The 1,153,433-nt window shown below is 36.4% G+C and overlaps 4 protein-coding genes across 9 annotated transcripts; 2 read left to right on the top strand and 2 right to left on the bottom strand.

The window, feature by feature from the left end:
- The first annotated feature begins 284,390 nt into the window (after positions 1-284,390).
- Positions 284,391-1,060,532, top strand: tenm3 (teneurin transmembrane protein 3). The gene is made up of 58 exons (XM_030128911.1): positions 284,391-284,494; positions 316,098-316,178; positions 395,578-395,656; positions 463,275-463,550; positions 468,737-468,857; positions 474,935-475,005; positions 480,183-480,470; positions 662,855-663,122; positions 719,215-719,388; positions 725,276-725,340; positions 763,319-763,438; positions 779,930-780,013; positions 782,067-782,191; positions 785,662-785,917; positions 788,471-788,572; positions 796,499-796,693; positions 804,932-805,132; positions 817,079-817,264; positions 829,184-829,210; positions 838,764-838,772; positions 840,461-840,607; positions 848,853-848,983; positions 849,070-849,158; positions 853,819-853,938; positions 863,127-863,259; positions 865,657-865,785; positions 874,659-874,790; positions 879,497-879,632; positions 891,153-891,296; positions 930,833-930,904; positions 936,116-936,293; positions 936,955-936,975; positions 955,223-955,347; positions 956,548-956,655; positions 958,097-958,251; positions 962,128-962,229; positions 964,137-964,310; positions 967,494-967,553; positions 968,750-968,912; positions 973,469-973,607; positions 973,962-974,067; positions 977,508-977,650; positions 979,690-979,868; positions 986,279-986,383; positions 994,090-994,220; positions 1,006,241-1,006,410; positions 1,010,067-1,010,193; positions 1,022,106-1,022,303; positions 1,024,790-1,024,849; positions 1,028,947-1,029,291; positions 1,031,726-1,031,970; positions 1,036,139-1,036,320; positions 1,036,716-1,036,918; positions 1,042,264-1,042,374; positions 1,042,473-1,042,615; positions 1,042,754-1,042,878; positions 1,046,408-1,046,538; positions 1,058,055-1,060,532. Exons 4-58 carry the CDS (start codon positions 463,433-463,435, stop codon positions 1,058,808-1,058,810), a joined length of 8,328 nt encoding a protein of 2,775 aa, XP_029984771.1. The 5' UTR covers positions 284,391-284,494; positions 316,098-316,178; positions 395,578-395,656; positions 463,275-463,432; the 3' UTR covers positions 1,058,811-1,060,532.
- A 29,662-nt stretch (positions 1,060,533-1,090,194) lies between these two features.
- On the bottom strand, positions 1,090,195-1,118,293 carry dctd (dCMP deaminase). Of its 3 annotated transcripts, none has more exons than XM_030140755.1 (6): positions 1,118,160-1,118,293; positions 1,111,402-1,111,501; positions 1,107,824-1,107,959; positions 1,103,854-1,103,970; positions 1,096,585-1,096,681; positions 1,090,195-1,092,299 (listed from the first exon to the last, which is right to left on the bottom strand). In XM_030140755.1, the coding sequence occupies exons 1-6, from the start codon at positions 1,118,201-1,118,203 to the stop codon at positions 1,092,215-1,092,217; spliced, it is 579 nt and encodes a 192-aa protein (XP_029996615.1). In that variant the 5' UTR covers positions 1,118,204-1,118,293; the 3' UTR covers positions 1,090,195-1,092,214. The 3 variants fall into 3 exon arrangements, with proteins under 3 accessions (XP_029996615.1, XP_029996696.1, XP_029996759.1); XM_030140836.1 differs by having other exon boundaries at positions 1,090,195-1,092,302; positions 1,096,588-1,096,681; XM_030140899.1 differs by having other exon boundaries at positions 1,111,402-1,111,498.
- A 3,620-nt stretch (positions 1,118,294-1,121,913) lies between these two features.
- Positions 1,121,914-1,134,113, bottom strand: cep44 (centrosomal protein 44). 3 transcript variants are annotated; one of them, XM_030144706.1, is made up of 12 exons: positions 1,134,026-1,134,113; positions 1,133,699-1,133,796; positions 1,132,000-1,132,147; positions 1,131,696-1,131,833; positions 1,131,280-1,131,357; positions 1,130,802-1,130,999; positions 1,129,677-1,129,805; positions 1,129,195-1,129,293; positions 1,129,056-1,129,103; positions 1,125,413-1,125,484; positions 1,122,769-1,122,806; positions 1,121,914-1,122,355 (listed from the first exon to the last, which is right to left on the bottom strand). In XM_030144706.1, the coding sequence occupies exons 2-12, from the start codon at positions 1,133,788-1,133,790 to the stop codon at positions 1,122,295-1,122,297; spliced, it is 1,101 nt and encodes a 366-aa protein (XP_030000566.1). In that variant the 5' UTR covers positions 1,133,791-1,133,796; positions 1,134,026-1,134,113; the 3' UTR covers positions 1,121,914-1,122,294. The 3 variants fall into 3 exon arrangements, with proteins under 3 accessions (XP_030000566.1, XP_030000557.1, XP_030000574.1); XM_030144697.1 differs by having other exon boundaries at positions 1,129,195-1,129,296; positions 1,134,026-1,134,110; XM_030144714.1 differs by lacking the exon at positions 1,125,413-1,125,484 and having other exon boundaries at positions 1,129,195-1,129,296; positions 1,134,026-1,134,109.
- A 107-nt stretch (positions 1,134,114-1,134,220) lies between these two features.
- Positions 1,134,221-1,152,892, top strand: fbxo8 (F-box protein 8). Of its 2 annotated transcripts, none has more exons than XM_030144735.1 (8): positions 1,134,221-1,134,305; positions 1,136,168-1,136,276; positions 1,137,365-1,137,445; positions 1,139,451-1,139,595; positions 1,140,863-1,140,989; positions 1,141,931-1,142,049; positions 1,143,680-1,143,876; positions 1,152,528-1,152,892. In XM_030144735.1, the coding sequence occupies exons 2-8, from the start codon at positions 1,136,168-1,136,170 to the stop codon at positions 1,152,713-1,152,715; spliced, it is 966 nt and encodes a 321-aa protein (XP_030000595.1). In that variant the 5' UTR covers positions 1,134,221-1,134,305; the 3' UTR covers positions 1,152,716-1,152,892. The 2 variants fall into 2 exon arrangements, with proteins under 2 accessions (XP_030000595.1, XP_030000586.1); XM_030144726.1 differs by lacking the exon at positions 1,134,221-1,134,305 and adding an exon at positions 1,134,394-1,134,572.
- Positions 1,152,893-1,153,433: the final 541 nt, after the last annotated feature.

Below are 1,153,433 nucleotides of genomic sequence, written 5' to 3'. Positions count from 1 at the left end.
TTAGAAATCATCATGTTGGTGTAGATATTGTAAGCGACGTGGGTGTGTGTTTGAAGGAACAAATCAGTCAGAACAGGTACAAGGTCTTTCTCATAACTTTTTAGTGAGCTCCAACGCACAGTACAGTTCTACTCAACTCTCTGTCCTTCCACTTATCCCCATCTTTCCTAACAGCACCCCCCCTAGGCAGAATCCTTTGTAACAGAATATCAACTTAACATTACTATAAACTTGTATATTTATTATACTTATTTATTTATATATATATTTTGTTGTACATATGTATGATGACAATAAAGGCATTCTATTCTATTCTATTCTATTCTATTCTATTCTATTCTATTCTATATATGTAAACATCATGTAGTAATTATGTAAGAACTTACTAAAACCATGTCTGTATAACATTGTTATAAACATGTCTTTACTATCACTGTGCTTATATTTACCCCAGAATATTTGCTTATTATTAGCATTTCCCATTTTCACCTTTACAATATCACCCATTTATCTTAAACTAGATAATCTTTGAGCTGAAACCAACAATCTCAGAATCAGAATCAGTTTATTTGCTATTTGCAGAAAAACTGCATTGGAAAACGAGTTGCAAGAGCTCAGCATAAAAATACATAAAAGACAGTACAAGGTAAAAAACAATGAGAAATTACATGAATAAGAGTGAGACAAAGACAGGTGCCCCCGTAGATCAACCGACACTCACTTGGACAGAGTGTATGATCTGAATTACATTTTCCTTTATCTTGTATAAAATGAGTTCCAACCAAACTAACATATTTTCCTTTGATTTTCATACAGTTCCAGATGTGTTGTTGTGTTTTTGTTTTTTTAATTTTTGTTTTTTGTTGTTTGACACTAACTCTCAATATTATTGCAGTATAATTAGAATAACCCTGAAAAACATCTGTTCATTGATGAAGTAGATAAAAATCCACATCTGTGACATTTCCATTTATTATCCAGGCTGTAATGCAATTTGTCTGAACATAATTTCTAATGAAACAAAAATGTTTCTACACACTAAAAGAAAAAATAAAACACAGATTCACTGCATGTATGTATGCAGAAGCTGAACTAGCAGCTCACAGTTATCGTTCCATGTTAGTATTTCTTCCACAGCGACAAAATTACATTTTACACAAACTCTATAGGTCAAAGTGGAAACTATTCACAGCAGGCAAACTGTTTCTGTGTTTTCATCCTGTCTGATCGTGTCATTTGCATCTCAGGCGTGTTCTTTATTAATGTGGGTGCAGATCATTTTCACTGTAAAACCACTTTTTACAACGTGTGGACGGTGCATCTAGACTGATCTGACCTCACTCTACAGGCTACATTACATTTAATGAGCTTCACTATTCATATTGGATGACATTGATATTGTTACTATTAACTACAGCGGCCTGTTTTGTGGCTGTTTTTCATTAGGGTGTTGGAGAGCAAAATGACATCTCCATCGCTTTTAATGCAGATTTCTTCCTTTAAAAAGTGCTTTCACCGATGACGCTGTGCTAGAATTAAGTGGACGTGAGCTCCGGCTGTCGAAGCCTGGCGAGTTATTGAAAGAAATGAAAAGCATAGCAAATATACAGTAAGAGTGGAGACACCTGTTGGAGACTCTGTGGGACAAATAATGCCATGTTAACCATGTTGACCGTGTTACATGCAGATTTTTGTATAAAAATAATTGAAAAATAATATAATAATGTGTTTAATCTGAAAAATAGTTTCTCTTTTATCACAGTAAGTATTTATTTTTAAAATAGACCCAAAGTGCTTCCAAACTTGCTTCAGAACTAGGGCTGGGTAAAAAAATCGATTTAATCGATTTTGGATCAATTTCTTTTTAATTTTGCGTAATTGATTAATGGTGGATGAGATAGATTTTTCAGAGCAGGACTGCGAGAAAATGACCCGGAAAACGCCGACGTGGAAGCACGGCCGGCTCTGTTTCGCGAGCCCCTCACGGAGACGAGTCGTGCTCGCGACGGTTCTGGCGCGGGAGGAATGTGGAGGAAGGGTGGTGAAAACCCTCCACGGGAGGTCCTCCTGGCCTCAGACTCGAACCCGCTGTGTGGAGGAACTGGCCGGCAGAGGCAGGTCACAGAAGCCAGTTGTTCTGGAGCTATGAACTTGGGTCACCTGTGGCTGAGTGCGGAGTTAGAGGAATACTAAAGCCGAAATCATGAGGCTCCGCCCACCCTCCCCCTCCAGTGAGTTTCTTGTACCAAGGGTCCAACATGATTCTGTTTCGGGGGGGGGGGGGGCAAACTGGTGTCAGTGCCCCAGGGTGACCGTAATGTGGCTTAAGGCTGGAAGCACCAGATATAAAACAGAATAAAGATGACGAAGAAGTCTGTTCTGATCCACTGGAGAAACATGGACATGTTTGTGTCCCGTTCATTATTTCAGAGCAGATTCAGCAATTTACTTCTGAAATGTCATATTTATTTCCTTTCTAATATCAATATAGATTCTGTGTTACATGGCTACAGTAGTCAAATAATCAAATTACAATTCAAAATTGTACTTTGGTATCACTAAGTGAATCTGAATCAATCAATTAATACTGAATCGAATCAAATCACAATTAATCGATTCAGAACCTTATGAATCGAAATCGAATTGATTAAGTAAATTGGCCATGATACCCAGCCCTATTCATAACATTAGTGTACATCTGGTTTGAATTTTTAGCCCCCATGTCCGGCCAGTTTCATAGAAGCACCCATATAGTAAGAGAAAACAATGTGACGCAGGTCTAATACGGTGAAGTATACTGTCGAAAACACGATCCTTTAAAAGAGCTATTAGAAAGCGAGTTCTTCAATTCAGTCGAACGACATTGAAAAGTTTTTTTTCAAGGCAATGGGTTTCATTTTAACATGGTAAACATAGGATGACCTCAACTTGCCGTGCAGAAATAAGCTGTGCACTCTGGAACACTGCGTTAAAAAACCTCAATTTGAGCTCTGTATTTTCCTTTTTCTGTACAGTTTTGTACCGTATTGATGTCAGAGTTTAATGCTGAATGAATCGACATGTTCAAGTGCACTCTTTGTGCCTGGAAAATATTCATTGTTGACGTGGAATTAAATCTGTCCATTGAAGCCTGATGTGAATCTGACCTGGTGTCAGTCATAAGGCTGTTCATTAATTAACTGGTCATTGAAATAGCCAACGTGAACACAACCTACAAACGTCCATCAGTGGTTTTATACGTATATGTCACATCTATAACTGAAGATATGGACTGGAAAGTTGAAGGAATCTGCAATAAAGGTGTCTCCTTCGAAGGCTGAGTGTGTTGCAGCTCTATTAACCTGGGATTTTTGGAGAAACCGTTGGTATCAAAAGGATTTTTAAGGGAGTCCATTTAGAAAACGGTTCCATCTAACCTTTGCTATGGCTGCTCTGTCTTCTATTGGAGATGACAGATGAGGTTTCACAAGGGATGAGGCCACATTCAAGGACAGGCCAAGTGCAATTTCAAGGTTAAATGTGACAATAACAAAGAAAAATCAAATACTGGTAGTTCCTTTGCCTTTTATCGCTGTTTTTGGACTGTTTTTCTGTTGGAGAAAAAGGTGGGTTGTGCCGACCACAGAAAATGGCAAAATTTACTTCTCTACAAACTGCAAAAAGTTTGGATTTACAAAGTATAGAACATAACATGGATGGAAGATTGGTGGAAATGTTTGAGAGGAGCAAAACCACAATTAATGTTTTCTACACCAGTGTTTCCCGAATGTTGTTTCCTGGAGTTGGAACCACCCGTTTCAGATCTTTCCACAGAATTTCTATGGGATTGAAGCCTTCACTGGGCCAATCCAGAGTACGAATCATCTTTCTCTTCACCCTTTAACCCCTGAGACATTATTCCAGCTACATATACTGCTGTGAATTTACGTCTGTTTCAGTGTCATAACAGCTGCTCTGAGTATGTGCTTGTGTTCCTATTCTTCAGTGGTTTTGCAAAACCAAAAAACCACAAGGAAAACAGTGTAAAAAAAAGAAAAAGAAACCCAAACTGTCTATTTTTATAGCGAGTCAGTCTCACTCACTGCCACAACCCAGTTCTCATAAGGTCTTATCTTTAAATGGTGTGAAGAAGAATAATGATGTAAGGCATTATGGGTGAGCTAAGGCTATACACTCATACACAAATGTTTGATGAAGCTGTTTTGTCTTGAAGCCACTTAATGGTCTTGTTACTGAAAGAAATGGTATAAAAGCACAGTCAAGCTGATGATAATAATAGTAATAATGATATGAATGAATGTGGTCTCACTAATGATTGAGCCTTTATGTATAAGCAACTTATGGATTTATGCTATTTCTTTTTTTTTTTTCGTGTGTTTTATCTTATTCTATGGACCAAGTTTTTGTTTCCTTAATAAAGCTTGAATGAATGAATAAATGGTAAATGGACTGGGATGGCATGGAATGCACTTATGTAGCGCATTTTATACACTTTCATGGTGCCCAAAGCACTTTACAAGGCCTGACATTCACCCATTCACACACACACACACACACACACACACACACACACACACACACACACACACCCACTCATACACCAGTAGGCGGCTCAGAATAATAATATACAGCACAGGTGCCAAACATGCGGCCCGGGGGCCAAAACCGGCCTGCCAAAGGTTCCAATCCGGCCCACGGGAGGAATTTGCAAAGTGCAAGTCAGGGCATCGAACTCAAAAATAATACCATGATAATGTATAAATAATGACAACACCCCTTTTTTTTTTTTCTTTGATTTAGGGCAAAAAATATTATATTATGAAAATGTTTACATTAACAAACTATCCTTTAACAATAAAATGTGAATAACCTAAAATGTCTAAAGAAAATTAAGTTCAACTTTAACAATATTTTGCCTGTTACTCAGTGTTCTGTGCTTTTGTAGATCTGCTCTGTAATGCATATGTATAAATGAATAACAGAGGCATAATATTGATAAAATTTTAATATTTCCTAACAAACTGCATTTTTTTCAGATTATTCACATCCTTAATGTTTCGATAGTTTATAAATGTAAATATTGGTGTAACTGAATGTTATTTTTTGCTCTAAAACCATTTGGAGTTGTCATTATTTATTGGTTATCGTGCTATTATTTTACTGGTTTGGCCCACTTCAGATTAAATTGTGCTGAATGTGGCCCCTGGAAGAAAATGAGTGTGACACCCCTGATATACAGGGTGTTCCAAAAAAATGTACATAATTTGAAAGGTCTATATTGGAGTTACTACATGGTCAGGAGAAATGATACTTAACAGGATTTATTTTGGACATAAAATGTTTTATTCTACAAATTTCAAATGAAAAATGTTTGGGGATGGTAATTTTATAATGTTCCAAAGTTATTACACATGTTCAATGTGTGCGCTGCTTGTGACGCGGTACACATTAAGTCGGTAGTGGAATTCCTTCCTCTTGAAACGTCTTAGGTCATCTCTAAATCTGCTTTCCTGTCTGTGCTTGTTTATGAAATTTTCGAACAAATTCACATTGCACATTCACATTTGACTGAGTTGGGGCGTACTTTTATACAGAGAACACCTTTGCTGTTGCAGTAATTGGCATGTCTATTCCTAAAAGCATAACAATAAAAATGATTGCACTAGGGATGTAACGATATAAAAATTTCATATCACGGTTATTGTGACCAAAATTATCATGGTTATCATTATTATCGCGGTATTGTTGAAACTGTGCTCAAAATGGTCAAAAAGTACGAATACACACACAGAAATAATTTAATAAATTGTTTTGGAAAAAAACACAAAACAAACCCCCCCCCAAAAAAACAAACAAACAAACAAAAAAAAACAAACAAACCCAAAAACCAAAAACAAACAAATAAACAGCACAATGTACTTTGTTGGCAGAAACATTCAAATATTACCATGTAAAGATCAAACATACAAATGTGCATTAAAGATGACACCTTATGGCCATTGTTTGACCATTTTCCATATCAAGTTTGAGTTGTTTTAGTTTCTTTTTCATAGATAGATAGAACGGAGGTCTCTCTCTCTCTCTCTGAGTTTCCAAGTGCGGTAATCAAACATGGTTATCATGATAATTAGAATTGAAACAGTAATACTAACTACTGGAAATTTTACCGCGGTTATCATTATACCGGTAAACGTTACATCCCTATATTACACTTTTTTGAGCAAACAGAGCAAACAAATTGTGATGAAATGATGTCAATTTTTTGGGACACCCTGTGTAGTAGTAGTAGTAGTAATAATAATAATAATAATAATAATAATAATAATAATAATAATAATAATGATAATATTTTTTAAATCAACATAAGCTCTGAAAACATAGACGTCACAGCCTTCTATTTAACCCGAGACTCCAATAAAACCAATTAAACCAAAATCACTAACGTTTAGTGTATGCTTTTTGGATGCAGCCTCTAGTGGCTGTCAGCGGTATTACACGTGAATGTACTTGTACATTGGCTTCATTTTGGAGCTGAGGTCCTTCCCTGTTGTTTCTGTCCCAGACTTTGGGCCTGAAGCCTCTGTTGTGCTGGAAAACCTGTGAGTCCAATGTACTGTGTTGACATTTTGTATTTAAAAACCCATATATTCATCAGCTCACTTTGTCCACGTGTGCCTTTTATTCCATCTAACAACTGTACCCGTTTGGTCAAATGCCACGGTCAGTAGCTTAAAGCCATGTTTACTTTCATCGACCAAACTTGAAGCCTTTTCTTTGTCTGCTGACCTTTGGAATTAATTTCTTCCGTTTACTCTTTGTGTTAAAATCCCTAGAGTCATTGTTTGCAGGGATTACACACTTTGCATTTCAATCTGCAAAATTCAATAAGATTAGCATTTATTTATATGAGTACAATTCGCTCATGACTTTTTCTTTCAGGTCAAACTTTTCTGAACGGAAAGAGTTTGACCTGCTTAAAATTGATTATTGACAGACTTCCCGGTTGAGTTCTTGTGCTTTTTAATGCGATAATTTATTCTGTGAAATAATTTTCTTCACACAAGGGCTTTTACTTGTGGCTCTTTCAAAGTAAAGTCAGACTTTAAGTGGCCTAAGGGTTTTATGTTCCTTAAAAGATCCCTGTGACATGTCATCTGAAGGCTCTGAATGTCAGCCTTTATCAGCCATTATGTCTGCAATGTTGTGTTTCGTCGACCATTTCAGAGTTATTTTTAACAGCCATGTCAGTCAAAGGAAATGGACGGAAGAGACGGTTGTTTCAAGCTTTGAAAACTGACATTATTTTGATTCGGATATTGAAGTATTAGGATGAATTGTTTTATTAGTTAATAGTTAATGTTTTAACATAGGATTCATTTGTGTCATTTGTTTCATTTCAATAACGTTAGTGATGAGTTCTTTGTGACCAGATATACGTTTTACCCTGTTGTAGTTTAAATAGTTGGTCAGTATGTTAAGCTTGTTAAGATAGGAAACGTCTGTATGGATAGGAGTTAATTATCTTCTGTTCTTCCTTTAGATACACGTCTAAACACACACACATTCACACACATAGTATTGTCAAACAGGTGATAATGTCATGTAAAAATTCACAGCTGCAGGTGGGAGCAGAGGTCGCATTAACCGAAAATATTCCGTCATTGACAGATTTTTTTTTTCAAAATGACGGAAAATTCTGAAGGCCGTCCGTCATTTTGATGGATGAAAATACTGAGGGTAATCTTTGTTTAGCTGACTTTAGCCAAAATTAGATGCTACTTTGCTAGCACAAAATGTTAAGACAGCCGAGTCTCCTTAGTTATTTTAAAAAGCCCAGTAAATGTGATGGCATTGATAAACGCGGTGAAAAAAGAGGGACTGATGTGGTGAAGGAAGATGGACAAGCAAGTTATACGCCAGTTCTGATGACATTTGGTGTGTTATATGTACGCATTTTCTACCTCTCATGTGTTATTAGATGGCATGTCAATTTGTGCCCAGATCTGTGGTTCACATAACCTGAACCCTAACCCTCAGTACATGGTATTTGACACTACGAGAACATACACAAGGAAAGCTTATAATGTCTACAGATGACACACCAATTAAAAGTGGCGTATATAATTATGCGAGTCGTGATATCACGTTGGTTTATCAGCCAGCAGCAACTACAGCTGCTGCATCATTGAGATGTTTTTGAACATTAAATACTACTGAATATATCTTATTATCATTAAAAAATAAAAAAATTGAAATGACGGATAATAATATGTTATGACGGAATTTTTACGACCCTGTCCGACAAAATGACGGACTATAAAAATGTCTAGTGCAACCTCTGGGTGGGAGACATCTTTGGTCCCTTTGACGCTCTTCCACACTGTACTCTGTAATGTTGAATTTATGTCTGCAATTTCTAATCTATGTAGTGGAGCTTCATCAAGTAAATACACACAGAGTCAAGTCAAAGTCGGAGATCAAGCAAAACTCGAGCCACATAAAGTGTTTATTCACACACAAAATAAACACTGAGTTGATATCTGCAGAAACAACTGACTTTTTCGAACTGGGAGACCATTTTTATTTTCCCAAAAATAAGTTGGGTTTTGGTTATAGACCTTCCCTTTTTACCATATTTAGAACATTATTCTAGTCACTTGAGAGCCTTCCTTTTTGGCTTTGTCCATGATAGGGTACATTTTTACTGGTGTCTGTCTAGATTGGACAGCATATATACATATGCCACTATTTCCCAGTAGTAATTTATCATATATAAATACGTAACTTTTTCCTAGAAAATGTATATTATCTCCCAGAATGTTCAAACTTTTCCACTCACGTGTACTTCAGTCCACCACGTTTAGAAAACTTTCCATGGGCGCACGAGTCTTTTTATATATTTATATTTTTTATAGCGGTTCTCCCAGGAAAAAAAAATCAGCTACTGTGGTACAATCTTCACATTACACTAAGAATAACTTATGACATGCAAATGAATACTAGTTAAATACTTGTCACGACAAATTTAATACTTTTTTTTTGTCACTTAAGTTTTTATTGAAATTCACACTTTTTTTTGACAAAACAACAAAAAACAAAAAATGAACAAACCAACATTGCTTGGTTGTAACACACATTCCTCAGCACAGCCCTTATCCATTCTTTCCATCATTCCCAGCTCTGTAAACAGTCCATTTATGCCACTTTTCGTCCATTTGTGCTTCCTGTTGTCGCAGTCTATGACTCACCCTTTCCATTGTATATATTCCATCCATAATTTCAATCCACTGGTCCTGTGTTGGTGCTTCTGTCCTTCCCCAGTTCCTTGTAATAGCTTTTTTGCAAGCCACCAAAAGTATCTTAACCAAGTCTATGTCGTTTTCTACTACATTTCCATCAGATAAGTTACACAAATACAGAACATCACAGCACATTGGAATCTCATACCCCAGTATTTGTTTTAGTACTCCACATGCCATTTCCCAAAACACAGTTATTTCATCACATTTCCAAAAAACGTGCATGATCTACATCAAATTCACCACATTCCCTCCAACATTTCTGCTGTCTGTTTCACTGCTTACTTTTCTTCTTAGGTGTAATAAAGAAATTCACCAGATTTTTCCAGGAAAACTCCCTCCAGATCCACGAACTAGTGGATGTTTGGTGTATCTTCCACATATCAAACCAGTCAGCATCTGTAATTTCCACATTGAGCTCCTTCTCCTATTTTTCTTTTATATAATTGGTTGAGTTTTTGTCATGTGAGTTGAACCCACGATAGATAGTTGAAATTATTCTTGATTTACTTTCCTTATATGCTTTGGTAATGATTTGGATCACACTGTTCACTTCCCTGGAGGGGTCAACCTGGATTTCCTTTCTGTATTAATCTCACAAATTTAATACTTTTGATTAAAATACTGGTTTCTGACAGTACAATAAGAAGTAAACTTATTGTTAGTGGAAGTTTGCTTCGAGTTGAGGCCCCACCTCTGCTTGATCTAGTTAGATAACGCTAAGTAAGAAAGACCAACCCATTTGTATGGATGAGCCCACCCATAGAGAAATAAATGTACAATTCATCTTATGTTTGGGGCTCAGTGTTTTTGAGTCTTCAGCGCTGAGTATCTATCTTATTGCTGATCTGAATAGATTTTGTCTACTTTGAAACCCAGCTGAATCCAGACTCATCCCTGGAGCTTCCAGTAAATGTACACGCTTATAAAAGTGTTGAAAAAAAGGTGGTGGTGGTTGTGGACAGACAGAAGCGACACCAGAAGAGAGTCAGTATGAGGAAGCGAATAGAGGATCCGACGTCTAACCTGAGAGGGCAGCCACGAGGAAAACAATTTGTCGCGCTGTCGTTCTCTTTGTCCAGCCCTATTCACTTCATCCCCCTTCTTCCGTTTCCTTCCATGTTGACCGTCTGTCATTTTGTTGTCTCATTCATGTACAAAAGATCCACTGAACACAAAACACTCTTCGGTGTAAAAGTTACCCCTATTATAACCGTAGTACTGTTTGGATGTTTTCCATTGTGTTTGACGAGCGTTTACGGAAAAGGGGAACTTTGAGTTGAGTTCAGACGTCACATCCCCTTACATCTCCACATCTCTTTTACACAAACTACAGACGCAGAAGAGAAGGATCAACACCATAGTTAGGCTTTTTTTTTTTTTTCCCACGCAGAAACGAAGCCGCATCACAATAGTTTATATATGGACAGGAGTACAGAACTCAGATATTTCATACAATAAATGTAAATATAAATACAACAAATTTAAATGCAAATATTTGCAATTGAAATTGATTTATATAGGATCCCCTTTACGTATTCTTGCAGTAACAACAACAAAACAGATACAAATATTATTCTTATCATAAAAGTTCGGAAGTATTTGTTCTGAATATACATTATTTTAAACCACAAGTAAACATCTGGTTTCTGCATGTTTCATTCAAGATAGATAGATAGATAGGGTAGAATACGGATGGATGGATGGATGATGGATTGGGCAGAATATGGAAAGGTAGAAGGTAGATGGATGGATGGATGATGTATGGATGGATGGATGGATGGATGGATGGACGGACTGGGCAGAAGATAGATAGATAGATAGATAGATAGATAGATAGATAGATAGATAGATAGATAGATAGATAGATAGATAGATAGATAGGGCAGAGTACAATTTTTTAAGTTAAATCTTCAAAATTCATTAAAAACCAAAAATTCAGCCTTTAAAATAAATAATCCATAACACATTTATTATTATACTGATTTAAATTACTGGAATGAAAATGTTCATAGTGATGACATTTTAATCTGCTTTTAACAAGTTACCAATAAACACTTTTACAGCTAAACATGAAACACAAACTCCTGCAGATTGAAACGGAATACTCTGAACTGTAAAGAAACACCATAGTCTAACTTCAGCAAACTCACTGGACCAGCAACATTAAAGTCACATCCCATGATGCAATGTTCTCTGTGAAACCCACTGGTCTTTTACTCATTTTAGATGAATATGTGTGAAAAGAAAAGCTGAAGGAGATGAAGAAAATGGAAAATCTGCTGGCAGGATGTAGTGGATGTTAGCATAATAGTGATTGCATTCATCCCACTCAGAACAGTACAACTCAGCCATAATCTACTGCATTCTCCTCTTTTTGATATCTATTTTTTTCGTACACTTTTTTCATATTTTTAAGCAAAGGCATCGCCCTTGAATGAATGTAACACCAAATGTTAAATGTCACTTTAACACACAATGAGCGAACAAATGTGAAAACTAAAGCAATTATTGTAAAAACTGTAATTGCCTCTTGTTCTCACATACATGTTTTCTCATGAATAGGGCATGTTTTGACTGAAATGTGCTTCATTATGAGCATTTCTAAAGATTCATCTGAAGCTTTAGTGTGGTATTGTTCACAGTCAAAGGTAACAATACAGCTGACGAAGCTTCATTAATAATAATCAACTGTAATTAACTGTAGAAAGAGAGAAAATGCAGTAGTTTATTCATTTAACCCATAAAGACCCAAACCATCCACTGAATTAAACTGTTTAATACCCATTGATCCATTAATCCTATCAATACAAATAAATAATTGGTGTAAAATACAGTTATTCATCTTTTCATGGTCATTTGGATGTTCTTAGGCTCCATAGTTACCATGGAAACACCATCATCTTCTACAACAGGAATTCTCAAACTTTTTCACACTGTTAAGACTTCTGGGTGAAATGACAAAGCTGTTAAGACTGAGTAAATGGGTTTAAATAACTTCACTGTTGAAAATGGTAATTGTTTGGTTTCTTTAAATTTCTTTATATGTTTACATATTTTTGTCTAATTTTGTTAATAATAGTAATGTTTATATTATGGTTAAATAAGTCTGGCAATTTATATTTATGAGCAGGCGGGGTTGCCTGAGGTTATATATGGCGGCTGTGGCCCATTCTAATCAATCCATTCATTGATCTGTTCACCATTGGCAGAAGCACACAGCCCATTGGTATGTAACAAACGCTATCAGCTAATGTAGACTGCTAACGGTGTTTAATCATTAATAGATGCTTGTGTATGTTATCATTTGTCATGCTAAGTTAGTGTTACTTTACAGTGGAAGAATGTTTGTGTTGTTTAACTATGAGTTGCGGGAATGCGGAAGTTCGGCTGTGGCATGAGTGCTAATTATCAATGCTAATCGTATCTTACGTTGCCTTAAATATTCTTGAAGTTAATGATCCTGGCGACTGCCATAGTAAACGCCGTAGTAAGCGACAACGTTTAATTCTTAATCTGTAACAATGTCCCGCTGCAGCGCATTTTGGGTTTGTTTACGTTGTGGTCGGCATGTGTAGTTATTAGCCCATGGGCTCCCATTCATAAAAAGGCTACGGTGGCGCTGTGGTGCGCTTTGCGCATGCTCCAAGGACACTAAGCCTTCTGGGTAATGTAGTTTCTAAGTCAGTACAGTCACTGTAGTTAGTCTAATGTGTTTTGTCTTTTAAGTCTGTTTGTCATGTGAGAGATGACTTTGTTTGCTTGTTGTTGTGTTTTATGTGTGGAGAGTACATTGTAATTATGAATTTCTATGTGTCTGTTTTTATTCAAAGGTTTATGACCTATGATAAATCCTGTGATGAACAAAAAATAAATTAAGCAAGAAAAGGATAAACACAAGTTGTAACATTGTGTGCTGTCTGTCCAGCCTTTTCGGAGGGCTAAAATTTCGAAAAGTCCGAACACACACCAAGGACCACTTTATCAAAAAGAAAAAAAAAATAATAATAATAACGAACCACCTAACCGGTTGGCCAGTTTCCCTTTTTAACCAGCCTATATAACAATATTATTCTGTTTTGTATATTACAAATTAAGTCTGCAGTATATTACATATGGTGCTAACAGGTCGATGCTAACAGGTCTTTGCACCTTGTTGCTAACATTGGTCATCATTTCTCCAACTTTTCTCTTCAGTCACTGATCCATTGTTGTATTTTAGAATTGTTCAAGTCACTCTTCATTTCACTCTTTGTTTCTGATGAGTTAGCTGTTGCACTTCATTTCCACCATAATTCACAAGTCATGAAAGGTGTTTGATATGACAATTGGTAACCTAGGTAACCTAACTATATAGAGATGGTGACGCAAAACGTGGGTTTGCATAGACAAATTCAATAAAACTCTACTCTTAGGATTATTTAGGCTCATTTGATTTGCTTTTAATTTAGAAAACAATTTTATGTACTCATAACTTTGCTTTGGAAGTCAGATGAGGGTGATTTGAGAAACAGATATAAATTTGAGTTTTTTATAACATCCACACTCTGAGTATCACTGTTGTACATCATTAATTCACCAGGAAAACCCATGGAGGTGGATCAGTGACAGTGGATGGACACACTGGGTTTATGTTGAGTTATTAATATCTTTGCTGAAAAAGTAACTTTTTCTTCAGTTTTCTCTGTTTTGATATAATAACATTTGAATTAACTTTCAATTTTCATGAACATCTAAATTAAATATAGTAAATTAAATACAGAAAATACATGAATTACAATGAAAAATGCAAAATACAGAGGATAATATCATAATAAATGGTGATAACTCACTTAAGAAAGGCTGACCAGCGGAAATAAATCATTTGGGAACTGTCACAAAAGTAGCACTGGGTCTGTATGGGTTAATATAATGATATTTTCATCAGATGATACGTTAGTCGTGGCTTTTCCATTTACTAAATGTTGAAAAAACAGAAGTGTGAAATGTCGGTTTTTCCATTAAATCACAAATATTTATTATTGTGAGATGACACGAGAAGTCATTCCATAAATGAACATAAATATTGTGTTGATTTACAGGTGTATTCATTATTATTATATATTACCCTTCTTTCCCGTACTAAATGAAAAAAATATTCAGTTTCCTGTTGTGTCCACAAATACTGTGCCATGTTTCTTTTAAAACTCTTCTTATTTGCTTGATGTAACATCCGACAACATCCGTTTTTTTTTTTTTTTTTTTAAATTTACGTGACTCTAGTTACAGAAAAAGGTCTTTCCATTGCAGTTTTGTGTGATATACCAATTGCGCTACACCCAAAAAAATAACATCTTGCCAGCGCAAAAACTTTTTGTCAAAAAGTGAGTTTTTCCATTAGGCAAATTTTTATGTGCAAGTTATGTTTGCACAATTTGGCAATGGAAAAGCAAATAGTGTTAGTGATCTTCATGTTCTTTTGCTACATTTTTATGGTGCATGTACTGTGGGAGGGATATATTTTGACTTTAATTTCATGCCATGTGATGCTTTCAATTCCAGAGTTTCTCTTTCATGATGCATTCAGGCGTCCTCTCTGTATGTGCGGGTGAACGTACGCCACAGCGCTCTTTGAAACCGGTTTTAATATCAAGCCTTCCCTGTAGTACTCGGCTTCTTTCTGCGCTTTGTTTGAACAGTGTACTATAGAAATCCACTGTGGCCAGCTCTCACATAGAGACGAGAGAGGAGACAGAAGGGGCAAGGTTTTAACAGACAGAGAATAAAAGAGCAAGAGAGAGTTATTAGGAGTCTGTTTGTCTAAAGATATGTCAACACACACTGTGATGAGCTAAGTAAAGGCCACAGACTGAGACGACCAAATACTGCAGGCAGACCAAATATTTAGCGCTGAATATGGTCTTAAATAAGTGAAAATCGTCAGATGGCGTGGCTGCACTTGATTATAGAGGTAAAACAGTGGCATGTGGGAATGAGAACCAGAACGTGGAGCATGTGCCGTGAGTACAGGTGATGGGATTACACCTGAATAAATACACCTAGAAAGTTAATAAAGGCAGATGCTTCCGTACTGGACTCGCTAACTGTGCTGCCATCACACATGAAAATAAGCCCAGCATCCCAGTACCAGTAATAGTACACATAAATATTTAATGCAGATGTGTCAAACATACGGCCTGTGGGCTACAAGCGGCCCGCCAAAAAGTTTAATGGGTGGAATTTGTGAAATGTAAAAACTGCGTTGACAATATTAACCCTTAATGACCCAGTGCTACTTTTGTGTTGGTTCCCAAATGATTTTTCTTTAGATTTAACCTGTCTTAAATGATTAATCTCCATTTATCATAATATTATCCTCTCTGTTCTGCATTATTTCAGTGAAAATCAGATATTTTCCGATATTTATTTTACTGATCATGTACTTTAATCATCATGCTGAGATAACATTTGAGGGCTATAATACCAAAAATAGAGAAAACTTAAGAAAAAGTGACTTTTTCAACAAAATATGTCATTACAGGGTTTCTGCAGGTCATTAAAAAGTATTAAAAGTCATTAAATAGATTTTGTGAAAAATAAGGCCTTAAATGGCATTAAAAAGCATTAAATCCGATGTCCTAAGGCATTAAAACATTTAATACGCTTGATGGAAAAAAAAAGCTTTATTATTCACAATTTATTTTGAGGGATTACACCTGAATAAATACACCTAGAAAGTTAATAAAGGCAGATGCTTCCATTCAGGACTTGATAACTGCTGCCATCACACATAAAAATAAGCCCAGCATCCCAGTACCAATAATAGTACACACAAATATTTAGTGCAGGGGTGTCAAACATACGGCCCGTGGGCCAAAAGCAGCCCGCCAAATAGTTTAATGGGTTGAATTTGTGAAATGCAAAAACTGCACTGACAATATTAAGCCTTAATGACCCAGTACTACTTTTGTGTCCATTCCCAAATGATTTTTCTCTAGATTTAATCTTTCTTAAATTATTTATCTCCTTTTGTCATAATATTATCCTTTCTGTTCTGCATTATTTCAGTGAAAATCAGGTATTTTTTGATAATTAACTTACTGATCATGTACTTTAATCATCATGCTAAGATTACATTTGAGGGTATTAGTAGTGCTGTCAAACAATAAAAAATTTTAATCAGATTAATCACAGGGTTGCTGTGGATTAATTTTGATTAATCACGATTAAATATCAATAATCTTTTATTTATTTTAATTGTGTTTCATTTTGCATGAGCAAACAGAGTCAAGAAAGAAGGGAATGTATATGTACTTAATGTTTTTGTCAACACGCTAGCCAAAGTGCTAGCAGAAGGAAGTGCTTCAGTGAATAGAAAACTCCTTCCTGCAGAGTGTGTCTAATACTTTATGTTGGTCGACTGTTCCATCTTGTTTTTTTTTTGTCCTCATATTTCCATCCAGAAGGCCAGCGTGCTGTTTAGTGTCTTCCATCTTTATGGGTTGATTGTGCTGCCTGTCACTACCAGATCAACTGACCATTTGTTCATGCACAACACTAACTACTTGGACAAACTGACCCAAATGTGTTGGCAGAGACATTCAGAGTCATTCTGTGCTGCAGATGGGTTAATTGTGTTAAAATATTTCATCAGATTAAACATGAAGATGGATTAATCCCTCATATGTTAATTTTGAAAGAAAACTTAAGAAAAAAGTGACTTTTTCAACAAAATATGTCATTATCTGAACATAAACCCAGTGTGTCCATCCACTGTCATTGATCCAGCTCCATGGGTTTTATTGGTGAATCAATGTTGTGGAAGATGACGGTGTTTCCATGGTAACTATGTAGCCTCTGAACGTCCAAATGGGTCATATCTGATGACCATGAAATGATGAAAAACTGCATTTTTCACCAATTATTTACATGTATTGATAGGATTACTGGATCAACAGTTTAGATCAGTAGATGCTTTTGGTCGACAGTGGCTGTTTGGGTCTTTAGGGGTTAATTTACTGATAATGCTTGACATCCACACTCATTGCTAAGCTAATAGGTGTATTTAAGGACTTTCCTTGTGATTCTTCAGCGTCTGCATAGAGCAAAGTGTGCATTTAATCCACATAATAACCTGCACATTCATTTATTCATTCATTCTCTGTCACCACTCAATTGTTTAGAAGGGCTGAGCTGCTGCTGAAAAAATAATGACTGAAGAAATGACGACTTCAGACGGCAAAGGAGTCTGCGAGCAGTCGGTCTGGCCTATGATCTCCGATGTGCAGGAGAACTGAAAAACAAGCGTAAGAAATGTTTTAAGTTGGATTCTTCAGAGTATGTCAGGACTAAAAGTGCAGCAGAGGAAATAAAACGAGTTCAATTTGGCGCTGCAGTAACTCAGATATCCAACTGTGCAGTAATTTGGACCGTACATAGATGCTTTTCCGACACAAAAACACAACATTACAGAGTTATTTTCAGGTCAATATGGAGCTGTGGAGGGATAAATTAGACTGCACTACAGCATATCCACCATGGTTTATACTGGACACCATCTGAAATTATAGGGTAACAGGGTCAAGATAGTGTGTTATGCCAAAAGTACTTTACGAAGGTGGTTGTAGTGCAAACTACAAGTCAACATAAAAATAAAAAAAACAAAATAAATACAAATAAAAATGGTTCGGTTGCCTGGCCAAATTCTGAAAAAAGCGAACCCCCAAAACCTCAGATAATTCTTAACCCTTTAATCCCTGGATGGTTTGAACTGAACCACTGCATGTGTTATAAGGTTACCGGCCCATTTACTGTACGAAAATTACATTTCCTTGGTTTGTTTCATCCAAGTCGATCATAACTATGTGGAAACATGGGTTCAAAGCGAGACCGGTTCAGACCCTGCTGGTCTATGTGAAACACAAAGGCTCCAGGATTTCTACATAAATACAGGCACAACTATAGATTATGAAACTTTCAATTAGTTTCACAAAGACTCTGTAGAGTAAAATAAAAATAACAAACATGTATATGAATATACATAGGAAACATGTTGTTAGCCTCATTAGGATAATTGTATAAATCATGTTTTAGGCCAAATTGAGAATATCTATGTAAAATGAGGCAGCATTTTATTAGCATAAAGTTCACGACATGTTTCATATGTATATTTAATGCCTGTATATATGATGTTTAGGGATGCTCCGATACCGATGCCAGTATCGGCATCGGCTCTGATACTCAGTGTGTGTACTCGTAAAAGTAATCCGATACAAATGCACCGACATCACTTATGGTCGTGTGACATTCACAGTTCAGTGCAGCAGGTACGAGGAGGAGGAATAATGTGTGTGCAGTGTGAAGAGTGTGGAGATTTTTCAAAATAAATGAGGGTGATAAAAGTAACGCTGACTGACAGTACCGTTCCAGACACAGACAGATACGGACGCAGCGTTCTGTCCATCCTCTGCGTACGTTTCATCTGTTTTCCAGGTGACGGTGAAGACAAAAAATACCACCAGGAGTACGGAGCGGTGCAGACCGCCACCAGCGGAAGTGAAAACGAAACTTACCGCTCATTTCTCTTTTCTCTTCCTGCTGAAGCTAAACTTTTAAACCTTACCAGAGAAAACGCTGCAACATTAGTATCACATTAGTGTTGCCTCTGTCATCTCCATGTTTGTTATTATTATTACTGACTTTCTTCTTCTTCTTCTCATTAAACTTTCCTCTTCTTCGAGGTATTTATCCAGTATGGTTAATTCAGAGTGGCGCCCCCTGGTGGATTAATTGAGAAACGCTCATTCCAACACATTAAATGTCAGTCGCAGCACTTTGTTCCAGTCAGATTAATGACAACGACAATAAAGCACATTTACAAAAGGAACTAACAACTGGAATGGGATTATTAAGTACTCGTATCGGTACTCGGTATCGGGAAGTACTCAAATGTAAGTACTTGTACTCTTTCTGGAAAAAAGTGGTATCGGTGCATCCCTAAAAATAACAAACATGTACATGAATATACATATGAAACATGTCGTTAGCCTCATTAGGATAATTGCATAAATCATATTTTAGGCCAAATTGAGATATCTATGTAAAATGAGGCAGCATTGTTAGGAAAGTCAAGTTACACAGATATCACAGTTTGGCCAAAAATATGACTTAGGTAATTATGCTATAAAGCTCACGACATGTTTCATATATATATTTAATGTCTGTATATATTATGTTATTATATTAATAATGCTATGAGGCTAACGACATGCTTCATATGTATATTTAATGTATATTATGTTATTTATTATTATGCTATGAGGCTAATTATGTGGTAGTAACATCCACATATGTTCTACTTCTTACACTTGAGAATAAATGTTTCTGTTCAATAGAATCTGATTTTTGACATACGTTTCCAAGTAGATTCACCTTTTTCACTTTGTATTTAAATGTGTGATGGTTGTGCTGGCTCAGACCTGACTCAGCCAACGATCTGAAACACGACTCGGTTCATATTCACCCAAAATAAAACACAGCGAGACACATGTTGGAAACACCTCCATCTAACGTCAGGATGACGGGCCGGAGAAAGACGTAACGTGACAAATTGGACGGAGTTCAGGCAAATGTGTAGGGATGGCGAGAGGAGAGGATGTAGATGATGCACGGTGTCGGACTGGAACTCTCTGACGACTTCGATGATGATGATGGATGAATTTTAGACTCTGTATGTGTCAACTCAGCGACTTGGAGCCACGGCACAGCTGGGCTTCAGTAATATTTCATTCATTCCTGTTTTTTTTTTTTTTTTTTTTTTGGGAAATCTATAATCCATACAGCTCAGTCCCCTTCCTCCTCTAATATCCCATTCCTTTTGCCGTCTCCATCTTTTTCTCGCCGTACGCCGTATTCTTCACTGCTGATGTAATAAAGTGGTTTTGCTGACTCGATGCTTTCGTCTGAGGACTCTGAGCAAATCCGTATCCCCAAAATGTAATAGATTTAAACAGCTCAACAAAATGCCAAAGGGTTTCAGTTATTTGGGAGGTTAAGAGACGCTGTAGCAGCTGAGGAGCGGCGTTTTATTACAGAATTATACAGTGGATTTCTGAGGTTTCAGTTTTAATGTTTACTTTTGTCCTGAAGGTTTGGATTCAGTCAGTTATAGTCACGGTGTTGTATTCAGAAGAACAAGTATGTTTAAAATACAACAGTAAAGATAAAATTATGCATGAAATGTTCTCTATCTCTAACCTTCTTTAAAAGGCTCATATTGATCTAAACCCACTTTTATTAGTCTGTGCTTCATTTATTTGTGTATTTGGACCCTAATAGTTCATACAGTTTGAATTTAAACCCTCCAGCTGCAGCAAAGCTATCTTTATATTCATTTGGACAAAAATCAAGTGGATTTTTACAACCCGTTTGAATTCCTGCTTAATGCGTTACGTCTATAACTACATCATGACATTTGCACATATAAGGTCCAGGCTTCTGATGAACATTTCTCAGAGTACGACATAATTGTTTGTCAGCAGCAGCGGTTGTAGTCCAGACTGAAAATATATGCAAACTTTGAGCCGTTTACCTAAAATGTTCAGTTGTTGGTTGAATGGGATAGAAAGCATAGTCAACAACCTGGAGGGGGCGGGGCCTGAAGTGGCTCATGTGCATTTAAAGGGCCAGCGCTCCAAACCACCTTTCTGGTGTCATTACTCAGAAATACGGTTGACGATGGACCTGTGGAGTTCAATGAATGAAGAATTCAGAGCCAAGCAGAGCATTTACAGTTCATGGAGACTACAGGGAAATGTTGGAAAATGCAGAATTCCATTTAAAAAAGCAAAATATCACTCCTGCAAGTGATTTATCACCATTTATTTATAATGTTATCCTCTGTATTTTGTATTTTATCAGTATAAATCATGTATTTTCCTGTAGGCTGATTTAATTCACTGACATGTAGATTTTCATAAAAGCTCAGATTAAAGTTGAGGGTTATTGTATCAGAAACAGATAAAACTGAAGAAAAAGTGACTTTTTCAAGCAGCTTTATAATCCGCTGTACAATCAACCAAACAAAACACCCTAATATTTGTTGTGTTTTTACAGTTGGTCTCATGTGCATGTGGCTGAAACATCTTCACAGGGTGCAAATAGGTCCATTTTTACATTTCGATCATTGCAAGCCCATTGCGGTCGGTCCATTGATTTAATTCCATTTCATTGTAAAATGACAACACTGGGTTGGCATTAACTCTGTGTGCAGGCACTTTCAGTGGGCGTTGACTGAAATTACCCACCAACACATGATTGACACAAGCTGCACTTTGGTCTCATAGTAAAGTGAACTCCTCCTACACTTTAGCCCAAGGCATTTGGCAATTTATTGAAGTACAAGAAGGAATCGAGCTGTGTTTTACATCTGCATTCGTGTTTACCCATGTTTTCTATTTACCTCTATTTTCTGTTCGGTTTGTATTGTCAGTAGCTGAACTAAAGATCTGTTTGGAATCGAACAAACAAGGTCAGAACTGTGACAGTTTAGTCTGAACCGTGGACCAACAAACAGCAACTTAGCAAAGATAATAACATCCTATAATAACTTTATACCCTCATAAGAATTAGAATCAAAGTCATCTGTGTAGAAGAAACACTGATATTTCAACATCAAACTTCACGTCTCTTTATTCTAAACACTCTAATCAGAAGATAAAGTCATTTTTTAAATATATTGTTAGTGTCAAAGTCATACACTATATGGACAAAAGTATGTGGACACATTAAATTCAGGTGTTTCTTTTCTAACAGGGGTCGGGGATAAAAAAAAATAACAATGACAAATGTTCTAATATAGTTTTATATTATTATTATTATTATTATTATTATTATTTTTAATAATAATAATAATAATAATAATAATAATAATAATAATAATAATAATAATAATAAAACATCGGTTTTATATAGCGCTTTTCTAAGTACTCAAAGATGCTTTACAATAAACAGCCAAGGGACAAATATGCGTCAAACAGGTAGACAGATACAGAGTTAATACTAAATGGTAATCAAAGAACAAATACAGAGACAAATACTGTGACAAATATCATGTTGATTATTAATATTGATGTCTATATCTCAAATCATCATGAACAGGACATCTTACAGCTGTAGATATGATGTGTCCCAATATTTATGTCCATATATTTTATAAACATCAATATGTTTAATAGGAGATTTTTCTTCCTCAGTGAGATGTGAAGAAAGTACATGTTTAGTTGTGGGAAAAAATTATTATTTACAGTCAGAGCATGACAAATATTTTAGAAATTTAGAGGTAGAACATTAAAATCATAGTCACTGAATTAAAAAAATCAATGTTGAGAGAAATTCAGTAAAAACCATCTCTGAGGCATTTTGAAAGCAAAGATAATAATTTAAACCAAACTAACCAATGCAATGATAGTTATCCCAATATAAAACTATATTATGAAATGTGTCATTATTGTTTTGTATCCCAGACCCCTGTTAGAAAAGAAACACCTGAATTCAACCTGTCCTAATACTTTTGTCCATATACTGTATGACTTTATGCTCATTATGCTGTGTGGCTAACAATATGAAAGTAGAAATACTACTTGGAAAAAGTGAAGACAAAATCAAATGATTATATTTTTTATTCCAAAGCTTGGACCCAATGTATTATCTGTCTTAATCCAAACCTTAGTGAAGTCAACCTTGAAAAAATTAAAAGATAAATTTATTCTTTGACCAAGAGGTTTGATGTGAGGAATATGGGTTTTACGGTAAAATGAAGAGCACTTGTAATAGATTTATACAAAACCCCCAGCGTTGTTTTTGTCATGTCCGTTTATTGTTCCAATCAAAGATCTCACGGAGCGCTCATCAGTCTGGTTTAGTTATCGCTGCTTTGCCTGGTTTTGTAGCGTTTGGGACAGTGGGAGAAAAGCAGCTGTAATGGTCGCTGAACAAGGGCTGATTGGCCTCATGCAGGTGAAGCACTCACTTTTCACTCACATTTTATATTCCATGTTAAGGAAAGCACTTCAAAAATCTGTCTCCTGGTGTTAAACAAGATGTTACCTGTGTCTGTGGAGATGGTTTAACCCATTCTAATGCCACAGGGATCATCCACTAACACGTCAACATCTTCTGATCAGACAGCACTTGTTACATTAGAAAAATCCTTAATATGATCAATGTGAATCTCTATTGTTCAGCTTAGGTCATATATATATATATATATATATATATATATATATATATATATATATATATATATATATATTTATATGTGTGACAGTAGAGATTGAAATCCAGTAGGATTTGTAATCCTACTAGGACAGATCGGAATTTTAGTTTGTCCTAGGACAAACTAAAATCCTACAAGAAATTAGGATCTGAAGATTGGAATTCCAATCTGTCCTAGGAGAATTTGCAATCCTACTAGGACAGATTGTAATTCTACTTGGAAGTGGGATCTGAAGATTGGAATTTCAGTCTGTCCTACGGCAAAACATATAAGAATTCTGTCAGCACAATCTCGAATTCTATTAGGAGAATGTCAGATTATATCAAAATGTATGGAAAATAGACTGAATCATTTCACAGCCAAAATTCCAGTCAATTTCAGCATAGGTAAGCATACAATTTCGCCATCACTATTCCAGCTGAATTATTTTCATATCTTAGATACAGTATATGTCCCTTAGGTTAATACATATTGTAACCAGGGTGCCAGGGTTAGGGGTTAGGGTTAGGGTGAGGGTTAGGGTTAGGGGGGGGTTAGGGTTAGGGTTAATCTTCAGATCCTAATTTCTTGTAGGATTTCAGTTTGTCCGAGGACAAACTAAAATTCCTATCTGTCCTAGGAGGATTACGAATCCTACTGGATTTCAATCTCTACTGTGACATATATATATATATATATACATATATATATATATATATATATATATATATATATATATATATACACATACATACACACACACACACACACAATGGGTAAGATTATTAGGGCTAAAGATGTTCATTTTGTCTTCTGTTTATGTAATTATACTTCTCTTTTTTCTTTTGTTCAGACAAGGTATAGTTTTTTAAATGTTACCTGCTTGACAGTTTCAACTGGGACTCCAGTCTTCCTCAGAAGCGTCATCCTACGTGCTGCTGACGTGTCATTTATCAGCTGGTCGGCTCGATGGACCAATCAGAGCCCGTCGAGCCGACCGTGCCCCCTCCACCTTGGTTGGTCTCTGGAGGAGGGAATCCTAGGTGTGAGAAAGGGTGTACGCCCCCTCATCCCGGTTGATGGTGCCGCTCGCCGGCTTCCTGATCTCCATTGCCTCCTTGATCCACGTCAGATGACGCTTCTGAGGAAGACTGGAGTCACCGTCGAAACTGTCAAGCAGGTAACATCTGAAAAACTATACCTTGTCTGAACAAAAGAAAAAAGAGAAGTAAGATTATCAGGGAATCAGATAAATGAAATAGTATTACTCCACATGAAGGGGAGGCAAGGGGTATTGTTTTTGGCTTAGTTTGTTGGTGTGTTTGTGTGTTTGTTTGTGTGTGTGTTTGTTTGTTAACTCTCTAGCAGCAAAACTACTGGTTGATTTCATACCAAATTGGGTTTATAGATTGCCAGTGACCCAGAATAGATCTGATTACATTTTGGGAAAAGTTTGTCAAAGTTAAATTTTTAATGAATTTTGAAAATCTTTTTTCTTCTCCCATTTTCTTATAATGGGCAAAATTTCAAATGTCTGTAAAAACATCAATTTTGTTTTAATTTATTTCAAACTTGGCACATATATAGAGGGAGTTGATATGCTGACATCAGCACACGCATAGACATGATGACATCAGCTGGATCAATGCCAAAATAAACTACAATACGTGCGAGGGGCGAGGTTTGTTATTTTCTGATTGCATTACAACTGTTTCCACGCAATGTTGAGGAAATGTATTATACTTATATTATGAATGTATATACTTTATACTACGGAACAGGTAGTTAATTTTGTGGTCAAAACAGTGTTGAATATAATGATGTCTTAAATGATGTTGAGTGTAAAATGATGAATTATGGCAGTAAGTGATGGCAGATATTTTACGAAGAGACTGATTTCACCATTTCCTTTGAAATGACCAGTGAAAGTTATTTACAAAGTTTTTGTATGGATGTCCTTGGTTCCCAGTATGACTCTTCTGCCCTAGCTTCACAATCAGGTCACACTTATAGTCACCTGTTACCTTTTGGTCTTAAAAGTATACATTTTACATTCCTGGTTTCCCTCACATGTGCTAAAGCCTGAACCCTCGGTCTGTCCTTTTCATATTTCTGCTCCAAACATATACTGTCTGCTCATTCCATCCACTGCCTTATAAACTCAAGGATGCTCGTAGGGTTGTAGACTTCCTTCGGAGAGGAAAATTGAGTATGAATTCACGTCTTCGAACTCTTACTAAGTCGTTGAGGCAGGTTGTTGTGATGTTTTTGTTTTTTGGCTTCAACACCGTGTAATCGTCAGGGACTGAAACGTTGTTGTGTTTTGACCCCGGCTTTATTTATTTATTTTTTCTCTTCTTCTGCTGTGTCCTTTTCTGTCCTTCAGCCACGTTTTATTGTGGATGACAGAGAGGAGGAGATGGAGGGAGGCAGGCATGTGTGGGGAGGGGGCTAAAGGTGGCAATTTGGCAATACCAGCAGAGCACTGAAGTGCAATCAAAAGTCCTTTCCTCTCTGCAGCACTTTGAGTGTGTATGTGCGTGATGACACTCTGAGAGAGACTCCATTAGTGGGATTCACAGCCAGGTCACCAAACAAGGCGCCTGTCAACACAACACTACACAACACGACACAACACGACACAACAACACACAGCAACATATTAGAATAGAATAGAATAGAATAGAATAGAATAGAATAGAATAGAATAGAATAGAATAGAATAGAATAGACAAATGAGTAATTTCAGCTTCTTTGGCTTAACCCATAAAAGACCTAATGCTACTTTTATGTAAGTTCCCAAATGATTTTTTTCCTCTATATTCACCTTTTCTTAAGTGGTTTATTACCATTATTTATGATATTATCCTCTGTAGTTTGCGTTTTTTTTTTTTTTTCTTTCTGGAAATTAGGTATTTTCTTATATTTATTTCACTGATCATGCAGGTTAGTGTTTCTCAACGGGGGCGGTATTGCCCCCCAGGTGCCGTTGGGACACCGTCGGGGGGCGTTTGGAACAAGAAAGCTGAGAGGGGGGCGCTGAGACCAAAATGTTAATCTGTAGAAGTATCAATAAAGAAGCATGTTATGTCAATGGCAGATTTCTGTGCACACCCCGCACCTCTCCTCTGCAATAGGGTACGTCGCATCCCCTCAACCACCACTGGTCGTAGGGGGACAGTACCTATGCAACATATGGAAAAAAATATTAGACCAGCCCTTGTTTTCTTCAATTTCTTGTTCATTTTAATGCCAATGTTCAAATTAATCTTTTTTTTTTTTTTAATTTTATTGAATTATACATTTACATAAACATGTACTTAGACATAAAGAACAACACAAACACAATACAAAAAAAACAAATTTCCCAACAAACCTACAGTCGCGGAAAGAATTATTAGACCACCCTTGTTCTCTTCAATTTCTTGTTTATTGTAGTGCCTGATCCAACTAAAGATCCATTTGTTTGGACAAATATAATGATAACAACAAAAATAGCTCATAGTAGTTTAATTTCACAGCTGATATCTATCCATTTTCCATGTTTTCTTGATAATAACCAAAATCACTTCAGTTCTTACATCAATGTCTATGTCATTGTACTGACAAAATCAGTGCTTTTAGACATTCCATGTTTTCTTTTCTGTCTGTTTTAGTCACATGACACACACAGGCGTTAGGACTAGATTGCATCACCAATGTTTTTTTTTTTTTTTTTTTTTAAATTTCAAGTTAATTTATTTCCAACACGTTACATTGTAATACTCAAACACTTGCTGCACCTTTAAGCAGAACTGCACAATATAATCTGAAATACATCAGTCCAAGAAATGCAGGATTGTGATTAGCATAACCAATGTTTTTAATGACTTTTGATGCTCTATTAATTTTTTCCGCGACTGTATGTGAACATTTAAATAACATTTTTACTGAAAAAAAACCCCCTTGTAAATGTGAAACCCTGTACGTAGGAGATAAATCATGTGGTAACTGGACTCTGAAAGATTAAACAACTGTTGTGAACACTTTTGGCAGCAAGTATCAAGAACATTACTGGAAAAGGCGGCAGAGCGGCAGGAGCCTCATGATGACGTAAAGGGGCGTTTGTTCAGTAAGGCTGCGAAACACTGGTGTAGATGTTCATAACAGCTGAGATTAAAGTGGAGGGTTATTATATGGGAAATGGAGAAAACTGAAGAAAACACGTCTTTTTCAGCAAAGAAATCAACAACTGAACTGAAAAATATGTGTCCATCCACTGTCATTGATCCAACTCCATGGGTTTTACTGTTGAGTCAATGTTGTAGAAGTTGACGGTGTTTCCACGGTAACTACGGAGCCTCTGAACGTCCAAATGGGTCATATCTGATGACCATGGAAAGATGAATAACTGTATTTTTTAACTTGATTATCTCAGTGTATTGATAGGATTAGTGGTTCAGAAGTTATAGTTGATATTTTTGATTGTCAGTGGATGTTCGGGTCTTTATGGGTTAAATCCTTCTGAACACTTACTGAATTTGACAAAAAAATAAACCAAACCGACAGAATCTGGTGCATTATTGTCCTTGTGTTCAATAAAAGCTTCTATCATCAATTACGCCTTCTTTGAGCCTGGTACTGATTCCCCCTGTTTTGGCTCAATTTGGTCTTGTTTTTCACAGTTTTCCTCTAAAGTGACACTAATGTTCTTTGGTTTGTTTTGTTTAGTAATCAACGGAAAAATAAAAAAATACAATACAGGTGAATTCAACCTTCATTGTTAGAATGTTTGAGACAGTTTCATGAATACGTACATACATACATACATACACATTGAAAGAGCAGAGCCTGGATGTAATTTAACCCAAATACCATTTTACAATTTAAAACATAACTGTGTCGCAACTTAATGATTAAGGATATTATTTCAGTACTTTGAAGCATATTTTATCACACAGGTGTCAAACAGGCGGCCCGTGGGCCAAAACCAGCCCTCCAAAAATTCCAGTCCGGCCTGTGTGCAAAAATTACACTGATATTAACAATCAAGAATGTTGAACTGGTTTTAATTCAGGTTCCACACACGGAACAATGTAAAATACCTTTTTTTTTTTAAAATTCAGATTTTTATTCGATTTTGTAATGGAGAATTTACATGGTTTACATTCACATGCATAAATAATATTTTACAATGTTGTTTTTCTGTATTTCTTTTCTTTCTGAAAAGAACAAAACTATCTGTATATTTACATTTTTCCCGCATATATCTCCAGTGCCTTCACTTCTTGGTTTCTTATCCCTTTTTTTTTTTGTGAACATCAGAGCATTAATTAAAAATGAATGAATAAATAAATAAATAAATAAATGAATACAACAGTAATATAGTAGCTAAACAACAATGGGTGTCATGTTTTGTTCCTTTTTAGTGTTTAGTCACATCTTTTTGGTTTGGATAGTTTGTAAATGCAAATATTTTCATAATTTAATTTTTTTTATTGCAATAAAACAAAGAGAAAAACTTGGAGATGTCAGTATTTATGGCTTATTACACTATTACTTTAATGGTTCGGCCCATTTGAGATCAAATTAGGTGGAACGTGGAACCTGAACTAAAATGACTTTGACACCCCTGTTTCATCACGTCCACGTCGGCCATATTGGAATGATCCAAACCAGCCAGTGAACAGAGACACATTTAACCTAATAAAACAACTGCCCTGTTTACCTCATGTGTTTTCATCCAGTTTCAATGTGTAAAACAAAACGTTTCAGCCTACATGGATGCAGAGCTAAAGGCTCATTACAGATCAGGGACAAACCTCTGGAGATGTGGTGTGTTGGACTGTCTCCACCAACGTTGACATCGCTTTGTTGTTAAACTGGGATGTGTTGATATCAAAGCATGGAACTATTGGTCGGTGTCGTGGCTTCTGCCAATGATTTGAGCCTAAAAATGTAGCGTAGACTAACTAACCAGGGACAGAAGCAAATGAGTCCACAGTTTGACCCCAGTGATGTGGGATGTCCGTAACCACACAGTCAGAGTTACACAATGAAGCCACATCAACCGTTCAGACTAATAACCAAACAGCGGTCTGTGACACAAACAGAACCAAACAACACTATTACTGAGAAAGGCCACAAAGTTACAACAGTTATGTTGTCAGGTCCAGTCATAAATATGGGACAATTTACCATAGGTTTATTTTATCTGACAGTTGTAGGTTTGGCTAATAGTGGAGCTAACAGCAGGACAGAGATTCCATTAGCCACAGTTTGTCTGAACCCTTAACGACCCAAACAGCAGTTGGCGACCAAAACCATTTACTGATCTAAACTGTTTAATACCTGCTGATCCACTAATCCTACCAATACATGTACATAACTGGTGTAAAATACAGTTATTCATCTTTTCATGGTCGTCAGATATGACCCATGTAGATGTTCAGAGGCTCAGTAGTTACCGTGGAAACACCATCATCTTCTACAACAGAGGTTTCAAACATGCAACCTTAACCCACCAAAGGGTCCAGTCTGGCCCCGTGGGATGAATTTCTAAAATACAAAAATGACACTGAAGATATTAATCATTTTAGTTCAGGTTCCACATACTGACCAGTTTAATCTCTAGTGGGTCGGATCAGTAAAATATTATCATAGTAACCCATAAATATTCACATCTTTAAATTTTTCTTTGTAAATGTAAACATTTTCATGTCATTTATACTGTATTTACACTAAAACAAACTATCATTTCACAAAAACATGATTAACCTGAACAAATATAACTATGTAAGATTTAAAAATGTCTGAAATGCAAGTTTACCAATATTTTGCCTGTTATTAAATGTTTTGTGTATTTTTGATCTGTAAGTTATAATGTAAATGTGTAAATGATTAATTGAGGCATAATATTGTTCAAATTGCACTTAGTTTTCTTAAGAAATTTCAGTTTGTTCATGTTATTCACATTGTTTTCATTTCATTTATTAAGATCCCCATAAGCAACTGAAACATCAGTTGCTATTCTTCCTGGGGTCTCCTCTACGTTACATTACAATTTTAAGTATTTACATTAATCTTACACCATTCACGCCCACAAACGCACACAAACGGGACATATAATACAGCAGCCCAATGCAATAAAAATAAATGAACAAACAAAATGAGTGCTATACATTTATACACATTCAACCAAACAATAGCTGTCTGATACAAATCATAAGACATCTTTCAAAATTATCAATGCTCTTTCCATATCATGTCCATTGTGTAAACAAGAAAAGTTTTAATTTCTTTTGAAAACATTTTCAAACATTTTAAAGGATATTGGGTAGATGTAAACATTTTCATCACATAATTTTGCTTTTTTTGTGCTAAAACATAGAGGAAAGTTTGGAGTTGGCATTATTTATATATTATTATGTTATTATTTCACTGGTCTGGCCCACTTCAGATCTGTGTGTGTCTGTGTGTGTGTGTGTGTGTGTGTGTCTTTGTGTCTCTTTGAGTGTCTTTGTGTGTCTGACTGTCTATCTGTGTCTATGTGTGTGTCTATGTGTCTTTGTGTGTCTGTGAGTGTCTCTGCGTCTATGTGTGTGTGTGTCTGTGTGTGTCTTTGTGTCTCTTTGAGTGTCTTTGTGTCTCTGTGAGTGCCTTTGTGTGTCTGAGTGTCTATCTGTGTCTATGTGTGTGTCTATGTGTCTTTGTGTGTCTGTGAGTGTCTATCTGCGTCTATGTGTGAGTGTCTTTGTGTCTCTGTGAGTGTCTTTGTGTGTCTGTGTCTATCTGTGTCTGTGAGTCTCTGTGTGTCTCTGTATGTGTGTCTTTGTGTGTGTTAATGCTGCGTATCAGAGGTGTGCTCTCTACACTCGTGTCTGTGTGTGTCTGTGTGTCTTTGTATGTATCTGTGTGTGTGTGTGTCTTTGTCTGTATGTCTGTGTGTGTGTCTTTGTGTGTGTGTTAATGCTGCGTATCAGAGGTGCGCTCTCTACACTCGTGTCTGTGCATAAAAGGCGCCTGTTCAACCTCGACACAGTCGCTGTGACTTTCCTCACGCTCTCATTTCTCCTTCTGTCCTGAACCGTCTCCGTCTCCCCGTTCACTTCCTCTTTATTGTTTCGTCTCTTTCTCAGCCTCTCCGTCCCCTTGAGCTACTGCTCTGTTTGCTGAGTAAAGGCGGTGTAGCGCGCCTCTATGCCTCTATGACTCTGGATTCTTTTTTTCTCCTTCTATAATCTTTCACTTGTTCTGTCACTCTCTATCCTGTTTGTTCAGTAAAGATGAGGACCCCCCCATCCCCCCCATCCCTCTGCTCACTGCCTCTAATCTCTGCTCTCCTTTTTTTAGTAGCACATCTTATAAAATCACTTTAATTTTTGGATTTCTTTTGCATTTACTCTTTTTTTCCCCTCCGTGTGTGTATCATCATATAAGAGGATATTCCAGGGTTCACAAATTTACCCAGAATTCAGACAGGTGGGAAGTATCCGAGCGTTCATTTGTGACATGTCAGTCACATCAGTCCACGCCTGACTTTAACCCATAAAGACCCAAACATCCACTGGTGACCAAACACACCTTTTAACGTAAAATATCTAATACCTGTGGATCCACTAATCATATCAATATATGTAAATAATTGGTGTAAAATACAGTTATTCATCTTTTCATGGTCATCAGATATGACCCATTTCACAGCTTTATACAAAAAAACAAACAAACAAAACGTCCACCGCAAAAGACATTCTATAATAATAAAAAAAAAATGCATCTGGAAAAAATTGTTGCATTATGATGTTTCCAATGTAGGCAATAATTTAATTAACAAAAAAGCCAAAACTTGTACTTTCCTGGGTCTAAGGAGGTTAAATATCTTATTAATAAATGCAGTTCAACTTCAGCCTAATTTTGAGTACTGAAATCAATCTAAAAAAAATCTAGATATGTTTTTTTTTTTTCATAATTCATACATAAAAGGGTTAATTATTTAACCCATAAAGACCCAAACAGCCACTGGCGACCATAAAACATTTACTGATCTATAATGTTTAATACCTGTTGATCCATTAATCCTATCAATCCATGTAAATAATTGGTGTAAAATACATTTTGTCATCTTTTCATGGTCATCAGATATGACCCATTTGGATGTTCAGAGGCTCTGTAGTTACCGTGGAAACACCGTCATCTTCTACAACATTAATTCACCAGTAAAACCCATGGAGTTGGATCAATGACAGTGAATGAACACACTGGGTTTTTATGCAGTTCATGATATATTTTACTGAAAATGTCACTTTTTCTTTAGTTCTCTCCTGTTTTGCTATAATAACCTTTGAATTTAGTGAGTTTTCATGAAAAAATTGTACTTTCCTGGGTCTAAGGAGGTTAAATATCTTATTAATAAATGCATTTCAACTTCAGCCTAATTTCGAGTACTAAAATCAATCTAAAAAAAATCTAGATATGTTTTTTTTTTCATAATTCATACGTGAAAGGGTTAATTATTTAACCCATAAAGACCCAAACAGCCACTGGCGACCAAAAGCATCGACTGATCTATAATGTTTAATATCTGTTGATCCATTAATCCTATCAATCCATGTAAATAATTGGTGTAAAATACATTTTGTCATCTTTTCATGGTCATCAGATATGACCCATTTGGATGTTCAGAGGCTCTATAGTTACCGTGGAAACACCGTCATCTTCTACAACATTGATTCACCAGTAAAACCCATTGAGTTGGATCAATGACAGTGAATGAACACACTGGGTTTATATGCAGTTCATGATATATTTTACTGAAAATGTCACTTTTTCTTCAGTTCTCTCCTGTTTTGATGTAATAACCTTTGAATTTAGTGAGTTTTCATGAATATCTAAATTAAATATAGGAAATGAAACATTGGAGAATACAGGATTTGGAGTGAATTTTTTTTCAAAAAGTGCGTATATTCACTGCAATAACAGTGTATCTCGACACAACATACAAAAAATATGCAGGGCTTGTATGATTTCATAATCCCTGCATTTTTCCGCATAAAGTAAAAAAAAAAAAATTGCATTTCAATTTTTGAAATATTACTTATAATGGTTCATATTTTGATGTTTTATAACATATAAATAGTTATAGATATCAATATAGTTACTATTGAGCACTAATGGGACGTTTGGGTCCTTGACCTTTGACCTTGAGTGACCTTGAAGGGTCAAACTCAAGGTCACCAATATCTACATTTCAACAATCTTCTTTGAAACTACTGGTCGGGTTAATTTCAAATTGTATATGTAGCTTCCTTTGGAGAATGTCTGCAAAGTTTGTTCACAGTTTCAAGAAATTTAGTTTTTTTTTTTTTTTTTTTTTTTTTCTTTTACAAATTTTTTAATTATCAAAATTTTGTTTTTACTTATAATGGTTGATATTTTGATGGCTTATAACATGGAAATGGTTAGAAATATCAATATAGTTCCCATCAATCACTGATAGAAGTCATATATGGAGTTTCTTTTAATTAGTTGAGTTCTCCTCCAGTGAAAGTACCACCCACTTCTATTGTCAGATTGATCTCCTACATCCAGACCACAGGACTGGAACATAGAGACAGAACTTGACAACCTCAATTCAACTTGTTATCGCTTCTCGATAGAACATACTGCTGAGATACAGGGACATTGGTCCTATTTTTATCGGTGAAGCTCTTACATAAATTACTTTTAATCACATACTAAACTATAAATAAAGGCCTGGTACTTTCTGCAACTGAGGTAAACAATTAAACTACAGTGTTTTCCTTAGTATGTGTAGGTTGAACTTGATGTTAAAGGTCTGCAGTTGGAAATAACAGCTCATTAAGTCATTTCTAAAGGTGGAGTGCCGACATGATGTAGCTGTAATGTGGCAGATGTGGTTCAGGTGGAGAATGTGAACTGGCCGGGAGTGTTAGTGTATGTATGTGTGTGTGTTGGAGGTTAGTGACCGCTCTGCAGGACGCTGTACTGCTCCACTGCATGCATGTGTGAGGAGTCACTAACCTCTCCACAGGACGCCGACCGAGGCCTTATGTGTGTGTGTGTGTGTGTGTGTGTGTGTGTGTGTGTACAACTTCTTAAAGCATCATCAGAGCCAACGGGACCCGGCATAAGTTTCAGGCATAGCAAAGCACTCTGTGTGTAATCGGTTTACAGCAGGGGTGTCAGTCTAATTGTCTTTCAGGGGCCACATTCAACTAAAGTGGGCCAGAGCAGTGAAATAATAACATTAGCCTCTAAATAATGACAACTACGAATGCTTTTTTTTTTTTTTTTTTTTTTGCAAAGTTCAAAAATTACTTTGAAGATATTAATAATCAATAGTCGCTTTTCCATTGGACACTGGGGCACCTTTAAGGGGGGGTAAACATGGCAAATTCATGGGGCCCAGCATACATGGGGCCTAGCAACCTCGCTCTGATAGATCGACAAGATACTGCATTTGAATTTTATTTTATGAAAGGGTCCCCAACGTTTACCTTTCATGGGGCCCACAATTTTTAGCGGCGCCCCAGATTAGATATCTGTGTAAAACTTAACCAGTATTTCCAAAATGTTGAAGAAACAAAAGTGCATAATGTCAGTTTCTCCATGGAATGAACACTGAATTAAAAAATTATTTGGTTTCCTGGTGTGTCCACACATACTGTGTCATTTTTCTTTTAAAACTCTGCGTGTTGTAACGTCCGTCAACATCCGGCTTTTTTAAATTCAGGTGACTCTAGCTGCGGAAAAAGGGCTTTCCATTGTATTTTTGCATGATATACCAATTTCGCTATGCCTGAAAAACCACCTCTTGCCAGGGCAAAAACTTTTAATCGAAAAATGAGAGTTTTGGCGAAATTATCCATGAGGTAAATTTTTATGAATTTGAGGGTCAATGGAAAATCGACTAATGGTGTCTTCACATTCCACATTCAGCCCAATTGTGATCTCTAATACAATAATATCATAATAACCTGGAAATAATGACTCCAGATTTTCTTCTTAGTTTTAATGTGAACTTTAGAAGAAAAATCATTTTGCCTGTAAATGACAACTCCAAATGTTTCTCTTTGTTTTAGTGCAAAGGAACCCCATTAAATTATGAAAATATTTGTTTGCACACTATCCAAACAAAAATATGTAAATAACCCTGAAAAAATATGAAATTTCTTAAATAAAATAAGTGCAATTTTTAACAATATTATGCCTCAACTTATCATTTTTACATGTGCATTGCGGATCAGATCTACAAATGCATAAAATATTTAGTAACAGGCAGAATATTGTTAAAATTGCAGTGAATTTTCTTTAGACATTTGTTCAGGTTATTCACATTTCATTGTTAAAGGATAGTTTGTTGATGTAAATATTATTAACACTAAATCAAAAAGAAAATGGAGTTGTCATTATTTATAGCTGTAATGTAATATTATTTTTTTCACATTAAACCAAGAAGAATATTTGGAGTCATTATTTCTAGGTTATTATTCTATTATTTTACTGAAGATCACATTGGTCTGTATGTGGAACCGGAACTAAAAATGTCTTTGACTCCCTTGAATGTTAATATCTTCAGTGTAGTTTTTGCACTGTGGAACCTTGGCTTTGTCCCACGGGCCGCATGTTTGACACCCGTGGTTTACAGTATTAGACTTCTTCTTCTGAGCCTCCTCTGTGTGTTCGGCTTAAAAAAAAAGCCATGTTCACATTCACATGACAACTTACCACTTCTAATCCTAGGATGAGGAGAATTTTTCAGAGTTAAAACACAGCCCGAGGCCAGAAAACTCTGAAAAGCGTGAATGTGAGAGGATAAAAGGGCGCATGCAGGGTGCACTGCAGCTTTTTTATATATTGCAAGCAATCTAATTAGTAGCTAGGTTTCCTGAAGTTGCAAAGATGATAACCCCGCGAATGAACAGTAGACATGAGGAAGATGTACTGCTGCCGCTGCGGCGTGCTGTTTCATGGCAGAACGGAGAGAACATTCAGAACCTGAGTTAATGTTCTCGCTCTGCCACCGGCGGTCGAGTGGGGCGTCATGTTCCTTCTCACACTGATGGTGTTGAATTGGTAGGATGAAGGAAGGTGGAACAGGAGCTGGTCACTGGTCACACACATATAAGGCACAGACACAAGCACATGAAAAACAGACGTTCAGTTTACAGAATTTAGACCAGGGGCGTCAAAGTCAGTTTAGTTCAGGTTCCACATTTAGCCCATTTTGATCTCAAGTGGGTCAGACAAGTGAAATAATAGCATCAAAAAAGAAGAAGAAAAAGAAGAGAAGAAAAAAAAAAAAAAAAAAAAGAACCTATAAATAATAATGACAACTGCACATTCTTCTCTGTGTTTAAGTGCAAAAAAGTACAATTAAATTATGAAAGTGTGTACAGGGTGGGGAAGCAAAATGTACAATGAACATTTAGTTGTTTTTTCTCAGCAGACACTACGTCAATTGTTTTGAAACCAAACATATACTGATGTCATAATCATACCTAACGCTATTATCCATACCTTTTCAGAAACTTTGGCCCATATGAGTAATCAGGAAAGCAAACGTCAAATGTGATTTGCTGAATGCACTCGTCACACCAAAGGAGATTTCAAAAATAGTTGGAGTGTCCATAAAGACTTTTTATAATGGAAAGAAGAGAATGACTATGAGAAAAACTATTACCAGAAAGTCTGGAAGATACTATTAAAGAAGAATGGGAGAAATTGTCACCCCAATATTTGAGGAACACTTGCGCAAGTTTCAGGAAGCGTGTGAAGGCAGTTATTGAGAAAGAAGGAGGACACATAGAATAAAAACATTTTCTATTATGGACATTTTCTTGTGGCAAATAAATTCTCATGACTTTCAATAAACTAATTGGTCATACACTGTCTTTCAATCCCTGCCTCAAAATATTGTACATTTTGCTTCCCCACCCTGTATATTTACAATTATTTCATGAAAAAGTGAAAAAACTGAAATTTTTTTGTGAAAAATGAGTGCAATTTTAACAATATTGTGCCTCAACTTATCATTTCTACACATGCATGTTACATAGATCACAGTAGATCCACAAGTGATTTATCACCATTCATTATAATAGTATCCTCTGAATTTTGAATTTTCGAAGTGTAAATCATATATTTTTCTATGTTTAATTGACTGATTATGAAGATGTTGACAAAAGCTCAGAGAAAAGTCAAAGCTTATTGTATCAAAACAGAAAAAAATGGAGAAAAAGGGACTTTTTCAGTAAAATCTGTCATTAACTGAACATAAACCCAGTGTGTCCATCCACTGTCATTGATCCAACTCCATGGGTTTTACTGGTGAATCAATGTTGTAGAAGATGACGGTGTTTCCACGGTAACTACAGAGCCTCTGAACGTCCAAATGGGTCATATCTGATGACCACGAAAATAAGAATAACTGTATTTTACACCAATTATTTACATGTATTGATAGGATTAATGGATTAGAAGTTTAGATGAGTAGATGCTTTTGGCCGATGGCTGAGTCTTTATGGGTTAAGCTTGTCTTCTGTGTTTTCATACAGTGATATTCTGTATTATCTCAGGTTTAAAACGCACCATATTTTCATTAAATAAATTTGAGTATTTTAACTTTTATCTGTTTGTGTTAGGGGTGAGCAATACAGCAAAAATATAATATCTCAATTTTTAAAAATAAAATCACAATCTCGATTTTATCATGATTCTTTACACTGATCTTTGTGACTAATTTGCAAATTTCTGAACAGTGGAACCAAAATATTTTCCTATGTAAAACATAGCCCTCAAAGAAAAACATAATTTAGCCCAAAGAACCTTCCAGAACATTTTAATTTAGTTTCTGCAATTTTGCCAACATGTGCCGAGAACATAAACATCACAACACTGTAATTAACCCTTTCATGCACAGTGGTCACTACAGTGGACAGTTCTTCTACAGCTGTTGTTTCGTGTATTCATGGGTTTTGTTGTTTTAGTTCCATATCAGCCAACACAGTGGACACTTATGCATCATCCCATACACTGCAGTTCATACCTTTATTGTAAATTGCTGTTCTTGATAGACCTGATCGGCAGTAACATGTTTAAGTGTAAAGCAATTGCATTTTTTTTTTTTTTTTTTTTTTTTTTTTTGCATATTATTTCCATGAAGTGAGTAATAAGTAGTGGTGTCCAGCTGAGTGGACATTTTTGCAACTCCATGAAAAATAAGTTAATACATTTTTTTTTTTCCAATTGCATTGTTTTTTTAATGCCTAAAGAGGAATAAAAAAACTCAGGAAAAAAATCTTAAGGTTCTCATAATTCATGCATGACAGGGTTAAGTGCACTCTTGAACATAAAAACTAAACTGCACTTTGTTTTTGAGGTAGCTTTTAATAAACATGAAATGTTAAAATTAAATAAATAAATAAATAAAATCTGTACACACTATCATTTGAGCTTTCATAGTCGAGTGTACCAATTTCACATTCAAAAACAGATAATTTTCACTTGTTCCATTGGCAGATTTTTGGCTTAATTCAAGTTTTTTTTTTTTTCTTAATTCAAGCCAAAAAAATCTGCCAATGGAACAAGTGAAAATTGTCTTGATAAGATTTCTTGAAATAAGATTTTCAAAATCTATTGTCCAAAAATGAGTTCTTACATCTCACTGAAAAGTTCCTCTTTAGGTGATTATGTCTGATTTTAAGTGTGATGAGGTATTTGGACTAGAAATGAGAAAAATACACTTGGTAAGATTTACACTTTTTCCAGTGTATATTGACTTGTCCTGTATTTTGAAGTTTCACTTTGACTGCGCATACTCATTGTTGGATATGTGCAGCATGGAACGCACCCCCGTATAACCCCCTGAATTCCACAATCTTTCTGCTTTGTCAGATCGCCGATACATTCCAATCCTTCACCATCTAATATCGTCTAGTTTGGGTCTTGTCTTGTCATTGTGGGGTGATTGTGGGTCCTGAAGCCAGACCAGTTGAGAACCACCTCAGAATACTGGAGAATGACAGTGAATTTATTCCCAGTGTCGTATTTCAAAGCCTCCCTGTCAGCAGAGACGTAGTGGTTAATGAAAAGGTGCTGCTGAGTACAAACCAGTGTCTCTTTGTCAATCACTGAGGTTGTTGTATGTTGTCGGAGCGGTGAAGGGAGTCAGAGAGAGCAGACGACCTGTGGAGACAGGAAATGAGTTTCCAGTGTGTTTGGGCTGAGTTCATGATCTGTGAATGAACAAGGACAGAGCAGAGTAGTCATCCTGATCTGGGAAAAAAAATTAAAAAATTAAAAAGAACCTCGAAGAATTAGCCTGATTCATTGATATAATTGATGCACAGAATAAGTTTTACAGTCTTTTGTGCAGCGGGACTTTTTTTTTTTTTTTTCCATCTGTACCAACTTACAACGCTGAATTGACTGAATTTTGAAGGTCTTTCCATTTCATCAGAATGTGTTTAGTCCATCCAGCACTAAGTTGAATACGTATCAGTGTTCATGCTAACATTATATTCATTCAACTCCAACTTTTCTTCAAACTTGTTGTACCGCGTTGACCTCAAAAACTGCAACAAATACACAGCCAGATTCTTTTCTTTCTTCCCTTTCTTTCTTCCCTGCTTTTCTTTCTCATCTTGGCATGGATGTGGCCTCGATCTCTCCAGACTGTGATGAAGATTTCTGTAGGGCCATTGAACAAACTCCCCACATCAGTTCAAAACCATACAAAAAAAAAAAGGCTACATGAGGACAGAGTCCAGCGCGGTTCTTAAAAGCGCTATGTGTCTGAAATATAATAAGACTAGTATGTATCAGCAGGGGCTTTGCTGAATGTTGGAAAGTAAAACAAAGTAAACAACTCGCACACCCACACAGGAGATTTCTACATCGCACAGAAAGCGCAGGAGGCCTTAGTCTGTATTTCTGTTCGAAGCAGGAAAAGTCCTCCCACTTTACTTAATTGGCCCTTTTTGTGGAGTTTTGCACTAAGTCTGCTGCCTGATCTGATGTTTGCTTAATTAGCCACACAGGTACCAACAGATATTTCATGTTTAAAGGAGCACCTGACCTACGCTGCGCAACCTGCACAGCTTACTCATTATTATTAACATGAATTACAGTGACCTCCGACAAAAAAAGTAATAGACTTGTTTGCCTCGCTAACAACCACTGTACCTAGCTTGTCTGTATCATGTATGTACACTTGCTGGTGCAAGTGATGAAAAGCAGAGTGGAAGGGGAAGGATTTGACTGACCCACAGAAGCCACTTTCACACATATCTCAGAAAAAAGGTCAGACGGGGATCCCACCTGTTTTCTACCACTGACTGGTTTCCACAGTCGAACAAAAGGAGTGACAGAGGTGAGACAGGCAGGACTTTTACACAGCGGACCATATATTTAGCATTTTTACTATAAATCATATATTTTGCTGTATTTAATTTCCTGTATTTAATTTAGATGTTCATGAAAACTCAGGAAATTCAACGGTTATTATATCATAATAGAGAACTGAAGAAAAAGTGAATTTTTCAGATAATCTATCATTAACTGAACATAAACCCAGTGTGTCTGTCCACTGTCATTGATCCAACTCCATGGGTTTTACTGGTGAATCATTGTTGTAGAAGATGACGGTGTTTCCACGGTAACTACGGAGCCTCTGAACATCCAAATGGGTCATATCTGATGACCATGAAAAGACGACAAACTGCATTTTACACCAATTATTTACATGTAGTGATAGGATTAGTGGATCAACAGGTATTAAACAATTTACATCAGTAGATACTTTTGGGTCCTTAGGGTTTAAGTATTTTTGTGGCAACTTCCAAATTATTTTTTCTCTGTATTTAATGATTCCTACATGATTTGTCCACTTTTGCTGTATTATCATTTTCTGCATTTTGCATTTTTCATTGAAAATCAAGCATTTTCCTAAATTTTATTTACTGATCAAAGCCAATCAGATGTCAAAACAGAAAAAAATGCAGAAGGAAAAATATAAAATATATTATTAACTGAAAATAAAAATGAGCATCTATACACTGTCCTGTGTTAAACTCAATGGGTTTTATTGGCAAAATCGATGTAGAAGATGACAGTGTTTCCACGGTAACTACGGAGCCTCTGAAAAAGTGAATTTTTCAGACAATCAATCATTAACTGAACATAAACCCAGTGTGTCCGTCCACTGTCATTGATCCAACTCCATGGGTTTTACTGGTGAATCATTGTTGTAGAAGATGAGTGTTTCCACGGTAACTACAGAGTCTCCTGACGTCCACATGGGTCATATCTGATGACCATGACAAGACGACAAACTGTATTTTACACCAATTATTTACATGTATTGATAGAATTAGTGAATCAACAGGGATTAAACAGTTTAGATCACTAGATGCTTTTAGTTGCCGGTGGATATTTGGAACTTCATTCATTCGTTCATTTTCTGAACCTGCTTTATCCTCACTAGGGTCACGGGGGTCGCTGGAGCCTATCCCAGCTACTTATAGGCATTGGTGGGGTACACCCTGGACATTTTGCCAGTTCATCTCAGGACTATATTTGGGTCTTTTTATGGGTTATTTAGGGGCTATTTCCCTGTTGTAAAAACTGTTCCAGAGTCTGTAACTGTAATTACCATGACTTCAACTACTAGCACTACTTGTACCCCTAATAATAGCAATATTATATATATCTTTTAGTATTTATTTTTCCCCCCAATTTTTTTCCCAATGTTCCCTTGTTCAAAGGATAAAAGCATCCGTAGTTTGTGTGTGTGTGTGTGTATGTGTGTGTGTGTGTTTTCTCTTCTTTAGTTGTGGATTTATCAAGACAAAACATGTGGATTGTACAATCATTGTTTGGAGGAGCAGCATTCTTTTGATGGAAAGAAATGTGGCCTTGAGCACAAAATAACATTTCATAATCATAGAGCAGACTGCACACAATTAGCCAAGCACATAGCCTTGAAATCAGGGGTTTTGGCTGTGTGTGTGTGTGTGTGTGTGTGTGTGTGTGTGTCTGGGTATGTCTATTAGCATGCTCTGAGTTAATCCAATCGCTGATACAATGGTATGGCTCCAGGCTTTGGACTCCTTCACTGATATGGCTGTTTAGTGTTATTGAACTCACACACTGACACACACACACATGCTCACACCGACCCACGGAACAATAAACTCCAACCTTTAACAACATGACAGCAACTTCTTTTCTTCACTTTGGGGAGAAGAAAGACTCAGTTTCTAGGTATGCGGCCGTTTGTGTGTCTGTGTGAGAATCAGCGTCATGGACTTTAAGTGGATCTGATTGGTTACCATGGTAGCAGCCATCGCAGCGACAGTGTGACAACAATAAACAATTAGAAAAAGGGAAACATCTGTCCAGCTGTCACCGCCTTTTCACCAACACAGACTGGAGTTTAAAATTAGACGTGATAAAGCAGTCGTCACAAAACATTTTGACTTATTTAGATGAAAACGTCTCAGCGAAAAGAAGAAACCGTCCAATTTGACTTTAAACAGAAGAACTTCAACACGATAAGAACTAAGCAGATACATCACACCATGAGTCATGTTCCGCAAAAGACTAGAACAGTAGGAGTTTCCAGTAAATTAAATCAAACATAAGGTGATTACTGATAGTGTCAATAGACGGTAATGCTGCCATGTTTCTGTAGTGGCTTCTCCATTGGACATCTGCGCAAAACTTTACCCATATTTACTAAATGTCGAAAAAATAGAAGTACGTAATGTCCGTTTTTCCATTAAATCACAAATGCGATGATTTGTTCATTTATTATTACGAGATGGCATGAGAAGTCATTCCATAAACATGGCAATGAATGTAAATATGGTGTTGATTTACAGATATATTCATTGTTATAATATATTACCCCTCTATCCCGTACTAAATTAAAAGAATAATTGGGTTTCCTGGTGTGTCCATACATACCGTGACATGTTTCTTGTAAAACTGTTCTTCTTTGCTTGTTGTAACGTTCGTCAACATCCGTTTTTTTTTTTTTTTTTTTAAGATTTTGGCTAAAGTCAGTTAGACAACGAGACAAGACTGACACTGACTGATAAATATGAACACTGGAACCAAATGGACAGGGTCTACTACAGGTGGACTAACTGGACAGGGTCTACTACAGGTGGACTAACTGGACAGGGTCTACTACAGGTGGACTAACTGGACAGGGGTCTACTACAGGTGGACTAACTGGACAGGGTCTACTACAGGTGGACTAACTGGACAGGGTCTACTACAGGTGGACTAACGGTGAGTCATTTAACTGAGGAACCACTGTTGTATTCAGTGCAGTTGTGAACAGTGGTGTTGTTGGTTCTATACAGGTGCTGTTGGTTCTATACAGGTGCTGTTGGTTCTATACTGGTGTTGTTGGTTCTATACAGGTGCTGTTGGTTCTATACAGGTGCTGTTGGTCCTATACTGGTGCTGTTGGTTCTATACTGGTGTTGTTGGTTCTATACAGGTGCTGTTGGTCCTATACTGGTGCTGTTGGTTCTATACAGGTGTTGTTGGTTCTATACAGGTGCTGTTGGTCCTATACTGGTGCTGTTGGTTCTATACTGTTGCTGTTGGTTCTATACTGTTGCTGTTGGTTCTATTCAGGTGCTGTTGGTTTTATACTGTTGCTGTTGGTTCTATACTGTTGCTGTTGGTTCTATACAGGTGCTATTGGTTCTATACAGGTGCTGTTGGTTCTATACAGGTGCTATTGGTTCTATACAGGTGCTGTTGGTTCTATACAGGTGCTTTTGGGTCTATACAGGTGCTGTTGGTTCTGTACAGGTGTTGTTGGTTCTGTACAGGTGCTGTTGGTTCTGTAAAGGTGCTATTGGTTCTATTCAGGTGCTGTTGGTTCTATACAGGTCCTGTTGGTTCTATACAGGTGCTGTTGGTTCTATACAGGTGCTGTTGGTTCTATACAGGTGTTGTTGGTTCTGTACAGGTGTTGTTGGTTCTGTACAGGTGCTGTTGGTTCTGTACAGGTGCTGTTGGTTCTATTCAGGTGCTTTTGGGTCTATACAGGTGCTGTTGGTTCTGTACAGGTGTTGTTGGTTCTGTGCAGGTGCTGTTGGTTCTGTGCAGGTGCTATTGGTTCTATTCAGGTGCTGTTGGTTCTATACAGGTCCTGTTGGTTCTATACAGGTCCTGTTGGTTCTATACAGGTGTTGTTGGTTCTGTACAGGTGTTGTTGGTTCTGTACAGGTGCTGTTGGTTCTGTACAGGTGCTGTTGGTTCTATTCAGGTGCTTTTGGGTCTATACAGGTGCTGTTGGTTCTGTACAGGTGCTGTTGGTTCTGTACAGGTGCTGTTGGTTCTGTAAAGGTGCTATTGGTTCTATTCAGGTGCTGTTGGTTCTATACAGGTCCTGTTGGTTCTATACAGGTGCTGTTGGTTCTATACAGATCCTGTTGGTTCTGTACAGGTGTTGTTGGTTCTGTACAGGTGCTGTTGGTTCTGTACAGGTGCTGTTGGTTCTATTCAGGTCCTGTTGGTTCTGTACAGGTGTTGTTGGTTCTGTACAGGTGCTGTTGGTTCTGTACAGGTGCTGTTGGTTCTATTCAGGTGCTGTTGGTTCTATACAGGTGCTGTTGGTTCTGTTTATTTTCTTATTACTTGCACTTTACCATGTTCAGTCGTATTAGTTCTGATTTACTACTTGTAACAAATGGTGTTATTTATTCATTTGTAGTTAATTAATTTGTCATTTTTAAGAACTATTGTCACCACGTTGTAAAAACTCCATCTATTCTGCCACTCTGCCATGACATTACAGACTATTGTTTCCAGACCTCAACATTTTAATAAGGACTAATTAGAAATAAATGAAATAAGTAATTGGCATCCTGGTAAATGAGGTTACAAACATGTAACCCTTTATCAATGAACACTGGTTCACACTTTCTACTACTTTGACAGTCCCGTTAGGATCAGAATGCATTAATTAAGGGTCATATTTATCAAGGCTGCAAATTTTATTCACAAGATGTTAATGACAATAATCCAACACTCTGAATTAAATGTTGGCTGAATAGTTTTTACAGCTGCCTTCGCTTTGTGTGAACATTTGTTTAAAAATGACACTGAGAATGCACATTTATGTGCCATCTTAATTATACAACAGCGAAAATCACATAATAATTTTAGTATATAGAGTCATTTGTTAATCATTTATTAAGTGATTGTTTCCGTAATTAAATAATTTTGGAATTTTTAAAGATATGATCATAATGAACATAAAAAAAAATTTTCTTTTTTTTTTTATTGTTTTTTTTTTTTTTTTTTTTACTTTTAATAAATATGTAAGCAAGATATATCCCATGGACTTCAAAAGTCCCTCAATTATATATTGACCCACTTGTAAGTAGTAAATGGAGGAACATTTTATTAGATTAGATTACATTAGATAGACTTTATTGATCCCAAAACAGGGAAATTCAATGGTTAAGGCAGCAACAGAAAAGGACAAGAAAAAGTGTACATGCGTAAAGATAGTGCAAAAAACAATATGTTGTTGTAATAATAATAATAATAATAATAATAATAATAATAATAATAATAATAATCTATATTATAAAAGGGAAGTGGACTCACACACACACACAACCCATACAGAGCTGACTGCTGCAGTTTGTCATACTTATGTATTTTTGGTCAAAGAACAGACTAGTGAAAGCGGCAAGTTCATAGGACCAATATTTTGGGAGATATTAGTAATTTTGGAATACTATAGCCTTATAATCATATTGCTATGCCCAAAATCATAGAATCATAGAACTGAAGTGGGTTACCTAGCAACAGATAAACTCCAGGGCCACGTTGCCATGGTGTCAGATTTCTTGTGCAGAAACCAACATGCCAGCTGAGAGGTTATTCAACTGAAAATACCAGTGGAATTTACCAAGAAAGGGAAGATTAACTTAATATAGACTCACATCATTCACCAAAAGTCCGCTCTCCCCATCTTGAAAACAACCACATCTAGAACCCGTCAACACACTAGTAATTGAAGATGGAATTGTGCATGGTGGTTGCTCTTGGAGTTTTTACCCTGGATTTATCTTATTTACAATAAGTAATGCAACACACACACGCACGCACGCTGGGATGCCGCTAGCAGTTGTAGGCCCCATGAAAGCTAAACGATGTGGGCCCTTTATAAAATTCAGTATCTTATTGATTTGTCGGAGTGTGTGTGTGTGTATGTGTGTGTGTGGGGGTGTACGTGGGGTAGGGGCAGCAGTAATATATGTGGGTATGTGGGCCATAATGAATGTAGTTAACGCTGGTGTGACGCAGAAGTAAAATTGAACTTGCTTTCAATGTGCAGTTCCTGGCTTCTACGCCTCTATTATATGTTGGACATTACATGAAATTTTCACAACTTCTAACCTGTATCTACTGGACCCCCTTCACTGCTCTATGGCCCCCCAGAATGCTGGGCCCCATGAATTTATTACGTTTACCCCCCCTTTACAGCGCCCCAGCACACACGTATATACTGTACATATATATATATATATATATATATATATATATATATATATATATACACACATATATATATATATATAAAACAGTGTTATAAGTGATAGTAAAGTGTCTGTAGGTTTTCTTACATTTGAAAAATAATGTAATGTTTAGTCTTACTTTTAACGTGTTGCTAAAAATGTAAATATATGAGATGAATGTGCATGATGCTAATGCACATACAATGCACATCGATGAACATGAAGCCACACTAATTACATTATCCTGTGTAGAAAAAAAATCATACTGCGTCTGTCTGTTAAAATGAAGATGTCTATAGTGAAATGTCGTATTTGAACCTTTATGGTTAATATACAGTACAGCCTGTGAACGTCTCATCCAGTCTCTTCAGGGTTAAAAAAAAAAAAAAAGTCATGAGAAATGGTTGAAACAGAATCCATCACAACTAAAAGAGATTTAACTTGGTTTAATTATTCGGCTTACTCAAAAAGTCATTAAAACGCCATCAGTTTAAAGCTTTAGGCGAAGCAACCCAAACATTTTGAACAGCAGTTAAACTAAATGAATGTCACATAAATGTGGACAGTGAACAAACTAAATGGAACTCTTGGACTTTTATCATTCAAAATATTTATTATTGGACCACATTTTTGTTTACAGATCATGGTATTTATGGGAAGGAAAACCACCCACAGTTCTGCAAAAATATTGATTCTTTACTGAAAAATGGAACATACCCCCAAACCTGCCTGGCTGTGCACCTAAATCTAGCTGCAAAGTGCAGGAACAGCATAAAAAATATGTGAAAATGGAAGCACAGTTTTTGTCAAACAACATAAAAATTTCATAGGGCAGTATCTGCAAATCCCATGACCCCCTGAACCATAACCAGGGCACTAAAGCCCCCCAGAAACTGGGGGAAAACCCTGGTAATGTAAAGGTGAGGTTAAAAAAAAAAGAAGAAAAAACAGCCCTGAGCAAATTTTACCTGTTGTTTGACTCTAGTGTTTGAAAGAGAAATTATACAATGGTCGTCTAAAATAAAAGGACTTTTAATGGATGGAAAATAAGTATTTGATAAGTGATTACCCGAGGCACATCCTTTATTATATTTTTTGACGTTATTATAGATAATTTCTGTTGTAACCTCATTTATTTGCACTGTGCCGGACCAAACCTTAACTGATTTAAATTATTTTATTAAAACTGACCCCTTGTGGCTGAGCTCTTTTCCCAAGTATTTTAATTGCATCTAATATTCTCAGCTCAGTACGGGAAATGTAACAGGCAGCACAGTCGTCTTTTCATGTTTGACCTCATATTTGCACTGTTGCACAGTCATTTTCAGATTTTGCCACCACCGGAGCGAGTCTTTCTTTACATATTGGAGGGCTTCGGTGGCAGATATTAAATGGAAGATGTGCCCGGGGGGGCTCCTGGTGATGAGGATTACAGTTTTTTTATTTCTTTTTTTTTTTTCCTGCCAAGTGATGAATCAAATCATTAAGAAGCAGAATTGCTGTAAGAACACGACAATGCGACAGTTCACCGGGTATGGATGAGGTTATGTGCATTAACATTAAGCCAGAGGTAAACCTGCACCCCCGAATCCCACCTCCCCACCCCCACCTCAGAGAAAAGAAGCTCTGTGCTGATGAAACATTCATATTTATGTGGTTCTCCTCCAGTCATGACCGTGCTCTCGCTGAAGTCCGCTTTAGAAGCTGTGGTGAGCGCCATGGGCGTCGTCAGACCTGGGCGTTGGGGGTTTAGGCCTTGGATGTTTTAGCAATAGCCCTGGATCTCTGGAAAAACATAAGCATATGAGTAAACACACGTCCCCTTCATCAGTGGCACCTGTGCGTATGGACAGGAGAACGGGGTGGGGGGTGGGGTAACTTTTCAAACCCTCTCGGCGACTTTTTTTTTTTTTTTGTAAAAGTGATTAGCAGCAAATCTAGTGACTTTTTCTGGTGCTAGTGGCGACTTTTGTGGTTTTACTGTAACTGATCACACCTCCCATTTGCACGTGCCCCCACCCCCCACCCCCGCCGTTGTTACGAACAAAGGTGCATGGCAGTACTCAACAGAGAACTCTAACCCCTTGGTCCAGTCACATTCTGTACTTAAGTAGAAGTACAGCTACTTGTGTGAGAAAATACTCTTGTAAATGTAGAAGTACTGGTTCAACTTCTTTACTTAAGTAAAAGTAAAAAAGTACAACTTCTCAAACAACTTCTCTTACAAATTCTCAAAATGTTTATGGAGCTTCCTTGGGACAATCCCGACAAAGTTTGGTCACAGTTTTGAGAAATTTAGATCTGTAATTTTTTTTTTTTTTTTTTTTACAATTTTTTTGAAATATAACCAAATTTGCGCTTACTTATTATGGGCTTATTTTTGATGATTATAACATGCAAATGGTTACAGATATCAAAATAGTTCCTACAGAGCACTGATGTGAAGTCATATATGGACTTTCATTTGGGTCCATGACCTTTGACCTTGGGTGATCTTGTAGGGTCAAACTCAAGGTCGCCAATGTCTAGTTTTCAACAATCTTCTTCTCCAAAACTGCTGGTCGGATTTATTCCAAATTTGTTTTGAAGCTTCCTTGGGACAATGTCTTCAAAATTTGTTCCCGGTTTTGACAAATTTAGGTTTTTGAATTTTTGAAATATTAAAAATCTGCCTTTTCTTACAATAGTCCATATTTTGATGGTTTATAAAATGTAAATGGTTACAGATATCAATATAGTTCCTATTGAGCACTGGTAGAAGTCATATATGGAATTTAATTAAATGAGTTAAGTTCTCCTCCAGTGAAAGTACCACCCACTTCTATTGGGAGACTGATCTGGATCCAGACCACAGGACTGGAACATAGAGACAGAACCTGACAACCTCACAAATTCAGTTGGGGATTGATTCTTAATAGAACATGGCAGTGAGATACAGGGACAATGGTCTTATTTTTGAGAATCCACAGTCGTCGTATAGAGCTCATTGTCGGCCATGAAGGTTTTTCTTTGTGAAGACCAGATATGACCATAAATAATCCAGTTATATCTCTTTTCAGAATACAGTGATTGGATTTGAGCCACTTGAACAGTATGTGGAGAACATCCAACAATAGAATCTATACACACAAGGACGAGAATGTAGATATTTTCCAAAAACTTGCGTCGGCGTCTGGATTGCGACAAATGCGGCCTTGAAACAGTCGAGTGAACGCACACAGTCGTACGAGTTTATTTTAATACAACTGTCTCTTTGTATCTGCAGTAAAAAGTGCTTCCATCTCGCTCTCTAAAGTTGTCCCCGGATCTTTGAACATAAATGATGTAAAACTAACTTTTACCTCGTGTTGCAGCATGGTTTAATGGAGCGTGCTAGCCCCAAAAATACTGGACTGGCACCAGTTCGGCATGTGTTGGCATCGCAGGGAAGATGGACTCCAGTCGTGAAAAGGAATGGAGGATCTGTCTTTGTAATGTTTGGGATCCTGAGCCAAGCCATTTGACAGTCGTAGTGTTTAAAAAATGGCATGGGCGGGTGGGCGTCTGAAATGCCCCCCCACAGCGGGGGTCTGTTGAAACAATTACTATAAATGTACGGCAGGAGCACTTTCCTCTCCATACGAGATTTTTATAACTTCGCCAATGAAGTTCGAATCCAGCCAACTAATTTGTCTGGCAAATTAGCTTTAGCATGTCTCGCAGCGTGATTCAACACTTACAACAATTGGAGTCAAATTGTTTTTTTGCATTTGTGCGTCTGGCGTCGTGATGAATGGCTCGTCTGAAAATGGGGAAGTGCCGTTTTAGCTATCAAATTAAATGGTTTTTAATCAGTTGGTGTTTTTAATGGCGGCTCGATGCGGGTTCAGTTGTGCTCAACGTTGACAATAGTAGGAAACAAATGCGGCAGCTTTGTAATTGAAATTGCTGTGATACCTCAGTTAAATAGTGGTATTATGATGGTGTTATTTTGGTTTGTTCACTCGCTCAGTTTGATAATCATGTTTTTTGTTTTTTTTTTGTTTCTAGAGGGACTTTGGAATTGGTTTGCGATCGTTTTAATGAGCATAAATTTGCGACAGGATATGTGTACTCGGAATTGACTGCGTATTTGTGTGAACGCGGCAAAAAAAAAAAAAAACTGCAGATAAAAAGCGACTCCCTGGCTTTTTTCTGGCTATAACATTAAAGTTACAGTTATTTCATAATAAACTTTTGGAATTTTTAAGGTTGTGGGAATAAAACAGCAGGAAGTGGAGCAACTTTAGGACTGAGCTGCAAATCAGTAAAGCACATCATGCACCATCGTGTAAAAATACTATTATACGTAAGTCATAAAGTCATATAATCGTAATATACAAATAGAACACAATGTAAACTGATATAAAAATAATACATATTACAATAGAAGAGCTCATGTCATAAATAAGGGTTTTAATATTAAAGCTGGCAGATGCTGCGTTACTTTTATTTACCATTAATAATTATATTTTATGAACTGGCTATTTTTTTTATCTGCAAATTTTACTTCTTTAGTAAAATAAGATTCTATTTAAATCTAAATAAAAACGTGACCGAATAAAATAATGTGTGTAAACCATGGTTTGCCACTGGTTTCTAGCTTTTTCTCTAAATTTTTTTATTTTTTGAAATAAAATATACGGTATTTGACATATTTTTCAAGCAATATTAGTATTATATTGCTATCATTTTTATTTTTCAGCCTGTGTATTAACTTACAACAAAGCACAGCTAAAAAATTAACTCCAAACTTAAAAGCAGAAGTTGTTAAAGAAGTTCTTTGATCTTTTAAACCTTGTAAAGCCAGTCAGGAGCTGCTTTATGTGCATCAGTCTGTACATTTTATTCATGTTAAATACAGTCACATTTTCTTTTTCTGTTCGGTTTATGAAGGTTTGAGCAGAAACACCAGCGTCCTCCACCTTTGGCATCAGTTCACATCTGTGACGGTATTTGAATTTTTAGGGCTTTCATTATCATTTATTTATCTTTATTATGTATGAATCTTTTATCTTTTCCATTCTACCTCATGTTTTTGCTCTATCCTTCAGTTACATGAATATTTTACTTAGTTTTGTTCCTAATTTCAGTCATTTTGATCCACTTTAATGATTTGTTTTTTGGTTCTTTTCTATTTTCTACTTCTTAGGTTTTCCTCCTTCCATGTAAAGATTTAACCATTTTTTAATCATTCGAGTCCCCTAAAAGTATTCTTCATCTTCTTCTTTTTTTAGTATTATTATTATTATTATTAGTAGTAGTAGGAGCAATAGGTTTTTTGTTTTAATTGTATATTCATCTTTTAATTTGTTAATTTTCGTCACTGAATTATATTTTAATCGTATTTTAATATATTATATTCAAGTATATTATAATAATTACATTTTGTAGCTAAAAGAATAAATATTTGAAATGATTGGATTTGATTATTTGCTTATTTATTATTATCATAGCCTAAAAAAAAAAAAAAAAAAAGAGCGTTTATTTTTTCTTAAATTTTAGTTCTGTTCCAAACAGGTCATTACATAGAGTAGAATAGAATAGAATAGAATAAAAGAGAACAGCTAGAATAGAACAAAATAGAATAGAACAGATAGAATAGAACAGAATAAATCAGAACAGAATAAAAAAATAGAATAGAACAGAATAGAATAGAATAAAACAAAACAGAAGAGAACAGAATAAAATAGAACAGAATAGAATAGATTAAAATAGAACAGATAAAATAGAATAGAATAGATCTTTATTGTGACTGTTACAGAAACAATGAAAATCCCATTTTAGCAGCAACAGACACTTAAAAGTTTAAAAAAAACTGTCAGAATTTCACACAAAATACTGAAAAATATTTGTAATATACAAAAAATACACAGATAAAATATTAAATACACAAATACTACAAAAATACTACTAATTACCACTAAACTATACAAAAAGCTAAGTCTATACTACAGTTAAGAAATATGTTCAACACATAATGATATATACAGGTAATAAAGGTTAAATATCAGGTCAAATTAAAACCGAGGTGCATCTACACATTATAACATATGATAGATACAAATTCTAGATGAAACAGGACAAATATTGACTCTTAGTCTCAGACGAACCCACACAGACTCATCAAGTCCGGAAACTTTTCCTCAATAGACACCAGAGGATTGAGCAATACAGTGAAATATTCATGGAGTTGCTTCCCCACAGTAACTCCAGCGTCTGAACACAAGTGACAAATTCATTCTTTCTGGGTCAGAGACGAGAGAAACGGTTGATTGTGTAAATAATGGATCATGTCCTTGTCTCCCGGCTGTCTGAACGCATTTAGATTCACTCTCAGCTGATGGTAATATGATGAGTGTGAGGAGGACGACGGCCGCTCATTAGCATAAACACACAATCAGCCTCAGCAATGACGCATGTGCACACATGAACGCACACACACACACACACACACACACACACACACACACACACACACGGACATGAGACGTCAACAAATATCTGTCAATAAAACAAACTGTTTCTAGATTAAATTTCAGCTTTGACCTTCAGCAGGTGTGAGAGATGCAGAAGTTTCAACACCTCCATCCTGGTTTATTTGTGTTATTCATACAGATTCAGTCTCACTTTAATATCCATTTATTTTATTTGTTTTGTTTTGTTTTATTTGTTTAGTTTAGATTTATTTTGTTTTGTTATTTTATTTGTTTTGTTATTTTGTTTTGTTTTATTTTATTTGTTTTATTCTATTTTATGCTTTTAATTTAATTAGTTTAGTTTTATTTTGTTTAGTTTTATTTTATTTTATTTGTTATATTTTATGTTGTTATTTTATTTGTTTTATTCTATTTTATGTATTTAATTTAATTAGTTTAGTTTTATTTTGTTTAGTGTTATTTTGTTTATTTCATGTTTTAAACCAGTGCTTTAAATTATAACTTGCACATTAGAATTCTGTAACATCAACAACTACACTAAAAAAAAAAAAATCATCGAATGAACATAAAAAAAAAATCATAGAAAAGATTTTCACCTGATTGAATAGCTGTATTTTAACGTAATATCATTCTGTTAGTCTAATGTAAGGTACTTAGGTTGGGTGAACATAATTCAGTTAAATCCACTTTATTTCTACAGTGGGATCCTTTTTAACTTAGTTTTGTTGACCCAACTAATTTGCAATATTTTGTTTGAAATCAAATAACTTTCTACATTGTCACCTATTGTTACATTAGTAGAGTTGCAGGTTGTGTGTAATTAGTCTTAATAATATTTATCTTATAACTAAATCCCTTTTGTGTGTTTTTTTGTGCTTCTGTCAAAGCAGCTCCTACAGAAGATAATATTTTTAGTATCAATAGTAGTATTTTACAGCTAAAACATTCCATAAAGTCACAAAGCAAAGTCGTGGATTCCTTTAATTTCCACTTTGTTAAAATAAAATGAATACATTTTCTTCATAGTTCAGTTCAATACAGTTACATTTATTTATGAAATATAGACCGTTCTCAGGAATATTGAGGAAAAACTCCACAAAAAAGATTTTTAGTGGAAAAAAAAACAGTACAAACCTCAGATGAACGTTCAGAAAATGTACAATTATGAACTGCAATATCTAAATAATTAGTCGTCAAATATTAAACCACTCGATAACTATTTTGATCATTTTGTTTTGAAGGAAACTGATTCTAAATTGTCAGATTGCAGCTTCTTAAATGTGAATATTTCCTGGATTCTTTCCTCCTTTGTGACATTAAACTGAATTGAACTTGTTGTGGATCAAACACAGATTTTAGGATATTTTAGAAACTAAAGTAAATTTCTAAAAACTAAATAAATAATCAAATATATTGGAATTAGTATTATTTCAAAGTAAATTATTGGTCTTTATAATGAGTTCTTGTTGAATGTGAAAATAATGACAGTAAATATATAATCATATAATTTGATTGAACAGTCAAATATTTTAAATATTTAAAGGCCTTGAATTTGTTTTTACTGTATTTATAATAAATAGTCTTTAAATACACTCCAGAAATGATGGTGTTTTAACAGAAATGTTTTTTTTTTTAAAATTGTATTAGGTTTTAGTTGATAAATTTACTTCATTTGTATCTAAAACTTCCTCTTCAGACTCATAGATTTCATCGTTTTCTTATTTTGTTTAAATCCAATCCAGATTATTTGTAACATTCACTTTATTACATTTTTTTCCCCCATTTTCATTTAGTGTCTACGGCTTTGGAAATATTCATTTAGTCATGTTTGATTTCTTTAGAAGTTCAGCCTGTTCACCTTCACCACTGGAATTTAGAATGGTATTGGTTTATTTTTAATATCACATGATCTTATAATTTTATTGATACTTGTTCTCTGAACATTTAGTTTTTTGAGGTGATTTTGTTGATCACAATATTCTTCCAATTCTCCTTATTCTTCTCATTATTATTAAATTGTCTGCAAACATTTAATTCCTCTTTTATCTTTTTTCCCCTCCCGCAACAAAACACAATTATTTCCAAAGCTTTACTTCCATCATTTAACTTTTTTTTTTATCTCCACAGTCCTGAAAGTAGCATAATTCATCCATACCATCCCTATTTTCTTTAACATTATCACTGATTAGGATAAGACTCTATAAATAAGGACTTCTAAATCCGATTTCACTAATGAGACAGATTTGAATTATTAGAAGCAAACAAAAACACAAGTACTAATATATATATATATATATATATATATGTATATATATATATATATATATATATATATATATATATATATATATATATATGTATATATATATATAGCTTTAATGTATGTACAGTGTATATTTATCTGTTACTGAAGGTTAGGATTTGGATTTTTGATTACATCTTTTTAGATTTAATCTAATAAAGCTTCAGGTGGAAATGTCTTTGTATGAAGGAAACACAAAATTCTATACAAATCTTCATGAGACACCAGTTTATTTTAAGTCATGCATAAAGCCCTCAGCACTAACATGTCACTTGTTTCAGTGATTTTTCTGCAGTGTTGATCATTTGGAAATGAAAAAGATCGTGTGCAAAAAAAAAAAAAAGGACACATCTGTGAGTAACATTACTGTTTTTATTTGGAGGGTTCATCATCTTTTCTTCACCTTTAATGCTTTAATATTGTAATAAAAATCTTAAATTAAACTCTCTATTTTCCCAAACATGAAGCCAAGAACCAAAATTTGTTGTAAAGCATTTCATATTAGTTTACCAAATCTCAGTCAGGATGCAGACTTTGCAGCTCTTGACAATTTTTGTTATTTGTTTTGTTTGGAAACCACTGTTATAAGACAATGTTCAAATTAATCTTTTATTTTATTTTATTAAATTATACATTTATATAAACATGTACTTAGACATAAAGAACACAAACACAATACAACAAACCAAATTACACAACAAACCTACAGTCATGGAAAGAATTATTAGACCACCCTTGTTTTCTTCAGTTTCTTGTCCATTTTAATGCCTGGTCCAACTAAAGGTCCTTTAGTTTGGACAAATATAATGATGACAACAAAAACAGCTCATAGTAGTTTAATTTCACAGCTGATATCTATCCATTTAACATGTTTTCTTGATAAAAACCAAAATCACTTCAGTTCTTACATCAATATCTCTGTCATTGTACTGACAAAAACAGTGCTTTTAGACATTCCATGTTTTCTTTTCTGTCTGTTTTAGTCACATGACACACGCAGGAGTTAGGACTGGATTGCAGAACCATTGTTTTTGATGACTTTGATGGTCTAATAATTTTTTCTGTGACTGAACAAACCTATTAGACAAAAGAAAACAAGGCAAAATCATGAAAAAAAAAACACCAAACAAACTAAAAAAGCACTCGGAGAGCGCAGAACTTAACCAAGGCAGATCAGCCCCCCCTCCCCATCACCACCAAAATTTAATCATTTGTTCCTTGTGCCAGTATCAACATTTCCTGAAAATTTCATCAAAATTCGTCCACAACTTTTTGAGTTATCTTGCTGACAGACAAACAAACAAACAAACCCAGATGAAAACAAAACCTCCATGGTGGAGATAAAAAAACAAAAAACAACAAAATAAATATTATCAGCTTCTCTTTACAATGCTCATGTTCAAAGTAATCTATTACAGAATATGTTGTACTTATTGGAAGTAAAGTCGCACAGATCATCGCTTCCACTTTCTGTCCGTCTGCACATGAAGACGTTAAAGTCAGCTCTGGCCGTTTCAGTCGGAAACAGACTGAAGACAAATGTATCAAGGCCTTCTCCTTCTCCTTCTCCTTTTCCTTCCTTGCTTGGCTGCACAGTCGCCTCCCGTGTGTTGTTCTGCTGGAGGTTGTGTGTCTGCACAGCGCCGGTTCACGGTCACACCGGGACCTCCGCTCAAAAATCAATACCTGGTCACGCATGAGGGCCGGCCTCGGAATGCAGCTGCGGCGCCGAACTCATACTCGTTTTCTGACGGCTTCGTATCGCAACGTGTTTATGTGCAGTTGAGGGGCTCCTTTGTGCGGTTGAATACACAAGTTTAGGATCGTGAGTTCAGTGTCGACACAAATCAATAGCAGAACATGGATGCATAGAAGCCTTCCTTCCATGTGGCTTCTTCCATCCAGGATCGAACACCATTAAACACCCACCTTTTGAGTGAAATATGTGCTTTTTACTGAAGTGTCCTTAGGTGCAGTTTATTTTCAGATGATGAAAAAAAAAAAAACCCACTATGGAGTCCTTCAGAGAAGTTAAAGGATTTACAGAAAGTGTTCCATTCCTTTTATTTACACTTAGCTGTAAATTCCACTGGTTACATGTTAACAATACAAAGACTTTACAGCTACTAGCAGTTCTCAGCGGCTACAGCACTGTTTCAGGCTGAAGACAAGCTGGTTTTAATGATCCTACAGGTTTTTAGTCGAAACAGTCAAGAGGTGAAACCAAAGGAAAACCCAGAATGATCTCATCTGGCCTGGGAGATCCAGAAGAAACAGGTCTGGGGGGGCTTTTCAAAACCACAACCGGGATTATGGTTGCACGTTAGCATGTGACTCTTGGTCGTTATTCTCAATCCGTGTATCATTCATTCTTTTCATATTCAATTGAAAATCCACAATCGGAAAACAAAAAAAAAAGATTCATTATTTCATTATTCATGTACAAATCAAAAGTCAAACACCAAAATTGAGTTGTTTTTCTAATTTTTTAAAGATGTATTTTAAATTATACATTTACATAAACATGTACTTAGACATAAAGAACCACACAGACACAAAACAAAACAAAAACTAATTATACAGCAAACCTACAGACCTATTTAACTAAAAAAAACCAACACAACAACAACAAAAAACAACAACAAAATAAATAATATTATTAACTCCTCTTTACAGTGCTCAGGGCTGATTAAGAGTTAATACAATGTATACTAACAACAAATTTCTGCATCAAGAGGACACAGGAGACAGCAGGACACTCGTGTTAACAGCTGAGAAAAAAGGATTCCTTTGTTGATAACACAAATTAATTTGTCCACGAACTGAAAACTTAATCTTTTCCAACTTTAAAAAGAAAAGTAAATCATGCACCCATTAGGTAGTTCTTCTCAATCCAAGTTTCATTCGTTCTTTACATATTTCCTTGAGAATCCACAATTGGAAAACGAAAAAATGATCCGTTATTTCATTATTCATGTACAAATCAACAATCGAACACCAAAATCGAGTTGTTTTTCATTCTTTCGATCGTACTCACAAATTAAAACTTGGAAATAAGCAAATGGACCAAATGTCGTGTTTCATTTTGACATTTTTGATATTCGATTTGGTATGACCTGGAAGTTCCTGACTTCATGTGTTCTGTGAAGTGTCTTCTCCTTAGATTGTCTACCATGGATGCACTGTATTAGACAAAACAATAATACCTGGAAAATCCGGACCATTTTACCAGTTGTCATGTCGTCCTCCTTGAGAGTAATGTGTTTGCTGCCTCTGAATAACACGGAATTCTCCATTATCGCAGAATGCATTAGGCGGAATACTAGCAAACCCACGACTGTCCACCTCAACACACGAAGAAGTCAGGAACTTCTGGGTCAAACCAAATCAACTATCAGAAATGTCAACATGAAACCCCACATTTGGTCCATTTGCTTATTTCCAATTTTCAATTTTTGATTTGGGCATGAATAATGAAATAACGAGCCATTTTTTTTTGGTATTCAATTGTGGATTCTCAGTTGAACATGAAAAGAACGAATGATACATGGATTGTTCTCGGTTCAGCTGGACTGGTTTAGCTCTTCTTTAGACTTCTTCAGTTCTGATCTGAAGAAGTCTGTTGGGCTCCGTTCAGACAGCAGATCTTAATGCACAATTCAGATTTTTTTGGTGAAATTCGATTTTTTTTTGTGTGCTCATTCATATTACACATTAAATGCGCCTTCTATCAGTTCTCAGTGTGAACTGAATGCGACCCTGAAGTGACCCGCATGCGCAAAAGAGGTCCTGACGTACTATGTGACGCAGGCATGCACTGTGTGTACGGAAGTAAATATGTTTTTCCCGACGCTTCTCCTCCTGAAACTCAGAACATTTGTGACATTTGTCGCATTTCAATGATATAAAGGTCGGATAAATGAGACCTGGCCGTTCAGAATGAAGTCGCATTGCAAAATATCAGATGCGTATCAGATTTAGGACCACATATGAAAGTGGCCTGGGTCAGATTTGTGCTGTTCAAACTGTAACAGATCGTATACAGGTCACATATAGGCAAAAAAAAACCCAACAGATTCTGGCCACATTGACCTGCAGTTTGAACGTAGCCTTGGATGAGAGCCAAAATGTTTTCAAAAGAAGGACGATGACCTGGCAAATGAGAACCAACACAGCCAGTTAGCATGTGAAGTGTTGCTAATTAGCACTAAACACAAATTGCTAATTACACACTTACTTAATCTTCTACTAGTTAAAGTATTGGACAATTAAATGTTTACCTGGATGATTGGACTAAAGTCAGGAAATCACCAAAGGCGGTATGAATGATTTTGTTGGAAACCAAAAAAAAAAAAAAAAAAAAAAAAAATTGACAGTGACTATTGGGTGAAAATGTCACCAGTAGAGGAAAAGTAACACAATTGCGGATATTAGGATGGGAAATTGCAATCCATACAATACATGGAATGTTTTTGGAAGGGCTGTGTTGTGGATGCTCTATTGAAGACATTAACTTTTATCGCTGCAGAATTTTATGATGCAGAACTTTTAATACGTTAAAAGTGGACTGAGTCAGCAGAGGCCGGTCTGGATGGGCGGCTCTGACGGTCTGTTGTGTAGTTTTCATTCTTTTGACGGAATTCTTTTTAGATGCACAAACAACGAGAGATACTACATTCCATGTCTAGATGAGAGGAATATTTGTGATTCACAGTGAATGTGATCCTGAGTAACATGGCAGTGAAAGGCCTTGAGTTGCCGAGTATCGCTCCGGCATCACAGTCATTGAGTGCTTGGTTCATTTAGTGAAGTCTCTCATTGGAAAAGCATTCAAGGTTTCTGCTGCATAACGCAGCAAATGAATTCTGCTCACCAGGGTACAGTCACTCGTAGTTGATGTGGAGAATATACTTACAGGGTTCCTGCACGGTCTTAAAAAGTCTTAAAAGTCTTGACTTTACGGAGGACTGGTTGAAAATTGTTGATGAAATTCACAAAATGGAGAGATTAACATTTATGCTGAGGCTGTAAAATGAACTGTACATGATAAGGTGGGCCAAATGTTTAGTTTCCTTAAAAACAATTGTGTGGTTTGTCTCATAGTCCTGTGAAATGTTAAAATGCTGCTGTAAAAATGTAATTGTGTAATTTGGTTGCTATTTCATAACCAGAACCTAAATTATCTTTACTATTAGATTATGACTATTACACTGGGTTACAAAAAAATGTTTTTTGCAAGTTGTCTAGGTTTTTTCAACTGAATTAGGACCATTTTGCACCGCTAAATCCAAAAATGACATCTGTTTTTCTCAGTCAGGTCAGGTTTTTTTTGCTAATTTGATTTTGAAAAATTTGATCTTCTCACAAAATTGATTACATTTTTGTGACTTTATCAGTTGATTTTTTTATATAGTTCTCACCCAAAAATAGGTTGTAAGAGAAAAAAAATCATTTTCTAATAACATGTATTTATTATTTATTATGTATTCACCGCAGATGTAGCAGAATACGTCAGGCTTATTTTTGCAAGATCTTCTAGTCAAAGCCATTTCATTCACCTGTAATATTAAAAAAAGACATTAATCATAAATTGGCAAAAGTAAAATCTTCAGAAGTCGTTTATTGCAAGAAATATGAAAGAATTTTGTATCATATGATGTGAAAATGCCCATAAATGTAAGCAAAAATGTTCAAAAGCCAATATGTAGCATAGTTCAGAAAGTTGACCTGATTGAGCAAAATTAGTGTGATTTTTGGATTCAGCACCAAAATTATCCTAAATCAGCTCCAAAAACTTCAACAATAAATTTGTTGTTGACCAGTGTTATCTATTGCCAATTTGTTGTTTGTTGTTACGTTCTGTATGACAAAATGATAAATAAACAATAAAAACTGTCAAAAAAAAGTCTTGAATTTACAAATCTGCGTTTAATACTGTAAAAAAGTCTTTAAAAGGTATTAAATTTGATACAATAGGTCTTAACCCTGTAAAGCCTGAACCATTAAATCACTGACAGAAAATTCCAGTTCTTTGAAACTGGAGCCTTTACTGGTCCGTCTGAACAACCCAAAAAAGTTTTTTTTCAAATATCAGTTTCCATGTATGAGTTTAATTTTTGTATCATGTTTGATACATCGGGTCTCAATACTCAAATATTATTATTTTTGAACAAACAAAAACAGTATACCACAAACATGTCTGACAAATTGGTAATTCCTTTTCAAAATTGACAAAGAGATCTAATAAAAATAAAAATAAAAAATTATGAATCGATGCAGAAATGTCAAAAATGGATGTTCTGAATGTGATGGTATTTTAATAATATTGATGGTGTAACTTAAAAGATCGAACTAAAGTGCGACCGCCACCCCGAATAGTGTATGGCGACACGTAGACAAAACAAAAAGTGGTAGAAAAACCAATTAATGCAGTGCCTACAACTCTGTTAAAAGCCAATATATGGAAACATTTTGGTTTTAATGAAGACGAAGGGAAAGGGGAACTGGACAAAAAGCCACAGTGTTTGCAGGGTGTGTCGAGCGCCGATGATGTATTCTGAGAACACGGCGAACATGATTTAGCATGTTCAACGCTTCTGCCCAGAGTTGCAAGAAAAGCAGGATGAAAATCCAGTCGCTGCTGCTGATCAGAAAACAATTGAACAAACCATGACAAAGCTGCCTACCAACTCAGACCAGGTCCATCAGGACTTTTATTGCCAAGGATTTGCGTCCGTACTCAGTAGTTGAGAACCAGGGATTCCGCGCTTTGTTGCACACTTTGGAGCCGAGGTACCAAATAATTAGCTTGTTTTCGTTATGGATCATTAGAAATGCACTTTGTTTTAAAAGTAGCAAGTACTTGTCATACAGCAAGAAAATATTAATTAATTGTGGGGTGCATCCATAATCATTTATAGTTGGACCGTAACCCTCTGAATCGGAATTGAATCGAATCATCAGGAACTAGTGATGCGCACCCATATGCAACACTGCACATAAGAGCAGGAAACAAGGAGAGGAAGCCAGTCAACTGAATACCACAAAAAAACTGCTCTCACCTTGGTAAGTAAACACATAAAGAAGAGAGTAATGAACGTGATTTAACTCGATGAATACTTGTACAGGAAGTCCATTTGTTAAAAACACCTGCCGTATTCCGACACATTGTCCTTGGACGTCAGGGTGGCTTTGGGTTTGATCCCCAGCTGGAGCAGGTCCTTTCTGTGTGGACTTTGCATGTTGTCCCCCATGTATGATAGGTTAATTCTCCTGTCAGTGCCCTTGACCACGGTACTGGTTTAGATCTGGACCTGGTCCCCGGTGCCGCTCAGTGGCAGCTCACTGCTCCTAGTGGACCAGGATGGGCTGGAAACTCCCTTCTGGGACAATGAAGTGAACTAAAAAGTGTCCCCATCAAACAGGGACACTAGTTTGTAGGGACAGAAGTACAGACAGTGAAGGCAGTGGGTATGCAATGGGGGGGGGCTGAAGAGCATGGGCCCTTACACCAGGTTCAGATTTCCACCGAGTAGATATGCCTCAAACATAGCAACGTGTCTTCTTCAAAGCTAAACCCATCCCTGTCATGGTTTTCAATCTATAAAAACAGTAAATCTGCACAGTATTTACGACAAATACACTAGAAAAACCTGTTCAATCTGCTGATAAATGTCTTATATTCAGATGTGTCAAGTAACAAAGTACAAATACTTTGTTACCTCACTTAAGTAGAAATGTTGGTTCTCTGTACTTTACTGGAGTATTTTATTATTCAACCGACTTTTCACCTCCACTCCTTACATTTTCATGAAATTTTCTGCACTTCCTACTCCTTACATTTAAAAAAAATAGCCTCATTACTCCTTTTTCATTCCAGCTTGTCATCATTGAAATAAAAAAAAAAAACGATCCAGATAAATGGCACCATCTGGATAGAGTGAATTGGATGAGAAGTATAAACATATACCATTCCGACACACTATTGGTTTGTATGTGATTCATCGCACCTGATTTTTTTGCACCATTCCAATACTTATATTCAACTAGTCATCATATCTTCATCATGTTAATGCTCAGTAGCACACATGTATAGAATAGATTAGACTTTGTTTTGCCATTTATACAGATACATCGCAGTATAGGTTCATCGGAATTCTAGTCAGTCTCCCTGAGTCACAGAGTTAAAAAAGACACAAAACAGCTAAAACAGAAACACAGCTAAAACATACATAAACAGTTATTGCACAAACAGACACAAATACACACTGTAAAATAAAGTACTGTATCAGAGAAATAATAATAATAAAAGTCCTGGGAGGTAGAAGAGGTTAATGCACATTCGATTACTTAGTTCATTGTTCTTTAATACATTTGCATTGGACTAAAATACCTTTGTTTTCAATGGGCATATATGCGGCTGAAACAACAGTACTAAAACACTTAGACATGGACTGTGGTTCGGCTCTAAACCAGGTTAACCACTGGGTTTTGACAGCGCCCATTAAAGCTGCTCACTCACCTTCTCCTTCTCTAATCTGCTCATTTTCTTCATAATGTAGTCTCTTTTTATCGCAAATATTTTTACCAGCCCTTCTCCGTCTCAGATGTATTTGATGCAAGTACGCTCAAAATAAAACTAACTGCATGATTCATATTTATAAAATAGTTTATATTTTCAGCCTCCTTTCGGCAAATATTTTCATTATTATCTTGATATTGATGTTTAAAAAGTGTTAGTTTTCGTCCTTGATGTGATATAATGTAACTGTCTCTGTTTTTGTTGTGAAACCTTAAGGACCTGAAGCAAAAGGCTGAAACTACTTTTTTTTTTTTTTTTAATTTTACTTCTTTATATGTGGCTGTTAACCTGCCAGTTGCACTTAGACATGGACTGTGGTTCGTCTCTAAACCAGGTTAACCACTGGGTTTTGACAGCGTCCACTGAAGCTGCTCACTCACCACCTTCTTCTGTCATCTGCTCATTTTCTTCAAAATGTAGTCTCTTTTTATCGCAAATATTTTTACCAGCCCTTCTCTGTCTCAGGTGTATTTAATGCAAGTACGCTCAAATTGAAACAAATCTGCATGAATTTATATTTGTAATAGTTTAGATTTTCAACCTCCCTTGTGCAAAAATTTGCGTTATTATCCCGATATTTATGTTTTAAAAAGTGTGTTAGCTTTCGTCCTTGATGTGATATAATGTAACTGTCTCTGTTTTTGTCGTGAAACCTTGAGGAACTGAAGCAAAATGCTGAAACTACTTTTTTTTTTTTTTTTACTTGTTTATGATATGTGGCTGTTAACCTGCCAGTTGCACTTAGACATGGACTGTGGTTCGTCTCTAAACCAGGTTAACCACTGGGTTTTGACAGCGTCCACTGAAGCTGCTCACTCACCTTCTTCTTCGATCATCTGCTCATTTTCTTCAAAATGTAGTCTCTTTTTATCGCAAATATTTTTACCAGCCCTTCTCCGTCTCAGGTGTATTTGATACAAGTATGCTCAAAATAAAACTGCATGAATTTATATTCGTAATAGTTAATATTTTCAACCTGCCTTGAGCAAAAATTTGCATTATCCCAATATTTATGTTTTAAAAAGTGTGTTAGCTTTTGTCCTTGATGTGATATAATGTAACTTTCTCTGTTTTTGTCGTGAAACCTTAAGGAATTGAAGCAAAAGGCTGAAACTACTTTTTTTCTTCTTCTTTTTTTTTTTTTTTTTTTTTTACTTGTTTATGGTATGTGGCTGTTAACCTGCCAGTTGCACTTAGACATGGACTGTGGTTTGGCTGTAAACCAGGTTAACCACCTGGTTTGTAATATAATTAATATTTTCAATCTCCCTTTAGCCAAAATTTGCATTATTATCCCAATATTTATGTTTTGAAAAGTGTGGTAGCTTTCGTCCTTGTTGTGATATACTGCTACTTTCTCTGTTTTTGTTGTGAAACCTCCAGAAACTGAAACAAAAGGCTGAAACTACATTTTTTAAATTTTACTTCTTAATGATATGTAGCTGTTATCGTGCCAATTGCACTTGGACACGGATTACGGTTCAGGTCTAAACCAAGTTAACTGCTGTGTTTTGACAGGTCGGTGAACTCTGCCTCATGATAGCATTGGGACTAGGAGTAATTTTTGCCGTTCATTCTACATTTAGCTTTAAATAATGAAGGCTGTACATGAACTACATTTACAGTGTAGCAATAACGTACACACACAAATAAAAAAAACATAATGAGAATGAATCATCCTTTAGACTCCGACTCCTTAGTTTCTAGCTTATTTGTTTTCGTCCTTTAATCTCCGGCCTCTAAAGAAATACCTGCTTTGTTGCGAACAACTATCAATCACCCTCATCCTGTGTCTTGTCGTTTTCCACCATCTCTGACTCCACAACTCTCTCCTCTACCGCTCACTGTACTCAATCAATCTGTGACACAATGGGGTCACGCTGTTGTGTTCCGCACAACATTTTAAAACATTTACATCCATCCTCTTTGCTTCTCATTAATGCACACTTTTCATCTCTCATTTTTTGTATCTAGCCCACACTTGAATCATATTTCACACCAGAGGCAGCGTGCTTCGGAGGCCGCAAACGTTAAAAGATTAAAAGATCACCGAAGCCGCGCAACAATTTGAAGGCGACATCCCTCTCTCGACAGCGACGGAGCCGCTGTAGCACCACTTAATGAATAGTGATGGTGGTGAATAGGCTGTAATCTATTTTGAGCAACATGCATTTGACAGCTCTGCAGCGACTGTGTAACAATGGAGTTCACCCACGTGACGTGACGGCAGCCATTCTAAAAACATTCACTATTATGCTTGAATGCTGAGCTGCAGTCATCACACAAGCATCTGTGCTAACAATCTTGCTTTGAAATAAAGCTTCTGTCATAGCTTTGTGCTTTGTGCGCCTTGAAAGCGCGAACAAGGCTCCATTGAAGGTCTAATTGCTTTGACAAATCACAGCAGAACATGTAGGCTAGGGCCTTCCTTGCTGTGTGCAGGTAAACACGGCTAATGGAAATGCCACAGCAGGGCTTCTAAACCTTATCTATTAAAGGCAATATGGCAATAGCACTAACGCATTAGAGGGGCTTATAAATCACCTGTAATGGGTACAGTTTTAAGGCAAGACGGCCAGTTAAATAACAGTGCTGTAGCATATGATTTCAGCCAAAATGCTGAGTAAAACACAAAGAACTTCTGTGAACTGATTGGGCATTTCTGTAGCCCTTTGACAAAATGCAGTCGGCATAAACAAGTATGTAAAATATATTTATGGTAAGAAAAAACAAACATTATGAAAAGAAAAGTGAGCAACAGTATAAGAGATACCACAGTCCTAAAATTTAACACCTAAATATTGTTGGATGATGTTAGAAAGATTTCCAAGCTGAGGGTCAAAGAATCTTGGTAAAGAAAACTGTAATGACGAATGTTAAAATCAAAGATAAATCTGGAGGCTTTATCAGTATGACCTTGTAGATGTCTTCCTGTGAGACAACGAATGGTTTCAGAAAAATTATGCGATGAATGTATCTTTACAGCCAAACCGTACTAGATAGATAGTTTTATTTGCCCTTTGTACACATTCACGGACATAGGAATGGTTATGCAGAGGTCTGTCACAGTATGAGTATAAAAATGAAAAGATACAATCAGAATAAAAGTCAAAGATATCAATCAATCTGTCAATCAAATTTTATTTATATAGCGCCAAATCATAAACGTTATCTCATGACTAGGGATGTAACGATATGAAAATTTTATATCATGGTTATTGTGACCAAAATTATCCCGGTTATCGTTACTATCGCGGTATTGTTGAAATTGTACTCTAAATGTTCAAAAAGTACAAATACACAACCTGAAATTATTTAACCAAGTTGTACTTTGAAAAAAACAACAAAAAAACCCCCAAATAAAATAATTGGCACAATGCACTTTCTGTTGGCAAAAACATTCAAATATTAACCCTTAGTGGTCTGAGCCTATTTTATCTGTTTTTCAGTCCTTTTGATTTTGCCTTTATATACTATATAAACAAATGTTTACTATACCCATGTTTGGGATCTGTTTTTTCAGCACAACTTCATCTATTTCATCTGCCTATTTTTTTTTCCACTTTAACCGACTGTATCAACCTTAAAGGACAAAAAACACAAAAAATATATAAAATTCAGTTTGAAAAATGTATATAATTTATTGCATGAATAACACAAAGATGCTTAACAAACCTTTTCAAAGACTTTAAAAGTCAATATTGGTTCCAAATATTAAGTATATAAAGTTGTAATAAATAAAAACTATACTCAAATATTTAACATAAAAGCAGATCTTTACATAGGCGTTTTCTCCAGACAAGTGTGGTAATCAAACACGGTTATCATGATAATTAGAATTTAAACGGTAATACTAACTGTCTGCAATTTTACCGCGGTTTACCGTTATACCGGTAATTGTTACATCTCTACTCATGACACTTTACATATAAATCTGCTCGAAACCAGACTCTCAATACTCTATATAAGCAGTGTAAAAGTATGAAGGTAGAGTAAAAACAATTATAAGACAATAGAACAGTGACTTGTAATAAATATCTAAAAATAAATACTATCCACAAACTGCATTTAACCCATAAAGACCCAAACATCCACCAGCGACCAAAACCATCTACTGATCTAAACTCTTTAATAACAGTTGATCCATTAATCCTATCCATGCTGGAGTCTTTAAAGGTTAAATTGGGTGTAACTCCTAAAGGTCTAATGGAAAAAGGTTGGTTAAACCCCTTAAGTTCAAGCTGAAAGTTTCATTTTAGAGCCACTGTGGTGGGGAACAAAAGCCAAATTACACAGTTTATGTCCCTGTCCAAATACTTAGGGAATCTGTTCATATTTTTCATTTTCACTCTGTCTTTTTCTTTGCACTTGTTGTTGTACAGTCGCGGAAAAAGTTGTACCACCATCAAAAGTCATCAAAAACAATGGTTATGGTTAATTAAGTACGAACTCCTGTGTGTATCGTGACTAAAACAGACAGAAAAGAAAACATGAAGGCCCTGTTTTTGCTATAGCTATTGATGGAAGAACTGAAGTGATTTTGGTTATTATCAAGAAAACATGGAAAATGGATAGATATCAGCACTGAAATTAAACTACTATGAGCTATTTTTGTTGTTATATTTATATTTGTCCAAACAAATGGACCTTTAGTTGTACCAGGCATTAAATTGAACAAGAAATTGAAGAAAACAAGGGGTGGTCGAATATTTTTTTCTGCGACTGTATGTTGCCTCTGTTAACTTTGAAATATACCCATGGTAGGATAAATAAAGTCTTATCTTATCTTATCTTATCTTATCTTATCTTATCTTGTCTTGTCTTGTCTTGTCTTGTCTTGTCTTGTCTTGTCTTGTCTTGACTCTTTTTTGTTAAGTTCAGCTGTTATGTAAGGAGTCGAACTTTGAAAAGAAGCAATAATTAGCATATTTCATGAAACGAAGGACCTTTTTTCAGTATAATCTATAGCCTTTAGAGCATTTACTTCTACAGGATGAAATGACAACATTTACATCCCCTTGGCTGACTCAAAAGAAAAAAAGAAGAGGCTAGAAAATCTGCATATTTTACACGGTGAGGGTTTAAAACATGTTAAAAACTCTGCAGATTTTACAGACAGAAGCTAGAAACCAGTTTGAATACACATTTCTAGAGATGAAGGTAAAAGGTTGCCGCTTTGTGATCGTCTGTTCCTTGACCTTTAGATGGTATTGTCATTAATGAATAGACTCTGTGATGGTAGTTAAATCTACTTAACTCTCTCTCCTCAGCCTCTAAAAAAATCACGTTAACATCCTCATCCAGTATCTTAAAATCCGGAGACATCGTACTTAGATACCGCCGCTGTAAAATGCACATTAACGGAAAGTATTTGTTGTTTTTTCGTTTCAGTGACAGTGAGCTTTCGCTTCATTATCTCATAGACTCATTCTGAACAGATGTGGCAGAGAGCTCTTTCCTGTAAAACTGAACTATTGTGCTTGAGAAAAAGCCGACGGTGAAATTGCAGTTGTTTTTCAAATCTGATAAACAAGGAGTTCAGCTTGTATGAATATTTATGTAGGGCATAATGTAATCTATTTTTAGGCTGAAGAGTTTTAAGGATTTAATTTTCCACCGACAAAATCACTGCTTTACCTTCAGTTGAATATTACAGTATGAAGACACGCTTGACTTGACGTTGAAAATCTGAAGTGTTTCAGCAATTTTTGGGTATTATGGTGCAAAAATTCGGAATGAAGTTTTTCAGCATATTTCACATTTCATTTTATTTCGTTTCTTAACCCTTTCATGCACATTCCAACGTTTATTTCAGTATAAAGTAGCTACTTCTTTTGGATAATCCCTTATGGACTTACTAAAGCAAAAATGAATTTAAAAGTAAAAATGTGGGTCAGAATGTCACAAAAATGTCCCGTCAGAGAGATTTTGAATACCATTTTTTGACCGTAATCAAGATATTTTTCCTGAGTGTTTTTTTATTCCTCTGAAGGCATGAAAAAAAAAAAACAATGCGATTGAAAATTTTTTATGAACCTATTTTTCATGGAGTTGCAAAAATATTCAGTGAGCTGGACACCATGCATTTAATTTTTGAAGCAAAGAACCATGTATTTACTGATACACTGTGTGAAAAGTATGAAATCAATTTTTAATGCTGCTAATCTGATGTTTTGTCACATTTTAACATACACTAATATTAGTTATTATTCACTTTATGGAGATAATATGCAAAAAATAACTTTTTGTTTAAGAAAAATGGTTAATTACAGTCAATTAACAATAATAAGCAATTGATTTACGCTTAAACGTTTTACTGTAGATCAGGTTTATCTAGAACAGCAAAGTTGCAGTAATGGTATGAATGTCAGTGTATGGGATGATGCATAAGCGTCCACTGTGTTGGCTGATATGGAACTAAAACAATAAAACTGATGAATATACAAGAAATATTACAATATGGGCTTTAAACCGTATTCAGCGCAACAACTGACTAAATTTGACAATAATTAATAAATGGAATGTAGTTAAGTTTCTAGTCAAGCTTCAACTGTGTCAAAAACTATACTTCTAACAATGAAACGGTGAACTTTAGGAGGTAATCACAGATCTTTTTATTTTTAATTTCTGCATTTATTCCACTCCAAAAGCTTGAATCCATTTCATTTATTATATTGGTTTTCCACATAGTAATTGTCCTCCTCCATGTGAAGTGCTGTGAAGTTGCTGTAGACAGAGTGCCGGTTAAATGCCTAATTTGTTAGTGAGAATACTTAACATTTGCGAGTCTCATACCTTCAAGAGCACTCCACAGAAGCTGGCAGCACACCTCATATCTTGACTTCAGGAATATACATGTCTGCAACGCTGTTTGAATTGGATTACAATTTGTGGAGGATAAAATGTTGGCTGTGCTCATTATTGCAGTTCAGATCCTAATTAAAAGACGTGGATCATAATAAATGGGTGTGTTTGTGCATCTGTCCCAAATTCTGGATATAATACTTACAGACACAGATATGGGTCTTTCCATCAAACTGGGTTTATTTTGGTGTCCGGCACTTTTCCAGCTTTTTAGACCCAATAATAAAAGAAGTATTAAAACATATTTCCCCCCAAGATGTACCTAATGATGACCTCAGATAAATGCAAAAAAATAATTATACTCTTTCTCTGAGCCATCCCATAATTTATGAACTTTTAATAAAATATTGGGGCCAAAAATAGAATGCAAATTGGGACATGAAAAGCTACCTAGGTGTCAGTGCATTAGATCTGAAAACATGGCTGTAAATGGTCTTATATAGCGCTACAAATAGAAACACTGCATTAAATTTGACGATCCTAGTGGTTTTTCTAACCTAGACGTGTGTTTTTCATGAATCTCTGTCTCATTCTAGGTTTTGTGTGTAACCCATCGTGTCCACTTGTGTTACATGCAGAACCAGCCCATTTAAACACACATAAATCCTGAGTGACTGTGAAACACTCTGCCTTGCATATTTACTTCTATTCCCAAAATGTACCAGTGATAGAATATAAAGATAATGAAAAAGAGAGAGTAGCGCACAATTTTCGTGTCCTTTTTACCATGTTACATACAGATTTTTGTATGCATACATCAAATAAAAATGTGTTTTATCTGAATGATAGTTTCTCTTTTACTTCAGTATTTATTTTTAAAATAGACCCAAATTGCTTCCAAACTTGCTTCATAGCATTAGTCTGCATCTGGTTTGAATTTGTAGCCCCCGTGTCCTGTTCTTAGACATCGGTTTCATCGGGGCACCCACATGCACATTATACAATCCACTATTTCAAACTGTACTCAAAGCTACGAACACAAAGAATGTTTAAAATCACCTTAAACCACGACGTGTCCTTCACAAAAGGACACACATCAATCAAATGCAGCGTAAAATAGTACGTGTTTGCACTCCATATTGTAAACACAATAAAACAGGTAATTTGATCAGATCTAAGTCTGATTCTGTTCCCAGAGGCAGACAATAAGTACACATTATATAAGGCATAAGTAGCTGTTTGTAAATTCTTCAAATGTTTCTCTAAGTGAAAGGCAAACAATGCAGCTTTTTTTTGTTTTTTTCCTACAAATCATCTCAGTCTTCACTTCTGAGCTTCTGTCAGTGCAGAGTGGTGTATTTACCTGTGAAAACTCCACCTTCTGCTAAGATTACACTGGTCAACAACAAATTTATTGTGGAAGTTTTTTGAGCTGATTTAGGATAATTTTGGTGTGCTGAGTCCAAAAATCACATTAATTTTGCTCAATCAGGTCAACTTTCTGAACTATGCTACATATTGGCTTTTGAACATTTTTGCTTACATTTATGGGCATTTTCACATCATATGATACAAAATTCTTTCATATTTCTTGCAATAAACGAGTTCTGAAGATGATTAATGTTTTTTTTAATATTACAGGTGAATGAAATGGCTTCGACTAGAAGATCTTGCAAAAATAAGCCTGACGTATTCTGCTACATCTGCGGTGAATACACCATTGTACCTAACAGGAATCCTGTTAGAAAATGATTTTTTTTTCTCTTAAAACCTATTTTGGGTGAGAACTATATAAAAAATCAACTGATAAAGTCATAAAAATGTAATCAATTTTGTGAGAAGATCAAATTTTTCAAAATCAAATTAGCAAAGAAACCCTGACCTGATTGAGAAAAACGGATGTCATTTTTGGATTTAGCGGTGCAAAATGGTCCTAATTCAGTCGAAAAAACATAGACAACTTGCAAAAAACATTTTTTTGTAACCCAGTGTTATCTATTTCTGTCTTTTTTTGCAGTGTTTGGGATGTTTCTATTCATGGATTTTTGGACAGTGACTTTGTGTATTAAGCCGATCATTAGCAACATTAGCTCATGTGCAGTTCTGAGAGACTGTGTTGTAACGTGTTGGAATTATACAGTTGAAGAATATATAAAAACCCAAGGATTATAAAATTAGAATATAATGTGTTATATAACCATGATTTCTGTGTTTTGTAATTGGAATGTAACATGTTATTGTTATGATTTCTGTGTTTTTGCTGATTTGTTCTTAGTGTGATATAATGACAGTAGAACGTTACAGGCTGCAAGGGATAGAATGGAAAAACACAGACTGAGCTTAGCTTGGTTTTTAGGCGTGTGGAATGTTTATTGGTTTATTAGCTATAAAAAGATGACGTTAAGGAGGTCTATGGGGTAAGGACAGGGACTGAGGATGAAGCAGACAGCAGTGGTGGGGGTGATACGTGAAGGGGTTGGCTGAAGTTAGGAGGAGGACGGCAGCACCCCAAGTGGAAAAGGGTAACTCAGGGCTCTTGAGGACAAGGAGTCAGAGAAGATGGGGCCTATGCTTGGTGATTTCATGTCTGTGGGCCAGGAGAACTGATTCTCTGTAACCATGGGAGACCACAGATCTGTGTAAAATATATCAGTGCTCATTAAGTGACTGATTCATTGCTATTTTTAAATCCTGTTTAAGGTCTGTTTTATGGTCAAGGGTAGTAACCAGTGTGATGAACATGAAGGATAGAGAACTGGAGCCAGATTTGTTTGTTCATTGATTTATTTCCAATATTGCAATTCAATCAAACAACAAAAGAATTGTATAAAAAAGAAAGTAAACCATTTGAAAAGGAGCGGGATGACGTTTAATTTATAATTTCACGCCCCCTTACCCCATCCGTCACCTACCCTAAACTCCTCTGTCAGATTCCATAAGTAACTCAAAAATCCTCACATATCAGACTAAATTCTGATTATGCATAAAACACAAAATTGCCATACAAATCAAGGATAGACTGTCCATTTTGCAGCAGCGTTTCACATTAAAATAAACTCTGTCCTTTCCATAACAATAATGGTGTGAATATCAAAAACAAAAAATAAACTCTGGCCTTTTCATGATAATAATACACATATCAGAAACAAAAGTATACTATCCATTTCATAGCAATAATGCACGAAAAATAAACTGTCATTTCTTAGCAGTAATATACTTATCAAAAATAAGCTATGTCCAATTCCTAACCGTACCCGTATAAACAAAAAATGTACTCTGTCCATTTCATGTCAATAATAACCATATAAAAAACAAATATAAAATATGTCCATTTCATAACACAAGTATCCATATAAAAAACATAAAATACACTCTGTCCATTTCACGGTACAAATATCCACATAAAAATTAAAAATAAACTCTGTCCATTTCATAACACAAGTATCCATATGAAAAACATAAAATACACTGTCCATTTCATGGTACAAATATCCACATAAAAAATAAAAATAAACTCTGTCCATTTCATAACACAAATATCCATTAAAAAATACACTGTCCATTTTATGGCACAAATATCCATACAAAAAATAAAAATGAATATATTCTGCCCATTTCTTAACACAAATATCCATATTAAAAATAAAAATAAACTGTCCATTTCATGACACAAATATCCATACAAAAAATAAAAATATTTTCTGACCATTTCTTTACACAAATATCCATATTAAAAATAAAAATAAACTCTGTCCATTTCATAACACAAATATCCTTACAAAAAATAAACTCTGTCCATTGCATAACAATAATACCCATATAAAAAAACACAAACGCAAAAGAATTTGTAAGTAGAATCCCAACAAATGCAAGCGCTATTGAACATGTACTGAGTAAAATATTACTGAAAATTAATTAGTAATACCTTACACTACTGTGTTAGAGCAAAAAGTAATCTGTTGCTGTAATGCATTACTTTTGTAATGTGTTACTCCTAACACTTACCATATTGCACATTGTTACACACATTACACATAATTTTTTTTAATTCACTTTTTCCTTCTTTCCAGAAGATTGTGTCCTGTTGCGAACTGCAGACCTAAACTTTGCGGTGGTTTCGTCAGGGTGAAAGACCTGGTTTTTCATCAGTGATAATAAGAGAGTCATACAATACTCGTGTACAGTCCATGCAGACAGCCAGGAATCCATTCATTCTTGAATAAATTACCAGAACCAAACATGATTTTTATTCATTTCACACTGTAACAAAACTAAACTTGACCCTCCTCTGAAGCCTGAAAATTGAAAAGCACAGACTTTTCTTGTGGAAAAAAATCTCACCTCCCAATTAAACTGATGTGAGTCGACCCCAGCAAAAAATACGGGCAGATGGAAGCACATAGTTACCATGGAAATTTTCTCAACCACCTGTGGATGTTTTCATTGGATCTCATCAATGCAGGCTGCAGACGCTCACAGGCAGAGATCGACGTGGAGGCACACAGGTAGGCAGGCGAACACACATACTGGCACTCTTTGAAGCTCAGCATGGACACACTGCAAATAACAAAATGGCCTCAGCAGAATACTGGAGCTAAGGCTGCAGCGTCCTGGAGAGAACGGAGCTTAAAAGGAACAAAAATACTGTATGTCACCAGACCGGAGAGGAAAAAGAAAGAAAATCAGACAGACAGAGATGAAATGAGAAAAAAAACTCAACTAAACTTATAGCTTTCACCCTCAACTTGTTTATGAACATAAGTAAAAGACAACAAACAGAAGTACAGTTGCACATATTCACCCAAGTTCACCTTTAACCCATTCATGCATACTGGTCACTCCAGTGGACAGCTATTCTACAGCTGTTCTCTCGTATATTCATGGATTTTGTTGTTTAGTTTTTTGTACATATCTTTATTAAAGTTTTCACACATTACATTATATCTTTTCTGACATGAATTGGTAACATTGTGCAGATATCCTCTGAGCGTAATAGTTATAGTTTTCACGCAATTTATCAGTAAATACATGTTTCTTCACTTCAAAAATTAAACGCATGGTTTCCAGCTGAAAGGACATTTTTACAACTTCATGAAAAATAGGTTCATGAGATTTATTTTTTTTTTTAATTAATATTACTTTTTGGTTTTTAAATGTTTTTTTTTTTTTTTTTAAACATTTTTTTAAATTTTTTTTTTTTAAATTTATTTTTCATGAGAAAATTTTCAATCACATTGTTTTTTTCATGATTAAAGAGAAATGAAAACACTCAGGGAAAAAAAGTCTTGATTAAGGTTCTCGTAATTCGTGCATGAAAGGGTTAAATTATGCGTTCCACGAACGTACATTGTTCTGTTTGTTTTCTGTTTCTTTTGGCAACAATGCTGACACAAAATATCAGATACATCCCAGAACATTGTACAATAAAATGATAAAAACTCTGGTCAGATAGCGTATGTAAAGTATGGAGACAAGAATCTGAGGAGGAAGATACATAAATGTGTATTGAAGAAGTTTAAAGCAATGCCAGTATTTCACCTTGTCGGAAAAAACACAATTTCCATGTATTGTTAAGTGCAATATGTTCGAGCAGGTGAAATTTGTGTCATAGTCCTTGAGGTTTAGAAGCTGCAGTTACACTCAGAGGATCGCATGGTTGTGAGATTTAGTAACTTGAAAGCTGTAGATTTTCACATTATTAGCGAAAACAAAAGCGAACTCGCCTCACAGCCAGAAGGTTCTGTGTTAGAAGGTCCAGCTTCCCCTGCCAGAAAAAAACAAAACAAAACAGGTATATATTGGTTCATTCTCATGGCTTTGCTTTTAACGAAGGTAGAACTCTGTGGTCCCCAAACACTGTCAGTGGCAGCTCATCAGCTCATTGTGCTAATGCTAATACTAATGCTAATGCTAGTGCTCAAGGCTGTGTGTCTTAGAATGGGTGAAATGCTGAGACTTTGGCCGTTTCTCAGTATGTGTTCTAGTCTGTTCTTCCGTTCTTGTGAAACGTCATCAGTCGCGGCCCAAGTACTGGATGAAAGTTCACAAGTACGCAGCCATTCCAATTATAGGTAGACTTGCTTTCTTCCGAAGTCTGAAAACATACTCGCCGAGTTTGCAAGACCGTACTCTGCGTTCTTGGTATTGAGAAACGGCCTATATTTACCAACAGGACAAACAAATGAATTCACTTTTTTTTTTTTTTTTTTTTTAAATTAAGCCAATTTGGACGTATCATAAAGTTGTAATACCTATAACAGCCACTAGTTGCAGCTACAAAAAGCCCTGGCTGTTGTAGACTTACATTGAAATTCTCTATAAAAAAAACATTGTCAAGAATTTTGTTTTTCTTAGAATTCATTTCAGTCTCACTTATTTTACTTAGAAAACTCCATTAAATATCCGTCTTAAAATTACTGATCCATTAATCACATCTCAGGTCAAATAGGAAGTTTTAATGTCGACTGAGTGAAACTTCCAGAGTTTTTTCCAGGTGTAGTCTGTACAGGGTGACACAAAAAAAATGGGAACTTTTTAACAATCCAATAAAACCAAGAGTGATGGAAGAAAAATATTTTATTCATAGTAATTGAAACCTTAAAACATGCCATTTAAAAAATGGTGGAATTTTCATTTTTTAAAAATTACAGGGTGACCCAAAAAAAACGGGAATTTTTGAAGTGTGTATTGGCAGACATGAGCAAGTGGCAGCACTGTGAGACAGTGACCTTGAGCGAGTAAACACACCCCCATTTTAGTAACCATTGGCGGCTGTGCGAGAATTGTTCGGTAACTGTGTGATCTCAAGATTCGGTAACGTTCCCTGGCCCCCTAGATCGCCAGATTTGTCCGTTTGTGATTTTTTCTTGTGGGGCTATCACAAGAGTAAAGTGTACACGACTCGACCAAGAACTCTGGATGAGTTAAAACAGAGAATTCAGGATGAAATTCACAGTATCCCAGCTGAGATGTTGCAGCGGTCAATGAGGAATCTCAACAGCAGATTTCAAGAATGCATTCGTACAGGAGGACGCCATCTACAAGAAGGAATTTTTTAAAAATGAAAATTCCATCATTGTTTCTTCAATGGCATGTTTTAAGGTTTCAATTACTATGAATAAAATATTTTTCTTCCATCACTCTTGGTTTTATTGGATTGTTAAAAAGTTCCTGTTTTTTTGTGTCCCCCTGTATAATAAGCCTTTTTTATAATTTTATGTTTTCCTCAAACAGTTCTGCTGTATTTGTGGATAACTGGTTCGACTAACATGGCTGTAAATTGACATTATTTTGCAATATGTGTCAAAATTTACCATTTGACCGAGTAAAGAAGCTAACACAGCATTAGCTCAAATCTAATACCCTGGGCTCCTGTAGTTCCACCCCACTGGTCCATGTCTGACTCCAAAAAGCCAACATGGCGACAAACCAATGGAGGATGTCACAGTTTCTCCATCCGCTAAGTTTATACACACACTAGTTCGTCCCATTGAAAATAATAATGACTGATTAATCAATTCTGAAAAGATTTGAAGTGTGATAAAGTGCTCCTTTCAGTGCACTTTTTCCTTTACATTTCCTTCGGTGCTATGATCGAACAGTTAAGTGCTGAACCTAACTGTCATAATGGCTGATATGTGTTCCTGTGAGCAGATCCCATTTCTGAGCTAACTTTAGCTGATGTTCCACACTGTAATAGCAGCAGACAAGAGCTATTGAACCACACACAAAGTAGTGCAAATGTCACCTGTGGACGTTTGAAGACGATCAGTCCTCGGTTGTCTGCATAGAAATCAATTTGAAGGCTGTCATTGTAGCTGTAAACAACCAGGGAAGATGCATATTCTTGTTCTTTTTTCATATAATTATTTATTTATTTTTATATTTTTTCCATTGACATGAACATCTTAGGCACATACAGATATTCACTTACACATTGTACATTCGTCTATATTTATATGTGTACTGTAGGCTCGTTTTCCAAGTCCTTCATCCTGCTCCTTTTCGAATGCTTTCTTTTTTAAACAAATCTTTTTGTGGCTTGGTTTTAAGGTTATATTCAAAACAAACAAACAAGTCTGTATCTCTAATATATCCTTTTCTCAACAGTTGGTGGAAGGAACAATTGAAATAAAGTAATAGAAACAACATTAAAAAAAACACAGATCTTGAACAGTAAACATTTGGGAGTGACCATGTAGTTGTGATTGTTCATTTACATAAAATAACATCAGGCCTCTGGATTATCATATATTTAACCCTTTTTTCCAACATGAAGTGAAAAGTTCCAATCTATGGTTCGTTTTCCATTGGACATATGCACAAACCTTTACCGATATTTACTAAATGTCAAAAAAACAGAAGTGCGTAATGTCGTTTTTTCCATTAAATCACAAATGCAACGATTTATTTATTTATTATCACGAGATGACTTGAGAAGTCATTCCATAAACATGGCGACAAACATAAATATTGTGTTGATTTACAAATATATTCATAATTATTATTATTATTATTATTATTATTATTATTATTAGTAGTAGTAGTAGTAGTAGTAGTAGTAGTAGTAGTATTAATAAAAATAATCTTTTACCAACAAATATACAGAAATTATTCAGTATTCATGAGGGGGGGTTATGATTTAAGGGGGAAAATTAACTTTAAAATTCCCTTAATACGCACGACTAGGAAGGGTTTGTGTGTTTCTGTCAGCGGGGTGAGACTGTGGAACAGATTTAATATAGAGTTAAAGCAACGACCAAGCAGGAAAGAATTTAAAAAGAGAGACAAAGACACAATGTTTCAGAGGTACAGGGATGAGGGAGGGCTTGGGGATCACTGTGTGATATACAGATGTACAAGTATGTGGTAAGTGTGTGTAAATGTATGTATAGGTGTGTGTATGTGTGTATATATATGTAGGTGTATATGTGTGTGTATAGATCTGTGTATGAATATGTATGTACATATATGTGTTATTGTATTATGTGTTTATGTAAATCATATTATATTTGTTCATAATAATATAAAGCCAGAAACCTAATTATTTACTATTAAGTATCAGTCAAATTATGGCATAGTGTATAGATCTGATTAGATGAGGAAGGTTATTATTGTTATTAATTATATAAGGAGAAGGGGTGGAGTTTATAAGTTGTACTTCTTCTCACTCCTTTTCGAATATGTATTATATGTCTTATGTTTAAGTATTTTGTTTATTTATTTTCTTCTGTTTGACATTCATGTTCAAAATAAATACATCAATCAATCAGTCAATCAATTATTATTATATTACCCTTCTGTTCTGTACTAACTTAAAAAGTGATTGGGTTTCCTGTTGTGTCCACACATACTGCACCATGTTTCTTTTAACACTCTTCTTCTTCACTTGTTGCAATGTCTGTCAACAACTGTTTTTTAATTCACGTGACTCTAGTTGGAAAAAAAGGTCTTTCCATTGCAGTTTTGTATGATATACCTATTGCGCTACGCCAGAAAAACCACCTCTTGCCAGCTCAAAAACTTTGAATCGAAAAACAAGAGTTTTGGCAAAATTGTTGTTTTTCCATTAGGTAAATTTTTATGCGCGAGTTACATTTATTCAGTTTGAGGGTCAATAGAAAAGCGACAATGCAGTTGTTTTCTCCATTTTGTAAATGTCTGTTGTTGTGCTTTTCTTGTCCTTCCATATCCTAGTCACTGTTTTTTACTGGTGATGAGCAGCACATTAATTAGATATTTGCCTTTCTTCCCCCACTCTTTTGGTATACACCCAAAATAAGATGCACACTCTTTAGGTTCACTACGATCCAGGCACATATTGGGGAAAAAAAAGAAACGTTTCCTCACAGTACCCCATCCTCCTTTAGGAATCACTGACAAACTTTCAGTGAGGCGTGTCTACAGTCCACTCAGTCCCATCTCTTTAACACAAAGCAGCTAAAGGGGAAAGGCATTATGAGAAGCAGAATAGTAGCACAGCCAGCCAAGTCTGCATACAGTAGATATAAGGAGGATATATCTGTGTTGTCAGTGGATAGATAAGGCGCTGTATGTCAACCAGTGCTGAGTAAAGTCAAGTCACGGAGCCAGAAAAAAACCCCTGGCAGTGGATCTGGGTTGAATTTCCCACTGGTGATTTCATATAAATTTGTCTCTCACTTTTAATAAAGATTAACTGTCGGAGTGTTTCTGTCAGAATCACTGCATCCAGACATCCATGTGGCAGCCGATGTGTTTTGCAATGGTTGTTGAATAAGAGGCTGGGATTCGTACTATTCATTCAACTGCACACCTGACCTTATGTCAACAATGAACTGTTCCTGTCATTTTTTTTTGACACATTTAGGCAGCTTTCACCACTTGAAATACACACACACACTTCCACTTACACCGTGTAAAGTTGTACAAAGCAGCTGCTGGAATTGTTTTATTCAAGTCAAATCAAATACAAAGCTACATCCTTGTTACGCCGCCCCCCCCGAAGGGGAAGCAAGGGGTATTGTTTTTAGTTTGGTTTGTTTGTTAACACTCTAGCAGCAAAACTATTGGATGAATTCATACCAAACTGGGTTCATAGATTGCCAGTGACCAAGAGTAGGTCTGATTCCATTTTGGGAACAGTAGGTCAAAGTTCAAATTTTTAATGATTGAAAAAAATAAAAATCCCCATTTACTTATAATGGGCAAAATTTCAAATGTCTGTAGCAGCAAAACTATTGGTGGAATTCATATCGAATTGGGTTCGTAGATTGCCAGTGACACAGAATAGATCTGATTACATTTTGGGAACAGTAGGTCAAAGTCCAAATTTTTGATACATTTTTTAAATCTCTTTTTTTTACCTATTTACTTAAAATGGGGTCAATGGGCAAAAAAAAAAAAAAAAAAAAAAAAAAATCCCCATTTACTTATATGTATACATTTACTTATATGTATATTACCTTCTTTCTTGAGTCTATTTGCTCATGCAAAATGAAACGCGATTAATATAGACTAAAAATGAATGATATTTAATCGTGATTAATCAAAAATATTCCACCACAACCCTGTGATTAATCTGATTAAAAATTTTAATCGTTTGACAGCACTGCTAAAAACTCAAATAAATAAACTAAAATAAATAGAAGGCACACACTTGTATTAAATTAACACATATATTTACAAACGTATGAAGACCAGATTAGATATTAAATAACTTACAATATCTCGAATACCTGGGAAGAGTCATTCATCTTTGGTGCTTTCTACACTGGCTTAACATTCATTTAGCATCGGCGGTGCCCAGAATAGCTTTCTAATGACAGAGAAAACCCTGAACACTCGCAAAGAATCCAGACCTCGATGTTATTAAAAAGTTTTTAATGGATGTAATGCGGCCGTAACGTCTTTGAATGGGTCTTTAAAACGCCTTCTCTATAATACAGAAAATGTAGTAGAAATCATGAACACTCCCTTCCCCTTTGAGCAGAATCCCTTGACAATTATCAGAGGACTATGCCGTCTCCACATTATTAAACGTGGCCTGAGCCTCGACCCCCGTCGCCACGGCAACGGGAAACACTGCCTGCCTCGTAGCCATGGCGATGAAAGCAGGACGACGCCGAGGTGTGAGGAGCGAGGCTGCAGGACAGAAGGAAAGGAGGACTGAAAGAAAAAAGGCGAAGACGAGAAGACGAAAGAGAGGAGGAGATAGAAAAAAGAACATATTTTTAAAAAACATGAGTCAGTGAATGCATCTTAAACATGTCTGACATCACCTCTGAAGCTTCTACCCTGCATACCTGTTCTCCCTTTCCTTTTCCTGCCCCCCCCCATGGTTTCTCCTCTCTAACCTTGTAGCGATAGCATGTAGAGGTAGAACAGAACGAAGCTGTGACCATTACAGAAAAACAAAACAAAAAAAAAAAACATTCACACTGAGACACATTCCTTTGTCAAACTTTACTCAGGTTTCGAGTCAAGTACGCCCTTAACTCTCCTACTTTTCTGATTATTTTGCTCTTTTTTATTCTATTGTAAAATATCTGCAGATCTTCAGATTACTAACATGGGTCCAACCAGCATGAAGACCCAGTGGTACTTTAGTGGCAGTTCACACATATTTTTTTCTGTATATTTAACCTTTCTTAAGTGATTTATCACAATTTATTGTAATATTATCCTCTTAAGTTTGAGTTTTTTCAGTGTAAATCAGGTATTTTCCTTTATTTAATTCACTGATCATGTAGATGTTCATTAAAACTGTGTAAACTGTTAAAATTCATTAAGCAAGGACTATTATATGTGTACAGTCATGTCTGTATTTTGTAATGTTGTCAACATACGCCAATTATAATATTTTCTTTCTCTATATTTAAGTTTTCTTAAGTGATTTATCACTATTATGATATCATCCTCTGTATTTTGTGTTTTTTCAGTGAACATCAGGTATTTTCCTATATTTAATTTATTGATCATGTAGATGTTCATACAAGCTCAGATTAAAGTTGAGGGTTATTATAACAGAAAAAGAGATTTTTTTTCTTTATATTTAAGTTTTCTTAAGTGATTTATTACAGTTTAGTGTAATATTATCCTCATTAGTTTGAGTTTTTTCAGTATCAGTCAGATATTTTCCTATATTTTTTATTACCCTGATCATGTGGATGTTCATGAAAACACAGTAAATTCAAAGGTTATTAGATCAAAAGCAGAGAAAACTGAAGAAAAAGTGATTTTTTTCAGCAAAATCTCTCATTAACTGAACATAAACCCAGTGTGTCCATCCACTGTCATTGATCCAACTCCGTGGGTTTTACTGGTGAATCAATGTTGCAGAAGATGGTCATATCTGATGACCATGAAAAGACGACAAACTGTATTTTACACCAATTATTTACATGTATTGATAGGATTAGTGGATCAACAGGTATTAAACAGTTTAGATCACTTGTTGATCTTGGTCACCAGTGGATGTTTGGGTCTTTATGGGTTGAAATAAATATTCTGTTAAAGAGGCTGATGGCTGGTATTGTTCAGGTTCAGGTTCAGGTTTATGTTTGTTTATTCAGTCATCATCCATAATACAGAAAATACAAACAATGAGGCTAATTTTAAGTCAACCGACTGCATATTATGAGACTGAATAAGCTTATGCAGAAGCTAAATGCTTATATACACCTATATTCAAATCTAAATCAATTTTATTCTACCGATCAAAACAGCAAAAATCATTCCTACTTATATTCATCAAAAATATATCTGTCCAAAGCAATGTTTTGAAAACCATTAATGAGTTGCACATTTTTACATTTATACGTGTGTCATTCCATAATTTAATCGTAAATAATAATGGATTAGATTTCTGTAGCGCTTTTTCAAGGCACCCGAAGTGCTTTACATTACCGATCCATTATTCATTCACTCTGGTGGGGGTGGGTTACCTTTGTAGCCACAGCTGACCTGGGGCAAACTAATGGAAGTATGGCTGCCAGTCTGCACCAAACAGCCCCTCCGACCACCACCAAATATTTACATGTATTCATACTCCAGCGTGAGTGCCCAAGGACACAACAGCACATGAATAGGACAGAGGAGGGCTCGAACCGCCAACCCTTTGGCTATTGGACGACCCGCTCTACCTCCTGAGCCACGGCCACCACAGGTTTAATCCATAAAGCCCCAAGCAGCCACCGGCGACACGAACCATCTACTGATCTAAACTGTTTAATACCTGTTGATCCACTAATCCTATCAATACATGTAAATAATTGGTGTAAAATACAGTTTGTCATCTTTTCATGGTCATCAGATATGATCCATTTGGACGTTCAGAGGCTGTGTAGTTACCGTGGAAACATCGTCATCTTCTACAACATTGATTCACCAGTAAAACCCACAGAGTTGGATCAATGACAGTGGATGGACACACTGGGTTTATGTTCAGTTCATGAAAGATTTGACTGAAAAAGTCACTTTTTCTTCAGTTTTCTCCGTTTTGATATAATAAACTTTGAATTTACTCTGGGTTTTCATGAACATCTACATAATCTGTGAATTAAATATTGGAAAATACATGATTTACACCAAAAGATGCAAAATACAGAGGGTAATATTGTTTTAAAAGATGGTGATACATCATTTAAGGAAGGTAGAAATAGAGAAAAATTCATTTGGGAACTGTCACAAAAGTAGTACTGGGTCTTGGTAGGGTAAATTTAACCCCAGTAACAGAAACACATATTTTTATACTTTTAACAGTTTTTTTTTCAATCCAATAATGGACTGGAGCGTCTAAACTAGGGTTTATCGCTTATCGCATTTCTTAAATACAAGGTGTCCCATAAGTCTCCATACATAGGAGACATAATACATTCCATACATATATGGTTCTAACATGTATTTCTTTATATTTCTTCTTTATAGTTCTTCAGCAGTGGAGGACACGCATTGAAATGTGTTCTCGACAAAATGGCAGTCATATAGAGCATATTATATAAGTAAAAATGGTTTATGTCAAGAAACGTTTATTTTTCCTGTGTATGGAGACTGATGGGACACCCTGTACATGTAAATGTGTTAGATCTGATATCTGATTCCTCCCAATTATCTGACTTTTATGGTCATGTGATCAGGCTCAGTGCTAAGGCCAAACCGGTTTCCCCAAAACTTCATCTACCAATGGGTTCACAATTATTTAACGATCACCATGGTGTGATTAATTAACCACATTTACAGTCAAGTCAGGAAAAACATATAGTTTCTTCACTAAAATGAAGGTGTGTCAATTTAAGTTGCCAGATGAGCAATCTGTCAATCACAACTGTCAATCAATGGCAGCCACGGTGGACATCGATTTAATCACTAGGAGACTTTGTTTGTTTGTTGATTGAGGAAATAATTAAAGATGGACTAGAATACTTATTAGAGGTTCCAAATTAAAGGAAAGACGCCAGTATTGACTTAGGGTTTATAGAAAGACATTAAGTCTAAGTAACAAATGGTACGAGATTTTAACCCATGAAGACCCAAACAGCCACTGACAACAAAACCATCTACTGATCTAAGATGTTTAATAACTTCTCATCCACTAATCCTATTGATACATGTAAATAATTGGTGTAAAATACAGTTATTCATCTTTTCATGGTCATCAGATATGACCCATTTGGACGTTCAGCGGCTCCGTAGTTACCATGGAAACACCGTCATCTTCTACAACATTGATTCACCAGTAAAACCCATGGAGTTGGACCAATGACAGTGGATGGACACACTGGGTTTATGTTCAGTTAATGAGAGATTTTACAGAAAAAGTCACTTTTTCTTCAGTTTTCTCTGCTTTTGATATAATTACCTTTGAATTTACTGTGTTTTCATGAACATCCACATGATCAGGGTAATAAAAATATAGGAAAATACCTGATTTACACTGAAAAAACTCAAACTAATGAAGATAGTATTACAGTAAATTGTAATAAATCACTTAAGAAAACTTAAATATAGAGAAAAAAAAATCTGTTTGTTATAATAACCCTCAACTTTAATCTGAGCTTGTATGAACATCTACATGATCAGTAAACTAAATATAGGAAAATACCTGGTGTTCACTGAAAAAACACAAAATACAGAGGATGATATCATAATAGTGATAAATCACTTATGAAAACTTAAATATAGAGAAAGAAAATATTATAATTGGCGTATGCTGACAACATTACAAAATACAGACATGACTGTACACATATAATTGTCCTTGCTTAATGAATTTTAGCGGTTTACACAGTGAGTCCACTTGTATTTAGCATTCACTTACCCACAACCCCTTGCAGCTGGCTCTGACCTCTCACGCTCTCGCAGCCCCACCCCTTTTATCCAAATACGGTCACTTCTGGCACCAAATTGCCAACGTGGTGGTGACCAAAACAGGACTTCTAACAGTTCATACAACAGCGGGTTCCCGTTCCCTCAGTCTATGTCCTCGTCTGGATTGATTTCATTTTCCTCTAAAGGGAATTTCAGTGGACGCTTTTAAACCTAAACCTTTGCATGATTATAGACATTTCCACCCTAACCTGTACATTGAAAGTGTCTCTACACTAATCAGTCATGATAATCAAACATGAAAGAGAAGCTGGATTTACACAGGTTTTTTTTCCAACCTTGGTCTTTGTACTCTGTGTCTCTATTCATTTTTTTTTTTTTTTTTGGTGTAATTAACTCAAATTAGATTTGTTGCATGATGAAACCCTTTCCTGTTCTACATAATACCCAGCTGGGTGTCGTTGAATACACCTCAATCACTCATTTGTTCTCTATTTAATTACGCAGATATTATCAATGACATACACTGAAAATTATGTTTGAGTGGTGATGGCTATTAGTGTATATTATGTTATATTCTTAAAGAAATGTGTCTAGAAATAGCCCTGAATGGTGTGGTATTGTCTGTAATAATGATTTCTGAATCCATTAGACCTCGCTGAATGTGTGATTATCTATCTATCTATCTATCTATCTATCTATCTATCTATCTATCTATCTATCTATCTATCTATCTATCTATCTATCTATCTATCTATCGTTCTATCGTTCTATCGTTCTATCGTTCTATCTATCGTTCTATCTATCGTTCTATCGTTCTATCGTTCTATCGTTCTATCTATCGTTCTATCTATCTACTGCACCATGTTTCTTTTAAAACTCTTCTTCGCTTGTAACGTCCATCACCATCTGTTTTTTTTATTCACGTGACTCTAGTTGCGAAAAAAGGTCTTTCCATTGCAATTTTGCGTGATATACCAATTGCGCTACGCCCGAAAAACAACTTCTTGTCAGCACAAAAGCTTTTAATCGAAAAACGACAGTTTTAGCAAAATTGTTGTTTTTCCATTAGGTAAATTTTTATGCGTAAGTTATATTTGTACAATTAGAGGATCATCTATCTATCAGGAGTCTGGGTCTGCTCCAGGTTTCTGCTGTTAAAGGGAAGTTTTTCCTCGCCACTGTCACCAGTCACAAGTGTTTGCTCCTGAAGGATTCTGTTGGGTTTCTGTAAATTGGCTTAGAGTCTGGTTTGGACCAACTCTATATGTAAAGTGTCATGAGATAACGTTTTTGTTGCGATCTGGCGCTATATAAATAAAATTTGATTGAGTGATTTAATTGGTTTTCCCCTGTAAGTGGCTTTGGAAAAAAGCGTCTGCCAAATGCATAAACATAAACATCTTATACATAAAGGTGGGGTAGATTTGTATGTACATTAATAACACGAAGGGATGAAAAACACTAAGTAAGGACTGTAAATTATAGATAAATCAGCCACTTAACACATTATGCAGCAAATACTACACATAAACATAATCATGAACATATCTGATGCACTGATACTCAATCCTTGTTCACATGTATTCATATATATATTTAAATCATAAAAAAAACAACCATTTCTAACCTTTTTTTTAGTGTTGTAGGTGTCTTGTGGGTAACGGTAAAATAAGGCGATTTAAAAAATAAGGTGTGAAGGATGCAGCGGTGTACGTTGAAGATTAATTTTATTGTCATTGTATACACAGAATGTACACAATGAAATTCTGAAGTGCTTTGTAGAGACAGTACTTGAGTAAAAAAAAAAAAAGATACAATGCAAAATATTTAAATAGTGTTAAATAGTAAGAAAATCCCCAGTAAAAACAGTAAAAAAAACCCACAACAAAAACACACAGACACACACCGCCCCTTTACCGGTCAAGTTACACATTCACACATTCAGATGGTGCAGAGGACAGTGAGAGGTAAATACAGTAGTTATTGCACATTGTTGATTTTCATTGTTACATATTACACTGGTCAACAACAAATGTATTGCTTAAGTTTTTTGAGCTGATTTAGGATAATTTTGGTGCTGAATCCAAAAATCACATTAATTTTGCTCAATCAGGTCAACTTTCTGAACTATGCTACATATTGGCTTTTGAACATTTTTGCTTACATTTATGGGCATTTTCACATCATATGATACAAAATTCTTTCATATTTCTTGCAATAAATGAGTTCTGAAGATTTGACTTTTGCCAATTTATGATTGCTTTTTTTTAATATGACAGGTGAATGAAATAGCTTCGACTAGAAGATCTTGCAAAAATAAGCCTGACGTGTTCTGCTACATCTGCGCTGAATACACCATTGTACCTAACAGGAATCAAGTGATCAAATGTTTTTTTTTCTCTTAAAACCGATTTTGGGTGAGAACTATATAAAAAATCAACTGATAAAGTCACAAAAATGTCATCAATTTTGTGAGAAGATCAAATTTTTCAAAATCAAATTAGCAAAAAAACCTGCCCTGATTGAGAAAAACAGATGTCGTTTTTGGATTTAGCGGTGCAAAATGGTCCTAATTCAGTTGAAAAAACCCAGACAACTTGCAAAAAACATTTTTTCGTAACCCAGTGTTATTGATTATAACCTGTGATTTGTTATTGCAGAGTTCAGTGTAATGATTGTTTTGTATGTGTGAGCTATGGGACCTTTTAAAATTTTTTTTAACCCTTTCATGCACGAATTATGTGAACTTTTGTCAAGATTTTTTTCTTGAGTGTTTTTATTCCTCCTTAGGCATGAAAAAAAAAATTGCGCTTGAGTTTTTTTTTTTTTTTTTTTTTTCATGTAGTTACAAAAATGTCCATGCATTTAATTTGTGAAGTAAAGAAACGTGTTTAAAACCCAATATCAGAAAGTGAGACAAAAACTGTGAAATAAAAACATTTTAATCCTGCTAATCTGATGTTTTCTCACATTTTAACATAATCTAATGCTAGTTATTACTCACTTCATGTAGACAATTGCAAAAAAAAAACAACAAAAAAAAACTTTTTGTCTTACAAATAATTGATTTACACTCAAACATGTTAGTGCAGATCAGGTTTATCCAGAACAGCAAAGTTACAGTGATGGTCTGAATGTCAGTGTGTGGGATGATGCGTAAGTGTCCACTGTGTTGGCTGATATGGAACTAAAACAACAAAAACCCATGAATATACAAGAGAACAGCTGGAGAAGAACTGTCCAATGTAGTGACCACTATGCATGAAAGGGTTAATTTATTTAAAATTTCATTCATTCATTCATTCATTCATTCATTCATTCATTTATTGATCTATCTATCTGGCCTTGCAGTGAATAAAACCTCTATGTTCTTAAATGGATAATTAAAACAGTCATTTCTGACCTTTTTTGTTGTCTGTAGACGTCCCGTGAGCAGTGGTACATTTGTGTCTTTTATCATTATGATCTGTGGGGAAAACACTATTTTCAGCTGCAGTTTTTGTTGAAGTGCAGTTCAGTGATTGGCTGCCTGGGGAACAGGTGACCCCACATCCACTTCTGTTTCTAAGGTTTACACACTAATACACAGTTGTAATGTAGTCATCGGTTTGCCCTGCAGAAGTCTCAGCTATTGTTGGTAACCTGAAACAGTGATCAGTTTTTCCAGGCTTCTGATTGGTTGGCGTGGACTGGCTGGTTCTTTTCGGCGCTTCAGTCATTGGTCTTTCTGTATCTTCACGTGGAACTTGGACTGTTTTTGGAGACAAAGTATAAATCACAGTGGTTGTTGCAGCAGCTGTTGTGAATTCTGTTCAGTGACGCAAGTGCATAAAAAAAGAAAAAAGAATCCATTTTATTTTTATTTTCATTTATTTATTAAAACCTTTATTTAACCAAATATAATCCCATTGAGATCCAGATCTGTTTTCCAAGGACGACCTGGCCAAGAGGTCTGCAGCACACGCCATGATAGAGCACAGGTTTTAAAAGACAGGTTATAACAATACATTTAAGACAAGATGTAACTTTATTTATCCCAGCGTGGGGAAATTTGACAGTTAACAGCAGCGACAAACAGCAGTCAAGTGCAGGAAAATGACAGAAGTGAGTGAAAAAATTAAATATAAAGAGGAAAAATAAGAAATATTTTTTTTCATGTAGATATAGAATTAGAAATTTAGAAATAACAGAAAAGTTTGACAGTGTTATAGTTCAATTAAAATTTTTTTCAAGTGCTAATTTAGCAGAGGTCAACAGCAGTTTAACTCCTAAAGACCTAGTGCTACTTTTATGGTAGTAACCCCAAATTATTTATTCCTCTATATTTAACCTTTCTCAAGTGATTTATCACCATTTATTCTAATATTATCCTCTGCATTTTGCATTTTTTCAGTGAAAATTAGGTATTTTCATGTATGTAATTCACTGTTTATGTAGATTTTCATAAAAGCTCATATTAAAGTTGAGGGTTATTATATCAGAAAAACAGAGAAAGCTGAAGAAAAACTGACTTTTTCAGTTAATACATCAATAACTGAACTTGAAAACAAGCATCTACACCCACTGTAATTAGTGAAACTCCATGGGTTTTACTGGTGAATCACTGTTGTAGAAGATGACAGTGTTTCCATAGTAACCACGGAGCCTCTGAACGTCCAAATGGGTCATATGTGATGACCATGAAAAGATGAAGAACTGTATTTTACACCAGTTATTGACATGGACTGATAGGATTAGTGGCTCAACAGGTACGAAACATTTTAGATCAGTAGATGGTTTTGGTGGGTGGTGGATGTTTATGGGTTAAAAACACAGGTTCTGTCCCATTGACTGTCATAGTTTTGTTGATAAAAGCTTGGAGTGACATGAGTTCAGGTATTTTCAGCTGTGATTGAAGGGTTTTCTAACACTCACTGAAGAGAATAGTGTGTGGACTGTTCAGAAACCTTCAATCAATCAGATTTTATTTAAAATGTGTAAAAGGTTCTCGAATGTGGAACTCACTGCCGACAGAAATACAATAAACACAAGATATGAAACTTTTAACAAAAGCGTCAAAGGCTGGGAACGCAAAATCAGATACAAGCATTTTGACTGTATTTTTTTTTTACGTTTGTGATTGTAGCTTGTCATTCTGTGCAGCCTTAAATCTTCTCCTTTTCTTTCTTTCTTTCTTTCTTTTTTCTTTCTATCTTTCTTTCTTTCTTTTTCTTTCTTTCTTTCTTTCTTTCTCTCCTCTTTTCTTTCTTTCTCTTTCTTTCTTTCTTTCTTTCTTCTCTATCTTTCTTTTTTCTTTTTCTCTTTCTCGCTTTTTCTTTCTTTCCCTCTTCTCTTTTCTTTCTTTCTTTTTCTTTCTCTTTCTCCTCTTTTCTTTCTTTCTCTTCCTTTCTCTCCTCTTTTCTTTCTTTCTTTCTTTTTCCTCTATCTTTCTTTCTTTCTTCTCGATCTTTCTTTCTATCTCTCGCTTTTCTTTCTTTCTTTCTCCTCTTTCTTTCTCTCTTCTCTTTTCTTTCTTTCTCTCCTCTTTCTTTCTTCCTTTCTCTTTTTCTTTTTCTTTCTTTCTTTCTTTCTTTCTTTCTTTCTCTCTCTTTTTCTTTTCTCTCACCCTCTCTTTCTGTCTCTCTTTCTTTCTTTCTCTCTTTCTCTCTCTCTTTCTTTCTCTCTTTCTTTCTCTCTCTCTCTCTCTCTCTCTTTCTCTCTCTCTCTATGTGAATCATCAGATCCTACAGCTTGTCTGTAACAGGTAGAAGTTATAACATGCCATTTGCTTTGTCCTTGTCACATAAACTTTCTAAATGAATATTTGTATGGCTCTAAATCCTTTCGACAGTTTTCTCCTGACACTTTACATACAGAGCCGGTCGACTCTCCGGACTGTCAAACCACATGTTCAAAGCTTGCAGTCGGAGGAGTTAAACCAGTGCGTGATCATGTTGGAAGTATCTGGGTCCTATCTGTGCTCCTTCACCTCCTACCTCAGTGTATGAGCGTGAAGTAGATGTGGGTGGTGTTCTTCATCATGCTCTGGGTTCAGAATGAGCTGCAGATGGCCTGGGCGGATGGACGAGTTGCTCCTGTGATCTTTTCCAGCTGCGTTCGCTAACTGCTGTAGGGACCTGACAGTTGAAGGCCTTGTATTTCCCATGTCAGACAGAGATCCAGCTGGTCAGAAAGCTCCGTATGGCGTCTCTGTAGAAAGTGGTGAAAGGTGGGTGGAGGGGGAATCGCCTTCTTCTGGCGCTACAGGAAGTGGACATGCTGCTGTGCCTTCCTGGGAACCTAGCAATCATGTTTATCCTCTCGCTGTGCCTCTGGTGGAACATTACAGAAGAACAGAGGGTTGGGATGTTCCCACCTCGTGCAACAACCTTCACAACTAATCTAGCAACTCCATTTGTCAACTTTGACTGGACTCTGTTGAAGGTTCTTAACAATACTGAAGTGACCTGTTGATCTTCAATTACTTTGTGACATTTACTATTTCAGCAGTTAGGAGTGATCTCTGTTAGACTTTCTTTCTTCGCTGCTGTTGAACGGTGACCTTTAGTATTTTCTTTTCACCTTTTATTTGGTCAAAACATCTTGCAGCTTTTCATTACACAGCACATGGTTAAACGTACACTAAGTCTGAGTTTAGACAGATGTTACAGCCTTGACTATTTAAAAGCAACACGAAAGCCTTCCATTTGCAGGTACGATCTGATTTTAACAGGCTCATATTTGTCTAAACCCACTTTTATTAGTCTGTGGTTCATTTATTTGTGTATTTGGACCCTAATAGTTCAGACAGTTTGAATTTGAACCCTCCAGGTGCTGCAAAGCTATCTTTATATTCATTTGGGCAAAAATCAAGTGGATTTCTACAACCTGTTTTAATTCCTGCTTAATTTGTTACGTTTTATTACTAGTTACATCACAACATTTGCACATATAAGGTCCAGACTTCAGACGAACACTTCTCAGAGTACGACATAATTGTTTATCAGCAGCAGCGGTTGTAGTAAAAACTGAAAATATGTCCAAACTTGGAGCCGATTCCCTCAAATGTTCAGTCGTTGGTTGAACGAGACAGAGCAGCACAGCCAATAACCTGGAGGGGGCGGGGCCTGAAGTGTCTCCTGTGCATTTAAAGGGCCAACGCTCCAAACCACCTTTCTGGTGTCATTACTCAGAAATAGGGTTGAAGATGGACCTGTGGAGTTGCATGAATGAAGAATTCAGAGCCAAGCAGAGCATTTACAGTTTATGGAGACAGCAGGGAAATGTTGTCATCATGACATTTGCACATATAAGGTCCAGACTTCCAATGAACATTTCTCAGAGTATTCCATAATTGTTTGTCAGCAGCAGCGGTTGTAGTCCATACTGAAAACAGGTCCAAACTTAAAGCCAATGACCTAAGTTCAGTCGTCTACAACTGATAAAGAATTCTACCTAGTCATAGAATCATTAGCTTACCTTGTCATTGCTGATCTTAGGGATCATGCTAACATGCTAAGTAGCCTCTGTAAAGCAGGGTTAGGGTTAGTAATGAGCATACGTCCATGTGGACAGTGGACTGTGTTCTGCCGTCTTCACCCATTGGCTGAACACCAACAGGAAATAGAACTGTACAGACACATTTTTGATTCCTTAAAGCAGCATATGACGTTTGTTACCAAGTTTTCATCAAATCTGTAAAGTCCGAGTGATCACCTAAGTATTACAAATCCATTTGTCTTTCCGTGACTATGCACCTGAATCACTTCTCTCATGGTGAACAACTTCCAAGTGTACTCTGCCATAACTAGTCTGTTTACATACCAAACCGTCAGTTGGGCCTTTTCAGAATTCCACGCAGCAGCAAGAAGCAGTAGAGCTGTTTCCGTGTTTGTTGCAGCTGCAACCATACTGCGGCTGTGTGAAATTCCCATTCCCACAATGCACTTCCACACAAAATTTCTGAAAAGGCCTGAGTGACACATTAGTTTGGTTTGTAAATAGGGATGTAACGATTACCGGTATAATGATAAACCGCTGTAAAATTGCAGACGGTTAGTATTACCGTTTAAATTGGAATTTTCATGATAACCGTGTTTGATTACCACACTTTTAGGAGAAAGAACACCGATGTAAAGATCTGTTTTTATGTCAAATATTTGAGTATAGTTTTAATTTATTACAATTTTAATTTTATATTCCTAATATTTGGAACCAATATTCACTTTTAAGTCTTTGAAAAGGTTTGTTAAGCATCTGTGTGTTATTTATGCAGTACATTTTTCAAATTGGATTTTATTTTTTTTTATTGTGTTTTTTGTCCTTTTGTGTTTTTATAGTAGGTTAAAGTGAAAACAATAATAGAGTTGATACAAATGAAGTTGTGCTGAAAAAAACAGATCCCAAACATAGGTATAGTAAACATTTGTTTATATAGTATATAAAGGCAAAATCAAAAGGACTGAAAAACGGACAAAATAGGCTCAGAAGGTACATTGTACCTATTATTTGTTTTGTTGTTGTTGTGTTTTTTTTTTTTTTTTCAAAATACAACTTGGTTAAATTCTTTCAGGTTGTGTATCAGTACTTTTTGAACATTTTGAGCACAATTTCAACAATACCGCGATGATAACTGTGATAATTTTGGTCACAATAACCGTGATATGAAATTTTCCTATGGTTACATCCTTATTTGTAAACAAATGGACAGCTTGTGATGGAGTACACTTCGAAGTGATTCAGGTGTATAATCATGGAAAGACTAACAGATTTGTAATACTTCAGCTACGACTTGGGTTTTACAGATTTGATGAAAAATCGGTGATGAACGTCATACGTGTGATTTAAGGAATCACGTTCTTGCTGTTTTTTTGTTTTTTTGTTTTTTTTTTCATATGAGTAATTAAATTTTGGTCAAAAAGTGTGTTGTAATGTAAGTGGTATTAAACGTATACCGAGTAAAATATGACTGAACATTGATTAGTAATGCCATAGACTACTGTGTTACAGCAAAAAATATGCATTACTGTAATGCATTACTTTAGTAACACCTTACTCTCAACACTGGAAACCACACAAATTACATTATGTATTATACAAAATATGATACTCCGTCTGTTGGCTACTACTCTTGTGCAAAGTTCTAAAGACATCTAGAGGGAAATGTAATATTTTTGTTAATACCCAAACCAACTGGTTTAGAGTCAGTGGTTTAAATAGAGTTTGATGTCTTTGACGCTCACACACACACTCCCCCACCCTTTCCCGTTACTCATTTTGTTGCTGGTTTTCCTTAATGGTGAGTGTCAAACAGGACAGTGAGAGGTGCCAACGCCAGATAGACTAACAGAAAGAAAGACAGGGCTGATCTTATCGAAATCACACACACACACACACACACACACACACACACACACACACACACACACACACACACACACACACTCTCTCTCTCAGTCAGTCCCTTGTCTCTCGTAACAGATAATAAACAAAGTGCAGGCTATAATTGCTCTCCAGGATCTGTGGCGCCTGTTGCTGTGCGGATGTGTGTACGTGCACGCTCGGGTGTATTATGGCGTATTGATGGTCATTAAAATTAATGATGAGGGGCTGATGTCACCAAGTAAAAGAAGAAGTGTGTGTGTGAGAGAGTGAGTGATATACAGTACACGGAGGCAAGACGAGCAACAGGAAGCTCGGCCCGTCCTTTTTTTTCCAGCGGCGTGCGGGTGCGAATCCATGCATTTTAGCATGCAAGTGTGTTTTGCGTCCATCGCTGTGAGATTTATGGGTCACTAAAAGGTAGAAAGGGCTTGTGTGTGTGTGTGTGTGTGTGTGTGTGTGTGTGTGTGTGTGTGTGAGGTAGAAAGGGAGAACAGAGGGATTGGTGGGGGGGGATTTGAGACACTTGAGCATAAATCACTACCTGACGCTTTTCCCAAATGGACACTTCTATCCGTTGGTTACTCAGACTGGGAATGGGAAAGGAGGGAGTTAGGGGGTGGGGTAGACTACCAATAAGAAACAGAGTGAGGAAGTGGAGGAGAGAGGGTGATAATAAGGGAGGAAAAATGGAGATGGATGGAAAATAAGCAGAAGACCGCAATAAGGAGGAATAATATTGTATAAGTATAAGCAGGGGGTAATTTTTTTCTAAGCAGAAAGTGACTAAACATGTCATTTTGTGCTTATTTTTCCAATTGATGCCGTGCAGTGTGTGCAGGTCTTTATGTATGCACACTTGAGTTCACTAGTATGTAAATGCCTGTAACTATGAATAAATGGTTTACAGTACACACAAGTTTGCATCATTAGCCGGAGCCATATGGAAAAGACACTCCAGTGCATTGTGTCGCTGCTACTCAATTATCCGTACTCAAACACACACATTTGTGGAGGAGATAATGCTGTCGTGGTGTTAATGACAAACCCACATGGTGAACCAGGTCAAAGAAGGAACGTGCATGTGTGTGGATGTTATCCTGCTTATACTGCCCACATGTTCCAGCTCCATGATGGATATATGGGTGTGCTCCGCCGTTCTATGGGTGTCACATAGGATAGACTCCACCCCTCAATGACGCCGCATATTAAGTGGATGGACGGACAACTCCATTCCCCAAAAAATACTCCATGTCTTCACGATGAAATAGTCGAAACCAGCTGTTATTTTACGTTTTTCATGGAAGTCCTCCTACTTCCAGACTAGGCTGATGCATATTTTAATCAATGACATGTTATGAGCATTCAAATAGATTTACATATAGTCATATATAAGTATGCATGTAAACATGTATCTGTTTTTAAACAGATTGAATTAAGCAAAAAAAAAAAAAAAAAAAAAAAAAGAATTAAGCTAAAAAATCTGCCAACGGAACAAGTGAAATTTATCGTCATCATTTATCATTTATCATCACACTTAAAATAAGACGTAATCACCGTAAGAGTAACTTTTCAGTGAGAAATAAGAACTTATTTTTAGACAATGATCTTGAAAATCTTACTTCAGGAAATCTCACCAAGATAATTTTCACTTGTTCCATTGGCAGATTTTTTTTTGCTTAATTCAAGATTTTTTTTTTTTGCTTAATTCAAGATTATTATTTTTTGCTTAATTCAAGATTTTTTTTTGCTTAATTAAGATTTTTTGTTTGTTTGATTCAAGATTTTTTTTTGCTGATTTCAGTATCTTTTTTGCTTAATTCAAGAATTATTTTCGCTTAATTAAAGATTTTTTTTTTTGCTAAATTCAAGATTTTTTTTTTCTTAATTCAAGATTTTTTTGCTGCTAAATTCAAGATTTTTTTTTTGCTTAATTCAAGATTTTTTTGCTTAATTCAAGATTTCTTTGGTTAATTCAAGATGTTTTTTGTGCTTAATTCAAGATGTTTTTGCTTAAAGATTTTTTGTTTGCTTAGAGATTTTTTTTGCTTAATTCAAGTTTTTTTTTTTCTTAATTCAAGATTGTTTTGCTTAATTAAGATTTTTTGTTTGCTTGATTCATTTTTTTTTTTTTTTGCTTAATTCAAGATTTTTTTCTGCTTAATTCAAGATATATTTTTTTGCTTCATTCAAGCAAAAAAAATAAATAAATTGCCGATGGAACAAGTGAAATTTATCTGGATAAAATTTCTTGTAATAAGAATTTCCAGATCTGTCGTCTAAAAATAAGTTCTTATATCTCATTGAAAATTACTCTTTGGGTGATTATGTCTTATTTTAAGTGTTATGAGATATTTTGACTAAAAATGAGAAAAATACACTTGGTAAGATTTTGATTTTTTCCAGTGCAGAATGACTCGGAACGTTTCTGGCAATGCATTTCGGTCAGTTTATCCAAGTAGAGTTGCCGTCACACATGTGCAAATGGGCAGTTGATCCAGTAATGACAGACAACAGAACCAACCCATAAAGACAGAAGACTACCACTGCAACCACTAAAATTTTAAATTCGAGACTTTAACATGCGTAGTCTAATGTGTAGGTCTATTATTGATTTTCTGTATCAAATGTATGGTTGGGCGGCAAGGATTCAACTAAAAACCTCACCAGCAGACATTAGTTGGTGTTCACGTCTCCCACATATAACATTGATTGATTTTTTTATTTGATTTGGTTGTTGATTTTGAGCATTCATGGAATACATGCAAATTAAAAAAAAAAAAAAAAAAAAAATCATTTATACTCGAAAAGGAGTGGGAAGAAGAAAAACTTATTTAATCCCACCCCCATTCTCATCTTCAAGTAACTTAACATAATAACTTATAAATACTCACTCCTGTCCTTTAACTTCGAGTCAGAATAATGAACAAAATAGAGCAAAATAGGCCTATACCAAATTAGAATAAACTCATTTGACAGTATTTACACTGCATAACCAAAATGTGTGTAAAAAAAAAAAAAAAAAAAAAAAGAAACAAAGTACATTTGTGGTGGTGTTACCATGGTAACAGTTAACCGTCAACTTACATGATAATAATTACAGACCAACAATGGTAAAAACAAAAAACTACAATACCACAAGTGGTAAAGAACAGCAATAATTACAGACCAACAATGGTAAGAAGGAAAACAAAAAAACTACAATAGCACTAATGGTAATGGACAACACAGACCAACTAGATGAGGAACAACAAGCACACATGAACATTTAAGACAGAGTATTTATGGAGCATCAGTTTTCAGACCCTCCATCTTTATACTGGGACCAGACCATACTTTTCTATAGCAGTTTAAATCGGTGGATATTTTGGCATTGCTTGTGTTGGAATGTCCAGAATGTTCCAAAGTTTCACTCCACATACAGACACACAAGTGGTTCAAAATTTGGGTAATGTAAAATCTCCAAAACCTCTCAAATTATGAGTACTCTCTCGAATTATGAAGATTTTTTGTATATTACTTGGTCGTAATTTGTTGAATGCTTTAAATAAGATTATTGCTGTATAATATTTTGCAATATCATGGGTTTTTAGTAGTTTTGACTGGAAAAAGAGATTGTGAGTGTGTTCTAGAAATCAAACATCAATAATAATAATAAGAGATGTGATCAAAGCACAGAGGCATTGTTGAGCCGCATTATGTAATAAATTCCCATTATGTAATAAAAGTTCAAAATGTAATAAGAATGTCACGTCATCTTGTAATAAAGCCGCCTTATGGAATAAACTGATGCATTTTGTAATAAACTACCTCAATGCATTATGAAGTAATTTTTTTTGCATTATGTAGTAACTTATTACAATTTGAGAAGTTTATTACAAAATGGACTGGACACATTTTTATTTTCAGGAAAATGTAATGTGCTAAGTTAATCTTTAAACTGTGTGGTTAAAGTTCTGATTACATTACCTGTAGCTTCTGTGACTAATTTCTTCTAAATTGCTCTGAAATGTGAAATGTAACTGTAAATTTCCCTATGGGATGAATAAAGTATCTATCTGTCTGAAATTATATTAATTTGGATTGTTATTACATAATGAACCATGTTATTACATTTAAAAAAAAAATAAAAATATGCCAAGTGCATTTTGTAATGAATTTCTCAAATTGTAATAACTAACTATATCATGTGAAAAAATTTACTACATAATGCGTTTATGTAGTTTATTACAAAATGCATCAGTTTATTACATAATGAGGCTTTATTACAAGATGACGTGACATTCTTATTACATTTTGAACTTTTATGACATAATGGGAATTTCTTACATAATGCGGCTCAACAGGCATATTAACATATATGAGTAAATACAAAGAGAAACAAACAGGTCGATGTGTATTTATTTGACACACTATTCCTACACTTCCCACACATATTTACAGACAGGTACATCTGTATTTAGTTGTGTGGAAAACTAATCGCAGGTTAAAGTGACGTCTCATTTTCCCCGAGTGTTTACTGCCTGCGTCCTGCTTTAACCTGTACAATACTCAGGTTGGCGGTGGTGCTTTTGTGGCTTTCATCAGTAAGGTGAGAGGAATGGCAAAAATCCATCTGTTCAGCAGGCCATAGAACTGATGATAAATGATGGAGGAGCGAGTTTGGAGGGGCTCTGAATATGACGAATATTCTAACAATGGGGATCATGTGTCTGTCGATTCAGGGTCTGAGGGAGAACTTGATGAAAAGGATGAAAAAGACTGTCAGGCAGCTTGTTCGTAGCCTCAGCCCCACATCCAGTTCATCCTCAGCTTGCCAAGGCTGGAAAATGGGAAATTGAATGGTTCATCTTCCTGAAGGAATAACCCTGCATGGCTGCCAACATGATAAGAATGAACAAATATGTCATTTTCTTACAGAAATTGACACGAATTTCCATTAATACATGAACACAGAAGCAGATTTTAACAAATAACCTATACGGTGCTACTTTTGTGGCAGTTCTCAAGTTATTTTTTCCTGTATATTTAGCTTTTCTTCAGTGATTTATCGCCATTTATTATAATATTATCCTTAGCACTTTGCATTTTTAAGTGGAAATTAAGTATTTTCCGATATTTCATTTACTGATCATGTAGAGGCTCATAAAAGCCCAGAGTAAATTCAAAGGTTATTATATCAGAAACGGAGAAAACTCAAGAAAACATGACTTTTTCTACAAAATGTCATTAACTGAACATAAACCCAGTGTGTCCATCCACTGTCATTGATTCAACTCCATGGGTTTTACTGGTGAATCATTGTTGTAGGAGATGACGGTGTTTCCGTGGTAACTACGCAGCCTCTGGACATTCCAATGTTAAAATTCATTCAGCAAGGATAATTATATGCATACAGTCATGTTATACACTCATTACTTATGAGTGTCTGAAACTGGAAGGACTATGTTTAACACTTAAAGACCTAGTGTTACTTTTTTTTTTTTTTTAGATTTTTATTTAGAAATATTGAGAAAAGTTCAACATACATTTAAACTACATTGTGGTCACGTAACAAGTATGTGACCAATGACCAATCTTTCCATTCTCAACATTTCAGTTTTTCTTTTTTTTTTTTTGTTAATAAACAAAACAATTGAACAATGAACAATGGATGCATTGTTACATAAAGAAAACACATATGAAAGACCAAGAGACTTTGACCTCCTCTCTCTAAAGAAAAAAAAAGAAAAATAAATAAATAAATAAATAAAATATGAAAAGTAGAATGAATTAATTACGCAAAAAACAAGACAATTCCAGATCCATTATCATTCTATTGTCATTTCTTGTACATTTAGGGTTCCAACAGATTGTGTTTGGTAAGTGTAAACAAAAAATATCCACTTTGACCAGAGATTCAAAAATTTGTTCATTTGTAACCGAAGGGAGAAGGTTAGTCTGTCCATCTGGTAAATTTCATTCACAATATCTACCCATTTTTCCAGATGAGGTGGTTCAGGTTGGAGCCAGTGCCTGGGACCTAGTGTTACTTTTGTAGCAGTTCCAAAATATATTTTCTCTATTTTTAAGTTTTCTTAAGTGATTTATCACAATTTATTATGATATCATCCTCTGTATTTTGTGTTTTTTCAGTGAACATCAGCTATTTTCCTATATTTAATTTATTGATCATGTAGATGTTCATACAAGCTGAGATTAAAGTTGAGGGTTATTGTAACAGAAAGCGAGAAAACTGACGAAAAAGTGACTTTTGCTGCAAAGTCTCTCATTAACTGAAAATAAACCCAGTGTGTTCATCCACTGTCATTGATCCAACTCCATGGGTTGTAATCAATGTTGTAGAAGATGACGGTGTTTCCACGGTAACTACGGAGCCTCTGAACGTCCAAACGGGTCATATCTGATGACCCCGAAAAGACGACAAACTGCATTTTACACCAATTATTTACATGTATTGATAGGATTAATGGATTAACAGATATTCACCAGTTTAGGTCAGTAGATGCTTTTGGTCGTCAGTGGATGTTTGGGTCTTTACGGGTTAAAAGACCCTCGGTGTTGTGTGCCAGACCTGATAACAGTGAATATGTAAATCAGACAAGCATACATCCTATCACCTATCTTATCCCTGATTACTGTTGACTGGGTCATGACCGCTCTGGTGGCGTTCAGTGGGACTTGTTTTTCCAGACAGAAGACCTTGCTGTCATTTCGGCTCCAAACAGAGGCCGAGACAAAACAGGACTCGAGCTTTGCAAAGAAAGAAAAATGGTCAGCACGTCAACAAGAGTAAGACCAAAGTCATGTGTTGGAGCTGTAGGTGATCCATCAGTTCCCATCAGTGAGAAGGCTTTAGAGGATGTAAAAGTCTTAACACACCGTGGTCGCCTTAGAACTTAAAAAAGAAATCTGTGCTTTAACCCTTTAACAACAGTTGTTGCTCCGGCGCAACATTTTGCACCTCACAGCATTCAAATCACTGTCATTCCATAACTGTTTGTGCTATCCACGAAATTCAAATGGCATCAGAAAACTGTGATTTTTTGTGCTTTCCAACAATGTATAACACTGAGCGACCTGCATTGCCTGTGTGGGAGGGGTGGAGGTGAGAGGAGCAGAGATGATGAGGGGAGAGAGCAGGCAGACAGGGAAGTATAAGAGACCGGAGAGTTTTTTTTTTACTTTTAGCAGCATTTTAGCTAGGTTTTAGCGGTGTTTTAGTGGTGTTTTAGCTAGGTTTTAGTTGTGTTTTAGTTGTGTTTTAGCTAGGTTTTAGCTGCGTTTTAGCTAGGTTTTAGTGGTGTTTTACTGGTGTTTTAGTTGTGTTTTAGCTGTGTTTTAGTGGTGTTTTAGCTAGGTTTTAGCTGTGTTTTAGCGGTGTTTTAGCTCAGTTTTAGTTGTGTTTTAGTTGTGTTTTAGCTAGGTTTTAGCTGCGTTTTAGCTAGGTTTTAGTGGTGTTTTACTGGTGTTTTAGTTGTGTTTTAGCTGTGTTTTAGTGGTGTTTTAGCTAGGTTTTAGCTGTGTTTTAGTGGTGTTTTAGCTAGGTTTTAGCTGTGTTTTAGTGGTGTTTTAGCTAGGTTTTAGCAGTGTTTTTGTTAGGTTTTAGCTGTGTTTTAATGGTGTTTTAGCTAGGTTTTAGTGGTGTTTTAGTGGTGTTTTAGCTAGGTTTTAGTGGCGTTTTAGCTAGGTTTTAGTGGTGTTTTAGCTAGGTTTTAGTGGTGTTGTAGAGGTGTTTTAGCTAGGTTTTAGCTGTGTTTTAGCTAGGTTTTAGTGGTGTTTTAGTGGTGTTTTAGCTAGGTTTTAGTGGTGTTGTAGAGGCGTTTTAGCTAGGTTTTAGCTGTGTTTTAGTGGTGTTTTGGCTAGGTTTTAGCTGTGTTTTAGTGGTGTTTTAGCTAGGTTTTAGCTGTGTTTTAGTGGTGTTTTAGCTAGGTTTTAGCTGTGTTTTAGTGGTGTTTTAGCTAGGTTTTAGCTGTGTTTAGTGGTGTTTTAGCTGCGTTTTAGCTAGGTTTTAGTGGTGTTTTACTGGTGTTTTAGCTGTGTTTTAGTGGTGTTTTAGCTAGGTTTTAGCTGTGTTTTAGTGGTGTTTTAGCTAGGTTTTAGCTGTGTTTTAGTGGTGTTTTAGCTAGGTTTTAGCAGTGTTTTGTTAGGTTTTAGCTGTGTTTTAATGGTGTTTTAGCTAGGTTTTAGTGGTGTTTTAGTGGTGTTTTAGCTAGGTTTTAGTGGCGTTTTAGCTAGGTTTTAGTGGTGTTTTAGCTAGGTTTTAGTGGTGTTGTAGAGGTGTTTTAGCTAGGTTTTAGCTGTGTTTTAGCTAGGTTTTAGTGGTGTTTTAGTGGTGTTGTAGAGGCGTTTTAGCTAGGTTTTAGCTGTGTTTTAGTGGTGTTTTGGCTAGGTTTTAGCTGTGTTTTAGTGGTGTTTTAGCTAGGTTTTAGCTGTGTTTTAGTGGTGTTTTAGCTGTGTTTGAGCTGTGTTTTAGCTGTGTTTTAGCTAGGTTTTAGCTGTGTTTTAGTGGCGTTTTAGCTAGGTTTTAGCGGTGTTTTAGCTGTGTTTGAGCTGCATTTTAGCTAGGTTTTATCTGTGTTTTAGTGGTGTTTTAGCTAGGTTTTAGCTGTGTTTTAGCTAGGTTTTAGTGGTGTTTTAGTGGTGTTTTAGCTAGGTTTTAGTTGTGTTTTAGCTGTGTTTTAGCTAGGTTTTAGCTGTGTTTTAGTGGTGCTTTAGCTAGGTTTTAACAGTGATTCAGTGGTGATTTGTTAGAAATAACTATATATAATAGCGATAGTGCTGTTGTTGTGGGTGCTCTAACAGTGAGTTTTAATGTAAAATAGTTAAAAGTTTATTTATACAATCTCAAAAAGGTTCGTTATGACCATTTACAGTTGTTTCTGAAAATAGATATGCTAAAAACTTCAAGTCTGTTTTCCTTTTCTTTTTTAATAAAACATGTTTATTATTTGTTATAATGATGATAACTAATGGCCAGATACTGAAAGTTAAGTTCTTACTGAAAACAAAGGTGCAAAAGAATGGGCAAAAAAGACATTTTCTGACACGTTTATTGCAAAGGAAAACTGTTCTATGGGCAGTCTTAAAAGGTTTAACCAACAAAACCAAAGATGTCTGCAGCCAACTCAGCCACACATGGAAATCAAAAACAGTGAAGCACCAAAACCAACGTCAGGGTGTATAACGGTCATATGAAGTCAGTATTGGAAATAATCCATTGCTTCCACAACTCCTTGAATAGAAATACTTACCACCTAGTGGCCACAAAAGAATCCAACAATGACCTGTGCAAGAAGATGAGCTGCAAGAACTGAACTCTAGAAATCAAGAGGAGAGGATTTAGATAGTGATCTATCCCAAAAGGTGCCCTGAGATGGACCCCAGGTGGCAAAAGAAATGAAGGGGCAGGTCAGAAACAACAGGTGGTGGCTCAGCTGAAGATACATATCTGTCATGGGACCAAGCTTCTAATCCGCCTTGTGTCAAGTAGAGGAAGCTGGTAGTAACCGTATGCTCCTCAAAGGGTCCAAGTGGATGATGACATATCCACTGCAGGTTGGGTGGAGATAGGGGTATCCTTTCCTGGAAGGGTTTTGATGAAGACACCCTACAAGACCAGCAGTTTTAAAGATACGCTGACCCAGACATCACCATCAATATTTGGCCTTTGTCAAAGTCACTCAGATCCTTCAGATTGGACATTTTACTTCCAACACACCAATTTTCAAGATTATACAGTCATGCAAAAAATGATTAGACCAGCCTTGTTTTCTTCAATTTCTTGTTCATTTTAATGCCTGGTTCAACTAAAGGTACAAATATAATGATACAAACAAAAATAGCTCATCGTAGTTTAATTTCAGAGTTGATATCTATCCATTTAACATGTTTTCTTGATAACCAAAATCACTTCTGTTCTTCCATCAATATCCATGGCAGTTGTACTGACAAAAACAGTGCTTTTATTCATTCCATGTTTTCTTTTCTGTCTGTTTAGTCACATGATACACACAGGAGTTAGGACTGGACTGCAGAACCATTGTTTTTGACGAATGTATGTCGACTTCCTAAAAAGACGCTGTAACAAAATAATCAACAATATGACCTTTTCACCTGTCTGTCATTATATCGATGTGGTTGATCAGTGTGTCTGTAAGTAAAAACAGGAATAAATACAAAAAACACATGAGTTGCTTTTAAGTATTTGAAGAAACATTTAGAAAAATTAGGTAAAAAAGTTGTTGTAGTAGTCTTCTGGTCTTAAAAGTAGGCAGCCATAAGCATTAAACCAAAAGTCAAAACAGTGAAGTCTTCTTTCATATGTCCCTCTTTACTTTGGCTCTTTGTGAAACATAAGCAAAAGAACCACCTGTGAGCATTGCAAAGTGCAGATAAAGTCTTAAAGCTGGCTAGAAATGTCACCCCAAGTCTTGGTGCAAATGTAATTAGATCCTGGGCTCAGGCCTGACCACATTAGCTCAGTGTCCGACTTGTTTAAACTCCAAAAATTCTACTTCCTCGATCTAAAGCAAACATTATAATTTGATTTTTGACAATGTAGTTTTTGAGACAAATATTCGAAGAAAAAACATGACACGGCTTTACTGAAGTAGTTAGATGAGCTTTTTAGAGGAAACAAAAGTCAAGGATAACAGATCGTAATGACACCAAATCTGCCAAAATGACATCCCTCAGTAACACTTAAGTCACCTTTTTCTGAAGACTTCATACTTATGTATTTACCTGTTTATTTTGTTTGGAAGATCTAGTTTATCAAAAGGACTTTGTTCCCCTTTAATAAAAAACATTCATGCAGACCATGAGACAAGCCTTAAACTCTGGAAGATACTAAAAAATGTGTTCCCTATTTGCTCAGAAAGTCATTTTGATGCATATTGTTGAAGTGAAGAGCTGCTCATCAAAAGCTTACATGTCAACAGATGCGTCTCCATGACAACCGTGCACACTGCATCTACAGATGAAGACCACTTAATATATTTGAAAGCTTTCAGAGGGATTGCATGCAACACTACACGGTGTTAATGTATTCTCTCATGTAATGGTGAAGGAGGCATGTGCAACAATCTGTGCGCCATTCGTTCTTTTCATATTCAGGTGAGAATCCACAATCAGAAAATTTAAAAAAAATTGTCTTTATTTCATTACTCATGTACAAATCAAAAATCAACAATGAGTTTTTCATTCTTTTGATTGTACGCACAAATTAAAAACTGGAAATGGACCAAATATTGGGTTCCACATTGACATTTTGATATCAGATTTGCAGTGGTGGAGAATCCCAGATCCATAAAGTAAAAGTCCTGCCTTGTATTTGTTCCAACCATTCACTGAACCAGCCCATTTTGATGAGCACAACTCCTCATCCAGGTAGGTGGGATAATCAGTGGAATCACCTGTGTTAAGTGAACAGGTAGAACCAATACATGGCAGGACTTTGACTTTATGGAGCTGGGATTCTCCACCCCTGCCGATTTGGTTTGACCCAGAAGTTTCTGACTTTGTGTGTTGAGTTGGACAATCATGGGTTTGTTAATATTCTGTCGAATGCATTCTGCGGTAATGGAGAATTTTGTGTTATTCAGAGGCAGCAAACGCGTTACTATCAAGAACGACGACATAACTGATAAAATGGTCCGGATCTTCCAGGTATTGTTATTTTGTCTAATACAGTGCGTCCATGGTAGACAATCTAAGTAGAAGACACTTCGCAGAACACACGAAGAAATCAGTAACTTCTGAGTCAAACCATGGATATCAAACATGTCAACATGAAACCCCACATGTGGACCAGGTCAGTGTTTCTTTTGGTAATTGTGTTTTCTTTTCAGAAACAAAAGAAAAACTAGCGGTTATTGGAATTTCATTTTAAAATAGAAGAATTAAAATTAAATTTCAAGGCATTTTTCTTTTTCAGTGTCAAAACAGATAAACCAAATTTTTAAAAAAATTATTGATTTTCGTTTACTCTTTGTAATAACAAAAAAGAAAGTTACTACCTCACAGAAATGGAAAAACGTACCAACAACGCCTGTTTTTTTCATTGTCTGAGACCAGATGTTATTTTCAAGGAAAGAGCGCTAATGCCTAGGTCACGAAGATTCTTACAAATGATGGATTTGTACGAAATCTGGACATCGTAGAACTACTCCCTTCTCAAATGTCTACGAACTCCAGATTTTGTACGAACTGAAAGATTTTTTTGTTGTGTTTCTGAAAAGAAAATCCAATTACCAAAAGATACACTGTCCATTTATTTATTTCCAATTTTTAATTTGTGTGTACAGTCGAAACAATGAAATACAGCTGGTTTTTTGATTTTTGATTTGTACATGAATAATGACATAACGACTCATTTTTTCATTTTCCGATTGTGGATGCTCAATTGAATATGAAAAGAATGAATGATACACAGATTTACAACTTACACCACAGTATATTTTTCATATCATATATATATATATATATATATATATATAATATATATATATTTATACACACACACACACACACACACACACACACACACATACACAGAGAAAAGAAATAAGAGGTGGATGCTCTTCTGACTGTTACATCCAAACACTTGAATGTTTGCACTTTTACTTCCTCTGCTTCACAATCTTTACTGATGGAGAAACGTACACACAGACACACACACATTTACACAAACTACACAAAAAAAGAAAAAAAAAACACACAGTAAAACACCTCTCCCACTGATTTCTGAAACACTTGACTGAACCTGTGGGAGATGCTGAGCGTGCACACATACACACTTGCAGACCTCTGAAAGGAACAACTTAACCTCAGAGAGTTGATCCTTGCTAAAACCTACTGAAATATGAAAGACCCGGTGGGAAGAGGGGAGGGGGTTGAACGCCAGCAGACACTCGGAGGGGAGGAAGGAGGAGCAGGAGGAGCAGGAGGAGTGGGTGAATATTAGATAGGGAGAGTCGAGGTCATGGAAAGGTCTGGGACATGTGCTGTGTCAGTTCTGCTACATGATGGGGAGAATAGTGGGCCAGAAAAAGGCTCCACTGAAGCATCCCACTTCATTTGAAGCACTTAGACTTTACAGTAATTTGACCAAACAGGACTCAGTCTGTTAGTGCAGTTATTGCACTGTCAGTGTGTTCCTGTTCTCTGGTTTTGCCCCACCATCAAACACAGGTATGCATAGGTTAATGGAGATCTGGAGTTAATGTCTCTGCTCTCTGCTCCTAATGTGCTAAATACCAATGTTAATCCATCATGCTAATGCTATGTGCTGTGTGTATAAACGGGTAAAATGCACAGACCAAATTCCACCACAGAAATAATAAAATGAGTGAACCTTTAACTTCTAACCTTTAGGCTGAACCAGATGAAAAGCTGCAAAACATAGTGATATCTTTGTTCAGTACACAATATATTTAGGCAAACAGTACTGCGGCACGAAATATCAGTTTCAATGTAGTGATAGTATGTCGTATAGAATAGGAATGATTGTTCTGAATACTCCATATGTTGTTTTATGCTGTTCTGTGCTCTGTGCAGTCAGTGAGGCTGGAGACAGTGGGCGGAACTACATGTCAGATGCAGCAGTGTGTCGTGTGTTTTCTCAGTTCTGTGTCAGTTCAGTGTATGGAGGGCTGTGGTCTGAATTCTGCACTCTGAATGTTGTCCCAGTCAGAGGTCGTGTTAACTGAAAATATTCTGTCATTGACGGATTTTTTTTTTTTGAAAATGACAGAAAATTCTGAAGGCCGTCTGTCATTTTGACAGATTAAAATACTGAGAGTAATCTACCAAAGAAAGTTTCACACAACAGTGTGAACAGAACCTGCTGCAGAATCGACTGGTCTGTCTGTTTCTTAACAAGGCATCAAACATTCCATAACAGCATCCTAGCTGTATAGAACCAACAGCACCTGTATAGAACCAACAGCACCTGTATAGAACCAACAGCACCTGTACAGAACCAGCAACACCAGTGTAGAACCAGCAGCACCTGTACAGAACCAACAGCACCTGAATAGAACCAACAGCACCTGTATAGAACCAGCAACACCAGTGTAGAACCAGCAGCACCTGTACAGAACCAACAGCACCTGAATAGAACCAACAGCACCTGTATAGAACCAACAGCACCTGTATAGAACCAACAGCACCTGTATAGAACCAGCAACACCAGTGTAGAACCAGCAGCACCTGTACAGAACCAACAGCACCTGAATAGAACCAACAGCACCTGTATAGAACCAGCAACACCAGTGTAGAACCAGCAGCACCTGTACAGAACCAACAGCACCTGAATAGAACCAACAGCACCTGTATAGAACCAACAGCACCTGTATAGAACCAACAGCACCAGTATAGAACCAGCAACACCAGTGTAGAACCAACAGCACCTGTACAGAACCAACAGCACCTGTATAGAACCAACAGCACCTGTACAGAACCAGCAACACCAGTGTAGAACCAGCAGCACCTGTACAGAACCAACAGCACCTGAATAGAACCAACAGCACCTGTATAGAACCAACAGCACCTGTATAGAACCAACAGCACCAGTATAGAACCAGCAACACCAGTGTAGAACCAACAGCACCTGTATAGAACCAACAGCACCTGTATAGAACCAGCAACACCAGTGTAGAACCAGCAGCACCTGTACAGAACCAACAGCACCTGAATAGAACCAACAGCACCTGTATAGAACCAACAGCACCTGAATAGAACCAACAGCACCAGTATAGAACCAACAGCACCTGTATAGAACCAACAGCACCTGTATAGAACCAGCAACACCAGTGTAGAACCAACAGCACCTGTACAGAACCAACAGCACCTGAATAGAACCAACAGCACCTGTATAGACCCAACAGCACCTGTATAGAACCAGCAACACCAGTGTAGAACCAGCAGCACCTGAATAGAACCAGCAGCACCTGAATAGAACCAGCAGCACCTGTACAGAACCAACAGCACCTGTACGGAACCAACAACATCTGTACAGAACCAACAGCACCACCGTTCACAACTACACTGAATACAACAGCAGTACTGCAGTCACATGACTCACCGTTAGTCCACCTGTAGTAGACCCTGTCCAGTTAGTCCACCTGTAGTACCCCTCCTGTCCAATTGGTGCCAGTGTTCATATTAATCAGTCAGTGTCAGTCTTGTGTCATTGTTTCGCTGACTTTAGCCTAAATTCGATGCTACTTTGCTAGCGCAAACTGTGGAGACAGCCGAGTCTCCTTAGTTATTTTAAAAAGTTCCAGTAAATGTGATGGCATTGATAAACGCGGTGAAAAAAGAGGGACTGATGCAGTGAAGGGTGACGGACAAGCAAGAAATACTCCATTTATTTTGTCATTTGGTGTGTTCTATGTACACATTTTCTACCTTTCATGTGTTATGGCATGTCAGTTTGTGCTCAGATCTGTGGTTAACAGAACCCGAACCCTAACCCTCAGTACATGGTATTTGATACTGCGTGAACAAACACAAGGAAAGCTTAGAATGTCTACAGATAACACACCAATTAAAAGTGGCGTATATAATTATGCGAGTCGTGATATCACGTTGGTTTATCAGCCAGCAGCAACTACAGCTGCTGCATCATTTTATCGTTTTTGAACAGTAAATACTAAGTATATCTCATTATTAAAAAAATAAAAATTTGAAATGACGGATAATAATGTGTAGTGACGGAGTTTTTACGACCCGGTCCGTCAAAATGACAGACAATAAAAATGACTAGCGCCACCTCTGGTTTCAGTGGCTAATTTATATCAGTGTTTGATCCCCCTGTTTGAAAATCTTCAGGGGGAAAAAAAAAAAAAAGCTATTTTGACTGGGAATTAAACCCGTGTCTTCCACAATGCAGTGCCTTAGTACTTTTTGGGGAAGTAAAAAGATAGATAGATAGGTAGATAGATAGATAGATAGATAGATAGATAGATAGATAGATAGATAGATAGATAGATAGATAGATAGATAGGCTCATATAAAGAAACCGACAGTCTAGAAATGATATAACGAGGGCGCTGATCGGCAAACTGATATTTCGTGCCACAGTTCTGTGTCAATTTCCACTTCGATATATTTAACATACTGTAATTTCCGGTCTATAAGCTGCTACTTTTTTCCACACACTGAACCTGCGGCTCTAAAATGATGCGGCTAATTTATGTTTTCTGGGCTAACGATCGATCCGGCTGACGAAGAAGGAACTAGAGCAGCTGCACGTAAGCTTGGCATCAATGAAGTGACGGTGTGACGTCGGAGATGGGGTGAGTGCGGTTTATAGTCAGGTGGAGCTTACAGTCTGGAGAGTACGGTCATCAGCTTCCAGTCCACCGGTGTGTAGAGGTTTGACTTAGAACCCACCAACAGGTAGAACCCAGTGTGGTGGGGCACCGTCTACCTGGAACATGATGGTTGGTTGAAGGTCATCCAGTTGTGGTGACACACGTTCAGTCTAAAGGTCAAAGGTCGACGTTTGCAGTAATTGATCTCTCATTGGATAATAAAAGGACCAATGATTTGATTGCACATGATCCAACAATGTGACTAAAAATGCACAGCACAGTATTTAAAGTAAACTTGCAGTACATAGAAGTAATCTGATGAACATAGCTCGTAATAACTTGTTTAAATTGTAAACAGACTTTGTGGACACCATGTATCTTATTCTACTGTTTTCAACTTTGGAGTTATTTTCCATCCATAGAACTGACACAGTGACCATTAGCTTAGATTAATGGTTTACAACTATAGACGTACAGGAAGATGACGTGCACAGGTGACATTTAATTCTTGTTCTTTGACTTTTGTTGTGTTTTCAGATGCACTCTGTGTTATTGCAGAGTCTGCATCCATGTCATACCCAAGTTTATTAAATCCATGTTGCACAGTTCTGCTGACAACAAACTTTACAAACTGGAATCTCAGTGTAGAAGCTTTAATGTTCAGTGCTTGTGGAAGACGCACTGTGGCCTTAATTCCCATTTTAAGTGATTATTATTAGTTGTTTTTTTTTTTATTTTTATGGACCACAATTTGTGCCACTCCAAATCTTAACCATGTGTTTATAACAAGGTTTTTTCACTTAAGCCAAAGCATAGTTAGCAGAGTTAAGCACATTCATTACCAAAAAACATGTTTTTGTTAACATCTCCCAGGGTTTTGGGGAATGTCACAAAGCTTTTACAATAAGAAAATCCCCATAACTCAATTTTCTTAATTGGACTTTTATGTGTTTTAAGCATTTCCCCCATTGTTCTTATTTTCAAAGCCTCTAAATAAACACTAAAATTAAAAACTGAAGAACAAACATAGAGGAGCCAAAATGTTCACATGACAGCAGCTTTCACATGTAGCACACATCAATAGAGTAGGGTAAAGTAGAGTAGAACAGAACAGAACAGAATAGAGTAGAATAGAATAGCCTTTATTGTCATCGTGTGTACAATGAAATTAGGAGTGTTACTCAAGTCAGTGCAACAATATTAATAGAACACCAATACGTCATGAAATAGAAATAGAAATTTGAAATAGAGTGAATATAAAATTACAAAAACTACAAATAAAACAAGAATATCTGTGTTTGTGTGTGTGAGAGAGAGAGATATTGAATAGACACATTACTAACAGTATATATTACCTATGAAAATGTATGAAAATATAAAATGGTGCAATTATATTTTGATAAATATTGAATAAATATTGCATTGTTATTACTGACTAGGTTATTGCTGGATTATTGCACATTTTTACTGCGGGGGAAGCAAGGGGTATTGTTTTTAGTTTGGTTTGTTTGTTTGTTTGCTTGTTTGTTTGTTTGTTTGTTTACACTTGAGCAGCAAAACTTTTGGTTGAATTCATACCAAACTGGGTTTATAGATATCCAGTGACCCAGAATAGATCTCAATACATTTTGGGAAAAGTAGGTCAAAGTTTAAATTTTTCATGAATTAAAAAAAAAAAAAAAATCCCACTTGCTTATAATGGGCGAAATTTCAAATGTCTGTAAAACATCAATTTTGTTTCAGTTTACTTCAAATTTGACACATAATAGAGGTGATACACTGACATTAGCACACGCATACACATGATGACATCAGCTGGATCGATGACAAAATAAGATACAATACATGCGAGGGGCGGGGTTTATTGTGCCTGGAACTCGGGCTGAACGATATGGACAAAATTTCATCTCGATATTCATGCCAGATATCTCGATATGATACGATATGACTACGGGTTCGGTGAAAACCAAGCATTTTTTCAGAAAAATACAAACATCATAATACAAAAGAATGTGGAAAGTGCAGTTTTATTCATAAGAACTCACTGCCAGTCATCAACATGAACATAAAGTACAAATAAATGAAATTTGTTGTGACTTCCAGAGCTGTACATGCAGGGCGAGCACGGAGGAAATCTATATCGTTTATATCATTGCTTTTTTGATATTAATATCTTGAATATTCATATCTAGATATCGATACGATAACGATATATCTTTCAGCCCTACCTGGAACCACTTGTTGGTGATTTTATGAGGATACAAACACATTCTAAGACATGCATAAAAGAGAATAAAAGGAAGAGGATGCACTTTCTAAAACACAAACATGGCTAATTAATAACAATCATCACAAACCATCCATTTCAGCTGCAGTGTTGGATCTTTTTTTTTTTTTTTCTTCTTTTGAAACAAAAGTATCTGCAGAATTTCTATACAATCTGGCTAAAGCTCAGTCCAGCTGATGTTTACAGTACGCTACACTTCACTGATGGCATTAGTTTCAGACAGCTGGACAGAGGCAGAGGTGAAAAACACACACAGTCTTAGTGAGGACACCCATAATGCATTTCTTACCTTTAACCCTCAACATCAGGACTAGAATCCAGTATTAAGACGCAGTCTGTATCCAGGCATGTTATCCGGATGATGAATTCTCCGAGCTTATCTGTACTGTTTTATTTGGTCGTATCATTCTTACGTTCATTAAAATTAACCCATAAAGACGCAGTGCTACTTTTGTGGCAGTTCCCAAATGAATTTTACGCTAGAAATAATCTTTCTTAAGTGATTTATCCCCATTTATTATAATGTTACCTTCTGTATTTTGCAGTTTTTTTGTGAAAATCGGGTGTTTTCCTATATTTAATTCACTGATCATGTAGATGCTCATAAAAGTTCAGATTAAAGTTGAGGGTTATTATATCCGAAACAGAGAAAACTGATGAAAACATGACTTTTTCTACTAAATCTGTCATTAACTGAACATAAACCCAGTGTGTCCATCCACTGTCATTGATCCAACTCCATGGGTTTTACTGGTGAATCAATGTTGTAGAAGATGACGGTGTTTCCACGGTAACTACTGAGCCTCTGAACATCCAAATGGGTCATATCTGATGACTGTGAAAAGATGAATAACTGTATTTTACACCAATTATTTACATGGATTGATAGGATTAATGGATCAACAGGTATTAAACATTATAGATCAGTAGATGCTTTTGGTCGCCAGTGGCTGTTTGGGTCTTTATGGGTTAAATAATTAACCCTTTTATGTATGAATTATGAACAAAAAAATATATCTAGATTTTTTTTAGATTGATTTTATTGCTCAAAATTAGGCTAAAGTTGAAATGCATTTATTAATAAGATATTTAACCTCCTTAGACCCAGGAAAGTACAAGTTTTGGCTTTTTTAAAATTAAATTATTACCTACATTGGAAACATCATAATGCAACAGTTTTTTCCAGATGTTTTTTTTTTTTTTTTTAATTATTAAATTATTATAGAATGTCTTTTGCGGTGAACATTTTTTTTGTTTGTTTGTCTTTTTGTACAAAGCTGTGAAATGGGTCATATCTGATGACCGTGAAAAGATGAATAACTGTATTTTACACCAATTATTTACATGTATCGATTGGAACAGGGATTAAACAGTTGAGATCAGTGGATGCTTTTGATCGCCAGTGGCTGTTTGGGTTTTTATGGGTTAAAAACCTGCATGGGCATGTGATCTGACACTGAAATGACCCCTAAAATATACAGACAAAGCTGAAATGTCCTCCCAAATATAGACAACTACTACAGTTTCTCCACATAACTATTCCAAAGATATCGCGGCCACACACACACACACACACACACACACACACACACACACACACACACACACACACACACACACACAGAAACATACAAATTTTTTTCTTGAGGAATGACAGGAAGGTGTGACAGGGTCAGCTGGTGAGAGGTTTTATTTTCCCAGAATGCACTTCTACAAGCCTCCCAGGAACCTGATCATGGAGTAAGATTTAGGTCAGGTTGTCATCAGCACATAAATAGAAACAACAAAAATGTCAACACATCAATGCGAGCATAGTTGAATGCACACACAGACGCAAAAGGACACAACGGAGCGAAGCTTGTTACCTTTAAACTTGCAGAGTTGGAGAAAGCAGACACTCAGCCCGATGAATAGATTGTGCTTTAATTGCCTGTACTTCACTAAGTGGGCTATTATACCGGCATATATCACCGTGAGAACTGAGGTTTAGCTTGGATTCAGCTTTATAATTGGCTCATATATAGATATAATTAAGAAGAATAACATTTTATTGTTCCAATTAAAATAACTGACTTTAAAATTTTATTTGCTTTGATGAGTTTTTTTTTTTTTTTTAACTTTATGTTTCAAATAGCTGTGTAGATTGGAAAGTCCTGTTTCCCTGGGTTTCTACAGGACTCGTGCTGTGGGTTCAATTTGGGGACTAGGTCAGGGTCAAATTTATTTGTATGGCACATTTACAACAACCAACGATGCCCAAACTGTTTTACAACCATATTAAAACAGGTGCTATTTTCAAAACATTATAGCTCAGGTCACCATTTTCACTTGTTTATTGCAACTTATAGATCACAGTGGATCTACAAATAAGCAAAACATTTAGAAACAGGCAGAAAATTGGTAAAATTACACTTAAGTCTCATAAGATATTTCATGTTGTTCATATTTATTCAGGTTATTCACATTTTTTGTCAAAGAATAGTTTGTAAATGTAAACATTTTCATGTAATTTTACTTTTTTGACACTAAAACAAATAGAAGACTGAGTGAGTTGTCATTATTTATAGATTATTATGATAGTATTTTATTGGTGTGACTCACTTAAGATTTAATTGACTGAATGTGGAACCTGAGCAAAAATGGTTTTAACATCCTTGATTGATAACACTGGGTTACAAAAAAATGTTTTTTGCAAGTTGTCTAGGTTTTTTCAACTGAATTAGGACTATTTTGCACCGCTAAATCCAAAAATGACATTTGTTTTTCTCAATCAAGTCAGGTTTTTTTGCCAATTTGATTTTGAAAAATTTCATCTTCTCACAAAATACAATAATTAATACCAAAATAAGATTGGTAAGCACACTTTATGAAACTTGTGACTTGATTCCTGTTAGGTACAATGGTGTATTCACCGCAGATGTAGCAGAATACGTCAGGCTTATTTTTGCCAGATCTTCTAGTCGAAGCCATTTCATTCACCTGTAATATTAAAAAAAAAACAATTATAAATTGGCAAAAGTAAAATCTTCAGAACCTGTTTTTTGCAAGAAATATGAAAGAATTTTGTATCATATGATGTGAAAATGCCCATAAATGTAAGCACAAATGTTCAAAAGCCAATATGTAGCATAGTTCAGAAAGTTGACCTGATTGAGCAAAATTAATGTGATTTTTGGATTCAGCACACCAAAATTATCCTAAATCAGCTCAAAAAACTTAAGCAATAAATTTGTTGTTGACCAGTGTAATATACTAAGTGTAATGCATTTATCAAATTCATCCTACGGGCCAGATTGGACCCTTTGGCGGGCTGGTTTTGGCCCGCAGGTCATATGTTCGACACCAATGAATAGTGAATATTGAAAGTAACAAGATAAGTAGCATTTAAGGATTAGAATTGTGAGAATTGTGGTTCTCTGTCTTTTATTCTATATATTTATTATATTGTTAATTGTATTCTTATGAACATGTTTTTATTACCTTCCCCAACTACGGCGGAGGTTATGTTTTCATCGGGGTTTGTTTGTCAGCAAGATAACTCAAAAAGTTATGGACAGATTTGGATGAAATTTTCAGGAAATGTTGATACTGGCACAAGGAACAAATGATTAAATTTTGGTGGTGATGGCGGGGCGGGGGGGGGGCCGGCACACACTAATCTGTCTTGGTGAAGGTCTGTGCTCTCTGAGTGCTCTTCTAGTTCATTTTTTTTATTTATGCTTGTTTGTACTCTATGCAGCACTTTAGAGACTTTGTGTTGGTAAAATGTGCCATATAAATGAAAGTGGTAGGGTACGGTAGGGTAAGTAGGAAACTCACAACAAGGGTACATGATGTCTCCAAACCAACCAATCAACCGGTACAGTTCACCTTTTCTTACCTGTAATGTATCAGAGAATAAACCTGCAGGAAAACACTTTAAAGTGGCATTTTGCAGCATCAGCCGGTGAGAGCATTGTTACCCAGCATCTGCCGCAGAACACACACTCCGAAACATATCTGCATTTGGAGATCTCTAAAAGAAGCAACTTAACCTCAGAGGGTTGATCCTGCTAAAACCTACTGAAATATGAAAGAGCTGGCAGGGAGGAGGGGCGAGGGCTGGAATGGAAGAAGACACAAAGAGGGGAAAGAGAGGAGCCAGTGAATATTACATGGAGAGAAAAGAGGTTACGGAAAGGTCCGGGACATGTGCTGTGTCAGTGCTGGTACATGGAGAGGAGCTGGTAAAAGTGGAAAGATTAAAATAGTCCGAGTGCGTAAAGAAAACCAATCAGTGGTGGGGAGTTGGTGTGTGTCGCACAGCAACAATCTAAATCTTACCAAGTGTATTTTTCTCATTTTGAGTCCAAATATCTCATGACACTTAAAATAAGACAAATTCCCCTAAAAGAGTAACTTTTCAGCGAGATATAAGAACTTATTTTCAGACAATAGATCTACAAAATCTTATTTCAAGAAATCTTACCGAGATAATTTTCACTCTTTCCATTGGCAGATTTTTTGCGTAATTCAAGATTTTTTTTTGCTTAATTCAAGCAAATAAAGTCTGTGTAGTGTAACTAAAGCATAAAAGTAGCTTTGGTGAATCTTTTTATCCAATTTTCTGTCAGTTGGTTTAACTGCAGATTTATGAAATTCGGTGTTTTATAAAGTACTGGAAAGTCACACTGGAGTCCAGTGGATTAGGTACAAATGGAGGAACAGGGTGTGTTTAAAAAAAAAAAAAAAAAAAAGAAAAAAAAATACCTGGGTGTGTAATATTCTGGCAGGGGCAGTTCCCAAATTAATTTTTCTCTCTATTTAACCTTTCTTAAGAGATTTATTACCATTTATCACAATTTTATCCTCTGTATTTTGCATTTTTTTCAGTGAACATCAGGTATTTTCCTCTATTTTATTTACTGATTATGTAGATGTTCATGAAAGTTCAGATTAAAGTTGAGGGTCATTATAACAGAAACAGAGAAAACTCAAGAAAACATGACTTTTTCTACAAAATCTATCATTAATTGAACATAAACCCAGTGTCTCCATCTACTGCCATCGATCCAACTCCATGGGTTTCACTGGTGAATCAATGTTGTAGCAGACGACTGTGTTTCCATGGTAACTACGCAGCCTCTGAACGTCCAAACGGGTCATATCTGATGACCATGAAATGACGACAAACTTTATTTTACACCAATTATTTACATGTATTGATGGGATTAATGGATCAACAGGTATTAAACAGTTTAAATCAGTGGATGGTTTTGGTGGATGGTGGCTGTTTGGGTCTTTATAGGTTAAATAAAGCAAAAGTACAAACTATAGTTGAGGAAACTTGTGTAACCCTTTCATAAACCATTATGAAACAGAGCATAACCACCTATTTAACTTTATGTGCAGCAGCTGTACTGATGGCTTTCATTTATATCCATCATCAATCAGATTTTTACTTGAAAACTGGTTTTAATTCATGCATTTTCACACTAAAGCCATTTTTCATGGTCATATGCAGGACCGGGAAAGACATGACTAGATTAAAAAAAAAAAAAAAAAAAAAGAATATCTAGTGATCCAAGTGACAAAAAACAGGTTTTTTCCTCCTCAAAGCTCACTTTTTCTCTCAGTATTCTGTTAGAGTTTTCCATGTGCAAAAGTATGAAGTCTGATTTAATGCAGAGCAGCCACCTTTTATTCCTAAATGGTGATTATTTTGAAGTATTAGCGAGTATTATCCATTTACGTCTGAGACATTCCAGGCGTTCTGTATATTTGTTCAGGATGGAGGAGTGTGTGTGTTTATAATGACTTCCATTATCCCTCTTTCCTTAATTCTAAGTGAAAATGACATGTTTATACACCGAGACTCCGTGTTTTACATTACATCCTAATGCACATATGTTCTGTTCGTACCCCACTTCTAAACCATTAGGAGCCTCTCTGAAATGGCCGCGAGTGTGTGCATATCTGCTGTTTACATGAGTGTGTTTAGATAGTCTGCTCTCCACTAATCTATACCATACTCAGAGTGTGTGTGTGCGTTTCCATGCATTTATGTTTCAGCCTTCGGAGAACTCGATGAGCCTCAGACAGGACCATGCAGGCGTGTTTTAAGTCCGCACACACACACACACACACATTGGCAGACGTCTTGGTGAAAATCATTACAAGCAGGTGTGTTTAGACAGATCCAGTTTCTATGGCCGCCGCTGCACAAACTCCAACTCCTTCTCACCCGTTCCGTCTTCGTTTCTGCGTCTCCCGCTCCCTTTGTGAAGTGGTTTTCTATTTACTTCAGTTTTGAAACAGCAGTCAGACCCAAAAAACAAGCCAGAAAAATGGATGCACCAGGAATGGGAACGTCAAAGCAGAGAAAAGACACACACGGAGTCGAATAACTCACATAATACATCTGCAGTTTGACCTGGAATAAAGTTCTGTATCTGGATCACTTGAGAATATTTGCTGTCAGACACAAAGACCCAATCAGAGTCAAACTGTGAACATGGTTCGACGTCAAACGATGGAAGGTTTCATGCCGTTGAAACTAACAATTTGACCGATAAATGTTAGTTTTTCTTGTAGAAAGGAAGTGGATTTTTGTCCCAGTGGTGGTGCAGAAAGAAGAAAGGCCAAAAAGATAAATGCATTTTTACATGGAAAACAATGTGCGCAGATTATTTAGTATTTTACAGGTAGGCAAGTTTCTGTCTTTCAGACTTAGTCCAAATGAAAGTTGTTATTCATATATATGATAACAACCAGGTACCAGGTTATTTCCAGGTAGGTCACTGTGGGCTGATGGACGGATGGATGGATGGATGGACGGACGGACAGACGGATGGATGGATGGATAAATGGATGGATTGATAGTTGGATAGATGGATGGATGCACGGATCGACAAAAGGAGGGCTGGATGGACAGAAGAATAAACGGATGGATGGATTGATGGATGGATTGGGTAGAATACAGATGGATGGATGATGGACAGATGGACGGATGGATGGATGGATGGATGAATGATGGACAGATGGATGATGGACAGATGGATGGTTGGATGGATGAATGATGGATGGACGAATGATGGACGGATGGATGGATGGATGAATGATGGACGGATGGATGGATGGATGAATGATGGACGGATGGATGGATGGATGAATGGTGGACAGATGGATGGATGAATGACGGACCGATCAATGGATAGATGAATGATGGACAGATGGATGGATGGATGAATGATGGACAGATGGATGGATGAATGACAGACCGATCAATGGATGGATAAATGATGGACAGATGGATGGATGGATGGATGAATGATGGACAGATGGATGAATGGATGGGTGGATGATGGGCAGATGGATGGATGGATGAATAATGGACCGATGGATGGATGGATGAATGACGGACCGATCAATGGATGGATGAATGATGGACAGATGGATGGATGAATGATGGACAGATGGATGGATGGATGATGGACAGATGGATGAATGATGGACAGATGGATGGATGGATGATGGACAGATGGATGAATGATGGACAGATGGATGAATGGATGGATGATGGACAGATGGATGAATGATGGACAGATGGATGGATGTTTAACGGTTGTTGACCGCTCAGACTTGGGAACATTTGTGTAAACTTGTTTTCTGTAAATTCTCTCTTTCATGAGGCACCAGTTATGGTTCAGAAGGGGCTAAGTTTCTGATTATTTATATATTTTATTTTCTATAGTCAGTATTTCACCTGCAGTTGATTGCAGCCATTTGGGACCAACATCTTAAGGATTCAAGCTGTTAAACTCAAATTTTCTAGGTATTTCTAAGTATTTCACTCTGGACTAAATGATATCACAAACCAACATATCGTTAGCCTCGTAGCATAGTTGCCTAAGTCATATTTTTGACCAAATTGAAATATCTGCGTAACTCTACTCTCCTAATATTGCTGCTTCGTTTTTCATCATTGGATTTGACCTGAAAAAATATGACTTCGAAAATTATGCTCTGAGGCTAAGAATATAAGTGATAAATATTATTTTTTCATGTGCCAAAGAAGCTGATTTTTGTCCTGATGGTGGCGCAGAAGGAAGGCCGTAGTGATTCAGTGAAAACAAATGCACACAGAAAGTTGAACATTTCCCAGGTCGTAAAGTTTTTGGTTTTGAAAGTTGGTCCAGAGGAAAGTTTGACCCCAACAAAAGTTCCAAAGTCGTCATTTCCAAGTTTTTCACTTGGCACCAAATGACTAATACCCCTAACCAACATGTGGGATGAGGAAAAAAAAACGGGGGAAACAAGCCCTCCTAGACTTGTACCTGCCAAAAAATAATGGCTGTTGATTCATGCCAGTATTACTCTGATTTGTAGTCCTACTGCTGCTGTTGGGAAGTGATTTTCATGGGCAGTTGCCACACGAGAAGGACTGTACAAGAGCCCAAGCAGCGTTATGTGTCTGTGTTCGCGTTAAAGCCTTTTCTTGTCCTCCAGATTGGCTAAGGATGTGCTGTCATCTGTGTTCCTGAGGCTGCATATATTAGCCGCTTGAGCATGTGCAGGTGTGCGCTTATCCAGGAAGCAGACCGTCTTTGTGTGTGCGCTGCATGGGAAAGAGAGGAGAACACACAGACAGGATGGAACACGGTTAAGTGGATGTGCGCTCGCAATATTGCAGTGTTTGCAATATACAGCATGGCCGATGACGAAGGAGGAAAAAAAAAAAAAAAAAAACAACGAAAAAAGGCAAGGTGTTGAGCCAGAAAACAGTTTGATGCATCTTGGCGTTGGTTCTACAAGTCTGTGAGAACTATTCCTCAGGATATTCCCCCCATTTGGTGTTTTGATGATGGAGGTGGAGTACGCTGTCAAACTGTCAGTCCAAAATCTACAAAAGATGTTGAGATCTGGACACAAAACCACACCTGGAAACAGACCCCAAAACTTGTTAACAATACATTCTTTCTTTTATTTCTTAACTCTTTACAGGGTGGGGAAGCAAAACTTACAATATTTTGAGGCAGGGATTGAAAGACAGTGTATGACCAATTAGTTAGTTAAAAGTCATGAGAATTTACAGGGGTTGGACAAAATAATGGAAACACCTTCACCTCAAGATGATAATGCCCCAATCCATACAGCTAGAATTGTTAAAGAATGGCATGAGGAACATTCTAATGAAGTTGAGCATCTCGTATGGCCGGCACAGTCCCCAGACCTCAACATTATTGAGCATTTATGGTCAGTTTTAGAGATTCAAGTAAGACGTCGATTTCCACCGCCATCTTCTCTAACAGAGTTGGAGGGTATTCTAACTGAAGAACGGCTGAAAATTCCTTTGGAAACAATTCACAAGTTGTATGAATCAATACCTCAGAGAATTGAGGCTGTAATTGCTGCAAAAGGCGGACCTACACCATATTAAATTATATTTTGTTGATGTTTTAAGGTGTTTCCATTATTTTGTCCAACCCCTGTATTTGCCTCAAGAAAATGTCCATAATAGAAAATGTTTTTATTCTATGTGTCCTCCTTCTTTCTCAATAACTGCCTTCACACGCTTCCTGAAACTTGCGCAAGTGTTCCTCAAATATTGGGGTGACAACTTCTCCCATTCTTCTTTAATAGTATCTTCCAGACTTTCTGGTAATAGTTTTGCTCATAGTCATTCTCTTCTTTCCATTCTAAACAGTCTTTATGGACACTCCAACTATTTTTGAAATCTCCTTTGGTGTGACGAGTGCATTCAGCAAATCACACACTCTTTGACGTTTGCTTTCCTGATTACTCATATGGGCAAAAGTTTGTGAAAAGGTATGGATAATAGTGTTAGGTATGATTATGACATCAGTATATGTTTGGTTTCAAAACAATAGATGTAGTGCCTGCTGAGAAAAAACAACTAAATGTTCATTGTAAATTTTGCTTCCCCACCCTGTATAGCGGGAGTATTCAATTAAAAATCACTGAGGTCCAGTTATGAAAATTTCCTCCATGTAAAAGGTCCGAACTGAAGTCCAACTTGTCTTTGAGCCTTCCCCTGTTTCCACATTTTTATATGGTTTCAATATACTAATCCAGTCAGTGAAAGATGGTCCAAATCCAAACTTATTTAATGTTGTAAATAGAAATTTCCAGTTTACCCGGTCCAATGCTTTTCTGCATCTAGAAAAAATAATTACGGTTTCCAGATTATGTATGTTAGAATAATCTGAGGTTAATTAATTTGCGCGTGTTAGTTGAAGAGTGTCTACCTTTAATAAAACCTGCTTGATCTGGATGGATTATTAAAGGAGTTATTTTCTCGATCCTTCTGGCCAGAGCTTTACTGATTATTTTTAGATCTACATTGATAAGTGAGATTGGGTGGTAACTGGATGGGAATGTGGGGTCTTTTCCTGGTTTTAATAACACAGTAATGTTAGCTACGTTCATATTTGTGGGTATTTCGTTTTTCTCCTTTATTTCTAATATCATTTTGTAGAAAGTAGGTGCCAGAATAGTTCAGAATTCTTTGTAGAATTCTGCTGGAAAACCATCTGGACCTGGGGCTTTATTATTGGGCATATGTTGAAGAGCTTCTTGAAGCTATTTTTATATGGTTTCAACAATATTTATTGTAGGGATGCACCGATACCCATACGAGTATCGGCATCGGCTCCGATACTCAGTGTGTGTACTCGTACTCGTAAAAGATGTCCGATACAAATGCACTGATACCACTTATGGCTGTTTGACATTCCCAGTTCAGTGCAGCAGGTTCGCAGCGGTGGAATAATGTGTGTGGAGTGTGAAGAGTGTGGAGACTTTTCAAAATAAATGACGATGATAAAAGTAACGCTGACTGCAAGTAACGATACAGACGCAGCGTTCTGTCCGTCCTCTGCGTACATTCCATCTGTTTTCCAGGTGCTGGTGGATGAGTACCCAGAATGAGAATATCAGCGGGAGTACGGAGCGGTGCGGACCGCCGCCAGCGGAAGTGAAAACGAAACTTCTGGCTCATTTGTCTTTTCTCTTCCTGCTGAAGCTAAACTTTTAAACCTTACCAAAGAAAACGCTACAACATTAGCATCACATTAGTGTTACCTCTGTCGTCTCCATGTTTGTTATTACTGACTTTCTTCTTCTTCTTCTCATAAAACGTTCCTCTTCTTCGTGGTATTTGTCCAGTATGGTTAATTCATAGTGGCGCCCCCTGGTGGATTAATTGACAAATGCTCATTCCAACACATTAAATGTCAGTAGCAGCACTTTGTTCCAGTCAAACTAATGACAACGACAATAAAGCACATTTACAAAAGGAACCAACAACTAGAATGGGATTATTAAGTACTAGTATCAGTACTCGGCATCGACAAGTACTCAAATGTAAGTTCTCGTACTCGGTCTGGAAAAAAGTGGTATCGGTGCATCCCTAGTAGACATTGTCCCAAGGAAGCTACATACAAATTTTAAATAAATCTGACCAGTTGTTTCAGAGAAGAAGGTTGTTGAAATGTAGATACTGGGGACCTTAAATGTAACCCTTCAAGGTCACTCACGGTCAAAGATCATGGACCCAAAGTCCTTATATGACTTTCCATCGGTGCTCAAAAGTAACTATATTGATACAGCTAACAATTAAAAAGCTCAGATTAAAGTTGAGGGTTGTCATATCAGAAACAGAGAAAACTGAAGAGAAAGTGAGTTTTTCAGCAAAATATTTCACTAACATGAACATAAACCCAGTGTCTCCATCCACTGTCACACTATATTTAAGTTTTCTTAAGTGATTCATCACAATTTATTGTAATATTATTCTCATTAGTTTGAGTTTTTTCAGTGTAAATCAGGTAATTTCCTATATTTATTACCCTGATCATGTAGATGTTCATGAAAACACAATAAATTCAAAGGTAATTATATCAAAAGCAGAGAAAACTGAAGAAAAAGTGACTTTTTCTGCAAAATCTCTCTTTAACTGAACATAAACCCAGTGTGTCCATCCACTGTCATTGATCCAACTCCATGGGTTTTACTGGTGAATCAATGTTGTAGAAGATGACAGTGTTTCCATGGTAACTACGGAGCCTCTGAACGTCCAAGTGGGTCATATCTGATGACCATGAAAAGATGAATAACTGTATTTTACACCAGTTATTAACATGTATTGATAGGATTAGTGGATCATCAGGTATTAAACAGTTTATATCAGTAGATGGCTGTGGTTGTCAGTGGCTGTTTGAGTCGTTATGGGTTAATTTAAACTTTTTCCTAATATTTAGTTTGCTGATCATGTAGATGTTCATAAAAGCACAGAGTAAATTCAAAGGTTATTATTCCAGAATTGAAAAATAGAAGAAAAAAAACCCACTTTATTAAAAAAAAAAACCCTGAATGTAAAATCAAGCATCTACAACTCTTCAACAATTTATCAAACTACACGGTTGTTAATCAGTGTTGCAGATGACGGTGTTTCCATATTCACGACAAATGCATCATATCTGACGACCATGAACCATCTTATTACCTGAATTATTTACGTGTATTGATACGATCAGTGGCTTTGAAGTTATTAAACAGTTTAAATCAGTAGATGCTTTTGACCTCCTGCTCAGGTCGGTTTGTGTAAACTCAAATGCAGTTATGAAGGTGATTTTCTATGTCCACTGTATTTATCTCAGTCTTCAGGGACACAGCAGAATTACTATTGACTGAAAAATGAAAGTAATCTGACCAAAGCAAACAATGATGAATAAGTTACCATGAGTGCCCATGTGACCTTCATCTGTTCCATTTTTCTTTACACTGCCTGGTGTACCTTCTACGTTCTTCTTCTTGACTTTCTTCTTAATAATGACCATCAGTGACTCTTCATTATCTCACCAGCTGATAGGCCACAGGCTACTGTTTCGTCACCGTCTTTGTTGCTGTCTTCTTTAGTAGTTTCTTCAAACATCTTCTCAGATGAACTTTCTTGCCGGATTCATCACAGTCTTTATATGTAGCTTTTTTGGGACAATGTCTACAAAGTTTGTTCACACTTTTGAGAAATTTGGACTTTTTGCAATTTGTCGAAACATTAAAAATTTGCCTTTACTTATAATGGTCCATATTTTAATGGCTTATAACATGGAAATTGTTAGAGGTATCAATATAGTTACTTTTGAGCACCGATGGAAAGTCATATATGGACTTTGGGTCCATGATCTTTGACCGTGAGTGACCTTGAAGGGTTACATTTAAGGTCACCAATGTCTACATTTCAACAACCTTCTTCTCTGAAACAACTGGTCAGATTTATTTAAAATTTGTATGTAGCTTCCTTGGGACAATGTCTACTAGGGATGCACCGATACCACTTTTTTCCAGACCGAGTACGAGTACTTACATTTGAGTACTTGCCGATACCAAGTACTGATACGAGTACTTAATAATCCCATTCCAGTTGTTAGTTCCTTTTGTAAATGTGCTTTATTGTCGTTGTCATTAGTCTGACTGGAACAAAGTGCTGCTACTGACATTTAATGTGTTGGAATGAGCGTTTGTCAATTAATCCACCAGGGGGCGCCGCTCTGAATTAACCATACTGGACAAATACCACGAAGAACAGGAAAGTTTTATGAGAAGAAGAAGAAGAAAGTCAGTAATAACAAACATGGAGACGACAGAGGTAACACTAATGTGATACTAATATTGCAGTGTTTTCTCTGGTAAGGTTTAAAAGTTTAGCTTCAGCAGGAAGAGAAAAGACAAATGAGCCAGAAGTTTCGTTTTCATTTCTGTCGGCAGCGGTCTGCACCGGTCCGTACACCCGCTGGTATTCTCATTCTGTTTACGCATCCGCGAGCACCTGGAAAAAAGATGGAATGTACGCAGAGGACGGACAAAACGCTGAGACTGTATCTGTCTGTGTCTGGAACGGTACTGTCAGTCCGTGTTACTTTTATCACCATCATTTATTTTGAAAAATCTCCACACTCTTCACACTCCACACACATTACTCCACCACCACGTACCTGCTGCACTGAACTGGGAATGTCACACTGCCGCAAGTGGTATCAGTGCAGTGTATCAGATTACTTTTACGAGTATGAGTACACACTGAGTATCGGTGCCAATGCCGATACTCGTATCGGTATCGGTGCACCCCTAGTAGCTTTTTTGGGACAATGTCAACAAAGCTTGTTCACAGTTTTGAGAAATTTGGACTTTTTGCAATTTGTTGAAATATTAAAAATTTGCCTTTACTTATAATGGTCCATATTTTTATGGCGTATAACATGGAAATCGTTAGAGGTATCAATATAGTTACTTTTGAGCACCGATGGAAAGTCATATATGGACTTTGGGTCCATGATCTTTGACCGTGACTGACCTTGAAGGGTTACATTTAAGGTCACCAATGTCTGCATTTCAACAACCTTCTTCTCTGAAACAACTGGTCAGATTTATTTAAAATTTGTATGTAGCTTCCTTGGGACAATGTCTACAAAGTTTGTTCAGTTTTAAGAAATTTAGATTTTTTTTTGGATGAATTTTGTAAATGTATCTTTATTTATAATAGACCATATTTTGATGGCTTATAACATGTAAAATGGCTAGAGATATCAATATAATTCCTATTGATCAGTGATAGGAAGTCATGTATGGACTTTAATTGCATTAGTTGAGTTCTCCAGTTAAAGTACCATCCACTTCTATTGGGAGATTGATCTCCTACATCCAGACCACAGGACTGGAACATGGAGACAGAACCTGAGAATCTCGCAAATTCAACTTATTGATTGTTCATAGAACGTTCCAGTGAAATACAGGGACACTGGTTCTTTTTTTTTTTTGCCAGAACTTTAGTTTGTATGAAAAGTGAAGGGTTCAGGCAGTCCATCACATGACAGAAAAAGAAAGAGAACATGCACCAGAGTGTGATGTGAGTTTGACGATCTTTGAGTCATTTCATCATCTATTTTTGATGGTGAAATTGCGTCTCACGTGTAGGCGGCTGTACACCAAGAGGTACATGACCAGCACACACAGAGGAGGAAGGCAGGAGGCACGTCTCACTTCCCTCTGTTTCACATTCTCACTTCCATCCTCAACTGTGAACTGGAATTCAATCTCAATTCCCCAAAATGTGCATCAGGGAGTGAAGACTGAAGACCATGAAGGAAGGCCGATGGAGGATGAATGTGTGTTTTATAAGAATTTTCAGGAATCAGAAAAGAAGTGTAGCACTAATCTGTAATATACAAACCATTGTAAACACATGCGTTTTTCTCTCTAGTTAAACCGTTCTTTAGTGATTCATCTTCATTTATTATAATGTTATCCTCTGCATTTTAAAGTTTTCATTGTAAATTATGCATTTTTCTATATTTACTTACCTATACTTAATTCAGATGTTCATGAAAACTCAGAGTATATTCAAATGTTATGGTATAAAACAGAGAAAACTGAAGAAAACATGACTTTTTCAACAAAATCTCTCATTATCTGAACATAAACCCAGTGTGTCCATCCACTGTCATTGATCCAACTCCATGGGTTTTACTGATGAATCAATGTTGTAGAAGATGACAGTGTTTCCACGGTAACTACGGAGCCTCTGAACGTCCAAATGGGTCAGATCTGATGACGATGAAAAGACGACAAACTCAATTTTACACCAGTTATTTACATGTATTGATAGGATTAGTGGATCAACAGGTATTAAACAGTTTAAATCAGTAGATGCTTTTGGTTGGTGATGGATGTTTGGGCTTTCTTGGTTTAATGTGAAAAAAATAGTATTACATTATTTCTATAAAAAAAGTCAACTCCAGTTTTTCCTCTTTGTTTTAGTGCAAAAAAATAACATTAAATTATGAAACTATTTACATTAACAAACTATCCTTTAAGAAGAACATATGAATAACCTGAGCAAATATGAACAACCTGAAATAAATTAGGTGTAATTTTAACAATATTATAATAAATAATTTCAAGATTCAAAATTGTATTTGCCATTTGTGCATACATTTTAGATTAGATTCCTTTTATTGTCATTGCAAATTAGTACAATGAAATTTGTAGCACAAGGTAAAAACAGGACCCGTGACAAAAGAATAAGAACAATAAATACTAAAGAATAAATTATTCCATTCATACTCCACACCCACACTACACACATGCATACAAAACAAACAGGTAGTGCCTAAAACTATGCAGTGATCATAAAATAAAATAGGATAATATCATAAAATAAGCCATTAATGCATAAAATAGTCCTGGATTATTCATGTGATCATATGTGATCATATACACATAGGAGCTCTTGTGCAGTCAGATCAAAGATACACGAAAAAAAAACATAATTCTGTAAAAAAGTCCACTTACATCTATAAATATAAGTATATACAAGTGCATAAAAACCAATAAAAGTGCATAAAAACTGACCCAGGAGACAATAAAATGAAATACATGATTTGCAATTATTTTTCTTAAGAAGGTCAAGGTCAAGGTTACTGTATTTATACCCGTAGGTAGATTTGTTTTGTAGTCCAGGTGATTGCCTTGGCATTACAACAACACATACATTGAACATGCAAGACAGGCACTAGATCACGCTTACAGACAAAACAAAAAGACAGGACAAAAAGGGCTCAGTGTTCCACCATTCATCGGTATAGCAGCATGGATAAGGAAAAGAATAAAATAAATAAGATCAAATAAATAAAAACAAGATGCAATAGAACACAATAAAAACCAGAAAAGATTAAAACAATCCGGGATGAAAACCAGGATAAGAACATAAAATTAAAAAATTAAAAAATTTGAAGTCACAATAATAATAAATAGAGCAAAGACATGGAATAAATAGCTAAATAGGTTAGTAATGAATGTATGTATGTTTTTATTATTGTGTCTTGCATAAAAAACATGCCCAGCCCTTCCATGGGCTTATAAGACACCAAAAATACAAATCAAAAATCAAACACCAGACAATAGGCACAATAGATATGAACAAAACAAAATACTGACCTATTTAAACAAACACATCTGCCGCTTTTTCCAGGCTTTACAAACAAATAATGCTAATTTATATACATTAGAACTAAACAACCATTTCATCTTGTCATCATCAGTGCTCCAGAACAGATCAGGACTTCGGATACACATATCATCAAACAAAGGGGCTCTCAGTTCATCATATAGAGGACACTACAAAAGAAAATGGGATTCATTTTCCACTTCCCCCAAATCACACAGTCCACAAAGTCTGTTTTCTTCTGGGGTTTGGGTCAATCTCCCAGTTTCTGAAGCCAAGGGAAGGATTCCTGTTCGCAACTGAGCAATTAGGGACCTTTGGGTCCTGGTCAAATTTGCACTGACATAAAATTCTGTTTTCTATGTTTTTTAGTTAAATGTATGTCCGCAGCTTCGGTTTAGTCAGGATCCCATTCATCCATTTTTCTTCAAAAGCAGACATTAGGTTAGCTCTGATCTTATTAATACTACATGAAAGGTTGTTGTGAAATACATATTGAAGTTGTGCTTCTGCAAAGACAGATCTGACCTCTGCTGCCCAAGGTAAAGTGCAATGTCACTATTTCTTATTGAGCTCAGTGACGGCGACAGGAACAAAGCTATTTTTATAAACGGTGTGTCCTGAACCTGGGGACTAAGAACCTCCGTCCAGAGGAAAGGAGCTGAAATTCACCTCGTAAAGGATGGGAGTTATTATTAACAACTGATGCATCCATGCTCTGGACCTGTTTAGTGTACAGGGAGGCGGGACAAGACTGGTACTCACCAATCAGGCGACTGGACCATCTGACTGTTTGATTCAGTGAGTTTCTCTCTGCAGCTGAGGTCTGACCGAACCACGCCACCAGACAAAAAGATAAAACAGACTCAATAAAGGAATGATAAAACAAAGTTAAAATGGTTCGGTCAGTGTGGAAGAAATATCAGGTTGTTCATGGAAGTTCAGGTTTTTCATCTATTTTTATACTTAAAGTGAACATAAATGAGCCTTAAGCTGTGCCCATAACGAACTGCAGAAACTTTAGGAGTGGAGACCAGATCTGTATGAGCACAGATTGTGTCATGAGGAGACGCTCTGCATGTCTTCAACGTTAAGGCTCTGTGTAGATGTGATACACGTTGTCCCACTGTTCAGACTGAGGCTCCGCTCACTCTGATATTCCTGGTTTGTTCTGATACTACTGTATAGCGGAACAAAGTCGACTCCGTCCAGCCTCCACAGTCAGTGTAATTAGTGGGAAAACTCTGCCTCTCCTCTCCATGCCGGCTACAGCGGTGTTGTAGCGTATCCACTGAGCGCGCTCCCTGCTCAGCTGGTCATGTGTTCACAGTATGTCAAAACAAGTTAAGTCCGAGAACTGTGGACTTGATGCTTTTTCCACACAGAGCAGTCGAACACTGGGTAAAAAGACACTGTAGGCCTTCACATGAAGGACACCATTTTGTTTCCTGTTTTTATTTTGCATTTTTATGTGTGAGCCAAAGAACGAGTCGGTAATGGAAGGTTTCATTTGCTTTGCTCCTATTCAACACTAACATCTTTTTAATTAGTAGCCTCGAGCCAGACACTAGTACTCTGAGATACAAGGTTGGACTGTGGGTCTAAATGTATTCAGTCAGGTTAGGTTTTGTAGGAGTCTTATTCATTAATTTATTTTAAGGGTATATATATATATATAAAACTCTTCTTTTTTTTCTTAAAGGGCAGTCACTTTTCCATTGGACATCTGCACAAATTTTTACTGATATTTACTAAATGTCAAAAAAGAAGTGCATAATGTCGTTTTTTCCATTAAATGACAAATGCAATGATTTGTTTATTTATCATTGTGAGATGATGCGAGAAGTCATTCCATAGACATGGCGGCAAACGTAAACATTGTATTGATTTACGGATATATTCATTATTATTATATATTTCCCCTCTATCCTGTTCTAAATTAAAAATGATTACGTTTCCTGGTGTGTCCACACATTTTGTGCCATGTTTTGTTTTAAAACTCTTCTTCTTTGCTTGTTGTAACGTCCATCAACATTTTTTTTTTTTTTTTTTTTATGTGACTCTAGTTGCAGAAAAAGGTCTTGCGTGACATACCAATTGTGCTACACCCGTAAGACCACCTCTTGCCAACACAAAAACTTTTAATCAAAAAACGAGAGTTTTGGCGAAATTGGCATTTTACCATTAGGTAAATGTTTAAGTTACATTCATACAATTTGAAGGTCAATGGAAAAGCAACTATTGGGCAACGTCAAGGGAAGGTTAACATCTGGTCAAAACAATTAAATATCAATAATATACAGAAAACTTATATTTTTTACTGATATTTTCAGGAAAATGTATTTTGAAATGAGAAAAAATTGGTGAAAAAGAGTTTTATGAGCGTGAATGTTTGGAAAGTGACACAGTTTTGTGCCGCCATTCTGGGTTAATTTTATAAACTCTCATTAATAAATTAAATTTATTCCAAATACATTGATTTGACTGTATTTGACTCATTTTAAACAGGAAAAGTTTAAAATTAAGAAATGCATATATCTATGCAAAATACGTTTGAATATAATGTTAATATTATTTATATGTGGTAAATATTGTAAAAAAAAAAAAAAAAAAGACATTGATAATTGAAATAAAAAATGTTTAATTTGATATTTTCTTCTGTTGTCCATCTGTGACGCTGCCATTTTTCAAAACTCCTGCTATTTAGGTATGATCAATTTTTTTTTTCCTCTAACCAATTATTTAGATACAAAATAGAGGACTTAAGGTATACACTGAGTATGTTTTAGGGTGAAAATGTCAGAGGAACTTCACTTTTGAGAACTTTGTCATTCTTGAAAAAAATAGATGTTAATTTTTTTGTCCATCTGTGACGGAGTACTTTTTGATATTTTTCATTTAAAAATATCTGAAACTAAATTTTGCCCTTTGAGTGTGTTTAAGATGGCATTTAGACCTTTACAATTATCTGTAATATTTGTCTGAAACTTGTCTGGTTCAAAAGTAATGAATTAAAAAGTAGTGGGCGGTCCATCTGTGACGCCCTTAACCTCATCCTATTGTCAGTTAATAAAGTCTATGTATAAGCTCTTCTTAAGATCTATATATTTACAGAAGTAGCCTCTTGGAGTCAGCTGTTTCAGTGATAATTAGAATTAGTTACATTAATTTCCCACATCACATTATTTATATTTCTTTGTAACGCTGCTATTACATATAACTACCTCCTCCCGAACTCTGGCCACATAATTCACTTTTTTCACCATCTCTACGAGGAAAATGAAACGACTCCGAACATCACCTGTTAAAACTTGCCGGATGAGACAGAACGGAACAAATGGATTGAGTTGAAAATGAGTTGAGGTGAGGTGAGGTTTGGATCTTAACCTCTGTGTGTCATCTGGATAATTTTGTCTCCAAAAGAACCTGAAAACAAAGGGCAGAGTGTTCCTTTTTTGTGGTCTTTGTTTTAGTGTCGGAACGTTAAGGGGTGCCATTTTATTGGATGACCTCTTCAGATTGCATTAGAGGCTGAAAGCGCCGCGACCTTAAGCCCCCCTTAACCGCTGGAAAGCCCTTCACTGGCAATCACCTCGCCCTCCATGAGTGCCTAATCATTTTTAACAGTGCCTCGCCTAAAAACCATCAAATTGCCTGGAAGGTCACTGGCTGTTGGCATGTGGATGTGCCAGCGTTTGCACTTGTTTGTAAGTGTATACCTGTATGTGTGTGTCCGTGACTGCATGCTTGAAATGTGCCTCAGTCAGGGTGGGCGGAGGCTGTTTGTGCGCTTAGATTACTCTTTATATGAAACTATATAAAAAAATAAAAATAAAAAAAAAAACAAAGAAAATTCCCTCTGTCTTAAAATGAAAGCCAGACCCGAGCATCGTTGTTAAAATGGGACAAAGAGTTTCAAGGGAATTTGCCATTTACAGTCAGGCAGTGCGAGCAGCTCCCCTATGGGGGCCTGAAACACAGCGTCCCCTGGGACATGTATGCTGCGTTCTGTGTGGAAGATTTATTGCTGTTTATGTTTGGCTTGGTATTTAAACAAAACAAATGATAAATACTAGAGGTATGCAATCATTGTAAAAGTAGGCTGGACTAACAAGAGGAGGAACAATTGAAACGTACTGTAGGAGGACTAGAAGAACATCAGCACACACTTCACTACTTATAGACTATTTTATTTATCTACTTTCCCCTTGGGCTCTTCGTTGTACTTGTGTCTAGTTTCCATGTTTGCCTCAATATTTTCTTGAAGTTTGGTGTGAATTTGTTCGTCTGTTGGATCTGTACGAGTTAATGTGGCGGTGTCAAACGTGCGGCCCAGGATGAATTTACAAAGTGGTGTTGGACTGGTTTTAGTTCAGGTTCCTCATACAGACCAAGAGGATCCCAACTAAAACAACAGCATAATAGCCTGTGAATAACACTGGTCAACAACAAATTTATTGCTTAAGTTTTTTGAGCTGATTTAGGATAATTTTGGTGCTGAATCCAAAAATCACATTAATTTTGCTTAATCAGGTCAACTTTCTGAACTATGCTACATATTGGCTTTTGAACATTTTTGCTTACATTTATGGGCATTTTCACATCATATGATACAAAATTCTTTCATATTTCTTGCAAAAAACGGGTTCTGAAGATTTTACTTTTGCCAATTTATAATTGTTTTTTTTTAATATTACAGGTGAATGAAATGGCTTCAACTAGAAGATCTTGCAAAAATAAGCCTGACGTATTCTGCTACATCTGTGGTGAATACACCATTGTACCTAACAGGAATCAAGTCACAAGTTTCATAAAGTGTGCTTACCAATCTTATTTTGGTATTAATTATTATATTTTGTGAGAAGATGAAATTTTTCAAAATCAAATTGGCAAAAAAACCTGACTTGATTGAGAAAAACAAATGTCATTTTTGGATTTAGTGGTGCAAAATAGTCCTAATTCAGTTGAAAAAACCTAGACAACTTGCAAAAAACATTTTTTTGTAACCCAGTGTTATCAATCAAGGATGTTAAAATCATTGTTGCTCAGGTTCCACATTCAGTCAATTAAATCTTAAGTGAGTCACACCAATAAAATACTATCATAATAATCTATAAATAAAAAAAATAAGCCTGACGTATTCTGCTACATCTGCGGTGAATACACCATTGTACCTAACAGGAATCAAGTGATCAAATGTTTTTTTTTCTCTTGAAACCTATTTTGGGTGAGAACTATATAAAAAAATCAACTGATAAAGTCACAAAAATGTAATCAATTTTGTGAGAAGATCAAATTTTTCCAAATCAAATTAGCAAAATACCTGACCTGATTGAGAAAAACAGATGTCATTTTTGGATTTAGCGGTGCAAAATGGTCCGAATTCAGTTGAAAAAACCTAGACAACTTGCAAAAAACATTTTTTTGGAACCCAGTGTAATGAATCCAAATTTTCTTCTTGTTTAACTCTTGAAAACCTGACGTGTCATCGCTGACACACCCTGTGCATATGCAGTTTGGATGGCTGTAACTTAAGTTCCAACAGTTTCTGAAACCTTAGATGTTGCGCTTGATAGACTTTATTGGGTCATTACGGTAATTTCACTCATGTCTGTACTAGCAGCTGGAGAAGAAGCCGTTTTAGTAGAATTATAACATGCAGTAAATTGTAAATGACTGCTAGAGTTTAAAAGCTCTGAAAAAAAGTGCTCTGGAAAAATGGGCAAACGGACTCACTCACAGCATATTTTCTAACCTTTTAGTCAAAATAAGAAAAAAATGTCCAGGCGGACCATTTTAGGCTGAGGGTTTAAAGCACAGGTGTCAAACATGCAGCCCGGGGGCCAAATCCGGCCCGCCAGAGGGTCCAGTCCGGCCCCTGGGATGAATTTATGAAATGCAAAAATTACACTAAGATATTAACAAGCCTTTTAGTTCAGGTTCCACATTCAGAACAATTGAATCTCAAGTGGGCAGGATTCATTAAAATATTATCATAATAACATATAAATAATGACAACTCCAAATTTTTCTCTTTGTAAATGTAAATATTTTCATGTATTTACACTAAAACAAAGTACAATTTCAAAAAAAAAAAGTGAATAACCTGAACAAATATAAACAACCTGAAATTTCTTAAGAGAAGTAAGTACAATTTTAACAATATTCTGCCTGTTATTAAATGTTTTGTGTGTTTGTAGACCCGCTGTGATCTGTAAGATATAATGTACATATGTAAATGATAAACTGAGGCACAATATCGTTAAAATTACACTTATTTTTTCAATTTGTTCGTGTTATTCACATCTTTTAAAAGAATAGTTTGTAGATGTAAACCTTTTCATAATGTAAATTTACTTTTTTCCACTCTAAAACATAGAGAAAAGTTTGGACTTGACATTATTTGTATATTATTATGTTATTATTTTACTGGTTCGGCCCACTTCAGATCAAATTTAGCTGAATGTGGAACTGAACTACAATGAGTTTGACAGCCCTGGTTTAAAGGGTTAACCCATAAAGACCCAGTGGTACTCTGTTGACAGTTCCCAGAAGATTTTTTTCTCCATATTTAACCTGTCTAAAATTTTTATCTCTATTTATCATAATATTATTTTATGTGTTTTGCTTTTTTTTTGTGAAAATCAGGTATTTTTCTATATTTTAATTTACTCATCACGTAGATGTTCATAAAAGCTCATCTTAAAGTTGAGGGTTATTATATCAGAAACAGAGAAAACTGAAGAAAAAGTGACTTTTAAAGCAAAATCTCTCATTAACTGAACATAAACCCAGTGTGTCCATCCTCTGTCATTGATCCAACTCCATGGGTTTGACTGGTGAATCAATGTTGTAGAAGATGATAGTGTTTCCATGGTAACTACGGAGCCTCTGAACGTCCAAATGGGTCATATCTGATGACCGTGAAAAGATGAATAATTGTATTTTACATCAATTATTTACATGTATTGATAGGATTAATGGATCAACAGGTGTTAAACAGTTTAAATCAGTCGATGATTTTGGTCGGTGATGGATGTTTGGGTCTTCTTGGTTTAATGTGAAAAAAATAGTATTACATTATTCCTATAAACAAGGTCAACTCCAGTTTTTCCTCTTTGTTTTAGTGCAAAAAATAACATTAAATTATGAAAATATTTACATTTACAAACTATCCTTTAAGAAGAACATATGAATAAGATGAGCAAATATGAACAACCTGAAATGAATTAGGTGCGATTTTAACAATGTTCTGCCTGTTACTAAATGTTTTGTGCCTTTGTAGAACTGAAATTCGTTTTTTTTCAGGTTAATTCACATCTTTTCTGTTTAAATAATTTGTAAATGTCAATATTTTCCTAATTTAATGTTCTTTTTTGCACTAAAACAAAAAGAAAAATTTGGAGTTGTCATTATTCATTGATTGTTATGATAATATTTGACTGGTCTGATCTACTAAAGGTCAATCTGTCCCTTTTCATTTGTATCATATTAACTTTTAGAATCAGTATTGGTTATTTCTTGAGATCTGCAAAAACATACTTGGTGGCCCACCTTTACTCCAAGTTATATGTAAACCAGTGCGATATTTTAGTGTAAAACTGCACTTACCTGGAGTTCACAGAAATTCAAAAACGATTAAAAAACTACCAACAACTCCAGAGCTGAGGTCTACAGATGTCCCTAATCATTGTTCATTCATTAACATAGGTTGTGCTGTGTATTTTTACTCACTTCATGCAGTAATTACATCATCTGGAGATGTAATTGCATAACCTGTCTGGTGTTTTGTTCAACTAGGTGCTTGTTAATCAGGTGTTAAGTTCTACTGACTGTTGACAAGTGAGTGTTCCTCCAACGTTCTGCATCAGTGACAAAAATCAGCTGGTCTAATTCATATGTCAGTTCCATTAATGAGCAGCTAAATGGAGCTACAGTTTTTTCTTAACATGAGGAAAAAATGCTAAATGTGTGCCTGTTCTTTCGTTCTGGGTGAAGTTATATGAGGACATTTAACGCCGTGCTGTATTTGAGTGTCAAGTCCTGTTGCTGTTGTTCGTTCAGTCCCCTGATTGCTCTGATTGTTCACTAAATACAGGTTGTACTGGTACAGGTGGATTTGTTTATACCTGCCTCTAATTTTATGTATATTATTATACAGAAGTCAGGCGATACTGTAGTCATTTTATTTTATTTTACTTGTGTCTATAGAAACATATTCACAGATGTCAGTGTTAGAATTTAGTCACTGAAACAGTCCGTCCGTCACTGTGTGAAACACGCATGTACTGAAGCTTAGGTTAGGTGGTGGGCTGGACGGTTGGTTGGTTGGTTAGGTGGTTGGTTGGTTGGTTAGGTGGTTGGTTGGTTGGTTAGGTGGTTGGTTGGTTGGTTGGTTGGACGGTTGGTTGGCTGGCTGGTTGGACGGTTGGTTGGCTGGTTAGGTGGTTGGTTGATTGGTTTGTTGGTTGGCAGGCTGGTTGGTAGGTTGGCAGGCTGGCTGGCTGGCTGGCTGGTTGGTTGGTTGGCAGGCTGGTTGGTTGGTTAGGTGGTTGGTTGATTGGTTGGCAGGCTGGTTGGTTGGCTGGTTGGTTGGCTGGCAGGCTGGTTGGTAGGTTGGTTGGTTTGCAGGCTGGTTGGTTGGTTGGTTGGCTGGCTGGCTGGCTGGTTGGTTGGCTGGCTGGTTGGTTGGTTGGTTGGCAGGCTGGTTGGTTGGCTGGCTGGTTGGTTGATTGGTTGGCAGGCTGGCTGGCTGGTTGGTTGGCTGGCTGGTTGGTTGGTTAGGTGGTTGGTTGGTTGATTGGCAGGCTGGTTGGTTGGCTGGCTGGTTGGCTAGGTGGTTGGTTGATTGGTTGGCAGGCTGGCTGGCTGGTTGGTTGGCTGGCTGGTTGGTTAGGTGGTTGGTTGGTTGGTTGGTTGGTTGGCAGGCTGGTTGGTTGGCTGGTTGGTTGGTTGGTTGGCTGGCTGGTTGGTTGGCTGGTTGGTTGGCAGGCTGGTTGGTTGGTTAGGTGGTTGGTTGATTGGTTGACAGGCTGGCTGGCTGGTTGGTTGGTTGGCTGGCTGGCTGGCTGGCTGGTTGGTTGGTTGGTTGATTGGTTGGCAGGCTGGCTGGCTGGTTGGTTGGTTGGTTGGCTGGTTGGCTGGTTGGTTGGTTAGGTGGTTGGTTGATTGGTTGGCAGGCTGGCTGGGGGGCTGGCTGGTTAGTTGGTTGGCTGATTGGCTGATATATAAACATTTAAATAACTAAATAAATAATTGTGAATGTCCTGCTGTTAATGTTTATTCATGTTATCTAAGTATACATATATTGTAAAAAAAAAACAAACGTATCAGTATGAGTAACACATCACTTCCAATTATTATTATAACAGCATGTTTTCGTCATTCTGATGCAATACTGATTTGCAAATAATATGCGGACACTAAAAAGACCCTAACTGTATTGAAATGGAAACTGTAGGGTCGGTTTAGTTGATAATTCCCATAAGGTCAGTCCATGACTGGTAACTGTAGATTGTCTATTTTCCCAAAGTGCTGACGTCCTCGTATGACTGGTTACAAATGTTTCGAGTATAAGGTCAGAGTTATGAACACAGGAAGTATCATCTGGAATATATTAATCTATCTGATGTTCATACAGTTTGTCGAGGCTTTAACTATTCCCTCAGCACAACGTTTGTCCATTTAATACCAATACTTACTGTTTTTAAATATACTACGCACATGTTCAGGTAATTGATTTTTGCCGTTAAAGGTCATTCCTTAAGAGCGGTTAAATGGTTATTGCTTGAAAAGATGTTTGCTCTATATATGGACCTGGAAAACATGAAACAATCATCAGAGTGCAGTTCAGAACAGCTGAAGGATAAGAAAGAGACCACCTTCAATAAAAAAACTAATTTAGTGAGTCTGGTCAGATGATGACATCCTAAAAGGCCATGTGCACCTAAAAATAGACCTTCAGTTTTCTCCAACTTCATTGAAAGGCCACATAAATGTTGTCTTAAGCCTGAAATCAGCTGCGAACACTCGTCTCTCAGCTTTATAAGATCCTGAAGATGTTTTTTTTTTTTTTTTGGTGTTTATTGTGACACTTGATCTAAATCATAGACTATTTATGATTAGTGGATGGAGGAACCTTGACATTGCTCATCGGTTTATGAAGTGTCATTTTGATGCCAGTGGTTTGCATTGCTGTTGTCACCATTCTGGCTTTAAGTGGTCTTAAAAAGGTCTTAAATTTAACTTGTAGAAACCCGTAGGAACCCTGGATACACAATGAACAGTAAAACAAAAATAATAATTATTCAACCATAATGTTCTCAAGTAAAACAGTCACATTCCTCCTTCACTGCGTTCTCCATGATACTTTAAAATTATTAACAGATGAATGTTTGTAGTTTAAGAGTTTTTGGAAATTATTTTATGACCATGGTGTGTGGTAGGAAAATACAGTTTGGCCGTGAAATGGGCATTAAATTCTGTTCTAAGTCTGAAAAAGGTCTTAAAAAGTCTTACATTTAACTTATAGGAACCCTGGATACACAATGAACAAGAAAACAAAGTAACGCTAAAGATGTTCATTTTGTCTTCTGTTTATGTAAATATACTATTTTCTTTTGTTCAGACAAGGAATAACATCTAAAAACTATTCCTTGTCTGAACAAAAGAAAAAAGAAAATAGAATATAAAACAAAGTAACAATTCTTCAACCATAATGTCCTCAAGTAAAACAGTAACATTCCTCCTTCACTGCATTCTCCATGATACTTTTAAAATTATTAACAGATGAATGTTTGTAGTTTAAGAGTTATTGGAGATTATTTTATGACCGTGGTGCGTGGTAGGAAAATGAAGCTTGGCTGTGAAATGGGCATTAAATTCTGTTCTAAGTCTGAAAAAAAGGTCTTAAAAAGTCTTACATTTAACTTGTAGGAACCCTGGATACACAATGAACAGTAAAACAAAAATAACAATTTTTCAACCATAATGGCCTTTAGTAAAACAGTCACATTCCTCCTTCACTGCATTCTCCATGATACTTTTAAAATCAACAGAAATTAATGTTTGTAGTTTAAGAGTTTTTGGAGATTATTCCATGACCATGGTGTGTGGTAGGAAAATACAGTTTGGCCATGAAATGGGCATTAAATTCTGTTCTAAGTCTGAAAAAGGTCTTAAAGTCTTACATTTAACCTGTAGGAACCCTGGATACACAATGAACAATAAAACAAAGTAACGCTAAAGACGTTCATTTTGTCTTCTGTTTATGTAAATATACTATTTTCTTTTGTTCAGACAAGGAATAACATCTAAAAACTATTCCTTGTCTGAACAAAAGAAAATAGTGTAAAAAACAAAGTAACAATTATTCAACCATAATGGCCTGTAGTAAAACATTAATATTCCTCCTTCACTGCATTCTCCATGATACTTTAAAATTATTAACAGATGAATGTTTGTAATTTAAGAGTTTTTGGAGATTATTTAATGACCATGGTGTGTGGTAGGAAAATACAGTTTGGCCATGAAATGGGCATTGAATTCTGTTCTAAGTCTGAAAAAGGTCTTAAAAAGTCTTACATTTAACTTAAGGAACCCTGGATACACAATAAACAATAAAACAAAGTAACGCTAAAGACGTTAATTTTCTCTTATGTTTATGTAAATATACTATTTTCTTTTGTTCAAACAAGGAATAACATCTAAAAACTATTCCTTGTCTGAACAAAAGAAAATAATATATAAAACAAAGTAACAATTCTTCAACCATAATGTCCTCAAGTAAAACAGTAACATTCCTCCTTCACTGCATTCTCCATGATACTTTTAAAATTATTAACAGAGATGAATGTTGGTAGTTTAAGAGTTTTTGGAGATTATTTTATGACCGTGGTGCGTGGGAGGAAAATGAAGCTTGGCTGTGAAATGGGCATTAAATTCTGTTTTAAGTCTTAAAAAGGTCTTAAAAAGTCTTACATTTAACTTGTAGGAACCCTGGATACACAATGAACAAGAAAACAAAGTAATGCTAAAGACGTTCATTTTGTCTTCTGTTTATGTAAATATACTATTTTCTTTTGTTCAGACAAGAAATAACATCTAAAAACTATTCCTTGTCTGAACAAAAGAAAAAAGAAAATAGTATATAAAACAAAGTAACAATTCTTCAACCATAATGTCCTCAAGTAAAACAGTAACATTCCTCCTTCACTGCGTTCTCCATGATACTTTTAAAATTATTAACAGATGAATGTTTGTAGTTTAAGAGTTTTTGGAGATTATTTTATGACCGTGGTGCGTGGTAGGAAAATGAAGTTTGGCCGTGAAATGGGCATTAAATTCTGTTCTAAGTCTGAAAAAGGTCTTACATTTAACCTGTAGAAACCTGTAGGAACCCTGGAATTAAATTCCCAGTTGTTTGCCTTTTACTTAAATGCTTCCTCGGTTCCCTTATTTGCTTCCTCTGTCTTAGTCCTTCAAGGTACGATGAGTTAAACTGGGAGTGAAAATGTCCAAAAATACCAAAATCCAGATCCAGCTGAATCCAGAGCAGAAGCGTCTGTCCTTGTAATGACCGGTAAAGCTCACTTTGAGACAATCACACTCAGCTTTCATAACTGACCGGCCTCAACTCAAACCACACTTATTTCCCCCTTTAACTACACTTGAAATGTCTGTCAAACCTTATTAGAGATTTCCATCAAAACGTGTAAGTCCATATTTTTCTAGGCTGAAGCGAAACCCGCTAGCGTGGCTGTCGCTGTAGCCCTACACGTCCATATCCATGACTATTAAGCTGCACTTGGCATTTCTTACAGCCATCAGGAGAAAACTGAAGAACCCCTTGTAGCTTTGGAAATAAGTCCAACCGTTGGCCACGTTTCAGACTCCTACATTTGCCGTCCATTGCTCGCAGACACTCGGGATAAGAGCACAAATGGCAGTCCTGTGGATAATCTCCTTCCATGCTTTAGCGGGGGGGAAAGTCATGAAGTCACCTTTCCGTGCAGGCCGTATAGCTTTTACACCTCACCTACTATTCAGCCAACTGTTGCAGCTGCTAGCTCGAAGCCGACTGCCAAGGCCGCCAAAGGCAAGAAGCAGAGCGTGAAGGCCAGCCACGGTGCTGCACCCACTGGCTCACTGTGGGAGCTTCGGTAATGGTCATCACATGCCCAGGTGCACGGAAATACTGACGGTTGTAATATATATCGTAATTTGTCCCCTCAGAAAAAGCCCTGAAAAGATTTATTCCTCTGCTGCTATTTTCTTTGAACCTTAACCTGTCCAGAAATAGCATCATTTAGTCAAAAGTTGTAAGTTCAGGATAAAATGGTGTGTTGAAAGTGTGTTTTCTAAAGGGGAATTATTAAATATCTCAGAACAAAATCAAAGCTCACTCTGCAAATTCAGGGTTATAGGACTTTTTACAGTTTCTCGAAAACAGATTGAAGTCAAGATATGGTATTCAAACTCGATTTTAATACACTTGAAAGTTATTATAATAGGAGCATATAGGATAGAATAGAATAGAATAGAAGTGAGAGCAAACAATATTAACAAACACCAGTGCTACAGAAATAAGAATAGAGCGAACATAAAATCACAAAAACTTAAAAAAATAAGAAAATAATTTACAGTTTAACCCTTTCATGCATAGTGGTCACTCCAGTGGACAGTTCTTCTCCAGCTGTTCTCTTGTATATTCACGGGTTTTGTTGTTTTAGTTCCATATCAGCCAACACAATGGACACTTATGCACCATCCCATAATAATACACTAACATTTATACCATTACTGTAACTTTACTGTTCTATATAAACCTGAACTGCACTAACATGTTCGAGCGGAAACCAATTATTAATTGTTATTAGACAGTAATTACCGGTTTCCTTAAACAAAAAGTTGTTTTTTTGCATATCATCTCCATGAAGTGAGTAATAACTAGTGTTAGAGTATGATAAAATGTGAGAAAACGTCAGATTAGCAGCATTAAAAATGTTTTTACTTTAAATTTTTCACACAGTATATCACTTTCTGATGATGGGTTTAAATACAAGTTTCTTTGCTTCAAAAATTAAACGCATGGTGTGGATCTGAGTGGACATTTTTTTAACACCATGAAAAATAGGTTCATTAAAAAAAATCTCAATTGCATTTTTTTCCCACATGCTTAAAGAGGAATAAAATCACTCAAGAAAAAAATTATTGACTAAGGTTCTCATTATTCATGCATGAAAGGGTTAAGAAACATCAGAATTTTATGTAGAACAGCTGACAATGCACCGTGACTCTGGATAATGTGTGCTGTGTACAAAGTGATTGGGTAATTACATAGTGGAGCCATTTATTTATTTATTTATTGTGGCATCTTAAACCTCTGCTGTATGTCTCAGTGTTTGTCTGACTTTTTGTATGTTTGAAAGACTTAGTAACAATACATTGACAAAAACAAAACGAGTAACGTCAGAATAGAGCGTAGTAGAATAAAAAATAAAACTGGATAAAATATTAATAGGTGCAATGAACAGTAATTAAAAGTTTGTATTTCCTATAATAACAGTGTATGTATATATATATATATATATATATATATATATATATATATATATATATATATATATATATATATATATATGAACCAGGCATATAAATAAAATAGTGCATTTATTTTTGATCAGTACTGAATAATTATTCCAGGACAGAAGATTATTGCACGGTTGTACTTATTGCACATAAGATATAAAAAAACATAGCTGATAGAATTAACTAGCAGTAGAAGTCATTAAGGTGGACCCTTATTTTTCTATTTATTTACAGCCTTTTTCTGTTCCAAGTCATGATCAAACACTCATGAGATCAGCTTTGTGTAAAATGTAGTAAAAATAATTGATTTCTTCTGTAAATAGCCTTGTAATAAGTGGAACTAGAAAAGCACTCAGAGAGCGCAGACCTCCGTCAAGACAGATCTGTCGTCCCCCCACCCCCGATCAACACCAAAATTTAATCATTTCTTCCTTGTGCCAGTATCAACATTTCCTGAAAATTTCATGAAAATCCATCCATAACTTTTTGAGTTATCTTGCTAACAACCAACCAAACACACAAACAAAGGTAATAACGTACACGCAACTGGTCATTATCAATGTATGTCATGTACAAACCTGTGGAAAACACCATTGTTCGCTTTAATAGAAAAAAAAAGAAAAGAAAAGCACAATAAATAGAAAATAAAGGACAATATATTTAGTTTGTCTATGATGTTGTCTGAGGCCAGAAATATAATAAATGATTATTTGAAGAACTTTTGTCACGTTTGTCATTTTATTACTTGTCTTATAACAATAACAACAGCTCATATCATCTGCATGCACATGGTTGGAGAAGTTCACTTCAGTACCAGCGGTGTAGTCATGGATATATTATTTATAGCTGGATTCATTCCAACAGACAGCTGCTCATTGGTGCACAAGCCAAAAAAGTCTCTGCAGCTCATTGCATTTGTATTAACCTGTTACCTGTGTAATGTGTATTATTGGCGTTTCAAGCTGGGGGTTTTTTGGGGAGGAAAAATAAACAAAAAAAGGTATTCATATCATTAAGTGCCTCAGCAGTTCAGTCTCAAACGATTTATTACCTGGTCAGTTCGATGACTCATCTGCATACGGGCTAACATACTACGAACAAACATGCATAACATTATTCGACTCTAGAGAATATTTCAAAAGTCCGTGCTTACAATAAGTAGAATTAAGTTAGCCAAACTTAGCTAAATCTTACCTGTCCGGGAGAAAATTAGCAACTTTGGCGTTGGTCTTCAAATTTTTTTCTTCCAACACAAACATTACTTATGGGCTGCCACTTAGCTTTACTTACTTGCTTACCTACTGTCAGTAATATTAGTGTTTGAAATGAACATGATTCCTTTGCTTTTTTAAAACGAAATTCTTCATTTTCAATCATTTCCCTGTGGTCTCCATAAACTGTAAATGCTCTGCTTTGGTCTGAATTCTTCATTAACTCAACTCCACAAGTCCATCTTCAACCCTATTTCTGAGTAATGACACCAGAAAGGTGGTTTGGAGCACTGGCCCTTTAAATGCACAGGAGCCACTTCAGGCCCCGCCCCCTCCAGGTTATTGGCTGTGCTGCTCTGTCCCGTTCAACTGACAACTGAACATTTTAGGTAATGGGCTCAAAGTTTGGACATATTTTCAGTCTGGACTACAACCGCTGCTGCTGACAAACAATTATGTCCAACTCGGAGAAACATTCGTCAGAAGTCTGGACCTGATATGTGCAAATGTCATAATGTAACTACTTATAAAACGTAACAAATGAATCTTGAATTAAAACAGGTTGTAGAAATCCGCTTGATTTTTGCCAAAATGATTACACTGGGTTACAAAAAATTTTTTTTTGCAAGTTGTCTAGGTTTTTTCAACTGAATTAGGACCATTTTGCACCGCTAAATCCAAAAATGACATCTGTTTTTCTCAATCAGGTCAGGTTTTTTTTTGCTAATTTGATTTGGAAAAATTTGATCTTCTCACAAAATTGATTACATTTTTGTAAACTTTATCTTGGTCACCAAGTTTAATACCAAAATAAGATTGGTAAGCACACTTTATGAAACTTGTGACTTGATTCCTGTTAGGTACAATGGTGTATTCAGCGCAGATGTAGCAGAACACGTCAGGCTTATTTTTGCAAGATCTTCTAGTCGAAGCCATTTCATTCACCTGTAATATTAAAAAAAACATTAATCATAAATTGGCAAAAGTCAAATCTTCAGAACTCGTTTATTGCAAGAAATATGAAAGAATTTTGTATCATATGATGTGAAAATGCCCATAAATGTAAGCAGAAGTGTTCAAAAGCCAATATGTAGCATAGTTCAGAAAGTTGACCTGATTGAGCAAAATGAATGTGATTTTTGGATTCAGCACCAAAATTATCCTAAATCAGCTCAAAAAACTGAAACAATACATTTGTTGTTGACCAGTGTAATAATAATAATAATGGATTGGATTTATATAGCACTTTTCTAGACACTCAAAGCACTTTACATTATTGACTCATTATTCATTCGCTCTCACATTCTCCCTCTGGTGGTGGTAAACTACATTTGTAGCCACAGTTGCCCTGGGGCCGACTGACAGAAACATGGCTGACAATTCACGCCTACAGCCCCTCCCACCACCACCAGTGAAGTGCCTTGCCCAAGGACACAACAGACTGACTAGGACAGAGCGGGATTTGAACCGCCAACCCTTCAGTTACTGGACGACCCGCTCTACCACCTGAGCCACAGCTGCCCCAAATGGACCAAAGACTAACAAAAGTGGGTTTAGCAAAATATCAATCAGTCAAATTGTATATATATATATATATATATATATATATATATATATATATATATATATATATATATATATATATATATATATGGCGCCAAATCATAACAAACATTATCTTATGACACTTTACATCTAGAGCCAATGACCCCTTTAATGTCTGGTGCCATTTTATGATTATTTGGAATACAGTTCTTCCATACAGCTCCTTTAAATACTTATTTTTGTGCTTTTGTCAGATAGTGGACTGTGAAAACGAACCAGAAACCTCCAACTATTTACTGCTGTGTGCAGCCTTATCACTTGCACTTTAAATCACAAATGTTTCCTATTTGTGTAGATGTGTGGGTGTGAGCTCTTACTTACGGTTGCGTTAGTTTGTGTGTTCCTCTTTGTGCTTTTGTGTGACTGTGTGTCGCTGTGACATGACCAATTTGCTGTGGAATACATCTAGCTATTAAAGTGAAATGGAGTAAGTGTGATGCTGGTCATAAATAGGCCTTGTTATCCTGGCTAATAGGCTGTGTGTGTGCGCGCCTATGTGCGTCTGGGGATGGCGTACATGTGTGTCGATACGAGCGGGAGTTATTGTAAGTAATACGGTTACTTTTCAATTGCTACCAGGTGTGTGAGTGAGACAGAGACATGGGAGAATTTGAGAGTCCCAGCTCACATTCTGCTCCATTTGTTTCAATCTGCTCTGCTTCCCTTCGCTCCTGATTTATTTGTCTTTCCCTCACACTTTTCTTTCTTTTTCCATGTTTCTTTTTTTTCCTCTTCCCTTCTTTTATTCCGTTCCAATTTCCAGCCCTGTCTCGTTCTCACTCCTCCGTCCGACAATTCTTTTTACCCCAGAGACGGATCATTTACTTTAGGACCGGGTTTGTTTAATATTACACTGATCCATACGGTGTTTGAGAGCCAACACTTTTATTTTCAGCTTCATACTGGATTGTTCTTGACAGCAGTTATACCAGATATCGGACATTCCCAAACTGAGGGTCGGGACCAAAAATGGGTCACGGAGCTGTTTTTAACGGGTCAGCAAATGTGCGATTACAGTGTGATATGTGAATGAAGGCTATGAAGTAAAAAGAGTGTTTGATAGATGCGTTTGTAATTGTTTACGTATAAAAAATTAATAAGATGTCACAGAAGACGCAACAAAAATAAAATATATGAAATTAAAAATGCAACAAGATGAAATTAAGATGAAAATGAGGTAAAATATGTTAATTAAAAAAACAACAAAAATATAGTTAATGCTGACATCAGTGTACCCTGGTATATGTAAGTGCCTTTGTTCCTCTTGTTTACACATGAAAAAAAAGAAAAAGAAGAATAATTAAAAAAAAACTCAAAATATGCAAGAAGATCAAAGTGATGCAAAATTCACACTAGATAAAAATGACAGTATAATCACAATATAACAAAAAGGATATAAAACAATGTCTGAGACAAATATGACACAAAATATGCAATAAAACATCATTAAGATAAAACAAGATGAAAGTCACACAAAAGATAGACTGATTTAATAATTAGGCTGAAGAAGTAATTGTAGAAGCTAAACAAAAGATGCAACAACATGAAAATTATGGAGACGATGAAAACAACATAAAACACAAGATGTGGAAGATGTTAAGACATGACACAATGAAAGAAAACAAACTTAAAATATGTGAAACAATGACGTGAAAGATAAAACTATGAAATTGACAAAGATAAAAGAGGTAAAACTAAAAAAAAAAAGTTAAACAAGACCAAAAGAAAACATAAAACAGAGACTTTCACACACTGTACTGATACTGAAAGAGTCAATAAATAGAATTAGAGATGCATTTTTATAAAAGTAGTTCCAGATGAGACATAAAATAGACTTTCTGAGTTTTTAAACTACTGTTATATATTGTAATTAACTAGAACAGGCATGTCAAAGTTATTTTAGTTGAAGAGTCACAAACAGCCCAATATGATCTCAAATGGGTCAGAACCAGTAATAATAATAATAATAATAATAATAATAATAATAATAATAATGATAATAATGACAACTCCAAACTTTTCTCTGTGTTTTAGTATGAAAAAACTGCATTGCGAAAATGTTTACATCTACAAACTGTCCTTTAAAAACAAATGTAAATGACATGAGCAACTTGAAATTTTGTGAGAAAAGTAAGTGTGATTTTAACAATATTATGCCTCCGCTTAATATTTACATGTGCATTGCAGATCGTAGTGGATCTACACACAAAATATTTAGAAACAAAAAAGATATTGTTAATATTCTAGTTATTTTTCTTTCCGATTGATCATATTTGTTCAGATTATCCACATTTTTTTTTTTGTGAAAGGACATTTTGTAAATCATTAGCCTCATAGCATAATTGCCTAACTCATACACAAATGGACAAAAGTATTGGGACACGTTAAATACATATCATATTGATCATTAATATTGATGTGATGCACCGAACCTGGGGGGACAGAGCTTCCTCCATCGCAGCTCCAACCCTCTGGAACTCCCTCCCACCCTCTATCCGACACTGCTCCGACCCCAACACCTTCAAATCCCTTTTAAAAACTCATTTATTTAAAATTGCTTTTAATGTTTAATGTTAATATTGAACTGTTTTATATTTGTATACCTGCCTTTTGCACCTGTTTCTATCTATTTTTAATATGACTGTTTCTGTTTTTATCTGCTGCATGTAAAGTGTCTGGGTTGTATGAAAAACGATATACAAATAAAATGTATTATTATCATTATCATTATTATTATTATTATTATTATTATTATTATTATTATTATTATTATTATTATGTTTTTATCTCAAATCAGCATGGACAGGACATCTTACAGCTGGAGACATGATGTGTCCCAATATTTTTATCCACATAGTTTATAAAAATCAATATTTCCTAAAGGTTTAATGGGAGATAATGTGAGATTTTTATTCCTAAGTGAGATGTGAACAAAGTAGATGGTTAGTTGTGGTAGAAAATTATTATTTAGTTGGAGCATGAATAATATTTTAGACATTTAAAATCATAGTCGTGGATTTAAAAAAAAAAAAAAATGTTGAGAGAAATTAAGTAAAACCATCTCAGGCATTTTGGAAGAAAAATAAGAATTTAAACTAGTGCTGTTAAACGATTGAAATTTTTAATCAGATTAATCACAGGGTGGCTGTGGATTAATTTCAATTAATCACTGTTAAGTATCATTCATTTTTAACCTATATTTATCGCAATTCATTTTGCATGAGCAAACAGACTCAAGAAAGAAGGGAATATATTTGCACTTAAACAGTTTCAACAAAACAACTTGAAAAAGCTGTTCCATCTTGTTTTTTTTTGGACTCAAATTTCCAATCGAGAGGGCCAACGTGCTCTTTTTCGTCTTCCATCTTTATCGGTTACTCGATCAACTGCCTATTAGTTCATGCGCGATGCTAACTCTACTTGGACAAACTGCTCGAAATGCGTTGCCGGAGACATTTAGAGTCATTCTGCACTGCAGATGGGGTAATGCGTTAAAATTTTTAATCAGATTAATCATTATGATGGATTAATCCGTGTTAAGGCTTTAATTTTGACTGCCCTAATTTAAACCAAACTAATCAATACAATAATATTTATCCCAATATAAAACAATGTTAATACATTAGTCATTATTGTTTTGTATCCCAGACCTCTGTTAGAAAAGAAACACCTGAATTCAACCTGTCCACATACTTTTGTCCATATAGTGTATGCTGTGAGGCTAATGGAATGTAAACATGTCATTTTTCGGTTATTAAGGGTCGGACCAAAACACTTATTTCAGATTTAATTGGGCTGTGTTGTGTAATTGGCCTGACCTTAAATGATTAATATCTTCAGTGTCGTTTTTGTATTTCATGGGCCGGATCGGACCCTGTGGCGGGCTAGTTTTGGCCCACGGGCCGCATGTTTGACACCCCTGAACTAGAACATTTACTGCTAAGGACATCCTGAGAGACTCGATCCTGTTATCCAGTTTCCACTTCCACATTTTGTGTAGAAGTGTGCATTTGTGAGTCCATGCCCTCAGCCAGCAGAACTCTGCCCTCCCGTCACAGCTTCTCACGCCAGCGCAAACAAAGTGCAAGACATGTGGTTTTCAAAAACGCCAACATGAGTTAGTCCAAAATCCATAATGAGTAGATATGGAAAGGCTAACAGCTAATATATCAGCTGATTCCTCCTTCTGGCCATGAGAAGGAGGTTAGATATGGGGATGCCGGTTTGGTTTGAGTTAACAAGCGAGTGGGAGTGTGTCATGACTTCAATATCTTTCAGGCTCTTTGGGTCTGTCTTTAACTCCCACTCTGTCTTTCTGTTGTACTCAGGCCAAATCTGCTCAAATTTAACATGAGGCCAGTGTGTGGATCAGCCTCTACTGGAGTCATTTAAAGCTGTTTCCCACTGATATGCATGTCTCAGACCAGGGATGTCAAACACATTCAGCCCAATTCGATCTAAAATGAGCCAAACCAGTGAAATAATAACATAATAACATTCACATTCAGAAAACTTTATTTGTCCCCATGGGGCACATGTGAGCAACATGACTTGAAAACAGGACAGTACGTATAAAAACAGGACACATATTAAAAAAGATATGTTGGAAAATGGAAAAGAGAAGAGAAAAAAAAAAAATAAATAAATAAATAAATATATAAATATATATATATATATATATATATATATATATATATATATATATATATATATATATATATATATGTATATAGTCGCTGAAAAAATTGTTAGACCACCCTTGTTTTCTTCAATTTCTTGTTCAATTTCTTGCTCATAGTAGTTTAATTTCAGAGCTGACATCTTTCCATTTTCCATGTTTTCTTGATGATAACCAAAATCACTGCAGTTCTCACATCTGTATCTATGTCATTGTACTGACAAAAACAGTGCTTTTAGACATTCCATGTTTTCTTTTCTGTCTTTTAGTCACATGGTACACACAGGAGTTAGGACTGGATTGCAGAACCATTGTTTTTGATGACTTTTGATGGAATAATAATTTTTTCTGTGACTGTACACAGTACATACAGTGCAGGCAGTGTAATGTAAACAGAAGTTTCAGGGGTTCTGTATTTACATAATGTATAGCTAATGAAAAGTCCAAGTTTTTCACTTGGTTTAGTGCAGTCTTTCTCAAATGGGGTATGCAGGGGAACTTGGTAGAAGACCAGGGGGTATAAGTCATCATGTTCTGAAAACAAAATAAATAAGAATTAATGCTGAAATATAAAACAAAATAAATACATTCATTTTATGAATTTGACACTCCTGACCTTATTTCATTGCTAAATATATATGTGTGTGTGTGTGTGTGTGTATATATATATATATATATATATATATATATATATATATATAAATGTCATCTTGTTTAAGCTTTGGTAACATTTTAAGAACATTTCTATTTTGTATTATTTAAGATGAATTTATTTGACTTTACGTAATTATTTTTTGTGGATGAAAGGTTCATTTATTCATTAATGACCATTAAATTTATTTTTCTTATTAATCAAAGTGGGCACTATTCTGTTTATATTTTGCACACACAATTTGTTTATAAAGATTTGTTGCTTTTAATATATTACAGTTAAATAGATGTTACTGCACATTTTGCCTAATTTAAAAAAAATGCTGAAGTGAGAGTTGGGGGTACTTTGCTAAAAATGTATTTATTTCAGTGGTACTCCACCGTCAAAAGTTTGAGAATCACCGTTTTAGTACATTAAAAACATTCAGTTATGAAAGTATTTACATTTACAAACTATCCAAACAAATAAGATGTAAATAACCTGAAAAAACTTACATTTCTGAAGAAAAATAAGTTTAATTTTCACAATATTATGCCTCAGCTTATCATTTGTACGTGTGCATGTACATGGTCAGAAACCAGGTTTGATTTCCCTGTTGCAGAGAGATGACAATCTGAGGAAAAGGATTTAATTCTTCAAAATATTTCCCCTGTCCTCATCTTGTCTTAAAACATGATAACGTATGAGTGAAGGAACCATGGAGGTATGTAAGTGTAAGGAGAAGCAGCCGTTCTGTCGTCTCATCTCCATAATCGATCAGAAAACATGTGTTTTCTGGTTCTGGTCTGGGGAGTAGAACTCCAGTGATCAGTCCGATCAGCTGGAACATCTCGCAGAAGGGCATGTCGGGTCCGGTTAGACAGTTCGGAAAAGGATGGGTTTGTTTTTTTCCTGGGTCACGCGAGGATTGAGGAGTTATCGAATGAGGGAATGTACAGAACGTACCCCCGAGGAAACAGAAGCAGGTGAGAACGGCGCAGGTTCTAAAAGATGGTTCTGACGGGAAAGTCTGCAAAAAACCAGGACAAAACACTAACTTCATGAACTGCTGACACTTCACAGACTGAACTGTGGTAGAAGATAAGGAATTATATTTTGATGCTTCACATTAAAGGGGCTATATGTGGTATTTATAGTTTTGAATGTTAAAAAATTACGTAAAATCATTAGTGTTTCAAATGAAGGGCTTAAAAGTTCTGCCAGATGATATGAACTGAATTTATTTACACCGATGGGATGGAGGATTTACATGACCACTAGAGGGTGTAGTGAGTCAGTCTGTCATTCTCCCATAGTCAGGAACACTTACACCACAGGGCCTTTAACCAAAGCATCAGAAAGTCACCGGATGTAATGAGAACCATTAAGAAACAACTTTTAGAGTCAAAGAAAGTCAGTGGTTTAACCCAGAAACACTTGTTTTTTCCACTGGACTCAGCTGGAAATGAAAAAAATGGAGTTTGATGCTGAAACGTTAGTGTTTCTTCGACACGGGTGACTTTGATTGCAAGGTTTATGCAGGTATGAAATTATTATGGGATGTTATTATCTTTGCTAAGTTGCTGTTTGTTGACTAAACCCAACAGTTCTGACCTTGTTTGTTGGATTCCAAACAGATCTTTAGCTCAGATGTTGACAACACAAACCATACAGTAAACAGGTGGTTTGTGCCATTTACTGCGGCTGTTTTCAGTCTAAAAACAGAGCTAAGCTAACAGAGCTAGAATGTAAACTATCAGCTGATGCAGCACGTGAACATTATTAGACTCTGTTATTTTGAGTGTCTTTGAGTTTTAGTTCGAAGAATAAAATGATAACACAATACAGATGTGTGGAAACAATGATCTTTATACTTTATTCAGTGACTGGTACAGTCTGTGGATTGCACTTTTTTTCTTTATAAATTTCATTTTGGTCATGGTTCATGTTTTTCCATATTTTTTCAAAAGATAGTTTGTAGATGTAGAAATTTTGATAATATAATCTTACTTTTTTCACCCTAAAACATAGAAATTAGACATACAAATTTTGGAATTGATATTATTTATGTATTATTATGTTGTTATTTTATTGATCCGGCCCACTGCAGGTCATATTGGACTTTATGTGACCCCTGAACTAACGTGAGTTTGACAGCCCTGATGTAAACTATCAGCAGATGCAGCACATAAACATTATAAGACACAGTGTTATTTTGAGCGATTGTTAAAATAAGCATCTATGAGTTTTAATTTGAAGAAGAAAACTTGATAATATTATAATACATATATGTGGAAACAATGATCTTTATACTTTTATTCAGTGACCGGTACAGTGTGTGGATACATAGGGTTGATCTGTTGGTGGTTTTGGTCTTCAGTGTGTTCTTTTTTTTTTTTTTTTTTTTTCGTCAGTAATTATATCTCATTTTATATATATATATATATATATATATATATATATTTTTTTTTTTTTTTTACAGTATTAAACTTTAAATTAACAGTTTAATCTCATAAATAGAAAAGAAATATTTGTGAAATTATGATACATTTGCAAATGTATTTTAACTGTATTTTTCTGTGAAAACAAGAAAAAAACTTCTTTTAAAAAATTGAAATTTTTTGGTTATTCCCAGTTACAGTTTTTTCATGTTATTATTTTTTTTTGGAACTTATATTTTATTAGTTTTAAAAGAACAACAACAAAAAGAAAACACAACAACATACATAAGTCTGGGTAGCACAGTCTTATCAATTATTTTGCTTATATAATGTCCATTTTTAACACTTTTTGTTCATTTGTGGTTCTTGTCGTCGCAATCTGTGTGTTAGTTTTTCCATTAGAAATTTGTCCTCCATCGTAGTTATCCATTGATCCTTTGATGGTACGTTCATCTTCCTCCAATTCCTTGTTCTACATTTTTTTGCAGCTATCAACATCACCTTTACCAAACATTTATCGTATTCATGTGTAGTGCCATCACCAAAGTTGCATAAATAAAGAATTTCAGGTTTCTTTGGAATTGTGTATCCTAATACTTGACCTAGGACATTCTGGATCATTTCCCAATATTCCGAAAGTTTTGAACATTTCCAAGAAAACATGAGAATGGTCAACATCCATCTCCCCGCATTCTCTCCAACATTCCTGTTGCCTCTGGAACTGTTTACTTTTAAACTTGGGTCTTCAGTGGGTTCCAGTACCAGACCTTTACCCTGCTGGTGAGAGTCTGGAATATTAATACTACATAGAACCACTTGAATGGCTGACTTAATTTAGTGGATAAATCATGTGGATTGTGCACATTCGTTCGGTTTGGTTTGGTTTTTGAAGTAAATCGACATGATATCCTGCTGAACACATCACCTCCAGAGCAGATTATGTTTAAGATAGTGAAACAAAATGTATAAAACCACCTTATACTGACCAGTCCATTTTCTAAGAGGATACTGTGGATGTGGACCTCAGTGCATGGGTTTAAAAAAAATAAAAAAATAAAAATACACAGGATTCAGAGGCAACACGACCAAATTCTTCATCACATCGTATTCAATTTAATGTCAAGGTAACAGTTTAATTTAGTTCACAATTCAGTCGTTCATTCAGTGTGTGATGGCTGTGGTACATTTTTTTTTGTAAGTTGTGAACTTGCCCTTCACATCAGAACCTGAGAACAATGGCAGTAAATTCAAGTAAAAACCAGGCTTTGCTTCTGCGCCACATAAAACACTAATGTGGGGGTTGATTTCCAATTCACTGGAGGTCAACAGGTTGTAAACAGGGCTTTAATCCGGTGTGAATCCACTACATTTGTAATATGAAAATGTGAACAATAAAAAGAAATCACCCGCAATTTACCAACATTATTTTTACCAAATACAGAGGTGCTGTGATCATAGTAGTCAAATATATGCAAATATACTTTGTAAATATGTTTATAACGTTTGAAGTTAAAGATAAATGTATAGAAATATTTATATAAATCACATTTTCCTTTTTCCTCTTTATATTTGTAATTTCACTAGTGTATATTTTCTGTTTTCTGTCTTTCCTGCAATTTGGTTTTCTATTTGCTGCTGTCAACTGTAGTAATTTCCCTATGGATCAGTAAAGTCTTATCTTATCTTATCTTATCTTATCTTATCTTATCTTATCTTATCTTATCTTATCTTATCTTATCTTATCTAAACCTTTCCTTACTTTAACTTACCTTTCCTTATCTTATTTGACCTTATCTTATCTTATCTTATCTTATCTTATCTTATCTTATCTTATCTTATCTTATCTTATCTTATCTTATCTTATCTAAACATTACCTTGCTTTAACTTACCTTACCTTATTTTATCTTATTTAACCTTATCTTATCTAACCTTATCTTATTTTATCTTATCTAAACCTTTCCTTACTTGAACTTATCTAAACCTTATCTTACTTTCACTTACCTTACCTTATCTTATTTGACCTTATTTTTTCTTATCTTGTCTTATCTAAACCTTATCTTATCTTAATGCAAACTGACTTCTTGTGAATTTGAATTCTTCGTTAATTTTTATTTCTTCTGTGCATGTGTTTTGGTCAAGGTTATTATTGTTAACAAAAACTAAGGAAATGACAAAAACTAGAATTGAAAAAAACATTTTCGTCACCGTAAATAAATAAAAACTATAATTAAAAGAAAAAACTAGTAGCACTCGGAGAGCGCAGACCTCCGCCAAGGCTGATCAGTGCCCCCCCCCACCCCCACCCCCGATCACCACCAAAATTGAATCATTTCTTCCTTATCCCATTTCCAACAAACCCTGAAAATTTCATCCAAATCTGTCCATAACTTTTTGAGTTATGTTGCACACTAACGGACAGACAAACAGACAAACAAACCCTGGCAAAAACATAACCTCCTTGGCGGAGGTAATTACAACTAACTGGAACTGCATTGTGTGATTACAAAACTACCTAAAACGTGTCAAAATTATGGATAAAATTCCCTTCGTTTTCATCTTTGTCAATGTGAGACTGATATGAAATCATTTTATTTTGCTCAAGCAATTTCAGCTTTCAGCTCTTGTATGGGATTTATTTGAATACGACGAAGAGGAAGATAAAAGATATGAAAAAACTAAAACTAATACTAAAACAAAAACTAATAAAAACTAGCAAAGCTGCTCTAAAAACTAATTAAAACGGACTGAATTAGAGAGAAAAAACAAGTCAAAACTAAATAAAACTAAACTATAATGAAAAATCCCAAACTATTCTAACCTTGGCTCTGTCTAATCACTGGTCTGGTCTTAACTGGTTCTTAAAACATGCTTTATGTGCTAATTATGCATACTCATACTGTGATAAAGGATGAATATTCACTTACAGGACAAATGAAACAGATGACATGCATGGACGCAGCAGTAAAGGGACATTTTTCTATGATTCACCAGACTCCCCAGTTATCTGGAAGTGCTTTTACATTAAAGTCAGATTAGCTTTGACCTCAGATCGGCACATATGTGTAAAAATAGACCTTACTTAATGCCTGTAAATTGTCTTACATGTCATAAAAACACACAAGCAACACATTCATTTAGCAGAATCTACAGTTCTTATTATAAAACAGATGCAGCTGTGACTTCATGATGTGACACTGATCATTTTCTTTCCTGGCTTCGGCTGAATCTGCTGTATTACTTTAGAAAACTCGTCCCATTAGTTTTACAGTTAGAGTTTGTTCTATTGGTGAGAAATATTCTGCTGTAGACCATGTTCGTGTTTGGCCACCGACTCTGACTCCGCCCTTTTTTTTGTGAATACACCCTTAATACACGTAGACACAGACTGATCTCATTAAATCGCGTTGTATGTGATGCCACTTCATAGCATTTGGCCTGCTATACGTACACGTTTTCATCCTTTTGCGTGTTATTTAACACCATTTGATGGTGTGTCAATGCGCTAGCTGCTAACCCTAACCCCTAACCCGAACCGCTAATGATGCTAGCTGCTAATCACGCTAATCGCTAAACCTCAACCTAGCCCTAACCCCTAACCCTAACTGCTAATCACACTAGCTGCTAATTGCGCTAATGGCGTGCTATTTTACGTGGCGTAAATATACATGTTGAAAGCTTATAATGCGTACAGATAACATGCCACTTTTAATTGGCGTGTTATCTGTGCACAATTCATGATATCACATTGGCTGGCGCATTGACACACCATCAAATGGCGTTAAATAACACGCGAGAGGATGAAAATGCGTACATATAGCGCGTCAAATGCAATAAACTGGCGTCACATAAAACGTGATTTAATGAGATTAGTCTGTGTTAGCCACTAATCGCTAACCCTAAACCTAACCCCTAATTGCACTAGCCGCTAATTGCGCTAATGGCGTGCTATTTTACGTGGCGTAAATATACACGTTGAAAGCTTATAATGTGTACAGATAACATGGCAATCAATAGTGGAATGTTACCTGTAAGCAATTCAAGATATCACGTTGGCTAGCGCATTAACACGCCACCAAATGGTGTTAAATAATATGCGAAAGGATGAAAATGTGTACATATAGCACGCCAAATGCAATAAACTGGCGTCACATACAATGCGATTTCATGAGATTAATCTGCGCTAGCTGCTAATCGCTAACCCTAACAGCTAATTGCACTAGCTGCCATTTGCGCTAATGGCGTGTTATTTTACGCGGTGTAAATATATACGCTGAAAGCTTATAATGCGTACAGATAACACGCTAATTAGAAGTGGCATGTTATCTGTACGCAGTTCATGATATCACGTTGGCTAGCGCATTAACGTCAAATCAAACGGTGTTAAATAACATGTGAAAGGATGAAAATGTACGCAATTTCATGAGATTAGTCTGTGCTAGCCGCTAACCCTAAACGTAACCCTAACCGCTCTAGCTGCTAATCACACTAATGGCGTGTTATCTGTACGTGATTCATGATATCATGTTGGTAGAAACTAGACGTGAATGGACACAGTTGTGACACCTCCCTTTGTTGAAGCAGTGAACAGAAAGGCATTGTGGGTATGTTGGCCTGTCGTTGTTGGTGTGTTTATTCTCTCCTGCTGTTCCACACAGTCAGTATTAAAGGCTTTCACAGCAGCTTTGATTCACTATTAATGTGTGGTTTTACAAATAAGAGTGCACCTCGGTTCCATTTAATACTCCTATTTACTTCAGTGTTATCTGTACTGATCCACTGTCGTGTGTTTGTATACTGAGAGTTCGACTGAGAATTCAATTTCAAAAATAGAAAAAAAAAAAAAGCAGATTAATTGAAGTAAAGTTCAGAGTGAGTGTCCTCTTTGTCCACATTGTACATATCCTCTCAGGTGGGAAGTGCTGTGTGTTGAACAGTTCCATAAAGTCGCTCTGCAAAAGTGGAAAGTGCTTTTCATTTCGTTTTTTTTACACATTAGAGATCGGCATTATTATATGAAGAGCTACAGAAAGAAATATTCGATAAAGACTCTGACAAACAGGTCAAGTAGATTGTGTTGATGTATTAAGTGGTAGTTCACAAACCTGTAATGATGAAGTACAACCTGCTCTGAAAACGCATTCAACTGTCGTTTATAGACGTGTGCATACATTGGCTTTTTATTTTCCTCAACGTTTATAAAATATGGGTAACATTTGCAGTGCAGTTGGATGGAAATCCACCTACAAAATCTAAAATATGACCAAACACACACTGGATCTTTACGTTTTAGTGCGGGGGTGTCGAACTCATATCTTCCAGGGGTTGCATTCAGCCCAGTTGGATCTCCAGTGGGCCGGACCAGTAAAGGAATAGCATCATAACCGATAAATAATGACAACTAGTTCTCCTGGTTTTACTGCAATAAAAAAACCTTTAAGTACTTATTGTATTATTATATTATTTGGTAACAAGCATAATATTGTTAAAAATCTGGAGTTTGGAACTAAAATAAGAAGAATTTCTCATTCAATTTCTCGTTTGCCCAGGTCATTGTTCTTCTGGGTAAATTCTTTGAGGTTCAACTGGACTAGTTTTGCTTCAGAAGAGCAAAACTAGTCCTATTACTAGTACTATTACTCGTACAATAATGCACACACACTTAGATTAGATTAGGCTGGATTAGATTAGATTGGATTAGATTAGATTAGATTGGATTAGACTGGATAAAATTAGATTAGATTAGATTAGATTAGATTACATTAGATTAGATTAGATTACATTAGGATATATTAGATTAGACTGGATTATATTAGATTAGATTGGATTAGATTAGACTGGATTAGATTACATTATATTGGATTAGATTAGACTGGATTTGATTATATTAGATTGGATTAGATTGGATTAGATTAGACAGGATAAAATTAGATTACATTACATTGGATTAGACTGGATTAGATTACATTATGATATATTAGATTAGATTAGACTGGATTAGATTACATTACATTATATTGGATTACATTAGACTGGATTAGATTAGATTACATTACATTGGATTAGATTAGATTAGACTGGATTAGATTAGATTGGATTAGATTAGATTAGACTGGATAAAATTAGATTACATTACATTAGATTAGACTGGATTAGATTACATTATGATAGATTAGACTAGATTAGATTAGACTGGATTATATTACATTACATTGGATTACATTAGACTGGATTAGATTAGATTACATTACATTGGATTAGATTAGACTCGATTAGATTAGATTAGATTGGATTAGATTAGGCTGGATAAAATTAGATTACATTACATTAGATTAGATTAGACTACATTAGATTACATTACGATATATTAGATTAGACTGGATTAGATTAGATTACATTACATTGGATTACATTAGACTGGATTAGATTAGATTGGATAAAATTTGTCTGGATTAGATTAGATTACATTACAATGGATTAGATTAGTTTATGTTAGACTGGATTGGATTGGATTAGATTAGACTCAATTAAATTAGATTGGATTAGATTATACTGGATTAGATTATGTTAGATTAAACTGGATTAAAATTGGATTAGATTATATTAGACTAGACTAGATTAAATTAGATTAGATTAGATTACATTAGATTATATTAGACTGGATTAGATTGTATTAGATTAGATTAGACTAGACTAGATTAGATTAGAGTAGATCAGATTAGACTAGATTAGATGAGATGAAGTGTAAGAAAGTGCAGATACATAAAGATAGTGGGAAAAAACATTCTACAATAATAAAAACATTAGTAAGAACTCTACAGACTGTACAGACTATATACATGTTTACATGTGCTGCCTGGTTCTGCTGTATTCAATCAAAATAAATGAAATCAATGTCATCATATTCCCCAAAATGAAAACAATGAAACAATGTCTAGTGTTTGATCTGATAATGTTGGCCACTTCTACCATCACCGTTCATTTTTTTACAGCCCAGCCCCGTCTCTAAATATGACTATACACATATGTGCAGTTTTCAGTCTCTATTATGGGATTCATTGAACCGGAATCGCCAACTTTTCGTCATAAATCTCCGAACTGAGAATCCAACTTTGTTCATCCTTCATCCAGACTGAAAACAGGACGTCCCTACATTCAAGTATTTCCTTTAATGACTGATGATAGAGTTATTAGCGGATCCTTGGGTTTTGTGTAAGTCCCTGTTGACTGTGTTCAAATTTTAAACCAGGTTGTTCCAAAACGGGTTCGGCCTTTTCAGAAGTGGGTCACATTCTTACACCGGCGTCGTATCGTCACACTCAATGCAACAAGGATTCATCGTCTTTCTCGTGACATTACCCCGAGGACAGATTTCAACTCATTAACTTTTTCAATATAGTTCTCAAACCAAATGAATTTGTGCAAGTCTGTTTACTCTTTTGGAATATTTATGAGACAATGTGGAATAACAAATCAGCTTTTCTTCACTGCGAGGCCTCTCTAAATCCTTAATGTTGCTTAGTTCATTTTCAGTTTCGATAACTGCTTTGTGTACCTTTGGCACACAGTCTGTCGCACTTACCTAAGAACTAAAATATCATTTCAATTTTCCTTCCCGTTGTCAATAAAAACCCACAAACAGACCTTGGAAATGAGTAAAACCTTTGTAATGATGCATTTCTCGCCGGTAACCTTCACACTGTAGTTGGAGGCAAATACTGCTCTTCTTTTCAGATTGTTTTACACAGTTTTACTTGTTTAAATTAGTAAAAATCATGAGCAAATTTCTTTTAGATATCGCACGCACAACGCTTGAAAGAATCCTCGTAATAACCTGTGATTTAAATGATGGAGAAATTAGAAATTGAACATGATTGCAAGAGTAAATGAATGAATGATCTCTCTTCAGTTCAACGTCTAAGCACTTTTTTAAAGCATTTGTGAACTTAAATATTGGGTTAGAGTTTTTGCAGTGAGAAGTAACAAAGACCTTAGCCATGGTTAAATGTTTTTAATGTTTGGGGTCTTGTTAAAACCTGTAAAATACAGTCGGGCTGACGTCCACATAGATGGTGAAAAAACAGAGGAACTGATGGATCAACACAAGAGCTGTAGAAGGTTAAGAAATGGGAGGGTCTTAAGATAAAATAAGATAAGATAAGGTAAGATAAGGAAAGATATGATGAGATAAGGTAAGATAAGATAAGGAAAGATAAGTTAAAGTAAGACAAGATTACATAAAATAAGGCAAGATAAGGTAACATAAGATAAGGCAATGTAAGGTAAGATAAAATAAGATAAGGTAAGATAAGGTAAGGTAAGATTACAAAAAATAAGGTAAGATAAGGCCAGGTAAGATAAAGTAAAATTACATAAAATAAGGCAAGAAAAGATAAGGTAACATAAGATAAGGCGAGGTAAGGTAAGATAAGGTAAGATTATGTAAAATAAGGCAAGATAAGATAAGGTAACATAAGATAAGGCAAGGTAAGGTAAGATAAGATTACATAAAATAAGGCAAGAAAAGATAAGGTAACATAAGATAAGGCGAAGTAAGGTAAGATAAGATAAGGCAAGGTAAGGTAAAATAAGGTAAGATTACATAAAATAAGGCAAGATAAGGTAACATATGATAAGGCGAGGTAAGATAAGATAAGGCAAGGTAAGGTAAGATAAGGTAAGATGACATAAGATAAGATATACTTTATTGAGCCCCCAAGGAGGAAATTCAAATGTACAGCAGCACAAGAGAATAAACATCAATACAATATAAAACATTCTAATAAGATAAAATATATATATATATATATATATATATATATATATATATATATATATATATATATATATATATATATATATATATGTTTAAAAAAAAAAAGTTAAAGTGACTAATTTGTTAAAATGACTGAATGACATAAATAGCAATAATAGTAAATAAATGGTGTGCAGTAGGTGATATTGACTAGTAAGTGATAAGATAAAATAGATTAGTTAGATGTTATTAATGCCATTATGGGGAAATGTCTCCATTGACCAAGGTTGGAATAGTTTTGGATTTTTCATTATAGTTTAGTTTTATTTAGTTTCACCTTTTTTTTTTCTCTAATTCAGTTCGTTTTAATTAGTTTTTAGAGCAGCTTTGTTAGTTTTTATTAGTTTTCCTTATTTTCTGAATGCTTAGTTTTAGTTTAGTTGTATTTCAGTGGTCTCTTTTCTCTTCTTCTCTGTCGTCGTATTCAAATAAATCCCAGACAGGACTCTGCTGCTTTCTCCCAACTTTAGTCTCCATGTTTCCAGGTAGAGTGGGGACCAGAAGACGACTGGAAACCACAAGTGAACACAAGTGACGGACCAAAAAGTGTCGTATGGTGCCGCTAAATAAAATTGCTAGGGTGAAATAAATCGCTTTCGTATCAATCCAACACTGACAAAGACGTAACGAAGGGAATTTTATCCTGAATTTTTATACGTTTTAGTTTGTTTTATAAGCACACAATACAGTTTCAGTTAGTTATCGTTTTTCTTTTAATTATAGTTTTTATTTATTTCATTTAACGAAAATGTTTTTTCAATTCTAGTTTTCGTCATTTTGTTAGTTTTCGTTAATGATAACCTTGTCATTGACAGCAGCTAATAGAAAAATGAAGTACAGGAAAGACAGAAAACAGAAAATATACGCTTGTGAAGCATAAAATATAAACAGATAAAAGAAGTATTTATATCCATTTAGATTGAAATGTAAATATTATATACATATTTATAGTGCATTTGCACATGTACGTGCTGTGATATGGGAGAGGATTTACTGGGAACTGTTGTATAGTCTGAAGATTTACCTGGAAATAGTGTTTTTTTTTTTTTTTTTTTTTTTTTTTTTTTTTCAGTTCCTGAAGGCTAAACTGAGGGCACAAAAACCCACAGACAAGAAGTAACAGAAGGTAGCTGTAGTTTAAGTCTGGAAAAGCATCGTCAGAAGGAACCTCAGCATTTGGTGATTTCCATGCTTTCCAGACTTCAGACAAAATACTTTCATTCAAGTATTTAAAACAATCCTCATGTTTTTTTTATGGTTTTACTTTTTTCAGGTAACTTAACCCTTTCATGCACACTGGTCCCTCCAGTGGACAGCTGTTCAAAAATGTTCTTTGTATATTCATGGATTGTGTTGTTTTAGTTCCATATCAGCCAACACAGTGGACGCTTATGCATCATCCCATACACTGACAATCAGACCATTACTGTAACTTTGCTGTTCTAGATAAACCTGATCTGCAGTAAGATGTTTGAGAGTAAAAAAAACTGCTAATTGTTATTAGACTGTAATTAACAGTTTTGTTTTTTGTTTTTTTTTTTGCATATTATCTCCATGCAGGTATGTTAAAATGTGAGAAAACGTCAGATTAGCAGCATTAAAAATGTTTTTATTTCATAGTTTTCACACAGTATATCAGAAAATACATGTTTCTTTGGCTTTAAAACTAAATGCATGGTGTCCAGCTGAGTGGACATTTTTGTAACGCCATAAAAATAGGCTAACAAAAATCAATAGAATTATTATTGTTATGTCTGAAGAGGGATAAAAACACTCAGGAAAAAAATCGTGATTAAGGTTCTCATAATTCATGCATGAAAGGGTTAAAGCCTGGATGAAATGAGTCTAAAAGGGTTGGAATTCCTCCATGATTAATGCAATATCTTGGTTAAACACCAGTTATATTATTTTATTTTATAATTTTTTTAAATCTTAATTTAACTTAATTTAATTTGATCTTGTCTTATTCTATTTTACTTTATTTTATTTTATCTTATCTTATTTTGTTTTACTTTATTTTATTTTATTTCTCTGTGTCAGATTCACTGTGGTGGCGTACAAAGGTGAAATTACCCATTTTGTGTCGTCGTCCACATATATACGGACCTGACTGTACATTGTACTATGAATATAAAATAAATGCTGAAAATAAACCAAAGCAATGAAACTCAATAACAACTGTCTTCGGCTTATTCACAGGATTTACTGTACTGTCACAGTATCCCTCCAATCAATCTGCAGCTCAGTCTCTCAGACTCAGACGAATAGAACAAAATATCTACTCTAAATTTCATATGTAGTACACAGGATAACAGAACAGAACACGCTCCCACTATTTGTCAATATCTGAACACACTGTATTTTCTGACATTAAACAGTGAGATGATTTATTAATAAAACTGTACCGTTTTATGTCAGTAATGTCCCTCAAATACATAAACATTTAACTTAACAGATGACGGTTTGATATACACTAAATAATAATAATAATAATAATAATAAAATATAGTACATAATAAGATACTGCGTACAGATGTATGTCCTCAGTTCTCATATGATGCTTCCTTTCATGTGGCAAACTGTTTTTGTTCTTTATTTTATTGTTATTAAATAAAATCCAGAAAATCATTGTATAAGTATGAGGTTTGTTCAACAGAAGAGGACAGTGTTTGACTTTTATTTCATCAGACATTTTAAATAGTTTTTGTGTAATTTCATCCACTTTTTCATTTTCTTCCATTTTAACTTGTTTTCGTTGGTTTGTGTCTTTTATGTCGTTTTCTTCTTGTTGCATTTTTTTTTTTTTTGTCATTTTCATTCACTTTGATTGTTTGATTTTCTATGTAAATGCAATTTTCTCCTGTTATCTTCTTCATTTTATGTCATTTTAATTTAAATCAGTCTCATTTTTTATATCCTGTTTTGGTCTCCTTATATCTTTTTCATCTTTGACTTCAGCTCAATACATTTTTTTTCAACGTTTTTAAAACCACCAATAACCGTCCGATTTCACTCAGGACCAAAAAAAAATCACCTTTTAAGCTGTAAAGTAGTGATTTAACCTGATCTGTACATTGTTCATATTAATAGCTGTGGTCGTGTCTTCTAGCTGTATTTATTCCATTTGTTCCTTCTTCGTCTTTGCTCTATACTGTTCATGTGTTGGCGCTGACATTTTCCATCTCCAGTATCTATTCCTGTTGTAGTGTCTTATATAATAACATATGTCAACGATCAGCTCGTCTAATCACATACTGTGCAACGTGACATTTGACATCAGGCTCCACCTGTTGAGTTTCTGTGTAAACTCCAGCTTATTTTCATCTGATTTCTCTAGAAATGTTGCTGTCAAGAGCACTTTGGATGATGAATAATAGTTAAGAGTATGAAAAAAAAAAACATTCATCAGAGTTTAATGAAGCCTGATTAGACTCAATATGAAGTAAATCTATACATTCAACTGTTTTGTATCATAATTAAATGTCGACATGTCGACTCATTTTAAAGACTGTGCATCGTTACATTGTGAGAATAGTTTAATTATGTTGAAAATGGTCCATAACACTCAGCAGGTCTTCAATAACACCATGAATGATTGGCCTGGATGGCCTCATGGTAATATTAATTAATTTTGAAGAGGCTTAAAGAATCCAGTGTGTACGTACCTCATGTTCATTCAGTAACACTTGCACCTGAATGAAGAGGGCATGGTTTGAATAAACTAAAGGACTGTAGTGGTCATTCAGTACAGGTCTATTCTCGGTATGTAATCTTATTACATATTTCTTATGATGATGATGATTAGTATTACTACATACTTATATTACTTGTATATCATTGGTATGATGACTATTACTATTTATTATAACTGTAATTCTGTGATTATTGAACTATATATATATATATATATGTATACAGGGTGTGATTTGTCAAAAAAACAAAGGGAGGGGGGATTTATTTTTTTTTTTTTTGTCTGATGAGGGGGGGGCAGCAGTTATATACATGGGGGTGCGGTCCATAACTAATGCTGGTGTGAAACCAAAGTGAAATTTTACATACTTTCAACTAGGGCTGCACGATTACTCGATTTTAAATCAAAATCGGATTTTTTAAAATTAGGACGATTTTTAAAAAAGGGAAATCGTAAAATCGATTTCATCTCTCTCGTGCCTCCAGGCCATGCGCTTGCGGGCTCCCATAGGCTCCTCCTCCTATCAGTGACAGCGGTCTGTCACAGAAGTCCGTGTAATGACCGGACTTTAAATGTGTTAATGAACCCACAGTACTTATAGCAATGTAAGCCGTGGCTTCACGCACGGATCCGACAACTGAAGTAGAACTGCATGCGGATCACTCATCTTCCGCTGTCCCGGATCCGTACCGTACTGTCTTCTTCTGAACCGGGTCTAGGTCTCAGGGTCATCGGCTTCAGCAGAGGAGCCCACACAGCCCTGTGCCCACACACATCCACCAGCTCCACACATAGAATCCCTCCAGTGTGTCCTGGGTCGGTCTGTTCCACGCACGGATCCTCCAGTTTAAATAGAACCACATGTGGATCACTCATATTAACCTGGTCCACGGACACACGACTGATGCCTGTCACTGACTGACACTGGTATCACTGCTGTGGGCCAGATACCCAGAAAAGAAAAAAACAAACAAAAAATTAATAATTAATTTAGTCCTCTTGCTAAATTTTTCATTCACAAATGTAAGTTCTGTAACACAAAACCAAATACTGTTTATTTTTTGAAAGATGTTGAACTTTATTTAAAGCTGTTCAATAAATCTGGAAACAAAAAGGCTTAAAAACCATCAGTATTTGCTCTGATTTGGACATTGTATTGTAGTGTATTCCCCCTGGCAAACTTATGTTATTTTCTTGTTGTATACTTTGTTTGTATACTCTGCTTCATTCAATAAAGATTTAATTAAGAAAAAATAAACTTCTGTGGGTTCATCACATGATATGAAAACGACATGCTGACTTCTGTTGTCTTTTGTAGTTTTACCCAAAAATTGAAAATCGAGTTTTTAGAGGAAAAAATCGGGATTTTTTTTTTTTTTTTTTTTGGCCAAAATCGTGCAGCCCTATACAGGGTGTGATTTGTCAAAAAAACAAAGGGAGGGGTGATTTATTTATTTTTTTTGTCTGATCAGGGGGGCAGCAGTTATATACGTGGGGGTGCGGTCCATAACTAACGCTGGTGTGAAACCAAAGTGAAATTTTACATACTTTCAACATCCAACTCCTGGCTTCTATTCCTCTATTAAACAGCGGATCTTACACAAAATTTTCACAACTTCTAACCTGTATCCACTGGACCACCTCCACTGCTCTGTGCCCCCCCACAAATGCTGGACCGCATAAATTTGTCATGTTTACCCCCCCTTTACGGCGCCCCAGTGCATGGAGACGTTCATGCATTCTAAGACTGCCGACAGTTGGGTTCAGGTGAACGTTAGTGTCAGTGGTTGTCCCCCCTGAGGATCAAATTCACTGAGCAGAAGTAGGGATGGAAAAACCAGAGGGGGGGTTTGATCCCCCCCATCTCCCCCAACAAATCGCACCCTGTTTATGTGTATGTCCACATCCACATGATCCCTTTGAACATCATTCCTTACATTAGTTCCGTTACTTTGTGGTACTGAACAAAGCAGGTCCACTCACTGTTCATGCAGAGGTGGACCTAACAGACCATGGAGACCACATTGGACCTGACAGACCCTGGAGACCACATCGGACCTGACAGACCCTGGAGACCACATCGGACCTGAGAGGTGGACCTGACAGACCCTGGAGACCACATTGGACCTTACAGACCCTGGAGACCACATCGGACCTCAGATTGTTGACTTCTGTCCTCACTGGAACTGGTGCTGTCACTGTTTTATAATGCATGCGGAAATGACCAAATATAGTCACTTGCCCGATTAAAAGGGTCACGGGCCGTGTGTTTGACTCCCCTGTTCTAAAGGGTGAACAGAGTGAAGTGTCGGAGCGTCATTCCCGTACACCCATGCGTTCCTTATAAGGGCGTAGGTCCGGTCTCAGGCCGTTCCTCAACATCAAGAACACAGAGGACAGTCTTGTGAACTCGGCCACTACGGTCTTGGTCAGAACGGTCCCAGAGAATGGACTTCCTAAGAAATCAAGTCTCGCTGTATTTGAACGACTGCATACTTGTGAACTTCCCTGATAAGATTAAGATTTTTTCCAGTCTTCTGCTTCTCGCTGGTGTTCTAACATTATATCACATCATGCCGTTACGGTCATCTAGTCTAAAAACATTTCTGAATTAAGTCATCAGAAGCCGCCGTAGCATTCCAGAGTAGTACGAAGTGCATTTTGTGATATTTTCCCAGCTAAGTCTACACGAGTCACCAACCAGTGCATCAGTGGTTGAAGCTAGCAGACAAGAACAACATTGTGTTCTTGGTTTATACCAGGGCTGTCAAACTCATTTTCTTGCGGGGGCCACACACATTTAGCCCTGTTTAATCTGAAGTGGGCCGGACCAGTAAAATAAAAGCATGATAACCAATAAATAATGACAACTTGAAATTGTTTTAGTGCAAAAAATAACATTGAATTATGCCAGTATTGATGTTTACAAACTATCCAAACAAAAAGGATGTGAATAACCTGAAAAAAATGAAATTTGTAAAGAAATATAAGTACAATTTTATCAATATTATGCCTCGATTTATCATTTATACATACACTGTAAGCCCGGATAAGTAGAGTTTACTCAAAAAAATTTGAGGCAAGTGATTTTACTTACATGATTTCAGTAATGATAGACTAATCAATTGGTTTAAGTAGGTTCAACTTTAATGCTAAAAGTGTTGAACTTAAACTTTTAAGTAGAAAACACTAAAGGACAAGTTATTTGTGCTTTAACCCTTTCATGCATGAATTATAAGACTCTTAATCAAGATTTTTTACCTGAGTATTTTTATTCCTCTTTAGGCATGAAAAAAAAAATGTGATTGACATTTTTTTATGAACGTATTTTTCATGGAGTTACAAAAATATCCACTCAGCTGGATCTCACACATTTAATTTTTGAAGCAAAGAAAACATGCATTTACTGGCATATGGTGTGAAAACTATGACATAAAACATTTTAATGTGTTTCCTTACATTTTAACATACTATAATACTAGTTATTAGTCAGATAATATGAAAAAAAAAAAAAACGTTCTTGTAAAAAACAAAACAAAAAACTGTTAATTACAGTCTAAAAACAATTTGCATTTGATTTACGCTCAAATATGTTTAGTGCAGATCAGATTTATCAAGAACAGCAAAGTTACAGTAATGGTGTGAACGTCAGTGTATGAATGATGCACCTCACTGCAAAAATCTAAAGCTTACCAAATGTATTTTTTCCTCATTTCTAGTCAAAATATCTCATCACACTTAAAATAAGACATAATCACCTAAAGAGTAACTTTTCAGTGAGATATAAAAACTTATTTTTAGACAGTATATCTTGAAAATGTTATTTCAAGAACTCTTACCAAGATCATTTTCACTTGTTCCATTGGCAGAGTTTGAATTAAGCAAAATCTTGAATCAAGTAAAAAAACAATCTGCCAATGGAACAAGTGAAACAGATTTGAATTGCGGTCCACTGTAGTGACCACTATGCATGAAAGGGTTAAATCTGTTGTAAAATCAACCCCACTATCCAACCATTCATCTCAGCATTTTAGCTTACACTGACTAATGTTCTCAATTGCAGCCAGATTAATTTATCATTGATTAAACAACTTTTTTTTAAGTTAATCAAACTCAAAATCCTATTCCTGACCAAAATAGTTATGAAATTAGTCATCTTAATGTATTGAAGCATGAATGGAAGTTAGCTTGACATCATTTGCCAGTACAGGAAGTGCTTTTAATTTGACAAGACATTCAGATTTCCCTTGTACAATAACAGTGTCAGATGAACAGTAAAGCCATCGTTCTTCCTCTGGCTCTGACTCATGGTGCAGCTGTGCAAAAATACAAAAACAAACACAAAAAGGCCAATAAACACTGCCATACACACATTAAATCCAAATTAACACTAACACCACAACCCCGCTGAACCCCTGCACAGAAAAAGAACACATTTTCAACAACATGCCTAATACCCACAATGCAATGTGAAGATAAAAAGGTGTGGTCATGACTAAAACTGAGTGATTTAATTCCATTCAACTGAAACTTTTTCGTACTTTCAACTATGTCTACAAATCAGTCGAAGATACTGAACATTTTATAGTAACATCATAAAACTGAAATCATTTAAGTGCGTTGTAATTAAAGCATTTTAGTAAATACAAATTCCGGGCTTACAGTGTATGCATCATAGGTCAGATCTACAAAGACACAAAACATTTAGTAACAGGCAGAATATTATTAAAATTGCACTTAATTTTCTTCAGACCTTTCAGGTTGTTTGTATTTGTTCAGGTTATTCACATTTTATTGTTAAAGGATAGTTAATGTAAATATTTTCATAATTTAATGTTTTTTGCACTAAATCACAGAGAAAAAAATTGGTGTTGTCATTATTTATAGATTATGATATTATTTTTGAGTTTGATGGCCTAACTTACACTTTGTAAATTCAACTCACGGGCCGGTTTTGGCCCCAGGGCCGCATATTTGACGCCTGTGGTATATACGAACTTGCAGTCAGAACAGTACTTAAGCCGCGACTGATGACGTTTCGCGCGAACGGAAGAACAGGCAAGAACGCGTAATGAGAAACAGCCTCAGTCCTGGTGGCTCCCTGATGGTAACAGACTGTGGGTCGGCTTCGCACACACACGCACAAATTAGGAGTGTGTTTTTCTTTTGGAAACACAACCACCCTGTTGGGAGCATTGTCGCTATTGCTTATCAACCAACACAGAGGCTGCTTTAGCCCCTTCTGTACTGGCAGGGGGTCTCTGAGTCTGTGTCCACGCCCCCACAAACCACACCGCTGCCACCTCCACCAACGCCACCCCCTCCGTCCCCGTCTGTCCTTGCAGGTGGTCACAAAAAAAAACCAAAAAAACACCACAAACGGAACACTGGCTCACTTTGTTTAGTCATTTGTGAGGATGCTATCTGCTCACCTCATCTCACATGTGTGTCTTATCTCTGCTTTCCTGCAAATCTCAATCAAGCCAGAGCACAAAATAAAAAGAGACGATAAAATAGGAGCGGTTGGCTGTACGTTAGCGGCAGAATGTTGCGAAACAGGCCAGTGTGGAGTATGTCCTCATTATGGGTGAAGATGCGTTTCATCTTCTAACCTTGTCAAGAAGCCTTTGGGTATGTAGAGGGAAAGATAATGATACATAAAAACTCCTCTGTGCCTTGTGCTTTTAAATATACCCCTCTCACCATTATTCACTGACTCTGCTCTGGGCCTCAGGTTCTTCATGGGCGTTCTGCGCACATGCAATGCACAAATCAAAGTAATGGAAACAGTTCAATAACTACACAAATGCACTCCAATGCAAATTTAAATATGGCAAACCACAGAGTCACCTCAAATGGTTTTAAGCCATAAAGACCCAGTGGTACTTTTGTGGCAGTTCTCAAATGAATTTTTCTCTCTATTTAACCTTTTCTTTAGTGTTTTATCACCATTTGTTACAATTTTTCTCGGTAGTTCTTCTCGGTTCAGCTGGATTGGTTTAGCTCTTTTTGAAAATATTTCGTCTCTCATCCAAGAAACTGCTTCAGTTCTAATAACTGGTGAGGGAAACTGGAATTAGAAACCTGCAGGGGGAGTGGTCTGTGTGGGTGTTAATCCCAGTTTAAGTGTAAACCTGCACTTATTACAACTGAAGAAACCAGTCCAGTTGAACCGAGAGGCACTACCAAGAAGAACCTGAGCAAATGAGAACCTACGCAGACATTTGTTACAATATTATCCTCTATTTTTTGGGAGATTTTTTTCAGTGAAAATGAGGTATTTTGCCCGATTTAATTCACCAATCACGTAGATGTTCGTAAAAGCTCAGATTAAAGTTGAGGGTTATTATGTTAGAAAAAGAACAGGCCAAAGAAAAAGTGACTTTTTCACCAGCGATATCAATGATTGAACACAAAAATCAAGTGTGTCCATCCACTGTCATTGATCCAACTCCATGAGTTTTACTGATAAATCAATGTTGGAGAAGATGACAGTGTTTCCACGGTAACTAGGGAGCCTCTGAACGTCATATCTGATGACCATGAAAATATGACAAACTGTAAACTAATTTTACTTTTTTACAGGAAAACAAAGAGAGGAATTTGGAGTTGACATTATTATAGGTTATTATGATAGTATTTTACTGACCTGACCCAATTCAGGCTGAATGTCGAACCTGAACTAAAATGATTGTTAATATCTTCAGTGTAATTTCTGCATGTTTTTGGTAGTATATACTTTTGGAATACATATACATATATGAAATTTTCAATTTTCAAAACAAAACAACACTGCTCAGCAGCACAGTCAAAACAAAAATAGAGACTTTGAGTCAACACAGAGACAGACTCCCATCCCATTCGTATCTGTATAATATAATAAGAGTCCATTTAAGAGCAGATGAAAGCCGAGACAGACTTGAGGACACATTTCCTTTGGTATCATCCAAAAAGGGTTTCCAAATGCGGTTGAATAAGTGAAATTAGAATGTGACAAGCATGTCAAAAAGTCAAGTGGAATGTGCTCCAATATTAGATTTCTCCATCCAGAAATGGTAGGGGATGTATTAGAAGTCCAGTGTAGTAATGTATGAGTGCTTCTATGAAACTGGGTTCATTTTGGTATCTGGCACTTTTCCAGCTTTTTAGACCCAATAATAAAAGTGAAATGTAGACATATATCCCCCCAGAATGGACCTAATGATGACTTCAGATTAATGCAAAAAAAGTTATACTCTTGCTCTGAACCATCTCAAAATTAATGAATTTTGAATAAAATATTGGAACCTAAAATAGGACCAAAATTGGGACAGGAAAAGCTATGTAGGTGTTGGTGCTTTTGATCTGAGAAAACATGTCTGTAAATGGTCTAATACAGCGCTATAAATACAGACACTATGTTAAATTTTAGGATCCTAGTGTTTTTTTTTTTAATCCAGACGTGGGTTTTTCATCAATCTCAGTCTCATTCCAGGTTACGCATGTAACCCATCGTGTCCACTGGTGTTACATGTAGAACCTGCCCAGTTAAACATATATAAATCGTGAGTGATTTTTTGCAACAGCTGTCATTTTTATGAACCACTCTGCCTTGCATAATTAGTTCGATTCCCAAAATGTACCTGTGAGAGAATTAAAAGATATTAAAAAAAATTGTAGTGCGTAATTTTCGCGTCCTTTTTACTGTGTTACATGGGGATTTTTGTATAAAAAATATTAAAATATATATAAAAATGTGCTTTATCTGAAACATAGTCTCTCTTTTAAATCTCAGTAAGTATTTATATTTAAAATAGACCCATAGTGCTTTCAAACTTGCTTCATAACATTAGTCTACATCTGGTTTGAATTTTTAGCCCCTCTGTTCTGTTTCATAGAAGCACCCGTATGCGTTTGTTAAAATTATTTATTATACTATATATTATATTATGCAATTTACTATTATATTTATTACTAATACACTTATTTGGTAAGTCAAGAAGAGATAAAGGATCAAGATCAATGTGAGTTTTGATCATTTTTATAACTGAAATTAGGACAGACTCCCAGTATCCCTGATCAGAGACAATGTGTGAGTCTGCCTTCATGGATTCTGCATTTAAACACTGTGAGGAAGAGGGTTTTGATCGTTTCAGTAGTGATGAAGTAATAGAATAAAATCCTCTCTAGGTCTCTTGTACAGAAAGTACCTGGTTGCGAAAGGGCATCACAGCAGAATGAAATAAGAAATAAAGAAAATGGCGATAAAGGCTGAAGCCTCGGCTGCAGCGCCGCCATTGGGCGCAAAACGGACGCTTAGTGGGAGACTGGATGGCATGGAATGAGGTTGGACAGGAGGACATCAGGGGGTCAGCAGCCCAAACTTCATTCAGCGGCTGCCGTACAATGCACCCCCCGTGGAATAATACAAGACCAGAGCAGAGCTGTGGAGCGAGGGGCAGGCGGGGGTGGGGGTTAAAGCCAAAATGGCCGACCGCAGAGAAGCTCTGGCATGAAATGACATGTGACAGAGAGAAAGTGGCTGATGGTGTAGGGGGTCAAAGCGTCCCAGACACCCACCGTAGACGGATTACAGTCAGAAAAAGAGATGGGGAAAAAGCTGATCCCACCTAACTTTACAAATGACTGGAAGGACGATGACGTGACGCTGCCTTCACTGGACCTGGTTTTAACCAAACTAAATAGAGCTGTCAGGACACCGGTCATGTATGAGCTCCTGTACTTCACCTACGGAAACAAAACCTGAACAAAGGTGCAATAATATAAAAAAAAAAAGCCTGTTTATTTCCTGTCCACCGTGCAACAACTGGACAAATAAACAGAATCAGAAATAGAAAGAAAAATGTTTGTTTCTTTAACGGTGAATATCCACTGATGGAAAACATATTTAAGATAAGGTAAGATAAGATATGATAAGATAAGATAACATATCGTAAGATATGATAAGATACACTTTGATTTCCCTGAGAGGGAAATTTACATGTACAGCAGCACAAGAAAATAAACATCAAATACAATAGAAAAATCAAGAGAAATTAAAAAAATATTTTTAAAGAATTGTTGAACTGACTAATTTGTTAATGTGACTGAATGATATAAATAATAATAATTATAATAAATAAAGTAACGAGTGCGCTGTAGGTGATATTGACAAGAGAGTGATAAGATAAGGTAAGATAAGATAAGGTAAGGTTAGATAGATGTTTTTGATCCCACCATGGGGAAATGTCTGTTGACAGCAGCAAATACAAAAATAAAGAACAGGAAAGACAGAAAAAAGAAAATATGCACTTGTGAAACCTAAAATATGAACAGAAAAAGATGTATTTATATACATTTAGATAAGATAAGATAAGGTCAGATTCATCCCACCATGGGGAAATTACAGAGTTGACAGCAGCAAACACAAAAATAAAGAGCAGGAAAGACAGAAAACAGACAATTTTTATGCATTTTAGTGAAAAGAAATGATAAAGTAAATAACATGATTCATTAATAAAAAATAAAAAATATGAAGTACACTGTCTTTGTCCTATAATACTAATGAACATTTATGGTCATTTTAAGCTAAAAAAACAAAAAATAAATAAAATAAAAATGATGACAACTTGATGTGTAGCCTAAAAAATAGATAAGTAAACGTTGACATACTTAAATATGGACTTTACTTTAACTGGACATCAATATTTGTTCAAAATATGAGTCGTAACCTCTGCTTAACGAAATAATTTAGTAGATTTTCGATTCTTACATGTTGCGTCCAGTAAAAATATTCATTGTTAAGACACAGTTTAACATTTAATGCTTATTCTAACCTGGTTCCTGGTTTTAGAACCTAAAAACATAAACAATATTAACTCAGTTAATGGTTTACAGTTACAGGCTTTTCTACACTGTTATAAGTCAAAGGTGAAGAACTTGAGAAATTTAATGCAGCATCAAAGTTAAATTAATATAAAATCGATGTGCACAGTCAACAAATGAAATGACTTTTCCCAGATTGGATAGTGGGAGTTGGCCCCGGTGGACTTCATTAGCAACTTTGGATGTTTGTTTATCTCCTTAAACTCCAAGATCCTTCATAGTTTTTGGTGATAATAATGATCTGAAATTACATGAAATCATTGATTCTTTATGGAAAATACAGTACCCCAAATCCCTCAGCTGTGCATCTACATTTCAAAAAATACTGTAATCATCTAATGAGATATTAATTTGTATTTATTTATTTATTTATTTTAAATAACAGAACATTTTGGGAGCAGGACCTGATAATGCCATGACCTTTGAACCACAACGTCAGCAAGTTAGACTGGAGAAAACCTCAAATTAACAAAACCCAATAATGGTCAGGGTCATATAGTGAATGTGGAGCCTCGGGGTCACAGGAACCATCATCTGCTTGGATTTTTGGTGGTTTCTTTCCAAAACCAATCATAGATAAATGTATATTAACATGAAAAATAAAGGTCAACTTGGCCAAAATAAAAATAAGCACACATCTCCTTAGTACAACCTTAACTATTATTTTTACTTCAAAATATCACATTTTCTACAACATAGATTTTCCCTAAATTTTGCAGGATTTGACAAACATTTTTAGAAGCGTACTTGTTTAATGCTGAAAGATCTACAACGACTTTTATGGCGACTTCCCCTTAAGTGATTTATCACTATTTATTATCCATGATGGGAAATGAAGTTAAAAACAGGAATGACGCATTTATTCGCTTCAGTCCTTGGATATCGGTATTAAAAAGCGCTAGTTTAGTATAATATTTTCCTCTGTATTTTGCATTTTTTAAGTAAAAATCAGGTATTTTCCAGTGTTTAATTCACTGATCATGTAGAAGTTTATAAAAGCTCAGAATGAATTTGACGTGTATTATATAAAAACAGAGAAAACAGCTTAAAAAGTGACATTTTTAGCAAATATCTCACTGACCTAATGTCAAACTGAGTAAAGGTGCTTGTACCCACTGTCATTTGTCAAACTACGTACGTTTTGCTGGTGAATCAATGTTGCGGATGACATGTTTCCACGGTAACTACGGAGCCTGAAATGGGTCATATGTGATGACCATGAAAAGATAGTATTACCTGTGTTATTTACATGTATTGATAAGATTTGTAGATCAAAACCTTTTACATCAGTAGCCTAGATGATTTTGTTTACCGCTGGGTCTTTAGGTGTTTGAAGGATAACGGATAATTTTACAGTTTTTGAGGTGGAGCTGAAAAATTTGTTACGTATATTATTGTATAATTCTGTAGGATATAGTTCAGTACCTTGTGATAAAGTTTCATGCATCTGCACACTCTGAAAAATACAGGTTTTCATTAAAGCGTCTGTTAGCTTCACCTGAAACATTTACATCTACAAAGATATATTAACCCATAAAGGCCCAAATATCCACCAGTGAACAGAAGTATCTGCTGATATAAAAGGTTTAATAACCTTAGAGTCACTAATCCTATCAATACATGTAAATAATTGGTGCAAAATACAGTTTGTCATCTTTTCATGATCACCCGATAGGACCCATTTAGATGTTCAGAGGCTCCATAGTCATCTTCTACAACATTGATTCACCAGTAAAACAGATGGAGTTGAATCAATGACAGTGAATGGAGACACTGGGTTTATGTTCGGTTAGTGACAAGATTTGAGTGAAAAAGTCAGTTTTTCTTCAGTTTTCGCTCATAACCCTCAAATATCATCTCAGTATGATGATTAAAGTACATGATCGGTAACTTGAATATTGGAAAATACTAGATTTTCACTGAAAAAATCCAGAACAGACAGGATAATATTCTGCTAAATGGTGAAAAATCATTTAAGAAATGTGAAATAGAGAGAAAAATGAAATGAAATTAAGAACGACCACAAAAGTAGCACTGGGTCTTTATGGGTTGACCGCACGGTGCGCTGCTTTAGGCCCTTAGCTGTTAAAAATACACATGAACTGGTTGTTTTGTAATTTTAATAATCAGATTTAAAGTGGATTAATGTATTTATACTCACGTCATTGATCACTGATCGTCATTTCTCTCCTCCTCCTTCTTATTTTGTCCTTTAGGTGATATAACATAAAAAAAAAAAAAAACAGCCATTCCAATCGACAACATGGATCTCTTCCAACAATCCTCCTTGCACAGGTTCTGACTGTGTGTGTGTGTGTATGTGTGGATTTTTATATATATTTGAGTTTAAAAAAAACGAGTGGAGATGAGACGAAGCAGCTGGAGGCCGAGGGGGGTGTTATCTGTGGACAATGAGATGTCATAACCCTGGGCCACGGCCAAACACACACTATTAGAGGATTATTTACATGCTGTGGACGAGCAGCACTACCTGCCTTTCTTGCGTCACATGATCTTTGCGCCCGGGGGGGTGTGGGGGGTGATACAGTGGCATGGAACTGAATGAGACAGAGAGACACTACTGGGCCATAGGGGGTCCGGCCCGGCTCGGTTTCCCCCGTTGAGCGTGCGTGCTTCCAACTGAGTTTCCCATGACCGTTGGTTTAGCTGCGAAGGCTAATGCACAATGCACATGACAAAGCACACGGATCCAAGACGGTCCAGTCAGCGCTGCTTTAGCCGACCCTGTTTCAGTCACATTTCACTTCTACATAAACTGGGTGCTTCGATGAAACTGGGCTCATTTTGGTACCGGGCACTTTTCCAGCTTTTTAGACCCATAGCTTTGTTCCTGTCGCAGTCATTGAGCTCAGTAATAGTGACATTGCACTAATTTATTTAGTTATTTATTCCATTTCTTTGCTCTATTTATTATTATTGTGACTTCAAATTTTTAAATTTTTTTTAATTGTATGTTCTTATTCTGGTTTTTATCCCAGATTGTTTTTGTCTTTTCTGGTTTTTATTGTGTTTTATTGCATCTTCTTTTTATTTATTTGATCTTACCTATTTTATTTACTTATACCGATGAATGGTGGAACACTGAGCACTTTTTGTCCTGTCTGTAAGTGTGATCAAGTGCCTGTCTTGCATGTTTAATGTATGTGTTGTTGTAATGCCAAGGCAGTCACCTAGACTGCAAAACAAATCTACCTGCAGGTATAAATAAAATAACCTTGACCTTGACCAATAATACAAGAGAAATTTTGACATATGTCCCCCAAGGATGGACCTTATTGATGACCTCAGATTGACGCAGAAAAAAAAATAATACTCTTGCTCTGAGCAATCACATTAATGAATTTTTTATAAAATATTGGGGTCAAAATTAGGACATTAAAGCTACCTAGGTGTCATCTGAAAACATGGCTGTAAATGGTCTTCTATAGACTATAAATAACGACACTTAAATTTGAGGATCCTAGTGGTTTTTCTAATCCACACATGTGGGTTTTTCATGAATGTCAGTCTCATTTCAGGTTTGGTGTGTAACCCGTCGTGTCCACTGGTGTTACATGCAGAATATGCCCATTTAAACACAAATAAATCGCAAATGATTTTGCAACAGTGGTCATTTTTGTGAAACACTCTCCCTTGTTATAATTAGTTTGATTCCCAAAATGTACTTGTGAGAGAATAAATAGATACTCGCGCTTAATTTTAGTGTCTTTTTGACCGTGTTACATGTGGATTTTTGTATTAAATATAACGTAAAATAATACAAAAATGTGTTTTCTCCATCCAGAAATGAAAGGGGATGTATTAGAAGTCCAATGTAGTAATATATGGGCGCTTCTATGAAACTGGGTTCAGCTTTTTAGACCCAATAATAAAAGAGAAATGTAGACATATATCCTCTCAGGATCCACCAAATGATGACCTCAGATTAATGCAAAAAAAAAAAAAAGAAAAGAAAAAGATACTCTTGCTCTGAGCCATCCCATAATTAATGAATTTTTAATAAGATATTTGGACCAAAACTGGGACATGAAAAGCTACCTAGGTGTCAGTGCATTTGATCTGAAAACATTGCTGTAAATGGTCTTCTATAGACTATAAATAAAGACACTGTTAAATTTTAGGATCCTTGTGGTTTTTCTAACGCAGACGTGTGGGTTTTTCATGAATGTAACCCATCGTGTCCACTGGCGTTACATGCAGAACCTGCCCATTAAAATGCAAATAAATCGCAAATATTTTTACAACATTTTTGTGAAATACTCTGCCTTGTATAATTAATTTGATTCCCAAAAAGTACCTGTGAGAGAATAAAAAAATATATAAAAAAAATAGTTTTGTGTCCTTTTGACGGTGTTACACGCAGATTTTTGTTTAAAAAATAATATATAAATGTGTTTTATCTACAAAATAGTTTCTCTTTTTATCTCAGTATTTATTTCTAAAATAGACCCAAAGTGCTTCCAAACTTGCTTCGTAACATTAGTCGACTCAGTCTGGTTTGAATTTTTAGTCCCCATGTCCTGTTTTTAGGACCAGTTTCATAGAAGCACCCGTCTATGCAATCGACTTACACAATGTAAAATGCAATTACTATAACGTTACTATACGTGCAATAATCTGTTTAATTTCAGTCATTTCTCCTCCTCTTCTATGTTGATTTATTTATTTTCATTATTATTACCTGCAGTTTTTGCTCTGTTTTCTATTTTTATTTTAAATGTGTGTTTTTTTAAATGTTCATTTCACTGTCGATCCTGTGGAGTGGAATTTTCCTTCATCATACCAGTGTTGAATGACAGTAAAGAAGCTGGAATTTGTGCTTTGTTGAATCAAATCTTCCTTTTGGTAACAGGTGGATTGGACTGTTTTTTGTTTTTTTTTAATCTACCACTTTCCAGTCCATCTGTTAAAGACATTTGGGCTTCAAGATACTGTTTACTGTATCCTTGATGGTAATTTTTCCTTTTTTATTTTAAGCTTTTCTCCAATGTACAGTCCTTGCAGGAGTAGGCAGCTGTACTGGAAGTCCAACGTCTAATAATAATAATAATAATAATAATAATAATAGTAATAGATTTGTACAGTCAAAATGGGTGAAGACCATCTTTTCGTGATCACTCCAGTTGTGTTATTGTGCATTATGGTTGGGATTTATTATTTCCTATCTAATTCTAATGTTTATCCAGTCTATTTATACCTTTCTAACAACTATTTTTAATCTTCTCCTTAGGTTTTGGTGTTCGGATTTGGCTTCTCCACACTGCGACTGAGCAAAAACTGCAATAGTTCGCAACACAGACAACTTCACAGGCTTCACTGGTGAGTTTGAACATGTTCCCAGCGTCAGATCTGCCCTTACACCTATATTTATAAACATAAATATTAATCTTTTACAATTAACCTGCATGGAATAGTGCAGTGTTCACATAATTGCACGGAGTCAAATTGAAACGAAAACATGGCTGAGTGCTGACTTCGAAGCTCGGAGTTCAGTGTCAGAGGCGCTTCATCACCGCAGTTCTGTTATTTAATTTAATGACACAAATAAGCATAAACTCGGGCATTTGGGGAGAAATGGTTCACACTTGACTGCCCACGCAGCAAATACAAAATGGACAGAGCTTTATCTTTTCACACCAGACTGAATAGCTCATGGACACAAAGAGCCTTCATGGAGCATCTCTCAGGTCACCTCTGCTAGGATTTGTTGAATATTTGCACTAATGCTTTACATATGTCGCCCTTTTTTTTTTCATGTAAATGTAAAAAGTAATCGACATTTTTTCTGTGGAATTGCTCTTTAAGAACATGAATTCAAGGTCGTGGTCGTCACCTGCCGAGCCCTTCATGGTCAGACACCGCTTTATCTTATTGGATTGTGACATCAGTGTGTTCACATTGAGGTCAGCTGATCAGGGTCTGCTGCCCGTCCCCCGTTCCAGGCTCCAAACCAAAGGGGACGGAGCCTTTTTAGCAGTCGCTCCCAGATGGGGGAATGCCCTTCCACCTGATCTACGAGCAGCAGCCTTCGAGACGTCTCAAGACGCACCTTTATTCTATCGCGTTTATGGGAATTCCATGATCTCATCTGGTATTTCAGAGTCTCACTTTTTTTTGCATTGGGTCTTTTTTGTGTGTTGTTGTCTTATGTCCCTTACTCCTTTAATCTGTAAAGCACTTTGTGAGTTTTTCTCTGTAGTAAGTGCCATATAAATACATTTTACTTACGTACTTATGAGGCTTTCTTTGATTTTAACCCATAAAGACCCAAAACAGTCGCTGGCAACCAAAATCATCTACTGATCTGAACTGTTTAATAACTTCTGAGCCACTAATCCTATCGATACATGTAAATAATTGGTGTAAAATACAGTTTGTCGTCTTTTCATGGTCATCAGATATGACCCATTTGGATGTTCAGAGGCTCTGTAGTTACCATGGAAACACTGTCATCTTCTACAACATTGATTCACCAGTAAAACCCATGGAGTTGGATCGATGACAGTGGATGGACACAGTTGTTTTTACAGTCAGTTATTGATAGATTTTGCTGAAAAAGTCACCTTTTCCACTGTTTTCTCTGTTTTTAATATAATGACCCTCAACTTTAACTGAGCTTTTACCATATATCTACATGATCAGTAAATTGAATACTGGAAAATATTATGACTTTCACATACAAAATGCTAAATACAGAGGATAATATGATGATAAATGGTGATAAATCACTTAACTCAACCCTTTTCATCAGTTTTCTCTGTGTTTTATATAATAACCCTCAACTTTAAACTGAGCTTTTATGAACATGTACTTGATCAGTAAATTAAATATTGGAAAATACATGCTTTTCACTGAAAAAATGCAAAATGCAGAAGGTAATATTATGATAAATGGTGATAAATCACTTAATTCAATCTTTTTCATCAGTTTTCTTTGTTTTTAATGTAATAACCCTCAACTTTAAACTGAGCTTTTATGAACTTGTACTTGATCAGTAAATTAAATATTGGAAAATACATGCTTTTCACTGAAAAAATGCAAAATACAGAAGATAGTATTAAGATAAATTGTTATAAATCACTTAACTGAACCCTTTTCATCAGTTTTCTCTGTTTTTGACATAATAACCCTCAACTTTAAACTGAGCTTTTATGGACATCTACATGATCGGTAAATTAAATTCACCGAAAAAAAGCAAAATACAGAGGATAATATTCTGATAAATTGTGATAAATCACATAACAAAGGTTACATATGGACAAATATGAATTTGGGAAGTGCCACAAAAGTAGCTCTGGGTCTTTATGGGTTAATACACTTGCATCGTTTTCACTGTGAACAGGAAGTGATGTGCGTAAACGCTGCTACGACCGTATTACACCGACACATGTTCATTGGCTGTTGAATGTTGCCATGGGAAAGCCTTTCTACTCACCATGAGAATATTTCGACTTCTCTTTGAAGCTACAACAACATATGACCTCCATGAAAACCGCACTAGGGGAGGAGCCAATTAAAACGCTGCATACAGAGCGGGTTCGCCAATCAGCTTCACAGTTGACAAGTCAGGAGAGCCAATCACAACGAGGGGTTTTGCGCAGCCAGTTGTGCAACATCCAGTCCATGAAAGATCACAGTGAATGGTTTAGGTATGGTGTTCACATTGGCTTTTTGTTGCCTTCAGCTGATTGGAAAAGCAGGGCAGGAAGTGTGAAAACCGCCTCGCACGCCACGCGCTGTTGACGGGGGTGACGTTCACAAAGCCGACATGACAGTGAGAGATTATAAGTGCGGATCTGCGTGGTAGATAAAATAAGAGGCCGATCATTCAACAAGATGAGGGTTAAAATAACTTTCCCTCCTCTGTGGGTTTGGATCAGTCAGTAGTCACAGCATTTTAATTTCACATAATAATAATAATAATAATAATAATAAAAAGAAGCCCCTGCATTTTAAAAGCTGAAAATATAGTGATTGATTGATTCATATATTGTTATTTTAATCATGTACAGAAAACATAGCAAACAAGCACTTATATGATCCGACCTCCTTTCAACTATCTTTAACCCAAACATTTACTTCTCATAATACATGAAAGTTACTTTGAAGAACAAATGACTGAAGCTGTGAACGTTCACTGAAGTTTACTGTCATCATTTACAGGAGACGAACTGAACACTACTGTTATGGTAATGACACAACACCATCATGTTTCATGCAACAATATTAGCTCTTTATACCTTAGATTTGTAATATTATTTGTTCGGTAACCATGTATTTAGTAGTATGTATGTTTTTTTGTTTTATAATTTGAGATGTCAGAGGCGGAAGTGGCTTTGTTTGGATGTGTTTGACCAATAATGTATGTGCATGGAGATAGATTCTGTCCATCTGAATGTTTTATTTTGTTTTTATTTTGTTTTTTTTTATTTTGTTTTTTGCATGTTCAAAATAAATAAAATAAATAAATAAAAAAAAAAATAATAAAAATAAATAAATAAATAAAATAATCAGCGACTGATCTCTAAAACAGTGATCATTAAGTAGTGTGAAGATGAAGTTTGGGTGATATCTAATGATTAATATCTATATTCACGAAAAAGGAAGGTGGTCTTCTTTAACAGTTCCCAGTAGGGATGTAACGATATGAAAATTTCATATCACAGTTATTGTGACCAAAATTATCGCGGTTATCGTTATTATCGCGGTATTGTTGAAATTGTGCTCAAAATGTTCAAAAAGTAGTAATACACACTCTGAAATAATGTAACCAAGTTGTATTTTGAAAACAACAACAACAAAAAATAAAATAATTGTGTACAATGCACTTTCTCTTGGCAGAAACATTCAAATATTAACCCTTAGTGGTTTGAGCCTATTTTGTCTGTTTTCAGCCCTTTTGATTTGGCCTTTATATACTATATAAACAAATGTTTACTATACCCATGTTTGGGTTCATTTTTTTCAGCACAACTTCATTTATATCATCTGTCTATTATTTTTTTCACTTTAACCTACTATAAAAACATAAAAGGCCAGAAAACACAAAAAAAAATATAAAATCCGATTTGAAAAGTGTAAATAATTTATTGCATAAATAACACACAGATGCTTAACGAACCTTTTCAATGACTTTACAAGTGAATATTGGTTCCAAATATTAGGTATAGAAAATAAAAATTGTAATAAATTAAAACTATACTCAAATATTTGACATAAAAGCAGATCTTTACATCGGTGTTTTCTCCAGAAAAGTGCGGTAATCAAACACGGTTACCATGAGAATTAGAATTTAAATGGTAATACTAACAGGTGGCAATTTTACCACGGTTTATCGTCCTACCGGTAATCGTTACATCCCTAGTTCCCAGTTTGTTCTGACTTTCATCATAAATTTTTTTCTTTTTTTTTTCTTCTATTTTTTGGATAGACAATGTATGATTGGCTGAAATCAGTCACGTGGTGATTGGCAGAAGGAGTCAGTACAGAAGATATATACATATGCATTAGGGCTGAAAGATATATTGTATCGATATCGAGATATGAACATTCAAGATATTAATATTGAAAAAGCAACGATATAAACAATATAGATTTCCCCCACGCTCGCCCTGCATGTACAGCTCTGGAGGTCACAACAAATTTAATTTATTTGTACTTTATGTTAATGTTGATGACTGGCTGTGAGTTCTTATAAATAAAACTGCACTTTCCACATTCTTTTGTATTATGATGTTTGTATTTTTCTGAAAAACGCTTGGTTTTCACCGAACCTGTAGTCATATCGTATCGTATCGATATCGAGATATCTGGCATGAATATCGAGATATGAAATTTTGTTCATATTGTTCAGCCCTAATATACATCTATTTATTTATTTATGTTCTTCCCAAAAAAATGATCTTGAAAGCAGCGCACGACTTTCATCACACATTGTTTTCAAATGTATCCAACCCCAGTCATGTCCTAATTATCACCTGTGCTTATACACTTGAATCACTTCCCTCACGGTGAACAACTTCAAAGATGACTCCATCATAAACACAGTGCGCTTGTATACATAACAAATCAAAACATCACTCGGGCCTTTTCGGAAATTTTGTCGCAAAGTGCATTGTGGGAGTGGTGACCAGAAAGAATTGTGATAGAATCAGTGAATCAACAGTTATTCCACATTTAATATCAGTAAATGGTTTTGGTCACCAGCGGACGTTTGGGTTAAAAAAAGTTAAATGTAGAGAAAAAAATAATTTAGGAAGTGACATAAAAGTAGCACTGGGTCGTAAGGGGTTAAATGATCAACATTCATTAACTTGGATAAAAGCAGCTAAAAACAACAAAAAAAAAGCCTTAAAACTAACATGAGAGAGAGCTGGAATGAGAACAGATAAGACATAAACATTTGATTCACATTATGCATAGAATAGAAGCTAAAATTACTTTTCGGTGCAGAATCCTGAGTCCCGACTTGAACCCTTCGACTTGAAAGAGCACTTTCTAAAAGGTTTGTGGGATGTATATAACAGGGAGAGAGGAGTGGGTGGGGGGAGACGAAGAGTGAAAAAGAGAATAGAAGTTTTTGACAGTCATCCCCCTCCGACATCCAGGGGTGGTGTGGATCCACGCTGTCCTATTTTTCACCATTCACTCCGGGTTGGGCCTCACGCTGTGCATACTCTGCGTACGTATGTGTGTGTTCTCGTACATGTTTGTACACACGCTACAACGCCATGAACTTGAATTTCCTGAAAAAAAAAAAAAAAAAAAAAAAAAGAGCCAGGCTGGTATCCACTCATCTCCGGTCGGTGTCGGTTGAAGGTATACATCTTTGTGTGTGTGTGTGTTTTGGTGTACGTATGTGTGAACCCCCTCAGGTGCTTATTTGCCATCTCTATGACAGTGCATACAGCTGCATCTCAACACAAACTAGGCCAACAGCAGCTCTGTGGAGATGGAGCTGCTGACATTTGGCACCTGTTATCCAAACCTCTGAAGACTTTGTTATATCTGAAACTCTCAGGTGTGAACAACTCTCTGTGAGCTTTCAGTTCTGACCTGGGTTTCATCGCTATATGTTTCTTTTCCTTTTCTTGTCCAAAAAAGCCCCAGTTGAAGGTTGCTTTCCTTAAAAACTCCTTTTATTCTCCGGCAGTTTTGTTATGAAACCTTATCTAAATGTTAATGCCAAACAGCTTTAAAATGCTTTTCCTTTTACCAACAGACAGAAGCAGCGACACAAAGGCTTAAATTCAGCTCTATTGCAACCAGAATTATAATTCTGACGTCTTTGTATTCAGGTTTTCAATCTCCATTCGACTTTTAATCAGTTTTACGAGCATTTTTTTTTTTTTTCAGTTTGTGTATTAATTTGGCTTTTTCAGTTGTTGTTGTTGTTGTTTGTTTGTTTTTTAAGACTTTTTTTTTTCTAAAAGCTGAAAAATGTAGGAAGAAGGAATGTGCAGCTTTAAAAAGGACATATAAAACTGTTGTTTAGTAAAGGTCACATATTCTGCTAAGCCCTGTTGCAACCAGAATCATAATTTTGACGTCTTTTTATTCAGGTTTTCAATTTCCAGTCGACTTTTAATCAGTTTTACAAGCACATTTTTTTTAGTTTCTGTATTAATTTGGCTTTTTCAGTTGTTTTTTTTTTTTTAAAGACTTTTTTTTTTTCTAAAAGCTGAAAAATGTAGGAAGAAGGAATGTGCAGCTTTAAATAGGACATATAAAACTGTTGTTTATTAAAGGTCACATATAAACACCATGAACTAAAAAGTGCTTCCAGGTACAACAAACCCCGCCCCTCGCACGTATTGTAGCCTATTTTGGCATCGGTCCAGCTGATGTCATCACGTGTATGCATGAGCTGATGTCAGCATGTCAGTTGCATCTATACATGTGCCACGTTTGAAGACAATTGAAACAAAATTGATGTTTTTATAGACATTTGAAATTTCGCCCATTATAAGTAAATGAAAAAAAAAAAAAAAAAGATTTGAAGAATTCATAAAAAATTTAAACTTTGACTTACTTTCCCCACAATGTAATGATGTCTATTCTGGGTCACTGGCTATCTGTAAACCCAATTTGGTATGAATTCAACCAATAGTTTTGCTGCTAATAAGTGTTCGCTCCTGGAGGATTCTGTTAGGTTTCTGTAAATTGGCTTAAAATTTGATTTGATTTGATCTGTCTCCCCTTGATGTGAAGCACTTTGTAACATGTTGTTTTAAAAAGTGCTATATAAATAAAGCTTTACTTACTTACTTGCTACAGACATTTGAAATTTCACCCATTATAAGTAAGTGGGGGAAAAAAAAAAAAGATTTTAAAAATTCATAATAAATCTGAACTTTGAGGTACTTTTCCCAAAATGTAATCATATCTATTATGGGTCACTGGCTATGTATAAACCCAGTTTGGTATGAATTCAACTAATAGTTTTGCTGCTAGGGTGTTAACACCACTTAGCTGCCTTGTCCCACTGTCTGGTCTCGTCCTGTCTCTGTACACTTTGGGCTACATGAGCTCTCCCTCAATGTATACGTATATAAGCAAGGAAAGGATGAACATGTGAATATAAAGTTGGAGTTTGTTACGTAAACTCAAGCTGTAGTTAAAAATAAAGCTGTCTTCCGAAGAGGGGTGTTGTGTTAAATAATTTAAAAAAAAAGTGTTCACTAACAGCTAACAAACAAACTGAACCAAAGACATTACCTCTTGTCTCCCCTTGGAGGTGTGGGGTAATACCACAAGAATGAGCCACCACCGTGAGTGATGTCTCAGATTTTTAAAACGACAGACAACTGTAGGACAGGGACAACAGAACCCAACAGAACCCAACAGAACTGTCGAATTTCAATGTGCAGGACAACTAGGGATGTCCGATATTGGCTTTTTTGCCAAAAACCGATATGCCGATATTGTCCAACGCTTAATTTCCGATTCTGATATCTACCGATACCGCTGCCGATATATGTGGGATATTAAACTAATTTTAGGTAACATCACATATCTCCTGTCATGGAATTAACACATCATGCTTAATTTTATTGTGATGCTCCATTGGATGCATTCTCAAATGCAACAAGGCTTTCAAAATGTAAACACTGTCTGTGCAAAGAATACATACTTCAACTGAAGTTGTGGAAAAAATGCCATATTTATATATTTTCTCTCCCTCCCTCCATGAGTCTGTTACAGTGTGGCAGCTCTACTGTACAGTTTTGAAAACTGCACATTTCTGTCAGCTACAAACAATGCTTCATTTACGCGTCGGTAAATGCCAGCGAAATCGAGGCATTATTTTATCAGTTTTAATGAGAGGCAAAAAAAACCGATAACGATATTCACCGATATTACATTCCTATGCCAATATCATAATAATAACATCCCTAAGGACAACATTTGGCCAGTCATCCCTCGCAGTGCCAGGAGTTCACATTTCACATTTCAGTTCACATTTATTTTCAAATCATTTAAAATACGTATACAAGTTGGATTCATAATTTCCAGCAAGATATGATTTTGTAAAAAGGGTAACCCCAGAAGCTATCCATAGCTTATGAACGGGGCCCAAGACATTAAGCAAAGCAGTACAATTTATGATGAAAACAATCCCTGTTTCTACCTAAGCTAAAACCGAACCCTTGCTCTAAGAACGACCTAAGGTCATTCCAGTAAATACAGACAGTATAGAATTTAGACAATACCAACACATCAGGCACATGAGGCAAAAAAAATACATTAACACAGGCTTAAGTTAAACATATTTGAGAAGCAGTTTTGGTTTCAATTGCTTTTTAAATATGGACAGGGATGCAGACTCCTTTATGGTGCTGTCAATCTCATTCCAAGTCTGCGGAAATGTAACTGTCACACTAAGAACTGAGCATTTCAGTTTCCGTTACTTTCCCCTCATGTTTTTCATGTACACGACACGAGAGAAAAACATCACATAAGGTGAAAGGAGCACATTTCTAAACTCAAGCCATGTAGCTGGGGGTGCGGTCCATACATATCGTCACTTACGCTAGCGTGAAACGAAACTGAAACTTAGTATACTTTCAACGTCCGACTCCCTACTTCTATGCCTCTGTTGTACAGCGGATCTTACACGAAATTTTCACAACTTCTTGCCAAGGTTATTATCGTTAACGAAAACTAACGACATGACTAAAACTAGAATTGTAAAAACATTTTAGTTAACCCTCTGGTATCCCGTCCACCAAGGCCCTTACTAAGCACCAAGTGTGCCAAAATGGCACACTTGTGGAATAATGTAAAAAAAATGTTCATTCAGTTTGTTTTTAATTCTTTTACGTTTTTTTCTATTTCATCAACTTGAGCTGTAAATAAAAATACCAAATACTCAATAATTGTCACATGTTTTAACCCTTTAAATGCTGTGTTTGTAATGGAAACAAACCATTTTTTTGGATGCAAAAAACACAATTTTTTTTTTTCCAATATACTCCATAAAAAGTGGATCACATATTATTTGATTTTTTCATCCTGACATATGTCAGTGATTAACTCCAACATTGGTTAATTTGCATTATTATTTTTGGTGCTAGGTCAAATGTTCAAAAATACTAGCATCTGTCACCAAGTGTGCGTAAAATGCACACCTAGAAATCAAACTATTAAATATTATATATTGATTTATTTTTCTGCTCTAATTTGATTTTATTTTTGTAAATCCAGCTCAGCCCTAATCATACAGATCAAATAATCATTCATTTTACTTTTTTTTTTAACCCTTTAAATGATCTCTTTTCCTCATGATGTCACTACATTTTTTGATGCAAAAAACACAAAATGTGATTTTTTTTTCAAAATACTACAGAAAAGTTGGATTACATATTTGATTTTTGCAGCCTGGCATATGTCAATGATAACAGCAACATTAACAATGTTATTAAATTAATTTAGCCCCTCCCCTCTCAAGTGAAGCCCAGATCTCAGTAAAAGCAGGATTTATGCTTTAATGGCTTTGGATCAAAAACAGTGGTTCTAATGTTAGAAATAGTGCCTTTTATGCACACTGTGCAGACAGATGCTAGTCTGGTCATTTTCTTTTGTTTACAATGTGCACATTTTAGTTGGTGGACACAATTTAAAGATCATGCAAAACTGAACAACTTATGAATTCTAACCTTATTTAAATTGTGAAAAATAATATGAAATTTTTTAACACCAAGTGCAAAGTGTGCCTAAAAAGCACACCTGGATACCAGAGGGTTAACTGAAATAAATAAAAGCTATAATTAAAAGAAAAAAAAAAACATAACTAACTGAAACTGTATTGTGTGCTTACAAAACGAACTAAAACATATAAAAATTATGCATAAAATTCCATTCATTTTCATCTTTGTCTGTGTCTGATTGATACAAAATTGATTTATTTCTCACAAGCAATTTTAGCTGCTGGCACCATATGATATTTAAGGGTCCGTCACTTGTGTTCACTTGTGGTTTCCAGTCGTCTTCTGGTCCCCACTCTACCTGGAAACATGGAGACTAAAGCAGCAGAGTCCTGTCTGGGATTTATTTGAATACGACGACAGAGAAGGAGAGAAAAAATATTAAAAAATGAAAACCAACCTAAAACTAAGCATTTAGAAAATAACAAAAACTATCAAACTTGCTCTAAAAACTAATTAAAATGAAATGAATTAGAGAGAAAAAAAGTCAAAACTAAATAAAACTAAACTATAATGAAAAATCCAAAACTATTAGAACCTTGCTTCTAGCCTGTATCCACTGGACCCCCTCCACTGCTCTATGGGCCCCCCACAAATGCTGGGCCCCATGAATTTGTCATGTCCCCCCCCCCCCCCAGGTTAAACGCATAACATTAACACATCCTCAGACCAAAAATAAAGCTGTTTCAGATCTTGTTGCATTACACACTGTAGTTCAAACAGCTGCTTGTGTTATTTTACAACTCTAAAACTTTTTTGCACTCTTAGTTTTCCTTCTTAGTTTTAGTCGTTTCCTTTTAACTAAGTCGCTCTGATGTCTTTGGGGGCGTGGCCACCCCCATGACTGTCCAGGTGTTGACGAGTGCAAATGACAGTTTCACAGGTTTTTGTCTGAATGCTGCCTACACAACACGGATCCGACAGTAGAGCCCACCTACTACACTGATGTACAAAGTGCTGAGGCATCATGGGTAATATTTCACAGATATGAGGCTGTCATCCTTATTTCTACCATGATTAGTAACTATCCCTGTTTATTTTTGGTTTGTTTGACCTTCGGGGTGTTTAGTTATAGATATTCATATATAAAAAAAATAAATGAGATAACACTGGTCTACAAGGAAAATGCTTCCAGAATAAAAGTAATGAAATTTTACCACATGAGAGTCACTGATAAAGAAAAATCAAGTCCTAAATGCTGGTTGGCTGAACTTTCTGAGATACAGCCTTGGGTCAAAATGTGAAATTCAAGAATTAACAAGAGAATGGGTTTGACTGCAAAGGAATATTTGTCTCAGATCTACAAGATCTACTTCAAAACACTGTCTGCACATTAGAATACATTCACTTTACAGCTTCTATTTAGTGGAAGATTTATAAAACTATTATATAAATGTACATAAACCAGTATATATGTGTAATAACACTTCATCATATACCTTGAAAACATCAGCAAACCGGCACTTTTGTCATTTATTTTCCAATTAATCTTATTAAAATACGTAACATTTAGCACATTTAATCTCTGAAGCAAATCATTTCTAAAAAATTGTAGACAAGTGTAATAAAAATAGTCTTTTCTGCTTGTATTATATTTGTTTGAACATTGAGGACATTTTCTAAATTCAACTGGCACTTTAACATGGAGCCGTTTTCCCCCCTTTTTATTGTTAATTATCATTTATATTAGTGCATGTGAAGAATGAAGGGCGATCTCTCATACTGATCGGCCTCTTTGATATTCACATGGTACTTCAATGTATAGGCCTGGGTTTTGTTATTATTTCTGTTAGTGAAGGATGGAGAGATGTGTTTGAAGCTGGCAGTCGCTTTCCATAGCCTTGATGGTTTTAATGGGAATCTGTGGTTCTGTCAAAGCTAAAAAAAAAAGAAAGAAAAAAAGATGACTATAATATATCCCCTTGAGTTAATTCTATGCTAATTCTGCAGTTTTGCATTTGACTATCTGTTATTATATCAAGCTTCTCTCTTAAGAAGGGGGAAAAAAAGTGATGAGTCATCTGTCGTCACATTAAATTTGGGGTATTTTTAATCCGACATGACAGAAAATCTGGTCAAATCTGACCTCTGTAGTATCAGTTAGAGGTTGTCAGCTCAAGTCAGAAGGTGATTTGTAAATTTTCCCCTTAGTTTTTCCCTGTCGTCATGTTTACTAATCACAAAACCATGTATTTATATTAGTTCATTCCAATTAATTTCCATCAAAAACAGTATTTTTTTCCCATTTGGACTCCCTGACTTTTGAGATTTTGTGTCATTTTTATTTTTCTTGCTCTGTTTTCTAACAACTAACTTTGTATAATCTGACAAGCCTGTGATCAGATCATACATTCTATGTTATGGTTCTGTTTTTCCCTTATAGAGACCAAAAAAAAATGTTTTTTTTTTTTTTTCCCCTGCCAACATCAGACATTTTTGGGTCCAAACTGTAGCGAGAGCCAGCTGCAGGAAAACATCAATGCCCAGAATTCTTGTAAGGTGATGGCAGTGAACGCACCACGAGTCTGGACTTTGTATGATGTATTGAGGGAAATCCCAAAAGGCCAAAGTAGGCAGCAGATCTGATGTGGGTGAATTTGGCTGCTTTTGGATTCAACACCGCTGCTTTGAATATTTCATCTAAAAGTGTGGTTTGTCTTGTTTTTCTAAACGACCCGACGGTGTTTATTCCATCAAATAAGTGTCAAATGAATGGATTTGCATTTTCTCAATTAGCTGATGCTGTCGTTAGCCCTATTTTATGGTTTTAACGCAAGAAAAAAGAAGCATTTTAGCATCTCAAAAAAAAAAAAGCAAAAAAAAAGCTGAGACTGATGCAGCTTTTAAGTGCTTTATTTTGCATCTCAAACCAAACTAGGACAAACCAAGGCTTTGGAGATGCAGAGGTGACATTTGGCATTCACAGCAAATCTCCACAGAGTTGCTCTGAGAAATTCTATTCTTATCTTTGTTTCTTTAGGTATGTTTGTTTCCTCCTAGTTTCTTTTTGTTTCTCTTGCTTACTTTCTGTTTTTCTGGGAACCCTCTGAAGAATTGAACTTGAGAAGAATTCTTTGTCCGTTCTATCTTTCTCTGTACGGTTGGTCTTTGATTTAGTTTCATCTTTCTCTGTCTTCGCTCTGTGCCCACTTCATGAATGACAGGGTCTGCTGCAGATGACAGTGACGGTCAGTGTTATGGTGTAATATTTCATAGGGATTAGCCTCTAATCTTTATATGTCTTACCGTAGAGGTTGATACTTTAGCTACCTTCAGCAAGGGCATGGTTTGGTTATTAAATAATCATTTTAAAAAGGTAGAGCCGAAGGATGTTGAAATACTAAGAAGAAGCTGTTAAAACAAGAAACATCCCAACAGGAGAGTGTCCAACATCCTACACTTTTAAAACTCCCTTAAAACAGTAGCTCCTAAATAAAAAATAGAGATGTAGTCATTTTTAATTGACATACATTCAATTAACCATACACTGTAAGTATAGAGGTGAACGTATAGGCTAATGCGCCTGTGATCATCCTATGTCTATTTTTTTTTTTTTATTTATTTGTTTGTTTGTTTTGATGATGCCTATGTCATCATTATGTGTATTTTATTTTATTTTATTTTTTTTTTTAATTTTTAGCGAATGAGTGACATATTAATGTGGGCTGTTTTATGTTTGGTTTCTGTCACCTGCCTAGGGCCTGCAAGTTATTTTTTTTTTACTAATTCTGGCATATTTACATGGGTGTATTTTTATACAGCAATGTTCATAAATGTGCAGGTGCCTATTAAATAAACCAGGACATTAAACAAATTAAAAAATAAAGAAAGAAAGAAATTACACTGGTCAACAACAAATTTATTGTTTCAGTTTTTTGAGCTGATTTAGGATAATTTTGGTGCTGAATCCAAAAATCACATTAACTTTGCTCAATCAGGTCAACTTTCTGAACTATGCTACATATTGGCTTTTGAACATTTTTGCTTACATTTATGGGCATTTTCACATCATATGATACAAAATTCTTTCATATTTCTTGCAATAAAGGAGTTCTGAAGATTTTACTTTTGCCAATTTATGATTAATGTTTTTTTTTAATATTACAGGTGAATGAAATGGCTTCGACTTGAAGATCTTGCAAAAATAAGCCTGACGTATTCTGCTACATCTGCGCTGAATACACCATTGTACCTAACAGGAATCAAGTCACAAGTTTCATAAAGTGTGCTTACCAATCTTATTTCGGTATTAATGTAATTAAATGTAATCAATTTTGTGAGAAGATCAGATTTTTCAAAATCAAATTAGCAAAAAAACCTGACCTGATTGAGAAAAACAGATGCCATTTTTGGATTTAGCGGTGCAAAATGGTCCTAATTCAGTTGAAACAAACTAGACAACTTGCAAAAAACATTTTTTTGTAACGCAGTGTTATATAAGAATGCAAGAAAAAAATGCAATCAGTGCAATAACTTAAAAGAATGAAAGCAATTAAAAATGACATATGCCGCAAATAAAAGCAAATAGAAACTGTCAAACAATGAAACTAAAAGACAAAGATGTAAAATAAAAGTCTAAAACTATGTATGTTCTACTTTTATCATCTTATGCGATCCCTGTCTGGCTGTTAGAAGAACCTGACATGCAGACTGCAGATAATTGATGCCTGTTCCACCTGTGGCTTGAGTTTATTTTGGTTTAATTGAAAAGGTCACAAGTCAGTGTTAGGGTTAAAATACAGACATAAAATCATATTCACCAACCCTGGAACTGTCTCTGAAAATGTGTTTGTATAAAGCGAAATTGGAACAAGGAGTTGGTTCAGTTTCCAGGCACATCAGGGTTTAAATATGTGATGAACAGCTGCACAGTCATGGCCAAAGGTTTTGGCAGTGACACAAATTAACTGCATAAATGCAAGTTATTGGCCAAAAGTCTTTTTTTTAATAAACATATGTAAAATTGTTCTTCACTGCGCCTCAGAGACATGTGGAGAAGGCAATGTTGTTTTTTTTACTTGGACCAAGAGGAGAGAGCTGCAGAAGGAAGGTGTGTATTTAGACATTCTGGGCTGCTTTTGTTGACTTTGGGTTCTGCAGCTTTAACCCATAAAGACCCAGCGCTACTTTTATATAACCCTAACCCAAATGAAATTTTCTCTATATTTAACCTTTCTTGAGTTATTTATCACCATTTATTTATATTATGTTCTGTATTTTGTATTTTGTCAGTATAAATCAGGTATTTTCCTTTATTTAATTTACTAATCATGTAGATGTTTAGAAAAGCTCAGGTTAAAGTTGAGGGTTATTATATAAAAAACAGAAACAACTGCAGAAGAAGTGACTTTTTCAGTCAAATCTCTCATTAACTGAACATAAACCCAGTGTGTTCATCCACTGTCATTGATCCAACTCTAAGGGTTTGACTGGTGAATCAATGTTGTAGAAGATGACAGTGTTTCCATGGTAACTACGGAGCCTCTGAACGTCCAAATGGGTCATATCTGATGACCATGAAAAAATGACAAACTGTATTTTACACCAGTTGTTTACACGTATTGATGGAATTAGTGGATCAACAGCTATTAAACACTTACATCAGTTGATGGTTTAGGTCGGTGGTGGATGTTTGGGTCTTTATGGGTTAATCAGGATTTATTTATTATGTTGAAACAAATATGCGTTTGCTGGTCTAAATAAGCAATGCTAATGCTAATGCTAGGTGATGTGTGCACGGGATGGGTAAAATACTGAGACTAATAATTATAATTTAAACAGTTAACTTTTAATGTTGACCTCAAATTAGTGTCATAAATGAAAGGAAAAAAAATGCGTAAACAAATGTAGTCCAGAGTCTATTATTAATAATACGGACACATGTGTTTATTATCAGGGCCTAATACAAAAGACATGAGTTTAATCTTAAAACCTTAGTGCAGTGGTTTTAAACCTTGGGATCACCTGGAATTCAAATGGGGTCGCCTGAAATTTCTAGTAATTGCTAAAAAAAAAAGAGTGATAAAAAATATTTTTTAATGATTCAGTATATGTTTCATTATAATTAAAACACCATACACTTTTCTTCATAAAAACCCAGTTCAAATAAAATGCAGGATATAATATCTGAGAGGGCAGATCTTGATCGAGCCGATCATGTGACTGCGTGCCTTACTAACTTTCAACCTGCGCAGACAAAGTCGCAGTCACAAAACTGGACTGAACAGAGGATGGAAAGATTTATTCAGCCTTTTATTCAGTTAGGCAGCCCTTCATAGATTACTTCAATATTAACCCTTTCATGTACAGTGGTCACTCCAGTGGACAGTTCTTCTCCAGCTGTTCTCTTGTATAGTCATAGATTTTGTTGTTTTACTTGCATATCAACCAACACAGTGGATACTTATGCACCATCCCATAATACACTGCAATTCATACCGCAACTGTAACATTCCTGTTCTTGATAAACCTGATTTCCAGCAATATATTTGAGTGTAAATCAGTTGCTAATTGTTATTATTTTTTTAAGTTGTTGTGTTTTGTTGTTTTTTTGCATATTATTTGAGTGAGTAATAACTACTGTTATAGTATGTTAAAATGTGAGAAAACATCAAATTAGCAACATTTAAAAAAAACATTTATTTCATCGTTTTCACACAGTATGACAGTAAATGCATGTTTTTTTTGCTTCTAAAATTAAACACATGGTGTCCAGCTGAGTGGACATTTTTGTAACTCCATGCAAAATAGATTCATAAAAAAAAAAAATATTTCAATCACATTATTTTTTTCATGCCTAAAGAGGAATAAAAACACTCAGGAAAAAAATCTTGATTAAGGTTCTCATAATTCATGCATGAAAGGGTTAAGTAAGTAGTCAGACCCCCCCCCCCCCCCCTCTTTTTTTTTTTTTTTTAATGTGTACACATGTGAGTGCAGGTGTAGTGTTCTTGTTCTGACATCACATATATTGGATACTGTATATGACTTTTTAGTTTACCAGCCGACAGACTGTAGCTATTATCGTCATCCTGTGTCCGTCGTTGTCGTCTGTCGTCCGTTACAAACATTTCAATCGTCGTTTTCTCCGAAACTACAGTTCCGATTGACTTCAAACTTGGTATACAGCTTCTTTATAATGATTTCAACAAAAGTTAGTGAAATTATTTGGATCCGGATCTGATTCTGGATTTGGTGCCACTTTGAAAAATTTCCCCATTATAAGAGATAGGAAGTGGATGGATGCAATAACTCAGTAAATATAAATGATCTCCAGTGTAAATGTCTCCAGTCCAGCCCTGATGGGGAGATGAGCCAAACATAATGTCCACATGCAGATCAGGATCTTCTTCTGGATCTGGAACTGATGCAAAATTTAACATGGGCTCTTCTGGGGAAAACATTTCAATCGTCTTTTTCTCCCAAACTCCAGTTCTGATTGACTTCAAACTTGGTATACAGCTTCTGTATGATGATGTCAACACAAGGGATTGAAATTATTTGGATCTGGATCTGATTCTGGATTTGGTGCCACTTTGAACAATGTTCCCATTATAACAGATAGGAAGTGGATTGATCCAATAAATCAGTATCAATGATATCAAGTTGGAATTTGAATTTTTTACAGATCTGATTGGAATATGACCAAAACATGGACTATTTCTGTAATAGAATAAATACACAGAACTGGGGGAGAATAAATGGCATCTGGATACATTTCCCAAAGCTTTTAACCCCTTTAGCCCTATCAGCCCGCCTGTGGGCTGAAAAATTATATTAATATTCATCTACTATAAAAATATAATAAATCAGGACAATTAATGTTTTTTTCAACTTTTGCTCAAAGTTTAGACCCTAATGTTAATAAAAGTACATCAAAAGTGTATTTTAGTGCAAACTTTAATGTTCAAACATGATTTTTAATCTTTGTGGGGTGAAATATACGCTATTAAAAATCTCCGACACAAACAATTAATTGATGCATATCATCGTCAATCCAGCTGAAAAAAAAAAAAAAACAGGCGAGGATAAAAAATTGTAATTTCTCTTTTAGTTTGTTCCAGTTTACTCAGGCATAGTAATAGGATACAATATTTTAGACAATGGGAATAGATTCTGTGAGGTCTGTAAATGTCCATAGACACCAAGAACATCCATATGAACCTTATTATTGTGAAGGAATTCTTCATTTACTTTGGGTATGTCTGTTTAGGCGTTTTTCCCCTGAAAATATGGTCAGGGTTAAACAGGTTAATTTGGCCGGTAAGCTACAGGGCCATTGGTCCTATTTTTTTATATCGTCATTGCTTATTTCAATTAAAAGAATTTTAAAAAAGTAAAATCTTTGAAAAATAAAGTATAAAAAATAAAAAAAACACTGAAGAAAAGGAACGCAAACACATACTCACAGCAGCTTTTATGAACCTTTACCTGGAATCAAGTCTGAGGGGTTGAAAGGTTAAGTCTGGCTGAACTGGTTCTATTGCTTTCATTTCTACAATCTGGATTTGCTTGGTGTGAGACGGTCGCAGATGTAGAATCAACTCCACTAGCCCAACTGTTGGAGAAAACAGCCATGCATCCATTAGCTGTACAGTATTTGTGTATTCTTGTGCTGTGTGTGTGTGCGTGTGAAGCAGGCAGAGGTGAGGTATTCACAGGCTCTCATTTCCTATTAGTTTGCGTGAATAGATTGGTGTTTGTTGCAGCTTTGCCTTATTATGCAGCAAACAGGCGTGTCCTACAGCAGAACCTTTCGCACACAGAGAGGAGAAGAGCCAGCAACACACACACACACACACACACACACAAATACACACAAGGGCGAACAAGCAAGGGTAGTGTGTGTAGTGTGATAACTTCATCTCAGCGTGGGGGCGAGTTGCAAGAGAGTGAAGCGCCTGGGGAGAAAAGGATTATGGGTAGGGATTGGGGTGCGGCGTTGAGCCCGCCTGCTGAGCGAGAGGACGCTTGACCCAGACAGAGAGAAAGATGCTCTGACAATCACAACACTGAAATACACACTGAGATGCATAGCTTTACTCATGTTTCAGACACTTGTACACACTCCTTCACACATCACTCACTCGCTTCTAATTCCAAGATGATACTATCTGTCGAGAAAGAGAGAGAGAGAGCGAGCGAGCGAGAGAGCAGAGGAAAGAGGAGTCGCTTGACCCTTTCAAGGCAACATGTTTATCAGCGCTCCTTCTCCGGCTTTGTCCCCTCCGTTCGCCTTCATCTCCTCTCCCTTCTCTTCTTTTGGCCTTTTGTGGGACCGCGTGGCATTCCATTTGACTACCGCTTACCATAGCGAATGACACGCACAAAGAGCATGAGCTACGCGATTATAGATCTGTCCGTCGCACTCGCGCACGGTGGCGACGTCGGCGGCATCGCACTTTTCGTACTCTGACCTGTTGTTACAGAAAGACGTGACGAAGTGTGAACGGAGAAAGAAAGAAGCCACAAGTTGGGAAGAAAAAGGATGAATAGGACAGCAATTAAAAGATAATTATCTCCCGGAAAAAGAGCTGCAACTTCCGTAAGGCCTGTAATGCTTCAGTAGGAAAGGCAGAAACACTAATGGGCAGAATGAGTGGAGTCCCTGCGGAGTGAATGTCAAAGCCATACTTCCACATAATTCTGCTTTCTGTGCCATAGGTGTCAATTTGGTCTTCAGTATAGCTTGAAACTGAGAGTGGTTGGTGAAGTTCCACCAAGAAATGCTGAGAATACTGAGAAAACAACGCGGAACCATGTTGAGTAATGTAAAGATTAGACCAATTTACGGTGTCCAAATGCTTAAAGCAAAGTAAAAATGAAAGGACGCAGCTGGCAGTGCATTCAGATGTAATGCATGTGGATAGCTCTTTTTTTAAATTTTTATTCATTTATTTATTTTCCTGGGGTTAACATTGTGTGTTTTAACCCATAAAGACCCAAACATCCACCAGCCATAAAAAACATCTACTGTTTAATACGTGCTGATCCATTAATCCTATCAATACATGTAAATAATTGGTGTAAAATACAGTTTTTCAGATTCGTAAGTAGTTGAAGCTGTGTCCTTTTGATCGGCCATAGTTGGCTAGTTATGGGTGATTTGCAAACAAATTGTTCAAAAGAATCAATTCATTTATGTGAAAGAGTTGAATGCAGGTGAATAGATTCAGCAGTTTGTTGATATAACTGTCTATTATCACATGAACTAGCATGGATGGATGGATGGATGGATGGATGGATGGATGGACTGAATATAATATGGATGGATGGATTTAATATAATATGAATGGATGGAGTGTAAGATGGATGGATGGATGGAGTATAGTATAGATGGATGGATGGATGGATGGATGGATGGATGGATGGATGGATGGAGTTGTACTTCAGTGTCCATCACAAACACTTCTAAAATCACATACATCCAAACATGTGAGGCCATCAAAGTCCAACAGTAGCGTTTGCTAACCCACCCCCGTCACTGTCACCACTTTTGGCCCAAACTCGACAGTATCTGGCACAAATGGATCATTTCACCCACAGCTTGAGGTAGGAGAGAAATATTTAGTATTTACCACAAAACCTTGTGTATTTAGTGTGAGTAAATGTATCACCCATTGCCCATAATGGTAATGGTGCCCATTGTGCTTGTGCTTAAATTTCAATAATGCATCATTATGAGTGTAATGATGATCATTAGGGTATTTTGGTTTCCCATCCGGCACTTGACGCCTTCTTCGCAGTTTGTGATGCACATAATGGTAGCATCAGTACTGGCTATAACTACTTGTGTAATTATGTCCTCTGACCTCATCCTGCCATTATTTTTCCCAAAATCACATGTGTTGACCATTTAAAGATGAGCTGCGATGACCCGCCATTTGGTCATCCAAGACTGATCACATTGTACATGGGAAAAAAAAAAAAAACTAAATAAAACTTAGCAGACACTACAATTATTTCCAGTCTTCAGTGGCCTCTCTGCACAGCTCTACTACTTCCTGAACTTCAGGTGGCTCCTTTATTTCCTGTATTTCATTATTGGACACACTGATTAATCCAGGTGCGTCTGCTACTTCGTGTTGTGACTACTGATTAATTAGGCACACCTGGATTTAATCAGTGTGTCCAGTCATGACAAACAGGAAATAAAGGAGTCACCTGAAGTTCAGGAAGTAGTAGAGCTGTGCATAGAGCTCATTAAAATACTGAAACTAAAGTTAATGTATGGCAAATATATATAATAACTGTCCCACACATCACAGTCTAAACACACATCTCCTGAACAACTCGTTTTCTACTTAGTTACTTATAGGAAACACAATCCCACCAACATAATTAGCATCCTGGATATATCTGTTAGGCCTGTAACGGTACACGTACCAAACCGAACCATTTCGGTACACACCTGTTCGCTTCGGTACACAGCTGTACCAAAACGGTACAGTATGTTGAGAAAAAGAAAAAGAAACGAAAGACGTAGTTCGATGTGTTTTTTTAAATCTGTGCAAGTTCCACATGGACATATTGAAGGACACACACATTGACCCGAAATACGAAATAGCAGCTGATATAAGATAAAAAAAAAAAAAAAAAAAAAAAAAAAAAAATATATATATATATATATATATATATATATATATATATATGATGTGAACCTGAAAGGAAGAGACTGAAGACCCTCCACCATCAGTCCAGTCCAGTTTGGATCGGTTCAGGTTCAGGCGAAAGACAACAACGAGTAAAGAGACGTTAATAAGACGGATGTTGTTTGGCCCCTAGGAACTACAGTAGTTCTAAAACACTGACACTAGCTCTGTCTGTCTGTCTGTCTGTCTCACATACGCTGTATAACAGAGGAATAGAACCCATAGTTGGACGTTGACAGTATATAAAGTTTCACGCCAGCATTTGTTACATTAGTTATGGACACTCCCACCCCCCCGGCTCCGACCAAAACAAAACAAAAAATCCTCCCGACAAATCGCACCCTGCACGCGTGCTCATGTACACACAGTGGCCTAAACAGTTTGTTCTCTGTCCTAAAATAAATAATTAGGTTAATTTTTTGTTGTCAGTGTTTCTCTTCAGTTTGTTTCAACAGAATACCAGTTTGTTCTCTTGTTAATGTTGCACTTCATGTGGAAATTTTTTTGTTATTTTTCTGCAGAATGTGAACTGACAGAACTGGGATTTGATTTTTGTTGTTTGTTCAAAACTACCTTTCAGGGAAAAGTGCAATACTAATGTTTCAAATACATTTAGTAATATGAATAATTAATTTAATTTTCTATTTGATTTATAGCAGCAGAATTATATTCCTGTTTTTCTATATTCAAATTTTTCAAAAAATTGAGGGTAAATTTTTCAAAAATTCATAAATGTATTAAAGACATTTTGAGGGGTTTTCTTTCTTCCTGTACCGAACCGAAAAAAAGCGAACCATGGCTTTCAAAACTGAAAACGCACCGAACCGAAAATTTTGTGTACCGTTACAGGCCTAATATCTGTAAAACATTCACTGACAAAGAATATGATGTTTTGTTGCTACTTTTTCCGCTCAACTAGCAACTTAATCCTGGTTGTTGTTGATGTGAATACACCTTTTTTTTTTTTTTTTTTTTTTTATCTTTATTTACCCAGGCAAGCGATTAAGAACAGATTCTTATTTACAAATTTAGCATAAGAATCAATCACCTGCTTTCAAAAAAGAGTCAAAGTACACTTTTTAGCTCACTGGCCATTAGGCACATGTATATAAGCATATGTAGCTTACTTCAGACAATGTCTACAAAGTTTGTTCGCAGTTTTGACAAATTAAATTTTAGGAATTTTTGACGAATTTTTGCAATATTAAAAATTTGCTTTTAATTCAAATTTTTGACAATTTTTTTTAAAAACTATGAAATATTGCCTTTACTTATAATGGTCCATATTTTGATGGTTTATAACATATAAATGGTTACAGATTTAATATAGTTGCTACTGAGCACTGATAGGAAGTGGGATATGGACTTTAATTTGGCTCCATGACCTTTGACCTTGAGTGACCTTGAAGGGTCAAACTCAAGGTCACCAATGTCTATATTTCAGTAATCCTCTTCTTCAAAACTACTGGTTGGATTCATTTCCATTTTTTATGTCGCTTCCTTGGGACAGTGTCTCAAAGCTTGTTCACAGTTCTGACAAATTTTTGAAGTATTAAAAAAATTGCCTTTACTCATAATGGTCCATATTTTGATGGTTTATAACATGTAAATGGTTACAGATTTAATATAGTTACTATTGAGCACTGATAGGACATCAGATATGGACTTTCATTTGGGGCCATGACCTTTGACCTTGAGTGACCTTGAAGGGTCAAACTGAAGGTCACCAATGTCTAGATTTGAACAATCTTCTGTGAAACTACTGGTCGAATTCATTTAAAATGTCATATGTAGCTTCTTTGGGACAATGTCCACAAATTTTTTTTAACAGTTTTGATAAATTTGGATTTTTTTGAGGAATTTTTGAAGTATTAGATATTCGCTTTATTCATAATGAACCATATTTTGATGGTTTATAACATGGAAATGGTTAGAGATATCAGTATAGTTACTATTTAGCAAATTCCAGTTGCCATTGATTCTTGTTAGAACATGCCGGTGACTAGTGGTCCTGTTTTTCCATAATATTCACAGTGCTTTCACAACCTGAATTTCACCGCATGCTTTTTTTTCTTTTGAATTCCATGATAAAAAACACAGGTCATGTCAGTTGATGGCAGGGCATGTTCCAGTCACGAGCTCACATTCATTAGTTATGACTAAGACTCTGACTCAGAACACTTGAGTTTTTTTTGGTTTATTGGAGTCTTTGCAGATGTTTTGTGCGTCTATGTGACACTGTGAGGTCTGTGTTGGTGTATGTGAGCTCTGTAGAGTCGAGGCAGCTGACCTTCAGTGCACAAGTTGATTGTTACAGGACTGTTGTGGAATTGGATTGTTGCAAATTACTCAGCAGCCACAGACCATTGTGTGGAAGATGGTGCTTAGTTATATCACACATTCTAAACCAACTGTGTTTCTTAGAAATCCTATTCACAGGTGACTGAGGGACAACTGTAAATGTTAAACTATTCACTGCTTTTTCTCTCATTATCACAGGGATGTCAGACTCATTCCACATTCGGCTCAATAGGATCTCAAATGGGCTGGACCAGTAAAATAATAACAGTGTAAACAGTAAAATTACAGTACGAAAATGTTTACATGTACAAAGTTTTCTTAAAAATCTGAATAACATGAACAACCAGAAATTTCTGAAAAATAATCGCTTTTTTTTTTTTAATTATTATTTATTTATTTATTTATTTTTAAACTTTTTATGTAGATTTTTGCACAATATAAAACAGAACAAAACATCTGAGACAAGACATAAATAAAAAAATAAATTACACCACATAGTATTATTACTGTTACAAATATTATACTACATCTATAGATACATTGCCAAATATTGAAATATTCATATATTTGTATACATATGCACACATCTATATAAATACAAAACACCTCATGTCAGGGCTTCTAAGAGCAATTTTTGTCAACAACCCAAAAAGTTTAATTATACAAATAGTCTTCGACCAATGTGCCATCTCCACTTAAAAAAGATCCATTTTCATTTGTAATGATGCAGTCATTCTTTCCATAGTGTACACTTGTTTCAGTCTTTGTTTCCATTCTATTACTTATTTTTATGTTTTTCAATATTATTCCTCGGCTTCTCATCTCTTCTCATTTCTCGTTCTCATACATTACAGCTTGTACATATGTACATTACATAGTGGATCTAAAAAGACACAAAACATTTAGTAAAAGGTAGAATGTTGTTAAAATTGCACTTACTTCTCTAAAGAAATTTCAGGTTGTTCATATTCGTTCAGGTTATTCACATTTTTTTGTGAAATGATAGTTTGAAAATGGAAACATTTCCATGGAGTTTTACTTTTTAAACACTAAACCAAAGAGAAAAAATTGGAGCTGTCATTATTTGCAGGTTATTATGATAGTATTTTACTGGTCTGACCCATTTGAGATCATGTTGGTCTGAATGTGGAACCTGAACTAAAAAGATTTTGACATCTTTGATTGTTAATGTCTTAAGTGTAATTTTTGCATTTTACAAATTCATCCCACGTGTCGGATTGGACCCTTTGGTGGGCTGGGTTTGGCCCACGAGCCGTATGTTTGACACGTGCATTATCAGAATCACCAGTGTGTACTGATAGTGAAAACAGTACCATTGCACTTTATTTATTGTGTTTTTTTCAGTACAGCAAACATAGAAATACCTCAAACACAGGCAAATCCTAAACTACCAACAACTGCTATACACCAGCTCGAACTAAAATCATTCATTTCCAGAAGACAAAAACTTTTATGATTCTGCCAGGTTAAATATGTATTGTTTCATTCATAGCAAAAATACAGTTTTACTTTTTACTTTTGTACTTCATTACCAATGAGAAGTAGTCCTTTTTTTTTTTTTTTTTTTTTAATTTTTTTTTTACTTAAGTAAAGAAGTTGAATCAGTACTTCTACTTTTGCAAGAATAGTTTTTCACACAAGTAGCTGTACTTCTACGTAAGGACAGAATGTGAGTACTTTTACAACCTCTGATGATTATTAAAGAAATATACATAAGTGTGCAAAAGTACAGTTGTGTGTAATTATAGTAATGAGTAGAGCCTGACCCGATTATAGCGTATCACTAATTAATCAACATCGGCCAATATGTAGCCAATATATTAACTTTTTTTGCTGCGTGGAGATTGTGTTGCTTGCTGCTCCTGTGTGTGTGTGTGTGCTGCCTGGAGAATAAGAGGAACTTTAAAGCGAGTTAGTTTCACTTTCACTCCTGCTTGGACAGTGACGCTATCACCCCCCCACACACACACACACAATCACATAATCACAGAGCTACCCCCGCTCCTGCGCTCTGACCCCCCACCCTGGCGAAAATCACGGACTGCTACCGCGCGCTGTGACAAGGATGGACCACTAAACCCCCCCTCCCCTCGTCTTATGTAGTATTCACCCCCCACACACACACCCATGTCCGTGCACTTCCTGTCTACCTCACAGTTTCATTCTGCCTGGGTGTTACTAGTGTAGGGGAGACTGGGGACAGTTGTAACACAGGTCAGTTGTAACTCTTGCAGTTGCTCCAATCAGGAACAACTTAGGGCTCACCTAATTCACTCTGCACATGCTCAGTTTAGTCCTTAGTCCACATAAGAAGTTGTAGTGCCGTGAGGCAGACACATCCAAATTTGTGAGTGAAAACAGAATTTTGTGGTAAGTAATATTTTTTGCTCTAATTATTTTTGTGATTCCATAGTTTGCATTTGAAAGTTGTGTCAGTTACATTTGTGAGAAAAAGATTTATGCAACTGTGTATCCACCTGTCCACAATTATCTAACATAAGATTATTATATCCTGTGTAGATCAGTGTTCTTATTTCATATATATCGGCCAATATTTTGGTATTAATAATATTATGGAATGGTAATATTCCATATCCATATTACCATATAATATGGTAATATGGTAATATTTTGGATATATTGGATATCGGCTTTTTAGCCCCCAATATCGGTATCGGCATTGGCCCCAAAAATCCCATATCGGTCGGGCTCTAGTAATGAGGTTATAAAGTGAAATTATGATAATATAAGGTGAAATTCAATCAGTCTGTACCATCATGGGACAAAAAAATCAAAGTGTTTGTAGGAAAGTGTGCAGAGGTTTCCAAAAATTCCAGAATTGATCAGATTTGTGATGAAGGTCATGAGTTCATTTCTCCAAAGGGAGGGAGCTGGAAACTGTGAAATCCACATCAGCCGGACCACTGTGACTACATGCATCAGCAAGAAATGAAAGAAGTGTTGACAGATATTTCATATGTGCATCAAAAATCAACAGACACACACAAAGTGAATGGTTTGAGTACAAACCTGAGCGAGGGTTAGAGTTCCCAGAAAAGAGCAGATGTTCAAAGGTTAGACTAGATCTGAATTTCCTCCTCAGCCTACAGGTGACAGGAAGTGAACTCCACTCAGGACTTTGTAAGTCCAACTTCTAGAGTTTCAGTGTCTTTATATTCATAGTAAAAGGTAAAGCAGGCGGTGTTACAAACCTTAATTGGACTCTACATATAGTCGTATATGAATGTACTTTTGGGAGATTGACACTGACAACAGTTGTGTAAAATGTCCTTAATCTATATTTAATTACTGAGAAAATGTAACAAATGCCACAAGCCACGAGGAGTCAGCCATTGACAAAAGGCCTGAAGTCGTCACAGAATCCGCTCACGTCGTCTAATTAGAGCAGTTCCAAGACGGGTCCTGTCCACATGTCCGCACTGTTCGCTCACTTCCTGCTCTCATCAAACTCCGTCTCAGACATCTACTAGTTGTCCGAAGCTTCTGTCGCTGTTGTAATTATTCCGTCCTGTCACAGTGATCTCCCCTCAGGCTAATGTTGTAATTAATAAACCTGGTCTGGGATCAGTTGTGGTCAGTTTGTGCACCTTCACATCGACACTGTCAAACGTAAAGTTTTCCTGTTTGAACAGCAACTTGGAGGTATTCCAACTCTTGGCATAATGAAACTTGTCCAATGAAGAAATGACACTGGAAACTTTTTTTAAAAAAGCATCAAGAACTTGAGTCGAGATTATTTGTCAAACTTCGCATGTCAAAACAATTAATAGGAGACGTGGGAGTGATAAAAATCAGAGAAGTCATGAGGGAGATGGACATTTTCCTTCTGTTTTTTTTACTTTTCATTACATCCGCCGACTAACTTTATGTAGAAGGATAAACTAAATCAGTACTGCTCCGTGAGTTTTACTGGTGAATCATTGTTGTAGAAGACGATGGTGTTTCCATGGTAACTACGGAGCTTCTAAACGTCCAAATGGGTCACATCTGATGACCATGAAAACAGGACAAACTGTATTTTACACCACTTATTTACACGTATTGATAGAATTAGTGGATCAACAGGTATTAAACAGTTCAGATCAGTAGATGGATTTGGTCAGTGGTGGATGTTTGGGTGTTTAGGGGTTAAATCACATTCATTACTCCTCCTAAATTAACCCCTTCCAACTTTTTCATGAATATCTTACCATCTGAATTGCTCTTAAATTTTTTAGCTCATCTCCAGTTCCCAAATCAATGCACAAATCCAAAAGGACAGCAGCACATTTTTACTTGTTTCCTTCAAACCTGAATGACGGCAGCCGTGTTGAGTGTCAGCCACTTGTGTTTGAGCACTTTCATCACAATTTTTTTTATTGCAAGGATTTTTTTTGAATGATTTATGGAAATTGCAGTCCCTGTAATTTCTATGAGGGCACACTGTTGAGAGCACTTTTATGAAGTAAAAGCGAATGAATTGGCTGAAATTGTGCATCCTCCATGTACGGAAAGAGAAGTTAGATGAGACGTAAGATAGATAAAGTTTTTTTGCAATTGATTGAAGTTTGTATTTCAGTTCCAGCCAGTACCATAGGTGCTTACGGATGTCTTATTTTTTCCATAGACACTATGTAAACACAAACCCTTTCTTTACAACATTAATCTTAACCCATAAGGAGTCAGTGTGACTTTTTTGTCAGTTCTCAAATGAATCTTTCTCTCTATTTAACCTTTCCTAAGTTATTTAACCCTTTCATGCATGAATTATAAGACTCTTAATCAAGATTTTTTACGTGAGTATTTTTATTCCTCTTTAGGCATAAAAAAAACCCAATGTGATTGACAATTTTTTATGAACCTATTTTTCATGGAGTTACAAAAATATCCACTCAGCTGGATCTCACATTTGATTTTTGAAGCAAAAAAACATGCATTTACTGGCATATGGTGTGAAAACTATGACGTAAAACATTTTAATGTGTTTTCTCACATTTTAACATACTATAATACTAGTCAGATAGTATGAAAAAAAAAGTTCTTATAAAAAAAACAAAACCCTGTTAATTACAGTCTAATAACAATTAGCATTTGATTTACACTCAAATTTGTTTTGTGCAGATCAGATTTATCAAGAACAGCAAAGTTACAGTAATGGTGTGAACGTCAGTGTATGAATGATGCACCTCACTGCAAAAATCTAAAGCTCACCAAATGTATTTTTTCCTCATTTCTAGTCAAAATATCTCATCACACTTAAAATAAGACATAATCACCTAAAGAGTAACTTTTCAGTGAGATATAAAAACTTATTTTTAGACAGCATATCTTGAAAATGTTATTTCAAGAACTCTTACCAAGATCAGTTTCACTTGTTCCATTGGCAGATTTTTTTGTTTGAATTAAGCAAAATAATCTTGAATTTAAGCAACAAGTGAAACAGATCTGAATCGCTGTCCACTGTAGTGACCACTATGCATGAAAGGGTTAATCACCATTTATTATATTATCCGATGAATTTTGTATTCTTTCCTGTGAAAATCATCTATTTTCCTGTCTTTGATTCAATGATCACGTAGATGTTCATAAAAGCTCAGAGTAAAGTCAAAGGTTATTATATCAAAGGCGAAAAAACTGAAGAAAAAGTGACTTTTTTCGTCAAATCTCTCATTAACTGAACAAAAACCCAGTGTGTCCATCCACTGTCACTGATCCAACTCCGTGGGTTTGACTGGTGAATCAGTGTTGTAGAAGATGACAGTGTTTCCACGGTAACTACAGAGCCTCTGAACATCCAAATGGGTCATATCTGATGACCATGAAAAGATGACAAACTGTATTTTACGCCGATTATTTACACGTATTGATGGGATTATTAGATCCACAGTTTAGATCAGTAGATGCTTTTAGTCGACGGTGGATTTTTGGGTCTTTATGGTTTAATTTCTATTCCCAACTCTTTCACAAGGCTACCTCTAGCATAAAACATTTTCTCTTCGCCGTCATTTGGAAGGATGTTTCAAACATTGTTCAGGCTCGAGAAAAACACTGTATGAACCAGAAACACTGAATGGAATCCACTGAAGCAGGAACTACCCAGTGTGATCCCAAACCCCTATCAAAGCCCGACAGCAGCAGGGTCCACTTCCACAACTCATGGGAAAGGTTTTGTATTTCTCCTCAGATGTAGGATTAAACAATTTACCAAATAAACACAAAAACTGTACAAAAAATCTACAGAAAATAGAAAAAATAATAAATTTAAAAAATGATTGATTTGCAGAGCTGTTTAATTTTCTGCATTATCTGAATGCTTTAGATGTGCTTTGTACATGATGTTGCCTGATCAATAAGTAATTTAACCCGTAAAGACCCAGTGCTACTTTTGTGGCAGTTCCAAAATACATTTGGACGTTCAGAGGCTCCGTAGTTACCATGGAAACACTGTCATCTTCTACAACATTGATTCACCAGACAAACCCATGGAGTTAGATCAGTGACAGTGGATGGACACACTGGGTTTATGTTCAGTTAATGAGAGATTTGACTAAAAAAAGTCACTTTTTCTTCCGTTTTCTCTGTTTTTCATAGAAAAACCCCTTAACTTTGATCTGAGTTTTTATGAATGACCCACATGATTAGTGAATTAAGTATAGTAAAATACATGATTTTCACATAAGAATACAAATTGTAGAGAATAATATTAGAAATAAATGTTGAAAAATCTTTTCAGAAGTGTTAAAAATAGAGAAAGATTCATTTGGGAACTGCCACAAAAGTACCACTGGGTCTTTGTGCATCACTGTAAAACAGTTGAACATACATAAATCAATCAGTTTCTGATCAGAAGCTCAGGCCTGAGTCTTTATATCTCAATATGAATGAATGAATGAATGAATGTTTTTATTATTATGTCTTGCATAAAAAACATGCCCAGCCCTTACATGGGCTTATAAGACACCAAAAATACGCACCAAAAATCAAAGACCAGACAATAGGCACAATAGATATGAACAAAACAAAATACTGACCTATTTAAACAAACACATCTGCTGCTTTTTCCAGGCTTTACAAACAAATAATGCTAATTTATATACATTAGAACTAAACAACCATTTCTCAGTATTTAAAATAATCATTCTCTTCCTCATTCAAGAATGAAACATGTTAGAAACATGCCACATTTGTTTGTGTTCTTACATGAAGCTTATGTTATGATGCATTTATATAATGGGAATAAAGGTAAAGTTATGGATACACAGATTTTACATATTTAACCATATAGACCTTCAAACCATGTTCATTATTTGAGTTAAATACGCACGAAGGAATACTTTATTATTAAAAAGAAGAAAAACTCTAACTCGGGGTCTAAATTTGTCTGTATCTGAGAACAAATTGCCTAGAGCTGCAGTAAATGGATGCAAATGAATAGAGGCATATTATTAGTATATATGTATTGTATACTGTGCAGCAGCCGCATGAAGTCTGTTTTCAAGTCAGCATTGAATGGAAAATGTCAGACTTCTTTCCGTTCCCTCAATCTGCGTTCCTTTCTTCTCCTCTCAGTGTGATCACATTCTGAGAGGCTTCTTTTTCTCTTTATCTGCTTCTCAAACTGTTCTTTTAATCAAAGAATTGGTCCCAAAAGTGGCTCAAATATTATGACTGGTCCAATAGCTATGGAAATCACGTCAGCGTTGTTGGAGACATGGCCTTTTCTGAAGGACCCTGAGGACCCTGCAGTCACAATACAGTCTGGCCTGTCAATCTTAATGTTCCCTTTCCTGCTTCATATGTCAGAAATCCTCCACCACCTACCTGATCACTGCAGTCTGCAAACACAACCCTAATGCACTTGCACACAGACTGCTACTAATGCACACTCTCACAGGTGGAACATACGTACAGCCAGTCGTATGTGGGCACTGATTCATATCCTGTCCACGAACCTAAACACTGACACCTGCAAGAGCTGGAACTTCAGTCGTGTAAAAGATTCTTAGACCACCCCTTGTTTTCTTTAATTTCTTGTTCATTTTAATGCCTGGTCCAACTAAAGGTACATTTGTTTGGACAAGTATAATGAGAACAACAAAAATAGCTCATAGTAGTTTAATTTCAGAGCTGATATCTATCCATTTAACATGTTTTTTTTTTTTTTTTTTTTTTTTTATAATAACCAAAATCACTTCAGTTCTTACATCAATATCTATGTCATTGTACTGACAAAAACAGTGATTTTAGACATTCCATGTTTTCTTTTCTGTCTGTTTTAGTCACATGACACACACAGGAGTTAGGATTGGATTGCAGAACCGTTGTTTTTGATGACTTTGGATGGTCTAATAATTTTTTCCACGACTGTATAGAAGTGCGCTTATATACAGCTACTTCTGCTCAATGAATTTCATCCTGAGGGGTGGACAACCAACCAAAACTAATACTTCAGAAAATAAGAATAGTGCAAATATAAAATTCCAAAAACAAAAAAAAAATTGAATATAAAATTTTACAAAAATAAAATAAGAATAGAGATAAAAGCAGAATAAAAACATAAAAAATAGACATAAAATATGACTACATACAGTATCTCTATGAACAATGTTAACTATACTGTTAACATTGTTAATTATGAACAGTTTGTAGTTTATGAACTCAAGTCTACATAAAAAGAGTGCATTTATGTTTAGATAAATATTGAATAAATATTCCACTCTTATTGCAAGAACAGCAGACTATTGCATGACTTATTGCACATAATTCACATTACACAGGGTTACTGCATATTGCTGGATGTGATTGCGTGAGGATACATAGAGGAATAGAAATACTCTGGACCAAATCCTGTATTTTCTGGGAAAGACTTGAAGAAACCAAGTGTTAAAAGGCAGAGACAACCAACCAATGTGAGTAACAGCAGGTTGTGACAGTTTTCTTCCATGTATATCCTACATTAGTGGCACTAATGTTCACCTGAAGCAGTCTCAGAATTCACAAATGTCCCCATGCACTGGGGCACTGTAAAGGGGGGAGGGGGATGTGACAAATTCAAGCGGCTCAGAATTTGTGGGGGGGGCACAGAGCAGTGGAGGGGGTCCAGTGGATACAGGTTAGAAGATGTGAAAAGTTGGTGTAAGATCCGCTGTTTAATAGAGGAATAGAACCTGGGAGTTGAACGTTGAAAGTATGTAAAGTTTCACTTTCGTTTCACGCCAGCGTTCATTACGTTAGTTTTGGACCGCACCCCCCGCGTATATAACTGCTGACCCCCCTTCACCATCACCCCCCCACCCCTGTTTTTTTGACAAATCACACCCTGTTTATGTACATACACAAATCTGCACATGTTCAATCACATGTAAAGTCGGAAATTACCCCAAAAAAGTAGTCACTTGCCCAATCAAGGGTCAGCCCCTGATTGGGCAAGTGACTATATTTGGTAATTTCTGCATACATTACAAGACAGTGACAGCAACAGTTCCAGTGAGGACAGTGAGTCAACAATCTCAGGTCCAATGTGGTCTCCGGGATCTGTCAGGTCCAATGTGGTCTCCGGGGTCTGTCAGGTCCAATGTGGTCTCCGGGGTCTGTCAGGTCCAATGTGGTCTCCAGGGTCTGTAAGGTTCAATGTGGTGTCCAGGGTCTGTAAAATCCAATGTGGTCTCCAGGGTCTGCAAGGTCCAATGTGGTCTCCGGGGTCTGTCAGGTCCAATGTGGTCTCCAGGGTCTGTAAGGTTCAATGTGGTGTCCAGGGTCTGTAAAATCCAATGTGGTCTCCAGGGTCTGCAAGGTCCAATGTGGTTTCCAGGGTCTGGAAGGTCCAATGTGGTTTCCAGGGTCTGGAAGGTCCAGTGTGGTGTCCAGGGTCTGTAAGGTCCAATGTGGTCTCCAGGGTCTGTAAGGTCCAATGTGGTGTCCAGGGTCTGTAAGGTCCAATGTGGTCTCCAGGGTCTGTAAAATCCAATGTGGTGTCCAGGGTCTGTCAGGTGCAACGTGGTCTCCAGGGTCTGTAAGGTCCAATGTGGTGTCCAGGGTCTGTCAGGTCCAATGTGGTCTCCAGGGTCTGTCAGGTCCAATGTGGTCTCCAGGGTCTGTGAGGTCCAATGGGGTCTCCAGGGTCTGTCAGGTCCAATGTGGTGTCCAGGGTCTGTCAGGTCCAATGTGGTGTCCAGGGTCTGTCAGGGTCTGTCAGGGTCTGTAAATTCCAATGTGGTCTCCAAGGTCTGTCAGGTCCAATGTGGTCTCCAGGGTAGTCACTTGCCCAATCAAGGGTCAACCCCTGATTGGGCAAGTGACTATATTTGGTAATTTCTGCATACATTACAAGACAGTGACAGCAACAGTTCCAGTGAGGACAGTGAGTCAACAATCTCAGGTCCAATGTGGTCTCCGGGGTCTGTCAGGTCCAATGTGGTGTCCAGGGTCTGTCAGGTCCAATGTGGTGTCCAGGGTCTGCCAGGTCCAATATGGTCTCCAGGGTCTGTAAGGTCCAATGTGGTCTCCAGGGTCTGTAAGGTCCAATGTGGTCTCCAGGGTCTGTCAGGTCCACCTGTGCATGAACAGTGAGTGGACCTGCTTTGTTCGGTACCATGAAGTAATGGTACTAATGTAAGGAACGATGTTCAAAAGGATCATGTAGATGTGGACCGGGGTCTGGATCTGCGCTTGCGTTGGTCTAATGTTCTGAAACTGATGTTTTCAGAGTATTTCATGAGTGACCTTTAAAGGGTTAATGTAGTAGACTGTAAAATATTCTAAGTAGTTGCTGTTTTTGTCTCTATTATAGCAGTTAGCCCTAAAATCCCACAGTGACTATCAGTTATTTACCCAGACAGGAGGAGCTCTGAGGAGGGCAGAGTGGAAAAGTTCACCAGATTTGATCCACTTAGTGCTGACAGGAGACCCTGTAACTCTGCATGATTTATGTATCAGGCCAGCGTTAAACATCAGGGGTAACGCTGATGATAAACCAGTCGATTTTTACAGTAAATGCATCAAGTTATTTTCAAGAAGAGGTGGCAGCCTGGGTTTAGTTTCCAAAGTACTGGAGTAAAAAAGAGGAGATTTGATTTGATTTGATTAATTGATTTATTTATTTATTTATTCATTTAGAACATGCCAAAAATAAATAAATAAAAAATAAAAAATTAAGTAAGTAAATAAATAAATAAATAAATAAATAAAAAACAAAATAAAACATTCAAATGGACAGAATCTATCTCCAAGCACATACAAGTCTGAATTTTGCATGGTCAAAAAGGAGTAGGAAGAAGTATGAGCTTAAGGAGAATACATGTGGTTAAAGCTGCAGTACATTATATATTTTATTCATTTATTTCTTTATTTAATTTGTTATTAAGTTAAATTCCAGACTTCCAAAATATTGTCATTCAAGTGGTTGGAGAGGGAAACGTAAATGCTCAGCAGCTCCAGTCCAGTCTAAAATCTACCCCATGACATAAACTTTAGTTAATCCCAGGTGTTGTTCAGGTAGGGGGGTTAAATGCGTAAATGACAGCTGTAGTTATTTCCCTTTAGTATTTAACCCATAAAGACCCAGTGCTACTTTGTGGCAGTTCCCAAATGAATTTATCTCTCTATTTAAGCTTTCTCAAATAACTTATCAGCATTTATTATAATATTATCCCCCCCTTTTCCCTGTTTTTCAGTATAAACCATGTATTTGTCCTGTATTTAATTCACTGATCATGTAGCTCATAGGTATCAAACATGTGGCCCGGGGGCCAAAACTGGCCCGCCAAAGGTTCAAATCTGGCCCGTGAGATGAATTTACAAAGTACAAAATTCAAATATTACCCTGAAGATATTAACAGTCAAGGGCATCAAACTAAAAAATAATAGCATAATAACCTAGAAATAATGACTCCAAATTTTCTTCTTGGTTTAATGTGAGAAAAAAAATATGACATTATGCCTGTAAATAATGGCAACACCAATTTATTGCAAAGAACATTCAATTCTGATATTCTTTAACAATCAAATGTCAGTAACCTGAACAAATATGAACAACCTGAAATGTCTAAAGAAAAATAAGTGCAGTTTTAACAACATTCATCCTGTTTTGTGCCTTGGTAGATCTGATCTGTGATGCACATGTAGAAATCACAAGTTGAGGTAGGATATTGATAAAATTGTTCTTGTTTTTCTTCAGAAATTTCTTTTTTTTTTCAGGTTATTCACATCTTTTTTGTTTTGGATAATGTGTAAAATGAAAATAGTTTTATCATTTAATGTTATTTTTTGCACTAAAAAATTTGGAGTTGTCATTATTTATAGGTTATGATGCTATTATTTTACTGGTCCGGCCCACTGGAGATCAAATTGGGCTGAATGTGGCCCCTGAAAGAAAGTGAGTTTGACAGGCCTGATGTAGCTGGTCATGACAACTCAAAGTAGATTCAAAGGTTATTATATCAGAGCAGAAAAAACTGACGAAAAAGGGACTTTTTCTGTAAATTAGTAATTAAGGGGTTCTAAAAGCAATACTGAGAAAAAGAACAGAAAAGAGAAATCTGGGCTGAATGACTGTTTAACCCATAAAGACCCAGAGCTAATTTTCTGGCAGTTCCCCGATGAATTTTTCTCTCTCTGTAACCTTTATTAAGTGATTTATCCTCATTTATTGCAGAATTATCCTCTGTAGTTTTGCATTTTTAAATTAAAAATCAGTTATTTTCCCGTATTAAATTCACTGAAAATGTAGATGTTCATAAAAGCTCAAATTAAAGTTGAAGGTTATCATATGAAAAACAGAGAAAACGGAAGAAAAAAGTGACTTTTTCAGGTAAAATCGATCATCAATTGAACATAAACCCAGTGTGTCCATCCACTGTCATTGATTCAACTCCATGGGTTTTACTGGTGAATCAGTGTTGTAGAAGATGACAGTGTTTCCATGGTAACTACGGAGCCTCTGAACGTCCAAATGGGTCATATCTGATGACCATGAAAAGATGAAAAACTGTATTTTATACCAATTATTTACATGTATTAATAGGATTAGTGGATCAACAGGTATTAAACAGTTTAGACCAGTAGATGATTTTGGTCGGTGATGGATGTTTGGGTCTTTCTTCTTGGTTTCAAGTGAAAAAATAGTATTACATTATTCCTATAAATAAGGTCAACTCCAGTTTTTCCTCTTTGTTTTTAGTGTAAAAAAAATAACATTAAATTATGAAAATATTTACATTTACAAACTATCCAATGTTGTAGAAGATGACAGTGTTTCCACGGTAACTACGGATCCTCTGAACATCCAAATGGGTCATATCTGATGACCATGAAAAGACGACAAACTGTATTTTACACCAATTATTTTCATGTATTGATAGGATTTAGTGGATCAACAGTTATTTCACTTTTTATGTCAGTATATATAATAATATTAGTCACCAGTGAATGTTTGGGTCTTTGTGGGTTAAAACCTCAAATAACCTACAATAATAATAATAATATTAATAATACTGTCATCATCTGTATTTATATTTAGACTTACGATTTGGTGGAAAACAGCGGAAAAGCCACAGTTGGAAGGTGTGTTATTTAAAATTCTGCTTGTTTTCAGCTCCTGCAGCTTTAAATGACTTTTTAAAAAACTCCTGCAGATGCTGTATATTCAGCCGAAGGCTTGTTTAAACAGACATTGGACACATGTGTAGACTGATGAATAATAATCCTTCTCAACCCAACTGTCACATCAGTACCTTTAGAGGTGCACGCTTGTCTGTTTACTTGCGAAGACCCTGCCCTCTGTGTATTTTCTTCTTTTCCTCTTTCCTCTGGCCGTGGACCTTTTGTGAATCCGGTTTGTACCTCCAGCTGTGTGTGATGTATGGGCAGAACACAATGCAAACCTCTGGCATTACTGACTCATGTTAGCTTTGTGTGTTATATAAACTACACATATGTATGCTAGGCAAAACCCAGGGCAAAGTGCTGTCAGAGTTACAGAGCCTGGATCTAATCTGACTAACACACAAATACCTCCACCACAGCAGACAAAAACACACCGCAGTCATTTAGAATCATACCGTATAGATGTGTTTTTAGAACATTACCGCTGTGAAACGATCACAATGATGTATTTGACTGTGTTTTCCCCAACAACAGCGTTTATTATCCTTATTAAGTCAGTTTTAAGCATTTTACACTAATTATTTACGTGTATTGATGGGATTAGTGGATCAACAGGTATGAAACAGTTTAGATCAGTAGATGGTTTGGGTCGCCGGTGGAGGTTTGGGTCTTTAAGGGTGTAGCAGCCCCTGGCATCAGTAAGACAGCGTAGAATTCGACTGGTACAAAAGCTTTATTCCGTCATCGAGCACCGTGAAACTAAAACAAACATTTGTACATAAGTTGTTTTGCAAATTTTGCTTAGTTTATATTTTCTTTAAAAGCACAAACCTTATTATTACAATTAAACATAAAACATTTTACTCAGTATTAATACTGTAACTTAATGCACACAAATATTTCAAACAAAAGAACAAAACATACCTCTATCATTAATTGCGACATAACCTGCTCTGTCTACCAAGGGTGCAAACTCTACATTCATCTAGTGCACAGGTGTCAAACATGCGGCCCGTGGGCCAAAACCGGCCCTCCAAAGGTTCCGATCCAGCCTACGGCATGATTTTATGGAGTGCAAAAATCACACTGAAGATATGAACAGTCAAAGGTGTTGAACTGGTTTTAGCCCACTGTGATCTAAAGTAAAATAATAGTCCGATAACCCTTAAAATAAAATGAGAACAACATGAAAATGAAGTACTATTTTAACAATATCCTGGCTGTTACTAAATGTTTAGTGGATTTGTAAGTTGTGTTAATAAGTTGACACATAATATTGTAGATGTTATTCTTATTTTAGTTCCACATTCCAAACTTCCAAATTTCAATATAATGCCTCTTACCAAAAGTTTGTGTGTACTGTGTGTAATCGACACATACAAGTGATAAGTTGAGGCATATTATTGTTAAAAAAATATATATTTTTTTTTAAGAAATTACATTTTTTCTGGTTATTTGCATCTTTTTGTGAAAGGATAGTTTGTAAATGTAAATATTTTCATAATTTAATGTTTTTTATTGCGCTAAGACGCAGACAAAAACTTGGAGTTGTCATTATTTATACACTACCAGTCAAAAGTTTGGACTCACCTGCTTTTTCTTTATTTTCAGGAGTATTTCCATTGTAGATTCTCACTGAAGGCATCAAAACTATGAATGAACACATATGGAATTATGTAGTTAGAAAAAGTGTGACATAACTCAAAGCATGTTTTAGATTTTAGATTTTTCATAATAGCCACATTTTTCTTTTTTTTTACTGCTTTGCACATTCTTGGCATTCTCTCAATGAGCTTCATGAGGTAGTCACCTGAAATGTTTTCCAAAACTCTTGAAGGAGTTCCTAGTGATGCTGAGCATTTGTTGGCCATCTGCAATCTATCTCATGCCATTTAAATTAGAAGGTGAGTCCAAACTTTTGACTGATAGTGTAGGTTTTTATGCTATTATTTTAATGGTTTGGCCCGCTTGAGATCGAATTGTGCTGAATGTGGCCCCTGAACGAAAATGAGTTTGACACCCCTGATCTAGTGAATAGCAACAGGTACACGACCTGCTTTTTTAAGGTCATATGTCCTTGTGCAGTTATAGCTGTCAAATTGTTGTTTGAATTCTTACTGCGACAGAAACAATCACCCCCCTTGTGGATAAATAAAAGTCTTGAATCTAGAATCTTGAAACCAGTTTGTCTGGATAATAAGCCTGGACATCTTCAAAAAGTCCGATGTTTTTGCTTCATATTCGTATTCGGCTGGAGCCAAGCTGATCCCAGTGCATTTGTCTGCCTTCTACCGCTGCTCTGGTCTTGCTTTAGCTGGTCTTGACTACAACACTACATCACTCACAGTTCACAAACATTAACCCTCTAAATAACAGCTGCCCCTGTCCTCTCCTACGCCTCCGTTTTCCTTGGCTGTGGGAGCTTCAGCTTTGGGCTTTACTGGGGCTGGAGCCAACAGAATACGGCATCCAGCTCCAGACCACCGTGGATGTCCACCGCACTGATGGACTGGAGGGGATTCTGGAAGGGAAAGTCCTCCACCTCAGAACAGACCTCTGTGGCATAGGTGCTTTGCAATTCTGTGTCACTCTCCATTTCCCACTTGCCTGGGGCTGTCATTGAGCAACTCGTGCATACAGGACATGCCCCCCCCCCCCACTGCCTCGCACAACCCCTCGCCTACTTTTTAGCAGTTTCCTAAATTCTGTTGTAGGTGGAGTTAGGCTCAGAGCTGGACTGGAAGGTACACTTTTATTTTTCAACTTTATTCATATCTTAAGCACAATTTATAGAAGAATCAGTGTTATAGCAACTAAAAATGGAGATTTTTATTATCCACACATTTATGTTTCTTCTTATTTTAGAAGAAGACATTCAAATATATTATTATTATTATTATTATTAAAGTTTGTTTTTTTCTTCTACTTGAAACAAGTAAAGGAATGAATGAATACTATTATTATTAGTATTATTAAAAGTTATTTGAGGTTTTAACCCATAAAAACCCAAACATCCACTGGTGACCAATATCACTGAATGATGATCCACTAATCCTATCAATACGTGTCAATAATTGGTGTAAAATACAGTTCTTCATCTTTTCATGGTCATCAGATATGACCCATTTGGACGTTCAGAGGCTCCACAGTTACCATGGAAACACCGTCATCTTCTACAACGTTGATTCACCAGTAAAACCCATGGAGTTGGATCAGTGGCAGTGAATGGACACACTGGGTTTACGTTCAATTAATGAGAAATTTTACTGAAAAAGTCACTTTTTCTTCAGTTTTCTCTGTTTTTGATAGAATAACCTTCAACTTTAATTTGAGCTTTCATGAACATCTACACGGTCAGTGAATTTAATGCAGGAAAATAACTGATTTTTTATTTTAAAATGCCAAACTACAGAGGAAAATTCTGTCATAAATGGTGATAAATCACTTAATAAAGGTTAAATAGAGAAAAAAAAAAGTCATTTGGGAAGTGCTAGAAAATTAGCTTTTGATTAAATAGTCGTCCAGATCAGATTTCTCTGTTCTGTTCTTTTTCTGAGTATTGCTTTTAGAAACCCTTAATTTGTCCTCAATTTTTTTAAAGTAGATTTTATTAAGAAAGACCCAAACGATAGCAACCAAAACCATGGACTGATCTAAAATGTTTAATAACTTTAAATTTATTAATCCTATCAATACATGTTAAAAAAAAAAAAAAAAAATCAGGTGAAATGCAGTTTCTCAGCTTCTTCTTTCTTTTGCATATATTTAAAAACTTTTTTTTCAAATTAGCTGAATTAATAGATGCTCTGTGTGTTAGAAATAGGATGTGATGGAATAGCTTAAGTATATGTTTAATACTGAGACTCATGCTTATATTGTCTATATGTGTTTAATAAATGGATGTATATGTAAGATAGACAGCGGCAGACATTTCATAATATATTCATGCAAACAGAAGTTCTTTTCTGCAAGGACATTTTTTTTCTTATTTCATTGTTTGATTTAACAGTTTTCTTTGACAAAAAATGGCACTATTACCCCACCAAATGTTTAATACAGCTAATGGATTAATATTTACTTTTTATGGTGATTAATATTGTTTCCACTGAGTCAACACCAACTCAACAGTCTGTATTTTCAGTCAAATATTTCTCTATGGTCACCACTGACGCTGCTTTTTTCAGTGAGTTCAATGTCCTACTTTTGATGCCAAGCTGTTAAAATAGATTAGTCAGAATTTTATATTTACTGTATCTCCTCCACTGACTTTCTGAGTTGGTTGTCATAGATTTTTTTTTTTTTTTTTTATCATGTTTGCATGAATTGATCAAAATGAAATCACAAGATTCTTCATAACTGGCGAATGCATACCTTCAGTAAATACAAGTTGAGTTCATTTCAGACATCCATGGTCAGCAGAGACACTTTAAACTCTACTGTAAATGTCAACACTTGCGCCAAAGTAAAATGCTTCATATTAGGAGCGGAGACCCCAAAAGTGGGTCATAGGCTGTGTTTTTTGGTGGGTCCCGACATAACAAGAGAGCGTCCTAATGAGCTTGAATCCATGGGAGAAGCTAAATTTATTCCATTCCTATCCCAGGCTAGGAAAGTTTAAAGAGCCGCCACAGTAGGGGATTTTCAAGCAGCCCCCTCCTGTGATTCTTCAAATACTGAAACCGTCAAATGGCTTGGCTTGGGATTCAATATATCACACAGAGGATAGCCCTCGATGCCGCTTTAATATTCAAGGCAATTCTATCCTGTTCTCACTATCCTCAGTGCTGTAGGCCTTTAATGATGGGTCAGGACCAAAAAATAAATTGGGTCAGGGGTTTGTTTGTAGTGCCTTCTAGCATGACCAGTGTGTTTTCCCAACCCATACATATTGTGCCCATGTGCATACTCAGTTTGGGTTGCAAAATGACCAGAGTACTACATGAGCCTGTTTCATGTATCATCAACCCTGCTGACACTGACTAGCCTGGTATTAAACTTTTTTTTTTCAGCTGTTATTGATAAATTAATTGCTGCAGTGGTCTTCAGTGAGAGGGCTTTGGGTATTTGAACCCATAAGGACTCAGTGTGACTTCTGTGGCAGTTCCAAAAAGAATTTTTATCTCTATTTAACCTCTCCTAGGTGGTTTATCACCATTTATTATCATATTATCCTTTGAATTTTGCATTTTTTTTTTTTTCAATGAAAATCCAGTATTTTCCAATGTTTAATTGACTGGTCATGTAAATGTTCCGAAAAGCCCAGAGCAAAGTCAAACGTTATTGTATCACAACAGAAAAAAAAACTGAAGAAAAAGTGACTTTTTCAGTAAAATCTACTGAACATAAACCCAGTGTCCATTCACTGTCACTGATCCAACTCCATGGGTTTTACTGGTGAATCAGTGTTGTAGAAGATGATGGTGTTTCCATGGTAACTACAGAGCCTCTGAACGTCCAAATGGGTCATATCTGATGACCGTGAAAAGACGACAAACTGTATTTTATACCAATTATTTACATGTATTGATAGGATTAATGGATGCAGTTTAGATCAGACTAAGTGATTGATCACCACTTACACTGGTCTACAAGGAAAATGCTTCCAGAATAAAAGTAATGAAATTTTACCACATGAGAGTCACTGATAAAGAAAAATCAAGTCAAAAATGCTGGTTGGCTGAACTTTCCAAGATACAGCCTTGGGTCAAAATGTGAAATTCAAGAATTAACAAGAGAATGGGTTTGACTCCAAAGGAATATTTGTCTCAGAGCTACAAGATCTACTTCAAAACACTGTCTGCACATTACAATACATTCACTTTACAGGTTCTATTTAGTGGAAGATTTATAAAACTATTATATAAATGTACATAAACCAATATATATGTGTAATAACACTTAATCATATACCTTGAAAACATCAGCAAACCGGCACTTTTATCATTTATTTTCCAATTAATCTTATTAAAATACGTAACATTTAGCACATTTAATGTCTGAAGCAAATCATTTCTAAAAAAATTGTAGACCAGTGTTATTATAATATTATCCTCTGCATTTTGCTTTTTTCCAGTGTAAATCAGATATTTTCCAATATTTAATTCACTGATCATGTAGATGTTTATAAAAGCTAAGGTTAAAGTTGAGAGTTCTTATATCTGAAAAGGAGAAAACTGACGAAAAAAGTGACTTTTTCAACAAAGATATCAATAACTGAACATAAAAACAAGTGTCTCCATCCATTGTCGTTGATCCAACTTCGTGGTTTTTAATCGTGAATCAATGTTGTAGAAGATGACGGTGTTTCCACGGTAACTACAGAGCCTCTGAACGTCCAAATGGGTCATATCTGATGACCGTGAAAAGATGAAGAACTGTATTTTACACCAATTATTGACATGTATTGATCAGATTAATGGATGCACAGTTTACATCAGTAGTTGCTTTTGGTTGACAGTGGACGCCTGGGTCTTCATGGGTTAACATGAGCTGCCTCAACTTGGAGGTTAGTTCTGTTCTGAAAGTGCAAAATCTTCCTCTTATGTTCCATTTTTATTTCATGAAAGAAACATCAGAAAAATGAAATAGCTGCAACATGCCCACAAGTCCCCTTACAGACAATTAGTACAGCCCATTGTCCTCTGAAATACTGATGATAGTGGACACTTGTGCAGGATTTACTGGGGCTAATGATGTGCATGGAACATGTGCAGTAAAGCAGTTGTTGATATGTCATCACTGGGGTTACGACACTGAGCTGCCATGAACTGTGACAGATTCGAGTTCAATCCAGACACTTGGCATCATTTGTATCTTCTCTGTACTAGATTAGTGTCTCTATCAAAATAATGTCGCAAAATGACAGAAAACATGGCAATCCACATTGACCATATCTTGAAAAAAATATTAATTTCCCATAAACACTTTTTTATTGTTCAGATACACAGATGTGAGGAGAAAAGAGACAGTCAGGGCAGAGGAGGAAGAAAACTGAAGAGCTGATCAATCAGATTACATGGTTTGTTCGCAGTGTTGGGAGTAAGGCGTTACAAAAGTAATCCATTACAGTAACAATACTTATTGCTGCGTAAGGCATTAGTAATCAATTTTCAGTCATATTTTGCTCGATACATGTTCAGTAGTGCTTGCATTACAACACACTTTATGCCCATAATTTAATTGCTCAACTAAAAAAAACAAAAACAAAAACAAAACAGCAAGATCGTGAGACCTTAAGGAATCCAAAATGCGTCTGTACAGTTCTATTTCCTGTTGGTGTTCAGCCAATGGGTGAAGACGGCAGAAGACAGCCCATTGGCCACATGGACATATGCTCATTACTAACCCTAACCCTGCTTCACAGAAGCTAGTTAGCATGTTAGCATGATCCCTGTGATCAGTAATGACAAGCTAAGCTAACGTTTCTATGACTAGTTAGAATTCTTCATCAATTGCGGCTTTTTCTACCGCATCCTTGGCCCCGCCCCCTGTTTGAACATGTAATTCTTTTTTTAAATGCAGGCATTCCTGCTGGGATTCAAACATTGTAGACTGTAGCGTTACTAAGATATCCGTCCACATATTCTTTGGGGGGCAAATTTATGCGTCCCAAGGCTTTCCTATCTTTTTATGACGAGTCTGTATGTAACTCAAAAGTAATACAGGAGTCATGTAACGCATTACAATTCTTATACTAATATTGTAAGGTAAGGAATTACTTTTAAATGACAGTAACAAGTAATCTGCAATGGATTACAGTTTGGAAGTAACTTGCACAACACTGTTGGCTGTTTTTGGACTTGGTTTGAAAGACGTTAAATCCAAAAGCCCGTGGCCTACAGGTAGAGGTATAATGTCTGCTGTGGAGCTAAGACATGTTATTGATGTAATTTTACCAAACACAGAAGCAATAAAGTGAAGCCGTGGTGCTGTTTAGACAACTGTAATCTGCTGATGTACACTGATGGAGCCTTTGAACAAAACATTCGTTCAATAAACATCTTTCAACACTAGTAAATAGAGGAAAAACATCAGATTGTGGTACTTTTCGAGAGCTGCTATTAGACCATAAATACAGTTAAATGGTTCTGTTGTGGCACAAAATCACTGTAAACTACATCCTCCCTGAACTTATTCTTGGCAGTGAACATTCAAATACTTATAATCGCATATGGGAATATTAATTATCTGTGCAGACAGTGTGTACAATGCAACTTGCGGTGTTACATAATAGGAGGTTGAATTTCCATGCCGGCTGTTACATATTTATTGTTCCGTTTGTTGTTTCTGCTGAGTTGATGCAAATAGTGGGAGTGAGAATAACTACCACCCTCTGTGTCAGTTAGAAATGTCTCCTCTTGCTTTTTGAAAACACCATTTACGGAGCTCCTCAAGGACCTATTCTCGGCCCGTTATTCTTCTCTGTTTACTTTACTCTGTTTACCCCTTGATCGAATTACCCCCATTTTCAGTATTTGCTTTCATTTTCATTCCAGTGATACACAAATATGTTTCTGTGCTCATCGTTCCGCTTGGTGGACTTTAGAATGTGGATGTTGAGCTGTTTTCTGATGCTGAAAGAAAACAAAACAGAAGTAATGCTTTGTGGTCATAAAGTATACAACATTGGCTTCTGAGGGTTTGCATTGCGGTTGTGATCTTAAAGCTAAACTTCTATGAAGATTTCAGTAGAGTTACAGTCTGTCAAGGCAGAAATACTGACAAGATTAGATTGTTTAAAGGGGTCAAATTTTGCTTAACTCATTTTTTTAGTCTTTGGTTCATTTATTTGTGTATTTGGACCCTAATAGTTCATAAAATTTGAATTTGAACCCTCCAGGTGCTGCAAAGCTATCTTTATATTCATTTTGGCAAAAATCCAGTGGATTTCTACAACCTGTTTAAATCCTTGCTTAATTTTTTACGTCTATAACTAGTTACATCATAACATTTGCACATATCAGGTCCAGACTTCCGACAAACATTTCTCCGAATACACCATAATTGTTTATCATCAGCAGTGGTTGTAGTCCAGACTGAAAATATGTCCAAACTTGGAGCCCAATACCTAAAATGTTCAGTTGTCGGTTGAACGGGACAGAGCAACACAGCCGACAACCTGGAGGGGGCGGGGCCTGAAGTGGCTCCTGTGCATTTAAAGGGCCAGAGCTCCAAACCACCTTTCTGGTGTCATTACTCAGAAATAGGGTTGAAGATGGACCTGTGGAGTTGAATTAACTCTTTAAAACCTGACGTGTCATTGCTGACACACCCTGTGCATGTGCAGTTTGGATGGCTGTACGTTTTAACTGTTTGTGGAATTGGAAAAATTCCAACGGTTTCTGAAACCTGAGATGTTGCACTTTATGGGTTTTATTGGGTCATTATGGTAATTTCACTCATGTCTTTACCAGAAACTGGAGAAGAAGCCTTTGTAGCAGAATTATAACATGCAGTAAATTGGAAATGATTGCTAGATTTTGAAAGATCTGGGGAAAAAAGGCCAGAGTGATCCACTCAGCATATTTTCTAACCTTTTAGTTAGTCAAAATAAGAAAGAACGTCCCGGCAGACCATTTTAGGCTTAGGATTTAAAGGGTTAATGAAGAATTCAGAGCCAAGCAGAGCATTTACAGTTTATGGAGACCACAGGGAAATGTTTGAAAATGCAGAATTCCATTTAAAACAGCAAAATATCACTCCTTTAATTCTTTGATCGTGTATACATACTCTTTTTTTTTGGCAGACTATATAACTGTTACTCATTAAATGTGCTGGATAGTTGACTCCAGCTGCTAGAAAACACAGCAGCTAGGATTCTAATAAGATTTAGAAAATACAAACATTAGCCCACTCTCACCTCTGTGCACTGTGTTCAGGATTAACTGTAAAACTCCACAGCTTGTGCTTAGTTACTGCATATCTTTTTTTTTTCTTGGTTCCCAGATTGAAATAGAATGAGACTGGATATTTGTCATCTCCATAACTTTCAGAATTCCCAGCAACCTCACTGTCATCTTTTTAATGCTTTTAAACCCATAAAGACCCAAACCTCCACTGGCAACCACATGCATCTTCTGATTTAAACTGTTCAATACCTGTTGATCCACTAATCCTATCAATACATGTGAATAATTGGTGTAAAATGCAGTTTGTCGTCTTTTCATGGTCATCAGATATGACCCGTTTGGGTCAGGGTCTGTAGTGAATATGGAAACACTGTCATTTTCTACAACAATTGATTCACCAGTAAAACCCATGGAGTTGGATCAATGACAGTGGATGGACACACTGGGTTTATGTTCAGTTCATGAGAGATTTTGCTGAAAAAGTCACTTTTTCTTCAGTTTTCTCTGTTTTGATGTAATAATCTTTGAATTAACTTTGAGTTTTCATGAACATGTAAATCAAATAAATTAAATTAAATATAGGAAAATACATGATTTATAGTGAGAGTGTAATATACAGAGAATAATATGATAATAAATGGTGATGATTCAATTAAGAAAGGTTAAATCTAGAGAAAAATTCATTTGTGAACTGGCAAAAAAGTAGCAGTGGGTCTTTATGAGTTAAGTGAACTTGTTATTTTTATTTTATTTTGTTATTTTTAGCTTTTTTTTTTTAATCTCTGTTTCCCCCTATTCTTATCACTCTGTGAACTAGAATTATGAAATTATCACTCTTGGTACTTCTTTCTGATTCTAGTTCAGATTTACTGATTGTAAACTGTTGTGAGAGGGTGTAAAGCCATAATACAGCTGTCAGACTGCAGAAAACAGTTCACATGCTGACATATTTCATCACACTGCTGAGTGTTGCACTGTGAAGTTGGTGATTTGTACAACACCTTGTTCATAACTCAGCACCTTTAAGTCATCACTATAATCCTGCAGCTTTTACGATGCTGTTACTGAGGGGCAGGTTAGCACCTTCAGAAGGGATTTTGTCACAGCTGCAGTAGAGTAATTAGATTTTGGTTTTCAATTATATATGAACATACTGTAATTTCTGGGAGAAAGGATGGGAAAAGTTTTCAGTGGGCCTCAATTTTGTCTGGTTTATCAAACCACTGTAAAAAAATTCAAGAATAAAAATACATATTGAGGAGGTACCAATACTAAGCTATCCAACCTCAAATAGACCTAGACTGTAAAGGGTTCTATGTAGTGTTACGTAGACCACCACCCCCAAATACAGGAGATAGGAGAGCCTTGGGATGCATAATTTTGCACCCTGAAGTACATGTGGATGATAGCTCAGTAAGTAATGCTACGCTCTACAATGTTGGAATCCCAGCAGGAACACTTGCATTTTTTTCAACATTTTTCATGTTCAAATAGGGGGTGGGGCCAAGGACACCAGTAGATAAATCCGCAATTGATAAAGAATTCTAACTAGTCACAGAAACGTTAGCTTACCTTATCATTGCTGATTATGGGGATCATGCTAACATGCTAACTAGCTTCTTAAAGCAGCGTTAGGGTTAGTAATGCGCATACGTCCATGTAGACAGTGGACTGTCTTCTGCCGTCTGCACCCATTGGCTGAACACCAACAGGAAATAGAACTGTACAGACGCATTTTGGATTTCTTAAGGTCTCACGGCCTTGCTGTTTTGTTACCTCCACCGGGAGGTATTGTGATCACTTTGCTTTGTGTGTTTGTTTGTGTGTTTGTTTGTTTGCAACTTTAGTGTAAAACTCTTCCACCCATCTTTCCCAAATCTTCCCCACAGATAGGCCTAGGCCCTGGGACCAACCCATTAAAGTTTGGTCCCAGTAGGCCAAAGTTCCAGGTCACAGCAAGGTCACAACATCTACAATTTTCCATCTGTCATCACTGAGCAATTTTCCAAAATTCATCAAAAATTCAAAACAACTCCAATTAGCCTCCAATTGGATCCACCTGTAGGTTAGAACAATCTCTTGTATCTGGAACTACATTGTCCACATCCACTGTGGAATGTGGACTCTGTGGACATTTACACTGAACATTGAAAATCCCATTTACCACACATTTAAAATTAGAACTCAACTAATATTGATTGGAATTGAATCTAATTGGACAGACACATGACTGGGACCAAGCTTCAACTTTTTCTGTTGCATGGAACAACCTGGAAACTGTTGAATTTCAACAGAAATAGTCGATCCACACATGCACACCGTTAGGGATGCTTGGCGGAGGTTTGCACTCTCTGAACACTTGTTTTGGGTTTTGTCATCTGAACAATTATTTGTATAATGGGCGAAAAGTGTGTTGTAACGCAAGCGCTACTGGACATGTACCGAGTAAAATATGACTGAAAATTGATTAGTAATGTACTGCATTGGAGCAAAAAGTAATACTACTGTAATGCATTACTCCCAACACTGATCCCATGTTCATTGCTTCATTTCAGATCCACTGTGGGGGTGTACACAGGTAACATTTGTGTGTAAATACATATGGACTGGACTGTATGAAGCTCTTGTAATACTCCTGTATTTAAAATGCTTCCAGCTGATGTTGTTGGGACTTAGTTTCTCGCAGTTCGATGGCAGACGAGTCGGCAGTCCTTCAGTCCGTCCCAGGACACATTCCTGTCCAGACTGCTAAGAGAATGTGGACGTATGCATTACAGCCCACCTCTCAATGCGTCCTCAGAGATCAGACGTGAACGTGTCCTCATCTGTTCATATCTCTCAGGGCGGACATTAATGACGGGTCTGAACAGCTCCTAAAAGACCAGGACCAGGGTTTTACAGACTAATGATGATGCACTACCTGCTAACCCCAGTATATAGAAGGCCTTTTGAGATTATGTGCAGTGCAGTCATTATCAAATTATTTTATAATAGGCTGGAACTTGGAAACTTAATTTGATTATAAATCAACAAAAGTGACTTGAATTGTAGAATGATGTAATTAAATGTGAAATGCTCTCATTATGTGGACCTCAGAAAGTCATTACACTCAAAAGGGAAATATTCAGCGAAGCTATAAAGTAGCCTATGTCTTTAGGCCAACTTGCATGTTCATCTCTATCACTCTATAAGGAATAAATACGGTTGAATGGCTACTTACTGGGTGTTCAATTTGTGTAAAACCATTATGATTCAGCTCCACAGGTGACATTTTAAAAGAGGCCTTTCTTTTCATCTACATTTAATAGGAATAGTAAAGTACTTGCCAGGAACGAAGGGATATTGATGAAAAATTGCCGCATGGCGATGCTTTTGAGCACAGTACACATATTGTGATTAGTGAATGCATCTCCAGCTGTGGGTAATGATTTTTAAAGGAGCGTTTTGTCTCCATTTAAAATTCTCCCGGAATACTGCAGCGTCAGTGTCTGCGCTGACATTATTATTACAAAATGTCTTTGAAATTGCCATGTCAGTGACTTAAAAAGTGATTTTCTCGCTTCAGTTTGGGCAAGAGACATTTCTTCAGTAATAACATGAGGTTTTATAGATATTGATGTAGTGGTGTGGCGTGTGTGGAAACAGTATAACTGCCATAATGATGACAGAAACCGGTACACCTGACAACATAAAGCCGGTGATGGAGGAGATGAAGTGCCTCGGAGGATAAGCCGGGTGTGTACGTGGACATATGCACATATAGGCCTTTTGTGTGTGTGTGTGTGTATGTGTATATGTGCAAATGGCTCTATCTTATGGCCTTCCATCCCGTTTTATTTTCCATGTAAAAGCGCTCTGTCAGCAGGGCTTACTGTGGATCCACTAGCTTAGATAGTTTCCTCCCAAGGCGCACTCTAGGCCCCAAAGTGTAAAATCCAACCGCTGGATACTAGCTGTATTTCATGTAAATAGTGTCTACTGACTGCTTTCTCATTGTTTTTATCTCACATTGAGTCTTTTTTGCCTCTCCGAACTACCTCCTCCGCCAAATTAGAAGCAATGCCCCTGTTTGTGTTTGCTCATCTGTTTCATACTGACTACGAAAGCAGGCTTCTCAGTAATTATCAATAATTATCTCAACTTCTCAATAATTATCAATAATTATCTCAACTTCTCAATAATTATCAATAATTATCAAAATTATCTTTTTTTTTTTTTTTTAGCTGTTTTTAACAGATTTTAATTTGTCTTGTTTTTATGATGGTTGTATTTTGTTGTTCTTAGCCCGCTTAACACCCTATGTTATCACTAGTTTTATTTACTTATTTAATCCCTTGTTTTGTGTTTGGTGTGCGGCACTTTGGCCAGCTGTAAAGTTCTTAAAGTGCTTTATAAGTAAAGTTGGTATGGTATGGTAATTATCAATCAATCAGTAGATTAGGGATGTAACGATATGAAAATTTCATATCACGGTTATTGTGACCAAAATTATCACGGTTATCATTATTATCGCGGTATTGTTGAAATTGTGCTCAAAATGTTCAAAAGTACTAATACACACACTGAAATAATTTAATCAAGTTGTATTTTGAAAAAAACAACAACAAAAGACAAATAAAATAATAGGTACAATGTACCTTCTGAGCCTATTTTGTCTGTTTTTCAGTCCTTTTGATTTTGCCTTTATATACTATATAAATAAATGTTTACTATACCCATGTTTGGGATCTTTTTTTTTCAGCACAACTTCATTTGTATCAACTCTTTATTTTTTTTTTTCACTTTAACCTACTATAAAAACACAAAAGGACAAAAAACAAAAAATATATAAAATCCAATTTGAAAAAATGTACATAATTTATTGCAAAAATTACACACAGATGCTTAACGAACCTTTTCAAAGACTTAAAAGTGAATATTGGTTCCAAATATTAGGAATATAAAATTAAAATTGTAATAAATTAAAACTATACTCAAATATTTGACATAAAAGCAGATCTTTCCATAGGTGTTCTTTCTCCTAAAAGTGCGGTAATCAAACACGATTATCATGTTAATTAGAATTTAAATGGTAATACTAACCGTCCGCAATTTTAACCATCCGTAATTTTACCGCGGTTTATCATTATACCGGTAATCGTTACATCCCTACAACAGATCATCCTTCCAGTAAGTTCTACAGTTCAGAACGGTTCTAAGTAAGTTATAGGCAGTGGAATTGAGTTGTTTGCTTTTGTCCAGAGTAGAGTCATGTTTATTTTGAGGACTTCAGGAGACTAATCTCGATTACTGGTGTTGTAGCATTAGCAAAGTTAGCATATCTTATTGAACTGTATGAGAAAGTTGAAAGCTATTCTAAAATGTTATCATTTGGAACATGAAAGCCATGTATGTAATCCAATAAGAGGATATACTGACTATATTTGGTGCAAGATTTATGTTAATTTCCACAAAAAGTACAGTGGAGGTTCTTGCTTTCCGTCAGGAGAACCATCATATTTTGGACACTTTATTTATTTATTTATTCATTTATTTATTTATTTATTTGACCTGTTTTTTTTTTTGTTTTTTTTTACCCAGGCAAGCAATTAAGAACAGATTCTTATTTACAAATGCAGTCTGATCAAAGAGCAGTGGCTCCTTAAGGGGTGGGGGGGCTAGAAGTAAAACCAAGTTATACAACAGACAGAAACAAACAGTTAATAAATAAGTACATTACAACCAGAACAGTGAGACTTTAATTCAACCTGAAGACGTATCTTTCAGTAGGATTGACCTGAAATATTATCCTAGTAGTGCGTTGACCCTTGGGGAATCATGGGTCATATTCATACTGATATCTAGGCAGTGAAGTTTGTAAATATTCCTGTTTTTAACTCATTTTGCATCAGGCAGCGTGGTACTGTGTTTCCGTTCAACTGTCACAGGCAACGGAACGTGATTTTCAGGCTATTGTATTCAAAATGACTAATATCTGCCAAAATACTGGTCCTGTCAACTCGCTGAGATATTTAATGTAGAAATGGGACTATTCCTCAACTGTAGGTACCAAATTGGCCAGTTAAAAACATGTGAATTACGCTTTGAGACCTTCCAGTGTTAGGATATGAATTCTCAGAAGCAAGTTGTGCTGATTTTAGTGATTTCTTCGTCTTCACTGAGCTCGTCTCTAAACATTTGAGCTTCGAGATACTCACTGTGTACTGTGTCCTTGACAGTAAGTTTTCAGTCTTTGCTTTATGCTCCTCTTCATGAGGAGAAGGAAAATCTAATGGATATGACAGATTGTAATGTACAGTCCTTGCAAGATTTGCCAGCGACACTGGAAGTCCAACGTATAAGATTTATTAATAATAATAATAATAATAACTGGTTGGATATCTATTGTACTTTTCAAGGCACTCAAAGCGCTTTACATTTTTGATCCATTCTTCATCCACTCTCATATTCACACACAGGTGGGTTATTATAAGCATTTCATAAGTTTCAGAGACTATTACTGGCAAATAAATCATGTCGATGCAAAGAGTCAACCTGTGGCCATGACAACGAGGGCATTACAGCAAATGGGTTTTCAGGTAATAATAATGGATTGGAATTATATCACATTTTTCTTTTGTCTTGAACTCAAAGCGCTTATGGTACATGAGTACGACAGAGCAGGATTCAAACCACCAGCCGTCTGCTTATTGGCCAACCCATTCTACCTTTTGAGCCAAAGCATGAACTGATCACAAATATTGAATATAACATTTATGATGATGTTTGCATAAGTGTATGAACACCAAAAACATGCTTATATATGTGTTTCCTTAGAATTAGCAGTTTATGTCTACAGAGTTAATGAGTTGCTTCTACAGAGTCTGAAGTTTCTGCAGTTTCTTCTGTTTTCCTGTTTTTAGTGGGTGTTGCCTAATGTCCCAGTGCAACTGTTATGTCTGTATGGACCTGAGTTAATATTATATTAATTAAAATGCATAGAAAGGACAAGATACCGCCAACACTAGTCGCTTTTCCATTGGACATATGTGCAAAACATTACCGATATTTACTAAATGTAAAAAAAAACAGAAGTGCGTAATGTCAGTTTTTCCATTAAATCATAAATACGATAATTTGTTTCGTTATTATCCTGAGATGACACGAGAAGTCATTCCATAAACATGGCCACAAATGTAAATATCATGTTGATTTGCAGATATATTCATTATTATTATTATTATTATTATTGTTGTTGTTGTTGTTGTTGTATATTATCCATCTATCCCATTCTAAATTTAAAAAATATATATGTTTGGTTTCCTGGTGTGTCCACGCATACCGCACGCATACCGTAAGGTCCGTCAACATCCGTTTTTTTTTTTTTTTTTCCTTTCTTTCACGTGACTCTAGTTGAAGAAAACGGTGTTTCCATTGCAGTTTTTTGTGATATACCAATTGCGCTATGCCCGAAAAAACACCTCTTGCCAGCGCAAAAACTTTTAATTGAAAAACGAGAGTTTGGATGTTTTTCCATTAGATTAATTTTTATGCGCAAGTTATATTCACGCAATTTGTGGGTCAATGGAAAAGCGACTGTTAACTCTAATGAGGGATTACTTTTCACTGAACCATAAAGTATTACTTCTGGTTTGAGGGAGAGTATATATCACATGCATCACATATTGAAAACAAGATATTTATTAAATGAACTTATGAATAAAAAACAGTGCGTGGCTGCATTTAAATGTTTTCTATAACCGACAAAACTACTGTTAAAGATGAGTTCAGCGAGAAATGCTGTTCATTCTAATTTCACCTACACAAACCTTTCATTTATCAACGCATTGATTACCTTTCCACTACAGTACATAACACACTTATCCCTACCACTGCAAGCTGATACCTTTCACAGTGATCAATAAGAATCCCTAGCTATTCATCAATTACATACGCAATAAGATAAGGCTAGCGTTCAGGAGACCCTATTTTAAGATGCATTTCAATTTCAACGGAAGTTTTTATATAATTAGAATGCTTTTGTTATCATAGAATGATCGTATTAAAGCCAGTACACTTGAATATGACATGGAATCAAGTCAGATGTAAAGTGTAGGGAGGTGTAAAACCTGCACTGTTTTCTCATTGCATTTTGTGCATGACATATATTGACATATTTTCCATATTTTCCAGTGACTGACTCAACAACACAGCGACTTTCCTTTACTATCGTTACAGTTTTCAGACATTTACGTTACACTTGTAGCTGGTGGTGCCAATTAGAGCTGCCTGAGGTAGACCTATCCCAGAATCCACATCGGAAAGATGCAAATACTAGTCACAGGGTTCGTACAGGTGCTTGAAATCCTTGAAATCACTTGAATTTCAATGTTGTGTTTGCAAGGTCAGAAATGTGACTGATTTTAGTTCAACCCTTTCATGCATGAATTCTGAGAACCTTAGTCAATATTTTTTTCTTGGGTGATTTTTTGTTTTTTTTGCTCTTTAGCCATGAAAAAAACAGTGCAACTGAAATTTTTTATGACCCTATTTTTCATGGAGTTATAAAAATGTCCACTCAGCTGGGTACCATGTGTTTAATTTTTGAAGCAAAAAAAAAAAGTATTTAAAACCCATCGTCAGAAAGTGATATACCGTGTGAAAACTATGAAATAAAAACATTTTTAAATGCTGATAATGCTGTTTTCTCACATTTTAACATACTCTAATACTAGTTCTTACTCAATTCATGGAGATAATATGCAAAAAACAAAACCTTTTTTGCAAAAAAAAACAAAACAAAAAACTGTTAATTACAGTCTAATAGCAATTAGCAATTGATTCACACTAAAACATGTTAGTGCCGATCAGGTTTATCAAAAACAGCAAAGTTACAGTAAAAGTACGAATGTCAGTGTTTGTGATGATGCATAAGCGTCCACTGTGTTGGTTGATATGGAAATAAAACAACAAAACCTGTGAATATACAAGAGAACAGCTGCAGAAGAACTGTCCACTGGAGTGACCACTGTGCATGAAAGGGTTAAGTGCTTGGAATTATAACTGTGATGTGATTTATTCATTTACTTTTAATGTTAACTCTTCCAGGTTAGATGACAAGCCAAAACTACTGACAAAGAGGTGATACTTTTTGAAAAATATTACTTTGTGTCAAAAAGAAAATTATGGAGTGTTCTCAGGTCGACTCCAGGTACATTTTTATCCTAATCTTTGTCTCCGTGCGAGTGTGTTTATTTGGATAAAACCTTGTGTTCTCCTTTGATTTCTAGCCTTTTTGTTATAATGAAACATAATTTTAGATGTTTATAGCGTAATACAATGTACATCATTGTGATAAAAAGCGAAAAAAAATAATCATGAGTATATGTATTGCTGTAGATATGTATTTTAACCTGGTGATGAAGTGCTGTGCTGGGAAAAAAAATAAGTTAAAACTTGAAAGTGCTTGAAAATGCTTGCATTTGACCTTGAAAAATGTGTACAAAGCCTGTAATCAGGTAACATAAATTTACATGTGCGATGACAAACAACTACTGCTTCACTAGTCACTTTTCCATTGACCCTCAAACTACACGTATATAACTTGCACATAAAAATGTACCTAATGTAAAAATGACAATTTTATCAAAACTCTTGTTTTTCAATGTGAAGTTTTTGTGCTGGCAAGAGGTGGTTTTTCGGGTGCGGCAAAATTGATATATGACACAAAACTGCAACAGAAAGACCTTCTTCCACAACTAGAGTCACGTTAAAAAAAAAGGGTGTTGACAGATGTTACAACAAATGAAGAAGAAGAGTTTTAAAAGAAACATGGCGCGGTATGTGTGGACACACCAGGAAACCCAATAATTTTTTAATTAAGAGGTAATGTATAATAATAATGAATATTTCTGTAAATCAACATATTTACGTTCATTGCCATGTTTATGGAATGACCTCTCATGTCATCTCGTGATCATAAATAAACAAAAAATCATTGCATTTGTGATTTACTGGGAAAACCGACATTACGCACTTCTGTTTTTTCTGCATTTGGTAAATGTCAGTAAAGTTTTGTGCATATTTCCAATGTAAAAGCCACTACTGATAGATGCACCATATAATTCAACAAAGCAAGTTTTTCTTCATTAAAAAGGCAATCCCACATAAGGGAGATGTTAAAAAGACAAGTTTTTGTATAAAAGCAATGATGAAGTTGTACTGGATTAGGAAAAATAATGGGGGTCCAGTCCCACTTGGTGGCTGCCAGTTCCATAGGTGGCTCTCTGGATTTGATTAATTGCTCAAAGAGGTTTTATCTTGCTGTTCATTCTGTGAATTTGACATCAAAGAGCTCAGCTTTGGTGTTTGTTGGTATTAATTACCTCTCAAATACGTGGCACCAGCATTAACCACAGCAAACAGATCCTTTTCATGTTCACCAATACCTGATACATGTACCTGAGCTAAAATCAATTCTGAGCGTACAGTATAAATAGCTGTATACATGGCATGCCTCACAGTACCTTTCGCATAATCAATATGGCTAAGGCAATTTTCAGAGCCATGAACATCAAATGATACTGTTTAGGACAGAAGCCTGTTGACCAATAGGACCAATCCAGCCTCCAGGAAATAAATGGACCTCTGGTGACACCGTGATCAAGTTGCATCCAAGGTACATGAACGAGAAACACAGACACTGTGAAAAGCCAGGCAACACGGTTCAGGGTTACAATGAATATCACAGAGAGAGGGAAGAAAGAAGGAAGGAAGGAAGGAGGGAGGGATTAAAGAATGAAAGAAGCAGAGGAAGGAAGGAGGGGAAGAAGAGGAAAAAGAAGGAATGAGGAAGGAGGAAAGACAAAAGAAACAGAGACACTGAAAAGCCAGGCAACATGGTTCAGGGGTGCAATGAATATCACAGAGAGAGGGAAGAAAGAAGGAAGGAAGGAGGGATGGATTCAAGAATGAAAGGAGCAGAAGAAGGAAGGGGGGGAAGAAGAGGAAAGATAAAGGAAAGGAAGGAATGAATGAGGAAGGAAGTGAGGAAAAAGAAGAATAAGAAGCAGTGAAGGGGTGAAGGAGTCAAGGAAGGAAGGAAGACAAAAGAAAAGGAAGAAAGGACTGAAGGATGAAAGGAAGGGGAAATAATGCGGAAGGAAGGGAGGAAGAAAGAATAGGAAGCAATGAAGAAAATAGTGAGGGAAGGAAGGAAGATGGGAAGAAAAGGAAGTAAGAAAGGAGGATAAACATATGAAGGAAGAAAGAGACAAAGAATGCGATGTAAGAAGGGAGGAAGGAAAGAAATAAGAAAAAAATAAAATAAAATATATAAAGGAAGAAGGTAGTGAAGGAAGGAAGGAAGGGAAATGGGAAGAAAGACAAGAAAGTAAGAAAGGAGAGGATAAATAGATGGAGGAAAGACAAAGAAAGAAGGTGATGAAAGAAGGGAGGAAGGAAAGAAAAAAGAAAAAAATAAACAAAAAAATTAAAATATATTAAGGAAGAAGGAAGGAAGGAAGGAAGGAAGGAAGGGAAATGGTAAGAAAGAAAAGAAAGTTAGGAAGGAGAGGATAAATAGATGGAGGAAAGACAAAGAAAGAAGGTGATGAAAGAAGGGAGGAAGGAAAGAAATAAGAAAAAAATAAACAAAAAAAAATATTAAGGAAGAAGGAAGTGAAGGAAAGAAGGAAGGGAAATGGGAAGAAAGAAAAAGTAAGGAAGGAGAGGATAAATAGATGAAGGAAGAAAGACAAAGAAAGAAGATGATGAAAGAAGGGAGGAAGGAAAAAATAAAAAAAACAGAATTGAGGAGAAGGGAATGAAGGAAAGCAGCAAAGTGGGAGGAAAGAAAGAAGTAAAAGTAAGGGAGGAGTGGATGAAGAGAGGAAGGAAGAAATTAAGGAATGAACAAGGAGAGACAAGAAGAAAGGAAGGGAAGATGAAAAGAAGGGGAACTAATGAGGAAGGAAGGGAGGAAGAAAGAAGAAAAGGAAGCAATGAAAAATAGTGAAGGAAGGAAAATGGGAAGAAATGAAAGAATAGAAACTGAGAAAGGAAAGGATAAATAGATTAAAGAATAAAGAGAGAAAGAAGGTAAAGAAAGAAGGGAGGAAGGAAAGAAAGACAATAAGAACAAAATAATTAAGGAATACGGAAGGGAAGGAAGGAAAATGGGAAGAAAAGAACGAGAAGTACGAAAGGAGAGGATAAAGAGACGACGGAAGAGAGAAGGAAGGAAGGAAAGACAATAAGAAAAATGCAATGATTTAGGAATAAGGAAGGAAGGAAAAAAAGTGGGAAGAAAGATAAAGAGAGGGAAGAAATGAACAAGGAGAGACAGAAAGAAAGAAAGACTGACTAAGGAAAGGGTCAGAATCCATCCCATCCTATCGTGTCATTGCCTTCAGACATAACGATGGGTTCGAAAAGAAAAGAAACAAACCAGGAAAGAGAAAGAAAGTAAAAGAGCAACACACCCTGAGTTAAGAAAACACACACACACACACACACACACACACACACACACACCCTTAAGGCAGGTCCAGTCCAGTTCATCTGGCACTTAACACACAGCCATTAGTAAACTGATCTGTGAAGGGGAATGTGTACTTAGTGTGTATGTGTGAGTGTGGACACAGTGGGAACATGTTAGACTGCACCCCCCCCCCCCCCCCCCCAGTGGATTCAACTTATTTTCATAGCTGTGTGTGTGTGTCCGTGTTCCTTCAAACCATCTGACCATACCTCTACCGAAGCAGACGAGTTCAAAGAACAGACAGACAGTCGTATGGTCGGTGTTAAAAAAGAACAGACAGACATATGGTCGGTGTTAAAAAAGAACAGACAGTCGTATGGTCGGTGTTAAAAAAGAACAGACAGTCGTATGGTCGGTGTTAAAAAAGAACAGACAGTCGTATGGTCGGTGTTAAAAAAGAACAGACAGTCGTATGGTCGGTGTTAAAAAAGAACAGACAGACAGTCGTATGGTCGGTGTTAAAAAAGAACAGACAGACAGTCGTATGGTCGGTGTTAAAAAAGAACAGACAGTCGTATGGTCGGTGTTAAAAAAGAACAGACAGACAGTCGTATGGTCGGTGTTAAAAAAGAACAGACAGACAGTCGTATGGTCGGTGTTAAAAAAGAACAGACAGTTGTATGGTCGGTGTTAAAAAAGAACAGACAGACAGTCGTATGGTCGGTGTTAAAAAAGAACAGACAGTCGAATGGTCGGTGTTAAAAAAGAACAGACAGACAGTTGTATGGTCGGTGTTACGCCCCGGCCTAGGGGTTCACCAGGGCGAACATAATGTGCTCAACTTTTGTCCCCTCCCAGCTCCCAAGCACACACGTCAGTCAAAAACTAAGATTCACAATATTTATTATCAGTATTTTTGTTTTAACAACTAAGGAAGGGTTAGGGGAGGGAGCGGCTAAAACAACAAACAAAATACCTTCTTTTACAATTTACTAACTTTCCTAATCCAAAATAAATGCAAGAAATAAAATACAGAAAACTTACCTAACTATCTAACCAAAAAACAGGAGAAAATGGGAAAACAAAAGAGCCGACCTCCCCTACCAGAAAAAGGTTCGATTTAACAAAAACTATTTACAAATACAAACAATCGGAGTTTTCCACGAGCACGAAGACTGACGGTCACACACACGAACACAGGGTTGGGAGCTGACAGGAGGCAAGAGCGAGCAAGGATGGGAGCTCCAGGGCCATCTTTAAAGGGCCGGGCAATCATGCTCCACCAATCAGCAACCTGCAACAAACGGAAACAAAAGGGGCACAGCACACCTACAGGACGGGGGGAAAACACACACAAAACAGAAAACACATACATATACATATAAATAGACAAATTATGACCCAGGGTCATAACACCCCCCCACCTAAGTTTAAACATTTCCGCCCCTAAGGAAATGTTTAAAACCTAAAACCCAGAACAGAAAAGGGCTTCCATGGATTCAAATAAGTCCTAACAAACAGGGAACTAATCAAATTAAAGGGAGGAGCTGGCTAAGTTGGCCAAAAGGTACAGCTGTTGAAGTCTATGACCGATTGCACTTTCGCCACCAGGCGGCGCATCTGCCGCAGCCGCACCCGGCTCCTCAGATAGGTGGCAACGGCTTTTCCTTGGATACCTTTGGCTGGGTGGAAAAGTAATGCAGCCCCCTCTAACCTATGAGAAACTCCACTTGGTGTTTTTGAGTTTTTCAACTGGGCACACGGAACTGAAACACACTGTCCACTCAAACAGTCCTCCTCAGGACTATAAGACGGGGTGGACACCCTCTGAACAGGGGTGACGCAGGACAACGGGGCCATGGCTGTCCTAACTGCGCCATCTGTAACATAAGACCTCAACATATTCACCTGGAAAACACACTTTTTCCTGCTATCTGGTTTTTCAATAACATAATTGGTGTCACGCACTTTACACTCCTCATAAGGACCAGAAAACCTTGTGTAGAAACTTAAAGCAACAATAAATAAAACAAGAAACAGATCACCTGGCTGAAACAGGCGGTTACGCGCACACTTATAATGTCGTTTCAACATAGGTTTGGCAGCAGAGAGAGACTGATGGGCCGTCTCACAAGCAGTGGGTAACCGCTGTCTGAATGAACTGACATGGCCCAGCTCAAATGGTTCACCAGTAACTGGGACCGGATGTAAAGGAGCTGGGGGAATGGCCTGGTTATGCTTCTCACACACTTGGCACACAGAACAAGAACGACAGAATTGGACATTTACATGCAAGTTATCTACATCTGGTTTTACATCGATACAAATAGTTTTATTCAACTCAGAAGGAGGGCTGCTCGATTCACGCGGCGCGCACAAAAAGGAGTCGGACAGATCCGGCAGATCACCCAGCCGGCGAGCCTGGGCACGCGTTACGGCGCACACCGGAAAAACGGTTGGATCACTGACGGCAGTGGAATTACCCTCGTCAGCAACGGGGCAGTCGGTTACTTCAGGTACAGCAGGAAAAACTTTCTGACCGGCCAAATCATTTCCGAGGATCAGATCAACCCCTGCCACGGGCAGCTGATCACGCACACCAACGCGCACGGTGCCAGAGACCAGCGGACAGGTGAGTACAACAGAGTGCAGCGGCATGCGTAACACACTCAGTTTTATTCCCCACACCAACAAATCAGAACCACAGTAGGATTTATCTGAGAACGGCACCACGCCGCGACGGACCACAGAATACTTCGCACCGGTATCTCTTAAAATGGTGATGGGAACCTTGTCCCCCTCACCCAGCGACAAAAAACCATGTGAAATAAAAGGGCGAAACTCCTCATCAAAAATAGGTTTTTCACATTTTGCCGGTTTTGTGGAAGACGCAGATTTACACTGTATTAAACCTACAGCAGAGGGATTTCTGGTTTTCGTTTGCTCTTTTTTCTTTAAAACCGGGCAAACCGCAATTAGGTGGCCTGGCTGCCGACAGTAAAAACACTCCCGGCTCTCACCATCCTCAGCCAAAAACGTACGCCGGGCGTTCTTAGGAGAACGCACCCGTTCACTATCAGAAGCCTCACGGCGCACCGGAGTCATAAAGACACTTTTATGGGTCAAAGCAAACTCATCTGCGAGAACAGCAGCTTCAGAAAGTGACCCAACCTTCTGCTCATTTAAATATACCACTATGCGCTCCGGCAAACGCTGTTTAAATTCCTCTAAAAGGACGAGTTCTCGCAGCTGTGCAAAATCATGTACTTTACTGGAGTGACACCATTTGTCAAACAAAACACCTTTTTCCCGCGCAAACTCCACATATGTCTGGTCAGGGGTTTTTACACACTTTCTAAATTTTTGCCGGTAAGCCTCCGGCACCAACTCATAAGCACGGAGAACAGTGGCTTTAACAACCTCATAATCCAAACTCTGTTCAACCGTTAGTGAGGAACACACCTCTTGCGCCTTACCGGTCAGCTTACACTGGAGCAGCAGAGACCAAACATCTTTTGGCCAGTTCAGGGTGCCTGCTATGCGCTCAAAAGCACTGAAATAACAATCCACCTCCGCCTCTCTGAACGGAGGCACCAGTGCTATATGCCGGCTCACATCGAAGCTGTCACGGGGAGAGTGTGGGGCTGTGTGTTGGACAGGTGAGTGGGGAGTAACAGGCTGACGTTCCAGCTCCAGGGCTTTCACCCTCAGGAGCATGGCCTCCACCTCCAGCTCTTTGTGTCTCACCTCTACCTCCTTTATGCGCAGAGTCAGTCGGAGTTCTTCCGCCGACATCCTCTGCACAACCGGAGGCTCCACTAATGCGGTGGGTGACGACGGCTGAGGCTGACGGAGCTCCTCCTCCACGTCACCAGCTCCTGCTGTCAACACTCCCCTCTCCCCAAGCTTCTCAATGAGGAGCTCCTTCAGCTCCTCCTTCCTAATAGTAGTAGGAAGCGGCACACCAAAACGAGTGGCAACCAGCATTAAATCCACTTTCCTACAGGCGTCTAATCGCTCCAGTGTAGGATGCGCAGTAAACGCTTCCAAATCAAAATCCATTACACACAGAAAAACCACAGACCAGAAATACGTACAAAATACTCACCGAACTTACCGGAAAAAAAAAAAATCACACGCTCAAAAAAACACGCGGGAAAAAAAATCGGACGAGCCCCCAAATTATGTTACGCCCCGGCCTAGGGGTTCACCAGGGCGAACATAATGTGCTCAACTTTTGTCCCCTCCCAGCTCCCAAGCACACACGTCAGTCAAAAACTAAGATTCACAATATTTATTATCAGTATTTTTGTTTTAACAACTAAGGAAGGGTTAGGGGAGGGAGCGGCTAAAACAACAAACAAAATACCTTCTTTTACAATTTACTAACTTTCCTAATCCAAAATAAATGCAAGAAATAAAATACAGAAAACTTACCTAACTATCTAACCAAAAAACAGGAGAAAATGGGAAAACAAAAGAGCCGACCTCCCCTACCAGAAAAAGGTTCGATTTAACAAAAACTATTTACAAATACAAACAATCGGAGTTTTCCACGAGCACGAAGACTGACGGTCACACACACGAACACAGGGTTGGGAGCTGACAGGAGGCAAGAGCGAGCCAGGATGGGAGCTCCAGGGCCATCTTTAAAGGGCCGGGCAATCATGCTCCACCAATCAGCAACCTGCAACAAACGGAAACAAAAGGGGCACAGCACACCTACAGGACGGGGGAGAACACACACAAAACAGAAAACACATACATATACATATAAATAGACAAATTATGACCCAGGGTCATAACATCGGTGTTAAAAAAGAACAGACAGACAGTCGTATGGTCGGTGTTAAAAAAGAACAGACAGACAGTCGTATGGTCGGTGTTAAAAAAGAACAGACAGACAGTCGTATGGTCGGTGTTAAAAAAGAACAGACAGTCGTATGGTCGGTGTTAAAAAAGAACAGACAGTCGTATGGTCGGTGTTAAAAAGAACAGACAGTCGTATGGTCGGTGTTAAAAAAGAACAGACAGACAGTCGTATGGTCGGTGTTAAAAAAGAACAGACAGTCGTATGGTCGGTGTTAAAAAAGAACAGACAGACAGTCGTATGGTCGGTGTTAAAAAGAACAGACAGTCGTATGGTCGGTGTTAAAAAAGAACAGACAGTCGTATGGTCGGTGTTAAAAAAGAACAGACAGACAGTCGTATGGTCGGTGTTAAAAAGAACAGACAGACAGTTGTATGGTCGGTGTTAAAAAAGAACAGACAGACAGTCGTATGGTCGGTGTTAAAAAAGAACAGACAGTCGTATGGTCGGTGTTAAAAAAGAACAGACAGTCGTATGGTCGGTGTTAAAAAAGAACAGACAGTCGTATGGTCGGTGTTAAAAAAGAACAGACAGTCGTATGGTCGGTGTTAAAAAAGAACAGACAGTCGTATGGTCGGTGTTAAAAAAGAACAGACAGACAGTCGTATGGTCGGTGTTAAAAAAGAACAGACAGACAGTCGTATGGTCGGTGTTAAAAAAGAACAGACAGTCGTATGGTCGGTGTTAAAAAAGAACAGACAGACAGTCGTATGGTCGGTGTTAAAAAAGAACAGACAGACAGTCGTATGGTCGGTGTTAAAAAAGAACAGACAGTTGTATGGTCGGTGTTAAAAAAGAACAGACAGACAGTCGTATGGTCGGTGTTAAAAAAGAACAGACAGTCGAATGGTCGGTGTTAAAAAAGAACAGACAGACAGTTGTATGGTCGGTGTTAAAAAAGAACAGACAGACAGTCGTATGGTCGGTGTTAAAAAAGAACAGACAGTCGTATGGTCGGTGTTAAAAAAGAACAGACAGACAGTCGTATGGTCGGTGTTAAAAAAGAACAGACAGTCGTATGGTCGGTGTTAAAAAAGAACAGACAGACAGTCGTATGGTCGGTGTTAAAAAAGAACAGACAGTCGTATGGTCGGTGTTAAAAAAGAACAGACAGTCGTATGGTCGGTGTTAAAAAAGAACAGACAGACAGTCGTATGGTCGGTGTTAAAAAAGAACAGACAGACAGTTGTATGGTCGGTGTTAAAAAAGAACAGACAGACATATGGTCGGTGTTAAAAAAGAACAGACAGTCGTATGGTCGGTGTTAAAAAAGAACAGACAGTCGTATGGTCGGTGTTAAAAAAGAACAGACAGTCGTATGGTCGGTGTTAAAAAAGAACAGACAGTCGTATGGTCGGTGTTAAAAAAGAACAGACAGTCGTATGGTCGGTGTTAAAAAAGAACAGACAGTCGTATGGTCGGTGTTAAAAAAGAACAGACAGACAGTCGTATGGTCGGTGTTAAAAAAGAACAGACAGACAGTCGTATGGTCGGTGTTAAAAAAGAACAGACAGTCGTATGGTCGGTGTTAAAAAAGAACAGACAGACAGTCGTATGGTCGGTGTTAAAAAAGAACAGACAGACAGTCGTATGGTCGGTGTTAAAAAAGAACAGACAGTTGTATGGTCGGTGTTAAAAAAGAACAGACAGACAGTCGTATGGTCGGTGTTAAAAAAGAACAGACAGTTGAATGGTCGGTGTTAAAAAAGAACAGACAGACAGTTGTATGGTCGGTGTTAAAAAAGAACAGACAGACAGTCGTATGGTCGGTGTTAAAAAAGAACAGACAGTCGTATGGTCGGTGTTAAAAAAGAACAGACAGACAGTCGTATGGTCGGTGTTAAAAAAGAACAGACAGTCGTATGGTCGGTGTTAAAAAAGAACAGACAGACAGTCGTATGGTCGGTGTTAAAAAAGAACAGACAGTCGTATGGTCGGTGTTAAAAAAGAACAGACAGTCGTATGGTCGGTGTTAAAAAAGAACAGACAGACAGTCGTATGGTCGGTGTTAAAAAAGAACAGACAGACAGTTGTATGGTCGGTGTTAAAAAAGAACAGACAGTCGTATGGTCGGTGTTAAAAAAGAACAGACAGTCGTATGGTCGGTGTTAAAAAAGAACAGACAGACAGTCGTATGGTCGGTGTTAAAAAAGAACAGACAGACAGTCGTATGGTCGGTGTTAAAAAAGAACAGACAGACAGTCGTATGGTCGGTGTTAAAAAAGAACAGACAGACAGTCGTATGGTCGGTGTTAAAAAAGAACAGACAGTTGTATGGTCGGTGTTAAAAAAGAACAGACAGACAGTCGTATGGTCGGTGTTAAAAAAGAACAGACAGACAGTTGTATGGTCGGTGTTAAAAAAGAACAGACAGACAGTCGTATGGTCGGTGTTAAAAAAAGAACAGACAGACAGTCGTATGGTCGGTGTTAAAAAAAGAACAGACAGACAGTCGTATGGTCGGTGTTAAAAAAGAACAGACAGACAGTCGTATGGTCGGTGTTAAAAAAGAACAGACAGACAGTCGTATGGTCGGTGCGGTGTTGACATGTCTGCAGACCGCAGATGGGATGAATAAACACACACACACACACACACACACACACATACTGGACACTCAGGTTTTGGAGGTTCAGCTTATGCATTCAGCGGTTAGAGGGGGAGCAGCGTCTATAACAAAAGATGTGTGAGGACTGTCCAAGTTCATTTCCTGAGTTTAGTCTGTAACTAAGATACACACACACACACACCCACACACACACACACACACACCCACACACACACACACACACACACACACAGAGCGTGGGCATATACGTTTTCCTCCACTTCCTTTTCCACAGGGGCCTCATGCTCCAGCCTTAAAAAGCCTGCTGGATTCTGGACCCTAGTAGACTTTTTTGCTGTTGTTGTCTTTGTTAGCTGTTTCTTCAAACATCTTCTCTGTGGCGTCCTTGGGACAGCGTCTACAAAGTTTGTTCATGGTTTTGAGAAATTCACATTTTTGCATTTTTACAATTTTGTTGAAATATAAAAAATGTGCCGTTACTTATACTGGTCCATGTTTTCATGGCTTATAACATGGGAATGGTGAAAGGTATCGATAGAGTTACTATTGAGCACTGATGGACTTTCGTTTGGGTTCATGACCTTTGACCTTCAGTGACCTTGAAGGGTCAAACTCAAGGTCACCAATGTCTTGTTTTCAACAATGTTCTCTGAAACTACTAGTTGGATCATTTAATTTTTTGTGTAGCTTCCTTAGAACAATGTCAACAATGTTTGTTTACAGTTTTAAGAAATTTAAATTGTATTATTATTATTATTATTATTATTATTTTTTTTTTTTTTTTTTTTTTTTTTTACAATTTTTTTTGAATATTAAAAAATGTGCCTTTACTTATAATGGGCCATATTTGGATGGTTATAGCATGGAAATAGTTAGATATCAATATAGTTACTATTGACAACTGAGAGAAGTCATATACAGACTTTTATTTGGGTTCATGACCTTTGACCTTGAGTGACCTTGAAGGGTCAAACTCAAGGTCACCAATGTCTAGATTTTTAACAATCTTCTTCAAAACTAGTGTTGGATTCATTTAAATTTTTTTTATGTAGCGTCCTTTGAACAATGTCCACACTGTTTTTTTTGTTGTTTTTTTTTTTTTTTACAGTTTTGAGAAATTTGTTTTTTTAAAAAATGTATTTATTTATTTATTTCTTTAGATCATCTTTTTTATTTTCTATTTTTAATAATTTTTTGAAATATTAAAAAATGTTCCTTTTATTATAATGTTGCATATTTTAATGGTTTCTAACATGGAAATAGTTACAGATATCAATATAGTTATTATTGAGTGCTGATAGAAGTCATATACAGACTTTTATTTGGGTCCATGACCTTTGACCTTGAGTGACCTTGAAGGGTCAAACTCAAGGTAACTAATGTCTAGATTCGATAGTGTTCTTCTTCGCGATTACTGGTCGGATTCATTTCAAATTATGTATGTAGCTTCCTTGGGACTATGTCTACAAAGTTTGCGTACAGTTTTGAGAAATGTAGGTTTTTGATTTTTTGACGATTTTTAAAAATATTAATTAGTGCCTTTTCTAATAATGGTCCATATGTGGATGGTTTATAACATGTAAATGGTTACAGTTATCATTATAGTTACTATTGGTCACTGATAGGAAGTCATATAGAGATTTTCATTTGGATCCATGACCTTTGACCTTGAGTGACCTTGAAGGGTCAACCTCAATCTAGATTTCAACAGTTTTCTTCTTCGAAACTACTTGTCGGATTCATTTCAAATTTTTATGTAGCTTCCTTGGGACAATATCTATAAAGTTTGCTGATAGTTTTGAGAAATTTTAAATTTTTTTTTCCTAATTTTTCACAGTCTTTTTAAATATTAAATACTGCCTTTACTTATAATGGTCCATACTTTGGTGGCTTCTAACATGTAAATGGTTACAGATATCATTGTAGTTCCTATTGACCACTGATGGAAGTCATACATGGACTTTAACTGAATGAGTTGAGTTCTCCTCCAGTGAAAGTACCACCCACTTCTATTGTCAGGTTGATCTGCATCCAGACCACAGGACTGGAACGTAGAGACAGAACCTGACAACCTCACACATTCATCTGGGGGTTGATTCTTAAGCTACAGGGCCATTGGTCCTTTTTTTGTTTGTGCTAGAGGTTAAATATTCCTACATTCAACCTAAAACCAGCCGGTAAAACCACTATCCAAACATCACATGAAGTCTTGGTTTTCACACGCAACTGCCTCGTTGGTCGGCGCTCATTTCCTGTCCTCTATCGTCTACAAGAAATTAAGTCAGAAAAACCTAAGTGTACTGTATGACAAAATAAAATAATAAAACATGACCCCATCCCAAACAGATACAGATTATTGAGCAGCCACAGTGGAAAAGAAAAGCAATACATGTCCTGTTCAGTTCTCTTGCAATATAAAACTAAATTTGCTCATGTGCTGACAATGTAATCAGAGCTGAGAGAGTATATACATAGACCAAATCAGGTATTAGAGATATTGATGCACAGACCTGGGATCTGCTGCGGTACAGAAACACGCCCAGTATGATGACTCAGAAGAAAATGACTTGCTTAGTGAGAACCGAGTGGACCTGCGAAGATTTCAGTGAAGGACTGTCATGGTTTTAATCTTCAACCCCTGCATTTAAGCCGTTCTAGAACACACCACGTTGATACCCTGGTTAAATTAACCCTTTCGTGCATACTGGTTATTCTCCAGCTGTTCTATTGTTTATTCATGGACTTTGTTGTTTTAGTTCCATATCAGCCAACACAGTGGACGCTTATGCATCATCCCAAACACTGCAATTCATACCATTACTGTAACTTTGCTGTTCTTGATAAACCTGATCTGCACTAACAAGTTTTAGAGTAAATTAATTGGTAATTGTTATTAGACTGTAATTAACAGGGTTTTCCGAAACAAAAATTTATTTATTTATTTATTTTGCATATCCTCCTGAGACCCAGCAATGCATTTTATCTTCTATAGGGCACAAAAGTTTGACAGTTTTACTTTATAAATGCTGTCCATTACAAAGGACATTCCATTAACAAAATCAATCAATAAATAAAAATGATTTTAAAAATGTATCTGAAAAAACTGTTGCATTATGCAGTTTCCAATCACGACAATTTTTTAATGTAAAAAAGCTAGAACTGTCAATTTCCTGGGTCTCAGGAGGATTTTATCTCCATGAAATGAGTAATAACTAATATTAGAATATGATAAAATGTGAGAAAACATTAGCAATTTAGCCATTAGCGGCATTGAAAATGTTTTTATTTCATAGTTTTCACAGTATATCACTTTCTGATGATGAATTTTAAATAAATGTTTCTTTGATTCAAAACTTAAACACATGGTGTCCAGCTGAGTGGACATTTTTGTAACTCCACGAAAAATAGGTTCATAAAAAAATACATAAACAAAAAAAATAATCAGTTGCATTGTTTTTTTCATGTCTAAAGAGGAATAAAAACACAACAGAAAAAAAATATTGACTAAGGTTCTCATAATTCATGCATGAAAGGGTTAATTGAGCATTTATGGAAACCAGAGGACCCGGTGAAAACCAACATGGTGTCAAAGATTCTGTTGAAGTTTCTCATCCAAAAATGGCTGTAATGTTTGTTTTTTTGATGACAGGATAGTTTTATCCCATAAACACCTAAACATCCACCTATAACCTAAACCATCTGCTGATCTAAACTGTTTAATACCTGTTGATCCACTAATCCTATCAATACATGTCAATAATTAGTGTAAAATACAGTTCTTCATCTTTTCATGGTCATCAGATATGACCCATTTGGATGTTCAGAGGCTCCGTAGGTACCATGGAAACACCGTCATCTTCTGCAACATTGATTCCCCAGTAAAACCCATGCAGTTGGATCAATGACAGTGGATGGACACACTTGTTTTTGCATTCAGTTATTGATAGATTTGACTGAAAAAGTCACTTTTTCTTCAGTTTTCTCTATTTGGGATACGATAACCTTCAACTATAATTTCAGCTTTTATGAACATCTACATGATCAGTGAATTTAAAACAGGAAAATAACATTTTTAATTTGAAAATGCAAAAATACAAAGGACAATTCTGTAATAAATGGGGATAAATCACTTAATAATGCAACACTTTTTCACCAGTAAAACCCATGGAGTTGGATCAGTGACAGTGGATGGACACACTTGTTTTTACGTTAGATAAGATAGATTTTGATGAAAAAAAAAATCACTTTTTCTTCAGTTTTCTTCTGTTTTTGATATAATAATATAATATATAATTAGGGGTGGCTCGATACTGGCATAAAAATGTAATATTGGTGAATATGGTTATCGTTTTTTTTTGCCTCTCATTAAAACCAATAAAATAATGCCTTGATTTCGCTGGCATTTACCGACGTGTAAATGAAGCATTGTTTGTAGCTGAAAGAAATGTGCAGTTTTCAAAACTCTACAGTAGAGTTGTCACACTAATAGACTCATGGAGGGAGGGAGAGAAAAGAAATAAATGTGACATTTTTTCCACAACTTCCATTGAAGTATGTGTTCTGTGCACAGACAGTGTTTACATTTTGAGAATGCATCCAATGGGGCATCACAATAAAATTAGTCATGATGTGTTAATTCCATGACAGGAGATATGTGATGTTACCTAAAATTACTTTCATATCCCACATATATCGGCAGCGGTATCGTTAGATATCGGCATCGGAAATTAAGCCTTGGACAATATCGGCATATCGGTTTTTGGCAAAAAAGCCAATATCGGACATCCCTATATATAATGTCATGTAAATCCCTGATTGTCACTGAAAAAATGCAAATTACAGAGGATAATATTGTAAAAAATGGTGATAAATCACTTAAGAAAGGTTAAATAGAGAGAAAAATTAATTTGGGAACTGACACCAAAATAGCACTGGGTCTTTAAGGGTTAAGAAAGTTTTTGTTGCTCATCAAAACAAACGTGTGATGCCTGATAAACATGTCTAGTAGCAGCACAAAACTGTGATCCACTCACAGAAAATCAGCTCCATATGCAACTTAAACTCTTATTTATGTACAATTATGCAAATTATTGTATCTAAATTAGTTATTATCGGCTTTAACTTTGCACATCTGTTTAATTTACCAGATTTCCATAATTATTATGGGGCACATTCATCGTTCTTTGAGAGTAAACCATCTCATATTTGCCTTTTTCTCTCCACCCAGCCCTTTTTGAAGCTCCTCTTTCCTGGTGTTGAGGTCACGAGCAAAACATGAGTGGTTGGAAGGATAAAACATTCAAGTCAAATGGCTGAGCAGCTGGTAGTAACTGTCAGAATGACCCTTTTAGGTTACCACACAATGTGTATGATGGCTTTCATTTGTAGTGTGTGGGCTCACTTACAGATGGGCGTGTGATGGCCGAGGTCCTGGATGGATGGAGACGAGGCCGTCCATCCTTTTAGGCAGAAGAGACAAGTAAATGAACCGACCTGTGGAGACCAGATGGTCATGGAGAATCCAAGGTTCATGTTTGAGAAATGGAACTGAGAAGAAAAGAACAGGGAAGGCTTCAAGGGAAGGGAAAGGAGGGAAAGGAAAGGAAAGGAAAGGAGAGGAAAGGAAAGGAAATAAGGAAAGGAAATATGGAAAGGAAATATGGAAAGGAAAGGAAAGGAAATAAGGAAAGGAAATATGGAAAGGAAATATGGAAAGGAAAGGAAATAAGGAAAGGAAATATGGAAAGGAAAGGAAATATGGAGGGGAAGGACAAGGAAAAGAAAATTAAGGGAAGGAAAGAAAGGAAAGGAAGTATGGAAGGGAAGGACAAGGAAAAGAAAATTAAGAGAAGGAAAGGAAAGGAAATATGGAAGGGAAGGACATGGACAAGAAAACAAAGGAAAGGAAAGGAAAGGAAATATGGAAGGCAAGGACAAGGAAAGGAAAATTAAGGAAAGGAAAGGAAGAAGAGGGAAATGCAGGGGGATGTAAATGAAAAAAGGAGGGGAAGGAAATGAGTAAAAGAATGAAAAGAGGGACAGGGAGAAGGAAAAGAAAAAGATGGAAGGAAAGGTAATTTTCATATAATTTAATTTAATTTAATTTAATTTATTAGTTTATTTGACAGGGACAATGTACATTCATCAACATTACTGTACACTGTAAAAAAATCCAAATTTTACTCAGTGTATTTTTGTCCTTTCTAGTCCAAATATCTCATCACATTTAAAATAAGACATCATCACCTAAAAAGGAACTTTTCAGTGAGATATAAGAACTGATTTTTAAACATTAAGATTTTTTTTGCCTAATTCAAGCAAAGTGAAAATTATCTTGGTAAGTTTTCTTGAAATAAAATTTTCCATCTTTTTCTTATCTCACTGAAAAGTTCCTTTTTAGGTGATTCTGTCTTATTTAAGTGTGATGAGATATTTTAACTAGAAATGAGAAAAATACACTTGGTAAGATTTAGATTTTTTCCAGTGTAAATGTAAAAAAAAAAAAAAAAAAAATAACTGGGAGCTCCTGGTATTGATCAAACTAAAGGTGCTCATGTAGAGGGTATAAACAACTGGAAAAATACAAAAATCCAGGCATGAAAATGTAGAAAATGTAAAAAGCTTTTATTTCATGAGGGCCTGTAGATCAATTCATAATGGCTGGAGAAAAAAAAAACAAAACAAAACACCAGCACGATGCGCTTTTCTTCAGGGCGTTGACACCCTGCATGGATTTGTCTATTTAGTGTAAAAATCAACGTGCTTTAGCTTCCCTTATGTTTTTATTTGTCAGGGTCACAAATACCTCTCTTGCTGTTGCTGACCCTGGTTTAGTTGTATGTTTTAGTGCTGGGTGTGTGTCTTTGATTAGAGCTGCGATGTCTGAAGTGACCCATGGCAGGAGGTTTTTCTTGCTTTTATGTTTAGTGCTTACGCTGGAGTCTTTAATCTTCCTTGTTAACGTTGATATGAGGATTCCCCGGTCCTTTTCACAGTCCTGTTCCATTAGTGGTTTCCAGTCCGTCTGTCGGACAGCATCATGAAAGCTGCTCTTTTGATTCTTGGGGATTCCGACAAACTCATTTGAACCGACACACGAGGAGAATCTCTTTTTGCCGAGTTTTCTGGCAACAAGTGTCAGAGTGTTATGATCTGAGAGACTAGTTAACGTACTGAAGGACTTTAACGCTTAGGAGTATGAGCCCATTTCGACCTTTTTTTTTTTTTTTTTTTTGTTCAAAGTCTTTTTATTACATATTGAGTCATCCAGAAAAACATAATACAGTCTTTTTTTTTTTTTTTTTTCATACCTAAACCCATGAACATTTCCACCCTGTTACACCATAAAAAAGATGATAATTAACAATAATAATAATAATAAATAAATAAAAAATAAGGAACTCAGATATTAGTGACAGACTCATATTAATAAGACTACTCTGGAATAAGGGAGGGATCGACCTCTTTTATGTGATTCAGAACAGGTTTCCAGGTACTAAAAAAACTTATTGGCACATCCTCTCATAGAATATCTAATTTTTTCCAATGTTAAATGATGGAAAAGATCCAGAACTCAAGATTTAAATGTTGGTGGTTGTTTATTTTGACCGTTTTTTTGAGCCCTTTTGATATAAAGAAATGCGTATTATACCCATGTTTGGTATCTTTTTTTTTTTTCAGCACATCATCTATCTCATCTGCCTTTTATTTTTTCTGTTTTTTATCAACAAAAAAGGCCAAAAAACACACAAAAAATATAAAATCTGATTTGAAAAATGTATATAACTTATTGCATAAATAACACACAGATGCCTAACAAACCTTTTCAAAGACTTAAAAATGAATACTGGTTCAAAATATTAGGTATATAAAATTAAAATTGTAATAAATTATAATTATACTCAAATATTTGACATTAAAGCAGACCTTTACACACAGAAATGTTTATTATACTCATGTTTGGGATCTTTTTTGCAGCACAACTTCATCTATATCATCTGCCTGTTATTTTGCACGACTATATCAACAAAAAAGGCCGAAAAACACACAAGAAATATAAAATCTGATTAGAAAAATTTATGTAACTTATTGCATAAATAACATAAAGATGCTTAACTAACCTTTTCAAAGACCTAAAAGTGAAAATTGGTTCCAAATATTAGGCATAGAAAATAAAAATTGTAATAAATTACAGTTATACTCAAATATTTGATATTAAAGCAGATCTTTACACAAATCAATCGATCTTTTTGAAACCAAATCAAACAAAAGGAAGAGGAGAAGGAGGAAAGGAAAGGAAAGGAAAGAAAAGGAAAATTAAGGAAAGGAAAGAAAAAGAAAAGAAAGGAAAGGAAAATTAAGGAAAGGAAAGGAAAAGAAAGGAAAGGCAAATTAAGGAAAGAAAAGGAAAGGAAAGGAAAATTAAGGAAAGGAAAGAAAAAGAAAGGAAAGGAAAATTAAGGAAAGGAAAAGAAAGGAAAGGAAAATTAAGTAAAGGAAAAGAAAGGAACGGAAAGGAAAGTTAAGGAAAGGAAAGGTAAATTAAGGAAAGGAAAGAAAAAAAAGGAAAGGAAAATTAAGGAAAGGAAAAGAAAGGAAAGGAAAATTAAGCAAAGGAAAATTAAGTAAAGGAAAAGAAAGGAACGGAAAGGAAAGGAAAGGAAAATTAAGGAAAGGAAAGAAAAAGAAAGGAAAGGAAAGGAAAATTAAGCAAAGGAAAATTAAGTAAAGGAAAAGAAAGGAATGGAAAGGAAAGGAAAGTTAAGGAGAGTAAAGGAAAATTAAGGAAAGGAAAGAAAAGGAAAATTAAGGAAAGGAAAGGAAAGGAAGGGTGTGCAACATGGAGCGACGGTGATGGAGAGGATTCTGAGCGACACAAATACAGTGGATGACATTGGCTTGTCCTAACACTTCTAGTCATGTGAAAACATACGTGTGTGTGTGCATGTGTGTGTGGTTGTGTGTGTGCGTGCGTGTGTGTGTGTGCATGTGTGCGTGTGTGTGTCACTAAGACAGAGGCTGCTGTCACATTTGCTATGCCATAGATTACTGACAGGACGACAACGGCCTCGTGCATAAGCCTGTGTGTTTATGAGCGGCGGCATGACAGCGGGCGGTTCATGCACATCGCCAATGAATGTACATAAGAACATAACCCTGAGCCCAGACACACACACACACACACACACACACACACACACACACACACACACACACACTGACAGCGACACAGAGAGAGGTTTCGCTTGGATACACACCTGTCCTCTCGCTCTATGGACCACAGCACACAGCCTGACCACAGACCATGCTCGGAGTGTGTGTGTGTGTGTGTGTGTGCGTGTGTGTGTGTGTGTGTGTGTGTGTGTGTGCGCTCAGGCCTCAGGGGTATTCATGTACACAGACAGCTCCTCACAGGCCAGAAGTCCTGTACAACAGCCTTATTCTCTGTGTGCCCCTGTGTGTTTTCTGCTCGTTACTTCTCCTCCCCGTTCACTCTTCTTTTCTGATCTCCCACTCTCACTTCCCTCCGTTCTCTCTCGGTCTGCCTCTCCAGGGCTCTGTGTCTGTTTGACCCATAGGAGGAATAAATCTGCATGATTTTCCCTTCTCAAATGTCCCCAGATGTGGTGTGTCAGTGTGTCAGGGAGTTAGATTGTAACGTGTCAGTGGGTGTCTGAGGGTTTGTGTGGATGCATGCATAAACGCCAGTGTTTAATAAAGAAAATAAAAGGAATACCTGAATGAGGGCCATTCAAGTACAGTACGTACCGGTGCTTTTTTTTTTATTTTTATGTTGGCTCTGAACTGGGCTGAAACTTCTACAGATGCATAAAGAAAACAAAAACACCATTCCTGAACTTATTCTTGTTGTGTTTTGCTTCAGGTCCCGTGGGTTTATTCTGACAGGAAATAATCTGCAGGATTAACACATTGCAAAACAATAATTTCAAACCTCATTTTTATTTAGCATTTTTAATCTTTGTATCTTCACGTCTCTGCAAACGACAGCAACCTCAGTGATTTTAGAGGCGTAAATGAAGGTTTGCAGGAATTAATTAATGAATTTTCTCTTTTTATTGCACATGGATTGCTAAAAATCCACTTTATACTCAAATTAAAAAATTGCATCCTCACACAGTTTTCATATAATATTTAATTTTTGTTGTAATTCTATATTTATATAAATGCCACATTTCTTATTTTTCTCTTTATTTCATTTTTCACTCTTTTGTAGTTTTTCTGTCTGTCTTTTTCTCTGTACTTGCTTGTTGTATGTTGCTCCTGTTCATGATGAACTTTCCCCTTATCTTACATCTTATCTTATATAGTAGTATTTTGGTAGTATTTGTATATTTAATATTTTATCTTTGTAGTTTTGTATATTGCCAGTATTTTGTGTGGTATTTTTATAGTCTTTTTGCACTTTAAGTATTTGCTGCTGAATAGATTTTTATAGTTCCTGTTCTATTCTATTCTATTCTATTCTATTCTATTCTATTCTATTCTATTCTATTCTATTCTATTCTATTCTATTCTATTCTGTTTTGTTCTGTTCTGTTCTATTCTATTCTATTCTATTCTATTCTATTCTATTCTAAAATATTACACCTTATCAGGAAATTAAATCTCAGCATAGAATAAAATGGTAGTGTTTCTGTAAACTCCTACTCTGTTTCAAATGTTCTAACAGAACTCCATCGACTGCCGTGGTCCGCTGTTAACGTTTCTAAGGGATGATGCAGGAAAGAGCCAGATTGGTCTGTTTATGAAGTTATCAAAGTTCATAAAAATGCATAAAAATGAGAAGGAAGCTCCACTCCATCAAACTTTAGAGCCACCTCTGCAGGATCCCATCTGCGTCTGTGTTATAATAAAGAGCTCTAACCAAATTAACACATGTTCGGTTTAATTACAGCACAGTAGCTGTAATCAAATTAATATCCTTACCTTATGTGAACTGTCGCTTTCCGCTATTGTTAATTGATTGGGGCTGAATTAAACGTTTCCCTGACACAAGTGATCTGAACCAGCTTCCATTCACAGGCTTTTAATTCAAAGACGTACTCTGTCAAAAGCTCTGCAATGTCTACATGAGTGTGTAATGTCACATTAATCCATTAATGTTGTTTATTTGCATTAAACTCACTGCACTGCATTTCATGTCCGTAGGTGATTTGATGTTTTCAAGGACAATTTTAAAGGCATGTTAAACGTGTATTCATTTATTTTTAGTGTCAGTTTCTGTAATACTGATGCTTAATGCTCAAAAATATCAGTATTTGTGGGTTTGAAGATGCACAAATTTGACCGATTGGACTCTGGTGTCATCATGTATTTAATGCATGAATGTTTTTAAATGCATGCAGAAAAATACCCTCAGCTTAAAGAAATCTAAAAAAAAAAAAAATGCACATAAAAATAATGTTCTATGGTCTGTGGGTGTTGTGATAAGATACAATAAGATAAGATACGATAGTATGTGTGTATGTATATGTATGTACATATATATGTGTTATTGTATTATGTGTTTATGTAAATTATTATTATTATTATTATTGTTATTGTGTTCATAATAATTTAAAGCCAGAAACAAAATTATTTAACAATTAGTATCAGGCATTAGAGAATGGATATTTATAGACTAGGAAGCTTATTGTTATTAATTATATAATGAGAAGGGATGGGGGTTTATAAGTTATACTTCTTCTGACTCCTTTTCGATTATGTATTGTATTTCTTACGTTTAAATGTTTTGTTTATTTATTTTTCTTCTTTTTGACATTCATATTCAAAATGAATACATCAGTCCAATCCAAAAATAGTTTTATTTACCATTTGTACCCATTCAGGTACATAGGAATTATTATGCAGATGTCTCTCAGAGTGCAAATATGAAAAAGTAAAATACACATCAAAATAGAAGTCAGATATATAAGCAGTATAAAGGTATAAAAGCATAAAAACAATTAAAAAACAGTAGCACAGTGACTTATAATAAATATATAAGAATAAATACTATCCACAAATTGCACTTGGGAACACTGCACATTCCCTTTCCTTTTACATTGTCTGAAAATGCCAATGAGCTTCGATTCCTCCAGGTTTTAAGTGGAGAAAGTGCAGTGAAATTGCATAAGCTGTCAGTCCGAGTGGAAGACTGGAACGCCTGGGGCTCTCAGACCTTTTTGCCGGAGCCGAGCGGCCTGACGTGGATCCAGTGCATGAAGCGGGGCGGTGGGAGAGGGGGCTGTCACTGGAAACTCCTGCACAGTCAGGGTCCTCCAAGGCAACTGAAGTGTTGGCTTTACATGCACACCAGTCGTCCCACAGAGATGTGACGATGACTCAACATGTGAACTGTCAGCGTCCAGTATTAAACGTATGACTCAGTTGCACAGAGAAACATTAAAAGCAAAAAATGCACTTGAGTCTGTGACGCTTTTAGGTGCAAACTCATGTCTTATGTTGCTTTAAATACATGATTCGGAATTTTTATTGTGACTAGACTGACCGTTGGCTTATGCTAAATCTGACACGCTTATATGATGTATTGGGAAAACAAATGACAAAAGTGTTAGACGGTTATTGTTTTAAAGATCTGTAGCTTTTATGCATGTTTATTTAACCCATATAGACCCGGTGTTACTTTTATGTCAGTTCCCAAATTAATTTTTCTCTCCATTTAAACTTTCTTAAGTCATTTATCACCATTTATTATAATATTATCCTTTGTATTTTGCATTTTTTCAGTGAAAATCAGGTATTTTCCTGTATTTAATTTAATGATCATGTGGATGTTCACAGTATAGTTGAGGGTTATTATATCAGAAACAGAAAAAAAAGAAAAAAAAAAAAAAGAAGATATTTTTTAGCAAATATATCAATAACTGCATGTAAAAACAAGTGTGTCCATCCACTGTCATTGATCCAACTCCATGGGTTTTACTGGTGAATCAGTGTTGTAGAAGATGACAGGGTTTCCATGGTAACTATGGAGCCTCTGAACGTCCGAATGGGTCACATATTTTGTTAATTTTTACTCATTCCATTTACTATTTTATTTGTTTTTGTTCATATTTTTTGACTCTTTTATTATTGTTTCTTCAATTCTGTTCAATTTCTGGCCTAGTTTGTCGATAATAACTTATTATTTTGTTGATTTGTTATTAATTTTTGTTCATTTTATTGATCACTTAAGCTGTTTTTGATCATTTTGTTGCATATCTTCTACTTTACTTATGCTGGTGATTCAGTGTTGTAGAGGATGACAATGAAGCCACATTCACTATGAAGCAATAAGATAAGATAAAATAGGATAAGACTTTATTTATCCCATGATGGGGAACAGGCAGAAAAAGTACTGAGTGAAAAATGACATAAAAAGAGAAAGCAGGTGTTTTTATATAAATGTTTAGATAAATTGAGAATTGAATATTAATGTTGCCAGCAAAGACCGTTTTCTGTCATGACACATAAAAATAAAGTTTTCTAAATCTGAACCTGAATTTATTTTAATCCACAGTGTTGTTGTATTTACTATATGTGCTGTACATAAATAATGTTCACTTTAATTTAGAGGATGAAAGTACACACCGTCCTTGTGCAGCAAGGTTATTATCGTTAACGAAAACTAACGAAATGACGAAAACTAGAATTGAAAAAACATTTTCGTTAACTGAAAGAAATAAAAACTATAATTAAAAGAAAAAACGATAACTAACTGAAACTGTATTGTGTGTTTACAAAACTAACTAAAACGTATAAAAATTATGGATAAAATTCCCTTCGTTTTCATCTTTGTCAATGTCGGATTGATACGGAAGCGATTTGTTTCGCTCTAGCAGTTTTAGCTATTGGCACCATACGACACTGACGGTCCGTCACTTGTGGTTTCCAGTCGTCTTCTGGTCCCCACTCTACCTGGAAACATGGAGACTAAAGTTGGGAGAAAGCAGCAGAGTCCTGTCTGGGATTTATTTGAATACGACGACAGAGAAGAAGAGAAAAGAGACCACTGAACTACAACTAAGCATTTAGAAAATAACGAAAACTAATAAAAACTATCAAACCAGCTCTAAAAACTAATTAAAACGAACTGAATTAGAGAAAAAAAAGTCAAAACTAAATAAAAGTAAACTATAATGAAAAATCCAAAACTATTGTAACCTTGTTGTGCAGCTGTCTCCTCTGTGTCCAAATGAAACGACTAAAAACACTCTAGAAGAAAAGAAGCTGTTTTTCCAAGGTTCTGCCACTAAAAAAACTATGGGGATGTAGCTTTAATGTTACATGTTTGAACCATAGAAGAAGAAGCGGCCAGCTAATGCGTATCTGATCTCCATGTACAGTATGCATGGTCCAAAAACACCCGCCGAGTGCCAAATGCAGGTACATTTTGGATTTGGCAGGTAAAGCTGGCCAGGTGGCTGGCAAATAATTTGGAATAATGTGACCCTGCGTATCCACGGTACCTCCCATGATCTCAATAAAGTGAAACCAGAGCAGCTTTTGACACTGTAACGTCTAAGATGCAACAAAGGTGGAACATTAAAGACATTTAAGAATACTGGCAGAAGTTATTAAGTTAATAACAGGCTTCTAAGATGGAATGACTGAAAAAAACGACCCAGAATGTAAAGCTTATAAGTATGTTTTCAATGTCAGAACCTGCACCGCATTGAAATAATACATGTATTTGCATAAATGTGTGTGTATTTAACATATAAGCTGGTGGGAAATTATCTAACAATGGTTAAGAGAGCGGAAAACATCAAGGATGACAAAGTATTTAACAAATGAAAGCATAAATGATCAAATTTAGTGACATTTTAGGGTTAATTTAATGTTCAGTTCCACTTTTATTCACAAATACTTTTACTTTGATGTATATTTATATATTTAGGTGTTTATTACTCGATGATGTTCAGTTTAACAGTTTCTCATTAAACGGGAGGTACTGACTTCAGTCACATATAATGTATTTTCAACGCCAGAGTGTTTTGTTCGTGGGACAGGGATGATGCTGGGTGATGAATACGAGTCTACAGGCAAAATGCTGTCAAAATAGAAACAGCGACACGTCACCAAATTTAGGTCACGAATTAAAAAAAAAAAAAAGATAAGATGAAAGTGCAGGCTGGCACAGTTTTGGGTCAAAATGTGAAATTCTATAAATTAATGACAAAACGTTAGAATAAACTCAGTTTGTGCAGGTATTTTGCAGTGCTCTTATTTTTATTGACATGTATTCCTCTCAGTAACAAATAAATATCTTTTTATGTCCCAAAGACTGACGTTATTAAAACCTCTAATGTGTAGATTTTCTAAATTCTGGATTGTGTGTGTGTGTGTTCAGGAAAATGCAGAGATTGGAAAATAATGGCGTCACATTCCATTTTGCTTATGTCTATTTTTGCTCCGTAGTGAACGTAGAAACACTGTCATCTTCTACAACACTGAATCACCAGTATAAGTAAATTACGATATATGCAACAAAATGATCAAAAACAGCTTCAGTGATCAATAAGATGAACAAAAATTAATAACAAATCAACAAAATAATAAGTTATTATGGACAAACTAGGCCGGAAATGGAATAAAATTGAAGAAACAATAATAAAAGAAGCAACAACATGAACAAAAACAAATGAAATAGTAAATAAAATGAATAAAAAAATAACAAAATAGGTGACCCATTTGGACATTCAGAGGCTCCGTAGTTACCGTGGAAACACGATCATCTTCTACAACATTGATTCACCAGTAAAACCCATGGAGTTGGATCAATGACAGTGGATGGACACACTGGGTTTATATATATATATATAAATAAATTTGAACAAAAATTAATTATAAAAAAAAAAACAAACAAACAAAAAAACAACTGAGCAAAAACTTGAAAGAAATGAAGTTAAAAATGTATAAAATATGCAACAAAATGATCAAAAACAATTTAAGTGATCAATAAAATGAACAAAAATTAATAACAAATCAACAAAATAATAAGTCACATGGACAAACTAGGCCAGAAATGGAATAAAATTGAAGAAACAATAATAAAAGAGGCAACAACATGAACAAAAACAAATAAAATAGTAAATAAAATGAATAAAAAATAACAAAATAGGTGACCCATTTGGACGTTCAGAGGCTCTGTAGTTACCGTGGAAACACCATCATCTTCTACAACGCTGATTCACCAGTAAAACCCATGGAGTTGGATCAGTGACAGTGGATGGACACACTGGGTTTATATATGTATAAATAAACTTCAACAAAAATGAATTAAAAAAAACAAAATAACAAACAATTGAGCAAAAACTTGAAAGAAATGAAGTTAAAAATGTATAAAATATGCAACAAAATGATCAAAAACAGCTTAAGTGATCAATAAAATGAACAAGAAGTAATAAAAAATCTACAAAATAATAAGTTATTATGGGCAAACTAGGCCAGAGACAGAACAAAATTTAAGAAACAATAATGAAAGAGGCAACAAAATGAATAAAAACAAATAAAATAGTCACTTAAATGAATAAAAATGAACAAAATCACTAACTCATTTGGACGCTCACCGGCTCAAAATGATCAAAAGCAGCTTAAAGGTACGGTAGGAGATCCTGAAAAAAGATTCAAGCCAGCTACATTTTGAAAATACACAGTTGAAATGTCCAAACCCCTTTCTCCAGACTTCAGAAGCCACGCCCCCATTGTACTGATTGTGCTCACAGAAGGGGGAGGGACGAATGGCAGTTAAATTTGATAGACATATCACCATTCAGTCATTTCGATGGGCCGGTTAAAATGATTGGACGGTGTTTTTTCAGTCCTGTCTGTTCCACAGGTTACTAAAATTTTTTTTTTTTTTGTGTTAGAGCATTTAATTAATTGGTGGCAAGCGGGGTGTGAAGGGGATTTTAAGCAAGATTGTAAAAAAAAATGCTGACGGAAAACATCTCCTACCCTACCTTTAAATGATCAATAAAATGAACAAAAATGAATAAAAATATGAATGTTCATTCCATCCCTGCAAAAATAACAACTGCATGTACTCTCCTGGCTGAGAGAGAGAGAGAGAGAGAGAGAGAGAGAGAGAGAGAGAGATAGACTTTGTCTGTCACAAATGTCAGATTCTTCTGTAATAGACTTACATCCAACAACACAAACATTTAAACAAAATACATCAGGTGCGTTCAGGCTAAAAAGGAGGAAGGGGTGCAGTTAAAAACAGCAAAGTGTTCATTTTAGATTATTCAGTCCAGTTATTGTGGAGGGAATGAAGGATTTTTTTTTTATAGATGTTCTTCCATGCTTTATTTTTATTGTTTCAAATAAAACCACAAATAAATTGGATGCAAAAGGATAAAACACCTAAAATACTATGATTGACACCTTAAATGTAATGAAACCATGATCAATAGCAGTGATTATAACTAAGTGATAAGTTGTTTTTTTGTTCAGTCAAGTGTTAGTGTTGTGCCTTGATAAAAACAAACAAACAAACAAACCGACCCCCTCAGTTTTCATCCAACAGCGCTGAACAGCTCTACCTCCCAAATATCCATCAGTTATGAAGTGGGGGCACTCACCAGCGCTTACGTAACAGCAACAATCTAACTGTTGCTGTTGCGGCGCTTTGTTCCAAGTTTTTTTTGTGTGTACTAAACTGTGCAAACTGTCACTGGTGCTTTTATTATTATTTATTTTTTTCCTTTTCAGTGTTTCTTGTGTGGGCAGACAGCGTACTGCCTTTAAACCAACATAGTCTTCTGAAGTACAAAACCAATCCCAAGGAATTACAACGACGACAGAGATTAAAACACACACTTCAGACTCATGTGCATGCTTACCGTCATTACACAGGTTCAAATGCTTCTCATATACAAAAGCATTAGTGTGCAGCCATGTTTGTGTGTCACCAAGATAGAGTTTTGCCTGTGTGTGTGTGTGTGTGTGTGTACGTGCACCACATTCCAATAAACGCACATATTTGCATAATTGTGTGTGTGTGAATTTAACCCTTTCATGCACAGTGGTCACTCCAGTGGACAGCTATTCTCCAGCTGTTCTCTTGTATATTCATGGATTTTGTTGTTTTAGTTCCATATCAGCCCACGTAGTGGATGGTTATGCATCATCCCATACACTGACATTCAGACCATTTTTTGCATATTATCTCCATGAAGTGAGTAATAACTACTACTACTACTACTACTACTACTACTAATCATAATAATACATTGTATTTGTATGGCGCTCTTCATGGTACTCAAAGACACTTTACATAAAGCGTAACTAGTAATCCGAGTATGTTAAAATTAGGGCTGGGCAAGTTAAGGCGTTATTACCGCTTTAACGCATTCATTAAATAACGCCGACAATTTTTGTATCTCACGTTAACGCTGTTTTATTATTGTTCTGCCTTTCAAGCAAGTCGTAGTTGATTTATATATACAGACTCTTATTTTGAAACTCGTACTTTTATTTTGGCGGTCCACGCGCAGGTGCTGTGTGTATGACTGAGAGGAGAAAAGAGCGAACTTTACAAGTAATGCTGAATCAAACTGTGTGTAACTCCTGCAGTTCAGCGCCTGTATGTATCAGTCATTCTGTTGTTTGATAAATAATTTCACATGCAAACGTGTCGTTAGAAACAAGTTTATGACGTTATTTTGGGTGTGTTTATTACAGTGTGTTATTAACATGTTTAAGCTAATTTGTTTATGCTAGCAGTTGCAGATGGGTTGCTAATTCTTTATGCAGGCTCATGCTAAGTTTATGTAAATTCACAGCTTGTGTTTAGGTATAATATGCCAGCCTTTGAACTAACCTTTACTTATTTACGATGTGAATGTTGTATTAGCAGTCATTTTATCTCGATGCTAACTTGAATGGGAAAACCCATAGACACGCTAACGATTAGCATTTACAACTTAATTTAAGATTTACAACGTCTTTTTATCCAGCAACAAAGGTTCACATCAGAGATATTTGATACTATTCATTCTGACAACTGAACAGAAAATACTCAGGCAAACATTTTTGGGGCCATACAAACAGAGTGAAAGAAACATGTCTGTTAGTTCCTTCTTATGTCCGAATTGACTGTTTAGAATTTTGAGTTTTTGGCTAATTTTTGAGGTATTAAAAAAATTGTTTTTTCTTATAATAGTCGATATTTTGATGGTTTATAACATTAGGATATCAATATAATTCCTATTAATCACTGATAGAAGTCATATATGGACTTGGATTGAATGAGTTGAGTTCTCCTCCAGTGAAAGTACCGCCCACTTCTGTTGTCAGATTGATCTCCTGCATCCAGACCACAGGACTGGAACATAGAGACAGAACCTGACAACCTCACAGATTTAACTTGTTATTGATTCTTGATAGAACCTGACAGTGAGATATGGGGACACTGGTACTATTTTTGTAGTGTATTTTAATTCTGCTTGTGTTTTCAGAGGCAAAACTGTCATAAAAATACAACTAAAACCCATCTTTCTTCCATTCAGTTCGTATTTCCACCTCAGTGGCGTCTTTGCGGCTGCTCCGTTCATTCCTCCAATCGTCCCGTCCACACTTTTCAAGTCAGTCTCAGATCGTTTAACATCATTTTACATGTACCGGTGATTAACTCGCCAACGCTGCCTGGTGTCAAATCATGTCTCACGCATCAGTTGGTGTCAGAGGTGGCAGCTCTCCTCACCCTCCCATCCATAAACAACCCTCACAAGTACTTCTATTTTAATTCGGAGGAACACGATGAGGCCCCATTTTTAGTAAGGGAGGATTTTCACATCCCAAAAAAAAACTGCTGTGCTGCTGCTGCTAAATGTTTAATAAACCTCTATCGGTTGCTTTCTGTTTCATCCACTACAATAAGCGGATTCTTTCGTCGAGTGTTTCCGCTTCTGCCTGCTCTTTTTCTTTTAGTTTCATGAACCTATAACATGTGGATGGGGTTTTAAAAGGCACTAGGAGGAAAGGCATGGATTTTCAGTCACATAAACGTGTCAGGTCATCGTGTTTGTCGCCCATGAAACACATCGTTTAGATCTGAGAGCATGTGTTTATTACATGAGCTGTGATGTGATGACAAAGCAGGCTGATGAAGCACATGTTTTACTCATCATCTGTGAACAGAGTCTGGACGGTCAAACGTGTCGAGTGAACATTAACCCATAAACATCCACCGACGACTAAAATCACCTACTGAGCTAAACTGTGTAATACCTGTTGATCCACTAATCCTGTCAATACATGGAAATAATTGGTGTAAAATGCAGTTATTCGTCTTTTCACGGTCATCAGATAGGACCCATTTTGACGTTCAGAGGCTCGGTAGTTACCATGGAAACACCGTCATCTTCTACAACATCGATTCACTAATAAAACCCGTGGGCTTGGATTAATGACAGTGGATGGACACACTTGGTTTTACAGTCAGTTATTAATATATTTGCCAAAACAGTCATTTTTTCATTAGTTTTCTCTGTTTCTGATACAATAACCCTCAACTGTCATCTGATCTTTTATGGACATCTACATGATCGGTAAATTCAATATAGGAAAATGCATGGATAATATACATACACACCTATATTGGCATACCAGAAAAATAAATAAATACATAAATATTTACGTACATACATCCTTGAATGCTACACAAAATAAATACACAATAAGGTAAACAAAAAAAGTAAACAACAATGGCAATCAAACAAAACTTTTTTTTTTTTTTTTACATTCTGTTTATTGTTTTTTTTTTTTTTTTTTTACATACATATATATATATATATATATATATATATATATATATATATATATATATATATATATATATAAAGAACATAGTTCCGACAAATGATACAAAAGTCCATCACAGACAAACAACAAGTGAAACAAACCCCCCCCTCCCCTGGCACACATCCCCTCAAATCACAGGAAAGATAAAAATAAACAAATAAATAACCAGTAAATAAAATACAAAATAACAGTACAAAATTTCCACTTTCAATGTTATGGAAAAAAACAAAACAAAACTGTATATGAAAATACTCAGTCAAGAGAAACATGACAGATTGCACTATTAACACAGATCAGAAAAGGAGTCCACGTCTTTTCAAAAGTGTTCGAGGCTCCAGCTAACGTCAAACGAATTTTTTTCCAGTTTGAGAAAATAAAGTACCTCCTTGATCCATTTTGAGAAGGTTGGTGGAGATGAGGATTTCCACTTTAACAATAGAAGCCTCCTGGCCAATAAAGATGTAAATGCAATCAAGTCTTTGTTAGCAGAGGTAGATTTAAACGGAGCAGGTACAACACCAAACAAAACAGTAAAAACATTAGGAACAATTTTCTTTCCTGTTACCGTTGACAAAACATCAAAGATTTCCGACCAGAATTTATTTAAAGATGGGTAACCCCAGAACATATGAATATAATCAAACAAAACTTAACAAACAGCACTGACATAACTAACGGTAATCTATCTTTATCTTGTTTTATCTTTGTCGTTTTACTTTATATCGATCATCATAATTGTTTTGAATATTCCACTGTCGAATGTTCTGACCATAAAGATTCCATTTACGCTCTAACACTTCCTTTGACATGCTTTTGGTCAAGGTTCTGTAAAACAAGTCCAATCCTCACATGTTGTACTCTGGCTTTTCTCCTCAGTTTATTACAAATTGCACTTGACACATTTTTATTTTCAGGAAAATGTAATGTGCCAAATTAATCTTTAAACTGTGGTTAAAGTTCTGATTCCATTACCTGTAGCTCCTGTGACTAATTTCTTCTAAATTGCTCTGAAATTATATTCATTTGGATTGTTATTACATCATGAACCATGTTATTACATTTTTTTTTAATAAAAATGTGTCAAGTGCATGTTGTAATAAATGTCTCAAATTGTAATAACTAACTACATAATGTGAAAAAATTTACTATATAATGTGTTGAGGTAGTTTATTACAAAATGCGTCAGTTTATTACATAATGCGGCTTTATTACAAGATGACGTGACATTCTTATTACATTTTGGACTTTTATTACATAATGGGAATTTATTACAGAATGCGGCTCGACAAATGGGCTCATAACGTTTAGCTTTCATGGGGCCCACACCTGGTAGCGGCGCCCCTGGAAATGGACGTACCTATTTATATAAAGCAAACAGAGATTAGCCTCCCATCAGCTCCCAGTTCCGTTTCGGCACACAGCTAGCCTCTGCATCCGAACCGAACTGTACCGTACCATGAACCGTGACTCGAGAACTGCCATCCGTACAGAACCGTGGATAACCTGTCCCTTTGCATCCCTATTTCAGGTCGAGGTCATTTTTCTGCATCTCATCTTGTCAGCGCCTCTTAGCAGATGACAGCCTGAGGCACGCTGCTCGTATAGAACAGTAGATTTGCTCCTGAAGGTTAACGTTTTGTATCAGTTTTATCAATTTTTCATGATGCGACACAAGAGATCCTCATGTCAAGTGAGAGTTTCCACCTCCACTACACAACTCAATGCCAGACACCCTGAGTACACCTTTTTGTTCCACAGCAGACACTGTGGCTTTTTGCAGCAGGAAAAGCACTGCTGTAACTGATAACATTAACAACGGCTCTGTTCTATTTAATATTCCCAGCAAGCCGTTTCAGTCAGCCCACATGCACAGTACCGAAACACTGAAACTGTTAGATCTCAACCAAAAAAATACAGCCACTCTCTGCCAAATACAAGCTCTTTATCACCTACGTCATGGGTGTCAAACCCATTTAGTTCCACATTCAGCCCAATTTGATCTCAAGCGGGCCGGACCAGTAAAATAATCCCATAATAACGTATAAATAATGTGTTTTAGTGCAAAAAAAGTAAAATTACAGTATAAAAATCTTTACATTTACAAACTATCCTTTGACAGAAATGTGAATAACCTTAACAAATATGAACAACTTCAAATTTCTTCAGGAAAATAAGTGCAATTTTTACAATATTATACATCAGCTTCTCATTGATGCATCAACTTACAGATCACTGTGGATCTAAAAAGGCATGAAACATGTAGTAGCAGCCATCTGGAACTGAAAAATATAGCGTTTAACCCTTTGTGGACAAGTGTTGCAAATTTGCTTCAATACTCCACTGTTTTTGTAACGAGGTTCTGCTCAACACTATGAATCTGAATAATGTTTATGGATCAGTCTCAACGGCCTGTTTCTGTAACGTTAGTTTCATGACATTCTACTGATTTTTGGATCGTTTTTGTTTTGTTTGGATTGTTGACTGGAGGAACTGATCAATAGTAGCATCAATACAGTAAAAAGAAGAAGGGCGCAGGAGTATATAAGTTGAACTTCTTCCCTCTCTTTTTTGAATATGTTTTTTTCTGTTTTTATATTTTGTTTTTCCTCATTGTGTTTGGTTTTAAAGGTTGACATTCGAAAGAAAAAAAAAAAGGTGAAGTACAATCAAATAAGGTATATTCAAAATAATTAATTTAGCATCTTCTTGACAACAACACAAATAACTTTTTTATATATAATTAGAAACTCAGCTCACTCAAACCCATGGGTGTTGGGTCAGTGTGTCTGTTGGTAATTGGATTTTCTTTTCAGAAACAAAAGAAAAACTAGTGGTGAATTGATTGTTGTTTTAAAATAGAAGAGTTCAAATTGAATTTCAAGGTGTTTCTCTTTTTCAGTGTCAAAAAAAGATAAACCAAATTAAAAAAAAAATGAGTTGATCTTTGTTTCTTATTTCTAATAACAAAAAAAAAAAAAAATTACTACCTGCCAGAAATGGAAAAATGGACCAAAAAGGCCTATTTTTTAATTTTCTGAGCCCGAGTGCTAATGCCTCGTTCACAAACGTTCTCATGAACGATGGGTTTGTACGAATTCTGGACATCGTAGACAGCCTCCCTCCACGAATGTCTATGAACTCCAGATTTGGTACGAACTGGAAGATTCGTACAAACCCATTGTTCGTTAAGAGTCTTTGTGACCGAGGCGTTAACGCTCTTCCCTTAAAAATGAGAACATCCGCTCTCAGAAAACGAAAAAACAAACAAAAACAGGCGTTTTTGGTTAGCTTTTCCATTTCTGTCAGGTAGTAACTTTCTTTTTTGTTGTTGGAAAGAGAAAACGAGAATCAACCTGTTCTTTAAGTTTGGTTTATCTGTTTCGACACGGAAATAGAAAAAGGCCTTGAAATTCAATTTTAATTCTTCTATTTTAAAACAAAAATCAATGAAGTTTTTCTTCTGTTTCTGAAAAGAAAATCCAATTACCAAAAGATACAGTGACCGTTTTGTCCACGCTGTATATGGTATATATTGGAACTCTTTCTTGTTTATTCTCTATCTTATTTGTTTGTGTATTTCATTCTACTTTATTTTATTTTTTACTGCATGCTTGTTCTCTGCTCCATGTTCTAAATGTGCAAGAACCCACTGAAGCAAATTCCTATTAATGTGAACTCTGTTTACTTCCATGGCAGTAAACATGATTCTAATTCTGAAGTAAATTGAGGCAGTAAAGGGTTAACTTTACGATCAGTGCAACGTGACTGTCAGTGTATTGCTGTATAATTTTTGCATTTTGCCCGATGTTTGACACCCCCGACCTATGTGTAACCAAGCTCGACATCAGGGTCAAACAGATGCAGACATGAAGCTACAATATGCAGATTTTTGCCTGTAAAAAGTTGATGTACACTTAAAGCAGAGGCGGCTCCATCCAACATCCTTCTGAACGTTACGATACCGTTGAGTCTGTGCAATTAGTTCTCCTGTCTCCTGCATGTGCATGACCCTCATAAAGATGCATGTTGTTGATATTTTTATTCCCACCGTAGTCTGTGTAATAAATGCTGGGTTTTATTTTTATTCAAGCAATGTGCCACGGATATTTTTTTTTCCCACGGAACTACACTGCCTATTAATTTAAAGTGGATTTTCCAAGGTTTCTGTTGGAAATGGGTTCGCCTTCCTTCTCCGCCACACTGCACCTGCCACAGTATCAGAGCTAAGCAGCGTTTCCCTCCTAGTTTTCAATTGCTCTAATACACTCGGTGAATCTTTTTACCAGAAATTGCAACCTGCTCAACGAATCACAAATACCCTCCTTTATTCTCAATTAGACACAGAGCGCAAAACCCCTCAAACAATATTGTATTGATTTCATATTTATTTGGTTCATTAATGCTCGGTCTTCCATCACATTCACACAGTTTTACAATTGTATGATGTAGTTGTGCTCTAGACATGATTATTTTTTGTATTTACACCCACCAAACCCCGCAATTTATTTGATTTCTGTGTTTGATGAAAAGTTAAGACTCAATAGGTAAAATGTCATGCAATGTAAGTGGAAAACTCTGCAACCGCTGCAGACTGAAATATAATTTTATGTTTAGTTACAACCAATATGATTTAACTCCAACTGATAATATGTTTCCCTATAATTACCCCGTCCCGCTAAGGGGAGGCAAGAGCTATTGTTTTTGGTTCACTTTGTTTGGTACTATAACACTCTAGCAGCAAAAATATTGCTTGAATTTGTACCAAATTTGGTTTATATATTGCCAGTGACCCAGAATATATGTCATTACATTTTGGGAAAAATAGGAAAAAGTTTACATTTTTTAATGAATTTTTAAAGTCTTTTATTCTCCCATTTACTTCTAATGAGCAAAAGTTCAAATGTCTATAGCTGCAAAACTATGGGTTGAATTTGTACCAAATTTGGTTTATATTTGCCAGTGACCCAGAATATATGTCATTACATGTTGGGAAAAATAGGTAAAAGTTTACATTTTTTTAATGAATTTTTAAAAATCTTTTACTCTCCCATTTACTTCTAATGAGCAAAAGTTCAAACATCTATAACAGCAAAACTATTGGCTGAATGTATACCAAATTTGGTTTATATATTGCCAGTGACCCAGAATATATGTCATTACATGTTGGGAAAAATAGGTAAAAGTTTAGATTTTTTATGAATTTTTAAAATCTTTTATTTCTCCCATTTACTTCTAATGAGCAAAAGTTCAAATGTCTATAACAGCAAAACTATGGGTTGAATTTATACCAAATTTGGTTTATATTTGCCAGTGACCCAGAATAGATGTCATTACATGTTGGGAAAAATAGATAAAAGTTTAGATTTTTTATGAATTTTTAAAAATCTTTTATTCTCCCATTTACTTCTAATGAGCAAAAGTTCAAATGTCTATAGCAGCAAAACTATTGGTTGAATTCATACCAAATTTGGTTTATAGATTTTCAGTGACTCAGAAGGGATGTGATTACATTTTGGGAAAAGTAGGTCAAAGTTTAAATTTTTTATGAATTTTTCTAAATGTTTTTTTTCCCCATTTACTTGTAACGGACAAAATTTCACGTCTGTAGCAGCAAAACTATTGGTTGAATTTATACCAAATGGACGTCATAGATTGCCAGTGACCCAGAATAGATGTCATTACATTTTGGGAACAGTAGTTCAATGTCGAAATTGTTTATGAATTTTTAAAATCTTCCCATTTGCTTATCATGGGCAAAATATGTGCGAGGGGCGGGGTTTGTTTTGGCTGGCACCACTCGTTGTAATATATAATCGATCTAATTGATGGATAGTAATTTGCAATGACCTCCAGAGTTTCAGGTTGTCTAAGGTGACTTTTTTCCAAGGCTATTTTTCTAGGAACTATACTGGGTTTTCCCTTGGTTTCTGGGGGGTTTAGGTGTGGGGAGGGGGCCATGTGGTCCTGGGATTTGGGATATTATTTGACTAAGAGCTAAGTTTAGATGTTTTTTTTTTTCTTTTTCTGGAGTTTGTTGAAGACTTAGATGCACTGTTGGGCTTTAGGTGACCTCGTGTAAGAAAATAAAAAAATAGGATATTGTCCCATCATTTGGGTGTTATTTATACCACATCTTTGTGCAAAAATGTGGAAAATCTGCAGTGCAGTAGTACAAGGATGAAAACCAAACTTGCTGAATAGGTCCATTAGATCTAAGAAAAGTGTTTTGCTATTCTGCACATCATAATCCACTTAATGTTTGTTCATTCTGTCTTTTACAGCTTTGATATGTGTGATTAGATTACTTTGTGAGGCTTCTTTTCTTGTTTTAATGTGACTTGACATCAATGCAAATGAGTCATCGCTCAATCACTTCTCGAGTATTCCGTAATCAGACTGATTTGATTGATTGGTTTATTGATTGGTGATTTAACTTACAAAAAAAAGATAATAAAAACAACTATTTAACTGCTGCTTAATGCATTGAACTGTATAATTTATTAAGCAGTAGTATTAATTTTCACTCAGCTGAAAGAATCACAGCTTGTATTTTATATGGACTTATCTCATTTTAATCCCTCTCATTTGTTTTGGTAGATCTGTGTTTATAGAATGATAATGATGTTTTTGCATAATCTCAGTACTTCACCAACATATGCCCCCATATTGACGCTTCACACCAGTTTAAAGAAGTCATTTCTCTATTTTTGCTCTGACCCATTAGTCCGTTTTGCTTTGTGAGGTTCTGCGCTGTATATAATACAATAATTCTTTTTTTTTTTTTTTTTTCCTCCCAGTACAGATTCATTATCTTTGGTCCAATTACTTTGTCTGCTATGGAGCTATTTGTCCTTGGCTGTGATGACCCTGGTTCCATTTATATTGAGTCCAGCCGGTGTCCCTGTTAGCCTGCCTCCCCACGTGCTCCACATGACCCAAACTTCCACCGCTGAAGCTTCGTTACATGTCTTCAACCTCCCTGTACTTCCATGTGTTCGCAGACGGCGCTTCGCTGTACTACTACTTCAACACAACAGCTTTTATTGTCTCGCTCCTCGTCTGCAAATCGGCCCTAATAACCCTTAATAACAGTCCTTTAGAGGATGTATATTTTGTGCATTTCTTTACTGGTAAACGCAGATAACAGCTTGCAACCATGAGTCATCTTTTTCATATTTTATTCCGCTAAAGATAACATCACCAGCAGTGAATATGCACCAGTTGTGCTGTAATGGTTGCTACCTCTGAGGTTTTGTACTGAGCTTCCGTCAGCTGAAACAGATGCTGAAACAAAAGGTTATGATGGTACAGTATTCAGTATTTCCTGTTATGCTGGTTTTTTCTCTGAGAAACATAAATGTGTCATTGCATAGCAACTTTAGACAGATATGTTAATTTTTTGAGGAGGAAAAGCACTTGAAAGTAGAGCTTGTGTGATTAAATATTGATGGAACTGATGGGTAATAACGTGCATTTACTGAACAGCATAATTTGACTTTTTACTCTGGCCATAAATACTAGAAGGAAATATTTTGCAGGAAACAAAGGGAAAAAAATACGCTGTGGAAGCTTTACACTATGATACGTTATCTCTCAGTGGATAAAAATTATAAATTAATAGTGCTGCCAAAGCTAGTGCACGTTTCAATCGTAAGACCTTGAACGCCTCACGGGATATTTGCACGATCATGCCAGAGCTGTCGGTGTGAGCTGGACCGTACGTTACACAACACCGTTACTTTCCCCGAAACACCTAAAAAAAAAAAAAAAAAAATCATAACTTTAGCCGCAGATCCCCTGGTTTTCGGCGCATTTATCTGATTGCATTTGCTTTTTTTTTTCGTGTAAAGTGCAAATCGGCCCTAATAACCCTTAATAACAGTCCTTTAGAGGATGTATATTTTGTGCATTTCTTTACTGGTAAACGCAGATAACAGCTTGCAACCATGAGTCATCTTTTTCATATTTTATTCCGCTAAAGATAACATCACCAGCAGTGAATATGCACCAGTTGTGCTGTAATGGTTGCTACCTCTGAGGTTTTGTACTGAGCTTCCATCAGCTGAAACAGATGCTGAAACAAAAGGTTATGATGGTACAGTATTCAGTATTTCCTGTTATGCTAGTTTTTTCTCTGAGAAACATAAATGTGTCATTGCATAGCAACTTTAGACAGATATGTTAATTTTTTGAGGAGGAAAAGCACTTGAAAGTAGAGCTTGTGTGATTAAATATTGATGGAACTGATGGGTAATAACGTGCATTTACTGAACAGCATAATTTGACTTTTTACTCTGGCCATAAATACTAGAAGGAAATATTTTGCAGAAAACAAAGGGAAAAAAATACGCTGTGGAAGCTTTACACTATGATATGTTATCTCTCAGTGGATAAAAATTATAAATTAATAGTGCTGCCAAAGCTAGTGCACGTTTCAATCGTAAGACCTTGAACGCCTCACGGGACATTTGCACGATCATGCCAGAGCTGTCGGTGTGAGCTGGACCGTACGTTACACAACACCGTTACTTTCCCTGAAACACCTAAGAAAAAAAAAAAAAAAAAATCATAACTTTAGCCGCAGATCCCCTGGTTTTCGCCGCATTTATCTGGTTGCGTTTGCTTTTTTCGTGTAAAGTGCAGATCAGTATGGTGCTTTATTTTTAGAGGAAGATAAGGAGGATTGTAGTCGTCTCAGCACGTCCACAGCGTCCGCTTGACCTGCTGACACGCCCTCGAGCAAGGCATTCACTCACAAACAGCCCCAGAGACACATATCTTTTCAGCACGTTTGTGCCTGTGTGTGAGGCGTTATTGTACAGTATGTAAACTGTTCCAGGAGGCTGTTGTTGTAGCCTGTGGTGGTAAAACGGCAGGAAACAAGTAGTTGGAGCATGTGTTTTTGTATCATATAAACAGCTGTTAAACAGAATATAGTCAGAGTTAAGTCTGTACATTATTGACTCTGAAAAATAAGCCTCTGCAGTGTAACCAGTACTCTACCAGTATCTATTTTCTGTCTTTTTCACCTATTTGATGCAGCAAAGAAGTGGTAACAACTGTAATTTCTGGCACCATTTTTATCTCTTGTGGAAGATTAGGTGCAAGGTGACAAAATACACTTAAGGAACTAAGCAAAAACACAACACTCAATGAGCTGTGGTTTTGTTTTTCTTCTTAATGCTACAGAAAATCAAACAAGAAGGGAAAAAAAAAAAAAATGTTATCCTTTTTAGCAGAGGAAAAAAGTCTCAGTAATAGCTGGCATCTGCATCTACAGTAAGTTCTACAACAATAGAGACAATACACATAACCCATATTTGTAATTTTATGTTTTGGAAATAACATCTAAAAGCAGAATCTAGTTTAATGGTAGGTATCCCTTCCAACCAACTACTACCACCTGACACCACAGTCTAACAACCCTTCAATGTGACCTTTTCATGTTCTTTTCTTGGGATAATAATTGTTTTCAACATAGGATACTCTTAATTTATATGTTACCTCAGGGTTTTCACCACTATTAGAAGAGTTATAGTGTCTTTGCAGAGCACTGGAGGAAAAAAAAAAAAAAGACTGTGCTGGTCTCATTTCTCGACCACTGGAGAGGACACTGCGTTAGCGCAAACCCACTGGAAATGATGAAGGAGAGGGTCAGCGGTTGGAATTGCATGCTGACTTTGTCATTAGGGAGATTTGTTTGAGATATTATCGTAACATTGCAGCGATATAGGCGAGGATACACGTGTATGCAGTTTTTTTAACGTCCTGAGTTTTAAACGTTAAAATTTGGCTTTAAAAAAAAAAAAAAAAAAGGATAATTTTTTTTTCTTTTTATTACAATAAATACTTGTCTTGATTGGAGCTTTAAAAACTAAGGATGCCTTTCAACCCATACAAATTAGGTGTATGTGTAACTTCTAAGAACTCTAGCAAGAAAGAAAAATGCCAATGCTTGTTGAACTGAAGTAAAGCTGTGAAAGTCCTGTCCCCTGCAGAGGACAAAAAAAAAAAAAAAAAAGCATTGCTGGGTGTCAAGATGTCAATATTTGAATATTTATTTTTCTGCCTCATAAGTCTATAACCCTTAGAAAACATAAAAAAAACCTGATTAAATGTAATTTTGGGAGGTTTTTACCTCACATTCACAAACAAGAAAACCCTTAAATGGTCTAATACTAATTGTTTCCAAAGCTGAAACATGTGATCTGAGCTAAAGCTGCACATTTTACACCTTAGGTCCATAACATGCACATCGGAGGTGGCTGAAAAACACCTCATTAACCAAACTGTGCGATCATTTATTTTGTGGTAATACTTGATTACTTTTTTGTATTGTTATACTTACCTGTTTATTGTTTGTATCAATACTTGAATTTATGTGTGATGCGTATGTCTGTTAAATGTGGCATCTTTCTACTTGTTAATTAAAAAAACCCCAAAAATAAATAAATAAATAAAAACACAAAACCCCCACCTCATTAACCGGGTGTCTGACTATGTAATCTCGCGCCCCTTTACCGTCACCTGTCACGGTGAGGTCACGCGGTTCAAAGTCACGGCTGACCCCCCCCCCCCGAAAAAAAAACAAACAAAAAAACAAAACAAAACAAAAACCCCCACCCACCTTCAACCCGCACCAATCCCGTTCCCGAACACACACACACACACACACACACACACACACACACTGGGAGAAAAGCGAGGCGCGCGCACTTTACTTTCCGCGCGCACGGCTGCACGCACGCGGCGGCACACCGGTAGAGAGACGTCAGGATTGGACGCAGCGGGGGATCCCCCAGCATTCCGTTTGTGCCTCGCGTGGCGTATCATCATCATCTTTTTTTTTTTTTTTCCTCGCTTTTTTTTTTTTTTTTTTTTTTTTTTTTTACCGGGGAGGAGATGAGCTCGCGTCGTCTCGCGCTGGCAGAGGGCAGCGGTAACAGAGGACAGTCCGCCTCCTGCGCCTCACCGGAGCGCGCGCTCTCTCTCTCGCTCTCTCTCCCTCTCTCTCTCTCTCTCCTCCGACGCCGGTCTCGCTTTCCATTTCTCTGAGCCGCTCGCGCTGCTTTCACCGGAGCCGTCTCGTGCGCTGGGCGGCTGGGACAGAGCGCAAACAAAAACAAGAAGCAAAAGAAGAAGAAGAGCTGCTTCCACAACTGACTGGGTTATTTTCCAGAACATAAGGACGGCTTTGGAAGGAAAAAAAAAAAAACTTAATCTTCCGTACTTTCATTTCACGTGTGCGTTTTTTTTTTTTTTTTTTTTTTCTTTCATGACAGCTGCGCGAGCCGTGATGTCTTGAACGCAGCATCCTCGAGCCTCTCTCCTGGATGCGTTTGTTACTCGAGAAAAAAAAAAGAAAATACTAATTTAAAGTTTTTAACAACGCAAAAACAGCACTTTTACTTTTTTTTCCTGATTTTTCTCCAACCCCAAACGAGCGAAAGTAGTTTTTTTTTTTTTTTTAATTCACTGGGAAAAAGTGGAGGAAAAAAACCCCAACAAAAAACAAGATACCGGTGGTGAAGAAAGAAACGGGAAAAGGAGGAGGAAGAGGAGGATCAGACGGAAAACACACTGGGACGAGACGAACAGGTAGGACAAGCGTTAAAACATGCCAGAATAAGAAGAAAAGAATTAAGAAAAAACCGGAGGGGGGGGGGTCACTGCGTATTGATCCAAACGGCGCCAGTGCGTCCGCTTTCCGGGTTTAAGTTCTGTTCTCCGGAACGGCGACAGATCCCGTTCTGTGCCTTCAAATGTCAGTCCATCGCTGCTTTGGCATCCATGCGTTGCTTCCCGGCCAGTAAAACCAATAACCGCTCCGCAATTTGACCCCAATAAAACAAAGAAACACCTCCTGTGCTTCAAGTTTCCACTCGCACTGTTTCCTCAAGTACATTTAACCCCAATATTCCCACTGTTTTTGGGGGTAATTTAACGCCGCATGGACTATAAAACATCACTACTCAAGTCTTAAAATGGATTGAGTCTATATTTTTCCTCTTGCATGTGCTGCTGCCTTTACCGTTAACAAATCCTAAATTGACTTTAATGATGTTACAGTGCACAACATGGCGTCCCTACACTCATTAAAGATAGAATTTTCCCATATTTTCATAATTCATTGATAATTTTCAGTCGCAAACTAGGAACCGGTGGTAAGAAAATAACTTAAAAACACACATTTGTGAATTACCTGTGAGATGATGTGGCGAAGGTGTTTAGTGTAGACTGTGAAGACAAATTAAAAGGGCAGGTATGAGTACAAAAAAAAAGAAAAAAAAAAAGAAAAAGGGCTTGGTTTTAGAGTACAAACAAAAGAAAAATGAAGAAGTAGGAGAAAAATAAAATCCCTGCTACTTTTTTCTATTAAAGTTCTGCTCAGGTGACAAATTATTCCCATGCAAAAGCGTTTTATTATGAATAATGGCTCTTGAATGTTCTCATAACCTGAGCTCCTTCATCTGGAACACCTCAAATCCCATTCCAAACACTTTCATATGAAGATGTTTGTTGGCTGATTTCAGATATTAATTTGTGGTATTTTAATAGAGGAAAGCCTGAAACATTTCATTGCGATTAAACCCGGAGTTTCTGCACATAGTTTGCAAAAAAAAAAAAAAAAAACAACAAAAAAAACCAACTGTCAGGTTCTGTGACCAAGTGCCGCCTTTGGAACAGCTTAAACTCTGCTGTGGTATTGATTACAGATCTTCAAAAACAGGAGTGTCTGTATTTAGCCTGTGGTGTAACAGTGATGGATAAACGCTGACAGAGGTGTATCTGATGTTGTGTGTCGGTGTGTGAATGGTGGAGGTATTTCCAGCCTCGTATGGAACAATGTACCCACTCAGATTCATGCATTAGTGAGGGCTTGACCGACAACATGCAGTAGTAGGTGTCTGCTCTCCCCCCGTTCGCCCCTGTGTGCTTCAGGTAACACAGATACCTGAAGTTAGACTCTGAGATCCTGTACTACACTGTGGCATTTGTGCATCTTCACTCTAGTGTTTTTTTTTTCCTTTTTTTTTTTTTTTTTTTTGGGTTTAGTAAACTCGCGCGCTGCTCTGACCTCCTAATCCAGTCAAGTGTTTGACATTTTGTCCTGCCATCACAGCCTCCCTCTGTGTTAGAAAACAGAGAGTGGGTGTCCTTATTCTCTCCATTGCACTCTAAATGATGGATGGTAACTGTATTCGCGCCATATTCACTTATAATTCTTTGGATTGACTAGCTGTGAGTCTAGTTTTTCTGAAATCCTTACATTTGTGGTCAAATTTCAGTGTTATTTTTGCAGCTCCGTAGCCTACTGTACTATACTAGTGTGGCTGTAAAGAAGTTGTGGACATTTCCTCTGTAATTTTGAGTTTAGAAGGAACAAGCTGTGTAAAATAGAAGTGAAATAAAGAAAATAGCTTTAATACAGCACACATAATGTGCAGTTTTGCGAATTTTGCATGAACAGACTCGTTATCTGCAGCTATAATTACAATTTGCATTAAAACTGCACACTATTCTTCTTTAAATTACTATGAATGTGTGAAGGGAAAAAAAAATTGCCTTGTATTATTTGCTTGCTGCCAGTTGAGTTCCAGTGGATTGTGAGTATTGTTTGCGTTGACTTGAGCGTTGCGGAAGTGTTCGTCTCACAGATGGCTCAGCCAGCCCTTCTCTCCGAGCACAAGAAGAAGTGAGCAGATTGTAATTGAAACACATATTTAGTGTTACTGCATATGAAAAATGCTGTGTATACTCGTGTGAGTGAGTTGTTGGCTTATTAGAATGGGTGACAGACGGACAGAAAAGATGCCTGTGTATATGTTCAGTTTAAAGTACTGTAAATGTGCAGTTTGTTTGCATACAGTGCACAAATTAGCAGCTCTTAATATTCTGCACGCTCCTGCTTCACTGTGGTTTGATGAGAACTGCTTCGTAGCTCTGGTTTCTACATCAAATATGAATATTTCCATCCAAAAGTATCATAGACTCACTAAATACAGCTGTTATAGGATTAAAAAAAAACATTTCGCCATCGCTTGATGATAAAAGTCTAATTGAGTTCAGATTATTGAACTTGGGTTTTGGACATATTTAAAGGACAATCCAAGGCAGCCATCTGGTGTCTGTTATTTTCTTACGGTGAAAAAATAAACTTGCACAGCTGTTGGAATGGATAGGTAACACGTTTCAGTAAATACTGTCTGGGTTCATTTTATTCACAATAGTCAGTGGGTTTATACTGATGAAAACGTCAAATTATCGCTTTGAAACGACACATTTTATTCCACGATTTTGCTCGTTTTACTTTGCCTTTTTTGTCCGTTTAGGGATTGTTGAAGGCTTTATCATCAGAGGTCGAATGAGGTGAAAGTGAAGCATTGGACAACACAATAAATAAAAAAGAATTTTTATGAAACTGTAACTGCATAGATGTTGTATGATCAGTGAATTATAGGAAAAAAATGACGCATTCCCTGGATTTAAGCTGAATTTAGGGGTTTTGCTTATTTTTAATTGGCCCGCTGGAGCCCCAAAGCTAAATAAATTGAAAATATCTACAAAGCAGTTTAAGTACCAGGAGAAAATCAGTTCTGTTTAGTGTGTTTAATACCCCAAAAATAGGAGAGTATTTGTAACACACTACAAATAGACTCATCATACATGATAAGTGAAGTGAATCTGATATTCTTACTCTGATTTCGCTTAATTTATTGAAAGATGACATAGATGATGATGAGTTTTAACCCATCTATGTTAACAATGATTAAAATCGCATCTTTTTTTCTATTTAATTACTGGTACTAGATGCCGTAATTGTTAATGTGTGTGTGTGTATATGTTTGTGGGGGGGGACTGTATGAAATTGGTGTAAAATAATAAAAATTCTGATCTAATGTCCCCTGTAGTGATGAAAACTCTTAACTTTACATGTGAAACACAACCAGTCAAACAACAAAAGCCTCTTTCTTCTATGAAGTGTCACAACAACCTTCACACACACTCACACAAAAATGTAAAGTGTACCTGGGACGTCATTCCCTCTGTGTGTGTTGGGCTGCAAAAACTCACCACATATTCGGCAAGAAACACCATTCTCATGCCTGTACGCCTCACCCACATGAATCGCACAAATCTGCAAAATAAGCCACGCAAAACATCTGCAGGTGAATGTATTCAACCTAACAATGTAGTCCAGCTTTACCCTGTGCTACTGTAATAATGATATTAATGCACAAATGAACGTTACATAAGGTTTCTTACGGCTCTCTGGGTGCAGCTTTAGTGCTGCATCGGTCGTTTCTTTTGACAACTTTTCTGGAATGGATTAGGCACCGCAAGTTCCTGCAGCATTTTTACAACAAACCATCGTTCTCAGTTGCAGTTCTTTAGCAGGATTTGTAATCCATCATGGAACCGCTGTGATATATGTATATATGGATACTTTAAAAAAACACAAGTAAACCTGATAGATCACTGTTTTTATAGTATTGGAACTGTTTTGTCGTCTGTCCGTCCGCCCGTCCGTCTGTCCATTCTGGCTGAGGGCAATTAGTGCGCAGCGCGTTATGTTTATTTACATCTCATATACCTTTAAAATAAGCATATTTCCATGGACATAGTGTCAATATCTTAGCCAATTCTATGCTGCATTATTGGACTGTGTGTAAAAGCTGAGCCAATAACAACTGCAAAATGGCGGACCACACACTGTTAGCATGTAGAAATCCAGCGCAGTGCGTAAAGATGTGTTCCTGAGTCTGTGCAGAGCAACAAACACGAAACACAAGGCCTCAGGAAAAGGCGTAAATATACATCAGCTTTGTGTATTTCTATTTTTTTAGATTGTATAAGTTGTGTTTTGCTGTGTTAGTTTCGCGTATATACATTAAAAGTTCATAGAACAGTTGCTGCTTTTTTTTTATTTTTTTTTTTTAAGAGTCCGAGCAACAAAACGGGTTTACTTTTTGGACCTTCTTCAGTTTGCACTCACGGTGTTTGTGCTTCTTTTCAATAAGTGCCATGAGAGCTGTCGTACTGCATACTTACCTATGCAGTGTGTGTGTGTGTGTGTGTGTGTATGTGTGTGTGTGTGTGTGTACTGTCCAGGGAGTGCTCAGGCTGAAGATCCAGCTGATGAAAGCTACCTGGAGCTTCATAAATGGGCCTTTTGTCCAACACTGGAGCGTGTTGTTTCATGCGTGTGCATTTGCACTGCAGAGAAGGGGTGTCCAAAAAACAAGATAAAAACACTAAATCTGAGGAAACAGGTGTTCAAAACAAGTGAAATATCTGTCCATGCTGCAAGATAATTTCTTTTGACAAGATTTCTTGAATGAAGATCGTTTCATCTAGAAATAAGCATGTCTATAGATGTATGAACACTCAAAATAAGAACAAGATAAATTATCTAACACTTCTAAATCTTTTTTTTTTTTTTTTAATCTTGATAAGAATCACATCATTTACAGTGTGTGCATGTGTGTTGAAATCTTAAGTCCAGTACAAACTGGTTTTTTTTTTTTTTTTTTTTTTTTTTTTTTTTTTAATGTTTTTTATATTTTTTATTAGTTGCTGCACCTGATCAGACACTTTTTTTGTTGTGGTGTTTTCAGATTAGATGCTGAATTCCTAAGTCATGGCAGCTGAGTATAAACTTTATTCTAGATTCCATTTGCCTGTGGCCTTTAGAACGCCACTTGTTCTAGCTGAAGTGGATCTATGTTTAGAGCTGTCGACGTAAATCCGGTGTTTTCATATCTGCTCAAAGCAAGATGAGGAAACTGGTGTGTTTCTGAGTGTGCTGCACAGCCCCTAGACTGATTCCCGTCACAACTTGGATATAGTCTGTACCTCATTAATTTGATGATGAACATTAAAATTGGTCTGCAGCAGATCGGGGATAAGTTTTTCTAATTAGAGATGAAATTGTGTTAATTGCTTTTAAATGTAGCTACGGTCGTGGTGTCGTATGAAAAGTAAGTAAACCATTAAAGCTGCACTAGGCAAAAATCAGGAAAAAGGATGAAGGGGAAAAAAAATATATAACACGCAGCATCCTCCTGCATCTCCCAGCTGTCCTCTCTCTGCCTTAAGCCCCTCCCACCTGAGGAGCACAAGCATATGCGTTTGTAGAGCAGCCAATAGGAGCTCACGCTGTCTGAAAAGGCAGGCGATTGGCTCCTGTCACAGGCTGGATTTCCTCCCGTTGTGTGTGGAGCCGGGGTTGAGCTGAGGGAATGCCGAGCCTTCTGTGCGTATCCATACTGACAGTGGAGTGTGTAACAAATACACAACGATATGTCACAATAACAACACACAACCTTGATTAAAGAGGCTTTTGTGTAGTTTGAGTGAACGTGTGTGATGATATCGCAGTTATCATCCACTTGACACATCTTTGATTTGGCTTCTACTGCTTTAATATTATTCTTTTTTTCCCTTTTTTTTTTTTTGCTGCAACGTTGTGTTAATTTCTAGGTATTACACGCTCGTTAAACTGAGGAACAGGACCTCCTTTAGCTGCTTTTGTCTCACGATAAGTCATTCAAAATTAATTAATCGCCTTGGAGGAATATGTTTTCTTTCTCTATTTTACTTTCTCTTATTGCTTCTTTTTCATCACTCTGATACATGGATTATCCAGTTTGTGCCACGATGATAGGTCAAAAACATGTGTAAACGGTTGAATTATGCAGTAGTGTGGAAAAGGTTAAGGCCACTAGTCTGTTTTAGCAAGAGTCCAATGATTTATTATAATGTACAAATACATTTTTCAGTCTCTACAAGATACAGCAGCATGAAAATGAGAATTTCAGGGAGAAAAAAAAACAAAAAACAGAAGTATTCAGTATTTTAATGTGACTTTCACCTTCATCTAATATAGGTTGAACTCTTCTGCACAGACATTGTGAGATTTATTGAACTAATATACTAATATTTTACATCAGGTTAAATCTGCATACGTACAATGTTTATTATCATTTAGGATGACTTTTTGTTGCACTAAACATTGACTGTTTCATGTAGAAGCCATGCATTTTATATATTTTTGTGAGTTTTTAATGCTATACATAGTATTCTTCTCTATTTTCTTGTTGTATTTTAACCCATAAAGACCTAGTAGTAATTTTGTGTTCGTTCTAAAATGATTTTTTCTCTCTATTTAACCTTTAAGTGATTTATCATAATTTATTATTATGCTATCCTCTGCATTTTGCTATGTTCACTGTAAATCATGTATTTTACTAGAGTTCATTTCCTATACTTAATTTATATGCTCATTAAAACTCAGAATAAATTCATGTTATTATATCAAAACAGAGAAAACTGAAGAAAATTTAGTTTTTCAGCAAATCTGTCGTTAATTGAACGTAAACCAAGTGTGTCCATCCACTGTAATTTATCAAACTCTCAATGTTGTAGAAGATGACAGTGTTTCCATGGTAACTACGGAGCCTCTGAACGTCCAAGTGGGTCATATCTGATGACCGTGAAAAGACGACAAATTGTATTTTACGCCAATTATTTATATGTATCAATAGAATTGGCGGATCAACAGGTATTAAACAGTTAAGATCAGTAGATGCTTTTGGTGGCCTGTGGATGTTTGGGTCTTTTTGGGTAAATAACTTGACAGAAAAATAGATCATATGCTCATTGCAACTGTGTTAAAACAACATAGCTAATACTTGTGCTCATGAACTATGTAATAATACACTTGTCAAATTTACTGCCTGTTTTCTCTACACCTTATTTTTTCCAACTTAACACAAACTTTCAAAGTCAAAGCCCACATAAAACTGCCATGCTTTGTACTTAATACCCACATGCAAAAAGCTAAAGGAGCGCTTGTATTGCATGTTAATGTTTACAGTAACCGGCTTCACTGCCCACGATGGGAGTAGGCCTGGGACGCTCAGCAGGACTCAGCGCTGGTCGAAGTCAGCGCTGACAGGAGCTTGCTGTGCACCCTTTCATAGCCCTGAAACTTTACAATGAAAAGACAAACCTTTGAACACGTTCTCACATATAGCTGACAGTTCATGCCTGTGCGCTTGTGGTGTTGGGGATGTAAATCTGCCTCAGGTGATTATACTCAGTTTGTGTTGTACTGCACTCCATCTAGTTCACTCTGATGATGTGAAATTCTATCATAATAGTAGAGAGAATTTTTACTTTCAGATTTTATTAGTCGTCTTCATTTTCAGAAGGTGAACATTTAACATACGCCAAGTTCAGGGTGTTTATAAACAGCAAGAAAGCTTTGACAAATTGATGTCATGACTTTTAGAGACGTAATCGTCGTTGGAAGGAGTGAGTATTTGAAGAGCCACTGATTGTCATCTAGGGAAAAATAAATCAGCCAAGACCTTTGCATGGTTTCTCCTTGGGAAACGTTTGAAAATACCACATTCATCAGTGCGAACCATTCAGGAAGGAGTCCTTTACTGACAGTAAGGGCTGGCCGAGCCGCACTGGATGGGCAGCTTTACTACGTTTGTGTTTGCCCTTTCACAACTATTTATGGTAGAAAGATGAATGATACCTCATTTTGCAGGGAATAATGAGCACTTTCAGATGTGTGATTTAAAAAAAATATTTTAACCTAATTTTCTGGCTTAAAAATAGTAAAAACCCCTCGGTAACAGATGGACAGAAAATTAACATATATTGTTGACTACTTTATAAAACCTGCCTTAAAGTGCAGTTCCAATTTTCATAAAATTGTAAAATCTTTACTGTTAGTCCTCTAGGGCATCTATTTTGCAAAACAGTTTGTATTTTTTCAATATGTAAGGGCGTAAAATAGCAACAGTTTTGCTAAGTCAATTGTTTATTCAGCATATTTATGAGTATATACATTGCATTTATAATATCTACAAAGCCAAATACCTTAATAAACTAATTTGATACATTTTAACATATACAGGGTGTCCCATAAGTCTCCATACACAGGAAAAATAAACGTTTCTTGACATAAACCATTTTTATTTATATAATATGCTCTATATGACTGCCATTTTGTCGGGAACAAATTGATCCAAAACACTTCCTGTTTTTTTGAACTTGACAATAAGTTTTGCCACAGTGTCGTGTGTGATACTCGTCCCATGTTTTCTGTTAAATGCGCTTGCAACCATACGACTGCTTGCTGAACCGGCCATCAGGATGATTTAAATTCGTTGCTCTTTATTCAAATGCATTCTTTTGGGTTATCTGAAATATAAAGAAATATATGTTAGAACCATGTATGTATGGAATGTATTATGTCTCCTATGTATGGGGACTTATGGGACACCCTGTATTTATGTCAGTTTATTAGATATTTGTAACCACTGTAAAAAGAGTAGCGATAAGTCTTTAAATTGACCTTAGAGGATCACAGTAATGCTTTGAATTGCACAGAAGGACAAAGAATACAAACATAAATTTATGCTGAATATAACAGCATCTAAGTATTTAAAAAAAAAAAAAATTCTAAAAAATAAAACTTGTGCTGGACACTAGAAGTAATGTACTTTCAAAGTATATATGTTTTCAAAAGGTGATTATAAATACATTATTTGATCTAGATGTTAACCTTCCCTTGTCCAGCCCCTTCGGTTGGAAAAAAAAGCACGTCTTATAATAACACTCCCAGTGATGATGAAACGTAGCTTTAAGAATCAGAACTAAGGAAGTATTTGTGGTAGATTCCTACTACAGTTTTTTAATCATGATTTTCTAGTTCGAAATCAAATTAAATTTTGTTTATGTAGCGCCAAGTCATAACATAAGTTATCTCCTGACAGTGTAAATTTAGAGCTGTTCTAAAGCAGACTCTTAACCCATAAAAAAACAAACAGCCACTGGTGACCAAACTCATCTAACAGTGTAAACAATTTAATACATGTCGATCCACTAATCCTATCAATATGTGTAAATAATTGGTTTAAAATACAGTTTGTCATCTTTTCATGGTCATCAGATATGACCCATTTGGATGCTCAGAGGTTCCATAGTTACCATGGAAACACCGTCATCTTCTACAACCTTGATTCACCAGTAAAACCCATGGAGTTTGAGCAATGACAGTGGATGGAGACACGGTTTATGTTCAGTTAATGAGAGATTTTACTGCAAAAGTCACTCTGTTTCTGATATAATAACCCTCAACTTTAATCTGAGCTGTTATGAACATCTACATGCGCGCTAAATTAAATGTAGGAAAATACATAATTTTCACGTAAATAATGCAAAATCCAGAGGATAATATTATAATGAATCTCTAAAGAAAGGCTAAATAGAGAGAAAAATGTATTTCTGGAACTGCCACAAAAGTAACACTGGGTTTGTATGGGTTAAGCCAGTTTTAACATAACTAATAAGACATACAGCGGCTGTACAACCTGACACGAAAAACACATTTGCTCTGCTGTCGTTAATATGTTCTGTACAAAGCCAGCAGAGGGCTCTCGGTCTGCATGCTGAGGTATAATTCTACTGGGCAGCGTGATGGTCCTGGACTCGTACCCACAGTTGTCCAGCTGGGAGTCTCCATGTCCTACCTGTGTCTCTGTGGGTTTTATCCCGGTCCAATGGCGTCCTCCCACAGTCCAAAGACCTACAGGGTAATTGGGTTAAACTCTAAACTGCCCCTAAGTGTGAATGGTCGTCTGTCTCTTATGTACCAGCCATGACCTGTATTCTGTTCCCTGGGACAGACTCCAGCCCCCCCAGAACCCTGAAGAGGATTAAGCAAATGCAAAAAATCAAAGGAAGGAACCTCTAGTGGATTGTGCAAGACGGATTTTAAAATGATGATGAAACAACCTCCACCAAGGCAGCTAAATTTTCCACAAAAACATGTCATTCTCAGCACATATGAATCATTGTCGCAAAGACCTCGTAAGAAAATCTACATAAAATCGTCAACCGTTACCTTTGTTCTTGCACTAGATCGTGACTCTGTACATATACTGTCAGATGAGATCTATTTTTACATCAACAAATAAAATAAATGGAGTTAAGCACCAAGACATGCACATCCCCATGGTGAATAATCCCACTGAGTGACAGATAAAAGTCGAACAAGAGAAAAATCTGCACACCAGTGTAGCTCCTGTCTAAGGTTTTTATTTCAGCTGGGATTGAAGCCATCTGAAATACCCAAAATCCCGTGGTGTTAAATCATGTGATCAGTCTTCTTACAAAAAGGGAAAGGGGGGAAAAAAAAAAAAAAAAAAAAAAAAAAAAAAAAAAAAAAAAATATATATATATATATATATATATATATATATATATATATATATATATATATATATATATATATATATATATATATATGGTGTCCCATAAGTCTCCATACATAGGAGACATAATACATTCCATGGTTCTAACATGTATTTCTTTATATTTCTTCTTTATAGTTCTTCAGCAGTGGAGGAGACGCATTGAAATGTGTTCCCGACAAAATGGCAGTCATATAGAGCATATTATATAAATAAAAATGGTTTATGTCAAGAAACGTTTATTTTTCCTGTGTATGGAGACTTATGGGACATCCTGTGTGTGTGTGTGTGTATATGTGTGTGTGTGTATATATATATATATATATATATATATATATATATATATATATATATATATATATATATATATATATATATAGACAGACAGACATCCCGTGCAGAATAAATTATTTTTAAAAAGAAAGAAGTATGTAAATTTAACAAATCAAACCTCGGAAGTCCATTTATGTTCTTTTTTTTTTTTTTTTTTTTTTTTTTTCCCCCCCGAGTGGATAATTTGATTGGTCAGTCTTCAGAAATATTTAACCAATAAAAAGTGTTGTGACTACATCTCTTAACTCCATTCATTTATTTAGGATACACATCATTTCTCCAGTTTCAAAAAAAAAACTGCTTTAGACATAAGAGATTTCTGCCTGATAGGGACAACATCTTATATTTTATACGTCTATTTATTTATTTAGATGGAACACCAAGGCATTCTGGTTATTTAACATGACTTCTTTGAAACATTATGGTTGAAATAAAACCTAAAACAGCAGCGACCGATTATTCTCAGGTTCTAGCAAATGCAATAAAGTCCAAACAGGTGGAAAAATTATGAGAATAACAAAACCGTTTTGATAGAGGTAATAATATGGGTTACTGGAGCCAAATAACACATTAACAGACATGCGAATAAAACTTTCAAAATTAGAGAGAGAAAAACATCATTGGTACTTTCAGGATGGGCAGATAAGTCACTAAGCTCACCTCAAATGTAGAAGCGGAAAAACTAAAATGAACTTTTTTCTACTAAACACAGCGCGAGGGGATCTGGTGTCTTCACGGTTCCGTCAGCAGCAGAAGGCTAAAGAATACAGGGACAGTTAAAACAGACCTGTTATTGTTCTCCACCGGTGGGATTCCTGTCCGCCGGTGCCAGCGTTGGAGCGCACCCAGTTTCATCACCACAAACATCGGTCGTGACATATGTGGCCATTGAAAGACGAGGGAAAGACAGAAGTCCTGTGTTCAACGCCGATATTTCAACCTTTAACCCTTTAGTTCCTGACATGTCTGTGGTGAGCGTTCTGAATGAATGATTTATTTGAAATACTTATAAAAAATTCAACCGTTAGCTCAATACGAAAACATTCAGAATGCCCTTATAGAATAGACTGTGCGCTTTCCATAGACATCTGAGCATGCTCAGTGCGCCCACTGCTGTCTGTAATGGAGGCAAAACACAGAGCAGTGAGACTGACTATAATAATAGACAGTTGGGGCTTTTTTTTTTTTTTTTTTTTTAAACATTGTTTTCCTTGTTTTTTGTTTGTACTGTTGTTTGCAGTGTTGTGGTGATTTTCCTTTATTTTTACCCCGCTCCCCGAATGGGAGGCAAGGTGTATTATTTTTGGTTCGGTTTGTTTGCTTGTTAACACTCTAGCAGCAAAACTATTGGTTGAATTCATACCAAATTGAGTTTATAGATTGCCAGTGATCCCGAATAGATCTGATTACATTTTAGGAACAGTAGGTCAAAGTTCAAATTTTTAATGAATTTTTAAAATCTTTTTTTTTTTCTCCCATATACTTATAATAGGGCGAAATTTCAAATGGCTATAAAAACATCAATTTTGTCTCAATTTACTTCAAACTTGGCACATATATAGAGGCAATTGATATGCTGACATCAGCTCATGCATAGACATGATGACATCAGTTGGATCTATGCCAGAATAGGCTACAATATGTGTGAGGGACAGGGCTTGTTGTGCCTGGAACCACTTGTTTTTACCACGTTTTGACCGTGTAACTGCTTCTTGGAGTTCCGTCATGTGACTAAAATCAATTGGACTGATTTGGGGGAAAAAAGAAGAGCCCCGAAACAAAAACTACTGAGCCCAAATTCAAATCCTTATTGTTCAGTGTGTTCCAGTTCATAGTTCATATTCAACATCCTACATCTCTTACTGATGTGCAGTCTGAGTGCCTTATTAGTCCAAACCTGTCAAACGTCATTTCCTCTCTTTGTCTTTTTTCTGTTCTTCCACCTGTTTTGACCCTAAAACACACAGTAAAGCAAAACCACTGAAGAAAAGGAACGCAAACACAAACTCACAGCAGCTTTTATGAACCTGAAACACACGCCAATTCACAGCAGCACGTTTACATGGAATCATGTCTCAGGGGTTAAAAGGTTCATAACTGAACAAATGGGCAAGATTTTAAGACATGTTGCTAATTTTTACTGACAGCTTGTCACTATGTAGCTAATGTTTGGGTTATGTGTAGTGTAAAAAATACTAGGGCTAAAATGTGATGGTTGTAAGTTGTGGGAAAAAATACAGAAAATATGCACGTGTGTGGCTTTTTCCCACCAGAAAAAAAAAAAAACATGCACTCATACCTCGAGTCTGACATTTCCACTCGGAAACAAAGAATCCCCTCTAAATCTCTTGCACTGTCTCTTTTCTTTTTCCTCCCCCTCTTTTCTTGTAACCGTGAACTTTAAATATGTACAAGTCAAGTGTGTTTCATGCATCGCAAATGATAGCGGTCACAGTAAAAATAGACTCAAGATAGAAAAAAACAAACACTCTCAATATTGCACATCAGGTAGATAAAAATAAGTTGGTGAAAATGTACAATGTGATTGCCAGGAGGTTTGTGTTCATTGAAATCTAAACAGGCTACCGTCAAAACAAGCTGATGCGTAACTAAACCAATGTCAAACCCGAGAAATAAACTCATTCCAGTGATTCAGGTGCAAAGAAGAACACAAGAAATGCATACACAGAACATTTAGCCGTGTCTTAAACATTTATTCACGTTTTTGTCTTTTTACCAGTCCTCCTCTTTTGTCGTCTGACTGCCATAAAACATTAGCCAGACTGTCGTTTCTATTGATTTTGTCCTTGACTGTAAATCTCTTTTCAGAAATAACAGAAGTGCAAAAAAGAACCCAGCTGCTCTTTAAAATATTTAAGCAATATCAACACATTTTCTTCAAGGTTTCTTTGCTCCTTTATGTGTTAAGGGATATTCATTTGCAGTTTACATCATGAATAATCTTTTTTTTTATAGCTCAAACATTGTTTATTCCAGTGGGTTTAAGACTCTGAACATCAGTCTGTACGTTCTGTCAAAAGGAGAGAAGTGGGGTTACGTGAGGTACTTAACCGTATTGATTGTATTATCTGCACAACCTCATTTCGGAGGAGCACACGTGAATTAAAGTGATGCAGTGCAACAAAAGCGGTATTACTTTTATGTAACTGTTTTTGTTTTTTTTTTATATTCAATTCTATAAACACTACTATGCTGTTTTTGCAGCCATCATTGTCAACAGCGGTACAGTACATCTACAGACTATGAATAAGTACAATAATCAATCCCACCTCATTATTCCCAGGATAATTCGCTACATGCTGGGCCCTTAACGATGTGTTACACTGTAATTTTGGGTTGCAAAATAAACTCACATACATATACAACTCGGCCAGCATTGTTCCTGTAGTTGAAAAAAGATTACTTCAGCCCAGATGGTTAGTGCATTATTGTTACCTGCAGATTTCTGAGCATTTCTCAAACTTTTCTTTTCACACTTCAAGTCAAGTTTACTTTATTTATACCCGTAGGTAGATTTGTTTTGCAGTCTAGGTGATTGCCTTGGCATTACAACAACACATACATTGAACATGCAAGACAGGCACTTGATCACGCTCACAGACAGGACAAAAAGTGCTGTGTTCCACCATTCATCGGTATAGCAGCATGAATAAGGAAAAGAATAAAATAAAATAAGATCATATAAATAAAAACAAGATGCAATAAAACACAATAAAAACCAGAAAAGATAAAAACAATCTGGGATAAAAGCCAGGATAAGAACATAAAATTAAAAAATTAAAAAATTTGAAGTCAATAATAATAAATAGAGCAAAGAAATGGAATAAATAACTCAGTAAGTTGCTAAAGTGCAATGTCACTATTTCTTATGGAGCTCAGTGACGGCGACAGGAACAAAGCTATTTTTATAAACGCTGTGTCCAGCACCTTGGGATTAAGATCCTCCGTCCAGAGGAAAGGAGCTGAAATTCACCTCGTAAAGGATGGGAGTCATTATTAAGAACTGATGCATCCATCCTCTGGACCTGTTTAGTGGACAGGGAGGCGGGACAAGACTGGGACTCACCAATCAGGCGACTGGACCATCTGACGATTTGATTCAGTGAGTTTCTCTGCAACTGAGGTCTGACTGAACCATGCCACCAGACAAAAAGATAAAACTTTTAGCACATTTTAAACCCAAAGTTGTTTTCTACTCTTTAATTTAATTGTAGCTTGTGTTTGTTTCTACTTTCTGCCCCAACATATGGTATTTTTCTTGAGAGAGGAAAAAAAAAAAAAAAATCTGCCATATACTGCTATGGATGTCAACAGAATCTCTTGAGTGTGATACCAGTGCAGGGTCTAACCTTCAGGAGACTTACTGTAGTTTCCATAAAACTTTTCAACTTGTTCATGCACTCTGAGTTCTTAGGGCAAAGCAGTTAGAAGACAGACGTAAAAGACTGAAAGTCAAAATATTGCTCCGTTACAACACAGTGTCCAACAACTGAGCTACTTTTCTACCATTATCAACTGAACACACTTCCCAGAAAGCACCAGGCTTTTGTCTGTTCCCTCTAATCTCACTCTGTGCTGTTGTGAAACAACTTAGATTGAAAATGACAGTGGCAACAAATTTTTTGTTACGTCAGGTTGTAGTCACACCTGGAAAGTCCTTTGATTTGCTTATTTGAAACCACCTCTTCTAGGTGGTCTTGGTCCACTTGTTTGATTGGAATCAGAGTTCGCATGTTTGTATTCACACTTAAAAAAAAGTTCAGACTTTCCAGGGTAACGAACTCTGGTCTGTTTTAAACGGACCAAATGAAATAGGTGTAAATACACCGTCAGAGCCACACTGATTTAAGGGAACAGTTGAACTAACTTCATTACATCATTATTATTATTATTATTATTATTATTATTATTATTATTATTATTATTATTATCCTGTGTGTTTTGCATTATATAAGTGAAATCATGTACTTTACTATATTCAATTTACTGATCATGTAGATGTTCATGAAAACTCAGAGTAAATTTAGAAGTTATATCACAAACAAAAAAAAAAAAAAAGAAAAACTTATCAATAACTGAATGTAAAAATAAGTGTCTATATCCGCTGTCATTGATCCAACTCCATAGGTTTTACTGGTGAATCAATGTTGTAGAAGATGACGGTGTTTCCACGTTCACTACAGAGTCTCTGAACGTCCAAATGGGTCATATCTGATGATGATTTAAAGCTGATAAACTGCATTTTACCTAAATTAGTTACACGTATAGATAGGATTAGTGGATTAACACTTATTAAACATTTTAGATCAGTAGATGCTTTGGGTCGCTGGTGGCTGTTTTGGTCTTTATCGGTTTAAGACGGTGATAATATTTATGACAGTTGCTGACAAAAAGCTGTTCTTTGATTTAACTTCTCCACTTTTATATCGTATTCTCCGGGTGTTTTCGGCTCCGTGTGGATGGATTGTTTTTCCTCTGTTGTGTATGGTTGTCACAGTGTACAACAAAATGACTGACAATCCCATGTTGGGGTTCCAGATGGCAGGGGAGGCGGGTCAATTACAGGGCGAGCGGAGCAGTGGGCTCACGTTGACCTGCGCTCACAGAGTTGGTGAACACGGCTAAAGGTTAGCGCTCCTCGGTGGCAGGAGGCACTGAGGAGTGTGGTCGCGGCAGAAGGTGACAGCGAGGACAGCTTCAGCAAGTGTGAAACAAGAGAGTTGACACTTTTCTGTTTGAACCACTTCCAGTCTTCTTTGCAAAGTTACTGTCAGGAGTAAAGTAACAGTCAGCGCGCAAGAAACTTAGAAACTACTGCAAACGTAGTCATTGTTTATGTCGGGTGAGGTCCGGTTCTGCAGGTTTGGGCTTGTGTTGTTCTGTGTGGCCTCTATTATTAATTGTTAGAAACATGTCCAGCACAGATGCATTAATTATTCAGTGAAATTGTAGACTGGATGTTATACTGAATCATATTACATATCATAAGAATATTTAAGAACATAAATTATATAAATGATATAATGATCACTTCCCTCATGATGAACAACTCCAGAGATGACTCCATCATAAACACAGTCCGCTCTTTGACATAAAAAACTGAACTGTCACCTGGGCCTTTTCGGAAATTTTGTTGCGAAGTGCATGTGGTTTCTCTCAGATTCAGCAAGAAAATGAACCAAATCAATACAACGTAAACTTCTCCAGTCCACCAGGGTTGTTTTACAGAATCGTCTAGTCTGTGGATGGAGGTACAGGTGACATTTGGGTTCAACACTCAAAAAGAAACAGTGAAGTGGCTGCTGTGTGGAATTCCCATTCCCACAATGCACTTCGCGACAAAATTTCCAAAAAGGCCCAAGTGACGTTTCAGTTTGTTACGAAAACAAGCGGACAATAGTCGCTTTTCCATTGGACATCTGCGCAAAATATTACCGATATTTACTAAATGTTGAAAAAACACAGAAGTGCATAATGTTGTTTTTTCCATTAAATCACAAATGCGATGATTTGTTTATCACGAGAAGTTATGCCATAAACATGGCGATGAACGTAATATCGTGTTGATTTACGGATATATTCATTATTATTATATATTATCCCTCTATCCTGTCCTAAATTAAATAATTATTCAGTTTCCTGGTGTGTTCACACATACTGAGCCATGTTTCTTTAAAAACTCTTCTTTGCTTGTTGTAACATCCTTTTTTTTTTTTTTTTAATTCATTCACGTGACTCTAGTTGTGGAAATATTTCTTTCCATTGCAGTTTTGCGTGATATAGACCTACCATTTGCACTATGCCTGAAAAAACACATCTTGCCAGCGTAAAGACTTCGAATCGAAAAATGAGAGTTTTTGCGAAATTGACGTTTTTCTATTAGGTGAATTTTTATGTGCAAGTTATATTCACATAATTTGAGGATCAATGGAAGAACGACTTGTGTTTATGATGGAGTCATATATGAAGTTGTTTTCCATCAGGAAAGTGATCTGGGTGCATAAGCAAGGAAAGACTAATGGATTAGTGATACTTAGGCTATCACTGGGGTTTTACAAATTTGAAAAAAAAAAAAAAAAAGTCATGCACTGCTTTAACTTTGATCCAAGGTTCTGGACAGATGGATTTTGTTTTTGCGCTGCTGTGATTCCGTTCCCTGCTGCAAAAGGTTTCAGAGAAGTCCAATTAAATAAATAACAATCAGTCATGTTAAAATGTACTTTAATTTGTGTGATAGGTGTTTCCAGGATGCTGCTTTTGTACATAATCTTGATTAAAATCTCCTGTTTTATCATTTCATTATTTTAAGTCATTGTTGCTGCTAAATTGCTTCGTTTCCACCTTTTTCCTACTGCTGTTGCAGCCTGAATGTGAGGAACGGATGTACTTTCACTAATGAAATAAGTTTGACCAGACAATTAAATACAGGCGCATTTTGATATCACTGCTTTCTTTTTTAGAATTATAGTGTATCTATACTGTTCTGTCTATTAACGTATTTATGCTTTAATGTTATAACTCCAGTTTCTATTTTTAATTCATCCCCCTCGTTGCATGAATGTGATGAGAAAATGCTGAAATGATACAGTGAATTTGCAGTCAGTCCTGAAAACAAACGGTTTAGATCTAAGTTTTGCTTTGACATTTAATAGAAACAGCGGTGGAATAAAAAAAAAGAAACATTTGTCAAACATACGTAGGTTCCACTATTGGTTTTTTGCAGCTTAAACAAATTGATTTTATGTTAATTCTGTGGTTTTCCCAGGTGAAGCAGTGAGAAATACTGGTTGTTTGGCCAGTTTTACCTTTTTTGTATTTGATATACAGATACTATGTGAGGAAAAGCAGTGGGGAGCGTTGAAAAACCCTCGACACACTTTTTATGTTTCTTATTGATCAGGACGGGGATCAGATCAGGGGCTCGACTTCATAAAGATTCCCTGCGCAAAGAGTTTCTCCTAGAATTATGGGCATAGTTCAGCAAAAGTTAAGATCCTAGTGAAGATAAATTATTCACAAGCATCTTAACCCTTTGAAAGTGTAAAGGGTACGAAAGAGGACTTTTTAAGAAGCTGAAGCACTCCTTAAATGAAGGAAAGTGATGGAAAAACAACATTTTTTTTATAGCAAATAAATTACGAAAATCTTGAGAAATATAGAAAATGAAACCAAAGCTTCTACTGAATGAAATGTGAGTGAAAATAAAAGCACGAAACATGAAAACTAACAAAAAACTGAGCAATGCAACATAAACTTGGGCGTTTGCATTTCATTCCGCGTTGGCAAAATCAAACCTTTTGTTACGATACAAGAAAAACACTAATATTTAAACAGTGTGTTTGTTCTGTATATGTGTGTGTGTGTCAACTGAAACTATAAAGAATAGGAAAATCAACTTATAAGAGGCTGGAGAGTGTCTTAAACAAAGGGAAATTATCAAAAAACAGAGGCACAGTTTTCATTCTTAATAAAATAAATTAATAATAATGATGAATATGGCAATGAAACGAAGACTAGTCACTACTACATGAAATAAAATTCAACCACAAAACATGAAAACTGAATAAAACTGTATTGAATAATGCAACATAAATTTGTGCATTTCATTCATCTTTGGTAAAATCACATCTTTTCTCATGACACGAAAAACATTTTTGTATATATGCATGCCTCGTGTGTTCTTACTAGTGTGAAGGGATGATGAATATAATAATTTTAGAAAATGTAATGTTACAACTGTGAATGCATAATATCACCACTTACTTCTTTTTTTTTTTCTGTGATATGACTTTTTTTTAACGTCAGCCTGCCCAGGAACTGCAGGTGGAATTTAAAAGTTCTGCTAAAACATCCTGTTTTAAGGCTAATGTATTATTGTGCACTGCATAAAATAAATGAATTACAAAATTGCAAATAAACTATGTTAATCACAATGAACATGACATGACTGAGGCACTCAATACACTAAAACCAAGCTGAAATATTTAATAAAAAATATAACGTAATCATATTGAACTGAAGACAATTCTATAATACCTGTCTGACAAAGAAGGCCTTCTGATTTGGCCTGTTCTAGTATTAACTGAAATAAAAGTTTGGTCTATATCTTGTTCAGAGTCCTCGGCTAAAAGTTCGTTTTTTTCAGGTTGTCATCTGTCAGAAATGCACAGATAATTAGATGTATTCCTATCGTCTGTGCTGTAGTGAGGAAACGTATTGCTTCATCTACTTAGAACCAACAAAATAACCTCAAATTTAAGGATCTGTTCTCGTTAAATGCCTGATCAGATTGTATATCGACAATTCCTAATTATTATATTATACTAAATTGAAGTTTAGTAATTAAGGTTCCAGTAATAGCACAACACTAAATGTATACATGTAAGAAAAAATACAAAAAGACAACAAGGAAAGAAAATGGTAGTGAAAACAAACAATCGCACATTAGAAAGTACAAGTGGAAATAAATAATAAAGTAGTTGTAATAATAAATAATAAAAAAGTAATTATGTTAAATTATAATATGCACAGTATGTGTATGTATTTATGTGTGTAAGTACGTATGCATATATATAGTTTAATAACAGGGAAACTACTAATGATGATCATAATAAGTAATAATAATAATAAATAATAATAATAATAATAATAATAATAATAATAATAATAATAATAATAATAATAATAATAGTCCAACTAGGTTCATACTGTCTACTAGAACTTATGAAGATTCCTTTTTCTTTTTAGTCAGACAGAAGGAATAAAGTTTTTTTTTTTTTTTTTTTTTTTGCTTTGACATGTTAACGTTTTTCCTTCTGACAAAAAATAAAAAGAAATCTTAATAATAATAATAATAATAATAATAATAATAATAATAATAATAATAATGATCCAAAAATGAGTCCAACTGTAACCACAAAAATATTAAATTATTTTTTTTTCTCCTCTTTTCAGTGGCGTCAGATGCCTCTTTTTTGGACGTTCATTTCACACTTTGATGGCTCAGGGGACAAAGGAGTCTCTTCAGTAATGAGTCTGTCCTGGTTAGAACAAACCCTCCATAAAATAAGAAAAATATAAAGTTAGTGGTCTCAGAGCGGAGGCGTCCTGTTTGTGAGCTTCACCCTGTGTTTCATCCTCTCAGGAGAGAGTGAAGTGCAGGTGCGCTGGTGGCAGAACGCGCCTAAAAAGTACTCCTACAAGACAAACAATAAACTGAAACTGCAACTTTGCTATACCTACTTTATACAGACTATCAGTTACTTTATATTTTGTGCCGTGTGAAGCATTTTCGCCATGTGCAACCATTTAATTCTCATTTTTTATTGTTTCGACACATTCATTCTTCTTTTACTCCGGCCGTAAAGGGAGGAAGTAATGTTTTATTCCATCATAGTTTAAATAAAAATAAATCAGGTGAAATAAATGCTGGTGTGTGGGTGAAGAGCAGCTGTTTGGTGGCTGTAAAAGGAGCTGTTGGCATCAGATGAATGGGCGTATGTCAGGCTTATGTCTGCTTTCAATGGCTGTTTATAGTATTTAATTTAATGTAATGCCGTAGTGTAATATCTGAGAGTGTGAATACATTACTGCTGCTTCCTTCTCACAGCGTGTTGAGGTGTTTTTTGTTTAACGGCTCATTTCTTAAAAGCAGTCTCTGCTCGTTGCCAGACTTCCTGACAAAAAGTGATATTTGGTGACACTTCGCCTGCCGTAACATATTTTATAAAGTAAAAAGGTTAAATGGTATTTTATTGATTCTTTCAAAGCACAGCCTCAGTTTTTTCTCCAGTGACAGTCTTTAATTTACTTGATTCATTCTTCTTATTGTTTGCCAAGTGTTAAGTAATTACCCATAATTAGTGCCTGGAATGTTTCTACCTTTATTGTATTTTAATTACTGTTTTCTGACACTGAAAGCGCTGCAGTGACTTTGGATATTGAACATGATGTTGGAATTATGTTAATAATATTATGACACAGTAATATATGGAAGGTTAATGTTGTATATTAAATGTTGGAGGATTTGGGTGCAGTTCTGTATGTATTTTACAGAATGAGCAGTGCCTTTTATACTCATTTCATCCAGCTTTGTGTTAGTGTTTTAAGCTTTCTGGCCCTTCGTATCTGTACCTGATGTGTAAGGAGTGCAGATTTCTCAAAGGGGACGCTCTGTCTTTAAGCTGGAATCATGTTGTATTGGCAGGTTTTAACGTCCTACAGGGAAGCGTGAAGTAAAGCTTTGCTTTGCTCTGCTACGAGTGTGTGTTTAGCAGAGATGGAGGGAGTTCCTGCCGAGCTCAGTTGGATTTGAAACATGGTGTTTATTGCTGCACTTTCACTTCATAAAAACTCTGATAAGCATTTGCAAACTGACATTTTGGCTTAAACTAACTTTGTGCAGCTACTTGGTAAACTAATATAGAAAGGATTTGCTTATGTTATGATTTTTTTTTTTTTTTTTTTTTAAACCCTTAAAGACTAAGAGTTATTTTCGTGGTTAGTTGACTTTAGTTGACTGTAGTTACCTTTGTGACGAATGAAGTAGGCAATTCTTTTTTTCTTTTTCTTTTTTTTTTTACATCTATACTTTTTCTAAAAAGGCTAAAATTGGTCAAATTAGATTTTTTTTCTTCCTTTTTAATTTTGCAGTTTCCATGAAGATTTTGTGATGTGGTCTGATTTTCTTGCTTTGCTACAAGTGTGTGTTTAGCAGAGATGGAGGGAGTTCCTGCCGAGCTCAGTTGGATTTGGAACATGGTGTTTCATGGTCTTTCACTTCATAAAAACTCTGATAAGCATTCGTAAACTGACATTTTGGCTTAAACTAACTTTGTGCAGCTACTTGGTAAACTAATATAGAAAGGATTTGCTTATTTTATTGTTTTGGTTTTTTTTTTTTAAACACTTAAAGACCAAGACTTCTTTTAGTGGTTAGTTGACTGTAGTTACCTTTGTGACGAATGGAGTAGGCAATTCTTTTTTTTTTTGTTTTTACATCGATACTTTCTCTAAAAAGGCAAAATTGGTCAAATTAGATTTTTTTCTTCCTTTTTAATTTTGCAATTTCCATGAAGATTTTGTGATGTGGTCTGACTTTCTTGCTTTGCTACAAGTGTGTGTTTAGCAGAAATGGAGTTCCTGCCGAGCTCAGTTGGATTTGAAACATGGTGTTTATTGCTGCACTTTCACTTCATAAAAACTCTGATAAGCATTTGTAGACTGACCTTTTGGCTTAAACTAACTTTGTGCTGGTACTTGGTAAACTAATATAGAAAGGATTTGCTTATTTTATCATTTCCTTTTTAACCTTTAAAAACTTATTTTAGTGGTTAGTTGACTGCAGTTACCTTTGTGACAAATGGAGTAGGCAATTCATATTTTTTTTACATCGATACTTTCTCTCAAAAGGCAAAATTGGTCAAATTAGATTTTTTTCTTCCTTTTTAATTTAGCAATTTCCATGGAGATTTTGTGATGTGGTCTGATTTTCTTGCTTTGCTACAAGTGTGTGTTTAGCAGAGATGGAGGGAGTTCCTGCTGAGCTCAGTTGGATTTGAAACATGGTGTTTATTGCTGCACATTCACTTCATAAAAACTCTGATAAGCATTTGTAGACTGATATTTTACCTTAAACTACCTTTGTGCTGCTACTTGGTAAACTAATTTTGATTTATTGATTTATTTTGCACATGCATAACATTGATCAAAGACATAATAAAACAGTAAAGGTGCAGGGAGAGAGAGCAAAAGCCTAAAATAGCTTGTTTTAAAGCCTCCACCTTACAAATATGTAAACGTAATAAAAGTTATGAGGCTACCATAGTCCATATTCCTTAAATATTTCCTTAAATATTTTTAAAAGAATGTTTCTGATGTGAAGAACATGTGAAAATTGGCTCTACAATTTACCTCCACCCTCTGTACCTCATACAAAACAGAGCTCTTGATGCGACACATTTAGGCAAATGAAAATGTTGATTTTGATGAGTATTGTATCTATGAACTGCAGCATTGGTTGCAAAATACAAAATGAAATGCTCAGGCAAGGTGCTTTGATTTTGCTAAATTTTATCCATAAAAATACAAATTTGGTAGATATTAATCCCAAAAAATAGTAAGTAAAGTTATTTGAAGAATAAATTAGCAGAAGAGGTCAGTGGCTATATAGAAAGGATTCACTTATTTTATTGCTGTTTTTTAGCCCTTAAAGAACAAGACTATTTTAGTGGTTAATTGACTCTAGTTACCTTTGTAACAAATAGAGTAAGCAATTACTTTTGTACATCCATACTTTTTCCAAAAAAGACAAAAAAATAGATAAAAAATATTAGTCAATGAGATTTTTTTTCTTCATTTTAACTTTGCAATTTCCATGAAGGTTATCTGATGTGATTTTCTTGCTTTGCTACGAGTGTGTGTTTCGTAGAGATGGAGTTTCTGCAGAGCTGTACACAAAAACAATAGAAAAGATTAGCGTCTTTAATTGTTGTTTTTAACCCTTAAAGACCAAGACTTATTTTAGTCTTTGTAACTAATGGAATATGCGATTATTTATGTAAATCCGTACTTGTTCAAAAAAGGCACTAAATAAATTAAATAAGTGAATAAAAAATTGGGCAAATGAGGTTTTTTTTTTTCCCTTTAATTTTGCAGTCTCCATAAAGATTTTCTGATGTGATATATAAAGATTAGAATGATGTTGTTTTTGAGCACAGAGTTTACATGTAATGTTTTTAGACTTAGACAAACGTTATTGATCCACAAGGGTAATTACTTGGTCACAATAGCTCAGTTGAATACAAAAGCACTCCTGAAGAAACACAAGCAAAAATAAATAAATAAATACACGATTTGCATATGTACAAATCTACAGGACATTTTTAGATCAAACAGCTCCAGGGTTTCCAAGTTTAGATAGAAATATGAGAGAAAACAAGTGCAAAGTCCTATTTTTTGTAATCCAACTGAGTCTCAGCATCAGCAGTGAAAGATGAACTTGGTGTAAAATACGTTTGAGTCATGGTTGTGTTATCAGACGATGAAAAGCCTTGGTCTGATGATGACGTTTGCACAGACCTGCATCATGTCACTGATGGTTTGACTGAACATGTTTCCATTCATTGTTCAGGTTCTCTCCCTCTTGACCCTTTTTGACCTCTGCTCTCTGGTCGATCATACTGGATCTGGGTACAGGGGTCAAATCGCACCACAAATCGTAGGTATATGAGGTATTTTTAGACCTTTTCCACCTTTGGTTATTCAGTTCACAACCACAGATAAAGGTCAATAAATATATCAATAAGGTCACATTCCAATATAACCTTCTAATAACAAAGGTATGATGTTAATGGGTTTTAAACATAAATTAAATATAGATTTATAGAGAAAGCTTTAGATGCAGAACAACTTTATTCATCCACAGGGGAAATTCATGCAAACTTTAGCCTGAGAAAATAAGGAAAATAAATTAAGTAGATTTTCTTTTTATGCGTATTATATTTAAAGTCATTATGTAGTTATATGCTCAGGTTAGGGGGATCAGGAAAGAACACTGTATATAAACTTTATTCATTCACACGAGAAATTTATGCAAACTTTAGCCCAAGAAAAAAAAAGAACATAGGATAATTAATTATTTCCATGAATGATTTCAAAAATTTTTTTTATCTCGAGATCAATTTTGTCTCCTCAGGACCCAAATTTACAAAACACAAAATCATCTTGGAAATTGACATAATGTTATTTTTTACAAATTCTTTCTCCTCAAAATAGTGTTGGACTGTTTTTGGACTCTTGTTGGATCTTTCTGGTCGTTTCCATCGCGTTGGCGTAATGTTCGTTAGCAATTCCTTCAAACATCTTCTCTGATGAAACTACTGGTCGGATTCATTTCAAATTTTAAATGTAGCTTCCGTGGGACAATGTCTTTAGTTTTCAGAAATTATGATTTTTGAATTTCTTGATGAATTTTTGAAGTTCTTCTTTATGTATAATGATGATTTATAACATGGAAATGGTTACATATATTGATGTAGTTACTACTGAGCACTGATAGGAAGTCATATACAGACTTTCATTTGGGTCAATGACCTTTGACCTTGAGTGACCTTGAATGGTCAAACTTAAGGTCACCAATGTCTACATTTTAACAATCTGCTTCTTCGAAACTACCGGTTGGATTCATTTCAATTTTTGTATGTAGCTTCTTCGGGACAATGTCTTCAAAGTGTGTTCACCGTTTTCTGAAATGTATATATTTGAAGTATTAACGAAGTTTTGAAATATTACTTATAATGGTCCGTATTTTGACGGCTTATAACATAGAAGTAGTTACAGATATCAATATAGTTCCTATTGATCACTGATAGGAAGTCATAGATGGACTTTGATTTCATTGAGTTTCTCCTCCAGTGAAAGTACCACCCACTTCTATTGTCAGATTGATCTCCTGCATCCAGACCACAGGACTGGAACATAAAGACAGAACCTGACAACCTCACAAATGCAGCTTGTTAATGATTCTTAACAGATTACAGATACAGAGACATTCTTAACAGATACAGAGACATTGGTACACTGTAAGCCCAGACTTTGTATTTACTAAAATGCTTTAATTACAATGTACTTGAATGATTTCAGTTTTATTCCATTACTATAAAATGTTCAGTATATTCTACTAATTATAGACGTAGTCGAAAGTACGAAAAAGTTTCAGTTGAATGGAATTAAATCACTAAGTTTTAGTCATGACCACACCTTTTTATCTCCGCATTGCATTGTGGGTATTGGGCATGTTGTTGTAAATGTGTTCTTTTTCTGTGCAGGGGTTCAGCGGGGTTGTGCTGTTAGTGTTAATTTGTTAATGTGTGGATTTCAGTGTTTATTGGCCCTTTGTGTTTGTTTTTGTATTTTTGTACAGCTGCACCATGAGTCAGAGCCAGAGGAAGAACTACGGCTTTACTGTTCATCTAGGATAGATCTTGTTTAATGAAAATCTTTATGCCTCGCCAAAATAAAAGCACTTCCTGTTCTGGTAAATTACACTGAGCTATCTTCCTGCTTAACTTCCATCCACGCTGCAATATATTAAGTTGAATCATTTCATAAAGCAATTTATACTGCAAAAGATTTTAATGTAAGTCAACTCAGAATGAGTCCAATGCACTGATTATCCGAAGCAATTGACATTGCAACAAATTTTCAGTTAAATTAACTTGGCATTTAGTGTGTTCTACTTAAAATAGCATTTCCATTCAAATCAAGCATTTAAGTTTAATACACTCAAGTTTTCATTACTCATTACTTACATTTTTTAAGGTAACCACTTTATTACAGGTATTACAGTGTACTATTTTTTTTCTCTTGTTATATCTTCTACCTCTCCTCCACATTTCACACATAAACATTTATAAACTCCACCAGAACATACTCTTCTGCTGCTTCAGTTTGGAAAATCAATTCCCATACCATGCTGTTATTAATATATATATTTTATAGACAATTTTCAGGCCAATAAAAAAGGCTCCACAGTCCATTTTAGGTCCTGACCTTTAGTTTGGGAATGGTAGATGATGGAACATGCATTCAGTTTTCAGTTGAGTCTTTAGTCTGACTTGTGTGGACTGAGGATTTATATATTTTGATGTGGATGTAACGTTGAGTCCTGCGTCGTAGTGAGACGACTTGTCCTCTGCAGCTGCTCTCTGCTTTGTCTGAATGATGTGAAGTGAAAGATCTAAATTGTCCGTAATGTTCACCTTATTCAGAGCCCATCTGTCCTCCCCAGCCTCCGCTTAAACAGCTTTCTTCAGTATCTTTGCATCTTTCTCCCGTCACCCAGACTGTATTTTCTTCCACATTTCTTACCAAAAGGCTGTAATTGTTTCTGTAATTCTTTAACATCAGCGTCACATTTTCCTCTACGTGACATTGGATCAAATGACTGATGAACACATTGAAATGTCACTTACAGAAAGGCCAGACACTCTAAACAATTACGTCTATTAAAATTGACATTATTCGATTGTGTTGACACTCTGTTTTGCCTGTTATTTATCTCGTTACCTCTCGCTATGTGTGTTCGGAGGTGTCGCTTTGAAATGTCTCTTCACACAAAAAAGCAGCAATGTAGAAAATTTAATTGAGTGCGAGCCAAAAGAACCATGTTTATGGGTATTTTTGTGCTGTTATTGATCGATGGTGGTAGAGGAGAGACAGAACATAAGGGAAGAAAGGTAAATCCATCATGCATGAAAGGTTACGTGGATCAGGAATCCAACTGGGAGAACTGTGGTGCACGGTTGGCGCTTCTCCCTGTTCGATGACTGAAACCCCAAAACGCTGAGGTTTTGGATTAAGACAATTAACTGTAATATATAACGTCGGAAATGAAAAGAAAAGGCAAAACAAAACAGATACAACACAAACCCATCCATATTAAAGAGTCATCACAGTTCAACTTGTATTATTTTTGTATTTTCTGTTCTCTTTTTCTCTGATTCTGCTTCACTTCAACCAGGAAGAAAATGAGCAAATGCTTCATTTACTGCATGTGAGGAGAGGAGGTAGAGGTCACAACTGAAGTTCAGTATCCACAAAAACACTGTGTTTTGCACAAAGTGGCACCTTCTGTTCACAAACCCTCTTCCAATGAGCTTCCTGTTCAAGTGTCAAAGTAGAAATGACACTCAGATGAGTCTTAAGTTTAGAAAAAGTTGGTGTGGGTGTTTGCTTCATCGTCCATCTGTTAAATGACAAACAGGTTTAATAAGCGTACACACAAATCATAAAATTGTAATGAATGTAAGGGTTTGTTTGAAAGTTGAGCTTCCTTTGAAATCAGAAAAAACATCTGCAGATGAAATTGTAGTTTGTCATTAGTCATATTAGTCATATTTTTGGCTAAATTGTGATATCTGCCTAACTTTACTTTCCTTAAACTGCTGATTCATTTTATAGTGATATCACAATTTGGTTAAAAAAAAAAAAAAGACTTATGACTTGCGGTTATGCTATGGGGCTAACGATAGGCATTGATTTATTTTCCTAATGGATGAAGTTCTATTATCATCTCCTTTTGGCCCAAAGCACTATTTATGTTGCTTTCTGTCTGAATTCTGCAGAACTCAACACTTATAAACTTTATTCTCAGACTAGTGAAGTGAAGGCCTCAGTTGCTATAGTCCCTCCTGAAAATTGCGAGCAAAAATCCTTGATTATGCAATGGAATATGTGGGGCTTTTCTGTGATTTTATCAGATGAAATTGTGGGAATTCGCAAGAAAAATGCGAAAATATGCGGGAATTGGAAAAATATATTTTAAGGGGAAAAAGTGATTCTTCTTCCACACCCTGTTCTAACTAGGCTACTACTAAATGACAAATGTCTAATTACATCCTATGATACGCAAACATATAAGAAGTAAGCACACACTACATCACAGAAAGGGCTGGTTCTGTTATAGTTTTTTATTTTTAATCACGGCTTTAACATTCCTGAGTCGCCAGTGTCACAAATAAAATAATTGCTTCCTGCTTCACAAAAGTGAGGTAGTGTAGGACATCGGGTGCTGGTTTGATCTGTCTTCTGCAGATATTTTTGTCAGTAAATGAGTTGTATTTTTCATCATCTTGCAGGATTTTTTCTGTGGCTCGCAGTTAGTTTACCTTCTGTGATGACAGTGCATATTGCTTATTACATCACTCCCTGTGTCAAGGTACGATGGGATATTTTTTTAAACTTTATGCAGGATTATTAAATCATACGAGCCCCAGATATTTTACATATTTTGCGTGGAAATATGCTATTATTGCTGTGAATATGCGCCCTTTTTGAAAAATGCAGATCCCCGCAAAATATGCACTATTTGCTTGATTATGCATCGAATTATGCAATCTAATAATTGCATTTTTCTGGACGGACTGGCTATATAACTGAGAAAGGAAATATTCAAGGTTCATTTATTGTCATTCATTTAATGTAGCACATGAAGAGCGAAATGTGTACTCTGGTCCCAGTAATAACATAAGAATAGGGTAAAATTAAAAAAATGGTAAAAATATCTAAAAAAAAAAAACAACAAAAAAACCCAGACATATAACCTGGTCACAGTTTATAATTCATATCAAGAACCTGCCTTTTTCCTGATTCCTTGTTTTTATTTAATTTTTCTTTTTTTTTTTTTTTTTTTTCATTTTTCTTTCTTCCTCACTCTTCTACTGCCATCCTAGTCTTCTCAATGCCCACAGTCTGACTGTTGGGACTTTTTTTTTCCTTATGCAAGAGGTCCAGAATGTTGGTGATATGATCGAAATGATCAACGTAAATTGGTTTGAGTCTTTTTTTTTTTTGGTGTTCTGTTTGTCTGTGTGTTTATATGGATGTATTTGTGGGAATACCACCTGGATGGGGGCGGGGGCAAGTTCAAGAATTGCATAAGATATGCCTTAAAGATGTAATTGTAATGGAAAAATGATAAATAAAGTTGTTAAAAAAAAACAAAACAGACACATAACACGTAAGTAAAACGCATTCACCATTAAGACATCCCCTAGCAGTCGAGCAAAATAAAGTGCATAAAAAAAGTGCATGTATGACAAAGTACGGCTCAGTGTATAATAATAATAATAATAATAATAATAATAATAATAATAATAATAATAATAATAATAGTGTTTGTCTGCATTCAAAAGTCCAGATTTAGTACATATTAATTTTATACATGTAATATGTTAACAAAATGATGATCAAGAATTACCCTAAATCTATCAGCTGGTTTGGTTTCTAAACTCCAACAAACACCAGACCTAATTTTTTTTAGAATTACGTTGGTGTATAATCTTTTTTTTAATAATTTTAAGTCTCTGGCGGAACAAATTAGGACACTGCAGCTGGGGTAATTATTGGAAATGCTGCACCTGAATGTAGGGAAGAGGGATTGGTTTTTATTTCATCTATATATTGTCCAAATAGTTAATTGTTAATTGTTTATGCATTTGGCAGACGCTTTTTTCCAAAGTGACATACAGGGGAAAAGCAATCAAATCACTCAATCAATCAAATTTTATTTATAGTTTATAAGATTTTCTTCATCCTGCTCCTTTTCGAGCATGGGTGTGTACATGTTTGTTTACTTGATGATTATTGAATGTTACTGATGAAATCCACAACCTCGAACCAAGTAAATAATAATAATAATAATAATAATAATAATAATAATAATAATAATAATAATAATATATAAATAGTGTAATAATCCTGAACAAAACCAGAAACCTTGTCACAGATTGGGTTAAATTCACCTGCGCTTTCCAACAGGTGTGATTCTCCGTCAAAAGTCCGTCATGATCTTGTGCCTATTGATTTCATATGTACTGTATATCCTCTCCTCATCCTGCTGCGTAAATGAACTTTGCCATGTATCTTCTTTCCTCAGACTGGATCCAGGCTTATTCAGAATTAGTTGTTGAAACTAATGGGACCCTCAGGCCTACATGCTGGAACGAGTCAAGTCCTGACTGTCCTTCAGTGCTTTCTTATCATCATAATTCTTTTTTTTTTTTTTTTAGTGCACCATTCTGCTGTATTGCCCTGAACACCACAGATGCTTCAGAGTAAGGCTCCCCCCTGCATCACACCTTCAAGCCCAGGTAATGATGTATAACACACACATTCGCTCGCACACACACACTCTCGCACACTCACAACCGCACACGTATCTGCACTCACATGCTGTCTGCTGCAGGGCCTGGCAAAGCGCTGCAGCTGCCGGGCCAATGTGCTGATGCCTCTGTGTGTTTGTAAACGCTTACAGCTCGCCTGGTCCAGAGGACAACAGGATGAGTTTAGCCCTTTAGCACCGACTCTCATTTGTTGCATGAGGAGTTAGCGGAACTCCCAGGAAGTAGCGTATTAGGCCAGAGATGTCCAACGCAGAGCTGGAGCACATTATTCAATTTTCATTTGCCTCATGCTTTGCTCTGTCGGTCGGCTAAAAGCTGCAGCTTATCACCGCTGTTTGGACACACAGAGCACAGAGAAGGGGATGTGGCAAATTTTTTATAGCGCTTTCTCGCTTAGTACGGGCCTTATTTTTCCTGTGCAGCTGTCTTGCTATTATTTTAAGCCCTATTCACACAGGACTAGTATTACCTGAGGATCTCTGGTAATTTGGAATAATTGCAGAGGTCGTCCGTGATCAGAGTCCCGTGTGAGTCTGCAGTGTCTGTAATTTGTAAGGTAAAAATTCCACTGCAAATGACATTATTTCAGCAAACACTGAGGTCCCCTGATAATATTAGCATCATGCAAATCGACATGTTTCTGTTTCCTCTGTGATTTTACGCCGTCTGTTTCCTGGTTACGAATTATACAGGCTCATCTGGTGATTATGAATTATTTTTTGCAAATCTAGGCTCATTTACTAACAAAGGGAAGTATTTCTGACATGCCTGGAAACGGCAGCAAGATACATGTGCATTTTACCTGTCATCTGTAAGTGATAGCATGTTAATAGAGAGCAGTAAAGCAGTGCAAATGTGCTGTGTGAAACAAAGATGGGAGGCTAACGTCTAATGTCGCATCCACACTAACATGGATATTTTACAAAACTGACGCTTATCAATATTGTTCCTCTTATTGACATGTTAGAGGTGTTTTTTGACACTTAAGAAATTTCTAAAAACTGCAGTTTGGGAAAATTCATATGGGAAACACAGATTAGAAAATAGTGTCAAGTCTGTTGTCACTTTGTGTATTTAACATGTTCATACGGAACTATAGGGACTACAGGTTATATATATATGTGTATATGTATGTCTGTCTATGTGCTGTATGTGTAGTTTATGCAACTGATGGCAGTTTCAGTTCAGTTATTAATTAGTGATTAGTAATTTTATAATTTAACTACATTCAAAAAGGTCTTCTATAATTGTAATTTAATATTTGTGCCATTATTATTTACGCAGTCATATTATTTTGGTTATTTCATGTTAATGCACTGACAAGTGGTAAGGATAAAAATAAGAACCTGTAGCTTTAAGAAGGTCCAGTGAGCTCGGAGGTAGTATGTGGGGGGTATACGGCATTAGAGCGGAGAGGAGCTCACAGTTTTTCTGACCGTGTTCGGACCGTGTGAATAAGTTCATACATATTTAGGCTGTGTTGGGCCAGGAAACATAGGCAGTGAATTCCTGTATGTATTTTTACTTTTTATTTTTTGTATTTTGTTCAATCAAGAAGATGAACTTTTGTGGAGGACACACTTTCTGTCTTTCTGCTTTGGGTCTGACAGAGCCAAAGCCACAACAGAATCAGAAGACAAGTTTATGACAGTCCACAGCTGGAGTGAGAGGAGACTGACAGGACAACAGCTGAAAGCACAGTGAAGATAGTGGAGTAAGAGAGTCTGAGGCTGTATTCACACCTACCGCGTTTGGTCCGTTTAAAACGGACCAGAGTTCGTTTCCCCAGAAAGTCCAGACGTTTTTTTAGGTGTGAATACAAACATGCGAACTCTGATTCGAACCAAACAAGCGGACCGAGACCACCTCTTCTAGGTGGTCTGGGTCCGCTTCCAAACGGACTCTGGGCCGGTTCACTTCTGGTGTGAATATAACCAACCTCGAACCGAACCAAACCAAGGAATCTTGCGCCTTTTTGTGCTTGACGAGCCACCGTAGCCGCTGGAAGTAGCCGAGGTTTACGGGTGTTCAGAGCTAATAGCAGCAGACATGAGCTGTGGACAGACGAGGAGCAATGAGGAAATTGAATGTGCTGTTGACATTTGGTCAGATGCCCGAATTATGAAACTGGCTCCGACTGAGCTTTTCTTGAGTGTTAACATTATTTTCGTAAATTTGTGTCTGTAAAAATACAATTAAATTCCAAAAATGATAACTGTATGTAGGAGTACCACGTCTATTTTCATCAACACCAGCCATCTCTGATTCACCCCGCCCCCGACTTTTCTGTCCAATGCTAGCGTAGTTCGTCACATGCGTGCTTCTGTTCATGCATTTTGGTCCACTAGCAAAAAGTGCCATGTGAATGCGATCCGACCCAAATGAAAAAAATAAAGTCCGCATTTGATCCAAATCAAATAAGTGGACCAAAGGACTTTTCAGGTGTGAATACAGTCTGAGTTTACACTGGGAACAGAAGACTTCCAGTTGCAGGTTTGATCAGTCCATAAGCCCTTCTTCCAGTCTTCAGTAGTTCCACCGGTGCTGGTTCATGGCCCAGCCAAGCCTCATTTTCTTAGTCTGAAGTCTCAGCAATGGCTTTAGCTGCAGCTGGACCCATCAAACCTGCAACTGTTCAGTCTTCTGTTCACAGTGTAAACTCAGACTCTCTTACTACGACCACTATCTTCTCGGTGCTTTCAGCTGTTGTCCTGTCAGTCTCCTCTCACTCCAGCTGTTGACTGTCATAAACTTGTCTTCTGATTCTGTTGTGTCTTTGGCTCTGTCAGACCTCTGTCTGTCTGCATTTCCAGTCCAGTTTCTGAGTGCCTTTGGATGCTGAAGGAAACTGGACTGACTGACACCTGCACTTTCTTGGACATTTCTCTGTAGGACACACCTACATTTTTGACTCTTCTGATGCTCGGTCTCTCTTCTATGGTTAAGTTTCTTTTGCATTTTTATAGTAACACACTACTTTCTGCAGTCCAATCCTGTTCAATACAGTTTATGCAGACACAGGGGGTTGGAAGGAATTCACAAACGTTGGGACACCTGTAGGAATTGGTAGCACCAACTTTCCAGGCTTGATCAACCTCCATTGCTGCAGAACTGCTTTACATTGTTAACCCATTTCTTGTTCACTTTTTAGTATAATTCTGAAATGTACATTACACTGGTCTACAAGGAAAATGCTTCCAGAATAAAAGTAATGAAATTTTACCACATGAGAGTCACTGATAAAGAAAGATCAAGTCAAAAATGCTGGTTGGCTGAACTTTCCAAGATACAGCCTTGGGTCAAATGTGAAATTCAAGAATTAACAAGAGAATGGGTTTGACTCAAAAGGAATATTTGTCTCAGAGCTACAAGATCTACTTCAAAACACTGTCTGTACATTAGAATACATTCACTTTACAGCTTCTATTTAGTGGAAGATTTATAAAACTATTATATAAATGTACATAAACCAGTATATATGTGTAATAACACTTCATCATATACCTTGAAAACGTCAGCAAACCTGCACTTTTGTCATTTATTTTCCAATTAATCTTATTAAAATACGTAACATTTAGCACATTTAATCTCTGAAGCAAATTATTTCTAAAAAATTGTAGACCAGTGTTATTTTTCAGTTTTGTTTAACCTTACCATTTTCATTTTTTTTTTTTTTTTTACCTCTGGCAGTTCACCGCTTACCTTTGTACCATTTCAAGCTTTTCATTGGACTGGAACTACTGGAATTTCAATACAAAACTGGAAAAATTGGGGTGTTCTAAAACTTTTGACCGGTAGAGTGTGTGTGTGTGTGTGTGTGTGTGTGTGTGTGTGTATATATATATATATATAAATAGTCATTGTATGACAGTCGATAACAGTTGACGCTGACACATTTAGACGGACACATGTGGAATATAAAGAATACACATTAACGACCTAAATTAAATCAGTGACTAATGTGTCTAATATTATCTGAAGTCCACAGTGTCCAACACAGATTATGATGTGTATATCTGTCATTTGTGTCTTCTAGGCGCATGCACAGATTTGTTTGTTTATTTATTGATTTTTTTTTAATTGGACTAGGAAAATACTTGCTTGGAAAAATATCTTTTTATTGTGGACCCCACATGCATTATCAGAGCTTCCCTAGGTTAACAAGACCAAAAACATGTCCTTTCAAAGGTTTATCAAAAAATACAGTGATACAGCCATTTAATGCAATCAGTTTCTTATTAACATTTTATTCAAGGCTTGATTCATTCTAGGTTTTTAGTTTATGAAAAGTACAGTGAGTCAGGGTTGTTCCAGAACTGTACAATTAACAGACTCACAATCACAGCGTCAGTCTGTACAATTATATCATCCCATAAGGCTGCGTCTGAAAGGTTAAGTTTGTGTAAAGTGACATTTTGAGTTCACAGAGACTCGCTGTGTAAAAACTGCAACCGCAGAAGTAAAATTTGCAACATTTACAATCACAGTTGTAATTGACCTCAATAATTGTAAGAATTTTTTTGTACCTAAATCGTCCAGTTTTACAGTAGACTGTCAGTGGTGTTTATTTATATATATATATATATATATATATATATATATATATATATATATATATGTATGTATGTATATATATATGTATGTATATATGTATATGTCAGGGTAGAGACTGCGATCTGGTAGGATCGGCGATTCTACCAGTAGAAACTCCGATCGGAGTCTCTACTGGTAGAAACTCTGATCCTACCTACCTAACCCCTAACCCACATCTGGACTTTTTAGTTAGTCTCAGCACGCTCACATAATATATAAATAATTTATGGAAAGCACCAAATATTAAAACCATTTGTGAAATATAAAATGACAACAATTTTCTCAAAACCTTTGGAATTTCAACATTAACTTTGCATTTGGCAGTTCTATTGGTAAGATCGGAGTTTCTATCAGTAGAGACTCCGATCGGAGTTTCTACCAGTAGGATCGCAGTTTCTACCAGCAGAAACTCCGATCCTATTAAATGTTTGGTAGGATCAGAGTTTCTACCAGTAGAGACTCCGATCGGAGTTTCCACTGGCAGGATCGCCGATCCTACCAGATCGCAGTCTCTACCCTGACATATATATATATATATATATATATATATATATATATATATATATATATATATATATATATATATATGATGACTGCAATCTTTACTGAAACGTGCAAACATCTGTGTTGGGCCTTTGGGCACTGGAGCACCACCTTGCCTTTATTATACACAAGATGACAATAACAGGGAACATTTGCACTTATTAAACCCTGAGAAAACCTTAAATGATCTGTGCAGTCTTTCCCCCTGTATTCGTTGAAGGAAATCCTGCTCTCTGAGGGTTGACCGAACAGACATGGGCACCGCTCACAGCGTCTCACTGCGCATATTATTCATCAAGGTTATGACTTATGTGCTGCGAACACGCTCCAAAGGTTGAAGCATACTTTATGCCACGCCGCGCTGTCAAATATCAATTAAATCTCCATTTTATATGTAAAAACAAACTTTCCAGGCAGCTTTTATTTGCTGTTTCATGAGATGTTCATGTTTCATGTTAAAAACATGAGGCCTATTTTCTCACATCTGTTGAACTGAAAAATTGGCCTGAAAAAAGCTGCCTCCTCCTTTCGGCTTCCTTTCCCTCTTTTTTTTTTTTTTTTCCCTCTCGTCTTGTGCCGCTTCCACTCCCCTCATTCACCACACCTCCCTTCACCGTCTCATGCTCTTTCGCAGACAGCTCCTTGGGTTATAAACACCACCATGATATATGATGTTGTCTGACTAAAACACTAAAAAGTCCCAAAGCGATTTAAGCAGCACAGTATGATCTTACACACTTACACATGCATACATACGCATGCATACACACACAGTAATTTTGGAATAATGTCCACATAGACAGTTTTTCTGTTTGTTTGATCTACTTTTCTTTCCCACTAAAATCCCAAGTGACTAGGTTGGCATTTCACGCCGGACAACAAATACACACATTGACATGCATATACACATGTGAGATTCTAACGCACACACACACTCTCACACTGGCAGTGCAGTCAACACATTCTCATCAAATCTACTTTAATAGAAAGGTGTCGCCCTATTTAATATCATCACAGCAGTGCTTTTCAATTCCAAGCGCATCTTCATCATTGGGATGTTTTCATTCCTGTGCTGCTTTGGCTCCATTCTCAGGCTAATTTTCTTGCTGGAAGACACTCCTTTCCCTCGTGTCTTTCTGTGCACATTGGGTTCCTGCAGCGTTTCCCTGTGTTTTTCAGGGCCTGCTGCTGCAGACAAGCATTATGCTAACATCATTATGGAAGGAATTCTATGTTTACGATGAACGGAAACACTCTTAGTGGGCAGACATGAGTCATAAGGTGATAAGAAATTTTTGCTGTAGCTTAATGAACATCGCCTGGAGCTGCGATGGTCTGATGGTGTGAATTTGAGATCCTCATATTTTATAACACGCCGGCCGTGGTGTCATAAAGAAATGGAGTCGGCTCTTTGAACAGGTGGGTTAATGCTGATTTCAGTAATGACTTTTCAATACTAATGTATGTCTGATCACATTAAGCACAGCCATCTGTGTGAAGTCAAGGCACTTCAAGCACATTTAGCACTCTGCAAGTGTTTTCTGCTCTGCACCTATGTTTTCTGACTGCGTCTGGTCTTTCTAATATGGAGATTGGGTAGAGTAATGTATGTGAGTGGAAGTAGAAGCTATTTGTGCTTCAGTGGCAGGTCCCTTGTTTACCTGTGCTCAGAGAGACACATTACTGTCAGCTTTGGTTGATGGCAGCAAATGAGAAGATAATCCTAAAAGCTACTGGATGGTGTAGGTGTTCTACGCTGGAATATGTTTGTCAGCTCTGTATGTAAATCTGCATTGCACAATATAAAGACAACAAAAAGAGGATGCTGTGTTTTTTTTAATCCTGGTCTTATTGGTAATGTTTGGATTTTTGAGGCCACCCTTCTGCTGAAACTTTCCTCAATTCTTGTTTGGGTAATCTGCTTATGACAGACACTGCAATTCCACTCTCTTGTAGATAAGTGTATAGTCGGTAGCGTTTTTATTATTTAATTATTATCTGATTTTATTTATTTTTATAATAATAATAATAATGGATTGGATTTATGTAGCACTTTTCTAGACACCCAAAGTGCTTTACATTATTGACCCATTATTCATTCGCTCTCACATTCACACTCTGGTGGTGGTAAACTACATTTGTAGCCACAGCTGCCCTATCATTTAAGTTTTTATTGGTTTTATCATATTTTCAGTCATTTACAAAAAGGAAAAACATAAACACAAACTGTCCACTGGCCCCCCTCCTGTACTGTCTCTTAGATGTTGCTCCTGTAATACGAGCCATAAACATTTGCCATATTTGACTAGTTTTGCTTGAAATCTTAATTCACCCTGGTAATCATATTATTTTATCAATATTCTTATTAATATTAATTATATTAATCTATTAATTAATATTGCTTCGCCCACAAGTAGCTGGGATAGGCTCCAGCAACCCCCGTGACCCTAGTGAGGATAAAGCGGGTTCAGAAAATGAATGAATGAATATTATTGTTATTTTATATTGTTTGTCTTTTGCACAGTCTTTATGCATGCACATTTTTTCTTGCACTTTATTCTGTTGCTGCCTTGACTATTGAATTTCCCCTTGTTGGATCAATAAAATCTAATCTAATCTAATCAGTGGTTCAAAATATTTAGATCAGGAGATGCTTTTGGATCTTTGTGAGTTCATAATTTGTGGACAAATAGGCTAAAATAAGGTTATGGATACATTTCCACTGGTTATTGGACCAATTATAATATTTTATAATCTTTCCATAGAATTTGCATATAATAATAATAATAGTAATAATAATATTATTATTATTATTATTATTATTAATAATAATAATAATAATAATAATAATAATGATAATAATAATCACAGGAAATAGGGTCCCTCTGCAGAGCACACGCCTGTCAACACCCACACAAGCCTATAATTCAGTCAGACACTGTATCTCACATGTCTCAGGTTTTTCAGCCTCCATCCCTTTTTGTGGATACACTCCAAAATTCAGCGGTTTGCCCTTGGCCCATGTCCTTCCCGTCTACCAAGTTTCATGAAAATCACTGCCGTGGGTTTTGCGTAATCCTGCTGTCAGACAAACAAATCAACAAACAAACTGACAGACGTGGGCGATTACATTACATCCTTGGCAGAGGTAATCACCGGACTTATCCTTTAATCACTGGCCTCGTTCTGTCCGACTGATTTTTCACATGTGCTGTACTTCTCACATGTGCAGACCAACGCCAGCCTTCACCTGAATCTGTGGCGTGTTGACAGTTGTCAGTTAAGAAACACACACATATTTGTGTTCTTTTGTGTCATAGAATCAACAAAGAATGAAATTGACAAATTAACCTCTGTAGATTTCAGCACATAGGCATCACTTTGAGCTTAGCATACGTTTTGTTACATCTGTGTTAGGGGTGTGCGATATGATGATATTAGATCGTAAAGGATTAGAACATATCAATGACAAAGACAAAGCAGAGAGATCGTGGAATCTGGGGGGTTTATACGGGGGGATGCGTTCTGTGCCGTACGTACCCCACAATGAGTACAGGCACACTATATGACCATACAAAGTGAAAGTGAAACTGAAGACTTAGGTGTCCCGCTGTAGTGTAGCTCATTTTCCTTTTCCCTACCTTTGTAAACTTTAATTGGAGGGGGCAGGACTGAACCAGGCCTGAGCATACACTCCCACCCCCCCAGTCACAAATGTGTTTTCGGGGGGTGGCAGGTGGGAAATGATGAGGCGAGTCCTCCACGTCCTCCACATACAGGTCAGTCATGTTACTCTTAAGGCTCATTTTTGCTCTGTTAAAGACACAGACATATACAGACGGAGTGTTCTGTCCGTCCTCTGTGTATATTATGTGCGGAATTCTGTCCGTTTTGCGGAAGCTTGCGGATGCATACCCGGACGGATGAAACGGAGCAGTACCACCAGGAACAGTGGAGGCGGTGTTGAGATTTGAACAGAATAATTTCCATAAATTTCATTTATTTATTTATTCACATATCTATTAAAAGAAACCCCTAGGGCTGCACGATTAATTGATTTTAAATCGAAATTGGATTTTTTAATTAGGGCGATTTTTAAAAAAGGGAAATCGTAAAATCGATTTCATCTCTCTTGTGCCTCCGGGCCGTGCGCTTGTGGGCTACCGTGGGCTCCTCCTCCTATCAGTGACAGCGGTCTGTCACAGAAGTCCGTGTAATGACCGGACTTTAAATGTGTTAATGAACCCACAGTACTTATAGCAATGTAAGCCGTGGCTTCAGGCACGGATCCCACAACTGAAATAGAACTGCATGCGGATCACTCATCTTCCGTTGTCCCGGATCCACACCGTACTGTCTTCTTCTGAACCGGGTCCAGGTCTCGGGGTCATCAGCCTCAGCAGAGGAGCCCACACAGCCCCCTGCCCACACACATGCACCAGCTCCACAGATAGAATCCCTCCAGCGTGTCCTGGGTCGGTCTGTTCCACGCACGGATCCTCCAGTTTAAATAGAACCGCATGTGGATCACTCATATTATGAGTCCACTCTGACACTGGTATCACTGCTGTGGGCCCAGATACCCAGAAAAGAAAAAAACAAACAAAAAAACATGTTTTTCAATAATTAATTCAGTCCTCTTACTTGCTAAATTTTTCATTCACAAATGTAAGTTCTGTAACACAAAACCAAATATTTATTTTTTGTAAGATGTTGAACTTTATTTAAAGCTGTTCGATAAATCTGGAAACAAAAAGGCTTAAAAACCATCAGTATTTGCTCTGATTTGGACATTGTATTGTAGTGTATTCCCCCTGGCAAACTTATGTTATTTCCGTGTTGTAGACATTGTTTGTATACTCTGCTCAAATAAAGATTTCAATAAAGATGTCAATAAAGATTTAATTAAGAAAAAATAAACTTCTGTGGGTTCATCACATGATCCCATCACAGATTTGAGGTCAGAGCAGTGCCTTGCATTGTGGGCTGCTCACGAAAATGACATGCTGACTTCTGTTGTCTTTTGTAGTTTTACCCAAAAATCGAAATCGAAAATCGAGTTTTTAGAGGAAAAAATCGGGATTTTTTTTTTTTTTTTTTCTCCAAAATCGTGCAGCCCTAGAAACCGAGTACAAAAGCGTTACATTTTGCATTGACATTATGTGAAATGGGACACCCTGGGAAGCTGAAGAGCTGTTTGAGAGGAGCCCAGGCACAAAAAATACATAACACATGTAACAATGATGCAATAAAGACAAACCCAACATCACCCACCCTTTTCAAACATCCACACTCTCACATATATAGCGACTTTGAAAGAGCGACTGTGTGAGTTAATGAAAAACTAACGACGTATTTATGACAACTACCCTTTTCACTGTCAACATTAGTATCCACATTAGTAAAACTTACTCTGTCGTCGTCATGTTTGTTGTTATTGACTTTCTTCCTCTCAAAAAACTTTACTCTTCTTTGTGGTATTCAGCCAGTATGGTAATAAGAGCGGCACCCTCTGGTGGATTTATTGAGAAACGTTCAATCTAATGTACAGGACACATGGAAGTATGAAGGTAATGACACATGACAACATTAGAAACAGATGCACCAATTTATGTACGTAAAGTGAGCATAAATGAGCCTTTAGAATAATATATGTCAACACTACGAACCTGTTCAATCAGCTGAAGAGACAGCATCCCAAACAGTATGAGAGCCAGACAGCATTAAACAAACGCAAACAACTTTAACACAAGCATTCAGTAAAGGTGCTGTTTATGAGATGAGAAGCAAGTACGTTCCACATTGATCCTTTTTTGGAGTGCCTGGATTCTTCTTCATCTCATTTTGGACTTCTTCCTCCATCCAAGAGCACCTGATACACTGATTACCAGTTGAAAAACCAGATCTACCAGCCACCTGTTCTGTAAATCTGGAGGATTATTTGAAACAGGCATTTCTTCACTGATATTTTGTTCTGTATTTTATTTTTTTTAATTTTTTTTTTTACTTTTCATGTTTATTGAAAGCTACCTCAAAAACCAAACACAGTTTAGTTTTTATGTTGCAAGAGTGCAATTAATCAGTGTTGTTTATATTTTAGTATATTTATGTTCTTGGCAAATGTTGCGAAATTGCAGAAAATATTTAAAATAAAAATGTTCTGGAAGGTTCTTTGGGCTAAATTGCCTATTTTATTGTTTTTTTTTTTTCTAGGGAAATTGGTTGCACTGTTCAGAAACTTGGAAATTACTCTCAAATATCAATTTTTTTTTTTTTTTTTTTAATTGTGATATGATATTTTTGCCATATCACCCACCCCCAATCTGTGTGTCTTTTATTGCAGTTTTATAGCCTAAAAACGTAGCTGCACTGTTGTAGAAACGGGTCATCTTTGAACAAACGACTGTTACACCATGAGTACCAGCACACACTATTCACACATGCACTTGTTAACACCTACAAACACATAAAGCCAAACACAGATGGAAGAGCTGTATCTGTGGAAAAAAAGTGTTACTTCCTATTTCCTTTTCTCCTTTAGCTTTTTTAATTTGGTCTCTGCACACTTGTTTGTGTTTGTTTTATATGTAATATCATGGAAACACTTCAGCTGCATCTATTGGATGGATTTTTTATTTTCGGTTTCATGGATGATGAAAAGAAAAATATTTTCAGTTGATAATAAGAGAGAGAACAACAATAACAAAGACCTCCACTTCTGAGGGTATCAATGTGCATCATTTTTAACCCTTTAGCCCCTGACATGTTTGATGAGCGTTCTGAATGTATGATTTAATTTACCATATATTCAATGTGAGAATAGGAAGAAAATATTGAAATGTGTTAGTTTTTCATGGTCACTTTTAGTCTCTTCTCCTTCTTCTCCTTTTACTTCTCCTTCTCCTTCTAACAATCAGTGGATTATCATGGTGGCTTAAAAGGAATGATTTCTTTTGTTGCTTCAGAAAAACTGGAATATGTAAGCATGATACTTTTTTTTTTCTTTAATTTCTTTTTTCTTTTTTTTTATTTTTTAGCATGATACATTCTTGAAAATGATAATAAAAAATCATAGGTTGCTCCCCCTTTTTCTTTAAACTCCCTTTTTTTTGGAGTTGGGGTTGTTGAAATGTAATAAAAAAGATGCCAAAAAAGTAATAACCATAATACTTATTAGGTCTGACTTCCCCTCCATCTTACCACATTCACTACTGTTTTTTTTTTTTTTTTTTGCCTGTAGCTAAGTATACCTTCTACCAAGTAAGGTGTGATTGTCAACAAATATATCAAACATAAAAACTACAACTGACTTCCTTCAGGTCATCTACAGCATAGTGTTGTACTCCCACCCCCCCCCCCACCCCCTAAATAATGAAACATGTCACATTCCCCTGTTCTCCTGCCTTAATACTGATCAAATAATCACAGCGGTAAGTGTAGAGAAAGCTGACATGTTCAACTATGTCACATCAAACGGCATTCGGATAAAGCCAACTTTTCCACTGTTCTGTATCAAAACAAACACGACCGCTTTGATAAGAAACATGTTCTTATACTTCACCGGCTGTCAAGCTAATGGCTGCTTTAGAGTCTAACATAATCATTATTTTGCTACTAATGCTTGTAAAAACTGTCGTTGCATGTATGTATAAAACTCCCAAACCCATCTCATAGTCTGGAAATGTGGATCAATACGAGAGCAGACACATATTAATGTCTGTGTTGAAAGTGGTAGGGAATAAATCACACACTTAGGCTATTGTTTTGACAGTAGTGGGAATAGCTGCATCAAGATGAGCCATCTGCAAACTCCTGTATCCATGAAGATACAATTGGAGCGTTATTCCATTACACAGCATGGCGAGGTAAAAATGTGTTGTTCACCTTGATGTCGTGTTGGAGATGTGCCTTTGGAGACCTTCTCTCAACAGCTGTTCATTTAACATCTCACTGTGGCTTTATTTTGCTCAGTGTTTTACTCTGCAATAATTAGAGCTGATCTACACAAACTACTGCGGCAACTTATTACAGACTGGTGATACATGAAATGAAATGTTATACTCGGGATTAAAAATGTGACCTTTATTCTCATAAATTAACCAGATCGGAGTTCTCCTCCTCCTCGTAAGTTAACCTGATGCTGTTAGCACATTATCCATCCTTTTTTATGGTAGCGTTAGCAGAATTATACTCCGCTTCATGGTTTTTATGTTTCTACCAGTGCTCTGTTTAACCCATAAAGACCCAAACATCCATCACCTACCAAAAGCATCTACTGATCTAAACTGTTTAATACCTACTGATACACTAATCCTATCAATACATGTAAATAATTGGTGTAAAATGCTGTTTGTCATCTTTTCATGGTCATCAGATATGAACCATTTGGACGTTCAGAGGCTCCGTAGTTACCGTTGAAACACCGTCATCTTCTACAACATTGATTCACCAGTAAAACCCATGGAGTTGGGTCATTGACAGTGGATGGAGATGCTTGTTATATGTTCAGTTAATGATTTATATTACTGAAAAAAGTCACTTTTTCTTCAGTTTTCTCTGTTTTTGACATAATAACACTCAACTTTAATCTGAGCTTTAATTAATGTCTTCATGATCAGTAAATTAAATACAGGAAAATACCTGATTTCTACTGATAAAATGCAAAATACAGACGATAATATTCTAATAAATGGTCTTTAATTACTAAAGGAAGGTTAGATATAGAGAAAGTAGTGCTGGGTCTGTATGGATTAATGTGCATCAGATAGTTTCAAGTTCCAACTCATCGAAAAGTTGGCAAATTATCCCAGATCAACTGCCCACTTTTGTTATTAATTTTAGTATCATGAGCTGACAACCTGCTCGAACATTTGTCCCATAAATACACATCTTTCTGTTGGAAATGCCCAGTTTTACTTCATCCATGTTGTCGCCACATAAAGCTGTAAGTTGTTTTGTCTGAGTCTGTAGATGTGAAACTTCCATTTCTTTCATTAAATGTTCATTAGGCTAGTTGCATGTAACTTTGGGAGAGGCTTAGGCCCAATTCACCTCTTAGCCCTCCCCCTTACCCCTCCCTAGGGATGGGAATCGTTAAGAATTTAACGATTCTGATTCCATTATCGATATTGCTTATCAATCCGATTCCTTATCGATTCTCGTATCGATTCTCATTGGGTGAGGGAATAAAAGAGTACAAACAGGTGTGTTTGCATTAACTGTCTTTTAAATTTCCATCTCTGCACAGAAAATATAGAATATACAGTATGAACAAATAATAATAACAGATGACGCTGGGCCCGGTTTGGAGGGGGGGGGGGGGGGGGGGGGGGGGGGGGGGGCGTACAGTGAAAGTGAAACTAAAGATGCTTTACTAATTCCTCTATTGCCGCATTTCTACTTCGTGGAACCGGTTCGACTCGGCTCGGCTTGTCTCCCGTTGTTGTGCATCTCATTTCCTTTCCCTTCTTACCTTCAGAAACTTGTATTTGAGGAGTTACGATGTTTGTTACCGGAACCGCCCCTACGTTCACTCTGCAGCTAAGTAGTTTGTCAAATACGTGACATTCCTGCAAATGATTCACATTCTGTGAACAAATGTTTGAGGAGATTGGAGGGATTCCACCCTTTAGAAGACATGGAAGCTTTGACATTGTTCCAGTGGACCTTGTGTGGTCTGTTTAGACCTGGTGTGGTCTGTTTAGACCTGGTGTGGTCTGTTTGGACCTGGTCTGGTCTGTTTGGACCTGGTCTGGTCGGTTTAGACCTGGTGTGGTCTGTTTGGACCTGGTCTGGTCTGTTTGGACCGTTTCTGCCTCAACACCATGTTGGCTACGTTCTGACCAAAACAATGCAGCGTACGTGTGATGTCATCACACATGCACAACGAAGGAGGAATCGATAAGCAGAATCGTTAAGCAGGCAGGCAAACGATTCCAAGGAATCGAGCTACTGGGAACCAGTTCTCGAAAAAGAACCGGTTCTTGATTCCCATCCCCACCCCTCCCCCTTGGCCCTTGCACTCGGCACTACTCCTTGAAATGGAATTGCAAGGGTTAGGGGTTGAAACATTCCCCTGTGAAATGAAACTACCCTTCAAGACCTGTTGCGTCATCAGCAGTCATCGATGCTGCTATCAACAGATGCGACAACTTTGTATCTGAAAGTATTCCCCATGTTGTCAGCAGCTGTATTTGTCTCTGTTCCATGGGCTTTGGTCATCTTTTTGTGGCTGTCAACTATAAACTGCAGAAATGCGATTTTATAACACGTTGAAACTGCATTAAACAGACGATCAAATGATTAAGTTGTTTATGAGGGAAATGTGTACATTTGTTTCTTTCATGACACTGCTGCACTTTTTAGCTGTGTTTACCTCCATCTTACCCATGATTTGAACAAAATTATGGAAAATTTCTCATACCACTCCATTTGTAATGTGGTACTGAAAAACCTCCCCCTTAGCCCTTCCCCTCCGACTCATCGAGAATCAGGACACCCCTGCCCCTTCATGTGAGCACACAAAATGGAGGGGTAGGGTTAAGGGGGGAACTGGGATTGGGCCTCAGTGTGTGTGATATTTCTTTGTTTTTGTATGCCACTCTAAACTGTGCATTTTTGCATCATTTTGGACTGACGTTATTACAGTATTTACAATATGTAGATTTTTTTTGTGGACAGCTGTTCCCCGTCAGAGTAGTGCTGGACTAAACCCAAATACTTTTCTATGAATATAAATTTAACAGACTGGAAAAAACTCTCTAAACTAGTGATGTGATGAGATTAGCACTACAAACCCATATGTTTATCTACTACTATATTTACACCAATAAACAGAACATTTAAAATGAATTGTAGCTGCGGAGGAAAGTTTTGACAGCACTGTTATTTAATTTTTAATGACACCATCTGCATGATTCCTCAGAAAAGTAGATCATATGACACACTAAAACTGATTACAGTTTGGTTGTGAGAGTGGCAGCTTTTGGTTTGTAAGGGCCCCTTAAACACAAATCCAAAGAAACATAAAAAAACAACAACGTACACTCAAGGCAGCGAAACATAAAATGCACTGCAACAACGCAAACAAACAGCTTGCTCACCCACTGCCACCCACAACCTCAGCTACTGAACTCAGAAAAAGACCAAATAATGCATCAATTCAACAATTACACAGAGCTGAGAAAGCAACCAAAACAGAAACAGGATGTACTAGCACTAAAACAAGTAATACATCTGAAAGAAGTGACAGATTATTCCAGTCAGATGGAGCTTTGTACTTTGTACTGAACGAGCGATTCTGGAAACAGAAAAAACACAGACGCATATTTTTAACAGGATATGACGATGCACATTTTAGAACAAGAGAGGTGATCCAAATGGACAAAAGAAAAATCTTAAATCTTTATAAGGTCAGAACTAAAATGTCAAACTAGTTTCATCTTCTGTCATTGTTGCCTAGCACGTAGCCAGAGCCACACTGAAGGTGGTCTCATTATAGTTCATGCTGTATATCTGACCAACCACAGTGATGGAACACTACACCTGCATTGGAATACAATATGTTAGAGCCATGCTGAGTTGAGCTTATACCATCAGAGGAAAAGTGGTATGGTGTTTGTTATTACAGAAAAGCATAAAATGAAGTTGCCTGTAAATTTGGAGCTGTAGTCTTTATCATATGTGGATTTAAATAAACATTATGGATATGCAACAGATCCATAAACAATGATATAATATGATGATGATCTTTCTTAACACTGGATCTTCTTCGTCTGATGAGCATCAAATCAGTTACCACATAATAAATATTATATTATTAGCCTCATAGCATAATTGCCTAAGTCATACATATGGACAAAAGTATGTGGACACATTGAATTGAAGTGTTTCTTTTCTAACAGGGGTGTGGGATACAAAACGATACCACAAAAAGCACTCGGAGAGCGCTGACCTCTGCCAAGACAGATCTGCCCCCCCGATCACCACCAATATTTAATAATTTCTTCCTTGTGCCAGTATCAACATTTCCTGAAAATTTCATGAATGTCTGTACATAACTTTTTGAGTTATCCTGCTAACAAACAAACAAACATGCAAAAAAAACACACAAAGCAAAGGGATCACAATATCTCTTGGTGGAGGTAATGACAAATAATATAGTTTTATATTGGGATAAATATCATTGCATTGGTTAGTTTGGTTTAAATTATTATCTTTGATTCCACAATAACTGAGATGGTTTTTAATTCATTTCTCTCAACGTTGATTTTTTTTTTAATCCATGACTATGATTTTAAATGTTCTTCCTCTAAATTTCTAAAATATCTTTAATGCTCTGACTGTAAATAATCATTTTCTACCACAACTAACCATCAACTTGCTTCACATCTCACTTAGGAAGAAAAATCTTGTAGAGCCGCATTATGTCATAAATCCCCATTATGTAATAAAAGTTCAAAATGTAATAAGAATGTCACGTCATCTTGTAATAAAGTGATTTAGTAATTTATTCCGAACATGCAATGAAATTTAACATATATGCACTTGCTAAACATACATAATAATACAAATATCAAGAATCATAACAGTCTTAGTCAGAAGAAAAGCACAATAATTCCATTTACATGCCCGAAAAGGGGTGGGAAGAAGTATAACTTATTTAATTACTTAACTTATTAACTTATTTAAAGCCGCATTATGTAATAAACTGATGCACTTTATAATAAACTGCGTCAACACGTTTTGTAGTAAATTTTTTCACATTATGTAGTAAGTTATTACAATTTGAGAAATTTGTTACAAAATGCACTGGACACATTTTTATTTAAAAAATGTAATAACATGGTTCATGATGTAATAACAATCCAAATTAATATAATTTCAGAGCAATTTAGAAGAAATTAGTCACAGGAGCTCCAGGTAATGGAATCAGAACTTTAACCACACAGTTTACAGATTAATTTAGCACATTACATTTTCCTGAAAATAAAAGTGTCCAGTGCATTTTGTAATAAACTTCTCAAATTGTAATAACTTACTACATAATGCGAAAAAATTTACTACATAATGCATTGAGGTAGTTTATTACAAATTGCGTCAGTTTATTACATAATGCGGCTTTATTACAAGATGACGTGACATTGTTATTACATTTTGAACTTTTATTACATAACGGGAATCTATTACATAATGCGGCTCAACAAATCTCCCGTTAAACTTGAAGGAAATATTGATGTTTATTAACTATATGGACAAACATATCGGACACATCATCATAAGATGTCCTGGTCATGCTGATTTGAGATATAAACATCAATACTAATAATCAATACGACATTTATCCCAATATAAAACTATATTATGACATTTGTTATTATTGTTTTGTATCCTAGACCCCTGTTAGAAAAGAAACACCTGAATTCAACGCGTCCACATACTTTTGTCCATATAGTGTATGACTGAGGTTAATGATAAAAATGGATGCAATTCCTCACTGGGTACAGTTGGAATTAGAACTGGGAACCAGCTTCATTTAAGCCGCTGCCTCACAAGATCAGGAACTAAATAAACAAAGTTGTAGCTGTAAATGGACATCACACCACCGAGCCTATTTTATCATATGTCAAGTCTGTTATTCTGCGTTAATCTTTGTTGACACAGTATAGATTTTGCCTTCAGTAATAATCATGCAGCAGGGTGCCACTTTGGTGTCCAGGATTAGCAGGGTTTACTCACTCCATTCATTAACTCCCAGGTCTGGAACGCCGTGACACAAAGCACACACGTCTTGAGTTGTTTTCTGCACATCAAATACTGTTCAGAAGCTTAATCATCTCCCGTGATGGCAGATGATGATACGGCAGACGTGGTCCATTATGCACACCAGTACAGTGGAAGCTTAACATAGTTTCACTAACCACATAGATAAGATTACTGGTTGAAATTTGGAAGGAAAAATAAGATCCCACCAGTGCTATGTTCTTCTGTCAAGAGCCAGACTGTCATTTGAAGCTCTCCTATAATTATTACCTCCCCCACCCCCACCCCCCAACCTCTCTCTCTACCTTGACTAACTGGATGAATGCACAGCGACGACTCTATTCATCGTCCAGAAAGACATGATTCATTTGAGGAAACACTACACTTCTGCTTTCTGGCCAATTCACTTATTGAATGGTGTTTCACGCTTCACTTATGTCAGACTGCACATGTATCTGCCATTTGTTCAGGATGAGATGAATTTAATGAACCATCACATTTCTTTTTCCTGCCAAATAATCTTTGTCATTTATAACCAGTGGTTAGACTATTGTCGCCTTGTTCTTATTGTATTGTGTTTGCTTAGAAAAGAAATTAATTAATCTAAATTAATCCAATGTAGCACGTATCACATAGGAGCCAAATTCCTTTTTTTTTTTCCCTTTTTTTTTTTTTTTTTTTATACTTCACTGTTGCTCCTCTACATATTGTATTTAACCTTGCTGGAAGTTTTAACAACTGATGGATAGGAATGAACACAGTTTTGAGAATAATTAGGGCTGTGAAATTGAGTTGAAATTCATACAAAGTCGTGAAAAAAGTTTAGACCACCCTTGTTTTTCTTTAATTTCTTGTTCATTTTAATGCCTGGTACAACTAAAGGTACATTTGTTTGGACAAATATAATGATAACAACAAAACTAGCTCAATAGTAGTTTAATTTCAGAGCTGATATCTATTCATTTAACATGTTTTCTTGATAAAAACCAAAATCACTTCAGTTCTTACATCAATATCTATGGCATTGTACTGACAAAAACAGTGCTTTTAGACATTCCGTGTTTTCTTTTCTGTCTGTTTTAGGCCCATGATACACACAGGAAGTAGTACTTGATTGCATAACCATTGTTTTTAATGGTCTAATAATTTTTTCTGTGACTGTAGTATTTGCAATTTATTCTGACTTACTTGGCTATTACAGAAAATGCATAGATTGTACATTTGGAAATGTGGGAAGTAAACTAAACTGAAAAGAGGTGCTGACCCATGCCATTTTCAACACTGTCAGTCCAAATACTATGACTTTAACACATTTTTAACAATACTATAGCACTAACTATAATAAATTAATAATATAAATAATAAATTAAGATGGTCATTGATAAGGAAACCCTGGCATGGACTGAGGGCCAAGGGTTTTCAAGTGCGGGCATGTTAATGTTATTTGTTTTACATAGCAGATCGATCTGCTCAGTGTCCAAACTATCCTATTTTTCCACCATGAATCCTAAATATAGACCATTAAACTGCAGCCTTTTGTGTGTTTTTTTTTTTTTTTTTTTAAACAGACCGATAGCATGATTGTCATTGGAATTCAGTGAACCGTGTTATGTAATTAAAACTTTTTACACTGTGACATTTCCACACAAGCGGTTCAAGTGTTTAATTCACAGCTCCCGTCCTTGCTTTTAGTGTCATTTGTTTCAGTCTACAGATGATCTAAAACGTGTTCATTTCCTTTAATATATCTTACATGTTCATTCATTCGAGGAACAAAAGCCATAGGGAGGCATTTTAAGACTACAGCAATCAAAGGCCCTTGCTGATGAGAATCCAGACAGTTATTAGCAGGGTCTCGTTAGCATATTGTTGATGCTATAGTGCTCTTAATTGCTAATTAGGGAGGTAATTGCTAATTGCATTGATTGGATCTGTAATTGATGCATGGTGATTTTCCTAATACAGTATTGAAGTGAGTGCATATGGGTTAACTTGGCAGAATAATTTGGAGTTTTTATTGGGTTGGCAATTGGAAAAGAACAATGCATAACAATAGTTTGAAATGTAAATGAATATTATTCATTCATTTACATATCATAATATTGTGTTTTACTATTTGTGTTTTTTTTTGTGCATTTGCTAAGGTTTGAATTTATTGCTATCTCTGATCTTTGAACCTGTTTATCGTTATGGTGTGGTGTGTGCTGTTTGACCTTTTGGCCAGGTCGCTCTTGTAAAAGAGATCATGATCTCAATGGGATTTTATCTGGTTAAATAAAGGTTACTAATAAATAAATAAATAAATAACAGCAAGATAACACACCCTCTGTACCTTTAATAGATTTCATCAAATTTATATATATATGTTTTTCTCATTATTTTTAGTTTTATTTTATTCAGTTATTCATTTGTTTATGGTTATCTATATAAGTATGCTCATTTTCATCATTACTTTTGTGTTTTAATTCGTGACATTTGAAATGCCCTATGTGTTATTTTGTTCATCTTTTCATTTATATGTTTATTAAAAAAAAAAAGAGTACCATTCCTTTTGTATATTCTCCTGAGACCAAGTAAAGTACACATTTTGGCTTTTTTTTTGGTTTTTGTTTTTGCATTGAATAATTGCCTTTATTAGAAACAGCAATGCATCCGTTTTTTCAGATGCATTTTTAAAAAATTTTATGGAATGTCTTTTGCAGTGGAAAACTTTTTTCTTTTTTTTTTTTTGCAGTAAAGCTATGAAACTCTTATCTCCTACAAAGGACAAAAATGCATTGCTGGGTCTCAGGTGGATATATTGCATTGGTTTCTAAGTTTGAGGGAAACTCAAAAAAAAAAACCAAAAAAAAAAAACTAGAGCAAGATTATAGAACAAAGACACAAAATGAAAATTATGTAAAAGACAAAACATGACAAATTCAGATATGAGGGAGCAAAGAATATGGAAAAAACTATAGATTTAAAGCTTTTATTTGTGCCATGTGGAAAATGAAGGATGCAAAAGAAACACCTGAATTCAACGAGTCCCAATACTTTTGTCCATACGGCACATGACTTACTGTATGTTAGTTCATACGAATGCAGTAAGTGCCACTATAAATAGATGTGTTTTTTTCTCACTTTCTTCTTTTCATCTAGTTCTTTCAGACCTTCTTATGAGCGCTCTCACTTTTAAGAACTCACAGGTGGCGTTGTCACCGAGCGGCGCCGTTGCTTTGGCGTGATAATGGCCCGTGTTCTGTACTACTGAGCATCCAGGCTTATCCTTAAGAGCATCGCTGGTGAAATGGCCTTGTCTTCTGCTCTCACTCAGGTTCCGTGTCTTTAATAGTGTCTGTTCAGCTTTATGGTCTTTGATGGTGGAGTCCAGGTCTAAGCAGTTGGGGACGAGTCTTTATTGTCTGTACAGTGTATCAGACTAACACGAAGGTGGTTTCTGCAGACCCACAGTTTCTTTGACATCCGTTTGCGCTCCTTACGCACCACGTGAAGCACTTCATCCCAAAGAGTGAAGAAGAGATATGTCTGTTAAGAGCGGCCCTCGTACTACTCCTAGTACTACTCCCAAGGCAGTTTAGAAACCTAGTTTAGTGGGTCAAACATGCGTCCCGGGGGCTAAATCTGGCCCGCCAAACGTTCCATTCCGGCCCGCGGGGATGAAAGTGAAAAAATGAACCTGAACAATCAAGGTTGTCCAAATCATTTTGGTTCAGGTTTCACATACAGACCAACGTAAAGTAAAAAGTAAAAAAAAAACAAAACAACACAACCTATGAATAATGACAACTACAAATTCTCTTTCTGAAAAATTACATGGAAAAAATTTAAGTGAAAAAAATAAGATTAAACTGTAAAAATATTTACATTTACAAAACTATTCTTTCACAGTAAAATGCAAATAAATATATAAATAAAAACAAAGATGAACAACCCCAAGTGTGCAATTTGAACAATATTCTGCCTGTTACTAAATGTTTTGTGTATTTATGGATCCACTGTGATCTGGAGTTGTGTTCATAATAAGAGATGGAATATTGTAGAAACTGTTCAAATTTTAGTTCCAAACTCCAAAATTTTAACAATACTCTGCCTGTTACCAAATGTTTATGGAACACTGTCTGTAAATGTACATGAAGAAATAATAAGTCGAGGTGTAATACTGTTAAAATTGCACAAATTTTTCAAATGAAATTTCTGTTTTTTTCAGGTTATTCACATCTTTTTTGTAAAATGTAAATATTTTCATATTTTAATTTTTTTTTTTTTTTGTACTAAAACAAAATGAAAAACTTGGATTTGTCATTATTTGTAGGTTATTAAGTCATTATTTTACTGGTTCTGGCCAGCTTGAGATCAAATTGGACTAAATATGGAACTGAACCAAAATGAGTTTGACAGCCCTGGTCAACGACCCCACAGAGGTTTCATACCGGGGGGGCCCCACCACTTAGGAAAGCTTGTTCAGATGTTATAGATGGGACAGGTGCATAGAATGTAATCTTATAATACACCAGACCTGTCAAACTGATTTTAGTTCAGGGGCCACATTCAGCCCAATAGGATCTAAAGTGGGCCGGACCAGTAAAATAATAACACAAGAGCCTATAAATCAGGGGGGTCAAACTCATTTTCTTCCAAGGGCCACATTCAGCCCGATTTGATCTCCAGAGGGCCGGAACCAGTAAAATAATAGCATAATAACCTATAAATAATGACAACTCTAAATCTTTTATATGCAAAAAATAACATTAAATGATGAAACTATTTGTATACAAAACAAAAAGATGTGAATAACTGGAAAAAAATGAAATTTCTGAAGTAAAATAAGTACAATTTTATCAATATTATGCCTCAGCTTATGATTTCTACATGTGCATTACGGATCAGCTCTACCAAAACACAAAACAGGCAGAATATTGTTAAAATTGCACTTATTTTTCTTTAGACATTTCAGGTTGTTCATATTTGTTCAGGTTATTGACATTTGTTAAAGGATGTCAGAATTTAACGTCCTTTACAATAAATCAAAGAGAAAAAGTTGGTGTTGCCATTATTTAGAGGCGTAATGTCATTATTTTTCTCACATTAAACTGAGTCATTATTTATAAGTTATTAAGCTATTATTTTTGAGTTTGATACCCTTGACTGTTAATATCTTCAGGGTAATTTTTGCATTTTGCACTTTGTAAATTCATCTCGCGGGCCGGATTGGAACCTTTGGCAGGCCAGTTTTGGCCCCCGGGCCGCATGTTTGACATCTGTGCTATAAATAATAGTCAAAATTTTTTTGTGTTAAAAAAGTAAAAAATACAATGCGGATAACCTGAACAAGCATGCACTACTTGAAATTTCTTAAGAAAAATGCAAGTGCAATTTCAACAAAATTATGTCTTGGCTTATTATTAACATAACTTACAAATCACAGCAGATCTGCAAATACACATAACATTTAGTAACGGTTAACTATTGTTTGTGATTTGTGTAATTGTTATTTGTGAAATGCCTTTCTGACGGGACGACACTTGGATTATTACTTTTTTCTGTACATAAAATCACAAATTAAGCTGTCTTTTCATAGTCACACAAAACTAATTAATTAAGCCAATTATGACTTTGAATTAAACAGTGAAAAAAGTACAATTACATACTGAAAATACAAAGTTTCCTTAAAAATGTGAATAACATGAACAACCTGAAATGACTTAAGAAAAATAATTGCAATTTTAACAATATTATTCCCCAGTTTATCATTTACGTGTGTATTACAACGTACAGATCATAGTGGAACTACAAATACACAAAACATTTAGTAACAGGCAGAATATTGTTAAAATTGCACTTACTTGTCTTAAGACATTTTAAGTTATTCATATTTGTTCAGGTTATTCACATTTTTTTAATGAAAGGATAGTTTTTAAATGTTAACATTTTCATTTAATTACACGTTTTTGTTTTTTTTTTTTGCAAGGAAACAGAAAAATCTGGAGTTTGCATTAGTTATAGGTTATTATGATAGTATTTTGCCGGTTTGACCCACATGAGATCATATTGGTCTGTATGTGGAACCTGAACTAAATTAACATCTTAAGTGTAATTTTTGCATTTCACAAATTTATCCCACGGGCCCGACTGGACCCCTTGACGGGCCAGTTTTGGGATATTTGACACCTGTTCAATACACTGCAATATTGACATTGGCGCTGTATTGTTATTTTTAGGATATCTAAACCTGTGGTGGACATAAACAGTTAATTCCAATATTACTATATCTAAATGTATAGTTACAATAATTGGAATAACTGAAGCAGAAATCTATGAATGAAATGAAATCTAATGGATATGTGAGACATTGTTTTCTATCTAAAGGTTCAGATCAGTTGCTTAGTTTGTTCATTGTTTTTGTTAGTGCTAATAAGGGCAGTGTGAGAGCTTTTTGAACCTTGTTGTTCTTTGTTATTTTCCGTTGAGTGGAGAAAACATCAAAAAGGGTTAAGTTGATCTGAGGACCCATCAGGCACTATTGTTTCTGATCCGACAGCATCCATTTGATGTCATGTACTTTTTTCCCAGTCCATAAAAGACAGTTCTACCATTGCACATATGACAATAAAGAGCAGAGGAACAAGGTGAAGTTAATAAAGGAAGCTACGATTCTTAAACAAATTAATTTTGGTGCTAAATTATGATTTCAAGATAAGATTTTATCCCACCACTGGGAAATTTCACAGTTAGCAGCAGCAGCAGCAGCAAAAACACAACAAGCAAGTGCAGAAAAAAAGACAGGTAGAAAAAACCCACAAAGGAGTGAAAAAAAATGAAGATATTATTGATTTTATTTTAACACAGCCTCATTTAAAGGAGTGATGTTTTGCTTTTTTTGAATGGAATTATGCCTTTTCAAACATTTCTCTGTGGTCTCCATAAACTGTAAATGCTCTGCTTGGCTCTGAATTCTTCAACAATTCAACTCCACAGGTCCATCTTCAACCCTATTTCTGAGTAATGACACCAGAAAGGTGGTTTGGAGTGCTGGCCCTTTAAATGCAAATGAGACACTTCACACACACACACCCACACACAACTCTGTCCCATTCAACCAACAGCTGAACATTTTAGGTAATCGTCTCGAAGTTTGGACATATTTTCAGTATGAACTACAACGCTGCTGCTGACAATTATGTCGTACTGGAGAAATGCTCGTTGGAAGTCTTGACCTTATATGTGGAAATGTCGTGACGTATCTAGTTATAAAATGTAACAAATTAAGCAGGAATTTAAACGGGTTGTTGAAATCCACTGGATTTTTGCTGAAGTGAAGATAGCTTTGCGGCACCTGGAGGGCTGGGCGTCATCTCTTATTATTATTTGTGTATACTGTATATGTTATATTTTCAGTGCAGAGAAGGAAGTATAAAAGATAGTTAATGCAAACAAACCCATTTGTACTCTTTTATTCCCTCACCCAATGAGAATCGATAAGATTACACTGGGTTCCAAAAAAATGTTTTTTGCAAGTTGTCTAGGTTTTTTCAACTGAATTCGGACCATTTTGCACCGCTAAATCCAAAAATGACATCTGTTTTTCTCAATCAGGTCAGGTTTTTTTGCTAATTTGATTTTAAAAAATTTGATCTTCTCACAAAATTGATGACATTTTTATGACTTTATCAGTTGATTTTTTTTATATAGTTCTCACCCAAAATAGGTTTTAAGAGAAAAAAAAAAAAAATCATTTGATCACTTGATTCCTGTTAGGTACAATGGTGTATTCACCGCAGATGTAGCAGAATACTACAATATATACATACATACTATAGTACAGGCTTATTTTTGCAAGATCTTCTAGTCGAAGCCATTTCATTCACCTGTAATATTAAAAAAAACATTAATCATAAATTGGCAAAAGTAAAATCTTCAGAACTCGTTTATTGCAAGAAATATGAAAGAATTTTGTATCATATGATGTGAAAATGCCCATAAATTTAAGCAAAAATGTTCAAAAGCCAATATGTAGCATAGTTCAGAAAGTTGACCTGATTGAGCAAAATTAATGTGATTTTTGGATTCAGCACCAAAATTATCCTAAATCAGCTCAAAAAACTTCAACAATAAATTTGTTGTTGACCAGTGTAATCAATAAGGAATCAGATTGAAAAGCAAAATCGATAATGGAATTGGAATCATTCAATTCTTATCAGTTCCCATCCCTACATACTATACATTTTCTGCTTTCTTTCATCTGTGACTTCACCAAACAAGACTTCAGGTGGATCATCATTGTTCACTGTTGTCTGATATTTTGTAGATCAATTTACAAATCAATCAATTGAGAAAGCAGTAGCAGCCTTGATTGGAATATGATCAAGTAAAATATTGAAATAACATGAGCTGTCATTTTCTCTTAAGATAAAATACCTTAAAACATACCTTTTATGGAAGCATTTGTGATTACGCCCTGGGCTCCAAATCCTAATCTCCAGACATAAGAAGTCACGCTTGTTTGGTACAGGCACCGCACAAATCGCATTATATTTAATTAATTTATTTTTTATGTTGTAAACGAATATAATGTGCAAAAAAAAATTATTTCCACAAAAACTGCATGACATATCTATCAAAATAATTACAGCAGAGCTTTGTCTATAGTTGACTGCAACAACTGAGCAATGTATCCCTACTTAATCACTGCACAAAGACTATATATAGATGTGATTGTATAACTCCTGTCATATAACAGTTATTCAATGACAGCCTCTTGTTTTTTCAACACATAGCTGAATGTTTAGACATGTTTTTATACTGTAGTTTCCATCCTTTGTTGCTATGGGAAAACAGCGCTCTGTAATAGTCAGAGACGTATGTGATGGAGGCTTTCTTTAATCATGATTAAGCCGATGATGATGCATGTTAATTCGCTGCAGATACATTAATTATGAAGTGGATTGTTTTCTTCAGTTCATGCTTGTCAGAGATGTGAGAAGTGAAACAAATATGTGAGGAACGCTCTTCAGATGTGTTTTTATTCCTATTTAGGCATGAAAAAAAACAATGTGATTGAATTTTTTTATGAATCTTTATTTCACTGAGTTACAAAAATGTCCACTCAGCTGGACGTTAAATTTTGGAAGCAAAGACACATATTTAAAATCCATCATGATAAAGGGATATACTGTGTGAAAACTATGAAATAAAAACATTTTTAGTGCAGCTAATCTGATGTTTTCTCACATTTTATCATACTCTAATACTAGCGTTTACTCATTTCATGGAAATAATACATAAAGAAAAACCAAAAAACTTTTTGTTTGAGAAAATTAGCTGTTGATTTAGACTCAAACATGTTAGTGCAGATCAGGTTTTTCAAGAACAGTAAAGTTACAGTAATGGTCTGAATGTCAGTGTAGATGATGCAGGAGCGTCCACTGTGTTGGCTGATATCCTCTTGAGATCCAGTCAAGTGAAAATCTTCTTTACATTAAACAGTCATCTTGATTAGAAACTGCAAAATGCAAGTTTTTGCAGATACATTTTTGTTAAATAATTTTCGTTTATTTTTTAATGGAATGTCCTTTGCAATGAACAGCATTTTTTTCTTTTATTAAAACAGTCAAACTTTAGTCCCCAACAGAGGACACAAATGCATTGCTTGGTCTCAGGAGGACATGGAACTAAAACAACTAAACCCATGAATATACACGAGAACAGCTGGAGAATATCTGTCCACTGTGTGACCACTATGCATGAAAAGGGTTAATCATGATTATGCTGATGATGATACATGTTAATTCGCTGCAGATACATTAATTATGAAGTGGATTGTTTTCTTCAGTTCATGCTTGTCAGAGATGTGAGAAGTGAAACAAATGTGTGAAGAACGCTCTTCAGATGGGTTTTTATTCCTATTTAGGCATGAAAAAAACAATGCCATTGAATTTTTTTTATGAATCTTTATTTCACTGAGTTACAAAAATGTCCACTCAGCTGGACAGCATAAGTTAAATTTTGGAAGCAAAGACACATATATTTAAAATTCCATCATGATAAAGTGATATACTGTGTGAAAACTATGAAATAAGAACATTTTTAGTGCAGCTAATCTGATGTTTTCTCACATTTTATCATTCTCTAATACTAGTTTTTATCATTCCATGGAAACAATAAATAAAAAAAAAAAAAACACAAAAAACTTTTAGTTTGAGAAAATTAGCTGTTGATTTACACTCAAACATGTTAGTGCAGATCAGGTTTTTCAAGAACAGTAAAGTTACAGTAATGGTCTGAATGTCAGTGTAGATGATGCAGGAGCGTCCACTGTGTTGGCTGATATCCTCTTTAGACCCAGTCTAGTGAAAAGCTTCTTTACATTAAACAGTCATCTTGATTAGAAACTGCAAAATGCAAGTTTTTGCAGATACATTTTAAAAAATTATATTCATTTATTTATTTTTGCAATGAACAGCATTTTTTTTCTTTTATTAAAACAGTCAAACTTTAGTCCCCTACAGAGGACACAAATGCATTGCTTGGTCTCAGGAGGACATGGAACTAAAACAACTAAACCCATGAATATACACGAGAACAGCTGGAGAATATCTGTCCACTGTGTGACCACTATGCATGAAAGGGTTAATCATGATTACGCTGATGATGACGCACGTTAATTCGCTGCAGATACATTAATTATGAAGTGGATTGTTGTCTTCACTTCATGCTTGTCACAGAGATGTGAGAAGTGAAACAAAAATGTGAGGAATGCTCTTCAGATGGGTTTCTCCAGACCTCTTCTTCTCTCATGCCCTTGTCATTTCTGCACTACTGTCAACAATCCCCTTTCAGTGGACTCAATGAGAAATGAAAATGGGCCTCTGTTTATTATTTCTCTCACTTTCTCTGTCTATTTTTCCGTGCACTCGCCTCCATCGTATCACTCTCTGATGATACATGTACGACTGAGACAAGAGTAACAGGGGCTAAAACATCATTTAGGATCGGCACAGACGAACGCCCCACAGTGTTGTGTCAGTGTTTGCAGACAGCTAATGGGAGACTGCATGTGTGTGGAGCCAGCGTTTCTGTGTCATGAACAGCCAACATTAAAGGCACGTCTTCAGTCAACCTTCACCGCCTCGCAGAGGGACGGTGAATGAGCAAGAGGTAAATGGAATAGAGGCGGCAGAGAGGGGGAATACGCTAGAATTCAAAGATCACAGCCGTCAGATTCAGGGCAAACTTATCTTCCTCGCAACTTTTTTCTAATTTATTGAAGAAATGATTCCTAATATTTGAGCGCAGAGTCTAAAATGAGCACCCGCCAAGCGCCAAATACGAGTAAATTTCAGGTTTGGTGGATAAATAAATTGGGGTCAGTGACCAGGTGGTTGCTAAATAATTTGGAATGGCTGTGATGCATTTTTATGTCTGCCTGAGACTAATAGGATCCTCACAGTCGACCGTATGCTGACGAAGTTTTCTACAGGTTAAAACACACATAAACCTAGAGTTAAATTAGCAGCAGAAGGCTTGACAACTGTTGGAGTTTTCCAGCAGAATTAACCCTTTATTAGGGCACGTGTAGAATTACTCTGAAATTCAACATTTCAACCTTAGTGTGTTATTGGAGGACAGAAGAAGACTTTAATACTTTTGTGAAATTTTTAAAAATTTTTATAGAGGTCAACTGATGAGTTTTTCAAAGGCCGCTGCCGATTTTTTTTTTTTTTTTTTTTTTTTTTTTTTTGTTAGTCAACCAATGGTGGATATCTACAGACAATTTTTTTTTCTCTCCAAATTTTTTTTTTATTGAATTTTTATATTTTAATAATCATAACTGTACAATTGAATGTGCATAAAATATAACAACATAATTATGTACCCCAACTCTTAACAGAGTCGCAACCCTGATGCACCTCATACTCCAACAAAATATATAAACTGCAGCCAATTTTTAAGGCTGATATTTATGGCAGATTTTTTTTTTTGAAAGCACATTGACTGTAAAATACAATTAAAACACTCAGATAATTAAGGTTTTTATGCAACAATATAAATGAAATCATTAATGCACATACACATAGTACTCTTTTAACATTTATTGAACTTCAAGTGCTGCCCACACAAGTGCCTGATCAAATATCTTGTAACATATTTACTATTTTCATAAAAAATTAAGGACAGTGACTGGTATTAAAAAAGAGAATCAATATATCAGTTGGGTGATATATTGGTGTACCTCTACTTTTTTATTGTCATGTCGAAAATCGATATCAGTGAAGTTACCATATTTGATTCCTTCAAGATTCAAGAATATTTATTGTCACTATATGCACATAATGACATTTTTCTTAGAGGTAGTTTTTGTTTAGATAAAAATAAAAAAGAGAACATATAAAAACACTCAAGAATATGTACACCAATATAAAAAAACACTAAACAGTTATTGTATCTAAACTATGTACAATGTATGTAAAAAGAAATGTGTGCAGTAACAGTGCAAAACAGTATGTGCTGTTAGGCTACAAATGTGTGCAAATAAAGCAATGTGCAAATGAAGATGGAGAGTGCAGCTCAGTGCAGGACTCTTGCCTATATGTGACAAAAAAAATCCAAGAAGTGTATATAAAAATACAAGAAAACCACATGTAAGATGAAAGGAACATGTATGTTAGAACACTGGAACATCACTTTAATAACATTAGACCAACATGCGTGCAGATCCAGACCCCTGTCCACATCCACGTGATCCCTTTGAACATCATTCCTTACATTAGTTCCATTACTTCATGGTACCGAACAAAGCAGGTCCATTCATTGTTTGTGCACAGGTGGACCTTACAGACCCTGGAGACCACTCCTCCTCACTGGAGCTGTTGCTGTCACTGTCTTGTAATGTGTGTGGAAATTACCAAAAATAGTCACTCGGCCGATAACGGTTTAATCAGCTTCTAGTGAAGTAACTGTTTTTTTTTTTTTTTTTATCCAACTGCAAGTCATGGAGCAGACATCAAAGTATGGTGTTTGTAAGACATAGAAATTGGCAAAGTGGATGGTACTTTTGTATGCTGCTTCATGCTGCAGCTCTTTTTTTTTTTTTTTGTCTGCACAGCTGCATATCTCAGCTCTCCCAGCAAAAGGTTCAACTCTACAGGGCACAGCTGATGGATGACAGAGTACATGAATGTAGATAGAGATAGGAAACAAAACACATTATTTACCCAAGAAGTACTTAACAAAAGACTGTGGTAAAAGAAGAAAACTGCTTCAACTTTTTTACCCAACTATGGTCTGAAATGTTCCCAATATGCGTTTCTGTGAAAAGCTATTATTTAAGTGATTAAACCTTTTTTTTTTTTCTTTTCTAATCTGTCATGTGTGATATGCTCTGCTCAAGAAAGCAAACAATCATCTTTTCTGTGTTTCATTGTCCAAATCCTTGTAGGTGGAAATTGGTCTTGTTGTTAGAAAGATGATGCAAAATAATAATTGATCAATATTTTGTCCTGGATGTATTTAATAACAAAGCACCAAGCTTTTAGTCAATAGTCTAAGAAGTAGAAAATACAGATATGTGTGTTAAAATGTAGGCTGTCAAAGGCAAAAATAAATACTAAGGTAGAGATAACTGAAAATTTGTTATGTACAGAAGCAAAGTAGTTCCTTTATATAAACATGTGAATTGACTAGAATACAATAGTGATACCACATCCAACTATGACTCTTCTGCTAAACTGGACAGTGCATTATTAACCCTTTATAGGGCACTCATAGAAATACTCAGAAATTCTAAATGTAACCTAAGTGTGTTATTGGACATAACAAGACTTGATTACTTTTGTGAAATCTTTTATTTTCATATCGAAAAATCAAGGTCAATGAAGTTACCTATACATGGCAAAAATAAATAAGTGAAACAAAAAATATCCAAAAGCTTTATATAAAACATGGGAGAAGCACTTGCTAAAAAAAGCAAACACATGCAATAAAACAACTGTTATAAAGTCATAAACTGACAAAAATCACTCATATTCACTTTTTACAGTTTCAGAATGCCCATAAAATCTCTAAAAAAGCTTAGATTACTGATGAATGAACACTGCCTGATTGTATTTCTGCCTGAATTTTAGACTTAATTAGAAACTGGATAATGATTAACCTGATCAACTATCAATCAATCAATGGATAATATTCTAAATAAATAAATTATAGGTCAACTAAGAGTGGAATTTCAGGCTAAGATAATAATTTGAACCCAGATAAACAGATAGATAGATCCCAAAGTTTAATTAAAAAAGTTTATTGATGCTTTAGTTGGTAGATTTGGCAAAAAGTCAAATTTCAAACCTGCTTGAAGAGAATAAACTTTTTTTTTTTTTCCAAATATCATGAATAATGAAAGAAAGGAAAAAGAAAAACTGTAATTGAAGAAAATAAATGGTATTCCCATTGAGTATAGGCTTAATTTCACTGATTCAAGTGGGAGTTTTTGATTTCCAGGAACCACTTGATTTGTGCTTTTACTCAAGACATCATACTCGTCTCATTTTTTTTCTTGAAGTAATTGCTTTGCTTTAAATATATGATTATTGTAAGAGGTTGCATAAGTAGGATGGCAGACACCCTGGGAACATGCTGCTAAACACAGGCAGGTGAACCAGCACCTTTTCACAGTCAGGGCATCGATCAAACATACGACCATATGGCTGCGATGTCGTACGGCCAGATCGTCCACTGGAAGGGGATTTATCACGCAAAGCATAAAGTGTGTTTCCATAAACGCATTTAGTATGATTTCTGACGTTTTTTTCCTCACTTGGGATAGTTTTTGACGAGACCAAATATACCCCTAAATTTCATTTTCATGCGGCAAACTTTTAACCCATGCGATTGATCACCTATTTGCCGCATCACTTCACATATTCTGACAAGGTGTGAAAAGCTGGTCCAGCGGGTGTGGACTGATGAAGTGGCTGAAGTAGTCATTTGCATCACAGATGTCACAGCCATTTTAGATGTAAAACCACAACAGATTGCTTGATTTCTTCTACAGTTTTGATTACAGCCATGTGTAATGTAGTCTATACCATCTGCTTCTGATAACATCAGGTTGCTTCGGCTGTTCAACCCAAATCAGTTTGAGTAAATTTACAATTCACATTCTCTTTTTGGATAGAATTTTCCCTCATTTTCACACAGATATGATTCTTATTAACCCATAAAGACCCAAACCTCCACTGGCGACCAAAACCATCTACCGATCTGAACTGTTTAACCCTTTCATGCACAGTGGTCACTCCAGTGGACAGTTCTTCTCCAGCTGTTCTTTTGTATATTCATGGGTTTTTGTTGTTTTAGTTCCATATCAGCCAACACAGTGGACACTTATGCACCATCCCATACACTGACATTCAGACCATTAATGTAACTTTCCTGTTCTTTTATTTAAATCAATTGTTAATTGTTATTAGACTGTAATTAACAGATTTTTTTTTTTTAACAAAATTTTTTTTTTTCTTTTTTTGCATATTATCTGAGTGAGTAATAACTAGGTTTATAGGATATTAAAATGTGAGAAAACATCAGATTAGCAGCATTAACCTCCTGAGACCCAGGAAAGTGATTTTTTTTTTTGCTTTTTTTCCATTAAACAATTGTCTTGATTGGAAACTACATAATACAACAGTTTTTTGTTTGTTGTTTGTTTTTCTGAGACATTCTTTTAAATTATTATTTTTTTATTATTAAATGGAATGTCCTTTACAATGGACAGCATTTTTTAAGTAAAACTGTCAAACTTTTGCCTCCTACAGAGGACAAAAATGCATTGCTGGGTCTCAGGGGTTAAAAATGTTTTTATTAATAGTTTTCACACAGTATGTCAGTAAATGCATGTTTCTGAGCTTCAAAAATTAAATGAACGGTGTTCAGCTGAGAGGACATTTTTGTAACTCCATAAAAAATAGGTTCATAAAAAAAAAAAAAAAAAAAAAAAAAATCAACCACATTGTTTTTTTCATGCCTAAAGAGGAATAAAAACACTAAGGAAAAAAAATTTTGATTAAGGTTCTCATAATTCATGCATGAAAGGGTTAATAACTTCTGATCCAATAATTTTATCAATCCATGTAAATAATCGGTGTAAAATGCAGTTTGTCATTTTTACATGATCATCAGATATGACCCATGTGGACATTCAGAGGCTGTGTAGTTACCGTGGAAACACCGTCATCTTCTACAACATTGATTCACCAGTAAAACCCATGGAGTTGGATCAGTGACAGTGGATGGACACACTGGGTATTTAAGTTCAGTTAATGAGAGATTTCCCTGAAAAAGTCACTTTTTTTCCCAAGTTTGCCCTGTTTTTGGAATGATAACCCTCAAATGTAATCTCAGCATGATAAAATTACATGATCAGTAAATTTAAATATTGTAAAATAGCCAATTTTCACTGAAAGAAATGCAAAATTGAAAGGATAATATAATGATAAATGGTGATAAATCACTTAAGAAAGATGAAATACACAGAAAACTAATTTGGGAACTAAAACAAAAGTAGCACTGGGTCTTAATGTGTTAAAATACAGTTCTTCATCTTTTCATGGTCATCAGATATGACCCATTTGGACGTTCAGAGGCTCCGTAGTTACCGTGGAAACACCGTCATCTTCTACAACATTGATTCACCAGTAAAACCCATGGAGTTGGATCAATGACAGTGGATGGACACACTGGATTTATGTGCAGTTATTGATATCTTCGCTGAAGAAGTCATAGGGGTCAGCGGTTATATACGTGGGGGTGCGGTCCATAACTAGCTAAAAACATGCTTTCAATGTCTGACTCCTGGCTTCTGTCCCTGTATTATACAGCAGACCGTAATTACACAACATTTTCACAGTTTCTAACCTGTATCCCCTGGACCCCCTCCACTGCTCTGTGGGACCCCCATGAGTTTTCCATGTTCACCCCCTCTTTACGGCGCCCCACCTGCTTTGGAATTGTTTAGTATTGTCCCTTATGCCATTGATGCCTGGTAGCGGTAGCATCAGACAAACTGAGACAAATTTCACTCAGTCACCATATTCATGTACCCGTCATGCTTTCATTTTATCTGGCACGGACATAAGAACATGAAAACATCCCGTGTGCGTCTTCTGTAGTTGTAAATAAAATGCATGTTATGCAATTTTGCCAAGATGCATCTGTGGGTTACATACATTACAAAGCACAATATCTATAAAAGTGTCGTTTTTTGCAGTTGTTTTTTTTTTTTTTTTTTGCATAATGTTACATGAAGTTGTTTTCATTTACTTGTGTTTCGACGAGTACAAAGTACACATTGAATGGTAGCTAGTAGGGATGCAAATTATTGATTAATTCATTAATCGTTAGTTGGTTGCCCTTATCGATCGATTAACGATTAATTGATAAGCGGCGATTTTCCTGAGAACCTGAATTTCTTTTTCGATACGGTCTATAAGAATAAAAGCTAAATATTGATGATACACTTAATGAACAAACCATGTTGTATTCCTTAATGACTGATTTATTGAACCATTGGATACAGTCAGTGTTTCCTGTGGAATTCATCTGTTGATGTGGCGGTGTGGAATGGGCGGGGGGGTGCATGTACGGGCGTTTCGTCGGGGAGGTGGGGTGGGGTAGGTACTTGCACGTGCACAGTACGGCCAGGGGATGCGTGCGTGCGTCACTTTCCGTCCTACTTCTAATACTATGGGGGTACGGTGCAGTCCGTGCCCCTGCAGAAGTGAAAGTGAAACTTTTCACTGACTGTAGACTAGACCAACCTCCAGGGGAAACGTTCCAATACTGACCCTGCATTTGTGTGTGAATTTATTCGGGGGTGCACCGCTCCCACAAACAGACAGGCTGGTCTGTGTTTAGCTCCACCATGTCCATAAAGACATTCTAACTCATCTATTGCCATGATCCGGTTCAATGAGCGCCTATCCCAGCAGTGGCGTCACAGCGTGGAAAAACCGGCAGCCTTCGGACAGGTGTAGACGGGCGGAAAAGGGCAATTAACCGGCAATTAATAATTTAATCAAGCAAATTCTTATCGACAATTAATTGTTAGTTGATTAATTGTTTACATCCCTAGTAGCTAGTAAAGTTTACATGTTAACCAGCAGCCGCTTCCAGGGCATTTTCATTCTGCTGTGCTGTTGTATTTAAAATCATTATTTCATATCTGCAGTGTCGTCTGAAAAATAAACTTATATACATGTTAATGACCGCGGCCGTCCTCCAATATTCAGAGTCCTCCAATAAGTCTCAGAAGTGAATTGTAGTTTCCTCCAGAAATGCCTGTGTAAATCAACTGGCTTCAAGGATATAGTGTTACTTTTCTTTTTCAACTCACACATGCATGTTTGCACACAACGCCATTGCCTACTCAACACTTTTAATTGACAAAAATAGCTGCAGTGGCTGGGCTGCTGATGGAAACCATTCCTGCTCTGCGTGATTGCTAATAGAGAAACCTGCCAGGATGGGCCAGATACATTTGTCCTCATGCATAGTCACAATACACGCTTTTTATTTGTTAACATATTTAACGGAAAGTAAATGTGACACATGTGCTTGTGTGTCTGTGTGTGTGAAATGGGATGAAAACACATTAACAATTAGCATAGGGAACGGTTATTGCTCGATGACTTCGCCTACATAATGATGTGTTTGGTTGGTTTGGATGTGAGAGAGAAATAGACGGTGTTTAATGACAGGGCATGAGAAATTTGTCTGTTGGCGGGATGCTTGATGCCTGAAGCGAAAAAAAAAAAAAAAAATGTAGTGGAAAGCACCAAAAGAGAAAGATACACAACTCAATGACACAAATGTAAAGGCTCATGAACACACAGTCAGACACATAGGCTAATTTTATTTTCAGACACATTATTTTTTTAATTCCTATTTATACACACCACTAATCACCTTTGACCAGGTACAGTAATTTTATACTGAGTCCCAGTAGCATTTTTCCAAGAATAAATCACATTGTGACAATCATTTGAAACATTTCAAATGATTTAAACGATTTCAAACAACAATGAAACAACGTTTTGCTAGAACAAATCTTAAAAAGATGTGCATTTCATGTTGTGGAGTACTTTTGTGGAATGGACTGAATCTCAATATCAAAAAATTTTAAAAGACGTATAAAAACCTTATTTTTCAGAGATATAGTCCCAATAAACGCGAGTACAACAGTAATAAGTATTTATGGTATGTAATAATTTGTTCTCTTTTACTGTAAGTTAATGACTGTCCTGTTCTTTATATGGACTGTGTACATGAGCTGATCAGCCAAGTTGTGTAAAACTGGGGTTGGACAAGTTAAGCTCAGCTTGTTCCAAATCCTTTTCAGACATTAAGCATTGTTAAAGAGCTACAGTGAAATTGTTATACCTTTGTGTGATATCTGTGTTCTTTTTTGGTTGATTTATTTCCATGTATTGGATTGTCCTTTTAATCTGGATTTTTTTTTGCCTACTTTTGTTCGAAGTAAAGTCTGTCTACATATATACAGCATTTCCACTGGTAAGATTTAGCCACAGCGCTGTGCCATGGAAAAATCCTTGTCACCGACCATACATTTGATTAAAAAAAATAATCATCGTCGCATTAAATTATTATACTAATGTATAATATATAATAGGCCTCGGAGCTGGTTCTGGGGGGTGGCAGTGGCAGGAATGCCCCCATAAACAAACGTCCTGCCCCCTCAAATGAAAGTTATCTAAGTTTCAGGAGGTAGAGAAAAGGTAAATGAGCTTCACAACAGTGGGAGATGTAGAGGAATTGGTAATGCCTGCTAAGTTTCACTTTCACTTTGTGCAGTCATTGTGAGGGACATGCAGCATGGACCGCACTGCCCCATATGTACCCCACCCCCACACCCACTGAATGAGTGCAACGGAAACTGGCCAACCCGTACCCCCAGGCTGGGGGTGAAACACATGATTTTCACTGGAAAAAAAAAAACAAAAAAAAACAGACAAACCACAAAATACAGAAGATAATATTATAATAAATGGTGACAAATCAGTTAAGAAAGGTTAAATAAAGAGAAAGAATCCATGTGGGAACTGCCACAAAAGTAGCACTGGGTTTTTAAGGGTTAATAGAGACTGATAAATGCATATGTGTGGACATTAGAACTATTAAACCAACAAACTGCATTTTGGACCAGGAGTACGCAGTATAGTATATGATAACACTGGTCAACAACAAATTTATTGTTGAAGTTTTTTGAGCTGATTTAGGATAATTTTGGTGCTGAATCCAAAAATCACATTAATTTTGCTCAATCAGGTCAACTTTCTGAACTATGCTACATATTGGCTTTTGAACATTTTTGCTTACATTTATGGGCATTTTCACATCATATGATATGAAATTCTTTCATATTTCTTGCAATAAACGAGTTCTGAAGATTTTACTTTTACCAATTCATGATTAATGTTTTTGTTAATATTACAGGTGAATGAAATGGCTTCGACTAGAAGATCTTGCAAAAATAAGCCTGACGTATTCTGCTACAGTTTATAACACTTAATAAATACATCCTGTTAGAAAATGATTTTTTTTTCTCTTAAAACCTATTTTGGGTGAGAACTATATAAAAAATCAACTGATAAAGTCACAAAAATGTCATCAATTTTGTGAGAAGATCAAATCAAATTAGCAAAAAAACCTGACCTGATTGAGAAAAACAGATGTCATTTTTGGATTTAGCGGTGCAAAATGGTCCTAATTCAGTTGAAAAAACCTAGACAACTTGCAAAAAACATTTTTTTTTTGTAACCCAGTGTAATAATTCATATTGTTATTTTTTTGCTTAAATTAATGTATTTAAATGAACCAGTTGTTTTTCTACTGCACCCATCTCAATAGCTTCCTCGTGATTTTTTCTCTTCAAGTGACTTTCATCATTTTAAGATTACATATATATATATATATACACTTTTCTGTCATTGTATCTTTTGGGTGGAATCTGTAAAATTGTCATTTTTCTTTTGAAGTGAAAAACCGCTGCTACTAGTGCGCGTTTATGTGTAAACACGCCGTTCCAAATTGAGGTTCTTTGCTTCATTGTTCCCCAGTGAGCAGGTGAAATTGACTTGTCACAATATGTTACTTGAGTCTCATCCGTCTATCACTCTATTTCCTCACAGCCCTGGTCCCGTTTTCCCTGATGTAGTTATACCACAATATACTGAAGAAACTAGGTTTGGGTCTGTGTGTCTTTGTATGTGTGTGTTTAAAGAAGCATCACAAGGGGCAGCGGCGCGCATCCTGCTGAGCATTGAGCAAAAAGAAGCAGAAAAAATGTAGGACTCTATATCTGTTTCAACTGCAAATACAAATATATATCATGGCCTCTTTTTCAGTGGCATCGAGGCCCTTTCATGTACGTAGAGTTGAGCTGCCTTTAGCTCGTAACTACACGTTTTTATCTCTCATGCGCTGAAATATATATGAAAGTCTCAAGTAAAACGTTCTCGGGTTTCACTGCTTTCATGTTGTTTCAGGTGTGAATTGTGTCTCTTTCAGATTTAATGTTAAAGAATGAAATGCAGATAAAGGTAGAAGGTTTAGCACAGTTAAAGTTCATTTAATTCACGTTGTTTCATGTTTTTTTTTTTTTTATCTAAATACATGTTGAAATAAATGTTTTTGTCTCTTTTCTGTTCTCATGACAGAAGACTTCGATTACCTATCAAAGTTACATACTCTAATGTTAAAAAGATACTCATAACTGTTGATTTTTTTTGCTTTTCCAATGCTACTCTTAAGGTTTAGACACAAAAACAACCTGAATATAAGACTCAAATATGTGTAGTCAATAAGAAACACTTTCAGTTTTGGTCAGAAACTGGAAATAAACACTGGTCTCTTTTGCTTCAATCCACTATTAACATCTATCACATCCTCCCTCTAAGGTTCGTCTCTATTTAACAACCTCAAGTCCTGGCTATTTTAACCTCCTTAAAAACGGACTTTTATCAACATTTATTGGTGTTATATTAAAAATAATTAAGAAGCATGTGTGAGTCAAGCTGCTATCCTACGAGGAAATATCACAGTAACATTTTTTGTCCATTTTTTTCATATTATTTGATAGTCGAAATGATCGCAATTTAACCCTTTCATGCATAGCAGTCACTACAGTGGACAGCTATTCTCCAGCTGTTCTCTTGTATATTCATGGGTTTTGTTGTTTTAGTTGCTAATCAGCTAACACAGTGGACACTTAGGCATCATCTCATACAGTGCAATTCACACCGTTACTGTATATTTGCTGTTCATGAGCAGTAGTGACATGTGTTAGTGTAAATCAGTTGCTAATTGTTATTAGACTGTAATTAACAGGCATTTTTTTAAGTTTATGTTTTAAGTTTAGTTTACTCAATTATGAGTAAAATTGATCAAACGTATGGAACACTTCAAAGATAGTAACCACGTTAGAAAACTATGTATGATGATCAGTGCCACTCAAAGAAAATTATCACAATACAATATAATTATGCTATTGTGTTATGATATAAATGATCATTAACATTTTGATGCCCAGCCATAATCTCAACCAAGAGAATTATTTGTCAAATCGCGACCACTGTCAAGAGGACATTGTCTTTATTTCATTATTAGTACAGCAGCTGCACAACTAATCAAATTGCAATTACAATATCAGCCTGTACAATGACTTAACTGCAAAGTGCAGTAATTTAAAGGTTCACATTTAGAAGGATTGAAGGCTATTTAGTGCAGAAATGGAAGAAATTATATAATAGGTCCATTCTGTGACACTGAACAGGAAGGTACTATGGAAATGAAAGCTTTATCTTTTAGTTTTATTCATTATTTTTTATTCAAATTATAGCTTATATGGTTTGACTTGGTAAAGTGCACATTTCTAAATGAGAAATCTGTTCATTTCCCTTCATAAGAAAAGCCCTGGCATCACATTTTGCTAAATGACCGGTCGTGTAAATATTATGCACAGTGAACACGATGGTAATATTTAAGGACAACAAAAGGTTGTCGCTTGTTTCTACCGGCTCCATGTGTAGGAGTGGTCACGCTCAAAGACCTCATCAGTATGCAGAAACGGCGTTCTTTTCATTTACTGTATAAACATAATATACTGTACACAGCGCAGAGTACAGTGGAGGCTTTTTACATGATGAAACGTGGCTTTGGCTCGCTGATAGAGACGGGTACATTTTTGAGCTTGTTCATTTAATTGTTCCACTGACATAGATGCATATTTAAACAATCTTCCATTCCTACAACCAGCTCCGGGCTCCAAGCTGCATCTTGGGACTTGATGCTCATTGAACCATATTAAAGGGCTTGTCAGGTGGGAACCCACCAAAAGCAGGGCGACAACACTTTGGGACCCGAGCCATAATAAATGAATCACAGACCCACAGCAGATATTTAGATCCGTCCCTATTCAGTGGAACAGCCTACACACTGCTTGGCTGCTCTAATTAGCTCTCGGCTTCCCACTAGTACATCTTCATAGGCTCAAATTGCTCCAGGAGGGACTGTCATTGGTCCCTGTGGTTTCTACCAGGGAGGGACACACTCACTCATACTCATATACACACCCATTCATCTGCACATCCACACATGTAAACAATTAACAGTCCTGCAAAGCAAGCCGCTGTAGAATTACTGTATGAATTACTCCTGGTTTAGTCATCCAGCGAGTACACGGTAACAGAATTAGTCCAGTACCCCCTGTATACTGCACTCTGTATTACTATATATTAACCCTTTAGTCCCTGACGTTTCCATGGTGAGTGTTCTGAATGTATTATTTACTTTACACTGGAAAAAATCACAATCTTACCAAGTGTATTTTTCTCATTTCTAGTCAAAATATCTCATCACACAACAACAAACAAGTAACTTTTCAGTGAGATATAAGAACATATTTTTAGACAATAGATCTTGAAAATATTTTTTCAAGAAATCTTACCAAGGTAATTTTTACTTTAACAGATTTTTTTTTTTTTTTTTTTTTTGCTTAACCCTTTCATGCATAGTGGTCACTACAATGGACAGTTATTCTGCAGCTGTTCTGTTGTTTATTCATGGGTTTTGTTGTTTTAGTTCCATATCAGCCAACACAGTGGAGCTTATGCATCATCCCAAACACTGCAATTCATACAATTATTGTAACTTTGCTGCTCTTGATAAACCTGATCTACAGTAACATGTTTTAGTGTAAATCAATTACTAATTGTTATTAGATTGTAATTAACAGTTTCCTGAAACAAAAAGTTTTTTTTTTTTTTTTGCATATCCTCCTGAGTCCCAGCAATGCATTTTGTTCTCTGCAGGGGACAAAAGTTTGGCAGTTCAACTTAAAAAATACTGTCCATTGCAAATGACATTCCATATGAAATATCAATAAATAAAAAATATTTTTAAAATGTATCTGAAAAAAACTGTCGCATTATGCAGTTTCCAATCAAGACAATTTTTTAGTGTAAAAAAGCTAAAATTGTCAATTTCCTGGGTCTGAGGAGGATGTTATCTCCATGAAATGAGTAATAACTTGTATTGGAGTATGAAAAAAATATGAGCAAACATATGATTAGCACTCATTAAAAATGTTTTTATTTCATAGTTTTTACACAGTATATCACTTTCTGATGATGAGTTTTAAATGCACGTTTCTTTGCTTCAAAAATTAAACACATGGTATCCAGCTGAGTGGACATTTTTGTAACTCCATGAAAAATAGGTTCATAAAAAAAATTAAATTGCATTGTTTTTTTCATGCCTAAAGAAGAATAAAAACACTCAACAAAAAAAATATTGACTAAGGTTCTCAAAATTCATGCATGAAAGGGTTAATTCAATCAAAAATATCTTGTATTAATTTTTTAAAACTCTTTTTTTAGGGGGGCATTTTTTCCAGTGTTGATATACTTGAAAATTCAACCATTTGTTCAGTAGGAAAAATATAAAAATGTGCTGATAGGATAGACCTTGCCCTTTTCAGAGACATCTGAGCATGCTCAATGCATCTCCCACTGCTGCCTGTGTAATGGGGGGCAAACAGAGAGCAGTGAGTGAGTGAGTATAAAAATAGATGGTTTAGGCTTTTTTTTTGTGTGTTTTTTTTACACCGTTTTCCTTGTTGTTTTTTGTTTACAATATTATCATGATTTTCCTTTTTTTTTTTTTTTTTTTTTAAACTGAGTTTTGACCATGTAGCTGCTTTTTGGAGTTCAACCAGGTGCCAAAAATCAGACGGACTGCTTCATAAAAAAAAGAGTCCCAAAACAAAAACTCCTGGGCCCAAATTCAAATCCTTGTTGTTCAGTGTGTTCCAGTTCACAGTTCATGTTAAACATCTTAAATCGCTTATTGATGTACATTCTGAGAGTCTTATTTAGTAGAAACCTGTAGACTTCAGTTCCTCTCTTTGTCTTTTTCTGTTATTCCACCTGTTTTGACCCTAAAACACAGTAAAGCAAAACCACTGAAAAGCACATATTCACAGCAGCTTTAATGACACTGAAACAGATGCAAATTCACAGCAGCACCTTTCATTGAAATAATGTCTCAGGGGTTAAAGGGTTAAATTCAGTTATAAATGTGTTTCACTGCATAATGCACACATAAACATACAGTATATACAGAACTGACTATCAGCTCCAGTGGTTTTCCTTATCGGTGTAATCCTAACATATTGAGTCTATGCTGTAGAGCTCCACTGACGTCTGAAAATGATTAAAAACACTTCGCTGAGCCTCCTCGTTTCACTGGGTGACTGGTTTCTGGTGGACATAACGGAAGGGAGCACTGGTATTGATAAATCATAAATGACATATCTTGATTCTAATAGCAGCTAACATTTTTTAATAGTCTCTGGAGGCTGTAAAACGGTCTGGTCTCCGCTGTAAAAAGTGAGACACATTTCATGTTGGTTATCCATCTTTATAATGACAACATGGTTATAAAAATATTAATGACAAAGAGAAAAATCATGAAAGAGATCAGTATTTTCTATCTTTTGACTGGTGCTCTTGTAATGACATAATCACACTGTGCCTTATTCTTCTTCTGCCGCGAATTTAATGTAGAGCTTTCATCACTGCATTGAAATAAACATCTCTAAAAACGTACCACTACCTTAACTGTTCTGAAGTGTTTTAGTCGATAGAATCTGTTCATGACTTAAGTTGTTGTCGTGTAAACACTGTCTTCCTGTTTTGCAATTTTCCACTGAAATAGTAAGACACATACACCGGTAATAACTGAAACTGGACTATTATGTAGGTGTTGCAAACAACTGAATTATATTGTGGAAAGTATTGAATTAAACTCACAGAAATAAACATTATGACAGTAATCTTGATAATTGCTGAAATATTTAGCGGGATTTGAAGACCTCAGTAAATACCCGGATCTTTCATTTTGTTGTCAAAGTAGCAAACTATCAAAAACCTCATGTGAGATTTATGCCTGTATGTTTTATCCTCTCCAAACAACACCACGTGACAGGTCATCCCTTATTCTGTAAGCCAAATTTAGATGTCTGTACCTGCCATTTAGGAGTTTAATTTGTATTTATTTTCTTTTTGGATTGAGTTTGTTCCTCTGTCACAGGGATAGATCTGTCACCAGGCTGTAGACTGATATGGTTTATAGCTGGTTTTGAGGGGAAGTTTCTCTGGTGTGAATTGTTCTGAAAAAGTAACAGTATAATAAGTGAATCTGTGAAAGTGAATCTGTATAAGTAACTCTTGCTTTGTCTTGGAGAGAGACCAAAGTGTCCTCCACACAGTCCTGGATTAGAGAGACGGCAGTGTGTGTCACATTAGAAGAGTTAACCTGTGTAATTAGAGGTAAAGCACAAGAATTCAAAGAGGTGTGGACACGCTTAATGGACTTTCTCAAGCAACAATAGATTATACTCATCTGTGAAGCTATTGAATGTGACAGCTTCCTTTTTTTTTCTTTGTGTGCCATTATTATTATTATTATTATTATTTATTTTTATTTTATTTTTCTCTTACTGTTTCTCTTTCTCTTTATTTGTGTGTGTGCAGTGATGTTAGTTTGCAGTTTATTGTGCTGTTAGTGTGGTATGTGTCGATGTGTTACGTATGTTTTTCTTTTGAAAATCAATTTAAAAAAAGTAGCTCTAACACCACTTTTTTTTTTTTTTTTTTTTTTTTAACCTTTAACTAGGAAGAAAACTTGTTGAGATTAAAAGTCTCTTTTGCAAGAGTATCGTGGCCAAGACAGCAGCAGCAGAAGTTACAACAGAGATTTCATCCATACATACACACTAAAAACATACATTGTTTTTACAGTGTTGTGGTGATTTTGTTTTTGTTTTGTTTTTTTTCCCCCTACTGTGTTTTTACTCAGTTTTGACCATGTAACTGCTTTTGCTTTTTTTTTTTTAGTAGGACTGGTATAGAAAAGAACAGCCCCAAACAAAAAACTCCTGGGCCAAAATTCCAATCCTTCTACACTAAAAACATACATAAAACCCACAGTAAGACTCAGTTCTAAAACCGTACAGAAAACACTAAACTAAAAACATTCATATAAAACACCATGAATAATATAAAAGGTACTAAAAGTAAACAATAACGTTCCTCAAAAGTATCTCTTGAAATTAGGTGTTTGAGTTGTCAGTAGTTTAACATGTATCTGATGCTGAACTCTGTCCACTACCTCCCCCCTCTGCCCCTGGACTGTAACTCACCCCCACATTTCCTACACAAAGACTCTATTTAATGCTTTGGATAAGACACATGCACTCAGTTCAATATGCTCATCCTTTGTCTCTGTTATTTTTTTTTTCTGTGACTGGCCTAAGGATGATGTATCGCCTGTTTTACACTGGAAAAAAATCAGTCTTACCAAGTGTATTTTTTTCATTTCTTGTCAAAATATCTCATCACACTCAAACAAATAAATTTTCAGTGAGATATTAGAACTTATTTTTAGACAATAGATCTTGAAAATGTTATTTCAAGAAATCTTACCAAGATAATATCCACTTGTTCCATTGGCAGATTGTTTTTTTTTTCCTTAATTCAAGCAAAAATATCTTGTATTAATGTTTTTTTTTTTTTTTTTTACTTGTTTTTAGAGGGACATTTTTTCCAGTGTAGATATGCATGACAATTCAACGGTTTGTTCAATAGGGAAAATGTAAAAAATGTGCTGATAGGATAGACCTTGCGCTTTTTTAGAGACATCTGAGCATGCTCAATGCATCCCCCCCAGCTGTAATGGGGGCAAAACACAGAGCAGTGAGTTAATATAAAAATAGATGGTTTGGGCTTTTTTTTTTTTTTTTTTTTTTTAAACACACCTTTATCTTTGTTGTTTTTTGTTTTTACAGTGTTGTGGTGATGTTCCTTTTTTTTTTTTTTTTTCTACTGTGTTTTTACTCAGTTTTGACCGTGTAACTGCTTTTGCTTTTTTTTAGTAGGACTGATATAGAAAAGAACAGCCCCAAACAAAAAACTCCTGGGCCAAAATTCCAATCCTTCTACACTAAAAACATACATAAAACCCACAGTAAGACTCAGTTCTAAAACCGTACATAAAACACTAAACTAAAAACATTCATATAAAACACCATTAATAATATAAAGGTACTAAAAGTAAACAATAACGTTCCTCAAAAGTATCTCTTGAAATTAGGTGTTTGAGTTGTCAGTAGTTTAACATGTATCTGATGCTGAACTCTGTCCACTACCTCCCCCCTCTGCCCCTGGACTGTAACTCACCCCCACATTTCCTACACAAAGACTCTACATTTAATGCTTTGGATAAGACACATGCACTCAGTTCAATATGTTCATCCTTTGTCTCTGTTAGTTTTTTTTTCTGTGACTGGCCTAAGGATGATGTATCACCTCTGAAATCATGGCATGTTTGTCTTTGATTATGTGGTTTTTCCTCAAATGCCAGGGGTGCCCATCTAACTGACTTACCTGTCACAGACTATGTACGTCTCCATACCTTGACATCACTGTTGGGGACAGGACTCGGCCGCTAAGAGCTCCCCAATCCGAACACTGAGTGATGGAGCCGTTGTGTGGTACTACTGCGAGACACGGCGAGGAAGCTGCTCCTGTTAGCGATAGATGGATGAGCAGACAGAATGAAAGATAGCAAGCGAAACACAAATAAGACCAAAAGCCGGGGAAAGACAGGGTGACAGATGGAGAGATAGTAAGTAATGAGATTCACATGGGAAAAGAAGAAGAGGCTGCCGAGTCGAAGCCAGTGACAGAGGAGCAGTGGAGGAGATAGCCTAGCAGAGGTGTCAGAGAGTCAAGCATTGAAGTCAAGTGTTTCCTCATCAAAGTTAAGCTAAGACTTGTTCCCAGACACTTGGTCAGAAGCTAACAACCCACGCTTTTAACACTCACTTAATGCCCTGAAGACACTCTGGAAGAAGGCTGGGCTGAACAAGAGGCGGCACAAACACAAAACCACTTTTTTTAAAATAACCTCCAAGAAGTCGCAGTTAACTTTACAATACTACCTTTCATTTTCTTCACCAGCTGAAGCAAATAACCGAAGCCTTTCACATTTATTTTTTGTTTATTGTTTTGCATAAAAGTGCAAAATTAAGGGATAAATTCAAAAAAACATGTCTGTGGCAACTTTAAGTGTACGTAGTTCACCCACAGCAGCGTTACTGAATTTTTAATCATCCCTCGTTCTGCAGTTGTGTGATAGAAAACAGACTTTATACTCTGATTTTAGTATTTTACACACGGGCTAACCACTAAGACAGTTTAAACAACACTGTAAATCTAAGACAAGCCTTATTTGAACACAATAGTGATGTTTGTGATTCTTAATGACTGAGACCTTCACAAAATGCTCCTGTCTCATCTTTGTGCCAATTGTGTTTTTACCAGAAAATTGATTTAATTTTATTTCAAGATGTGTCAAGACCACATTAAACTGCCTGTAGATTGTTTGATTAATTGCAGTGCTGTCAAACAATTAAAATTTTTAATCAAGTCAATCGCAGGGTTGCTGTGGATTAATTTAGATTATTCACAATTAAATATCATTCATTTTTAATCTATTTTAATGGCGTTTCGTTTTGAATGAGCAAACAAACTCAAGAAAGTAGGGAATATATATGCACTTAATGTGTTTATTAAACACCTTCAACACTTTCAACAAAACAGCTTCAAACAACTGTTCCATCTTGTTTTGTTTTTTTTTGTCCTCATATTTCCATCCAGAGGGCCAACGTGCTGTTTAGCGTCTTCCATCTTTATGGGTTGGTTCTGCTGTCTGTCACTACTGGATCAACTGCCCATTTGCACATGCGTGACAGTAACTCTACTTGGACAAACTGAACATTTCATTGTACGCTGCAGATGGGTTCGTTGCGTCTATTGGAGTCGGACATCAGGGCTCAAAATGTCTCTCCAGAACAATCCCTAAATATCCTGAAAGAAAAAAACGTCCAGATCTACTATCTACTTGTTGAAGCCAAAAGAAGATAAAACACAATTTAAAAAGTGCTTCGTTATGATTTATTTGAAGATCCATATGGGAAGTAGTGATGTCCCAATCTGGATTTTTTTTGCTTCTAATCTGATCCGATTTTTGGGGGGATTAGTTTTGCTGGTACTGGACTTTTTACAATTAAATTTTGATTTACATTTGGAGTCATTATTTATAATTTATTATGCTATTATTTTACTGTAGATCACAATTGGGCTGAATGTGGAACACCCTTGACTCTTAATAACTTTAGTATAATTTTTGGACTTTCCAGATTCATACTGTAGGACAAATTCGAACCTTATGTTTGCCACTGTTGTAGCACCTCTATGGACAGGTCCGTCCAGGTGTTATATGGGAGTGCGTTTGGTGCCATACGTTAGTGATGTGAAGCGGGTTCCTCGCGGGTTGGGTTGGGGCGGGTCAAAAGAATGTCAGTTTATTTGCAGGGCGGGTTGGGTCGGGTCAAATAATTCCACAAAAGCCCCACAGGTTGAAAAAAACCTGACTCGCGCGTCACAACCGAACCTCATAATTAGGGATGCTCCGATCTCTGTTTTTCAATTTCGATCCGATCCCATATATTAATTTGGTTATTTCCCGATACTTTCCCGATACCCGATACTTAAGTGGACTACATATCAAAAAATGTAAGTATAAAAAAAATGCATTACCTTTCAATTAAAGCCATTTATTAATTGAACTAATAATGAGTGCAGTCAGTACAAAAGGCAACAGTACAAGTGGCAACCTCCTTTTATTTACTTAATATTGTGCAATTACAATATTAATAAGTACAATAACAGTATACCTACATAAATAAAATAATGAACGTAGCTGCTTCTTAAAATTATATTAAGCACAAAATACAAAAAATACTGTAGGCCTGTTTTAGTGCAGCAGCAACCACTATAAACAATGAAAGACCCCACATCACCTTCTCTGTAATCCTTTGAGCCTTCGGACTGCCTGTCGGAAGTTTTTCACGCCCCTTGATTGAATCGGTTATCCTCTGCTGCGCTTGTTGTTGTTGCTGTTTAGCTTGCTCCAGCTCCTTGTGTTCTTTCGCATGGTGTCTTCGTAAATGCTTGGCCAAATTGGTGGTATTAAAAGGTTTTAGTCCACCCCTCGGAACATCGGCTTCACATATGTTGCACTTTGCCGTGGCACTTTTTTGCGTCTCAAGTGAAAAGTACCTCCAAATTAAGGACATGCTTTCTTCGTTTTTGCGCGCAGCACATTTACTGCAACTAAGCGGATGTGACTTTCGCCTATCTCAAAGAAGAAGAAGTCACTTCCGTCTAGTTGCCGCAAATGTATGGACGCGGCCTCACTATTACTAAGTTGTTATTTTACTATTCCGATACTATTGTATCGAAAGGTAGATCAGCGACGTCATGCCATATTCAGATACTTTCCGGTACTTAATTAATTTGATATCGGAGGCCCGATCCCGATACTGTATCGGGATCGGCGCATCTGTACTCATAATGAGTACAAGGGCAGAGTGGAAGTGAAACTTATAGACAATTTACTAAGTCTCTCAGCCTCCCGCTGTCGTGCAACTTTTCCCTACCTACAGAAACTTTAATTTGAGGAAGCAGGACGTGTGTTAACCCCCACCCCAGAACTGGGTCCGAATCGGCTCGATCTTGTGACTAAATCCGATCTGATCTTCTAAAAAATGCCAGATCGGCAGCCAACACCAATCTGTAGATCGGATCGGGACATCCCTAATAGGACACAGTAAAAAATTATGTTACTATCTGCCTTTTATTTCTGGAAGAGGTTTTGATGTCGAATAACTAATTTCAACCAAGTGGTGTCGGAGTTATTTATTCAGAACGTTTCACACCAGAGACACTTCCACTCCAAACCAGCCCTAGGAGGCATTTTTACCTCCTCAGTGCCAGTGTATCTCCAACTGCTGATGGCATAGCTCTTCTGCTGAAAATAGACAGCTATCTCCCTGCTGTTTCCCGTCCAATACCTGCATCCAGCCTGGATTGGTGGGTGCACTTATCTCCCTTTTTAACCTCAGGTGTAGGACTACAGCAAGAAAGGGGGTGTGTTTGGGGGGGTTGGTTTGAGAAAGCGATCAAAGGTGGCAGCTGTCAGGGTCATCCTGCCTCTACCAAAACTCTCTAATCTTTAATTTCTCTCTTTGTACTTAGTTTATAGTCTTCTTTATGAATGTAGTTACTATTATAACAGTGTGCTTCTAGCTTAAGCTCTTTATGGTCCCTGACGGTGTCTTAAAACTGATTTTATGTACTTTCTTACATCATTTTTTCTTTTTTTTTTTTTTTTATATCATTCCTAAACGATGGAGTGGTGTTAGTCTGGAGCCCAGGATAATATTTGAGATCAATATCAGACCCGTGTATCAAACTTTTACTATCAAATTGACACAACCGAACACATTTTACACAATGCGGCCGCTACAGTGACTCACATCCAAGCAAGAGGGAGTGTATTTGTAAAAGCCGAAAATAAGCTTCTACTGTGTGTATCATCACTCAGATAAGAGCTGGTAGCAGAATGGAAGTCAGTGAAGACATTGACAGCATCTGTCTGCATGATCAGGACGCTGGGGGTTGCTGACATGCTGATGCTACGTATCTGCTGCTCTGTCATGGCCTGTAAGAGAAGAGAAGGGGGAAAAAAAAAAAAAAAAAAAAAAAAAAAAGCAGACAGGTGTGTGAGACTGAAGCTGCAAGTTTGTGGCTGTTTTTGTCTGCGTTGGCCTCTAAATATGTGTGTCGGCGTGTGCTGTAACTGTAGGCTCTGATCACAGATAACCTTCTTGGTGTCCGCTCGCCGACTCTATCGCGCACACACACTTCCATTTCCATGTGTGTGTGCGTCCAGATGCTGAAACCAGATGCTTTCCTTCAGACTGCAGGCGCCTAAGATAGTGACAGGGAGCGGACACACAGAAGGTTATCTCACGCAGACTCTCCAACACACACATATGCACAGTATATAATATCTCAGGTAGATTCACTGGGCGTCTTCTGCTCCACATGATGCACCATTGATCTGGTAGGCCTATGTATCAGCGCCAAACTAATGACCAACGGCGTTCTGAAAGTTACTTAAAACTGAGGTGAAACCGAAACCGCTCTGACAATTTTATTCCAAACTCGGATCAGAAATTAGTTATGAGCGCGCTATCACAACATAATTATCTCATTAGCGACCGATAGGATATGCAACACTAATCACCTGCTGCTGCCTTTTATGTATAGAATGCATTATTGGACATATATGTGCTGTGACAGAACCAGTGTAATTATATATCAAACATGCTGTAGGTGGTGAGAACGGCCTTGTGGCTTTCACGGAGTTCACTTTTTAATGATCAGACACAACAGGTACAGTTTAGCTTCGACCGTATCTATAATCACTGCAGTTAACAAGAGTAGGAAAATGGTAAATTACATAAAAAACTAGCTGCTGTTGTGTGTGTGTGTGTTTGAGCAGCATAAAGGCACAGAGGCAACGAGATGAAAGGAAGACGCTGTTTAGTTCAGTAATTGTACAATTTATAGAAGACAGAAAATAGGTTGAATAAGGAAATATTTTATTTTTTATTTTAGAAAAGTGAAAAGGAAAATGGAGTTTTCGTAATAAATGTTGTCTGGTGTTTCTTGTCAGGACAATTGAAGCTTTTCTTTTTCTTTTAGTGGAAATACAGTTTAATATAGTTTACATTTGACTCTTACTAAAAAAATTACGTTACTTTGCACATTGCAGTTTATTTTTGCGCCTTACTGTTTGATCCAGTTTGTTCAGATTGAAATTTATTTTGTCATTTCAGCATATAAAATACACAGAAACAAAACACTGTTCTCAGGTCCCGATTGTCAGCAGCATTTAGGAAATACTGATAAAAATAATAAAATACTGATAAAAAAAAAGTTGCACATAAATAACTAAAATAGAGTTTAGACTTTTCCAGATTTTCTACAGTTCTTTTTTATTCTTCTAATTTATCATGTACAGTAGGCCTATGTTTGCTCTTGTATTCTATTTTTGTTTTATTTTTATTTATTTTATTCTATTCTTACTATGTCATGCTGCTGCTGTGCTACAATTTCCCAGTTTGATCTTAATAACGTACATCTGTCTGTCTGTCTATACGAGGGACAGTCAAAAAGTTTTTCAGATAAATGCTATAATTTCAAAATGCACAGTACACAGCCCCGGCAATCCCACAAAAAAGGAATCTACTGATGGAAACACAGATTGCAGAAGTGTTTAGACTCTAATGGAGAATAAGTAGAAAAATAATTTAGTTATTTTGATAAATAAACTTTTTATTACATTTGTCTGAGAACTTTCTGACTCTCCCTCGTATAGTATTACCGGCATCGTATCTCTGTTCTAAAAGACTCTTCCTTTGTTTTTATTTTATTTTTCAATCAGATTGTCTGTAGAGCGGGCGGACTCAACCCATCGAACGCAATCAATCAGTCGACTACAATGTTTACAGGTCGATTGCAAAGTTATTATTGGATCACTAAGGTATCATCCATCATGTGTCTGTTGACTTAAGATTTTGACATCTGCCATCTGAATGTCAGTCCTCCAGGCTTCGCGCTATGTATTGTTGCCATATGCTTCCACCTACATGTTTGTGAAAATATACACTGGGCTGAAGCATCATAACAGAGCAACAGAATTATTATTAACAGAATTACATCGTGTTGAGGTGGTTTTAGTGGGGGCGGATATCATTAACTGCTGCACTGTCCACACGAACAGATATTTTTCTTACTCGTTTTTTTGTTTTTTCAGTTATTTGGACATAAAAAAAATATTGAAACATTATTAATCTCCCTTTTCATAACATAAAGCACTGCTCAGATATTTGTTTTGCCAAGTATTCAAATTGCTATGGATGAAGCAAGAAACAGAAAGCTGATTTTCACACGGTGGTGTTTTAAAAAGTTGTTAATATTAGTTTTGTGTGTGTAAAGCATAAGGTGTATATAAAGTAAGGTAGATAAAGATTAATGAATTGGCTTTTTTTTTTTTTTTTTAAATTACATTACAGAAGTTATTGAAAACAAACTGATCATAAAGATGAAGATTTGAACATAAATCAGCTAAAATTAGAAACATTTAATAGATTTGGTCCAGAGGAGTATAACACTGAGGGGCGGGGCGTATAAACAATACAACCACCAGACACCAGGGGGAGCTCTAAATGTGTTGGCTTCCTGTTTAGAGAGTGAGTGTCCATCTTTATATACAGTCTAAAGATGTTACTAAATGTAAGATTGTGATCCAAAATGTAGATTTTAACTGGGCCACCGATATTTAGAATAAAATACTTAAAAAAAAAAAAAAAAAAAAAAACAACTGTGTCCTCAAACAAATTTAACAGTTTATATTATCTGGAAAAAAATTATGCATTTTATCTTGTCCAGGTAAAATGTAAAGAGGAGGTGTAAATTGTATAAACATGATGTAAAGATACAAAAAGACATAACAAGGTGAAAGCTTTGTGTGTTTTCAATTCAACTGTTCTTTTTTCTGGGCAGATAACTGAAGAGGTTTAGGAAGCAGGTCAGTGTGTAATGTGACAGTTGTCTGAAATATCAGTGTATATCCTGGACCTGGTTTTATTCAGTCAGCAACAAGGCAAAAACAATCATACAACTTGTATAATGAAAAAAAAAAAAAAAATCTAGTTTAATGTCAAGATTTCAAAAAGCGATATCCTGGAAGTGGTTAGAGATAAAGCCATACTGTAAATGAGAAAAATATTGGGTATGATGGGGGTAAATGTACTCCTCTAATTTGCATATTGTGACATCGCAGGGTGGCGGCCATTTTGGATTGCGTAACTTTTAGTAAAATTGAACTTTGACCGTATTTACATGGAAGTCTTCATTGTGTTTTTTGTTTTTTTGTCATAATATCCATAAAATAAATGAACATAAACATTAATATACACTAAAATGCAGTAAGGTTTAGTAGCTTTTTATCCAAACATCAGAGTAGTCAAATCTGTCCTTATCTATCGACTCTGAAACTAAATCAACTTTACTTACTTACTAAACTAGCTTCTTCTTCACTTTGAATAGAAACATGGCCTGAAATGGTGTTAGGATTGAAGGGGCACACGTCTGCCATCTATTGGTGGGAGGTGGTAACAAGATCTGGAGTTATGGTCTGTTTTATTAGGCTCTTTCCCACCAAAAGAGCCAGGAACTTATTTACCAGGAACTTTCTGGGGTAAAAAAGTTCCTGGTCACTGCGTTTCCACCGCACCTGAAAGTTCAGGGTAATTTATTCAAATCAGGTTGATGATGTATGAGGGAGCAGTAACAGAACCTGTAGTCCAGTTCATGTCCATTCACAAACTAACCTCTAGTTCAATAAAATGACACAGAACTGAAGTGGACGGGTTGGGTTGAACATTTTACTGGTTGTTGAATCCCTTAATCCATCTGGAATACATTTTAAATGAAGTTAACCATCATTACAGATCCTTAATTTGTATTTAAAAATGGTAGAACATGTATTTTCAACTTCTCATTCCTTAAACTAAATCACATCTAACTTTAAATGTGATGGATGGTTCTGTTTCATTTCTATTGTTTTACAGATATTGTCCAGGTTCAACCCTTAAGTCAGACAGATTTACTCAAATGCCTGCATTTAATTCAACTGCAGATTACTGATAAAAGTACTTATACTCATATTTTGATGCCTTGTAAATGAACAGACAGTATTAGGTTAGATTTTTTTTTATTAAAAATTGAAACAAAACAAAGGTGCCTTGAGATTAAAAGGGAAATAAACATGTGTGAAAGGTTCAGGCTTTTGGACCAGGGTCTGGTCCAGCTGGTCCAGGACAGCCGGTCTGGAACTCCATGGTCCTGGTCCCTTTTTCACTTTCCTACAGGAAAAGTAATAAAAATGTTAAAATGAATCACAGAACACATGATGACAGATTCCTACCAGTGTGATGTGTCATGTGACTTGTCTGACCTGGGCCGTTGTAAACAGCAGTAGATGTTGGACCAGGACACAAACGAGCCGCAGGTTCGTAAAAAGAGGCGAGTCCGTCCGGTCCATTTCAGGTGGAAATCCCAAACATACAGAATAAATCAGTGTTCAGCTCACGGCGACAACACGAATCCATCCAGTTCTGTGATTTAGGTTTAGTGTCAGACTGTTGACCAGTTAGCATTAGCATTAGCATTAGGTTAACTGGACTTCACTTTGGACTAAACAGCTGATGCCGCTGATACTGTTACAGCATGAACCAACTAAACAGTGAATATTTCTGTCATAGTCAGACCATTGGTTTGATCGACAGTTGGATCCACTGTGACTGTTGTGCTCCTTTAGTTTCTTTTAATCCTACATAAATTTCTTCTTCTTTTCTCGTATTTCTTTAGGCGTGTGTCTTATATTTGGCTCCGACAGCTTTTACTCGCTTGTTTTGTGTCGGCGATTCAAAGTCCGTCTGAATTTCCTCGTCGTCCGTCCACTTGTCGTAGCTTCTCTTTTGGTCCATTTTCCGAATTATCAAAATCCAAAGCTTGTGGAAATTAAATGAGTGAAATATTGGCGGTGAACAGAATGTGTAAATGCTGTCAGTCTAGTCCACCACTCAGCCTTCTCCAGCACACAGCTCCGCCCCTTAAAGTTCCTGGTAATCTGAAAAGTACTTCCTCTCTACCAGGAACTTCTTCGGGGTAAATTTGGGGCCGGGGGGTGGGTCAGTTACCAGGGTAATTTTCGGTGGAAACGCACCAGGAACTTTGAAAGTTCAGGGTAATACAGAAAGCTCCTGCGGTGGAAAAGGGCCTATTCGCTTACATTACATGTCGTAATATTGCAACTTTGGCGCTTAAAGGGTTAATAAAACAAAACTAGGCCAAGTTGAATGGGTCATATATTCCACCGTCTGCTTGTGTACAGTTTACAAGTAGCTGTTGCGAAAGGTCAACAGTGTTTGACTGGAGCTGCTGGCTTCATCATTGATACCTCAAACATTCAGACAGGGACGCTTGTTAAGCCTCTTACTTTTTTAACGCTGATATACTGGAGCATGCATCAATTAAACATGCAATTCCTTCCACTTCCCTCCCTCGGCGTCTTCAGGATCTGCAGATCTACCTCTGTCTCTGTGCTTTAAATGGCTGCTACCATCTATACACAGGTGCACAAACACCAACAAGAACATGCTGTATTTTTATATTCCACCCCCCACTTTCAGTCATTCTGTCAAACCTCTCACACGCAGTCACTCGGAGACAGTCATCCCGTAAAGTAACGCTGTGATAAATAAATGATGGCGTGCGGTAATGGAACAGTGTAGTGTTGTGGTGGGAACAAGGCTGCCGCTACCATGACAACATCAAGGGTCACACGAGGTCATCGGCAGCAGTTGTGTTGACGATATCACACTGTGACCCGGTTCACCATGGGGGGGGGGGGGGGTTTCAGCATAGCACATGTGCGACCGACCGCATGCATGTGAATCTTGTACGTAACATGTGGGAAGAGTGTGTTTGTGTATGTTGAGGTCAGAACAAAGTGAACGCCGTAACCAAGGCAACGAAATAAAATGAACACAATACATGAAGTAGGCAAATGGACTTTCAAACACTTATGCTAAATATAAACTATATGAAATCCAGCAGGTAGAGCTGTGTGTTTCAGGGTCAGTGGGTTTTCAGGGGGAAAACCTGCGTTAGACTCGATATAATCCACATTACTTTCGCCTTTAAGTGCGGACGGTGTGACTGTAAATTGAAAATACATTAAAATATGATGCGACATATCACAGAAACACACTAAGCCTCTGAAATGTAGCAACGAGACGCAGCGAAGTAATAAGACAAACACAAACGCAAGAAGTATACCGTACTGCAGAAACATTCAAGTTCAACATTAAGTTTGTTGGTTTAGTAAAGTTATGAAGACCATACAAATGCATTTGTCAGTCTATGTAGTAAGATACAAGCTGGATATATAGGAAGTATGTACAGCACTTAAGGGGGTTGTATTTTGCTAAACCCACTTTTATTAGCCTTTGATACATTTATTTGTTTGTTTTTGTTTTGTTTTTTCTCGTGTATTTTAGGTACCCTGTTGATGAAATAGGTTGTGTTAAGGGGGTCATATTTTGCTAAACCCACTTTTATTTGCCTTTGATACAGTTATTATTATTATTATGTTTTTATTATTACTATTTTTTCTCTTGTGTATTTTAGGTACCCTGTTGATGAAATAGGTTGTGTTAAAGGGGTCATATTTTGCTAAACCCACTTTTATTTGCCTTTGATACAGTTATTATTATTATTATGTTTTTATTATTACTATTTTTTCTCTTGTGTATTTTAGGGACCCTGTTGATGAAATAGGTTGTGTTAAAGGGGTCATATTTTGCTAAACCCACTTTTTTTTTTACTTAGTCTTTGGTTCATTTATTTGTGTATTTGGACCCTAATAGTTCCAAAAGTTTGAATTTCAACCCTTCAGGTGCTGCAAAGCTATCTATATATTCATTTTGGCAAAAATCCAGTGGATTTCTACAATCCGTTTTCATTCCTGCTTAATTTATTACGTCTATAACTGGTTACGAAAAGCCACTACTGTCTTGTAATGTGTGCAGAAATTAGCAAAAATAGTCACTTGCCCCATAAAAGGTTAACCATTATTTTCAGCCAGTGTTAGATTTATGGCATTAATTTTCTTATGTTTTATACCCGGTTTCATTCAACACATGCCAGATGTTTCCATTTGTTTGTGTTGCTTCTCGTCATGGTGTCAGAGGTCAAATAAAATGGTGACTTCGACCTTTACAACCCACTTAGTTCAGTTATTTACGGCTGTGTGCATGTTTCCTGTATTTTCTTGTTGTTTCTGCAGAAAAGAGAATGATACATAAATATGTTGGCTCACTTCCACGCTGCTAATAATGTGGAATAAGACTTTTGCACAGCTCTGCGATACAGTTAAGGGCATTAATTATCGTATGTGCACATTTAAAAAGCATCGTCTATTTTGGGAAAAATGCAGAAAGTATTTGTACATGTAAATGTGGTCAGTTGTGTTCTATCACAGTCCTGTTTTTCCCTGTTTATTCCTGCAGTCAGTCAGTTTGTGTGGATGCAGAAATCACATGCACACTCCAGCCGTTGGAAATCAAGTCGAAAATTATTGCTCACTGATGAACAATTACAGCCATTTTTTTCTCTCCTTTTTATTGTTATGACAATCACCCGTCTATTATCATAATCAACTTCACACAAAGAGCCGATGCTTTACAAGAGATGAGGAGACAAACAGGCAGAGGCTCAGGAAATGGAACGCGAACAAAAATACGCAAAAATTCCACGTTTGTGTGTTTCCACTGGCCACACATTCACCAATGCACAAATGATAGGTATCGTATGAAATCACCAGAGAAGAAAGGCGCAGCGAGACCGCTTACGTCAATAACCTGTAGCACATTAGACAACAAATATAAAGAAACAGATGCAAAGAGAACGGTGACGAGAAACCTCACCGTTTTATACAAGCGTGTATGTGTGTGTCTGTATGTGTGTATGTTTGTATTTGATTAATCTGCAGCGGTGGCGCATTCGAGAAGTTAATTTTAGAAATGCAGTTTATAGATCTATTTACGTTGCCTCATTCCTCCTTGTCGTTGTTTGGTTCCGTATCCAATGTGTGTGTCATTAAGCAAACTTTAGAGAAAAGCCTCTTAAAATGTTCAAGCTTCAGGTCCGATGAATTATACCCAGATAAGACAAAAGCCTAGTGTTGTAGAACTCCAGATAGGAGGACTTTTTAAGGGCCTGGCGGACACGGGGGACACTGGATTTTACGTCACGATCAGGCAAGGCCGCAATGTAGAGATTCCACTAATGCACATATGTGGCAAAACAGTTTATTCCTCTTATCCACACGCAAAACGGCAAAAACCAGACTTTTCATCATGTAACAGATTTAATGATATGAAATAATGATTATCCCTGTTGGTATCCGTTTATTGTCATCATTACTTGTGGTTATTTTACGTGTAAAACTTTTTGCCCGTTCTTGACCTCAATCATTTCACCTCATCTCTTAAGCCAGGAGTTGCAGCTGTGTTGCCATGGCAACGATGCATGATGCTCACAGCAATGTACACCTGCTATACATCCATGTAACCAGAGGAACGTCAATTAACAGCTCAATAAAACTAATTGCCAAACAACAGAATACAACTCAAACAAACACAGAATAGAATAGAATAGAATAGAATAGAATAGAATAGAGTAGGCTTTATAGTTATTACACAGGTTGTGCAGGGAAATTGCAGGTGGTCTCTGTCAACAACAGTGCACTTACAACAATAAAATACAGACGTATTAAAAAATGTATACAGTCGCGGAAAAAATTATTAGACCATCAAAAGTCATAAAAAACAATGATTATGAAATCCAGTCCTAACTCCTGTGTGTGTCATGTGACTAAAACAGACAGAAAAGAAAACATGGAATGCCTAAAAGCACTGTTTTTGTCAGTACAATGACATAGATATTGATGGAAGAACTGAAATAATTTCAGTTATTATCAAGAAAACCATGGAAAATGGATAGATAACAGCTCTGAAATTAAACTCTAATGATCTGTTTTGTTGTTATCATTATGTTTGTCCAAACAAATGGACCTTTAGTTGTACCAGGCAGTAAAATGAATAAGAAACTGAAGAAAACAAGGGTGGTCTAATCATTTTTTCCACGACTGTATAAAATGGTGTGCGGTAGATATATGTACAAATTAGAGGTATATTGTATAACAAGGTAAAATAAAAAAAATAGATATAAAGTAGTATAAAAATATGCAAATATAACTATGTAAACATGCATGAAGCACGTGTCTCATGTGTAGATATTGCACATTACATTGAGTTATGGTGTGTGTGTTACCAGTCCACACGGCCCAGTGGAAGAAGTGGTTTGTAAATGTGGTGGTATGAGATTTGACTGACCTAAAATGCTTAAATGAGGAAATATGTAAAACAAGCTAACAGTCTGAGACCAGCAGAAGTCATGAATAATTTAATAAAACAACGCTAAAAGTCTCTAAGGCTAAAAGTCCCTGAACGAGCCAAAGAAGAGCAAAAATAGTCACATTATGAAGCGATGATCACAGAATGTAGACTTAGCTTTACTGTTGACTGATCATAGTTTGGTTTTATTGGACTTAAACTTCTACTATCAGCTAATCCATTAGCTTTTCTTACATTAACCCTTTTTAAGACGGTGTGTGGGTCCGGTGACACGTTTTACGACATTCATATTACTGTAACTCGGGGCGGCCATGGCTCAGATAGTAGAGCGGGTCGTCCAATAACTGAAGGGTTGGCGGTTCGAATCCTGCTCTGTCCATGTGCTGTTGTGTCCTTGGGCAAGACACTTCCCCCTCCTTGCCTCCAGCGTTGCTACTCACACTGGTGTATGACTGCGTATGAATGTTTGGTGGTGGGAGGGGCCATAGGCGTAGTCAGCCACGCTTCTGTCAGTCTGCCCCAGGACAGCTGTGGGTACAGATGTAGTTTACCACCACCAGAGGGAGAATGTGAGAGCGAATGAATAATGGATCGTCTGTACACGCTTTGAGTATGCATGGATAGAAAAGCTATATAAATGTAATCCATTATTGTTTATTATAACTCCTTAACCATTTGCACTATTGACACAATTCAAATGGCATCTAGAAGCTGAGGTTCTGATTGGTATAGAACACATTTGGATGGACACCTGAAGTTCCTGTGGGGGAGGGGTGGAAGTGGGTGGGGCAGACAGCAGCAGGTGCAGCTGTTGAGACACTTAGGACATTTAGCGGTGAATTCTTGGAAATATTTGTATATAATAGTGATTGTGGTGTTTTGGAGTGTTCTACTAGTTTTTCTCCTCTGTCTACAACTAGACAGTGCTACAGAGACTGTCACACAAGATAAAAATGACTAGAAATAATAATAATAATAATAAAAAAATAAATAAATAAGAAGCTATAACATGAAAACAGAATGCCCTGGACAAACAAAAATGTTTGAGCACATGTAAAATAGTTGAAAGTTGTGTAATTTCGTAAAATTGCATTATGAACATTTACTGTTGTTTTTCATAATAAATGACAAAATAAGTTGAAAAATCCAAAATTGTTTTTTTTTTTTTTTTCAATAACAGTATTTATTACATGTAACAATAATAATTAATGACCAGATATTGAAAGTTAAGTTCTTCGTAAAAAAATAAAAAATAAAAAAAAAGCTAAAGAATGAGCAAAAAAGACATTCTCTTACATTTTTACTGAAGAAAAAAACAAAAACATAAAGAAATCTAGGCGGCCTGTTACGTGGTAGACTTTTTTAGGGTTAAAATGATTCCAACTGGATACAAGTGCCCCAAGACTTAACAGGTAAAAAAGTATTAGTCTATTATATTTGAAGAACCCGGTTGTTGTTGTAATGCTTTTGTTGTGTATTTTCTCTTGGTCTTGTCTTGTTTCTTGCTACATTTTATCAGTCTTGGTTTTAGTTTGTCCGGATTCCAACACTTCCAAAAGCTGGCGATGCTTCTGTGCAGATTTGATGGGTTATGTATGAGATGTAACTTTGTTATATGATGAAGTCTTTCTGTCTGTATCAGCTGCAAACACGTTTCTGTTGGTGAAATTGCCTTTATGAGCCGCAACATGCAAACTGAATGTAGAGATGACGAGCAGGGAGCACAGTCCACGGTTTCCAGCCAAGAAAATCCGACAGACATTTCGGGTAAAGGATGTATCATGTGGCCTCACTCTGGGAATATCACCAAAACCGACAGTTAAGATAAACCCAACATTCCCTCTTGCATCTGAATCTATATGTTGCATTTTGTGCAGGTTTTTCCAGTGAAAGTCTGCAGCTTCCAGGGCTACTGGTGTAGTCTCTCTCCTGTCCAGACTTGTTGCATTATTTACAGTTTTCTGGGAGTTGTTTTGTGGAGTTTCTAGTCTGTATGCAGCAGAGACAAAGTAGCTGATGTCTTCTATGTAATACAAGATGATGCTCATCAAAGGTACAGATGCCATCGTTACGATGTTGATGTTTTATTGAGTGGGAGGACGACGTGTTTCATCTCACCATGTCATTATGTAAAGGATGTGTTTCTGGTCTTGGATATCTCCAGCTCTGATTATATGTAGGGTGGGATTTGTTTGTTTTTCTCCTCCTGTGATTGATCATTAACCCTCGAGACAATCGGGAGAAGACCAAACTTTTTAATAACTGTGATTATGTGTGTAAAGTTATACAGAACTTTAATTCCTGCCCACATCCATTTTACACCGTTACTTACATAAGGAGTTATTCTGCTTAACTTCTCGGAAACAAAACATGATAATTAGGTACTAAAATGAATTCTGTTGTTTGTTTTTTTTTTGTTTTTTTTTACATTAAGTCTTCAAGTCTACATAATACAAATCAACATTGTAAATATACCTGGATATCATATCTTCACTTTTTTTTCTTCAGGAAAAAAAACAGTAAACATCTGTTTTTAAAACTTACATTTTAACAAATGAAATGATTAAATAACATACGCATATGATGACTATTAAGGTAGCACCACATCCATATGGATCAAATTTAGTGTAACTTAGAAGACAAGGCTCATATTTATATAAATTAACACAAACACAGCATTTATTTCCATATGTAATTTGTTTGTATAAACCCAGAGCAGTTCCACCAGGAACCATAAGATGCAGTATTAAAGAGAATAATTTCCAGAAATGGTGAAACTTTTCAAAGAGCAACTTTTTGTGAAAAACTATTGACATATTTACGACAACTAGCCTACCCTTCTCAGTATCAACATTAGTATCCACATTAGTAAAACCTCCTCTGTCGTTGACATGTTTATTTTTTCTTCTTCTTCTTCTAAAACAATTACTCTTCTTCGTGGTATTTGGCCAGTTTTTATTCAGAGCGGTGCCCCCTGGTGGATTGATTGACAAATACTCATTCCAACACAATGGACGCATCTTATGCTGCATTTGCACTACATGGTACTGACTCGACTCAACTCGACTTAGCCTTTTTGCATTTTTATTACGTAAAAGAACCTGGAATCTGGTACCTGGTACTACTTTTTTAGTACTTGCTCGGCTGAGGTTCCAAAACGGGTGAAGAGATATTAAAATGTGTCATGTAAACACTGCAGACCACTGATTGGCCAGAGAGTCGTCTGTGTCACCGTGTCATCAATGCACGACCCCCCCATTAACAAAACACAAAAAAACAGATTTGGAAGTTTACAGTAAATATACCTGTAGGCTATTCCATGATGACAGCCCGCAAAACGGCACCGTGGTCAGTCGAGGAGGTTCAGACATTTCTGTCCTTGGTGGTCAATGAAAAGATTCAGCATAAGCTTGACGGGGCAACACGCAACAAGCGAGTTTATCAGCAACTATCTGAGCAGATGTCACGGACGTTATGCACAGCGTCACTATGACAACCAGGTACTCTAAAGTCTGTAGTATCCTGTAATGGAAACGGTCTCCAGCAATAGTACCTGGTACTCGAGTTAAGTCGAGCAGGTACCACGAAGTGGAAACTAGGGCTGAAAGATATATTGTTATCGTATGGATATCGAGATATGAACATTCAAGATATTAATATCGAAAAAGCAACGATATAAACGATACAGATTTCCCCCATGCTCGCCCTGCATGTACAGCTCTGGAAGTCACAACAAATTTAATTTATTTGTACTTTATGTTAATGTTGATGACTGGCAGTGAGTTCTTATAAATAAAACTGCACTTTCCACATTCTTTTGTATTATGATGCTTGTATTTTTCTGAAAAATGCTTGGTTTTCACCGAACCCGTAGTCATATCGTATCGTATCGATATGGAGATATCTGGCATGAATATCGAGATATGAAATTTTGTCCATATCCTTCAGCCCTAGTGGAAACGTGGTATAAGTATGAAGGCAGTGACGCTTAACACCATTTGAAACGAACATAGAGAAGTCAACTTTATTTATAAAGCACTTCAAAAACAACACAGTTGGCCAAAGTGCTGTAGACAGATATAAAAAACAAATAAAACACATAAAAGAATCAAGAAAAACACAACAAGTAATTATACATTCAAACAATAAAAGCCAACCTCTCACACGGAGTTAAAAGCGAGGATGAATGTGCCTTCAGAGAAACGGTCTTCAGTAAACTAAGGGAAAAAATCATCTAATCATAGATTTTTGTCAAATAATATGGGAGCTAAAATCCCAGGACATTAGTGCATCTAAACCCTGACAAACTTGGGTAAAGATAAAAAGTAAAAAAAAATATTAGAAATTAAGACAAAACACTAACCATTTGATAGATAGATGGATAGATGGATAGAGGGAGAGATAAGGTAGGAGGGGGTGTGGAAGCGATTCCTTGCACACGTCTTAGTCATAAATATGGAAGAGGAACAGCGAGGCTCAGCCAGCCCTCCTACGAGCAGAATGTTATCCTGCTTGGTTGGCAGGGTGAAAAAAAACAACAAAAAAAAAACCTTTAGATTGGACCAATACAGATGACAGATGATGCTAAACACATGTATAGACACACTTATAGAACAAATATATATGGATAAGCTGGTATTTATAGATGACCTTTTCCATTTTCTGCTCTATTTGAGTTGGATTTGAAGTTTTGTTTCTCAGGTACCAGTGAGAACAGGCTGATATGGATAAAAGTAGACAATGGTCAGCAGTTTGTTTTTTGGATTTTGTTTTTTTTTTTCAGTGAACAGTGAATAGCATCTGTCCGCTAACACCATTTCACATCCCTTTCAGTTCCTGAACAAACTGGATATGTGGGTGGTGAATTGGAGCAGGTCTTCACCTGTCTTGAAAATCAGTGTTTTACACGTGTACATATTTAGTTTTGTTTCTAATCAGTTCAGCAGAGGTAGACAAAGTACTCATATGTTTTACTTAAGTTGAAGTACAGATTAAATGGGAGAGAAACACGAAGTCTCATCCTTTAAAAGTTTTACCAAATCTGAGCATTAACTATTGATTATATCCCAATCAATTAATCTAAAAGTTATTATTATGATTATTATTATTTTTTTTAATTAGTTGATTAATCCTTTAACATACCAGTAAATAATCATAACACTGGTCCACAACAAATTTATTGTTGAAGTTTTTTGAGCTGATTTAGGATAATTTTGGTGCTGAATCCAAAAATCACATTAATTTTGCTCAATCAGGTCAACTTTCTGAACTATGCTACATATTGGCTTTTTAACATTTTTGCTTACATTTATGGGCATTTTCATATCATATGATACAAAATTCTTTCATATTTCTAGCAGTAAACGAGTTCTGAAGATTTTACTTTTGCCAATTTATGATTAATGGTTTTTTTTTAATATTACAGGTGAATAAATGGCTTGGACTAGAAGATCTTGCAAAAATAATCCTGACGTATTCTGCTACATCTGCGGTGAATACACCATTGCACCTAACAGGAATCCTGTTAGAAAATGATTTTTTTTCTCTTAAAACCTATTTTGGGTGAGAACTATATAAAAAATCAACTGATAAATTCACGAAAATGTAATCAATTTTGTGAGAAGATCAAATTTTTCAAAATCAAATTAGCAAAAAACCCTGACCTGATTGAGAAAAACAGATGTCATTTTTGGATTTAGCGGTGCAAAATGGTCTGAATTCAGTTGAAAAAACCTGGACAACTTGCAAAAAACATTTTTTTGTAACCCAGTGTAATCACTTCCCATCATTATTGTGTCTTCCGTTAACATTTCTCATAAAAAAAAAGTGTTTGTTTAAAAAAAAATCTTGATCTTCTCTCAATATGGACCATTACAAGCAAAACCACATTTTTAATAATTCCAAAAAGTTGTCAAAAATCCACATTTCTGAAAATTGTGAACAAACTTTATAGACATTGTCCCAAGGAAGATGCATAAAAACATTTGAAATGACTGTTGAAATGTAGACTTTTCAAGGTCACTGGAGGTCAAAGTTCATGGACCCAAATGAAAGTCAATGTATGTCTTCCTATCGGTGCTCAATAGTAACTAGACTGATATCTGTAACCCTTTGCATGTTTTAAGCCATCAAAATATGGCCCATTATGAGGGAAGGCAATTTTTTTAAATTTCAAAAATTCATCAAAAATTGAAAAATCAAAAAGAAAAAAAAAAGAAACTGTGATCAAACATTGTAAACATTGCCTAAGGAAGCTACATATAATTTTGAACTGAAGTTTTCATTGGTGCTGAATGTACTGTACATATGGACAGACTCAGAACCCTGCTATATGGTGAATTGTTGTATATTGTTGTAATAATGTATGCAGGGATCAGAGCTAAATGAACTGACAGATGGACGTATACATAGGATGGCTGGTGTAGGCGAGCTGTAAGGCGATGCAGGTGTTGTATCTGAAAGAGGTGGAGAGGTGACAGGGTGACATGTGTCTCATTATCACCACAACAGTGCCAGCCTCGTCTCTGGATGTCCTCTCCTCTTGTCCTCCCCCTTTCATCTGCTCTCCTCTCAACTTTTCATCTCTGACATTTCTCAACCCCTTCGTCAGCATCAGATGTTACCGTTTCATGTTTCGGCGAACAACGGAGTCAAGTCATTTCAAAGTTTTCCGACCAAAAATACAATAAGCGTTTCTAACAGGGCTCGTGATAGAAAAAAGTCACAATATGTTGAGACATTTCTTACATTAACAGCCTAATTAGTTCTGAATTTTAGCAGCGTCCATGTCATACAGCAGCAACTGTTTCATTACCCATTACTTTTGATTATTATTTGATTAAAAAAAACCCCGAAAGCATCAGACAGTACCATCTCAAGGCCTTGCTTTATGTCTTGTCTTTTTAATAATTATCACTGCAGACAAAAGCCTTTTCGAACACTTTTCACTTCTCGGGACTCCTACAGTATTTTCGATGATATTCTGCTTCCACTTCATCAAGAGGAAGGCCATTTTCTGTTTCAACATCACACGTGTGTATAATTGTTTTGTGGACGTGCACAGAACCCGTCTTTACTCTTCAACCCCCTTCCAACACTTTTAGGATGAAATAGACTCAAATAGAGTGCTCTTAATGAGCAGAAAATCCAATTCCTCAGCTTTGAACTGAGCTCAATCAAAGAAAATCTAACAGCGCTGCATCCTTTAAAACCAAACATATGGCTATAAAAATCGCACGAATAAACACACCTCCAAATCTGGCCTAGTGGTGGCGCTAAATAAATAACTTAAAACATAGATGTGGAGCTTAATTGAAAGTACAGGGTGTCCATGAAATCTCTTTACAATTTAACAAATTTATTACAAAAGCAAATACATAGACAAATCTGTGGAAATTATTAGAAAATGAAAAGTAGATATTGAAGTTTTTCGTCTCACTTAATACACCTCTATGTTTGCACCAAGCACATCCAGGCGGTACTGGATTTCTTGTCTTGTTTTCTGTATCATAGCCTCATCAGTGGTGTCAAGGGCATCAGTGATCTTTGTCTTCAGGTTGTTGATGTCTTGTCAATATCTTTTACATAACCCCATAGAAAGAAATCCAGGGCAGTGATATGTGGTGAATGAGGTGTTCAGAGCATTGGACCATCCCTTCCAATCCATCAGTGTGTAAATGTTTGATTTAGAAACCCACCAACATGCAGAACCCAATGTGGTGGTGCACCAGCTATTTGGAAAATGATGGTTGGTTGGAGGTCATCCAGTTGTGGTGACACATATTCAATGAAAAGGTTAAAGTCAATATTTGCACTAATTGATCTCCTGTTGAAGAAAAAGGGACCAATGATTTGATTGCACATGATCTAACAAAACGATGAAAGACTTTGATAACCACTGAGTATATCGAACAAATGGCTTTTGTAGTGATTTTTTTAAATTGTAGAGACACTCTGTGGACACCTTGTAGATCAAAGTATGATTTGAGGGTCTTTTACAGACTTGAATGACAGAAAAAAAGAGAAGAAACAGCATCTTCAGCACTTGTCCCCAAAAATGAACTTGATATTGCACCTTTCCTCTTTGTTTGGTAACTCTTCAGCCGTCAGTCCTGCGGTGTGGAGTGTTATGATGATGAGGGGGTTTTAGGAGGATGATGTTTCATGAGGTTCAGCGATGGCCCAGGGGTAAGAGATGTTTTTGAGCCTGGAGGTGCAGCTCTTCAAGGGCCTGTAGCGCCTTCCAGATGGCAGCGGAGAAAAGACGTGATGATAGGGCTGAGTTTGGTCCTCCAGAACGCCACTGGCTCTGCCGAAGCGGTGTGATCTGAGGGTGCCTTCAGGTGAAGGTCGGGCAGGTGCACTAACTTTCTGGGCTGCAGAAGTTTTTTAATGTCAATAGATTTTCATTTGAGATACAGAATGAGACAGTTTCGAGGGATACAGTTTGACGTTGCTCTACATAATCCTATTCTCCTGTTAGGTGGCCCGACCATCCCCACTCTCACTTCAGTTATGAAGTAATCGAGGGAAAATAGCTGGGAAATCTGCAATTTGTGTGTAATTTATTTATTCCATTCAGGGGCAGTGTGCAATAATACATTAACCTCAAAAACAGGAAAGATGTTTGTGCCAGATTTGAGCAAAACCGCCAGTTTCCACCGGCTCTCCCTGAACCACTTGATGTTAAATGAAGGTGTTTTGTATATAAAAAAGGAAAAAAAAAAAAACAGGAAATGTGTAAAAAAACAAAATAAAAAATATATATATACTGGGATGCAAATTATTGATTAATTCATTAATCATTAGTTGGTTGCCCTTATCGATTGATTAATGATTAATTGATAAGTGGCAATTTTCCTGAGAACCTGAATTTCTTTTTCAATATGGTCTATAAGAATAAAAGCTAAATATTGATTATACACTTAATGAAAAAAACGTCATATTCCTTAATGACTGATTTATTGAACCATTGGATACAGTCAGTGTTTCCTGTGGAATTCGTCTGTTGATGTGCCGGTGTGGAATGGGGGGGTGCACGCTCATGCCTTTCGCTGGTGGTGGTGGGGTTTGCATGCGTGTGCGTTTCGTCGGGGGGGCTGGGGGAGTACTCGCATGCGTGCAGTACGGCCGGGGGATGTGTGCATGTTGGTTTGTAACTGCGTGCGTGCATCACTCTGTCCTACTTCTAATACTGTGGGGTACAGTGCAACAGTGCAGTCCATGCCCCCGCAGAAGTGAAAGTGAAACTTTTCACTGACTGTAGACTAGACCAACCTCCAGGGAGAATGCTCCGATACCGACCCCGCGCTTGTGCGTGAATTTATTCGTGGGTGCACCGCTGCCACAAACACACAGGCTGGTCTGTGTTTAGCTCCACCATGTCCATCCAGACATTCTAACTCATCAACGCCATGATCTGGTTCGATGACCGCCTATCCCAGCCTCGGCGTCGCAGTGCAGACAAACTGGCAGCCTTCGGATAGGTGTGGACGGGCGGGAAAGGGCAATTAACCAACAATTAATAATTTGATCGAGCAAATTCTTATCGACAATTAGTCGTTAATCGATTCATTGTTTACATCCCTAATATATATATATATCTATATATCTATCTATCTATCTATATATATATATATATATATATATATATATACTGGGATGCCACTACAAATTCTGAGTCCCATGAAAGGTAAACGTTGTGGATCCTGCATAACATTCAATATCTTGTTGATCTCCTGTTGGGGGGGGGGGGGGTACCATCCCTAACTACTGTCACTTCTGCTGGTGTAAAACAAAAGTGAAACTTTACATGCTTTCAACGTCCAACTCACAAGTTCTACGCTTCTATTATACAGCAGACCTTACATGGAATTTTCACAACTTCTAACCTGTATCCATTGGGCCCCCTCTACTGCTCTGTGGCCCCCCCATAACTGCTGGGCCCCATGAATTTATCATGTTCACCCTCCCTTAACGGCGCCCCAGTATATATGTATATATATCCATTTACATGATGGTATGTTGTGCAGCTGTGTATTGTCAGGCCTATTGTCACTCCCACAGCTGTGCATTTTATTTAGCAGAAGATCCTGTAATTGTATTCTGTTTTAATCATTCTGATCAGTTCAAAACATCTGAAGCTCCTTTAAAAATAGCTCATAATATTTGCTATTTTTATAGTATTTTCCAGCTGTACAACAGGAAAAGAAACCCTGTCTTTGGATGGTGTATTGATCACAGCCTGTTTTGATGCATTTGTGGGCAACTGAGCATTTAGGTGAGTTTGTGGAAAACACCAAGATATACATAGATGTATCCAGATATGATTTTTGGTCTATATTTCCCAGCTTTAGACGGTGTATGTGAATCTCAGGAGAGCTGTGGACAGTTTCAATACCGCTCTGTGATACAGTATGTTATGACAGTCTCTGTAGAGCTGTGGTAGGAGGACAGGTTGGTTTTCTTAAGTGCCCCTTCAGAAGCAGAAGCTGCTCTTGTACCTGACCAGAGCACTGGTCTTCATTGTCCGCGTGAGGTCAACTTAAAGGCCATTTCATATAAACCTGATACTGGGAAGAATTTCTGCTTCTTCTCCTTTCATTTTTAGAGGAGAGCAGTTCTTGCAGTGTCGCTTGAAGTTTGTGACAAGTGTGGAACTTACTCATACACTTGTGGCTCGTTGGGAGGAAATCCCAAAATCCGGGAGCATCAGTTATAGCAGATTAAAACCCACATACTCTATATATAACAGCATCCTCTCAAAACTAGTCCACTGTCAATTTGACGACATCATGAGCTGGCTGGAGTTGAGCTGAGACACCGAGCTTCACTGCATCTGTTCACTCCAACATCCTCAAATACATCTGGTTCATAGGATTGAAGTGTAATAGTTTTACCAAAACAATGAGCCTTATGCATGAACTGTATAAATTAAGCAGTAATTCATTTAATTTACATTTGTTCTTACAGAGTAGGAGTAGTGGTATGTTTATGCATCATGTTTGATTGTAGATTTGCATTATGTGTAAGTATTTGCAAGTGTGAAAGTAATACATAAGGTTTAAATCCCAGTACACTAATATGTGGGAAGCAACAAGCTGCTGCGTTTTGACAAATCTATATAATTTTACAGTATGCAGTGTGAGCACAGACTTAACGGTTCAAAAAAAAAAAAAGTAATTGGATCAGTTACTGTTGTATGTTTAAAAGGGAGTGAAAAGGCCAAACAACTGTTACATTTAGCTGAAAAAATCAGTTTTTCTTCAGTTTTATCTGTTTTGATATGATTATCTTTGAAAATACTCCTCAATTTTGTGAATATCTACATGATCACTAGTCACTTTTCCATTGACCCTCAACTTGTGCAAATATAACTCGTGAATAAAAGTTTGTCGAATAGAAAAACAACAATTTTGCTATAACTCTTGTTTTTTGATAACGTTTTTTGTGCTGGCAAGAGGTGGTATATCACTCAAAACTGCAATGGAAAGAACTTTTTCTGCAACTTGAGTCACATGAATAAAAAAAAACAGATGTTGACAGATGTTACAACAAGCGAAGAAGAAGAGTTTTAAAAGAAGTATGGACACACCAGAAAACTGGATCATTTTTTAATTTAGTACAGAATAGAGAAATATTATATGATAATAATGAATATATCTGAAAATCAACATGGTATTTATGTTTGTCGCTATGTTTATGGAATGACTTCTTGTGTCATCTTGTGATAATAAATAAACAAATCATTGTATTTGGGATTTAATGGAAAAACCGACACGACACACTTGTGTTTTTTTTGACATTTAGTAAATATCATTAAAGTTTTGCACAGATGTCCAATGGAAAAGCTACTAGTGAATTGCGAAATGTAGGAAAAATACCTTATTTTACCTGGAAATTTCAACATGCAGAGGATAATAATAGAATAAGTGATGATAAATTACAATCGAAGGTTAAAAATTTATTTGAAAGCCACAACAGAAGTAGTTCTAGGACTTTTATAAATATGATAGTCAATGATTTTAAGATATTTTAGGGAAAACGAGCTGGATATTATTATAAAATTATGATTAATGATGGACTATGCATATATGAGCTTTAATAAATACCAATTAAATTCATGTCAATAAATTGTAGCGATTTTTCATCTAAATTCCAAATCTTTCACCACTCAGAGTACACTTTGTCTGTGTTCATTCTCTCATAGGAGAAGACACCAGTGACACTTTTACATTTTATCTTACCTGAGCACAAATAGGAACTATGGAGCTAACAAATACCATGAACGTTCTTAAATTGTACAGGTCGAAGGTCAAATCTGTGCATGTGACTGGTCCATGCATGACACTCATTGGTTACAGCAGAAAGCAGGATAAACCAGTAGGAAATGTGTCATATGAATAATATTGTGGCTTGATTTTGGTATCCCCTGTTGTGTGTCTGTTGTCGTCGTCCTGCTGTGAACATGCTTTTTGTATGAGTGGTTGTGGGGTAAATAGTTGTTTATTCATCGTCATGGAGTCGATGTGGCTGTTGACATGAATTAGTGAGTAAATATGAATCCCTCTCTGCTCGCTAAAAGCTCTTCTGCTGATTAGTGAGAGAGGGGGTTGACGTAGAGAAAGACAGATTTGTTCCAACACTTTCCTCCCTCAAATCTGATTAGCTCAATGTCACATTGAAGAGTCGGACCTCTTGACTAACCGGTGTGTGCGCTCCAGCGTTTTCAGTCTTTCTTTGGTGTCTGTAACCACATCAGCTACTTGATGAATTTCTGTGTTTATTCTCTTCCTCTGCTTCCCTCTGCTGTCTACCACACCCTGAAAAGCTCCTCTCTCTACACCGCAGTACACCAGTCCTTGAGCTGAAATGTCCATTTGGTAGAAAAGAAAGAAATAGGAAAAAAAAAAAAAAAACACAGCTGGCCATGTCAACTTTTAGACGTGAGCACAAACTCAGACAATGAGCACAACCTTGAAACAGCTAGTTCTGTCAGGCTCAAACACCATAGAAATTCATGAAAAAATTAAATATTCATATGCATTTATTACTGACCTTAGAAAGATGAAAGTGGACACACACTATGTCTGAATGGACTACTGTCTCATCTTCTTTAATTCTTGTTTTGCTGTTCTGTACATTGCTGTTCACTGATCGATTATGTACAAACTAGAACACTGAGGTCATCAAACGCAGGGTTACTAGCGACTCCCAGAAATATTACAAAGAAAATGGGGGACGCAGCCTTTACTAACTATGCACCAAAGTTATGGAATACAATTCCAAAAGACATTAGAGAAGCCAGTTCACTGAATATATTTAAAACCAAATTAAAAACATTTTTATTCTCATCAGCCTTTGAAAGGAGATAAAAATGGGGTCACAATTCAGGAACCAGAAATGTGCGCTGTTTTTCTTTTTATTTTATTTTATTGTATTTCTGTTTTTATTTTTTATTTTATTGTATTTCAAATTTCATTTTATTTCTTGCACTTCAAAAATTCTATGTATAATCAAATATTTTAATCTGTGCTGTTTTTATTTTTATTTTATTGTATTTCTCTCAAATTTCATTTTATTTCTTGCACTTCAAAAATTCTATGTATAATCAAATATTTTAATCTGTGCTGTTTTTATTTTTATTTTATTGTATTTCTCTCAAATTTCATTTTATTTCTTGCACTTCAAAAATTCTATGTATAATCAAATATTTTAATCTGTGCTGTTTTTATTTTTATTTTATTGTATTTCTCTCAAATTTCATTTTATTTCTTGATATATAATCAAATCTTAATGTATTTTAATATTGTATTTTTTCAATCAATGTGAAGCACTTTGGGCTACAATTTCTGTATGAAAGGTGCTATACAAATAAAGTTTATTATTATTATTATTATTACATATAAAATTATTATTTTAATTTTTTTTTTTTTTTTTTATCATTTTCCAGAGATTTAGGCTGTATTCACACCTGCCTTGTTTGGTCTGTTTAAAACGGACCAGAGTTCGTTTGCTCCCTTGGTTCGGACCTTTTGGGCTGGTGTGAATAAAAACCACAGAACTCTGTTCCGGACCAAACAAGCGAACCCAGACCCAGTTGAAGAGGTGGTCTCGGCGCGGTTCCATACAAACCCCGGTGCGGTTCGTTTGAGGTGTGAAAGCAGCCCGGACCCGATCCGACACAGTTGGGTTTTTTTGTACCTAACTAGCTCCCGTCGTGTGTCAAGCATTATGGACGACAGAGTTTTACCAGAGACCAGAGAAGCGCTCAGAGTGAGGATAGGCTACGGAGCTGAAAATGAACCGTGGTCAAACTTGGAGCTCGGAACAGACACACTGCCTTTTGGAGATCTGTGCAGATGTGCATATAACACAACTGATAGAAAGGACACATAAAAACTCAGATGTTTTCAGCTTGTTCAGCGAGAGAATGATTAGGATGACGGTTAGATCTGTCTGTTGTGCTTGAAAAGAAAAAATAAACGACTTCATCAGCCCCAGCAAACTTTACCTGCGTTAAGGAATTCTGTCCCTGGCTAAACTGAACGGTGATAAAGGATAGACACACTCAGGTCAGCAGTACGGAGCACTAATGCTTTTGGAGAACAGTCTTTTCATATACGAGCAGAATTCCAGCGTCATACCTGTTACGTCTTGCGTGAATCAGACCAACAGTCACAACATGATGTGCACATGAGCGCTGTCCTCCGTAGCTGTCTGGCCCCGTGTCTTCGTCATTGAGAAATGAATTCTACAATGTTTTAAAATGACGTTGCATCAAACGCTCTTGCTGCTCAAACACTTGTGCCAACGCCTGCATCTGTAAAAACTGACGATAACAAAAACAGCAGCAAAATGTCCATGATTCTGTCCTTTCACTTTGGACTGAGCGCTTTAATGGACACTGCTCATTTCTGTCCAATGGATGAACGACCTCAGCACACGTGGTTTTGTTTATAGATTTTGGTTCATTTACAAAAATGGACAATGTAAATGCGAACTGCACCAATTTAAAAAAAAAAAAAAAAAAAAAAAAAAAAGTGGTCCGGACCAAAGCAAGTGAACTATCAGACTTTCCTGGTATGAACACACCCTTAGTAACAATGAACATGAGTCCAACAGTAATAGTTGTTGATGGTATGTAATCATTTCTCTTTTTTTGTAATTTGATGACTGACCTCTTCTTTATATGGACCGCATACATTAGCTCATTTGCGTAGACATGTAAAATTGGGGTTGGACAATATAAGCTTGGCTTCATCCTACTCCTTTTCGGACATTAAGTATTGTTAAAGAGCCACGATAAAATTGTTAGACATTTGTGTGACATTTTTCTTTTTTGGTTGATTTATATCCGTATATGGGAGTGTCATTTTAAATCTGGAATTTCTTTTGCACACTTATGTTCCAAATATAGTCTATCTATATCTATTGTTTTTTTAATGACTATGGAATGCGGGTTAAAGGGCATTGTGTTGGTTTCATTACATTAATGAAGGCAAGGTAAATTTATTTGTACAGCACCATTCATACACAAGGCAATTCAAAGTGCTTTACAAAGGCACAGAAACACATAAAATGACATCGGATAATAGTAGAATAAAACATTAAACAAAAGGAAAGTGCAGAAAAGATACCACCGCCCTTGGGGTTACCTGCCTCGTCGTGAGCACAATCTGCTACTTGCACCCCCAGGGACTCAAAGAATCCCAGAAGCTCAACTGGTTGTTAACAACTCCTCTGCGAGTAGCGGGTTAACCTTTAAAACCTTTAAGCCCAATCTGGTTGTTCCCTGCACAAATTGTGAAACCCTGGCAGCGGCCCAAACTGCCTGCGAGCACCTTTAAACCTGGTGTACCACACACTTTGAAACCTGAGTGGTGGGCTCCACTGTGGCGGAAACCAGAGTGTAGATATCAAAACTTACAAAAGCATGATACATTTACAAAGTACTTTTGTGTCTAAATTACATTCAAGTATTTAAAGATAAGATAAGATAAATCTTTACTGTCATTGCACAATCATACTAAGTACGTGGTACAAATACGATGAAATTGAAGTACTGTCCCACACAGTGCAAAGAGAAGACACGCAGCGATAAAAAAAACGCAGGCACAATAAAAATAAAACAAATTATACGCAGGATAGCAGTTGTGTGCAGAAATATGCATATGTCCAAAAATATTAAATACGATGCATAAAATCTATGTTTTTTGCTGAAGCTAGGCATGTTCAAACTCAGTCTGTTCATGAATTAAGGCTATTGCTTTGCTGAAAAAAACTGTAAAAAATAGCAGGAAATGTATGAACAAAAATATAGAGATGTTAAATAATGACAACAATGTCATAATACAATTTAACGTGGGAAGTAATATCATTTCAGTTACGTTTTCTTTAATGTTTTGGGTTAATTTTGTTTTCATTGTCATCAATACTCATTCATTTTACTCAACACTTCATTGTTTAATCCTTATGATTGTCTGTTTTTAAATTTATGAAATATTTGTCATGGTCTGATCATAAATAATTATTTATGGTCCATTTTGTTTGTTTATCTCAGATTCAGGGAGAAAAATCTGACTTTTAAGCGTAAAAATAAACACAGATTTGACATTTATCCTAACTAATCACAACTAACCTGAACATTTTGTTTAAACTCTAACATTACAGGTAAACAGGAAGTTGAAGTCCTGCAAACTGTAAGTGTGATGTGCCTCAATAGTGTACATGTCAATAAAACAGCCCATGCAAATGCAGAACTGCACTGGACAGTGAAAAATATAAAATGCATGAGTTATCTTTACTTCATGTTCCGTGGTGGATGATTTAACAAAAAAAAAAAAAAAAAAAAAGTCTTGTTGACGCTTGCCTTCCTTAGAGCTGTGACAATAAGTGTCGCTAGTCAGATATTTTTACATATCCATTCACAACTTTCATGAATTTATTGAGTCATTTTCTTTTTGTGAGTTCGAGTGCACTTGAATGAATACTTGTGTTAGTGAACCAAACAGGTGCATCCTGAACTAAATATTCTGCTCTGAGGTCAATATCATCATCTTCCAACAATAATTGCCTAAATCATTTTTTCATTTTTTTTGTAGACAGTTCATCTCTTTCTGCACTGGCTAGCTAGCTCTCTGTATGTATAGTAACAGATATAAATATACATACATTTATATAATATTTACAAAAATAAAATACAACTGTCAGTTAACTATAGAAACAGGAAAATACAGATAGAAACAGTAAAAAACAAACAAACAAACAAAAAAAAAGTGTAATAATTAGCAATTTATTTACTCTCAAATATGTTTCTGCAGATCAGGTTTATCGAGAACAGGAAAGTTACAGTAATGGTATGAGTTACAGTCTGGGATGGTGTATGAGGGTCAAAACACAGTATTGAAATCTCGCTAACAGGACATTTTAGAGACAATTTGACAGATGACTGTTGCTAAATGACCCACATTTTTAATTTTAAATTAATTTTTGCTTTATTTGGACCATAAGGGATTATCCAAAACAAGGAGCTACTTTATATCGAAATAAATGTTGGAATGGCAATCAATTAAAATTTGCTCTCTGATGGGACATTACTGTGTTTTGACCTATATAAGCGTCCACTGTGTTGGCTGATATGCAAGTAAAACAACAAAATCCATGAATATACAAGAGAATAGTTGTCCACTATGCATGAAAGGGTTAAAAATGCATAATTACATTTAAAAAAACAGCTAAATATCACTCCTTTAAGGTAACTTCAATGACGGTGACTGCAAAAATGTAGCACCACTGACACAACCACCTCAAATTTGCTTTTTCACTCTGCACAGACACTTCCAGCTCTGACTTCAAATATTTCCCTTTTTCTTTTTCTAGTTTTGGAATCAGAGAAGACAATGACAACACGTGGTGGTCCATCAGGCCCAATCAGCTGCTAGAACGGTTCAACAAGTTGGTAGGTTTCACTCCATCCCATCTGTGGCTCTGATGCTTCTAAGATGATCTCCACAACATCATCTGTTCTCTCCATCATGTATCCCCACTGCCAAGTATTTCCCTGTCTATCCTGTTCAGTTTTTATTGAAATTGTTCTTTCCGCTGCTCTCTCTCAATCTGCTGCTAAAGGGTGAGAAGATTAGCACCAATTTGCCTTGATTAGGCTGTGCTTCTCACAGTTGGAAGGAGGGAAAAAAAAGAGAGACAAAAACGGGCTGTGCAATTTGAACACGTGCAGGGAACAAGTGATTGCGATCAATAAAAAAATGAGCAGGGGAAAAAAAAAAAGAGGAAAAAATGAACAAGTAAAGAAGTGAATTGCCAATTTCTGTTCTTGTCAAGTGTTTTGGAAAGCAGCTCTTGAGGAAAAGCTGTTTCCGCTGGAGGACTGTGTGAACATGTGTTACAGGGAACGGTAGTCGTTGCTAAGAAGGCTGATTGATTAGATATTTCTGTTGGATTTTTATGCTTTTTGACAATGGTAACTGTTGCATTTCTAGTCGTATGTAGTAAGTTATGGTCTGATTTTATTCTCACTCAGCGTCGTTTATTGTCTGAAAGATCCAAGCTTTCAATTCGTAATTTTGACATAGAGAAAATTCGATAACAGCTTTGGATATTTATCTACGGAAGAGGATTAGAGACACTAGGAAAAAAAAAAAAAAAAAAAATTAAGGTCTAATATATTTTTATTCTTATTATTCTGAAAAAAAAGTCAGACTTCTGTGATTAAAGTTGTAATTCTGAGACTTTTTTCCTCAGAATTCTGACTTTAATCTCGGAATTCTGATTATGAAGATAATGATGATAGTTTGGAGCTGGAAAAGCTGATGGGTAATTAGTTGGTGGACATCATTTCAGCTGCTTCCCCCAGAAAATACTGATATTGAAAACAGATTATACATCATGTGTCAGTTTAGAAACTGTTGGACTGAATTTCTAAGTCAGAGAAAGAAAAACCTAGATAGATAAAAATATGTCGGTAAACATTAGCTATTTAGATAATCAGATTTAGATTTAATAATATATTTAGATTTAATAATATAATCAACTGATAAGTCTCTCTTAACACTAAATACATTTTTTTTTTTTTTTTTTACACTTTTTTGAAATTTCAACTTAGAACTTTTATCCAACCCATTTCTCAGACACCATTCACCTGATTCTTTTCAAATTTCACACACACGTTCTTTACATTTTCCTTACATTTTTACACATTTTTGAAAAGTGTGTAAAAAGATTGAAAGTTAAGACTCAATATGAATCCCTGGGTAGGCAGGGTATCAATGAGCCGGAGGGTATTATATAAGTTCTGCGTACTTTTCCACTGGCTGATTTTGTTTTGAGCGTCCTTTTCTTTTGACATAACTCTGATTTTTCTGTTTCTATATTCAACTCCTCGGTTTTATATATATGCGTATTACCGAGTTAAGAGCTGTTATTTTTCATTTAATGACTGACACATCACTGCAGGGAGGCTCATAGTTTACATAAGAGTAATTTATTAGTAACAAGGAGCTGTATACAAGAGAGAGAGTGGCTGCGGTGTTAGTGAAGCAGAAAGGATGCTCCTGTGCTTTCTGCGTGCACACCGATGAGCTGTAAAGCTAAAAGACAGCCTTCCTCTGTTCTTCTTATGATCCTGCAACAGTGACGCTCCATGTCAGCTCAACTGATTTGCACTCTGTTGTTTTCAGTGCGACGTCATAAAATTTGAGCTGCAAATTATTTGTTAAGGCAGTTTCAGTATGTGTTTATGGTCAATAATGGGAATGGAAATGAGGATTATGTACATGTGCACAGTTCCAAGAGGATTCATTTTATAAAACTGAACCTTGTTTATGCACATTATGTACCTGATGAGAACAATTCTGTCGAAAGCGGGGTACACACATAAGGATTTTCTAAATCTGAAGAGATTTTTTATCTGTGACAGACCCCACACATGTAGACAAAAAAATCAGGCATTGAACAGTTTTGATGGTACTGTGTGCGCTGTGCTCCGATTATCTCAACACAGCACACCACACACATAACAATTCTGTCTCACTACTGATCTACAATCTAGTCCTCCAAGCCAGAAATTCCGTGTGATCAAACATGATTGACAAAAACAAAGAAGAAGAAACAGCATGATCTGGGTCCTGCACCGGGTCGGGTAACCCACAAAAACATCCAGTGACTAGTAGAAAAAAAAAAAAAAAAGAATTTCCCGGGCACAGGTAAAATTAAATGAAATGCGGGTGGGTAGCGGGCAAGGAAGTGAAAAAATAAAAATTCATGGATGAAAATAATTTGCAGGACATTTAATGATGATGATCATCTAATTTCACCGTGGTTGATCCACAGCAGGTTTGTTTTATTTTGAAGTGAGTTTCACATCTGTTTACATCCGGCCACAAACGTCATTGAGCAGCACATGTCGCAGATTTACTGATGGTGTGTGTTTTAGCCAAAAAAAAAAAGCCCTTACAAGTGGGTTACTGTGTAGACATTGCATTTAATCACGGGTCGGGTTGGGTTGCGGGTCTAATGTATACGGGTACAGGTGGGTGCGGGTTTGGAAAAGTGGACCAGAGCAGGATTCTGCTCAGGAGTCGTCGGTTTTCCCCACACACCAAGATTTTTGGTTGTAAATATCGAACAAGTTTAATATTTACGATTTTCGGGCCTGACCCGTTTTGGAGCCGATTATCAGGACAAATTCCCTCTTAACACACCTCAGACCACAGGATAATCTAATAGGATAATCTTATAAAACATAGAATAATCTGGCGTTTGCCGTCCTTGGTCGGGAAGGGGGAAAATCGGGACAAAAACAGCCCTATTATCTTTAATTGTGTACCCCAATTTAGTCATGTACCTGCACATGGTTTTATACATTTATCTTCTGGTCAAGAATATGTACAAAAGCAAAACGTCCTTAAAAAGCCAGAGAAACCAAGTGAAATTAGGCTGTGAATTTAGATTTGATAAATAAACATCAGCTTTCAGAGTATTAACTGTATTTTTCCACCCAAAAGCAACAGATAAAGGCCGATCATTTTGTTAATTCTGCACATTATTCCCTCTGATGCATTGAAGGGAATCCATTTTCAAAAATCCCTAGAAGAGAAATCAATTAAAAGCTGTATGTGGTGTATAATTCAGCTGTTTTCTATTGGAAAAAAAAATAAAAAAATCCCAAACAAACCTGAAACTCATTAAGCTGTGACCTCTTAGCCATTTGGGACTTAGTGCTACATTATGCATCATTAATTACAGAGGGAAATAATGTTGCTTACATACTAGTAGAGCAGGTGCCTGGTGTGTGTTCACAGATACACCCAAGTGCAGACACTGAAATCCATGTAAAAGCCACACATCCAGATGCAGAAGCATCTGCTGTAATTAGTCACTTTTGGGTTTGGATATTGTGTATTTTACGTTATGCTCTGTTTGGTGCAACAAATAGGAGAGAAAAAAAAAACATCATTGTTAAAGTGTAGAAGGTACTAAATGTGCTGTCTGGAATTATAAAGTCAGTTTTATTCAATTATCCTTTTTGGGTTTTTCTTTTTTACTACTACAAGGGTCAGGGACAAGCCATATTTAATGAAAAATACTATAAAAGCCAAGATTACTAAAAGACTGTTCCTAGATGTAATGGTTTTATTTATTCAACTTTAGCAACGTTTGTCCGTCTCAGATATGTCAGTAATTATGAATCATTTAATACATGTATTAATAATATCTTATACAAGGTCAACATGAGAATTAGTACTTTGTATTGCCCACATTTCGTCTGTCCAAACGTACATAAGCTAATTTATCAACTTATACTACCTATTATTTTTATGCTGTCCTTCAAAATGCATTGAAATCAGATATTACTCATCTTAACACATCATATAATAGACTTTGTAGATTTGTCCTTGGACGTCCTACCTTTACTCATTGTTGTACAGATGTGTGACATTTTTGTAAATAGATGTAGACTAAGTGTAAGAAGATGCATTCATTGGCTTCAGTTTATTTTTAAAAACATCCACTTGACTTATCCTTCTTATTTGCAACAATATCTTGCACCTTGTAGATCGCATTATAAGGTTAAGCCTTCAGCACAACTCGTATTAAGATAAGTATTGGCAAAAGAGCTTTCAAGTAAAAACCCCAGTGGACTGGAATAACTGACCTGCTGATACTAGATCCATCTCATCGATTGGATATTTAAACATACTTTATCATCTTACTTTAAGGCAGAGTGTTTGTTATTAATGAATATATTGCCGTTTGTGTTTCTTATGGTTAAACTCTGTTGTTGGTCATTAATTCAAGCTCTGTATACTTCCCACTGATGTCCAGTTCAGTCATAGTTAACCATTTTATTTTTCTAGTGTCATGAATGGAGATGTACATATTTTAATGTTTGTTTTTCCATGTTTTCTGTTCCGTATTTTCTTTAATTGTTTATTAGCTTTTTTGGTATGGGGTTCATCCCAATGAATTGCATTTAAAGATAAAGGTCTAAAATTGTGTAAAATCGTATATATTTTATAGTAGGGGTTTAATGGTACAGAAAAAATTCAGTTTGGTACGTTTTCAGTACAGGAGTCTTCAGTTCGATACATTTTTGGTGCACTGAAGGAGTCCAATGAAGTGGGGGGGGTCTGAAACTACCTGTGGGACACAGGACATTTCAACAAAATATTGTTCAGTCATTTGTGCATTAACAGGCACATTATGTATTTTTTTATTTTTTAAAGTTCAGTGTTCATTTATGGCAAACACTAGGGATGGGAATCGAGAACCGGTTCTTTTTTGAGAACCGGATCCCAGTAGCTCGATTCCTTGGAATCATTTGCGTTCCTGCTTAACGATTCTGCTTATCGATGCCGTCTTTGTTGCGCATGCACGATGACGTCACACGTACGCTGCATTGTTTCGGTCAGAACGTAGTCAACATGGCGTTGAGGCAGAAATGGTCCAAACAGACCACACCAGGTCCAAACAGACCACACCAGGTCTAAACAGACCACACCAGGTCTAAACAGACCACAGCAGGTCCAAACAGACCACACCAGGTCTAAACAGACCACACCAGGTCCAAACAGACCACACCAGGTCCAAACAGACCACACCAGGTCTAAACAGACAACACCAGGTCCAAACAGACCACACCAGGTCTAAACAGACCACACCAGGTCCAAACAGACCACACCAGGTCTAAACAGACCACACCAGGTCTAAACAGACCACAGCAGGTCTAAACAGACCACACCAGGTCCACTGGAACACTGTCACAGCTTCCATGTCTTCTAAAGGGTGGAATCCCTCCAATATCCTCAAACATTTGTCCACAGCATGTGATTCATTCACAGGAATGTCACGTATTTGAAACGCTAGTTAGCGGCGCTTGTGAATGTAGCGGCAGAGTGAACGCTGGGCCCAGTTCTGGTTCTGGTGCAGGCAACGAACGTTGTACCCAAATACAAGTTTCTGAAGGTAGGGGAAAGTAAGGGAGGTGCACAACAACGGGAGATGAGTCGAACTGGTTCGACGTAGTGGACATGCATCAATAGAGGAATTAGTAAAGAGTCTTAAGTTTCACTTTCACTGTACGACCCACCCCCCCCCCCCCCCCCCCCCCCCCCCCCGAACCGGGCCCAGCGTCATCTGTTCTTATTATTTTTACATACTGTATGTGGTATATTTTCTGTGCAGATGGAAATATAAAAGACAGTTAATGCAAACACACCTGTTTGTACTCTTTTATTCCCTCACCCAATGAGAATCGATAAGGAATCGGATCGATAAGCAAAATCGGTAACGGAATCAGAATCGATAAATTCTTAATGATTCCCATCCCTAGCAAACACAGTAATTTCCTGAGTGTTTTTGAATGCCTCACAGTATTCGCTGAGGTGCTGTGAACGTGACTTCACAGTAACACCGCAGTAGAGGTACGGTGATGGAGAAGAGGAGCAGGTTCACTTGATTTTGCCAACTTGAGTTAAAAAACAAAAACCTTTTGGCTAAAAAGGAACCCGTGGACTCTTTGGTGCCTCAAGCTGCAACATACGGAAAACCAAAAGTGAAACTTAACGTGCTTTGGATGTCCGGCCGGGCTTCTGTGCCTCAGTTATAGTCTCTGTTGTCATGTTTTGGGTTTTTTTGCAGTGGTGCTGAGAATTTGCCGCTGCTGAATGTATATAGAGGAAACCCTGCACATGGGTTCTGCTTGTGTGCACCCTGCTTCCCGTGTGTTTGCGTTCTTCACATAGGCTACATGTCTTCGTTCGGTACACCTCTGTTGTACTGATGGCCCTGAACTGAATATTTTATAGATAAATGAGTATGTAAGTCTGGGTCTGTGTCAGTGTGTACTTGTACCATAAGATGTATTGAATTATTCCTAGTAGTCTGTTCTCGTTGTTGCGTATCTTTTCTTTTGGTTGCACTGGTTCCAGTAGTGTAAGTGTATGTTAGAGCGTTTGTCCAATAATATTTCACCATCATGAGTTATGGGGTGAAAGAAATCTGCCTTGAGGCTCAGAATCAATATTGCAGCCTCTGGAGCTTCAAATAAATGGCAATGAACCTGTTGCTGGAACCAATTAGATTTCATTTTGGCCACATGGGGACAATCGAGGGGTGTACAATAATGTCGGTATTTTCAGATCATTTGATTGGAAGGTCAGAGGGCATACTAGGCAGGAAAAAGGACGTTTTTCCTTGCTACTGTCACCATGGGTTTGTTCCTGGAGGGTTCTGTTGGGTGGCTGTGAATTGGGTTATTAAGAGTCTGGTTTAGACCAGCATTAAATGTGTAGTGTCATGAGACTGATTTGATTGGCAGTCAGGGTTTTTTTTTTTTGTTTTTTTTTTTCTTATGCACAGTGGCTGGCAGGCATACTGAAACATAAGTAGTAGTTTTTGTTCATATAATGCATTTTTTTTTTTTAGAACATTTGTAAGTTTTTGTCATTGTACTAATAGTGGTGATTGTGTTTTGAGATGCTGTTCATGGTACAGCTGTGGCTTTAGTGAAAGGAGACCTGCTGAGTTGTGTTCGTTGGATTTCTTGCTTTAGTTGTGGAATTCATTTTTGCTTTGAGATACATGTTTGTGATGCACCACCCTGTTATATTGTGTTTTTTGTACAGTATTCACAGTATATTATTGATATTAAAAGGTGGATTTCATCATGTAAAACACTACTTAAAGCCTACACTGGAAAAAATCAAAATCCTACCAAGTGTATTTTTCTCGTTTCTAGCCAAAATATCTGATCACACTTAAAATAAGACATAATCACCTAAAGAGTAACTTTTCAGTGAGATATAAGTACTTATTTTTAGATAGGCTAGATCTTAAGAAATCTTACCACAATAATTTTCATTTATTCCATAGGCATTTTTTTTTTTTTTTTTTTTTTTTGCTTAATTCAAGCAAAAATATCTTGTATTAAAATTTTTTAAACTTTTTTTTAGAGGGGCATTTTTTCCAGTGTAGGTGTCAAATACACAGACGAAACGAAGATAAGATAAGATAAGATAAACTTTAGTGATCCCTCAAGGGGGAAATTCAAACGTACAGCAGCACATGACAGTACACATTACATACAATAGAAAAAGAAAAAAAAAGAAAAAAAGTTAAAATGACAACAAAAAAAAATAGTAATTATAACAATAATAACTAAAGCAACAAGTGTGCAGTAGGTGACTTTGATAAGTGTTCAAGTTAGTGACACTGACAGATCTGAAAGTATTCAGAACAGGATGTACTTTAGGCCCAGCTGCTGTTTTATACATATGTGTTTTATATCCATATACAGTCGCGGAAAAAATTATTAGACCATCAAAGTCATCAAAAACAATGGTTCTGCAATCCAGTCCTAACTCCTGTATGTATCATGTGACTAAAACAGACAGAAAAGAAAACATGGAATGCCTAAAAGCACTGTTTTTGTCAGTACAATGCCATAGATATTGATGTAAGAACTGAAGTGATTTTGGTTATTATCAAGAAAAACATGTTACTTGGATAGATATCAGCTCTGAAATTAAACTACTATGAGCTATTTTTGTTGGTATCATTATATTTGTCCAAACAAATGTACCTTTAGTTGTACCAGGCATTAAAATGAACAAGAAACTGAAGAAAACAGGGGTGGTCTAATCATTTTTTCCACGACTGTATTTGTTAACAAGCTTAGGAAAAATGCTGGAAACCAAACAGCACTTCAACCCTTTGAAAACGTAAGGAAAACAGTCCACACAGGATACAACACCCTCAGCTTGAATAAAGAAAAAAATGACCCAAAAACTCATGAAAACAAAACAAACATGGAAGAGCTACAGAAAAGACGTGACATGCAACAAGTGTCAGGAATGTACGTATAAACAGTATTTGCATCAATGAATATGCAGAATACAGTCCAGGAGATGATCGGCAGCTCTGCGGTATTGACAGAGTACAGGACCTGAGCCATACTCCTCCGTCATGGGAACCCGGACAGAAAGGAAGAGATACACAAACACTCAGAGAAAACTCAGCACTCAGCCTTCAGCATCCACAGAGAAGAGAGAGCAGAGACAAAGACAACTCTTACATGGCAGAGAGGGAAGTACAAAGGCTGAATCCCAATCCAGCTTCTAGGAAGAGGCATCGCAGGAGGTCAAGGACAGCTGATGATCCAGGACAAAGCTTCCTGGGTAAAGGGGAGGACTGAAGGAGGGAGAGGGTTAGGATAGAAAAAGGCTCATAGTTTGAAGAGCATGTGCTTGAGTTGAAAAAATATTCAAATAATACTTTAAATCTGAAGGATCATGGTTCATTAATGTTACATATCTCAGCGGCGAAGCTCTCCTTGACTGATTTTTTTTTTTTTTTTTTTTTTTTTTTTTTTTTTTATGAGTGCTGTGAGACCAGGCCCTGCACGCCACGGGGATAATTTATGTTGGCCATTTGAATGAATGATATGGCAAACAGATGAGTTTCAAGTTTAGCTCTAAAAGGTTCAACGAAGTCAGGTTGTCTGAAATCAGCAGGGAGGTTATTCCAAAGAAAAGATGCCCGATAGGTAAAGCTGCTGTAACCCGTTGACTTCTTTTTGATTTTGGGAACAGATGGAAGGCAAAGAGCTGAGGAAGGAATAGAAGTTTTAATGAGATCAGACAAGTACAGAGGTGTATAAGTCATCAAAAGCACCTTGAAATCGGATCTAAAATGAATGTGTGTAGCCACTAGAGGAAAAAGAAGATGGACATTTTTTTTCTCCCTGCATTGGTTAGGATTGTAACTGCTGTATATGGAACCATTTGAATACTTTTTTCAAGTCTCTTTTAATTTCCTTGTGCATATGTCATGGGGCAGCTGTGGCTCAGGTGGTAGAGCGGGTCGTCAATAACCGAAGGGTTGGCGGTTCGAATCCCGCTCTGTCCTAGTCAGTCCATTGTGTCCTTGGGCAAGACACTTCACCCTCTCTGCCTCCAGTGCCACCCACACTGGTGTATGAATGTTTGGTGGTGGTGGTGGGAGGGGCCGTAGGTGCAAATTGTCAGCCTGTCCCAGGGCAGCTGTGGCTACAAATGTACTTTACCACCACCAGAAGGAGAATGTGAGAGCGAATGAATAATGGGTCAATAATGTAAAGCGCTTTGGGTGTCTAGAAAAGCGCTATATAAATCCAATCCATTATTATTATTATTATATGTATAATGACAATAACGACATTCTGTTTGGTTCTTTTCTGTTCTGTTCTGTTTTGTTCTGTTCCGTTCTACTTTTAGTTGCTGGACAACAGGCCTCTTTTACAAGGCCAGAAAACGAAGCACTGCAATAATTAAGAAAAGCCTTACTAAGAGTCTTCACATGCACAAAAAAAAAAAAAAAAAGACTCTATTTCTGCAAAGTTAATATAGTTATTTAGTGATGTCCCAATCTGGATTTTTTTTTGCTTCTGATTCAATTTTTTTTGGTACTAGTTTTGCCGATACCGATCCAATACCGATCCGATTCCGACTTTTTACAATGAAATTTTGATTTAAATTTGGAGTCATTATTTATATGTTATTAGACTATTATTTTACTGTAGATCACACTAGGGCTGAATGTGGAACCTGAACTAAAACAAGTGTGACACCTTTAACTTCTAATAACTTTAGTATAATTTTTGGACTTTCCAGATTCATACTTTGGGACAAATTAGAACCTTATGTTTGCCACTGTTGTAGTCTATGGACGGGTCTGTCCAGGTATTATATGGAGGTGGGTTCGGTGCTGTGCATTAGTGATGTGAAGAGGATTCCTCGCGGGGTGGGTTGGGGCGGGTCAAAAGAATGTCAGTTTATTTGCAGGGCAGGTTGGTTTAGGTCAAATAATTCCACAAAAGCCCTGCGGGTTGAAAAAGAAACATGACTCGCGCATCACAACTGGACGTCATAATGAGTACAAGGGCAGAGTGAAAGTGAAACTTACAGACACTCTACTCGTTCCTCTAAACCTCCTGCTGTTGGGCAGCTTTTCCCTATTTTCAGAAACCCATTGAGATGGGTGATGTCTTTTTCAAGGGAGCCCAGGCCAAGAAGGCAGAGATACAGTCGCATAATTACAATTTGACAGTAATAAAAGCACTTGCACACACAGAAAAAACAAACAAAAAAAAACCAAAAGCATATACAATGAGTCGAAACATTTCCAGACCAACAGGCTTGATTCCAGAGTTTCAACACTGTCTTTAAAATACAGTCAGAGGAATCAGTGTTTGTAGACAGAACTGAGACTGAAGCTTGTTCCAGGCATCAGGAGCTGAAAACCTAAAAGTTTCCTGTTCTAATTCAGTCTTTGGAACAAACAGTTTTAATAGTTGACAGTTAATCGGTAACCAATCACACATGTCAAGTATTAAAAACTGTTTCTGACAAGCACGGTCAATGTTCAATGATCAGCATGTCCACGAGACATAGAGTTTAGAGAATAGAGTTTATAAGCAGGAAATTATGTAACAGTGACTGTTTGTTTTTACAATCTAATATTACTGACAAATACAGTATCGTTATCCTTGAAACATTAACAGTAAAACCAAAAAACGACAAGGGAAACAGTGGAAAAAAAACAAAAAAAGCAGAACAGCCTATTTTTATAGTGAGTCAGGGGCTCGTTTCTGGGTTCAATAGTGAATGCAGCTGTTTGCGCGCCCTTCAGCGCAAATAGAGAGCGAATGATGGGTCGGCGAACGCAGAGGCTTAATGAACGCAAAATTCGTTTCTGCGCTTGTTGCGTTCGCTAAGCCATTGTTCACTCATTATTTGCGTTGAAGGGTGCGCTAAACAGGTGCCTGGCTCGGGCAAATATTTCTGTCCAAACCCGACACACACTTCAATGTTTGTGTCCGAACCCGACCCGAACTTGATCAGTTCTAGATGTAACTGATCGGACAGTAACTGATCGAACAGTTAAACAACACCTTCAGTTTAACATCTGAAATGCATTGCGTTGCCATTACAGAAATGAAACCTAAGCCTTGGGGTGCTACGCTAATTTAAATGTATTTTAAAAGCAATTAGCATCATGCATGAAATTAAGTAGGCCTATGTTAGCCCATATGATGAGTATTTTTTAAAAAACATCAAATGTTCAATGCAAATTAAGCTGATGCAACCGAACCCGACCTCAACCCGAACAGCGCTCCTAAGTTTTTGTCAGAATTCTGGCCCGATTGTTGATGTGGGGAAGGAAGGGTGGATGGTGAGGATCAGGTTGATAGGGGTCAAAGGTGTGTAATTGCCCTAGTAGGCTATCTAGGTCCATACAGGTGGTAATACTTAATGTATTCATGTGTACTGTTTGACCCTCAATATGGGGCAGGGGCGGGGTCCTGGGGGTGGTGACGTCAAGTGAAAACTATCTATTGATTGGTTGAATTTTTGTGAATATTGAGAATAAATCATACATTCAGACGCTCACCACAGACACGTCAGGGGCTAAAGGGTGAACCATCCACCATCTGCCATCCTCTAGCATAGACCACTCCAGTTCAGACCCCCGACCCCAAATTAAACCCCTTTGAACAGTATTATCTTCCAGACATTTTTGGTATTTAGATCCTGGCTCACCATAGGGCTTGCCTTCTGATGGGCCGTCTGCTGATCTGATGTTCACAGTAGAGGAGATGCTGGTGCGAAAACCCACCACACAAACATTTGGAGCTCAGAGCAGCAGAGTAGCCACCGGAAAAGACTCAGGCTGCTTTTATCTGCTAAATCCAGCACTGTTAGATTGTTGGTGATGTGAAGGCAATATATCTGGTCTAACGTGTGTTGAGAGACTGTGATGAAAATCTCAGGCCTGTCCTTGGGAACAGATAAAGAAAAGAAGCCACAAATGGTGAAACTGTCATGAAATAACCAGGAGAAGGGAGTTTTCATAGATATGTATTCTGCATTGTGGATATTTAACTATTAACATTTGCGTCCCTGAAGTCAGTAATGTTTCTCTGAGGGGTGATTGTATCTCACATTAACCAGGTATTGCACCTATGTCTCTGGGGATTCCGCTACATATGCAAATGGTTCATTTTAGCCTGGAATGGATATGCTTTATGATAATAATAGAATATTCACACATGCGTGCGATTCAACTTTACAGAAAAATAATGGGGATTTCACACAGATGAGGAGATGGAAACCCAAGAGGAAGCCTCATGCTCCACATATTATGAGTGATGTCTTATAAAAGGCTTGATCTGAAGTAGATGTTAAACAGTTTATCTTACCAGTACAACAGCAGCAGAAAGGATACAAAACCTGTGGAGATCAGGGCTGTCAAATATATGGCTTGTGGGCCAAAACTGGCCCTCTAAAGGTTCCAGTCCGCCTCATGGGATGAAGATATTAACAGTCAAGGGTGTTGTACTCATTTTAGTTCAGGTTCCACATGAAGACCAATATGATGTAAAGTTAAATAATAACATAATGACCTGTAAATACTGACTGCAGTTTTTTTTTCCATTAAAATATGAAAATATTTACATGAACAAACTACCTTTTAACAATAAAATGTGAATAACCTGAACAAATATGAACAACCTGCAGTTAAGTGCATTTTCAATAATATTCTACCTGTTACTAAACATTTTGTGCCTTTGTAGATCCTATCCATAATGCACATGCATAAATGATAAGCTGAGGCATAATCTTATTAAAATTGTACTTATTTTTCTTCATAAATATAAGTTTTTCAGGTTGTTCACATCTTTTTTGTTTGGATAGTTTGTAAATGTAAGTATTTTCAGAATTTAATATTATTTTGGCACTAAAACGAAGAGAAAATTTTGGAATTGTCATTATTTATATTCTATTATACCCCCGAAATGGAGGTTCTGGGATATAATGGTTTTATCCTGAACACCACCTCCGGATCCGCTGCCGAATATCCTTCATGGGAACGTGATAACTAGGACAGATTTGGTTGAATGTCTTCTCCCTTGATAACCAACATAGTGGACCCCTAGTGGAAGAACCCTATCAATTTCAGCTTCTCTATGAGTATTGTAAGTCATCCACATGAGGGTGCTCTAGTTGAAAATCAGTTTTTTGGACATAAATCAAGCAATAATAGGCTGATTGAGATCAAATTTGGTTCATTTTGATTGTCTTACACACTGTAAGCCCGGAATTTGTATTTACTAAAATGCTTGAATGACAATGCACTTAAATGATTTCAGTTTTATGATGTTACTATAAAATGTTCAGTATCTTCGACTAATTTGTAGACATACAGTAGTTGAAAGTACGAAAAAGTTTCAGTTGAATGGAATTAAATCACTAAGTTTTAGTCATGACCACACCTTTTTATCTTAGCATTGCATTGTGGGTATTAGGCATGTTGTTGTAAATGTGTTCTTTTTCTGTGCAGGGGTTCAGTGGGGTTGTGGTGTTAGTGGTAATTTGGATTTAATGTGTGTATGTCAGTGTTTATTGGCCTTTTTGTGTTTGTTTTTGTATTTTTGTACAGCTGCACCATGAGTCAGAACCAGAGGAAGAACTATGGCTTTACTGTTCATCTGAGACTGTTATTGTACAAGGGAAATCTGAATGTCTTGTCAAATTAAAAGCACTTCCTGTACTGGCAAATGACATTGAGCTAACTTCCATTCATGCTACAATATACAGGGTGACTCAAAAAAACGGGAATTTTTGAAGTGCGTATTGGCAGACACGAGTTCCCGTTTTTTTGTGTCACCCTGTATTAAGTTGAATAATTTAATAACTATTTTGGTCAGGAATAGGATTTTGAGTTTGATTATCTTATAAAAAGTTGTTTAATCAATGATAAATTAATGTGGCCGCAATTGAGTAAATTAGTCAGTGTAAGCTAAAATGCTGAGTCGAATGGTTGGATTGTGGGGTTGATTTTACAACAGATTTAAAGTACAAATAACTTGTCTTTTAGTGTTTTCTACTTAATAGTTTAAGTTCAATACTTTTAGCATTAAAGTTGAACCTACTTAACTCTTTCAGTGCCATGGGCCGATTAAATCGGCTTTACGAATACAACCTGTAAAGTGCCACGGGCCGATCAGATCGGCTTTGGAGAACACGCCATATTTGTGTACAAACAAACCATCCACCCCCATTTCTTTCTCACATTTCGATGACGTTCTTTCAAATCTTCTTGCAAATTATGATCAATAATGAATCGGCTGCGTCCGGTGCATTTTGAATCTAAGTAGCAATCGGTCGGATGTTACCGAGCGGTTTTTGACCAAGGAAGAGCTCGCGTTTCGTTTTCTGCTTGGGAAATTTTATGAATGAATTTATGAATGAAATCATATGCAAATTAGATGGCCATTTTGTAGTAATATCGTAAACACAGCGATCTGTCAGAACAGTCCCATCTGCTAGAAAATGAGTTCTGATGACGATTCAGACTTCGATTATAAAAACGACGCGAAATACTGAAAAACGGCCAAATTCTGTGGCACTTTTAAGGCTTATTAGCCCCTTAACTGTCTGGCACCGAAAGAGTTAAACCAACTGATTAGTCGATCATTACTCAAATCATTTAAGTGCAATCACTTGCCTCAAATTTTTTGAGTAAACTCTACTTATCCGGGATTACAGTCTAAATGTCCATTGTCTGGCTCCCATCCAGAGTTCATATGGGGTCATTTTCATTCACTAGGTGGAGTTTTGTGGGGCAACATTGGTTCTCTGACCATTATTCAGCCACTATCAGGTCGATGTAGCTCAAACTGAGTTCATATCGCTTGTCTAACAATTATCTTTCTTCATGCCACTACCTTGAGTTTACATGATGTCATATTTTGACAACAGGTGGTGTGTTTTTTCCAAATGGTTGGTGGAGCAGAGGATGGGGGGGGGGGGGGGGGGGTTTCGGTGATATGCCCTTGCTGTCAGCGTAAGCCTCGTTATGCTACTATTATAGTGGTCCGGCCCATTTGAGATCAAAATGGGCTGAATGTGGCCCCTGAAAGAAAATGACACCCCCGATGTACAGGGTGGGGAAGCAAAATGTACAATGAACATTTAGTTGTTTTTTCTCAGCAGGCACTACGTCAGTTGTTTTGAAACCAAACATATATTGATGTCATAATCATACCTAACACTATTATCCATACCTTTTCACAAACTTTTGCCCATATGAGTAATCAGGAAAGCAAACGTCAAAGAGTGTGTGATTTGCTGAATGCACTCGTCACACCAAAGGAGATTTCAAAAATAGTTGGAGTGTCCATAAAGACTGTTTATAATGGAAAGAAGAGAATGACTATGAGCAAAACTATTACCAGAAAGTCTGGAAGATACTATTAAAGAAGAATGGGAGAAGTTGTCACCCCAATATTTGAGGAACATTTGTGCAAGTTTCAGGAAGCGTGTGAAGGCAGTTATTGAGAAAGAAGGAGGACACAGAGAATAAAAACATTTTCTATTATGGACATTTTCTTGTGGCAAATAAATTCTCATGACTTTCAATAAACTAATTGGTCATACACTGTCTTTCAATCCCTGCCTCAAAATATTGTACATTTTGCTTCCCCACCCTGTAGATGAAGTAACACATTTATCAGTGGGTCATTGGGTTGATATGTAATAAGAATTAAAGCTCTAAACATCTCGATATATGTGCCCCATTAGAATAGAATGGAATAGGCTATTCTGATTATACAGTCTGTTCAAGGCTATTCTGCTACATATAGCACACTTGAGTAGGGCACTAAGACAGTTGCAAGAGCCCTTGATGAATACATTGGTTCTTGTGAGATGAAAGTGGTTCCATGGTCAAAAGAAACACAAAATGTACATTTTCCCCAACGCTGGCCTATTTTCACATTTCAGAAGACCTAGAACTGAGCGCCTGTCGCTGCAGAAACCTCCGAATGATCGCTCTCTCCTCTCCTTGTGCATTGCATCCGAATGCCCCGGAGTTTTCAGGTAGACGCTCTGTACTGTTCAGCAGGACAGGACTCGTTTAGCATCAGCAAAAGTCACAGCAAAGGGAACATTAAATGGGACAAGTCAGACATCATATTCACTTCAACTCTACAGGAATTTCTCACTTTATATTTGTTGAACCTGACGAATTAAATGATGATCATAATCTCACTTCAACACATACCATTGTGGTGACACGCTTTTCTGTATTTAGGATTTATTTGATTCACTTTCTCTGTAAGAAATAAACAAAATAAGGACAAAACCATGAATTCAAACTAGAAAGAGTAGAGATGTGTATTCATCTTCTGTCTTTTCAGGTGTTTTTGTCTTTTACGTTGTTTTCATCTCTTACATCATTTTCATGTTTTTTATGCTCAGTTTATCTTGTTACATCTTTTACAATATTTTTTTTTACCTTTTTAAATAATTTTCCTTTATTTGATCTTTTAAGTTGTTTTCATCACGTACATCTTTTTATGGCCTTTGTTTTTTTTCACATTTGTTTTGTCATTTATGTTATTTTTTATTGTTTACATTGTTTTCATCTTATGTCTTTTATGTCACTTATGTCTTGTTTTTTTTGTGTCTCATGCCAGTTTTGTTTTATATTTTAATATTTTACATTGTTTTCATCTTTTACTCCATCTTTATTTTATTGTATCGCTCATTTTCATTTTGTTTTTATCATTTTTTTTTTTTTTTTTTTGCATCAGTTACATTGTTTTCTTCTTGTTACATTTTTTTGTCCTTTTCATTTGTGTGTTTTTATTTATTTTTTACCTCTGTTATGCCATTTCCATCCTGTTTTATCTTTTGCATTGTTTTAATCTTTTTTACACCATTTTCAACATATGCCTTTGACATGATTTCTAATTTTTGGATCTGTCATTTTTGTCTTTAAGGTTATTGTACCTTTTTTTTTTTATCTTATGCTGCCTTGTGTGTGTTAAAGTAATTTTCACCTCGTTTTGTCAATTAGTCTCTAGTTTCCTAAAAATATTGTTCAACCGTTATAATAATTACCAATATCAACTGATATGAATTTTCTTTATTAGGAGAACATTGTTCGATATATCCCACTATCTTTACTTAATTTCTTGTAACTGATGCTTTATCATTGACTGAAACTGATTTAATAACTATAGAGGAAAAGCTCATGTTCTTTTATTTCTATCAGATTTTTTTTTTTTTTTTGCTGACCACCTACTCCCCTACTGGGTTTATCTTCAGGGCAGAGATCTGACCCCAGTCATGTCCTGACGCTTTTGTCTTGTTCTCCCTCCTTTTTGTGCCCCGTTGTCTAATTTCCAGTCTCCTTTTTCTCAGTGATGAACCTTAGTGTAATACTGTAATTTCGGCCCATTTTGTTCATTGTGTGCGCTGTACTCCAGTTACCGTGACCGGATGATGGTAACACTGTCTAGCATCTGTCTCTCCGTCCTTCTCAGTAGTATAATGCTGTAATTGTCGCACAATAATCCCATTTCTGTGCGAGCGGCTTATTTTAGTATTATAGGTAGCTGTGAAAAGATGCTGTCGATGACATTTGAGAGTTCACGCTTGTTGTCTTTTTCTTTACTTTCATCCTTAACAAATAAATCCACAGTTCCAGCCTCCTCATTTTTCACTTCACCCCTATTCTCCCCTCCTTCCTGAACGCCTCATCTATACTCTTATCTCCATTTCTCTCAGTTGCAGCCCCCCCCCCCCCGACCCCAAACTCCAACCAGTTCATACATATAAGCCGTGTTAGCGAGATGCAGAGAAACATGCGTGCCGCAAATTTATCTCTGGATGCATAGACGCACACGGGCACAAACTCATGCACATGCACATGCTACACAATCGGTCCTTTGTGGCCTGTTGAAATCTGGTACCTGAACAGGAAGGAGGAGGTTCGGTGATAACAGGAGGAAAAGTGGGAACAAAATGGTGAACTGGGAGAAGGAGTGCAGCTGGCACTGAAATCTTTGGTTTTAATTAAAATACGGATCCATTCATTACCCATCTGAAGTGCGCGAGACCTCCACGTTAAACACACTCAGAGGGAAAGGGGCGGAAAGAAGACAGGGACGAGGAGACGAAGCCGACAGAAAAGAGAAAGAAGAGATGGACAAAGAGGAGAATGGCGGATTGGGTGAAGGCTGGGAACTTGGAATCAATGGACTCATTGTTAATAAGAGTTGACCTTCCCTCCCTCCCCGCCTACACAAGACCTTCAGTCCTCCCTCCATCCCTCAGTCCAACTGCTGAGGATATCTGGTCATGTGTTAGATACTGTATCCTCCAGCCACCTCGGATTTCAGCTAATTGCGCTAAACAGATGCTTGTGGGAAGCACTGCCCTTAAGCATATTGAGTTCACTTTTAAAACTCTAAACAGAACTCTCGCCGCTGAAAGAAAAAAAAAAAAAAAATCAGTGTGACCCTGAGTGTTGGTATTGTACATGACACGTCAGAAGTGAACCTGCATATTTTAGTCACAACAACACGCATAGCACTCATTAGTGGAAAAGACTCAAATAATGGAAGTTAGCCTCAGACGGTTAAACTCTGAAATTGAATTTTACAAACAGCTTGTCGGTGTTTTCTCGTCTTTGACTGGTTTGCCCTCATGTTTTCATTCAAATGTAGGTGCATTGGTATGTAGCTGCTTTTATATGCATTCGGTGGAAATGCTGAAAATTGAGAATAAAACTCCAAATGCACTTAATGTGCTTGGGGTAGAGTTAAATGTTGACACATCAATGAAAGGCAAAAAGACAATGGAAACAATTACATAAAAAAAAAGCAAATAATGTGTGTAGTGTGTAATCCAGTCCAATCCAACTTTATTTATAAAGCACTTTAAAACAACTGCAGTGGACCAAAGTGCTGTACAGAAGAAAAATTAAAACCAAAATAGAAGAATAAAATACAGAATAGATTTAAAGACATAGAAACTGTCCAAAAAAAAAAAAAGTGCTATACAGAAGAATAAATAAAACTCAAATAAAAAGATTAAAATATAAGAATAGATTAAAAGCCATGCAGTTAAAAACAATATACATAAAATCCACACATAAATAGAATAGATAAATAAGAACAACAAACCACTATCAAATAAAAAATATAGAATAAAGATAATACCTTCAAACATCTCACATGGTTTCAAAGCCAAGGAGAAAAAATGGGTTTTAAGAAGGGATTTAAAAACAGACAGAGAAGGAGGCCTGCCTGATATGGAGAGAGCAATAACAGTAATCACACTTCATCATATCTGACGAAAAAAAATAACCAGTGCTTTTGTAGTTTTCCAGCTCATAGTGTCACTGTATGTACAACTTAGTTCATTTTATCTATGAAGTAAAACATTTATTTATTTAGAACATGCAAAGAAACAAAAAAAAACAAAACAAAGCAAATTAAGACTCAAACAAAACAGTTAAATGAACAGAGTCTATCTTCAACTACGTACAAGTCTGAATTTTGCATGGTCGAAAAGGAGTAGGAAGAAGTATAAAATTTCCCCAAAAAGAAAGTTGTAGTTGAGTGTAATCAATAATTTTAAGTAAAAAATCAAGTTTCTTATTCCAGCTCCTTAAATGTACCTATTTTATAGTTTCTTTACTTGACTATTTATATTACTTACTTACTATTTCAGTAAAGTGAATATATTTTCTTGTTTATTTTCTCCAACATGACAGTGAACTGAAAATATTTGTGATGTGGACTAAATTGGATGTTTCAGGAAGTAATTTAAGTTTCATCACCATTTCTGATACTTTATGGATCAAACAGTCAAGGAAAAAAATCATTATTAGCCATGACTGATTAATAAGGACACTTTTCTCCTCGCAAGCAATTTTGAACCAGAAATAAGTACCACTTGAACTTGCAAGCAAAGCTTTTTGATTTGCAAAAGATTTGGAGGTTCAAGACCTTTGGACTTGCAAACGAAACTTTTAAAATGACAAAACATTTTGGCCTGCAAGCAGAAGTTTCAGATTTGAAATGAAAGAAAAAGAGAACACCATCGATTTTGTTAAGCTTAAAAATGGTGAAACCTTCATTTTTGTTTTCAAATCTTGATTTTATTCATTTGCCTTTTTTTCTCTTTGCTTGCATAATAAAGACACAAAATTATCTTCATAGTGTTGTGTGTAAATGTGTCCAAGCTGCAAAAAAAGTCACGTTAGTCGACTCAGTTCCACCCGTTCCAACCCGACAATTTTATTGAAATGAGGAACCGCTTATCGCTAACTTTTCAGCCCCCAGTGAGGAAGGACTTGGAACGGTGAGAATCAAGGCGATGGAGTAAATAAATACATTCTCTTAAATTCTAGGATTCTAGGTCAGGAATTTTTGCCATTATGGCTGTGAAATGGGTATTAACCCTTTCATGCATGAATTACGAGAGCCTTAATCAAGATTTTTTTCCTGAGTGTTTTTATTCCTCCAGGCATTAAAAAAACAATGCAATTTAAAACATTTTTATGAACCTTTTTTTCATGGAGTTGTAAAAATGTCCACTCAGCTAGACACCGTACATTTCATTTTTGAAGAAAAGTCATGTGTTTGCTGACATACTGTGTGAAGACTACAAAATAATAACATTTTTATTCCAGCTAATCGGATGTTTTCTCACATTTTAACATACTCTAATACTACTTATTACTCACTTCATGAAGATAATATGAAAAAAAAACACTTTTGTTTAAAAAAAACAAACAAAAACTGTTAATTACAGTCTAATAACAATAACAAGCTATAGATTTACACTCAAACATGCTAGTGCAGATCAGGTTTATCAAGAAGAGCAAAGTTACAGTAATGGTCTGAATATCAGTGTATGGGATGATCCATGAGCATCCACTGTGTTGGTTGATATGGAACTAAAACCACAAAAATGGTGAATATACAAAAGAACAGCTTTGAATAGCTGTCCACTGTAGTGACCACTGTGCATGAAAGGGTTCAATTCTGTTCTTAATTAAAAAGGTCTTAAAAAATCTTGATTTTAATTTGTTGAAACCTGTAGGAACCTTGACATGTTAGTGAGAGCAGCGGTTCAACAGTGGATAGAAACGCAAATAAATGGACAATGTCTCTAGCTGATGTGAAAATATGGTTAAAATTAGCGACACAACCCTTTTACTGTCTGCTGGATTTGAGTCTAAATCTGATTCCAGGTGCAGCGGCAAAATAACGTCTTAAAAGTGAACTTAAAAACTGCAGATAACTTATAACTGACCTGGGCACAGCGGCCAGGAGCGATCAATGCAGGGCAAACCCTGTGAAGTGTCCATCTGTGTTGGATTGTCCTTGAACTAAACACTGAACTCTCATCCTCTTCCGGGGGTGTTGCTTCTGGCTGCCCCTGTTCTCACCCTGACCCCCCACCTACTTTTACCTGGATCACTGTTATTTTCATCCTCTTCCCCCCCTTTTTCATTCACATATGTCCGTACAGTTAGAATCTCACAAACTCACACACAGTATCCTTAACCAACTTCTTTTCCTCATCCCTCTGTCTTTTTTTTTTTTTTTTTTTTTTAAATCTGAGTGGAAAGAGAGGGATTAAGAAAGGAGAGAGGAAAAGGTAGGAGATGGAGAGAGAGAGAGGGAGAGATTACAGCAGGGGATTTGCACTTGTGCACTCATTGGAACTCGCGTCAGATAACGCTGTTACAGAAGGAAAAGTAAATGAAAAGTAAGATAGGAGTAATGAAAGAAGGAGGAATGGAGAAGACAGTAAGAGAAAGAAGTGGATTATTGAACATGTGGGTTTTAGAATTCTGCAAACCTGGAATAGACCACAGGATGAAGGGGACTACAACATGATCAACTGGTTTTTTTTTAATGTATTTTGAAGTGTGGCTCTTTCTGTTGTGGTCATATCTTAGAGTCAAGGTTATTATCGTTAACGAAAACTAACGAAATGATGAAAACTGGAATTGTAAAAACATTTCCGTTAACTGAAATAAATAAAAACTATAATTAAAAGGAAAAAAAAACATAACTAACTGAAACTGTATTGTGTTTTTACAAAACTAACTAAAACAGTTAAAAATTATGGATAAAATTCCCTTCGATTTCGTCTTTGTCAATGTCAGATTGACATGAAAGTGATTTATTTCCCTGAAGCAATTTTCTCTGCTGGCACCATATGATATTTAAGGGTCCGTCACTTGTGTTCACTTGTGGTTTCCAGTTGTCTTCTGGTCCCCACTCTACCTGGAAACATGGAGACTAAAGTTGGGAGAAAGCAGCAGAGTCCTGTCTGGGATTTATTTGAAACTGATGACAGAGAAGAAGAGAAAAGAGACCACTAAACTAAAACTAAACTACAACTAAGCATTTAGAAAATAAACTAATAAAAACTATCAAACCTGCTCTAAAAACGAATTAAAATGAACTGAATTAGAGAAAAAAAAGTCAAAACTAAATAAAACTAAACTATCATGAAAAATCCAAAACTATTCTAACCTTGCTTGGAGTGTGTTGAATTTCTAAAATAACGGACCCTTTTAATTAGGGGTGTGTTTTGGCAAGACTCTGGTTATATGATACAATCACAATACTAGGATCACAATAGGATATGTCACAATACTGTTAACACAGCAATGTTTTTTTGTTTTTGTTTTTGTTTTGTTTTTTGTTGAAGATTATTTCCTGGAAAATCCAACTGGAAAATTGAATTACACCAGAACTATGCACAAATACTAAACATGTTTGAATTTTTTTTATTCTTTGTTTTTGCACCTCCGTACCCTTACTCTTTGCACAGAGTACTTGGTTCATTTTATTTTACCTATTTATTTTTCCTTGCTTAGTGTACAGTTTATTTTCCTTTATTTCCTTTTAGTTTAAATTGTTTTAATTGTACAGTTTATTTCATTAGAGTTCACTTTAATTGTTTATGTTAGTCTTTTCTCACAAAGTAAGAATTTCTTTGCTCAGTACTGCTGTGTATATGACAATAATATATATAATGAATCTTGAATTTGAGCAGGATCTAAAGCGATACCACAAAACGTTCATCTGTAAAAACCAGAAGTGCAGGATTTGGATAAAAAAAGTTTTGACATCTGACTTTACCGGTACAAAGAACATACACAAAAAAAAATAAATCAAATTATGTTTTACAGACATTACCGTTCAAAATCCTGCTCAGATGTTCATGTTCTATTAGTTGGGAAATGAATGCATAGAGGACAGTCCCTGAATCATTCAACATCAGAACATTATTTTTGTGGAATCCCAACAAAGGATCTAACACCTGCCTCTTTCCGACAGTTAAAAGGGCTTTTATGTCACTTGAAATAACCATTATTTAACAAAACAGTGTTATCAGTTTCAAAAAACTGTGCATAATCTGCAATATCACAATACTAGTTTTGTAGTACACGGAGTAAAACACCCACGTGACTATGTGAGTAAAAGAGCTTGATAAATAAACAGGAAAACCCGAATACAAAAATGAACTCCTGCATTTCAATAACTAGCTAAAAATATTGATACTTTTTAATACTGATACAGTATTGGGAAATGAATTACTGCAATATATCACAGAAAAGATATTTTGTTACACCCCTACTTTTAATAGAAGTCAAAACCCCCAGTTGGACCTGAGTCAAGAGGAAATGGAGGTCAATTTGTAATGTATATTATGAAACATGGGCATGTCAAAAAGAATAAATTACACTTTTAAACAAATACAAGGACTTTAGAAGTATAAAAGATGGAAAAAAACCTGCCAAACTGTCCAGTGTGTTAATGTGAATGAGTTAATTCGCTGATCATTATCACATCTTGAAGACACTAGTACGTCTGACTATTATTCTAAATGTTAATCCATTATAATCAGTGTGTTCTCAGATGTGGCATCTATGACAGTTTGAGCCTTAATGTGTTTGCAGTTCAACCCTGGTGTTGAAGAACAAGCATAGTTTTTATCAGCAACTCAGATGATTTAATGCTTTAATCCAGTGGTTCTTAACGGGGGGGCTTCAGAGATCTGATGGGGGGGCAGCTTGAGATGGCTGCGACTCTTTCTTAGAAAAATACATAAAACACTATCGACCAAAAAAAGAGGAGTCAGTCCATATCGTGTCATTTGTGATAACTGCCCAACCCAATAACAAATAAATAAATGGATTATATTACAATGCAGCTCCACTGAAGTCCCTGTCGTCCAGTCTTTGGTATTTTTACCTGATGTGTATGTAAATAAAAACAGTGAACTAAACTGAACATCAGAATAAACTTATCACATGTTCTATGTTACACCATTTCACACCATTTTATTAAATATGAAAACAAATTCTTTCTTGTTCTTAAAAACATTTAATTAACAAACAAAATACAACAAACAACAAAACAGTGGATGAGTGTCCAGAGGAGAATGTAACATATGACAAAAGGTAGTTCAACAAAGTTCACATTTAGCAACAAGCAACATTATGAATCCACAGCAAGTCAAAGATGGACCAAATGGTCCAGATCCATGTCCTCAGTCCTGGGTCTGTCCTCCTGAGCCCTAACAGGCTGGGCACCTTTGGACCATTTGGTCCATCTTTGACTTGCTGTGGATTCATAATGTTGCTTGTTGCTAAATGTGAACTTTGTTGAACTTCCCTTTGTCATATGTTACATTCTCCTCTGGATACTCATCCACTCTTTTGTTGTTTGTTGTATTTTGTTTGTTAATTAAATGTTGTTTTTTTAAGAACAAGAAAGAATTTGTTTTCATATTTAATAAAATGGTGTGAAATGGCATCACATAAAACATGTGATAAGTTTTTTGATGTTCACTTTACTTAGAACAACTTATTTCTGCTGGAGCAGGAACTTTAACACAGTTGTGTTCGTCTACACTGTTGTTGCATTTTCATACATGTATGTTTGTGTATGTTACTAATCTGATAAAACTACTGGTCCGATTCATTTTAGATTTTATATGTACTTCCTCGGGGCAATGTCTACAAAGTTTAACAGTTTTGAGCAATTTTGATTTTTGAACTTTTGAAATACTACAAAAATGCCTGTACTTAGAATAGTCCACATTTTGATGGTTTATAACATGTAAATAGTTAGACATATCAATATAGTTCCTGTTGAGCACTGATTGGAAGTCATATATGGACGTTCATTTGGGTCCATGACCTTTGACCTTGAGTGACCTTGAAGGGTCAAACTCAATGTCTAGATTTCAACAATGATCTTCCACAAAACTTGTGGTAGGATTCATGTCAAATATTATATGTAGCTTCCTTGGAACAGTGTCTACAAAGGTTGATCATAGTTTTGAGAAATGTAGATTTTTGAAGTTTTGGTGAATTTTTGAACTGTTACAAATTTGCCCTTATGATTGTCCATATTTTGATGGTTTATGACATGGACATTGTTACAGATATCAGTATAGTTACTATACAAAGTCATACATGAACTTAACAACCTCACAAATTCAACTTGGCATTGATTCTTGATAGAACATGATGGTGTGATACAGGGACATTAGTTCTGTTTTATGTTGTGTGGTGACATAATGCTTACTTGACTTCATGGATTGGCTGACTTGAGCCTCACAACAAAAGCAGGAGTTTGCTTCTTGTCATAAATACAGTCGCACCAGGGTCACATATTCAGGTCTGAACAAGAAAGAAAAGTGTTTTGTGTTTACCTTGAATAGCAGCTGCAAGACATTTGATCTCTTATAAGGAAAAAAAAAAAAGAACAGAAAAAAAATCCTCTGGTTTCATTTGCAGGCAGGTGGCAGTTACTGTGCACACACCATCTATTTTGCCCTTGTGTTTTCAACCCTGCGATTGTCTTCACTCAGATTAAAAAGTCTCCTGAAGAGAGCTGACAGCTTCCAGTGTTGTTTCAGTTCCGTGCTCTGGGATAGTCTTACAGTCAGACTAAAAACACAGAGCTGAAGACATTTTAGTGTCACATTAGGATGAAGATAGTCGGGCGGTGTGTGCGTTTGTGAGAGCGGTCGGTCCCACTGAGGACTAGGGGACAAGTACCGCCTTAAGGCCTGCTAGATAAACGGTCTGAGCACCAGGGAGTGTGTTTGTGCACGAGTATGTGCACATCCAACCCCCTAGAGCCGTTCAAAGGGTGACCTCAATGAGACAGCTTTACTTCTTAGACACACATGCTAACTTCCAGACGCTGACACCGACGCCTCTTCAAAGTGACACAGTCATTATGAGAGAAAATGAAAAGCAGAACAATTAGAGGATTGGAATTGTCAGGGTGATCGACTGGAATTACTGTCGTCTGCAGAAAGTCAAAGGTCAAAAGACAGATAATGTTTGAGGCTGATTGACACAATCACACTGTTCAGGTTTTAATATGAAATGTACACGATATGAACAAACTCCAATTAGTGGTGAAAACTACAACAATTCACATTATTTTAAGATTTTACTTTTTTTGCCGGAAACAATGAAAATTGCTTAATATTTAAGTTTGTTGCACACTTTTGTCAGATTTTTATTGGATGATAAAACAACATTTAATTGTGATATCATTTTTATATTATGATAATATTTATTTTTTGTGCTAAGGACATTTTTGATGGACAAACAGTATGTTATCAGAATAATTTTCAGTTCTGTTCATTTTTTTGTTGTATTCTGACCATAAAATAGAGATATATGTGTTTTTGAGGTTTTGGTTTTGTTGAATTTGTTTTTATCTATCTATCTATCTATCTATCTATCTATCTATCTATCTATCTATCTATCTATCTATCTATCTATCTATCTATCTATCTATCTATCTATCTATCTATCTATCTATCTATCTATCTATCTATCTATCTATCTATCTATCTATCTATCTATCTATCTATCGTTCTTTCTTTTTCTCTTTTTTCTCAGTCTTTTTTCTCTCTTTCTTTCTCTATCTCTTGTTTGTGTTCGTATGTGTTTTGTGTTGTGTGTTGAATTCAGGTGTTTCTTTTCGAACAGGGGTCTGGGATACAAAACAATAATGACAAATGTCATAATATAGTTTTATATTATAGTAAATGTCATTGCGTTGCATTGGTTAGCTTAGTTTAAAGTGTTATTTTTGCTTCCAAAATACCTCAGAGATGGTTTTTACTTCTGTTTTTTTCGACATAGATTTATTTATTTATTTTTTTAAATCCATGACTGATTTTAAATGCTCTACCTCTAAATTTCTAAAATATTTTTCGTGCTCTGACTGTAAATAATCATTTTCTACCAAAACTAACCATCTACCTTCCTCACGTCTCTCATTAAACATTAAGGAAATTATTATATTGATGTTTATAAACTGTATGGACAAAAATATTGGGACACATCATGGCTACAGCTGTAAAATGTCCTGTTAATGCAGATTTCAGACATAAACATCAATATTAATGATCAATATGATATTTATCCTAATATAAAACTACATTATGAGAAAAGAAACACCTGAATTCAACGTGTCCCAATACTTTTGTCCATATATACTGTATGATTTAGGCAATTATGCTATGTGGCTAACATACAACGTATGTGGGATATTGTTTTCTGAAAGTCTTTTCACTACATATGAGGCATTTCATGTATTTACACTAGTATCGTCCCATTCTTTCATCTAACGTTTTATCTCTACTAGAAGAATGAAAAAAATCGCAGATTTGCGGTCGCACAGTCGCTGACAAATAAACCCAACCTTAAGGCGGTTAAGTTTAGCGAATTCTATAAATTAACTGTTGAAGGTAGTCTAAAGAAGTTTGGTGACAGTTTTAACAGCTAGTTTCCATTCCATGTAATATATGTCTCTAATTTTAGCGTTTCCTGGCTTCATCCACATCTAAGACGTTCTGCGTAGCGCTGCGGCAAAGATAAACTTTTAATAATGCAGTGTTCAGTGTTGGGAGTGTTCACGAGGAGAGTTGATGTTTGATTACTCTGTCATCCTTTCTTTTTTTTTTTAATTGTCTTCAGTAAATTTAGGTCTGTTATTAGTGTTCCCAGAAACCTGCTCTGCTCCATGTATCCTCCACCTGGATTTCACTTGTGTCTGCAGGCACGCAATAAACTGAACACAGCAGAGATGTGACGTTTCATTGTGAATAATTCCAGGTTGCAGAAATTTGTTAGATTTCTTTTATGGCTTTTCTGCCTCGATTCATGGCCGACATAAGTAAGGCAGAGCAATGAATGTATGTTCACAACCTTAATATTCTGCACGCATTAATCCGATCTGTCTGTGCACACTCACATGCCCAGGTGTAGACATGTTTTTAGCGGTTTGCACCTCGAATTCGTATTTTTTCTAACTGATGATACAAATCAAGCTTTGTGATGTAGTTATATGATGGAAGATTCTGTGTTGGATTGGGAGGATGCTGAAAACAGGATGTGGTATGTTTATGTTTATTGACGTCAGGGCAGTCGCCATCATATAACCTTAGAGTCCTAGCTTTCCTTTCTATTTCTGACCTTGCTTTCAAAGCCTAAATGCAGCACATTTTAACAGTATGTGTGGAGTTTTGTGTCGTTTCTCTTGTTGACTGTAGTGCTGGAAATTGGAATGGAATTGTTAACCTATAAAGACCCAAACATCCACTGTCGACCAAAACCATCTGCTGATCTAAACTGTTTCATACCTGTTGATCCACTCATCCTATCAATACATGTAAATAACTGGTGTAAAATACAGTTCATTATGTTTTCATGGTCATCAGATATGAGCCATTTGGACGTTCAGAGGCTTCGTAGTTACCGTCATTATGTGTCACATTTACACACACACTCCATAGCACAGATATATAAAACTTTATTGTTCTTGTGTATAAAAAAAAACAAAAAAACAAAATTCAAATCCCAAAATAAAACAGAACACATCTAATAATAGTCAAATAGATAGAAGTAAAAATAGAGTAGTTGAATAGATAATTTATTTGTTTTTATTTAACCAGGTAAGGGAGATTAAGAAAATGTTCTTGTTTGCAGCTGTGGCCTGGCTGTAAAATAAAAATGTAAAATAAAAAAAAAGTAAAATGAAAGCAAGATAATTAAAAAAAAAAAAAAAAAAAGTACACTATTCACTAGGGCTGAAAGATATATCGTATCGATATTGAGATATGAACATTCAAGATATTAATATCGAAAAAAGCAATGATATAAACTATAGATTTCCCCTGCACTCGCCCTGCATGTACAGCTCTGGAAATCACAACAAGTTTAATTTATTCATACTTTATGTTAATGCTGATGACTGGAAGTGAGTTCTTATAAATAAAACTGCACTTTCCACATTCTTTTGTATTATGATGTTTGTATTTTTCTGAAAAAATGCTTGGTTTTCACCGAACCCGTAGTCATATCGTATCGATATGGAGATATCTGGCATAAATATTGAGATATGAAATTTTGTCCATATCGTTCAGCCCTACTATTCACACCCTCATACACATCCATGCGTCCTCAGTTATAACCTTATTGCACATTATTGCACTTGTTGCATATTATTCAGTTTTCCAGATAATGTTACTGCATCATTAAAGATGTTTGTCATTCCTCTACATCTGTCAGAGTTGTTTGACCAGTTCAGATGTATTTTTAACATCTTCACAGTATCATTTGACATTATACATTCTCATTTCCAACTGGCTGTGCAGTGGCACTTGGCCAGAATGTTCTATTGTAATGCACAGTAGAAAATCGCCCATTAAGTTTAAGGAAATATTGCAGAAATATTGATGTCGATATCTGGATGTACCCTCGAGTAAGACACTTAACCCCCCATTTGCTACCCTGATATGGTGAGCGCACTGCTCCTAGTCTGCAGTGTGTGATACATGCGTGAACTAGTGATGGATTAAATGCAGAAGGCCGATTTAGAACGTGAGGTGCATGTCTACGTGTGTGAACCCTACTGACAAATAAAAATTCTTAATTATTCTTCTTAATTCTTAATTCATATCAGCTTGAACAGGACATCTTACAGCTGTAGCCATGACGTGTCCCAATATTTTTATTATATAGTTTAGAAACATCAGTATTTCCTAAAGTTTAAAGGGGGATTTGAAGAAAGTAGATGATTAGTTGTGGTAGAAAATGATTATTTACAGTCAGAGTGTGAAAAATATTTTAGAAATTCAGAGGTAGAACATTTAAACTCATAGTTGTGGATTAAAAAAAACTAAATATATGTTGAGAGAAGTTAGGTAAAACCCATCTCTGAGACATTTAGGAACCAAACATAACAATTTAAACCAAACTAACCAATGCAATGCAATATTTATCCCATAATATAAAACTATATTATAACATTACTCATTATTGTTTTATATCCCAGACCCCTGCTAGAACAGAAATATAGTTTATAAACATCAATATTTCCTTAAAGTTTAATGTTAGATTTGAAGGAAGTAGATGATTAGTTGTGGTAGAAAATGATTATTTACAGTCAGAGCATGAAAAAGTATTTTAGAAATTTAGAGGTACAACATTTAAAATTATAATCATGAATGATACAAAATCAGTGTTGAGAGAAATTCAGTAAAAACTATCTGTGAGGCATTTTGGAAGCAACGAAAACAATTTAAGCCAAACTAACCAATGCAATGATATTTATCCCAAAATAAAACTATATTATGACATTTGTTATTATTGTTTTGTATCCCAGACCCCTGTTAGAAAAGAAACACCTGCATTCAATGTGTCCACATACTTTTGTTCATATAGTGTATCTAAGGAGTTACATTAAAAGCGCATGTAATTATTAGGATTACTCAGGCAGAATATAACGACTCGGAGAATAATATTAAAGTGACTGACCAAGAAAATAAAGCCTGAAACCCAATCGGATGAGGACGGCTCACAGAGCGAGGAGGAAAGCGACAGTTTGGAGACAGAGAGGATGGCTGGGTCGCGTTCAGGATCGGCGGTGCCAACATCAGGACACAGTCTGGTCAGGTTCCTCTGGTGTGGTCTCACACAGGCAGGTATAGTGTATCTCCACAGTCCTCCAGCATCAGCGGAGGCGAAACGAGAGACGCGAGAGGACAACAAAATCATTCTCATCACTTCGCAAATCAATTATGCATCGTATAATTAAGACATCAGACTCGGTGTGCAGGTTTGGTGTGGATTAAAAACACAGACCCTTTGATTCAAGTCGCCTAATTTGGATAAATAATGCCCTAATCTGAAAACAAAATCCATCCACTGTAGCTGCTTAATACCATTTTACGCATCGTGACTTAAAAATAGAGAAGCTGTATCGTCTCCTCTCTGTCAGATATTCTGGCCAGCAGTCAACTTAACGGTACATTACATCTAACATCTGTTGGCTCCGACGTCTGAGTCTCAGCAGGTTACGCCTTTTACATACCCTATTTTGCATATTTTATTTGAATACCAATCAACATAACAAGCAAACAAAGCCATTCCTTTACATCCTATAAATGTCACTGTATCTGTCCTGTTAAATTTACTCTTTTTTTATTACGACTTGCATCTAAATAAATCCAGTTGAATGACAAGAGCTGAGAAATAGTCTTATTGAAAATGAGTAAACATGAAAAAAAATTAAACTCAACAGCTCCAAGTAGTAACAGGATGAGTTTTGTTTTTAATCCTTTATTAGAAAATAAATAAGTGTACGGTTGGAAAATACTGAAAGCTGACTTCTCCAGTTCCTCATTGAAATAACACTTATTTTAGACACCACTCGTCTTCTATGGAGTGTTTTTTTTTTTTAATGTGAATGTGGCTTACAAATCTGAGGTTAAACGAATTTTGCTTGAAAAAAATGAAAAATAAGTAAATAATGAAATCCACAAGGTTTCCAACCGACAGCAGTCACAGGTTAATTGATATGGTAGAATAAAGAGGAATCCTGAACTGACTCTTTAATCCCTATTAGCTTTTCTTCATTGTTCACTGAAGCACAGTGTTTTTAATTAACAATTTAATTATTGATGAAGCACCTGATCAAGCTTTGCTAATTCACTTATTAAGGAAAAAACAACAGCAAACTGATTGTTGCTTTCACTCATCATTCTTTCCTTCCTCTTCTATGCACCCTTTGTCTCTGATTTCCTTCCTATCCTGTTTATTTATTTTTTTTTCATTTTCACCTCCTTCATCACTTATTTATTTCACTTACAGGTACAGTACATATTTGTTTCTTTCTTCAGATGAATTTCTTTTAATTACGCACTAAAAGTCATAATTCTTCCATTTAAAACAAATCCATCCATAATTCTTTGCAGTATGGGCTGGGATGATCTGCTTTTCAGACGGACTGAATGAATCATGTCATTTAATATACGATGTCACAACACATCCATCCTGGTGTCATTCATTTTAGCTGCTTGGCTAATTTATTCATTTACATCTGTGTATATTGATGCTTTTTTTAATTTCTGAACTTAAGTGTTTTATTTTACTCCACATTAACTTGCAGAGTTAAAGGAGTTTTTGCAAAGTGCTGTTTTGCGGACATGCAGGGACTGATTTACTTAAAAGCTTTAAAGCAGTGGTTTCCAACCTGTTTTGGCTTGTGACCCCATTTTAACGTCAGAAATTTCTGGTGACCCCAGACATTCAAAATGGAGACTTTTTTTTTTTGGGCTAAAATTAATTAGTTTTTGATAATGTAGCTAATAGTTTGCTATAATATGTTGCAACTAAACATTAATTTTAGACTACATTTAGGCTATATAATCTATATAATGCCCCTTGTTGGTGTCTGCTTCTCAGTTTCTCTTAGATGTCTTATGCCGTGTTTCCACTATGGGGAACCAGCTCGGCTCGGCTCGACTCGGTATTCCCGAAACTGTTTCCATTACAGGATACTACTGACTTTACAGTACCTGGTCGTCATAGTGATGTGGCGCGTTACTTCCGTGTCGTCTGCTCAGAGAGTTGCTGAAAACTCACTCGTTGCGTGTTGTGTCGTCTGAATTTTTACATTGGCCACCAAAGACTGAACCTCCTGGACCGACCATGGTGTAGTTTTGGGCTGGTATCATGTGGATTAATGTACCGCTATATTTACTGTCCACTTCTGCATCTGTTTTTTGTAAACACACACACACAGGTCACAGAGACAGCTGTCTGACCAGTCAGTGGTCTGCAGTGTTATACAGGGGTTGGACAAAATAATGGAAACACCTTAAAAAATCAACAAAATATAATTTAATATGGTGTAGGTCCGCCTTTTGCGGCAATTACAGCCTCAGTTCTCCGAGGTATTGATTCATACAACTTGTGAATTGTTTCCAAATGAATTTTCAGCCATTCTTCAGTTAGAATACCCTCCAACTCTTTTAGAGACGATGGCGGTGGAAATCGACGTCTTACTTGAATCTCTAAAACTGACCATAAATGCTCAATAATGTTGAGGTCTGGGGACTGTGCCGGCCATACGAGATGCTCAACTTCATTAGAATGTTCCTCATGCCATTCTTTAACAATTCTAGCTGTATGGATTGGGGCATTATCATCTTGAGGTGAAGGTGTTTCCATTATTTTGTCCAACCCCTGTACATCACGGTTTAGTATCGCTTGGAACCTCGGCGGAGGTGATACCAAAAAACTAGTACCAGGTACCAGATTCCAGGTCGTTTTTTGTAATGGAAACTGTCATGGTGGCAACCCATGCCCTGTGAGTGGGTTGAACCCATATCCTTTGTTCTCAGGCTCTGGGCCTGGTTCTGGGATGGAGTGAGCATGGAGCGAGTGTCAAACAGTTAGGTAACAAAAGGAAAAAAGAAAAAGACTAAGCTATGCAAAATGTGTTTCGATCTGTGGGCCCATTATGTAACTATTTCTAAGGATGCAAAAATGATAAATATGAAATGAGAATATGATTACTAGAAACAAAATATAACAATATGATTACTAGAAACAAAATATAACAATATGATTACTAGAAACAAAATATAACAATATGATTACTAGAAACAAACAAAACTAGACCAGCTAAGCTAGCAGGCCCAAACCCATGCTCCACACTGTCACTCCTGCAAAAAGGCCGAGCCGAGTCGAGTCGAGTCGAGCCGGTACCATACAGTGGAAACGCGGCATTTGTGAGGCCATGCAGGCCAAGAAATCTTTCCATTCTCTGTTCGGTCCGGTTTTGTGACTGAGACTGTGTCCAGGCAGGGTGAAGTGTAGTAACGCATGTGGTCACATGATCGGGTCAATCTGGAGTCAAGAATCTCAGATATTACATCCTGCATTTCATTTAAACTTGATTTTTATTAGGAAAAGTGTGTGGTGTTTTAATCATAATGAACTGTATATTCAATCATTAAAAAATATTTGTACGTCATTTTTATTTTTATCAATTACTAGAAATTTCAGGAGACCCCACAGTTAAAAACACTGCTTTAGAGATTTTTTTACAGCAGGGGTGTTAAACATACAGGCCAAAACCACCCAGGATTAATTTGACGCTGACAACATTAAACATCAATGGTGCTGAACTCGTTTAATCCAGGGGCCCAATGTGACCTCAAGTAAACTGATATATATACTGTATATACACTACCAGTCAGAGGTTTGGACTCACCTTCTCATTTAAATGACATGAGATGGACCGCAGGTGTCCAACCAGTGCTCAGCATCACTGGGAACTCCTTCCAGGCTGTTGGAAAACATGTCAGGTGACGACCTCGTGAAGGTCACTGAGAAAATGCCAAGAATGTGCAAAGCAGTAATCAAATGTGTTTTGAAGAATCTAAAATATAAAACATGTTTTGAGTTATGTCACACTTTTTTAACTGCATAATTCCATGTGTTCTTTCATAATTTTGATGCCTTCAGTGAGAATCTGCAATGGAAATAGTCATGAAAACAAAGAAAAAATAGATGTGTCCAAACTTTTGACTGGTAGTATATGTATTGATGAATAATATTAATAATATGTATATCTGTGAACAATATTCACAATATCAACAGTATGTATTATCTATGAAAACAGTATGTGTATCTATGAACTCTATAGTCTATATAAAAAGAGTGCATTTATGTTTTGATAGTGATTTCATAGTGCATTGTTATTGCAAATAATGACCACATGGTTGGGATAATTTCTTACCCCTGCCTCCAGTCACAATTAATCACAACAAACCCCACCATGCTTCTGCCAGTGTGTATGATGGAGATAGAAGAAGTGGACAACTGACAACACTTATGCAAATGTGAGTTAACTGACAGCGAAGACGTGGCGGTGGCGAATCCCACGTTGGCTGTCAGTCGGATACATGAAAGCACTGTCAGCAAACTTATCTGCTCGGCATTCCCTCTGTGCATGTATCAGTTGACAGTCTGTTACCACACAAAGACACGTTCTTTGGTCCATTTGTTGCATTTATGACTCAGTATCGCAGTTGGGAACTGGCATATTACTTTGACAGATATGCAAACGTGTATATAATGACAATGATAGACTGTAGTTCAAACATAAGGAGGAATAAAGTATATAATATTAACACGAGTCTGGTCGGACTCATGACAGATTTTATATGTAGCTTCCTTGGGACAATGTCTACAAAGTCTGTGTTCAGTTTTGACAAATCTAGATTTTTGCATTTTTGATGAATTTTAAATATTAAAAATGTGCCTTTACTTATAATGGGCCATATTTTGATGACTTATAACATGGAAATGGGTACAGATGTCAATATAGTTACTATTGAGCACTGATAGGAAGTTATATATGGACTTTCATTTAGGTCCATGACCTTTGACCTTTAGTGACCTTAAAGGATCAAACCGAAGTCACCAGTGTCTACATTTCAACAACCTTCTTTTCTGAAACTGCTGGTCAGACTCATCTCTTTTTTTTTTTTTTTTTTGCATCTTCCTTGGGACAGTGTTTACAAAGTTTGTTCACACTTTTGAGAATTTTTTTTAATTTTTGAAGATTTTTTTTTTTAACATGAAAAATTTGCCTTTACTTGTAATGGTCCATGTTTTGATGGTTTATAACATGTAAATGGTTAAAGATGTCAGTATAGTTGTGTTTTGTTTTGGTTTTTTTTTTACATTTTTTTTAAGTGACCAGTACATAACAAAACATGTGACAAACATGACAATAAATAAGACAAGACAAAAACAGATACTAATTACATACTTATCATTATACATTGATGTGTGTGTGTGTGAGAGAAAAAAAATGAAAGAAAAGACAGAGGAGTTGGTAACAACAACAAATGATAATTAAAATTGAAGGGGAAAAAAAATAAATACATCATTGTCTTTAACAACAGTGGTAATAATAGTGATGATATTAGCATAATAAATCCTAATGAACAAAAATACATAACTAAATAACCAATAATACTAATAATAACAGCCGGATAAAGGGTATTGATAGACGGTGATAATAATGTTATGGTTGTACAGGGGGTGTCTCTTACAGAAACAAAATGCTCATTGGTTTTCAGGGAAATTGCTGAGTAAAGAAAGAAAGAGAAAGAAAAAAAAAAAATAAAAGTATAAAAGTAATCTTTAAAAAAGTTCATTCATTTGGTCACTATATCCAATTACTTATGAATGTGTACTGTGGAGAAAAATATTAAACAGGATGTGACGGGACAAAATGGAGAACATTGCAGGTGAAGTTCGCAGTGATGTGAAATGGATCATCTGGTGTTTGTTTCACAGCATCGCCACATTGTGTGTTTTTCTCAGCAGTTATAAATTGTAGCTCTCTTATCAGGATTATCATCAGCTCTTTGTCCGGTGAATCCAGGCTCCATAATCTGTGTTTTCTCCTAATTATATTCAACATCAGCTCCTCCAAAAAAACCAGATTCACTCTGGGAATAGACAGCAGAAACCCAAGACCCTCTAGTGTTTTTTATGTTTTCGCTGTTTCACTTAATTCCAGGAATGCAGCTGTGGTAAGTAACCCACTGCCACTGTCCTCAGCTGTGGAGAAGCTTGAAAAGCCTGCAGTTAGGAGTGAAGTACAGAGAGGTGTTGCCATGGAGACGATATACAGTCTCCTCTTGTTGCATCAGTCTGAACTGGCAGGTTTCAGAAAGTCACAGGCAGGAGTTCTGCAAGTAGATTCAAGTTGCAGCTCATCTCATTGAATATATAGGATCTGAAATGGGCTAGGGTGTATTTTTTAAATTTATTTTTATTTTTTTTCCACTATCCTTTTTTTTTTCCCCAGTCATTCACTTTTTAAACATTGGCATAATAATGATATTGAGGAGCAGAGAAAAGCCAATACCTGATTAATCTGTGATAAAATTATTACACTGAAACCATAGATGGTGATTAACTGCTGTTGTCTTAAGTAGAAATAACCGTTGAATTGAGCATCTAAATCAAAATAATAAATGCTTAAAAGAAGAAAGCCGAGTCAGTATTTCCAATTGAGAGAATAATAATATTCATCAACCACAAATGGTGCCAAATTAATATTGATATCTACAGTTTGTAAAAGGTTGTATCGGTGCAGATTAGTTTCAAAGCATATGACACCTACAATTAAAGGACTTTTATGACAAAAAAAAAAAAAAAAAAAAAGCACAATATTGATTCTATTAACAATGAGCTTGTAAAAATGATTACTGGAGTATATCATTCTAAAAAAAATATCAAATTATGTCTTCTCTTTTCAAATATTTAATTATGAATGGAGGTTGTAACACTTTAGATGTGAAACAGAAATGGGAAAAAGTACGAGGAATGTGTGTCGCAGAGGAGGAATGGATCAATATCTGGAGAATTCAACAGTCAAACACTCCTTCAAGGATATGGAGTGAACATTGTTGGAAAAATATAATTAGAATTTTCGTAACTCTTAAAATTACAGCTAAATATGTGTCTGGAGTTCAACGTTGTTGGAGAGAATGTGGAGATGTCAATGTAAATCATGCAGATTTAGGTTATATCCTAAACTTGTATCATTTTTGGATAATGTATATTCAACAATTGTTAAGATATTGGGTTATGCAATCCCTAAAACATGTTTGGTGATGTATTTTTAGATATATTATTGGTAATGTCATCAAAAATGATAGATATTTGTTTAAAATACTATTGGCAGTCTGTCAAAAGGCTATTACCAAAAAATAGTGCAGATTAGAACCACCTACAACTAACGACTGGATACACACTGTGAATTAAATATTTGAAATGGAGATTCTGACCCATAGACTGAGGACTCAAGTTTTTAGTCACAAAGGTTTTTTATGGTCAGTGTATCCCAAATGTCCCTCATATTTGTATTGTACAGAATTCAAACAATAAAAATAAAGGAACAAAAAAGTTTCAAAGCATAAATGCAAAAATTCAGAGGAAAAAAAAACTTGTATTTTTATTTATCCATGTCCAATTACACTGGTCAACAACAAATTTATTGTTGAAGTTTTTTGAGCTGATTTAGGATAATTTTGGTGCTGAATCCAAAAATCACATTAATTTTGCTCAATCAGGTCAACTTTCTGAACTATGCTACATATTGGCTTTTGAACATTTTTGCTTACATTTATGGGCATTTTCACATCATATGATACAAAATTCTTTCATATTTCTTGCAATAAACAAATTCTGAAGATTTGACTTTTGCCAATTTATGATTAATGTTTTTTTTAATATTACAGGTGAATGAAATGGCTTCGACTAGAAGATCTTGCAAAAATAAGCCTGACGTATTCTGCTACATCTGCGGTGAATACACCATTGTACCTAACAGGAATCAAGTCACAAGTTTCATAAAGTGTGCTTACCAATCTGATTTTGGTATTAAACTTGGTGACCAAGATAAAGTTTACAAAAATGTAATTAATTTTGTGAGAAGATCAAATTTTTCAAAATCAAATTAGCAAAAAAACCTGACCTGATTGAGAAAAACAGATGTCATTTTTGGATTTAGCGGTGCAAAATGGTCCGAATTCAGTTGAAAAAACCTAGACAACTTGCAAAAATATTTTTTTGTAACCCAGTGTTACCTTCCAAAAGACCTTTGACAAAGAAACCAGGCTGTGAACCAATGACAATATTCCAAATGCACTTTAAGTTGACTTCTGTTTCTAAGTAATTTCTCTTCAGTATAAAACTAGAAGAAAAATACCTCCTTGTTTCAACACAATATGTACATTATACATCCGCTTCACTTAGGTATGTTTTCCATCAACAGACACTTTTTAATTACCAACTTTTTACTTGTTATCCATCAGATGTCCATGTTGTATGTGTATGTGTGTGTTTCGTTTTTTTTTTTTTTTCCTCTCTTATACAGTACCTGTCTTACATGTTCAATGTATGTATTGTTGTAATACCAAAGCAATCACCTAGACTGCAAAACAAATCTACCTACGGGTATAAATAAAGTTACCTTGACCTTGACCTTAACATCACCATGGGGCTGCTTTGAGCTGAGGACAGAGTTTGTTTTGAGCTGTTTTATGTTACAGGTTTGGACTTTACTGAACAACATTTACGTAATATTTGACACCGGAGCTGAGACTAAGACAAAGAGATGATGACAGCGTGCTCTGTTTTTATGGTCATTCAGGGTTCGGCCCATTTCTCATTACCACTGCCGACCCCCACCTACCTCTGCATATATTGACATGATGTTAAACAGCAGAGTAACACACTAAAACAAAGAGAAACATTTGGAGTTGTCATTATTTATAGGTTATTCTGATAATATTTTACAGGTCTGATCCACTTTAGATCTTTTTGGTCTGTATGTGGAACCTGAACTAAAATGGTTTTGACACCCTTGATTGTTGTTATCTTATTCATACTTTTTTTGCATTTCACAAATTCACCTCACAGGCTGGACTGGACCCTAAGGTGGGCCGATGTTGGCCTGCGGGCCGTATGTTTGACACCCCTGCCTTAACCCATAAAGACCCAGTGCTATTTTTGTGGCAGCTCCCAAATACATTTTTCTCTATTTCTTCAATTTAACACCGTTTTTCTTTTTTTCTTTTTTTTCTTTTTTTTAAACATTTTTATCTTCTGTATTTTGCATTTTTCAGTATAAAGGAGGTATTTTTGTTTATTTGTTTTACTGTTAGTGTAGATTTTCGTAAAAGCTCAGATTAAAGTTGAGGGTTATTAAATAGAAACAGAGAAAAATGAAGAAAAAGTGACTTTTTCAGCAAAAAAATATCAATAAGTGGACATAAACTCAGTGAGTCCATCCACTGTCACTGATCCAACTCCATGGGTTTTACTGGTGAATCAATGTTGTAGAAGATGATGGTGTTTCCATGGTAACTACGGAGCCTCTGAACGCCCAAATGTGTCATATCTGATCACCGTGAAAAGATGGCAAACTGCATTTTACACCAATTAATTACATGTCATGATTGGATTTGTGGATCAACAGATATTAAATATTTTACAACAGTAGATGTTGTGGTCGATGGGAGCTTGTGGGTTAAGTCAATAAACTCATTAAATAAGCAAAAAGTTTTGTCTTCAAGAAGAGACTGCAATTTACCTGCAGCTAATGACAGATTCCCCACCAGTAAATGTCATCTTCAGTCGTTTGAAGACGTTTCTGTGCTTGTAACTTAAAGGATAAGAGCGATGAATAGAGCGGCGAACCGGTAGCCGGTATTTTGGGTGGAGACGTGGCGTTGGCAGAGCTGCAGGTGGCTGTTGTTTGGAGGCTGTAATAAAAGAGGCTCTGCATACCGGCTACAGATTACATGGCTCATTGATTAGAGAATCCAAGACACTGTCAGAAAGAACAGCCTCCCCTTCAAAGTTGAGGAGCTACTCAACGTGAGCACTATACAAGAGCCTCCTCCTCAGAGAGAAGTTGATTGAATAAATCTCAACGCCTGTCGGAGTCATTTTATATCGAGAACAGACAGAGGCGCACTGCGGCGGCCTCACCTGTTGGGAGCCATTGAACACTTCCTTGGGATTGTCAGCAAATTGCCATGCACCTGTGCTTCACCATCGAGCAAGTCTAATTTATAATTTAGATTCAATCAGCCAAATCCTTCATATTGGATTTTTTTTTTTTTTCTTTTTAGTTTCTGGCCAGATGTGGAACTGTGGTGAGATGTTGTTCTCTGTCTAATAAGCTGAATGAGTTTAACAAGTTGTCTGCTGTGATTCAGATTGCAAATCTTATACCCTAATTTAAAATTGTTCGTACCTGTTGAGCTGTCGTGGGTTAATGAAATTCCTTCCGAACCTGATATCCATACAGTTTTGTCAAACTCCGGGGGTTTGTCTACTCAAAGGAGGGGGATTCTTCCTTTTTCTCAATTTAAATACAACGACTACAAAATGTGACCTTCTGTGCTCGCCGAGTAATCAGAGGAATCTAATTTCTTTTCAAATACATACATATGACGTCTCCCATCTGTATTCATTATGTGGGACCTGATAAAGGGACACAGTAGAGACAGCCTTTACTGGAGTCCTTGAAGCCAGGCAGTTCAGGCAGAAGAAATAATAATAATGGTGGATTGATTTGTGGCAGCTGCAGCAACTGGAATAAATTTGGTAGAAAAGCCCAAATGTCAGCCGCAAACTCTGAAACACAGCAAACCACCGGTCAATCTACATAAATCACTTATTTTGTTTTATTTTATTTTATTTTATTTAACCAGGAAGTCCCATCGACAGCAGCCCAAGGTAACAGCCATACAAAGTCCAAACAATACGAAACACATGCATGATATACAATGAACAATTACACTGGGTTACAAAAAAAATGTTTTTTGCAAGTTGTCTAGGTTCTTTCAACTGAATCAGGACCATTTTGCACCGCTAAATCAAAAAATGACATCTGTTTTTCTCAATCAGGTCAGGGTTTTTTTGCTAATTTGATTTTGAAAAATTTGATCTTCTCACAAAATTGATGACATTTTTGTGACTTTATCAGTTGATTTTTTTATATAGTTCTCACCCAAAATAGGTTTTAAGAGAAAAAAAATCATTTTCGAACAGGATTCCTGTTAGGTACAATGGTGTATTCACCGCAGATGTAGCAGAATACATCAGGCTTTTTTTTTGCAAGATCTTCTAGTCGAAGCCATTTCATTCACCTGTAATATTAAAAAAAACAATCAGAAATTGGCAAAAGTAAAATCTTCACAACTCGTTTATTGCAAGAAATATGAAAGAATTTTTATATCATATGATGTGAAAATGGCCATAAATGTAAGCAAAAAGGTTCAAAAGCCAATATGTAGCATAGTTCAGAAAGTTGACCTGATTGAGCAAAATTAATGTGATTTTTGGATTCAGCACCAAAATTATCCTAAATCAGCTCAAAAAACTTCAACAATAAATTTGTTGTTGACCAGTGTTATCAACGCCATGGACAACTATATGCAAATATGTAAATAATATGTACGGAACGAGTAATACATGGTGTCCATTAAGTCTCTTTACAATTTAACAACTGTATTACAAAAGCAAAAGACAAATCTGTAGAGATTATAGCAAAATGAAAAGTAGATTTTGAAGTTTTTTTCCCTTCTTTAATCCACCTCTATATGGGACTATTAGCTGCAAAAAGCACATCCAGACGGTATTAGATATGTTTTCATGTTGTCTGGATCATAGCCTCATCAGTGGTGTCAATAGCATCAGTGATCTTTGACTTCAGGTCGTTGTTCCGTACACTATATCTTTAACATAATCCTTCAAGGAAGAAATCCAGAGCAGTGATATCTAGTGAACAAACTGTCCAGGGAATTGGACCATCCCATCCAGTCCACTGGTGTATAAATTACTGAATTAGAATCCAGTAAAATGCAGAACCTAGTGTGGTGGTGCACCTGGAAAACCTGGAAGATGATGGTTGGTTGAAGGTCATCCAGATGTGGTGACACATATTCAGTCAAAAGGTCAAAGGTCAACATATGCAGGAACTGATCTCCTGTTGAAGAAAAATGGACCAATAGAATATGATTAAAGTATATAGAACAAATCTGGTTAACATATCTTGTCAATTGCTTTAGTAATTAATGCTTTTTGAAACTGTACATAGACTTTGTGGACATCCTGTGTAAATAGAAGATTCTCTCTTGCATTTTCTGTTCATTCTTCTTTCTGCACCATTTGTATTTTTGCTGCTGTAAACACTGCAATTTCTCCACGGTGGGATCAGTGAGGTCATATAATACCTTATATTTTACCACAGCTCGTTGTAACATTGATGCACTGATACCCGAACTATCTGAATTCATGACCCAAAACATCAGTTTGTTCCTCCTCAGGACCTGAATTTACAAAGTAACATCATGAGTCGCCACAAAGTTGATTCTTTGATCATCAGGGAAATGAATAAATGATAACATCAACAAGTGATTGTAGTTAACCCGCGACACCATGACAAAAAAAAAAAAAAAAAAAAAGAAGAACTGTAACACACTAAACAAGTATTTGAATTTTGGGCTAGTAGTTTTTGTTTTGGGGCTCTTTTTGCTTTTTTGTGTTTTTTTTTTTTTCTAAGTCAGTCCAGCTGCTTTTTAGCACCTAGTTGAACTCCAAAAAGCAGTTACATGGTCAAAGCTCAGTAAAAACAGTAAAAAAAAAAAAGGAAAATCATCACACCACTGCAAACAACAGTAAAAACAAACAAAAAAAAAACAAGGAAAATGGTGTAAAAACAAAAAAAAAAACCCAAACAAAAAAGAACTGTAACACTGAACAAGTATTTGAATTTTGGGCTAGTTGTTTTTGTTTTGGGGTCTTTTTGTTTTTTTTTGTTTTTTTTTCTACGTCAGTCCAGCTGCTTTTTAGCACCTGGTTGAACTCCAGAAAGCAGTTACATGGTCAAAGCTCAGTAAAAACAGTAAAAAAAAAAAAAAAAAAAAGGAAAATCATCACAACACTGCAAACAACAGTAAAAACAAAAAACGACAAGGAAAATGGTGTAAAAACAAAAACAAAAAAAAGAAGAAAGAACTGTAACACACTGAACAAGTATTTAAATTTTGGGCTAGTAGTATTTGTTTTGGGGTCTTTTTGTTTTTTGTTTTGTTTTTTTTCTAAGTCAGTCCAGCTGCTTTTTAGCACCTGGTTGAACTCCAAAAAGCAGTTACATGGTCAAAGCTCAGTAAAAACAGTAAAAAAAAAAAAAAAGGAAAATCATGACAACACTGCAAACAACAGTAAAAACAAAAAACGACAAGGACAATGGTGTAAAAACAAAGAAAAAAAGCCCAAACTGTTTTACCGCTTTGTGTTTTGCCTTCATTCCACAGGCGGTGGGGGGTGCACTGAGCATGCTCAGATGTCTATAGAAAGAACAAGGACTATTCTATCAGCACATGTAGATTTTTATCTTATTATGCAAACGGTTGAATTTTTACGAACATTTAAAATAAATCATACAGTCAGAACGCTCACCACAGACACGTCAGGGGCTAAAGGGTTAAGTTAATGATGTGGAACTAATATTTACATAATCCTTGAAGAATAAATCAATAGCTAACTCAGCTTTGGGTTTGTAAGAAGGAACCGAACACATAAAGTTATGTGTGAGACAGTAAACACATCCAGTACGTGCTGTTCCTCTGAACCGTATGGGGCCCCCTGCCAACCCAGGCCCTTCTCACTGCATGGCACTCCATGATTATCCAGCCCGGAGCAGATCAGCAGTTAATATATGAAGCCATGTATCTAATTAGCACTCGCCATTATATGTGGCTCCGTGGTGCGCGTTACGTTCTGCTTTGCGTGTACTTGACATGTTCATATGGACTTCCTCCTGGTTTAGCACGTTCCTCCCACAGTCCCCAGGTCCTGGCCTCGGCCCCGACGAATGATCACACATACACTTACCATTTTAGAAAGGGACATTAAGTCATGTCAGGAAGGGATACAGGAGTGTAAGATCATCGTTTAATCATCCGAGAGTGGGAGAAGAGATCAACACATGGTAGTAAACGCGATAACGGTGAACAGTGTCAGAAGAGTAGCACTAGAATATAAACCATATAAACACAGCATATTTCACCTTCATTTAACCCATAACGACCCAGTGTTACTTTTGTGGCCATTCCTAAATGAATTTGTCTTTATTTTTAACCTTCCTTAAATTATTTCATACCATTTATTGATTGATTGATTGATTGATTGATTGATTGATTGATGTATTTATTTTGAACATGAATGTCAAACAGAAGAAGATAAATAAACAAAACACTTAAACATAAGACATAATACATATTCGAAAAGGAGCGAGACGAAGGACAACTTATAAACTCCACCCCTTCTCCTTATATAATTAATAACAATAATAACTTTCCTCGTCTGATCATATCTATACACTTTGCCATAATCTGACTGATACTTACTAGTAAACAATTAGGTTTCTGGCTTTATATTATTATGAACAAATAAAACATGATCCACATAAACACATAATATAACTAGAAGCACTCGGAGAGCGCAGACCTCCGCCAAGGCTGATCAGTGCCCCCCCCTTGGGCCCCCCCACCCCCGATCACCACCAAAATTTAATCATTTCTTCCTTATCCCATTTCCAACAAACCCTGAAAATTTCATCCAAATCTGTCCATAACTTTTTGAGTTATGTTGCACACTAACGGACAGACAAACAAACAGATAGACAAACAAACAAACAAACAAACAAACCCTGGCAAAAACATAACCTCCTTGGCGGAGGTAATAACACATATATGTACATACATATTCATACACAGATCTATACACCTACACATATACACACACACATACACACCTATACGTACATTTACACACACTTACCACATACTTGTACATCTGTATATCACCCAGTGATCCCCCTCCCCTCCCTCATCCCTGTACCTCTGAAACATTGTCTTTGTACCTCTTTTTAAATTCTTTCCTGCTTGGTCGTTGCTTTAACTCTATATTAAATCTGTTCCACAGTCTCACCCCGCTGACAGAAACACACAAACCCTTCCTAGTCGTGCGTATTAAGGGAATTTTAAAGTTAATTTTCCCCCTTAAATCATAACCCCCCCTCATGAATACTGAATAATTTCTGTGTATTTGTTGGTAAAAGATTTATTGTAATATTATTTTCTGTATTTTGTGTTTTTCTCAGTGTAAATCAGGTATTTTCCTTTATTTAATTTACTGCTCATGTAGATCAGGGTTCTTGCTAGCGTCATTGAACGTCGGGGCCCCCGAGATTTGACCCGCAACGCTGTTTTTCAACCAGCGTAGCGGTGGTTTTCTTTGTGTGTGTGATTGTCCAGCGTAATGATAACGAGATTTGAGTTTGAAAAAATATTTTCCTTTGTCTTGGTGCAAAGTGCTGCAGACAGGAAATGAAAACAGTATAATCAACACCCTTTGTGTGCCAGGAAATACTGTTTCAAAGAGTTATAGATTTTAAAATTTTCTGGTGGAGGATGCCCTCAGACCCCCCTACAAAACTCATGCCATGTACGCAGCACGTACATGGTGTCTCTACACTGTGAAAAAATCCTAGTGAGAACCCTGTAGATGTTCATAAAATCTCAGATTAAAGTTGAGGGTTATACCAAAAACTGAAGAAAACTGACTTTTTCACCAAATTCATCATTAACTGAACATAAACCCAGTGTGTCCGTCCATATGTTCATAAAAGCTCAGATTAAAGTTGAGGGTTATTGCAGAAAAAGTGACTTTCAGTAAAATATATAATTAACTGAACATAAAACAAGTGTCTCCATCCACTGCCATTATTATTGTCATTATTAATATTTTTTTGCATTTCACACATTCATTCCACGAACCAGATTGAATTGTTTCTATATTTTTTCAATTTAACACCATTTTTAAAAAACATTATTATCCTCCATATTTTGCATTTTTCAGTATAAATCAGGTATTTTCGTTTATTTGTTTCACTGATGGTGTAGATTTTCATAAAGGCTCAGATTAAAGTTAAGGGTTATTAAATAGAAACAGAGAAAAATGAAGAAAAAGTGACTTTATCAGCAAAAATGTAATTAACTGAACGTAAACCCAGTGTGTCCATCCACTGTCATTGATCCAACTCCATGGGTTTTACTGGTGAATCAATGTTGTAGAAGATGACGGTGTTTCCATGGTAACTACGGAGCCTCTGAACGTCCAAATGGGTCATATCTGATGACCATGAAAAGATGATAAATTGCATTTTACACCAATTATTTACATGTATTGATAGGATTAGTGGATCAACAGGCATTTTATATTTTAGATCAGTAGATGGTTTTGGTGTGCGGTGGATTTTTGGGTCTTTTTAGGTTAATTTGCAAATATATATTCCCCTATAAAATAAAGTGTTTCAGGTATCACTTGGTCTCATTTTTCCTGCAAACAAGTCTAAAAGAGTGCAACAGTAAGACGTCTTTGTTGTAGTTTGTGTCTTTAAGATGCTCCACATATTCTCTACTGCGTACAAGTGCAACTCCAGTGGGCTCCTCCAGGACCCACCCCCTCCTCTTCCTCAGCCAGGCCTTTATAACATATGCTTTTGCATCATCCTGGTGAAATATACTTTTGTACATATTATGGAGTAAAAACACAGAAACACTACTGCGCCTGTTTTCACTTCAACCCTTTCATGCATGAATTGTGAGAACCTGAGTCAAGATTTATTTTTTGAGTGTTTTTATTCCTCCTTAGCCATGAAAAAAACAATGCGATTGAGTTTTTTTTTTGTATGGAGTTACAAAAATATCCATGCATTTGATTTTTGAAGTAAAGAAACATGTTTAAAACCCAATATCAGAAAGTGCAATGAAAACAATGAAATAAAAACATTTTTAATGCTGCTAATCTGATGTCTTCTCACATTTTAACATATTCTAACGCTAGTAATTACTCACTTCATGGAGATAATATACAAAAAAAAACATTTTGTCTAACAAATAACAATTGATTTACACTCAAACATGTTAGTGCAGATCAGGTTTATCAAGAACAGCACAGTTACAGTAATGGTGTGAATGTCAGTGTATGGGATGGTGCATAAGTGTCCACTGTGTTGGCTGATATGGAACTAAAACAACAAAACCATTAACTCTTTCATGCACAGTGGTCACTCCAGTGGACAGCTTTTCTACAGCTGTTCTCTTGTGTATTCATGGGTTTTGTTGTTCTTTTAATTTTTTTTTTTTTTTTTTTTTTTTACACATATCTTTATTAAAGTTTTAAGACACTACATATCTTCTCTGACATGAATTGGTAACATTATGTAGATCTCTCCTGAGCATAAACCCCCAGAATCACAAGCCCTCCCCATAGTTTTCACACAATTTATCAGTAAATACATGTTTCTGTGTGTCAAAAATTAAACGTGTTGGTGTCCAGCTGAGTGGACATTTTTGCAACTTCATGAAAAATAGGTTCATAAGAATTTTTTGTTTCATTATTATTTTTTGTATGTATTAAAAAATATATATATATATATTTATTTTTTATTTATTTTTCAGAAGAAAATTTTCGATCGCATTGTTTTTTTCATGCCTAAAGAGGAATTAAAGACACTCAGGAAAAAATTTGGATTAAGGTTCTCATAATTTGTGCATGAAAGGGTTAATATACAAGAGAACAGCTGGAGAAGAACTGTCCACGCATGAAAGGGTTAAATAAGGATATTTATGTCACGGCTAAGCACTGCTGTTGCACCACAGTGTTCAGGAGTGGTCGACTGTGTGTGTGTTGTGTAGTCGGACTGAGCAGGAAGGACAAGTGCACAGGATACGTTCTTCTTTTCCTCTTATATAAGGAACTGGAGGAGCATTCAGAGCATAGAGGTCTCCTAAGGTCCTGCAGTCCACTCATCTACACATAACACATAAATAGAACTGATGTTTCCCTTATTTTTGTTAATTTAACTGTTAGTATGGTCTAAGACTTAGGCTCTAATGTATTAATTGGCTTCACTCTATCTATATCTATATATATCTATATCTATATCTATCTCTCTCTCTCTCTCTCTCTCTATATATATATATATATATATATATATATATATATATATATATATATATATATATATTTTTTTTTTTTTTTTTTTTTTTTTTTTTTACATGTATTTATAAATATTTTCTTCCAATAACCAATTTACAAATAAACAACAAGGCACATAGAGACTACATATGTATATAAAAATACAAACTACACCAACTAATGATATTAAAGAAAAAAAAACACAATCAAATGAATAAGAAAAATAAATCAATTTGCGTCATCCATCCAACCATCAACAGCCTAACTGAAGGTTTATTTATGACTGAATGCAGAGGTCAGTATGTATCTGCTGGTTTAGATTAACTTTTTTTTTTTTTTTTTCATTAATTTGTGTGATTGAATTTGTTTTCATTCAATGTCAATGGGACCTTCAGAAATCCAAGACTCTTTACCCTGCACACTTTTCCGATGGACCTCTCGGGGTCTGTGCACATATCACTTGCTGAAAGCCTCCTTAACAGTCGGGGGGCACGTAACCTTGGTAACCAGTCAATGTCACCTCCGCCGTCATGTATGAAATACTACATACTGTGCTGGTATGTGGGTACTACTACAGGATACTAGCTACTGGATTGTGTCCGCTGTCTGTCATTGTCCATAGTTGCCGTGACAGTATTGGATTATTGGATATCCAGGGTTTGCATACTGTTTTATTTACCTGGGGATAGTATACAGTTCACATACTATTGATTTGATACTATGGTTTTGGGTATACGGAAACATGTTGCAGGTACATGTAGGTTAATTCTCCTGTTAATGCCCTTGACCACGGTGCTGATGTAGGTCTGTAGTTGGTCCTTGAGCGCATTCAATGGCACCTCACTGCTACTAATGTGTGCTACTTAGGTCACTGTTTTTTTTTTTTTTTTTAATTTATTTCGTTCATGGTTGTACATTTCACCAGTAAACATTCAGTAATCATCAAGTAAACAAACATGTACACACCCATGCTCGAAAAGGAGCAGGATGAAGAAAATCTTATATTTCCTGCCCCCTTCTAAATAATAGTAGCTTTAATGGTTAGCCGTACACAACTAGCTCTAAAATCATACTGTATAAAGTCAGACAAGCCAACTAAATACATCCAAAGATAATACAAAATGAATACAAAACCAAGTGCAAAACTACATGTCCAGAAAGTACAAAACATAAGTAAATATAAACCTGATGAAATGATGCAAAAACATTTTACCAATCCAAAATAAGTAAATAAATACGTCACAAAAATGCAAAAACAAATCTTCCAGTTGATACGAAATCAGGAGTTTGTAGACATTGGTGGATGGAGCATGTCTATGATGTCCAGATTTTGTACGAACTGGAATATTCATAAAAACCCATTGTTCGTGGTCAGTGTATCTTTTGGTAGTTGGATTTTCTTTTCTGAAACAAAAAAAAACAAAAACTAGTTGTTACTTGATTTATGTTTTAAAATAGACAAATTAAAATTGAATATTGAGGCGTTTTTCTTTTTCAGTGTCAAAACTGATAAACCAAATTTAAAAAACTGATTGGTTTTTGTTTTCTCTTTCTAATTACAAAAAAGAAAGTTCCTACCTGACAGAAATGGAAAAACAGACCAAAAATGGCTCTTTTTAAAAAAAATTTCTGAGACCGGATGCTGTAATTTTCAAGGAAAGTGCGGTAATGCCGAGGTTACAAAGATTCTCACGAACAATGGCTTTGTACAGATCTTCCAGTTTGTAAGAAATCTGGAGTTCGTAGACATTTATGGAGGGAGCATGTCTATGATGTCCAGGTATCGTACAAACCCATCATTCGTAAGAATCTTTGTGACCTAGGGATTAGCTCTCTTTCCTTGAAAATGACAACATCCGGTCTCAGAAAATAAAAAACAAACAAAAACAAAAAAAAAACCCAGGTGTTTTTGGTCCATTTTTCCATTTCTGTCAGGTAGTAACTTTCTTTTTTGTTATTAGAAAGAGGAAACGAAAATCAATCGTTTTTTTTTTTTTTTTTTTAATTTGGTTTGTCTGTTTTGACACTGAAAAAGAAAAATGCCATGAAATTCAATTTTAATTTGTCTATTTTAAAGCGAAAATCAATTAATCACTAGTTTTTCTTTTGTTTCCAATTACCAAAAGATACACTGACCACGAACGATGGGTTTTTACGAATATTCCGGTTTGTACAAAATCTGGACATCATAGACATGCTCCATCCACCGATGCCTACAAACTCCAGATTTTGTACGAATTGGAAGATAACAAAAAATACAGATTTTGGTCCGTTTTTCCATTTCTGTCAGGTAGTAACTTCCTTATTTTCATTAGGAAGAGAAAACGAAAATCAACCCATTTTTTACATTTGGTTTATCTGTTTTGACACTGAAAAAGAAAAATGCCTTGAAATTCAAGTCTAATTTGTCTATTTTAAAACGAAAATCCATTAACCACTAGTTTTCCTTTTGTTTCTGAAAAGAAAATCCAGTTACCAAAATATACACTGACCTACTCGCTAATGCTAGGTAATGCATGTGTTTGTGAATTATGAGTAAAATACAGCGACTGAGTTTCCCCATGGAGATAATAAAGCAAGTTAGCCTTTTTAACCTTTTACTAATTAGCATGACAGAATGGAATTTCACATACTGCAAATGTGATAATGAGACAAACAAAGTAACCTATTTGTATATATACATTTAATATTTCCATGACACAAAAGGGAACAAATAGCAACAATATGTATATGTCAGCCAATTTGCCTTTTTAAAAATTGCTCCATAATTTTTATTTAACATTTACCGTTCTAAGTTTTTATTTTAGTATGCAACTCTCAATGTAAACAATAAAACCTTTAATACCAGTCAGTATCGATCATCATCATGATCAATGTCACGTCTTTATTTCTTTCAAGGTGAAGGGAATTTTGGTTCAAATTTGAACAAACCAACAGTTATTTGTTTTTAATCTTTTTTTGTTTGAGGATAAACACATACTAAGAATGAAAACTAAATGGAGGAAATTCAGAACAATCGATAAAGTGATAAAACCACAGCAGATCATTTTTTTATTGCCGGTTCCTTCCTCTGTCTTTTCAGATTTGATACAGTTCGTCCTTTGAAAATGTACATAGAGACACATGTGATATATGAAACTCATTTTGGAGTGAATTATACTGAATCTATTATGTGTTTTTACAGTTACATGTGGAATTTGTACATTCCAGTACTGTCAGAAAAACTGCCAGTCGCCTACAAATTTGTTAACAGATCTAATTCTGATTCTTGGCACGATAAAGTGCATGAGGACTGAAGCACAAAGACAAACATACATATTAATACAGACCCAGACCGACACAGGCAGGTCCAGAAGGTAGAGGATTTAAGGCTCAGTGTCTCAGATTAAGTCGACGGCTTAGAAAGCTGTCTGACCGCTGCATTCACTTCTGTCTCTGTGGTTCTCCCTCGGCCCATTCCTTTTTTTTTAATTCTCTTCTTTTTTAATTTGAAAATGCTATATAAATACACTCACATCGATTTCTACAGTTTACAAGATGCTTTTCTAGTGTTTTTACTTAAAATTTGTAACAATGACATTTGTGTGACAAAACTATGAGGGAGAGGTGGCTTATTATCCTGGCCATACTTCAAAAAGAAAATGAGGAGATAAATGAGAACTGAAAATGCATCCAGGTCAAAAAAAATTATAGATTAAATAATGAATTTATTATAGATTAAATAATGATTTTTTTTGATTTTTTTTTAATTGAAATTTTCTTCTTTTTTAATTTGAAAATGAAATTCTCTTTTTTAATTTGAAAATGCTATATAAATACACTCACATCAATTTCTGCAGAAGCGTTTACAAGATGCTTTTCTAGTGTTTTTACTTAAAATCTGTAACATAATGACATTTGCGTGACAAAACTATGAGGGAGGGGTGGCTTATTATCCAGGTGATACCTCAAAAGGAAAATGAAGAGATAAATGAGAACTGAAAATGCATTCAGGTCAAAAAGAAATAATAGATTAAATAATGAATTTATTATAGATTAAATAATGATTTTTTTTTTTAATTGAAATTTTCTTCTTTTTTAATTTGAAAATGAAATTCTCTTCTTTTCTAATTTGAAAATGCTATATAAATACACTCACATCAATTTCTGCAAAAGCGTTTACAAAATGCTTTTCTAGTGTTTTTACTTAAAATTTGTAACATAATGACATTTGTGTGACAAAACTATGAGGGAGGGGTGGCTTATTATCCAGTTATTATCCAGGCGATACCTCAAAAGGAAAATGAGGAGATAAATGAGAACTGAAAATGCATCTAAGTCAAAAAAAAATTATAGATACACTCAAATAAATTCAGTTTTACAAACTCAGTTTATTTAGTCCAAATCTTGTTAAAAAAAAAGCACTGTAAATCTCAGTGTCCAATCCTCGGCCCATTCTTAGGTCATTTTGCTTGAGCCTTATAAATGTATGTATCTGGATTCAGTTTTTTTTTATTTTTTTTTTTATTGAAGAGTAATAATAATAATAATAATAATAATAGATTAGATTTATATGTATTATATTTTCTATGAACGCATACTCAAAGTGCGTACAGTGGATCCATTAATTATAATCTTCTCCCAGAATCTAAATAAAAAGGACAAACCACACTGGTCTTTTCGTCTTGGATGTCCGCTGGTCAGTCTCCTGTCCAGTCAGGCTGCTTGATTTGGTGAAAGTATTGCACTGCCCAGATATCATGGAGAATGCACAAATAATGAATTGTAAAATATTTGGATATATTTGGTTAGAGAGGCCGTTGGCGTGCACTGACAGCCACGTTTCCGTCAGCCTGCCCCAGGGCAGCTGTGACGACTGGTGTAGTTTACCACCAGCAGGCTGAGAATGTGGAGTCAGTTCATAATGGATTCACTGTCAGGGCTTTGAGTTTGGACTAAAGAAAAACCCTATATAAATACTATTATTATTAGAATTATTAATTTTATTATTGTTGTTGTTGTTATATTCAAACAAACAAACATAGTGACTTCCACTTTGCATCCTTTTAGAGAATCTCATATTTTTTATTTTTCTGTATTTTTCTCTTTTTTTTCTTTCTGTATTAATCTCTAGTTTATCATTTGTTTGCATTGTCTTACATTAGTGTTGCTTGAGTGATTCTTCTAACTTTACTTTGCAAAACACTTGTTTCTTGCGTTGTCATATTTAATCTGGTGTTTCCCTCATTTCATTTAGACTTTGTCTTGTATTAACTGTTGCCTTGTTTTGTATGCTGTCTATTTCCCTCCTTTAGACTCCGTTTTGTGTGCGCTAAATTCAACTGTTGTTGTTAGGGATGGGAATCGAGAAGAAGCTCCCGTCGAGAATCGGTTCTCAGTAACTTCATTCCTCGGAATCATTAGTCTGCTTGTTAACGATTCAGAAGCGCTCTAATGTGCAGTTGTATTTTTACCAGTAAAGAGCTTCAGTCGTGACAAAAGGGGAAGTACCTCCAACGTGTAGAAATATTAAACCACAGCATCCAGTTAAACTGCAAACACAATTTTGATACAACAAGGAAACAACTGATCGCTTGACTTCCTCTGCTGTTAGTAGAACCATGTATAAGATAGCATACAGCGTCACCTGCTGGACACACAATATGGCTTCTGTTACACTGGTCAACAACAAATTTATTGTTTCAGTTTTTTGAGCTGATTTAGGATAATTTTGGTGCTGAATCCAAAAATCACATTCATTTTGCTCAATCAGGTCAACTTTCTGAACTATGCTACATATTGGCTTTTGAACATTTGTGCTTACATTTATGGGCATTTTCACATCATATGATACAAAATTCTTTCATATTTCTTGCAATAAACGAGTTGTGAAGATTTTACTTTTGCCAATTTATGATTGTTTTTTTTTTAATATTACAGGTGAATGAAATGGCTTCGACTAGAAGATCTTGCAAAAATAAGCCTGACGTATTCTGCTACATCTGCGCTGAATACACCATTGTACCTAACAGGAATCAAGTCACATGTTTCATAAAGTGTGCTTACCAATCTTATTTTGGTATTAATTATTATATTTTGTGAGAAGATCACATTTTTCAAAATCAAATTAGCAAAAAAACCTGACCTGATTGAGAAAAACAGATGTCATTTTTGGATTTAGCGGTGCAAAATGGTCCTAATTCAGTTGAAAAAACCTAGACAAATTGCAAAAAACATGTTTTTGTAACCCAGTGTTATTTGTTCCAAACCAGGAAATCCACATAATTGCACATCATTTCAGTTTTGCAACTTTTCAAAAGTTTGGCTCAAATTTTCTTGACATTTTATAGGAACTTGGCTGTTGTTGAATAAAGTGCACTGCCCCTCTTTATTTATCTATTTATTTATTTATGTAATATCTGCAGTTGGATAACCTTACATGCTTTTAAATCTGGACTTAATCTTCATATAATTGCACAAACCTACAGTTGTGGGAAAAAAATGATTAGATCACAGTTGTTTTATTTCAATTTCTTGTTCATTTTAATGCCTGGTACAACTTAAGGTACATTTGTTTGGACAAATATAATGAGAACAACAAACATATTTCATAGTAGTTTAATTTCAGAGCTGGTATCTATCTATTTTTTCCATGTTTTCTTGATAAAAACCAAAATCACTTCAGTTCTTCCATCAGTATCTATGTCATTGTTCTGACAAAAACAGTGCTTTTAGACATTCCATGTTTTCTTTTCTGTCTGTTTTAGTCACATGATACACACAGGAGTTAGTACTTGATTGCATAACCATTGTTTTTGATGACTTTTAATGATCTAATAATTTTTTTTCCGTGGTTCTATTTGCCTATTTGATTAGTTGTGTATCCCTACTGTCCTGTGAAGCTCCACAGTCTTCGTCTTTATCTCTAAGAGCTTTTAAGAATCGTTGTGGTCACATGTGAGAAATATCTCACCATAAATGCCTCTCCTCACTCTGTCTTTCGCTCCATTTAATTGAGTCATATGGGCTCGTCTTCAGTCTGTTAACACATAAGTTGTCGTTTGCTCAGAGGCTCATGTTAATCTTCGTCGGTGCTACTCCCCACTGACAGCAGCTGGCGACTCCATGTGCATCCAACAAGGTTCACAAAGAACTGCTGACAGCCTGTGGGTCCATCCCTTCAGCTTACTGCCCATCACAGGATCAATCTCCCCTCATTATGTGTACCTCAGCAGAAAGAAGCAGCAGGTACATCCATACATTCATAAATAGGCCTGTCACAGCTATTACGTAATTGCCTTATAGCAATTATCCAAACTAAGTGCTCTTCTTTTGCATAACTGTGATGATCGACTGTAATCACCTGGATGAAACGGCTGGATGAACCCCATGTCACATTTCATCACCATTTTCATGTCCTTTTTTTACCGCTATCTGACAGCACTCCACTTCTATTTGTATCTATTGTCAGAGGTGATTTTTGTATATTTCAGCTATTACCTTTAAGGTTTACCACTATGACAGGCCGCCTATTTTTCTGTATGCTGTGTTGTCTGTATGTTTGGCAATAAAAAGTGGCAGAAAGTGTCTTTTTTGCCAAATCTTTTGCACCTTTTTTCGCTTTTAGTATCTGGCCATTAATTACACCGGGTTACAAAAAAATGTTTTTTGCAAGTTGTCTAGGTTTTTTCAACTGAATTAGGACCATTTTGCACCGCTAAATCCAAAAATGACATCTTTTTTTCTCAATCAGGTCAGGTTTTTTTTGCTAATTTGATTTTGAAAAATGTGATCTTCTCACAAAACATAATAATTAATACCAAAATAAGATTGGTAAGCACACTTTATGAAACTTGTGACTTGATTCCTGTTAGGTACAATGGTGTATTCACCGCAGATGTAGCAGAATACGTCAGGCTTATTTTTGCAAGATCTTCTAGTCGAAGCCATTTCATTCACCTGTAATATTAAAAAAAAAAATCATAAATTGGCAAAAGTCAAATCTTCAGAACTCGTTTATTGCAAGAAATATGAAAGAATTTTGTATCATATGATGTGAAAATGCCCATAAATGTAAGCAAAAATATTCAAAAGCCAATATGTAGCATAGTTCAGAAAGTTGACCTGATTGAGCAAAATGAATGTGATTTTTGGATTCAGCACCAAAATTATCCTCAATCAGCTCAAAAAACCTCAACAATAAATTTGTTGTTGACCAGTGTTATCATCATTATATGTAATAAATGCTTAAAATGATTTGTTATAGCAAAACAAAATAAAAATAAAAAAAAATCTTGCATTTTTTTTTTATCATATTTTGAAAAACAACTAAAAGTGTTCACAAGAAAATGTCATGAGATTACAGAAATAAACTTTCAAGTATTTTATATGTGCTCAAACATTTTTGTTTGTCTAGATCATTCTGTTTTTGTTATATCTTCTTAATTTTTTTAAATTATTTTTAGTCATTTTAATCTTGTGTGATAGTCTCTGCTCTAGTTGTAGACACAGCCCCTCATTTCACTGAGAAAAACATCCTTGATCTACTTCTTTTGTAAACTGTGCATCTCTTTCTGCCTTAGCTAGCTCATATATGTATATATATATATATATATATATATATATATATATATGTGTGTGTGTGTGTGTGTGTATACATATATATATATATATATATATATATATATATATATATATATATATATATATATATAATATTTACAGTTAAAATACAACTATCAACTATACAAACTGGAAAATACAGATAACAACAATTGAAAAAAAGGCAGAAAAATGACAAACTCCACAAAAATACGCCAAAACACACTTGTAGAACTCTCTAAAACAGCACTATCACAGTTATATACAGTTATTCTGAAGAATTCACTGCAAAAACAACCACTAAAATACTGCTAAATGTTGTGTCTTACCAACTGCACCTGATCCGGTCTTCTACATTTTGTTCCGTGCACTTCCACCCCTCCCCCACAGGCGATGCAGGCCTCTGCCCTAAACTGTTATGTACCCATCGAAAGTTTTCTCAATAGCACGCATGGTTAAGGAGTTATGTAATTTAATGACAGTGAATGCAAAATGTGGCACTGGGGACACAACCGTCTTAAAAGGGTTAATTACATCTGGTTTGTTTGTACACTTTTCTACCCAGTTTAGTTTTTTGTGCATTTTTTAACCCATACAGACCCAGTGCTACTTTTGTGTCAGTTCCCAAATGATTTTTTCCTCTACATTTAACCTTTCTTAACATATTTATCACCATTTATTATGACATTATCCTCTGTATTGTGTGTTTTTTCAGTGAACGTCAGGTATTTTTCCATATTTAACTTTGTGATCATGTGGATGTAAAAAAAAAAAAAAAAAAAAAAAAAAAAGGTCAGGTTAAAGTTGAGTTATTATATCAAAAACACAGAAAACTAAAGAAAATGTGAGTTTTTCAGCAAAATATACAATTAACTGAACATAAACCCAGTGTGTCCATCCACTGTCATTGGTCCAACTCCATGGGTTGTACTGGTGAATCAATGTTGTAGAAGATGACGGCGTTTCCACGGTAACTACGGAGCCTCTGAATGTCTTTTTTTTTTTTTTTCTTTCCAATTATTGACATATATTGATAGAATTAGTGGATCAACCGCTATTAAACAGTTTAAATCAGTAGATGGTTTTGGTCGTCTGTGGCTGTTTGGGTCTGTGTGGGTTAAGGTGTGTGTGATTTAATTTTAGTATTTTAATCTAAAATGATCTAATAATCTAATTTTAACTTTTAATTTAGTATTTTAACTTTGGTTTCTGTATTTAACTTATTTATTAATCCAAGGTTGTAATTGTTGTTTGTTTGGATCCTGGGGAAACGCTCTTTCATTTTGTTTTTCGTATCAAAATGACAATAAACTTGATTTGATTGAGAAATAAATATATATGTCCATTTAAACCCTGCAAAAACAACAAAAATAAAGTTGAACTAAGACTTTTACAGAGTTCTACATTTTTCATAGTTTGCCAGAAGGAAAATCTTGATTGACTGGGCAATATATTGAATTAATACAGTCTTAGTTAGAATACATGCACTTAAATCACATGATAATCCATGAGGAGGAGGATCAGTACGTACATTCATGACTGTCATTAAACTGATGTGAATGGACTGACAGTGACTGACTGGTTGTGGTTCTGATTTCCAATGATGTGATGTTGTAAATTAAAACACAGGCTCCAGTTCTCCTGATGCTTTCTTCCATATGCTTCCTACTGAGAAGAACTACAGCTTATCCATTGAATTTCAATTAACAGTGTTTTCATTTCTCTTGTAAAACAAGACCAAATCTGCTGACGACGAGCACTTTTAAAACTCGGTATAAACTCTCCTTTGTGTATAGTTTGTGTTTGAGACGTTCTTTTGTCCTCATTTTCATTTTGCAGATGTTTCTTGTTTCATCCCTTTGTCACTGTTACTGACTGCGTATGTTTTCCAGCTGCCTCTTGGAATTGTTTCACTCGTTATGCAACTGATTTCCAGAATTCATGACAGTGTTTTGTGGTGTGGACTAACGTGGGTTCTGTGAATGTAGACTGACACAGGAGTGAGTAATGAGTACCAGTGTGGAGGATCACTGCTGTTCTGCTGCTTTCTTTTATTTATACGTTAAATAACAAAGGGCAACGTTAAATGACATGCACAAACGGTGTACAATAACAATCTTCACGTCAACTTAAAGGTTCTGAACGCATTTGACTTTTTCTTGTTTTTGACTCTTCAAATATTTTCTATTTCTCATTTAAAGATCGTACAATTTTTAATTTTTTTAATTTTTTTTTTGTATTTGTGACAAGCAAAATATCAGTCAAATACTGAGAGATGAGGCTTGGTGACACAGTTTATATCCATAATTGTTACTATAAATGCCGAATCATTACTTATTTTCAACTGCTTTTTGGTCCTGGGTGAAAGGTAAATGGGTTCATTGAGGTTTAAACTATTACACTGGTCAACAACAAATGTATTGTTGAAGTTTTTTGAGCTGATTGAGGATAATTTTGGTGTGCTGAATCCAAAAATCACATTCATTTTGCTCAATCAGGTCAACTTTTTGAACTATGCTACATATTGGCTTTTGAACATTTTTGCTTACATTTATGGGCATTTTCACATCATATGATACAAAATTCTTTCATATTTCTTGCAATAAACGAGTTCTGAAGATTTTACTTTTGCCAATTTATGATTGTTTTTTTTTTTTTTTTGGCACAATGACGATTTAATGTTCAGTTTACATGTACTTACCTTTATCAATATCTATTATTCAATTTACAGGAATTAAAGTTTGTAACACTTAATAAATACATCCTGTTAGAAAATGATTTTTTTTCTCTTAAAACCTATTTTGGGTGACAATTAAATAAAAAATCAACTGGTAAAGTCACAAAAATGTAATCAATTTTGTGAGAAGATCAAATTTTTCAAAATCAAATTAGCAAAAAAACCTGACCTGATTGAGAAAAACAGATGTCATTTTTGGATTTAGCGGTGCAAAATGGTCCTAATTCAGTTGAAAAAACCGAGACAACTTGCAAAAAACATTTTTTTTGTAACCCAGTGTAATTTATGGCCTAAATGTGTCGTAAGTCTAGAGGAACAATATTAAAAACTATTAAAAGGAAGGAAAAAAAAGACTGAATCAATGATCAAAAAGAAGTGTCCATCTGTTTTGATATTTTTTTCTTTGTTTTTCAGTTTTTATCATTTATTCAGACATACTTGAAGGCAGTTGTTTGGTGTCACATGATCAGCATCCCATAATGCACTGAGGCACTGGCAACGGTGTCCCTGTAGGTAATATAGAGGCTTGTTGTTTTTGTATCAGAGTATCTTGGACTTATTTTTGGCTCTCGTATTTTTTTACTTCCTAGTTTTTGACCATCGATTATTGATTCTTTGGGACTTCTTTGCTCTTTTGTTTTTCACCTGATTCTGTTTCATGCATCTGCTCTATGTGTTTTTAATGCAGTGAAGCACATAAATATTATTTGTGGGTTTCTTTTATATGAAAACTTAACACCATTAATACCAACGTTGAAGCATTTTGTGCTTTATTTGATAATGGAAACAAATTAAAACATATAGATATTAAGTACTTGCTGATCCCAAAGAAAATGATTCCAATATAATATAAAAGTAGGACCATTGTCTCTGTATCTCACCGACATGTTCTATCAAGAATCAAAACAAAGTTGAATGTGTGAGGTTTTCAGGTTCTGTCTGTTTGTTAGAGTCCTGTGGTCTGGATGCAGATCAGTCTCCCAGTAGAAGTGGGCGGTACTTTCACAGGAGGAGAACTCACCTAATTCAATCAAAGTCCATCTATGACTTCTATCAGTGATCAGTCGGAACTGTATTAATATCTGTAACCATTTACATGTTAGAAGCTTTCACAATATGGACCGTTCTAAGTAAAGGCAAATTTTTCATATTTTAAAAATTCATCAAAATTTCTCAAAACTCCAGGAGGCTTCTATTGTTAAAGTGGAACTCCTCATCTCCACCAACCTTCTCAAAATGGATCAAGGAAGTACTTTATTTTCTTAAACTGGAAAAAATTTGTTTGACATTAACACTTTTGAAAAGACATGGACTCCTTTTCTGATCTGTGTTAATGGTGCAATCTGTCATGTTTCTCTTGACTGAGTATTTTGATATACAGTTTTTGGTTTTTTTTTTCGTAACATTTAAAGTGGAAATTTTGTACGTCTATTTTGTGTTTTATTTACTGTTTATTTATTTGTTTATTTTTATCTTTCCTGTGATTTGGAGGGGATGTGTGCCAGGGGAGGGGGGATTTGTTCCGCTTGTTGTTTGTCTGTGTGATGGACTTTTGTATCATATGTCGGAACTGTTCTTTTTTTTATTTTATTTTTTTATATATATGTAAAAAAAAATAACAAAAACCAATAAACAGAAGGTTAAAATTTTTTTAAAAATTTAAAAAATTCTCGAAACTGTGAACAAACTTTGTCGACATTGTCCCAAGGAACCTACTTATAAATTTTGACATAAATCCAACCAGCATTTTCAGAGAAGATTGTTGAAATCTAGACATTGGTGACACTGAGTTTGACCCTTCAAGGTCACTCAAGGTTAAAGGTCATGAACCCATGTGAAAGTCCATATATGACTTCCTATCAGTGCTCAGTAGTAACTATATTGATATCTCTAATAATTTACATGTTATAAACCATCAAAATAGGGACTATATGTGCAGGCAAATTTTTAATAATTCAAAAATTTGTCAAAAATCCAGAAATCTATATTCCTCAAACTGTAAACACCTTTGTTGGACATTTTCCCAAGGCAAGGCAAGTTTATTTGTATAACACTATTCATACACAGGGTAGCTCATAGTGCTTTACAAAGGCCTAAAAAAAGTTCCAGAAAAAAAAGCAAGACACTGACATTACATGAAGGAAAAAAAAAAAAAATACATTAACATCATCAGAGATAAAACATGATTTTAAAATGCATTCACAGAATAAAAAAAAGACATTAATTATATTAAAATCATACATTAAAATTAACACTAAGGAAGCCAACACCGAGGAAGCTACACATAAAATTTGAAATTAAAATTGTTCGGGAAGATGATGCACCTTCACAATAGCTCATTAAGCTAAGAAGATATTTCAAAATGACATCACAATAAATGTCATCATTTTGTGGCTGAACTCTAGTGAGAGACCGACACTGGTTTACCCAAGGTTTCCCACATTACTTTCCTCTTTACTTTCAGACTTGTTTATATGTTGTACTCAACAGTGAATCCAAAGTCTGTCACCTGCTTCACCGTGTTGGTTTGTGCAAAAATAAATGAATAATCCCAGTGCAGTCCCGGGTAGATAAACTCCTGAGGAATGCTGTCTGCAAGCTGATGAAGCTTCCCTCAGTCTCCGGAGGCTCGATTTCAGAAACCGGATTTGGGTTGTGGAAGTGCGGTGCAGAGGAGATTCCCCCGAGGGGAGTGTCAGTGACAAGTTAACATCCTGTGGGCAAGTTTAAATGAGGGATAAAACAGGTCATTGTCAGCAGCGGCAGCAAGGTGGCATTCACAAGAAAGTTTTTCTAGTGGAACACAGTAAGCAGTTAACAGGCGTGTCTTAATGAATAGTAGCAGATGTCAGCGTGGTTATGCATGCAGGTACATGTGGTTTACACTACGGGGCACAAGGTGGCTCTGTGACCGCCATACTAATGGAAATCACTGAGGTAGAAGGAGAGTGGAACACTGACTCTGTGAAGGAAACCTCTATTTACAGAACACAGATAATGAACAGTCAATGAGGCTTAGGCTACGTTCACACTGCAGGTAAATGTGGCCTAAATCCAATTTTTTTTGCCCATATATGACCTGTATTTGATCTGTTAAAGACACTTTGAACTAGGGCTGCGCAATACTGGAAAAAAATGAAACTTCAAATTTTTTTTAACCATGTGATTACACTGGTCAACAACAAATTTATTGCTGAAGTTTTTTGAGCTGATTTAGGATAATTTTGGTGCTGAATCCAAAAATCACATTAATTTTGCTCAATCAGGTCAACTTTCTGAACTATGCTACATATTGGCTTTTGAACATTTTTGCTTACATTTATGGGCATTTTCACATCATATGATACAAAATTCTTTCATATTTCTTGCAACAAACGAGTTGTGAAGATTTTACTTTTGCCAATTTATGATTAATGTTTTTTTCAATATTACAGGTGAATGAAATGGCTTTGACTAGAAGATCTTGCAAAAATAAGCCTGACGTATTCTGCTGCATCTGCGGTGAATACACCATTGTACCTAACAGGAATCAAGTCACAAGTTTCATAAAGTGTGCATGTGAAAATGATTTTTTTTCTCTTAAAACCTATTTTGGGTGAGAACTATATAAAAAATCAACTGATAAAGTCACGAAAATGTAATCAATTTTGTGAGAAGATCAAATTTTTCAAAATCAAATTAGCAAAAAAAACCTGACCTGATTGAGAAAAACAGATGTCATTTTTGGATTTAGCGGTGCAAAATGGTCCGAATTCAGTTGAAAAAACCTAGACAAGTTGCAAAAAACATTTTTTTGTAACCCAGTGTTATATATTGCGATGTAAAAAAATACTCAGGAGGACATAATAGCTGTGTGGTGCCGGCGTAAATGGTCAAACAAATTAGTTGTTACCTCTTGTTGTGGCAACATGTGCAAGTCACTGTTGACACAGAACACGTTTCAGTGTCATCCTTCTTGTAGCTGAAATAATTCCAGATAACTTGACGTTGCTTTTCTTTTTTGCACCAAGTCTTTGTTTTCGGTGATTTTCTCGTGTTCGTTTGTTCATTTTTTAATGTTGTTACCAGAGACTCACTCCATGTGCAGGGGCGTGGTCTGCTTTGGCAAACTGAATAAGAACAGTTGCGACTTGCTGTGTGCAGTGTGTGTCAGGTACCGCTGAAATGAGTTGAGAACACGTTGAGGTCATTTGCCTCCTACATTGCAGGACCTACAATGTGACTTTTGTGCACTTGTACATTGTGATGACGACGCTCAAACGATATATTGTGCAACTCTAGCTTGTGGTCCTAAATCAGATACGTATCTGATATTTTGCAATGCGACTTTAGTTTGAACAGCCAGGTCGCATTTATCCGACCTTTACATCATTGAAATGCGACAAACGTCACAATTCTGTTTTCCAGGAGGAGGAGCGGCGGGAAAAACATATTTACTTCTGCAAACATAGTGCATGCCTGCGTGGTCATGTACAGTCATGGTGATTTATTTTCCAATAAAAGTCATTGAAACCTTTTTAATTATTTTAATTATTGTTCTTGTACCTTAGAAGTGTATGGGAATTAAAAAAAAAAAAAAAAGGCAGCAAATTTTATGAGAAGTAAACTTGTGCATTCTTAAAACTTCTGGCCACAGCTGTATTCCATCAGGACCTCTTTTGTGCATGCGGGTCACTTCAGGGTCACATTCACTTCATACTCAAAACTGATAGAAGTCGCATTTATTTTGAATTATGAACGAGCACACACCAAAAAAATCAGATTTCACCAAAAAAAGATCCTAATTGTGCAGTAAGACCTGCTGTCTGAACGTGGCCTTAGACAATTTAATTCCATCTAACTCAGTGGAAGGACGGATCGTTTTTCTTTTTTTTTTTTTTTTTCATTTTCTCTTAACCTTGTGTTGAACTGTCATACTGATCTACAAATGCTGCTGTTAAATAGAGGAGTGGACTGTAGAAGACAGTTTTAGTCATACTCTCAGAAATGGAAAATCTTTCATTGTGGTTGTTTCATTCTAAACCAAATGGTGTTTTTAGTTCTAAGGTTCACAGCTGTCGACAGTTGATTGTTTACAGCTTCGAGCCAGGGTGAGGTCTCTAATGACATAAATGCGTTAACCCATAAAGACCCAAACATCTGTCACCGACCAAAAGCATTGACTGATATAAACGGTTGAATACCTGTTGATCCACTCAGTCACATAAACGTGTCAGGTCAACGTGTTTGTCGCCCATGAAACACATCGTTTAGATCAGAGAACATGTGTTTATTACATGAGCTGTGATGTGATGACAAACCAGGCGGATGAAGCACACGTTTTACTCATAAACAGTCTGGACAGTCACATATGTTGAGTGAACATTAACCCATAAACACCCAAACATCCACCGGCGACCAAAACCTTCTACTGATATAAACTGTTTAATACCTGTTGATCCACTAATCCTATCAATCCATGTAAATAATTGGTGTAAAATACAGTTCTTCATCTTTTCACGGTCATCAGATATGACCCATTTGGACGTTCAGAGGCTGTGTAGTTACCATGGAAACACCGTCATCTTCTACAACATTGATTCACCAGTAAAACCCATGGAGTTGGATCGATGACAGCGGATGGACACATTGGGTTCATGTTCAGTTAATTACATTTTTGCTGATAAAGCCACTTTTTCTTAATTTTTCTCTGTTTGTATTTAATAACCCTCAACGTTAATCTGAGCCTTTATGAAAATCTACACTATCAGTGAAACAAATAAACGAAAATACCTGATTTATACTGAAAAATGCAAAATACGGAGGATAATAATGTTTTTAAAAAATGGTGTTAAATTGAAAAAATATAGAAAGGATCCAATCCGGTTCGTGGAATGAATTTGTGAAATGCAAAAAAGTATTAATAATGACAATAATAATGACAGTGGATGGAGACACTTGTTTTATGTTCAGTTAATTCTATATTTTACTAAAAGTCCCTTTTTCTGCAATAATCCTCAACTTTAATCCGAGTTTTTATGAACATCTTCATGATCAGTAAATGAAATACAGGAAAATTCCTGATATATACTAATAAAATGCAAAATACAGAGGATAATATTACAATAGATGGTGATCAATCTCTCAAGAAATGTTAGATATAGAGAAAATTAAAGTAGTACCGGGTCTTTATGGGTTAATATTAATAATTTGTAAACCCCCCCTTCTTTGGACATGTTTACAGCAGATTCAGTTTAATCTGATTTGCTGTTTTTTGTTTTTTTTTTTGTTCCTTCTTTTTTTTCTCTCTTTTTAAAATTTTCTTCTCTCTTTTTTCTTTTTCTCCTTTTTCTTTTTTTTTTCTCTTCTGATTTGCTGTTTTTATTGGAGGTTACGACACATGGCCCCTGTTTATGATCCGCTGGTATAAATACAAACATCCTTTCTTTTAGAGAAAAGTCCACATTTCTGAGAATGCAGCACACACATACTGTTACATGTCATGACACAAGAGATCGACAGGTTTTTTGATTGAATAAATTCAGTGGAACCTCACATGACTGAGCTCATTTTGTGATTTACTTGATTTACAAATCAATTTTCCATGGAAATGAACTGAAATGTAATAAATCCGTTCTATTTTTCTATGTTTTTATTTTGATTTTGCGCCTTCTTTTGCTTTTGTGTTCTTTTGTGCTTTGCTGCTATAAATCTGGAATTTTGGGACTAATAAGGGCATATCTTATCAAATTATTTTTTGTTCCTCTTCATTTAACATTTCTTAAGTGATTCCCAAGTGATTAATAACACTTAAAAAAAAACAAACCAAAAAAAAGCAAATGTTGAAGTTTTAAACTCAGCTCTTCTCTCGTCCTCCGTCGTCTTTACTGACCCGTCCTTTGTCTTTGTGTCTCCACAGGTGGACTCTGACGACCCGGCTCTACGGCCCTTTTTCCCAGACTCTCTCTTCCTGACTCCGCCCCTCTCTCTCTCTCTCTCTCTCTCTCTCTCTCTCTCTCTGTCTTGGCATCTGTCTTTCTTTCTCTGTCGTCCCTCTGTCCCTCTTTTTGTCTGTCTATGCAGCATGCCTTTATGTTTGCTCGCAGCACCAGCAGAAGCATTATGGAAGTGAAAGAGCGACGTCCGTACTGCTCACTCACCAAGAGCCGCAAGGACAAGGACGGCCCTTACACTGGTGAGAAGAACCGCACACTCATGGTCATGGAACAGTTCAGTCCTTTATCCAAACACTCCTGGTGGATTTGTCATCCAGTCAGTCTTGGCCAAATCAATACCAAAATCCATCTTTATTTCCAATGAGGAGCACTCACCTGCTTGGAAGTTCACCTGTTTCATCGCTTTTATTTATGGAATCATGATCATAATTTGCAAATAAGATACTTCAGTGCACTACTTTTGTGGAAGTTACCAAATGAAATTTTCTCTTTATTTAACATTTCTTAAGGGATTTATCACCATTTATTATAGTAGCATTTAGAGCCTGACCAATTAATTGTGCTGATTATAGCGTTTCACCAGTTAATCAACATCGGCCAATATGTAGCCGATGTGGCCGATATATTAACTTTTTTGCTGCACGGAGATTCTGTTGCTCGCTGCTCCTGTGTGTGTGTGTGTGTGCAACACGGAGAGTCAGACGGACAGTAAAAAGAGTTAGTTTCACTTTCACTCCTGCTCGGACAATGACGCTATCACCCCCCCACACACAATCACATTATCATGGAGCTACTGCTAATCCCCCCGCTCTGACTCAGACTCCCCCACCACCACTGGCGAAAATCACGGACCGCTAACCCCCCCCCCCCCCGAAAATCACGGACCCCCAGTCTTATGAAGTTTTCACCCCCCCACACACACCCATGTCCGTGCACTTCCTGTCTCCCTCACAGTTTCATTCTGCAGACAGGCCTGGGTGTTAATAGTGTAGGGGAGACTGGGGACAGTTGTAACACGGGTCAGTTGTAACTCTTGCAGTTCCTCCAATCAGGAACAACTTAGGACTCACTTAATTCACTCTGCACATGCTCAGTTTAGTTCTTAGTCCACATGGGAAGTTGTAGTGCCATGAGGCAGACACATCCAAATTTGTGAGTGAAACATAATTTTGTGCTCAGTCATATTTTTTGCTGTAATTATTTTTGTCATTCCATAGTTAGCATTTGAAAGTTGTGTAAATTATCTTTGTCAGATAAACAAAGATTTATGCAACTGTTTATCCACCTGTCCACAATGATCTGATAAAAGATTATTATATCCTGTGTAGATCAGTGTTCTTATTTCATATATCGGCCAATATTTCGGTTATCGGCCAATATCAGATATCGGCTTTTTTTAGCCCTCAGTATCGGCATCGGCCCCAAAAATCCCATATCGGTCGGGCTCTGGTAGCATTCTCTGCATTTTGCATTATTTCAGCAAAAATCAGGTATTTTTCTGTATTGAATTCACTGATGGCCAAAATACAAAACCTCCTTTCTGAAAAAAATCACTTTTTTCAGGAAACAAACAAAAAAAAAAAAGTGGATCCTGGAGGATTCTGTTGGGTTTCTGTAAATTGGCTTCGAGTCTGGTTTTGACCAACTCTATATGTAAAGTGTCATGAGATAACTTTTATGATTTGGCGCTATAGAAATAAAATTTGATTGATGGTTTAGTTTTATTATAGTATGGTCTTTGTTGTTGTTGTCAGGTGACCTTTATGTCATATGAAAGGGTGGGATTGTCTTGCAGATAGACTGAAAATGTGGAGTCATCCTTGTTTTCACCATTTAATGTGAAAACTCCAAATCTAAAATTCTGCAAATAGGAGGTTTTGTTTTTTGGCCATATAGATGTTCATTAAAGCTCAGATTAAAAATGAGGGTTATTATATCAGAAACAGAGAGAAATAGAGGAACTGACGAAAGGCTGACTTTTTCAGCAAAACTTTTTCATCCAAATGGGTCATATCTGATGACCATGAAAAGATGACACATTGCATTTTACCAGAATTATTTTTATGTATTGATAGGATCAGAGCTTTAGAGGGTTAACGTTGCAGATCAGTGGATGGTTTAGGTCACTGGTGGGTATTTAGGTCTTTCAGGGTTAAACAAGCAACTCTCAGTCTGAGTCTATCAGGATGCACCTTTGACCTCTGATGTCACTTCCTCGAAGCGCGGTTCCTAGCTGGAGGCACGTAACCATGGTAACCGTACTTGGCCAGCATTAGTGTGGTACGACTGACCATCGCTCAGGGTTTTATATTTATTTAACTCTTTCAATGCCATGGGCCGATTAAATCGGCTTTACGAATACAACCTTTAAAGTGCCACGGGCCGATCAGATCGGCTTTGGAGAACACGCCATATTTGTGTACAAACAAACCATCCACCCCCATTTGTTTCTCACATTTCGATGACGTTCTTTCAAATCTTCTTGCAAATTACGATCAATAATGAATCGGCTGCGTCCGGTGCGTTTTGAATCTAAGTAGCAATCGGTCGGATGTTACAGAGCGGTTTTTGACCAAGGAAGAGCTCGTGTTTCGTTTTCTGCTTGGGAAATTTTATGAATGAATTTATGAATGAAATCATATGCAAATTAGATGGCCATTTTGTAGTAATATTGTAAACACAGCGATCTGTCAAAACAGTCCCATCTGCTAGAAAATGAGTTCTGATGACGATTCAGACTTCGATTATAAAAACGACGCGAAATACTGAAAAACGGCCAAATTCTGTGGCACTTTTAAGGCTTATTAGCCCCTTAACTGTCTGGCACCGAAAGAGTTAATTTTATTTTAGTTGACTGTCTACAGGGTTCCCGCGGGGTCGTAAAATGTTTTAAAAAGTGTTGAATTTACAAATCTGCATTTAATACCTTAAAAAAAGTATTTAAAATGTATTAAATTTAATATGGTAGGTCTTAAGTTATGTTGTCGTAAAGTTGTTGGCTCTTTCGTGTCGTTCCTGGAAATGAGAATCAGTTCTCAACTAACTTGCCTGGTTAAATAAAAGTTGAATAAATACATAAATACGTAAATATGGTAGTAAGTAAATAAATAAATAAATAAATGTGTTTGGGGAAATGTCCAAGTTCCATTCCAACAATTTATTTTGAAATTAGGAAATGACACGGAACGATGGGAATCAAAGTGCTGGGGTAAATAAATACATTTTCCTAAAGTTTAGGAGTCACTGGCAAAATAATTTTTGCCAGTAGGGCTGTGAAATGGGCGTTAAATTATTTTCTAAGTCGTCTGAAAAAGTCTTAAATTGAACTTGTAGAAACCTGTAGGAACCCTGCTATAACTTTGCCCATCTGTTGTTATCAAAACTGCAATGCACTATGGGATATTTATGTTAGTGAAGTATCAGGTGTTTGCATCATGTAATATTTACCCAGAATCACTCGCTGATTGTCACAAAATCTCACCGTTTTGGCTCATTAATTAGCATCTTAGCATGTAATTTCATACACTGCCTTAGTTGTAATAACCCGTGTTCTCCTCAAAGAACCACACAGACGTATTCCATTTCAGGTTTTAGTCCAGCAGACAGTTTATATATTGGTTTTACACTGTGTCAGGAGGATAAACACAGAAGTACAAAGCACAGTGCAAGGCTAGCAAAGTTATAAAGCCCCTGAAAACCATCCCTATATGTTGGCCCCTTTCCCAAATGGCAGTTCATATTCCTTATGTCATATATAGGGAGGCTCTGGGGTCAGTTTTTCAGCCAGCCTCGGGGTGTACTTTGTCCAACTGCTGATAAAGCACCACACAACTTTGGACCTGTGGCTTAAATTACTTCATGCACTGACAGCTCTGTGTGTAAACCCTGAGTAAAACAGTGAGAATCCTCCATCTGTTGCCGCTCTCCACATCAGAACTCCATGTCAGCGTTAATATGAACTCTTTCCACTGATTTAATGGCATGAAATGGTTTTATTTTCACTGCTACTGTCCACTATATTCTGAGAATCCATCCACGGAGTGCGTTCCTGCAGGGCTTCACATCTGGTGGTGATCAGGGGCTCCAGCCTTTCCTGCTCACTCACAGATAATTCTTTTTAAAGACTCCATTATTACAGAACCCAGGGCCACAGGTCGAAAGTCGCTGCCCGCTTTGGGGCATGTTGATTTTTTGGATGGATGCTTTCTGTGCCGTGGGAGCGGAGTTCATCTCTAGTGACTGACGTAAAACGGGCTGGAACACAAGGCTGAGCGCCGTGCTCTGTGTGCACACGGTGGTTTGATGAGGATCACTGACCTTATATCTGTGGAAGCGTTAAAAGATTTTGTGGATCTGTCCCCTTTGATATGCCTGCTCAGTCCACAGGGAGTCTGCCTCTGGAAATGAAAGGCCTTTGCCTCTGATGGATGTTGAAGTCCATAAATGTAATGCATGTGATGAGTATAAACAACAAAGACCAAGCAGATGCAGTGACTCTACAGCAAATTTGTCAAACTCATTTCAATTAAGGGACCAATTTGATTTCAAGTGGACCAGACCAGTAAAATAATAAAATAACCTAGAAATAATGACAACATCAAGTTTTTCTCTTTGATTTAATACAATAAAAACATTAAAATATGAAAATATTTCCATTTACAAACTATCCTTTCAAAAAAAAAAAGAATAACCTGAAAAAAAACTGAAATTTCATAAGAAAATTAAGTGCAATTTTAACAGTATTACATCTCAACTCATTATAATAATGCAACTTACAGATCACGGTGGATCTACAAATTGACAAAACATTCAGTCAGAGGCAGAGTATTGTTAAAATTGCACTTGATTTTTTGAAGACATTTCAGGTTCATATTTGTGCAGGTTATTCACATTTTATTGGGATAGCTGATGTTTATACATGTAAATATTTTCATAGTAGTTGGCAGTAGTTATAAGTTATTATTCTATTATTTTACTTGAGATCACACTGGTCTGTATGTATCTGTACAAAAACCAGTTTGACACCCTTGACTGTTGGATTTAATTAGATAAAACTTTATTGATCCTTTGGGCGGAGCACAACACTGAATCTACAGTATAAGAGATATTATAAGAAAATTGGAACACAAGAAATATTTAAAAACAGTAGTGACAAAACAGGCAATTACACATTGGAAAGTACAAATAAATAACAACGACAATAATAATAATAATAATAATAAACGCCTATTATGTAATATTATAATATGCACACAGTTAATATTCATTTATATCTTCAGTGTAATTTCCAGACTTCCCAAATTCCTCCTGTGGGCTGGGTTGGAACCTCTTGCCTTTGGTTTTGGTCTGCAGGCCACATGTTTGTTCTCCAGTGTTTAACGTGGCCTTCATTATTCTGTGTGTGTGTTCTTGTGGTCTTTGTCAGGTTCATCCGGTGACAGTGAAGACTGTGCTATCAGTGCCCAGGGGCTCCGGGTTCCCACCCAGAAGTCCTACTCCTCCAGTGAGACGCTGAAGGCCTTCGACCAGCACCAAGACCAGACCAGGTTAGAAAGAGGTTTACCTGAGTATGGAACACCAAATCTGTATCAGGGATGGGATCAGGGTAAAGCAGTCAATGGAATAGAAGAAAAAAAAAAAAAATCTGTGAACTGATGTTACTACGAGAAGAACTGCAACAAAACGGACTCATTTTTGACACTGGTGTTTTACAGTTGAGTACCAGATTTAAGTTGTTGTTATTGTATGATTATACATTAGTAAGATATAAGATCACAAATGAGTGCAAAATTACATATAAAGAGAAAAATAAGAAATGTGGTATTTATATTAATATTTATAAAAATACAGAATTACAATTAAATATTATTTACTTACAGATAGACGATAGATAGAGAGATAGACAGACAGAGAGAGAGAGAGAGAGAGAGAGAGAGAGAGAGATGGAGTGATAAAAAAGAACACAAGAGCAAACACAGTATACATAATAAATTCTAAATAAGTACAAACAGAACTGGATAAGGAATCTGGAAATTTAAGGCACAGGTGTCAAACATGGGTCCCGGGGGCCGAATCCGGCTCTCCAAAGGCTCCAGTCCGGTCCTTGGGATGAATTTGTGAAATGCAAAAATTACACTAAAATGTTAACAGTCCTTTTGTTCAGGTTCCACATTCAGAGCAATTCAATCTCCAGTGGGCAGGACCAGTCAAATACTATCATAATAGCATATAAATAATGACAACTCCAGTTTTTTGTCTTTGTAAATGTAAATATTTTCATCTATTTACTCTAAAACAAAATATAATTTCACAAAAAAGTGAAACAAATATGAACAACCTGAAATTTTTAAGGAGAAATAAGTGTAATTTTAACAATATTCTGCCTGTTAAATGTTTTATGTATTTGTAAGTTCTAATGTACATGTGTAAATGATAAACTGAGGCAGAATAGTGTTAAAATTACACTTATTTTTTTCAGTTCATGTTATTCACATCTTTTGAAAGGGTAGTTTGTAGATGTAAACCTTTTAATTTACTTCTTTCGCTCTAAAACATAGAGAAAAGTTTGGAGTTGACACTATTTCTATATTATTATGTTATTTTACCAGTTCGGCCCACTTCAGATCAAATTTAACTGAATGTGGAACTGAACTAAAATGAGTTTGACAGCCCTGATTTAAGGCGTGTTGGATAAACTCTGATTCCAGAGTTCCTGATTTGACCTCAATCACTTATTCTTCCACATGAGAATCAATATGACATGACAATGAATAATACGAGCCTAAACCTGTATCAAATCCTACATGTAAATATGTATTGAGAGTTTTTCAACATGTTTCATAATTTGTTGACATTTTTAGAAGAGTTTCTAATGCTTTTGATGCTCTATAACAGTTATCTTATGGTGAATTTATCATTGTCTTTTTTTTTTTTTTTTTTTACCATTTTTGCACAAACTTTCCTCAAGGCAACAATGTGTATGTGTAGTGAGTGGGTGTGGGGATCTGAAGCATAAAAAAAAAAAAAAAAAAAGTTGTTTTGAAAATGATCCAAAGTGAATGAGTAAATGATGCTGAATAATTTTCTACATGCACTATCAAAATGTGTGCAGTAGAGGGTTAAAGGAACATTAATTTTCACATCATCCCAAGCTGGAGGATTCATCAGTGACCCTGCATTCCCCCAAATAAGTCCAGTTCTAGAATGAACAGACGGGAGTTCATTTGGGTACATTTTACAACATTTTCTGGTCAACTAGTTGAGGACATGATAAAGGCAGGACATATTTCCGAATTCGTTTCCTCCTGATTTTTTTTCCGGCCCAGTTTGTGTGATGTAAGCTCTGAAATGGAAACCAGGTACCGAGGGGCTTCAGCTCAAACATGACGGTGATTAATGTTGGTTCTGCAGCAGGAAACTGTCACAACCACAAGAACAACAGGCAGAGGCTCAAACATCTTGAACAGTTTAGTGCAGGGGAGGCGAACATACGGCCCGCGGGCTAAAACCGGCCCACCAAGGGGTCCAATTCGGCCCATGGAATGAATTTCTGAAATGCAAAAATTGATGTTAAAATCATTTTAGGTCAGGTTCCACATACAGAACAATTTAACCTCAAGTCAGTCGGAACACTAAAATAATATCATAATAAACTAAAAATTATGACAAGTCCACATTTTTCTCTTTGATTTAGTGTAAAAGATTAAAATTGCATGAAAATGTTTGGATTTATAAACTATCCTTTTACAAAAAATACAAATAACTTCAACAAATATGAACCTGAAAATTCTTGAGAAAAGTACATGTTAACAATATTCTGCCTTTTACTAAATGTTTTGTATATTTGCAGATCCGCTCTGATCTGTAAGTTGTAATATACATGTGTAAAATGATAAAACTATATTATGACATTTGTCCTGTTCGAAAAGAAACACCTGAATTCAACGTATTCACATACTTTTGTCCATATAGTGAATGCTGTGAGACTAATGATTTGTCAGTAAAAGTAAGTCTGACTGATCAATCACTCAATCAATCAATCAATTATCAAAATTCAAAACATAATCAAAATTATTACAAACAGTTAAAATCAACTATTCATTTACAAGATACATTTTGTCAAATAGGATACCCCAGATGTAGTCCTCATCTTATAAATGGGGGCCCTTAAACATGTGATAAGAGACACATTTGACATTATAATCTTCAATAAATTCAAATGTTCTGCACTGATCTGTTTTTTTTTTTTTTGTGTGTGCGTGTTTTAAAAAAATTGATCATCCTTCAGTAAATGCTCCCTGTACTTTGACTTTTTCTCAGTGTACTGATTGTATTCTCTCTCCTTGTAGAAGTATAAAAATGTCTTTTAATGTCAGTAAGTTTGTTCTTCTAAACTATGCGGACAGACGGTTTAAATGCACACTGTGCAGAAGTTTTCTACATATTTCGCTGGAGTTTGTGCATAAATGACCGACGCATCGTTTTGTTCTGAAAGTACCTTGAAAACGGTGTGTTAACGATTGAAAAACGTGTTGTAAATGCAGTGTTTCGCAGTTGGAATGAGAAAAGAGTTTGGGAAATATGCTTAACTGAATGCATTGGAGTCATTTCTGCCAGTTTTCAGATATTTTTGAACTAAAAATGCAAATAGTTCCAAACAGATTCATAAAAGCCCTTTTTGTGGTGTGGTTATTCTTTCGGATGCAGCTCAGATTTGGAAATGTGTGTGTAAATATGAAAAGAGGTAACGCTACAGTCTTTTTAAAGAACTGTAATTCTATACTCACTGTATTCTCCATGCACAGCACATTCAGACACTATTATTACCTTCATTTATTTGTTCATCCTTTATATACTTCCTCTATCTGATCCCAGGATGTACTTTAACCCATAAAGACCCAGCGCTACTTTGGTGCCAGTTCCCAAATTTTTTTTTCTCTATTTATACTTTCTTAAGTGATATATTACGATTTATTATTATATTATCCTCCGTAACGTGCATTTTTTAGTGTAAATCATGTATTTTCCCAATATTTAATTAATTGATCATGTAGACATTTATTAAAGCTCAGAGTAAAGTCAAAGATTATAACATCAGAAAACTGAAGAAAAAGTGACTGACAGTAAAATCTATCATAAATTGAACATAAACCCAGTGTGTCCATCCACTGTCATTTATCAAACTCCATGGGTTTTACCAGTGAATTAATGTTGTCTCAAACATGTGGCCCGGGGGCCAAAGGGTGAATTTGCAAAATGCAAAAATTACAATAAAGATATTAACAAGCAAGGGTGTCAAACTCATTTTAGTTCAGGTTCCACATACAGACCAGTATGATCTAAAGTACAATAACAGCATAATAACCTATAAATACTGACAACTCCATTTTTCTAGGTTCAACTGGACTAGTTTTGCTCTTTTGAAGCAAAACTAGTCCAGTTGAACCTCAAAGAACTACTAAGAAGAACAATGAGCTGAGCAAATGAGAAGTATTTCAATTCCAAACTCCAAATTTTAACAATATTATTCTTGTTTGTGTAACATTGTGTGTAATGCACATGTATAAATGATAAGTTGAGGTATAATTTTGTTAAAACTGCACTTATTTTCTGACAATTTTCAGTTTTTTTCAGGTTATTCAGGTTTTTTTGTGAAAGGATAGTTTGTAAATGTAAACATTTTCATAATTTAATGTTTTTTATTGCACTAAAACAGAGAAAAAGTTGTCATTATTTATAGGATATGATGCTATTACTTTACTGGGCCGGTCCACTTGAGATCCAGTTGGGCTGAATGCGACCCCTGGAAGAAATGAGTTTGACACCCCTGTTGTAGAGGATGACGGTGTTTCCACGGTAACTACAGAGCCTCTGAAATTCCAAATGGGTCATATCTGATAACCGTGAAAAGACGATTTTCATAAAGGCTCAGATTAAAGTTAAGGGTTATTAAATAGAAACAGAGAAAAATGAAGAAAAAGTGTCTTTTTCAGCAAAAATATAATTAACTGAACATAAACCCAGTGTGTCCATCCACTGTCACTGATCCAACTCCATGGGTTTTCAAATCAAATCAAATTTTATTTATATAGCTCTAAATCATAACAAAAGTCATCTCATGACACTTTACATCAGGGTTGTCAAACTCATTTGAGTTCAGTTCCATATTCAGCTAAATATGATCTGCAGTGGGCCGGACCAGAAAAATAAAAACATAATAACATAAATAATGACAACTTCAAATTTCTGTCTTTGTTTTAGTGTAAAAAAACCCATTAAATTATGAAAATACTTACTTTTATGAACTATCAAAAAAAAAAAAAAAAAAACCCTGAAAAAACTGAAATTTAAATAAAAAACGTAAGAAAATTTAGTGCAATTTTGACAATTATTCCTCAACTTATCATTTCTACATGTGCATTATGGATCAGATCTACAAAGACACTAAACACTGAGGAACAGGCAGAAAAAGTGTTAAAATTGTGCTTAATTTTCTTTAGACATTTCAGGTTGTTCATATTTGTTCAGATTATTCTTATTTTAGTGTTACAGGATAGTGTGGAAATGTAAAAATTTTCATGATTGAATGTTTTTTTTTGCACCAAAACAAAGGGGAAAAAAAAGTTTATTCTAGATTTTTTTGGCTTAATTCAAGATTTTTTTTTCTTAATTAAAAATGTATTTATTTATTTATTTTGCTTAATTGAAGATTTTTTTTTTACTTAATTGAAGATATTTTTTTGGCTTAATTCAAGATTTTTTTTTTACTTAAAGATTTTTTTTTTTGGCTTAATTCAAGATTTTTTGCTAAATTTGAGGGGTTTTTTTTGTTTTTTTTTTTTGGCTTAATTTAAGATTTTTTTTAACTTAATTTAATTTTTTGGGGTTTTTTTGGGGGGGGGGGGTTTGGTTTTGTTTTTTTTGCTTAATTCAATATTTTTTCCTTAATTCAAGCTACATTTTTTTGCTTAATTCAATTCAAGACTGTGGAATTTTTGCACTTGGCAAAAACATCCCAGGGGCCAAACTGGACCCTTTGACGGGCTGCATTTGGCCCCCGGGCCGCATGTTTGACACCCCTGCTTTCCATATAGAGTTGGTCAAAACCAGACTCTAAGACACTTTACAGAAACCCAACAGAATCCTCCAGGAGCAAACACTAGTGACCGGTGACGGTGGAAGGAAAAACTTCCCTTTAGCAGCAGAAACCTGGAGCAGACCCAGACTCCTGGAGGATGGACGTCTGCCTGGACCAGTTTGTTGTTGTTTTACTGGAGAATCAATGTTGTAGAAGATGACGGTGTTTCCACGGTAACTACAGAGCCTCTGAACGTCCAAATGTGTCATATCTGATGACCGTGAAAAGACGACAAAGTGCATTTTACACCATTTATTTTACATGTATTGATAGGATTAGTGGATCAACAGGTATTAAACAGTTTAGATCAGTAGGTGGTTTTGGTTAAAGGTGGTGGATGTTTGGGTTTTTAAGGGTTAAACTGTGTAACAGGTTAAAACAAAGGGTCAGGATTTTTTGTTTTTTTTTGTAGTTTTTGCTTCGCAGGACCACGGCTCATTGTACTGGTGAAAACTGATGTGTGTTGTCCTTGGTCACTGTTGACAGGTTACTGTATGGGACGACCAAGGGACACAAGGACATGGTGCACCGTGAACAGGATGATTATAACAGACAAGGTGAGACACACAAATCCTCTGACCTTGTTGCTTCTTATTATTAGGATTTTCTTTTGTGCACAAAGGTTTCCTGAACACCTTGGAAATATTTCACAGATAATTGCCATGTTTCTTTTGTGATTTAGCTGTTTTTGTCTGCTTCCCCCTCACCTATTTGCAAATTTTATCCATTAATTTTTATTATTATTATTTTTTTATTTTTATTTTTTTAGATTGAGCTGAAACATACCACCCTTGTTAACATATTGAGGTACGAGAGGCGAACATTTTACCGATGAAAAAATGCAAAAATGCTTCATTAAAAGTGCAAAATCTTAGTCTTGGTGGGAAAAAAAAAAAAAAAAAAACCCAGCATATTAAAAGGGGAAGTGCTCAAGCGCTGAATGCATCCATTGTTCTTCAGCCAATTAACACAGCGTCAATATTTGAAAAATGACAAAATCATAATTACTCAATCATCTTTTCGCCTGGGTTTTCACTGCTGCCCTAATTGGAGCTCATTTAAAATTAATACAACTTTTAATTGAACGGCAGCTCTCGTTATCTCTTGTTGTGCCATTAATTAAGAAAAAGCTTTTATAATTTTCCTTTTCATTTGCTGATTAAAGATGAAGAAGCGCAGTCTGAGATTTTACAGATGATTTGTTTGCCTCCTTTTCATTTATATTTTACAGAATGTTAAAATAACCTGACGGTGTAACACGTTTCAAAGAGTTACTGTTGATGAAGGACTAGATTTAATGGAATAAAAGTTATTCGGAATCTATAATCCACTCCTGAAATACTTTGTCCACTTTGCATATGTTTAAATATTGAAGAGCGATTTCATTTTTTTGGGTTTGGAAAGTAAGAAGAGTAGCCGGTCTTTTAATGCCTGTTATTAAGTGCCTTAATTTTACTTTTTGGGGAAACTACATTTCAACAAAAACATGATATGAAATGTATATTTAAAAAGCCTGAAGCACGACATTTATTCAGCAGATTTTATTACATAACAACCAACGTAATACAGGTAAATTTATACCAAGCGTTTCATAGATTATTATCTTACTGTTATTGCCATATGCTGTATTTTTTTAATTTGATCTTTAAGAAATATGTCCACATTTTTATCATTATTATAACTGAATATTAAAAATAACTGTTCAGAGAGAACATAAATAAATAAATGAACTATGACGAGCAGAACTTTACTGGAAAATTATATGAAACATTTTATATGAAGTCTATATTTATGATTATCATGGTGAATATCATTATTTTCTTGCAATTTAAAGGCAAATTTGTGGTTGAAAGTTGAAGAAAGAGATTTTAAATATTCATACAAGACATAAAAGTACAAACACAACATAAATATGTAAAAGATGTATCAGACAGAATAACAGATTTATCTATTTTGTGATTTGTGCTTATTTATTTATTTCTTTTTTTAAAGTGTTGAACTGAAATTAAATAAAACATAAAATAAAAAAATAAAACTAAAATAAATAACATAATAAATAAAATAAAAACAAGTTAATGCACAGTTGTGTGTGGTTTTTATTCCGTCTTTATGCTCAGAATAGTATTAACACTTCAGGAAATCTGGAGCTAAAACGTGTAAAATTATTAGGATGATTAAATTTGTGCTACATATGATACATAAAATGTAGGCAATGTCAATTTACAAACACAACAACATTTTCCAAGTGTTTTTAGGTGAAAATATAAACACAATAAACCTGAGGACAATTATCGTTGTCATTAATGAAAGTAGTGAAGGTTAATAATCACAAACAAAACAAGATGTGTCAAGACAAAAACAAACCTTTAGTCCAGTTTAGTGTTTTATTTTGTAATTTAAATTTTATGGTGTAAAATTACACCATTAAATCAAAAATAAAGAAAGTAAACATGATCTGGTGACATAAAATACATTGATTTGTGATTTTAAACTACAATTACTATTACTAATACTAGTATAAAACTAATATTATTTGACATGAACAGGAATAATTAATTCATTATAGAACAACAAAATGTTGATGTGTTTTTTTTAACACAATGAGGACAAAATAAAAAAAAAAACAAAAAAACAATCAGAATTTTATGGGAAAAAATCTGTTGTGAAAATGTAATTAGCAATTTATCCCCCCCCCAAAAAATTTAAATAAAAATCACATTTACAAATATTTCCAATTTGCCGACCCTAAACTTAACCCAAACCTAATAATGATAATAATAAAAAAAAAAAATATAAATTAACTTCATGAGAAGCTGGATATGTATTTTACTGAGCATCTATATCAAATGAATAAATACTAAACATTAAAATTAAAGTAATGAATAAATAAATCTGGAAATTAATATAAAGCGGACCCTAAAAATTTAGACAATATTGAATTTTTGCAATAGAAATAATTTACTAGGACACATGTCAAACATTGTATTTTGTGTTTGAAAAAAAAATATTAATGAATAAATGTAATTAGCAATTTATAAAAAAAAAAAAAAAATCACAATTGCAATAATTACCAATTTGCCGACCCTAAACTTAACCTAAACCTAATAATGATAATAATAAAATCAATAAATATAGATTAACTTTATAAGAAGCTGGACATGTATTTTACTGAGCATCTGTTCCAAATGAATAAATACTAAACATTAAAATTAAAGTAATGAATAAATAAATCTGGAAATGAATATAAAACTGACCCTAAAAATTTAGACAATATTGGATTTTTGCAATAGAAATAATTTACTAGGACACATGTCAAATGTTGTGCTTTGTGTTTGAAAAAAAAATTTAATGAATAAATGTAATTAGTAATTTATCCAAAAAAAAAAAAAAAAAAAAAATCACAATTGCAATAATTACCAATTTGCCGACCCTAAACTTAACCTAAACCTAATAATGATAATAATAAAATAAACAAATATAGATTAACTTTATTAGAAGCTGGACATGTATTTTACTGAGCATCTATACCAAATGAATAAATACTAAACATTAAAATTAAAGTAATGAATGAATAAATCTGGAAATGAATATAAAACTGACCCTAAAAATTTAGACGATATTGGATTTTTGCAATAGAAATAATTTACTAGGACACATGTCAAACATTGTGTTTAGTGTTTGAAAAAAAAAAATTAATGAATAAATGTAATTAGCAATTTATCAAAACAAATTAATAAAAATCACAATTGCAATAATTAGCAGCTTGCCGACCCTAAACTTAACCCACACCTAATAATGATAATAATAAAATAAATAAATAATAATAATAAATAAATTGTGTTTTGTGTTTCAAAAAAAAAAAAAAATACATGTAATTAGCAATTTATCAAAAAAATTAAATAAAAATCACAATGGCAATTAATTACCAATTTGCCGAGCCTAAACTTAACCTAAACCTAAAAAAAAAAAAAAAAAAAAACAGCTGTTGATCGAAGTTGATAGTTTATTTAAATGGTCGACTCTCCACACACACATGTTCATGTATTTTATTTGAAGGGCTCCATTGGTCCACACTGGTATGGTTTCCCCTCGTGCTCATAAAGACATAGACGGGTTTAAATAATCTTCATCTTACAGCTCTGCTAATCCGTCTCATGTCCTGTAATGACTAAATGAGATTTCAACAAGCTGGTCAATAACTAATCACCTTCCTGGTCTGCTCTGCCCACCGGCTGTTCTCCAAACGCCACACAACACCGTTCGCTGGGGTTTTCTTTCTTTTTTTCACTGACGGACACATTCTATCCAGGCCTGTGCGCAGGTCGCACCTGCTGCCATTGTGTGTTTTCTGTTTCACATCCTCACATTCACACTGTTCACACACTGTCAGGCCTAAGATTTAGATTTACCTTTGGAAATAAGACAGAGAAACACAAAAAAGTCTACACTGGTCATTCATGTGAAGCCATCAGGGTTTTATTTGTGTGCAAAGGTGAGTCAAAATCCAGCAAATTAGACACAGTCATTAAATGTTAGTGAATAAAGTTTGGATTAATCACAACAAATCTTAATTGTCCATATAAGAAGTAATAAATAATCAAACACAGCTGGTGTTGAAAGACAAAATTTACGAACAATAATTAATTAAAAACAAATAGAATATTAAATTAGTCTAATAATAATTTCTATATGTGTATATACACAAGACCATTACATACACATTTGATTTTTATTTGTTTATGTGTTTTTTTCTCTGCAAAACACCTTTTTAAACCATTTTTTCTAAATGTTACAGTTAAAATTATCATTGGCTTAACTGCTATTATCAATGTACTAAACATGACGTAATAAGGATAATGAAACCAAACAGTAATTTAAAGTTTTAATTGCTTAATTAATTAGTTTTGCGTGAGTATAAAATACATTTTTATTTGTATGATTGTATGTATAGAAAAAGTAATAGTCCAAGTCTAGCCTTTTCAGGCAGGTATTTAACAAATAATAATTACAGAATTACAAACAAAATTTACACAATTTACGAACCATAATAACCCCCCCCCAATGAATAAATAAATAAATAAACAAACAAGCAAACAAACAAACAAACCAGAATATTAACACTGCCATGTCTATGTAATGTGCACTAAACACTAATGGAACATGTGCCTCATGTCTGGCACATGTCTGTTTACATTTTTATACTACTTTCATTTATTTATTTATTTATTTATTTATTTACTTACTTATTTATTCTTTCATACAGTACATCTTTAATTTATACATATTTCAATTACACACTATTTTATGTTTTATATTTTCTTAGTATATGTCTGTATTTTATTGTGTTGTTATTTAGATCTAAGTGCACTATCGCTGGCAGACCACCTGCATTTTAATAATAATAATAATAATAATAATAATAATAATAATAATCATGATAATAATAATAATAATAATAATAATAATAATAATAATAATCATGATAATAATAATAATAATCATGATAATAATACATTTTATTTATAAGCGCCTTTCAGGACACCCAAGGACACTGTACAACAAGATAAAACAAACAATCCATAAAATACAAAGAAATAAACAGATTAAAACAAATAATTACTATATATAGAAATGAAGTTGTAGAATGGATTTTACTGCTATAATGACAATAAAGCCTATTCTATTCTATTTTGTTCTATTCTATTCTATTCTATTCTGTGTGTCTGTGGTCCAGGTCAGCACTTCAGTCTTCGTCAGCTGGGGATCTGCGAGCCGCCGGCGCGTCGCGGCCTGGCGTTCTGCTCTGAAATGGGCCTCCCCCACCGCGGCTTCTCGGTGGGCACCTGCCAGGACGTGGACCCGGACAGCCAGGCCGTGATGTCCCCGGAGCGGGCCATGAGGCTGTGGGGCCGCGGGGGTCTGGGGAAGTCCTCGGGGAGGAGCTCCTGCCTGTCCAGCCGCTCCAACTCGGTGCTGACCCTGACGGACACGGAGCACGAGAACAAGTCGGACAGCGACAACGGTAGGACAGCACCTCAGGCCTTCCTCTGCCTTTGTCCTCTCAGGTTTCTCTTACACTTTTCAAAGTCACCCGCCGTTCATTATTTATATTATTCCATTCCTCGCTGGCAGTCACTTCTTTGTCGTTCTTGCCTCGGTTTGACGTGCCACGCAGCTCCCCCCCGGCTGCGCTCGGACCAGGATGTGACAGCGCCTTATTATGGCCACAGCTCTGTTCTGTCAGTAAAACAGAGTACAGACGGAGCTCCGGCTTTACAGGATCCACTGCCATCCTGTCCGTTATTGTGGAGTTGTGACTTTTTCTCTTTTCTAACAGCGTACGTTCATACAGTCTCATAATAACTGGATATATACAGGGTTTATGCGGGTCACTAAAAAACATTGGAAGTCATTTTAAGGCCTTAAATGGAATTAAAAAGCTTTCAATTCGATGTCCAGAGGCATTAAAAAATTAAATACTTTTCAGAACCTGGTGGTTGTACATCTGATGCTGCACACTCTTCTCCTCTCACTATTATAAATGTACGAAATATGTCGTAGAAAGGATAATGACACTGCACATTAATTCAAACGTAATCATCCGTTTCCTGAACTGAATACACAGTGAAGTTTATTTTGTTTGTGTTGTTGTAGTTTTGGACTTCACATACAGCATAATACACACACTACATGTTGATTTCTACCCATTCATTACTTTAAATCTAATTAAATGGGTAAAACGATCATGTTTAAGGCGATTATTAACTGCATTCAAATTAGACGTTGATCTATAGTGAATTTTTTTAAGGGTCATATAATAATAGATGATGGTTTGGAGCAGGAAAAAGTGGATATCACTGATTGATGAGCACTGCCCGATTTAATTTCTGCCTGAAATTAACAATTTTAGACTTAATTAGAAACTGGATAACAATTGACCCGATCAACTATCAATCAATCAAAATTAAAGTAATGAGTTAATTAATAAACTGGAACAGAATATAAAAATGAACATTAAAAAACCTAGACAATATTTGATATTTACCATAGAAATAATTTCCTAACACACATACACAAAGATTGAATATATGACCGAACAGATGACTCAATCTGAAATGATTTAATTTAAATTCAATCAATTAAGTGAAATCTGAATTCAGCCACGATAGAATACAGTATTTAGTACTTGACTTTATAATGGAACAAACTATGAAGGTCTATTTTATTCAAACCTACATGGATGTATGTCACATTCCACTTGACAACACTTGTGGAGGCCGTGCTGACTCATTATATACATGTGGGTTAAATACTCTGTAGGCCATAACTGAGTGCACTGATGCATGAAAAAAAAACAATGAAAAATAGTTTGATGGTTCAGTGTTGACGCAGGTCCGAATATAAGACACGACTGTCATTCCAGACTTCAACACCAACGTCACCAGCTACAAAACAATGAATTCAGACGAACCCTGATGAGGCATGGCCAAGTATTTCAGCCCAGTGTTTGAGAAACCAGCCAAAACTAGCTAGCTAAACCAATGTTTGTCAATATGGAAAATGGTGTCAAAGTAGAAAAGATGATGTGATGAAGCTAAATTCAACTTATTTAGCATCAGTAATGAGCAGTCACATCGTTTTAGTGTATTGTTCCAAATAGATTCATCGAACAGAGTCGAAGCTGGTAACCTGAAACAGACAGATGTGCATGTGGTGTTTGTTCATGTGTTTGTGGAGGAAACGTTAGAGAAGAAACGGAACCAAAACATGGAGGATCTACAATAAACATGGAACATGTGATCGCAAACCTGACGAGTTTTGAAGAGCAAGACTGATCTGGAAGCAATGAATATGGTTCTTCTTCTTCTTCTTCCTTTTCTTCTTCTTCTTCCTTTTCTTCTTCCTCTTCCTCTTCTTCTTCTTCTCCTTCTCCCTTTTCTTCTTCTTCCTCTTCCTCTTCTTCTTCCTTTTCTTCTTCCTCTTCCTTTTCTTCTTCTTCCTCTTCCTTTTCTTCTTCCTCTTCTTCCTTTTCTTCTTCTTCTTCTTCCTCTTCTTCTTCTTCTTCTTCCTCTTCTTCTTCTTCTTTATCTCCTTTTTCTTCCTCTTCCCTCCTCCTTCTTCTTCATCATCTCCTTTTCTTCCTCTTCTCTCCTTCTCCTTCTTGGTCTTCTTTTTTATCTCCTTTTTCTTCCTCTTCTCTTCTTCTTCTTCCTTGTCTTCTTCTTATTGTTCTTCCTCTTCTTCTTCTTTTACCTCTCCTTCATCTTCTTGTTCTTCTTATTATGCTTTATCTCCTTTTTCTTCCTCTTCTCTCTTCTTATTCCCCTCCTTCTTGTTCTTCTTATTCTTTATCTTCTTCTTTTTCTTCCCTTCTCTCTTCTTCTTATTCCTCTCCATCTTCTTATTCTTGTTCTTCTTATTTTTTTATCTCCTTTGTCTTCCTCTTCTCTCTTCTTCTTCCTCTCCTTCTTCTTCTTCTTCTTCTTCTTCTTCTTCTTCTTGTTCTTTATCTTTTTCTTCTTTTTCTTCCTCTTCTCTCTCCTTCTTCCTATTCTTCCTCTTCTTTTTCTTCTCCTTCTTCCTCTCCTTCTTGTTCTTATTATTCTTTATCTTTTTCTTCCTCTTCCTCTCCATCTTCTTATTCTTGTTCTTCTTATTCTTTATCTTTTTCTTTTTTCTTCCTCTTCTTCTTCATGTCAGTTTTAAATAAGCTTACAGCTGTATTAGCGTCACCAGGTCGACTGGTGTCACTACACACTCCATCATGGGCTTTGGTAGTCTCATCTCTTCTCCTCTTCTGAGTGGAAGTGCAGTCAGCTACAGATAAAATCCAGTGTAGAGGTTCAATCCAGAGTGTGTACAAATGTTAGAGCTGCTACAGGAGGATTTTTCCATGCAAACAGACTTGAACTGTTTTTGTACTTTGTGTAAATCTGTACATTTACATATTTGTTTCCTGGAGACCCACAGTCAGCAGGCTAATCCTCACTTATGTCACCTTTGGGAATTCTGCGCTCAAAGGATTGCATTGCCTAGATCTGTTATAGAAATGGATAAAATACACCATCATAGCATTAAATTAACCCATTTAGTTTTATATAAGCAATAGAAACATGCAAAAATGATCAAACACTAGTTGCTTTTCCATTGACCCTCAAATTGCGAGAATATAACTTCCACATAAAAATTTACCTAATGGAAAACCGACAAAAGTTTCTCTTAAAAGTGTTTGTGCTCGCAAGAGGTGGATTTCGGACTTAGCACAAATAGTATATGACACAAAATTGCAATGGAAAGACCTTTTTCTGCAACTAGAGTCACAAGAATTAAAAAAACAAAAACGGGTGTTGATGGACGTTACAACAAGCGAAGAAGAGTTTTAAAATAAGCATGATGTGATATGTGTGACCAGGAATCATTTTTTTAATTTAGTACAGGATAGAGGGGTAATATATAATAATAATAATACTATTAATAATAATAATAATAATAATAATGAATATATCTGTAAATCAACACGATATTTACATTCGTCGCCATGTTTATGGAGTGACTTCTCATGTCATCTCACAATAATAAATAAACAAATCATCGCATTTGTGATTTAATGGAAAAACCAACATTGCAAACTACTGTGTCTTCGACATTTAGTAAATGTCTGTAAAGTTTTGCGCATACGTTCAATGGAAAAACGACTATTGTTTCCAAACTTTCAACAGTAGTTATTTTTTGACGTCTCCTGTGAGGCTCTGCAGGTGTAATCTGAATGTGAACTCACCATATGATACCTGTATTAAGTATTTTAGCCTCAAGAAGCTCATGTTTAAATGATCGATATGAATAAAACAGGAAACACTGGGACTTAGATCAATGGGGACACGGATATTTATGCTCATCCCTGTTCTGCTGGTGGGAACTGGGGAACGGGGTGTTCATGGTGGGGGCGGGACTGTGGAAGTAAACAAAAGAATGTCCCTCTAATTATTTTAATTAATGGCTACATTTTAGCTGAGCAGTCAGTTGTTTGTGTGTGTAATGATTTGAACAGACATCATCTGAACAAAAGTGAAAGAATGCATGTGAAGTCAGTCTTTGTGTTCCTGGGAATGTGTTTATTGTGTGTGTGTGTGTGTGTGTGTGTGTGTGTGTGTGTGTGTGTGTGTGTGTGTGTGTATTCATTATCCTCCAGGTAGTTTTCCCAAACAGGTGTGAATTTCTTACTTAATAAAGAAATTGTCTTTAAGTTCACACACATAGGCAGTATTTTCATTAAGCTCGACAAACACACACACACACACACACAGTGGGTTTTCATTAAGAGATGTGATGTTGTAATTAACAGTCAGATAAAGTGCTGAGTCTGTCTATTTCCTATATTAAGTTTGATAATGTTTTTATTAAATGGCATTATGCTGTGGATGTCAGAGCTCTGGAGGATACACTTCCCATCTCTAAAAGTGAGTAGTCGTCATGTTTTCAGAGGCTAATTGACTCTTTAAAATGCAGCTGTGTGTGGTTACGTGAGTATATGCGTTCTGTAAAAAAAAAAAAAAGAAGTGACAAATGAATGTGTGTTGGCTTTCATTTAGGAGTGTGTGATCGTGTCAGAGGTGTGGAAACGTCTGGATGCATACATGAGGAGTGAATTTAGCTTTTATTGGTGATGATGTAGACTTTTATTTAGGTCTTTAGTCGTCATTCATTGGCAACTCTTGCACTTAATACTTTTAGATATAAGTGCATTTACATACAGGCGTTTTTATTTACATTTCACTTTGTACATTAAAAAAAGCCACAATATTAATGTAAATATTGATTAATTGGAACGTTGGAAACAGTATGTGCAGCTGTTTGTATGGACCAACAAGGAGACGGTTTGGTAACGTTCACAGAATTGATACAAGAGATAAACATAAATGACATATTCGATAGAAACAGCAATGAAACACTGACGGAGCTACAGAAACTAATGTTACACAAAGGCTTCGACAAACTGGGAGCAAGTACGAACAACATGACATGACCCAGGCCAGAGGTTTGGTTCAGTTCAGGAGGGTTTTTTTGTTTTTTGGTTTGTTTTGTTTTGTTGTTTTGTCAAAACCTTTTAAAACATTCATCTCAACAATAAATTCTACATCAAAAGTATATTTAAACCATTGTGAATGAATGTTTCTTTGCTGATAAGTTTTCTGAAAATATAGTTAAAATTTGTGAATTTAAAGTTGAGTTGGGGGGTTAAAATGTATGTTTTACCATAGGGTTTATTTTATTTTATTTTGTTTTGTTTTGTTCTATTTTATTTTGTTTAATTTAATTTAATTTAATTTAACATGCTTTGTTTGGGATATTTTTGAATTTTTTATTAGTTTTGTTTTCTTGCAGTGTATATAAAGTTTTTCTTTGACCTCGACTGAGTACAATTTTTCTATAAAGTGTTAATGCTTGCTATGGTCCAGAGAAAAGGAAAAAAAAAAGAACAAAACTTCTTCAACAGATGGAGGTCATCTCTAAACTCTAGAGTTACCTTTTATATGCACATGACGTCTGATTTCTTACTGTTTGCTGAAAAATTTGTGTCATTTCTAACTGCTGCTCCTGTAGTTTTGACCCCAAATATTATTTTACTGGTGTAAATCTTTCTTGTAGTGTTTCAGATGGTTTACCACACTGATTGATTTTTCTTCAAGAGCTCTAATAAATGTCAGTGTCTGTTTAACTCTAGACAGAGGATAGTGAAATAATCAATTAACATGCAATATTATCTGTAGCACTCTGAGATTTTGCTGAATGAAAAGCGCTTTATAAATGCAATTTTTTATAATAATAATAATAATAACAATAAGAAGAATTATTATTATTTTTATCATTATTATTATTATTATACTTTTTTTTCTCGCTGAAATCCACATATCATACTGTTTCACGTGTTAATTTCCATTTTTTCTTTTATATAATTATTAAAACAAGTAGTCAGAAGTCAGTTTAAAAGGCGGCTCATATGATCAGATGACACTGCCAGGAAAAACCCACATATACTTAACTTTGAAGCTGATACTTACTTACTTATACTATGATTTGTCCTGATGAAAAATGTTTCAGATCAACAAAAAGTTCCCATTAGAGCCGTAACTGATTCACCAACACTGCAGCCGCCATGCTCACCCAGTGTTCCTACTGTAGTCCCTTAATACAAAGAATATGGTTATTTTCACTGGTCCAAGAACTGTTGTGTGAAGGCCATGATCTCTTAAATGCATTTCTTTAATTATTCATTTATTGCTTTGAACAGTTACCACATGCTGGGAAAGAGAGTATGAAAAATAGGAATAATAGATTTTAGAACAGTCCCCAATGTGCAAAGCTTTGCATGCATAAAAAATACTATGATATGCGAGTCCATTTTCCTGCTCTAAACAGAAGAATGAAAGTGTTTATCGTGTCTAGAAAAGTTACTGAATTATGTTTTCATCATGTGGAATGCAGAGGGGAGGCATCGATTGTTAAAAGACGATGAAATAACCACTAAATATGTCACACGGAGACACAAAGGAGGTAATATAATTAGATGAAATGACATAAAAAGGCAGAAAACAATGAAAAGACATGAGGTGATTATGGTGTAAAAGAAGCGACATGCTGAAAGATGGAAAAACACGACTGTAGAAAAAGCAACAAAAGATTTAACTAGGTGAAAAACAACATAAAAGACACAAGGTACAAAGATGAAACAAGATGAAAATGACATAAAAGATGAGACAAAAATGATGATCGTGACATAGATTTAACAGTGTAAAACTGTAAAATGCTGAAATGAACATGTTTTTAGCAGTGGAAGAGTCATTAAAATGTAAACGTAATGACATCGTTAATCAGTGACATATTCGTGCAAGTCTTTGTTGTGAGGAGACATGAACTAGATTTCCTCGACCTGAAGCTAAAAGAGTTTGGGAACCACTGCCGTTCAACTAAAGTTAACTTTCCTGACAGTTCTTAGATTGGAGTTGTTCTAAACACAACATTGCTGCTTTTGCTTCTGTTAACCTGTTTTCTGCTTCTTCTTCTTTCCAACAATGACTCGCCATGGATCTACAGAAAACAACTTTATGACTGAAAAAGGTTTTAATTTGTCAAACCTTTTCAACACTACCATTATAACAGAACTTTCAGATTTCTGTGTCAGTTTTTGCAGTAAAATTGTCATGATTTTTTATGTATTATTTCATTTTTTTGCCAATACTTGTGCACTTTCTTTTCAGGGAAGAACTTCACTTTCAATATTTGGGCAAATAAATACACTGATCTACAATTTTTTTTAGAAATGATTTGCTTTAGAGATTAAATGTGCTAAATGTTATGTGTTTTAATAATACTAATTGGAAAATAAATGACAAAAGTGCCGGTTTGCTGATGTTTTCAAGGTATATGATGAAGTGTTATTACACATATATATTGGTTTATGTACATTTATATAATAGTTTTATAAATCTTCCACTAAATAGAAGCTGTAAAGTGAATGTATTCTAATGTGCAGACAGTGTTTTGAAGTAGATCTTGTAGCTCTGAGACAAATTTTCCTTTTGAGTCAAACCCATTCTCTTGTTAATTCTTGAATTTCACATTTTGACCCAAGGCTGTATCTTGGAAAGTTCAGCCAACCAGCATTTTTGACTTGATTTTTCTTTATCAGTGACTTTCATGTGGTAAAATTTCATTACTTTTATTCTGGAAGCATTTTCCTTGTAGACCAGTGTAATCATTATTATATGTAACAAATGCTTAAAACAGTGTGTTCTCATACAAAAAAAGACTTGAATTTTTATCATTTTCTATGAAAAACAACAGTAAATGTGCACAGTGAAATTGTATGAGGTTATAGAAATAGACTTTCAACTATTTTACATCTGCTCAAACATCTTAGTTTGTCCTGACTATTCTGTGTCCATAATTCAGCTTCTTATTTTTAGTTATTTCGAGTCACTCATCAATGAGCTATTCAAACTGGAAAAATACAGATAAATACAGTAAAAGAAATCAGCAAAATTTGACAAAAACATGGCAAAACACTCCAGCAGAACACTCCAAACCAGCACTATCACTATTATATACAATTATGTCCAAGATTTCGGCTCAGAAACACAGCTAAAACCTCACTAAAACACTGCTAAAAGTTCCATTTCTCTCTCACCGACTGCACTCTGCTGCTCTCTGCTCCGCCCACTTCCACCCCTCCCCCTCAGCCATTTCAGGCTTCTACCCTCATATGTTATATAGTAATAAAAAGACCCCAGTCAGCTTTCAGATGACATTTGGATTTTCTCAATCAGAGTTTCAGTAATTTGAATGATGGCGGATGTGAAAATGCGTCACCGGTGACACAATCGTCTTAAAAGGGTTAAATTAGGCTATGTCAGACTGCAGGCAAATGTGGCCCAAATCCGATTTTTTTTTACCCATATGTGACCTGTATCCGATCTGTTAAAGACACTTTGAACAGCACCAATCTGACCCAGGCCACTTTCATATGCGGTCCTAAATCTGATCTCTATCTGATATTTTCCAATGTGACTTCAGTCTGAACGGCCAGGTCACATTTATCCGACCTTCAATATCACACTTCTGCGTCCCAAGAGGAGGAGCGGTGCGAAAAACATACTTACTTCCATAAACACCGTGCATCAGGACCTCTTTTGCACATGTGGGTCACTTCAGGGTCGCATTCAGTTCATCCTCTAATCTGACAGAAGTTGCATTTAATGTGTAATATGAACGAGCACACACAAAAAAATCGGATTTTATCAAAAAAATCTGAACTGTGCATTAAGACCTGCTGCCTGAACGGAGCCTTGTACTGTTAATTGCCGGCTTCTTAGTTCTTCTTTTAGTGAATAGGATGGAAATTCCAAATGAGTATCTGCAAACAGTAGAAGTGCTGCAGCCACCGTTCCATTTCCATTTATTTATTTATTTATTTCGTTCATGGTTGTGCATTTCATCAGTAAACATTCAATGATCATCAAGTAAACAAACATGTACACACCCATGCTTGAAAAAGGAGCAGGATGAAGAAAATCTTATATTTCCTGCCCCCTTCTAAGTAACACTGGGTTACAAAAAAATGTTTTTTGCAAGTTGTCTAGGTTTTTTCAACTGAATTAGGACCATTTTGCACCGCTAAATCCAAAAATAACATCTGTTTTTCTCAATCAGGTCAGGTTTTTTTGCGAATTTGATTTTGAAAAATGTGATCTTCTCACAAAATATAATCATTAATACCAAAGTAAGATTGGTAAGCACACTTCATGAAACTTGTGACTTGATTCCTGTTAGGTACAATAGCGTATTCACCGCAGATGTAGCAGAATACATCAGGCTTATTTTTGCAAGATCTTCTAGTCGAAGCCATTTCATTCACCTGTAATATTAAAAAAAGCATTAATCATAAATTGGCAAAAGTCAAATCTTCAGAACTTGTTTATTGCAAGAAATATGAAAGAATTTTGTATCATGTGATGTGAAAATGCCCATAAATGTAAGCAAAAAGGTTCAAAAGCCAATATGTAGCATAGTTCAGAAAGTTGACCTAATTGAACAAAATGAATGTGATTTTTGGATTCAGCACCAAAATGATCCTAAATCAGCTCAAAAAACTGAAACAATACATTTGTTGTTGACAAGTGTAATAATAACCTTAATGGTTAGCCGTACACAACTAGCTCTAAAATCCTACTGTATACAGTCAGACAAACCAACTAAATACATCCAAAGATAGTATCAAATGAATCCAAAACCAAGTGCAAAACTACATATCTAGAAAGTACAAAACATAAGTAAATATAAACCTGATGAAATGATGCAAAAACATTTTACCGGTCCAAAATACGTAAATAAATATGTCACAAAATACAAAACAAATACGAAGCCAAATGTAAAACTTATAACTGTTCATATCATCTCATTGTTCGTTCTTTAAACACTTTCTTCAGTTGGAATCTGTTTTTTCAGTCCTTCAGCTCATTTTAAAGAGAATTCCACAGTTTAACACCAACCACTGACACACACATGTGCTTCACAGTCGTCCGTACACACTGGTGTTTGAAATGACCTTTCCTTCGATACTCTTCATTCTCTGAAGTGAAGATAAACAGTTGTTGTAATTTAGCTGGTTGTACTTTACTTTTGGCCTTGAACAGAACAAGTAATGTCTGTAACTGAACTAGCTCCTGCCATTTCAATAATCCAGAATTAATAAATAATGTATTAGTGTGTTCCTGATCATCTGCTTTATGGATAATCCTGATAGCTCTCTTCTGTAGCAGATCCAATGGCTTTGTGTTGCTCTTATATGTATTAGCCCAGACTCCATTCTTCAACTGTTCTTGCTGCGTGAACCTCTTCTGTTGTGCAGCTCTTACCCTGTGAATGGAGCCGACAGTAGACGTATTGTGCTGTAAACAGTGGACGATACGCCTCTGTTGAGATGCTCCGTCCCTTGATACCGACCCGGCTTCACCGCAGGACACGTGCACACATGTACGCGCTCCTGTGTGTGTGTGTTTGTGTGTGTGTACAGTAACTTAAACTGACTTGTGTGATTCTATCGGCCGCTTTGTTGCAAGAAGAAGAGATAACAGGGAGGGAAGAAGAGAGGATAGAGGGCAGGATCAGAGAGGACGAGAAGAAAACGGAAAGCAATTCAAGTGATTCAGAAGAGAAGCAGGGAAAGTCAGGAATAAAGGCCCAACGGTGAAAGGGAGAAGCCTCTCTGCATTGTTTGTTCTCTTGAGAGGAAATATTAGACTTGAGACGTCTGGCCGGCTCCCCAGTGGACGCACAAACACACATAGGTACGCACACGCACACACACAGGCAGACGTAAACACTTGTGTGGTGTCTGGACCCATGGGTGCCCAGCTGCTGCCTGCCCGGTTACATGATATCGGTGATCTCAGAGACAGAAAGATACATTTACATTTTCTGTTCTCGACACTCTCCTACAGGTGCGTCTTCTTCAGAACTCCTCCTAAATGGACCGCAGTTAGAATCTATCGGGCTTTTCCGCCTTCCAGGCAAAGCTCTTTACAGTTCCACACTCGCGCACATACGCGCCGATGGAGGCCCAACCGCCAAAACTGGGCGCTCACCTGCTCCGCGAGGCGTTCAGGGTCCTGACCAAGGACACGCCGACACGTGACCTGGAACAGACACCGATCGAACTGCGGTTTGTGGATGACCCGCACTTCCTCCTCAGCCACAGCCAGCATTTTTGGGCAGATTTAGATGAAAATATCACATACTTGTGTTACACATTAAAGTCCCCCTCCACTCATAAACAAATATTTACTAATGTTCTTCGGCTGTAAGATTTGGTCGGGCATCACCGATGATTCCCTGAAATGATTCCAACTTCATTTGAGAATAGAATAGAATAGAATAGAATAGAATAGAATAGAATAGAATAGAATAGAATAGAATAGAATAGAATAGAATAGAATAGCCTTTATTGTCATTGTGTGCTACTCAAGTCAGTGCAACAGTATTAATAAAACACCAATACTTGAGAAAACAAGAATAGAGTGATTGTAAAATTACAAAAACTAAAAATAAGATTAACAAATAGAATATAAAGTTTACAAAAATAAGACCAGAATAAAGTGAAGTAGAATAAAAAAAAATATATAAAAAAATAGACATAAAATATGAATAGGCACAATATTAACAGTACATGACAGTATGTGTATCTATTAGATTTCTGATTAAAATTGAGTCAGTGTTGATATAGTTAAGGATATTTAGGCTACAGCTAAAAAGAATATGAAAGATATTCCCAGCAAAGTAAAGCTGAAAATTATAAACAGAACCCACCAACCTGGTGTTTTATTAAAAATGTCTATTATTACATAAAGAATAGAGGAAGTTAAAGAAGTTAATGCACATTTTTATTTACCAAAAAGTGTTCTCTCTAGTTCAGAAGTGACTTATAATGTTAAATGTTATGCTTTACGTAACCACAGGGTTCTAAGCCTGTAAGATTCAAGATGGAGGCTCAGTAGACTTTGACTAAGAGCGTGTAATTATTTAACGTCCATGTCCTCGGTCAACGTCAAGAGTACGATGGAGTGTTAGGGACGCACAGGAAGAAAAAATCTCTACAATAAAGTCCTGTTACTTCAATAAGAAAAAAAAATATAGTGAGAATAAAGTTGTAATTAAGGTTGTTAAAGTTAGAAGAGATAAAAAAAAAAAAAAAGTTTAAAAGAGTGAAGTTATGGTATGTTAGGAGAAAAACAATCTAATATATTGGAAAACAAAAACATCATGATTACCCCATAAAGAAACTTTGTTTTTAATGAGAAATGGGCTTAATTAATAGTTATGATAGTTGTAAGTCCCAGCTCCTCCAGTTTGTATTAAATCAAATTTTATTCAGTAACTATAATTGTAACTACTTTCATGTAGATACAAGTGAAACTTTAGTCATGACTTTATTCTTGTAATATTATGCATAATAAATCCTATGTTTTAGATGTTTTTGCACTAATATCCCTTCATACTAGAGCCCTGGACCATGGACAAAGGCACATCTTTAACAAATTATGGCTTATTTGCATTTATTAATATCAGATCATTCAATTTACAACTGATTGCGATCAAAAACTTGATTTTTTTTACCCCCATCTCTAGTGCAGAACTTCAGTGTTTTCTCACATGTATCTTCAAGAGGAAGGATGTGTCTTTGTTCTTAACAAAAATATAAATTTATGGGTCAAACACACTCAAGGGATTTTTCATGCTCTGTGATGTTTTACACATTTGATGTGGAAACCTGAAGCCGTCAGTCGCATGAAGATTGAAAGTGGATGTTTGAGGAAGTTACAAACTTTCTAAAATACAGTCAAATACAGCCATGGAAAAAAAAAAATATATATATATTAGACCACCTTTGTTTTCTTCAGTTTCTTTTTCAGTTTAATGCCTGGTCCAACTAAAGGTGCATTTATTTGGACAAATATAATGATAACAACACAAACAGCTCATAGTAGTTTAATTTCACATCTATCCATTTAACATGTTTTTATGATAAAAACCAAAACCACTTCAGTTCTTCCATCAATATCTATGTCATTGTACTGACAAAAACAGTGCTTTTATTCATTCCATGTTTTCTTTTCTGTCTGTTTTAGTCACATGACACACACAGGAGTTAGGACTTGAGTACATAGCTATTGTTTTTGATGACTTTCGATGGTTTAATATTTTTTTCTGTGACTGTATGTTGCCGTAAACTTGGTGGCTGTACTGTGTTTAAATGTGGCCAGATTGTTCCTGGAAATGAGAATTCTCAATTAACTTTCCTGGTTAAATAAAGGTTAAATAAAAATAAATAAATAAATGAGAGAGGGAGGGAGGGAAATGTCCAAGCTGCAAAGAAAGTTATGCTTGTCTACTCAGTTCCACCCGTTCCAACCTGACAATTTATTTTGAAATTAGGAAATGACTCGGAACAGTGGGACTCAAGGCATTAGAGTAAATACATACTAATACTAATACTTTTTTCCATGACTCAATGAGTGATTCAGCTCATCCATCCCTTTCATTTTGAATAACAGACAATATATGATTTATGAATTTATATTTATATATTTTATATGAGGAAATCCATTTTTCCAACCCATAGAAAAAGAACAAATTAAACAGAGTAGCTCCCCTGTCTGACTCTTTGACAAACCCACTATGCTTATCTATAAAAACCTCAGACTCCTTGTTTTTTTATATGTTTATCTTCATCATGAATCATGAAATTCAATGTCAGTACCCATAATTGAGTTTATGTGACGATTTGCCAGCTGTGGGTGTGTACATATTTGTGCCGATAAAAGTGTTGTGGGAAAAACAAATTCAATGTAAAGCAACTATTTTAATAATCTCCTACAGCAAATAAAGATGTGAAGCAGGAAGGATCCAGTAGATAAACCATCCAACTATCCAACAGCTCAACTTTGCAAACAATATTTGCATATTTTGAGGTTGGAAGAGAAGACGTAAATTTACAAAACTTTTTTTTTTTTTTCAAATGAGAAAAACTCACATTATTATTCATAAGTGGAGTATTTTCATGAAGTCATATAATGTGACTGAAGCGAGTCATTAAAACGATGACAAATTCCGAGTAATTATCATGCAGGACCAACAGACAGATGTCTTGTTTTATGCCGATGTAATGAGCTTAAGACACATTAGCTGACCTCTTCTGTCTGCGCTTTAAATACGTCTGCAGAGCGCTGAGGGGAAACCGCCTCGGAGACGAAGAGGGAGGCTGACAAAAACACAATGTGATGGAAAATAGAGGAAAAAGCAACGGGAACAAGTGAACACCAGAGATGAAGCAGACAGGCAGACAGAGAGAAAGAGGGCTGTATCTCGTCTTTGCTAACCAGATTACTTTACAATGTGTCAACAAAACACTTAATCCATTTGGCATTTCTAAGCTGCTTAACACTATAACCTTAGCTGTTACACACATCCACACACACTGTTCACTGATGCTCGCAAGCTCCACACTCACTTCTGAAACTGTGTGAGAGCGGGAAATGTAGACATAAACTCAGAAAGTGAAGGGAAGATACTGCATTTTGTTATGCGATAGTGTTACTGTAAACCAGCTCTTTCTGTTGTCAGTAAAGCTTTAAAAACTGGACCCAGATCTGAGACTTTAAAAAGCACCAATGAACAATAACCTTACTTTATCTACTATTACGGAAAGTAACCTGCTACAAAAAGAAAATAGGTCACATTATCACGTATAGTGTTTGGCATCAGTTCCAAATTGTGAAACCAAAATCACAAATATATTTACTTGAAGTAAAATAATGAGGTATATTTTCAGGACTAATGCTGAAAGCACTTTTTTTTATATGCATTTATATTTTTTCTGCATCTTCATTCTTACAGTTACAGAACAATATATTTAAATTTTACTAATAAAATCCTCACTTAAAATATGTATCCGATCATGTTTTCAGGAAAAAGATAGATAACGCTGGTCAACAACAAATTTATTGTTTCAGTTTTTTGAGCTGATTTAGGATAATTGTGGTGCTGAATCCAAAAATCACATTAATTTTGCTCAATCAGGTCAACTTTCTGAACTATGCTACATATTGGCTTTTGAACATTTTTGCTTACATTTATGGGCATTTTCACATCATATGATACAAAATTCTTTCATATTTCTTGCAATAAACGAGTTCTGAAGATTTTACTTCACCATTGTACCTAACAGGAATCCTGTTAGAAAATGATTTTTTTTCTCTTAAAACCTATTTTGGGTGAGAACTATATAAAAAATCAGCTGATAAAGTCACAAAAATGTAATCAATTTTGTGAGAAGATCAAACTTTTCAAAATCAAATTAGCAAAAAAAAAACCTGACCTGATTGAGAAAAACAGATGTCATTTTTGGATTTAGCGGTGCAAAATGGTCCTAATTCAGCTGAAAAAACCGAGACAACTTGCAAAAAACATTTTTTTGTAACCCAGTGTAATTAAAGGAATAAAAACAATAAAAAATAGTAAAATTCATATACAGTACGTATATATATTTTTTTATTTCTTACGTTCTTTTCTTGGTCAGAAAAAGCAAGCATAACATTTAACTAAAAGACTGAATTTTACTCATCGCTTTTGAGAAAAGAAGTGGACATATTTTAATTGGACATAAAGCATTATTATTATTATTAATTTCCTGTCCCTCTGTGACTTTAAAAGAAAAAAGAAAGAAAACATATGGTATTCTTTTCTTTTTTTTTCCAATTATATTCTCTTCAGTTAAATCAAGGGCTTTATAAATGTTGAACCTGTTATTTGTGACCATGAAAAGTTGAATTTTCTTCAGGTTTCTGCAGAGCTCAGGTGACATGATTATAGTTTTAGAGTCATGGGATTAAATCATTTCACCCCTCGATTAAATGTGTTATTCCAAAAATATGTGCTTCAGTTTTCCCATATCCCAAGTTTTGTTGGGATCCAAAATGAGCTGCACAGCCATTTTTATTTGGTCGTCACCTGTTGAAATAAAATATACAGCAATAGTATGATATGTGAATGTACTTTCTGAATAAAAAAAAAAGAAAAAAAAAAAACAACAACTATATTTCTGGAAGAGTTTATAAATGTTAATGAAGTAGTCCAAAGGAGACTCATCACTTGCAAAAGATTGTTAAAAAAAAAAAAAAAAAAAAATGCAGTGTGACCAAAATAACATAAGACAGGCTTTATTTAAGAAGTAGGAAGACAAAAAGGTTGTAAAAGACAAAAAAAAACATGGAAAATGTAAAAAGATTCTACTGACAAAAGAAAAAAAACTATAACAGATTTAAAAAGAATAATAGTTAAAAATATATTTTCAGCGACAGTGTCTTAGCAGGAGAGAAACCAGCAGAAATACAGATCTACAGTGATTTCTTTATTTTTCTAAATGAATATCCCAAGGAGACACCAGATTGTCCTTTTGAGTCTTAAGCCAAAATAAAAAAAAAAAAATGTTTGGGAACCAACATTACTGGAAGACCAATGTGCAAAGCTGGGGGTTTTGGTGTCATTTTATAAGGAAATATAAGATTTTTCTGTGAAAATGTGTTCACATAATTCCAGCTTTAATTTCAGACAGCTATTATCACCTGGAAAAGTTAGAGGAGATAATAAACAAACAATAAAAACCTGCTTAATTAGTCCAATGTAGCAGGTTCTATTATTAAATCTGGAAAAAGTCATGTAGTTTGTTCACTGTCCACATTAATTTTTCATTATTTTAGTTCAAATGCTTCACCTAAGCCTTATAACTACAGTGAAAAACTGAGCTCCCTGAAAGGCGAACATACAAAAGTAAGTTAACACATGATTAATAAGATCCTGTGAATGTTGCACATTGATGATTCTGTCAGGGAAGGGAAGTGCTGTGCAGATCTAATGACGGATGGCTCCTGAAACAGTAGAATGAAGGCAGCCGCCACTGTCAGGGTTGGACTTGTCACCTGAAATCTGTCCATTGACAGAGTCCAAACAGAATGACAGACAGATGGAGACAGACAGCCACATAAAATGGACAATGATGGATCGGTTCTTACAGGAATTGCTCTCACTCTCTTTCAATTAAACTCACTTTGGCTCCAATCAGCTCAGTAGCAGCTTTATTGGAAAGGTGCAGAGATCTGATGCACCGCCAAAGCAGAAGGTAACAGAATGAAATCCATTCACACACACCATCCAAAGCATAACAGATTATTTTCCTCCACTTATTCTCTATTCAGTATTGTTGTCAGTTCCTCTCAATGAGCAATGCTTACATTTTCAGCTAAATGGCACACTTTATCTGGCTAAAACATAAATAAGAGTTTTGGCTTTTTTGTAGATAGAAGTCTGACTTATAATATTGCTCAGTCTTTGTCTCTTTTTAAGTGTGACTTGACTACATGTTTAAACTATTATAACACTGGTCAACAACAAATTTATTGTTTCAGTTTTTTGAGCTGATTTAGGATAATTTTGGTGCTGAATCCAAAAATCACATTCATTTTGCTTAATCAGGTCAACTTTCTGAACTATGCTACATATTGGCTTTTGAACCTTTTTGCTTACATTTATGGGCATTTTCACATCATATGATACAAAATTCTTTCATATTTCTTGCAATAAACGAGTTCTGAAGATTTTGCTTTTGCCAATTTATGATTAATGTTTTTTTTAATATTACAGGTGAATGAAATGGCTTCGACTAGAAGATCTTGCAAAAACAAGCCTGACGTATTCTGCTACATCTGCGGTGAATACACCATTGTACCTAACAGGAATCAAGTCACAAGTTTCATAAAGTGTGCTTACCAATCTTATTTGGGTATTAATTATTATATTTTGTGAGAAGATCAAATTTTTCAAAATCAAATTCGCAAAAAAACCTGACCTGATTGAGAAAAACAGATGTCATTTTTGGATTTAGCGGTGCAAAATGGGCCTAATTCAGTTGAAAAAACCGAGACAACTTGGAAAAAACATTTTGTTGTAACCCAGTGTAATCAGTGAACATTGCCTGTCGGACTGTCAGGATACGGCACTGCTTGTGTCTTTTCTGAGCTGTTAATATTAAGCCATTACTGCACAGAGGACGGCACGGTCTTTAGAAATCACAGCTCACAAGAGGAAGGAACAATAGCATCAACAGATGTTAAATATCCCACAGCAGTGTTTAACTCTAGTAGCACTGTAGTGTGAAGTATTTGCCCTGAGGTCAAATGAGTTCCTGGGTCCTGGGTTGAACAGAGCCTGATTGAAGCTGGTTTTGTCCTTCAGCAGTCCAGTGAAAACCCCAGACAAGTCATTTGTCTTAATCCACACTAATCATCACTGTTAAATAAGACTTTTCATGTCCGTCTTAAAGGCTCTATGTAGTATTTCTGCTGTCAAATATTCAGAAAATATCAGTGTTTAGCAGAAGGAGCTCTGAACTTCTGTCATAGATACCAATGTGTTGAATTGTAGAGATGTGAAGTGAATTTATTTACACTCATGGGTCTGGGGCTTGATGTGACCACTAGAGGGAGTAGTGAGTCAAAGCACTGTTGTTTTCTCCACTGGACAGTTTGAAATGTAAAGAGTGGAGTTTAATGCTGACATGGCAGCGTATCTTCTACACAGATAAGTTTGATTCTGAGGTTTATGAAGGTATAAAGTTATTATGGGATGTTACTATGTTTGCTAAGTTGCCATTTGTAGGTCGGTGGTTCAGACTAAACTGTGACAGTTCTGACCTTGTTGGTTGGATTCCAAACAGATTTTTAGTTCAGCTGTTGACAACACAAACCATTGTAGAAAACATGTGATTTGTGGTTTTACTGTGGCTGTTTTCTGTCCAAAAACAGAGCTAAGCGAACAGAGCTGTAATGTAAACTATCTAATCTAGTGCGATATAGGGGCTGCGCTGTCAGATGAATGGAGAATGAATGCAAAAACAAGATTAGATAAGTGACAGATAAGTGTCAACATTTTTTTATTTTGTGTATTCATTTCATTGGGTTACAAAAAAATGTTTTTTGCAAGTTGTCTCGGTTTTTTCAACTGAATTAGGACCATTTTGCACCGCTAAATCCAAAAATGACATCTGTTTTTCTCAATCAGGTCAGGTTTTTTTTGCTAATTTGATTTTGAAAAAATTGATGTTCTCACAATCTGTGCCCAAACTTTATCTTGGTCACCACGTTTAATACCAAAATAAGATTGGTAAGCACACTTTATGAAACTTGTGACTTGATTCCTGTTAGGTACAATGGTGTATTCACCACAGATGTAGCAGAATATGTCAGGCTTATTTTTGCAAGATCTTCTAGTCGAAGCCATTTCATTCACCTGTAATATTAAAAAAAAACATTAATCATAAATTGGCAAAAGTAAAATCTTCAGAACTCGTTTATTGCGAGAAATATGAAAGAATTTTGTATCATATGATGTGAAAATGCCCATAAATGTAAGCAAAAATGTTCAAAAGCCAATATGTAGCATAGTTCAGAAAGTTGACCTGATTGAGCAAAATGAATGTGATTTTTGGATTCAGCACCAAAATTATCCTAAATCAGCTCAAAAAACTTCAACAATAAATTTGTTGTTGACCAGTGTTTTGGATGTGAACATTTATATATTTTTGTTGGCGTATGAGGTGAGAAGTTGGGGGTACATAACTGCGTTGTTACATTTTATGTACATTCAGTTGTACAGTTATGATTGTTGCAATATAAAAATAAAACAAAACAAAAAAAAAACTTTCAAGAATTCATTTATTTATTTCTTTATTTTTTTACCTTTCACATCCAACCTGGCCAAACTGGAGATTGACATGAGCTGGCCCATCATGAATCCTCCCGAGTCTCCAGATTAGCCACTCCACCATTGTTCGTATTGAACCACTAGGGGCATATCGAACGGTACAAAGGTATGACGGTACGAAGCGTAGCATTGCACCCGTAGTGGAAACAATCAGCTTTATACTTTCTTCAGTGACTGATTCAGTCTGTGGATACACAGGGTTGACTCATGGGTGGTTTTGGTAGAACTAAGTGTGTTCTGGTACAAGACTTCCCCCTGCTGGTGACTGTTTGGAATATCAGTCATACACAGAACCCCTTTAAGTTGCTTTATATATGAGTCTGTATATCCATCTTCAATCATGAGTGAACCCGAAAATAAGCAGTAGAGAAAATAAATCTTCAAAGTTGATTGCTCCATAAATAACCACGTTTCCCAAGGCTGTTCAGACACAGAGCTGATACAGACATCATCTATACTGAATCTAATTAAAATGTGACAGTAATACCCCAAACGAAGCATGTAAAATATAGGAATAATTTAGTACAAGACACGTAAATACACTTGTTTACATCAGTGACAGTAAAACACCTGTTACTCCCACGTACAGTACTTTCTCTGCATTAAAGCTGTTCATTTATTTATTTATTTTTATTTTGTACTTTTTGGGATCTTTAGCCAGTTAAATCTGACCTCCGCTCTTATTTTCAGATAAAGTCTCCCTAGTAAATCATTCGTGTACAATCAATTTAGACAGCAATTAAATCAGATTCATTAATTTATGTCAGTCATGTATATATATATTTTTTTATAGAATCTAATTATCTTTTGAAATTGTTGTAATTCAAGCTTTTTTTTTTTTTCACCACTTTTACAATTTTTATGTGTTTTTCCACTATCTGCACCCTTCTTCATATCATACAAGTCATATTAGAACAATACTGTTGGTAGATTATTCATATAGTCTCACAGGGAGGTGTATCTGTACCTCTGTATCCTTTGCACTATTTAGAATAATATGTACTTCTTAAATATTTATATTGCGGACTTATTAAACTATACATCAGGTAGACCAAACAGTGTTCATATGCATGTGACATATTTACTCATGCTGTTACAACTAAACTGCATATATTAGATTGTTATTCAGCACAGTGCACAGAAGCGAAGCTGCACACCTCTGTGCGCACGTCACGGCAGAGGAGAAGACAACAAATGTGAAGGCCGTAGAAGACAGATCGCCGCAATATCGGAGGTGCATATGTAAGAATAGAGAGATTACACATGCACGTTCGCAGATGTTCAGCTGTCGTCCTTACAGCTGTATTGATACATAGATATTACTGTTGGTTATGTTGCTGCTCAGCTGGTGCTGTATGTTTAATAGTGAGGACCCTTCAGGAATAAATAATGCATTATCTCCCTTCTTCTCTCACAGCAAGAGTGTAGCAGCGAGTGTGTTTGTTAGAACTGCACACGTACTCCTGGCTCATCTTTCACACTCTTCCAAGAACTAGTTGTCTTTTTTTTTTTTTTTTTTTTTTGTACGTATATGTGTGGATGTGTGTGTGTTTTTCTCTTCCTCCTCTGCCAGTCATGTGTATGCAGAAAAATATGTTTTCCAAGGATGCACTGCCCGCACACACACACACATATACACACATACACACACTTACTCCTACAGTACACAGCCCTGGTGCCAGTCATATTCAATAGCAATCTAGTGCTGACCAGAGAAATCAATGAATAACAGACTAACTGACTAGAGGGTTTAACTTTGGCGCCGTTAACATGGAGAAGACACTTCATTCCATCAAGTGGCAACATTAAATCATTAACCATACAGCGCCGCTCGCCCTGCTCCACCCCCCCCCCCCCCTCCCCTTTTGCACAGAAAGCCTTGCGCTCATGCACTGTAATGGTTTAACTGAAAATTAGTTTTGCGTAAAAACCATCTGAGAATGAATCGCATTAAAACTGATTTAGGGAATTATACGTTGCTGCAGCGCCGATAAGATTCTACAAGGACTCAAGCGACAAGTTCTCCCTCCCTTACCTCACCTTCTGTCTTCTTCCCCACTCCACTTGTGTTTCTCAGAACCCATTTAGGCAGAATCCATTACCAGAAGTGCAGAGTGAAGGAGCGAGCGAGGTAGATAGGCAGAGAGAAATGGAGAGAGGGAGACAGAGAGCGTTCAGCTTAATAAATTCTACAGCACTGTTTCTCGGTTTCACTGAGTCTCTGGGCCTGATAGATGATGGCCATCTTACTTGTGGTGACAGGCGGAGCTTTCACTGCACTCCTTCAGAAACCTCATACAGTAACACAGTTTAGATGTTGCATTTTTTTTCCCCCTGGTCTGACCTAAACTACCTCATGCACGTTATCGCTTGCATGCAGGTGGGACACGCTGAATTGAATACTTGGCAAATTGATGTTGCTGTGCTTCGCAGCAACATGTCCAGTATTTTAATTTGGAATCTTAACCCATAAAGACCCAAACATCCACCCCAGAGCAAAACCATCTACTGATCTAAAATATTAAATACCTGTTGATCCACTAATTCTATCAATACGTGAAAATAATTGGTTTAAAATACAGTTCTTCATCTTTTCATGGTCATCAGATATGACCCATTTGGACGTTCAGAGGCTCTGTAGTTACCGTGGTAACACTGTCATCTTCTACAACATTGATTCACCAGTAAAACCCGTGGACTTTGATAAATAACAATGGATGGAGACACTTGTTTTTATTTATATTCATGAATAAAATAAATAAAAATGAATAGAAAACTTAAAAAATAATAAATGTGGAAAATAAGCAATTTTTTTTGTAAAATAAAACAAGGGTAAAGTAAGCTACAAAATGAACAAAAATCAGCCGAAGTAGTGATAAAAATAAGCACAAATGAATAATCCACAAAATAATGCGTAACATGAACAAAATAAGCCACAAAAATGAAGTAAGAGATTTTTTTTTTCTTTAAAAAAAGGCAACTAAATGGCAAAAAAAAAAAACCAGTAAAATAATAACCGAAATTAACAAAATGAACAAAAGTAAGAAAATTTACCACATAACAAATAACATGGAGAAAATAAGCAAAAAAAAAAGAGCAAAATGAATAAAAAATTAAACATTCATTCACCAGTAAAACCCTAGAGTTTAAGAAATGACAGTGGATGGACACACTTGTCTTTATGTATATTAATAAATAAAATGAACAAAAATGAATAATAAACTTACAAAATAATAAATGTTGAAAAAATAGGCCAAAAAATTACTAAAATAAAGTTTAAAAAAAAGGATAAAATATGCAAAAAAAATGAACAAAAACAGTCAAAATAATGAAAAAATAAACAAAAAAGAAGAATAAATCAGTAAAATACTATGAAGTATTAACGAAATGAGCCACAAACCGAAGTAATTTGAAGATTTTTTTTTTTACAAAAAGGTCAACAAAATGAACAAAATCAAGTAAAAGTGTAACCAAAATCAACAAAATGAGTAAAAGCAAGAACATTTACCTTCATAAATAAATCATAAATAAAATGGAGAAAATAAGCAACAAATTGAACAAAACAACTTAAAAAAAAATGAAAGATTTATTCACCAGTAAAACCCATAGAGTTTAATAGATGACAGCGGATGGAGACATGTTTATGTTCACTTATTGATATATTTTACTGAAAAAGTTTGTTTCTGATAAAATAACCTTCAACTTTAATCTGAGCTTTTATGAACATTTACATGATCAGTAAATTAAATCTAGGAAAATTCCTACTTTTCACTGAAAAAAAAAAAGAAAACTCAAGATGATAATATTGCAATAAATGGGGATAAATCACTAAAGGGTTACATAGACAGAAACATGCATTTAGGAACTACCACAACAGTAGCTCTGGGTCTTTATGGGTTAATTAGCAGGGACAGCGTTGTAAAGTAAACATTTTCCCACCTCGGCTCTAAGTGATTCATGCTAGTAATAAAAGATTGAACCCTGAAAGTGTACTTTGAAGAGTGTTTATTCCAGAGAGGCTGAGGCTTGTTTGAAATGAGATACAGCACACACTACTCATGGCATGTAACTCATCATGTGTGGTATTTTTAGTAGTGAAGTAATACCCATTCATGCACTTGAAAGTTTGTGATTTAACGCTGCTCGTGTGTAGCTGACTGTTGTTAGAGTTCGAAAAGTCACAGCTATTTTGGACGGACATTTTCATCTCCACCTCTGCATGTTTGATCTGCTTCTTCATGCCGCTGTCTTTCCATTAAACCAGATGCAAACATACCAGTATATGACCATATCTGACTTGTTTACATGGCTGCGGTAACTTTTATGGACGCATAACCAGACCAGTTCAGTCTCAGATGTGTCAAACATGTGGCCCGGGGACCAAAACCAGCCCGCTAAAGGGTCAAATCTGGTCAAATCTTAACAATCAAAGCTGTCGCACTCATTTTAGTTCAGGTTCCACATTCAGACCAATATGATGTAAAGTAAAATAATAGCAGAATAATTTATAAATGATGAAAAAAACCCTCCATTTTTCTTGGTAGTTCTTTGAGGTTCAGCTGGACTAGTGTAGCTTCAACTACCAAGAAGAACAGTGACCTGGGTAAATGAGAAATTGAATGAGAAATTGTTCTTATTTCAGTTCTAAACTCCAAATTTTTAACAATATTATACCTGTTATCAAAATTTTGTAATACACATGTACAAATAATAAGTTGAGGCATAATACTGTTAAAATTGCACATATTTTTCCTATAAAATTTCAGTTTTTCAAGTTATTCAAATGTTTTTTTTGTGAAAGGGTATTTTGTTATAATTTTCATTTTTTTCTTGCACTAAAAGTTGTCATTATTTATAGGTTATTATTCTACTGTTTTACTGGAAATGAGAAAGAAAATAGGTTTGACATCCCTGGTTTAAATGAAGGTTGAGTGTCTGAAATGGATTTAGTGTCGTGTCGATTTAACTTTATGGTCAATTTGTGTTGAGTTATTTGAAGAAAAGCTTCAAATATATCTTCTGATATTTGACATATGTGCCAATTTTGCATGATTTAGACGTATATTTTACTGATTTTAAATTAGCCTTAGTTTTAGTCATTTTTAATGTATTAATTTATTTATTAGTTATTTTATTCATATGGCAAATACAGGTCCTCAGAAACCAGTTTCGTTCTCTTCTTTGTGATGGAATGACAAATAAAACTCCTTTGAATCTTTGAAAGAAAACCTTAGCGACATATGGGTAATCATTTAATCTAGATATTTTTTTTAATTTTAAGTATGATTTTAATTTTTTTTTTTTTCTTCTGGCTAACTGAAGCTACATGTTGTACATAACTAATGAAACTTATTCACAATCAATACATTAAGAAGCAAACAGGCTGTATTTATAATTGTTGCACAGAACAGGTCTACAGAAGCATTTTTAACTCGATTAATTGAATTAAGTCATTAAATTGTCCAGCCCAAAATCTAAATTACAGCATAACATTTCAAGTTTAGAATAAATTTTGACCTAATGAGACGAAACGTAATCTAAAAACGAGGGGGGAATTGTCGGATGGAGATGAATATTTCGCTGTTATTTTACTGAAACGTTGGTGTAAATATTACCTTCTTTTCTGGTTGTACAATTCTCATTTTTCACATGACATCAAGGTAATTGAATCGGAGATGGTTGGATTTCGGCGAGGCGGAAAAGGTGTGATGCTTTGTTCTTCAGAGTATGCATTTCAGCTGCTTTTTTGACAGATGTGACTTGGGATGAAAATGTCTTTTGTGCTTTATGTGTGTGTGTGCGTGTGCGTGTGTGTGTGTGTGTGTGTGGGCAGAGTGTACAGATATTGAAAGTACTCAAGGTGAGAACCGAGCTCAGATATCAAGCAGATCAGGTTCAGATTGGGTTTCATATCTGTCACGTTGTAATGGGAGTATTGATGAAGTGTCATGTCATAATTGCATGCATAGATGCGTGCACACACACACACACACACACACACACACACACACACACACATACACATACACATACAAAGCTACACAACAGATACACACACACCTAATATTTCAAGCTCTCCTTTTAAAACACAACACACTACCTGTATTTGCTGACATGGACACTCGCTTTCTTTTTCCTCCTCTTTTCCATGTCTTTTTTTTTTTTTCCCTTTTTTTTTCTCACACACACACACACACACACACACACACACACACACACAGTCAGTATGTGGTGCTGTGTAATAGCTGGATCAATAGCTGTGCTGTTCTTACAGGATCATTTGGCCTCTGAAGCAAATGCTCTGACAGCCACTACATCATTAGGACATTACCACTCGCTCTCCCACTCCTTCTCTTTCTTCCTCCGTCTTCATCTGCCCTTCTCTTTTAATCCCTGCTTTTTTTTTCTTCCCCTCCCTTCATCCCTTTTACTCTTTACATCATTAGGACAGTGCCACCGTGTCCTCTCCTGACATCCTATCTACACTATTGTATGTCTTCACGTTTAACTTTGATCTCCTCTTTCCGATTGATTCCTTCTCTGTGTTTTACATCACAGGCAAAGTGGAAAGAGTAAAAAAAAAAAAGGGGAAAAAAAAAAAGATTGTTTTTTCACGTGGGTGCTGATTTTGCCCCAGTGACCAGTTAGTATCCATCCTTCACCGTCTCCACGAAGGGGTTCTGTCATTCGGAACAATGTGATTCGTCAGCAGTTACAGCACCGCAGCGGTATTTCAACAGCGTCCAGGTTGACACAGATAATTAAATACACAGTAAAGGGATTTGGGACGTAAGGCGTTTATTGTATAGGAGGGACAGGTGTGTGTGTGTGTGTTTATTGGAGGGCCTATTCTTCCAGTGTGATTAATTTGAGGCTTAACCAACGCTCACCTCCCCGGAGCTGCAGTGCACATCGCAGCCTGTTAACATTACTGTCCATTAGTTACACCTACAGGAAAAAGAAACCACCTCAGACGGTGTTGCTTCTTTTCACACCTAACCCTCTTCTCAATTCTCAACTTGGAGCTCCTCGCCAAGACTTCTCACCTCAATGCCTTTCGCCAGAAAGGATCTGAGTAGAGGTGCATTTAACACTCAAAGACCTAATGATGTGAAACTTTTAATAAGTTTTCAACAGATAATCTTAACAATACATGTAAATAAAGGAGGTAAAATGCAGCTTTTTAGTTTTCCAGATGCTCCGTAATAAATGTCGTCTTCTTAAAAACTGATTCACTGGTAAAATCTGTGTAGTTTAAAGGGCTCATATTTGTCCAAACCCACTTTTCTTCGTCTGTGGTTCATTTATTTGTGTATCTGGACCCTAATAGTTCATACAGTTTGAGTTTGAACCCTCCAGGTGCAAAACTATCCTTATATTCGTTCTGGCAAAAATCGAGTGGATTTCTACAACCTGTTTTAATTCATTCTTAATTTGTTCAATTTTTTATAACTAGTTACAACATTTGCACATATAAGGTCAAGACTTCTGACAAACATTTCTCCGAGTTCGACATAATTGTTTGTCAGCAGCAGCGGTTGTAGTAAAAACTGAAAATATGTCAGAGTTGGAGCCGATTCCCTAAAATGTTCAGTTGTTGGTTGTATTAACAAACACAAGTAGCTGAATGGGACAGAGCAGCACAGACAACAACCTGGAGGGGGCGGGGTCATGTGCATTTAAAGGGCCAGCGCTCAAAATGACCTTTTTTGTATCATTAGTCAGGAATAGGGTTGAAGATGGACCTGTGGAGTTGAATGAACGAAGAATTCAGAGCCAAGCAGAGCATGTACAGTTCATGGAGACCACAGGGAAATGTTTGGAAAGGCAGAATTCAGTTTAAAAGAGCAAAATATCACTGCTTTAATACATTTTCAACTGATAATCATAACAATACACGTTCTGATTATACTCTGAAATGCAACATGTTAACCTTAGTGTGTTATTGGAGGATATAATAAGATTTTATTACGGATGTGAATTTTTTAGTTTTTTTTATTGTCTTGTAGAAAATCAAGGTCAGTGAAGTTACCATATTTAATCCCTTATCTGTAAGTTGCAAAAAAAACAAAAAACAAATTAAATCCCAGTAGTAGAAAAGCACATGTAAAGTGAAAAGAACATCACTTGTAGATATTTACAACGACATGCGTGCTGGTCCAGACCCCTGTCCACATCCACATGACCCCTTTGAACATCATTCCTTACTTTAGTACCATTACTGCATGGTACCAAACACAGCAGGTCCACTCACTGTTCATGCAGAGGTGGACCTGACAGACCCTGGAGACCACATTGGACCTGAGATTGATAACTCACTGTCACGGTCTGGTAGTGTATGTTTAAATGACCAAAAAATAGTCACTTGCCCAATAAAGCGTTAATCAACTGCTAGAATTTCAATTAAAGCTCCTTGGCTGTGACATTTGTCTACACTTGACCACACATGACTCTGCTTTTCTTCTTTCTTCAGTTCATTTCTACAAAATGTGACATCTTCCCTTAAGTCATTTCATTTCTTGGTTTTAACTGTAAATGATGCATGAACCATCACAAACCACCCCCCTTTTCTCACACACACATGCACACCATCCCAAAAGGGAAGGAAAGTGAGTGATAGTGTGGCTGACCTCAGCATATGGATGGTTTTACTGAGAAACTTCACATACCCCCCCCCCCACCACCACCAACACACACACACACACACACACACACACACACAGAGTCTTGTGTTTTTTCATATTTTCATCTCTCTTAGTCACATACAAACTCACACTTTCGCGCATCGCCTTGTCTGTCTTTGGCAGTTAATTGGGCCGTCATATGGCTTCTACTAAATGTGATTGTAACACTAACAAAGGCTCAGAGTGTGTGTCTGGTGTTTGGAGGCTTGTCGAGTGGGTAGGCCAGTCTGTCTGACTAACCGGCTTACAATGACATTTACTTTTATTTACCTCTTTAGCACCGTGAACTAACACAACCTCATGTTATTTAACACAAACACACTTGGCTCTGTACCCGTTGATTTCAAATACCGTCAAACCTCCGCTGTTTTAGAAGCGTTGTCTCTGTAACACAATAGCGACACATACATCCAAGCGAGACGAGGGAGGAGCGGTTACATGATAATAGTGCACAGCTGGGTAAAATAAGCAGTTTGTTTAAATAAAGTAATCTGAGCTGAATACCTGTATGTAATCACAAGATAGTGGAGAGGTACGTCTATAATTAGAGCCACAATTAGCTCTTATAGTAACATGAGAAAGTCTGTTAACAGACACATTTATTCAAGAACCAATATTTGGATGCATTATGTTAGGCAGTGGTAAAATGGCAGTTAGAGTAACTTTTGTATGTATTTAATTAACTCACCGGTCAATAGAACATGAGCTATTGACATTTTCTCTGGCAAAACTACTGGTCAGATTCATTTCAAATGTTATATGTAGCTTCTTTTGGACAGTGTCTGGAAAGTTTGTTGACAGGTTTGAGAAATTATGATTACCTCCGCCAAGGAGGTTATGTTTTTGCCAGGGTTTGTTTGTTTGTTTGTCTGTTTGTTTGTTTGTCTGTCTGTCCGTTAGTGTGCAACATAACTCAAAAAGTTATGGACAGATTTGGATGAAATTTTCAGGGTTTGTTGGAAATGGGATAAGGAAGAAATGATTAAATTTTGGTGGTGATCGGGGGTGGGGGGGCCCACGGGGGGGGGGCACTGATCAGCCTTGGCGGAGGTCTGCGCTCTCTGAGTGCTTCTAGTTTATTTATTTAATTTGTTTACATTTTTTTTAAACATTAAAAATGTGCCTTTACTTATAACGGTTCATACTGTCATAGCTTATAACATGGAAATGATTAGAGATATCAATATAGTTCCTATTGAGCACTGATATGAAGTCATATATGGACTTTCATTTGGGTTCATGACCTTTGACTTTGAGTGACTTTGAAGGGTCAAACTCAAGGTCAACGATGCCTAGATTTCAACAGTCTTCTCTGAAACTACTGTTCAGATTCATTTAAAAAAAATTTCTAGCTTCCTTGCGGTAATATCTACAAAAACTGATCACAGGTTTTACAAATTTTGGATTTTCAAATTTTTTATGAATTTTTGAAATATTAAATATCTGCCTTTACTGGTAATGGTCCATATTTTGATGACTTATAACACGTAAATGGTTACAGATATCATTATAGTTCTTCTTGATCACTGATAGAAGTCATATATGGACTTTGGTTGAATTAGTTGAGTTCTCCTCCAGTGGAAGTACCACCCACTTCTGTTGTTAGATTGATCTCCTGCATCCAGACCACAGGACTGGAACATAGACACAGAACCCGACAACCTCACACATTCAACTTGTTATTGATTCTTGATAGAACATGAAGCTGAGATACAGGGACAATGGTCCTATTTTTCATTTATTTATTTTGGTTTGTGTGAACATTTGACAACTTTTACGTAATGGAACTTGAAGACATAAGTGACACAAAAGCGTGAAAAAAACGTGTTGATGATCTTACCCTCATCCTTACACTGTAGAGACTTTATGTATGGTGTGAAAGAACATAAAAAACTGACCTTGTTCTTGGGAAAAGTCACTTTTCCTCTACATAATGCAACATGTGAAAGCACTGAATACAAAAACAGCAGCTTGGACAATAATGACCCATATATCACACAACAACAAACACCTTTATGGTAAATGGACTGAACTTATAGAGCACATTTTCTACACCTTCATGGTGTAGGAGGTACTTTACAGTTCCTCACATTCACCCATTCACACACACACTCATAGCAATGTAGGGTTCAGTGTCTTGCCCAAGGACACTTTGACATGTGGACAGTTGGAGCCAGGATTTGAACCGCCAACCCTTTGATCATTGGAGGACCCGCTCTACCAACTCACCTACTGAGCCACAGCTGACACGTTTATATTTTCTAGCTGGAGGTATGTGTCTTATATTCACAAATAGGTGGAGAATAACAGACAAATTGTGCTGTAATATAATAGAACCCACCAGGATTCATCTCAGTCAGTAATACTGGATATTAAATGAACCATGACAAACAATACAGCTCAGCTCTATTTATTTTAATTTTATTAGACTGTAAAAGCTATTTTTATTTCAAATTAAACATGTGTATAAAAGGAAATTATACTTTGACAAAGACGTTGACACCCTGAAGACCAGCATAAAAAAAAAAAAACAATATTATAAGTCATTGCAAACTACAACAGCTATAAAAGAAATATACATTTGTGTAAATAAATTGGATAGTGTTAAAAAGCTCACAGGCTGCAGTTTAGACCAAATTTCAATCACAAGTGCTGAATAAATTTAGCAAGGATCTAAAATAAACAGAGTAATTACAGACTAATAGATATTGACCAGCAGACGCTTTCATCCTCAGATATGTTCATCCATTTTTACCCGGGGGTAATAAAACTTTAAAGGCTCCTGGAGGGGTGGTGGCGAGAAGGCAATAAACAGCCTGGAACCAAATGAGGGAGTGGATGTGCGACTGGTTAAACAAAACTGAAAGCATCGACACTAAACCGGTGAAGTCGATAAGTGACCGGGAAAACCGACCGACTGAAGCAGAAAGAAGGAAAGAAACAAACACTGTGTATCCAGTAAACATGAGCATAAAGCTGAGCTCCTGTTCCGCTCACAGACTGTGCATTCACCTAACAGAAGAGCAGGAGCACAGGACTGACTTACTGTTACTGAAATATGAAGGCTGACGTTCTCACCTCTGGTTATTACACAAACAAACAAACAAATAAATAAATAAAAGCCTTGAAGGACACTCGGAAGGTGTGACATTCCTATCATTCAGTCAGTTCACAGACCTATGTTGGAAACACCATCATCAGCCCAGGTCCAAGTACAGGTTATTTACAGAAACCAAGATCATGTGGACTGGGAAAAATCCCATGATGCATTTCTTCTTCTTCTTCTTCTTCTTCTTCTTCTTCTTCTTCTTCTTCTTCTTCTTCTTGTCCTTCTTCTCCTTCTTCTTCTTCTCCTTCTTCTCCTCCTCCTCCTCCTCCTCCTCCTCCTCCTCCTCCTCCTCCTTCTCTCCCCCCCCCATCCTCTACAGGCTACACAAATGCACTCCTGTCCTCTAGTGTTTAGAATATGATTCTTCTTCTTCTTCCACTCCTCCTTCTCCTCATTCTTTTTCCTCTCTTTCTCCTCCTCCTTTTTCTTCTTCTTTTCCTCCTTCATTTTCTTCTTCTCCTTCTCCTCCCCTCCATCATCATCTTCTTTTTCTTCCCCTCCTCCTCATTCTTTTTCTTCTTCCCCTCCTTCTTCCCCTTCTTTTTCATCCTCTTCTTCTCCTCCTCCTCCTTCATCTTCATCTTCTTTTTTGTTTTTATATATTTATTTAGACACGGACAATGTACTTCTTCTCCTTTTCTTCTTTTTCTTCCCCTCCTCCTTCTTCATCTTCATCTTCTTCTTTTTCTTCTTCTTCCCCTTCCTCTCCTCCTTCTCCTCCTTTTTGTACTTCACCTTCATCCTCTTTTTCTTCTTCTCCATCTTCTTCTCCTCCTTCTCCATCTTATGTCTTCTTCTCCTCCTCCTTCTCCTTCTTTTTCTTCTTCCCCTCCTTCTCTTTCTTCTTCTTTATCTTCTTCTTCTCCTCCTTCTCCTCTTCCTCCTTCTTCATTTTCTTCTTCTCCTCCTTCTTCTCCTCCTCCTTCTTCTCCTTTTTCTTCTTCCCCTCCTCCTCTTTCTTCTTCTTCATCTTCTTCTTCTCCTCCTTCTCCTCTTCCTCCTTCTTCATCTTCTTCTTCTCCTCCTCCTCCTCCTCTACAAGCTCCACTAATGTACTCCTGTCCTCTAGCGTTTACTAATATTTCTTTCCTCTCATTTTATCGCGGTCTGATTCGTCCTTGGTTTGCATTTTACCCTTTAACAAAGTTTCATCCAAATCAGTGTAGTGGCCGTTCTGCAGATTGACAAACAAACTTAAAACCAAACAGACACAGGCGATCACATTACTCAGAGATAGTAAATAAAAACTCTAAACTGTGTCCCAGCACTGTTACCTGACTGTAAAGCTCATTCTTCATTCTTGTTTTTTAATTCATTTCTGCATTAAACAGCCGTGCTTCAGAGATAAGGGCCCTTGTCGCGCCGCTGGAACCTGCCAACCCGCATACTAAAATAGAGCGTGCACGCTTCCTGCATGTGTGTCGGAGCGAGAGGACAGGTTAGCGGTTTGAGCAACAGAAGGTGAGGAGGTGGTTTTTGAATGGCACCTCCGCCGCCAGCCCGACACTCTGAGCGCACACATGCAGAAGGGCACGCACGTGAAGCCCTCTCTGCTTCCATCTCCATCAGAGTGATGAGCGGATGGAGGCTTTTAACTAATCACATCATCTAAAAGGAGAGAACAAAGGAGCGAGTGAGAGGAGAGCGGGAAGGGGAGAAGAAGAAAAAAAAAAAATCAGAAGCTCGCGTGGAAGGAAGGTGAAACACTTCTTATGAATGAGTCATCCACTTTCTATTACTTTACGTCTTTCTTTCGCTCTGTCTCCCCCTCTCGGCCCCTTTCTCTCCATCACCCCTCCCCCCCCCTCCCCCTCCTGCCTCTCTCTCCTGTAGGTCTTATCTCCTTCATATTGCACACTCAAGGTATTTGTAATCCGCTTATACTTGTTCAGCCTTCTTCTACAATGTAACTTAATATGGACCGTGCCCCTGTATGTGTGTGTAATAGATATAAGGTAACAGCATTACTGTATTTACCACCTGCCGTTGTGTACCTCCCTCTCTTTCTAATTCGCACACATGAAACATTCAAGGTGAGAACTTCACCATGGCCGCTTTTCTTGGAAAGGAAGATCTGGACACATTTTTTTACGGTTTTCGGCCTTATTCTGGCTTTTCAATATTTGCTTACATCCTCTAACGCAGGGGTGTCGAACTCATTTTAGTTCAGTTCGGGGGTCACATTCACCCCAATATGATCTCAAGTGGGTCAGACCGGTAACATTTTAACATAATAACCTACAAATAATGACAATTCTAAACTTTTCTCTGTGTTTTTGAGTGTAAATTACATTATGAAAAGGTTTACATCTACAACCTGTTCCTCAAAAAAAGTGAATAAATAAGAAAATAAGTGCAACTTTAACAATATTCTGCCTCAGTTTATCATTTTTACATGTGCATTACACCTTACAGATCCCAGTGGGTCTACAAAACATTTAGTAACATGCATTATATTGTTAAAATTGCACTTTATTATATGAATAAATCTCAGGTTGTTCAAGCATAGTTTGTAAATGTAAAGTTTCATATAATTGAACTTTTTTTTTTTAACACTAAAACAAAGACAAAAATTTGGAGTTGTTAGTATTTATAGGTTATTATGACCGTATTTTACTGGTTATTGATTGATTAATTTCTTCAGTGTACTTTTTGCAATCAACATATGTTTGACACCTCTGCTATAGATCATTGGAGGTCACTTGTTTCATGTCATTGTTACTATTTCCTTGAGAGTCAATAAATAAAGGGTGTCACAACTTAAAAAAAAAAAAAAAAAAACAAAAAAGTGAATAACATGAACAACAATGGACACTCTTAAGAAAATAAATGGAATATAACATTATTTTGTCTTGGTTAAACATTTATACATCTGCTTAACAACTAACAGATCACAGTGGATCTATAAAGGCACAAAACATTCAGTAACAGGCAGAATACGGCTACAATTACACTTATTTCTTGAAGACATTTCAGGTTGTTCATATTTGTTCAGGTTATTTTAAATTTTTTTGTGAAAGGACAGTGTATAAAAAATAAACATTTTCATATAATTTTACTTTTTTAAAGAGAAAAAATGGGAGTTATTATATATTGGTTATCATATATTTCACTGGTCTGCTCACCTAAAATTAAATTGGGCTGAATGTGCTTTTCAGAAATTCATCCCATGGGCCAGATTGGACCCTTTGTTGCGCTGGTTTTCATATGTTTGACACCCCTGCACTAACCTGTTGATATTCTCCGTGGATGTGGACTTTTTTCTGTATTCATCCCTTTCTATCACAGATGATCTTTGTCTCTGTTCTAGCTGAGCATTACCAGAGAAAGAATGTGTTGCAACCTGCAGTAAAACAAGCAAACATCAAGGTCAAGTTTATTTCTGTTGCACATTTACAACAATGCAAAGTGCTGTACAAAGATAAAGGTAAAAATGCAAGATATAAAACTAGTAAAATATATAGTTATACAATATAAGACATAAAAGCGATAAAACAGACACACAATAATAGGATAAATAGTATCTAAAAACACAACCTGAAGATAAAACAAATAAAAGTCATGCTCTTGTTTTAAAACCCAGTGCAAATAGGTGCATCTTTGAAAGAGATGGAAAGTGTTGAATGGACTGTGCACATGTGGTATGTTGGGTCAGAAGGTTCCAGAGCCTTGGACCTGAATAGAAAAAGTCAGCTTTAGTCGTCAGACAGGTTTTTGACACATCGAAAATCAGGTTTTTCTCTGGCCGGAATGGGCACAGTTAAAAGCTTTGAAAGGTAAAGAGGTACCAAACCATTCAGGCACTTAAAAACATATAATAGTCTTAAAAAAAAAAAAAAAAAAAAAAACTGGGGAAAATGGCTGACATTCAGGGAAAAATGTGTCTATTAAGGGACCTAAATGCATTCTGACACAAACACAGGCTGTTCTTTTCAGTTGTTTGTTTTCTGTTTTTTTGTTTCTTTTCTTGAGAGGAGATTGGATTGCATTGTACTGATAAAAATGAAAAAAATAAATAAAAACTGTCAAAATAAATAAATAAAACAAACAAAAAACCAAACAATAAAATCTTGAACTGGATCCTGAAAGTGACAGGAAGCCAGTACGGGGGTGATGCGGTCCCGTCCTCTGGTTCCAGACAGAAGACGAGTCGCTGCGTTTTTGGACTAACTGCCGCCTGTGGATAGAGGACTGATCCATCCCATAATATAACGAACTGCAGTAATCCAATTGAGATGAAATAAACGTGTCGACACATGATTCAACGTTCCAAATATGTTGTGTTCACATCTAGAGAATCCTTATCAAACTGTTAGAATATCAGCACATTGTACTTTTTAGTCAGAAAATGCTCCTCTTGATAAAAGAATTGAGAATATTTAAGTGACACCTGACAAATATTCAGGATAATAGTGGGATATTTTGTATAAAAATGCACTAAAGGATAGAGTAAATACACTTCATATGCATGCAGAATGAGGATAAATGCATAGTACCAACAGGTGGACTCAGAACTGGATGGACATCAGTTCATAGATAGAAAATGTTCAGTTGTTGTCCTCTTTTTTTTGTGACTTTGACATTTCCAGTAGTGCTCTTCATCCTGTTCTTCACAAAAACAACTTTTACTGTAAAAATAATCCACACTTTTTTCTCTCTGTGTGAACAAAACAGAACAGAAGCATCCCTCCTCCTCATACGATATACAACTTAACAAAAAAAAACAAAACAAGAAAAGTTATCTTTTTATTTAAATGGAGTACATAAATAACTATAATATAAATCTTTTTTTTTTTTTTCTGCAGCACAACCAGATCGCTCCAATGTTCTTGCGTCGCATCATCCATTTATCATAAGCGACATAAAAGTTACAGACGGTTAGCTTTGTTTACTCTTAATCCATCATGAGCAATAAAAATCCTGCCAGCAAATGACAAAACTAGTACATTACCAGGAGCCCAACAATAGTTTATTTATACACATGGAGTAATGAAGAAGAAGAGTCATTTATAGGCACTGGACGCAAAGACTGTTTGCCTTTTAGACTTTATGCATAAAAACAGTTCATTTAGATTTATAAAAACACAACCGATAATGACTGGTGCTAATAGAAATGAAGTGTGTGCAGTGAAATTAAAGAGAACAGTAGAACAGGAAATGGAAATATGACATTTCCAGCCAGCAGCGTTCATCATTGTATCACTGTTTTTCCATCAGTTGGGTCTTGGGGTGGGGTCTTTTGCTCGTTAGAAACTGGTGAAACACAAGGGGGCGCTAGAACGAAGGAAACATTTTGTTTCCGGAGTTTATCTGCAAAACTATTCTACATTTATTCACCTAAATTACAACAAATGATCTATGTGTGATTTTGTGTACTGTCCATCTGGGTTTTATTTATGCTGTTGATTAATTCAAGGTGTCATTTTTGGCAGGGATTTAAGTTGGTGATTGGGAAAGTTTTTCAACAATTTGAAGTATTTGGCATCTCCTCGGGACTGAAATGCTGTAGGTCTGACTTTTTTTGTGATAACGCTGCACCATCTGCGAATATCTCTCATTTTATCTTTTACTTTATTTAATTCAATTTGATTTAATTTAATTAAATTACTTGTTTATTTACATTTTTGTCTTGTTACACATTATTTCACAAAATTTCAATTTTTTTTTATTAGTTTATTTTTCATTTCCATCTTTTTCATCCTCTTTGCATGTCGCTTGTTTTTTTAGCTTTTTTTGGGGGGGGGTCAGATATCATTATATTATTGCAATTAGGAAAATTAATCTATCATATTTTTGCTACATTTTTTTTTCTACCACTTCATGACCTGATAATAAGCTCAAGGGCCTGTATTTTAAAGTCAGCGAACAACAACACACCCCGTGTGGTCATCCGCTGATGGCTCTCATTCGTCATTATCCATATTTATTCTATTTCTATGTTTTCAAGATTCTTTACTGTCATTCAACATGTGACATAGAGAACAAAATTCTGATTCACACAAATAAACACACACTATCACAGGATCGATAATGAAGCGAACATTTAAAAAAGAACCACACTCATTTAAAAAGAAAAACACGCAATTTAAGATAGAAAATCTATAAAAGCAAAGTGCAGATATTGATAATAATAAATAAATGAGCCTAGAGGAGGAGAGATGACTGGAAAATGTAAACACATTATTCCATGTTGTATTGTAAGAAAACTTTTTTATCTTACATTATGTAATTTATTTATTTATTTTTTTTGAGAAATATATCTGTTTGAATCTGTTTTATTCTCAGATAATGTCAAAAAAAAGTTTAAGTACTGAAGTGAACTTCCAAAACATCATTGTAAACATCAGTATCAGTATCAGCCAATCATTTTACAATAAGTGCAGCTCAAACACATTTACTTTCTGTCTCCTTTAAAGGAATATATTCATGTATTTCTAGTGTCTTTTTGTTGTGTTTTCTACACTTGGAAGCTTTCTGTAACTTCAGTGTATGAGCAGAGGAACAGCGCCCCCCGGTTGTATCGTGTTTTGTGAAACCATCAAAGCTCCAGAATGTGTGTGAGCGAGCGTGTTGTGCATGAAAAGGGGGAAACTCCTCCGTATATAAAAAGCCGACCAGCAAATATCATTACCAGCTGGATTTAATCATGGCACGTTCTCATAACCGTACTCTCCCTCTCGCTCTCACACACAGGAGTAGAAGGTCTATAATTGAAACCTTCTATTTGTTTATCTCCCTGCTTCTGGTAACAGCTTTACAGCTCGTGTGTGAGAGAAAAACAGACAAAGAAAATGAAAGAGAGAAGGAAATAGTGCTTTCATCTGTTGTAATGCATTTTCAGCAGTTGTTTTAAATAACCTAGTTTCACTCTGTTCTTCTCATCATGTGGTTACATTACAGTTTCGGCTTGATCAGCATGACTAGTTGGGCCTTTAGGAGGGGCATAACTGAGATGATTCTGACCAGCTGAGGTCATTCTGCTCTGTTTTTAATTTGACATATTTATTTTTTTGTGCATTGTGTTGCATACAGTTTACTATCTGTTGTCAAGTTCCCTTGGATGTTGGAGGTATCTACTGCAGGCCAAAATAAGATGAAAGTATCTAACCACGTTACCAAACCTCAGCTTTGGGCTATGATTCTGTCTTCTATATCAAATGTCCCATATTTTAGCAACTTGAAACTTTGAAATGTCTCTAATTGATTGGCTGCTTTTTCAAAGTTTGTTTTTTTTTCTTCTTTTTTCTCCCTAAAATGAGGAAAAAATTACATCTGGCAACTAAAAAAGACAGTTCTTTTATTCAGTTTATTATAGAATAATTATGAGGTTTATGAAGACATAAAGTTATTATGGGATGTTAATATCATCGCTAAGTTGCCGTTTGTTGATCCATGGGTCAGACTAAACTGTAGCTGCTTTTCCATTGACCTTCAAATTGCACAAATACAACTTACACATAAAAATGTACCTAATGATAAAATGACAATTTCACCAAAACTCTCCTTTTGCGCTGGCAAAAGGTGGTTTTTCAGGTGTAGCACAATATATCACACAATCAATGTTGTATGCCATGCAAAAGTGCAATGGAAAGACCTTTTTCCACAACTAGAGTCACGTGAATTAAAAAAAAAAAACCCAGATGTTGACGGACAGTACAACAAGCAAAGTAGAAGCGTTTTAAAAGAAACATGGTGCAGTATGTGTGGACACACGAGGAAACTGAATCATTTTTTTAATTTAGTATGAGATAGAGGGGTAATATATAATAATAATGAATATATCTGTAAATTAACATAATATTTAAGTTTGTTGCCATGTTTATGGAATGACTTCTAGTGTCATCTCGCAATAATAAATAAACAAATCACCCCATTTGTGATTTCAAGGAAAAAACAACATTACACACTTCTGTTTTTTCAACATTTAGTAAATATCGGTAATGTTTTGCGCAGATGTCCAATGGAAAAGTGACTTGTGACAGTTCTGACCTTGTGTGTTGGATTCCAAACACATGCTTAGTTCAGCTATTGACTAGTTTCAGTCTAAAAACAGAGCTAAGCTAACAGAGCTATAAGGTAAACTATCAGCTGAGGCAGTGTTATTGTGAACCACTGTTAAAATAAGCGTCTAGGAGATTTGATTTGAAGAAAACTTGATGAAACCATAATACACATGTATGTAAACAAAGAGCTTTATTCTTTATTTAATGAATGATACAGTCTGTCGACATATTGTGTTGGTGGTTTTGGTAGAACTTGTGTGTTCTGGTACCAGACTGACCCCTGCTGGTCAGAGGGAGATGTAAATAGTACATAGAAACGCTTTTAAAATTTTACTCAGATAAATATAATGCTAAATAACATTAACCCTTTCATGTATGAATTATGAGAACCTTAATCAAGATTTTTTTCCCTAAGTGTTTTTAGTCAACTTTAGGCATGAAAAAAACAATGTGATTGAAATTTTTCTGTGAACCTATTTTTCATGGAGTTACAAAAATGTCCACTTAGCTGGACACCATTTAATTAGTTTAATTTTTGAAGCAAAGGAACATGTATTTGCTGTTATACTGTGTGAAAACTATGAAATAAAAAACATTTTTAATGCCACTGATGTGATGTTTTCTCACATTTTATGCTAGTTATTATTCACTCAAATAGTATGGGAAAAAAAAAAACTTTTTATTTAAAAAAAAAAAAAAAAAAAAAAAGGTTAATTGCAGTCTAATAACAATTAGCAATTGATTTACCCCCAAATATAATAGTGCAGATCAGGTTTATCAAGAACAGGAGAGTTACAGTACTGGTCTGAATGTCAGTGTATGTGATGGTGCATAAGCGTCGACTGTGTTGGCTGATCTGGAACTAAAACAACTACAACTAACAAAAAACTACAACTAACAACCTGTGACTATACAAGAGAAAACAGCTGGAGAAGAACTGTCCACTGGAGTGACCAGTATGCATGAAAGGGTTAAATACAGGTGAAATGTGGTTTTACTGTGGCTGTTTTCAGTCTAAAAACAGAGCTAAGCTAACAGAGCTAAGCTAGAAAAGCTATAATGTAAACTATCAGCTGGCGCAGCACGTGAACGTATAAGACAGTGTTATTTTGAGCGTTAAAATAAGCACCTTTGAGTTTTGATTTGAAGAAACCTTGATGAAACCATAAAACAGACATGTGGATGTGTGGTTTTGGTCGAACTTAATGTGTTCTGGTACCAGACCGACCCCTATTGGTGACAGTTTGAAATGTCAGTGCAGTTTAGAAGTAGTCCCATATACAAATACTGTACGTATGCCAAGTCCTGCTTTCTTTTTCCAGTCCATGGAGGTTGTTTTATTTTTACTCAAATGCTCCTGTGTTTCTCACATGCCTAAACCTTACAACCATGTCAACTTTAATTTCCACCGTGTTCACGGAGCCGCAGCCTCGTCTTACGTCCTTTTTCTCTCTGTTTCATCACACTCGGCTCTTTTCTCCTCCTTCTCTCAAGCAGATAATTCATCTTAATCTCTCGCCGTCCTCCGTCGCCCCCTCTCTGTTGTATAAAAGGAGGAAGCTGCTGCTCATCACTCCTGTTTCATGCTAATCTATCCAACATGGACACACACATGCACACGATCCGACGCCAAAAAAAAAAAAAAAAAGCCACCGCTGTATTATCTCCCCAAGGAAACGTCCCATGATCCATCACTAAGAAGGTGTGTCTGTAAAAAAAAAACCAAAACAAAAAAAAAACCTGTGTGAATATATTTGATGACAACGGGAGCAGATGTGAAAACAGAATAAACCGTACTTTTAAAATCATGTTTTAAATTAAGCAATCTGAGGGAACACAAACAGTACAAGCATGTTTTTCTTCTTGTAACTGTATTTTTTTTTTTTTTTTTTGCCTTTCTCTGTGTGTACGTTGGACTCAATTTGCATCAGACTTGCTTTCAGTCCCATGAAAGTACCCCGGGGCACTTTCTAGTGGCTCAAACTTACTAGTGCTAAATGTATTCAGAATATATTCTAGCCAACAACTACTGGCATGTGTGTGAGTACCGCAAATATGTGTGTCTGTGGCTAATCGCATTGTGCCACAGCCGCTCCTTTTAGTCAGTCACACACTTTTATTGGCTTGGGTCCTGGCAGCCTTTCCACAACACACACACACACACACACACACACAACCCTCACAAGTTTGGCTTTGTTGCAATGATCCCTTCCTCAATGAAATTTGTATGGGAGTTAAAAGACAATGATTAGCGCTTCTTTGATAACGGAGCGGGATGGACAAATGGTTTATATTATATAATACTGTGACGTTATAGTGTGCCATTTAAGGAATACATTAGCATAAAATGGAACAGAGAAGCCAGATAATGTTGGCTCGTACAACGCTTTAAAGAGGCAGCGTGTTGGATTTAGGGCGAGGTCGCGTAGACACATTGCGGCGAAATGATTATATACTAATGACAACAGAATTATAAATTAAACAGACGGAACAGTCACTGGCGACAAAAGCATACACTGAGCTCAAACTTTCCGACCGCTAATCCTATCATTACGTGTAAATAATTCAGGTAAAATGCAGTTTCTGCGCTTTTCATCATCGTCAGATTTGACCCATTTGGACGTTCAGAGGCTCTGTAGTGAACGTGGAAACACAGTCATTGAATGCATCATTTATTTACCAGTGAAACTCCTGTCGTTTATAAATGAGGTGTATTTGTGGATGCTACTTTTTACATTCAGTTAATGATATATTTTGCTGAAAAAGTCACTTCTGTTGCAATAGAACCTTTGAATTTACTCTGAGCTTTTATGAGCATCTACATGATTATGAATTGAATATAGGAAAATATATATGCATATTTAGCGCTAAGAATATTTTTATTATTTTGACATTTTGATGGACCTTATTATGCATTTAAGTTATCCACTCTTTTGGTGAAGTTAAAATAAAAAATAAAAAAAAGTACTTTACGTTTAAATTATTCACAAATATTGAATTGAGATGGTAGATGTGTTTTTGTTGTTGACTTTTCTTTTTTTTTTTTTTAATTTGTTATTATTATAGTGTAAATGCTTGATGCTGTACACATTTAAGTTGACATAAGCAGTGTATTAGTGGAAAAGGATAGGCAAAAAAATAAGCTTTTGGTTCCAGCCTATTCCTTTTTTGGTTTTTATGTTCATTACAATTGATGTACTAGTACAATGACTGATGTAAAACCAAAAATAAATTCATTCATTCAAATTCATTCATTAATAGTAATAAATGGTTACATGTAGAGAAATATTTATGTGGAATTTGTGACAAAAATACTTCTAGTTCATTCAGGTTTAAGTTATCTAAAAAAATCTCACAATGCAAGTATACTCAAATATGTTATGATTTGCCACAGTATGCACATTTTCCACCATTAAAACACTATTAGATCACATGCATGTTATTTTACATCATTTTCTTCTGTCTTTTCATATTATTTTACGTTGTTTTATGTCATTTCCATCATATGTAATTTTAAGTCTCATACACTCTTATAGTTTCATGCTGCATGTCTTACCCTCTTGTTACACTTTTTTTTTTCTGCATTATCATTATTGTTTATCTTGTCACCTGATTCCATCCTCTGCATTGCATGTACTTCCACACTTCCTCTATTTAAATCAGGAAAATGCATCCACATATTGTGTTTTATTGTGTTTTTCTCTAAAAATGGGTGACCCAGTTAAAAAAACCAACCTTAAAACATAGACATTTTACTTTTTTGTTTGTTCTTTAAGAGAAAAGAACAACAGACATGTCCCTTGAAGTTAGGAAACAGGAAGAAAGCAGATCAGTGAGTTCTTTATGCCTCTAATTGTCCTTCCATGACTCCATCCATGACTGATTCATACAAGGTCACTGGACTTAAAAAGAGGAGGGGGTTTTTCCATTCATTTATGGCCTTAAGTCCAGTCTGTCAGCGTTCGAACACCGAGTAATAAAGTCATGTTCTCAAAGAAAAAGAAAAAAAGCTTTGCTTCATATTCAATAAAATTTGTAGTTTTTCCTGTTTTTTGGGGGGGGGTTTGCTTCACATTTTTGGCAGCACAAGTCAGAGAAACACTATTATTCCATCAAACACATATTTCCTTGGACTATTTCTATTTATTCAGTGGCTGCTGGAGCCTCTTTACTCTGCTTATTGCATTTTTACTCCCAGTTAATAGTTTTAACCCTTCTGGAGCTGGAGTTTTTTCAAGAAACATTCAATTTTCATATCAAGATTTCAAAAAGTTATAGCTTAAAGAGATAAAGTCAGGCTGTAAATGAGAAAAAAAACAAAACAAAACAAAACAAAACAAAAATATATATATATATATATATATTGGATATGACCCAAAGTTTATGATGGAACTAAGTTTACTCATCTAATTAGCATAATGTGATGTCACAGGGCGGAGGCCATATTGGATTGTGTAACTTTAGGTAAAATTGAACTTATTGAGCATATTTACATGGAAGTCTCTTCAGCCGGGCCTCGGTGACTCTTACCGGGCGGTGAGACCACAGGAGAGCCGGCGTCGGTCTTCTAATTCTTCTCCACTTTCAGCCGTCTCCATCTTTCAAAATGAGAATTTAGGGTCGGTAGAAGGATGGGGTAAGGGGCGGGAGATCATAAAATAAACTTCATCCTGCTCCTTTTCAGAGGTTTTCCTTTCTTTTTATATTTATATTTATATGATGATGATGATGATTATATTATTATTATTATTATTATTATTATTATTATTATTATTATTATTATTATTAATAATAATAATAGTAATAATAGTAATAATAATAATAACAAATCTTTTTGTGGTTTGGTTGTAATGTTATATCTGAAACAAACAAACAAACAAAAGCATGTCCTATACTGTACATATCCTTGTTTTGTTTCTCACTTGGTCACAACATATTTTGGAATCATAACGAGGCCTTTTCGGTTTAGTGATGTCAGACATTTGTGACCAGAAATGTTCCAGCTGCAGCTCAGTGGGAACTGGTAACCTGGATTCCCAAATGCCACTGACTTCCTGATTAGGGGAGAGAAAGGTGATGGGCGGAGCATCAGACCAAAACACAAAATGACAACATAAACATTACTTGTGGGCTGACACTTAGCTTTTCAAAAGCAAATATTCTGGCTGAACTCCTACTGTCAGAGATAACAGTATTTGAAATGAGCAGGATTCTTTAATGTCTGGTGACATTCAGGGCCATTTGATGATTACTCGGAGCATAATTCTTACATACAGCTCCTTTAAGTTTGAACCAGTTTGGAGTCGATTTCATAAAATTAAATCTGTGTGGGCAGTTTAAAAGAATATTTTAGAAGAATATCTGCGTTGGAGTGGATGGGGATTTCTGGTGCTGTTTTTATTAATTATTTATTTGTTAATATCATTACTTTTGGGCCTTTTAAGTGTAAAAGTTTTTGCCAATTCTTGATTTTTCTTTCCACAGACGGGAATCTTTGCAAATTGGGTTTCTGTTATGTTCTTTGTGTATTTAGTCTGAATTTTATCTGTTTCTCAGTACACTCATGGTCTCAGTCATGACTCTAACAGAGGAACAGAAAACCCTAGTTAACACGGACATATACTCAGATATTCTTTGTATAATTTGTGAATAAATGCGATTACGTGGTGGAATTCCTATTTCATTCGCAGGATACACACATGCTTATCGTCGCATTTAATTAGAAACACTTTGTAGTCGGCCGTAAGTATCCTCTGAGTGTTTAATTACGTAACACTTTGCTTCATGTACTAGCCTGTAAATTTATGAGACATAAACACATGAATAAACACATATTCCCACGGATGTTCGGCCGAGGCAGGCCTGTTTTCCACAGAGGCAGACGGAGTGTTTTTATCACCTAGTTATTTATCAACTCAGAGTTATGGGCGCCTAATCAATAAATCTGTGTGTGGCTTTAAGTTTGGTGTATTTTCATGATGTCACTTTGACAAGGTAGTAAAGCGTGCACATGCTGAGAGGTGTGCGTGTTACCACAGGTGGGTAAAACAGCAGGTCTCCATCATTTATCCTAAATGGTTTAGTCCACCCTCATATGATCGTAGTAATCACTGTTATTTAGAATGGGCTGTACAAGGGTTGACAGGGTAACGTGTTCAAGCGCACACATTTACCGGTTGTTCTGTCTTGTTCACACACAGCTACAGGGTGCACTGGTCAAGATGATTACTGTTATTTTGAAGTCTGGCTAGGAGGCTGAAATGTACCAACTCACAGCAGCTAACACACACAAACACACATACACACAGTCGCTAAGAGGGAGTCGGGCTGCATTATCTCGCCATCGACTCGAATCCCCACATACTGAATGTAGGATTAAGCCCAAAAAAAAAAAAAAAAAGAAAGCAAAGAAAGCTCCCTTTTTCCCCCTCTTTCGTTTTCTGTCTGCTGGGTTTGAATTCTTGCCTCATTGCTTTTTCCTCTTTAATTCACCAGTTGGCTTGTTTAAGCCACTCTCTCTTTTTGTCTCCCCCTCTTTCCCCGTTTTCCCCTCAAACCTCTCTTTCTTTTCCATCCCTCGTGCCTTCTCTCCCTCTCCGAGGTTGTGAACTTGCCCAGTAGGGGTCCCATACAATGAAATGAAAGAGCTTAGAGACCCCTATCACGCACACGCACGCTCGCATCGGGTTAAATATGGGATGTTTAAATGGCGGGAACAGCTGAACTTGCATGCGCACACACATATACGCCCCCCTCCCCTCGGTCTATCGATCACACACCGCACACGCACTCCGAAGGCCTATATAGTCTATATTGTGTGTGTCGGTGGGGGGGCACCAGCAGATACACTGGTGGTAGAATAGCTTCACTGCTGGAAGGATTGGAGGAGGAGAAAAAAAGAAACTGCCCACTGAATCTAAATCTTTCCTTTTGTAGCGTTCTCTTTTTGTGGTATCTCAGGGGAATAGAAGAGCTAGTTCCCACTGAAGCTCATACTAAATGTGGCAGAAGATTAAAAAAAAATGTGTAATATTTGTTATTTTCCTCTTTCTATGAAGCATCCTCAAAGGCGGTTTGGTTTTCTGTCGACTAAAAAGAATGGAGAAAAAAGATCATTTTTCATGTTTTCTGTTATTCTTGACAATAAAGAGCTTTATTTATCATGTTGATATGAATCAGGATCAGCCTTTCTGATCAGTGTGACCTTCATGTACTCAACAGGAGATATTATAAACACTCTGTATGTTTAAAAAAAAATGGCCATGGCTGAGCGGGTGACGTAGTTGCATATGTGGTCTTTTTCATGTATGAAATTGCTGCAGTATATTGTAAGAAAATGTGGGTTTTCACTGCGAGGAGAGCCTGAAAGTCCAAAATAAGGCTGTTTTCTTATTTAAATTATCGACAGAATCAGCTCCAGACATCACCAGAATTGCCTTTTTCATACACAACAGGATATCATTCGTATTCTCAGTTAACTGGAAATACTCCATTTGGTTTGGTCAAAGGGTGGTGGATGAGTCGATTGAGCAGGAGGCAGGACGTGACACAAAAAAACTCTGCTGTGGAAAAATGTGCGTTTGTTTACGGGAGCTTCTGTTGGTTCATGGCGGACCACAAAGCAACTGAGTCATCTTCATTGGAGATAAGTTTTCTGTTTGTATCAGTACGGAATATATTGACAGTACTAATGAAACATAATAGTCTTTTTTTATTATTTTGCTTTCATTCTCACCTCTCATTTTGAATATGTCTCCTCTTGTTCAGTTTTAACCCATACAGACCCAGTGCTACTTTTGTTGTAGCTCCTGAATGAAATTTTCTCTCTATTTAACCTTTCTTAAATGATTTAGCACTACTTGTTACAATATTATCCACCGTATTTCACATTTTTCAGTGGAAAATGGGTATTTTCCTATATTTAATTCAGGGATGGGCAATTCATTTTCTTATTTCCACATGAGAAACTTTGATAGTTGTTAAAGGTCGGACCAATACACTTGCAACTCATCTCAATATATTTCTCTAGAAAAACAGGAAATGAAACAGTACAATGATCCAATGAAAATGTGGAGCACAGAATACAACTATTTAATGAATAGTCTCGAAAATGTGCAAAACCAGCTCCACATGAACTTTACATGAAAAACAAACGAAGCGTCCGGCTTTGTTTGTTTGTGTATCTCAGTTTGTTTTTCATTTCTTCACCTCTAAGTGTAAAAATACTTAGAAGTTCATGTCTTGTTAAAAACTGCATTCTGAATCAGCCTTTCTTTTTTGGTAATTAGCTGACGCCTTCATAGACTAAAACTGACCAACAAACCAGTCAGTGCATTAGCCTTATACTAAGTACAGAAAGTATGTGTGGAAAAAACATTAATTTAACAGATCCTTCAAAATAAAAGCAGTGTTGTTGTATTGATTGAATCTATTACAATGATTTGTACTTGCATGGACTTTTAATTTGCCAGTGACCTCATGTGGGCCAGACAGGGTCGCCTATTGGGCCGCACAATGCCCAGGTCTGATGCAGATGTTCATAAAAGCTCAAAGTAAACTCAAAGTTTATTATATCTAAACAGGAAAAACTAAAGTGAAGTGACTTTTTCTCAGCAAATCCATCAATAACTGAACGCAAAAACAAGTGTCCATCCACTGTCATTGATCCAACTCCATGGGTTTAACTGGTGAATCAGTGTTGTAGAAGATGACGGTGTTTCTGCCGTAACTACGGAGCCTCTGAACGTCAAAATGGGTCATAACTGATGACCATGTATTAGATAGAATTAGTGGATCAACAGGTGTTAAAAATGTTAGATCAGTAGATTGGTTGGTTTGGTCGCCTGTGGATGTTTGGGCCTTTTTTTTTTTTTTAAACTTTATTTATAGAACTTTTCAACAATTAATAAAAACTTTTCATTTCACAAATATGACATTTATAATTTCAAGCAATGTATTTATAATACAAAGATTGACACTGGACATGAGAAACAAACAGAACCCAAGGCAAAACAGAACAAAACAAAACAAAAGGCAATACAAACAAGACATGCATAAAGACAGTGCATTCTGGTACCATTAAAGGAGGAGAGAAAATAAATAAACAAAACGGGTCAATAACAATATAAACACCTAAAATGTTTTTAAAGTTCCAGGCCAGGCAACATATTCACACAGTGTAAAAGAGGCTCCCATATTTTGTAAAATTTATTGATAGAGTCATTTAGGGTGCACCTAATTTTTTCTAACTTTCTATTAAGCATGATGTCTCTAATCCATTGATCGTGTGTTGGAGGTGATGAGTCCTTCCATTTGAAGAGAATGGGATGTTTGTGTCTTTATGGGTTAATTCAGAGTATCTAAATAGAGTTTTCAGAGTCTTGGGGAGTATCAGTATCCATGTAAACGTACTCAAACTCCTTAGTTCACCTCAAGTGAAAAAAAGGGGCTTAGGATTGACAGCAGCTTGTAGTTAGAAGCACCGGTTTTCATCGCTGCCTTGGGGGATATTTTCCAGCTAGATGTGAGATACAACAGGGAGCTGGTTAAATCCGAGGAGAAGTACTTTGACAGCACATTCTTGATAAACTGCATGGAGGTGGATGTCGGGGCCGTGGCGAGGAGGGGGCCATTGACACTGGGTCGGTCCCTGGCGGAGCAATAAGACCCAAACTCTCAGATGTTCTTAGAGTTTTGGTTCAGGGGTGATTCTTGGTCTACATACTCCCATTCAGAATGCATCAGCAGTGAAGAGTAAACCTACTTTTAACATTAATAAGCTGCCTTCGTTTCGTGCACATGACAAAGACAAAGCGTTCTGTTGGAGTTGTACTTAGAGCAGCGTTGTAAATAACTTTTTCTGTTCCTTATTGATTTAAAATGCAACGTGATACTGACTCGGGACCGACTTTATAGAAACGGGCTGGAATATTTAATACACGACTCATTTATTCCACACAAGGTTTCCATTTCACACTCATCCATCCTTTTCTTCACACTGGAAATTCAAACCACCAGCTTGTCATCTGCAATTACTGGGGACAATTCTGCAATCTTTAACCACAGCAAAGTGCCATTAGAAAAACTTCCCCCGTTAATCTCAGAGGATTAGAGGCTCAGGTGTCCATTCATAGGCCCCAGACATACATGGATGGATGGATGGATGGATGGATGGATGGATGGATGGATGGATGGATGGATGGATGGATGGATGGATAGATAGATAGATAGATAGATAGATAGATAGATAGATAGATAGATAGATAGATAGATAGATAGATAGATAGATAGATAGATAGATAGATAGATAGATAGATAGATAGATAGACTTAACTATATTCAAATTAGATGTTGATGATTGTTTGGAGCAGGAAAAAGCTATCACTGATTGATGATCACTGCCTGATTTAATTTCTGTTTTCTTAGGAATTTTTGACTTAATTAGAAATTGGATAACAATCCACTATCAATTAATTAATGGAATATAGTCTAAATAAATAAATGATCAATCAACTGAGAGTGGATTTTATGGCTAATATAATAATTTTGAGCCCAACTTGGTAGGTAGGTAGGTAGGGATGGAAGTAGGGCTGAAAGATATATTGTTATCGTATCGATATCTAGATATGAACATTTAAGATATTAATATCGAAAAAGCAACGATATAAACAATATAGATTTCCTCCGTGCTCGCCCTGCATGTACAGCTCTGGAAGTCACAACAAATTTCATTTATTCGTACTTTATGTTAGTGTTGATGAATGGCAGTGAGGTCTTATAAATAAAACTGCACTTTCCACATTCTTTTGTATTATGATGTTTGTATTTTTCTGAAAAATGCTTGGTTTTCACCGAACCCGTAGTCATATCGTATCGATATTGAGATATCCGGCATGAATATCGAGATATGAAATTTTGTCCGTATCGTTCAGCCCTAGATGGAAGGTAGATAGGTAGATTGGTAGGTAGGTCACAGAGCCAACAAGACGAGCTTTAAAAGCAGATCCTATAAAAAACGCTAAAACCTTGAAGTATCTACACTACAGCATGAATGATTACACAGTTACAGTAAGCATGTTGGTGCAGAAAACCAACTCAAAGGTCAAAAACATAAAATGCAGCATCATCTGCAAAGAAGTCGAACCTTGCTCTAATGTCAACTGGCAATTGTAGTCACTGTGCAGTCAAAGACATAAATATTTACTCTGTCAGCGCTGTGAACTGTTGAACTTGACATTTCTTTACTCTATGAAAAGTGACAAAAGCTGTCAAGTCAAAGATTATCACATGGTTCCATTGATGTTTTCTGTTTCAGTACCTAGTGAGATAGGTAGGTAGGTAGGTAGGTAGGTAGGTAGGTAGGTAGATAGATAGATAGATAGATAGATAGATAGATAGATAGATAGATAGATAGATAGATAGATAGATAGATAGATAGATAGATCTGTTTATACAAGGGGAATATGTAATAAAAGCAGCAGCGTTGAGGATTAAGGATAACTCCACACTTTATATCCTCATCTCCTTGCCAATGGCCTGGATGCCAAAATCAATACTCCATTAACCTCTATGGGAGATGATGCTTATATCATTAGCTGTGTGTATGTGAGATGATGATGATGACGTATGGATTCATAAAATATTTAGACTTGTGTGTGTTATGACTAAATTAGTTCTTTGGGCACAGGATCATTTATCCTTACATTTCAGAATCAAGTGTGCTCGTAAAAACGGCCTGACTTAATTGAAGGGCAGGAAATAGTGCGTGTAGCTCTGCTTTTCCTGCATCCACAGTTTCTTGCGGAGAAACAATTCTTAGCGACTCGCTTGGTCTCTCACAGGAAAATGGAAAAAGTTGCTGAAAAAAGAATGACCTGAATCTGAAGTCCTGTACTTTGTTACTGAATCCTGCAGAGTTTCCAGACCAGGACTGCACATACAGGATTGGATTTCTAAATATTTAAATAAATGTGGTCTAATAGTCGTATAGTTCCCTTTACAGTTCAAGTTTTGCATTCAGAATAACTTTAAATATTGCATTGCATTTATTTGAGGTGATTCTAACATGGTTCTTTTCACTGTGTAGGTAGTTGTATGACTTAAATGTGATGCAAATACAGCAATACTGGTGGTAACACACATAACATTCAACAAATATATGGCAATCTGTTCTATAATTATTAATGTATTTGATGCAGGAAGCTCAGTTTTTTGATACCACATCTCTTTTTCCATGGTCGTCCTGGTCAAAGTGGCAGCAACAAATGAAAGCACACTAAAAACAGTAAAAAGAAGGGGAAATAGAGGTAGTAAGACAGTAAAACAAGAGGTAAATATGCACTAACTGATATTTTTTTAGGCTCAAGGCACCATTTCATGTCCTCGCACCTTGACAAGAAAGCAGAGCTGACAGTTTCAGATCACTGCATCATAAAATTAGTAGAAAAAGAATCAGCGTTATCACCTTTAAGAAGTCTGTTATTACTATTTAGGACCAACTCAGTCATATGAGGGCAGTGTTTTGCATCATATCTCCACCCAAATCTGAAAAAAAAAAAGTAATAAAACACCAATGATGCAAAAATATAGACTGCAGAGTTGGTGTTTTTGTCATTGAACTCTGGTCCGTTTAAGAGGATCCAGGGCTTCAGGCAAAGAGGCGACACTGAAACAGTTACTGGGTCATAGTTATGCCCCGTCCACACCAAAGCAACAGATACTTCACACTTCAAATATTTCTATCATTGACACATAAAGGGCATTTTAAATCAGAAAAACTTTGACATTTTTAAAAGTTTTTCCAAAGTGTAGATTTTCTAAACTTTTTTTTGCATGTTTTTTTTGCATTTGTTCAGGGAAAACACAGATTGAAACACAACGGCATCACTCCTCATTTTGCTCATGTTTGTTATTGTTGTGTCTAATGAAGCTGCATATATGTGTATAAATCTGTGCACAACCTGCAGTAGATGGAGGTCAGCACCGATACAGAATGTAAAGAATCCACTTCCACAACTTTAAACTTAAGGAAACTTAGGTTTAGAACTGGATTTGTTGTTGCTGCTTCACCTTCATGACAGATTCATGCCTCTGCTACGTCTGCTATTATCCACAGTGTCCACAGGTTGGACAACATTAACTGGTTTGTCTGAATGTTTGGACCAGTTTGGAGTCAGTCTGTGTTGTCTTGTGAATAGACATATTGTGTTTGTTGCCTTGTAACAAAAGTCTTACAGACAGTTTGTGTTTGGTGTGTCTTTTCTGGTGCAGTTTCTCATTTAGTTGTTGTCATCATTACTTTTGGTTGTTTTAACCCATAAAGACCCAGTGCTACTTTTGTGGTATTTCCCAAAATATTTTTTTCTCTCCATTTAAACTTTCTTAAGTAATTTATCACCATTTATTAAAATATTACCCTCTGTATTTTGCATCTTTTTCAGTGTAAATCCTGAATGCTCCTATATTTAATTTACCGATCATGTAGATCAGTGTTTCTAAACAGGGGTGGTACTGCCTCCCAGAGGGCGTTGGGACATCTTAGGGGGGCGTTTGGAAGGAGAAAGCTGAGAGGGGGGCACTCAGGCACAAATGGGGGGCGTTAGTCACTGTTGTACATTACAACATTATACATCCCGGTGTAAGGAGTCTGTGTCCGATGTATGACACAGAAACATACTCACATACTAGGGCTGAACGATATGGACAAAATTTCATATCTCAATATTCATGCCAGGTATCTCGATATCAATACAGTACGATATGACTACAGGTTCGGTGAAAACCAAGCATTTTTCAGAAAAATACAAACGTCATAATACAAAAGAATGTGGGAAGTGCAGTTTTATTTATAAGAACTCACTGCCGGTCATCAACATTAACATAAAGTACAAATAAATGAAATTTGTTGTGACTTCCAGAGCTGTACATGCAGGGCGAGCATGGGGGAAATCTGTATCGTTTATATCGTTGCTTTTTCGATATTAATACCTTGAATGTTCATCTCTAGATATCGATACGATAACGATATATCTTTCAGCCCTATCACATACTCCCACCTGGTCCCCCGCCCCTGCAAATTTGTTTTCAGGGGGCACCAGTGAACCAGTGATGAGGGGAGGGGGGCTTTACCTACTGAGCTATATAACCCACCACATCCTTCGCAAAGAAGTCAGTAGAATAACGTCCCCCCCACCCCCATCCGTCACAATTTTTCCTGGGGGAGGGGGGACAGCACAGGAGGCTTCTGATGTCGTAAGTGGGCATTTGTTCAATAAATGTTGAGAGACACTGATGTACATGTTTATAAAAGCTCAGATTAAAGTTGAGCGTTATATCAAAAACAGAGAAAACTGAAGAAAAAGTGACTTTTTCATCAAAATATATCAGTAAGTGGATTTAAACCCAGTGTGTCCATCCACTGTCACTGATCCAACTCCATGGGTTTGACTGGTGAATCAATGCTGTAGAAGATGACGATGTTTCCACGGTAACTACGGAGCTCTGAACGTCCAAATATGGTCATATCTGATAATCATAAAAGATGACAAACTGTATTTTACACCAATTGTTTACATGTTTTAATAGGATTAGTGGCTCAACAGGTATTAAATATTATAGATAGTAGATGCTTTTGGTCGGTGGTGGATGTTTGGATCTTTACGGATTAAGCTATAAACTGTTTGGACATTCTTAATTCGTCTTCCACAGACAGGTATCATCCCGCCTCTTAAACCATATCAGACTTTTATCACCTCTGTCTTAAACTTTTTCATCTATGTAGCATTTTTGGGGGTAAAGTTACATTTGAATGTTCCCGGTTGTGTCTCTAATTTCCATTGCATTCACTCATAAAGTTTGTGTGTTCTGCTTCACAAGAAACAGACCATGGCCCAGGTTTTGTGCACATCTCTTGAGCTCACGTTGCGTCTTATGTTCTCAGAACCTCCGCTTAATCTAGGTAAGTTGTGAGCAGTCACTGTGTTAGTACTGGAGGAGATGGATGGACAGACAGACAGCACATGTCACTCACTTCTGTCTTTTATCTTGCTCGCTTTTCACGGCTGTAAATACAACTTTCAGGCCTAATTCCCCCTCTCCGGTTTGACAGGGAAGTGAAGGCACAATCAATGCGGGTGAGGCAGAGGGGCAGCTGTTCCTACTTGCCTTCCCCTGCTGATTTTGAGTGATTTCTGTGAATGTGATCATTCAGTGTAGAAATAATAATAATAATAATAATTTAGTCTGCAGTTGACAGCTCTGTTTAGTTTAACAGCTACAGAAACACCTCGCTGTTGTCGAACCTCCGCAGTAACATGGTGTTTTGTGTTTTTTTCCCCCTTCTCCTTCTGACCTACCAGACCAGGATCTTATCTCTGTTCCGGGACCCTCAGATCTACAAATAAAGCAGTGCCTGTACTTTTTAAAGATGAGTTTATTCAGGCCTGGAGACAGATGCTTGAAACCACTAGAGCACACAGGAGCAGCAGACACCTCGCTAGAGTCTTTATTTAGCTACTTTTACGCTGCTTTTGTGACTTCCTCTGCATTTTTTAGTCACCTATAGATGGATCAGAGATGTGAAACCCTTATTATCTTACAGAAAAAAACCTCTAGCATTAGCCTCTTTTAATATAAATCCATCTCAGCTCTTCATGCTAGACCTTGTGTTAGTGTTTTGGAACAAATGTGATTAAAAATGAACAAAGGTAAATTTCTCTGAACATAACAGAATGAGGCGATAGCTGCTGGTTTAACGTAACAGGTGTTGCTGTAAATGTTCAAGAGTGTATAAAAATAAGAACACCGGTACCACTTTTATCCAGAGGGTTACATTAGAATAACAACCAATGAAAACAATGGACTAACGCTACAGCATATAACTCCACTGACTGGAAACACCTTCAGCTTCACCGGTAGTCACATTTCTTGTGGGCTGTAGAACCCCAGGCATAGTCAGCCCTTTTTTTTTAATTAATTAATTTATTTTAATTTTACCCCCTCCCACCTGCATATTTTTAAAGCAAACATATCTGTATCAGCGTTCCCTGTGCGATCATCCTCCCACCCTCTGGCGGAGTTATTGCCCCATCTCTGGCGTTGTAAAGTTATCAAAACTGAGCTCATGTTGATTTATCAATCTCGTATCTGTAGAGGGGGAAAAAAAGGAGGACAATTAAGTGCTTCATAAAATGGAAAGGAGATTGTATACCTGTGTTTATACTTGTGCTTGTGTGCGAAGAGTGAAGCACCAAAACACATGTTAAACAATAATGTTTTGAAATCTTAAAAAAATAGTGTTTTATATCCTGCTTCCAATTTTACTTGAACTTAGTTACCTTGATTTGATTTATTTCGAACATGCAAGGCAACAAAATAAAACAAAATAAAACATTTAAAAAGGACAGAATCTATCTTCAGTACATACAAGTCTGAATATTGCATGTTCGAAAAGGAGTAGGACGAAGTATAAACTTATAAAATAATTTTTTTTTTTTTTTTTAATTTAATTTAATTTAATATAGCAAATTAAATGATTCTTATATTAAATTATATTTTAAAAAATCTAATATATTACATTGACACCACTTTTTTTTTTTTTTGGCTACACTTGTTTTTATTATGGTTTTTCTAATAAAGTGAATTCCTGTATTTTAAACTGTCTACATTCACTGAGATTATTCCTCTTGATGTAAAATGCAGGGGTTTTTTGCACACACACACACACACACACACACACATAGAAGAACATCAGCGCATTTGTGCTCTGGTTCATATACGCTCTGTTCTACGGTTTCAGATACCCCCCCTCAGTTTTTAATTATTTATTACAGTTTTCCCAGTATAGTTTTTATCTGAAATTATCTCTAATCACCTCCTAATATGTTTCGCTTCGAAAGCACACGCACGTATATTTTTATGCACATTTATATTTATGCATGCGTGTGTGTGTTTGTCTAATAGGGTATAGAGCCGCCTACATCCTCACTCTGAGTACCTTTTGGTTTATACAGCTGCCTCCAACTACACACACACACACAAATGCAGGATCACACTTTCAGACGCACAAAAATGTAGGGTGTGTGATAGAAATAGAGAGGGGAGAGAGGGATCATGTGTGAGTGGCTGAGAGGTGTAGTTGCTGTGCTATGAATACATATGCAGCCCGAAAAAAAAAAAAAAAAAAAAAGAGAACGGGAGATCAGAGCGAAAGAATGCAGGGAGAGAGTGAGAAAGTGTGTGAGGGAGACAGAGGGAGTGCCTCTCGATCGCCCCGGCCCTCCCCCTCCCCCTCCCCCTCCCCCTCCTTTTTTCTCCACACATCCACACCTCCAGCCTCCGAATGCAGAAAGCAGAGCTGCAGCCCCTCCCTCCACTTCTACCCCCCTCTTTCCCTCTCTCTCTCTCTCTCTCTCTCTCTTTCTGTATGTGAGTCTCGCTCTCTCTCTCTTACCCCCCTCCGCGTCGGCCAATCGCGTCGCTCCCTGCTCTCCCTCTTTCCTCATAGTCCCGCCCCTCCTCCTCCTCCTCCTCCTCCTCCTCCCTCACCCGGCAAGAGAGCTTCAAACTTACAGAAGCAGAGAGAGAGAGAGAGACAGGGAGGGAGATAGAGGGAGGTAGAGGCAGCAGACGCTCAGCAGAGGTGGCAGAAGCAGCCGAGCCGAGGAGACGGAGCTCACAAACCCAGACTCAGGCAGCGGCGAGGAAAGACGCCGAGCACGCACAAATCTAGTGACAGACAAGAGGAAAGAAGAAGAAAAGGGGGGAAAACCCAGGAGCTTTGTGTGGCTTTCTCCGCTGTTTTTCTCCATCATTCTCCATCCTTCAGTCCGAGCGCAAGAGCTGGATGAGAACCAGAAGTGAGAGAAAAGACTGAGCGGCAGTCCCACACATACAGAAAAAGACAAAAAAAAAGAAAAGAAGAAAGAAAGAACACGCCTCATTCTTTTTACACCTTAAAAAGAGAAAAAAGAGAAGGGAAGACGGAGACGGAGGTGTGTTATTTTTTCCCTCCTCTCTCTGAATGTTCATGCGTGCCTGAAAGGATCCTATGTGTTTTTTGGGAGCGTTAACCCTTTGAGACGGGCGAAACTGGAGTACTCAATCAGACAAGGTAGACGGCTGACTTCATTTTCCTCTTTTCATTTCTGCAAGCTGCCGGCGTTTTTACACATTGTGTTACAGAGTGTGTGTGTGTGTGTGTCAGTGTGTGACTGCATATATGTGTGTGTGTGTGTGTGTGTGTGTGTGTGTGTGTGTGTGTGTGCATGCCGGGGGAAATTGCTCAGTCTCTACTCAATTGCCTCTTATTGTGTGAATTCACTGACTGAATGTAAACTCATTGACAAAAACAACACAGTCAATCAGAGTCTTGTATTTGCGCTCAGTGTGTGTGTGTGTGTGTGTGTGTGTGTGTGTGTGTGTGTGTGAAGCAGTGCCAGAATGGGGCCTCGTAGTTTGATTTTGTGAGAAAGTGGCAAGAACGAAACCGGGAAAAACCTATTCTGGATCTTTTTAAAATTTTACTCCAAATATCTATTACTTTTTTTTTTATTTTCCATTTCCCACTTTTAATTTACTCTCCTTTTACCTCCTCCATCACAGTGAAAATATCCGTGCTATTTCTTCTCCTCTCTTCTATTCTTCTCCCAAGTCTTGGCAGCGGTCACAGTTTCTCTTCTTAAGACTCCGAGGCTAAATCAAGTGTCAAGTTCGTCAGGAAGCCGACAATCAGTTAGTCAATCAAGAAGGCAGCCGCTCATTCTTGTGTTTCTTTCTCTTCTGTTTGGAGCCACTCACTCGATCACAGTTGAGCCAGCTTTCATTCAGTCTCATTCCGTTAACTGTATATTCATCTAAATCACTGTCAACGTCCTCTGTGGCAGCTAAAATAATACCGCCACTCGGTCTTTTCTATACGTGCTGCTTTTTCTTCCACAAAACGCACACACGTACGTATGAATATTTCAGTGGTTAATCATATACTGAGCATTAGCGTCAAGGTCTGTTTCTGATTTTGCCGTCATTACGTAGGAGTGATAGTGAAAGGGAATGGATGAGAGGGGATCGCCTTAATTTGAGAACCTATCAACATGCAGATTCAGGACAAACTGCTGTCATACATAGTGCCTTTCTTTCTTTTTCTTTTTCATTTCACTTGCTCCTATCACCACCCAGCTGGACACTGCTGTAGGTAACCCTCGCGGCCTGTTTACTGATGTGTAAAGAAAGATGAAGGTTGAGTATTATGTTCAGTCAGTGACCAACATATGGCCGGTGGCTATCGGTGTGAGCTCAGTGGAACTAAAAGCCTATCGACGGTTTGAATATTTCTAATTTTTCCATTTACCAGCGAGTTTGACTTCAGCCTAAAGAGGCCAGTATATCCCACACACAGATGGAAAACACACAGGCGTCACTCAAAAGCAACAGGATCGATTGTAATGTGGATGTTTTCTGCTTTTCTACTAAAACACTGATGCAAAGTGTTTCAGATTTATATTCGGACATTTGCATTTTCATATAGAATTATCCGGCCGCCGACATTCAATTTTCTAGTTATGAGTGTCACTGAATCATGCAGCTCCAACACACCTAAGGCTTAGTGTGTGTGTGTGTGTGTGTGTGTGTGTGTGTGCTGCAGTTTAATACTCTTCAGTAAGTGTCAGCCTATTATTTTAGTTTATATGCAGTTGTTTATGCCTCCTATATATATTTTTGTATTTTTTTTTTTTCTTTGTTTATCTGCTGTTGTTCTTCCCTGCTTTAAATTACAACACATCACATATCATCTCCTGTTGTTTACTAAACTGGCGACACTATCCTCAAACTTTTTTTTGTCTTTTTTTTTTTTTTCTTTTTTCCCCTGGACACTTTGTAGGTAATAATCCTCTCATGTCTCTAATTTTGAATCCTGTCACTGATTCACTACTTTTTTTTTTTTTTTTTTTAATCAAGGACTTTTATATGTTCAATTTTCAAGACACATACAACTTGAACATGCCCCCCCCCCCCCCCATACACACACACACACACACACACACACTCCCCAAGTTCTGGACCTTCATTAAGTTTATATACAGCCGGACATAATATACTTACATGCAAAAATATATAAACCCCTTCAAATATATCAAATATATGTACAGACACACACACACACACACACACACATATATATATATGTGTGTGTGTGTACACATATACACACATGTATATTTGTAAGTCACATACACAATAATAAATAAGGGGAAAGAAGATAAATAAATAAACGACTTAAAAACTAAATAAGTAAAAAGGTGCACAGGTGTTGGAGTTCCCCAGACGTGGCGGTACCTACCATGCCTTCTACAGAGCTGATAAATGGCTGCATAAGTGGCGTAGAACTTTCGATTCTCTACTTTTTGCAGTACGCTACAGATTTTCTTACATAAAAATATCTGTTCTGTGCGCTCATCTTGAAAACATGTGTGACTCAGTGTCAAAATAATATATCTCCTATTTGGGGGGGGGGGGGGTGAAAGCTATACTTACAAAATGACTGACAGCACAAAATAAACACAACTCCCGGGTCAGTAATGAAAAACATCTGTCACCAGCTGACTCAATGACAACACTGTTACAAAGTGAGTGACCGTAAAGAGGGATGAACTTGGCAATGGCGTCCAACATGGAAATAATTCCGTGTTTCATGTTTCGCATTTGGGTGTGTGTCACCTTGACACGAGCGGGGGGAAAGTGTGTTTAACCCAGTAAAAGGTGGATAAACTCAGGAAGGCATCAGCCTATCTGATTTGGCCTCTTTGCAATTTAACGCTCCTGCTGTTAGCGTGGAGTGTGTGTGGAGGTGAGGGTTAGGCTGGCAGGCCCGTGTGCTGCGGCGCATGCAGACACCGAAAGAGAAGACGGGCTTTTACTTTGGGCCTAATCGCTTCCAGACACACAGATTTGCATTCCATTGCTTTTTCTGTGTGTGCAAGTGTGTTTCTTTAACTCTCTCTTTTTTCTCTTCTCTTTATTTCTTTCATTCTAGCCTTTCGCTGCCCCCACCACCCACTCACCCACTGTTACCTTTTCAATTAGAAACATAAATTTTGATGCTCCGAAAAAACGTGCGTGAGAGCGCCGAAGCAGGAGAGGAAGTAAGTGATGGATTAAAGGAATTAAACTGTCACTGGGAGAGGAAACATGCTTAAAAACGACCGTGGATGGACAGATCGTAAAGAAAGGAGGGCAGAGACAGTGGAAGAAAGGGGAACATGTGTAAATGATTAAGATTCCAAGCGGGCCTATTAGTAATGATACGACGTCACGGCGAAAATAACGGGGATATCAAGTGATTTATATTAAATTCATAGACGACTAAAAGTACACGCTCTGCTATTTTGAGTCGGTAAAAGTTTCAGTATGTGCATTTTATCCCTCATGTACAGTGATGTTAGATGTTGAGTCGACTGGAGGATGATGTATGGTACATTTATAACAACAGAATTAGTTTTTTTTTCTTTTTTCATTTTTTTTTTTTAAACCCAAAGTAAAAAGGAAAGGAGCCTTGTGTAGCTGTGCATGTAACAGTAATAATGACTTTGGTGGATTTGTGCTCATATTTGGTCTTGGTCGTCTTGTGTGGAATGTTTTAGTGGATTAGGACTGTGAGTGGCAGACCAACCACTGTGAGAGACAAAGCAGTCAGTCAACCAGCACAGACAGCTGCTGCATTCCACGGCAACTTACAATAAAGGAAATAAAAGAAGCAACATTACAAACCGGTGAAGTTAAAGAAGAACGTGCGTGAAGTTTGGAACAGAATTTGTTCGACTACATCATGTCCACATTAAACAGTCATATACCAGGCTGTGATTCTTATATTTCCACTGCGATGGAAACGTTTTACAAACTGCTGCCTATTATGACAACTAAATAGCGTTTTCTAATTATGATGGAGCTTTGTTGAATAGCTGAGGAGCTGTAAACTAATGAGTTACAGTTTAATTATTTATTTTTTATGTGAAGATGCAAAAGGCTGAGCACATCAGTCACTTTGTAGATAAGTGCTTAGAGATTTTGGTTTATTACAAATAAAGAACCTGCATATGATCGTGCATGGCTCGAAAATACCTTTAGATATTCCCTGAAAGAGAAGAAGGTTTCTTATTTATTTATTTTTTTTGAAGAATCACTCAAGAATCCACATTTTTCTTCGTCCAGAGGCGGTTGTTTTTAGCGCCTAGAGAGACAACAGGCAGTGTGTGCATCTTGATGTTATTGCTGGCAATGTTTGAGGATTTTTTTTTTTTTTTTTCCCTTCTCTGCAGGCTTTAGCAGATTATAATAGATGTATTTGCAGATTAAGGGGACAGTGTGTGTGAAGGACTGACCGCTGGGGCAGACAATGCGACCAGCCAACCATTATATGACCTGCTGGATCCCACCACTGCTGCAATTGGCCGAACACACACTCTCACACACACACATACACACATACACACTCGTTCTCTACCACACACTCGTAGTTATTCACGTTACACCACGGATATGTACACATCCACATGAGCAACCATGCGTGTGCTGCAGGAACACACACGTTTGTGCACGCCTGCGCAAACACACAATGAAAAAGCCACTTTCGGGTTCGGGAGAAACAAACTGTCAGCAAGTGTTTTGTGTGTGTGAAGATGCATCTCGAGAGATTCATCCTGCTTTGAAGAACTTCTCGTATCTCCTCGATTTCTCTCTCGCACTGTCACACACTTTCCAAACCCCCCGTATATATACATCTATGTCTCTCAGTCGCTCTCTCTTCACAAATAGACCACTATCTCCTAGCAACAAGGCCTTTGAGAGTGATGTGTGAGATAGATTGGGTGTCTGCGATATAGCGAGGCCCTGTGTCTGTGTGTGTGTCTGTGTGTGTGCTTGTGTGTGCATGTGTGTGTGTGCGTATTTGTGTTTCAAAGCTCAAAAGATGATGAAAGTCATCAGAGGAAGGACATCACTTTGAAACAGGAGTTAAGGAATGAATGTAAGTCAGCGGCTTGCCCTTGTAACTCTACTTGTGTGTGTGCATGTCAGTAGTAATTTTCCCAATGGACTGCATTACTCTAGATGGGGCTATTACTCAGAAAATAAAAGTTTCAATTATTCCTCAAATGCCGGGCACGTACACGCACACAGTCATATACTCTGTAGCATTGTTCCTCAGCTATGCATACACGGACAGTCGCCAGGATTTACAGCAGTTCCTCGAATACACTCAAACACACACACATATATATAGAGGCGACATAAAGGTTTTGCTCATTCATAGTATTTTGCCCATATTTTCCCCAGTTTTATTACTTTTCATTACATACAAGGACATTTATAGTGCATTCATCAAAAGAGCGTAGCAGTAATATGTATGTATTACAGTGTGTGTGCCGGCGAGGGTGACTGTATTTTTGTGTGATGGGGTTCGTATGCCTCTGGAGGTGCATGCGCTCCTTCTGTTTTGTGTGTCCATCTATGAGTTCCTTCTTTATAAATATATATACTGTATGTGTGTGTGTTTTCCAGACAGCTCCCTTTTGCCCTTCTCATCACTAATTCACAAGGACAAATTGGAAAGAAATAAGAAACATGCACATCACAAATCTAAACCTGGATCTTATTATACATCACAGGTGTCAAACATGCGGCCCGGGGGCCAAATCTGGCCCGCCAAAGGGTCCAGTCCGGCCCCTAGGATGAATTTGTGAAATGCAAAAATGTTCCTGAAGATATTAATCATTTTAGTTCAGATTCCCAGATTAATCTCAAGTGGGTCAGATCCATAAAATACTATCAGAATAACCTATAAATACTCCCAACTCCAAATTTTTCTCTTTGCAAATGTAAAAATTTTCATGTCATTTTACTGTATTTACACTAAAACAAGCTATCATTTCACAAAAACGTGTATAACCTGAACAAATATGAACATTTTGAAATGTCTGAAGCGCAAGTTTTCCAATATTTTGTCTGTTATTAAATGTTTTGTGTATTTATAGATCCACTGTGATCTGTAAGTTGTAATTTACATGTGTAAATGATAAACTGAGACAGAATATCGTTAAAACTGCACTTAGTTTTCCTAAGAAATTTCAGTTTGTTCATGATATTCACATCATTTTAAAGGATAGTTGATAGATGTAAACATTTTGATGGCATAATTCTATGTTTATGTTCATGCATTTGGCAGACGCTTTTTTCCAAAGCGACTTACAGGGGAAAACCAATCAAATCACTCAATCAATCAAATTTTATTTATGTAGCGCCAGATCACAAAAAAGTTATCTCATGACACTTTATATATAGAGTTGGTCAAAACCAGACTCTAAGCCAATTTACAGAAACCCAACAGAATCCTTTTTTTTTTTTTACTTTTTTCGCTCTAAAACATAGAGAAAAGTTTGGAGTTGACATTATTTATATATTATTATGTTATTATTATATTGGCCCGGCCCACTTCAGATCAAATTTGGCTTAATGTGGCCCCTGTAGTAAAATTAGTTTGACACCCCTGTTCTACATCATTATGAAACACATCCCAAAAGTGGAGCACCAACGTCAACTCAGGCTTTTCAAATATACACACTGAAGTGACCAAAGATGTATTTACTTTAACATACATCAGTACAGAGGTATGTTTAATCCACTTGTCTAACACAGAGGTGACTGCTCTATCCACTGCCTCAGTTCATAGAGCTGAAAATATACAGTGCATTCATCATCCTTTGACAAAGCATGATTATTATCATGTTTATACTAAAGAAGATTTATTCTTTTCCTTTTTCCTCAAACATTAAAACTCAAAGCCCTACACAGCCAACGTCACCAAAAGCATCTATTGATCTTAAATGTCTGTTAGCTTTTTAACCACTAATCCTATCTGTACATGTAAACACTTCAGGTAAAATGCACTTTATCAGCGTTTCATCAGATATGACTTAACATTCACAGGCTTTATAGCGCGAACATGGAAACACTGTCATCTTCTGCAACAGTGATATGGGCTTTTCAGTGGCAGTATCGTAGCCTGTGAGCTTTATCCGAGACGCGATTACTGATAGTTGAAAACGTTTACCTCGCTCAAACCCATTGGTTTTGTCCACATTGTATATTTTGAAAAAAAATTGATAATCCACAGTAACTCTTTCTTACTTGTTTGTTTATTTTATTCTATTAATTTTTTTACTGCATGCTTCTTACCTACTCCATGTTCTATGTCTGCACTAAACCACAGTAACGTCTGTTTACTTACATGGCAATAAGCGTGATTCTCTTCTGATGATAAATCCAATAGAATTTGATAAATGACGGTGGTTGTAGACGCTCATTATGCTCAGTTAATTACACGTTTTGGCTGAAATTTCAGTTTTTCCTCAGTTAATTACCCTTGAATTTACTCTATATACATTTATATGATCTGTAAATTAAATATAAACACCTGATTTTCACTGAAAATACAAAATGCAGAGGATGATATTGTAAGAAATGGTGATGAATCGCATAAGAAAGGAACATTTTAAGTGTAAAAGGGGAAGACACTGGCACTTTTTTATTTATAACAAAATCATATTTGTTTTTTAAGTGACAAAAATGGGTTTTTGTCAACATTTAATCATTCATTCATGAATTTTGGAGAAGACTTCCCGTACCTATATGTATGGTATGGACTTAAGAGTGTGTTCTTTATGTCCTTACCTTTTATTTACCTTTACCTTTGCCTCACCCTCACTTTATCTTACTATTCCTTTGCTGCCATCACTTCCTGCAGAACAACACGATATCAATAACTAGAGGAAAGGGGGTGGGGGGGGTGAAGGACAGCAAAGAACCGGATGAATCGGAGCAGTTTACTTAAGAAAAAAAACAGAGGGAGCGAACTGAGTGATGAGGTGTTTGCTGGTTAAGTGTTTCTTATCAGAGACTGAGTCCAGATGGTTTGCAAACACACCTCCTCTTCATCCCTTTTCTCGCTCAGTGTTGTCCCTCCTCCTCCTCTGTGTTCTTCTGTCTTTTTCATCCCCCCCTCCCCTCCTCCGTCCTCCACATCTCCGTCCATCTCTTTCATTTCTTCGCTCCTTCACAGTTTAATCCCTTTTCCCCCCGTAAACATTATCCAGGCTTCCTCTTACAATGACAACTGCACCGTGACCCCTCTGTAATAAACTCTGCAGCACCTTAGATAAAAGCTGACCATGTCGGTGATAATACAGCCTTTATCCTAAGAGTTGCACCCACTGGATCACTGTCTGCTGGAAAAGCGACGGTGGCATGAGCGAAATGTCAGACAGCAGCTAAACCTACGAACACAGCAGAAGGTTGAACCGTCCTCCCAGTTCCACGCACCTATTACGGACAGTCTTCTATCAATGACCCGCAAATGAAACGGTTTTATACTGACGTTCTAGTTGATTACAGTTGTTAAGTACTTTTACACGGCTTCTCACTTTATTACGTCTTATTTTCAGATGACAGCCCTGTATTTTTTACGATTGAGTAATTCTCTATTTCACATTACAGTTCTGACCTTACAGCATATCATTTCAGGTTTTTTTTGTTTTTTTTTACGCTTTTTTCCAATATTAGTTGCAGTAAAATGGAAATGATTAATCAATTAATTACATTTTGGAGAATAATAAAGCAATGCAGGAGGTTTTTAAGGCAAAAATGTCAACTTTTAACATGGTCCAGTGCCTTGTTTGTTAAAACTTACTGAATAGATGTGTGTGTTTTCTGCTGTAAAACACAGTTGATCAGATGAATTAGTTTTATACTGATGCTTTTATTTAGTCAGTTACAATATCAACGTACCTTTGTGTATGGAAGAGGATTACGATCACTGGGGAAAAAAAAAAAAAAAAAAGGTCCAATATATATTTTTTTATTATTATTCTGAGGGGAAAAAAAAATCAGAATTCTGACTTTTTTATCAGATTATTTATTTATTTATTTATTTTCAGTGGTCCTAATTATTGTCCATATTTATGTTACTTCTGACATTTCTGCATATTTTTTTAGATGGCAATATTTTCTTTATTTATTTTACACTTCTTCCAACAAGAGTTGTAGTTAAATGGTAATGATTAGTCAGTTAATGACATTTTGGAGAATAATAAAGCAATGCAGAATATTTTTAAGGCAAAAACATCCACTTTTAATATGGCTGAGCATGTGGTTTTATTTTGGCTAACTGAGCATCTGGATTTTCTACTGGAAAACACAAATGATCTGTAAATAAAATAGTTTTACATAGTAGTTGCAGTGAAGCAGTAATGATTTATCAATCAATTGTTTGAGAATAAAAAAAAAAATATTCCAGTGAAGTTTTTTTTTTTTGTTTGTTTTGTTTTTGTTTTTCCAGCCAAAACTATCAAACTCTCACATGGCCCAGCCTGTCGTTTGTGATTACTAACTGAATACCTTTGTGTAGTAAAACAGATATATTTCAAGCGGTTTTCCATCATTGTGTCAAACCATCTATTCTGCTTTTACTTGAGAGTTCATAGTGTCATTTAAAAGTCCTCAGATAATTTATGGAGTTTATTTTGCAAATGTCAGAGGGAGTCATGGCTGAGAGATGTTTGATTTAGTGTGTTTCTGTGGAAAACATTACGGAGTAGCCTGTTTGTATAGTAATGTAGTCCCTCAGACACTCACAGGGGCCTCCTGTATCACTAGCAGGCTCCTTTCAGGTCTTATCTCGCTGCTCGGGGAAATGAAGACAGACGATGTGACAGGAAAATGAACCACGAGCACCTGGAGGTGTGTGTATGGGTATGTGGTGATTAGACACACACTGCATGTCTTTGAGTGCATACCTGCTGTGTGTGTGTGTGTGTGTGTGTTGTCGTTGGACTGTAGTGGTGTGTTCTGCAGGGAGCCGTTCCTCGTCTTTGTTTTCACATGAAACTAAACACGGCGAAGATCTGACAACTCATTTGCTAATTTGTACCATTCGTGTTGCTGCAGAAATACGGGAAGACAAACCACTTCAAAGCTGCGGTAATATGGACTCAGATTAAGATCGTTTGGAGTTGATTCGTGAGCATTTGTGCTTCCTCTGTGTTCTGCACATCGTCTGCATCCGTCGTTAATATGCACAGAACGGTACGAGCTTCATGTGGGGATCTTAACTGTAACGTAGCGTCAACGACAAAAGGGCGTTTGTTTTCTTTCCCTCCATCAGCAAACACAGAGATGGATAGGTGGACGTATTACAGCTTAATGTCAGCCTTAAATCTGTGGGGGTGGGCTGATTGCTGACTTTGTCAACTCAGCAGAGTCTGTTGTGTTGATCTGCTTAGAGTAGCAACACACCCCTCACGCAGTATTTATCCTGCGTGTTTTCGGTTTTTAACTCTGCTCTCGCGCTTTGTTTTTATACGACTTTCCGTTTGGCAGTTGCATCAAACATTCCCCATTTGGCCCTGTTTCTTTATCTTGACATTTTTCTTCGATTTATTCCTAATTTCCTGAGGTTAAACAGAGCAGCTGTAACATCACACACAGAAACTGAGAGAAGCAACATCTCTGAGCCAAGATTTAACTCACTGATATTTAATAATTCATTAATTTATTCATCGCTCTTTCCTGGGCTGACTTTTACTTTGAAACAGCTACAGGAAATGTGGAAGTAATTTTTAAACAATGCACTATAGTTGTATATGAAGACTAATTTTAGCTAATTTATGCATGATAGGTATTTGGACATGATAATGACTGTTTAAGGTGGATTATTATGAAGATTTACAGACTGTTGAGCTAAATCTGATCTTATTAGACGTAATAATGCCTTTGCGCTGTATGTTTGTCTGTACATTTCATCTGTGCTTTTGTACGTGCATGAATGTAGATGGACAAACTGTCGACGGCATTAACCCATAAAGACCCAGTGTTACTTTTCCGGCAGTCCCCAAATGAATTTTTCTCTCTATTTTACCTTTCTTAGGCAATTTACCACCATTTATTATAATATTATCCTCTGTATTTTGCATGTCTTTAATAAGAATCAGGTGTTTTCACATATTTAATTCACAGATCATATAGATGTTCATAAAAACTCAGATTAAAGTTAATTGTCATAATATCAGAAATAGAGAAAAATGAAGAAAATGTGAGTTTTTCAACAAAATCTCATTAACTGAACATAAACCCAGTGTGTCCATTCACTGTCATTGATCTAGTTTCATGGGTTTTACTGGTGAATTGATGTTGTAGAAGATGACAGTGTTTCCATGGTAACTAGGGAGCCACTGAATGTCCACATGGGTCATATCTGATGACCATGAAAAGATAAGTAACTGCATTTTACCAGAGGTATTTCAACATATTGATAGGTTTAGTTGATCAGAAGTTATTAAACGTTTTAGAGCAGTAGATGATTTTGGTCGTCAGTGGTTGTTTGGTTATTTATTGGTTAAAAAAACACAGATTTTAGCCTATGGACTAGCATCTGGATCTCAATTCTGCATGAACAGGACATCTTACAACTGCAGCCATGATATGTCCCAATATTTTTGTCCATATAGTTTATAAACATCAATATTTTCCTAAAATTTAAGGGAGATCTGAAAAAATTAGGTGGTTCGTTGTGGTAGAAAATTAGTATTTACAGTCAGAGCATGAGAAATATTTGAGAAATGTAGAGGTGGAACATTTAAAATCATAGCTGCGGATGGGAAAAAATAGTCATGTTGAGAGGAATTAAGTATAAAAACAATGTCTGAGGCATTTAGAAGCAAATATAGCAGTTTAAACAAACCAACCAATGCAATTCAATGGTATTCATCCCAATATAAAACTATATAAAGGCATTAGTCATTATTGTTTCGCATCCCGGACCCCTATTAGAAAAGAAACTCCTGAATTCAACGTGTCCACATACTTTTGTCCATATAGTGTCGATCAGTTTGTCTTTGTAAAAATTGCTGAAAAAAGTATGAGCACCCCTGTTGTAAGTGAATGTGTAAAGTAGTGAGATTAAAGACTGAGACAGAGCAGCTGTAATGAGGGAATTATGAACAAAGAGGAGTCCTCCATCATTTCATTCCACAGACACTCCAATCAGAATAAAGTGTGAGACTGAATACGAATGAAAGCGCACTGACAAACACAATGAACTTAAAGTGAGACGTAGAAGTAGATGAAAGAGAGCCCTCTGTACAACAACTGATACGTCTTTGGGTTCTACAGTTGGATTTTCTTTATGATGGATCAGCCAGCGTTCACAACTTTCTGTAGATTTTGGTAAAAAACGTATAAAGCGAAGGAAAGAAGTTACTCTGTTACAACAAAAATAGCATGTTAAATCAGACAAAAGCCTGTAGGAACACACACATACAAGACACTTAACCCCTTGTCTTCTTAAGTAAACCCCTCCCCCTCCTTTTACCCCTCCCCCCATCTCCCCCCGTCCCCGTCTCTTTTGTTCGGCGGTGTCAGGGGCGAGGCGAGGTCACCGTCCCAATAGGCCAGGGGGTCAATTTACAGGAAGTGTGTGTTGGTGTGTGACCTGCGCTGACATGTGGTTTTGTTAAACGCTCTGTTGTGGTTGTTTCACCTTAAAATGGATTGTCCTGATGATGGTTGAACACACAAACGCAAATGACAGAGCGTTTATATGTCGCACGCACACACACACATATGCTGCCAATATGCCATTAAGAGTTCAGATGAAAGATCCTAATCAAAAGCACTTTATTCATCCTGTCACGCTGCAGATTGCCTGTGTGTGCTTGGTCGTTTTATAGTTCACCAGTGTTGCTTCATCAGCAGCATTTTATCTCCGTGGCAGAAATGGCCAATATGTTGATGTTTTAATCAAGTGTGTGAGAAAGAATGTATGTAAATCAGTTTGTCTGTGCATGTGTTCTGTATCCCTGTGTGATTTAGTTTTTCTCTCCTCTTTCGTCTGCCTCGTTCGTAGGGCTGAGTATTGATTCTTAGTGTGAAGACTCTCGTTATTCTTGCAGTTTCATTTTCACCAAAAAACAAACAAACAAAAAAAAAAAAGACAATTCGGTGAAAAAACAAGTTGTAGCTCCAGGTCAATAACCAATCTTGTGATTTTTAAGAATACCTAATGAACTGACTGTGAAACACATTCAAAGTGGTTTTAAGAAGTATTGATATTTCAAACTCTCACCAGCAGGGGGACTCAAGTACCCGAACACACTTATGCACAGACTGTACTACTCACTGAATAAAGCAGAAAGCTCATTGTTTACACACATCTCATCATTTTTTTTTTCCAAACTAGAACTCAAACGCTCACTGTAACAGTCACTCAAAATAACACAGTGTTTTATAATTTTAACAGTTGCAATTGCTGATAGTTTACATTATAGCTGTTAGCTTAGCTGTGTTTTTAGACAGAAAACAGCCACAGTAAAACCACTAATCAGCTGTTTTCTGTTCAGTTTGTGTTGTCATAACTGTCAGTTTAGTCTGAACTCTGGATCAACAAACAGCAACTTAGCAAAGATAATAACATCCCATAATAACTGTATACCCTCATAAGCCTCATAATCAAACTCATTGCTGCCATTTCAGCATCAAACTCCTTTTTCTTTTTTTTCATTTAGAGCTGTGTCCATTGGTAAAAACAACTACAGTACTTCTAGCTTTTAATACTTTGTCACTTTATTTGACTCTAAAAGTTGTTTCTTAATGGTTCTCACCCCATCTGGTCACTTTCTGATGCTTTGGTGATGTTAGTTTTCCTCACCACAAACATGATACTAACAATCTAGAATTTATTGTACATTTATTCATATTATTTGGAAAATTTCATACACATAAAAACAAATATACTAAAACACACCCAAATTTTAAAATCTTCTTATTAGAATTTGAAAATTATATTAAATCTTTAGAATTCATATATATATATATATATAAAAAAAGCACTAACACATTAGCTATTTATAAACAATTTTTCAATACTGACTGAACTCTCTGTTGCATTTATTTATTTATTTATTTATTTATTTGTCAGATTTATTATTTATTTACTTATTATTATTATTTTTTTATTATTATAATTTGTATTTTATGCTTTGTATTTTTAAATATATATATTATTTTCTTAAACTTCTATGTTCAAATGCTTTTTCTCTTTTGACATCTTGATGTTTCAAATTTTGTACTGTATACTCAAATGTTGTTCATAAAGTTGTTTTAAAAAAAAAAAAAAAAGTTTTCCTCACAATGGCAGACCGACAGAGTGACTCACTACTCCCTCTAGTGGCCGATCACTGGAAATGAATTCACTTAATATCTACAATCTAATACACTGGCAGAACTCTTCATTCTAAACTCTGGTGATAATTTTAGGTAATTTTTCATAAATATTTGGGAGTAAAAATACAATATATAGCCTCTATTTTCACAACCTACCTGTTTGATTCATCTTTGATTTTAGCGTCTGTTTGCACTAATTAGTTTTCATATTACATCAAGAGCACGTACGTACGACAACCTGAGCAAATGTCACAACACCTGTACAGGCAGCGATCCAACACAGGATTATTACGAGCTGATTTACCACAGTTAAACGTGTCAGGATTCAAAGTTTCACTGCCACCAATATAATGTTAGATTTCATTCTTATGTTATTTTAAAGTGTGATACGCATTCGTTAACGCTCCCTCAGTTACATGTAGCTGTGCTCTTAATGTCGGCATAGTGATCAGTTCAGTGACAGTCGTTCATGTATTGAATATTTACCTAATTTTCTGCCTTTTTTAAAAATCAGAACTAAACGTTTTGCACTACTTTCCTGCACTGTAGTCATTCATTTACCACCGTTGGTACCAGAGGATGACATTCGTTCCCTTTAGTGATAATGTAGCACCATTTTCCACACAGCCAATTTCACTACATCTTCAGCAGTCAAATTGCCATGACTAATTTACTGCCATTGTCGAATTGGCTTCATATTCTCACGTGACCACTTGACTGCAAAATGCCGTCCCATTAAGAACAAATGGTGCATGAGTGAAGGTGTCTGTTGTTTCTTTGGGAATGTGTACTTTTTTTTTTTTTTTTATTTAACATTTTTACTCAGATCCTGCAGAAACAGAAAATAAACTGTAGTCAAGCTGCTTCTTCACACATCAGACATATGTTGTGTGATTACTTTTGTTGCCTAATGGGAAAATGTCTGTGTATTCACACTGCCATGCAGAGCGAGTAAATGAACAATATAAAGCAGCAGCAAGTGTGCACACATTGATTTGCAGCAACATGTGTGATTGTAATTGTATTTTTGGCAGTGGAGGTTTCATTGTGCGCTTATTGCTTCCGTTCCCTCTCTAGATCTTTCCACAGTGGAAGTCGCTGTGAGCCAGTGTAAGCAGCCCACAGCTACACAACTCTGGGCCAACTGGACTCTTCATTGTGTCTGAGAACACTCGGCCTGACTGTGGAGGGTTATTTCAGGCCCTAGCCCTGGGCTACTCTTTGCAGCCTGTCTTGCTCTGCCTATTTAGCCTCAGCAGGAGTAGAACTGGTAACCCCTGCAGTTCGTAGTATCTTTATATTGGACACCAACTGCTAACCCTGGAGGTATACAGCCAAGCTCTGGGATGGGGAATCTTTGACTTTTAACTGAATGCCACTGAACTTCACATCAAAGTATGTCAGTATAAACAAAAAAAAACCCACAAGTCGAAAGTACAAGCACGATCCCACGATGCTGACATGCAATCGGAGATCTGAGTGAAATCAAATCTAATGATGCTTTTGGATTCTTTTGCTTAACTGTAGATGCATGCAGTTGATAGAAGGCATCATAATGGGTTACAAGTCAACGCTTTTTGGCGTTTTGTTTCAGATGGAGACACAGTGGAAGCCAGCTAGTGTTTTAGAATACACACACATTTACTGTCCAGTCACTTAAAATCCAAGCTGCTATTGTCAGAACTAATGTTCTAGTCAGGACAATCGAAACCAAGACCAAGACTGAGGAAGGGTAAGTGTAGATGCACTGCAAAGGAATTACAGATTTATATGGTTTAACAGGTGCGATGGACCTTTCACCAGTGAGTGTCAGAATGAGACAACCAGTAGGCAGAGAAATTAAGAAGGGCAAAAAGTTTCAGCTAAAACAAATGTCAGCAAGACTTGTTTTTTTTTTTTTTTTTCTTTCTTTCCTGTCGTCTTTATTGGTCCTTAAATACATGCCTCAGTTATCTTTGTCCAAAATGAGACCATGACCCTCAAAAACTGGCAACACCTCCAGATACCAAAAATGATTTCGGTGTCACATGTTTGACAATAACATTATAACTAAAATATGTGTTTGCATTAATGTGAGGTGACACAAATGATGCAGCCCAGATTTAATGTGGGATTTACTTATTCCAGTGTTTGTATTTATATTAACTGAAATGAAACAGAATTATTTAGCTGTAACATGAGCACAGACTGAAGCCTACATGTGTATATGCTGCTGTGTTTTGGTAATGATGGATGGAAGTGGATCAGTTGGGTTAATGTAGACTGGATCCTGGTTATAGCATAGTCACAATCTTCTGTGCCTTGATTATGATAAAATACACTTTTTTGCCCAAATTACCTATTTTAATTTAACAGTAGAATTGATCTGACAGCAGCAAACACTGACTGCACAATGATAAAGCCAGTTTTCACATGTGCATCGATGAGAATCTATATATTATATACATTTGAAGCAGCTTGTTGTTTTTTAAGAAGATAGCTGCAGAAGCTGAAGGGATTCCCCTCAGCTGAACACTTGTAATTATTCACTGATGCGTCACACACATACTTTTTTTGGTTCTCTCCACATGTAAAGCTGCCTGCTTTAACCCTCTACAGGGCAGTTTTAACCTTAGTGTGTTATTGGAGGACAGGACAAGACTTTATTACTTTTGTGAAATTTGAAAAAAAATATATTGCCATATAGAAAATCAAGGTTAATGAAGTTACCATATTCGGTTCTTTAACCATAAGTGGCAAAAACAAATCCAAGAGCCATATATAATAAATGCAAGAAAAACACATGTAAGGTGAAAGGAACATGTATTTTAGAACATTAGACCCCCATGTGTGCTGGTCCAGACCCCTGTCCACATCCACATGACCCCTTTGAACATCAGTCCCTACATTAGTACCATTACTTCAAAGCAGGTCCACTCCCTGTTCACACACAGGTGGACCTGACAGACCCTGGAGACCACACTGGACCTCAGATTGTTGACTCCTTGTCCTCAGTGGAACTGTTGCTGTCACTGTTTTGTAAAATGAACGTGTGCAGAAATGACCAAAAACTGTCACTCGCCCGATAAAGGGTTAACTTTGCCTCCTGTTTTATCCGGAGCACATGGCGTAGCGACTAATTAGCATCAAAACTGTGTTAAACAGACAGGTTTCAGGGGTAACCAGTCAAAACAGCTGCTCTGTGGGTGAGCACCCCTGCAGCCATCATGATCCGGTCTTCCCCATTCAAGAGCGTCTGAGCTCTCACACTCAAAGCAGGTTCAGTAGAATCCTATCTTCTGCAGCAGCACTGGGGATCGGCTTATGTACTCTGTGTTCAGTCTGCTTTCTTGATTTCATTAACAGAAAGCAGCGACTTTCTCTGCATTGAATTTATTTTGCTAAACACAGCAAAACCTGTCAGCAAGAGCCTTTGTAGTTTTGTACTCATACCATTCAGAAATTATATTATATTTACCTGGTGGGCTAATTTTCACCGGCATACAGCGTCGTCAAAAGGATGTGCTGAGGGAGAATTTTGCTCATGCAAAGTCATCTCCACCCGAGAGTCAGTTCAAAGAGTCTTGTGAACACCTCTGTCCTTTATAACCGCCTTACCCTACAGTGTGCAGGAGAGGCTGTGAGTGGCGATCAGCCTTTTCGTTTGTGAATTCAATGATGCCGCATCAGGAACACTCACACCTCTGACAGCAGTCCGACACCGATTCTCAATCTGTGAGCTGCGTCTAAAATGCCAGAGTCTCACAGTGCAAGGCTGCACTGAGCTTCATTTAAGTCAGGGGTGTCCAACTCATTTTAGTTCAGGTTCCACATTCAGCCCAATTCGATCTCAAGCGGGCCAAGCCATTAAAATAATAGCATAAAAACCTACAAATAATGACAACTCCAAGTTGTTGGTTGTTTTTTTTTTTCATTTTTGTGCGATAAAAACATTAAATTATGAAAATATTTACATTTACAAACTATCTTTTTACAAAAAAAGATGTGCATCATCAGAAAAAAATTGAATTCCTTAAGAAAAATAAGCCATGTGCATTTACACACAATGTTACACAAACATAACATTGTTGAAATTTAGAAGTTTGGAATGTGTAACTAAAATAAGAATGTCTACAATATTATCTGTCAACTTATTCACACAACTTACAAACTGGATCTACAAATCCACAAAACATTTAGTAACAGACAGAATATTGTTCAAATTGTGCTTCATTTTCCGTTTGTTCACATTTTATTGTCAGGGTTATTCGACTATTATTGGACTTTAGATGACACTGGGCTCAAACCAGTTCAACACCACAGACTGTTCAGATCTTCAGTGTAATTTTTGCGCACCATAAAATCATCTCGCGGGCCAGATTGGACCCTTTGGGGGGCTAGTTTTGGCCCACGGGCCGCATGTTTGACACCTGTGATTTAAGTGATCGAGGTTGAGGTAATGACAGGGTTACCTTTCTTTGCCCTGGAACGGGTGCCGCAAGCCACAGAATCAGGCAGATATTTGGATAAATGCATTCATTGCAGCTCTGTGACGCAGGAAAATAGATCCTCCGGAGACAAAACCATGCACATATCTGACTTAAACTCTGACTGTGGTGATGATTGGCAACACAGTGCGACTGGTTATACTATCTACCTGCAAAAATACAAGGAAGGTGATAAGAATTTCAGGGAATTTTGATATCTTCTGCTGCTTTGTAAATAACAGTGAAAGCAGTATTTCCCACTTGGTTTTGTATCTTTCTGGACAAAAACGATGTACTTTTTGCCAAAAATATTGCAGTTGTACATTTTTTAAATGTGTTTAATGCTTTATAGGTCATGCCTAGAAATACTCTGAAAGTCAACATTTCAAGTTTAGTGGGTTGCAGGACATAGCACTTTATTACTTTGGTGATTTTTTTTTTTTTTTTTTTTTTCAAAATTCTGTATTTTCAGGTAGAAAATCAAGGTGATTGATGTTACCATATTTGGTTCCTTGCCCATAAGTGGCAAAAAAATAAAATTAAATCTAAGAATAGATTACAAATGCAATAAAAACACATGTAAAGTGAAAGGAACATGTATTTTAGAACATTAGAAGATCACTTTTAGAACAGTAGACCCCTGTCCACATCCACATGATCCCTTTGAACATGACTTCCTGGTACCGAACAAAGCAGGTCCACTCACTGTTCATGCAGAGGCAGACCTGACAGACCCTGGAGACCACAGATTGTTGACTCACTGTCCTCACTGAAACTGTTGCTCTCGCTGTCTTGTAATCAAAAATGACCAAAAATAGTCACTTGCCGATAAAGGGTTAATACATACATGTGTTTAATCTCAGTGTGATGTCAAATGGGGCCTAAACTTAAAGCATAAATGATGATGAAGTGTAATTCTAAAATATATATGTTGACATTTTACCTTCAATATGGTTTACAAAAACAGACATTAATCCTCATTTTCATTTTCATGTCGGAACTTGCTCTTGCTTTTTCGGTACGATCGGCTTCTACTGGCTGCCACATCGGATTCAGCAAAGGCTCAGAATTTCCAAAAACTGTGTAATTGACCTGCATAAATATGATGAATACCACCTGTGCAGTTCCACGGCTGTGTCAAACAGAATATCAACAACAAAATCAAAAACAGGAATAGAAGGACGCTACCCGGAATCATACTTAAATGGCATTTTAGAGCAGATAAGCATGACTGGTTCTTGCATCAGGTCCAATGGAACCATGTGATGGCTTTGTTTTATACTGCAAGAGTCTTTCTGAAACAAAAATAGAGAATATTCAACACAAACAGGCTTCTCTTCACCTGAGGAAATCTGTTCTATTTTGTGTTTTTTGTTGTTTCTAAAATTATTGCCTTGTGTTTTTTTAAGTGGCTCCTCAGTAGGTGGATTTAATCATGTCGATTACAAAGAAACGGGACACAGCGACCTGATAAAATGAATCAAACGCACGATAGTTGAAGCCAAAACAGCTAGTGCACAGACATCCTGCTAGTGTTAGTGCAGTCGCTGCCTGTTGCGACTACACAGTTCACTGACGGGCTAGTACAAATTCAGGTTGAGCCAATACAAACCACAGCAGCCGGTTTGTTTTATGTTACACTTATATGTCAGATATTAAAACAGGCACCGAAGCCTCAGTCAATCTGGTCCTGAGTGTAATTTCAGAATGCTAGTCTACTCCCATAGCTAGGCTGTCACCGTATACAACATATTATATCTCTGGCTGGGCTTCTATTATTGGCCATATTATACATTTTATAATATGTCTCGAATAGAAGATGCTGAAATATAAAGAAAATCATGTCGCCTGCTGCATGTTTGCATGTGATATATTACTTTACGAGGTGACGTGTCCTTAGGGATGGTTTTAATTTATTTGAAGTCATCTCATATCGCACATTTAGCTCTGATCCAGATGCAGAGGTTTACAGATACAAAGCCGAATCAATATGACACAACAACTCTAATTTGTAGATTGATTTTTTGAAGATGGTTACTATAGTTACCAATTTTGCCAGAGTATTTATTACTGGGTATTTATTACATTTCCCCCCTTCTCCCACTTTTTGTTCTTTCGTTGGAAACGGAGCCACTTCAGTTTTCTTCCTCCTGGGGGCTTGGCTTGTACAAAATTGGGTTTTAGCTGCGTGTTGTGTTGCATTTACTGCGGCGAGGAGGAAAATGGGCGACAAGACAAAAGACGTAGAACAAAAGCTTGTGCAATCAGCCCATTTGTTTTCTGGGAGTGTATTTATCTGTTGATTGCTTGTTTGTTTCTCTGAAGCTACTTGCTGTAAAGAAAGATGTCAAAAAAAAAAAAAAAAAAGAAGAAAATGAGCCGTATCATGGTCGTCCTGCTGGTGTTTACGTCCGTGAGCTCGCTATCCGTTGGCCTCGTGTCAGGAACAGTCACTGGGAAATGTGGACATGCTCACCCTACATTTACTGACTGTTTACCTTCGTGTGGGTGTATATGTGCGTGTGTACAGTACAGTGTGTGTGTGTGTGTGTGTGTGTGTGTGTGTGTGTGTGTGGTTACCGCACCCACTCACTGTGGTTAATACCAGCGGTGAGGCTAGCTAAAGTCAACCAATTAAGCTTACTTCCATATGTAGAAGAACGCTCCCTGCCCACTCACTGATTCACACAACACACGCAAACACTCGCACACACTCGGACAAAGGCTTTTTCTGCCTTTTTCCCTGTTTTAATTACACTCTCACAGACAGGTTTATTTAATTTATGCATTTCATTTGAATATGCTGCAGAAGAGTGGATATGGCTTAACTGTAGTCTCAGGATATAATTACATTTTCTCTAGTGGATAGAGACAAAGACAGAGGAGAGCTAACTACAACAGACATTGGGCTAATAGTGCTGTAGAACTTCTCTCGGGATCGCCCCCCCCCCCCCTTCAAGCTCTGCCTTTATCACCCCTCCACCGCACACACATCCACTCACAGATGTGTACAAATGGTACACACATGTCGTCCTGTCATCACTGACCTTCCCAGTTTGGCCTTTGTCGCTACACAGTAGGCCCATTCTTCTCAATTTCTGCCTGCTGTCATCTGTGTGTGTTTCCATTCAAATAGTCTGGCTAATTCCTCTGCATTCATTGGCACACAGACTGGCTAATTGCCTCGAAACGAACTGTCCTCAAGACTTAACAAATGTCTTTGAGAGACTCTGCTGCAGTTTGGAGAGGGATGTTTCACTGTTTGCGCTTAGATTAAATTTATTCTGGACATGATGACACATGAGGTTAATGGCTGTGGTTCTTTCCAAGTGGTGGATTAATGTGAAATAAGTGCCAAAAAAAAAAAAAAAAGAAAGAGACAATCCATATTATTAAACTGTCACGTTAAGAAAACATTCTGTTAAAATTCACTACATTCATTGAGTTCAGCCTAGTGGAACATCACCACATTTTGAGTTTTTATACCCGAGTAACACCACGAGTGGGTGTGTTATGTTTATGTGCATACATATGAGCACATAGCAGGTACAGCTCACTAGATTTCTTCTGCCTTTTCATAAATGATTGCAGTATAAGCCAGTTAGGATGGAAGTAGTGCACTATCACACATTTTTAATATCTCCTTGATTCGAGTCAATCCAAGTTTTTTTTGCTTAAATTGTAAATGCAAATAAAATGAAACACTTACACTTACTGTTTGCTGTTTAGCTGCAAAGTCCAATATTTAACCCCTAAAAACCCAAACAGCAACTGGCAACCAAAATAATTTACTGATGTAACATGTTTAATAACTTCTGATCAACTAATCCTATCAATACATGTAAATAATTGGTGTAAAATACAGTTTTACATATTTTCATGGTCATCAGATATGACCCATTTGGACGTTCAGAGGCTCCGTAGTGAACGTGGAAACACCGTCATCTTCTACAACATTGATTCACCAGTAAAACCCACGGAGTTGGATCAGTGACAGTGGATGGAAGTGTTTGGTTTATGTTCAGTTCATGATAAATTTGACTGAAAAAGTTACTTTTTCTTCAGTTTTATCTGTTTTTTTAATATCATAGCCCTGAACTATAATCTGAACTTTCATGAACATCTACATGATCTTGAACTTGAATTTCCCCCAAGATCAATGAAGTATCTGTCTGTCTGTCCGTCCGTCTATCTATCTATCTATCTATCTATCTATCTATCTATCTATCTATCTATCTATCTATCTATCTATCTATCTATCTATCTATCTATCTATCTATCTATCTATCTATCCATCTATCCATCTATCCATCCACCCATCCATCCATCCATGATCAGTAAATCTATCTATCTATGATCAGTAAATTATACACAGGAAAATAGTAAGTAAAGTAAGTAAAGTAAATTTTATTATAGAGCACTTTTCACAGACAGAGTCACAAAGTGCTTTATCAATTCAAATCAGAATCAAATTAAGTTTACAGACCCAACAGAATCCTTCAGGAGCAAACACTTGTGATTGGTGACAGTGGAAGGAAAAACTTCCCTTTAACAGCAGAAACCTGGAGCAGACCCAGACTCCTGAAGGATGGACGTCTGCCTGGACCAGTTGGGGTTAAAGAGAGAGAGAGAGAGTAAAGGAGGAGAAAAGAGAGAGCGATAGAGATATAGAGAGACTGGGGGGGGGGGGGTGACACATGGAGTACGTTATGATGAATACATAGTGTAATCAGTCTGTGGTGGTCCTGGGTCAGGTGGGAGACTAAAAAGCCTTTTTGAACAGGAGGGTTTGGAGGTGTTTCTTAAAGCTCTCTACAGAGTCCATGGACCGTAGGTGTAGAGGCAGGTCATTCCATAGACGTGGTGCCACAGCTTTAAAAGACCTGTCACCGCGTGTACTAAAACAGGTCCGTGGAACCATCAGCAGGCAAAATACATGATTTTCACTGAAAAAACACAACATACAGAGGATAATATTAAATAAATGGTGATAAATCATTTAAGGAAGGTTAAATCCAGAGGAAAAATGCATTTGGGAACTGCCCCTAAAGAAAAATTGCAACTACACCTATGACATATTAGTGTATTTCAACCTTTTTTATATGCAGTCATTAGATGAAAGTATCTTATTACTCCCTGCAGACGGAGTAAATACACTTTTGAAAGAAAAGACAACATGTGAAAGAGTCCAACTGCTGTGTTTTCATTGCACTGGTGCTGCAGCTGCCTTAGGTGTGCTCTTAAATGTTTGTTTCTGCGCTCACAACCATAAATCCCCCGTTTCTCACCCGGAGCCTGGCTGACTGCCTTCGGGCTAATTGCCCCACAGAGTTACAGCTCACCATAAAACCACTCGGCATTCATAAGGACTGAATTCAGCCTACTTATCTCTTTTTGTGAAGGTGTCTGGCAGGGAGGTGCACACCAGCAGATTTAGGGCAACGCCGAAGTTCCAGACAAATTTCAAGGGAACCACTCGGGTTAAGAGAAGTGCTGCAGTTCAGCTCGGCTGAATTAAATTGATTAACCAACATACAGTATATGATTTCATAGGCATGTCTTACATCTTATGAGCTCATCATTCAGCTCTTTCTGTAACTTTCTTTCAAAGTTTTAAAGTCATATTGTAGCGCTACAGTGCTGCCTGATTATGTGTCAGGTTCTGCAGCCGACAGCAAAAGGCAGAAGCTAACGCCACGTTATTGGCCAGAAGGTGTAAAACGGAAAGATTTTTGTCAGTGCCGATCTGTCCTTAACCCATAAATAACCCAGGGGGCAGGAAATATAAGATTTTCTTCATCCTGCTCCTTTTCGAGCATGGGTGTGTACATGTTTGTTTACTTGATGATTATTGAATGTTTAGTGATGAAATGCACAACCATGAACAAAATAAATAAATAAATAAATAAAAATAAAAAAATAAAGACCCAAACATCTACCATCAACCAAAACCATCCACTGATATAAATGTTTAATACTCGCTGATCCATTAATCCTGTCAATACATGTAAATAATTGGTGTAAAATACAGTTTTTCATCTTTTCATAACACTGGGTTCCAAAAAAAATGTTTTTTGCAAGTTGTCTAGGTTTTTTCAACTGAATTAGGACCATTTTGCACCGCTAAATCCAGAAATGACATCTGTTTTTCTCAATCAGGTCAGGTTTTTTTGCTAATTTGATTTTGAAAAATTTTATCTTCTCACAAAATGTAATAATAAATACCAAAATAAGATTGGTAAGCACACTTTATGAAACTTGTGACTTGATTCCTGTTAGGTACAATGGTGTATTCACCGCAGATGTAGCAGAATACGTCAGGCTTATTTTTGCAAGATCTTCTAGTCGAAGCCATTTCATTCACCTGTAATATTAAAAAAAAAAACAATCATAAATTGGCAAAAGTAAAATCTTCAGAACTCGTTTATTGCAAGAAATATGAAAGAATTTTGTATCATATGATGTGAAAATGCCCATAAATTTAAGCAAAAGGGTTCAAAAGCCAATATGTAGCATAGTTCAGAAAGTTGACCTGATTGAGCAAAATGAATGTGATTTTTGGATTCAGCACCAAAATTATCCTAAATCAGCTCAGAAAACTTCAACAATAAATTTGTTGTTGACCAGTGTAATCATTATATATAACCCATTTTGGACGTTCAGAGGCTCCGTAGTTACCATGGAAACACCGTCATCTTCTACAACATTGATTCACCAGTCAAACCCATGGAGTTGGATCAGTGACAGTGGATGGACACACTGGGTTTATGTTCAGTTAATGATTTCTTTGCTGAAAAAGTCACTTTTTCTTCAGTTTCCTCTGTTTCTGATATAAAAACCCTATAAAGCGTATATGAACATCTACATAATCATTGAATTAAATATAGGAAAATACATGTTTTTTACTGGAAAAACACAAAATATAGAGGAGACTGTTACAATAAATCCTGATAAATCACATAAGACAGGTTAAATAGAGAGGAACAAAATCATTTGGGAATTGATACAAAAGTAACACTGGGTCTTTATGGGTTAAGGATCCCCAGGCAACAGAACACTAACTGTGAAACCTTTACGGGAACACAGCTCTAATGTTCCTTTTCAAGCTTCTGTTAATTGGTTTGATAATCAGATTAATTCGACCATCAGTGTCAATAAAGGGGACCGGTGATTTTCAGGTAGAAAGCTCTTAAATTCTTCTTTTCATGCTTCTGTTACCTTCACCCAGACACCACTGCAGCACCCTGCATTCAATCGGCACCACCTCCAACCTTCAAAAAGGCATCGCTGTCCTCACAAGCAGCTGTTCTTTCAGCAGCTCCCGAGGTGTTAAATGGACAGCAGCCAGCAGACTGTCGACACAAAGCTGAGAAAAATAGTCTGTGGGACGAAAACAGCGTTCTCTAATTCGTCTATTCAATAATGGTTTCCACTCAAAAAAAATAAAAATAAATAACTGTCTGCTTGTGAATGAAATCAAAGAAGCATTCCTACTCGGGCAAGGTTGACTTTTCCACTATTTCTGAACTTGAATTGTGAGGCAATAATGCAAAAGATGTGAAAAATGAGGTGCAGGAAGTAGAGTATATCCATAAACACATGTCTAGCACAGGCTGTTGTTGTGATATTTATGTTATTGAGTGAAATCTCAAACCTGGAGCCTGGAATAAAAAAAAAAAAAAAAGAAACAGCCTTTTAGTTCCTGTGAGAGGACAACCTGAAGCACATTTCAAGATGTATATGACAAATTCCCGTCAAACCAATTGCTTCCTGTGGACACAAATCAGACGTAGACACAAAAACAGTATCAGTACATACTCGAAAAGAATCTCCCCTTCGTTAGATCCGATGCTTTAAACCATTTTTCCCTTTTTTTTAAATGATTTTGCTTATATTTCATTTCTTAACACACAGCCTATTAGACTATTTCCTCCAAATGACACGGTCCTGATGTCTTGGCTTGTCACATTAGATGAGTTATTTACCAAAGATAAAATGTGGCTGAAATTTTCCTGCATTCTTCACCCCTTCAGGCCTTGTCTTGTGTCTTTGCGGTTTCTTTTTCTTTTTCTTGTTTTTTTTTTTTTTCATGCTGGTTTATATAGCTCAATAAATCTAACATTATAGAGGAAACACAAAACAAGAAACAGCAGGTGGATGTTGGGTGTTTTCAGCTGTATTCTGATTTTATTTGTGCGTGCATGTGCATCATTGTGTATTTGTACGTGACTGAGTTGATTCATGCGCTTTAATGTCCATCCTTTCTTCAGGCATCAGACATTCGTGTTAAGCTAAAAAAGCAAATGCAGAGAAGAAAATCACTGGAAGGAGTTGGTAGCCTTCTTTTGGAAATGTGAACTGCAGCTCTGCTCTGATGCTGCATCACACAAAAAAAAAACAAAAAACAATCTTAATCACTTCCAATGAGCATCCATGGCTTGATTTACAGGTGGTTTAGACACACCTGCACGTAAGGAGAGCATGTGCACTCAAAAGAAGCAAACTCACAATGACTCTGGCAAATAATTTTAGCCGCGTATACAAATGTAGCGTGTTTGTGTGCTTGTACAATCATGTCGTGTTTACTTGATACTCGACAATATCTTTCCATATTCTTGTAAACAGCTTGGCTTCTGTTAAATACACATGCACACAAATCCCAGTACACACAATCGAATGAAATTATAACAGATAAGCAGAGCGGCACGAAGACATACTGAGAGAAAAGGAATACGTGGAGAGAAAGACGGAGAGAGAGAGAGAGAGAGAGATAGACAGAAGGATGGGTAGAGGGGATTGTTACAAGAGAGCAAATGAGAAAACAGTCAGAGTAAAGCCAGTCCCATCCAGAGATGCAGAGATGTGCATGTGGATTTTCCAGTGAATGGACAACAAAGCCCAGCGCTCTGATTTGCAGGCAGGCCATCGCCGTGGAAACGGATTAGTGACCTAAATCACAGCAAGGTCCCACTCAGGTACACTCGGCGGCTGTGTGTATTCTTGATTTGCTTGTGTGCGTGCACGAGTGGTGTTTGTGCAGTTAGGCATTTGTATGCCGGACAGAGAGTAAATTTGTGTATGTGCATAATAAGGTTGAGGGGTTTTGTGGTGTGTGTACTGGAGTCAGCATATTGTTGCATAAACAAAAGCTGTGTGTAGTTAATACATTCTGCTGGGTAAACACCTAAAGGGTGGGGGTCTGCGTGTGTGTGTGGATCTGCAAACTTGTCAGTAAATATTAGGGACAAAGCGGTGTGTTTATAAGGCAAAACATCATTTATGGTGTGGCTGTATTCATGGAATCCAGTTTGTTAATATGTGTTCCTTTGTTGGTTCAGGTAACGTGATAGATTAATTAATTAAGTTTCATCATGAGTAATCAATTTACAGCTTATCAGAAATCAATGAATGTGGTTTGGCTCAATACACGTTAATATTTTATTCCTTTTTAAATGTTTCTTATGCAGTTGGGATTCTATTAAAGATATCTGTACAAAATGACACCTAAAAGTGTCTGCAGTTAATGCTTGAAGACTGTAAAGTGTTTGCATTTATTTGCAACTGAAGTAAAGTGTCCAGCTGTCATTACAACTCAGTGAGATGTGCATAAAAGCAGGTCTACATTTTGCATGTAAACAGTGAGTCAGACATGAGAAAATCAAATGAAACACCACTTCTTGGCACTTGTTGAAATGGTCTCTGATGTGCTGTGCTGTAGCTGTTAGATTATTTGTATAATATTTATTCTGTGTTATGATGCCTCTGCGTATGTTTACTTTAACCACACTTCTTGCACTGTAGAGGAATGCACTTACATATTTTCTACTTAATTTTCACATACTGCAGATTTTTTTTTTTTTTTTTTTTTGCATGTTGAGGAATGGGAAATAGTTTTGACCAATTTAAGATAAGATCAGCAAGGAGATGGACTGACCCAGGAAAATCTGTAATGACATAAATCTGTGTGATCATGTCTAAATGACTTTTGGGAGCAGTTACAAGTACACACCTTACCAAGCAAACACAGTTCCTATTGTTGCCTTAAGCTGTTACCTCAGAGGTAATGGCCGCCACAGATGGAGAAAGGCAGTCCCAGGGATATCATGTTATCCTTCAAAGTCTGATTGGCAGCTCGTGAGCTAGCATTTGCTTGCTGTATGCATTCCACTTATACACACACTGCCATATTAGTTTCCCATCACTGTTTCAGTCTTGGCACCGCAATGACATGTGACAACATATGTGCATCTGGCATATGAGTCAGGTGTTGAAACCTCTCAGGTCATGTTGACACCACGCTGGGTGCATCACAACAGTGTCAACAGTAACCTGAATAAGGTCCTCAATCACATCCCAAACTACAATCTGCGTTGTCTTGACAGATGCAGGCGTACTGTACATTACGCACTTAGCTCTTTGCTTTGAAACGTCACAGTAAAAAGGATCTGTTTAATGTTTTTCTGTCACAGTTTTAAAGCAAGGAAGCAAAAAAAAATCCCCTCCTTTTCTGTAAACGTCCACTTGGAAGTCAGCAGTATCAATTTCCTATGAAATATATGCCTTCTATCTTCATCCTCCCTCACACATCATGCACACACCTTGTTTTATGTGTTTCCTAGATACTGCCAACAGAGGAAGTCAACATTTCTTGGAAGAATACACCTCATTTTTTTTCCCCTGTAAAGGTGTCCGTGTGTCATTGTTCTTTAATGAAAAAGCAGCGTTTGTGTTTGGGCTTCCAAGTGTGAAGTTGCCGGCGTGCCCAAATGTGTCCTTGCCTCGCTGCATGTGTTAGTAACAGAGCATATGTAAGTGATGGATGTTAGAGAAAAAGGACAGCAGAAGAAAGGCAGACAGGGACGGTTTACTGCAAAGCCAATGGAGAGGACTAGCAGAGCTCAGAGGAGGTGACAAAGGCATGACTGTGCTTTAACAAAGGGAAGAAGCCAAAGATGGGAGGATGGATTGTTTGTGGCAGTTTGACACCAGTGTTTTGCTGCTGATGCTTTAAGCTTTGCAGTCGAGAGTTAAGAAAATATGTCTTCAACCAGAAACTCAGTGAATCAAACATAAAGATCCCCTCCAGTCATGGTATAAGACATGGGGGGAATGCTCGATGAATAATAATAAAAAATGCCATTAAACTTGTTAAAATATAACATCTTCTGCCTCTTCCAGTTTTCACACTGCACATGTATAAAGAACAGACTACATTTACACAGTTATACCCCTTCAGATTCCAGGTGAGCTCAGTGAAAGGCTCCTGTTTCGACAGATTGATCCTGAACATGTGAACCGCTCAGGGAATAGAAAACAGAAGTCATCCCTCCATAACTTGTCCCACAGATTTGAAGAAAATTTGGAGAAGAAAAATGTAGATTGCTGATTTAGAGCAAATAAACTAGGCTGTAGAAGCCCGTACCTCTGAGTGCATCTGCTGCGATGTTCACTAAATGGATTGGAACGAGGAGTCTCTGGTTTCCCATTCATTCCAAACTACCTGTCGGAACAGCCTTGTTTTCACAGTTTATCACAATAACTGAGAAGACACTCGTCGCTTTTCTATTGACACTCAAATTACGCAAATATAACTTATGCATTAAAATTAACCTGATGGTAAAATGACAATTTCACCAAAACTCTCATTTTTTGATTAAAAGTTTTTGCGCTGGCAAGAGGTGGTTTTTCAGGCGTGGTGACGTTGGTATATCACACAAAACTGCAATGGAAAGACCTTTTACCGCAACTAGAGTCATGTGAATAAAAATAAACGGATGTTGACGGACATTACAACAAGTGAAGTAGTAGTAGTAGTAGTAGTGAATTTAGTACGCGGTAGAGGGGTTATATATAATAATAATAATGAATATTTCTGTAAATTAACAGGATATTTACATTTGTCGCCATGTTTATGGAATGTCTTCTGCTGTCATCTCGCAATACCAAACACAACAAATCATCACATTTGTGATTTCATTGAAAAACTGTCATTACATCCTGTTTTTTCGACATTTAGTAAATATCAGTAAAGTTTTGCACAGATGTCCAATGGAAAAACAACTGAGAACTGAGTTTAATATTTGCTATAATGCATTTAATGTGAGAACGTAATCAAAAAAGCCAAAAACTACCATAAATGACTACAATATAAACTTTTTTGCCACAGGTCTGTTGAATTTTCCTGTTTCCGTAAATATTTTATCAGGTGAAACTTCAAAGTACACATGAATACTTTATTGGAAATAGTAGTGAAGTAGCAAAGGAACATCAAAAATAACCACAGAATTAAATTAGATTAAATAAATAAAAAATAATAGCTATTTTTGTAATGGGCCAAAGGGCACACATCTGACTGATAAACATTTGTGAGCAAGTTTTATCATAGATAGATAGATAGATAGATTGATCACAGAACCAACAGATTTAAAAGCGGATCCTATAAAAAACACTAAAACCTCAGGTATTTACACCACTGCATGAATGATTACACAGTTACAGTAAGCATGTTGGTGCAGAAAACCAACTCAGAGGTCAAAGACATAAAATGCAGCATCATCTGCAAAGAGGTCGAACCTTGCTCTAATGTCAACTGGCACTTGTAGTCACAATACAGTTAAAGGCATAAATATTTACTCTGTATCGCTGCTGTGAACTGTTGAACTTGACATTTCTATACTGTATGAAAAGTGTGACATAAAAGCTGTCAAGTCGAAGCTTATCACCTTAACCACTGTAATGGTTCCATTGATGTTTGTAGTGAGATGTACACCTGGAGCCACTGTTATCACCCTGAATATCTTGTCACTCTGTCTATTACATCTTCTATCTCGGAGACAGATTCCCCCGGTTTCAAATGTACGCGTGCGGTATGTGTTAGCGTGTCCAAATCAATGAACAGAACAACTGGGTTTTTGCGTTGTTGTGATGAATCGTTTAATGCGGTGTCACTTCCACCAGCGTTGTTTAATGAAGCTTTAAATTACAGGGTAGCTCTGTTAATCTAATCCTCTGTTTAACAGGGAGCGGTTTTAACGCTGTCTGCCACTGCCAGTAAGAAACAACATCAAGCTGCGAAGGTATTTGACAGTTTTATCGCAGCTTTTCCTCATAGATTATGCCTGTTGTCTGTCTCTGTCAGCGCTGTAAGGCAAGTTGAACTGTAGCTGGAAGAGTCTTGAAGTGCTGCTTGTACTTTTTGAAGTGGTTTATTTGTTTTTCACCTGTTTTACTGGTGTGGTTTTTTGTCAAGAGTTGGACCGACGCTTGGTTAATTCAAGTTCTTATTCCTTTTTTGGACACAAGTTGAGGTACAGTGCATTAGTGCTGTAAGTCTGTCTGTAAATATACTAAAACTTATTGGCTAGGAGTGAGAGTGTCTTTCAGAGGTGGTGAGATTCTGGTTTCAGAAAGAACTGGTCATGTCTCGGCAGCAGATAAAAATGATGAGCTTGGAGCATCACTCATTGTCGGTATGAGAGCCAAAATGACTCAAAGGACTACATTTCTTCTGTCTTTTATTCCTGTCAGTCATCACTGTTTCTCCTCGTCATGGTCTGAAATGGAAGCTGAATGAGCATGTCTGTACAGCTGCAAGCCTCAGTGAGCACGGTTCACCGAGGAGAGCTGATGGAAGTGGAGTCAGACGGAGACGAGGAGGGATGATGGCTGGGAGAAAAAAGTCAGGGAAGAGGGAGAAGTTGAAGCACAGATCGGGATCGGATTTTAATCCATCAATAAGGCCGAGTGAAACAGAGAGCTGCTCCCTCAATCCCCCGCTCCCTCTCTCGGTGGCCCTCCTCCCTCCTGTTCGTCTGCTTGATTTTCTCTCCTCCAGTAGCTCCGTGGAATGTGGACTAGTCTATTACACCGATACCACACCTCCTGTATGTGCCCTGTGATGTTGGCGCCGCACTCGGAGAATGTACGGTCATATATTAGTCCAGTGGCGGGCTCTGCGTTTGGTACCTGAACCTTCAGTTGGGATCTAAACGACTTAATCAACCTCTTAATAGCACCACTATGACATCACAATTCTAGAAACCATCAGTCAGGCTGTGTCTTAAAAAGTGTGGCCTTTCGATACGCTGTTTTCCAGACCTTGAAAAGTCTGGAATTTTGTGCGAAAGTCTTAATAAAGTATGGAAAAAAGTTTCTCTCATAGTTGAATTTTTAGAGTATGTTCAAAGGCATGTAATCATGATAAGAAATACATGATTGATTGATTGATTGAAATCTTTATTTCAAACATGTAGACAGGGAAATCAAAGCAAAACTAGCCAACACTATATCTGTAATGATACTTAAAAGGTTGATAAGTAAACAAAAGAGAAAAAAATAAAATATAAATAAATAAAATTAAACGTGCTCGAAAAGGAGTAGGAAGAAGTAAAAACTTATATACTCCTAACCCCAGTCTCTGAGGAAAGCATATAAAAAACAGGATATGTTTTCACTAACTGGTCGATACTGGAATGATTCTAGCGATATCCATGCACTTCTGTGATTTTCATAGGTTTTGAAAGCGTTTCCTGTCAGTAAAACATAATCTACTGCGAATTATGCATTCATTCATCCATATATTTATTAAGATAAAGTTTTCTTCTATATACAACAGATTCAATCTCCACCAAAAAAAGTAGGCACGCATGAATAAAAGTACATAAAGGGGAAAAAAATTGCAGTTTTGAAAAAGTCTGGAATTTTTATTTGGATAAAGAGCAAACACCCTGATCAGTACTAAACAAAAAAAAACAAAAAAAAAAAACAACGCAAAATAACACAGGAAGGATAAATGCTGATGACATTGGAGGTCAGCTAGCTGGAATCTGATTGGTTAAAGACGCAGTCCCGATGCTGTACAGTTTAAGTGACATGGGCCTTCACTACTGATTCTGAAGACCCTGGGCAGATTAGATTTACCCTAGCAACACACAGAAACTGAAATCTGATTGGACAAAATACATTACATCCACATACATGTACTGGAAGTCGTGCAGCCAAGAGAAACTCTAAGAAAGGAAGAGAATAGTCTAATGGGAATTAATTAATACAATTTCATGGAACAAATGTTATAATTTAGGTTGTAAATGTAGGTCATTGGTTCTGATGATGTTTAGACCAGCAGAGACAGCCCACCACTGTATTAGTCTAAAGTTGGATCAGAAAAGTTGAGGGGGAAAAAAAGACTCCGGGCAGTTTATGTCAGTAAAGCTCATATTCACAAAGCACACAGAGGAAAAAAAAAAAAAAAAATACAAGTTAAGCTTGCAGGATGAAGGAGACTTTGCTTTGTTCGGGGTTGACATTTCACGTGAGAGCAGGAATAAAAGGAGATTGGTGAAAAGAGACAAAGTTAAAGAGAAAAGCAGGACTGCTTTTGTTCAGAGTGATGTCTCACCAAAAGAGCGAGGGAGCAATTCTTTATCTACTGACGAATACATACCTTGGAGAAAGAGAGAAACACGACATTTAAAAATAAAAAAATAAAAAATCCAGTGGGAGAGAAAGAGATACGGCTCTGTTTGAAGTGGCATATCCTCAAAACAGAAGCCAAAGAGAGAGGACAGCAAAACCTTATCGTTCTATTAAAATGCTAATACACTGAAATTATCGGACCAGTCAACTGCTTTGGTCCTCTACATACGCAGGGTATCTATTTGTCCTAATCTGTAACGCACACGCATCCCTCAGAGGATAGAGAAGGGAGTCAAACACACAAGCATTCAGTGGAACACACATGTCTGGCCGTGGACCTGCATGTGAAGTGACAGCGGGGTCAGCGTTGGCATTTTAACCGCTGACCCATTTGTCTGGGTGGAGAGTGTTGTCTTTGTCTGACGCTCACAAACACACACACACACACACTCTTACAAAAAAAAAAAAAATTAACACAGAAGCAGCTTGAGCAAAATTTCTGACACACAACAGCATATTTTAATGTCATAGAACCATTAAAACTTTACATGTGCAGCTTTTAAAAATGCAAAACCTTCAAGTCTTAAATGTATTTGCTCTGATTCTTACATATAACCAGTGTGTGTGTGCGTGCGCATGTGTGTGTGTGTTGCAGATATTGCACTAATATCCGCCTACATGACCCCGGGGGTGCTTCACTTCATATTCAACCCGCTCGATCGATCGTGACACAAGTAGAATTAGATGGAAACAAATGAAAACAATAGAGTGGGGTTCTAAAAGGCTGGGTCTGCCCATCAGAAGGCTGCTCTGTTTGTCCGGCCTCGTCTTCTCTACAGAACTGTGCATGCATCTCTGGAGAGCTGATGGATTATGTAGCTTGGGGGGTGGAAGAGGACTGTGCGTCTGGCTCGGGGGCTCAGACTGCAGCCTTTTTCAGCCGCCCTGCATATGCTCACATGGACATTTGACTGATGTGGGCTGATCGAGATGTATTATTTAAATGGAAGTTCACAGCAGCTGATTGTAAAACTTATTTAGCCGCCGGCAGAAATGAAACAAGCGACTGGTTCAGACCTCGACAAGGTCCTAAAACATTGACTTTCCCCTCATCGCTCTGTTTTTCCAGCCTAAATAATGCTGCTGTAGTGATAATAATTCTAGTTATTTCCATGCATTGCATTTAGGGTTTAGGGCGTTTTTATACATGACGTTCAATTTACATACATTTTGGAACCAGTTATGTCCTGTTTTCATGATGCACATGAGTTCTTTATATTTGACTTGTGCGGCTAATGTGTGTTTTTTCATTTTAGTCCGATTAGTTGCATACTATCTACTGAATGTATAAAGATTTCTTTTTCTTTTTTGTCAGACAAATGGAAAAAAAAGGTAAAGGTAAGAAATCAACTTTTTTTTTTTCTCCATCTGTCTGACACAAAAGAAAAATAAATCTTTATTGTGTTTTCATTTTGATCTGAAACAGTCAGACTATGATACTTGGGGTTAGATTTAAGTCAATTTTAAAGGACTGGAAAGATAATCCTGTTGGTTTGTTGTGATTGCTTTTAAGTTTACGCTGAAATCATTCCTGAACTTTACTTATCTTGGACTTTATTGTAGATATTGCATTTATTTATTTGTTGTGTCCAAAAGTTAGGTAGGTCACCATTGGGGAAAAAAAAAAAGTAATCTCAATCCGGATTCCACCTGGTTATATAAAGGATAAAGGACAAAGAAAAAAACAGTTATATTGTAGTTAGAATAGACATAAAGCTGTCACTACTAGTACAGTCGGAAAAAGCAAACAAACCATGGGGCAGGTAAAGCTGTCTTTTTATTTCACTAATGTTCTGTAGATTAATTTGAGGTTTGGTTTCAGATCGAAACATCAGAAAAAGCTGTGAAAGTTCAGTAAAATTAACCTTTTCACTAAGTCCATTCAGTGGCTGCTCTGGAGCTTTTATGCCTTAAAGACCATAAACTAATTTATGCTGATTCCAACTGATGTTTTTGTAAGTGACTTATCTCTGTGAACTATTCTGTACTCGGCCTTTTTCAGTGAAGGTCATGTGTTTTCCTGTTTCTAATATACTGACTGTGTAGATGTCGATCCAATCTCAGTAAATGTTATTACAGGCTATCAGATAAATGTCTGGAAAGTGCCAAAGTGACTTTTTCAACAAAATGTACTTAAAAAAATGTTTAGAACCATCATCATTTCTTAAACTCTGTTGGATTTACTGGCAAATCAATGTTGTAGAGGATGCCGGTGTTTCCACGTCCACTACAGAGCATCTGAACGTCCAAATGTGTGTGTGGAAGCAGGGAAACTGCATTTTTTCTGAGTTTATTTTTAATGCACTGATTAACGGTGATTAAACATTATAGAACAGTTGATGCCTTTGGTTGCTGCCGACAGGACGTAAGCTATTGTCGTCATGTGGCGTACGGCGGCAGCGTCCGTTACAAAAATTTCAATCGTATTCTTCTTCGAAACTCCAGTTCTGATTGACTTCAGACTTGGTATACAGCTTCTGTATGATGATGTCAACAAAAGTTAGTGAAATTATTTGGATCTGGATCTGATTCTGGATTTGGTGCAACTTTGAAAAATGTTCCCATTATCAGAGATAGGAAGTGGATGGATGCAGTAACTCAGTAAATATAAATGATCTCCAGTGTAAATGTCTCCAGTCCAGCCCTGATGGGGAGATGAGCCAAACATAATGTCCACATGCTGATCAGGATCTTCTTCTGGATCTGGAACTGACGCAAAATTTAACATGGGCTCTTATGGAGAAAACATTTCAATCGTCTTCTTCTCCCAAACTCCAGTTCTGATTGACTTCAGACTTGGTCTACAGCTTCTGTATGATGATGTCAACACAAGGGATTGAAATTATTTCCATCCGGATCTGATTCTGGATTTGGTGCCACTTTGAACAATTTTCCCATTATAACAGATAGGAAGTGGATTGATCCAATAAATCAGTATCAATGATATCAAGTTGGAATTTGCATTTTTGACAGATCTGATTGGAATATGAGCAAAACATGGACTATTTCTGTAATAGAATAAATACACAGAACTGGGGCAGAAGAAATGGATCTGGATACATTTCCCAAAGCTTTGAATTTGGCCGCTAAGATACAGGGCCATTGGTCCGATTTTTTAGGGTCTTTGTGCGTTACACATGCTACATCAATGGTGTCAAACATGCGGCTCGTGGGCCAAAACCGGCCCACTAAATAGTCCAATCCAGGCCGTGGGATGAATTTGTGACATGCAAAAGATGTATGGGACTTTTATTATTATTATTATTATTATTATTATTATTATTATTATTATTATTATTATTATTATTAATAATAATAATAATAATAATAATAATAATAATAAATTTTATTAAATTTTTACAACAAGTGGCTCAGCACAACACCTGGTCTATATGAAAACATAAATATGAAGCCGTTGGAAGATAAATGGTAAGAAAAAAAAGTAGACTAATCCCAGATAAAGCAAATAGTACACAGTTATAGACTCTGTGGAACATTTTAACAGTCCAAGGTGTCAAAGTCATTTTAGTTCAGGGGTCACATACAGCCCAGTCTGGTCTGAAGTGGGTCAGACCAGTAAAATACTATCATAATAACCTGTAAAGTATGACAATTACACAGTTTTTCACTTTTTTTATGAACTTTTTTTTAAACATTTATGAACTATCCTGTCATAAAAAAATGAACAAATATGAACAATTTGAAATGTTTTGTGTATTTATAGATCCCCTGTGATTTGTAAGTTGTAATACACGTGTGTAAATGATAAACTTAGACATTAACGCTTTAAAACCTGATGCGTCATCCCTGACACACCCTGCGCATACGCAGTTTGGATGGCTGTAACTCGTTCACTGTTTGTGCAACTGGGGAAAAAAAAAAAGAAGTTTTTTGAGCATGTTTTATAACTTTTATTTGGTCACTACAGTAATTTCACTCACACCTTTAGTGGAAGTTGCAGAGGAAGCCAGTTTAGCAGTATTATAACATGCAGTAAATTGTAAATGACTGCTAGATTTGGAAAGATCTAGAAAAATGGGCAAACAGACTTACTCAGCATATTTTCTAACCTTTTATAGTCAAAATAAGAAAAAAAAAAAAATCCAGGTGGACCATTTTAGGCTTTGAGTTTAAATGGTTAAATTGTTAAAATTGCATTTGAAATTTCATGTTATGTGACATTTTTTCAAGGACACTTTGAAGATTTTACTTTTTCCACTGTTATTATGTTACCAGTTCCGGTCCATTTGAGATCATATTGTGTTGTATGTGGCCCCTGAATTGAAATGACTTTGACACCCCTGTGCTACATGATCTCCATCAAGTTTACGAAACACAAATGGGGCTCCATCAGACCTTCATTTGGACTCATCTGTGTAGAAAGTCTGAAAGAGCTGCAACAAAGTCATTTTGGCATCTACTGTTCCGTGGCAGCTGGGCACACTCCACTTGCTAATGCTGCTATTATCAACTTATTTACTGTACCCTGAGTTCACACAGGGAGCTGCTGTGTGTGTGTGTGTGTGTGTGTGTGTGTATGTGCGTATGTGTGTGTGTGAGACCATGTCCTCTACCTAAATGTGTAATAATAATTTGGTGTTCAGCGTGTGTTGGACTAATCTCTTACCCTTGAACCACTGTCTACCTGCACGGCAATAAATCACCCTGTATATATGTGTGTGTGTAAGTGTGTGTGAGTGAGTGACTGTAATAAATCACTTTCCATGGGTCTCCTCCAGTGCTGCAGTACACTGATTATATACAGAGAGTGAGTGAGAGAGCATCAGAGAATATAGAAAACAGTGGAGGAAACACAGGGTGGGATTAGAGTAAAGTCGGACATAACAGCTGGAACTCCTAACCTCGGTGTTCACGTCTTCCACCAGAGACTGGAACCCACAACCCCGTCTATCCAATTAGCTCCCTATACCGGCCGCTCATTACGCCTCTTACCAGGCTAATGCTAAGCACGCATCTGCTGAAATGTGTAATATCGGCTACATGAACGTGTGTCGGATATTCTTAACCCATAAAGACCCAAACAGCCACTGACGACCTAAACCGTCCACTGATCTGAACTGGTTAATACCTGTTGATCCATTAATCCTATCGATACATGTCAATAAATGAGGTAAAATACAGTTTGTCATTTTTTCACCATCGTCAGATTTGACCCATTTGGACAGTCAGAGGCTCTGTAGTTACCATGGAAACACTGTACGCCTCTACAACACGGGTGTCAAACATGCGGCTCTGGGGCCAAAACCGGCCCACCAAAGGTTCCAATTCGACCCATGGGATGAATTAGCAAAGTGCAAGTTAGGCCATCAAACTAAAATAATATCATAATAACCTATAAATAATGACAACACCTTTTTTTTGTTTTTTGCCTCGTTTAATCCACCTCTGTTTGGGCCCATTAGTTGCATGAATCACATCAAAAACAGTACTGGATTTCTAACCATGTTGGCTGTGGCATAGGCTAATCAATGATATCAGTGATATTTGAGTGATTGGTCGTCCACTCGTCCCTTCATCCAACACTGTCCCTGTCTCCATACATTTCTTGTGCCATTCCCACATTAACAGATGTAATGGTGGATGTCTTTTATTCTTAATCCTGTAGTTTAGCGTAGTCTGCATATCCGATTTTGTTTCAATAAACCACGATACACATTGTGCCATTTCTTGAGGAGCAGCCATTTTTTATGGGTTCATTTAACAGAACCTACTTCATCAACACTGTACCTGAAATACACAACTGCAGTGTGATTACCAGTGTTGTGCAAGTTACTTCCAAACTGTAATCCATTACAGATTACTTGTTAATGTTATTTAAAAGTAATTCCTTAATTTACAATATTACTGTCTCAGAATTGTAATGTGTTACATGACTCCTGAATTACTTTTGAGTTACATACAGACTCTTGTCATTAATGGTGCGTGCACAGTAGAACCCCCCCAGTACCAGAGATAGGAGAGCCTTGGGATATGTACTTTTGCGCCCCAAAGTACATGTGGACGGATAGCTCAGTAAGTAACACTACGGTCTACGATGTTCGAATCCCAGCAGGAACACTTGCATTTTTTTCAGCATTCCATATGTTCAAACAGGGAAAAGGAAACTGGTAGAAAAAGCTGCAATCAGTAAAGAATTCTAACTAGTCATAGAAATATTAGCTTACCTTGTCATTGCTGATCACAGGGCTCATGCTAACATGCTAACTAGCCTCAGTAAAGCAGGGTTTGTGTTAGTAATGAGCATACGTCCATGTGGACAATGGACTGTGTTCTGCCGCCTGCACCCATTGGCTGAACACCAACAGGAAACAGAACTGTACACACACAGTTTTGACTCCTTAAGGTCTCACGGTCTTGCTGTTTTTTTTGTTTTTGTTTTTTTCATTTGAGCAGTTATATTATGGGCAAAAACTGTGTTGTAACGCAAGTGTTATTGAACATGTACCAAGTAAAATATTACTGAAAAACTGTGTTACAGCAAAACACGATACTCCCAACACTGGTGATTAAAAACTTTGATAAACACTGAGTACAGAAAACATCTAATTAACATATCTCATCAACTGCCTTTGTGATAATTTTGTCAAATAGTGAAGAGACTTTGTGGACACCTTGTATTTTCAATGCATGTGTGAGAGTGTGGTAAAAAAAAAAAACAAAAAAACAACATACACACACTCTAGACCAAAATCACATATTTTTTGCATCCAGGAAACAAAGCAGAACCCAGTTACTCATTCACAACAACAACAACATGGCACAGTGTTAAGTTACGAGACAACCAAGTGAGAAGTGGGTGATGATAAACAGAAGTTGCTGGAAATGGGATGTGAGCCGCTCCACACCACGTTATCGTACATATTCAGCTTGATAATAACCACGCACTGAACAGCATGTGTCACATGCCCCAGTCATTCAGGCAGCAAGCGGCGCCAATCAGCATAATTATGACTGAGTGAAATATAGACGATTATTGAAAATGGTGATCCGCACAGCACCATCTGTTCTGCTCCGATGCACCGCACACTCATACTGACACACACACACACACACACACACCCATACTATACAACTGTACACACTCACATACACACTGACTGAATGAAATGTATGTTCACACATATACGGCAGCAAAGGAACAAGAGCGGGCTGCTTAAATGGAGTGCATTAAACACATACACAGACAGGGGGAGATTAATGCTTTCATTGACAGATGAAGGATGGATTTCATTTCATTTGGTCAGCGAACAGACCAACTTCACACAACAGAAGTTGGAAAAACATAATCTAGCACACAGTCTCCTTCCAAACGCTGCTTTTTTAATCCCCCTCTGTATTTCCCTTCCATCACCTACTCTGCCACATCGGTGCTCGTTCTGTTCTCAAGCACAAAAAAACCCAGAACATTTAGGTTTCCATTTATCTCTTGTATTTTCCAGGACATGCCATCCAATTTACATATTTTAATAATAAATACAGTGTTTTTACCCAGTAAATAAAGAATGAAATGTGGCACAAAGAGGCCATTAGGTTGATTTGACTCTAAGAATATGAACGTGATAGATCATTTCAGAGACATCTCTGGCAAATATTTTAGTCAATGTCCTGTCACTGGGAAAATGGTGAAATGGACCCTGACATGTTTCCATTTGAAAAATGATTTGTCCTGTCATGATGTGATTCAGCACAGGAAAATGCACTGAGAAAATTGCAGCAATGTCGCTGGTTTCAAAATACTGAATGTGCTAAATTTACGAGCAAATCGGACAAATAATAAATACATTTGGGGACATTTGGAAGCGATGACATTGAGGTGTTTTTTTTTTTTGTTTTTTTTAATAAACCCATGCCCCATTTCTGGAAAATAAGGTAAGAATATACAACACAAAACCATCCCTCTCAAATCGTCTGTCTCGGTATCTATCGACTGTTAACTCAGAAACACCTTCATTCTCTAAGTCCCAACATGAGAGGGTTAAAGGTTGTTTTTCGGCACCAAAAGTATAAAAATAGATGGAAAAGTAGGAGCAAGTGGGAAATATGATATATGATAAACTGTATGTCAAACACAAGTAGGAACAAAAGGCAAAGAGAAACCGCAAATTTAAACATAATACTCACAACAAACCAACCTAAAAAAAACAAAACAAAAAAAACCTCACAGCGTCCAACTACCTCACTGTGGCTCATCAACAACACATGATGTCTGAAATGGAGTAGCAGCTGACTTCAGGCCCAACACATGCAGATCCTAGTGGACCTTATTGTCACTCGGACACAGTTTTTGTGAGCGGAGTTTGGGATGGAAATCAAATATTAACCCTGTCCTGCATGAATTATGAATGAATCTTAGTTAGGATATTTTTATTCCTCTTTAGACATAAAAACAACAATGCGATTGATTTTTCTTTTTACAAAAAGTTACAAAAATGTCCACTCAGCTGGACACCATATATTTAATTTTTGAAGCAAAGAAGCATGTATTTAAAACCTAATATCAGAACATGATATAGAAAACTATGCAATAAAAACATTTTTAATGCTGCTAATCAGATGTTTTCCCACATTTGAATATACTCTAATACTAGTTATTATTCACTTCATGGCAATAATATGCAAAAAAAAAAAAAAATTCATAAAAATACCTGTTAATTACAGTCTAATAACAGTTAGCTATTGATTTACACTAAAACATGTCACTGCAGATCATGAACGGCAAAGTTACAGTAATTGTATGAATTGCATTGTATGAGATGATGCCTAAGTGTCCACTGTGTTGGCTGATATGGAACTAAAACAACAAAATCATGAATATACAAGAGAACAGCTGGAGAATAGCTGTCCACTGTAGTGACCACTGTGCATGAAAGGGTTAAAGCAGAGTAGAGAGTAGAGTTTTCAGTCTGTTTTAGGCTTTCCAATTTATTTTATGTGTTCTAACTCTGCTCTTTCCTTAACCTTAACTGTTTTAGTAACTCTAATCATAGCTTATCCATAATTTATTAGCTATAGCCATCATTCTGGCCTAACCTTAACGGTATTATAGTTGCTATAGATACTTATGGAGAGGAGATTTAAGTGGTGCCAGTGGATGTAAAGAAACATCATCATTATCGCCGCGCTAAAAACTCATGAACTGTTTCATACTGACTCCTAGACCCTGGGCTGAGTTTGTCTATTAGCTGACATTGTGTATTTTGTTGAAAACACTGACTTATGGCTGTCAATAAGTTGAAGGAACTTTACATATACATTGAATAATTCAAGATTTTGGGATTTAACGCTGCTCTGTGCAAGACTGAAGACCTTAAAAATGTAAATAGAATTCAGAAATAGTGAGAATTACACGGTGCTGGTTGTGGTGTAAGTCCGTGCAGTCTCAACACACAGGGCTTTAGTTTTTTGTGTGTGTGTTAGCGCTGCCGCTGTGCCATTCTTCACTGAACAGGTGTGTCTCTCAACCAGAGGAGGGGATACTCCATCACATTACGGCAAAGGGGTGGCACACCGGCTGTCTAAATTAAACAGTCTGAGCCCTAATGGCTCCGATGTGTTTACTGCATTTTGTTTACTGCTTTGTCAATATTGTTCCAGTGCTGTGTTAATAGTACCATCTGCATACACTTTTTACTGTAGCATTTTGCATTCTGCTCCCAGTAACACTGATATGACAGCAGAGTTAGAATCCAGAGGGGATGCTACGAGTTCTTATAAGGTCAGCGCTTCATACACACACACACACATTCAGAGAGAAGACAGCGACTCAGTGTGGAGGTCACTGTCAGCCTTAAGGCAAAACTAGCACAATCACTTAAGACACTCAGAGGAAGAGTAGAACTGGTGGTTTGTGTTTGACCTGGATTGTCAGCGTGGCAGTGTTTCGGTAGACTCCGCTGTGTGACAAGTACAGCTCTTTTTACAGGTTCTACACACTCACAATAAAGCATCAGAGTAACTGCTCAGAAACAGCCTCTACATCTGTGTGGACGTGCAATAATCTTCTGTTCTGCAAGAACAATGCAGTATTTATCAAAATATAAATGCACTGTTTTTAATATAGGCTTGAGTTTATAGATATACACACTGTTTTCATGGGTAATGCATATTGTTATAAATACTCCATTTCTTATTTTTCTCTTTATATGTCCTTTTTCACTCTGTTGTTTTTCTACCTGTCTTTTCTCAGTATTTGCTTGTTGTTTGTTGCTGCTGTTAACTGTGAAATTTCCCCACTGTGGGATAAATGAAATCTTATCTTATCTTATCTTATCTATTAGTAGCGTCACACACTGTTATTATTGTAAATATTGTGTCTATTCATATTTTGTCTACTTTTTTTTTTTTTATTCTACTTAGCTCTTCTCTTACTTTTGTAAAATTTCCTATTCTGTTTTCATATCTTATTTTTAGTTTTTGTAATTTTACATTTGTTCCATTTTTGTTTTTGAAAGTATTGGAGTTTTATATTATTGCACAGGCTATAGTTGCACAATGACAATAAAGGCTATTGTATTCTACTCTATTTTATTATTTTCTTTTCTATTCTTATTTTCTATTATTTTCTTTTCTTTTCTTGTCTTTTCTTTTCCATGTCCCAGGCATTGCGCTGCCTCAGGCCGACTTAACCGAGCAGAAAAACTGGAGGGTGTCACACTTAGATTAAGTCATTTGTTGTGTAAGAAACATAAACAGGCCATGGATTAAACATGTAAACATGGAATGTGTCAGATTTCCAGAGTCAGTGTTAAAGAGCACAGACAACACTCCGTTCTCACATCGTTACGGTTCCTTTGAGGATATGGTGATAGATGCAGTCATGCAGATGCTTTAACTACTTGGATTTTCCCTCAGAAACAACGCTGATTATTATCAACTAGGGCAGGGTTGGGGACATTCATTCATTCCAATCCGCTTAATCCTCAGAGGGGTCGCTGGGATGTTGGAACGCATCCCAGCTCCCAACAGGCCGAGGCAGCGGTCACTGTGGACACATGGCCAGTTCACCGCAGGGCTGACGTATACAAACAACCACTCGCTGTCACATTCACACCTACGGGACATTTAGACGGACCGGTTAACCCACAGATGGAACTGGAACCCAGGTCCAACCCAGGACCCTGTCAGGTGGAGCTGTGGTAGACTTATTGTACGCTGGCTGCAGATCGAAGATTTTGCTCCTCATTTTTTGTTTTTTTTGTCAGATTTTTATTTAGAAATATTGAGAAAAGTTCAACATACATTTAAACTACATTGTGGTCACATAACAAGTATGTGACCAATGACCAATCTTTCCATTCTCAACATTTCAGTTTTTCTTTTTTTTTTTTTGGTTAATAAACAAAACAATTGAACAGTGAACAATGGATGCACTGTTACATAAAGAAAACACATATGAAAGACCAAGAGACTTTGACCTCCTCTCTCTAAAGAAAAAAAAAGAAAAATAAATAAATGGAATATGAGAAGTAGAATTTATTAATTACACAAAAAACAAGACAATTCCAGATCCATTGTCATTATATTGTCATTTCTTGTACATTTAGGGTTCCAACAGATTGTATTTCATAAGTGTAAACAAAAAAAAATCCACTTTGACCAGAGATTTGAAAATTTGTTCATTTGTAACTGAAGAGAGAAGGTTAGTCTGTCCATCTGGTAAATTTCATTCACAATATGTACCCGTTTTTCCAGATTAGGTGGTATTTGCTCCTCATTTTTCTTCTGTTTGTGCAGGAGGATCTAACCCTGCAGTAACTTGTTCTTCAGTCATTCTGCACTGCAACCCCCCCCCCGCCAAGAAACATACATCCTGCAAAACAAGGGAAAGTGTAAATTCAATTTTGGAGAAACAATAGTCACATTATCATTATTATAATAATGATGATGATTGTTCTTCTTCCTGTTCCTCTTCTTCTTCCTCTTCCTCTGTCTCTTCTCATCCTCTTCCACATTTTCTTCATTCTCTTCTTCTTCATCTTCTTTTTCTTATTTCTCTTCCTCTCTTCTTTCTCTTCCACATCTTCATATTTGTTTTCTTTCTCTTCTTCTTCTTCCTTTTCTTCTTCCTCATCTTCTTCTTTCTCCCTCTTCGTCTTCTTCTTATTATTATTATTACTATTATTATTATTTTATCATGTAACAACTATTCAAATATTCCCTAAACTGTGACCTGCCCCTGCTCTTTACAAAAACAAAATAATTCTAATTTTACTTAATTGGGTTTATTATAGTTAGGTCTGTTCTGTTGGAGTTTTACTTTAGTACTGAATCAGGAAATAAATCAATACATAAAGACAGCAAGTCGACTGCTCATTCAAGTCAAGTAGAATAAAAATAGAATTTAAAAAAAACCAAATATATATATATATATATATATATATATATATATATATATATATATATATATATATATATATATATATATATATATATAATTTTAAAAAAGTACATCATCTTAAATGTAGATGGAAAAGAATCTGAACACATCAATCAAGCTAACAGTTCTTAAGTTAAAGCATTGGTTTGGCCAAAACTGTGGGAAAAACCAGTAAATCATCAATGTTAAAATGAAAAGTTTCCATTTTGGCTTGGTTAATGTCATTGGATTAATGTAGTTTATAACATACTTTTTACTTATATTTGAGAAGGTTTTTACTCAATGCTACAATTCCACCATGGTAACAGTATTTTATTTTTGTTGAGTAAAATAATTTAATCCTTTTTACACCTCTGGCAATGCAGATTTCCTAAGCGGACACTGTTAAATGGGAGCAACACTGCCTTAACATGTGCAAATGTGATTCATGCAGTGAAAATCTAGTGCAAGGCTAACCACTGAGAAAATAAACTACTGCAGAGGTCCCCGTGGTGCACCAACACCCAAAGCCTCTCGTGAAGCTAAAATTAGAAAACTTTTGACAGACAATGAAATGTTATTAAATTAAACAAAAGACACACAGAAGCATATCTTGCAGTGTAGTGACAAGAGATTTCGTGACAAAAGAACTGACCCTAAAACCCAGTTATTATAACATGTTGTATTGAGGAGAAAAAAAAAAAAAAAAAAAAAAAACTCCGCCAAAAAATGACAAATGGAAGATGTTTTAATTGATGACACTGAAGACGGTAAAAACGTTGATGAGGGTTTTAATGTTTGCCTAGGTTGTAGAAATGACTCATTATCACACAACACAAGCTAATTAATTTAAGGACAGGTGACACATTAAAAGAGGAGTCTTTTGGGAGGGGTCTGTTCACAGTCAGGGGGGTTTTTAGGCGGCGTTCTCCACCGTCATCAAAACACCAAACCAGGGGCTGTTTTCTGGATGAACGCTGGTCATTGAGGCTGTTCTGGCAGCGTTCTGGTGACATGACAAACATATTACTGTGTTGGTTTTTCCTTTAATTCCTCACTCGTCTGTAGCTTTCACTGCCTCAGCTGTACATTTCCCAGCCAATACCCTGACCACATTAACCCATATAGACCCAAACAACCACTGGCAACCGAAATCCTCTACCAATATAAAATGTTTAACACCTGTTGATCCACTAATCCTATCAATCTGTGTAAATAATTGGTGTAAAATGCAGTTATTCATCTTTTCATGGTCATCAGATACGACCCATTTGGACGTTCAGAGGCTCCGTAGTTACCATGGAAACACCAACATCTTCTAAAACATTGATTTACCAGTAAAACCCATGGAGTTGGATCAGTGACTTGGTTTCTGTTCAGTTGACGATATGTTTTACTGAAAAAGTCACTTTTTCTTCCGTTTTCTTTGTTTTTGCTACAAATAACTTCAGAATTTACTTGGAGCTTCTATGAACATCGACATAATTAGTGAATTACAGTCATGGGAAAAAAATATTAGACCATCAAAAGTCATCAAAAACAATGGTTCTGCAATCCAGTCCTAACTCCTGTGTGTGCCATGTGACTAAAACAGAGAAAGGAAAACATGGAATGTCTAAAAGCACTGTTTTTGTCAGTATAATGACATAGATACTGATGGAAGAACTGAAGCGATTTTGGTTTTTATCAAGAAAACATGTTAAATGGATAGATATCAGCTGTGAAATTAAACTACTATGAGCTATTTTTGTTGTTATCATTATATTTGTCCAAACAAATGGACCTTTAGTTGGACCAGGCATTAAAATGAACAAGAAACTGAAGAAAACAAGGGGTGGTCTAAGGATTTTGTCATATAGTAAAATACATGATTTCCACTGAAAAATGCAAAATACAGAAGATAATATTGTAATAAATGGTGATAAATCACTTAAGAAAGATTGAATATAGAGAGAAATTAATTTGGGGGCTGCCACAGAAGTAGCACTGGGAGGAAATACATGTTGATAAAATAATATTAGTGTGGAAAGGGTGGGATTGTTATTTTCCAACATTTGTCGATATCACTCAACTTGACTCTTGCACCTTTTGACCTTTAGTAAAAACCCTAGAGGTTTTTCCCTGAGGGTTTCGTGTACATCTATGTCCATGATGCTTTTGGGCTGCAGAGGATTTCTTCACTCCTTCAGTCCCGTGGACAATTGCTTTTAAAGGAGAAGTTGACAGAGATGAATGTAGAAGCTCAACAATTAGCTCACAGGGAGATGCACATCCACCATGTTGGTCTGAAGATTTTCCACTTTCTTTCCCGTCGTCTTTGGCAGACGTGGTTGGTTGGCTGGCAGCTTTACACTCTCTGAGGAGGCAGGCGGAGTGTGGCTGTTGAAAGAGAGGGTAATGTATTGCTCTCGGTTGTACTGTCCCCTTTGGAGAGGCCTTAATTTAAACCACACACGCACAAATCATCCCTCCAAAGGACACGCTCGCTGAGAAAACGGATGTCAGGGGACAGGGTGCACCTTGTGTGCGTGTGTTTACGCCTTCATCTGTGCATGTGTGTGTGCTTGATTATACACCTGTGTATGCTATGGAAATATTGTGATTGCACTGGGTTTCCTTTTCTTTTCACAGTGGTAGTGTAACACCTGTTATGCAAAACATCATGGCCTGGATTAGCCCGGTTGCCAGATCCAATGAATCACCGGCAGCGCTCTTTGTTTAGCCGTTCTCACACCGCTCCTCTCTCTCGACTTGTATTAGACCAGTCAGAACGGAGAAGCACAACCCAGTCTCGGAGAAATTATGTTTGCATGTGACTAAATTGCAAATCCTAGTATACATGCTATGAATTTCGCTGCAAGGATACATAATTTGTCTTTGCTGGATCTCTGAGGACCTATCTCCACACTTTGTTAGTGCTGGAGATTGGTCTGGCTCCATCCTGGAATAGGGGTAAAAGTTCTCTGGGTTGTTTGTCTAGTTCTTTAAACAAATTACACTTGTCTTGGGTGGCGCTAACCGTGGGACGCAGCAACGGTGCATTTGCAAAACAGTGTCAGGAGAGAAGCAGTTTTGGTGGAACGTGCACATGCAGAAAGAAGCAAAGGGATTAAAATGACTAAATCCCTACTAAAGAAAACAGCACATAAAAAGACATTTGTCTCTGTCAAAACTTGCCATTTTCAGGGTGTAGTTGCAGCTCAGAGGTTGTTATCTTTCACGTTGCGAGGAGGACTTTCACAACAGCAACACAAAGATAGCGAAAGCAAGGAGAATCACAATCCTGTCGCGGGAAAATGGATATACTGGCCCTCATACCAGCACAGCAGATCCTTCAAACCAGACTAGGATCTCAGGAGACAGGTGTGGTGCAGAATCCAAGACTTTCCCATCGGAGACTGGAATTCCAATCATGTCTCCTGTAGGTTTTTAGGATCATAAAAGTGCTTTGGTTAGGGTTAGAAAAAGATCACACAGACTTTGCTCCTGAACAGAACCCCAGCTGAATGCAGCCAACGCTTGTACTTAACCAGAAGAAATTTAACCCATGAAGACCCAAACATCCATCACCGACCAGAAGCATCTACTGATCTAAACTGGTGAATACCTGCTGATCCACTAATCCTGTCAATGCGTGTAAATAATTGGTGTAAAAAGCAGTTTGTTGTTTTTTCATGGTCATCAGATATGACCCATTTGGACGTTCACAGCCTCAGTAATGAACGTGGAAACACCGTCGTTGATTCACCAGTTAAACCCATGGAGCTGGATCAGTGACAGTGGATGGACACGCTGGGTTTATGTTCAGTTAATGAGAGATTTGACTGGAAAAAAGTTACTTTTTCTTCAGTTTTCTCAGTTTTTGGTATAATAATCCTCAACTTTAATCTGACCCATGAACATCTACATAATCAGTGAATTAAATACAAGGAAATATCTTATTTATACTGATAAAATACGAAATACAGAGGATACTTTTATAAATATATGATGATAAATCACTGAACCCATAAAGACTCAAACCTCCACTGGCAAAAAAAAAAGGCATCTACTGAATTAACAGTTTAATACCTTTTGATGGACTAATCCTATCAATACATGTAAATAAGTGGTATAAAATGCAGCTTGTCATCTTTTCATGGTTGTCAGATATGACCCATTTGGACGTTCAGAGGCTCCGTAGTGAACGTGGAAACACCATCATTGATTCTCCAGTCAAACCCATGGAGTTGGATCAATGACACACTGGGTTTATGTTCAGTTAATGAGAGATTTTACTGAAAGTCACTTTTTCTTCAGTTTTCTCAGTTTTTGATACAATAACCCTCAACTTTAATCTGACCTTCCATGAAAATCTACAAGATCAGTGAATTAAATACAAGGAAATATATTATTTATACTGATAAAATACAAAATACAGAGGATACTATTATAAGTAAATGATGATATATCACTGAACCCATAAAGACTCAAACCTCCACTGGCAAAATACAAACAGAAAACAAACATCTACTGAACTAACAGTTTAATACCTTTTGATCCATTAATCCTATCAATACATGTAAATAAGTGGTATAAAATGCAGTTTCTTGTGTTTTCATAGTTATCAGATATGACCCATTTGGACATTCAGAGGTTTCGTAGTGAACGTGGAAACACCATCATTGATTCACCAGTTAAACCCATGGAGCTGGATCAGTGACAGTGGATGGACACGCTGGGTTTATGTTCAGTTAATGAGAGATTTGACTGGAAAAAAAGTTACTTTTTCTTCAGTTTTCTCAGTTTTTGGTATAATAATCCTCAACTTTAATCTGACCCATGAACATCTACATAATCAGTGAATTAAATACAAGGAAATATCTTATTTATACTGATAAAATACGAAATACAGAGGATACTTTTATAAATATATGATGATAAATCACTGAACCCATAAAGACTCAAACCTCCACTGGCAAAAAAAAAAGGCATCTACTGAATTAACAGTTTAATACCTTTTGATGGACTAATCCTATCAATACATGTAAATAAGTGGTATAAAATGCAGCTTGTCATCTTTTCATGGTTGTCAGATATGACCCATTTGGACGTTCAGAGGCTCCGTAGTGAACGTGGAAACACCATCATTGATTCTCCAGTCAAACCCATGGAGTTGGATCAATGACACACTGGGTTTATGTTCAGTTAATGAGAGATTTTACTGAAAGTCACTTTTTCTTCAGTTTTCTCAGTTTTTGATACAATAACCCTCAACTTTAATCTGACCTTCTATGAAAATCTACAAGATCAGTGAATTAAATACAAGGAAATATATTATTTATACTGATAAAATACAAAATACAGAGGATACTATTATAAGTAAATGATGATATATCACTGAACCCATAAAGACTCAAACCTCCACTGGCAAAATACAAACAGAAAACAAACATCTACTGAACTAACAGTTTAATACCTTTTGATCCATTAATCCTATCAATACATGTAAATAAGTGGTATAAAATGCAGTTTCTTGTGTTTTCATAGTCATCAGATATGACCCATTTGGACATTCAGAGGTTTCGTAGTGAACGTGGAAACACCATCATTGATTCACCAGTTAAACCCATGGAGCTGGATCAATGACAGTGGATGGACACACTGGGTTTATGTTCAGTTAATGAGAGATTTGACTGAAAAAAGTCACTTTTTCTTCAGTTTTCTCAGTTTTTGATATAATAACCTTTAAATTTACTCTGTGTTTTCATGAACATATCAATTATTTATTCATTCATTCATTTTCTGAACCCGCTTTATCCTCACTAGGGTCACAGGGGCGGAGCCTATCCCAGCTACTAATGGGTGAAGGCGGGGTTCACCCTGGACATGTGACCAGTTCATTGCAGGGCTGAACATATAAGACAAACAACCACTCTCACATTCACACCTATGGGCAATTTAGATGAACCAATTAACCTATCAGTGCATGTGTTTAGATGGTGGGAGGAAGCACCCGGAGAGAACCCACGCAAACACAGGGAGAACATGCAAACTCCACGCAGAAAGCTCCCACCCCCACATGGAAATTAAATATAGGAAAATACATAATTTACAGTGAGAAATGCAAAATATAGAGGATAATATTGTAACAAATGGTGATAAATTGGTTAAGAAAGGCTAAATTGAGAGGAAAAAATCACTCGGGAACCGCCACAGAAGCAGCTCTGGGTCTTTATGGGTTAATAATGTTGACATCATATAAACATGTAAGCAGATCTTTCAGCTGAACGGAATCTGCGAATAATTTACATAATGTTCAGGAGCATCATTTTCACCACTTGGAAATGATGTAAATTAACAACATCCATGTAGCATTATGTTTGTAACCAAGCATATTTCTGGTGACAATTTAGTTGCATATGAAGGCAATTTCTCCCATGATCAGTTGCCAAGTAATCAAAAGGAATCAGAACTAATGATGAGTCCTGGCTCCACCGTCTGTTTCCTCTTTACATTCACAGCCATGTCAAGATTGTATTTCCCCGGACTGGATGGTTTTAGCATGTGTCTCTCTAGTCATCGGGGGTTGTTACTGTAATTGTTCTCAGGGGAAACGGTGGCTTAACACTAGCTTATAGACCAGAAGAACAAAAGGCCGACATGATCTCACGGCTCCATAAAAGAGAAAGACAGAGATAATGAAAAAGAGACGGACCGACAAGTACCGACTCAAGCCCACTTAAATTTGATTTTCTCCTCCTTTGTCCTCTGTCTGTTTCCTCCTTTGGCTTTGTTCCTCTCTGTTGAAAAGAAATAGAATAGTAAAAAAGAAAAAAAAAAAAACCTTAAACGAGTCGTGTCACAGTTGGATTCATTTCTTTCTGTCTTCCTGTCGCTGTAAGTTTAACTGAAGCCAAATTATAGCTGTCGCTGTGTGTGCGCATGCTGGAAGGCGCATGACTGGAAGGATTTACGAGGCGCTGGAGTTAATTGTTTGTCTTTGTCCGGCCTCTGCAGGGCTGGTGTGTGTTATAGGAAGAGGGAAGAGGGAGACAGCATCCAGCATCCAGTCCTCATCTAATTAGCATGTATCTAATGGTCTGGCTTGACGCCTCATTTGTGGTCTGTTATACACACACACATCCTGTATGGACGTGGAGTAGGACAGTGACAATTAACTAACACACACACACACACACACACACACACACACATCCCTGCAGTCCAAAATGATGCTGGTTAACACACCGGACATCGTCTCCCACTCACAAACTCATGTTTACATTATTAACCCTTTAACCCCTAGTGTGTCTGTGTTGAGCATTTTAAAAAACAGGATTTATTTTAAATATTCATCAAAATTCAACACTTTGCTCAACAGGAACATTTTCAAAACACGCTCATAGAATAGACTTTGTACTTCCTAAGGACGTCGGAGCATGCTCAGTGCAACCCCCACCGTCTGTAGAATGGGGGTCAAAACACAGAGCAGTGAATGACACCGACTCGCTACAAAACATTGTTGGTTTTCGTTGTCATTTTTTGTTTTGACTGTTGTTTGCAGTGTTGTTGTGATTTTCCTTTTTTTTTTTTTTTTTTTAACTATTTTTTTACTGAGTTTTGTAACTTTTTTCAAAACAAAAACTACAGGGTCAAAATTCCAATATTTGTTACTTAGTTTAGTATTTTTTTCTTATTTTATTCTCGTCCCATTTTTTGCATATATTTCATGTTATTTATTGTTTGGTAAATATTTGTTTTTGTTCACTTAGTTGTTTGTTTTTCGACATTTTATTTTATTATATTTTCTTCAATTTTGTACACTTTGTGGCTTATTTTAGTCATGTTGGTTTATTTTTCATTTTTGTTAATTTTATTGATTACTTTGGCGGTTTTTGTTCATTTTGTTGCTTATTTTATTCTTTTTTTTTTTTGACCGTGTAAGTGCTTTTTGGAGTTCAACTGATTTAGAAAAAAAGAGCCCCCAAACAAAAACTACTGGGCCAAAATTCAAATACTTGTTACTTATTTTATTCTTATTTTAGCTTAATTTTAGTCAGATTTTTTGCATATTTTTTCATGATATTTATTATTTTGTAAATTTTATTTAATTTTATTAAATTTTATTTTATTAAATTTTATTTTATTTTATGTTTTTTCTTCAATTTTGTTCAGTTTGTGGCTTATTTTAGTCATATTACTTAATATTTTGTCAGTTTATTGTTAATTTTCTTCATTTTGTTGCTTATTTTATTCTTTTTTTGACCGTGTAACTGCTTTTTGGAGTTCAACCAAGTGTTAAAAAGCAGCTGAATTGATGTAGAAAAAAAACAAAAAAAAGGCCCAGAACAAAAACTACTGGGCCCATATTCAAATCCTTGTTGTTGTTCAGTGTGTTCCAGTTCACAGTTCATGCTCAACATCCTAAATCTCTTATTGATGTACATTCTGAGTGCCTTATTTAGTCCAAACTTGTCAAACTTCAGTTCCTCTCTTTGTTCTTTTTCTGTTCTTCCACCTGTTTTGACCCCAGAACACACAGTAAAACAAAACCACTGCAGAAAAGGAACACAAACACATACTCACAGCAGCTTTTATGAACCTGAAACAGAAGCTAATTCACAGCAGCACCTTTACCTGGAATACAGCCTCAGGGGTTAAAGGGTTGAACTGCCTGCATGTGTTTAAGTGACGCATTTTTCATCGCAGGTCGGTGACTAAAAAACACACATATCATATCCCAGAGTTTGACTTCCAACTCCAGCTCCTGTATGTTCTGAACACCCACAAATAGATCCTTGAGTCGGGTTCATGGTTCTATATATAAAACTGTAATGATTCACAGAACCCTCTGATTTGGTGAAGTAGCTCCAGGCCACATTTTCTGTGTAAAACTGTAGCCGTCCCATCAGCCTAAATCACTAAGAGGGGCTGCCTCCCACCCCCGCTGTAGACTTGTACAAATTATACCCCGCTATTAGATCGGTCATTTAAGTGACAACTTGGATTAATTTAACCCCAAAGCGCCGTAACAGCAGAACACTCAAAGTCACAGCAGCGTATGTTTTACATCTTCCTGCAACCAACAAAGAGAGTTCATTTGTACTCATTCATTTTTTAGTGAAAATGATCCTAATGATGGTCTTTAATTCAGCACGAGGCAGTTTGAGCCATAAATACAGTTAAAATATCACTAGTTACTTTTATTTTTGCAATTTTCCACTCTGTGGTAAGTATGTATGTAGTTTGTATAGTTCTCATTATTATTATTATTATTATTATTATTTTATGTTATTTTTTGCACTATTTATGCATGCACAGTTTTTCTTGTAGCTTGGAATCAGTTAAATCTAATCTACTTCAGCAAGACTTAATATGGAATCGTAGAGTCATGATTTTTTCTTTTTTTTTTTTTTTTTTTGAGTGATTTAGCATTTTTTAGTACTTTCTAGCTCTAGCGTAATCTATTGTTATACTCCTGTTTACCTGTTTTGTTTTGTTTTTTTTACAACTATCTTGCACTTTAACCCTTTCATGCATGAACTGTGAGAACCTGAGTCAAGATTTATTTTTTGAGTGTTTTTATTCCTCCTTAGCCATGAAAAAACAATGTGATCGAGGTTTTTTTTGGGGGGGGGTTTTTTTTTTTGGTTGTTTTTTTTTTGTCTATGGAGTTACAAAAATATCCATGCATTTAATTTTTGAAATAAAGAAACGTGTTTAAAACCCAATATCAGAAAGTGATATGAAAACAATGAAATAAAAACATTTTTAATGCTGCTAATCTGATGTCTTCTCACATTTTAACATATTCTAATGCTAGTAATTACTTCATGGAGATAATATGCAAAAAAAAAAAAAAAGCAACTTTTTGTCTAACAAATAATTGATTTCCACTCAAACATGTCACTGCAGATCAGGTTTATCAAGAACAGCACAGTTACAATAATGATCTGAATGTCAGTGTATTATTATGGGATGATGCATAAGTGTCCACTGTGTTGGCTGACATGAAACTAAAACAACAAAACCCATGAATATATAAGAGAACAGCTGGAGAAGAACTGTCCACTGGAGTGACTTGTGCATGAAAGGGTTAAAGGTTATTACATTTCAATTTTCCATTGTGCAATTTACAGTGATGATAAAGATCTTACTTTTTAGCAGGACTGAACACATCCTACAAATTCTTGAGCATCTATCCATCCTAAAGTGGCTTTAGTTCACATTAAAGTTTAATAAACCAAAATGTGCAGGGAAATGATCAGAATTTGACAATATATATGTCCAATCTTGGTCCAAAACAAAAGACTGAATATAAAAATAGCTAATCTGACACAGTTTCATAAAGTCAAACCTGTTTTCCAGACTTCCGTAGTGGGATCTCATCCAGGCTGCGTCTGACTGAATGGTAATTCCGGCTGTCAGTCATGTATTTAACCCCCTACCCATGTGAAAATGCTTGTAATTAGTCAAAATATGTGTCATGGGGTACGTTTTCTACTGCCTGAAAACAGGGGCAAGAGGAAGATGCAGAATTCTTCTTTCCTCTCACACCACTCCAATCACAATTTGTCCTTATTACAAGAAAGAATGACACAAATCTGAGTCGTATTTAGATTTACATGGATTAGTTCATCAGGTATTGTCAAAATATTGGTATAATAATGTGCTCGAAGTGACAAAAGGCCATCGATCTGAGCCTGAGTCTGCAGAAACCAGCAGTTTTGTAGTAAGTCAGGGTCAGAAAATTGTGATTTAGATCATAGACGGTGATTCTATAATACCAGCCAACACGACCCAGACTTTGATTTCTTGTTTTTCTTGTTTTATCTGACAAACATTGAATGTAGGCATGCTTTTTTCTGCATTCACTGCTGTCTGTAAACAAGCTTAAGCTTTTTGATAAATGTTAGTATGTCAAGAAATGCATTATTGAATCGAGTGCAAGGATTTGTACTACTTTTTCTTACATTTTACCAGATTTTTTTTTTTTTTTTGTGCTGAAAGTGAAAGCTCAGACAAAAGATATCATGCTCGAAACCTTAACATTTGCAACATCTCTTTAAACTAAAGCAGCAGTACTTCAAACACAACTTTTACTTTCTATTTGTTCAGTATTTTCTCATCAGGCCCTCAGAATGAAAAGTCTTGCAGTCAATGGGAAAACACTTGTGTTGAAAATGAAAAATATAACTGAAATTGACGACACTCACACATGAAAAGAAGCATCTGGAGGCTCTGCTTGGCTCCAGTTTTTCATGTATTTTCATTATCACATGGATGAAGTGATCAGACCTGAACACACTGCACAATCTATAAACCATCTCTTCTCACAATCCCTTATTCTTTGTTTAGAATTGCACTGGAATTATTACCTTAAAATTGTGTATTGAGTAGTGAAGTGTAACTTTACTTTTGACTCCTTCTTTAACCCTTTAGTCCCTGACGTGTCTATGACGAATATTCTGAATGCATGATATATTTTAAATACTTATAAAAATTCAACCATTTGTTCAACGCTGATAGAGTAGACATCTGAGCATGCTCAGTACACCCCCGCCTCCTGTGGAATGTCAAAACACAGAGCAGTGAGTGAGACTGACTACCTATAGAAATGGATGGTTTCTGCTTTTTTTTACTCTGTTTTCCTTGGGGTTTTTTTTTTTGTTTTTTTTACTGTTTACAGAGTTGTGGTGATTTTCCTTATTTATTTATTTTTTACTATATTTTTTACAGTTTTGACCATGAAACTGCTTTTTGGAGTTCAACCAGGTACCAAAAAGCAGCTGGACTGATTCAGAAAAAAAGAGCCCCAAACAAAAACTACTGGGCCAAAATTCAAATATTTGTTCATTATTTTATTCTTATGTGTACTTTATTTTAGTCCATTTTTTTGCCGTATTTTTTCATGTTATTATGTTGTAAATATTCATTTTTGTTCATGTAGTTGAGTATTTTTCTACATTTCTACATTTTTATTATTTTTTCCTTCAATTTTGTTCAGTATGTGCCTTATTTTGTTCATGTTACCTACTATTTTGTTGGCTTATTATCATTATTATTATTATTTTCTTTTTTTTTTCCATTTTAATGATTACTTTGCCTGTTTTTGTTCATTTTTTTTGCACATTTTATTCTTTTTTTGACCATGTAACTGCTTTTTGGAGTTCAACCAGGTACCAAAAGGCAACTGGACTGATTTAGAAAAAAAGAGCCCAAAACAAAAACTACTGGGCCCAAATTCAAATCCTTGTTACTTATTTTATTCTTATTTGTGCTTCATGTTAGTCAATTTTTTGGCATATGTTTTCATGTTATTTATTATTTTGTGAATATTTGTTTTTGTTCATTTAGTTGTTTATTTTTCTACATTTTTTTTATTTTTTCATCAGTTTTGTTCACTTTGTGGCTTATTTTGTTCATGTTACTTATTATTTTGTTGTTTTTTTTATTCATTTTTGGTAATTTTATTGATCACTATGCCTGTTTTTGTTCATTTTGTTGCTTTTTTATTCTTTTTTTGACCATGTAACTGCTTTTTGGAGTTCAACCAGGTGTCAAAAAGCAGCTGGACTGATTTAGAAAAAAAAGAGCCCAAAACAAAAACTACTGGGCCCAAATTCAAATCCTTGTTATTTATTTTATTCTTATTTGTACTTCATTTTAGTCTTTTTTTTTTTTTTGCATATTTTTTTCATGTTAATTATTACTTTGTCAGTATTTGTTTTGGTTCATTTAGTTGCTTATTTTTCTACATTTGTATTATTTTTTCTTCAATTTTGTTCAATTTGTGGCTTATGTTATTCATGTTACTTATTTTGACCCTAAAACACACAGAAAAACAAAACCACTGAAGGAAAGGAACACAAGCACATACTCACAGCAGCTTTAATGAACCTGAAACATGCAAATTCACCGCAGCACCTTTACCTGGAATCGTGTCTCAGGGGTTAAAGGGTTAAAAACATGTGCAATGGCAGAAAAAGTGAAGTTGTGCATAATTTACAGTGAAGCCTTAAGGTTTTAGTTTATTGTAATGCGAGCAGACATGCAACACTTTGGCAGAAGCGTGTATAAAAAATTGCAGTATGAAGGTAGAAAACTATTACAGACAGCAGCATTTTGTGCAAAATACATCCATGTGTTGTTGCTGCTTTGAGTCGTTCAGGAGGTGCATGTGTGTATCATTTTGAAGGAGAATTGCTAGATTTTGATTGCAGAGTTTCACTAGATGTTTATCTCCAGGCATTGTGCTGGTCAAGTTTTGACACAACTAAATTCCACAACAAGTGTCTAAGCAATTCCAAAAAAAAAAAAACAAAAAACAAAAAACTGCAAACACACTGCGACTGAAAACGTTTCCATCCAACACACCACAATAATGCGCTGTGCCGTCGCTCACGCCTGCAGAAACCTTTGTGGTAAACGTGAAGACAAGGAGTCCGGGGAAATTGGCCCAATCAGACATATGGCTCATTAAAGTAGATATGTGCTGTAGGCATAATGTGCAACAGAAGGTATTGACTATGTAAACATAAGCAAACCATTTGAGACGGGCATTACATCTGGAAATATTCTGTCTGGTGATTGCAGCCTCTTAGAAATAATCTGTGCTTCACTTACTATGATCACAGCAGCACAGCTCATTTTCCTCTCCTCTGGGAAATGACAATAACCAACACAATACGGCAGTTACCTGATGGGTGGCCATTTCCAAAACTCAACAATGTAATGTTCTCGCTATGTGTGTGTGTGTGTGTGTGTGTGTGTGTGTGTGTATAGTATTACTTGTGGGTGATGTAATGATGTATTCCCAGTTACCTCTGACAGCAAAATACATTTCTCCTTAATATAAAGCATTGAAACTGAGAGGTTAGAGTTGTTGTAAGATGAAAATTGACATTAAAGTAGGCATTTCTTGCTTAGATTCTTAGATTATTGTGTTAAAAAAGTGATGGAAACAAGAGTGTGTGTGTACTATAATGGACATAAATGATGTTTAATATTAAGATGTGAGGCTGAGATTGAGACTTTACATTAGTTTTTACTATTTTATGTTCTGATTTTATTTTATTTATTTTTTTAACCAAATCTGAAAGAGACTTCAATTATAGCAACTAATACATTTAACTATATTTTGGGTAAAAAAAAAAAAAAAAAAGACATGATAGTGTGTGATATTAGATGCTTTTTCTCCATGAATGAGCTGTGTAAAACTAAAATTAAAATTAAAGAAACACTTACCCTGCTCTCTGAGATTTTACTCAAGGATTAAACGCTCTTTTATCAGACTATTTATACATTTAAAAGAGTTGGTTTGGGTCAAAATTCCTATAGAAACAGGGTCAAACACAGGATCTATTCAAACAGCTGAATTAAAAGGTAGCTTAATAATTAAACATACATAGTTCTGAATGAAACTTACATCGGTTTAATACACTTATTAACTTCACCCTCACCTTCATATTGTAAAAGAAATTAAAAAGCTGCTAAAAGTTGTTAAATGGCATAATTTATTTTTTTCTTATAATAAATTGAAGCTGCAGGAGCAGAGATCAGGTGGAGAAAATTAAGGAGTTGAAAATACATTCCTTTTTTTTTTTTTTACAGCTCTATTAAAAACAAACAAACAAACAAACAAAAAAAAAACAGTAAATGGAATTAAAGCTGAAAATACAGTTCATAAAATTTGGTTGAATTTTTGTTTTCTCTCAGACCATTTAAATTTTAATATACTAAAAGGTCATTTGTAGTATTTTTGCACAATCATGTCAGAAAAATCTATCAAACACTGCAATTTTAATCCTTCAGGTGCTGGGTTACAAAAAATAAAATAAAATAATAATAATAATGATACATTTTGATATCCAGATTTCAAAAAGCTGTATCTTGGAAGTGTTTATAGATAAAGTCATACTGTAAATGACAAAAATACTGGGTATGACCCAAAGTTTATGATGGGAGAAAATGTACTCATCTAATTTGCATATTGTGACATCACAGGGCGGTGGCCATATTGGATTGCATAACTTTTAGTAAAATTTAACTTTGAACATATTTACATGGAAGTTCTCTTGTGTTTTTGTTCAATTGTCATCTTATCCATAAAATAAATTAACTTAAACATTAGTAGAAAGTAAAATGTAGTAAGTTTTAGTAGCTTTTTAGCCAAATCTGTCCCCATTTATCCAAACTAAAACTAAATGAACTTTACTTACTTTCTAAACCAGCTCAGGACCACGCCATTAAACTGGATTTACTTCTTCACTTTGAATAGAAACATGTCCTGAAATGGTGTTAGGATTGAAGGGGCACATGTCCGCCATCTATAGGTGGGAGGTGGTAACAACATCAGGCAAATCTATCTGGAGTTTTGGTCTGTTTCATTCAGTTATATTGTGTGTTGCAATATTGCGACTTTGGTGCTTAAAGGGTTAATGTAGCTGGGTTTTTGGATTGCCAGTTGAATAAAAACGAGCAAAAATGTGACAGAGACAGGGGATATTTTTAATATTTTCCATCATTTCACTCCAGAAATGAATAATTGATCAGCAGAATTCAGCAGCATTAATTTAGTTCAGTCACTTCATCAGATTTTATTCGATATTTAAACATCATTTGCCGTTCATCCATTCTCAGGACACTGTTTTAGAAATGATGACCATGACTTAGAGGTGATACTATGATGTTTGCACTAGCAGCGTCTTCTTTACTTCCTTCTGCTTTTGTGTGATAGCGTTGGATCTCTGCAGTGCGTGTCTATCCTCAAATCTGTTTTTGTCCCTGCACCGTTCGAAGAGTTTTGATGAGTTTCTCCAAAATCTTCACAGCCGTCCATGTGATTGGTATTGATCAACACCCTATCAGTCCTGTACAGACACTGCAGAACGGGAACAGGAAAAAGCCTCACTTTGTGCCCCCTCAGACCAATTTACTTATACTACAACTGACTTTGGGTCTATATTTGCATTTGAAGTTCAGCGCAGGTGTCAAATATACGGCCCGCAGGCCAAAACCGGCCCACTATAGGGTCCAGTCCAGCCTGTGGGAGGAATCTGTGCAACACAAACATTTGTATTACACTGAATATTTTAACAATCAAAGGTGTCAAAGTCATTCTAGTTTAGGTTCCACATACAGAGCACTTCCATCTCAAGCAGATCAGACTAGTAAACTACTACCATAATAACCTATAAATAATAACAACTCCATTATCCTTTGTTTTAGTGGAAAATTACATGAAAATGTTTACATTTCGGCTAAAATTTCCTTAGGGGGTCAAATGAGTGTCCATTTTTGTCAAAAACAGTCATCATAAATGAACAGAAGTGTGTGTAAATAATGCTAATCCATTTGTGCACAGACTACTGATATTCTCTGACAGTGGAAGCTCTATTTTCATAAATATTGGATTTGGAATAGCACGTGTATGTGAAAACTTTTGCTGGTGGACGGACGTGACATTACCCATGATGCTCTGCCCAGTCCCAGTACTTTATTAGGAATAAACTTCTAGACTTCCTATTGCTAATTGTGCTCTTCTTCCTAAATGTTGGTATTGTGGATCTAAAACAATCCCAGCTGACACAAAAACACTAAATGTGTCAGTGGACGGATGTGACATGGTTGTTGTGGATCCCATCAGACTGATGCTCTGCAGCCATGTCAGCGTTTACACTAATGATCCCTGTGCAAAAACTAGGAGCACTATTATTTATTGGATAGTTTAGCATCAGACTAAAGAGGAAAGAACAATCTAGAATTGTTCTTTGTGTCTAAAAATGCTTCTTATTGTAAAAGTGTTGATGTAAACAGTGCTGTGTGCCATTCTTCATGTATGTATTGGTGGAACAGAAGCAGGATGGATCAGCACCATACTCCAGATTGAACCTGTACAAATAAAACATGTGATATGGAGGAGAGAATCTGGGAAGAAAAACTGGGGAATCCAAAAGAAGAGAAGATTTGTTTTTCAGCTCAATTCAGTTCAAATAGGACTTGTCCATTTGTGACATGAAAATATAGCATTAATTGTGCTGAAATGGTTCATTTTGGAGCTGAAAACATAGTTCATATGAGCATCAACATGTTGAACAGAACTGAAATCCTGTCCATTTGAACAACTGTCATTTACCAACACAAAGTTCCTTTGGATTCACTGAGACTGATTTAATATGGACAGAGACAGAAATAAGACCTCTAAGCAAATTTTAGCCGATTTACAAATTGTCCTTTCACAAAAAATGTGAATAATTTGAACAAACATGAACATCCTGAAATGTCTTAAGAGAATTAAGTGTAATTTTAACAATATTCTGTCTGTTATTAAATGTTTTGTGTATTTGTAGACTCACAGTGTAAATGATCAACTGAGACATAATATTATTTTTCTTAACAAATGTCAGGTTCTTCACATTTTTTGTAAAGGATGGATTATAGATGTAAGCTTTTTCATGATGTAATTTTACTTTTTTTTCCGCTATAAAACATAGAGACAAGTTTGGATATGACATTATTTCTAGGTTATTATGTTATTATTCCGGCCCACTTGAGATCATATTGGTTTGAATGTGGCCGCTGAACTAAAATGAGTTTGACTCCCCTGAAGTATCTTTATGTGAAATTACCACTTTATTTCCTCTTCTGTCCTTAATTTGTCCAGGGAAAGTTTAAAAAGCAATTACTGTCAAGACCCCGCGACTTTACCTGGTGATGGTTGGCATTAAAATGTAAATTTTGCTGTTATTGATTTATCTGGGGGGAGTTTATGAACACACCTACTGCGTCGCACAGCCGGGGGTGAAGAGAGTGAGCAAGAGTTCAGAGGCAAACAGGAGGACGATAAAACGGAGGCAAAAAGACAAAAGGAGGATGGAGAGAGAGAGGCCAAGAAAACAGAGGGAGATATTTCAGCACAGCACAGTACAGCAAATGCATCTGTGTGTGTGTGTGTGTGTGTGTGTGTGTGTGTGTTACTGCCAAAACCAAGCCAAGCAGGGATGAAGAATGAGGAGCCGCTGAAGGAGCCAGGTGTTCAAGAGATACACAAATATATTACACACACACACACACACAAGCCTGCACAACAGCTGGGTAAGATGTAAGGTTACTCTTGTTTTGCGTGACAAGGCTACGAGGTTAAAAAGCACCGCGGTTATTTCCATTCAGACCATATAAACCAGTCACCGCGGCGTCCACAGGGGGCCGGAGGAGGGGGCCCGGGGGGGTCGCCGACACCGTCCAGACGCTGACGGTGTCCTCCATCTTTTACAAACTTCACTTCAGAAACAGAACAAGTTTAGTTTTCAAGAGCAACTTCAACTTCCCATTCACAGAAGCACGGATTAGAGCCATAATAAGTTAATTAGAAAGTAAACGAATGACAGAAGGGGAAATACTAATGAGTGTCTGCAGCCCGCTGTTTCCTCTCACTGTTTCATGGTTTGGAGAAAAGAAAAGCTTTTGACACTTCTCCAACATGTGTTTAGCAGCGGCGATGAAATAATAAGACAAGTGGCGTCCAACGTATTGACGCTATTTGGAGAAAATATTGACCTCAGGTGTTTCAGGACCAACGGGCCGAGGCTGCAAAATGACAACAAATGCAATAATATGTGTTTTAAAATCCAGTAAATATCACTGAAATGAAAGTTTTAGTTCATCTTTAGGGTTGACTTAGGATCTGTTGTTATGTACACGAACAAAATGCAGAATGTTCCAGATTTTTTATTATTATTATTATTATTATTATTATTATTATTATTATTATTATACTCAATATTGAATTTGTTTCACCAAATCTTATCTTATCTTGTCTTGTCTTGTCACACTTAGACTTCTGAAATATGTCACATTCTCACCATAAATGATCATTTTAACCTGAAGTTGAGCCCTTAAACTCAAAAGTAATATTGATTTCTCAACTGAGTTTTATATTTTGTTAATATTTCAAATCACTGGGAATGCGTATGTCAGTACATTGTGTTTTATATTTTTACAAATCACTGTTAAATCACTGAAAAATGTGTCAGTGTTTTGCTGTTTTACTTAATTTCACACATAATTAAATGTAACAAATTTTAAAGTAATATTTTTTGTCATATTTTGACTAAAAACAGAGATTAAAGCCATAAATAAGCATCTTTTACAGAGTATTTTACATTGTTTGGTCTGGTTGAACTCAGACTCTCATTTTTGTTCATAAATAAAATGAGGAAATAAGCATTAAATATAGATAGATGTGTTATCATCTTTCATGTATCATGCTATTGTGTATTTTGAAAATTATTTAAAAATAGGGGTTTAAAAGCTATAAAATACAAAGAAATAAAGATTTGATCATTATCAGTGTCGACTGAAATGAAAATGGTCACTATAATTATATATTTGGCAAAATAAATAATTTATGTTAGTGGAAAAATAGTTTGTTATAGATTTCAACACCTTAATGTGTCAGTTTCTATCACACTGTGAGCATTATATTTTCATTTATTTATTGATTTTTTTTTAACTTTATATGCAATTACAGCTCATCTAAAATGTATTTTTAATCCTGATGTTTGTGGAAAAACCGATTTAGACAAACCTGAAATGTAAAAACAACATTTAAGAGCTGTTTTCCCGTTTAAAGTCTGTCTCCAGGTGTTATTTCAGGTAATGAAGTAGAAGTAGTTTTTTTCACTTCAACTGTAGAACTCAGGGACGCATGTCGGCGTCTCAGATTCGACCTCATTGAATGCTCCATAGAAATAACGCACATATTTTATGATGACAATGTGAAATAATTCCTCAGATTCCTAACGGTGTTGAAATCTTAGGATGCACTTGAATGAAGTGTCCAGGACGTGGTGGAGGGCCGTGGAGTGGGTGCCGTCACATACATACCACAGCTCCTTATACAGTATGTGGATGGTCCTGCTTTATTGTTTCTCCCACACAGATGTATATGACCCACACAGTGTCCACACTGGACTAACACTTCAGAGGAAAGCCTCGGTAACCCCTCTGCTCTCATTCTCACTTCTGGATTTTCTCCCATCCGTCTCCTGCTTGTTTTTCTATAGTTTTTTTTCCCTTTCTTTTTAACTCTCCATCTTTATTCTGCTGCTTCCTGACTCCTGCTCCTCTCTGTGCTCACTTGTCTTCTTCCTCCTTCCCTGAGGCAGAATATAAAAGTGGGTGCTGTATAAAGAGGGTGTGGGGAGAACGGTTGGTGATACAGTGTCTCTGAGTGTACTGGTGAAAAATCACACACTTGGTTTTCAGCTGCAGAGTATATGAGCTGCAAAACGCGAACTGCAACATTTTTCCCTGTTCAAATGAGATAATACAGTATTATAAGCAGATTCATTCAGCCAGGGGTGTCAAAGTCATTGTAGTCCAGGTTCTGTTCAGCCGAATATGATCTGAAGTGGATCTGAACAGGAAAATAATAAGTCAAAAAAGTAAAATTACATTATGAAAGTGTTTACATGTACAAAGTTTCCTTAAAAATCTGAAAAACATGAACAACCTGAAATGTCTAAAGAAAAATAAATGCATTTTCAACAATATTATTCTTCATATATATTACAACTTACAGATCGCAGTGGATCTACAAATACACAAAACATTTACAAACATGCAGAATATTGTTAAAATTGCACTTATTACTCTTAAGGCATTTCAGGATGTTCATATTTGTTCAGGTTATTCATATTTTTTGTGAAAGGATAATTTGTAAATGTAAATATTTGTATGTAATTTTACTTTTTTTACACTAAAACAAAGACAACAGTTTGGGGTTTTCATTAATTATAGGTTATTATGATTATATTTTACTAGTTCAGTCAACTTTGGATCATATTGGTCTGTGTGACCCCTGAACTAAAATGATTTTGACACCTTTGATTGTTAATATCTTCACAAATTCATCCTAGGGGCTGAGTTGGACCTTTTGGCCCGGGGGTCGTATGTTTGACACTTGTGCATTAACCCTCATGCCCACCTCAAATTTACTACCCTCTGGTTAAATATGAGGCAAAAATGTACATTCACAAAAAAAAAAAAAAAAAAAAAAAAAAAAACTGCTATAAAATTATTATAAGCCAACGTTTTTGTTTTTTTGTTTTTTTTTTCAGTATATTGGTAAAGTTGCACTTACTTATTTTAAAACATTTCAGGTTGTTGACATTTGTTCAGGTTATTCTTTTTTTTTTTTTTTTTAAAGGATAGTCTGTACATTTTTACTGTAAGTGTTACATTTTTACACTAAAACAAAAAGTCATTACTTTATCTTTCTGTCAGTATTTGTAGGTTATTGTGATAATATTTTACTGGCCTGATCCACTAGAGATTGAATTGGTCTATATGTAGAACCTGAACTAAAATGACTTTAACATCCATGATTGTTAGTGTGTGTGTGTGTGTGTGTATATATATATATATATATATATAATATTATTATTATTATTATATATTATTTATTTATTTATTTTACAAAAACGTCACACCTGACATTATTACTGTGAGGGTCAACTCAAGCCAAGAATATTTTGCAGAGCTAAAAATAATTACAGTAATAACATCAAATTCAACAACTTCAGGCTGCAAAGTTTTCAGGGATGTATTCTTTTTTCAGTCTAAGAAGGAAAGAAAAAAAGTATTACATCAATAATAATAATAATAATCTATAAAAAACACAAAACTAACTCTTAGGAAAGAAGTACAATTAAAACATTCAGTTTCAGTTACACAGTGATCGCAGCTGATGAACAAAGGCTATAACACAGCAGCATGACTCCAACATAAATTTTGGCGTCTTCCAATGATGCCAAGAACAGTCTCCATATTTTTTTAATGTGACTTTGTGATTTCTCAGTTCCATCCTGGCAACAGACCATTTCCTTGATCGTTAATATCTTCATTGTAAGTTTTGCTTTGTACAAATTCATCCCACTGGGCTGGATTGGACCCTTTCGGCGGACCGGTTTCGGCCCACGGACCGTATGTTGAACACCCTTGCGGTAATGGGTATAGAATGTTGGATGGAGGACGTCATGGCAGCGTTAGTGTGAGTTAGAACACATCAAACATGTTGTTCCATTTTCCTTTACTACCTCAGCTGGGACCAGACAGTGGAACCGACTGTAACTTGCACTCCTGCCTGGTCAGAATAAATGAAAAGAAGGCTGGCTTTATGCATGTGGAGTTTGGACTTCTGTGTACGTTACTCCCTGAGAATGCAGCATTACCACATTTCCCCAGGCATTGTGGGAAGAAGCCAGGAAGCACCTAAGCCATCTGAGGAGAATTTCACTGCTTTTTTTTTTCCTCTAATGTTATTTTTAGCCCATTGATCACAGCCTTAAAAGAATATTGTCTTGAGCCAGAACAACAAGCTCCCAGGCAATCATAGCTGAGCTTAACACCGCATCCCTGCGGAGCAAAATGGACAGCTGTGTCGGGCCTTTTGACAATCCCAATATCTGCCCCTGACCTATTTATTGCACCACACACACACTCATATTCACGTCCACACAGAGGTGAAACTTAAAGTAGGGAGGTTTGGAATTTTCTTTTCACCCTAAAAGCAATATTTCTCTCCCTCCATCTCTTATTCAGCCTCTCTCTCTTTGACTAATCCTGGATACAATGCGTTCTACCAGGGTGTCTTTGATATGGAGATCGACAGGGAGCGAGAGAGCAGACAAAAACAGAATGTAGACCTAGAGATTTTTTTTTTTTTTTTTTTTTTCCCGCAAACTTCAGAACAATGCAGGTGGATTTTGTGAAAGACATATGGGATGGAGAAAAAGAACTAGCGGGACTAAAAAATTTCCAGGTGGAACTTTTAAAGTTAAGTTATGTTCTTGTTCTGGATGAAGGAAAAAAAAAAAAAAAACATGCAGTGCATCTCAATCATATTCCCTGTATGTTTTGTGTGGATGTAATGACTTCACAACTTTCTGTTTTTGGGGAAATATTACAAAGAAGTGTATGGGTGTAAAATTAGGTGATTGGATTGATAACACTGGTCAACAACAAATGTATTGTTGAAGTTTTTTGAGCTGATTTAGGATAATTTTGGTGCTGAATCCAAAAATCACATTCATTTTGCTCAATCAGGTCAACTTTCTGAACTATGCTACATATTGGCTTTTGAACATTTGTGCTTACATTTATGGGCATTTTCACATCATATGATACAAAATTCTTTCATATTTCTTGCAATAAATGAGTTCTGAAGATTTGACTTTTGCCAATTTATGATGAATGTTTTTTTTTTTAATATTGCAGGTGAATGAAATGGCTTCGACCAATGGCCATTTCATTCACCTGTAATATAAAAAAAAACATTATAGTTCAGAAAGTTGACCTGATTGAGCAAAATTAATGTGATTTTTGGATTCAGCACACCAAAATGATCCTAAATCAGCTCAAAAAACTGAAACAATAAATTTGTTGTTGACCAGTGTAATGTTAAAGCTTTTCTATTTTCCGTTTCTTTGTCCGTAGCTTTTCTCTAATTCTCTGTGGAAAGATGATTATTTCAGTGCGGTTCCTGTATGCACGCTGCGTTTACCTGTTTCAGGCCAAGTGTGTATATGTGAAATATGCATAGCAGCTAGTTTAGGATCCCTATGCAACTGTATGAGCAGCAGAGTGTGTGTGTACCGTGTGTGTAAGGGTGTGTGTGTGTGTGTGTGTGTGTGTGTGTGTGTGTGTGTGTGTGTGTGTGTGTGTGTGTGTGTGTGTGTCCTCCAGGCAGTATTGGCTGATTTGGACTACTGAGAGTAGACCAGACTTGGATCTGAATCCAAACCCTTTGGCAGAATAAACACCACACTCGCTGCAGGAACAACCAGCAAATGATGGTTTTATTAACTGCTCTCTGACACAACACACAAACTGGCAGATACACACATACAAACTGCCTCCATTGTTTCATGCACTGTATAATTATGTGAAAACCAATACCTCGGTCTCCTTTTTTTCTGGGTGTTTGTAGTGACTTTGCCCCGGCTGAGACCTTGAAAGACTAAATGTGCTGCTCCTCTGTGTGGGAACCTTTGACTGGCACATGCTTTCAGGCTACGCACTGCAGTTTTGGTTCGGACCAAAGAATACAAGACTGGAATTCAGTCCGTTTTCAATCAAATCTGTGACCCCAAACGATCCGACATTTTTACAGTGATTAAAGAACAAAAGCGTTTTCGTGTGTTAGAACTGAACACAAAGTGTCTGGAAAATGGACCGTTTACTAATATTTGGATGACATAAAACATTCACATGTTCCTGGACCCAAAAATACTGAGGAAAAAGTAGACAGTAGGCTTTAGAAGAGTGTTTTTTAATAATAGTAATTAACTATGAACTGATGGCTGTTACATGTAAACACTGCTTCAATGTTACTGCATTTGTATTTATTCATTTGCTGGATTTTTAGTATAATTTTATTGGTACACGTATAATTTTAACCAGTTTTAACCTGATGGGGAATCAGTAAAGTCTTATCTTAACTCAAACTTATCTTATCTTACTGTACCTTACCTTATCTTACCTTAATGTACCTTACCTACCTTACCTTATCTTATCTTAATTTAACTTAACTCAAACTTATCTTATCTCACCATACCTCACCTTATCTTAACTTATCTTACCTTACCTTATCATACCTTGTCTTATCTTACCTTATTGTACCTTACCTATCTTATCTTATTACAACTTAACTCAAACTTATCTTACTGTACCTTACCTTATCTTAACTTATCTTACCTTACCTTATCGTACCTTATATTATCTTATCTTACCTTACCTTATTGTACCCTACCTACCTTATCTTAACTTAACTCAAACTTTTCTCATCGTACCTTATCTTATCTTACTTTACCTTATTATACCTTACCTACCTTATCTTATTATATCTTAACTTAACTCAAACTTATCATCTTACCATACCTTACCTTATCTTAACTTAACTTATGTTACTTTACCTTATCATATCTTATCTTACCTTATTGTATCTTATCTTGTCTTATCTTACCTTACCTTACCTTATTGTACCTTATTGTACCTTATCTTATCTTACTTTACCTTATTGTACCTTACCTACCTTATCTTATTGTATCTTAACTTAACTCAAACTTATCATCTTACCATACCTTACCTTATCTTAACTTAACTTATGTTACTTTACCTTATCTTATCTTATCTTATCTTATCTTATCTTATCTTATCTTATCTTATCTTATCTTATCTTATCTTATCTTATCTTATCTTATCTTATCTTACCTTACCTTACCTTACCTTACCTTACCTTACCTTACCTTACCTTACCTTACCTTACCTTACCTTACCTTACCTTACCTCAGTATCTCACATGGCTTTGGTGAATTCCAGAGTATGTTCATCATCTAGTTGTTAATAAAATTAATTTCAAAGCCATATTTGACCCTTAGTTTGGGAAATGCATGCTAGCACAGATTTACACGTAGCATTTATTTCCTCCCAAGAAAGAAAAAAACTAAAGGTAAATCTTGATCTTGTTGGACAGAGGAACGTTTTGTTTCATTTAGTTGCTTTAATTTTAGTCATGTAGCTCAAATGTAGCGGCGTACTGATTATTTCCCCAATGGCTGCTTTTATGCCAGCGTGAAAAGCCTCCACATCCAGCCTTCAGACGATCGCATAGTAATAAAAGCGTCAAAGGAAATCAAGCATTCTGATAAGGCTGATAACAGGGAAACAATTCCAGGCTTGCTGGGAAACAGATTTAAATGTTTCAGTGGAATCAATTCAGGTGACAAGATTTCCTCCAAGCACTGATCAGTTTGGCTGTAATTATACAGTGAAACCAAAGGTTTAACATTGCAAACGTGCAGCTGTATACTGCATATGCACTCCCTGTTTGACCTGTAAAAACCACTGGGCATTTTTATTTTTTCTTCCATTTCTGATTTCAGTCTGGGGATTGCAGAGGGTGGAGATAATTACCATTTTCCGTGGTAATAGAAAATGCCATTGCCATGTAATTTTCAGTCGCAGTGAAAGAAACAAGCCAAAAGGCATTCGTGTAAAAATGGGTGTCATGTTGTTCGGGGGAGAAAAAAAATGTCAGGATTGGGTTTAAATGCTGGAAGGGACAAAACACTGCTCTGAATGCAGATACTCCAAGTGTCACGTCCTTTATCAGGTAGCTACTGTGCGACGCCTGATACTTGATATTCTCCAAAAAGTCCAACAGATTTATTTGTATTTCAGAGAAGGGGACAGAGCTTAGCAGAGGCGGACTGCTTTTTCTGCACCAGCCTCTCCATAAATGCCAAGTAGCTCTGCAATTCTTTCCCTTCAAACGACCCAACATCGATTTTGTATTTCAATTTCTCCCTCCTTACCCGCAAATGTGGCAGGTCAAGAGATTTAGAAAGAGACGTAACACTTTTTATCTGCATAGGCAGCCGACATGCAAGTGCTGTTAATGAAATGTGCAGTTTTGGATTTGATTTTTAACCAACTAATTACATTTCTTTGTGCCAACACGTTTGTATGGAATTCAAGGCTGGACAGGGTTAAAGCTCATTTATGCTCGCTTTACGTACATTTGTAACCTTGTCAAGCGTCACTGCCTTCATACTTCCATGCATCCAATGTCTTGGAATGAGCGTTTCTTAATCAATCTTAATTACTGTACTGGCTGAATACCATAAAGACGTGTAAAGTCATCTATGCCTTGAACTTCAATCAACATCGTCTTTATCATTGTTTAAAAAGAATCTGAAAAGGACAGTAATTTACGAAAAAATGTAAGGTTTTATGTCATTTGATTTGTAGTTTTTACTTTTAATTAATATTGCAGTTATATCGTATATACACAATGGTGCTACTTGCATGATAATTTATTTTATTTCTTTTTTTTTTTCTTGTTTGTGATGTGCAAATAAATAAATACTAAAGTTTTTTGAGAAGAAGGAGGTCAATGATAAGAAACATGGCGACGACAGAGGAGGTTTTACGAATGTGGATACTAATGTTGATATTGAGAAGGGGTAGTTGTCATAAATATGTCGGTAGTTTTTCACTAATGCCGCGTTTCCACTACGTGGAACCAGCTCGACTGGGCTCGACTCGGCTCGGCTCGACTCGGTATTCCTGGAGAGTGTTTCCATTACAAGATACTACCAACTTTACAGTACCTGGTTGTCATAGCGATGCGGCGCGTTACTTCTGTGTCGTCTGTTCAGAGAGTTGCTGATAAACTCGCTCGTTGCATGTTGTCTCGTCTGAATTTTTACGTCAGCCACCAAAGACTGAACCTCCTGGACCGACCATGGTGTAGTTTTGGGCTGTTATCATGTAGATTAATGTACCGCTATATTTACTATCAACTTCCACATCTGTTTTTTGTAAAACAGTGGGTCACAGAGAAAACTGTCTGACCAATCAGTGGTCTGCAGTGTCCTGGAACCTCGGCGGAGGTGAGACCAAAAAAGTAGTATCAGGTACCAGATTCCAGGTCCTTTTTCATAATGGAAACGCAAAAAAGGCCGAGCCGAGTTGAGCCGAGTCGAGCCGATACCACTCAGTGGAAACGGGGCATAACTCACACAGTCACTCTTTGAAAACTTCCACTATTTCTGAAAGTGTTTTTCTTAAAATCTCAACACTGCCTCCACAGTTCTCGGTGGTACTGCTCCGTATTCTCTGTCTAGGTATGAATCTGCAAGCTCCCAGAAAACGGACAGAATAACGTACGGAATGTATGCAGAGGACGGACAGAGCGCTCCATCCGTATCTGTGTGTAATGGCTTTTCCATTGGACATCTGCAGAAAACTTTACCGATATTTACTAAATGTCAAAAAAACAGAAGTGCTTAATGTCGTTTTTTCCATTAAATCACAAATGTGACGATTTGTTTATTTATTATCGCGAGATGACACTAGAAGTCATTCCATAAACATGGCGACGAATGTAAATATCGTGTTGATTTACAGATATATTCATTTTTATTATATATTACCCCTCTATTCCGTTCTTAATTTAAAAATCATTGCGTTTCCTGGTGTTTCCACACATACCACGGCATGCTTGTTTTAAAACTCTTCTTCTTTGCTTGTTGTAACGTCCGTCAACATCCGTTTTTTTTTTTTTTTTTTTTTTTCACATGACTCTAGTTGCCGAAAAAGGTCTTTCCATTGCAGTTTTGCGTGATATACCATTTGCTCTACACCCGAAAAACCACCTCTTGTCAGCGCAAACACTTTTAATTGAAAGTTTTGCCGAAAATGTTGTTTTTCCATTTGTATGCGCAAGTTATATTCACGCAATTTGAGGGTAAATGGAAAAGCGACTTGTGTCTTTAACATAAAGCATAAATGAGCCCTTGTCTGTTTGGGCAAAACACAAACACTTGCACACATATATTGCAAAAAAACAAACACACCGCTCACAAACAGAAAGCAGAGCCACTTAGCATTTGCAAGTCACTAAATGCCAAGGTTACCGCATCGATATAGAATTGATTTTTGTGCTGTCCTTGTGAGTTTAGTCCCACACACCTCTACCTGATGATCAGATCGACAACTAAAATAGGACCAGCAATCACTGGCACATATTCTGGGACTGCCCAAAAGTAAAACAATTTTGGAAGGATACACACATATATACATAGAATTTAATAACTGCTGGCAAAAAGGCTGTGACCAGGCACTGGCTCCAGCCTGAACCAGCTCATCTGGAAAAATGGGTAGATATTGTGAAAGAAATTTACCAGATGGAAAGACTAACCTTCCCCCTTTGATTACAAATGAACAAATTTTCAAATCTATGGTCAAAGTGGATTTTTTTTTATTTACACTTACCAAACACAATCTGTTGGAACCCTAAATGTACGAGAAATAACAATATAATGACAATGTATCTGGAATTATCTCGTTTTTTGTGTAATTAATTAATTCTACTTCTCATATTTTATTTATTTATTTATTTTTCTTTTTTTCTTTAGTTCAGATTCAGATTCAAGTTTATTTGTCATTTCAGAATATAAAAAATACACCTTTATTTAGTAAAAATAGTATGTTACTGATAAAATAATAAAAATAATAAAATACTGATATTAAAATAGCAATAACAATAACACTCCCCCCTAAAAAATTACTTATAAATAACAAAAAAAACCAGTTTTATTTATAAAATGCACAACAGTAAAGTGCCAATTTAAAAGTGCATTCTGGGCTCAAAGTTCAGCAGGAGTTCATCATTCTAACTGCCTCTGGATAAAAACTGTTTCGGAGTCTGGTGGTCCAGGCTTGGATGTGCCGTAGTCTCCTGCCTGATGGGAGAAGGGTAAAAAGTCCATGTGCAGAGGAGAGAGGAGGTCAAAGTCTCTCGGTCTTTCATATGTGTTTTCTTTATGTAACAGTGCATCCATTGTTCACTGTTCAATTGTTTTGTTTATTAACAAAAAAAAAAAAAGAAAAATTGAAATGTTGAGAATGGAAAGATCGGTCATAGCTCACATACTTGTTACGTGACCACAGTGTGATTTAAATGTATGCTGAACTTTTCTCAATATTTCTAAATAAAAATCTGGAAAAAAAAAAAAAATAATAGGACCGGCTTCTGTCAAGGAACCTGAATATGAAAATGTATCAGGCCTTTAAAAAACCCGTCCAGGTTTGAAGTTGCAAAGCTGCTGGTGCAAGATGAAAATACACACACGCATGACTTAACCCTGTCATGCATAGTGGTCACTCCAGTGGTCAGTTCTTCTCCAGCTGTTGTCTTGTTTATTCATGGGTTTTGTTGTTTTAGTTCCATATCAGCCAACACAATCTACACTTCCATCCCATAATAATACACCGACATTTATACCATTACTGTAACTTTACTGTTCTAGATAAACCTGATCTGCACTAACATGTTTGAGTGGAAATCAATGACTAATTGTTATTAGACAGTAATTAGCGGTTTCCTTAAACAAAAAGTTGTTTTTTTGCATATCATCTCCATGAAGTGAGTAATAACTAGTGTTAGAGTATGATAAAATGTGAGAAAACATCAGATTAGCAGCATTAAAAATGTTTTTATTTCATATTTTTCACACAGTATATCACTTTCTGATGATGGGTTTAAATACATGTTTCTTTGCTTCAAAAATTGAACGTATGGTGTCGATCTGAGTGGACATTTTTGTAACTCCATGAAAAATAGGTTCATTAAAAAAAAAAAAAAATCTGAATTGCATTTTTTTCACATGGAATAAAATCACTCAAGAAAAAAATTATTGACTAAGGTTCTCATAATTCATGCATGAAAGGGTTAATATCACCCCGCCAGTGTTCGAAACCTCTAAATTATAGATACTTCCCCTGTACCTGGTGTGGAATATGTAGGGTAAAGAGAGGAGCGAGGGGACTGTGATGAAGAGGAGAAGGAGGATGAATAGGTGAAAGGCTTCAGGACTTCCCCCAGGCACAGCAGCCAGAAAGCTGAAGAGCAGGATCCACCGGAGTCCTCCATGAATAGTCTTGTGTGGGTTTCTGGCAGCGGCTCAGACTCATGGCAGTGTCTTTGGGACTCTATTCCAGTTCCAGTGCAGGAGTTGTCCTTCAGCTGCTGTAACTTTACCAGTCACCGGATGAAAGTCACACCTTTACACACATCTCAGCGCTTCATTCTCAAACCTCGTCTTCATTTGAACGTTTTGTTTGCTGCTGCTGCTTCTTGATTCATTTTTGTTGTTGCTGTTATTGCATCCATTCTTTATATCAAATCATCACACATTTGTTTCTATTTGGTTGTGTTCTTTCATAGGTTCTCCCATGCTCTCCCCTTCCTGTCCATCATCTGTCATTGACCAATCACATCCACAGTCAACCAGTCCTCATGACAACCCATTGTTAGGCAACGGGGCTGCTGAGCCAGACTCAGAGGAAGAGGAGGAGGAGGAGGAGGAAGAGGAAGAGGAGTATGCAGCCCGATTGTACTTACCTATAACGCATGGTAAAGCAACTTTGATAAAGTACTAACAGTCTATAGAGAAGTTCTTCCACCCTCTTGTTCTAATCCAGTGGTTCTCAATCTTTTTCTGTTGGGAAAAACATCTCCAGGCCCCCCTCAACCCCAACAACATTGTAACAGTGGTGCACTTATAACTTTTATTGAAAGAAACATCAATATCGTAACAATACTTTTTTGCTTTTCCTTGAATAATTTGTTGTGCAAGTTAAAAATAACGTAGAATTTTGCTTGAACAATACAAATGAACTCAACCAGACTGCTCCCTGAGACATTATTTTTCAAAATAAAAATAGGAAATGTGAAATTATCTTACAACTACGACAATAAGGTAATTTTTTTTTTTAGAACAACAAACACATTTGGTAACAAAGATGAACATTTTAACAATATCTGTGGCTGCAATGAGCCTGTTTACGTTGCACATCTCAGAACATCAAAGTGCAAACTGTGCAAAAACAGAAACATTGCACATTTTTCTTTTCCAGTCCAGTCCTTGTCCATTCTTCAAACCTAAACTCTTTGTCCAGTCTAGTCACAGATCACCATGGCAGTAAATTTGTTTGTTGTACGTCCCTAAAATGAGTCCAGGGTGCTCCAATGCTAAAACATTAGTTCCACCTGCTACATGTTCGAACCTGAAGAAAAAATAAACACCTAGGAATGATCCCATGCCCCCCCCCCGGCAAGCCTTCGCACCCCACTTTTTGAGAAACACTGTTCTAATCCAATGGTTCTCAGTCTTTTTCTGTCGGGGAAAACATCTCCAGGCCCCCCTCAACCCCAACAACATTGTAACAGTGGTGCAATTATAACTTTTTTTGAAAGAAACATCAATATCGTAACAATACTTTTTGCTTTTCCTTGAATAATTTGTTGTGCAAATAAAAAATAACTTAGATTTTTGCTTGAACAATATAAATGAACTCAACCAGACTGCTCCTTGAGACAATATTTTTCCAAATAAAAACAGGAAATGCACAATTATCTGACAACTATGACAATAAAGTTACTTTTTTTAGAACAACAAACCAGTTTTGGTAACAATGACAAACATTTTAACCATGTCAGTGGCTGCAATGAGCCTGTTTCCATTGCACATCTCAGAACATTAAAGTACAAACTGAGCAAAAACAGAAACATTGCACATTTTTCTTTTCCAGTCCAATCCTTGTCCATTCTCCAAACCTGAACTCTTTGTCTAGTCTAGTGACAGATCACCATGGCAGCAGATTGGTTTGGTGTAATGAGTCCAGGGTGCTCCAACACTAAAACATTAGTTTCACCTGCTACATGTTCTAACCTAATGGAAAATGGGGGAAAAAAAAAAAAAAAAAACACAGGAGAGATCCCATGCCCCCCCCCCCAGGCCTCCGCAACTTAGAGCTGGGTCTTCCTGAAAAAAAAAAAAACGGCTAAAATGATGGTTATTGTCAGATTACAATAAGTCACATCAGGGTTTCCTTCTACTTTAAAGGTGATTTTCGGTTGAAAGTAATAGTTGGAGAAACAATGGCAATTTAGTAGAAGACATAACAAGATGAAAAATGCACGCAAATGATGAAAACAATATGAAAAAGGCAAAAGAGAGATGGGGCAGAAACAGGATGGAAACAAAAAGAAGCAACGAAACAAATGAAATGTGTTTAATATCAGAATGCACATGTGGAAAATTAAGCAAAAAAGCCAAACATTAACATATTTGTAGTATTTAAAGTAAGAATGTAAAGAAATCGAATCCCAAAGCTCATGATAAATATAGGTATTACACTCTAAAAAATGATCATGATAACAAGAATTACCTTTGTGGCTCATTCTGTACAACCCGGATACAAAAGTACACATCTGTAAAATATAAGCATAGCTGCCAGGATTGTTAAAACAAAAACTGGGATAAATTATATAGCACTTGTCAGAAATAGGGTCAGGCCTCAGCTGTGATGTTGACATTTTTATTTTGAGGCTTTGAAAAAATAAGTCAATAAATATCATCTTTAATAGGATATGAAAGTCAGTTGAAGTTTTTGCTTGTTTACGGGGACACTAAATCTCTGCTTCTGAGTGAAAAGGAAAACATTAATCTATTCTTGTCATTGACCTTTATGTGGCAGCTTTTATTGCGGTGACCTTCGCCTGTGTTGACGGCTCTGATAAATAACTAAATACAATGTAGAATTTTTGGGTTGGAGCACAAAAACAAAGATTTAAGTAACTCTTTGGTTTTCTGCTGGTATAGAAGCAAAACAGTGTCATATCCAGGATGTCCATGAAGACTCTACAGTTTAACAAAAACAAATGAATAGACAAATCTGTGGAAATTATTACAAAATGAAAAGTAGATATTGACGGGTTTTTTTTATTTATTTATTTAATCCACCTCTATATGGGACCATTAGTTGTAGGAAGCACATCCAGATGGTACTGGATTTGTTTCCATGTTTTCTGGATCATATCCTCATCAGTGACATCAGTGATCCTTGTCTTCAGGTCGTTGATATCCTGTATCTTTGTTCCATACACCATGTCTTTATCATAACCCCATAGTCAGAAACCCAGAGCAGTGATATCTGGTGAATGAGGCGACCTGGGAATTGAACCATCCTTTCCAATCCACCGGTGTGTAAATGTTTGATTTAGAACCCAGGAGCATCTGCCTGGAAAATGATGGTTGGTTGAAGGTCATCCAGTTGTTTAGTGTAGTTATTGTAGTTTATTTCAAATATACAACAAAACAAAGTAATCCTACTTAATCTTTACAAATGAAACAGATTATAAGAAAACAAAACCAACTAGAAAAGCACTTGGAGAGCACAGACCTCTGCCAAGACAGATCTGCCCCCCCCCCATCACCACCAAAATGTAATCATTTCTTCCTTGTGCCAGTATCAACATTTTCTGAAAATTTCATGAAAATCCGTCCATAACTTTTTGAGTTATCTTGCAAACAAACAAACAAACACACAAAGCAAAGTGATCACAATACCTCCTGGTGGAGATAACAAACAAAAAAAACAAAAACCTGCACATATACATGAACACAAAGTATGACTTCATTTGCACATTTGAAAAGGATTGGGTGGAAGTATATCACTGGGTTACAAAAAAATGTTTTTTACAAGTTGTCTAGGTTTTTTCAACTGAATTCGGACCATTTTGCACCGCTAAATCCAAAAATGACATCTGTTTTCCTCAATCAGGTCAGGTTTTTTTTGCTAATTTGATTTTGAAAAATTTGATCTTCTCACAAAATTGATTACATTTTTGTGACTTTATCAGTTGATTTTTTATATAGTTCTCACCCAAAATAGGTTTTAAGAGAAAAAAAATCGTTTTCTAACAGGATGTATTTATTATTTATTATGTATTCAGCGCAGATGTAGCAGAATACGTCAGGCTTATTTTTGCAAGATCTTCAAGTTGAAGCCATGTCATTCACCTGTAATATTAAAAAAACCATTAATCATAAATTGGCAAAAGTAAAATCTTCAGAACTCATTTATTGCAAGAAATATGAAAGAATTTTGTATCATATGATGTGAAAATGCCCATAAATGTAAGCAAAAATGTTCAAAAGCCAATATGTAGCATAGTTCAGAAAGTTGACCTGATTGAGCAAAATGAATGTGATTTTTGGATTCGGCACCAAAATGATCCTAAATCAGCTCAAAAACTTCAACAATAAATTTGTTGTTGACCAGTGTAATTTATTTAATCCCGCCTCTTTTCCACATAATAGTCTATCATTTAGCTTCCTATCAGCATAATATATGAAAAACCAAGTCCCTTAGATCAGTTAACCTCATTTATCGTCTTCACATGTACATACATACATACAGTCAAAAGATCAAAGGTAAACATTTGCAGTAATTAACCTCTTGTTGAAGAAAAATGGACCAAACCTTGATTAACATATCTCATCAGTTGCTTTTTTAATACATATTTGTTTAATTGTAAAGAGTCTTAGTGGACACCCTGTAAATAGAGATGGATTCGACTTACTCGGGGCGTACAGTATTCTCCTCCCTTCTCTCTTTTTCTCAGTCTAAATATTAAGCGGCGATGCCAGATGTTTGGCAGCGTCGGTGTTTACATGCCTACAGAACTCAGCTACCTGCATGTTTTAATTCAGTCCCCAGGCCCAACTTTCATTGCACATCCTCTACCTCCTATTTCTCCCCCAAATGCTGTGTATATTGCACTTGTCACTGTATATAGAGCGATGCTCGGAGACATGCTGTTCAGGATAGTTTGCAAGTCGTGCAGTGTGGAGGCTGAACTTCTGCTGACTCCCAGTGTGCTGCCAATTCCTGTCCTCAGTACATCGGCCAGTCCTGTCACGGTTTCTCCCACCATTTTTTTTTTTATTACTTGTTTGCTTTCCAGCCTCCCCCCCTTCCTTTCATGTCTGCCTGTGTCCTATCACACAAAACACTGAAACTTTAGCTGCTCTTGGAGAACAACTGACACATATTAGCCCAAAAGAGACCAATTATATTCCCAGTCCAAGGGGAGGTCAGCAATCTGTAAATTTAGAGGTAACTGTAACTGTGACTACTATTCTCTTATTTGATCTGTGGAATCTAATGCACAGTTTGTACAGAAAGTGTGCCTGGAAAAAATTATCGTGAGACATTTTGAAAGCAGAACATTTTTGAAAGGCATCTTAGAAAATTGAGAACAGCTGTGAAAAAGTGATATATTTTGGCTGCGGTAGCCATAACCGCCGCTCTGTTACCGCCACCGCCGTACTTTAAACTTTGTTAGTTCTTCTCCAACTCTGTATCATTTCCCAATTATTACTTTGGTTCTTTTGAATCCACCTCATAAGGTCGTGACAGATTGTTCTTCTCACTCCATAACACACATAGTAACCATGCCTGTCCAAGCAAGTTATCGATCAGATGTGTTGATTCACACACGTCAAGCTTTCCTGAGGTATAGATACAAAACCAGAATATTCTATATGTTCTGCTCAGCTGTCATATTGGTGAAATTTAACCCTTAAAGACCCAAATATACGTCAGTGACCGAAAGCATCTTCTGATCTACAATGTTTAATAACTTCAGAGCCACTCATCCTATCAATCCATGTAAATAATTAGCGTAAAATGCAGTTTATCATCTTTTCATGGTCATCAGATATGACCCATTTGTTTAGAAGCTCCGTGATCACTGAGATGTCCGTGATAACATTCAACGTAACCAATGAAAGCGCTGTTATATCGACCGTAATGGTGGTTTTATTCATTTAGATGCTGATTTTTGTAATTTAGGATGTTTTTCCTCCATGGCTTTAAACCCATAAAGACCCAAACATCCACCAGTGACCAGAAGTATCTACTGATCTAAAGTGTTTAATACCTGTTGATCCACTAATCCTATCAATCCATGTAAATAATTGGTCTAAAATATAGTTTGTCATCTTTCCATGGTCATCAGATATGACCCATTTGGATGTTCAGAGGCTCCGTGGTGAACGTGGAAACACCGTCATCTTCTACAACATTGATTTACCAGTAAAACCCATGGAGTTGGATCAATGACAGTGGATGGTGATACTTGGATTATGTTCAGTTAATGAGAGATTTTACTGAAAAAGTCACTTTTTCTCAAGTTTTCTCTATTTTCGGTATGATAACCCTCAAATGTAATCTCAGAAGGATGATCAAAGTACATGATCAGTAAATTAAATATAGGAAAATACCTGATTTTCACTGAAAAAAATGCCAAAGGGAGAGGACAATGTTATGATAAATGGTGAAAAATCACTTTAGAAAGGTTAAATAGAGAGAAATATGGGACCTACTATACTTTACCAACTTCATTTATAAAGCCAAAGTGCCGTACATGAATCATAAAACGAGGAACTAACCCAAAAATAACACTGGGTCTTTATGGGTTAATGTGTTGGGAAAGATGTGATTGTCATATGGCAGTACAGCATCAGAAACATCACAGTTTAAACCAGCATCCCTCAGAGTAAGAAGAGCACATTCTTTGGCAAACTTACCGTAGTTCTTTGCACTGTGCAGGATATATTTTTGACCGAATTTTGGCATTTAGACTCGGACGAGGCTGCCAACAGACCTGCTCCTGGTGGCTCTGCACATGGCGAACGTTAGCATGTGAGTTAGCAGCGAAAACCTAGTCTGGCTCTTGGAACCGCTGGAGCCACAGGGCCTGAGTTTGGTTCAAGGAAGAGTGCTGATCTGAGACCTGCGGAGGCTGACAAGCACCAGATGTCAAGTCATGTTGGCTGGCCGGTGACCCTGGATCAGTCCTGGTATAGTGCAGAGTTTGATAGGAAACAGACTCTAATGGTTTGAAGAAAGGAACTAAGACAACCACAATTAGAGTCAGACTACAGCGAGGGGTGGGGGGGGCATGGAAGGGAGGAGAGTTGGATGGAAGAAGAGTGAGAAAAAGAAAGACAGCTGCACAGAGGGATGGAAATAGGGAGACAGACAGACGTCTCCTCATATATACATTACCATCTAAACATAATCAGAAACAGCTCCCAAACAGGGTCTCCAAATGACTAAAAGGTTGTGCGTGTGTGTGTGTGTTTGTGGAGCCGTGTGTGGTCTGATTTCCCTAAAGTAGTCCCAGCCTGACCTAACCAACCAATGTTCAGCCAAACATCTAAAATATCACTCTCACCACTTCCTGTGCTTTTTAGACATGCTCTTTTTTCCTCTTTATTTGCTCATATCTCTCTCTATCCTGTCCTCCGGTTTTCTTTTCCCTGCACCACTGATTTTTGTGGGAAGTCGAGCACTGCGGGAAACGTAAACCAGAGTCCTTTAGCTTACATTTTCTTCCACATGAAGTCAGAAACCAATCTTTTTTTTCTGGTTGTTTATGGGAGGAAGAAGCTGCTTAGGGACTGAAAGCAGACAATGTGAGAACGGGGGAGAGGATCCAGGCTTCTCTTCTTCCTTTTCCTCGCTCAGAACACATACATTTATTAGCTGTTTACTGGGATGAACCCGATGCTGTTCGGAGCTTCAGACACACGCGGAAATGCTACTCTTTTCAGTCCATAAAGGCAGCTTGCTGAAAAGTCTGCCACATTGTTCTACATGAAAAATGGGTTTCAGGGTGGAAGTTAGAGAACATAAAAGTTACAGATCCTCCACACAGACTCGCGCAGTACGCCGGTAGCATTTATGGCTGACCAAGGCCAGTGTTTACCAGCTTAGAGTTTAAGCTCTGCTGGGATATCGCAATTTGTTTGAGCCTTTAAGCCCTATTTTTCATGACAACTTATGGTTAATTTACTGTGTGCTGCCAGGGATGAATCACATGCATTTGCCTGTGCCTCATGTTTCCAGTTGTACTCTGTCATTAAGGCAGAAATGTGACAATAGTGTACATATTATGATACACAAGGAACAATTCAATATATCTAGATAAGAATTAATGGTTAAAATGTTAGTATAGATGGTGCATGGATTATAATATATGCAAATGGTGATCCCAGTATATCAAAAATAAATAAGCATATACAGTCAGATTCATAAGCATATAAACGTTTTACATTGTTTATTGTTCATTCACATGTATACACGACAATAAAACATAATAATAATAATAATAATAATAATAATAATAATAATAAAAGACATGCCAGGGAAACCAAAAACCAAAGTGGTTTATTGTGGACCTCCCCAAAAACTTAAAATAAAGAAAGTATTTGCAATGTCTAGTAATGATATTCAGTCATAAGCAAACAAAATTAACTAAATGAAGGAAATAAGTCAAAAACAAGTAAAACAACACAATGTTATACTTTTGTAATTTCACCTCTATACGCCACTGCAGTGGATGTGAAATAAAACCGTCAACTGAAGTGTGGTCTTTCAGCTTTAATTTAATGTGTTTAACTAAAATATTGCATTAACCGTTTAGGAGTTACAACCAATAAGATAAGACAAGACAACAAGCAATTGCAGAGAAAAAGACCACTAGAAAAACAACAAACAGTGAAAATGAGAATATAAAGAGAAAAATAAGAAATGCAGTATTTATTTGAATAAATAATTGTGACAATTAAATAAAGACAACTGACTTACAGCAGTGTTATGTGTAGATGTGTCCTGTTCCCTGGGTATGTTATGATAAATGGAGCTTAAAAAAACGTCTGGAGATGATTCCAAAAGTTGCGTTTACATTTGCTTGCTGTTACCTTAAATTCTCCAAATGGAGTCCAAAGGCTGCTGCTGTCCAAATACTTATGGCCCTGAATGTTTATACTCGAAACTAAAGTTATGTTTGTAACGCCGTGAGAACATCGGGATCCCCATTTGCATTTACTACAGCCGCCGCACCATCTATCATCACATCAACCTGTTAAACTATTAATTAAAATTGATAGCGTTTTTGCAAATCAATATTACAAAACATAATACTGCAATCCCCGAGTGCACTGACATTCTCTTCGACTTCTAATTAGCATCTGCCCTGCACTCTGAAATGATCTTTTGTTCTGTCCCAGCCTTTAAAATTATCAGTGTGTGTCAGAGTGAAGCGTAAATCATCTGTATGTGTGTACACGCTGAAATGTACACACAGCCGAGCCAAATGTTTTCCGACAACAGACGATTCTGAGCCGGGATGATTATCACCTCATTCACACGCACACACACACATACTCACCCTGCTTTCTTTTTCTTTGTTTACTGTATAAAGCCCAACAGTGCGCCTTTTCTTTTTTCCTCCAGACAGACATTGTGCCATCATTTTATTCAGACTCCCGCCTCAGGCTCTGGCTTCTTCTCGTACGCTCCTGGCAGGCGTTCGACAACACTGCTGCGTTTGCTCTTGTGTTCTTTCACACAGGAGTCATTTCAGGTTAAGACGTACCATTAATCAGCACTGTAACCTTGATACATTTTATTACAATGAGTGTGCAATCAAAGAAACTACACCCGTTATCTTTTGCAATTAAAAAGCCCGTATTGATTCCGTATGCTGTTTTAACCCAGTTCTGGTAGACCAATTTAATAGTTCCCCACTCTGTGTCTTTTTCCCTGGTGAGAGTAACGACGCCAAAAACCCTCCACAGTCCAGCCTTTAGATGCTTCAAAGACGCCAAGGCTATCAGCCCCGAGCGGAAAAAGCAGCAGAAAAAAGACGAGTTTCTTTGCAAACGGCGGAATGACGCCAAGGCTTATTGACAACGTCTATGCTAAATGCAAAAGGGAGGTCAGACCGAGGCGGAGAGAGAAACGCGAATAACACTTAGTGCTTTTTACTTTGGGACCAAGTAGGCAATTCTCCTCGACACCAGAACTAATCAATGAGCCATTGAATGAAAGAGAGGAGGGGAAGAGAGGATGGAGGGGGGTGGTGGTGGTGGGGGGGGGGGGGGGGCATATTTCTCCACAACACTAGACCTGATCAATGAGGAGAAGGTAGAGAGAAGGTAGAGATGGAGAAAAGAAAGGATGCTTCTTGACATGAGGATGCATCGATGAGTGAGGAGAGAGGAGACGAGGAGAGGAGATTAGGAGAGGAAACAAGGACATTAGAGGAGATGAGGAGACTAGAGGAGGAGACAAGTTGAGGAGAGAGACAAGGATAGGAGATGAGGAGAGGAAGAGGAGATGAGGAGGAGAGGAGAGGAGATGAGGAGACAAGGAGATGAGACAAGGACAGGAGAGGAGATGAGGGGACAAGAAGAGGAGATGAGGAGAGGAAGACGAGGACAGGAGAGGAGAGGAGAGGAGACAAGGAGAGTTGAAGAGAGAGATGAGGAGACAAGGAGAGGAGATTAGGAGAGGAAGACAAGACAAGGACAGGAGAGGAGATGAGGAGAGGAGAGGAGTGGAGACAAGGAGAGGAAGAGGGGACAAGGACAGGAGAGGAGATGAGGAGACAAGATGAGGAGGAGAGGAGACAAGGATAGGAGACAAGAAGAAGAGGAGAGGAGAGAGACAAAGATAGGAGACAAGGAGAGGAGAGGAGACTAGGACAGGAGAGGAGATGAGGGGACAAGAAGAGGAGATGAGGAGAGGAGACAAGGATAGGAGACAAGAAGAGGAGGAGAGGAGAGAGACAAGGATAGGAGATGAGGAGAGGAAGAGGAGACCAGGACAGGAGATGAGGAGACAAGAAGAGGAGAGGAGACAAGGAGGGGAGATTAGGAGAGGAAACAAGGATATGAGAAGAGATGAGGAGACAAGAGGGGGAGGAGAGGAGAGGAGAGGAGAGGAGAGGAGAGGAGAGGAGAGGAGAGGAGAGGAGAGGAGAGGAGAGGAGAGGAGAGAGACAAGGAGAAGAGACAAGGAGAGGAGACAAGAAGAGGAGGAGAGGATAGGAGACAAGAAGAGAGAGTTGAGGAGAGGAGACAAGAGGAAAGGAGACGAGACGAGGAGAGGAGAAAGACAAGGATAAGAGACAAGGAGAGGAGATGAGACAAAAAGAGGAGAGGAGAGGATAGGAGACAAGTAGAGGAGAGAGACAGGGAGAGGAGAGGAGACAAGGAGAGGAAAGGAAAGGAGATGAAGAGGATACAAGGAGAGGAGAGGGGACAAGGAGATGAGAGGAAAGAAAGAGATAAGGATTCAAGGAGAGGAGGGGAGAAGTCAATCATTGATCAGCCTAATGAACCTGGGGTGAGTGGCTGGTGGCTGGGATTAAAGCTCCAAACACACACTTCTACACACACACACACACACACACACACACACACACACACACACACACAGAAGGCTGCAGACACACAGCTCACGTCTGAGGTTGATTGCAGAATGGAGTCACTTAAGTAAATCAAAATGTTGTAGCAGTCTCCATGTAGACGGACAGAGATGGAGAGAGGCAGACAGAGAGGTGGACTGGAAGACTGTGTGTCCAGGTTTACATGGATCTGGAGACGCTAATCCACAAACTCTGGCACGTCGTACAAAATGGATCGGGTTCTAAAAGTGGCATTTTGGTGGAAAGATTATTCTGACAAAAACTACAAAATGAAAACAACATGGAGGCACTGATGCAAGCTGTGTCAAGTATTTTAGTCTGCAGTCTTCTCCCTTCTGCTGTCTGTGTGTTACCGTTTACAAAGTCATCCTTCCACTTGAAAGAATAACAGCAACAACCCCTGAGCTGCAACTCTGCACTGGAAATGTTCAGCTTTGACAAAGATGTGTCGTCTTACATTCACTTTTTTGCTGGGATTTAGTAATTTTAGTCCTGGGTTGTTTGTCACTAAAACATCCTGCACCGAGAGAACCGGGATTCATTTACAGAAATGAAAATTAGGTCAAGTGTGTGTATGTGTGTGTACTGTATATACACAAATAAAATGGTTAGTATCAGACCACAGACTGTATATAACAGGGGTGTCAAACTCATTTTCTTGCGGGGGCCACATTCAGCCCAATTTAATCTGAAATGGGCCTGACCAGTACAATAATAGCATGACAGCCAATAAATAATGACAACTCCAAATTGTTTTAGCACAAAAAAAATTACATTTAATTATGCCAATATTTACATTTACAAACTATCCAAACAAAAAGGATGTGAATAACCTGAAAAAAATTAAATTTGTTAAGAAATATAAGTACAATTTTATCAATTTTCTGCCTCGACTTATCATTTATACATATGCGTTACAGATCCAATTTTACAAAGGCACAAAACATTCAGTGACAGGCAGAATATTGTTAAAATTGCACTTAAGTTACTTCAGACATTTCAGGTTATTCACATTTTATCGTTAAAGGATAGTTTGTTCATGTAAACATTTTCATAATTTAATGTTTTTTGCACTAAATCAAAGAGAAAAAAAAATGGTGTTGTCATTATATATTATTACAATATTAGTTTTTAGTTTTTAAAAGTCTTGCATTTACAAATCGGCATTTAATACTTTAAAGTCTTTAAAAAGTATTGAATTTGATACAGTAGGTGTTAAACTAGGTTGCCATAAACTTGTTTGCTATAGTGTGTTCAAATAGGTTTATTAAATGTTCAAACTGCAAAGATGTTCGTCTACTTGGTTCCACCTGTTCCACCCTGACAATTTATACTGAAATTAGGAGCCAATTATCGCTAACTTTGCAGCCCCCAGTGAGATACTGACTCGGACCGGTGGGAATCAAGGCATTGGAGTAAATAAATACACTTTCCTAAATTCTAGGAGTCATGAATTTGAGCCAATATGGCCATGAAATAGGCATTAAATTCTGTTCTAAGTAGTCTTTAAAAGTCTTAAATTTAACTTGTAGAAACATGTAGGAACCCAGAATTAACTGACAGGTATTTTAGGAGTTGGTTGTTAGGATGTTGGCTTTTGGAAACAGAAGTGACCATATTTGGCCAAAGGGGTGGAGCTGCTGGAGTCTAAAGGGTCATGAGTGAGCTAAAGCTAAACGCTAGCTTCCTGACTTTGTAAAATGGTGAACTTCTCTTAAGGCATTCCTTAACCAAGTAAATTTACAGTCTTGTTAGTGGAACCTGAAAACCACAACTTCAGCAGAGCTGTCTGACTGGAAAAAAAATGTTTTATTAAATAAACTATAGCTCAGAATATCCAACTCAGCAAGCAAGCTGTCATGCGCAGCTGTCAATCAAAGCCTGACACTGTAGACGTCAAAGCCTCGACTGGAAATGAGATGTGATTAACGTGGTCTGAACTCATTGATGGACCAGATAACTTATGTGATGTTCCAAATAAAACAGATGAGAGCAGTTGTGAGTCCTGGGGGAAAAAAAAAAAAAAAGGTTGACTTCTTATTTTTAGAGAGAAGTTCAATGCGAGTTCATAGGAGTCTTTTTGGAGCAGCACCTAGTGGCTGTCAGTGGAATTACAACTTTGAGATACTTATGCATTGGCTTTATTTTGTAGCCAAGATGCAAACGTCTTGTATCAGACCTAGCTGTGAAGCTGGCAAATAAGTGTGGAGATACATCTGGTAATTTTTCATCAAAAAATGTCTTGAAGTAATAAGTTTAAAGGGCTCATATTTGTCTAAACCCACCTTTCTTCGTCTGTGGTTCATTTCTGTGTGTATTTGGACCCTAATAGTTCCTACAGTTTGAATTTGAACCCTCCAGCTGCTGCAAAACTATCTGTATATTCATTTTGGCAAAAATTCATTGGATTTCTACAACCTGTTTTAATTCTTGCTTAATTTCTTGCGTCTATAACTATTTACATCACGACATTTGCACATATAAGGTCCAGACTTCCGACGAACATTTCTCTAGTGTGAAGTAATTGTTTGTCAGCAGCAGCGGTTGTAGTCCAGACTGAAAATATGTCCAAACTTGGAGCTGATTACTTAAAATGTTCAGTTGTTGGTTGAACAGGATAGAAAGCACAGCCAATAACCTGGAGGGGGCGGGGCCTGAAGTGTCTCCTGTACATTTAAAGGGCCGGCGCTCCAAACCACTTTTCTGGTGTCATTACTCAGAAATAGGGTTGAAGATGGACCTGTGGAGTTGAATTCATGAAGAATTCAGAGCCAAGCAGAGCATTTACAGTTTATGGAGACCACAGGGAAATGTTTGAAAATGCAGAATTCCATTTAAAAAAGCAAAATATCACTCCTTTAAAGTTTTTCTGTTAACTCTTAAAGACCAAGTGCTACTTTTTTGTCAGTTCCCAAAGTGATTTTTTTTCCTCTACTTAACCTTTTCTTAACTGATTTATCTCCATTTATTATAACGTTATCCTCTGTATTTTGCACTTTTCACTGTAAATTTTGTATTTTCCTATATTTAACTTCTTATATTTCATTTAAATGCTGATGAAAACTCAAGAGTAAATACAAAGGTTGTCATATCAAGACAGAGAAAACTGAAGAAAAAGCGACTTTTTCAGCAAAGATATCAATAGCGGAACAGAAAACCAGTGTCAAAATCCTACTGTCATTGATCCAACTCCATGGGCTTTACTGCTGAATCAATGTTGTAGAAGATGACGGTGTTTCCACGGTAACTACAGAGCCTCTGAACATCCAAATGGGTCATATCTGATGACCATGAAAAGATGACAAACTGTATTTTACACCAAATATTTACATGTATTGATAGGATTAGTGGATCAGCAGGTATTAAACAGTGTAGATGCTTGTGGTCGCTGGTGGATGTTTGGGTCTTTATGGATCAATGTTGCTTCCATCTAATATGCATAAGGAAAAATTCAGCGATCTGGCTCAAGAACGGCACATTTAATCCCTGGTTGCACCTTGTCCAAGAAAACGCTCTTTGCTCTGCTCTTATGAACTTTGAGAATGGAAGCGTTAAAGTTGCATTAAAAGTCAGGGAATAAAGCAACGCCTGTCATCACCTCATTTTGTTTGGTGTTCTCTCACGGAGCATCACCAAAGTCCAACCTCACTGCATCCCACTCAAACACTAACAACCAGGTCTCATAATGCTCTTTAAAAGGTCTGACAAAGTCTTAAATTCCACTTGTTGAAACAGCCCAAACCCTATTGCGTGCATGACAGACGACGCATTGTCTTAACTATCAAATGAGGCGCAGATGGAAGAATGACACAATATTTTGGGCCGATACGCCAGAACCCTTTCGTCGGGGCCGGACTCGGCTTATATTTCATGTAGGAGTAAAAGAAAGTCCAGTTTCTCTGTTTGTTTTCGATTTGTCTTCATCTCCAGTGCTAAGCTCTCATGGCTCAGCTGTGTTTGGGCTTAGCATTGCTCTCAGAGATTTGCGAGGCTTAATTGTAAATCTCCGGTCATTTATCCCAGTCCAGGGTATTTTGCTTGCTCCTGACATTATTATTAACTACTTCTGTGAGCATTAATCTGTGAGGAGGGTTGTAGGAGGTTTCAGCAAGGTACTGCAGCTCAGTTTATCCAAGCTGAAGAATTGGGATCATAGAGAGTGTCATCCGAAATAATGTTATAGATGGAGCTAAAAGTCTTGTGTTTGTGACTTTGGATTCTCTCCTTGGTTCAAGATATTTGTTCGTATTTTCTTGCTCTTGTGCTCTATTCATACAATGATGTGATGTGTGGGATTTTTTTTTTTTTTTTTTTTTTGTAAAAGTGAGGGTTATTTCACACTCACGAACTAGAAAATTACTGCTTCACCTGTGATTTCAGCTTCTTTTATACACAGCCTGTTCCCCTTTACAAGTGTTTCTTTAGCCTGGTTTAACGTGCAGAACTTTCTGAAGGCGGTCGTAACATGTTTTGTCACCATGGAAAAAAAAAAAAAAATCTCTGTCAACTGAAAAGTGGAGTTTATAGTGTTTCGTAGCACAATCGCTGCTGAAATGAGCCAGACAAAAAGGCAGCTGTTACAGAACAGGAGCACAAGAAGGAAAAAAAGAAAAGAAAAAGAATATATTTGAGGCTCTTCACCAGCCTGAAAGGATAGAGCGTGTGACTGACAGGATAAACAAATGTGGGTTTACATGTTACCGTTTACATGGTCCACTTACACAAAAGAAAAGGTTTCAATATGCGGCTTTCCTTGGGTTAATCGTAATCTTTCTCAGCAGGATTAGTGTCAACATGTTTCCAATCATATCTCGTCCTAGCAAACTACCGGAAAAGAGGAGATCGTCCTATAAAATATGGATTGTCATATATTCAAGCCAACATAATAATCCTGCTTTAAAGACTCCTTCCAAGAAAATAACCGACGAAGAACCTATCCCTTTAGATATACAACTTTGGAAATAATTATTGAACCACTGTGACGTGATGTTGAGATGCATTTTCTGCCTCTTCTTTGCAGATGGCGGCGGAGTCTTATTGCATTGTCTTTGCAATAGGTTGCAATAATCTGCTGTTTTGCACATTTCAATACTCTTAGCAGTAGCTCTCTGCTCATTGTAAAGCACCAACATGGCTGTCTTCAACTTCTAAGAACCGTAACAATATATGCAGTTTTGTGCAAGTTACTTCCTAACTGTAATCCTTTACAGATTACTTGTTACCGTTATTTCGAAGTAATTCCTTACCTTACAATATTATAGATAGAAGAGCCTTGGGATGCATACATTTGTGTCCCAAAGTAGATGTGGATGGATAACTCAGGAAGTGACGCTACAGTCTACAGTCGCGGAAAAAAAAAACATTAGACCACCCTTGGTTTCTTCAATTTCTTGTTCATTTTAATGCCTGGTACAACTAAAGCACAGGTGTCAAACATGAGGCCCGGGGACAAAATCTGCCCCGCCGAAGGGTCCAGTCTGGCCCATTGGGATGAATTTGTGAAATGCAAAAAATGACACAAAGATATAAACAATCATTTTAGTTCAGGTTCCACATTCAGACCAATTCAGTCTCAAGTGGGTCATAATAACCTATAAATACTCCAAATTGTTCTCTTTGTAAATGTAAATGTTTTCATGTATTTACACTAAAACAAAGTATAAATTTGGAAAAATATCTGAATAACCTGAACAAATATGAACAACTTGAAATGTCTTAAGAGAAGTAAGTATAATTTTAATAATACTCCACCTGTTACTAAATGTTTTGTGTATTTGTAGCTCCACTGTGATCTGTACGTTATAATGTACATGCATAAATGATATGATAGTGAAGCATAATATTGTTAAAATTACACATTTTTATTCAGATTGTTCATGTTATTCACATTGTTTGAAAGGATAGTTTAAAGATGCAGATATTTTCATAATGTAAATTTACTTTTTTCACTCTAAAACAGAGAAAAGTTTGGAGTTGACATTATTTATATATTATTATATTATAATTTTACTGGTTTGGCCCACTGCAGATCAAATTTAGCTGAATGTGGCCCTTGAACTAAAATGAGTTTGACACCCCTGAACTAAAGGTACATTTGTTTGGACAAATATAATGATAACAACAAAAATAGCTTGTAAAACTTTAATTTCAGAGCTGATATCTATTTATTTTCCATGTTTTTTGATAATAACCAAAATCATTTCAGTTCTTACATCAATATCTGTGGCATTGTACTGACAAAAACAGTACTTTTATTCATTCCATGTTTTCTTTTCTGTCTGTTTTAGTCACATGACACACACAGGCATTACTACTTGATTTCATAACCATTGTTTTTGATGACTGAATGGTCTAATAATATTTTCCGCGACTGTATCATGTTTGAATCCCAGCAGGAACGCTTGAATTTTTTCAACATTTTACATGTTCAAACAGGGGTGAGGCCAAGGATTCCAGTAGATAAATCCGCAATCGATAAAGAATTGTAAGTAGTCATAGAAACGTCAGCTTTCCTTGTCATTGTTGATCACAGGGATCATGCTAACATGCTAACTAGCCTCTGTATAGCAGGGTTAGGGTTAGTAATGAGCATACGTCCATGTGGACAATGGACTGTGTTCTGCCGTCTGCACCCATTGGCTGAACACCAACAGGAAATAGAACTGTACACAGACGCATTTTTGGCGTCTCACGGTCTTGCTGGTTTTTTTTTTTTTTTTTTTCCATTTGAGTTATTAAATTATGGCCGAAAAGTGTGTTGTAATGCAAGCGCTAAAATATTAGTGAAAAAATGATTTGTAATACCTTAGACTACGTTACAGCAAAGAGTACACCCAACATGACAATCTGTTTTTGTTCATCTAGTGTAGAATGTGGACATTTTACTAGGTCAGTGTTTCCGTTTTTATGCAGAAGTAGAATATATGTTGCAATTATCCGATTTATTCATGTCTGTTGTAAATTGCTGCAATTATTTAACCACACAAATATAAATCCTCCGTGGTCATAATGTTGAATTTCTGCCTAAAAATCACAGGTGGTCTAATAATTATCTCCATCGGTGTGTGTATATATATATATATATAGTAATGAACCTGTTTAAATCATCTTTCATGGCTTAGCTTTCCAGGGTTTTCATGATCCCAGCACCCTTACAATTATATCTCTCCGCTTTGGCCATTTCTGAATACGTCACTCCAGGGTAACATTGGCTTTGCTTCCACTGTGCAGATTAGTGGGTTAGAACCACAGGCTGAGCCAAGGATGCCAATTTACACACATGTGCTGAATAAGCGCAGCTCTAATATACGTGTACTCTTATGTAGAACCTTTGTTGGAGCACCCAGCACACTTCACTTTTAACCTAAACCATCTTGAAACCGGGTAATCCAGTTAAAAATGCCATCCTAGAGCCAGAATAAATGGCACCAGGCAGTATATGAAGAAAGCAAATGGAGAGCCTCGGCTCCCCTTGTGTGGCTCAAATAAATAAAAATGGGTCAACGGTAATACCCCATCACACTCCTAATGGAAGCTGAGCAATTACACAAGCCCTTCATACTAGTCAATAGGTTCATCGGCCCACACGTTTAATAAAAAGGCTCCTTAAATGTTGAAAACTGACAAAAAAAAGACCGAATTAAGACACTGCTGCCAGCACAATAAAACTCCTTGATACGTATTCTACACAAGACAACAAAAGACTCAATTACTGAAAACAGAAGTGACTCTGAACAGCGAAGCTAAGTACCTGTTGATTCAGCAGCTGTGATTCTACAACGTGAACTTTGTCACTCGTAGTTGTAGGCTGAGATTGAATAGATATCCTCATTTCCCAGAAGATGATTCAGGGTGTTTTATTTGGTGTATTATGTATAATGTCAGTCAGGGAAATTCTGTCAACGCAGCCTGCAAATATCAGAATTTAAATCACTTTCATAATTCTTACAACAAACCAGGTTCAGGTGCATATTTCCAAAGTAAATGAACACTTTCAGAATGAATAGATGTAAACATTAGCCTAGTTTTATCTGATATTTGTATTATAAACACAAGTCTGATCTTCTGTCATGTCCAGTGTTTCTGATTATACCTACCTGTTGGGTTATTGCAAGTAAATGGGAAACAAAAGGGAAGAATTGCATTAGTCTCATAGCATAATCACCAAAGTCATACACAATATGGACAAAAGTATGTGGACACGTTGAATTCAGGTGTTTCTTTTCTAACAGGGGTCTGGGATACACAACAATAATGACAAACATCTTATAGAAATGTTTTATATTGGGATAAATATCATTGCATTGGTTAGTTTGGTTTAAATTGTTATCTTTGCTTCCAAAATGTCTTAGAGATGGTTTTTACTGAATTTCTCTCAACATTGATCTTTTTTTTTTCTAAATCCATGACTGATTTTAAATGTTCTACCTCTAAATTTCTAAAATAATTTTCGTGCTGTGACTATAAATAATAATTTACTATCTCAACTAACCATCTACTTTCTTCACACCTCAGAAAAATCTTCCATTAAACTTAAAAAAGGAAATATTGATGTTTATAAACTATATGGACAAAAATATTGGGACACATCATGTCTACAGCTGTAAGATGTCCTGTTCATGCTGATTTGAGATAAAAACACCAACATTAACAATCAAAATATAAAAGTAGATTGGATTAAATCAGATTAGATAGAACTTTATTGATCCTTTTGGATTACCTCAGGAAATTGAGGTTCTAAAAGCCGCACAACACTAAATATACACACAAGAAATACCACAAGAAGCAATACAATAACTATATAAAACTAATGTAAAAAATTGCAATTGCACATTGGAAAGTACCAGTAGAAACAAGTGGTAAAGTAGTAATAATAGTAATAATTAGTAGCTTATTAAGTTATAATATTGTAATATAGTATGCACATTATATAAATGCATATATAGTTTAATAATCATCAAACAGAAGTACTAGTAGAAACATGTTTTGTGTCCCAGACCCCTGTTAGAAAAGAAACGCCTGAATTCAAAGTGTCCCAATACTTTTGTCCACATAGTATACGACTTAGGCTGTCGTTATGATGTAAACACATGTACTTCAATACTTTGACAACATGTTTCAACTAATTCTCTGCCCAGCGAGGCAGGCAAACTAAGTGAGAATGTCATGGAGATTTTAGAAACAAAGGGAAGGGCATAGTTTGAAAAATGATGGCTTAGAGGACAGAAATGGGAGGGGACCAGATGAAAGAGTAAAAAAGCCAAAGCGAAGGGAGACCTAGTGGCTTAGAGGAACACTGCGCTCCATACTAACGACTTGGCTGGAGCGGGAGAGTAAAAGAGCGGATAGAAGGGGGAAAAAAAAAAAAAAAAAAGGAGGGGTGGCTGCACGGAGAGCTGACTTGGCAGGAGAAAATGAATGAGAGAATGAGGGCGGCAAAGATAGAGAAGGGAAGGGCAGGGTAGATGGAGGGGTCAGGGCACTGGTGCTACAATAAGGAGAAATGTGGAGTGCTCTGAAAAGGCTGCAGCTGCCTATACTAAAGAACCGAGTGGAGAGGAGGAAGAGGAGGAGGATGAGGAGGAGGAGAGGTCAGATGAAGAGGATGGTGGGAGGACGAGGGGAGAGCGAGAACAAATGGTATGAAGTCCGACCACGCCAATAATAGAGGGAAGTGGAAAGGAGGAAGCTAGCGTCTCCAGCATTCGTTCAAGTCAGTTTAAGAGGTGGAAAAAAAGAACCGCTATTGATACGATACTGTAAACACACAGTAAAAAGCTCAAAAACTACTATTTATTTTCGTTAATGAACTACTGCACCAGTTTCGTTAACCCTTTCATGCACAAATTATGAGAACATTAATCAAGATTTTTTTTCCTGAGTGTTTTTATTCTTCTTTAGGCATGAAAAAAACAATGCAATTGAAAATTTTCTTATGAAAAATAAATAAATAAACAAAAACTATATAAAAAACAAAAAAAATAAAGTTAAAAAAAGACATACTACTAATACTACTACTAATAAAAATGATCTTATGAAACTATTTTACATGAAGTTGCAAAAATGTCCATTCGGCTGGACACCTTGCATTTAAGTTTTGAAACGAAGAGACATGTAGTTACAGATAAATTGTGTGAAAACTGGGGGGGGGGGGGGGGGGTGCTTGTAGTTCTGGGGGTGACAGTATGCTCAGGGGAGATGTAGTGTCTTAAAACTTTAATAAAGATATGTGCAAAAACAAACAAAAAAAATCCATGAATATATAAGAGATCAGCTGTAGAATAGCTGTCCACTGTAGTGAGCACTATACATGAAAGGGTTCAATTTAAACCGCCTTGGTATCAAAAAATCTCCGGTTATCTTGGACTAAAGGCTGCGTGTTCTAGAGATTTTTAGACCAACAGTGGCTCTGGACTACTCCATTTAGGCTGCTTACAAAAGGGGGGGGGGGGGGGGGGGGGGGGTGTCATGTAATTTAAATGAACTCACCAGTTATGTTTGGGATGGACGGACCAAACCAGGAGAAAAGAAGAACTCACCATAAAAGAAGGTTTGAGGTTTTAAAAAGTTAAAACAATAGCTGGATTTATTGCTTCAGGCAAAAATAGAAAAAGTTACAAAAGAATCTAGTATCAAACACACATTTCATCACAGAGAGAAAAAGAAAAAGCAAAGCTAAAAAAAAATAAATAAAAGAGTTTCCTTTATTACATTTTTATAGTCTTTAGTGACTCTGGAGACTCCCATTATTCAATGACATCATTCGCTGTACGCTTATTATTGGTTAATAATAGTTAGCTAGGCAGGACACGTCACGTCAAATGAGCTAATTCTAAGAAAAACCACCTTTGAGTTTAACAAGAGCCCTGGACACCTGTCAATCAAAGCTTGGTTTGACATTTGCTCCAAAAATCTAGCTTACACTGCATAGTTTAGCCGCAGAAAGTTTCAGTAAGTACGCTCTTGCTTAACGCCTGCGCAATTAGGCTAGCATGTCTGGACCACAGAGTCCCTAGGTTCATAACCTGGTTTTTCCGCTCGACTCTTTTTACCACAATTACTTTCTAAAGATGTAAAATTAGATCTTTCTCGTTGCAGTTGACCTTTTCTCTAAGTTCAGCACAGGCAGGTGTGTGTTCATCAAAACCACACACACACACACGAATAAAAACCTGACACCGACTGTTCAGTACAAATAAGGACACATCTGCAAAAATAAAAGACTCTTCAAGCCAAACACCTTGTAACATTACAGTTTTTCTTCTCCATTTTGGTTCATGATGTATGATTTATGGTGTTCATGACCACATCTTAGAGCTAGTCACAATCACACGTTCCTCTTCCATTTAACGTTAGATGCATCTTACAACACCTCCGTTGCTCTCTGCTCTCGCCACCTTCTGCTTTCCATGTATGCCTTTTCTTTGTCCCCATCGCTCTATCCGACGGTTTTCTTCTATCTCGGTCATTGACACTTGTTTGCTCAAGTCTCACCTGATCACAGAAATGTCCGTGATAACATTCAACGTAACCAGTGAAAGCGCTGTTATATTGACCGTAATGGTGGTTTTACTCATTTAGATGCTGATTTTTGTAATTTAGGATGTTTTTCCTCCATGAGTTTAAACCCATAAAGACCCAAACATCCACCAGCGACCAGAACTATCTACTGATCCAAACTGTTTAATACCTGTTGATCCACTAATCCTATCAATCCATGTAAATAATTGGTGTAAAATGTAGTTTGTCATCTTTCCATGGTCATCAGATATGACCCATTTGGACGTTCAGAGGCTCCATGGTAAACGTGGAAACACCGTCATCTTCTACAACATTGATTGACCAATAAAACGCACAGAGTTGGATCAGTGGCAGTGGATGGACACACTGGGTTTATGTTCAGTTAATGAGAGATTTGACTGAAAAAGTCCGTTTTCTCTGTGTTTTTGATATAATAACCCTCAACTTGAATCTGAGCTTTTATGAATGTCGACATGGTCAGTGAATTAACCCTTTCATGCATTAATTATGAGAACCTTAGTTAAGATTTTTCTCTTGAGTGTTTTTATTCCTCCATGGTCATGAAAAAAACAATGTGGTCAAGTTGTTTTTTTTTCAAGGAGTTACAAAAATGTCCATGCATTTAATTTTTGAAGTAAAAGAAACGTGTTTAAAACCCAATATCAGAAATTGATTTTAAAACAATGCAATAAAATCTGACATCTCACATTTTAATCTCACATTTTAACATATTCTAATGCTAATTACTACTCCTTTCATGGAGATAATATGCAAAAAAAACCAAAATTTCCTTTCAAATAACAGTTGATTTACACTGAAACATGTTACTGCAGATCAGGTTTATGAAGAACAGCAAAGTTACAGTAATGGTCTGAATTACAGTGTATAGGATGATGCAAAAGCGTCCACTGTGTTGGCTGACCTGGAACTAAAATAACAACACCCATGAATATACAAGAGAACAGCTGGAGAAGAACTGTCCACTGGAGTGACCGCTATGCATGAAAGGGTTAAATATAGGAAAGTAGCTGATTTTTACGGAAACAAGGTTAAAGAAATCAACGATAATTATGTAATAAATGGTGATAAATGACTTCAGAAAGGTTCAATTTAGAAGAAAAATTCTGAGTTTTTATGAATGTCTACATAATCAGTGAATTAAATACAGGAAAAAAGCTGATTTTTTTCTTAGAATTGCTAAATACAGAGGGTAATATTAAAAAAAATACTGTGATAAATCACTAAAGAAAGGTAGCTGTGGCTCAGTTGGTAAAGCAAGTCGTCCAATTGCGGTTCAAAACCTGGCTCCAACTGTCCACATGCCGAAGTGTCCTTGGGCAACACAATGAACCCTACACTGCTCCCAGTAGAGCCAGGCAGCAGCCGCCTACTGGTGTATGAGTGAATGTGAGGAACTGTAAAGCACTTTGGGCACCATGAAAGTGTAGAAAATGTGTTATATAAGTTCAGTCCATTTACCATTTACCAAGAAAGGTTAAAAATAGAACTGCCACACAATTAGCTCACCTTTATCTTCTACAATATCGATGCACCATTAAACCTATGAAGTTGGATCAATGACAGTGGATGGACACACTTGTTTTATGTCCAGTCAATTATATATTTTGCAAAAAAAGTCACTTTTTCTTCAGTTTTCCCTGTTTCTAATATAATAACCGGCAACTTTAATCTGAGCTTTTATGAACATCTACATGATCAATAAATTAAATATAGCAACATACCTGATTTTTTACTGAAACAAGGCAAAACACAGAAGAGAATTTTATAATAAATGGTGATAAATCATTTCAGAAAGGTTCAATTTTGAGGAAACATTCATATGGGAACTGCCACAAAAAGTAGCACTGGGCCTTTATGGGTTAACCAAAAACACCATCAAAATCAAGCAATAATCACTTTTTTCTGAAATGGTGCCCACCTCTATGAAATATCTGCATCTGGAACTGTTAAAGAATGACTTAGGCTCTGTTCAGACAGCAGGTCTTAATGCACAATTCAGATTTTTGGGTGAAATCAGATTTTTTTGTGTGCACGTTCATATTACACATTAAATGCGACTTGTATCAGTTTGAGTTTGAGTATGAACTGAATGCGAGCATGAAGTGACCCATATGTGCAAAAACAGGTCCTGATGTAATACATGACCACGCAGGAGTGCACTGTGTTTGCAGAGTAAATATGTTTTTCCCACTGCTCCTCCTCCTGGGACGCAGAATTGTGACGTTTGTCGCATTTCAATGACGTAAAGGTCGGATAAATGCGACCTGGCCGTTCAAACTGAAGCCGCATCACAAAATATTGGATACATACCAGATTTAGGACCATGTATGAAAGTGGCCTGGGTCGGATTAGTGCTGTTCAAACTGTCTTTAACAGATCGGATACAGGTCACATATGGGCCAAAAAGTCAGATTTGGTCCCCATTTGCCTGCAGTCTGAACGTCATCTTAGTGTTAGTGCTTGAAAACTCAGAGTGTAATTTCTACTGCTAGGGCTCGTTCAGTCAAAACAATTACATAAGACATTGTAGAAGAGGGATGGGATCATGGGAATTGTTATTTCTAGCTGCAGTTTCTTATGTGACAGAAGATTATGCATTAAACTTTAATTCACATTCATATTCACATCTTGTCATTTCACCTTAATTAAATAGTTACAAGTCCGATCAAATATTCATGTCAGTAAAGGAGATATGACACTTCTGACTGGACCAAAATAAAACACTGCACTTAAACCAAAGTCATCAAAATATACATCACAGGTGTAGTTATTGCACATATTTCAAAGTGGAAATGTTATGTAATACTGACATACTTATCAAACATGCTCTATTTTTAAGTCGGCAGTGTGATAACATTTGACAGAAATGACATTTGCTGCTAAAAAAATCATGAAGTCACTGTGCACTTCACTTCACAGAGGGGAAACCAGACAATCTTCTTTATTCTGTATATTAAGTGGCAGCAAACTGTGCCAGTGTCCTTCAAATTATTATCCCCTTCTAAAATGTAGAAGGCGTTAAATGAAGCAGCTATAGCGCCGGTAACAGCATAATATTCCATATCTAAACTCTATTTTTATTTAATTTTTAATGACATGCTGAGCCCTGCTTTTAAATGCATATACATTTTTTCACTCTATTTTACATTCGTGCATTTTAGAAGTGGTAATTGCAGAAAACAGGCCTGCACTTCTTTGAAACTTCTTTATGTGATATGGACTAATGATGCAGCCGCGCATCGAGCTGAGCTTCTATCTGATAACATTATTCCTCTACGTGTCATTACAATACGCAGTAAACGTTTGTTTCTTTTGTGACCGCGGTAAACTGAAGGTCAAAAAGAAGATAATAATTAGTCTGTTTCTGCAACGTCTTCAGTTTGCACATTCACAAACTCCTTCAGTTTCCAGTTTTTCGAGGTGTAAGAATAGGACACTTCACAGAATATTCTCACGGGATAAGGTTCCTAATTATACGTCAGCACTGGATCTGTATGGGCTAAAGGTTTCGATGGCTTATATATAAAGAATGGGTAAGATATTATCACATTATACAGTATATCACCTGTTTAATTCAATTTCAAATTTTCCCAGATGCACCAGTAAAACCCATGACGGTGGATGGAAATGTCTGGTTTATGTTCAGTCAATGATAGATTTGCTGAAAAAGTCACTTATTTCTGCAGTTTTCTCCTGTTTTTGATATAATAACCTTCAACTTTTATGAACATCTGCATGATCAGTAAATTAAATACAGGAAAATACCTAATTTATGCTGATAAAATGCAAAATACAGAAGATAATCTTTAATAAATGGAGATAAATTGCTTAAAAAAGGTTAGATAGAGAGAAAATTTGATTTGGGAACTGACCCAAAAGTAGTGCTGGGACTTTATGGGTTAAAGGTTTAGATGGCTTATGTATAAAGAATGAGTAAGATATTATCACATTATACAGTATATCACCTTTTTAATTTCCCAAATTCACCCCAATTTTAAATTTACCCAGAATCACCAGTAAAACCCATGGAGTTTGGCAAATGATGGTGGATGGAAATGCCTGGTTTATGTTCAGTTAATGTTATCTTTGCTGAAAATGTCACTTTTTCTGCAGTTTGTCCTGTTTTTGATATAATAACCCTCAACTTTAATATGAAATTTAATGAACATCTACATGATCAGTAAATTAAATACAGGAAAATACCTGATTTATGCTGATAAAATACAAAATACAGAAGATAATATTTTAATAAATGCAGATAAATTGCTTAAGACAGGTTAAATAGAGAGAAAATTTGATTTGGGAACTGACCCAGAAGTAGTGCTGGGACTTTATGGGTTAAAGGTTTAGATGGCTTATATATAAAGAATGGGTAAGATATTATCACATTATACAGTATATCACCTGTTTAATTCACCCCAGTTTCAGATTTTCCCAGATTCACCAGTAAAACCCATGATGGTGGATGGAAATGCCTGGTTTATGTTCAGTCAATGATACATTTCACTGAAAAAGTCACTTTTTCTGCAGTTTTCACCTGTTTGTGATATAATAACCTTCAAGTTTTGTGAACATCTACATGATCAGTAAATTAAATACAGGGAAATACCTGATTTATACTGATAAAATACAAAATACAGAAGATAATATTTTAATAAATACAGATAAATTGCTTAAGACAGGTTAAATAGAGAGAAAATTTCATCTGGGAACTGACACAAAAGTAGTCCTGGGTCTTTATGGGTTAAAGGTTAAGATGGCTTATATATAAAGAATGGGTAAGATATTGTCACATTAAACAGTATAACACCATTTTAATGTCCTAAATTGTGTTACCGCCGTCCAAACCTCCAGCTTGACCTCATTCATTCACCTCCTTTCCTCATCATCTGTACATCTTCAGAACAAGATCTGACAGACAGACACAAAGAACCTAATGGGCGTACAAAGAGATAATGCTGATTTTCTCCTTTTTTGTATCTGTGTTTCATGGGTCTTTAGCTGTGGATACACTGCAGAAAACCAAAAGAGATCATATTCAATAGAAAAGCAGACCCTCGCTATAAATAACTGATAACAAGTTGTCAAGAAGACATTGTCTTTTTTGCGACAGATGACTTAGAAAGAAAGAAAGCAGAGCCCGGTTTGGTAGAAACTTTCACATAATGTCAGTCAGCCCTGCTTTGAAAGAAAATCCTGTGCAGCGGTGTCAGTAAATAAAGCCGTCCTCTTCTTGTGTGAGGAGAGTGTGACGGAATAGTTCAGCTGTTATTGACTCAGCTGTCTTTGGAATGATTCACTCACACGTCGCTGAGCATGAGACGCTACGGCATGTCATTCTTAAGAGTACAGTCCATGAGGAAAGGTGACCTCTGAGCCGGTTCTGGAGGTCCACTATGGGTGACTGCAGCCTGGAAAGCATTACAAAAAAAGAAATCACCTTCATTATTTTGACAACATGCTGGAGTCAGATGTGTAGGCACATGCTGGTTAACATCCCAGACTCGCAGAATCGGCACTCGTATGGGACTGAATTCCAAAAAAGTAGCACAGATTCACTTCCTGTTTGTCATACATGTGCTGCCTTTTTGTAGCAGTGAAACGTTGTTTGGCAATAAAATGCGTTAGGAAAAGATTTAGGTTTGATTTAAGCTAAAGACCCAAACAGCCACCTTTAACTGAAACTGTTTAATACCTGTTGATCCACTAATCCTATCAATATACATGTAAATAATTGGTGTAAAATACAGTTCTTCATCTTTTCGTAGTCATCAGATATGACCCATTTGGACGTTCAGATTCTCCGGAGTTACCATGGAAACACTGTCATCTTCTACAGCATTGATTCACCAGTAAAACCCATGGAGTTGGATCAATGACAGTGGATGGACACACTGGGTTTATGTTCAGTTGGACTAAAAAAAGACACTTTTTGTTTTCAGTTTTCTCATTTTTGATATAAAACCCCTCAACTTTAATCTGAGCTTTTATGAACATCTGCATCATCAGTGAATTTAATGTTGGAAAATACTTGATTTTCACTGAAAAAAAAAAATACAGAAGATAATATAACAATAAATGGTGATAAACCACATAAAGACAGTTAAATATAGAGAAAAAATTATTTGGGAACAGCCACAAATGTCCTACAAACTCCTTATGAGTTAAATGTAAACAAATTTAACATGAGTCATGTTTAACCCTTTATATTTCACTCATAGAGATACTCTGAATTTGAAAATTTTAACTTTAGTGTTATTGGAGGACCCAACAAGACTGTATTACTTTTGTGAAATTTAAAAAACAAAAAAAAAAACAAAAAACAAAAAAAACAAAAAAAACAAAAAAACAAAAAAAAAAAAAAAAAAAAATATATATATATATATATATATATATATACACATACACTGTCATGTAGAAAATGGCTCTCACTGATGTTACTGTATTTGGTTCCTTGCTTGTAAGAACAGACATGTATTCTAGAACATTAGAACGTCACTTTTAGAACATTACAGCAACATAAATGCTGATCCAAACACCTGTCAAAATCCATTTTTTTGGGTTGTGACGTTGGAGAACACCATGTTTGGCTTCGGGCTTCTATTTTCAGAATTTTTTTTTTTTTTGAATTGACAAAATAATTAATCAATGAATAAAAAATATAATAATGCTTAGTTGCATCTTTAAATCTCATAAAAAAAGACAAAAAGCTAGTTGAATGTTCATTTTTGCCACTTATAAATTACATTATGTTTAATTGTTCTGTTTGCGTGTTTTAATGATGGTTTGTACTTAATTTCTCTCAACATTGCTTTTTTTTTTTTTTTTTTTTAATCCATGACTATGATTTTAAATTTTCTACCTTTTAAACTTCTAACATATTTGTCATGCCTTGACTATAAATAATCATTTTTACCACAATTAACCATCTATTTTCTCCACATCTCACTTAGACATAAAAATCACCCATTAAACTTGATTAAATATTGACATTTATATCTTAAATCCTCATGAACAGGGCATCTTACTGCTGAAGACATGATGTGTCCCAGTATTTATGTCCATATAGTTTATAAACATCAATATATACATAAAAAAAAAAAATAATGTTGAGAGAAATTAAGTAAAAACCATCTCTTTTTTTTGGAAACAAACAACAAAACTAACCAATGCAATAATATTTATCTCAATATAAAACTATATTATGACATTTATTATTGTTGTCGAAGTCAACCTATCCCGAAACTTTTGTCCACATGGTGTATGTAAATATATTTGTCCACAGTGTTTGTGCTGGACTGTTGCCCCTTTCACAGCGTCAAAAGTGATACCAGCAATTAATTTGTGCAAATATTGTGATTTCTTTTTTTTTCTTAAACCAGATATAGACTGGTGTGACTTTAACGGCGGCTTTAATTACATGTAGTGCAATCCCTTCTCTGGCTGTGTCTAAGAGGATTACTGTGATGCTAATGCTGCCGTTAAAATGGTCTCAGAGTACTAACTGTCAGTCTTGGCTGACCTGTTATTGTGACTTGCCGCTATTTTCCCCCTTATTTCACGCTTCCCCCCGTCTCTTCCATCCTCCTGCCACTTTACCTTATACATTTACATGCTTCTATTTTTGTTTCTTCCTCCAGACCTCTCCCTCTTCCTCCTCCTCCTCCTCCTCCCCCTCCCCTCTCTGCCTTCACACCTTTTTCTATACATCTTCCTTTTTTTTTTTTTTTTATCCTCCGTTAAATGAGGTGTATTGTTGAGTTGTAAGATGCAGCAGGCATGAAAATACCAATTTTACAGCGCGGGAATTCAAGAACAGGAGTTAGTGGAGACATAAGAGCAATACTATAAGTCAGCGGTAAACACATATTGTAATGGTTGATGTGTTGATTTGTTATAAAAATCAATAACCTTTAAACTTTTGTCGAAATAGAAACAGATTCCTGCCTGACAGAATCATTCTTTATCATTTAAGCATGTCTTGAGCGAAGCATCAGTGATTTTTAGTATGCATTTTACATTGTGGTTCATATACGGTCTGATATAACGTCTATGTGTGTGTGTTTTTAATAAATTCAGCCGCTTTCAGAGCTACTGAAGGATCTCAGCGCTCGGGGAGTTCCCTCACCAGTTCAACGCCTTGTTTTCTTGGCCCTTACACATGCCACGTTGAACTAAGGGCATTCCTTTTTGTATTAATAAGCAGAAAGTTCCGTTGTAAAGCACCTTTCATGCATAAAACACAGCTCTGAGGTAAGACAAACGGCACAGATGAGACAGGAACACACCGAAGGAGAAAGGAAATGAAAAGGTCCACCTTCCACAAAGACTCTGACACGTGTCCATCAACGGTTTCACTTATTGTTTTGAGTGACTGAAAGGCTGACGGCAAAAAACAAAACAGTGGAGGGTTTAAGGGTGAGGTGGTACCGGAATATCTGCGACAAATGCCGGTCCTGATTTAGTGTTTTGTCTGGTGTAGTGAGTCATAATGGGCCACGACTGATGCATCTGGGACAGCCATCCTCAAGACGGAAAGATTTGCAAGAAATTACATTTTTATGGATTCCCGTAACTGGTTCTGTCATTTCTGTAACATTAACAATAACAGACATAACTTTTTTTTTTTTTTTTTTTTTTTTTGCTTTTTAAAATACAGGGTAGCCAGTAGTTGCTTTTCCATCGGACATATGCGTAAAACTTTACCGATAAAACGGAAAAACGACACCTTGTGTAATGTTGTTTTTTTCCATTAAATCACAAATATAATGATTTGTTTATTTATTATCGCAAGGTGACACAAGAAGTCATTCCGTAAACATGACTACAAGCGTAAATATTATGTTGATTTACTGATATGTTCATTATTATTATTATATTTTACCCCTCTATCTCGCACTAACTTAAAAAATTATTGGTTTCTTGGTGTGTCCACACATACCGTGCCATGTTTCTTTTAAAATTCTTCTTCGCTTGTTGTAACGTCCGTCAATTTTTTTTTTTTTTTTTTAATTCACGTGACTTGTTGCAGAAAAAGGTCTTTCCATTGCAGTTTTGTGTGATGTATCAATTCCATTACGCCCGAAAAACCACCTCTTTCCAGCGCAAAAACTTGTAACCGAAATTGTGCCTTTTTCCATGAGGTTAATGTTTATGCGCAAGTTTATGTTTATGTTTATGTTTACGCATTTGGCAGACGCTTTTTTCCAAAGCGACTTACAGGGGAAAACCAATTAAATCATCAAAGTTATATTCGCACAATTTGAGTCAGTGGAAAAGCGACTACCGTACTTTCCAGACTATAAGCCACACCCACCCCGTCTCCAACGTCTCACCATCGCTTCACTGATGCCAAGCTTTCGTGCAGCAGCTCTATTTCCTTCTTCATCAGTCGGATCGATTGTTAGCCAAGAACACATAAATTAACCGCCTGATTTTAGAGCCGCAGGTTCACAGTGTGCAGAAAAAAGTAGCGGCTTATAGACTGGAAAGTACGGTAGTGTCTTCAAGGGACTTATATAGGACTGAAAGATGAAATATGACCCTAAAATATCATGAGTGTTTAGAATTAGGCTAACAGCTGTGAAGTTCTGCCAAAGATGTCATTGTATTGGATTATAGAGACATGAACTGAATTTATTTATACTGATGGATTTATGTGGCCACTAGAGGGAGTAGTGAGCCACTCTGCTGGTCTGCCATGGTGCAGAAAACTTCAGAAAGTGACCAGATGGGACGAGAAACAACTGAGAAACAACTGTCGGAGTCAAAGAAAGTGACTAAGTGATCAAATCTAAAAGTGTTATTGTTGTTGTTGTTGTTGTTATTGTTGTTTTTACTGGACTCAGCTGTAAATGTAAAGAATGGAGTTTTATTTTTCTACATGCGTGAGTTTGATTCTGAGGCTAATGAAGGTGTAAAGTTATTATGGGATGTTCTTATCTCTGTGAAGTTGCCATTTGTCGACCTATGACTCAGAATTAACTAAGAATTCTAACCTTGTTTGGATGATTCCAAATAAAAAGTGGAGGTGATTTGTGGTTTTATTGAACAGAGCTAAGCTAATCGAGCTAAGCTAACAACTATAATGTAAACTATCAGCTGATGCAGTTTGTGAAGATTATTTATAAGACACAGTGTTATTTTGACTGACTGTACAAATAAGTGTTTATGAGTTCAAGTTTGAAGATGGAAACCTGATGATACCACAATACAGATGTGTGTAAATAATGAGTTTTATACTTTATTCAGCGACTGATTCGGTCTGTGGATACACAGGGTTGATGCGTTGGTGGTTTTGGTCATGTGTTCTCATGTGTGACTCCCCCTGCTGGTGAAAGTTTAGAATATTAATACTACATAGAACTGCTTTAGCCCTTTCATGCATACTGGTCACTACAGTGGACAGATATTCCACAGCTGTTCTCTTGTATATTCATGGGTTTGGTTGTTTTACTTCCATATCAGCCAACACAGTGGACGCTTATGCATCATCCCAAACACTGCAGTTCATAAAATTATTGTAACTTTGCTGCTCATGATAAACCTGATCTGCAGTAACATGTTTTAGTATAAAACAGTTGCTAATTGTTATTAGACTGTAATTAAAAGTTTTCTGGAACAAAAAGGGTTTTTTTTGTTTTTTGCATATCCTCCTGAGACCCAGCAATGCATTTTGTCCTCTATAGGGGACAAAAGTTTGACAGTTTTACTAAAAAAATGCAAAGGACATTCCATTAAAAAATCAATCAATGAGTAAAAATTATTTTAAAAATGTATCTGAAAAAACTGTTGTGTTATGCACTTTCCAGTCAAGACAGTTTTTTAATGTAAAAAAGCTAAAACTGTCAATTTCCTGGGTCTAAGGAGGATATTATCTCCATTATATGAGTAATAATTAATCTTAGAGTATGATAAAATGTGAGAAAATGTTAGCGATTTAGCAATTAACGGCATTGAAAATGTTTTTATTTCATAGTTTTCACACAGTATATCACTTTCTGATGATGAGTTTTAAATACATGTTTCTTTGCTTCAAAAATTAAATGCATGGTGTCTAGCGGAATGGACGTTTTTGTTACTCCATGAAAAATAGGTTCATAAAAAAAAAAAAAATCATTTGCATTGTTTTTTTCATGCCTAAAAGAGGAAATAAAAACACTTAAGAACAAAATATTGACCAAGGTTCTCATAATTCATGCATGAAAGGGTTAAACACTCCATCTGACATCATTGTTTTCCTACATTCTCGTTCCCAGAAGTTAGTGGCCTGCACCTCCTTCCCAAATACATCGTGTATATCGAAGACGACGGCAAGTGACGACTGGGGGCAACATGTATTCTGTCATGTTCCTCGGCCACAAAACGTCAACAGTTTCTGACTGTCTAATCACTGAATTTAGCACTGAGGCAATCGTAGAAGACAAACATATTGTGTAGTTTGAACCAGACATTAGTCATGGCAAAGACCTAAGTTTCCATGTTGTATGTGGTTGTAAAAGCATAGCAGTGACATGTCATGAACAGTAGCAAAAGCCCTTTGTGACAACGTAGAGTGTGTGTGAGTCTAAGTGATGTTTTCCAGAACAAGAACACTCGGAGCAGACTGTCAGGCAGAATCTGTGGGAGTTACTGTGGACTGAGTGCAGGGTTTCAGGCCTAACAACAGTCAGCAGAATGTATTGTTTATTTGTCTTGTCATTGAGCAAAAACCGGTGATCGCTTTGCCATGTTTGGTGGTTTTGGTTGGTTTTCATATCTTTTTGTCTGCCTGCTTTTGATGTAACTTTGGATAAAAAAAACTGTATTAAGAAGCTTGGTGACATGGTTCGCATCTATGATCTTTGTTGCCTTATAATATTCTGTAAGCCTGTCCCGACGGAGCTATCCTACCTTCAAAACACCTCAGTTCCCCAGCCCTCTGTCCCTCTTTTCCTGTATTTTCTCTTTCCATTTCCCTGGTGTGGGTCATTGAGCAGAGAGGGGCACTCTTCTCCTACATACCCCACAAAGGGAGCTGGTGGCTGGGTAAAGAAGCCAGCCCCGTTCCCCTCTCCCAGCCGGGAGTCCAGAGGTGGAATGAGTTTTCACGCTTCAAAAACCACGCGTCTTAACTCTTCTACTGACCTCTTTCGCTATGTCAATGAGTCTTTATACTTTTTCTGGATCTATTCTCTCCTCTATTTTCTGTCTCTCCTCTAAATCTCTCACCGCTGCCCTCTCCTTTTGTCTCATTTCCTACCTCTGTCTCTTGCCGTGTCTTTGCTCTTCCTCATGTTGTTCTGTTTCGAAACTCCGATGACCATTGTTGCTGCCGGTGACACTTTTAATGTCACCTGTCTGTGTCGCCTCCTGTTCTGTCTGCGCCACCTTTTCTTCTCTGCTGGTTCAGTTTTTTAACACATACCTGATTTGTGTTTCAGATTGTTCTCTCACTTCATTTGGGTGGAACATCACAGCTTTTTCTACTCTGACCCAAACTTTACCTTTAACCCATAAGGACCCAGTGTAACATTTGTGGCACTTCCCAAATGATTTTTTCTCGATATTTAACCATCCTGAAGCAGTTTATCACCATTTATTGTAATATTATTTCCTCCATTTTGTGTTTCTTTATTTGTGAAAATCCGGTATTTTCTAAAATTTAATTCACTGATCATGTAGATGTTCATAAAAGCTCAGAGTAAAGCAGAAGATTATTATATTAAAAATCATAAAACTAAAAAAAGTGACTTTTTTAGCAAAATCTCTCATTGACTGAACATAACCCCAGTGTGTCCATCCGCTGTCACTGATCCAGCTCCATGGGTTTTACTGGTGAATCAATGTTGTAGAAGATAACGATGTTGCCATAGTAACTATGGAGCCACTGAACGTCCAAATGGGTCATATCTGATGACCATGAAAAGATGAAGAACTGTATTTTACACCAATTATTTACATGTATTGACAGGATTAGTGGATCTACAGGTATTAAACAGTTTAGATCAGATAATTCTGGTAGATGGTGGATGTTTGGGTTAAAACATTCAGCACCTGATCCCATTCTTTCATTTACTGCATCTTTTTGATATGTCAGTGCATCCATAATCTGCAACTACTCTGCTCTTAAGCCTTTCTTCTTCATGAAAACATCTGTAAACTCATTGGGATTTATATGTTCTGCTTACCATTCAGACAGATCTCTGTTTTTTTATGGTGTGCAGTGGATCTGGAACACATTGGAAAGTGTATAACTTTTGGCAGAGCTCATAAAAGACACAGACAGAGAAGGGGTGGAGGGCGAATCATAGAGAGAATTAGTTTTGTAGCAGAACATAGAGAGAGTGAAAGATCGACATATAGACAAACATAAATGGAGACAGAGAGTCATAGTGAGGCTTGTAATCGCTCTGCCTATGACAAATAACCTCTTCCCTCAACGACACTTCATCTCGCTGCTCCACTGAGATGCCAATTTATCGAGCACACATCAGTCCATCACCCTGATGGAAAACTCTGTGTGTCTGTTTGTGTACAACTCAGCCCTGCATCCTGGAGGAAAACTACGCCTGAGGGGAGAGTCTGGAGCTACAGTGCATTTGTTCTGGTGCCATGGAACTCTCCTGTAATGTTCACAATACGTAGCCAAAAGAATGTGGACATCTAAACCATGTGTAAGAGCTAAACCATGGAAAAATAATGTACTGATGCATGAGGCTCCACAACCAGAATAAAATGACTCCACAGAGATCCCAGCAGTTCTGGATCAAAACTCCATTTCATTTCATTTGCAGATACGTGTATGTGACCAAATGTGTTTTTAAACCCTTTAGGCACCGGATTTTTTTCAAAACGCATACAATTCTAATATCAACATTTCAAAAAGCTGTATCTTGGAAGTGGTTAGACATACAGGCATACAGTAAATGAGAAAAATAGTGGATATGACCCAAAGTTTCTGATGGGAGTAAATTTACTCATCTTATTTGCATATTGTGACGTCACATGGTGGCAACCATATTGAACTGTGGAACTTTTAGTAAAATTGAACTTTGAACATATTTATATAAATACATACACACACACATATACTTTATTGATCCCAAAGTGAGAAATTGTAGTGAGGAAGCCGCATGACAAAAAAAAAAAAAAAGATAGAATATAAGAAATAGAATACAAGAACAAAGACACTATACATAATAAAAAGAAGTAGAAAAGAGAAGTGGTAGAAAATCTGGACAATCACATGAAATATTTGTTTTATCTTAAAATAAATTAACTTGAACATCCGTTAAAACAAAAATTATTTTAATTAAGTTTTAGTATCTTTTTAGCCAAACAGCAGAGTAGTGAAATCTGTCCTTATCGATGCAAACTAAAACTAAATAAACTTTACTTACTTCCTAAACCAGCTCAGGACCACGCCTTTAAACTGGATTTTCCTCTTCGCTTTGAATAGAAACATGTCCTGAAATGGTGTTAGGATTGAAGGGGCACATGTCCGCCATCGAAAGGTGGGAGGTGGTAACAAAATTTGTTAATTCTATCTGGTCTGATTAATTTAAAGGGTTAACTGTGTCTTTATCACATTATCTTCACGTGTCCTATTTGTGGCCTGTTTTTATAGTTGGTTTAAGCCCTGGCTGAACTCAGTTTGGGTTAAGGAAAGTTCCCAGAGCTACAAAATGGTCCACATAGATGTGTTTAAAAAATGATTCACAATGTATTTAGTAGTATTCAAACCAAACCACAAGCTTTTCCTGACCCTAACCAAAGCACTTTTATTGCCTAAACCTAAAAACTTACGGATGTCAGGATGTGAACAGTCCTGGGATTTGTATTTATGGCCCAGACCCCAGTCACCTCCTGCCCGTTGAGGAAAGGCTATACGTCTTGGTTTGCAGAAATGTGCACTGGTAACATCATCTGGAGACTGGGTTGGGCTCCATTCTTCTTCTAGCGTAAAAGATGTCTAAAAAAAAAAGATTGTGTGCTTGAGCATTAAGATTTCCCTTCAGGGACTTCTACCACACCATGAAAAAAAAGCGTTCACATATATGTATGTGTATATATATATATATATATATATACGGTATGTTTAATAAATATTAAGCGCAGTCAGCAGTTTAGCTTAGATCATAAGAGCAGACTATGTCATGCGTTTTCCTTGTTCTCCTCTGCCTCTATCAGGTCCTTTATTTCTTGGCTTCACATTCCCAACACACAGTGAAGTCCCTCTGGGAGGTAATTAAGCGATGATACATGAGGGGGAGTTCATGTGATTTTGGCAGGGGTGTGCTGCACCGAGCCCACATCTAAAGCCTGGAGGTCTACAGTAACCACAGAAAACCACAGCCACATAATCTCATATTTTAAATATGTTTATCCGAGCGGAACATGTCATTTTTTTTCTTTATGACTGACATCGGTACGGTAAATCCATGAGCTCACTGGCTGCCAAACCTGCTGGGCCCTGTTTGACCAGACTATATATTTTCATAGATAATATACAGGCCTATGTATAGGGAAGGATTTCAGTCTACACTATCTGCTGAAGGTGCTTTTCCTACAGGTTTGGAGGCAAACATACACATGGACATCTTATAGCGAGAAGTAAAGTCCCACAGCATCCTGTAAAATAGGTTTATTTTCAGTGTTGAGCATGACCAGCCTACAATAGCCTCCCCTGTGCCCGATACGTCTCAGATACTCTTTGTTTTAATTACCCTCATTTTTGAGAAGCATGCAGCGGTCACAGGTAGAGTTAGGAGGTAATTGCAGTGGCTACACTTAGAATAAAATGGTGCTTTATGAAGCGAGTGTGCACCAAATCTTGAACTGAGCCACGCTCCATTTCCTTTATTGCGGATTTTAATGTCCAAGAGCGCTGGAGGTTGGAAATTCTCAGACATCTCCTCCCTGCATTGGTCCGTCAGCGCACACACCTCACTGGATTTTATTATTTAATAATCCAACCTATAAGATAATCAATTAGCAACAGGTGTGGGCAGCTCAGTTGCATTATAGCATGCGCAGGTGATCAATCTAAATGATGCCTATTCGGCCCATAGTGGGAGGATTTAACTCGTCCCCAAGCAACAGCACTTGGCAGGGAAGCTAAAATGCCAAGAAACACACTTATTTATAATCACTATGAATACACATGCAATTGAATTCAGTCAATATACAATGTAGATTAAAAAGCAGACGCAGGGAATCAATAACAACTGAGCAACCAGTTGCAGATCATACCCAAGCCTCCAAAAGCAAGGAAAGCCAATATTTCATTTTCACAGCAAGATTATCGTAATACAGCTGCAACAAGCAATCGATTAATAGGTTAGTTGACCATATGACTATTTTGACCTGACCCAGAACATGTGTGGAAACCAAAGTTCTCTGATTCCAGCTCCTTATGTGGGAATGATTCTGTTATTTCCGCGTTGATCTGAAGATGTTTAGGTTATTGACCAGACCAGATATTTAAGGATATCACCTGATAAGATAAGATAAGATACATTTTATGGATCCCCCAAAGCATCAAATGCAATAGAAAGATTAGATAAAAGTATAAAAAGTGACTAAAATGACATTAAGACTAATAATAATATTGAAACCTTGACATCTCTGCCTGATTGTGATGACTGAGCCCCCTCACCCTTTTTTATTTTTTTAATTAAATTTTATTTTGTTTACTTACTTATTTCAATTTTTTTTTTAATTTTTTTATTTAGTTATTTGGTGTATGTATTTTGTACTGTTCACATGTCAACATTGGATTTACATCAAGAATTGTCTTCTTTCAGGTAGGGTGGGATTTTGAGAGGGGAAAAAACAAAAAAAATGAAAGAATGGAAGGCTTTTCTGTCACATTGTGCTGTCATGTTGATGCCTGTGAGATTGCTTCCAATAAAGAAAGTCAATTAAAAAAAAAAAAGAAATAATAATAATAATAATAATAATAAGAAGAAGAAGAAATAAAGTAAAAAGTGTGTAGTAGGTGGCATTTACAACAACATGCAAAAAGTCTGTTTATAGCAGGATGCAATTCAAGCCTAGCTGCTGTTATACAGTCTGAATTGAATTGGAAATTAGAGGTATAGAAAGTAAAGAAAAATGGAGCCAGAACAGTTCCCTGAGGCACCCCGTTGCTGCTTGACACTAACTCAGTTAAGCTTGATATGCTTTAGGAAACCCTTATCAACTTGAGTTGAAGCTTAAAATGTCCACATGTTGCCACCAAATGGTGTATTTTAGCAGAACGGATCAATATTCAACAACAGTACAGCATTTTTGATGGGCTTGACTCTATTATGACGCTCAGAAAATAAATGTTAGAGCTGCCTATGTGTGAATAAAAGATCAGCAGCTTTGTGTAACATAAAATACTAACAGGTGTTTATATTATACCGTGGTGTTGGCCCTTGAAGACAAGCCCATTTCAAGCCCCATGTTTAATAGATGCGATGTCTGACAGATACTCGTGTTTTTAAATCAGGAAATGGGAGCGGCGGAGTGGTCGGCTCCATTATTTTTCTCCACAGTGTGATTTGTTTTGGGAGCTGAGGCAGAAGGCAGCAGGCTCTCCATAACACTGATTGTACATGGATTTTTCACTTTAACTGAGGGAGTTGGAATTAATTTGAAAAGCTCATTTGACCAAATACCTTCTGGTAATGGATTTTGTTCAAAATTAATCTTGGTAGAAGTGACTGGCTGCTGTGTGCTTGTGTGTTTCTGTGTGTGTGTGTGTGTGTGTGTGTGTGTGTGTGTGTGTGTGTGTGTGTGTGTGTGTGTGTGTGTGTGTTTCTGTGTGCGTGTGTGACCATTGGATCTATCTTCGCGCTGCCTTGTGTTCACATTTTGATCAGCAAGAAAAAGGCACGTTTCCAAAAAAAAAAAAAGAAATGCCATTCCAGTCTCTAATTTATTTTCGAAGGCTTTTACCTTACAAATCAAAGGTATTAGTTCTCTGCAGGAAAAATCTCCATCTACTATTGTGCACTTGATGCATCAGTTTTTCAGATGTGGTCTGAAATGTAACAGTGTTAACATTCGTCAAAATCTCACTTAAAGTACTAGATAAAAATGCCGAAGGTGTTGTGCACAAAGGGTGTGTATAATCTGCTGTGGTGTCCCCAGTGCTCCTGTTGTGATGCTGATTAGGTTTTGAACACATGTATGAAGATTAAATAGTGTGTACTTAGGTATTTAATCATGATAATGTAAGTGTAACAACATTACATGAATTAGTTTGACGTAAACAGCACCTTCATGTATTAGTGTTGTATGAATTAAGTGCAAACAGCTACAGAAAAATGCAAATTCAGCAAATATGAGGAAAAAAATGCATATTATTATTATCATTATTATTATTATTATTTTTTTTTTTTTAATTATACTAGTACTTTCCAAAGTGCAACTGCCTGTTCTTCCACTACTGTTTCTTTTTTTTTTTTTTTCTTTATAGTTATTATATTACCATTTTTACCTCCACCAGGGGGTATTGTGATCACCTCGCTTTGTGTGTTTGTTTGTGTGTTTGTGCACGTGCATGTTAGCAAGATAACTAAAAAAAGTTACAGACAGATTTTCATGAAATTTTCAGGAAATGTTGATACTGGCACAAGGAAGAAATTATTAAATTTTGAGGGGCCGGGGGGGAGGGGGCGTTTCTTGTCTTATAATATTTCTTATACTGTACATTTGGTGTTGTGCTACTATTGGAAGCTCAGTTTCCCGACGACTCTGCTCAAGGGGTCAATAAAGTTCAATTTAATCTAATTTATTCTAATCTAATCTAATTCATCATATAGAAGGATTCGGTGTCTAAGTATTGAAGGGTTAATGGAGGCTAAATCATTTTCCTGTAGATGATCATTCACCAGTTTGCAGGAGAACTGAGACGTGGCCACCTCCGTCACTTTTTGTGCTAACTCCAGCTCTCAACAAATCTCTGACGGGGATTTTAGTGGAAAACGTTATTTTCTAACAAGTGCTGGTTTCAGTGAGTTTGTGTCATTTGTAAGTGTAGCTGCAGCAGTTTAATGACAGGTGGATGAGACATGACTGGGCCGCTTAAAAGACAGAACAAGACAAAAGAGACAATAGAGGGAGACTTGATGACAGAGAAAAGGTGTTGTCTGAGACCAGGAGAACTCACACTAGTCTCTATTCCACTGACCCTAAAATTGAGTGAATATAACTTGCCCGTGAAAATGTACCTTTTCAGTTAAAAGTTTTTGTGCTGGCAAGAGGTGGTTTTTCAGGCGTAGCTCAAATGGTATATCATGCAAAAGTGAAATGGAAAGACCTTTTTCCACAACTAGAATCATGTGAATAAAAGATAACAGATGTTGACGGACGGTACAACAAGCGAAGAAGAAGAGTTTTAAAAGAAACATGGCGCAGTATGTGTGGACACACCAGGAAACCCAATCATTTTTTAATGTAGTACAGGATAGAGGGGTAGTGTATAATAATAATGAATATATCTGTAACTCAACACCATATTTACATTCGTCGCCATGTTTGTGGAATGACTTCTCATGTCATGTCGTAATAATAAATAAACAAATCATCATATTTGTGATTTAATGGAAAAACGGACATTACGCACTTCTGTTTTTTCGACATTAAGTAAATATCGGTAAAGTTTTGCGCAGATGTCCAATGGAAAAGCGACTAATGACATGCTTATTGTACGGTTTCATAGCTTTGAACAGCAACAGCATCTAAAAATGTAGAAATACGTGTCACTTTTACCTGTTTTACTCAAATACTTTTCAGAGCTTGAACTTTTTGCACCTCTACTTTCACCTCTGCCGGTTGCATTACTATTTTAATGTGATAATTGGCTTTTTCTGCAGTCGTATAATTAGTAGAACAACTAAAACAAGCTGCCTGTGAAAAGCTTGAGGCAATTGAAAACATGGTTGTACATCTCCCTCATTACCCTGAAGGTGAATATGTGCACACATGATCACCTTGAGGATGGAGAAACGGCAACACGTGACGCAGCCACTGCACTACGCTGCGTTTGCAAAGTTTCAGATGTTTCAGAAATGCTCTATTTATCCTATTTTCCCGTGTCAGTCGATCCTTACTCTGTACCTTTTGCGGTACATATGGTTTGTTGTTCTCAGACGCCCAGTGGTTAGTGCAGATTTTGTGCTCATCAGTGGTTTTACAGTACGCTGCGTGGAGCTGAAGAAAGAAAATGAAAGCCTCTGCGCACACACATACACATACACACATATATATACATATACACATATACATATATATATAAACAATGTCTCCTTGGGCTGCACATTTCAGCTCTTTTCACTCCACCAGTCTCTTTGGTCTCTTTGTTGATTTGCATAACGCTGTGTGCCTTTCTCAGGGTGTGCTGTTGCCCTCTCTTTCTCTTCGCTGTAGCTCTGCCTCTCGCTTTCTCATCTTCTCTCTGGATCTGGTCCATTTGTTTCTGCTGAAATAAGACTCACACAGCTCAGTTACAAAAGTCTCTCATGTGTGTAAACGTGTGTGTGTGTGTGTGTGTGTGTGTGTGTGTGTGTGTGTGTGTGCTTGCTTTGGTGCTTCGGCCTCATTATGTGATTTGCTGTCCAAGGTGGATTTGGTGTTTATTTTGGAACATGCAGAAACTGATTGGAACTTTATTAACTTTTTCTATCTCCTGCTCATTTATATCATCGATGCTAGGGTCGTGTCACTCGATTAGCTTTTCAGTAAATAGAGCAAATATTTTACGTTAAAAATCGGTTTGTGGTCCAACTTTCTTACAGATACAGGAGCAACAGGGACAGAAAAAAAAAAAAAAAACATTCAATGATGTATTTCTATGAGTTACGTAACTTGTATATTTGATGAATGAGACTGAGATGAAATCATAACTTAAGCATGATAAAGGCTTGTAATGATCCGCGATATCTGTGCTTGTTTTATCGACTTTATCGACCACATTTGCAGGGATGAAGTGCAGATCAATGTCTGTGTGTGCACAAGATAATGACCAGTGTCCAGTGATTAGTCTGTACCTGCACATGTGATCGATAACTGCACTGATGTCTGCGTTTGAAACTGTATAATTACTGCTTCTACACTATTGAAAGGCCTTGGAAAGAAATCAGACGCGGATATTTACAGAGCATGCAGATTTTTTTTTTTTGGCAAATGAAGATGAATGATTTATGTTACGCTGGAGGGGCATTTTTACAAAAGATCTGAAGGCAGTGACTAAGTTCTCATTGGCTCCTGTAAGAAAATTACTAAAAATAGTGATTATGTCAACCCCGTTCCAAGTAAATCCACAAAGCAGAAAATGTGAGTCTGACGGTAATTACACCCAAATCAAAAATACCCTCCATAGACACCACACTCTGATGTCTGTGTCTAGACACTGCACTATATCCAGGTAAAAGACACAGAGGAAAAAACGCAAAAAAGACACTTTTCAACTGGAAGTGTCAGTCTGGACACAGCGGTGATTTCAGACGACAGCTTCTTACAGAGTTCTTACTGTCACTCACCAAGTGTCCGGGCTGAACTGATGACTCTTGCATGTTGCTAAAGTCGCCTGAGGCTGATGTCTGAGGGGCATCGTGTCCCAGCAGGATTCAGTGACAGTCGCTGTCCCTGCAGGCTCTGGCTCTTCACATCCACATAGGACCTCTGCTGGAATGCAAGCACAGGATGGGCCTTTGGCTGTTACCATTTGATGTCTGCAAGACTAAGGATTCCAATCTAAGATGCAAAAATCTTGAAAAATATTTAAAGGCTCATTAACTTAAGTACAGTGGTGCTGCTTACAGGAGTTCTATACAACAAGGTTCTAATAGTTTTGGAGTTTTCATTATAGTTCAGTTTTAGTTAGTTTTGACTTTTTTTTCTCTAATTCAGTTCATTTTAATTAGTTTTTAGAGCGGGTTTGTTAGTTTTCATTATTAGTTTTTGTTATTTTCTAAATGCTTAGTTTTAGTATTAATTTTAGTTCAGTGGTCTCTTTTCTCTTCTTCTCTGTCGTCGTATTCACATAAATCCCAGACAGGACTCTGCTGCTTTAAGAAGACGACTGGAAACCACAAGTGAACACAAGTGACGGACCCTTAAATACCATACGGTGCCGCTAGCTAAAGTTGCTTGAAGGAAATAAATTGATTTCGTATCAATCTGACATTGACAAAGACAAAAACGAAGGGAATTTTATCCATAATTTTTATAATTTTAGTTAGTTTTTTAAACACACAATACAGTTTCAGTTAGTTATCCTTTTTTTTTTCTTTTAAGTATAGTTTTTATTTATTTCAGTTAACGAAAATGTTTTTACAATTCTAGTTTTCGTCATTTTGTTTGTTTTCGTTAACGATAATAACCTTGCTATATAGTACTGGTATTCCAGGCTCTTAACAAAAAGCACATTTTTTTCCAGTATCATCAGGTTTTCGTCTTCAAATTTAAACTCATACCTGCTTATTTTAAGTCAGTCAAGGTAACAATGTGTCTTATAATCTTCATCTGCTGCATCAGCTGATAGTTTACATTATAGCTCTGTTAGCTTAGCTCTGTTTTTAGACTGAAAACAGACACAGTAAAACCAAAAATCACCTCCGTTTTCTCTGTTTTGTCTTGTCAGTAGCTGAACTAAAGATCTGTTTGGAATCCAACAAACAAGGTCAAAACTGTCATAGTTTAATCTGAACCAGATAATAACAGCCCATAATAACTTTATACTGTCATAAGCCTCATAATCAAACTCATACTTTTAGAAGAAACGCTGCCATTCCACCATCAAACTCCATTCTTTTCATTTAGACCCGTGTCCAGTGGAGAAAACCACAATGGTGGTTTTATGTTTTATCGTCAAGTCACTTTCACCGACTCTAAAAATTGTTTCTTAGTAGTTCTCAGTTACTCACTACTCCATCTAGTGGTCACGTAAATGCAGAATATTCAAAGTATTTTGTAGAGTTGTATTTAATTACCGTAGAGCATAGAAAATAAAAGACGACCTTCAAAGCTCAGCAAAAAAAAAGGTGGGGCAACTAAAAATATTTTGCAAATACTGTAGCATTTCTGCAACAGAAAGTTTTGTGTAGAACTGTATCCAATTAAACTACAGTGTGTGTTCTCTGTAATGAAGGAGCGTGTCACTGAGCCACACTGATATTTAAAGCTCTGGTACAGGGGAAGATATAGCCTGCAGATACTCCCAACACCGTCTAATGTCTTATATAATTTGCTACAATGCTGGATTTCCTGCACTCAAGCTTAAAATGGGATGATATGTGACATGTGCTTGAAGTTTCACGTCACAGACTGATTCCTGTCAAATCAGTCATGCATAAGCCATCCATGAAACACGTCACTATAGCAACACAGCTCTTATTCTTGAGTAAATGTTACTGTTATAGATTTTTTAAAAGCCTGAAATGGAAACTTGTTAAATACTGCAAATCCTTAAACCCTCAGCTGATCTCCCACTTCCTGTGAGAATCATCATGTTATTTCACAGTTTGACTCAAATTTAGCACACAGGCGCACATCAGACTACGCATGCAATGTTATGTGTTTGACAAAATGATCATGTAATATCATGTGTGCAACATTTATATGCAAACTGCCCTTTGTGTGTCAGTGTTGACCTCATGTCTTGCGTGAACTCACACAGAAATTGTGCGTACTTTCAGCATTTGAGTGAGTGGAAGGTGTTTAGATTTACATCTGGAATGATAGAACACAGATGTAGACTTGTTAATTATGGCTGAATACTCCTCCAGAAATCCTATGTGTGTCTGTGTGTGTGGTATTCAGCATTTAGCCTTGAAGGTTTGCATAAGTGGAACAATTACTAAGCCAACAAAACAGCATATGGAGAGAGAGAAAAGAGCGCACTTCCTTCGCAGCCCAAATCCCCTCCCCTGCCCACCCCTCGGCTCCTGCATATATCCCTTCTCTTCTCTCTTTGCTTTCTATTTTCTCCAGTGAGGGCAGTGGAGAATGAATAACAGCAGGGCTGGGAAATGGAGACGTGATGCTCTTTATGCAAATCAAATACCAGCATTGCCATTCATTTCCTTCAGAGCACCCTGAGGACAGAAAAGGAGCAGAGCAACGCTGGGGAAAAAAACAACAGGGAAAAGTTGAAGCCAGGTCAACTTTGAGCAAATATTTTTACAAAAAACAAGTGTGGGCTCCGTGAAGGCCAATCACTGATCAGTATTCAGGCTGGCTGAGCTCAGTGCAGCTTTGGGTTACATTTCTCACCAGCCTTGACCGACTCGAACACCACAGTGAAATTTACATAGTGGTTAAGATTCAAGCCCACAGACAGCTGAATGCTGAATTTAACAACTGGAAACCTTACTCGTACATTTGTCTCAGATTATAGAAATATAAAAGAACACATTTGGAGCTTCGGCTCAGGGGTTCCACTTATGATTTTAACACTGATTCATCTTTGATGTAAATTTAACCTGGCACTGACTGGATCAACAAACACAATACTGAACAGCTGAGTTTCTTAGCAGGTCTCAGTTAAAATAAGTGAATGTAATAGAAAGGAAATAGTAGCAGTGTGTGAACATTAAAGACAGAAAACATCTAAAAGGGGCAAATGTCTGCTGTCAATCAACGCACAGGTACTAAATTTTAGAACAGCTTTTCAGACGTGACATAATAACTGACAGAGCTGTCTGGAGCAGCTCTTCTGGTGATTATCATCAGCAGATGGAGGCTGCCTGATGGAATTATAGATGACACGCATAAGGACTTTTTTTTTTTTTGAAGACTGCTGGAAAAACCACTCTCTTCACCTCTTTTTTTTCCATTAAATACACTCAAGTTCATTTCTGACGGATCAAAATCAGAAAATCACCCGCTGTCAATGCATTACATACTGATAAGGTAAAGAAAGCGCGGCATCTCCAACCTGACGTTTCTTCCTCTCGTTCACAGAGCAACCGTCCAATCACCACGGCACCACCCTGCCTCCCGTGCCGCCCCCTCACCGCCAGCAGCCCTCCATAACAGCTCTAAACCAGTCCCTGGGCTCCACGCACCACGCTGGCCATACCCTGAACTCAACCCGGCAGCTAACCCCTCCTACTGGAAGCCCGGCCCCAGTGGCTGGCCAATCACCAGCCGAGCTGCAGACCACGCCCCCCGAGAGCGTCCCGCTGCAAGACAGCTGGGTGCTGGGTAGCAATGTGCCTCTGGAAACAAGGTAACTGTACCCGTCCTCATATGTCGTGTGTCTTATGTTTGATATGAGCTAGCTGTCAGCACTACTGCGGTTGACAGACTGCTCCAGCAGCTCACTTATCGACCTAAACATTTAACTCATTTATATACAACACTTTAACCCTATAAAACCATTTGTATCATATTAGCTACACCAGGTTCTTAGGCCTCTATCTAATCATCAAGATCAATACTTTCCTTAAAAACCTACTGTGTTTTCTGCCCCCTGGTGGATTATCATGTCATTGCAGACAGTGGAAAGGCTTTTTTTTGCCCTTTTTCAATATGGCCGTTATTGTTAAACCGTCCACAGGCTTTTTTTTTTTTTTTTTTTTTTTTTTTTTTTTTTTTTTTTTAAATCAACCATTTTTATTGATTTTAAATTTCAGTTTGATTGACCCACTGGTGTCTCTTATGTTGCACACATTCCAAACACAAAGGCACAACACACACACATTCTCTCCGTTCCCAACTCCAAATCTTGTTTTGCTTTCAAACCCTGTTTTTTCTCACTATCCCCTGAAATCCAATCTAATCCATGAAAAAGTACCAGCATGTGTCCACGTGTACCATGTGAGATCCGTTTGATGTCTTATATTTGTGCTTTGCATTATCCCTTGTTCTTTACTGCAAATTTCGAAGAAAAGGGTTCTGTGGCAGCGCACCAGTTGCAGCGGCCCAATGTCCCTAATCATCGAACGTAACCTCGTTTGCTGTACTCTGTGCTGCATGCACACTGTGCTGTCAGATGACAATAAAGAGCAATTCAATTCAAAAATAAACGACACATTCAACAATACACAACAAAAAGTGCACACTATACCTACATTACACACAGAAAACACCCCCCCCCCCCATTCCCCTCCTTGTGGGACACACAATTTGGAATTGAGCTTCTGACAAATAAAGTAAAAGTTAAATAAATAAATAAACAGAATATTAATCAGGATTACAAACAGGACATATAGAGTTACCATAGTTGAGAATCTCAAAAGTCATGACAACAGTTTCTTAAAATCTTCTGCAGCTTTTTTCCACATCTCCAATGTTCTCGTCCACACGCTTTTTGCAGCGTGAAAGTCTTTGGTAATTTTCAAAAAGTTAAGACGAACATTAAAAGTTATTAAAAGTCCTTCATGTACTGAAACAATGCATAGTTACTCAATAATTGATTATTTATAGCACGGTTAAATTGTGTAAAAAATGTGTGCATCAAATTTGATACTGCAGGTATATAAGGTACTAAATAAAAACTCCCAATGTATCAAATGCGATACAAAAATATATCATGAACAAAATTATATGGTTTGTTTGGATTTTGTTAAAAGGTCTAGTAAACACCCCCATAAGTGCAAATGTATAAAATGTGAGAAAAATTATACATCAGATCACCGAATTAAAAATGAATTTACGGCGTTGAGCATGTTCCAACAACTGCGTTGGAGCTGTAAATTTCATTTGTCCTCTTCCATAAATTTACTTTCATTAATCACACCAAAGGCACCTACTCAAGACCCTTACATGAACGTACAAGGGCTCTGGAATGTATCTTCAACGTGGCAGCGAAAGTCATTCCTAAAATACGGAACTGTACCGTTGTGTTGTGTGGAAGTTGTGCTCACAAATTACTTTACAAACTGGGCCACGGACCGCATTGTAATAAAGCAGGGAAAAATATGCCGCCGTGATTTATTTCCGTAGACATATTTTCATGAAACATTTCACAAAACGTTTGAAATGCGACTGAAGTTGTTAACACTGCAGTCATTAGCTTTAGCGCATCAAATGCTCCAGAAAAATACAAAGTCGTGCGTAGTTCGTCTCTAATTTCAAGGGTTATATTCCGAAGTCTTTTTCAGATAAATTACTGTCTACTCAAGTGATAATATAAATGATTGTTGCTTCAGTGCATTGTATTGAACTGTGGGTTTCTGTTCCTGTACGAGGCTGTAGTTTGCCACAGTGTGATGTATTATGAAAATCATGTGGAGTGACACTCAGTGAACCAGGATTAAAATTGAAATAGTATTGTCACTTCACTTCCCTCTGCGCACCCGAGAACAGTGTGTCGGATAAAAGATTCCACAGAGAAGACAGTGGATCCATTCCCTCATCTGACCTTTGTTTGATTAAAACTGACAGAAGTACAGTTTCCTCTGTTACTTCTTTATTTATTTTGTCGTAGATATCGGTTCTATACAAGATTTAAACACACTGGCTGAAGACAGGTGAGATGGACTGACATCTGTTCAGGGAGGGGGAGATGTAGAAACCTGCATGAAATTCAGACAAGAAGTATTGGATGGTTGGTGAACTACAGTATTTTCTTTTCTTAGACTAAGACAAACTTTATTGATCCACAAGGGAAATTACTTGGTCATAATAACGTGAAAAAACACTAGCAAAAATAAATAAATAAAAGGAAAGTCAATGTGAAGAGATAAAAGCAATAAATAATATTAATAGAACACTAATTAAGCAGAAAAAATACAAGATTAGCATATGTACAAATCTACAGGAAATGGAAGCAAATACACATACAGTAATAAATATAATACACTAACATAATACATACATTTTCATGCAATCTATGCTTTTGTTCTGAATGTGGAATGCATGGCCTGTTCCTTTCAATGTAATCTAACTTGGCATAAGATATTTACACTTTGTCCTCTTGAGAAAAACAAACAAAAACAAAAAGATAGTGAGATAAAGATATTGTCATAGCAGACTAAGATGAAGTGTCAGACAGTTAGCATCGGCCGCTAATCTGAGCTGAGAGAAGCTGGATTCAGTTGTCACCACCTGCGTTTACCGCTTTAACTGCAAAGAGAGAAAGGCAAAAATGTCAGTGAATGATAAATTACACTGGGCTGTACTTCTAATAAATACAGCTTTCTGCATCTCTAAGCACTAAACACATTCTTGCCGGATATTTTTAATTGATTCGTTTGTTCCCTTATTAAGGGGCCAGATTCCCATATTCCCCTCAGATAACCAGAACAAATCCATGCGCTTGGATTAACTTTATTCACGTGTACAGAACGAAAATGCATACATGTAAGAGCAGCAACAGGAGCTCCAGAATCTGTCCTTTAACCCTTTCATGCATGAATTATTAGAACCTTAATCAAGATTTTTTTTTTTTCCCTGAGTGTTTTTATTCCTCTTTAGGCATGAAAAAAACACAATGTGATTGATATTTTTTTTTTTTTTTTTTTTTTTTTTTTTTTTTTTAAATCAACCTGTTTTTCATGGAGTTACAAAAATGTCCACTCAGCTACACCATGAATTTTATTCTTGAAGCAAAGAAACATGTATTTAAAACCCAATATCATAAAGTGGTATGAAAACAGTGAAATGAAACCATGTTTAATGCAGCTAATCTGATGTTTTCTCACATTTTAACAGATTCTAATACTAGTTATTACTCACTTCATGGAGATAATATGCAAAAAAATAAATATTAACAATTGATTTCCACTCAAGAACCAACCAAGAACAGCAGAGTTACAATAATGGTATGAATTGCAGTTTATGAGATGGTGCATAAGTGTCCACTGTGTTGGCTGATATGAACTAAAACAACAAAACCCATGAATATACAAGATTAAAGCTGTAGAGTAACTGTCCACTGGAGTGACCACTATGCATGAAAGGGTTAAGGAACGTCGCAAAGATCAAGGTAAAAATGCAACAGAAATTAAGTCACTCCAAGTCATCAGGACTGCAAGGATTAAAACTAATTCAATTCAGTTCAGTTTTTTTATTTAGGGATAATCAGGCCGGGGACTTAAAATACTCTGCAGAGAAGAAACCTGACAAAATCTCTGAGAACAAGCCCAGGGCGACAGCAGGGAGGAAAAACTAACTTTACGGAAGAACGAACCCCCGACCGATCCGGGCTCCGGGTAGGCAGCCATCTGCCTCCATCGGACGGGATGAGTGGAGGGAGAAGAGAGAAAAGAAAAGCATCGATAACAACAAACAACAAACACCACAGACTCTGGACCGATCCGTTCAACACCGGGCCGGTCGGAGTTCAGAACAACAAACACATCAGGAATATAGAGGTGTGGGAGCAGAAAGGAGCATCGACAGGGACGACAGAACACAATCTATGAGGCAGGAAGGAGACGCAAGGTTCATCAGTAGTCACATAGCATAACCGCCTAAGTCATACACTATATGGACAAAAGTATGTGGACACGGCTGTTTCTTTTCTAACAGGGGTCTGGGATACAAAACAGTAATGATTAATGTCATGATATAGTTTTATATTGGGATAAATATCATTGCATTGGTTAGTTTGGTTTAAATTGTTATCTCTGCTTCCAAAATGCCTAACTTTCTCTCACCAGTGATCTTGTTTTTTTCAACGGTGACTATGATTTTAAATGTTCTACTTTAAAATTTCTAAAATATTTTACCTTGTCTTATAGTAAATAATAATTTTCTACCACATCTAACCATCTACTTTCTTCAAATCTCACTAAGGAAGAAACATCTCCCATTAAACTTGAAGGAAATATTGATGTTTCTAAACTATATGGACATAAATATTGGGACACATCATGTCTACAGCTGTAAGATGTCCTGTTCATGCTGATCTGACATATAAACATCAATATTGACAGTTAATATGATATTTATCCCAATATAAAACTATATTATGACATTTATCAGTATTGTTTTATATCTCAGACCCCTGTTAGAATAGAAACACCTGAATTCAACATGTCCCAATACTTTTGTCCATCTGTGTATGACTTCAGCAATTATGCTATGAGGCTAACGATATGTCTAACAGACAGTTGCTATATATCCTAAATATACCTGTTTTTTTGCAAAATACATAAAGATAAGTCAAATAAACACAGGAAATGCTATAAAATGCCAGTCATATTTGTCATTAAAGACCCCTGTTAGAAAGAAACACCTGAATGTCCCAATACTTTTGTGGCTTTTTATGGCAATTATGCTATCAGGCTAACGTTATGTTCATAAAGTGGTATAATATTTCTGAATCTTTTATTAAATTGTGTTCCCCTGTCTCAAACATAGCATATTGGCTTCTTCCAAAAATAGTTGCTTGAGGCATTTTCTTTCCAGATTTGTCAGGAAACAAAAAAAAAAAAAAAAATTTGTCAGAAACTGAGTATTTGAGGATTTTGGCAAAAAAAAAAAAAAAAAAAAACTAGTTATTTTTGTCAAGAAACTGGGCAATTATTTTAGGAAGGTGATGATATCAGGAGTTGCTTGCTTTGCTGTTCAACACTGGTAGATACTGGTGCTGTTGTCTCCATAGATGTCTGCCATGGATAATTGGTCTTTTCATAAGAAGCCTGTTGTACAGTTGCAGAAAAAAATTATTAGACCATCCAAAGTCATCCAAAACAATAGTTACGCAGTCCAGTCCTAACTCCTGTGTGTGTCATGTGACTAAACATACAGAAAAGAAAACATGGAATGAATAAAAGCACTGTTTTTGTCAGTACAATGCCATAGATATTGATGATTTTGGTTATTAGCAAGAAAATATGTTAAATGGATAGATATCAGCTCTGAAATTAAACTACTATGAGCTTTTTTTGTTGTTATCATTGTATTTGTCCGAACAAATGTAGCTTTAGTTGGACCAGCCATTAAAATGAACAAGAACTTGAAAACAAATGTGGTCTAATCATTCTTTCCTCAACTCTAGGAACCATCCAGTCGTTCTTGTAGGTTTTTATACGTGGTCCAGGTTTTAACTTCGTGTAAGAGTAGACTTTTTACACTGGCTCTAAAGAAGACCTTTAATAATAATAACATTGGATTGGATTTCTGTGGTGCTTTTCAAGACATCTAAAGTGCATGACTGCCTCCCAGCAGACTCGGACTATGCAGCAGAACTAAAGGATGGTTAAAGACAAATGAGAAACCAAGTCAATCTTCTGAAACATCCAGATTAGCTAGCTCCAGGGAACATAATGCCAGTTTTCTCAGCTCGGCTCGGCTCGGCTCAACTTTGGCAACAGCATGCATCGTTTTTACTCCAGGCGTAAGACTACTGGGATGTTGTGATATGAAACATTACACTTTGATTTTTTCAGGTGAGAATGTCTTTGTTTACAGTTAAAATCTGGGTTTCACTCATCAAGAAGATTTTTTTTTTTTTGGCTTGGTTTGCTATCCCTCAATACGTATTGATTCTGATCTCCATAACTACATGTCGCATCACCTTGACAACCATTAGACCTTAGCGGAGGTGGTACCAAAGTTTCTGAAATCCTCCCTGGTGGTCCGTGCTCTCACATAGAGTAAAAGCCAAAAAGAAATGTGCCAAGTGGAGGCGAGTTGAGATGATACCATCAGTGGAAGAGCGTAAGAATCCAATTTATTCTCCTTCAGACCCAGGTTTTTATATTTAGATTGATTTTTTTTCTAAACTGTTTGTCAAGCTCTCTCGTCTCCGGTGCTGTCAGTGGCTAATTTTCATCTAGAATCTCGGCCAAGTCTTGAGCGAGTCCACAAAGCTTCAGGCTGCTACGGAGGCCGAGCCATGGCTTAAAAGTGAAACTGGAGACAGCATAAGAAAGAAGGACTGTTTTAAGTCAAAGTTTTATTTTATCGTTTGTCAGAGACTTTTTTCTTCTTCTTTGCACTACAGAAGAGCTGTGGAAAGGCCAAGTGTTTTTAGAAGTCAAAAAGGAACAGAATAAATTAGATGCTTAGAGTTATCGTACTAAAGGCCAAAAATGTGAAGTAAAAATGGCCTTTTTTTTTTTTTGTTAATTTATGATTTGCTTTCGGTTTAACTCGTAAAGACCCAGTGCTGTGTTTATGTTAGTTCCCAAATGAATGTTTCTCTGCATTTAACCTTTCTTAAGTCATTTATCACCAGTTATCATAACATTATCCTCTGTATTCTGGATTTTTCACTATAAATCATGTACATTTCTACATTTAAATTCCTCTGTTTTATTTAGACGGTAGTTGGTGTAGTTTTATTTCGAGCACACAGAATCATCAGATAACAAAGAATCATACAACATGGTCAAACAAAATTTTTCTGCACTCGAAAAGGAGTGGGAAGAAGTATAACTTCTAGACTCCACCCCCTTTTTACAAACTAATAATTAAATTAAATCTGCTTCCTTTGCTTTGTTAACGCACTTTTTTTCTGCATATTTTTACAATAGCACAAAACATACGTACAAACCATTCACATACACTTTTTTTAGTCACCTCACACGCAATCAGATTTGCATAATCAACCATTTTTAATATAAACTATAATATTTATATGCACTTTAACCTTTTCATCCACACTGGGCACTACAGTGGACAGCTGTTCTACAGCTTTTCTCTTCTATATTCATGGATTTTGTTTTGTTTTGTTTATTTTTTCACACATATCTTTATTAAAGTTTTAAGACACTACATATCTTTTCTGACATGAATTGGTAACATTTTGTAGATCTCTTCTGAGCATAAACCCCTAGAATCACAAAGCCCTCCCCATAGTTTTCACACAATGTATCAGTAAATACATGTTTTTGTGCGTCAAAAATTAAACGTGTTGTGTCCAGCTGAGTGGACATTTTTGCAACTTCATGAAAAATAGGTTCATAAGAATTTTTTTTTTTTTTTTCATTATTATTTTTTATGTATTTTTTAAAATTTGTAAAATTATTTTTTTTTATTTGTATTTATTTATTTATTTTTCAGAAGAAAATTTTCAATCACATTGTTTTTTTTTCATGCCTGAAGAAGAATAAAAACACTCAGGAAAAAATATTTGATTAAGGTTCTCATAATTCGTGCATGAAAAGGTTAAATATTTACTACAAATACAATGATCAATAAATGTGATATCTCCTAATCATGATAATTACAGTATTATCTTATTTAATGCATACTTCTATGTTATAACTAGATATTCACTTATTCAGATAATGTTCTATATTTTGTTATTGTAGTGGATTTATATATCCTTTTTAAATGCACAAATTGAAGAAGACATTTTGTTCATGAAGACTTAGAGTAAATTCAAAGGTAATTACATCAAAACAGAGCAAAGTGAAGAAAAACAGACTTTTTCAGCCAATATATCATGAACTGAACATAAACAAGTGTCTCCAGTGTCTGTCGTTGATCCAGCTCCATGGGTTTTACTGGTGAATCAACACTGTAGAGCCTCTGAATGTCCAAATCTTTCATTTCTGATGACCGTGAAAGGATGAGAACCTGCATTTTACACTAATTATTTACATGTACTGATAGAATTAGTGGATCAAAAGGTATTAAATAATTTAGATCAGTCGGTGGTTTTGGTCTCCAGTGAATGTTTGGGTCTTTATGGGTTAAAAAGAACCAAAGAAATCAAATCAAACTATCTATTCTGTACCATTTTGAATTGCATAGCATCATATTCTTTCAGCTTCAGTAAAAGGAGACGCACATGCTTTATTTTAGGCTGACCATGAACACAAAGATACATTAATGAGCATTTGTTTGTGAAGGCTTTTCATAGTTTAGACTCCCAGACCCTTAAAGTTTGCATCTTTTCAGAGCACTTTCAGAGCATCTCCAGATCGGTGCGTGTTCAATTGTGACACTTCTTTTATTGGATAATTTGAACCTGGGATCTCCTATTCACCCAGCCGCTTGTAGCTCTCCTTTTGTTGCAGTCTGTCCCACAAATGCCCCGTGCAGTTGTCAGATATTTTGGAAAAGGCTGTTCTCTCCAGCAGAATGTAATGTCACGCTGAAGACCGTACAAAGGCCCATTGTCCTACCCCCGTCCGCACACACAGTTTATGGGTTCAGCGCTGACCTTGGCCTTCTGTGCACCAGACAATTTGTGGCCTGCTTTCTCTTTCACTTGCCTTTCTTCTCTTCTGACCTGCTCTCTTGTAAGTCTTTCACCCAGACACAGAACGGAGACAGATGAACATGATTGATAGAGGAGCAATCTTTGTTTGGAACCAACATCTGGGCACTCTGCAATTCAGTGGCGAGGAAAAACACCACGAAAATATGTTGTTTCTGCAAGCCAAGGATACATACCAGGGATCTCAAACTCATTTCAATTTAGGGGCCACATACAGCCTAATATTTTATAAAGTGGGCCGGACTAGTAAAATAATATAAATAATAGGATAACAACTTGTAAATAATGTCAACTCCAAAGTTTGCTCTATGTTTTTGAGTGAAAAAGTCAAATTTAGTAATGAAAATGTTTACATCTATGAACCGTACTTGCACATAACATGAACAAATATGAACCTGAAAATTCTTTGCAAAAATAAATGCATTTTTGTGTTTAGGTATATTTATTAAATTTCAAATACAGAATACACACAGGTATTCAACATAAAAAAATCAAATCAAACAAAACCCACTTAACCCTCCTAAACCCCTTGCTGTCACCAGCTCTATATGCATATACAATATGGCACTGTAAATAGAAATAAAGTCACATATCAAAGTGTTACATACAAATACATCTTGACTTGTTAAGGGCCTTGTACATGTGTCATAGGATTGCCAAAGAAGATTTAAAAAAAATTTCCACACTTTATGAAACTTCTGTTCAGATCCACGAAATGTATATCGGATTTTTTGGAGTTTAAGGTTGGACATCACCTCTCTGACCCAGTGTCCAACAGAGGGTGGGGCAGGTTCCTTCCACCTTGTAAGAATAAGGCGGCGTGCCAAAAGAGTAGTGAAGGCGACCACCTGGAGTCCTCCTGCGGTAACTGCAGCCTTCCAGGAACAATACCCAACAGTGCGGTTAAAGGGTCAAGGGGGATCCTAACTCCTAGTATATTAGTAAGCGCTTCAAAAATATGAACCGTACTTGCACATAACATGAACAAATATGAACCTGAAAATTATTTTAAAAAATAAACGCAATTTTAACTAGAAGCACTCGGAGAGGGCAGACCTCCGCCAAGGCTGATAAGTGCCCCCCCCCCCCGTGGGCCCCCCCACCCCCGATCACCACCAAAATTTAATCATTTCTTCTTTATCCCATTTCCAACAAACCCTGAAAATTTCATCCAAATCTGTCCATAACTTTTTGAGTTATGTTGCACACTAACAGACAGACAAACAGACAAACCCTGGCAAAAACATAACCTCCTTGGCGGAGGTAACAATATTACGCCTTAGTTTATAGTTTATACATGTGCATTATAACTTACAGATCACTGTGGATCTACAAAATACACAAAATATTAAATAACAGGCAGAATATTGGTCAAATTACAGTACTGCTAAGACATTTCAGGTTGTTCACATTTTTTTTATAAAAGCCTAGTCTGTAAATGTCAACATTTTTGCATAATTTTGACTTTTTTTAAACTGAAACAAAGAGGGAAAAAACTGCAGTTGTCATTATTTATAGGTTATTCTGATAGTATTTTACTGGTCTGACCCACTTTCGATTGAATTGACCTAAAATCATTTTAATATCTTCGGTGTAATTTTACTGTAACGTTTGCATTTCATAAATTCATCCCAGGGGCCGGATTGGACCTTTTGGCGGGCCGGTTTTGGCCCCCGGGACGCATGTTTGACACCTGTGATATATACTGTTTCTGCGTGTTCCATTTTTATATCGTAATTTCTATCCGGTGTTTTCATAATAACAAAACGAGTCTGTTGTGTACGAAGTTTTCCCAGATATACAACCGTTTTTATGCCATACTCATCCGCTGAGTTTACCTTGTGCTATTGTATGTAGCCAGTCTCCTTCAGTATTTTGTACATTTGTGAAGGTTCAGTCAGTAAATGTTAGTTTCTCCATACTGTGGTGACAGTATCTCCCTGCTCCATCTCTGAGTGATGGCTTTCTGTCACATCAGTTTGTAAAGATGTTTATCCGTCAGCCAGGAGTTTGTCTGGGATTATTCACAGGTAGAACATGACATGGGTTTGCATCCAAATGTAGCACAAAGACTGTAGACCAGGGGTGTCAAATATATGGGATGTGGGCCATAGCAGGGCCCCCCAAAGGGTCCAATCTGGCCAAGTGCATTTCTGCATGTTTAGATGTGTGTGTATACCAACATTATGGCTTAAACCAACTCAGTTAGCAGATGTTGTTTGCTTCTTCTTGGTGGCTAGTGGTAGTGGTGGTAGATTCGATTCGATTCGATTCGATTTTATTGATTCCACAATGGGGAAGTTCAATAGTCATGGCAGCAAAAGAATATAGTGCAAGAATTGTCTAATATTTAAAAGTAAACACAGGTATCTACAAACTATGATTTTTTTTTTTTATTTTTATTTTTTATTTCCATTAGCTCAATTAATATTCTTGTACACCACAGGTTTGATACTGCTTGTACTTATTTGATTTTCTACTGCTCAGAGACTGTTGTGATGTTCTTGTTTCTGCTGTTGCCCCTTCTCGGAGGGCCTTGGGGTTGGATTGGGAATGGGGAAAAATGATATAAAAAGGCAATGTATAATGAATGCATTGTATTTATGATCCTTTGTATGCTCTGTTACATTGCTCATAAAAAGATAAATAAAAAAAAAAAAAAAAAAAGAATATAGTGCAAGAAAGAAAGTGTACATGGATAAATATAGTGCAAAACAACCAACAATATCAATGAAAAAAAAATATATAAGGGTCCAAACACAGTCATGTCCCATCAGAGAGCGAACTTTAATTGATCGCCATTCCAATATTTATTTCAATATAAAGTAGCTCCTTATTTTGGATAATCCCTTATGGTCCAACTAAAGCAAAAGTGAATTTAAAAGTAAAACTGTGGGTCATTTAGCAACACTAATCTGTCAAATTGTCTCTAAAATGTCCTGTCAGACAGATTTTGAATACCGCGTTTTGACCCATAATAGTAATAAAAACTTTACAGCAGGGTTGTTAAACTCATTTTAGTTCAGGGGCCACTTTAAGCCAAATTTGATCTGAAGTGGGCCGGACCGGTTAAATAATAACCTAATAATATATAAATAATGTCACCTACAAACGTTCCTCTGTTTTAGAGTGAAAAAAGTAAAACTATGCGATGAACAAGTTTACATCTACCAACTATTCTTCAAAACAATGTGAATAACATGAACAAACTGAAATTGAAAGTGCAATTTTAACAATATTCTGTCTCAGTTTATCATTTACACATGTAAATTACAACGTACACATCACAGTGGATCTACAAATACACCAAACATTTAATAACAGGCAGAATATTGGAAAAGTTGCACTTCAGACATTTCAAAATGTTCGTATTTGTTCAGGTTATTCACATGTTTGTGAAATGATAGTTTGTTTTAGTGTAAATAAAGTAAAATAACATGAAAATGTTTACAAGTACAAGGAGTGAATTTAGAGTTGTGAGTATTTATAGGTTATTATGATAGTATTTTACTGATCCGACCCACTGGAGTTTAAATTGGTCTGTATGTGGAACTTGAACTAAAATGATTAATATCTTCAGTGTAGTTTTTGCTTTTCACTAATTCATCCCACGGGCCAGACTGGACCCTTTGGTGGGCCGGATTTGGCCCCCCAGCCTCATATTTGAGACCTCTGCTATACAGATTATATACATATTTACTCCAAAGAGGAACTGCAAGTTGAGTCATTTTTTCATCCCGTCTTTGTAGACTATTCCTGGTACCTTTCCCTGACCCTAGCCGAGTTTTCTCAGCGCCTAAACCCAACCACAAACATCATTCGATGGTTCCATATGAGGAGAATTTCTGAGAAGCATCTATGAAAAGCATCGTGAATGACTGAAACGTTGGCGTTGATGTGCAGAAATGTAGATAGTTAATGCACATTTGGTTTGGAAACTTTACAGTTTTATGTATCTGTGGTTTCCACAAATGTAAAAGGGTGATGTTTGACTCTTTGTGTGCATCTGGGGGATTAAAAAAAAAAAACAAAAATGGGTGTGTTGTGTACAGGCATAATTTATGAGGGTAACTTTAACCTTCACCTTTAATTCACCAGTTTACAGCCAACTCCTTTCGAAAGAGGAAGAAAGGGGACGCTGATGGATTGATAGAGGGGGGAAATGTCTGTCTCTGTGATCTTTAAAACCCTCAGTATTTTGGCCGCGTGCGTCGGATAATGCGCGGCCAAACCACGTCTCCAGCCCGACTTTATATTCATATGCGAGGCCGATACGCACATGCACACGGCGAGTTCAGAGCCTCGTCTTTCACAACCCCGCCGCTGAGGCAGACCCTGGGAATGAGCGATGTAAGAGGGACTGGGTAAGAAATACTACACACATTCACACAGACTTGGAGATGAAACAAGCTGTGAGGCCTTCAGTAGAAAAAAAACTATCAGCTCGTGGGGTGGAGCTGAAAAATAAATGCTGTGTGACCTGCGGGCGCTCCCTGCATGGCAAATCAAACGCATCTATCCTCGGCTGGACGCTGTAGTCAGCAGTCCTGAAGAGTCCTGAAGACGAGAAAGCACACGTCTTCTTCAAAGCCTGGTGTGGAGTCTTTCGGTCGGTTCAGTCAGTCTCAGACAAACACACTCAGTTGGTTTGTCTTTTTCATTATTTCTTTTTTTTTTTTTTTTAGCTCACCGGCTAATATCGGCTCTGTGTCTGTCGTCATCTTCGGTAGCGTTATCTTCTCTGACGAAAGAACTGGTTCATTTAAAATTTGATATGTAGCTTCCTCAGGATAGTGTCTACAAAGCTTGTTCGCAGTTTTGAGAAATTTGGATTTTTACATTTTTGACACATTTTTGAAGTATTAAAAATTTGCCTTTACTTAAAATGGTTCATATTTTAATGGTTTATAACATATAAATGGTTATAGATGTCCATATAGTTACTATTGAGCACTGATAGGAAGTCATATATGGACTTTAAGTTGGGTCCATGACCTTTGGTGACCTTGAAGGGTCAAACTCAAGGTCACCAATGTCTAGATTTCAACAATCTCCTCCAGAAGTACTTGTCAGATGCATTTCATATTCTATAAGTATCTTCCTTGGGACAGTGTCTAGAAAATTTGCTCACAGTTTTGAGAAATTTAGATTTTTTTTAAAATATTTTGATGAATTTTTGAAATGTTAAAATTTGTCCTTCCCTTAGAATGGTCCATATTTTGGTGGTTTCTATCAAATAAATAGTTGCAGATATCAATATAATTCCTACAGATCAGTGGTAGAAGTCATATATGGACTTTAATTGAATGAGTTGAGTTCTCCTCCAGTGGAAGTCCCGCCCACTTCTGTTGTCAGATGGATCTGCGTCCAGACCACAGGACTGGAACACAGACACAACCTGACAAGCTCACACATTCAACTGGGGACTGATTCTGGACAGAACATGACAATCCTTCCTTCCTTCCTTCCTTCCTTCCTTCCTTCCTTCCTTCCTTCCTTCCTTCCTTCCTTCCTTCCTTCCTTCCTTCCTTCCCTCCCTCTGTTGGTTATTGCTACCTTTCTACTTTCTTGTTTTCCACTTTTTCATCTTTTGTTTCTTCACTCAATCCTTTAGTTGTTTTTCTAGCTTTTTTCCTTCCTTTTTTCTTCCCTTCCTTCCATCCTCTCCTCTATTAATCCTTTCTCCTTTTCTTATTTGTTTCTTTCTTTTATTCCAAAAGTACTTTTTTTTTGTTTTCTGATTTTCCTGGTTCCTTATTCAGTTGTTTTATCTTCTTCTCCTCCTCCTATTATTCCTTGCCCCCTTTTCTTTTCTTTTCTTTTCTTTTCTTTTGCCTATCTTTTTTGTGTTCCTAATCTATTTGTCATGCTTTCTTTTGTTTCCTTCTTTGATTGTTTCTACTCTTGGCTTCTTTTCTTCTGTTCTTCCTTATGCATCACTGGCTGTATTTCAGATGTAATTCATACCATGACTGTAACTTTACTGTTCTTGATAAACCTGATCTGCATGAACATGTTTTAGTGGAAATCAATATTTTTTTTTACACTTTTTTTTTTTTTTTTTTTTGGACCTTATCTCCATAAAGTGCATAACAACTAGTATTAGAATATGTTAAGATGTGATGAAACATGAGATTAGCCACATTAAAACTTTGTTTGATTTCATAGTTTTCATCACTTTCTTACATTGGTTTGTTAAATGCATATTCCATTGCTTCAAAAGTTAAACACATGGTGTCCAGCTGAGTAGACATGTTTGTACCTCCATAAAAAAATAGGTTCATAAAAAAAAAAATCCATTGCATTCTTTTTTTCAGTCCTACAGAGGAATAAAAACACTCAGCAAAAAAAAACAAAAAAAAAACATATATCTTCATTAACGTTCTCATAATTCAAGCATGAAAGGGTTAAACACCTACCAAGTAGCTTTAAGCCTCAAATGAATAGTTTTCTGACATAAATCCCATTCGTATCCCGTATGTTTTACTTTTACCTCCAAGGTGACAGATGAAGAAATCATTCCACTTCACTTTCATAAATAATTCTAACATATATTGAAGGGCTGTTGGTAAATCTAGTATCAGACCATCATTTGTAGTAAATTCTCAGTGTGGCTGGATGATCTTTTTCAAGGTTGCAGCTCTACATTCGACTGCTGCACAAGCGAATAACTGCCGTTTGCTGCTCACTGACCAGTGGTAGGTCAGCTCCATTGTGTTTTCAAGATCATCTATTTTTTAATTCCCATAATATGCCTCGTCTCGCCCAAGTTTCATCATCGCCGTGGCCTAAAACGAGGGTTCAAACCCGTGTCGATCTTTGAAGAACAAACTGCCGGATCACTTTGAGAGAACCCGCAGCTTTTATTACATCAGTGTCTCAAGTCTCACCATCAAACATTCAGCCTCTGTCGCCACGTCTCTGGCTTGAATGGTGCATTTTGGGATATTTATCCTTCCATACACTTTTTTTAAACATTTGACAACAGAGCCGTCTCAGCAGGATAGAGCTACATGTACAAACGGACTATTTAAGATTCAGAAAAAAAGATGTTGTTTTTGTAAATATATAATGAATCCAGCAGCATCACAGTCCTCACTGACATCATGATGAGTCCAGATCTGATGAAATCCTCCACAGCTCTCGTACACTCCGGGTTATATGTTCAGCTCAAACAGTGGCTGCTTCTCTTCTTAACATTCCAGCGTATCAGATGTGTATCAGTGTGTGTTGAACAAACAGCCTCAGTATCATATAGAGTTAAATGTAGCAGACAAAACACACACCAGCTGCACATACCGCAACCCTATATCTGATCTTTTTAACCCTCCGACGCACACATACATAGATATAAATATTCTGCTCATGTGACCGGTATAACCTTCATCTTGGTGAAAAAGCTACGTCTTATTTTCCCCGAATGAGGCACTTTTTTTTTTTTTTTTTTCAAGCTTTCAACGCCATAAACAAAACCCATCAGTCAGACTTTTGTGAAAGCGAAAACAATGGTGCAGATGATTTCCAGCCACACTCTTTTGTCTGAAAAAGGGCACAAAATGATAAAGACAGTGACGTGAAGGGCAACGTGTGAAGCGATGCCATCAAACAGCTACATTATCAGGATAGTGAGGATCAGATGAATCAGATCCAACTTGTTTTTACCTGGACCCGAAGGAGCAGAAGACACCGCAGAAAGAACACATCATGTTTAATTCATTAATATTTGTGAAGATAAGCTGCTGCGGATCGTTTCAGACTCTTTATCGTGCAAGTGTTACATCGGTGTCAAATCTGCATCATGTCAGAGTGAGTGGTTTTTACACACAAGTAGTTAATTTATTCCTCGCACCACATGCTGTAGCAGACATTGATTTTACATTTATTTTAAAACACAGACCTTTGGCTGTATTTACGCCTTACAACTGTGCTTCTTTTAGACTAGGCAGAGACTCCAAATCTTCAAGATTATGTTGTAATGATAAACATGTAGCACATTCTCTCATATACCGTTGTGGGGAAAAAAATTATTAGACCATCAAAAGTCGTCAAAAACAATGGTTCTGCAATCCAGTCCTAACTCCTGTGTGTATCGTGACTAAAACAGACCGAAAAGAAAACATGGAATGAATAAAAGCACTGTTTTTGTCAGTACAACGTCACAGATACTGATGGAAGAACTGAAGGGATTTTGGGTTTTTTTTATCAAGAAAACATGTTAAATGGATAGATATCAGCTGTGAAATTAAACTACTATGAGCTGTTTTTGTTGTTTTCATTATTTTTGTCCAAACAAATGGACCTTTAGTTGGACCAGGCATTAAAATGAACAAGAAATTGAAGAAAACAAGGGTGGTCTAAGATTTTTTCTGCGACTGTATTTCTGTTTTGACCTGCCTCTGTCACGTCACCATTTCCAGAAGAAAACAAAATATCAGGTTTTAGTACCAGCTATTGCAATTATTCAACATCCCATCCATAGTGATTTGTATTTTGTCACTGACTATATCACAGGTGTCAGATCCTCGAGGGCCGGTACCCTGCATGTTTTAGATGTTTCCCTCTTCTAGCACACCAGACGGTCGTTATCAGGCTTCTGCAGAGCTTGATGATAGGCTTATCATTTGAATCAGGTGTGTTGGAAGAGGGATACATCTAAAACATGCAGGATACCGGCCCTCGAGGATCTGAGTTTGACACCCCTGCACTATGTGGACAAAAGTATTGGGACATGTTAAATTCATGTGCTTCTTTTCTCATAGGGGTCTGGGATACAAAACAATAATGATAAATGTCATAATATAGTTTATACTGGGATAAATATCATTGCATGGGTTAGTTTGGTTTAAATTGTTATTTTTGCTTACAAAATGCCTCAGAGATAGTTTTTACTAAATTTCTCTCAACTTTTTTTGTTTTTTTCAATCGATTACTATGATTTTAAAGTGGTCATATTTTGCTAAACCCACTTTTTTAGTCTTTGGTTCGTTTATTTGTGTATTTGGACCCTAATAGTTCAGACAGTTTGAATTTGAACCCTCCAGGTGCTGCAAAACTATCTTTATATTCATTTTGGCAAAATCGAGTGGATTTCTACTAGAGCTGCAACCGATTAATCGACTAGATGCTTGAAGTCAATGCAAAAAGTCCCGATTTGATTAATCGACTCGAATTGATAAAGGGAAATATTCTATTGCAGTTTTCCTGAATTGAAGCTTCTTTGTGCGTCACAATAAGCGTCCGTGTGAAACACAACAGTGGAACCGATGTTTAACAGCAGAGAAATGAAGGAAACAAAGCTTTGATTCAGGAGAATTGTGGCGAAATGATTTTTTTGGATCACTTTGAGTCAGTTAATCGGTTGCAGCTCTAATTTCTACAACAGATGTTACGACATTCGCACATATCAGGTCCAGACTTCAGACCAACATTTCTCCGTGTATGACAGAATTGTTTATCAGCAATAGTGGTTGTAGTAAAAACTGAAAATATGTCCAAACTTGGAGCCCATTACCTCAAATGTTCAGTTGTTGGTTGAACGGGACAGAGCAGCACAACCAATAACCTGGAGGGGGCGGGGCCTGAAGTGGCTCATTTGCATTTAAAGGGCCAGCGCTCCAAACCACCTTTCTGGTGTCATTAGTCAGAAATAGGGTTGAAGATGAACCTGTGGAGTTCAGTTAATGAAGAATTCAGAGCCAAGCAGAGCATTTACAGTTTATGGAGACCACAGGGAAATGAGGGAAAATGAAGAATTCCATTAAAAAAAAAAAAAATCACTCCTTTACATGTTCTACCTCTAAATTTCTAAAATATTTTCCCACTCTGACTGTAAATAATAATTTTCTACCAAAAGTAACCATCTACTTTCTTCACATCTCCCATTGAACTCTAAGGAAATATTGATGTTTATAAACTATATGGACGTAAATATTGGGACACATCATGTCTACAGCTGTAAGATGTCCTGTTCATGATGATTTGAGAAAAAAAAAAACATCAGTATTAATAATCAATATGGTATTTATTCCCATGTAAAACTATATTATGACATTTGCCTTTATGGTTTTGTAGCCCAGACCCTTGTTAGAAAAGAAACACCTGAGTTGATCTAAGGCAGTTATTACATGAGGCTAATGATATGTTTCTGTTCATTGGAATGCATGGATATTCTTTGTGAAATCTGCTCTAGCCTTTGACTCCACATGCTCCTTCCATTTTTCCTCCTCATACAGAACGGTGACAGAGGAACAGCAGCAGACTCTTACTTAGCCTCAGTCGTCCAGTTCCTTTTTACTCCACAGTCCACACAGCCAAACCCCCAAATCTTAAATCCATCTGTAATACATTAGTGCTGAGATTAGTAGGTTAGTGAGCTAAACAGTGGGTTTAACCCAGGCTTTTGGGCTCTTCGGTCAATGAACGCTGCATGCTTTAGTGAGCTGAATCTCCATGGTTACTAATGACACGTATCCATTAGTCTGAGTACCTGTGGCGTGCTGCGAGGAGCTGCGATTATGAGCAGGTGCAGCTGAGTCATGTTACCTGCATTATATATTTTGTTGTTTTTTGTGTATTTCCACCTTCAAACTAACAGTGTAATCTATAAGATGATCCTCTGTTTGCACTGCATTTGTTTAGCTTGACATTTAAACACTTTAGTTTTTCATTTATCAAACATATTAATGGAAGTGATGAGGTCTGCATGTGTGATGTATCGTGCTGTGTGTAAATTGTGTTATGTTTTGTCCTGTTTGTCCTTTTGATATGTGAACGTTTTACTTTCCAAATGAAAACTGCATTAACGCTGGTATAATCTTTCACAAGGCATTGCTTCTGTTTAATATTACACATGCTCTCTTGACAAATAAAATAAAATAAGTAGAATGAAATTACATTTTATGACTAAATTGAGCAAATTTACATGATGCAGTCTATACTTGCAACTCCAAATGTATATATTATTGATAGAGGATAATTCACAGAAAACACATTAACCCATAAAGACCCAGTGTGACTCAGTTCCCAAATTAATTTTTTCTCTTTATTTAATCTTTCTTACGTGATTTATCAACATTGTTTTATAATAGTATCCTCTATATTTTGCATTTTCACTGTAAATCATGTCTTTTTCCATGCTGCTATACTGATGAATGGTGGAACACGGAGTACTTCTTGTCCTGTTTTTTTGTTCTGTCTCTAAGCTCCATCAAGTACCTGTCTTACATGTTCAGTGTATGTCTTGTTGTAATATCAAAGCAATCACCTCGACTGCAAAACAGATCTACCTACGGATACAAATAAAGTAACCTTGAACCTTTTTTAGATGTTCTCAAAACTCAGAGTTAACTCAGAGAAAACTGAAGAAAAAGCAACTTTTTCTGTCAAATCTATCATTAATTGAACAAAAATCAAGTGTCACCATTCACTGTCATTGATCCAACTGTATGAGTTTTACTGGTGAATTAGTTTTGTAGAAGATGATGGTGTTTCCACGGTAACTACAGAGCCTCTGAACGTCCAAATCTGATGACCATAAAAAGTAGGGATGCACCGATACCACTTTTTTTCCAGACCGAGGATGAGTACTTACATTTGAGTACTTGCCGATACCAAGTACCGGTACGAGTCCTTAGTAATCCCATTCCAGTTGTTGGTTCCGTTTGTAAATGTGCTTTATTGTCGTTGTCATTAGTCTGACTGGAACAAAGTGCTGCTACTGACATTTAATGTGTTGGAATGAGCGTTTGTCAATTAATCCACCAGGGGGCGGCGCTCTGAATTAACCATACTGGACAAATACCACGAAGAAGAGGAAAGTTTAATGAGAAGAAGAAGAAGAAAGTCAGTAATAACAAACATGTAGACGACAGAGGGAACACTACTGTGATACTAATATTGCAGTGTTTTCTCTGGTAAGGTTTAAAAGTTTAGCTTCAGCAGGAAGAGAAAAGACAAATGAGACAGAAGTTTGGTTTTCACTTCTGCTGGCGGTGGACTGCACCGCTCCGTACATCCGCTGGTATTCTCATTCTGTTTACGCATCCGCCAGCACCTGGAAAACAGATGGAATGTACGCAGAGGACGGACAGAACGCTGCGTCTGTATCTGTCTGTGTCTGAACGGTACTGTCAGTCAGCCTTACTTTTATCACCGTCATTTATTTTGAAAAATCTCCACACTCTTCACACTCCACACACATTATTCCTCCTCCTCGTACCTGCTGCACTGAACTGGGAATGTCACACGGCTATAAGTGGTATCGGTGCATTTGTATCAGATATCTTTTACGAGTACGAGTACACACACTGAGTATCAGAGCCAATGCCGATACTCATATCGGTATCTGTGCATCCCTAATAAAAAGATGACAAACTGTATTTACACCTATTATTGACATGTATTGATAGGATTAGTGGCTCTGCAGGTATTAAACAGTTTATATCAGTAGATGCTTTCGGTCACTGGTGGATGTTTGGGTCTTTATGGGTTAAACTTCTCATCGTACTGTGGACACATCAGTCCAGTGCTCATTGCAGATATCAGTTCAGTCCCATCAGATATCAATGACGCTCCAGTTCTTAGATCAATCATAGTTAAATCACTTGTATATCATATGACTGCCAATCTAATTCTTCTGCAGACAGAATCATGATAAAAGTAGGTTCTCTCCAAAACAACAACAAAAGATTTGCACTTTGGGGATATTTCATGATTCTACAGTTTGGGACAGAATGCTGATGCATCTTTATTTATAGTGTTTGCTATAAATAATTCAGTGAATGTACATACTATATATATTATTCACTGAATTATTTTAAGTTAGAGGGTGCGTTTAACCCATAAAGACCCAAAGCTAATTTTATGGTAGTTCCCAAATATATTTCTCTCTATTTTTTAACCTTTCTTAAGTGATTTAACACTTTTTTTTTTCTGAATATTCAAATCATAAATCAAATCAAATTTTATTTCTATAGCACCAAATCATAACAGAAGGTATCTCATGACACTTTACATATAGAGTTGGTCCAAACCAGACTCCAAGCCAATTTACAGAAACCCAACAGAATCCTCCAGGAGCAAACACTAGTGACTGGTGACAGTGGAAGGAAAAAACTCCCCTTTAACAGCAGAAACCTGGAGCAGACCCAGACTCCTGGAGGAGTCTGTATTTTGCATTTTAAGTGAAAATCTGGTGTTTTCCTGTATTTAATTCTCTGATCACGTAGACATTCATAAAAGCTCGGATTACCGTTGAATTTTGAACTTTAGTAATGTATGTGTCCATTTAACAGAACATGATATATACATACATACAGTTTAGGGATGCTCCGATACCTGTACGAGTATCAGCATCGGCTCCAGTACCCAGTGTGTGTACTCATACTCGTAAAAGTAATCCGATACAAATGCACCGATACCACTTACGGCCGTTTGACATTCCCAGTTCAGTGCAGGAGGTACGCAGCGGTGGAATAATGTGTGTGGAGTGTGAAGAGTGTGGAGACTTTTCAAAAATAAATGACGGTGATCAAAGTAAGGCTGACTGACAGTACCGTTCAGACACAGACAGATACAGACGCAGCGTTCTGTCCGTCCTCTGCGTACATTCCATCTGTTTTCCAGCTGATGGAGGATGCGTAAACAGAATGAGAATACCAGCGTACGGAGCGGTGCGGACCGCCGCCAGCAGAAGTGAAAACCAAACTTCTGTCTCATTTGTCTTTTCTCTTCCTGCTGAAGCTAAACTTTTAAACCTTACCAGAAAAAACACTGCAATATTAGTATCACAGTAGTGTTCCCTCTGTCGTCTACATGTTTGTTATTACTGACTTTCTTCTTCTTCTTCTCATGAAACTTTCCTCTTCTTCGTGGTATTTGTCCAGTATGGTTAATTCAGAGCGGCGCCCCCTGGTGGATTCATTGACAAACGCTCATTCCAACACATTAAATGTCAGTAGCAGCACTTTGTTCCAGTCAGACTAATGACAACGACAATAAAGCACATTTACAAAAAGGAACTAACAACTGGAATGGGATTACTAAGGACTAGGATCGGTACTTGGTATCGGCAAGTAGTCAAATGTAAGTACTTGTACTCTTTCTGGAAAAAAGTGGTATCGGTGCATCCCTAATACAGTTTGGATTTCTGTATTAACATGGGTGAAAAGCAGAAGGCTGAAGCAACAGCTTATTTATGCCTACCCTATTTACAAGAAAGAAAGTTGCAAAAACCAAACAAGACAACAAGATGGTGCAGTTTTAAACAACAATGTAAATAAAACAATGAATATAATCTAAGCAAAGTCTTTGATTTATACTGATAATTGGCTTAATTTATCCAGTTGAGGATTATTATATCAAAAACACTGAGAAAACCGACTTTTTCAGTAAAAAATATCATTAACTGAACATAAACCCAGTGTGTCCATCCACTGTCACTGAGCCAACTCCAAGGGTTTGACTGATGAATCAGTGTTGTAGAAGATGACAGTGTTTCCATGGTAACTACGGAGCCTCTGAACGTCCAAATGGGTCATATTTGATGACCATGAAACAATGACAAACTATTCTACACCAATTATTTCCATATATTGATTACACTGGTCAACAACAAATGTATTGTTGAAGTTTTTTGAGCTGATTTAGGATCATTTTGGTGCTGAATCCAAAAATCACATTAATTTTGCTCAATCAGGTCAACTTTCTGAACTATGCTACATATTGGCTTTTGAACAGTTTTGCTTACATTTATGGGCATTTTCACATCATATGATACAAAATTCTTTCATATTTCTTGCAGTAAACGAGTTCTGAAGATTTTACTTTTGCCAATTTATGATTAATATTTTTTTAATATTACAGGTGAATGAAATGGCTTCGACTAGAAGATCTTGCAAAAATAAGCCTGATGTATTCTGCTACATCTGCAGTGAATACACCATTGGACCTAACAAGTCACAAGTTTCATAAAGTGTGCTTACCAGTCTTATTTTGGTATTAATTATTATATTTTGTGAGAAGATCAAATTTTTCAAAATCAAATTAGCAAAAAAAACCTGACCTGATTGAGAAAAACAGATGTCACTTTTGGATTTAGCGGTGCAAAATGGTCCGAATTCAGTTGAAAAAACCTAGACAAGTTGCAAAAAACATTTTTTTGTAACCCAGTGTAATTAATGGTTATTTAACCTGTTATATCAGTAAATAATATTGGTTGCCTGTGGATGTTTGGGTCTTCATGGGTTAAATCCAAGTCTGATATTATGGTACCTGATCCCAGTCTCCTCTTTGCATATTTCTTATTAATTAAACCCTGGTATCAGATTTATCTTCGGTATCAGTATCAACGTGGGATTGGTGCAGCTCTGAATCCTGCCGCCACAGCTGACATTGTTAGCGACAGAACATAATACAGCGGAGAGAGATGGAGGGAAGCTGAAGAGATGCTATTTATTGGCTTTTTATTGACTTAAGAGGAGATAAAAAAGAAAGAGAGAATGGGGTGAGATGTGACATGAGGGTGTGAATGTCCTCATTTACAGGTGGTAATCCTTCTGTTGACACACATGCTCTGACTCGTAGACATGTCGAGTACATCCAGACAACGCACACACACACACACACACACACCTGTTATGTTAAAGGACACCAGACACAACAGGCCACTGGACAGAGCAGCCGCTGGTGTCAATCACACAGAGTGACAGATGGACAAATGTGCAAATACATACGAACTGTATTTTGACACAACCTGCACGATACTGCATTTATATTAACCCTCATAAAAGCGTCTGCACATCTAAAATGTTTAATCACTTATAAACCACCACTCCTATCAATACATTAAAATAACTCTGGTAAAATACAGTTTCACAGCATCAGATATGACCCATTTGGATGTTCAGAGGCTCCATAGTGGAAAATCCAATCCAATGTAACCTGTATTTTCTATAAAAACAGTCTGTATATCTGTGTAAGTATGTAAAGTCACTTTTTCTTCAGTTTTCTACTATGAATTAACTTTTCACAAGCATCTAAATTAAAAAAACAGGGAATACATGATCTACAGTGAAAAATGCAAAATATAGAGAAATGTCATGTTTTATGTGAATTCTCTTCTGTCAATAATATAAGATTTTGAGTTGTAAGTAAAGCCTGCAAGATGTTAAGATGTTCAGTTTAGTCAGAAAAGGTAATTTTATTCTACTTTGTTAATTTTATTTGTCAAGAGACCATGTAACATTAAATAGACGCAATGTAGTGTGATGGATTGTAAACTGTAAAACGCAAAATATAGAGCAGGGCTGTCAAACTCATTTTGGTTCAGTTCCATATTCAGCCCAATTTGATCTGCAGTGGGCCAGACCAGTAAAATAATGACTTCATAACCTATAAATAATGACAAATCCAAGTTTTTCTTTTGGTTTTATTACAAAAAAAAAAGAAAAGAAAGAAATTATGAAAATATTTACATTTTACAAAAATGATGTGTATAACCTGAAAAAACAGAAATTTCATTTGAAAAATTAGTGCAATTTTACCAAAATCATGCCTTGGCTTATCATTTCTACATGTACATTACACACAATGTTACGTAAACATTTAGTAACAGGCAGAATATTGTTAAAATTTTGGATTTTGGTCTAAAATTTGAACAGTTTCTACAATATTACATCTCTTATTAACAACTCCAGATCCCAGTGGGTCCATAAATGCATAAAACATTTAGGAACAGGCAGGATATTGTTCAAATTGCACATTTCGGGTTGTTCATCTTTGTTTTTTATTCATATATTTATTTGCATTTTATTGTGAAAGAACAGTTTTATAAATGTAAATATTTTCACAGTGTAATGTTATTTTTTTCATTTAAATTTTTTCCACATAATTTTTCACATACAAAATTAGTAGTTGTCATTATTTATGGGTTCTTGTGTTGTTATTTTGACTGTAGATCACAATGGTCTGTATGTGGAACCTGAACCAAAATGATTTGGACAACCTGGACTGCTCAGGTTAATTTTTGCACTTTTATCCAGCGGGCCAGGATTGAACCTTTGGCGGGCCAGATTTGGCCCCCGGGCCACATGTTTGACACCTGTGATATAGAGGATAATATTGTCAAACAATGGTGATAAATCACTTCATCAAGGTTAAATATAGAGAAGAAATTATTTTGGGAAGTGGATCACCAGTAGAACCCATGTAGTCTGACAAATGACAGTGTTTGTAGACTCATTAGGGACCGAGCCGAAAGGTAAGGCCCTCTCACACAGTGAGAGGCCTTGCCTGCAAGCAAGGCCCTATTGTTTTTCGTTCGTTTTTATATTATTATTATTATTATTATTATTATTTTTCCGTGACGCTTTAAACTGGAATTTGCCCCCCTAAACATGCTCAAAAACTCACCAAATTTGGCACACATGTCAGGCCTGGCGAAAAATTTGATAAAATGTAAAAATTAACCCCATAGGTGCCAAAATGGCCTCTCTAGCGCCACCTATGTGAAAAAAATGGGAAAAGCCCTAGTGGCCACTAGGAATGTCGTACAGACATGAAACCAGTGCCAAAATTCTTGTTGGATGAAGCACTACAAATCATCCACTGACACTTATGACCTAACTCCAACAGGAAGTTCGCAATATGCCTTTCAAAATAAAATTTCTAAAACTAACTCCGATGACACCGTTTGTCATATTGACTTCTAAATAGCATCAAAAGATAGAGTGAAACCTCCTCAAAAAAGTGATCTCTCACTTTTTCCGGAACTGTCTTAGTTTTTTTTTTACAAGCCCGCAAAGTTGTGATGTTTGGAACTCATTTTTCACTTTGCAGTTTTTCCTGACATGTGACATATCTACACGTCCATGGGACTCAGCACAATGCTCACATGCAAAAATTTTTGAGATAGGATGTACGGTTGTTGATTTATAACAATTCTTTTATTTTCATACTTTTTCCACTTTAGACTGCCATTTGACCCCCTTAACATGCTCCAAAACTCACCAAATTTGCCATGTATGTCATGGCTGGTGAACACTTTCATACAATATCAAAAATTAACCCCTTGGGTGCCAAAATGGACTCTGTAGCGCCACCTATGTACTAAAAAACACACAAAATCTGCCCTAGCAGCCAGTAGGAATGTCACAGAAACATGAAACAAATGCCAAAATGTTGGTCTGATTGAGCCGACAAATCCTACACTGACACTCATGAGCTAACTCCAACAGGAAGTTGGCAATCTGCCTTTGAAAGTTACTCTACGTTTCTGCAATTACTGCTTATTCATTTCAGAGTTTTGACATAAAAGTTAGACCTCACTCAATTCCCACAAGTCTGCAGAATCCAAAAGTGAAAGAATTTTTCAGATACGACCTACGGTTATGGAATTATGGCGATTTTTTGAAGACTATGTTTAGTTTCACTTTTCCAAATGGCAAAATCCCTATAAAAGTCTTGCTGGTGCACATTTTCACATGTCTCTCTGTAGTGCAGTGGTTCATGTAGCTGCCTATGGAGCCGAAGGACCCTGGTTCAAGTCCCAGGTAATCCAAAATTTTTTTTTTTTTTTTTATTTTATTTTAAAACAGGTTTTACTGCATTGTATTGTGGATATTGGAAATTTTGCACACATTCAAAAGTACACGGAGTACATTTTTTCAAAATAAAACCAAAATTAAGAATAATACAAAATGTCTATTACATAACTTCTTTTCATTTTTATGACCAAACACTCAACTGTTTGTACAATGTTTCTTCATTCAAAAGTACTCTTTCTCACAGACACACATCCTCACACAATAGGGTTTTTCCAAAATAAAAGCCTTAAATGTGGTAAATCATCAGTTTTATACTCACTTATTCATACAATTTCAATTAATTTTTCAAAGTGATTCTTTCTCTCACATTAAAAACAAATGCACATACACACAGTAGGGTTTCCAAAATAAAAGTCTCATTTTAAAGGTGATGGTGGTTTCAGCAGAGGGTCACTGGTGTTCTGTACAGATGTAAGGAGGACAGACACTAAAGGATTGGGACTGGTATGGGGACGGACAGGTGTGAGTGGAGCTGAGGCGTCGACAGTCACGGGTGGCGGATCGCGGGGGAGGCGGATCGCCCGGTGCGAGGTCCCGCCCAATGCTGCTTGCAGCTTTAATTTATCTATGTTTTTCATATAATACCCTTTGAATTTATTCTGATTTATTATGAAGATCTGCACGGTCAGTTCATTTAAAAGAGGAAAATGCCTGATTTTCACTGAAAAATGCAGCAAACCAAATAATAAAGGGAGTTAAATGCAGCCAAAATTCCATTTGGAACTCACCACAAAAATAGGTCGAGGTCTTTGAGGGTTAAAAATAAAAGAAATCTGTTTGGATTTTTCATTTATCTGTTCTGTTCAATTATCTTATCTTAGAGGGCAGATTAATCAGAAAGAAGTAAATTAATAATAATAATAAAAACAAAGCTCTACCTGAGCGTGATTTGGCTCCTGTTTCTCCTCATTTGCCAAGTATTTTAATAAGGGCTCTGAAAAAAAAAAAGCAGCCAATATTTTGGATTAAAATCAAAATTTAATACTCATAAGTAGAATCAGCGTTACTACAGGCAACCCTGTGTTATTCCTGCCGTACACTGACGTCAGGCCCCGCTCACACCTGGCATCAACAGTCACTGGAGAGCAGATCTAAGCCTGTCACATTAGAATGCATCTCCACATCTGTCTCAAATGACCACTCATGATCACATCATACTTCCCAAAACTCTATGCAAATCACCTCGCCCGTGGAACAGCCTGAGACGTGGCATGGGCTTTCATTTCCTGCAGGCATTTTGGATGCAACACAAGCTGTCCAAGTTTAACAGACTGACTTTGTGATGCTTTTTTTTTTTTTTTTTTGTAAATGCACCACAACTGAAGAAACCTTCTATAGAGGGAGTAATGAACACAAGGATGCTTTGCTTCCTTTTCATGCTGTATTTACTAGTTACTGTCATCAGGGTTAAAAAAATAATTAAATCTACAGGGGCTGGTGGCAACTTGAAAGAAGGGACGCTGTCAAATCTGAACTGATGTTAGGAATCACTCAGTGTATTGTGACAACTTAGATCTGTACATTTTCTAGTGGTTCTCTTGCATAAACTGTGTATGAAATGTTCAAACACTTAAAAATGTCCTTGAATATCAGCCAAAGTGTGCAAAATCAGAGCAAACTGTCTTCTCAGTAAAATAAATGTTTATTTGAGCGTTTTCTGACAACATTTCACCTATGTGTCCATGAAGTCTGTTTACAGTTTAACACATTTATTACAAAAGCAAAGGAATAAAAACATCTGTGGAAATTATAACGAAATGAAAAGTAGATATTGAAGTTGTTTTTTTCCTTCTTTAATCCACCTCTATATGGGACCATTAGTTGTACGAAGCCCATTCAGATGGTACTGGATTTGTTTCCATGTTGGCTGGATCATAGCCTCATCTATGGTGTCACTAGTCACTTTTCCATTGACCCTCAAATTGCACAAATAAAACTTGTGTTTAAGAATTTACATCATGGAAAAGAGACAATTTTGCGAAAACTCCAATTTTTTTGATTAAAAGTTTTTGTACTGGCAAGAGGTGGTTTTTCGGACGTAGCACAATACGTAGATTATGCAAAACTGCAATGGAAAGACCTTTTTCCGCAGCTAGTCATGTGAATTTAAAAAAAAAAAAAAAAAAAAAAAAAAGGGTATTGATGGACGTTACAACAAGCAAAGAAGAAGAGTTTTAAAAGAAATATCTGTGGACACACCAGGAAACTCAATCATCTTTAAATTCTGTAGAGGGGTAATATATAATAATAATAATAATAATAATAATAATAATAATAATAATAATAATAATGAATCTATCTGTAAATTAACACAATAGTAACGTTCGTCACCATGTTTATGGAATGACTTCTCGTGTCATCCCATGATAATAAATAAACAAATCTTTGCATTTGTGATTTAATGGAAAAACCGACTTTACGCACTTCTGTTTTTTCGACATTTAGTAAATATCGGTAACGTTTTGCGCAGATGTCCAATGGAAAAGTGACTAATGGCATCAGTCATCTTTAGCTTTTGGTGTTGATGTCTCGTACCTTTGTTCTGTACACCATATCTTTAACCCTTTCATGCATGAATTGTGAGAACCTTAGTCAAGATTTTTTTCTTCAGTGTTTTTATTCCTCCTTAGGCATGAAAAAAACAATGCGATCAAGTTTTTTTTTTTCTATGGAGTTACAAAAATATCCATGCATTTAATTTTTGAAGTAAAGAAATATGTTTAAAACCCAATATCAGAGAGGGATATGAAAACAATGAAATAAAAACATTTTTAATGCTGCTAATCTGATGTCTTCTCACATTTTAATATATTCTAATGCTAGGAATTACTCACTTCATTGAGATAATATGCAAAAAAACCTTCTTGTCTAACAAATAACAATTGATTTTCACTCAAACATGTCAGTGCAGATCAGGTTTATCAAGAACAGCACAGTTACAGTAATGGTCTGAATGTCAGTGTATGGGATGATGCATAAGTGTCCACTGTGTCGGCTGATATGGAACTAAAACAACCAAACCCATGAATATACAAGAGAACAGCTGGAGAAGAACTGCCCACTGGAGTGACCTCTGTGCATGAAAGGGTTAACATAAACCCAGGGCAGTGATATCTGGTGGACCAGGTGTCCAGGGAAGTGGACCATCCCTTCCAAGCCACTGGTGTGTAAATGTTTGATTTAGGAACCCACCAACATGCAGAACCTCTACCAGAACATCTACCTGGAAAACGATGGTTGGTTTAAGGTCATCCAGTTGTGGTGACACATTCTGTCAAAAGTAATAGATCTGTTGTCAAGGAAAAATGGACAATGTGATTGAAAAGTTTGCTAACCACTGAGTACATAAAAACAAATCTGATTAACAGATCTTTTCAATTGCTTTTGTAAATTTTTTAAACTGTAAAGAGACTTTGTGGACACTCTGCATATCTCTGCTGGCTTTCCAACATATACAAGGCTGACAGCTTTAATATGCATTTACCCCTTTCATGCATATCGGTCACTCCAGTGGACAGCTATTCTACATCTGTTTTCTAATATATTCATGGGTTTTGTTGTTTTAGTTTGATATGAGTTAACACAGTGGACACTTATGCACCATCCCGTACACTGACATTCACACCATTACTATAACTTTGCTGTTCTTGATAAACCTGATCTGCACTAACACATTTGAGTGTAAATCAATTGCTAATAAAAATTGCGCATATGATAACATGTGAGAAAACATCAGATTAGCTGCATTAAAAATGTTTTGATTTTGTATATCACTTTCTGATATTAAAAAATTAAACACATTTAAGGACCTGGTTAAGGACTTTGTGGACTGGTGTGACCTCAACCACCTCCAACTGAACATTTCCAAGACCAAGGAAATGGTTTTGGACTTTAGAAGGAAGAGGTCCAGACTGGTGCCAGTCACCATTCATGACACAGAGGTTGAAGCTGTCTCCAGTTCCAGGTACCTTGGAGTCCAACTGGACAACAAGTTGGACTGGTCCTGTCATATGGAGACTCTGCACAAGAAGGGGCAAAGTAGACTTTATTTCCTACGGAGATTAAAGTCTTTCAAGATCTCCAAGCCTCTTCTGTGCAGTTTCTACCAGACTGTGGTGGCTGGTGCCCTTTTTTTTGGTGTGGTGTGTTGGGGAGAGGGAGCTGGCATTTCTGACAGAAACAGACTGAACAAACTCATTAAGAAAGCGAGCTCCATCATTGGGACTGGACTGGAAACAGTTCAGCAAGTGGCTGGGGTGAGAATGCTCAGGAAACTGGACTCTATTCTGAAGAATGCATCTCACCCATTGCACCATCTTGAGGTGTTCAGAGAGAGCACCTTCAGCCACAGACTGATCCCCCCTCGGTCCAAGACTGAACGCAGTAGGAGGTCCTTCCTGCCGGCTGCTATTAGACTTTTTAATATCGCTGTGCGATAAATTATTATTGTATGCTGTGCATACTTAGGTGTGTTAGGTGTTTTCAGGTTATTGTATTATATACAGTACTTGTATTGTACATATATATATAGATATATATAGATATATATATCTTCTATTCTGTTTATTATTTATTTGTTCCATTGATGACTGTTTGTGGGATGTTCATGCGATGGGTCAGAGTGTTTTTCTTGTACTGCTGCTGTTGTAACAAAGCAATTTCCTGCAAAGGATCAATAAAGTATCTATCTATCTATCTATCTATCTATCTATCTATCTATCTATCTATCTATCTATCTAACTAACTAACTAACTAACTAACTAACTAACTAACTAACTAACTAACTAACTAACTATCTATCTATCTATCTATCTATCTATCTATCTATCTATCTATCTATCTATCTATCTATCTATCTATCTATCTATCTATCTATCTATCTATCTATCTATCTATCTATCTATCTATCTATCTAACTAACTAACTAACTAACTAACTAACTAACTAACTATCTAACTATCTATCTATCTATCTATCTATCTATCTACATGGTGTCCAGCGGAGTGGACATTTTTGGAACTCCACAAAAAATTATGAAGGTAGATTTGTTTTGTTACTGCTTTAACCCAAACAATTATTTTCATAAAAAAAAAGTAATAAAAAAAAAATCACTTCAAAGAAAAAAAGTGTTCAAATGCAATTTTTTTGGATTGTAATTTTTTTTTTTTTTTTTTTTTTTGCATTCAAACACTTTTTTTTTTTAATTGAAAAAAAAAAAATTTAGTTAAAGCAATAAAGAATCAAATCTACCTTCATAAAAAAACAGGTTTATTAAAAAAAAAAAAAAAAAAAAAAATCAATTGCATTGTTTTTTTTCATGCCTAAAGAGGGATAACAACACTCAGGAAAAAAAAAATCTTGACTAAGGTTCTCTTTAATTCATGCATGAAAGGGTTAAATAAGTACACAGCTTTGGAGATTATTTTGGACCAACTGTGTCAGAGTATTGAAGAGTTAACAACTGTCAGGACTGTGAATTGAAAAACCATCATGCTATTATGGGAGGATAAAGACACTAGTATATAATTAGAAACAAATAAAAGATAAAGAATTTATACATATTCAAATGGATGACAGGGGAAACCCAAGTAACATAATTTAGAAACATTCGAGGTCTAACAGTCAGAAGAATACGATGAGTATAAGAATAGAGTTATCTGAACTGTTCACTCCTGATTACATGTTAGAGCCAGTTCTGAGCAGAGAAGTCTGATCCAGAACAGTAGCAGTACCAGTCCAAACATGGAAACCAGGACCAGAATGACTGAAAACCAAGACCCAGTCCAAACATGGAAACCAGGACCAGAATGACTGAAAACCAAGACCCAGTCCAAACATGGAAACCAGGACCAGAATGAATGAAAACCAAGACCCAGTCCAAACATGGAAACCAGGACCAGAATGACTGAAAACCAAGACCCAGTCCAAACATGGAAACCAGGACCAGAATGAGTGAAAACCAAGACCCAGTCCAAACATGGAAACCAGGACCAGAATGAGTGAAAACCAAGACCCAGTCCAAACATGGAAACCAGGACCAGAATGACTGAAAACCAAGACCCAGTCCAAACATGGAAACCAGGACCAGAATGACTGAAAACCAAGACCCAGTCCAAACATGGAAACCACGACCAGAATGAATGAAAACCAAGACCCAGTCCAAACATGGAAACCAGGACCAGAATGAAAGAAAACCGAGACCCAGTCCAAACATGGAAACCAGGACCAGAATGACTGAAAACCAAGACCCAGTCCAAACATGGAAACCAGGACCAGAATGAAAGAAAACCAAGACCCAGTCCAAACATGGAAACCAGGACCAGAATGACTGAAAACCAAGACCCAGTCCAAACATGGAAACCAGGACCAGAATGACTGAAAACCAAGACCCAGTCCAAACATGGAAACCAGGACCAGAATGAAAGAAAACCAAGACCCAGTCCAAACATGGAAACCAGGACCAGAATGACTGAAAACCAAGACCCAGTCCAAACATGGAAACCAGGACCAGAATGAGTGAAAACCAAGACCCAGTCCAAACATGGAAACCAGGACCAGAATGACTGAAAACCAAGACCCAGTCCAAACATGGAAACCAGGACCAGAATGAAAGAAAACCAAGACCCAGTCCAAACATGGAAACCAGGACCAGAATGAGTGAAAACCAAGACCCAGTCCAAACATGGAAACCAGGACCAGAATGACTGAAAACCAAGACCCAGTCCAAACATGGAAACCAGGACCAGAATGAATGAAAACCAAGACCCAGTCCAAACATGGAAACCAGGACCAGAATGACTGAAAACCAAGACCCAGTCCAAACATGGAAACCAGGACCAGAATGACTGAAAACCAAGACCCAGTCCAAACATGGAAACCAGGACCAGAATGAAAGAAAACCAAGACCCAGTCCAAACATGGAAACCAGGACCAGAATGACTGAAAACCAAGACCCAGTCCAAACATGGAAACCAGGACCAGAATGACTGAAAACCAAGACCCAGTCCAAACATGGAAACCAGGACCAGAATGAGTGAAAACCAAGACCCAGTCCAAACATGGAAACCAGGACCAGAATGACTGAAAACCAAGACCCAGTCCAAACATGGAAACCAGGACCAGAATGAGTGAAAACCAAGACCCAGTCCAAACATGGAAACCAGGACCAGAATGAAAGAAAACCAAGACCCAGTCCAAACATGGAAACCAGGACCAGAATGACTGAAAACCAAGACCCAGTCCAAACATGGAAACCAGGACCAGAATGAATGAAAACCAAGACCCAGTCCAAACATGGAAACCAGGACCAGAATGAATGAAAACCAAGACCCAGTCCAAACATGGAAACCAGGACCAGAATGAGTGAAAACCAAGACCCAGTCCAAACATGGAAACCAGGACCAGAATGAGTGAAAACCAAGACCCAGTCCAAACTATTAAAACCAGGACCAGAATGAGTGAAAACCAAGACCCAGTCCAAACATGGAAACCAGGACCAGAATGAAAGAAAACCAAGACCCAGTCCAGACTATTAAAACCAGGACCAGAATGTATGAAAACCAAGACCCAGTCCAAACTATTAAAACCAGGACCAGAATGAGTGAAAACCAAGACCCAGTCCAAACTATTAAAACCAGGACCAGAATGAGTGAAAACCAAGACCCAGTCCAAACATGGAAACCAGGACCAGAATGAAAGAAAACCAAGACCCAGTCCAGACTATTAAAACCAGGACCAGAATGTATGAAAACCAAGACCCAGTCCAAACTATTAAAACCAGGACCAGAATGAATGAAAACCAAGACCCAGTCCAAGCTATTAAAACCAGGACCAGAATGACTGAAAACCAAGACCCAGTCCAAACATGGAAACCAGGACCAGAATGAATGAAAACCAAGACCCAGTCCAAACATGGAAACCAGGACCAGAATGAGTGAAAACCAAGACCCAGTCCAAACATGGAAACCAGGACCAGAATGAAAGAAAACCAAGACCCAGTCCAAACATGGAAACCAGGACCAGAATGAATGAAAACCAAGACCCAGTCCAAGCTATTAAAACCAGGACCAGAATGAGTGAAAACCAAGACCCAGTCCAAACTATTAAAACCAGGACCAGAATGACTGAAAACCAAGACCCAGTCCAAACATGGAAACCAGGACCAGAATGACTGAAAACCAAGACCCAGTCCAAACTATTAAAACCAGGACCAGAATGAAAGAAAACCAAGACCCAGTCCAAGCTATTAAAACCAGGACCAGAATGAATGAAAACCAAGACCCAGTCCAAACTATTAAAACCAGGACCAGAATGAATGAAAACCAAGACCCAGTCCAAACTATTAAAACCAGGACCAGAATGACTGAAAACCAAGACCCAGTCCAAACATGGAAACCAGGACCAGAATGAGTGAAAACCAAGACCCAGTCCAAACATGGAAACCAGGACCAGAATGAGTGAAAACCAAGACCCAGTCCAAACTATTAAAACCAGGACCAGAATGAGTGAAAACCAAGACCCAGTCCAGACTATTAAAACCAGGACCAGAATGAGTGAAAACCAAGACCCAGTCCAGACTATTAAAACCAGGACCAGAATGAATGAAAACCAAGACCCAGTCCAAACTATTAAAACCAGGACCAGAATGTATGAAAACCAAGACCCAGTCCAAACTATTAAAACCAGGACCAGAATGAATGAAAACCAAGACCCAGTCCAAGCTATTAAAACCAGGACCAGAATGACTGAAACCAAGACCCAGTCCAAACATGGAAACCAGGACCAGAATGAATGAAAACCAAGACCCAGTCCAAACATGGAAACCAGGACCAGAATGAGTGAAAACCAAGACCCAGTCCAAACATGGAAACCAGGACCAGAATGAAAGAAAACCAAGACCCAGTCCAAACATGGAAACCAGGACCAGAATGAATGAAAACCAAGACCCAGTCCAAGCTATTAAAACCAGGACCAGAATGAGTGAAAACCAAGACCCAGTCCAAACTATTAAAACCAGGACCAGAATGACTGAAAACCAAGACCCAGTCCAAACTATTAAAACCAGGACCAGAATGAAAGAAAACCAAGACCCAGTCCAAGCTATTAAAACCAGGACCAGAATGAATGAAAACCAAGACCCAGTCCAAACTATTAAAACCAGGACCAGAATGAATGAAAACCAAGACCCAGTCCAAACTATTAAAACCAGGACCAGAATGACTGAAAACCAAGACCCAGTCCAAACATGGAAACCAGGACCAGAATGAGTGAAAACCAAGACCCAGTCCAAACATGGAAACCAGGACCAGAATGAAAGAAAACCAAGACCCAGTCCAAACATGGAAACCAGGACCAGAATGAATGAAAACCAAGACCCAGTCCAAACTATTAAAACCAGGACCAGAATGACTGAAAACCAAGACCCAGTCCAAACATGGAAACCAGGACCAGAATGAATGAAAACCAAGACCCAGTCCAAACTATTAAAACCAGGACCAGAATGACTGAAAACCAAGACCCAGTCCAAACATGGAAACCAGGACCAGAATGAAAGAAAACCAAGACCCAGTCCAAGCTATTAAAACCAGGACCAGAATGAATGAAAACCAAGACCCAGTCCAAACTATTAAAACCAGGACCAGAATGAATGAAAACCAAGACCCAGTCCAAACTATTAAAACCAGGACCAGAATGACTGAAAACCAAGACCCAGTCCAAACATGGAAACCAGGACCAGAATGAGTGAAAACCAAGACCCAGTCCAAACATGGAAACCAGGACCAGAATGAGTGAAAACCAAGACCCAGTCCAAACTATTAAAACCAGGACCAGAATGAGTGAAAACCAAGACCCAGTCCAGACTATTAAAACCAGGACCAGAATGAGTGAAAACCAAGACCCAGTCCAGACTATTAAAACCAGGACCAGAATGAGTGAAAACCAAGACCCAGTCCAGACTATTAAAACCAGGACCAGAATGAATGAAAACCAAGACCCAGTCCAAACTATTAAAACCAGGACCAGAATGAATGAAAACCAAGACCCAGTCCAAACTATTAAAACCAGGACCAGAATGAGTGAAAACCAAGACCCAGTCGAGTCCAAGTGTGGAACCAGACTAATAACAGAAGAGCATCATGGGAGTCGAGTTTTTCAAATATTAAAGATTAAAATGAGGCTTGAGATGATTCCAGTTTCCAGTGACAGAATGAGGCAACCTGTGGAGAGAAGAATCAAGAAGTGGCAAAACTCTTTTTTTCTTTCTGAAATATTTTTTTCGAAGCAGAGTGAATGAATCAGAGAATGCACCAGACATCCAGGGATCATTCCACTGAGGAACAGTATCAGGAACTCGACATCAGGACCAACAGGAGCCACTCTGCTGAAAACCTACTTTTACTCTTAGGCTGATATTTGACTTCTTTTTTGTTTTTTACACATTACATATGGACTCTTGACAAAATAAAATAAGTAGAATAAAATTACATTTCGGACTAAATTGAGCAACTTTCCATATTACAGTCTATACTTGCAACTCAAACTTCATATATCATTGATTGAAGAAAATTCACATAAAACATGACATTCATCTTTTTTTGTAATTCATCTGTTTTTTTGTTTATAGTCTTTTATTGAATCAGCAGTTTGATGCACGTCCATCAACTTGATTTGACTGCCGTGGTTTTGACAGGTCTTGAACTAAAATCCCATGTCCTCTTAATCTGAGACAAGACCCAAGACTAAAAACCAGGTTCAGATTAGGGCTGGGTATCATGGCCAATGTCCATAATCGATTTGATTTTGATTCATAAGGTTCTGAATCGATTAATCACGATTCGATTTGATTCGATTCAGTATTAATTGACTGATTCAGAGTAATTTTGTGATACCAAAGTACAATTTTGAGTTGTAACGTGATTATTTGAGTACCGCAGCCATGCAACACATCAATACTGGGATCAGTATTGATATTAGAAAGGAAATAAATCTGACATTTCAGCAGTAAATTGCTGAATGTGCTCTGAAATAATGAACGGGACGGAAACATTCCCATGTTTTTAGAGTGGATCAGAACGGACTTCGTCATCTTTATTCTGTTTTATGGCTGGAGGCTACTACTCACGACGGGTGGGGGGGGCGTAGCGGTCAGACTCAGCAACAGGTGATAGTTTGGATCCAAGTTTTTATTCCAAGAACGACCAGCTTCAGCGATTTGCCGGGCGGCCACTTCCTTCACACTGCAGGTTCGAGTTTGAGGCCAGAGGACCTCCAGCAGAGGGGGTTTCCCCAACGCGTCTTTTTTGCGAGTGTTTTCGCGAGCGAGACCAAGTCTTCCCCAGGGGTTCGCAAGACGGAGCAACCCGCAGTTCCACGTACTCCTGGTCCTGCTCTGAAAAATCGGTCTCATCCACTATTAATCAATTACATAAAATTAAAATGAGATCGAACTAAAATGGATTAAATCGATTTTTTTTACCCAGCCCTAGTTCAGATTTAGACTTTATTTGTCATTCCAGATTTTATATCCACAATGAAATGTCGATGCAGTCGGTTCAGCAGGCAGCAGCAATAAATACAAACAGGCTCTATATATACAGGATAATATCTACAATACAGAATAAATATGCATATAAAAAAATGATGTGAGTATAAACGACTATGGGTGTCTGATTTAAAAAAAAAAAAAAAAAAAGGGGGGGGGTGGTATTATGTTGAGTTCAGCAGTCTTATGGCATGTGGAATGAAAAAATAAAACTAAAGCACTAGTACTAGGTTTGTGAAAGACTGAGGCTCAAACAAGGATCTGAGAGTCTTTTAACCTTTAATTTGAGGAGGAGTAAGCGGGTAGGAATGGATGATTTCTGTACAATAAAGACTCATGAATACATATTTGTTAAAACGGTAAACATTATATTCACATATTCTGCACGCTAGACTAAATCTATTTAACAAAACATGGGATAACATACAGCTCCAACATGAAGCATTATAACATTTAGAAGTTAAATGCATGCAGGTATAACTCAAAGATATAATAATCCTATTAAATTAATAGATCTTAACAGTCTGGGAGTTTCATAAAAAATTGGCGAAATCTTCCAGAAATGATTTCCGACTCTTAATAGAAACCTCAACACAAAGCATTAGGAAGTGAACACGTTTGGCTAAATGAGTCTTCAGGTCAGTATCTCATTACAGGGACCATTTGCCAGGCGTAAATGAGTTACTCCCATTTCCAGTGTATGTGTGTGTGTGTGTGTGTGTGTGTGTGTGTGAGAGGGTGTGTAAGGCTGTAGGCGAGGAAGGGGAAAAAGTAATTAAACTGTAAAATATAGATTAAATGGAGCCATTAATCCCACATACAGTAGGCATTGTGTGTGGATTATTAGTATGTCTGAGTCTATTGTCAGTGTGTTAGACATGGCAGATACAGTAAATACAACAGCCACTATCTGCACATTAGTTCCAGTCCTTTCCCTCCTCAGCGTCCGTAACCTGTCCGTGTGTTTCCTTTTGTTACCTTTTACACCCTTAAACACACACACATACACACAGGAATAATTCTAAAGCACATCTTCCGTGGTCTTCTCCAATTGTCAAAGACACTTATACGCCCAGTGTAAATACTGTTAATGTCATGCAAATGCAGCTTGTACAATAGTGCATTTACAGGCCTGCTATTATGACTGAACTACCAGATTAGTTATGGTTGACAACATGCTACTCTCTGCTAAGCACAGTGTGGTTACAGTCATTTTACACTCTATTATCCGCACGCCGTGTCTCTGCGCTGTAATTGACTTGCACTTAAACCCTCATGAAACTATAGAGTTTAACGTACTTACAGTGTTCGCTCCGTCCTTGTACTTTTACAGTTTTAATCGTCCCTAATCTTATCAGTTAAATAACCGTCTCCATATCACTTTCAAGTAGCGTATGTCCTTCATCTAGCCTGATGTGGTTCTGTTAAATGGGACGCTTTAGATGCTAAATATTACATTCGTAAAACTGGATTCCAAGTTGTGGTTGTAAGCCCTTGGTGTTCATTTTCAACACGCAGGGTATTAGATAGACGGCAGCGTCAGTCCGAAGACACTGGAAAATGACAACATGGGTCAGGTGATGTTGTAAAGTGGTGTATGTAGAGGTTTTATGTCCTGTTTTATGTTACATTTTAAACATGTTTGCTATTTCTTGGACCATTTTCCCTAATTTTAACCAAGCTGTTCTGCCCAAACCACAACCAGGGCTTTTCAACTTCAGTATCGAGTCAGCCATATTTGTGGGCCACTTAGAATAGAATAGAATAGAATAGAATAGAATAGAATAGAATAGAATAAAATAGAATAGAATAGAATAGAATAAAATAGAATAGAATAGAATAGTGTTTTTGTTGTTTATTTATTTTGAATATTGCATCAAAATCAAACAACAGAAGAGTTATATAAAAAGAAAGTCATAACATTTGAAAAGGAGGGGGATGAAGTTTAATTTATAATCTCCCACCCCCTTACCCCATCCTTCACCTATCCTAAATTCCTATGTCAGATTTCTTAAGTAACTCAAAAATCCTCACATAGACTAAATTCTGACTGCCAAAAACACAGAATATCTGCACACATCAAGGATAGACTGTCCATTTTGCAGCAGCATTTCACATTAAAATAAACTCTGTCCTTTTTAATAGCAATAGAACAGAACACAGTACAATACAGTACAGTACCATAAAACAGAGGTCTCAAACATGCGGCCCGGGAACCAAATCCGGCCCACCAAAGGGTCCAGTCAGACCCCTATGATGAATTTGTGAAATGCAAAAACACACCAAAGATATTAATCATTTTAGTTCAGGTTCCACATACAGACCAATTTAATTTCAAGTGGGTCAGATCAGTCAAATATTATCAGAATAACCTATAAATACTCACAATTCATAAATTTTCTCTATGTAAATGTAAACATTTTCATGTGATTTTACTGTATGTACCCTAAAACAAACTATCATTTCACAAAAACATGAATAACCTCAACAAATATAAACATTTTGAAAAGTCTGAAGTGCAACTTTCCCAATATTTTGCCTGTTATTAAATGTTTAGTGTATTTGTAGATCCACTGTGATCTGTACATTGTAATTTTGTAAATTTAAATGATAAACTGAAACAGAATATTATTAAAATTGCACTTAGTTTTCTTAAGAAATTTCAGTTTGTTCATGTTATTCACATTGTTTTAAAGGATAGTTGGTAGATGTAAACAGTTTCATCGCATAATTTTACTTTTTTCGCTCTAAAACATAGAGGAAAGTTTGGAGTTGACATTATTTATATATTATTATGTTATTATTTCACTGGTCCGGCCCACTGCAGATCAAATTTGGCTTAATGTGGAACTGAACTAAAATGAGTTTGACAGCCCTGCCATAGAAGTGAATTGAATAGACTTAATTGTCATTGTGTGTACAGTGAAATTAGGATTCACTTTAAATACAGTGTAATGTTAATAGATATATTACTACATGAAATAAACTAGTCATTCACATGCTCCTTTCCACTTTAATAGTAGTCTAATCAATTCCAGGTTTTTACAGTTGATACAAAACTGTTGTTTTCTCTGACAGGTCCATGTCATCACCAGATAAATTCAATAAAACAGAAAATTAACAGTTAATCGGTCTGTTAACAACATGATAAAGGAGGATTCCAAGTACGTATAGGCCATTTTTAAACTAGAGGTGATTAATCGTCATTCATAGAACATTTTACAGTAGAATTTACCGAAAATCAGGAGCAATTTTAAGGCTCTTTGTCGTTTTTTAGCTCTTAACTGACAGGCTTCACTGTACAAATGGCAGGTGGTGAGTGACAGGTGTAATCCTGTTGCGGAAAATCACAACCGATGGTGCAAAATTCCTCAGATGGGAACTAATTTAGCATCTGTGATTTTCAAGCAGCCTCTTATGGGCCGTAGAAAATTCCAAAAAAAAGGCCGGATCTGGTCCATGAGCCACGAGTTGAACAGGCTTGATAAAGGTTTACTCATTGTGTGTCAATATGTGAGGACGTGGCCGTGAGAATGAACACAGAAAAACTCTAGAATAACAGTTGAAACCGCTGGGGAAACAAAGCACGCATTCACTGGCATATTTATTTGTTCTCGTTCAAATCAGAGGTGGTTTTGATTCATGTACAGATCTAATTTGTTTGAGATAGATGACACTGTACGCTACCAGCAAACTACAGTTTATGAACCCAACTCCTGTCTCTCACAAATATGAGGTTTCCGGTAATCCCTGTCCGATAAACACCTTTTGTTAGAATAAACCTGACTCTAGTCTCTATGATTTCACCGAAGCGATCCGCGGTTCATACGAGCTCCGAGCCCGTGAAGAAAGCGTCGAACACAAACAGCACTTCAGAATCCATTTCATCATGCTTGGCTTTTCAACCATGACAAAGTGCACCGTATTAAGTGTCAACATCCGTGTCCGCTCTTCCATAAACCCTTGTGTTTAGGGGTCACAGGGGTTTATGGAGCTGGTTTGAGTTACATTTTTTTGATGAATTGCACAGAACATACCTCGGAAAACAAAAGACAGCTGTATTTTCAAGAGTCTTAATGTAATTTATTGACTCTTCCTGAGCATAAATGTTCTGACTCGGACATAAACTGTTTACCCTCAAAGACGTCAGCAACTTTGATATTTACCTGAAGAAAATTCTTTTATATCTAAACATAACATTCACAAACTCAACAGATGAGACTGAAGATAAGACAGCACCATAATGACTGTTCTTAAATAGTTTTATTCATTGGTTTAGTTCAGTGGTTCCAACCTTTTTTGGCTCCTGACCCCATTTTAACATCCCAAATTTCTTGCGACCCCAGACATTCAAAACGGACATTTTTTTCTTTTTTTGCTAAAATTAATTTGTTTTTGATCATGTAATAGTTTGCTATACTAATTTGCAAATAAATGTTAATTTTAGAGGACATTTAGTCTATGTAATGTCTATTATTGTGGACAGAGGCAGTAAATCCAGGTGTAGATTAGTGCACAAAGGGAGAATGTGATTTTCTTTGGTCAGGATCTGTCCAGTCAGTCCAGCTGGGATTTACAAGGAGGACAATTAATACTGAACAAACAGGAACTGAAACTATGAATTATGAAAGAGCTGCAGCATCTGAAACTGACCACAATGAACATTTAACACAGAAACAGAACCACAGTGCCGCAGTTCCAGCTTTAGTTTGTCATGTCATTTATGTATTATGATTGTCTCTCTCAACTCAACATATATTTTTTTATTAGTAAGTTGTTTTGGTTTTTTGTATTATTATTTTTATGAATTACTAGAAATTTCAGGCGACCCCATTTAATTCCAGGCGACCCCACAGGGGGTTCCGACCCCAAGGTTGAAAACCACTGGTTTAGTAACTCATCATTAACCGTTACAGACCCAGTGCTACTTTTGTGTCAGTCCCCAACTGACTTTTTTCTCTATATTTAACCTTTCTTCAGTGATTTATCACCATTTATTGTAATATTATTTTAGTTTTCTGCTTATTTGTCAGGGACAATGTACAAATACATTCATCTCAAACAGAAGAGATACTTTGCACCAGTGTTAGCTACAAGCTCCTTTCCATCTGCCGTCCCTGGGCAGTGCACACACAATATAGAACATTTACATCACATGCAATACAAAACTAACCTTAGCTCATACTTACAATAGTTAAAACCTTATGTATTTATTTCAGTTTCATGTTTCGTAAAAATGCAATTTCATCATCCTTCATTCCTAAAACACAGGTTTTAAAATCATGCTTGAAAAGTCAATTTGTCCTAATTCAACCATTAAATATACATTAAAAATATTTACCAGTGAATATATTTAACACTACTCATGTCAGTGCATCTCATGTTGGCACAGTAGGGAACTGAGGATATGTTTTTCAAAATGTTGTGAATAACTGTTCAGATCAATAGACAGCTTCATCAGTATTTTGCTTTTTTTTTTAGTATAAATCATGTGTTTTCCTGTATTTAATTCACTGACCATGTAGATGTTCATAAAAGCTCAGATTAAAGTTGAGGGTTATTATATCAAAAACAGAGAAAACTGAAGAAAACTGACTTTTTCAGCAAATCTATCATTAACATGATCAATCATTATCAATTAATTATAAAATCAAGTGTGTCCATCCACTGTAATTTATCAAAATCCATGAGTTTTTCTGGTGAATCAATGTTTTGGAAGATGACGGTGTTTCCATGGTAACTACGCAACCTCTGAACGTCCAAATGGGTCATATATGATGACCATGAAAAGATGAAGAGCTGTATTTTACACCAATTATTTACATCAACAAGTGGATCAACTAGTATTAAACATTTTAGATCAGTAGGTGCTTTGGTTGTCAATGGCTGTTTTCGGTCTTTATGGGTTAATACTGAAATGTTGACATTTTTAAAACATTTTGTTGTTAAGGTGGAACATTTTTTCTCCTTGGTTCAGTTTTGTTTTTTTTTATTAAACACAGCAACCAGGTGCAGGTCTTAAATACTAAACCAAGAAAATGTCTGCATTCAGCCTCAAACTGAGTGTGAAGCATTGCATTTTGATCCAACCTTCTTCTCACCCAACTCAAGAAGTTTTAAATGAAAACGCTGCCAGTTTCACTTTGTAGAGAGGATTGTGAACGAGCAGACAATGAATCAATGCCTGGACAGAACCAGACATCTTAATATTTTACACCTTCTTCTACTTTCTGTCTATTACATCCAGCATATCCAACCAATGACAGGAGGCTTGGGTAGTTTCGATTTTTTATTTAGTAATTACATTTATTCGATTTATTTATGTATTTATTCATTCATGTATTTTTTTCCCAGCACAAATATTGAAAATGAGATGAAAACACCACATTTACCAGCTTATCCAATGTTTCAGAGCCTTAAACTATAGATTTAAGCATGAGGCTCTTTTTCCAGGTCTGTTCCGTTGCGTCAAAGACACTGGGGATGATCGCAGCATTACAGCCTCATCCAGTTGTTGCTAGCAATAAATATGGAATGGAATAATTACACTGATAATAAATGTTTTATATTCCAGGTCAATACCGCTCTCTCAGCTATTTACCGCCGTAACCTTCACTGGCATTTACTCTTTTCCTTACAATATTGCTACATAAAATGTTGAATTGCATATTCTGGACAAAAACAAGTATATAATTCAGATCCTTGTGTTGGATAGTTACTGCGGTGATTCATATGTTTCAGCTGCAACAACTTCTGTAACGAGGAGGAGGAAATATGGTGGGGGAAAACTATGAAATGATGCATGTAAGTGTAAAAAGTCAACATTAGATTTCACGTCTGTGTGTAATATCGGTTTAGTAACTCATAATTAAGCCATAAAGACCCAAACAGCCACTAAAACCATGTCTAAACTGTTTAATACCTAGTGATCCATTAATCCTATCAATACATGTAAATAATTGGTGTAAAATACAGTTTGAGTTGGATGAATGACGGTGGATGGACACACTTTGTTTGTGTTCAGTCATTGATAGATTTTGCTAAAAAGTCACTTTTTCTTCACTTTTCTCTGTTTCTGATAGAATAACCCTCAACTTTAACCCATAAAGACCCAAACCATCCACCAGCGACCAAAACCATCTACTGATCTAAACTGTTTAATACCTGTTGATCCATTAATCCTATCAATACATGTAAATAATTGGTGTAAAATACAGTTATTCGTCTTTTCACAGTCATCAGATATGACCCATTTGGACGTTCAGAGGCTCTGTAGTTACCATGGAAACACCGTCATCTTCTACAACATTGATTCACCAGTAAAACCCATGGAGTTGGATCAATGACAGTGGATGGACACACTTGGATTATGTGTATTAAATAAATAAAATTAACAAAAGTTATTAAAACATGTAAAAAATAATAATTAACACAGAAAAAAAGTAAAAGTAAAAAAAAAAGAATAAAATGAGCAATAAAAAGAACAAAAACAGCCAAAGTCATCAATACAATTAGTAGAATTTATAATAATTAATCAAGAAAATAAACATAAGCACAGTAAGCCACAAACTGAACAAAACTGAAGAAAAAATAAGAAAATAGGCAGCTTCTCCAACATTGATTCTCCATTCAAACCCATGGAGTTGGATCAATGACAGTGGATGGACACACTGGGTTTCTGTTCAGTTAACGACAGATTTTTATGAAAAAGTCACTTTTTCTCCACTTTCTCTGTTTTGATATAATAACTTTTAAATTTACTCAGAGTTATCATGAACATCTAAATTAAATATAAGAAACTAAATATAGAAAAATATGTGATTTAAAGTGGAAAAATACAAAATACAGTGGATAATATGATAATAAATGGTAATAAATTGCTTAAGAAAGTTTAAGTCGAGAGAAAAATCCATTTGGGAACCGACACAAAAGTAGCACCGGGTCTTTACGGTTTAATCTGAGCTTTAATGAACATCTGCATGATCAGTGAATAAAATCTAGGAAAATGCCTGATTTTCACTAAAGAAATGGAAAATACAGAGGATAAGATTATAATAAATGGTATTAAATCACTTAAGAAAGGCTAAATATAGAGAAACATTTATTTGGGAACTGCCACAAAAGTAGAACTGGGTTTTTATGGGTTAAGTACAACTTTAGACTCACCTAATAATAACACTGGTCAACAACAAATTTATTGTTGAAGTTTTTTGAGCTGATTTAGGATAATTTTGGTGCTGAATCCAAAAATCACATTCATTTTGCTCAATCAGGTCAACTTTCTGAACTCTGCTACATATTGGCTTTTGAACATTTGTGCTTACATTTATGGGCATTTTCACATCATATGATACAAAATTCTTTCATATTTCTTGCAATAAACGAGTTCTGAAGATTTGACTTTTGCCAATTTATGATTAATGTTTTTTTTAATATTACAGGTGAATGAAATGGCTTCGACTAGAAGATCTTGCAAAAATAAGCCTGATGTATTCTGCTACATCTGTGGTGAATACACCATTGTACCTAACAGGAATCAAGTCACAAGTTTCATAAAGTGTGCTTACCAATCTTATTTTGGTATTAATTATTATATTTTGTGAGAAGATGAAATTTTTCAAAATCAAATTAGCAAAAAAACCTGACCTGATGGAGAAAAACAGATGTCACTTTTGGATTTAGCGGTGCAAAATGGTCCGAATTCAGTTGAAAAAACCGAGACAACTTGCAAAAAACATTTTTTCATAACCCAGTGTAATAATTAAAAAAAAAAAAAAATAGACACTTAAGTAGTAAAAGGCACAAGCGGTGACTTACACAGAGACCAGAAAAATCACAGGTGCCTTCAGTTGCTGTCAGTGAGGATCAGTATTCGTGTTCGGTAAATGTCATTAATATCAGTTAGAACCGCCGTCCTACAAAACAAGCTCTTTGTGTTCGAGCTGTTGTTTAATACAACCCTTTAATACAAGACTTAAGATCCTTGAAATCTGGGTTCTGCTGTCTCTGCTTCCTTTGAGTTTTTCGCCTCAGTGCTTTCGTCTACTTTGTCTACTAAATAATTGTTTCCGCTTTATCCTCAGTGTTTTTTGCAGTAACTGCCTTCCAACCACCACACCTGGCCTCTGTGTGCTGTTCAGAATGAATGAAAGCAGAATAAAACGTGAATATTTTTCATTCGCCCTCTGTGGAGACACAAGACAGTTTGAAATGGTGACAAATAATATAGTGTCTGGCATGAAAAACCGACGTATGCGTGCGCACAAAAACAGTGAAACAAACGAACAACAAGTAAAGCAGCTTTTTCAATCCTGCAAATTCGACATAAAACACGTAATTTGCGGAGGGTTGTGAACGAAATTTCATGTTGCGATCAAACGGGTCCTGTTTAGAGGCTAAATTAATCGATTGTAAAGTAGGTCAGGGATAAGATGGAGACGGAAATGGCAACGATGGAGGAAAAAGTTGGATGAGGAAACGGGAGAGGGACAGATTTGTAGAAGTGAATGACATTTGGGCTTCATATTGGGATAACAATGTGGATTCACTGAGCAGATGTCTTTGAGTTTGTGTGTACTACGACAACTGCTGACATTACCCAGTTCCAGCTAAGTCTATTTGTCTAATATAATAGGAGCTGTGTGTGCATGTGTGAGTGGCATACGAAAGGAGAGAAAGTATGCTAACTAAATATGGTAAGTAAAAGCAAGTGAGTGTGTGTTTGCAGTTATTTTACAGGAAAAGCCAAAAAAATAAATAAATCTGATTTTGCTGTTGGTTTTAGTCAGGTATTCTTCATCTTTCTCCACATCTAATGTTTCTTTTCCTGTGTAATTTTGACAATACTTAAAAAGATAAGAGTTGCTTTTTGATTGACCTTCAAATTGTGCAAATATAAGTTGTGCATAAAAAGGTACCTAATGGAAAAATGACAGTTTTGCCAAAACTCTCATTTTTCAATTAAAAGTTTTTGCGCTGGCAAGAGGTGATTTTTTTTTTTTTTTTTTTGGACGTAACACAATTGGTGTATCATGCAAAACTGCAAAGGAAAGACCTTTTACCACAACTAGAGTCATGTGAATAAAAAAAAAAAAAAATAATATTGACAGATGTTGCATCAAGCAAAGAAGAGTTTTAAAAGAAACATTATGTGGATACACCAGGAAACCCAGTCATGTTTTAATCTAGCACAGGATAGAGGGGTAAAATATAATAATAATGAATATATCTGTAAATCAACACAATATTTATGTTTGTCGCCATGTTTGTGGAAGGATTTCTCATGTCATCTCAGGATAATAGATTAACAAATCATCACATTTTTTATTTAATGGAAAAAACAACTTTACACACTTCTGTTGATTCAACATTTAGTAAATGTCGGTAATGTTTTGCACAAATGTCCAGTGGAAAAGCAACTACTGATCATTATTCCTGATTATTTTTAATGCTAAGGAAGTCATACAACATTAGTAATTTGTAAAAAAAAAAAAAAAAAAAGAAAATCGATTGTATTTTTTCAGTTTTTTCATGTTAAAAAAAAAGAAAAAAATCCTTTGCTAGTGCGTGCTATAAATCAATCAAATTTTATTGATAGAGTGCCACATTATAACAAAAGCAGTATTTAGAGCTAATCTAAACCATACTCTTAAGCCAATAAAAGTCAAATATAAAGGTAATAAATTACTGTTAAAGCTAAAAAGACATAATGCCACCATCAAATTCGACCTTTCTCTATTTAATATAAAACCTCTACGGATGAAAACTCATGCAAAGAGCAGCAGACAGCAGTATATTTACAGAGAGAGGAAAACAGTGTAGCAGGTTTCAATGTCCGTTTTCCAGCATATTTGAACGTTTAAACCAACAAAAGTCAGAGGAAAACTTATTTCCTCGCTTTCTTGGAAATCACGTTCAGAAGTTGTAGTGAAAAACACTTATTAGAGCACTTCATGAGCTTTAAATTGTCACAGAAAACCAGGCCCAATCAACAAAATCACAATTAGGCCACATCCAAAATATGTGGGAGAACACCAGCACTCGCAGCAACATGATCCATCACCATTTAATGAGCAGCCATGGTTGAAAAGAGGGCAATAAGTGTCATTTTTGCGGCGCTTCACAGTTAACACTAAAAAATGGAGTGCCAAAAACAACAGCAGAAGGTCAGTGTGGTCTGTGGTCATGGGTTATTTGCTGCAGTCTCAGCAGCTCACATTCATGTTAATACCAGATGTGAACAGAACCCTGAGGGCTTGTACCTCCAGCCACGCACTGATTTACACCAGGGACACCAGGTAAATAGTTAATAATTACATCCACCGTAGACGGCAGAACACAAACAAGTCCTGTAACCTTCAACAGGTGGTCGTCACATGAACAGACATGACGCAGTGTAAGGTGGTTTCAAAAGGACAAACACTTCAGATACTGATGGAAAAAGAGCAGAATTCAAACAGAAAATCTTCCTCAACTTTGCAGAAAAATGTTTTTTTTATGCTCGTTTGAGATGGATTTAGTCATTTTCAAATACAGAAATGGCTTTTTGTGATACATTTATAGCTGCAGGAGGTGAAATTGCAAGAATAAAACAACACTGGAAAGTGAAATTTAAAGTATTATGTAAAAGTAGAAATGATCAGATGCTATTTCCTGCCAATGAGCAAAAAATAAGACACTAAGCACATGGAGTGGAGCAGGGGTGTCAAACTCATTTTAGTTCAGGAGCTACAGAAATGAGACCATACATGTGGTAATTTTGTCCTTTTATGTTTTCAGTAGCATATCATTATCCTCATTAGCATAATTGCCTAAGTCATACACAGATGGACAAAAGTATGTGGACACGTTAAATTAAGGTCTTTTTTTTTTTTTCTTTTCTAACAGGTGTCTGGGATACAAAACAATAATGACAAATGTCATAATGTAGTTTTACATTGGGATAAATATCATTGCATTGGTTAGTTTGGTTTAAATTAATATGTTTGCTTCCAAAATGACTCAGAGATGGTTTTACTTAATTTCCCACACATGTATTTGTTTTATTTATTTATTTATTTTAATCCATGACTATGATTTTAAATGTCCTGCCTCTAAATTTCTAAAATATTTTTTGTGCTCTGACTGTAAATAATAATTTTCTACCACAACTATTCATCTATTTTCTTCACATCTACATTTGAACTTAACCCTTTCATGCACAGTGGTCACTCCAGTGGACAGTTCTTCTCCAGCTGTTCTCTTGTATATTCATGGGTTTTGTTGTTTTAGTTCCATATCATCCAACACAGTGGACACTTATGCATCATCTCATAAACTGCAATTCATACCATTATTGTAACTTTGCTGTTCTTGATTGGTTCTTGAGTGGAAATCAATTGTTAATATTTATTTTTTGCATATTATCTCCATGAAGTGAGTAATAACTAGTATTAGAATCTGTTAAAATGCGAGAAAACATCAGATTATCTGCATTAAACATGGTTTCATTTCACTGTTTTCATATCACTTGATGATATTGGGTTTTAAATACATGTTTCTTTGCTTCAAGAATAAAATTCATGGTGTAGCTGAGTGGACATTTTTGTAACTCCATGAAAAACAGGTTGATTAAAAAAAAAAAAAAAATCAATCACTTCGTTTTTTTCCATGCCTAAAGAGGAATAAAAACACTCAGGGAAAAAAAAAAAAAAATCTTGATTAAGGTTCTCATAATTCATGCATGAAAGGGTTAAAGGAAATATTGATGTTTATAAACTATATGGACATAAATATTGGGACACATCATGTCTACAGCTGTAAGATATCCTGTTAATGCTGATTTGAGATTAAAAAAAAAAAAACACCAATATTAATAATCAATATGATATTTATCCCAATATGAAATTATATTATGTCCTTTGTCGTTATTGTTTTGTATCCCAGACCCCTGTTAGAAAAAAAAACAAACCACCTGAATTCAACGTGTCCAAATACTTTTGTGTACGACTTAAGCAATTATGCTATGAGGATAACGATACGTCTAACAGACAGTTGCTATACGTCTTCAGTATATCTGGTTCTTTGCAAAATATGTGAATATAAGTCAAATAAATACAGGAAATGCTATAAAATGCAATCAGTGGGTACCTGTTCTAGATAATATTAAGTACCATGGTGGTAAAAATGGTCAGGAGTCTTCCTTTTGGCACAAATGTTCTAAAATTCTGTATATTTAAGGTTGTTTTTAAACTGAATTTTAATGGTTTGTCACAAAATATTAGAAACGTCGGCCTGTTCCACGACACAGTGAAGTCAAACCAGTTCATGGATCCACACCTGATTCACATTCATTTTCTTTTGGTGGACACATGAAAACATCCGTTCCCACTGCTTCCCAGTTGTAAATAAAAGGCTGCCTTGGTGGTGTCATTACTGATGCTCTGCCTTCGCCTCTGTTCTCATCCCTCCTTCCTCTGCTGCCTTCACTGCCTCCTCTCGCTTCTATCTGCGTCTTCACATCTTGCCTGGAGGCAGGTATTAATTGAAGGGTCCTTGTTATAATAGGTTCAAATTGTTAATCACACAGCCTTGTTAGAGAGCACTCTAATTGTAATTACAGATGCTCGTTAGCTGTGGCTCTGTCATTAATTCAACATTGTGACCTTGGTAATTACCACAGGCATACATGTATGTGCCAGTGCTGTTCTCCACTGTGAAAATAGCAGTGAAAATCCACTAATTTCTGGGAATCAAGAGGAACTGTTTGGCTTTTCAAGGAACACACATTCCTATTATCTATATTTTTACATTCTCTACAGAGATGCAACCTCTGCAGTCAAAGCTTATTTGGGAATATGTAACGCACCAGTGACAAATCAAGACTTTTAATCTGAAACGCAACAGCTTGTGTTGTGGGTTTATGCAGAAACTAATGCTCTCATCCCGTATGCCCACTCTGGTTATTGGTAAAGGTTTATTTATGTATTTCAGCATCATTTAATAGGGTCAGATACAGTATGCACAGATAATCTGAATAGATATTATCATAGCAGAGTCAATTCTAATTTGCTGATAGAAGTTGATTATTCTTGAATTAACCCCTTAGATGCATAAGTGGGTCAAAAAAGACCTGGTGAGGTTGTTTTCATGCAATTACATTGTAATGAAAAATTATTATTATTTCATATTTCAGGTCATTGGCATCGTGTCGTTTGCATTTTTAACTTACCTTTTATAGATTTTATGAAATTCTAGATTTGTATTGCTACCCCAAGCTTCCATAGGTGGTTGAAAATGACCTGCATTCATATTCAGTGGAATGCTATCTTAACCCTTTATAGGACACTCATTGAAATACTCTGAAATTCAAAATTTCAACCTTTGTGAGTTACTGGACATCATCATCTACCTCCTCGTCGGTTGGCGTGACACCAGTCTCCCTCCTCTTGCCATAAAACATCTGAGCAGCACTTGTTAAAAAGTAAACACATGCAATAAAACAACTGTTCTAAGGTCATAAACGGACAAAAATCACTCGTATTCACTATTTACAACTTCAAAATGTCTATAAAATCTCTCGGAATCACTGTTTAATGTTATAAAAATCAACCAGCCTCTGGACCTGACTGAGGCACAGGATTGACCCCATATTTAATGTTTGTGGAAATTACCAAAAATAGTCTCTTGCCCAATAAATGGTTAACCTTCAATTCATTCTACAGCAAAACCAAAGGACTCACTCACTTACAAACTAAATACTATATATACTTTGCTTTTCACATTTTCAAAATATACAGTACATATACAAAAAAACATTAAAATGGTTAAAACTAAAAATAAATAAATAAATTAATTAATTAATTAATTAATAAAACATGAAATAACTATTTTGTGGACTAAAATATAATACAAATGATTATTTTTAACAGGACAAAATGACATGTGGCATAAACACATTGATTTTAACACGGGTCCATTTTGACCCATTTTTGGAAGAGCGGATGGTTCAGACACTCATGCACTGAAGAGTTAAAGGTGCATTTAGAAAAACGATGTCACACTTCCTGTTAAATGTATTTTTGACACCTCACACAAACTGTAGACAATCAAAGGTGCAACCAGTGATGTTAGCTGTATACACATTGTTGTAGAACCACAGATAGGTGTTAATTATGGACTGTAGCTTTTCTGTTTTTTTCTCACCTTGGTAACTGATAATTATGAGTCTATCATAGGAGAAAGTTGAAAACAAAAGTGAAAGTAAGAACCTAGAACTTGAAACGTATACTTTTTTATCCTGTAGCTTCTGTACATTGCCAACATTTTTCAGTATTTTGTGTGATATTTTTAGTCCTTTTTTTGCAGTAATTGTTTTTGCTGCTAAACGAATGTTCATTGTCCCTGTGACAGTGACAATAAAGATCTATTCTATTCTATTCTATTCTATTCTATTCTATTCTATTCTATTCTATTCTATTCTATTCTAATACAGCAGATACATATTCTACAGTGTTAAATGTGTGCACTCCATATAAACTCTGTAATAGTCATTCATTCATTCATTCATTCATTCATTTTCTGAATCACTTAGTTCTCCAGAGGATTGTGGGACTGTGTAAAGTTAACATAAATAAGGCAGTGTCTACTGCCACAGTACTGTGGCACAAAATATGTTTTTTTCCATTGCCACAGAGCCAATCAAATGTTAGCATTTGTACTAGAGCCAATCATGGACACTGTTCCATGAACTCATTCACCTCTTGTTGCCACAGTACTGTGGTGATATATGGAAGAACCAACAAATGAGTGATAGCATATAGTTTAGAATAGTAACTGTTGTTCTGTGGAGTTCTTTGCTCTGTACAGTCAGTGAGATTGAGGCTGGAGAAGGTGGGCGGAGCTACATGTTAGACGTGTGACTTCTCAGTTCTGTGTCAGTTGTGTATTGAGCACTGTGGTCTGAATTCTGTACTCTGAATGTTGTCTCTGTGGCTGATTTATATCAGTGTTGGATTTTACCTGCTTGGCACCCTTGCCAACCGGGAATCAAACCTGAGGCTTCCGCATTGCAGTCTGAAACATTACTGCAGTGTTTTTCAACCGTGGGGTCGCCAGGAATTCAAATGGGGTCACCTGAAATTTCTAGTAATTGATAAAAAAAAATGTTGAAAATTAAAATTTACTTATAAAAATGTACATTATATAGCCTAATTGTGATCTAAAATGAACGTTTATTTGCAACATATTCTAGCAAACTATTACATAATCAAAAATGAATTAATTTTAGCACAAAAAAAATGTCTCCGTTTTGAATATCTGGGGTCACCAGAAATCTGTGATGTTAAAATGAGGCCATGAGCCAAAAAAGGTTGAGAACCGCTGAGTTACTGACTGAGCTAAACCTCCATTATCCCTGAGTCTGACCTATTTGCGATGTGATTGCCTTGGTACTTTTCGGGATGTAAGAAGTTACCAGTCTAGGCTTGATATAATGAGGGCACTGATCGGTTCTGTGGTCATAGACAAACTGATATTTCGTGCCACAGTTGTGTGTCAGTAGCCACTTCAAATAATCACCAACTCAGGTCAACTAATATGAAATGATCAAGTGTGGTTAACTGGGCCTGAACATATGCTAGTAAGGGATTCCAAATGAAAGAAGAAAAGCACTCGGAGAGCGCAGACCTCTTCCAAGACACATCTGCGCCCCCCCGATCACTACCAAAATTTAATCATTCTTCCTTGTGCCACTATCAACATTTCCTGAGAATTTCATGAAAATCCGTCCATAACTTTTTGAGTTATCTTGCTAACAAACCAACAAACACGCACGCAAACACGCAAAGCAAAGCGAATAACAAACTCATGCACTCTGGTTGTATTTCCATGCTGTGACTGTGGTCATCACTATGCCCAATCAAAATAATATCAAAAGTGTCTGGTGTTGATATTTTCGTATAGAACTTGCAGGTATGATTTATAAAACGCGCAGTTACCACCAGGATGGAAATGGACTTTGTTTGTACCTCAGAGCTAATTCCGACTTCCTTTGTGTCTCATTTGTTTCTTCCAGGCACTTCCTCTTTAAGACAGGTACAGGCACCACCCCCCTCTTCTCCACGGCGACTCCTGGATACACTATGGCAACAGGATCAGTGTATTCTCCGCCCACCAGGCCGTTGCCAAGGAATACCCTGTCCCGCTCTGCCTTCAAATTCAAGAAATCCTCCAAGTACTGCTCATGGAGGTGAGACTCGTTACCAGAGTAATTCATACCGCCTTATGGTTATTATCACTAAATGCAAATCCCTCCCTGTTTCTGGCTTGTCTTTCGCTCTATACTTGTAACATAATTGCATCGGCAGCTGCTCGTTTATCAGCCAAAGTGTCAGTTTACAGGAATCAATTATTTGCCGTGTTGGAATAACTTTAATTTTGAAGTGTCTGTGAGCGATTCCTTGGCTGCTGATCTGCACTGATCTGCTTCCAAGACCCTCTATAGACTCCAGGTTCCAGTCTAAGTCTGAAGGTGTTCATCAAAGCGTTGTCACTCGGTGTTTCCTGAAGGCTTAGTGTTAAATTAAAGCAAGGAAATAACACAAAGTACAACCAGATACGCTGTAGATTTCCTTACATTCTGACTCCTCTGAAAGCTGCGGTTTTACAACGAAAAAAGAAATCATTGATAGAACTGTTCCAAGAACCTTTTGACAACCTTGTAAGCACAAAGATCTCTCAAGGATCTCTCATGGGTCTTTCCTAATTCTTGGGCAATAATTCTTTTGGAACATGTTTTTTTTTCGGGGCTTGTACAAAGAGAGGAGATCAGATCGTTTTACACAGCACTACCCCCCCGGTGGATGTAATGTAATATTCTCTAAAACTGATCATGCTTTGGCAACGGCGTGTCTGTGGAAAAAAAATCCCAGTCAGTCCACTCTGTTTCATATCCATGGGGTTTGTGAGGTACAATATGCACAAAATGCCGGTGCGCACACTTGCATAACTTCTTTTTCAGCCTTTTTTCTCCTGGTACAGATGTCTTCTTTCATGTATGTCTCCCCTGCCTTTGGCTCCTTTTCCCATTTAGATTGGACTTTCTTCACTGTACGCTTGTATTCCCTATTTCCCTGCGTCTTTCTTCACTCCCTCCTTCTTATCTCCTCCATCCTCCCTCCCGGTCCTTCTGCCTTGTCTCTCCTCACAACTAAACAAGCCAGCAGCCATGTATAAGAGAGAGCACTGTGTGACTTATTGCAGAGCATTGATTTGAGCAGCACCCTCTGCCCTGATCTAGTGGTTTTTCAGACTTTTACACTTCCACTTTCAGAAAGTGACACCTCCAGCTAGTCTAATTTTGTAAAAGAAGAAGAAAAAAAAAAATGCACCCAACTGTCTGAAAGTCTGAAAAAGCATAGATTCTCTAGAAGGATGAAAAAAAAAATATATATAGTGAAGCTATTAAATCAAACATCCTGTAGAGTGGGGATTTGGTGTCCATGCTGAATATGCAAATAACTATTTAATTTATTTGAGTGATTACAGTGCATTTTATTTCAACTATAGCCTTAGGATGACGATCACAGATACAGAACCGCAGCTATTGAAAGCCAGAAGTGACGGGATCTTTGGAAACTGTCCCCTCCGTCCATAAAGAGGCGTCTACTTCACGCAGCTGCTCGATTAGTTCGACATCTTAATTTATGGAGGACCGCTAGATCGCAAACTGCAAACAAACACAGGCTCTGCTGCTGCACTGATGGAGCATCTGCGACATAATGGACAGGAGGTTCTGAAGCTTAGATTTATGTCCAGACCTTCTCTGCATCTCTGTGATTAATGGAGTCATAAAAGCAGCAGCCAACACAGAGACGCTACATTCTGATTGGCTCTAAAGAGTATTTTTACATATGATAGGAAGGTTTTGTACTGCAGGGCATACTCTGAGCAGAGAGCAGCTGACTGATGCACGTGTTACCTCATCCTTTTGTTTCTTAAAGGGAAACGCTCAGTGGATCTTCAGGTAATTGGATTTTCTTTTCAGAAACAAAAGAAAAACTAGTGGTTAATTAGATTTGTGCTTTAAAATAGACAAATTAAAATCAAGTTTCAAGGTGTTTTTCTTTTTCTGTGTCAAAACAGATAAACCAAATTCTAAAAAACGGATTGATTTTCATTTCCTCTTTCAAATAACAAAAAAGAAAGTTACTACCTGACAGAAATAGAAAAATGGACCAAAAACACCTGTTTTTTTTCATTTTCTGAGACCAGATGTTGTCATATTCAAGGAAAAAGTGCCAAAGATTCTTATGAACGATGGGGTTTGTACAAATGAATGTCTGCAAACTTCAGATTTCATACGAACTGGAAGATTCGTACAAAGCCATCGTTCGTGAGAATCTTTGTGACCTAGGCATTTACGCTCTTTCCTTGAAAATGACAACATCTGGTCTCAGAAAAAAGGTAAACGACACGCACATCCAAAATTAAAGGTGTGCAGGATCCCAAAAAGTCGAACATGAAAAAATAAAGGAAGGTCCGCACAACCTTTGGGAGCTTACAGGTTGTGCGGGCCTTCCTTTATTTTTTCAACATCTGGTCTCAGAAAATGAAAAAAAAAAAAGAACAGGCATTTTTGGTCCGTTTTTCTATTTCTGTCAGGTAGTAGCTTTCTTTTTTTGTTATTAGAAAGAGAAAACAAAAGTCTGTCCATTTTTTTAAATTTGGTTTATCTGTTTTGACACAGAAAAAGAAAAACGCCTTGAAATTCAATTTTAATTCTGATACTTTAAAACGCAAATCAATTAACCACTAGTTTTTCTTTTGTTTCTGAAACGAAAATCCAGTTACCAACAGATACGCTGACTGGGAAACAGTGTAAAGAATGTAACGGCGCCTTCACCACCGTCATCTTTGTCAGCCATTTCTTCAAACATCTTTTCTGACAAAACTACTGGTTCGGTTCATTTCAAATTGTATATGTATCTTCCTTGGGACAATGGCTACAAAATCTATTCACAGTTTGGAGAGATTTGGATTTTGAATTTTTGACAATTTTTTTGAAATAGTGCATATTTGCCTTTACTTACAATGGGACGTATAATTATATTTTTAATTACTTTAATTTTTATTGATATTTTCAACATTTATAAACAATAATAATAATGTCACTGTTTGGAACTCATATTATTAATAGCCCATCCATCCTTTGCTTTTTCTGTTATTCCTTTTTTGCTTTGTTTTTGTCGCTGTTTCAGGTTTTGAATACAGTCTGTAAGGGCCATGTTTTCATGGTTTATAACATGGAAATGCTTAGAGATGTCAGTATAGTTACTATTGAGCACTGATAGGACGTATATATGGACTTTCATTTGGGTTCATAACGTGTGATCCTGAAGGGTTAAACTCAAGGTCACCAATGTCTACATTTCAATTATCTTCCTCTCCAAAGCTGCGGGTCGTAATTATTTCCAGTTACTTATGTAGCTTCCTTAGGACAATATCTACAACCTCTTCCACAGTTCTCAGATATTTGTATTTTGGAATTTTTTATGACTTTTTTAAATATTAAAAATGTGCCTTTCTTTAGAACGGTCCATATTTTGATGGTTTATAACATGGAAATGCTTAGAGATATCAGTATAGTTCCTACTGATCACTGATAGAAGTCATATATGGACTTTGGTTGAATGAGTTGAGTTCTCCTCCAGTGAAAGTACCACCCACTTCTATTGTCAGATTGATCTCCTGTATCCAGAACACAGGACTCTAACACAGAGACAGAACCTGACAACCTCACAAATTCAACTGGGGATTGATTCTTGATAGAACATGATGCTGAGATACAGGGACATTGGTCCTGTGTTTTTAAGTAAATGCAGTATGTGCATGGTTTTATTTATGTAGAAAAACTCGCTCCAGTCTGAGTTAGGGGTCCATTTGTTTAGGAGGGTAAAACCTTATCCACACAGAGTCCAGGTCTACCCATTAGCAGAATTATGGACCTCTGGATGGAGCATCAAACATTCACACTCTCAGTAATGATGGTGTCTGTAAATCCAGTCCACTGTGTTTCTACAAACCATGATTATGTGTCATTTCTAACCAAAGCCAGTGTGTTAGAACCAGTTACCAGAACGTTTTCATATTTCCTCAGCTGACAGGAGGTGGTCAGGGGGCACGGCAGCTGTAGAACATCCACCGTTTTATAACAAATGAAACCAGTGAATCTTGACATGTCTAGTTCAATGCACTGCAGAGGGTTTTATGGCTTGTTTTTGTAGTTTTCCATCCTGTGGCGAGTCACTCAGACGCTGTTATTGTAAAGATGAGGCTGTTTATATCCTAGTTAGTTGTAGTCTGATTTTTGTAAGCTCTTCAGATTCAATTCACTGCTCCTACCAATGGATGTGCGGTAATAATAGAATATTGATGCATTCAGCTGCAAATGATTTGTGAGGCCAGTGAAGATTCACACTCCCTACCTTCAGGTGGTTTTTAGGTTTATAGAATAAAAACACTCCAGTTAGAGAGAGCACAAGAGTGTGCCTTGGTTTAATCATAATTTCATACAGTATAAATCATGTTTTTTCCACACTATTGCAGATGTTTTGTGTATTAAACTGAGCCTTGGTTTCTTTATTTAACCCCAGCCAGTACAGTGTGAACCTATGCATAAAAGCTGTTTAATTGCTGCATATGAATACAACAGCTGAAGAGGTGGAAATAAGTTACAGCTCTAGATTTGAGAAGTTATTTTTTTTCTTTTTTCTTTTTTTTAATGCATTGAAGGGGGTTATAATGATGATTATGATAATGATTTGTACTCATTATTATTATTATTATTATTATTATTATTATTATTATTATTATTATTATTTCACACAACTCATCTGGATTTGTTTAAACACTGTTAAACTGCTTTTCCTTACCCTTACATTTATTTTAAAAATTATATATATGCCTTTAACCCTCCGGTATCCAGTCGTGCTTTTTACACACACTTTGCACTTCGTTTTAAAAAACTTCATATTATTTTTCACAATTTAAATAAGGTTAGAATTCAAAAGTTGTTCATTTTTGCATGAGCTTTAAAATTATGTCCACCAACTAAAATGTGCACATTGTAAACAAAAGAAAAGGACCAGACTAGCATCTGTCTGCCAAGTGTGCATAAAACGCACAGTTTCTAACATTAGAACCACTGTTTTGGATCCAAAGCCTTTAAGGCATAAATCCTGCTTTTACTGAGATCTGGGCTTCATTTGAGAGGGGAGGGGCTAAATTAATTTATTAACGTTGTTAATGTTGCTGTTAATCACTGACAAATGCCAGGCTGCAAAAATCAAATAAATGTGATCCAGTTTTTATGTAGTATTTTGGAAAGAAAAACCAAAAAAAACAAACATATTTTGTATTTTTCGCATCAAAAAATGTAGTGACATCATGGTGAAAAGAGATCGTTTAAAGGGTTAAAAACTGTAAAATGAATGATTATTTGATCTGGATGATTAGGACTGACCTTGATTTACAAAAATAAAATCAAATTAGAGCAGAAAAATAAATCAATATATAATATTTAATAGTTTGATTTACAGGTGTGCATTTTACGCACACTTGGTGACAGATGCTAGTATTTTTGAACATTTGACCAAAAATAATAATGCAAATTAACCAATGTTGGAGTTAATCATTGACATATGCCAGGATGAAAAAATCAAATATGTGATCCACTTTTTATGTAGTATACTGAAAAAAATAATTTTTTTTGTGTGTGTTTTTTGCATCCAAAAAAATGGTTTGTTTACATTACAAACACGGCATTTAAAGGGTTAAAAAATGTTACAGTTATTGAGTATTTGGTATTTTTATTTACGGCTTAAGTTAATGAAATAGAAAAAAGTGTAAAAGAATTAAAAACAAACTGAATGAATTTTTTTTTTTTACATTATTCCACGAGTGTGCGAAAAAGGCACACTTGGTGCTTAGTAAGGGCCTTGGTGGACGGGATACCAGAGGGTTAAACTGATTTATGTTTTCACTTTTCTTTAATTCATCTGCTGGACTGTTCCATAATTGACAGTGTAAACACATCTGTATTAACCTGTGGTGTGTGTGTGTGTGTGTTGGTGCAGGTGTACAGCCCTCAGTGCAGTTGGACTGTCAGTGCTGCTCTCCGTCCTGCTCTGTTACTGCATAGGTAAGACCACATCTGTATTTTCCGTCTCTACCCTGCACACCGTACTTTGAAATCAGCATCTTGAACACATGCAGACACATTATTATGAAGTGTACATTCTCCCCGGCAAAGGTTGACAAATGAGCCTTTAATTCATCCTTCCCCTGATCTGTCCGTTGCTAATCCGCCTGTTATCTGTCTCCTCTAATCTCCTCCATCTTCCCTCCGTCTCTGGCTGCTTCTCTAACAGTCTTTCTGCTACTCTTGTTGCTGTGCTGGTTTTCACTGGCTGCTATGAGCCCATCAGATAAACGTACTGCCAGGGTTTTCCTTCCTCCTGGCCGTTTTCCTCCCTTTCCAAATCGCTGCTTTCCAGGATGTGCTAAAGGTGATGGGCAGGCTAAATCCTAGGGAGATTTTATGCTCAATTTTAGCTGGAACCCACACTTAAACCTGCTTTTTATATTAGGTAATAATACACCTTTGGCAGACTCTGCTTTTGCTTTCAGCGTAACTTAATCGCGCCTTTTTTACAGCACATTTTTGCATTTTCTCTAACCTTACCTTCACAGTTTCCACACTCTGATTCTGTATCACATCAGCCAAAATCAGCCTTTTATTTATTTTTTTACTTTTTTTTTTATTTTTTATTTTTTTTAATTGAAATTGTTTGACGTCATCCCCGTTTAGTTTTATGTATTTATAGATTTGTGTTGTTAATGCGTTCATACCTCTGGTACAGGGTCAAATAAAGCTTCACGTTTGACAGAACATCATTACATTTCTCAGAAAATTCCAGCTTAATAGCAATGAAAGACAAGAATGTGTACATATGGATTTTTGCGCATAGCTGGGCTTTCTTTTCATGGTGCCGATGAAAGACAGGAATCTCCACTGTACCACAGTAATAACCTGTCACACACGATGAGGTGCATGGGTACGTCTTCAATAATCCACAGTAATTGTGCAGTCAGTGCTTTTCACCACTTGCTTTGTCAGGTTTGTCTGAATCTTGATAAACCCAGCAAAGCCTGTGTTGAAATGTCTTTTTTAGTGAAAGCTACATAAATATGTACATGCATTATGTGGTATAGTCAGGTTTTCTGCGTTTTTTAAAGCATTGAATCCGCTGAAATCCACTTATATTAAAGCGATTTAGGTTAAAATCCTCCTGATACAACACATATTCATCTCTCCTGTGGTTGAGTTTGCAGTTTACAAAATAGGTTTTAAATCTGATGGACACTAGGGTGGTCCAACAGTCATGGTAAAAAATACAGTTTCAGATCACCTCCAGTAGAACCCTGCATTAGGTTTATTCATTCAAAAGATGATTTAGGAAAAAAATTGGAAGAAAAAGGAGATGTTGTAGAGGTTGCACAAGTTGCTGGAAGTTTCCTGGAAATGGACTAATTGTTCATTTTCAGCAAAGATGAGCTGAGCTGTAAGAGAAGAGCAGGACTATCAAAAGCAAAGTTTGAGGGATTCAGCTGGAAATATATGGATGAAGTAACTCCGCCCACATCTGTGATACTGGAGTAAATATATGGATGAAGTAACTCCGCCCACATCTGTGATACTGGAGTAAATATATGGATGAAGTAACTCCGCCCACATCTGTGGAACTGGAGTAAATATATGGATGAAGTAACTCCGCCCACATCTGTGGTACTGGAGTAAATATATGGATGAAGTAACTCCGCCCACATCTGTGATACTGGAGTAAATATATGGATGAAGTAACTCCGCCCACATCTGTGATACTGGAGTAAATATATGGATGAAGTAACTCCGCCCACATCTGTGATACTGGAGTAAATATATGGATGAAGTAACTCCGCCCACATCTGTGATACTGGAGTAAATATATGGATGAAGTAACTCCGCCCACATCTGTGGTACTGGAGTAAATATATGGATGAAGTAACTCCGCCCACATCTGTGGTACTGGAGTAAATATATGGATGAAGTAACTCCGCCCACATCTGTGATACTGGAGTAAATATATGGATGAAGTAACTCCACCCACATCTGTGATACTGGAGTAAATATATGGATGAAGTAACTCCGCCCACATCTGTGGTACTGGAGTAAATATATGGATGAAGTAACTCCGCCCACATCTGTGGTACTGGAGTAAATATATGGATGAAGTAACTCCGCCCACATCTGTGGTACTGGAGTAAATATATGGATGAAGTAACTCCACCCACATCTGTGATACTGGAGTAAATATATGGATGAAGTAACTCCGCCCACATCTGTGGTACTGGAGTAAATATATGGATGAAGTAACTCCGCCCACATCTGTGGTACTGGAGTAAATATATGGATGAAGTAACTCCGCCCACATCTGTGGTACTGGAGTAAATATATGGATGAAGTAACTCCGCCCACATCTGTGGAACTGGAGTAAATATATGGATGAAGTAACTCCGCCCACATCTGTGGAACTGGAGTAAATATATGGATGAAGTAACTCCGCCCACATCTGTGGTACTGGAGTAAATATATGGATGAAGTAACTCCGCCCACATCTGTGGAACTGGAGTAAATATATGGATGAAGTAACTCCGCCCACATCTGTGGAACTGGAGTAAATATATGGATGAAGTAACTCCGCCCACATCTGTGGTACTGGAGTAAATATATGGATGAAGTAACTCCGCCCACATCTGTGGTACTGGAGTGTAGAACTGGTTGTGGTCCATTCTGTGACTCCAGTGTGACACCAGAGCAGAAGCAGCTGATGGTGGACACCATGATGTTAAATGCAGGTTCTTTGGTTCCTCTAAAGCGTTGGGATGTCCTTCATCCATCAGATTGTGAAGGGAAGCAGATCAGGGCTTTTGTCTCCACCAGCACCATGCGTTTGTTTGAACCTTTGGATCTGCCACAAACATTCTGAACAGTTCCTCCAGTAGACTGGGCTGATGATGCAGACTTTCAGAAGGAGGAGAAAACTGGGCATTCCACTAAAGCTGTCAGTGATGTCACTGACAGAGGGGCGGAGCTTATTCCAGACTTCAACTGTAGCCGAACAACAAATGCAGATCACAAACAGTACTGGCAACAAGTTGTCAAAGAACACAGGAACATTTTTGGTCATTTCAATAATAAACCAACAGTGGTTGTTGGACTTTCTAAGGAACATTTTTATGCGAGTGTCAGTTTGATTTTGAGAATAAAATTACAAATTATTCTAATCTGCCTTATTCATTTGGATAGTCCTGTTATGGTATATAGAGACATCTGCACCTGTCTGCCTCTCTACATATTAATTAATTTGCATAAAATTTGGACCGAACTAATTTGGCCAAATATGGAACCAAATGCAGGGTTCGAATCCAGAGAATCTGGAAAAAAAAAAAAAAAAATTCGGACCACCCTAATGGACAGTGGTTTTATTTGTCCTTTTACAGACACAGCCCAAACTGTAGAAATGAGGGGAATTGGAAAAGAAAAACTCTAGGAAAGAAGAAAAAAGAAAAGCTAGCCTAAGGGAATGCCAATCTGAGTTGGAGGCCTTGGCAGTGGGTCAGCTCTGCAGAGAAGCTGCAACGTTTCTTCACTCAGGGAAAAGCAAAACAAAACATCAATGTATCAGTTATTCAGTAGATATCTGGTAACAGCAGAGAAAGCAACAGAGGATAGAAAATGCACGAAATGAATAAACATTTGTGCGCACAGTGGACGGTCCTAAAATCAGAGGATGATCAAGTGAAGCCTTAACCCATAAAGACCCAAACGTCCACCACAGACCAGAAGCATCTACTGACCAAAAATATGTAAGAACTTCTGATCCACTAACCCTGTCAATAATTGGTGTAAAATACAGTTCTTCATCTTTTCATGGTCATCAGATATGACCCATTTGGACGTTCAGAGGCTCTGTAGTTACCATGGAAACACCGTCATCTTCTACAACATTGATTCACCAGTAAAACCCATGGAGTTGGATCAGTGACAGTGGGTTTATGTTCAGTTATTTATATGTTTGCTGAAACATGTTGTCTTCAGTTTTTTTTCTATTTCTAATGTAATAACCATTAACTTTAATCTAAGCTTAATGAACATCTACATGGTCAGTGAATGAATCCTGTAACGCCAAACGTATCATATTTGATACATGAGTTTTGAAGCCCTCGACACAATGTATTTTACTCCAAAAATCGCTTTTCTTCGGTTTTCTCGGTTTCTAATAGAATAATCCTCAACTTTAATCTGAGCTTTTACGAACATCTACATGATCAACAAATTAAATAGAACAAAAAAAAATATATGATTTTCACTGAAAATATGCTGAATAAAGAAGATCATATTATAATAAATGGTGATAAATTAAAAATAAGAAAAGTTGAACGGAGAAAAAAATATTTTGGAACTGCAAAAAAAGTAGCACTGGATCTTTATTGGTTAAAACAACAGTGTGACAGCACTTTCATGCACAAACAAGACTTAAATACAGTAAATATGCTTTTTACATTAAATAATAAGTAACAGTAATATCACTTTTAACATGATCATTGACCATAAACTCTGTTGGAAACCACAAATAGAATGTATCAAACGTAAAATGTCCAAGGCTGTTGCGATTCTTTATAAAACTCGAGATTTGTTAAACAAAAAATGTTTGCATATATTGTATTGTTCATTTGTAATGCCATATATGTCAGACTGTGTGGAAATATGGGGTAATGTGTATAAAACTAATATAGACCCGATAATTAAACTCCAAAAAAAAGCTATTAGAGTCATAAACAAAGCCGGTTATCTTCAATCAAGTCATTCACTTTTTGTAGAATCTGGTTTACTACAATTTTTTGATATTGTATATTTAAAAACAATGGAATTTATGTTTCGTGCTAAAAGTAAAAATCTTCTTGTTTGTATTCAGAAAATTTTAAAGTTAAGAGAAGGGAATTATAATTTAAGAGGGATGTTTGTGTCTGAAACATGTACAGTAAGAACAAATGTTAAATATCACTGTGTTTCTGTTACTGGTGTCAAATTATGGAACAAACTGAAGGATGAAGTGAAATTGTGTAGCTCACTGTCGAGTTTCAAAAAAGCTTTAACTTGTCGAATTCTCAAGGGCTATGAAAGTCATATGATTTCAAAGTGACTTAAGAAACCGAATGTAGACTAATTTGTGTTAATGTTTAATCTGCTGTAACTTCAGGTGTGGCGTTGGAGAAAGGATGGGAATAGGAGAAGCAGAAATAAGCCTCTGGCTTCAGCTTCTTCCTTTTTCAGTTAACAATTGTGTTAATTTTATGTTTGTTTGTTTTTTAATATGTATGTGTTTTGTACATAACTGAAATAAGCATTCATTCATTCATCATGCATTTCTACATCAGTCCCATAAATAGATACAAAACCTCCAGCCTGAACTCATCCCCCATTCTATTTTTATTTTTTAATTATTGGTTTATTTAATAGGGACATTAAACATGAACTCACATTGCTGTAAATGTACCAGAATTTGCCCAATGGTTATTTTTCATCTGCTGTCCCTGGACAGATGTTAAATTGTCACCTTAAAAAGTAGCACAAGGTTATAAACATGCAATTTATTAAAAAAAGTATAGATATAAACTTAAAATACCGGAACACAGACTAGTACAATGTGAGTACGCAGGACAAAAATGTACAATTACTCATCAGACTGTAAATAAGTAAAAAAAAAATAAATAAAATGTTAAAATACAGTTTGACTTAGAAATATGAAACAATCCAACAGAAATAGGAGTAAAAATGTCTGTTGTTGCCAGCTCCAGTTATTAACCCTTTCATGTATACTGGTCACTACAGTGGACAGTTATTCTACAGCTGTTCTCTTGAATATTCATGGATTTATTTTTTTTTTACACATATCTGTATTAAAGTTTTAAGACACTACATATCTTTTCTGACATGAATTGGTAACATTATGTAGATCTCCCCTGAGCATAAATTCCCAGAATCAAAAGCCCTCCCTCATAGTTTTCACACAATTTATCAGAAAATACATGTTTCTGTGTGTCAGAAATAAAACATGTGGTGTCCAGCTGAGTGGACATTTTTGCAACTTCATGAAAAATAGGTTCATAAGATTTTTTTTTTCATTATTATTTTTTTTAATGTATTTTTATTTTATTTATTTATTTGTATTTATTTTTCAGAGGAAAATTTTCAATCACGTTTTTTCTTTTTTTTCATGCCTAAAGAGGAATAAAAACACTTGGGAAAAAATTTTGATTAAGGTTCTCAAAATTTGTGCATGAAAGGGTTAATGTACCCGTTTTTCAGCTGCATTTTGAAGTCATTATAAGTGCCAGTCTCATTTGTTAGTTTGCATTCTTATTGCATCCATGTCCCTTGTGTTTATATCTTGTGATTCACTGCCGCTAATTAACTTTAGGGCCAAATAAAGCGGCAGACATCATCAGTGATCACTTATTACCGACACCAGACACCAGCTGCCTCTCATCTCCTGTCACACTCACACTCATCAATCTTGTTTTGGAATTTTGACGTTTTCAGTGATGTGAGAAGGAGTGAAACTCTGACAGATATTCAATAGCCCCTGTTTATTTTACACTGTATCGTCATTGGACTCATTTCTGTTAAAAGAAATCAAGTCACAATAGAAAAACTGTTCCTAATAATCACATTTTAAACCTTAACCCCGTCAGACTCACCTCTGGGTTTTCTGTTTGTAGCTTTATATCAAAAAAATAATAATTAAAAAATGCATCTGAAAAAATGTTGCATCATGATGTTTCCAATATAGGTAATTATTTTATTTAAAAAAGTCAAAACTTGTTCTTTCCTCACATTTCCTGGATGTCAGGAGGTTCACTGTTGGAACTGAAAAAAAAAAAAAAGAATAAATAGAAAAGCCAGAAGTGTATGATTACTTTTTTTCTGCTAATAGAACTAAGAGTTATCTTTAGAATAGTATGAGGGTTTTATTGAGAAAAGGAAAGTGTCTTTATGAAGCAGATTTCATACAGGTATGTGTTTGTGCTTCACATGAATGAAAAGAACATCCAGTGGAAAAAAAAACAAAAACAAAACAAAAACATAAGTGAAAATACAGAGTATATAAAATCATAATGAAATAATTGAATGATAAGAGTGTTCTGTAGAACTATGTAGCATTCAGACCTACAGTGGGAGAAGAATGGGCTGTAATTCAGGGTTTTCTCAACCATTATAAACACTATGGCATAAAGCTCCTTCACATTCATGTGGAAGCATCAGACAAACCAAATGTTTTGTTTTCCCACATATGACAGTTGGAGTTTGTCCTCAGTGGGCTTTTATTCTCAACTGTTCTGGTGTTAATGTCGTGTCTGTTCCAGCTTTTCCTACATTTTGCACAGATACACTCCATCCACCAGTTTGTCTGTATGTCCATCCATCCATCCATCCATCCTCTATCTGTCCATCTATCTATCTATCTATCTATCTATCTATCTATCTATCTATCTATCTATCTATCTATCTATCTATCTATCTATCTATCTATCTATCTATCTATCTATCTATCTGTCTGTCTGTCTGTCTGTCTGTCTGTCTGTCTGTCTGTCTGTCTGTCTGTCTGTCTGTCTGTCTGTCTAATTCCATCCATCTGTCCATCCTTCCATCTATTCATCCATCCATTTCTTCATCCATCCATCTATTCATTCATCCATCTACCCTCTAACTATCTGTCCATCCTTCCATCCATCTATTTGCCCATCCATCCATCCATCTGTCCATCAATCTGTTTGTCCATCCATCCATCCATCCATCCATCCATCCTCTATCTGTCTGTCCATCCATCTGTCTATCCTTCCATCCATCCGTCTGTCCGTCCATCCATCCATCCATCCATCCATCCTCTATCTGTCTGTCCATCCATCCATCCATCCTCTGTCTGTCCATCCATCCATCCATCCATCCATCCATCCATCCATCCATCCATCCTCTATCTGTCTGTCCATCCATCTGTCTATCCTTCCATCCATCCGTCTGTCCATCCATCCATCCATCCATCCATCCATCCATCCATCCATCCTCTATCTGTCTGTCCATCCATCTGTCTATCCTTCCATCCATCCGTCTGTCCGTCCATCCATCCATCCATCCATCCATCCTCTATCTGTCTGTCCATCCATCCATCCATCCATCCATCCATCCTCTGTCTGTCCATCCATCCATCCATCCATCCTCTGTCTGTCCATCCATCCATCCATCCATCCATCCATCCATGTCATTATATATATTTGTATAAAGTCCCATATCTTGCAGGAGCACACCCAGAACCACCAGCTAAGTGTCTATTTCTTCACCAAACCGAGGCTGTAATCGTCCACAAATATGTGAAAATCGATGCACAGTTTTTTAGTCAGACAACATCATTTTGTTCCCCCCTTAAATCCTGTGACCCCTGAACTGCAACCACAGCGCCTAAGGCCTGCAGCAAGCGAGGCAAAACTCTGGGGTAACGCATTAGGATTCCTAGCTCTAAATAGTCTGGACTGAACTGGATCTGCAGCCTATTACATATAAAAACATCTATGATTATTATTGCATAATAGCATCTGATTTCTGTAAAAATACAAACTGTTGTCCTGATCAGCTGCATTCATTCTTGAACAAAACCCTCCACACAGAACCAGTGTCCAGAAACAATCATCCTTCCATAATGTTATTTGAAGACTGTGCCGCTGAAGTCATTAACCCCGCCAACCCCGTCTGGACTCGACGGAGGCCACCAGCGTGCTCCAACTCACATTTGCATAACAGCGGTAGCAGCATGTGCTCTCATACCATCAGCATATTCCGGTCGCATGCAAGTCAACTGTTTTTCACTTTACGCACAAACAGTACATTTTAACTGGAAATTAAACTGCAGTCGGCGATCACACGGAAAACAGACTGAACCAAAAGCTGTAATTATTTGAAAAATCACACCTCAGTGTCTTTTCTTCTGGCTCATATGGCTTTACAACTGTCAGGGCGCTTTGCCTCTCGTTAGATTGCTCTTGAGCGATTTTTTTTTTTTTTTTTAAAGTCCCCGGAGGAAGAATGAGGAGGGAATGCAGAGGAAAAGGGGTATTTTTTTTTCTAAAGGTCATCGATTCCCACAATGAACAGAAGCAATTATGATTGGAGCTCAGATGGTCCTTGGACTTGGAGATCTCTTGCCACAGGCCAGTGTGTGTGTGTGTGTGTGTGTGTGTGTGTGTGTGTGTGTGTGTGTGTGTGTGCGTGTGTGTAAATTGTTTTTACAAGCCCCAGCTTTGTGTGCGCGAATCCACATGTGTGCATCACGGCTCCCTGGTGCAGCATTGTTCGAAAGATGTTTTTTTCATCGGAGGCATCTGTTTAGAGTTTCCAGGGATCGTGTGATTGACGTACACACATATATACTCCTGTCCCTCACACATGGATGAACACACACAGGCAAACATGCGCACAAATTCACGCTACACAACCACACATGTTTTGATTGGCACACGTCTATACCCCAGACACACATGCACACACATACACACACGGAACATTTGGCCTTGACAAGCTGACATAATGACATACCAGACAACATATGATCCATGCCTGTTCTTGTGTGTGTTTTTGTAGTATATGTATGTGTCAATCATAGCGTGTTCGCCTCCGTACCCATGTGAACATTCTTGTGTTCTTGTGTGTGTATTTTTTTATTTTTCCCCTTTTTTGACTCACTATATCTTGGCTCGTTGTCTAAGAAAAAGAAAGTTTCCTGTTCACATTGACTGAAATATTCATCTTTATTATACTCAGTGACTGTAGACGGAGAAGGAAGGTGAAAAATGAGCAAATGAAAGGCGTCCAGTTGTGCGTTATTAGCCGTGTAAAGGTTAGTCCACGTGCATTGAGCCCCTCGGTGATACATAACCAACGATTCCCAAACTCATTGAGGAATTTGTCAGCGACATACATTTAAATTTGTCAGATTGTCTGTGTGTTTTTTGGCAAATGCCGCCGTCACATGGAATACTCATGGAGGCTACCTCACCAACAAAGCACTTCCACAGCACCCAGACAGCTGAAGAAATATGAGGTTACAGCTCCGCAAGTATTTTTACATCTATTTTACTTAAGTCCAGTTATACGCACAGTCACTCAGACCAACATCTGTGTTATATGTTAGGGGTTATCTCTTCATTTCAGTTTCTTTTTTTTTTTCTCAGTTAATTTGTGGTCTGAAGGTCTGGGAAGTGAACAGAACATGTTAGTCATTAGAGAAAGAGAGATTCATTCACTGTTTCCTCTAGTAGAGCCTACACTGCACCTCATGTTGATGTTATTTTTTGAGATGGCTTTTAGGTGCATTAAACTTTAAGAACAAGATTTTTTTTTTTTTTCTTTTTTTGATACAGAACAATCTCATAAGTTTTTCAACCTCGGGGTCGCCTGGAATTTCTAATAATTGATAAAAAAAAAATTACTAATAAAATATGTTTTTTAGTGATTCAGTGTATATGTCATTATAATTAAAACGCCACACACTTTTCCTAATAAAAATCCAGTTCAAATAAAATGCAGGCTATAATATCTGAGAGAGCATATGTTGATTGACCTGATCATGTGACCGTGTGTGTTTCTACGCTTCAACCTGCGTGAACACAGTCACAGTCAGAAAACCGAACAGAGAATGGACAGATATCTCCACCCGCCTGGCCCCGCTAAGACATAAGAGAAACTGACAAGCAGACACCAAAAAGGTGCATTATATACATTATATAGCCTAAATGTTGTCTAAAATAATGTTTATTTGGAATGTAGTATAACAAACTATTACATGATCAAAAACACATACATTTTAGCAAAAAAAAAAGCCTTTGTTTTGAATGTCTGGGGTTGCAAGAAATTTGTGATGCGGGTCACGAGCCAAAAAATATTGGAACCACTGTCATAAACCATTGAGTTTTATCATTCCAATGCTTAGTATGGAATATATTTTAGCATTTTATGTGTCAACTTGCTGGTTCTCACCTAAAAATTAACAATATGAGGGTTTTTTCTCTCTGTCTATACAAATGTATATATTTTTTTCCAAATAGATATTTATTTTCTCTACTGTTTTCTCATCGTTTACATGTGGATGGGAGACCCAAACAAAGGGAAAAACATCTGTTTGGTATTAGTGTGGATAGGGCATTAGTTTTCCAAGTCAGACTAATAAGAACATACTGTATAATGACATTGTGTATGTACTGTATATATCAGGGTTCCTGCAGAGTCGTAAAAGTCTTGAATATACAAATCTGCGTTTAATACCTTAAAAAAGTCTTAAAAAGCTATCACATTTGATATGGTAGGTCTTCAGTTCTGTTTCCATAAATTGGTTCACTGTATGGGGTTTAAATGTGTCTGTTAATGTCCAAGCTGGAAAGAAAGTAACATTAGTAGACTCAGTTGTAACCTGACAATTTATACTGAAATTAGGAACCAATTATTGCTATTTTTGAAGCCACCAGTGAGGAATGACTCAGAACGGTGGGAATCAAGGCGTTGGAGTAAATGAATGCATTTTCTCAAATTCTATGAGTCACAAATTATTGCCAGTATGGACATGAAATAGGCATTAAATTCATGTTCTAAGTAGTCTTCAAAAGTTTTAAAATTAATTTGTAGAACCCTGTAGGAACCCTGTTTATACATTATATATCATTCACCCCTATATTTAGAACACGTTTTTCTTCATTATAGTATTTAAATGACCCATCACACCCTGGGGTTTAGCCTTTCTATTGTTAAACTGTGTAAATGTGTATTTATCAAACTCAGGACATAGTGGTGCTTCAACTATATCTGTCAAAATGAAGGATAATATCTGGTAAGTCTTTAAAAGTAATGATTTCGTCATAACCTGCTTTTGGCTCAGTGTTCAGACATGGAGATTAATGTTAAGCACTGAACTTTTAGTGACTGCTCAAAAATGGCAAAGTTCATGACCTATCCGTGTCCTAAACCAGAGGTAAACACTGTTCGAACCGGGGGCGTTGTCTGTTATTTATCAGTGCGGTGCATGATGGTTCTAAAGCATCTCTGTGGAAACACCAGAGGATATGTCTGTAAAGGGAATCTATGAGTAACCCAGCACTGGTTCCTTCAGGTTCACTCATTCTGTTGTTTCTGTTTTTAATATTTAACCTAAAGAATCATCCTTTTGCTTTATTGCCTTGTGCGTTTTCTCAGAGTGATTCCTCCAGAAGTCAAAACAGGGTCCACATTTATTATAAGTTTAATAATTCATATTTTCTCGAGCTGTTAAACTTTTAACCTCGTCTTCAATACTGGAAGATTCTGAAAATGTTCAGTGACAAACGGCAGCATTTAATTAAAAGGAAGATGTTATTTGTAGGTTTGTTCCCATTAAAATGCAACTAACTTTCTGAAGGACACACCGTAGTCTGGAGACACATCTAATGTCACCTCTGAAAAATAAATAATAAGATACAGAACGGTCTGATAACAACTGAACCGGGTCTTTAGAGCAGGGGTGTCAAACTCATTTTAGTTCAGGTTCCACATTCAGCCCAATATGATCTGAAATGGGCCGGACTAGTAAAATAATAACAGTGAAAAAAGTCAAATTACATTATGAAAATATTTGCATCTGCAAAGTTTCACTAAAAATCTGAATGACATGAACAACCTGGAATGTCTTAAAAAAAAAAAAAGACCGATTTTAACAGTTTTATGCCTCAGTTTATCATCTACACATGTATATTACAATTTACATTACAATTACAAATACACAAAACGTTTAGTAATGGGCAGAATATTGGTAAAATCCTCTGAGACACACATTCCTAGTTGTTTTTCCCATTTCTGTTTCACATACAAAGTGTTACAACCTCTGCTCCCCATTAAATGTTTGTCAGTTCTTTATATATTTGCTGAAAAAGTCATTTTTTTCTTCGTTTTTTTTCTATTTCTAATACACTAACCCTCAACTTTAATCTGTGCTTTCATGAACATCTACATCAGGGGTGTCAAACTCACTTTAGTTCAGGTTCCACATTCAGCCCAATTCAATTTCAAGTGGGCCAAACCATTAAAATAATAGCATAAAAACCTATAAATAATGACAACTGCAAGTTTTTTTCTTCATTTTTGTGCAATAAAAACCATTAAATTATGAAAATATTTACATTTACAAACTATCTTTTCACAAAAAAAGATGTGCATAATCAGAAAAAATTTGAATTCCTTAAGAAAAATAAGCCAAATTTTAACAATATCATGCCTCAACTTATCACTTGTACATGTGCATTTACACACAATGTTACACAAATATAATATTGTTGCAATTTAGAAGTTTGGAATGTGTAACTAAAATAAGAATGTCTACAATATTATCTGTCAGCTTATTAACACAACTTACAAATCTGATCTACAAATCCACAAAACATTTAGGAACAGACAGAATATTGTTCAAATTGTGCTTCATTTTCCGTGTGTTCACATTTTATTGTAAGGGGTTATTCGACTATTATTTGACTTTAGATGACACTGGGCTCAAACCAGTTCAACACCACAGACTGTTCAGGTCTTCAGTGTAATTTTTGCACTCCATAAAATCATGAATCACCCTTCAGGGGGCCGGTTTTGGCCCACGGGCCGCATGTTTGACACCTGTGATTTACACGGTCAGTAAATTAACCCTTTCATGCATAAATCCTGAGAACATTAATGAATATTTGTTTTTTCCTGAGTGTTTTTATTTGTGTTTAGGCATGAAAAAAGTATGAAACATTTTTATGAACCTATTTTTCACGGAGTTACAAAAATATCCACTCAGTTGGATGCAACACGTTTAATTTTAGAAGCAAAGAAACATGTATTTACTGTATGCCTGAAAACTATGACATAAAAACATGTTTAATGCTGCTAATCTGATGTTTTCTCACATTTTAACATACCTGCATGGAGATAGCATGCAAAAAAAAAACAACAACTTTGTTTAAAAAAAACAAAACAGTTAATTACAGTCTAATAACAATTAGCTTTTTTTTTTTTTTTTTTACACTCAAACATGTTACTGCAGATCAGGTTTATCTAGAACAGCAAATTTACAGTAATGGTCTGAATTACAGTGTATGGGATGATGCATAAGTGTCTACTGTGTTGGCTGATATGGAAGTAAAAAAAACAAAAACCATAAATATGCAAGAGAACACCTCTGAACAGCTGTCCACTGTAGTGACCACTATGCATGAAAGTAGAGCCTGACTGATATGGGATTTTTGGGGCCCATACCGATATTGGGGGCTAAAAAAAAAGTCGATATCCAATATATCGGCCGATATCTGATATTGGCCGATAACCGATATATTGGCCGATATATGAAATAAGAACACTGATCCAAACAAGATATGATAATCTTATATTAGATAATTGTGGACAGGTGGATAAACAGTTGCATAAATCTTTGTTTATCTCACAAATATAATTTACACAACTTTCAAATGCAAACTATGCAATCACAAAAATAATTACAGCAAAAAATATTACTTACCGCAAAATTATGTTTCCACTCACAAATTTTGATGGGTCTGCCTCACAGCACTACAACTTCTTATGTGGACTAAGAACTAAACTGAGCATGTGCAGAGTGAATTAGGTGAGTCCTAAGTTGTTCCTAATTGGAGCAACTCCAAGAGTTACAACTGACCCATGTTACAACTGTCCCCAGTCTCCCCTACACTATTAACACCCAGGCAGAATGAAACTGTGAGGTAGACAGGAAGTGCAAGGACATGGGTGGGTGTGTGTGGAGGGTGTGAATACTTCATAAAACCGGGGGGGGGAGGGGGTTAGCGGTCCATCCTCGTCAGAGTGCGTGGTAGCGGACTGTGATTTTCGCCAGGGTGGGGGGTCAGAACGGGAGGGGGGCTAAGCAGTCCATCCTTGTCAGAGCGTGCGGTGGGGGCAATTAATCGGTCGGGCTCAACATGAAAGAGTTAAATATAGGAAAAGACATGATGTTTCACTGGAAAAACACAAATAAAGAGGATAATATTACAATAGATGAGGATAAATCAAACAAGAAAAGTTAAAAATAGAGAAAATGTAATGTGGGATTTGCCACCATAGTAGCACTGGGTGTTCATGGGTTAAAATGGTTTATGAAGTGTTAATATTTTGTGTCCGTCAGGTGTCCTCAGCGTCCTCCTGGCATGGACACCGCCTCTATGAGCTCACTGCTGAAGCCCATTCTTTACGAAGCATTCACATGCAAAACAAGCGTAGACGCCTGTTTATGTAGCAGCACACGGTGGATGCAAATGAAAGGGGAGGGCCACTATTTCCATACAAGTGCAGTTTCATTTTGCCAACAAACACACACACACACACACACATAAAACCATCCTCTGTGACTAATTGAGCCAAGCTGTGGCCCGTAAACCATTGAACAAACCTCCGCAGCCGTGTTCTGTTCCCCTCCTCCAGTCATCTCACTCTGAGAGGTGCTGCACAATTCATTCATTAGTTTTTAGTCCAACGTGTTTTGGGACAGAGATAAAGCTCAGGAGTTCATGTGATTCCCTCCATCAGAGTGAGAACACGCTGCTCAGTTTGCACTTGTTCCACTAATTGGCTTGTGCTCATCCCATAACAGTGGCTGCTCTTTAAAACAGGGAAGCTCATCCTACGGCTCCATCAAAAAGACCTGTCCTATTATAGCAAAGCAATTAAAAATAAAAGGAATGCTTAATTGAGGCTGTTATGCTTCATCTATACCATAAAACCACGGCAGCACAAGTCACTTTTCCACTGACTCTCAAATTCTGTGAATGTAACCTGCGCATAAAAATTTATCTAATGGAGAAACAACAATTTTGTCAAAACTCTTGTTTTTTGATTAAAGGTTTTTGCGCTGGCAAGGGATGGTTGTTTGTGTGTAGCGCAAATGGTATATCACACAAAACTGCAACGGAAAGACCTTTTTCTGTAACAAGAGTCACATGAATAAATTAAAAAACAAAACAAAACAGATGTTGATGGACATTACAATAAGAGAAGAAGAAGAGTTTTAAAGAACACATGGTGTGGTGTGTGTGGACACACCAGGAAACCCACTCATTTTATTGTCGTCATGCAGCGTCCGTCGTCGTCTGTCATCCGTTACAAAAATTTCAATCATCTTCTTCTCCGAAACTGCAATTCCAATTGACTTCAAACATGGTATACAGCTTCTTTATGATGATGTCAACAGAAGTTAGTGAAATTATTTGGATCCGGATCTGATTCTGGATTTGGTGCCACTTTGAAAAATGTCCCCATTATCAGAGATAGGAAGTGGATGGATGCAGTAACTCAGTAAATCTAAATGATCTCCAGTGTAAATGTCTCCAGTCCAGCCCTGATGGGGAGATGAGCCAAACATAATGTCCACATGCTGATCAGGATCTTCTTCTGGATCTGGAACTGACGCAAAATTTCACATGGGCTCTTATGGGGAAAACATTTCAATCGTCTTCTTCTCCCAAACTCCAGTTCTGATAGACTTCAAACTCGGTATACAGCTTCTGTATGATGATGTCAACACAAGGGATTGAAATTATTCGATCCGGATCTGATTCTGGATTTGGTGCCACTTTGAAAAATGTTCCCATTCTAACAGATAGGAAGTGGATTGATCCAATAAATCAGTATCAATGATATCAAGTGTGAATTTGAATTTTTTACAGATCTGATTGGAATATGAGCAAAACATGGGCTATTTCTGTAATAGAATAAATACACAGAACTGGGGGAGAATAAATGGATCTGGATACATTTAACACAGCTTTGAATTTGGCCGCTAAGATACAGGGCCAGTGGTCTGATTTTTTAATTTAGTACAGGATAGAGTGGTAATATATAATAATAATGAATATATCTGTAAAACAACACGGTATTTACATTTGTTGCCATGTTTATGGAATGACTTCTCATGTCATGTCACAATAACACTGCGTTACAAAAAAATGTTTTTTGCCAGTTGTCTCGGTTTTTTCAACTGAATTCGGACCATTTTGCACCGCTAAATCCAAAAATGACATCTGTTTTTCTCAATCAGGTCAGGTTTTTTTGCTAATTTGATTTTGAAAAATTTGATCTTCTCACAAAATTGATTACATTTTTGTGACTTTATCAGTTGATTTTTTATATAGTTCTCACCCAAAATAGGTTTTAAGAGAAAAAAAATCATTTGATCACTTGATTCCTGTTAGGTACAATGGTGTATTCACCACAGATGGAGCAGAATACGTCAGGCTTATTTTTGCAAGATCTTCTAGTCGAAGCCATTTCATTCACCTGTAATATTAAAAAAAAAAACAATCCTAAATTGGCAAAAGTAAAATCTTCAGAACTCATTTATTGCAAGAAATATGAAAAAATTTTGTATCATATGATGTGAAAATGCCCATAAATGTAAGCAAAAATGTTCAAAAGCCAATATGTAGCATAGTTCAGAAAGTTGACCTGATTGAGCAAAATTAATGTGATTTTTGGATTCAGCACACCAAAATTATCCTAAATCAGCTCAAAAAACTTCAACAATAAATTTGTTGTTGACCAGTGTAATAAATAAACAAATCTTGGCATTTGTTATTTAATGGAAAAAACGACATTACACACTTTTGTTTTTTCGACAGTTACTAAGTATCTATAAAGTCCAATAGAATATATGTCCAGTGGAAAAGCTACTACACTCTTGGAGGTGTAGGATTTGTCAGACCACCTCTCTTCCACTCATATCCCATGGGCCTTAGCTCCAACGTGCTTTCAACATCACTGTCAGTCCAAAGGGGTTCAGCCTTTGGGACCAGTACCTACTCTTCAAACAGTTCATCCAATCCAGCGTCCATAGACCAGCGTCCTGGCCCCCTACTGACCCATACACCCCCACAGACGCTGAACAGCTGTGGGAGGGTTTTGGGTGGGATGATGTTGTGCGTTTAACCAATGACCACCATGTTTCCCTGCAGTGAAAAAAAAAAAAAAACAGCTCGGTGCTGCCTCACAGACAACCCACTGACTTTCGACGTCAATGCAGAATTCAACAATGTACAGTACGAGAATATATCAGGGAATCTGCGCAAACGAAAACAAACCATGAACAGCTGACCAGAACGACATATCCATAAAATTAAGTGCACGCTTTTGCAATTGTAATGTACAGTCGTGGAAAAAATTATTAGACCACCCTTGTTTTCTTCAGTTTCTTGTTCATTTTAATGCCTGGTCCAACTAAAGGTCCATTTGTTTGGACAAATATAATGAACACAACAAAAATAGCTCATAGTAGTTTAATTTCAGAGCTCATATCTATGCATTTAACATGTTTTCTTGATAACAACCAAAATCCCTTCAGTTCTTCCATCAATATCTATGGCATTGTACTGACAAAAACAGTGCTTTTATTCGTTCCATGTTTTCTTTTCTGTCTGTTTTAGTCACATGACACACACAGGAGTTAGGACTGGATTGCAGAACCATTGGTTTTGAGGACTTTTGATGTTCTAATAATTTTTTTCCATGACTGTAAATGTCATTTGAATCTTTATTGTGAATTCAACAGCACAATTCTGCCCGTTCATTTCCTGAAATGTTGGGGGAAGTTCAGCTTCCCTCGCTGTCTCAAAGCAATCGCCTCTGTCCCATAACTATTTATAATCATGCCAAAGCTATAGCGCCATGCGTGGAGTTTCACCACAGGAGCTGCATCATAATGATATAAACAGTCAGGAGGGTTGGACGTCATCTCAGCACAATCATTAATGTGAGTTAGGAAAAATAACAGTCATATATGCACTTCATACGCTTGGATCTTGTTCCGATGCTGAGTCTGAATTAATGTAACATCATTTTCATGGACTGAAAGTGAAAGACTGAATGTTTAACTACATTATGCTAAATAACTATCCATCACTCGGATGTTTTATCCATCGTTTAAATCCATCCAAAAAGCCTCATGAGGAAACTGTAATATGCTAAGTCTGTGGTTTCCAAACTTAGGCGCAGGTCTGAAAATGGGTCATGGAGCTGCATTTACAGGGTCAGAGGAAAATATAGAGGTCCAAGAATAATAATAATAAGAAGAAGAAGAATACTCTGACTACTGCTACTACTACTACTACTACTACTACTACTACTAATAATAATAATAATAATAATAATGCTATTTGAATTCACTTTCCTATTAAAAAGGAAATGTGTTCCCTGGAAGGCTTTATAAATGTTGATCAAAGCCAGGTGAAATTCAGAGGAGTCATAAAAGATGAAAAATGATGAAAACACTGAGCACGAAACAGGATAAAATGATTAAAAAAAACATTATGTAAAAGATGTAACAAGACAAAACCATGTAAAAGATGATGACAACATAAAAAGACAAAACATGGTATAAAACGAGGCTTTCAGAAACAGTATTTGACATTAGAAGAAGATATACAGTGGTTCTTTGCTATTTCATGATGTATTTTTGCTTTTTTTAGACAGCAAATTTGTCCTTTAGGTCAAACTGAAACAACTTTTGATCCACTGTTATAAGTAAGATGAGATAGATGTGAAGCTGCCTGTGCAAAGTGGTACATCATGTCCTTCGTTTTTTCATTGATCATTTTTTTATATTTATTTATTTTAAATAATTAAGCTGAAGTACACAGTAACAGGATATTGTGTGGGTCAACCTCAAGCTGGAACATTTAACTTGTGTACAGTCATAGTTTTGGCCGTAAGACAAACTTTGTCTCTTCAGTTTTTTTTGTTTGGTTTTTTTTTACCTTTTTTTTCTCTGTTTCTCGGGCACATTGAAGTAACTTTCAAAGACATTCATTGGCAAATAAATCACTTTTATGTCACTGCCAAAACTTTTGGCCACATCTGTCGTATCAGATTTCCTGGAAGACAGTTAATATCCAGAGTCATCCACCTTTTTAACTGCAAACATTCTGACTTATTAAGGCTGAAAACACACAGGTGGAAGCGCCATCATTAGAAACGGCTGAATCCCGTTTAGGTGGATCAGTTTAAAACCTCAGATCAGGGCATGCTGGTTCTGTGGAATTTGCTGAGAGAAGTGAAATCTGAATACAGTGGGGGGGTTTTTCTGTTGTTTTTTTTCCAACTTGACTCATACTTGTGCTATGCTTCAGCGCTCCACATAAACTTTAATCAAATTATCCAATATTTTGCCTGAAAGGTTAATTTTAGTACAGGAAAAATGTGATTAATGAAAGATTGATATTCAGAACATCAATTTTTTTTAAGTGTGGTAATGATGCACCCTACTGTGCACTGTGCATTTATTAGAATTTACAGCTCTGTGAGAATAATACATCTAAGAAGTGCAGCCTAAAAAAACAACACAAACCAAAGAAACAAAGTTAGTTTTATTTATAGAACACTTTTCAAAGACAGGGAGTCACAAAGTGCTTTACAGTGCAAGATACAATTAAAAAGCAATTAAAAATACAAATAAAATATGATTTTAAAATGCAATTGACATACAGTTAAAGTGCAATAAATACATTAAGTGCAGTCAGTTTGTGGCAGACCTGAGTCAGCTGGATTTAACCCTCAGTGGTCTGAGCCTATTTTGGCCGTTTTTGAGTGCTTTTGATTTTGTCTTTATATACTATATAAAGATTTTTTTTTTTTTTTTCAGCACTTCATCTATCTCATCTGCCTATTATTTTTTCACTTTAACCTCCTATATCAGCACAAAAGGACAAAAAACACAAAAAAATCTAAAATCTGATTTGAAAAATGTATATAATTTATTGCATAAATAACACAAAGATGCTTAAGGAACCTTTTCAAAGACTTTAAAAGTGAATATTGGTTCTAAATATTAGGCATATATATATATATATATATATATATATATATATATAAAAATTGGAATTTAAAACTATACTCAACTATTTGACATAAAAGCAGATCTTTACATAGGCGTTTTCTCGGTGGTTTCTGCATCCGGTTCAGGTGGGGGTCATCCTCACCCTTACCTGTAATGCTAATTCAGTCAATGGATTAGAATCTGCAGATTGAAAAATTTGAAAAAGGGCAAAAAATTACATAGATATGGTCAAAAATATAGCCCCCCCCACCTCATTTTCATACTTGCATTCACGTTTGTTTGTTCCTGTTTCAAACCGTCATATCTGTCGTATTTGCTCTGTCAACATCAAATAAAAAGTGGGAGAGTGTTTCAAGTCCACACTTTTGAATGCAGTTGTCCACAGTGGTCTACGTGATCGACTTCTGACGCTACGACGCGTTGAACATATTATATGATTAAGTCACAGGGCCGTGACCGTGGACCCCTAAGGGCTAAAATGCCTGCTTGAACAATAGTGTCTTAAGGTGTTTTTGGACCAAAGCATAATCAAATGATGAACATATCTGCACATTTCAGTAAAATATCTGGAGTAAAATTAAAACAAATGAGGAAAATGCATTCCCTAGTTTAACAAAAGAAACACATGACAACAGAGAGCACAGCCCAGCAGCGGTAGATGACATAAAAACAAATGATAAACAGTATAATCCCTCTTGGGCAGGTGATTCGCTCAAGTTAAGCGTTTGTCATTTTTGGAGCAGAAGCTAATAACTATCAGTGCGTTCATTGGGTTTAAGTGATGAAGATGTGCTGAAACCATCGATTTTACCACCTCTGGAGGCTGCGTTCTGCCAGCTGGAACAGCAAACAGGAAAAGCTTTTATCAGACTTTTGGAGACATTTTGTTTAGGAATTAGAGCTCCCTTCGATTTCTCAAGGAAGACACGTCCCACTGATTTCAACAGTAAAACTCAGTGATGTGTTTTTAATTGTTTTGTTCAGACAGGTGAACTCAGCAGCACAGACACATGTGCTAAATCTGCTCACAGACACCCACATAATACCAGTTCAGAAAATAATCAGACTTTTCCTGGAACAATGAGTCATTTTCAGGTCATGTTAACCCTTTAACCCCTCAGACATTATTACAATGAAATGTGCCGCTTGGAATTTGTGTCATAAAAGCTGCCGTGAGTGTGTGTTTGTGTTCCTTTTATTCAGTGGTTTTGTTTTACTGTGTGTTTTAGGGTCAAAACAGGTGGAATAACAGAAAAAGACAAAGAGAGGAACTGAAGTTTGACAGTTTTTTTGCTAAATAAGACACTCAGAATGCACATCAATAAGAGATTTAAGATGTTGAGCATGAACTGTGAACTGGAACACACTGAATAACATAAGGATTTGAATTTGGGTCCAGTAGTTTGAGTTTTGGGCTTTTTTTTTTTTTTTTTTTAAATCAGTCCAGCTGCTTTTTGGCTCCTGGTCGAACTCCTAAAAGCAGTTACATGCTCAAAAAAGGAATATAATAAGCAACAAAATGAACAAAAACAGATGAAATGATCAGTAAAATGAACAAAAATGAATAATAAACCAACAAAATAATAAGTAACATGAATAAGATAAACCACAAACTGAACAAAATATATGAAATAATTACAAAATAAGCCAGTAAATGAACAAAAATGAATATTTAGAAAATAATAAATAACATGAAATATATGCAAAAATTTACTAAAATGAAATAAAAAAAAAATATACAAAGAAATAAAGAATAAAATAAGTAAGTCCAGCTGCTTTTTGGCACCTGGTTGAACTCCAGAAAGCAGTTACATGGTCAAAAAAAAAGAACAAAATAAGCAACAAAATGAACAAAAACCACCAAAGTGATCAGTAAAATGAGCAAAAATGAAAAATAAACCAACAAAATAATAAGTGACATCAACAAAATCAGCCACAAACTGAATCAAATTTAAGAAAAGAACTATAAAATAAAATGTAGGAAAATAAGAAAGTAAATGAACAAATATGAATATTTAAAAAATAATAAATAGCATGAAAAACTTTGCAAAAATTTACTAAAACAAAGTGGAAAAAAAAAAAAAAAAAGAATACAATAAGTCCAGCTGCTTTTTGGCTCCTGGTTGAACTCCAGAAACCAGTACATGGTCAAAACTAAAAAATAAATAAATAAAGGAAAATCACCACACCACTGCAAACAACAGTAAAAACAAAAACACAAGGAAAACACTGTTTAAAAAAAAAAAAAAAGCCTAAACCATCCATTTTTATAGTGGGTCGGTTTCATTCACGGCTCTGTTTTAACCCCCCCCCCCCCATTCCACAGGCAGTGGGGGGTGCACTGAGCATGCTCAGATGTCTATAAAAAGCTCAAGATCTATTCTCTCCTGGCATTTTTAAATTTTTCCTCTGGATCAAACGGTTGAATTTTTCAGAATATTTCAACTAACCCGTACATTCAGAAGGCTCAGCGCAGACACGTCAGGGGCTAAAGGGTTAAACACTGAAAAACTGAATCTATCTGTGTTCATCTTCCAACCAGTTCCTCCCTTCCATTTGCAAACGTCTTTGTTCTAATCCCATTTTGCGCCTTTCAAGTGCTGGATCTGGTGTGTGTAGTCCCTCCCAGTGTGTGTCAGCTTAACCAGGCTGAACTGGGATCAGCTGGACACAGTAACAGCTGACAGTTGCGGCCAGGTTGTGGATTCCAGTCCTGCTTTGAACGCAGTGGGATACTGTGTCTTCCATCGATCATGGAAGTTCTCCTGCACCGCTGATCTTTGGAGAAGCCTCCTCAGTATGGCTTCCACCACCGACTACTTATCTCACATCCACATGAAGTCGCTAATTAATACATTCGCGGAGCTGCTGGTATTGGGAAATTGACAGCAACTGGCCGATCGTTGTGTCTCCTATGGTTCACATTGTTTTGGAATGTTCATGAGGCCAGTTTCTGCTTTACCTCCATCCCACTTAGACTTCATTATCGAACAGTTTAACACCATATATCTACTGTTTTGTGTGTGCGAGTGTCATCTGCAAATACCAAACACATTTTTCTATCAGTTTTATTTTACAACACCATGCACCTAAGTATACATAGAAGTTAAAGGGTCTGTATGTGGTATTTTTTTCTTTTAAATATTAGCTAAAAAAGAAACTTTTAGAGACTCTGTGATAAAAGTTAGAAGTACATAATAATATAAAGTAGTAAATGTAAAAAAATAGAGTTTGATGTTGAAATGTCAGAGTTTCTTCTACATGGGTGAGTTTGATTATGAGGTTTATGAGTGTTTAAAGTTATTATGGGATGGTGGCGTTTGTTGATCCACAGTTCAGACTAAACTGTGACAGTTCTGACTTTGTTTGTTGGATTCAAACAGATGTTTAGTTCAGATACTGACAACACACACCCAACAGAAAACAGGTGATTTGTAGTTTTACTGTGGATGTTTTCAGTCTAAAAACAGAGCTAAGCTAACAGAGCTAAGCTAACAGAGCTATAATGTAAACTATCAGCTGATGCAGCACGTGAACATTATAAGACACAGTGTTAGTTTGAGTGACTGTTAAAATAAGTGTCTATAAGTTTTAGTTTGAAGAAGAAAACTTGATGATACTATAATACAGTTGTGTGGAAGCATTTTTAGTTAATTTTATCCACCTTTTAGTTTAGTTTTACCAACTTTTAGTCTGTTTTAACTGTCTCAGTTTGTTTTTACTATACTGTTATCTAGTTTAATCATCCTTTAGTTGCGTTTAGCATCTTTAAGGTTGGTTTTATTATCTTTTAGTTCACTTTTTACACCTTTTAGTTTAATTTGACTGTCTTTTACATTAGTTTCACCAGCTTTTAGTCTGTTTAAACTGTCTCAGTTTGTTTTTACTATACTTTAGTTTAATTGTCTTCAGTTGCGTTTAGCATCTTTTAGGTTGGTTTTATTATGTTTTAGTTCACTTTTTACACCTTGTAGTTTAGTTTTAAGCGCTTTTATATTAGTTTCACCAACTTTTAGTCTGTTTAAACCATCTCTTAGTTTGGTTTCACAATACTTTAGTTTAATTGTCTAAACCGTGCAGAAAACAGAGGTGATTTGTAGCTTTCACGTGGCCATTTTCAGTCTAAAAACAGAGCTAAGCTAACAGAGCTGTGATGTAAACTATCACCTGACGATTTTAAGACACTGTGCTATTTTAAGTGACTGTTAAAATAAGCGTCTATGAGTTTTAGTTTGCAGAAAACAACTTGTTGATATGATAATACAGATGTGGGGAAACAGTGACCTTTATACTTTATTCAGTGATACAGTGGTGGTTTTAGTCGCTGTCAGTGTGTTCTGGTACTTTACTGCCCCCTGCTGGTGAGAGTTTGGGATATCAACACTACACAGAACTCCTTTAAGTCCATCTGAAGTCTCTTAATTCAACGCACCCTTCTGTTTCTGGATGACTTCACTCACATCTAGAGGCCAGTAATCCATTAAAGCCTCCAAATATCCATAAAAGTGTTGTCATTTCCCTTAAGCCTAGCACTAAGCCTCTCCACTTGCAACACCCTAAAAATGTCTTTATACTATTGGGTTACAGGAGGTGGGTTCTCGTGGATCCATTTGAATAATATGCATTTTCTACCTAAAAATACTTCAGATTTATTCACATTTAAGAGCCCCAATAACTGAAGCAGGTCTTTACACATCTTGTGTCAGTATTGCAGCAGTCTTTTTAGGCATGCATGACCAAATTTAGATACTTTAGAATAGAATAGAATAGAATAGAATAGAATAGAATAGAATAGAATAGAATAGAATAGAATAGAATAGAATAGAAGAGCCTTTATTGTTTTTGTGCTACTCCAGTCAGTGCAACAATATTAACAAAACACCAGAACTACAGAAATAAAAATAGAGCAAATATTCATTTTTCAAGGAAAACATTCTGTGCATTTATTTTTTCCAACTTCATGAACATTATCACAACACAAGGGTGTACAAGACTTTTTTTTTTTTAAAGTCTGATATTATTTAATTTCACTTTTATTTTTACTCATAAAATCACAAGAAACTATAAATCACCAAAAAAAAAAAAAAAAAAAAACAGACCAAAAAAAAAAAGCCATGAAGGAAAAACAAAGAAAACAAAAAAAACTGATAGATGACAATAGACTAGAACCAAGACAACAGACAAAAATCACAAGAAAAAAAAGTAAATGGCAAATACAAAATTACACAACTAAAATAACATAAGAAAATAGAATATACATTTTATAATTTTACAAAGTAAACTAAGAATAGAGTTAAGTAGAAAAAAATACAAATGGACAAAGTGAATAGTCACAAATTTACAGAATTAACAGTATGTATATCAATGAAACAGTATGTATATTGTTAACAGTAATAACAGTATGTGTTGCATTAATAGTATGTATTTGGTATGTCTGTAAATTATTACCTCTGCCAGGTGGTTTTGTGATCGCTTTGCTTTGTGTGTTTGCGTGCGTGCGTGTTTATTTGTTAGCAAGATAACTCAAAAAGTTATGGACATATTTTCATGAAATTTTCTGAAATGTTGATACTGGCACAAGGAAGAAATGATTAAATTTTGGTGGTGATCAGGGGTGGGGGGGCACTGATCTGCCTTGGCGGAGGTCTGCGCTCTCTGAGTGCTTTTCTAGTTATATACCACATTTTTTTGAATATAGTACTGATGAAAAGACACTGAGTGGTCCGGATAAGTCTGTCGTTCATTTGATAGGTCTTCCTCCTATTTTCTAATACGTTTTTGGATGCGAAGCTCCTTAAAACTCTGCAAACGCTTATAACAGTTTGACGTTAAGCATGTATTCAGAGTGGAATTAATTACAGATCTCTCAGGTTGCATCCTGTGTCATTTTTAACGCTTGTGTAGATAAGGAAATGCAAGAAAATCTAGTGATGCTTAGCTTTTTAAATTCAGTAAATGCACAACTTGAATGTCTGAAATCTTCCAATTCATTCCTGAATTTCCTAAAAAGGTTGTGTTGGAGGAAACCAGTGGTGTATGACTGTTACCATGGCCATTTATCCTCTTACTTTATCTCACACACACACACACACACACACACACACACACACACACACACACACACACACTGGCGGGCTCCTGTCGATTAGCCAGCACTCTCCCATGACCCTTTGCTCCTGTCCTCACCAGGAGGGGTTGTGGGTAACGGGCTAGCACAGCACGGCTCTAATTTAATGAGGCACTGAGGTGTGTACGTGTGTGTGTGTGTGTGTGTGTGTAAAAACAGTGTGTGTGTCTGAGAAGGTGTGTGTTGTGTTGCGTTGTGTTGGGTGGGGGTGCGCGGCGGGGGGGCGGGGGGGGGGGTCTCTCTCACTAAATGTTCCCAAGTTGAATCAGTAATTGGTCCTTGACATGACTCTCCCTCTAATATTTGCCATGAGAGCGGTGCAGTCCAGAGGCGTGTCCTTCCGTTTGGAGACGCCGCATCATTAAGGTGGTCCTCACACCTGCTATTAAGAGGCGTCTGGGCCCGTCCAGGCGCAAGGGAGCGGCTCTAAGTACAGGTGTGAACGCCCCCGGGCCCGGACCCCCCCAGAGGACGTTATCATGAATAACACCCCCTGCCTCTGGTTTGTTTTCTATGTGTGTAGAGTTGGAAGTCGGAGGGATGAGCGTCTTGTTTTGTCTTGTGTTTTTTTACGCTGTCGTCATGTTCATGCAACGCTGTTTTCATCTAGTTTTTGTTTTGTTCTGTGATGTTTTCATTTTGTTGCGTCTTTTTAGCTCACCGGCCGATATGCCACGAGCTACTGTGAAGGCGCTGTCTGACGTCTTTGTTGTTTTCATCATTGTTTTTGTCGTTTTCATCGTTGATTTCGTTGCTGTTTTCGTCTGTTGTTGTCTCTGTCATTGTCTGTGTTGTTGTCTTTGTCGTCTTTATTGTCGTCTTTATCTCGTCGTCTTTGTTGTTGTCTTTATTTTCGTCTGTGTCATTGTCTTTGTCATCTTTATTGCCATCTTTGTCGTCTTTATTTTCGTCTTTGTCATCTTTATTGTCGTCTTTATTGCCATCTTTTTTGTCTTTGTCATCATCTTTATCGTTGTCCTTTGTTATCGTTCTCGTCTTTGTCGTTGTCTTTATTGTCATCGTCTTGATCGTCGTCTTTGTCGTCTTTCTTGTTGTCTTTATCATCGTCTTTGTTGTCATCTTTGTCGTCATGTTTATTGTCATCTTTGTCATCGTCTTTATCATTGTCTTTGTCGTTGTCTATGTCATCTTATTGTTGTCTTTGTTGTTGTCTTTGTCATTGTCTATCGTCGTCTTTGTCATTGTCTTTGTCGTCATCTTTATTGTCGTCTTTGCCATCGTCTTGATCGTCATCTTTGTCATCTTTGTTGTCGTCTTTATCGCTGTCTTTGTTGTCGTCTGTCGTCATCTTTGTCATTGTCTATCGTCATCTTTGTCATCGTCTTTATCGTTGTCTTTATTGTTGTCTCTATTGTCGTCTTTGTCATCGTCTTGATTGTCATCTTTGACGTTGTCTTTATTGTTGTCTTTGTTGTTATCTTTGTCATCTTCATGTTTATTATCATCTTTGTCGTTGTCTTTATCGCTGTCTTTGTTGTCGTTTTTGTCGTCGTCTTTGTCATCTTTATTGACATCTTTCTTGTCTTTATTTTCGTCTTTGTCGTCTTTATTGTCATCTTTTTTGTCTTTGTCGTCATCTTGATTGTCGTCTTTGTCGTCTTCTTTATCGTTGTCCTTTGTTGTCTTTCTCATCTTTGTCATTGTCTTTATTGTCATCGTCTTTACTGTCGTCTTTGTTGTCGTCTTTATCGTCGTCTTTATCATCTTTGTCGTCTTTATCGTCGTCTTTGTCATCATCAAATTTATTGCTGTCTTTGTCGTCGTCTTTATTATTGTCTTTGTTGTTGTCTTTGTCATCGTCTATCGTCGTCTTTGCCATCGTCTTGATCGTCATCTTTGTTATCTTTGTTGTTGTCTTCATCATTGTCTTTGTTGTCGTCTTTGTCGTCATCTTTATCGCTGTCTTTGTTGTTGTCTTTGTCATCTTTATCATTGTCTTTGTCGTCGTCTTTATCGTCGTCTTTGTTATTGTCTCTATTGTCATCTTTGTCGTCGTCTTGATCGTCATCTTTGTCATCTTTGTTGTTGTCTTTATCGTCATCTTTGTTGTCATCTTTGTCATCTTCATGTTTATTGTCGTCTTTGTCGTCGTCTTTATCCTCGTCTTTGTTGTTATTTTTGTCGCTATCTTCGTCGTCATCCGTTTCAAAGAGAAATTTAGATTTTTAAATTTTTGACCAATTTTGAAATATTAAAAAATTGCCTTTACGTATAATGGTCCATATTTTGATGGTTTAGAATGTGGAAATAGAAAGTGTTGCAGCTTTTATGTAGTTTTAGTCTTGATTCTTTAATGTGCGTATTTATGTTGTTAGAACTTTGACATCGTTTTCATTTTGCTACATCTTGTCAAATTGTTTTCAGGTTTTTGCAACTTTATGTTATTGTAATCTCGTGGGTTTTTTACATTATTTTTATTTCATTGTATATTTTACTTCTTTTCTTATTGTTTCAATATTTCTTTTGTTTTCATTGTTACATCTTTTACAGTGTTTTCATCTTGTTGCATCTTTTTACTCACATCATTTTCATCTTGTGTCTTTGCATCTCTTTTGTCTTTTTATGTCTTTTATACCTTTTCTTGTTAGTTTTATTTTTTTAAACAAATAGCGACAACACAATTGACGTATTCTGCCAGATACTGTAAATTCTCGTTCTTCTCGTATTTAAATCATGAGGATAGAGTCACATATCTGAGTACTTTTTATATATTTTACTCTGAAAATTGGCGACACAAATAAAAACAGCTTTTTGTCCCGTTTTCTGATCCCAGCTTTATGTTTGGGAAAGTCTTTGGCTACCATCTACGCTCCATACTTATCCCTTTACAAATAAACACTGTGTGATAAATAAATAAAGGGGCTTCGTTCTCTGAGCAGTAACAGACACGTGTCCTGATCTGCTCTGAATAACCACATACTCAACTGACGTCCTCTTTATGGACAAAAATACACATTCCTTTGAGGATCCTTGAACAGGTAACCTTCTGTACAGGCCGCTTCAGACCGTTTCTATTTTTCAGGGTTGAAAAAATTCTGTTATAATCATACATTTTTTAGTCCTATTTAATAACAATTGATTTTTTAAAAATATCAGAATCAAAATACGGCATCATACCAGGTCAGCGTATCTTTTGGTAATTAGATTTTCTTTTCAGAAACAAAAATAAAACATAATATAGAAGAATTAAAATTGAATTTCAAGGCGTTTTTCTTTTTCAGTGTCCAAACAGATAAACCAGATTTTTAAAGAAATGGATTATTGATTTTCGTTTTCTCTTTCTAATAATGAAAAAGAAAGTTACTACCTGACAAATGGAAAAATGGACAAAAAATGCCTGGTTTTTTTTTGTTTTTTTCATTTTCTGAGACCGAATGTTGTTATTTTCAAGGAAAGAGCGCTAATGCGTTGGTAACAGACTCTTACGAACAATGGGTTTGTGTGAATCTTCCAGTTTGTACGAAATCTGGAGTTCTTAGACATTTGTAGTGGGATGTGGAGAGACGATGTCCAGATTTTATACAAACCCATTGTTTGTAAGAATCTTTGTGACAGGCATTAGCACTCTTTCCTAATAAATTACAACAAAAAACAGCTTTTCTCAGAAAAAAAAAAAAAAAAGAAGAAGAAGAACAGGTGTTTTTGGTCCATTTTTCCACTTCTATCAGGTAGTAACATTTCTTTTTGTGATTAGGAAGAGAAAACAAAAATCAATCCTTTTTTTTAATTTGGTTTATCTGTTTTGACACTGGGGGCAGCCGTGGCCTAGATGCCTGGAGAGTCGGCTTGTGACCGAAGAGTTGCCGGTTTGATTCCCTGGACTGGCGGATAATTGTGTGTCCTTGAGCAAGGCACTTGCTCCCGGGCACCTGACATGGCGAGCCCACTGCTCCCAGCATGCAGTGTGTGTGATGCATGATCTAGTGAAGGGTTAAAGGCAGGAGACACATTTCAGTGTGTGGTGCATGTTTACGTGGGTGACAAACCACTACTGACAAAATACAGATTCTACTGTATTCTAAAGAGAAAAACGCCGTGAAATTCAATTTGAATTCTTCTATTTTAAAGTGAAAATCAATTAACCACTAGTCTTTCTTTTGTTTCTGAAATGAAAATCCAATTCCCAGCAGATACACTGACCAGTTCAGACAGCCTGACAGATGATGCATTTGGAAGAGTGTGGAAACAAAAGCCAGACTCACTCCTGCGTCTGTTCATGTCAGCGTCACTAGAATCAGACCAATGACTTTCCTCTGCACACACAGGAAAATATGAGCAATGCAATTATACACAATTAGGAAATTTTCACTGGGTTTTGGATCTGTGTGACAAACTGATGGCATGTCATGGTTCATTTGATTCTGAATGCTGAATCTGTGCTCTTTAGCCACCGGGGAACAGAATTACCAGTGCACTTCAGCCAGAGTTTTGAAGTCCGGGAACGTTCCTCCAGGGAAATGATCAAAAGTTGAGTCTGTGAATGTTGCATTCCCTGATCCTCTGAGCGCTGGCTTCACTGGGAGGAAACACCGCAGCATGCATTCCATCTGCATCTGCACCTCCCTGTGACCCGCTGTGGTCACAAACGCCCTGAGGCCTCCGGTCTGCACCGTCTGCAGCCGTACAGGACATGCATTAGTGACAGCGTTGCATGGGAATTACTGAGGTTGTATTAGATTACTCTGCCAAAATGGCTTTCAGATTTATCCACTGAAAACATGACGAACCTGTTACTTATGTCCACGTTAACACACAAAATGGTGTCTTTGTTCACAATTTCTTCAACCCATCTTCTACGATGAAACTACAGGTTGGATTAATTTCAGGGTTTTTTTTTTTTTTTGTCTATCTTCGTTTTGTGTTTTGAGTTAATTTTGTTTTTTTAATTTTTGCATATTTTTTCAAAATATAAAAAAAAAAGTGCCTTTACTTATAATGTCCATATTTTGATGGTTTATAACATGGAAATGCTTAGAGATATTAATATAGTTATTACGGAGCACTGATAGAAGTCATATATGGACTGAAACTGAATGAGCTGAGTTCTCCTCCAGTGAAAGTAGCACCCACTTCTGCTGTCAGGTTGATCTGCATCCAGACCACAGGACTCTGAACAGAGACAGAACTGACAACCTCACAAATTCAACTTGGTATTGGTTCGTAATAGAACATGACGCTGACATACAGGGACATTGGAACTATTTTTTGCTTAAAGTTTTACATCTATATTGCCTTCTTTTGTGTTTGTCAATATCAACTTGTCTAAAATACAAGTCAATAATAGTATATAAAGTAACCCTTTCATACATAGTGATCACTCCAGTGGACAGCTATTCTACAGCTGTTCTCCTGTATATTCATGGGTCAGTATATACGCAAAAAGCTTATAATGTCGTACAGATAACACGCCAATTTACCATCAAAAGTGACATGCATATTGACACAAAGACATGATATCACGCTGCATGGATTTTGTTTTAGTTCCATATCAGCCGACACAGTGGACACTAATGCACCATCCCATAATAATACACTGACATTCAGACCATTACTGTAACTTTGCTGTTCTTGATAAACCTGATCTGCAGTGACATGTTTGAGTGGAAATCAATTTTCAGTTACTAGACTGTAATTAACAGATTACTTAAACAATTTTATATATATATATATATATATATATATATATAATCTCCATGAAGTGAGTAATAACTAGTATTAGAGTATGATAAAATGTGAGAAAACATCAGATCAGCTGCATGAACCCTTTCATGCCCACTGGTCACTAGAGTGGACAGTTCTTCTGCAGCTCTTCTCTTGTATATTCATGGGTTTTGTTGTTTTAGTTCCTTATCAGCCAACACAGTGGACTCTTATGCATCATCCCATACACTGTAATTCTGACCATTACTATAACTTTGCTGTTCTTGTTCTAGATAAACCTGATCTACAGTAGCATGTTTGAGTGTTGAAGGGGTGGGATTAAATAAATTCTCTTTCCTCCCACTCCTTTTCGAATGTGCAAATGAAGTCATGTAGACGTATAAGTTCTGTTTTTGTTTTTTTGTTTTCTTCCATGACCTCTTACTACCTGTTTTATTTCTAAAGACTAAGTAAGATTACTTTGTCTTGTTGCATATTCAAAATAAACTAAACTAAAGAAAAACAAATGTACAAAAAAATCAATCACTTCTTATTGTTACTAAACTGCAATTAACTTTTTTTTTTAAACAAAAAAATTGTTTTTTTTTTTTTTTTGCAATTATCTCCATGAAGTGAGTAATGACTAGTATTAGAGTTTGTTAAAATGTGAGAAAACAGCAGATTAGCAGCATTAAAAATGTTTTTATTTCATAGTTTTCACACAATATATCAGTAAATCCTTGTTTCTTTTCTTCAAAAATTAAACACATGGTGTCAAGTTGACATTTTTGGAACTCCATGAAAAACAGCTTCATAAGAAAATTTTCAGTTGCATTGTTTTTTTCATGCCTAAAGAGGAATAAAAACATTAAGGAAATAAATGTTGATTAAGGTTCTCATAATTCATGCATGAAAGGGTTAAAAATATGATTTCATAGTTTTCCCACAGTATATGACTTTCTGATATTGCATTTTAATACACTTTTCTTTGCTTCAAAAATGACACAAAACACATGGCGTGCAGCTAAGTGGACATTTTTGTAACTCCATAAACAATAGGTTCATTATAAAAATTCTGTTGCATTGTTTGTTTTTCATGCCTAAAGAGGAAAAAATCTTGACTAGGGTTCTCCTAATTCATGCATGAAAGGGTTAAAAAAACATGTCCAACAATGTGAAAATATAAACAAATGTGTTCGAGCTGATGAAGTTTACCTCCAACATGGTAAGAAATAAACAGTATTTGGATATAGAGCAGGAAAGTGAGGTGTGGTCACATGAGACGCTGCTGGAAATGCCTCAGCAGGCGTGAGCTCAGAGACATCCACCTGTGGTCGGATCCCCAGAGACACGTGTTAAAAGCAGATGTGAACAGGATGCAACATCACGGACGGTCACATAACATGACACTTTGACGGCGTTTGTTCTATTTCAGCATCTCGTCATGGTTTGTACAGTAGGATAACGTTTACCGGCATAAAGTAAATCTGATAAATCGGCATCTTCTGCAGGTGCATTTACCAGACATACATTTTAACATTCATAAATGTACTTTGGACGTGGTTTTATTGCACTACCAAGACCTTAAACCAAACTCTGTTGTGCTTTACTGCACATATTCTTTCTTTTCCCCCTCACGGACTTTATGCCGTATGTCCCTATTTCTCATTCAAGGTTGATTGGATATCGATTTTCCAGACTACACAGATTTTTACAGTCTAAATCACCCCTCTTCTGTGTGGAACATCGTGGCAGTGAGGTTACACAAACCGAGCCGATGCCTCATGTTTAAAGGGAGTACAGTTTATAAGAGCGTTGTGAATGCAGAACTACCAAAGTATTGACCAAACTGTCAATAAAAGCTGAAATATTCATTAAAATTGTGCATTAATAAAACTGAAGTAGAAGTATAACATGTAATCATTAGTACTAGAAGGTTGATGCATTTCCTCACTAACATTTACAACAAGTGAGACACTGCAGATGTTGTAGAATTCCCTCAGTAGAAGCTGCGCATAAGTTTTCTTCAAATGCAGAAACACTTGTGCTTTTCTGCTTTGGTGTGGGTAAAGCTTTTTGCCTTTCTTTGCACTCTGAGTGCTCATTGTGCAGGTGTGGCATCAGTTTATTGCAGCTTTCATTACTCTCACAGAGCTCTCCACATAAAACCCACTGCAGCCACTCTGCATTGTTTTAAAAGTCCTCTGACGACGCCACAGAACAGGACTGTAACTCCTTCCTCTTTTGGTTCAAAGTTTTGGAGGGTGGACCAAATTTATATGTGTGAAACATGGTTCCAAACCAAACATTTAGTATATTTAATCACACAAAAAGAAGTGGTCTGGATCAGATCTGAACTATGGGGTGGTTCATGTACAGCGTCAAAAGTCAGATTAACAACATGCTGCCGTCAGATGTATCAGCTGGTTTTCCATGTACTATTAAGTAACTTTAACCCTAGAAAAGGATTTAAAATTTATGGCTTTAAAATATATTTAGAAATAAATAAATAAAAATACATAAAAAAATAACAAATAAAAATAAATAAAATATCAAATAAATAAATACAATTTAAAATAATTATGTTTTTAAAAATAATTTAAATCTATGGCAGTAACAGAAGCCGTCAGCACACACACTGTCCTGATTATGGAGTGGGTGATGTATGTTCTTCTTTAAATGAACACATGAAAACACACATTTTCATCAACATTATCCAGTGTAAAAGTTCCAAATGCTCATTATCCCATAAAGACCCAGCACTACTTTTGTGGCAGTTCCCAAATGAATTCAAGCACATCATGAAAATAAATACCAACAATATCACATTCATCCCAGTTTTAACTACATTTTGTCTTTTTTTTTTTTTTTTTTTTTAGTTTTTTTGAGTTTATCTGTTCTATGTGTGAGAATTAGTTTAAGTTGTAGGTGTGAATTAGTTTTGTAGTGTGTTTTTAACAAATCACACTTTAGTCCCAATATTAAGACATCAAACAAAACCTGAATTAAGTTTTTTTTTTTTTTTTGCAAATGAAATGAACTGATTTAATTTTTTACATGATTTATTGCCATTTATTTTAATATTATCCTCTGTATTTTGTGCTTTTTCAATGATAATCAGGTATTTTCCCATATTTAATTTACTGATCATGTAGATGTTCATAAAAGCTCAGATTAAAGTTGATCGTCATAGCATCCAAAACAGAGAAAAATGAAGAAAACTTGACTTTATCTACAAAATCTCTCATTAACTGAACATAAACCCAGTGTGTCCATCCACTGTCACTGATCCAACTCCGTGGGTTTGACTGGTGAATCAATGTTGTAGAAGATGACAGTGTTTCCATGGTAACTACAAAGCCTCTGAACGTCCAAATGGGTCATATCTGATGACCATGAAAAGATGAAGAACTGTATTTTACACCAGTTATTGACATGTATTGATAGGATTAGTGGATCGACAGTTATTAAACAGTTTAGATCAGTGGATGGTTTTGGTTTTGAGTTAAATATGTTTATGGAAGCACACCTGTGGATGATGGCAGGACATGTTAGGTTACAGTTACTGCCAAACTAAGCAGAACTAATAAGATAAGATAAGGCTTTATTGAGCCCACCATGGGGAAGTTTAACAGTTTACTGCAGCAATATGCAACACACCAGTGCAAAAGAAAGGCAGGTAGAAATAAACTTTTTTAAAAGTATAAAAATTTAAGTTTAACATTTAAAGATATTTGCATAGTGATTGCACAAATACATGATGTGCAAATGCATGAAAAAACAACCACAGTAATAATAATGATAATAATAGTTTGCATTTCCAGATGTAAAAATGTCCTATGACCTAATGTGTCCTCATAATCTTTTTGATCAAGGTCTTTTTTATTTTCAATTTTCACTTTTTAAATGCAAAACAAGCAACATACAACTTGACATGAAACAACTGTATCCAGTTCCCATCCACGTGTCCTCATATTTATGTATGACGTGTTTTACAGCTATTAAGAATTCTGTCCAAAACATGTTTTAATGCTCTTCTGTGGTGGAGAAATTGCACTTTAAGCAAGTTAATAACAAACCTAATGCATGGAAATGACTGTGTTTTTATGCTGTAAATAAAATAGCCTTAATTAAATTAACTTTCCCCTTCATTTAAAGCTGCATTCATCCTCAGCCACCTTCACCTTTCAAACTTGCATGTAGCACCACCCTCAGGGCAAGAATTAATTTCTACCCTTTGTACCAGTGAGACTCTACAAATGACCAAATCAGGGCTTAAGGCTTTTAATCGTGCACTATAGCGGTCGGCGTTGCAGACACATGATGGAAGACGCTGCGTAATATCAATGTGTCAGTGCACACCCGGACGACAGGCCGTTTAATTACGGTGTGTAATTCATCTGGATTGACTCGGCAAAGCAGAAAACCAAACTCCCACTTCGCTGCCTCACATTGTAAAATGCCAAATCAGCTGGGCAGCTGTTCATCAGACAGTCAGCATAATTCTGCAGAGTGTAAGCTGAAGGAGGGAGACGTGTCAGTGAATAGAAATGGGTGTGGAATGGGTGTGGACGTTGTTTGCAGCAATCCGGCTGATTGTCGGCCGCGGAAAAAACCTGGTTACGAGTCGGTTTGAGACAGAGATGTGAGAAGAGAGAGGGAGATAACAAATAAGTGGATGATTTACAAGCCCAGGGGCTCGCACAAATGCAAACACACACACACACACACACACACACACACAGATAGAAACGCAGGGAGGGAGAACAGCGTAGGTGGAGAGGTGAGTGTTGTATTGCATTATGTCAGATTAGCTGCTGGAGGCTTCTTTTGATGCTAACACACTCCACTCTGTCTATCCTCGGATACTAGTCTGTGTATGCATATGAGTGTGTGTGTGTGTGTGTGTGTGTGTGTGTGTATGCTCTCTCATTTAATTCCTGCACCTAGGTTGACAACCTCATGGCCATTATTCATGTTACCAAAACCATACTGTCTGTGTTGCCTATGCTAAACACAGCCTCCAGTATAAACACACATGCACAGGCACATGCACAGGCTTCCAGGCATTGGCACTAAATGTGAGGATACAAAGATAGAAATCACAAAACAGGCTGAATTCTGCTCTTGTTGCCTTATTTTAAACTCTCGCTCTCATTTTCTTTGTGTCCCATATTTCCCTCCACTTGCCCTCTCTCTCCACTCGTATTATTTCCTTTTTTTACCCTCGCCCTTTTCATTCTCCTCCCTTTCTTGCCATTTTATTTCCCGCATCCTTTATTGATTGTGCGCTCTGTAATAACCTTCCCATTTTCCTCTGTGTGTCTCTCCAGCTATGCACCTGTTTGGTCTAAACTGGCAGCTTCAGGAGAGCGAGGGATATGGAGCATTCGAAAACGGAGGAGGGGGAAGAGATACCACTCCCAACACCATTATGGTGTCGACAGACAATGGTGAGCGCCCGCTTTCAAACATGCATTTGTTATCGTTTAACAAGAAAGCTTAAAAAAAAAAAAAAGTTCAGGTCTAAGGGATTCGCTGCTTTTGAAGTTTTGTAATTTACATGAAAAATATCCGTAAAAAGAGAGTCGTTCAGCCTCCGAGTTCAGCGTCGGTGACTTTTCATCACCCCGCCGTGGTGGAGATATTTTCCCCATGCTTATAATGCAGTCTGGACTTTTTGGGCTTTTATAATAGAGCACAGGTGTTTTAAAAATCATGTCACGTTTCCACAGGTGACATTTCTACCCACTTAGCAGCAGGGAGATTTGACCAAATGCTACATATACATTTTATGTTGGACTAAAGAAAAAAAGGTCAGAAATGATTGCCTTATCTTCACCTACTTTTTCAAGGCTGTGATTGAGTGAGAATGGAGGAGTCAGGATGGTTTTATAATGTGCAGAGGAGGGAGTGGAAGAGGCAGCAGACCTGTCCAGGACACACTCCACAGACGGTCGTGTTCTATCAAAGTCATCCACTCTGACGATCGGTGTCCGGTCTTATCACATCATAAGATCAGCCTTAGGCCCAAGTCCTACCGCTCTATGGTTTTTACTTCTATTATCAGAGCGGCACTCTAGATATTTAGGTTGAATGAATGTGAACTCAACGTTGACAGCATCAAAATACACTCAGTCCAACTGTCCACGTCCACAGACTGTCAGGTTCAGTGTCTGAGGCCTTAGGATGCAGGTGTCAAACATACGGCCTGTGGTCCCAAAACGGGTCCGCTAAAGGGTCCAGTTCAAAATGCAAAAATTACACTGAAGATATTAACAATCATTTTAGTTCAGGTTCCACGTACAGACTGATATGATCTAAAGTGGGTTGAACTAGCAAAATACTATCACAGTAACCTATAAATGATGGAAACACATAATGTTTGTCTTTGTTTATTGTAAAAAAGTGAAATTATTTATTTATTTATTCATATATTATGGACAGTGCATGTTAACCCTTTCATGCATGAATTATCAGAACCTTTATCACAATTTTTCCTCCTTGTTTTTATTCCTCTTTAGGCATGAAAAAAATCCCAACGTGATTAACATTTTTATATGAACTTGTTTTTCATGGAGTTGCAAAAATGTCCACTCAGATGGATATGATACATTTAATTTTTGAAACCAAGAAATGTGTATTTACTGATCTACTGTGGGAAAATTATGCAATAAAAACACTTTTAATGCCGCTAATCTGATGTTTTCTCATATTTAAACATACTCTAATACTAATTATTACTCACTTCATGGAGATAATATACAAAAAAAACCCATTCTGTTACAGAAAAAATGATAATTACAGTCTGTTAACAATCAGCAATTGGTTTACACTCAAACATCTCACTGCATATCAGGTTTATTAAGAAAAGCAAAGTTACATGATGTATAAGTGTCCACTGATTTGACTGATATGGAACTAAAACAACAAAACCCATGAATATACAAGAAAACAGCTGTAGAATAACTGTCCACTGTGGTGACCACTATGCATGAAAGGGTTAATGAACATCTGCAACAATAGCAGCTGTAAATATGACAGATTGTAGCAACAGAGCTAATTTCCTTCTGAAAATGTTTGTGCATATGCAGACAGTCAAAAACTTGTACTACTATGCACAATTTTGTAAATAAAGAACACACTTCCTATGGGTTCTATCAAGTTGACAGTAAATAATACATTTTGATGATCATTTATGAGACCAAATATTTAATTATTGGAGAAAATAAATATATATGTAGGTATTTAACTGGACCAGATGATCGCTGAAGCTCTCAAACAAAGATGGCGACTGAAAAACTAAATACATTTTGGTCGACCAAGGGCCACAAAAATGGTCTAGATCTCTTAAGACACAGGTGTCAAACATACGGCCCCCAGCCCAAAACCAGCCCACCAAAGGGTCCAATCCGGCCATGCAAAAAATACACTGAAAATATTAGCAATCATTTTAGTTAGGGTTAGGGTTGAACCAGTAAAATAATATCATAATAATAACCTATAAATAATGGAAACTCCATTTTTTTATCTTTATCTTAGTGTAAAAAAAAAGTAAAATTACATGAAAATATTTACATTTACAACCTACCCTTTCACAAAACGTGAATAACCTGAACAAATATGAACAACCTGAAATGTCTTAAGATAAACTGTAATTATAACAGTATTCTGTCTGTTATTAAATGTTTTGTGTATTTGTAGATCCACTGCGATCTGTAAATTGTAATGTACACGAGGAATAAAATTGTTGAAAATGCACTTATTTTTCTTAAGACATTTCAGGTTCTGTATGTTATTCAGATTTTTAAGAAAACTTTGTAGATGGAAACATTTTCATGATGTAATTTTACTTTTTTATTGTTATTATGTTACTGGTGAAGAAATAAACGGCCTGATTTAATGAAATGTACAAAGAAATGCCACATTATCTAATTTAAGATGGTTCACCGAAAGACACCAAATCAGACAAACGAAAAGATCTGATGAAACACCAGTTCAACCAGTTCTGTTTATTTTGACTTTATGAAGTTGTTTTTGCACATAAATAATTAATTAATGACTCATTTGAATTTTGCTCTAATTTATTTCTGTCAGTTGAATTTTCCAAATATAAGCTGAATCTTCATAGCAGGTGTTTTTGATGTTTTAAGTTTTTTTTTTGTTAAGGTTCTGTAGCTCCTCTCCTGTTTCATGGTTGTATGACCATGACAATGAACAACTCTTGACTTTGACTTTCTGGCTGTTTTTTTAAAGATAGCGCCATGTGGCCTGTAGTGAACTACCGTCCCGTCCCGTTTAGACCTTTTCCAGCCCTTACACAGTCTTAACCTCAGCTGACGCCAGCGAAGTCTGTTGGGGTTTAGTGATCTGGGTTTAGGGTGGAGTTAGGGACGGAGTCGAAATGACCTGACCTAGATCTGACGGTTAGAGCTGGTCCTCACTGAACGTCTTCAGCAGGTTTTGTCTTAAAGCCTCCTGGATGCTGTTGTCTATGCATGTATGGTAACAATATAGAATCAAATAGTTTATTAATCCCAGGGGGAAATTATTGGGTGTTACAGTTGTTCCATTCAAGTAGATTAAAAGTAGAAGGAAAGAAATTATTAATACAAAAGAAAAATAAAGAAAATAAATAAAAAATAAAGCTCAAAATATATATACAGACATATACAGTCCCAAAAAAAAATTCTTAGACCACCAAAAGTCATCAAAAACAACAGTTCTGCAATCCAGTCCTAACTCCTGTGTGTGTCATGTGACTAAAACAGACAGAAAAGAAAACATGGAATGAATAAAAGCACTGTTTTTATCAGTACAATGACACAGATACTGATGGAAGAACTGAAGTGATTTTGGTTTTTATCAAGAAAACATGTTAAATGGATAGATATCAGCTGTGAAATTAAACTACTATGAGCTATTTTTGTTGTTCTCATATTTGTCCAAACAAATGGACCTTTAGTTGGACCAGGCATGAAAATGAACAAGAAATTGAAGAAAACAAGGGTAGTCTAAGAATTTTTTCCTCGACTGTATGTATCTCTGAATATAGATATATATGAAATATACATAGTAAAACTCTATTAAGGCACAAAATTAGAATGGTAATTTGTGCAATATGTACTAGAAAATATATTATCAATATTATAATTAAAGAAATACACATAAGCGCAAAAATATATGATAGTTGTGTGTAATTCTAAGTATGTGGTTATAAGGTGGAGTTTACAGCAGCGAATGACTGTCATTACACTTTTTTTTTTTTTTTCAAATGTGTAAAACCCCAGTCATATTTTAATTATTTATTTTTATTTATTTGCACATCATAGACAGGAAGAGAAAAAATTAATAAAAAAAAAAAAAAAAACAAGTTTCATGCAAGTAACACCGTTGTGCAGGAGAGGATAGAAGCTAAAAAAGGCTTATGTAACTACCTCCCTGGAAGTAAACAATACACAAAGAAAGAAAGAAGGAAAGAAAGAAAGAAAAATACAATATAATACAGATATAATCACTAATCCATGAGTCTTTGTGTGTTTATGCACCTGAATCACTTCCCTCACGGTGAACAACTTTGAAGATGACTCCATCATAAACACAGTCCACTTGTTTACAGAACAAACTGAAACATCACTCGGGTCTTTTCGGAAGTTTTTGTCATGAAGTGCATTGTGGGAATGGGAGTTCCACGCAGCAGTAGTTTCACTGTGTCTCAGTGAGTGTTGAACCCAGCTGTGGCCTGTACCTCCATCCACAGACTAGACTCATTCTGTAAAACAACCCTGGTGGACTGGAGAAGTTCACGTTGTAGTGATGTGACTCGTTTTCTTACCGAATCTGTGAGAAACCACTTTTGCTTCCCACAAGGTACTTTGCAACTAAATTTCCGAAAAGCCCCAAGTGACGTTTCAGTTTGTTGTGTAAACAAGCAGACTGTGTTAATGATGGAGTCATCTTTGAAGTTGTTCACTGTGAGGGAAGTGATTCAGGTGTTCAAGAACGAAAGACTAATGGATTAGCGATAATTAGGATATGACTGGGGTTTTACACATTTGAAAAAAATGTGATGAAAGTCAAGCTCAAAACCTCCAGGAGTCAGAGCAAACTGTTCTCCTCTGTGATGCAAGAGTTCTGGCTTTTGCCTAAATCCACCATCCCCATAAATAAACGACAATAAAAATAACGATCTGTGACAAATGATGTGCAGGGGAAGTGGTCCGATCACACAAAAGAGGCTGAAACTGTGGAGTGTCATTTTCTGTCACTCATAAACGGAGTCAGAATAATCAAGTCCAAATAACACGTGCATCTGTTTATTGTAATACTTAACAGAAACAGCCTCTTCAAGTGAAACCGCTTTAATGTGTGAATCATTTCGGAGCATTTTGTCATGAAGTGATGCTTCCAATGAGGAGCAGATTAGTTTCTGCAGCTGTACTTTTGGAATAGTAGACGTCCTACTCAACTCTGCTGAAACCTCACAGTGATTTAGTGTTTTTTTTTGTGTGTGTGTGTGTGTGTGTGTGTGGTGGCTGTCACTGGGAGTTTACCACTTTCCAGACACAGCCCTGCCTCCTATTTACAGCTTTCACTTAAGCTACAATGTGGGCTTATGTTTAGAGCCGGTGCAGGAAGTGGGATGAGGTTCATGCAGTTCAGGGGGAAGTCATCGGTTCAGTCCAAATGTCCTGACGTCCACACGTCGCACCGGCCAAATCCTCCACTCACGCTGAATTCTAGGAGGAATTCTAGCTTGGGCTGCAAACAATGTACAAAAAACTAATTCATCAAAATTAGAATGAAAACAACAATCACAATAAAAAGCATATACATGATAAAAAGTTGATAGACTTCAGTTGCAAATGCACCACATATTTTCCATGCAGGATTCTTTTGCATAGTGTGGTTTGATAATAATAACGTAACCCTTTATAGTTCACTCATAGAAATACTCTGAACTTCAAACTTTTAACCATAGTGTGTTATCGGAGGACATAACAAGACTTTATTACTTTTGCAAAGTTTTTCTAAAAATGTTTGTTATGTAGAAAATCAAGGTCAATGAAGTTACCACATTTTTGTTCTTACCTGTAAGTGGCCAAAAAAAAAAAGTCCAAGAAGTATTAATAAACTAGAAAAACACTTGGAGAGCACAAACCTTCGCCAAGCCAGATCAGCCCCCCCCCCCAACACCACCAATGTTAATAATCATGTGTTCCTTGTGCCAGTATCAACATTCCCTGAAAATTTCATAAAAATCATTCCATAACTTTTTGAGTGATCTTGCTAACAGTCACACAGACAAACAAACCCCGATGAAAACATAAACTCCACCGTTACACTTGGTGGAGGTAAAAATATGAGATAAACATAAGTATTGTGAAAGGAACATGTATTTGATAACATTGGAACATCACTTTTAGAACATTGGACCCCCATGTGTGCTGGTCCAGACCCCTGTCCACATGACCCCTTTGAACATCATTCCTTACATTAGTTCCATTACTGCATGGTACCAAACACAGCAGGTCCACTCACTGTTCATACACAGGTGGACCTGACAGACCCTGCAGACCACATTGGACCTGACAGACCCTGCAGACCACATTGGACCTGACAGACCCTGCAGACCACATTGGACCTGACAGACCCTGGAGACCACATTGGACCTGACAGACCCTGGAGACCACATTGGACCTGACAGACCCTGGAGACCACATTGGACCTGACAGACCCTGCAGACCACATTGGACCTGACAGACCCTGGAGACCACATTGGACCTGACAGACCCTGCAGACCACATTGGACCTGAGATTGTGAACTCACCGTCCTCACTAGTCGCTTTTCCATTGATCCTCTAATTGCACAAATATAACTTGCGCATAAAAATTTACCTAATGGAAAAACGACAATTTTGCTAAAACTGTCGTTTTTCAATAAAAAGCTTTTGCGCTGGCAAGAGGTCATTTTTCGGGTGTAGCGCAATTGGTATATCACACAAAATTGCAATGGAAAGACCTTTTTCCGCAACTAGAGTCACGTGAATAAAAAAAAAAAAGATGTTGACGGACGTTACAACAAGTGAAGAAGAAGAGATTTAAAAGAAACATGGTGAGATAGAACGATAGATAGAACGATAGAACGATAGATAGATAGATAGATAGATAGATAGATAGATAGATAGATAGATAGATAGATAGATAGATAGATAGATAGATAGATAGATAGATAGATAGATAGATACTTTATTAATCCTGAGGGAAATTCAAATATTCAGCAGCTTTGCATACAGCACAAGAAAACAAAAAACAGACAGAACAAAACAAAACAGTGGGTTAGTAACCAGGCTGACATTAAGGTTAGTTTATATTAAAGACACATGCTAAAGAACTGTGTGGACACACCAAGAAACCAAATCATTTTTTAATTTAGTTTGGGATAGAGCGGTAATATATAATAATAATGAATATATCTGTAAATCAACACCATGTTTACGTTCGTCGCTCACTCAGAAAATTCTAAGCATGTTATTTTCATATTTTTTTTAAATGAATGTCTCCTGTCAGTATAAAAGGCAGGATTTCAGCTCTTGTAAATAGACAGAAAAATGTGGATTTGTCGGTTAATATCTGCCAATAGTTCAAGCTCAATTCTATTTCAAATGCCGCTGTGATTTGAAAAACATCCTCTGGCATAAAATACAAATGTATGTGAATTTTTGCCATTTCTATAATAGACCAACTCACTTTTGAATAAAATGCGCTTTTGCAATTCTGATAACCAAGGATATGCGCAGTCCCAAGGTTTCAGAACCAATAATACTTTTCATCTGAACTTTTCTGAATGCTTGAATATTACCATTCATGGAGCTTTTCAGCTGTTTCCCTTAGAAAACAGAGGACACTGCACATACCTGACAGACTCCGCAGATGGAAAAGGACAAATTATCTGAGATGAATCAGTAGAATAAACAGTAGCCTACAGCCTCTATACTGAGCATCCATAAAACAAAGATAATAGTCTAGAGAACATACAGTTCAGCAGGGGTGTCAAACATGTGGCCCACCAAAAGAGTCTAATCCAGCCCCTGGGATGAGTTTGTGAAATGCAGAAATTACACGGAAAATATTAACAATCAATGGATGTTGAAGTTATTTTAGTTCAGGTTCTGAATACAGTTGGTCAGACCAGGAAAATTATTTCATAATAGCCCATAAATAATGACAACTACAGAGTTTTCTCTTTGTTTTAATGTAAAAAAAAAAAAAAAAAAAAGTAAAATGTCACAAAATTACACTGAAGATTTACCAATCCTTTTAGTTCAGGTCCCTCATACAGACCAATATGATCCAAAGTGGGTTGAACCAGTAAAATACTATCATAATATGTTATGCACATGTTTTCATGCTCATTGGGTCGACATTTGATCAGTTTTTATCCCATTTTCTTCAAATTTGGAGGATTGACAGATCTAGTAATAAGATATCTAAAGAAACATTTTGGGAATGGTTTTGGGGGAATCTGTTTGAAATACTGATTAAGAACTGATGCAAATATACTTGTATACCTGTTGTACGTATTTTACGTTAAATGGAAGTTGAATGTGACTTTGACTAGCTCTAAAATGTCACATGGACATCACATCATACATCATCAACCAAAATGGAGTAGAAGAGGAAATGTAATGTTACCAGTTCTTTTGCTTGGAGAGTCTTTTTATTTTTGCAAGTCTAAGTAATATTCTGAGTAATATTCTTATATAATAGTAATATTCTGTTTATTTTAGAGGTACAGTCAGTGTCAGGTTTGGTTCGTGTGTGTGTGGTTTAGATGAACTCACACCTGTCTGTGCTGAACTCAGAGCAGAGGTCAGATTCCACCTGAAAGATCTAATTTTACAGCTTTCGAAAGTAGTTGTGGTGAAGAGAATAGAGCAGAAAAAACAGAATACGAACTAAGGGGATTTTTGTGGTGAAGAAATGCTAGCCTAACAGTGCAGGTGTTAAGCAAGAGTTGTGCACATGCAAAAGCATGAGCTGTTCTTAGAATTAGCTTCTGGAGTGACTGACATGTTCTGCCCAGTAACGACCATTAACCAATAATAAGCAGACGACGAATGATGTCATTGAATAATGGGAGTGTCCACCAGTCACTAAAGACTATAAAAGTAATGAAGGAAACTCTTTTTTTTTGGCTTTGCTTTTTCTTTTTCTCTCTGTGACGAAATGTGTGTTTGATGCTAGATTATTTTTGTAACTTTTTGTGTTTTTGCCTGAAGCAATAAATCAAGCTATTGTTTTAACTGTTTTTTAAAAAACCTCAAACCTTCTTTTTTGGTGAGTTCTTTTCTCCTGGTTCGGTCCATCCCAAACATAACTGGTGAGTTAATTTAAATTACGTGACCCCCCCCCCCCTCTGGTCAGCAGCCTAAATGCAGTAGTCCAGAGCCACCGTTGGTCTAAAAACCTCTAGAACACGCAGCTTTTGTCCAGGTAACCAGAGATTTTTGGTATGGAGGTGGTTTACAGTTAAAAGAAGCTGGGGCAGAAGTTCATTAACCCAAATAAACTGTGGTTTTTGTGATTTACTGCCTGCTGCGTGTTTACACACCTTGATTGTGATTAGGCCAAAAACGTGATCCACGATGGCGGCCTGCATCCCAATCATCATCCTGTTGTGGTGTATCATCTGAACTCCTCCGTCCTGTGAGATGGTCTGCACAGAACGGCTGTAGCGGTGTGCTTTCACACCGTGGCCTGCAGTGTTTACCGGACCATCTGCCAGTCTGTGCACAGGCTCAGAGGTTACGGCCACTCTGACAGCTCACCCTTTTTTTTTCTGTTCGACCTGTCTCACTTCGGAGCATCTCGCAGTAAAAAAACGCCGTTCACATTCAGCAGGAAAAGCCACAACTCATGAAAGAGGGTCGGTTTATGTAAATAAAACAGCGGATAATGTGAACCTTGTCAACAACAGCTGCGCCGCCGTTCTCACTTCAGCCGTTTTCTATGGGTTAATGTACAAGAAACTCACTTTGACTCACTTTATTCAGGGATGGAATGTGTCCTGAAGCAACGGTACATAAATTAAACGCATAGAACTTCCTCTAAGAGTTATTCTATTCAGCAACGTATCTACCTCTAATTAAAGATCATGAAATAAACACACTGTCGCTAAGAAAGTCCTTTCATGTGAAGAGCATTAACAGCCTCTCCATCTCTTTCTAAGTCTTTTATTTAATTTTCATGACATGCTCACATCCACTTCAGAGCTTTCATAGGCGGTAGATTTATTAACGCTACGCTGGTATGAATAATACGTGTTCTCATTTATCAGAAACTTACCGCTTAAGGAACAGTGTCACCTGTTTGATTTATGTTCAGCAGCAAATAAAAAAAACATTTCAGTTTCAGTAAGTTGTTCCATTTGTCATGGACTATATTCAGATTTAGCATTTATTTAGGCCTCGTGGTCACCCATTATATCTGATTCACCAGTTGAGTTATTACCCCAGTTAATTAGGCAGAAGTTTATATTGTATTTATAGTGTTGATGTTTTCAATTAGCTGTTTGTCATTTTAAGGAAGTTTTATTTATAGAGCACTTTCCACAAACAGGGAGTCACACAGTGCTTTACAATGCAAGATACAATTAAAAAGCAATTAAAAATACAAATAGAATACAATTTAAAATGCAATTAAAGTGCAATAAATACATTAGTGCTTCATTTTGCCCCGACTGGAGCCAAATAGGGTTTTAAGCTCTTAAGTTAACTTCGAAGCAGTCTGTCGTCACTTTTCCATTGATCCTCAAATTGCACAAACATAACTTGTGCATAAAAATTTACCGAATGGAAAAACAATTTTTCTCCATCTTAATTTATTGATTATGTAGATGATCATAAAAGCTCAGATTAAAGTTAAGGGTTATTATATCAAAAACAGAGAAAACTCAAGAAAAAGTGACTTTTTTCAGCAAAGATTTCAAACTTCATGGGTTTTACTGGTGAATCAATGTTGCAGAAGTTGACGGTGTTTCCACGGTAACTACGGAGCCTCTGAACGTCCAAATGGGTCATATCTGATGACCACGAAAAGAGGAAAAACTGTGTTTTACACCAATTATTTCAACGTATTGATAAGATTAGTGTATGAAACATTTTAGATGGTGGAGGTTTGGGTCTTTATGGGTTAAATATCCACCATCAGTTGCCCTCCACTTATGATCAATTCCTGTTCTGAGGTAATTTATCTGTGGAATTTACACAGTCCCTGTTCCAACAGATGCATGGTATATAAACATAATTACCATAACATCTATATGTTTACTGACTCTTCCACCAGAATCAATGTTGAAAAAATGTCTGTGATGTGGGATCAGAACGTCCAAATCTCAAATTCAGTTAAGAAAATGATGTGAGAAAACCCTTTTTTTTTTATTTTATAGAGCATTTTTAATGGATTTTTTTGTACATATGTAGTAATATCTGACGTGTACAATGTTTCCAGGTGTTCTAGTTGAAAGGTAATAGGAAGTTATCTTATACAATATATATTGAGAGCAACAACACTTTTAATCTAAGCCAGAACGGCTTCTATGAATGAACCATTATTCCTTTCACCCACTATTAAGAGAAAAAATAAATAAATAAAGTAAAACAAAACACAAGGAAAATTCTATATTAAACAACACACAAAAGAAAAAAAAAAACAAAAACAAAACATGAGCACTGCTGGATTTACAAATTGAAATTAAAATAGGTAATTAAAACAAACTGGGGGGGGTGGGGGTCTAGCCACTCTCTGGGTGAATAGTAATTCTATTTAAATACTCTATGAAGGGCTGCCAGGTTTTATTGAAAACATTATTAGAACCCACAATTGAGAATCTAACCTTCTCATGTTTGACATGAGTTTAGACTTCTGTAAGAACAGAAAACCCTATTAAAACAGAAAAGAAACATTAGTTCGCTGGTCACACAGTTAAATGCTGTGGTTGTGGGTCTGTGTGGAACTGAGACTGTGAAAAGAGTCTTAAAACTAAACTAACAAATCAGTCTAAACCACAGGTGTCAAACATGCGTCCCAGGGGCCAAATCCTGCCCACCAAAGGGTCCAGTCCGACCCATGGGATGAATTTGTGAAATGCAAAAATAGATATTAAAAAATTAACAGTCATTTTCGTTCAGGTTCCACATGCAGACCAATTTAATCTCCAGTGGGTCAAACCAGTAAAATACGACCATAATAATCTATAAATACTCATAACTCCACATTTTTCTCTTTGTAAATGTAAATATTTTCATGTATTTACACTAAAATAAAGTATAATTTCACAAAAAATGTGAATAATCTGAACAAATGTGAAGAACCTGAAATGTCTTAAGAAAAATTAGTGCAATTTTTACACTATTCTGCCTGATACTAAATGTTGTGTGTGTTTGTAGATCCACTGTGATCTGTACGTTATAATGTACATGTGGAAATGATAAACTCAGGCAGAATAGTGTTAAAATTACACTGATTCTTTCAGTTTGTTCATGTATTCACACTGTTTGAAAGGACAGTTTGCAGATGTAAACATTTTCATTGTTTAATTTGATTTTTATCACCGTAAAATACAGAGAAACGTTTGGAGTTGACTTTATTTATATGTTATTCTGTTATTGTTTTACTGGTTCGACCCGCTGCAGATCAGATTTAGCTGAATGTGGAACTGAACCAACATGAGTTTGACAGCCCTGGTATAAACTATTTAAGTGAGGTGAGGTGGACATCAGCTGATTCCTCATCTTTGCTCCACGCTGCGTTCATTCCATCAGTTGACCTTTACTCCCACTCATCTACCTGTGGAATTTACTCAGTGCCCACTCCCACATATCCACAGCCGTATATTTGTTCACACATTTGTACTGTATATGACTGAAGGTTAATGTGTTGGCAGAGTTTTAACTGGAACAGGTACAACACTGAAAACCCTGTTGGAGCGGTGCAATTGGACAAGGTAACGACACAAGACGAGGGCTGAAGGTGAAGCTTAATAAAGGCGTGCCACTCAAAGCTTTATTAAAGCACACGTCCACATCTATTCCACTCAACACGTCCGTTCCACTTCTGTTCTCTGCCTTCCAATCCCAGCTGTAAATATGAGAAGAAAAAAAAAAAAAAAGGCTGTAGAAAGGTTTATTTTTCTTTGAGGAAAATACTTATCCTCTAATTTACCGACAGATGCTTCACAACCACTTGTACAAGGACGGAGGCGAGTAAAAGGAAGCAGTTATTGTTTTTTTTTAGAATAGAAGAGAGGAGAAGAGAAAATGATAAAATAGAAAACGACAGAAAAGAAAATGATAGAAGAGAAAATGAAAGAAGAGAAAACAATAGAATAGAATAGAATACGATACAATAGAATAGAAAACTATAGAAGAGAAAAGAATAGAATAGAAAATGATAGAACAGAATGCAATAGAATAGAAGAGAAAACAATAGAAGAGAAGAGAAAACAATAGAATAGAAAATGATAGAATAGAATAGAATACGATACAATAGAATAGAAAACTATAGAAGAGAAGAGAATAGAATAGAAAATGACAGAAAAGAATGCAATAGAAGAGAAGAGAAAACAATAGAAGAGAAGAGAAAACAATAGAATAGAAGAGAAAACGATAGAATAGAAAATGGTAGAATAGAAAAACTATAGAAGAGAAAATAATAGACTAGAAACTGATAGAATAGAATGGAATAGAGCAGAAGAGAAAATGATAGAAGAGAAAACAATAGAATAGAATAGAATAGAGTAGAAGCACCATCCAATCTGTACATCATATGAAACCTACTCTAAAAATACAAATAAAAGCAGCTAAAATAGGTAAAAACAAACAAACATATAAACCCAATAAAAAAACAATAAATCCAATAAACTATTCTTATTCTTCCAAGTAACATACAGAAATTATTCACAGATACAGACAAACTCAATATGAAACAACTTTTTGCTCAAACAAATCTTTTAAAAAAAATGTGTGTATTTCATTTTGTGGAAAGGAACAACATATCAAACAGTGTAAAAACATCATAAAATTTTAGAAGATTTATAAAAACCTTATTTTCCAGACAATGAACAGGAATACAACTGTAATAGTAACTGATGGTATGTAATTATTTGTTCTCTTTTTCAATAATTTAATAACTAACCTATTCTTTTTTTTTTTTAATAAACATTTATTTATTATCTTTTCATTCATACAAAACTTGAACATCATGAACATCTTGAACATGGCAGAGAAAAAATAAATATAAAAATAAATAAATGAATTTAAAAAAAAAAAAAAAAAAATATATATATATATATATATATATATATATATATATATATATATATATACATAAATAAAGCAAAATAAATACATAAAATAAATCTCAAAAAGATGTGACAAACATTAATCTGACAGCATTACCCAGAAACAGCTGATTAAATAACATAATAAATAAAACTTAGGTATAGAGTTGAAATAATACTATACATGTACATTCCCACATCAAACAAAATGTCCCAGTTTGTCACTTACTCACTGCCCCTTCATTATCACCACTCTTAATTAAATCCAAAAACATCTTCCAAATGTTAATGAATTCTGAAGTTCTCTTTTTAACCGTTTATGTCAGTTTCTCAAGAGCCAAACTTGAGGTTAAATTATTTAACCTGAAGTCAAAAGAGGGGCGACCAATATTTTTCCAACACAAAGCGATACACCGCTTAGCTTGTCATAAACATAAATCAACCATTTTTCCTTTCTTTAGCAGATAAAGAGCAGTTTACAGGATAAATGCCCAGTATACATAATTTAGGACACACAGGTATGACCTATTCTTTTTTATGGATTTGCACACATTAGCTGATTAACCAAGTCATGTTAATTTGCTGTTGGACAGTATAAGTTGGACTGTTTCAGGCATAAACTGTTGTTAAAAAGCCACAATGAAACAGTACTTTTTGGTTTTAACTTGTTCTGTTTAAATGTGTCATTTCTTTTTGCTTTTTGTTCTCCTTTATGTTTTATTCCTACTTACGTTAGAAATAAAGTTTATCATTTGCATTACCAGAGGGAAGAAGAAGTCAGGATAACATTTCTAGTAAATAAACGTGACAGGTTTTCACCCAGAGGTCAGAGCGATTGCAGAGAAATAATAAAGATGGGGAAATCCAAATGGAGGATGAATTGCTCAGGAGGTATTTGTGTTTAATTGCTTCTGCAGACAATCGAAACTTTGGAGGCTGTGTGTGACCCAGGTACATCAGCCGCTCTATTACCAGCGCATTAATTACTGTGAAATTGTGAGAGCGGCCAGTAGTGCGAAGCCATTGTGAACCTCCGTGAATGTGTGTGTGTGTTGGAGCCAGTCTTGATGTCTCGTGCCACATGTTCGCGGCTCATACAAGCGTAACTAATGTGCGTAACGTCTAGACTGCCGTAAATCCCATCCACGCAAACACAAGCTCACACACACGCAGCTGAGTCAGACCCGATTTACTGCTGAAATGTCATGACTTCAGATGTTAAAGGCTGGCGTTATCAACAGGAAGGGCCTATGAAATGGCAAAGTGAACGCGTCCAGCTCACACGTTGAATAGAGATAACACAATCAGCACACAAGCCATTCACCTTTATTTACAGCTGAAGGGTTTCTATTGCCATTCAGGAGCGACTCTTCAACCACGCTTCATTTACAGTGGTGGAAAAAGTTATTAGACCATCAGAAGTCATCAAAAACAGTGGTTCTGGTGATGCAAGAATACTCCGTGTTATCAAGGTGCTGTCACTCTACCTCTGACGAAGATTTATATCTACAGCCTTTTTTAGTTTTATTTGTTTAGTTTTTGAAGTGAACATTGTTTGCTATAATTGTTATTGCTTTCTCAAATTTCACCATATATGCCTGTGGAGGTGTATGAGAATATATTTGCAGCTGTGTAGGGGGAAAAGAAATTAATTGAACTGTACTTGAATGCATAATTGTACTGTACTGAAAAAAAGAGAAAATTTAATAAAAATTAAGTAAAAAAAAAAAAAATATATATATATGTATATATATATATATATATATATATATATATATATATATATATATATATATATATATATATATATATATATATATATAGTGGTTTTGCAATCCAGTACTAACTCCTGTGTGTGTCATGTGACTAAAACAGACAGAAAAGAAAACATGGAATGCCTCAGAAAACAGAAATGTGCAGATAATAGCAATAATAAATAAATCAACTTAAAAGAGGATAAATGACTGAAATGTAAACAGATTATTGCACGTTATATTATAGTAATTGCACTTTATATTATGTAAGTAGATTGCATAGCTATGTTGTAGTGTTATTCATGTGTCTTTAGAGTGTTTTAATATGTATAGTTGATATATCTATATCTCTATAAATATATATATATATATATATATATAAAAATGTACAGGGTGTCCCATAAGTCTCCATACATAGGAAAAATAAACGTTTCTTGACATAAACCATTTCTATTTCTATAATATGCTCTATATGACTGCCATTTTGTTGGGAACACATTTCAATGTGTGTCCTCCACTGCTGAAGAACTATAAAGAAGAAATATAAAGAAATACATGTTAGAACTATATATGTATTATGTCTCCTATTTATGGAGACTTATGGGACACCCTATATATATATATATAGTGTCACTGAAAAAATTATTAGACCATCAAAATGAATGAATGTGGAACCTAATTAACATGAGCCTGACAGTCCTGTTTTAAAACAATCCCGAGTCTAAATCTGAGCTGTGCAAACCCAGGCTACCCCTCAGATGTTTATGTTTCCCTGCTGTAATCCAACCTTAATAACACTGTGACGTTTCTAGCCTGTTGTTATTCACATTAATCTTTTCTCTTTGCAGGAAAAATGTTTCTTCTAGAAAACAACACCATAGATACAGGAGAGGTGGATGTGGGGAGACGAGCCATACAAGATGTTCCACCAGGTGAGTACCTCGTTCTATCTGCAAGAAATGTGTTCTGTAACCCAAACAGACTTGTACTTAATGAAGGGGATCAGTAGATGTGAAAGTGGAAAACACTGAACAGCAACAGCTGAGTAGTAAACCAGCTGCAGATCTGAGGATTTATTCTATTTCCCCTCAGTGTGTGTGTGTGTGTGTGAGTGTGTGTGTGTGTGTGTGTGTGTGTGTGTGTGTGTGTGTGTGTGTGTGTGTGTGTAAACTTTTACTGTGTTAGCCTCATAAGTCATACACTATATGGACAAAAGTTTGAAGGTCTGTTCTGTCACGTAAATGAGTGGGCTCTAGGGAGGACTGATAACAGACATTGCAAGGGCCAGGAGGTGAGGAAACTGCCATAGGTGGTCTAGAGAGTCCAGAATGTAGCCCTGAGCTGGTCCATGTCCTACATGACCCCAAAGACCGGGGGTGTCAAACTCATTTTAGTTCAGGTTCCACATTTAGCCCAGTTCAACCTCAAGTGGATCAAACCTGTAAAATAATAGCATAAAACCTGTAAGTAATGACAACGTCCAGGTTTTCTCTTTGTTTTAGTGCAATAAAATACATTCAATTATGACAATATTTACATTTGTAAACCTGATGATGAACCTGACAAAACTGAAATTTCTTAAGAAAAATAAGTGACATTTTAACAATATTACGCCTCAACTTATCATTTGTACATGTGCATTAATAACAATAATAATGCACTGGTTTTATACAGTGCTTTTCTGGGTATTCAAAGACGCTACACAAACATTTGGTAATTACTAAACATTTTACGTTAGGAATTTGGAAATAAAATAAGAATAATGTAAATTTCCCTGTGGGGTGAAAAAAGTCTATCTATCTATCTATCTATCTATCTATCTATCTATCTATCTATCTATCTATCTATCTATCTATCTATCTATCTATCTATCTATCTATCTATCTATCTATCTATCTATCTATCTAATTTCTACAGTATTATGCATCAGATTGTATCAGGCGATTGTTGAAAGATTGTTTACTGATGAAAAAATGGACAGATCTGTCAACTATATTTTAACGAGCACCCAGCGATCACCAAGATCTCTCGATGATCTTCCAATGATCTCCACGATCTCCTCAAAGTTTAAACTCGGTCCAAACATTCATTCTCTCAACGATCACCAAGGGAAGCGATCTCTCAACGAACGCTCAACAATCTCATCGATAACCCAGTGATCTCAATGAACGCCAAATTTTACAGCCCCACAGGCAGAGATAGTTGAGAGATCAATGAGGGAATGGGTACGACTATCTCGATGACCCCCCCGCTTGATTGGACTGACCAGACAGTTTAAAGTAGTGGCCGAAGGCACAACGAGCGCACAAGGATCTCCCAAACATTTTCACAGAAACAGCTTTTTCGAGGTTAAGGAGCTCGTTGAGGGATGGGGCTTATTTCTGATCGCTCAATGGTCACCCAACAATCACAGTGGATCTACAGATTTATAAAACATTTAGTAACAGGAAGAATATTGTTAAAATGGCACTTAAATTTCAGGTTGTTCACATTTTATAGTTAAAAAGTTATTATGTTATTCTTTTATTTATGATCCCTTTGGTTTGTGTGTGGAACCTGAAATAACACCGTTGACTGTTAATTTCTTCAGTTTGATTTTTGCATTTTGCCATTTCATCCTGCGGGCTGGATTGGAATCTTTGGCGGGCTGGTTTTGGCCCACGGGCCTTCTGTTTGAAACCCCTGCTGTAGACTTTTAAGCCTTTTAAGGTAGAAAGAATGAGAAGTAATTGTAGAAAAGTAGAAAGATGAAGGAGGACAGGGAACCATTAGATGCATAGATAATAAATAGAGGCTTGTAGAGGATATTATATTGCATGGCTTCACAAATTCTATCAATTCAAGACACAAAACGGAAATATAGGATTTTCTTCAGGCTCCAAACTTATAAAAATGCATTATTTATTGCTGTAGCGTCTACATTTTCTCCGAGGTTGAATAAATGCATCTGTAAGAAAAATTCCTCTTCCGTTGTCTTGGATGTAGGTGTGTTCTGGAGGTCCCAGCTGTACATCGATCAACCGCAGTTCTTGAAATTTAACATCTCGGTCCAGAGAGACGCTCTGGTCGGGGTTTATGGACGCAAAGGCCTCCCGCCATCACACACACAGGTAAGAAACACACACTCACAGCAGCGATAGGCGTAAAAGTTTGAATTAATTAAATTCTTTACTGTAAAAATACTTGAAACAAGGTGGTTACAACCAAGGTTATTATCGTTAACGAAAACTAATGAAATGACGAAAACTAGAATTGAAAAAACGTTTTCGTTAACTGAAATAAATAAAAACTATAATTATAAAGAAAAAAAGGAAAGCCAACTGAAACTGTATTGTGTGTTTACAAAACTAAAAAAAAAAAAAAAAAAACGAATAAAAATTATGGATAAAATTCCCTTCGTTTTCGTCTTTGTCAATGTCGGATTGATACAAAATTGATTTATTTCCCTCCAGCAGTTTTAGCTAGCAGCACCATACGACACTTTTTGGTCCGTCACTTGTGGTTTCCAGTCGTCTTCTGGTCCCCACTCTACCTGGAAACATGGAGACTAAAGTTGGGAGAAAGCAGCAGAGTCCTGTCTGGGATTGATTTGAATACGACGACAGAGAAGAAGAGAAAAGAGACCACTGAACTACAACTAAACTACAACTAAACTACAACTAAGCATTTAGAAAATAACAAAAACTAATAAAAACTATCAAACCTGCTCTGAAAACGAGTTAAAATGAACTGAATTAGAGAAAAAAAGTCCAAACTAAATAAAACTAAACTAGAATGAGAAATCCCAAACTATTAGAACCTTGGTTACAACCACCAGAACTGTGGGAGAAGGTGGAACCGGTGCTGGTCTGAGGGGTTCCACCTTTCTAGTTGTACAGAAATTCGAAGTTTCAACAGATTCGGCTTCTGGAAGAGTCAGAAACTTAAATAGCCAGTTTAACTTTGCCAGCGTGTGTGGGTCAACCGCTTTATGGATTCTTAGTTCATAATGAAACAGATAAGCTTCTTACAAACCTAAACCGTCCCTTTAATGACTGCACTTACATCTCTGCGTGCTGAATCGTGTCTGCTATCAAGACTCTAATCCACTTATCGGTAAAAGACAGCTTGATCCAACGCCACCCCTCGCACCGCTCGGTGTTCGCACATTAAACAACAGGCAGGAGTGTGCGTGTCCTTGTCATAACCTAATCCATCTAAGTTTCCATTTAATCTTTTCAGTCCTGTTATCCTGCTCAGTGTATCTTCATGCAATCACTTTTAAATATGTGCAACAATCCTGTACAATGTGAATGATGTGCAATAAGTCATACAGTTATCTTCCTTGCAATAGCAATGCAATATTTATTCAACATATTATCCAATTATAAATGTACCATTTTTAATATACTTGAGTTCATAGATATACATACTGTTAAATATTGCTAATCAGTGGCGGCTGGTGAAATTATTTTTTGGGGGGTGCAGTATGCAAGTCAGTTTTTGGATGCACTATAACCACATATCACCACTAGGATACGCCAAAGCACACACACTACGATTTTAAAATATTCATTTAAATTAAAATGAAAATACACAATATTCTTTTTTTATATATATATATATATATATAAATTATGTAAATTTCATTTGTCAGTCCGTCAAACATGCAATATTTTCCATGACTCTATTGTAAAAGTCAGTTATGTCGCTGACCAGTGTCTTTTCCACTGGTCGTATGGACGGTGCATTTAAACTCCAGGTGAAGGTAGCATGGGTAGATGGTATAGCAATGAAAAAATAGAAGTTAACCTTTCATGCACTTAAGAAATGTGATAATTGATAAACCACAGTTTAGGCGCTTCAGTCTATTATCAGATGTCTTTCTTTTAATCTTTTTTTATTATTTCAAATTATACATTTACACAAACATGCACCCATACACAGGGAACCACACAGACACAACATGTACAAACAAACCAAACAACAAACCCACCAAACCCCCAAAAAAAGAAGAAAAAAAAATTTAAAAAAGCAACAAGATAAATAACGTTATCAACTCCTCTTTCCAGTTCTCAGGGCTGAGTTAATACAGTGCAAACCAACAACACATTTGTCCGTCAAAAGGACACAGGAGACAGCAGGACACTCTTGTTGACAGCAGAGAAAAAAGGATTCCACTGTTGATAAAACAAATTAATTTGTCCGCGAACAGAAAACGTAATATTTTCCAACTTTAAAAAGAAAAGTAAATCATGCACCCATTGCACAAAAGTAGGTGACAGAGGTTCCTTCCACTTAAACAGAATCATACAACGGGCTAATAGTGACAAAAAGCTGGCGGGTCACTGTGGGCTTTGGATAATCCCAGCGCAAGACAGGAAACTCCAAAAACAGCCAGTAGGGGGCGTGGTTGCACTGACTTACCCAAAGCAATGCTAATCAAAGCAAAAATATTATTCCAAAAAGTATTAAGTTTTGAGCAAGACTAAAACATGTGAACATGATTAGCAGGAGCAGCACCACACCGGGTACAGTTTGGATTGACATCAGAGAAAATCGTTGCCGTCTTTTGATTGGTCCAAAAACAGCGATGCAAAATGTGACACTGAATAAACGACGGTTTAGCGCAGACGGAAGATGTGTGAACCCTGTGTAAAATGCTAAGCCAAAGACTTTCACAAATTGTTAAATTTAACTGTGTTTCCCATTCTCCTTTTAAAACTGAGGAAAATGAATTTTGAATATTTAAACATTTATTATATAGAGCTGAAATGATTCCCTTCAGTGCTTGGGGACGTTCTAGAATTGAGTCACATGGATTTATTCTTTTATTCAGATGTCTACGTACGTACATAGTGATAGTTGACTTAGACACGATTCTCACAGGCTGTATCATGTATAGATTGTTTATTTAATATTCATGTTTCTGTAAAATTATTTTTATATGATTCCTATCTTGGTCTTCTACATGGTAAGAGGGCCCTAGTGCTTTCTATTGATGAGCCGCTACTGCTAATAATATTGTGTTTATTCATATTGTATGTCCACTTCTTTTTTTTTATTCTACTTTTAGTTATAGTCTATTTAACTTTTTGACAAATGTTAAATTCTATTTTCTTGTTTTTAGTTTGTGTAATTTTATATTTGCTCAATTCTTATTTTCTGAAATATTGTTTTGTTTTGTTTTTTATTAATTTTATTGCACTGACTGGGATATCACTCCAATAAAAGTCTATTCTATGTAATAATTCTTATTTTTTAGGATATCTGGGCGGGTGTGTAGTCAGTTCAGCAGGTTGAGACAGAGACAGTTGAAATTAAACCATCATAAGTCACACCAGTGGGCCCTGAAGTCATGTTTACTGGAGCCAACAATCTGAGCGCAATCTCTGTGTAAATCAGAGGCAGCTTGGAGCCGGATCAGCATCTCTGTGTGGGTGATGTTTGTAGTCAGAGTTGAGCTTTAATGTGGACTATTTACACAGCGGTAAACAGCAGTGGGTCTGGTGGCTTATAACACATTTCTGTCTGCAAAAAAAAAAAGAAAATAAATATGTGTATGTGAGTGTTTGTGTGCTCTTGCCTTTGTGTTTTCCAGTATGACTTTGTGGAGCTTCTGGACGGCAGTCGCCTCATATCCAAAGACAAGCGCGCCCTCAGCGACGCAGACGCCAGCCACGCGCACTCGGCCGCCACGCACGAGGAGGAGTCGGCCGGCGGCGCCCGCCACGCCCGCTCGGTCAACGTCCACGAGGCCGGGTTCATCCAGTACCTGGACACCGGCATCTGGCACCTGGCCTTTTACAACGACGGACGCAACACTGAGCAAGTGTCCTACAACACCATCATGATCGGTGAGTTCACAGAGGGACGGGATGAGTGTTTGAACAGCACGCACCACAGCATCAGGGAAGTAAGAAAATATCGGTTCTGCAATATATCGCAATATTTCATGTCACAATACTGTATCAATATTAAAAAGTACTGTAGCAATATTTTTAGTATTTATTCAAATGCAGATATTGTGGAGGTTCATTTTTGTTTTTCTTTTGTTGTTTGTATTTTATTTTTTTATTATTTCACACTCTTTTATTAAATAATGTTGGTTCCTTTGTTGGGATTGAACTCAAATCCTGTTCTGATGTTCGTTGTGAACTAATAGAATCTGAACATTTGAACAGGATCTGAAACTGGAATGTCTGTGAAACAGAATTTCAGTTTGAACACAGTTTGAACATTTGGTGATAGAACATTAGATCCTGTTGGGGTCAAATACAAATGTGTTTAGTATTTGTGCAGATTTCTGCTGTATTTCAATTCTTCAAGGAAATAATCATTTAAAAAAAGAAACAAACAAAAAATCGCCTTTTTAACAGTATCATGATATATCGTATCATGATCCTGGTATTGTGATTTGTATCGTATCACCAGATTCTTGCCGATGCACAGCCCTACGCAGCATTTGGAGCATTTGTGATTTCTGCAGCTGTATTCTTCTTCATCGTGTACATTATGTTGAAATCAGTTCAGTTTATTTCAATCTCTATTGACAATTTTCCAGAATTAATACAACGGTAAACAACAACAAGATACTAAATTACAAGAAAAAATAAGACAATATTGACTGAAAGCTGCAGTTCTGTGGTGTTATGTTCTTAATCTACTGTTATGTTGTTATGTACTATTGTTTTATTATTATGAATCTTTTTATTATTATTTTCACTTTATTATCATAATCATTAGTAGTTATGTTATTATTAAACTATATATATATGTATATATGTATACTTTTTTTATTATTATTACTATTTTTTTTTTTTTTTCCTCTTGTACTTTTTTTTATAGCTATTGATATTACTGTTTTCTTTCCTTTTTGTCTTGTAATATTTCCTATATGTGTACATTTGGTGTTGTGCTGCTATTGGAACAGTCATTTCCTGACGCTCTCTGCCTAAGGGATCAATAATGTTCTATCTAATCTAAAATTGTGTAGGCTGGAGTTCTAGCTCCATATAGAACAGTCAGGTAGTTATTTCTGGAAAATAACAATAAATAGAAGGTAGACAAAGCTTTTATATTCAGTAATTGCCATTTTTATAAACATTTTTAAATGTGTAAATGGAGTCACATCCTCAGTCGTTGTCAAAAATGAAAACACAAGGAAGAGTCTGGAGATGCAGCTGCAGAGGAGAGGACTAAATGTACTTAAAGTGAAGGGGAAGTCTCCAAACTGAATCGATTCTTTATTTGAAACACCAGTTTTATTGCCAGCCTCTACCTGACTAACATTACTGTTCAGTTCGACTTCTCCTCCTCACCTCATTTCTGATGTGAAACAGTCAGCAAAAGTCAGTGAAAATGTAGCTGTTACGGAAATACATTATGTATTTCCACAGGTTTGGGTTCTGGAGAGGCACCAAATTTCACTTTTGCTTTTTGACCTGAAAAAGGTTAGAAAAAGTACAAGTATTCTTGTACCTGTTCACTCTGGGACTGTCTGCCTACATTCAATGACACACTCACTTGTAGTTTAAATAACCTGAAAATAGGCCAGAACGATATGGGAAGAAAATTTAATCTGGACTCTTTTCACTGTAATGGGATTTTTTTTTTTTCTATATAAATTCAAGGAAAAACATGACTCAAAAATAGTCTTCTTTATTCTCTGTGTATGTGCAGCACTGACAAGTACAAAAAACAGAAAAGCTGCATTTTGTATGTTTTTTTTTTTTTTTTTAAATAAGAATTTTCAATAAAAACGCTATTAGTAGGTATTGACCTGAGAGACATATTCACAGTCAATGTGTTAGAAGGCAGAAACAGGTTGCATTATGGGTTTTTGCTCAAGAAAAATCTCCAGACGAAGCACTAATCTTAACAGTGTGGTTTATTTTTCGCATTTTTTGGGAACAGGAATCAACTGTTACCTGAGAATATCTGTTGAATCCTATGGACAGAGAAGAAACACAAAACGACAAACCACACGGGTCTGAAGGCACATTAACAAATAGTCCTCGTAATAGAGTGTATATACGGGGAGATAGTGCCGAGCGTTAAAGGTATTTTTATGAAATGGAAATGATTGTATTCATTTGGAGGTGCGTGTGCACAGAAAGCGGCCCGTTAGCTCTGGCACAGCGCCGGCACTGACAGGGAGAAAAGGCAGCAGGGTAATTGGATGTTAGAATCTGTTGATTGGGCTGACTGCAGAAACTACGGCAACCACAGAGGACCCATCTCCCAGTGTTGTGTGGACGTGTGTGTGCGTGTGTGTGTGTGTGTGTGTGTGTGTGTGCGTGTGTGTGTGTGGTTTCTTTAGATATACAGTTGTATATCCAGCCTATCCAATTAACTCACAACCTTAAACACTCTCTCTCTCTCTTTCTCTCTCTCTCTCTCTGAATCAGAGTCGATTATGGAGTGTCCTCAGAATTGTCATGGAAACGGAGAATGTCTCTCAGGAATATGCCACTGTTTCCCGGGATTTCTGGGGCCAGACTGCTCTCGAGGTAAACATGCAAACACAGAAACAGACGGCGCCACCCATGGAGAGGCCGTAATTGTTGAGAGGTTGTTTTCTCAGCGGTAAAAGTGACCTGTTGTGACTTCAGAGGCTGCTCTGAATCCTGCCATCTCACCCTCGGTCTTCTAGTCTTCCACAAAGGGTTTTCTTTTTTTTGTTTGTTTGTTTTTTTTAACCTTTATTTAACCAGGTTGGAGATCTCTGGCCAGGACAGCAGTGATACAGTCACATAATGGCAGATTTACAAGAATGAAAGCATTTGCAAACACAATAAACCAAACATATGGATGCTTCTGTGAAACTGGTCCTAAAAACAGGACATGGGGCTCAAAATTCCAACCAGATGTAGATTAATGTTATGAAGCAAGTTTGGAAGTACTTTGAGTCTGTTTTTTTTTTTGTTTTTTTTTTTTTTGTTTTGTAACTTAATGTTTATTACTTTTAAAATAACAACAACAAAAAGAAAACATACATAAGTCTGGGTAGCACAGTCTTATCAATTATTTTGCTTATATAATGTCCATTTTTTCCACCTTTTGTTCATTTGAGGTTCTTGTCGTCTCAATCTGTGTGGTAGTTTTTCCATTAGAAATATGTCCTCCATCGTAGTTATCCATTGATCCTTTGATGGTACGTTCATCTTCCCCCAATTCCTTGTTCTACATTTTTTTGCAGCTGTCAACATCACCTTTACCAAATATTTATCATATTCACGTGTTGTGCCATCACCAAAAGTTGCATAAAGAACTTTAGGTTTCTTTGGAATTGTGCATCCTAATACTTGACCTAGGACATTGCAGATCATTTCCCAATATTCCGAAAGTTTTGAACATTTTCAAAAAACATGAGAATGGTCAACATCCATCTCCCCGTGTTCACTCCGACATTCCTGATGCCTCTGGAACTTTTGAGTCTGTTTTAAAAATAAATAAAAGAGAGATAAGAGAAACTATTTTTCAGGTAAAACACATTTTTACCTCTGCCAAGGAACGGTGAAGGTTATGTTTTCATTGGGGTTGGTTTGTCTGTTTGTTTGTTTGTCTTTTACCAAGATAACTCAAAAATGTATGGACGGATTTAGATGAAATTTTCAGGAAATGTTGATAGTAGCACAAGGAACAAATGAGCACTGACAGTAACCTGTGGACTTTGATGCATTTTATCCATCTCCTGAAGGGTTTAGTTTTCTCATTCGGTGCATATCCTCCAGAATGTGCTCCTTTATTTATCACTGGGTTACAAAAAAATGTTTTTTGCAAGTTGTCTAGGTTTTTTCAACTGAATTGGGACCATTTTGCACCGCTAAATCCAAAAATGACATCTGTTTTTCTCAATCAGGTCAGGTTTTTTTTGCTAATTTGATTCTGAAAAATTTGATCTTCTCACAAAATTGATGACATTTTTGTGACTTTATCAGTTGATTTTTTATATAGTTCTCACCCAAAATAGGTTTTAAGAGAAAAAAAATCATTTTCTAACAGGATTCCTGTTAGGTACAATGGTGTATTCACCGCAGATGTAGCAGAACACGTCAGGCTTATTTTTGCAAGATCTTCTAGTCGAAGCCATTTCATTCACCTGTAATATTAAAAAAAACATTAATCATAAATTGGCAAAAGTCAAATCTTCAGAACTTGTTTATTGCAAGAAATATGAAAGAATTTTGTATCATATGATGTGAAAATGCCCATAAATGTAAGCAAAAATGTTCAAAAGCCAATATGTAGCATAGTTCAGAAAGTTGACCTGATTGAGCAAAATGAATGTGATTTTTGGATTCAGCACCAAAATGATCCTAAATCAGCTCAAAAAACTGAAACAATACATTTGTTGTTGACCAGTGTAATGACCAGTGCAGCGTCTACAATTCCCAACCAGAAAATATGCAGCATAAATGACAGAAATGTTGTAAATAATTAGCCTCATAGCATAAATTGCTTAAGTCATACGCTATATGGACAAAAGTATGTGGACACGTTCAATTCAGGACTTCGGGTCAGGGACACAAAACAGTAATGACAAATATCATTGCATTGGTTAGTTTGGTTTAAACGGTCATCTTTCCTTCCAAAATGCCTCAGATAGTGTTTATTTAATTTCTCTCAATATTGATTTTGTTGTTTTGTTGTGTTGTTTATCCATGACTATGATTTTTATGTTCTGCCTCTAAATTTCTGAAATATGTCTCATGCTCTGACTGTAAATAATAATTTTCTACCACATTTAACCATCTACTTTCATCACATCTCACTTAGGAAGACAAATTTCCCGTTAAACTTTAAGGAAATATTGATGTTTATAAACCATACGGACATAAATATTGGGACGCATCATGTCTACAGCTGTAAGATGTCCTGTTCATGATGATTCGACATAAACGTCAACATTAACAATCAATATGATATTTATTCCGGTATCAAACTATACGACATTTGTCATTAAGAAACACCTGAATTCAACTGAAGTCCACATACTTTTGTCCATTGAGTGTACAACTTAGACAATTATGATATGAGGCGAACAAAATGATTCCAAATCTCATATTGATTAGTATTATGGGTTTCCAGAAATAGGGTCATCTGCAGTGGAATTTATTTTAAATCAAAATCTTTTATTTTCCAGAACATAGTGCACAGGTGTTCAGCTGTTACAGACAAGTTGTATAAATAGACCCATGTCAACATCTCAGCACATTTAGACAAGGAAGAGTAAAACTAAAGAAAAATAAAATAGAAAATAAACCAAAACAAAAAAATATCCCCAGTCACTGCCTGAGAGCTTTTGAAAATCAGTATTAGCCTGTCATAACAACGATGCATGGAGCGTGGATTGGTAAACTGGGATAATGTCAAATGTTCACAAGGCCTGACATGTTTAAAAGGGAACTGGAACTTTCCTTTGGAATCTTTATTTAAGGGCAGAAATGGAGGATTAAGATCATCAGCAACCTCCATAATCAATCTAAATTAGCATCAGTATAACTCAGATGTGGTGTTTGGAAGAAACACCAAAACAACACAGTGTGAGAGCTGCCACTGTTCCCACTTTAGAACATTATTATTGTAGTGAAATGTTGATTAATATGTGGTTAACCCTCTGGCTATTTCATCAACTTGAGCCGGAAAATAAAAATACCAAATACTCAATAATTGTCACATTTTTTAACCCTTTAAATGCCGTGTTTGTAATGTAAACAAACCTTTTTTTTTTTTTTTTTTTTTGGATGCAAAAAACAAAAAATAATATTTTTTTTAATATACTACATAAAAAGTGGATCACATATTATTAGATTTTTTCATCCTGGCATATGTCAGTGATTAACTCCAACACTGGTTAATCTGCATTATTATTTTTGGCGCTAGGTCAAATGTTCAAAAATACTAGCATCTGTCACCAAGTGTGCATAAAATGCACACCTATAAATCAAACTATTAAATATTATATATGGATTTATTTTTCTGCTCTAATTTTATTTTATTTTTGTAAATCCAGCTCAGTCCTAATCATACAGATCAAATGTTAGAAATAGTGCGTTTTAGGCACACTTGGCAGACAGATGCTAGTCTGGTCATTTTCTTTTTGTTTACAATGTGCACATTTGAGTTGGTGGACAGAATTTTAAAGATCGTGCACAAATGAACAACTTTTGAATTCTAACCTTATTTAAATTGTGAAAAATAATATGAAGTTTTTTTTAAAACGAAGTGTGTTTGCGCTGCTGTTGAAACCTCAGTTTTCTGACAGCTCTGCCCCAAGGATCAGTAAAGTTCAATCTAATCTAATCTAATATAATATAATATAATATAATCAATTCAATACTTTATTGTCATCATCTAAAATACATGAGACAGAAGTTTAAGTATCTTTTAGGCAGACATAGCAATACAAAAATAAATTGAAAGTGAAAAAAACTAGCACCAAACACATCAGACAGTGAATGTACCAGTTGTGTTTTGCTGCAGAGGAAGGAAAACAAAAGAAAGTTTGATTTGATGGAGTTCCTCACATTAGTCTGGCTTCTTTTCATACATTCTGCAAATTAAACTGAAAATATAAATAAGACATTTTACAAACTGGTCAAACTTGGCTTGTTTTTTTTAAAACGAAGTACAAAGTGTGCCTAAAAGGCGCACCTGGATACCAGAGAGTTAATGATGTGTTGAATGATAACATATTTGTCCAGTAATCTCCTCAGCATAAAAACTAGGACTGGAAACTATCTGCTCCTGGCTCTGTCTCCTCTTGACAGATCTCCCAAATGCTAGAATGGTTGGAGGTGCCACTTACACTGACCCACCTCCACTCGGGTCTTTGAACACACGAGGCATCCACATCCACTCTCAGCTCTTTGTTGATGCCTGAGCCCAAGAAAACAGCTACTTGTGTTTGCGTTGTTATTCTGCAGTCCCTCGCCAAAGGTCATGAATGTAGGTGAAGGATGTAATGCAGCCGCTAAAACCAAAAGCTTTGCCTGACTAGTCTGATACCAAACCTGAAGCACAGCTTTTACCGCAGCGGCGCTGAGGTCACCGCTGATGTCTGGACGTATTTGATGTTCCTCTGATGGAGTCCAATAAGTCAGAAAAAAATCACACAGGTGTTTTTCACTTTTACACTTTCTGTGTTAGGAGACATAATGTTCCCTGTTCAGTTCAGTTCAGTTCAGTTCAGTTCAGGTTGTTTAGTGTTTATTCCAGTGGGCAATGTTTGTTGGTTTTTGTTGCTCGTAATTTAGTTGTCTTACTGCTGCCTGTAATTATTATTATTATTATTATTATTATTATTATTATTATTATTATTATTATTATTATTATTATCATTATTATTATTATTATTATTTGTTATGACTACTATTACTGTTATCACCTTATTATAACTTTTAGGCTATGATTATTAAACTGTACATACTATAATATACATACATACATACATACAACATAATTAGCTATTTATTATTATTATTATTATTATTATTATTATTATTATTATTATTATTATTATTATTATTATTATTATGTTGTTGTTGTTGTTGTTAATATTATTATTACTACCACTACCTTATTATGACTTGATTACCGCCTTGCTACTTGTTTCTACTAGTACTTTTATAGTTAGGGTTAGTAATAGTTATTGTTTATTATTTGTTTGTTTGTTGTTATTTGTTTATTTATTGTTATTATTTTGCTGTTTTTTTGTAGTGTTTCTTGTGTATATAGTCAGTGTTTGTGCTGCTATTGAAACCTCACTTTCCTGAGGGCTCTGCCCCAGGGATCAGTAAAGTTCAATCTAATCAAATCTAATCTAATCTAATCTAATCTAATATAATCAATTCAATACTTTATTATCATCATCTAAAAAACATGAGACAGAAGTGTAAGCATCTCTCACGCAGACATAACAATACAAAAATAAATTGAAAGTGAAAAAAACTAGCACCAAACACATCGGACAATGAATGTACCAGTTGTGTTTTGCTGCAGAGGAAGGAAAACAAAAGAAAGCTTGATTTGATGGAGTTCCTCACATTAGTCTGGCTTCTTTTCATACAGTCTGCAAATTAAACTGAAAACATAAATAAGACATTTTACAAACTGGTCAAACTTGGCTCCAGTTGCTGCAAATGCATTCAGATCCATAAGTGTTTGGACAGTGACACAAATGTAGTTATTTTATGTCTGTAGAACCCGTCCAGGGCGTACCCCACCTCTGCTAAAGGGTACCTGGGATGGGCTCACGACCCTCCTGAGGAATGAGAGGTTCACAAAAGGGATGGATGAGGCCTCAGAACACCACCACAGTGGAATAGAAATGTAGAGTTCCATCCAGCTGTTAAAAATAATCTTCCTCTTTATAATGATCTTAGTTTGTCCAATTAGTTTTGAGCCTCTGAAAATGGAGGAATTATATTTAAAATGGTTAAAATTCCTAAATGTGTTTTGTTAAACCCCTTGAAATAAAGCTGAAAGTCCACACTTGAATCACATCTGAATTGTTTCATTTCAGATTCACTGTGTTGGTGTACAGTTTTAAAAATACAACATTTGTGTCTCTGTCCAAGTACTTTCAACTGACTTTACTAGTATAAACAATAAAAACTGCACCTCAAATATTCAGGTGTGCATTTACTGATTAATTACTTTGCATTGGATTTCCATTGAATTATTAATTTAGGTACAAATGGCTTTAATTTAGATGTTCAGGTCTTTAGTATGCATTATGAAACAACTTCCCACTTTTTGCTTGAGGTGAAGTAAAGTCACACAGAGGAAATGAAAACACCTTTTTTTTTTATTCATTTACTGATCATCTTTTTTGCATCATAGTCCCATATATTCTGATTAAATGTGAAAAGATCCTGGTACAACAGGTTGTGTGGACTCTGTCTCATCCACTTTTGATGGAAAACAACAACAGAATGTAAAAAGGTAGAAATGAAGATCTGGAAAATTAAGCACTAATGATAACACTGGGTTACAAAAATATGTTTTTTGCAAGTTGTCCAGGTTTTTTCGACTGAATTAGGACCATTTTGCACCGCTAAATCCAAAAATGACATCTGTTTTTCTCCATCAGGTCAGGTTTTTTTTGCTAATTGGATTTTGAAAAATTTGATCTTCTCACAAAATATAATAATTATTACCAAAATAAGATTGGTAAGCACACTTTATGAAACTTGTGACTTGATTCCTGTTAGGTACAATGGTGTATTCACCGCAGATGTAGCAGAATACGTCAGGCTTATTTTTGCAAGATCTTCTAGTCGAAGCCATTTCATTCACCTGTAATATTAAAAAAAACATTAATCATAAATTGGCAAAAGTCAAATCTTCAGAACTCGTTTATTGCAAGAAATATGAAAGAATTTTGTATCATATGATGTGAAAATGCCCATAAATGTAAGCAAAAATGTTCAAAAGCCAATATGTAGCATAGTTCAGAAAGTTGACCTGATTGAGCAAAATGAATGTGATTCTTGGATTCAGCACCAAAATGATCCTAAATCAGCTCAAAAAACTGAACCAATAAATTTGTTGTTGACCAGTGTAATCGCTAATGCTAATGCTAATGCTAGGTGCTGTGTGTGTCCAGGTGGGTAAAATGCACACACCAAACTTCCCTACAGGGATAATAAAGTCATTTAACCTTAACTTTCTATCTATGTACTATCAAGCTACATTATTTGCTCAAAAATATTTATGAAAGCGCATATAATTTGAATTCCTTATTTGAATTTTTTCATTAGCGCACTTCAAATGCGCTTGGAATTCTATGGAAAAGCAGCAAGTGATCAAATTTGTAATAAAATGAAAGATCAGATTTTCCCAGGGGATGATAATCTGCTGTTTTTTACTCTAACCTATCATTATATCGGCCTTTAAAAATCTGCTCTCAGTCGACCTCTGTATCAAATCATGCAAACTTGGAATCCCATCAGTTCCTTTTCAGGTCATTAATGAGAAGCTCTACAAAACTCCAAGTGTAATCAATCAAATTGGACCCAGTGTAATCACACGTCAGCATCAGCCCCCTGTCGAAAATAAACCGAACTCAAACTGTGACAGTGCTGAGAGATGTCACACATGATGGATTGGTACCATTTACCAAAAACACTTTTTACCCAGTTGCATGTTAAGATGGTAGATGCCTCGGTTATTTTTAATAGAACACCGCATATATCAAACACTTAAAAGGTCTGAGGACAGAAAAAAAAAGTCTGCCTCCAGGACCATTAGTCATCCCATAGATGTAGAAATAAGCAGCGAACATTTGAGTCATTTTCAGAAACAAAGCAGCGTGGGTAGTTTTTCTGGGCCTTCAGAGCCTCGTCAGGCCTCATGGGAACCAATCTAAGAGACTGAGCGGTGAGTCTAGAAACCCCTGAGCCTAAACTTTGTGTGTTTTTGTTTGGCAGCTGCCTGTCCGGTGTTGTGCAGCGGTAACGGTCAGTACTCGCGCGGCCGCTGTCAGTGCTACAGCGGGTGGAAGGGCACCGAGTGTGACGTCCCGGCCAACCAGTGCATCGACATCCACTGTGGAGGACACGGCATCTGCATCATGGGAGCCTGCATCTGCAATACTGGCTACAAGGGCGACAACTGTGAGGAAGGTAATGACACTGTTTGCACCGAGACACTGAGAGGATGTGAGATGGTGGAAGTTAAGGAAGCACTAAATGATTTAACCCTTTCATGCACAGTGGTCACTCCAGTGGTCAGTTCTTCTCCAGCTGTTCTCTTGTATATTCATGGGTTTGGTTGTTTTAGTTCCAGATCAGCCAACACAGTGGACACTTACGCACCATCCCATACACTGACATTCAGACCAGTACGGGAACTGTGCTGTTCTTGTTAAACCTGATCTGCACTAACATGTTTGAGTGGAAATCAATTGTTATTTGTTAGACAAGAAGGTTTTTTTTGCATATTATCTCCATGAAGTGAGGAATTACTGGCATTAGAATATGTTAAAATGTGAGAAGACATCAGATTAGCAGCATTAAACATGTTTTTATTTCATTGTTTTCATCTCACTCTCTGATATTGGGTTTTAAACACATGTTTCTTTACTTCAAAAATTAAATGCATGGATATTTTTGTAACTCCATAGAAAAAAAAAACTCAATTGCATTGTTTTTTTCATGCCTAAGGAGGAATAAAAACACTGAAGAAAGAAAATCTTGACTAAGGTTCTCACAATTCATGCATGAAAGGGTTAAGGAGTGATATTTTGCTTTTTTAACCCTTTCATGCACACTGGTCACTCCAGTGGTCAGTTGTTCTCCAGCTGTTCTCTTGTATATTCATGGGTTTGGTTGTTTCAGTTCCAGATCAGCCAACACAGTGGACACTGATGCACCATCTTAAACTCTGACATTCACAGCATTCCAGTACCTTTGCTGTTCTCGATAAACCTGATCTGCACTAACATGTTTGAGCGTAAATCAATTGCTTGTTATTGTTATCAAACTGCAATTAAAAGGTTTATATTATTATTATTATTATTATTATTATTATTATTATTATTATTATTTTGCATAATATCTCCATGAAGTCAGTAATGACTAGTATTAGAGTATATTAAAATGTGAATAAACATCAGATTAGGAGAATTTTAAAAAATTGTTTTATAGTTTTCACACAATATATCAGTAAATACATATTTCTTTGCTTCAAAAATTAAATGCATGGTGTCTGTCAAGCTGAGTGGACATTTCTGGAACTTCAATGAAAAATAGGTTCATAAAAAAAAATTGTTCAATCACCTTTTTTGCGTGTCTAAAGAAGAATAAAAATACTCAGGAAAAAAAAAAAATTGATTAAAGTTCTCATAATGCATACATGAAAGGGTTAAATGGAATTACGCATTTTAACCCTTAGGAGTCTGAGCCTATTTTGGACGTTTTTGAGCACTTTTGATTTTGCCTTTCTATATTACATAAAGAAATGTTTACTATACCCATGTTTGGTATCCTTTTTTCCAGCACAGCTTCGTCTGTCTCATCTGCCCTATATTTTTTCACTTTAACCTACTATATCAACACAATACGACAAAAAAACACACAAAAAATATAAAATCTATTTGAAAAATGTCTATAATTTATTGCATAAATAACACAAAGATGCTTAACGAACCTTTTCAAAGACTTTTAAAGTGAATATTGGTTCCAAATATTGGGTATATAAAATTAAAATTGTAAAATTGTGCTATATTGTCATGATAACGCTATATCGCTTGTTTGCTCTCTTGTTTGTTCTAGTGGTGACTGTAGTCGATAAAGCACAGATGTGAACATGATAACACATATGACAGTCATGGTGAACATTTGTGGAAGGCGTAGTACACAAATAGTAGGTGTGTAATTGGGAATTTACTCAAAATATCCGATCGCGTTGCATCTGTGTGTTTTATCCAGCAGTGAATTGTTATTTATATTCATTAACTTTTCACATTTACATGAAAATTCAACACAATAATGTGTGAAACAGCAGCAGCACTCTCTAAATTTAGGCAGAAAACCTCATCTTCTATGAAACTCACCTCTGAATAATGTTGTGCAATCCTAGATGGCTTTTTTTGCTTCCTTTTTTTTCTTTCTTTTTTTATAAGCGCCCACTGCTTTCTCCAGTCGTAACAGTTATTTTTCCATGAATATCTGTGTCACTTACTCAGTGGCCCAGTATTTGTTTCGCAGGCACCAACTGTTGTGAAAATCAGGTCTGGCTGAAGCTGCGGACCGCTGGTACTTTGTGATCAGAACATTAATGAACCCATAAAGACTCAAACATCCACCACCTGCCAACATCACCTACTGACAGAAACTGTTTAATACCTGTTGATCCACTAATACATGTAAATAATTGGTGTCAAATACAGTTCTTCATCTTTTCATGATCATCAGATATGACCCATTTGGGCGTTCAGAGGCTCCGTAGTTACCATAGAAACACTGTCATCTTCTACAACATTGGTTCACCAGTAAAACCCATGGAGTTGGATGAATGACAATGGATGGAGATGCTTGGTTTATTTATAAATTAAATAACATGAAAAAAAAAAAATGACAATATTATAAATAGTGTGAAAAAAGTAAGTAAAATGATTCAAATGAAACAGAAAATAATAAAATAAGCAACAAAAAAAGAACAAAAATGAATAATAAATCACCAAAATAATAAATAACATAATAAAATAAGCCACACGTAGCAAAATTGAAGTAATAAAGAAAGTAGGCAACACATTAACAAAAACAAATAAAATTAATTAAAGTTAACAAAATAATAAGTGTGTCTGTAGTTACCGTGGAAACACCGTCATCTTCTACAACATTGGTTCACCAGTAAAACCCATGGAACTAGATGAATGAGAGTGGATGGAGATGCTTGGTTTATTTATATATTAAATAACATTTTAAAAAATTACAATATTATAAATAGTGTGAAAAATGTTAAGTAAAATGATTCAAATGAAACAGACAATAATAAAATATGCAACAAAAACAGCCAAAAAAAGAACAAAAATGAATAATAAATCACCAAAAAAATAAGTAACATGAATAAAATAAGCCACAAACATAGCAAAATTGAAGTAATAAATAAAATAGACAACACATTAACAAAAACGAATAAAATTAATTAAAGTTAACAAAATAATAAGTGTGTCTGTAGTTACCGTGGAAACACCGTCATCTTCTCCAACACTGATTCTCCAGTTAAACCCATGGAGTTGGATGAATGACAGTGGATGGACACACTGGGTTTATGTTCAGTTAATGATGGATTTTGCTGAAAAAGTCATGTTTTCTTCAGTTTTCTCTATTTCTGATATAATAATCTTCGACGTTTAGCTTTTATCAACAGATGCATGATTATTGCATTTCCAAAAAAAGCTAAGGCAAGAACAAATTTTAAAAAAAAGTAAATGTGTTTCCGTTAAAGGGGTTAATCTTTGGAACGGATCGGAAGATCGATTAAAACCATTTAAAACAATTAAAACTTAAAAAATGTACAAATTAACTATAATTCTAAAATATAGAGCGCAGGATTGACTAAAGAAAATACTTGTCTAAAAGACTAGGATTAATATTGGTAGTTGAGATAAGGACATGATTTACCTGAATTAGAATTAAATATGTATTCTCTTTTGTTGCATATTTAGCAATGATTACCTTGAAAAAAACATTTAGTTTGTTTTCTTGTGGAAACATTGTGTTAATTATAAATAGGGTTAGGCAAAATAAGTCTTTACGTCTTAGTCTTTCCATTATGTAATAAAAGTTCAAAATGTAATAAGAATGTCACGTCATCTTGTAATAAAGCTGCATTATGTAATAAATGGACACATTTTGTAATAAACTACGTCAACGCATTATATAGTAAATTTTTCACATTATGTAGTAAGTTATTACAATTTGAGAAATTTATTACAAAATGCACTGGACACATTTTTATTAAAAAAATGTAATAACATGGTTCATGATGTAATAACAATCCAAATTAATATAATTTCAGAGCAATTTAGAAGAAATTAGTCACAGGAGCTCCAGGTAATGGAATCAGAACTTTAACCACACAGTTTACAGATTAATTTAGCACATTACATTTTCCTGAAAATAAAAATGTGTCCAGTGCATTTTGTAATAAACTCCTCAAATTGTAATAACTTACTACATAATGTGAAAAAATTTACTACATAATGCATTGACGTAGTTTATTACAAAATGCGTCAGTTTATTACATAATGCGACTTTATTACAAGATGACGTGACATTCTTATTACATTTTGCACTTTTGTTACATAATGGGAATTTATTACAGAATGTGGCTCAACAAGCCTTAACCCTTTTGGTCACATTATATATAGAACAATGCATATGTTGTTTTTGTTTGTTTAAAGTAATTAACAACCAAATAAACTACTACTACTAATTAAATGTGGGAAAATACCTGATTTACACTGAAAAAACACAAAATACAGAGGATAATATTACAATAAATGGTGATAAACCACTTAAGGATGGTTAAATATAAAGGAAAAATTCATTTGGGAACTTCCACAAATGTCACACTGGGTCGTTACGGGTTGATTTGCCCTCATATGTTCATCACACAAGCAGTCCATACATGTACATAAAAACACGTACTGTTTGATCGCTGACATGTGGTTGGATGGTCTCAGCTACGAGCTGTAGGCTGCACTAAACTCATTTCATCTGAGCTGATCAATACTAACCTGCTGTTTGCTGTTGAACACACACACACACACACAGAGTCAAACATATATATATATATATATATATATATATATATATATATATATACAGACACAGATACACATGTACGCTACGACTGAGTTTGACACTAATCTCCACACAGTCATGTATTCTTTCACATCACCCAGGTGTGTACAGGCAAAAACAAAGACGTGCACATTCTGTGTGCGTACATGCACACTGGTACAAAAATGTAAATAGACATACAGTCGCAGGGGACAGTAACCAGATTAGTCTCAGATTAGTTCACACTAATCCTTTGTGAGAGTGTATATGAGCAGGACAGAAGGGGAGAGAGAGAGAGAGAATCGCCCCGAACAACAGAGTGTGTGTGTGTGTGTGTGTGTGTGTGTGTGTGTTAATCCCATTTACAGCTGCTGAATCTGCAAATTATGTCAAAGATGGCGTGTACTATACCCATGAAGAGTATTCCAGCCAAATGGAATATTCCAGTGTTCATTTCTTTCTCAAGTATGAATGTATACGGCAGAGCCAGACTGAGCAGGAGCTTCACGAAGAGCCAAAACATTCAACTCACATCCTCCATGTGTTGTTTTGGTTTTTTTTTAACCTTCTGTTTATTGGTTTTTGCTTTTTTTTTTACATATAAAAAAAGTACATAGTTCTGACGTATGATACAAAAGTCCAACACAGACAAACAACAAGTGGAACAAACCCCCCCTCCCCTGGCACACATGCCCACCAAAAATAAACAAATACATAAACAGTAAATAAATACAAAACAGAAGTACAAAATTCCCCCTTTAAAAGTTACAGGGAAAAAAAAAAACTGTATAACAAAATACTCAGTCAAGAGAAACATGACAGATTGCACTATTAACCCTTTCATGCCTGAATTATGAGAACCTTAGTCAAGATTTTTTTTTTTTTTTTTCTGGAGTGTTTTTATACCTCTTTAGGCATAAAAAAAAAAAAGCTGCGATCGAGTGGTTTTTTTTTTCATGGAGTTACAAAAATGTCCATGTGTTTAACTTTTTAAGTAAAGAAATATGTATTTAAAACCCAATATCAGAAAGTAAAATAAAAACAATGAAATAAAAACATGTTTAAGGCTGCTAATTTGATGTTTTCTCACAATTTACCATACTCTAATGCTAGTTATTACCTCATATAAAATGCAAAAAACAACTCTTTTTGTCAAACAAATAACAACTGATTTACACTTAAACATGTTAGTGCAGATCAGGTTTATCAAGAACAGCAAAGTTATAGTAATGGTATGAATTGCAGTGTATTATGGGATGTTGCACAAGTGTCCACTGTGTTGGCTGATATGGAACTAAAACAACAAAACCAATGAATATACAAGAGAACAGCTGCAGAAGAACTGTCCACTGGAGTGACCACTGTGCATGAAAGGGTTAACACAGATCAGAAAAGGAGTCCATGTCTTTTCAAAAGTGTTGGAGGCTCCAGCTAATGACAAACACATTTTTTTCCAGTTTGAGAAAATAAAGTCCTTCCTTGATCCATTTTGAGAAGGTTGGTGGAGATGAGGATTTCCACTTTAACAATAGAAGCCTCCTGGCCAAAAAAGATGTGAATGTGACCATGTCTTTATTAGCAGAGGTACATTTAAATGGAGCAGGTACGACGCCAAACAAAACAGTAAAAACATTAGGAACAATTTTCTTTCCTGTTACCGTTGATAAAACATTAAAGATTTCTGACCACAGTTGATTTGATCCTCCATGTGTTCTAATGCTGCCTAACCCTAACCCATCCCATCCCAGCTTTAACATACTGCACACAGAGCACCTGATCAGCTTTTGTTGGTGATGGGAAACAGCTGCCTGCGGTTTTACATGTGGGTGGGTGGCAACAGTCAGAGCCCGTTAGCTGTACCATACAGACAGATGCAGCAAAACAAGTGGGTTTTATGTCCAGAACTTGTCCCTTCAATACAATTAGAGGTGATAAACATGTTCAATAATAGCTGGAATACAGGAAGAGCTAAGGTCATTAAAAATATGTCCAACAGGGCGACGTAGATGCAGTCACACTGTCAAACATGTGGTAAACAAACCTCCACTGGGTTGTCTCTCCTGAAATTAAAATAAAAAACAAACATCAAAACGATCACCCAAACTTTCAGTTATTTATTCATTCATTCATTTTTGTTTATTTATTTATTTAGGCATTCTAATACTTTGTTGTAATAGTTGCATAGTGTACATAAAACAGGAAATGCGTTGGAGGGTGAAGCTCATGCAGCAAATGAACCAAACCTGGTTGAAGCTGAAGGTCGCTGATGTTTGTGTAGTACCGCTGATGGACACTAGAGGCTGCTGCAAAAAGCCCACATCCCCATAGACTTACACTGAACTTTCACCTAAAAAAAACATGTAAAATTGTTTTTGGTTTTGTTTTGTTTTTTGTTTTGTTCTGTTTAGTTTTGTTTTTCAGGGCTCATTCTGCTCTCACTGGTTTTCTTTAGACCCTGTAATAAGTGTTTCTGGTAAAACTGTAAATGTATCCACTGTAGCTGTGGTTAATAAGTTCACCTTAATGACACTTAATGAAGTTTACCGTTTGACAGCCTGTGAGCTAGCATTTAGCATTATTTCACCCATCACACCCCCACAGCTCCCTCCATATGGTCCATCAATACAAGTGATAGCGACACCTCCATATTTACACACCTCCACCAATACTGTGTGTGTAATGAGACGCATAAAACGTACAACCAAGAGCAAACAACAAAACCTGGATCAGATCTGTCTGGACCCAAATTTAATAACATGAGTGAATCAATTACAGTCGTTGTCGTTATAGTTATGAAACAATTCTATCAACAACAGGAGGTGGATTTGAGACATTTTCATTCCATTCTAGCTTGAACCCTGCTTATTTGTATATTACACAGTGTTATTCTTTTTCTTTCCTGATTTATGTAGTGTTTTCTGTTTCCACATGCTTATTTTGTCATGTTTTTGAACTGAAACAGGGAACTAAATGCATGTTTTCACTTCTACTGGTTACAATTACTGGGAATGAAAAAAGGATTGTAGACAAAGATGAGGATGAACCCCATGCAGGAGCTGATCTGGACACATTCATACGCTCTCATGTTACTGTTGGTGATGCACAAATGTTACTGCTCAAACTGTGAATGCAGGTTAGAAAACAGACTTCATCTGCAGTTTTATTGTAGCCTAAGACGACAGGAGGTTATGAAGTCAATGAATCGATCCATTTCCTGTCCTTTGTGCACTCATTTTTATCTGTACCTATATATAATTTCTAGTGGGAGATAAGGTCTCAGCCGTATTTAGACCAAATCAGAGCGCACTGAGTCGAACACAGTGTGCTTCAAGTGATTCATTTGTGAAAGAATGGTATTATTTCTCTCCTAAAATCTTTCTTTAATGTGGCTGGAAGCTGTGTTGAGCTACATTGATTCTCACTCAGTGGTATTTGAACACGTTTCGGAGCTCACGCTATGCGCCACATTCAGCTCTTTCATTATGGGCTTTAATAACTGTGTTTTGGTTTTAATCTGCCTGTGGTTGTCGCCTCTGTGTAAGCCTCATCTAAGTGTCTCTGTGTCTCCAGTGGACTGCATAGACCCCAGTTGTTCAGCCCACGGCGTGTGCATTCATGGGGAGTGTCACTGTCAGCCGGGCTGGGGCGGAGCCAGCTGCGAAATTGCCAAGGCCATGTGTCCGGACCAGTGTTCAGGCCACGGCACCTACAACGCAGAGACCAGCACCTGCACCTGTGACCAGAACTGGACCGGGCCCGACTGCTCTTTAGGTCAGTAAACATATGTGTGTGTGTGTGTGTGTGTGTGTGTGTGTGTGTGTGTGTGTGTGTGTGTGTGTGTGTGCAGGGCCGGCTTAAGGCAGGAGTCTGAGGGGCACTTACCCGTGGGCCCCACGAGCATAGGGGCCTCATGATAATCTGTGTATCGTCGCTGTCAGGCGGAAACCTCATAAGTCCAAGTCTCATAAGTAAAATGATTCTAATGGTCAGTCTTTACTTTGGACTGATGGTTTTAGAAATATTTATTAATGGAAAGTGTTAAATGTCTTGTGACTACATCTCTTAACTCCATTCATTTATTTAGAATATACATCGTTTTTCCAATTATCTAAAAATAACTGTTTTGGACATAAGAGTTTTCCATCTGACAGCAACGGTATGTTATCCCTTGAATGCAAATTGTATCATATATGATACATACCCATCAAAGGCATATAGTTACTTCATTAACTGCTAATTTATGTTCTATTCTGCTTTTTTCTATTATTTTTGCAATTTCTAAAAACCTTTATACTCAAACTATTCCATCACTTTTTATATAGATTTGTTTTAATTTATACTATAATTTATTAATCATTTTATGTAGTTTTTATTATTTTGTACGGATTAAAAAAAAAATAAAAAATTACCTATTAAAAAATATATATATTGTACAAACATATTTCACTATTTTTTTTACAGATTTTTTATCTTGTATAAACAATTTTCAATATTTTTTTTACAGATTTTTTTTTTTTTATTTTGTACTAGAATTATCCCATTATTTTTATATAGATTTGTTTTATTTTATAGTAGAATTTCTCAATCATTTTATGTAGATTTTAATATTTTGTATTGAAGTCTCTTAAAATCATTTTACAGATTTTTTTGTTATGTACACAAAAAATGATATCTTTTTTTACAGATGTTTTTATTTTCTTCTCAAATTTTTCCATTATTTTTATATAGATTCTTTTTTTATTTTGTACTAGAATTTCTTGATCATTTAATGTAAATGTTATCATTTCATGCTGAACTTTTTAAATCATTTTACAGATTATTTTTTTTATTTTGTACAAAGATTTTTCAATCATTTTTAAAATAAAATTTATTTAAAATTTTGTACTGGAATTTGTACATAAAAAATAATATCCGACAATTTGAAATCTGTATTCCCAAATGTTGAAACTTCACTCAGAGTGTTCATGTACATCATAGTGACCAACTGTACATTAGAACATTGTTTTTTCAAAACTGAAACTTATAAAAAAAAAAAAATCAACTTCATAGCATAGTAGGGCTGCATGGTTTGAACTGGCTTTCACTTATTTGTAAAAAAAAAAAAAAAAAAAAAAATACCATTCTGAAGACCACTGCCTTCAAGCCAATAATAACTCCTGTGAGTAGCTGTCATAGGGGGCCCAGTATACTGCTTTACCCAGGGGTCCATAAAGCTGTTAAGACGGCCCTGTGTATATGAAAGAGTTGTTTTTTTTTCACTATTTTTGGAATTTTCAGTGAGTTTTTCAGTCATGTAATGTGAAAATAAATACTAAAAGATCATGTTCAGCACCTGTAAAACCACTGTGCTTTATATAATCATTAAAAAAGGATAAAGAAGAGCAGGATCAGCACAAAATGATAACAAAAAAGCAATTACAGAGCAGACCATAATTGAGATAACAGTGTTAGATGGAGTCCTGTAGGATCAGGCATAAAATAAACATGTTGCAAAATAACTATTATGACATAAGGAGGATAAAACAGTCAGTCATGCAGAGGGCTGAGAAGTGATTTAAGGCCTGACATAAGTTTATTTTCTCAGATACTTTCTCTGCAGTTAAAGCATGTGATGGCAGAAAAAAAAAAAAAGAAGGTTCAACTTTACAACTTGGCGAGAGTTAGAAGGAGTCAGGAGAACCTTGCCCGAGGATCTCACACATCATCTTCTATAGAGTGTTAAGTTCAGTGACATAGCCTGGGGCGAAACCACATTAAGGCTTCAGTAAGATCAGTAACATCTCCAAATCAATTCTAAAAGTAACCATCGGCCAGTGAAAAGAACCTACAAGCACAGTGTTCTGGTCTCCAGATGAGTGTGGGAGAAAGCCTGCAGCTGTTTGATACTGGCAGCAAACACGGAGGCCATGTCAAAGTCACAGTTCCACTCTGGACAAGATAAGAGACGAGCACAGACACAAATGGATTCAGCTCTGAAGAGGAGAAAATCAACTTTGTCTGACCATGTTTAATGTGGAGTTTGGAACTTCATTCTTAACCCGTAAAGACCCAAATATCCACCGTCTACCAAAACCATCCACTGATGTAACTGTTTAATACCTGTTGATCTACAAATCCGATCAATTCATGTGAATAATTAGTGTAAAATGCAGTTTGTCATCTTTTCATGGTCATCAGATATGACCCATTTGGACGTTCAGAGGCTCTGTGGTTACCGTGGAAACACCGCCATCTTCTACAACATTGGATCAGTGACAGTGGATGGACACACTGGGTTTATGTATATTGAAAAATAAACAAAATGAACAAAAATTATTAAAAGAAAATGAAGACAAAAAGAATAAAATGTGTAACAAAATTAACAAAAACAGCCAAAGCCATCAATACAGTTAGTAGAATTTATAATAATTAATCAAGTAAATAATAAACATGAACAAAATAAGCCACGAACTGAACAAAATTGAAGAAAAAAAGAATAAAATAGGCAACTGCTACAACACTGATTCACCAGTAAAAGCCATGGAGTTGAATCAGTGACAGTGGATGGACACACTGGGTTTATGTATATTAAATAACTAAATAGAATGAACAAAAATTATTAAAACATGTACAGAATAATACCTAACATGGAAAAAAATGTGACTGTAATGAAAAAAAAAAGAATAAAATAAGCAATAAAATGAACAAAAACAGCTGAAGTCATCAACCTAATTAGCACAATTTATAATAATTAATCAAGAAAAGAATAAACATGAACAAAGTAAGCCACAAACTGAACAAAACTGAAGAAAAAATAAGAAAATAGGTAACTTCTCTAACACTGATTCACCAGTAAAAGCCATGGAGCTGGATCAGTGACAGTGGATGGACACACTGGGTTTATGTATATTAAATAATAAATAAAATGAGCAAAAATTATTAAAAGAAAATGAGGACAAAAAGAAGAAAATGTGCAACAAAATGAACAAAAACAACCAAAGTCATTAATACAGTTAGCAGAATTTCTAATATTTAATCAAGTAAATAATAAACATGAACAAAGTAAGCCACAAACTGAACAAAACTGAAGAAAAAATAAGAAAATAGACAACTTCTACAAGATTGATTCACCAGTAAAAGCCATGGAGTTGAATCAGTGACAGTGGATGGACACACTGGGTTTATGTTCAGTTAATGATGGCTTTGACTGAAAAAGTCACTTTTTCTTCCGTTTTCTGTTTTTTTTTTTTTTTTTATATAATAACCATCAGCTTTACCTTGAGTTTTTATAAACATCTGCATTATCATTGAATTAAATATAGGAAAATACAATATTTACACTGAAAAATCACAAAATACAGAAGATAATTATATAATAAATGGTGATAAATCCCTGAAGGAAGGTTGAATATAGAAAAAACAGTCATTTGTGAACTGACACACAGTACTCCTGGTTCCTTATGGGTTAAAGAACGACACTTTAATGGAAGTCAGACTGTAACTGACAGCTGTGCATCACCCCACATTCACATTTATTCATGATAACTGCATTACTCATCATTGTGAGCTTTTCGCTGCCTGTCTGCCCAGCGTCATCCACTGTGTTTTGTGTATTTACTGACTTTTATTTCCTCGGTATCAGTTCACGTTTGTCTTTTCATGTGGGTTCACACCATACTGGCTCTCATGGTGTATTATGTTGCAGGTGCCAGCTGTTTTTACCCAGACTGGAAAATCAAGTTTTAGTTCGAGTGCACCTGCAACATGCTGAAAAAAATCTGAAATTCACTTCATTTTTATCCCTGAGGGCATTTTATATTTGTTACTCTATCACATTTAGCTTCCAGCTGTTCTTGTTTTACATGATTTCTTTTGTTTTATATTTTCATGACTGTAATTATTCTTCATTCTACTGTTTTTTTTTTTCCCTGGTGAAGATTAGCTTTTGGGCGTCTGAGCGTATGGTAGAGCCAAATCCTGTCACTCGTCCCCAGTGTGGAATAGACAGGAGGTCTGGTCGTGCATGTTGATGATTCGTGCGACAAAGCAGCTATTGTTCCGAACTCTGGACTCTTCGGATTCATTGTCAGCAGAACAGACAGGTCTTACCTCCATCGTTAACATGTGATCTCATGTTAGGTAGAACTCGGTAAAGATGTGTCAGTAGTCGCTTTTCCATCGGACATCTGCGCAAAACTTTACCGATATTTACTAAATGTCGAAAAAACAGCAGTGCGTAATGTTGGTTTTTCCATTAAAACACAAATGCGATGATTTGTTTATTATCACGAGATGTCACAAGCAAGGTTCTAACAGTTTTGGATTTTTCATTCTAGTTTAGTTTTATTTTATTCTGACTTTTTTCCTCTTATTCAGTTCATTTTAATTTGTTTTTAGAGCAGGTTTGATAGTTTTTATCAGTTTTCATTATTTTCTAAATGCTTAGTTTTAGTTTAGTTGTAGTTCAGTTTTAGTTTAGTTGTAGTTCAGTGGTCTCTTTTCTCTTCTCTGTTGTCGTATTCAAATAAATCCCAGACAGGACTCTGCTGCTTTCTCCCAACTTTAGTCTCCATGTTTCCAGGTAGAGTGGAGACCAGAAGACGACTGGAAACCACAAGTGAACACAAGTGACGGACCGTAGTGCTGCTAGCTAAAATTGCTCGAGCAAAATAAATTGCAGAATTGCAATTCTCTGGTTCAGCCCTCTGTCCCCATGTGTTGGGTTTTCAAAGACACTTAAAGACAAAGTGTGTAACACGTTCCTTAAAACTGTCCTCTCCGACAGCCCCTGTGTCAGTGTGTGCTGTATTCACCTGCACAGACACAGCGCTCGCTCTGGATTTTGGGTTTTCCTCTTTGTTTTTGCTGAGTTCAGGACGTTCCGTGGGGGTGTGGTCCTCTGTGGTGTGTTTGTATCTCCAGACAATAACGGTGAACAAAGCCACGCTGGTCCCTTGGCTTGGCTATATATTACCTCTAGAACATTCCCGTAGAGTCCTGTGAATGTATGGGTGTGTTTATTTGTGACTTTGCACTGACAGAATCAGGAAGTAATGTTTTATCTTTATGTCTCATATTTTTGTCTTGTTCTCTTAATTCAGTCGTATGCTCGCTCCACCGATGCTGCTTTCTCTCTCTCTCTCTCTCTCTCTCTCTCTCTCTCTCTCTCTCTCTCTCTCTCTCTCATTCGCAAAGTTTAGAAGAAATATGTTATTTCATCTCATTGTTATGACAAGACACGTCACTGGAGAATGATACCCTGTATTTTTCCATCCTTTAGAAGACTGTCAGTAGATCCTGTCTCATTCATTCCAATGGCAGACGTGAACATTTGCACATTTTGATGAATTCTTTAACCTTGAATAAATAATTAACCCATTATACACAAGCCACATATCTTCTGAACATTCTAACGCTAAAATGTAATTTCCCGGACATAGAACAGGAGAAAATTGACTTGAGGATCAAAAATGTTAAAATGATGTTATGTTGCCTGTAAAGTCTCAGTATTACTGTACTATTTGAACTGTAGTAATCTGACTTTATTCGTCTGCTCAGTATTTTTAATACTTGTGATCACTGAACAGAAAAGAATTGAACAGACAAATTAAACAAATTAAATTCCATTCCATTCCATTAAATTATATTAAATTAAATTAGATAGAATTGTATCGAAATTGAGGTTCCAATAGCAGTACAACACCAAATGTACACACACAAGAAATACCACAAGAAAATAAAAAAATAATAAATCTAAAAAATAGTAGTGAAAAAAACAGACAATTGCACATTAGAGAGTACTAGAAGAGGCAAGTAGCAAAGTAGTAATAAAGTGGTAGTAGTAGTAATAATAATAATATTCATCATCATCATAATTATAAATAGCTTATTATGTCACAATATTATGATATACACAATATGTCTATATGTATGTGTGTAGTTTAATAATCAATTATAAAAGTAATAATAAAGTGATAATAGTAATAGTACCTGTGACAACTATATATAAGTCATATTACTACTACTACTACTACTACTACTACTACTACTACTACTACTAACAACAACAACAATAACAATAATAATAATAATAACCATCATCATCATCATCATCATAATTATAAATAGCTTATTATGTCACAATATCATGATATACACAATATATACAATATGTGTATATGTATGTGTGTAGTTTAATAATCACATGATAAAAGTAATAATAAAGTGATAATGGTAATAGTACCTGTGACAACGATATATAAGTCATACTACTACTACTACTACTACTACTACTACTACTACTACTACTACTAATAATAATAATAATAATAATAATAATAATAATAATAATAATAATAATAAATCATCATTATCATCATCATAATTATGAATAGCTTATTATGTCACGACATTATGATATACACTGTGTATATGCATGTGTGTAGTTTAATAATCACATGATAAAATAATAAAGTGATAATAGTAATAGTACCTGTGACAGTGATATATAAGTCATATTACTACTACTACTACTACTACTACTACTAATAATAATAATAATAATAATAATAATAATAATAATAATAATAATAATGATAATAATAATAATAATCTAAATTACCAACAAAAAGAAAACAGAGTGCTCCTTGGAATAAACGACCTAAAGCCCTCTCACCACAGAAGTGCAGTTTCATGTCATGGTCCAAACTTTCCCTGCACCGTCTTGGTGTACAGCAGTTCATTTGTGTCGTCACAGTCGCACACAACGCTGCTTCTTTTATTATTTTTGTTGGACAGGGCCAGACAGCAGTCTAGTGCGTAGATACCCTATAAGTTTCTTTTTTTACGACATCATAAAGTGTTGTGCGGCGGCAGCGTTTTACAGTGCTGTAGAGGGGAGTCGCACAGAGGCTTAGAGTGACAGTAGTGACAGCAGACAGAGGTGATAGAAGAACACTGAAGGAGGGCTCAGTGGATCAGGACCAGACTGCAGAGGGTGTGTGAGTGTGTTTGGGGTTCTACACCGGCTCTCACATCTAGACTTCTGCAATTGTCTTGTCAAGCACATCTCCAATTAAGTGTTCACATACCCAAAAACTATAGACACTCTGAAACGCATGTGGAGCATATTTGCAGTTTCGTCAAACTCTCCTTCTTACTTGACATTTGTTTGCACACACACACACACACACACACACACACACAACAACAGCAACAACAACAACAACATTGAAGACATATTCCAAATTTTACAGACTTCAACCCAATGAAAGCTTCCAGAAGGTGATAGAATACAATACAACAGTATAGAACAGTATAGAATAGAATAGAATGGAATGGAATAGAATAGAATAGAATAGAATAGAATAGAATAGAATAGTGTAATATAGTATGGAATAGAATAGAGTAGAGTACAGTAGAATAGAATGGAATAGAATAGTGTAATATAGTATGGAATAGAATAGAATAGAATAGAATAGAATAGAATAGTATGGAACAGAATAGAATAGAATAGAGTGGAATAGAATAGAATAGAACAGAATAGAATAGAATCTGTAGAATAGAATAGAAAAGTATAGTATAAAATAGTATAGAATAGAATAGAATAGAATAGAATAGAATAGAATAATATAATATGGAATAGAATAGAATAGTATAAAATAGTATAGAATAGAATAGAATAGAATAGAATAGAATAGAATAATATAATATGGAATAGAATAGAATAGTATAAAATTAATGGAATAGAATCGTATAATATAGAATAGAATAGTATAGAATAGTATAAAATCTATAGAATAGAATAGAATTATATAATATAGAATAAAATAGTATAGAATAGAGTACAGTAGAATAGTATAATATAGAATAGAATGAAATGAAATGGAATAGGCTTGATTGTCATGCCAGTTATGCAGTGAAATTGCAGGTGGTCTCTACCAGCGACAGTGCACTAACAATTAATAGCAATACAATAAAATACAGACATATATTAAAAAAATATATAAAATATAAAATGATAGATCAAATAGATCAAGAAGAAGACTGACGTACAAATGACTGTTTTTTCCACCAAACACTGCTTCCTGAAGTGGTCCTAAGTTGAAACATGAGCGTTATTATGTTGCAGCGGACACTTGTTGAAACAGTAACAACAGTTCATGGTCTGAAAACTCTGCAGAAGTGTCAGTTTTAGTCCAAAGCATGTGCAGGTCAGTGGTGTGTTCAGTATCTCCTAGTTTCATGTGGTCGTTTTAAACCCTTGTACACAGACACGAGCAGATTCCTACACAAATGCACATGCAGTCGAATCAAAGACAAACTTGTTAAGAAGCAGCAACTCATAATTGATTTTTTAATTTCTTTTTCATCAGCTTGTCTGGACCGGTCATTATGTTTCTAAAGGACTTCAGAACCTCACTCCTCCTTTCTACTCCGCTCATTTATGAAGCAGAGTCACTCTTGCATGAATATAATGAATTACATTGTCAGTGTGACAGAAAAACGATAAGATTCAAGAATGGTTATTGTCATTATGTGTGCACATAATGACATGTAGACTGGGAGTTTTAGGCTTAGATGGTACTTAAATACTCCGATATATTAAATGAAAATAGTAGAAACACAAAATGAGAGCACTTTCTAAAGCATACTATAAGAATATGTACAACATGTAAAACAAAAAAGAAAAGAAATGTAACAGTATGTTATGCTGTTGTCCACATCTGTTCATTTATTGCTTATGTTTCTAGTTTGTTAATGAATGGGATAATGAGGTCACAGAACATGTGATTAGTGTACTGTGATTCAGTCCGTTAAAATTAAGAATATTGTAGTGACCACAGCCCCCCTTTGGTGTCTACGATGAGTAACTTCTAATTTTAAAGTGAATTTTCAATTATTGAGTATTACTATGTAATACTTGAATGTCCATTAATCCTTGCAAATATGGTACTGGTCACTGTTAGAGGTGAAAAAGCCAGGAAATACACTGCAGTTTATGTTTTCAGAATTGAATATTTTTGACTTTAGTGTTTTGAAGATGAAAAATAAAAACAATCTTAAAAAGTACATACTGTTTCTTTAAAGTTCTAAAGGGTTTCTGAGTTAGAACTAGTGTGTATAAGCATTAATTGCTGTATATTTTGTATATACAGGGTTTATACGGGCCATTAAAAAGCACTGAAGGTCATTAAATAGATTTTGTGAAAATTCCGACTTAAATGACTTTAAAAAAAGCATTAAATTTGATGTCCAGAGGCATTAAAATATTAAATACACTTGATGGAGAAAAAAAAGTCAATGTTACTCACTATTTATTTTGATAATTTTGTTTTCCTACTCCTTTTCTAGCATGTATAATTTCATTTCATTTTTTAAATTTATTTTATTTTATAGTTTTTTTCTTTTGTTTACTTATCAACCTTTTATGTACCAGTACTGATATTTTGCTGGTTGATTTCTGTTTTGCTTTCACTGTCTACGTGTTCAAAATAAAGACTTCAATTAGTGAATTATATAAACATTTAATAATTTTGATCGGAACTATAACTGTGATGATTGACAGGTGGAACCCTTTCAGTGGTTATTGTTTATGGCCGATACATGAAGTCACAACACCGGATGCTTGGAATACAACGTGCTGTGAGCGTGTTCATGATGTGGCGAAAGAGCAGAGGGAATATTAGCAAATGTGGGAAAAACAGGAAAATGCAAGTTTAAGCAGAAGTGATTAAAGGAGGAGGAACTATTCAGAACCAGGTTAAAGCCTGTCGACGATAAACCGACATAAAACTATATATAAAACTGTATCTGCAGTCGGACAGGGGCATTACATTAAAGTAGCATTAAAAAGGGCATTCAATTAGATTTACTGGTACCTGCAGAAACCCTGATATAACAAATAACATAATTCCAAACATCTTCCAAAGGTAGAATTCAGATAGTGTGTGCAATATTGTTATCGCAATATTCAAAAGTTATATCGTGAAAATCTGATATTGTGCAGCCATAATGTCCAGTGGAATGCAAAATGTGTACAATAGTATGTGCAAATGAAAATATGAAAGTGCAGCTCAGTGAAAGTCACAGTTTCCAGGTGTATAAAACAGAAAATAAGACTTAAGAGTAAAATATAATGGACAAAAGTCAATATAATTCCCATATTTATCTCTGTGCAGCAGTGAATCATATTCCTCCCACGTACACATCAATATGTACTTGAACACACCCTATATTAGGTGATGAAATATGAAAAAGGACCATGTTTGTTCTGGATAAACTGACCTGAGGATTGATTAAAACAGGCAACAGACCCTTTTTTTTTTCCCCCCACAGCAATGTTTTACTGTTATTTTTCTTTAAAAAAATGAACTAAGAACTTACATCACCCTAATCCTGAGAGAAAAATACAAATCCGCACATACAGTACATACATACCTAAAAGTAGTATTTTATACATTTATAGAAATAAATAAAATGACATTATAATTCTAAAATCAGACCATACTGTGTACAATTGTAGCTCAGAATTGGAAATCAAATCAGAACTGAAGTAACAGCACCTTAGTTTATTTATTGTTTGTTTCATAGTTTTCATATTGTGTATACAAGAGAACTAAAGGTACGTACCAGTACCGTGGCACATTGATGTCAACATTAACCAGGTTTGAAAACACCATTACATTTAGATTTGCATCTTTTTTTTTTTTAAAAGGAACAAATAACAATGAAACCCGACAAACAATACAATGAAAAGAATACTAAGACATAGTCAGAATAAAATAGTTAAATTGGTGACGTAAACATAAGATTAATAAATAATAGTAAATAACAATAAAAATAATAAAATAAAGGGGGGGTTACATTGTCTCAAAAAAATCCATAAACAGTTGCCATTTATTGTAGAATTTGTTCAAGTTTCCCTGTTTTGAATATCTAATGTTCTCTACTTTTAAAAGGACATAACTGTTACAACCTCAGACTAGTGGAACCCAATAGCATGTGGTGAACGACAACAGACAGACTCCAACGAGCGTGAAAGGCAAATTAAAGTTTATTTGTTCATACATATGCAGAAGAAAAGCAAACTCTGATAAAAGGAGAACCAAGGGCGTCACCGAACCGGGAGATAAACACGAACTAAACCAAGGGAACCGGACCTGAAACACAGCAGAGTGTGGAGTTTAAAAACACACACCGGGAAAAGAACACAGGATGTAAACCGAGAGGAGAGAAATGTGACGGTCTGAACTCACACACAGACTCAATTAACAAAAACCCAAGCACCAGGAAACCACCATACAAAGCACACCAAAATGACAGAGACCATCTTACCAGCATGGAAGTGAAGATGAGTTGCAGGGCTTCTGAGCAGGAGGAGAGCTTGATTGCAGATCAGCTCCTGGTGTGGGCCATTACCTGGTCAATCACAGAGGGGGGGGGGGAGGAAACAGAAGACAACCAAACCAAAAAGTGGGTCATGACAATGACCTCATTAATCCATTGTGTGCTGGAAGGGGCTGTTGTAAATTTCCAGTTAACAAGGAGGTGGCGTTTAGCAATCAGTTGATTTTTTTATGCAACACTTTTTACTGAAAGTTGCTTGAAGTTCCAAAAGTTGAAGACGGTGACCCGACAGGTGTTCAGATACTGACCCGTGTGGAAGTGGAAGCTGATGGGTGTGTGCGGCGTCTGCAGTTGTGTGTGAATAAATGTCCTCCCCGCTGTGTCCAACAGAGGTGTGTGAAGTGGACTGTGGCAGCCACGGCGTGTGTTACGGCGGAGTGTGTCGCTGCGAGGAGGGCTGGACGGGCAGCGTGTGCGACCAGAAGGCCTGTCACCCGCTATGCAGCAAGAACGGCGTCTGTAAGGAGGGCAAGTGTGAGTGTGACCAGGGATGGACGGGGGAGCACTGTAATATCGGTGAGTAGAACCTACACCCCATCTGTTTTTTTGTTTTTTTTTTCTAAAACCACAATTTCCCTCCTGATTGTTTGTACTTTATTTTTTATTGTTTTAATATGAGGCACGAAACAAACAGAAATGGTCCCAGGTCCGGTCAGACATTTACAGACTGTTTACTGTCCACAGATTGAATGAAAACGTCCCATTTTTTCCAGTACTTTACACCCTTGTGCTGTTGTAGGCGGAGTTTGTATGGCATCATTTCCCTTAGTTGACATTTTTTATCGCCAAGGAGATTGAGGCAGGGTCCTTTTTAAGCCAGTATTTGGTGATGGCTTTTCTAAATCGATAAATGTCACTTTCCCATAATTCCTCTGGGGGAATGCTAAAAAACAAAGTAGCCAATGACATCAAACTGAACACCAAAATCTGAATACATCAATTTGATCATCTCTCCCCAAAAACCAGAACACGTGTGATCTGCCTCCAGTGGACCACACTCCCTCCAGCAGAAAAATGAACTCCAGAAAAAAGGGGTTTTCCTACAGGTGGAATAAAGAAACGGACCAGACATTTCCACCAAAAACCCCTCCATGTTAATGAGTTTGTAGTCCAGTTTGGAGACTTCCATCCCTCTGACCACATCTCATTTGATATTTCCTCTTGCAGCTCCTTCTCCCATTGATTTTTTTGAAAATATATCTCATTGTCTTTTGAATTCAAAGCTGTATAAATTTTACCAGTGATGTTTCTGTTCCTGGAACCTTTAACCCTTTCATGCATGAATTGTGAGAACCTTAGTCAAGATTTAAAAAAAAAAAAAAAAAACAGAGAAAAATCTCTTTTTTTTTTTCAAACATTACAAACATTACCAACAGGTTAATGACTGAAAAGGCACAGGCAGAAGCAAAATGCTTCTATTAATGCCTGCCCTACAGAACAAATTCAGCTATCCAGCATCCAATATAGGAAAAAGAAAAAAAACAAAAAAAACAAAACAATGCATCCAAGCAAACAAACAAGCGAAACATAAAAAGGTGAAAATAAACCAGAGAAATAGAAAACTAAATTACCAAATTAATGGTAATTTAATGTAGAATCAAAAATAAATAATTTACCTATTGCTTATTAGAGTTTAACAGTTGTATCCTTCAAAAATTGCCTTACGTACCATTTTTTAAATATCAAAAATGGACTAATGACACAATTTGGGGTTGTCTTTTTATTGTTATTGTGATGGTATTTTACTGGTTCAGCCCATTTGAGATTGAATTGGTCTGTATGTGGAACCTGAAATGAAATGACTTGGACTTCAGTGATTGTAAACATTTTTGCATTTCACACATTCATCCCACTGGCTGGGTCGGACCCTTTGGTGGGCCGGTTTTGACCCCCGGGCCGTATGTTTGACCCCTGTTCCTTAACCCTGTAAAGCACAGGTGTCAAACATGAGGCCCGGGGGCCAAATCTGGCCCACCAAAGGGTCCGACCCAGCCAGTGGGATGAATGTGTGAAATCCGAAAATTACACTGAAGATATGAACAATCAATGGTGTCAAAATCCTTTTACTTCAGGTTCCACATACACACACATACAGTCCAATTAGATTTCCAGTGGGTCAGAACCAGTCAAACATTATCAGAATAACCTGTAAATAATGACAACCCCAAATGTTCTTTGTTTTTTGGTGTAAAGAAGTAAAATTACTTGAAAATGTTTACATTACTGAACTATACATTTACAAAAAAAAAAAAAGTGAATAACCTGAACAAATATGAACAAACAGAAATGTCTTAAGTAAATGCAATTTGACCAATATTCTGCCTGTTACTAAATGTTTTGTGCGATTGTAACGCACATGTGTAAATGATAAACTGATAAACTGAGGCAGAATATTGGTAAAATTGCACTTGTTTTTTTTTTTAAGACAATTCAAGTTTCAACTTTGTAGACGTAAACCTAATAATATAATTTGACTTTTTTAACTGTTATTATTTCACTGGTCTGGACCACTTGAGATCAAATTGGGCTGAATGTGGAACTGAACTAAAATGAGTTTGACAGCCCTGCTGTAAAGCCTGAACCATTCAATCATTGACAGAAAATTCCAGTTCTTTGAAACTGGAGTCTTTATTGGTCCTTCTGAACAACCAAGAAACGTTCTTTTTCAAATATTAATTTCCATGAAGGAGTTTTAATTTTGTATCATATTTGATCCATCAGGTCTCAATGCTCAAATATTATTATTATTGAACAAACAAAAACATAATATAACACAAACATGTCTAACAAATTGGTCATTTTTTTTCTAAATTGTCAAAGCTCTTCCTCCTTCCTCATTAACCCTTTCATGGACACTGGTCACTCCAGTGGTCACTCCAGTGGACAGTTCTTCTCCAGCTGTTCTCTTGTATATTCATGGGTTTTGTTGGTTTAGTTCCAGATCATCCACAGTGGACACTTATGCACCATCCCATAATAATACACTGACATTCAGACCATTACTGTAACTTTGCTGTTCTAGATAAACCTGATCTGCACTGACATGTTTGAGCATAAACCACTTGTTTTTTATGAGACACAAAGGGTTTTTTTTGCCTGTTATCTCCATGAAATGAGGGATAACTAGCATAAGAATATGTTCAAATGTGAGAAAACATCAGATTAGCAGCATTAAAAATGTTTGTAGTTCATTGTTTTCATATCACTTTCTTAAGGGAGAGGATTAAGGACACTGGAAAATAAAAAAGTTGTATTTTTTTTTTTTATTATTCTGAAAAAAGTCAGAATTCTGACTGTTTAACCCTGACCATATTTTCCATATTTCCCTGACCATGCCTAAACAGACATACCCAAAGTAAATGAAGAATTCCTTCTCAATAATAAGGTTCATATGGATGTTCTTGGTGTCTGTGGACATTTACAGACCTCACAGAATCTATTCCCATTGTCTAAAATATTGTATCTATTACTATGCCTGAGTAAACTGGAACAAACTAAAAGAGAAAGTAGAATTTTTTATCCTCGCCTGTTTTTTTTTTTTTTTTCGGCTGGATTGACGATGATATGCATCAATTAATTGTTCGTGTCGGAGATTTTAAATAGCGTATATTTCACCCCACAAAGATTAAAAATCATGTTTGAGCATTAAAGTTTGCACTAAAATACACTTTGGGTGTACTTTTATTAACATTAGGGTCTAAACTTTGAGCAAAAGTTGAAAAAAAACATCCATTGTCCTGATTTATTATATTTTTATAGTAGATGAATATTAATATAATTTTTTAGCCCTATCAGCCCGCAATAGGGCTAAAGGAAAACTCAGAATTCTAACTTTTTTCTCCAAATTCTGATTTTTTTCTCAGAATTCTGACTTTAATTTCAAAATTATGACTTTTTTTTCTCATAATAATAATAAGAAATACATTTTGGACCTCAGTTTATTGTATTTTTTTCCAGTGGCCCTAATCCTCTTCCATACTTTCTGATATCGGGTTTTAAACAAACGTTTCTTTACTTCAAAAATTAAATGCATGGACATTTTTGTAACTCCATGAAAAAAAAAAATCAATCACATTGTTTTTTCATGCCTAAGGGGGAATAAAAACACTCAAGAAAAAAATCCTGCCTAAGGTTCTCATAAGTCATGCATGAAAGGGTTAATGTCAGTCTTGTAGTGTCACTGGAAAGGCCTCTGGTGAATGAACTCCTCCCCCTGGTGGATGATCTGTGTATTGCATGTATCTAATTGTATACATCAGGTTCTTCAAGAAGAAACATATCACGCTGATCATGCAGAGGTGATACGTTTGGCGTTACAGGGTTAAATCATGGTCATTTAGAACACTGCTTCTCCTAACGTGCACGATCACCACCTTCTACGCTGTCATGTTTGCTGTTGTGCGAGGTTTCACCGCTGCCGTCTAGTGGACATATTGTTTAACATTCACGCTAGCGTAACAAAGCGTACATTTGTACGTATGTGGGCAGTGGCAGGAGCATAAATGAGCCTTAACACATTCTGTGACACCAGTGTGTTGCACTGAAAAACAGGGCAAATGCCAAGATGTGGAAAGTTCATAATCTCTGTTTTTCTACCAGTTTTTCTGGAATGAGTTTTCATGTGAAAATAAAGCAGTAAAGGAAATATTTCACAGTGGTAGAAGCCGTTATGGACTCGCTCTATTCTGAGGGAACCGCTGCTGCTAATGAAACAGATGTCCAGACAGTATGTGTGTGTTATCGCTGCATTCCAAAAAACATGAACCATGATATTACCACTCCTGAAAATGAGCTCCAGGTTGTAAGGAGCAGAATCGTCCTTTAGAGTGAGTCAAGGTTGGCCATCTTCCAGGGAAGTGCTGTCGTCGACTCTCTTTTATTACTTCAGGGGAAGCTAAGAGGGTGCACCGGTTACCGTGACGATCTCCATCCTGTCAGATCAGTTTACAAGTGAGCTCTAAAAACCTTATTTTTTCATACAGTTAACACAATGTAGGAAGATTCTACGAATCAGCAAGGCTTTTCAGGAAACGAGATCTGTAAATGTTTAATGAGGTCAGAGGTCGCAGAAACTCAACTGGGACATGGGAGGAAACAGAAAACAACATGATTCAACTGTGGTTGGTCCTTTAACTTCACTTTCACTGTCGATCATAAAACAATAATGAAATCTGTTAAATGCTATTAGTATTGGAGATTACTCTGCATGTTTGGAATTAAAGCGTTTTGTTTGGTCATTCTAAATAGAGCTGTGGTAAAGACCCAAACCAACTAAACCAAGATCAGTTATGACCAGAGCGCATCAAAGTCTGAGCAGAAATCTAAACTATTACACATTCAGTATACAACCAAATGAGTTAATTCATCTGTAATTATCTTTTAGAAGATTGAATTTCTAGCAAAACATTTCATAACTTAATGACATTTTTTGGAAGACTTACTTTGTCAACATGAGATCAGTGAGAACCCATGCAGTTTAAAGAACGGGATCAGTGTGAAAATAAAATGGTGACCTTTTGACCTTCAAAATATGTTCTGAGATTAGTCTCCATAACAAAACCAATGTCAAAGGCTTCAATACTAGCACTAAACTTAGTAGTAGTAGTGGTAGTAGTAGTAGTAGTAGTAGTAGTAGTAGTAGTAGTAGTAGTAGTAGTAGTAGTAGTGGTGGTGGTGGTAGTTTTATTATTATGAAGCTTATTTTATTTATTATTTTATATACTTATCATACATACATACATACATATAAATAAATATATATATATATATATATATATATATATATATATATATATATAGAGAGAGAGAGAGAGAGAGAGAGAGAGAGAGAGATAGATATGTGCTGTGTATGTTATAAAATAGCATTACTTTATTATTATTATTATTATCATTATTATTATTTCTTTATTATAATCATTAGTAGTTTTATTATTATGAAACTTACTTTATTTATTATTTTATATACTTATCATAGATAGATAGATATACATGATGTGTATATTATAAAATAGCATAATTACTTCATTATTGAGTTGTTATTATTATGAGTTGTTTCTTCTTCTTCTTCTTCTTATTATTATTATTATTATTATTAGTAGTAGTAGTAGTAGTAGTTTTATTGTTATGAAACTTACTTTATTTTATGTACTTATCCTATATGTATGCATGCTGTGTATGTTATAAAATAGTATAATTACTTCATTATTATGAGTTATTATTATTATTTATTACTTTCTAAGGTGCAGTTGCCTGTTTTTCACTACAATTTGTATTATAGCTATTGTTATAACTGTTTTCTTTCTTTTTGTCTTGTAATATTTTCACTTAATTTCCTGAGGGATCCATAAAGTTCTATCTAATCTAATTAATCTATAAAGTTTCATACTAATGATGCCTGCTGATAGTAAAAAAGAACACTTCTAAAGTCCATGTCTAAGCTGAAGTGGAAGGTGCGTACACTCACTGTCCACTTCAGTAGGTACATTTGTTCAAGTGCATATTAACGCTAATATCTGACAGACCGATCACGTGGCAGTAACTCAGTGCATTTAGACATGCAGACACGGACCACATGATCCGCTGAAGTCCAAACTGAGCATCAGAATGTGGAAAACAAAGGTGACTGAAGTGACTTTGAATGTGGCGTCTTTGTTGGAGTACTTCAGACACGACTGATCTGCTGGGATTTTCACACACAGCCATCTGGAGGGTTTACAGAGAATGGGCTGAAAAAGAGAGAATATCCAGTGAGCCGCAGCTCTGGGGGTGAAAATGCCAGTTGATACCACAGATCAGACTGGTTATGTGGATAAAAAAGACAACAGGTACTCAAACAACCACAGGTCACAGCTGAGGTATGCAGAAAAGCACCTCTGAATGCACAAGGTGTAAAAAGCAAGCCCAGGCCACTTTATTAGGCACAGGTGGGTCTCACGGGGCGTACCTAATAAAGTGGCCGGAGACTGTATTATCCACAAAATAAATTGCAACTAAAATGAACTTAAAAGCACCCTCGTTGTTCTTCAGGAGCTTTAAAGCTTTATCATTGCTTCAAGAAGTTTAAAAGTCTATGTAAATGGAGTTCAGTTTGACGCTCATTAATTAGGTCTTAAATAACCTCGAAAGGATGCAACACTAACGATAAGAAAACCCACTTCACACTGCTGCTCGGAATGTTTGTTTCACAGCCGTTTCACCCCGAGTCGAAGGTATAAGTTCTTTTATATTGAGTGTTTTAAAAGAGAGTTTTGGTTGTGCTTTTGGGAGCCTTGTACAAAACCTTTAGAGTCCAGTTCAGTTTAACCCATAAAGACCCAAACATCCACCAGCGACAACGTCATTTACCAATATAAAAAGATAAAAAACCTCTTGACCTACTAATCCTATTAATGCATGTCAATAATCGGTGTAAAATGCAGTTTGTCGTCTTTTCGTGGTCATCAGATATGACCCATTTGGATGTTCAGAGGTTTTGTAGTTACCATGGAAACACCATCATCATCTCCAACATTGATTCACCAGTCAAACCCATGGAGTTGGATCAATGACAGTGGATGGACACACTGGGTTTATGTTCAATAATAAATAAAATAAATAAAGTATGTACAAAATAATAACTAACGTGCAAAAATAAGCAAAAAATGGACAAAAATGAAACAAAAACGTATAAAATAAGCAAGAAAATGAACAAAAACAGCCAAACTGAACAAGAAAATGAACAGAAATGAATAATAAATCAACAAAATAAGTGACATGAACAAAAGTAGAAAAATACAGAACAGTTAACAAAATGTAGAAAAATAAACAAAATAAGTAACAAAATGAACAAAAACAAATTAAATTCCAAGTAAAATGAATAAAAATTAGGTTGTAAAATCCATGGAGTTTAATAACTGACAGTGTATGCAGACACTTTGTAAGTTAATGATATATTTTACTCTTCATTTTTCTGTTTTTTAATATCATAACCTTCAACTTTGATCTGATCATGATTAATGAATTAAATATAGGAAAAAGGTATGAATACATTTCACTTGAAAATGCAAAATACAGAGCATAATGTTCGAATAAATGGTGAGAAATCACTTAAGAAAGGTTACAAATAGAGAAAGTTACATGATCAGTGAATTAAGTATAGGAAAATACATGATTTTCATTGAAAAATATAAAATACAAAACGTAATATTAGAATAAATGGTGAAAAAGGTTACTAATAGAGAAAGCTTGTTTTATAACCAGTGGAGTTTGATGAATGACAGTGGATGGAGACACTTTATGTTCAGTTAATGATCTATTTTACTGAAAAAGTCACATTTTCTCTTTCTTTTTTCTGTTTTTTTATATAATAACCTTCAACTTTAATTTGAGCGTTTATGAACATCTACATGATCAGTGAATTAAGTATAGGAAAATAATTAAATTTTCATTAAAAAATATAAAATACAGAACGTAATATTAGAATAAATGGTGAAAAAAGCTTACAAACAGAGAAAGCTTGTTGTAAAACCATGGAGTTTGATGAATGACAGTAGATAGAGACTCTTTATGTTCAGTTAAGGATATATTTTACTGAAAAAGTCACATTTTCTCTTTTTTTCTGTTTTTTTTTTTTTTTATATAATAACCTTCAACTTTAATTTGAGCATTTATAAACATCTATATGATCAGTGAATTAAATATAGGAAAATGCATGATTTTTTTTAAAATTGAAAAATGTAAAATACAGAGGATAATATTAGAATAAACGGCAAAATAAAGTTACAAATAGAGAAAGCTTGTTGTAAAACCCATGGAGTTCAGCACCAAAAGGCAGACAGACTACCATTCTGCTGTTATGATGGTGGACAAGACAAGTAATAAATACATACATACATACATACATACATACATACATACATACATACATACATACATAAATGGACTTTGATGAATGACAGTGGATAGGGACTCTTTATGTTCAGTTAATGATATATTTTACGGAAAAAGTCACATTTTCTTCATTTTTCTCTTTTTTTGATATAACATTCAACTTTAATTTGAGTGTTTATGAACATCTATATGATCAGTGAATTAAATATAGGAAAACACATGATTTTTTTAATTGAAAAATGTAAAATACAGAGGATAATATTAGAATAAACAGCAAAATAAAGTTACAAATAGAGAAAGCTTGTTGTAAAACCATGGAGTTCAGCACCAAAAGGCAGTAAGACTACGATTCTGCTGTTATGATGGTGGACAAGACTAAATAAATAAATAAATAAATACAAGGACTTTGATGAATGACAGTGAATAGAGACACTTTATGTTCAATTAATGACATGTTACTGAAAAAGTCACATTTTCTTCATTTTTCTCTGTTTTTGATATAACCTTCAACTTTAATTGGAGCGTTTATGAACATCTACATGATCAGTGAATTAAATATAGGAAAAAATGGAAAACCCAGGTCATAATATTAGAATAAATGATGAGGAAATCACTTAAAAACAGGTCAAACCCAGAGAAAACTTGCTTATGGACCTGGGTGTTTCTGGGTTAACTGCTGTAAACTGAGGAGCTCTGCAGCACTACCTTTCCTTGTTATTTTCCTCCGTAGCCACAGTACAGAGTGCGGGGTTGTTTTTGTAAGTGAGTGTCCGTGGCGAGGTGAGGAAGCCCGTCCTGTTGTGTTGTGATAGTTAACGGTGGAACAGAACGAGCGGCGAAGGCCTCTGCGGCGGCGTCAGCTCGCCGCCGAACCCTTCACTTAAAGAGCTATTTGTTGTCAAACAGACCGACAGCTACAGTAACGCCGGGAAAGAGCTGCAAATTGGCTTCAGTTATTGTCACTTACACACACACTGACACACAGGGAGAGCATAACAACAACGAGATGACGAGAAATCCATTTAGAGCGCTTAGCCAACAAACAGCCTGTTTGTTTAGAGGGATTGTACGGCCGGGGGATGATTGATACTGGAGCCGCTCTGTTCACATCTCCATATTCTGTGAGGGAGGCTGCCGTGACCCCTGTCTGGATCAGTCTCAATCATTTAATGTGGGTTTTTTTTTGTTTTTTTGGTTGTTTTTGCTGTTCTTTTTTTTTTTTTTTTTTTACTGTCCTAGCTAGGGATGGGAATCGACAAGAATTTAAGGATTCCATTATCGATTTTGCTTATTGATCTGATTCCTTATCGCACAGGTGTCAAACATGCGTCCCGGGGGCCAAATCCAGCCCACCAAAGGGTCCAGTCCGGCCCTGGGGATGAATTTGTGCAATGGAAAAATTACTCTAAGATATGAACAATCCTTTTAGTTCAGGTTCCACATTTAGACCAATTCAATCTCCAGTGGACAGGATTCAGTCAAATACTATCAGAATAACATAGAAATAATGACAACTTCAAATGTTTATCTTTGTAAATGTGAATATTTTCATGTATTTACACTAAAACTTTGTACTTACTTCTCTTTAGACATTTCAGGTTGTTCATATTTTCTGCAATTTTAACAATATTCTGCCTGTTACTCAATGTTTTGTGTGTTTGGAGATCCACTGTGATCTGTCAGTTCTAATGTACATGTGGAAATGATAAACTGAGGCAGAATAGTGTTAAAATTACACTCATTTTTTGAGTTTGTTCATGTTATTCACATCTTTTCAAAGGAGAGTTTGTAGATGTAAACCTTTTCATAATGTAAATTTACTTTCTTTGCTCTAAAACACAGAAAAGTTTGGAGTTGACATAATTTATATATTATTATTATTATATTATTTCACTGATTCCGCCCACTGTAGATCAAATTTAGCTGAATGTGGGACTGAACTAACATGAGTTTGACAGCCGTGCCTTATCGATTCTCATTGGATGAAAAAATAAGAGTACAAACAGGTGTGTTTGCGTTAACTGTCTTCTATATTTCCATCTGCACAGAAATAGAACATATACAGTATGAACAAATAATAATAACAGATGATGCTGGGCCTGGTTTGGGGGGGGGGGGGGGGGGGTGGCATACAGTGAAAGTGAAACTACAGACTCTATTAATTCCTCTATTGTCACATTTCCACTACGTGGAACTGGTTCCACTCTGCTCGTCTCCTGTTGTTGTGCAGCTCATTTCCTTTCCCCTACCTTCAGAAACTTGTATTTGAAGGTGGTCCGATGTTTGTTCCCTGCACCGGAACCAGAACTGGGCCCGGATGATGGCCTGGTGTTCACTCTGCTGTTAGATTCACAAGCGTCACTAAGTATCGAATCAAATACGTGACATTCCTGTAAATGAATCACAGTTGGACAAATGTTTGAACAGACTGGAGGGATTCCACCTTTAGAAGAAATGGAAGCTTTGACAGAGTTCAACTGGACCTGGTGTGGTCTGTTTGGACCTGGTGTGGTCTGTTTAGACCTGGTGTGGTCTGTTTAGACCTGGTGTGATCTGTTTAGACCTGGTGTGGTCTGTTTAGACCTGGTGTGATCTGTTTAGACCTGGTGTGGTCTGTTTGGACCTGGTGTGGTCTGTTTAGACCTGGTGTGGTCTGTTTAGACCTGGTGTGGTCTGTTTGGACCTGGTGTGGTCTGTTTAGACCTGGTGTGGTCTGTTTGGACCTGGTGTGATCTGTTTGGACCTGGTGTGGTCTGTTTAGACCTGGTGTGGTCTGTTTGGACCTGGTGTGGTCTGTTTAGACCTGGTGTGGTCTGTTTGGACCTGGTGTGGTCTGTTTAGACCTGGTGTGGTCTGTTTGGACCTGGTGTGATCTGTTTGGACCTGGTGTGGTCTGTTTGGACCTGGTGTGGTCTGTTTGGACCTGGTGTGGTCTGTTTGGACCTGGTGTGGTCTGTTTAGACCTGGTGTGGTCTGTTTAGACCTGGTGTGGTCTGTTTGGACCGTTTCTGCCTCAGTTCCATGTTGTCTATGTTCTGACCAAAACAATGCAGCGTTCGCGTGACGTCATTGCACATGTGCAACAGAGGTGGAATCGATAACAGAATCGTTAAGCAAGCAAACGATTCCAAGGAATCGAGCTACTGGGATCCGGTTCTGGATTCCCATCCCTAGTCCTAGCTTTTGCAGTATCTCTCAGTTTCCTCCAAAGTAGCTCCCACTGGTGTCAATTAACAGGGAAATATCACAGCGTTAATCAGCCCTCTGGACCCATAATTCCCTGGGCCATGACCGGCGTTAATGTCCGAGACCAATGTAATGATGAATACAGATCTGTCCCTTTATTTCTGTCTTTGACTGAACTGCTTCATGTCTAATTGAATTTCTACCTCTGTCTGCCTTCTTTATTCATCCTCCTGATGAATCACACTCTGACGGCTGATCGGCGTAATGGAGTCCATCTTTTTTTTTTTTTTTTGTGCTAATCCACTACTTCTGTGGTCTGTATCTGCACTAAACGCTGTCTTTTCTTTCTATCTTCCTTCCTTTTTGTATTCCTTCCTAAAGCTCACAATCCGGACATTAGAGTAAAAGGTACTGTACTCTTTTTTTTTTCCCCCTTTCTCCTTCATCCTTTGCTTTCCTCCTCATACGACAGAACTGTGATAAATTACTTCTCATTTGTTCTGTTTTTACTCCTCATTTTCCCCACCTTTTTTTTTTCTTTTTTTTTTTTCTTTTTTTTTGCCAGCTCTAATAACACGAGCCATTGTTGTTGCTTTGATCATTTCAGAATTTCAATGTCTTTGTCCAAATGTACAATGGCTTTATTATGCTTTGTCTGTCAGGTGGGTGTTTTTCGGAAAAAACAAATAAAAACTTAATCTCCGTGGAGGTGGGGAAGGATTTGTGCTTTGAAGCTGGATTTAATGAGTTTAAATGAATCTCCCCTCTGCATTTTGTCCACTGGTTTTTATTAGCTTTTTTTTGTGTGTGTTGCTGCCTTTTTTATATTATCCTTCTCACCTCCTCAACAAATCCAACCCCATCTTTTCAGTCCATCTTCATTAAAGAAGATCAGAGTTGGTTTGCATTTTTTATTTTTTTATTTTTTTGTGTGAATTTTTAATGTATCAGTTTTTTGACTTTGCTGTCCTTATTAAATGCTTAGCCTCTTCATGCTTCTCAGGCAGCTTCAGAGACTGAAATCTGAACGCCTCAAGAGGTGGTTTGACACACATTCTAGCCAGATGTTTGGAAAAGTGTAAACGCATCCATTTCTGCAAGATACACACTTAACATTTAGAAGCGGAACTGCATCAGTAAGCAAGTTCAGAGTGGGGCCATGTGATAACGGCAGATGACGCTGAAGTCTAAAGAGAGCGTAACACGTTTTTAGCATTTAGCTAATTCAATCACCATATGGGCAAGAAGGAGGAGGGAACAGGCTGGAAGGATTAATCAAACTAACACACAAATGTACGAGGGGCGACTGAAAAGTTTTGAGCCTAACATGGAAAGGGTTCATCTTTAGCCCTATTAAAAAATTATATTAATATTCATCTACTATAAAAAATATAATAAATCAGGACAATGGATGTTTTTTTTTCAACTTTTGCTCAAAGTTTAGACCCTAATGTTAATAAAAGTACATCAAAAGTGTATTTTAGTGCAAACTTTAATGTTCAAACATGATTTTTAATCTTTGTGGGGTGAAATATACGCTATTTAAAATCTCCGACACGAACAATTAATTTATGCGTATCATCGTCAATGCAGCCGGAAAAAAACAGGCGAGGATAAAAAATTCTAATTTCTCTTTTAGTTTGTTCCAGTTTACTCAGGCATAGTAATAGATACAATATTTTAGACAATGGGAATAGATTCTGTGAGGTCTGTAAATGTCCACAGACACCAAGAACATCCATATGAACCTTATTGTTGTGAAGGAATTCTTCATTTACTTTGGGTATGTCTGTTTAGGTGTTTTTCCCCTGAAAATATGGTCAGGGTTTAACAGGTTAAGATTTGAAGACCAAATTTGGTCCATGAAATGGTCCTGACAAATGGACCAACTTGAGTATGGGGCTGATTTGTGACTCTGGATGAGACTGGGGTCCTTCACTATCAGCCTGAGACCACGGAGCAGTAAAACTATGGAAACATCCCATGGCACCGACCCCAAAGAAGGCAAAGGGCGGACGTGTACGTGATGACAACCCCTTACTCAAGTTTGTCCATTTTTCAGGAAACACTTGATACAGAAAGTTCAGGAAGCTGTAAAACAGGGAAAAAGATTGACCTGACCAAGAAATGTAGTGGATAGGATTAAGATATGTGACAGATGTCAGGACCAGATTTGGTCTTCATATCTTAATCCTTTCCATGTTAGGCTCCAAACTTTTCAGTCGGCCCTCGTACATCAGGTGTGTTTTACTGTATGGATTGTCATTGTCTTGCTGTATAAGCTTAATTTTGCTAAAACTTTGAAATGCATGCCTATGACATCCAGCCTTTTTAGCTTTAGCATATGGTCGATTTGCATGTAGACCAGACAGATGCAAACAGATCTGGCCAACAGAGGGCTATAAATGTGGATATATGAGAGTTTGTGCACTCCATGACAGGGTTTAACTGGGTCAGAGTTGGAGGTGTCTCTGCAGAATTAGCTTTTCAGGACACGTCGTTTGCTATGAGACAGTTGATAGTCGCGCCGTACCTTTGCTAAAATAACACCCAATAATTACCACGTTTTCAATCTATCTAAGGTTTCAGGCTCTGCTGTGGCAGATGTTCTCCTCTCTGAGCTGCTTCTCTTCTTGTCTCTGTTAAGTCTTTATGCACAGATTCCCGCCCACATAAATGAGAACAGGCTCAAACAAGCCTAATCTGACTCACACAGTCACTTTTCATGCAGGAGATGTCAGTCAGAAGAGCATTTTCGACAGGGCATTTGTTTAGAAGCAAGATGCCAAAGTAAATACTCTTTGCACTGTGACCGTATTAAACCATTTCAGGTGACTTTAACCCTCATTGAAATACTCTGAAATTCTAAATTTCCTCCTGGACATCATCATCCACCTCCTCGTCAGTTGCCGTGACAACAGTGTCCCTCCTCTTGCCGTAAAACATCCAAGCAGCACTTGCTAAAAAGTAAACACATGCAATAACACAACTGTTATAAGGCCATAAACTGACAAAAATCACTCATATTCACTGTGAGTATTCATACGTATTCTCTGTTTTTAAAATAAACCTCAACTTTAACCTGAGCTTTCATGAACATCTACATCACAGGTGTCAAACATGCGTCCCAGGGGCCAAATCTGGCCCCCCAAAGGGTCCAGTCCGGCCCCTGGGATGAATTTGTGACATGCAGAAATTACGCTAAGATGTTAACAATTATTTTAGTTCAGGTTCCACATTCAGACCAGTTCAGTCTCATAATAAGTACTCACAACTCCAAATTTTTCTCTTTGTCAGTGTAAATGTTTTCATGTATTTACACTAAAACAAAGTATAATTTCACAAAAAATCTGAATAACCGGAACTAATATGAGCAACCTGAAATGTCTTAAGATGTGCAATTTTAATCATATTCCACCTGTTACTAAATATTTTATGTATCTGTAGATCCACTGTGATCTGTACGTTATAATGTACATGTGGAAATGATAAACTAAAGCATAATAGTGTTTTTGTTTTTTTGTTTTTTTCCAGTTCATGTTATTCACACTGTTTGAAAGGATAGTTTGTAGATGTAAACATTTTCATAATGTAATTTTACTTTTTTCACTAAAAGACACAGAGAAAAGTTTGGACTTGACATTATTTCTGTATAATTATGTTATTATTTCACTGGTCCGGCCCACTTCAGATCAAATTTAGCTGAATGTGGCCCCTGAACAAAAATGAGTTTGACACTCCTGAGCTACATGATCAGTACAATAAATATAAGAAAATACCTGATTTATACTTAAAAATGCCAAATACAGAGCATAATATTAGAATAAATTGTGATAAATCAGTTAAAAAATGTTAAAAATAGAGAAAAATTCATTTGGGAACTGTTGCAAAAGCAGCGCTGGGTCTGTATGGGTTAACAGTCCTTTAATCCTCTAACAACACACTAAGGTTAAAATTTGGATTTTCAGAGTATTTCTGGAGTGCCTGATAAAAGGTTAATGTTGGCGGAAATTACCAAAAATAGACACTTACCCGTTGGAGGGTTAAGCCTCCTTCTGTGTGCGAGTTTAATGATAGATAAGGACGTAATGCACAAAAGCGAGTCAACACCAAAATGCTCTTTTCCTGTAATACTTTCTTTTTTTTGACAGTTTTATTAGTTATGTATCATTTTGTCTCACAGAACACAAACAGATAATCGTCACAGTCTAATAGTAATGATAATTGAGGTTACAGTTGCAAAACAGCAATCAAGTTACCTAATTAATTACATTCAGTGAGCAGCAGTTTATCTAGCATTTCACAGGACTATGAGACAAACCACACATTAATTGTATTTAAAGAAACTAATCCATTTGCCCCATCTTATTATGTAAATGTTAATCCAGTGGTTTCCAGCCTTTTTTGGCTCGTGACCCCATTTTAATGTCACAAATATCTGGTGACCCCAGACATTTTTTTGGCTAAAATTAATTTGTTTTTGATTATGTAATAGTTTGCTTTACTATGTTGCAAATAAACGTTAATTTTAGAGGACATTTAGACTATATAATGTAAGTTTTTATTTGTAAGTTTTTTTTTTTTTGTTTTTTTTTTTTGTTTTTTTTATAAATTATTAGAAATTTCAGGCAACCCCAGACATTCAAAACAGACATTTTTTGGCTAAAATTAATTGGTTTTTGATTATGTAATAGTTTGCTATAATATGTTGCAAATAAACATACATTTTAGAGGACATTTAGACTATATACTGTAAATTTTTATTAGTAAGATTTAATTTTTTCTTTTTTTTTTTTTTTTTTTTTATAAATTATTAGAAATTTCAGGCAACCCCAGACATTCAAAACAGACATTTTTTTGGCTAAAATTAATTTTTTTTGATTATGTAACAGTTTGCTATAATATGTTGCAAATAAATGTCAATTTTAGAGGACATTTAGACTATATAATGTAATTTTTTATTAGTAAGATTTAATTTTTTAATTTTTTAAAAATAAATTATTAGAAATTTCAGGCGACCCTAGACATTCAAAGCAGACTTTTTTTTGGCTAAAATAGTTTGTTTTTGATCATATAACAGTTTGCTATAATATGTAGCAAATAAACATTAATTTTAGAGGACATTTAGACTAAATAATGTAAATTTTTATTAGTAAGATTTAATTTTTTCTTTTTTTTTTTTTTTTTAATAAATTATTAGAAATTTCAGGCAACCCCAGACATTCAAAACAGACATTTTTTTGGCTAAAATTAATTTGTTTTTGATTATGTAACAGTTTGCTATAATATGTTGCAAATAAATGTTAATTTTAGAGGACATTTAGATTATATAATGTAATTTTTTATTAGTAAGATTTAATTTTTTTATTTTTTAAAAAATAAATTATTAGAAATTTCAGGCGACCCTAGACATTCAAAACAGACATTTTTTGGCTAAAATAATTTGTTTTTGATTATGTAACAGTTTGCTATAATATGTAGCAAATAAACGTTAATTTTAGAGGACATTTAGACTAAATGATGTCAAGTTTTATTAGTAAGTTTTAATTTTTTATTTTTTTTTTATAAATTATTAGAAATTTCAGGCGACCCTAGACATTCAAAACAGACATTTTTTGGCTAAAATAGTTTGTTTTTGATCATATAACAGTTTGCTATAATATGTAGCAAATAAACATTAATTTTAGAGGACATTTAGACTAAATAATGTAAATTTTTATTAGTAAGTTTTATTTATTTATTTATTTTTTATTAAGTATTAGAAATTTCAGGTGACCCTAGACATTCAAAACAGAGACACTGTTCTGGCTAAAGTTAATTTGTTTTTGATTATGTAACAGTTATGCTATAATATGTTGCAAATAAACATTAATTTTAGGCCATATTTAGGCAATACAATGTAAATTTTTATTAGTAAGTTTTAATTTTTTATCAATTACTATAAATTCCAGGCGACCCCATTTGAATTCCAGGCGACCCCACGTGGGGTCCCGACCCCAAGGTTGAAAACCACTGTGTTGATCTGTCCATTTTGTGAATTTCATCAGCTGTAATATGTTTTTTTATTACCTGCAAAGTGTGAGAAAGTTGTGACAGGCTGTTTTGAAGCCCCGTCATCATCTATTAGAGGTAGAAGGCGGGACACAAACAAACAACAGAAAAGCAGAGCGAAGGTGTCAGTCACTTAAATACACCGTCAAACAAACAGAACAATCTGATTTGAAGTCAGAGGGTCATTAGAGGAGCTGAGAAAATGGCTTTTAACGAGAAATGTGTGCAAAACATGACAGTTAATCCTGTCCTAGACACGACTGTGCGACAGTTTGGATCTTATTTCATGTACATGTAAGTAGGAGTGGGCAACGCGGAGATTCATGTCACTTAAAAGATCAGCAGGAAAAGAGCAAACGCTTTATTTTTTTGTGATCAGACAGTGTCACATGGACGGTGTCGAACTAATTTGTAAATATCAAACCAATTTTTCCTCATCTGTTGAAGACACTGTCGACTGGTGACAAAATAAATTGCACCTCCGAGACTCGTGGTGTCTAACTGTGTCACAGTCACACATTTTTCTCTGTTTCGAGAACATTGTTAGTTATTTTTTTAATGATGTAGTTTTTATTTATTTATTTAATCAGTGTGATCTGTATGATTCATCTGCAAAAGAAAGTCAAAAGAACGCCCCATCTACACTAATGTGGATATTTTGGAAAACAGATATTTTTCTCTTTGTTCCTCTCGTCCACATGTAAACAACATTTTAGATGAAAATATTCTGTCTAAAGTGTTGTTTTTCTAAACTCAGATGAAAAACAATGGTGTCACATCCCAAAAATATCTGTATTTGTTTGACAGGGCCCACCCCTGCATGCAGGTATATGACAAATAAGGTCAAACGAAGCTTTATCTTGTAAAAAACAGAAACTAAGTGGTAAGAATGTAGATGACAAAACACAACTGTACAATTTGCTAATATGTTTAACATCATCCACTGAGTTGCAGCAAAAACTGAATAAGTAAAGCTTTGCATAAACTTGCTTTTAACTTTCCTATAAAAGTTGAAAATGCAGCTCCATCATGTCTCTGCCCTGGATTAGAAGTGTTTTTCAGAAGTCTGGAGTCCTTGAACTAATAAACTTGCCCATTTTCTGTGTTGTCGACAGAAATTGTCAACAAACATAGTCAGATTCCAGAGTATTTTTCATCTGCTTTACAGACTTTGAAGGGAAAAAGGCTTAGATCAGGGATGTCAGACTCAGTTTCTTTTAGCTTCCACATTCAGCCCATTTTGATCTCAACTGGGTCAGACCTGTAAAATAATAACATCATAACCTATAAATAATGACAACTCCAAATGTTTGTCTTTGTTTTAGCTCCAAAAATAACGTGTGAATAACTTAATTACTTACAAACGATGAACATGTTTACATTTACAAACTATCCTTTGACAAAAAATGTGAGTAAGTTGAAAAAACTCCATTGCTATTATTTGAATTGAGCTCACATTGGTCTGTGAACGAGTTTGACACCCTTGACTGTTCATATCTTCAGTACAATTTTAATCGTTTTAAGTTTGAAACCAATAAAGTCTTATGTGTCTTACATAACCAGGTCAGTGTAAGTCTGAATCTGGACTTCCTTTGAATCAACATAATAAATCCACTTTAGGTGCATATTTAGGGTCAGCGTCGACACTCATCCACGGTGCTTTATTTTGATCCTGCTTTAACCCTTTAAAACCATTTGTATCATATTTGCTACGCCAGGTTCTGAGACCTCTATCCAATCAACAAGATCAATACTTTCCTTAAAAACCTGTTGTATATGACCTGGTACGTGTTTTCTGCCCCCTGGTGGATTATCATCCTGCTGTAGCCAGTGCAAGGACTTTTTATGTTCGTTTCAAAATGGCTGCTATCGTTACATCGTCCTCACACTTTTTGCAGGAAAGTCTTTGGTCATTTTCCAAAAGTTACATTAAGAAGAACCTTTGTTATTATTCTTTTTTAAATAAGTACTTCATGTACTGCAACAATGCATAGTTACTAGATAATTTATAATTTACAGTACAGTTAAATGATGTTAAACGTGTGTGTATTAAATGTGATACTGCAGGTTTATAAAGTGCTCTATAAAAACGGCCAATATAATGGATCAAATGTCATACAAAAACGTAACGTCGCAAACACAGTGATATGGCTTAGATTTTCTTTAAAGGTCTAATAAGCATCTCACTTCCCAAAAATTAGAATTTTGTGTCTAGTTTTGGATGGGTCAGGTTTTACAGGGTTAAGGCACAGAACTGACCCAACGTCTGCTCGAGTGACGGTCACCGCTGTTTGGTTTTATGTTCACATCCAACTGCATCCACCGAAAACTGTGGAAGATTAGATTAGATTAGATTAGACTAGATTAGATTGGATTAGATTAGATTAGATTAGATAAGATTATATTAGACTAGGTTAGATTAGACTAGACTAGATTAGATTAGATTAGATAAAATTAGATTAGACTAGATTAGATTAATTAGATTAGATAAGAGTAGATTAGATTAGATAAAATTAGATTAGATTAGATTAGACTAGACTAGATTAGATTAGATTAGACTAGATTAGATAAAATTAGATTAGACTAGATTAGATTAGATTAGATAAAATTAGATTAGACTAGATTAGATAAAATAAAATTAGATTAGACTAGACTAGATTAGATTAGACAAAATTAGATTAGACTAGACTAGATTAGATAAAATTATATTAGACTAGATTAGATTAATTAGATTAGATTAGACTAGATTAGGCTAGATTAGATTAGATAAAATTAGATTAGATTAGATTGGATTAGATTAGATTACATTAGATTAGATAAAATTAGATTAGACTAGGTTAGATTAGACTAGACTAGATTGGATTAGATTAGATTAGATTGGATAAAATTAGATTATACTAGATTAGATTAGATAAAATTAGATTAGATAAGATTAGACTAGATTAGATTGGATTAGACAAAATTAGATTAGATTAGACTAGATTAGATAAAATTAGATTAGACTAGATTAGATAAAATTAGATTAGATTAGACTAGACTAGATTAGATTAGACAAAATTAGATTAGACTAGACTAGATTAGATAAAGTTATATTAGACTTGATTAGATTAATTAGATTAGATTAGACTAGATTAGGCTAGATTAGATTAGATAAAATTAGATTAGATTAGACTAGATTAGATTAGACAAAATTAGACTAGATTAGATTAGATTTTTTTGATCCCACACTGGGGAATTTCAATGGTCAAGGCAGCAACAGAATAAAGTGCAAGAAAGAAAGTGTACATGTTTAAATATAGTGCAAAAAAAAAAAAAAAATAATAATAATAATAATAATGATAAAAACTATACAGACTATATACACTACAAACACAAATTGAAGGATATTTTACATTTTTGGGCTATTATTTTTCAGTTGGAATTGTTGCACAGCGCTTTTTACTTTTTTGTGTGTGAACTGAATTGAAACACATTTTTTTTAATGACTAGACATAGTTTTATTTACAAATGACAAAAAAGACAACAAAAAAAGAAATATCCATAACTTTTAGTTTGCAGTGTACATAGGCTGTTTACAACATGGATGAGTGACAGGCTTGTTTGACCACGTGTCTCTGGAGGTTTTGAATGGGCATAAACTTGGCATTGTTTCTGTTCTTTTTCTTGCGTTCTGTTGTGGTTCTACTGCTGTGTCCTCCAGTTTCTGTCTCTTATTTCTGCCCCCCTTCCTTTCCCATGACCCCAGCTCTCCTGTTCTGTCCTCTGCCTTTACCTCCACCTCTTTTTTCGCTGCCATGTCCATCTACCTGTCCATCACAGAGAGTATATTTGGCAGTGCTGCTTTTGTTTCAATTTACGTTTTTTCCCTAATTTTCCTCCCTCTCTCCCTCGTGCCCTCTCCTATTCTCAGGATATAAAGGTAATTCATGCCAAAGACTTGACTAAAGGCCTTTTACTGTCCCAAAATACAACCATTTCACACTTTACTTCTGTTGATTTCTTCTTCTTTTTTTCGTTGTCGTTTATTCCATTTGGGTTTCCCTGTCCTTCTGTCTGTCTCTCCTTCTCTGTCTTTCTGTCTTTCTCAAAGCTTGATGTGTCCACGTATTTATCCACTTATTCTTGGTTACATTATTTCTGTCCCTGTCTCTGATTCAGTCACACAAACAAACACAAAATGACACAAATGATGATGCACATGCACACAAACACACACATACACAAACCCGAGGTGTGTGACTCCTGTTTCGTCTTGCATCCAGAAGCCTGATATATATATATTTCTGTATATATGTGTGTGTTAATTGAGCCAGCTGCCGTCCCTCTGTCTCTTGGTTTTACCTCCCACACTTCCCCTTCCTCCTTCTGTCCGTCTGTCTGTCCCTCTGCTCTCCCTCATTCTGTCTCTCCAGCTGGGCTTTGCTTGGTTCAGATACTCACTGTTTTTTAATCAGCCAGCCTCACTGTCTATTCTGTGATAGAGGAATGTTAAGCAGAGGCATAAAGTATAGCTTTCGGAGGCATGCAGTCCAAAAAAAAACAAAAAACAACAAAAAAAACAAAACCAAAAACCCACCCTGTCCTCCCTATACTTTGTGCGCTGTGTATCTGTCTACCTGTTGTGTTTTCACATGGATTTTAACGTCTCTTTCACTGAACTTAAGGCCAAAGGAATCCACCTAAAAAAAGCAACAAAAAATAAAATGAAATAAAAAATATAAATACAACAGCTAAAAAGCTTTCCAGGTGTTCAATTGTACTTATTCTGGTCTTCCCAGCTAAAATTTAAACCCCCTCGAAATGTTTTTGCTTCCACTGTTTTCTCCTTTTGTTATTTTACTTTCTTGGTATCCTCTCGTCTTCCATCACTAATAACATCCACTTTCTTTTTTTTTTTTCTTTTTTTTTTTTTTTACAGATGAGAGAAAAGAGAAAAAAAAGGCAAATCTATATTTTCCGTTGCCATTTTGGCTGTAGGGAATCTTAGCGGTTCATGTGAAACTACATCAGTGCATTTCACCGAAGGCTGACTGTCTGTCTGTCTGTCAGTCTGTGTCTCTCACATGTGGGTTAATGTATTGATTTGTCTTATTTGTCTTCTGGCTCTCTGTCTTTCAGTCTGTCAGTCCATTTGTTGGAGAGAGCTGCATTACACAGGGCTAAACGCCTTGTAACACACATCAGGATTTAACCACTGCGGGTTTCTGAAGGCTGAAGTTTCTGGGCTGAAGCTGCTGACAATTGACATTTGTTCTCCTGACATGTGTTGTCTTTATGTTGCAAAAACTTTCCCTCCAAAAAAAAAAAAAAAAACCCAAATATTGTTTTTTGCTGTGATAGCAGTGCCTCGGAGGCTTTTCCGAGCTCAGAGAAGGGAAGATATTTGTTGCATTTTTGACATGAAAACACACTGATAGAAACATATTGATTACCCTCCTCTGTCAGAGCTCCAGTGCAAAACTATGACACCTCCCTTCAAAACTTTCTGTTGGTTAAAGCCTGTTTGACGCCCGCCCTGGCGGCCAGCGGTGACCCCGGCCCACCCACTCGCGCTGCTCTAACTTGTGAATTGGTGTGTTGTTGTTTTTTTTTTTTTCCTGTGCCCAGAGGGTTGTCCGGGCCTCTGCAACAACAACGGACGATGCACCCTCGAGGCCAGCGGCTGGCACTGCATCTGCCAATCGGGATGGAGAGGGGCCGGATGTCACGTCGCCATGGAGACGCTCTGCACCGACGGCAAGGACAACGAAGGAGGTGCGTGTCCATACATAAGTGGGGGGATCTGGTTTATTAATGAACAGATAATGGACAGATGAAGCACAGACAGTGGCAAATGGCAAAGGTGGAGGCAGATTATGTCCCCGCCTTCGTCCAGTGAACGAGGACATGAGCAGGATTAGCACCACATGAGGACCACGGCCAGCAGCAGCAAACGCCACTGATATAGAAAACATCCTTAGTCCAGGAATGGTTTTTTAGTTTTATTAACCTGTAAAGACCCAGTGCTAGTTTTGTGGCAGGTATGGAAGTCAATCTGTCTCATCAGATTTGGAATTATAAAAGCCATTGAATTTTTAGCACTGAATTTTTTTGCACTAAAATTAAGTATCTGTATTTTTTTAAGTATCTGAAATTTTTTTTTCAACTGAAATTTAGCATCTGAATTTTTTTTTTGCACTGAAATTAAGTATCTGAATTTTTTTGCACTGAAATTAAGCATCTGAATTTTTTTTTTCAACTGAAATTAAGTATCTGATTTTTTTTGCACTGAAATTAAGTATCTGAAATTTTTTTTGCACAAATATTAAGTATCTGAATTTTTTTTTGCACTGAAATTAAATATCTGAATTTTTTTTTACCCTGAAATTAAGTATCTGAAATTTTTTTCAACTGAAATTAAGTATCTGAATTTTTTTTGCACTGAAATTAAGTATCTGAATTTTTTGTCTCTCAATTTTACTATGTTCATAAATTTTGAATAAAAAAAATGAGATGCAAAAAAATTCTGATGCAAAAAACTGAGATGACACGTCCGGGACACCAAGGATAAGCAATGATTCTATCTCAAGTCAAACTGCCAGCCAATCAAGTTATGTTAGTTTGGTCATGTGACGCTGAAAAAATTCAGATACTTAATTTCAGTGCAAAAAAATTCAGTGGCTTTTATGATTCCAAATCTGATGGGACAGATTTCCTTCCATAGGCAGGTCTCAAATGATTTTTTTTCTCATAGTTAATCTTTCTTAAATGATTTATGACCATTTATTATAACATCACCCTCCATATTTTCTGTTTGGTAGAAAAGTACAATTGTAACAACAGTGTAGGTGATTGACAACAAATCTTATATTTTATGACTAGTAAAATAAAGGTAATGCATTTATAGCATTATTACCATGAACTGATGTTAACTGTTTGTATGTCAGACAGTTTCCTGCAGTATTGTTGCAGATGTTTTCACTTTTACTCCTTCCTTTCATACTTATTTTATGCAGATTTTCAAACTGACTTATGTTGAGAATTTCCAGTCCATGCCCGTCTTTGTGTAGCGCCACCAGAATCTGCAAGAACTGCTTTTAACGTCGCAAAAAATAGAATGTTTATTTTATGGTGACTATACTTTAATGAAAACATGTTCTATTATGCAAAAAATAATAATAATAAATTCCACACGCTCTTATTTTAACATGAAGCAACCCAAACAGATAAAAAAAAGTCTTCATTTTGTCCAAGTGTGGATGCTAGCGTTGCTTTGTGTTGATGTGCGTCAGTCAACGCTACTGTATTTACCACAGCAACGAAGAACAGCACAAGTCAATGCTAATGTCAGGAGTGAAAGGCACAACACATACTGGGCCTTGACTAGTAAATGGGCCACAGCGCATAAAGAGAGAATTCTTTTTTTTTTTTTGCAAATGAAATTCCTCTTCTGTCAGTTTTCTGTCACCTTGATCAATCTTCTACAGAGAATTTCTTGAGTTGTCTGTCTTTTATCTGCTGTTTTTGTTTCTGTCTGTGGTAAAGGACAAAACATCTGCTCCTGTTCGTCACATCTACACTTCCTCTGCAACTAACAAATCCTGGTTTTACTCAAATTTAATAGATTTATTGAGTTCCAGTTTGTATCTGTTTGCTTGTTAGTGTGTTTCGTGTTCAACCAGAACCCCCTTCCTCGGTGGGTTTCACCTCATTAGACCCAACAGTGCATTTTAATCCTTTATAAGTGACAAGAGTATCACAGATTTACCTTAAAAGCTACACATTCTATAAAGGTAAAACCAACCGTGTTGTGTAAAAGACATCATGGGCTTTTCCATGATTTCTGACTGTTTGGGGTTCATCTAATGAAACACAACATCTGTTTTTCTAAATGGTATTTTTAACCCATAAAGACCCAAACATTTAGTCTTTAGTATTTATTTATTTGCGCGTCAAAAACAACAAGAAAAAAAAATATTATCATGCTTCTTTGAGCATCATTGGTGATGTGACTGAAGAAATGTGGCATGAAAACAGCAAAATGCCAAAGCAAAGAAAAGCTCAGTCCAACTTCAGTGATGAGTTTTAGATGTTTTCTTTCTACATTTGATAAATGCTATAGCGCTTTGCAAAATAACTACAACTATTGCAGACTAACTTTTAGGTTGTAATTGATTTCTTTTTTTCTGTGACGTAAACATTTTCCTCATTCCTCTTAGCAAAACAGTACAAAAGATAAGTGATTTAAAATGATTCAGTTAGTACATTTACTTAGTCACATTGTCTATTGCAAAGGACATTCCATAATTCATAAAGACCGAATGCTGCTTTTATGGCAGTCCCCAAATGATTTTTTTGTTTTGTTTTGTTTATTTAACCATTTATTATAATATTATCCTCTGTATTTTGTATTTTTAAGTGGAAATCAAGTATTTTCTTACAATTAATTCACTAATCATGTAAATGCTCATAAAAGCTCAGAGTAAATTCAAATGTTATTTTGATCAAAAACAGAGAAAACTGAAGAAAATGTGCCTTTTTCAGCTAAATCTCTCATTAAACTGAACATAACCCCAGTGTGTCCATCCACTGTCATTGATCCAACTCCCTGGGTTTGACTGGGGAATCAGTGTTGTAGAAGATGACGGTGTTTCCACGGTAACTACGGAGCCTCTGAACATCCAAATGGGTCATATCTGATGACCATGAAAAGATGAAGAACTGTATTGATAGGATTAATGGATCAACAAGTATTAGATAATTTAGATCAGTAGATGGTTTAAGTTACAGGTGGATGTTTGGGTCTTTATGGGTTAAAAAAAAATACAAAAAAATGTTTTTGAAAAGGAAGTAATTGTGGCATAATGATTTCAGTGGAGGCAGAAAAAAATCAGAAGTTGCAACACAGAAGAGGTTAATAAAGGCAGTAAAAGGCAAACACAGCTGAACTGCTGCTCTGATAGTTTCTGTGGGAAAGGCAGAAGTTATGGAGCTGAAAATAATCAGGAGCATTTGGACTAAGTTCACCCAGGACAGATTTGGATGAAAGCAGTGTACAACAAGGTTATTATCATTAACGAAAACTAACGAAATGACCAAACACTAGAATTGTAAAAACATTTTCGTTAACTGAAATAAATAAAAACTATAATTAAAAGAAAAAACAATAACTAACTGAAACTGTATTGTGTGTTTACAAAACTAACTAAAACGGATAAAAATTATGGATAAAATTCACTTCATTTTCGTCTTTGTCGATGTCAGATTGATATGAAATAAATTTATTTCACTCTAGCAATTTTCTCTGCCGGCACCATATGATATTTAAGGGTCCGTCACTTGTGTTCACTTGTGGTTTCCAGTCGTCTTCTGGTCCCCACTCTACCTGGAAACATGGAGACTAAAGCAGCAGAGTCCTGTCTGGGATTGATTTGAATACGACCACAGAGAAGAAGAGAAAAGAGACCACTGAACTACAACTAAACTACAACTAAACTACAACTAAGCATTTAGAAAATAAGGAAAACTAATAAAAACTATCAAACCTGCTGTAAAAACGAATTAAAAGTAACAGAATTAGAGAAAAAAAAAAGTCCAAACTAAATAAAACTAAACTAGAAGGAAAACTCCAGAACTATTGGAACCCTGGTTAATAAAGGCAGTAAAAGGCAAACACAGCTGAACTGCTGCTCTGATAGTTTCTGTGGGAAAGGCCGAAGTTACGGAGCTGAAAATAATCAGGAGCATTTGGACTAAGTTCACCCAGGGCAGATTTGGATGAAAGCAGTGTACAAATGGAAAAGCGAGAGAAAATATGATCAAGAAGAGCAGAATAAGCAGTCAGTCAGTCAGTCAGTCAGTCAGTGGGTGTGTGTTTGTGTGTTTAATGTCAGTCCCCGGTGCCTGTTCACCAGATGTACCAGTGGCTTTTGGAAACTAACAGACAAATGGCAGCGCAGACTTGATTACCTCACATACCTACGTGGATCCTCCTATCCCTCCATCTGTCTCTGCTCTGCTCCCTCCTTCCCTAATCTCTCTTTTTTCCACTATTTCATCCCTGCTTCTCTCTGTTTCCTCTTCACTCTTCCATCCTCCATCCTCCCTCCTTCCCTCCGTCCTTTATTCTTCTTGGCAGCGTTTAATAAACATACAGCTCACTCGCTAATTCTACCACATCCCCCTCTGTCTCTCTCTCTCTTTCCTTTCATTCTCCTGTTCTTCTTTTCTTTTTTTTTTCAGCAGAGAAAGCCATAAGTGACTGGTCATCACAAGCATCTGTTCACTCTCTCGTGTTTACTCATTCTGTCATTCTTTAGTTTTAATTTATTCATCCACCGCTCCCTTCCTCCATTCATTCATTCTTCTTCTGATTCCACCCAAATGTACCTGTGGACGTCAGACGTTTAATTCCACATTATAACTTCTTAATTTTAATAACACAACCATATTTTTACACACTTATTTGTGTATTTATTTAACCCTTTCATGCACAGTGGTCACTCCAGTGGTCAGTTCTTCTCCAGCTGTTCTCGTGTATATTTATGGATTTTGTTGTTTCATTTCCATATCAGCCGACACAGTGGACGCTCATGCATCATCTCATACGCTGACATTCAGACCATTACTATAACTTCACTGTTCTTGATAAACCTAATCTGCACTACCATGTGTAAATCAGTTGTTAATTGTTAGACTTTTTTTTTTTCTGCATATTATCTCCATGAAATGAGTAAAAACTAGCATTAGAATATGTTAAAATATGAGAAAACATCAGATTATCAGCATTAAAAATGTTTTTATTTCATTATTTTTATATCACTTTCTGACATTGGGATTTAAACACATTTAAACACATGTTCCTTGAAAATTAAATGTGTGGACATTTTTGTAACTCAATGAAAAAAAAAAAAAAAACTCGAGTGTGTTCTTTTTTTCATGCCAAAGGAGGAATAAAAACACTCGAGAAGAAAAATTTGACTAAAGTTTTCATAATTCATGCATGAAAGGGTTAATTATCATGTTGATAATGTATTGTGTACAGGCTTTCTGCAGGTCATTAAAAAGCATTAAAAGTCATTAAATAGATTTAGTGAAAATTAAGGCCTTAAATGGCATTAACCCTTTCATGCATGAATTATGAGAACCTTAGTCAATATTTTTTCTTGAGTGTTTTTATTCCTCTGTAGGCATGAAAAAAACAATGCAATTTATTTTTTTTAATTTTTATTTATTTTTTTATTTTTTTAATGAACCTATTTTTCATGGAGTTACAAAATTTCCACTCAACTGGACACCATGCGTTTAATTTTTGAAGCAAATAAACATGTATTTAAAACCCATATCAGAAAGTGATATACTGTGTGAAAACTATTAACACTTTCATGCATGAATTATGAGAACCCGAACTGAGATTTTTTTTTTTTTCCTGAGTGTTTTTATTCCTCTTTAGGCATGAAAAAAAAATAAATAATGCGATTGAAATTGTTTTTTATTAACCTATTTTTAATGGAGTTGCAAAAATGTCCACTCTGCTGGACACCATGTGTTTAATTTTTGAAGCAATGAAACATGTATTTACTGATACACTGTGTGAAAACTATGAAATCATTTTTAAAATATTGTTAATCTGATGTTTTGTCACATTTTAACAAACTCTAATACTAGTTATTACTCACTTAATGGAGATTATATGCAAAAAAAAAACAAAATGTTAATGACAGTCGAACAACAATAACAACCACTTGATTTACACTCAAACATGTTAGTGCAGATCAGCTTTACCAAGAACAGCAAAGTTACAGTAATGGTCTGAATTACAGTGTGTGGGATGATGCTTAAGCGTCCACTGTGTCGGCTGATATGGAACTAAAATAATAAAATCCTTGAATATACGATAAGAGAACAGCTGTAGAATAGCTGTCCACTGGAGTGACCACTATGCATGAAAGGGTTAAAAAGTATTCAATTTAATGTTCAGAGGCATTAAAAAATTAAATACACTTGATGGAAAAACGCAGTGTTATTCACGATTTATTTTGATTTTATAAACATTTAATAATTTTGATTGGAAGTATAGTGTGATGATTGACAGGTGGAATCCTTTAATTGGCTGTTGTTTATGGCTGATACATGAAGTCACAACATCGGATGCTTAGAATGCAACGTGCTGTGATGAAGGAGTGGAGGGAATATTAGCAAATGTGGGAAAAATGGGAAAATGCACGTTTCAGCAGAAGTGATTAAAGGAGGAGGAGCTGTTCAGAACCAGGTTACAGCCTGTCGACGGTAAATGTATGTATAAAACTGTGTCTGCAGTTGGACATGGGCATTACATTAGTTTAAAGTGGCATTAAAATGGCCGTTAAAAAGCATTAAATTAGATTTGCTGATACCTGCAGAAACCCTGGTGTAGTACATGTGTTACAAATTACTGTTCTAATTCAAGATTCAAGAGTCTTTACTGTCACTCAACATTGGTGTGATGAATGAAATTATGACCCACAGGATCGATAGAGAAATGAAATCAACATGTAAAAAATGCACACATGATAAAATAAATAGAAAACAGAGGAAAGTGCAGATAATAGTAACAATAAATAAATCAACTTAAAAGAGGATAAAGGACTGAAATGTTAACAGATTATTGCATGTTAGATTATAGTAATTGCACCTTATTAAGTAGATTGCTTAGCTATGTTGTAGTGTTCTTAAAGTGTCTTTATAGTGTTTTAATATGTATATTTGATATTTATTTATTTATTTATTTATTTTTGTCAGTACAGTGCCATAGATATTGACGTAAGAACTGAAGTGATTTTGGTTTTTATTCAGAAAACATGTTAAATGGATAGATATCAGCTCTGAAATTAAACTACTATGAGACATTTTTGTTGTTTTCATTATATTTGTCCAAACAAATGGACCTTTAGTTGGACCAGGCATTAGAATGAACAAAAAATTGAAGAAAACAAGAGTGGTCTAAGAAATCTTTTCTGCGACTGTACATATGTATTCAGAGCTATATATATATATATATAGTATATATATATATATATATATATATATATATATATATATATATATATATATATATACAGGGTGGGGAAGCAAAATGTACAATGAACATTTAGTTGTTTTTTCTCAGCAGACACTACGTCAGTTGTTTTGAACCCAAACATATACTGATGTCATAATCATACCTAACACTATTATCCATACCTTTTCACAAACTTTTGCCCATATGAGTAATCAGGAAAGCAAACGTCAAAGAGTGTGTGATTTGCTGAATGCACTCGTCACACCAAAGGAGATTTCCAAAATAGTTGGAGTGTCCATAAAGACTGTTTAGAATGGAAAGAAGAGAATGACTATGAGCAAAACTATTACCAGAAAGTCTGGAAGATACTATTAAAGAAGAATGGGAGAAGTTGTCACCCCAATATTTGAGGAACACTTGCACAAGTTTCAGGAAGCGTGTGAAGGCAGTTATTGAGAAAGAAGGAGGACACATAGAATAAAAACATTTTCTATGATGGACATTTTCTTGTGGCAAATAAATTCTCATGACTTTCAATAAACTAACTGGTCATACACTGTCTTTCAATCCCTGCCTCAAAATATTGTACATTTTGCTTCCCCACCCTGTAGATCTATATAAATTTAGAGCTATATAATTGCTGTATGTTTAGACCTTTAAATATATATATTTTTTCTAATTTTTTTCAGATTTTTCGCCTCAGTAAAGTGACCATGTCCCATCATTGTCCTTTGTTTCGTCCCTCCGTCACCATGTCTTCTTCCTCTCTTCATCCTCATTAGGGCTGAATTCCTCTGTCCCTGCTGCATCTCTGCATCTATAATTATTCCTAATCCCTCCTTCATCCCTCATCACTCCTTAAGCCCTCCGTTGTGTCTCCGTCCCCTCATCCGTCCCTCTTTATCCCGTCTTTTTCATGTCTCAGTTCTCCCATATCGGCTTTCTAAAAATACTCAGCTGTAAACTGTGTGTATGTTCCAGATGGCCTGGCTGACTGTATGGACCCAGACTGTTGTTTGCAGCCGTCCTGTCAGAACCAACAGTACTGCAAAGGCTCACCTGACCCGGTGGAGGTGCTCAGCCAGTCTCCGTCGTCATTGGCTCCTCAGCAGGTAAGGCCGCTCACTCAGAAAGGAATTCAACTTTTATCATCTCCACTTCCGCTAATCTCCACATCTGTTGTTTGTGTTCCTCTCAGGCGGCCAGGTCTTTCTACCAGCGTATCCACTTCCTGGTCGGTCCTGAATCCACTCATGTCATCACTGGAGAGAGTCCGTTCAACAGAAGGTGAGTTTATTTATGAATGTCTGAACAGAATCAGCAGTGGAGCAGCAGTGATGCACAGATGTCGTTAGAAGAATGATGAAGACTCAACTATTAACAGAGGGGGTGGGATTATATGTGGAAGCTGATGCTGGAGATACTAGATAAGCAGTTTGAACCGAGGTAGTTCATCAACCTATAAAGACCCAGTGTTACTTGTGTGGCAGCTCTAGAATTTTTTTTTGTCTGTATTTAACTTTTCTTAAAGGTGTGGGAGACTTTCGTGACCAGTTTTTCATCAAATCTGTGCATCCTCAGTCATATCCTCAGTATCGTGAATCTGTTCGTCTGTCTGTCATTACTCACCTGAATCTCTTGCATTACGGTGAACAGTTTCTTACAGTTCTTACAGTTTTCCACAATAAACCATAAATAATGGAAACCACAAAATGTATTTGTGAAAAATTATGTTGAAAAAATTTAAGTGGGAAAAAAAATAACATTACACTGTGAAAATATTTACATTTTCAAAAATATTTGTTCACAATAAAATGCAAATAAATACATAAATAAAAAGAAAGATGAACAACCCGAAATGTGCAGTTTGAACAATATTCTGTCTGTTCCTAAATGTTTGGTGCATTTATGGATCCACTGGGATCTGCAGTTGTGTTCATAATAATAACAGATGGAATATTGGAGAAATTGTTCAAATTTTAGTTCCAGACTTCAACATTTGAACAATATTCTGCCTGTTCCCAAATGTTTACGGAACACTGTGTGTAAATGTACATGTAGAAGAAGTCCAGGCAGAATAGTGTTAAAATTGCACTAATTTTTCAAATGAAATTTCTGTTTTTTCAGGTTATTCACATCTTTTTTGTAAAATGTAAATATTTTCATGATTTTAATTTTTTTTTTGTACTCAAACAAAGAGAAAAACTTGGATTTGTCATTATTTATAGGTTATTAAGTCATTATTTTACTGGTCTGGCCCACTGCAGATCAAATTGGGCTGAATATGGAACTGAACTAAAATGAGTTTGACAGCGCTGGTCCAATCCCTCTCCTTGTATAATATTCCTTAGATAATAACTCTGTGATCTGTCAACACAGACACAATCCTGTGGAAATGCAGTAACAAATATGTGACATGACTACTGCAGTAGGGTATTAGTACGTACTGTGGGGGCCCTTCTGTGACCTCCCTCTCCTACAGTACGGCTGTAGGCTGTACAGGCTGCGGTAAGAGGACAGATTCCTGTTATTTTTCAACCTAATACACTCATGCTTGCGTCTCTGTGCTTTGTCATTGGTGTCGTCTCTTGTTTCTCGATTGTTTGAGTCATAATTCTTGCTGGCTGCGGGTCATACAGTAGCGTACCCTCCCTGTATTTACTGTAGCGTTAGCCCTCGTAGGCTGACTCTGTCATGTGTCTGGATGAATTTAGCAGAAAAAGTGGAAGTGAGACAGAGATCACAACTCAAGGGCTTAAGGTCTGCCTTTTTTCCTTGCCAAGAACCATTTCTGCCTCCGACATTACATTCATTAAATATGATAAGAGAGAAAGAGAGGGTGGCCGTCTACCAAATATGAAGAGTCAAAGGCAAAGCTGCTGACAGGGAAGAAACATGACAGGAATTCTGCTCAGCCGTTTGCCTGCTTTTGTCACATTTTTATGTTCGCTTCAATGTTTCATAAGAGCAGAGGCCACAGCCCCATGATAAAAATGTTTTCTAAGACTGGGAAACACACTTTGAACGGCTGCATGAATGTGTGTTTGTGTGTTTCCTAAAAGGCCTTTTTTTAAGCATGAAAAGACACGTCACAAAAGACACATAATATAGTTTTTGATTGTGATAAACATCTTATTGATTATTAATATTGATGTTTTTATCTCAAATCATCACGAACAGGACATCTTACAGTTGTAGACATGATGTGTCCCAATATTTATGTCCATATAGTTTATAAACATCAATATTTCCTTAAAGTTTAATGAGAGATTTCTATTCCTCAGTGAGATGTGAAGAAAGTAGTTGGTTAGTTGTGGTAGAAAAGTATTATTTACAGTCAGAGCATGAAAGATATTTTAGAAATTTAGAGTCAGAACATTTAAAATCATAGTTATGATTAAAAAAAACAAAATCAATGTTGAGAGAAATTAAATAAAAATTATCTCTGCGGCAGTTTGGAAGCAAAGATAATAATTTAAACCAAACTAACCAATGCAATGATATTTATCTCAATATAAAACTATATTCTGACATTTGTTGTTATTGTTTTGCGTTCCACACCCTTGTTAGAAAAGAAACACCTGAATTCAACGTGTCCACATACTTTTGTCCATACAGCATATGACTTTGGCAGTTATGCTATGAGACTAATGATATGATGTTTTAATTTGATGATCACAACTATGAAGTACTGACTGAAGGAGTTGGATACACACAAAAGCAAATATGCACGCTAGAAAAGTCCAAATATTATGCACACATGACGTATTCCAGAAAAACCCTCATCCAGTTGCACACAGTTGTACATATGTCTGAGAATGATGTACAGTCTGCAGTCAGTCAGCAGTATCAAAGAACATCAAAGAAGTCAAACAGGACCAAAACAAGCAGAGAGAGACGGCTGGAAACAAAACGACAAGTTAAACACATTTATCTGGGGTGGGGGGAAAAAAAAGTCAGAATTATACAGCTGTATTTTGCTTTGATGCACAAGAAAAATTGAAGCAGATAAAAACAGAATGCAGCAACAGAGAAGAGGCCAAAGTCAGTAAAAATGACAGGTGTTTATGACTGGAAATGTCTGCACAAAGGCACGGCTGCAGAATTAATGCAGTGTATTTTCTGTGCAATGAGATGGTGTTTGTCTGCTGCATAATAAGCATAAACACGGACACAAAAAACTAAACAGGCCAGAAGAAATGACGGCATTTGAGGAAAGGGTGGAAAAAGTAGTTTAATCCAAGTAATGCACATTATCTAGGTAATATATAACATTATAGGGCACTCAGAGAAATAATCTGACATTCAAAACTTCTACCTTAATGTGTCATCAGAGAACATAAGAAGAATGTATTACTTTTGTGAAATTTTTCAACATTTTTTATGTAGAATAATAAAAAAAAAAACCTAGCAAACCTGCTCTAAAAACAAATTCAGACAAACTGAATTAGAGAAAAAAAAAGTCAAAACTAAATAAAACTAAACTAGAATGAAAAATCCAAAACTATTATATAACATGTGTAAAAATGACCAAAAATAGTCACTTGCCTGAGTGAGGCTTCAGTGTAATGTCGGTCTACAGCAGTGGTTCTCAGTCTTTTTCTGTGGGGCCCCCCTTTGGAGCACGAAAAATCTCCAGTCCCCCCTCAACCCCGACAACATTGTACCTGTGGTGCAGTTATTACTTTTATTGAAAGAAACATCAATATTGTAAGAATAGTTTTTGCTTTTCCTTGAATAATTTGTTGTGCAAATGAAAAATAACGTAGCTTTTTGATTGAACAATACAAATGAACTCAACCAGACTGCTCCCTGAGACATTATTTTTCAAAATAAAAATAGGAAATGTGTAATTATTTTACAACTATGACAATAAGGTACTTTTTTTAGAACAACAAACACATTTTGGTAACAAAGATGAACATTTGAACAATATCAGTGGATGCAATGAGCCTGTTTACGTTGCACATCTGACAACATCAAAGTGCAAACGGTACAAACTGTGCAAAAACAGAAACATTGCACTTTTCTTTTCCAGTCCTTGTCCACTCTCCAAACCTAAACTCTTTGTCCAGTCCAGTCACAGATCACCATGGCAGTAGATTTATTTGTTGTACGTCCCTAAAATGAGTCCAGGGTGCTCCAACGCTAAAACATTAGTTCCACCTGCTACATGTTCCAACCTGAAGAAAAAATAAACACCTAGGAATGATCCCATGCCCCCCTGGCAAGCCTTCGCACCCCCCCGGGGGGCCCACCCCACTTTCTGAGAAACACTGGTCTACAGGAAGAATTCCAGTGCAGGTTTGGTTCATTTCACTACATAAGCTGTAAAACATACAATCAGCTGTGACTGATACAGTTTCATTAGTCTCAGTTTTCATTAGTTTGGTGCTCGAGGGTCCCGGATCCTTTGAATACTCTTCTGGGAGGCTTTTCCTCTCCTCTAGAACAAAAAGAGAGATTTGAAGATGCGCTGCTCCACCTGATCCCCACTACTACAAGTGATTTCCTCCTTGACTTCACTTGAATGTGGCTGCGGTGTACAAATATGGAAATGAAATATGTAAATGAGTGATCAGGATGCGCCGTGTTGCTTTGAGGTCTGTAGTAACATCAGTGTCCCATTCCAGTGCTCCCTCAGCTCGGCAGATACCCACTGTGTTGTTATTTCAAGTGATGCTTCAGTGCACTCTGTAATTCTCCTCACAAAGAGTAACCACGGCGATAAGAAAGCCCGTAACGCTATGTAAATGCGGAGTGTTTTAAGTGCACCGGGGCCGGCCCACAAGATTCACCCACATTAGTTCTACTCAACAGGTCCGCAGGTCAGAGGAACCAGGGGGTGTTCCCTGCTCTTTACGGCTCCATTTACTCCTGATGATTTTTAATAGAAATGTTGTCAGCTTTCATTAAAGGTAACCTCTCACTCTTTCTCACTCTGCAGCTTGGTGTCAATAATCCGAGGTCAGGTGTTAACAGCTGATGGAACGCCGCTAATTGGAGTCAACGTGACGTTCGTTCACTATCCTGAACACGGATACACGGTGACACGCAAGGATGGCATGTATGTACATATGTGTGTCTGTTTTCTGTGACTCAGACTCAGCTTTGTTGTCATTCAATCAATAGATATGATAGAAGGAAATACACAGAAAAAAGTATTAGACCACTCTTATTTTCTTCAATTTCTTGTTCATTTTAATGCCTGGTCCAACTAAAGGTACAAATACAGCAAATATCACTCATAACAGTTTAATTTCAGAGCTGATATCTATCCATTTACCAAGTTTTCTCATTTATTATTTTCTTTATTTTTCACTGCATTCTGTTAAATTTGAAGTAAATATCCAAGAAACACTAAGAATTATTTGCAGCTGTGAAATTATGTGCAACGAGTCATGCAGTAATCTTCTGTTCTGCAATAACAACGCAATATTTATTCAATATTTATCAAAATATAAATGCACTATTTTTAAATAGACTTGGGTTCATGGATATTCATATTTTTATTTATTTATTTATTATTATATACAGATATGAAAATAATTCTTCGCCCACCCCTTGTTTTCTTCAATTTCTTGTTCATTTTAATGCCTGGTCCAACTACAGGTCCATTTGTTTGGACAAATATAAGGAAAACAACAAAACTAGCTCATAGTAGTTTAATTTCAGAGCTGATATCTATCCATTTAACATGTTTTCTTGATAAAAACCAGAATCCCTTCAGTTCTTCCATCAGTATCTATGGCATTGTACTAACAAAAACAGTGCTTTTAGACATTCCATGACTTTTGACGGTCTAATAATTTTTTCTGCGACCGTAGTTACCCAGGTCTCTGTGTTTGTAGCATGAAAAAAGAGAAAAAAATATTAAATAAAGTGTACAAAAGGTAAATAGAATAGACTAAAATTAGCATAAAACATGCTAAAATATAATAAAATAAACATCTACGTATGTACAATATTGCACAATTACTTCAACAGTTAAAGGTGGTGGTGCATGTAGGAGCAACAGCGACAGTTTACAGGCGGAAATAAAGTGACAATAGTGACTTTATCAGCATCATGACCTGTTGTTAAATCATTTACTCTTTATGATTTTCTCTCAAATCAGTTGAATCTGGACCCTTTTCTTATTTCTTAATGTCATATAACGATGTTCTCATTTCACTGAATGGACTGGAAGGCATTTCAAAAGGGTTCATATTGACATACTATGTGATTTTTTTCTTTCATTCAACAGGGCATCAAAGTAACAAATAGGATATAAAATGTCTAAATAAGTTCACTGTATTACACAGCAGTATAATGGACTACTGTACATATTGCAACATTTAAAAATGAATAAGAGTTGATTAGTTGCAGAGTAATTTATGGATGTTTATGAAGGATATTAAAGACGCCAACAGGGTTTAGAGTATGTGCAAATAAAGTAAAACTATGCAAAACACCGACCATTTCAAAACAAAGAGTAATGGAAAGCTGTGGTTTGTCCACTTCAATCTCTTTATACTTCTTTTTTTTAATTGAAAACTCATACAGATGTTATCTATTAGAACCCTTTTCATATTTCTTATTTTATACATACAAAAGTGTATGAAAAATTGTTTAAAAAAAAAAAGTGAACATATGAACTGGGTGCTTATACTTTCAGTATTTCTGACTTTTTCTGACTTTTTTTCTGACAATCATAGCGTTCCAGTACCTCTAGGTTCTTTAAACATACACACGTTTACGCAGAAAAACGTAAAACAAAGAATAAATACAGGAATATTATTAAAAAAAAGAGGACATTTTTAGAGGAGTGATACAAATTCTGGGTGGCTAGAGGAGACAAACATGATCCATTAGTTTTTTATTTAACCTTTATTTACCCAGGCAGGCAATTATCCCTCTGGTATCCTGTCCTCCAAGGCCCTTACTAAGCACCAAGTGTGCCTTTTGGCACACTTGTGGAACAATGTCAAAACATTTTTCATACAGTTTTTTTAATTCTTTTACACTTTTTTCTATTTCATCAACTTGAGCCGTAAATAAAAATACCAAATATTCAACAGTTGTCACATTTTTTAACCCTTTAAATGCCGTGTTTGTAATGTAAACAAAACATTTTTTTTTGGATGCAAAAAACAAACAAACAAACAAACAAACAAACCAAAATATATATATATATATATATATATATATATATATATATATATTTTTTTTTTTTTTTTTTTTTTTTTTTTTTTTATATACTACATAAAAAGTGGATCACATATTATTTGATTTTTTCATCCTGGCATATGTCAATGATTAACTCCAACATTGGTTAATTTGCATTATTATTATTTTTGGCGCTAGGTCAAATGTTCAAAAATACTAGCATCTGTCACCAAGTGTGCGTAAAATGCACACCTATAAATCAAACTATTAAATATTATATATTGATATATATTTATTTTTCTGCTCTAATTTGATTTTATTTTAGTAAATCCAGCTCAGTCCTAATCATACAGATCAAATGTTAGAAATAGTGCGTTTTAGGCACACTTGGCAGACAGATGCTAGTCTGGTCATTGTCTTTTGTTTACAATGTGCACATTTGAGTTGGTGGACAGAATTTTAAAGATCATACAAAAATGAACAACTTTTGAATTCTAACCTTCTTTAAATTGTGAAAAATAATATGAAGTTTTTTAACACAAAGTGCAAAGTGTGCGTAAAAGGCACACCCAGATACCGGAGGGTTAAGAGCAGATTCTCGTCCCATATGATAAAATGTATCCCTCTGGATTCTGATAGAGTAAGTCCATTTTTCCATTTTGAATATTTGTAAGATGATCTCGTATCAGTCTTCTGTTGTTGGTGGAGTTGGGTTTAAATCTCTTTATTCTTTGTATTTGACTTCATTTGACCCTTGTATAAATTACTTTAATCCCATTTGGGGCAACACTTCCTGGTTATTAGTAGAAAGAGCAGATTTTACAGAATAAATATGCATGCTTTGTCATGATCCAATGTAAAAGCTCCTCCTGAGCCTGAAAATATTCCACAGTGCTCTTATTATGTTGTATGAACTTATTCCAATTAACTTTCCCTCACACACATTTAGGACTCTGAAAAAAAAAAACATCTTGTAAAGGGTAACAAATGGATTATAGAGGCCCTCAGGTGTGGAATGAGATTGAAAACACAATGAAAATGTCATCATCTGTGTCTGTTTATACTTCAGGCAGCAGGCAGGTGATGGTACAATATGTAGAATGTCATGGATCTGAAGTGGGTGAGGGCGTTTTGTAAAATGTTATTTCCACTTCCTGTTGAACATCATTTACATTTGTTATATGTTCTGCTGTATCTGACTTATTTAACTCACAGACCTTTTAGTCGTGTAAGGCTGGAAGTTTAGGTTGGGACTAGGTTTTAGGTTTAGTTTTTGGGAAAATCTTTACATTTCCTACATACATGTTACATAGATTGGACTATATTTTACTCTCTGGTGTCCTTTATATTATTTGTGGATAAACTGAATGGAATAGAAATGACTATAATGGAGCATCTGTTATAATTAGAAAAGAACCTGTTTTAATGGGGATGTGCACAGCAAGGTTATTATCGTTAATGAAAACTAACGAAATGATGAAAACTAGAATTGTAAAAACATTTTCGTTAACTGAAATAAATTAAAACTAATTATAAGAAAAAATTGATAACTAACTGAAACTGTATTGTGTGTTTACAAAACTAACTAAAACGGATAAAAATTATGGATAAAATTCACTTCATTTTCGTCTTTGTCAGTGTCGGATTGATACGAAATCAATTTATTTCCCTCTAGCAATTTTCTCTGCCGGCACCATATGATATTTAAGGGTCCGTCACTTGTGTTCACTTGTGGTTTCCAGTCGTCTTCTGGTCCACACTCTACCTGGAAACATGGAGACTGAAGCAGCAGAGTCCTGTCTGGGATTGATTTGAATAGGAGCACAGAGAAGAAGAGAAAAGAGACCACTGAACTACAACTGAACTACAACTAAACTACAACTGAACTACAACTGAACTACAACTAAACTACAACTGAACTACAACTGAACTACAACTGAACTACAACTAAACTACAACTGAACTACAACTGAACTACAACTGAACTACAACTGAACTACAACTAAACTAAAACTAAGCATTTAGAAAATAATGAAAACTAGCAAACCTGCTCTAAAAACTAATTAAAACAAACTGAATTAGAGAAAAAAAAAAAAGTCAAAACTAAATAAAACTAAAATATAAACTATAATGAAACATCCAAAACTATTAGAACCTTGGTGCACAGTTGCATATAAACAGGAATATTAGTCAAATATCTATTTTCAACAGTGCAAACAGGTTTTTAGGAACGTTGGCTCTGTCACAATATGGGCATAAGGCTACGAGGCTGTGAGGCTATGCTCCAGCCAACATGGAAACAAATCCAGCACTGTCTTGATGTGCTTCATAAAACTAATAGTCCCATATAGAGGTGCATTGAATGAGGAAAAAAACTTCGTTTTGTAATAATTTACGCAGATTTGTATGGGGGTGCTTCTATGAAACTAAACATGGGGGCAAAAATTCAAACCAGATGTAGACTAATGTTATCAAGCAAGTGTGAAAGGACTTTGGGTCCATTTTAAAAAATAAATTTTTACTGAGATATTTTTTAATACAAAAATCTGCATGTAACACAGTAAAAAGGACACGAAAATAACACGCTACTATTTGTTGGAATATCTTTTTATTCTCTCAGGTACATTTTGGGAATCAAACTAATTATACAAGGCAGAGTGTTTCACAAAAATGACCGCTGTTGCAAAATCATTTGCAATTTATTGGCATTTAAATGGGCAGGTTCTGCATGTAACACAAGTGGACACGATGGGTTACGCAAGAAACCTGGAATGAGACTGAGACTGATGAAAAACCCACATGTGTGGATTAGAAAAACCGCTAGGATCGGCACATTGAACACAGTGTCTGTATTTAGAGTCTGTAGAAGAGCATTTACACACGTTTACACATCTAATGCACTGACACCTAGGCAGATTTATCTGTCCCAATTTTGGTCCTATTTTTGGACCCAATATGATTAAAAATTCATTAATTATGGGATGGTTCAGAACAAGAGGATTTTTTTTTTTTTTTGCATTTATCTGAGGTCATCATTAGGTCCATCCTGGGGGGAAACATGTCTACATTTGTCTTTTATTATTGGGTCTAAACAGCTGGAAAAGTGCCAGATACCAAAATGAACCCAGTTTCGTAGAAGCCCCCATATTCATTTGCTTTTGTAACAAATATGTTGAATTCTGAAGAGACTATGCTCACCCTGTGGTACACCTACTGATGACCTGTTCTCACAAGCTGGCATTTGACAAGACTCTCAGATCTTTGCCTTTGGCCATTTTACTGCTTTCAACACATTAACATTAAGGATTAAATGTTGGCGTGCTGCCTTGTGTACACCACCCACTCACCACCCCTCATTACTACGTCTTCTGTCTGAAGTCATAATGTTATGGCAGATCAGTGCATGTTTGTTGAATAAGACAGATACTCGATCTAAAAACAGCGTGAGGTTCATGACTGGACTTATAAACATGATGTGATCAGACAAAATACAAGGCAGACTGACCTCTGTGTGTCAGAAATAAATCCAAATCAGGCTCCATTTCGAGACTCAACTGCTTATTATCAGTTCTGGTGAGTTACAGTAAGTGCTGAAAGTGCCGCCCCCACCCCTCCCCCGACCACCTGACAAGCCCCTCTGATGGAGTCCACCTAAGCCTTTGGTTTTATGTTGAGTCAGAGTCAGAGTTGTCAAACAAACACAGGGTGTACATGACTAATCTGCTAAAGCTAATGTTAAATGTCAGTCACACATGCAACGACCCTCCAGCACTCACATTTCACAGGTCAGAAAGTGCACTAGAACATACCAGAAACAGTGGAGTCTAATTACACATCACGACTACAGTGTCCAGAGCCAAAGTGTGATCCTAGACTCAAATGAACACTGACCCCAGATCAGGCCCAGGTAAAACCACTAGTCTGCTTTTTTAAGAAAATGGGGCCAGTATCAGATGCTAACTGTTCCAACACGTATGTATTATAATATATATATTTTTTGCCCTTGTTGGTCAAAATAACACTGTATCTTAAAATATCCATGTGCTGCATCAGCTGATAGTTTACATTATAGCTCTGTTAGCTTAGCTCCATTAGCTTAGGCTAGGCAAGGCAAGTTTATTTATATCACACATTTCAGCAACAAGGCAATTCAAGGTGCTTCACACAGGACACTGAAATACGACAGGGAAAAAGAAACACATTTAAAACATTATAAAAGAAACATGTAAAAGGTGATTTAAAAAAAAAAAAACAGCAAGTAAGAAAACAACACATAAAACCCACAAATATAAAAACACACACATATTAAAGTAAGAGTTGCAGTGCAGAGTTTGGAAAGAGAATGTAAAATGTAAAAGTCCAAATCCTTTTAGTCAGCAGCAGCAGTGAGCAGGTGAGTCTGGAACCAGAACCAGAACCCAGTGAACAGGTGAGTCTGGAACCAGAACCAGAACCCAGTGAACAGGTGAGTCTGGAACCAGAACTGAACAGAACTCAAACTCTCAGACCTCAGACCTGATATTTTCTGGTAGTTTGTTCCAGATCTACAGAGCATAGAAACTGAACGCTGATTCTCCAGGTTTAGTTCTGACTTTGGGAACCCAGAGCAGACCTGCACCAGACCACCTGAGTGGACTGGAGGGTTCAGACTGGACTAGCTTAGCTCTCTTTTCAGACAGTAAACAACCACAAATCACCAGATGTCCTTGGTGTTTTTGCGATAACTCGGACAGATTTGTTTGGATTTCTTCTCCCTTGATAACCAACATAGTGGACCCCTGTGGAAGAACCCTATCAATTTCAGCTCCTCTATAAATTTTATAAGTCATCCACATGGGGGCGCTTCAGTTGAAAATCAGTTTTTTGGACATAAATCAAGCAATAATAGGCTGATTGAGATCAAATTTGGTTCATATTGATCGCGTTCCAAATGTCCATGTGTTGTCGCCCATCCAGAGTTCATATGGGGTCATTTTCATTCACTAGGTGGAGTTTTGTGGGAAAAAACTGGTTCTCTGACCATTATTCAGCCACTATCAGGTCGATGTAGCTCAAACTGAGTTTATATCGACTGTCTTAACAGTTATCGTGGATAGATTTATATACAACAGAGGACTGGGTGGATTTTGGAGAAGAACCCTTGTTGTTGTCCCCCAACAGCGTTAGCCTCGTTTATACTTTTTTTTTTTTTTTTTTTTTGCGCCCCAAACAGGAAACACATCTGACTGTTCAGTAAACAACACTCGAATGCAGATTATTCACAATACTCACAGGCTGTATCATGTATAGCTTGTTTAAATATTAACTAAATATTAATGTTTTTGCAAAATTATTTTAGGTGACTCCTATCGTATTCTTCATGTGAGACGGTGTTCTAGCGCCCTCTGTTGACGAACCACCACTGCATGAAACCCAGATTCATACAAAAAAATTTTTTTTCCTTGTTTTTTCTGTTTTCTGCATAAATCATGCTGGTAATGAAAGAGAGCAAACTGTGATCCACTCCATACTTCTACATCAACATTAGTTTAAAGGGCTCATATTTCTCTAAACCCACTTTTCTTAGTCTTTGTGACACAAGCACACGGAGAACCCAAACGCAGCACCACAGGATCAAGTCTTTTAACTGATTTATTAACAAGCAAACAAGATTCAGACAAGGGGCAGACGATGGGATGGTCAGGGCAGGCGGGGGTCAAGAACTGGGGAATTCAGACGAATCCAGTGGGGACAGACAGAGCCGTGGTCGGAAGGAGGTTCAGTATCCAGGGCTGAGACGAACAGGCTTGGTCATACGAAGGTGGGTCTGTACCGAGGACAGGCAGGCGTAGTCGGACGAGCGGGGTTCAGGGATTCCGGACAGGCGGGTCAGGTCGAGGCAAACAGGTTCAGAAATGGAGATTCAGACAGGTATGCTGCATAGTAACACTAGGTTGACAATCTGGCGACATGCACATGCAGAGGTTAAACAGGCCCAGGCCTAATGACGGCAGCTGGGAACAACAGGTGAACGGAGCTGAGTAATTAGAGGAAAGGTCAGAGAGGTGAGGAGATGTGACTGAGAGAGAGCAGAGCAGGTAGAGTTGTGACACTTTGGTTCATTTCTTTGTGTATTTGGACCCTAATAGTTCATAAAGGTTGAATTTGAACCCTCCAGCTGCTGCAAAACATATTTATCTTCATTTAGGCAAAAATCCGGTGGATTTCTCCAACCTGTTTTAATTCCTTCTCATGTGCATCTAAAGGGCTAGCACTCCAAACCACCTTTCTGGTGTCATTAGTCAGAAATAGAGTTGAAGCTGGACCTGTGGAGTTGAACGAATGAAGAATTCAGAGCCAAGCAGAGCATTTACAGTTTATGGAGACCACAGGGAAATGCTGGGAAATGAATAATTCCATTTAAAAAAAGCAAAATATCACTGCTTTAATATAATAACAGAATAGAAAGTCACAGTAGGTAAACAATAGTTATGAAATAAAGTATGCATAGAATTTAACCAACTGCTCCAAGCACACGAGCCACTTGATAAAAAGCCAGTTCAGCAAAACAAAGGGAGGGAGGGAGGGAGGGAGGGGGGATTCTTTGGTCCCCGTCAGCCCCACTTCCACTCCAGATTCAGTTTTCAATCTCAAGCACATCAGTTGAAGAGGTGTGAATGTGTGTAGGAGGGAACCCAGAAGACTCTTTTAAAATGCATTGAATTCGTGAGGATGCAATCAATCACTGCATCTGCACTCACCCACACACAAGAACACACACCGAGCAGGAGGCGAATGCACACACACACACACACACACACACACACACACACACTCCGCAGCATATGGATATGTAATCATATGCACACAGAGTCCACATGTAAATTCACAGCCTCACAAAACAGAATTTAAATGAGAGAACCTGGGCGTTGACGTTGAACACCCAGTTCACTTTACAGCTCCTGCGCCGGCTTTAATAGATTAGTGCTTACAGATGTCAATCAGTGTGGTTTTAATTAAGGAAACATTTATCTACCCTCGTTTAAACATCCAGGGTGGGTGCAATACCGGTGAATCAATTAAAAAGCTGTTTTCCAGGCTGACACACGTCCTTGTTTGCTCGTGCAGGTTCGACCTTCTCGCCAACGGTGGAGCCTCCCTGACGCTGAGTTTTGAGCGCGCTCCGTTCCTCACCCAGTACAGGACGGTGTGGGTGCCGTGGAACGTCTTCTACGTCATGGACACGCTGGTCATGAAGAAAGTGAGTGGTGTTCGACTCATGACTAGTTTCATGTTGATGTAAATGAGACTCAGAGGTGAAAAAAAAAAGGACTTTTAACCCTTTAGAAGTTTTGTTTTTTAATATTAAATTCTGATATCAAGATTTCAAGAAGCTGTATCTTGGAAGTGGTTAGAGATAAAATCATACTGTAAATGAGAAACATATTATGTGTGACCCAAAGTTTATGATGGGAGTAGGGTGACCAGCTGCCCCTCTTTGTGTGGGACTCCACAGCATTATGACCATTTTTTCCACATCCCACAAATTGAGACGATGTCCCGCATCTGATTGGCTGTCTGTCCACAGTGCAGGACAGTCGCCTTCCTCCAAACATGACTTTCATTTTACAGCGGAGACAGCGCTATCATCATTGGCTGTGTCCGCTGTCAATCAACCAACATACGCATGGTGTCAGGAGTCCGTTAACCTGTCACCAGCGTCGTCCTGAGCTCCGCCCACTGACACACAGAAAAGAAAGGCAAAAGCCTCACACACCTGCATGCAAATACTGGAGGAAATTATGGAAACTCCGCACAAAAAAATAGAAAATGCAGCTACAGAAAAGACATCAGGGAAAGCAGTGGGGGAGGATTGACAGAGGGTATTCTGAGGAACTGTGTCAAACTTATTTGTCCATCGCGCATAGAGGCAAGTACGACCTGAAGCGACACACAGTCTGTATGAGATGTTTGGTCAGATTTGATCCAGATTCCCTTTAACTATTTTTAAGTTTGGAGTTTGAACGGAGAGACGTGAGGCGACAAAATATGCTTTTGTTATGTTTGTGGATATTTATTTTTTGACAAAATTCCACAGGATATTTTCTTTATCTTGTTCTATTTTCATTACTGTGTTAGAATGTTAAATGTTTGACTGTTCTGTGTTTGGATGCACAAAGGTTTTTGTTAGTTTGTCTGGAAGTGGAAACAGCTGTTCTAATGTTGTCAGTTCTGCCTTTTGGTTTTATCGCACATAGAGTAGTTTACCTTTGAGGGTTGAGAACATGTACTCAAATTAAAAAAAAAAAAAAAGCTGATTCTCTAAAAGTATTTAATTACAATATTTGAAACTTGAGCGTTCTTTTTTCACTTTTTACAAGTAGATTTTTTTTTTTTCAAGCACAAAAAGTTGTCAAAACCTGTGCAGAAACAAGCAAAACATAAATGTCCAGTGCAAAAATATGTATACTGTGTGCAACTAAATCACATTGTTGTTATTCATATTTATAAGCTGGACAATAAGATGCATATTGTTTAAAAATCTAGACTTTGTTCCAGCATTACAGTTACGTGTCCCACACTGTCCCACACAAACACACTCCTTGTCCCACATGTGGCTCAGAAGCACCTGGTCAGCCTAGATGGGAGTAAATGTACTCATCTAATTTTTATATTTGCACCTTATATGTGCACATTTCTTACAGTTCATCTCTGACAGTCTTGCACATTTAACACCTCTCTTATCTCAGGCGGTTCTGCACATGTCATATACCATTTACCTCACACCACTGACAGTTTACACAAGTACCCACATGTTGCATTCATGTAAATATATATTTTTCTCGTAGTAATAGTAGTTTATGTTTTTTGTATTTTTTATGCTCTTTTTCTTTTGCATGTCATTTTTAAATGCCACTTTGTTTTGGTTGTAATTTCCTAGTTAAGTTATTCTATATCAGTTGATATACTTTTATACTTATCTTAAATTCTCTTGGCATTCAGTGTGGGATTTTCATTGCGCAGAAAAACCTGTTTATTTACTGAACACATAACAATAAAACACATTGAATTTGAATATTGTCACATCAGAGGGTGGCAGCCATATCAGATTGCATGACTTTTAGTAAAATTGAACTTTGAACATATTTACAGATAGATACATACATATATAGACTTTACTGATCCCAAACTGGGAAACTGTAGTTCAGCAGCAGCAGCAGCAGCATGACAAACAGTAAAAATAGAAAATCTGGACAATCACATGGAAGTTTTTTTGTTTTGGTTTTTTTTTGTCATCGTATCCCTAAAATAATGGAACTTAAACAGTAGTAGAAAATAAAATGCAGTAAGTTTTTATCCAAGCAGCAGAGTAGATAAATCTGTCCTTATCTATCCAAACTAAAGCTAAATAAACTTTACTTACTTCCTAAACCAGTTCAGGACCATGCCTTTAAACTGGATTTTCTTCTTCACTTTGAATAGAAACATGTCCTGAAATGGTGTTAGGATCCAAGGGGCACATGTCCGCCATCTATTGGTGGGAGGTGGTAACAAGATCTGCCGACTCGATCTGAGTTATGGTCTGATTCACTCAGTTATGTGACAGTTTTGTGACTTTGGCGCTTAAAGGGTTAATTGTTTCCTGGTGCATTTTCAGGAGGAGAATGACATCCCCAGCTGTGATCTGAGCGGCTTCATCAGACCCAACCCCGTCATCGTGGCTTCTCCTCTGTCCACGTTTCACAGAGGCTCAACGGAGGACGGGCCCATCATACCTGAAACACAGGTAAGAAACAGGCTTCTATTACTGAACTGAGCTGGTTCATGTCAAACACATCATTCTCTGACCGTGACTTTTACTTGATAAAATGTTTGGTTTCCTTGACAACACCTTTCCTGCACAAGAAAACAGACTTCAGACATCAGTTATATACAGTGTAGTGACATTTTCACTCAAAAATACACACACACATGTTGGAGTTTTATGTATTTAATGACAATACATCAACTAACATTCACTTACATACTGATGGAATGATGTGAAAACAAAATATAATTTGTTAATTATATTGGATTATATATTCATAGTGTACAGAGAAAAAAAACAAAATTTTTGTTGAGCATTAAGAAAGTATCAGCAAATCTCAGTAGAAGCAAAACTTCTCCTGATTCTGTTTAAAAACCACAGTTTGTATAATTTTCTATCATTTCACCTCCTTTTTTCATTCATTTATTAATGAAATTGTATCTTTAATTATTCATGTACACACAGGGATGCAGCAATTATGAAATTCTGGACTAATATCGGTATTTAAAGCAACAGTTTGGACACTGTCCATGTTATTTTGTGTTATTATCCTTCCTTTTGTACCAAGAAAGCAATAAAAATGCTGTTTTATATATATTAAACGAAGTTAAATGTACTCAACTGTCAGCCATTCATCACTTTATCTGAGAGTGAAATTCAGTCATACAAATACATGAACCAGTAACATAACACAAGAGTTATGGCCAAAAGTTTTGGCAGTGATACAACTTTTGTTTTTGCAAGTTTTTTTTTTTTTTTCCCACTGACGTACACGAAAGAAATATTATAAGCTTTTTATACACTACAAAGACTTTTATTGGCAAATAAATCATATTTATGCAAAGAGTCACATATCAACCAAATATTTGTGTCCCTATTTTTATGTAATAATAGTCGTTTCATTCACAACAGATTAAATTCTTGTTGAACTGAAGGCGGTTTCAGCCCTGACAGATGATCGGAAAGTATTTTGTGGGTAAAAATTAAACACGAAAAAAGCGAAGTGTCTCCTTAACGGTAGCATTAACCCCGTCACCGAACGCAGAGCTGTAAGTGTAACTGACAGAGGAAACGCTAAACGCTCACACATTTAATGGGCCCGGTATGGATGAAGTTGGACACAAACCCACTTGGAATAACACACATACAGAGCGTTACCACAGCAGAAGAATTTTGGAGTGGTTGGAGTTATAGGAAACGCACACACACACACACACACACACACACACACACACACTGCCCCACCCTGTGTCCTGCCTCTAATTGCCTATAAGCCTAATAGCATGTTTCTTTTGGCGGCAGCTGAGGCTCATCATGCAGGAATGCTGTAATTGCATACGCATTACACTGTGTTATCTTTGTGCGGTGTGTGTGTATCTGCGTTGTGTGTAAAGGACAGAGACAGAAAGAGTCTAATGATCGTGTGTGTGTGTGTGTGTGTGTGTGTGTGTGTGTGTGGTTTCTTTATCGTCACATTGTGTTAAACGGTCCACAGAGGAAAGGAAACAGATGACAGAACTCCATGTGTGTTTTTTATATTTTTACAAACCTGAACCGGCGCTCCGTAATTATTTTTTATTTGACAAGCGTGCATGCGCGCCGCCTGTCTATCGCCGATAAAGGCAGAGCGAGTGGGCGCCAAAGGAACGCTGGCATGATGTTAGCATGTGTGTGTGCGTGCGAAGGCGGCGTGCGCATGTACGTGTGTGTCTGAGTGCAGATCAAAAGCCGGCGAATGGAAAGGCGCTCTTTAGCTTTTGGTGGTGCTGAGTCCATTAGAGAGGAGGGCAGTGGAAAGGGCAGTCTTAAAGGGGATGTAATGGATCTGTAATGAACACTAAATGCCTGCCTAATGAAAAGGCAATAGTGCAGTTGAAAAATATAACACCGGAACCGTCCGGATGTATCATTCCCTAAGGAGATTTTTTTTTTTTTTTTTTCATGTGTCCTGCCCTTCTCGGGGTCCTTCATCTCCTCTTCTCCTTTTTCTTCTCCTCCTCATTTCATCATTTCATATGTTGAAGTGTCCTTGGATAAAACGCTGAACCCCGGCTTGTTCCTGGTGGCAGGTTAACGCCTGGCTTTGACAGCTTGGAATGTGTTTGAATGGAACAGAAAGTGCTTTCTGTTTTAAGGTTATATAAACACTGGCCCTGTACCATCAAACTAAACAGCGCTGGGAGATCTGACCAGAGGTTCAGAGAACAACAGTTTAAGGTTATTTTCAGGTCTTTCCACAGTGTTTCTGTAGGTTTTCTCCTTTAAGTGTCTGTAGTTTTCAGATAGATAGATACATTTCATTCATTCATTTGTTTGTTTATTTCGAGCATTTACAGAATACATGCAAATTCAAAATTCCAAAAAAAAATCATTCATCTATACTCAAAAAGGAGTGGGAGGAAGAAAAACTTATTTAATCCCACCCCCATTCTCATCATCAAATAACTGAACATAAGAACATTTTAAATCCTCACTCCTTCCTTTGACTTCAAGCCAGAACAATGAACAAAATAGAACAAAATAGGCCTAAACCAACTTAGAATAAACTCATTTGACAGTATTTACATTGCATAACCAAAATGTGTGTAAAAAAAAAATAGAAACAAAGTACATTCCTGGTGGTGTTACCATGGTAACAGTTAACCGTCAACTTACATGATAATAATTACAGACCAACAATGGTAAGAAAACAAAAAACAAAAAAAACTACAATGGCACTAATGGTAAAGGACAGCAGATAGATAGATGGATAGATAGATAGATAGATAGATAGATAGATAGATTTGTGTGTGTATCTTGTTCTGTGTATCTGTCGTTTTTTTGTTTGTTTGTTTATTTATTGTGAATTTGCATTAAAACCAAACAACAAAAGGATTATAGAAAAGAAAGTCCAACATTTGAAAAGGAATGGGATGAAGTTTCATTTATAATCTCCTGCCCCCTTAGCCCATCCTTCTGCCGACCCTGAATTCCAACACAAAACCCAAAATTGCAGTACATACCAAGGATAGACATTTTGCAGCAGCATTTCACATTTAAGTTAACTCTGTCCTTTTCATAGCAGTAATAGTGCACATATCAAAAAAAAAAATGTCACTTTCAAAATAATAATTCATATTAAAAAACAGAAATAAACTCTGTCCATCTCATAACAATAATACATGTATTAAAAACAAAAATAAACTGTCCATTTCATAAAAATAATACACATTAAAAAAACAGAAATAAACTCTGTCCATTTCATAATAATAATAGACATATTAAAAACAAAAATAAACTTTGTCCTTTTCATGACAATAATACACATATTAAAAAACAAAAATAAACTCTGTCCATTCCATAAGAATAATACACATATTAAAAAAACTAAAGTAAAATCTGTCCATTTCATAAGAATAATACACATATTAAAAAACAAAAATAAACTCTGTCCATTTCATAAGAATAATACACATATTAAAAAACAAAAATAAACTCTGACCATTTCATACGAATAATACACATATTAAAAAACAAAAATAAACTCTGTCCATTTCATTAGAATAATACACATTAAAAACAGAAAATAAACTCTGTCCATTTCATAAGAATAATACACATATTAAAAAACAAAAATAAACTCTGTTCATTTCATAAGAATAATACACATTAAAAACAGAAAATAAACTCTGTCCATTTCATAAGAATAATACATATATTAAAAACAGAAAATAAACTCTGTCCATTTCATAAGAATTATACACATATTAAAAAACAAAAGTAAACTATCCATTCCATAACAATAATGCGCAAAAAAATACCAAAACTGTCCATTTCTTAAGAGTAATATACTTATCACAAATAAACTGTATCCAATGTATAACAAATACCAATATTAAAAAAACTAAAATATACTGTCAACATCTGTTTGCATCAGTAGAACTCACAGTGACAAGTGTTCATAGACGTTAGTATTGTGCCTTTAAATCACAGATTTAACTTCCTGTTTCCATGATTCTTACAGTACTTGAGTTTGTAATCCTTTTTATGCAGATGCGTCTTCATATTTCATTGTTTTACTCACTGCTGTACGCGCAGTAACGTGGTTTTCATTGGAGCAGCTCTGGTTTTCAGAAACTCAGATGAAATGTTTCCAACTCCAGCATAAAACCATCATACTGGAGCAGAACCCACCAATAAAGAACCAAATGACTGGAAGACAAACACAGAGTTCTAATAAAGACAGCAGAGTGACGCCAAATGAGGCTGACAGAAGTAAGGAATGAAAAATGTGTTCATAAATGGGCTTCGCACAAACAAATTGAGTAGGATGTGAATAGATTGATCATTTAGTTGTCAGGAAATTAAACTGCAGCCGTATGGACAATCAGCTCATCTAAATCAGCCTCTATTTAACAAGGTCAAAAATTCTAATGTTCTAACTCTGTTTTTGTGAGTAGTTTCTTAAGGCATCAGAGATGAGAAGAACAGTGTGAAGAGAGCTGCAAAATTAATCCAATGTTAGACCACGCAATTATAAAACTACAAAAGACGGCAATTTACGGAGGTTTGAAGAGGCAGAGGAGAGAGGACCTGTGTGAAATGAAATACACTATTCAACCTGCCATACTGCTGTATTTTATACACATTTACATCATGTTTTTAGTGTCACTGTGCAAAAAATTACATAATTCCTTTTCAGTATATCATTAGTCTCATAGCATATATGGACAAAAATATTGGGACACATTGAATTCAGATAAAGGAGGCAAATGTACAACAGACGAAGCCAGGAAGTGTATTTTTCACTCGTTTGGTCATATATGTAGCCTCATAGTATAACGGCATAAGTCATCCACTATATGGACAAAAGTATGTGGACACGTTGAATTTGGGTGTTTCTTCTCTAACAGGGGTCTGGGATACAAAACAATAATGACTAATAAGATGATATAGTTTTATATTGGGATAAATGTCATATTGATAATTAACATTGATGTTCATATGTCATATTTACATCTTGTCATTTACATGAACAGGACATCTTACAGCTGTAGACATGACGTGTCCCAATATTTTTGTCCATATAATTAATAAACATCAATATTTCCTTAAAGTTTAAGGGGAGATTTTAAGAAAGAAGATGGTTAGTTGTGGTAGAAAATTATTATTTAGTAAGAGCATGAAAAATATTTTAATTATGTAGAGGTAGGACATTTAATATCATAATGATGGATAAAAAAAAAAAAAAAACTTGATCAGTGCTGAGAGGAATTAAGTCAAAACCATCTCTGAGGCATTTTGGAAGGAAAGATAACAACACTGCAAAAATCCAAATCTTACCAAGTGTATTTTTCTCATTTCTAGTCCAAATATCTCATCACACTTAAAATCAGACAGAATCACCTAAAGAGGAACTTTTCAGTGAGATATAAGAACTGATGTTTAGACAATAGATCTGGAAAATCTGATTTAAAGAAATCTTACCAAGAAATGTTTCACTTGTTTCATTGGCAGATTTTTTTTTTGCTTAATTCAAGATTTTTTTTTTTGCTTAATTTAAGCAAAAAAAAATCTGCCAATGGAACAAATGAAAATTATCTTGATAAGATTTCTTGAAATAAGATTTTCAAGACATCTTGTCTAAAAATCAGTTCTTATATCTCACTGAAAAGTTCCTCTTTAGGTGATTATGTCTTATTTTAAGTGTGATGAGATATTTGGACTAGAAATGAGAAAAATACATATGGTAAGATGTAGATTTTTTTCCAGTGAATTTAAACCAAACTAACCAATGCAATGACATTTATCCCAATATGAAACTATATATATGACATTAGTTATTATTGTTTTGTATCCCAGACCCCTGTTAGACACCTGAATTCAATGTGTCCACATACTTTTGTCCATATAGTGGATGACTTCAGCAGTTATTCAGATTCAGAAAACTTTATTTATCCCTTAAGGGCAATTCATTTGCAGCTGACCACAGACATCAGCCCACATCCAAAGTGCAATGTGACAAACACAAATAAATCAGTGCACAAATACAGGACTATTGAACGCAACTACGAACTAGAAGCACTGGGAGAGCGCAGACCTCCGCCAAGGCTGATCAGTGGCCCCCCCTGTGGGCCCCCCCATGCCAAGGAGGTTATGTTTTTGCCAGGGTTTGTTTGTCTGTCTGTCTGTCTGTTTGTCTGTCCATTAGTGTGCAACATAACTCAAAAAGTTATGGACAGATTTGGATGAAATTTTCTGGTCTGCGCCCCCCCGTGGGCCCCCCCACCCCCGATCACCACCAAAATTTAATCATTTCTTCCTTATCCCATTTCCAACAAACCCTGAAAATTTCATCAAAATCTGTCCATAACTTTTTGAGTTATGTTGCACACTAACGGACAGACAAACAGACAGACAGACAAACAGACAGACCCTGGCAAAAACATAACCTCCTTGGCGGAGGTAATAAATGCATTTAAATAATCAACAATAAATAGTCAATAAATACCAACTAAAAGACTAAAAGACCCTATTGGTTCCGCTAATATTAAAAAAAACAACAACACAGAATCATTCAAAATGACTCAAATGGCCTCTGTCAGAGTTAAAAGGTGTAATAGCTGAAGGAATGAAATATTTAGAATATCTGTTATCTGCTCTGTTATGCTACGAGGCTAACCGTATGACCTGACAAGTCACAAATACACTTGTTGGCTCCGTCTGTTGCACATTTGCCTCCTTCGTCTACATGTCAGTGGACTGGAAGGAAAACCTGAGCCCTTGGAAAATGTCCATTTCCCCAAATCATGTTGTTGTGCTGCCACGCCGCTGCCCTCATTCTGCTCTTGGCGCTCAGCTCTTTCACACCAGCGGCGATGTTGAGACGTGTTCGGTGTCCTGTGCTTCGTCGGGCTGCCTACAGAGTCCGATTCAGTCTGCGTGGCTTCACTCAGGTCAACGCAAGGACGTACAGTATGCGCAACACAAGTATGCATGCGTTTGACTGCAGAGATAATATGCATACGCTCATAAACACGGTCATGCATATGCACCGTTGTGCCCTTGTGCAGGGCGCTTTATCTCACATCAAAGAGCAGAGAGCGTGATCTGTCACTTGACGGCGTCCGCAGAGCAGAGTAGTCCGTCAGAGACTCAAAAACCGTGTCTCACCACAGGTATGAGCAGGTCAAGGGGGTGTCGGTACGCTCCAAGTGTCTAAATCAAAGCAGTCCTTCTTCTTGCCCTTCACCTGTGAGTGTCCCCGTTCAGATGGGTACTTGAACGCACCTTCAAAGCAGCAGCCCAGGAGAAATGGAAGAACCTTTGGGTTTGTAGATTTCCCTTTAAAGAACACAACCTTCATGTTTCCACTGTTGCCAGGTTGTATTTTAAGTCACTGATGAAAATGTGTAGGTCACCACGGCCGCAACAACACCAGATCACAACGCCGTCTGTATGTGCAGCACGATACGCAGCTACGGCGGAGTTAGAATCACAACCACCTCACAGTACACATTTAATTCATCCTATGACCGGGCTCCTTTTGACATTTACTCATTTGACGAATCAATTTTCTCCACTGAAATGAAGTGAAACGTAATTAATTAATTAGTTCCAGCCCCTAAATCTACCCAAAAATCCTTTTTTTAAGGGTTTTTAAAAACAGAAAAGGTGAGGTTAGAAAGAAAATGACAACAATAAATGTAAATAAACTGGTTTTATTAACTTATTTACCTGTAAGATGAGATGATCTGTGTGTGAGGAAGATGGAGGAGGAGGAGGAGGAGGAGGAGGAGGAAGAAAATGAACAAAAACAGCCATAGTAAAAAAAAAATTAGAAAATAAGTAACATGAAAAAATAAAAAAAAAAAAGACTGAAATGAAATAGTAATAGTAGAATTAGCAAGAAAATGAACAAAAACAGCCAAAGTAGTAAAAAACAAAATTACAAAATAATAAGTAACATGAAAAAATAAAACAAAAAAAAAGACTGAAATGAAATAATAATAGTAGAATAAGCAAGAGTATGGACAAAAACAGCTAAAGAAATTTTTAAAAAGGACAAAATAAATACAAAATTGGCAAAAATAATGAGCAACAAGAACAAAATAAGCCCCAAACTGAATGAAACTGAAGTAAAAATAATAAACCCACGTATGTCTGATAAATGACAGTGGATGGACACACTGGGCTTATGTTCAGTTATTGGTATCTTTGCTGAAAATTTCACATTTTCTTCAGTTTTCTGTTTCTGACATAATAACCCTCAACTTTAATCGGAGCTTTTATGAACATCTACATGATCAGTGAATGAAATCCAAAAAATTACATGACATACACTGAAAAAGCACAAAATCCAGAGGATATTATTATAATAAATGGAGATAAATAATTTAAGGAAGGTGAAATTCATTTGAGATCTGCCTGAAAGTATCACTGGGTCTTTATGGGTTAACGATGGAAGAACCAGGCAGTTTTGTAAAAGTACACTGACAAAGTCCAGTATTTTCTCTCACTTTTGGCTCATGTGAGGACAGTTTGGATCCTGCACAGTTAGAACTGGATGTAAAGACCGTCCTCATACGTACAGGAAACCTTTAGTTTCTACATGGACCCACGCCGTGAACACACAGTAGAGTGGGTGTTGTGAACCGCCAGTGAGCCAAACACTCTGTAGCCCTGGACAATTTCCTGCTCCTTTTTTTTTCTTTTTTTTTTTTTGTCTGTTCTGGCTGCAGACGTGCCTGTACGGGGCTGTAGTCTGCAGCCAATTAACTCCCAGTTTCCTGTACATTTGTTACCTCAGTGTCAGAACAGAAACGTATAACCCTGACTGATGCATGTGTCAATGTTTGTGCCGGTTTGTGCAGGTCTTACAAGAAGAAACCACCATACCTGGAAGCGACCTGAACCTGGTCTACCTGAGCTCCAGAGCCGCAGGATACAAACCTGTTCTCAAAGTCACCATGACGCAGTCCACCATCCCCTTCAACCTGATGAAGGTGAGACACACTGGTGGAAAGATGATGATGATGATGATGAAATTCTTTATTCAGTCATCACATAATTATACAGCCAGTGTCAACAACAACACTACAAACATTATGAACATTACCAACAGGTTAATGACCGAACAGGCCCAGGCAGAAGCAGAAGGCTTCTGTTAACCCTTTCATGCATACTGGTCACTCCAGTGGTCAGTTCTTCTCCAGCTGTTCTCTTGTATATTCATGGGTTTGTTTGTTTTAGTTCCATATCAGCCAGCACAGTGAACACCAATGCATCATCCCAAACACTGTAAGTCAGACCATTACTGTAACTTTGCTGTTCTTGATAAACCTGATCTGCACTAACATGTTTTAGTGTAAATCAATTAAAAATCAATCTTTTTTTTTTTTTTGCATATTATCTCCATGAAGTGAGTAATAACTAGTATTAGAGTATGTTAAAATGTGAGAAAACATCAGATTAGCAGCATTAAAAATGTTTTTATTTCATAGTTTTCACACAGTATATAACTTTATGATTGTTATTATTGCTATTTTTTGTCACTTTAGCCACTTTAACAAACTTGTTTATATTTTTTATATTTTTATCTCTTTATTTTTCTATTGTATTGATGCATATTGTCTTGCACTTCCACACACACTTCAATTTCCCCCTTGGGGGATCAATAAAGTATATCTTATCTTATCTTATCTTACCTTGTCTTACCTTATCTTCTGATGATGGGTTTTAAATACATATTCCTTTCCTTCAAAAATTAAACACATAGTGTCCAGCTGAGTGTACATTTTTGTAACTCCATGAAAAAAACATTCATTAAAAAAAAAAAAAAAAATTAAAAATCAATTGCATTGTTTTTTTCATGCCTAAAGAGGAATAAAATCACTCAAGAAAAAATATTGACTAAGGTTCTCATAATTCATGCATGAAAGGGTTAATGCCTGTCCTACAGAACACATTCAGCTCCCCAGCATTCAATATAGGAAAAGAAAAAAACAACAACAATGCATACAACCAAACAAACAAGCAAAAACATAAAAAAGTGAAAATAAACCAGAAAAATAGAAAAGTTAACCAACCAAATTAATGTTAATTTAATGTAGAATCAAAAATAAATTATTTATCTATTGCCTTACGTACCATTGTTTTTTAAATATCAAAAATGACTGAATTAAATCCATGCTGGACTCATTCTATAGTTGAACTCCAATAACACACACACACACACATATATGTATATATATATATATATATATATATATATATATATATATATATATATATATATACACACATCTGCTTTTAGTCTCTTTTTGTTCAGCACATTTACAAACATCTGGTAAATCATACTTAGATTCATGTGTTGAGAAGAACCTTTGTACACAGACAGGGAGTCACTTTAATTTGGATTTATACATTGTTTGCATTATTTTATAGGAAACCAAATCATTGAATTTCATAATGTGGGATTTCCTAAACAATTCATTCATATGTTCATAGTAACCGTCCTTATTAATAATACGTATGCCTGGTTTTTGTAGGAGGACTCTAGTATTTACAGTTGTTTTATACGTCCAGCCCCACACTAACACAATAAGACCTATAAGGACAGAAGGAAAAATCAGAAATGTTACGTGGTATCTACTGTTTCTAGCCCATGGAAAGTAACATAAGGTCAAAGGAAGAATGGAAAGGATGGTTCATAAGGACTCAGGAAAGAATCAGAGTGGATTAAACGTGGGTCAGCTGAGGTGAAACGGCATCAGACTCCACTGCATACATCATGTTGTGTGATGCACTGAGTGCTCGCACAGGTCTTGAAAGTCTTAAAAAGTATGGAATTTAGTTTTCCAGATCTTGAAAAGTCAGGAATTTTGTGTGAAAGTCTTAATAAAGTACGGAAAAAACTGCTCAAAGTCACATAATCTTGTAAGAGAAGAATTAAATGAGCTTTTATTGACCACAGACGTGAAAAAAGCCTTTGCCTTGTAGCCCCGAGGAGAAGAACTCTAGAGTTTAAATCTCCCGACTCACCAAAAGCGTCTGTTTGGCTTAAAGATGGGACGTTTTTCCTAAATTTAGAAAATATTCAGTATTTCATCACAGGATTAATTGGAAAGTTCCATAAGTTATGGGACCCCTTAATTTGGTATTTCCATAGGATCACCATTCTCCCATACTATCATATACTCTGGAAACTAGAAACAACACCTGAAAGTGTCCCCTATGTAATTTACCCATGTCAGGATTTATATTATTATGTCACCCCCCCCTTTTGTTTTTGTTTCATGTTTAGTGGTAGTTTGTATGTATGTGGGCAGGGTGGGAGGAGGGCATTCAGTTCAACTAAGAAAAACAATTCAAGACACTGGGTCTAAATTGCACCATTTATTGTTTTTTCTTTCTTGAATAAATTTTTTTTTAAAAATGTAGTAATAATAATAATAATAATAATAATAATAATAATAATAATAATAATAATAATAATGATAATACATAAGGAAAGTATCTGGAAAAACTGGATTTGATTTCACTGATCATTCAGTACTGAAATGATTCTAGTGGAGCTTGTTTGTGTGATATCTGTGCACTTTTGTGATTTTCATTTTGTTTTGAAAACATTTTACTGACATATGCCAGGATAATAATAATAATAATAATAATAATAATCTTTATTTATATAGCACTTTTCATACATTAAAAACTGTAGCACAAAGTGCTTTACATATCAGTTTAAAAATCAGTACCGCCCCCCACCCACACCCACCCACTCACCCGCACACACACACACACACACACACACACACACACACACACACACACACACACATATACATGCAAACCCACAAGCTCACACATACTTAAGAAGACTGACTGAGCACGGGTAGACCAGAACAAAAATGTACAAGTAAAGGTAAAACATCAGTTTAGGAGGCGCTGTCTCAGGGAGCCATCCGCACCAGGAGGCAGCCGCCGACCCCGGCGACCAGGCACCAGCAACCCAGCCCCGCATCCCAACTAGTGGGAGAGGGCCAACTGGGACCCCCACCCACCAGAAAGGAGCGGACCCCAGTGAGAGAGGGTGCCACAGCCCCCGGAGTCCACAGCCGCCCCCCGGCATGGAGGGCTCCCTCTGATGAAACACCGGAGAATAAGAAACATTAAAAAGATATAAAAGAACTGATTAAAAGAAGCTAAATTTAAGACATATATGAAAATAATAAAAATATTAAACATTAAAATGATAAAACAGAAGCACTGGTTAAAAGAATCTTAAGATATATATATTAAATATAACTATAAAACCTTTGCGTAGATAAAACAGAAGCATCAGTTAAAAGCCAAATTAAAAAGGTGGGTCTTGAGCCTGGTTTTAAAAATTTCTACATTCTCTGCGGCCCTGAGGTTCCCTGGCAGGCTGTTCCAGAGGCGAGGAGCATAATGCTGAAAAGCTGCCTCTCCATGGGTTTTTGTATTGGCTTTTGGAACTGTTAAAAGGCCAGTGCCAGAGGACCTCAGGGTCCGCGAGGGTTCATAGGGTAAAAGCAAGTCTAAAAGATAAGAAGGCGCAAGACCATTAAGACATTTAAAGACTATTAAAAGGACCTTAAAATCAATCCTGAAACACACGGGGAGCCAATGCAGTGATTTTAAAACCGGTGTAATGTGAGCCCGCCTTCTGGTCTTCGTCAGCACTCGAGCGGCTGAATTTTGGAGAAGTTGGAGTTGTGAGATTCTGTCTTTGGGAAGACCAGAAAGCAGGGCATTACAGTAGTCAATCCTACTGGAAATAAAAGCATGCATCAGCATCTCCGTGTTGGCTCGAGAGAGAACTGGACGGACTCTGGCTATGTTCTTAAGATGGTAAAAACCTGTTTTTACAATAGATTTAATGTGTGGGATGAAAGTGAGCTCAGAGTCAAAGATAACGCCCAGGTTTTTTACTTGTACCGATGGGTTGAAAGAGTATGCTTGTAATTTTGGTAAGTATTTCTCTCTCGTAGCCTCAGGACCGATAACTAAAACTTCAGTTTTGCCCTGGTTGAGCTGTAAGAAGTTTTCTGCCATCCAGGTTTTAATATTTAAAATACAGTTAAAAAGGGCATCAACTGGCCGAGTGTCTTCAGGAGACATGGCAATATACAGCTGTGTGTCATCAGCATAGCTGTGAAAGTTGATGAGGATGAAAAAATCAAATATGTGATCCACTTTTTATGTAGTATATTGAAAAAAACATTTTTTGTGTGTTTTTTTTTGCATCCAAAAAAAAGGTTTGTTTAAATTACAAACATGGCATTTAAAGGGTTAAAAAATGTGACAGTTATTGAGTATTTTGTATTTTTATTTACGGCTCAAGTTGATGAAATAGAAAAAAGTGTAAAAGAATTAAAAACAAACTGTATGAATTTTTTTTTTTGACATTATTCCATAAGTGCGGGTAAAAAGGCACACTAGGTGCTCAGTAAGGGCCTTGGTGGACGGGATAGCAGAGGGATAATATCTTCAGTGTAATTTTTGCATTTCCCACATTCATCCCAGGGTCTGGATTGGATCCTTCGGTGGGCTGCTTTTGGCCCGTGGGCCGTATGTTTGACCCCTGTGATGTAGCGAACCTGAACAGCTGTTTCCACCTCTGATACTGAGGTGTTTGTGTGTGTTCGTGTGGGAACCCTGACCTCTGCTCTGGCCGTCATTTCCTCAGGTTCACCTGATGGTGGCGGTAGTGGGGAGACTCTTCCAGAAATGGTTTCCTGCTCAGCCAAACCTGTCCTACACCTTCATCTGGGACAAGACGGACGCTTACGGCCAGCGGGTCTACGGGCTGTCTGAGGCAGTGGGTGAGTTTGACACTAACTGTCCACGATAGAAGAAAAAAAACAGCCTTAGTGAACCAGCCGAGTGTCTGAGCCTTGGATGAAAAGTCGGTCTTTAAGCACTAGCTGCACGAGTGCTCCTCTGAGACTTTTTGGGGAATTACTTCCAGCGTTTACGGTGCGCTACAGCTACTGGACTTCAGTCCACCCTGCATGAACACCCCTAAACCCTTAAAGACCCACTGAAGTGTCTGTCACAACTTCCACATGGTTTTTTTTTTGGCTTTCCCAGGTGATTTACCACCATTTATTGTAATATTGTCTTCTGCATTTTGCATTTTTCCAATGAACAGATTAAAGTTGAGGGACATTTTATCAGAAACAGAGAAAACTGGAGTCAAATATGTCATTAAGTCAAATCTGTTTATTAATTGTTAATTTATTTGCACAAAATTAAAACAGCAATAGAAAAAACAACAACATTCAAACAAGTAACAAAATTGTGCAGGAGAGGTTAGAAGCCAAAAAGAAGGCTTATATGAATACCTCCCCCGAAATGAACAATACACAAAAAAAAAGAAAAAATACAATATAATATAATACATTTTACAATATAATCTATCATTAACTGAACATAAACCAAGTGTCTCCATCCACTGTCGTTGATCCAACTACTTTTTCACCTCATTGTGCAGCTGTAAACTCAAAGTTGGCGCTATTATCTGATCATTTATGGACAGATAATTTGGTAAAAGGAGAAAATTAAAGCATAAAGACCCAGTTCTACTTTTGTTACAGTTCCTTTCTTAATAGATTTATCACCGTTTATTGTAATATTATCTTCTGCATTTTGCATTTTTCCAGTGTAAGTCATGTTTTTTTTCTGTTTGTAATTCACTGATCATGTAGAATTTCATGAAAGCTCAGAGTACATTCATTAGTTGTTGGATCAAATCAGAACAAAATGAGGAAAAACACACTTTTTCAACAAAATATTTTATTAACTGAACATAAAATACGCATCTCCTTCCACTGCCTATCTGATCATTTATGGACAGATTATTTGGTAAAAGGAGAAAATTAAAGCATAGAGACTCAGTCCTACTTTTGTGGCAGTTCCTTTCTTAATAGATTTATCACCATTTATTATAATATTATTCTCTGTATTCAGCATTTTTTATTGTAAGCCATGTATTTTCCCATATTTAATTTAGATGTTCATTAAAGCTCAGAGTAAATTCAAAGGTTCTATCAAACCAGAGAAACCTGAAGAAAAAACGACTTTTTCAACAGGTATTAAACTCTTTAAATCAGAAGAGGCTTTTGATCACCAGTGGAATAAATAATAAATAGAATAAAAGTACAGTATGTACAGGTAATGTGCTTGGATTAAAAGCCTCAGCGCTAACTCCTAAATAACAGATGACCTGCATTAACTCAAACACACTTAAAGCTTTTGCTGCAATTAAGCACAAGAAGGATCCAGAGACAGCATTAAAACACAACAACATTTAGAAGATAAATTATTACAGCCTGCAAATAACTGTTTTTTTGGGTTTTTTTTTTGACAGATTAAGGCCAACAGACACTGAATCTGACAAATCATCACCTTTTAACGTCATATAGTGGAAATGTCAGCAAACTTTTGTTTATTTACACTCGAACAGTAACAGTTATTTCAGCGCTGCACTTGTTTTTGGTGTTTTCTTTTTTATTTTCTGGGGCTATGATGATTAAAATTAAAAGTCTGAAAAAAACATCGATATATATGCCCTTAAAACAGTTAAATGGAATGAAACGTTAAAATGTCACTGTAAATTAGCAACACTACATTACCATATATATGCATACATTTGGTAATATTATTGTATGTATGTAAATCTTTGAGTTTAATCCAGTGTGGTAATTTAATTAAATGCGTTAAACCTTTTTTTTTTTTTTTTTTTTCTCTGAAAATTTCAATAGAACCCATACAAGTGATCTGTGTTTTTAAATTTATGTTAACATTTTTTCAGTGTTTATTTTTCTGTTTACTAAACACTAAAATACTTTATAATTTAGTTATTTTATTACATAACAGGTGTCATATATTCAGGTTTTGATGTCAAATCAACACAATATTAAATCAAACTTCCTTCAGTGAAGTTATTGCAGTCATCAGGGTTTTTTCCATTATTACAAGGTTTAGGTGCAGAACAAAAGGCATCCTTGGTGTGTTAATTAATCCAAATTCATGTAAAATATTATATTGGGATCTGTTATTGTTTTCAGTCTCTTTCCTGTTTTAATTTTGAAGTTGTTCTTCTCATGTGTTCTTACCTTTTAGCTTTTTGACACCTGCTTGAACTCCAAAAAGTGGTTACAGAAAAAAAAAACAAAATGACCAAAAACAGCCAAAGTAATCAATAAAATGAACAAAAATGAATAATCAACCAACAAAATAATAAGTAACACGAACAAAACAGGCCACAAACTGAACAAAATTGAAGAGAAAATAATAAAATAAAATGCAGAAAAATAAGCAACTAGATGAACAAAAATGAATATTTACAAAATAAACAACATGAAAAAATATGCAAAAAAAATTGTAAGTTAAAGAAAAGGGAAAAAAAAAAAGTAACAAGTATTTGAATTTTGACCCAGTAGTTTTTGTTTTGGAGTTTTGAGGCTCTTTTTGACCCCTGGTTGAACTCCAAAAAGCAGTTACCTGGTCAAAACTCAGTCAAAATACAGTTAAAAACAAAGGACACTCACAACAACACTGTAAACAACAGTAAACACAAAAATCCACAAAGAAGACAGTGTCGCTGACCAAGCAGTCAAAGCACAAAACACAGGTTTAAAGTTCTGACAAAAGGGATTTATTTTCCCAGAAACAATATTTTTACAAAACAAATAACTGAAACCAGAGTTATCGGGCCCTTAAAAGAAGAGGTCAACAACAGAAAACTCTACTGAAGAAAATGTTAACAAAACTAGACACCAACTCAACTAACAAACCTGACAGACTAGGAATTATCCCTCATGGCTGACAGGCTATAATAATCCACATTTATATAATAAAAAAAAAGTATTTACCTCCTTATATTTTATTGCTAATTTTTTGTTGACCTGCCAGACTGGGGTAACATATGTACTAGTGGATCAAACCACAGTTAACACACAGGGGGAAAGGAAACACACACAAACTAAGACTAGCACGTAGAAACCCTAACCCCCCCCCCCCCCCCCCCCCCCCCCCGTACAAACTCTTGGTCTGGTCCATGGGAGGGAAACCCTGCTCCGCCCTCAGCCCCACTTTTTGTCTCCATGCAGGAAATGCCACCCAGCAGCAGGTAACTCAAACGAAAGAACAGGAATTAACAGCAAAATGACTATGTAAACTAAATGTGCATGCTCCATGTAGTGTAGGGGTTTCAAACATGTGGCCCAGGGGCCAGATGTTCCAATCTGACCTGCAGGATGAATTTGTGAAATGCCAAAATTATACTGAAGATGATCACCCATTGATGCTCTGGTCAGTACCAGTACTTTATTAGGAATAAACTGATAGACTTACTATTGATTACACTGGGTTCCAAAAAAATGTTTTTTGCAAGTTGTCCAGGTTTTTTCAACTGAATTAGGACCATTTTGCACCGCTAAATCCAAAAGTGACATCTGTTTTTCTCAATCAGGTCAGGTTTTTTTGCTAGTTTGATTTTGAAAAATTTCATCTTCTCACAAAATATAATAATTAATACCCAAATCAGATTGGTAAGCACACTTTATGAAACTCGTGACTTGATTCCTGTTAGGTACAATGGTGTATTCAGCGCAGATGGAGCAGAATACGTCAGGCTTATTTTTGCAAGATCTTCTAGTCGAAGCCATTTCATTCACCTGTAATATTAAAAAAAACATTAATCATAAATTGGCAAAAGTCAAATCTTCAGAACTTGTTTATTGCAAGAAATATGAAAGAATTTTGTATCATATGATGTGAAAATGCCCATAAATGTAAGCAAAAATGTTCAAAAGCCAATATGTAGCATAGTTCAGAAAGTTGACCTGATTGAGCAAAATTAATGTGATTTTTGGATTCAGCACCAAAATTATCCTCAATCAGCTGAAAAAACTGAAACAATACATTTGTTGTTGACCAGTGTAATTGTGCTCTTCTTCATAAATGTTGGTATTGTGGATCTAAAACAATCCCAGCTGACACAAAAACACTAAATGTGTCAGTGGACGGATGTGACATGGTTGTTGTGGATCCCATCATACTGATGCTCTGCAGCCATGTCAGCGTTTACACTAATGATCCCTGTGCAAAAACTAGGAGCACTATTATTTATTGGATAGTTTAGCATCAGACTAAAGAGGAAAGAACAATCTAGAATTGTTCTTTGTGTCTAAAAATGCTTCTTATTGTAAAAGTGTTGATGTAAACAGTGCTGTGTGCCATTCTTCATGTATGTATTGGTGGAACAGAAGCAGGATGGCTCAGCACCATACTCCAGATTGAACCTGTACAAATAAAACATGTGATATGGAGGAGAGAATCTGGGAAGAAAAACTGGGGAATCCAAAAGAAAAGATTTGTTTTTCAGCTCAATTCAGTTCAAATAGAACTTGTCCATTTGTGACATGAAAATATAGCATTAATTGTGCTGAAATGGTTCATTTTGGAGCTGAAAACATAGTTCATATGAGCATCAACATGTTGAACAGAACTGAAATCCTGTCCATTTGAACAACTGTCATTTACCAACACAAAGTTCCTTTGGATTCACTGAGACTGATTTAATATGAACACAGACACAGAAGAGCTGTGAGCGCATTTGAGCCCTAACACATTTAATTTCTATGTGGTGAACTTAGGTGTAAATACATTTTTATTGAAGTCATAACCACACACCTACGTCTTCCATCTGAAAACCCCGATCGTGTAAATAAAGCCAACCTGTTGCTTTCAGCGTTGCCGTTACCGTGTGTTACTGTGACACTCAGGGACGTAACTTAGCGAGAGTTCAACCGGATGAAGCACTTGTTAAATTACACTAATTCAACAGTGTCATACATCCTATAAACATTAGCTGTGAAAGAGGAGAAGGGCATTGGTTTAGTGCTGCCGTCCTCTGCACAGTCACAGCTGCAGACAGATACAAACAGCTCCAGCCATAGTTCAAATAGGTTTTGCAAAAATACTTTGACAGGGAAATGGCTGCGACATAATGGGCGTGCTAACCCCTCTGACACCTTTATGAGGGACAAGTCCAGCGTACACGCTTCCCAGTGAGTTATGACTAATGCTAGCCTTGCTTAATGGCTTGAACATAAAGAAGATTTAGCGCTGTGCTTTGTAACACTCCTGAAATTGGTCCTCATGCATTATTATAAGGCAGTGTAGCCTCAGGAATATTCCAAACGCACGCCTGGATGTCTATTGCTTTGCCGTTTCTCTGCACGGCGGTGAAAAATACAAGACTACAAACTCATTGGTGACTTTAGTTGAGACTTAGAGGAGTCATGTGGTGACTTGTGCAGCTTTAACTTCCATTTTGTCTCATAAGTTTCATTTGAAGAACTGTAAATGTTCACGTCTCGCCTCGTGGGAACAGTGAGATGGTGCAGACAGAAGGAAGCGTGCACTCAGCCTTAATAAGACAGATTAAAACACAGGAAGAAAACAGTGTAGTCTGTCTACTTTCCCAGCAAAGAGGTGGGAACAAGAAAATACCAAACAACAGAACCTGAGAGGCAGCAGATAGACTTATTAAGTCTGCACTAGATCACATTTGCTGTGTTCCCTCCTTGAATCTGACACATATTAAGACAATTTGAAGTTCAGCGTGTTGTTTAAATATGCAACGAGTGCGATTGTTGGTCTGTACAACATTCTTATGGAAATACTAGATCTGGTTTCTTTTCCTTGGCAGAAAACCTGGCTGTTTGAAAGCTCTCCGTTGGCTGTTTTTGGCCGAACGAGCCGGTTTTTAACATGGCGAGCATGTAATCTAACCCACAGAGCTCTTTTCGATAGCGTTGGGAGGCAGGGAACAGTCTGAGGGAACAGTCGTGCAGGCTCAGACAGTGATTAATAGCAGATACAGCGGGATAGATGATGTATGCCAGCGAAGGCATGGAAGCAGATCTGCTGTCTGCGGTCCTTGGCACCCAGCTGCAAACAAAGCACGCATTACGTCAGGTTCACTCAAACAAACCTTGGCGATTAGAGCTCAAAGATGACACTGAAAAATAATCAGTGTCAGAGGGATGATGGTGGCCCTGAGTGGCTGCACATGTTCCCACATGAGAGAGAGAGGAAAAACAAGGCGTCACTCATACGTACAAAATCTGTGTGTCATCGTTCTTTTCATGTTCAACTGAGAATCCATGATCGGAAAACGAAAAAAATGACTCATTTCATTATTCATGCACAAATTAAAAAAAATGAGTTGTTTTTCATTTTTTCAATTGTACACACCAAGGTTATTATCATTGACGAAAACTAACGAAATGACGAAAACTAAAACTGAAAAAACATTTTCATTAGCTGAAATAAATAAAAACTAGAATTAAAAGAAAAAAACATAACTAACTGAAACTGTATTGTGTGTTTATAAAACTAATTAAATCGTAAAAAAAATTATGGATAAAATTCCCTTTGTTTTCGTCTTTGTCAATGTCGGATTGATATGAAATCAGTTTATTTCACCCTAGCAGTTTTAGCTAGCGGCACTTTTTGCTCCGTCACTTGTGTTCACTTGTGGTTTCCAGTCGTCTTCTGGTCCCCACTCTACCTGGAAACATGGAGACTAAAGCAGCAGAGTCCTGTCTGGGATTGATTTGAATAGGAGCACAGAGAAGAAGAGAAAAGAGACCACTGAACTACAACTGAACTACAACTGAACTACAACTGAACTACAACTAAACTACAACTGAACTACAACTGAACTACAACTGAACTACAACTGAACTACAACTAAACTACAACTAAACTACAACTGAACTACAACTGAACTACAACTAAACTACAACTAAACTACAACTAAGCATTTAGAAAAAAAAAAAGGAAACTAATAAAAACTATCCAACCTGTTCTAAAAATTAATTAAAATTAACTGAATTACAGAAAAAAAATTCAGAACTAAACAAAACTGAACTATAATGAAAAATCCAAAACTATTAGAACCTTGTTGACATTACTGGTATCAGAACTCTTATCATGAAACCCCACATTTGGTCCATTTGCTTATTTCCAACTTTTAATTTGTGCGTACAATCGAAAGAATGAAAAACAACTCATTTTTTGATTTTTGATTTTAGATTTGTTCATGAATGGGTCCAAACACAGTCATGTCCCATTAGAGAGCCAACTTTAATTGATTGCCATTCCAACATTTATTTCAGTATAAAGTAGCTCCTTGTTTTGGATAGTCCCTTATGGTCCGACTAAAGCAAAAATGAATTTAAAAGTAAAAATGTGGGTCGTTTAGCGACACTCACCTGTCACATTGTCTCTAAAACAGTTTTTCAACCTTGGGGTTGGGACCCCATGTGGGGTCACCTGAAATTTCTAGTAATTGATTAAAAAAAAAAAAAAAAAACATACTAATTAAAAATATATGGAGAGTTGACAGACACAAACACAATCCATAGAAGACATGACAAACTGTGAAACTGCAGCACTGTGGTTCTGTTTGTGTGTCAGATGTTCACTGTGGTCAGTTTCAGATGCTGCAGCTCTTTCATAATTCATAGTTTCAGTTCTAGTTTGTTCAGTATTAATTGTCCTCCTTGTAAATCCCAGCTGGACTGACTGGACAGATCCTGAGCCTTTGTGCAGTAATCTACACCTGGATTTACTGCCTCTGTCCACAATAATAGACATTATATAGACTAAATGTCCACAATAACAGACATTATATAGACTAAATGTGTCTAAAATTAATGTTTATTTGCAACATAGTATAGCAAACTATTACATGATCAAAAACAAATTAATTTTAGCAAAAAAAAGTCTCCGTTTTGAATGTCTGGGGTCACCAGAAATTTGTGATGTTAAAATTGGGTCACGAGTCCAAAAAGGTTGGGAACCACTGATCTAAAATGTCCCGTCAGAGATTTCGAATACCGTGTTTTGATCCGAATAATGAAATAATGAGTCATTTTTTCGTTTTCTGATTGTGGATTCTCAATTGTATATGGAAAGAACAAATGATACTCGGATTATACACCATCAACATGTAACTAGTACAGTTGCAGGAATACTTCAGAGGTGCTACGTCTGAGAAATTAGCCATCAAATGTAATGCCTTTGCTGTTGTTTATTCTATTAAAATGCAGAAACACGCAGGGTAAACACTTGAATTAACGGTAAAATGAATAAAACTTCACTGTTGAGTCACACGTCACTCTTCCACTGAATCCGTGATTTATTCCGTTGCCCTCTGTTGCTGTTTTTCCTCCAGACTTTTCCACCTCAGCCAAGCCGACAAACTTTTTTGCAAATTTCAGCATTTCCTCCAAGGATTTTTTATGCACATAATGAAAATGTGCATTAAATAGGTGGGCTGGAAATGCACTTAAAGGCCAGTTGGCCTGTGAAACAGTCATGTCGGTGTATTCTGGAGCACCGGGGGGAACTTGGACGTGGGACAACACCGTGATGACTGTGTCAGTGTCATAAAGAAGCCACCAGGGTTATCTCACCTTGGCTCGCAGACAAAAAAAACCTATAAAGGCTGCATAATAAGTAGCTGTTGTGGGACGTGACATGGGTTTATTTGGTCAGATTGTTGTTTGATTGGGTTTTAAATGCTGTCGTCTTTTCCTTCGTTAAGTGTCACTTACTCATAGTGTCCTTTCTTTATATTAAAGAGTCAAATAACAAAAAGTTGAAATAGCTGAGCCCCTACAACACAGGTGTCAAACATGCGGCCTGGGGCCCAAATCCAGCCCGCCTAAGGGTCCAGTCCGGCCCTTGGGATGAATTTGTGAAACGCAAAAATTGCACTCAAAAATTAACAATCCTTTTAGTTCAGGCTCCACATTCAGACCAATTCAACCTCAAGTGGGCAGGATTCAGTCAAATACTATCATAATTACATAGAAATAATGACAACTCCTATTTTTTTTCTTTGTAAATGTAAATATTTTCATGTATTTACACTAAAACAAAGTCTGATTTCGCAAAAAAATGTGAATAACCTGAACAAATATGAACAACCTGAAATGTCTTAAGGGAAATAAGTACAATTTTAACAAGATTCTGTCTGTTATTAAATGTTTTGTGTGTTTGTAGATCCACTGTGATCTGTCAGTTATTATGTAGATGTGTAAATTATAAACTGAAGCAGAATATTGTTCAAATTACACTGATTTTTTCAGTTTGTTCATGTTATTCACATTGTTTGAAAGGATAGTTTGCAGATATAAACCTGTTCATTATGTAAATGTACTTTTTTCACTCTGAAACGCAGAGAAAAGTTTGGAATTGACATTATTTCTGTATTATTATGTTATATTGTTATATATGATATATTATTTTACTGGTTCAGCCCACTTCCGATCAAATTTATCTGAATGTGGAACTGAACTCAAATGAGTTTGACAGCCCTGCCCTACTACAGCTTTTTCTCTCCATTACTAATCCCATCCTTTTTATGGAAGTATAATCCCATAAAGTCCTTACTTAATTTTGTTTGCTGATGATTTGTTTTATTTCACTCTTACTTTCCTTTTAATATTTTGTCTGTTTCTTTTTATTCCTTAAACAGTTTTATTGCACCGTTGTTCTATGAATTAATGCGTTCCAACCATAAATGGACATATTATGACGCTCTCACATCCCTATAAACCTTCAGTGTTATTATCTCACAGGAGCGCAGTAAACGCCAGGCGCTGTCCAATACTTTCAGACGGACATTATATGGTACTTAAGCTGCTCGGCGTTCCCCTCCCTTTCTCCAAACATCCACCCCTCCCATCTATTTTTACCTTCATTTAGTCTCCTCTCTCATCTCATTCTGTCGCTCTTCCCCCTGTAGGTTTCTGTTTCTACATTTAATACTCACACAGCTGTTCCAGCCGCCAGTGCACACAATGAAAATGGCAGGAAACGCACTTGGCAGGGTGTGTGTGTGTGTGTGTGTGTGTGTGTGTGTCTGTGTGTGTGTCTGTGTGTGAGTGAGTTTGTTATTTGGCCAGTGTCCCATACTTGACAGTACAGTGTTGTACCTCCCAGAGACAGGCAGACAGGCCTGACATGGAGGGAACACTCACACTGTGTGTTTGGATGGAGGATGGAGGCCCTGAATAAAGCAGCAGCTGGACCCAGTATAAACTCAGTATGGACCCAGCATGGACCCAGTATGGACTCACTGTGGGCCCAGTATGGACCCAGTATAAACTCAGTATGGACCCAGCATGGACCCAGTATGGACTCACTGTGGGCCCAGTATGGACCCAGTATAAACTCAGCATGGGCCCAGTATAAACTCAGTATGGACCCAGCATGGACCCAGTATGGACTCACTGTGGGCCCAGTATGGACTCAGTATGGAGGTGAACTGGAACTGACCGCCTCCTTAAACCTGTTGGATGATTAGATTACATTAGATTAGATTAGACTGAATTAGATTAGATTAGATTAGATTAGATTAGATTAGATTAGACTGAATTAGATTAGATCAGATTAGATTAGATTAGATTAGATTGAATTAGATTAGATCAGATTAGATTAGGTTGAATTAGATTAGGTTAGGTTAGGTTATCTTAGGTTGATTAGGATATATTAGATTGGATTAGGTTAGATTAGATGTAATTAGGTTAGGTTAGATCAGATTAGGTTAGATTAGATTAGTTTAGTTTAGATTAGGTTAGATTGGATTAAATTAGGTTAGATTAGTTTAAATTAGTTTAAATTAGATTAGATTAGACTAGATTAGGTTTGATTAGATTACGTTATATTAGATGAGATTACATTACTTTAGATTAGACTTTATTGATCCCACAATGGGGACATTCAATGGTCAAGGCAGCAACAGAATAAAGTGCCAGAAAAAGTCTGCATGCGTTAAAAATAGTACAAAAAAACTATATAAAATAAACAATAGTAATAAAACCTGTACAGACTATGTACATATGTACAACAGTGGAACTGGAAAAAGTCAGACAGTACAGATGGGACGCATAGATATAAGAGATATACTTTACTGATTTATTGATATTGGGAAATTACGGTGCAGCAGCAGCAGCATTTGACTGAGTAAAAAACAGAACACAAGGATAAAAAATGGAACAAGAGCAAACACACTATACATAATAAAGTAGAAGTAAGAACAAACAGAAGTGATGAATAAATCTGGGTAATTTAACAGTGAGGTGCAATAATAAACTGTAATGTGCATGTGAAATGTAACTTTCCAGAAGGATGGAGGTGCATGAATAACAGTCAAACCTACAGGACGGGCTCATCCTGGTGTGCTGTTGGCTCTGATCTGAAGCTTTTTTACTCGCCCATATGATAACTGCTCTGGTCCTGTGTGTGTCCCTCAGTGTCCGTTGGGTTTGAGTACGAGTCCTGCCTGGACCTGATCCTGTGGGAGAAGAGAACCGCCGTTCTCCAAGGCTACGAGCTGGACGCGTCCAACATGGGAGGCTGGATGTTGGATAAGCACCACATCCTGGACGTACAGAACGGTAGGAGCCGAACACGCTGAGCATGTTTTACATCAAAAACCACAGCTTCCACACCTGTCACACATCAAAGACAATGAAGAAAATGAGATGATGTGTAGGTGATGCAGAAGAAAAGTAAAAAATAACCGAAAAGAACAAGAAAAGGTAGGTACTTATTACATAGGAGCCAAATGGAAGATTGAAAAAAATATGCATTACAAGAAAAAAGTCATAATATTACTAGAATAAAGTTGATTTTTTTTAAATATATATATATAATTTATTTTTTATTGACATTCAGTATCAACCATTGACATTCAGTACATCACAAGCCCGTATCGTCGGCTTCTTGATAAAACCTGCTAAGTGACATTTTTGGTTGGGAATAAAAACCTGCTATCTCCCCTACTATAGCTTCGAATTTCAGTCTCCTGTGAAAGTTGTTTCCATTCCATCATAAGTACCAACATTAAACAAACAGATTTTTTTTTTTTGTCATATTTCACAGTTTCCTCTTATATAAACATTTTTTTGTTTCTCCTGTAAAATTAGCCAAAAGTCACAGAGCAGGTTTTATCAGGAAGCCGACGATATAGCATACATCTGTTGTCTGCTCTAAATGACAGAATAATATTTTTGTTTTATGTCAAATAACCAAATACAAGAAGAAAAAAAGAGAAAAAAACTATGAATAAGTAGGGAGTGATCTTTTTCATTCAGCACAATCAGAATAAAGTTGAAATTCTGTGACAAAACAGTCAAGATTTACAAGAATAATGTTGGATTATTTTGAGAAAAAGCTCATAATGTAATGAGACTACATTTATGATATTTTGTGGGAGTAAGTCCTAATTTTATGAGAATAAACTCATGAAAAACGGGTAATGTTAGAACAACAGCAACAAGAGGAAAATAGAGTCAGATAGAGCATCTCCTTAAATTATACTTGTACTGGTTTTACAAACAATCAAATTCCCAGTCGTTTTGATTTAGATGAACTTGGATTTTCACTAATGATGTAGTTCTGGAGACCAGCTTTTTGTGGTCTTGGTCTTGTCAGGGAGTCGGCCCTCTTTAGTCTCAGTCGTGTCTTGGTCTTGGACATAGCGGTCTCCATGGGATCTGTACAAAAACTGCCTCATTACAGAATAGTATCATTATTTATTAAATGCAACCAGTCAGTGCATCAGTTTAAAAAACATGTTGCATTGTGTAAGACTTCATATGAACATCTTCCTTGTACATTCCATCTCTTTCTCTTGATGAGTTCTGATGTTTTCGGTCTTGGTCTTGAACCTGGTCTCCACAAGGCTTGGTCTTGGTCTTGCCTTAGTGTGTCTTGGTCTTGGTCTCGATACCCTCTGGTCTCAGCAGTGTCTTGGTCCAGCCGGTCTTGACTACAACATTAATTTTCACTGCTGAATTTTCTTTTTCTCATAAATATATGAGTTTTTACTTGTAGAATGATGACTTTTTTTGATAATATCGTAAAAAAAAAAAAAAAGTATTTTCATTGCGGACCTTTTCGTCCTTCATATTTCATAAATCTGCTACAAGGTACAGATCAACAAAACTTATATTCAAACATAATATAGTCTAAATTATATAAGTTATTGGCGTCATTAAGCAAAACTTCTGTTATTACCTTTCTCAGTTTTGTAATTCAAGTGGTCTGAGTGGAAACAGGACTACTGCCTCCTTGTCTTGGCTCTGTTTTCAGGCTGTGGAAAATGTTTTCAGACAGGTAGGGGTTAAATATGTGATTGACGGCTTAAAATGAATCCGTTATATCACTGTTAAGATTTAGGTTACTTGTAGCTCCTGCAGCTTTAAGTAACCTGTGACCTGTTTCCCAACTTAGTGCAATATATTTCATAATTTTAATAATGTATAAAATAAAAGCTGACATTTTTAAAAGATTAACTGCATTTTTGGACGGTCCACTCAATGTGGATTCAGGAAAAACATCTCCTTCCTCTTTCCAAATGAATTTTTCTCTATATTTAACCATTTTTAAGTGATTTATCACCAGTTATCATGATATTATCCTCTGTATTTTGCATTTTCCAAAGTAAATAATGGATTTTCCCATATTTAATTCACTGATCATGTAGTGTTCATGAAATTTTAGGGTAAATTCAAAGGTTATAAGGTCAGAAACAGAAAAAAATTGAAGAAAAAGTGACTTTTTCAGCAAATATATCAATAACAGAATGTAAAACCCAGTGTGTCCTTTCACTGTCATTGATCCAACTTTATGGGTTTTACTGGTGAATCAGTGTTGTAGAACATGATGGTGTTTCCACGGTAACTGTGGAGCCTCTGAATGTCTAAATGAGTCATATCTGATTATGATTTAAAGCTGAGAAACTGTATTTTACACCAGTTATTCACATGTATTTATAGGATTAGTGGATCAACAGGTATTAAACAGTTCAGATCAGTAGATGGCTGTGGTCAGTGGTGGATGTTTGGGTCTGTATCACTGCAGCCTTTTACATCCACAAATCCATAAAATGGCTGCGTTTGAGTCTTGTTTTTGTACAGTAATAGTGGACAGTAGTAGTCCTGTTGACTGAGCTGGCTTCTTTATGTTGTGTTTAATTTATTTTTTTACCTAATGGTAGTGTTTCCATGAATAAGCTGATGTTTGACAGTGGAGGATTAGAGGTTGACATTATACTGAAATGTAAGAAAACTCTCATACACCACACTCTCTCTCCCTCTCTGTCTCTGTCTCCACATCATTAGCTGGTTAATTATATGTCCAAGACTAACAGCAGTTAAAAAGTATGTTCATCTCAGCGGTTGTCAAAACAATTGCTGTCATGCTGGCTGTGGTCGACAGAGTGAAAAGAATTTGAGGGAAGCTGTGTCTGTGTGTGTAAACATCTTCCAGTAGCAATGTAGACATATTATAGAATTATTCTGCTTCTGCCAGAGGGACATTTTAGCCGTTTTTTCTCTCCTCAAATTGTCTTTTCGAGGGTTAAGACTTTGTCTAGACTGACTTTATTTCGAACGTAAGTGGGCAAAAGGAATTCCAGATTTAAAAGGACACTCAATATATGGAAATAAATCAACCAAAAAGAAAACAAATGTCACACAAATGTATAACACTTTCATTGTGCCTCTTTAATAATACTCTATGTCCATAAGAGAGTAGGACGAAGCTGAGCTTATATCGTCCAACCCCAATTTGACATGACTTGGCTAATCAGCTAATGTACAGAGTCCATAAAAAAGAATAGGACAGTCATTAAATTACAAAAAAAGAGAACAAAGGATAACATCGCATTGATGACTATTACTGTCGTACTCGTGTTCATTGTCACTATATCTGTGGAAAATAAAGTTTTATCAGGCTTCCTGCAGGGTTTTAATATTCTTAAAGCAGTGATATTTTAAATGAATGAATGAATTTATTTTTGGTTTAACATCAATCATTGTACTCAGTACATCAATTGTAATAAACATAAAAACCAAAAAAGGAATAGGCAAGAAGCAAAAGCTTATTTTTTTGCCTATCCTTTTCAACTAATGCATTGTTTTCATCAACTTAAATGTGAACAGCATCCAGCATTCACACCAGAATAATAACAAATAAAAAAAATTTAAAATTCAACAACAAAAACACATCTACCATCTCATCATCTGAATGATTTAAAGTACTTTTTTTTTTTTTTAACTTCACCAAAGGAGTGAATAATTTAAATGCATCATAAGGTCCATCCCATAATTTCTCACCCACAGTCCCAGTTCATCCAGACTCACATGCGTCCTCACTTTAATCCACTCACACATGTGAAAATCTCTGAAATTTGAATGACTCTCTTAATTCCAAGAAACCACGACTGGTCTTTGAGACAATACTATTGTAATCTTTCACGTTCCATTTACCTATTTACAAACCTTTCTTTAGACTTCTTTTTAAATATATTTATGTTTGGACTTTCCTTTGTCTCCTGTTCTAGATTATTCCACACAGTCACTCCACAGCTTGTTCTGCTCATACTTTTCATTGTTGTTCTTACTTTATGTTTTTTAAATTTCACTCTCCCCTTAGACTGTCGCCTCCTTCTCTTTCAGTGAACATTCCCCGAATATTTTTTGGCAGTAGATTATTTCTTGCTTTGTACATTATCTGTGCTGTTTTAAATTTAACCAAATCCATGAATTTCAATGGATTTTGCTTTTTAAAATGGAATTCTTCCTTTTCCCTCATTTCCCTGTGGTGTGCATAAACTGTAAATGATCTGCTTGGCTCTGAATTCTTCATTAACTCAACTCCACAGGTCCATCTGCAACACTATTTCTGACTAATGACACCACAAAGGTGGTTTGGAGCGCTGGCCCTTTAAATGCACAGGAGACACTTTAGGCCCCACCCCCTCCAGGTTATTGGCTGTGCTGCTCTGTCCCATTCAACCAACAACTGAACATTTTAGATAATGGGCTCCAAGTTTGGACATATTTTCAGTTTTTACTACAACCACTGCTGATAAACAATTTTGTCGAACTCAGAAATGTTTGTCTGAAGTCTGGACCTGATATGTGCAAATGTCGTGACGTAACTAGTTTTAAAACGTAACAAATTAAGCAGGAAATTAAAACAGGTTGTAGAAATCCACTGGATTTTTGCCAAAATGTATTTAAAGATAGTTTAGCAGCAGCTGGAGGGTTCAAATTCAAACTGTATGAACTATGAGGGTCCAAATACACAAAGAAATGAACCACAGATGAAGAAAAGTGGGTTTAGACAAATATGAGCCCTTTAAAAAAGTCTTTAAAAGGTATTACATTTTATATGGTTGGTCTCAAGTTCTGTTGCCATACATTTATTTGCTATATTGTGTTTAAATGTGTCTGTTAAATGTCCAAACTGTAAAGAAAGTAACGTTAGTCTATTCAGTTCCAACCTGATAATTTATATTGAAATTAGGAACCAGTTTTCATGAACTTTGCAGCCCTCTGTGAGAAATACCTGGGAACGGTGGGAATCAAGGCGTTGGAATAATTCCTAAATTTTTGGAGTCATGAATTTTTGCCAGTATGTTAAATGGGCTTTAAATTCTTTTTCAAGTAGTCTAAAAAAAGTCTGAAAAAGTCTTAAATGTAACTTGCAGAAGCCTGTAGGAACCCTGTTTATACGTCTGTTTAAATGTTGGGATGTTTTCACACTGATGTTTAGATCCAGTCCATTCCACTAAACCACTCCACAACATGAAATGCACGTCAGAGGAGTTCAGGGTGAGGGTTCACAAGTGATGGTGAAGATGTGGGCTATGGTTTTACACATGCATCGTATCAATGAGCATCCAAAGAAAAACAGGAAGACAGGACTGACAGAGTTCCCCGTTGGTCTGGATGTGTTCCAGCTGCCTGCTGCTTTTCAAACTGCCCTTTGTCTTCCTCTTTCCTCCTCTCACCTCCATCACGCTCACCTTTCTGCTTTCTGCTCTCATTTGTAGTGATTTCAGACTTCATTTCTACAGCATCTGTCTGGATCAAGGTTATTATCATTAACGAAAACTAATGAAATAACGAAAACTAGAATTGAAAAACATTTTCGTTAACTGAAATAAATAAAAAGTATAATTAAAAGAAAAAAACAACTAACTGAAACTGTATTGTGTGTTTACAAAACTAACTAAAACGTATGAAAATTATGAATAAAATTCACTTTGTGTTCATCTTTGTCAGTGTCGGATTGATATGAAATCGATTTATTTGGTTCCAGAAATTTTAGCAAGCAGCACCATACGACACTTTTTGGTCCGTCACTTGTGGTTTCCAGTCGTCTTCTGGTCCCCACTCTACCTGGAAACATGGAGACTAAAGCAGCAGAGTCCTGTCTGGGATTGATTTGAATAGGAGCACAGAGAAGAAGAGAAAAGATATTAAAAAAAAAAAAAAAAAAAACCCTAAAACTAAACTACAACTGGACTAAAATGAAGCATTTAGGAAAAAAAAGAAAGCTAATAAAAACTATCAAACCTGCTATAGAAATGAATTAAAACCAACTGAATTAGAGAAAAACAGTCAAAACTAAACAAAACTAAACTAGAATGTAAAATCCAAAACTATTCGAACCTTGGTCTGTATTAAAGGAAATGTGGTTCAAGTTTGGTCTGACTATTGTCAATATTGCTGGGATTTATCCGTCCGTCCACCCATTCCTCCATCCACACACCCATCTACCCATCCGTCTGTCTGTCTGTCCATTCATTCATTCATTCATCCATCCATCCATCCATCTGTCTGTCCATCCATGCATCTGTCCATCCATCTGTCTGTCTGTCCGTTCATCCATCTCTCCATCCATCCATCCCTGGGTGTGGTCTCATCATGAATCCTAATGAGCTCAGTCATTAACACATCACACTGACCTGTTTTTCTCTTCGACCTGATTTCTCTGCTTATTTCTTTTCAGTGACAACAGCAGACAGAGGAGCTAGAGGTTATTTTCCACATTCACTACATAACACAAACACCTATGGACCTGACATGTTAAAAAAAAACACACACATACAAGTAAAAACAGTTTAGTGTGGCAGGGCACCTTTAACCCTCAGGGGGTCCACGGTCACAGCCCCGTGACTGAATCACATGACATTTTCAACAGGTCGTAGCATCAGAAGTGGGTCCTGTAGACCACTGGGGACAGTTGTATTCAAAAGTGTCCAAAGAAACACTCTCCTACTTTTTATTTGATGTGGACAGAGCACATACAACCGGAGATATGCCGGTTTGAACCTAGAGCAAACAAACGTGAGTAAAAGTATGAAGGGGGGGGTAGATTTCTTACCATATCTTCATCATTTTTTTGTCCTTTTTCAAAACGGAAAAACCTGAGGGGGGGGGCACTGGAGAAAACGCTTATGTAAAGATCTGCTTTTATGTCAAACATCTGAGTATAGTTTGAATTTATTACAATTTTACTTTTCTATACCTAATATTTGGAACCAATATTCACTTTTAAAGTCTGTGAAAAGGTTCGTTAAACATCTGTGTGTTATTTATGCAATAAATTATATATGTTTTACAAATCGGATTTTATATATTTTGTGTTTTTTGGCCTCTTATGTTGATATAGTAGGTTAAAGTGAAAAAATAATAGGCAGATGAGATAGATGAAGTTGTGCTGAAAAAAACAAACAAACAAACATGGGTATAGTAAACATTTCTGTATATAGTGTATAAAGGCTAATCAAAAGGACTCAAAAACAGCCTAAATAGGCTCGGACCACTAAGGGTTAAGTTTTCCATGTGAGATCCATGCTTAAAGGTCATCAGACTGCATCATATCCATTTGGGAAAACAGAATTCCTAAAGTCCTTACATTTCTCTTCCAATAAACACATCATTTGCTTATGCAAGATGCAGAACTTCTAACAGTACGACTTTTGACTTTCCTCACAATAAACATTCATGCTGATGAGCCGGACACATTTTCCCACTAAAGACAGTAGTAAAATGGGATGTGCCACCACAGCATTCCGACTCTGTGTGTCGGCAGTGTAATTAAAGAGCTTAGGTCATATTGTTGCAGAGCCGTAGCTTTAAACACCAGTGGTTTTTGCACCGTTCACTCAGTAAATCCTGTTTGCTTCCATCACCCACAGCCATTTCACGCTTAATGCGAATGTGTTTGAATGTCGAAGCGGGTCGTTGAGACCTTTCAGGGACCCGTTGGTTTCACATGAATCGACTCGCAGAGAAAACACCGGTTTCTGGCGCCTTTCGGTTTGGAGTTTGAAAAGTGTAAAGATGGCTGAGTGATCTGTTATCTCTACACTGTGGAAATGAGTCACAGTTTGTTTAGCAGCCAGATTGGGAATACTGTGTTAGAAATGCTAACATGTGCTCTGGAAGGCAAAGAGAATGTTCACATGAGTATATCGCCACATGCTAAATGTTAGTAGGGCTGAAACATGACTGTATGTTTGGAGGAATGACTGATGCTAATGGAAACTGGACGAGGACTCTAGTTAATTGGCTGAAACAGAAAAAACACAAACTAACCCTGAACTAAAACCGCAGGAGGAAATAAGTCAGTCCACTAGCGGATTAATGAGTCTCGATTTTTTTTAATGCATCCTCTTTGTTCCATTAAAGACTTTTTTTTTTTTTAATTATATCCTTTATTAAACCAGGTAAAATCCTCTTTTTATAAAGATTACATTTTCTTTTCCAAGAGAGCATCATCTGAAAAAAACGACAGAGCATCTTTCATACAATACAAATGAATAAATATAAAATGTACTCATTTATTTTGACAGGCTGTTCATTTTTCTGCAATATGTTTTTTTCATTGTATATGTGTAAATTACTTTTTAATACAATCATCAATAAAGGAATAAGCTTAATTAAAATATTCCACCTACACCTTTAACTAACTGGTTACATGTTAGGTGTCATAATAGCTTTTTTGCTAATACCAGCACATTTACAGAAATGTTCATTAATGTGTACTGTCCCTGCTAAATAAATAAATGAATGAATAAATAATCTTTAAACACTGAAATGAGAAAATAACATTTAGGTGCTCATAATAATAATAATAATGATAATAATAATAATAATGAGGATGATGATGCACTTATACAAGCCTTCTGTTTTAATGTGAAACTTGGCAGTAAATATTTCATTGAATAACTAAATATACAGTATTATTTTGATTTGATAGCTGTCAGGGGAATTAGATTTTAGTTAAATTTGGCACAGAGATTTATCATCTTTACTACAAGAAAGGAGGACTCATTCTTGGAGGAAAAAAAATAACATCAAATCAACAAATCTAAGAAATTAGAAGTGCTTTAAGTTAAATCAGTTAAAAGCAAACCGTAGAAAATAAGCATAGTAAAATTACTTAGAGTAGAAATTATAGGAGGATATGAAATAAAACTAATATTTTTTGTATATTATAATGTATTTCTTTCACACAAAAAAAAATGCTTGTGTCTAATTTTGGACCGTTAATTTACCTCTGTACAATAAAGCGGGTAATTTAATGAAAGGTCCAAAATGTTTTAATTACATATGATGCGTTCCATCTTTATATTAGTTGGGGAAATTTGGCAGTTTGTGCAGGATTGTGCAAAAACTACTGCAAAAACAGGGGAGCGACGTTAGAGACTGTCATGTAAATTGTCAAATATCAATAATTTGTAGTTTTTATTACTAATAATCAGGATCTGCCCAGAGATCTTAGCATTTAGGTGTATTTTATATGTGAAATTTAACCCTTTCATGCACAGTGGTCACTCCAGTGGACAGTTCTTCTCCAGCTGTTCTCTTGTATATTCATGGGTTTTGTTGTTTCAGTTCCATATCAGCCAACACAGTGGACACTTATGCATCATCTCATAAACTGCAATTCATACCATTACTGTAACTTTGCTGTTCTTGATTGGTTCTTGAGTGGAAATCAATTGTTAATATTTATTTTTTACATATTATCTCCATGAAGTGAGTAATAACTAGTATTAGAATCTGTTAAAATGTGAGAAAACATCAGATTAGCTGCATTAAACATGGTTTCATTTCACTGTTTTCATATCACTTTATGATATTGGGTTTTAAATACATGTTTCTTTGCTTCAAGAATAAAATTCATGGTGTAACTGAGTGGACATTTTTGTAACTCCATGAAAAACAGGTTGATTAAAAAAAAAAATAATAATAATAATAATGATAATAATTCAATCACATTGTTTTGTTTTTTTTTTCATGCCTAAAGAGGAATAAAAACACTCAGGAAAAAAAAATCTTGATTAAGGTTCTCATAATTCATGCATGAAAGGGTTAATGCATTAGTAAAATATTATACATGATATCAGATTAGTTTAATGTATTTAAAGACAAAGAGGAATTATATATATAAAAAAAAATCTCTGTTATTAAATATAGTATTAGTGGTTTGTTTTTGCTATTAAACATGATCTGATGATTGTGTGTGGAGTCCTTAAATGCTTTATCATCCAGTGTTTGCCCGTCAGGTGTTTTCGCTCTGACTGGACAGGTGTGTGCTTGGACTGCCAGCCTCGGACCACCAGATGAGGTCGGTGTGTGTTGTGGAAAGCTGCCGCCGCCTCTTCACGGTGTGCGGCTGGTTGTAGCGGCCGGTGTGGCTGCGGCATATGAAAGTGCAGCTGGACTTCCTCTTGTGGGAATACAGATTTTTAACGCTCTGTTAAATCAGCTGTTTTGGAGAGGACACATTAAAGAAACTCACCAAATCAACAATGTCCTATGCAAAGGACTGCAGTAGGTTTGCATTAAGCTAGCCCATATTTCAAGAGCTGCTTCATATATGTAAAGGTAGTGTGTATATATATATATTAAAATGCATTTTGCAGCTTTAAAGCTACTTTATGCATCCCCCCACACACACACACACTCCCGCCCTCCCCTGCTGTCCTCTATCTGTCACCCCATCCATCACATTGCTATTCATCCCTTTCTCCCTGCAGTCCTCTTGGGCTTTCAACACCTTGTCACACACTTGCAGGTGTAATTTGGGATTTCTGTCTATATTCATACGGGTCTCTGTAGGTGTGATTTTATGTCTTGAAGGGACAGCGAAGCTCCGCACAATCTGTGTTTGTCCCTCTGAGACCACAACGCAGTGGAAGGACACATATGTCGTCTTTGTTAGTCAGAGTGAGTCGCGTATATGTTGGTTGGTTCTACTTTCTGGCGGCTGATTAGAATGGACCGCGGCGTCCGAGTAGGAAAATATCATAGAAATATCAGCGTGTGTGTCCGGCGAGCATCTGACTTTGTTGTTTGTACGCAGTATGTGTTTTAACAAGGAGACCCAGCTGCACGGGCTGTTTACTGGATGTCTCACATTTAAATGGCGGCGTTATCTTCATATTTATTTATAGATGAAAGAGGGAGTGATGCAGCCGCTGACACGTCCAGTGCTTATTTTGTTGTACTTGAGCTGAGAGGGTACTAACGAGCTACAAAACAGCAATATGTTACCGATTTCAACGCCGCATAGATGCAATCCAGTCATCATCCTGTCTGATTAGTTCTATAGGATAAATGACCTCATTCCAAAGTCCTCATCTAGCCTCTCTGTTCATCTGAGCTAAAACACCAGAATATATTAGGTCATCCATTCCCAAAGACTGGGGCACATGACAGGGGATTTTATTTCAGTTGCCAAATAAACTTGTATTTTCAGCATTTCAGAACGCTTTGAACAAGACACTGGAAAGGAGAAACACCAGATCCTGTTTCCTTTTGCCTAAAGGGGTTTATTTGCTCTCATTAAAGCTGCAGGAGCTGAAATCAACAGGAGAAAACACCAGAAGGTAGAAAATATACTCCTGCCTTTTGCAGCTCTCTTCTATCGGCGTGAATCAAAAGACAGAATCTACAGAATCTACAGTCAAATGGAGTCCAAACCTGTCACTTTTCCTCATCTACAGGATTCTACCACACCTTTATTTGATGGAGGCTTGGATTAGGGTTACCTGCTTTAACTGGCTTTATTTTTAAACTGTTTTTATCTGTCGCACTTACCTTCTATTTTTACTCTCTGACTTCCCTTTTAATCGTATTTATTGTAACCTGCCTGTAGGTTTTTAGATAAAAATGTAAAGTGCATTACAAATAAAATGTATTATTATTATTATCATTATTATTCAAACCTGACTATAGTCACATTGAAATTAAGTCAGTCCTCTTTATTTATTTATTTATTTAGGTTTGTGTTTTTTCCCTTTATTTTTCTTGAGCAAATGAACAAAGAAATAACATTACCCCAATCCTGGCAGAAAAAATACAAATCCACACATACAGACAATACATACCTAAAAGTAATTACCATAAAGTTGAGGATTGTCTAGATAAATAGAAATAATAAATAAATAAATGAAGCTAAATAAATGAAATCAAATAAAATGACAATATAAGAGTATTATAAAAAATTGTATAGAATATATATTATATAAAATTATAAAATCAGACCATAGTCGTGTACAATTGGAGCACAGAATAGGAAATCAAGTCACACAGAGCTGTGGGTTTGTTTGTTTTTTAAGAAAGTCATATATGGACCCATAAACAGGCACATTTTTTGTCCTTCTTTTAACAGTCAATCCTATATACCATGTATATAATATTTTTCTTTCCATATACTTGCTTAATAGTGTAAGTAGCATCCAAGGTAATAATAGTTTTGGATTTTTCATTATAGTTTAGTTTCATTTAGTTTTGACTTTTTTTTCTCTAATTCAGTTCGTTTTAATTAGTTTTTAGAGCAGGTTTGTCGTTTGTAGTTTGTCGTTTTTTTCTAGATGCTTAGTTGTAGTTTAGTTGTAGTTCAGTTGTAGTTCAGTGGTCTCTTTTCTCTTCTTCTCTGTGCTCCTATTCAAATCAATCCCAGACAGGACTCTGCTGCTTTAGTCTCCATGTTTCCAGGTAGAGTGGGGACCAGAAGACGACTGGAAACCACAAGTGAACACAAGTGACGGACCCTTAAATATCATATGGTGCCAGCAGATGAAATTGCTTGAGGGAAAAAAATTGATTTCATATCAGTCCGACATTGACAAAGACAAAAACAACAAGAATTTTATCCAGAATTTTTTATCCGTTTCAGTTAGTTTTGTAAACACACAATACAGTTTCAGTTAGCTATTGTTTTTTTTCTTTTAATTATAGTTTTTATTTATTTAAGTTAACGAAAATGTTTTTACAATTCTAGTTTTCGTCATTTCGTTAGTTTTCATTTACGATAATAACCTTGGTAGCATCTAATGTCACATGCTGTGTTTTCACTAGAAGCCCCAAAATGTCATACTTTGTATTTAAGTAACAATAAGGACAACAGAGATAATGTGGTGGTGATGTTGTTGGTAGTGACAGTGTCGCTCTAGGGAGGAAGTCAGTGTAGATCAGCAAAAAAAAGCAACACAGGGGTCTATAGGTGGGTGGAAACTTCTAGCTTCACCCCAGTCAGATGAATTACTCTCAATTTTTTTATATTCTTTTCCATAGTGTGTGCAGACTTTTATTTGTCACAGCTGCAGGAGGTACCAGGCCTGTTTTAGAAAAGGGACGAGGAGGTTTAGTTCTGGTTATTTCCTGTGTTTAACAAGTAGAATAATTGTGGAATAATCTAGAACAGGAGATAAAGGAAAGCACAAACATAAATGTATTTAAAAAGAGGTCTAAAGAATGGTTTGTAAATAGGTCTATGGAACATGACGGATACAAATAGTATTGTCTCAAAGACCAGTTGTGGTTTCTTGGAATTAAGAGAGAGTCATTCAAATTTCAGAGATTTTCATCTGTGTGAGTGGATTAAAGTGAGGACGCATGTGAAGTCTGGATGAACTGGGACTGTGGGGGTGAAATTATGGGATGGACCTTATGATGCATTTAAGTTATCCACTCCTTTGGCCAAGTTTAAAAAAAAAAAAAGAAGAGTACTTTAAGTTTAAATTATTCAGAAATATTGAATTTAGATGGTAGATGTGTTTTTGTTGTTGATTTTTTTTTTTTTTTTATTTGTTATTATTCTGGTGTGGATGCTGTTCACATTTAAGTTGATGTAAACAGTGGATTAGTTGAAAAGGATCGGCAAAAAAATAAGCTTTTGCTTCTAGCCTATTCCTTTTTTGGTTTTTGTGTTTATTACGATTGATGTACAGAATACAATGATTGATGTAAAACCAAAAATGAATTCATTCATTCATTCATAGAGATGATCTGATTTAATCATGCCATTTCTTATCCATAATAATGTATTTAGGGACCTGCTTTTATTTCCCCTCAGTTACTATTAGAGACCAAGTCTGTAAGTGCACAGTATTTCTGAAGACCACTCCATTAAAACAGATGCAAATCAAAATCATAGTGTGTAATTTTGAACGTTGGCCTTTTTTATTGTTTTTTTTATTTCCAGGAACTGAGCAGTTTTCACACTATAATGAAACTCAGTTACTGATTGAGATGCTTTAGTCACTTTTCCATTTATCCCCAAATTGTGCAAATATAACTTGCGCATAAAAATGTGCCTAATAGAATAAGGACTATTTCGCCAAAAATCTTGGTTTTCTATTAAAAGCTTTTGCGCTGGCAAGAGGTGGTTTTTCGGGCATAGCACAATTGGTATATTTATTTATTTACTTTATTTTATTTTACCTTTATTTAATCAGGAAGTCCCATTGAGATTAGGAATCTCTTTTGTAAGGGAGACCTGGCCAAGGTAGCAGCCACACAAAGTCTAAACGACATAAAACACATACATGACACACAAGTAACAAGAAAACACAATATCATCCAAAACTGCAATGGAAAGACCTTTTTCCACAACTAGAGTCATGTGAATAAAAAACTGATGTCGATGGACGTTACAAGTGCAGAAGAAGAGTTTTAAAAGTATGAATAATGAATATATCTGTAAATAAACACCATATTTACGTTCGTCGACATGTTTATGGGATGACTTCTCATGTCATCTCGCAATAATAAATAAACAAATCATCCCATTTGTGATTTAATGGAAAAACGGACATTATACGCTTCTGTTTTTCCAACAGTTAGTGAATATCGGTAAAGTTTTGTGCATATGTCCAATGGAAAAGCGAGTCATGACTGCACCCCTGTATTTGTGAGATAAAGTGGGAGAAAAAAGTGGAAAATGTAACATTTAATAATATAAAAAATAAGTTTGAGGAGTAGTGTCTGTTTTTAAAGTTTCTAAACAGTGTTTTAACAGGGTCTGACTAAAACTAATTAAATTGTACAAGCAAATCCAGTTGTTTACTGTGTATGCACAGCTTTTAATTTCCTCTAATAGTAGCCGGGGCGTTTAGTAGAGGGAGGTTTGTTTCACAGTCAGACCTTTGTTTACGCTGCCTTTTGTTTAGTGAGTACAAATGCTCCTGTTTTTCATGGGAAATTTTTGGTCCATATTCCTTATCGGCCTGTATTTGGGGACTGGCTGTTATCTCCCACCCCAAATAAATATTTACATGCAGAACAGAACTAATTAAATCCAGACATAGGATTTAAATTATTTCATTTTTTTCTTTATCTGACCTATTTTTGATCTTAGGCATTCGCTGTATTCCATTAGCAGTGGACGTCCAGTCTATGTTAGGTTAGGTTATTTTATTTTATCTTATCATATCGTATCTTATCTTATGTTATCGTATCTTATGTTATCTTATGTTACCTTATCATCTTATCTTATCTTATCTTATCTTATGTTATGTTATCTTATTTTGTCTTCTTATCTTATGTTAACTTACCTTATCTTATCTTATCTTGTCTTGTCTTATACTGTACACTTTCCACAGACTGTAGTTGCCACAATAACTATATCGATGTTTTCTGTGCGTAGCCGTGAAAGTGATCAGAGGTCAAACATATATTTGGCACAAAATGTCTAAAGTTCCTTTCCTTTTTGTGAAAAATAAATGTAGAGAAAAACAAAAATGGGTTCTAAAGGATTCCTATCACACACATTCTGGGGGGAAAAGATGAAAAGAAGAGAAAGAGACTGAAAAAGAGGAACGGCGGTGTTTGTGCGACACGTACAAACACCTGGCGCTGTGTGATCTGTGAGCAGTGAGTAGTGAGCGCCGCTGAATAACTCCGATAAGACCGGATGAAAGGGAGCACAAACACCAGCCGCCCTGGGTTTCTCACATTATGGGGACGGAGGCGCATCGTGGGGACGGAGATGCTTTTACGCTGAAAAATTCATGTCCTTCTAGTGGAAAACTTTCAATTTGAGGGTTTCGGAGTCGTGGCTAAAGGTTAAGTTTAGGTTTAGGCATGTAGTGGTTACGGTGACAGTTGGGGTAAGTCTCCATGAAATGAATGTAAGTCAATGGAAATTCCCTTAAGTACATGAAAAGTGTGTGTGTGTGTGTGTGTGTCTGCGGGGGTCAGGAGCACAGGGTCGTCAGAGCCCATCTGCCTCCTGATGCATGCGTTGTAGGAATGATTTTAGTGTCATTTCCTTTCAAGTGGACTTGTGAGTTTTTTAAGGCCGTGTTTGCGTATGTATTCACACAGGGGTTTGTGCAGACAGTCCAGTGGAGTCTAAGTGTGTAAGCTGCCCAGTAAAGCCCTGCACTCCATTATTCAGACACTAAGCAGCTCAGCCACAGTGAGGGTTCAACGCTCTGCTCCAGAGGACACCAGCAAGTCCAGCTTTACCACCGAGTCTAAGCAAGGCAAACACAGCACACAGTTAGATTTATAGAGAAAATAAAAGACAAGGTTTAAAATCAAAAGACAACAGTTTACAATCAAGCATCAACGACAGACTAGATTAGGTTAAATTAATTTCTACTTCGTGAAACCGGTTCGACTCGGCTCGGCTTGTCTCCCGTTGTTGTGCACCTCATTTCCTTTCCCTTCTTACCTTCGGAAACTTGTATTTGAGGAGTTACAACGTTTGTTGCCCACACCGGAACCGGCCCGGCGTTCACTCTGCTGCTACATTCACAAGCGCCGCTAAGTAGAGAATCATATACGTGACATTCGTGTAAATGAGTCACATGCTGTGGACAAATGTTTGAGGAGATTGGAGGGATTCCACCTTTAGAAGACGTGGAAGCTCTGACAGTGTTCCAGTGGACCTGGTGTGGTCTGTTTAGACCTGGTGGTCTGTTTGGACCTGGTGGTCTGTCTGGACCTGGTGTGGTCTGTTTGGACCTGGTGTGGTCTGTTTGGACCTGGTGGTCTGTCTGGACCTGGTGTGGTCTGTTTGGACCTGGTGGTCTGTTTGGACCTGGTGGTCTGTCTGGACCTGGTGTGGTCTGTTTGGACCTGGTGTGGTCTGTGTAGACCTGGTGGTCTGTTTGGACCTGGTGTGGTCTGTGTAGACCTGGTGGTCTGTCTGGACCTGGTGTGGTCTGTTTGGACCTGGTGGTCTGTTTGGACCTGGTGGTCTGTCTGGACCTGGTGTGGTCTGTTTGGACCTGGTGTGGTCTGTGTAGACCTGGTGGTCTGTTTGGACCTGGTGTGGTCTGTTTGGACCGTTTCTGCCTCATCACCATGTTGTCTACGTTCTGACCAAAACAATGCAGCGTACGTGTGATGTCATCACACATGCACAACGAAGGTGGAATCAATAAGCAGAATCATTAAGCAGGCGGGCAAAACTGAATCCAAGGAATCGAGCTACTGGGATCTGGTTCTCAAAAAGAACCGGTTCTCGATTCCCATCCCTAGTCCTACTGTTTGTGTGCTTCATGAGGAGTATGCAGGGTCATTTTGTCTCTGTTGTATGTCCCAGATAATATGACTGAGTGCTGAGTGCAGTACTTTAGAACTTCAGTTATGTCATTGTATTTCTGTATGATGTGTAGTGTTTACTATACTCATGTTACTTCATACTGTTGTTACAGACCACAGCAAATAAATCAAACATTAAGTGGACATCTGTATCTGTGCTCTTTAACTGGGACACCACCTCCACACCTTGCCACTCGAACCAGTTGAATTCCTGAAGACAACCAACCTTCTCTCCTTTTTACATAAAGATAGGCAAAGCAAAGCAAGGCAGGTTTATTTCTATAGCACATTTCATGTACAAGACAATTCAACGTGCTTTACATAAAACATTAAAAACATTACAGCATAGAAGCACTAAAAAGTATAGGCATGAGAAAAACAAACAAAAAAACAAAATCAGATAAATAGATAAAACAGCTAAGCAGATAAAACAGATAAAAACGTTTAGCTTAAAAGAAACAGTGCAGATCTGAACTGATGAATAAAAACTATTCAAATGCAGCTGAGAACGGGGGGGGGGGGGGGGGGGGTTAATCTGGATTTAAATAAACTGAGTGTTTCAGCTGATCTGAGGTTTTCTGGAAGACAGTGCAAAAAAACAATATAAAAAAATAATAATAGTAATAAAAACTATACAGACTATATAAATATATACAACAGACTGGAAATCAGAATATCACCTGATGCCAACTATAACTAAGTAAATCTCACCAGTAGCACATACTGCTTTTATACTTTTGTATTTATTGATATTATGGGCAACATGTGGAATCTTTTTTCTGTCTCATGAACCCTAACCCTTAAAACTGGCTCTTTACTAAAACTATATACTGCACATGAGCATTATGGGTAAGAAAGCCTTTATACTGTGTTCAGAAATGGCCTGTTTTTCATGTTGATCATCCTCTTATGATCTTGTTTTTTCCTGCTTTTATTGAGTTGATTTGATCATTTTGTCTGAATAAAGAAACCCTCAACTCAAGGCTTTCTTTTATTCACTTCAATCAGTGAAAACTTTAAGGAATTAATTCATTTTATTACCCACCATTACTTAAAGTTGTGGTAAATAAAGAATTAAGGTGCTAAAAATAGAAAAAAAAAGTTTGGAAGTTTGTTTTAAAAAAATAAACAAATAAATAAAATAGCATTGGTTCGGATGCCAAAAAGATGCACAATATTGCATTTTTTCAATTAAAAAAAACAAAGTATACATATTTTGGGAATAATTTGGGTACTGACCTTTAATTAGTATTTTTATCAGTATGCTAATATGCCCCTGTCCTGTCGGTGCCATGGATACCATCATGTGGAAACCCTGCTACGGTGTCAGGGTGGTTTTAAATCTTCAGATTGGTTGGTTTTATAATGGAGAAAGACATGAAAACCATATTTGTCACAATATAACCACTGGAAATAAAAGCCAAAGGGTCTTACAGTCTTCCATATATCGTCGGCTTCCTGATAAAACCTGTAAGTGACATTTTTGGTTGGGAATAAAAACCTGCTATCTCCCCTATTATACCTTCAAATTTCAGTCTCTTGTGAAAGTTGTTTCCATTCCATCATAAGCACCAACATTAAGGGAACAGATTTGTTTGTCATATTTCACAGTTTCCTGTTATATAAACAGTTTTTTGTTTCTCCTGTAAAATTTGCACATAGCAGGTTTTATCAGGAAGCTGACAATGTTCTACAGTTAAGGCTGAATCTTCATCAAATCCCATGTTTCATTAAATATAGAGCATTTATCCTGTGCAGTGTGATTTTGGCCTGAGGGATTGGCTCAGACTTGTCCACTTGAACAGAATGTTTGTGTGTCTCTGTTACCGACGTAAAATAACTGACAGGTATGTGGAGACTGTGGCATTTCTTATTAAAGGTCAGCTAATCAGAGCCGCTCGTCTTCTCCAGCCTTAACTTGTTCAGACAGTCCAAGTGTGAGATGAGATTTCTGCGAGGGATTTGGCATCTCGCAGAAGGCGTTGGTTTTGTATTGTCTGTGTCTGTATGACTATGTTTAAATGTCCAGGGGTTTGGTGCGTTTGCGTCCAAGGAGATTTGACTGACTTTTATGCAAGGTTCTATGTTTATGTTTATGCATTTGGCAGACGCTTTTTTCCAACGCAACTTACAGGGGAAAACTAATCAAATCACTCAATCAATCAAATTTGATTTATATAGCCCCAGATCACAACAAAAAAGTTATCTCATGACACTTTACCAGACTCTAATCCAATTTACAGAAACCTAACAGAATCCTCCAGGAGCAAACACTTGTGACTGGTGACAGTGGAAGGAAAAACTTCCCTTTAGCAGCAGAAACCTGGAGCAGAGCCAGACTCCTGGAGGATGGACGACTGACAGGACCAGCTGGGGTTAAAGAGAGAGAGTCAAGAAAGAGAGAGCAATAGAGATAGAGACTGGGGGAGAAGGGGGGAGTAGGGGGAGACACATGGAGGCAGTTGAGGATAAGTGAGTGATGATGATGAAGACAGGAGAGAGGCAGGACCACCGCAGCAGGTCCAGAGATAATCCTGGGAAAATCTGTGGTAAGCCTGGGAAAAACTTTATTAAAATATTTCAAATGGAATGTCTGCCAGTGCTAGGACAGGAGGTGCTCCTGGAGGAGCTGGGTCTGCAGGAGCTTCTTGAAGATAGGCAGGGATGCCTCTGTTCTTGTAGTACTCAGTAGAACGTTCCACCAACGTGGAACGACCCATGAAAAGAGCCTGGATTGTCTTGTACAAGGTCTGGGGACCACCAGACAACATTCTAATAGTTTTGGATTTTTCATCACAGTTAGTTTTAATTAGTTTTTAGAGCAGGTTTGCTAGTTTTTATTAGTTTGGGGTTTTTTTGTTTTTTTTTTCTGAATGCTTAGTTTTAGTTTATTTCAGTTTTAGTATTAGTTTTTTCGTATAGTTTATCTTCCTCACCATCCTATTCAAAGAAATTAGTGAGGTTACCCTGGACACTTTATTTGGGGGTGGGGTTAGGGCGGCTCTGACTGAGCACACACACAAACATATGGACAGGACCATGGATACATTCCCTAGAGCAGGCTGGGGGGGTAATGCAGGTGGGGGTGTGATCCATACACAACGTCACTTACGTGAAAATGAAAATGAAACTGAAACTTTCCATACTTTCACCGTCGGCCTCCTGACTTCTGTACCTCTGTTCTACCGCTGATCTGAGATGAAATTTCCACATGTTCTATCCTTTATCAACATTGACAAAGACGAAAACGAAGGGAATTTTATCCGTAATTTTCATATGTTTTAGTTAGTTTTGTAAGCACACAATACAGTTTCAGTTAGTTATCTTTTTTTTTCTTTTAATTCGAGTTTTTATTTATTTCAGTTAATGAAAATGTTTTTTCAATTTTAGTTTTCGTCATTTCATTTGTTTTCGTTAACGATAATAACCTTGCTTTTATGTGAAAAGCTCATGTCTTTTATCTCTGAGTGTGAAGTTGTTGCTTTGCAGAAGATTTGTTTTAGGTTTATATGAGATTTTTTGCGGGATTATCAGTCCACGATGGTGTGTTGATGTTAACCCATAAAGACCTAAAAATCCACCAGAGACCCAAATCCTTTATTGATATAAAAAGTTAAATACCTGCTGATCCACTAATCCTATCAATACGTGTCAATAATCGGTTTAAAATGCAGTTTGTCTTCTTTTCATGGTCATCAGATATGACCCATTTGGTTTGTAGTGAACATGAAAACACTGTCATCTTTTATGGTTGTGGAAGAAATTATTAAACCATCAAAAGTCATGAAAAACAATGTTTATGCAATCCAGTCCTAACTCCTGTGTGTGTCATGTGACTGAAACAGACAGAAAAAAAACATGGAATAAGTAAAAGCACTGGTTTTGTCAGAACAATGACACAGATACTGGTGGAAGAACTGAAGTGATTTTGGTTTTTATCCAGAAAACATGTTAAATGGATAGATATCAGCTCTGAAATTAAACTACTATGAACTATTTGTGTTGTTATCATTATATGTGTTGCTTTAGGCCTTATTCAAGATTCAAGAGCCTTTGTCAGTTTGTCATTCAAACATGCAAGATGAAGAATGATTGTGATGCACAGGATCGACACTAGTCACTTTTCCAGTGGACATACGCACAAAACTTTACCGATATTTACTAAATGTTGAAAAAACAGAAGTATGTTACGTTGGTTTTCCATTAAATCACAAATGCACTGATTTGTTTTATTTATTATTGCGAAATGTCATGAGAAGTCATTCCATAAACATGGTGACAGACATAAACATCTGTTGTTTCGAATCTAGAATGCTTGTTATCCCTCTGTCCCGTACAAAATTCAAAAATGATTCGGTTTCCCGGTGTGTCCACACATACTGCGCTGAGTTTGTTTTCAAACTCTTCTTCTCTTGTTTTAACATCCATCAACATCTTCATTTTTTTATTCACATGACTCTAGGTGCTTTAAAAGGTCTTTCCAGTGCAGTTTTGCATGATATGCCAGTTTCGCTATGCCCAAAAAAACACGTCTTCCAAGACCAAGAAGTTTTCATCGAAAAGGAGAGTTTTGGCAAAATTGTCATTTCCATTTGGCAAATTTTTATGCACAAGTTATATTCGCGCAATTTGATGATCAATGTAAAAGTGACTAGTGAAGCATACATTTAAAAAGAACCACACACATTTAAATAGAAAAACATGCATTCAAGATGGAGGAACAACCAAAGCAAAGTGCAAATAGAAATAATAATAAATAAATGAACACAGAGGAGGAGAAAGGACTGGGACCTGAACATATGTTTGCATGTTGTATTGGAATAAAACTGGCTGAATATTGCACTGAATGGAAAAATGTATACTTTCGGAGTCTGTAAATGTAAGACTCACTTAGATCCACGCGTAGACACAGACAGTGTTACCAGTGCATAGGGGACATCAGACTGACATTTTGCCGAGGTTTTAGGAGCTGTGTGGGTTCACGATGTTCTCCCACAGTGAAAGAGTTGAGCGAATGGGTGGAGATCCTCCTGAGTTTTTCAATAAAAACTGTAATTACGCCAATTTTGGACTATTATTACCGTACATGTGTGAAAAATACAGAAAAGCTAAACCAGATGACATCCAAAAAGCTTAAAAGTGAAATTTGCTGAGCCAACTATGTTATTTATTTGGTTTTGATGCTTTCCACATTCTACATGAATTTGGCGTGGGTGCAGCCCAGAATGGTTTGGGTGCTGTGACTAAGGCTTATAATGGTAGTGAAAACCAACATTAAGGAAAACCAAGCATGAACAGACTTTAACCAGAACCAACAACAACACACCCACTGAACTCCGTCTGGCCCTGAAAGTCCATGAGTCATTACAACAACAGGGGAACAGATCAGAATAAATCCACGGGACAACATGTACTGGCGGTGGTTACCCGATGACAGAGGCTGAACTCCGAACAAGAGCCTCTTGTTTCCCGGTGATGGAGGTCAACCTTCAGTGTCGTGTCACGCTCCAGGGACGTCGACAGGTGGGCGGTGGGGCTGGGGCGGTACACCTGTCAAACAGTAGTGCTGTTATCCTAAGGCCGGCTCAGGTGGACGGAAACCTCCTGTGGAGCAGGAGGACGAAAGCTCACTGGGATTTCAGCGTGAACGTAGACGATAGGAGCTCATGGTCCTTCTGACTTTATGGATTCTCAGAGAAGTCACTGCAGAGATAAATGGTTTAATTAAGGGATCGTCAGTGTGGAGAGCAAGGTTCTAATAGTTTTGGATTTTTCATTCGAGTTTAGTTTTATTTAGTTTGGACTTTTTTTTCTCTAATTCAGTTCGTTTTAATTAGTTTTTACAGCAGGTTTGATAGTTTTTATTAGTTTGCGTTATTTTCTAAATGCTTAGTTTTAGTTTAGTTGTAGTTTAGTTTTAGTTTAGTTGAAGTTTAGTTGTAGTTCAGTTGTAGTTCAGTTGTAGTTCAGTTGTAGTTCAGTGGTCTCTTTTCTCTTCTTCTCTGTGGTCGTATTCACATAAATCCCAGACAGGACTCTGCTGCTTTAGTCTCCATGTTTCCAGGTAGAGTGGGGACCAGAAGACGACTGGAAACCACAAGCGAACACAAGTGACGGACCCTTAAATATCATATGGTGCCAGCAGATAAAGTTCCTTGAGGGAAATAAATCGATTTCATATCAATCCGACATTGACAAAGACGAAAACGAAGGGAATTTTATCCATAATTTTTATCCGTTTTAGTTAGTTTTGGAAACACACAATACAGTTTCGGTTAGTTATCGTTTTTTTTCCTGTAATTATAGTTTTTATTTATTTCAGTTAACGAAAATGTTTTTACAATTCTAGTTTTCCTCATTTCGTTAGTTTTCGTTAACGATAATAACCTTGGTGGAGAGAGTTAAAACGGTTTACACCAGGGCTGGCAAACTCATTTTGGTTCAGTTCCACATTCAGTCCGATTTGATCTCAAGCAGGCCAGAACCAGTAAAATAATGACTGAATAACCTATAAATAATGACAAATCCAAGTTTTTCTTTTTTTAGTACAAAAAAAACCCCAATTAAATTATGAAAATATTTACATTTTACAAAAAAGATGTGAAAAACCTGAAAAAAGAGAAATTTCATTTGAAAAATTAGTGCAATTTTAACACTATTCTGCCTGGACTTATTATTTCTACATGTACATTTACACACAGTGTTCCATAAACATTTGGGAAGAGGCAGAATATTGAGAAAATTTTGGAGTTTGGAACTACAATTTGAACAATTTCTACAATATTCCATCTGTTTTTTCACAAAGAAAATTTGTGGTTGTCATTATTTCTGGTTTATTGTGTTGTTATTCTGACTGTAGATCACATGGGTCTGTATGTGGAACCTGAACCAATAGGATTTGGACAACCTGGGCCGTTCAGGTTCATTTTTGCACTTTCATCCCAGATTGGAACCTTTGGCGGGCCAGATTTGGCCCCAGAGCCACATGTTTGACACCCCTGGTTTACAGAATCAGTCCAGTTTAACCCACAAAGACCCAAACATCCACCAGCGACCAAAATCATTTACTGATATAAAAACTTAACCCTATAACGCCAAATGTATTATATTTGATACATGAGTTTTGAAGCCCTCTACATGATCAGTGAGATATTTTTTTTTCTTGAAAAACCTGATGTATACAATTAGATACATGCAATACACAGATAATCCACCAGGGGGGAGGAGTTCATTCACCACAGGCCTTTAGTAACACTACAAGACTGTCAGGAGGCAGAACTTTGCCACTTCTGTAAAGGAATTACCAATTTGATAAACATGTTAGTGTTATATTATGTTTTTGTTTGTTCAGAAACAATAGTATTTCAGCATTGAGACCTGATGTATCAAATATGATACAATATCAAAACTCAAACATGGAAAATGATATTTGAAAACAAAATGGACCAGTAAAGGCCCCGGTTTCAAAGAACTGAAATTTTCTGTCAGTGATTTAATGGTTCAGGCTTTACAGGGTTAAATACCTGCTGATCCACTAATCTGATCAATCCATGTAAATAATTGGTGTAAAATGCAGTTTTTCATCTTTTCGTGGTCATCAGATATGACCCATTTGGCCCATAGTTACCATGGAAACACTGTCATCTTCTCCAACATTGATTCTCCAGTCAAACCCATGGAGTTGGATCAATGACAGTGGATGGACACACTGGGGTTATGTTCAATTATTGATCAATTTTACTGAAAACGCCACATTTTCTCCAGTTTTCTCTATTTCTAATATAATAACCTTCAACTTTTATCTGAGCTTTTATGAACATCTACATGATTATGAAATAAATATAGGAAAATAACTGATTTTGACATAAAAATGCAACATACAGATCAGAATAGTAGAATAAATGGCAAGAAATCACTTCAGAAAAATAAAAAAAATTCTGCCACAAAAGTAACACTGGGTTTTTATTAGTTAAAAAATTTTCAGTTTTACAGTCACATACATGTATAATCCAACAGGTACCAAAATATCCGCCTATGTTTGTCTTTAATTAGCAATATCTTAAGCTAAATAAACCACATTTTCTTCAATAAAAGTACTTGTTAGATTTACAGATGGCTCACAAATTGAAGTAATGGACAGATGTAATCACTAAAGGAGTTTCCATTATACACAAAAATATGTTCCCATGAGTGTTGCATTTGAAGTTAATATGCTTTAAACCATAACTAAAAGGCCACGCTAATGGATTTTCTGATAAAGAAAAGGAACAGACGGATCCATTCATCTAATAATAAAAAGTATAAACCTACACTGTAAAAACAAAATCCTGTTGTTTTTACGGAAAAAAACTGTCAGCTGTGGTTTCCAGAAAAATACTGTAAAAAACACATCCAACTGTAAACATATTTACAGAGTAACATGTAGATTTAACATTTAAACATGTAGATTTAACAGTTTAAACATGTAGATTTAACAGTTTAAACATGTAGATTTAACAGTTTAAACATGTAGATTTAACATTTAAACATGTAGATTTAACAGTTTAAACATGTAGATTTAACAGTTTAAACATGTAGATTTAACAGTTTAAACATGTAGATTTAACATTTAAACATGTAGATTTAACATTTTAAACATGTAGATTTAACAGTTTAAACATGTAGATTTAACATTTAAACATGTAGATTTAACATTTTAAACATGTAGATTTAACAGTTTAAACATGTAGATTTAACATTTAAACATGTAGATTTAACATTTAAACATGTAGATTTAACAGTTTAAACATGTAGATTTAACAGTTTAAACATGTAGATTTAACATTTAAACATGTAGATTTAACAGTTTAAACATGTAGATTTAACAGTTTAAACATGTAGATTTAACAGTTTAAACATGTAGATTTAACATTTAAACATGTAGATTTAACATTTTAAACATGTAGATTTAACAGTTTAAACATGTAGATTTAACATTTAAACATGTAGATTTAACAGTTTAAACATGTAGATTTAACATTTTAAACATGTAGATTTAACAGTTTAAACATGTAGATTTAACATTTAAACATGTAGATTTAACAGTTTAAACATGTAGATTTAACATTTTAAACATGTAGATTTAACATTTAAACATGTAGATTTAACAGTTTAAACGTGTAGATTTAACAGTTTAAACACGTAGATTTAACATTTAAACATGTAGATTTAACAGTTTAAACATGTAGATTTAACAGTTTAAACATGTAGATTTAACATTTAAACATGTAGATTTAACAGTTTAAACATGTAGATTTAACAGTTTAAACACGTAGATTTAACATTTAAACATGTAGATTTAACATTTTAAACATGTAGATTTAACAGTTTAAACATGTAGATTTAACATTTAAACATGTAGATTTAACATTTTAAACATGTAGATTTAACAGTTTAAACATGTAGATTTAACATTTAAACATGTAGATTTAACATTTTAAACATGTAGATTTAACAGTTTAAACATGTAGATTTAACATTTAAACATGTAGATTTAACATTTAAACATGTAGATTTAACAGTTTAAACATGTAGATTTAACAGTTTAAACATGTAGATTTAACAGTTTAAACATGTAGATTTAACATTTAAACATGTAGATTTAACAGTTTAAACATGTAGATTTAACAGTTTAAACATGTAGATTTAACATTTAAACATGTAGATTTAACAGTTTAAACATGTAGATTTAACAGTTTAAACATGTAGATTTAACAGTTTAAACATGTAGATTTAACATTTAAACATGTAGATTTAACATTTTAAACATGTAGATTTAACAGTTTAAACATGTAGATTTAACATTTAAACATGTAGATTTAACAGTTTAAACATGTAGATTTAACATTTTAAACATGTAGATTTAACATTTAAACATGTAGATTTAACAGTTTAAACATGTAGATTTAACAGTTTAAACACGTAGATTTAACATTTAAACATGTAGATTTAACAGTTTAAACATGTAGATTTAACAGTTTAAACATGTAGATTTAACATTTAAACATGTAGATTTAACAGTTTAAACATGTAGATTTAACAGTTTAAACATGTAGATTTAACATTTTAAACATGTAGATTTAACATTTAAACATGTAGATTTAACAGTTTAAACATGTAGATTTAACAGTTTAAACATGTAGATTTAACATTTAAACATGTAGATTTAACAGTTTAAACATGTAGATTTAACAGTTTAAACATGTAGATTTAACATTTAAACATGTAGATTTAACAGTTTAAACATGTAGATTTAACATTTAAACATGTAGATTTAACAGTTTAAACATGTAGATTTAACAGTTTAAACATGTAGATTTAACATTTAAACATGTAGATTTAACAGTTTAAACATGTAGATTTAACAGTTTAAACATGTAGATTTAACAGTTTAAACATGTAGATTTAACATTTAAACATGTAGATTTAACAGTTTAAACATGTAGGTTTAACAGTTTAAACATGTAGATTTAACAGTTTAAACATGTAGGTTTAACAGTTTAAACATGTAGATTTAACATTTAAACATGTAGATTTAACATTTAAACATGTAGATTTAACAGTTTAAACATGTAGATTTAACATTTAAACATGTAGATTTAACAGTTTAAACATGTAGATTTAACAGTTTAAACATGTAGATTTAACACTTTAAACATGTAGATTTAACACTTTAAACATGTAGATTTAACAGTTTAAACATGTAGATTTAACATTTAAACATGTAGATTTAACAGTTTAAACATGTAGATTTAACAGTTTAAACATGTAGATTTAACATTTAAACATGTAGATTTAACAGTTTAAACATGTAGATTTAACATTTTAAACATGTAGATTTAACATTTTAAACATGTAGATTTAACATTTTAAACATGTAGATTTAACAGTTTAAACATGTAGATTTAACAGTTTAAACATGTAGATTTAACAGTTTAAACATGTAGATTTAACAGTTTAAACATGTAGATTTAACATTTAAACATGTAGATTTAACAGTTTAAACATGTAGATTTAACAGTTTAAACATGTAGATTTAACACTTTAAACATGTAGATTTAACACTTTAAACATGTAGATTTAACAGTTTAAACATGTAGATTTAACATTTAAACATGTAGATTTAACAGTTTAAACATGTAGATTTAACAGTTTAAACATGTAGATTTAACATTTAAACATGTAGATTTAACAGTTTAAACGTGTAGATGTAACAGTTTAAACGTGTAGATTTAACATTTTAAACATGTAGATTTAACATTTTAAACGTGTAGATTGAACAGTGGATTTAACTGGTAAATGGAGCGTACTTGTTCAGCTCATTTTCTCCTCCTTCATGGTGTCCACAGCTCTTTCCAAATCCACCAGGTCCAACTGGGACCAGTTTAGGGTTCAGTGTCTTCCATGGACACTTGGACATATGGACAGACAGAGCCAGGATTGGAACCACCAACCCTTTGGTTATTGGACGAGCCGCTCTACCAACCCATTCATTTACACATTTAAAATGGTACATTGGTAAATGTTTACTTTTTCATAAGTTTTTTATTAAAAAAAAAAAACAAAAATGCCATTATTTCAACATTATGGTCTTTGCAGTTTAAACGGCACCACATTGTTTTTCAATGTACAGTTTTATTTTCTAAAAACAATAGAAATCCATCATTTCTTCGGACTAATCTGCTTTTGTTCACATACTCTTCCTGTAAAAACTACAACTGTATTTGATTTAATCGTTAACACAAAAATCTTTTCAAATAAAAACTTTGCTTTCTATTGTCACTTACAGTTTTTTTATGTCGCAATTTAACAACTTTTTGATGTTAATTCTACAGTCATTTTTTACAGTGTAAGATTTAACCTAACTGTAACCTTAAAATAACTCTTATCCCTAAAATGTAGTCATTCATGGTAAGGAGACGCCGTTCCGTCCTCATTAAAGGCTCTAGAAACGATTTACAGCCACACATTTTAATGCTGGATCTGCACGTCCAAATACATGCAGTATGTGTGAGAACTCCGCATCGCCCTGTCTTTTAACACAGCGGGAGTATTCGATGTTCTCTGTTTCTGTGCTACTTTGCTTTCCATATCTCTCTCTGTTCTCTCTCTTCACCCTACACCTCTCTCTCTCCAGTGGGTGAAGTCATGGGCTGCGTGGACCGGCGCTCAGCATGGGTGGAACCCCGCTGCTTTGGCCTCTGTTGATCAATCAACACCTACTAATGGAGGGAGAGATGAAAGAGAGAGAGGAGGATAGAGAGAAGGAGATGGAGAGAGATTTAAAGATAGGCCGACTGGAAGGGGAGCCGCTGATACGGGAGTGTGAATGCCCATAGCAACATGTCATACGGGGATTAAAGAACTTTGAAACAGAGCGTCTTCACGGCCAAAAAGTTCCTGTTTGGTTTAGAATGGTAGTCTTATTATACAGAGATAAAAGGTAACTCCAAAAATGGTTTGTGAGTCGTGTTGTGCAAGTTACTTCCAAACTGTAATCCATTACAGACTTTAAAGTAATTAGTTACTTTACAACAGGGGTGTCAAATTCATTTGAGTTCAGTTCCACATTCAGCCCAGTATGATCTGCAGTGGGCCGGACCAGTCAAATAAGAACAGTGGAAAAAGTAAAATTACATTATGATCAGGTTTACATCTACAATATTTCCTTAAAAATCTGAATAACTTGAACAACTTGAAATGTCTTAAGAAAAACAACCGCAATTTTCCAATATTCTGCCTCGGTTTATCAGTTTATCATTTACACATGTGCATTACAACTTACATTACAATGAAAAATACACTAAACATTTAGTAACAGGTAGAATATTAGTTACTTCACCTAAGACATTTCAGGATGTTCATATTATTTATTTATTAGGGACAGTGCATATTAAAGAACATCTACAACAACTGCAGCTGTAAATATGCCAGATTGTAGCAGCAGTGCTCATTTCCATCTGTAGTCCCTAGGCAGGTGACAAGAAAGACAGTTGACAAAAAGGCCAAATACTGTAAAAGACATCATAAACAGACAGTAGACAGAAATGCAAAACATCCTAAAAACACACAGAACACAGTGTGGACGACCTGCTGATGGTCCCAGGCTTGGTTTTCCTTCATCCAATGTTTAAGTTGTTCAGGTTATTCACATTTTTCACAAAAGGAGAGTTTGTTAATATAAATATTTTCATGTAATTTTACTTTTTTACGCTAAAACAAAGATAAAATCTGTAGTTGTCATTATTTATAGGTTATTGTTTGAATATTTTACTGGTCTGACCTAATTGACTTCGTATTACTCTGTATGTGGAACCTGAATTAAAATGATTTCCACACTACTGATTGATAATATCTTCAGTGTAAATTTTGCATTTCATAAATTCCTCCTGTGGGCCAGATTGGACCCTTTGGTGGGCCGGATTTGGCCCCCGGGCCGCATGTTTGACACCTGTGCCTTACAATATTACTGTCTCAGAATTATAATGCATTACATGATTCCTGTGTTACTTTAGAGTTACACACAGACTGTTGTCATACCCCCCCCCATGCAAGAGATGGGAGAGCCTTGGGATGCATACATTTGCGACCCGAAGTCCATGTGGACGGATAGCTCAGGAAGTAACGCCACGGTCTACGATGTTTGAATCCCAGCAGGAACGCTTGCATTTCTTTCAACATTTTCCATCAGGGTGTCAAACTCATTTTAGTTCAAGGGCCACATTCAGCCCAATTTGACCTCCAGTGGGCCAGACCAATAAAATAACAGCATAACAGCCTCTAAATAATGACGTCTCCAAATTATTTAGTGCAAAAAGTAACATTAAATGATGAATCTTCTTCTATGCAAAACAAAAAAGATGTGAATAACTGGAAAAAACTGAAATTTCTGAAGAAAAATAAGTACAATTTGAACATTTAAAGTTGCACCTATTTTTCTTTAGACATTCCCAGTTGTTCATATTCGTTCATGTTATTGACATTTTATTGTTAAAGGATATCAGAATTGAATGTTCTTTGCAATAAATCAAAGAGAAAACATTGGTGTTGCCATTATTTACAGGCATAATATCATATGATTTTTCTCACATTAAACCAAGAAGAACATTTGGAGTCATTATTTCTAGGTTATTATGCTGTTATTTTTGAGTTTGATGCCCTTGACTGTTAACATCTTCAGGGTAATTTTTGCACTTTGTAAATTCATCTGACGGGCCAGATTGGATCCTTTGAGTGGGGACCAGAAGACGACTGGAAACCATAAGTGACAGACCATTAAATATCATATGGTGCCGCTAGCTAAAATTGCTTGAGGGAAATAAATTGATTTTATATCAATCCAACAAAGATGAAAACGAAGGGAATTTTATCCAGAATTTTTATCTGTTTGTGTTAGTTTTGTAAACACACAATACAGTTTCAGTTATGTTTTTTTTCTTGTAATCATAGTTTTTATTTATTTCAGTTAAGGAAACTGTTTTTACAATTCTAGTTTTCATCATTTCATTAGTTTTCATTGACGACAATAACCTTGGTAACAAAAAGGTCCAATGTGGTGCATTTATGGGGATTTTTTTTGTACTAAATTTGCACTTCTCTTGCCTGTAAATAATACATATGGCACAGTTAACCCTTTCATGTATGAATTATGAGACCCTTAATCAAGATTTTTTTTTTCCTGAGTGTTTTTATTCCTCTTTAGGCATGAGAAAAACATGCCTAAAGAAAGTTTTCTTCCAAACCTGTTTTTCATGGAGCTGCAAAAATGTCCGCTCAGCTGGACACCATGCGTTTAATTTTTGAAGCAAATAAACAAGTATTTACTGATATATTGTGTGAAAACTATGAATTAAAACCACTTTTAACGCTTATTTTAGGTAATTAATTTCTCAGACAGGGGTAGTTGTTTACTTGCTTTACTGGTTTGTCTGATAAATGAATTATCTACAATAATTATATGTGGAAGACGGTATGAACCTTTAGCAGACATTTTTAATGCTGCTAATCTAATGTTTCCTCACATTTTAACACTCTAATGCCAGTCATTCCTCACTTTGTGGAGATAATAAGCAAAAAAAACCCAACTTTTTGCAAAAACTGTTAATAAGGTTCAAGGTTACTTTATTTGTACCCGTAGGTAGATTTGTTTTGCAGTCGAGGTGATTGCTTTGGTATTACAACAAGACATACATTGAACATGTAAGACAGGTACTTGATCAAACAAAAAGACAGGACAAGGCAAAAAGTGCTCAGTGTTCCACCATTCATCAGTACAGCAGCATGGATAAGGAAAAGAATAAAAGAAATACGATCAAATAAATAAAAACAAGATCCAATAAAACACAATAAAAACCAGAAAAGATAAAAACAATCCGGCATAAAAACCAGGAGAAGAACATAAAATTTAAAAATTTGAAGTCACAATAATAATAAATAGAGCAAAGAAATAGGATAAATAACTAAAATAAGTAAATAAAGTGCAATGTCACTGTTTCTTCTTGAGCTCAGTGACGGCGACAGGAACAAAACTGTTTTTATAAACGCTGTGTCCTGCACCTGGAACTAAAAACCTCCAATGTCCAGAGGAAAGGAGCTGGAATTCACCTCATAAAGGATGGGAGTCATTATTCAGAACTGATGGAACCGTCCTCCGGACCTGTTTAGTGGACAGGGAGGCGGGACAAGACTGGGACTGACCAATCAGGCAACTGGACCATCTGACTATTGGATTCAGTGAGTTTCTCTGCAACTGAAGTTACAGATTAACAACAATAACAAGCAACTGACTTACACTTAAACATGTCAGTGTAGATCAGGTTTATCTAGAACAGCAAAGGTACTGGAATGGTCTGAATGTCAGTCTATTATTATGGGATGGTGCATAAGTGTCCACTGTGTTGGCTGATCTGGAACTAAAACAACAAAACCATGAATATACAAGAGAACAGCTGGAGGAGAACTGTCCACTGGAGTGACCACTGGAGTGACCAGTGTGCATGAAAGGGTTAATGTTGTAAACATGACCAGTGCTGGTACACGTTACAGAGTCATGCCTGAATGAAAGAACCAGACCCACAGTTGGATTAGTTCTAATCCTACATAAATGATCCTGAACACAGTGTATGACAGTGGTTAGAACACACCCCCTTCCTCAGCCCTCTGTTCCATCTGCCTCCATGCAGAGCTTCACACCCACAGTGTGTTACTGCCTGCCCTACTTTCTACGATGCCTTTGTCATTGATGTGCTATCAGTGTGATTTCATTCAACATAAATGTAGTCAGTTAGAAGAGTGAAGAGTTCAAGCTGGCACATGGTTTTCATTGGGAACAGACTGTGCACCAGAATACTGGCTTCAGTCTGAGATGAACTCAGACGTTTTCCTCACTTTCAAACTACACTGAATGGTGTCAGTTTTGTACAATATTGCAAAATAGGATGTCAGTGTGACTAATTAGGCGATTCATTTGTTGTACGTATCTTACGTTAAATGGAAGCTGAGTGTGACTTTGACTCGTTCTAAAATGTGGGCTGGACATCATACATGAACCAAAATGGAGAAGAAGAGGAAATGTAATGTTATCAGTTGTCTGCTTAATCTTTACCTTACAAAGTTGTTTTGCTTGAAGAGTCTTTTTATTTTTGCAAGTCTAAGTAATATTCTGAGTAATATTCCTGTATAATAGTAATATTCTGTTTATTTTAGAAGTACAGTCAGTGTCAGGTTTGGTTCGTGTGTGTGTGGTTTAGATGAACTCACACCTGTCTGTGCTGAACTCAGAGCAGAGGTCAGATTCCACCTAAAAAATCTAATTTTACAGCTTTAGAAAGTAGTTGTGGTAAAGAGCATAGAGCAGAAAAACCAGAATACGAACTAAGGGGATTTTTTGTGGTCCAGAAATGCTAGCCTAACAGTGCAGGTGTTAAGCAAAAGCTGTGCACATGCAAAAGCATGAGCTGTTCTTAGAATTAGCTTCTGGAGTGACTGACATGTTCTGCCCAGTAAATACCATTAATCAATAATAAGCAGACGACCAATGATGTCATTGAATAATGGGAGTGTCCAACAGTCACTAAAGACTATAAAAAGGAATAAAGGAAACTCTTTCTTTCGGGGGCTTTTTCTTTTTCTCTCTGTGACAAAATGTGTGTTTGATGTTAGATTCTTTTGTAACTTTTTAAGCAATAAATTAAGCTATTGTTTTAACTTTTTAAAACCTCAAACCTTCTTTTTTAGTGAGTTCTTCATTTCTTGAGCCTACTATAAAAACATAAAAGGCCTGAAAACACCAAAAAAATTCTAAAATCCGATTTGAAAAATGTATATAATTTAGTGCATAAATAACACACAGATGCTTAACGAACCTTTTCAAAGACTTTAAAAGTGAATATTGGTTCCAAATATTAGGTATAGAAATGGTAAATGGTAATGAATTGAAACTATCTTCAAATATTTGACATAAAAGCAGATCTTTACATAGGCGTTTTCTCTGGAAAAGTGCAGTAATCAAACACGGTTATCATGAGAATTAGAATTTAAACGGTAATACTAACTGTCTGCAATTTTACCGTGGGTTATCGTTATACCGGTAATCGTTACATCCCTATTTCAGACAGTGATGATATTCACTGTGTCTGAATCAGAAAATGCTCTATTCAGACAAAGGCCTAATTTGGAATATTTAAATTATCAAACTCTGAATAATATAGAATACTGTTGTGCATGTCTACATAGTCACTGTCTATTCTCACCACAAGCTGTTTTCCCCATAAATGAAAACTAGGCATCGTATTCTGTTTTATAAATGACATGCAGCTGTGTTCCAAACTGTAAACACGGACGCCAAAATCCAAATCAACAGGTAATGTGCCCGCCAAGCGCTGGAGTGGAAACCAATGTGTTGTCAGTGTAATAAAACTAAGATCTCAGTGTGTGTAAGGCTGTAAAATGTTACCGTCAGAGCATCAGATGTATAAAGTGCAAATGGAGCACAAACAGGCTTTTAGTGCCAGCGCTGAATACATTATGTGACATTATAGATGGGCATGTTAAAGGCTGTGACAGTCACAGGAGATCACAGCCGACCATTTTATAGCCGTCATGACACACTGACAGCGCAAACAGTTTCCTCAAAGCAAACATTTTACTGTCCAGAACATGAGGAGTTTCAAATATTAACCCAAGATCAGGTGAGATGAAAAGAGACGTCATTAAATTCACTTTTCCAGGAAAGATTTGTAACATCAGTGTGAGTGTTGTCGAAGTTTAACCGTCGGTTCGATCACGGTTCAACTCTAGGTAACGACCGACACAAATAGACACAAACACACACTTACACACAGTAAATGTGAACAGCAGCGGCTAAATGCAGCAGTTAGCACTTTAGCTACAACTGGAACAAATAAACATGGACTCTGGAAATTGCTATTAGTTGCTGTTGGAGGTACATTTGGAATAAATGCTATGTGACCACATTTAGACACAATAAGCTGAAGCTGAGGTTGAAATGTGAACTGGGCCCCTGGGTTTAGCAGGTGTACATGAGATAGGTTATTATTCTGTTCATATGAAAATGGAGAAGTGCAACAGTCACTGAATGAAGAAATAAAAACATGTAAATCTAAAACATGGAAACACATCGAACCAGGAAGTATTTTATATAAACAAAAGGCATGGCACCAAGTCCATCTTATTAGTATTTTCAGGATTAATCTATTAATTCTTTATATGTACAATTAAGATGCTGAAATCACTTTCAGCAATCATCTGAGTAGATAGATAGATAGATAGATGAATAGAATCTGTCGTTTTTTTGTTTGTTTATTTATTATTTTGAATTTGCATTAAAACCAAAGAACAAAAGGATTATATAAAAGAACATCCAACATTTGAAAAGGAGGAGGTGGAAGTTTCCTTTATAATCTCCCACCCCCTTAGCCCATCCTTCTGCCTACCCTAAATTCCTCCACAAAACATACAAAAAATCTTATGCCAATAAAAGCGTCTTGTTCATAAGGTCTGTGTGTGGATATTAAACTAGGATTGGACTTTTACTACAATGGAGGCATAAAGTCACATCAGAGGCACCATTTAACAAATCAACATGCATGGTTTTTAAAAGAGAGAGAGAGAGGGAGGAGTGGTTGAAAAGCTAAAAATGGAACAAAATAAGCAAAAAAAATGGAACAAAAATAAACACAAAAAAGCAAGAAAATGAACTAAATAATAAATAAAATGAATAGAAATGGAAAAAACTATGGAAATAAAATGTCAGTTTGACAAATAATCAACCAAATGAATAAAAATGGCAAAGATAAGCAACAAAATGAGCTAAAAAAAAAAAAAAAAAATAGAATGAGGAACAAAATGGACATGAAAATACGTAAAGACAAAAAAAAGAACAAAGACAAAAAATGAACAAAATCTGACAAAAAAGAACAATATAGGCATGAAAAATATAGATAGATAGATGGATAGATGGATGGATGTAAAAAAAAAAATTCTTAGTCCACCCTTTGTTTTCTTCAATTTCTTGTTCATTTTAATGCCTGGTCCAACTAAAGGTCCATTTGTTTGGACAAATATAATGATAACAACAAAAATGTCTCATAGTAGTTTAATTTCACAGCTGATATCTATCCATTTAACATGTTTTCTTGATAAAAACCAAAATCCCTTCAGTTCTTCCATCAGTATCTGTGTCATTGTTCTGACAAAAACAGTGTTTTTATTCATTCCATGTTTTCTTTTGTCTGTTTTAGTCACATGACACACACAGGAGTTAGGACTGGATTACAGAACCATTGTTTTTGATGAGTTCTGATGGTCTAATAATTTTTTCAGCGACTGTATATGTATATTTTTATATTTAGAACCCTTTTTTTTTCTTTTTGTTGTATTGGTAATTTCTCTCCCGCTGTTTTGTTTTTTTTTTTTCATTTACTTGAATGGAGCAACTGTACCACTTTTAGGCATTCCATGTTTTCTTTTCCCTGTGTTTTAGTCACATGATACACACAGGAGTAGATAGATAGATAGATAGATAGATAGATAGATAGATAGATAGATAGATGTGTAGGATGTTTTCCAAGATGGCGTCAGTTTGAATAATTCAGTTCACCACAGGAGGTTCCTCTTTGATGTCTCACTTTGAAGAACGGGTCCATCCCTCTCTTTTCCTCTCATTCACATAAACCCCCCACTCCTCCACCTCTGTTTTCCCCCTCTTTACAATGTTTTTAGAGGCTAAATATCCACATGTGTATATGCTGTTTGGATGCAGGTCTGAGTGTGTGTCAGTCACATGTGTGTGTTTGTGTGTTTCATCAGCTCCTCTTCATCAACATTATCTTTCAGATTTAGATCAAAGTGATTCCTCCGAGCTTCCGACACACACTTACACACAGACTGTGTACGTCCAGCACTCACACTGTTGTTTATTAGTTAGTCCAGTTAATTATTGAACAAGGCGACACACAAACAGAGCAGCAGGTATGAGGATAATACACAGTGTAATGGAATGGAATGGAAAACATGCACATAGACAACACTGACGACTGATTGGTTTGGGGTTACATTTTTGGGGCGGGGGGTTAATTGCACCGACATTCCTCAGTTACTGTTTAACATATTGTGCTTTAAGTGATGTGAGATGAAACAAGCATTCGAGTCTGTTTTCAGGCCGAAAATAAAAAAAAGGGGTAATGACGTTGTAGAAGCCAGTACTGTAATAACAACTGATAATGTCATAACGGCCAATAACAAAATTAATTTGCCATTTTTAAAAAGTAATAGGCCAATAATGTAATAAAAGTCCTGAACTGATGATGTAATAACTTTTGGCCAATAACATTATGACTTATTATGTTATTGGCTCAGTTATTACATTTGCAAAGATGTTTTTTTTTTCTTACCAGGCCAATAACATAATAACCAGTCAATAAGTTATAACATTATTGGCCAAAAGTTATTACATTATCGGTTCAGGACTTTTATTATGTTGTTGGCCAGATATTACGTTATTGGCTTATTACATTTTAAAAATGGCAAATTTATCACGTTATTGGCTGTTATTACATTATTGGCTTCTACATATGTTCATGATTGACAGCTGTAATAACCAATGGCAGTTTAGATTCAGTCAAATGTGACTCTGCGGCTCTTGAAAATGAAAGTGAAGCAAATATAGTCTTTTGATATTATTTTTCTTATTATTATTATTGTTGTTGTTGTTACTATTAATCTGAGGTAAGTAGAATAAAAGATAAAAATGAACAAAATATGAACGGATGTGAATTTACAATATTAACAGTATGTGACGGTCTGTGTATGATATTAACAATATTAACAGTATTTACAGTCGTGGAAAAAATTATTAGACCATCAGAAGTCCTCAAAAACAATGGTTCTGCAATCCAGTCCTAACTCCTGTGTGTGTCATGTGACTAAAACAGACAGAAAAGAAAACATGGAATGAATAAAAACACTGTTTTTGTCAGTACAATGACACAGATATTGATGGAAGAACTGAAGGGATTTTGGTTTTTATCAAAAAACATGTTAAATGCATAGATATCAGCTGTGAAATTAAACTACTATGAGCTGTTTGTGTTGTCATTATATTTGTCCAAACAAATGGACCTGTTTTTGTACCAGTCATTAAAATGAACAAGAAATTGAAGAAAACAAGGGGTGGTCTAATCATTTTCTCCATATCTGTATATATATGAAACAATATGAATATCCATGAACCCAAGTCTATTTAAAAATAGTGCATTTATATTTTGATAAATATCAAATAAATAGTGTTGTTATTGCAGAACAGAAAATTATTGCATGACTAACTGCACATAATTTCACAGCTGCAAGTAGTTTCTAATATTTCTCAGATATTTACTTCAAATTTAACACAATGCAGTGAAAAGTAAACATTTTTTAGACTTACAGGTAATGGTAATTTACCTCCGAAGGCCAAGTTTTTGACTCTGCAAGGCCCTGATGATGAAAAAGAAATGTTTTTATGAATGGAAATGTAAGAACTGGGAAACATATAAACATAATACCCCATCAGAGTGAACTGTAATGATGAGATTTGTAATAAAAGGACGATATCAGAGACATTTCTTGGTGAATGACAGCTGTGGTAATAAAAGCTCACCTCTGACACATGTTCCCAGTCACAACAGTCTGGTTATGTTTCATCTTTGTTTTCAGCTCTGATTTTTCTCTCTTCTTTCCACCAGGTATCCTGTACAAGGGCAACGGAGAGAACATTTTCATATCCCATCAGCCACCTGTCATCAGCAGCATTATGGGTAAGGACACTTTCAGAAGTAATGGGCTTGTTTGAGTTTGGTAGAGCTGCGTGACTGATTTTACCATCCTCTGAAATCCCGCGGGGCCCCGAGGATGAGACTTTCTTGTTTTAAAAGAAAGTATGTGATGGAAAAGTTCTGCTAAAGACCAGACGCTTTTCAGAGAGAGAGGTTTTCATCTCGGATTTGTCTCTTGTACTTTCAGAGCTGTGGGTTTTTCCTTGGTTTGGTCCAGTGTTTAGTCATGTTAGTAAAGTCTTTCTCAAATGGGGGTACTTTGAAGAAGCCCAGGGAGTACTAGAATTTTTGGGGGAAAAAGTCATCGTATACTGAATACAAATTAAATGAGAATTAATGCTGAAATATAAAAGACAATAAATACATTCATATAATACAACTGACACTCCTACTTTTACTGTCATAAACATTTCTATTTTACATAATTCAAGATGAGCTTGAGTAAGTAATTGTGTTTTTGTTGATGAAAGGTTCTTTTATGAATTAACCCTTTCATGTACTGTGGTCACTACAGTGGACAACTATTCTCCAGCTGTTCTCTTGTATATTCCTGGATTTTGTTGTTTCAGTTCCATACCAACCAACACAGTGGACACTTATGCATCATCCCATACACTACAATTCATACCATTACTGTAACTTTACATTATTGCTCTTGATAAACCTGATCTGCAGTAACATATTTGAGTGTAAATCAATTGCTAATTGTTATTAGACTGTAAAGAACAATTTCTTTTAAAACAAAAAGTTGTTGGGTTTTTTTGCATATTATCTGAGTGAGTAATAGCTCGTATTGTAGTATGTTAAAATGTGAGAAAACATCAAACAATTATTTCATAGTTTTCACACAGTATGACAGTGAATGCATGTTTCTTTGCTTCAAAAATTAAATGAATGATGTCCAGCTGGGTGGATATTTTTGTAACTCCATGAGAAGTATGTTCATAAAAATATTTCAATCACTTTTTATTTCATGCCTGAAGAGGAATAAAAACAATATGGGGAAAAAAAATCTCGATGAAGGTTCTCATAATTCGTGCATGAAAGGGTTAATGACCAATGAATTTATCTTTCTTATCAATGAAAGAGGGCACTTTTCAGTTTATACTTTACACACAAAGTTTTGTTATTTTTAATATATTAAAGTTAAATATATGCTGTTTCTTTACCAAGTTTTGAAAATAAAAACAGACACCTTTGACACAGGAACAAATTCTGAATTTTTTGAATCAAAAACGCTGTAGCGATAATTTGGGACTCTTGGCTAAAAATCTATATTTCAGGGGTACTCCACTGTAACAAGTTTGAGAATCACTGTGTTAATAGATCATTGTCATGTTTCCTGAGAAGATAAAAAAAAAAAAAATCCAACATTTAAAGTCATTTTATGTCTTCGTCTCTCTGTCTAGTTCAGGTTTTCGAGGAATCAAGTGCAGCCTTTTTCAGTGAAGTTCAGTTTTTAGAGTGCAGTGATAAATCCGTCCACGCTGCACTTGTTAACAGAGAACTGCCAAGCACTGATAAAGAACTGACCTCATGAAGGCTTCAGGATCTTACTGACACAATCTCCTGGATTTAGAGCCAGTTCCCGCGTCGAACTGTGCTGTGGGAGCCGTCCCACAAAAGCAGACGTAAAGCTCCGTGACACACGACAAATGAATGACATGAACGTGAGTTTTGAGGGGCAGCGTTGGCCGTTTAGTACCAGGAGGTAGTGGCTGTTCACTGGGGGTTCCTTTGTCCAGCTCGTGTGAATTTCCATTTTTCTAGAAGTACTGTTCTGTTTTGAGTTAGACAACAAATTGTTAACCTCATAGTATAATTGCCTAAGTCGTACACTATATAGACAAAAGTATTTGGACATACCATTCTTCTAGCTTGTAGACTAATACTACTAAAATGGAAAGATAAACACCCTCCAACATTCAAATCTTGGTTTCTAGATCTTTTACATCATTTAACATTGGAAAAAATCAGATATTCCATAAGAGGATGTGCCAATAAGTTTTTCAGTACCTGGCAACCTGTTCTGAATCACACAAAAAAGGTAGCTCCCTCACTTATTCCACAATAGTCTTATTAAGTCTGTGACTAATATCTGTATTCCTTATTTATTTATTATTTTTATTGTCAATTATCTTGTTTTTGTTTTTGTTTTTTTTGGTGCAACGGGGTGAGAATGTTCGTGGGTTTGGGTTTAAAAACAAAAAAAAGAACAATAACTGTATTACATATTTTCTGTGACTTGATATGTAATAAAAAAAAACACTTTAAACAGTAAAAGTATTTGGACATGCTGAGTTCAGGTGTTTCTTTTCTAACAGGGGTCTGGGATGCAAAACAATAATGACTAATGTCAGAATATAGTTTTATATTGGGAAAAATATCATATTGATTCTTAATATAGATGTTTATATCACAAATCCTCATGAACAGGACATCTTACAACTGTAGACATGATGTGTCCCAATATTTTTGTCCATATATTTTATAAACTGTTATATTTCAACTTGTTTTAGTTATGTGATATTATTGTTTCCTAATGCTTTGGTTACTTTTATTCACTGTGCTTTAATCTTCTGTACAGCACTTTGGTCCCCTGTGGTTGTTTTAAAGTGCTTTATAAATAAAATTGGATTGGATGAACATCAACATTTCCTTAAAGTTTAATGGGAGATTTTTCTGTCTCAGTGAGATGTGAAGAAAGTAGATGGATAGTTGTGAAAGAACATTATTATTTACAGTCAGAGCATGAAAAAGTGTTTTACTAATTTAGAGGAAGAACATTTAAAATCAGAATCATAGATTAAAAAAAAAAAAAAAAATCAGTGTTGAGAGAAATTAAGTCAAAACCATCTCTGAGGCATGTTGGAAACAAAGATAGCAATTTAAACCAAAGTAACCAATGCTATGATATTTATCCCATAATATAAAACTCTATTCTGACATTAGTCATTATTGTTTTCTATCCCAGACCCCTGTTAGAAAAGAAACACGTGAACTCAACGTGTCCACATACTTCTGTCCATATAGTGCATGACTAGCCTCATATGCTAACAGGCTAACGAAATGTATCTGATCCTGAAATTACGTGTGAAGTTTTTCAATCCAAATCACTCATGTTTTAATGTTTCTGCTCCATTTTACTGGTGCAGATTTTGAAGTTTTAGTTGATTTTCAGTCCATTACATACTGTAATAGAAGTACTTCATATACTGATGGAAGTTTAGTAGAAAGTACACATTATATTCTGGATGTTTCTAGTACTAAGTTGTGTCAAACCATGAATCTATAAAAAGTCAACTTTCTGTGACTTAAAAGAAAAGTCCAGAAAAGCCCTGTTTTCCGCTTTGTGAGAATGCGTTCTTCAGCTAATCCAAAGGGTTTTAAGAGTTTAATTATCCTAAGAAGTCAGAGAAATTTCTCAACCTATAAAGGAACAATTAATCCGGTTTATCACATACTGTCAAAATCAACACATTTGGTAATTTGGAAAGGTTTCCACCGAACAGCAGGGGCATGAGGAACCGTAATCTGAAAAGTAACTAAAGCTGTTGGAGTAAAAAGTTCAACATTTCCCTCTGAGATAGAAGTAAGTCGCTTATAATGGAAATAAGAGATAGACTGATTAATCTGAGGTCCACAGTGGCGTCTCTGTTGTAAATACAGGCTTTGAAGGAAAATAACACAAAAGCCAACGGATAAAAATTGCTCCCGCTGAGATTTTATTGAATAGTGGCTTTCATTTCTATGTTTTGTGTTTAGATTTAGGTCCGATTTAGTTCACCTTTTTAATAAAGGAGTTAATTTTGGATGTATATTGTGTTTTCATTGTGATTTTTTGCCTTTTAAAATTCACTATGACTTGATCTCTAATGGAAATGTATTATTTATTATTATTATTATTATTATTATTATTATTATTATTATTATTATTTACAATTGCCTATTACTTATATATCATTGTTATGACTACTGTTACTTTTATCACTTTAACTTTTACCCTGTGATTATTTAACTATTTATACACATACATATTGTGCATATTACAATATTATAACATAATAAGCTATTAATTATTATTATTACTTCTACTTTATTATTACCACCTTGCTACTTGTTGTTTCTTCTAGTACTTTCCAGTGTGCAATTGCACTTTTCCACTGCTGCTTATTTTATAGTTATTGTTTTATATTTTCTTGTAGTATTTCTTTTGTCTAGATTTGGTGTTTGTGCTGCTATAGGAACCTTAATTTCCTGAGGGCTCTGCCCAAAGGATCAGTAAAGTTTAATCTAATCTAAATTAATCTAATCGACTCAAGTGTAGTACAGTCACAGAAAAAATTCTTAGACCACCCCTTGTTTTCTTCAGTTTCTTGTCCATTTTAATGGCTGGTCCAACTAAAGGTCCATTTGTTTGGACAAATATAATGATAACAACAAAAATGTCTCATAGTAGTTTAATTTCACAGCTGATATCTATCCATTTAACATGTTTTCTGGATAAAAACCAAAATCCCTTCAGTTCTTCCATCAGTATCTGTGGCATTGTTCTGACAAAAACTGCTTTTATTCATTCCATTTTTTCTTTTCTCTGTTTTAGTCACATGACACACACAGGAGTTAGGACTGGATTGCAGAACCGTCGTTTTTAATGACTTTTAATGGTCTAATACAGGGCTGTCGAACTCATTTTAGTTCAGTTCCACATTCAGCCAAATTTGATCTCAAGTGGGCTGGACCAGTAAAAATAATAATAGTGGAAAAAAAGTCAAATTACATCATGATCAGGTTTATATCTACAAAGTTTCCTCAAAAATCTGAATTACAAGAAACACTTGAATCGTCTTAAGAAAAAAAGTGCAATTTTTAACAATATTCTGCTTCGGTTTATCAGTTTATTATTTACACAGGTGCATTATAATTGCACAAAACATTTAGTAACAGACAGAATATTGTTCAAATTGGATTTATTTTTCTTAAGACATTTCCGATTAGTTCACATTTGTTCAGGTTATTCACATTTTTTGTAAAAGTATAGTTTGGTAATGTCAACATTTTCATGTTCTTTTTTTTGTCACCAAAAAAACAAGAGAAAATTTGTTGTTGTCATTAATGACGTCTGTGCTGACACAACTCAAACCAGATATTACCCTTATTAAAAATGAACATCACTCCTTCTTCCTGTCGCAGGAAACGGGCGTCGCCGCAGCATCTCGTGCCCCAGCTGTAACGGGCAGGCGGAGGGCAACAAGCTGCTGGCGCCCCTGGCCCTGGCCTGTGGAGCAGATGGAAGCATCTTTGTGGGAGACTTCAACTACATCAGGAGAATCTTCCCCTCCGGGAATGTGACCAGTGTCATGGAGCTTAGGTAAGAGAAGAGGAAGACGAGGACCAAGGGGATTGTTTCTCCTGCTCCTCCACAGATTGGAGGCTAATCCCCAGGATACTTTCTGAGTATCATGGAGATAAAGTATCAGTCAGAGTAGCTGGTGGTCTGACGAGTCTCAGATTCCAGTCTGGTATCTGAATGGATCGGTGTTTGGTGTGAGCTGTGTGGCCGTCTCCAGTCTGCTGCTCAGCCCCACATCACAAGTCCTGGATCTGTTTGAAACGGGCTTTGAAGACCGAGTCCCTCTGTCTGAGATGTACAGCCAGATTGGACTCTGTGCCTCTACACTAATAAACATTTCAGTACTCACTCTTCAGACAAAGTGCTAAAGGAAGAAAAAAAAAAGTCCTTTGAGTTTAGGGAGGAAAATAGTCTGGTTTAGTGCTCTGAATTTAGAAACTGGCTCCTGGCATGCACTTGAGTACTTACCAACTCCTCGTCTAACAGCCATCTGAAATCTGTTTTCCCACTGAGTGACTTCTGTGCCGCATGATTCAGATTCTGAATGCTACCTTTCTCCTCTTCCCTTTTTCTTCTGGGTGAATGTTACTCCTGTTGTGCTGTAATACCTGCCTAGCTTCAAGCTGTCGACTAACTTTCCACTTCTCTCTCTTCTTTCTTTGCTTGTGTCGTGGTAAAGAAACAAAGATTTCAGACATAGGTAAGTGTGACTAATCCTTTTGGCTCTTTAACCCTCATGTCACTCAGCTCTCAGCATATACTTCTCATGCATCACACTCCGTTCATCTGATTCATCCCTACTGCTGTTTTTTTCTTCTTTCTGTTAACATTCAGTAATTACCGCTGCTCATCTTCTGCAGCATTCAGAGTTGACATTATTTAAGCATTTTTGTACAAGATCGTCGTACATCAAGGAAACACTGAGCTGTGTCAACTTCTAAGTAACCTCATTTTTTCTACGCACAGCACTTGAGTTGAACTCATATTAGTTCAGTTCCACGTTCAGCCCAGTATGATCTCAAATGGGCCGGACCAGTAAAATAAGAACAGTGAAAACAGTAAAATTACATTACATTAAACCTTTACATCACAGGTGTCAAACATATGGCCTGAGGGCCAAAACCAGCCCACCAAAGGGTCCAGTGTGGCCCGTGGAATGAATTTGTGAAATGCAAAAATGACACTGAAGATATTAACAATCATGTTAGATGAGGCTCCACATTCAGACCAAATTGATCTCAAGTGGGTCGGAGCAGTAAAATACTCTCATAATAAGTATAAATAATGACAACTCTAAATTCTTCTCTTTGTTTTAGTGTAAAAAAAAAAACTAAATTACATGAAAATATTTACCTTTACAAACTATCTTTTCACAAAAACTACAAATAACCTGAAATGTATTAAAAGAACTGTGATTTTAATGTGTATTTGTGGATCCACTGTGATCTGTACGTTGTAATGCATATGTGAAAATGATCAACTGAGGCAGAATATTGTTAAAATTGCACGTATTTTTCTTAATAAATTTAAGCTTTTTAACAGTTGTTCATGTTATCCACAATTTTGTAAAGGATTGTTTGTAGATGTAAACGTTTTCATCATGTCATTTTACTTTTTTCACGGTAAAACCAAGAGAAAATTTCAGAATTGGCATTATTTATATAGTATTATATTATTATTGTAGTGGTCTGGCTCACTTCAGATCATATTGGGAGGATGTGGCCCCTGAACTAAAATGAGTTTGACAGCCCAGGTTTATATCTACAAAGTTTCCTTACAAATCTGAAATGTCTTATCATTAAATGTGTATATTACAACTCACAAATCACAGTGAATCTACAAATACACAAAACATTTAATAACAGGTAGAATATTAATAAAATGACACTTACTTGTCTTAAGGCATTTCAGGTAGTTGATATTTGTTCAGATTAGTCACATTTTTGTGAAAGGACAGTTTGTAAATGTAAACATTTTCATGCAACTTTACTTTTTTACACAAAAATTGGCGGTTTCTGTTACTTATAGGTTATTATGATGGTATATATGACAGTAGGTCTGATCCACTTGAGATCAAATTGGTCTGTATGTGGAACCTGAACTAAAAGGATTATGACACCCTTAATTGATAATGTCTTCAGTGTCATTTTTGCATTTCACAAATTCATCTGCAGGGCTGGATTGGACCCTTTGGTGGGCCGGTTTTGGTAGGTAAAAATAGATTAAAAAATATATATATATATAGGAAGGAACTATAGGAACTATAAAATAGAATAAGGACTACTATAAAACTACTAAAATAAAGATAAAAACCACTTCATTTGTACAATATTGCACCATTTGCATTAGCAGTGACACTTTAAGGTGTATGCACAGCAGCAACATGAGCAAGATATAACATGTAAAGGGTTCGAAATGTCAGTATAGTTCCTACTGATCACTGATAGAACTCATATGAGTTTGATTGAATGAGTTGAGTTCTCCTCCAGTGAAAGTCCCGCCCACTTCTGTTGTCAGATTGATCTGCATCCAGACCACAGGACTGGAACATACAGACACAACCTGACAACCTCACACATTCAACTGCTATTGATTCTTGATAGAACACGGCACTGACATACAGGGAGATCAGAACTATATTTTTTGAAGTCATAGTGTTGAGGGAAGAGGTAAGCCTAACTGTGAGCACAGAAATATTCCTGGTTGGTTCACAGTCTTTTTGCATTTAGAATGTGTTTGCGAACAAATGTTGGACTTGAATTCTTCTAAGCTTCATGTCATCATACAGTGTCTTATCCAAACACGTCGAAAGTCAAAGTGATCATCGGTTAAAGTTCCATTTGAAGCTCATGGAGGTGCCAGAGGGGTTTCTACACTGCAAAAATCTAAATCTTACCAAGTGTACTTTTCTCATTTCTAGTCCAAATATCTTGTCACACTTAAAGTCAGACAGAATCACCTAAAGAGGAACTGTTCAGTGAGACAGAAGAACTGATTTATAGATAATAGATCTGGAAAGTCTGATTTCAAGAAATCTAACCAAGATCATTTTCACTTGTTCCAAAGGCAGATTTTTTTTTTTGCCTAATTCAAGCAAATGTATATTGTATTCATTTTATTATTATTACACTGGGTTACAAAAAAATGTTTTTTGCAAGTTGTCTAGGTTTTTTCAACTGAATTTGGACCATTTTGCAGCGCTAAATCCAAAAATGACATGTTTTTCTCCATCAGGTCAGGTTTTTTTGCTAATTTGATTTGATCTTCTCACAAAATTGATGACATTTTTGTGACTTTATCAGTTGATTTTTTATGTAGTTCTCACCCAAAATAGGTTTTAAGAGAAAAAAAATTATTTTCTAACAGGATGTATTTATTAAGTGTTATAAACTGTAGCAGAATACGTCAGGCTTATTTTTGCAAGATCTTCTAGTCAAAGCCATTTCATTCACCTGTAATATTAAAAAAAACATTAATCATAAATTGGCAAAAGTCAAATCTTCAGAACTCGTTTATTGCAAGAAATATGAAAGAATTTTGTATCATATGATGTGAAAATGCCCATAAATGTAAGCAAAAATGTTCAAAAGCCAATATGTAGCATAGTTCAGAAAGTTGACCTGATTGAGCAAAATGAATGTGATTTTTGGATTCAGCACCAAAATGATCCTAAATCAGCTCAAAAAACCTAAACAATAAATTTGTTTTTGACCAGTGTTGTTTTTTTTTTTTTACTTTTTTTAGAGGGGCATTTTTCCCAGTGTAAGGCCACATTTAGCCTGTTTGTTTTTCCTCTTCATTAAGTGCACGAATATGCACACAACACACAATAAAAAACAAATCTGATCTAAACAGCAGATTTTTTGCTTGAATTAAGCAAAAAACAAAATCTGCCAGTGGAACAAGTGAATATTATATTAGTAAGAGTTCTTTAAAACCAGATTTTCCAGATCTGTTGTCTAAAAATAAGTTCTTACATCTCACTGAAAAGTTACTCTTTAGTTCAGGGCTGTCAGACTCACTTTAGTTTAGTTCCACATTTGATCTGCAGTGGGCCGAACCTGTAAAATAATAACAGTGAAAAAAGGAAAATTCTATTCTGATCAGGTTTACATCTACAAAGTTTCCTTAAAAATCTGAATCACATGAACTTGAATTGTCTGAAGAAAAACAAGTGCAATTTTAACAATATTCTGCCTCACTTTATCAGTTTATCATTTACACATGTGCATTACAATTGCACAAAACATTTAGTAACAGACAGAATATTGGTAAAACTGCATTTACTTTTCTTATGATATTTCTGTTTGTTCATATTTGTTCAGGTTATTCAGGTTTTTTGTAAAAGTATAGTTTGGTAATATAAACATTTTCGTATAATTTTTCTTTTTTACACCAAAAAACACAGAGAACATTTGGGGTTGTCATTATTTACAGGTTATTCTGGTCATATTTGACTGGTTCTGATGTGGAACCTGAATTAAAATGATTTTGACACCACTGATTGTTCATATCTTCAATGTAATTTTTGCATTTCACAAATTCATCCCACAGGCCAGATTGGACCCTTTAGCGGGCCACATTTGGCCCCTGAGCCGCATGTTTGACACCTGTGATTTTGGTGATTCTGTCTGATTTTAAGTGTGATGCGATATTTGGACTAGAAATGAGAAACATCCACTTGGTCAGATGTAGATGTTTGCAGTGTAACCCGCTGCTGTTCACTCTGCTTCATCATCAGCGTCCTCTTTCCAAGCATGGCCAGTAGATGCAAAATTCTTCCTTTTTTTTTTTTTTCTGTTTTGCCTCCGTCTGGCTGCATCCCACCGCCTCATTGATCCCTGTCCAAGACTTCTTCATGTCATCGACTCTTCCTCTGGTAACGGAGGACGACTGGAGAAGGATGTGTGTAAACTGACAGAGGTTTAGCACAGAAACTTGTGTCCAGTCTTTCATGCAGTCCCTATAGAAGCCCAGACGTTTGTGGGGAGGAAAGTTGCTGTGTTGTTTTTTACCTTCTAAACTCTCCCCCCTCCCTTTTCTCTGTTTTTTGGCCTACCTCTCTTCCCGTCTCATTCTCCTCCTCCCTCTAATCTTGACAAGTGTTCACACAGAATCAGGCCTATTCTTCTGCTGTCAGCTCAGATGAACAGCACAGTCATTACTTTAGCACAGCCCCCAGCAAGGAGACCCAGCAAGGAGACAGTCTGGGGGGGTGGGGGGGGTGAGACATGTTGGGCGTGGTTACAGGTCTTTCTTCTGTCTGTGTTTTCTATTGCCGGCTCAGCTCGGCTGTACTCGGTATTCCTGCAGACAGTTTCCATTACAGATACTACCCACTTTACAGTACCTGGTTGTCATAGCGATGCGGCGCGTTACTTCCGTGTCGTCTGTTCAGAGTTGCTGATAAACTCGCTCGTCGCGTGTTGTCTCGTCTGAATTTTTACGTCGGCCACCAAAGACTGAATCTCCTGGACTGACCATGGTGTAGTTTTGGGCTGTTCTCATGTGGATTAATGTACCAAGGTCAAGGTTCAAGGTGACTTTATTTGTACCCGTAGGTAGATTTGTTTTGCAGTCTAGGTGACTGCCTTGGCATTACAACAACACATACATTAAACATGCAAAGACAGGTACTTGATCACGCTTACAGACAGGACAAGAAGTGCTCAGTGTTCCACCACTCATCGGTTTAGCAGCATGGATAAGGAAATAAAATAGGTAAGATCAAATAAATAAAAACAAGATGCAATAAAACACAATAAAAACCAGAAAAGATAAAAACAATCTGGGATAAAAACCCGAGTAAGAACATACGATTAAAAAAATTTTAAAAAGACCGCTATATTTACTGTCCACTTCTGCATCTGTTTTTGTAAAAGGGCGGGTCACAGAGAAAACTGTCTGACCAATCAGTGGTCTGCAGTGTTTACACGTCATGTCTTTGTATCTAGTCCCCAGTCCTTGAACCTCAGCGGAGGTGATACCAAAAAACTAGTACCAGGTACCAGATTCCAGGTCCTTTCTCGTAATGGAAACACAAAAAGGCAGAGTCGAGTCAAGTCAAGTCGAGCTGATACCATGCAGTGGAAGTGGGGCATATATTTCACTGTATTTTTTTCCCAGTTTCAACTAAGGTTCTAATAGTTTTGGATTTTTCATAATTTAGTTTTATTTAGTTTTGACTTTTTTTTCTCTAATTCAGTTCATTTTAATTCGTTTTTACAGCAGGTTTGCTCGTTTTTATTAGTTTTTGTTAATTTCTAAATGCTTAGTTTTAGTTTTTTTTATATCTTTTATCTTCATGGCAGCTGTTCCTGCCTTTCAAAGTTAATTCAACTTGTTTAAGCCTGAAAATGTCACTGAGGACAGGACAAGTTAACCCTAACTCTAAGCCTCAACTCAAAACTACCGACAAACATTTTATCCGAGTACGCCATAATTGTCAGCAGCAGCGACTGTAGTAAAAACTGAAAATATGTCCCAATTTGGAGCCGATTACTTAAAATGTTCAGTTGTTGGTTGTATGAACGAACACACAACGAAAGCACAGTCAACATCCTGGAGGGGGTGGAGCGTGAAGTGGCTCATTTGCATTTAAAGGCGAGTTGAATTAATGAAGAATTCAGCCCAAGCAGAGCATTTACAGTTTATGGAGACCACAGGGAAATGTCTGAAAAAGCAGTATTCCATTTAAAAAAGCAAAATATCACTCCTTTAAATAATGAAAATGCTTTGTGTGTATAAAAATGCTGAGGAGCTGAAAAAATAAATATATGTACTGTAATGTGTAATACAGTTTTGTTCATCTGGGAACTTCTTAGACAAAGTGTCAAGAACGACTTTTTCTTGAATTGATCTTCATCTGGATCTCCATCAGCCAATGTTGAGATAAAAGCTGAAACAGAGCGGGGGGGGGGGGTGCATGTTGGGTGTGGTTCCAGGTCTTTCTTCTGTCTGTGTTTTCTATATTTCACTTTATTTTTTTCCCAGTTTCAACCAAGGTTATAATAGTTTGGGATTTTTCATTATAATTTAGTTTTATTTAGTTTTGACTTTTTTTTTCTCTAATTCAGTTCATTTTAATTAGTTTTTAGAGCAGGTTTGCTCATTTTTATTGGTTTTTGTTATTTTCTAAACGCTTTGTGTTAATTTAGTTTTAGTTTTTTTTTTTTTTTTATATATATCTTTTCTCTTCTTCTCTGTGCTCCTATTCAAATCAATCCCAGACAGGACTCTGCTGCTTTAGTCTCCATGTTTCCAGGTAGAGTGGGGACCAGAAGACGACTGGAAACCACAAGTGAACACAAGTGACAGACCCTTAAATATCATATGGTGCCAGCAGAGAACATTGCTTGAGGGAAATAAATCGATTTTATATAAATCCGACATTGACAAAGACCCAAACGAAGGGAATTTTATCCATAATTTTTATCCGTTTTAGTTAGTTTTGCAAACACAAAATACAGTTTCAGTTAGTTATGTTTTTTTCTTTTAATTATAGTTTTTATTTATTTCAGTTAACAAAAATGCTTTTACAATTCTAGTTTTCATCATTTCGTCGGTTTTCATTAACGATAATAACCTTGGTTTTTAACCTTACTGCCCTTTATCGGTGCCTTCAAGGTGATTTGTACACCTCTGCCAGAGATAACACAGCACTTCTCCAGTCTTTTCAGTAAATAAAACAGATTTTGGACATTTACCTAAAATACCCTCTTATGACAATTATACTGCTGACATTATGAATCACCACAGACAAAGCAGCTCCATAAAAGTGAAGCCAAAATCTCTTGATCACCTCCCGCTGGCTGATTGCAGTACAGATAATGAATTCCACCCCCTCACACTCAGTGAAGTCCAGAATCTCTAATCTGATTACTGGCTCTTTGTGCAGATCGTGGGCTCTTCCATAATAATATTTTGGCTCCACTTTTTCATAATGGAAGGAATGGCCATCTTCAGACGCAGTGTTTGTTTGATCCTGCTGGTGTAGGTTCAGAGTCAGAGATAACAGGATTAGAAGGTGGAGGAGAGTCAGAGGAAAATGACCCCATTAAAACTGTATGTTCATCATCACTTTTCCAGTCGTTTTAACAGAGTAATATTTTGCTTTTTGAAATGGAATTATTGATTTTCAAACTGTTCCCTGTGGTCTACATAAACTGTACATGCTCTGCTTGGGTCTGAATTCTTCATTAACCCTTTCATGCACAGTGGTCACTCCAGTGGACAGTTCTTCTGCAGCTGTTCTCTTGTATATTCATGGATTTTGTTGTTTTAGCTTCATATCATCCAACACAGCACCATCACATACACTGCAATTCAGACCATTACTGTAACTGTGCTGTTCTTGATAAACCTGATCTGCACTAACATGTTTGAGTGGAAATAAATTGCTAATTGTAATTAGACTGTAATTTAAAAGTTTTCTCAATCAAAAAAAAAATTGCTTTGCATATTTTCTCCATGAAGTGAGTAATAACTAGTATTAGAGTATGTTAGAATGTTAGAATCTACCAGCCTGAAAAACCCTGAAGGAACAGTTCAACACTGTTTTTTTATTCATTCATTTGTCATGAACTAATGCGTTCCATCAGTGGGCTAAACAGTTTGAACTGCAGTGCACCCACTGACTTGTTCTCACAACCCTTCTGTTAGCTTAGCTTAGCCTAGCTTAGCATAATGGCTTCATTCCTCTGCTCAGACGTAGCCAGGCTGTTAGAGGTGATTTGTAGTATTTTAGGAGTGATTTGGGTCAGTTCAGTTCTCCCTAATCATTCCTTTAGTCCGCTGGGGTCAATATGATCACAAACTGAGGCTCAGATCATGGTCATGTGACTTACTGCAGGAATAAAATCTGGGAAATAAAAACTAATGCAAAGCTGAAATGCTAAAGCAAAGCCAATTTAGCGCATGCATCCCTTCAACAAAAAGATTTTCCAACTTCCGTCAACACAACAGTCCACAGATTGTATGAGTGCAGTAAGTCGCAGATCTGAAGAAATAATTAGAGAGAATCGGATTTCACAAAATCACTGACAAAAGACGACAAATCACCTTTAAAAAACTGGCTACGCATGACCATGGAAACGCAGTGACTATGCTAAGCTAAGCTAACAGAAGGGCTAAGCTAAGCTAACAGAAGGGCTGCCAGAACCCAATAAACGTTTCTCACATAAACCTTTATTCAGGTTTAACGTTTCCATGGAAACAGAAGAGAAAGTACTTTAGTTCCGAATTAATTTCTTCAGGAAAAATAAATCGGATTTAAAAAACATCATAGAACCAAACCCATTTACACATATGTTTGTCAAATTAGAGATGATTTGACAAGCCAAGACAGTTACAGTTTCAGTGAATAAAATAAAGTTTCATCTACTTTTTGAGTCAAATCAACTGTAAAACAGTCGTTCACTCGGCGTATTTCACCTCATTGTTCAAGAACGAGGTGAAAAAGTCTTAAAAGATGCAGATCTAATGATCGGTCTGGTCATGTAGAAGCATCAGAGACAGTTCCAGTGATGTCACCTCCATGACTGTCAGGTGTGTTGTCTCTATATTTACATTTTCACAGTCTGATACTTCAACACTTTTACCACAAACTGTGAGTGACATACAAGTATATGATGGTATAATTGAAACAGCTTCACCGTTAATTTTAATATTAATTTTCACACAGTGAGGTCAACAGGAGGGGCTTCAGCTCTATATTTGTCAGTGATCTTAAATAAAAAAGGATCACTGTATAAACCATTGATTTAGACTTCAAGAAAGTCTAAAATCATCCTGTTAACGCCAGAACAGTTATATTTCTTTATTAGAAAATTGGGTTTTTCATGGAAATACCTGTAAGTTTTACTGAGACTGGATGTGACAGCTTTATCTATGCAGGAAGAAATACTGGCATTTATATTTATATGTATCTATAACACACACAATCATAACATGCAGTCATTCTTTTCACTAATAGAGACTTTAAATGCTTGTTATAATGCTGTTTTTGCACGTCTATATTTCCAGGTGTTGCTCAGTATGAACAAACCTCTTGCAGTTCTTCCAGTGGAACTGTTTTCCATCCTGCAGACTGGACTCAGGTTTAGTTCCAAACATCAGTGAGGTGGAGCCTAAAGGACAACATTCAGGGCGTTAAAGCTTCCCAAACATGATTCCCTGGTGCTTGTAAAGCTCACTGGTGCAGACACATGGTTATTGGCTAGACTTTTATACTGGCCTCTGCCTCTGCATCTACTTCACAGCGGATGGACTTCAAAAGGAGGAGGAGGAGTTTGTTTAAGATTTGAGTGAATGATGTGGATAAATGGATTCAATTAACTGTGGAAGGGCAGTCAGCATTTTACAGAGAGGGAATAGAATAGAATAGAATAGAACGCAATACAGTACGATAGAATAGAATAGAATAGAATAGAGCACAGCTGAATAGAATAGAATAGAACGCAATACAGTACGATAGAATAGAATAGAATAGAATAGAATAGAATAGAGCACAGCTGAATAGAATATAATAGAATAGAATAGAATAGAACGCAATACAGTACGATAGAATAGAATAGAATAGAATAGAATAGAACGCAATACAGTACAGTACGATAGAATAGAATAGAGCACAGCTGAATAGAATAGAATAGAATAGAGTATAATAGAATAAAATAGAATAGAATACAGTACATTTGAATAGAATAGAACAGAATAGAATAGAATAGAACACAATACAGTACAGTATAATAGAATAGAATGCAGTACAGTTGAATAGAATAGAATAGAATAGAACGCAATACAGTACAGTACGATAGAATAGAATAGAGCACAGCTGAATAGAATAGAATACAGTACAGTTGAATAGAATAGAACAGAACAGAACAGAATAGAATAGAATAGAATAGAACACAATACAGTACAGTATAATAGAATAAAATAGAATAGAATGCAGTACAGTTGAATAGAATAGAATAGAGTACAGTTTAATTGAATAGAATAGAACAGAACACAATACACTACAGTACAATAGAATAGAATAAAATAGAATATAATGCAATACAGTACAGTTGAATAGAATAGAACAGCATAGAATAGAATACAGCACAGTTGAATAGAACAGAATAGAATAGAATAGAATAGAATGCAGTGCAATCCGTCTTTTTTGTCACTGTTACAGGAACAATGAACATCAGTGTAGCAGCTCTGTTTCTTTTTAGCAGCAAACACTTAAAATGCAAAAGAAGACTATAAAAAATATTACAAAAACTGTGCCAAAAAATATTGACAATATAGGAAACTACGTGAAATACTAAAAGATCTTGAAAGCCAACTCTGTAATGTAGATAGAAGACATATGTAGAACTTATAATGGATATATACAGGTATAAACAAATATAAGTTTGTTTTTTTTTTGCATGTTGTGCAGATTTAGACTGAAATGAAACCGTCACAGCCTTGATGAGTTGAATTCAGTGTTTTGTTTTGTTTTTCCAGTCTTTCAGCAGCGTCACCAGTGATAGGTTCAGTTGTTGCGTCTTCCAACCGTCTAAACATGAACGGGTTTCTCTTGGCTGTGTATCTGCTGTCGCACATACAGACCACTGCCACCGGCTACTCACACTGACTGGACTCATTTTTTCTCACAAATCCAAATGCAGTTTTCAATTAATTTTCACTTTTTAATTAAAACACAGTTTTCTCTCGGGAGGACTGGGTGTCTTTGAGTTTCCGCCTACGTTCATGTTTACTTATTCACATCATCATCCTGTTTCATTTGCTCTTATCATTGTTTCACTTTCTCCTCCCTTGTGTCACCACTTTCCTTTCTTGTTTCTCCTCTTCTTCTCTCAAGATCTTGTTTTGATCTCTCCGTCCTCTGTTTTTTTTTTTTTCCTCCAGTCATTTATTTTTCTTCCTGCCTCCTGATTTTCCATCCCTCCTACATTCAGACACAGCCAGCTCCTTCTTTTTTATCATCATACTCCTTTGTAACTTGCCTGTCTTTTGTCTTTCCTGCCGTCCTTGTTTCTTTCTCTTTCCCGTTCTGTCACATCTCATAATGTGTCCTGACATATTTACATGATCAAGTGGTATTCACATGTCAAGTGCATCCTCAGGAGGGGTGTTTTCTGCATTCATCTATAAAACACACACTCTCAGGCTTGTCTTAAATAGTCTTTGTCTATAAAATCCTCCCAAGTTGTTTTGCTGGCGCCGAGCCTGAGAAGCTGACAAACGGATCCTCCTTAAATGTGTAAAATTAATGACAGAAGCAGATGCTGAATCATCAAGATGTTGTGTTGAATTTGCAGACAGATGTGGAAACAGACTGACCGCCTTCACGCCATATTCTCACAGAATTGACAGGTCAAATCATTTACGGAGTGTAAATTGCTGCAGATTTTTGCCTGTGATTCTAAGTGTACACGCCAGATTTCTGTTTCCAAAAGTCCCGGTTTGACTGTGGTTTTAATTTGTCGAGCAAAAAAACAAAAGGACGTGCCCGACTTCTGGTCCTCGTGAGTACAGAGAAACACAGACTGCCTCTGAGTCACACACAGTCTGTCTATTTTTAGCCGTCTTAATTAACAGCCTGTGATCATCTGCTGATTATCACCAACCACTGAGACTTATGGCTGGAGGCGAGTAGGTGCATATCCATGACTGTGTGTGTGTGTGTGTGTGTGTGTGTGTGTGTGTGTGCGATGGATTTCACATGACAGTGTGGCAGGCATCACTGGGAGTGTGTCACCGTCAAGTCACGGCCCTTAGCGTCCACATCACTGTTATTGTACGTACTGTTAGTGTACATAAAATTTAATTAATTTAATTTATTTATTAGGGACAGTGCATATTAATGAACATCTACAACAATTGCAGCTGTAAATATGCCAGATTGTAGCAGCAGTGCTAATTTCCATCTGTAGTCTCTAGACAGGTGACAAGAAAGACAGTTGATGAAAAGGCAAAATATTGTAAAAGACATCATGAAAAGACAGTAGACAGAAATGCAAAACATCCTAAAAACACACAGAACAACACAGTGAGGATGATCTGCTGATGGTCACAGGCTTGGTTTTCCTTCATCCAGTGTTTAAGTTGTGATTTGAAGGAGGCATATGATTGTGAGTCTCACATTAGAAACAGATCCATGTTTCTCACCCAGATGTTAAAGAAGAAGATGGAAAAAAGACATTTTACACATATGCAAAATAGCAGCGCACACAGTCGTCTGCTTTTCTGTCACACGATGGCGGAAATGATCACCAGTGTCTCACCTTTCACTTCGAAACCTTTTTTAATCAATTGCTTTTTCTTATTGTGTTAATTAACCCTTGATACTTTGGTTTAAGACACTGGTGTCAAACACGTGGCCCGGGGGCCAAAACCGGCCCGCTAAAGGATCCAATCTGGCCCCTGGGATGGATTTGTGAAATGTAAAAATTACACTGAAGATATTGTCAGTCAAGGATGTTCAATGTAAAGTGGGTCAGACCAGGAAAATACTATCATAATAAACTATAAATAAGGGAAAAAAAGCTAATTTTTTCTTTTCGTTTTAGTGTCAAAAAAGTAAAATTACACAAAAATGTTTACATTTACAGACTGACTTTTCATAAAAAATATGAACAACCTGAAATGTCTTAAGAGAAGTATATAGTATTTGAACAATATTCTGCCTGTTATTAAATGTTTTGTGTATTTGTAGATCCACTAGGATCTGTACATTGGGATGCACATGTATAAATGATAAACTGAGGTGTAATATTGTTAAAATTACTCTTATTTTTCCTCAGAATTTTCAGGTTGTTCATATTCAAGTACGGCTCGTAGATGTAAACATTTTAATAATGGAATTTTACTTTTTTCACTCAAAAACATAGAGAAAACTTTGGAGTTGATAGTATTTCTAAGTTCTTATCATATTACACTGGGTTACAAAAAAATGTTTGTCTAGGTTTTCTCAACTGAATTCGGACCATTTTGCACCGCTAAACCCAAAAATGACATCTGTTTTTCTCAATCAAGTCAGGTTTTTTTGCTAATTTGATTTTGAAAAAATTGATCTTCTCACAAAATATAATAATTAATACCAAAATCAGATTGGTAAGCACACTTTATGAAACTTGTGACTTGATTCCTGTTAGGTACAATGGTGTATTCACCGCAGATGTAGCAGAATACGTCAGGCTTATTTTTGCAAGATCTTCTAGTCGAAGCCATTTCATTCACCTGTAATATTAAAAAAAACATTAATCATAAATTGGCAAAAGTAAAATCTTCAGAATTTGTTTATTGCAAGAAATATGAAAGAATTTTGTATCATATGATGTGAAAATGCCCATAAATGTAAGCAAAAAGGTTCAAAAGCCAATATGTAGCATAGTTCAGAAAGTTGACCTGATTGAGCAAAATTAATGTGATTTTTGGATTCACACCAAAATTATCCTAAATCAGCTAAAAAAACTTAAACAATAAATTAGTTGTTGACCAGTGTAATCCTCAACTTTAATCTGTCTACATGATCAGTGAATTACATATAAGAAAAAAACAGATTTTCACAGAATAAATACAAAATAAAGAAGGTCATATACAATAAATGGTGATAAATCACTTAAGAAAGGTTAAATACAGAAAAAAAAAATTGGGAAGTGACACAAAAGTAGCACTGGGTCTTTATGGGTTAAAGTTCATTTCATGGCCATTGTGTGCAAAACGAAGTTGGCTTCATGGGGAATAATCTGTAGTTTTATGTACAGTGTTTTAAAGAGGATATATGTAGTGTTTCTACTTATAAAAATGACCTTGAATTATCATCTGAGTGTTTAGAATGAAGTTCTCCTAAAGATGTCACTGCATATTCGATTATGGAAACACACACTGAATGTATTTACACCGATGGGCTGGTGAATTTATGTGACCACCAGAGGGAGTAGTGAGTAAGCTCTGTTGTTTTCTCCACTGGACTCAGCTGTCAGTGAAAAGAATGGAGTTTGATGCGAAAATCACAGTGTTTCTCCCACTCGGGCGAGTTTGATTTTGAGGTTTATGAAGGTATAAAGTTATTATGGGATGTCCTTGTCTTTGCTAAATTGCCGTTTGTTGATGGGTGGTGCAGACTAAACTGTGACAGTTCTGACCTTGTTTGTTGGATTCCAAACAGATCTTTAGTTCAGCTACCGACTACACAAACCGAACAGAAAACAGAGGTGATTAGTGCTTTTACTGTGACTGTTTTCAGTCTAAACACAGAGCTAAGCTAACAGAGCTAAGCTAACAGAGCTATAATGTAAACTATCAGCTGATGCAGCACATGAAGGTTCTAAGACGTAGTGTTGCTTTGAGCGACTGTTAAAATAAGCGCCTATGAGTTTTAGTTTGAAGAATAAAACTTAATGATACCATAATACAGATGTGTGGAAACAATTCCACTGGTCTACAAGAATAAAAGTAATGAAATTTTACCACATGAGAGTCACTGATAAAGAAAAATCCAGTCCTAAATGCTGGTTGGCTGAACTTTCCAAGACACAGCCTTGGGTCAAAATGTGAAATTCAAGAATTAAGGAGAGAATGGGTTTGACTCAAAAGGAATATTTGTCTCAGAGCTACAAGATCTGCTTCCAAACACTGTCTGCACATTAGAATACATTCACTGTACAGGTTCTATTTAGTGGAAGATTTCTAAAACTATTATATAAATGTACATAAACCAATATATATGTGGAATAACACTTCATCATATACTTTGAAAACATCAGCAAACCGGCACTTTTGTCATTTATTTTCCAGTTAATCTTATTAAAATACGTAACATTTAGCACATTTAATGTCTGAAGCAAATCATTTCTAAAAAATTGTAGGCCGGTGTTATCTTTATTCTTGGGGTTGATTTGTTGTTGTTTTTGGTAGAACTAAGTGTGTTCTGGTACCAGACTGACCCTGGTACCCTTACCCTAACTCTGCTGTTGGGAGTTAATCCCTTAAAGGGCTCATATTTGTCTAAACCCACTTTTCTTAGTCTGTGGTTCATTTCTTTGCGTATTTGGATCCTAATAGTTCACACAGTTTGAATTTGAACTCTCCAGCTGCTGCAAAACTATCTTTACATTCATTTTGGCCAAAAACAAGTGCAGTCTACAACCCATTTCAATTCTTGCTTAATTTGTTGCGTTTTATAACTAGTTATGTCACATTTGCACATATAAGGTCAAGACTTACGATAAACGTTTCTCTGAGTTCGACATAATTGTTTGTCAGCAGCAGCAACTGTAGTAAAAACTGAAAATATGCCCAAACTTGGAGCCGATTACTTAAAATGTTCAGCTGTTGGTTGTGTGAACAAACACACAATGAAAGCACAGTCAACATCGTGGGGGGGGGGGTGCAGTGGCTCCTGTGCATTTAAAGGGGAGTTGGATTAATGAAGAATTCAGCCCAAGCAGAGCATTTACAGTTTATGGAGACCACAGGGAAATGTCTGAAAAAGCAGTATTCCATTTAAAAAAGCCAAATATCACTCCTTTAACCCTTTCATGCACACTGGTCACTACAGTGGACAGCTGTTCTACAGCTGTTCTCTTGTATATTCATGGATTTTGTTGTTCTTTTCGTTGTTTTTTTTGTTTGTTTTTTTTACACATATCTTTATTAAAGTTTTCAGACACTACATATCTTTTCTGACATGAATTGGTAACATTATGTAGATCTCTCCCGAGCATAAACCCTCAGACTCACAAGCCCTCCCCTTAGTTTTCACACAATTTATCAGTAAATACATGTTTCTGTGCGTCAAAAATTAAACGTGTGGTGTCCAGCTGAGTGGACATTTTTGCAACTTCATGAAAAATAGGTTCATAAGAATTTATTTTTTCATTATTATTTTTAATGCATTTTTTTTTAAAATTATTTTTATTTTATTTTATTTTTATTTATTTTTCAGAAGAAAATTTTCAATCGCATTGTTTTTTTCATGCCTAAAGAGGAATAAAAACACTCAGGAAAAATGTTCATTAAGGTTCTCATAATTCGTGCATGAAAGGGTTAAATTATGGAAATGCTTTGTGTGTATAAAAATGCTGAGGAGCTGAAAAAATAAATCTATGTACTGTAATGTGTAATACAATTTTGTTCATCTGGAAACTTCTTAGACAAAGTGTCAAGAACGACTTTTTCTTGAATTGATCTTCATCTGGATCTCCATCAGCCAATGTTGAGATAAAAGCTGAAACAGAGCACAACACGTTAAACACAAACTCGGTGTGGATTCCATTAGTGAATAATAATCATTGCAGTGAGAGTCAGAAAAATGAACTGTCACCTCCTGCTGAAATATTTGACTATGAACCAAAACCCACCGCTTACAAAGCCCCGTTCTTTGATGAAGTATCAGATTAAATTGACTCGGTATTCTGCTGGGTAATACCTCTGTGGAGTTTAGACCGATTACCACGCTGACCCACGGGGCAGGTCTGGGGGGGGGGGGGGGGGGGGGTGTCAAAACCACAGCCCAAAAGTGTCTGATGAAAGGTTCTGTTCAGGAGGTTGTAGAGCTCAGGGACACAGATGTGTGATACTAAATATGTGTTTTTTGGTCTGGCTTCAGATGCAGGTCTCATTCATGTTAGGACAGTATTCGATAATTCCACCCCCCCTCCAGCTGGTCTGGTCAGTCACAGGAGGACGTTCACTGAGACTGATTCCATCCAAATACACCACTGAAGGACACTACAAACCACTCCAGTCTGGGTCCATCACACTGTTTAACTCCACCTTATAACCACGTCAGTTTAATAACACAACCATTTTTGCACAATTCTTTATGGATATTTCTTTAATTGACAGATTCATAATATATTGTCCAGTAGTTATTGTACAAGTTGGTGTTCTAATTGTGTTTTAATAGAACGTTTTAATATGTAAGTTTGTTATATACATATTCAGAGCTATGGTTGCAGAACAATTTATTCGACCACCCCACATTGTTTTTTCATCATCAGGGCCTTGTAAAGTCAAAAACTTGGCCTTCGGAGGTACATTATCGTAACCTCTAAGTTTAAAAAAAAAAGTGTATTTTTCACTGCGTTGTGTTAAATTTGAAGTAAATATCCAAGAAATACTAGGAAGTACTTGCAACTGTGAAATTATATGCAATAAGTCATGCAATAATGTTATGTTCTGCAATAACAATGAAATATTTATTCAATATTGATTAGAAATGCTCTATTTTTAAATAGACGTGGGTTCATAGATATACGTACTGTTTCATTGATGTACAGTTGTGGAAAACATTATTAAAGCACCCTTGTTTTCTCCAATTTCTTGTTCATTTTAATGCCTGGTACAACTAAAGGTCCATTTGTTTGGACAAATACAATGATACCAACAAAACTAGCTCATCGTAGTTTAATTTCACAGCTGATATCTATGCATTTAACAGGTTTTCTTGATAAAAACCAAAATCCCTTCAGTTCTTCCATCAGTATCTGTGTCATTGTACTGACAAAAACAGTGCTTTTATTCATTCCATGTTTTCTTTTCTGTCTGTTTTAGTCACATGACACACACAGGAGTTAGGACTGGATTAAAGAACCGTTGTTTTTGAGGACTTTTGATGGTCTAATAATTTTTTCCATGACTGTAGATGTATATTTTTATATTTAGAGCTAGATTTAGTTATTCTTTTTTTTTGTTGTTGTATTAGTAATTTCTCTCCTGCTGTTTTTTATTCGATTTGAATGGAGCAACTGTAACACAATAATTTCCTCTTGGGATTAATAAAGTATTCTGATTCTCACGTGTCCACAAATGCAACAATCTACCAAAGACAAATGGATGATGTTGGCGTCAGTGCAGAGTCCTAAAAGCTTCTGTGGTGTTCCTGAAACATTTCAATTCTAACAAGGTTTTTCCCTCTTTCCCTCCTCTTTTCTTTCTCTCTCCCATAGCAACAACCCGGCTCACCGCTACTATTTGGCAACTGACCCAGTAACGGGGCAGCTGTATGTGTCAGACACCAACTCACGCCGGATCTACCGCCCCAAGATGCTCAGCGGCGCCCGCGACCTCATTAGTAAGGCTGAACTCCATTTCCTGTTGACGGAAAACTGTCAGTGTCAGATCACATGTTTTCTGCTGCTGCTTATTTTGTATAGAATGTTTACATGCATCCACACTTTGTCATCTGGAAGCAGGAGTGTTCAGGGGCCACATTCAGCCCAGTCTGATCTGAAGCAGGACCAGTAACAGAACATATTAATGACTTAGAAATAATATGAACTCTGAACTTTTCTCTGTTTTGTAGAGTGAAAAAAAGCAAAAAATACATAATGAAAATGTTCACATTTACAAACTATTCTTTCAAAAAATGTGAATTTCCTGAAATTTCTTATAAAAAACAAGTGCAGTCATGCCTCTGGTTGTCATTCACACATGCACATCACAACTTACAGATCACAGTGGATCTATAAATGCACAAAACATTTAATAAAAGGCAGAATATTAGTACATTTTTGGAGTTTGGAACTAAAATGAGTCTGTTAACATCTTCAGTTCAGTTTTTGCATTTCACATATTCATTCTGCAGGCCTGATTGGAACCATAGGTGGGCCTGTTTTGGCCCACGGGCCGCATGTTTAACAACCCTTTCTTAAACTGATTGAGATGTTGCAGACAGGTTTAACCCATAAAGACCCAGTGCTTTTTTTGTGGCAATTCCCAAATGAATTTTTCTCTATTTTTTACCTTTAACTGATTTATCACCATTTTTTTAATAATATTATCCTCTGTATGTTGCATTTTTTTGGTGTAAATCGTGTATTTTCCTATATTTAATTCACTGATCATGTAGATGTTCATGAAAACTCAGAGTAAATTCAAAGTTAATTATATCAAAACAGAGAAAAATGAAGAAAAAGTTACTTTTTCAGCAAAGATATTGCTAAATGACTGTAAAAACCAGTGTGTCCATCCACTGTCATTGATCCAACTCCATGGGTTTTACTGGTGAATTAATGTTGGAGAAGATGACCGTGTTTCCATGGTAACCACGGAGCCTCTGAACATCCAAATGGGTCATATCTGATGACCATGAAAAGATGACAAACTGTATTTTACACCAGTTATTGACATGTATTGATAGGATTAGTGGATCAGCAGGTGTTAAACAGTTTAGATCAGTAGATGGTTTGTGTCACCGGTGGCTGTTTGGGTCTGTATGGGTTAAGTTCCACTGATTCCACATAAATGCAGTAATTGTCTGATGTATGTTCAGGTAATGGAGAAGTGGTGGCCGGAACAGGCGAACAGTGTCCTCCGTTTGACGAAGCCCGATGTGGAGATGGAAGAAAAGCCACCGAGGCTCAGCTGCTCGGACCTAAAGGTAGAGGAAAACTCACACTACATGGAGAGTTAGGCAGTTGGAGAAGACTTCATAGAATATTATTTAGACAAACATGCTCACATTTCGTCTGGCAAAAAGTCTGTATATTTCACACTTCAAACATGACTGTGCATGACCTGGGACTGATCACAGAATCCACCAAAATCTACCAACCCCACAGATGAATCCTCTCTGTTTCTGTTTAATTGGCAACAAGGGAATACGGCGTCAGCAGTGATGATTCAGGTCCTTCAAGACTGTGGCCGAGGTTTTTTGAAGCTCAAAGCTGCGGCGCCACACAGACTAATAACGTCTGTGGCAATAAACCTGGTTAAGCAAAGATTTATGCAAATGTATCCACTGCATTTGACAGTGTCAGGAGTATTAGGCACAACATCACTACTTCAAACAGTGAGGACAGTCAAAGTCCAGAGTATAGAATAGAATAGAATAGAATAGAATAGAATAGAATAGAATAGAATAGAATAGAATAGATCTTTATTGTCTGTAGTCTCTTTCCCATTGGACATCTGTGTAAAACTTTACTGATATATACTAAATGTTAAAAAAACAAAAATGTATGATGTTTTTTTCCATTAAATCACAAATGCGATGATTTGTTTATTTATTATCACGAGATGACACGAGAAGTCATTCCATAAACATGGCGATGAACATAAATATGGTGTTGATTTACAGATATATTCATTATTATTATATATTACCCCTCTATCTCATACTAAATTAAACAATTATTCAGTTTCCTGGTGTATCCACACGTACTGCACCATGTTTTCTTTAAAACTCTTCTTCTTCACTTGTTGTGTCGTCCGTCAACATCCGGGTTGTTTTATTCACGTGACTCTAGTTGCACAAAAAGGTCTTTTCATTGCAGTTTTGTGTGATATACCAATTGCGCTATGCCTGAAAAACCCGCTCTTGCCAGCGCAGAAACTTTTAATTGAAAAAGTAGAGTTTTGGTGAAAGTATCGTTTCGTAAATTTTTATGTGTAAGTTATATTTGTGCAATTTGAGGGTCAATGGAAAAGCGACTACTGTCACCAGAACGATGAAAATCCGTTTAACAGCTCTGTCTCTGTTTAGCCGCAGAAACACTTGGTATTATTTTAAAAAATAGCACACAAAATATTACACAAAATACTGAAAAATGAAGGCACTGTACGAAATTAGGTTTGATCTTGAATCAAACCCAAAACAGCTTGAACAGCTCCAGCATATACTCCTGAATGACTTTGATTTAACTCTCTAAGTAACAGCTCCTTTATTATCGTTATTTATTATCTGCTGCTGCTGCATCCATCATCCCAAACACCCCTCTGGAGGAATATTCCCTCTCCTCTGCATCCTGAAGATGGTGTATTAATAAAAAAAAAAATAGAAAACAGAACTGTAAACCAAAATTTGTGTGTGATTTCCACAGGGATCGCGGTCGATAAGAACGGTCTGATCTACTTTGTGGACGGGACTATGATCAGGAAAGTCGACCGCAACGGCATCATCTCCACAGTACTGGGCAGCAACGACCTGACCTCTGCACGACCTCTGACCTGCGATACCAGCATGCACATCAGACAGGTAACGGGCAGCTGGAGGCAGTGGTTAGACATCTGTAAAGAACCGCACACCTCTGTCATGTATGTGCTTGTGTTTCTGAAGCTGCGAAGACGGAAAAAAAACCCCAGCACAGATCTGATCTAGTGACATGAGATGACTTGGCTCGCTTGTTTCAGAAACTTCTCAGTGAGTAGCGAAGAGAATAAAAGAGGGGGAGACAGACAGACGGACAGACGGAGGGGAAAGATGGTCTGCCTTTTATTTTCTAAGTAACTTTGAGTGAAAAATCCATACCCAAGAGAGAGCTCTGAATGGAAACACCACCACCTACAAACACACAGATCATTAAGCGTTTCATCCTCTATCCTGAAGGCCTAACACTTGACTCCTGCTCTGCGTAAAAGTTAAGGTCTGCGTCGTCCTGTTACTGGCAGAGCGGCGCCGTTGGAGGATTGTGCATGGAGCTGAAGTCTGCTGAACTCTGACTGTATGCCCTTCTCTACAGAATTTAGCTCAGTTTAACTTGAAGCGGCGTATCTGTTTGACCTCTTGTGTTGTTGGTGGAAACAGAGCTCACAGCCCACACATCGTCAGGTCTCACCGCTCCGTCCGTAGCTTCACGCATATTATTTTAAACACACCATCCATATTATGATGTAAATGCATCATTTACAAGTGCACAACTAAGTTTTCTCATGTGCTGAGGGTTTTGTTTTTTTTCTTATCTACCCTCTGGAACTCTCTCCCACCTACCATCCGACATTGCTTCGACCTCAACACCTTCAAATCCCTTTTCAAAACTCACTTATTTAAGATCTTTTTTAATGTTTAACTGTTTTATATTTATATACCAGCCTTCTGCACCTGCTTTTATCTGTCTTTAATGTGTTTGATTTCAGTTTTTATCAGCTGTATGTGAAGTGTCTTTGAGTTCCATAAAAAGTGCTATACAAATAAAATCTATTATTATTATTGTTAGTATTATTATTATTATTATTATTATTATTATTATTATTATCAGAAATCATGAAACAGTGCCATTTATAGGCAAATATTTTATATTATGTGCAGTGGCAGAAAAAATTGTAGTCCATGTTTTCTTTTCTGTCTGTTTTAGTCACATGATACACACAGGAGTTTGTACTTGATTGCTTGATTTTTGGATAAAACACATTTTTCTATTTTTGTACAAAAATCTGCATGGAACACGGTAAAAGGGACATGAAAATTACACACTACTGTTTTTTAAAATATCTCTTTATTCTCTCACAGGCACATTTTGGGAATCAAACTAATTATGCAAGGCAGAGTGTTTCACAAAAATGATTGCCCTTTGCAAAATCACTCACAATTTATATGTGTTTAAATGGGCAGGTTCTGTATGTGACGCAAGTGGACACGATGGGTTATGCACGAAACCTGGAATGAGACTGAGATTGATGAAAAACCCACATGTCTGGGTTAGAAAAACCACTTGGATCGACACATTTAACACAGTGTCTTTATTTATAGTGGTATATAAGGCCATTTACAGCCGTGTTTTCACATCTAATGCACTGACACCTCTGTAGCTTTAACTGCCCCAATTTTGGTCCTATTTTTGTCCCCAATATTTGATTAAAAATTCATTAATTATGGGATGGCTCAGAGCAAGATTGCAATTTTTTTTTTGCATTTATCTGAGGTCATCATTAAGTACTTCCTGGGGGGAAATATGTCTACATTTTTCATTTATTGTTGGATCTAAAAAAGCTGGAAAAGTGTCAGGTACCAAAATGAACCCAGTTTCATATATAAACAGCATCAAGTGGCTTAAGGGTCACACCTGAAACTGAAAAGCCTCCTTCTACAACAGGCTTTATTCCTGTAAAAATCTCTGTATTCCTGTCTTTGTTTACCAGTTCAGTCTAGATTCTCCGACTCTATGACTCTCTCAGTCTCTGTGATGTTTGTGCAAATCAGAGGCTGCAGATGTATCTCTAACATCTGCCCTGCTGCCTTCAGATGGCTGCAGGATTTAACTGACTGAAAATTCAGTGTGTACAGTACATTTAGGTCGGTGTTGCTGATAAAATCCCATTGGAGTCAGCAGATTGACAATGCACCAAAACCAGACGTGAATATGTGACGTCTGCTCGAAGGATGCCTCACTTGATCATCTATTATTAATTTAAATATTTTAGTGCAGTTTTAAACATTCCTATTTAGACACAGAAATTAGAGCTCAAAGGTTTGATCGATGTTGTCATTAATGATTTAGAACAAGATCCCACATGTCAGTTCTGTTTCCTTCTATGTGCATGGTAGGTTCATTTATTCAGTGCTTATTTTATAGGGAACAGTTTAGTAGACACACAGTTTCAGCTTTTAAGTTTAGTTTAACAAACGCCCCGTAGAAGTTCGACAAAGTTGAATTGGCCACCGGCTCCACAGTCTGTTTTTAAGTGGCTGTGTTCTCTAAATAATTTTCACTCAGACGGTTGGCCTTTGTCTCACGACCCCTCCTGCTCTTAAACTCCAACTTGATGAAAAGATTCGTCTAAAGAGAGATTACATTCGCCTGTGGGCATTGAATCACACAATCTGAGAGTTTAATCAGACAGACGGAGTTGGAGGAAAGTTCCCCGACTTACATATGGATGATGGTTTCACTGTTTTTAATAACATGGTATACAGGGTGTATCAGAAAAATGTAGACTCTCAGAAAAAAACAACATTAAACCAAAATGCAAAGACATTTCGTAAATCTGCTCATATGTGTTTATTGACCATGTATTTCTCCCTCGATTGACACCAGTGTCCTGGGTCAGTTTCCATCCCTCAGTGAACAACACGAGTTTGAATTGTGCAAAACAAGTCTTTTGCACGCGGAAGTGTAAGGGTTAATGTGAGATCTGTCACCATGGATGACAAGTTCCACTGGTCTTTCACTTGCATACATGAAACAGGACAAAAATAATTACATATTAACCCCCTACCATCCATACAAAGATTTTGTTGAGAAACTAAAAATGAAAATAAAATGTGCTCAGTGAGTCCAGATTTGGGTTTTACACTTCAGGATTTGAATTGAAGGCACACACTTTCTGGTTTGAGATTCTGGTTTCGACCGGTTCGATATGTAAAGTGTCATGAGATAATTTTTGTTATGATTTGGCGCTATATAAATAAAATTTGATTGACTGACTTCCATTAGTCAAAGGATTCCAGTACGTTTAGTCTTCCACATGGGCCCTGTTCCTCATCCTGCCTCAGGAGTTCCACTTCAGCTGTGATGATGCACTGGATTCCATCTGCTGACTGAAATGTTTCACGTTTCAAATGGTCAGCTCCAAACAAGCCGAACCCTGTAAAGCCTGAACCATTCAATCATTGACAGAAAATTCCAGTTCTTTGAAACTGGAGCCTTTATTGGTCCTTCTGAAACACCAAAAAAATTATTTTTCAAAATATGAATTTCCATGTACAAGTTTCAATTTTTCCAAAGTCAATAAACACATATGAGCCGATTTTCTAAATGTCTTTGCATTTTGATTTAATGTTGTTTTTTCTAAGAGTATTTTTTTTCCTGTATATATCACATACTGCTATCAAACTCTATAGGCTTTATTTTTTTCAAGTGCGGTGAAGAAAGCAGCAAAAATTACAGCAAAAACACAACAAAGTATAATGTTCACCACTACAAATGAATGAATACAGCGTCCTATTATCGAAAACAGAAATGGAAGAAGAAAAGCAGTTGATCTTTAAACACTGACTAACCAGATCCAGGTGTTTCTATAAATGATTCCAGAAAGAAAGGTTGACTTATTTAAAAGTGTCTCTTCTCTAAATCATTGACATTTGTAGAATATTTTGTATTTATTTAAGCTTCATCTTTGTCTTCTTTCCACGCAGGTTCGTTTGGAGTGGCCCACGGATCTGGCCATCAATCCCATGGATAACTCCATCTACGTGTTGGACAACAATGTAGTGCTTCAGATCACTGAGAACAGACAGGTATACAGCAGCAAATGGTTTACAGATAGTGCATGTCTAAATGTCCTGGTTAGCTCTTTACATATGTATTTAGATATATAAATATACAGACATATAATATTTATGACTTAAAATACAATTATCAATTAACATACAAACTGAAAAATACTGATTAAAAACTGTGGGGAAAAAAGGTAAAAAAAAAAAAAAAAAAAAAGGCTAAACTCCACAAAAACACAGCAAAATACACTAGTAGAACACTCCAAAACAGCACTATCACTACTAAATACAATTATTTACAAGAATTCTTTGCAAAAAAAAAAAAACAGGTAAAACTTAGGTAAAACTCTGCTAAAAGTAATAAGTGTCTCACCGGTTGCTTTTCCATTGGACATATGCACAAAACTTTACCGACATTTACTAAACGTTGAAAAAACAGAAGTGTGTAATGTCGTTTTTTTCCATTAAATCACAAATGCAATGATTTGTTTATTTATTATCGCAAGATGACACAAAAAGTCATTCCATAAACATGGCAGCGAACATAAATATCTGTTGTTTTGAATCTAGAATGCTTGTTATCTCTCCGTCTCGTACTAAATTAAAAAATGATTGGGTTTCTTGGTGTGTGTTTCATCAGAGGGAGCCCTCCGTGCTCGGGGCGGCTGTGGACTCTGGTGGCTGTGGCACCTTCTCTCACTGGGGTCCGCTCCTTTCTGGTGGGTGGGGGTCCCATTTGGCCCTCTCCCACTGGTTGGGATGCGGCGCTGTGTCGCTGGTGCCTGGCTGCTGGGGTCGGCGGCTGCCTCCTGGTGCGGAGGGCTTCCTGAGACAGCACCTCCTCTTTTACTTTGACTTTTTCTTTCTGATCCTCCCGGACTCAGTTAGTCTTTTTAAGTTTGTGTGAGCTTGTGGGTGTGCATATATGTGTGTGGGTGGGTGGGGGGTGGTACTGATTTTTAAACTTATATGTACAGCACTTTGTGCTACATCCTTAATGTATGAAAAGTGCCATATAAATAAAGATTGATTGATATTGACCTGTACTACAGGTGGAAGTAGGAGGCCCAGATGAAGACAGTTAATGTTACCACAGAGAATCTGAGGTGAACGTGAACGTGTGCTCCTTTTATACTCTGGAGCCACCGTTCTGTTGTGTCCCCCATTCTAAACCAGACTGGGCCATTCTATTAACGGAAAACCCAACAGAGTAGGCAAGGCAGATTTATTAGTACAGCACAATTCATACACAGGGCAATTCACAGCGCTTTACAGAAATGGAGAAGAGACAGATTAAAAATACACAATTATAATTAAAACATAATCAATAAAACATAAATAATAATCAATTAAAACAAAGTAAAAGGTCAGAGTGCAGATAGATGCACAGTTGAACAGCTGTTTTCAGCCTGGACTGAAACACTGTCACAGTTCAGGTCTGTGTGACCGCATCAGGAAGACTGTTCCAGAGTTTAGCTGCATAGAACTGAAACACATAGAACTGAAACACATAGAACTGAAATGCAGCTTCACCCTGTTTAGTCCTGACTCTGGGCACCAGCAGAAGACCAGTCCCTGAGGTTCTCAGGGTCCCAGATGGTTGAATATAGCAGAGGGTTATAATATTCAAATCACATGTACACCTTTGTGGTCAGTCAGCTGGGTGTGCCACATAAATGGATGCTGTTCTGTCTGTTTGGAATGGGAGAACCCAAGGAAGAGTAGCTGATGTCCTGCATCAGCTAATGGGGATCTTAAGAAATAAATAAAAGTAGAACAAAAGACTTCACCCAGAGTGGATTTATAGGTACACATTTTCCATCTGTATTTCTCTGAACTGTATTTAACAATGCAAAATGAAAGCCAACACTCACAAGCTTAAATCTATTGTTTATTAAACTATAATTATGTGTGTTTGCGTTTGTCAGGTGCGGATCGTGGCGGGTCGTCCCATGCACTGCCAGGTTCCCGGCATCGAGTACACCATGGGGAAGAGGGCCGTTCAGACCATGCTGGAGGGAGCCACGGCCATCGCTTTGTCCTACAGCGGCGTCCTCTACATCGCAGAGACGGACGAAAAGAAAATCCACCGCATCCGACAGGTGAGCCTCACACCGCGGTGATGGAGCGCGTTACAGTTTGTCATTTTACCGATAAAATCAACCGTTTGGCCTCAATGTGCGACGCCGCTCCTCTGAAAGTCCTTCCTAAAGTGCAGTCCATTATTCAGCCCAGATGAGATGTTCCTGGATGGACTCCCAGTCTGAAGAATTATATCAGCGCCTCAGCCACAGCCAAGGCAGGGTTTTATACCAGACGCATCTTTACGCTTTTGATTAAGAGCACAGGCGTCGTCTGAAAACAGGATGTTGGCTCTGCAGGTTGTCTTTAAACGTACTTCACAGAGGCTTTTATTTTGAAAAGGTGAAAGTATATGTGCAAATGTGCTTTCAGGTCAAAACGTGGTATGGGAAATCTGTCTGACGGGACATTTTAGAGACAATTTGACGTATTAGTGTTGCCAGATGACTTACATTTTTACTTTTAAATTCATTTTTGCTTTAGTTGGACCATAAGGGATTATCCAAAACAAGGAGCTACTTTATATTGAAATAAATGTTGGAATGACAGTTAATGAAAGTTGGCTCTCTGACAGGACAGGACTGTGTTTGGACCCTTTCACAGGGTTCATGTACAGAACTCAAAGATGATGACAGATGTTTACAGAGGATGTTTGAGCTAAAGGTCAGAGTTTAGAAACAGATGAACGTCATTTATTTAGTTCAGAGGGAAATTCACTATCTTCTTTAGATTACATTACATTACTTTAGATTACATTAGCTATATTGAGGTTCTGATACCAGCACAATACACAAGAAATACCACAAGAAAACAGCAGGAAAATAACTCTAAAAAAGACAAACTTTATTGAAAAAAGGCAAATTCACATTATAAAATACTAGTAGAAACTACAAGTAGCAAGGTGGTGATGATAATAATGCTAATGCTAATAATAATAATAATAATAATAATAATAATAATAATAATGTCGATAATAATAGTTAGCTAATTATGTTGTATGTATGTATATTTATTTATTTTAATAATATTTACAGCTAAAATACAACTATCAATTAACTATAATAACTGTAATAACCTTTGAATTTATTCGTTTTCATGAGCGTCTAAATTAAATATAGGAAAATACATAATTCACATTCAAAATGACAAAAATACAGAGAATAATATAACAATAAATGGCTATAAATCACTTAAGAAAGGTTCAATAAAGAGAAAAAAACATCATTTGTAGTAGCACTGGGTCTTTTTAAGTCATCATCTAGATTCCAATAACTTATTCTTAATAGTGAGATCATTTTTCCAGTGTCAGGAGGAAACAAAAGGTCATTTCCATGCTACTGTTTCATGTAAGGCAGCCTGTTATGTTGTCAAGGTTCCTGTTGGGTTGTTTTTGTTGCTGTGTTGTTTGTTAGTGTTGACAGAATAAATGTCATCGACTCTTTTCTTATAGATTTGCACTTCAGTCCCTTTGCACAGGTTCTTCTGCTGCTCAGGTTATTTAAATCACTGCTGGAGTCACTCTGGGCGTTAAAGCCGTACTTAATTAATCACGCTGTTATTTGTGGGATGAGAAACAGGAATAAGTTTGACTGGGAGCTCAGTTTGTGATGCAGGAGCTGAATATGTGTGAGACTCAGTAATAAAATTGAATTTAACCCATACAGACCCACTGCCACTTTTATGTCAGTGGTGGCTGTATTTTGCATTTTTCAAAGAAAATCTGGTATTTTTCTGTATTTAATTAACTGATGATGTAGATGTTCATAAAATCTCAGATGAAACTGAAGAATAAGTGAGTTTTTCAGTCCAATCTGTCCTGAACTGAACATAAATCCAGTCTGTCCATCCACTGTCACTGATCCAACTGCATGGGTTTGACTGGAGAATCAATGTTGGAGAAGATGACAGTGTTTCCATGGTAACTACAGAGCCTCTGAACGTCCAAATATGGTCATATCTGATGACCATGAAAAGATGAACTGTATTTGACACCAATTATTTACATGTATTAATTGGATAAGTGGATCAACAGGTATTAAACAGTTTAGATCAGTAAGTGGTTAAAGGCTTAAAGACTAAATGCAGGTTCGAGATATTACTAAAAAACAATGAACTTTGCTCATTTTTTATGTATATTGTTTATTTTCTCCTCAGTTTATAAGTATTTGTTCACTTTTATACCACATTTCAAGGTTTTTGGTTGTTTTTTTTCTTCATTTTACAAATATTTTGTCTTTTTTTAATCCTTATTTTTCCTGAAAATGGTCTGTTTTTTTCAGATTAACAATGTTTACTATGTTCTGTTGACAAACTATATTTTACTCCAATTATTTACATGTATTAATTGGATAAGTGGATCAACAGGTATTAAACAGTTTAGATCAGTAAGTGGTTAAAGGCTTAAAGACTAAATGCAGGTTCGAGATATTATTAAAAAACAATGAACTTTGCTCATTTTTTATGTATATTGTTTATTTTCTCCTCAGTTTATAAGTATTTGTTCACTTTTATACCACATTTCAAGGTTTTTGGTTGTTTTTTTTCTTCATTTTACAAATATTTTGTCTTTTTTTAATCCTTATTTTTCCTGAAAATGGTCTGTTTTTTTCAGTTTAAACATGTTTTCTATGTTCTGTCGACAAACTGTATTTTACACCAATTATTTACATGTATTGATCGGATTAGTGGATCAACAGGTATTAAACAGTTTAGATCAGTAGATGCTTTTGTTCACCAGTGGCTGTTTGGGTCTTCATGGGTTAAAGTTGCAGTATTGAATCTTTAATGCACAACATGACTTTTTTCTCTTACTGCTATTAAAGTTTATTTCAGGTGCGTCTGTATGTTCAGACCTACTGTTGACCAGTGAAGAAAGTGATTTAAGCTGAAAATGTCAACTCAAGGAGCAGATAGAGACTGTACTTCATATCCTAACTCACACTATATCTGTCGAATCAGCCTTTTGTTTTATCAAGATAATGATAATTACAATAATTCGCTTTTCACGAGAAAACACGCTTAGTTATCTCAACATAACAGAATACTTAACATGTGATCTCAAGATAATGTGTTTTAAAAAATGAGTGAGCCCCATTGGTTTCTGCTCATATTCACATATACATCAGGCTGTTTTTTTTTTGTTGGGAATTCTGTGATATTCTGTTTTAATTTGACATAAAACTTTTTTTTTCTGCCTCCTTTAGGTGTCAACTGATGGAGAAATCACCCATCTAGCTGGAGCGCTGTCAGAATGTGACTGCAAGGTACTACAAAATGTGCTAATTTCACATTTCACAACCCTGGTTTGAGTTTTTATCTGAACTCCCATCACACAGACACAGTGGTGAAGAACAGACAGCGGCATGGATAGGATTAGAGGATTAAAAGGATAATTACAGATCATTAAAGCTGGTTCGAAAATAGAATATGTAGCAGATGAAATAAAGGAGTATTTTACCAAACTTTGTCAAAGTTTTAAAAACCATCCAACTGATCCAGCGCTGGAAAAGAAGTGAATTTCTGTCTAAATTTATCATTTCATAACATTTCAAAGCTTCTAATATCATAGTAAATGTTAGAGACAACATATAATCATCAGTTATCAGAACAGATTTCTGCGGAAGAGAATTAAAGCCACTGGGAAAAAAAAAAAAAAAGTCCAATATATACTTATATATTTTATTATTATTCTGAGATTAAAGTCAGAATTCTGACTTTTTTCTCAGAATTCTGTTTTCAATTTTTTTGTTATTGTTCAGAGATTAAAGTCAGAATTCCAAGAAAAAAAGTCTGAATTCTGACTTCTTTCTCCAAATTCTGACTTTAATCTCAGAATTCTTCCTTTTTTCTCAGAATTTCGACTTCTTTCTCAGAATTCTGTTTTAATTTTTTATCATTGTTCAAAGATAAGTCAGAATTATAAGAAAATAAAGTCTGAATTCTTCCTTTTTTCTCAGAATTTTGAGTTTTTTCTCAGAATTCTGTTTTAATTTTTTTTTAAATCATTTTTCTCAGACAAAAGTCAGAATTCTAAGAAACAAAGTCAGAATTCTGACTTTTTTCTCATAATTCTGACTTTTTCCTCAGAATTCTAGCTTTTTTTCTCAGAACACTAATAAAAAAATATATTGGACCTTAATTCTATTTAATTTTTCCAGTGGCCCTAATCCTCTTCTGTAGATCTCTGTCAAAATGCTTCCAGAAAGTTTTTGCTTAATTCAAATTTATTTGGCGACACCGATAATATCTCCGGCATTTGGGAATGGATCATACAAAGCAGTAAATCACTTCAGGCTGCACATGAAATATATCAGTGATATTGGATCATATTATTAAATTCAGTGGCTGTTCCTGTTCAGTTGGCGTCCACCTGTCCTCTATTAAACACATCCAGTAGAATTATTCATGTCTTCTGTCCTCTCTGTGCTTCTCATATTGTTTTGTTATTTCCGATCTGCAGAATGACGCCAACTGCGACTGCTACCAAACAGGAGACGGGTACGCCAAAGACGCCAGACTCAACTGTCCGTCTTCGCTGGTGGTGTCTCCGGACGGGACGTTGTACGTGGCTGACCTGGGAAACATCCGAATCCGAGCCATAAGACGCAACCAACCGCCTACTGGTACGTGTTTGTGTGCACTGTAACACCACAGACCTATAATGGTTTATAACATGTAAATGGTTCCGGATATCAGTCTAGTTCCTATTGATCCCTGATAGAAGTCATATATGGACTTAGAATTAATTAGTTGAGTTCTCCTCCAGTGAAAGTACCACCCACTTCTATTGGGAGATTGAACACACCAGTAACAGTAAATCTCAAAAACCACAATTAATTTCAGTTAATGAATTTACGGTGTCAGACATCTTTATAGTTTATACACCGGGTACTCTTTTTGCTTTGCTCTGTTTTGAACTGCGTGCCCATGTGAAACACATGACCGCCGGTGTTTCTCCACCTCACTCCAATACTCTGTAAAATGGAGTCTGGCTCAAATCCGGACTGCTACCAGGGGGGGGGGTCGCTTTATGTAAATTATTAACTCACCAGTTATGTTTCGGGTGGAGGGACCAACCCAGGAGAAATGAAGAATTCACCAAAAAGAAGAGTTGAGGTTTAAAAAGTTAAAACAGAGTTTGATTTATTGCTTCAGGCAAAAATAGAAAAAGTTAAAAAAAAAAAAAAAAAAGTCAGTTATCAATTAGTCTAGCATCAAACACACTGTTTGTCTCTGACTTTGTCTCATCTACATGAAAGTCTTTTTCATCACATTTTCTAGTCTTCAGTCACTTGGAAGACTTCCATATTTGGTTCATAATCCCAACATTCAAATATGACTGGTTTGACAGTTGTTGCTGGGTAAAACACGTCACAGCTTACGTCAATAACTCCATGTAAGCTAATTCTAAGAAAAACCACGTGTGAAAGTTCACCTGAGTTAATCACACCTCGGTTTGACATGTGCACCAACAGTTTAGCTTACACTGCATAGTTCAACCACTAAGAGTTTCCATAAGTACGTCTAGTTCTAACACTTGTGCAATTCTTGACCACAGAAAGTCCCTAAGTTCATAATCAAGATTAACTCAACTCACCATTACCACAAAGCTGCAAGATAAGATTTTTTTTTTAGAATCTGACCTTTTCTCCAAGTTCAACACAGACGAACCTGAAACAGCCCTGACCTTTCACTGTTGACTACACAGAAAATACAAATCAGAACAGAACAACTTTAGATTTGCAAAACTACTTATATTTCGTTTTGGTTCATGATGTATGATGTATGATGGTTATCTGACATTTTAAAGCAAGATTTAAAGTCACACATTCAACTTCCATTACACATAAGACACGTCTCACAGGCAGATTGGTGTCCTGTGTCCAGACCACAGGACTCTAATGCAGAGACAGAACCGACAACCTCACACATTCAACTGCGGGTTGATTCTTAATAGAACATGAGCTACAGGAACATTGACTATTTTTTTCTGCTGAATGGAGTTAAAGTTGAACTCATGTAAATATTGTACATATTTGTAAACAGTATTTTTCTCCACTCTTTTTGCTGCACTTGTTGTTTTTACTAGTTTTTCATGGACACTTGTTTCCACATAATAAAACACCATCAGTTTACGTCTACACCATCATTTTTCCACACATTTTTTGGTCCGTTTTAAAGAATACCGCAACATCAGTGTTAATGCACGGTCTGGGATGCACTGGATACTTACTGACAGCCTCTGTACAACAATCTGTCCTTTTGAAAATTGTCAATAAGCTCATAAAGATGCATTACAAGCATTTGATAAGTGTTTTTCTGTCTGACCTGATCAACACGTTCTTTTCTTTCCAGTAGGAGTTCATAAACACGTTTAAGCTCTTGACGATTCAGTCATTGCTGAAGTGTGTGTTACGCAAGAGAGCCAATAAAAACAAATAGTCATACTGACATTTAAGTCAATTGATTCATGCCGCTGTAATTGACAGAAAACACTCCATCACTCCACTTAAAAGCAACGGTTGCCTTCAAGCAGCAAAGTGAATTAAATGTGCAAAGGAACATTACACTTCCAGTCAATGTGAAGTGAATGCACACACTATGCCTCAGGCTGTAGACGCTCCTTTATAGGAGAGGTTTTCTAACACGTGCACTTACAGCTGGACTTTTCTGTTCACATTTTCTCAGAATGGATGTCACTCTTTTATGCTGTTATTACCCCGCCCCCCGAATCAGAGGCAAGGGCTGTTGTTTTTGGTTCATTTGTTTGTTTGATTGTTAACACTCTAGCAGCAAAACTATAGGTTGAATTCATACCAAACTGGGTTTATAGATTGCCAGTGACCCAGAATAAATGTTATTACATTTTGGGAACTGTAGGTCATAGTTCAAATTTTTTAGGAATTTATATAATTTTTTTTTCTTTCTCCCATTTACTTATAATGGGCAAAATTTCAAATGTCTGTAGCAGCAAAACTATTGGGTGAATTCATACCAAATTGGGTTTATAGATTGTCAGTGGTCCAGAATACATCTCATTACATTTTGGGAAAAGTAGGTCAAAGTTTAAATTTTTTTATGAATTTTTTTAATCTTTTTTTTTCCCCATTTATTTATAATGGGCAAAATTTCAAATGTCTGTAGCAGCAAAACTATTGGTTAAATTCATACCAAATTTGGTTTATAGATTGTCAGTGGTCCAGAATACATCTCATTACATTTTGGGAAAAGTAGGTCAAAGTTTCAATTTTTTAGGAATTTTTTAAATCTTTTTTTCCCCATTTATTTATAATGGGTGAAATTTTGCATGCCTGTAGCAGCAAAACTATTGGGTGAATTCATACCAAATTGGGTTTATAGATTGCCAGTGATGCAGAATAGATCTCATTACATTTTGGGAAAAGTAGGTCGAAGTTCAAATTTTTTATGAATTTAAAAAAAAAAAAAAAAAATACTCATTTACTTATAATGGGTGAAATTTCAAATGTCTGTAACACCAAAACTATTGGGTGAATTCATACCAAGTTTGGACTATAGATTGCCAGTTACACAGAATACATCTCATTACATTTGGGAAAAGTAGGTCAAAGTTTCAATTTTTTAGGAATTTTTTTAATCTTTTTTTCCCCATTTATTTATAATGGGTGAAATTTTGCATGCCTGTAGCAGCAAAACTATTGGGTGAATTCATACCGAATTGGGTTTGTAGATTGCCAGTGATACAGAATAGATCTCATTACATTTTGGGAAAAATAGGTCAAAGTTTCAATTTTTTAGGAATTTTTAAATCTCTATTTTCTTCTCCCATTTACTTATAATGGGCACAATTTCACATCTATGAAACATCAATTTTGTTTCAACTTAGTTCAAACTTGCCACATATATAGAGGCAGTTGATACGCTGACATCAGCACATGATGACATCAGCTGGACCGATGCCAGAAGAGGCTACAGTATGTGTGAGGGGCGGGGTTTGTTGTGTCTGGAAACACTTGTTTTACTTGAGATGACAGTTTTTCTGTGCGTGGATCCTGGACTCAAAGCAGTTCACCCCCCTTTACTGTTAATATCTTTGTAGCAAGGTTCTAATAGTCTTGGATTTTTCATTCTAGTTTAGTTTTATTTAGTTTTGATTTTTTTTTCTTTAATTCAGTTCGTTTTAATTCATTTTTAGAGCAGGTTTGCTAGTTTTATTAGTTTTTGTTTTTTCTAAATGCTTAGTTCTAGTTTAGTTTTGTTTTTTTCATCTTTTATCTTTCTCACCGTCATATTCAAATAAATTCCCGTACAGTACTCTGCTGTTTTCTCTCAACTTTAGTTTCCATGTTTTTAGGATGAGAAGACGACTAAATAACAAGTGATGAGAAGTGACGGACCGTCAAGTGTCGTATGGTGCTGCTAGCTAAAACTGCTCAAGCGAAATTAATCCAATAAATCCGACACTGACGAAGACGAAAACGAAGGGAATTTTATGCATAATTTTTACACGTTTTAATTAGTTTTTTAAGCACACAATATAGTTTCAGTTAGTTATCGTTTTTTTCTATTAATTCTAGTTTTTATTTATTTCAGTTAACGAAAATGTTTTTTCAATGCTAGTTTCCATCATTTCGTTAGTTTTCGTTAACGATAATACCCTTGCTTTGTAGCGCCCCTTTTGCTCTTCAGGCTTTAACAGGGGTAGCTACTCTGGGTCCTTATTAACTGTGTAATCTCTTACAAATATTAACTTTTCTTTTTCCATTTGGTCTTCTGTACTGTATTTAGTAAAATGTAACCTGTTATCCCTTTTTTAATGTATTTACCCTTTAAATGAACCCTTTTATAAACACTGTAAGTTCTTTAACTCTGCTACAGTCTACTCAGAACAAATTGCACACCTTTTCACAAAACTTTTTTAATACTACCACACTGAAATGGTTTCAGTTTTTAACTTTATGTATTCTACTTATGAACTTATTATGTTTATGCTCTTCATTAGTTTAAGTTTTTAACACACACCCGTCACCTAATTTCCATGGGGCTGCATCTTTACTGTCATTTTTCCACTGTTCACATTCATCTCACAGGTCTGATCGTACTCTTTGGCGGCCCAGTTTTGGCCCGTGGACCGTATGTTTGCCAGCCCGTCACTCATATCTGAACAGGACCTCTCTGAACCACATGTCTGTGTTTCCAGGTTCTTTAGCTTCAGGTCCCAGCTCCTATGAAGTGGCCTCTCCGGCGTCTCAGGAGCTGTATGTGTTCGACACTAACGGAACGCACCAGTTCACCATGTCGCTGGTCACTGGGGACTACAAATACAACTTCAGCTACAGGTTAGTGAGATAAGGGAGTTTTATTTGGCATTTGTACACATTCAGGTGCATAGGAATTATTATGCAAAGTACAAGTATACAATATTAAATTCAGAAAGTCAGAGATATAAGCAGCATGAAAGTATAATAAAAGTATACAAACAATTAAAAGACAATAACACTGTAGTTTGCAATAAATATATTAAAAATAAATACGATCCACAAATTGCACTTCAGGATGTTGTAAGTATAGTTAGGATTTTATCTTAATTAGACTTATGTCCGCCAGACGTCCTCACGCGATAGAATTCTCACTTCTGTTTCCGTGTATTTTTCTCCGCTGTTAAACCATTTGCACGTTCTCTTAATTTTCAGCAACGAGGAGGATGTAACGGCAGTGACAGACAGCAGCGGGAACACCCTTCGCATCCGCAGAGATACCAACAGGATGCCGGTTCGCGTCGTTGCCCCGGACAATCAGGTAAAAAGAGCGGTTATATTTACAGAACAGATTAGAATTGAGAGGAACAGACTTTTGAAAACCACTGATGCATGTCAAGGTGTACAGGAGGAAAATGCACTGAACGCATAAAGACCCAGCGCTACTTTTATGTCAGTTCCCAAATGATATTTTTTCTCTATTTAACCTTTGTTAAGTGATTTATCTCCATTTATGATATTATCCTCTGTGCTGTTTTTTTTTTCAGTGAAAATCATCATTTTCCTGTATTTAATTCACTGATTATGTAGATCACAGGTGTCCAACATGCAACTCGGGGGCCAAATCCGGTCCGTCAAAGGGTCCAGTCTGGCCCGTAGGATGAATTTGTGAAATACAAAAATTACACTGACAATATTAACCCTTTCATGCATACTAGTCACTACAGTGGACAGCTATTCTACAACTGTTCTCTTGTATGTTCATGGGTTTTGTTGTTCTTTTCATTTTTGTTTTTTGTTTTTTTTATTTATTTTTATTTTACACATATCTTCATTAAAGTTTTAAGACACTGCATATCTTTTCTGACATGAGTTGGTAACATTATGTAGATCTTTTCTGAGCATAAACCCTCAGAATCACAAGCCCTCCCCATACTTTTCACACAGTTTATCAGTAAATACATGTTTCTGTGCGTCAAAAATTAAACGTGTGGTTTCCAGCTGAGTGGACATTTTTGTAACTTCATGAAAAATAGGTTCATAAGATTTTTTTTTTTTTTTCAGTATTATTGTTTTTAATGTGTTTTGAAATTTTTAAATTATTTTATTTATGTATTTATTTATTTATTTTTCAGAAGAAAATTTTCAATCGCATTGTTTTTTTCATGCCTAAAGAGGAATAAAAACACTCAGGAAAAAATTTTGATCAAGGTTCTCATAATTTGTGCATGAAAGGGTTAACAATCAGTGGTGTGAAAATCATTTTATTTCAGGTTCCATACAGACACATACAAACCAATTAGATCTCAGTTGGGTCAGACCAGAAAAAACCTGTCATAAAAACCTATAAATAATGACAACTGCAGATTTTATCTTTGTTTTAGTGTAAAAAAGTAAAATTTCATGAAAATATTTACATTAACAAACTATCCTTTTGCAAAAAAAGTGAATAACCTAAAGAAACATGAACGACGTGAAATGTCTTTAGAAAAGTAAATGCACTTTTATCAATATTATGTGTATCTGTAATTGAAATGTAAGTTGTAACACACATGTGTAAATGATAAACTGATGCAGAATATTGTTAAAACTGCACTTGTTTCTCTTAAGACATTTCAAGTTGTTCAGATTTTTAAGGAAATGATGTAGATATAAACATTATTCTAATGTAATTGTACTTTTTTCACTGGTATTATTCTGCTGGTCTGGCCCACTGCAGATCAGACTTAACTGAATGTGGAACTGAACTAACATGAGTCTGACAGCCCTGATGCACATGTTCATTAAAGTTCAGATTACAGTTGAAGGTTATTATATCAGAAACATTTTTAAATAACCTGAGCAGCAGAAAAACCTGTGCAAAGTGACTGAAGTGCAAACCTATAGGTAACAGGTCGATGACTTTAAATGTAAAAAACATTTATTCTGCTAATACGAACAAACAACGCAACAACAAAAACAAGAACCTTTACAACATAAGAACATACTGTGTTACATTAAACACCAGCACGAAAATGACCTTTTGTTTCCTCATGACACTGGAATAATTATCTCACTATTGAGAATATGTTAATGTAGTCCAGATAATGAGTTCAATTAACCCATAAAGACCCAGTGCTACTTTAATGTCAGTTCCCAAATGATTTTTTTTCGCTTTATTTAAGCTTTCTTAATTAGTTTATCACCATTTATTATTATTCTATCCTCTGTTTTTTTTTTTGCAATTTTCACTATGAAACATGTATTTTCCTATATTTACAGTTGTGGTAAAAATTATTAGACCGCCCTTGTTTTCTTCAATTATGTGCAATAAGTTGTACAATAATCTTCTGTTCTGCAATAACAATGCAATATTTATTCAGTATTTATCAAAATATAAATGCACTATTTTTGGGTTCATAGATATACATACTGTTTCACTGATGTACAGTCATGGAAAACAATTCTTTGCCCACCCCTTGTTTTCTTCAGTTTCTTGTTCATTTTAATGCCTGGTCCAACTAAAGGTCCATTTGTTTGGACAAAGATAATAATAACAAAATAGCTCACAGTAGTTTAATTTCACAGCTGATATCTATGCATTTAACATGTTTCCTTGATAAAAACTAAAATCCCTTCAGTTCTTCCATCATTATCTGTGACATTGTACTGACAAAAACAGTGCTTTTATTCATTCCATGTTTTCTTTTATCTGTTTTAGTCACATGACACACACAGGAGATAGGACTGGATTGCAGAACCATTGTTTTTAATGACTTTTGATGGTCTAATACTTGTTTCCGCGACTGTAATTTCGATGCTCATGAAAATTCCAAAGGCTATTACACCAAAACGGAGAAAACTGAAGTAAAAGTGACTTTCTCAGGAAATACACCATTAACTGAATGTAAAAACAAGCATGTCCATCCATCGGTGTTTCCACAGTGACTAAATGGGTCATATCTGATGACCATGAAAAGATGACAAACTGTATTTTACACCGATTACACTGGGTTACAAAAAATGTTTTTTGCAAGTTGTCCAGGTTTTTTCAACTGAATTAGGACCATTTTGCACCGCTAAATCCAAAAATGACATTTGTTTTTCTCCATCAGGTCAGGTTTTTTTGGCTAATTTGATTTTGAAAAATTTGATCTTCTCACAAAATATAATAATTAATACCAAAATAAGATTGGTAAGCACACTTTATGAAACTTGTGACTTGATTCCTGTTAGGTACAATGGTGTATTCACCGCAGATGGAGCAGAATACGTCAGGCTTATTTTTGCAAGATCTTCTAGTCGAAGCCATTTCATTCACCTGTAATATTAAAAAAAACATTAATCATAAATTGGCAAAAGTCAAATCTTCAGAACTCGTTTATTGCAAGAAATATGAAAGAACTTTGTATCATATGATGTGAAAATGCCCATAAATGTAAGCAAAAAGGTTCAAAAGCCAATATGTAGCATAGTTCAGAAAGTTGACCTGATTGAGCAAAATGAATGTGATTTTTGGATTCAGCACCAAAATGATCCTAAATCAGCTCAAAAAACTTCAACAATAAATTAGTTGTTGACCAGTGTAATTGATAGAATGAATGGATCAGCAGGTATTGAACAGTTCAGATCAGTGGGTGGTTTCGGTCACCGGTGGCTCTTTGGGTCTTTAAGGGTTAAATATGTCACATGTTTAACTGATCCTAAACTTTTGTCCTTTTTCATTCATCTCAGTTTTGTACGTACCGGTGCGTACTATAACCACATATTTGATGCGTGCAGGTCATCTGGCTGACAATCGGGACCAACGGGGGCTTAAAGACTCTCACGGCACAGGGTCAGGAGCTGGTGTTGTTTAGTTACCACGGCAACAGTGGTCTGCTGGCAACCAAGAGCATCCAAATCGGCTGGACGACCTTCTATGAGTGAGTGGCATTACTTCATTCAGACACACACACATCGACACACACTCTGGAAAAACTGAGGAGAACTGAGTAAAGGCGTCCATACACTGTGCGGTTTTAGAGACCATTCCTCACCGGTGCGACTCTGTCTGGGATGGGTCCAGATGTGCCTCTAGTGGTGTGTGGTGCTTGGTGCAGCGTACATGTGGTAAATGTTAACACTGATTCTAATACTGACCATAAGTCTTCTATTAGTTTATCAGACACCTGTGAGAGCTCTTCAGTTTTCATTCTCTTTGGAACCACAGGCCTACATACGAATGTTTCCTCTGTCAGTTTCTCAGTTCTGCATGTTTTTAAGCTACTTTGTCTCTAACGACACCACAGGATACAGCACAACCCAACTCCCTAAAACTTCCCAGGACAACTCCAAGGTCTTGCATTCTTTCTGTTTGTATCTTATTTTCTTTCTTCTGCTTAGTGACAGCGGCATACATCATATTAACCAATCACATTTAAGCTCAGCGCAGGCTACTGTAAGTTAGACTGACTTCCTGAACTTAGAGGAAATGATTCTGTCAAACAGCTTAGAATGTTTTCACAGTAAATTTCACTCAGTGGTGGTTAAAGGTGTGAGGATAATAATAATAATAATAATAATAATAAAGTATACTGTTTTATTTATTTTTCTGACTTGAAGTATTTTTTCTTGAGAGTTTTTAGATTTTTAAAAAAGAATGTCCAGTGTAGTAAAATAATACCATACTTCACTGTATATTATATTTACTTCACATGGATACGAACGTGAAAAATGCAACAGAAACTGTATCATAAACATTAGCTCTATGTCGTTATAAACCAAAAAAAATCTCCTTCCACCTCAAATAAAACTTAGTTGAATCTTTGGAACAGATGTGGACTATGCTTACCATTTTTACAAACTGACTAATTGATTATTTTAATTGAATTGAAAATCAAATGTGTGTTCAGTGTTAAAATATATGTGAGTAAAGACACGTACAGTGTTTTAGCTGCGATTGGAAACCAAATGAACTCAGAAGACTGAAGATAAATGTTCATTGAAATATAATATAATAATGTAATTTTTTACTTGTCCTACCATGGGCTATGTCTGTACCAAGTTTCATGTTTGGACGTGGAAAAACATTTGGGGAGGGCTCCCATTCGCGTAATGTATTTAGATTTTTAAAGGGGCGTGGCCAAGTCATTTTTCAGTATTTTTTCTTGGCGACTTCAAATTTTAAAAAAATTTGCCGAGCTTGAATTTTTGGTCAAAAAAAATTTATTTTTTGTGAATGTTGAACAGGTGAAATTTGGGATCAAAGCAACATAATAATAACAATAATAATAAAGTATACTGTTTCATTTATTTCTCTGACTTTATGTAACATTTTTTCTTGAGAGTTTTTAGATGTAAAAAAAAAAAAAAAGTCCATTTTAGTAAAATAATACCATACCTCATTTTATGGTGTATTTGCTTCACATGGATACTAATGTGAAAAATGCAATGGAAACAGTATCATAAACATTAGTTAATATAAACCAAAAAAACTCTCCTTCCACCTCAAATAAAACTTAGTTGAATCTTTGAAACAGATGTGGACTGTGCTTACCATTTTTACAAACTGACTAATTGATTATTTTAATTGAATTGAAAATCAAATGTGTGTTCAGTGTTAAAATATATGTGAGTAAAGACACGTACAGTGTTTTAGCTGCGAGTGGAAACCAAATGAACTCAGAAGACTGAAGACAAATGTTCATTGAAACATAAAAATATATCCTGATGCCTTCGTTTTACCCATAAAGTGTCAAACCAGCGGCTCCTTCAGCTTCATACCTGCTTCTGTACCACTTCACATCATTTTAAGCACTTCAGAGCAAATGGCATCAGGACGCGTTGGGAATCAGCCTGGGAAACCCATCAGTCCGGTGTGAGTCGGACCGGGGCGGTGTTGAAAATGGACACCTAAAGGTCTGCGGAACCATAAAGCACATTACTGTAATAGCAGCTAATGCATCCTCGCTGTCCTCTGCAGCTACGACAGCGAGGGTCGTCTGACTAATGTGACCTTCCCCACCGGAGTGGTGACCAATCTCCACGGCGACATGTCGTCAGGGGCCGTTGCCGTGGACATTGAAACGTCAGGGAGGGATGAGGATGTTTCCATAACAACCAACCTGTCATCAATAGACTCCTTCTACACGCTGGTTCAGGGTAAGGCACTTCCACAACATCTGTGTGTGTGTGTGTGTGTGTGTGTGTGTGTGTGTGTGTGTGTGTGTGTGTGTGAACGACAAACAGCCTTAGTGTGTTTGTCACTTTTTCATTTCTTCTGTGTTAGTAATTGAAACACACTGTCCCTGTGGAAATGAAGGCTGTGTGTGCCGTTCGGCAGTTTCATCATTTTACAGAAATGGAAAAAAAAAAACTGCGCTTAAACCATTTAAGAGCCGCTGTAATTTATAAGGAAATAAGTCACAGTGGAAAACAGGCTGATAATGCAGACATGTGTCGGAATATAAAAGTCAAAGCTGTTCGAAGAAAAAAAAAACAAAAAAAAGGGAATAAACGCAAACCTGCTGTTAAACATAATTTAAGAGATTTAAGAGATCTGGATTTCAGGTTGATCTCCGTCACCCGGCAGCTGAGATTAGAGTAAACACATTAAGAATGAGTGATTATATGTGCTGTTTTTAGAGTGGGAAACAGACCTGAACGCCATGGCTGTGTCCCAGATCTGAACCACACGCAGTTCTGAACATGTTTGAAACGTGACCAACCTCATTCTGAACACATTCTGTCCAGGTGTAGAGTGTACGAGGAGCTGCAGGTACTGCAGTGCACAGAGGAAACCCATGGAAAACAAGACGTTAAAGGGCATTTTACACCACAAAATGGCACAGTATCCAATAGAACCAGATTTACTATGTGTTTGGTTCAGTGTCGGCTGCTCGTCTTTCAGACAGGGGAAGCTCACTGTCAGCTTACATCAAAAAAAAAAAAGTCCAGTTATTTAAACATAAATTCGTCCTCCGTTCCTTTTTCAGAAAATGCTCAGTGACCTTATCATACCAAGTAAACACTGAAATTCTGTTAAATGTAACCCAGTTAGTCCAGTGGTTGTGTTTTCTTTCAGGTCAGATAATGAACAGTTCATTTGGTTTGTGTGGTTTCACAGCAGAATGTGTGACGGTATTAAACTGAACTGTGTCAGTGAAGGAGCAGATCTGACAACAGCTGTCAATCAAACCGCATTCAGCCTTCGGACCCGTCCTCCAATCAGCACGTGGAAGCCTGGCGTCCGGCCCGGCCGAGCTCCGCCCACAGCTCCGTTCACCCCCAGAGACGCCGAGCGTCCGGGGGCGGGACAACAGGTGTCATGTGTCCAGTGCTGGTCCAGTTTGTAGTGGTTTTAAACCAGTTCCACTCAGTCCCATTGAAGTGCATGGACGCTGAGCGTCTGCGGACAAATGCACTGAGCAGAGATGGAATGAACAAACACAGACACGGGAATGGAGGAGAAGTGAACAACATCCAGTCCACTGATCTGGGATCAAACTGATTCTGAACCAACTGGTCTGAGAGATGAACGTGTTCCAACACATTTGGAGTCAATGAAATGAAAACAACTGAACAGATTTGAGCATTTAATGGGAGTCATGTTAGGAGCAGAGGAGCTTCCACTGCAGTCGGACACAAACAGCTGTGGTTTGTTTTTGTTTTTTTGTTACTTTTCCAGTTTTCTAGTTTTCAGTCATTCTGTGTTTTTGGGGTAACTATTATGGAAGAAACTGAAAAAGGTCATTATATATGATAAAATATGTTCACTATAGAACACATAAACAAGCATCTACATGAGACAACAGTGTGTTTTACTAATTTATTCAAAGTATAGATCAAATAAATTGACGAAACATTATGTTGTCAATAATTTAGCATTTAGTTATTCTTTTTTTTAGTTATAGCCTTGTTTTATTTTATTTCACTAAGCAAAAATGTATTTTTGTGCCTTTTTTTCCATAATTTGATCAGTTATCTTTAATGATAATCACAATTACTACCCCATATGCAAGTAATATGTTGTGTAATATAAAAACTTTGCATCATTTCCATCTGATATGATCCTGTTTGAAGTCCTACCCACTATATTCTACTATCATTAGCCTCGTCATACATTATATGGACAAAAGTGGTTTAAAATGTGCCAAACAGAACATATTTCTTCCACTTAGCTTTACTTTCTTGCGGTCTTTTGCAGAAAGTGTCGGGAAAACTTTCTTTTGGTCGAGGTTATTCATATTCCTCCCTCTGCACCGATACCTTTGACTCTATGATCGACAAAGTGTGAAACAGCCCGGCCTTTACACACTCACTGATCCATCCTTCTAATATTTGTTTGTTTGGTTTTTTTTTCAAGCAACAGCATGGGAAAAGATGTTGTTTACATTGATTTTGTGAGTTGCAGCTTTGATATACACATAAATGGCAATAACGCCTGCAGCTCTTTTCTAAACAGTGCACAGTGTAACCGCAGAAAGAAAAGTACATGAACTAATGGAGATGTTTTATGTTGACTTACAACTTTTTTTGCCTGTGAAAGTCATACCCAACTTTTCCTGTAAACAACTAAAAACTGTAATTATTTGTCCATTTGTTTTCTCTTAAGAACAGTTCATGTTTGTAATAAATGGATATACATACTGTTTCAGTGACGTACAGTCGCGGAAAAAAATTCTTCGCCCACCCCTTGTTTTCTTCAGTTTCTTGTTCATTTTAATGCCTGGTCCAACTAAAGGTCCATTTGTTTGGAAAAATATAATGAAAACAACTAAAATGTCTCATAGTTTAATTTCAGAGCTGATATCTATGCATTTAACATGTTTTCTGGATAAAAACCCAAATCCCTTCAGTTCTTCCATCAGTATCTGTGTCATTGTACTGACCAAAACAGTGCTTTTATGCATTCCATGTTTTCTTTTCTGTCTGTTTTAGTCACATGACACACACATGGGGTTAGGACTGGATTCCATAACCATTGTCTTTAATGACCTTTGATGGTCTAATATTTTTTTCCACAACTGTAGATACAAGAAATGACCAAAAATAGTCACTTGCCTAATAAAGGGCTTACGCCTTTCGATAAGCTTTAATAGAGGCTGCAGAAGGAAAATGATGGCTCCACCACGCTCATCATCCCTCATGTCAGACGTGCAGCCTAAACGGCGAGGGAAAACAATCATTTAGCCCCGATGCCCTTGTTAAATGTGAACTAATGAGCCGCTTGATGCGAGGCCTCGAGTGGCCGGCAGTGATCTGTTTGGGAGTGTGAGGCGAACAGTAACGGCAACAACTGCTGAAACAGAGCGCGTTCTGCTGCACAGCACAGCAGCATCGATCCCAATCTAATAAGTTATTCAAAGCCATCGACGAGCGTAGCGTTCCCCCTCATCCATTCATGTACATTATTTATTATTTCACCTCCTCGCCAGCATCTAAACTGTGCAGTGCTTAGGTACCATGTAATCATATCAGGTCCAGGTTTATCCCAGACACAGAAAACAGGCTCCAGTAGAGGGCTGGGGTTTTTCACAGACGGAGGGGAGGTGTCAAACATACGGCCTGTGGGCCAAAAAACGGCCCCCCAAAGGCTCCAATCTGTCCCACAGTTAGGGCTGTGTGTCAGCAAGAATCTGGCGATACCATACAAATCACAATACAAGGATCACAGTATGATATATCACAATATATCATGATAATGTTAAAAAGGCAGTTTTTTGTTTGTTTCTTTTTTTAAATGATTATTTCCTTGAAGAATTGAATTACAACATAAATCTGCACAAATACTAAACACATGTTTATTTGATCCCAACAGGATCTAATGTTCTATCAGCAAATGTTCCTGTGTTCAAACTGAAATTCTGTTTTCCAGACATTCCAGTTTCAGATCCTGTTCAAATGTTCAGATTCTGTTAGTTCACAACTAACATCAGAACAGGATTAGAGTTCAATCCAAACAAAGGAACCAACGTTATTGAATAAAAGAGTGTGAAATAAGAATAAATAAAATATAAACAATAAAGAAAAACAAAAAACAAAAATGATCATCCCCCAATATCTGCATTTGAATAAATACCTAAAAATATCCATACAGTACTTTTTAATATCGATACAGTATTGTGAAATGAAATATCGTGATATATTGCAGAACCAATATTTTTTAACAGCCCTACCCACGGGATGAATTTGCAAAATGCAAAAATCACACTGAAGAAATTAACAATGAAAGACGTACAGACCAATGTGATCTAAAGTGGATCAGAGCAGATAAGATAAGATATGCCTTTATTTATTTGTCCAACAAGGGAAAGCACAAAAAGCACTCAAGAGCAGAAGAAGTGCAAAAAAATATTAAAATACTATCATAATAACATATAAATAATGACATCTCCACAGTTTTCTTTTTGTTTTAGTGTAAAAAAAAAAAAGGAAAATTACATGAATCTATCTTTCACAAAAAATGTGAGTAACCTGAACAAATATGAACATCCTGAAATGTCTTAAGAAAAATAAGTGCACTTTATTTCCTTAAGAAATTTCAGGTTGTTCATGTTATTTATTTATTGGCTGATACTTTGTAAATGTAAACATTTTCATGATGTAATTGTACTTTTTTTCCACAGTTATTGTTTTACTGATCCGGCCCATTTCAGATCATATTCAACTGAATGTGGAACCTGAACTAAAATGAGTTCGACACCCCTTTGACAAGTACAATTTTATCAGTATTATGTCTCATTTTCTCATTTACACATATTCATCACAACTTATAGATTGCAGCGGATCTACAAATACACAAAACATTTAATAACAGGCACAATATTGGTGAAAATGCGCTTAATATTGGTAAAATTGCACTTGTCAAAGGGGAGTCAAACTCATTTTAGTTCAGGTTCCACATTCAGTCTAATATGATCTCAAATGGGCCAGACCATTAAAATAACTGTGAAAAAAAGTACAATTACATCATGAAAATATTTACACTTGCAAAGTATTCTTCAGTATCTGAATAACATGAACAACCTGAAATTTCTTAAGAAAAATAAGTGCAATTTTATCAACACTGTGCCTCAGTTTATCAGTTACACATGTGCATTACAACGTACAGATCACAGTGGATCTACAAATACATAAAATATTTAGTAACAGGCAGAATGTCGCTTTAAAAAAATACACTTATTTTCAGGTTTCAGGTCATATTTTTTTCGTGTTATTAGCATTTTTTGTGGAAAATTGTAGATAGTGAAAAAGACAATGTAAACATTTTCATGTAATTTAACTTTTTTTCACTGAAACAAAGAGAAAAAATTGTAGTTTTTCATTTCTTTTTTTGTTATTTATAGGTTATTATGATAGTATTTTACTGGTCTGACCCACTTCAGATCATATTGGTCTGTATGTGGAACCTGAACTGAAATAATTAATATCTTCAGTGTTAGTTTTGTATTTCACATTCATCCCATTGGTCGGATTGGACCCTTTAGCGGGCTGCTTTTGACCCATGAAACCGTATGTTTGACACCCGTCCTGTAAAGCCTCAAAAATGTGGATTTTCCAAGCCGTTTACGTTGCCTTTACGTCAAATTTGGATTAACACATTCTGCAGGTAGTGATTTATCGTATTTACTAGAGTAGCAAATAATGGATTAATCTGCAAGAGGAAATAGTCCCCCCGCTTATTTAGCAGCCATATGTATTTACATATTTATGAAGTAGAAGTAGAAGATCATCAGCATATCCATTAGGAACCAACAGACTCCGCAAAGGAGGTTTTTATGGATAAATCTTCATCGTATGACGCGTAATCTCACCTTTCATTTTTGCATTTGTCTTATCATTTGGACTGATTTACAGAGCAGGGGAAAAGTTTTTTAAAGTTAAATTGTGTTGAACTTATTTAAACGATAAGAAGATCAGAAAATAATTGCATTGGGGGGAAAACTATCCCATTGGGCTCCGCTGCAATAAAATGTGAAACATTAAAACAAAAATAAGTCACACCTCAGATGACAGATGTGACAATGGAAGCTCTCCAGATACCAGCGGCCTGATGAGTTGCTAAAAAAAAATAAATAAATAAAAAATCAGCGGCGTCAATTGAATAGATGGATTTGCTTGAGCCTGTGCAAAACGATGGGCAAGATTGCAAATGGAAGTTTTATCAGAAATCCTTCAGCCCACGCTCTGATGGGAAAGTGTGCAGCTCACAAAGCCTCTCACATGTGCAGACTCCAGCTCAGAGCCATTAGTCCCATATGAGGTCAAGGGGAACCTAATTAAAAGAGGCTGCAGGATGTTAATACTTGCTCTGTGCTCCATTAGCAGGTTCAAACACTGCCCACGGAAATTAATTGTAATGTTTTCTCTCCTTGCACTTATCCTTTTATCTCTCTTACACGTTCTTACTCTCCTTTCTCTGTCTGTCCTACATACATTTTTAATCCCGTATTTCTGAATAAATGCTACATTGTGCGAACATCAGGGTTAAACCGTGTGTTTTTCGCTCTTCTTTTTTTCTGGGCTGTGTTTAATATAATTGTGTCTGTGGCTCCTTCTTCTTCACACAGACCAGCTTCGAAACAGCTACCAGGTGGGGAACGACCACTCCCTGAGGGTTATCTACGCCAACGGGATGGACACGCACTACCAGACCGAGCCCCATATACTGGCAGGTATGAGGTTACAGGGTTCACACCATCATCTTCTACAGCACAGGTGTCAAACATGCGGCCCGGGGGCCAAATCTGGCCCGCCAAAGGGTCCATTCCGGCCCACGGTGATGAAAGTGCATAAAAGAACCTGAACAGTCCAGGTTGAACAAATCCTTTTGGTTCAGGTTCCACATACAGACCAATGTGATCTACAGTAAAAATAACAACACAATAACCCATAAATAATGACAACGACAAGTTTTCCTTGTGAAAAATTATGTGGAAAAAATTTAAGTGAAAAAAAAAAAAAAGATTACACTGTAAAAATATTTACATTTACAAAACTATTCTTTCACAATAAAATACAAATAAATACATAAATAAACACACAGATGAACAACCTGAAATGTGCAGTTGGAACAATATTCTGTCTGTTCCTAAATGTTTGGTGCATTTATGGATCCACTGGGATCTGGAGTTGTGTTAATGATAACAGATGGAATATTGGAGAAACTGTTCACATTTTAGTTCCAAACTCTAAAATTTTAACCATATTCTGCCTGTTACCAAATGTTTATGGAACACTGTGTGTAAATGTACATGTAGAAATAATACATCCAGGCAGAATGGTGTTCAAATTACACTAATTTTTCAAACGAAATTTCTGTTTTTTCAGGTTATTCACATCTTTTTTTTTTTCAATGTAAATATTTTCATAATTTAATTGGGGTTTTTTTGTACTAAAACAAAAAGAAAAACTTGTATTTGTCATTATTTATAGGTTATGAAGTCATGATTTTACTGGTCCTGGCCCTGTTCTCCAACACTGATTCTCCAGTCAAACCCATGGAGTTGGATCAATGACAGTGGATGGACACACTGGGTTTATGTTCAGTTCATGACAGACTTGACTAAAAAGTCACTTTTTCTTCAGTTTTTTCAGTTTTTAATATAATAACCCTCAACTTTAATCTGAGCTTTAATGAACATCTATATGATTTGTAAATTAAATAGAGGAAATTACCGTATTTTCCGGACTATAGGGCGCACCTGAATATAGGCCACACCTGGCTATAAGCTGCAGGTGTCCATGTAGGGAAAACTAATAAAAACTAGCAAACCTGCTCTAAAAACAAATTAAAATGAACTGAATTAGAGAAAAAAAAGTCAAAACTAAATAAAACTAAACTATAATGAAAAATCCAAAACTATTAGAACCTTGACTCAAGCTGCATCGTTGTATAAGCTAAGAAAAAAGTAGCGGTTTACAGTCCAGAAAGTACAGTATGTTGAATTAATTTAAATCTGCTATTAATGGATATTGTTTGCACCTGGGAACGAGCTGTCACCCAAGGAATTACTAATATTTTGGATTATTAAGTACAAGTCATAGTCTGTTATGTCAACAGCCTGGAGAATTTCTGGACCGTGTTTTGTAAAAGCAGACAAACACATAATCAACTTCTGTTATTACCATGTCTGTGCAATGTTCAGTTTAATAAACAGGCAAAAAGGACGGAGGCGGACTCTTCAAACTCCGCTTGTTTTTCTCTGCAGAATCCGCAGGTCAAAGGTCATAAAATGAAAGATGCTCATGCATTATTTTGTCAGAAATGGTTTCAGCTCAGTGTCATGTGTCGTGCTGTTTCCGAGGCCTTTTTTTCTGTGATGGCAGCGCTAATCTGAGCAGGTAAACACTGTAGGACGCCTCTGTTTGTGAAAAGGATCAGCTGGGGCTATCAGTGATACTGTTCTGTGTTCAGACCCAACCACTGCTTGTCCAGCTGGAATCAGGACACGCTGGCTTTGGAGCTGTTGGGCACATTTCAGGAAATATAATAGAATCACAGCAGAATATCACTTTACTTTTAAAGTTTGTTTACCGAATAGAGCTTGGGTGGTGTACGTCAGGGGTGTCGAACTCATTTTCTTTCAGCACAATTTGATCTCCGGTGGGTCAGACCAGTAAAATAATGACATAATAACCTGTAAATAATGACAACTCCAAATTTGTATCTTTGTTTTCATGCAAAAAAATAAATTATGATGTGAATAACCTGAAAAAAACTGAAATATCTTAAGAAAAATAAGTGTAATTTTAACAATATTATGCCTCAATTTATAATTTATAGATTATGGGATTGGATCTACAAAGTCACAAAACGTTTAGGCAGAATTTTGTCACAATTGCACTTGTTTTTCTTTTTTCATATTTTTCCAGGTTATTCACATTTAATTTTTGTAAAGGATAGTTTGTTAATGTAAATATTTTCATGATTTAATGTTATTTTCTTGCACTAAAACTGTGAAAAAGTAGTCATTATTTATAGGCAAAATGTGATATTATTTTTCACATTAAACCAAGAAGAAAATTAGTCAGTATTTTTAGGTTTTCACACTATTATTTTACTTGAGATCCCATTGGTATGAACATGGACCCTGAACTAAAACCAGTTCAACACCATTAACTGTTAATATTTGCAGTGTCATTTTTTAATTTTGCAAATTCATCTTATGGGTCAGACTGGAACCTTTGGCGGTCCAGTTTTGGCACCTGGTGTACGTAATATCTCATCAGTTATTTTATTTTATTATATTTATTGATAGATTTGACTGCATGATCAGCCTGCACTTAGAATAAGCTGCATAACAGATGAAAAACGTGCTTCATCAACTTTAATTATGTCGTTTTCCAGCCACTGTTTTATTTTAAGTAATAATAACACCTAATAGGGCTGGGTATCATGGCCAATTTCCATAATCGATTGGATTTTGATTCATAAGGTTCTGAATCGATCAATCACGATTCAATTCAATCCAATATCGATTCGATTCAGTATTAATTGATTGATTCAGATTAATTTAGTGATACCAAAGTACAATTCTGAGTTGTAACCTGATTATTTGAGTACTGCAGTCATGCAACACATCAATACTGGGATCAATATTGATATTAGAAAGGAAATGAATGTGACATTTCAGCAGGAAGTAGATGAATGTGCTCTGAAATAAGAAACATTCCCATGTTTCTATAGTGCACAGGTGTCAAACATGCGGCCCGACAAAGGTTCCAATCTGGCCCATGGGATGAATTTACAAAGTCAAAAATTCCACTCTCTTGAATTAAATTAAGCAAAAAAATAAATAAAAATTAGCTTGAATTAAGGAAGGCATGTTGAATTAAGCAAAAAAAAAAAAATCTTCAATTAAGTTAAAAAAAAAAAATCTTGAATCAAGCCAAAAAAAATCTTGAATTAAGCACAAAAAATCTTTAATTTAGCAAAAAATCTTGAATCAACATCTTCAGTTTTTTTCTTTTAATGCAAAAAATAACATTAAATTATGAAAATATTTACCTTTCCAAACTATCCACTAACAATAAAATGTGAATAACCTGAAGAATCTGACCGACCTGAAATGTCTGTATTAAATTCAGTCCAGTTTGAACTCTTTTCTTCCTGTTCCTCAGTGTTTAGTGTCTTTGTAGATCTGATCCAGAATGCACATGGACTAATGACAAGTGCAGGAAGAAGATTGGGAAAATTGTTCTGATTTTTCTGAAGAAATGTCAGTTTTTTCAGGTTATTACCTCCGCCAAGGAGGTTATGTTTTTGCCAGGGTTTGTTTGTCTGTCTGTCTGTCTGTCTGTCCGTTAGTGTGCAACATAACTCAAAAAGTTATGGACAGATTTGGATGAAATTTTCAGGGTTTGTTGGAAATGGGATAAGGAAGAAATGATTAACTTTTGGGGGTGATCAGGGGTGGGGGGGCCCACGTGGGGGCCCACTGATCAGCCTTGGCGGAGGTCTGCGCTCTCCAAGTGCTTCTAGTTCACATATTTTTTTTGTTTGGATAGTTTAGAAAAGTAAGTATTTTCATAATTTAATTTTTTTTTTCTTTACACTAAAACAAAGACAACAATTTGGAGTTATCGTTATTTCTAGGTTATTATGCTGTTCTTTTACTGGTCCGGCCCACTGGAGATCAGATGAGCTGAATGTGGCCCCGAGACTAAAATGAGTTTGACAGCCCAGCTATAGCGGCTCAGAACGGACTTCTCTGTCGTCTTTATTCTGTTTTATGGCTGGAGGCTTCTACTCACTCCATGCTACACGCTCCATGATTGGGGGGGGTGAGGTAGCGTAGCAGTCGGACATTGTCGCTTTACTATTCATCCAAGTTATCATTCCAAGAACGACCGGTTTCTGCGACTCTCCTCGGAGAACCTCCGGGGGCCCAGTCCCTTCACACTGTGGGTTCCAGTTTGAGTTTGAGGCGGGAGGAGCTCCAGCCGAGGAATTTTCCCACCCTTCCTCCGCGTCTTTTCCGCACCAGAGCCGTCAGGTGTTCGCAAGACGCAGCCGGCCGCACTTCCACGTACTCCCGGTCCTGCTCTGAACAATCGATCTCATCCACTTTTAATCGATTACGCAAAATTAAAACAAAATCGATCTAAGATAGATTAAATTGATTTTTTTACCCAGCCCTAACACCTAATAATTCCCTAAATCTGGATGTGACGTTGCAGTGTGAAGGTACAGTGTGTGTTCAGGAGATGAAGGATGTGAAACGCCTCCTGTATCATCTAAATTGCATGTATGGGAGCACTTCAACTACCCTGTAAAGTGTAATGATGATGGAAGAAAGCGGTGGACAAGCCCGTTACAGTATGAAGGGCACTGCGGCACAAGGAAGTCAGATGAGTAATACATCCAGCACCGCCGCACGTTTGACATAAGACCACCAGGGCTGGTTTTAGAAATGAAGTCAAAACCATCTCAGCAAACACAACAAATTTAAACCAAACTAACCAATGCAATGATATTTCTCCCAATATAAAACTGTATTCTGACATTAGTTATTATTGTTTTGTATCAGAGTCCCCTGTTAGAAAAGAAACACCTGAATTCAAACGTGTCCACATACTTTTGTCCATATAGTGGATGACTTAGCTAACAATGTCTGTTTTGCTAAATATCCACATTAGTGCAGACGGGGCATGAATGTTTAAGTCAGGGTTCTCAAACTCCTGTTCTTTCAGGTTCCACATTCAGTCTGACGTGATCTGCAGTGGACCTAACCAATAAAATAAGAACAGAAAAACCCAGAAATAATGACAACTGACAATTTATGTCTGTGTTTTAGTGCGAAAAAAACCCCAAAATATTAAATTATGAAAATACTTACTTTTATAAACTATCCAAACAAAAAAAAGATGTGAATAACCTGAAAAAACTGACATTTCTTAAGAAAAATAAGAGCAATTTTCTCAGTCTTCTTCCTCCACTTGTCATTAGTCCATGTGCATTCTGGATCAGATCTACAAAGACACTAAACACTGAGGAACTGGAAGAAAAGAGTTCAAACTGTGTTTAATTTTCTTTAGACATTTCAGGTTGGACACATTTGTTCAGGTTAGTCACATTTTATTGGTACAGGAGAGTTTGGAAATGGAAAGATTTTCATGATTCAATGTGATTTTTTGCACTAAAACAAAGACACAAATTTGAAATTGTCATTATTTACAGACATAATGTAATACTATTTTTTCCATCAACCCCAGTAGTAAATCTGCAGTCCTTCTTTTGTGTGGGTTCTTCTGCTGTTATTATTGGACTGTAGATCAGATTGGTCTGGATGTGGAACTGACACTAAAATGAGTTCCACAGCCTGGACTGTGGAATTTTTGGTAATTCATCCCAGGGGTCGGATTGGAACCTTTGGTGGGACACATTTGGGCCCCGGGCCACATGTTTGACAGCCCTGGTTTAAAGGATCTTTAGTTTAACTTCTTTACTCTGAGTTACTGAACTAGCAGCAGTGTATAAAATACCACAAAAACTAGAAGGAACTCTAGTTCTGTCAGCTGACAGATGGGAAAAGATCCTCAAACTGCAATGGATGACCTCAAGCTCCAACAATTGGAGGGAATTCTGTTGGAAAAGTGTTGTTAGATTTTTTTGTAACTCCTGCCCAGATAAAACCTCAGGGCAGTGGAGACACCTGTTGGACACTCTGTGGGACAAAGAACGCCATCATTATCGTATTTTCTGGAGTTGTCCAGTGATCAGACCATTTTGGGATCAGCTGTGTGAACATTTAAATAACATTTTTACTGAAAAAATTCTTTGTAAATGTGAAGCCCTATACTTAGGAGATATTTCATGTGAGAACTGGACTCTGAAAGATTTTAAAAAAAAAAACCTGTTGTTAATGCTTTTGGCAGCGAGTAAACAGACTATCAGTAGAAAAGGGTTAAAGCCTGAAGCACCCACAACAGAAGAATGGATGGACATGGTACAGGACGTTTACATTCTGGAGAAACTGACATTTTGTTTTGAGGGTCAAAAGGAATCTTTTTTCACTGTTTGGTCAAAATGGACAAACTATGTTAACCCTTTCATGCACAGGTCACTCCAGTGGTCAGTTCTTCTCCAGCTGTTCTCTTGTATATTCATGGGTTTAGTTGTTTTAGTTCCAGATCAGCCAACACAGTGGACACTTACGCATCATCTCATATCCTGACATTCAGACCATTACTGTAACTTTGCTGTTCTTGATAAACCTGATCTGCACTAACATGTTTGAGTGGAAATCAATTATTTGTTCGACAAAGTTTTTTTTTTGCACATTATCTCAATGAAGTGAGGAATTACTAGCATTAGAATATGTTAAAATGTGAGAAGACATCAGATTAGCAGCATTAAACATGTTTTTATTTCATTGTTTTCGTATCCCTCTCTGATATTGGGTTTTAAACACGTTTCTTTACTTCAAAAATTAAATGCATGGATATTTTTGTAATTCCACAGATAAAAAAAAAAAACTATTGCATTGTATTTTTTCATGCCTAAGGAGGAATAAAAACACTGAAGAAAAAAATCTTGACTAAGGTTCTCACAATTAATGCATGAAAGGGTTAAATTATTAATAGATGTGAAATGAACACATCGGTGATGTGAATACTTTTACATGTGAAGCATTTCTGTTTAGAGTGATGTAAACATACACACCTTTAAGTGTCTTGTCTAAACGATGAAGCAGTGGAGTCAGCTCTCTCCTCCAGCCCACTTTTCTTTCTTTATTTTATATGTTCTTTATATGACAAAAAACCTTGGATAAGCATTTTTTCAGTTGACATGTAGAAATTGAACTATACCTGTAACTGAAGTTTTGTAACATGTGCTTCTCCAAATAAACAAAGAATTAAAAAAAAAAAAAATTCCACAAAAACTAACATGACTATTGATATCCTACCAGTGATAACATATGAAAATTAATATAAGTGGAGACGTTCTTCCAGATGATGAATTAGGTGAATTAATTCAGCCAAATGGCAAATGCACAGCCTTTAATTACCAACACATGGCACCAATTATCCATCTATGACGTCTCAGTAAGTTACCTTCAGCCAAATACTGAGTAAGATGCAGCATTAATTAAAAGACGCAGACCTGTGAAATGTCACCGACGTAGACGACAGCGACACAGATCCAGACTTGTGGTATGTGCAGCTATGGAAATACAGACTGTAGGGCAAAGAATTCACAGCCATTACCGGCACAACGTCCAAGTATTCAGACAGTCTATGTCCAGAAGGCTTCGTTTGACTCTTAACTCGCTGCAGATGTCTCGCCAGTAGCCGACTCAAATGCCTTGTAGATTTGATTTTTATTTCGCTGTGAAATATGGTCCGTACTCATGTATTTTTTAATATCCATTTCCAGGTGCCGCAAATCCAACTGTAGCCCGACGCAACATGACACTGCCAGGGGAGAACGGCCAGAACCTGGTGGAGTGGAGGTTCAGGAAGGAGCAGACACGAGGGAAAGTCATCGTCTTTGGGAGAAAACTCAGGGTGAGTCCATCTGCAGGAGGATTCAGCACCGATTAGCAGCGTTATTTAGTACCTCCAGGACGCAGATTTACACCAGTGAGCAGTGGTGGAGGAAGGACTGAAGCTTAGCACTTCAGTAAAAGTACAAATACAAGTACAAGTGGAAGTATGCTGCAAAAGTCCAAATCTTACCAAGTGTATTTTTCTCATTTCTAGTCCAAATATCTCATCACACTTAAAATCAGACAGAATCACCTAAAGAGGAACTCCTCAGTGAGATATAAGAACTGATTTATAGTTAATAGATCAGGTAAACCTTATTTCAAGGTGTTACCCAGATAATTTTCACTTGTTCCATTGGCAGAATTTTTTTTGCTTAATTCAAGATTTTTTTTTTTGCTTAATTCAAGCAAAAAAATCTGCCAATGGAACAAGTGAAAATGATCAATCAATCAATCAAATTTCTTTTACATAGCGCCAAATCATAACAAAAGTTATATCATGACACTTAGCATATCGAGCCAGTCCAAACCAGACTCTCAAGCCAGTTACTCTCGAGACAGTTTATAGAAACCAACAGAATCCTCCAGGAACAAACACTGGTGACTGCTGACAGTGGAAGGAAGAACTTCCTTTAACAGGCAGAGACCTGGAGCACAGCCTGAGTCCTGGAGGATGGACGTCCGCCTTGGTCAGATGTTCCAGATCTATTGTCTAAAAATCAGTTCTTATATCTCACTAAAAAGTTCCTCTTTAGGCCACAGGTGTCCAACATGCGGCCCGGGGACCAAATCCGGCCCGTCAGAGGGTCCAATCTGGCCCGTAGGATGAATTTGTGAAATGCAAAAGTTATACTGACGATATTAACAATCAGTGGTGTCAAAATCATTTTACTTCAGGTTCCATAAAGACACATATAAACTAATTAGATCTCAACTGGGTCAGACCAGAAAAAACGTGTCATAAAAACCTCTAAATAATGACAACTGCAGATTTTACCTTTGTTTTAGTGTAAAAAAGTAAAATTTCATGAAAATATTTACATTAACAAACTATCCTTTTGCAAAAAAAAGTGAATAACCTGAAGAAACATGAACAACGTGAAATGTCTTAAGAAAAGTAAATGTACTTTTATCAGTATTATGTGTATCTGTAATTGTAATGTAAGTTGTAACGCACATGTGTAAATGATAAACTGATGCAGAATATTGTTAAAACTGCACTTGTTTGTCTTAAGACATTTCAAGTTGTTCACGTTGTTCAGATTTTTAAGGAAATGATGCAGATATAAACATTATTCTAATGTAATTGTACTTTTTTCACTGGTATTATTCTGCAGATCAGATTGGGCTGAATGTGGAACTGAACTAACATGAGTCTGACAGCCCTGCTGTAGCCAGTCATGTCTGATTACCTCCGCCAAGGAGGTTCTGTTTTTACCAGGGTTTGTTTGTCTGTTTGTCTGTCCGTTAGTGTGCAACATAACTCAAAAAGTTATGGACAGATTTGGATGAAATTTTCAGGGTTTGTTGGAAATGGGATAAGGAAGAAATGATTAAATTTTGGTGGTGATCGGGGGTGGGGGGGCCCACGGGGGGGGCCACTGATCAGCCTTGGCGGAGGTCTGCGCTCTCCGAGTGCTTCTAGTTTTAAGTGTGATGAGATATTTGGACTAGAAATGAGGAAAATACACTTGGTAATATTAAGGTTTTTTCCAGTGTACTACATCAACAATCTTACTTAAGTAAAAGTACTAAGTATGCACGTTTAAATTTACTTTAAAGGATTTTTTTAAGTAAAACTACTTAGACATCTGGTACTACATCATGTGGTAGCAGTATTTTACAAATCTGACAGTTTGCAGGATGTGAACTGTGCAATCTGTCATCAGAAAAGGAAGGTTAAGTGCCTAAAGGAACAGCAAATGCATTATAAGTCCATGGATTTCTCATGTTGTTATTTCCTGGCATGTGTGTCTTATCGTCTACATGTGATGGCTCAACTTGAATCCTTGTTTTGACTCCAGCTGGTCCCTGGCCAGGAACTCTACTACTTCTCTCCGTTTTCATTGATCATAAATTCAGGGAAATAGCCGACTGAAGAAACTATTATAATACTGGGACTCAATACAAAAAGCATCGTCTGACCATGAGTTTCTAAACTGCTTGTTCTGTTATGGATGACTGGGCAGAGGTCCCAGACTGCAGCAGCTGCACCGTCCAGGACTGGAGTGGACTGAACACATGCACCTCTGCACATACACCAGTCACAGTTAGGCCCCTTCACGTCATCACATCAACCCCATATCGCAATTATTGGACATAATTGTGATTATTGTATAACTGTGATTATCATCTCCATTCGCCTACTATGAAACAATTGGTGAAATTATGGAAGTAAATCTGTCTCATCAGATTTTGAATCATAAAAGCCACTGAATTTGTAGCACTGATTTGTTTTGCATTGAAATTAAGTATCTGAATTTTTTTATTTGCACTGAAGTTAAGTATCTGAATTTTTTGTCTCTTAATTTAACTGTTCATATATTTAGAATAAAAAAAACTTCAGATGCAAAAGAATTTAGATGCAAAAAATTCAAAAGCAGAAAATTCAAGTGCAAAAAATTCAGATCACACATCTGCACTGACCATCTTCCTGCATCAGTGTCACATGACCAACCTAACGTAACTCCATTGGCCGGCTGTCAGTTCGACTTGAGATAGAATCGATTGCTTATCCTTGTTGTCCTGGATGTGTGATCTGAATTTTTTGCTTTTGAATTTTTTGCATCTGAATTTTTTTTATTCTAAATTTAGCAGGCAGGCAGCAGGAGGCTCATGATGCTGTTATTGAGGAAACACTGGTTTAAAGTCAAAGACTAGAAGTTGGTGAAATGAATGTAAAAGCAGAATAATTAAGCTAAAAAGTGGTTAAGGAATGAATGAGTGAATGAATGATTTATTTTTAAAATGGAACAGTTCGTATTAATGATCATTTGCATGACAGCTAACCTCCATCTCCAGTCCCATTGGCAGGTAAAGTGAAAAAAAAAAGCTTACATAGAGAGAAAATGAATTTGGGAACAGGTTTAAAGTAAGGCTGGGCCTTTTATGGGTTAAACACTCAGAAGTTCTGTTCAGGAACATCACCGGCAGCTGCACAGAATCTGGTTTAATTTCCCTCCAGAGGACAGATTCTGCTGAAAGTGATGTTTATTTTTTGTTTTGCTGCCCGCTCTTTTATTGGCGTTGATTCCTTCCTTGTGTTCAGGAACCTTCTGTGTCAGATCTCATTGTGTCGGAGCCCGATCTGTAAAAGAAGCTGTGGTTTTGTAATCAAACACAGTCACCGCTGAAACTTTGCCTTTTGTTGCCTGGTAAACCCAGGAGGACCGGCCGCATGACACGAAATAAAACCGCCGAGTCACATGACATCCCCCTCTGCGATCATCGCACCGCAGGTTATGCCGGGTCCCCCCCCCCCCGCGCCTGTTAGCGTGTTGCGCGTGTGTTGTTTTTACAAGCTATTAGCCGAGAGGGAAGAGACAGTGATTTGCCTGCAGCGTTTTAATATTACATGAAGTTGACTAACCAGCCCAGCCTAATAGCAGGAAAACTGTGGCGTGTGTGGCCTCTGGAGGGTTCCATCCACGCCGCATCGCCACTCTCAGCGTGCTACAATAAACCCTAATGAACAGAACAGCATGTGTGGTCCACTGAGCGCCGGATTGGAAGCCGGCGCTAATGAATTGTGGATAGGTGTGTTTTGGTAAAAGGGCATCCTAAACACCGCACATATCCTGTACGTGTTCGCTGCATGTGCTCTGCTTATGTGTGACAATTTGTTCCCGCTAAAACGCAGTCCAGCTGTCTGGCTGCAGCGCCAAGATGCCACTTTAAGCTGTTAATGATGATGGGGTGATTGCGGGGGCTGGCGAAACAGCAGTGAACTTTAATCCTTTCTTTACAATAAATGCTAATGTGCATGCTGGTTTTCACGGCGCGATAATCCGACTGAAGAAGTGTAATTGTGTGCTCGCAGGAGAATGCAGCTCGTTAGATAAACAATAAAATCACCCGCTGTCAGTCACAGAATGTACGCCCTCCTTAGATACACTTGGAATACGGCAAATAGACTGTTCTATGCATTATCTGCTGTGATGTATGGACGACAATAAAAAATACTAAAACTATTGAGTGTGGAAAACATATTAGGTTAGATTAGATGAGATTATTTTAGATTATTTTAGATTAGATCAGGGCTGTCAAACTCATTTTAGTTCAGTTCCATATTCAGCCCAGTTGGATCTGCAGTGGGCCGAACCAGTAAAATAACACCAGTGAAAATAGTAAAATTCTATTATGATCAGGTTTACATCTACAAAGTTTCCTAAAAAATCTGAATAACATCAACAGCTTGAACTGATTTAAGAAAAACAAGTGTCATTTTACCAATATTCTGCCTCAGTTTATCAGTTTATCATTTACACATGTGCGTTACAAACACACAAAACATTTAATAACAGACAGAATATTGGTAAAATTCCATTTACTTTTCTTAAAACATTTCTGTTTGTTAATATTTGTTCAGGTTATTCACATTTTTGTAAAAATATAGTTTGGTAATGTAAACATTTTCATGTAATTTTACTTTTTTACACCAGAAAAAAACAAAGATAAAATGTGGGGTTGTCATTATTTATAGGTTATTATGTTCATACTTTACTGGTTCTGACCCACTGGAAATCTAATTAGACTGTATGTGTGTGTATGTGGAACCTGAATTAAAATGATTTTGACTCCACTGATTGTTAATATCTTCAGTGTAATTTTTGCATTTCACAAATTCATCCCACAGGTCGTATCGGACCCTTTGTTGGGCCGGATTTGGCCCCCGGGCCGCATGTTTGACACCTGTGCTGTAGGTTGTTGTGATAGTGTTTTCCTGCTCCATTTGAGATCGAATTGGCTTGAATGTGGAACCTGAACTAAAATGATAGTTAACATCTTCATTTCACAAATTCATCCCAGGGGCCGGACTGGGCTCTTTGACGGGCCGGTTTTGGCCCACGGGCCGTATGTTTGACACCCCTGGATTAGACAGAACTCAGAGCCCTCAGGAGTTTGAGGTTTCAAAAGCAGCGCAAACACCAAATATACGCACAAAAAATACCACAAGAAAAAAGCAATACAGGAACTATAAAAAAATATGTATATATATATAAAGACAGTAGTGAATAAACCGCAATAGTTTAATAATCACAGAACAAAAGTTATAACAAAGTGACAACACTGGTCTACAAGTAAAATGTTTCCAGAATAAAAGTAGTTAAACTTTACCAAATTTGAGTCACTAATAAAGAAAAATTAAATCAAAAGCACTAGTTGGTTGTAGTTTCTAAGATACAGTCTTGGGCCAAAATGCGAAATTCTGAGAAATAATGAGAGAATGGGTTTTATTCAAAAGGAGTGTTTGTCTCAGAGTTAGCACATCCACCTCAAAACAGTGTCTGCACATTACAATACAGTCACTTTTCTGCTTCTTTGTAGTGGAACATTTATAAATCCATTGTATAAATGTACACTCAACAAAAATATAAACTCACCACTTTTGTTTTTGCTCCCATTTGTCATGAGCTGAACTCAAAGATCTAAAACTTTTTCTGTGTACACACAAGGTTTATTTCTCTCAAATATTGTTCACAAATCTGTCTAAATTTGTGTTAGTGAACACTTGTTCTTTGCTGAGATAATCCATCCACCTCACAGGTTTGGCAGATCAAGATGCTGATTAGACAGCAGGATTTTTGCACAGGTGTGCCTTAGGCTGGCCACAATAAAAGGCCACTCCAAAATGTGCAGTTTTATGACACAGCACAATACCACAGATGTCACAAGTTTTGAGGGAATATGCACTGGTCATGTGACTTCAGGAATCTCCACCAGAGCTTCTGCCTGTGAATTGAATGTTCATTTCTCTACCATAAGCCATCTCCAAAGCTGTTTCAGAGAATTCATGAAGAAGACTGTGTGAGGAAAATGGTGGTCACACCAAATACTGACTGGTTTTCTGACCCCCCTGGACCACCCAATACAGTAAAAGTGCACATTTTAGAGTGGCCTTTTATTGTGGCCATCCTAAGGCACACCTGTGCAATAATCCTGCTGTCTAATCAGCATCTGGATCTGCTACAGCTGTGAGGTGGATGGATTATCTCAGCAAAGGACAAAGGAGAAGTGCTCACTAACACAGATTTAGACAAATTTATGAACAATATTTGAGAGAAATAGGCCTTTTGTGTACATAGAAAAAGTTTTAGATCTTTGAGTTCAGCTCATGACAAATGGGAGCAAAAACAAAAGTGGTGCGTTTATATTTTTGTTGAGTGTACATAAACCAACATATATGTGTAATAACACACCATCATACATACTGAAAACATGAGCCAACCACCACTTTTGTAATTTGTTTTCTGATTCATCTTATTAAAGTATGTCAGATTTTGCACATTTAATGTCTGAAGCAGATATTTTCTAAGACATTGTAGAGCAGTGTAATAGTAGTCATACCAACAATACAATACAAGTATGTAAGTAAGTAACAATAATAATCACTATAATTATAAATTGAATTAACTGTAACTGTCACTTCTCATCCCCACTCTGCCTGGAAACTAAAGTTGGGAGAAAATAGAGTCCTGTACGGGATTTATGTTTTAATATGATAAATGTGAGGAAGATAAAAAGATATGAAAAAACTAAAACTAAGAATTTAGAAAAAAACAAAAACTAATAAAAACAAGCTAACCTGCTCTAAAAACGAATTAAAACAAACAAACAGAATTTGAGGAAAAAAAGTCAAAACTAAATAAAACTAAACTGTAAGGAAAAATCCAAAACTGTTATAACCTCGGTTTTATGTGGACGCAGATACTTCCTGAAACGACTGTGTTTACAGAGCACTTTTTTGAAAACGACAAAGAAACAGATCGGATAGGAAAAGATGCGTTTTCATGTGGACACGTCCCAGAACACAAAAACAGAGTCCTGACTGATTAAAAAAAACAATTAACTCTGATGTAAATAAGTGCAATAAAAGACGTAGATTTAGAGGAGAGTGGGTCCCGTGTCCCCCAGACCCTGATAAACACATCCTTGTTCATCCTTCCTAAGCTCTAACTCTTAAATCTGACACCTGAGGTCAGTGACGGGCCACAGGGAGATCATTTTTCACAAACGCTCTGACTGGAAAGGTCAGTTACTCAAATTGCTTTTCACATTGATATAAAGTGCATGTACTGTACAAATGGGCTGAATCGGCTGCAATAATAGACGGGACACCTTAAAGGAAGACTGACAGCTCCTGTTGTTTTTTTGGTTTTTTTTTTCCCCAAACGCTTCATATGAAGAATGTCAAACTCAAAGGCCAAACTAAAATACAACACACAAACTTCACAATCAAGGACAGAGGAAGAGAAAGGCATCTGTCAGTCAGGAAGTACCAGAAGAGAGGTGAAAGGAAAGGGAATATTTGACTCGTCATTTACTGGGTGGATATTACAGAACTGAATATGGAATGACCAGTGTGTTGTGTTCAGGTGCTTTTGTTGTTGAAGCGAAAAATGGATGGCAATTTATGGTGACGTGTTACTTTAGTAAAACAGTGTTGGACATGTTAATTAATCTGATAGATTTTTTTTTTCCACTCATTCATTTATTCATTCATTCATTCATTTTGTGAACTTTATCCTCGAGGGGATCGCAGGGACATTAGTCACTTTTCCATCGGACATCTGCACAAAACTTTACCGATATTTGCTAAATGTCGAAAAAACAGAAGTGCGTAATGTCGGTTTTTCCATTAAATCCCAAATGCCATGATTTGTTTATTTATTATAACGAAATGACACGAGAAGTCATTCCATAAACATGGTGACAAACGTAAATATGGTGTTGATTTACAGATATATTCATTATTATTATATATTACCCCTCTGTCTCCTACTAAATTCAAAAATGATGTGGTTTCCTGGTGTGTCCACACGTACTGTGACATTTTTCTTCTTCTTCTTCACTTGTTGTAACGTCTGTCACCATCCGGTTTTTTAATTCACCTGACTCTAGTTGCAAAAAAAACGGTCTTTCCATCACAGTTTTGTGTGATACACCATTTGTGCTACGCCCAAAAAACCCACCTCTTGTCAGCGCAAAAACTTTCAATCGAAAAATGAGACTTTTGGCGAAATTGTCTTTTTTCCATTCGGTAAATTTTTATGCGCAAGTTATATTTGTGCAATTTGAGAGTAAATGGAAAAGCGACTACTTATACACTGACATCAGCTAACAGCAGCAGAACGTTAATAGAAGCTGTTAATCATTCGTGTTAAACCCTTGATAGGGCACAGAAATTACTCTTAAATTCAAAATTTCAACCTTAGTGTGTTATTGAAGGACATCATTTTATTAGTTTTGTGGAATTTTTCACATTTTTTTATTTTAATGTAGAAAATCAAAGTCAATGAAGTTACCATATTTGGTTCCTTACCCATAAGATAAGATAAGATCAGCCTTTATTTGTCCCACAAGGGGAAATTCCAGAAAGTGGCAAATAAGTGGCAAAAAAAAAAAAAAAAAAAATACAAGAAGTAAATATAAGAAAATACAAGAACAACACAAGTAAGGTGAAAGGAACATGTGTTTTAGAACATTAGACCACAGGTGTCAAACATGCGGCCCGGGGGCCAAAACCGGCCCGCCAACGGTTCCAATCCGGCCCATGGAATGAATTTGCAAAGTGCAAGTTAGGCCATCAAACTCAAAAATAATATCATAATAACCTATAAATAATGACAACACCAATTTTTTCTCTTTGATTTAGTGCAAAAAACATTAAATTATGAAAATGTTTACATTTACAAACTATCCTTTAACAATAAAATATGAACAACCTGAAATGTCTGAAGTAAATTAAGTACAGTTTTAACAATAATTTGCCTGTTATTAAATGTTTGTGTCTTTGTAGATGTGACCTATAATGCATATGTAGAAATGATAAATCGAGGCAGAATACTGATAAAATTGTAATCACATTTCTTAACAAATGTCTTTTTTTTCAGGTTATTCTCATCCTTTTTGTTTGGATAGTTTGTAAATGTAAATATTGGCATAATTGAATGTTACTTTTTGTGCTAAAACAATTTGGAGTTGTCATTATTTATTGGTTCTCATGCTTTTATTTTACTGGTCCGGCCCACTTCAGATTAAACGGGGCTGAATGTGGCCCCCGAAAGAAAATGAGTTTGACAGCCCTGCATTAGACCAGCGTCAGTGCTGATCCAGACCATTTTTTCCCATTTCCCCAGTGGAAAATATGACATGAAGGTGTGTTCATGTGTAATTTTCGAGTTCATAAGTAGTATTTCCCATAATTCCCACTGCACTTGAAGGCAGCATAAGTCCCACATGACTCAGACGGGCCCTGGTGGTCTTTAGAGCGCTCCTGCCATCCCAGTCTCGTCTCTGGCATCCGTCCGACGCTGTGATGGTCGGTCCAGCTGGCCGCTGGCCATTGTCTCAGTATCTTCCATCTCTGCCACCTTTACTCACCTCATCACCTTCAACCGCTGCTAATTTACAAATGAATGAGTGGTGGAATAAAAAGATGAGAAAAACGGCTCTTGAACCATTTCCAGGAAGACTCTCCCTTTAATGAAACGGGCCTGTGAAACAGCTGATGGGCTCATTCCTTGGATTTCTCCTTGCGTTCGGAGAACCGTGAGGTGAGCTCGGAGTCGGACCTGAGCGATCTGTCTTCGTAAATTAGAGTTTGAACAAACAGAGCGTCATTTAGAAAGCAATAAAGAGCGGCTAGTTGGCTCCGAGCTACAGTGTTTTATGTTGATGTTACGGTGTTTATAGCGGCTGCAGTTTGTTTCAGTGCAGGTGTTGAAAAAAAACTGTTCAGCTAATCATTTTTCTTGTATTTATTGCACTGGGATAATGTCAAATAATAGAAAATCATTTAAATCTACTTGAAATTAGAAAAATTCTCAAAACCCACATTGATTTTGATCCTCTAGCTCACAGGTGTCAAACATGAGGCCCGGGGGCCCAATCCGGCCCGCCAAAGGGCCCAGTCCGGCCCTGGGATGAAGTTGTGAAATGCAAAAAATTACACTAAGAAATTTACAAACATTTTAGTTCAGGTTCCACATTCAGACCAACTCAGTCTCAAGTGGGTTGGATCAGTAAAGTACTGTCATAATAACATATTGTAGCGTAGGTGGAAGTTTGGCAGGAAGGGAGCTGTGTGTCAAGTCTGAGCACAAGTTGTGTTTCTAATCTGACAAGCAAGAAGATGGTTAATGCAATAATCACAACAGGATAATAATGATGATAATAATAATAATAATACATCAGTTTTATATAGCGCTTTTCTAAGTACTCAAAGGCACTTTACAATAAACAACCGTGGGACAAACATACATCCTATGGCTCTCACTCAGGGTGCAACTTTACAAATTACAAAAATCCAAAAAAAAGAAACAAAAAGGCCAATAAGCATTGCCATACACATATTACAGCTCTACCTACAGATGTGGCATTTCTCACAGCACTTAGTAAAAGTTTGAACTTGAACAACCCGCCTCCCTCCAAAGCCCTGCCCCCTTCCCTCTGCCTGAGCTCTGAGGCTCCTCCTCCTCTCATCTGATGCGCGATGGAAACGGAGGAGGAAGCAGAGGTGGAGGTCCGGTCCGTTTTGGCGTGTCCGCGGACCCCTCCCTCAGTAATCAGATGCATCATCCACCTGCCGCGGGCCCGCGGCTCCTGTTCCATCAGTAGACCTGTTCCATCAGTAGACCTGTTCCATCAGTAGACCTGTTCCATCAGTAGACCTGTTCCATCAGTAGACCTGGTCTGTGCAGTACTGGGTCAGGGTCTTCACTGCAGTGCCCAGGGGATGGGCGCGTGCACTGTGAACGCGTGGCCTCCGCAAATTTTCCGTGGACATTTGAAGTTTCATAGTCCATACAATTCTCATCCTACATCATCTTACATGTGTGACACCAGGTACATGTACCTGTATGAGTCCCATCGTCAGAAAAGCTGAGCTTTATGCAGACCTGTTCAGTCCAGTACAGCTGACTTCTGGACTTTTATCTCCATCCTTCATTCATCAGACTCCCGTTTGTTCCCCTCAGTTGTCGTTTCTGTTCATAAATCTGTTTATTCCCTTCCACATGTGCATGTCAGTTCTATCCAAACACATCCTAGACAGTAGACTGTGGTCAGTGGTCAGTAGACTGTGGTCAGTGGTCAGTAGACTGTGGTCAGTGACAGGAGAAGCAGCGCCAGTGAAGCGTCAGATTCAGAGGGACACATATCGGATGTGAGACGGCGATAATGGATGATTGACAGGAGGCTCAGTCAGGTTCGGCCAATTATTTTATTCGGACCGACTAAAATGATTGGTCAGACTTTTATCAGAAATATATGAGAATTAAACTTTTTTGAGTTTCAATACCTGGTGGATTTCTTTTACATTTTAGTTTGACACACACTTATTAGTAGCATTTTAAGATGACAAAAGAAAAGTGTAAAAATGCCACATCATACGGTGGAGCTTTAAGTCACAGCTAACCCTCACTAATGCTCCAGAACAGATCAGATACACGTCATCAAACACAGAGGCTCTCAGTTCATCATACAGACGACAATACAAAAGAACATGGGATTCATTTTCCACTTCCCCCAAATCACACGGTCCACAAAGTCTGTTTTCTTCTGGGGTTTGGGTCAGTCTCCCAGTTTCTAAGGCCAAGGGCAGGATTCCTGTTCGCTTACTTGTTTCACTTATTTTCACTTGTTAATTCAAGTTTTTTTTTTTTTTTTTTTTGCGTAGTTCAAGCAAAAAAATCTGCCGATGGAACAAGTGAAAATGATGTTGGTAACATTTCTTGAAACAGGAGGAACTGCACCAACAACAAACCAGCCATCCCAGTCTAAATTCACTGGTTTCGTGTCCATCTCCGCCCCCCTCAGGTCAACGGCAGAAACCTGTTGTCTGTGGATTACGACCGCTCGCTGCGAACAGAGAAAATTTACGACGACCACAGGAAGTTTCTGTTGAAGATCATCTACGACACTCAGGGCCACCCGACGCTGTGGGTTCCCAGCAGTAAACTCCTGTCTGTGAACCTGACCTACTCCAGGTGAGCACTTCTGCACTCAACGCCCATGTTTCCAAACCAAAGCTGCACTTCAGCTCCTCTGCAGATGAGGGCGCTGAGCTAAAGTCAACCAACTCCGACTTATTACAGAAATATTTCCAACCATGACTTTCTAGATGATCTTCACAGGCTGGTATGTACATCTACCTCCAGTGTTCACTCTGTTAAACACATGACCTTAAGGAGCCCCTGAACCTTCTGAATGAATGATTTATTTTTGAATATTTATAAAAATTCAACAATTTGCTCAAAATATGCATGCTCAGTGCACCCCCTGCAAAGTTAATTATTAAAAAAACAAACTCCCAAACATGTTTCTGTTGTTCAGTTGCAGATGTGCTTCTTCCTGTCATCCAGATAGAAGAGAATCTTTGTTATCGTTGGACAATGTACACAATTTAAAATGCAGTCTGCAGTGACCTTTTAACCCCTGACGTTCAGAATGTATGAGTTATTTTAAATATTCGTAAAAAATTTTATCTTTTGCTCCATAGGAAAAAAATTCAGAATGCACTGATAGAATAGACCGTGTTCTTTTCAGACATCTGACGTCTTTACAGCGTTTTCCTTCAAGTTTTTTGTTTTTAACTGTGTGTTTTAACTGTTGTGGTGATTTTGTATCTTTTTGTTTTTTTACTGTATTTTTGCCAAGTTTTAACCATGTAACTGCTTTTTGGAGTTCAACCACATGGCAAAAAGCAGCTGAACAATTTAGAAAAAAAGACACAAAACTAAAACTACTGGGACCAAATCTGAAAACTTGTTACTTATTTTATTCTTTTTTTTTTGTTTGTTTGTTTAATTGTAGTCAGTTTTCTTGCACATTTTTTCATGTTATTTATTATTCTGTAAATATTCATTTTTGGTCATTTAATTGCTTTTTTTTGTACTTTTTTTTTTTCTTCAATTTTGTTTAGTTTGTGGCTTATTTTGTTTATGTTATTACCTCCGCCAAGGAGGTTCTGTTTTTGCCAGGGTTTGTTTGTTTGTCTGTCTGTCTGTTTGTCTGTCCGTTAGTGTGCAACATAACTCAAAAAGTTATGGACAGATTTTGATGAAATTTTCAGGGTTTGTTGGAAATGGGATAAGGAAGAAATGATTAAATTTTGGTGGTGATCGGGGGTGGGGGGGCCCACGGGGGGGGCGCAGACCAGAAAATTTCATCAAAATCTGTCCATAACTTTTTGAGTTATGTTGCACACTAATGGACAGACAAACAAACAGACAGACAGACAAACAAACCCTGGCAAAAACATAACCTCCTTGGCGTGGGGGGGCCCACGGGGGGGGGGGGGGGGGTCACTGATCAGCCTTGGCGGAGGTCTGCGCTCTCCGAGTGCTTCTAGTTTTTTATTTTATTGCTTATACTCTTTTTTTTTCTTCATTTTAGTCCATTTTTTTTGCTAATTTTTGTCATGTTATTCATTACTTTGTAAATATTCGTTTTTGTTCATTTAGTTGCTTTTTTTTTCTTTTTTGCATTTTTTGTTTTTCTTCAATTTTGTTCAGTTTGTGGCTTGTTTCGTTCATGTTTCTTATTATTTTGTTGGTTTATTATTCATTTTTGTTCATTTTGTTGCTTATTTTATTCTTTTTTTGACCATGTAACTGTTTTATGGAGTTCACCCAGGTGTTAAAAAGCAACTGGACTGATTTAGAAAAAAAGAGCCCAAAACTAAAACTACTGGACCCAAATTCAAATCCTTATGTTGTTCAGTGTGTTCCAGTTCACAGTTCATGCTCAACATCCTAAATCTATAATTGACATGCATTCTGAGTGTCTTATTTAACAAAAAAAAACCTGTCAAACTTCCATTCCTCTCTGTCTTTTTCTGTTCTTCCTCCTGTTTTGACCCTAAAACACACAGTAAAAAAACACTGAAGAAAAGGAACACAAACACAAACTCACAGCAGCTTGAAATACTGTCTCAGGGGTTAAAGGGTTAAATTATAGGTTGAAACTTTTATAGGTCACATTTTCTGCCAGTAAAATGACAGGGTGAAGTTCAGTTGCAGAACGTTATTATTTCACCTGTCAGACCTGAGCGCTGCTGCTTCTGATTAGGTTTTTTTTTTTTTTTTCAGTGCGTTTGCAGTTTCTTTGCAGCGTCTTGTATTAACCAACACCTCGGTTAAATAAGTAAAGTTAACAGAACACTGAGGAACTTCAGAGGAAAGGATAAAAACATAATCAGACTTACAGTTCGTTACCAGAAGCACCTGTCTGACGCCGTCCTTTGCATTTTAAGGGGAACAGTGGCATTACGCTGACATGCAGCGAAATTGGAGGCACTGTCATTTTACTGACACGTTAACTCATTTGAACAGACAACGCAGCAGGAATATTAATCTTTAGGATGTCTCCTTTTTTATTTTTTTCTTCCTGTGTTGCATATTTCTGAGCCGTCACACAGGCTTTAAACATGCACAGTTGAACACACAGTGAGCGGCTCTAAACCCAGGAGATTAAACCAAAATTACAGTTGATTATGATGATAAACATTTTCCCTCTGTCTTCACAGTTTAGTCAGTTTAATTATCAGTGAAAATACTTCCTTTTACTCCTTTATATTTAGATTTGGAGCTCAGGTTTTTGTCATTGTTTCAGTTCTACCTCTAAATATGCCTCTAGAAATAATGCCTTTTTTGGTAAATGTTTTTATTTTTAACTTGTTTTCATCTCTGTGAATAATCAGAATAATTTTCCAGAAAACTAAAAATACATATACTCCTATGTATTATATTCATAGGTTGTTTTTATCTTGTTGCATCTTTTACATTATTTGTCTTTTTACCTCTTCCATTTAGTTTTCATCTTATGTCTTTAACATTTTTGCATTTTTTTATGGCACTTTGATTATGTCTCATTACATATTAATATTTTTTTTGGGTGGGGGAGGGTTGCTTTGCTCCATCTTTTGTGTGGTTTTTTTTTTTTTTTTTAACATCTTTTACATTATTTTTGTCTTTTGTCAACTTTCACAACTTTTTTGTCTATTATGAAAATGCTGTGCTTCTCTTCTTGGCTTTGCATATTATTTTTTAAACACTACTATATACTTATTTCATGTTTTCATCCTTTTTAATAGTTTATCTCAAGTAAGTTCCATTTTCTAAATGAAATTTATTCAAGTATTTATCTTCCTTATCCTTCTTTAGTACATATTTTATGGTGTTTTATGGTTTTCTTGATCCACTCAAATTCTTTGCTGGTTTTTTCTTCTTAAAGAGTATTTTTTTTCTTGGTAGTTCTTCCAAGAAGAATGTTGACCTGGTCCAGTGTGAACCTACACAGACTTCTTAAAGCGTATTAAGAATCCTTCCTGTATTCTGTTGGTTGTAATGTGTACTTTTACTCCCAGACGCTGGTATTTGTATGTCACACTTTGTGTAGCACATTGTGTTTCCATCTGAAATGAGAAGTGCAGTACAAGTAACATTTGGCTTTTATTACATTTTCATGTAGTTGTTGTTGTTGCATCTTTTAAAAACAACTGATTTCTTCCACTTTGGTTTTTAACCTGAAGTTAAGCATGACTTGACCTTCCTTGTGATAATGATCAACACTGACTTCTATGAAATTTTTTATCTTGACATTTTTATCAGTATTTGCTTGTGTTTGTGTCCTTTCCTTGTAGTACTGGGCAGGTGACAGGCCTACAGAGGGGTCCCACCACAGAGAAGTGGGAGTACGACAACCAGGGCCGAATCATCTCCAGAGTCTTCGCCGACGGAAAGACGTGGAGCTACACTTATCTGGACAAGGTAGAGAACGACAGTCAAAGCCTCTTCCCCGGATAGAAGAGCAGATGCGCGCATGAATCATTATCATTTACCTAATTTATTCTGCACATTTCATGAAGGACAAAGCCAAAATGTCCTCAATATTAACTTAGAAAATGCTCTTGTAGAGCTGCACGTGCATACATATGTGGCAATTCACTACAGAGGCCAAGAAAATGAGACACTATATAAGCAAGATCACAACAAAATTTCAAGGAGATTCAGTGACAGAGATGCTGCTCATAGACCACATGAATAAAAAGGATAATCTCTGAGATTTTCACTAGGAAAATGCAATGCTTTTTCAATAAAGTTGTACAGTTTATCAGGATTTAGCACTATTGATAAAAACAAGTCATATGAAACCAGTGAATAAAATTTACCAGTGCAGCAAAATAACAATTTCTGCTAAAAAGAAGAGCATTAAAACCCCTTTAAGGATGATAACAGGATTATAATAGGGCGCCTACATTTCTTGAAGGGGTTTTTTGGCAATAGAAGTGTCAGAAAATGTCTTTTTTGCCATTTCTTTTGCACCTTTTTTCAGTATCTGGCCATAAATTATCATTTTTATATATGTAATAAATCAGGGGTGTCCAAACTTTTTTTAAAGAGGGCCAGATCTGATAATGTGGACACTGCCAGGGGCCAGTGGTCCCTTCAGACGTTTTTTGAACAGTAAAAATTACATATAAACGCGCTGTTCTACAAGTTTATTTTCATTGTCACAATATCATTTTTTTAAATGGCAGTGTAACCAAATCTGAGCCACTCGGGTGGGAACAAATTTAAAAAAAAAAAACATTTCTGCCTTCCTTTCACATCTGGAGTCAGATAACATAGAACAAACTGTGTGGAGTATCTGAAACGTCCAAGTTGATACAAATCTTAACCCCACATTCATTTTAAACATGACTTATATGAGTAATCAGTACTCATATATTACTCAGTAATGCAAAGTCTGTTAACGTTTAAGATGAAAACATATGACTCTTACTCTTGTCTTTCACAAAATCATTCAGAAAGTAATATTTGTGTCACATCTACAAGTACATCACACCAGCAGTTAGAGGCAACTAACCTGGCAACTTGGTATCCTGCCCTGGTGGTGAATTCATTGAACTCCCAGGTTCACATGAAGAGCCACTGTTGAGTTTAAAGCAGCTGGAATTTGCTTCACTTTTTCGGAGCGCTCACTCCCTGCTAGCTTGTCGTATGCGTTAGCATGTTTTGTCTGCTAGTGTCTCTTTACATTGAATTCCTTAAACAAGGCAACAGTCTGTTGACAAATTAGGCAAACATAATCACCTCGATTTTCAGTGAAAAAAAATTGTAATTCCCATCTCTCCTGGAAGCAGCGGCCCTCACTGTCAACTTTGTTTTTTTTATTTACAGGCGCCACGGTTAGAAATTAGCTAAAAGGGTTCACGGTGAGGTCACAGAGCCAGATAGAGTTAGAGTGGTGCTGCCACCATGAGGTGAAAGGAGGAACTGCATTTGGAAGCTTTTATGATTCGTGTACTCGGTTCAACAGTCCAAGCGGGCCGTAAATAATACATTCTAAAACCCAAGCTGTGGGCCGTGTTAAATCTGACCGCGGGCTGTGATTGGCCCCCGGGCCGGACTTTGGACACGCCTGGGTTAAGATGTTCATAAGTTCAAAATGGATGGTCTAAAAAAGAGGTGAAGAAGTCAAGAACAGAGGAGTGAAAAACAAAGAAAAACAAAGTAATGCAGTCCAAAAGACAGCAGAAATAGCTGAAGGGAAAATAAGACGACAGGCGAGAAGAGAGAAGAAGAGGTGACTGAAGAAGGGAGGAGGAAGAAGGAGAAGGAGTACTTTGAAAAGAGCAACTCTAACAGCCCACGTCCAAGAGCAGAGGAGACTCCCTGTAGTACGAGAAGCAGGGCCGACCAAAACAAATAGCACAAGGAGGATGAGGAGGAGCAGACAGGAGGGAGAAATCCAACAGGGGTTTTATGTGTTTGTTAGTTCAGAAGACAGAGGACGGCAGACAGAGGCTGACACTGAACGGCAACAGGCCTGGTCTGTGCACGGCAACAAGAAAGAATGACTGGGAGAGAGAGGAAGAGAGAGAGCAAAGACAGAGCTACTGCCGTGGAAACAAGGCCCAGGGGATTGTGGGAGTTTAGTTAAACCACGGAACACACAGAGGGACGTCAGGAAAAACAAAAAAACCAAAAAGCTGTGGATGAACAAAGAGCAGATGAAAGTTTAATGTTGTCGTTTTACTTTCTCGCTCTTTTATCGGTTTGTTTTATTTTACGTATGAATTGTTAAGGCTTTGACAGGATTAATGTTCATGGAACTGCAGGGTGGTAGTGAGTGCATCTGTTAGGTTGGTTTTGTTATCTTTAGTTCACTTTTTACACCTTTTAGTTAAATTTGACTGTCTTTTATATTAGTTTCACCAACTTTTAGTCCGTTTAAACCATCTCTCAGTTGGTTTTACTATACTGTAGTTTAACTGTATGAACCGTACGGAAAACTGAGGTGATTTGTGGTTTTACTGTGACTGTTTTCAGTCTAAAAACAGAGCTAAGCTAACAGTGCTAAGCTAACAGAGCTATAATGTAAACTATCAGCTGATGCAGTACGTGAACATTATAAGACACAGTGTTAGTTTGAGTGACTGTTAAAATAAATGTCTATAAGTTTTGATTTGAAGAAGAAAACATGATACCATAATACAGATGTATGGAAACAATTTTAGTTAATTTTATCCACCTTTTAGTTTAGTTTTACCAACTTTTAGTCTGTTTAAACTGTCTCTTAGTTTGTTTTTAATATATTTTAGTCTAGTTTAATTCTCCTTTAGTTGTGTTTAGCATCTTTTAGGTTGGTTTTACTATCTTTTAGTTCACTTTTTACACCTTTTAGTTAAATTTGACTGTCTTTTATATTAGTTTCACCAACTTTTAGTCTGTTTAAACCATCTCTTAGTTTGATCTTACTGTACTTTATTTGAATTTTCTAAAGTGTACAGAAAACATAGGTGATTTGTGGTTTTACTGTGACTGTTTTCTGTCTAAAATCAGAGCAAAGCTAACAGAGCTAAGCTAACAGTTATAATGTAAACTATCAGCTGATGCAGTACATAAATATTATAAGACACAGTGTTAGTTTGAGTGACTGTTAAAATAAATGTTTATAAGTTTTAGTTTGAAGAAGAAAACATAATGATACCATAAAACAGATGTGCGGAAACAATGATTTGGTAAAAATAAAAAGTAAATAAAATACATGTACCTTAATCCATTTACAAAGAGTAAAGCTCAGAAACATAAACCTACTTCCAGTCAACATACAAATGGCTGTTTTCCATCTGAATATAACATTCTGAAATCACGTTTAGTCTTGAAATGAGCTTTTCAGGACTTCCAAGCTATGTGCAGTGTAAGCAGAAGTCTAAATCTGTAAGTGTACATGACTGTGTGTGTGTTTTTGGTTTGTTTTTCTTGTATATTTATCTCAGACTGACAGTTTTAGGGGGAAAACATAGAAGCAAGACCCGGGTTAATAATGAACCAAACAGGACGAAGTGACAAAGGCAGACAGCGGTGAAAGAAAGTAAAATAAAAGGAGAGCAGAAAAAGAAGCGGTTAAAAAGGGAAAAAGAAAAAGAAAACAACAGACGTGAGGAGGAGCCGAGCAGAGATCATTTCCCCCGTGAATAAACGAGGCTCAGTCTATTACTGCATGTGTCAATCTGGGCCCATTCTCACCTTCTCTTCTACTTGTTTTTCATACTCTTCCTTCCTCCATCTGTCACTTCGCTCCTTGCTGGAAACACTTACTGGAAGCCTCTTTGGGAAACAGTGTGTCAGAATATCCAGAATTCATCATGCACAGTGGCACATATTCCACGTCAGAGCTGCATCTATATGTCATTCATGATACAAGTCTGCCCCACGCTTTGTGGACGTACGAGGAATAATGAGTCCAATTCAACACTGTTTAGCATCGACATCAGGCCTCTCAAACTCCTGTTCTTTCAGGTTCCACATTCAGCCCGATTTCATCTGCAGTGGACCGAACCTGTAAAATAAGAACAGAAGAACCTAGAAATAATGACAACTCTAAATGTTTGTCTTTATTTTAATGCAAAAAAAACCCAATTAATTTACGAAAATACTTACTTTTAGAAACTATCCCAAAAAAAATGGGAATAACCTGAAAAAACTGACATTTCTTGTGAAAAATAAGTCCAATTTTAACAATATTCTGCCTCAACGTATCATTTATACATGTGCATTATGGAACTGAACTACAAAGACACTAAACACTGAGGAATCGGCAGAAAACTGTTAGAAGTGTGCTTAGTTTGTGCATTCAAAAGGATGTATAAATCCACTCTAATAACCAAATATAGAACCTAATAGAAGTACGCATGTGTGTTGGTGAAAAGTAGAATCATGCTGGTGTGGTCTGTGGACGCCCTGTTGCCCTCAGCTGTTGCTTTGTTTAAGGAGGACTTCAGGGAGGTAAGCTCTACACATAAACATGACACCTGATCGATAATGTGAGGACGCGTCTGGAATGTGACACCAGCTGGAAACAGCAGCGTTAACAAATGCCCCGTTCGTTGGTCCGCCTGTCATTTAAGGAAGACGTGGGAGGTGCCACAGATCAATGCCACATGCACGTCATGATCCTTCTACATATGTTGAATTACAGTCCTGTTGAACGGAACAGTACGTCTGATTTCTGTGAGTTTCCTTTGCTGTTTTGGCTACGTCTAAACCAGTACTTCCAACCTTTTTTTTTTTTTTTTGCTAAAATTAATTTGATTTTGATAATAGTTTGCTCTACAATGTTTCAAATAAACGTTAATTTTAGATGACAGTTATCATATGTATCAATCAATCAGTAGATCCATGCATCATACAGTATGTGTATGTATCATATATATCAGTGGTTCTCAACCTTTTTTGGTTCGTGACCTCATTTTAACATCACAAATTTCTGGTGACCCCAAACTTTCAAAACGGAGACTTTTTTTTTTGTTTTTTAATAAAAATTTCTTTGGTTTTGATCATGTAATAGTTGCAAATAAAGGTTAATGTTAGAGGACATTTAGTCTGTATAATGTGTATTATTGTGGACAGAGGCAGTAAATCCAGGTGCAGATTAAAGGTCAGGATCTGTCCAGTCAGTCCAGCTGGGATTTACAAGGAGGACAATTAATACTGAACAAACAAGAACTGGAACTATGAATTATGAAAGAGCTGCAGCATCTGAAACTGACCACAGTGAACATCTGACACAAACAGAACGATTTATTCAGTAAGATGGAGGTGTTTACATAGCAATAAAGTGCAAATATAGGAGTGGAAATATATTTATAATCACATTTAACACATTTACATGCACTTAAGAAATGCGATAATCGGGGGGGGGACTGATCTGCCTTGGCAGAAGTCTGCACTGTCCAAGTGCTTTTCTAATATATTACCTCTGCCAAGTGTAACAGTGGACATTATGTTTTCATCAGGGTTTGTTTGTTTGTATGTTTGTTTGTTTGTTTGTCTGTTTGTTTGTCTGTTTGTCTGTTAGCAAGATAACTCAAAAAGTTATGGACGGATTTTCATGAAATTTCCAGGAAATATTGAAACTGGCACAAGGAAGAAATGATGACATTTTGGGTCTGATCTGCCTTGGCGGAGGTCTGCGCTGTCCGAGTACTCTTCTAGTTTATTAGTAATTGTTTATTTTTATCAGTTACTATAAATTCCAGGTGACCCCACATGGGGTCGCAACCCCAAGGTTGAAAAACACTGACTTATATATTTGACTTTTATTTGATTGTACGGTAACACTTTATAATAAGTCCACACTCTGAAGCATTAGTTAACAAATACTGTATTCATCATTTATAAAGCAGATTCATGACATAAATACTCGTTGGTATATGGTTTATAAACACAGTTATAAATGTTTTACTCATCATTCATAATCCTTCATCATTCAGTCATGCAGTTTGTTTTAATAATCCCATGTGCTGGGTCTTTCCTTTGTTCGAATAACTCAGACTTTTGTGAGTCTTTATTCACTTCCATCCTTTAAATCTCATTTGTAAATGCTTTAAATGTCACAGATAGTGCACACTTTAGATGAGCTCACACCAGAGACTGAATTAATGAGTAATAAGTGCTTTAGAACTACCTGAAAGAATGAATTCCTGTTTTAAGAACTGTTTATAGGACATCTATTGGGGAATAAAGGTGTGAGTTAGTATAAAGTACACACTAACATATTCACTCACCATTAGTACATGTGTGAATAGTGTGTGTGTGTGAGCAGAAATGCACATCACACCTGGTTTGGAAGTGATGCAATACTAAATGTTTCAATGCTGAATCCATTATTTATAAAGTATGAAAATACAATCATTAAGCACAGTATAGATGAGCTTATTAATGATGAGTAAAACATTTATAACTGTGTTTATAAACCATATATTAATGAGTATTCATGTCAGAAATCTGCTTTGTAAATAATGAATTCAGTATTTATTAATGCTGAACTAATGTTCATAGTGTGGACTTATTATAAAGTGTTACTGATTGTATCTTTTAACGTTTATTCTTTCACTCTGAGGACTGCGTAATAATTCACATGTACCTGAACGTGTACAAATGGAAAATAAAAGGATGTACTGTCTACCACTAGATTATTCTGTTTTATCTGACGACCAGAGGAATCAGAAAATGGTGGGAGTATGAGTGTGCACGCAGACAGTGAAGACCAAAGTGAAAGTGTAACTTTGCCTTCTGATCCAGTTTAGCGAGTTAAGAGAATCTGTTATTAAGGACTTTGAGTTTGAGGTCGAGGTGCTCTTTAGCGTCAGCCTGAGGGAAGGTGCGCTCACCCAGGAGAGCGCCGTGTTTGTGTTGTTCAGGTTACAAGAGTTTATCTTCCAGACAGAGAAGAGTCGCTGCTGTCCCTTCGTACAGATTAGATTCAGCTTCTCCTCACATTTCAGATTTGTTGTTTTTTTCCAGTTCTAATCACAGAACAGGAGCGTCCCAGCGGCCACGGCCACGTATCAGCTGCATTTAGTTTTACACAACGAGAAGGAAATGCTGGTAGTTTGATTCTGCAGCACTGTCAGCAGATTGTTTGTACAAAGCTTCACTAAACCTTATGCAAAGTTCTGGTAGAAAAGAAATCCATGTGACCTTTAGCACCGTGGCTTATTTTTAAAAGAAGCAGAGGGTGTTTGAAACCTGTGCTTTAGTTTGAATGTGTGTGTTTTAGCCGTGGATAGGGATGGAACCATTACCGGTATAACGATAAACAGCGGTAAAATCACAGACTGTTAGTATTAGCCTTTAAATTGTAATTCTCATGATAACCGTGTTTGATTACCGCACTTTTAGGGGAAAAAACACCGATGTAAAGATCTGCTTTAATGTCAAATATTTGAGTAGTTTTAATTTATTACAATTTTAATTTTCTATACCTAATATTTGGAACCAATATTCACTTTTAAAGTCTGTGAAAAGGTTCGTTAAGCATCTGTGTGTTATTTATGCAATAAATTACACACATTTATCAAATCAGATTTTATATATTTTTGCGTTTTTTGTCCGTCTGTGTTTTTATAGTAGGTTAAGGTGAAAAAATAATAGACAGATGATATCGATGAAGTTGTGCTGAAAAAACAGATCCCAAACATGGGTATAGTAAACATTTGTTTCTATAGTATATAAAGGCCAAACCAAAAGGACTGAAAAACAGACAGAATAGACTCAGACCACTAAGGGTTAATATTGGAATGTTTCTTGTCCGTGTAACTGCTTTTTGGAATTCAACCAAATGTCAAAAAGCAGTTGGACTGATTTAGAAAAATTTCTGATTTTTTATTTTTGTTTTTTGCATGTTTTTCATGTTATTTATTATTTAGCAAATAATCATTTTTGTTAATTTAGTTGCTTATTTTTCAGCATTTTATTTTATTTTTTTCTTCAATTTTGTTCATTTGTTGCTTATTTTATTCTTTTTTTTTTTTTTTTTTTTTTTTTTTTTGTCCGTGTAACTGCTTTTTTGAGTCCAAACAGGTGTCAAAAAGCAGCTGGACTGATTTAGAAAAAAAAAAAAGCCCCAAAACAAAAACTTAATTAAACATTTTAGTTCACAGTTGATGTTCCACATTCTAAATCTCTTATTGATGTCCATTCTAAGCTGTCAAATTTAAATTCTTCTCTTTATCTTTTCCTGTTCTTCCTCCTGTTTTGACCCTAAACACACAGTAAAACAAAACCGCTTAAGAAAAGGAACACAAACACAGACTCACAGCAGTTTGAAATACTGTCTCAGGGGTTAAAGGTGTAAAGAAAGGTTTTACCGAAGGTCCAACGTTGTGCAAAAATGCAAACCATTAACACCTGAAGGAAAATTAAGAGTTGATTTAACCTGCGTTTTAGTTCATCTTGTAAAATCCGTGTGACCTTTAGCGCCGAGGCTTATTATTAAAAGAAGCGAAGGTTGTTTGAAAAAGCCCATTCAGCGGCTCCTGTTTATCACAGGTGGTTTTGTAACCGTCCTTGCTTTCCTTGTGCTTTTCTGCATGACTGCTCAATAACATCCCCACCTGCGGTCCAGTTCCACACATCGCACTAAAGTACAGTTTCCAGGCCAGACAGCGGCGGACACAGTAACAGATGGGTTCAAATCAAATACAGATCAGAGTTTTAGATACTGAGCCGCTGTGTAGAAAGCTTAATCAATGATGCAGTTGTTTATTTAGACATATTTTGCTCAAATACAAACAGAAAACAGCTTTTCTCTCTTAATCTCCTTCTGCTTTACTGTGCACATAGTGGAAGGTGTATGTTGAGAAATTCAGCGAGCATTCCAAAATGGACCCGACAGAAATGTATGTGCAAATATGAATGTGTTTGGTTTTTGATGAACAACGCCACATGAAAATTATTAAACCACAGACTCATTTTTAGTGTTAAAAGATGTAATAAATTATCATATGAAACATCTTGGCATCAAAATTGTTCATTCAGTGTCACAAATTGAGATAAATTAATAATTTGAGCCCACAGACTGTTTGTAATAAGAATTAGAGAAATATATCAGCTAATATGAATGTGTTTGGTTTTTGGTGAATAACTCCACATTAATTATTAACTATGGATGTGGAAAAGTTTTTTTAAGTGATGATTACATTTTTGGGGTGAAGATAGGAGATTGTTTTACCTCATAGAAACATGGAACTATCAATCAATCAAATTTTATTTATATAGTGCCAAATCATAACAAAAGTTATCTAGTTAGAACTAGTGCTACATATGTTAACCCTTGTATGGTGTTTACGTCTGTGAGACCCGTTTTCATTTTTTATTAAAAGAAAAATGATGATTCATTATTTTTTAATGAATTATTTCCTCTCATATCTTGATTATATTACATTTTATTAAAAAACAAACAAAATGAGTAGCACTTTAATGCATAAATGTGATCTAGCAAAGGCAAAAATTAAACTTGTAATTGCGATGAAGTAAATATCTGTTGAGTATTTGAACATAAAATAGTTTATGTTGAATTAAAAACCCACAAATGCAGTGGGTCCACCGCACCCACAAACACTGGCTGAAGAACAAAAATATGAACACCACACAAGGGTTAAGTAAACCCCTGTATTATTAATATTATTTTTTATTAATCAAGATCGTTTATTGTCATTCAGCATGTTGTATAATGAACAAAATTAAGATCCACATGATTGAGAGTGAAATGAACATTTAAAAACACACACATTAAAAATAGAAATAGAAAGCGACGGCAAAGTGCAGATGCAGTACAGGTAAATTTAAGACTGTAAAATGTAAAATATGTGCACATGACACCCATGAAGTCAGTAGTTGAACACATAGCGCTTCTATTTTATTCATGTCTGGTCCCAAGTTACTCAATAAACTCATTAACGTAGATTAAATAATGCACATTTTGTTGGTTTTAATTACAGATCACTCCAAAGGTCAGTAAAAGGTAACGCTGTGAGATCATGATATTGTATTTTTGCTAAAAGTCCGACGTATTATCGAACATCAGCCTGAACTGAGTCGTACAAATAAAACGCACAGAACACACAGTGAAGGTAGAACCCTCTGGGACCAATTTACCTCCTAAACAAATGAAAAACACACACTTTTTCTGCAAAATTTACTTAAGTAACCAAATATACACAGACTGGGTTGAGTGAATGCAGCCATTTATTAACAAAAAAAAAAAGAAAGAAAGAGAGAGATGCTGGTATTTTCTTTAAAAGCTAAAAGGAACTAATGGCTGAAAAGCCGGTAGCTTTGGTTTGGGTGAGTCCAGAGGTCTGCAGTCGACTTTGGGCTTTAAAAGCTGCTACAGAGTAGGGGTCAGTCCGCTAAGTGCCTCCAACAAGCTGTAAATACTGGTGGTTTGACACGCTGCGGTCTGCACATGTGCACTGCATCTGATGCCAGCATCCAGGCAGGAGTATTTAATAAAAAAAGGTGGCCGTCTCATGTGTTTGGAAAAGAACGTATCAGATGAACAGCTTTAACGGCTAATGCTAGCTAAGCGCTAATCTACCCCCGGGGCTACGAGTAAAACTCTGCTTAAAATGCAAGCGGAGCTGCCTCCTCCTCTCACGCAGGGCAGGTTCTGCAGAAGGGCCAGTGGGCCACAACCCCAGCAGATGGCAGGAAAAAGATCCACGCATCCTCCAATAAATGCTGATTAAAAGATGCACTGCCATCTGCGCCCGATTCCTTGATTTATTTGTCATGTGGATTGATGTCAGTTGAACACGGCCAGTGTTGGCGTCGCATGTAGCACCAAGTTCATGACATGACGCTGCTGTGTGTGTTCTGTAACACTGGGTTCCAAAAAAATGTTTTCTGCAAGTTGTCTAGGTTTTTTCAACTGAATTCGGACCATTTTGCACCGCTAAATCCAAAAATGACATCTGTTTTTCTCTATCAGGTCAGGTTTTTTTGCTAATTTGATTTTGAAAAATTGGATCTTCTCACAAAATTGATTACATTTTTGTGACTTTATCAGTTGTTTTTTTATATCGTTCTCACCCAAAATCGGTTTTAAGAGAAAAAAAATAATTTTCTAACAGGATGTATTTATTATTTATTATGTATTCACCGCAGATGTAGCAGATGTCAGGCTTATTTTTGCAAGATCTTCTAGTTGAAGCCATTTCATTCACCTGTAATATTAAAAAAAACATTCATCATAAATTGGCAAAAGTCAAATCTTCAGAACTCGTTTATTGCAAGAAATATGAAAGAATTTTGTATCATATGATGTGAAAATGCCCATAAATGTAAGCAAAAATGTTCAAAAGCCAATATGTAGCATAGTTCAGAAAGTTGACCTGATTGAGCAAAATGAATGTGATTTTTGGATTCAGCACCAAAATGATCCTAAATCAGCTCAAAAAACTGAAACAATACATTAGTTGTTGACCAGTGTAGTCATTGTGTTTAGGGCAGGGGGGGTCCAGACTTTTTTTAAAGAGGGCCAGATCTGAGAATGTGGACACTGCCAGGGGCCAGTGGTCCCTTCAGACATTTTTTAAACAGTAAAAATTACATAGAAATGCGCTGTTCTGCAACAATTTTATTTCATTGTCATAGTATCATTTTTTAAAATGGCAGTGGAACCAAATCTGAGCCACTCAGGTGTGAATGTGTGTAATATTTTTGTGAGATCATGAATATGAAATAATTATTTTTTTTAAAAAAGGGAACTGAAGTCCAGATTTCACATTCAGACATTTGAATAAAAGTGTCTGTGACCTCATGTAACAGTTAGTTTCAGTGTCGTGCGTCTGAAACTGCTCTAACGCTGGCGTCTCCTCTGGTTCCAGTCCATGGTGTTGCTTCTGCACAGCCAGCACCAGTACATCTTCGACTACGACTCCGGAGACCGTCTGTCTGCGGTGACGATGCCCAGCGTGGCCCGACACACCATGCAGACCATCAGGTCCATCGGCTACTACCGGAACATCTACACCCCCCCAGAGAGCAACGCCTCGGTCACAGTGGACTACTCTGAAGACGGACAGGTACTGGTCTGTTCTCACCCAGTCCGTCTGAGGTCGGAAGAACACTTTTACAGGGTCCCTGTGGTGAATTGTCATTGGTAGCTGTTTCTTTTTTGGCACTTATTTTTCATTAGTCATTTTTCCTTTTTTTTTTTTTTTATTTACTTTTTGTTTTTGAGAAAAAAAAACCAACACAAATACTTACACTAAGAAAACAATACAGAAGAAACAAACACCAGGGGGTAGAGTCCAGCCTTAGAGCAGCATCTCGTCCACACACACACATGCATCAGTATACTCGTATACCCAGATTCATTTTTTTCCTTTCCAGTAAAGTTTGAGGATCCTTTGATATCATACAAAGTCCAGTCTCACAGTTACGATATAAGTGAGCCACTCTGACCAAGTTTCAGAACAAATATCAGTTTTACGTCTTAAATTAAATGTGATTTTCTCCATGACACATATATGGGACACTGCATCAGTCCAGTCATTTATAGAGGGGATGTGTCTTTTCAGCCGTTGTCTGCTCAGAGTCTTCTTACTTGCTACTAACTGTAATCTCAATAAACATTTATCACTCTTAGTACACTTGAGCTCTTCTAAATCATTGAGATACATGGTCTTAAAGTCAAAACACATTTTAAACTTCAGAACTGCCTCCAGGAGGCCATGGACACGTCTCCAAAATGGAGCCACCAAAGGACAATCCCAGAAGATATGGAAGTGGTTTTCCACCGTACTTCCACAGGACCTCCAGCATGCAGACTGGTCAGAGGACTGAGCTTTCTGTACTGGGGCACAAAAGAATCCAGTCCAGTTCTTCCAGCTGAATTCCCTCCAGGAGGGGAAGCTTGTTGTCGTCCAGTGTTATCGTGAGGTTGCCCTCCGATTCCCATCTCGTTTTAATGTCCAGAGTATGGTCTGCCTTTATATTCTGCAGAGTTCGGTATAGTCTAGAAATTATCTTTTGGTAGGTACCATCGATGTAAGCTTTTTGGAAAATATCCAGAATTTCATCTCCAATCATCGTACGATCTTTAAATTTTTTTTCCTAATAAAGTCTCTGATTTGTAGATACCTAAAATGGTCCTGATTTTGTAGATTATAATTGTCCTTAAGGTTCTGGAAGGTTAACGTCGTACCTTTTCTTAGGAGTGTAGAGTACGTTGTAATCATTTGCAGTCCAACCTCTGAAGCTCAAGTCATATTTACTGGGTAAGAATTCCAGATCATAAGCAAATCACTTTAAAATTGGAGTCCTCCCCTCCATTTGATATTTTTTAATCAGTCCCTTCCATGTCTTTAATGAGCTCATTATGTATGGGTTGGCAGAGTCTGTCTTTTCCTTTTTTTTTTTTTTAACACAAAACACAGACATAACAGTAACATAATAAACATAGAAACATGACAATAACAAAACAAGCAGCATTCGGCAAGTGAGTATTTGTTACAATTCAAAACAAGGTTAACAACTGGCACATGTATGTAGCATCTCAAGAAACCCATGCAAATTAAATCCAATCTGAAAAATCAAAATACATGCATTTTGTAGCTATTTCTAAAGATCGTGTACAATACTAGTGGTTCCATCAGGTAACTTACATCACAGCCTATGTTCCCTCCTTCATGGGCTGGTCCAGCACTGGTAGTGACACAGTTATAATAATAATAATAATAATAACTTTCATTTGTATAGCACCTTTAAAAACAAAGTTTACAAAGTGCTTTGATAGAGGGCACAACAGCAGGATACACGAAGCAAGTGAAAACACTAAAACAGAAGCAACACAATTAGAGAGATGTATGAACAAATTAATAATCAAACAGGATCAAATTTAAAAATTAAAGTTAAAAATTAAAGTTAAAAAGGGGACAGACATCACATAAAAGCAAGTCTATAAAAGTGTGTTTTAAGAAGTGATTTAAAAGATGTTACTGATTCTGCAAGCCTTATCTCCTCAGGCAGGCCGTTCCAACGTTTCCAGTAACGTTATATTGTCATCATCTACATAACCAGAGCATTAAATGTAGAAAAAGACATTATTTTTACTGAAACAATGCAAAACACAGGGGGTAATATCATAATAAATGGTTCTAAAACCCTTCAGAAGGGTTAAAATCATAGTGGACCTGCTACAGAAGGAGCAGCAGGTCTTTATGGGTCAAACCTCATCCTCATGTCGGTAAATTCTATGAACTCCCACGAACGTCGCCCACACTTTTCAGCTTCTCAGTCATTTCTACGTCCGTGGGTTTTCTCTGTGGAAGGGCTGAGTGGACGCGGTAGCAGACGGCCGATTATGCAGCTGTAATAGTGACTGGTGTCATATTGTGGAGTCAGAGCCACCACATGGACCCAGGACATCAGGTCCAGAGCATATGGTGTGTGGTGCATTCGTCCAGATCTGCCTGTTGAGCAGTTGGTCAGCTGATGGACAGTCGGACCGTCCAGGAGCGGACGCCCGTCAACATTTAGACTCTAATTCTGTTTTGTCTTTGTCCAGCTCCTCAGAGTGGCTCATCTGGGCACCGGACGGCGAATACTGTACAAGTACCGCAGACAGGTAAGCGCTGACAGCACCAGAACATTCCACCGGAAAGACCACCGACTCCACGGCACACTGTCTTCAGTTCGTTATTCTCTGTTTTTAGCTTCAGCCCATGAGTAGTTCTAGTTGGATTTTTGAGGAATTGGCCAGTTTTTATGAGGAAAGCTTTGATTTATTGAGGCTGAAAAAGGTCAGATGTAAGAAAACGTGACATTAAATCTGATTTATTAAATCATCGCTCATTTAAGCTTTCTATAGTGCCACGATATTTCATTTTTGTTCAACGTTAACCTATAACACTGACGATGATATAACTGCCTTTCAAACATTATTAAATGTTCAGCCATTTAATTAATTCTATTTTGTTTGTCAGGTACATTTATTAAATTCTTTTCCTCGTGAATATATCTCTTTGATTGCAATTTAGATAGCATTATACTAACTGATACTTTTTTTTGTTAAAACACTGGCAACCGTTAATATTCATATTTGGGTTCTTCTATAAAACTGGTGCTAAAAACAGGACATGGGGCTAAAAATTCAAACCAGATGTAGACGAATGTTATGAAGCACGTTTGGAAGCACTTCGGGTCTGTTTAAAAATAAATATGTACTGAGATAAAAGAGAAACTATTTTTCAGATAATTTAAAAAAAAAAAAACCTGTGAGTAACATGGTTAAAAAAAAAAAGGACACGAAAATTATGTTAATTTTTTTTTTTCAAATATTTCTTTATTGTCTCACAGGTACATTCTGAGAATTGAACTAATTATCCAAGGCAGAGTGTTTCACAAAAATGACCACTGTTGCAAAATCAGTCATGATTTATTGGTGTTTAAATGGGCAGGTTCTGCATGTAACACGAGTGGACACAATGGGTTACACGCGTAACCTGGAATGAGACTGAGACTGATGAAAAACCCACATGTATGGATTAGAAAAACCACTAGGATCCATACATTGAACACAGTGTCTGTATTTAGAGTCTATAGAAGAGCATTTGCACATGTTTACACAGCTAATGCACTGACACCTACAGAGATTTAATGTCCATATTTGGGTCCTATTTTTGGCCCTAATATTTTATTTAAAAAATGCATTAATTATGGGATGGCTCAGAGCAAGAATATATTTTTTTTGCATTTATCTGTGGTCATCATTAGGTCCATCCTGGGGGAAACATGTGTACATTTACCTTTAAAAACAGCTGGAAAAGTGACAGAAACTAAAATGAACCCAGTTTCAGAGAAGTACTCAGTTACAAACAAAAAGTAACAAAAGTATTTAATAGTAACAAAAAATGAATCCTCTTAACACTTAGAATCATTTATCGCCTGTTGATCCTGTTTACGTGACTCTGATATGTGTTTATTAAGTCCCATGATGCTTCTGTAAGGTTAAAAATACATGTTCCCAATGAATGTGTGTGTTTTAAAGATGGCATTTGCATTGTAAAACAGGACCATATGGGGACTCCTCATATGAAAGCATGCAGGTTTGTGAACAGCAGCAGTGTCTGCAGGTTTATCTGTGCATGCGGGGGCTTTGGGGGTTTTCTGGGCAGTGGAACTGAAAGCCAGAGCAGGTAGAGGTGGGTAGATGGTCCACGTGAGGAGACCAAGGCAGGTGAACACCAGGATGAGGCCTGATATGAATGAGCGTGAGCGTCGGCAGACCACCAGGAGGGGCTGACTCATCCTGGGTACACACTGACTCAGCTCCCACAGGCCTGGTGGGGACTGGGATGAGCTCATCCTGTGTGTTCAGGCATCGTTCCAGAGGAAAAATGCAGGATTTGACTGTTTTTGTCTGTATGGAGCTGCCCCTACAGTTTCAAAGTACATACTGACTGTCGTAAAAACCCACACCTAACCCTCCCCCTCTCACCAGGACACAAACCAGCGGGGTTACTAATGAGTGTGCTAACGTCTCATCATCATCATGTATGAAAGAAGCTGTGAAATGGGCTTTAGATTCTGTTCTGATGCTGCGTTCCAGGCAAAGGTTATTATAGTTCATGAAAACTAACGAAATGACCAAAACTACAATTTAAAAAACAGTTTCGTTAACTGAAATAAATTCTGTTTCTGATTCTGTTGGTTTCTGTAAATTGGCTTAGAGTCTGGTTTGGACCAACTCTATATATGAAGTGTCATGAGAGAACTTTTTTGTTGTGATCTGGCGCTATATAAATAAAATTTGATTGATTGAGTGATTTGATTGGTTCTCCCCTGTAAGTCACTTTGGAAAAAAGTGTCTGCCAAATGCATAAACACAAATAAAAACTATGATTACACTGATCTGCCATGGCAGAGGTCTGCGCTCTCTTTTCTAGAAAAGCACTCAGAGAGCACAGATCAGTGCCCCCCCCCAATCACCAACAAAATGTAATCATTTGTTCCTTGTGCCAGTATCAACATTTACTGACATTTTCATCCAAATCTGTCCATAACTTTTTGAGTTATCTTGCACACAGACAGACAGACACACAGACAGACAGACAAACCAACGCTGACACAAACAGAACCTCCATGGCAGAGGGAATTCAAACCACATCTGAATCCAAATACACAGAGAACATCAAAGGTAGAACTGCTTCTCTGCCCTTATGCACCGCTTTTCCTGTTTCCTTCAAATAAACAAAGAACAAACACCTCTGGGATAGAAATGACTATAAATGAACATAACGTACAGTCCTCCATGCTGGTTTGTTTACATCTAACTCCCATAATTCCTTGCACTCAAGCAGTTTGGCGTGACTTGTCTGGAATGTTACAAAGTCGTGAGTCTTGGTTTGAAGTCGTGACTTACGGCTCAAAAACCGGCCCTGAACGCAGCATGGAAGAACATGGGTCTAGTGTAAGTTCACGAGTGGAAGTCCCAGGTTCGACTGCCATTCCAGTGCATTTACACCAGCAGAAGGATGGAGAAACACAAGATACTGGTGGCCTGGAACATAAGGAGTGTTAAAAAGTCTTAAATGTAACTTGTAGAAGATCGAGAAAGGATTGGTGAAATACAGTGACCTTTTTCATAAAGGTTGTCTTTGAAGCTTTCAAGAAATAAAACAGATTTACCATCTTGACAACTCAGATTTCTGTAGGTTTTTACAAATCCGTCAGTATTTGGACAAAATGAACAAAGCAGATTTAGACAGACCACTTAGTGGAAGAATGACAATTTGACTGAAATCCTATAAATCATACCCAAACAACAAACTAATATCAAGACTGCACACCGAATTACAAAACACTAGGGCTGAAAGTACGGTTTATATCAGAGAAAAGTGGGAAAAGGAGGGTAATTTTAACTGACTGTGGAAGAATGGAGTAAAATACAAGAAAATCTATGGAAAAGTCCATCTTCACTTAGTTGGAGAGAATTTGCACAGAAAAGTGTGGTTGGCTTTTTGAGAACACCTGCACAAAAAGGTTCAAATGTGGATACATCATGCTGGAGACAGTGTGGGATGAAAAAAGCTCATCATCATATTTTTTGGAGCTGTCCCAGATGATCTCCCTTTTGGGAAAAAATCCGGAATAGTACTGACAAAGTCATGAAGATAAAAACGCCTTTAAATTTGGAGAACATGTTCTTAGGTAAACGACCAGGTTGTATAAAAGGATTTAGTCAAACAGATCTGTGGAATATCAGGTTGATTGCAGCAAAAAAGTGATCAGTAGGAAATGTCTGACAGACCAAACCCCCTCAGTGGACCAATGGAAGGACCTGGTTCAAGAAATGACTCGAATGGAACAACTCACCTTTACACGAAGACTGGACCAGGACTAATTCAAGGAATGCTGCAGACCGTGGACAGACTTTATAAAGACTTAAAAAGAACAGACTGGACGCCCATTGTTCAATTGCTACTCAATTGTCCTCTGTTTTTTTTTTGTAAAAAAACAAAACTATCACTGTATAAAATATGTAAATTTTTCATTGTAAACCAAATAAAAACTTGAGTTAAAAAAAAAGTAACTAGTAGAAACCTGTAGGAACCCTGATTGACGTAATAAAAGGTCCAGCGTGGTGCATTTATGGTGATTTGTTTCCTGTCTTAAGCATGACCAGTGTAGGTTGGCTTTGACACTTCCTCACTGTCTCGTCAGAACAAACTGGCGGAGATCCTGTACGACTCCACGCGCGTCAGCTTCACCTACGACGAGACCGCCGGCGTCCTGAAGACGGTCAACCTGCAGAGCGAGGGCTTCATCTGCTCCATCCGATACCGGCAGATCGGACCGCTGGTCGACCGGCAGATATTTCGCTTCAGCGAGGACGGGATGGTCAACGCGCGCTTCGACTACACCTACGACAACAGCTTCAGAGTCACCAGCATGCAGGCCGTCATCAACGAAACGCCGCTGCCCATCGACCTGTATCAGTTTGACGACATATCGGGGAAGGTGGAGCAGTTCGGGAAGTTCGGGGTCATCTACTACGATATCAATCAGGTAAGATGAGCGTTTAACCTGCAGCACGAGTTTACACCGACTGACATGAAGAAAAATCTGCATCATTTCAGTGACAAAAGGTCAACGAGATGAACAGTCCAGAAGTATTTGAAAAGCTGACTTTGTTCAATTGTAAAGTTTGTTGGTGTGATTTCATTTTATTCCAAATGAATTTGAATGCATTTTTTTTGTTAGAAAACCTAAGACTGAGTACACCTGAAAATGTCAAATGGTACAACTGCAAAAGACAGAAACAAATATTTTATCCCCTAGAACACAGGTGGCAAACATGCGGCTCGGGGGCCAAATCCGGCCCGCCAAAGGGTCCAATCCGACCCCAGGGATGAATTAGTGAAATGCAAAATTACACTTTAGATATTAACAATCAGTGGTGTCAAAGTCATTTTAATTCAGGTTTCACATACACACACATACAGTCCAATTAGATTTTAAGTGGGTCAGACAAATATTATCCTAAGAACCTATAAATAATGACAACCCCAAATGTTCTCTTTGGTTTTTTTTGCTGTAAAAAAGTAAAATTACATGAAAATGTTTACATTACCAAACTATACTTTTACAAAAAATGTGAATAACCTGAACAAATATGAACAAACGGAAATGTCTTCAGAAAAGTAAATGCAGTTTTACCAATATTCTGTCTGTTATTAAATGTTTTGTGTGATTGTAACGCACATGTGGAAATGATAAACTGATAAACTGAGGCAGAATATTGGTAAAATTGCACTTGTTTTTCTTCAGACAATTCAAGTTGTTCATGTTCAGATTTTTAAGGAAACTTTATAGATGTAAACCTGATCAGAATAGAATTTGACTTTTTTTACTGTTATTATTTTACTGTTTCAGCCCACTGCAGATCAAATGTGGAACTGAACTAAAATGAGTTTGACAAACCTGGACTAAAGAGTAAATAGAAGTACAGTATAAGTACTCAGAGAAGGAAATACTTTCTTTCAAAATATAACTGAATTATTATTAAACTATATTTTGTTAGGATTATCTGTGAATTTAAAACTAAAACTACATTTTCATGCAGTTTTATAGTATTTAATGAAACAAAAATACTGTTTTTCTAGCATTATAAAACACTAGTACATGGCAACAGACAATATAATTATACTGCACAATGTGTATTTATGTCTGTGTGTGTGTACTGCTTGTACCTTCTGTGTTAGACACCATCAAATACAAAGGAAATTTAAACTGAATATCAGCTGTGATCAGAGGAACACAGATTATACATTAAAAGACCATCTAGTCTAAAAGTCTATTGTGTGAATCCAAAAATGAAAAGAACTGAAAAATCCCAGTGTATATGTATGTATTCCACAACAGAAAAGGGGCTTTAAGAAGTGGAATGAGAAAACTCGAATAATCTGAGGGGGAAAGTTGTGTTTGTTGCAGCTGCTCCATTCAAGTATAATAAAAAAGTAGCAGGAAACTATCAATACAACGAAAAAGACAGATTTTGCTTGCATTTAACAACAGAACATCACATCATCATTATTATTATTATTATTATTATTATTATTATTATTATTATTATTATTATTATTATTATTACCTACATAATATGTTTTTGGTATGTTGGTATTATTATCCATTTTAGAACTGCATTATTTATAGATAGATAGATAGATAGATAGATAGATAGATAGATAGATAGATAGATAGATAGATAGATAGATAGATAGATAGATATTAATATACAAATATACAATATGTACTTGACAATATATTATCAATATGATTTTAAAAATCTACATAATAAATGTGTAAAAATTATTAAAATGACATGGTTTCACAGTAGAATTAAACAGTTTTGTCTAAATTCCACCTGGCAGCACATGAGTCTTTCAGGAAACCCAAACCAAACTTAATTTTCACCTGAACCCTTTGGAGTCGTTCTGACCAGCAGATAAATAACTTCCTTGAACTGTTTGTACAAGTCAACCACTACTTCATCCACATCTACATAAGTCCAGTCATTTTTTACATTTTTTATTTAACCAGGAAAAAACTTGTAAAAAATCAGTTTTGCGAGAGCCAAAACAGCAGCAGAAGTTACAGACAAGAGACTTCATCCATACAGTCACAGTAAAAATGTACGTAAAACACATAATAAAACTGTTCTAAAACGTCCATAAACCACCAAACTAAAAACATTCATATAAAACAACATCAGTAATTTAAAAAGTACTAACAGAAGAACAACAGTGTTCCTTAGAAGGATCTCAAAGCAGAACCTGATTCCATTAAATGAAAAACATCTACATCCAGACTGATCCTCTTTTCCATTCACTTACACAGACTTTCATGTATTTCAACAGCACAGTTCCTTCTGCTCAGGACAGGATGGACCTCTCAGACACTGATGATACAAGCACCGCTAACGTCCTCCCTCTCCTTTCAGATCATCTCCACGGCGGTGATGACCTACACCAAGCACTTCGACCAGCACGGCCGCATTAAGGAGATCCAGTACGAGATCTTCAGGTCTCTGATGTACTGGATCACCATCCAGTACGACAACATGGGCAGGGTCACCAAGAGGGAGATCAAGATCGGGCCGTTCGCCAACACCACCAAGTACGGCTACGAGTACGACGTGGACGGTCAGCTGCAGACGGTCTTCCTCAACGAGAAGATGATGTGGAGGTAGGATCACAGGAATGTATTTATGTATTTATTTCTGTGTTGCTTTCTATTTACATTTTCTTTTTTTTTTTCTTTTTGTTTTTATTGAATCCTTCAAAAGTTCACAAGTCACATTTAAGAAAATAAATCACGGACATCAGTTAGTCCACAGCCCTGACGCAGAGCCCAACACATGGCATCTTGCACTAAACTGGAAGGAACACACATTAGTCAGATGTCCATGTTGAAGGAACAACCCTTCCTTTTTCTCCCACAATCCCCCCTCTCCCCCAGCCAGTCAGTCATTAAAAAAAAAAAAAAAAAAAGGTGGGCACATTGGCTCTTCCAGCATGAGCTGAGTTCAGTCAGCATCCTCCAAAATGAGCCAGTCTGTGTTCAGAAGGGTTCCCACACACTTCCATCTGTATCCATCTGTCCATTTATCTTGTGGATCAGTCTTTCAAATGAGGCGGTCTCTGATGAGGCTGAACACCATTCAGAATACGTAGGGTTGTTCTGCCCCTTCCAGTGCCTTAGTATGATCCTCTTAGCTGTAGTGAGTGCAGTTTTAAGCCAATGTGCTCTTCTGACTTCTAATGAAACATCATGTTCCAGGAAATTCAGAAGACACAACGCAGGTGTCAGGACCCAATTCACATTTAAAGTACGACTTATCTGTCCCATGACACTATGCCAGTAAGAGGTCAGACTCAGACAGGTGACAAACATATGAAGCATGTCTCCAGGACTGTGTTTACACCGCCAACAGATATTAGAATGGCATATTCCTGCTCTGTATAGTTTGACAGGTGTCCAGTATAGTCTGATGAGAATTTTAAACTGGATGAGTTTGGACCGTGCGTCTCTTATTGGCTTTAACATTTGTTTAATTAATACATCCCACTCATCCTCCCCAAATGTTTTCCCTAAATCCATTGCCCACACCTTTTGGAGCCCTAAATTAACATCCCTGACGTCTTCAATAAGGTAGTTATAGATGCGGCTTTCTAAACGTGGTAAATCCCTTAATTTTTTAAATATAGAGTACACTGGAGATTCACCCGATAGCTTTACTTCAGATTTATTTAATTTTGAGAGGCCATCTCTCAGTTGTAGAAATCTCCAAAAATCAGTACTTTTAAGGCCATATTTTGTCTGTAGATCTTGAAAAGTGAAAAGTGAAGGGTGTTGTCTCGAAAAAAGCAGTTTATGTTCTCGACACCTTTATTACACCAGCTCGCCCAGAAGAACATTTTTCCCCCAATCTGTAATTTTGGGTTGTTCCACACCGGAGATGTACCTAGAACAGGGCTGTCAAACTCATTTTAGTTCAGTTCCACATTCAGCTAAATTTGATCTGCAGTGGGCCCAACCAGTAAAATAATATAATAATATAGAAATAATGTCAACTCCGCACTTTTCTCGATGTTTAAGAGCGAAAAAAAGTTAATTTACATTATGAAAAGGTTTACATCTACAAACTATCCTTTCAAACAATGTGAGTAACATGAACAAACTAAAAAAAAGTGTAATATTAACAATATTCTGCCTCAGTTTATCATTTACACATTTACATTATAATATAAAAAAAACATACAAAACATTTAATAACAGGCAGAATCTTGTTAAAATTGTACTTACTTCCCTTCAGACATTCCAGGTTTTTCATATTTGTTCAGGTTATTTAAATTTTTTGCAAAATTATGCCTTGTTTTAGTGTAAATACATGAAAATATTTACATTTACAAAGAGAAAAATTTGGAGTTGTCATTATTTACAGATTATTATGATCGTATTTTAGTGGTCCTGCTCACTTGAGATTGAATTGGTTTGAATGTGGAACCTGAACTAAAAAGATTGTTAACATTTTAGTGTAATTTTTGCGTTTCACAAATTCAGCCCAGGGGCCGGACTGGACCCTTTGGTGGGCCAGATTTGGCCCCCGGGCCGCATGTTTGACACCTGTGACCTAGAAGAAAGGGGCTATTTACATTTTCTTCATCTCTTTCCTTGTTTATGTCTATATTTTATTTTCATCTGACATCTTATTTTTACACACGCACAGACGTAAAAGAATGAAATAAGTCAGATTAACCTGTATGAAGACATCAGAGTGTTGGGGACAAATCCAGGTGTGTTAATCTGATTTATTATAATAATCAGATTACTGCCGTTTTCTGATAAAACAGATCAGATGATCCTGTTTACATGATCGCATTAATAATCTGACGAGTCCAGAAATGGGATAATGATGGGAGTATTATTGTGGATGTAAGCGGACTCCCCTGTTTTACAAAAGCGAACATGACCGGGCCTTTAAACGCTCCTTTAGTTCTCCGCTGCCTCTCCAAACGTTTTTCTATTTCTGAACTCCTTCCTCCAGACGGCGCAGGATACTTTATGTGAAGGTGTCACGGTCATCGCTTTCAATTATTCCGCTGATTCACAGACACCATGTTTTATAGATGACAGTTTGACACGGCGGACCTTTTTAAGCACCGCAGTCGCCATGAGCCCCGACACCGTTCCCGCTGAGGATAAATCAGTCCGAGTTTTACTCAGTCTGAAGTGCTTTGTGGTCGAGGCTCCAAGCAGTTGCAATTTTAATTCCTAATAATCGTTCAATTAATCACAAATGGAAACTTGAGTGGAATTATTTAAGCGGCAAACTGGCTTCTCAGATTTGATTTTCAGATAATTAAATGAAAGGTTCTCACCAAATGGAGCGTTTTTATGCCACAGGATAGAACTTAGACTTTTTACAGATGTATTTATTCTTTCCTTTAAAGGGCTCATATTTGTCTAAACCCACATTTCTTAGTCTGTGGTTTGAACCCTCCAGCTGCCACAGAACTATCTTTATATTTACATTCATTCCTTCTTAATTCGTTACGTTTTATAACTAGCTACGTCATGACATTTGTGCATAAAAGGTCCAGACTTCTGACCAACATTTCTCTGAGTTCGACATAATTGTCAGCAGCAGCAGTTGTAGTAAAAACTAAAAATATGTCCAAACTTGGAGCCCATTATCTAAAATGTTCAGTTGTTGGTTGAACGGGACAGAGCAGCTCGGCCAATAACCTGGAGGAGGCGGGGCCTGAAGTGTCTCCTGTGCATTTAAAGGGCCAGCGCTCCAAACCACCTTTGTGGTGTCATTAGGGATGCACCGATTCTAATACAAGTATCGGGTATCAGCTCCGATACTCAGTGTGTGTACTCGTACTCATAAAAGTAATCCGATACAAATGCACCAATACCACTTCTGTCCCTGTGACATTCCCAGTTCAGTGCAGCAGGTACGAGGAGGAGGAAGAATGTGTGTGAGTGTGAAGAGTGTGGAGATGGAACCAAAGAAATGATGCTGATCACAGTAAGGCTGACTGACAGTAGCGTTCACACACAGATACAGACGCAGCCTTCTGTCCGTCCTCTGCGTACATTCATCTGTTTTCCAGCTGATGGAGGATGAGTACCCAGACACAGAATACCAGCGGGAGTACGGAGCGGTGCGGACCGCCGCCAGCAGAAGTGAAAACCAAACCTGTCACTCATTTGTCTTTTCTCTTCCTGCTGAAGCTAAACTTTTAAACCTTACAGAGAAAACACTAACATTAGTATCACAGTAGTGTTCCTCTGTCGTCTGCAGGTTTGGTATTACTGACTTTCTTCTTCTTCTCATTAAACTTTCCTCTTCTTCGTGGTATTTGTCCAGTATGGTTAATTCAGAGCGGCGCCCCCTGGTGGATTAACTGACAAACGCTCATTCCAACACATTAAATGTCAGTAGCAGCACTTTGTTCCAGTCAGACTAATGACAACGACAATAAAGCACATTTACAAAAGGAACTAACAACTGGAATGGGATTATTAAGGACTAGGATTGGTACTCGGTATCAGCAAGTACTCAAATATAAGTACTCGTACTCGGTCTGGAAAAAAGTGGTATGGGTGCATCCCTATTAGTCATAAATAGTGTTGCAGATGGACCTGTGGAGTTGAACGAATGAATTCAGAGCCAAGCAGAGCATTTACAGTTTATGGAGAGCACAGGGGAATGTGGGAAAAGGAAGAATTCCATTAAAAAAACAAAATATCAGTCCTTTAAATTTTTTTGGGACAACACACACCGTCAGTGGATGTGTCCAAAGGTTAGCCCTGACCCGATGTACGCCTCTGCTTTTGTCAGGTATAACTACGACCTGAACGGGAACCTGCACCTGTTGAACCCTGGGAACAGCGGTCGCTTAACCCCTCTGCGCTACGATCTGAGAGACAGAATCACTCGTCTGGGAGACGTCCAGTACAGACTGGATGAGGACGGTTTCCTCCGACAGAGAGGAGCAGAGATATTTGAGTACAACTCCAAAGGTAACAAGCAAAAAACACACATACTGGAGTTAAACTCTCCTTCTGTTCAGCCGTCGTTTTTACAAGTTTGGTATAAATTCTGTCTCCATTACCCATAATGCATTATAGGATTTTTTTTTTTTTTCTGTAACCTTTAACCTAGGTTGTTCTATTCAGTGGGAGCAGAACATTTAAAAGTTTTCTTTCCCAGTTCTGTTCTGATTTTTAGAACCCATAGATAAAACTGATCCTGAGACTGTAATTATTAAAGTCCTTCCATCAGATGTTGATGTAGTAAATGGATAACTTATGCAAATGTATGAAAAGCAAGAAAAGAAAGAAGACTTGATGTCATTTCATGGTCCTTTACTGTTTTAACCCATCGTTATTAACCTAACCTGGTGTGTTGTGTTCAGGTCTTCTGGTCCGTGTGTACAGTAAAGCCGCCAGCTGGACCATCCAGTACCGTTACGACGGTCTGGGTCGGCGCGTGGCCTCCAGGAACAGTCTGGGTCAGCACCTGCAGTTCTTCTACGCCGACCTGAACTACCCCACCAGGATCACCCACGTCTACAACCACTCCAGCTCCGAGATCACGTCCTTCTACTACGACCTGCAGGTAAAACCCACTCCGTGTTCCAGTACTGCGTTACAGAACCACCGGGTTACTAGGCTGTTCACACTTTAACCCTTTCATGCATGAAATGAGAACCTTAGTCAATAGTTTTTTCTTGAGTGATTTTATTCCTCTTTAGGCACGAAAAAAAAACTTTGTAATTGATTTTTTTTTTTTTTTTTAATGAATGTTTTTTTCATGGAGTTACAAAAATGTCCACTCAGCTGGACATCATGTGTTTAATTTTTGAAGGAAAGGAACATGTATTTAAAATCCATCATCAGAAACTAAGATAAGAAAAGATAAGGTGAGATGAGATATACTTTATTGATCCACCAAAGGGGAAATTGAAGTGCAATACAGTATGTGTCAATACAACAGAAAAATAAAGAGATAAAAATATAAACAATATGAACAAGTTTGTTAAAGTGGCTAAAGGGACAAAAAATAGCAATAATAACAATAATAAAGTTAAATACTGTGTGAAAACTATGATATAAAAACATTTTTAATGCCGCTAATCTGATGTTTTCTCACATTTTAACATACTCTAATACTGGTTATTACTCACTTCATGGAGATAATATGCAAAAAAAAAAAAAAAATGATCGAGTTGTTACATGTTAGTGCAGATCAGGTTTATCAAGAACAGCAAAGTTACAGTAATGGTATGAATTGCAGTGTATGAGATGATACGTACCATTGTGTTGGCTGATATGGAACTAAAACTAAACTAAAACCACAAAATGCATGAATATACAAGTGAACAGCTGGAGAAGAACTGTCCACTGGAGTGACCACTGTGCATGAAAGGGTTCAGGCTCTCAGCTAATCTCAGCTTTTGCTACTTGTTTAGTTTAGTTTAGTTAGTTAGTTTGTTTAGTTTGTGTTATTTCGTCCTTTTATTCACTAGCGCGCTGACCCGAGGAGATCCACAGGTTCTAGATGTGGTCGTTTTTATGCTGTTGTGTATTCGTGCGTGCTGTACTGCATTTGTCCAGCAGTCACCGTCTAAGCCACAGGTGTCAAACATGCGTCCCGGGGGCCAAATCTGGCCCACCAAAGGGTCCAGTCCGGCCCTGGGGATGAATTTGTGAATTCAAAGTTACACTAAGATTTTAACAATGCCTTTAGTTCAGGTTCCGCATTTAGACCAATTCAATTTCATGTGGGCAGGATTCAGTCAAATACTATCATAAGAACATAGAAATAATGACAACTCCAAACTTTTCTCTTTGTAAATGTAAATATTTTCATGTATTTACACTAAAACAAAGTATAATTTCGCAAAAACTTGTAGTGGCTTTACCTTTAGCCACTACAGCGGTGTGGAAGGGTTCAACCTGTTGTATTTTCGACACGTGCATGAGTGAATGTCCGGCTGGGTTTCTTTGTGTTCAGATGCCAGTCCATTTGTTCTCCAATATTAAGTCCAAGAGTTCATCATTCTTCACAACTGTCATTCCATGTACGTTCTATAAATAAACAAAATAGGTTCTTTAACACAAAAGAAAACACTGTAAACGCCGACCAACTCAATCTCACAGTTTCACGTTCTGAACATTGTTTGGGGCTGTCCTCACACACCCCGCCCACCTCACACAGCAGGTATATGTACGTTTGCACCTGCGGCGATCATCACAGGCACACCCACTAAACGATTATTAAGTTAAGGTCAAAAATAAAAAAGAGGAATAAACAAATAAACTGTATTTTGGCTCCAACACTCGTGAATAACCTGAACAAATATGAACAACCTGAAAGGTCTGAAGAGAAGTAAATGCAATTTTACCAAGATTCTGCCTTACTGTTACTAAATGTTTTGTGTTTGGAGATCCACTGTGATCTGTAAAGTTCTAATGTACATGTGGAAATGGTAAACTGAAGCAGAAAATGGTTAAAATTACACTTGTTTTTTTCAGTTTGTTCATGTTATTCACATCTTTTGAAAGGATAGTTTGTAGATGGAAACCTTTTCATAATGTAAATTTACTTTTTTCGCTCTAAAATATTGAGAAAAGTTTGGAGTTGACATTATTTCTATATTATTCTGTTATTATTTGACTGGTTCGGCCCACTGCAGATCACATTTGGCTGAATTTGGCCCCTGAACTAAAATGAGTTTGACACTCCTGGTCTAAGCGTTGTGGGTACAGCAATGTGATTGTAAGGCGACTGTTTTCCAAAATTACTAATATAATCCAAAATATTAGTCCTATCAACTTGCTGTTTGCACTAGTCTGTTCACTGACCAAAAATGCATCAGCATGACAAACTGCAGCAGTCAGCTGTGTATGGATTTAGTGTGAATCCACAGACACACACACACACATACAGAGGCTACTTGGCTTTTATAATGTAGATAATCAGCAGGTTAAACTCAGGTCAAGGTAACTTCATTTATACCCGGAGGTAGATTTTGTTCTGCAGGAACAGGAGAGGGCATCTGCATGATATAACAGTAAAACACAGAGGACAATAACAAACACCCGTGGACAAGTACTCTGAGGCTCACTGATCTGGACTCAGCTACAAATAAAATATCAAATAAATGAATTAAATTTAAATAGCAGCACAAATTTGTCAGAAATGTGTCGCTACGTGCATTGTGGGAAGTGGAGCCGCAGTAGCAGCAACAACAAACATGTCGACCGAGCGAAAGCGGGTGCGTGGAACTCCGCTTCCCACAATGCACACCGCAACAAATGTCCAAAAATGTCCGAGTGACTCTGCTTGTAAACACGTACAGCGTTTATGGTGGAGAACAGTTCAAAACTGTTCACCGTGAAGGAAGAGATTCAGGTGCGTAATCACAGAAAGACTCACAGATTCATCATACTTCGGCTGTGACTGGGGTTTTACAGATGTGATGAAAAACTGGTGACCAAAGTTAAGGTGGTGGTGCATGTACAGCAGCACCACCAAGATAAAGCATCCTTTCACTAAAATGTGAACAACCTAAAAAACCTGAATTTTCTTAAGAAAAATAAGTGCGATAACTTATCATGTATACATATTCATTTAAAGTAGATCACAGTGGATCTACAAAGGCACAAAACATTACACACACTTGACTGTTACTATCTTCAGTGTCATTATTTGGTCAGATTAGAACCTTTGGCGGGCCGGTTTTGGTCCACGGGCCGTATGTTTGACATCCATGCAGTAAGACAATAGGGCTGAAAGATATATTGTTATCCTATCTATTTCTAGATATGAACATTAAAGATATTAATAATGAAAAAGCAACAATATAAACGATATAGATGTCTGCAGTAAAAAAACATTTTCTGCAGTAAAATGTTTGATTTGTAATTTATTTATTTGTACTTTATGTTAATGTTGATGACTGGCAGTGAGTTCTTAGAAATAAAACTGCACTGCCCACATTCTTTTGTATTATGTTTGTATTTTTCTGAAAAATGCTTGGTTTTCACTGAACCCGTAGTCATATCGTATCATATCGATATTGAATGAATATCAAGATATGAAATTGTGTCCGCATCGTTCAGCCCTATGAGACAATCGTATTTACAACATGTAAAAGTTCAAACCTTTGCTTTTTGAGACTAAAACTAAAGCAGCGCCTGCAGCTGACTCCCTTTTTCTGGATAAAGTCCTGATATCTTGCTGCTGTTTGTGGGCCACCTCTACATTTTACTCACCTTTTGTGATTTATGCCGTCTGCTGAGCGGGTTTCCCTCCAGCGCCCGCCCTGACACCAGAATTAAACATGTGGAAAAGGCACTGAATGCTGGGCATCTCCATTAGAGGGCCCGGGATGTTGATTTCCTGTAGTGCGGTCCCACTTCATCACATAAAACTCTCATTGAAAAACTGATTTTTACAGCTTTCCGTGCTTCACGGGTTGGGAAACCTGCACCAGCCGGAGATGAGCTTGTTTTATTGTGATGAATGCAGTTAGTGAAATTACCGAAGCAGCACGGGCCGCGATAATTAAAAAATAATGTTGTCGTCGTTATTTATTGTCCTGCTGTTATCACTTGTGGAGCTGTTATGAAATGAAACAACAATAATAAAAACCTTCATTCTAATTACTGTATTCATAAGGTTTGTAAAGATAATCAGAATACTTTATTAATCCCAGGGGGAAATTATTGGGTGTTACAGTTCAAGTGTAATGAAAAGTAGCAGGAAAGAAATTATCAATACAACAAAGAAAAAAAACACACACACACACACACGTATATGTATGTATACCAAATATACTTATTAAAACACTCTTGAGACACAAAATTAGAACAGCAATATGCACTAACCCACACCTGGATAATGTACGGCCCAACAGCTGACCCTGACTGACCCTCCTGAGGTCACTGACAAATGAAAAGTCAATGCAAATTTAGGTTTTTGTGCGACATTCTTTGTTTGAAGGAAGACAGAGTTGAGTTCTGCTTCTATTCTTTTTACATTGAGTAACAGACAGAATATTGGTAAAACTGCATTTACTTTTCTTCAGACATTTCCATTTGTTCATATTTGTTCAGGTTATTCAGGTTTTTGTAAAAGTATAGTTTGGTAATGTAAACACTTTCATGTAATTTTACTTTTTTACACCAAAAAAAACCAAAGAGAACATCTGGGGTTGTCATTATTTACAGGTTATTCTGATCATATTTTACTGGTTCTGATCCAGTTGAAATCTAATTGGACTGTATGTGTGTGTATGTGGAACCTGAAGTACAATTTTGACACCATTGATTGTTCATATCTAAAGTGTAATTTTTGCATTTCACAAATTCATCCCGCGGGCCGGATTGGACCCTTTGGTGGGCCGGATTTAGCCCTCGGGCCGCATGTTTGACACCTGTGTTTTAAAGGATCGGCTAAATTAACGTTTTTTTGGCGCATACTTTACGTACTTAGCATAAAGCTAATGCACTGATTATTGGTTTGTTGGTCAGTTTCAGCCCATGAAGATGTCAGCTAATGCTATAAAAAAAAAAACAAAGATTGATTCAGAATGTAGAGTTTTTAACCAAACAGACTGCTGCGTATTTGTTCACTGAAGTCAGATGTAAAGAAAAAGAAAAGCAACTGAGATATGCAAACAAACCAAGCTGTGCTCCACATGTTCATTGTATCTCTGTATCGTTTCCTGTTTTTAGAGTTACATTGTGAGCAGAGCTGCTGTCATTAAGTCCGCTCATTAACTGTCGAAGTTTCTTATGTGGCCCCATAAGGAAATGAACGGCCCACCCCTGGACTAGACTATATTATCAATGCAATAATGAAAGACGTGTACATAAGTGTGTGAAACCATAGCTGTGTGTCGTTATAAGGTGGAGTTGTGGATGTTTGAGAATGTCATGTTTGTCGTTGTGCAGGGTCACGTGTTCGCCATGGAAATCAGCAGTGGAGAGGAGTTTTACATTGCATGCGATAACACCGGGACTCCTCTGGCGGTCTTCAGCAACAACGGACTCCTGCTTAAACAGGTTCGTTAGTTTCCTCATGTGAAAATAGACTAAAGGACTTGATCGTGGTTCTTCTTATTCTTCCAGTTCTTCTCATCGGGCTGTGTTCTTGTGCGTAGGTGCAGTACACGGCGTACGGCGAGGTTTATTTCGATTCCAACCCAGACTTCGTGCTGGTAATTGGTTTCCACGGCGGCCTGTACGATCCTCTGACACGACTGCTGCATTTCGGAGACAGAGACTACGACATCCCTGCTGGGAGGTAGGCGCTCCGTCACCTCTGCAGTCGTTTATTCACTAAGCACAGAGACGCTCATTTACTCACCGCCGGCCGCTCCCTCTGTGTGTTTGCATTTTCTGTCGCCGCCGTCGTGTCTGACTCTGGTGTTTGTGTTTTAAGGTGGACGACTCCTGACATCAGCACCTGGACGCGAGTTGGAAAAGACCCGCAGCCGTTCAACCTCTACATGTTCAGAGGCAACAACCCCATCAGCAAAGTCCACCAGGTCAAAGAATACGTCACAGGTAACGCTGCGACACACGCCTGAAGCACGGCAGAACGACACCGTTCAACCATCCAACAGGAAATGTACATGAGAACTGTTAGATCAGTAAGCGTGAGGGATCTGCAAGGTTATTATCGTTAACGGAAACTAAGGAAATGACGGAAACTAGATTTGAAAAAACATTTTCGTTAACTGAAATAAATAAAAAATATAATTAAAAGAAAAAACAGCAACTAACTGAAACTGTATTGTGTGTTTACAAAACTAACTAAAACATAAAAATTATGGATAAAATTCCTTCGTATTCATCTTTGTCAGATTGATACGAAATCGATTTATTTCGCTCTAGAAATTTTAGCTAGCAGCACCATCCGACACTTTCTGCTCCGTCACTTGTGGTTTCCAGTCGTCTTCTGGTCCCCACTCTACCTGGAAACATGGAGACTAAAGCAGCAGAGTCCTGTCTGGGATTGATTTGAATAGGAGCACAGAGAAGAAGAGAAAAGAGACCACTGAACTACAACTGAACTACAACTGAACTACAACTAAACTACAACTAAACTACAACTGAACTACAACTGAACTACAACTGAACTACAACTAAACTACAACTGAACTACAACTGAACTACAACTGAACTACAACTGAACTACAACTGAACTACAACTAAACTACAACTAAGCATTCAGAAAATAACAAAAACTAATAAAAACTATCAAACCTGCTCTAAAAATGAATTCAAACAAACTGAATTAGAGAAAAAAAAGTCAAAACTAAATAAAACTAAACTAGAATAAAAATCCAAAACTATAAGAACCTTGGTGATCTGGTCATGGCTTCTATTTGGATGGATGAGAATATAAGATATGACTTTATTTACCCCACTGTGGGGAAATTTCACAGTTAACAGCAACAACAACAAGCACATACTACATAATAATACAATAATAATAATAATAATAATAATAATATAGAATGTGGGAGATCTGTACGTCATATATAAAATCTACTATTTTCTAACAAAACAAAGACAAACATCATAATATAGTTTTATATGAGGATAAATATCATTGCATTGGTTTAAATTGTTATCATTGCTTCCAAAATGTCTCAGTGATGGTTTTTGCTTAATTTTTCTCAGCTATTTTTGTATGTATTTATTTTCTTAATCCCTGACTATGATTTTAAATGTTCTACCTCTAAATTTGTAAAATATTTTTCATGAGGTTTAAAAGGTCTCGATTTATCAAAAAAAAAGACATGCAGAAAGGAACATTTTTTCTTTTTTATAAAAATACAAGGCAGTGTTTGTGTGTTTGAGCCGGAAAAAAATGTGCAAATTTATGTGCATTTTACTTTTTACACCCAGAGTAAAGTCAGTGTTCTCCAAAAATAATCGCATGACTTTTTCATGATCTTCAGGTGTAAAACGTTTAATCTTATTACATGAGGTGAACCCTAAAATAATCTACAGGATATATCTGGAAACGAAGACAGCTTGCGACACGTTTGGCCCATCCTGAGGACAACCCAGGGTGACACATCCTCTTTTAGAAGCACAAAAATTAAGAGCACACGTTAGAGAATCATTAATATAACAGGCGGTCTCTCTGGGATCAACGCCTCTTTTTCAAGAACTACCAGTGAGCGAGGAAACAAAAAAAAAACCCCAAAAAAACCCCTCTTTTGGTGCAGAAGAACAGCTTTTATGGGCTCTTCTGTTGTAGTTCTTAGGCCTAAGTAATAAAATGACACTTTCATAAATTGTGTGAAATGTAGGCTATTCTGAATGCTCTACTGATGTATGAAATTGGACTCCACCTCAGCCTGCGTGCTTCTTACCCGGATCATTTTTAACCCAAATTCATCTGACGGCTAAATTTAGTGAAGGTAAACACGCGGCCAAGTGAAATGGGTCCGTTGTACACTATTAATATCTGTATTTTCCATCGACCCGGTGGATGTAACGCTTTGCACAACAGACTTTTGCACTTGTCAAAATAAAAAACTGATCATTATTATTATTAATGGTGTTCTTTCAGCTGTGAAGTGTTGAACATTTTACACAGAATAACATTACATCTACAGAATCAGTGCAGAATCAAGGAGTCTATAAATGATTAGTTACTAGTTACATCACAGTATTTTTGACGACTCATCTAATAAATAGAAACTTGACAGATATTTATCAAAATTTAATCAAAATAATGTAGAAACTGTACTTTTTAGTTCAGGGTTTCTGCGGGGCATTAAAAAGTATTAAAGGTCATTAAATAGATTTTTAAAACATTAAAAAACATTAAAAAACTAAATACACTTGGTGTTATTCACGAGTTATTTTGATTACATGAACATTTAATAATTTTGATCAGAAGTATGGTGTGATGATTGACAGGTGGAATCCTTTAATTGGTTGTTGTTTCTGGCCGATACATGAGGTCACAACATCGGATGCTTGGAATGCAACGATCTGTGAGCGTGTTCATGCTGTGAATATTAGCAAATGTGGGAAAAATGGGAAAATGCAATGTAACAGGTCAGCGTTAGTTAGAATGAAATGACATAAAAAGGAGATTTTAAAAAACTGTCAGCATTATTTAATGAATGCGTTAACGCTGTAATAACGCGTTAACTTGCCCAGCCCTAGAATGGGTGTAGACACTAACTTACCGTATGTGGGCTTCTGTTTCCGGCATGGTGTCGGGGGGCTGGGCACTATTTAAAAGGTTCCAGGAGGGTAGCAGACATGGGAGGTTGAAGGAGGGGTGTTGAAGTGTAAATATGTATATTTGTGTTTGTATAGTGTTGTTTGGGTATTTGGTTCTGTATTCATATTTGTAAATAGTGTATTTTATGAGTTGGTGGTGTTTTTTAAAGGCAGACAGAACTGTTTAGTGAGTGTGTGTAAAGTAACGGTGTAGCCTGGTCACATGCACAGTGCACGTTTGTATACATGTGGGTCATTTAGTGTTGGATGGTTGTGTTTGTTTGACTCCAAAGAAAGTAAAAAGAAATGAGTATTTTTCACTATAATCCTGGGTCCGTGCTCCTTTTTAAACGCGCCTTGACCACTCCAGCTCTTACATGAAAGTCTGAGCAGAAGTGATTGGAGGAGGAACTATTCAGAACCTGGTTAAAGCCGTCATAAACTGTGTCTGCAGTTGGACGTGGGCCTTAAATGTGTTTAAAGTGGCATTAAAAAGGACATTAAAAAGCATTAAATTAGATTGGCTGATACCTGCAGAAACCCTGTGGTTATTTAACAACACATTTTTCTGTCTACATTTAAGGGACTCCTGTTTTATTACAGACACTTCTGTTTGTGACGACACCGCGCAGCAGCCGATTCACTTCAAACGTATTTACGGAAACATGCATAATTCATATTGTTTTATGCATTCATTCATTCATTCATTCATTTTCTGAACCCGCTTTATCCTCACTAGGGTCACGGGGGTCACTTGGAGCCTATCCCAGCTACATAGGGGCGATGCAGTTTTTCTAAAATCTTACTGAAACACAGTCTGTTTCTGTTTGTTTTTGTCCAGACGTGAACATCTGGTTGGTCACATTTGGTTTCCATCTTCACAACGCTATCCCAGGATTCCCCATTCCTAAGTTCGACTTGACGCAGCCGTCACTGGAAATGAAAAAGAGCCAGCTGTGGGACGACCTGCCTGTGAGTACCATCAACTAACATCCACATAAATATACGAGTTCAGGTCAGAAAGACGGTGTGAAGGACAAAACAGGTCGATTAGATTATTTTTTGTCTTAGATGTGACACCACTAACGCTGCCATAAGATAAAATAAATGTCACCATGGGGAAATTTCACAGTTAACAGCAGCAACAAACAAGCAAGTGCAGAAAAAGAAAGAGAGAAAAAAACACAAATGAGAGAAAATAAATACAAAGAGAAAAATAAGAAATCTGGTAGTTATATTAATATTTATAAAAACATAGAAATAAAATTAATATTTACTTTTTTTTTTTTTTTAACTTGTCCAGCATCCTAACAGCAGAATGGTGGTTTGGCTCCTTTTTGTGCAGAACAAATTTGCTTTACAAGGGAAACTTCACAAATAATTTGAGGTTCCGCTTGATACTGTCTTTATTTTGAGTTTTGTTAAACCACATTTTGATGCCAGACCTGACATGAAGGAGCAGGGGGAAGAGAGAGGGGGAGAGAGTGAAGGGGGGAGGAAAAAGAAGAAGGAGGTGGTGAAGAAAATACAAGAAAATATTAACAGTAAAAACCACGGTGATAATTATAATAGTAACATCACTAGAAACAGAACTGTGTAAACTAGGCAGAAAATAAAAAAAGAAAATTTAAAAAAAAAATTAAATATATTAGAATTAAAACGTTAAATATTTACACATTAACATTGCAATTTGGGGCGTGGGGACACAAAAAAGACGACAAAAATGAAATGAGCATTGTGGTAAAAAGCTATGATCATTTTATCCATTAAAAATGAAGAAAAAGGGGAATAAATGGAGTGGAGCAAAGGGCTTACTGTGGAAAGCAAAATGAGAAGAAACAAAAGAGATTGAAGTCAATGAAAAAAGAGGAAGTGAGAAGGCGAAAAAAAAAACACACAACACAACCTGAGATTGTGGAGAAAAACAAATGAGGAAATGGAGGGGAAAGGGGGAAAGTGTCAGAGGAAATGGAGTGAGAATAATGAGAGAGGAAATGAGGAGAGGAAACAATAAAGAGTCATGTGGCTTAAACTGATCCTTCCTGCTTTCCTGTTCACATTCACTTATTGAGTCTATTTATACACCGGCTTTGTGGACAGGTTAGCGCAGAGCCGCGTTTAGGCGCCAACACGCACATTCAGACGAAGAAAAGACGCCGACGTGCAAACTGTTTAATGACTATCACCGAAACAGACCGAGAGAACGTGGGGAGAAAAAAAAAAAAAATCCGATTAAAGGAGGATGGGAAATGAGACGGGCCTGAAGTGTGTGTCATCTGAAGTGTGATTGTACTTACTGGTGCAGTCTGGTCGCCGTGGTAATGGCCTCTTCCCTGGAAATTCACACACTGCAGAGGTGTTGATCATCTCAGACCGCACATCACAAAACACACACACTTGTCACCGTTACAAAAAAAAAAAAAAAACCTCATTTCTCCTCGTTTGGGTGTGTGACACGGTCTCATTAGTGGATTCGGAGCGGTAATTTTCATTCAAGTTTATTCTTAAAGTCTGTGATGCAACGACACAAACATCACAGACATAGAACAGCACGAGCACAACATCCTCTCATAGTCAGAAAAAAACCACATAAATAATGACTTTAAAAATACTCCTGAAAGGAAGTGTAATATATCATCAGCCCCAGAACGCAACTGTCATACAGATGGACAAAAGTATGTGGACACGCTGCAGTCAGCTGTTTGTTTTCTACAAAACAGGAATGAACAGAATAGATCTGATTTAGGGATTTGTTCCAAACATGCAATGAAAGTTAACAGATATGTGAACAAGAAAAACATCAGTTTTAATACAACTGTCAACAACTTTACACAGAACAGATCAACACTTCTGTTTATATAGCCGAAAAGGGGCGGGAAGAAGTACAACTTATTTACTTATATAGTTTTATATTGATTAGTTTGGTTTAAACTGATGGATGACAGAGATGGTTCTTACATTTATACATACATACATAGTTACATACATACATAGGTTTATACATAGGTTTATACATACATACATAAGTTCATACATACATACATACATACATAGTTACATACATACATAGGTTTATACATAGGTTTATACATACATAAGTTCATACATACATACGTTCATATGTACATACATACATAGCTTCATACATACACACACATACATACATAAGTTCATACATACATAGGTTAATATGTAAATACATAGGTTCATACATACATACATACATAGGTTCATAAATAGGTTCATACGTACATGCATACATAGGTTAATACATAAGTTTATACACACATACATAGATTTATACATATTATACATATTATAGATTTATATAGATTTATATATACATACATACATACATACATACATAGGTTCATACATACATACATAGGTTTATACCTACATACATAAGTTCATACATACATAGGTTCATATGTACATACATACATAGGTTCATACATACATACATACATACATACTTTCATACATGCATTCATACATACATACATGCATAGGTTCATACATAGGTTTATACATACATAAGTTAATACATACATAGGTTCATACATAGGTTTATACATACATACATAGGTTCATGCATGCATACAAACATAGGTTCATACATAGGTTTATATATATATACACATACATACATACATACATACATGCATAGGTTCATACATATATACATGCATACATATATACATACATAGATTCATACATATATACATAAATACATATAGGTCCATACATACATAAGTTCATACATACATAGGTTTATACATACATGCATGCATACATGCATACATACATAGGTTCATACATAGGTTTATACATACATGCATACATAGATTCATACATAGATTTATATATACATACATACATAAATACATAGGTTCATACATACATACATAAATACATACATAGGTTTATACCTAACATACATAAGTTCATACATACATAGGTTCATATGTACATACATACATACATAGGGTCATATATACATACATACATACATAGGTTCATACATACATACATACATACATTCATAAGTTCATACATACATACATATATAGGTTGATACATAGGTTTATACATACATACATAGGTTCATATGTACATACATACATAGGTTTATACATATATACATATGTTCATACATATATAGGTTCATACACACATACATGCATACATACATACATACATACATACATACATAAGTTAACACATACATAGGTTCATACATACATAGCTTCATGCATGCATACAAACATAGGTTCATACATAGGTTTATATATACATGCATATGTGCATAAATACATACATACATACATAGTTTCATATGTACATACATACATACATAGGTTTATACATACATAAGTTCATACATACATAGGTTTATACATACATACATAGGTTCATGCATGCATACAAACATAAGTTCATACATAGGTTTATATATATATATATATATATATATATATATATATATATATATATATAACTACATACATACATATATACATAAATACATAAAGATACATACATACATACATAAGTTCATACATATATAGGTTTATACATACATACATGCATACATAGGTTCATTCATAGGTTCATATGTACATACATACATACATAGGTTCATACATACATACATACACAGGTTCATACATTCATACATACATACATAAGATAATGCATACATACATAGGTTCATGCATGCACACAAACATAGGTTCATACATAGGTTTATATATACATACATACATACATACATAGGTTCATACATACATATATAGGTTCATATGTACATAAATACATACATACATACGTTCATACATACATAGGTTCATATGTACATACATACATAGGTTCATATGTACATACATATATTCATATGTACATACATAGGTTCATACATACATACATAGGTTCATACATACATAGATACGTAAGTTCATACATACATGCATACATAGGTTCATACATGCATGCATATGTACATACATACATGGGTTCATGCATAGGTTCATATGTACATACATACATACATGCATACATAGATTAATACATACATACATACATAGATACGTAAGGTCGTACATACATACATAGGTTCATACATGCATACATACGTACATACATACATAGGTTCATACATAGGTTCATATGTACATACATACATAGGTTCATACATACATAGGTTTATACATGCATACATACATAAGTTCATACATACATAGGTTCAGACATTGGTTCATATGTACATAAATATATACATACATACATACATACATACATTAATATGTACATACATACATAGATTGTATACATACATACACATAGGTTTATACATAGTTTTATACATACATACATAACTTCATACTTACATAGGTTCATATGTACATACATCCATATGTACATACATACATAGGTTCATACATATATACATACATAGATTCATACATACATATATACATAAATACATACATTCATACATACATACATAGATAAGTTCATATATACATAGATTTATACATACATACATACATACATACATACATAGGTGCATACATGTGTACATACATACATACATAGATACATACATGGATACATATGTACATACACAGGTAAATACATGTGTATATACATACATAGGTTCATACATATATACATAGGTTCATACATAGGTTTATACATTCATACATACATAGGTTCATACATACATAAGTTAATATATACATACATACATATATACATTCATACATACATACACAGGTGCATACATAGGTTCATGCATGCATACAAACATAGGTTCATACATAGGTTTATATATACATAAATACATAGGTTTATACATACATACATAAGTTCATACATACATAGGTTCATACATACATACATACATACATCCATGCATACATAGGTTCATACATACGTACATACATACATAGGTCCATACGTACAAACATATGTTTATACATATATACATACCTTCATACATATATAGGTTCATATGTACATAAATACATACATACATACATATGTTCATACATACATAGGTTCATACATACATACATGCATAAGTTCATACATACATAGGTTAATATGTACATACATACGTTAATAGGTTTAGGTTCATATGTACATACATAGGTTCATACATTCATACATACGTACATACATACATAGGTTCATGCATAGGTTCATACGTACATACATACATAGGTCCATACATACATAGGTTTATACATACATAAGTTCATACATATATAGGTTCATATGTACATAAATACATACAAACATACATACGTTAATATGTACATACATAGGTTCATACATACATAGATACGTAAGTTCATACATACATACATAAGTTCATATATACATAGGTTTATACATACATGCATACATACATAGGTTAATATGTACATACATACATGCATACATAAGTTCATACATACATAGGTTCATACATATATACATATGTTCATACATGCATAGGTTCATACATATATACATATGTTCATACATGCATAGGTTCATACATACATACATACATAGATTCATACATACATACGTTCATACATATATACATAGGTTCATACATAGGTTTAAACATTCATACATACATAGGTTCATACATACATAAATTAATATATACATACATAAATACATACTTAGGTTCATACATACATACATAGGTATATACATACATAAGTTCATACATACATACATAAGTTGATACATAGGTTTATACGTACATAAGTTCATACATACATACATACATACATAGGTTTATACATAGGTTTATACATGCATGCATACATACATAGGTTCATATGTACATACATACATAGGTACATGTACCCATGTAGTACATGGGTTCATACATAGGTTTATACATACATACATAGGTTCATGCATGCATACAAACATAGGTTCATACATAGGTTTATATATATATATATATATATATATATATATATATATATATATATACATACATACATAAATACATATAGATCCATACATACATAGACACGTAAGTTCATACATACAAACATACATACATAAATTCATACATACAAAGGTTTATACATACATACATGCATACATAGGTTCATTCATTGGTTCATATGTACATACATACATAAGATAATGCATACATACATAGGTTCATACATAGGTTTATATATACATACATACATACATAGGTTCATACATACATACATAGGTTCATATGTACATACATACATACATACATGCATAGGTTTATACATACATACCTAAGTTCATACATATATACATAGGTTCATATTTACATGCATACATAAGTTCATACATTCATAGGTTCATATATACATACATACATAGATTCATACATAAATACATTGGTTCATACATACATAGATACGTAAGTTCATACATAGGTTCATATGTACATACATACATACATACATACATACACAGGTTCCTACATAGGTTCATACATACATACATAAGATAATGCATACATACATAGGTTCATGCATGCATACAAACATAGGTTCATACATAGGTTTGTATATACATACATACATACATACATAAGTTCATACATACATACATAGGTTCATATTTACATGCATACATAAGTTCATACATACATAGATTCATACATACATACATACATACCTAAATACATTGGTTCATACATACATACATAGATACATAAGTTCATACATGCAAACATACATACATACAAAGGTTCATACATAGGTTTATACATGCATACATATGTACATACATACATAGGTTCATGCATAGGTTCATATGTACGTACATACATACATACATAGGTTTATACATCGGTTCATGCATAGGTTCATATGTACGTACGTACATACATACATACATACATAAGTTAATACATACATAGGTTCATGCATGCATACAAACATAGATTCATACATAGATTTATATATAAATACATACATAAATACATAGGTTCATATGTACATATGTACATACATACATACGTTCATACATACATAGGTTTATACATACATACATACATACAGTACATACATAAGTTCTTACATACATACATACATAGGTTGATACATAGGTTTATACATACATAACTTCATACATACATACATAAGTTGATACATAGGTTTTTACATACATAAATACATACATACATTCATATGTACATACATACATAGGTTCATATGTACATACATACATAGGTTCATATTTACATACATAGATTCATATGTACATACATAGGTTCATACATACATACATAGGTTCATAGATACGCAAGTTCGTACATACATACATAAGTTCATACATACATACATACATAGGTTCATGGATAGGTTCATATGTACGTACATACATACATAGGGACATACATAGGTTTATACATACATGCATACATAGGTTAATACATACATACATACATACATAAGGTCGTACATACATACATACATAGGTTCATACATTTATACATACGTACATACATACATAGGTTCATGCATAGGTTCATATGTACGTACATACATACATAGGTTCATATGTAGGTTCATACATACATAGGTTTATACATGCATACATACATAAGTTCATACATACATAGGTTCAGACATTGGTTCATATGTACATAAATACATACATACATACATTAATATGTACATACATACATAGATTGTATACATACATACACATAGGTTTATACATAGGTTTATACATACATACATAACTTCATACTTACATAGGTTCATATGTACATACATCCATAGGTTCATACATATATACATACATAGATTCATACATATATACGTAAATACATACATAGGTTCATACATACGTAGATGTGTAAGTTCATACATACAAACATACATACATAGGTACATACATGTGTACATACATACATACATAGATACATACACAGGTAAATACATGTGTATATACATACATAGGTTCATACATATATACATACGTTCATACATACATAAGTTAATACATACATAGATTCATACATACGTTCATACATTCATACATACATAGGTTCATACATACATAGATTCATACATACGTTCATACATTCATACATACATAGGTTCATACATACATAAGTTAGTGCATACATACATACATAGGTTCATGCATGCATACAAACATAGGTTCATACATAGGTTTATATATACATAAATACATAGGTTCATATGTACATACATACATAGGTTCATACATACATGCATACATAGGTTCATACATACGTACATAAACACATAGGTTCATGCATGCATACAAACATTGGTTCATACATAGGTTCATATATACATAGGTTCATACATACATAGGTTTATACATACATACATTCATATGTGTGTGTATATATATAAATATATACAGGTTCATACATAGGTTCATGCATGCATACAAACATAGGTTCATACATAGGTTTATATATACATAAATACATAGGTTCATATGTACATACATACATAGGTTCATACATACATGCATACATAGGTTCATACATACGTACATAAACACATAGGTTCATGCATGCATACAAACATTGGTTCATACATAGGTTCATATATACATAGGTTCATACATACATAGGTTTATACATACATACATTCATATGTGTGTGTGTGTGTGTATATATATAAATATATACAGGTTCATACATAGGTTCATGCATGCATACAAACATAGGTTTATACATACATACATAGGTTCATATATACATAGGTTTATACATACATACATTCATATGTACATATATATAGGTTCATACATACATACACAGGTTCATGCATGCATACAAACATAGGTTCATACATAGGTTTATATATACATAAATACATAGGTTTATACATACATACATAAGTTCATACATACATAGGTTCATATGTACATACATTCATACATTCATGCATGCATACAAACATTGGTTCATACATAGGTTCATACATACATACATTCGTATGTACATATATATAGGTTCATACATACATAGGTTTATACATACATGGATATATAGGTACATACAAACAGGTTCATACATAGGTTTATATATACATACATACGTAGATTTATACATACATAGGTTCATACATAAGTTCATACATACATGCATACATAGGTTCATACATATGTTCATGCATGCATACAAACATAGGTTTATAGGTACATACATACATGCGTTCGTTCATACATGCATGGATACATACTGACATACACAGCTAAATACATACATACATATTAATGCATACATTCATGCATACATATGTTCATACGTACATCCATACACGGATACACAGGTAAATACATAAGTTCATACATACATGGATACATACGTACATACACAGCTAAATACATGCATACATATGTTCACACGTACATACATACATACACAGGTACATACATGGAAACACATGTACATACACAGGTAAATACATACATATGTTCATACATAGATACATACATGTGTACAGACATACATACCTGCCTACATAGGTTCATACATCCATAGATACATACATGAATACATACGTACATACACAGCTAAATACATACATACATAGGTACATACATGGATACATACACATACATATATACACACATACAATCATTGTTTTGTATCCCAAAACCATTAGAAAAAAAAACACCTGAATTGAATGTGTCCACACACTTTTTGCCCATTTGTGTTTGACTTTGACTGTTATGCTATGATGCTAACGATATGTATCAGGTTTACAATGAAAAATAAGACTTAGCTACAATTAGCAGCGAAAGAAAGATTATGTTAACAGACAAATACAGAACTGTACGACTACTGCGAATAAAGACGGCTTTCACGTTTGATTTTAGCTCCAGGTGTTAATTACTGAGCTGCGCCATGTGTCAAACAGTGTTAACAGTTTATGGTGTTCAATAATAAATTGACTTTTCACAACACTGCTCCTTTAATAAATCCTACGTATTTCTCTCTCTCTCTCACACAAAAACTAAACCTAATCAGCTCCTCAAAACAAAGATAAAATTAAAACTACACACGCACTTAGGAAACTATGTGGAAAAATGAGTCTTGATACGGCGGCAGATACGTCTTATGTTGCTTTTCCCACAGTGTAAAAACACCAGCTCAGATAAGCCCAGTGACATCAGCAGCTGTAGTATGTCATTATACAACGTACATGTGTCGACAGGGTTAGAGGCACAGATCATCTGAAAGTGTCAAGTGTTTCTCTATTTTATAAAGTGAACATTTGATCATAACTCATTGTATGAATAAGTTAATACATAAGTACAAAGATCAGCAGGTCATTCTCTAAACCAGGGGTAGTTCAGGTTCCACATTCAGCCCAATATGGTCGAAAGTAAAGTAAAAATAATAGCACAATAACCTATTACAAAAAAAAAAATAAATCTTTTAGTGTGAAAAAAGTTAAATCACTATGAAAATATAATGAAATTTTAGCAATATAACAATATAACTAAATGTTTTTCTGTGTTTTCCTGCAAAAAAAGTAAAAGTGCACCTTCAACAATATTCTGCCTCAGTGTATCTTTTTTACACTTGTACATTACAGCTTACAGATCACACTGGATCTACAAATACACACAACATTAACAGTACCAGGCAGAATATTATTAAAATTTCACTTAAACCCATGAAGACCCAGCACTACTTTGGTGTCAGTTCTCAAATGAATTTTTCCCCTGTATTAAACAATTCTTCAGCGCTTTATCACCATTTATTATAATATTATCCTCTGCAGTTTTCAGTGTAAATCATGTATCTCCCTATATTTAATTCACTGATCGTGTAGATGTTCATTAAAGCTCGGAGTAAATTCAAAGGTTCTTAGACCAGAAAAAGAAGAAAAAATTAAGAAAAGTGACTTTTTCCACAAAGATATCAATCATTGAATGCAAAAACATGTGTGTCCATCCACACATCCATGGGTTTTACAGCTGAATCAGTGTTGTAGATGACGGTGTTTCCACGGTAACTACGGAGCCTCTGAACGTCCAAATGGGTCATATCTGATGACCATGAAAAGATGAACTGTATTTTACACCAATTATTGACATGGATTGATAGGATTAGTGGATCAAACATTCAGATCAGTAGATGGATTTGGTCGGAGGTGGGTGTTTGGGTCTTTATGGGTTAACAACTCTCAGGTTGTTTGTGGTTTTAGATTAGTTTTAATTTTCATCATGTAAGTTTACATTTTTACACTAAAACAAAGAAAATGTTGTAGTTGCCATCATTTAGAGGTTATTATGTTAATACGAGCTGTAGGTGAGCCTTTGTTAGTATCTTTTTGCTAATTATTGTTGTTTTTTCTAGAGCTTTACAGACAGTTCTAACCTGTTTTGTATCCAGAGTGCGAGTGTGTTTAAGTTCCTATTGGTGGGAAATGGTCACATGATGCTGAGTAAATCCTTACTCTGCGCTGTCTCTGCGTCCTCAGGCCATCTCCGGTGTTCAGCAGGAGGTGACCCGTCAGTCCCGGGCCTTCCTGTCCTTTGAGCGAATGCCAGAGATTCAGCTGAGCCGGCGTCACTCGGACCACACCAAACCCTGGCTCTGGTTCGCCACCGTCAAGTCTCTGATTGGGAAGGGGGTGATGCTGGCGGTGATCCAAGGCCGCGTGGTCACCAACGCCCTCAACATCGCCAACGAGGACTGCATCAAAGTGTCGGCGGTCTTAAACAACGCCTTTTACCTGGAAGATCTGCACTTCACTGTGGAGGGCCGAGACACGCATTACTTCATCAAGACCAGCCTTCCAGAGAACGATCTCAGCGCCCTGCGACTCACCTCTGGACGCAAGTCTCTGGAAAATGGTGTCAACGTCACCGTGTCTCAGTCCACGACGGTGATGAACGGGCGAACGCGGCGCTTCGCAGATGTGGAGCTGCAGTACGGGGCTCTGGCACTTCACGTACGTTACGGGACGACGCTGGACGAAGAGAAAGCGCGCATCCTGGAACACGCCCGCCAGAGGGCGCTGTCCAACGCCTGGGCCCGCGAACAGCAGCGAGTCAGAGACGGCGAGGAGGGGGTCCGGCTGTGGACGGAGGGCGAGAAGAGGCAGCTGCTCAGCAGCGGGAAGGTTCTGGGCTACGACGGATACTACGTCCTGTCCATAGAGCAGTACCCCGAGCTCGCCGACAGCTCCAACAACATCCAGTTCCTCCGCCAGAGCGAGATAGGGAGGAGGTAACACGGCATCGACCGCGACTGTCAGAGACTAACAGATTCAGTTTGAACAGAAAATGGATGTCACTAAACTGAAGTCAAAACTAGCCACTGAAGAAACCCCATGTTTGCGACTTTGTTGTTTTTACTTTTCTTTGAAGATGATGAAGTAGAATTTGTAGACTGATGAAGGTGTAACAATCACTTTAATGCAACTGACCCTAAAATGACCCAACGATTATAAGACGGTTTCAAAAGTGAACCTGCACAAACACAGGTTCAGTCTCTGACCGATGCCTTTTCTTTCGTCGTTTCTCAATGTCATCTGCCTTTGAACAGCCTGCACGCATGCCCCTCCCCCTTTCTCTGGTAGGCGGGGTTTCCCAGAGTGCTATAATCATGTGCTGTCTAGCTGTGAAACAGTGACACATTAAAATAAGAAAGTGAGCATTTCAGCAGCTGTCACGACCAGACAAGCCCTCAAGCATTTAGACAGTTGTAAACTGTCCGATCAGTCGACTTTACTAATGTCTGTGAATCCCAAACAAACGTTGCAGGTATCTTATCTCTGTGGGTCTAGATAAGACCCAGCTTATCTTATATAGGATGTTTTGTTTCCATGGCTGAAGCCATTGAATGGAACTGTTGTGGAACTGACGTGGACTCTCTCTAAGAGAGACGGGCACAAAAAAGGACTACAATTTGTACGGAGGAAAAAAAAAAAGACTGATTTTCTGTTTGGATTTTTGGTTTGTTTTATATATAAACTTGCATTTGCTTCAGACAAAAAGGAGATATAAAAAAGGAACAAAAAAGTGTTTACATACTATTACCTATACCACTATTACCACGCCACCACCACCACTGGAATGGACCATCATCTGAACGGAACCAACAGAAGATTTGAGTTGTGTTTTTGTTTGTTTCTTACTGATATCTACGATCTTTGGGTCAGTTCTAAAACCACTCCTCTTCATCACACCTTGTCCCTCTACGAGGTCTATAAAATCGTACAGTTTCAGACTACAATGACAAAAACAATCGGCAGTGGAGCGTCAGGGAGGGGTGACGGCGGTGCCACGGCTCTTCATAATTCCGTGTGGATGGACTGATCCTGGACCACGTGGGCTCACTGGTCCTGTAAACACTGGTCCCTGTAAGCCCAGGAGTCGATTACTTCTGCAAAATGTGACTCAGCCTCATAACGCATAGACCTTGTGCTTTTATTGGTCAAAGGTAGTAGTATTGCTTGCAATATAAACATGTTGTCATGGCTTTGGGGGTGGGGGTGGGGGGGTTGCTGTGAGTAGTAACTAATCGTTGCTTCTCTATTCGTTTTTGCTTGTTTCTCCTTAAGGGGACAGTGCATCGCCATCAGTGACTTTAATGAGTAACAGTAATAGATCAAAATTTGATGTGGATGTTTTCTCATTGATTGTGGGTCTCTGTACTCTTTAAGAGGAGTTTTCTTTGTGTGTATGTGTGTTTACAAGGGTGGGAAGGAAACTTTAATCATTTCAACGGACAGAACAGGAACTTTACACTGAGAGAAAGAAAGAGTTAACACCATATGCTACCGGTCTTTTCTTTTCAGAGACAATTAAGACAAGCTGATAATGTCTTTCTGGGTTTCTCTTTTTTATTTTGAAGGTTGAGAAATTCCACTTATCCGTACATCAATATTAGTCTCAGAGAAAGTAATTTATGTACAGTGTTTCTACGGTAAAGAATAAAATCCTTGAAATTACTCCAAGTGTTTTATTTAATGTTGTATTCATTTTTTTCCGTGTCTGTCTCTTTATCTATTATGTTTATGTTTATGTTTATGTTTACGCATTTGGCAGACGCTTTTTTCCAAAGCGACTTACAGGGGAAAACCAATTAAATCACTCAATCAATCAAATTTTATTTATATAGCGCCAGATCACAAAAAAGTTATCTCTTGACATTTTATATATAGAGTTGGTCAAAACCAGACTCTAAGTCAATTCTACAGAAACCCAACAGAATCCTCCTGGAGCAAACACTTGTGACTGGTGACAGTGGCGAGGAAAAACTTCCCTTTAACAGGCAGAAACCTCGAGCAGACCCAGACTCCTGGAGGATGGCCGTCTGCCTTGACCAGTTGGGGTTAAAGAGAGAGAGTAGAGAAGGGGAAAAAGAGAGAGCGATAGAGATAGGGACTGGGGGAGAGGGGGAGAAGGGGGGAGTAGGGGGAGACACATGGAGGCGGTTGAGGATAAGTGAGTGGTGATGATGAGGGCAGGGAAGAGGCCGGACCACCGCAGCAGGTCCAGAGATAATCGTGAAAGAATCTGTGGTTGTCCTGGGAAAAACCTTATTAGAATATTTAAAATGGAATGTTTGAAAGTGCTAGGACAGGAGGTGCTCTCGGAAGAGCTGGGTCTTCAGGAGCTTCTTGAAGATAGGCAGGGATGACTCTGTTCTTGTAGCACTTGGTAGAGCGTTCCACCAACGTGGAACGACCCATGAAAAGAGCCTGGATTGTCTTGTACAAGGTCTGGGGACCACCAGACTACGTTCCCCAGACGAGCGGAGTGGTCGTGGGGCGACATAAGCTTTTATTAGTGCACCTAAGTAGACAGGAGCAGACCCACGGAGAATTTTGTAGGCTAGGATTAAAGATTTGAATTTTATGCGGGCAGCTATGGGTAGCCAGTGTAACTCAATGAGTAAGGGGGTGACATGTGCCCTTTTAGGCTGATTGAAGACCAGACGCGCTGCTGCATTCTGGACCATCTGTAGTGGTTTGAGAACACAAGCTGGGAGGCCCGTTAGAAGAGCATTGCAGTAGTCAAGACGGGAGATAACCATAGTCTGCACCAGGAGCTGGGTGGCCTGTTCGGTTAGGTATGGCCTGATCTTTCTTAGGTTGAACAGAGTGAAACGGCATGATCGGGTGACAGAGGCAACGTGATCCGTGAAGGTCAACTGATTATCAATCATGACTCCCAAGTTACGTACTACACTGGTAGGAGCCAGAGGTATGGAGTCAAAAGTGATGGAGATGTCCTGCTGTATGGTTGGCTTAGCTGGGAAGACCAGCAGTTCAGTTTTGGACAGGTTCAGCTGAAGGTGATGGGCTTTCATCCATGCAGATATGTCAGAGAGACAATCTGAGATCCGCACTGAGACTGTGGAGTCATCAGGTGGGAATGACAGATAGAGCTGGGTATCATCAGCATAGCAATGATATGAGAAGCCGTGTGAGTGGATGATCTGACCGAGTGAGGTGGTGTATATGGCAAAAAGGAGGGGGCCCAACACAGAGCCTTGGGGGACCCCCGTGGTGAGGCGGTGAACTGCTGATGTGTGCCCTAGCCAGGACACACTGAAGGACCGACCAGTAAGGTAAGATTGAAACCAGGAGTGTGCGTGGCCTGTGATGCCCATGTTCCAGAGTATGGATAACAGGATATCATGACGGACAGTGTCAAATGCTGCTGATAAGTCCAGTAGAATGAGTACTGAAGACTTGGCTGCTGCTCTAGCCTCTTTCAAGGCTTCTGTCACAGACAACAGAGCCGTTTCAGTGGAGTGGCCGATTTTGAAGCCAGATTGGTTGATGTCAAGGAGGTTATTTTGGGAGAGGAATTCTGTGACCTGTTTGAAGACCGCCCTTTCGATGATCTTAGAAAGGTATGGGAGGAGTGAGACTGGTCGATAATTCTCCACTTGAGTGGGGGTGAGGGAAGGTTTTTTGAGTAGTGGTGTTACCTGCGCTTGTTTAAATACTGTAGGAAATGTTCCTGAAGTCAGTGAAGCATTAGCAAATCTTGTAAAACTAGACTTACAGTTTGAGCCAAATGACCTGAGGCTAACTGTGGTAATAACTGTATACATGAGTAAAAAAGGAATGAGATGGTGACGATACAATTAGAGAAAACCCATGGAACCCATACCTACAGCTTTAAAGTACAGAGGTGGAACAGAGCAGAGCATGAAAGCTGCTAGTCTAAAATCTCACAGGTAGGGATGCACCGATACTCAGTGTGTGTACTTGTAAAAGTAATCCAATACAAATTCACCGCTACCACTTACAGCTGTGTGCCATTCCCCGTTCAGTGCAGCAGGTACGAGGAGGAGGACTAATGTGTGTGAGTGTGAACAGTGTGGAGATTGAACCAAAGAAATGATCAAAGTAAGGCTGACTGACAGTACCGTTCCAGACACAGACAGATACAGACGCAGCGTTCTGTCCGTCCTCTGCGTACATTCATCTGTTTTCCAGACAGAGAATACCAGAGGGAGTACGGAGCGGTGCGGACCGCCGCCAGTGGAAGTGAAAACCAAACTTCTCACTCATTTGTCTTTTCTCTTCCTGCTGAAGCTAAACTTTTAAACCTTACCGGAGAAAATGCTGCAACATTAGTATCACAGTAGTGTTCCCTCTGTCGACTACATGTTTGTTATTACTGACTTTCTTCTTCTCATTAAACTTTCTTCTTCTTCGTGGTATTTGTCCAGTATGGTTAATTCAGAGCGGCGCCCCCTGGTGGATTAATTGGCAAACGCTCATTCCAACACATTAAATGTCAGTAGCAGCACTTTGTTCCAGTCAGACTAATGACAACGACAATAAAGCACATTTACAAAAGGAACTAACAACTGGAATGGGATTATTAAGGACTAGTATTGGTACTCGGTAACGGCAAGTACTCAAATGTAAGTACTCGTACTCGGTCTGGAAAAAAGTGGTATCGGTGCATCTAGGGCTGTGCAATTAATTGAAATTCAATCACAATTTCGATTATTACACGCAACGATTACAGAAATTATGTAATCGAGAAAAAACGATTATTAATTTTGAGTTGTTTAATTCACGCGCACGCAAGCTACCATGAGCTGCTCTGCCCCGCCCCCCTCTAAGCTACTGCTGCCTGCTAGCCGGCAGGTCCACCCCAAGAGGAAAGTTGTACCTAGCGGTCTGGAAAAATAGCAGGAGAATCGCAGCAGAGGTGCTTGGTAAACAAAAAAGGCAAGTCAAATTAAATTGTATGGAATCACTTTGGGTTTGATGAAGAGCAAAAACCCATTACGTGCAAAATGTGTTTCGGAGTTGCGTCCGCACTGACCGGTAACACAGCAAACCTTTTTAACCATCTAAAGTTTAACCACCGCCACCTTTATCATAAGCTTATGAAAAACTAAAACACATAAAAAAAACCTCTGCCTACAACTTCGTCCGCAATGCAATCTTCAGTCTCCAAATCTCTTTACGCTGCAACTCCCGTATTAACCTAACTGAAACCACAGCACGCCACTGAATTTACTGTGTTTCATACTACACTGAACATACTTGAATTTATAATTTGCACTTTACGTGAGTTTTTTTTTTATTGCTCCAGTTCTATGGCAAGTCTAGAGCAGTTTAATTCCAGTGCACTATTTGTTTACAAAAGGAAACATACTTGAATTTACAGTATACTTATTTGCATTCATAGATTTTTTTGTTTCGTACAAAAGTGAACATACTTTGTTTTAATGGTTAAAAGCTTTATTTATATTTAAAGAGTATATCTTACATTGTTTTGCAAGAAAAAAATAAACAACTTTAAGGTTAAATAATCGTTTTTAATAATCGTGATTTCAATTATTGCTAAAATAATCGTGATTATTTTTTTTTCTATAATCGAGCAGCCCTAGGTGCATCCCTACTCACAGGCTGTCAAAGTGGTTTCATGTAATACTGATGTTCCAAACTCCCACCAGCAGGGGTCCGTCTGGTACCAGAACACGCTTAGTTCTGCCAAAACTACCTACAATCAACCCTATGTTTCCACATCTGTGTTATGGTATCATCAAGTTTTTTTCTTTAAAATAAAATTCAAAAGCATCTTTTAACAGTCACTCAAAATAACAGTAGTCACTTTTCCATTGACCCTCAAATTGCGCAAATATAACTTGTGCATAAAAAGGTACCTAATGGAAAAACGACAATTTCACCAGAAGTCTCATTTTTTCAATTAAAAGTTTTTGCGCTGGCGAGAGGTGGTTTTGGGTGTAGCACAAATGGTGTATCACGCAAAACTGCAATGGAAAGACCGTTTTTCACAACTAGAGTCAGGTGAATTAAAAAAACAGATGTTGACGTACGTTACAACAAGCGAAAAAGAAGAACATGTCGCAATATGTGTGGACACACCAGGAAACCACATCACTTTTTAATTTAGTAGGAGATAGAGGGGAAATATAGAATAATAATGAATATATCTGTAAATCAACACCATATTTACGTTTGTCGCCATGTTTATAGAATGACTTCTTGTGTCATCTCGCAATAATAAATAACCAAATAATTGCATTTGTGATTTAATGGAAAAACCGACATTACGCACTTCTGTTTTTTTGACATTTAGTAAATATCAGTTAAGTTTTGCACAGATGTCCAATGGAAAAGTGACTGTCTTATAATCTTCACATGCTGCATCAGCGGATAGTTTACATTATAGCTCTGTTAGCTTAGCTCTGTTTTAGACAGAAGACAGCCACAGTAAAACCACAAATCACCTGTTTTCTAAACAGTTTAGATAGACAACTAAAGTGTAGTAAAACCAAACTAAGTAATGGTTTAAACAGACTAAAAGTTGGTGAAACTAATATAAAAGACAGTCAAATTAAACTAAAAGGTGTAAAAAGGGAACTAAAAGATAATAAAACTGCCACAGGCAGTGCACTTGCTGGAGGCCTTTGAAAGAGAACTTCGGCCTATATTTTCACGCTTTATAATCTGATCACATGACTAAATGAAAGGCCATATGCGAGTTCTGATTAGTGGATAATAGTCGATATCTGCATCATTTCACAGACAGAAGCCATTTAGTGAATTTACACACAAGTGACATGTAAACTCTCAGCTGTTGCAACTCAGAAACCAGAAGTGATGGAGGAAAACTAAACAAACACTACGACCTACTTTTCCAAGCTGAACGTTGTGGTAGAAGTCGTATTCTTCTATCTTAAACAGTTCCAAACATATAAGTGAATGGAAATAGCAAAAAAATACTAGAAATAGTGATATTTTCTGCCATAACTCTGAAACAGGAAATGATACAAAAAAATTTAAAAAATATATCATCTCCTACTTTCTCAAGCATTATACTGGTACTAGTCATTTAGTCATTTTTCTCTTTCCGCAAAAAACACAGAGTTAGGGGTGAAAATTGAGTGTCTTGAAAATCATGACCTTGCGTTTGACCTTTGTAGGTCATCCAAGGTCAACAAAATTGGTACCAAATAAAAGGTCACATCTGGCTTTCTATAAGTTGATAATACAAAGTTAGTCGATATTCGTCTTAGTTTTCAAGACAGAAGCTGTTTTCTGAATAAGCAAATCAAGCTCCTGACCCCAACTTTGGCCTATATCTGAGCTGTACTTTGGCCTACTACACCACGGCAAATCATGTGGTCATGGTTTGATATCAATAATGCTTGAAATGTGACCAATAGAGCACATACAGACAGACAAACAGACATACAAACTGACCAATATGCTTTCCCTCTGGCAAGCAATAAAACCAAGCTAAAAGACACTAAATGCAACTAAAGGACAGTTAAGTGTACTAAAAGCAAACTAAGACAGTTTAAAGAGACTACAAGTTGGTAAAACTACCCTAAATCAGTACTTGTAACCTTTAGGTGGATAAAAGTTCTAAGTGGAAGCTTTTACTTGGAATCCTTTAGGCAGAAAAGGGTCAACTATTTGTAATCTGTGTTGAATGTATGAACAACATTACACCATTAATAGAGGTAAAGTCCAAGTACACAATTAGTTATACACATGATGCTATTCAGATCAAAAGAACTTCACAAATCAATAAAATGAAAAGTTGGCTATAAAAGTATATATATATATAAAATTTTATTGATTTGTGAAGTTCTTTTGATCTGAATAGCATTATGTGTATAACTAATTGTGTATATATCAGCATGACATGTATATCACAGTTAAAATGTGGTATGTTTATTACCGGCTGCACAAATTCAAATCAGATTCAGCCTAAGAATGACATTTTGTCATCAGTGTTATTCTTGAAACTCCTGAAAAGCAATATTTGTTCTTAGATGCAGACCACATGAAGTGGTGTTTTGGGAGAAGTTCTTGAAATCTCCTTGGCTAAAATCTTTTGTTCGAGTCTGAAGAAACCTCATGCACAGTATGATGCTTTTATCCACCTGGTCACGGTAAATTTGAATAATAGCATTAAGCCACCGGACAAAGAAGAGTAAAAAACAGAAAGAGCAGTGTGAAAGAGCACAAACGAATCAGGTTTGAACACCTTTCACACTAACTTATTCTACATTTACTGCAACTTGAAAATTACACTCCTCCCACTGTACACACACAGTTAACCCTTAGAGGCCTGAGCCCATTTTGGCCATTTTTGAAGACTTTTCATTTTGCCTTTATATACCATGTATGTGGAGGCATGTTTTCAGCACAACTTCCCCCATGTGACCTGCCCGTTCTATTTTTATACCATACTATACTATGACCAATTTGATATCACATTGTAATATGACTATTTCTAAATGGTACTATTCTGTGATGAATTTTTAAATCATACTGTACTATGACCTTTTTTATATCATACTATACTACGATTTTCTTTATATCAAAATATACTATGACTATTTTTTTAAAATTGTACCATATTGGTCCCATTTTCATATTAAGCTGTACTATGACCAATTTTTCTATCATAGTATACTACAACTATTTATTATATCATACTTATACTATGACTATTTTTTAGCGTATTATAAAATGTTCAATTTTTAAATCAAATTATACTATGGTCACTTTTTATACCATACTATACTCATAGATCTCAAAGGGTTAAACAGTTGAACGTGGATGGATGGATGGTATAAAATAACACATCATCTAAGGCATCATCTGCTCTGATTTTAGTTATGATTAAATGTTGTAAGTTTCTATCTATGTCTGTAAAGTATTTAAGATAATTAATTCAACATTAATAAAAATGAGGTGTGTCAAGTCTTTCCATCACCAAACTGATGGTTTAGCACTACATATGTGCTCTGAAAACTGGCATTTTATATGTAAATTCTATTATTTTCAGGTACACAGCTGATGATTATGTATATATCAGTATAAATGCTGCCGTTTCCCTTCACTTGGAGTCTGACTTCCCTTATAATCACAGCTACAGTCACACAGATTTGCATTTTGAATGTTTCTCACTACTGTTGGAATAAGTGTTTGAAGTAAAAGCAATTTAAGAAACTGAGTTGAGCATTCCTTCGACCACAAGGTAATAACTGTTCTCACTAATCTTTACTGAACTGTCTCCTCCTCTGGCTCCTGCTCTAACTTTGTTAGACAAAAAAAGAGCAGAGAGGAGGTTAACAGTTGTGTGCTCTCTCAGCAGTCTTATCTCCGCTGCATCCCACTGACTGGTCATTTAGGTTACGTCAAGTAGGATTTTCTTTCATTGGGGCGTACATGCAGATCATTTATGCAGCACTGTGCTCTCCCTTCCACCGCATCGAGGACAGCGGTACCCTGGAGGGAGAGCAGCGGCTGCCGGTTTGAATCCCTTGTTACACAAGGAGAAAGAGAAGGAGTAGAACTCGAACCGTGACACACAGCAGCACCGTGACATTTGATAGACACCTGAAGCAGACAATAAGGCAGAAAGAAGAAGCACAGCAGGGCTCCCAAACTGGATGAGCTGCTTCTGGAGGCCGAAGGGAAAGGTGACATTATCATAATACTGAAAGAGTGAATATTACGCCTGTTGATGTGATAGTGATATTACTGTCCAGTCTATCACTGTAGTGTCGGTCTAGTGATATTTATGATCTATTAAATATTAGCTACAGAATTTGGAAACACTGTATGAAATAAACTATTTTTGTGTTCACCTTCAGTCCAAAAATACAGGACCAGTTTCCCTGTATCTCAACGACATGTTCTGTCAAGAATCTGTGAGGTTGTCAGGTTCTGTCTGTATGTTCCAGTCCTGTGGTCTGGATGCAGATCAATCTCCCCATAGAAGTGGGTGGGACTGTCACTGGAGGAGAACTCCCAGCAGACCTTACATTACTGCTGATGTTGCGAGGTTCTTTAAAAATGACCAAAAACTGTGTGGAAAATGATGGCATGGTTGAAAACTGCAGTGATGCGGTTTTATTAATGTGCCTCCCAGTGAAACCAGTGTCCAAAAAGAAATAGTTTTGTTTTTTAAGCCCAACAAAAAGGGTGGGGAAAAATATGAGTTACAAACATATATACGAGTTCGACTTTAACTCCATTAAATAGAAAAAATAGTTCCTATGTCCCTGTATGTCAGCGTCATGTTCTATCAAGAATCGATCCCCAGTTGAGTTTGATCTGCATCCAGACCACAGGACTGGAACACAGAGACAGAACCTCACAACCTCACAATCTCCCAACAGAAGTGGGTGGTACTTTGACTGGAGCAGAACTCAACTAATTCAATCAAAAAGTCCATCTATCAGTGATCAATAGGAAATATTTTGATATCGCTAACCATTTACATGTTATACACCATCAAAATATGGACCAATAGCTCCAAAATTTGCCAAAAGTTTATAAATTAAAATCTGTCAAAACTGTGAACAAACTTTGTAGAAATTGTCCCAAGAAAGATACATATAAAATTTTAAATGAATCCGACCAATAGTTTTGGAGAAAATGAAATGTTGACATTGGTGACCCTTCAAGGTCACTCAAGGTCAAAGGTCACAGGCCCAAATGAATGTCCACATATGACTTCCTATCAGTGCTCAAAAGGAACTATACTGATATCTGGAACCATTTACATGTTATAAACCATTAAAATATGTAAAGGCAAATTTTTCATAATTAAAAAACTGTCAAAAATCTAAGTGTCTCAAAACTGTGAATAAACTTTGCAGATATTTTCCCAAGGAAGCGACATAAAATTTCAAATGATTCTAACCAGTTGTGTCAGAGAAGAAGATTGTTGAAATTTAAACATTGGTGAACTTGAGGTTGACTACGGTCAATGTCAAGGTTCAAGGTTCAAGGTCACTTAAGGTCAAAAGTCACGGATTCAAATGAAAGTCCATATATGACTTCCGATCAGTGCTCAATAGGAACTACATTAATATCTCGAACCATTCCCATGTCTATGAGCCAATGAGCTAAAAACTAAACATGGCTGATACAACATGATAAAACATACTAAGTACAAAACTGAAATATTGGACCAGACAGCATTAGAGAGAACAGAGACTCAGACAAGACCAAGAACAATCAAACCAGTTCAGGCACCCAGGCCAGAACAGACAGTGAGAACCAGAATGAGGCGGAAAGCCGAATCAAGAATTAAAACATTTTACATGTAAAAGAAATGCTCCTTTAAAGCATGATGTTAAATATGAACCAGATAAATCCACTGGAATCATATTTATTAGGCCTGTAGCGGTACACATACTGAACCGAACCATTTCGGTACACTCCTGTTCGATTCGGTACACAGCTGTACCGAAAAGGTACAGTATGTTGAGAAAAAGAAAAAGGAACGAAAGACATTGTTCGATCCGGAACTTTAAATCCACGCAAGTGCCACACGGACATATTGAAGGAGTGCACATTGACCCAAAATACGAAACAGCAGCTGATATAAGGAAAAAAATAACAACATATATGATGTGAACCTGGAAGGAAGAGACTGAAGACCCTCCACCATCAGTCCAGTCCTGTTTGGGATCACCGCGGGTGCAGGTGAAAGAGACACTGGTAAGACGAACGAGGTTTGTCCAGTAGTTCTCAAACACTTACACTTACTGTCTGTCTGTCTGTCTGTCTGACACACACACACACACACACACACACAATATAATAGAGGAATAGAATGCGGGAGTTGGACATTGAAAGTCAGTAAAGTTTCACTTTTGTTTCATGCCAGCGTTAGTTATGGAGTGCACCCCCACATATAAAATAATAATTACCCCCCCCCCCCCCCATCCCCCACCCACCCCCGTGTTTTTAACAAATCACACCCTGCACACACACAAATACACACAGTGGCCTAAACAGTTTGTTATCTCTCCTAAAATAAATAATTTGGTTAATTTTGTTGTCACAGTTGCTCTTAGGTTTAAGAGAATACAAGTTTGCCCTCTTCTTAATGTTGCACTTTAAGTGGAATTTTGTTGTTATTTTTCTGCAGAATGTGAACTGACAGAACTGTGATTAGATTTGTGTTGTTTGTTCAAAACTACCTTTCAGGGAAAAGTGCAATACTAATGTTTAAAATACATTTAGTAATATTTTATTTATTTTGTTTTCTATTTGATTCATAGCAGCAGAATTATATTACTCCTGTTTTTCTATATTCTATTGTCTCCAAAAATTGGGGGAAATATGTTCAAAAATTCGTAATAAATGCATTTCAGACATTTTGAGGGGTTTTCTTTCTCCCTGTACCGAACTGAAAAAAACTGAACCGTGGCTTTCAAAACTGAAAACGTACCGAACCGAAAATTTTGTGTACCGTTACAGGCCTAATATCCATACAGATGTACAATCGCATAAACAATTATTAGACCACCCTTATTTTCTTCAATTTCTTGTTCATTTTAATGTCTGGTACAACTACAGGTACATTTGTTTGGACAAATGTAATGATAACAACAAAAATAGCTCAGAGTAGTTTAATTTCACAGCTGATATCTATCCATTTAACATGTTTACTTGATAAAAACCAAAATCCCTTCAGTTCTTACATCTATGGCATTGTACTGACAAAAACGGTGCTTTTAAACATTCCACGTTTTCTTTTCTGTCTGTTTTAGTCACATCATACACACAGGAGTTAGGACTGAATTGCATAACCATTGTTTTTCATGACTTTTGATGATCTAATCATTTTTTTACGTGACTGTAGCCTTGAATGGTTTTGTGATAAAATGTGTCCTCTTTGTCTCAAACCAAGTAAAAATGCACTTGAGACAGAGATGAGACTAAGATCAGTTAAATGAAACTAAACTACAGCGGATTTGGATCTACACTGAACACGCAGCAAAAGAAAAATGAGATGAGATAAGATGATGTTATTAAAAGAACATCAGTCTAATTATGTGGAAATAATGATAGTTCTTTACAGGACACAGGTGACTGAAGACCACTAGGACGATTATGTTCATTATTACAATTATTCCAAGTAACCAGGGATTATAACCACATAACCATAATCACACACGATATTTTTAAACACTTATTATGTAAATTTATTTAATTATCATATTGATAATATATTGTTTAGTACATATTGTTGTTCAAATTTTGTGTCAATGGAATGTGTTAATATTATTCATATATATATTCAGAACTTTATAAATGTTACATAATGTGACAGGCTTTGAGAGGTGATGCATTTGGACCCTGAAATAGAAAACAGAGCTGTGCTTCCCCGGTCTTCTCCCCATCTCCTGGCTTCCTAGTTTCAAACCTCTGTTTGCTCTAACCCTGTTCCAACATTTTTATTCCCCAATAACACTCTGAACATCTCTGTGAGTTGTGAATCTAAGTCTGTGCTCTGAGCTGTGATAGATCAAACTTCCTAAAGTAGTACAGTACTCTGTTACTTCCTTTTTCTGTGTTGTAGTTGGTGACACAATAAAAGCAGGTCCATAACCCATTTTAAGTCCTAATCCTTATTTTGTGACACACTGCACTACTGTTATGGGAATATTGAGCAGGTTCTTCGTCTTCTTTACGTGTTCTTAAAACCATTGCCTTGTGGGTGTGTGTGTGTAGGTAGGTAGGTAGGTAGGTGGGTAGGTGGGTGGGTGGGTAGGTAGGTAGGTAGGTAGATAGATACTTTATTAATCCCGAGGGAAATTCAAGTATTCAGCAGCTTTGCATACAGCACAAGGAGACAAGAAACAGACCAAAACAAAACAGTGGATTAGTAACCAAGCTGACATTAAGGTTAGTATATTTACTCTAAAAGACACATGCTAAAGAATTTCCTCTAAAAGAGCTTCCAGTACTGTACTGTAAATAAAGACTTCTGACTGTATTTACACATTTCAGGGCAGTGAGATGAACTGAAAAAGTGATATAAAGTCCAGCAGGAAAGTTTTTATGAAGAAGAAAGTCAGTAATAACAAACATGGAGACGACAGAGGTAACACTAATGTGCATACTAGTGTTGCAGCGTTTTCACTGGTAAGATTGAAAAGCTTAGCTTCAGCAGGCAGAGAAAAGAGAAATGAGCCATAAATTTCATTTTCACTTCCACTGGCGGCAGTCCCCATCACTCCGTACCTCCATAGTATTATAAGTAGGATGGAAACCTGTCCAGCCCTGGGTAATTGTCCTAAATGTGTCAGTAGTTTTTCTGGGTAGTTGTCCTAAATGTGTCAGTAGTTTTTCTGGGTAGTTGTCCTAAATGTGTCAGTAGTTTTTCTGGGTAGTTGTCCTAAATGTGTCAGTAGTTTTTCTCTAACTCCCATAGTGGTTCTTTGAACAGATCCTCTACCTCCACAGTTCCGCTGGTATTCTCTGTCTAGGTACTCATCCTCCATCATCTGGAAAATGAATGGAATATACGCAGAGGACGGACAGAACGCTGCGTCTGTATCCATCTGTGCCTTTAACGTTACTTGAAGTCAGCATTACTTTTATCACCATCATTTAGTTTGAAAACCCTCCACACTCTACACACATTATTCCTCCTCCTTGTCCCTGGTGCACTGAACTGTGAATGTCACACGACCGTAAGTGGTATCGGTGCAGCTGTATCAGATTACTTCTACAAGTACAAGTGCACACACTGAGTATCGGAGCCGATGCCTGATACTGGTATCAGATCGGTGCATCCCTACTTTAAATATAAGCTTTTCAACTAAAACTCAAATAATTAGTTTGTTAGGTCACAGTTTCTATCACAGTTTTTCCAAACACAGTTATTTTCCTTATCCAAGAAACTGAAAAAGAAATGTACTTATCCATAAAGAGTAGAAGTGTCCATTACAGGTTGGTCCAGTCAGCTGATCCTCCGGCAGATGTCGTCACTGTTCGCGGATGGCGCCACCTTGTTCTCCTTGTAGCTTGTTGTGGTTGTAGCATGCGCAGTACGCGTCCAACAAAACATTGAGTTCGATGAAATAAGTTCGTATAGCAGGTACCAAACTGGGAAAAAGCAGTCTTCAACAAAAATCCTCCGGTAAAACTCGACGATAACTGACACAGCTTGAATATAACTCAGTCTTTTAATCAGACTAGATCTCTCCCGCTAACACTCTTGTAAAAAACACATAAAGTGTCCGTAGTTGAAACACAAACTGATCTACTCACTTAAATAAAGTTTCAGTGTAAATGTAACACTAACAATCTGTCGAGTTATATCAAGTAATTCAAGAATCTCCATCTTAAACAATGTTTTTATCTTTTTTCACGGCTGAATGCGTGTTTTCCCTCCTTCCGGTTCATTCTTCTTCTACTGATGAATTTCTGGTCACTTCCGCTTCCTCTTTCATACCCCCTACAGCCTGTAGGAGGAGCTCTAACAAATTCTACTCATTTCAAATCTGAAACAGCTGTGCAGGTGTTTTTCTGTATTTTAACCCTTTCATGCATGAGTTGTGGAACCTTTGTCAATATATTTTTCCTGAGTGTTGTTGTTCCTCTTTAGGCATGAAAAAAAATGTGATCGAGATTTTTTTTTTTTGAACTTTGGGGTTTTTTTTTCTTTTTTTTCAAGGAGTTACAAAAACGTCCACTCAGCCGGAGATTATGTATTTAATTTTTGAAGCAAAGAAACATGTATTTAAAACCTAATTTCAGAAAGTGATATGGAAAACTATGCAATAAGAAAGTTTTTAATGCTGCTAATCAAATGTTTTCTCACATTTTAACATACTCTAATACTATTTATTATTCACTTCATGGAGATAATATGCAAAAAACCCAAAAACTTTTTGTGGGAAAAAAAAAACAAAAACAACCGTTAATTACAATTACAATAACAATTAACAATTGCTTTACACTCAAACATGTCAGTGCAGATCAGGTTTATCAAGAACAGCAAAGTGACAGTAATGGTCTGAATGTCAGTGTATTATTATGGGATGGTGCATTAGTGTCCACTGTGTTGGCTGATCTGGAACTAAAACAACCAAACCCATGAATATACAAGAGAACAGCTGGAGAAGAACTGACCACTGGAGTGACCACTGGAGTGACCACTGTGTATGAAAGGGTTAAATGAGTATTCTTTTGCATATTTCTCTTTCTTTTAAGTGTATTACTTAATGTGTTTAATGAAGTGTTAAAATAAAATAGAAATCTATTATTTGGCACATAAAAACCACCCAGAATTAACAAAACTATATGACAGAGGCCCTGCACAATGGGAGGTACGGCACTTCCACATTTCTTACACTACTACTGGGCTGATAATATTAGAGCATGTTATATTGGATGAGGAATGAAGTCATTAGTCCTGAGTGGAGGGTAATGGAGAGGGGATCTGTTGGATCTAGTTCTGTGGTAGTTTTATTGTGCTCTAAATGACCATTTAAACGGTCTGTCTCAGCCTTTACCTCTAATCTAGTTTAAGGTGTCTCAAAAATCACTTTTCTCTTCAGATCACGGTGTTATTTAAAGCAGTTAATCTCCAGCGTGATAATAGCCCCCCAAAAAATTTCAGCTAAATTGGTCAACGTTGGATTCTGATAATAATAATAATAATAATAATAATAATAATAATAATAATAATAATAATAATAAAAGTCCCGGTCGAGTCCCTGTATGTTACAAACGTGGCTCAAAGAATGCCACACAATGTATAACCCTTTCATTGTGGCTCTTTCACAATACTTTACGATAGAAACACTGACAACGACACATGAACTCCATCAGCACATAACGGACACAGATTCACAGCCAACAGTTCAATGTCTGGACTCCAGTGGCATAAACTATCAGGGATTACCCCAAACCTATACTTTACATACTGAAAGAACTGGAACAGTAGAAAAACACCTGTAATACGTACGCCGGTGTGGTAAAAACTCCAACACCAGAGGGCAGAACCTTAGAAGCTACCTGAAAAATTCCTCGGTGCCACAGAAAAACACTTTAGAGAAAAATATGCCATTACCCGATCACTTCTAGAGAACGTACTCTTCACCAGAGGCCATTGAGGAACACCTGAATAAGCCTTAGAAACAAGTGGAAACACCTGAAGGAGCTGCAGCAATTTTCTAAAACACTACAGAAACATACATGACACAACATGATAGTTTCCAAGCACACAGTAAAGGCTGGAGAGTGTTGGTGAACACCTGAGAGAGTTTTAGAAACCACATGAACTTCCTCAGGGAGCACTTATTAAGGCCTTAGCAGTGATAGAAAACATCTATGAAAGCTGTTCAAACAGCACTTTGTGGCTTTGGTATAACTTTACTTCACCACCAGAGCACAGAGAAAACAAACACCCCCGACACTTTAAGGAGGGGCTGTGGGTTTGAGAAACAGATGAAACTGCCCAGAATGACCAGTTTCACAGGACATGGAATAGCCTTCAACGCCACCACCAGAGGCCATTAGGAACACCTGAGAAAGTTCTGGACATCACTTGAATTTCCTCAGGAAGCATCTGTTCACTCTGTTGGAACCACTTAAAACTCAACAACCTGCTTTTATACACTCCAGCTCCAGTTTAAATGGCTGATGTGGGTTTCTATTACACCAGTAGATCTGAACCAGTATAATCAGAATCTACCTGATGTGTGCTCCAAGTGTTCCCAATGCAAAGGAACACTGGTTCACTGGATGTGCTACTGTCCACACACTGCACTGTTCTGGAGGGACGTCTAAACAAGTCATGTTAGACCCAAAGTTATTTCTGTTTGGCATAGATCCAGAAAAACATGAATATACAACAAATGAAGGGATTTTTATGGACTTCAGTCTACTTATTACTAAAAAATGCATTTCATTATTTTGGAACAGAACTCCTAAACCAGCTGTTAGTCCGTGGATACAGCAGATGTTTTGTACCCAAACACTAGAAAAACTGTCCTCTGTTCTGAAGGACAAACAGGAGTCATCTGAACAGGTTTGGAATCCTTTCATTGGGTACAGTTACATGATGTTTTTTAAATCCAATTTATTTTTCCAGAAGAAATTAATTTGGAACTAAAGTATTTAATCTTCTGTTTCCATGGAAACGTTAACCCTGAATAAAGGTTTACATGAGAAACATTTATTGGGTTCTGGCAGCCCTTCTGTTAGCTTAGCTTAGCCCTTCTGTTAGCTTAGCTTAGCCCTTCTGTTAGCTTAGCTTAGCCCTTCTGTTAGCTTAGCTTAGCCCTTCTGTTAGTTTAGCTTAGCCCTTCTGTTAGCTTAGCTTACCATAGTCACTGCATTTCCATGGTCACACATATCCAGTTTTTTAAAGGTGATTTGTCGTCTTTTGTCAGTGATTTTGTGAAATCTGATTCTCTCTAATTATTTCTTTAGATCTGCGACTTACTGCACTCATACAATCTGTGGACTGTTGTGTTGGCAGAAGTTGGAAAATCTTTTTGTTGGAAGGGATGCATGCGCTAAATTAGCTTTGCTTTAGCGTTTTAGCTTTGCATTAGTTTTTATTTCCCAGATTTTCTTCCTGCAGTAAGTCACATGACCATGATCTGAGCCTCAGTTTGTGATCATATTGACCCCAGCGGACTAAAGGAATGATTAGGGAGAACTGAACTGACCCAAATCACTCCTAAAATACTACAAATCACCTCTAAAAGCCTGGCTACGTCTGAGCAGAGGAATGAAGCCATTCTGCTAAGCTAGGCTAAGCTAAGCTAACGTTAGGGCTGCAGTTCAAACTGTTTGTCCCACTTGTGGAACTCATTAGTTCAGGACAAATGAATGAATCCAAAGCCAGTGTTGAACTGTTCCTTCAGGGTTTTCCAGGCTGGTAGATCCCATCAGAATATTCCACTGGAACGCTTTGGGAAGACTAGACTGCAGTGCAGATTCTTCCACCAGCGCAGAATGTGTGCGTCATCGCCACAGGACAAGACACTGAGCATGTGCAGAATGGAAGGAATAAAGTCCAAACGGAATAAAGGCTTTACATGTCCAGGAAGAATTTAGAGCGCAGTTAAAAGAGGATTAAACCACTGACTTTAATCAGGTTTAAATTTAATCTGAACTTTTCTTTTTCAACTGGAATAAGGTGTTTACATGGACATCTGAAATAGGATCCAACCTGTAATCAGATTAAACCAGGAAGAACAGTTGTCATGGAAACGCATGGACTGTGTATGCTAAGAACCTACATTTACTGGAGGACAATGCAAACAACTGACAAAGTTCCCACAGTGGCGTCTACAGGTGGATGCTCAGATTTCTGTATTTTGTTTAATTTTTTTTCCTTTTTTTTTTTTTGTAAACATAATAATGTTTGTGATTGTAGTCAACAGGTTGCATAGATCTGATCTATGCACTGTTTGTTGTTTGTTGTATGTTTGTAAAAATGATGAAAAACTTCAATAGAAACATTTTGGAAAGAAAAACAAAAAAAAACTCAAGAACCTTATATGACAGCCCACTGAAGAATTACTATAGAATAAATACAGTCTGTGAGCTGCTCTAAAAGGCCACAGTAACCTCATGTATTTTTCTACTGGTGAAACTTTCCTCCCAGTTAAACTCATGGACACCAGTACTGACCAGTTCAGGTCAGTTCTGGTCACTGGAGAACAGGTTTTGGCTTCAGAGGTTTGGAACTTACACTCGTCTCGTAGATACACATCTGCGACAACAGCCACAACACTTTGCGAAGCACATTCTAGTAGCAAAGACGTGAACTGACGGTTAGCAAGTCACGTCCATAGATTCAGATTCAGATTCAGATTCAAGTTTATTTGTCGTTTCAGCAAATAAAAAATACACCAACGAAATATTGTACTCAGGTCAACACACTGTCAGCAGCATTTAGTAAAAACAGGTTCAATCAGAAGACGGAGTCAGATGACGTTGTGAAGCCCAACCTACTGTTTGGGGTGGAGACGTCCAAGAAGATAACTGTCAGTCAGACCCAGAATTCTGGGTTTTTTACCTGGAGTTCCTGCAGGAGCTCTTGTCCAGACAGACCAGCGCTGACTTTTTATTTCACGTGATCAGAATAAACTCTTAAACTGAGACCAAGTGCGTCCTGAACTCGTCTTTGGAACTTCCAATCAATGAACACGAAAAATCCTAACACCATCCAAACCTGTATTTAAAAAAAAGAAAAGAAAAATAACCTTTACCAACAATTTTGTTTTTTAAAAAACACCCAGTCGTCTATTAGTGGAGGCTGTTGGCGACCACATGAAAAAAACTAAGAAACAGCTGAAAATGCATCTGATGACTAAAAATGATCTGAACACTTTTTGAAACAGGATGGTAATGGACAGGAGTTGTTTAAGTTTTCAGATGTGTTTAGATCAGGGGTCTGGAACTCGTGGCCTGGGGCCAAATGCTAAGTGTATGTTATTGGCTGAGAGTGAAGTAAAGGAACCCTTTTTTATGGAACACTTAACCCAGCCCAGCCTGACCCAGACTGGACCTCCAGCAGACTCCAGGTAAGCTGAGTTGAGACCCCTGGTTTTTACATTTTTCACACAGTGTCACAAAATGTTGTATGATCATCCACTTGGACGTAAGGATGAACTGAAACAACTCTGGTGGTCAAAGGTCAAAGCTTGAGGTGATCACAATACATAATGAAGACCTTGGATTTTTGGAAAAAGACAAAAACTGGATTTCTAGATCACCAGTGACCCAGAATAGATGTGATAACATTTGGGTAAAAAGTACACGACCAATCAAAAGTTCAGACTCACCTGGTTTTTCTTTATTTTTATGACTGTTTACGTTGTAGATTCTCACTGAAGGCATCAAAACTATGAATGAACACACATGGAATTATGTTGTTTAAAAAAGTGTGACAGAACTCAAAGCACGTTTTATATTTTAGATTCTTCAAAATAGACACATTTTGCTTTTATTACTGCTTTGCACATTCTTGGTATTCTCTGGATGAGCTTCATGAGGTCGTCACCTGAAACGTTTTCCAACAGTTTTGAAGGAGTTTCCAGTGATGCTGAGCTCTTGTTGGCCATCTGTGGTCCATCTCATGTCATTTAAATGAGAAGGGGAGTCCAAACTTTGGACTGGTAGTGTAGGTCAAAGTTACAGTTTTTTTAAATTCTTAATTTTTTCCCCATCCCACTATAATGTACGTTCTGTGTCCGGTGTTCCATCGCTGTTCCATCACAGGAGGCGTTTGTACAGGTTCTCCTCAGCCTTCACAGACCTGATCTCCACCAAACTCACCAAATGAATACAAACATGACCTGACTATCCACTAGACACTATTTTATGTCCGTATTCAAATGTTGTGAGGCATGCTGGGAGATTGGAGCCTCTCATGCTACGGTACAATGGCACCACAGGTACAGTGCCGCTAGTTTACTTATAATGGGTGAAATTTCCCATGTGTGTAGCAGAAAAAGTAGTGGTTGAATTCATACTAAATGGACTTTTTAGATTCCCAGTGACCAGGAGTGGATCTCTTTACATTTTGGGGACAGCAGGTCAAAGTTCACATTTTTTATGCATTTTTAAAATCTCCCATTTACTTATAACAGGTGAACTATGTGCAGGGGCGGGGTTTGTTGTGCCGGCCACCACTTGTTATTATCACTTCTTTTCTTTGACTCTAAAAGTTGTTTCTTAATGGTTCTCATCCCATTGGGTTATTTTCTTACCCGTAAAGGCCTCGTGGTGTTACTTTTCATCACTATGGAAACAAGCAGTGACTCACTACTCCCTCTAGTGGTCACAGAAACCCTTCAGATCACCGGTGTAAAGAAATTCAGTTTGAATCTCTACAATAAATTATATTAGATTAGATTAAATTAGATTAGATTCGACTATATTAGACTATATTAGATTAGATTATATTAGATTAGATTCGACTATATTAGACTATATTAGATTAGATTAAATTAGATTAGACTATATTAGACTATATTAGATTAGATTAAATTAGATTAGACTATAGTAGACTATATTAGATTAGATTAAATTAGATTAAATTCGACTATATTAGATTAGATTAGATTAAATTAGATTAGATTAGACTATATTAGACTATATTAGATTAGATTAAATTAGATTAAATTCGACTATATTAGATTAGATTAGATTAAATTAGATTAGACTATATTAGACTAGATTAGATTAGACTATGTTAGACTAGACTAGATTAGATTAAATTAGACTAGATTAGACTAGACTAGATTAGACTATATTAGATTAGATTAAATTAGATTAGACTATATTAGATTAGATTAAATTAGATTAGATTGGACTATATTATGCTTTAATGATCACACAACAGGAAAATTCAGTGGTTAAGGCAGCAACAGGAATAAAGTTCAAGAAAAAGTGTGCACACATAAAGATGCAAAAGACAATATACAATAATAATAATAATAATAATAAGAAGAAGAAGAAGAAGAAGAAGAAGAAGAAGAAGAATACAGGTAATAAAACTATACCGATTATATACATATATACAATTAAGTGGGATGGAACTGTAAAAACACATTTTCATCTTTGGCAGAATGTCCGATCTCTTTCTTGTAAACACTTTCATGACAGGTTTAGTTCATTTTTTAAATGTTTGAAAGTAGAAACACTACATGCAGCCTCTTCAATGCTGGCCTTCCACCTTCTTATGCAACTACGAGCATGAGTTCAAGGCCTGATGAAGTCATTTGTTTGGTGAATGGATGCGCTCTCTCTCTCTCTCTCTCTCTCTCTCTCTCTCTGACCCCTGTGAGTGGTCTCTGCTTCGCCGATAGCGCTGCCTTGGCTAATATAGCATGTGATTTGATTGTCCCTCTTCCCGTTGTTTGTGCAGGATCTGCTTCTCGCTCTTTGTTTGGTGTCCAGAATCAAAGTGCAGCCTTATCCTTCCACGCAGAAAGCGCTTCGTGCATCTCTGCGGACCGAGCTTTTCAACAGGAGGCCGGAGCTGGAGCTGGTGGCACTTGAGTTCATTAGGAATATTTTACTGCCTCATTGCACAAATTGAACATATTACATCAGCGGGGGTTTGTGTCACTGCCAGATTTCAGGCTTTCTGCACATTCTGCACTGCAAGGCATTTCAGGACAGGCCCAAACTCTCAGGCCCAGCGTTAACTTTTACTCAGTGATCTATGCAAGCATGAAGACCGGCAGAGCCACAGAGACCCACAGATTTTACGCCTAAATGTCTGATTCTTACACAAAATGTACCCAGCTTTCATTTCTTGCTGGGGGAATAGATCAACAAAATAATCCGCCTTTTGCCTTCCAGGTCCAGTCCAACTTCCAGGTGAAAAACTACACGTTAAACAATACACCTGTCCTGTGTTTTCATTCTGCTGAACACAGATTACATTGAAAAGCCTTCACGAACCCGACAACTAAGTCAGAGGTCGGCTCAGTGAGGTGGTTCGGCTTTATTAAGTATTACAGTAGTTTACTTTTAGATTAGTCTGATGCAAAATAAAAAAGTTTCATCCAAAAATAAATAAATAAACCCAGAATAAATAAAAATAGGGCAGTTTTTATTCATCATGTGATGGGAATGAGAAAGGAAAAAACTAAGTAGGCACAGGAAATCATAGGTCAGGTTTATCTATCTATCTATCTATCTATCTATCTATCTATCTATCTATCTATCTATCTATCTATCTATCTATCTATCTATCTATCTATCTATCTATCTATCTATCTATCTATCTATCTATCCATCCATCCATCCATCCATCCATCCATCCATCCATCCATCCATCCATCCAAAATGCAGTTCTAAAACGGATAATAATACCAACAACATATTATTATGTAGGTAATAATAATAATAATAATAATAATAATAATAAAAATAATATGTGATGTTCTGTTGTTAAATGTAAGCAAAGGGGGCCCTCTGGTGGTCAGAATAACTTGCAGTAACGTCTATTTTGTACCTCTGGTGTTTCCGTAGTCAGTTCAAACCTAAGAAGGAACCAGAGACACATTTTCTCACACTGTTTGTTTGGCCAGGAAAACGTTTAACTTTGAGTATTTCTACGTCCAGTTGTTGTAGGAAGGAATACTGAAAAATATCTCTGATGTAAACCTTTATTGATAATTTGTAAATGCTAACCGTTAGCATGTCTATGGCATTTCCCATTCAAGTTAGCCTCGAGCTAGCAATGTAATTTCTATTCATTCAATGTATTTTGCCATGTAAATGTACTAAAGGAACGAACAAAACTGAGACATATGTTGTACATGATCATATGTAGGTATTAATTATAATATGTGGATATTATCATATTATTATATAGGTATTTTTTTATAATACTAATACCTATATAATAATATGTGGCTTTTCCTTTAGAAAATCAAGGTGTGACATATATCCAAAGTCACTGCATACTTAAAGACTACTACCATGGGGTTGGACAGGGAGGGAGGGGACAGGAGTCCGATACCATCCTCTGTTCCACAGGTGTCCAACATGTGGCCTGGGGTCCAAACCCGGCCCACCAAAGGATCCAATTTGGCCCGTGGAAAAAATATGTGAAACGCAAAAATGACACTGAAGATATGAACAATCAAGGATGTTAAAGTCATTTTAGGTCAATTCAACCTGAAGAGTGGGTCAGACCAGTAGAATACTATCATAATAACCTATAAATAATGGGAAAAAAACTATTTTTTCTCTTCGTTTCTGTGTAAACAAAGTAAAATCACACAAAAATGCTTACATTTACAGACGAGCCTTTTAGAAAAAATGTGAAAAACCTGAACAAAAAAGAACAGCCTGAAATGTCTAAAGAGAATGTGGAATTTTTATAATATTCTGTCCATTATGAAATGTTTTGTGTGTTTGTAGATCCACTGTGATCTGTACGTTGTGATTCACATGCATAAATGATAAACTATGGTGTAATATTGTTAAAATTGCTCTTATTTTTCTTCAGAATTTTCAGGTTGTTCATGTATTTTTATGTTGTGTTCAAGTACAGCTCGTAGATGTTAATATTTTCATTAAGGAATTTTACTTTTTTCACTTAAAAACACAAAGAAAACTTTGGAATTGACATTATTTATAGGTTTTTATCCTATTCTTTTACTGGTCTGGCCCACTACAGATCATATTAGGCTGAATGTAGAACTGAACTGAAATGAGTTTGACAGCCCGGATCTATTGTAACAATGAGGCTAATCTAAGTACACACACACACACACACACACACACACACACACTCCTATAGGAAGTGAAGGTCCATATTATGGGATGCAGAGTAATGATCCCAATATATTGGCACAGAGCGACTCCAGAAATGAGCAGCAAATCAATGTGACAGTGGAATAGGCTGCAGGATGCATTTACAGCCTCTGTGCAAAAATGTCAAACTGCAAAATGGAATACAACATGTGTGTGTGTGTGTGTGTGTGTGTGTGTGTGTTGAGTTCATGTGCATCCGTCTGTGTGTGTGAAAGGGAGTGTGTTCTGTTTCTATGCATGGAGTCAATAGACAAAAAAAAACCAGTGAAATATCAGTGAGCGTAGGTTGTAATGTTGTCTCCGAATGCCAGACAGAAGCTAGATAGAATATTTGAACAAATGAAATTGAAAAAGCAGGAATGTGGCATTTTTGTTTGATTAAAACCCACAACAGGGACATGACCTGCAGTGAAGGTCTTGTGCATCCAGAGCTGAGCAGAACATCACCTGTCTGGTACGTGACGGTGGTAGAAGTGACGCCGCGGTATTCTGACATTAGTCCTTATTGTTTTGTGTCCCAGACCTGTTAGAAAACAAACACCTGAACTCAACGTGTCCACATACTTTTGTCCATATGTGTGTTATACTACGATGCTAACGACATATGAAAACACATGTAAAAGTCCTTTATCAGAGCTTCTAGTGGAGCCTTACTCTCACCACAGGAGGGTTTTGTGGACCACCAGGAACTCCTCAGGGAACACTTAAAAATGCTCTTGGACGCGCCTAAAATGTTTCAGGAACATATGTTGTAAGCTGATGGTTTTTGGAGGCCGTAGTAGAACCACCGCTGGAGGCTTTTGAGGACCACCTGAAAAAGGCCCAAACACCTCGAACGCCTCAGGGAGCTGTGGTTAATCCCACCTAAGACACCTTTGAAACATGTCCAGGGCTGGAATCACTGCTCACTATTCCAGCGCAGACACTGAGGAGAGGGTTTTTTTTGGTTTCTGTCAGACTTTACATCTGAATTCAACGCAGAAACGCTGTGAAAATAACATGCATGTGATTTTAAAAGGCTTTTCAGACATATACAACATGATGGGACTGATAAAGTGAGCCCAGGTCGTACACTAATGTGATTATTGGACAGAAGCAGCCCTGTCATCCAGCTCTAGAACGTTTACACTCTTTTTTTATCACACTAACAGTTTCAAACCACATCCACTTGTTAGAATCACTCTGTCTGTGAGTGGATCAAATTACATGTGTTGTGTGTTTTTCTACTAATAAACTGATTTTTAAAAACAGAGGTCGAAGGTCTAAGCCCATGTCAGATCATTAAACTTCAAATGTACGAAAAAAAAAAAAAACATAAGTGTTGATCCAGATTATTGGTGATACTTTTGTGTATTTTAGTCTGAAATTGTTGAACTGTAAATCACTGATCAATAGATCAGCTTTAACGAGCAGTTTTGTAAAATCACCCAGCGTGAGTTCAGATCCACAGTGACCCTGGTCATGTTCTGCTGTAGAGTTCAGTGAAAATGTGTAACTTTGACAGATTTGTTTAATGGATTAATGAGGCTGAGTGTTTGTGCTCCGCTTCACCTTCAGCACCAGTCCAAAAAATGTTCAATCAAATAGAACAGAATAGAATAAATCTTTAAATTCTTGTAGCAGTAAACACTTAAAGTGCAAAAAGATGATACAAAAATATCACACAAAATACTGACAAATACAGGCAATATACAAAAAGCAGACCAGTGGTCCTGTATCTTAGCGTCCAAATTCAAAGCTGTGTTAAATGTATCCAGATCCATTTCTTCTCCCCCAGTTCTGTGTATTTATTCTATTACAGAAATAGTCCATGTTTTGCTCATATTCAATCAGATCTGTAAAAAATTCTAATTCACACTTGGTATCATTGATACTGATTTACTGGATCAATCCACTTCCTATCTGTTAGAATGGGAAATTGTTTCAAAGTGGCACCAAACCCAGAATCAGATCCAGATCCAAATAATTTCAATCCCTTGTGTTGACATCATCATACAGAAGCTGTAGACCAAGTCTGAAGTCAATCACAACCGGAGTTTCAGAGAAGACAATTAAAAGTTTTGTAACGGACGACAGAAGCTTATGGCCTGTCAGTCTGTAAGCTAAAAACTACAGATAAAATATTAAATATAAAAATTCTACTAAAATATTACTTAAATATATAAAAAGCTATCTCTACAGATAAGAAATAACAAATAAGGTTTTACACACACACACACGGCTGTTCCTGTTCCTGGCCATACACCGTGTCACATGATGGTTGATCCGAATAGTGGGCGGTGCTTCTATATAGACACACCCCCACAGCCACAGAGGAAGATGCTGCTTGATCCATAAATATATACACACACACATATACATACATACATATATATATATATATATATATATATATATATATATATATATATATATATATATACGTATATATATATACATATATATATACGTATATATATATACATATATACATACATATATACATATACATATATACATACATATATACATACATATATACATATATATATACATATATATATATATATATATATATATATATATATATAAATGGGGGGGGGTTTAACCCTGATTTTCTGATGCAACAAGATGTTCTCAGAACTCCTGTGGAATTTTTTTTTTAAATTTTCGTCCAACCCCCCCACCCCACCAAAAGTTACTTTTTAAACTCTGAAAATCCATGTTTTCTCCTCTTTGAGCTCCTCCACTCTTTTGTCCAGTTCAGCGTCTAAATCTGCTCATGATCCTGTCAGAGTCAGACTGTATGGACACAGTACTGTGGACTAGGAACAGTCTGAGGTCAAAGGTCATGGTGGAGGTCAAAGGTCACCAAAATGACTAGTTTTTTCATAAATTCAAACCATTCTGACATGTGATCAAATGTGTCCTCAGTTGTGTTCCTCTGGTTTCCTGGTAAAATACTATCATAATAAACTATAAATAATGAAAACTGCAATTTTTTCTCTGTGTTTTAGTGGGAAAAAAGTACAATTACACAAATGTTCACATTTACAGACTAGCCTTTTACAAAAAAATATGAACAACCTGAACAAATATGAACAACCTGAAATGTCTGAAGAGAATTCAGAATAATCAGTAATTGTACCAATATTTTGTCTGTTATTAAACGTTTTGTGTCTTTGTAGATCCACTGGGATCTGTACGCTGTAATGAACATGTGAAAATGAGAAGCTGACGACAAATAATGGCATAAATTGCTAAAATGGCACTTTTAAAAATTATATATATATATATATATATATATATATATATATATATATATATATATATATATATAATTTTTAAAAGTGCCATTTTAGCAATTTATCATATATTTTAATTACATTATATTTTAATTTACCAAAATTTATATATATATATATATATATATATATATATATATATATATATATATATAAATTTTGGTCATGGTTGTTCATGTTTTTCTACATTTTTTTAAAGGATACTTTGTAGGTGTAAAAATGTTGATAGTATCCAGTTATTTTAGTTTTTTCACTCTAAAACGTAGAAATCAGACATACAAATTTTGGACTTGATATTATTTATGTATTATTGTTATTGTTTTAACCACTGTAGGTCATATTGGGCTGTATGTAGAACTGAACTAACAGGAGTTGGACAGCCCTGATGTAAACACTTCTGCAGAAACTGACACAAGTGTATTTATATTACTGTTTCAAATAAAAAGATTAAAAAGAGACTTGTTGGAGACTGTGTGGGTCTAATGGAGCCGACCACGTCCATACTTTTGGGGACTGTCCGGTTATAAGACCTTATTCACAAACATATACAAAATGTATTTAATGGAAACATTCTGTTTAAATGTGAGACCATGTATTTGGGTAATCTAACGTCTGAGTCATGGAACATTAAAGACAAAAGATTATTGGCTCTACTGTCAGCAGCCAGTAAGAAATCAGTAACGAGGAAATGGTTCAAAGTAGAACCGCCCACCACTGACGAACGGACTGGAACTGTCTGAGATTTATGTTATGGAGAAGGCATCGTTTTCCATCAGAGGTGAAAAAGAAAAATGTTATAATATCTGGTCTAAATGGACTGAGTGCGTAAAACCAAGCAGGTCAGAGTTCATTTGTTTATATTCATGCTTTGTGTGAATTTATCTGCTTTTATGTGAGGTTAGGATGTATGAGGTGGTGCACTCCCCTGTTCTGTTTTGTTGTATTAATGTTTCAACTAAAATGAAGAGTCCATAAAAAAGAAATTATAGAAGGGCAATATAGATATAATGATCTAAACTTTCCATATCCATCCTATTGTTTGTTTTTTTTTTGAATGATTATGTCATTAATATATGTGATGGACATTTGCCTTTCTAATAAAAAGATAATGAAAAAAAAACAAAAAACTTCCCCTAGTAAATATCTACATGTTTGCAGGTATCCCTTTTCATCTGCACAAATCCAACCACTTATGGCCTTCAGGTGTGGATCCAGAGCTCAACAGTCTGAGCACCTCCTGGTCTGAACGAGCCTCATTTCCTCCTTTATTATCTGATCATCCGTCGTATCCTCCGAACACATCCAATATGACTGTCGGGCTTTTAAAAATCTGATATCTAAAAATAAAAAAAGTGTCAAATGAGATGAACGGTTGAATCTCATCACAGTTCACTTCTGCAGATGAAGGCGTCCATCGGGACCGAACTCAAAACAAAACACTCATAAAAAAATGATCTGGTATAAAAAATGAAACACGCCTTTAAAGAGAGACGTGAGGCTCATTCTTCTGCTATCCCATAAACAAACAGGAGTGAGGACAATACAACTACAGCGCTCTGTTAGTACCTTGAACATGTTTACGGCAGATGGATGATCGATGCGTTAACCCTTTCTTCAACCTCTTGGACGACTGGAAGAAAAAGAACAACAATGGAGATAAAGGTTGTGTTCGCTGGGTTTAATTGACTTAACTGCAGTAACAGTTCATAAGGTCGAAGAATACACAGTATCACAGATGCAGATGTGGTGAAAAATCACATTTCATTATCCTCATAGCATAACAGCCGAAGCCATACACAATATGGACAAAAGTATGTGGACACCTTGAATTCAGGCGTTTCTTTTCTAACAGGGGTCTGAGATACAAAACAATAAGGACTAATGTCAGAAGATAGTTTTATATTGGGATAGATATCATATTATTAATATTGATGTTTATATAGTAACAGGACATCTTACAGCTGTAGACATGTGTCCCAATATTTATGTCCATATAGTTTAGAAACAACGATATTTCCTTAAAGTTCAATGGGAGATTTTTCTTCAATTTCATTCAGTTTGTAGCTTATTTAGTACTTATCACTTATTATTTTTGTCATTTTTTAATTGATTTACTTAATTTTACTGATTGCTTTGGCTGTTTTTGTTCATTTTCTTGCCTATTTTATTCTTTTTTTCCCGTTCATTTCAGTCATTTTTTATTTAATTTTTTTTTTGCTTATTCTTTTTATGTGACTTATTATTCTTTAAGTATAATTACTGATGTTTCTATGTCAGATCCTCGTGAACAGGACATCTTACAGCTGTAGACATGATGTGTCCTAATATTTATGTCCATATAGTTTAGAAACATCAATATTTCCTTAAAGTTGAATGGCAGATTTTTTTTCCTCAGTCAGATGTGATGACAGTAGATGTTTAGTTGTGGCAGTGTCTGAAACATAGTGTCTCCATCCACTGTCGCTTGTCAACCTCCATGTTTTTATTATTTTTTCTTCAATTTCATTCAGTTTGTGGCTTATTTAGTACTTATCACTTATTATTTTTTGTCATTTTTTAACTGATTTGCTGAATTATACTGATTACTTTGGCTGTTTTTGTTCATTTTCTTGCCTATTTTATTATTTTTTCCCATTATTTCAGTTTTTTTTGCTTATTTTTTTAATGTGACTTATTATTCTTTATTTAAGGAATTATTGATGTTTCTATGTTAGATCCTCAAGAACAGGACATCTTACAGCTGTAGACATGATGTGTCCCAATATTTATGTCCATATAGTTTAGAAACATCAATATTTCCTTAAAGTTTAATGGTAGATTTTTCTTCCTCAGTCAGATGTGATGAAAGTAGATGTTTAGTTGTTGTAGAAAGTTCTCATTTACAGTCGGAGCACAAAAATGTTCTAGAAGTTTAGAGGTAAAACATTTAAAATCAGTCATGGATAAAAAAAAAAAATTTAAAATCAATGTTGAGGGAAACTGAAACCGTCTGAGGCATTTGGGAAACAAAGATAACAATTTAAACTAAACTAACCAATGCAATGCTATTTATCCCAATATAAAACTATAACATTAGTCCTTATTGTTTTGTATCTCAGACCCCTGTTAGAAAAGAAACACCTGAATTCAACACGTCCACATACTTTTGTCCGTATAGTGAATTATTTTAGCCAGTTCTGCTACAAGGCTAACAACATGACGGACAAAGTAAGTATTCCTGATCCTGTGTTATTACATTAAAAGCAGGAAGTCAGTGTAGGATTCTTGCTTCCTTGTAAGACACCCCCCCCCCCCCCCCAAAAACCAGCCTATTTAGTGAGTTTTATAAATCCTGCGCTGATCAGACTGTTGTAAATCTGTCACAGTTGAAAAAGGAAACTATTTAGAGTGATGCATTTTAAACACAAGCAAAAATAATCTATTGTAGTGATGGAAACAGATGAAGAACACAACGATTAAAAGCAAACAGCTTCAACACACATTAAAAACCAGCTGATGATCATTTAGGGCTCGACAGAAGGAGCAGCCGTTCATCCTAAAATCAGACCCTAATGGGAGGCGTTTGGTCGTCAACAGAACGGTCTCCACTGCAGCCTGGTTAAAAATGTCAGCGTTCACTAATCACATGGACCTGCTCCTGTGTTCATACATGCAAACTGGACCAACTAACGACGATGTTCAGTGGTGGACAGCACAAAGAGCAGCTTATGGACGTCCTGTACTATCAGTATTCATTCATGTTCTGAAGCACCTCCTGATGGACATGGTCATGGTGGTGCTGGAGAACATCTGACTATCAATGAGACGCACCACCAGTTATACAGAAGTGGAAAAACAATGTTTAGACACCTGAAAAATTACAAATATTATCATGAAACATTTGTGAAAAAACCTTTTATGCGTTTTGAAAGGTGTGGCTGCATCAGACAGACACAAAAATGCAAATTAGTATGAGGTGCATCAGGGTTGGGACTCTGTTAGAGTGTGTGTGGGGGGGTGGGGGGGGGCATAACTATGGTGTTATGTTTTATGATTATTACAATATAAAAATTCAATTAAAAAAACTTTGGAGAAAAAAAAGCAAATTTTTTTTTTTTTTGCTCATTATTAACTAGAACAAAACTGTAGATGCAGGTAACATCTAAAAAACTATACCTTGTCTGAACAAAAGACAAAAGAAAAGTATAACTAGAACAAAACTAACAAAATTAAAATTTCGTCGGCTAACGCAGATATTCGGAGGTCGCCAGCAGTTCTGCATTCAACCTGGACTGGAAGTGATAAAATGTGTGTGAACTGAAACATTAAAAAAAGGTGAAAGAAGCTGAATATCAAGGTAACATCCCCATAAAAGACTGGAACCGTCTATTAAGAAAGATAAAAAGAAAAGCAGGTTCAAGGTGTTCCTCAGGCGTTCCCCAGAGCAGGTGGCCGAGGGGAGATGTGATCTTTGCCACTGAAGAATCTAAAGTCAGACCCTCCAGACAGTCCTTGGACCGTCTAAACCCAAAGGGGATTTCAACTTGGGAACAGCAGCAGAGAAAGCCCACAAAGGCCCCAACACCAAATTAAACTATCTTGAATATCCGGTTAATCAAAATATCAAAAGATGCCAAAGTCGAGGTATCCTTGAATTTTCCTTTGGACGAAGCAGGGGGGCAAGAAGACGCTCAGAAAAGAGGCATCAAAGTCCCTTTCAATCCCGTCAGTCTTCATCTAGCTCCCCGCCTCATTCAGCGGCTCCCCAAGGTGAGCCCTTTGCATTTTTCACTCACTGGTGCTGCTCGGTATTCCAGGGTGGTTAATGGAATTAAAATCAATGACAATCTGGGTCCTCTTGGGTTTGAACGGCCTGAAAAAACACACACACACAGATGAGGAGAAACAACACAAAACAGTCAGGGACACACAGGTATGAGCACATGAAAAAAAAACACATGGATGGGGATGAAAGTCACCTTTCTATTGTCTTTTAGAGACATGCTTTCAAGGCTCCGCCCATCCCCTGTCAATATATTTTCACAAGGTTTGAGCAACTTGTAAACAAAAGAGTGTGTGAAGGAGCTTCCAGACTCTGTATGGACTTTGTGTTCTTCACTTTCTCACCTTGGGATCAAATAAATACAAGCCAAAGTTTAACACGTTCCAAACTTTCACCTCATCAGATCAGATTTGTGTTTTTTTTTTATTTTTAACACTTAAAGGCTCCCTCTTTGAGACGTGGTCGTCTCGAAGAGGGAGGATTGACTTGGCACACAGGGTAAACAGAGTATCAGCTTCTGAGTCCATCTGAGTACAAGTTTGAACCTGGAGACCAGTGTTTTTAGGGTTTTTTTCAGAGTTGGTACACATATGTGTCTTAGGGCTGCACAATTAATCGATTTTAAATCGAAATCGGATTTTTTAAGTAGGACGATTTTTAAAAAAGAGAAATTGTCAAATCAATTTCATCTCTCTCGTTCCTCCCTGTGGGCCCAGATACCCCTAAAAGGAAAAAAAAAAAAAAAATTATAATTGAATTAGTTTAGTCCTCTTACTTGCTAAATGTTTCATTCACAAATGTAAGTTCTGTAACACAAAACCAAATAGTATTTATTTTTTGAAAGATGTTGAACTTTATTTAAAGCTGTTGGATAAATCTGGAACCAAAAAGGCTGTAAAAACCATCAGTATTTGCTCTGATTTGGACATTGTATTGTAGTGTATTCCCCCTGGCAAACTGGTTCTGTTATTTTCTTGTTGTATACATTGTTTGTATCCTCTACGTCATTCAATAAAGATTGAATGAAGAAAAAATAAACTTCTGTGGGTTCATCATGTGATCCCATCACAGATCTGAGGTCAGAGCAGTGCCTTGCATGGTGGGCTGCTCACAAAAACCACATGCTGACTTCTGTTGTCTTTTGTGGTTTTGCCCAAAAATCGAAATTGAAAATCAAGTTTGTCGAGGAAAAAAATCGGGATTTTATTTTTTGCCAAAATCATGCAGCCCTAATGTGTCTATGTAAGCTGTAGATAAGTCCATGGCTTAGTTGGTGCCACTGTACTCTTGACGGCCCTGACACCCATAAATAAAGGAATCCAGGTATTAGTCAGACTCATATTAATAGGACTACTGTGAGGGATCTGCCTCTTTTATGGGATTCAGAACAGGTTACCAGGTACTGAAAAACCTAATGGCACATCCTCTTGCAGAATATTTTTTTTTTCCAATGTTAAATGATGTAAAAGATCCAGGAACCAAGATTTAAATGTTGGAGCTTGTTTATCTTTCCATTTCAGTAGTATTAGTCTACGAGCTGGGAAATTGGTGAAGGCAATCACATTTTTAGGTTTTTGGTTCAAATCAAAAGAGTGTGATGGAATGCAGTGTGACATATTGCAGTTGTTGCCTCAGGTTCAATATGAGACTCTGATACACCAGAAAGAAATGTAAATATAGACTGACAAAAGTTTTTCAGTTTTAAATACGTTCTTTTTTCTTTTTTTTTTACACTTTTGTATGTATAAAATAAGATGTACAAAAAGGGCTCTAATAGATAACATATGTAAGAATGGTAATGTTGAAGAGATTTTGTCCCCCTTTTTCAATAAAAACAAAATGAAAAAAAACAAAAAAAACAAAACAAAACAAAATGAGAAACACTTAAAATGTCAAGTAGTCTAATTATTCTCATTGCCCACTTCACCCGTGAATAAAAAGCTGTAAAAGCCAATTCATGTTTGTCACAGAATAAGAACAAAAAGCAGGATGTAAGCTCAGGTCCATAAGTATTTGGACACATGCACAGCTGTTGTAATGTGGACTCCACACTGGATCTGAAACTAATCCATCACATGTGACTGAAGTGTGGACTTCAGCTTCATTTCAAGGCCTTTCACTAAAATACTGCTTTAACCATGTAGGAATTACAACCATTTTAACCCTTTATGACCTAACGTCAGCCAATTCCACCAAAGCATATCATCTTTATATTTATTTTATATTTTTACATGCTACATATATATATTTTTTTTTTCTGTCATATTGATCATTTCTTTCCTGCTACTTTTTATTCTACTTAAATGGAACGACTGTAACATCCAATAATTTCCTGCTGGGGTTAATAAAGTATTCTGATACACTCTTAAAAGTACATCAGAGAACATTTAAGACTGAGAAGTTAACAGGACCCACATCATCATCCAAACACCACCATTACCCACCATTTTATCATTTTCAGTGTTTAGTTTGATGTCGCTTCGATCCGTTGCTTCTATCATTAATATTTATCTTTATATTATCAGTTACCATCATGGTCATAATAAAGATATTTATGTTTACAGCTTAAAAAACAGACCTAGAAGTTGTTCTTGACTTCATATGTTCTTCTGAAATGTTTTCTAATGAATTTAGCTGAATTAAACCATTGTATAACTGTTCACCACAACAGTTATTTGCATCATTTTCCACTCAGACTGCTCTGCTTTTCTTCATTTGATGTAATGTTCGGTGTGTTTTTGTCTTGCTGTGATTTTTCGGCTGTTTTTCCACGTGTCAGATTTCTTCAACTTCCCCTCAGGACCACAAATCAGCCTTAAATCTCTAAAGAAATAACTAAACTCCCAGGAAAGGTTTTATTGCTTTGCCATTTCTGGTCACATTTACCGTACTTCCTTGACGACCGTTTTTCTCCAACATCAGACATAACAGCGCCCGTCTCTCACAGTCACTACAAGCGCTTCCAACTTCCAACTATCTCTCAACTTTAGAAACCTTGACCAGATCTGACCTTTCTCTCAGGCAACTGGGATGCCTCTGGCTCTGCCCTGGGGCACTTCTGCTGCCCACTAAAATTTGTCATCAGCACTCGCTTTCTCCGACTGTTCACTGCGGAGCTTTGGAAATCAGGTCAGGAGTCAAAGCGGGCTGTGTCACAGCTCCAAACCGCTATCACACATCGTATCTGTGATCGGTTCCCATCCAGCGTGAATACATACAGGCTTTGTTGATGTTTTTTACCTCCACCAAGGAGGTTCTGTTTATGTCTGTCTGTCTGTGTGTAAGATAACTCACAAAGTTCTGGACGGATTTGGATGAAAATTTCAGGAAATGTTGATACTGGCACAAGGAACAAATGATTAAATGTTGGTGGTGACTGGGGGTGGGGGGCACTGCCTTGGCGGAGGTGTGCGCTCTCCGAGTGCTTTTCTAGAAAAGACAGCACAGACCCCTGCCAAGGCAGATCAGTGCCCCCCACCCCCCCACCCCTGATCACCACCAAAATGTAATCATTTGTTCCTTGTGCCAGTATCAACATTTCCTGAAATCTTCATCCAAATCTGGGACACTGATCTGCCTTGGTGGAGGTCTGCGCTCTCCAAGTGCTTCTAGTTTTTGTTTTTTTGTTTTTTTTTTGTTTTTTTTTTTGGGGGGGGGGTACCTGAAAAGACATTTGTGCTTTCCCTACAACACAGGTTACAAACATGCGTCCCAGGGTCCAAATCCGGCCCGGCAAAGGGTCCAATCTGGCCGTTAGGATGAATTTGTGAAATGCAAAAATTACACTGAAGATATGAACAATCAATGGTGTCCAAATCATTTTAATTCAGGTTCCACATACAGAACAATTACACCTCAGATGGGTCAGACCAGTAAAATATTATCATAATAACCTAGAAATAATGAAAACTGCAGATTTTTATCTTTGTTTTAGTGAAAAAAATACAATTACATTAAAATATTCATAACAAACGATCCTCTTACAAAAAAATGTGAATAACCTGAACAAATATGAACAACCCGAAATGTCTTAAGAGAAGTAAATGCAATTCTACTCATATTCTGCCTGTTACTAAATGTTTTGTGTATTTGTAATTGTAATGTAAGTTGTAATGCACATGTGTAAATGATGAACTGAGAAACTGAGGCAGAATATTGTTAAAATTGCACTTAAGACATTTAAAGTTGTTCATGTTATTCACATTTTTAAGGAAACGCTGTAGATGTAAACTTTATCATAAAGTAATTTTACTTTTTTCACTGGTATTATTGTACTGATCTGGTCCACTTGACATCATACTGGGCTGAAAATAGCCCCTGAACTAAAATGAGTTTGACAGTCGTGCCCTACAACATGTGACAGTGAATAACTTACTTATAGAGGACACCTGCCATGTCCAGCAGCCTCCTGGACGCCGTCATCTCAGGGGTGTGGTGGTACTTATCCGACAGGTAGACCACATCCTTAATACCTGGACAGAGGGAGGGATGACGGCAGCGGTGGAAAAGAAAGAACAGTATTAGTTTTCACAGTGGGTACGCATTCTCTAGCAGCAGAACGTATGAGATGAAAGCGCATCTGTCTATCCATGTGTCCATCTGTTCATCTGCGACGCAGCAGATTCTGATGGGCTCCGTCCAAAACACACTTCAGCTAACAGACCTGTCACCATTATTACATCTAATGTGATTAATTCATCTGACTGCCACTGGTTTTGCACAGGAATAATTTCATTTCGCCTTTTAAAAACATCTGGATGGCGATGATACATGGTATGAAATATGTGAAAGTGACTACATCTAATTCCAGAAATTGAAAAATATTTTGTTGGAAAAACATGAGGTTTTTTTAGAACACCAAAGATCCAAAAGGCTTCACCATCGTTACCTCTGTCCTGTTGGAGGGTGTGTGGTGAACAGGATGTGGGTCATGCACATGTATTTTGGCAGCGCACAAAACTGTCCCAATATCGAATAATATCAGCGAAGAACGTGGAAAAATACTGGGATATGAACTACCAAGGACATGTTCTGTGTTACATTTGGGTCATTTAACAGGAAAAGACAAACCAAGTAAGGATGGATATGTGATTAAAATCCTCTTGGCATCGTCTAAAAAAGCCATCACACGAAAATGGTGCAAAGAGGACCCCCACCCACCCACCCTAAATAATTGGAGAGATATTGTGGAAGAAATTTACAACATGGAGAGACTTACATATATCATAAGACTACAGCAAGAAATTTGTGAAGATCGATGGAAAAAATGGACAATATACAGGACAACAACTGACACTATGTTCTAAATTTGTGTTGGAAAATTTAAAAAATGGAACAATAAAATATAAGTTATAAAAAAAAACAACATCTGGATGAAATTAAATAAAAATCCAATGATTGACACTGACTTTGATGGCCTCACTAATGTTTTGTACCTTATGTGTGTCTTGTCTCCCTCCAGTTGGACCAGGGGCCGTCTGGTTATGGGTCAGTGTTTCCTCTACATATATGTCTGACTGAGTCTTGGGACTCAGCTCACCAAAAAAGACCAAGTCCTGAGGATTTTTTTGTTGAGTCCCACTGCTATACTATTGAGTCCTGAAGTAAAACTTTCATTTTAAAAGTTTCCTCATCTTTATTTTCCAGATCTAATCATTCACAATGCCACACATATACACCACTACACACACATAAACAGAAAGCGAAACACAATCATATTTTCCTGAACTGTTTATCCCTCTGGTACCCCGTCCACCAAGGCCCTTACTAAGCAACAAGTGGGCCTTTTGGCACACTTGTGGAATAATGTAAAAAAAAAATTCATACAGTTTATTTTTAATTCTGTTACACTTTTTTTCTATTTCATCAACTTGAGCTGTAAATAAAAATATCAAATACTCTGTAATTGTCACATTTTTTAACCCTTTAAATGCCGTGTTTGTAATGGAAACATTTCATTTTAATTTCACTTTCATTTACATTTCACTTTCATTTATTTATTTGTATCAGACAAGTAAATAATTACAGTCCATAGAGTATAATAAACATTAAAATAATAATAATAATAATAATAATAATAAAAAGGTTTTTATATATATATATATATATATATATATATATAAAAAACAACACGCATGCACACACCCTATCTTCAGTAACAAGTATAGAGATGCTGGTGCCAGTATTTAACAAGTGTAGAATCTGCATAAAAGTCAGAATTAACAATTGTAAAAATCACAACATTTCTAGAGTGACTTAAATGCAGTATAAAATTCAAAATTGCTTTCCATAACATCTCATAATAAGAGCAAACATTATTAAAACAAAACATACCACTAGCACTACAGCTACGATACAGACCATGTATAATACGGAATGCATTGTTAAAAGCCACTCTGACTGAGTGAGCTGTACAACGTTTAAAATTAACCCATAAGTAACAGAGATAAATATTCAAGCAAAATGATATGAACAATTTATTCTTAACAGTAAACCATTTTTTTGGATGCAAAAAAACACAAAAAATGACTTTTTTTCAATATACTACATAAAAAGTGGATCACATATTATTAGATTTTTTCATCCTGGCATATGTCAATGATTAACTCCAACACTGGTTAATTTGCATTATTATTTTTGGCGCTAGGTCAAATGTTCAAAAATACTAGCATCTGTCACCAAGTGTGCATAAAATGCCCACCTATAAATCAAACTATTAAATATTATATATTGATTTATTTTTCTGCTCTAATTTGATTTTATTTTTGTAAATCCAGCTCAGTCCTAATCATACAGATCAAATGTTAGAAATAGTGCGTTTTAGGCACACTGGGCAGACAGATGCTAGTCTGGTCATTGTCTTTTGTTTACAATGTGCACATTTGAGTTGGTGGACAGAATTTTAAAGATCATGCAAAAACTTAACAACTTTTGAATTCTAACCTTATTTAAATTGTGAAAAATAAGATGAAGTTTTTTAACACGAAGTGCAAAGTGTGCGTAAAAGGCGCACCTGGATACCGGAGGGTTAATGAACTAATGTGAATATTCTGAAAGAATGATGATTTTCAAACATGTTGGGGTGATGTGCTCCAAACTGGGCAGTGGTTCATTCCTGGTGAGTGACAGACAAACCACAACAGTGAGTGTTGGTACAACACACTCCTAGTGCTAAAGAACATACGGACCAAATTTGAAAAGTGCTGGGGAATAGTGTTCAAAGGGGTAGCTCAAAGTTGGAATTTGAAAATATTTGTAATAAATAAAAAATATGAAATAAATTCCAGCATCCAGTCGGGCAGGTGGTGGAATAAAAAGAGAGAGTTTATCAAAGAATGTTTTTTTTAGATTCTGCAGTCCTGATATTGATAATGTCATACAAAAAAGTGGACTTGAGACAGAATTATTTACACACAAATATAATATTGATCCATGTCTGTGTGGTGTAAAACAGAGATGAAGAAGATGCTAGAAGCAGAAACAGTGACAGAAATAGACAACCTATGGTTTGGTCATGACACACCGCTGCACAGTCGGAAATAGTTCTTATTTTTCACCTTCGGAGTTTAATTTTCTAAAAAGGAAAATTAGCAAATCCCAGCGTTACTGATGCAGTCTCATTAGTGCAAAATGCTAATGTAAATATTTCCGGTAAACTCCTGTACGTGCATACCAAGTACAGAATAGTGTGGAGCATAGAACAATAGAATAGAGCAGAGCTTTGCAGGACAGCGTACAGTAAATAGAAAGCATTTGTGGCTGCTGTGGCTTCTTTGTGCTCAACAGTTCACATCTGAAATGACAAAACTTAGAAATAACAAACTCCTGCCCTGTCACCGTCAGCTCGACAGGAAAAAGGTAGAACAAAGAACGACGGCTGAAACACGGGTGACGACTGCAAATGACGACAAGAGCAATCAGACGAGCACAAAGACGGGATAAATCATTACGCAGCAGTCACACAGACACACGGTGGAGGAAAAAGAATAGAGCACAAACCGGCAAGAGAACATTTCAAAATGACAAAAACAGCAGCAACGGGAGAGAAAAAGGAAAAACTGATATTACTGATGCACTGACAGGAATGGATTTACTGCTCATTTTTGTCAATGTACACATTTACAAGCTAATTTGCAATGTTCAGCCTTTTCATTGTGTGCTGATGTAGAAAAAAAAAAACACAAAATATGACACAGACTGAGTGTGTGGACAGAACACACCTGTACTTGAACCCATAAAGACCCAAACAGCCACTGGTGACCAAACCATCTACTGATGTAAGCTGTTTAACACCTGTTGATCCACTACTCCTATCGATAGATGGAAATAACTGGTGGAAAATACAGTTCTTCATCTTTTCATGGTCATCAGATATGACCCATTTGGACATTCAGAGGGCTCTGTAGTTACCATGGAAACACCGTCATCTTCTACAACAGGGCTGTCAAACTCATTTCAGTTCAGTTCCACATTCAGTCCAGTTTGATCTGCAGTGGGCCGGGCCAGTAAAATAACAACAGTGAAAAAAGTAAAATTATATTATGATCAGGTTTACATCTACAAAGTTTCCTTAAAAATCTAAATAACATGAACAACTTGAATTGTCTTAAGAAAAACAAGTGCAATTTTAACAATATTCTTCCTCGGTTTATCAGTTTATCATTTACACATGTGCGTTACAATCACACTAAACATTTAGTAACAGGCAGAATATTGGAAAAATTGCACTTACTTTTCTGATGACATTTCCGTTTGTTCATATTTGTTCAGGTTATTCAGGTTTTTTGTAAAATTATAGTTTGGTAATGTAAACATTTACATGTAATTTAACTTTTTTACACCAAAAAACAAAGAGAAAATTTGGGGTTGTCATTATTTACAGGTTATTCTGATCATATTTTATTGGTTCTGACCCACTTTAAATCTAATTGGACTGTATATGTCTGTATGTGGAACCTGAAGTAAAATGATTTTGACACCACTGATTGTTCGTATCTTCAGTGTAATTTTTGCATTTTACAAATTCATCCCGCAGACTGGATTGGACCCTTTGGCGGGCCGGATTTGGCCCCCGGGCCGCATGTTTGACACCTGTGCTCTACAACACTGATTCACCAGTCAAACCCATGGAGTTGGATCAATGACAGTGGATGGACACACTGGGGTTATGTTCAGTTCCTGAGAAATTTAAATTTTCCTCAGTTTTCTCTGTTTCTGATATAATAACCCTCAACTTTACTCTGAGATTTTAGGAACATTTACATGATCACAGAATTAAATATCAGAAAATACCTGATTTTCACTCAAAAAATGCAAAATGCAGAGGATCATAATATAATAAATGGTGATAAATCACTTAAGAAAGGCTAAATAGAGAGAGGAATTCCTTTATGTAATTGCCACAAAAGGAGCCCTGGGTCTTCATGGATTAAAAAGCACAAATAATCATGTTTTAAGTGTTTTTCCTTCTTGGTGAATACTAACTCAGATTGTCTGCATTTTGACTCGTTAAATTAAAATGAAGAAAACTGTCAGTCAGAGTGGAATACAACTGTTAGACCATGGGATATTTCATATGAAAAAGAAGTTGAATTATGCACCAAATAAAAGATTTTCTATAAAAGTACAACAGACCTTTCATACACAATCACACCAGTAGAGTCTGAGTCACAATCTGCAGACTGTAGCTGCATAATTACAGTGATGGGCCAGGGGATTTATGTGACCACTAGAGGGAGTAGTGAGTCACTCTGTTGGTCTCCCATGGTGAGGAAAACTACCACCACACAGCCTTTGGCAAAAAAAGAAAGTGACACGTTTGGTTTTTTGCACATGTTGTACATTTTGGTAATGGTAACAGCTAAAAAAAGATGTGAAACTTTGCATTTTATTAAAAAACATAATACTTGTTGCCCCACTGATGTGCATTACCCACTTATGGAACATGATGGAGTCCAGATAGCACCTACGTCCTCTGAAAACCTGGAGAAAACCCTTAAAAATCTAACTTTCTGCCACCCACTTTTGTGATATGGGTGCATAATTTAATTTTCTTTTTAATGTTGGAAAAGATGAAGTTTTCTGTTAGTGGACAAATTTAATTTTTTTTTTTTTTTCAATAATGGAATCCTTTTTCTCTACTGCCAACAAAAGTGTCCTGCTGTCTCCTATGTCCGCTTGATGGAGAAATTTGTTGTTAGTATACATGATATTAACTCTGAATCAGCCCTGAGCAAAACAAACACATATCAAACATAATTCAGTTTAAAAAAAGATGTAAAAAATTGATTCTTGTGAGGTCCAGTATTTAATAATGACAATGAGGCTTGTTTGTTTATGGATGATGTTGTACTGATAGATCTGCTGGAATCATTGAAGAAAACTGTCGAATAGTTGAGTCTGTTTGTATGACTGCACTGACATGAACATATTGTTGGGTGTAATTCAGTTACTGCATAATGGATTTGTTGTGGTTTGATGCTAAAATCAGGAAAATATTATTGTTTGACTCTTGTATCAAGTTAGTGATAAAGGTGTAAAAGCACTGAGGGGTTGGATTAAATAAGTTTAGACTTCTTCCTACTCCTTTTTGACCATGGAATACGCAGACTTGTATGTGCTTGAAGATAGATTCTCTCCATTTAAATGTTTTATTTTATTTTATGTTGGGTTTTTTTGTGTCTTTTTTGCATGTTCGAAATAAATAAATAAATCAAATCAAACATAGTAAAGAGGAGTTGACATTATTTTGTTGTTGTGTTTTTTTTGTGTTTAATAGGTCTGTTTGTTTGTTGTATTATTAGGTTTTTTTTGTATTGCGTCTGTGTGGTGCCTTATGTCTCAGTACATGTTTATGTAAATGTATAGTTTAAAAAAAAAAAAATTAAAAATAAAAAAAAACAAACTTTTTCTTGTGGTACAGCCCCAAGATTCCACCTTTGGAGGCCTAAATCTGCCACAGATGTAGTGAAAATGCTGGTTGATGAGGTTAAAGGGTTCCAGGCTTGAACGCTTTAACTGTCAGCAAGAAACATTTTGGTTACACAGAATGCTATAAAAAGAAAACCTGTCTATAAAACCTATTACACAAATCAAACTGTCACCTCACTGATTGAAAAGTCAGTAAAAACTGATCTCGGGTGGTGAAAATTAGTTTTGCTGCTGCCTGTACACTGCTGGTAAGAGCATCATTCGGCTCCATATTAAACTTCTGTAACTCTTGAAAAAGAAGTGTAATTATGCATCCAATAAAAGATTTTCTCTGAATACACAGCAGACCTTTTCTACACAATCACACCTGTAGGGTCTGAGTCAGACTCAGCAGGCTGGAGCTGCAGAGAAGTGGAGCTGGGGTTGATCATTATGAACCAGCGGTGGACTTCGTCATTACTGGTGCAAACATCCAGACCCGTCCACATTCCCCACTTCAGATCTACCCTGATGTGAAGCACTCAAATTGAGAACCACAGGCAGAGGCAGAATTATTTCAAAGTTGTTTTGAAGTGCATATGTGCCTGAAAACAGGGACAATTTTTCACATCCTTCCTAAAAGCACCTGTAGACCGTTTTTCTGCTTCTTAACGCCTTCTGCTAGGTGTTGAAATGACTAAATAACCACTTAAACGTTACAAAAAAACACACACACCTGCTTGGATGATGAGCTTGGCGCACTCGTTGCAGGGAAACAGAGCCACATACATGGTGCAGCCTTTCACGTCTGCGCTGTTCTTATTCATGATGGCGTTGAGCTCTGCGTGACACACTGGAAAAAAACACACCAGCATGTCATGTTCAATGCAGTCAGGACTCTTCAGCACTGTGTTTACGTCCCTACATGCATCATTTCTGTAATGCAGACGTATCATTTCAAAAGCATGTTTTCCACAAACCTTTTGATATTTATGAGGCTGAGTTTTGATATCAGCAGACGCCTCTATTACCTTTACAATGAGCTGCTATCAACACACAAGATGATGCACGATGTGAAACGCTGCATTCTGTCTGTTGCACTGAAGTAGAGGTTTTGCATCTGCCAGGGTTTTCCCTGACATTATAGGCCCAGATGCAGCACTGAAGCCATTCTGGGCCAGTTGAATGAATATAAACTCTATGTGGAGAGCAGCAAAAATAGCTCAATTCCTTTTTTATTCAAAGCAGGTTCTGTCTTTAAGCTTTTTGGCTGGTGTTTGGTATCTCCACCAGGAGGTATTGTGATCACTTTGCTTTGTGTGTTTGTTTGTTTGTGTGTTTGTATATGTGTTTGTTTGTGTGTTTGTTTGTTTGTTCTCATCTTTAGTGTAAAACTCTTCCACACATCTTTCCCAGATCTTCCCCACAGATAGGCCTAGGCCCTGGGACCAACCCAGTCCATTTTGGTCCCAGTAGGACAAAGTTCAAGGTCACAGCAAGGTCACAACATCTACAGTTTTCCATCTGTCATCATTGAGACATTTTCCAAAATTCATCCGAAATTCCAAACGACTCCGATTCTCCTCCAGTTGGATCCACCTATTGGATCCACAGCTTAGAACAGTCTCTTGTATGTGGAACTAAACTGTCCACTTCCACTGTGGAATGTGGACTCTGTGGACATTTACACTGAACACTGAAAATCCCATTTCCCACACATTTAAAATTAGAACTCAACTAATATTGATGTGAATTGAATCTAATTGGACAGACACATGACTGGGACCAGATTCAACTGTTTCTGTGTATGAAACAACCTGGAAACTGTTGGATTTCCACAGAAATAGTCAATCCACACATGCACACCGTTCAGGGCGCTTGGTGGAGGTTTGCGTTCTCTGAACACTTGTTTATTACGTGCACTGGCTTTTCCAGTTTTTGTACATACACATTTATAATGATTGTCCTGAATGAGGCGATGTTACATCTGGATCGTTATAAGGAGTTGGTGCAGAACCAAATAAATAAGAAATTAATATTTAAAGCAACAACTCAAACTGAATGACCCAAACCAGACTCTCGAGCCAGTTTACAGAAACCCAACAGAATCCTCCAGAAACAAACACTTGTGACTGGTGACAGTGGAAGGAAGAAGTCACTTTTTCCCCGCCACTTTTTATTATACTTGCACAGAGCAACTGGAACGCACAACAAACTCCCCTGGAATTAATAAAGCATTCTGATTGTGATGAAAAGCTCTTCTGCTGCCTTCACCCTCCTCCCACTCTAATGCTTACAGCTGCTCCAGGAGGCAGCTCATGGTTTCCACAGTCCACCTCTGCTCTTATCGTCAGTCCTGTTTGACACCAGTGACAGGTCAACAGAACCAGTTCATCCATTCTTCACCGCCATGAAATTATGCACATGTTCAATATGAAGCTGACCTCTCCTCTAGCACCCCCATCAGACCAACTAAAACACTGCACGTATAAACATCTTAATGGGCCAATATTAATTAAATGTACACAGCATGTTAATACTCTCCAGAAGGTCTTTTGACTTAATGAGCACAGAGCCTTTGCCTCAGCATGATGTGTTCCTAAATTGAAAAGTTTTAGAAGAACATTAAGAGTTTTACTTAATATTTTTACTTCATAAAATAAATGCAAGGATACATTTACAAAGAAAATTATTTAAACTGAAAACAAAAAAGAGCCCAAGGTTTTCAATTACTTCAACTTCAAATTCTATTCATATTATAATTATGCAGTTATTTATACACTGGTATCAACCGTCTGAAACCTCTGTAAAAGTGTGGTTGTAAACACCAAACAAAATGTGTTTACAGCATCAGTTCAAACACAATTGGACAAGTTTAGTGCAATGCTGCGTTTTAATTGGCCGTCTTTGGTGCTGCTCAGTTTACTGGTTTTGGATGGAAAGCACAGGCCACGGTTTGTTCCACAGCTGATGTCCTCACCTGCACCTGCGTCACTGTGGATTTTTATTCATTTATTTTAACACGAGAACTCCAGCAGACGCCTGTTGTATTTCTGGGTTGTTCAGGACCAACCTTTTGTCTGGAAAAATGTTTTTGTAACTTTCATTTCATTTTACAGTCTGCACATCTACTTTTTACCCACACATACAAAGGAAAGACATAAACACTGTTGAGTCTGTACATTATATTCTCATATACCTTAAAAGACAGATACAGGACTTTATACTCATTACAATATATTCATTAATTGCCTAATGAAGGCATTCTGTTTCCTATTATGTAGTGTGATCACTCTACTACACCTGCAGAGTCATTAAAATTAAATACACTGATTAACATAATGTAAAACAAACATTATTAAGCGCATAAAATAAACAACAGCACAGATCCAGATAATTAGTACCAACTGAACAAAATAAATTCTCCTAAGTTTCAGTTTGATTTTGCATGTTTTAATGCTTTCCAAGGGTCTGTGTGCACAACACTGACTGTTTATGTATTCATTTACATTCATTATTTATACATAGGGATGTAATGATATGAAAATTTCATATCACGGTTATTGTGACCAAAATTATCACGGTTATCATTATTATCGCAGTATTGTTAAAATTGTGCTAAAATGTTCAGAAAGTACTAATACACACACTGAAATAATTTAACCAAGTTGTATTTTGAAAAAAAAAACTCCCAAAAAAAACAAAAACAAATAAAATTACTGGCACAATGTCCCTTCTGTGTCAGAAACATTCAAATATTAACCCTTAGTGGTCTGAGCCTATTTTGTCTGTTTTTCAGTCCTTTTGATTTTGCCTTTATATACTATAGAAACAAATGTTTACTATACCCATGTTTGGGATCTGTTTTTTCAGCACAATTGCATCTGTATCATCTGTCTATTATTTTTTTCCCTTTAACCTAATATATAAACATAACAGGACAAAAAACACAAAAAATATAAAATCCAATATGAAAAATGTACATAATTTATTTCATAAATAACACACAGATGCTTAACGAACCTTTTCAAAGACTTTACAAGTGAATACTGGTTCCAAATATTAGGAATATAAAATTTAAATTGTAATAAATTAAAACTATACTCAAATATTTGATACAAAAGCAGATCTTTACATCGGCGTTTTCTCCAGAAAAGTGTGGTAATCAAACACGGTTATCATGATAATTAGAATTTAAACAGTAATACTAACCATCTGCAATTTTACTGCAGTTTATCGTTAAACCAGTAATCATTACATCCCTATTTATACATTACATTTATTCGCTTTATTTTATGTAATTAATATCTCTGTGTTCCTTAAATGTAATCAATATTAAGGTTCCAGATCTACTGATAAAATACACAAACAGTGAATGGATTATTTGTTACAAACTAAACATAATTATACGTGAACCTATTTTTTTCTGCACTGTTTAAGGCTTTACAGTTCACAGAACTGCAGAAAAAAATGATTTTCTGATCATTTTGTGACATTATTTTAAAAAATTAAGAAAGTGGGTTTCATAACCACAAAGAATAATGTGAGGGTGATGGTATAAAACAGAGGTAAAAATGGAACACAGCAATCGACAGAGAAGCTGTTATTTTTTATCATTTGTCTCCATCTACAGGACAAACTGTGGTACTGCAGCTGACCCTAACAGAGGCATCCAGTGGAATGTGTGTCCTGCCGTCTCATCTCACCATAAGGGTACTTGGTGTCCAGCCTGTTGTCGGCAGCTCGAGACCAGGGGAGCAGGTCGTCATCGCAGCCGTTTGGCATCCCGTTATAACCGATGCCCACGATTTTATTCTCCTGGTTGACGATACAGGCCCCCACCTGCAGACAGGGATCATCACTACAGTTTATTCATTCTTTAAAAACCCAACACACTCCAGGGCCTCTTGAATTCAAGCCATCACACACTCTAATGGCTTTTCTGTTGATGCTGGAATCAAACAGTAGAATTGGTCTGAGGGTTTACAGGCCTTTTCTGAGGAATAAAACCCAGACGGACATTCAATCCAACTCAGCTGATTGTACCTGGTTACCATTTCTAAGACAGAAATGAGTGAAAGATCCAACAGGACGCTTGAAATGTGACTTTATTTATTATTGTTATTTCATGTAGTATATGGATAAATAAAACAGTCTCTCCTGAATTATTACCCCACCAAATGAAGGGGAGGCAAAGGGTACTGTTTTGGTTCAGTGTGTGTTTGTTTAACACTAGCACACAGGTGTCAAACATGCGGCCCGGGGGCCAAAACAGGCCCGCCAAAGGGTTCAATCAGCCCCTAGGATGAATTTGTGAAATACAAAAATTACACTGAAGATATGAACAATCAAGGATGTTGAAATTATTTTAGGTCAATTTGATCTAAAGTGGGTCAGACTAGTAAAATATTATCATAATAACCTATAAATAATGAAAACTGCAAATCTTCCTCTTTGTTTTAGTATAAAAAAGTAAAATTAGAAAAAAAGTTGCATTTACAGACTATCCTTTTACAAAAATATGAATAACCTGAACAAATATGAACAATCTGAAATGCCTAAAGAGAAATATGTGGAATTTTAACAATATTCTGCCTGTTACTAAATCTTTAAGTTGTGATACACATGTATAAATGATCAACTTAGGCATAATATTGTTAATATTGCACTTATTTTTCTTCAGAATTTTCAGGTTGTTCATATTTGTTCATGTTATGTTCAAGTACAGTTCGTAGATGTAAACACTTTCATACTGGAATTTTACTTTTTTCACTCAAAAACACAGTGAAAACTTTGGAGTTGACATTATTTATCAGTTCTTCTCCTGTTATTTATGTTTGACTGGTCCGGCCCACTTTAGATCAGATTAGGCTGAATGTGGAACTGAACTGACATGAGTTTGACAGCCCTGCTCTAGCAGTAGAACTATTGGTTGAATTCATACCAAATTTGTTTGTAGATTGCCAGTGGTCCAGAATAGATCTCAGTACATTTAGGGAAAAGTAGGTCAAAGTTTACATTTTTTATGAATTAAAAATAATAATAATAATTTTCCCCTTTTACTTATAATGGGCAAAATTTCACATATCTGTAGCAGCAAAACTATTGGTTGAATTCAGACCAAACTGGGTTTACAGATTGCCAGTGGTCCAGAATAGATGTGTTTACATTTTGGGAAAAGTAGGGAAAATTTTATTTTTTTTATGAATTTTGAAAATCTTTTTTCTCCATTTACTTATAATAAAATTTCAAGCTGGTTCCATGTAGTGGAAACGCGGCAAAAGTTTGGTGTTAGTGCGGCCCACATGTAGTTCTCAAACGCACCTTTTTGCTGAGTCTTGCCACAGTTTTGTTTTATGTATTTTTATCACTTCTGGGCTACCATAGATTGTCTGGTGACAGCTTCCGGTGACATCTGTTGTCAACGGTCGTATGAACTTTAGTCACTTTGTTGAAACATATTCTGGAGTGACACCAAGTGACGGAAAATATCTGCCATCACCCAGTTCAGTCATGTCTCTCAGGATGTTTTTGTCGTGCACAGGGACACCCCTACATGTCTGATATGCGCAGAAAAAGTTGTGGTGTTTAAGGAATACAACGTCTGACGTCATGACTCAACTAGACATGCTGAGGAGTTTACAAAGTACCAGGGAGATGTGAGAAAGAACTGGTCCACCAATCTGAAAAACTGTCTACTGAGGAAACAAGATTTTATTTAAGAAAGCAAAAAAGAGAATGAAGCAGCAGTCGAAGCAGCTACGTGGTGAGTGAGAGGATTTCTAGAGCCAGACCGCCATTCAAAGAAGGCCAGTTCATCAAAAAGTGCATGTTACTGGCTGTGAATAAAGTAAAGAAACCCTTTTTATGGAATACTTAATGTGGCCCAGCCTGACCCAGACTCTACCTCCAGCCGCCTCCAGGTAAGTTGAGTTTGAGCCCTGGTCAACAGGCTTCTGCTCCATGTCAAGATGCACCCACAGTATGAATATGGGGCAGATCTTCAGGTAATGTGATTACATCATTGAATGGACCGACCGACAGACAGACAGACAGACAACAAAACAATTACAGTACCTCTTCAGCCACAGGTTGGCAGAGGGGTAAAAACTGAACCTCTGTAAGCATGTCCATTTCATTAGCCTCATAACATAATTGCCTAAATCATCCACTATATGGACAAAAGTATGTGGACACATTGAATTCAGGTGTTTCTTTTCTATCAGGGATCTGGGAAACAACAATAATGACAAATGTCATATAGTTTTATATTGGGATATATATCATTGCATTGGTTAGTTTGGTTTAAACTGTTATCTTTGGTTTCCAGTAGAGCTGAAATAATTAATCGACTCAAAGTGATACAAAAAAATCATTCAACCACAGTTCTCCTGAATCAAAGTTTTGTTTCCGTCATTTCTCTGCTGTTAAACATTGGTTCCACTATTGTGTTTCACACAGACGCTTACTGTGACGCACAAAGAAGCTTCAGTTCAGGAAAACTGCAATAGAATATTTCCCTTCAATCAATTCAAGTCGATTAATCGAATTGTGAATTTTTGCGTTCGCTTCAAGCACCTAATCGATTAATTGTTTCAGCTCTAGTTTCCAGTACAAGACTAGTGTGGATTCTTGTGCCTGGCAAGGTTCTGTTTTGGATTTTTCATTCTAGTTTAGTTTGATGTAGTTTAGACTTTTTTTCTCTAATTCAGTTTGTTTTAATTAGTTTTTAGAGCAGGTTTGCTGGTTTTTATTTGTTTTTGTTATTTTCTAAATGCTTAGTTGTAGTTCAGTTGTAGTTCAGTGGTCTCTTTTCTCTTCTTCTCTGTCGTCGTATTCAAATCAATCCCAGACAGGACTCTGCTGCTTTAGTCTCCATGTTTCCAGGTAGAGTGGGGACCAGAAGACGACTGGAAACCACAAGTGAACACAAGTGACGGAGCAAAAAGTGTCGTATGGAGACAGCACAGAAAACTGAGAGGGAAATAAATCGATTTACTATCAATCTGACACTGACAAAGATGAAAACGAAGGGAATTTTATCCATAATTTTTGTCCATTTTTGTTAGTTTTGTAAACACACAATACAGTTTCAGTTAGTTATGGTTTTTTTCTTTTAATTCTAGTTTTTATTTATTTCAGTTAACGAAAATGTTTTTACAATTCTAGTTTTGGTCATTTCATTAGTTTTCGTTAACAGTAATAACCTTGGTGCCTGGCTGTGATATTATTTCCATGACAGTGAGGTATGAGGTTAAACTGTGACTTATTACAGCCGACACACCTGTGAACTGGGGTCCTTGCTCCTCTGCGCTGACAGGAAGGCTACAGCCATAAAATACTCCGGCCATTCCAGGTAGTCTTGTCTCTTATTGGCCCCGCTGCTGTAGAGACACAGAACAAAAGAAACAGAAGAAAAACATACAAATTTAGTGAAAGTGTGTTATCCATTTAGTAAAATCACATTACAATCACTCAGCGGAGAGCGGTAATTTCCTCCATTTAGACACATATCCCTGCTCCAGTGTTTGAACACGACTCATAAAACCCCACGCGTGCATATACAGAAAACTTTAATGATCTGCAACAAGATTAGCATAAGTACAACCACTTCAAAACGCCGCAGAGGAATGAGACGCCTCGCAGAAAAGCTGACTGTGTATAATATTGTGTAAAAGCTTGAACATAATAGCTAACAGGCTGTCTCTATTACCAGCACCGGGGGAACAGGTGCAAGTTTAATTCGCTGAAATCTCTTCTCTGTTCTTTGGTTTGTGCACAAGCTTCGCTGAGAAATATATTTTGGCTCAATTTCGCCTGGACTAGCTTTTGGCAGCGTGCCCTACATCTCTTGGACTTCATCTGAAAGCGAGTGCGCTGCTCCGGCACCAACACTGAGTCATGTCAAAGACCTGAGGGAAACACTGTTGCTCCATTTATTTAAGGCCAAAGAAACAGAGGCAGAAAAACCCCTGATCGAACCTGGACCGAGACCAAAAAAAAAAGAGGAAAAGGTCAAGCATCAAAGCAAAAGAAACAGTTTACCGATTCATAACTGATTCAGAAGACTATAACGAGCAAGTTTTAGCATTTTTAATTTTTTTAACCAACTAATCGACCTAGTATTAAGAACAAAGTTGTGCTTAATAACCCTCAAAGACCTCAACAATCACCAGTGACCAAAAGTATCAGCTGGTATGAAGTGTTTTTTAACTTCTAAACCACTAATCCTATCAATACATGTAAATAATCCAGTTAAAATACAGTTTGTCAGCATTTCAACATCAACAGATATGACCGGTTTGGACATTTAGAGGCTTTGAAGTGAATGTGGAAACACCGTCATCTTCTACAGCACTGATTCTCCAGTCAAACCCATGGAGTTGGATCAATGACAGTGGATGGACACACTGGGTTTGTAAATGTATTAAATAAAATGAACAAAAACAAATAAAAAAAATTACAAAAAATTAAATAACATGAAAAAAATAAGTTAAAAACTGACTAAAAGGAAATTTTAAAAAATAATAAAATGAACAAAAAATGACAAATTAGCCAATAATTAGCCAAAAATCTGCTGTCAGACTGCACAACCAGTCCTGCTCCCAGTAGATCACCACATATGTGGTGTAATAACAACCCTCCCTCCATTCCATCTAATGTTGTATATATATATATTCAAATCCATATTTATATATATATATATATATATATATATATTTTTTTTTTTTTTTTTTTTATATTTATAACCATTGCACTACATACCAAAGCATATTTGCACTCTCCTTTTTTAAACACTTTTTTCTTTTATTCAAATTTATATGACTGTTTTACGTGAATGTGTATGTCTATGTGTATGTTTCAATGCTGCTGTTAACACTGTGAATTTCCCCATTGTGGGATCAATAAAGGAATATCTTATCTTATCTTATCTTAATAAAAATGAACAAAAGTGAATAATAAATCAACAAAATAATAAGTAACATGAACAAAATAAGCCGCAAACTGAACAAAACTGAAGGAAAAAAAGGAATGAGGCAACAAAAAATTAACAAAAACAGATAAAATAAGAAGTAAATTGAATAAAAAAGAACAAAATAATTAGTGTGTCCATGGAAACACCGTCATCTTCTCCAACATTGATTCCCCAGTCAAACCCATGGAGTTGGATCAGTGACAGTGGATGGACACACTGGGGTTATGTTCAGATAATGATATTTTGTCATTTTTGCTTCATTTTTCTGTTTTGAGGTAACAAACATCATATCTTTATGAACATCTACATGTTCAAAGTGTTAAATGTATAAAAATATCCACTTTACAAAGAAAAATAAATTAAATACATGGGAAAATATTATAATAATGTTAACGAGTGGTTCCAGACAAAACAAACCCCGCCCCTCACACATACTGTCGCTTATTTTGTCATCGATCCAGCTGATGTCATCACGTCTATGCATGTGCTGATGTCATCATATCAACTGCTCCTATGTATGTGCCAAGTGTGAAGTAAATTGAAACAAAATTGATGTTTTTATAGACATTTGAAATTTCACCCATTATAAGTAAATGTTACAAGAAAAAAGGTTTAAAAAATTCATTACAAATTTAACTTTGACTAATTTTTCCCAAAATATAATCAAATCTGTTCTGGGTCACTGCCAATCTATAAACCCAGTTTGGTCTGAATTCAACCAATAGTTGTGCTGCTACAGTGTATTTGGAAGTTGCTATAAAATTGGCTGTCCTGTAGGTCTGTAAGGTTGTGAATCCAGAAGTTTAGCTTGTAGTGCACTATTTTCAGAGCAGCATTAGTTTGTGTGTTTGAAATCTAGGAATATATGTAATGTTGACACACTTTTAACCCTCAAAGACGTCGACAGTCACCACCGACCAAAAGCTTCTCCTGGTCTAAAATGTTCAATACTATAACTCAAATATGGCAGAATAAGTGAACAATATAATAATAATAATTTATAATCTAACACATATTTTGCATGTAGATATTCATTAAATCTCAGAGTTCATTCAAAGGTAATGATGTAATAAAAAGAGAACTGACTTTTCCAGAAAAATATATCGTTAACTGAACCTAAAAACAAGCCTCTATAATCACTGTCGTTGATCCAACTCCATGGGTTCTACAGGTGAATCAATGTTAGCGAAGATGTTTCAGCGTTCACTACGGAGCCTCTGAACGTCCACATGGGTCATATCTGATGACCATGAAAAGATGAAGAACTGTATTTTACACCAATTATTTACATGGATTGATAGGATTGGTGGATCAATGTGGAATTAAAGTATGAGTAACACAAAGCCATTGTTTTTATTTCAGAAAAGTGCAATAATATTGTGTAACGTTAATTTCAAGGAATATACAAATGAGTTGTTTATTAAATCAGGATTGTTTCAGTTAAAAAAAATCAGCTGAATTAAGGACATTGTTGATGGTGTTTGGAGTGAGAAACAGACTTTTGCTGCAAATTTGCAGAGATTACTTGTTTTAGAATCACAGGATGAAAAACATAGAAGTCGGTTTTATTTTGAACAGCAAAGGGTTCAGACTAATGTGAAGCAAGTGTGTATTTGTGTTGTGGGTGTCACTGTGGAATTATTTGGCAAAGAAAGTGAAGAGCAGTACAAATATTGTTCAGTTTAAGAGGTTAGGAGAGAATAGAGAAGCTTGATAAAAACATGGAATGAAATAATTGGACTTTTTTGGATTTGTTTATTTTCATGGACTATCATGTAAACTGTTCACTGTAATAGCTGTAACGGCAACTTATGTGATGTCAGCAGCTATTCTAAGTTTTCTTCATCCTGCTACTGTCCAGTCATTTAGAATAATTTGGAATGAATAAATAAATGAAACGATCAGTAAATTAAATAGATTTACTGGACATATTCAATAAACTTAGATTTATTTATAAGAAACCAAAGCTGTGTGTGTATTAGGAGGGGTAAAATGCAGATAGTGAAATTACATATGGTGATAATAAAGTAAGACAACATTTAACCTTAAATATATGGAGAAAAAAAGTCAGAACTGAATTTGCTTCTAGTGATGAATTCAGTGTTAAAAAACTAACTCATGATCCATGCTTTAAACTACATGTGGTTTTTAAGGGAGAATATTTACTGTGAATTATTAGTATCTTATTTCAAGTGTGTAAAGGAGAGCACCTCCTGTCCTAGCACTGTCAAACACTTCAAACAACTTTCAATGTTTTATGTGTATTCTGTTGTTTTACTTGTTTTTTTTTTATTTCACTGTTTTTAAATTGTACAGCTGTTTTTCTGTCTTCTTAATCTATTCTTGTATTTTAGTCTATCATCTTGCTTTTTTTATTCTTTTAGACGACACTGTTTTTAATTGTACAGCTGCTTTATGGCTTTAACCCTTTCATGCACAGTGGTCACTCCAGTGGTCACTCCAGTGGTCAGTTCTTCTCCAGCTGTTCTCTTGTATATTCACAGGTTTTGTTGTTTCAGTTCCAGATCAGCCAACACAGTGGACACTCATGCACCATCCCATAATAATACACTGACATTCACACCTTTACTGTAACTGTGCTGTTCTAGATAAACCTGATCTGCACTGACATGTCTGAGTGCAAATCAGCTGTTATTGTGTCATAGTGTATAGATCTGATTAGACCAGGAAGGTTATTATTGTTATTGATTATATAAGGAGAAGGGGTGGAGCTTATAAGTTCTGCTTCTTCTCACTCCTTTTCAAATATGTTTTATATGTCTTATGTTTAAGTGTTTTGTTTATTTATTTTCTTCTGTTTGACATTCATGTTCGAAATAAATACATCAATCAATCAATCAAATCGTTAGTTGTTAGACTGTAATTAACAGTTAAAAAAAAAAAAAAAGGTTTTTTTGGGCATATTTTCTCCATGAACTAGGAAGATTATTACTGTTATTAATTATATAAGGAGAAGGGGTGGAGCTTATCAGTTCTGCTTCTTCTCACTCCTTTTCAAATATGTATTATATGTCTTATGCTTAAGTGTTTTGTTTATTTATTTTCTTCTGTTTTGACATTCACATTCAAAAGAAATACATCAATCAATCAAATTAATCAATCAGGTGAGTCATAACTAGTATTAGAGTTTGTTAAAATGTGAGAAAACATCAGATTAGCAGCATTAAAAACGTTTTTATTTTATTGTTTTAACCATTTCATGCACGAATTATGAGAACCTTAATCAAAAATTTTTCCTGAGTGTTTTTATTCTCTTTAGGCATGAAAAAAAAAATGCAACTGAAAATTTTCTTCTGACAAATAAATTAAAAAAAAAAAAAAATAATAATAATAATAATGAAAAAAATTTTTTTCTTATGAACCTATTTTTCATGAAGCTGCAAAAATGTCCACTCAGCTGGACACCACGCGTTTAATTTTTGACGCACAGAAACATATATTTTCTGATAAATTGTGTGGAAACTATGGGGAGGGCTTGTGATTCTGAGGGTTTATGCTCAGGAGAGATCTACATAATGTTACCAATTCATGTCAGAAAAGATGTGTAGTGTCTGAAAACTTTAATATAGATATGTGTAAAAAAAAAAAAAAAAAAAAAAAAAAAAAAGAAAAACAAAACCCATGAATATACAAGAGAACAGCTGTAGAATAGCTGTCCACTGTACTGACCAGTATGCATGGAAGGGTTAATATCACTTTCTGATATTGGGTTTTAACCCTTTTATACATGAATTATGAGAACCTTAATCAAGATTGTTTTTCCTGAGTGTTTTTATTCCTCTTTAGGCATGAAAAAAAAAACAATGCGATTGAATTTTTTTTTTTTAAATCAACCTGTTTTTCATGGAGTTACAAAAATGTCCACTCAGCTACACCATGAATTTTATTCTTGAAGCAAAGAAACATGTATTTAAAACCCAATATCATCAAGTGATATGAAAACAGTGAAATGAAACCATGTTTAATGCAGATAATCTGATGTTTTCTCACATTTTAACATATTCTAATACTAGTTATTACTCACTTCATGGAGATATTGTGCAAAAAATAAATACTAACAATTGATTTCCACTCAAGAACCAATCAAGAACAGCAAAGTTACAATAATGGTATGAATTGGAGTTTATGAGAGGACGCATAAGTGTCCACTGTGTTGGCTGATCTGGAACTAAAACAACAAAACCCATGAATATACAAGAGAACAGCTGGAGAAGAACTGTCCACTGGAGTGACCACTGTGCATGAAAGGGTTAATATCACTTTCTGATATTGGGTTTTAAATACATGTTTCTGTGCTTCAAGAATAAAATGCATGGTAGAGCCAAGTGGACATTTTTGTAAATCCATGGAAAAAAAAACCCAACTCAATTGCATTGTTTTTTCATGCCTAATGAGGAATAAAAACACTCAAGAAAAGATCTTGACAAAGGTTCTTATGATTCAAGCATGAAAGGGTTAATCTATTCTTGTTTTTTATTCTTTAATTTTAGTTTTTCCCCTTTAAGTCACTTTGAAAAAAAGCATCTGCTAAATGCATAAATGTAAATATAAATATAAATGTAAATATAAATATAAATGTAAATATAAATGTAAATGTAAATATAAATATAAATGTAAATGTTAATGTAAATATAAATGTAAATGTTAATGTAAATATAAATGTAAATGTAAATATAAATGTTAATGTAAATATAAATATAAATGTAAATGTAAAGGACATGACTATTTCTTCATCACTGTTGTTGCTAAAGCAGAGTTCACCTCTAACTCAGCCTGTGTCATTTAGTTTAAGGTTTAACTATTTACCAGCTTCAGGACAGAAGCAGCTCTTTTCCCAGCCTTTCTGGTAGTTTTCATTCTAAACCATTTACTGATGATAATAATAATAATAATAATAATAATAATAATAATAATAATAATAATAATAACACAAACACAGTCAGCTCAGTAAATAAAGCTCATACATGAACACAGCACTGACAACATTAGCTAAAAATGTTCGATAGCACAGATCATTTAGCTAAATAATAATAACCCTGACTTACCCGTTCAGCTGACTAGACTTGGGCTGCTGCTTTTCCTTCTCCATGTCTTTAAAAACACACTAATATCAGTTGGTTTTCGCCAGTTTCTGAACTTTCTGCACAATATTAACACACGCACGAGGACGCACGTCGGCTCTTGCGTCACCAAAACAGGAAGACGTTTCCCGCGCTGAAGCCGGGCTTTTGAAACCCCGTGTTTTGACTGTCAGGATAAAAACTGCGGGTAAAACGGCTCCGGGTTTTGACTGGCAGGATAAAACCTGTTGAACGGGAGTGGAGGGAGGATGGATACAGATGTAGAAGAGTAGATTATGAGTTATTCTTGGATGTTACCGAATTAAAATATCTAAAAACAATCACTGTAAAGTACAGAGACACTAATAAGCATAAACACAAATACAAGCGATAAAATAACACAACAGCACAACATCAACAAGGACCACCAAGAAAACCTAATGAAATCATGTTCAAATATCCACACTGAACATTATATTTACATACAGGACTGAATAGAGACCATAAGGATAGATTAGGGAATGGAATGAATGAAATAATATCATCTAAAAAAGATCTGCATGTAATTATTATATGGTCATTTTAAAATAACTAATAACTACTATTACAGATAGTACTTTGAAGTGTTTTTTAATTACTTTACTTTTGATACTTTTTTTCTTTTGTTCAGACAAGTTATAGTTTTTAGATGTCTTGCCTGAACAAAAGAAAAAAAAAAGGAAAAGTATTTACTTTACTTTTACTTCAGTTAAGAAAATAGTGTCCATAAAGGGACTCCTACTGTCCTGGAGTTCACCACTTCTTTTTTCTTTTTTCATATACTATAATGTGACCTACTGTAACTAAAACTTACACTTTTTGATGTCTGAAAAATTACCCCCTCAGAATATTTAACTCAACTTCCCTTTATTTTTAAATTTTTTAAAAATTAGAATTCTATTTTTTAACCCATAAACACCCAGTGCTACTTTTGTGGTCGTTCCCACATTTTTTTTTTGTCTTAAATTAACCTTTTTTATGTAATTTATCATCATTTCTTATAATATTATCTTCTATATTTTGTGTTTTTTCAGATTCTCAGATTAAAGTTGAGGGTTATTATATCAGAAACAGAGAAAACTGAGCAAAAAGTGACTTTTACAGCAAAGATACCAGTAACTGAATGTAAAACCCATCGTCTCCATCCACTGTCATTTGTCAGAGTCCATGGGTTTTACTTAATGAATCAATGTTGTAGAAGATGACAGTGTTTTATTTACATGTATTAATAGTATTAGTGAATCACCAGTTATTAAATGTTTTATATCAGTAGATGCTTTTGGTCACCAGTGGATGATTGGGTCTTTATGGGTTAAAACTTAAATAGGCATTTGTTAATGATAATGGATTAGATTGATATAGAATGCATACTCAAAGTGCACGGTGGATCCATTCTTCATTCACTCTCACATTCTCCCTCTGGTGGAGGTAAACTACATCTGTATCCACAGCTGTCCTGGGGGGTCAGACTGACAGAAGTGTGGCTGACTATGCCTACACCCCCCCCAGAACATTCATACACCAGTGTGAGTAGCAGCACTGGAGGCAAGGAGGGTGAAGTGTCTTACCCAGAGTGGGATTTGAACCGCCAACCCTTCAGTTATTGGATGACCCACTCTACCATCTGAGCCATGGCCGCCCCAAATGATGATGATAATGAGTTATGATGTGATGAGCACAAGTAAACATGCAGACAGACGACACTGACCACCCTGCCTACAGATGAACCCACCACCAGCGCACAACTAACACAGCTAATGACAAATGTATTCTGTACAGACTATAACAATAATACAGAAATAAATAAATAAATAGCCAGTCATGCCTGTCATGCAATAAGACCTATATTGGAAAAGCAGGAAGAGCATTTGGCACAAGGAAAAATGAGCGCAGGACAGAATGTGAAAAAGAGACAGCAGCAAGACACACACACACACACACACACACACACACACACACAACCAAAGACAGAGCACCATGTTCCATGTCAGACAGCAGAGGGTGGGGTTGTTTCTGTTTTCCCACCTTCCTTTTTTTTTCTACAGGTGATTACAAATTGGTTTCCACGTGGGCAGGCTGATCCGCCTATGATTGGACCACCAAGACTCCAGCCAGCCAATCAGAGCTCAGAACACCTGTGAAAAGCTCCCCCCTGAGGACTCCACCCTCCTCTTTTCTTGGTCTTCCTGCTGACACCACAGTCCTTTGTGTGAGCCATTTTCTTTTCGTTTGAAGGCTGTTTGGTGTGAGGTTTGGGTCTTAGGTGAGTTTGGGGCGCCCTGTACACTTTTGTGTTTCACGTAGCTTCCTCTTTTGTTTCGCTCACTAGGGTTATTGGCTGGTGCCACCCATGAATGTTTTGAAACTGCAGTTTATAGATAAGTTTAGGTATTCCTTTCACATTTCTTTTTTTTTTTTATATATATATTTAGACGCTCAGTCAGGACCTGTTTTGTTCTATTAATTTCATTTATTTGGCCCAACCTTCAAGTCCCAGCCTCCACCACATTTCTCAGGTCTTTGTGTTTTGTAGCCGCCTGCACTTTGATTTATTAAAGAAATAAATGAAGTAACTACATGACTGGTGTTGACTGCTTCTTTGCTGACTGTCTAGTTACTGTCCAGCTTTTCTGTGACGTAACACACAACAGAACATGAAATGAGCACTAATGGATCACTGCAAAAGACAGAACCATATTATGGACTGGGACACAAATACCACCGATGGATCAGGGAGGCCAAAGAAATCAGAAAAGGGACCTGAGGACCATGAACAGGGATGCCACACCTGGGATGCTGTCCTCTGTGGTTTGCCAGACAGTAGGGGGCAGAGTCGCCCCCTGTTGCCTGGTTAACCAGGATAAAACAGCTGACAACGCATCACAGGAACAAGTGACCCATCTGAGGAAGAACACAGGTTGTAGCTGAAACATGACAAGGTAAAAACAAAAAACTCTTTTTCCATCTGTCTGACAAGTAAAAGGAACTCTGTATAAATAAATAGCCAGCTCAGATATGTGGGGTATTAGGATTCTGTTATTAGATTTTTCTTCAGTTTTGACCTGAAAACTAACAGAATAAAAAAATAGTGAGGTCTGTGGGTCAGATTCTAAAATTATGACCACTTGGCTTATTAGGAGTCTGGTCTAGACCAGATCTAAATGTGAAAGGTCATGAGAGAACTTTTATTATAATTCAGTGCTATATAATTAAATTTGAGTTAAGGTTTACACATGTATGTTGCTATAGAATATAGGTCCAGACGTGTTAGAACTTACATCATACATGACACATTTAATAATCATGGAGTTTTTAATATTAAAAGTAATTACATGTTGAGAATGAAATCTTTCTCTACTCGCTAAAACATACATTCATGGTGTGGAATGACGGACGATTCCTGTCACACATTTATCTCTAGAGTTCAATTTTCTGAGACAAAAAGGCGCATAAATATAAATTCAACTTTCAGAAATCAAACTGTAATAAACAGCATAACATCAACAGGAAACACTTGGAAAATAAATCATACCAACACAATCCACCAACTGAAAACACAGGACTGACTGAAGCCCACAGGAGTAAAACATGAAAGAAGAAATCACAGCAAAATGTTCAAATATTTCTACTGAAAACATTCCTATTATTTATATTTATTATTTATTCAGTCAAGTGTCCCCTCTGATTAAGTGAGGTTTTCCTTAAAGCAACGGAAACAACACACACATTTAAAGGTCATTATTAATTTGGAACCAGCAGAATGGACCTCATGTTAAGACTATTTAACATTCAAACTGCTCTACGCTTGATTTTTGAGGAAATTTGAGAAATTGAAGTGAGGAAATGCGGATATAATCCAAATCAAACCAAGTATAACACATTCACCAGGCACTTTAAATGACATTGTTAAGAGTAATATCTGTGATTGTGCAGAATAATTGTTAAAAATATCAGATTTACTGTAATGATCCATTCATCGTTGCACATGGATTTTCATGGCGTCAGTATTTCCCAGTATGTGTTAGAAGCATCTGCAGCAGTTTCTCTGTTTGTGTGTCTGATAACAGTGGTGTATGTGCGTTTAACTGCAGGCTGCTGGGGTGGTCTGGGTGTTCTTCAGTAGACTGGAGGTGCTCTTCAACCTGAAACACACCAACAAAAACAGCCTGTGGAAGAATATATCAGTACCAGCACCTTATTAATAATTAATACAAATATCTAGGGACTGAAGTTAGTAAATATGTCGTTCCTGTTTGTAACTTCATTTCCCATCACGCAGCATGGTACTGCACTTCCTGTCAACCGAGTAACATGATTGTAAAGCTACTGTATTCCAAAATGAATATCTCCCAAAATATTGGTCCTATCAACTTTGCGAGATATTTAATGTGGAGATGGGACTATTCCTCAACTGTAGGAACCAAACTGGCCAGTTAAAAATGTCTCAGTTTCTCAGAATTGTGCAGACACACACACACACACACACACACACACACACACACCTTCCAGTATTATAATACAGAGAATGAAAAGCACCTTCAGCTCATCAACTTACATATTGGCGATCCTGTCAAGCCTGTCCTTCAGATCCCTCTGGAAAAAAAACATAAGACAGACTGAAAAAATACTGATACTGGTAAAAATATAAACCTGGGCTTGTATTCCTACAGATTCTTAGTGCAGAGTTGCTCCTAGTGCCCAAATTCTAAGAAAATTCTTAGAATCATGTTTTCTTAGAATTTCCCCTAAAAATGCAGGGTAGATCCTAGTAAAGATCAAAGCTATTCCGACAGAATCCTAGAGAGCTCCTAAAGTGAGATCTGTTCAGAGCCAGAAGAGGACTTTTAAGGGGAAGAGGAGTTCCCTAAGCAGAGGACAAAATGGAAGAGGCAGGAGGGAGATTCTCCAAACACTGGATGACAGGGAATAAATTAAACACTACAGATTGGATGGTGCAGGAATCCTGTTTGTGGTTGATCTCATTACAGATGCTCTTACTTCTCCAACCCAACGCCACAATGCAACACCACCCAAATGAAAGTCATCACAACACTGTGGGATTTGACAATAGGGGAAATGCACCAATGCAGCAGTGATGACCTGGGTCTGTCCCAACCCTCCATCTGCAGGGTCACAACCTCCTGAGGACGCTCAGTAATCACAGACACTGATGAAAGCTCAGACACTTTACCCTCGTTAATACTGTACTAGATTGAGTTGAAATGTTCAAAGTTGAAAGTGCAAAAATTACCAGCATGCCAATTAATATGAGCAAATAAATAAAACTATCACTATGTGAATACTGTGCCAGTGGGCCTGATTTTTTTTTTACACATTTTGTGAGATAATTTCAAAGTATAGCTTACTATTCATTGAACAGATATTTTCTTTTATGTGAAATATAATTTAAAATTACAGTCTTCATCAGATTAGATTCTATGAATCAGCTTATCCATTTGAGGGTCCATCCCTTGCCCATTATCACCAAAAGTATAGTTTTTTTCTAGCTTTTAGGATCAACCAATCACAGCTTTTGAAATGACTCATACATTGCAGTGGGGTCGACCACACCTCCTCACTAACAAAGGAATTTCTGTCCATTCCTGCTCAGAGTTCTCTGACAGTGTTCTGGAATCACTCCTAAGCTCAGACTCCTTGCTAGGAATTTTTAGGTGAAGTTAGGAGCTGTGAGAGGATTCTCAGAATCTGTAGGAATACGGACCCAGATATAAGAAAATAATAACAACACATCAGAAACTACAGCCTAAAATGAAAAACCACACACTCACTATCCTCTTTGACTGTACAAAACTTAACTACAAAACTATTTCCTTACAGAAAAATAGATAGAAATTTATTGATCCTTTGAGCAGAGCCCTCAGGAAATTGAGGTTCCAATAGCGAATGTACACATAAGAAATACCACACGAAAACAGCAAAACAATAACTATAAAAAACAGGAGTGAAAAACTGCAATTGCACATTGGATTGTATTAGTAGAAACAAGCGGCAAAGTAGTAGTAATAATAATAATAATAATAATAATAATAATAATAATAATAATAAAAAATATCTAATTGTGTTTTAATATTATAATGTATGCACAATATGTATGTGTGTGTGTGTGTGTATATATATATATATATATATATATATATATATATATATATATATATATATATACATACATACATACATACAGGGTGGGGAAGCAAAATGTACACTGAACATTTAGTTGTTTTTTCTCAGCAGGCACTACGTCAGTTGTTTTGAACCCAAACATATACTGATGTCATAATCATACCTAACACTATTATCCATACCTTTGCAGAAACTTTTGCCCATATGAGTAATCAGGAAAGCAAACGTCAAAGAGTGTGTGATTTGCTGAATGCACTCGTCACACCAAAGGAGATTTCAAAAATAGTTGGAGTGTCCATAAAGACTGTTTCTAATGGAAAGAAGAGAATGACTATGAGCAAAACTATTACCAGAAAGTCTGGAAGATACTATTAAAGAAGAATGGGAGAAGTTGTCACCCCAACATTTGAGGAACACTTGCACAAGTTTCAGGAAGCGTGTGAAGGCAGTTATTGAGAAAGAAGGAGGACACATAGAATAAAAACATTTTCTATTATGGACATTTTCTTGTGGCAAATAAATTCTCATGACTTTCAATAAACTAATTGGTCATACACTGTCTTTCAATCCCTGCCTCAAAATATTGTACATTTTGCTTCCTCACCCTGTGTGTGTGTGTGTGTGTGTGTGTGTATATATATATATATATATATATATATATATATATATATATATATATTAATAATCACAAGATAAAAGTTATAATAAACTGATAACAGTGATAGTAGTCATAACAATGATATACAATATAAATATGTAGGTAATAATAATAATAATAATAATAATAATAATAAGCAGCAGTGAGGGAACTAAATTACCAACAGCGAGAAAACAAACATTGCACACTGGAATAAACAATATTGCACCACGTTATATTTTCTATGAAATATCCTCATTTACCTGAATGCATTGAATTTTAATTAAGAATGCAACTCATTCTGAAAACTATCAGTGCAAAGTTTAAACCAGTACAGCCATTTCCACATGATTATCCTCATCATTAAACTGTTCTGTATGACAGTACACAAGTAAACAGGTCCAACTATTATCAGCCTCACCTGTGAAACATCAGACAATGAACTGGAGATGAAGGAGGACGTGGAGGGGGCACATGGAGGTGGAGGGTTACACTGAGGAGAGGAGGAGGAGGAGACGAGGCGGAGAGGAGAGGAGGAGAAGAGGAGGAGGAGAAGGAGGAGGAGGAGAAGAGAAGAGGAGAGAAGAGGAGAGGAGGAGGAGGAGGAGGAGGGGAGGAGGAGAAGAGAAGAGAAGGAGAGGAGGAGGAGGAGAGGAGTGGAGAGGAGGAGGAGGGGAGGAGGGGAGGAGGAGAGGAGAAGCGAGGAAGAGGAGAAGGAGAGGAGAGGAAGAGAAGAGGAGAGGAGAGAAGGAGAGGAGAGGAGGAGAGGAGTGGAGAGGAGGAGGAGAAGAGGAGAAGCGAGGAAGAGGAGGAGGAGAGGAGGAGAAGAGGAAGAGAAGAGAAGAGGAGAGGAGGAGAAGAGAAGAGGAGAGGAGGAGAAGAGGAAGAGAAGAGGAGAGAAGGAGAGGAGGAGGAGGGGAGGAGGAGAGGAGAAGCGAGGAAGAGGAGGAGGAGAGGAGAGGAGAGGAAGAGAAGAGGAGAGGAGAGAAGGAGAGGAGGAGAGGAGTGGAGAGGAGGAGGAGAAGAGGAGAAGCGAGGAAGAGGAGGAGGAGAGGAGGAGAAGAGGAAGAGAAGAGAAGAGAAGAGGAGAGGAGGAGAAGAGAAGAGAAGAGGAGGAGAAGAGGAAGAGAAGAGGAGAGAAGGAGAGGAGGAGGAGTGGAGAGGAGGAGGAGAGGAGAGGAGAAGAGGAAGAGGAAGAGAAGAGAAGAGAAGAGAAGAGAAGAGAAGAGAAGAGAAGAGAAGAGAAGAGAAGAGAAGAGAAGAGAAGAGAAGAGAAGAGAAGAGAAGAGAAAAAGGTGTCTTTAATGGTATGATGACCTTCATAATTTTTGGTTTTCTCACATGATTCTTCAGAAGTATGAACAGTTGAAGTCCAGATCCAAAGACATGACGGTAAAAGTGTGACAAGGATCCTGGTCAGGACAGGGTGTCAGATCTAAATGTGGACGGAGCCTTCTGTATAAAGGGCTGTGAGCTCTTAAACTGAAATTCAATGGCAGGTTTATCCTCTTTTCCAAAAACCCATAAGACTAAATACAACCAGAGCTGTCCCCATCTCAGCAAATTATACTATTGTATGTATTTTAGTAAATCTATCTCATTAACTGTAGAGTATTGTTTGTATATTGTGTGTAAGAGATCATATTTCATTTGTCTCAGAGCATAATCACTCAAGTCATCCACTATATGGACGAAAGTATGTGGACACGTTGAATTCAGGTGTTTCTTTTTTAACAGGGATCTGGGATACAAAACAATGACTAATGTCAGGATATAGTTTTATATTGGGAAAAATATCATTGTACTGGTTAGTTTGGCTTAAATTGTTATCTTTGCTTCTAAAATGACAGGGACGGTTTTTACTTAATTTCTCTCAACACTGATTTTTTCTTTTTTATCCTTGACTCTGATGTTAAATGTTCCACCTAATAATTTTCTTCCACAACAAACCATCTACTTTCTTCACATTTCACTGAGGAAGAAAAATCTCCCATTAATCTTTAAGAAAATACTGAAGTTTATAAACTATACGGACAAAAATACAGGGACGCATTATGTCTACAGCTGTAAGATGTCCTGTTCATGCGGAACTGAGATAGAAACATTCATAGCTATCACAATATAAAACTACATTAGTACATTTATCATTATTGTTTTGTATCCCAGACCCCTGTTAGGAAAGAAACATCTGAATTCAACATGTCCACGTAGCGTATGACTTTGGCAATTATGCTATGAGGCTAACGATATGGTACGCCCAACAATGCACAAGAATTAAAAAATAGTAACACCTATTTTCTCTGTGCATCACAACATTTCAACTGCACTGTAGCTATTAGATAACAGAGAGTATGAAGTGTCAGAGGAAGAGGACAAAAAACTTGATCTACCAGTGGATTCACATTGACACTGCTGTTAAACATTGTGAGCTATGGACAATGAGTCAGGATACAAATATGAGAGGCAGTTGAAACGAGCCTCCTTTGTGTTCTCTTCAGCTCACCCTCATGAAACAGCTCACACACATCCAGAAGTCGAGGGGATAATCTGGGGTTTTTGGGACTTTGTGGCTCTACTACAACAGAACAAGACAGTTCTAAAAGACTAGACATGTCCAACAACTTGTACTGATGTGAGACGTTCAGGCTACGTTCAGACAGCAGGTCTTAATGCAAAATCTGGATTTTTTTTGTGAAACCCTATTTTTTGTATGCTTGTTCATATTACAAATTAAATGCGAATTCTATCGGTTCTCAGTATGAACTGAATGCGACCCTGAAGTGACCCGCATGTGCAAAAGAGGTCCTGACGTAATACATGACCACGCAGCATGCACTGTGTTTATGGAAGTAAATATGGAGGCATCTCGTATCGGTGTGTGCGTGGCACTGATAAAGTTTCTCTATAACTGAAGTCAGCACCAATACAGTCAAATAATTTTAAGTAGAAGATTAAAAAGAGCAGAGCCAGGTTATTTGCTCTGGCCTTTTGTGGTGCAATGGCTGCTACGTCAGTTCACATTTTTATTTACAAATCATTTAAAATACATATACAAGTTGTATTCCTAATTTCCAGCAAGATATAATTTTGTAAAAAGGGTAACCCCAGAAGCTATCCATAACTTATAAATGGGGCCCCAAGACATTAAGCTAAACAGTACAATTTATGAAAACAATCCCTATTTCTAACTAAGCTAAAACCTAACCCTTGCTCTAAGAACGACCTAAGGTCATTCCAATAAATACAGACAGTATAGAATTTAGACAGTGCCTACACATCAGCACATCAGGCACATGAGGCAAAAAAAAAAAAAAAAAAAAAAAAAAACCACAGGCTTAAATTAAACATATTTCAGAAGCAGTTTTTGTTTTAATTGCTTTTTAAATATGGACAGAGATGCAGACTCTTATGGTGCTCTTAATCTTATTCCAAGTCTGCGGACTAAGACTTGAGCATTTCAGTTTCCGTTTTTTCCTCTTATGTGATGTTTTTCTCTCGTGCCGTGTACATGAGTGAATAGACTGGAACGAGATGACAGAGTCTGTCATTTAGTCTAAATATTACCTTATATGTCTGTACAACAGAGTATTTGGATGTAGAGTCAGTAGTGGTGGGATAGTGATGTTAGCGGCTTCACTGACACAGACTTCATTCATAATTTTCGAATGACGAGAAGAACATTTAAATACATCTGTGACCGCCTCTCCGTAACACTCTCACAACAAGACACTCCTCTCCGGCGACCTATATCTGTTCACAAGTGTGTTGCCATCGGGCTGTACTGGCAATTCAATGACGTAAAGGTCAGATAAATGTGACCTGGCCATGCAGACTGACGTTGCATTGAAAAATATCCGATATGTATTGGATTTAGGACCACATATAAAAGTGGCCTGGGTTGGATTTGAAAAAATTGGATTTGTGCCATTCAAACTGTCTTTAACAGGTCAGATACAGGTCAAATAGCAGCAAAAAAAAAATAAAAAAAAATTCGGATTTTGGGGCCACATTTGGCTGCAGTCTGAACGTAGCCTTAAACGGTGGCAAGAGACAGGACATCTTACCTTATGAAATTCCTCTTCTTCAACTTCCTTAGTGAAAGTTTTCTGACCCTAAATTGAGATAAATAAAGGTCCAGGACAATCAGACTGTACTAGGCCTACCTTAATGGAACAGAATATTTTGTTGTGAGTATCATCATACCTGTGTACTCCTTAGCTCCAGTTTAGTTTCCAACAACAGGACTCGACTCTGCAGATTTTCCCATGTCTCTCTGGATATGGTGATGACCTGTTCTTCGATCTGCTGGAGAAAAAGAAAGTAATACAGTATTATCAAAGTAGTAGCTTATCAATGATGTGTTTTACAAAAGTGGTTGATTTTGTGCAGGCTAATAACCTGAAATCCCCAACTTTGGGCACTGTTACTTTACATAACAATTATACAAGATTTCACCATCTTCTACGACCAGTAGCAGTTCATGAATGGTTTGATTTTTATTGGTGATCCATATCATGTCAGCTGTGGTTTGTTTAATTTCTACCACATTAAAAAAAAGATGCTTCTAAATAGAAACGGCAACATCATTGCAAAAAGGATGCACTACAACTGAACAAGATATTGCGCTGAGCTTTTTTTCCAGTTTAAAACAGTAAAAATAAATAAATGTGATACATAAAGTCAACCTTGTCTTTGTTCCTCCATCTTTCGAGTTCCTCCAGGCGCTTCTCCATGATGCTCAATCTGTCTAGCCCAGAAAAAACACTCTCTAGTTGGGTTTCTAGAGCCGACAGCCTTTCTTCCACTTCTACAGACTACAAAAACAGGAAGACAATGACATACTGTATAAGCACATCATCATTTATACTACAAGCAAAGCAGTTTATAGCATATGATGACTCTTATGTGTGGAATGTACACAGCAGGGAACCTGTGACAGGAGACGGTACAGGTAGAAGTGATAAATTCCCTGCCACAGTGAGGCTCCTAGCCAATACAAAATAAACTGGGCATAGTGCAATATAATGTATGTGTACATGTACATGTGTATATGTATGTATATGCATGTGTGTATGTACATATGAGCTTGTTGTAGACTGACTACCTCCTTGCGGTGTATTTATTTATTTATTTCATTTTATTGTCTCCTGGGTCGGTTTTTATGCGCTTTTATTGGTTCTTATGCACTTTTATATATACATATTTATAGATGTACATGGACTTTTTTACAGAACTATGTGTTTTTTCTAGTATCCTTTATCTGACTCCCTGAACAACTGCAAAAAATTTCCTATGTGTATATGTATGCACAAATGGCAAATAAAATTTTTGGAATCTTTTATAAATAAAACCTAACCTCAGGCAGAAAAGGAGCATGTCTTAACATAAAAAAAATAAATATGTATAGCATTTTCTGCTTTACAATAACAGCAATTGTCAGATAACAATTGTTTGGTGTTTTTTCTTACTGGACTGAATAATTCATTATTGTGTTCATGAGATGGTTCCACTGTTGCCCAGAATTATGAATAGAAGAGTCACTAAATCTGCCTTTTCACATTCCTGAACAATCCACATGCTGGAAAATGCTCTGCTATTGTGGGTCAAAGACAACATTTTCATACATTTTGAGACTAAACACAGAGTCACTTGTATGGATACAGACAGAGGAATGATGAAACATCTAAATACTTTTTCTAGATTATGTATATTCTCTGTGGCAGAGGTGGAAGACAGTTAGGAATACGATATATTTTGCTTTGAAAGTTAAACTTAAATCACACTGGTCTGTGTATTCAGGTGCTTCTTACATGTGGATTATCAGCTTTGTCCTCTTCTTCTGTTGTGTCCGTGATCCCATGTTCAGGAGAATCAGAGGAGTGTGTGTCCATGTGGGAAGCATAGGTGTCAAGTTGGGATGGGAGAGTTTCCTTATGGGAGGAGTTTGTTGTGGGGAGAGTGCAAGGGTTTTCTATGTGATTCACAACAACATAGGTCATGCTAGGTAACTGAAACACAAAAAAGCACAAAAAAACAGAAGTAAAGAAAAGTAATATGAATCTACCCAATCACATATGTATCACTGACCAGTTGTCTCCTAGCTGTATTTCATCTTAAGATCCTTAGGTCTTGGTCATGCTGACTGAATCACTGAATCTACTTAAGACACGGCTGTTTCTGTGGCAAATAAGTGAAATTTCTGTCCAGTTTCTAGATCAGTTAGTGATGTTAAGCACAACAGCACGTGTTTGTTTAGATCAATGAAAAAATATTTCACATCATACTTACTGCTTTATCTGGATCAGACAGAGGTGGATGTGTTTCTAATCTCCCATCCTTGTGTGCAACAGGACATCTGACTTTAGGCTGCTCACACAAACATATATACTTCAATCAGACACCTGATTGTTGTTGATATCAGGAGTAATGTTAAGCTCTTTGGAAATCGAATAATGTTCAATGGTTTAACCAACTGCACAGAGCGTAAATACAGCAGCAAACTGATCAATATACAGTGGAGGTTATTGACTTTGCAATGTAGGAATATAGCATCAGTTCAAATTTGCCTCAATGAAAACAAAAGCAAAAGAAAAAATGACAAAGTTAAATTTACTAGTTTATCATGAGTACAGTTTTTCACATGTGTATTGGTGTGTGTACTGAGTAAGTGTTGAATCCTGAGGTTAATCAGACACTAGTTTTACCTTCTTCAGTTGATTATGTCTCTGCAGAACCAAGTTGATGATATCACAGACAACAGAGATTTTCCTTTGGGAGAATCCCCACTGGAGGAATTGCTGCTTGGTTAATATGGGTTTATATTGGAAGATGTCTCGTAGTATCTATGAATGCACACAAATATACATATTAGACAACTGAAATTAAAAAAAAAAAATAGACAAATAAACTAAACTATGTTATGCAATCATTAATGGGTGAGATTAAAGCACCAAAGTTCCTCAAAAGAGAATGAAAATGTTAGGAAATAGAGCTTGTTAGGCTATTTACCTTATACACTGTTTCAGTGAATCGGAGGTCGGTTTTGCCAGTCAGTTCCAGTCCAGCTGCCACTAGTTGCTCAGAAAATTGCGGAGAGAATGAAGTGAAAGAGTAGCTGACTATTGGGAGAAAAGCAGAGGGATCTCCCTTTGAAAGACTGCAGATGAGAGAGAGAGAGCAATGACAACTGTGAGGATGACTGGAACTAATTTACAAAATCACAGTGGTAAAAGAGATTATCTGGAATTAGTGGCTGTGTGGTATAACAATAACAAAAACATGTGATACAGAAAAACATCTATTGTTTCAGACTATGTTCTATTATTTATTTATAGAGTTGCAAATCACATTCTTTGGTGCAGTGTTTTTATTGTTTAGATGGTGCTTTGTGTTCCTGGATGAAGGTGTGTGAGCCTATGTAAACTGTTTGGGAAATAGGTGTGTCCGTGTTATATAAACTATGGGTATTTATACACCAAGTTTAAAGAAAATTTACTACATTGGGACATGTTTTGACATTTGAAAATTAAATTATCTATATTAGGATCTGATTCATCAGTCTGGGATGAATACCATTTAATACGTTTATAAGAGGTTTATATACTGAGCCATCTCATATTGGAATATGTTTCCTCCAGGAATGATGTTAATAAGTAATCGTGTTGTTTTTAAAACAAATCTTAAGAAATCTGTAATTAATAATGAAACAATGCTAACTGAACGTAACTATGTTTTTTTCTGTCTATGTGCTCTGTAAATGTAAAAACTGTAATACGAGGGCTGTTCAATAAGTTCATGGCCTCACCCAGAAATACTGGTTGTTATAATACAGGATGTTACATTCTTTCGTGATGGGATAGTGATGCTTGAACATCGATGGACCAAGTGCATTGCTGTAAATGGAGATTATGTTGAAAAATAAAATATAAATTATCAGTCTGTCTTGTTCTGTTCTGGGTGAGGCCATGAACTTATTGAACGGCCCTCGTACTTTAATATTGGGAATGGACCCAGGAAGAATAGTCCCTACTTTGGTAGAGACTAATGGGGATCCTTAAATAAACAAAAACACACTGGAAAAAAATCAAAATCTTACCAAGTGTATTTTCTCATTTCTAGTCCAAATACCTCACCACACTTCAAATAAGACACAATCACCTAAAGAGTAACTTTTCAGTGAGATATAAGAACTTATTTTTCGACAATAGATCTTGAAAATCTTATTTCAAGAAATCTTACCAAGATCATTTTCACTTGTTCCATTGGCAGATTTTTTTGCTTGAATTAAACAAAATTATCTTGAATTAAGCAAAAAAAAAAAAAAAAAAAAAATCTGCCAACGGAACAAGTGAAAATGATCTTGGTAAGATTTCTTGAAATAAGATTTTCAAGATCTATTTTCTGAAAATAAGTTCTTATATCTCACCGAAAAATTACTCTTTAAGTGATTATGTTTTATTTAAAGTGTGGTGAGATATTTGGACTAGAAATGAGGAAAAATACACTTGGTAAGAGTTTGATTTTTTTTCCAGTGTAACAGCCTATATTATGTGTTAAACAGCTTAAGTAGGCTAAATATAAAACTTCACAACTTTTCTAACAGTGATCCATCCACAAAGTCTGCGTCTTTAGGAAGGCAGTCCTGCAGAATAATCACCCACCACATAACCACTGTATGTTTTTTCTATTTACACTGTTCATGTCCTACCCAGTGTAGTCGACATGCCCTGGAAACTTTATCACACGAAGCAGAGTTTCCAGTTTCCGAAGACCACCTTGCACATCTCCTGTAGAGAGCATTTTTATCTGAAAATACAACAGACAGAAATACGTCTTGATAATAGTATTAATTGAAGGTTAAGACAGACTTCCTTGTCATTTTTTTATGCTAACTAAAATATAGCCACACCAAAAACGTCAGTTAGCTAGCGTACATCACAACCACGATCACATAACATAAAAAAACTAAACTATACTGCAGCCACAACGGTTACAAAGTTATGCCACGTTGGCATATCAATAAACACTACTTTACTTTGTGTCCATAAAACTGTAGTTAGTCGTTTTTTTGCTAGTAGCTGCTCATTTCGTCGTAGGTTTTGTTTGTGCCGGGTTTTCCAGCAGCTGCGCGTGATTGGCTTTTACACCAACGTCCGTATACGTATCTAAAGAAATGACGTCATGACGCAGTACGTGCTCGCTTTAATTTTGTTTTTCTTTACGTTTTTATTAGTTTATATTTTTGTCATAACCTCCCAGAAATGTTTAGAGAATAATGATGTGTGTTTTGTGCTGCTGTAGTGTTCATTTTTAAGGCACGTATCGCCGTGTGATGAAAGGGAGAGAAGGGGAGGGACGGTGTTGACAGGAGGAGGAGGAGAAGGAAAACAGAATAGCATTAGTTAGCCTAGCAGCAGGGAACCGTATGGAAGAGCCGTCGTGAACCGAAAGAACAATTGCTCTCTTCTACTGGTACTTTTGTTTAAATGAAATGACAGGTGCATAGGTTTTATAGAAAGGGAGCCGCATATCCAGTTGTCCTTGTGTGCAGCTCGGGTTGTCAGAGGAATCATTAAACTCAGGTAAGCTACAAAGACAACTCTCACTGCGCCGTGAGGTATTTATTCATTTATTTATTGTCAAATACTAACACACGCGAGTTACAAAAATAGATAACGTATGTAGTTTTTGCAGACATTATTTTCCCTCAACATAAAACTAGCTGGGTAGGCTAACTCGGGGATTTGTAACAACAGTAGATGATCGATAGCAATGTCAACCAATAGTGTGTCGTTTTTCATGCGCCCGAGATAAAAGGAACCAATAGTATTTCAGAAAAGGCGGGGCTTGCAGGTCACACTACAGTGCTTACTGGAACTTCCAGCGTTGATGTTTACAACAGTGTAATGGATTTGTTTATGCAACACAGCTGACGTTAGACAGTCTGAAAGGGAAAGGACAGGACAGGGCAGTGGCTAAATACAGACTCAACAGTGGCTTACTGTTTAGTTTTTTTAGTCATTTACATAAGGCGTCATGCAGGCGAAGCTCACTTTGATGTTTTCGAGCAGAGTTGTGACCATTGTTTAAATAGAGGCCGTACTAGATGTGTTGTGTGCTTAATAGGTCGGTTAATAAGTCCCAGAAACAGAGGGTAACAAGAGATTAAGTTAAATAACATTTTGTCTTAGCTGACAAATAGAAAAAACACATTTTAATATTTGTGCGGCTGAATCCCAGAGGCATTGCACAGGTACTTTGCTAATACTGTCACACATAAACTAGCCTACTGTATTAAATTAGATGTTTAATAACCTTTAAAGTGCTGCTGGATTGTTTTTTGTATTGATGACTTTCCTTTTTTGTCATTGGGTTGAGTGTTATTGTAATTCCTTTGCCTTAAATTACTTCATGTGGGGAATATTGATAATAACATTATAATAATCACTTTAACATGTTTCCTTTCATATTTTGTTTTTGGATATTTAAATCCTACCATGCCATAATCACACTGGTTTCTTCATTTAGTGGTTGAGCACTGTGAAAGAGGTGGAGTGATTTGTGAGTCTATCTGGTTGTGCATTCACGCCTTCAAGTGAAGACACACCTATGGGTTTATGACACAGCAAATAACGAATGCTTGAAATGCCTTATTCCAAGTTTTTCACCACTTAAGGAAAACCACATTGTGCAATAGTGTTTGTTAGTCAAATCAAGTAGATATCTCCTCAGCTGTTTCAATTCTATCCCCGTACTGCAGCTCAGCAGGAAAACACTCTCCAGGGAATAAACAGAATTATGTGCTGAGTGGTTGTGGCTTTGGATGATACCCACATGGTTTGTCGGGTTACTGAGGAGTCACATGAGTTTAGAAATACTTTGGAGTGCATTTTAGGACAGAATAAGCACTAAACCCATCTGATAGTTGTATCACTGGAGACTTTTAAAGACTGGCTTATAAAATGCAGGCCTTTCCAGGACATTTCTCTTCATTTTTATCTGATACTGTGCATTGTAATAAAAGCCCATTTAATTTTATTTTTCTCTTGTGTTTTCTCTTGTGTTTAGACAATTACCATGACTATGCTTTTATATTGTTGCCAGTAATTGTAGATCATCAGTGTGGTTTTTATCATTTTACTGATTCGGTCATACTGTGTTACTGTGTTGCCTGTAGATGGGTCAGGGACTGTGGAGGCTGCCTCCCAGACAACAGCAGCAGCTTCAGGAAGAGCTAGCCGACCGCCTCACTGACCAAGGAGGAGGAGGGGGGAGGAATGAGCAAGGTAATCCAAAATAGCATACATATGAGCAATGTCAGTCCATTGTCTACCCAGAGTCTCGATATGTACCTTAAATAGCTCCCTTTTAAGCAGAAAGTTGTTTGTTGTGTTTCTTTTAGACTTGTGTATTGGAAGAAAATGGCACATTTGCAGATGACTTGTACGTCAGATGTCACTGATTAACATTTATGACAAGTTTAAGCTAGTAAAAGTGGCATAACAGTATTTTATAAGTGTTAACTGCACTCTTGCCTTTTCTCTGTGAGTAATGTTTTGATTCTCAACAGTGTCTTGATCTAGATTTCTATTGTTCTAGTGTTCTGTTTCTAGTGTTCTACTTAAAATCACAACACAAAGAACATGTTAATGAACTGTTAGTATAAAATCACACACTGCTGCTTCTTTCTTTTGAACTTGATTCTGAAAAATGGTTTGGACTATTCAGCTAAAGTGGAGGAATGCAACACAAGTGAATGTGACATAAATTAGAAATTAATAACTGAAATCAATTGTAGTTTTAGAGGTTGTATCATTGCTAATGTGGCAGCTGTTATGCACAGTAGTGGTTTGAGCTTTACATTTAATGAAACTCCTGTGTTCAGTCTCTATCAGTCTGACTCATCCTGGTTCTCTGCTCCGCCCACTCCATTATGGTTGTTTTTTGTTTTTTTTTATAAATCTGCCATCACTGTGACCTTATGATGGATTTATTATTAGAACTGGACTCCAGACTCAAACACTGTTTCCAACTAAAAGCCGTTCCCTGACACATAAACCAAAGTTTTCTGGCTTTCAGGTTTCTCTCTGTATTACTCAGCCTGCTGCAAGTGAGGAAAGTCCAAATTGAATGCGAATATTCAAGGTTGTTTATAGTTTAATGTGTCCTGTCAGCAAGTTTTTGGGCTGCAGTGGATTTTGAGTTGCATTGGTTCATCTCCCAGCTGGACATCTGAAATTAAAGTATTCCTTGGTAGAAGAGAATTGGAGTAATTTGGCTTAAACATGCTAAATCAGTGGTATGGTCCTCTGAAAAGGTAAAATGTAATAGTAATTGATTACTGAGAAGTAAAACATCCGGTTCTTGCGTGTAGGGAGGGATGCAGGCCAGAGAAGACCACCTCAGCACTGTTATGGTCCTGACATCTACCATCTGCTGAGGACTCGCAGAGGAGGTATGAACACACCTGCTACCAGCACTCAACAGTGTGTAAAAATAGTTGTCATGTTCTCTGGCTGTATTACTGGATGCCTATGTTTATACACAGAGTTTGTCTATAGTTTTTGACCTACAGTGTGCTATGGCTTCCATTCACTTGTCTATGCTTTTTCTTCACACCTCTGCTTCAATCACTTTACATTGAAGAAGTGACATTGAACTGAACCTGCTGCTTATGCTCAACCTGGATTTGTATTTGTTAGAGCTGAAAATTCAGAATCATATTTAAGCTCACACAGAAAAAAGTCATTTTGATTGTGTCGTTATAGAAAAAAGTGTCAGTCGAAGGCAGAGCAGCTGGCATTGTGTCAGGACAGCTCACATGTATAGTCTTACATTACTATTATTTGCTACTTTTCAATTTATCACAGAATCCCTTTAGTTTAGAACATGTTCACTCCAGTTTTCTAACAACCCTGATCCATGTAAGGGGTGGTTAATGGGCATATATATATATATATATATATATATATATATATAATTTAACCAAGTAAAGAAGCCTCAGTGAGATTGCAAATCTCTTTTCCAAGTGTGACCTGGTCAAGAAAAGCAGCCTAACACGTAGTTTCTGACAAGAAATCAACACATAATACAAAAACTTACAGTCGATAGTTACAAAACAATCATTTGTGCAAGTTTAAAAACAGTTACATTGACCAAGCTCATTGATTTCACGCTCCTTTAAAGTTGCTTTAAATTCACCAATAGTAAAAAATTCAGATGGATGTGGACGTATACTGTATTTTTTGTTGCTTCTCTTTTTGGGATACTTTTGTTTTTCATTGTGCATATGCACATGTATGTTTATTGAGTGTTGAAGACTTCAGCGGGACTAGTGTGGTGGAAATTATATAGATAGAAAAACAGCAGTGTCAAGTGACCCTGGCATTGTGGCATCAGAAGCTGCTCTAAAACTTTTACAGATCCACACAAGTACTAGTTTAAAAGAATGTCCCTCCACATGGAAAGGCAAAAAGATACTTGAAAGGCTGTCAGACAAAGTGGAGAACAGCACACACTGTTACTGGCCAAGAACTGTGCTTTTCCTTCCCACTCAGGAACACTGCAACTAGTTTCTAAACATCTTCATCCTGGAAAGGGCTTTCCAAAAGGCCATGGTTCAGTGACCTAAAACTTCATTTACATGTGGACGGAAGGCCAAAACATAAAGAAAGAAGTGTTTTAGAAAACACTAGTTAATGTGTGAACAGGCCAGTAGTTTGCATGTTTATTTGCATGTTGATAACACATCACAGTGGAATGGAAGATGAATGAAACACACCACTGTTTTTCCTGTTTGACATTGTATGACAGGAAATCCAATTATTGAACTTTTAACCCCTGAGATATTATTTTCAATGAGCTTGGAATTTGCAACTGTAGAAGTGTCATAAAAGTCGTTTTACTTTACTGTGTGTTTTAGGGTCAAAACACAGTGGAATAACAGAAAAAGACAAAAAGGGGAATTGAAGTTTTACAGGTTTTTACTAAATAAGGCCCTCAGATTGTACATCAGTACACACGTCGGGGGGGGGGGGGGGTGGGGGGGGGGGTGCACTGAGCATGCTCAAATGTCTATGGAAAGCACAAGTTCTGTTCTCCCAGTGTGCTTTGAAATTTTTCCTTTTGAGCAAACGGTTGAATTTTTATGAATATTCAAAATAAATCATACATTCAGAACACTCACCACAGACATGTCAGGGATTAAAGGGTTAAACAACTAAATGTAATTGACTGAATTTCCTTTCTGCAGTGTATTTACAGTACCTTTCAGTTTTTCCTGGCCCTCCTGAACCCTTTGCAAAACAACATCTGTTTGTATCTTGGAGAAACTTCCGTGTGTGTACAGAGCTCAACACCGCAGTCTCTCTGGCATCTACTGGGACATCGAGGAGTATGTGATTGTGCATGAACATAGATTTATGTCATTCTCAGTATATCTTTGTTTGTGTGGACCACAGGTAAGGAGCAGCATGGCTTCATAGATCTGGAGATGCTACCGCCGGAGTTAGGCATCACCATCCTGTCGTATCTGAACGCTACTGATCTGTGCCTGGCCGGCTGTGTATGGCAGGACCTGGGAAATGATGAGTATCTATGGCAGGGGTAAGAGCTTTTTATGACCATTATTAACTTCCTAAATGCTACTCAATGATAAATAAACAATGACAAATGAACCCAGCGGAACCACAGCAGGATTAAAAATGTCTCATAGCTTGTTCTAGAGAAAAACCTCATCAGGACACATGACCTCTAGGTACGAGGACATGTAGTGGTTTTGTTGTCTTTGTTAAAGCCCCAGTCTGTAATCCAAATGTTACTGCACACCACACAGTTTTATTCATTTCCTAACCTTTATTTCATCTTTGCTCATTTGCAATGTAACAAAGAAAACACAAGAAATAATGAGGATTTAAAAAAAAAAAAGCAGTTAATTCTGGGATCAACAAATAGAATTATAACATTATTACACTATATATGGATAATCAGTGGCGATAAAGACAAAACAAACAACACAAATATTTAATAAAAATATTATAACCAATTGAAAGGTAAATCATTTAAATTAGCTAAAACAAAAACAATCATTAGTAAAATAGGGTGAAATTAAAAATGTGAATTGCCCATACAGATACAAATGAAGCAGCGTTAAGCCTTTTCTGTTGCTGTTTTGTGTTAAAGGTGCATAATGAGTCGAACTAGATGCTCTAAGATCAGTGAAAGTGGTTTTACTAGACAGCAGGATGAAATCATTACAGCATGTTTTATGGATGCCCATATTAAAAGACAATAATGCAGTGATGTTTGAAGGTAAAAGACCAGTAAGTGCTTCATAAATAAATAAAATTCAGTGTTTGTCAGGCCTTAAAGAGAGAGAGGGACACGCAACATACAATGTATAAAGGTGAGTAGTGTAGGAATCACCAATGAGTCTTAGAGCAGTAATAAACATCCAGTGCAATGGCGGATTAACCCCCCCCCCTTTGAACATGTAGAATGTTGAAAATAATATAAGCGTTCTTGCCAGGATTTGAATCTCGGTCTCCCACATCATAGATTGTACTGTTACTTACTGAGCTATTCATCCACATGTACTGCAGGGGTTAGGGTTAAACTATCAAAAACTATCAAACCTGCTCTAAAAACTAATTAAAACGAACTGAATTAGAGAAAAGAAAGTCCAAACTAAATAAAACTAAACTAGAATGAAAAATCCAAAACTATTAGAACCTTGGTCCACAGAGTCCAAAGTGTGCAGAGATAGAAGTAGTTCTTTCCATAGTTCATGTGGGAGTCCTGAACAGAGTTCAGAGGACCATAAGCAGGATTTGACCTGAGTGGAGTGTGTGTGATGTGTGTGTCAATGCTGCAGGTTGTGTAAATCCACATGGGGACACTGCTCCATCTACAACAGAAGACTACCTGCTGGTTTCTCCTATAGAAGACTATACCTACAACTAGATGAAGGAAGCCTGACATTCAACGCTAACCCACAGGAGGTAACGTACACACACACACACACACACACACACACACAGAGTGCCGTACTTTCTGGACTATAAGCTTTTACTTTTTTCTGGCTTTGAACCCTGCGGCTTATACAGCGATGCAGCTCGAGTATAGATTTATACAGGCTAACGGCCTCCAGGGGGCACTCTAACAGGAAGTGCAAAAGTGAGACAGACAGGAGGAAGAGGGGATGAAGAGGAGGAGTTTTAAGGTTAACTTTGAACAATCATTTTGTGTGTCATTCACAAACTCTCATCATGGAAAACACACGAAGAAATTCATATGATGCAGCTTTTAAGTTAAAAGCAGTCGATATGTCTGTAAAGAAGGAAATAGAGCTGCAGCACTGAAGTGCCATTGAGCAACAACAGAGGAGAGACGTAGAAGGAGTGTGACGGAGCCTTTGAGGATGTTCAACTGAAGAACACTGAAGAAGACGACTGCAGTGGTTTAATGAGCAGAAGAAGAGGAAGACACAGATCAGTGACTGTTGTGGGTTTGTGAACCAGCCTGTTCCTGACGTTTGACTGACGTTTACAGACACTGTTTGGAAAAAAGCAGTGAAGGGATGGAGATGAATTTTTAAATTATCTGTCTGTTTACCATCTGTCTGTGGAAATATGTCATGTCACAACATGGACACCTGCGGCTTATAGTCAGGTGTGACGTAAAGTCAGCCGCGGTTTATAGTCAGGTGTGACGTAAAGTCAGCCGCGGTTTATAGTCAGGTGTGACGTAAAGTCAGCCGCGGTTTATAGTCAGGTGCGCCTTACAGCCTGGAAAGTACGGTACATACGTTTACATTCCGCACCTGAAAGCAGCATGACAACAGCTGAAATGTGCCCTAACCAGACATTGTAATTCCAGTGTTACCTGTGCAGACCAGTTCCAGAAGAATCTACTGTACATGACTTTGTCTGTGTGTGTGCAGGGCATTAGTTACTTCATGTCTAAAGGCATACTCGTGGATCACCCGACGGAGTTGGCCAAGTTCATCTTCTACACCAGACGGCTCAACTGGAAGATGCTGAGGATTTACCTGGATGAGAGGTTCACACACAGACTCATGCACTAATAACTCTTACTGTACCTCACCTGTCCTCTTCAGCTGTGGTCAGTCCATATGTCACACATTACAGATACCCTATATACTATCATATACTATACACATTAGGGATGCAACGGTACTGGGGAAAACCGTAAACCAACAGTTTTTCCCTCACCATTGAAAACGCCACGGTCTCCCCTTCCCCACAGGTTCAGAGTCTGGGTGTCATCCTCCACAGTACTCTATCTTTTCAATCCCACATCACTAACATCACTCGGTCTGCACACTTCCACCTATGAACATTTATTCCCCCCCCCCAATACCACTGCTATCCTTGTTCACAGCCTTGTCACCTCTCGTCTGGATTACTGGAACTCTCTCCTCTTTGCTCTCACACACAAATCCCTCCATAAACTTCAATTAGTTCAGAACTCTGCTGCTCACATCATCACCAGGGCCCCCTCCCCTCACCAGGACCCCCTCCCCTCACCAGGGCCCCCTCCCCTCACCAGGACCCCCTCCCCTCACCAGGGCCCCCTCCCCTCACCAGGACCCCCTCCACTCACCAGGACCCCCTCCCCTCACCAGGGCCCCCTCCCCTCACCAGGACCCCCTCCACTCACCAGGACCCCCTCCCCTCACCAGGGCCCCCTCCCGTCACCACATCACTCCTGTCCTCCAACAGCTCCACTGGCTCCCGCTTAAGTTCCAGATTGAATTTAAAATCCTTCTTTTGACATTCAAGGCCATCCATAACTCCGCCCCTCCATATCTGTCTGACCTCCTTCATGTTGCCCCTCCCTCTCACACCCTCAGATCTTCCTCCTCCATCCACCTCACTGTTCCCTCTGCCCCTCCCACCTCCATGTGGACCAGAGCATTCAGCTGCTCTGCTCCTCAACTCTGGAACTCCTTTTGCCACCGGAGCTCACAAACACCATTTCACTCCCTCTTTTCAAATCCAAACTCAAACCCATCTGTTTAGATCCGCTTTCTCTTTGTGAACACATTTGCATTGTCCAGTTTTTTAACCTGCCTTTTATTTTTTACTCTGTTTTATTGCTTGTTTTATACTCTTCTGTTTTACTGTTTTACCGTACGGTGTCCTTGAGTGCCAAGAAAGGCGTCTATAAATAAAATGTATTATTATTATCATTATCATTATTATTATCATTATTATTATTATTATTATTATTACCGTTCGGTCCGCGCTGCACCGGACAATCCGCACTTATGGAACGTGGGTTTTGGTTTTGCTGTTGATTTTGCACTGGGGGCAAAAGGCAAAAGTCCACCCCCGCAAGTCAGTCTGTCTCTCTCTCTCTCTCTCTCTCTCTCTCTCCAAAACATTATTGCGCCATCAAGGTACAATTAATAATAAGATACCTCTTTCACGTGTCTGGTTGGTTCAACAAATGCACTTGATTAGGTGTGAAGTCCTCCTAATGAAGTTCTTTGATACAGAAGAAAAAAAGGAAATTGAGGCAGGTGTTTTGGATGATCTTATCACATTAATTTGCAGATCCATCCTCTGCTTTACAACTAATCAATAACGGAGTAGGTGAACCATGTGTTACGTCTCAGTAGTGAACTTTGTCTGAGTAAAATAATGTGGTCTGTGTTCGTTTTCAGACGGGACGTCCTGGATGAGTTGGTGACCCTCCATAATTTCAGTAACCAGTTCCTCCCCAACGCCCTGCGGGACTTCTTCAGACACATCCACGCACCAGAGGAGAGAGGAGAATATCTGGAAACACTGATCACCAAGTTCAGCCACAGGTTTTGTACCTGCAACCCCGGGCTGGTCCGAGAGCTGGGCCTCAGTCCAGGTTAGTGTTGACCACGTTCACACTGAACATAATTGACCCCGCCATGAGATATGGTGATTAGATTAGATTAGATAAGATACAAATTTTTATTGATCCTTTGGGTGGAACCCCCAGGAAATTGAGGTTCCAATAACAGCACAACACCAAATATACACAGACAAGAAATACCACAAGAAAATAGTAATACCATAAGTATAAAGACAGTATGAAAAAAAATAATAAATCCAACAAAAACAGGTAATTGCACATTGGAAAGTACTAGTACGCAACAAGTAGCAAAGTAGGAGTAATATTAATAATAATAATAAATAGCTAATTATGTTAAATATTATAATATGCACAATCTGTAAACACAGACCCACACATACACACATATATGTTTAATAATAACAGGATAAAAGTTATAATTAAGTCAGGGATAGACGTAGAATACAAAAAATGCAAGCTGCAAAACAAACCAACAGTTTTGTCCCATTTTCTTGTTTTGATGAAAAAAATGAGAGTTCGATGAAATTAAAGTCAGGTTTATGTCCAAATGAGTCAGATATTGTAACCAAAATCTGAGAAAATGTGCAAAATTGCACTTGATTTCAGAGTAAAAAAACAAGATGTGGAGCACTGATCTACCACACGATTCATATCAGGAGATTATTTTTTGGTTCATTTTATTGATCATTCTCTGTGTTTTGTTCATTTTGTGGATTATTTTTTGCTCATTTTCATTTGGGGTCCCGACACCAAGGTTGAAAAACACTGATTTAAAGCTTTAAAAACAAACATTAAAATTTTAAAATCAGTGTGTGCCACTTGGTCCCACTTAAACATCGTCTTTGTCCAGCATTGTGACTAAGTCTAACATGTGGTTTAGCAGAATGTCCGAGGTGAAGTTTTGTACTGGAAGGTCTTTGACGTCCACCATCAGTTGAATGACACTCTGCCTGTTTGATGCTGTGATAGTCAGTGTGTCACAGTTTCTGGCTCCAGACCACAGTTTGGACCAGACGAACCCTAACCTAACGCTTCTGCCTCCTTTTCTTCTGCCTCAGACATGAGAGGAAGGTAAAGCTGAGGTTTTATTTTCAACTAATCCCTGGCTTTAGTCCTTGTCAATGGACCATGGCATTACCAAGTGAGGACTTTGTTGTTGCCAGCAGCCCATACAGAATCCAACTCCTGCCTATTTTACAGTTAACTCCTGGGACTTACTGGTGTGATTAGCAGGATTAGTGTAATGGTTGTGAGCCCAGGGCCACAGATGGATGAATGGATGACTGCCTTTCAGAGTTCAGCCTCTTCGTATTTCAGTGCTACTTTGCCCCTACATCCCCTCTGGATACCGGTAGAACAGTCTGCAGCAGTTCAGTTTATTTCAAATATGCAACAAAACAAACAAATAATCCTACTTTAGTCCTTAGAAATAAAACAGAATCCAAGACAACATGAAAACATATACATATACATTGTTTACACTGATCACACTGTTACATGTATGTTTACATTAGTCGCTTTTCCATTTACTCTCAAATTGCGCAAATATAACTTTCACATAAAAATGTACCTAATGGAAAAACGACAATTTGGCCAAAAGTCTAATTTTTCAATTGAAAGTTTTTGCGCTGGCAAGAGATGTTTTTTCAGGCGTAGCACAAATGGTGTATCACGCAAAACTGCAATGGAAAGACCTTTTTTCGCAACTAGAATCAGGTGAATTAAAAAAACAGATGCTGACGTACGTTACAACAAGAGAAGAAGAAGAAACATGTCGCAGTATGTGTGGACACACCAGGAAACCCAATCATTTTTTAATTTAGTAGGAGATAGAGGGGTAATATATAATAATAATGAATCTATCTGTAAATCAACACCATATTTACATTCATTGCCATGTTTATGGAATGACTTCTCGTGTCATCTCACAATAATAAATAAACAAATCATCGCATTTGTGATTTAATAGAAAAACCGACATTACGCACTTCTGTTTTTTTTTACATTTAGTAAATATCAGTAAAGTTTTGCGCAGATGTCGAATGAAAAAGCGACTCTTGTTACATTGCACATTTTTATACTACTTTACTATTTAAAAATTCTACCACTATATCTGTAATTTGTGCATATTTCAATTGCACACTACTTTATATCTTATATTTTTCTAATATATGTCTGTATGTTATTGTGTTGTTATTTAGATGTAAGTGCACTGTCGCCAGTAGAGATCACCTGCAATTTTATTACATAACTAGTGTCATGACAATAAACTCTATTCTATTCTATTCTATTCTATTCTATTCTATTCTATTCTATTCTTTTTTTCAATGTTCTTTTTATTGGAATCAAGATTTTAATAAATCAAGTGACAGTCATACAAGAAGAAAACCAATGCTTTTGGATTTTCTACATAACATATAAATACAATACCCACCCCACCCCTCCACCCATCCTACAAATTCCTGGATTCTGTTCTATTCTACATATGTATATACATGAAAACAAAACATGTCTTCATTTGCATATTTGAAAAGGAATAGGAGGAAGTATAACTTATTTAATCCCATACCTTCTGTACACGACAGTCTGTCTTTTAGCTTAATATTAGTGCAAGGCTGTATGAAAAATCACTTCCCTTAAATAGTTAACCCCACTTTTCATTTTCACATACACATACGAACATACCTACACACCTATATACTGACATACCATAATATAAATATATACATACATCATTGGTCCTTATAACTGGTCCCTGCTGTACACTGCTGTAGATTAGTGTATATTTTGATAACTGCCATATTTTCCTCCTGCTGCATTTTCTCTTTTTAATCACTGCTGCTTCATATCCGTTGCTCATTTTAAATCACCACTGTATTTTGCACACATGTATTTACATTTTTAATAACCGTATAGTTATATTTTATCATTACTTATCAAACAACTTAGCACTTTACATTAGATTCTCGTCCCGAGCCAAATGCAACGAAATTTCATTCTGTATACATTTTGCGCGTACCTGAATGACAATAAAGTTCGTCTAAGTCTAGTCTCTTAGTGTAAGTCTATTGAAAGCAACACAAAATGAATTCACAGTAATATAAACAATTAAATAAAGTGACCAACAGCAATCATAACCAGTGTTCATTGAACACAAAACTCCTCCTTCACCCTGAACGCTGTGCATGTGTGGATCCACTCTTTCTGTTTAAATTCCACAGTTTCCAGGTTGTTCCATACAGCAGAAACAGTTGAATGTGGTCCCAGTCATGTGTCTGTCCAATTAGATTCAATTCACATCAATTTTAGTTGAGTTCTAATTTTAAATGTGTGGGAAATGGGATTTTCAGTGTTCAGTGTAAATGTCCACAGAGTCCACGTTCCACAGTGGATGTGGACAATTTAGTTCCACATACAAGAGATTGTTCTAAGCTACAGGTGGATCCAACTGGAGGAGAATTGGAGTGATTTGGAATTTTGGATGAATTTTGGAAAATGTCTCAATGATGACGGATGGAAAACTGTAGATGTTGTGACCTTGAACTTTGTCCTACTGGGACCAAAATGGACTGGGTTGGTCCCAGGGCCTAGGCCTATCTGTGGGGAAGATTTGGGAAAGATGGGTGGAAGAGTTTTACACTAAAGATGAACAAACAGACAAACAGACACGCAAAGCAAAGTGATCACAGTACCTCCTGGCAGAGGTAAAAAACACAGTAAGCATCTGAAAGTACGCAGACCTTCTACAGTTTTATACCGTGTATAAACCCTCTCTTTATGCGTCTTTTTAAATCCACAGCAGAATCTACTTTTAATTTCTCATCTGTCATATTCAACTAAACAAAACATACATTTTGACATTTTGGAATAAAAATGCATTTTGTCTTCCTTCACCTGGGGTACTTTCCTGTATTTTCAGTTAATTTGCGCTGCGCTCTTATGGTTTAAAATATGCAGAACACCTCACATGCTCCAAACCCTGTCAACTGGAAGGTTTGGTGCAGAAATGAGGCACCAGGACAAATGTGATCAAACATCCTGAGGCTGAAGTAGCGCCTAAGTTTCTGATTAAACACAATAAATGAAGGGAGTGTCTGCCCTAAACAGCGCAAAATAATTTACTACTTAAAGGATTCAGTCGAACAAATTAAATCAACTCAGAAAATACAGCTTGCATTGAAAAGAACTTGAAACATCCTGTTTTCAGAGATGTGCTTTGAATTCAGTTACCTACAGAACTTCATTAATAACCATAGAACTGCATTAAAAACTACAGAACTATATTAAAAACTACAGAACTTCATTAATAACCACAGAACTACATTAAAAACTACAGAACTACATTAAAAACTACAGAACTACATTAATAACCACAGAACTACATTAAAAACTACAGAACTACATTAACATTTGTACTCGTTTAACTTGAGGAAAAATAGAGTCAAAACATGTGATCCCTGGGAACACATTGACCTTGAATTTTATTTATTCATAAAGCATTTAGTGTTTTTTTTTTTCTCTTTATCTCCTCATTAAACCTTAAATTTCCACCTAAAATTTCTGTTAAGGTGCTCCTTAGAAGAACTCACTCAAAGGGTTTTATAACGTTGCAGGTTCCAGCTGTTTACACTGATACAGAAAATTGAGTTTTATTTAATATTTTACTGGTTGCTCTTGTTTTAGTTAATAATAATAATAATAATAATAATAATACTAAAAGAATAATAAATTGCATTTATAAAGCACTTTTCATCAGAATCTCAAAGTGCTACAGAGAGAAGACAGTCCAATTTATAAAAAAAAAAAAGATTAATTTACAGTTTAAGTTACTTTTAGTGATTTTTAATATTTTATCATTTCAGTGAATTGTGTTGTGTTGTTTGTTTTTGTTCCTTCATTTGACACACACATTGCAGTTTTAACTGTTTATGTGTATTTCCATTGGTTCATCCATGTTTATACAGTTTTAATTTTCAAGAGTCTTCATTTTTCTTGTTTTCGTCATTTCTTGTGTCTTATAAATGACACTTTTAGTTCACCGTAGCCCATGTGAATTAATTTATCTAACACATGTATAGCAGATATGACGATTATTCTTCATTTACACAGATGAGTTAGATTTTAAAACACTGGCCTTCTCCCTGTAAATATTCAGCTCAACATCCATGGACCAGGTTTCTACTGTGTCATACGGTTTCCACCAGCAGGTGGAGTTTGTGGGTTTGTCCTGGAGTCAGATCAGATCATATGAACTATATGACATGTTACAGCTGACGCTTATTGGGAAAGCCGGAGACCTTTCATTTCATCATAATGACGTAACGTTCCCCATGTTTTGAACGCTTGTCGAGCACAATCCGACAAAAATATCCATGTTAGTGCGGTTGCGACTTCCCACACACACACACACACACACACAAACATGCATCTAGACCTACACCTATACTTCTTCTGCTGCTATTTTTGTTTCTTTTTGTTGTTTGCTTCAGGTTCTTTTAATATCAGACTGTTCCGTTCTTCAGATTCACTGATGTTCTTCTGTTGTTGTTGTTACTGTTTTGTTTGTGCCTGTTGTTTGCTTCTGTTTCAGGGTCTGTATCAGTGTTTGTCTGTGTATAATCTTGTCCTGTTCTCATCAACTAACATCCGTACAGTAATAAAATAATTAAATCGAACCAATCGGAGGAATTGATCTAAGCCTCACAACCCTCTGAGCCCATAAAGACCCAGTGCTACTTTTGTGTCAGTTCCCAAATTAATTTTACTGTCCATTTAACCTTTCCTAAGTGATTTATCACCATTTATTATAATATTATCCTCTGTATTTTGCAACTTTCAGTGAAAATCAGGTGTTTTTCTATATTTAATTCACTGTTCATGTAGATGTTCATAAAAGCTCAGATTAAAGTTGAAGGTTATTATATCAGAAACAGAGAAAACTGAAGAAAAAGTGACTTTTTCAGCAAAGATATCGATAACTGAACTAAAAACAAGTGTGTCCATCCACTGTCACTGATCCAACTGCATGGGTTTGACTGGTGAATCAGTGTTGTAGAAGATGACAGTGTTTCCATGGTAACCACAGAGCCTCTGAACGTGCAAATGGGTCATATCTGAATGACTGAGCTGTATTTTACTCCCAATTATTTACATGTATGGATAGGATTAGTGGTTTTTCAGGTATTAAACCTTTATAGGGCACTCAGAAATACTCTGAAATTCAAAATTTAAGCTTTAGTGCATTATTAGATTTTAAATTATTATTACATTATTTAGATTTTTAAATTTTTTCTAATTTTTTTTATTGTTATGTAGAAAATCAAGGTCAGTGAAGTTACCATATTTGGTTCCTTACTCGCAAGTGACAAAAAAAAAAAAAAAAAATTTAAAAATGCAAGAAAAAATATATGTAAGGTGGAAAAAACATCACTTTTAGAACACTAGAACAACTTAAGTGCTGATTGTCCACATCCACATGATCCCTTTGAACATCCTTCCTTACATTAGTACCATAACTGCATGGTACCGAACTAAGCAGGTCCACTCCCTGTTCATGCACAGGTGGACCTGACAGACCCTGGAGACCACATTGGACCTCAGATCGGGGACTCAGATCTAGTGCTATATCACAAAACTTATACTGTGTTTCAGAGACATTACAGTTTAAGATCTGGCTCAAATGTTCATATTCTGTTAGTTGTGGATAGAAGGTATAGTGGACAGTCCCTGAATCATCCAACATCACAACATTATTTTTGTGCAGTCCCAACAAAGAAACTCACATCTGCCTCTCAGACAGTAAACTGTACTTTTAGGATGCTTGAAATAACCATTATTTAACAAAAACAGCATTAAACAATAATAAAGTATGGACAAAAAACAAAGCTGAACCCTCACCATGTCTGCATTTGAATAAATACCTAAAAATATCCACACAGTACTTTTTAATATCCATACAGTATTGTGAAATGAAATATCAGGATATTTTGCAGAACCGATATTTTCTTACAGCTCTATGCCAGATACAGGTTTTAAACATTTTAGATCGATCACCAGTGGCTGTTTGGGTCTTTATGGGCTAGATTAAAACTGGAAGCAACTCTTTTTGATTTCATTTCCAAGGCTGATGGGTGCTGTATTCAGCCATCTCCCCTTACTGCTGTTTTTTTGTCTCATTTCATGCACAGATGACTCAGTTCCTTCAGTTAACCTACAAAAAGTTGTGGCATTTGCATCTCTACTAGCTAGACGTACCAGTCTTTTCAAATGGAAGGACTCATCACCTCCAACACACGATCAATGGATCACAGACATCATGCTTAATATAAAGTTAGAAAAAATTAGGTGCACCCTAAATAACTCTATTTATAAATTTTACAGAATATGGGAGCCTCTTTTACACTGCATGAATATGTTGCCTGGCTTGGAACTTTAACCCTTTCATGCATGAATTATCAGAACCTTAGTCAATATTTTTTTCTTAAGTGTTTTTATTCCTCTTTAGGCATGAAAAAGGCAATGCAACTGAAATTTTTTTAATGAACCTATTTTTTGTGGAGTCACAAAAATGTCCACTCAGCTGGACACCATGCGTTTAATTTTTGAAGCAAAGAAACATGTATTTAAAACTCATCATCAGAAAGTGATAAACTATATGAAAACTATGAAATAAAAACATTTTTAATGCAGCTAATCTGATGTTTTCTCACATTTGATCATTCTCAAATACTAGTTCTCACTCATTTCATGAAGATAATATCCTCCTGAGACCCAGGAAACTGACAGTTTTTGCTTTTTCACACAAAAAAATTGTCTTGATTGGAAACTGCATAATGCAACAGTTGCAACAGAGACATTTTAAAAATCATTTTTATTTATTTATTTATTTTTTTAATGGATTGTCCTTTGCATTGGACAGCATTTTAGTGAAACTGTCAAACTTTTGTCCCCTACAGAGGACACAGTGCATTAGTGGGTCTGAGGAGGAGATGCAAAAAAAAAAGAAAAAATACTTTTTGTGTCAGAAAACTGTTAATTACAGTCTAATAACAATTAGCAACTGATTTACACTAAAACATGTTAGTGCAGATCAGGTTTATCAAGAGCAGCAGCGTTACAGTAACAGTATGAACTGCAGTGTATTATTATGGGATGGTGCATTAGTGTCCACTGTGTTGGCTGATTTGGAACTGAAACAACCAAAGCCATGAAAGTACAAGAGAACAGCTGGAGAAGAACTGACCACTGGAGTGACCACTGGAGTGACCACTGTGCATGAAAGGGTTAAAAACATTTTAGGTGTTTATATTGTTATTGACCTGTTTTGTTCATTTATTTTCTCTCCTCCTTTAATGGTACCAGAATGCACTGTCTGGACTGTCTTTATGTGTGTCTTGTTTGTATTGTCTTTTTTTTTTTTTTTTCTTTCCCTTGGGTTCTGTTTGTTTTTCATGTCCAGTGTCAGTCTTTGTATTATGAATACATTGCTTGAAATGATAAATGTTATAGTTGTGAAATGAAAAGTTCTATAAATAAAGTTTAAAAACAACTGGGAAGCAACTCATGGCACTCAGTCCATTTAAACTAGAGGCCAGATTGCTGAACAGAACAGGTAAAAAACCCAAAACCGTCCATGTTTCTGACCGCTTGCTGTTCCTCTGCAGACGCCGTGTACGTGCTGTGTTACAGTCTCATCCTGCTGTCCATCGACCTGACCAGCCCTCACGTCAAAAACAAAATGTCCAAGAGGGAGTTTATCAGGAACACTCGCCGAGCGGCGCACAACGTGTCCGACGACTTCGTGGGCCACCTCTACGACAACATATACCTGATCGGCCACGTGGCCGCGTAGCTCCGCCCACCACGCCTGACCAATAGAAGTCCTCAAACTGCACTGACGAATAGGAATAGGCGATTGAGTTCCTGTACAATATGGAACGTCGCGGAGATAACTTTACTAATTGTCACGTCCTTAAAGGAAAATAACTATGAGTACAACATTACTAGAGAGAGATCAGGATGAAAAAAAAACATAATTCACCACTTCACTGTGAGACAGACTGTGGCGCCAAAAATCAGTAACGTTATTCGTTTTGAAGCAGAGTTTTGAAGCAGTGAAGTTCTTTAAAACCACGTCACTGTCTCCCTGAAGACGAGCTCTGATACTGCACTGAAGGACTCTGGGACTACTGATCCGGTGGATTATGGAGGCCAGCACATGCCGGGACCGTCAGGCTGAGTCTGTACTGGAGCTGCTTCACCAGTTGGATGGAAACTGGACTGTCAGCGGACGGGGACGCTCATACCAGGCTCACACAGCAGCACGCACTCACACACTGTCACTAGTAGCATTTTTTTTTGCAGTGTAAATGACCACTGGGCTTCGTTCATCCTGTCAGTTGACCAGCGCTAACAACCAGAATGTCCAGCCTGTAACACTGCTTTTTTTTTTAATACTTGCAGGTTCATTATTGACCTTAAAATACAGGCAGAGTGAAGAATTTATGGTGTTTCAGAGCAGGTGCAAGTTAGTTTTCATTCTCACTCCCATCTCTTCACATGCTGACAGG

This window comes from Sphaeramia orbicularis, chromosome 1 (genome assembly GCF_902148855.1).
Source record: "Sphaeramia orbicularis chromosome 1, fSphaOr1.1, whole genome shotgun sequence".
NCBI classification, from domain to species: Eukaryota; Metazoa; Chordata; class Actinopteri; order Kurtiformes; family Apogonidae; genus Sphaeramia; species Sphaeramia orbicularis.
This window is presented reverse-complemented; position numbering and strand designations above follow the sequence as displayed.

What these genes read in the sequence shown, in the direction of transcription:
- dctd (XM_030140755.1), bottom strand. Translation starts at nt 1,118,203, where the DNA reads ATGGAGAAGGAAAAGCAGCAGCCCAAGTCTAGTCAGCTGAACGG. An exon ending in GCAAGGACCCCAGTTCACAG is followed by an intron (nt 1,107,960 to 1,111,401) that starts GTGTGTCGGCTG and finishes CCCTGTCTGCAG; the next exon opens with GTGGGGGCCTGTATCGTCAA. An exon ending in CAAGCTCATCATCCAAGCAG is followed by an intron (nt 1,096,682 to 1,103,853) that starts GTGTGTGTGTTT and finishes CCCTCTGTCCAG; the next exon opens with GTATTAAGGATGTGGTCTAC.
- fbxo8 (XM_030144735.1), top strand. Translation starts at nt 1,136,168, where the DNA reads ATGGGTCAGGGACTGTGGAGGCTGCCTCCCAGACAACAGCAGCAGCTT. An exon ending in TCAACGCTAACCCACAGGAG is followed by an intron (nt 1,140,990 to 1,141,930) that starts GTAACGTACACA and finishes GTGTGTGTGCAG; the next exon opens with GGCATTAGTTACTTCATGTC. An exon ending in AGAGCTGGGCCTCAGTCCAG is followed by an intron (nt 1,143,877 to 1,152,527) that starts GTTAGTGTTGAC and finishes GTTCCTCTGCAG; the next exon opens with ACGCCGTGTACGTGCTGTGT.
- cep44 (XM_030144697.1), bottom strand. Translation starts at nt 1,133,790, where the DNA reads ATGCTCTCTACAGGAGATGTGCAAGGTGGTCTTCGGAAACTGGAAACT. An exon ending in TCACTGAAACAGTGTATAAG is followed by an intron (nt 1,131,834 to 1,131,999) that starts GTAAATAGCCTA and finishes GTGCATTCATAG; the next exon opens with ATACTACGAGACATCTTCCA. An exon ending in TGGAGCTAAGGAGTACACAG is followed by an intron (nt 1,129,104 to 1,129,194) that starts GTATGATGATAC and finishes ATCTCAATTTAG; the next exon opens with GGTCAGAAAACTTTCACTAA.
- tenm3 (XM_030128911.1), top strand. Translation starts at nt 463,433, where the DNA reads ATGCAGCATGCCTTTATGTTTGCTCGCAGCACCAGCAGAAGCATTATG. An exon ending in CTACAACACCATCATGATCG is followed by an intron (nt 785,918 to 788,470) that starts GTGAGTTCACAG and finishes TCTCTGAATCAG; the next exon opens with AGTCGATTATGGAGTGTCCT. An exon ending in GTGACACGCAAGGATGGCAT is followed by an intron (nt 853,939 to 863,126) that starts GTATGTACATAT and finishes TTGCTCGTGCAG; the next exon opens with GTTCGACCTTCTCGCCAACG.